The sequence below is a fragment of the Nycticebus coucang genome, chromosome 3 (genome assembly GCF_027406575.1).
Source record: "Nycticebus coucang isolate mNycCou1 chromosome 3, mNycCou1.pri, whole genome shotgun sequence".
Classification (NCBI taxonomy): Eukaryota; Metazoa; Chordata; class Mammalia; order Primates; family Lorisidae; genus Nycticebus; species Nycticebus coucang.
This window is the reverse complement of record NC_069782.1, coordinates 96,745,808-97,895,969: the sequence shown is the minus strand read 5'-3', so window position 1 is coordinate 97,895,969 and position 1,150,162 is coordinate 96,745,808. Positions and strand designations below refer to the sequence as shown.

The following is a 1,150,162-nucleotide window of genomic DNA, read 5'->3' as shown; positions in this document are numbered from 1 at the left end:
AATTTTGAAACCAAATTTATTTTTTTCTTTTATATTTGTGCTTTTTGCATGACATTTACAAACTCTGTCAAACCCAAGTCCCTATGATTTCTCTTATGTTTTCTTCTAGGAGTTTTATAAATTTAGTTCTTGCATTTAGGTCTATGATCTTTTGACATAACTTTTATGTACTATACAAGTTATAAAACTAAGGTATAGGTATATTTCCTGCGTATAGGTATCTAGTTGCTCCAGCACCATTCATTGAAAAAATTATCTTCTACTCATTACCTGGCACCTCTGTCCAAATTCAACAGGAGAGTCTATTTGGGGGCTCTATTACTTTCCATTGATCTATTTGTCTATCTTTACACCAATACCATATTGTCCTGATTGCTATATCTTTATGTGTATAACTCATAACATTCTAGAACCACATAAAGTCTTTCAATTTTGTTATTTTCCAAAATTCTTTTGGCTATTATAGATCCTTCATATTTCCATAAAATTTTAGACTCAGTTTGTCAATTTCTTCTGGGGTTTTGATGAGGATTTCATTGATTCTGTAAATTGACATCCTCACAATATTGAGTCTTCTGATCTATGAACATGATATCTCACTCCATTTATTTGACCCTTTTCCTTAGCAGTGCTTTGTAGTTCTCAATGTACAGGTTTTACACATCTTTTGTCAGATTTATCCCTAAGTATTTCATACTATTTCATGTTATGTGTAAATGGTAGTATTTTGTTTTTTGATTTCTGATTATTTGTTGCTGGTATATAGGCGTACAGCTGATTTTTGTACATTGATCTTGAGTCCTACACCTTGTAACTCACTTGTTAATTATAGTAGCTTTTTTGTAGGTTCTATAGGATTTTCTATTGTAGATGTTCATGTTATCTGCAAATAAAGATGGTTTTACTTCTTCCTTTCCAATCTGGATGCTTTTAATTTCTTTTTCTTGCCTTATTACATTGGCCGCAACCCCAGCATAATGTTAAATAGGAATGATGAGAGGGGAGATTCTTGCCTTGTTTCCAGTTATGGGTAGCAGGAAATTTTTAGTCTTTTGCTCCTTCTTGGCTTTTATTCACTCTGGTAAGCTCAAAAAGGTGGCCTTTCAGAACTGGTTTGAGGACCCTAAGAGTTTGTCCTGGGCATTGTGCTCTTCACTCCGGTGTTTTGGTGTGAGCCACATGGAGTCTGCAAGTACCATGAGGGCAGGCAGGGCATGTCTGACCCCAGGCCTCCATACTGTACCTGGCAGGGTGCTCAACTTGATAAATGCTCATTGCCAACCAGGTCACTGAATCACAGTGTCACTCTTGCTCCATTGCCTTTGCTTTCCTCCTGGGCAAGGACAGCCATGCTTCCCTCCTTTTCTTCTCTTCTCTTCCAAAAACCTGAATGGAAGGAGACATGAAAAGAGCACTCAGGTTTCACCAGCATCAGGTTACTTCCATGATGCATCCTCATTCAAAAATAAACCCAGAGTGGGGTGACAGAGATGGGGGGAGAGCTGTTAGCATAGCTCTGCTTCCAGGCTGTATTTTTAGGGCTGGCATTTAGGCTTGGCCTGGGGACAAGGTGCTGGAAAATGCAAGGCATTTCCTTTTCCTGTCAGCTGAGACACAGCGTGTGTGTGAGTGTGTGTATGAGGCCCCCGCCACCTTCCCATTTAGCGTCTCCAGAATAGCAAACAAAATACACTTCCTCCGCAGATCTGCTCTACACTTGGCCCCTGCCTGGCCCCTGCTGGCTGCCAGCCCTTCCAGACCTGTCTCACCTCAAGACTCTCCCAAGGTCCCTCCCCAGACTATTGGACACATGCTGATTCCCACAGGAAGGGGACCCCCTTGCCTCCTGTGTCGCTGTCACTGTGCTGGGCAGCTCAGCAGCCACATTGAGGGGCTGGACTCTGCACCCTCCGAGGTCCTAGGAAGGGTTTTTCAGGAGATCTCAGTGGTGACATAACAAGTTTATTTGTTGACTCCCTGACTCATTGCTGGCTGTGTGGATTAATTATCTACTCTGTGCCTCAGTTTCCCCATGTCGATGATACTAGAACTTGCTTCATAATGGTGCTGGGAAGAGTCAATGAATAAATACTGTATGTAAAGCAGTAAATTGCTTAGCACTGGTAGGAAGGGCTAAGTAAGGGTTAGCTGTTTCCATGAGAATGCCTGCTACACTCTGGCCTTGAGCTTGGATGGGGCCAGAGGTCATCATGATGAACTAGTCATGCACAGCCTCTGACTTTGGACCAGGGCCCTGATTTCCACATATGGTGAAAGGTCTCCTTTACCTACTATGCGGTGATGAAATACATAATCAAAGACACGATAGTATTGATGTCATTGGCACTTTGTGGAACCCTGGCTGGCTTTGTTTCTTCTTTGTTTTGTAAATTCATTTCATTTCTCAGGGTCTCGTCTTCCTTATTTGTAAAATTAGAAGGACGATACATATAATGGCCTATTATTAGGCCTTAAAATGGAAGGAAATTCTGATACATGCTACAGTAGGAATGAGCCCGGAGGACTTTCTGCTGAGTGAAATAAGCCAGTCACAAAAGGACAAATATCACACTATGTGATTCCCTTTAGGTAAGGGACCTAGAGTTGTCAAAATCATACAGACAGAAAGTAGAGTCGTGGTTACCAGGGAGGATGGGAAATGAGCAATTGTTTGATGGATAAAGAGTTTCGGTTTTACAAGAAGAAAAGAAGTTAAGGAGATGGATGGTGGTGATGGTTCCATGACGTTATGAATGTATTTAATTCCACTGAACCGTGCACCTAACAATGTTCAAGTTGTTAAACTTTGTTATGTGTATTTTATCACAATAAAAAAATTGGAAAAAAATGAGAGGCAGAGCAGTTAGAGTAGATGATCACTTAGGTCCACTCCAGTCGTTTCTTCCATAAACTTAATTATCTCTCTCTCCCTCCCCATCGTCTTCCTCCCTCCCATATAGCTCTCAGCTTGTGCACGGTACAACTACGGGGAGTGCTCTTCCCTGAGACGCCAGTGCAGACGGCAGCTCCTGGATTTGCATAGTGCACGACTTCTCCAACTGCGTAACCCAGCCTCTTCCGATCTACCTGATCAGAAGGTAGTCTCTAGTGTCCCATCTCTTGAGTTCATGCAAGGTAGAAACAAAAAGTACAGCATCAAATAGGAAGGGCAAACAAAACACACTTATCTGATCTTTTCCCTCCATCATTCCCTGCCTTTGGAAGATTGTGGTTGGTTTTTTCTGCCTGAGGCTTAACAAGCAGTTGTTGATAAATAGTATTCTACTCATTCATTTCACAAATATTTATTAAACACTCACAGTATGCTGGGCACTGGAGACATGCGGAGATGTAGCTGAGAGTGGGGTCCTTGTTCTCACGATCGTATGTTACAGTTGGAGGACAGAGACCAGAAACGGCCTAATAAATAGGCAAGCCAGGGTACACAGGTGTTAAGTACCAAGGGGACAATCACACAGGTCCCGGGTGGGATGTGTTACCAAACGAAGAGGGTCTGGCTTCCTGTTACTGTCCAGCCAATATGCAGAGATGGGGATTAGGTCCAACTAGCTTTATTAGGTCCAATTAGCTCTATTCTGGGGAATAGCCTCTCCATTCTGTCAGTTTTTTTAGTGAAAGACAAGGAGACAGACTTAGAAAAATTTAACTTTATCTAATAGGAGGGAACATCAAAGTAGTCCCCATTCTAACAATGCAAAATGTTTAAACAACAGAAAGGTAATTTTCACTTGAACAACATATCTAAGAGAATCATCGGAGAAAACATCATATCATCAAAGTAACCTTTACTTGACCAATATCACAACACCTATTGTCTGTGTGTGACTACTTCTTCAGTCTCCTGAGATAAAATAAACATGCTCACAATCACAGAGAAACCTTAACTAGATAACCAAGGAGGAAGGGTGTGGGGGAGAATGGGAACTCTGCAGACGAGGTTCGCTGTACGGTTTCAGCTTCGCTTCTCAGACTCCATCCTGTAGGCCGCTTTGTTGGCTTAAGACGGAGTGGGCAACTGCTTTAGATTGTTATTAAGGAAGACATTCCTAGGGAGGTCACCTGAAGGTTCCATTTGAGTTGTCACCTGAAGGACAGAAGGGGCCAGCCCAGTGGACACGGGTCTCCTGGAATCATGCCTGGCAGGGAGGAGCGAAGCTGGCTCATCCTCTTGGCCTCTTTTCATCACTCCCTTTCTTCGCACTGCTCCCCCCTCCCACTTCCCCTCACCTGAGAAAAAGATCCAGGGGCCTTCCATTATGGAGCCGTCTTTGCAGACAGAGCCTCATAATTCTACATTCAGACTGAAGCTGCTCCTTTGTCTCTCCCCCAAAAGACCCAAGCAGAAAGAAAGGAGCTGTCAGGTCTTTCTTCTGAGCAGATGGTTAGGTGGGTCTTTTGTGTGAAGCCAGATGTCACATGGATTTGCCGGGGCACCCAGGAGAGAAGAAACACAACTCACTCGATGGCCACCCTGGCTGGGATGGTAGGAAAACCAGGGTTGCTAGGTTGGGCTGGCAAAAAACAGAATTTTCTCCACTCTCCACAAGAATGGAGGAGCACAGCTGTTGGAGCTGGGTGGCTGTGGGTTCAAACCCCATCTCAGCCTCTTCCTGGCTGGATGACTTTGAGGTAGGTACTCAATCTCTCTATGTCTTGGTCTCTTCCTTCATAATAAAGAGCAAGAAATAAAGGTACCTTCCTCCCAGGACGCCGCAAGCACATGGGGAATTTACCCACACGCTGGTTGGAGCAGCGAGAGGGATGCGAAACACCGTCGCTCTGCTCTCATCTTTCACGAGGATCATCTGTCCACTGGGGGGTTTCCTTTCGTTTGTCAGGGACCTATTTCCAACTCTACGAACACAGTCTTTGTTCATTCATGAGAGGTTAGACCTGGAAGAGACAGAGTGATGCATGAGTCAGGGGGAGTGTCTGAGTGTGCGTTTTGAGCATGTGTGTGTGTGGGGAGGGACAGCGTGCATGGGCCAGTGTTTTCCTGACTGGGTGGACCAATGTCTTTAGCCCAAATACGTGAGTATGTACATTTACATCTCAGCTAAAGAAAGAGTTCCTTACTGCATTCTGTTAGCTAAGCTTCTCCCCTCCCTCCACCCAACAAATATCCTCGAGCACTTATTTTTTTAAATTTTATTTTATTATTAAATCATAGCTGTGTACATTAATGCAATCATGGGCACCATACACTGGTTTTATAGACCATTTGACATATTTTCATCACACTGGTTAACATAGCTTTCCTGGCATTTTCTTAGTTATTGTGTTAAGACATTTACATTCTACATTTACTAAGTTTCACATGTACCCTTGTAAGATGCACTGCAGGTGTAATCCCACCAATCACCCTCCCTCCTCCTATCCTCCCCCCTCCCTCTCCCCCTTGCCCGTATGCTTAGGTTATAACTGGGTTATACCTTTCATATGAAAGCCATAAATTAGTTTCATAGTAGGGCTGAGTACATTGGATACTTTTTCTTCCATTCTTGAGATACTTTACTAAGAATATGTTCCAGCTCCATCCATACAGACATGAAAGAGGTAAAGTCTCCATCTTTCTTTAAGGCTGCATAATATTCCATGGTGTACATATACCACAATTTATTGATCCATTCGTGGATTGATGGGCACTTGGGCTTTTTCCATGACTTAGCAATTATGAATTGGGCTGCAATAAACATTCTGGTACAAATATCTTTGTTATAATGTGATTTTTGGTCTTCTGGGTATATACCCAGTAGAGGAATTATAGGATTGAATGGCTGTTCTGTTTTTAGGTCTCTAAGTGTTCTCCAAACATCTTTCCAAAAGGAATGCATTAATTTGCATTCCCACCAGCAGTGTAGAAGTGTTCCCTTTTCTCCACATCCATGCCAACATCTCTGGTCTTGGGATTTTGTGATATGGGCTAATCTTACTGGAGTTAGATGATATCTCAAAGTAGTTTTGATTTGCATTTCTTTGATGAGTAAGGATGATGAACATTTTTTCATATGTCTGTAGGCCATGTGCCTGTCTTCTTCAGAGAAGTTTCTCTTCAAGTCCCTTGCCCACCCTGAGATGGGATTACTTGTTCTTTTCTTGCTAACACGTTTGAGTTCTCTGTGGATTCTAGTTAAACCTTTGTCGGAGACATAACCTGCAAATATCTTCTCCCATTCTGAGGGCTGTCTGCTTGCTTTACTTACTGTGTTCTTGATGGTGCAGAAGATTTTTAGTTTGATCAGGTCCCAGTAGTGTATTTTTGAAGCTGCTTCAACTGTCCGGGGAGTCCTCCTCATGAAATATTCGCCAGACCGATTTCTTCGAGAGTTTTCCCTGCACTCTCTTCTAGTATTTTTATAGTTTCATGTCTTAAGTTTAAATCTTTAATCTAGTGAGAGTCTATCTTAGTTAATGGTGAAAGGTGTGGGTCCAGTTTCAGTCTTCTACAGGTCGCCAGCCAGTTTACCCAGGACCATTCCTTAAATAGGGAATCTTTTCCCCATTGAATGTTTTTAATTGGCTTGTCAAAGATCAAATAACAGTAAGTAGCTGGGTTCATCTCTTGGTTCTCTATTCTGTTCCATACATCTACCTCTCTGTTTTTGTTGATAGTGATCAAAACAGCATGATACTGGCTCGAGCACTTATTTTTGCAAATCCATCACAATACCTAGCCTGGGTTCCCCCCAAAGCAGAGCCTGTGCCAAAGTTTATATGCTTTCCTGTGGGGTGCAATCCCAGGAAGCAAGAGGAAGGGGGAAGGGCAGTAAGGCAGAGGGGAAGGAAGCCAAACCCCACTGTTCAGTTGGCATAATTTGAGAGCCCGGGGCAGGGGGTTTGTCCCACTGACACCTTCACCTGCCAGCTTTTCACGGCTTCTGGAAGGAGTTAATTTCAGAGTTAAGTGTTTTTGAGTTAAGCATGTACTCTATTGAAATTTCTTTTTCTTCTTTAATTTTTTTTTTAATTGTGGTGAAACATGCATAACAAAATTTACCACTTGAATCACTTTTAGGTCTACAGTTCAGTGGCATCAGGTAATTCACTTTGCTGTGTAACCATTACCAAAATCCTCTTCCAGAACTTCTGTCCACATTAAACGCTAACTCCCCATTCCTGCCCCGCTCAGCCCCTGGCAGCCACCGTTCTGCTTTCTGTAGAATGTAGAATGGATGTGACTGCTCTGTTTACCTCAGGAAAGGCTGTGTCTTTTTGTGCCCGGCTTATTTCCCTGAGCATAAGGTTCCCCCGTGTTGTAGCGTGTGTCAGAATGCTTTCCTTTTCAAGCTGCGGTGTATCTTACCGTGGGCGCACACCACTTTTTGTTCATCCATCCGTCCATGGATGGATTCTTGTGGTGTCTGCACCACTTGGCTGTGTGAATAACATTGCTGTGAACATGGGGCGCACACGTCTGGCCAAGTCTCTGCTCCTAGTTCTTTTGAGTACAGATCCAGAATGGGAATTGCTGCATCATTTGGTAATTCTGTATTTAATTTTTTGAGGAACCGCCATCTTGTTTGCCACAGGGGCTGTACTATTTTACATTCTGCAGGGCTTTCTTTTAACCAGAGCCTGTGTGGTGAAACCCAGCTGAAGGGGCCACTACGTGCCTCGGGTTCTTCCTTCTTTCTTAGGGTGGTCGCGATGCTCTTGTTACCCATTGAGGCACTGATTGTGAGGCAGGGTCACTGTGGCCCTTTAAGGGAAGTGGATGCTGGCTCTCAGAGTCCATGGTGGGCAGCTGCTGTTCCTGCCAGCCTAGCCTCCATTCAGCCCTCCTCCTATTTACAGGTTTTGAATTTCCCACAGGGAAGCCACTCCTTCTCCCTGGGTGCACACTGATCCAGGGAGGGTTGGCCCCTTCCTGTTGGCTCCAGGGGGAAACCAGACATTCCACTTGCCCTGGACATGATTCTTGGTTCAATGGGAGTTTCATGACTCAAACCTGACCAACAAGGGCATCTTCTGGAAATCTGCTAAGCATTTGGGGAAGTAGAGTTAGCATTCATTGGGGATTGTGAAGAATATTGGCTGTGAACTTTCAGGTGCCTCTGCCATTCCTTAGGATAACCATAACCTAGCATGAAGCCCACCTGGAAACATGACCCAAGACATGGAAAGTGACAGGCTCTAAATGATGTCACTTGAGCACCTGGATCTAATGTCCCTGAGGCTCCCGTTCAATTACAGGAGCTAATAAATCTCCTCCTTAGCTAAGGCAATTGAGTTGAAGTTCCCTCACTTGCATAGGAAAAGAATTCAAGGAGACTGAGAAACTTGCCCAAGATCAGCTGGGAAATGGTGGTGCCAAAAACTCAAACCCCCAAAGGAGCTTCTCCTTAGATCTGGGTCCTGGTCTAGGTCAGAACTAATCACTGTTCGACTCTCCTCCAGAACTCTAGGATCAGCACTCTGGGATGGGAGCGAGATCCTGGCCAAGGCCTTGCAAGAACCCGCAAAGTGCTTGTGAACTTAGCCTACGCAGGAGTGGGCAGATGACAGCCTGAAGGCCATACCCAGGCACCTCCTATTTCCGTGACATCCACAAGCTAGGAACGCTTTTTACATTTTTAAATAGTTGGAAAAAATCAATAGAAGAATATTTTGTGACATGTGAAAATTATGTGAAATTTAAGTTCCAGCATCTATAAATACTGTTTTATTGGAACACAGACACATCCATTCGTTTACACATTGTCTATTGCTGCTTTTGCACTGTAATGGCAGAGTTGAGTAGCTGCCAAAGAGACTGCCTAAAATATTTACTATCTGGCCTATGTAGAGAAAGCTTGCTGGCTGCAGCCGAAGCCCGAGCTTCTCTCTGTAGCTTGCTGTGGCTTCTTCCCAAGCTGCTCATCTTGTCCTTTCCCATATCCTCTCCCTCCAGTCCTGGTCCTTAAAGAAGCAGGACAGTCATGAAATCAACAAATGCATGGACCGTGCTTAGCCCAGAGCCTGGGCACTGTTAGTGCTCAGTACTGGAAGGGTGCTGTGAGCAACTGGACTCAGTAGCTGGGCACATACGTGGAGGCTCTTTGTGCCCTGTCTTCGTTGCTCAGTCCCCGTGGGATTTGGGCTAGTTGCTTCCTGAAGTATAGGGATAATAATATACCTATTCATAGGGACCTTGAGAAGATCAAGTTAGTCTTTATATGTGAAGTGCTTCAGAGAGTGTTTGGCACAGAGGCAATGCCTGATGAGATCTTAATTGTTGCTGGTCCCACTGGCTTAATCTCCAGGGAGGATCTTAGGATCTGCCTGCAACTGAACCTGGCCCATATCTTGCTCAGGGCCCCCCAGTGAGGGTGTGCAGGGAGCAGAGACCTCACCTCCTGAGGGCCTTGGCAGGTTGGCTTCATGATCTGCCAACAGGAGGAAGCCAGAGGCTGAGATGGGGCCTTAAAACAGATCCTGGCCTTGCCCTCCTCAGCAAAGAGGTCTGTGTAGCTGGATGGGACACTCATTTGGGGGAAAAAGAGTGAGCAGTGGGTCTAGCCCAGGATGGCTAAAGGCAGCCCCATGGGTGGGGCAGTTTCCCAGCTGAGAAGACCACAGGGCTTCCGGAGTTGCCTTGGCTCCCTCCACTTGTGGAGCAGGAGCCAGCCCCAACTGCACCTTGCTCTGCTCAACCCTGACTTGGCAGCTCCTGTTCTGATAGCTTGGAGCCCAGGAAAAGCAGCCCAGAGGAACTGGGGGAAGTGGCATAAGAGTGATGGCACCTGGGTAACAGGGGAAAGGACCCTCTGTTCTTAATCCTAGGCCATCTCCTCTTCTCCCAATTCACCTGAACTCTTAAGCCCCCAAAGTGGGCTGAATGTAAACAGGCAGAATTGAAGGGTACTGGGACTTCTGCTCAGGCTTAAGGCCACCTAGAAGTTCTACAAGTCCTGTGGGGAGGGGACCTCTATGGGCCTGCTGCCACTCCTAGGCTACAGCTTTGTAAAGATCTCAGTGAGGGTGAGCTGAGTGGCTAGGACTGTCCTCAAATGGCCCAACTCCAGCCCCTCCCCAGCCACTCTCTGCAGCGTGATCCTGGCAGAGCACAATCTTTCAACTCCCCTACAGGTACAGACACCCATTCTTTCACTAGGAGGTAGGGAGGCCAGGAGGGCCTTCCTGGGCCATCTCAGTGCCTGTCCCTCCCCAGAAGCATCATAGGGGCGGCAGAAGAGCAGTGGGCTATGAAGAACCCAGCCTTCGGTATTGAGTGGAGAGCCGCACACACCTCTGATTACATGCGTGATCACGCACACACACGACACACAGTGATAACACACACACACACACACACAAAGCACACTCTCTCTATTCACTACACACCCTGACCCACTTGGACCCACATGCCTCCTCTGACACATACGCAGACACACACATGTCCTCCTGATACCACCTGACCTATCTGTGTCTGAAGTTACCACTTTTTCTCCTATGCTGGTCTGAAGGCCAGAGCAGGCCAACAGCAGCCTTCTGGTGTGACTGTGAGAAGCAGGTCCGGGGGACATCACATGGAGACCACCAGAAGTCAGCAGGTTCTTTACACACCATCTGGACCAGCGGCTCTGGGGCCTGGAGGCCGCCTTAGAGGCCTTTGTTAACAATTCTCAGGCCCAGTTCCCCCCTCATCTCCCCAGGTAAATCAGAATCTCTGTGGACAGGGTGCCCAAGGAAGGAGGGCTGTGGCCTAACAGGCTCCCTGGGGTTGTGATGCCTGACAGATTTAGTAACCTGATGTGGCCCAATCCTCTCACTGTCCAAATGCAAGAACTGAGGCCGAGAGGGAGGGAGAGTAAACTGTCCAGGGTCACACGGCAGTTGCACCTGGTGGGCCAGGACTTCTCCCTCCCTAGCTGAATGCTTTGGTTCTGCAGAGATCCCCATGCCCTTCCCCACTGCCATCAGCCCTGAATGTGCTCCTGGGCCTGTGCCTGGGACAGAGATCAACTGGTATTCATGTTCTGCAGTACCCAGTGGGCCAGGGCCAGCCCATAGCAGGCAGCACCCTGCAGCAGAGGCCCCGGTAACTGTGTCTGTCCATGCCCCCTTTCCCATGAGGAGGGCCCCCAGTCAGGAGGCCTGCCTGAGAAAAGGCAAAGGCTGGGCTCTCCACATCACAGATGTTTGCCACAGCACACTGAGCCCCCCACCCCACTCCTGGGGGAGGCCGGAAAGGCAAGTCCACACGCTGCCCAAACATCTGGACTGTGCAGAGAGAGCCAAGATGCGCCATGCAGTTGTTTTCGAAGCTTGATGCTGAGTGTCAGTAGAGAGCAGACATCTGGGCGGAGGGCTGCTGCTTATGTTGCCAGGGAGGGGGTGGATTTCGCTCAGTGACTCAGGGTCTTATTGGCACAAAGTTGGGGGTGGGAGTGTGGCCTGGGGGCGGGAGTGTGGCCTGGGGGCTTCACACCCTCTCCTGATTAGCCTCTTTGGGTGGGAGTCAGATCCCAAAGGCAGCAGCAGGTGATGTTAACAATAATAGCTGCCATTTGTCGAGCACTCACCATGCGCCAGGTGCTGTCTGCAGTTTGCACATATAATCTCACTTAATCCTGACAACCACCCCTTGAGGAAGATATTATCCCCATTTTCTAGGCAGAGGAGGCACAGGGAGGTCGTGCCACTGGCCCAGACCCACCCAGTGAGCCAGTGGCAGTCCCAGGCTCACCCAGAAGCCCATGCAGGTCACCACTGAGCAGCCCTGACCCTTTCCATGAGCAAGCCCTGGTGGTTTCTGGGGATCCATCCCAGCATTCCCTTCTTTCTCCCAACATCATTTACACATGGGGGATTGTCGTACAGACAAAAGGGGTTTCTGGGAGGTGTCCCTTTTCCTGTGTTTGGAGTTTGGGGAGGGGGATACAGGGCAGCTAGGCCAGGCCCTCCTCCCAGGCCGGTGGGTGGGTGAGAAGATGTCAAGTCTCCTAGGGCTTCTGAGACTAGAGACTGCTCCCTGCAGCCTCAGCCAGCTGTGGCTTGCAGGGCTATTTATTTTTCTGTCCCTAAGCCTTTAAGTCATCTGTTTACACTGGGAGGAAAAGGAGCTGGGCTTGGTGTCCCTGCCTGGTGACTGCCCTCCCTCCAACCTGGACCTTGCAGGCTGAGCCAAGGGCCCCATTAGCCAGCAGTGGTGGGCGGGAAGAACTATAGGGCCTGGAACCACAGGGGCACTGGGGGACTTTGCACTCAGTGGCTGGCCAGGCCTACATGCTGCCTCCTCTTTCCCTAGACCCAGCAGACAGGGACATGGGAGGACCTCACTCTACCCCCTCTTACTCTCCCTCAGTGCTTGCCCACTGGCATCCACGCTCCCCCTTTCCCAAGCCCAGATGGCTCTCAGGAGCACGGGAGATCAGTCATCCATAGCATGGTGGGACTATTCATTGCCTGAGCCCCGCCCTGCCTTCCTTCTGCCCCTGGCAGCAAAGGTTACAGCCCACATATGGAATATCAGGGAAGGTGGTGAAGGGCTGGCTGGGTAGGAAGGGGGTGCGGGACCCTCCTGGGCCCTGACCCCTCAGAGAGGCAGGCACTGCCTCTAAGGCTGCTCTGGCTTATTCATCTCATGGACGCATGTTGAGGGCTAGGACAGCTGTGAATTGGGGCACGGTGCACCCAGGGGAGAAGATGAGTTTTCTGATCTCGAAGAGCAGGGGAGAGGAAGCACGTGGAGTGATCCCAGACCCATCCTATCTGCATGGCCCTGCATAGAAATACCTGGGGACACCTCGTGAGAGGGTCTCAGGGGAGGTGGCATCAAGCCACTCTCCAAGAGTGAGTGACTCCCTCAGCTGGAGCACGGAGCTCCAGAGTATGCAAAAGTAAGGAGGCCCGATGCCTCTGTGCACACCTGAGAAGAGCAAGCAGTGTGCAGGGACCAGAGGGTGGTTCAGAAAGGTGCACAGGGTTGGCACCAAGGGCCTGGAACATGTCCCTAGGAGTTATAGGCAGTGGGAAGCCCTTGAGGGTTTGGGACAAGAGAGTGACAGGATCCCAGTGGTGATTAAGAAAGAAATCCACAGAGGCGAGGCCAGAGGCAGGAAGGCCCCTCAGGCCTGGAGTGGGTAAGCCAGGCCCAGTGGGGCAGATGGGAGAGTCTGGAGAGATATTCTGGGGCCATGTTCACCCGCTTCCAAAGGGGACTTAAGGAAAGAGTAAAGATGGAGAGAGCCCCAGGGTCTCTTCTCTCTGAACTCTAGCTGTTCCCATCTGCTCAGTGAGGCCATGGGCACAGCTCTGCCTCTGGAGGAATTCGAGCCCACCCGTAGCTCACCTGGGCAGCCACTGACCTCATCTGGGCAGCAACTTCCAGCTAAACACCCACTCTGTGCCAGGCCTGAGTTTGGGGAGGGAGAGAGAACATGGGGGAGGTAGATTGGAGCTGAGTGGGATCACGTCCCTGCCCAAGAAAAGAGGCTAAGGCAGCCATGACAGGGCGAGCAGGAATGGAGGGAGGGACACACATTTCTCCAGAGATAAGGGGCAAACTTACAACAGAGACAAGGTAGGGTGGCATTCCAGGGAGATGTGGGCTGAACAAAGGCTCCAAGGTGGGCAGGGGCAGGGTGTGGCAGGCACGGAGAGAGTCCACAGCCCATCCCTCGTCTAGGCCCTTGCCCGGCATCATCTACCTGCCCTCCTAGGGAGATGGTAGCGGAGGACATCGTGCCAGGCATGCAGCATCGTTGCCCTGCCCTCTAAGCCACCTTCCTCCATGGCTCCTGGGGCCTGCTCACCCTGGCTCTCCTCCTTCTTGCTCTTTATCCCCCCATCTCACACTAGAGCCCAGCCCTCCCATCCTTGTCCTTTCTGGAGCATGGCCACAGCCAGCCCAGCTCTTTGGGTTCGTGAAGGCTCCCTCCCTGTGCCCTCCCCTCCTCTTCATCTTCCCCAAACAGCTGAGCCTATGCAATGTGACAGGGAAGGAGACTTGCCAGAGGTTTCCGGAAAGCATCCAGAGGTCACTCTGGGCTGGCTCAAGGAGGTCAGGCCCTGACCACTGCTCTGAACAGCCACTTGGCAGGCCCTGGGTCTGCACCTTCGGCACCAGGGCAGGCCTTGTGGTGGGCAGGGAGCTGTGGGAACCTGAGGATGCTCTGCAGCTGAAGGCGACAACCAGGGAGCTAAGCATTTAACTCAGCAGCTGCCAGATATAAAATGCCAGAGAAGGAGCAGAGCACCCAGACTCTCCCTGGAAACCTTCCTTCCCTGCCCAATCCCAGTCTGTATACCTGGCCCACAATGCTGACCAGTGAATCTCCCTTACCTCCCATCACATCACCGACCCACCCAGCTGATACCTATCCCCCCAACACTCAGCAGACACCCCAAGCCCCAGTGCAACCCACAGCTCTCGCTCTGCTCACTTAAAACCACTTGGCCTATCCCCTATCAGCACCCTACCTGGGGCTCTGCCTCCCCCACTCACCATTTCCAATCTCAGTTTACCAACCCTCTTGCTGGCCGCCCACCCAGCACCTGAGCACCTTCCCACCGTTAGCCCAGCCCCCGCCTCCCCGTGTCCCTGACTAATCTGTGACATCAACCAACTGCCTGCTGCTTACCCAGTACCCAGCCTACCCACATCCCATTTCAAAAGTCGGAGCCACCATTTCCAGGTCCAACTTCATCCAGGCTCTAGTGAAGGTGGATTAGCTATTCTTCCAGGACTGCCCAAGAATCATTTCAGAAGTTTTAGACTTGCATTTTCTATGCCAGCAGGAGAGGAACAGAGCAGCGGGGGCAGGGCCGCCTGGGAGAAATTGCCTCACGGTTCTGGTGCTGTCCCTCGGGAAAAACCTGAGATGGCTTTCTGCACCTCCTACCCACTTCCATCACAAAACCCCTTGGAAATACGGTAAGTTTCAAGGGAGCCCTGATGAAAGGGCCACCAGCAGGGTCCCAGGAAGATGGACAGCACTCTGTGTCCCTGCACGCCAGAAGGACGGGGGCGTAGAATATGAAGGGGCCCTGGGTGAGGGCCAGAGACCCGAGGCCTTTCCCATTGCTCCTGGACAACTCTGGGCACAAGGCTGTGCAAGTCTGGGCTTCTGAGTTTAGACACTCACCGTGTGTGGTTTTGGAAAAGTCACCTGATATAGTCAAACGAGATGATCTTTAACCTTCTGAGGCCCTGGACCCCTCACTGTCCTCAGGGTGGAGAGTCCTTGCCAGGAGCTTGGCCAGGCTTCTTGTCCTCTCTGACCTCAGTATCCCAGTTCCAACAACAAGGCTCCTGCTTCATCCATTGACATCCGGGGCGCCTGGTACGAGTGTCATTCTCTGGGGCTGAGCAGGAGCAGAAGCAGACAGAGAGGCTTCTCCAAGGATTTCCCAGAGCTGAGGCTGTATCAGCATCACAATGGCAAGATTCTTTAGCCCATGGAGGGCACATAGGCTTTATTCCGCATATGAGCAGTTCTGAGGAGGTTCATGAGAAAATACCCAGGTCAACTGCATAGTGAAAACGGCAGGAATGCTGGGATCCCGGAAACCCCGAAGAAGCCCCATGCCAGCCTCTGGGCTTATTTCCCTAGTGTTATCCTCAGGCTATAGGACAGTCTTGTTTAAATGCACCTTCTCGCAGGTGTGCTGGGGAAAATTAAAGGAGCTGGTGAGGTTGCTCCTAGATCAGATGCCAGTTAGGAGACAGAGCCCCCTGAGGTCAACAAGATGGTGGCAGGAGCCGTCTTCCCTAAAAAGTGACTATCTGGCAGAAAAGATGCTATGTGTGTGACGTATGGCCTGTTGTGGACCCTTTTTCCTTCTTTACATTAAAAGAAAAAAAAAAATCAGAGTTTTTCTTCTAAAAATGCAAGCTTCCTGAGGGCAGAGTCCTGTCTTGTGTCTGCTGTTTCCAGTTGAATGAATTGGCTACCTGGAGGACCTGGGGGCATTATGCATCGTTCATTCACTCCACGTTCATTCACTCCACTCATGCGTTCATTCCTTTGTTCACTCATTTGTTCATTCCTTCCTGCAGCATTCATAAGGACCCCAGCTCTGTTAATTCTTCCCAGCTAGGCCAGGGAGGACCTCAAGGTTGGAATATGACTAACGGAGCCAACCCTGTAGGGCTGAGGCCCATCATGGACTCACTGTGTGAGTATGGCCTCAGCTAAGCCACATCCCCTCTCTGGCCTCGTTTCTTTACTTGCAGATGGCCAGTGGGCAGCATGAGAAGGAAAAGAGAAACTTCCAAAGCAAAGGGTAAGAGGGATACTGTTTGGCCTTGATAATAAGCATGCTGCTTCCTGCCCAGAACCAGGGGAAGGGCAGAGGAGTCAGCTGGGGGCTTCAAGGACACCAGTGCTATAGCAGTGCTGGTCCCGGCTTGAATGCCCTGGTGAAGAATGTGTCCCGAGGACTTAACCTCGGTGGGCACCTTCTGCATCTATGTGTGAGTGAACATGCACAGGTGCTCGTGAGAGGTTTGTGTGTATTTACACGCATGTGTGCATGTGTCTGTCTGAACGGGGTGTACACACTACACAGTCTTCCCCAGCAACACAGGCAGGGGATGGGTTTCCAGCTTGCAGACCTTTCCTTAGAAGGAAGCATCTGCGCTGCTCTCCCATTCCTTTCTCCACATCACCCGTCACCTTCACTCCCACAAACCACACCCCCTCAGCCCACCCCGATTTTAGGAGCTCCCTTTAGTACAGCAGCAAGAACTCAAGCTGGTTGGGTTTGAGTCCTGCCTTGACAACTACGGGTCATGTGGCCTCACTCCACCCAAGTGAGTTTCTCCATCAGCGAAATGGGGGTATTGATGCCAGCACAGTGGTGCACTCCGTAGTCTAAGCTACTTGGGAGGCTGAGGCAGGAGCATCATTCAAGCTCATGAGTTCAAGACCAGCCAGGGAAACATAGTGAGACCACTTCTCTAAAAAATATATATTTTTTTAAATAAAGAAAAAAATAACCAGATGCAGTGGCATGTGCCTATAATCCCAGCTACTTGGAGGATATAGCTTCAAGACCAGCCTGGGCAAAATAGAGAAACTTTTTCTCTTATAAAAAGAAAAAGAAATTAAAGGAAATTTTAAACAATTTGAAAATGAGGGTCTTGGGTTATTCTGGGGACAAGGGAGCATAGTGAGTGTAAAGCTTTATCCTACACAACAGGGCCTCTGCTTGGACAGATGGGCAGGGGGAGGGCAGGAAGAGAAACCCATTTCCCAAAAATATTGACTTCGTCCTTGAACCCAAGCAGCTGTTCGGAGCTGGTGGCCTCTTTCTGGGATTGTTTATGTAGTTTTCCTTATAAACACAAAGGATGGAAAACAAACCCCAAAATATTTAAAAATAAATGAATGAATAAGGAATCACTTGTGGGTGGCACGGACAGGGCTGGGGACAGATGAAGCAGTCATGAGGCATTACCTAGCCCACTCATGCTTGAGTGGGCTAGGGCCTGACCCCAAGTCTCTCTCCAGCAGCCCCTTCCTTCTTGTTACAACTCCAAGTTGTTCCCACCTTCTGGGAAAGGCCCAGTTCCTGCAGCATTGTGACCTAGCACAGTGACCCAGTGTGACCTTTGCGATAAAAGCTGAGGGGTTGCTGCCAGGAATTGGCCCAGCTCTGTCCTCCTCACTGTGTAACCTTCGGCAAGTCACTTGCCCTCTCCAGGCCTCAGTTTCCAAGTGTCTCTGAGGCCCTATTCAGCATTGACATCCTGTGATTCCTTTCTAGCTCAGAGACGGCTATGAGAGCACTTTGATGAGAATAGAGAATCCAGATAAGCTCATTAACACAATGATGGGGATGGCTTCCCCCCTCAGCTGCTAGGAAGTAGTCTTCTTAAAAAAATTCTTGAACTTTCTGTTTTAGGACTGTGTGGGCCAGATTTGGGCCTGGATGTACCCTGAAATATCTGTAGATGATTCATGCAAAGAGGAGACGGTCTGGTCCCTTCTTGTCTAGGCACTGGCAGTATGTCCCAGGACTGTTTCCGTCATCCCCACACACACTCAGGCAGGTGAATGACTCTGTCTTTCTCCAGTCTTTCTGGATATAGAGGCCAGAGCCTATGGAGGACTCCCTGTGGACCAGAGCAGAACCAATGTGCAGTCCCTCTACCCCACCCTGAAAGTGGAAGGAATGGTGACCCTCTTTCCTAACCAGATTCTCCCCTAGTCTGGGCTACCTGCAGCTTTGATTTTCAAAGACATGTCTCAGATGGGTGATAGGGCCTTTGAGTCATTGCCCTGAGATGGAAATCCAGGTGTGGGAAGAGTGTGGGGTTTGACAAGACAGCAGAGTGTAGTTAGGAGACCTGGACCCACCATGTGCCCTTAGACAGGTCCTACTTCTTATTTCAGGTCTCAGCATTCTCACTGTTCTTCATTCTGATGTATATATTAATATAATGTATGATTGTCATATATGAGCATCTACCTTGTGCCAGGTGCCATGGGCACGTTAGTGAACAAGACTTGATCTACGCCTTTGAAGAGGGTACACTCTGGTACAGGGATGACCACTCTATTGTACCTGCACTGTCTCTCCCCCTCCTGTGCCCACTGAAGACATTGATAATCAATCACAGGACTCTTTTTATTTATTTATTTATTTATTTATTTTTTTGTTTATTTTTGGCCGGGGTTGGGTTTGAACCCACCACCTCTGGCATATGGGACTGGCGCCCTACCCCTTGAGCCACAGGCGCCACCCAATCACAGGACTCTTTTAACACTGAGCCTAGCCATAACCTCAGGATCTCTTTGAACCCACCACTCTACCGTTTTCCAATCAACTAATACCGGGTGGGGACCATCCCCTGCCATGCATTCTTCACAGGGTTGCCCAGAGTATAAAACAAGATTGTAGCTGGGTGAGGGGAACACTCTCCAAAACCAAGTCCTAATGCAGAGTCTGTTTCTAAGCCACATAAGCACGCAGAGCCGCTGATAAGGCAGGAGAGGGCTCCCTTCCTCAAACATCCTTGAGAATTAAACCAAAAAGCCAGGAGCATTCTATGTGCACGGACTATGCCTGTCATCTAGTGTCCAAAACACTACCTGGTACCTGCCACCTATTCCATAAATGCCTGCTTAAGAATTGAATGCATCTTATCTCTGCCCAGCCATGGAGTCACCTAGCAGGGCAGGAAGCCATGTTGCCTCACTCCTCCTTTCTGCCGTAAGTCAGCTGAGGCCCAAGAGCTCTAGGGGGGCCAGACTCAAATAGACATCTCCTCAGAAGGCAGATCCAAGGGCTGTGGTTCCGAAAACTGCAACAAAACACCCCTCCTGGGCCTCATTCAAGCTTCTTCCTTTCTTTTTTGGCCAGAGCCTCCTGGGGTGAAGTTGGCCTTAGCAAGGTGGAGCGTGTCTGCTTGGCAGGTTCTCCCTCCCCCCTCACTAGCTAGATAACCAGGGATTCAGGCTGACTATAGAAACCTCTAGGGTGTCTGGGACCTAAGGCTGCTCCCAGAATGTGACAACACCTTTGCATTAGTGGAGGGAACGGAGGCTGCTTGCCAGCCCCCACTGGCTAGGCTTCACCAGCCTGCTTGTTTCTAAAGCAGACAGGTGACTTCCCCTGAGGGGAAATGAAGTCTGGGCTTGGCAGGCCTCTGCTCTGTGTTTCTGAACTGGAATCTCACATGGGAGTTGGGCTCCGCCGACTTTCAAAGCCCTTTGCTATCCTGTCGCTGATGAATCACATTGGGTTCAGTGAGAAAGGCCATACTAGATTGTTACTGCTGCTCTGCTTTTGGGGAAGCTGGCCTAGAGAGTTTAAGTGGCTTATCCAGCATTGCACAGCCTTTCAAGACTGCACAACCATCATTTCTCCCACCTTCAGAGAAGCCTAGAGATGCCATGTGTCTGAAGTCTACAAAAGTCTGCCCCATGGGAGCAAGAGAACACTCTGGATAAGCATCTAGTTCTGAAGTCAGGCAGTCTGGACCCAAGTCTTGCTCCCACCACCCTCCTTAATCTTTCCAAGACTCACCCTCCTCATTTGAAAACTGGATAAAATATTATTCACTTCATGAGTGATTTAGAAAAGTATATTTTTCTTTTTTTTTATTGTTGGGGATTCATTGAAAAAGTATATTTTTCTTTCTCTCTTTTTTTCTATAAACATAGATTGAGATTTATACTGTGTTACTGGGATGCAAAGATGAACATGTTGCCACCTCTATCCTCGAGCTTAAAGTCTACATACAGGTCAAAAATATCGGTATAATGTGGTTGGGGCCATGATTCCACACATTGATCTAGAGATGCTTGAACCTAGAGATGCTAAGGAAGAAGAAACCCAGTGTGGAGGTGGGGAACTAGAAATCAAGGTATTGAAGGATGCATAGGGGTTTTCCAGGTAGACATCATGACTTGAAAGCATATTTGGGGAAGAGGAAATAGGCTTGAAAAGATATGGAGGTATGAAAGAACATGGCATGTCTGAATGGTATGGGATGGTTTGGTGTGGTTGGTACATAGGATTCATAGAGATGAGGCTGAAGGTTTTATTGGGCCAGAGAGTGAGCGGCTTTGCAACCAGCCAACCCCCAGCAATAGATGGAGAGTATGGCAGATATGGCAGAATTTTCTGCGAGAGAAGAGCGTGAGGCCTGACCTGGCCTTCTGCTCCTCCTAGGGCTGAGGAGCCGAGCTGCAAGACAGGGGCTGCTGTAGAGACTCCAGAATCCTTGGGGCAGTAAGGAGGGGAGCAGGCAGAGGAAAGACTGAAAACTAGGGCCTGATCCAGGAGCAAAATCAGGAGCAGACACCCCAAGGCGCTGATGGCCCTGGGTTGTAGGCTGTCCTGGAACACTCACACTGCACAGGAGAAGCCGAGCAGTTAGTGGGAGTAACAACTCGTCCTCTGTGTTCTTGTTCTAGGCTGCTGTTCCCAGGCATCTGGTCACCTAAGGATGAAGGCCACCCAGGCAGTGAGGACCAGAAACCTCACTTTCCAGAGAGGAAGCCCAGAAATTTAGAGAGGTCAACTTGCCTACCCAAGGTGACACTGCAGATCTAGGTCTGAGGAAAGATAGAATAGAGGGTTTTCAGAGTTGTGAATGTTAGAGCGTTGGCCCTCATCTTGTCAGGGAGGACTGAGAGCTGGGCTGAGGGGCTTAATGGGTGAAGCAGAAGTCACAGGACACTCAGAGGACACGCCCTGGCTCTTCATGGGTTACTGAGCTGATTGTCCTGTAAGGTGGGGATTGGGAGAGACTTCCTCTTGTACATCCAGTCTGGGGAGAGAAGGGTGTTTGTGGGATCAGAGGCTGTGAAGAGACCCCTAAGGTTGCTGATGGGAGACACGGAGCTGTCGTCCTAAGAGCTGCAGCCAGCAACTCCCGGGTACAAATGAAGCAGCCATCTTCAATGGGCCATGGAAGTTAGATGAGGTTGCCCCCACATCCTTGGGAGAGAGAAAGGAAACCCCCACCCCCACCCCACAAGTCTTTTTCTGATTTTTTTTCTCCTCTCCTGGGGAACTCAAAGTCATCCCTAGAAATGATGGCTTTTCTTTGATGCTTGTCTCACTCTGTTCAGGCTGCTAAACAAAGTACCACAGACTGGATAATTTAGAAACAACAGACAGTTATTGCTCACTGCTCTGGAGGCCGGGAAGTCCAAGATCAGGTGGCCAACAGATTGAGTATCTGGTGAGGGCTGGCTCTCTGTTTCACGGACACCTGAGTCCCCACAGGGTGCAAAAGTGAACAACCTCATGAGGGCTGCACGCCAAAGACCGAGCCACCTCCCAAAGGCCCCTCTTAAGACAACCACGTTGGAGGTTGGATTTCAACATAAGAATGTTTAGACCACAGCAACGCCTAAATTAGAGCAGTGACCCAAATTGGTGAGAACTTCAGTCAAACGAGAAGATGGAGAGATCAGCCAGGGAGGTCACGGAGGGGAGAAAGCTCATCCGACTGCGCCCAGGGGCAGCAGGACATAGCAGGAAGACAATGAAACTTTTAAGCTTGGGTTGGATAGGTCATATGTTTGGTTACTTAAAACGCAAAGGAATCCCTACTCAGGATTATACTATATACGTGTATGTAGTTGCACCAATCCCTGGGGGATACATTCCAAGGACCCTAATGGACATCAGAAACTGCAGATACTTCCAAATCTTACATATACTATGGGTTTTCCTATACATATTCCTATGATAAAGTTTAATTTATAATGAGACATGGTAAGAGATTGATAATAATAACTAATATTAAAATAGAACAATTATAACAATATACTATAATGTAGTCCCTCTCTCTCCCTCTCAAAATATCTTATTGTACTGAAGTCACCTATTTTCAAACTGCAGTTGACCATGAGTAACAAACCATAGAAAGCAAAACCATGGATAAGGGGAGATTGCTGTATGGTTTTTTCCCACTCAACGGGATTTTGAGATCTGTCCATTAGGGTACATGAGAATCATCTATTAACTAGTGAGTTGTTTTCCATTGTGGAATAGATCAGATTCCAGTTAGCCATTCCCTGCTGGGAATATGCAGTTTGCTTTCCATTTTCACTTTATCATCACTGCTGCGATGAAAATCCTATGCATGTGCTGGTGTTTCTTTAGAGCACGTACCTGGAAGTGTCATTGCTGGGTCACGGGCTGTGAATATTTTCAGGTTTAATATTGATAGATCACAGCTGAATTGCTGCAGAAAGTGGCTGTACCAAGTTTCCCTCCCACTCAGTTGTGAGGGTCCCTCACCCCACACCCATGTCTATTTTTCTTTGACCATAATAACTGAGTTTTCGCCAATCTGATGAAAATTGTTATTGTGTTTTGATTTCCCTGATTACTCTTGAGGGTGAGCACGCTTGCGTGTATGGACTGGTCATTCGTGTTTCTTCTTTGGGAAACTGCCTGCTCAGAGCATTTGTCCACTTTTCCATTTTGTCATCTGTCCTTTTCTTGCTGATTTGTGGATATTCCTCATCTGTCATGGATCCTGGCCCTTTCTGTCACGTGTGTTCCAAGCTTTTCTCTCAGTGTGTTTGCTGCTTGTCTTTCAACCCTGTTCCTGAAGCACTGGTCCTCACGTACTCTGTAGGGGTGTGTCCAAGACAAGGGGCAGAAAAGGATTGAGATCATCGAGTTTCATCGTCTTCCTGCTATGTCCTGCTGCCCCTGGGCGCAGTCAGGATGAGCTTTCTCCCCTCTGTGACCTCCCTGGCTGATCTCTCCATCTTCTCGTTTGACTGAAGGTCCCACCAATTTGGGTCACTGCTCTAATTTAGGCGTCGCTGTGGTCTAAACATTCTTATGTTGAAATCCAACCTCCAATGTGGTTGTCTTAAGAGGGGCCTTTGGGAGGTGGCTCGGTCTTTGGCGTGCAGCCCTCATGAGGTTGTTCACTTTTGCACCCTGTGGGGACTCAGGTGTCCGTGAAACAGAGAGCCAGGCCTCACCAGACACTCAATCTGCTGGCCACCTGATCTTGGACTTCCCGGCCTCCAGAGCAGTGAGCAATAACTGTCTGTTGTTTCTAAATTATCCAGTCTGTGGTACTTTGTTTAGTAGCCCGAACAGAGTGAGACAAGCATCAAAGAAAAGCCATCATTTCTAGGGGTGACCTTGAGTTCCCCAGGAGAGGAGGAAAAAAAAGATCAGAAAAAAACTCATATGGGGGGCTCCTTTCTCTCTCCCAAGGATATGGTAACCAAATACATGACCTACCCAACCCAAGCTTAAAAGCTTATTTTTCTCACATAATAAGGAATCTAGAAGTAGCAATGGATGGAGTTTCATCAGTGGCTCATTACTCACCTCAGTACTTCCCCTGAGCTTTCTCTTTTGCTTGTTGCCTCATGGTCATGAAATGGCTACTTCAGCGCCAGACATCATATTCATATCCAGTGCAGAAAGAAACGGAAAGTGACAAGTTTTTCTCTTCACACTTTCTTTTTCTTTAATAAGGGAAGCTCTCTCCCAGCAGAAATTTTCTTACATCTCATTAGCAAGGACTGGGTCATCAACCAATCTTTGGACCATTCTGTTAAAGGGGGAAGATTATAAAAATATCATTTAGAGCAGTCAAGCTTCATTCTCAGGTTAGTGGAGGGACCTGCTCTGCCTGATAACAAGAGATTCCACCTGCTACTTGAATATCAATTCTGGTGTGTTAACAGGGAAGAAGGGGGTGCCCCTCCCTGGCTGTTGGGTAATAGACAGTATCTACTGCAAGTGCAATTTGTGTAGGAAAGAAAACATATCTGTGTATACAGCATCCTCATTCTTATACCAAACACATGCAGAGGTTCTTGCAGAAGCGGGTGATGGAGGTGAGAGTGGAGAATGGGCTTGGGTCTGGTGCTCAAAGTGCCTTTGGTTTTACCCACAGTTCTCTAATTTTTAAAAAGGAGACCATGTTCATGTATTGCTGTGTAATTAAAAGTCAGTTTAAAAATCCTATTGTAACTGACTTTAGCCTCTCCACATTTGGCCCAATCCAGCCAAGGCAAGTGTTGCAAAAACAAAGACCTGGTACTCCAAAAAGTTTGACTGAGGGTAGAGAGATGGAGAAGAGGCAAGAAATTGCCTGAGTGACTCTGAGGTCCACTCAGAAAAAGAAAATTGGGAGCTGATCGCTTAAGGCTGCACATGACAGGACTGTCTTTGCCAGACAGAAGGCCAGCCCACCAGTTTTTCCTTATAAATTCTTAGGCCTCCCTCTGGAGTCCTCCCCTGTTCTTTAAACAGACATTGCAGTCTCTGATTAAACCACCTGTCAAATACCCACAAATACAGCTGGTATCCTGAAAACCACCGATAAAGCATTACAGGGTGGCCAGGATTGACGGGGTGCTCGCTTCACTGGAGCCATGATGGAGCTCCCTGGGGCACTTGGTGGCACAGGATCCACCTGGGTGTGGCAGGTCCATGCCAGGCAGAGTACAGAGCAGTCTGTGCCACAATCCAGCCTTGCACTTCCCGTTATCCCTGTTACAGGCTGGGAAGTTGAAGGTCCAGGGAAGGGAAAGGCCCAAGTTCACACAGCACAAGTTCACACAGCACACAGACATAGCCTCCCCTCCTCCAAAGCCCACCTCTGTCTGTTTTCCTCCGTCTGCCCCCAAACACCTAATGGCTATACCAAGCTGAGAGTCCCACAGGAGAGATTTAGCATCTATAAGAGTCTTTGGAAATTACCTAGTCTGGTAGGAATTTACAGAAGGGGATGGATTAAAAACTAACTTTACGGTAAATGAAATAAGTAAACTAGAAAATACCAGAATGTACAGCTTGTAGTAAAGGTCAATAGTGTTTTGAGAAATTTTTTGGTTTATGCATGTTTGTACTGAGTCAGCGGCAAAAGTTTTTCTTACTCTGGATTGCAACTGGAAGGAAGGGAAAGAGAAGGGAAGGGAAGGGAAAGGAGGGGAAGGGAAGGGAAGGGAAGGGAAAGGAGGGGAAGGGAAGGGAAGGGAAGGGAAGGGAAGGGAAAGGAGGGAAGGGAAGGGAAGGGAAGGGAAGGGAAGGGAAGGGAAAGGAGGGGAAGGGAAGGGAAGGGAAGGGAAAGGAGGGGAAGGGAAGGGAAGGGAAGGGAAGGGAGGGGAAGGGAAGGGAAAGGAGGGGAAGGGAAGGGAAGGGAAGGGAAGGGAAGGGAAAGGAGGGGAAGGGAAGGGAAGGGAAGGGAAGGGAAGGGAAAGGAGGGGAAGGGAAGGGAAGGGAAGGGAGGGGAAGGGAAGGGAAGGGAAGGGAAGGGAAGGGAAGGGAAGGGAAGGGAAGGGAAGGGAAAGGAGGGGAAGGGAAGGGAAGGGAAGGGAAGGGAAGGGAAGGGAAGGGAAGGGAGGGGAGGGGAAGGGAAGGGAAGGGAAGGGAAGGGAAGGGAACGGAGGGGAAGGGAAGGGAAGGGAAGGGAGGGGAGGGGAAGGGAAGGGAAGGGAAGGGAAGGGAAGGGAAGGGAAGGGAAGGGAAAGGAGGGGAAGGGAAGGGAAGGGAAGGGAAGGGGAAGGGAAGGGAAGGGAGGGGAGGGGAAGGGAAGGGAAGGGAAGGGAAGGGAAGGGAAAGGAGGGGAAGGGAAGGGAAGGGAAGGGAAGGGAAAGGAGGGGAAGGGAAGGGAAGGGAAGGGAGGGGAGGGGAAGGGAAGGGAAGGGAAGGGAAGGGAAGGGAAGGGAAAGGAAGGGAAGGGAGGGGAAGGGAAGGGAAGGGAAAGGAGGGGAAGGGAAGGGAAGGGAAGGGAAGGGAGGGGAAGGGAAGGGAGGGGAAGGGAAGGGAAGGGAAGGGAAGGGAAGGGAAGGGAGGGGAAGGGAAGGGAAGGGAAGGGAAGGGAAGGGAAGGGAAGGGAGGGGAGGGGAAGGGAAGGGAAGGGAAGGGAAGGGAGGGGAGGGGAAGGGAAGGGAAGGGAAGGGAAGGGAAGGGAAGGGAAGGGAAGGGAAGGGAAAGGACGGGAAGGGAAGGGAAGGGAAGGGAGGGGAGGGGAAGGGAAGGGAAGGGAAGGGAAGGGAAAGGAAGGGAAGGGAAGGGAAGGGAGGGGAGGGGAAGGGAAGGGAAGGGAAGGGAAGGGAAGGGAAGGGAAGGGAAGGGAAAGGAGGGGAAGGGAAGGGAAGGGAGGGGAAGGGAAGGGAAGGGAAGGGAAGGGAAGGGAAGGGAAGGGAAGGGAAGGGAAGGGAAGGGAAGGAAAAAGAAGGAAGAAAGGGAGAGAGGGAGGGAAGCGAAGCGGAAGTCAGCCACCGATTTGGCCTGCATGCTTCATTTTATATCTGGGAGGATCCAGGAGAGTGTTTGACTTGCACAGCATCACGCAGTCACCTAGGGATAGAGCCCCAGGTACCCGAGGTCTTCAGTGGCCTCCTGCTGCTTCCCTGCTCAGTGCCAGGTTCTCATGGGTCCTTCTTAGAGTGCAAGAGTTATAGAAGCCCTTCTTGCCCGTTTTCACATTGGAGCTGCTTGTTTATCTGGCCCTGCGCCTTGCGCCCCCAGGTAGGTGAGCTCTCTCCTTTTGCTAGTCCTGATGAACACTGGATTATAAACACCCAGCCACAGTCACCCCATTTCTCCCTGAGGCCTGCAGCTCCCTCTTCTTAAGTCTTCTCATGCATACTGGGCTCACCCTGAATTAACTCTTTCAGGCTTCTTGGAGTGGCTGAGTATGGCCGGGTTCCTGGGAGAGGTAAGGCGGGTGTAGGATAATATTTTGCCCAGCCACTGATGAAGGTGCCCAGCTGGTGAAGCCCCCGGAGAACAGGAATCGGGTTCCTGAGTTTCCGCTGGGAAGGCATCTGATTAGACCGGCTTTCTTACTGCGGCCACAGCAGGACTGGGAAACCTGAGTTCTACCCCTTTTCCCCGAAAATAAGACCTACTTACAGGAAAGATAAGACGTCGCCTGAAAATAAGACCTAACGCATCTTTGGGAGCACACCTTAAAATAAGACACTGTCTTATTTTCAGTGAAACAGGGTAATCGCATCATGCCTCAACTTCACCCTAAGGTATTAGATGAATCATAAGTTTTCTGAGCCTCAGTTTACTTTTCTGTAAAATAAGATGATATTTTCCACCCAGCACCCCTTACCACAAAGGCAGTATGAAATCAGCTTCGATGTGAAAGTTCACTATCTTGGGCATCAAAGGGAAGTCAACATCCTTCCCTTAGCCCTCTTCCTTGCAGCTGATGACATCCATTTGTCCCTTAAGGTGGCCCCAGAGTCACGCACTTGGCAAATCATCATGTTTTACCCTCTTGGCCTAGAGATGCTTCCCTAATGATCACACAAAACAAATCAGACTGACAAGACTGGGTCCTGGGACAGCTGCCAGCACTACTGCTGGGCTGGTGAAGAGCCTGCAGCCACAGGGGGCATCACGTGAAGAGCCAACACACTGAGAGAGGGATCCAGGATAGCAGAGTGGGAGGCGTCCTGCTGACAGGGCTTGGGGCTCTCAACACAGATAGACCTAAAGCAAACTCTACTCCCAGTCTTTCCAGACTCTAAAAACCAGTGAATTCCCCTTACTGTTTAAGCCATCTTGACTTGAATTTCTTCCACTGGCAGCTGGGGATCCTGATTAATTCTATGGCCCAAACATATGAAGAGGTAAACAAACAAGAGGTACGTTTGCCCCCTCACACTTCCTGCCTTTCCTGGGAGGTGCCCTCCACTCTTAGCACCTCCTCCGTCTGGCTCTGTAATCGGTGGCTGGGCAAGGGCCCGCCTCACCTCTCCCAGGAACTTGTGCTGGACAGACTGGAAGGGAAGAGGACACTGGCTGGCTACTGTGGGTTTGGACACTGATTTCCTTCGTGTGGGGCTCCACCCCCCTCCCCCCAGCACTGCCTCATTCCAGCACAGTCCATCCCACACCTTCTCTGGGAAGCCCACCTGGGCTGCAGGCCACTTTAACCACCTCAGCCCCGCGGCTCCCGCTCACCAAGCTGCCCCAGTCTGTGCTCTGCTCGGGCCCTGCCCCTCCTCCCTGCTTTCTCTGCCCCCACCCCCCCATTTGGGATCTATCTCTTGGCTCTTACATCCTGCCTGGCCCCAAACTGGCAGCCTCTGCTCTGGCCTTCAAAGACCTGTCAGCACATTCTGTGTGACATCTCCTTCCCACTGCAGGCAAAAGGGCCTCACGTCTGCTCTGGCTGCTGGGACTGCCTGGTTGGTGGGAGCACCCTCGCCCACCCCTCCTGACAGGTGGTGGCAATCAGTCATGATGGTCTTTCACACTCAACTCAACCACTGACCCCAGCGGGGTATGTTCCTGCCTGGGGGGTGGTAACCTACACACCACCTTTCCCGTGGGACGGTAGGAAGGGCCTCTCAAGTTACAGTGGGCAGTCAGTCCCAAGACGGGCACAGATCATGCTCTCATGATCTGTGGGCAACACCGGCTTGAGATATAGTCAGACAGCATTGCCAGATAAAATCAGGCTGCCCAGTTGTATCTGAATTTCACATAGACCCCCAAATTATTTTTCAGTATAAGTATACCTCAAATATTGCATTTTGCTGTTTACCTGAAATTCAAATTCAGGTAAACTGAAATTGAAATTAGTTTCTGCATATTGAAATTTTGACTAAATTTGGCAGCCCTAGTTAGGAGGTTAATGCTGGTGAGACTGCAGTAGGTTGCAGAGCGAGACTTCTCACCCCCAAACGCTAGAACAGGTACCCATGAGTTTCTGCATCTACAAAACTAGGAAAAAAAAAACCCAAAATAGAAAGATGGCTATTCTGGAAAATAGATTATGTATTTAGAGGCGAATGAGCTTCCAGGGTTCTCTCAGCTCCAAATGGGTAACTCCAGGCTCCCAGGAGTCTGTGTTTGGGGAATATGGCTGCACTTTAAATATTGTGAACTCTGAGATCCTCCCCAAACCATTATTCTCTCAGAGGTTAAGCTCAGGATTTCATGGATGTCTGTGAGACGGATAGGAAGCAACTGGAAGTGGCCCCAAATGCCAGGGGGCTTAGAGAACTTATGGGATGGGGGAAAGATGGCAACAGACCTCAGCAGAGAGGGAAGGAAAGCAACTTTGAAATTAGTTTCCGCGTATTGAAATTAATCTTTCATTGACTTTAATTGTTAAATTAGAGATGGGTTCTTCCGGAGAGAAAATTTTAACTCCAATATGTAATGACATTTAAAAAAGTTAAATTGTATTACAATCACCAAAATGTGGAATCAGCCTAAATGCCCACCAACCCAGGAATGGATTAACAAGCTGTGGTATATGTATACCATGGAATACTATTCAGCTATTAAAAAAAATGGAGACTTGGGCGGTGCCTGTGGCTCAGTGAGTAGGGTGCCGGCCTCATATGCCGAGGGTGGCGGGTTCAAACCCAGTCCTCGCCAAACTGCAACAAAAAAATAGCGGGGCATTGTGGCGGGCGCCTGTAGTCCCAGCTACTTGGGAGGCTGAGGCAGGAGAATCGCCTAAGCCCAGGAGTTGGAGGTTGCTGTGAGCCGTGTGACGCCACGGCACTCTACCGAGGGCAATAAAGTGAAACTCTGTCTCTACAAAAAAAAAAAAAAATGGAGACTTTACATCCTTCGTATTAACCTGGATGGAAGTGGAAGACATTATTCTTAGTAAAGCATCACAAGAATGGAGAAGCATGAATCCTATGTACTCAATTTTGATATGAGGACAATTAATGACAATTAAGGTTATGGGGAGGGAGGAAAAGCAGAAAGAGGGATGGAGGGAGGGGGGTGGGGACTTGGTATGTGTCACACTTTATGGGGGCAAGACATGATTGCAAGAGGGACTTTACCTAACAATTGCAATCAGTGTAACCTGGCTTATTGTACCCTCAATGCATCCCCAACAATAAAAAAAAAAAAGTTAAATTGTAGATTTAAAGATAAAATATTTTCCAATGTAATAATGATAATATTCAAAGTAAGTTTCCAAGCATAAACACAAAGTGATTACAAGTGTGTGTCTGTGTTTGGCCCATAGTTTTGAAACACCCAGTGACAGCTTAATTGAGCAGAACACTAGGCTCGTAAACCTCTCTCTCCAATTTCCTACAGCCGCAGACATCCCTGCATTTCTTGGCCGCATGGGATGCTTTTAGGACACACTGGTAGCTGTTGTCATAATAAATGTGATCCAAGATCCTCCAGGCAAAGTCAGGTTCAGGTGCCAAGTCAACAGTCAATGTGATTCCAAAGGGGGCACAGGTGAAGGGGGAGGGACAAAATGTGTGGCTGCAGGGAGGAATCAGAAAGAAGGGCTCCAAGGAATGTTCTAGAAGGCATAGTATACCTCTAAGTTTTGGATTTGAAACTAGTGTCTAGATGAACATAAAACAAAAGCATGTTTCTGTTAGTTTGTGTCTCTACATCTTGGGGTACATCTGTAAACAGGAAGACCACAGCAGGAAGTGGTGGCCCATGGAAAAGAACTTTGCAGCACCCAGCAGACCAGGGTTCTCGAGGAAAAGGAGGCTCCTCCAGGTTGTATAATAATGTGGGAAATGTCTGCACTTCAGGGCTGGTCTAGTGTAGGAGTGAGAGACCGTGGAGACAGGCAGCTTTGGCACATTTTGGAGATTTGTGAGTTTGGACCACAGCATGTTTCTCCCTTTCTCCTGCTGCACCCACCTGGCTACACCAGCCCAGTCTCCTCCGTCTTCTCTACTTCTCCCCACCCCATTTCCCCCAGGCCAAGGCGGGGGCGTATCCTGGGCTGGGTGTCCCCTTGGCTCTGGCCTATGTGGTGTGTGGTTGGCACACTGGGTTTGTGGCTCATGAGGATGGAAATTGTTCTACCAGTGTGGAATGTTGGACTCACCTGAGGGCTGCTGAGATTTTTTTTCTGGACACAATGTGCTGAGAAGATCTCCGGGGTCTCAATGCATTGCAAGAGAAAAGTTCAGGTGAGGATCTGAGGAAGGTTTTTAGGTCTTTCTTCTCCCCGTGCAGAAAAGGTCAAAGGGCAAATAGACTCCCCCCACTGCCATTATCACCAAAAAGAACACGATTAAGGATCTGGCTCATGGCCAAACCCACCACTGAGCACATAGGTAACTAATAATAGGTCAGTTCAGAGGAATTCCAGGGGAGAGGGTGAGGGAGAGTCTGGGGAAGCTGGAAGCTTCTGGAAACAGGAGGGAGTCCAAAATTGTGGCTTAGAAAGATGGGGGGCAGGGGAGACCATTTCAGAGAGCAGGAGAAAGGAAGAGTGATTCCAGAAGAGAGAGTGTGGGGAGGAGAGATGCCAAGGCCTTCGGAGAAAGGCAGTGCTGTGGAAAGGGCAGGAGAAATCCTGGAGACAGCTCCTGTTACAGGAAAAGCAAAGCACTGAAGCCAGGTGAAGTGGACTCGGCAGACTCCCCTTCCTGTGGCTTAGACGCAGTTACCCATTCATTCTTTCTTTCACATATCAGCCATTTATTTCACTTACTATGTTTGTGGCTTTGTGCTTCCCACTCTCAGGAAGCTCCCAGGCTGGTGGGAGAGCATGGCTTGAGGATAACCTCCCCATACTGCAGAGTGGAACAGTCTGGATCAAGCAGTCATAATTCAAGAGCTGGAGAGAGAGTCCAGGGCAGCTCTACCCAGTTGGCTTGCATATGGCCCTTGGAGTGTGGAGAGCTGTCCAGTCAGTCTGTGTCCTCCTCCCAGCCTCAGGGGAGCTGGTCTAGACTCTTAGCCTATCTATGGCTCACCTAAAGTTTCAAGATGAGTCTTCATGCCCACTCCAGTGGTCCCATCCTAGGCTCCAGGACCCTCTTGTCTGTCCCTGATTCACCAGGACTCCCCATCCCAACCTCAGTTTTGCTCATGATAGCATGTATATTCTTTTTTTTTTTTTTTTTTTTTTTTGAGACAGAGCCTCACTCTGCAAGCCTGGGTAGTCATAGCTCACAGCAACCTCAAGGTCCCAGGCTCAAGTGATCTTCTTCCCTCAGCCTCTTGAGTAGCTGGGACTACAGGTGCCCACCACAATACCCAGGTAGTTTTTCTATGATGTCTGATTTGTTTTTCTATTTTTTAGTAGAGACAGGGTCTTGATCTTGCTCAGACTGGATTCCTGAGCTCAGGCAACTGAACCACTTCGGCCTCCCAGAGTGCTGGGATTGCAGGCGTGAGCCACTGCTCCTGGCCCTACAGGCATATTCTTCGACATTCTCCCTGCAGATTCTCCCATACTATGTGTAATCCCTTGGGTTCTTCCAGTTCACTAGAAGCTAACCTGAAACGGTAATTTCCTGTGAATGCTGATAATAGATGTCCATACCTGACAGCTCTTTGTCACCATTGTCATTTTTGTCATCATCATCACATGTTTTGCTTTTTAAACCTTCTCAATGACTTTAAGTTTCCAACAACCCAAGGAAGCAGACATGCTGAGCTTATTGCTTATATCCATAGGAGGAAAAGGCTGAGGGTCGGAGAGGTTTAAAGACTTGCCGACAGTTACACAACTAGAGTGAGAAAGTCAGGGTTTGAACCTGCATCCAAGGCCCTTTCTGATATATGACACAGGCAGAATAGTGGGGAAAGTTTGGTGTTTTCCCTAAATGGTTCAGGAATTATTGAGCATCCATGGGTGGGAAAAGGGCATAAACATAATCCCTACCTCATAAGCAAAACTACTCAAAATGGCTTAAAAACTTAAATGTCAAAAATTAAACTTTGCATTTTAAAATGAAAATATAAGAGAACATCTTTTCTGATTTTGGAGAGCGTGAACGGATTTTTTAAACAAGACCCCCAAAGTACTAATTTTAATATAAAAGATAGGTTACATCAAACATATTAAAACTGTCTGTTCATCAAAAGGTAGGAAAACTGTGTGTCTATGTGGCAAATGAATAAAGTGTGAACCCTAGCTCACACCAGATGCAAAAATTAACTAAATGAATCAAAGATTTAAAGAACTAAAACTAGAAGCTATTAGAAGAAAACGTAAGTATAAATCTTTGTGGCCTGGGATTAGGTGATTTCTTAGATATGATTCCAAAAGTATAAGGAACAAAAGAAAAAAAAAGATAAATCAGACCTTATCAAAATTTAAAACTTTTGTGCTTCAAAGAACACCATCAAGAAGGTAAAAAAGACAACCACAGAATGGGAAAAATTGTTCACAGTCATATATGTGATAAGGGACTTGTCTGTAGACTATAAAAACAATGAGAACTCAACAATTAAAAAACCCCAGTTAAAAGATCTGAATAGACATTGCTCCAAAAAAACTATACTAATAGTCAACAAGCTCATGAAAAGATGTTAAATGGTCATAAAAGAAATGCAAATCAAAATCACAATATGTTACCACTCCACACCCACAAGGATGGCCATCATCAAAAAGATAGATAGCAAGTATTAGCCAGGATATGGAGAAATTGTAACTTGCCTGTAAATGGCTGTTGAATCTGTGAAATAATGCTGCCAATTTTGGAAACAGTCTGGCAATTCCTCAGGTTACCATGTGATGGAGTTACCATATGATCCAGCAATTCTATTCCTAAGGATATACCCAAGAAGAATGAAAACATATGTTCACAAAAAACTTGTACATAAATGTGCATAGCAGCATTATTCAAATAGCCTGAAAGTGGAAGCAGCCCAAATGTCCATGAAAGGATGAATGCATAAAAAAACGAGACATATTCAGGGCAGTGCCTGTGGCTCAAAGGAGTAGGGTGCTGGCCCCATATGCTGGAGGTGGCAGGTTCAAACCCAGCCCTGGCCAAAAACTGAAAACAACAACAACAACAAAAAAAAGAGACATATTCATACAATAGAATATTATTTGTCAGTAGAGAGGATGAGGTATTGATACCTGCTACAATGTGGATGAACTTTGAAGACATCTTGCTACGTAAAACAAGCCAGTCATGAAAGACCATCTACTATGTGATTCCATTTATAGAAAAGGTCCATAATTGGCACATCTATAGAGACAGAAAGTAAACTAGTGGTTTCCAGGGCCAGGGGGCAGGGGCCTGTGGGGTGCAGGAAAGTGGAGAATAATTGCTCAAGGGTATGGGGTTTCCTTTTAGGGTGATGAAAATATTCTAAAGGCATTGTAGTGATGATTCTGTAATTCTGAGAGTATATTAAATACCACTGAATTGTACACTTTGAGTGAATTGTATGATATATAAATTATAACTTGATAAAGTTGTTATATTTTCCAAAAGACAACCAAAGAAAATAAAAAGACAATCTACAAACTAGGAACCCTTCCTATTTGGGGGAAACAACAGATCCCGTGACAATCCCGTGGATTACACCTTTGAGCAGAGGGCTTCATAGGACTTCTAAGCCACACCATTGGGTGGCAGGCCTTTTCCTCTTGGGTTACTGGCAAATTGCACTATGTTGAAAGTCTAGCATTCCTGGTAACGTCCAGGTCCTTGGACTCACTTGTTCTTTCCTAGCTAAGGAGAATCACTTCTAAGGGAGTGGAAGACCATGATGGAATCAGCACAGAATGGGCCATCTCAGGTAGGGGTGAGATTCCAATCAAAGAAAGCACTATGAACACAGTAACATCAGTGGCTTCTTGGGGCTGGCTTAGCTGATACCTCAGAATCTCTCTCCTGGGCCTGGGTCCTAGACATCCAATTACATGTTTCTCTGAGGCACGTCTTGCTGATGCTGAAATGATTCCATTCTCAGCGCTCAATAACCTGCTCACATACACATACTCCATTCTTCCCCAAGAGAGAAGAGCCACATCATATGTTGGGGATTGCAAGTCAAAAGCAGGATAACAAGGAAGCATGGACCCCTTGCCAAAGTTCTCCAGGTGTGACGATGCCTTCCAAAACCTACAGAAGCGGCCTGGTTAAGTCAGCCCTGCAAACACACCCAACAGGCTAATGACCAGAGGCTCGGTACCAGTTCACCCTGTCCTGGGGTCCAGGGCAGTAATGATGGGCTTTCTTTCTCCAGAGGGGAAAGGCTGGGCGAAAGCCTTTGCTGCTCCCTCCCAGGGGCATAGCAGCAGGTTGCCTTCCTGTCCTTTCTCTCTCATCCTAGTTGTCCTGAATGAAGGTCTGCGTGAAGCCAACACCCACACCCTACCTGGCGGCCCCTGGGCCATGCTGGCCAGTACTGACCTGGCCTGCACTGGCTGTATGACTTCAGGCATTCTGTGACTAACTCTCCGAATGCTTTCTAAATGTTTGCCTTCTGTCTATCTACTTATCCCTCTGTCTGTCTATCGCTCGTATAAAGCTGGCACAAGCAGGGGAAAAGATCCACCATGACAAAAGAACGTGAACTAAACTGAAGTATTCACTTTGTCTGAACGGTGCTTATTTCCTTCCAGACATCTCACTTAGTATATGCAGACATAGCGAATATCTGTCTATACATCTCTCTCTCTTTTTTTTCAGAGATGGTGGTGCTTTTCCAGAGAGACTTGCTATCTGTCTGCTTGCTTGCTTTCACTTAGTGGCAGGTAACCGCTGCTTTGTGGGATGGTGAAACCCAAGCCTTTCAGGGACAGACGACAGCCGGATGATGACCGGAGGAGCACAGGTCTGGGCAGAAGGCCTGGACCTCGTCCTGTTCTGCTGTTGACAAGGTCTGCTTCCTCTGTCTCAAGGAGACTCAGCTGCAGGGCAAGAAGGATGCACAGTTGATTTCCAGAAGCTCTGTCGGCTTTGGCTTCTCTGATAATACCTACTATTTATAGAGAACCCACAGTAAATTAGCTGTTGAACTCCCACAAGCCTCTGAGCAGACGCTATGCCGCTTCCATTCTGTAGATAGGAAACTCGAATGGGTAACTTCAAGCTCCCACAGCAGTGTAGGATTTAATTAGGACAGGAACTCAAGCCTGTGTAACTCAGAGCCTGTGCATTTAGCTAACCTGTGTCTGCCCTACCCAGCAGAGCACGGGTCTGTGGCCCTGAGAAGGCCACACCAGGATGCCGAGGGCAGGTTGTCCCTGAGCTAGCAAGGACCTCAGCCCAGTGTCATCAGCTCACGGTTTACACAGAAAAGCAAGACAGACACATCGTCTTAAAAGGAGCTGGCTTGACCCCGAGAGCCTGGGGAGCCAGCGGGCAGCCCACACTGCCACCGCTCCCATGCTGGGGAGAGGGCAGATGCAGGGCACAGGCTCACCTGCCCCCGGGGAGCACCAGTGCTTCTAATCTAAACACAGTGTCTGTCTGAGCCTGCTGGAGTTTCCCAGCCCCAAGAGGGACCCACACAGAACCTTCCTGAGGCATAAAGACTGAGGGTAGGGTTCACTCCGGGGAGGCTTCTGTCTACTCAGGACACTTCAGGTCAGGATCCAGCTGCCCCTGCTGAAAAAATCACCCCTCCCCTAGACAGCCACCCCGCACTGACCAGCTTGACCTGTTGAACTCACCCCGTCTCCATGTACTCGATTACTTATTTCCACCCCATGCCCACCCCAGTCACCCGCAGCATCTGGCTTAGCCAAGCTGTTTTCTCCTTGTCTTGTCTGCAGTGACTGGACAGGCGGAGGACATGCCATAGCTCCAGGCACCTCCGCAGCAGGACCGGGAAGCCTCACCCTTTGCTTTCTATCCACTTCCCCCTCCACCACCACTAGCACTCCCATCCGTCTGCAATTGAACCCAGATGCCAGGAAATATCTTGGTAGTACAGCTGAAGTGAAAACACATGGGTAGGGTGAAAACTCTTCTCTGTTACAGCTTCATTACTGTGGTCCCTGGGAACTTGCAGATGGAGAGGGAGACCTTTGAGCCCAGGTCTGGCGCTACGTGCCCAGAAGCACAGCCGGGACCAGCCATGCTCCGGTGGCTGCTGGCACTCTGGCCAACAGGTTCAAATGGGCTGCCTGGGAGCATGTTGGGGAGGAGAGCAAGGGACAGAGGGTCCACCCTTCCACCTGCCTCTGACATCTGTTTCTCGTTGGCTTACCCCAAACTTAAGCCTCCCAGAGCCCAGTACTGACCTGGCTGACACTGGCTGTATGACTTCAGGCAAGTCCTGTCACTTCTCTGAGCCTTGTCTGTAAAATGGTGATAAAATGCCTTCTTCTTGGAGTTGCTGCAGTCCGGCAAAGGTACTTTGGGGGGGAGGAAAATAGTCTAAAGGTTTAAGGGGCTTCCCAAAGAGACCTGTCATCCCTAAGCCACAATTCCAAAACCCCCAAAGCTCTGAGAATTAAAGCTTTTTGCAACTCATTTGGCAACACCTGAGAGAAGACTATTGCATTTATTTATCCCTGTTGGTGTGAATATTCTATGTTTTCCCACAAAAATAATACTACGTTTGATCGTGGAGTGCTGCCCTTGACCTGGGGGATGGATGTGTTTCTATACCACATCTCAGTCCCTGAAGTTCTGAATGCTGAGGCACATCCAACCACAAGGACTTCAAATAGGGGCTGGGAACCTGTTCTTGGAAATGAAGGGGAAATTCTTTTGTTGTTTTAGGAGAATTAAAAAAGAAAGTAGCATGTCTAGAGTTTGATTCAGAATTTTTTTTTTTTTTGAGACAGAGTCTCACTATGTCACCCTTGGTAGAGTGCCATGGCATCACAGATCACAGCAACCTCAAACTCTTGGGCTTAAGCAATTCTCTTGCCTCAGCCTCCCAAGTAGCTGGGACTATAGGTGCAGCTATTTTTTTGCTGCAGTTGTTTAGCTGGCCCAGGCCAGGTTCGAACCCGCCACCCTCGGTGTATGCGGCTGGCACTGTAACCACTGTTGCTTCGGGTGCCAAGCCTGATTCAAAGTCATTTTAAGAGCACCCCTGCTCTGTGTAGGTGTTAGCTGCGACTGATCCAGGAATAACTAATGGTGCTGTTTATCAAACACTTAGACATCAGGTGCCATAAGGATGCTTCACAAATATTGTCTATTGCAAGCTCATGGCATCCTATGAGGTGTTTCTGTAACTTTCTCTTTCAATGAAAGGGATGTGACTTACCTATGCTGGCAGCGCTGATAAGAGGCAGATTCAAACCTGGTCTGGCTGCCTCCAGGCATAGGACTCTCTTTGGGGGGCACAAAGGGACACTTTGATTAGATTACAGTGGAAAGACCCTTCTGCTGTGTGTCCCCCAGGACTTACTTCACCTCTAGCAGCTGAAAGACACTCTTCCCAAACCCAGACCTCCTTCTCCACGTGTGTCCGCCCCCTCCCCCCTCCTAGAGACCCCTCAATTGTTCCCGAGACCCACTTCCTTTCCCCCCAAATTCCCAATGGTCCTGCCCTATTGGCTATGATTCTGAGTCCCCTTATCCACCAAATGGGACTCATAATTTCCATAAGACTCATTTGGACGAGCCAAAGAAGGTCATAATGTCAATAGACCCGTTATCCAGGGAGTGCTACCAACCGCCACGGGGGTGTCAGGCAGCTGCCCTGCGTGGGAACAGGTGACGTTTCCCTGCTGGTACACGGGGAGTCTCCAAGGGCTCAGGCTGACCTTTGGACCATCTCCTCTAAGAAATCCATCCTCGCTGCTTCCTGCCTCCAGGGTCTCGCCTCCACTGAGGGCTGCCTGAGCCCAGGTTTGGCTTTGTTTTATAATCACTTGGTGAATCATGAACACATTCTCATTAGGAAAAAAAAAATTGCAAGTACACAGAGTGAACAGCGAAAATTCTACTTTACCTCTCCGTTTCTAGACTTCTTCTCTCCCTGGGGAAACTACTGTTTATAGTTGAGTATGTATCATCGCAGTCCATTTTCTTGGCATTTATTTACATACATATATCACTTGGATTTGTTTTGGGCGTTTTATATACACACCTCACAGAGTGCTCTGCAGCTTGCTGTTTTCTGCTAACCATATGTCCTGGAGATCGTCCCTCATCGGATCGTACAAGTCTGTCTCACTCGTTTGCACTGCTGCCTCCTTGTCACTTGGCCTGCAGGGGCATCACTGTGGCCATAGGTTGTCTGCAATGAATATCCCTGTGCCAAGGGCCGTGTGCCCAGGAGTGCTTACTTTCTGGAAGAGGACTGGCTGTGGCAAAGAGTGTGATATTTTTTATTTTTCTGGCTTTTGCCACATTGCCCCCTGAATTAATTTAGATTTTACTAATTGCACATGAGAGAGCCTGTGGCAAAAGTTTTGCTCGCTGACTGGGTCCAGGGAGTCCTGGCAGGTGGCTGTGAGATGGTCGGGACTGGTTTCCTCCTGGAGAAGTCATCTGGGGCTGAGCAGGCCCTTCTGCAGCAACATCAGGAGGGGGACTTGGGGTATGCATGGATCGTAGAGGGGATCATCAGTATAGTGATTAAATATAGGGAGTAAAGCAGGGGGTTTGGAGGCAAACAGATTTGCATTTGAATCCTGGCTGCACCACCCATGAGTGATCTCCAGCAAATGTAACTGCTGTGAATCTTGTTATCTGAAAAAATGGAAGAACAATGACCACATCAAGCACAGAGGTATTCAAAGGCTTAACTTAAGCAAGATGATGTAGGTGAAGTACTTAGTATCATCCCTGCACATAGTGAGTGGGAATAAACTGACATTTTTACTATGATTGCAACTATTATGAATATGAAGATGATTGCTAATTTCCTGTTTCCAGAAACACAGCCGCTTTTCCTCCGGGGGACTCCTCCACTCCCACCTGTGTCAGCCGCTCAGCTTGTGCAGGCCCAGGTGCCCTGTGGGTTGGTTGGTGGCTGTATCAGCCCACAGTGCCTGCTGTGTGCAGAGGTCAGAGGCCACAGGGCTGGGTGATAGTACCCAGGAGACAGGATGAGCAGTCCAGCTTCCAGGCTGGAAGGGTAGACAGGACACAACGGTATAAATTCTAGTAAGCAGAGTGGGGAGTCATACAAACAGAGGCCGTGCCAGCGCTGCTGCCCTGAGAGAGATGCATCAGAGCCAAGTGCACCAGGTGGAGATGGAGGGAAAGGAGTGGGTGCAGAATGGGGCGGCTTGAAGGTGGAGGCAGGAGAAAGTGAAGCCAGATAGACAACAAGGCTTGGAAAGACACCATGGAGGGCGGAGCGGGGCAGGGGAGCTGCTGGCAGCCACTGGGGAACAGAGGGAGGGACCCCAGCCCAGCTGGCCACCAGAGTCCTCAGTTCAATTTGCTGGTCTTCCTCTTGCCAGCTGTGGGGCTTGGGGAAATATTGCTCCTTTTCTAGGCCTTGGATAGCGGCTGTAAAATGGGCTACGCAAGGGTGATCAGACTCAGGTGCTCTCTCTAGAATGTCTTCTTGCCTGAGGGATTCCTTCTAGGAATTCCTGCCCTATAATCACATCTCTGCTCTGAGCTCCCTCGTCTTGAATTTGAGTCATTGTGGCCTTCACTCTCATCGCTCCAAAGTGCCAGCATAAGCTCTCTTCCCATCTATGTCTTCATCCAGCTCTGTCCTTCTGCCCTGGTTACAGGTGGAGCTGAGATTTGAGTCTCATTTTACAGATAAGGAACCTGGGGCTTGTGGAGGTGAAAGGACTGCCTAGGAGCTAGAATGGGGTAGAGGCAGCATCCTGCCCCTCCCCAATGCCATCCCAGCAACTACCGAGGTGAGGTCCAAGTTGCAGATGGACTACTCGTGTCCCCACACACACCACCAATGGTAGCTCTCAGGCCCTGATCACACTTTCCATGCCAGACTCTTTGCCTACCCAGTCTTGTCTAATCCTCACAGCAACCAGCTGAGGCAGGTATGGTTGTGATGCCCACTGATCAGATGAGGCTCTGAGGTTCAGAGAGGCTGAGTTATTGCCCAAAGTCACCCAGCTGGTGAGTAGCACAGCTGGTCTTTCCAAGACCCCATAAGCACTTGCCCCTCCTTTGCTCCTGCATGGAGTAGCAGCTCACACTCTCACTAATACCGGAGAGCTCCACTCAGCACTATCCGTTTCATTCCAACCCATTCTCAAGGCCCAGCTCCTTTGCCACCTCCTTCAGGAAGCCCTCCCTGACCACTCCCACCACCTCCAGGCATTCCTCCTTCCCTCTCTCCCCTGTAATCGCTTACAGGACCTTCCTGTCCGGTTGTCTCTGGTGATCTTCATCACCCTCCACTTGGGAGAAAAGGAATTCTCCTCCTCTATAGCTGGGGTTTGTCTTTCCAATGTGAGCTTATCTTTTTCTAAATAATATATTTTAATGCCATGGCAAAATAAATGTGTGTTTATTATAAAGACAAAAACCATGGAGAACTATTAGGCTAGTGTTTACCTTTCTATAACCCCACAGAGTAAGGTCAGACTGATCAGTCCTTAAACATGAAGCACTGTCTTACTTTGGGCTCCCCCAGAAGCAGACTCTGAGCAGGATTTGAATGTAAGTAGCTTATTTATGAGGCTTATTTGGGAATAGTTTATTGTTAGTTCATGGAGAATGGAAGCTAGCCGATAACGTGCGTGTTTCCAGCAGGTGACCTCTCTAGGCGTATGGATGTGTTCACTAACTCAGAAGCTCTCTGAACCCCATATATTGGGGATTTTTATGGAGGCTTCATCATGTAGGCATGATGGATTATCAACTTAATCGTCAGCCCCCAGCTCCCATACTCCAGCCTCCCCTCCCTGGAGTATGGGAGGTGGGGGTAAAATTTCTAGGCTTCTAATACCAGCTGTATCTTTCCAGTGACTACGCCCCCCCATCTAAAATCTATCTGGAAGCCCATCAAGAATTATCTTATTAGAACAAAAACTGCTCTTAGCACCCAGGAAATTCCAAGGGATTTAGAATTCTGTGTCAGAAACTAGAGCCAAAAACCAACTATTAGAATAAAAGATGCTCCTATCACTTAAGAAATTACAAAGGTTTTAGGCACTCTGAGCAGGAGTTGAGAACAAAGACTAAAATATATATTTCTTATTATATCACGATGTCACAACATCCTTCATAGCTATCTCCCCCCAGGGTCAAGGGACCTGAGCTGTTTATCTGCCAACTCCTGCCAATCATGGGTTGAGGGCTACTTCCTAGCACTTTGGGCTTCTACACAGAGAATCCTCTAGCACAGAGACAAGCTGCTGGAAGTCCTTGAGAGCTCTTGGCTGTTTTGAACTCATTTAAATTAATATACACAAATCTCTCAGCATAAGGGGTCACAGAGTACACTCAATGATTGTCAGCTGGTATTATGATCATCATCATTCATGTCATTGGACTACAGAGAGGGACTTGGCCAAGTCCGGGTTGTCAGAGGGTTCTCCTATTAGCTTCTCTTAGGGCCCCACTGCCACAGAGAAAGGGAAGACTGCTGAGGCCAGCACAGGGGAACAACCCTGCCACAGCACCCTGGGGGCCCTTCCACATGCCCACATAGGCCATGAAGCCAAAGGCTCAGACTCTGATTAATCTAAAATTTGGAACTGGGCAAGTGATGGGGATGATGCCAGCCGGTCACCATTTATCCGGCATCCTGTGCCCAGGACTTGGTTGGGCCTTCACGCATTTAATCCACATAATAACCCTATGAGGTAGGCATTTGCCTCAGAGGGTAAGTGGCACCAAGAGGTTAAGTAACTTGCTGGAGATCTCACAGCTCATAAAGGCAGAGTTTGAGTTCCCGCCTGGGCCCAGGCCCTCAGCTGCAGATGGGAGGAAGGGGTGGGAGGGGAATTCACAGACAGGAGTCTGGCTCATCGTGGCCTGGCTGGTCCTGAGGGCTGCCTAGGATGAGTGGGGAGAAGTATGCTGAGTGCCCTTGTGACCCTGAGCTGGACCCTTTCTGTCAGCTCACAGGAAGGGAGGAGAGCTGTGGCCTGACCTGCTTGGTCACACAGCCTTGCTCCATGCTAACCCAGCTGACTCCGGAGACCCTGCTGAACAAAGGGGTGCTGCCTTCCCCTGGCCCTGCTTGCTGGTGGCCCCGTGGCTGTGGTCACTGGTGGTCCCTGGTGGCTGAGCTTGCTGCCGGCAGGCAATTCACACAGCTGCTGTGCACAGCAGCCAGACTCCCCAGGATGCTCCCGGGGGCTGAGAGAATGTTCCAGGACAGCTTGGAGTCATTAGGCGCTCTCTACTCACCGCTCATGGTGAAAGCCCATTTTAGACCCAGGGGCCTCTTTGCTGCCCGCCTTTCTCTCATCCCCCAAAATAGCTGAGGAGCCTCCACAGCCCGGGGGAACAGGGGACAGGGATGTTGCTCAGCCCGCCAACACTGCTTCCATTCCTAGCTTTGTTCACTCTGCTCCCCAGGTTTCTGTTCCCATTGCTCAATTTGAAAGGAGCCACTTGGCCCTTGGACGACCATTAAAGGAAAGCTGAGTTCTGGTGCTGAGTCTGCTGTGTGACTTTGGCCAGGTCACATAACCTCTCTGGACATCTATTTTGCCTGTCAGCAGGAACTCCTGGTTCCTGCCCTCCCTCCTCCTTTGTGGAGATGAGGAAAGTGTGCCTGAAAAACATTAACATGGGAAAACAGATGCTCACAGAGGCCGGAACATGTGTTATCAGAGGGGTCAGGCCTGGGTCAGTTCAGGGGGCACTGAAGCACAGAAGCAAGAGGGTATTGAGAAGCACCCCCTGAACCCACTACCTCACTGTGAGGGGGAGAAACAGAGGCCCAGCCAGTAGCACAGAAATCTGGGGTCAGCAGCTGCCCTCTACCCGCTACCTGCCCTTGCCATCCAATGATGCCTCTGAGGAGCATTTGCCCGAAGGGTATTTGTGCTCCAGACATTGTCCTCAGAGCTCTCCCTGGACCTTGCCGTTAACTTGTGTGAGGTGGGCCTTAGTGGCAACCTGGAGGGCTGGGAGTGCCAATCTGTTTGTTTCCAGCAGCAGCGTTTCCTAAACCCAGAAGACATAAGAGGAAACCTTGCTTTCCAGACATGGAAGAAAAGACCATCTCTTAGGAACTTGCTGTCCGACTGGATGAGAGAGAAGATAGAGGCGCTTTCCGAGGGGTGCGTCCACCTTCTGGGCCCAGTGTGCGGGGACAGCAAGGGGTGGACACTTCTCCCCCCCTCTTTCCTTGGCTGTGCTAGGGGCCGAGGTGGCACAGGGCAGGAGGGCAGGGTGGAGAAGTCTCAGGTTAGTGCCTGGCAGGAACTCTTCCGGGAGAGGAGGCATTGACACAAAGGAGAGAATGGCCAACCCAGGTTTGAATCCAGACTCCACCATTTTACTAGTTGTGCAACCCTGGACACGTAACAGAACATCTCTAAGCCTCAGTTTCCCCATCTGTAAAACAACCCCTGCTTGTCATATTACAAGGATTTGAACTAACTCATAGGATGCATTGGACACTCAATGATCCAGGACCTATGTTGGGGCCATTGAACAAAGAACAGTGGGGGTGTGGTCAGCACAGCCTGGGAAAGGACGTCAGTTGTGAAGAGGATACCTGGGGAGGGGGCAGGTAGCAGTATCGTGTTCATGGTAGGGGATGACCACTGCTCTTGGCCAGAGAATGCTGGGAACCAGGCCCAGCCTAGCTCAGCCAGACAGGTTCTGGAAAATACCCTACTTTTTCCTCTGAACAATGTTATCACCCTAGCCAAGGGCAGCAAGAGGTAGGCCAGGGAACTGACAGGCCGGGGAGGCCTCCTGGCTCCTCCTGCCTGCCCAGCCTTCTATGCTTGGGTACATCCCTTGGTTTGGTCTGGCTGCCAAAGGTTATGCTGTCTGTGAAGAAGGGACAGAGTTATACCACCGCCCCCTACTTCCTCAGTCTCTGGCTGGTCAGCCTCTGGAGGGGAGCTTGGTAGCTCTGCACCTTCTGTTCTTGAGCTAAAGGACCCAAAGAGAGGCAGAATTGAGTCACTCTCTCTTCTTCAGGCAAAGGCTTGGAGCCAGGCCTCTGGCTGCAGGGCCATTTCCACAGTGCTGAGAAAACTGCTGCCCTCCACCTCTGTGAGCCTCTAAGCCGGGCATCCTCAAACTTTTTAAACAGGGGGCCAGTTCACTGTCCCTCAGACCGTGGGAGGGCTGGACTATAGTTTAAAAAAAAAAACTGAACAAATTCCTATGCACACTGCACATATCTTATTTTGAAGTAAAAAAACAAAATGGGAACAAATACAATCACACCGCCTCATGTGGCCCGCGGGCTGCAGTTTGAGGACCCCTGCTCTAAGCAACAAAGACCCTCTCAGCATGGGCGTCTGTGTGCATGTGGATATGTGTGCACATGTGTGAGTGTGCGTGTGTGTGCCTGTGAACATGCACACAGGAGTGTGTGCACACATGTGTATGTATGCATGTGTGGAAGGGCCTGGAGACCGGAACTCCCAGGCAGCTGCTGGTGCAGCAAGCAGAGGGTCACGGGCTCCCCTCACTCTCTTCTCACCCACTCAGTCCCTGAGCCAGCCCTGCTGTGGGAGCTGCATAGCAGTGTGAATGAGGAAGACCCCGTCTTTCCCACATGCAGTCACGTGCTGGCGAGGGGAGCTGGAACACACAGCAAACTGACGGAATGTCATCAGAGAATAGACACAATGGGGAAAAAATAAAATGAGGCCTGCGGTGGGCACCCTGTCATTTTCTCCTTCCTTTTCCTTTCTGGGAGATGGGGAGCAGGGAATAAAAAGTGAGATGAGGGCAAGAAGGTGTGGTGGGGGAGGCTGCATGAAGTCCCCCATGCTGACAGCTCCCAGGACCTGTCCCTGAACCCCCCCCAAGACAACCCTCTGGTACGAAGGGCAGGAAGCCAGGGCTTGGTCCTCCTGCAGCCCTGTGACTCTACACCCCCAGCTATTCTGAGACCCTGCACCCCCAGCTATCCTGACAACCAGAGGGTTCCCCCCTTTCATTTCAGAAGCCAGTCATTTGCTGCTGGGGAGAAAAAGGAAGAAAAAGAAAGACAGGAAGGAAAATCTCATTTCAACTCTTTGGTTGAAGCACAAGTTTCCTTCCTCCCTTCCTTCCCTCCCTCTCTCCTTCCCACTTTCTTTCCTTTTTAATCTTTTTTCAAGAGTAGAAAGACCCAGGGACTGTAAACAAAATGGCTCCTAGAATGAATCAAACCATCTTGTTCCAAACCCCCAGAAAGACTGTTACCCCAGGAGCTGGGATCTGAGCAAAGGGACAAGGAGAGCTGTAAGGCCACCTGGGGCCTGGACTGGGCTGCACCAGGGCTCCTCGGAAGCCTCTGAAATGACTGCCTCTTGGGGTCCAGATGTGCTACCAGAAGGAAGGTCCCAGAAAGCCCAGAGGGGAGGGTTCTGACAAGGCTCTCTGCATTTCTTCTGGAATGAGTCACTACAAGGGCACCCCATGGAGATGGTTTGCTTATAGACAAGTATCAAAGAGCCTTGGTGTCTGCAGAATCTCGGACCCCCTCCAGGAAGGTTCCTCTGACTCACAAGTAACTCCCTCATTTGCACATGGATACCTGAAGGGCCATCCTGATCACTCAGGCCACTGGTGAATGTTTTCTTCCAAACACAGTCCCCTGCAAGGGGCAAAGCCCCAACCCTCTAGTCATTTACTCTTTCACATCAATGAGTCATCTGGCTCTTTTCCAAGGACATGTTTGTATAGGAAAAAGGGACAGAGCATGAGAATGCTGGGTTTCAAAGAGAAAGGGTCTCACTTCTCTGGGGGCTGGGGTTGCATGAAGAGGAAACTCAAAAAAACCAGGGAAGAGGTGGAGTCAGCATGTTCAGACTTCAGGGCCAACCCCTCCCTGAATGAAGTCAAGGTCATGATAAACCAGAAAGTGTATTTCCTCGTGAAGCGTAGATTCTGTGAAAAGTAAGCACTGACTAGGTGCTAGTTCGTGCCGAACGCTGTCTCTGTGGTGTTTGATATTAATCCTCACAGCATGCCGCGTAGCCAGAGAGAGAATGGATGCTCAGACAACCTGCCAGAGAGAGAGAGGCAGGGCTGGGGGAGGACCCACACCTGCCAGTTTCCTGAGAGCTTGCTTTTCTTACCACACCTTGCAGCCCTTGAAACAAGGCTGTTTGTAGCATGGCATGAAGGCACTGGTTCCAGGGCATTATGACCCTCCAAGGCTGTAAGGCTTAGAAAGGGGAAATGACTAAGATAACACAGCAAAACTCCTCCACGGACAGCTCAATGGCCTGGTCTGCCCACATCAGTACAGCAGGCCTGCTCTGCCAGGTCACCACTGAACTATGAACAAATAAGTGAATGAGTGAACGAATGAATGAGTGAACTGACAGGAAGGGAGGCCCGGGGAGCCCCAAGGCTCACCTGAGGGCACACACCTGGGGTTTCAGGGAAGGCCTCCTCAGGATCAGCTGTCCCCAGCACCCCACCTCCGTGCAGCCCTTGACTTTCCTTCAAGCACATGCCCATGCTTTGCCACTTTTGAGCTCAGTACTTCCCTGAACAAGACATGGGGACCTGGCTTCCTATCCCTAAACCACATCTGCCTCGTTAGCAATAGAGTTGATGCTGCGTCCCCATCTCTAGCCAGTCACACCAAACAGTGGTTGGTCTCTTTGCCATCCCCCATGCCTGCTCTGTGAAATCAGGGTTTCTTGACATAAAAGGGCAGCCAAACCGGCTTCTGGAGGGAGGCATGGGATACCCAGTGCCTGTGCGCAAGCAGCATTTTACTGTTGCATACCCAGTCCTTCAGTCCTCCAGACTCCAGCACTGGCTCATTAAGGGACATGTATGCCAGGGGCATGTCGGCCTCAAGAAAGAGGCAAGCAGAACATTTTCCAGAAAGAGAGGACTGGTGGGAGGATCTTCCCCTCACACATTTGTGGTTAATCATGAATTGGATGCCCAGGGGCACTCCCTTTCTGGCGTATTGTGGCCGCCCTGTCTCCTGAGTTACGGCAGCTCAGAGGCACAAATGAAGCAAATGTTCCCAGCCCAGAGATAGAAGCCTTGAGCCTTTGTCTAATTTATCTCATAACTTCTTTTTCGCCAACATGCCATCCATAAACACTCACTGGGCATCTATTGCATGTCAGGCACTGTGCTGGGCCTCCCAAGTCCAGGGATGAGTAAGGCTGCAGGATGTCAGCATGTCATCTGATGGCATGGACCATCTTCCATGTCTCCTAGCATCGTGCCCTGAGGCAGGGCTGGCCCGTCGGGGATGCGGCACAGAGAGGATGATCCGTTAGAGTGTGGTCATTCCGTGCCTGAAGGGATTTCTTCCATGAACTCTGGGTTCTTCCTAGGTTCTGCCAACCTAAAGGCTGGAGTTCTCTGACTATGGATGTGTACAGGGAGAGGTCTCAGAAGGGGGATGGATCTTGGAAGGAAGAGACTAAAAGAGGAGCCAAGTTTCTCACTAGAGGCCCAACAGAGAGCTTGGGAGGGCTGGCTCTGGAGACAGATGCCCAGCTCTGGAGACAGACGCCCTGGACACAAACCACATTGACAAGTTGTATGGCCATAAGCGAGTTACTGGCCCTTGGTGAACCTCAGTTTCCTCATCTGTAAAATGGGCACAATGAGAGTACCTTCCTCATGGTTGATGTGAGCCTGAACAGAGCTACTGTGTGCAAGTGCTTAGTTTAGCACCTGGCACATATCTAGGGCTGGATAAATGTGAGCTATTATTTTCCCATAGGAATAGAGAAAATACTCCAACCCCACACCATCACCGTATATTAGGTCTGAAGCATGCTCTAAAGCAATTATTCCACCATGGCCATTTGACAGAGTGGAAGACTGATGCCTGGATGTAGGAAACAACTTGCCAAAGGTCACATGGGTTGCTAATTAAACACAAAGGGTCAAACCCATCTACAAAGGGTCAAAATCCTGGTCTGCTGACTTCCTGATTGGTGCCTTTTCCACTCTCCCTTGCCCAGCTTTTTTGGTAGAATAAACTCAAAGAAACACTTTAAATCCTGCCCCAGGCCTCCCTTCTTCTCGTGATCTTGCCACAATGGAGAGATTGATGGTACATTCCCTAGCACAAGTCTCAGAAGCTGGTTCCACTCTGAGCTAAGCAAGTCTGGAGGGTGCAGAAATGTTTCTGCAGGCCCTGGAGCTGGAAGCGACATCAGCAAGACCCAGACATCAAGGAGCAGCAGGTTCCCTCTCTGGAGCCTGCCCCACTCCACCCCTGCCAGCCTCCTTCCCATCCATCCCTATGGCAGTCCGTGCTAAGTTCCCAGGGGCCTGGGGGGAGCTGGAAGCTAATGACATTAAGACACTCACTGAGCCTCCAGGGTCTCTCCCAAGAGCAGACTGCAGAAGCTGGCCCACAGCCTGGGTTCTGGGCTGGGAGTCCCATCACGGGACACCTGGCACTGAAGGGAGACGCAGGTACAGACATAACATCCCTGCTTACATCTGGAATCTTGTCTCAGGCTGAGCCTTCTTCCTGCTTCACATTCCTGCTTTTCCCTCTCCCTTGCCACCACTTCACATTTGTCAAAATTCCAGCACAATGACATGAAACTCACACGTGTGGCCAGAGAGGAAGCAGAGGAAGACATGGTTATCATCAGCCTGGCCCACAGGAAGGGGGAAGTCAGTTGATGTGTTGAGGGGCCACTTGCCCTGAGTACTAGTCTAATCTCTGCCTCAGATCCCCTGTGCAGCCTGGGACAAGTCATAGCTCCACTCTGGGATTGTTCCTCCATCCATCATTCCCTTGGAACGATTCCAGGTCCAATATTCTTATATTCATTTATGATGCCTGCCAGGGAAGCTCAACTCATAACCGAGTACTGAGCACTCATCCCATGCTGTGCCCTCCTCACTGCTTTATGCTGGTTTTCTGGCAGGATGGGGGAATCAGGAAGCTATTGCAAGAATAATGCTGTGTAACAAACAATCCCCAATCCAGTGGCTTAACACAACAGTTGTATATTGTCAAGGAGCTTGGCTGGGGCTCAGCAGATTCAGGCTGGGCTTGGCTGGGGCTCTACCTCAGGCTGCTTCTCACGGCATGTCTGTGGTTGAGTGGTGGAGTCTGCTCCCAGAGATCCTCCCAGGACAAGGGCGTAGCTGGGACATATTCCTCTCACAGGAAGCCTCCCAAGGAGTCAGTGTGCTTTCTCCTCTGCCCAGAGGCAAGAGGCAAAGACATAGGCCTGTCAGGATGGGCCATGGCAAGCTGTGGCTGCTGAGAGGAGAGAAAAATCGGGGCCAGCTGTCCAATCTACCCCGCAGACATGACTCAGCCTCTTCTAACATGGAAGCAAAACCCCTCTTTCCTTTTCTCCTCTCTGTTGCACTAGAAGGGGTGGAATACAAGTATGTCTCCTCACTTTATTGGGGGGATTTAAGATTTGAGCACTGAGCCCTTCCTGTCATTGAACAAAGGAAACAGGTTTGTCCATTGCAGAGAGGGGAAATGGGTCATCAGATGAAAGAAGCTGAAGATAAGAGGGCATAAAGTAGGAGGGGCTGGGGAGGGAATACCCCAGAATCTAAGGGCAGAGCTTGGGAGAAAGTTTGGGACCCAAACATGGAAAGGTCATCCAAGAAGAGTCAAGGGAGCTGATTTGGCAACAGACCTCAATCGGGGATGGTGTTTGGGGGTCCAGGAGCCACTTGGGCTCTAAGACACCCCCAACAACCCAGGAGCAAGGAACTCTCTCATTACTCTGGCCCAGGCCAACACTAGTTGACCACATGGCTTCACTTGAGTCCCTTGTGAATTGATCGTCAATCCAGAGAGAAACAGCCCCCCAGGCCACTGGACCCTACCCTGCCCCTGCCTGACCATCTATAAAAATCCCCTCGTCCATCACCAGTGTACCCACAGGCAGGTCTGCCTCATCATTTGTGGGGTTTAGAATAAGAGGATAGATGGTGTCCCATGTGCCAGAAATTTCTCCTCACCATGTGATTTCAGCTGGGGACCATCTGTCCACAGGTGCCCCCCAAGCTCCCACCCACGGGGGGCTCCAGGAAGGCTGAGACACAGTCCTTGCCTGCTCCAAGCCCACCGCCCAATTAAGAAACCCAGCTTACATCCAGGAAGGGTGAAGAAGCCACGTCAGAAAGAATATCTCACAAAAGCAACAGAAAACTTTCCACGAGGCATATAAGTGATCACCAGGGTACTGGAGGGCTAACATTGATGGAAGCTTCCAGAATGTAAGAGGATGCAAAAATGACGGTGCATGGAGCTAGTTGAGGCTGGGTTGCACTTCATTTATTCAGCGTCTGTCATGTGCCAGGCTGCATAGGCGCTCAGAGACAATGTGGAATGGTTTGGGGAGGCTTCGTGGGAGGGAAAGGATTTCATCTACATTTTAAAGAATGGGAAAAATTGGAGTAGACAGTGGGGAAGATACATACTTCCCAGGCAGAAGAAGGCAATCCCTGGAGGGAGAGAGGGACTTCCTTGCACGGGAAATTTGGCTTGCAAGACTTGCACAGGAAAGGATAGTGAGTAGTTAAAAGGAGGGACCCTCTGCAGTGGTATTTGATAAGCATGGCAACTCAGGGAGACGGGTCTCGGTCAGACCCAGCCACTCCATTCGTCGATCCTTCTAGCCTAAGCTGATGGTCATGGCCTGGACGGGTCCGTCAGACCCAGCCACTCCATTCGTGGACCCTTCTAGCCTAAGCTGATGGTCATGGCCTGGACGGGTCCGTCAGACCCACCCATTCCATTCGTGGACCCTTCTAGTCTAAGCTGATGGTCATGGCCTGGACGGGTCCGTCAGACTCGCCACTCCATTTGTGGATCTTTCTAGCCTAAGCTGATGGTCATGGCCTGGACATGTTTTCTAGCAGCTTCTCAGATCCATCTCTTTCCACATTTTTTTCTTCCTAAAGCCACGATGCCTTGCTCCTAGAAATATAATACCCCTTCCGAGAGAAGTGCTATGGAAACCTCCCCACAAATACACTCCCTTCCCTGATTGTAGTAATTAAAGGAAAGGGCTGGTGGAAAAATGATTTTAAGAAAACAGAGTTTTATTATTTTTAAGTTAATCCACTTACCAGAGTGAACTAACCACCAAGCGTTCCACAGAGATGGTCCGTAGGGGATCTGCCATAAGACATTAATTTGGAAATTCATTCAGTCACTAAACATTTACCAAACAGCTGCCATGGCTAGAGGCTGGGGGGTACGAGGATAAATCTGTCCCAGTGTCTCAAGGAGTCAGGCGGGAGGGGGAGATAGATGACACACGATTGTGATAGTGAAGCAAAGAGGCAGGTGTAGTGACATCTATGTGTATGAAGTGTTGCCAGAGCATAGAAGAGGGTCACTGAGTAAGGTGGAGGATGGGGTCACCAGGGAAGGCTTCCAGGAGGAGGCAAAGGGGAATGCATTCTCTTGGAGGAATAATAGATGCTTGCAAGAGGAAAAGCTTGGTGGAAGAAAAGCTGGCAGGGTGGTATCTTGTGCATTACATACACAAAGCCCCAAAGGGGAGAAGCAGCAGGGTGAATAGAGAAAACACCCCCAAACTGGTGTGGCTGGAATGTAACATGCTGCTGGGAAATGGCCAGATTTGGGGCTGGATCAGTCAGGAGAGGCCAGAAGGGTTTACACTTCATCACATAAATGAGGAGGAGCATCGAAAGGTGCTAAGTGGAGGAGCCGCACAGATAAATCAGTGTTTCAGCAGGAGCTGTCGCCGATGCAGGATCTATTGGAAGCCAACTGGGAGTAGATGAGGAGAGAGATGTCGAGAACATGTCCTAGGGTGGTGCTAGGGAGAATGGAGAGAAGAGGATTGGAGAAATACTTAGGAGGCAAAAATAGCAGGATCTGGTGGTTTATGGAAAGAAGAAGGAGAGGGAGAATTCCAGAATGGCAGCCGGACATAGCTCAGGCTACAAAGCAAAAGGTGCTACCCCCGACAGAGATGAAATATCCTGAGCCAAGGCAGTTCAGGAGGAGAAAACAGGGTCAATGCTGGATGCTGAGTTTGAGGAACCTGTGGTTGGGACTTCCTTTGGAAATAGCCAGCAGGCAGGTGGATATCTGAGCTTGTCCCTGTACAGGAAGATATAAGCTGGAGACAAGCTCTGAGAAGCACAGCAGGGGATGGCACCACCTCTGTGTTCATCAGGATGATGTAGGCTTCACGTAACACATTTAAAAGTGGCTCGAACACAGTAAGGGCATTTATTCCATTTAACACATTTGGAGGAAGGTTGTGGGCTTCTTCAACATCTCAATAAGCTTTCAGGGACCCAGACCCTTATGTATTTAGCCTGAAGTTCATCCACAAGAGTTTGCCCTAGGATAAGAGAAGGCAGATAAGACTAAAGGACGTGTAGCCCCAGGGGAAGAGCTTAGAAAAGAATTTGTTCTTAGAAGCAATGCCTGCCTTTGGCTGTGTTTGGCAGGATGCAAGCAAGGGATCAGCTCAGAAAAGAACTGGCTGCTCAACAAGCAGGAATACAAGGGAATTAAATATCTACTAATTAGTGCTAGTGGGGTTAGAAGAGTCAATTGCTTCTTAACTCTAAATGGTAAAAGGTAAATTCAAGAAATTCTTTCAGTAAGAAAAGATGACTAAAACTTACCCTGTGCAGACTTCTGCTGTGGACTGTAAAGGAGTAACACATATTGGACTAGCCCTCACCTACCATAAACAAGTAAGAAATGGGGTAAAATATAGGAAACATCTGTTTTCAGACATTGGATAACCAGCAGATTGAAACTGTGTTCCTTGAGAAAAAGAAAACAAATAAGATGTACTCTGTGAGCAACCTGATTTTCTGCCTAGAGGCATTCAGCAGACCACGGCTCCAGGAGGGGGGACCCAAGCAGAGCACAGAACTCTCACTGTTTCGAGTAGACAGAGATTACAATTCAGAGAACTGTACAGCTGGGATTTGCAATACTGACGAGAAGAAAGCTATGCAGAGAAAGGACTTTGGAAACTACATGGGAGTCATTTTGAGTCTTTGGCTAAATACTAAGTGTCTACGTGTAGGATGAACTCCATAAAGCTGGAGCAAGAACAAATATTGGAGAAAGATTACTTATTGGGGAGTGGTAAGTTGAACAACTGTTCTGTGCTCAGCATTGAAAGTTGTTCAAGTTTAGGCCAATTAGAGTAGAGAGATCTCTTTGAGTACCCAGAGTATTAGGGAAAAGCCCAGAAAGGTCACACCTTAGGAGAAGAGCTAAACTAACAAGCCCTAGCAGGGGTGTCCAACCTGCAGTCTACAGGCCACGTGTAGAGGCCTGTTTTGCTTATCTGTGGTACCAGATCTCCCAAAAAAATATGCATGGTCCTTTTTTTTGCTCATCAGCTTTTTTTAGTGTCTATATATTTATTGTGTGGCCCAAGACAGCTCTCTTCTTCCAATGTGCAGCAGAAAAGAAAAAAGTTTGGGCATCCCCAAGTGCAGGGTATTTTAGATCCACCCTAACAAAGTTTAAAGACATGCCTTGAGAGAGGATCAAGCTGACCTCCAAGTAAACTGCTGGAATAAAACTTAACACTCTTTAAAGAGAGATAACAAGGCCAGTGTGGTGGCTCATGTCTATAATCCTGGAACTCTGGGAGGTCAAGGTGGGTGGATTGCTTGAGCTCAGAAGTTCGAGACTAGCCCGAGCAAAACTAGAAATAAAAATTAGCTAGGCGTTGTGGTGGGTGGCTACAGTCCCAGCTACTCAGTAGGCTGAGGCAAGAGGATTGGTTGAGCCTAAGAATTTGAGGTTGCTGTGAGGTATGATGCCATGGCACTCTACCCAGCACAACAGAGTAAGACTCTGTCTCAAAGAAGGAAGGAAAGAAGGAAGGAAGGAAGGAAGGAAGGAAGGAAGGAAGGAAGGAAGGAAGGAAGGAAGGAAGGAAGGAAGGAAGGAAGGAAGGAAGGAAGGAAGGAAGGAAGGAAGGAAGGAAGGAAGGAAGGAAAGAAAGAAAGAAAGAAAGAAAGAAAGAAAGAGGGAGGATGGGAGGGAAGGGGAGGGGAGAGGGAAAGAAAGAAAGAAAGAGGTGGGAGGGAGGGAAGGAAGGAAGGAAAGAAAGAAAGAAATAGAGAGAGAGAAAGGTGGGAGGGAGGAAAGGAAGGAAGGAAGGACAAAATTCAGTGCTTATTAACATGATACTCAAAATGTCCACTGTCTCACTTGCAATTACTAAACATTAGAAGCAAAGAAATGATACTCATAACCAAGAGAAAAAAGCAGGCAGTAACAGACCCAGAAACAGTTGTGATGGAATTAGCAGACAAGAACTTTAAAATAGCTATTACATATATATAAACAGAGTCAAGTATTTAAAGGAAAACATGACTATAATGAGAAAAGAAACAGACTATACAAAAAAAGAAATCTTCTAGAACTGAAAAATATCGTATATGAAATGAAAATTTCACTTGATAAATAGGGTAAATAGCAAATTAGACAAAGTAGAAAAAAATCAGTGGACTTGAAAACAAACTGATATACAGCAAGAAAAAGACAAAACTAAGAAGACCATCAGCCAACATTCAGTGAATTTTGGACAAAAATGATCTGATATGCATGTATTTAGAGTCCTAGAAAAAGAATGTGGTGAGGGGCAAATATATGAGAAATAATGGCCAAACATTTTCCAATTTTTTATGAAAAATATTAACCCATACATCCAAGAAACTCAATGAACTTCAATCAAGATAAACACAAAGAAAATCACACCAAGGCACATCACAATCAAAAAACCAGCAATGAAGCAAGAAACTTTACATGCAGCCAGAGAAAAATTTTAGTTTCAAATCAAGGGTATGACTATCATATCCATTGTTGAAAACATTGAATGACTAAGAGATGAATCTTTTCAATTAGGCATGCTGACTCAGGAAAAGAGATGGGGCAGGGGGATTGCTCTTACACCTACATCAGATACGCTTAACTTACCTGCACTAAATTACCCATAAACTCTGTAGCTTAGAGGAAGTGGGGGTGGGGGATCAATGTGGACAACAGAGAAATTTCAAAAATTAAAAATGTGCATCTAAAATAAAAACTATGAATGAGGCTATTGGTACATGGAGTTGTCCAAAATCAAACAGATAAGAAGATCACTATGTTTTTAAGTGAGTTATATTGCCAGAAATATTCATAAGCTCAGACTTGAGGGGTCTTTGTTTAAGGTTTAATTCTTGGGCTTGCAACATTCTACAGGCAGGAAATAAGCTGAGAAAACTATCATCCCCCAAAGAAGACCTATTCTTCAGGGCTCACTTTAGGTGTGGTAAAGAAGGAGGGTACTGGGGAATAAATGTACTCCTGGAACAGCAGATACTGTAGCTCCAAGAATCATCCTTTGTCTGATGACATTTAAAAGCAGGAAGACAAGAGTCCCTCACTAATCTCCCTCTTTTTTGTCAAGGAGAGAAACCTTTCTCAGAACACCCAGCAGACCTCCTTTGGTCAAGGTTAGCTGCAAAGATAGCCCATACTCTAGCTGCAAGGGAGGCTGGTAGAGAAGGCGTCTGCTATTTTCAGCTTTGATTATGAGAGGTGGATTTTTTCAATAAGGGAGAAATAGGGAGTAAAGGGGGTAGGATAACCATTGCATAGGTCATCCATACTGTTAGCCCCACCGTGCCTCAGAAATGCCAAGAGTGAGAAGTGAGGCAATGCGGAGTGGAATACCACCACGGAGCTTCACACATAGAGTCAAGGAAAGGGAGTCTTACCAGTTTCTGGAACAAGTTGCTTCTTCTCCCCAACTTATAGTAGTTTGCATGATGATATTTCAAATTTGGAAGGCAAAAAGAGTCTCTCAGGAATTACCTTTTATTTTCTCACTATTGGTTTTTTCTTTTCTTTTCTTTTTTTTTTTTTTTATGACAGTCTCACTTTTTTGTCCTTGGCAGAATGCTGTGGCATGATAGTTCACAGCAACCTCAAACTCTTGGGCTCAAGCAATTCTCTTGCCTCAGCCCAAGTAGCTGGGACTATAGGTGCCCGTCACACACCCAGCTATTTTTAGAGGCTGGGTCTTGTTCTTGCTCAGGCTGGTCTTGAACCTGTGAGCTCAAGCAATCCACTTGCCTCAGCCTCCCAGAGTGCTAAGATTACAGGTGTGAACCATCGCCCCTGGCCTTTCTCACTATTTCTGAACATCCAAAATCTGAGAACAACTTAACTGAATGGTTCTGATTCAGGTCTCTCATGATGCTGCAGTCAAGCTGTTGGGTGAGGCTGTAGTTATTTCAACCTGGAAATGATCCATCTCTAAGAAGGCTCATTCAAATGGCCATCAGTTGGAGTCTTCAGTTCCTCCCTGGCTGTAGGTTAGAAGACTCAGTTCCTTGCCAAGTGGGCCTCTCCACTAGAGAGTCTGAGATTCCCCCATACGTAGCAGCTGTTTTTTCCCAGAAAAAGTGATCTATGAGACAGAATGAAAGAAAAACCAAGGTGGATACTGCACTGTCTTTTATAACCTAGACTTGGAAGGGACGGACCATCACTTCAGCCATATTCTGCTGGTCATATTGTCTGATCCTGGTACAATGTGGGAGGTGACTATGCAAAGTAAATCCCAGGAGGTGGGCATCTTTATCGGCTGTCTTGGAGACTGGCTACCATGGGGCTCTTGAAGAAGACAGCAAGAGACATAAAGTGAGCCTTAAGAGCCTGACATTACAGGGGCCAAAGGAAAGAGTTCCGAAGAGAAACATTTGCTATTTTTCAATATAATAGTGAGAACTAGTAGGTACACATTGAGAAATACCCATTAGATTTGTCAGTAAGGGTCATTCAGAGCATTTAGAACAATTAACAGCAACTTCAGTTGACCAGTTTAGAGTGAAATGAGGTTTGAGTGCATGATGAGTGGAGAACAGTTGATCCTTGAACAACACAGGTTTAAACCACATGGGTCTGACACTAGAAAAGGGCAGTTGAAAAAAAAAATTAGAAAAAAATTTAAAAGCCTGTATAGACCCACTTGAATTTTCTTCTGCCTCTGAGACATCAAAACCAATCTCTTCTCTTCCTTCTTTTACTCAGCATAGTTAATGTGAAGGTGACAAAGATGAAGGCTGACATGGATCCACTTCCACTCAATGAATAGTAAATGCATTTTCTCTTTCTTATGATTTTCTTTATCTATTCTTTTTTTCTTATGATTTTCTTAATAACATTTTCTTTTCTCTAACTTACCTTAGTGTAGGAATACAGTAGATAGTACCCATAACATACAAAGTATGTGGGCATTGACCATTTGTTATAGTAAAGCTGCTCATAGTTACATTTTGGGGGAGTCAAAAGTTATACACAGACTTTTTTACTCTGTGGAATGTCAGCACCCCTAACCCCACATCATTCAAGGTTCAACTGTACCTTTTTAAGAGGGTTGGATGAGAAAGGGAGAAGGGATATTTGTACAGAAGCTTGAGGAGGACAGGGGAAGATTTAGGTTTTTGGATTTGAAAGCCTGGCTATCTTTTTAGGCAGAAGACAAGTAGCCAGTGGACAGGGAGAAATGAAGATCCAGGAGAGGGAGGGATGACTGATGAGGCAGCATCTTGGAAAAGGCAGGAGAATCGGAGGTCAAGGACACAGGTTAGCTGGTTGGCTTTGAACAGGAGACACCTCACCTTCTGAGCCTGCAATGAGGGAGATAGAATGAGTCTGGCTGGGGCAAGACCAAGGGTGAGGATGCCTGGGAATTGAGAATTCATACCTGATGGCCTCAATTTTATTGGAAAGAGGAGGCAAGGTTGTAGTGATCTAGTGTAAACAATGATGTCAATTACCTTGGTGATTGCTTACATGTGAAGGAAGGTTTGGAAACAATCTGTTCTCATAAGCAGGGAAAGCCCTTCTCTTGTGATCACATATAAACTTTCTATTTCTCAGAAAACTCATTTTTCATAGTTGGTGATATCTTTAGACAGCACCTGAGTTACCACAGGGTATGGGTTAGTGGAACAGAAATGAATGAGGTGGAAGATACCAGAACTCAGTGGGTGAGAAGACTCATGACATCTCAGCAGGGTAGAGACCTGTAAGCTCCACTGGGATGCTCCATCCAAGGGGCTATCTCACCACCAAGGGCTCATTCACCCCCTGCCTCATCACCCCATTGACTGGGAACTCACTGCCTTGTAGGAAGTCTTTCTATTTCCAAACATTTTCAGATCCTTAAGTTTTTCCATTAGTAGGGCTAAAGTCTGACTCATGTCCAGCAGGGAGTCCCAGAGCGGTTCCTATCTGGCAGCCTTGGGAGATGTCAGTCTCTGTCTAGAGTAAATGCTCCCTTTCTTCCTCCCCCCACCACTATAATCACAGGATTTCCTGACTCCTCGCAAGAGTCATCTTCTCCTCAAGATTTCCTGCAAGGCAACAATAGTCCTCAAGATTCAGTCATGGCCTGACTCACCTGCCTTCTTTTGAGCTCTCCAAAGTGCGTAGAGGGTGCCCAGCAATTCACGACCACTCAATGTTTGTGGGTAATTGATGGAAACTTGCTCAGTTGCCCCTCTCCCATGATGGTGTGATCAGACAGGTGGTGCGGCAGGTCTCATCATCCTCAGTCCTGATGTCAGCTCCCTTTGGCATCTTTGCTGTTGATAGCCTGCCTGAGTGAGGGGTTCATCCCAGACCATGTGCTCATATACATTCCTCTGCCTGGACTCTTTCCTAAGTGTGAGTCAGACAAGTGGTCACATACTGTACTGGGACACATAGAAAGAGGTTCCTGTTCTCATGTGGATCTGTCTGGGACTAGCAGCATTCTCTTTACAGGTCCTAAGTTTTAGGGGAACATTGACTACACTTCAAGTTAGTGTTTTGAAATACTAACCAATGTGTTTCTCCCTCTGGTATTTCCTCTTCTCACACTTTTCCCCTTTTCTTCTCACCCCTCCCCAAATTCTGTTCTGCGCTCATTGTCTCAGGGACAAGATGAGACCATAGAAAGCAGAACGAGGAGTCTCCCGGCTTTGTGCTGAAAAGTCTTGGGCCAATAAGGCCTCCCACCAGCAAAATTTGGAGAACATGAGCAAGGCAATGCCCCCATCTCTCAGATTTGTAAAAGAGCCCCTATCTTGTGGGTACAGATAGGGCATTGGGGGAGAGTCAGAAGCCACAAAGGCAAAGATAATGATGCTTTCAGTGAGAGAGGCCCAGGGAGCTTTGAAAGACCTGAGACCTAGGTTCCACTATCCAGAGAGCTCGGGAAGCAGCAGGACCTCAGGAAAAGGCGATGGCTTCATAGAATGTTGCAGCAGTAAGTGTAAGGTAGCCTTGTAGAGATTTCCCACATACTAGCATGGGCCTGAAGGACCGAATAACTAGACCCCTCATAAGAGTGGCATGGGATGGACAAGGAGAGCAGATCAGCAAGGGCCCTGCGAAAGGACAAGAGCCGTCTCCATGGCAACTTGCAGGGACCAATGAACAAGGACAGGCATAGTGATGGACATCACACATGACATTGAAGACCAGATGGACACCACGTAAGCCTCCAGGGAATTAGATGCCATCATGGAAAAAAAAAAAAAGAAGCTCTGTACTGACTATGATTCCATTTCTACCATGGCAAAATGGAATGAGGCCTTGAAATATAAATTGAGTGGCAAAGAATTTCTGTTTCTTCCAGGCTTGACCTGGAATTCACACTCATTGTGTGGTGTTGCTCCTGCCATTCCTCTCCCCACCCCTCAGCACAATGAGCCACTCAGCTGGCAGGGCTCTAGAGGGGCCATGGTTCCATTGCCTGCAGGGGAAAGCAGGTAGGGACCTCACAAAGTCACTAGACATGTGGGCCACGGCCAGGGAATGAGACAAGCAGCAGCACTCAGGGACCAACTAGGCAGAGTAGGCTGTCTCCAGGGGCTGAGAATGAGGGGCGCAGGATGGGGTTCACTGCTTGGGGAGGAAAGAAAGCTCAGGAGCCAGGGACACAGGGACAAAGGCATGGGGACATGGGAGTCAAGCTTGTTTATCCTTTGGCTTTTGCTTCTCCTGTGGCTGCTGCCCTCTCCTGAGGTTGCTTCTCCCAGGTCACCCCAGCACCCTCCCCAGGAGCGGCAGAGGCCATGGGAAGCCTGGGATGTTTTCAGGGTGGTTGCGTCCCTTGAGAGCCCTATTTTCCTTCCACAGGGCTGAAAGGTTGCCCACCCCCTCCTCCTCAGGGCCTTCCTGACTGACTGATGTACCTGGTCTCACCCTTCCCTGACCCCCTTGCAAAGCAAGAGAGCTCCAAGCTTCTGCACCTGCAAGGCAGCCATAGAGGCCCCCATGGATGCATGTTGGAATTTCTACCCTGGTTCCTGTCCTCCACTTACAGGAGAGAATGGAATAGTGATTTCAGTCCCAGATCCAGCTCTCTTTCTCCTTTCCCTTCTGCTTGCCTTGCAGAGGGACAACTTAGAATGTCACACAACTGGTGCTAGACTGGCCTTTACAAACAGACAGAGCCACTGACTCACATAGCCCTTGTGGGCAAATTAGGAAAACACTTTACCACCCCCCAGGTTATGTAGCCCCATGACCTTGCTAAGTGGAACATAGGTTGACTTTCAGCCTCTACTCAGCCCTTGGGCCAGGCACACTGGTGCAGTGAACAACCTGCTCAAACATACTTGGCAACCGTGACCAAAAACATTGTCTTATATGAGTTTCATAGGCATCTTTGTGAGGCAGACAGGGCAGGTGTTGACTTATGAGGAAACTGAGGCCCAGAGATATGTCAAGGTCACACAGCAACTGAATGGGAGCACCAGTGTTCTCCAAGTCCATTGTACTTTCTTCCTCATCTCTGTCTATAGCAAATAGTCCACTAGACTAGTTCCTGAATCGTTGCTCTTTGGTTTCTAGCCAACCACTCATATTTTCATCATCCTTGGTCTGATGAAGGACCCTGTATTCACCTGAAAATGTTCTGGACCTTTCTGTTTTAACTTGTACTCTGCAGTGCTTTTCTCCAAATGTCTGAGCCTATTTTCCTGCCTTGATAAATAAAACTCCACAAATTGCTCTTGACACTCATGTTTTGACAATTGTTTTTAATATGAACAGATGATGAATCATTCTGAGGCCCTTGGCTAGCACTGTGGATGTCAACATTCCACAGGACGTGTCTGACCATAGGAGTCTCAGGGCATGTGGGTTTGGGGGGTGATTTTACTACACATTCATGGCAACAGCTCTTGGCTACTATGTTGTTTGTCTCTTCCTCCTAAAGAGGACTGGAAATAAACATGAATGCATTGAAAGATCCATCTGGAGGCACAAAGTGGATCATTCTGTATTTCAGTGACCATTGAGTCAGGAGGCTCTGGGAATGCCTACAGCATCCTTTCAGCTCCTCAAGCTCCCCTCTCTCTGGCCATGGCAGGCTGCTTCCCCTCTCAGACTCATGCTATCTGCCCTATCATCTCTATCCTTTGCTCCCCAACCCACGCTATTCTAAATCTCTTCTGGCTCCTCAAGCTTCTTCACCATCAACTGAGCTGGTCTCAACATAACTACACCCAAGCATCCTATCCACACCTGGAGCTGCTCCAGACAAGCAGATCCTGGACTTTGAGTTGATGTTGCAGTGGAATGAGACTTTGTGGGGCTTGGGAAGGGGTGTGTGTATTTTTGTGTGGCGGAGGGTCATGCACCATCAGGGACCGAGGGAGCACTGTGGTACTTAGCCTCCAATGCTCCTCACTTCCTGATATTCACACCTTTGGTAGCCCCCTCTCACACTGACCTGTGACCCATGGACTGACCTGTGTGACCCATGGAACACAGCAGAAATGAGAGTGCGTGGCTCATACACTCAGAAATGAGTGTGTAGATCATACACACGGAACTGAGTGTGTAGAACATACACTCAGAAATGAGGACATAGATCATAAAAGACATTGCAACCTCCAATTTGATTTCTTGGATCCCGTGCACTGGGGGTAGACAGCAGCCATGTCATGAGGATACTCAAGCAACCTTGTAGATATGCTCACAAGGAGAGAAACTCAGTCCTGCCATGAAAACCATTTAGCCACCATGGAAATGGAGCCTCAAGCCCCAGTCAAGCCTTCAGATGAGTATAGTCCCTTGCTAACATCTGACTGCAACCTCACAAGAAGCCCAGGCTAAAACTCCAGCCAAGTCACTCCCAAATTCATGATGCACAAACACTGTGATAGGTAATGAATGATTATTGCTGTTTTAAACCACTAAGGTTTGGGGGATTTGTTATGCAGTCATCACCTACTCCCCTCACCTTGGCCCCAAGTCACGCAGCAGAGCTACCAAGTTTCTGTGTTCCCATATAGAGCCTCTATATCTGTGTCACTTCTCTACCCACTTCTCTCCTTTCTGGGCTGTATCTTCATTTAGCCCAGTGGTTCTCAACCTTCCTAATGCTGCGACCCTTTAATACAGTTCCTCATGTTGTGGTGACCCCCAACCATACAATTATTTTCCTTGCAGTATTTGTACAGGGTGTATGTGATGGGGTTGGCGCAATGATGTCATCACGCTGGGTACTCATATGTGGGCGGACCTGCCTGGGTGCAGATAGGGGAGCGGTGTCTCGGTTCCTAAAACACATATGTCTGATGGTCTTAGGTAAACCCTGTGAAAGGGCATTCGACCCCCAAAGGGGTCGCCACCCACAGGTTGAGAACTGCTAAATTTTAACCCATGCTTCCCTCCCCCAACTATCATCACCTGTTTTGGAAACAGGCTCATTCCTCCTTCTCATCTCAAATCCTTTGTGCTCAAAAACTAACCCATTCCTATTTGGAAACTGTAACAGTCACTGTTGTCATCCAACGTAATCCAATTTGGCCAATTTATGACAAATAGTTTATATCTGCAATATTTGCCAGAAGTTTCCTGTGTAGTAGGCTGGTTCAGAAACTACCCTGGTGCCATGAGACATATAATTATTGGCTTTGCTTTGAGCTTGCCAGATTGGCTCAAAGAAAGGAGAGTCCTGGCCAAAAATCAAGAACTTAATTAAGGGTAAGGGCCATGATGTGACCATGAAGGTTCACCCCTTGAGTATGATATTTCACAGCCCCCTTTGAGTTGTGGAGGCAGAAACCCAACAATGGGAACACAGCCTAAGGAAGGCAGAGGGAAGGATGGACATTTGGCCTTGAATCATTCTGTGTCTCAGCTCCCACCATCCCCTCCTCTCTCTCCCACTGTGAAGTGCTTTCACCATCCCATGCGCCCTGTGGATAAAACGTCTCTAGCCAAAGAGAGGGGAGCTTGAGGAGCTAAAGGATGCGCCCCCCCTAGGAGCACTGCCAGCCCTGTTTTCCCCCTCTCCACTCCCCCATCAAAACACAGGGCTTCAACCCAGCTCTTGCTTGCCTTTTCTTCTCTCCGCCTACATAATAGCTTGTTTCTTTCACATCCTACCTCCCCCAAGTCTGAACTCTTGCAAAGCAGAGGCTGCAACTAACCCAGGGCTTACAGAGGACCCAACCAAAGCTGGGCCTGGCTGGAGAAGATGCTCAAACGTCTGCTAAATTGGACACAATTGAAGCTCCATGGTGAAAGGGTTGACACATTGTCCCTGACGTTATGGAACTTATTTGAATTATGTAAGAAGAATGTCTCTACTCAGTTAACTTGGCTAGCTGGGACAGGCGGGCAGAGCGAAGAGTTTGTGGAATGAAAAATACATAGCAAAGCCTTTCGGATTATTTAGCCATTTGAGGAAAGGCCTGAGTGGGAATGTCAGCAACGACATTCACATTCTCTTGGGAAACATTTCCAACAGCCAGGCTTAATTTCCCCAGGGAGTGACCCATTTGTAGTTTCCCTCACCCCCCTGATGCCTTCACAAGTGGGGATCTTGCCTGCCTTTCTCTTCAGCCTTTGGAGCATCCCTTTCTGCAGCATTTCATAGTAACGACTGGAGTTTCTCCCGAGCTCAAGAGGTCACCTGACAGTATGATTTTGACGCATTATAGACAACTGTTATTTCTTCTTAACAGGCCCCATGTTTCAACATTCCTAAGCAGAGGCATTTGGCAGGGAAACCGATTCTATGTTGTAAGTTTGGGCTCAGCAGGAGACAAATCAGAAGCTTTTAGTCCAGGCCAGGTGGGGGTGGAGGTTAGTCAAACACCCACTCCACTAGTTAGGACTCTTTGGGCCGCCAGTGATCAAAACCTAAATCATCAAGCTTGAGCAAAACCAGAATTCATTGGAACGTATTGCCACGAAGTCCAAGATAGCTCTGGCTTCAGGCGCAGCTTGTTCCAGGGTTCCAATTGTCACAAGGAGCAGTCTTGGTTCATTTCTTAGCCCAGCTCTCTTCTGGTGTCTTCATTTTCAGGCTCTGAGCTTGGGGGGAGATGACTGTCAGCACCTTCAGGCTACACCCTACCAGGGTCAGGTGCAGCCACCAGTTTTGGGGTCAGATTTTCTATCACCTGTAACTCAAAGCACTCTGAGTCACTGGGAACACTTGTGAACTGCTTCCAAGTCCAGGCAGTCTGCAGAGGTGGCCATATGCAGGACCGTCTGCCCCAGGTGTCACAGTAGATAAGACATGGAGCACTACTCCCCTCAGAGTGTGCAGGGGAGCTGCCGGGGCAGGAGAAGCAGACTTTGCTTGACACACAGAGCCTGGCCAGAGGGTTAGAATTCCTCAGCTGGGCAGCTGCAACCTGCATCCCCAGGCGCCCTGTGGATGAAAGTGGAGAAGGGCAGCACTTACTGGAGTGCATGCCTTCTGGGTTTCTGGGTCTCGGTGGTCACCTATGAGAGTGCAGGGAGTCAGATGTGTGCATCTGGGCCTGAGAGACCAGACAGGGCCTGGGGGCTTCTCATCACAAGTCTGCTTCTGCCCTAGCTGCCTCCCACAGTGCCAGCTTGAATCTCCATACGGGAGGTGCTGGGACACATTGCGCTCCACCCACATTCCCTGTGGGGCAGCATGACAGCTGCTGATGGCCCACACCCAGCTGAAGGGATTGACTTCAGCCAACACCAGGCTACACCCTGGGGGAGCAGGGGGAGCCTGTCTCCTAGGACCAGAGCTGATATGCAGGTGCAGAGAGCAGCCTCCTTTCCTCAAGTCCAAGGCAGCTCTGAGGGGCATCCCAGCTCTAAACTCCCCTTGGGGTTGACTTAGACCTCTGTTACTACTGCACTGCAATTAAATTTGTCCCCAGTCTACCTCCTGCATGCAAATCTAGCTCATAGAGAACTCATACTGGACACAGATGCGGTAGGCAGTGCCTGTGTGGCATGATATTAATGGTATTAGAGGCCTGATCCCAATTACTTCTATCCCTGGATTGATGGCAGTAGTGCCAAGGAAGGAAATGTAGCTCAGCAGCATGGACATCTTGTCTGTGTGCTATTTAAAATTAAAAGACATGTTTCAAATTAGAACAATATATGTTCGTTGTAAAAAAAAAATCTGGAAAAATCCCAATAGCAAAGTAAATTAATCAAGCAATTTAAATTCCCTGCGCCTCCTTCTATGAAAAACAATGATGGTTTTGTGTGATTTGAATTTGAAAATAAGTATTGAGTCCTTTCTATGTCCTAGCACCTTCCTGTTCCCAACGACCCCCAGGGTAGGCCTCCCTATCTCTGTTTTGCTGATGAGACAAAACAGAGCGAGACTCAGACATGTGGTTATGCAGAGGGGGAAGAGCGGAGGGGCACCCTGGTCTGTGTCTTCTGACTCCAGATGCAGAGATTTCCTGGGCACATCCCAGACTGGCAAGTTGGTGTCAGAGTTTCTGAGCATGTTTAATGGGGCAGAAGGTGGTCGTATGGAAGAAAGTTCCTATGGCAGGAAACTGAACTCTTCCCTCCAGTCCTGCTTTGCCATTTTCCTGCCTCCAGCGGGGCCTCAGTGGAGAGCAGCCATGGGGGTCTGTGCACACCCTGAGGCGAACTTAGGATAAACGGAAACGGTTAGCAGGTGCAGTGTCTCTGGATGCCTGCAGGGGGCACCACTGAGAAGAAAAACTAAAAGTGGGAGCTTGGACGCCCCCTGCCCTGCCCTCTCCCTACAAGGAAAGACAATATTCCCACAGTAGATTCCCCCACCTCCCATAGGCCTCCCGGGGCCCTGGCCAGGGGCTCCTGAGGCTGCCGGACAGGGTGGAGCCCAGAGCTGGAACCTGGTGCCTCTGCGTAAAAAGGCTTAATTTATCTTTCGTAATTCCCTTTGGCTGAGGGAGACGACAGGAGAATGTTTTACTTTCTCTCTCTCTCTTTTTTTTTAAAGAAAACTTTCCATTGTGGAAATGGCATGTGTTTATTTTTAAAAAATCCAGCCACAGGGATATATAACTTCTGGAGGAGGGAGACGGCTCAGGGGCTAACGCTGACCCTCTTTGCTGTTAAAGTCGGCTCTGGGTTTGGTTAGCCATTTGGTTCTTCCCTCCCAGGCCTCTTTCCATTTAGCAGAACAGAAATCTTACTCATGGTGGAGAAGAAGAACTACAAAGAGGAGGGTGGAGGTTATTGTAAAATACCGTTACACTCACTGCGGCTGACGTTTATGGAGTGTCATTCGGTGCCGGGCTGGGCCCACTCTCCTGGTAACCCTGGGAAAGAGCTGTTATTATCTGCACTTTACAGGGCAGAGAATCCAGCCTCAGAGAAGTAACAACCAGCCAAGAATTGCACACAGGTTTGACTGAGCCCAAAGCCATAACTATAGTCTTCTGTCGTGGCAGAACGTTGGGCCTCTGTGATCACTGCTGTGGGCGGGAGCCTCTGCTTGGGAGAAGGGACGGAACTCCAAGGAAGAGGCAGGGCCCACCCAGTACCCTTGTCCTCCTGAACAGTGCTCTTCCCCATGTGAGGGCAGCCAGGACCAGTCAGCTTCCTAAGGCAGGTATCTTTTTTCATGGGACCCATGGAAATTCACTTTCTCCCTCTTGGCCTCAGGCCTCCCCCAGGAGAATGCTGTCTGGGGGAAAAGGGGGCCAAAGAGGGGGCACTGGGTAAAGAGCTGAATCAGAAGCCTTGCTGCAGGTGAGCAGAGCAGATCCCCCTAGCTGTGGTGAGTTACTTGTGGGATCCAGAGCCCAAGACCACATTGCTTCCCACCCTTCTCTCTTAATCAGTGCGATCTCCCATGGGGTACATAACCTCTCTGAGCCTGGATTCCTCATCTGTTAAATGGGAGACTAGAAGCACCTACTGTTGTGAGGATTCGTCATGCAAGATGATGTATAGGAAGCACTTAGAACAGTGCCTGGCACATAATAATGCCTTTCCATTTTTATTTTCATCTCTGCCATGATTGCTGTTAGGATCTCTCTCAAGTGATCCTCTTTACACTTCCCTGCTCAGGGTCAGTCTGGAAGTAAGTGACACAGACCCATGTCAACTATCTTTAAGAAAAAAAAAAAAGATGGGAGGACGGGTTATGGCTCAGATATAAAAACTGGAAAGGTTAATGCCATTCTCAGGATGACTATGCCCAGGGGACACAAACACCCAATACCAACAGGCAACTTTCTTTTTCTCCATCTCTCATCTCTGCTTCTCTCCATTGTTCATTTTATTCTCTTCAATAGACAAACTCTTATCTATGTGAGCTTCACAGATTTATATGTGGCTGCCCAGTAACCCCAAAACAAAAGAATTTCCATTTCCCAAGTTCTGGCCGAAAAGTCCTAATGAAAGTCCCTGATTGATGTAGTTTGGTCACCCTTTGGGCCCATCACAATGGCTAGAAACATTTGGTTCTGTGATTGGCCCAGCTTGGTCATGCACCTAGCAAAAAACGTGGCAACTGGGGAAACTTAATGAATAGGTGGGTATTTTAGTTTGTGTCCACATCAACCTCATCCACCACCATTATCACTCTGTAATCACCACTATCACCACCACTACCACCACCACTACCACCATCATCAACATCACAATGACCACTACCACCACCATCACCATCACTCTTTCCGAAGAACTACAATGTGCCCAGCCCTGAACTTCACATTTAAAACTATCATATATTTTAGTTTAATGACACCTCCAGCCCTGAAGGAATTTTCTGTCTCGGGGAAACAAGAAAGTTTACAAATTCAAAGAGCTAAACTCCTAGCTCTTACCCATAAGATGGGAGCAAAAAGGAAAGCTCTGGGGATTGTGTCTGGCATCTCTGTAGCACTAAGCCCGGGGCAGGCAGGCCCAGTATCCTTGGGAATCAACCAAAGGCTATGCTCTTATAGGCCAGGCCATTTGAAAAACAGCTGCCAGTGCCCAGCCCAGAGTAGGAGCTATTCCTTCATATTTGCAAAGTTCCCACACCATCCCGCTTCCCTGTGCCCTGCCAGAGCCCCAGCACATCTGCCCCCTACCATTGGGGGCTGAGGCTTGCTTTTGGCACCAGGCCTGCTCCATCTTCAGAGCAAATATTAGTTTCCAGATGCTATCCCAGAGCCTTATAAAGTCTAGGAAAGGCCTGGGTTAATATATATCTATACAGACCTGCTTCTCAGTGGCGAACTAATGTCAGGAATGGATCACTCAAGGAAAGCAAGACTCCTCATTTCCTGATGGGGGTGGGGTGTACAGGGAAGACACAGGGTATCCCCCTTCCCATTTCAGAAATGACCTTAACAAAGCAGCAGCCTTTAGGAAAAAGAAAAAGAAAAAATGGGCTTTGTAATAAGATTTATAGGAACAAATGTTCCAAGTGGCTCTGCCTTCACACTGCTATAAGTAAAGGAGCTTGAGGAAGCAAAGCTCAGTCAGGAGGGCAAAGCTTTCTGTGGATTTTTTGGCCATTGGCCATTGTCTAGACATTAGGCTGATCTTGAACCTGGGGTCTATGTGGTGCCTGGAAGGGAAGAGACTCCTCCCGGGAGTCTCTGCCACTAGTAAGCTGGGCGACCTCGGAACACACCCTTACCTCTTTGTGCTCAGTTTCTGCTGGTGTCACATACTGGTACAGACTTGGAAGGTTTATAAAGGCCCTCTGGGGTAGGGATGGAGTTCTCCACACTTCAAATCAGGAGAACAGCTCCTCCGATGAGATCTAAATACTGAATCCCACAGTCAAAACCAAGAGTTTCACAGTGGTGGGGGTGGGCAGAGGCCAGAGATCATGACAGTGAGCAGAGACACAATGTCACAATGTGCATATCCCAAATACTGGTAAACAGGGATCTACTTCAGTAAACTAATTGGGTTCTTCATTATCCATCTGCTGTCATCCAAAAACATGTCTGAGTCCCAAGGCCCTGGACATCTGCCTGCTTGTTTGGCCCTCGGCTCATGCTGCTTGGCTCTACTGTTCTTGCCCTTACACACACATAAGTCCCCACAGAACCCTCTCAGGACTGTGGGCTCTGTGAGTACCTAACTCCGTGTTTTGCTTCTACAAGGAGCTCAGTAATAGGTGGGACTGACTGATGGATCAATGACCTAGACCATACAAATAGACAAGCAGTGGCTTTTCTTTTTCTTTTCTTTTCTTTCTTTTTCTTTTTTTTTGAGACAGAGTCTCACTATGTCATACTCAGTAGAGTGCTGTGGCATCACAGCTTACAGCAATGTCAAACTCTTGGGCTTTAAACAATTCTCTTGCCTAACACTCCCAAGTAGCTGGGACTACAGGCATCTGCCACAATGCCCGGCTATTTTGTTGTTGTTGTTGTTGTAGTTATCATTGTTGTTTAGCAGGCCCAGGTGAGTTCAAACTGCCCTAGTGTATGTGGCCAGCACCTTAACCACTGAGCTATGGGCACTGAGCCAAGCAATGGCCTTTCTTTCAGCTGCAGAAGCATAGGGCTTGAGAGGATGTGAGAACCCATGTTTGATCTTTGTTCTGGGTATGCCCAGTCTCTGCTTTATAATAATGGCAATGTTGGTTCCCATGAACTGAGTGCTGACTCAGCACTTTGCACACATTATTGTATCCAATCCTCACAATACATCTAGGAGATAGTAATTGCTCTCCTCTTAGGTCAGATTTATAAAACAAATGCAGAGAAGCTACATAATGTATCCAAGGTCGCATAGGTAGTAAACAGCAGAGCCAGAATCTGAAATCACGCAGATCTGCATCCAAGTGAATAGCAAATTAGTTGCAGAGCTGTCAGTGCTTGACCTTGGAATAAGGTCAGGTAGGAGACTCTGACTGAATTATTCTCAAACCACCTGAGTCCAGAGGGATGTGGGCTGTTCAGGGCTTCCAACTGCTCCTGGAAGAGGCCATTAGAGACAGTTGGTCTAGAAAGGGTCAGAGCATTAGGACTGACAGTTGGGCAGTTGCTAACCACAGCATCCCCAAACCCACTTTTTAGGCTCAAGTGATTCTCTAGAGAGGTCCTAGTCTGCTCCACCAGGCATTCGTTCTTTGCTGGGGTAAACACTTGCATTTGTGGATCATGCATCCTGGTAGTCATGACCTTGGGTAGTTCCCTCCCACATGATTTTGGGCATGGCCATTTCACTTATTTTGGCCAACAGGACATTTGCAAGTTTTATACAAACAGAGACATGATAAGCATTTTGGAAGTCTCCCGTTGAAAACCAGTCCTCACACTCTAAATAAGCTTAGGATAGACTACAGTCACACTACTTAGAGCAGAAGAACCACTTAGCTGAGCCCTGTCAATTCACAGAATCATAAAAAGTAATAAATCATTGTTTAAACCACTAAGTTTTGGAGCAGTGTATTATACAGACATATATGACTGAAATACTTTCTCTGGTTACTGCTGCTATCATTCCTAGATATGGTCAGGCCTGATTATTCAGAAGCATGTACATGTTCTTATATGCTAGACTGAAGCAGGTTATACACATATAGGTCAGCATGCATCCCTTTCTCAGTACATGTATTGCTGCACCCTCTCCTCTCCCAGCACATACCACACACACACAGAACCAGCCATTTGGACTTTGGGGCAGCCTTGGTCACCCAGAGCATTTGTACTTCCTTGCATATGCCTGCCTATATGTGCGTGAGGAAATGTGTGTGAACTTGTATTGCAAAACACAGGAGCATATAAAGGCAAGCACAGCTGGGGGGAGGGATTTCACCCCCCAACACATGCACATAGTCACTCATAACCTGGAACCATAAGCACCCAAAGTCCTCCAACCCCCTCAGCCTGCTGAAGAGGGTCCCCCCAGGTGTTTTTAGCAGCACAACCTCTGCCCTTGGCTCTGCTCTTAAATTAATTAAAAAATTTGTTTTGGCCCCAGTTAATAAGCCTCCCAGGGCCTCCAAGGCAGCTTGGCCTTCCCCCATACATCTGCAGCCTCTGCAGCTCAGCCCCCATCCTCTGCTCTGCAGGTCACAGCCAATGACCTGATTGGCATGGCTGTATGGGAAGGAAGGGACAACTAGGGAAAAGGCATTTCCAGTTGTCTGATCACAGCTCCAACTGGAAGCTTCAGGCTGGCCTTTGAAGCCCCAAAGTCCTCTTACCAGTGACAATGCCTGATGCTGTCCCCCAAACTGTGACAAACATTTAATTTTATATCCTGTATAAAGGCAAGTTCAAGAGCCTGACTGCCAGAGAATGCCTGCCTTGTTCACCTAGTTGTACTTCAAGATTGGTCTTGGTTCATGCTCTTTGGGATCCACATCTGGCACAGATCAATAACTCAACATCCAAGCGGCTTATCATGCTGTTTCCTGCCCACCTCTCAGCATAAGCCCTCAGCCTTTTCCCTCTGGACTTCATGTTTCAGCCATGGTAAACCAGTCAGCTTCCCCAAAGCACTGTGTACTTTCTCACCTCCAGGCCTCCCTACATCCCTTCACTGGCCTCCCTGCTCATCCTTCAGGTCCAATGCCCAAGCCTAGTCTGGGCTCCTCTTCTGTATTCCCCAAGCACCCACTGTCTCCTGCATTGCAGTGGTTACCAGTGCTGGCCTCCACCACCAGCTTGCCACCTTCACAGCTGTGTCCCAAACACCAGCACAGAGACTGGTATGAGAAGGTGCTCCAAAAATATTTGCTTAATAGACAGATTTTTGAGCTGGGAAGGTCCTTATTCATCCCCCTCTTTCCTTTCTCTCCCTTGCCCATTAATATCTACATGTTACCTAAGAGGAAATAGCCACACAGGTCAAATAAGATAGGTTGGAAAGAGCCCAAACTGGACCCTCGTTCATCCTTCACACACCATTCATTCTCATCACCATCCACTATGCTGAGTGCTGAGTACCGTTATCCCTGCTCCCTAAGAACTTAAGCCTAGGAGGGAACAGACACAGGTCATAGTTAGGATATGGCTTAAGCTACAAAAGATAGACTCACAATAACAGTGGCTCATATGAACTAGGTTACTTCTCAGTTACAGGAAAGTCTAGGCAAGTTTGGCAACTCCACAAAGCCACCAGGGGTCCAGGTCTCTTCTGTCTTGTTGCCCACTGCACATAGGAGTCAGAAACAAAGCCGGGAATCTGGGTGTTATGCTAGGGATCATAAATCCCTGGAGAGAAATAAGAAATAGGGAGTCTGGAGTGGCTGGGAGAGATTCTAGCAGGTCCCTAGTCTGGACCATCAGGAAGCCATTGGAAATATGGGTGAGACGTGCGGGAGACATGAGCTGTGGGTTTGCATTAGAGAGTCATCAGCAAACAGGTAGAAACTGGAGCCCAGGATGAACAGGCTCTCCCAGGGCATGTGCTCAGGGCAGGGACTCTCTGTCCTGGATGTGTTCCCAGTCTGTTGGGAGCTTTTACAAGCAGAATGGGAACTTGGCCTCCCTGCCATCCCCTCCCACCAGCCACAAAGAGATTCTGCCTCAGTGAGGTGAGGCCCTCTGTGTGACTCTGGGTTATTACACTTGCAAGAAAAGACACCCAACTCAAAATGGTTTGAGCAAAAATGACTCCTGTAACTGGAAAGCTTGGGCATGGATGAGCTTCTGGTACAGTCTGATTGAAGGGTTTAAGTAATGTCTTCAGGACTCTCACTCTTCACCTTTCTTTGCCTCTGTGTTGACTTCATTCTCAAGAGCAATCTTTATTTACCAACAGGGGCGAGGCGCCCCCTAAAGCTTTCAGAAAGCCTTTCCCAAAGAAATCACTGCCTCCCCTCCCCTAATATACATTCCAGCCTGACACTCATGTTCCTGAACAGGGCTCTCTGCCTGCTTTACTGCAGCAGGGGTAGGTGAAAGAGGCTAATCAGATAGGTTGACTCATATTGGCACAAGAGCCACATGAATGAGAGGAAGGTTCCTCAAAGGGAGCTGAATCACAGTGACTAGGAGAAGGGGGAATAGGGGAAAGATTCTGGGACTCTGGGGTTCTCCCCGAGGGTGTCTGCTCTCTGTGGCCTCCACAGATGACCTGACACACGACCAGGTTGTAAGTCATGGGCAGAAGAGCTGAGCAGAGGGCCTGTGGCAGTCCTAAGGAGGCTTGGCTTTCACTTTTGATGTGGGGAGTGGAAGAGTAGTCTTCAGAAAAGATTGGAAAATAGGGGAGAGGGACAGTGGAGACCTCACAGCGGCCTCCTGGAGCCAGGATGGCGCTAGTTTTAGGAAGGAGTTTGATGCTGTCAAGGCCACAGTAAAAGGAAGAGAAATGGGGTTCACTCAGTAAAACTGGGCTTGGAGTGAATGGCAGGGTTTCAAGCTGCAGAAAGCCTGAAAGTGAAAAGTGGCCATCTCAGCAGAGGGTCCAGCAGGAGCAAAAAGGCAGAAAAACATAGAAAAGATGGAGACTCCTGTAGACTGTATGCCTGGGGCATTTTTTCTTGGAAAGTCCTTTTTGTCTAGGAGTATAACTACGACCACGGACCAAAATCAAATTCTTTGGGCTCACATTGAAGACCCTCTATCTTCTTGCTGCAAACAAGAAATTCTATTTCCTAAGGACACTTTCTGGGCCTCCGGGTTCTTACCTTCTTCCTGGGAAGCCTTGAAGTGCTTCCTGGGGCCTTTACACCAGTCTGTGGGTTTTCACCATATTGCCTTTTTGTGGCAGTTGTATGTGAACATGTCTTATCTTCCCTACTGGACTTTGAGCTCCTGAAAGGCAAGGTCTTTCCACTTCATAGTCCGCAGGTCCTATCCCCACCTCTGAAGAAAGAGGAGTTCAAGATAAGCCTAGTTATGCTGTTAACATTTCTCTGGGGTGAACAATGCTTAACTTGAAGGGAAAATCTCCCAGTGTAAGAATTTCAAACATTACTGGGCGAAGGAGAGGGATATCTGAGGATAGAGCCCCTGGGTTCAGGCTAAGGCCCTCTTCCCACAAACTGCTGTCCTCAGCTAACACTTGTGGAAAGGTGGAGGTTAACTGACATCCATCTGCTATCTTTGAGATGGAAATCTCTTCCTGTTTCATAACTGGGAGCCCAGAGCTAACTGTGTCTTAGCTGGCCCTAGCGGCCATGAATTTCTAATAAGGGAAGCAGATACCATTCGAATGCCTACTATGTGCCAGGTTTTGTGTTCAGTGCTTTACATGCAAACATCATTAAATCTTCCCTAACAGATGGGTACTTTTAATATATGCTCATTTTATAAATGAGAAAACTGAGGCTCAGAGATGTTAACTCCTACATTGACAGAGGTGGGATCTATGCCTGGGTTTCTGTGACTCCTGCATCCCCCTGGAAGCTCCAGAGTTCCGGCATGTTTGGGATGCTGGGTCAGGTCAGGCTAGCAGGACACCTTCCTCCTTCAGTTCCTGATGACAAGGATGCTTCAGCCTCAAACTGTTTAGGTTTCATTCCCTTAGCATTCCTGAAGGCCTCTAAAGTCCTGAAAGGGAAAATGTCAGCTTTCAGCATAAAGAAGGAATGAAACTAACGCTCTACTTCAGTTCCTCCATTCAGACTAGCCTGGGAGGGGAGAGGGAGAACCCCAGAGTCCCAGAATCTACCGGCCTGTACCTCCTGGTGCAGAAACCCTCCAGCGCCCCCTGGTGGTCTTCAATGCCACTGTGTTCTCTCAAGGATTACTCCGCATAGTGGACAGGGACATCGCGTCACCGGCATGGAGAATCAGAGGCTCGCTTACCCAACCTGGCACGTCAGGGAAATCCTGAAGCTGGGACTGTAACCCAGAGCTCTTGGCCACAAGGCATTTATGGAGCATCACTTTCTATAACTGTTGTCCTTCCTAGTGGCCAACCACCCAGCATGAATGTTAAATTTGATTCTATATGGTCTAACTGCTGACAGATTCAATACATTCTATTAAATGTGCCACATTCTATTAGATGTGTTATCCTGTAAGCTCTATCGGGTCAATATAGGTCAATATATAAAACGTGAAGTTTGTACTGGCATGCCCTGTTATTACAAAGTAGAATCCCAACCCCCTGTGGCCCCCCACAACCCCCTGTTGCCCCCCTCCTCCGCTGCATATTTCAAGGCCAGCCTTCTGCCCCCTGCTTGCTGCTTCTGGGAGACAGGCTTTCTCCAAAAACTCAGTCCCACCACCTCATCTACAGGAATGTCAAGAGGTGCCAGGAGATAAATTCTCTTGGGATAGAAATGTTACTTAAAGTGAGGGGAGGTGACAAGAAAAGAGAGGAAGCTATAATTCAGAATGAGCTCAGGCCACCGGCTTTTCTTCAGTAGAGTAGAAGAAACGACAGCAGGAGGAAAGTGAGTTAGCCCTCAGGCAAGATTCCGCAGGAATGGAGTATGAGTTTGCAAAGGAATTGCTCACCTCTGCTGGCGGGAATAGTTGGGGCAGGCGGGTCTCACTGTGGCAGGATGGAGGAAATGGGACTCAGATGCAGGCCCAGCAGGAGAGCAGGACCCACCGCAGTGGGACTGACCGGTCTCCTGGACATCCTGGGAGAACACTTTCTGTTGGGTTTTTATTCTCCTGTACCTTATTAGGTCTTGGTTCTGAAAGAGAGAAAGGGGGTGTCAGCTCCGCTGCTCCCTGGTAGGCTGATTTTTCGCCCCAGATTAAAGATGCAGTTGAGGAGTAGCCGCACATGGGCAGCCCAGGGTGGAAACTGGTGGGGAGGGAAGGAAGGGGTGAAAGATTGCCGGAATGTGAGGGCTGCTAAAGGGATTTGGATTGTCTTGCTCAGGACGTGAAGATCCATCCAGATGCCCTGACAAAAACTCATCTGGGTTCTTGGAGGGTCTCAAAGTCTGCCAAATTGTCAACTATGACCTCTGCACGAGAAACGTGCCCTCAGCGTGAATCCGGAGAAAGGGAAAGAAGTGTAGCCCCAGCTTCACTCCACACTCCCTTCCTGCCTATAAATAACCCAAAGTGTCACTTCAAAGAGGACAGGGAGCGCGGGAGAGGGGCTCCCCGGCTCCCGGACTCCCTGGCTCCCGGGCTGGGGCAGTGGGCCTGCACACCACGCCCCCCACCCTGGGCGAGTTTGCATAAATAAACAAATCCCAGCCGTCTGCCCCGCAGGAGGTGGAGGAGGAGTGGGGAGGAGAGGAGGGAGCGGGGCGGGAGAGATTAGTTTGGGAAGTAGCACGGATTGCTCATCCGATCCGTGCAGCCGCCGCCAGTGTGTCAAGTTACACAGGCGCCGGAATCGGCCCCAGCGCTCCTCCGCAGCGGCCACGACCCACCTCTGCCCATGGGGCCCTCCTTGTGCGCCCCTTCGCCCGGGGTCTGAAACTGGCTCGCCCAGGAGAGGCGAGACACCCAGAAGGACCGACAGCCGGGCGACAACTGCTCTGCAGATATTCGAAGGGAAAGACGGGGCGGAGAGAAGGAAAGCCGACCAGATTCCCCTGACTTTCCTGGACTTGGAACGTTCTTTGAAATAACTTTTTTCTCACCTTGGTATACCCCGATTACCGCTGGTTGTGTTTTTTTGTCATTTCCCCTCCTGCTGCTAATTTTCCTGTCCTCTTTGCCGGGAGCAAACGAAAGGGACATTTCCCAGCGACACAAGCCCTTTTCCCTGCCCCGCAGTTTGGATCGAGCCTTTTAGCAGCGGCCGTCGGCTTTATTTATTCTATTTATTTATTTATTGGTTCTCAAGACGAGGGGATGGCAGCGGAGCGCGCCCACAAAGCGGCAGCCTCGGGTGCCCGCGGCCCTGGGGAGCTAGACGCGCCGGGGACGGTGGCGCTAGCTACGGCGCGGGTGGAGCGCTGCGCGCGGCTGCCGGGCCCGGGGTCGTGCGGGCTGCTGGCTCTGGCCCTGTGCTCGCTGGCGCTCAGCCTGCTCTCTCACTTTCGGACCGCGGAACTGCAGGCCCGGGTGCTGCGCCTGGAAGCGGAGTGCGGGGAGCAGCAAATGGAAACGGCTATTTTGGGTCGAGTCAACCAACTGCTGGACGAGGTCTGTACTCTTTGTTGCTGGCTTTTGTCCCTCCCCGCGGCGCCCCCTCGCGCAGCCTCCAGACTCGTCCCCAACCTGTGCCCGCGGGCCCTCGCTCTCTGCGCCGCGCGGTGCGCTCCGGGCTCACGGGAGTCGTCTGCGGGAAGGGTCGAGGGCACGCACGGACTCTGGCTAGCCAAGAATCCGGATGACCTGGTGGGCATGAGGGTGACCCCGCAGCTCCCGCTCGAGACAGGCGTCCCAGGCTTCCAGGGCTGGGAGCGCCGTGGGCGCTCGGGCAGGTGGAGGAAGGCAGAGCGCGACAGCGCGCGGTGGCGGGCGAGCTCCACTTCTCCCTCTCTGGTGGTGTGAGAGCCGCCCCGCGACCACACGGCGGAAAGCGTGCCCGCTGCCGGGCCAAGGCTTACTGAGCCCGCGTGGCCCTCCACCTCCACCCCTTTAGGGTCGGTACCTGACATTTTTTGTTACATGGAAAGTGAGGGAGCGAAGGGGAGCGTCATCCAAGGGTCTGCAGGGACCAGCAGGGACAGTCCTTGCCTGCTGTGTTGCTCTGGTCCCTGCTCACTGCCGGAGGCCGCCAGCCCCCTGTGGGTCGCCTGGCTCTGCTGTTCTTTTTTTTTTTTTTTTAATATTAAATCATAGCTGTGTACATTAATGCGATCATGGGGCACCATACCTTGGTTTTATAAACAGTTTGACACATTTTCATCACACTGGTTAACATCGCCTTCCTGGCATTTTCTTAGTTATTGTGTTAAGACATTTATATTCTACATTTACTAAGTTTCACATGTACCCTTGTAAGATGCACCGCAGGTGTAATCCCACCTATCACCCTCCCTCTGCCCATCCTCTTCCCCCCTCCATCTCTCCCCCTCCCCCCGTCCCCATATTCTTAGGTTATAACTGGGTTATAGCTTTCATATGAAAGCCGTAAATTAGTTTCATAGTAGGGCTGAGTACATTGAATACTTTTTCTTCCATTCTTGAGATACTTTACTTTAGCCTACGCCTTCTTGTACCTAAATCTGGTTTCTTAAGCAGGGGCCCCTGGAATGTCCACAACAATTTTTGTCTGTGTATTTTTCTGGGAAAAGGATGCTGAGCTTTCTCCTGTTGCCCAAATGTTCTTGATCCTAACCTGATTAAAAACTACTAGTGTCTCTGTTAGCCATGGCAATCTTGGGAGTACTCAAAGAGACTGCACTATGCTTTTGTCACTAGAGGAAAGGATGGGCCTGGAGAGGGTGAAGCCTGGTGACTTACAGGAATCTGGGGGATCCAGGGCTCAGTTGAAGGAGGACAGGCAGGTGAGGGTTGCAGCAATTTGAGAAGAGGTCCTGGAGCAGGTTGGCTATGCAAGATTTCCGTGGGAAAGAAATGGGAGGTTTCTTACTTAATTGGAGGCGGTATGCAGCAGTGAAGACCAGGGTGGTAGAATCCAGCAGCCCTGGGTTTTTATCTCCACTCTGCTACTTGGAAGCTGTGCAACCTGGGACAAATACTCCAGCCTGTCTGAGCTTGCAAAATGGTGGTGATGATGGTAAACATTGGAGCCTAGCTCTAACTGTGGTGAGTACTATGGCCATTTTGGCAGGATACACTGGTCTCCTACAGCCAGGCTTCTCCTAGGTGCTTCTGCCAGGCTGAGGCTGGCACCTGCCAGAGAAATTCTCCAGGCTGGTCAGGGAGAGGGAGATGGCAGGGCCAAAGCAAGAGGGCAGTCACAGGGCAGGTCACTGGTGCTAGCTGCTGTCAGCTTATTCCCACTTCCTGCCAAACCCCAGGGAATCCAGAGGGCTCCAAAGTCCCCTGGGCTTGGGGGCAAAGCCTCTCTGGGCTCAGGGAGCATGAGTTGGTGGCCTTTGCTGGCTGGATGAGAATGCAGATGGGACTGGCTGGGTGGTGAAGAGGGTAGGCCAGTGAGTGGTCCTCCGCGATGCTTGGGGGTTTAGCTCAGATCCTCTCTCCACCCTCTCCCCTTCCCAGACCCTCCTTCTCACCAGGCCATGCCCCAGGCCTTGCCCAGCTCCTTGCTTCCTCTGCTTAAGACTTAGCCATGCCAAGTCTTATGCTCTCAGGGCCTTGGGGCTTTTTTTATCCGACATGATCTCCAAACCCTAGCTTCATGCTTACTCCACTTCTAGATTCCTCATCTCCCAGAGCTGAAAGTCACCTCAGAGATCATCTGACGTGACCTTCATTTTACAAATGGGGAAACTGATTCCCAGAGAAGGGCAGTAAGTTATCCAGAGCCACATGCAAGATAGAGGACTAGAATTTAAGCCTCCTGACATGGTGTACACTATGCCTCCTGACATGGTGTACTTTCCACTATGTCCTGCCACCTTTTTTTTTTTTGTCCATTCTCAGTCATTCATTCAGAAAATGTTGGCTGAGAGCTAGCTGTGGGTCAGGCATTGTGGGAAACACTTTTGCCCTCCTAAACTTACAGGCAAATAGGACACAAAGAAGAAAATAAGCAGTGACCATGTCGAGTGGAAAGAAAAAAACCTACAATAACAAAAGCCGAGGGGCCTGGGGAATGCATTACTTGAAACATCATCTGATGGTGATGGCAGTTATGGTGGCTTTTCTAGGGAAGGGATTTTCCATTGAAAAGTTAAAGGGTAAATAAGAGTTTGCCAGGCAAAGGAGGCCTTGTCCTAAGGGGGCAGAGGGAACAGCTTCTGGGGCCTGAAGGCCAGAGAGAGGGGTTTGCCTGGGGGAGCTGAAGTACCTTCCAAACCCTAGAGGACTGGGAGAGTGGGTAACAGCTTAGGTGAGGAGGGGACTTAGTGACAATTAGAGATACTTAAGGGCAATAGGAGTCACCTGAAAGGTTTGGAGGATGGGAGGGCAGTTATGTTCCTGGAATGAGAGCTTAAGGCAGCAAAGCAGTGAAGCCAAACAGGAGGCTACTGCAGGCCAGGGTGAACCGTGGCTGGAAATGTGGGCAGAGGGGTGACTGGAAATGGTGGCTACAGTGGGGAGCCTGGGATCATAGGAGAAGAGAAGGGAGCAACTGTCCCTCAGGTAGAAGGGGTCAGTGGCCAGGTCTGAGGGGGTAGGGCCTGTAGTCCTGGGCTCATGCTGTAAGTACAGGAACCACTGGTCATATGCAGTTGTATAATATGTCATAATAGAATATTTAAACTAATTAAAATTAAATACAATTTAAATTATAGTTCTTTTGTGGCACTGGCCGTATTTTAAGTGCTCAATTGACATTGCGGCTAGTGACTGCTGTGTTGCACGGTATAGATAGAGAAGGTGCCAGTGGACACTGCTGTTCCAGGAGCACCTTCTGAGCCTGCAGCGATGTCCCCAGAGCAACTGGAGGGGACCCACCCTGGGCCTTTCCTTTCCCAAGTGTGTTCTCGCAGGTCTGAGTAAAGGGCACAGGAGAGGAAGGGGTGAGCCACAGAACGGGGACAGTCAGAAACCCCCAGGGGGAGGAAAAGTCAGAGAGAAGAGAAAGGGGAAATGGTTTTGTTACAAAACAATCCTAGGAAATGGATGTGCAAAGGGTCCCTGCCTTCTAGGGGCACATAGGATTCTAGCTGGTCGCTGCCAGTCGTGTGTCATTAGGCAAGCCACATTGCCTCCCTGGACTTCACGTTCCTCTTCTGTAAAATCCAGACTCTGCCTCTTTCTGGGGATTGCGAGAAGACCCTCCAGAGATGGCAGATGGGAGACTGCACTAAAAGATGCTACCAGTGAAGGCCTTGCTGGGGACAAAAGGCTGTGCCCAGGGAGGGACCTAGGATAGGCAGACCTTAGAGCACATAGGTCTGCCCCCCCTTCCTGAAGGCTGGAAGGAGGGCATTGGGCAGGGCAGTCCCGGGGGGGCATAGAGCCTGTGCAAGGTTTGGGGGAAGGAGCCCAGGGGCACCTCAACACCACCCATCCCAATGGGGAAAGCAGCATGCTGGGGCAGAGACCATGTATCTGTGAGGCAGAGGGAGAGGGAGCTGGCAAGGAGGACCCAGTAAGGGAGGGGGCCTGGGATGAGGCCAGCCAGAGCTAGATCTGAGGGGTCAAGCTACTGAGGGGGGGAGTCAGAACAGGACAGGAGGATGGTGGGGCAGGGAGCTGGCTCCTTAGGGAACCAGGAGTGTGGTTTCCAGACCTCAGGCCCCAACTCTTCCCCCCATCAGCGCCCCTCTCCTGGTCTGGGACCCTTAACGAGCACTCCAGCTGCTTGTTGTTTGATTTGCTTGCTGTGAAGAAAGAAACTGGAATGTCCCAAATGGAGAAAATCAGATGACACCTAGGACCAGGCAGCCGGCAGGCTGTGAAAGAGATGGGGGTGGAATTAAAAGAGCCAAATCCATTTTGTAGACCCAAGGGGGAGTAAAGAGGGGTCTCAGCAGCCATCTTCAAGGTGAATCTTGGGGGAGGCCTGATGGTAATGACAGTGGTAGCTGTAAGGAACATCTTGTGTTCATAGGGGATGTGCGGGGGCAGTGCTGTGCTTGTCCCCAGTGTATCTCTTTCCATCCTCACCCCTTCCCTAAAGGACTGACACTCTCATTACCCCATTTTACAGATGAAAAGACTGATGCCACTGTACTTCCACCCCACTGTGATTCATTCTTCTGGCTGTTGAGAAATCCCCTAGGAGAAGTGGTTGAAATTTTTAGGCCAAAATGTTAAGGAACTGCAGGCAGACCCCTTCATCCCTATAAATAATAATCATAATAGAAGGGTCTCACAATTATAGGGGGTGTACGGGGGCCCTTTATCAGGTCCTTTTCAGAGGAGGCTTTTAGGGAAGAGATGAATACAGAGGCTGAAAGATTGGGGCTCTGGATGGGGTCCCCTAGGAGTGAATGGTGGGATAAGGAGGGTGGTAGGCTCTTAAAGGGGATGTATGCATATGGCAGGTGGGCAGCCTGTGGAGACCGCAGCTGCCTGGACCTCAGTAAAAGGGTAGGCCCTGGATGTGGGTTTTCTCACCAGATTAATCCTATGTCTATTCCTTCTTTCATGAAGTGTGTAAAGTCCAGTCCCCTCTCTCTACAGGTGAGAAAACAGGTCCTAGGGCTGCAGAAGCTGGTATCAAGGGACCCAGGGTGGGACCCAGTCCCTAGCAGGTGTCATTCCTTCACACCACACCTTCTCCTTTCTGGTCAATTGACCAGAGCAGCGGTGGTCAACACCCGGCGTGTTTCAGGAAGCTGCTGCTGACCAGAGAGGGTTGGTGCTCAAGATGAAGAGCTGGTTGATGACCTTTGATTTTTTTTTTTTTGTCTTTTATTATGAAACACAGAGGAAAACTCAGCAAAGATTAAATCAGAGAGAGTTGTGAGAGCTCCACAGCTTCTCCAAGGGCCTGAAAACTAGCGGGTAGCTCCAAATCAGACTGAGAACCTCATGAAATAGCCAATCCTCACAGGAGGATGAAGGAAAAAAAGTGAAAACTTCGGGAACAATATTCCATCTGCCTTAAGCATAGCTTTACAATTGGATCACTCTCAGGATGGTGTCTTTCCCCCTCTCAGGATGGTGTCTTTCCCCCTTACTGCTGATCCTTCTAGACTTGCATCCTGTGCCCTCTGGAAAGCTTCTCAAACCACCCCCACCCAGAGTGGGCTCGCTCTCTGCTCTGACTTCCTGCAGCTCCTCTGGTTGTGCCAGACATTGACTTCAGAGAAGGAAAATAGACGTAGCATGTGTTGTTGGCTTCCTTGGTCCAAACTATGGCAGACGTTACTAATGACTGAATGTACTCTCGCCTGGGGAGCCAAGAGAGCCCACAGAATCCTTCTCAACACAGTGCTCTGGTGGCTGCCACTCGTGTTCCATCGGAGTCAGTGCGCAAGATAAAAGTCTATTTGGCATCTGGGGCCCAGCCTCAACCACACCGTGCAGTGCGCCTTCCTCTCTCTTGTCTTTAGATGTCTCGTCTCTCCATTTCATCACACATGACCCGTTGACAGAGACAGAGTCCCATAGCCTGGGTTCCTTACTGAGTCTAGCCCAGGACCTTGCACATAATCGGTAGCCCTCACCAATTAGTTGTTGATTAAAGGTCCCCCTGTTTGAGGCCAAGGAAGGTGTCTCAGTCAGCTGTGCCCCCAACATCCCCAGCCCCAGCTGTAGGTTCAGCATTTGCTCAGGGGGTGTTCTGTGGAAGGAGTGCTACACGTCGACCAGCAGAAGATGAGATGATCAAGTCCTCACAAGTCTGGGCTGCAGGCCTGGTCCTGGCTGGGAGAGTGGGGGGTGCTCAGTGTGATGTGTTCCCACCTAGACAGAACGGCTGGGGGCACCCATCCCCTCTCTTCCTCTACTCCTAAGGTCAGGAGCGTCAACTTCACCTGCGTAATCTTCCTGAAAAATATTTTTTTGAAAGGTGGGCAAAATAGTAAAGCAGGCAAACCCACAGCATTTGGTGTGACATGGACCTCTGCCACTAACCAGTTGTTGGACCTGAGCGTCAGTATTCTGATCTACAAAATGGTGATGACAGCATCCTCCTCTCAGGGTCATTGTAGGACTCAATGAAATCATTCTGTTAATGGCAACTGTAATCTTTGCCATCTCGCTCATGACTGGAGGAGATGAGGTGGGGGTGCGCTGTGTCTACAACTTTTATTGACAGGTAATATTTATTGAGCACTTACTGTGTGCCAGGTACGGGTCAAAGGGCGTACATGTATTGATTTGCTAAATCCTCACAATAATCTGATGAAGTGGCTACTGTTTTTACTAGTCCTTTCCCATAGAAAAGAAAATAGAGGCTTACCCAGCAAGTGGGTAGCAGAGCCAGGCCTTGAACCCAGGCTGGGTGGCTCCAGAACTGGCATCCTCAGCCACTAGAATACACCTGTCTTTATTGTCTCTACGAAGTGCCAAACCCCTCTGACTTGGCTGAGGCTGGTCAAACCAGCCAGGGCTGGGGACCTGCTCAGTTCAGTTTGGCTTCCAGAGGTGGCATTTACTGAACTGACTTGGCATTAGGCCCATGTTGCCATTTTTGTTGTAAGAATGACACTGAGGGTGTTGCTAATTATATCAGGCCTTGGAGATGAGAGCTCTTAGGGGAGTCCCTGTCCAGTCTTGGCTTCTAGGATTCTTGGGCTTCGCAGGAGGGGTGGTTTGTTCTTGCCTCTGGGACTCTGAACTGGCTGCTGTGAAGCATAGCAACAAATCCGGGACTCAGCCAGTGGCAGAAGATTTTGTACAATTCTTGATTGCAGGTCTATTTGGTCAGGCTGCTTCTTACTACCTTCTTCTAACATACTGTACACTGTATGTCTGTCTGTCTATATCAGCGGCCGGAATGCCCCCTTTTAGGGTTAACAGGATGAGGTGAAAGTTCTGAAGTAACGGAACATTTTAAAGTTGCTGACCCTCCTTCTCATCTTATCTGGATGTCCTAAAGGCTTGCACCTGGGTTAGCGACAGGCTGGCTGCATTAGAATCATCTGGGGAGCTTTCAAACATGCCAAGGCTGGCCTACTTCCCCATAGCTGGATGTGGGTCCCCATGGTAGGGTCTGGCAGGGCTTGGCAAGCCCCGCAGTGACTGGCCGGGCTGGCGGGCCCTTAGAAAGAGCAAGTTTACATGTGGCCCAGTGCCTGGAGCTTGCTGTATAATGAAACCCAGGCCCCCTTTCCTGGGACCCTACCAGTGCTGAAGGACTGAGGGGGCAAAGGGGAGGGTCGCAGTGAGATGTCATAAAAGTCCCACTGTGTACTAAGCAGTCTGAAAAGCTAGGAGGTTTAAAGAAGGGTGAGCAGTGAGGTTTTCTCTGTTGTTGATTTTCAAAAAAGCAAAATCAACTGAGGGTTTGCCAACTGATCCGCAAAATGGTGATGACAGCATCCTCCTCTCAGGGTCATTGTAGGACTCAATGAAATCATTCTGTTAATGGCAACTGTAATCATTGCCACCTTGCTCATGATTGGAGGAGATGAGGTGGGGGTGTGCTGTGTCTACAACTTTGACATCATTGACAGGTAAATTTATTGAGCACTTATTATGTGCCAGGTACGGGTCAAAGGGCATTTGATCTGAGAGGGCGTTTCAGAGAAGTGGCAGAAATCCTTCTCCCACCTCTTCTGGATACTGGATACTGCCCCTCCTGGAAGCAGTAGGGAACAGTAGGCTCCTCCAAGGGAAACTGAGGCCCACATCTGGGCATACTTGGGTAGACTGGAGTCCCAGCTCTCTGGTGGTGGTGGTGGGGGGTCATCTGGGCATCAGCCCAGAAGCGCTGTCATGCTGACACCCTCTCCCATACACACGTCCTGGGTGGAGCCTCCCAGCAGAGATGCTCTCTGTGGCTGAAAGGGCAGGATGGGCTGCTGGCAGTGGGTGCTTGCCTTGTCCTTCAAAGAGCAAGGGCTGCTGAGCACAAAGGGGGCAAAACTCCGGAACTGCTTGCCTGTGAGGCTTTCGTGGCCTTTGAGGGGGACACTGGGTCCCTGTCTCCCCGCCTGGAGGCTATTATGGGCTTTCCTAAAGCCCTGCATGGGCTGGGCCTCTGCCTCTTCAGCCCCTTCCCTTTCCTCATCTTTCCTTCTTCTCAGCCTATGCACAGACATTTGGGCATTTCCACCACCCCACGCCCTCCCTGCCCTGGGCTTCTGTCATCCCGAGACTTTGTACCTGCAGTCCTCTGGTGAGCTATGCAGCCCCTATGACAAAGGTGGCCTTTGGCAGGCCAGAAAGAGTGACCTCTGGGGACAAGAATGCCGAAAGGGGGCTGAGGCCTTAGCGGGGGCTCTTCCAGGAACAGCCTCTGTCCATCTCCCTCTGCAATGGCATTTGAGGTTTGGGGGAGTTGGGGGAGGCTCTGTGGCCCAGGTCAGAGGGATCCTGCCACTTCCAGCCTCTCCCCATTCCACAGAATCAGGAAGGGGCTTTGTAAGTCATATGCTTCACTGGGAATTTCCCAGAGGTGCCCTGGTCCTCAGGCTTACACATGCCCAGTGACAGGGAGCTCACTACCTTAGGTAGCTGCTTATTCCAGGGCAGGGTAGCTGCGGCTCTCAATATTGCATATGTTCACACCTGTGGTGCATAATGCAAGGGTACATGCCGGATCTATGAAGTATAGAGTATACATGTCTTAACACAATAATTAAGTAAACAAGATGAGGTATATATTAAGAAAAATATTGCATGTGTTGTTCATCTTGTTGGAGCCCTAGACCCGTATCTTACCTACCAACCCACACCTCAAACTCATCATGTCTGAACTGAGCAGGAAGTCTGGCCCTCCCTAGCAGTCCTCATCTGTGAACATGCTGGCCTCTAACCACACCCATCCTGACCTGCTGCCCACACCTTCTCGGCCTCCACAGACCTATCCTTTCCTCTCCATACTGTCCACCCTTCTCAGCCAGAGCTGTCCTTCTAACTTATCTGCTCCTACCCACTCTGTCCTGCCTCTGCCTCTTTTACTAACCTCACAGCAGCCAAGGGAAACTTGTTAAAAATCTAAATGCAATCGCGCCATCTCCCTGCTTAAAAATCTTCAATAACTTCCCATCGTTCTCAGGCTAGAGGCTATATATTTTTTAATGTGACCCGTGTGGCCCACAAGGTACAGTCCTTGCCACCCTCTCCAGCCTCCTGGTTCACCTATCCTTGCTTTAGGAGCAAGCCACATGGTGGTACACTGTCACAGCTAGAAGCACAGACAGTGTACCTTTGCTAATTGCTGGCTGTGTGACCTTAGGTGAGTTATATAACCTCACTGTGCCTTGGGTTGGACCACTGTAAAATGGAGAAGATGATAACAAGAGTACCCCCTGTATGAGGGCTATTTTTAGGATTAGGAAAGTTATAAAGTGCTGAGTAGTGCCTGGTCCTCTGGTAATAGTCAAATCTCCTTAAAACATCCAAGACCTACCTTTCATAGGCACAAAGAGGGGAGTGTGGGCTCCAGGCCAGGCTTTTTGGGTTCAGATTCTGCCTCAGTCCCTCCTGACTGTGTGCTGTCTTACTTTGCTACTTTGCCTATCTCATTCAGCCTCAGTTTCCTGGCTTGTGAAATGGGTTGCTGTGAGCACCAAAGCGAATCAATGTATGCCTCACACTAACACTCTTGGTTGGTTCCTAAAAAGCACACCATTGTTTCAGCTTATAGCCACCCCCGACCCCATGCCTAGTTAGTACCTGGTTAGCTGGTGCTGGTCTTCAGATCTCAACTCACCTATCACTTCCTTATGATAGCCCAGACTAGTCAGTGCCCATGACTGGCTGTCAGCACTTTGTCCCTCTCAGCCATAGGCCTGATGACCATAACTGCTTCACGTTGATGTGTGGTTTATGGACAAGGGTAGCCTCTGTGTCTGCTTTACTCAGAAGTATAACCCTGTATCTCTGGCACAAAGTAGGTATTTAGTACACATTTGTGAAGAGGAGAAAAGGAGAAAGGGGTTCCCAATATTCACCCCAGGACTCTTATCTTCAACCCCTCCCCTCTCTGTGGTAGGGAGCCCCTGCCTTACCCTGCATCAAGCCCAGAGATAACCCCTGACCACCTGAGGTCCCTGTGGCCCTGGGCCCCTTGCCAACCTAGTTCCCACCCACAGTCAGTTCTGGGGCCCCACTCCTTGACTTTGCTCAGGCAGCAGCAGGGGCTTGGATTAGCTGGAAGGAAGGACTTCCTCATATGAAGGCTGGAAGGCTCACACAGGGGCGTGTGCCTCTTTGCCCCAACATTTTTCTGAACTGCAAAGCCTGAGGCCACGTCCGTTCCTGGTTCTGGTAAAACAGGGAGGCAGAGGGAGTCTATGACATCCGGAGGACCCTCAGGCCCCTGTTTCATGGCCTGGGAGTCTGTGATCAGGAGCCAAGTCTGTTACACAAAGAGAGCTGCAGAGGGGGGGAGAAGACGGCTCCTTGGGCACCCCAGCGCCCCCCACCAGACCCCAGCACAGGCCCTTGGAACAGCCCAGGCAAGTCCAGTTTTGCTGGGTGTGGGTTGGATGTCTGGATCTCCTCCACTTTGATTTCACCCTGCCAGAGCTGCCTGTGCCCTGGGCCATGTTACACACACGGGTCTGCCCCTTTACCAGACCCCTCTGTAGGGCCAGGCCTCTTCTGCGGTCCCTGGGATGTGGTCCTGCTTCTGTGCATTCGCTCCTCACCTGATGCCCTCCCGCCCCATCTCCATCTGTCCAACCCATCCAAATGCTGCCAAGCCCAGCCCCAAGCCCTCCTCCTTCTGGGACCACAAGGACGAGTCCTGGGGGCATACGTAAAGTAAGGTTTGAGTGTGGCTTACGATGCCAGACCAGACCCTGCCCTCCGAGCGCTGGCTCAGTCTCCACCGGGCAGCTGAACCAGAAGCAGTTATACTGCAGGGTGATCAGAGGGCTCTGTGGATGAGACCAGGCCCCTGCTCTGTGCCAGGCATTGTCACCCGAGCACTGGCACAGGTGCCACAGCTTTGCTGTGGTCACTTCAGCAGGCACCTCCTCTTCTTTTAATTTCTGGTTCTCAGGATCAAAAGGCAGGGTTGCAGGCAAGCCTCCCTCTTGTGGGAAGAGGGCTCTACCTTTCCCAGCAGGGGAGGGGCACGGCCAGTGCAGGACACTTGACCACTTGTCATAGTGGTGCATGCCACCAGGCCCAAGTAGTGGGGCCAGGCCAGTGTCACTGCAACAGGTGGGAGAGGCAGGCCTGGCACCGGCTCAAGAAAGAAGTGGCCCTCACATGGCCACCAAGCAAAACAAACTGGCGAAGCAGGTGCTCAGCCTTCCTTACATCAGGACACCTCTGTTTGTTTTCTGGTCTCATCTCCTTTTATCCTCCCAGCCATCCTGTGGGGACTAGAGGATAATTAACTGTATCCTCATTTGGTACATGGGAAGTCAAGATCCAGCAGCATGCTATCTCGTGCCAATATAGTTAGTGAGACGGCTGGGGCTACACCCCAAGGCCTTGCCAGCACTGCCAAATGTAGCGCCAGCTGATATGTAATGTATGACGTGATATCAACACTGCCAAGACCCACAGATAGTGGGTGCTTCATTGGTGTTTGGGAGCCGTCTATGCCAACCCAAAATGGAGCCCTGTGCCAGCCTCCAAGAACAGGTGGTTCTAATAGGAGTCATATACAAATAATATCAAAAATTAATTATTAAATGCCATTTTCTACCTAAAGTGCTTAGCACAGTGCCTGGTATATAGTGCTCAGTATGTGTAGCTATCATTATTATTATATATTTTTTTGAGACAGAATCTCAAGCTGTTGCCCTGAGTAGAGTGCTATGACGTCATAGCTCACAGCAACCTCCAACTCAAGTGATTCTCTTGCTGCAGCCTCCCAAGTAGCTGGGACTATAGGCACCCACCACAATGCCCAGCTATTGTTTTTTTTGTTGTTGCAGTTGTCATTGTTGTTTAGCTGACCTGGGCTGGGCTCAAACCTGCCAGCCTCGGTGCATGTGGCTGGTGCCGTAACCACTGTACTACAGGTGCCAAGCCATGTGTGGCTATTAACATTATTTTTTTTTTTTGAGACAGAGTCTCACTGTGTTGTCTGCACATAGAGTGCTGTGGTGTCACAGCTCACAGCAACCTCAAATTCTTGGGCTTTAAGTGATTCTCTTGCCTCAGCCTCCTGAGCAGCTGGGACACAAGCATCCGCCACAACATCCGGCTATTTTTTCTTGCAGTTGTCGTTGTTTAGCTGGCCTGGGCTGAGTGTGCACCTGCCAGCCCCGGTATATGTGGCCAGCGCCCTAATCACTGAGCTACGGGTGCCAAGCCTATTATTAACTCTTGTTTGATTATTCAACACAAAATTGATGAGTGTTTCATGATTTCCAAGATGCCTTCCTCTATGTTAGCTGATCCAATCTCCACATCAGCACTTAGGACGTTGTCGGGTGGGGGTCATGTCCCCATTTTGCAGATTCCCCCAGAGGGGAGGCTCCAGGCTCAAGGTCACAGCTGTTCAGGGAAGAGCTCACCTGGCCTCTCTCTGGGCTCGTTCTCCATACTATGACTTGGACCCATGCCACATGTCACAAAGGCCCAGGTTGAGCTGGGCCTTTAAGATCCCTGAGGCTGAGGCGGGAAGGGAGTGGCACCTAAATCCAAGGCCGAGCTGGAGCCACATTCTCTGGGGAGAGTGAGTGGCCGCCTGGCATTTTCCCTTTGATACTGATACAGGCATTTTAATAGCTGCGACCGATCAGGCGGGTGATGTTTCAGCTCTAGCCACATAGGGCATTCCAGGAGGCCCTGGCTGCCAGCAGGGGCAGAGCAGGAAGGCTTCTCTGCCCAGAGGCCTGAGGTCTACCTAGGTGCTACCTAGATGCCAGAGTGGGCCAGGCTGGTGGCCTAAGTAGGTGAAGCGGCCATGGGGATAGAGCACCTTGGTGACCTGGACAGCCCATCATGCAGCACCACCTGATAGTCCTACCCCCAATGTTGCCAGATCTTCCCATTGTATAAGAGAGATCAGAAACCGGAACTTGATGTGGAATCTCCTGATTTGTAAACAACCGATATTTGCTGGGAACTACAATGTGCCAGACCCTGTTAGGCACAATGAATAAAACAGGACAGAGCATCTATGTCCTTGTGGAAATTATGTTCTAGTGGTAGAAAGGGGCAATGAGCAAGATAAATAAGCCCTCAGAAATCTTAAGGAGGAAATAAGAGAGGAGAGTCGGAAAGAGGGATTATATTGGGGGGGTGTGGTAGGCAAGGAGTGCCTCACTAAGAGTGTGTGCCAGGAAGGGCTGGGAAAAGAACAACTGAGGCAGAGCCCAGTACGTGCAAAGGCCCTGAGGCAGGAGAAAGCTTTGTGTGTGGCCTGTGTGGATCACCTTGGCTCCCGTGTTGAGATGATCTTTAGTGGCAGGGCAGAGCAGGGGAAGCGTTAGATGTTTATCACAGTAATTGAGCCAGAGATGATGAGGCTTGGACCAGGGGTGATGATGGAGGTGATGAGAAGAGGTCAGATCCTATATGTGTCTGGAAGATGAACAGGAGTTGCTGATGAAATGGGCTTGGGGTGAGAGAGAAAGAGACATCAATGATTAATTATGAAGTTTTGAGCAATTGGCAATATGGAGTTGCCCTTACTTATGATGGGGAGGCCTGTGGGAGGGGCAGGTCCGGGGAGTGGGGACAGAATGTCAGGAGCTCGGCTAATCTGGAAATGCCTGTGAATGACCATGTCAAGTTGACAGTGGATATTGCTTCTCTCGGGCAAAATGAGGGGCCCAGGTTGGAGTGTAAAGGGGGCATCATGACATATAGATGCTTTGAAGCTATCAGGCCAGGTGAAGTTCCCCAGGAACCAGTCTAGAGACAGAGGTGGGATCCTGGATGTGGGCCCTGCAGCCTCTAATGGTTAGACCTCAAGTAGGTAAGAAGCCAGCAAAGGAGACTAGAAGGGAACAACCAGGTGCTAGAAGGGAAACCAAGGGAATGCAATGTCCTGGGAGCCAAGTGGAGGAAACATTTCAAGGAGGAGGAGGAGGATGGGGAGGAAGAAGATGAAGAGGAAGGGGAGGAGGAGGAGGAGGATGGGGGAGAGGGAGTGAGAAAATGCCGCTGACAGGCTGAGATGAGGTGGGCCACATCCCCTGGACTTGGCAACATGGAGTTCATTGGTGACCTCAGGAGAGCCTTTGTGGGTGGAGACAGGGGTAAGAGGTCCAGGAGAGAGGAGACAAGTGGGAGGCAGCAAAGGTAGACAGCTGTCATCCAGGAGTTTTACTAGGGAAAGAGCTAAACACAACCAGGAGAAGATTTTTTCTTTTCTTTTTATGAAGAGAGGAACAACAGCAGATTTGCATAATGATTCCACAAGGGTGGGCCAACTGTAGCTAACCCCCCACTCAGCTGTTTATGTAAATACTGTTTTATGGGAACACAGCCATGCTAATTGGTTTCCCAACTGTCTATGGCTGCTTTCGCCTACCATGGGAGAGTTGAGTAGCGATGGCAGAGATTGTATGGTTCACACAGCCTAAAATATTAACTGGCTGGTCGTGTTTACAGAAATGTCTGACTGCCCCTGGTGCGAACAATCCAGGCCAGAGAGGGGGCTGGGGAGGCAGGAGGGCAGGGGGCTTACTGGCGTGATGTCCTTGGCCAGGCAGGTGGGGTTGGCCTTAGCTGGGAGCCCAGGTAGGGCACGCAGGAGAGAAAGGTGCTCATGGGCACCAACACAGATGGACGGCGGGCATGGCAGTGGTTGCCTTGGAAGTCTTCTTCTGCTGTTCCGCCTTCTCAAGGTCATGGATTGACAAGTGGGTGAAGGGAGTGTTGACAGTTTGGGGAGAGAAAGGGTGAGAACTTCTGGGACAGTGAGGTGCTTAAGCATGCAGGGAACAGCAGAAGGATCGCTGGGCTTCTATTTAAAATGAGACCAATCAGCAAGGTTGTGTGTTTCCTCCCACTTCACTCCGCTGCGTGGGTGCAGGCACGGGGTGGCTGGAGCCACTGGATCTAGCCAGGTTTGTGGCTTAGCAAGAGCATGCAATGAGGGGGAAAGGCATCAAGAGTTGCAGATGGGGATGGTTGTAATCACTGATCACAGAATTTGAGATGGGAGCAGAAGGCAGTGAAACGCGGCAGGTGAGGAACAGTAAAAGGGTGGCGAGACCCTTGGATGGAAGGTTCTGTGGGCTCTAGAGATCCCTGGGAGATTGGGGTCAGTGGGTATAGTATTAAAGTCCAAACTGTGGAAGGTCTCGGGGATACTGAGGTTTAATGCTTCTTAAAATAAATACTGGGAGGGCCAAGGAAACACACCCATGCCCTGAATGTAGCTGGTTTCCTGCCTGTGTCTCTGGTGACTTTGCCCACACAGATATCTCTTTCCCCTCTGATCCATGCTCCTGGCTTTGGGTTCACCTTTCTTGCATAGCCTCTCTCCTGAGCTCCAGACCTACTATGCCTGCCCACCTGGGCTCCACCACGAGGATGGCCTTAGGTCCCCAAACTCATCATCTTCCCTCGGGCAGCTGAGATGCTGCCATTGGGAAACTATAAGGACAAGACTAGGGCACAGAAGGCCACCAAGTCCCTCTGTGCCCAGCCCCTCCTTCCTCCTAGGTGTCTCACTCCTCCCCTTCCCCTTCTGCTCCTCCACATAACACTCCCAAGCCACAGGCCAGACCTCTGCATCTCTCCCCTGATGGTGACAGTGATGTCCTCCAGGGAGTACCTCAGCCCCAAACCTCTCACTGTTCTGGTCTGTTCTCAACATGACGCTAGAGTAACCTTTATATAATCCAAGTTTGACCACATACCTCCTTGCTTAAAACCCTAGAATGGTTTCGCCATGCTGGGCTCCCTACTAATAAGGCCCCTGTATTAGTCAAGGTTCTCCAGAGAAACAGAACCAGTAAGCTGTGTATATGAGATATATCGTAGATACACAGGGAGAGATTTATTATGAGGAACTGACTCATGTGATCATGGAGACTGAGAAGCCCCAGAGTCTGCCCTCTACAAGCTGGAGGCCCAGGGCAGCTGGTGGTATAGTTCCAGTCCAAATCCTGAAGGCCTGAGAACCAATGGTATTAGCGCTAGTCCAAGTCTGAAGGGTCAAGAACTGGTTGTAGGTGCAGGGGAGTCAATGTCAAAGGACAGGAAGAGGTGGATGTCCCCACTCAAGCAGAGACTGTGAATGCACCCTTGCTCTGCCTTCTTGTTCTATTCAGGCCCTCAGCAGATCAGGTGATGCCCACCCACATTGGTGAGGATGATCTTTACTCAGTCCACAGATTCAAATGCTAATCTGCTCTAGAAACACCCTCACAGATACACCCAGAAATGGTGTTTAAGGGCATCCCTTAGCCCAGTCAAGATGATACCAAAAATTAACCATCATAGCCCCTCTTTCCATTCAACACTCAGACCATCCAAGGTCTGCAGTCACCAGCTGCCTCTGAAGGTGCTTCTTTCACACGAGGCTCAGGCCTGTTTGCTGATGCGGACTGTGCCTTTTTCTCTATTTTGCACAGCTTCACGCTTAGTAGAAACTCAATGATTGAACAAAAGTAGTAAAGTTGACATTGGAGGATCCCGAATTTAAGCCATCTGTGGCTAACTTGTTCAAGACCCTTCCTTTTCTCTCTCTGAGTCTCAGTTTTCTTAATTATATTATAAAATGGGGCTGACTTCTGACCTGCCTGTAGCACAGGGCAATGATGAAGGTCAAGTGAAGCCTTGAGAAATATGAAAGCCACTTCCAGGTCTGCCTTAGGTTGGGTTTCCTCTGAGGTAAGTAATCACTTGTTGGGGTGAACTTAGGAGGGAGTGAAGGAAGCAAGGCTAGGTGGAGAAGGGGTTGAGCTGCAATGCAGTTGTTACAGAGGCCTCAGTTGATCCCTTGGGAGCTCTGGAGCTGGGGCAGGGGGCGGGTATGTGTGCAGGCATCAGCATCAGTCCAAATTGAAGCAAAAAGACCAGGTCTTTGTACACCCTATCTTTCAGTAACTGAATATGGGTTGCCCCTTGGGTGTGGGCATGACCCTGGCCAACCAGCTGCCTTTAGCTAAGAGCGATTTCCAAAGGGGAGGTTATTTGTTGTGCCCGCATGTAGGCTGGCCTTGACATCCATCCACCTAATAATTGTGTGTCCAGCCTCCCCTTTCTAAGTGAGAGTCTCCCCTGGGGGATGTTTCCTTCCTTCTATCTGCCTTGCCCTTCCACCCTCTTCTGCCCACCGAGCCCCTACCCTGTCTGCTGTGCTCCCTCACTGGGGGGCCTTTGCACATACCTTTCTCCAGCAGGTGGTGTAGCCTTGATGCCAGAAGGCCTGAGTTCACATCTCAGATCCTCCATATCCTGGCTGTGTGACCTTCAGCAAGTCACTGATGTAGTCCTTCATCACCAGCCAGAGCACAAGGCCTGTCTTTCTCTCTCCCTCTCTCTCTTCCCTCCTTTCCTCCCTCTCTCCCTCCCTTCCTTCCTCTCTCTCTCTTTCTTTCCTCTCTTCTTTCCTTCTTTCTGTCTTATAGATACAGAGTCTTGCTATGTTGCCCAGGCCAGTCTTGAACTCCTGGCCTCAAGTGATCCTCCCGAGACTCCCATAGTTGGGATTACAGCCATGAGCCACCATCCTCTGCTTATTTCTCAAGAGAAATTAGAAATGCAGATTTACATGTTAAACCATCCACTTTGAAGTATTGGCAACAAATTCAAGAATAATAATAATAATAATAATAATAATAATAATAAAATCACTGTGGGAACAAAATAAAATATATTGAAGGGCCAAATTAGCCCTGGAACTACCAGCTTCTAACTGCTACACTAGCATTAGAGAATGTGGGTTTGAACCTAAGCTCCGGCCTTTACTTCACTTGTGATTTTGGCTAGGTACAGTCTCTGTGTTTCAGGCTCCCCACCAATGAAATGAATGCAGTAATAGCTGGCTGGCATTTAGTGACGGCCTCCTGGGTGTTGGGCACCATTCTTTCTATGCATCGACCTTTACAATCCTCTCAGGAACCCAAGGAGGTCGGGATCATTGTCAGCCTCAGGTCTGAGAACAGTGGGAAATGGGGCATTCTGGCTCCAGAGGCACCCACGTCAACCCCTGTGCTAGTCTGGTCCATTTCATTGCAAAACCATCAGGAGTTCTTATGTAAGGAGGTCTCCGCTGTCTTTTGCAGATAAGCACACAGATGTTGGCACACACGGGCATCCTGCCATGCATGGCCATTTGCATGTCCTCGTCCATTTGCCACTGAATGTGGGGGGTGTCCCACCTCTTTGGTGCCCCCGCCTTTTTGGGTCTTTCCAGATTGGTTCAGTGATGTAAGGTGAAGTGAGGAACAGGTTTTGCTTCCAGCCCCCTACTCCTGCCCCCTCGCCTGACCTGCTGCTCTGGCTCTGTGAGGGACCCCAGAAGAACAGAAGGCACTGTCCCTGCCCCAGGATCCATCAGGAGCCCAGTCTGAGACAGGAAACAATTAGCAGAGAGCTGAGAAAAGCATGTCATTGTGTGTATGAGTGTAGGGTGCAGGAAGGCCACAACTAGTTTATAGGGCCCTGGGGTTGGGGTTAATTTTTTTAATAGTCTTCCAAAGGCATCAGATGCTGAGATTACCAAGATGGGCCTTCTCATCTGCTTCTTATTACCCAGACACCCGGTGGCCAGTGGAAGGCCATTAACCAGCAGTCTTTGATCCAGGAGAGTTCTCCTGCCAGCTCCCCCCACGCGGCCCCTTGCCCTGTTCCCCTCCTTCCCTCTGCCCGCAGACGCTTTCCAGGGCTGGGTGTTTATGAGCTCTGGGTGACTCCTCTTGTCTGTCTCCTTGTGCAGAAATGGAAGCTCCACTCTCGGAAGCGCCGGGAGGCCCCGAAGACATCTTCAGGATGTAACTGCCCACCAGGTGAGGAGCCGTGCAAGCGGGTGAGGTTGGACATTCCTACGACAGCAACCAGAGGCTCTTCGGGGTAGCTATGGTCTACCCATGCCCTGCTCAGGCCTTCACTTCTCATTTGAAATATGGGAATGGACGATATCTGTGGTTGCCTCCCATCTACCCCCTGATCAGTCATCCATTTGTCATTTATTCATTCAAGTCTTCTATGGGCCTGACACTCTGAACCAGGTTGTGGTGTGGTCAGATAGGGTGATGCGCGTAGCTGTCTTGAAGTCAGGAAGTGCTATGCAGAGTTGAAGGGAAAATCAGCCCCACAAACCCATTCATTTATTATCTAAATGAATGATTGACCCCATAATTATCAGGCCTCATTTGCCATAGCTAGCGGGCTGAGGGTGGTATATGTTCACCATATGGCCTCCAGGCTATGTACACACATATGTGTGCTCACATCCAAGGGATGAAGACACAGGTTTGCAAGGTGATATGGTGTAATACAGCTAACCCGTGCGATGAGGATTTAAATTCTGCTTTTGTACTTAGAAGCCTTGTCTGGGAAAGCCTGATGTACCGGCTCTAGACCTCTTTCCTCTGTCTCAGGGGGCCTGCTCCTCAGCCATGTCTGTCCATCTGTGTGGCAGCTATGACCAAGGACCTGCTCTGTGCTGAGCACCATGCTGGGGCTGGGCTCAAGGGCTTTGTCCACAGTGAAGGCCAAAGATAAGCTACAGTTCATAAGAATGTTTCTAAGTCACTGATCATTATTGTTACACTATAAGAATGACAGATGAGTAAGTTTCACTGTTCCCTTAAGTAACTAGAGTGGGCTGAACCCCTTTGGGGCTGCGGCAGGAAGCCCTAAGAAAGGATTGGGGGAGGCAAGGTACAAGGTAATCTCAGAGAGTTTCGCCCCACTCTGGGCCTGTGCTGGCTCAGAGGGTGGCCTCTCTAACATGCACTGTCACAGGTGACATTAGGTGTGCTCCTTGGCAGGCCATCCTCCAGTCATAGGAGCTAAGGGGCCCTAGCCACCCTCACCCAGGGTCCCCACACCAGGGAAGGAAGGCTGACAGATGTTGAGCATATGGGAACTGGAGGGACCATGTTTGTTGAGTGGACCAGGGTGGGAGTCATGGTTCTGGGATGCTTAACTGGGAGACAGCAAGACGCTGAAGGGATTCAGCTGGTCCCGGTCAGAAGAGGGTCGTCCAGGTTAATTAAAAGGATGCCCAGAAGCTCTGGGAAGCTCCCTCCCTCTCTCTGGGCCCAGAAGATTGGGCCCTGGTTTCTGGGAAAGCTTTCAAGAGAGAAATACCAAGATTAATGAGATGTGGTGGAAGGGAGGGTAGGGGTGATGGGGCCTGGGCAGGGCAGCCATGTACATCAGCGTTTCTAGGGAAGCCCAAAATTTTAAGTCATCATGTCTGTTGTCCCAAATAACCCTTGGGCAATGACAACCAATTTTTGCTCAAAGTATAGAATGTTAGTTAAGAGCAGGAGATTTGAAGCCATGGAAGACATAGGTTTGAATTCCATCTCCAACATTTACCAGCTGTGTGATCTTCAAAGAGTTGTTTTACCTCTCTGTGCCTCAGTTGCCTTGTCTAAAAAGCAAGAAGAATAGCAATAGCCTCCCTGCAGGTATATGGCGGAGATTCAGTGAGATTACCCTGGAAAGCACTGAGCACCTTGCCTGACTCCTGGGAAGCACTGTTGTTATTTCCTCAGCTGGCTCACACACTTCAAAGATGCACAGAAATCCTTACCACATGCCATGACCTGGGCTTCCTGGCAATGGGGGCTGCACATTTATGGCCTGAGCCTTGGTTGTCTCCCTATTCTGCCTGATTGGAGAAAGCACAACTGTCCAATGGCTGAGTGTCCTGCCCACCGTTACAACAGGTGACTAACAGGTCTCAATTTTGTTCATAAAAGGTCTGGCTCAGTTGATCCGGGGGCTGGGAAGGGCTGTGGCAGGAGGAAGAATTTTGTGCACCAAAAAGTCTGGCTCAGGTGATCCAGGGGCTGGGAAGGGCTGTGGCAGGAGGAAGAATTTGGAAGATGGCTCTCTCTGCTTTGCCTGCCAGGAGTCCACATGAGAGGTCCACATGAGACCCCCAGGACTTGGACTGTGAGGAGGAGGTTCAGAGGGTGGTGAAGGAGGGATATCATGAGGGAAGGAAGAGCTTGACACGGTCCTCTGAGGGGAGAAGAGCTGGCTATGCAGTGGAGGAGAGAGGGCAGGAGTTTCTGGGAGGGGTGTCCCTGGGTGTTGAAAACTTCCCAGAGGGCATTTGGGTCCAAAGTATATATCAGAGTCAGGTGGGCCACACCAGAAGAATTTAAAGAGAAGGATCAAAATTGAGGAAAAGCAGAGGGTACTGCTGGGACTAGCCTCAGCTTTTTGGGAACTCAGGCAGAGAAAAACCAGAATGGTGACACAGAGGCATCTCACATCATGGAATTACAGAGCGAAACGCAGCTCCTAGTATGGGTGAGGTTCTGCTGGGTCTCCACATCGGCCTCTCTCTGACCCACCTGAGGCTTCTCACCCCTTCACGCAGTACCCCAAACCCACCGCATTATAAATAATAGCAGTTACTATTGCCGCCGCTAACTAAGCCCCTGCTGGCACCTACCCGGCACAGTACTAAGCACTTCATACTGATGGGTAACCTTTCTCAAAGCACTAAAAGTAGGTGGAGTGGAGTTCTAAGATTCTGAAATGTTTGAAAATCCTTAAATTCATGAGGAAGGCATCACTCTCATTCTTGCACTCACGTCACGCATCTCTGATCGTTCACTTGAGGATCAGAGTTTATAAACCATGCCATGAACCACTTTATGACTCCTGATGCTTACAGGACTCATACGATTGTCAACTGACATTAACAGGTTCAAAGCATGATTCGCTCTTGTCTTGCCAGCACCTACTACTGTAGCCCGTATGTAATAGATGCTCAATGAATGTTCAGTAAAGAATCATTCCTCGCGATTGGATTCTTTCTCGTGTTCTCCATCTGCCATCTGATTGGTTTCAGATACTGTTCCCGCTCCACCCCAAATCTTGCCTGATGCTGAATTCACTGCTCTTGGGAAACAACAAATAACATGCTCTACCTGCCCACTGTGGCCGCTGGGATTAAAGCCTGGATCCCCAAACCTATGCCTGTCCCCAGTTCGCCCCTGCGGCCAGCTAGTTCTGGGCTGGAGTCCTATGGTGGGTGTGTTCTTCCTTGCTGCAGCCTTGGGCCTCGGGGTGACACCCAGAGGTCTTGGGACACATAGTCGTGGGTAGAAAACCTGCCTCCTTCCCTTCCTACTTTGACCTCTCCAGCATCCTCCCTGTTCCAAAATAGCCACCCACTGGCTGAGATCTGGCTGCATCCTGCTTCTGGGCTGCATGTGCTATGTGCCAGGGGACTGACAGGCTTTCAGGCTGGGGATGAGTTGCCAAAGGTCAAGCCTAATCAGGAGGGTCATGGTGGCCAGAAGTTCAGAGGAATAGGTGTGGGCCATTTGCAAAGCATGTGGTCTAGTACGACAGAAGAGCCTTGGGAACAGATATACATATCGTGGGACTTTCTAGGCCACTTGAGAAGAATACAAAGACAGGGAAACTCCCATTCTCTGCCCCTGTTCTCCGTAACAAATGAGGAGCAGGACAATATAGGCTGTAACTGGCAAGGAAGCAGATACTTGAGGCCCAGCCTGCAGGGGCTGGGTGGGGCTGGGTGGGGCTGGAAGTGCAAGGCATGGGGCATTGTTGCACATGGAGGGAACGACGACTGGTGGAGGAGATCACTTCACTGTTGGAGCCTTGTCTGAGAGGAGGGTAAGCCGGAGTCATGCCCTGACCACCAGACCCAAGGGCTTAGGCTACAGCAGTAACTGGCACTTATAGGGAGAAGAGGTGAAGAGGGGAGAAGTTGCTTTTAGCCAGCCTAGGAGAGAGCCCACAGCCAGGCTCTGGGTGAGTGTGCTGGTGAGAGGTGATGGGGAGAGCCACTGAGCCTCAGGAGGTGGCACTGGACGGAGGCCATAGGAGCAAAGAAGCAGGTGGGAGGGCATACAGTTAGGGTGTAGACTCAGCTGCCACTATAGCAAAAGACCCCACATTCAGGGACTTAAGGTAACAGGCATGGGCTCTCTTCCTTAGCAGGGCAGAGGAGAGTAGTCCAGGGCTGGGAAATGGCTTTGCCATCTTCATCTTGTGGCTTCCACCTCTGCTCCCCTGGCAGATGCTTTGGTCCTTGTCATCCCATGGACAACATGAAAGGGAAAGGGGACAAGGGAAGTAGGGGCTCAAACACTCAAGAGCAAAACTTGAAAAAAGAGACATGCATCACTTCTGCTCAGATCTTGTTGACTAGAACCTAGCTATAAGGAGGACCTCAGGTTCAAGGGGGGCCTGGCAATATTTTTAGCTGAGTGTCAATATTTGCAGATAGAATTTTATTAACATAGGAGATGGGAGGACAGATGTTGAGGAACAACTAGCAATCTGCACCAAGAGTGGGTTTTGTTTGTTTGTTTGTTTGTTTGTTAGAGACAGAGTCTTACTTTGTCGCCCGCGGTAGAGTCCCATGGTGTTACAGCTCACAGCAACCTCCAGCTCTTGGGCTTACGTGATTCTCTGGCCTCAGCTTCCGGAGTAGCTGGGACTACAGTCTCCCGCCACAACACCCGGCTATTTTTTGTTGCTGTTTGGCCAGGGCTGGGTTCGAACCTGCCACCCTCGGTATATGGAGCCAGCGCCCTACCCACTGAACCACAGGCACCGCCCCACCAAGGGTGTTTTGGCCACTGTTAGGGACAAAAGCTCTGATGAGGGAGAAAAAGGCTAGTATGTTTAGGGCTAGCAAGCTATCTAAGGAATCTGGAGCATAGAGCAGTAATGGAATGGAAGGGTGGAAGGAAACGCCAAGATTGCAAAGCACTACGCTGAGTGCTGTTCAGTAGGAGGCAGGGGTTTTCAGCCTGAGGGTGACTGATTGGTAACACTTGCATGGAAAGCTGTGCCAAGTCAGCTTCCAAGAGTATATCCAGGTTCAGCAAAACATGCCGTCATTGCTTAATGATGTCTGCCATGGGTGCAGGAGTGGTGGGCAGCAACTCCTGCCCTGGCTGTGCTATCCTCACAGGAGACGATGTGGCATCAGAGAAGATTTGGGGAGCAAGGATAAGTCTTGATGTATACTCTAGAACAATAACTAGTAGTGATGTGGAGCCTAGCTTGGAGGGAAGAGCAGCCCCTTCTAGCAACACAAGTCTGTGATCTTATGGACGGGGCTTTATTTTCACATGAGCTGCTATTTATGTTCAGGTAAGAATGGCCTCTCCAGCCTTGGTTCTTTTCCAAAGCTGGTGGGAGCTGGTGCCCATACCCCTGAACCCTTTTCTTTGGCTAGTCTTACCCTATTTTGCCCCACACAGCCTCGTGACATTTTCATGGACAGGGCCTGTGGCTAGAGCTTCAGTTTCTAACTGCCCTTCTTTCACTCCCTGAGCCCCCCACCCCAGCCCCCACCCCTGCCCCATGCTGCAGCAGAGTAGCCTCCCCATCATTGTGGTCACCCTCATTTCAGACTTAGCTAACTCAGAAAAAGGGGACTTCAGACCAGAGTGTTCCTTGGTGCTGTTAATAAAGAAAAGGATTGAAGAGCTGATGGTTGTTTTAGGGAGAACATTTAGACTAAAGAAATACTGTTTTCAGGTGGCTCAGAAACCCTGTTTCATATGGAAATAATTATAGGTTTCTTCTGGGTCATTTCTGGATGTTCCTTAAAGCAGGTTCCAAGGGCCAGCCTGGAACCTATAAGAGACCTTACTATTGAATTGCTGTTGTAGTTGGTCTTCAGCCAACTTCCCTATTCTGCTGCAGCCACCAGAGGGGTTCACTTTCACCTGCCGTGTTAGCCACACTCTCCCCTCTCTGTCTCCTCTTCCTGACTCTGCAGAAGACCTGTCCGGTCTCCCAGAAACACACAGCCGCAATTATCAGTGCCTCCTTTGCCCTCACCCCCTGTACTCCACCAGTTGCCAGGTCCTTTCCCTTCCACTCCTCTGCTCAAAAACCATCTGTGGCTCCCCAGTGCTCACATGTACCACCACCCCAGTGATAAGCCCACATTATCTCTCCAGCCTGGTCTCTGGCTGATCCCCCACTGCCATCCTTCTCTTTTAGTAAAACTGGGCTGCTCACCTGCCAGACCCTCCAGGGTCCCACCTGCATACATGGGCTCGTTCTATTCTGATATCTTCATTCTCTGTTTCCACCTGATGACCTTCCGACCCCACCAAGCCTGCAGCTCCTTCCGTCTTTCCCTACCTTAGCCTTGGCCATAGTTCTGCTATTTGATGACTGTGTTAACATAATGCCTGGTGTGTACTCAATGTATAATCCAGGCAAAACCACCTACTGGGACAAGCAATTTGTCTTAAAATGAGAAATGCAAACAGACCAGGCTGTATACACCTGTGAAGGTTTCTCCTCGACTGGGATCATTAACCATTTGCTTTAGATTGCACAGGTGCTTGAGAGGAACACTCAGGATGACGCTCACACAGCACGATTAGCTCATGTGGCTGTCCAGCCAGGGAGAGGCTTCCTTTCCTACAAACCACTACAGCCTTCCCTTCCCAGCTGTCTTCCTAGCTGTCTCCACCCGGACATCCCACAGGCGTATGAGGCCAATGGCACACGACAAAGGAGGCCTATGGCAAAGCCAGCATCTTTCCCCACACCTAGCCCTTTCCAATGTTCCCAGTCTCACCCAGAACCTAAGCCAGGACCTGAGCATCAGACTGGATGCCACCTTTCCCCCGCATCCCACCAATCACTATGTCCCTTCAGTTTCTTTCATCTGCACTGCCGTCACTCCTGTTCAGGCTGCCACTGTCTCTCACCTCATTCGCTGCTATAGCTACTAAGCAGCCCTCCTCCAATCCCTGCTTCACACAGAAGCCAGAATGGTCTCTTTGAAATTAACGCACAACCCTAGTTAGCCCTAGCACTCAATGCTTGTCTTCCCCCTTAGGATAGAGGGCCAGTCCATCCCGTGGCTGCTGCCACCTCAAGCCCCTTCAGCATCATCCCTCTGCAGTCCCAGCAAGCTCCCTGTGGCACCAATGTGGGCAAAGGAATGCTGTGTCTTAGAAATCAACCAATCAGTGGAGCTCAGAGTCTTAGCTCCAAATGAAGCTGATTCCTGGGCCTATATATGCAGCCCCATTTTCAGGCCACCAGTTTGCTCCAGGAAGCGCTGTATCTGCAGCTCCTGCTCCCCTTATGGGGAGGAGAGTCAGGTAACCAGAGGAATCAAGGCCCCCACAGCGGCTGGGAGACCAGGTGCCATCCGGCTGCTAAAATGCTCCACCATCTGCCCTGGAAGTACCCCCTCCCTCAAGGCTCTGTGGCTGTGCGTTTTAGAGATGCCTGGGGAATTCTCTATAGTTAATTTCTTCCCCATTTCCTCCCCAAAGTACTTCCAGATCCCCAGCCCTCCTGGACAATGCTGATAATGTGTTTCTCCTAGATCAGCTCTGATAACACCAGGGTGGTCGCTGAGATTTGTAGGAAAATAAAAATAAGGAAATGGAGGGTTCCGGAAAGGCCAGAAGAGCCCTCGACTGGGAACCCGTCCAGACCCTGAGGGACTGTGAACAGAGTGTGCTTTTCTCTCTGGGCCTTGGTTTCCTCACTGACTCACAGAGGTGAATGACTTTGAAGAACAATTTGGCATTTGGCAAAGTGAAGGTTTGCTCTCAACAAAGTAGCCCCTTTCCTAGCCACACTTGAGAGAAGCATTTATCTGTGCAAGAAGAGGAAAGGATTCTCACTGCAGCACTGTTTGTACTACTGAAACAAGGAAAAGAAAAGAAAGCCTAAGTATTCGTCAGCAGAAGAGTCAATAGATGGGTTGTAGAGTATTGAATTAAGGTATGTTCATCAGTGAAATTCCATACACAACCTACTTGGATCAACTAGCCCAGGCGTCCTCAGACTTTTTAAACAGGGGGCCAATTCACTGTCCCTCAGACCGTTGGAGGGCCGGACTATAGTTTAAAAAAAACAACAAACTATGAACAAATTCCTATGCACACTGCACATATCTTATTTTGAAGTAAAAAAACAAAATGGGAACGAATACAATCACACTGCCTCATGTGGTCCACGGGCCACAGTTTGAGGACTCCTGAACTAGACCTTCAGACAAGCAAGTCCATGATGCATCTCATCCTATGGAGGGAAAAAAACAAATGACAAGAGAATATTTGCAATATAATTCATTTATTTAAATTTGAGGACATGTAAAAGTTAGGACACTGTTCAGTGAGTACATGTATGGGTGGTAAACATATAAAGAAATGCATGAGAATGACAGAATCAAATCAGTGGGGAGGAGAGCAGGTGGAGATTGGGCTTCCTGAGGGTTCGGCTGCATTCGTAGCTATTAAACTGGGTGGTGGATGTGCCAGGTTCATTATAGATTTTTTTTTTTGTAATAACCTCGTTGAAATATAATTCACATATCATATAATTCATCCATTTAAAGCATACAATTTAATTAATTTTTGTATATTCACAGAGTTGTGCAACCATCACCACAATCAATTTGAGAACATTTTCATCACACCCCCCCAAAACCCCATACCCTTTGGTAGTCATCCCTGATTTTCCTCCACCCCTCAGGCCTAGGCCACCACTAATCTACTTTCTATGTCTATGGTTTTAGCGTAATGGTGTCGAGGTTTATGTATGTGGTAGCATATATCAGTACTACATTCCCTTTTATTGCCAAATAATATGTAACTTTTAAACCTCTTTGAATGTCTGAAATATTTCAAGAGAAATATTTCCAACCATGGGGTTGATTAGAGAATATTGCTGAATGAGAGGATTTTGGAAGAATCCTTCAGATCTGCCTGTATACCTAACTGGCAGTTTCCACCAACCGGAAGGTATCACTGCTCGGCACTTGGTGAGCACGGGCCCTTGGCCACCTCTAGGCTGGCAGCAACAACCCTACCAGGACCCAGCTCCAGGGGGGCCAATCCCTATGCAGCTGGACCCCATGCCCATTCCCCTTTGGGTGTTGTGCTACCCCATGTCCTTCCTCTGCCCTTCCTCAGCGTCACCACCACACGTCCCCCAAGCTCGGCTGCCCACCCCTCCTCCTGAGGTCCCTCAGAGTTGTGGCCCAGCACTGTCTGGCCTGGTAGTGAGAGAGCAGAGGCCACACTGACATCCCTGCAAGGTTCTCACTTTTCTGAGCATCAGTCTTTACCACAATAAAATGAAGATGCTGGCAAAAGTTGATGAGATAGGTTGTGTATTAAATTGCTCAGGGGTGGCATACAGATACGACTGCCTATTGAACAGGAAGGTGGCCTGGGCAGGGCTGTGCTATCTGTAGGAAGGAGTGACAGCCTGGCTTTGGCAGCAATACTACCCAGCTGCCCTGCCCTAAAGTGGCAGGCAAGCCAGCAGTTACAAGTGTGGGCTCTGACTTCCCAATGCATCCCGGTGATCCCAGTTCTGCTCCTTATTCGTCATGGGACTGTGGGCAAGTTACACTCCTGACCTCATGTAAAATGGACATAATGGTAGCACCTACCTTAATGAGCTGTTGGGCTTAACACAGGGCCTGACCATCCTTGGCTCTAAATGAGTGTTGCCATGGTGATGATGATTCTAGGAATGGGAAAGGGCTTCAGGTGAAATGGGCTTATGAGCTGAAGTTGTCCCTGGCCTTTGCCCACCTGCATGCAGCCATGGGAGGTTCTGAAGACAATGCCTCATTTGCCACTGAATGCAAAGGGGAAATGTGGCTTGGGCTGCTCCAGGGGTTGGCTTGCTCCTGCTTCCCTGTCTGCCCTGTCAGAGGCTATGCTGTTTCACCACCAAGCCGAATTCTGGGTGCCTCTATTTACAAGATGCTGCGCTGCAAGACTTACAAAATGGGTGAGATGCATGTCCACCCTCAAAGACGTGGCACAATGTTTGCTCTGGAGCAAAGGGCCCTCGATTGGAATCCCAGTTCTCCAAGTCTAGCTCTCCAACACTGGACAAGCCATTATGCCCACTAGTTTCCATTTGCTCATCTCTTACACATAAATGAGAATCTTACAGGGTTGCTGTGAAAGTTCTTGGTCAACCATGAAGATACGAATGGAAGGTGTTGGGAGAGGGGAGATAGACTGGCCCACAATACCGTTATTTAGTAGAAGGTAGCCTGTGTAGAGTGCTTCAGGATTATACACAAAGGGTTATGGAAGGGGCAGAGAAAGCATTAACTGCAAGTGGGGGTGGCAGTTGGCTCTTTGGGGGAGATGCTGGCAATCACCGCTGATACTTAGGGTTAGAGGGCCTGGGAGCCCCTTGTTTATGAAGGCCCACCCTCCCTTCACTTCACTCCATCTGGCTTGGGACTGAAGCCGCTGGAGAGTGAGTGGGACATGACTGCAGGCCGTGTTTATGCTCATTCTCCAGGCAGAGTCAGGCCTGAGCCCACTCTGTGATCTGAGGGTAAATGGCCTACGTTTGTAGCGGCTGTTGGTTGGAGTGGAGGAACGCTGGATTTTTGTAGGAACTCCATTGTCTAAGGAACTCTCTAAGAAATAGAAGGAGAACAAGGGGCATCTGTCTGGTTGGGTGGACTCCCATGTAGATGGCAACACCCACTGCATGGCCATTTCTCCCTGTCTGCTGGCCTGCCTGCCTCAGAGAGGCCAGTGGAGGAGACCCAGAGAAAGAAGAGACCTTTCTGCCCGGCTCCCAGGGAGTCATCTGCTCCTCCTGTGATTCTACCTGTGGGTATCACATTGTCACCTGTCAGAAGGCCTGTCCTTAGAACCTGCCCTGTGAGGGCAGAAACTGTGGCCAAATGAGTTAAGGGAACCCCACCACCCACCCCTTTCCCCACCCCAGCACTTGGTGAGCATGGGCCCTTGGCCACCTCTAGGCTGGCAGCAACAACAGGCTGTTCCTGTTCCAGCAGGAACAGGCCAGGGGTCAGTAGCCAGATGTCTGCCTGGCTGTGTGCTCTTTAGGGCTCCAGCTTGCCCACGGGCTACATCGACAGGCAACTTGGACCCACCAGTGGGTAGGCAGCTGCTCCGGGCCCTGTGCTCCGCGCCATGGGGTACAAGGTGATCAGACACATTCCTCTGTCTGGGATTAGGTGAGTGCTAACCAGAAACGTAGGCATCACATGTGAAAAGTGCAGGAGGAGTGATTACTCTTGAAGGGAGAAAGCAGGAAAGGCTGCGTGGAAGAAGTGGCATTTGAAGCAGGCCCTGAAAGACAAGTAAGATTTCAGTAAATGAAAACGTACATAAGGACATTATAAGACTAAGAAAGAACATAATGAAAGAGTAGAGACCTGAAGGACCACTTTTTTCCCCATTTCCTCTCCACTCTGGGAAAGGGGGAATAAAGTAGAACGGTGGTCACAAGCTCATGTGGAGGGATACGGTAAGAGGTAAGACTGAAAGAAAAGTTGAGGTTGGGGCAGGCAGACCATGGAGAGATTTGGAGACCATCCCGAAGACCAGCCTTTATTTGATGGGTAGCAGGAATCCAGGGAAGCCTTCTCAGATCATCCCAGCTACGTGTGGGTGTAGTTGCAGTGTAGGGTGAACTAGGAACAGAAAGTGTAGCCGGGAAGAGGCAGCAATTGTCCCACTAAGAGAAGACATGAAGAATCACATGGAAGGGGACAAGGGGAGTGATGAGAAAGACTTTGCAGACAGAGGTAACATTGGCAAGTGCTGGCTACCTGTTAGGTGTGGACAAGGGAGGAGCCCAGGCAATTGTGAGTCTGTGGGCCCAGGTAACCAATAATCATCATGGCACATATTTAATTAAAAGCTGACCTCATGCCTCATGCTTTAAATACAGATTCATTATATTCCAAACAAATACCCCATGATGTTGGCCTGTGGTTCTTCCCATTTTGAAAATGAAGAAATTGAGGCTCAGAGATGTGTGTGGATCTCTCAAAGTCCACAGCTAAGAGATAGCTTCAGCACTTGAACACAAGACTTTCAATGCCAGGTCTTTGCCCTCAGGGGAAGGCAGAGCAGAGGAGGAGTAGGTTGGGAGGAAAGACACAGACCTCTACTCTACTTTGGACAAGCTGGAGACAAAGATGCAGGAAAGGCTGAGGGCCCTGGAAGGACTCATTTCAGGGAGAGGGATTAGAGGTTGGCTCTGATCCTCTGGCCTTGGAGAAGAAAGGCCTCAGCTGTGCCCATCGTCTGGCTGGCTTCCATGGCAGCAAGGGGACAGGGCACATCTCCCTGAAGAGCCAGCTGCAGTGCCCCAGGCTGGGGACTTTCTGCCCTCCCACTCCTCCCTACCAAGGAGTCACTGCCTCCCCACAGTTTGTCTCAGGCTGTTCCACAGCACTCATCGAAGGGTCCCTTGGTCTAGCCACTACCAGCAATGCCCTGCAGGGATCCAAGGGGAGGCTCTACTTCAGTGACGCTCAGGGACTGCAGCTGCTACTTTGGAGGAAAGCGACAGTAAACAGGTGGGCCCTGTGGGCTCTGCTTTGGCATTTATAAGGGACTACACTGGACACGTGGACGCAGCCCTCTGTTCTTCCTCCTGGAGCCACTCTGGCCACCCTTCTCTTGTTATAACCCAGTTGGCCTCTCGCCTCAATTCCTCCCTGCAGATTCCTGCCCAGCCATTGAGGCAGCTTGGGCAGTGTCTGAAGGCAGGTGGCAGGCTTGTCCTTGTATGCCTGGCACTCCTCATCACACCATCCTGACAGCTGTCTGAGGTCACAGCTCACAGCACCCCATTCTCCCCATGAGGAGCCTGAGGCCCAGAGACTCTTGCTCAAGGTCACAGGGTTAAGAAGTGGTAGGCTTGGGACTGGAAAACAGCTCTGAAACATCAGAAGACAACTGCCCACAGTGACCTGAGAGCTACCCTAAGGATGGTGAGAAACTGAGGACTCTGTAATGGCTGTGATGCTTGTCTAGGGACAGTGGTTCAGATTAGGCTGGAGGACGCTAATTAGTAACGATAACAACAGGTCTTAGCACTCACTCTGAGCCAGGCACTGTGACAAGCACATTACCATATTGCCTTATTGAAGTCACATAATTACTTTATGTGGCAGGCACTATTATTATCTACATTTTACATAGGAGAAAACTGAGGCCCAAAGGGATTATGTAATGTGGCCAAGTTCACAGAGCTAAGTGTGTGTTGGAGCCAAAATTTACACCCCAGTAGTCAGAGTCTGGGCAAACCAGAGCAGCATGAGAAAACAGAAACACATTCCCTCTCTCTGCCCCTGTGTCTCTTTCACTCACTCTCTCTCACCATCAAGGAGTTCTAGAGCTCTTGCTGTGTCAGACATCAGCTCAGGAGACAGATGGGCACTCACAGTCCAGGTAAAGGGACTCAGATAACCACAGTGGCTATTGCAGAGACCTCAGGCTCCAGTGTAGCCAGGTGGGTGCCCTGCACTGGCTTCAGTCATGGGACCCCACCCTCTCAAGTTTCAGCCCCTGTGAGGTCTGCCACAAGCAAAGCGTAGACCAAGGCAGGGGACACAGGTTGAGAGCCACAATGTTGAAGGTGGCTTTGCAGCTGGTGTCTGACCCTAAGACATAAGATCCGGGGGCCAGAGGGGACACCGCAGTTCAGCTGACTCAACTCCTTGGTGAGAGGTGCCTGGTGCAGATGGCTGCTGGCTCTGTGTGCGGAGGCGGGGGCAGGCGAGGGAGGGTGGGAGGACGGCAGGCTCACAGGCTAACGCAGCAGGGCCCAACCTGCTCATTCTTTCCAGCTCACTTCACAAACTGGTTTTCAGCCTGATACTTCCTCCCACTCCTTCCAGCCTGTGCCACCTGTCTTGTCTGTGTGTGACAGGTATACCGTGTGACAGGTACACTATGGGATATCTCTAGTGGGCTGGGTATGGCTGATGGGGTGAGAGATGGGCAAGTCTGGCCCGCACAGAGCTACATCCCTTGGCAGGTTGACTCCTTATCCTCATGGAGACCTTGAGAAGTCTCCTAGAACTTGGAATGAGGGTTGAGCATGGGGTGCTGCTGTAGGGCCTGCTTGCGGAAGGAGAAGTGCAAGCCATAGAAAGATGCCCAGCAGGTGGCAGGGATACAGGGCAATGCCAGGTCCCCACATAGCTATGTGAGCTGTCAGAGGAAAGTGGCTGGCAGGGAGAGCAGGCAGGTCCAGCCTCCTGGGGACAGCATGTACTGGGCAGCTTGGCCATGTGCTCCCCAGACCTGCCCGTATGTGGAGGCATCTCTCAGCCAGGGCTCCAGGCCCCATGGCATCCAGAATCTAAGAGATCTGACAGCCTGAATGTCCTCTCCACTGTCCTTTGGGCTCAGAACCTGGATGAGAGTCCTTGATGAAGATCTTACTTTCCTTCATGGTGGTCAGGAGTCTGGACAGCATGGCCACATGGACGTCCTGTGGGGCCTTAGTGACCCATCATGGGTAGTACCAGTTCTGATTGGTGAGTCCCTGTACAGTTTTGCTTCCAAATGCTCCCCCACACATCACCCCTGGCTCTACCATTCTTTGCTGCTTGGCACCCAGAGGCATCAATGTGTGAGCGATGGGGATGAGGAAGAGGCAAACAATTCATTGGACTGCATGTGGGCTGAGCAGTCCAAGAGAAAGCACTGGAAATCCATGGATATTTTCAAAAAACCTCATTATGTTATTATTTTGAAGTCCTAGGCCCCTTTCGTTTAAAAGGGTTGTGTTCCGGATAACTGAACATCCTTTCTGGTTAATGGAAGTAGTACATGTACCTGTCTAGGTACTCAACATACCTAATTTTTTGCAGATAGGGGTAGTTCGTTTCCCATCCCTACCCCACCCCTTTGTTTCTTCCTCACTATCCATGAATAAAAGAGAGAGAACTTGACTTTGGAAAATCTGTTGAACTCTAAAAGAATCCAAGTCCCAGCCCTGTGATTATAACATAGGCATCTGCCAACTGCTCCCCAGCTTAGCTGGGGAAGGAGCAGGAGAACACCCCGGGTTTTGCATTAAGAGAGAGAGAGGGAGGGGCCTCAGCTGTGGGGCAACCCACAGGGGCACAGGCCTCCTTCTTACAGCTGTGGAATCCAGACTGTCGACACCAAAGAGACATCAGAAGTTCTCAGGAAAGCAGGGCACACGCAAGCCCTTTTTTTGGAGGGAAACCTATTTGAAGTCTGACACATAGTTCTTGTGAATGTGAGAGAGCAGAGCCCTGCTACAGTTAGGGTTATGGTACAGCACTGGGGTGCCCTGGTTACACCCCAGACCCCTGTGGAGGCCCCTGGAGCTCTACGAGCACAATGTAAAACCCACTGGTGTCCTGTGACCCCCCCTCATTTTACAGTTAGGGAAAATGAAGCCCTGACAAGGAAACGGGAACTTGCCCCCTCCCACACAGCTGGATGGGGGCAGAGGCACATGTCACTCTAGCTGGGCTGTAGCCGTATCTTGTCCCTCACCTGAGTTCCCAGAGCCACCGCTGCGTATACAGGGAAACAGGAGTTTGATGAAAACGGAGGCAAAGGGGAGGGATGTAAACAGCCCAGTGGCCAGCATTAGTCAACGCCACACTGATGCAGCCTGAGGCCAAGAGCCCCAGCCAAGCTGGGCACCTGGTTCCGGATTTATCTGTCCATTCAATAGCCTGCCCTTCCTGACAGGCGATACCTCTGCTGTTCATTAAAACATAGCAAAAGATGCTGCCAGATCCCTGAAACTGATTGGCTCCTGAAGCCGCCACCCACCACAAAACTATTTCTAGGGATGAGGTCAGACCCAGTCTTCTCTATGCTTACCCTAAGCTCTCTCTCCTCTCCTTCCTTCTGTGGCATCACTCCTCCCCGTCCTCCATGCCTTAAGTGTAGGGTGGACGCCTCGGCTAGGATCTTGTTTCTGTAGAATGGCAGACTCAAAGATTTTGCCAAAACAAATGCCCCGACATATATCATCACACAAAGGAAGCTCAAATTGGGGCCAATTTCTCATGTTGATCTTAGCAGCTCTGAAGTGGGGCTGGATGTTACTCAGAGCATTTGCCCACCTTAAAATCTCTCTGTGATGTGATGTATCACTTCCTATGTCTTGGGAAACTCCAAGATCTCTCAGCCTTCCCCTTTGCCATGCAACCTGGGTTTTGTCATTCAGTGAGCACAGCAGGCCAAAGCCCTGTGGATCTTTACCGCTAGACACTCTAGTCACAGTGTCCTAGGCAAGGCAGAATCTGCCCCTGCTCCCTGTGGCAAGGGGTGGCGGGAGACAGCAGTGACTGTGGTCTGCTGCCCCACTTGTGCCAGAGCTGGACAGGCCTATATGGGATTGAGTATGACCCTGGGCTTATCAGCCAGAGCCCAACGCCCAAGAAGGCAAGGGGTTCATTTAGGGTCACCCCGCCATTCCTAGAAGCACCTGTATTAACAAGTGGCAGGATTATCTGCTGTTCGTGGATGCAACTGTGTTACAATGGGCAAGTGACTTAACCTCTCTGAGTCTCAGCTTTCTCACCTCTACAGTGGGAATAACGGCATCACCTACCCCCGTGTGCTGTTGTGGAGACTCAGGAGATGGACGTAAGGTGCTCAGTACAGAGCCGGCATAGAGAGGTACCTGGTGGACAGTTCCAAGCTGTTGTTACTCACTCTCCTAAATCTCAGCCAATGCTTTTTGATCCCCCACATCCCCTCTCCTCCTGAGTCTTTAAACATGTCTGCCCTGGGGATTGGCACTTTCCAGAGGATTCTGTTCAGACAGTATTTCCTCTAAGCTGCCTATTGGCTGCAGTCAATACCACTATCTCTACTGAACCCTTGCTGTATACAGAACAGCAGCACTAGGTGAATACAAACCTTAGTATAAAGGCTTCACAACCACACTGGGAAACAGAGTGAGCGTGCCTCTCTGGGCCTTAGCTCTCATATCTGGGAAATGGATCCATGATGGCCTCATCAAGGTGCTAGAAGAGGCCAATGAGTTCAAGCCTGTGAGGCTCCTCTGACAGCTCTAATGTGGACTGCTATTTGGTACAATCATGCCAGCTGTTATTTCATATTTATGTGATGATGGATAAGACCTGACCCTGCCTGCTAGAAGTCCATCCCCTGATTGGGCCTGTGAGCCATAGCCATAGGAAATGTCTCACTGATCATATTTTACCATCTGTTTGCATCAGCTGTGGAGTTTAGAGAGTGGGGTGCTCTTCGAAGCCTCCCTGGGGCAGGTGATGCCTTCATTCATTCAGTCAACAAATATTTGTTGAGCACCCCCTGTGAGTCCCCACCGCGCTCCAGAGATGTAGGGGTCAACTGGACCAACAGTTCTTGCCCTACTGGCACGTCTAGTGGGACAGAGAAGTCAGCACATATAGAAGGAAACAAGACAATGTCCCTTGATTAAAGAAAATAAATCAAAAGGATTTTTAAAAGATCTTTTTCCACCAGCTATATTGAGGTACAATTGGCAAATAAAAATTGTATATATTTAAGGTTTACAACTTGATCAAGAGGATGTTTCCGACAGAGCATGGTGGGGGGCAGTGGTATCTGTGCTTTATAGTGGTCAGGAAAGGCCCAACCTGAGAAGGTGACCTCTAAACTGACAAGGAGAGATAGCCACACTGTTAAAAAATGATCCAGGACCTAGGAAGTGCTGGGTCTGAACCTGCTGTAAAAAAAGCACTAGAAAAGTGCCCGTGAAATAAGTTAATTAAGTAACTAAATCAGAGGATGAGGAAGGAGCATTCCAGTTGGTGGGAACAGCGTGCACACAAATCCTGAGGTATAAAGGAGCTTGGTGTATATAACAAGAGAAAGAAAGTCAGAGTGGCCTGGGGAGGTGCACGTGAGGGAGAGAGCAGGGAGGCTCAGGGAGGTCGTGGGGTCAGGCCTGGGATGCCTTGCAGGTCTCAGACCTGCGCAGTTTGTAAATTTCACTCTCAGTGAAAAAGGAAATCACTGGAAGGTTTTAAGAGGGGGAGCCACACTCTCTGGGGTACATTTTACTTTCCTCTTGGTGCGGGGAGAGAATCAATTTCAGAGGCAGAGTGGAGAGATGGAGGGAGAGAAGCCAAAGGGGCCCTGGACAATTGAGGGCATGTATCCAGGTGAGAGGTGATGGGGACAGAGGAGACAGGGAACGTGGACAGACTTGGGACATGTTTTAGAGGTGATGTGCGCAGGCCCAGCTGATGGGCTGGCTATGGCTGAGAGGCGGAGAGAAGGCATACAGGACTCAGGGCTTTCGGCCTTGGGCTGTGGTCAGCCCAGGTGCTGGGGGGCAGGTTCCCTGGGAAGACAGCCCAGTGGAAGGATCCTGGTGATTCAGGGGTCCTGTAAGTTACAGCCCCCAGCAGAAGAGTCTGTTTGCTAGAGCAAGAAGTCAGTCAGTTGAATCGCCTGGTTCCACTTGCAGTTTTTCAGCCTGAGCCTGCTGCCTGGGGAAGCAGAGACCCGCCGTCAGCGCGGTGTGGGAGGGGCCTGTGAGGATGTCCTGAGATCCCCTCCCCACCTCCAGTTCATGGTGCATTTCCATGTTCACTAAATCCTGAAATACTAGCATGATGGGCCCCTTTGAAACTTGAGTGAGGTAAGTTTAGGACAAATTAAAGGAAGTCCTGCTTCTCACAGTGACTCAGGACCTCAGGGGACCCATTACCCCAAGAGGTGGTCAAGGCTAGGAATGTCATGGGATACCTAAGAGATGTGGGTAAGAGAACAAAATGAGGGGCTCTAAAAGGCCTCTGAGAGGAAACCTGGGATCTGTGTGGCCTTTAAGTTGACGTCAGGGAGGAAAACCAGTCTCTCGAGGCTTTTGCTGGCAGCAGAGTTGGGAACCATCCTGGCCCAGCCCCTTCCCTTGCGCGTGGCTCTCAGACCCCGGGCGCCAGAGCTGGAAGGGGCCGGCTCTGTGCCGTGTGCTCTTCTTCCTTATCAGGAGGACACGCCTCTTGTTGCCCCTTTGCCTGAAACCCCACAGTGGTGCCAGCACCTTAATGACCACATCCAGCTGGGTCCCACCTCTCTGGCTTTTCAGCAACACAATGGGGGCCTTGCTCACTTCCCAGCCTTTGCCCTCTTCTCCCTCCGCCATGAACACCCTCTCTCCATCTGTGCCTGGCAGCATTCACTCACCTTCCGATCTGGCCTCAGTTGTAATCTCCTGGGTAGTCATCTCTGACTCCAGCCCTTCCCCAACTTTGGGTCACCTGCCACTGCCAAAACTTGCTTAGAGCCAGCCTGGCCTCTGAGCACAACCTCACCCTGCTGTGTCCTCATGGCCAGAGCAGGGCCCCCTCCCTCTAGACCAGGGGTCCTCAAACTTTTTAAACAGGGGGCCAGTTCACTGTCCCTCAGACCATTGGAGGGCTGGACTACAGTTTAAAAAAAAAAAAAAACTATGAACAAATTCCTATGCACATTGCATATATCTTATTTTGAAGTAAAAAAACAAAACGGGAACAAATACAATCACACCACCTCATGTAGCCCGCAGGCTGCAGTTTGAGGACCCCTGCTCTAGACGGTCAGTTCTATGTCTTGCCAGCCCCTGGCATGGAGTAAATGCTCTTCAAATAAACACTTAAGGGATCAGGTCCAGGTGGTGGAACTCCCTTGCACAAAATCGTAACAGCCTTGTTTCTTTCGTTCCTTCCTTCACACGTGCCTCACATGTTATTGTCCACCCTATGCCATGCCTTTGCCAGGTGCTAGGGACCCAGGGGTGAGCAAAACAGGACCCCTGCCCTCACGGAGCTTACAGTTTAGTGAGGGAGGCAGCCCCCACTGGTTGCCCCAGCCAATGTTAAATTGCAGTGGTGACCAGCACCACCAAAAGGAAATACAGAGTTCCATTAGAAACTAGAAAAACTCCTCAGTCAAGGAGGTCCAGGAAGCCTTCGCAGGGAAGTTTCTTTCAGCAGCGATCTGGCAGGGGAGTAGGAACTGACCAGGCAAAGAGCAGAGGGAGTGCGGTCCAGGCAGGGACAAAGACACTGGAGCAAGAGGAAGAGCGGGAGGAGGAGCAGGGAGCCTGGGGGTGGAGAGCAACGTGAGGGGAGATCTCGCTGGAACATGTCCAGAGCTTTCTAGATTATGTTAGGTGTTGGTCTGTCCTGAGAGCAATAGGGAGTCACTGAAGGGTGCTGAGCAGGGCCATGACCTAATGAGATTGATAGTATAGGAGTTCAAACTGGCTTCCATGCAGGTGTCCTGATATCATGTCCGTATTCTGTAGCCTTACCCCCTACCCTAGGTCACTGCATCTCCAAAGACCCCTTCCACCCCAAAGCACTGATCTGCTCTTTCCAGAGCTAACATTATCCCCTCCCAATGGTGAGAGCCAGATTTGCACAGTAGCTTTCCGAAGCACTTGGGATGTCCCTGCTCCCTGAGTCCATCGTCTACTCTTCACCCTTATCTCCAGTAGCCAAGACAGGCTGTGGGTGACCCAGGGTGGTGACCCAGGGTGCTTCCAGAGGTCAGTATCAGCCCCAGTACTCACTGGGTGAGAACTGCTCCACTCAGGATTCTCTCCTTTGGGGAGCAGAGGGCCTGCTGGGCCCTGCTGCATGAGGTTTCATCCAGGCGCCTGGCAGGCGCTGGGCAGCAGTGTTAGTGCCAGCACAGTGGCCCCATGTGCCTGGGGGTTGCACATGTGGAAATGGTGCCAGGACCAAACGAAGTTACATCTTCCCAATTCCCTGGGCTGTGGAAATGCAGCAAGAATAGACTGTTCAGATTCCCAGGGTGGAAAGGCCACAGTCACTGCTGCTCACAGGATGTCAGTGCTGGGAGTCACCTTAAGCAGCCAGTGTCACAGCAGGAAAAGGAGCCCAGGGAGGCCAGTGGCCTGCACCCACAATCTAGGAGTGACAAAATGAGACAGAGTTAAAGGGTGGGCATGTGGAGCCTGGGTTTCAGAGGCAGACTTAACCCTGGGTTTAAGTCCTGCCTTTGCTACTTATCAGCTGCAGGCTCTTGGGCAAATTACTTAACCTTACAGGTTAAGTAATTCACCTACATGGCCATGTCCACTGTGACTGCCATTAACCACGCCTCACTCTTTATATTTAAATCAATTTAAATTAAATTAAACTTAAAATTCAGTTCCTCATTTGCACCAGTCACATTTCAAGAGCGCCTGTTTCTTGTGGCTCTTGTATTGCACAGTGAGTGTCTAGAATATTTCTATTTCCACGAAGCGTTCTGTTGGACAGCTTTGATCTATCAAATGAGGACCATGATAAGACTTGTGGATTGTGATGAGGATTAAGTGAGATAATGAACATAAAGCACGCCGGCATAACACCCAGCATAAATTAAGCACTCGACTAATGTTTACTATGACAGTGACAGTGGTGGTCAGGTCAGTTCTGTGTACATTCTCAGCATCCTGCCGTGTCCACCAGGAGAGGTGCTGCAGCCCAGTAAGAAGGTGCTAGAGTGAAGCATGCGTACCCTGGATTTATTTATCAATAAAAAGTATTGGCCATCTGCTCTGGACCAGGCACTGTAGTAGGTTTGTGATGTGTCACAAACTTGAACAAGACATGGTCTTTGTCCTCCAGGAGACATGCCCACAAATAAAATGTAGAATGTAAAAAAAAAAAAAAAAAACCTCAAGGGAAATGTAGAATTTAGAAAAAAACAAAAACACCCAAGGAGAGTTGGAAACAAAAGGAAAGGAAGAGCAAGCCCTAAGGGCTTCCCAGAAGAGGTGCTATTAGTTCTGAGCCTGGAAGGAAGAGTAGGATTTTAGTTGGAGAGGACAGGAGGAGGTCCCAGACAAAGGAACAGCATGTGCCAACACCAGGGGCCTGAGAAGCTCTCTGGGCTGCAGAAATGATAGGCAGCTTAGTGTGACCAGTACTGAGGGGACAGGCCACAGGTCCCGTGCTTAGCAAATACCAGATGCTCATGAGTACTGGGGATCAATGAGTGGAGTTTGTCACTATGATTTTGAGCAAGTTGTCCCACCTCCCTGTCTCTCCTGCCTGCTCTAGACTACACCCCCTTCTTGCCTCAGAGAGGTGACATGAAGACATGTCTCTGTCACATAGTGGTCTAACTTTGTGCCTCTGTCCCCCATCGGTAAAATAGGATAACAGTAATAGCCACTTCCTTGGGTCACTGTAAAGACTAACTGAGTGAACACAGGTGACATGTTTAGAACAGTAGCAAGTACAAGGTGAACACTGAAGAAGGATTAGCTAGTGATGTTGGCATGATGACAACAGCTAGAATTGTTTTTCTCATGGAGATTGCAAGTATTGGCTGACTTGGTGGGCAGCACTGAAAGTTTCTAAAAGAAAGTTGGTCAACCATGCCTCACCTCCCTTCAAGAAGATTTGAAACCATAAAGTACATATGCTGCATGAATGCAAATTGGAGGGAGAGGTGCCCCAAACTGTCGATTACAGCAGTATTGAGGGGTGACAGAGGGCTCTGAGCCTCAGTCCTGAGCTGATTTACTCTCTGCAGTGGTTTTGCTCTAGAGACCCTGAGCCTCATTTTTCAAAGTCCAAAGGGAGGTGGCTTTTCCTGTAGGTCCTGTGAGATGAGTAGGACCTTGCTGCAAAGCCCCGGAAGAGAATCATACTATGTCAACAGCCTATCCCTGATTAGTTATGTGATCCCCTTTCCTTTGGTTTCCTTATTTCCAACATTCAGTCAAATGGTGCCCAAGATCCTTTCCAGGAGTAGCATCTTCTGATTTGCTTGGGACTTCTCTGGAGCTCCTCCTAGAGGGTGCCATCCAGGGCAGACTGCCAGCTCTCTCCAGTCTCCCATAACTTCTGCATCCGGTGGTACCCAGGTGTGCAGACATCCTGGGAGGAAGGAGCAGTCACAGGAGGGGCAGTCTGGGCCTGAGCTGGGAAGGATGCAGCATATGCAGAAAGGCCATTACCCAGGAGCTCACTGGGACTGCACCTCCAGTCTCCTGCTTCCCACACCCTCCGCACATTGGAACTCAGAACAATGCGTCTGATTTCTGTACTCCAGGCCCACTCAGTCACAGAGGGTCTACGGAAGTGGGCGACAGACTCTCCTTCTAAAACTCCTGATGCGGTCTGTCCCATCTTGTGGCTGAGCGTCCTCTTGACACCTCCTACCCAGGGTGAGCTGTCCTAAAGCCCCACCTCAGATTAGGAAGGTCCTCCAGGGTTAGCACAATGCCTGGCACATAGCAGGCTTCTAATGTGTGATGCATTGATCCTCAGCACACTTCCTGCTCAGCTCCAGGCAGGCTGAGCATGAGTGAGGCTAAAGATGCCTCTCTCTCCCAGGATCCTCAGAGACCACAAGCAGTCTGTGGAGCTGGGGTAACAGAGGGGTGGGCTGGCAGCCCCTCACAAGCTAGGGGGTGCAGGAACTAAGATAGAGACCGAGCCCAAGTCTCCCTGAGGACGTCAGTGGGACTCGGTTTCCCCATCTGTAGCATGGCCCAGGGTACCTTTGAGGCCTCTTCTCGTGCTGACCTTCCCTGGGTCTGACTGGAGCCCAGGCTTTCGTAGTCCTCTGACTACCAAACGGGGTCCTGTGTACTCTTTAAGACTCACACTCCAAGACATCTCTCTGCTGCCCTCCTTTCTTCTTGAAATGTCCTTCTCTCTTCCAAGATGCCGTCCTCGCTGTATTTTCTCCTGCCTTCCTTCTCAGTTGTCTTTGTTGCCTCCACGTCTCCCAGGCCTGTTAATGTGGGGGCTCCCTGAGCACACGGCTGCATCCTAACCCTCTCCCTAGTGATCTCATTTACTCAGATGACTCCCCTTTCCCTGGAGATTAGTGTTTTTCAAACTCCAGCTCACAACCTATCAGGTCATGAAATCAATTTAGTGGGTTGTAACCAGGATTATTTTTAATGAAATTGGATAAGAAAAAATGAATTAGAAAATATCAAATGTGTTGCTATGTAAGAAGGAAAGTATTATTCCATGAGATTTTTGTTTCCGTGGCTGTGTTCCAGATTGAGATTGCTTATATGTGTACTAGATTAGTCAAAAACTTGAAAGTCAAAGATTTAGGTTCCACCATCTCCCAAATTGATGTCGTCAGCCAATTTTTCCCCCATGTTCCCAATCTATACATCCTGTTGCCTGCTGCCCACCTCCACTAAGATGGCCCACAGGGAGCCCAAAGTTACTGGGTCCAGAAGGAAGTGCCCCACCTTTCTCCTAAATCAGTCCATTCTCCTCTACCCCCAGCCTCCAGGAGTAGCAGTACACCTTGCCTGTTACCAAACCTGGGAACTCAAGAATCATCCTCGAGGCTTCCCCCAGACAGGCCGTGTGATTCTGTCTCCTTGGATCTCTGCATCTGTCCCCTCCTCCCTTGCTTAAGACACGAGACTTCTGCAGAACCTTGCTGTGCCTTCCTGCCCACCCCTGTCCTTACTCACCTGCGGATTCTTGCTAGGCATGCTCCAGCTGCAGGAGGAGGCCTCCCTGGTCTACCATCCTGCTCTACTCCTCCCACTGTCTCGAAGGGAATCGACTTGCGGTGCCCTCCTCTGGGGAGCATTCCTTGCCTCCCACAAGCTCCCTGCACAGCCCCTCGGCACAACCTCCACACCCCACATTTCAGTCTTTTTTCATATCAGCTCTGACATCACCTGCAGCAGAACCACTTGCTCTGCTGAAACATGCAGATGCCCAGGTCCCAGGTCAGCCTACAGCATCAGAATCTTTAAGGCTGTGACCCGGAAGTCTGCCTTTCCATTAGCAATCCAGGTAGTCCTTTCACCCACTGAGTGCAGAAAGCCACTGCAGTATGCATGTTTCACTTTAGACTGTCTTTATTCTCTTCTCTTTCCCCCATTAGACAGGGATCTTCTGGGGCAGGGACCGCACCTGGTTGTCTGTTTCCCGAGCGCAAGGCCTGGCACAGAGTCAGTGCCCAGGCAGTTCTGAATGAACCATTCCTGGACACAACGGTTCCCGTGCCCTTCCTCCTTCCAGCCTGTGCCCCGGAAATAACCTTATATGAAGGCTTTGTGCACAGTTTGTGCTCTCTCCAGGAGGTCATGCATGTCTTGCTTAGTTACAGAGGAAGCTAGAGGAAGAGCAGCCCAGCCCTTGGTGACAAGGGGCTGGGGGTGGCCCCAGGACAGGGTGCCTGGTTGAAGAGGGGGTCTAGTCGAACTGGAGGGGGGTAGGGGAGAGTGTCCTCATTCCTAATCAACAGGAAGGGCCTTCTTCCTCCAGGATCACTTTTCAGCCCAGCTGCTTGGACATAACCCGAGCTGGGGTTAGGGAGGCGGGGGAGGGGTGGTGACAGACAGGCTGATGGAGAGGCCAGCATGGGACAGACTGCCAGCCGAGCACACCTGCCTGACTCCCAAACACCCCTAGTGCCCAGGAGGGCCTGTCCTGGGAGAAAGCTCAGCTGGTAGGCACAGAACACCCTCCTGCTCTCTCCCTGCTCCTCCCCTCCCCTGCTCCTGCTCTCTCCCCACCATTCCCCTCCCGGGGCTCCTGCTCTCGCCAAGCTCAGGGACATTCAATCCTTCCTTTGATGGACAGCCAAGAAAAGACTTCCACATCCTAAATTTGTTAGCACCAACTAATCATCTTAACCTTCCTCCCTCCTGCACTCCCTGCAGGCGCCTCCTTAAAGACACAGGGTACTTTTTGATTCTCAGGAGGGAAGCCATAGAAGGGACCAAATCCCCACCCAGGACAGAATTTTCTCTGGAGGTCCCTCCTCTGCAGTGGCTGCTGCTGAGACTGGGTGTGCAGGCACTTGCCATGGGAGCAGGGGCGGGGCAGCTTGGTGCCCCTGATAGACCTCACTCCTTCTCAGCTGGGAGGGTCTTCCCAAGGGCCCTCATTAGAGACTCACACCCCGCCCCCCATGCTGCTAGAAAGCTGAAGCTGGCCGCAGCCTCCTGTATCTCTTTTCTAGCCTTTTCCTCCTCATTACAGCTACCACCTCTTGAATGCTTTATAGTGTGTCAGGCACCATACTTCAGGCCTTACTCGAGCTCCTTCAGAACCCTCAGAGGTCGCAATTTTTGTGCCTACTTTACAGATGAGAAAACTGAGGCTCAAGGGAAGTAATGTGTCTGTGTATATACAGTCATCCCATATGAGTCTGGGCTGGGGTACCACGTCCAAACTGCTGCTGTTGACCACCATACCACCCTGTCTCCAAAACACACTGCTCTCCAAACTGCTCACACATGCACACGCACTAGGTGAGAGCGACCTACTGCCACCTGTGAAATGAGGTCACCCCGGTAAACATCTTGTATAGGACCAGGCACAGCAGGCCCTCAACACGTAAGTGTCCCTCCCTCCATCCAATCCACTCCTCTCTCCTCCTCTGTCCCAGCTCACAACCCAGGTGAAAAGAGCCAGCCCAGAAGAGAATGTGGCTGTGGCCTCCAGACCTTGTCCTGGCCCTCAGCCTCCCAATAAATAAAGTGGTCTGTATATAAGCCTCCGGCTCTGCAGCGTCTCAGCTTGGGAGGACTGGCGTTTGCTGGCTGAGGGATTAGCAGCACTGGAAGGGAGGGACAGCCTCGCCAAAGCAGCCAGGGAGGGGCTCTCAATCATTTTCTCTTTCTCTTTCCCATCGGTTACCCCCCCAAGCCTAGTGCCCCCCAAAACAGCAAAGAACCCTAAATAAAGTTTAATAGGTTCTTGCCATCAAGGTCCTCAAGGGCTGTGGGACTGGTCTACTGGGAAGGTGGGAGGGGTCCCTCTTCCTGCAGAGGGCTGGACCCTGACCCAAAGGAATGAGAGACCCTTCTGAGACCCAATGTGCTTGGAACACAGGCAGGAAACACAGCCCTTCTTGCCCCTGGCCCCACCTCCTTCCTCTTCCCAGCTTGCCTGGGTTTCTAGGGTAGGAGCTGTCTGGCCAGATGGAGACTCCAGACTAAGTCATGTAAGTGGGGAAGATACTGGAACCATGGGACCCTGGGGAAAAGGGCAGGACAAATGCAGAGGTTGCCAAGAAGATGGAGCAGATGGCCACATGTGATCTGATTGTCATAGAGCAACACAGCTGAGGGTGCTGATGAAGTGTGAGCATGCTGCGGGCCTGAAATGAATTAAAATCACACTGTAGCAAACATCCTAAACCCACATGATGCCTTAGTAATAAGCAAAGCTGCCATTTACTGAGTGCTTATTAAGTACAAGACCCTCACTTATGTACAAACATCTCATCCTCACAACAACCTTGCAAACTCATTGGTTCCACTTTATAAATAAGAAGACTGATGCTCAGAGAAATTAAAAGAAAATTGTCTGAGGCTCCATAGGTGTGGAGCATCTCTGGGATCTAAACTTAGGTCTGTTTGTCTCCAAAGCTCATACACAAGCACACCCCTGAGAAAACCTCTGATAGCGTTAGGAGGACACACAGAACGTGAGCAAATGACTCAGAGTGGGAAAGCGGACAGCCAGCAGGTGTGTACTGATTCCCCATCCCCTCTCAGCTGTCCTCTCAATCACCTGTCCTCCCCAGCACAGACTTCTGCTGTGTCTTTCTCGAGACAAATGAGCAAGGATGATTCATTGAACCTGAAAGGGATGCCCCTCTCTTTATGAAAGCAAAATAAAGCACTCCACACAGAAGCAGCAGCCAGCACCAAGGGGGAGCATGGAGATAAGCCAGGGCCACACCGACACCCTAAAATTCCCCTCTGACAGTTCATCTCCTCCTTGTGGGTCCAGGTACTATGTAGAGTGGCCATTCGTACAGTCAGGGGCTGCCACCTGCAACCTGTGATGCTATCCCCATGGGATTGTCTGCTGCCATCTCGGTGCCCAGACACGGGCGACCTCGACTCCTCTCCTCTGCCTGACTCACGTGGGCAGTTTATTTCTACCTTGCCCTCCAGATCAGATTGGAATTTTCTTAACAGTTTTGCTAAACTCAAAGAGAAATATTTAAACCATTTTTAAAAATGTCTTAGAATCTCAGAAGTTCCTAAATCACAGTGTTACTTTCATCCCTAAACCAATGGAAGGTCATTTCATATCTTATCCCTCCCTTAAATCCCTTTCCCACCTCCTCCAAAAGGGGTCTGGGGGCTGCCTAGGTGCTCTGTTATCTGGCCTGAAGAGGGGTGCTTGGGCAGCCGTGCCACCCCGTTCATTCCCAGTGCCCCATCCCGGAACCCACAGGCACAAACTGGCCCGGCAGCCCTTCTCCCTGTCTTAGAGAAGGTTACAGTATTATCCCCTCACAGGGGCAGTTTCTATTTTTATTTATTTTCAATAAGAAGAGGAAGAGCAAAGAGTGGGAAGGGGGGTGGGAGAAGGAAGAGCAGAGAGAGGAAAGGGGGAAGGGGAGTGGGGTCTCAGTGTGTGCCACACCGTTTGGGGGCGAGACACAGTGTAAGAGGGACTTTGTCTAACACACGAGCAATCAGTGTAACCTGGTTTCTTGTACCCTCAATGAATCTCCAACAATTAAAAAAAAAAGAAGAGAGGCTATTGTTTTCCTTTTTCTCACATCTCCTCTGGCTCCTGGCCCCAGCCCCAGTTCTGCAGTACGTCCTGACCCTTGTGGTATACAGGGCCTGTTTCTTCAGAAGCCAACTGGATATGGCCTTTTGTTATGTCCAGGGGCTGGCAACAAGGACGACATCTCCTGCTGTCTTCCCAGGCTGTCTTCGACCTGTCCCCAGTGCAGACCCTGCTGAGATTCCCCAGTGGCTCCTTCCTGCTTTTTTTCCATCTGCTGAAGACACTGTGTCCCTGGTTTTTTCCCAGGCCTCTATGCCCAGTGTGGGCTGCCTGGGTGATTTCAGCTTCCCCGAATTGTCCCACCCCCGTGCCTGCTGGGACACACTGCTGGCCCCACAGCCCACTTCTGAGTGGGGTCACAGGTCAGCAGAGTAGGTGGGGTTGACTATCCCAGACGGCATCTAAAGATTTATTAGCCACTGTCCGCATTAGGGGCTGTTAGCACATCAAAGTAGTATGTAGAGCTTGGAAAAGCAGTGACTGTGACAGACATTAGCTGGTAGCTCTGGGGGAGCCATAACCCCCACCCCACCCCCAGCTGGGGGGTGGAGGAAGGAGCATGTTACTTTGGTTTGTGAAGATAGCAAAGGCAGATGAGATTCCTAAAATGAATGTGTATGTTAACTCACAAAGTCCCTGAGTTTGGAACACCAGGGGAGGTGAGGCTGCACTCCCAGTATGGTACAGGTATAAAGAGCAGATTCTGGAATCAGCAAGATCGGGTGCAGATCCTGAGGTCCAGCATCTGGAGGCTGCGGGGACACTGGGCTCTCTATGGATGCTTTATCCCCAGCAGGACGAGGCTAATGGTTAGGGGACCTAGGGCTACATATGTAAACTTCCCTGCAGGGCGTGACACTCAGTAAATATGGTTTCTTACCCCACAGGGCATGTCTAGTGGCGCCCCAGCTGGAGGAAGCTGCCTTCTGGGCGGTGGGGGCTGCTCGGCTAGTCTGGTTAGTGCTGTCAGTGCCGTGACTCCTCAGCTACCTACCTGGACAAGAGGTTCTCCTTGTGATGCTGAGGGGGCCGAGGCAGAGAGTCCTTAGATGCTGACCGTGGAATGAAACCACTGTGTTCTCTGGCTCAGTACTTGGGAAAGGGAGAAGGGAATGGGAGGGAGCAGGCCTGGACAAAGGAGGAAGCTGTGCTCTGATGCAATCTCAGTGATGGCCTCGGCCCACCCAGGTGGCTCTGGCCCTTCAGAATTGGCCCAGGCTGGGCATGGAGGGTAGGCCATGACAGGGACAATTGGATAATGTGGCTGTCTTCAGCCAAGACAATTCCTAAAGTGGACTGACTCCCAAGGGCTGTCTGCAAGCAGCACTCTCAGCGTCTGGAGGAACAAGCCCTTCATTTCTTAAAGGGGACCTGATTGACAAGGAAAATGTCCACTACAGAGGCATTTCTACAGGTGCCACCACATGGGCCAGTGATCCCGAGACCAGGGCTTCATCTCTGCCTTCACTAAGGGGAGCCATGAATCCCTCAAGAGGTCCCTGCAAATTTCTGTGGCATCTCTCTGTGGGTCTTGGGACATGAGCGTGCTGGGCTCAGTGAGTACATCTGTTCCCCTTTGGCTCTGAGTTTTGAAGATTCCTCAGGATCAGAAAAGTGGGGGAAACAGAGAGGGAGCTCCCCCTCCACCCTGAGCCAGAGTGATTTTGCCAAAGTCTGGACACCACAAGTACACTTAGGAGAGTGCCAAGCTCCTTGCCCTGGAAATCCTCGTCCCATCATGGCCACTCACCCCATTCTGGGAGGCCCCAGTGGGCTAGGAGGGGAGAGGAGTAGGCCTGTTTGGTGAAACTGGCAAACCCTTCTCCTGGGCAGTGAAGGCTACTGATAGGCAAGGGAGCCTCTGCCCGTCACTGGGGCTGGGGCTGGGGCTGGGGCTGGGCCTGGGGATGAAGCTGCTTGCCTGTGTTTATTGTGCTTTTCTAGTGCCCAGAGCTTTGGAGACCACCCAGCCTTTTCCTCTGCAGAGGGCCTCCTACCCGCCTACCCTCCCCACCAGAGTCCTGCCTGGGGCTGTCCAGCTGCAGGGGGAGTGCATGGAGGGGCTCTGTGAGCCCAGCAGTGGGAAGAGACCTTCATACCAGTCAGCACCTGATAACACAGCCTCGCCTTCCAGGGGTGCCCTGCCCCCTCTACACAGCATCTTCTCTTAATTAAAAAGTCAGGCAGGGCCTCCTGTTGGGAAAGGACACTCCTACCCTCCTTTTGATGCTGCTGACCCCATTTCCTATGGACACTTCCCCAGTCCCATTCCCCCACTGCTGTACCCGGACCTGCTAGGTGTGAGAGAGCTTTGGACAAGGAGCCAGTTCCAACAAGGCCTTTTCTCTGCTGGGTAACCCAGAGTAAGTTTCTTAACCTTCCAGCCTCAGATTCCTTGTCCCTCTACGGCAGTGATTTTCAACTGGTGTGCTGCGAAATTTTTTAAATATCATTAATTAAATTATTTTCAAAGCACAGTAACTACATTCTCTTTCTTTGCTATTTTTTTTTTTTTGATCAACATAATTTCAGTGTGCCTCAGAAGTTTAACCACTAGGTTCAAGTGCGCCACAAGATCAAAAAAGGTTGAAAGACACAGCTCTAGCCCTTGTAGGACTGCTGTAGGCTCCAGGGAAATACTTCTCCCAGAACCCCCAAGACTTTATACAGGCAGGGTCTCAAAAGCAAGGGCAATAACCATCCCTATGTCCATACAAAGGTGTCACATTGACCTAATAGTCCCACTTCCTTAGCCAGATGAAACAATTTATCAAAAGACGAATTGGCAAGTATCATATGCACAAAATATTCAATGCAGCATGTAGTATAAAAACATAGAAACTCCCAGATCTAGCAATCAACAAATAGGTAAATCATATTCTTTTGTGTAGTCATTTTAAAGATGTTGTTTTGAAGGCAGCATAAATGTGAGATGTTTACTTTGTCATGTTAAGTGGAAGGAGCAGTGGACCATATTACGTGCATCTGATTTCTGCTCTGTGGACAAAGGTATGCGTGTGGACATAGATCAGAGGGAAGAAAAGAAAATGGAAACAGTTGTGTGAACAGGCCTGGGGGACTAGCGGTGATGCTTTTCTTTCACAAAATGTCCTTTAATGTTCTTAAAGAGCTGTTCATATAATAAATAAATGTCAGAAAAACAAACCAACTTAAAAGAAAAAAAAAGCAAAACCAAATGTAAGATCCGAGTGTTTTCAGTATTGTTAGCTCAGATGGATCCAGCTCTTTCATCACCGATCACCCTGAGCCCCGAACCCATACACAGGAGGTCAACCCCAGGCCCGTCTTGTCTGGTAGGTGAGATGACAGAGCCTGACTTCATCCTTCCATTTTCTTTCTGATGCTTAAGACCCTTTCAGTTGAAAAGACAGTGCTTTTTGTCAATTTCTACTTGCTACCAGACTCTGGTGAGAGCAGTGATTTTCAACCAGCGTGCTATGAGATGATCTTAGGTGTGCCGCAAAAATTTTTAAAGATCATTAATTAAATTATTTTCTGAAGAACTTCAATGCACAGTAACTACATTCATTTTTTTTTTTTTACTCCTTTTTTAATCAACATAATTTACGTGTGTTGCGGAAGTTTATTGATTTAAGAGATTGAAACACACTGGGTTAGAGGTTCTGCATCCTCAGTTATGAAAGTTCTGTTACTCATAGTTGTGCTAATCATGGTGAAGAGTGGCAAGTGTTTCCTCATAGGCGCCAGCACTGATTGGTTGGTTGTCGTTGCCCAAAGTACAAGAAACGGCACAGAAGCAAATGAATTATTTCCACCAGGGGCCCTGTTGGAGGAGGAGCGGTATACACTCTAGTTATTTGCTCTCCTAGAATGGGTTGGTACTAAACGCAGGGCTCTGACATCTGGGGCTTCTTCCCAGCCCTGCCAGGGCTTCCCAGAGGATCTTGGGTACTGCACAGCTGTGTCCCATGCATAAGGAAGGACAGTCTCATGGGCTCAGGCAAGAATCCCAGCTCCATCATTCATTAGCCATTTGATCTTGGGCAATCTGTTTAGCTGTGGATCCGGGGTGTTTTCATCTGTGAGTTAGAATACTTCCAGACAAGAAGATTAGAAATAGCAAGTAGAGGGTGGCGCCTGTAGCTCAGTGAGTAGGGCGCCGGCCCCATATACCGAGGTTGGCGGGTTCAAACCCAGCCCAGGCTGAACTACAACCAAAAAATAGCCAGGTGTTGTTGCGGGCGCCTGTAGTCCCAGCTGCTAGGGAGGCTGAGGCAAGAGAATCGCGGAAGCCCAAGAGCTAGAGGTTGCTGTGAGTTCTGTGACATCATGGCACTCCACTGAAGGCAGTAAAGTGAGACTCCGTCTCTACACAAAAAAAATAATAATAATAAAAAAATAAAAAAAGAAATAGCTAGTAGAAAGTGCCCAGCTGGCACATAGCAGATGTAAACTCAGAGTAACTGTTATCTTGGTCACCTGTGACGTGCAGAGGGTGGCATGTTAAAAGGCCATGCCTCCCTGGCCCACAGTTACATTCACATGCTTTAACCATGGCCTCACAGACAAATGACAAAGTTGCTTAAGACATGATTGAGAGACAAAGACAAAAATGATGTTCCAACTTGATTGTGCTATTATATTAAAACACGTTGTATTGCCACCACATATTAACATTGAATTACTAATTGCAATTTGTATTTTTAGTTGTGATAATTTAAAGCGTGATTTAAGAAAAACAGATACCCAGGGGCAGATATGTACCTCACTAATCATGAATTATTCCCATCCCTGCTCCTCATAACTGTTTCACCTCCAGGCCTGAGGCAAGCCCGGGGCTTGAGACTTGTTCGTGGCTGATCTTCCGCTCTGGGCTTCCACACCCAGTGGAAGGAGAGAGGCAGGGGGAGGGGTGCCAAGGCACCTGCAGGTGGCATAACCAAACAGTTCCACTCTTGGTTAAAGCAGACTCTCAAACATAAGTTCAGTTTCCAAACATTGTATGACTTCGTCCCTTCACAGATCTTTAGTTCAGGTGATAACTGGTAGGCCCACCTATCCTTAACTTAATTACTCATTCAGTTAGCCAGGGTTTATTGAACACACACTCTGGGCCTAAAGTTCTGGGCTGTGAAATGTGAGCAATTCAAGCCTGGAAGTCCCTAGGGATTGTCTATCATGAATTAGCAACTTGAGGACCAAATGTAGCTTCCCTCAGAAGCTTTGTTTGGTTTTTAAATGTTCTTAAATTATTATCAACATTAAAAATCAGAAGATTTTACAGAAAATATCTGATTCTTGGCTTTTCTTGAATATTTTCAAGATCTGGCAATAATGCATCCCTATCTGGCAGCACTTGATTGTAGCCCAGGGGCAGTCAATCCCTTTTAGGCACACAGGCAAGTCATTGGCACTTTGCCACAGTCTCCACCACTCTCTATTATACCACACCTGGCCTACTTCATTCATTTATGTTACCCGCTTGGCTCCTTGTAGGCACTGGATTTTGTGGCACCTAATCACCTTCAACTCCTCCATCATAAATCTTACAGTTTAACAAAAGCCAATGTAGAAAAACATAAATTGATATCTACACATAGAAACAAGAATGACAATGAATTGAATATTTTGGTAGCATGGGATAGTGGTAAGTCAAATCCAACTGCCTGGTGGAAGTGGTGTGGAGCTGCAAGGCGCATGCTACACCTCTGCTGGAGAACTGTCTGTGCCTGCCTTTTAGATATGGAAAAGGGAGCAAGACTTGCAAAAGTGCTGACTTCCTGCAAAGGACCTGAGAATGAGGGGTTGGTGGTGGGGCAGGAAGTCACTCCCTTTGGGAAGATATCTCCAGGTCATGTAGGAGGATCTGACTGCTTCTTGGCGATTCAGTCAAGGGTAACAAATTCAAGTTTAGAGCCCTGAGATCCCAGATCCTTATCAAAATAGAGTTGAGGTGTTAGAGCCAGCAGAAACCAATAGGCAAACCCCAGCCCTGCTGATTTCTACCTTGCCAATACAACCTCGCTCACCCAACCTCGCTCCCTTCCCCAGGCCCACTACCCTCATCTGTATGCAGCAGCCCAGCCCCTCTGCCCTGTGCTCGAGGCCTTGCCAGGAAACCGTTCAGCCTGAGAACAATGCCTGTCCTTGGCCCGAATCTACAGAATTGGAACTATAATCTCCATCAGCAAGACCTGCCCCCAAGATTTCGTCACTCAGAACTTCTGATTCTGACCCCAACTTGGAAGTGTCAGGGGCCCAAGGAAGCAAGAAAATGCGCAATTTGTCCTGGCAGTTCAAAGCTGGTGACTTCAATCTGTACTATTTTGTTCGCATGGTCACCCAGCCCCATGCATCCTACTCTGCTTATCTCGGCTCACTCTGAGCCCTGCCTGCTTTTTTGTTTTTTGTGGTTTCCAGAGTTTTGAGAGCTCATCTGAGAGGCAGTGCAGCAGGGAAAGTGATAGTCTGGGCCCCAGACTGCCTTTGCCAGCTTGTGACACAAGGCAGGGGATGTCCTCAACTCTACATCTTAGTTTCCTCGTGTGTAATACGAGGGAAATAATGGTGTCCATAAGAACAGTGCATGGAACATGGAAAGAGCTCTCTAAGTGTTAGCCACTCTTCTGGCTCGAACACAGAGGAAGGTATCGTATACCTCTGTAACTGGGTGTCATTATTTCTGTTTTCATAACCATGATAATTGTCATGGCTCTCATTTACTGAGTGTTTACTCTGAGCAGGAATAGTGTTTAACACTTTAATTGTATTCTCTTGTTTAGACTTCCAAAACCAGCAAGGTAGATACTATTATTACCCTTACTTTACAGAGGACACAAACTCAGAGAGGTTAAGCAACTTGCCCAAGGTCATACAGCTAATAAGTAGCAAAGTCAGGATTCGAACCTGTGGCTATTTGGCTCCAAAGCCTATGCTCTATGATCCTGGGCAGGAGCCCAATTCCATTACTTGTAAGTAAAGGCAGGATCAAAAAACCATGAAACTACTTGGAGAGGGCTGATTGTAGATCTTCCTGAGACAGGTAGTGTCCGGATGAGGTAGCAATCAGTCCTCAGTGGGGGACTTTGGAAGCCAACTTTATGAAAGAGATGAGAGTGGTCTGAAGTTAGCCCAGGGAGGAGGCCATATGATCCTCAAAGGGACTTGAAAGGACTTATTCCAGATTTCTCTACTCAGCAGTCTAACCATCTCCCCCCACCACTGAGTCTTGCTGACTCATAATTTGGCTTTCACAGCTGAAGCAATAGATGTAAAGGTTAAGAAGAAACCTTTGGGTGTAGCCAGTTCCAAAAGCTGGCTCTGCCATTTACCAGCTGTGTGACCTTGGACACGTTACTTAACTTCTCTGCACCACAGAAGCCCCACCTGCAAAACGAGGTGGTAATAGCTCTGAGCCTGCCTGTCAGAGCAGTGAGGTAATGCATACTTTTGGGGATAAGGGTGTGCCTGGGTTTCAGCTGTATGACTACGAGCTGGAAACCTGACCTCCCTGAGCCTCAGTTCCCTCATCTGTTAGGTATGAATAATAGCAGTGTTACCCTGTAGAGCTTTTGTGCAGAGTAAGGTTTGTGAGTATTCAATAAATGTTTGTGTGTATGATGATGAGACATGGCTCAGGGTGATGCCAGCCCTAACAGGCTATTGGTAAATGTGACTTTAAAATTTTTTTTTTTTTTTTGGTTAATTCAGGCCAAAATACTTTACTGTTTCTTAAGAATTAAATTTCAATCTGTAGTATCCATTCACCTCAACAGTTCCTTTAATTTCCCAATTTGTTCCATCGATCAAGGCTTCATTTATCTTTTCCAAGATTTTTTATTTTTTATTTTTTTATTTTTTTTTATTGTTGGGGATTCATTGAGGGTACAATAAGCCAGGCTACACTGATTGCAATTGTTAGGTAAAGTCCCTCTTGAAATCATGCCTTGCCCCCATAAAGTGTGACACACACCAAGGCCCCACCCCCCCTCCTTCCCTCTTTCTGTTTCCCCCCCCATAACCATAATTGTCATTAATTGTCCTCATATCAAAATTGAGTACATAGGATTCATGCTTCTCCATTCTTGTGATGCTTTACTAAGAATAATGTCTTCCACGTCCATCCAGGTTAATACAAACCATGTAAAGTCTCCATTGTTTTTAATGGCTGAATAGTATTCCATGGTATACATATACCACAGCTTGTTAATCCATTCCTGGGTTGGTGGGCATTTAGGCTGTTTCCACATTTTGGCGATTGTAAATTGAGCTGCAATAAATAGTCTAGTACAAGTGTCCTTATGATAAAAGGATTTCTTTCCTTCTGGGTAGATGCCTAGTAATGGGATTGCAGGATCAAATGGGAGGTCTAGCTTGAGTGCTTTGAGGTTTCTCCATACTTCCTTCCAGAAAGGTTGTACTAGTTTGCAGTCCCACCAGCAGTGTAAAAGTGTTCCCTTCTCTCCACATCCACGCCAACATCTGCAGTTTTGAGAATTTGTGATGTGGGCCATTCTCACTGGGGTTAGATGAAATCTCAGGGTTGTTTTGATTTGCATTTCTCTAATATATAGAGATGATGAACATTTTTTCATGTGTTTGTTAGCCATTCGTCTGTCATCTTTAGAGAAAGTTCTATTCATGTCTCTTGCCCATTGATATAAGGGATTGTTGGCTTTTTTCATGTGGATTAATTTGAGTTCTCTATAGAGCCTAGTTATCAAGCTTTTGTCTGATTGAAAATATGCAAATATCCTTTCCCATTGTGTAGGTTGTCTCTTTGCTTTGGTTATTGTCTCCTTAGCTGTACAGAAGCTTTTCAGTTTAATGAAGTCCCATTTGTTTATTTTTGTTGTTGTTGCAATTGCCATGGCAGTCTTCTTCATGAAGTCTTTCCCCAGGCCAATATCTTCCAGTGTTTTTCCTATGCTTTCTTTGAGGATTTTTATTGTTTCATGCCTTAAGTTTAAGTCCTTTATCCATCTTGAATCAATTTTTGTGAGTGGGGAAAGGTGTGGGTCCAGTTTCAGTCTTTTACATGTAGACATCCAGTTCTCCCAACACCATTTATTGAATAGGGAGTCTTTCCCCCAAGGTATGTTCTTGTTTGGTTTATCAAAGATTAGGTGGTTGTAAGATGTTAGTTTCATTTCTTGGTTTTCAATTCGATTCCAAGTGTCTATGTCTCTGTTTTTGTGCCAGTACCATGCTGTCTTGAGCACTATGGCTTTGTAGTACAGACTAAAATCTGGTATGCTGATGCCCCCAGCTTTATTTTTGTTACAGAGAACTGCCTTAGCTATACGGGGTTTTTTCCGGTTCCATACAAAACGCAGTATCATTTTTTCTAAATCTTGAAAGTACCATGTTGGTATTTTGATAGGAATGGCATTGAATAGGTAGATTGCTTTGGGAAGTATAGACATTTTAACAATGTTGATTCTTCCCATCCAAGAGCATGGTATGTTCTTCCATTTGTTAATATCCTCTGCTATTTCCTTTCTGAGGATTTCATAGTTTTCTTTATAGAGGTCCTTCACCTCCTTCGTTAGGTATATTCCTAGGTATTTCATTTTCTTTGAGACTATGGTGAAGGGAGTTGTGTCCTTAATTAGCTTCTCATCTTGACTGTTATTGGTGTACACAAAGGCTACTGACTTGTGGACATTGATTTTATATCCTGAAACATTACTGTATTTTTTGATGACTTCTAGGAGTCTTGTGGTTGAGTCTTTGGGGTTCTCTAAGTATAAGATCATGTGGTCAGCAAAGAGGGAGAGTTTGACCTCCTCTGCTCCCATTTGGATTCCCTTTATTTCCTTGTCTTGCCTAATTGTATTGGCTAGAACTTCCAGCACTATGTTGAATAGTAAAGGTGACAGAGGACAACCTTGTCTAGTTCCAGTTCTAAGGGGAAAAGCTTTCAGTTTTACTCCATTCAGTAAAATATTGGCTGTGGGTTTGTCATAGATAGCTTCAATCAGTTTTAGAAATGTGCCACCTATGCCTATACTCTTCAGTGTTCTAATTAGAAAAGGATGCTGGATTTTATCAAATGCTTTTTCTGCATCTATTGAGAGGATCATGTGATCTTTATTTTTGCCTCTGTTAATATGGTGGATAACGTTTATAGACTTGCGTATGTTAAACCAGCCTTGCATCCCTGGGATGAAGCCTACTTGATCATGATGAATGACTTTTTTGATGATAAGCTGTAATCTATTGGCTAGGATTTTGTTGAGAATTTTTGCGTCTATGTTCATGAGTGAGATTGGTCTGAAATTCTCCTTTTTGTTTGGGTCTTTTCCTGGTTTTGGTATCAGGGTGATGTTTGCTTCATAGAATGTGTTGGGGAAGATTCCTTCTTCCTCAATTTTTTGGAATAATTTCTGCAGTACAGGAATAAGCTCTTCCTTGAAGGTTTGATAGAATTCTGGAGTGAAGCCATCTGGACCAGGGCATTTTTTGGTTGGAAGATTTTTTTATTGTTTCTTTGATCTCAGTTCTTGAAATTGGTCTGTTCAGGAGCTCTATTTCTTCCTGGCTGAGTCTAGGGAGAGGGTGTGATTCCAAATATTGATCCATTTCTTTCACATTGTCAAATTTCTGGGCATAGAGTTTCTGGTAGTATTCAGAGATGATCTCTTGTATCTCTGTGGGATCAGTTGTTATTTCCCCTTTATCATTTCTGATTGAGGTTACTAGAGAGTTTACTTTTCTATTCCTCGTTAGTCTGGCCAATGGTTTATCTATTTTATTTATTTTTTCAAAAAACCAACTCCTCGTTTCATTAATTTTCTGAATGATTCTTTTGTTTTCAATTTCATTGATCTCTGATTAGATTTTGGATATTTCTTTTCTTCTACTGAGTTTAGGCTTAGATTGTTCTTCTTTTTCCAATTCCATAAGATCTCTTGTGAGATTGTTGATGTGCTCTCTTTCTGTTTTTTGAATGTGGGCATCTAAAGCGATGAATTTTCCTCTCAAAACTGCTTTTGCAGTATCCCACAGGTTTTGGTAGCTTGTGTCTTCATTGTTGTTATGCTCAAGGAAGTTAATGATTTCCTGTTTTATTTCTTCCTTCACCCATCTGTTATTCAACAGAAGATTGTTTAGTTTCCATGCCTTTGGGTGGGGTCGAGCATTTTTGTTAGAGTTGAGTTCCACCTTTAGTGCCTTATGGTCTGAGAAGATACAAGGTAAAATTTCAATTCTTTTGATTCTGTTGATATTTGTTTTGTGTCCCAGGATACGATCAATTTTGGAGAATGTTCCATGGGGTGATGAGAAGAACGTATATTCTTTATCTTTGGGATGGAGTGTTCTATATGCGTTTATCAAGCACAGTTGTTCTAGGGTCTCATTTAAGTCTCTTATTTCCTTGTTTAATTTCTGTTTAGAGGATCTGTCTAGCTCTGTAAGAGGAGTGTTAAGGTCCCCTGTTATTATGGTATTATCAGATATCATATTGCTCAGACTGAGTAAGGTCTGTTTCAAGGATCTGGGAGCATTTAAATTGGGTGCATAGATATTTAGAATTGAAATGTCTTCTTGTTGTATTTTTCCCTTGACCAATATAAAGTGACCATCTTTGTCTTTTTTGACTTTAGTTGCTTTAAATCCACATGTATCTGAAAATAAGATTGCAACTCCTCTTTTCTTCTGAATTCCATTTGCCTGAAAAATTGTCTTCCAACCCTTGACTCGAAGCTTTAATTTGTCTTTTGAAGCCAGGTGTGTTTCTTGCAGACAACAAATGGATGGCTTGTGTTTTTTAATCCAGTCAACCAATCTATGTCTCTTCAGTGGGGAATTCAAGCCATTAACCTTTATTGAGATAATTGATAAGTGTGGTAGTATTCTATTCGTCTTATTTGGTGAGAGTCCATTGCTTAGTTTTATCTTTTGCATCAGTGTGGAGGTTTGGTTCTGTCCTTTAATTTCTGAGTTCTTACTTTGCTGCTGATCCATTGTGGTGGTCAGTGTGCAGAACAGGTTGAAGTATTTCCTGTAGAGCTGGTCTTGTTGTGGCGAATTTCCTCAATGTTTGTATGTCCGTAAATGATTTGATTTCTCCGTCAATTTTGAAGCTTAGCTTAGCAGGGTACAGAATTCTGTCTGGAAATTGTTCTGTTTAAGTAGATTAAAGGTAGATGACCATTGTCTTCTTGTTTGAAAAGTTTCATTAGAGAAGTCTGCGGTCACTCTGATGGATTTGCCCCTGTAGGTCAACTGGCGCTTACTCCTGGCAGCTTGCAGAATCTTTTCTTTTGTCTTGACTTTGGACAGGTTCATCACAATGTGTCTTGGAGAAGCTCGGTTAGAGTTGAGGCAACCTGGGGTCCGATAGCCCTCTGAAAGCAGTGCGTCAGAATCTTTGGTGATATTTGGGAAATTTTCTTTGATAATATTCTCTAGTATGGCTTCCATTCCTCTGGGGCATTCTTCTTCCCCTTCTGGAATTCCTATAACTCGTATGTTGGAACACTTCATAAAGTCCCATAATTCTGACAGTGAACGTTCTGCTTTCTCTGTCTTCTTTTCTGCCTCTTTTACTATCTGAGTTATCTCAAGAGCTTTGTCTTCTACCTCTGAAATTCTTTCTTCTGCATGGTCTAACCTTTTGCTGATACTTTCCATTGCATCTTTAAGTTCCCTGATTGACTGTTTCATTTCCTTCAACTCTGGTATATCCTTTTTATATTCTTCATATCGTTCATCTCTGATTTGATTCTGTTTTTGGATTTCCTTTTGGTTATTTTCCACTTTATTAGCAGTTTCCTTCATCGTTTTCATCATTTCTTTCCTTGTTTTCAACATGTGTATTCTAAATTCCCTTTCTGTCATTCCTAACATTTCTGTATAGGTGGAATCCTCTGCAGTAGCTACCTCATGGTCCCTTGGCGGGGTTGTTCTGGACAGGTTCTTCATGTTGCCTGGAGTTTTCTGCTGATTCTTCCTCATGGGTGATTTCTTTTATCTGTTTCCTTGCCCTAATTTTCCTTTCACTTCCTCTTGCTCTTTAAGTTCTAGTGCCTGTGGAAGTCGCGGGCGGGTTTAGACAGATTGAACACACGCGACCACTTGCCGGTTTTCCACTGTTTTAGTCCTCCTCTTGGGGTCCAGAAGTCTCTCGCTGACTCCCTGTATCCTCTTAGGGGTGATGATAGGCAGATCCCACCAGCCAGAGATGCCTGGAGTCCTACATCCCCAGACTCACGGTGCCCAGATGCAAGGAAGCTGTTACTCGGCTGCCATCTTGCTCTGCCTCCCTGTGACTTTAAAATTTAAAAGCCTATTCATCCACATCAGGCAACACAGCAAGACACCAGCTCTTAAAAAAAAAAAAAAAAACCTTTGGTGGCACACGCCTGTAGTCCCAGCTACTCAGGAGGCTGAGGTGGAAGGATCACTTGAGCCCAGGAGCTCGAGGCTACTGTGAGCTGTGATTGTGCCACTGCATGACAGAACAAGATCCTGTCTCTAAAAATCCTTGGGAGATACAGGCTGGGGTAGGGGGCAAGGTTGTCAATGGAAGACCTAGGAAAGCTGTGGCCCCTCCCAGGCCTCTGAAGGGTGGCGTTCAGGGGTGCCCCTTGACTGTTTCCCCCATCCCTCTCCAGCAGTCTCCTGGTGGGGCCCCCGCCGGTAGAGCTGCAATGTGACGTTGGAGCTCCCCTAAGCAGGGTCCTGTACAGGAACATCGGATACTGATATGGTGGGAAGATCCGGTGTCAGGAAGAAGTCCTGGGTCAGCGGTGTGGTACCCTGGAGGCCTATCCTTCTGCCGGAATCCAAAAGACACCAAAAGCAAACCCTGTCTCAGGATTCAAGGGCTGGTGGTGGCATTCGAGGGTGCTGTGGGATGAGGGACACCACTCACCCCTCATAGTCCTGCTGCTGGTCACAAGGTGCAGGTCCACAGGCAGGGGAGCTGCCCAGAGGGCCAGAGCTAGAGGGGACTGGAGACTCCGGGGCTTCTCTAGGAGGTCCTGAAAGGCTTTTCCTTTCTGCATCTCAGTCCCTTACTTGTGAAAGGGGGCTGCCAATTCCCGCTCCAGCCTTTCAGGACTGTTTTATGAATGAGAAAAGGTAACGTAAGAGCCATGAGAAGGCAGAGGGCTGAATGTTGACTCCCAGACACAGTCCAGCCACCACAGCACCCCAGGTGGGAGATCCCGTGGGAGTGGGGACCAGTGTGGTGGGGAAGGGTGGACAGCACCTCTCCAAGACAACAGCAAACCCAGTTCCAATCTGTATAGATGACAGGGGTAAGGGAGAGCATGTGGCTGCAGTCTGACTTTGGGTTCCTGGCTGCAGGCTGGGAGGTCTACTGGAAAGTGGGGGTGGCCCAGCAGATGAGTCCTGCCCCAGGGAGAAGCTGCCAGAGCCTCAAGAAGCCTGGGATAGGGTATCAGGGGACTGGGTAGGGGGTTTTCCCTGGAGCTAAAGAAGAAGCCCCCACTAGGACAGGAACAGTGTCTGACTTTTACAGCCTCCAGCACAGCAGCCTGCACAGATCTGGTGTGGAACAGATGTTCACGACAACAAACCCTGTGAAGTGGGCAGGAAGGATATGCCAGACCCAATTTTCTTTACCCTCCTAATACTGCACTTAGCTTTGCTTTCATGCCCCTGCCTTCTCCTGAAGGATGAGAAAAATAATTCCAAGGAACCCAGCCACTTGCTGTTCAATCTTTAACCCTCTAGGCCCCCTGTCAGCCAGGTCAGGATGCCATCTCCTTCTCTCCCTTTCATTCTCACAGGATTACAACTGTATGTGGGTAGGGGCACAGGTGTGGCCTGTGGCATCAGTCCAAGTTGTGCATGCTGCCAGGGCTGGGCATCGCTGCGGCCCCTGGGCATCGCCCAGCCCAGCGTTCAGTACCCGGCCCCCCAGTGCTGAAGTTCCCCAATGCTGCCTTCCCCATTACTGGGGATGTGGGATTCTGGGATCAGGGCAACTGCAGTTGTAAGAATAGGACCTCCTGCTCTAACCAGAGCCACTTTCACTAGGGTTCCTGGCTGCAAGCATTTAGCCCACCCAGTCCAGCTAGACCTTGGATTGGCTTCCCCGGCAGCACAGGGTTATGTGGAGGAGGAGTGGAAGCTGGAATGACATCAGGATTCTTCTGGGAAGAACAGGAGCATGGACGCTGGAGAGGCAGCCATGTGGGTCTGCTACCCTGGCATACCCTCCCATCTTTGCAGAGAGGAACTGGCGAGAGCGCTGGGCAAGGTGTCTGAACCTCCCCGCTCCCCAGACTCTTGCCAGTCCAGTCGGAGAGCAAGGACACAGTGGGGCACCTTCCAGATACAAGGCAGGGTTTGTCAAGGGCAGAATGACAAGACACCCCTGCAGCTGGACCATTGGCCCCACCAGGCAGAAAGCCCACTGCCACAGAGCCACAGGAGTCAGTCAGCCTTCAAGACTATATGAGCTGGCTCTGAGTAGCCATTTGAGTTGCCTACTGGTGGCTCCAGCTGTAGCCTGGGAAGTAGTGGAGCTCATCTGAGGACCTCCTAGGGCCGGGGCATGAACTGAGCTGGGGGGATCTTGCTGGCTCCCATCCCTTCCCTGCTCACACTGCTCAGAATCTGCCAATTTTGATAGAGGCACGAGGATTGGGGAGAGGACTATATTAATGCTAGTCCCTACACCTGGTATGAGGTATGCTGGGGTGCCCAGGGCACCCAGTCCTTCCACCTCCATCTCTGCCACCACCCAAGGCAAGACCTGGCCCTGCCTAAGTCAGAAAAGGGCCCTCAGGCCTCACCTGCTTGATTCTCCTGTGTCTGACCCCCAGATGGCTCTAGTTCCAAGATGACTAATAGGTTCCGTCTTGTGTGCCAATTCCTGCTGATTGATAGTGGCTGTGTTGGAAAGAATTGTAAAGTCTTGTCTAGGCTCATTAAGGAAAAGTAACTATGATTGATTAGCAATGTCTACTGTGAGTGCAGGAATAGAATGTGGGTGTGTGTGATTTAAACTGCTGCTCACATCTCCCAGGACCCCTTAGTCTCCATCAGCCTGAGCTGGAAAGGTCTCGGGGCATCTTGTGGCTGACAGACATTATCATAGCATAGATCTGAGCTGGGATGTGCTGGCAAACTTTCAACAACTGGCTCTTGGGGTACAGTGGGGCTGCTTTGTAGCTCTTGCCAATTTCTGCAGTACGAATACTCCCACCATGGCCAATTTCCAGCTGCCAATGTGACGTCACTGACAGCCAAGTTAGGAAGAGAAGCACATGGTCGGCTCTCGCAACACAATACAAACTGGCTCTGAGTAGTCATATGTATATACTTTTAAATGTAAAACCTGCCACCCCTCAAAGTTCTGCCAATGATGGGCTGTATGGGGAGGAGCACTAGACTCAGATTCAGGATCACTTACCAGACATGAACCACAGGCAAGTTACATCCCTCCTCTGAGCCTCAATTTCCTCATCCAAAAAGTAGGCCTTGGGTTGTGGTGAGCTATGATATAAGCACTTTGTCAGTCAAAAAGCATGATTTGCCAGACAAGCTCCCAGGGCATCAAACCGAAGATCTACCCCCAGAAATCTGCCCTTGGCCTTCCTTCTAAGGTCAGGTTTTTGGCCCCAGGGCTGTAAGAGACAGGGCTTCCTTGTTCTCTTTTATATTAACCTCAAAGGACAGAGACTGCCTTGAAGCTCATTTCAATTCCCCTAACAGGCCATCCTGCCTGCTACTAACAAATCTCTATGGTTTTTGAAGCTACTGGTGTTTCCCTTCATCACTGTTCCTTGAGGCAGAGGTCATTTTTTTTATTTCTCCTTTGAGCTTCAGGGGTCCATGCTGCCAGGGGTCCATGCTGCCACCAGCTCTGCCTGTCTGAGCTCTGCAGCCTTGAACACCATCCTCAGCTCTTCCATCTGTAGAGAGGGAATAATAACCATTGTAGCTAATTCACTGGATTCTTAGGTGGACTGAGTGAAATAAAGAATGTAAAGTTTGTAGCATAGTGTCAAGCACAGAATAAATGTCCAAGAAATAAATCGTCATTTGTCCTAACAAGGTCTTGGGTAGAGGTGGAGCAGAAGAATGGGTTCCAAAAGATAGCATAGGGGTGGGGGTTTGGGTGTGAGTTGTGGGGACAGGGAGAGCGCTGAGGCAGGTCTGTTCCCTTCATCCCCACAGGGATTCTTACCCTTCAAGTGTCAGCACTATTGACACTTGAAGCCAGGTCAGTCTTTGTTTTAGGGGCCTCTGTGCATTGTCTATTTAGCAGTCTCCTTGGCCATACCCACTAGAGACCAGTAGCCGTCTCCCAACTGTGAGATCACAAATGTCTCCACACATTGCCAACTGTCCCCAGGGGACAAAGCCACCCCCAGTTGAGAACCCCTGCTCCAGCAGAAGTACTGTTAGTCACCCCATGTCCAGGAGAGCTCAGGATGCAGAGCATCTCTCCTAGCATTGATGGGTGGACTGGGCACATGGCAGAGCCAAGTGGCAGGTGGTCAGCTGCAGGCAGGCTGGCACAAGTACCAGGAGACATGTGTCAGGGATAGGACCCCAGCTGCTAGGAGCCCAGAGGCCAGGCAGTGTCAGGAGACAGCTCATATGACATTGAACTTGGGAGCACCCTGTGACTCTTTACTCCCTGTGTCCAGGGATGCCAGTAATGGGCCCAGAGACTGGGTAGGGCCAAGCCCATTGAGGAGAGGTTGAGCTCACCTGCCTACACTAAGACCAAAACACCCCTTCTGCCTTTCATGATCAACCAGAGAGTACAGGCTTTGGGGTAAGAGAGACCAGGTTCAAATCCAAGCTGTTTTATATGGAAATTAATGCTCAAAATGAAACTGAAAAAAATTGTAAGAAACAAGTGCAGTCACTTAAGAGCAGGGTGACCACCTTAGACAGGTTGCTTAACCTCTAAGCCTCAGGTTCCACGTCGGTGAAGCAGGGATGCTAACGTCATAAAGATTAAATGCGACGTTGCAGTTACCATACTCAGCCTTTTACCTGCCGCATCACAGTCAATATTGACTGACTGAATTAATTAATTAATTTATCTTCCTACAGCAAAACTTTCTCCATCACATCCTCATAGTCATTTTTGTTTTCTTCTCTGGAATTTCTCCAGCTTTCTAACATAGGGAACTCTTGACTTCTCAGTGGGAGGAAATGAGTTCATCTCCACATCACTAAAGCTTAGCATCAGGCCTGGTAGATAATAAGTGCCTGAAAAATGAAGTTTTCCTTCCTTAAAGAGCAATGGCTATGCATCATTCATCTGTTGATAGCCAGAGCTCAGCACAGGGGCTGACACACACAGTAGGTGTTTGTTAAATGTTTGTTGAGTGAATGAATGAATGAATGAACATACAGTGGTTGAAAGAAAGGCACGCCCCAGAATGCTACCCCCGTATTCTTCACATGCAGGGGTCCACCCTGCACGTCCATTTAGGGAGAACATAGCTCCTTACTCAGGTGGGTCAAACCCCAGGGGAGGACAACAGTGGCCTTAGCAGGAAGCTGAGATGGTAGGTGACAGATGTCAGAAGGAAGGTCTCAGACAGGTCCCTACCCTGGATGACCACTGTGGCCCCTTCTCTGGGCACCCTGCTGCAAGCCACTCAGCCCACAGTAGATGACTGGGACAATCTTCTAATCTCAAGGCCAGAAGCAGGTGCTTGGGTAAAGGTGGCAGTGTGGGCTGTCCCTCAGCAGGATCCACTCCACAGGCCACAAAAAAAGGTGTGCTTTGTTAGGAAGATTCCTGAATGGGGAGTCAGGAGCCTGGGTTCTGGTCCTACCTCCTCACCACCTACAAGGTGACCCTTCAGCCGTTCCCTAGACCTCTCTCCATCTGTAATGGGCACTTGACAATGCCTTGGGTGACTCTATTCTTTGGTGCCTGGCCAGGGTGATGATGGGTCAGTCGATAGTTACATTACTGAGCATAGCCAAGTGGCCCACGTGGGACACCAAACAGTGACACGCAGGCACCATTAGATTTTGCAAGGCCACACACTCCCCAGTGCCTTAGAGCTGCTGGGCATTGAGCACAGCATCGAGGGAGGTACCTGCTTTGAAGTGTAGGGTCTCCCACCATAGACCTGTTCATAAAATGAAAGTTGGGGATGCCAGGATGGTGGTTGCATTTTCCTAAGGGCCTAAAGATTTTCCAGGGGGACCTGTGAGGACCACTCATAGTGTAAGAATGTTTGTGGTAGAGAAAGCCATTTTTTATAACTCCCTTATATCTCTTCCCCTTTCTACAGCACAGAATCAGCTGACAAATAGAGGCATTACCTGTTGCTGAAGCCCCTAGGAGCGACAGGTGCAGGGAGTGGTAACCTGGAGGAGCTTGGCAGAGCCAAATTCCCTCACATAAGACAAAGGAGCCCATGAAAGGGAGATGAGAGGGTTGAGTCTGGAGAAGGGGCCTGGGGCCAGAGGCTGACTGTCACAGGTGTCCCAGGGAAAGGCTTGGAGAGGACTTGGTCTGCATGTGATGTGGGGGTGGGGTTGTTATTTGGGAGTGAGAAGCACAGAGAGGGGCATTTCAGGGAAGGGTGGCGAGCACTCCCATCAACCAGCTAGCTAGGGTCACTCAGCCTTTCTCTGCCTCCAACTGCAGGTTGGGGATAATAGAACCTATTTCATGATGGAAAATACTTAGAACTGTGTCTGGCACTGAGTAAGGACCACAGAGGTGTGTGCGGTGATGATGATAGTGGTGGTGATGTAAAAGACCTCAACATCTTGAGTGGGATTTCCATCGCGCAGAGGTGGACCTAGCTGACTAAGCTTCTGGGACCTGGCCGAGTGCCGAGTCACATGGTGTGACACCTACACAGCTGAGACTGCTAAGGACAGGCAGGGCCACCGCCAGAGCCTGGTGGGAGCCAGAACCCTGTCAGGTCCAGCAGGCGCAGGGCATCTGCCCTCCATGTGGCCAAACCATTCAAAAATTGCCACGGGCTAAACTTTGTCACCAGCCTGCTTCTCATGCTAAGGACACTTGCCCACCAGGAGACACAGACTTTTCAGCAGGGCTGGCCCCTTTGGCAAGCTGCACTTAGGGGATGTTTTCAGATTCTGGGTGACATTCCCTGCCCCTCAGCCTAACAGGTCCCAGATGCTCCCACCTCCGCATGTTCTGGAAGCCTGCGTGCAGGCCTGCCGCCTGCCTGGGGCTTGCTCACCCAGTCAATGCATCTCTTGACTTTTTTTGTTGTTTTTAATTTAAAACATCTTGTTTCCCCTAACATGATGGCTTGACAGAGGCCAGCATGAAAGAGCCCGTTTCCTCCTGGATGGGGACCAGGGCAGAGAAGCAGGCAGATGAAGGAGAGCAGGGAGCCGGCTTTGGGGGCGTGAGGAGCCAGGGGATACTAAAGAGGCTGCGTTGGCCCAGCATAAAAGAAGCAACGGGAGCTGGCGTCACAGCTGAGGTAGCGTGGCCAGAGAGCCAGGGGCCGGGCACACACACCAGGCCTGACTGACACTCCACGGCCTTCTGCAGCTCACGTTCAGGGGAGCACCTCTCCCTTCAGATCTTTCTGGGTTACTTTGCTCGCCCTCCCCTCCCCCAGCCCCCACCCCCTTTTGCTCCCTCCTCCTCAGAACACTTGAATTCCTAATTCTTGGCTGCCAGTAATAGGATAGGGCTGCTGCTGAGGCCCAGGGGAGGGGAGGGGGTGACACACTAGGAAGACAGAGAAGGAGGGGCGTGGAGGGAAGGTGGGGCAAGCCCAGAGGTGGGAGCTGAGAACCGAGCAGTGGGCGGCAGACCCTGGAGGGCAGGAGGGCCTGACTCACCGCTTCATGGAAACCAGGACAGGCCTGATAGACATCAGTCGGGGCACCCGGGAGAGGCTGCCTCCGTCCCCTCCTGCCTGCTGGCTTCCCCTGTATTCCATGGGACACTTGGCAAGGACCACGGCATGCTAACGATCCTAATCTCTTCAGGGTCTGTTATTTTGGCCTTTCTTACTGTGCTTTGGTGCCCACCACCCTGTGTTCTGCAAAGCAACTTTATACACAAGTTTGGGCAGGTCCTGAAAAGCCCATTTTCTGGAGCGAGAAATTGAAGGGGGGAGCATCACCTTTAGGTCCCCCGTAGGGCTAAGCCTGGGGCCAGACTCTGGATTTCTCATCCAATGATGAAAATATGGAGATGAAATAAAGGGGGAAGAGATTGTTAGTAAAAGTGGGCCAGGAAAAGACACACTTCAGAGACCAGATGGAACACCCCCCGCCCTAAGAATTCTTGGACACTGCTTCTAAGGCGGCCTCTCCACCGCCCCCTACAGCAGTGACACTGACCCGGTCATTTTCTCTCTCTCTCTTTCAGGACCTCCTGTAAGTACTCAAGCCACAGCTCCGTCTCATGCGTCTGAAAGGCATATGTCGCCTGCCGGTAACAGGGTTCCAGGTGGGGGCATTGACAGCTGGCCCCTGCTGTCTTCTGGGGGGCCTTACGCAGACCCTTCTGCAAGGTCCCTCCAGAATGCTTACACAGAGAGAAGGCCCCCCTTCTGCTGTCACCACCTGTGCATCCCTCCAGGCAAGCAGTCCCCAACTTTCAATCTAAAGGTTGGCTTGCCCCCTTGTTAGCCCAGCTCTGTTATCCCCCAAAGAAGCAACTGGAGTGAAAGAAGGCCCAGGTATTAGAAAGAAGAAAGAGGTCCTCTCTCCTCCAATCTGCTCCTTGAATGGTCTCCTCCCATTCTGAAAACAGGTCAGTGAGTTGGCTCCACGTGTGGCCTGCTTTGGAGGACTGCTGTGTGGCAACTCCATGGCAAAGTCACTTCGATGATGGTGGTGGTGGTGGTTATGTAAGAGAGCGATGCAGCCAGTTAGGCAGCATGCTGCTGTCCTTTCTGGCCGGCAGGCTCAGGGTGGGGCAGGGGCAGCAGAGCCATTTCCAAAGAACCTGAGAAGAGCCCAAGGAGATTGTGTCCTCAAAGTAATGGATCTCAGGAACAGGAGCACCATTCTTTGAAGGACAGCATTTGAATCCCAACAAAAGACCAGAGGGCGCTGGGGGAGCTGGGGATTGCAGTTGAAAGGGCCTAGCCCTCTGCATCAGATCTTTCTCAAGGCTGCTGAAATCAACCCTATCCCCAGGCCTTCCTTAGAGAGGTCATTTCCAGAGTTGTTTTCTTCTTGATCTGTACCTGCAAGAGCAGCCTGCCTAATTTTTAGTAAGACCATTATTCAGTGTTCCATCTGTGTCCTGAAAGGCCCTTGAACCCACCCTGAGGGTCCCACTGAGCCCCATGTCTGATCAGTCACAGTGAGAGGAAAATCATGTCATTCCTTGAAAGGAGAAGGGGTGATTTATCATGGCATGTTTGGGATGTCAGATATCAACTCCAGTCATCCATCTTCCAAAGTAAACTCTGCCATAGGGACCAGCCACCTGCCCGCCACCTGCTGGAGATGGGCAGCTTCCCCGCTGATTTATTCTGAGGAAGTCACCAGAGCTCCCAGCTCCGCCTCCTGGGGCCTCCTCCACATGCTGCATCCCCAGGGTCAGGATGCTGGGGCTCACCCGGCCATGGGCTCTGAGTCCCTGACTGACAGAGGATCCCGCCTCAACAGAAATTTAACGTCTGAGAGCTCATGACCAGGCACTGTGCACAGCCTGAGTGAGCCCTGCTGCTCTTGGGGTCTGCAGGGAAGGTGCACATGAGAGAGGACGCAAGTCTGTGCTCACTGTCTCTGCAGGGTTAGCATTGCCCAGGTATTTCCCTGCATTCTGAGCCCAGCTCAGAAGGGGAACCCTGAATCTTCACCCAACGCTGGCTGAAACCACAGGTAGGAGGAGGAGGAGGAAATGGGAAGCTGGCCAGGGTGGGAATCACCTCCTCATCCCTGTTCTCTTTGCTTCCTGCAAAAGAAGAGTGGTGGTGGCCAGAGGTGAGGGCTAATGAGAGGCCTGTCTGCTGCCCTCTGGGCATACCTCAGGGGCTGGCTCTGTCCTTCAGCTGGAACACCCAGGTTCCTGTGGGCACAAGGCCAGCCAGTGCCTTTGAGAACATAACCCCAGAGGATGGATGAAAGCTGCAGCAGGAACCATTTAAGTGGAAGCAAATTTGTGGCCACCATTGCCCCACCCCTCATTCCCTTGGCAGACATTGCTAATCAATTAGGAGGCTTTTTAACACACTCTGTCAGTCACTCCCAATCCACTGGAGTCCATGCTCAAGCTGACATCCGTTGGCCATCCCTGGACTAGATGTGAGGGAGAATTTCTTAATACTAGGAACTGTGAGACTGAAACAGATGACCAAGGGAAGTAGGGATATCTCTTCCCTGAGGGAATATAGGGAAATATTTGATGACAGCTGCCAGGCCTGAGTAAATACGATCCTTGCTGAAATACTAGCTAATACTATATGTTAGGCACTATTATGTTTTCATGGAGATAATATCACGATGATGAACATCCAGGGGTCCTCAAAATTTTTAAACAGGGGGCCAGTTCTCTGTCCCTCAGACCGTTGGAGGGCTGGACTATAGTTAAAAAAAAAAAAAAAACTATGAACAAATTCCTATGCACACTGCACATATCTTATTTTGAAGTAAAAAAAAAAAAAAACAGGAACAAATACAGCCACACCGCCTCATAGGCTCTGGAGCCAGAGCACCTGTGTTCAAATCCCGGCACTATCGCTTCTGGCTGTGTGACCTTGGCAAGTTACTTTACCTCTCTGTGTCTCAGCTTCCTCACCTGTAAAGTGGGAATAATAATAGTATCTGTCTCATCTGGGTATTATGAGGAAAAAATATATATATATATATCATATATGTGTTGCATATATATATATTTTTTCCACTTAAGTATATTAACTCCTTTAATCCTAGAAAGAGGGCTTCCCTAGATGATGCCCAAAGGTTCTTATGAACCTTCAGTTTTAAGGAGGAAATATTATTCTATGAATTTCTATTAATAAACATATAATTTCACTTATTTCTACCCCAGCTCATTCAAGAAACATTTTGGAGGGACTTATAAACTATATAAGGAAACAGGAGGTGAGAGGTGGAAATCCAGAGCTGATGACACCACCACATCCTGCGCAGATGAGCCATAGACTTGGCTTTGAGCTTCCTGATGGTCAGAGCAAAAAGGAAAAGAGAATCTCCTCAGCCATCCTCTTACACTGGAATCATCTGAAAATTGAGTTCCAGTGGCAAAAAGACATGACTTTCTTGAGATTTGCCTGGGTCCTAAGTTGTCTCCCATGCGTATTACTCTCATAATTATTAGAATTAACAGTATATTTTGTTAAATGTTTCTCCCTTATCAATGGAGTTTCAGATCCATTATATGGAATCTTGAGTCTATGCTCAGAATTATGCTAGGCAGGAATACTAGGGTTAGGAATAGAGGTTTTGGGAAACATACAGCTGTGGTCTGTGAAAGTGTCTTACCCAAGGTCACACAAGTGATTAGGGCAGTGTTGAACAGCTGGATATTACAATACCCTGACCTATGTAAACTTCAGTCTCTCACCCCTTTGTTTCAGGGTCCTACTGGAAGACCCGGACTCCCAGTAAGTAACTTTCATTTCTTCTTTTCTTTGCATCTCTTTCACATGTTCTTTCCCAGTCTGAGGACTGGCTAGGTGGGGTAGGGAGTTTTCCTTTGAGTGTATCTTGGTGAGAGGCCTCTCTCCAGCGTCTCTGTTCTCTGGCTCAGGGTGAGACCTGAGCAGGATCCTGCTGGAGCAACTTGGGCCCGCAGCTACAGCTCTCTTGGTTTTCTGCCTGGGGCCCCCAGCAGGTCTGCAGAACACAGCATGCAGACTCTTCCAATGCTGGGACTGACTTCCAGACTGATGACCCTATAATAGGGGACCAGCAGGTCCCCCTATTGTGCCAGACTACTAGCACAATCAACATCCTGCATACCAGCTACCTTCAAGCCAATGTTCACATTTAGCTACCATTCAAGCCAGAGTACCAGAGGAACAGACTCAAAAACTTTGTTAGAATTCAGTAACCATTTTTGAATTCTAGAAAGGTTGTGCCAAGTAACCACAGAGCCTTTAGGACAAAAGTAGAAATAAGACTAATAGCCATCTCGGCGGTGCCTGTAGCTTAGGGAGTAGGGCACCAGTCACATATACCGAGGGTGGCAGGTTTGAACCTGGCCCGGGGCCAGCTAAACAACAATGACAACTTCAACAAACAGAATAGCTGGGCATTGTGGTGAGCACCTGTAGTCCCAGCTACTTGGGAGGCTGAGGCAAGAGAATAGCTTAAGTCCAAGAGTTGGATGTTACTGTGAGCTGTGATGCCACAGCACTCTACTGAGGGCAACATAGCGAGGCTCTGTCTCAAAAAAAAAAAAAGACTAATAGCCCTCTCTTATTGAAACCTTAACAGGAGGCACTAGGCACTATGATAATCATCCTCCAACACATTCAATTTGTTCAGCAACACCATGAAATGGGTATTATCATATCTGTTTTATAAATGAGGAAACTGAGACTTAGGAAGTAAAACACCTTGTCCAACCCTCCAGGCTTTAGTTGTGCACCTGTTGGGTGCCTGTGCTGTCCCACGCCCCTCCATATTGCTGTTGCCTGTGGTCCATGCTCGACATTTGAGAACCACCTTCAAAGTTTTCTGAGACGTTCTCCATGGAGTCTAGCTTGGGGCATGGATGAGTTGAGTATTGGATATGGGTACTGCAGGCCCTCTGGATGGGAAGGGACCCAAATGAGATGCTTCAACCAGTCAAAAAGCTGGGGCTGGCATCAGCTGCCCTGTCTCTCTGCATCAAAGGTCACATCCTGAGAGTCCACACACCTCTCTGCATCTCTCTTACCTAGTTACCCCCCTTTTAAACATGAATTATACTGTGAACAGCTTCTAAAATGAATGTCCAGTAGTGACTTTCTTAATGAAATGCATGTGGGAGAATATTCAACCTTGAAAATGAAAACTCCCAGTAAGTAAGTGCTCCAGAGCAAAGGCGGACCGGTGAGTCGGTCCCATGAAACCCAAGGAGGGGGAAAATCAGATGACTGAGAGGAACGTGGGCAGACTTTGTTTTTTCTTACAACGTCCACCTTTAAAAAGCATTTAGGGGGGCAATTCACAGAGCAGGGGCTGCTGCACATACTTTCCGTTCTCTGGCCCTTCCACACCCATCCCTAACCCAAGCATTTTATGGCCAGGACTGCAAAGAACATTAGTTTTTTTAAAAAAGAAATGAAAAAATAAAAAACACACATCCTGAAATACCATTCAAAAGCCCTAAGTAAGCAGACCGTGGGGATGTCACGGCAAGATCAGTACCAGCCTGACCTTCTCAGCAGGCTGAGCAGATCTGGGATCCGCAGGCCATGGTGCTTTGATGCTTCCGTGCAAAGGGACTGACTGGGGGTGGTACACAAAAGGATTTGTGGATGCTGACCCCTTGCTGTGCAAGGCAGATGGTGTGAAGTACAGATATGCTTAGAAAATTCACTTGCCCATGGAAGTGCGGGTCTTAACACTAGTAGATGCCATTTACTGAATGGTTACTAAGTTCCAGGCACTGGGCTTTTTAGAGACAGAATCTGATGGGATCTTCCCAGAGCCCCCTGAGACAGGAGCTCTCATTACCCCATTCAGTAGAAGCCAATGCTCAGAGAGATTAAGGAAACAGGGTTGGCACTTACAACCAACGCTGCTGCCCTGCCACTCTTTAGCAAAGACAGAGCATTTTACTCAAAGACACCCTTGGTCTTGACCATGTCTGTGTAACAAGGACATAATTTCGGAGATGAGTGTTATTCTCGGGCTCATCCCACATACATCTTGGGATGCTAATTGTCCCTCGAAGAATTTTGCCTCAGTGGGACGGGCAGATGTTGAGTCACCCAGACATGCCCACCCAATTCTCTCCTGTCCAGCTGGCTGGACAAACACTATCTTATTTTCTGTACCCCATTGCTTTTCACCTTTCCAGGCTCCTACCAAACCCAGGCCCCACCCAGATTTTATGATGTCTGCATGCGTAGGACTGCAAAAAAATATCTTCTACCAAAACGGAGAGGAATAAAAGTAAGCAGATTTCCAGAGTGAAAAGATGTAACCCCTTGCTACAAAACAAAGCAGTTCCCCTCTGAGCATCTGAAACTCGTGATTCGGATGAGTCCACGTGGCTTACGGTCTTCCCTGTCAGTGCTGGAGGTGGCTGTGAGGAGGGAGAGGTGGAGAAAGACTCCATCTGCAGCCTCAAACGTGGGGCTGGGGGAGGAGCACTGCCCTCCAGCTCTGGCAGGGACAGGCGTAGGGAAGTGAGTGCCCATGGGTCACACAGAAGCTGTCAGAGCCCTTGCTCTGTGCCTTGAGGTGGCGAGTGGTGAAGATGAGGCACATCCTGGCCATCGCTGAAATGGACTGCAACAGCAGAAGTCTAAGGGAGCAAGGGCTGTGGAATCACATAGGGAAACTGAGGCCCAGGCTGGGAACCAAACTTCAGTGCTCTTTCCACAACGCCATGCCTGAGTGCAAGATAGCCATGGGGCAGCATGGAAAGTTCATCCACATGATCCTTGGGCATCACATACAATGTTGTTCAGCTGCCCCACAAACCAGCCTAGCAGTGCCCTGAATCAGGTGCACACATAGCCCATGGGCCCTTCACATTCTGTCCTGGTTCCAGCTACATCTGATTGTTTCTGCCTCCTTCATCATCAGGGTGGCCAATGAGTGTGAAATGCCTGGATCAGTCCTGTTGTTCACCAGAAGTGGTGCCACTGACCTGTTGGGAGCAGGGTGGATTGGGGCTGTCCCTCAGCTGGTCACTGTGGTTTCTAGAGACCCCTGGCCGATGCCCAGTTTCCTCTGCATTGCTGACCCATGCTCCACCCTTCCAACCGTGTGTGTCCTGCCTCTGTCCTCCATGTCTGTCCGTGCCAGGTCCCTCCACTGTGCCTGGCCAGTCCTAATGACACTGGGCTTGTCCAGCTTGTGAAGCCCTGCACTTGGTGCTTAGCTGCACCTTCAAACCGCCTAGATGCCACCATCACAACACAATCCCTGGGAAATTCTGCCCCACCCTGCCCCCACCATAGCTCCACCCAGCTGGGACCACAGCTCCTGGGGCAGATTTCCTGCCTAGGAGGGGTCCCACTCCCTCTGTCTTCCACCCACACCTTACCCAGAGCCTCTTGCGACCCTCGCCACTATTTCTCTGTCAGTTATCTGGAGCGGCTGGCTTGGGCCCGCTGCACAGCTCAAGGCAATAGCTTTCCACATGCTGTGCTTGTTGGACTTGGGAACCTGTCATGTGTCAGTCTCTGTGTTTTGTTTTGTTTCTTATTTCACAGTGATTTGTTTGGTCATCGTGACATGAAACGGATTCCTACGTGGCTGCCTCTCACTCATCCTTTCTTTCTTCTCTCCCTCCCTCTCTGCTCCCGCTCCCTGTGCTGCATGTGACTGTCCCAGGGAGTAAAGGGCCAACCAGGAGAGAAGGTGAGTTCACCCTTCCCCTTCTGCCCTTCACCCAGCCTCCTCTTTCAGGATGGGCTCTTGGTGGGGAACCTCTCACCTCTGCCACAAAGGCCCCAGCAGAGGGTGCCGGCTGGGGCATGGCCCTAGTCTCCTAATGGCTTCCACATCATGGGCCAGGAGTCTTCGAGTCTTAGGCTCTGGTCTCCCCATCCTCAGCTGATTCTCCTCCCACTGCAGCTGGCCTCATGGCTCTGATGCCCAAGGCAAGGAGAGCAGAGCTGGAAAGGCCTACGGAGCCCCAGGGTTATGGAGTAGAGAGGACCTAGGAAACCAGAAGCCCAGGACACCAGCCTGACACATCAAGGGTTTCTTGAGAGATTCCAGAGCTCAGCGCATCTTAGCAGCTTCTTTTACAGATGAGGAAACTCATCTGAAGCCCAGGGAAGGGTTGGGGCTTGCCCAAGATCCCATAGCAACATGGTAAGGTGGCATTAGAAGCCAGACCTCCTTGCCTGGGCCCTGCCATATTTCTGCAGTACACTCTTCTGTCTCCAAAATAATAACCACGACAATAAGTATTCAGGCTACCATGTATTAATCACAAACTGTAGCAGGCAGAATTTTAAGTATTTTGCTTCTGTTTTCTCAATTAACACTGACACAGCCTTTCCAGGGAAGCTTTAATCTTCCTCTTTCCATGAGACACAGAGAGGAAAAGTCATATGCCCAAGGTCACCCAGCTAGACAGTGGCAGAGCTGGAGAGGAGCCCTTGTGTAGTGGACTCCAAGGTCAGGGCCCTAACTACCATGCTATGCTGTCCTCCAAATAGAATGAGGTTATTGGCCCCACCCAGCAAGGAGCTGAACTGTCCAGGAGAAAAGGCACAACCCCTTCCCTGGATGAGGCATTATTTCAAGCATTTTACATTATTCATGAAATGTTCACATCTACCCTGTGAGACAGGTGCATGGATTAGCCCTGATACAGATACGGAGAGAGGCACCGGGAAGTTAGGTAGCTTGCCCCAGGTCACACAGCTGGCAGGGACCAGAGCTGGGCTCTGATTCCTCTTAACCACTGCTCTATATCGCCTACTGTACAACAGTATGGTATTGTAGCAATGGCATAGTTACTAATTTGAAGCCACCCTTCACCTGCGTGTGAGGTATGACACTTTACAAAATGCATTTCCGCAGAGCAGCTCTGAGCATCCCTGTTCACAGAGGGGGTTATATGGTCACAGCCATTCCAGGACTTGCCTGGCAGAGCAAGACCCTGGACTCAAGGCCCCAGGCTTCTCCCCTGCCCTGCCTGCTTCTGCTGGGGGCGGGGGTTCTGCTGGCAGATGGAGCAGGCGGCCTGCTGGGCAGTCCCGGCCCTTCACCTCCATCCTCCATATGTACATCCTTCTTCCTCCTGCTGTCTCCCCAGCACACACGCACACACACCCGTGAGCACACACACATGAGCTCAGCCACGCCTGATGACACTCAGCACTTCTGGCCCAGCAGCAGCGGCATCGCCTGCCATCCTCTCGGAGCTGAAATTCTGTCCCAGACTTACTCCCTCATGTCACTCTCAGTCCAGGACTAGGAAATTCCAGACAGCTCAACCTCTCAGGCCCAGGGGTGAGGGGTCCACTTAGCACATGTGGGTTGCATGTCCCCATACTCAGGGCAAGGCACTGTTCTCCAGTTACAGGGTGTGCAGGCAGAAGGCTATTTGGGCATGGGGGCAGGAAGAGGGCTGAGGGAGGTTGGAAAGAGTCCTGAGCAAGGCGTGGGGTAAGCCCTCCGGATCTGGGAACCATTGCTAAGTCTTCCCCCCCGCCCCCATGTCTCCCTCTTACCTGCCACGCCAATGAACCCTGTTCTCACCGCCTGCTGGCCTGGGGTCCTACACCCTCCTGCCCCTGGAGCTCACATCCTGTGCCCTTGCTCACCCCTCTTATCCGCTCCTTCCTGTTGCTCCCCTGCCCTTCCCAACCCTTCTGAAAGGCTTCCTCCACACCCATCTGCGTGTCCTCTGTCCTGATTCGCTCTGGCTCCCTCCTGTCCTGTCCCCCACACCCACCAGCCCCTTCCCTTTTGCTCTTCTGTGCCCCCTGCCCCACACTCCCTCTCCCGCTCTCTTCCCACAGGGGGCTACTGGAGATGCTGGGCTGTCCATCATCGGTCCCCGAGGCCCCCCTGTAAGTTGTTTTTGCTATTCTTCAGGGTGCAGTGGGGTGTGTGAGTTGATGAAAGGGCTTTTGGGAAGGACGAGGGGAGAGCCAGTCTGGCTGTGCCTCTGGGTGTGGCAGCCACAGCATGTGATGTGGTCAGCCTAAGCAGGCCTCAGTGACAATGTGGATGTTAAAGAAAGTGGCCTGACTAAATATACTTAAATTACAGCCTCTCAAGTGGGTTCTGAGGGGGCCTACCCTCTAGCTACACAGCGGCAGTGGCTGGGAGGCAGCCCTGCTGTTTACAACAGAGAAAGTGCCACTGCTCGCTGATGGGCGCTCCTGCTTTCCCAAGATAAGCCTTTGTTTCTGGAAGCCCAAGGTGCAGATGCTGAATTGTGGTTCGCTGACCCAGGTGCCCATTGTTGGTCTTGCTGGAGGGCCAGACACCCCGTACCCTCAAAGGCTCCTTTCTGTGTGCAGCACTGGGTCCCAGTGACCAGGAGCTTGGGAAAACCAACGAGTTTTCCCAAAATGTGCTTCCTCTGGGCTGAAAGTGGGCGATGAAGCTGGCAAGACACCTGGGCTAGGGCTGTTTTTCCCAGAGTGCCCAAATCACCATACTTTAGGGTGGAAAGGATGCCAGTGATGGTTTAATGTGGCCCCTCAGAAGGGGAAACTGAGGTCCAGAGAGGGGTAGGGGCTTGTCCAGAGTCTTCTGTGTAGAGGATAGGGCAAGATTAGAACCCAGGAACCCTAGCACCTGGCCTCCACATAGCAGAGGCCGCTGGCTCTGTGTTTTGCTGTGCACTTTCCTAACCTGCCATGCACGGTGTTGGGTGGGGAGCGGACTGAGGCTAGCCCAGCGATGGATAAAACCCAGGCTTCCCATTCCCCAGCCTTCCACAGCAGGAGCAGATGGAAGCAGGAGCCTCTCCTACCCACAACCAAGGGAGAAAGAAGGGTCAGTGAACAATTTGCTAAGTTATGTCCAAGGGAGGGGGCCGCAGTGAGCTGAGCGGCCAAGGGAGGGACTTGTGGCCAGTGCCCAGAGCCCATCTGAGAAGGCAAGAGTGGGGCAGGTGAGCCAGGCTGGCACACAGGTCAGGTCCTGGGCTGGCAGACACAGCCTTCTCAGCAAGGTTTTCTTCTGGGCTCAGACCATAATAAGGACTGAGCACCTAGCATTCATTCTGTGGCAGGTTGTACACTAAGATTTTTTCTCTTATTAACTCACGTAATCCTCATAAGAACCCTTGAGGTAGAGACTACTATCACCTCCACTTTATAGATGAGGAAACTGAGGCACAGAGAGTTTTCCTGGCTTGCCTGAAGTCATGGGGACGGAGTGTGGCCACACTGGGAGCTGACCACCCATCCAGGCCATGTGGCTCCAGAGTCTGCCCTCTGAACTCTGCTGCTGTCATGGGTCTATCAGGCTCAGTGTCACTGTCAGATGTGCTGGGCTCTCACTATAGCAGCCCTGATGGATTTGAGCCTCCTGTGTACTGGGGAAGGCACAGTGAAGATGCTCTGAGCCCACTTGTTTCTGATGACAGTGGCCATGGAAAGGTAATAAAGAAAGAAGATGATGGTTCCCGGGGTTCTAGCATCAAGGATTGAGCCTGGGGTGGGCCTGTCAGGAGGCCAGCGGAGTCACACAGAATACCTACCTACCCTTTGGCTGCCGTCTCTGTCTGCTCTAGTCTGACTACAGATGTTCTGTTGTGTGGATGCTGGTCCTCTAACACTGCTTCAGCAAATCATGTCAACAGTCTACCAAAAAGTTGTTGAAAAGTTTCCGCTGCTGGAGATGTGCTCAGCTCCTGCTGGCTTTTGTCCAACATGCACAGGCCTAAGCAGAAACATTCCTACCACACTGGATTCTATCCGGTGGTGAAAACTACCTTCTATTCAGTAACAATGATGACTACCTTCTCCTGGGCTTCTATCATATACTAGGTCTCCTTTGGTCTTCCCAACATAGCTGTGAGGTGCTCCTACCAGCCTCTTCTACAGAGAGAGAAAGCTAAAAGTTTTCTGACTCACCTGTGGTCACCCAGCTAGTAAGTCCTAGAGCTTTGCTTTGGCCAAGTTCGCAAAGCCTGCATTCTTGCCCCAACATCTCCTTCCATTCTTGAAGCTCTACTGTTTAAAGACAATATTTATAGGCGGGGAGCGGTGGCTCACACCTGTGATCCCAGCCCTCTGGGAGGCCAAGGTGGGTGGATCGTTTGAGCTCAGGAGTTTGAGACCAGCCTGAGCAAGAGCAAGACCTCGCCTCTACTAAAAATAGAAAAATTTGCCAGGGATGATGGTAGACACCTACCATAGTCCCAGCTATTCAAGAGGCTGAGGCAGGAGGATGGCTTGAACCCAGGAGTTTGAGGTTGCTGTGAGCTGTGTTAATGCCACAGTACTCTAGCTTGGCCAACAGAGTGAGACTTTGTCTCCAAAATAAATACAATACAATACAATGAAAAGGATATTTTACTTCAGGAGAAAAAAATTCTTCCCATAGGTGCTGCCTGGGTTGACACTTGGAAAGGTTATATAGCACTGAGAGTCTTGACTGAGCACAGCATCCTCTGATTTGTCCTGTCAATCCCATGGCTCAGGCCACCCCTGCTGAGTCCCCACTAGACAGCAGGGGAGACCCCCTAAGCTCCTCCCAGCAAGCCACCCCAAGCTGATGGGATCAGCAAAAAAGGGTGGGGAGACAAAGGGTTCATTTGTCCTTAAAGAGGGGAGGTCAAATGAGTGGAGCCCCTTGGCACCTGGGGCTGGTAGGGAACATGCAGCTTTCCACTCAGGCAAGAAGGGCCCAAAATAAATGTTGCTAATAAAAACCATCCTTGCTGCTCACAGAGGCCACCTGTATCCCCTCTTAGAGATTGATAAATGGTCCAAGCAAAGTGGGAACCATCCAAGCACTCTGGAGAAGGAGCGCTCACATTCCAGTGAAGAGGAAGCAAGTTGGAGCAGAGTGTCTGGGCATATTGACTTTTAAGGGAGCCCCATTAAAGCAAGGGGGGGGCTGTTCCAGCCCAGCAGGCACTGGGCAGGTTATCTACGGTGCCTAGGAAGTGCCCCATTTCAAAGGGAGCTCATTCCCCGCCCCTCCCCCCCCCCCCAGCTCCTGTTTCTCTAAAGGACCAGAATAGCTGGATTTACTGCCCTCATCTACAAGAAGCCACCCACTGCCCAGGTAGACACACCTATCAAGTGCATCTCAATTCACTTCATTCAAAGTGGTCAGGAACCCAGTACATGCTAGATGCTGGGGAGATGATAGAAACCCACCCATGGCCTGCTTACCTCACCAGGCACATGAGTGGGAGTGCTAAGGCAGGGGATGGTCAGGGAGCTGTGGGACCCAGGGGAGGCACTGGATTTGGGGTGAGGGAGGCAGGCAGAGAAGGGATAAGTAAATTATAGTTGAGGACCTGTGAGGAGCCCAAACACCGTGTTCAGGGGTTGGGCTTTCTTCCTAGGACTTGAAGAGCCCTCAGGTTGTTTTGGGCTGATGAAAGACATGATCAGATTTGCAATTTAATAAGGTCCCCTGAGCCCCCCTGCTCCAATGTAGAGCTTATTAGAAGAGGCTGCAGGTGGAGGGGCTGGCTGGAAGCACTTCCAGTAACCAGGGCCTGGACTGCAGCAGAGTGCTAGAGCTGGGTAGGAGAGGTAGAGACTACGAGATATCTTGGGGGTGGAATTGATGGAATTTTTGTGATGATAGAAATGGTTGAGGGAGAAGCAAGAGCTCAAGATGACTCTACATTTCTGACTTGAGTAAGAGTGCTCTTCCCCAGGAGGAAGAGCAGACTTTGCCAGTAGAGATGAGCTAAATTTGAGCATGATGAACTTGAGATGTCTTTGTAATGTCCAAGGAGAGCTATCGGTCTGCTAAGGGTCAGCACAGGTGTGCTAGAGCTACCAAGAGTGGACTGTGCATGCCTTCTCCCAACTGTGTTCAGTGACCTCACATTGGTAACTTGAAATCAGCTATACGGAGAGTATTTACACCACGGACATTGGCAAGTGCTGTGCAGAGCAGTACTCTGCCCCCATCTGCCCCCATCCAGCCAGTGATGACACGTTTACCAGCAAAGGGGTTTGTGAGTGAGGAAAGCAAACGAGGACAACTCTGGGCAGTTATACAACTGACCTTCTTCCAGTCATCAACAGGAGGGCTGGGAGATGGTCTCTCTCCAAGCAGAACTTCCGTTCTGTGTTGTCTTACCCTACATATGTGCAGGTAGAAAGAAGATGGGGAGGAGGCCAATGTGGGCTTATATTTCTCTCATTTTTATATAGAAGGATGTAATATTAATCCATAAGTTAATCAAAAAATAAATCTGCTAACTACAAATTGAATGTGATTCTAATCCTAGTGTGTTTTTGATGAGGTTGGGAGTCCAACAAAATAATATTAAATTTTACTTGAGAAAAATAAGCTTGTGAGAATGTCAGGAAAATTCTGAAAGACGGAGTGAGGAGGAGACTAGTTGTCTACTAGATATCAAAATGTACTATGAAAACAGAAAATCAAAACGAACTAATGAACAGAACAGAATGAGGAGGCCAGAAATAAAGCCAAATGCCTATGGGAATTTGATACATGATAAAGGCTTCAATAGAAAGAGAGAGACAGGGCGGCGCCTGTGGCTCAGTCGGTAAGGCGCCGGCCCCATATACCGAGGGTGGCGGGTTCAAACCCGGCCCCGGCCAAACTGCAACCAAAAAATAGCTGGGCATTGTGGCGGGCGCCTGTAGTCCCAGCTACTCGGGAGGCTGAGGCAAGAGAATCGCTTAAGCCCAGGAGTTGGAGGTTGCTGTGAGCTGTGTGAGGCCACGGCACTCTACTGAGGGCCATAAAGTGAGACTCTGTCTCTACAAAAAAAAAAAAAACAAAGAATGAGAGAGACAGATGGTCCAGGAAACGATGCTGGGGCAACTGACAAGCCATTTATTAAAAGTAAATGGGAAGATTATTTTTTAAAGCTAAATGTCCACCCTCCTCATTATATCAGAATAAATTCCAAATGAATAAAATACTTAGATATAAAATGTGGAACCATAAAATATTAAAATACAAGGACAAAACATGAGTGAATGTTTTATAATTCTGAACTAAGGAAGGACTTTTTGAAACATGACATAAAACCCAAAAGCCATAGGAAAAGATTACATTTGTCTCCATAAATGTAAAACTTCTATGTGACAGAAAATACGCTACAAATGAAATCGAACACAAATGCCAAATTGGAAAGAATATTTACTACCTATATGGCTGTCAAAAAATTATTGTTCTTGACAAAGAGCTTTATTCAAAGCAGTAGGAAAAAAAACAAACAATTTAGTAGAAAATATTGGTAACGAGTACAAACAGGCAGTTTACCAATAAGAACAGCCAATAAACATAGGAAAAGATGTTTAACCTCAGGATATAATTGAAGACGTTTAATTAAAATCCAGTTCCAAGTTTCCCTAAGTGCCTTCCCCAGGACCAGCCTCTCTGGGAAGTAGTTTCCATTTGGTCAATGACAACATTCTTCCCAAGATCCCAAAAAAAGCCTTGGTTAGCCTTGGACTTGGCCCTAGGTTGGAGAGATGCATCCTGCTACCAGGACAGGCTCTGTAATTAGCAAACCGTGTGATTATCCCTACCACATAAATATTGTCCCTAGTGGGACTTGAAGACGTTTCTTGGAATCCTCTGCTCTTGACCTTTTCTTCAGGCCTCTAAGCATTCACAGTAGTTTACAGAAAGTTTACACTGGGAGGTTTTGGAGATTAAATCGCACAGTTTCCGGGTTTTCTCCTTAGTGCTATTCTTAGCATCACTTATCCTTGACAGGAGAAAAGCTGAGGGCCTTTCCAATATTTGAGTGGCATCTCCTTCTCTTGCCCTTCTGGAAGCCTGTCGCCAGCCCACCTGAGCCTGCAACAGACTCCAACTCACTCCCTGACAGCAGGGTCTCCATCCCACCTAGCCAGAGGGGCTGCCATGTTCCCTGAACACAGGCTGTTGGGCATGCATGTCCGTGGTTTCAAAGAGGACCCAGCAGCCTGGAGACATTTCAGCAGTGTTTTTCAACCTTTTTTTTTTAATCTCATGGCACACTTGAACCTATGGTTAAATTTCCGTAGCACACTTAAATTATGTTGATCCAAAAAAAAGAGTAAAAAAAAAAAAAGAAGAAGAATATACTTACTGTGCTTTGAACTTCTTTCAAAAATAATTAATGATCTTTAAAATTTTTGCAGCACACTAATATCCTCTCACAGCACATCAGTGTGAAAGTCACTGATTCAGAGAAACCTTCCTCTGCATAGGATCTGCTTCTGTAACTACTGCCTGACAAGGACAAACCTTCACTGGCCCCAGGATATATTGAGTACAAAAGCAAATCTGCTTGATTCTGGAGCTTCCCTGTTCAGTTCAATTCAACACCCAGTGATTGCAGCTACCATTTCAATAGGCTTTACAAACCTAATTGAGTATAATTCAACGACTATGAGGTTATACACATATGAGGTCATCCTCATTCTATAGATGAGGAAATTGAGGCTCAGGGAGGTTAGGCGACTTGCTCAGAGTCACACAGCCACTGCTCGTGGAGGCAAAATTAGAACTTAGTCTGCTAGACTCAAAAGCCCATGCTTAGGAAGAGTTGTGGCCATCTTGGCCAAGACAGAGCCGATGCTGAGAGCCAGACAAGTGTGTCCAGGGAAAGGCATGTGAGCCAGCGTCCCTGGGCAGCGTAGGGGAAAGATGGGGCAGGAAAGGAGCCATGTGGTAGATTCACGGCAAGATTAGGGGTGGGCTTGAATGATAGGTGAGTGGAAAAGAGCCCCTGCTGGTTCTTGAGCAGGAGAGTGACAACACTCAGGTGTCTTTGCTCTCCATTACCCTTGTCTGCCTGGTCATCCCTCCCCAGCCCTGGATCTTCACAGACTCATGCTTCTTCTAACCTCAGCATTATCTCTTTTGTCCTGAGTCTTGATCATAAACCAGTGGGCTGGAACCAGTGCTACTTCTAGTCTCCAGCCTGAATATCTATCTAATTGACCTCTCCTCCTCCTGAAAAATGGGCATGGATCGCTCTTATCCTGTGAAGATTGGGGGACCCAGATTATCACCCAACTGCCAAGAGAAGCATGCTGGCCAGGTTGAGAGAAGCGATCTGACCTATTCTAGCCTGAAAACATACATTTCAAAGGTCGAGTTCTACTATCTGTTGATATCCAAACCATCCTTAGATAAGTGGCCATGAGCAATGACTATGTAAATAAAAAAGGACTTAGAAGAGAGGACCTCAGCCCAGGAGTCCAATGTGCTGCAAGCCAAATCCTGTTGTCCTCACTGCCCCGTCTGTCTGTTTACAAGCACAGCAGCCACAGCAGTGAGGAGCTCTCCAGGGGCTGCTTCTGTAGTTGACCCAAAGGATTGCTGCCTCCTCTTTTTCTTTCCCCACGCCCTGTTTCCACAGGAGATTTCTGATAACGTTCCATTTCCATCTTTCTCCAGCCTCCCTCTCCGCCAGCTCACCACGAGAGCATCCCCCTGTGGACAGTGACACAGGAGTGGGAGGGATGGGACTAAGATGAGCCGAGGGACTAGGGATTAGCTTCATCTCCTCACTCATCCTCACTGCCTGCCTGTTCTTTTCAGGGTCAGCCAGGTACTCGAGGTTTTCCTGGATTTCCGGTAAGTGGGGAAGGCTGAGGCTAGCTGTGTCCCAGGTGGTCGCTGAGCCTGGTTGGGTTAAACTTTATTTGAGGCTAGCCCTGACACCACTTCTTCCGAACCCTGGTCATTAAGGACTGCTTCTGTAGCCATTCATGGACAGCAACCCAGGAGAGTAGCTTAGAGCTATTGGGCGCATAGTTCACAAAATAAATACACAAATTAGAGGCAATGGGAAAGTACCAGGAGAGTGAAGTCACAGGCTGATAAATCCCAGCATGACACCAGGATGTGGAAGCTCAACTTCCAACCTGGCTTTGAGAGGAGGTCCACCATGGGTAGGCCTCTGTGTGGCCACTGACCCCTGCTGACGGGCCCTAGGACAGGTTCTGAGAGGCAGAACCAGGGGAGTGGCTGGTTCCCTGTTTATCCAGGCCTCACTGCCAGCCAGCCCTGGCTTCCTAGGAATATGCCACTCACTTCCGGCCTACGATAAGGAGGATGTCTTTGATATCAGTGCTGACACCACCCATTGGGTTCTGCCTTGTGCCGGGCACCTGGCATGTGACATTTTATTCCCTCCTCACAAAGACCCTTCATGGAAGGCTATTATTCTCCCCATCTTAGGAAATTGAGGCTTAGTCTTATCCATAGTCACATAACCAGTAAGTCATCAAACAGGGCTTTGAACTATAATTTGTCGGAATGTAGAACCTGTGCTCCTCTTTGGCAGGAGGCCTGTGATGCTTGGTCTTTATATCTGGCCTTTCTGGTTTCAGGGTCCCATTGGACTGGATGGCAAACCGGTAAGTGGGCCCTCTCTCACGCTGGGCTCCTGCACCCACTCAGTCCAGGCCAAGAACCCTGGGTCTCTTTGGTCTTTCTGCAAAATTCTGACTCCTTAGAAAATGCTTTGCTTAGAAGGAAAATTCCTGAGTTGGAAGCTTGTCACTAGAAGGAAGGGAAGGGGGCCATTTGAGTCCCTGGTCCCAGTGAGGTTCCCCAGAACAAAAGTCCCCAACTGCTAAGCTGCGCTCTGGGTGTCTAGAGATGTCAGAGTATGGTGATTCTGTTGGGGCAGGTGAGGCTGGGAGACAGCTGGGAGGCAGCAGGTGAGAGCTGAACTGGCTGGGTCCAGAGAGCCTGGGGGCTTGGGCACACACTAGCCCTGGCTCCCTAGCTCCTGCGTGTCTCCCGTGGCTTTCCCTGGTCAAGTGCCCAAATCTACAAGGAGACCACTTTCCAGCACAGCTCCTCTCCTATTCATTTCAGTCCTCTGGACTTGGTCCCCAGCACAAAGTTCACGGGGGAAGAAGGGCCCTCCCCACTCTGAGGAAGGAGTGAGCTGGAAGGGGGCTTGAGCCCTCCAAAAGCCCTCACAGATGCCCCGGTGAAGACATCAGGTAGTATGATGTGGCCTCACGCATGGCTGAGCCTGGCCCCGTTCACCTCTTGCAGATGAGCAGCCTAGGTGCCCACCTGCTCATTCCCCCACTGCAAGCTAACCAGCTAAGCACAGCCCAGGGGCCCTGGTGATCATGTCCACTCATGTCACAGGACTGGGAGTCCCCCAAAGTCATCCTGGGCACATTGGCCTGGGGTCCAGGGAGACCACTCCCCACTCTTCTCTGCAGAGTGGCAGCTGCTAGAAATGCCCAGCAAAGGACTGTGGGAAAATGACCAAAGGACCTCCCCTGAGTCAGTGGGTTAGGGACTGGGTGGACAGTGAGTGACTTCATGGAATGACCGTTTGAGAAAGGCAACAGGTACAACAGGAGTGTGGCAGGAGGGATGCATGGGGCAGGCAGGGTGGGCTTCCAGGCTGCAGTGTTCCTGGTACTCACCCTCTTCTCCTTCCAGGGACACCCGGGACCAAAGGGGGAGATGGTAAGAGCCCAGCTTTCCTGCCTTCCTGAGACAGGTAGAGGTCTCAGCCAAGCTGAGAGGGCCTGCCCAGCAGAGGGGGCCCCACAGGCACGGGGCAGGGGGGTGGGACGGACAGTGGCTGCTATCCTGGTTATGCCCCAGCTGTGTACAAACACATGCCCTAGATCTTCAAATCACACCGCAGGAAGGAGAGTTGGACAGGGGCTTCTCCCCTGAAGCATGAGGAAGCAAGGTCCAGAGAGAGCCACATGTGGCCAGTAGCACATGGAGGCCAGTGGCAAGCTCAGTGCTTATGAACTGCACTGGCATGGGACTTAGGGGACAAACCTACAATGGCACTCACTGGGGATGCTTCCTCCAGGAGAGGCCATTTTTATGATCTTGATGTTCCTCAAGGCATCATGACCCTTCCCAGGGCCATACTGCTCTGAGCTGCGCTGGCACTGCAGGGGACCCTGCTCCACTGGGCACAGTAACAGACCTTTGCACCGGCCTTTCTCCCTATCCCCTCCCACCTTCTGCAGAGCTTTAGAAAAGAATCTGCTCTCTCCACAGGCCACCCCCTGCAGAGGGGAATCTAGGTGCCTACTCCTGGTGAGCAGTAAGTGGCCCAGTTCCCAGGAGGGACTGAAGGGCCATTAAGAGCAAATGGGCCGGCCCTGGGCAGGGTTACATCTGCCTCCCAGGTCCTGGGTCACCCCTACATTATGAGGGACCACCCCCTGTGCCACAGGGCTGGCAGGCCTGAGGTCTGTGTGGGGTCTGGCTTGTGCCTGCAAGTGATGTGAAGACACTCCTGGCCCATGACGAGGCACTGCCAGGGCACTCAGAGAGGTAGGACATCTTGTGAATGGGAAGAAAGACAAGGAGTTTTGGCTCCAGTTCAGCCTCCCCTAACTTGCCAGGGGACCCTTAGCCACTCAACTCCCTCTGGGCGGTCCTCTTGCCTCAGACCCAGTTAACACTGCTGAGGTTTGCCATGTGGTAGGCCCTGGGATGAGCACTTTACATGTATAATCTCATTTAATCCTCAGTGTAGCCCTATGCTCCAGGTCCCATTAGTACTGTCTTTGACAGCTATGTAAACAGAGGCGCAGAGAGTCAAAGTAAGTTGGCTGAAGTCACACAGCTAAGGAGTGTCCAAAACAAGATCCAAACCCAGTTTCTAAATTCCTCTCGCCACATTTTATTGCTTCCTCCCTTTCTGTTTCCCTCTTTTTCCCTGCCTTCCTGCCTCCTTCTTTCCTTTAATGCATTTTTATTGAATATCTAAAGTGGGCGGGGCACTGGGTCAGGTGCGTTACACAGACAGCAGCAAGAGAGACACTGTCCCTGCCATCCTATAGCTAACAGTTCAGTGGGGGAGATGTGCTTTTCAATAACACTTAAATGATTAACAAATTGGCTTGTAATAAGTGCCGTGAGAAGGTGATTCTCAGGACCCTGAGGAATCTCAGAATAACAGAAACTTTACCCAGGTTGAAGGTCAAAGACAGCTTCCTTAAGAAAGAGACTTTTGGATTGAAGCCTGAAGGATGAGGATTTCACTAAGAGAAAATAGCACTTAGTGAAAGCTTTCTGGACATGTCAGAATAGCATGTGCAAAGGCCCTGAGGTAGGGAAGTCCTTGCTATGGCCACAGAACTGGGGGAAGGGCAGGAAGGCACCAGCGGCTGAAGGGTGGAAGAACTGGCATTGGGACCAGATCCCCCAGCAAGCTTTCCTCTCTGTTACAGCTACCTCTGTTTCAAATGCATTTCTTCTTGCCTTTATCCTGCTCCTAAACACGCACATACGTGGTATAATGGAGACCCAGGCAGGAGTAAGCTTCCATGCTGCCATTGTTATAGAGGCACCAGGGTTTAAGGCGAAAGATTTATGCGATCTGAAGAGTATATGGCACCAGGGTTTAGATGCAAAGAAGTTAGGAGCTTTTCCCTTCAGGCCCCCCCCCTTCTTCCCTTCCTGGCCACCGGATGCAACCATAAAGTAGCCCGTGGCCCTCACCCCAGAAGTAATAATAATGGTTACCCGCTAGGCACGGTTCTGTTATCCTCATAACAGAATCTTATCCCTTTACAAGAGGGGAAATTGAGACACAGATTGGCTAAGTACACCTCCTGAGACCACATAGTTCCTAAACGCAAGAACTGAGATTCGGACCCATATGGAAGGGTCTTAACCCATGACTACTCCTTGCTGCTAGAACTCTTTGTCCTGAAGGACCTTCCATAGGCTTCCCTTCCTCCCCTCACTCTGCCCACACTGTCCCTCTGCCCCACCCACTCGACCCCTGTGAGCCTTCCCTGCCTGCTGGGTATCAGAGCTAACTCGGGGAAAGGGCAAGGCCATCCATCTCCCAGAAACCCACATCAGTGGGACACATCCCTTGTCTGTCTCATCATCCATCAAAATCTGACAGGCCCCAGAGCCATTAGACCCCTGTTTGTTTGGCATAGGGACTGAGCCATTAATCCACCACTGCTGTTGGGCACAGTTATCCTGGCCAGCCCGCACATCTTCTTTCCGGCTCCTGCTCACTCCCTCCATAGGGAGTTTCTCCTCTGCTGGCCACCTGACTCGGCACTGGGGCTCATCCTCCTGTGTTCCCACTCTATGTCTTTGACTGTCAAAGGGGTCACCTCTGTCCCACCCACCACCTCGCAGTATCTCCAAGTACCTGAAATAAGGAGTTGAGAGGGTGCACGTGGGGTCCCAGCTCAGGAGCAGCACAAGGGTCCTGAATTCAAATCCCACACTATCGTCCACAGGGCTGTCTCGGGGGGGGCAGGGCACAGGCACTTTGAACGGTGCCTGCATGCAGGACTCACCTGAGCCCCTTCACCGTGATTCAGTGGTAGCTAGAGGAGGGCTGGTGGCCAAGGACTGAGCACATTACACGACCAAGACTCTGCCCAGCTAGAGCTACTTGGCACCATGTGTCCTCAAGCCTCTGAATAAACTAAGAGAAATCCAGAATTTTATTTGCGCTGTCCTTGATCTTAAGTGTTGGCAACTGATTAAAATAAAACTATAAAGCCATAAAACCATGTGAGACAAACAAAACACCATGGTTGTCCCACAAGCCATCCTTTGGGATATCTGTACTCAATCCTCCAAGTGTCTGCTGTCCTATACCTGTGTTAGCTTTCTCAGTCCCTCCCCCATCATACTTCTCCCTGTCCTGGTCATCTTTGGTGTGGCCCCTAGTTCCCTGCCCAGTGAACCCTGTGCTGCAGAACTTAATGTTAAACACTCTCACCAGCCACTTGGGCTGGGGGTGCCATGGATTGTCCCAGTGGCCACTTGCTCCTTCCCAATGACCGTCCTAGAGTTTCCCAGTTTGGAGGTTGGTCCAGTAAGCAAGTCGGGGTCAGATGCAAGACCCCTCTCCTCCATCACAGCATCCTGAGGTCCTGCCTAGATGAATCCGTCCATGGGGATCCCAAATTCTTTAGGTCCCAAAGAGACTGATATAGCAGATGGCTCTTTGCACGGTCGCAGGATGGTAGCAGGAAGGGACCTCGGGGACCCAGGCAGGGATACTGCTTTTGGTTCTAGCCAAGTCTAGAAGCCTCCTGAGGGCTGACCCACTTTAGCGAGTAGGGTGTAATGGAAACAGCTGGACCTCGGTGGTCAGGCAAACCCCAGTTTATGTCCCAGACCTGCCATTCACTGAGCCACAGGCCCTCCCGGCTGGGAGAGGCCACAGCACCTTCCCTAGGGCCAGCGTGAGGTCTGAGCTCAGTACACCCCTAAGAGCCCCCCTCAGAGTAGAACTTCAACATGATTTGTGGGCACCAGGCTCCCCCAGCACGAAGCCTGTGCAGTCTCCTGAGAGAGCCAGGGACATCTCCTGAGAACAAGGGTCTTCCCAGACCCCAACCCCTTTCTTACCCCTGTAAACTTGGGCAAGGCAACCTTGAAGGAAACCCTAAGACCCCTGATGTTCCTCAAAGAAGCCCAGAACAGGCTTAAGTTGCCAGCTTCCTGCTTCCTCTCTTTTGCTTAAGTTTTCTCCAAAGTCTCCCCAGTGTCTGTGGCACTGGCCTGGCCTGCTGTGTCCTTAGAAGCCCTTCTGGTTCAGTGGGCTTCATCCCTGGGACCTGGAAGGTAGAAGCAGAATATGCTGGTCTCCTGGAGGCCTGTGTGGACCAGGCAGGGTGTCCATCATAGCCGGAACGCCTGTCACCAAGTGCAGCCTCCTAGGTTGCAGGCCCATGAGATGACAGTGGTGGAGGAATGAGTGAAGGACGGCACCTGTTCTTCATCACAGCCCCACACAGGAGCCAGGGCGTGCCTAGTTGTGCCCACTGCTGGGTGAAGCTGAGACTTGGTAAATAAGGCCACACAGCTTTGAATGTGTCAGGAATAGGAAGACCCGGCCATGGCTGGCACAGTGTAGCCTTCGAGACTGGGACATTCTGAAAAGCCCCTGGAAGCCCCAGCGTCTTCCCCAATCCCCACCCTGGCATGTGTCTCTGTCTGCCACTGACCTGTGTGTGTTTCCTCCCACACAGGGTCTGACAGGCCCCCGAGGACAGCCGGTTGGTACCCATCTTACTATTCTTCTGCAGAGAAGCTTCAGCCGCTGGGCCCTTAGCTTCAGTTTCTAACTCTCTCATCTCTATCTCTTTATAGGGACCTCAGGGACAAAAAGGAGAAAAGGTAAGAACAATGGAATCTCCATCTTGGGGAAACAGCCTCCCAACCAGTAGAAAGGGGCTCCATGGTGGTTATCTTCAAATTTTAGTTTGTGATAACAGAGCCAGGGAAGCCCCTGTAGGGCTGTGGCACACAGGACAGATTCAGGTGAAGATGCTCTGGGTATTCTTGGGCTAAGCCTGGCCCTCTTTAGCCTCTCTTCCGGCCCCTTCCACAGGTCACCCCCCTGGTGTTCCCTGACCCACCTCCATGAACTTCTGCGATTTTGACGTGTTAATCCATAAACCATTGGCCTGGCCCCTTCCTGGCCTCCTGTATTCTCTGTCTTGTTGAATTTCTGATGGAGACTGCTGGGCTGGCCCCGCACTGTCCACGACTGCTTCCATCCAGGGATCCTGTCCAGGGGCTGGGGGTTTCTTCCCTGCGGCTAGCCAGGGCCAAGGGAAGGAATTATTGGTTCTGCTGCTTCAGAGGGCTCAGACCAAAACCAGAGCAGCAGGGTTATGGGTGATGAGATATGTGGTGTGTCCCTAATTCCTGGGAGTGCCATTAAGAGATACAGCTCCCCAACAAGTGCCTGACACCTCCTTCTCCTTCTCTCTCATTCCCAGGGGCAATGTGGAGAGTACCCACACCGGGTAAGTGAACCCCTAAAACTTAGCAGGGCCCTTTGACCCATCCTAGGGACACAGCCCCTGGCCCAGCCTTGTCTCCTGGGGGCCTCTAGGACATAACAGAGCTCAGAGAACAGGAGCAAACAGCCTCCTCTGCACTTGGCAGCCAGAGAGGTGGTGTGGGGGTGGCAGTGTGTCTGGCTGGCACAGCCAACTGTGTCCCAGGACCTTGTGCCTGTGGGTCCTCTGGGCTCCTTTATGGAGCACGCCTTTGCACACCTGCCTCTATGGCTGTCTGGGTGAGCTTGGGGGTTCTTGAGCTGTGTGCATCTGAGCTCTGAGCTCCCCTACACATGGTCCTCTCTGTCTGACCATGCGGCTCTGTGAGTCTGTGCGTCTAACTCCCCACCACCAGGCGTGTGTGTGCATGACTGTGTGTGTGTGTGGCTGGCGGCCTGCCTCGGACGACTAAGAGGGACTTTTGGATTAGTCATTGTTTTAGCTGACCCAGACTTTGATGATGAGAGATAATCAATGGCTGGCCATATCAACTGAAGGATAAAGTCTCTACTTTGTCTCTGTAAGAACAAAAGAAGCCCTTCTCCAGACGGGAGTGGGGTGGATTTTAGGGCTGAGATTACCATCCCGCCAGCTGCAGCCTTCCTTCACTTTGCTCCATCCCAAAATACAGAACTCAAAAGACCACAGGGCTCCTCCCACCTTGGAGCAGGGGTGGATACAAGCCCCAGTGAGCTGGGACCAGAAAAACACCCCTCACTTTGCAGATCAGCCTTAGGATGGGCATTAGGAACAGGGATGATGGCATCTTCAAGTGTCGATCTCCTCTGCCAGAGGCCTCGTGGTGCCCAGCAGCATACTACATGGCGTGGCTCCCCTGGCTGCCCACCCGTCCAGGCAGGTCCTGGTGGTGGGATGTGAGGAGTGGAGACAGTCACAAACCCATCTCAGAGTCAACCTGACCCTAGAAGGCCACTGGGAGGGCCTTGCTGGCAGGGCCTGGCCTCTGCCCAGCCACTCAGGAGGCTAGATACATGCCTGACTCCAACATGAGAGGCTGGGATTGGTCTGAGCCTAGGTCGGGGATGGGCTGGGGAACACAGGCCAGCAATAGCACAGTCAGAGCGGGCCTGTCAGTGGTATGTGCTCCAAGTATACAGGGGGCCTGGCATTCTCGCCAGCCTGAGCCTGATACAATAATAGAAGGTCAGCTGTGTTTATTTGAAACAATGGGCTCACAGGATTGTTATGTTACCCAAAAGAAAGACAGCATCCCCCAGCACAATGGACAGCACAACTGCAGACGCTTCGGCAGTGTGTCACCAGTCCTTAATGAGCCCTTGGGGTCGGGAAGGAGAGGGGTCTCTGCCCCTCAGCCCAACATAAGAGGAGGGAAGGGCTCTGTGATGGAAGGCTCCAGAAGCACCCTGTCACGGTACAGAGAAGCCCAGCGTTATGACCCCTGCAGTCTGGAGAGCACACCAGACAGGGGGAAGCTGGTGGACACAACAAGTTTATAAAGGGGCTAGGAAAGCAGGGGACTTCTGGCAGTCTATTGGCTTTCCAAGGGACCTGCAGGCAGGGAGGGGGTGGCAGGTCTCAAGGCCAGAGGAAACCAAGAAATCTGGATGGTTCCCCCTCTGTTCCTGCAGCTTCCCCAGGGAGGGAGGGAGGATTAGGGGGGCTGGTGTCTGGGGGCTCTCCCTTCACTCTCCCCCTGCCCCTCCATCCCACCTGAACCAGGAGTACCTAAGCAGCATGCCAGCAGCCCTGCGCTCCAGCCAGATAATTACCCTGAAGGTTTGTAGGTTCTTGAGGGTTGCCAAGCCCCTTCCTGCTGAGAGGCTTCCCAGATGCAGAGCCCACCAATGCACATCCCCAGGCCCTGGCACAGCCCAAGAAGGTGGCAACAATGGCCTGGAAAGGCCACGGTTGGGCTCCCAAGTCCCCGGCTGGCCACATTTGCAGCCCAGGCAGCTCCTGGTTCCTAATGAGCATTCCAGGGGGCTCATGTGAGCTAAAGTGCTTTCAAAAACAAGTGGCTGACTACAGTACATGCCATCTTTGTTTTCACTTGGGTTCTAACCACTTCCTAAAGCCACAGCCTACTCAGCTTCAATAGGGAGAGAGAATGGAAGCAGCAGGAATTTCCAGAAATGAAAGTCACATTAGATAATGTGATTGCAAGTTGCCTCCCCCAAAAGAGTGGTTGAACTTTCGGAGACATCTTTGCCCAGCCCCTATTTTCCAGGCCCTCCAGCCTCAGGGTGAGCCCTCCATAGCACTTAGCATGTGCCCACACTGGCCACACCCTCGGCCAGCCCAGCCCCTGAGAGCCGGGCTTGGCACTGGTTTTGACCATCCTCCCCAGATTCGCTGACTCCAGGCTTTCTTGTTCAACCAAAAAAGAACCCAAAGGTCGCCACACACCAGCCTGGCTTCAAGTACCAATTTAGCTGGTCCTGTGGCTCCCTAGCCAGAGCCTCTGAGTCTGCTGCCCTCTGTCCAACAAGCAGGAACAGGAGGGGCCGGCAGTGCAATGTTGGGCTGTGTGTCTGGCAGCCTCTGGCTCTGCATGGCCAGGAGGGCAAGCCCAGTGGAGGGGGCCGCACTTCCATTCCAGGGGGCTGCTGGCCAACACCTGGAGCTCGGACCTAGAGGCCGAGGCGGGGTGCGGACGGAGGGCCACTCCTCCTCCCAGGGGGTGGCTGTGCCATCCCAGGGCAAGCTCGGCACTGTGCCCCTCCTGCCCACGCTAATCTCTCTTCTCTCTTCCTCTCCTCCCATCCTTCTTGGCTGCCTTGCCTTCCTGGTGACCTTTGGCATCGTTCTGAACACCTGCGATCTTTGGCCTTTGCCCTCTGGCCTTCCAACTCATCTTTCTCCTCAGCTGCTGCCTCTCCTCAATTCAGTGCGACTGGCACCACCCCCAGTCATAAAAAGGAGGACCTTCCAGGTAGACACCTTCTGTTTGCCCGGACCGAGGGTGGCTTTCCCGAGGGGCTCAGCAAGTCTCTGGGCACTGGCAGGCCAGCTAAGGCTGTAGAGAAAGCCAGACTCTTGCTCTGATTCCATGGAGCTGAATGAGACAAAACTGAATCAGACACAGGCCCCAGGAGCTCCACAGCTACTACCACACCATTGCCACTCATAACTGCTGTCACTGGGTGCCAGGCACCGTGTCGCCCAGTTTACAGGCCTGTTTTTATTCAATTCTCTCGATGGTTTTATGAATTAGGCAAGATCATCCTATTTCGCACATAAGGAAATCAAGACTCAAGAGGTTAAATAAGTAGCCCAAAGTCACACAGCCAGTAAGTAGCAGAGCAGAGATTTGCACCCAGTTTCTCTGCCTGTTACTAGCTGTGTGATTTGGAGCAAGCTACTTAACCTCTCTGTGCCCCCAGCTTTCTCATCTCTAAAATAAGAATGACTGCTTCATAGGCTTGTTGTTATATATGCATAGGTTGTACATGAGCTTGGAATAGTTCTGGGCACCATTTAAGTGCTATCGTTAGTGTTAGCTGTCATTATTACTGTTATCCATATTTTGGAGATAAGGAAATTGAAGTTCAGAGAAGTGAATTAATTTGCCCAAGTTCACACAAACAGCAAGAGGCAGAGGTGGAACTGGCAGTCAGGGCTTCCCATCTCACACCCAGGGCTCTCTCAGTTGGACCTGCGTCCTTTATACATATACTTAGAAATGCAGACTGCTTAGCGTCTCATCCTTTGTAAGCTGAGTTTGAGAAGAGAGCGTCTTTACAGAAGGAATGGATGTGGCCCACAGGCACTCCCTGTGAGCAGCCACTTCCTTCTGCCTGCTCACCTAAAGAGGCTGGGGTCAGAGCAGATCTAGAGAACAAAGCAATCTCACCTGCTCTCCAACAGGTCCCATCCGGGTTCCAGGCCGGGTGGCTGTGCCACCCCTTGCCCCTTGCCTTCCTTACACTGCACAGGGCATACCCCCAAGGAACAGAGAAGCGGGGAATGGCAGGGCCCTGAGCTGCTCTGAATACCTGACAGCAGGGACTCGGGCTGCCATCCTGACTCGGGTGTCAGGAGCCCAAGGCCCTAGCTGTGTAGGCTCCTGAATAAACAGGCTGAAAAATCACTTCAATTAACAGCTAAAAATACAGAGGGATGTGTGAATGCGGTGCTGCCTAAGCCTGCGTGTTTCATATTGTATTACCAGGTCAAATCCTTGAGAACATTCCGAATGCTCATGCACAGCATGGCTACTCAGGAGGCCCCCGGGCAGCTCAGAGAAGCTGGAGGCCCACCCACTGGCACCCACACCTGCCTGTGCTAGACCCATCTAGGGGAGCTGAGTCCGCACTGTCAGAGCAGCCATTTTCCTGGACCCCAACACCTCCCTCTTGGCCTCAGTTGTATTTGCTGCTCTGTATCCAGGCCCCACAGGGTCCCAGGCACTGTGCTGAGAATTCTACATGGATTATCTCATGCATTCCCCACAGCAGCCTTCTGGGTCACCCTCGTCAGCCCCACTTTGCAGAGGAAGAACTTGAGAGGGGTCCAGAATTCAATCCAGGCTGCTGCAGTTACCGCCTCCCTCTTCAAAAGCAAAAGGGTGGTGAAGCCAGGACATTTTGTGCTGCACAGACCTGGTTTCCAAAGTAGGGAAAGAAGATTAGGGGCCCTAGTCTGCCTGCCACAGATTTTGCCTAAAGAATGAGGTTTTTGATGCTGTCAGTCCTCATGGGATATAAAAATGCTTGTCCATTTCCTATCAATAAACCAATATTGATTTTACAGGCTCTGCAGGATGCTTACATGTCAGGTATAAGATTAGTTGAAAGAGGAAACTTTATTTAAGATGTGATATGCTTAGCAGATGGTATTGGAAGTCATTTCCAAAGTGCAGAAAGTTGGACGGTGAGCCCTTTTTGCTGGGGGCTCATTTGGAATGAGTAGGGCCAGAGTCTGGAGTTCTGAGCTTGGGTCCTGGCTCCACCCTGAATTCCCCAGGTGACCTTGGTCAGGGGGCTCAACTTCTCTGGCTCTCACTTTTCTTTTCTGTAACATGGGACTTGTGATATTGTGAAGATTCTAGAATTTCCCAGTCAGAAAGGACCTCAGGGGTTCGTTTCAGACTAAGCTTTTCTTGCCTCATGAATCATCATTCTCCAAAAATGTAGAAACTCCAGAAGGATATAAAGAAGCACAGCCATGTGCAGGATCCTGAGGATGGTCAGAGCACAAGGGGCTTGATCAAATTTAGTCTGGCTGAAAGAAGGCCACACTGCTCCCTCTTGAAGCCTGAAGTTTAGTTAAGTCTTTCTTGGTTCAGGAAAGACATTGCCACCTGGAGATCTATCAACAACCAACATGCTGCTAGACAGGGGAGCTGGAGGCAGGGAGGTCACCCAAAGCAATTTTTGCACCTGCCTCCTCTTCCATGAACATCTGAGCCCTAAAATGACTTCTCCAAGGGTGTGGCAGAATAAGGCCCAGGCCCCAGAGTGATGCCCCTGTGTGCCACTTGCTCCAGGATGTTCCAGCCGAGCAGGTGTTGCTAAAATCTTAGATTTCTCATACCCTGATTGTGACATCTATTTATAATCACCACTTCCCTCTAGAGTTTGTAGCAAGCATCATCAGCCCCCTTCTTCATTGTGGAGAGGAAACACAGAATGTTGTGGGAGGTTGCTGAGATCACACTGAGAAAGGTGGGCTGGCCTGGAACTCTGGCCACTGTGTTCCTGTGCATCCAGCTTGGAGCTCTGCACCCCCTGCCAGGGGGTTTGCTGTGGCCCATCTATAAGGATGGGCCACTCCTTACAAGAGCTCATCCCATCTTGTTCCTGAAGAGGTCATTTAGAAAATGACATAATGGGAGGTCAGGTGCGGTGGCTCACACCTGTAATCCTAGCACTGTGGAAGGCCGAGGTGGGTGGATTGCCTGAGCTCAGGAGTTTGAGACCAGCCTGAGCCAGAACTAGCTAGACTCCATCTCTTAAAATAGCAGGGCGTTGTGGCGGGCGCCTATAGTCCCAGCTACTCGGGAGGCTGAGGCAAGAGAATCACTTGAATCCAAGAGACTGTGGTTGCTGTGAGCTGTGACACCATGGCACTCTACCAAGAGTGACAAAGTAAGAATCTTATCTCCAAAAAAAAAGAGAGAGAGAGAGAATGAAATAATGGCATTCGTTTATATCCAGGATAACTCTGTCTTGCCCTCAGCCCCCAAATCTGGGTCACATGGACCAGATTCTCTCCTCCTGAGGAAATGCAATGCCTCCCCTCCCTCCCTGGGCTCACAGTCCATCCTGGGGACAGGCACAGTGGGAGGTGAGGCTGGGCTCAGAGCAGCTAACTAAGGAGTCAGGTAGGGTAGGGAAATAACTACAGCAACCCCTGCAGCATAAAGCACCTTTTAGTTCCAAAACTTCAAGCAGGCCAAAGGTTGAAAACTCAACTGGAGACCTGCAGTTTGAGGCCGGGCAGATGACCTGAGTGACAGAGCAGGCTGTATGTAAGAAGGCCTGGAGAGAGGGGGGACCAAAGCAGAGAACTCGCCAGACCCAGGAACGTGGACCCAGCATTGCCAGGGTTCCAGTATTTTATCAGAAGTGTTTTACCAATCCAAATTTTTTACATCAAACCTCTTGTTCACCTGTTTAGTGAGCCAAACAAATTCCACGGCCTCCACCCTAAGGCTCTCTTCTGATCTTCCAGGCCAGATAATCAAAGAGAGCAAAAAACTGAGATGGGAAATGAGAAACTTTGTTCCCATTCTACACTTTAGAGAGATAATGTGACTTGCCACCTAGAAAGAGTGTGATAGAAGTAGGCCCAGCCCGCAGACCATATGGGCTGGACTCTGGCCACTGGCCAGTCTGGGAGCAGGCCTCTGGTGAGGGCAAAAGGGTCTCACCCTGCACCTCTGCCGCCACACCAGGGCTTTCTGCCCTGGGGACCAGCAAGTCCTCTCTGGAAGCCCCATCTCCTGGGGACCTACTGCCTTGGCCTTCTTCTCACTGCTGCCAGCCCCTGCATGTAGTCACCACCACATGGCATCATCACCATTACACCACCAATCCTCCGTCACCACTGCCTTCTCAGCAAAGCCCATGGCAGAGCCTTCACTGGGTGCATGGCATGGGGGTGGGAGCTGGTCTACAGCTCCAAAGGTCTTCTAACACTGGTTTCCATGAACTTTAGGGTGAACAGGGCCAGACCGGCATCCAAGGTCCACCAGGGCCACCGGGCCCCCCTGGACCAAGTGGACCTCTGGGGCACCCAGGACTGCCAGGGCCCATGGGGTCACCCGTAAGTATTCTATTCCTCTCTCCAAGGTTTGTCCCAACAGCTCTAGAAGCCTCTAAAGCTTGAATAAGCAAGAGGAACCTAGGTTCCTACCAAAGAGCAGAAACACTGTGGCAAGGCCACTGGATGTGGTGGCCTGGGCAGAGAGCTGTCCATCCCCATCACACCCACCTGCTGCCCTCCACTCTGAAAACACACCCCTGGGCCACATCCACTCACTCACAGAGCCACTCCACACACCCCTGGGCCACATCCACTCACTCACAGGGCCACTCCACACACCCCTGGGCCACATCCACACACTCCTGGGCCATATCCACTCATTCACCCCTGGGCCACATCCACTCTTCAGGGAGGAGATGATTTATAGGCTGTCCCATCCCCAGCTGCAGCAGAGAGGAACTTAGAGAACTCCCAGGGCCACCCCTGATGGCTGTCCCTGAGCCCAGGGCTTAGGAAAACCCAAGTTGGGGGCAGTGGACTCTGAAGGAGGTACTTAGCACCCTGATGAACATGTCTGGTGGGGTCCATGTGAGTTTCACCCTGCTGCCCCTCCCCAGATGACCTGGATGTCCAGTCAGTGGAGAGTCCTGCATCAGGCCTAAGGACCTGCAGGGCCACCACTGCAAAGGTTCTAGAGAGGCCACTGGCACTCCCTCCAGGCAGGCCCATATGCAGGAGATAGTTCAAGTCACCTTTGTTAAGCCCTGGCCAAGACTCTACTCAGGGAAGTTTAGCATAACAAAGCACCAGGGCAGGAGAATAATTCAGTGGGTACCTGGACGTCTTTAGAGAAAATGAGTCTTCCACCCACCGGTAAGATTCACATTACACTGTATTGGAGGAACAAGGGTTAAGGGCAAAGTCTGTTTCCTTCTTAATAATGTTTTTCCTATGTGGTAGGGAAAAAACGTTTTTTGTTTTTTTTTTTGTCTTATGGCAAAAGCATCATACATTTATTGTGAAAGATTTGGAACAAAGACAAGGAAACAGAATGTCTGTGCACATTTCTGATCCTGTCCCTGGGATAGATTCCCAGAGGTGGAACAGCTGGGTCAGAGAAGTCCCAGACAATTAGCCCTCAATGAGATGGTCAAATTCAAGATTACCTGGCTTCACACCTGGGCCCCTTGGCTGCCAACTACCAAGCTTGAAGCTCTTCCTGGGGTCTCTCTAGCCCAGGCAATAGTTCTGGCCACACAGGGCACCCACTTGGCTGGAAAGACCTGCACAGAGGTGGGAAAACCCAAGTGGCTGGGAGCCGGCTCTCTTGCCTGCTTGACCACTGTAATGAATGTTAAATATCTCCACAATTTCCTCCCCAGCAACCCAGAGAGGGAGAGGAGTCTTACTTCTATCAGTTTTTAGATGGGAGAACCTGAAAGCAAGTGAAATTTAGGAAACTGAACCAAACCAAGCCAAGAAAACCATAAAATGCTCAAAATTCACTTCTTTGCTGACCACTGCCCTCTCTGCCCCTCCCAACACATTGGGCTCTCTCGCTCACTGAACCCAAGCCAGGTGGTTTTCTTTTTCAGGTTGCTTATAACAAAACAAAATAAAAACAGAAAGTGCATTTTTTAAAACCAATTGAAACAGCCCAGTCCAATCGTGGCTTTCCCCAGCCCACACTCGCTGACCAGGCCTGTGCCTGAGACTGCAGTGGAGCCAGCCTTCCCTGGCCTCTGCCCCAGCTTCCCGCAGGCCCCTCAGCCCACACCACCTCACCACAGCTAGCTGCCATGGCACGGCACCCCGGGCAGATGGAAACAGGGCTCCTCACAGGCAGGGCTAAGGATGAAACCAAAGCTCTGCTGAGCAAGGTCGACTTTCCAGGGAGGGGTCCAAATTAGAAGGTGGGTGGGTGAGGATCTGGACCAAACCACACTATCAATTTAGCATGATGTCGTTGACCCAGTTTCCAGTGGGTGAGCACAGTGGAATTGCCCACGGCGCCCACATGGCTGCAAAGAGGGACCCAAGCCTGTTGTCCCCATGTGCCCTCAGCAGGTTTCAGATACCCTTCTAGGATCCTCTAGGGTAGTTCTCCAGCATGCCTGTTCTCTTACTATAGCTATTTGGGGGCTACCCTGGCCCCATCCTCCACTATAAATATAGCTGGCCTCAACCATTTACCAGTTGGAAACCATTTCCACTCACCTTTTTCTTCCACAGGGCTTACCTGGACCTCCTGGACCTAAGGTGAGTGTCTTCTGGGTGACGCACTGAATAGGCAGGAGAGTTCCCTGCAGGGTGGAGCAGCGCTGAAGGCTACTGAGGACACAGCCAGGTGGGGTCTCCACTGAGAGATGGATTGAGCTTGGCTCAGTTTCAAAACATACCTTCCTCTTAGGAACTGACCTGGTTCCAACAAAAATTGCACTCCTTGCACACTCAGGCTGGTGGAGCAAGTCCTCTGGCTGGCATAGAAGGCACAGTCCCACCCTCCAAGAGCTTTCTAGTCTAGTTGGAAACTAAGCAGATGCCCAGGACACTGTCACACTATCCCAATAAAATAGTATTTTGTAAGGTGGTGAGGATGGAAGAGGCCTCCAGGGTCACCCAGGCTCCTGAAAACTCTCACACAGATGGCCACAATGTCAAAAAGACTCCACCTTTAGAGCTGAGATTTCCCAGGCTCAGAGGTGAGAAGGGGCCCACCTCTGATTGTGCCCAGTGGTTTTATAAATGTGGAGCTGAGGGCCCTGGGGAAAGTTTCTTGTCCAAGTTCAACAGAAAGTCAGTGGTGGAACAAAAACTGACCCTCAGGTCTTTCAGGTCCTACCCAATTGACCCTTTTCACCATTCCTCCGCTTCTGCAAAGCAGGGCTTGTTCTGAAGGGTACAGCAATCTCTATTGGTCTCAGAGGAAGCACAGGGTTGTTGTCCCAGGGACAGTGGGAGTTGGGTGTTAAAGGGACAGGAGGATCTGGAGTCCTTGTGAGGAAGGGGGATGGTGTCATGGGGAACATCCCAGGCCAAAATTTGACTTTGGGAAAATCTCTTTAATGGCATTCTCTTTGTTTTCCCAGGGAGACCCAGGAATCCAGGGCTACCATGGCCGGAAGGTAAGATGAAGGGGGAGGACCCCGCCACCCCCAGTGATAACTCGAGTGGGGCCTCACACAGTACACACAGGGGCAGGACTCCGTCATACACAATGTATGTTTGCACACATACCGCCCAGTGGGAGCCTCCACCTGCAGGGTGAGGAGAAGCAGAGTGGGTGGGCCCTCAGGCAAATCAGTGGGCCAGCAGGATCTCAGACCCAAGAGGCTCTCTTGCTGCCAGGCTGTGTGGCTCTGTCCATACCGGGGCAGGCCAGGTCCTCGCTGGCCCTGAGGACCTGATAAGTAGGAGCTCAGAGTTCTGTCCTGAGCAAATGTGGGCGCCATGGAGGGGTCCAGCTCTGCTCTCTGGCAGGTCACAGTCCAGACAGACAGAAGCATTCTTGCTGCACAGATAGCCCCGGTGGAGGCAGGCTTTATGACGTGCTACCATCACAAGGCACGGTGTGAGCACACAAGGTGGAAAGAAAATTCCAGACAGGGAGGAGTATGGGGAGACTTCTGGGAGAAGACAGCCTGTGAACTCAACCTTGATGAATGGGTGGATGGATCAGTTACCTATTACCATGTAACAAACCATCCCAGACTTACTGGCTTAAAACGGATGGGTCATTATTCTGATTCTTTGTCTTGCTGATCTGTAAGTTCTCCTTGGCTTACTCATGCTGTAAAATTAGATGATAGATGAAGGGGCCAAGACAGCCTCTTTCACATGTCAGGTGGCTGGTACTGGCTGGGGGCTGGGGACTTCTGGTCTGCTCCACGTTGCTTCTCATCCCCTAGAGGGCTAGACAGGCTCCTCCCTTCAGCACAGCAGGCATTCAAAATGGTAGGTCTGAGCTGGATATGTTCAAGTGTCTGCTTGTATCACATTTTCTAATTTCCTTTTGGTTGATCCAAGTCACATGACCAAGTCATGTGGTATGGGCGGAGTCCTGGTTTCCACCTCTTGAAAGGAAGAATAGCAAAGTACAGGGGTGGGGTGGGGGTGGGGGGGCATTTTTATTCCATCACTGTGGTCCTTCAGCAAATCTTATGGGAAATGGTATTTTAGACAGGGAAACAATTTGAGCAAAGGCCCAAAAGTGATCATTACAATAAGCATACTAATGTAAGAATAATTTTATTATGAGTCACTACTAGCTGAACACCTACTATAGGTCAAGTACTTTCTTTCAACACATGCTGCACATAACCCTAAAACAACCCTGTGAGGTGGGTATGAGGCTGGCATGACTACTCTCCTATTTAACAAGTGAGGAAACGAAGTGTCTTAGTCTGTTTTGTGTTTCTATAACAAAATAGCACGGTCTGGGTAACTTATAAAGAAAAGCAATTTCTTCCTTACAGTTTGGGAGGCTGGGCAGCCTGAGGTCAAGGGGCCAGCATCTGGTGAGGGACTTCCTGCTGTGTCATTCCATGGGGGAAGGCAGAAGGGAGAGACAGCAAGAGTGAGAGAGAGCTGAGCTTGCTTTTATAACACATGGACTCTCTCAGTAAGGAACCTACTCCCATAGTAACTAACCCATCCCTGCCATAGCAACATTAATCCACTCCTGAGAGCAGAGCCCACCTAATCATCTCTTAAAGGACCCACCTCTCAACACTATTGCATTGGGGATTAATTTTCCTAAACACGAACTTGGGGGGATACATTCAAACCATAGGACGGAAGCTTGCCCACAGCCTCATGGGCTGTAAGTGGTGGAGCAGGAATCCAAATCAGGTCTTCCTATGGTAACACCTGCTGTAAGGAGCCCATCCCTGCCCTCCAGACCAGGTCGGGAAGCCTTTAGAGCAGCAGTTCTCAACCTGTGGGTTGTGACTCATAGGAACTGTATTAAAGGGCTGCGGCATTAGGAAGGTTGAGAACCACTGCTCTAGAGCCTTCCAGGAGGAGAAAAGAGGCAGGAAGGAAGACACCCGGAGGGGGAAAGAATGCTGGGAAGAGAAGAATCACTCTAGAGAAGCACATTCCTCACACGCTGCAGTTGGTGGCTGCCATCACCATGGGCTTTACGGGTGCCTGGTGGATGAAATGGCAAGACCTGAGAGATCTTTAATTAGTTCTGCATAAACTGAGAAGTTTGTATAGTGTCAGGAAGTGGAAATCAGCCCCCGCTGATGGAGTGCCTCCATCCACTCATGCAGACTCATAAATTTTACTGCGTCCTGGTGCAACACAGAGTTGGTTTTCCCATTAACAGCTGGCCCATCACTTTCAAAGCTGAAAAGGGGCTATGGGGCCAGCAGAGCATCCCCAGACATCAAGGCAATGCCCTCAGCTGGCATCAGACCATGATGGGCATCTTCATTCTGCTGCAAACTGGAAGTCCAGTCACCCAGACAGGAGTTTGAGGTCTGTAGTCCTAAGGAGAGAGAGTCCTCCACATAGCACTGAGGTGTTATGGTGCTAGAGGACCTGGCCAGGTGACAGTGGCAATCCTAGACTCAGATTCTAAGAAGAATCATTTAACCCCACTGCATTGAATTTGCAGAGCAAATCCGCGTAGTCCTGATAGGAGAGCAGCTCCTGTCCCTGGGAATTGGGAGCTTTGCTCAGGACATCACAGACTCTGTCATGGAAGAGAGATCATTCTTCTTCTGTATGACTAAGGGTAGCACAAGTGCTGATGGGTTAACCTACAGGAAGAACGATTCCCAAACAATAAGAGGGAGCTTCCAAATACCCAGCTGCCTTGGGAGGTATTCAGCGGGGCTGGATAACAAGGACCTGAGATGTGCTAAGAGTAGCCTCTGTGTCGCATACGACACTGGATTAAAATCCCTTCTAGCTCAGGGAGGCCACGGCTTCCTGAGGACAGAGTTAGCTCCATATCCCCTACAAAGGCACAGCCCGAGCCTTGTGAGGGGTCCCGTCTCCTTGGGCCTTTGTCCAAGTCTTTTCTCCATCCACACCCAGGTCTTTCAGAAGCTTCCCCACACCCAGATCTCACGAGCACCCCAGAGAAGGCCCTTCCTCCTCCTTCTTGCTGGCCTCTTGCCCCCGTCCGCTCTCTCTCTGTCAGACGGCCCCTCTCCACTCTCCCGTGATGGCCTCTTCCCATGGAATACTGAGAGGCTATGAGGCTGTGAGGCTGTGGTGCCCCCTCACTCCCTATGGGGTCTTCTGAAGGCTCAGGCTACTTCTGCTCCTCCCCACCTGTCTTTTCGGTGGGCACCACTAGAGCTACCATCCTTGCAAAGCCAAATGGCCCACACGTTGTCTCAACAGTCCTCCCCCTCTGTGCTGGTACTCTGTCCTGACCCTTGTCCTGCCACCAACTCACCACTGCCTCCGAGTCCGCCAGAGGCCAGAGGGTGGACACCAGGAACTAAGACCATCAGCTGAAGGCCCACCCAAGGACTTGAGGTCATTCCGGGAGAGGCCGTGTCTGTCCCACTGTTTCAACCCCAATAGGACAGTGGGTATCTTGACCTTGGTGATCACATGCTCAGGCAGAAGTTTGCTTTTCTCCTGAAATGAAGAGATTGTTTTGTCTTTGGTGCCAAAAACAAAGTGCAGCATCACTTTGCATCTCAGGCTCAGCCAAAGTTCATTCACTCCCTGTCTGACTCGGGCTGACCCTGTCTCAGTGGTTAGAGCTCATTGTCCTGATTGTACAAACGAGAAGTTCAGAAAGGATAATGCTTTGCCCAAGGTTGCACAGCAGGTGAATGATCATGCTGAAATGAAAAGTAACGTCTTATATAAGCCCAGCGGCCAGTCCATTTTTGCACCCTGGTGCAGATGTCCACTCAGGGGTTCTGCTCAGGGGGTCTCACCCCAGGCCAAGATAACTGTGCACACCTCCCGGCCCTGTGGTTTCTCTGGGATGTGCAGGGTTGTCCCCAGCCTCGCTCCTTTTGCCTGTCCACTCTCTTTCCCGCTCTTCCCTGCTCTGCTCTCTCTGTGGAATAAGGCATGGAGAGAAGCCCTAACACAAAGGGTGGCTTGGTCACAGACGCTGGGAAGACGAGTCTGCTCCACCCCACCACCCCAGGGAGGAACAGGTGCCAGCAGGTGGGGACAGTGCACCGAGACAGAAGCCATATGGCTGCTCTCGAGGTCGGGCGTGAGCAGGACCCCTGGGGTAACTGATGGACCCTCCACACGAGCTTGCCTTGCTTTGTCCCAGAGACCCGACACACAGGCAGGGAGTCCACTCTGGTGGCACAGGATGGAATTTAACTCGGTGCACATGGCTCTCAGCCTGTGTGGCTTGCTAGTGATTGCTGCTGTCCACCAGCACTCCTGCCTGCTGGGCTAGGCCTGGCACCCTCTCAAAGGCCAGCCAGGCCAGCAAGGCAGGCTTCCCTACTACTTCCTTGAGATCAAAGCCTCACGTGGCCAGCTGGCCCAGCGCTGCCCTTACGGCCCACTGGGGGCCAGCCCTCCTGCCTAGACACTGTGAGTATTGTTATGCACCCATGTGGTACCTATTTTATCCACTTTTATGACAATGATCTACCTTAAATATGTTGCAAGACACAAAGTGTGTTTAAAACATTACAACCTTGGCCCACTTTCAAGAGGATTGATTAGTATTGTCAAATCATATGTGGATCACAAACCTGGTGAGAGCTTATCTCTAAGTACATCAGAACACAAGTACTCCTTCTCACAGCAGGGGCAGTGGCTGTGGGGGGGGGGGGGTTAAGCCTCAGGGTTTTCATGAAGGGCCCTAGCTGAAGTGCAACTTTCCCCACCCCCCACCCCCATGCCCCCAGGCTGCAGGCTATGTGGGTTTCAGACCAGAGGAGGAAAGATGTGAGAGCCTCGGGCTGGAGCCACTTACAGCTATAGTTACCCACCCCTCCCGGAGGCCAAGGGGGCTCCCCAGAAACAGCCTCCCTGTGGAGGAAATGCAATGGGCCTCATAGTAGGGGGCAGAAGCCCACCCAGCTGTCCCAGCCCTCCCTCTGTGGTTGTGCTGGCCCACCACTTCAACCCTTCTGCCAAAGGCCATGAGGGTTCTGACCTACCGGTCAGAGCAAGGGTCTGTGGGGTGGACATACTTTTGGAAAATGATGATTTGCGTTGTTATAACTGCCTTACTTTTCAACATTCCAGGCTGTGCACTAGGCACTTTGCATGTATCAACTTATTAAATACTTGCCACAACCCTATGAGGTAGGTTTTATTCTTATCCTCAATTTACAGATAGCAAAGTAAGGTTCACAGAAGCTATTCCCCACCCACAAGATCTACAACTAGGAAGTGGAGAAGCCAGGTCTGTTGGACCCCAAAGCCTTGCTCTGAATGACTTTATTACCTGCATCTTAAGAGTCCCGGGGGACCCCACAATTTCCGGCAAACCTTATCCCCCCACCTCTCTCCTAATGGAAGGAAAAGAGCTGGGAGTTGAGCTATCTTCCCTCTTGTGAGGAGAGGGTTTGGGCTGAATTGAGGCCTCTCTCTCAGCCTCCAGAAGCTCTGTGAACAGTATCTGGAGAGTCCTCAGTGGAGTATGCAGGGCTCTGCTGTGTTTTTAATGGCAGAGCTGAAAAGTGGAGTATTTCTGCCCGTTGCCGTTAACTCTGTCCAAATGATCACCCCAGAGAGATGGGATGGTCACAGAACTTCCAATAAACTCAGAAGGAAGCAGATTGTCCCAACTTTCATGACAGCTATTCCAGAAACCTTCCTGTACCCCTCTGGCTCCCGGAAGACCTGAGTGACCCAGGTGTCCTGTGGCACTCACATATAGCAGAACACTCCCGGTAGATGGAAGCCATAGACACAGGAGTCTCTGTGGGGACAGAGTTTTCTTCAGAGCCATGAAATCCCAGTGGGGACATCCAGACCATTTAAATTAAAGCAGATCAGAAGACTAAGACCTGGGCCCTAGATCTGAGGCCTCATGGGGACTAAAAGGACCCATCCCCCACCCTGTGCTCTCTGGGGCTTGTTTTTCCTGCACTCCTCAGTCCAAACACTAATTAGAGCTGACTTTTCTTTTTGGAACTAACTACAAAATCATCCGATCTCAAATTGAGATTACAAACCAGCCGTCCTTCCAAAGCCCTGGCCTTCAATGAGGCAGCCGACCCCGGTAATTCCCTGGATCACTTCCTGCTGGCCCTAATTACCGGAGGACCTGGGATTTCCGCGGTTCTGTTCCTCTGTGGTGTGGAGGCTGGCTGGGGCAGGGCAGCAGGAACTGAGCTGCCCTTTTCCCGGAAGGAAGGCCTGGGAACTTTTTAAGACAGAAAGGCATCAGCCCTCCTCCCCCAGCTTTTCCACTCTAGGAAAGGGCCCTGGTCCAGGCCTGAGGCCTGAGCTGCCAGCTACCACCGTCACCTTCCTCCAGCCCTCCACCCACCCCACTCCCAGGCAGGCCTTCCTCCTCCCCTGCAGAGAACAAAGAGTCAGTGTGCCCAGCTGCCCTGGCCCTGGCCTTCCCACCCAGACGTGGCTGCAGCAGGAGCCCAGGCTTCACCTCAGGGAGGTGCATTCATCTCCCTGAGCTCTCCTGCCCTGATCTTCATTTGGCTGGGATCTGACCTTGACGTCCCCCTACTTCTTCCAGACTGTGTCTTCTTGCCAAGTCCCTGCCCAGCTTGTTTTACAAACAGTAAATCACCAATTAAGAGGCCACTCCTACAGATCTCACTCCCAATCTGTCATCTCTGTGAAGGATGGGTCCTCCCACCAGGGAGCTGGGACCAGAAGAGAGGACCTACTGATGCTTTCACATGCTCAGGTGCAGGGCCCAAGTGGGGAGTCTTGAGTGGAAGCCTCAAAGTTAGGCTGGGATAGGCCTTCAAGGGCATTCAGGGCAAAGCCCTCTGTACCCATCTGTGCTCCTCAGAGCCTCCTCAGCCACCCTCTGTGCATTGGTTCTTGGCACAGAGGCTAAAAAGCCAGCCTCCAGGCTCAGCGCCTGTGGCTCAAGCAGCTAAGGTGCCAGCCACATACACCTGAGCTGGTGGGTTCAAATCCAGCCCAGGCCACCAAACAATAATGACAGCTGCAAACAAAAAATAGCCGGGCGTTGTGGCAGGTGCCTGTAGTCCCAGCTATTTGGGAGGTAGGGGCAGGAGAATTGCTTGAGCCCAGGAGTTGGAGGTTGCTGTGAGCTGTGATGTCACAGCACTCTACCCAGGGTGACAGCTTGAGGCTCTGTCTCAAAAAAACAAAAAAGCCAGCCTCCCAGAGTGGGTGACCCGGGGCTGGTCTGGAGTTACAGTTCTGCCATCACACTGGAGCCCCTGGGGAGCTGCGAGAGTCCCCCAACCACAGAAGACAAGGGAAGGTAGAGACAAAGGAGGTAAAATGAGACCTGTGGGCTTTGACAGGCTGGGAGAGCCGGGCCCTAGAAGATGAAGACGGTACCGAGTGAGTGGATCTAAATAAGCACAATTCCTAACTGAAAATGTTTAGGTAGGAAAACTTAACAGAGAAATTAGAAAAGGGGCCTGTGGGTAGGATCTCACAAGACATGCCACAGGAACAGCCCTCTGAGCAGAAGTGGGTTGCTGTCCTCCTTTGGCAATAGTCACCAGCAGCTCGTGTCTCCTGCAAGTGGGCTTGTTTTCCCAGCCTGTCCCCTTCATCCGCCTGCCAACAGGGCAACACTAGAACCCTTGACAATGACTCTCATGCACCCTCTATCCAGAAATGTTGTTCTCTGGGCTAGGAGAAGCCCAGCTCCTCAGTTCAGAGGTGAGATGGGGCAGGCCCACAGAGACAAGCCCTGAGGACTGAGCCTAATGAGAGTGGAGTGGACAGCGGGAGAGGTCAGCCGAGTACCCCTGCTTCCTGCCCAACAAAGGGGCAGAAGGGAAGGAGGCCTGAGGTGGGGGTCAAAGGAGGCCTGAGGTGGGGGCCTGGGTCATTTGTAGAATTAAGAGCCTTGACCCAGAGGAGAGGGAAGGGTCGAAGGTCAGCCATCCTGCAGAGAAGGGCTGCCTCTCTAGGAGGCTCCAGGGCTGTGACTTCCCCAGAGGGCACAACTGTGTACATCAACAGGGGCTGACGACAACCCCAATTAGTGTAGAAACCCTCAGGCTTCCGGGTTTTGCCCTACACAGCTTCTTCAGAGATTGGAGACAGCAGCTCAGAGATGAGCGGGAAGCAGAGCCCCCCTCCTGCCCTGAAGGGGCTTCTCACAGCCAGCCCTCTGGGCAGGGGGAGGGGAGAGCAGCAACCCCTCCTAGAGCCACATTTTTAGCAGCAGCTAAGACCCTCAGCCTTTTTCTGGAGCTGCCAACAGACCCAAGTGTCACCTCATGGGGTCTGGCCTCTCTCCCTCCTAAGGGCTGGTCAGAGGAGCAGACAGGGCTGGGTGGGTGGAGAGGGCAGGGAGCAGGAGTGGGTAGGAGGGATCTGGTCTAACCTCACTTTGCAGCCAAAGATCCTGGACCCAGAGGGGGAAAGTGGCTTTTCCAAGGTCTCACACAGACTTGCAGCCCAGTTCCCTAAAGTGGAGATAGAAAGAAGAGGACAAAGGCATTGGAGGGAAGCAGAAGAAAAGACAGAGGAAGAAAGAGAGGGATGAACAGAAGTCTTGGAACAGTCGGTGACTCTCAAGCTGACCTCCCACCTGCACCCCCAATCTGTGGGCCCCTGTGCTGAGTCAATCTGATTGGGCTGGTTGGAATGTTAGTGGAGGATACTGGTCCCCAAAATAAAGAGTGACAGAGGCCCTCAGCTGGCACTCCTGAGAGAGGGCCTTGAGACCATTGTGACCAGAGTAGCCAGACTTCAGACGAGGTCCTGTTGTGCCCTCTGCTGGCCACAGGGCAGACCTGTGTGCATAGGCAGGGCCCCGCCCACGCTGTTCTGGACTCCCCGGACTGAGCTGCCTCACATACCTCCCGGCACAGCAGGGGACTTCACTGTGCTTTTAGCCTCTGCAGGCTGTTTGATGGGGTGGATGGACAGTCAGTGCATCCAATGTTGGGGTTTTCCAGGAGAAATGAGCACCTGGGCTTTCGCAGACAAAAAACTCAGGTTCAAAGCCCTAGTTTGCATGACCTTGGCAATCATACCTGTCCTCTCTGAGCCATAGTTTGCTTACCTGCGAAAAAGAAATAACATCCACTCCCACACAGACCCACGTCCCTGGGAGAGTTAGACCCAGGGGATTTGGAGGAGAAGAAACCCCAGATCAGGAGAGCAAGGAGCTCCTGTCTGGCTCAGCCAGGAGGTACTGTTCCCAGCAAAGCTGCCAGAGCTAAAACAGGGCAAGAAGCAGCAGGCAGGGGTGGGCAGGAAGGATACAGTCGTGAGCAGCCACGTGAGGGTCCTCTGCCCTCACAGCCCTACCGTAGACTGCACCCCAAGCCCTAGTCCCAGGGCCAGCCTGGCCATTGAGTGGTGATAGATCTTGAGCAAGGCACCTCGTCTCACTGGACTGGATGGCACATCGTGGGCCTCTCCCTCTGGGGGGCTTTCCTGCTCTGGGATCCATGACCTGGGCTGTCCTGCAAGTTTGCATAACTGAAGGCAGTGGCCCACATGGCTGCTAGCACAGGGTAGGGTCCTCAGAGATCCCTGTGAGCTCGATAGTTGTCCAGGCTTCCAGAGAAGGCATTCTCACTGACATCCCCACAGTCCTGAGTCTGGTCCTCCTCCCACCATTTCTCTTGTTTCTTCCTGCAGGGAGAACGGGGCATGCCAGGGATGCCGGGCAAGCATGGCGCCAAGGTACCTCCCCTCCTCAGCACTTGTCCCTCTCTCCCAAGCTCAGGGCACCCCTGGAGTCCCAACTCCTCGGCCTCCTACTTGCTAACTGGTCATCCCCCTGGCCACAGGTGGGGGGCATGTGTGTGGCCCATGCAGGTTCTCTCATCAGTGCCCTTCTGATGTGGCCAGCCTCCTCCTGGTCACCTCTGGGTCATAAAAAGCCTTCTCAGGTAACCCCAGCTCCAGCTGCAGTCCTCAGATCCAAACAGAAAGTACTGACCCCTCAAATCACTGCCACTTGGGATTTAATAAGTGGCACTTTGGGCAGCATATTTACCTCAAAAGTAGCTGGTCTTGGGCTGATATTAAAATGGGATTTAGTCCCAGCCATTCCTGAGTGTGTGAGGGCAGAGGGCCAGAGGGGACTCCAGTTCCACACTCAGGGTGGCAGGTACTTGGTAAAGTCAGCCCCTTCATGTTGTCATCCACTGTGCTCCCCTCCCCAGGGCTCCATTTTCCTCCCTTTTCCCCTCCCATCTCCTCCCCCTTCCTCCATATTCCAATAAAGCCTTCCCAGAGACATCCCCCTTGCCCCATCTAACAATCTGCAGTCCCCACTTGCCTCCCAGTAAAGCCTGGAAGCTGAGCCTTGGGTGGAAAGTCCAGGCTGCCCTGCAAGCCAGCCAGGCTGCACAGAACTGGTTCCTCAAGGCCACTGCCACTGTGCCCAGCTCGGTGCCCCCACTTACAGCGGTGGGCGAGGGGAGGCAGTAGGCAGAAGTGAGCAGAAGGCTGCCCTCTGCTCCTTACTGCCCTCTGCCTGCAGAAACTCTTTAGGCCTTTTCTTCTCTCTGCCAGGGGGCTCCGGGAATCGCCGTGGCTGGGATGAAGGTCAGTAGAACATTGTCAACACATCAGGGGCAGGAGGGGAGAGACTCTGTAAGGAGGACAGAGCTGGGAATTTGTGACTCAGTGGGGTGGCCACCAGACCAATGGGAGGGAGAGGCAGGCAAGATTGGAAACATTTTTCTGAAAGGCACGTTTATGCCGCACGCACAACCTTGAGCAACAGATGTTTAACAAAGCCTTGCAAATAAGGTTTCCCAGCCTTAACTGAAGATCTCACTAGCTGGCCATAGTACAAATGGAACCAGATCTTTCCTTAACACTCTAGAATTGGGTAGCTACATGCTTCCAAAACTTCAGAGAGGAGAGCAGGAGTCCTTCTCCGGAACCCCTGCCCTAACCACCATTTGGTGGTTGGCAGATGGAGGGAGTTGGCTGGGAAAGCAAGTGTTCCAGCTTGATATTCACGGCAGGTCCACTTACGTGGGACACCATGTCCAAACCAAATGCCCTCCTTCCTCTCCTTCCCCCTGGGGTGCCTCAACTGCACTCACACCTGCCATACCCCTCACCTAGGGGACTAACAGGACCCCAGAAACCTCCTTTGTCCTGGCGCCTAACTCCTGAGCAGAGAAAAGCTGGGGGAGGCCAGGTGTGACACTGACTCCCCTCTCCCGCCCCAGTGCCTTTGCTCATTCTTTTACAAGAGGTAAAAGTCTTTACCTAAGTCTTCCTTTCTCCACACAGGGTGAGCCGGGGACCCCAGGAGGCAAGGTACTGGTGCAGAGAGAACCTTCTAGGCTGCACAGAGCATCTGTTGTGGGGCAGAGGTGGGAGGGGCTGCTGCTGATTTGCTCTTGGTCCCCTGAGGCTGGCTGGGGGCTGGGAACCTGGCTGAGCAAAGAAGGGCCTGCTTGTCAGGAGCACACTACGAATGTCTTCCCCTTCCCTGGGCCCTGACCTGCATGGGTGCCACCTGCAGCAGGCAGTGACTATTGTGCCCTGCACCTGAAGGGATTGCTTTCTCTTTTGTCTAGGACAATAAGAGATGTGGCAAGAAAAAAGTTTCCATGGTCAAATAAGTTTCAGAAATACTGGGTTAAAAATATTATGCAGGTTTCTTTACTGCAGACCTTCTCAGAGCCTTTAATGTTATAAATGTGCATTGAGGAGCTCTCAAAAGGAGATATCTTATGTGACATTTCTAAAAACACTTTTTTATAAAGAGGAAGAGCTTATGGGACAAAAGTATTCTGGAAATGCTAATCTATAATCACTGCCCATCCCACCCTTACCGCCCCCCAACTCCAGCCTCGTATCAATGACTTTCTCTTCTTACCTCAAAGGGAGACTCAGGAGCGGCAGGGAAGCCAGGGCCCCCAGGTTTGCCGGGAAAGAGGGGGCAGAGGGTAGGACATTGCGTATTTGAATGTGTGCCCCCTCATCCTGGCCTCACTGGTGCCTACTCCCTGCCCCACTTCCACAGCTGGTGTGTTGCCTGCAGTGTGCTGGGGGTGCATGTATCCTGGGACAAGGAGGATGGCGGGGTGGCCTGGCAAAGCCTCAGAAAGCCTCACATGAGAGCAAGCTGCTGGTTGCCTGGCAGAGAGCCCAGCAGAGGGAGGATGCTGCCCCTCCTGCCCCCTCTGCCCCCACCCCCTGAGGAACTCTGTATTATGACGGGACCTGCATCCCATCTTTTAGATCTGGCCTGCTTGGGGAGGATGCCCAGAGCAACCCAGATAAGGCAGTAGAGCAGGCATCCTCAGGACTCATATCCTTCCTGCTGCCAGGGCCCCTGGCCAGCTTCGGAGCACTCTGCCATCAGCTTCCACCTAAGGGCAGGTGGCAAGGAGATGACACCCAAAGACTTGGTGTGCCGTCTTTTGTGGCTGTGGCTAGAAAGTTCATGGAGACATCTGACCAGAGCCCTCAGTTCATATTATCACATCTGAGAATTATTGTGTTCCTCGGGCCCATGGAGAGTGGAGCTTCCTATGCTGACCTGATGCTAACCCCTGCTGGTAGGGGTGCTCTCGGGATACTGGGCACTGCTGTGGACTGAACGTGCCCCCTCATTCATGTGTTGAGACTCTAACATCCGGTGTGACTATGTTTAGAGACAGGGCTTTGGGGAGGTAATTACGGTTAAATGCGATCACAGTGGAGTCCTAATAGCACCAGATCCTAAAGGACTGGTGGCCCTATAAGAAGAAGAGAGATCCTCTCTATGCCACGTGAGGACACAGCGAGAGGGCAGTCGCCTGCAAGCCAAGGAGGGAGCTCTCCAGCACCCTGATCTGAGACTTCCAGCCTCCAGAACTGTTAGAGAATAAACACTGAAGCCACCCAGACTATGATATTTTGTTATAGCCTCCCTGGCTAAGACTTTGTGACTGCAAAGGCAAGCCTTTGTCACAGAAGCCAGAACTTCAGGAGCCCGAGGGGCCCAGCCCAGCTCTGCCAGGGACTCAATGAGGGGTCCTTCACAAACCATGGAACCTCTTGGGGTCTCCCTTGCTTCATGGTGAAAGGAGAATGGGGTGCAAGTATCCCTGAGGGACTCTTTGATCCATGTTGTGGGGAGAAAACGAAGAATTCCTCTACGACAGAATCTGCTTAGGGAGGTGTATTAATTTGCTAGTTGCTGGAAAAAAGTACCACAGACCGGGTGGCTGGAACAACAGAAATTCATTGTCTCACAGTTCTGGAAGCTGGAAGTCCAAATGCAAAGTGTTGGCAGGGATGGTTCCTTCTGAGGGCTGTGAGGGAGAAGCCACTCCAGACCCCTCCCCTGGCTCTGGCAGTTGCTGGCGATCTTTGGTGTTGCTTGGCTTGTAGGAGCATCAGCCTGATCTCTGGTCCATCCTTACCCGCTGTCTCCTGTGTGTGTGTCTGTGTCCAAACTGCTCTCTTTTTATAAGGACACCAGCACACTGGATCAGGGACCCTCCTACTCCCGTATGACCTCATCTTACATAATCACATCTGCCCTGACCCTATTTCCAAATAAGGTCACATTCTGAGACATAAGTTAGGACTTCAACATATAGATTTGGGGGGAGACACAATTCAAGCCATAACAGGAGGCAAACTTTTGAAAACATTCCTACCAAGGAGAAGTTTTAGTTAGTTGGGTTTTGTCCTCCGTGGAGGTAGGGAGGAGGAGGCAGAAGAGACTGGTGGCCTCCCAGTTGCTGGACAGTAAGAATGTGAAGAAGAGCGTAGTGGTTAAAAGGAAGCACTCATGCAAATATCCAGACCATGAATCTGTGCCTTTAAGTGTCTTTGTAATTTTGCCCATAACACTAATATGATGTTATAAGATTTTACATTAAAAAAAAATTGCATAATAAATATTGAATTTTACGTAACAAACACTGAGGAGCTCCTTCCAGAAGGAAGTAGAACCCTTCAGAGACCCACCCAAGGAGGCAGGAGCAGGGAAGGCAAGGCCCTGAGCCGGTGGGGAGAAACAGTTCTAACCCTCAGTGTCTGCGTCTCCCCTGCAGGGTGAGAAGGGGGCTGCGGGATCCCCTGGGCTGCCTGGCTTCCTGGGGCAGAAGGTAGGTATCCCCGGGCTCTGAATGGTGTAGCCTCGGGGTCCTTCCTCACCCACATCTCATTCCCAGCCCTGCACATGCACACAGGTTCCGGCATTAGACACACTCCCCTCCCAGAATAGGAGGAAGGCAGCTGGAACTCAGCCAGGGTCTGTTTGGGGTGATGGCGGTGCCACGAGGCAGGGCCTGAATTCAAAGAACTCGGGAGTTATGACCTGGTCCAATTTCTTTATACCAGCTCTGGAAATGTACCCCATAGTCCATGAGCTCTGTAAGAAGATATTTCTTTAGAAAAGGAGAGGGAGGAGACTAGGTCAAATAAATCTGGAAAGAGAGGCATGAGACAGTCCCCTTGGGAAGTCCCAGTGCACTTCAGCCTGTCCGAGGCCCTGAGCACCCAGCAGTGACAGGCCTGCCACACTTCCTTTAACACTGCATTTCTTAACACAGTTTGAATATTTCCAACCCTCTGAGGAGTACTCCACAGCACAGACTTTGAGAAGCGCTGCTCCAGCCCCAGATCTTGATGGGTCCCTTGTTTCACCTGTAAACCTGTCCAGCCTCACTCAGCAAATCGCTCCCTCCTCTCCTCAGATCCCATGGTCAGATGCGACCAGGGGGCTGGGGTTCTGAAGACCTCTGGTTCCCAGACATTCTGGAGCCCACATACCCCTTATTCGCCCCCTACACTCAGCCTAGTTGGAAGTGGCCTCCTGCCTCCTCTCCTTGGAGCTGTGAGGACAGAGTGCAGAAGGAAGGGATTCATTATCTTCTAGAGCCAGGGCAAACGGCTGACAGTAACTCCACCTTCCACCCCCAGGGAGAGAAAGGCGATGCTGGCAACTCCATTGGAGGAGGCAGAGGGGAGCCCGGCCCCCCAGGGCTCCCTGGGCCCCCAGGGCCCCCAGGACCAAAGGTGAGTCTTCCCTGGGATCAGTGTCAAGGGAGTTGTTTGCCTGTAGCCTTTACCTTCAACCTGTTCTCTAACCTTCTGCTCCAAATGTGTGGGTTTTCTTAGTGGGTTCTAGAAAGGCCATTTGGGCTCAGATCCTGCTTCCAAACAAGTAACTGTTTGACCTTCCAGGAGAGATGTCTTCCCTGGGCAGACAGATGGCCCCACTCTTTCTTGATTGGCTTAAGGTTTAAAGCTGCGGTCCTCACCCACTGGACACAGATGTAACTCAGGGACAAATGCCTGCTGGAATGTGATGACTGTGCTATAACTGAGTCAGGGGCTGACAGCTATGTGGCTTAGGACAGCCAGAAAGGCCTCCCACCTGGGCTCTGGCTAGGCTGCAGGCAAGGGCAGCAGGGCCCCAGGGTATTGGCATACCTCGGGGGTCTGGCAGAAGCAGGGCATCTGCAGTGGGGCTACCCTTACTTTCCTTTCACTGGTGGGAAAGTACAATGGTAAGATTTAGATTTCCCAAAGCAGATGCCTCCTGTGTTGCTTGTTTTATCTTAGCAGCACAGGGAAAGGCAGGTCTCTTTCTTAGTTTATAAGGAAAGCATGAATTACTGTACGTGATTTGATGCAATACACTCATTCATTCCACCAGCATTTATCACGGGCCTACCATGGGCTGGGGCTCAGGGCAATGTGGCTGCAAAGAACCTGGCCTTCGTTTATTCACTATCTAGCCAAAGAAATGAACCCACAATTAAGACAGGTACAGTGTAGGGACCCATGAGAACCCCAGAGGCAGGAATGATGGAATAGTAGGAAAGGCCTTTAGCTAAGCCCCACTGCCCATCCTGTGACTACAACAGAACTTCCCTGGCACAAGCACTAGTTTTGCCAAAGGCAGCCCTGCCACCCAGGCTCCAGAATAGCCTAGCTCTGCAGGCAACCCACTAACCACACAGGACACGGGTACCTAGCGTGTCTTGGTCTTGATTTGGATTGGGGAAACTTGGACATTATAGTGCAAAATGAAGGGAAAGCCAGAAGACTATGTCCCCAAACTTCCAGGTCTGGACAAAATATTTAATAAATCAATTATTTGGAGTGGGCCTCCTGGGGCACCCTGCCCTGATGCCCAGCACCTTCCCAGGCAGGACCCAATGAGGTGCCTTCTCAAGGGTGCCAGGCGGCAAAATGACCTGTCTCCTCACAGACCATCTGAGGGCTGTGACAGAACTAGGCATGTGTGGAGGGCCTGGCTGGGCAGAGTGGACTCCAGTGATTGGCACAGAATGTAGGGGAGGAGAAGGAGAGCTTCCAGAGGACATGAGACCCAGGCTAGGCCCAAGGGTGGGTAGAGGTCAGATAGGTAGGATGGCACAAGGTAGTAGAAGCCAACCCCAAAGACAACACCTGGAAGGTGAGCAGCAAGACCCCCTTCTTTCCCCTTAAATGACTGTCCTAGTGGCCCTGCATGCTGTCATCCCATCACTCTTCTCTCCCCAGGGAGAAGCAGGTATCGATGGCCAGACCGGCCCCCCAGGACGGCAAGGAGACAAGGTACAGAGGCCCCCATAGCCCAGAGCGGCAGGATGAGGGTCAGCTAGGGAAGTCAAGCTCCCCTCAGAGAAACAGTCTCAGCCGTCCCTAGGGCTGGATTCTGGGGCACAAAACTAGCTGGCCATGACCCCTGGCTTCCATCTTTCTTGATTGGCTTAAGTTTTAAAGCTGTGGTCCTCACCCACTGGACACAGACCAGTACTTGTCCCTGGCTTGTTGGGTAACAGACTGCACAGCTGGAGGTGAGCAGCGGCCAGCCAGTGAAGCTTCATGTGTATTTACAGCCACTCCCCACCCTCACGTCACCACCTGAGCGCCACCTCTTGTCAGGTCAGCGTCGGCACTGAATTCTCTTAGGAGTGCAAACCCTACTGTAAATTGCACATTCGAGGGATATAGGTTGTGGGCTCTGACACCTGATATCTGAGGTGAGGCTGAGGTGCTGATGCTAGCGCTGGGGAACGGCTACAAATACAGATGACCATTAGCAGAGAGGTTTGACTGCAGAGATCATAATAAATCAATTGCTTGCAGATTCGTATCTAAACCACCCCACACTGTCCATGGAAAAGTTTTCTTTTGAAACCAGTCCCTGGTGCCGAAAAGGTTGGGGACTGCGGCTTCAGAAAGCTATCCACCCAGACAGCGTTGTGCAAAAGCCGGCCCTGAGATGCGACCCTTGGCTGGGGAGTGACGCAGAGCCTCCCAAGCCACTCCCTAGCACTTGCATTACCATGGTAAATGGGGGGACCTCTTTTCCACCCAGTACTCCCCCTCTGGAAGGCTGATGTGTCCCTCACAGGTAGACAGTGACTAAAATGCTATGGGTGTGGAGGGAGAGTGAAGGTTGCCTGGAGGTGGTGATTTTTTTTTAATTGCCTTCCATGTTAACATTATCCCAGGAAAGCTGGAAGTACACTGTTTTTCACAATTTACACCACTGTTTCATTTACTCCCTGGAGCTGTGTCCTATTTCCTACAGGAGACTGTCTCCACCCACCTGCCCTGGGAGGCTGGGTGTTCATGTGCCTATGTTCCTCCTAATACCTTAACAGGTCCCCTCAGGTTTCGTCCAGCAGTTTGGGTCTTTCCCATGCAGAGTGGGCCCTTGGAACCACATGAGCTCAGCATGGGGTGGGTCCTTATCAATCACCCAGGCAATTGGCACAGAGTTGCTGAGCCCTTAATGTATGAGCAGAATGGAAATAAAGAGAAGCAACTTAGGGGACTGGGGAGAGGTGGCCAGAGGGACAAAGGAGAGTCCCTAACAATGAACACAGCACAGAAAGAATATCACTGACTGTGAGGCGGGAGGTGGCAGGGAGCCCTGAGAACTGAAAGGGACGGAGGAGCATGTATAGGTGCTCAGGAGATGTTTCCAGAAAGCTCAGGGCCTGCATCTCAATGGGCCCTGAGGTCTGTGTCTTGTTGGCCTGAGCTAAGATGAGCCTGATGTGTGGCTCCATCTGGGGACGTCAGTCCTTGGTACCAGCTTTATCCTTGTTTCACTCCAATTTCATCATGCAACAGGGGGAGCTTGGAGCAGCTGGAGAACAGGGACCAGCTGGCCCCAAGGTATGACCGAAGTCACGGCATGAAGCAGCTTGACCTTGGGGTTTGGAGGAGGGAGGGGAAAGCATTCTGGCCCCAGGTCGGACATCTGCATGGCAGAGTGAGGGACTCAGTCTCCTCCAGGTCTGTCTAGTACAGACTTCCCAAATGGAGTCTTGTCTATTTATTCTGCATCCTCCAAGTGTCCATCCTTTGAGAGTGCTGGGAATCCCTCACGGGCCCCCTCCAGCTTCTCTGGGTCCACTTGCGAGCAGTCGGGTGCAGTCAGTGTTGGCTCTTGTCCCACTTGATGGAGAACAGGCAGCAGTTGTCCTCAGGTCCCTCATGGTCCAGGCCTGAGGCTGAGCTCTCATTTGACTTCTAGGGCTCCAAGGGAGAACCAGGGAAAGGAGAGATGGTGGATTACAACGGGAACATCAACGAGGCACTTCAGGTGAGACAGGCGGGTGACATGGAGGTCCTCGGAGACCTTGGGACACAACAGCCCTGATGCAGGAAATCTTTCACACTGCCCGGTAGTGGCCCTGCCCTCAGGCCCTTGGGCAAAGCTTTCAGGAGAGAGTAACTCCCTTGCTTTCTGTCCTTGGGCCTCCCACTGTGCATCTTCCTGGAAAATGACACCCCTTATCAGACACCCAGGGGACAGTGATCCTGTGATCCTGTGGAGACACCCTGGCACACCGCGGGGTGCTGGCCTATCCAAGGTCCGGGCCTGCATTTCTCAGGGTGTGCCTCCCCCCTTCACATGTTAGCATCTGTCTTCCTGGATGGCATCTCTCTTTTGTACCAGTTTAATCCTATTTCAAGTTCATAAGCTCCCTGCTCTTTACAGTAGGGTTTCCCAGCCTTGGCACCATTGGCAGTCCGCATAGGGTAGCCCTTGTTGTGGGAGGGGGATGCTGGAGGTTGTCGGCCGCTTAGCAGCATCCTGATCTCCACCCACTAGGGGCCAGTAGTGCCCCACCCTCAATTGTCAGAACCAAAATATGTCTCCAGACTGACCAAGTCCCCTGGGGAACAAAATCGCCCATGTGGAGAGCCACTCCTTCAGAGGAGGCTGTGTATGCAGGTGGATCCAGTTACAAGATGTAAAATTCTCTTAAAGCCAACAATCATCCCTCTCATCTATTCCTGAGCGGTTCTGTATCTCATTCTACAGTGTCTGTTTAAAGGAAAATCCATCGAACCTTGAACTCTGGGTTCTGGGAGAAGAGGAAAGAACCAAGGAGGGTCCTTGTAGGTGACTAGAAAGAATTCTCCTCCTTTGGTAAAACCAAGTCCACTGGAGGGCATGTCTAAGATGATTGCAGGACAGCCTCCGTTGTGTTATTGGCTATGAGATGCTGCCCATTGTCTGTCCAGTGATTAAAAAACTGTGGAAGAAGTGGGGCTGGGTGGGGCTGGGAGCCGCAGAGATCCCCTGTGAGGGTCTGCCTCCATCTGCACTCCCTCAGGGGGCCCAGCTCCCATGTTTGCATGACTGGACAGAGAGGATAGATCTTGGTTTGCTCTTCAGCTAATTGCATGGTGTTGGTTTTCTAGGAGATCCGAACGCTGGCCTTGATGGTAAGTCTTCCTGCTTCTCTCCTTCCCCAGGCTCTGTGCTGGGGGCTGGGAGGGCAGCCTGGATGCAAGTAGCTGGCCCTGGGTTAGGGTTGACCCAGCGGTGCTGGAGCAGAGAGTGATCAGAGCCTAAGGTCCAGGTTGGGGTTGGTGGGTGGGCCTCGGGAGCTGCTCATGCCCTGGGTCCTGACTGTCCTCTGGGTAAGGGCTCTTCATCCACACAGCTGCGCATTCTGTGACAATATAAATGCTAGGTTCTCTTTACAGCTATGTCAGGGAAACAGCAGTATCAAGAAGGATGTCTTGATGTTTCTCTTTTTTCTCAACCCTCAGCTAATAAGATCCATTAACCTGAAAAATTAGCAGCGACCCTCCACATTTCCCCTCTTCCTGGAAATCAGTGTCATTGCCTACACTTGGCAAACCAATGAATTCCAAGCCTGGGTTTTGCACATGTACCTACTGGTATCAGGTCCTCAGTAAACATTTGCAGTTCAAATGACCACCACCCATTTTCACTTCCAAGGTGGAGAGGGGAGGAGAGATCACAGAGTTCTCAGAGCACTGGAATTTCAATTCACCCAATGTTTCTTCCTGCCTGGGTGCCTCAGAACACACTCAGGCAGGACACCAACTCAGAATCAAGCACCCCTCTGATGACATCCCAGGTCCAGAAACTGATGTCAACAATGAGATTCTGGAATCAATGAGCTTCATCTGGGGACAGTAAATATATTATTTGAAATAACTATTTCTAAAAAATAAAACCTTCCTAGAAACTTTTTTTCTTTTAAGATCAACCTTGAAGTATAACTTTCACACAATAAAAGGTATACTTTTGAGGTATAGAGGTAGATACGTTTTGATGAATGTATATACTTATGTCTCACCACCCCAGTCACTCCAGAAAGTTCCCTCCTGCCCTTAGGAGGGCTCCCGCACTACCCTCAGCCCCAGGCCACCAGCGACCCACTTTCTGTCACTGTAGATTCGATTTGTATTTCCTGGAGTTTCATCTGATGAATCACATAAGAGTATGGAGTTGCCTATGTCTGGCTGCTTCTGCTCAGCAACTATGAGACTCGTCTGAGTCACTGCGTTCACCAGCACTTGGTTCTTTCTTCCCTGCTGGGTAATGTTCCATTGAATGGATGTACCACCGTGTACTCACCTGTTGATAGACATTTGGGTTGTTTCCTGGAGACATTTTTAAGTCATCTTCCAGGAAAGTCAGATTTATCTTCTTGGAGCCCAAGGAGCCCCCAGGGTGCTCTAGAGAGAAGACGAGGGAGAGGTTGTTGGGCATAGATTTTAGAGCCCCACCCCCATTTCAACCCAGACACATTTGGTGCTTATCTGTCTTGCATTTGGGGATTTCCCTGTAATTTCCCTTGCAAAAGAAGAGTTTCTACCACTGAAGAAATACCTGAAAACAACTGAGCCCTACAAGCCAGACTCCATGCACAGCCCCCTCTGGCCACAGGCCACCCCTTCTCAGTAGAAAAGTCTTAGATGTGTCTTTCCTTTCCTATCTAGGGGCCTCCTGGTCTTCCTGGGCAAATCGGCCCACCTGGACCTCCAGGCCAGAAGGTAAAACTTATCCTGCTAAGAGAGGAATGAGGACCCTGCAAGGGCACCATGTGTGTCCCTGAGCAATCGACCCAATCGCCACCCCCATTCTGCGACCATTTCCTCTTCCCAGAGTTGCCACCACACCTTCCAAGTGCTCCAAAGCACTGGGATCCTACCCGCCCACACCATAGCCACTGTGGCTCTGCCGTTCTCCCTGAGTCACCTGTCTTAGGCTCCAGACTCCCCTCTGATGTAGTGGGGCCTAGGTCCAGACACACCCCTGCCCCACCCCTACCCAAACCAGACCCACATCTGGGAGCCAAGCTGTCCATCAGAGACAGCAGCATTTGAGCCCCTCCCAGTCTCGCCCTCCCTCACTCCCTGCCCTTGCTTTCCTTTTACACATACTCCTCCCATCCTCCCCATCTGTCAGGCTGAGTTCACTGCCCTTCCCCCTCTGCTCCTCTTGGTAGCACGCACCTATCATTTGGCCACACCTCCCTTACTTCCCTCCCTGACCTGTGAAGATGAGGGGAGCTTCTGAGGGGCAGCCAGGACAGAAGGGCAGGGGTGGGGGTTGGAGGAAAGAGGGAGGTGGAACTTTGCCCCAGTGGAGCCATGGGGGACCTAAGGCTCTCAAGGGTGGCAGGTGAGGTTGTAAACATGGATCATGGAGCCAGCATGCCTGCTCTGAGGTCCTAGGTCCCCTCTTCACTAACTGTGGCCTTGGACACACAACTTAGTGCCTTGGGTATCTGATCGGTAAAACAGGAAATCCAAATACATACCTCCCAGGAATACAGTGAGAATTAAATGAGCAAACTCTAGAGAAAAGTGCAGAGAGGGATGCCTGGCACATTGAGCACTGGGTAACTGACGATTATCATTATCTCTGCCCTGAGAGTCACCATCCCTTGTTCTGGCTACAGGGGGAGATTGGACTGCCAGGCCCTCCAGGACACGATGGGGAAAAGGTATAGACAGACATCCTACAGACAAACCCCTGAAATCAGTCCTCACCCTGGGAGGTGTGGGTGGTGGGAGAAAGGCTCAGGAACAGGCCCTGCCATGAGCCCTGTGGGGAAGGGGCAAGGGAGAGGTGGGAAGAGGGCTCCACCACAGGCCCCAGAAGCCAAGCTGACCCAGGCAAGACCCAAAAGCCAAGTCCTTTGGGCCTCCCAATCTTCTGCTCTCTCTCCTTCACTCCTCTCTTCCCCATTAGTGAGTCTAAGGAGTGTTATTGGTTATTCCGAAGGGACCTCGAGGCAAACCAGGAGACATGGGCCCCCCTGGTCCCCAAGGACCCCCAGGAAAAGAGGGCCCTCCAGGAATGAAGGGAGAAAGTGGACACTCAGGAGAGAAGGGGGAGAAAGGGGACACTGGAGAAGCAGGCTCGCCGGTGAGTCCCCCTCAAGCATGATGTTGGCTTGCATGGCCTTGCATGGTGCCAGCTGATGCCTAGGTTAGAAACCTGGGGCCAGGGATGGGATGCAGAGGTTCACTCAGTATCCCCTCCAGCCACCCACTTATGAAGGCCAGTTTTTGACTCTCAAGACCTGAGTCCTATTCTGTCATTGCCTGTCTGTGTCCTTGAGAAAGTCACTGAGCTTTGTGGATCCTCTAAAATGGGGATCCCTCACTGTACTGTAGAGAAGAGATGAAGTCATGGGTATAAAACTGTTTCTTTGGAAAGCATGCAGAAGTCCTACACCCAGAAGAAGTTGCATGCACACAAAAGGGGCCTTAACCCAGGCCGGCTAGGCTGCTAACTTGACTTGAGAACCTTCTCTGGACCTCAGTGGTTTCCATCTGTAAAATGGGCACCATCCTGAAGCAAGGGAGCCACGTGTGCATGCCACAGCTTGGCATGATGACCTTGAGCTTGACTAACAGAGATCTTTGTCGATCTGTAGGGTCTAGACGGCCCAACTGGGGAGAAAGGAGAACCAGGTGGCCAAGGCAGACCCGGAGCGACAGGATTGCCTGGCCCAACTGGGCTTCCGGGATTTACAGTAAGGCGAGAGGGCTGGGTGTCAAGGTTGTCAGCAGGTGGCTCACTAGGGCCACCAGTCTAGCAGGTGCCTGGCTGGGCAACAAGCCTGCACTAACCCAGAGCCTGCCTGCCTGCCCAGCCTGGGGTCCTTTGGATAAGAAGCTGCTGCATTTGAGTGCAAACTGGGGGCCCAGCTTCCTCAGCTCACAGCATGGCAGCCTCTGTCTTAGGTGTTAGAATCTTCAACTCAGAATTCTTCTCTTAGAAGTGGAGAAAGCCTAAGAGGTCAACAAGTCCCCAGTCTGACCCAGTGCAGGAATCCCTCACCAGCTGGACAGGCAGGCAGCTCACAGCCTCCTGACGTGTCTTCCTTGTCACAGAGCAGTTCCAGGATGGAGGCAGCATCCTCACCAGCCTCCCCAAGAGCCTTCACAGAGGCTCGGCCTCTGGAGCCATTGTCGTTTTCTATTGCTGCATAACCAATCACTGCAAAGTTAATGGCTTAAAACAACACTCATTTAAAGCCACATAGCTTCTGTGGGTCAGCAGTTCAGGAACATCATGGCTGGGTCCCCTACCCAGGTCTCACAAAGCTGCAGTTAAGGTGCCAGTCAGCTGCACTCGCATCTGGGGCTGGGGTTCCCTTCCAAGCCCCCTGGATGTTGGCAGAATTCAGCTCCCAGCTATAGCAGGGCTGAGACCCTCAGGCCCTAGGGGTCATCCACAGTTCTCTGCCACGTGGCCCTCCCTCTAAGAGGCAGCTTACATGACAGCTGCTGGCTTCTTCAAGGCCAAGACCAGCAGGGGCTCTCTCTAATATCTCATGCTGGCAAGACAGAGCCTCGTGTTGTAATCCATAACACAATCACAGGAGTGGCATCCCATCAACTTTGCCATATGCCCCCCTCTATGGCTTAGAAACCAGTCACAGATCCGCCCTAGGGTCTGTCCACTGCAGAGCCCATACAGACTGTCAGCCTCTTCTCCCACATGCTAGAACCTCAGACTCCTGAAGACCGTGATGATAGTCCCTGCCATCTGCCTTTGTCTTCTATCCTGTGGGCTGACCTCTTCCACATCCTCCATGGGGCTTCTTGCTGACACCTAGACCAGCTGAGTCCCAGTCTAGTTTGTCAGAGATGTGAGGTTGCGTCTGTGTCCAGGCTTCCCCAGGGGTTGGCAATCACACTTGGTGTTTTGTGTCCACAGGGACAGAAGGGAGAACCTGGGGAGAAAGGTGATGCAGGAACAGAGGTAGGTCCCACCTGCTCTTCCTGTTATGTCACGGGAGATTATTTGACAGAGAGCCTCATCAAATGACAATCTCTCCAGGAAGCATAGCATTTCTGTAATTTAGAATGAAACTCACAACCACCTAACACAAGAGGGGCAGGAACCTGAATGTTCATTGAGTACCACAGTGGGGCGGGCGCTGAGCCTCAAGGCTGCTCTGGTCTTCCCATTAACCACGTCTCTCGGCAGCCTTCACAGAGAGCCTCTGTGCATCAGTCCTGGCGGTGGAGTCTGGAGGCAGGAAAATAAACAGTCATTCCCCTGTGTTCACATCCCCCAGTAATGGACACTGGAGTGGCAGCAACTTCAGGGAATCAGACGAACGTCCCCAAAGATGTGCCATTTGGGTAGGGTCTTGATGACTTTATAGGAGTTTTCCACCAAGCTTCACAGGTGGGCTTTCCAGATAGAAGCCTTATTTGTTTGAGAAGTATGGTAGAGAAAGGAAGAGAGAACAGCTGAGTGAAAAACCATCAGGATGGAGGCAGTGTTTTCATGAGATGGGAAAGAATCGGGCATACTCATGGGCTCAGAGAGAAGCACCAGGGAAGCAACAGAGATCCAGAACATGTGAGGAAGAGGATGTTTGATGGCAGAGCCTGTGCAACCCACATACCACTTCAGAGCTGCATCAGAGACCAGCAGGCTTTCCCACCACCCTTCTGCAAGGTCTCCTGGCCCCATCACCCTTCAATGTTGCTAAGCCCCATTTGAAGTTAGTGAAATAGACTAGATTATATAATGTGTGTATTACTCGTTTAGAAATGGATGGCCTCCTAAAGAAGTGATCCTGAATCCAAGAAAAGCTTTATGCACAAAAATGTTCCTCCCAGAAGTATTTAAAGTAAAAATTGAAAACATCTCCATTTCTAACAAGAAGGAAAGGATTAAATAATTTACGGTAGTAGTACCAGTAGTAATAATAGTCACCATGTCTAAGGGCTGTCCTTGTGCCAAGCACTGCACTGAGCCCTGGCTGCATAATAACTCAGCATATCACCATTACAAGGAGGCTTGTGGGGAGCATATAAAAACGGAAAAATGGATTTCATAGTAAGTGAAAAGTAGCAGAAACCAATTTTATACGTAAAAGGTCCATCAATTAAGTTTGTGAACTTATCTTAGAAAAAGTGCTACATACCTCATTGCTGAATATCACTGTGGTCACCTTTGAAGTACTTTCCTTGGGAAGCTATGCAACAATACCTACTCCACCCTTAAAAAAGCAATTTTGAAACTCTTTTTCTGGCATGACCATCAGAGTTTGTCATAGTACCTTTAAGGTCCTGAATGTCATCAAAATGTCTCCCTTTCAATGTTTTCTTTATCTTTGGGCAAAGAAAAAAGTCATAGGGGACCATATAAAGTGAGTAGGGAGGGTGTACCAATACTGTTGTTTTTTCACTAGCTAAAAAATCTCTCACAGACAGTGCCATGTAAGCTGGTGCATTGTCGTGATGCAAGAGCCATGAGTTATTGGTGAAAAATTCATGTTGTTTTCATCTAACCTTTTCAGCACTTCAGAATAGTAAACTTGGTTAACTGTCAGTTGGTACAAATTCCTAAAGAGCAATCCCTCTGATATCAAAAGAAGTTAGCAACACCATTTTGACTTTTGTTTTGGACTGATGGAACTTTTTTGGTCGTGGAGAATGGGCTGAATTCCATCGTGCATTCTGACTCTTTGTTTCAGGGTCAGATTGGTTCACCCATGCTTCATCTCCAGTGATAACACAGCCCAAAACATCATCTTTCCTCTTCAAAAGGTCTTGGCAAACATCAATTCTCCTTCACTTTTATTCATCAGTGAGCTCCTTTGGGACAATTTTGCACATGCCTTTCTCATCCCAAGATTTTCAGTTAAATTTTTTCTAACTGTTGCTCTATTGATATTTACTTGGTCTGCTATGCTTCTAACAATCAACTGGTGATTCGGATGCATAAGTCAATGAATTTTTGCAATGTTTTTGTCAGTTCTGCTCATTACTAGCCACCCCAACCTCTCTTCATCAGTGATGCTTTCTCTCCCCCCAGAAAAATGTACAATCCATTTGTATACTGCCATTTCCTTCATGGCATTACCCCCACAAACTTAGACTAACATGTTCCTCATTTGATTTCCACTCTCACCAACGTTAACAAGAAATTTAGTGGTTGGTCATTGCTCTAATTCGATATCTGACATTCTTGCAACAGCCCACAAAAACACACAACAATAATGACGCTACTCAGAAAGACACCTCTCATTGATACGAACACAGCTGTGATATACCAAAGTTATGAGACCTTACTGAGTTGTTTGTAAGCACACAGTAGCAAGTTCTCGAATTGTTAGACTCCATATGTTCAAATACATTTTATGCAGCAAAAGTGCTTAAATATTTTAAACTTTCTTATTGTCAAAATTATCATACAGATAAAATTGACTTCTTGGAGAGTGTGTACAATTTTGTGAATTTTAATACATGTATAGATTTGTAGAACTACTATCATGATCAAGATGATTACTTATTTATAATAGGATGAACATGCAGTAAAATATTTTTACTAGAATAGAGTTTCCAAAGACTATTATAGAGCTGAAAAGTCCACAAGTCTGGGGACATTAGGATCCACCTATCTGCCCAGTATAGGGGCTCCCTTTGTGGTGGCCTGGCAGAGGATCCATTGCCCTGGCCACATTCCAGAGGACTCTACCCTGGGACAGCAAGGCACCCAAGAAGAGTCCTAAAGCTAAGGTAGGCTGGCCAGCTCAGAGAGGAGCAGGCAGTGGCTGCTGCAGACAAATGGATGTCCATCTTTATTAGAGACAGTGCTATGGTGTCTATGCTATTAGATGGTGCTATGGGCACCATCTCCCATGGAGAAGATAGCCCTGGGCTTTCTCATCTTCACTGTCCAGTCAAAATCTCTTCTACCACAATCTGCCTTCAAGGAAATGACCTCAGCAGTCTCCATCCTATCTGTTATAAACCTGGGGGGACTTGAGGGAGATTCTTTAGAAACATCTCATTCCACACTCTCCTATTTCAGATAACCATTCTCCACTCCTCTAAGCCCAGATTCTCAAACTCAAGTGCCTACAAGGGCCAGACATGAAACTAATGGCTACAAAAGACCTGGGTTAGAGACGACAGGGAGTGGTGGGGACTGGGGTAAACTGAAGATATCCTGCACCATCGTGAGGCAATTGTTTCCAGGCACGAACAAGAGCCTAGTTTGCTAAATCTTTTGGCTTTGCAAGAAAATCTGAAAGAACAGATGTTTGGGGTACCTTTCCTGGCAATTTTTTTTCAAGTTTGAGCAGAGCAGGCCAGTGGGTTTCTGTGAGCTTTTGACATATTCTAAATCTCTTAGGGGAGAGACTGTTGGACAGTCCTGTCCTCCCCTGGCCTACAGTCCTCAGCTGGACCCTAGGCCACATCAGGAGGCAGGGCTACTTCAAGTGTAACAAGGCTCCCCTTTGGGTTCTAGGTTCCCGGGTCACCAGGGCCAGAGGGACCTCCTGGACCTCCGGTAAGTTTGGAGTGCTTGTCAGTGATCAGTCCCAGCAGGTCCCCAACATCCACTCCCCTTGGTGGTCACTGGGCTCAACCTCAGCCTTAGTTGATATTACTTCTTTCTCCCAGGGAGGGATTTTCTTGTCCAAACCCCTCCCTTTCTCCCTTCCCATGTTGAACAGCATCATCCCAGTGACCCTGAGGAGCACAGGCCTAGCCTGGTTCCTTGGAAACAGCTGACTGGCATGGCAGCCCCTTTGTCACTAAGCTCTGCTCAACATTTGCTTCACTCTCTGTCATCAGACATCTACTCCTCCCCTTCCCCCTTCCTGCTAAATAGCTGGTGAGAAGAGCAGTGTTAAAATAGAAAATTCCATTCTAAGCCAGCCCCACTGACTTAGCGTTGGTTACAAAAACATAACTGTGGGACCCCTCTGCATGGCATCTAGAAGGCCCCAGGTGCCCTGAGTCGACAGATGCTGAACCATGCCTCTGTGTGGTTCATGGTCCCCAAGGCACTGAGTGTCACCTGTTGTCATTGGTAGAAGTAGTAGTAGCAATAATGATAGGTAGCCAATATGTATCGAAGCTTACTAGGTGCCAGACACAGTTCTAAGCACTTTGCATATATTAATTTAACTTTTGCTGAATTGCCTCTGAATCTTCCCTTCATGAGACTCTGGGTCAATCATAGAGCCACAGAGAGCTTTTCTGTCAGCCCCTGGCTAGGGAAGACTGGTTCAGAATGCAACTTAGGAAGCCCCATACATGAAACCCCCTTTGAATTCCTTTCTACCTCTCATGGGCAGGAACCTCAGACCATATTCTGCACCCAAAGCCCTTGCTCTTCTGTGGTCCCACTTGTGGATGAGGAAGTTAACTAGAAATGCAGTTCTAATGCATCTTGTTTCGATTCCAAATGCAGGGGCTCCAAGGTGTTCCCGGACCAAAGGTAAGATGAGGTCACATTACAGGTGAGGAGCGGGCTTGCATCCAGGGCAGCAGAAAAGAGGGCAAGAGCATCAAGGCCCAGCTGACTCTTCTCCCCGAATGGCGTCATGTACTACTCCAGCCCATGGGGTACAATCAGGGCAGAATGAAGTCTTACGTTTCCTTTACCATCCACCATTGATTCCTGGCATGCTTTGGATTCAGAATTCCCCCATCCATCAGGTGACCCCATGAAGTGACAGATTAGATTCTTAGCAGACAGTGAAATCCTTTTCCCATCAAACCTGACCCAGCCCCTACTTCACTCACCTTGCATATAGGTGGGAGGAGACAGTGACATACACGGATCCCCCCAGGCCCAAGCCCACTGGACCCTGGGCTGGGACTCTCCCCGTTTCCCCCCAAGCATTGCAAATGAATAAGGGGGCTGGAGGCTGCTGGCATGATAAAGGCCCTTGCCTCCTGCCCTGGCCTTCTTCAAGGGACTTGGGACAGTTTCTTCTTCCCACCTGCTTATGACCTTCAGGCTCTGGTGGTAGCATTTCAAGCATCTGCCAGCAAATTTCTGCAAGGTTCCAGTTTCCCTGCCATGCAAATGGGCACCTGGGCCAAAGCCCAACCTAGAACTGCCCTATGGGTTTGTCCCCACTTCACCCACCCCTTTCCCTTTTGAGGCCCTCACAATTACTGCACAGATACAGGGTACATTAACTGAGGCAGAGGCTGGCTAAGAATTCAGGGATTCTTTGCATCTCCCGCCTATCACCCCTGACCCACCCACCTCCACCTCTTTCCTCCTCTATAAACCCCAACCATGTCTCCAGGACCCAGAGTGCAAGAATGTGTTGTCTAAGACGTGCCCTTCTGTGATCTCATCCTGTCTCCCTTTCCTCCAGGGGGAAGCAGGGCTGGATGGAGCAAAAGGAGAAAAGGGTGTCCAGGGAGAAAAAGGAGACCGAGGGCCCCTGGGACTACCTGTAAGTACCAGACCCAGCAAGACTGGTGGGGAGCCCAGCTGGGCGCCCTTATGGGTGAGGGGTTCTGGGCCAAACCCAGGAGAGGCCACTGGAAACCTCAAGCTTCCAAAGTCTGAGCATCCCAGAGCTCCATGCAGCTTTGCTTTCCACCCGGCTCTAGCTCTCTTCCTGAGGGCCTCCTCCATGCCAGGCCCTGCCTTGGTACTGGGGGAACATGAAGCTGAAGAAGGCAGCACCCAGTAGGAGAGCCAGAAGTGACAGGAGATGCCTTAGGGGCAATAAAGCCTATTGACCTGCTGGCTTGGATAACAAGCCTTGGAGAGCTTGGAAACAGTGAGACAATGAAATATTCTCTATCACTCCTATTTTCCCAGGTGAACCACAAGACAAGCCCTGCTTTCTCCTCCTAAGTACTGGCCACAGCAGGAAAGCATGCAAAAAGTCAGATTCTGTGGTCCCCATAGGACCACAGGGCTCCTGGAGATTTCTGATCTCTGTCTTTCCAGGTTTAGAGGCCCCAGATTAGAGATGGAGAGATACTCAGACAGCACTCACTTTTCTTGATATGGGGCTGGGAGAGCCCCTTTCCTCCAAGCCCCAGTGCTTCCTCACCTGTGTCCAGGTGAGCCCATCCCACCACCCATCCTGGAGCCTGGCTCCATATCCCCCACACCATACTGAGGTGGGTACCCTTTTGCTTTGTTTTTCAAGAGTCAGAAGGGACATTAGGGATCCATCTCATCATTTCAGAGAAGAAAGTGAGTCACTTGAGGTCACATATAAAGTTGGTAGCCAGGCCAGAGGCTGCTCCTCCACTGAGGCCACAGCCTTGCTAAGGACTCTTTCCTGCTGCCCAGGCTTCTCTTGTCCTAGGCTGGAGGCCAGTTCTCACCCCAGGTAACCATAAAGAGCAGGGGACAATGGAAAGCCCAATCACTACAGCTTGGCAGAGCTTGAAGATCTGGTTAATGTAATCATGGCAACCAGCAGCAATGCAAAAGGTATCATCACACCCTTATTAACGCTTCAGATGTAGGAATATTTAAGAAGCTGCTTCACTTGACAGACTACAGAAAACTGATGACTTTAGCAGACATTTTCCCAAGTCTTAAGCTGTGTCTGGAATGATTAAGTACTTCTACCAATTAAAGAGCCTTCCTGCTCCCACAGGACCACAAATCTTTCCTTGTCCACGTTCATGGCCCCAACAATCCTGGTGGCCCCAACAATCCTGGTGAACATTGGAGAATTCAGTGAGTGGTTGAAATGCAAATGGCTCAGAGACAAAGAAAGTACCAGATGAAAAGCAAAGTACCCAGTCTATCATGAGTACAAAGAAATACCTTGTCTAGCTTAAGAAAACAACAGAATTAGCATATTCATAGCAGGCAACTAACATGGACCTGAGGGAGACAGGAGGGAGTGGTGGAGACTATGGTCTAAAGACCACAAATCCCTTCTTAGGGAGAGTGGCCCTTTCTCAGCTCAGATAACTGTTGCCTTAGACACAGTGATTCTCAACCTTCCTAATGCCGCAACCCTTTAATACAGTTCCTGTGGGTCGCCGGAGAACCACGGCCTTAGCAGAAGGAGGGTTCAGTATTTCCGGATGTTCCAATCTTTCAAAGGAAGTTGAACATCTGTTTTATGTGAAATCTCTGCATTTTCTAACGTTAGACCAAAATGATTTGTGATATTAGACCATACAGAATATGTCAGTGGCCCACATATGGCCTGAATGCCTCTAATTTGTGTCTTCTGCTCCAGACCTCTCCAGACAACTTAATTTTAATGCTACAGGTCTGTTTTTAGGCTTCACTGGGTGTTTTAGTCACATGGTAGCAGCCTGATTTTCCAGGCGTATCCTACGGGAGTGTTTCTGAACACCAGCTGCACACTGGCATCACCATTGTCAGGGCCCCACTCTTGGAGAGAGATTGAATTGGGCTGGGTGGGGCCTGGGCAACTGTAATATTTACAATCACCCCAGAAGAGTCTAATATGCAGTCAGGGTTTGAGAACCACAGCTCTCTAGCCTAGTGAGTCAAGTTCAGTCCCAGAATCATGTGGTCCTAAAACAGGGAAAGGTCCCTATAGAATCCTTCTACCTAACATCTTTTCCCTGGGAGGAAGCAGCAACTTGTTCCTTTTCTAAGGACTTCCCCACCTTGGAAACCCTAAGGCTGAGGCCCAGTTTTCAAGACCTCAGTCCTTACTGGGCTAGGCATCCCCACTGCCTTCTCCCTGATTTGTCATATAAGACTCATTAGAAAAATTTCCCCTTGGTTCCCCCAGGTGGGTTTCAGAGACTGTTTCATAACCCAGCCCTGGAGGAAAAGTTCTGCCCCCACTACCCCTGTGCATACTGGACAGTGAGGAGTGAGGGCTCTAGAGAGCAAGTGGGTCTGAATAGCTCCCCTCCTGCTGCCAGGTTGCTGCAGGGGATACATGGCCTGAGACCTCTGTCTCAGCTGCCTCTGAAGCCTTATTCTAATAAGCTCCTGTTTGGGAACATATGAGTGAACTGAGTTCAGGTTGAGCTCCGCAGACTCTGAAATGCCAGAGAACTGTCAGGCATCATTAGTATTAGCTGACTCCTCCCCCACAGCTGAAGTAGAAATAGACCAGATTCTAGCCAGATTTCAAAACCATGTGCCATCACCCCGGGCTGAGCCCTTTATGGGAGGAGGGCACGGGGGTGCAAAGAGACTGGAGGACCACCCTCACCTGAGCCCTCCACGTAAGCACAGCCCCAGCAAGGGTACATAGTTCTGCTTCCAAGGCATCACCCCATGAATTCCTTTCTGCATCCCTTTCCCCAGAATGCTGAAGCCCCTGGGAGAAAGGGCTCTGAGAGGGGATAAAAGGAGAGAGGGGAGCAGGGGTGTGGAGGAACGAGTGGCCATCAGCACCAGCCCCTGCCCAGCCTGCAGTAGTTGGCCACTGCACTGAGTGTCTCCATGTTTTTGTTGGTTTCCATGTAAATACCACTCCCTGTCCTCCCAAGCTTATCTCTCCCATTGTGTTTGATTACCAGCATTCGTGTCTGTCCAGAGTCACTGCTTTACTCACCTCTTCCCTCCCCATTGTTCCCTTTTTCTCCCTCCCATTCCTCTCGTCCCCTTCTTTTGGTCAAACTGTACCCTTCGTCCAGGGAGCTTCAGGTTTGGACGGCAGGCCTGGGCCACCGGTGAGTCACTTCTGCAATACCCCTCACCTGCCCCACCCCGTTCCCAGCCTGTGATCCCTCATGTCTGCCCTGCTGTGGCCTCATTTCCCCAGTAGTCATGCCTTGTCTCACCACCGATACCCTCGGGGCCACATGTGGCCTTCTGGATCCTTGAGTGCAGCCTTCTGACCGAATCCAGTTTTTACAGAACGAATCCTTTCAATAAAAGGCTTTGTTCTTTGAAGTTTGGATTCAGTCAAATGGCCATACCTGGGGATCTGGAGGGCCACATGTGGCCTTGAGGCTGCAGGTTCCACATCCCTGTACGCTCTGTGCTGAAAAAGAAGTGCTTTTTCAGGCCTCTGGAAAAAAGAAGCTGGCCTCTATCTGAATTCCTCTGTCCACAGTACACACCCAGGGGCTCAAATCTGCCAGGTGTGGGATAGGAGGCCACTCCAGCACCACTGATCCTCATGCTGAAGGCATGCAGAGTCCAGCCTGAGTGCCAGCCCTGGGAGTTTGGGCCATGACTGTCCCTGCCAAATGCAACGGTGTCTGTGTGTGCCCGTCATGCTGTGTTGTCTCCATGCTCTGAACTCTGTCCATCTCCTGTCTGTCCATGAGGCTTCCTAGTCCTGTGCAGCTGGCAGTCTGGCATGTGTGGGGTGGGACAGCGTGGAAGGCTGAGGACAGGTATACCTAATGGGAGCACAGAGGCCAGTCCCAACTCAGTGTCCTGGGGGCATATTATAACCTCACCTTCCATGGCTCATGGCACCACAACTGCTCCACAGTCCAGTAAGGGAGCTTATTACAGAGCAAATGAGTGACACTGGGTCCCTCGTTCCCCATTCTTTCTGATCCCAGAAAATAGGCATTATATACTCTTGACTGGAAAGCACCTGGCCCTTCTGCTCAGGACAAACATATGAAGGACCAGAGAGACTGTCCCCCTGTCCACCTCCTGGTCCCTTCCCTGAGCAACTTGTGAGGTCTTCAGGATAGTGGAGCTTCTGGCTGAAGCTCCTTGCCTTCCTATGGTGTTGAGATCTCTGACTGTCAGAGGCTAGGGGCTGGCGTCCCTGCTCAGAGCCAGAGTCAGAGCTGCCCATGGAGCCACCTCCCAGGCCACGGAGCAGCCCTGCACGCTATTCCAAAGGCCATGTCTGCTGTGGCCTACCCAGGAGCTGGAGTTTTAGAACTGCCTAGAGTGACACTCAGGGGAGGTGAAACTTTGCAGGGGTTCATGGAGGGGGGGCGGCCATGCAGACAGGGGAGGAGGAGGGGAGCCAGAGTGAGCCTTCCCAAGAGGGTGGGGTGGGGCTCACAGCTGATGCCACTGAGGCCTAGAGCCTTTGGAGGTAGGAGGGTCAAGAGGGACCCCCATCAGAGCCTCATCCTGCTGAATGCCTATTCTGTGCCCTCATAAAGAAGAGGAAATGACTTGGCGGCCCAAGATGACCCACCTCTTCAGACCTCTCCCCTCACACATTAAAGGAGTTGACATCGTAGGCTCTCCTGCACATTATTAGGGCTTCATTCCCCACCACAGGTCCTCCCTTTCCTCCTCCCCTCACCTAGCACACCTGTCCAGGTGCCAGGTCGAGGCTGGGGGAGGACATGTGGCTGGCGTCAGAGAAACCGAGACTTTCCTCTCAGCTGCTGTCCCATTTATGTTGGGGAGAGGAAAGAGTTAGAAACTCACACATTCTCTCCTTGGACCCGAGGCTCGTTCTCCTCATAAAACCAACATTGCAACCTTAAGGAAAAACATTTGTGGGAAGGATTAATCCTGCACTGCCAATATCAACATGCCTGTGCTCGGCTGCTCCCCTAACGTGGCTCTTTCGCTTTCCGCTGTGCTCTTGTCATGCTGTCCGTGGCATCTCTCCTCCCTTCACAGTTGCCAGGAAGGCATGAGGACCTTTATCATCCTATTTGTTTCACACGAAGTGAATCATGCCCTGCCTCTCACACCTACACTCAGAGCACCAGACACCGCCCAAGGCCCAGCTCCACACCCTCACGTCCTCAACTGAGGCAGAGCAACAGGAGGCGCTGACAGAGACACTGGTCAGCTAGACTGTGACCTGGGGGCCTGGGGAGAGGCTGGGTTAGGCCTTAACAAGCCCGGCTCGTGTCTAAGTCCCATGCTTCCGCAGCTCCAGTGCCCCCAGGTCCTACAGCCCTAGGCTAGGGTAGCTCCTGGCCCGCTTCCCCACCAGGTCAGCATCTGTACAGACAGGGCATCCCAATTCTCTCCCCAATTCAGGCCTGGGACAGGGGAAAGAAGACACTGGCCAGGGGATGGGACCAGGGCCAAGGCCAGGGTCTGTGGTGGACGGGTAGAATGGGAGTTGGCTGAAGGACTCTCTCACGCCTGCCTCTGTGTGTGCGTCCGCATTGGTCTCTGTGGCATGAAGACATCCCCCACCCCACCCCCGCTGCATGTGGAGCTGCAATAGGAAAGGGGCTCCAGCCCCAGCCCCAGGTCCTGGGAACCGTCAACTCCCTCCCGATTGCTTCCAGGAGCAAACTAAGCAACCTGTTCTCCCACTGTTTTCAGCCTTGGCAAGCTTGGTTGTGAAGAGAAAGGGTTTCATTCCACAAATCTGGCTCTGAGGCAAGGTGGGGGGGGCCTCTCTCCCCTGAGGCCCCCAAACCCAAAGAGGATGATGGCCCAGTTGAACGGCCACCCGGAACAAGCCTGGCCTCGCCAACCCTGAAAACTGGGCCTCAGACCTTGCTCATCTGCAGGCGTTGGGGGGAAGCCCAGGGCTCTCTGGCATGGGGACCCTTACCTCTGCTTTCTTTCCCCTATCCAGGGTACTCCAGGACCAGTTGGAGTTCCAGGCCCAGCAGGACCAAAGGGTGAAAGGGTGAGCCGGGAGCCTGGGCAGCCAGAAGGGAGGGCAGGCCTGGGACCCGACTGGCCCCCAGAACAGACCTCATCCCCTTCTCTATCCAGCTCTCTCCTAATCATCCTTGCAGCAGCCTGGGGAAGCCGGGAGGTCTGGGGACAGGGGCTGACTGTGTAGCTATGTGTGGACAGAGACTTGGAGAGATCCAGGGGATAGAGAACTTCCTCTACCTCAGCTTCTGGCCACCTAGCATCTGTCACCAGTCTAGTCTGTCAAGGCCCCAGCCCTGTTATTACCAGGTATGCCTAAACTTTGTAATGATTTAGGGAAAAGCACAGAACAGAGCGCCAGTTGGTATTTAGAAAATAACTGGAGGACATGAAGAAGTCAGGAGAGCCTAGCATTAGGCTCAGCTCCCATAGCCACTGTCACTGACCTTGGCCATGTCACATGACCTGCAGAGCTCCAGCCCATCCCTCATGGAGTGGGCATATGCAGGGGTGCAGGCAAAGGGCCTTGGCTCAGTGGAGGCTGGAGAACTGTGTGTCCGTCCACATCAACTCTTCCCTCCCAGCCCCATGTCCACACACCCAGGGCTTGGAGGTCCTCTCAGTGGACATGGTTGAGCTCTGCGCTTGCTTGGGCAGCTCTCCCCCTCCAGCCTCCCACCTGCTGGCTCTGCCTCGGGGTGGAGAGGGTGGCGACTTCTGAAGAGGGGCATAGGCTTCTCTGAGGTCACCTACCATATGGGGAAACCAGGATGGCTGCACTGATGGGTGACCCTCGAGGCTGCAGAGGAGAAAGCTGTCTTTCTATCCCCTTTCTCTCCCCTGCCTTCCTGCTGCTTCTCCTCCTCCCCTGCTCCCGCCTTTGGCCAAGCAGGCCTGGAGCTGCCCAGTCCTTGTGGAGGCCTCAAGGGAAGCTCTGCTGCAGGGAGAATGAGGGGCTCTGGGGCAAGGTTGGCACTAACAGTGCCCTGCCTTACACACAGCACTCACCTCCCGGAGGCCTCTTTGAGGAGGCTGGAGAGGATTCCCAGGCTTCACGCCAAAGTAGAGAACGGTAACAGAAGGTTGTTACCAGGTCAGGGAGGATTCATGGGTTTCTTTCTCCTCTTTCAGGGCAGCAAAGGAGACCCTGGGATGACAGGACCAACGGGAGCAGCTGGGCTTCCTGTGAGTCTCACAAGACCAGAGGTTTCTCTCCACCCACCCCTGCACCGATCAGAAACACTGTCAGGCAGAACGCCCAACACCGGGAGCAAGTCTCTGGGGCCAAGGGAGACTTCTTAAGTCTGTGACTGAGGAAGCTACCAACTGGTGATGGGCTAGAGCACTATTAGGAAACCAGGTCCTTAGCCACGGGACCACCTGCCCAGATGTAGCACACATCCCAAGCCCCTCCCCATTAGTCCCTGTGTTAGACTCTGCAGGGCCTCACAAGGTGAATGAATGTGCCATGGCCTCTGCCCTGGAGGAAGGGACAGAATCAAATTCAGGCTTTCATGGGTCAAGGAGATGCTTCGTGAGCAGAGTAGCTTCCCAGGGGAGCTGGACCTTGAAGAAGAGACTTGGTTTTCCCTCTGCAGCATGTTTCCATGTTGCTTTGTCATGGAAGTTGAGTGCCTATGAAAAAATGGACTTTTGTTTCCATCACTTGAAGACTGTGCCTGCATTGGCTAAGTGGAAATGCCAGGCCAGTCTTCTGTGCCTATTCCCCCAGCTGAAGAATGGATAGCATTTTACATCTTGAAAAGAGGGTCTGAGGAGCTGCTGAGTCATTTTTCTAGCAAGAGCCGGGCCAAGAGCATTCTTTGCTCCCCAACCATGACCTCAGAACTCACTACTCACCTGCGTGAGTGACCCCAGAAGAACACAAAAGAGGCCTGGGCTGTAGTGCTAGAAAATTAGAACTGGGTTCTTGGTTGTGCCCATAACTTATCACTTGCCTCTAGGTCAAGTTCCTTGAGCAATTTGCTTCCTTATTCCCATCTGTAAAATGGGGATAATTAAACCTGTCTCTGATGAATTAGGCATCAGCAAAGAGCTTTACGAGCCTGGCAGGAAGGACTGTACAGCCATCCTGTGTTTTCTCATTACCATGCCTTCATTTCTCTGATTTATTATAGGGCTTACATGGACCACCCGGGGACAAGGGAAACCGGGTGAGTCAACCATGCTCTTCAGCTCTGGGTAATGATGTCTTCATAATGGGGTGGAATGATCAAATGGGGACTCCCGACTTAGCATGGCAAATGAAGTTTTTCCTGATAAATCATGCTAAACTGAAAGGCTTTAGAGTGAGGCCTAATCCGTGGCACACAGGGATCCTGGGCCCAATCCTGAAACTGAAACATATATTTTTCCGCATGACTAGGGGACGCCAAATCCCATGGCAGCCATCAGCTTGGCCTTGCCATCCAGCAATGGGAGTTTGAGTCCAGCTCTCTCCAGGCTGCCCTGATAATGGGCCCCTAAGTGATATTTTTAGATCCATCGTTACCTTGTCCTCACCTTCTGAAATTTAGTTTTGCCGCACATTCCAGGCCACTGGTGAGAGAGAAATAAATTCCAGTTCTGAGAACAAGCAGTCAGCTGTTGTAAGCAGCCAACCCTTTTAAAAAAATAGTACAGCTGCTATTTCTCTTGGAAAGAGTCACCAGGGCTACAAATGAAGTGTGCCTTCTTCGGCCCCTTTCTCTCGCTCTGGTTCCTGCCACCTTCACCAGGACGTGCTTACTGAATGTCCATGGCACCCACAACCACATGATGGTGCATGTCACATGCCACATACCACAGCCTTCAGCATCTAGGTCCAGAAGGGATAATTTAACTACCTCTGACCAAGAGATGACCTGTGATTTCCTTTCTAGAAAGTCTCATCCACTGGACTGCACAGTGCTCCTCAGAGAGCAGGGCACACCCCTGGGAGGCCCAAGCACATCTACTAGTGGGTTATAAAATCTAGGGCTCCGGGCGGCTCCTGTGGCTCAGTGAGTAGGGCGCCGGCCCCATATGCCGAGGGTGGCGGGTTCAAACCCAGCCCCGGCCAAACTGCAACCAAAAAATAGCCGGGCGTTGTGGCGGGCGCCTGTAGTCCCAGCTGCTCGGGAGGCTGAGGCAAGAGAATCGCTTAAGCCCAGGAGTTGGAGGTTGCTGTGAGCCGTGTGACGCCACGGCACTCTACCGAGGGCCATAAAGTGAGACTCTGTCTCTACAAAAAAAAAATCTAGGGCTCCTGCCAAAGAAGGGATGGGAGGAACAGAGGGAGAAACAAGGCCAGAAGGAGGGTGAAATGTTCTGTGTTCCCCTGAGAGTGAACAGCAGAGTATGTGGCTTCTAAAAACCCCAGATCCTGTAGCTGATCTTTGAAAACTGATACCATGTTCAGGAAGAGAAAGTGCCAGAATCTGTGTTATGCCTGACACCATAAATTCCATCCTCTTCAATTTAAGATGGATCTACTGAGCACTTCTGTGTCCTTCGATACTTTTCACTGGCAGCCGGTCCAGAGCAACTCCCTTGAACAAGAGGGAGCAGACAGAGCTACTCCTACCAGATTGTCCACAGGAAGACCAGGTCTAGAAACTGCTGGAATAAACAGACCCTCTTCCAGATACCCGGCCAGCCTCTTAAGGCTGGGAGGCACATTTCTTAGTGTGGCATCAAACAATCTAAGGCCTTAAAAACTTTGATCATTCCACCTCTCAGTGGGCATACTAACCTCCTTTCTAATTTATGTCTAAAGTGTTCTGGTTTTCTTTATTATTTTAATTAATATTTATAAACCTATTTCTTAAGACTTTTCCAGTTGGTTTGAGACACTGAGCCATTTGGAGGCTGCAGAGTCAGTCCTTCAAGGGATGATAACAGTGTGCTCTGGAGGCAGAGGCAGGGCAGCAAAGCTCTCCTGTCACAGATGGATGGGGGCAGGGGCTGGGGGGTTAGATGCTGAAGGGACCAAGTGTGCTGAGTAATCCACTGAAGTCCCTAGGAATAAGTGGGAAAATATTTCTTATCCATTTCTCCGTCCTACTGTTCCATGTAACTTTCCCTTATTCCCAAGCCCAAAACAGGGACCTTTCTAAGAACACACATACCAGTGGGGAGTCTTCTGCATTTGACACTAACGGAACCCCCCATCCCTAAGTAGCTCTGTAGATCTGGCCCAGCAGCCCCTTTCAGGATAAGAGATCAGTCAAGGGTGGCGCCTGTGGCTCAAAGGAGTAGGGCACAGGTCCCATATGCCAGAGTGGCGGGTTCAAACCCAGCCCCGGCCAAAAACCGCAAAAAAAAAAAAAAAAAGGAAGACGAAATTAGTCAAAAGATACAGGTGGTGTGAATCTAGCAACTTGATCATTAGGAAAATCAGGTGTTACCGTGGAGCTGCCTACGAGCCTGCCAACTGAAAAGGTCCGCCTGCATGCAGGGAGGTTGCTCCCGCCCTCTGAGGGACCCACAGGGAGGGGGCGTCTGGCCTTCCCCAAGCCCATCCTGCCTCCTCACTTTGGTCACTGCTCCCTCTTCTACTTTCTCTTTTGGCCTGGGCCTGCCTCTTCCTTTCTTTTCTCCTTCCAATTTTTCACCCCCTAGGTATTCTCCATGATATTACTCCCATATCCTTCATCCTTTCCCTTCCCCCAAAGCTTACAATTTATTTCCTCTAAAATCAATTTTTATACATTCACATATATATATATTTTTTTTTTTTTTTTTTGCAGTCTTTGGCCGGGGCTGGATTTGAACCCGCCACCTCTGCATATGGGGTCAGCACCCTACTCCTTTGAGCCACAGGCACCACCCCATTCACTTATATTTTTAAAAAACCACTGCTCCTTAACCTGATTTGCCCCTTTCCCCTCACTGGCTAGAATCCCCTCTTTGCCAGGGCCTGTTTTGTGTCCCCCTGGGATGGAAGGTGGGCCGGGTACAGATGAAGCTGTTACTCTAACATCTTCAAAGGCCACCTGATCTGGAGTGATTGCCCCGGCCCTTAGACACGATGTCCCAGAGTGAAACATCCCTTGTGAAACATGCCGGCAAATCATCCAGAACTGCAAATCACCGTCCCTTCAGCAGCTTTTTTATTGGGAAACTGTGCTCGGGAGTCATCCCTATCCATATGGCTTGTAGTTTTGCTTGTCCGCCATTTGGGGATTATTCATGCCACTGTGTTCTTATTGGTAGACATATCTTCAAGCCGACGGGATTATGCCTAACATGCACATACGTGTTCCTTCTTCAACACATGCCATTTTCTAAGTGAGAATGTACATTTTCAAAAATTTATTCCAAAGAATGCATTGGCAATTGCAGACAACCTGTAGAATTGGAAAATTTGAGTGATTTCCAAAGATCCAGGGAAACATCGAAACTCTTCTAAGTCTCTGCCTTCCTCTAATGAACTCGTCCTGCAGGAGCACTATATGCAACAAGACCTCTGACCTTGAGACTTCCTTCTGGCAGCAGCTTTAACTCCTATACTGGCAAACAAAAAATAATAATCACTATTATTATCATTTTGAAGCAGCTGTCATTAGCCAAGCTCATGCTATATGCACTTAATGCACACAAAGACCTCACAACAAGTTTTTGAGGCAGCTGTTATTGTTCCCATTTTACAGGTGAAGAAATTAAGGCTCAAAGAGGTTAAGTAGTTTCTCAGGTCATGCTACTTCAAATTGGCAGAACCAGCTCTGACTCCAAGCCTTTGTTCTGACCAGTACGCTGCCCAGCCTCCAAGGTCTTGTCACCTGGAGTAACACTGCGGAAGTACTGGCACTTTAATGTGGATACAGGGTGGTGTGAATCCAGCAATTAGTCGCTGTGGAAATCAGGTGTGAATCCAGCAATTAGATCACTGTGGAAATCAGGTGTGAATCCAGCAATTAGATCTCTGTGGAAATCAGGTGTGAATCCAGCAATTAGATCACTGTGGAAATCAGGTGTGAATCCAGCAATTAGATCACTGTGGAAATCAGGTGTGAATCCAGCAATTAGATCACTGTGGAAATCAGGTGTGAATCCAGCAATTAGATCACTGTGGAAATCAGGTGTGAATCCAGCAATTAGATCACTGTGGAAATCAGGTGTGAATCTAGCAACTTGATCATTAGGAAAATCAGAGGAAAGCTTCTGGGAAGTCTCTCTGGGGGCACACTTAGCCCTCTTTTAAAGAAACACACATACATTAGAGGTGATGCTTCACTTTTACACAGAATTCCCCACAGCCCTTCTTTAAACAGACCCTGACCCACACAAAAGGGGATTCAACTTAGAAAATGATATTCACTAAAGATTTTCAGAAACAAATTTCTTGAACCAACATGTCCGCATACAAGTAGCTGTCTATGACTTCAGACCAGGATGAACCAGGCACACACATAGAATGGGAGGACTCAGCTGAGAACGAGGGGCCACTCATGAGCCCTGGACACATGTGCACACTTACATCTAGGCACATACATGAGGGCAGATGCCCAAACACATGCACTCATACATGCCCACACATACACATGCCTGTGTGCTCATGCACATACATGTATACACACACACAGCATGTACATGCATATGTTTATACATGCTGCGTTTGCGCACACACACACACATATGCACCCAGCTCAGTACTCTAAATACAATCACCTTGCCTCCTAATAGAATGTCAAAGGGAAGAAAAACAATTAGGACAAAAGGTTGGCAATCCAAAGCCTTTCGAATGTAGACCTTCAAAGAGACGGAACTTGGTCCCCAACTTCTAGGTCCCCAAACTAATCTGAGCTTCAGATTAGCACAGTTGACCAACAGCATCTCCACTCTTCAATTCCCTCCACCTCCAGCTCTGAGTCCTGCTGCTCCATGTTCTCTGGCCCTGCTCTTCTTCCCTGTCCCCTCCCACCCACCTCAGCCAAATTTTCAGGTGCTTAGAAGGGGGAAGTGGGTATTGACTTCAAATTCTATTGGGGAGAATATCCTAATTAAGAAAATCTATTTTTCCCTTTAAAATTTTCTTTCTCTGTCTCTAACCTTAACACATATGAATGATCCTAAAGTTTTGATGTTGTTTTTTTTTTTTCTTTTTCTTGGACTAAACCATTATTTACAGGGGGAGAGGGGGAAGAAAGGCTCTAGAGGGCCTAAAGGGGATAAGGGAGACCAAGGAGCGCCTGGATTAGATGCCCCCTGTCCATTGGTATGTTTTTGTTTATCACTTGCATTGTTCTGTCTTTTTTCCTTGAGGTTTGCAAATTAGAAACGAAGAAGGCAAATCATCTAAGATGAGAACCAAATGACTACACTGATGCTACCAAAATCTGTCTGTTCATTTGACCCATGAAATTCTGCCTGCTGTTGGTGTTGCCTTGAAACCACAGCTGCAAGCAATTCTAGCTAAATCCCTTCCTTCCAATCCCTTCCCTTTGAAGATGGAGAACAATTGATGTGTGGAAGTGAAGAAACTATCAGGAAAGGGGCTTTCGAGAAGGCCTCAACTCTAGGCTCCAAGATGGCTTTGGAGGCCTGTGTAGCATTTGTGAGCCATGGATTTGCCTTCTTTATTTTGTGGCCACCTCTGGGGGCCGGCAGTTCACGCTGTCTGAATCCTTACTTGGCCAGGATGCAGAACATCAGAGTTGCATCTCTTGAGGGGTGCTGATGCTCAAAAGTGGGCAGAATAAGGGCCAGATGAAGGGCTTTTTAACACGCAGCCTGCCAGCACTCCCCAGACATCCAGCAAAACCCTCTAAAGCTGCAGACCAGAGCAGGTGGACAGACAGCCCATGGAAAGCTTTCCAAAGGAGTCAACGGTTCATGACTTGGGGCGTATCAGCCAGGCTTCCTCAGTGTCTTTTCAATCCACCTGAAGGTTCTGAGAATTATGATGCGTTAATGTTACAGTTTATCTGTGTTTTTTCCAAGGAAGTGGGAGAAGGGGTCACAGGAGAGGGGGCTGGTTTGTAGTGTTCCAAAATTGAACTCACCGGAGCACAAAGAGAGCACAAACTCTGAATTTGGGAGGTGAGAGAATTGGGGATTTAGCCACTGGGATTTAAACCCTATTTACAGATGATGCCTTAAGGGTCCTGCATCTTGGCCAGGGTAGGACTGGGCCTCTCCACTCCCCAGTCGGAGCTGGCCAACCTTGACCTAAATAATCATCGTGGTTGGTTTTGTGAACAGGGACACCGAGGTTTTAAAGGAGAGAAAGGGGAGCCGGGGTTACCAGGGCTGGACGGACTGGATGCCCCATGCCCATTGGTATGGCATCACCCTTCCTTGCCTGCATGGCCGATTTGGGCTTCCCTCGTGTGCAGTCATGCCTGTGTGGCTCCCCAGCAGCCCCCCATGCTCCTCCTGCTCCATCCTGTCTCCACTTCCTGCTTCTTCTCTCTGTAGACACCAAGGGTCACCTTGCCTTGGCGGGTGCTTTGTGGGCCCTCAGCCATGCTGCCCTCCTGCATGCAAAGTTCATCTGGATGTTTTCTTGATTTGGGGCGCATCAGCCAGGTGCAGCTTCTTCTAAAGCAAATCATCTTAATGTGAGCTGGCCCTTCCACCCTGACATTGGATGCATCTGGCATGCATTTCCAAACTGCTTCTGAACAAATCTGCCACCAGAGGTCAAAGCAGGAAAGTGAATTCTCTGGACAGGTTCTTAGAACTGTGATTTCTTTTCCCTCAGGCAGTCCAGTTAGTTTGGAATGCTCTGGCTGAACACCTAACAAAACATTTGAAAGAGATGCCTGAGAGAGCCACATATCCCCTGTCCCTCCAGAACCTCATAACTTGCCAGGGGACAGATGGGTGATGGGCATGGTTACAGACAGAGGGTAGACTGAAAAGTTCTAAAACCCAGGTTCTTCCAGTCTGTTCTTCCAGATTGGGTCCTGGGTCACTGACCGAGTGACACCATCAGAAATAGGAGATGGTCTGGAGATTAGGTTTTTAGATCCTAAAGAGTTCACCCTTTTTGCTTAAACCCCAGGAGACGTTGCAAGACCCTCCTTTGGTGTCCCTTTCTTTCATAGTCAGATGGCTCACCATTGAAGAGTCTGGGACAGATGGAATGGTCAAGAACATAGTTAGGAGGAAGAATGGAGATGGATGAGGACCCCTCTCTTAAGCATGTCTTAGGCTAAGAGGTAGCAGTTTATTCCTACCCACCCAGTCCCTCTCTGGGCCAATCTTCTTACCTTACTGCAAAAGAAGCAAAAAAGGTGATTGGCTTGACAGGTTACTGTCTAAATCTCCCCCATAGGTTTCGAGTTTAAAAGCTATTTTCATGCCAGTAATAGATGAGAATTTCCAGCCTCACATGCCCACCCTGGGGTCACACAGAAATTCTCTTCAAATGGAAGAGAAGAAGGCATAAGGAATTATGGAAATTATGCTGTGTGACCCCGAAGGCGGCTGAAAGGACCCTCTAAGAGCACTAGGGATGTTTTAGGACCAGCATATGCAATGAAAGAAGAGCACAGAATGAGCAGGCCAAGTGGCAGCTTCCTATCCCTCACTGCCCCCAGTCCTGCCTGTCAAACCCGAGCATGCAGCATGCCCAGGTGCCTTTCTCAACTGGAATTTCCTGGTCCCCTCAAAGCACCTCCATTAATCACCAGCCAGGTCCTCCCTCAGCCACGACCCCCTCCCAAGGAAAGCTCTGCCGGCAGCAGCCTTGGCCTCCCTGCTCCTTGCCATACATTACTTTCCATTCTCTGCCTGCCCCTTCTCCACTACCCCCCACCCTGCCACCATGTGCCAATGGGAATGCCGCTCCGGCCCGCAGAGGCTCCTCTCCCTTCCGGAGTCCCTGTGAAGCTGCCGCACCATGGCCGGATGGCAAGGGGGCAAAGGGCCATCATGAACCGTGGAATGCACCACCTCCTACTTCCCCTAGCTGTCCCCTCCCTGACCCAGAGGGAAAGTGAAGGTCATCCTTATCTGACCCTTCATGCAAAATGGCATTTTCTTCAATAACATCCCCTATTGATGTGTCGTTTTTCTATTAACTGTGCTATGGAAGTGTCCAGATCTTCCCTTTGCTGTTTGTCATTCTGCCTCCTGTGCTGTGTTATTATGGACTTAAAGGGCAGGGGAAGCTATTGATCATGATTGGGAATTTTTAACACAAGACAACCAGGCTTCTTCTGCCCTCCCTGTTGCACGAAGTGCCTGTGAATACCAGGTGATGAGTGCTTTGGGCGCCTGGTGTAGGTGGGTAGAGCCATCCAGGGCACAAGGACTCCCACTCAGCAACCTCCCTCAGACTGGGCACTCGCTCCAGTCTCCTGAAACCCTCTGTCCATCTCTCTCTCTGCCCTGGAGCCTGGAATTTTAGAATCACAGCTGCCTTTCTAGTAGACTTGGATTGAGAACCAGTTCTTTGCCCTTGGTTCAGCCTCCCCTTGTCTCTTATTAAGTTTCCAGGTTTCCCTCAGGGCATGCCAAGGTATTAGGGCCTGAGAAAACTCAGGAAGGTTCCCGTCACTTCAGGGAGAACATCCTGAGGCTAAGGGTGCTCCACGGTTGCCACTGACAAAGGAGACAAACAGTATACAGTTGGTTCCTTCCCTGCTACTGCATTTCACCCCCAAATTCCCAGTAGTGTATACAGCTGTGCCGAAAACCCATGTCTTCTTGCTGAACACATCGCAGGGTGTTGGGCAACACCCATGAAGCTGCCCGTCCCTTTACACCCCTCACCCCCAGCCCAGTATGGATCACTATGGAGGAGCTATTTAGATGTCCTCCTCCCACTGCTTAGAAAGAGACAAAGAAGAGAGTGGGAGGACTGGGAGGATCCGTAGCAGTTGCTTCAAGCAACTACCCTTACCCAAGCTTTACAGAGGAGGAAACTGAGGACCAGATGCTGAGTGTCTCGTCTGTGATCATCGAGCCCTCCACAGAGCTAACGCAGAGACTGTTCCCTCACAGCACTCAAGGATGTCTGTGCCTGCTGAGTCCACAGGCTAGGACAGCCCCACTTGGCCCTACATGTGACCTCAACCAACGGGAAGACAGCCAGACTTGTTTCCCATCCACTTCTGAGGTTCTGACCTGGAGTAGAGAAAAGAAATACACAAGAGTGGGTGGGCATGGCCTGGTCAGCTGCCAAAATGCTTGTGGCCCTTGTTACCCCCGTCCTGGCTGCTTGGTGGACTATCACAGAGCCTAAACCCTCTGCCTTCCTTCCTTCCTTCCTCATTGCAGGGTGAAGACGGCTTACCAGTCCAGGGCTGCTGGAACAAGGTAGGGTTTCCCAGCCATTTGCACTGGGGCTCCATTCTCAACAGTCCAATGAAGATTTAATGGTTTGCATTCTGCCTTTCTGCAGATGAGGCAGCAGGACATGGGTCAGAACAGGCACTAACTCAAAGGCGGGTGCCCATTACACATCCCATGCACCGCACACAGTTAACATTTGACCGGCTTAACACAAATCCCAGTATATGGAATTTTCATGTAGCCAGGTGACATCTTTATGTTTTGTGTGGTCAATTAATATAGGGCCTCTCCAAGGACTTCCAGACCACGACTTTAAATTAGTTATCAATTAGCTACTCTCACAGTGTTCATAGGAGGTCGTTTAAGCCATATGATGACACTAATCCAGATGTAGGACATCTAAGTTCCTTAAACTCTAAACTCCATGGCTTCTGTGGCTCCTCCTAGAGCCTGTCCTGCTCACCATTCTACCCCTCCCCTTGAACTTAAGCTGTCACATGTATGGTGTATGTGTATGCTGCTTCCATACATGTGACCTGCAGCCCAGGTTCTCCTGGGTTCCCAGGGCTCCTACCAACAATGGGTTTTCATTTATTCACAGTGCCTTGGCATTTGCCACCATTAATGCATCTGATGCCACAGGGCTGAGCCCCTTCAACTGCAGCTCCCCAAAGGGCAGGGTTCCGGGGCTGACAAGGGCCATCAGCATGCTAATCCAGAAGCCCCCTTGGGTCCCAGCTAGGTAGCAGCTGCCACGCTGCCCCTGCCTGCCTTCCTCTGCCTTGCCTCCTACACAGCCCTCCCCCACTACCATTGTCTCAGGGTGTTGGTTCATCCTCAGAAAAGGGCTGGGGATCCCAACCCGTTCAAGAGTCTGTGCTTAACTAATCCAGGCCTGTTCCAGAGTCAGCAAAATCACGCTTACATCAATATGAATAAGCTCCCCTGCACTAAGATGCCCAAAATTTCATTAGTTCTTGGGACTGGGTAAAATTAGCAAAACCTCCAAGTTGCCAGGCCCTAGGTTGAACACCTTCTCACCCACTAACTGAGGAAGGGAAAGCTCACCTCTCAGGAGAGATGACTCCCCAGGATCTGTCCCTCAAGCCGGCCTCATCCTTGTGTCAAGTTCCACGTAGACCTAGTTAAAGCACCATAAAAGTAGGTCAGAGGTTAAAGACCCCTTCCCCCCTGAGGAAAAGATTTTCCTCTTCAAGATAGCTGCTGATGGTTAGGAGACAGAATTGTTTGGCCTTAGAAGGGGAAGAACAGCCACTCTCAGAGCTTCAGTGTCTTGGAGAAGCAGAGTGTCTCGGGACTGTTCATTCACACCTAAAGAGCAATCTGGGACTGTCCTGTTCATTAAACAGCCAGGCCCCCAAAGGCAGCAGAGAGAGAAAGTGTCTTCTGAAGTCCACCAAGGGGATTCACTGGGAGGTGAAAGCTGGGTTTCCCACCTTCAGAGGGCTTACAGAAACCACCAGTTTCTTCCACCTAGGGGCCTTGTGGTCCCCTCAGTCCCCCACCAGAACTCTCTTCCAACCCAGAACAAGATTTGCCTCCTCCCCAACAAGGAAAATAAACACCACAAACCCGCAGAAACTAACTGAATGTTGTTTTTTGTTTTGCAGTGATGCCTCTAACCTTGGATTGGCCTGTGTGTGTTTGTACATAGAATATTTATTTTTATACAGTTTTCACTTTTTGAAAATGCCAGAAGTATGATGCATCTTACAGATTATTAAAAAAGAAAAAGAAAAACCTGCATATTTTGTACAGAAAATATCAACCTCTTCCCTTTTGTTTACGAGATGTTTTGTATAAGTCTACGTTTCTAATACACTTTTTGTTTGTGAGTATGGTTGTAATGTTTGCATGATATTTGTGCACAATTATTAAGTATTGAAGCTTAATAAATTATTGTGTCTCAGTGCCAAAGGGGGCCTAGCGCTGGCTAGCTTACATGTGTATTCACATAAAGGTGAGTGTCCATGATGTTTCCCAAGCTACATGTGTCCAAGAATATTTTAAGAATAGTTGAGCTGGACTTCATTATTAAAAAAAAAAAATGAGGGGCAGTGCCTGTGGCTCAGGGAATAGGGCGCCAGCCCCATATACCGAGGGTGGCAGGTTCAAACCCGGCCCTGGCCAAACTGCAGAAAAAATGCTGGGCGTTGTGGCGGGTGCTTGTAGTCTCCTCGGGAGGCTGAGGCAAGAGAATTGCCTAAGCCCAAGAACTGGAGGTTACTGTGAGCTGTGACACCACAGCATTCCACCAAGGGTGACAAAGTGAGACTCTGTCTCTAAAAAAAAGAAAAAAAAATGAGGCCAGGCACAGTGGCTCATAACTGTAATCCTAGCACTCTGGGAGGCCAAGGATGGAGGATTGCTTGAGCTCAGGAGTTCAAGACCAGCCTGAGCTAGAGTGAGACTCCATCTCTACCAAAAATAGAAAAATTTTTTTTTAAAAAAATAGAAAAATTGTCTCAGTGCCTATAGCTCAAGCAGCTAAGGTGCCAGCCACATACATCAGAGCTGGCGGGTTCGAATCCAGCCTGGGCTGCCAAACAACAATAACAGCTACAACCAAAAAATGGCTGGGCATTGTGGCAGATGCCTGTAGTTTCAGCTACTTGGGAGGCTGAAGCAAGAGAATCACTTAAGCCCAGGAGTTAGAGGTTGCTGTGAACTGTGATGCCATGGCATCACTCTACCCAGGGCGACAACTTGAGGCTCTGGCTCAAAAAAAAAAAAATAGAAAAGTTAGCTGAGCATTGTGGCTGGTGCCTGCAGTCCTAGCTACTCAGAGACTGAGGGAGGAGGATTGCTTGAACTCAGGAGTTTGAGGTTGCTGTGAGATAGGCTGATGCCACGGCACTCTATCCTGGGGCAGCTGGATGAGACTCTGTCTCAAAAAAAAAAGAAAAAGAAATAGCAATTCATGTTCCTGATTAATCATTAAATTAGATACATTCTTTCATGTAAAATCAAGAAGTCCCAACAAGGGGCGGCGCCTGTGGCTCAGTCGGTAAGGCGCCGGCCCCATATACCGAGGGTGGCGGGTTCAAACCCGGCCCCGGCCGAACTGCAACCAAAAAATAGCTGGGCGTTGTGGCGGGCGCCTGTAGTCCCAGCTACTTGGGAGGCTGAGGCAAGAGAATCGCTTAAGCCCAGGAGTTGGAGGTTGCTGTGAGCTGTGTGAGGCCACGGCACTCTACCGAGGGCCATAAAGTGAGACTCTGTCTCTACAAAAAAAAAAAAAAAAAGAAGTCCCAACAGTAAAGGTGTTCCCAAGTGTGGAGTAATGTTTTGAAATGTGGAGTCCAACAGAGGGAGGAGAGGACTCTGTTAAGCACTGCCCGCTGTAATATGTCCAAGATCATCCCAGAGTTTGCTGTTTGAGCAGTTAAGGTTCCATTGTGCCGAGGGCCCCCGGGAGTATGAAGGGGCCATTTGCTATTGCTTCTTGTTTGGGGTGAGGGGTTGCTTGTTTCTGTTTGGTTTGGTTTGGTTTTCCCCTTTTGAGCTACAGTCACTTGCACCAGCTATTGTGATCCTGGCTGCCCATTTGACTTGAACTTGTGGGTCTACTTGCAGCTAGAAGGTGACAGAGCTCTGCCTCGCCTGCCATTCCACTTCAGCAAAGAGCACATGGAAAACACTCACAAATCTGGGCCAGACTGTACCGATCCAAAGTTGTTTTTATTTTTTTTAAATAGGGCTTTATTGCTTTCCATTCATAATGCACTGCTTAATAAAGCACAGGAAGCCAATGTTTAGGTATAGCATAGGGCTTGTTATTGGCTGTTTTACAACATAAATTGGTGCTGCTAAAGGGCTGGAAAAGAACAAGTGACTCCAGTAGTTTAAACAGCTCCCCCCATCTCATTCATGCTTTACATTTTCTTTATACATCTTTCTGCATAGACAGCACAAAGGAAAACCGAAACTCTGTGTCTACTTGCAGTCACACAAACTCTAAATTAGCAGACATCACACTCATGAGGCCCCTGCCACAGGCGGGGATGAGGCCACACTCACAGCTCTTGTTCCTGGAACCACGTGCTGCCCACGTGTGGTTGGATTGTACTGACATTCTTACTCTAAATGTCTAGTCGGTTATTTTGGAAATCACAATCTTCCTCCTCTATATCTTGGCCTCCTTGGCTCTGGACAACAGTTGAACAAGAGTTGGTCTCTGTGGGTGTGAAAGGAGCCACCAGGCTCTCACCTCCAGACAAGTAACCCTGGACCCAGGGTCGCCTCTTGCCCAGGGCCAAATTCCTATGACCCTTCCCAGGGCCCACTCTTCCCACAGGCATGGTGCCATAGGGTATTTTTAAGTGCCACAACAAATATTGAAATTTTACTATTATTAAAGTCAAAAGGAAAAAAAGTACATATATAACAATGAATCCAGCCAGGATTATTTTTATCTTTCTACCAGTGCAGTCATAAAATGTTTTACATTTTAGGCAAAATTGCCCAGGACCCCAAAAAGCCATAAGGCTGCCCTGCCCATGTCCTCTGCTTTTTTGAATTCACTCTCACCCTGACTCTGCAGGTGACACCATCCTCAGTGCCACCTCACCTCCTCACACCACAGTGAGGTCCCGAGAAATCTGAGTGTAACCTGGTTTTTCTAAACCCAACACCTGGGTCCCTTTCAGGCCCTGGCTGAGCAATCAGAACCCAAGGATGAGCTCAGAGTAGGGTCTGACTTTGGCTGGAGGCCCCAGAAACAGAGATTCTGCATTAGCCGAATACCCTGGGCATTTGAACAAAGAGGAACCTCTACTCTTTTTTCCAGTATTGGGGTTATTCATGTAATCATTGTACCTCAGCTAATGACCAGAGGATTCCAAATCACTTACAAAAATACATATAACGAAATAGAAATATGTGTAAAGATAAGTTTAAAAGTCAGAGCCAAGGAAAAGCAAGTGTAGAGGGAAGCCCCCTAGGCAGGAAGGTCCTCGTCTTGCTGCCTGGTGGTCACAGAAAAAAAGAAATCATCAGCCTGGTTTGGGGGCCCACGCTGCCCTGCCCGGTGGGCCACAGTCCACTGAGGTTTGGCCCCTTGTGCATAAGCACGTTGCCTCCCCACAAGGCTAGTGCCTCTTTATGCCTCTGCCATGACCCCCTGCCTGTCGCAGGGCTGCCGCACACACCCCCAACTCCTGACTTCAGGGCTCCCTGCCCCCCACCCCCACTCAAATCTTAATTCTGTGCCAGGAAGTGAGGACTGGGAGGACAAGTGGCGGGGAAGTTGCAGAGTAGCGGAGCACAAAGACACCAGGAGGAGGAGGCGAGATGGAATCATTGGGATTGATGCTCTGCTACTCTGCAACTGATTCCATCTGATTCCATCACATAGGAGGGAACAGGCACAGACTGCCCAGGGCTCCTGGGGGTTAGAGATTTGTCTCCACTCTTGGGGACTTACAGCCCCTGCTGGTGAGACCCCAGGGAGGCAGAGATGCACCCAGCCTCTCCCTCTGGGTACACCATGGGCATGTTGGTGAAAGATTTTTGTAAACTGTCAGGCGCTGGGTCTTCAGGACATTTATCCCCTTTGGTTCACTCTCCCTTCCTGGTGCCTGCCACTCTGTGCTCTGGCACACAGGAACACATAGTCACCCAGCACTGTTGACCTGAGACATGCAAAACTGACTCAGTGCCCCTGGGGGTGACAGTGTTTATCTAGGCCAAAATAATGACTCTCCCCAAGGCTGGTGAGTCATGTGGCATTGTCACGTGGGCCAAAGGAAGCCTGGCTTGCTGAGGGAAGTGACGGCCCTCCTACACATGCCTGTACACTGTGCTTGCTCCCAGCCCAGGGCCTGACCTCTCCTGGCAGAATGTGATGAAATGGAGCTGGGAAGGGTTAGCGTTAGCCCGTAAGAGGAGTGAGGCACTGGCGAGCAAGCCCAGAGACTCAGTTTCTAGTTCTTTCTCTGTCATTAAATAGCTGTCTGGCCTTGGGCAATTTACTCCAGGTTTTAGGTTCCCCAAGCATCAAATGAGGAAGTTAGACATGGTGACCCCCGTGGGCCCCTCCAGCTCAGGTACCCTGAAACGCTCTGACTGCACTGGCAGGTCAGCTGCTGGGAGGATTGTGGATTCTGGAGCATTCCAATCCCTCTCCTCCCAACATCTAGAGCATTTGGGTGTGACAGTGTCATGCATGGCCATTGGTATCGCAAAACTGCAGCATGCGTGTGCTTTGTAACCCTGAATAACAAAACTTCAGCGGGCTGCAACACGTGGGCAGTTTTCTTTAGGGTAAGAATGGCTATAGGTTGCTTCTCACATTGTCTACACTGAGAATGCATCAGACAGTGAGTAATACGGCTTTGACCACCTGGCACGCAGGGGAATCCTTCAGGGACACTGTGCTGGTGTGGTCAGGCTGGCCTGCATCCCCTGGCCCAGGCTTTCTATGTCCCTCCCCACACACTCCAACAGCCAGCTCTCTCCTCTTGCCCTGGACTTGAACACATTTTCAGGCAGCTTGAGATGACAAGTACCCAAGACTGCACGTCATTTACAAAAGAGAGAAGGGCAGGCTCCTGGTGAGTGATCCAGAAAAAGAACACCATGCCAAGATGACCGGCAGAGAAGGAAAGGGAGGGGGGAACCAGCTGCTCATATCTCAGAGGAGCAGAGCTTTCAAGGGTTCCTTGAAGCAGCAAAGGGAGGATGGCACAGGGGAGGCAGCTGAGACTTCCCTCAGGCAGAATTTGGTGCTATACACAGGCAGTGACCTTCAGTTCTTGAAAAAGCTCAGTCTCAGAAACAGCCAGGCCCCTGTCAGGTGGGGGTAGAGGGATGCAGCCCTCTGGCACTCCTGGGCCCTCCCCAGGAGGATCCCGGCTCTGACACTGTACCAGGGCCCTAGGAAGACACTCCTGGGTTCCTGGCTTGCACGAGCTCTTCCCTCCTTGCCCCTGCCTGGAACGCAGTGTTCTCTCCTTCATCTACCTTATAAGCGTGGGAGAAGGGGCTCTTCCATATTAGATGGTGAACTCTTAGAGGGCCGGGTCCTTCACATTCTGGTTCCCGAGGGACCCAGCTCCTACATGTCTATGACCCACTGAGTTAGCAGCCAGCTGTATGAAGCACCAGCTGTGTGCTTCATGTCAGTCAGCAGGAAGGAAAGGAGGGGCCACCAGGAGCTGTCTCCAATGCAGGGACAAGTAGCCTGGGTGCTAAATGAGGAACAGCCAGCTGGGGCTTGGGAGCATTGAGAACAGAGTCCACCATGGTGGCCAGAATGAAGAGAATCACGGGAAGAGACAACCAAGCCGAGAAAGAGGAGCTGGCCCTGCATTCCTCTCCCTAATAGAATCTTCCAGTGAGCATGAGTCTGGGCCAGGCTCACTTCTCAGATCAGGAAAGGAAGGTGGGATGATGGTAGAAGAAAGTGGGGAGAGAGGGCACCCCCAGACTTTGTGGGGCCGAGGGTCTGACAGGTAGTGCAGGGACTGCAGGATCTCCTGGCCTAGGAGGTGCCCTGGTTGTGCCAGTCATCAGCGAGCTCCTCCTCAAGTGCACCTCTTTCTGTACCTCCTTAAGGGCCAGAGTCCTTGGTTAGTTGCCAAGAAGTGAAGCCACCAGTCCGAGCCTTGGGGAAAGCACCTTGCCTTGGAGGAGGAAGGAGGAGGAGCTGCCCCTGGACAGGGGGTCGCAGGCCAAATCCTTCCCAGGGGCTGGTTTGAGCGGGTGATCAGAGCGTGACTGTGGGACAGCGTGGGCCAGAAGAGCAAAGGTCGCCACCCCTGCTCGCAGCCGGGGCCCTCTGCTATTGCTGCAGTCCCGAGGGCTCTTGGAATCCTCTTTCTTGTGGTGAATTGTGATGCTTTGAGCAATCTCTCTGCAGAAGGGGCTGTCAGCCTTGTCCTGCGCTGACTCAGGAAGCCTCCCTGGGAGGCTGTGGCCAAGACAGCTGCCACCTTGCCCCACTCTTCTCAACTGAGTTCCTTCAGCTTCCTTTGGTGCTGCCGCCATTAACCCTGTTACTCCCTGGGTTCTTTCAAATGTCCACCAAGCTGGAAAAGCAAAGAGCATTTGTTTTAGAAAGCGTGGAACAGCACTGCAGTCGAGAACAGCAGCCCTGGAGCAAGACGGTGATGATATGGGACACCTGGGCTGATGCCTTAAAGTGACCCAGCCAGTACTGAGCCACACAGATGGAGGCAACAGCCCCTTCCTTTAGCAAAACAGTTGAAGAGACAGAGCCTAGAAATGAACCACCTCACACTTCCCTTGTATATGATATTCAAACCACCTAGGGTAACCATATTCTCTTGTTCTATCCAGGACGCTTTGCAAGTAAGGCGCCACTGTTAATAATTACGCTGCACCAGCAGATGTGAACCTAGCTGGCCAGGAGGTGGGGACACACCAACAATGACCCAGTACCCACATCCCCCTCCAGCCCCTCCAGATGAATCTATGTCAACAACGCTGTGTCTCCTGCCACCTCAGAGCTCCGGCTCCCCACTGTTGGCCTCAAGTGTCCATGGAAGTAGATGGACACACCCTGTTCTCACCTACACTCACCTCTGGTAGGGGGATAAGGTCAAACCACAGATGATAACTGCCCCAGAAGGGAAGGGGGAGGCAGAAACAAAGGGCAGGGTGTGTGCAAAGGAAGGAAAGCTCTTGAATAAACAAATGTCTGAAAGAAATTTTTCCCCAAGACCATTGTAAGATGGAGAGTCTGGGCCACCAGGGTATCCCGGTGATTTGATTTTGCATTCTGAGATTCTGGCTTTAAACCCCTAACGACAACTTTTCTTAACCCTGGAAGATTAAAAAAAAAATGCCTTAGAGCAAGGTTAGTTTTTTTCCCCATTCAGAGTGTCAGTTCAGTACTTTGATGGCTTGTCAAAGTACAGTCCTGATCAGAATGTGATGGTTCCATCTCTGTCGCTGCCTTGGATGCTTACTGAGCTGCAGGAACAGCAGCCTGGTCACGTGAGCAGGACCAGCATGTCCCAGGCTGCAGACAAACTGCATGGGTCAGTCTTGGCTCCCTTTGGGCTCAAGGGCACATGTGCATGACTGGACGTGGCAAAAGTCATAGCTGAAGGACCAGATGGCTATCCAGACATGATGTGGGGCTCAGTGGATTCTTTGGGATTTTTTCATAGCCAAAATAACCAGCCGCCCAAGCCCTCTGCCATCCCCATGGCATAGGAGAAACAAAAAGCATATCTCTATAAAAAGACACACAGCGAGTGGGTTTGAAGACTTGGATGACACACAGGATCCTGGATATTTGTATATAGTCAAATGGTCTTCATCACCTGCCAGCAAATCACCTCCTACTCTGAACCAGCAACAGTCAGGAAGGACAAACCCATCACAGCCACCTTAGAGAGAGGAAATGGCCTGGCTCCAGGGCTCGCTGTGAGAAATGCAGCGAAACTGCCTGCTAAGAGACATTTTTCTTGCACTCCACTCATTCCAAAGACAAAGTGTTTTATTGCAAAGTCTGCCAAAATAAATGTGCCTGCAACTCCCACAGCCCGTGGGAACATGCTCTGGGAGGAAGGAAGTCTATGGCCTGCACTGGCTGAGGCTTGCCACACGGTGACCGTGGGCAAGTGCCTCCCACGCTGGAAGCATCCCTTTCCTCGTATATGACATGAGGCAGATACTGCCTCCCTCCCAGGTGATGCAAGGGCTGTCTCTGAGGAAACACCTGGAACATGGTGAAGAGCTTTACAAAAGCTACAATACTATTGTTTATATTTACTGTACAGAAAAAAAAAACTTGCTTTCCATAAACAAATATCAATTAACTGGAGTCACTTAAGCAATAGTTCATTAAAATTTCCGGCAAAATTAGGTTCAAAGAGGCCTTCCCTGTACCCACAAGGAAGACATGATCAATAACCATTATGGACACTGGATCTGGTGGCCAGCTTGGGGCAGGGCATGAGGATGAATCTAGGAAGTTACTTTTTAAAACTAAGTCCCATCAATGTTCATAATGGCTTTATTTTTTTCTTTCTCCTAAAAAAGAAAAGTCAGCAACTAAGAAACACAACAAAACTTCCTGCTTTAAAATTTCAGATCCGCGTATTCCTGGTTAAATGTGGTCTTCCTCTTTTGTTGGTCCCAGCCTAAGAGGTCCGGCCTCTACCTCCCCCTCCTTCCCCTGGCCTCCCCTGCCCTCATGGACACTTCGGGCAGACTCCCCCTGTGGTCAATCTGATGTCTTAAGTTTAAAAATCATTACCTCAGTATTTCAGTAGAAAAAGTTCTATTTCATTGTGTCTTAGGGTAAACTTCAGTCGGGGTAATTAAGGGTTTCATGTTCTTTTTAAAGTAAGTCAGCACCTAATTTTCAGAATTACAGAATGAAGAACAACAGTTTATCTGACTGATTCTATAGATGACAGTAGGGAAAAAAGTTTTTTGAAAGGAATCCCTTGATGACAAGAGCACCGATGAGTTCCTTGTTTTTCTCGTGGTAACTACTTTTGGTAATGACCTGTCCGTACTGCAGACAGTGGGTATTTTAAATGGAAGAAGAAAACATTAATCTGCATACAGTTTGCTAATGGTTTAAGTTTTTCTGTAATTTCTGTTTTAACATTAAGGTAAGATGTCTTCTTTTTCCTGATTGTTGTATGTGTTTTATTACCTTTAGAAAGTTGTTTTCCCCAGGCTCTCCTTTGGCCAGAAGAGCCCCGTGTAATCTCCCGGTGCTAAGCTCCTTCACTGAAGGCTTCCCAGCCACATGAGTGGCCAACCCAGAATACCTGGCACACCCTGGTACCTTATAGCAAAAAGAGGTCATTTTTCAACACCCAGGACCTTTACGGGGCTGACCCACCAGCATTCCTATGTCCCTACAAAGCCAGGCTGCTGGCTTCTCCACACCACATCAAGCTTCTTGCTGCCTTTGGGCACCTTACCAGATTGTTTCCAAAGCCCCTTAGCAAGCTCGGATCCCAATCCTTCAGTTCAGTGTCCCCTTGGCCATTGCCTCCCTCGCTCTGCCCCATGTCCTTTCTGCATAGCCTGATGATTCTTCACCCCTACTCCTCCATCTGCCCTTGTTCCCAATTCTCTTTACATTTCAGTTCTCTCTTCATTCACATCTCATCCCCAGAGCACTCGGCTCCTTGTCCCCACGTCTTTTTGTTCCCATTCCCATCCGCCTATTCCCTCCACTGGCAACAGCTCCCACACGCCTTTCAGTTCAGTCCGCTGACCATCCTTACAGCCCCCTCCACAAACGGTGCCCCAGGAGAAAACATTTGCAATCTCGTCAACTTGTGTGACAGTTTTGTTTTCCTGCCAAAACACTCCTGGTACCTTTCATTTAAATAGATTATTTGACAGTGTCTTATGATGTTCCTCATTAGAGAAAGATGTACACTTTCATTTATTCTATTTTGTTTTATTCCTAGTTTCTAGTCTAAATCTGATAAACATTGTTTTTAGGTCCTACAGGTGAAGAAATGCTTTGTTGTCTTTGTTTTTTGGCTTCATGGTCATGAGCAAAGCCTCTAGGGTTTCCTATTGATTTCAAGTTGAATATGTCACAGCAAACTCCTTCACATAGGCCTGGGATGCACTCATCTTAGAGGACGAAGGAAGCAGACTACAACTCAAAGGGTTAAGACCATATGGAATATTGGGTGATTCTACAATTCTGTGACTTTTCTGTTGGTTCAGCGAGCCAAACACATTTTCCCCTATGCCTATTGGATTTTATTGTTTTTAACCACATAGGTGTCTGTTTTCTCTGCAATCTTTTCAATTCCTCCCCACCAAACCTGGAAGGAAGGTTGTGGTGAACAAGGAAGGGCTAAAGCTCCCCGTATTGGAAAGGCCAGCAAAAGGCTTCAAGAAATGTGCTTTCCTTTTTGGGGGGAATCCACTTTGTTTCTCTTCAGTGAAACCAAAGTTGCTAGAATCTGGGACGAGGTCCCTGATAAATGATGAGACATTCAGAGAAAGGGCCTGGTATTTGTGGCAGAAAATAGAATAATCTTTTTCTTAACCAACTCCTTGGTTTATGGCTTAGCCAAAAATAAACAAGCCAGTTCCATGGCCATCTAAGGCCCCAGGCATTCCCGATTAATAATCAGAATCCACAGGGTCCCTGACACCATGGCTAGCAGAGTTCAAGGAACATGCTCTAGAGCAGTGATTTTCAACCAGGGTGCCGCAGCACACTGGCGTGCCATGAGAGGATCTTAGGTGTGCTGCAAAAATTTTTAAAGATCATGACTGAAATTATTTTCAAAAGAGTTCAAAGTCCAGTAAAGATATTCTTTTTTTAACTTTTTTTCAATCAACGTAATTTAAATGTGCGGTGAAAGTTTAACTATAGGTTCAAACATGCCGTGAGATAAAAAAAGGTTGAAAAACACTGCTCTAGAATGATCCATGTAAAATGTAAATCCCCAAGTTCTCTTGCCAAAAGAGTCTAGAAAGAGCTTAAGAAAGAGCTTAAGAGAAAATGAGCATCTGTGGTTTATGCAGTGTTGCTATGGGTTCGTGCAGGATGGAGCGGTGACTCTGGAAATACAACTGGGTGGGGACCACATTAAAACGTGTCCCACGAGGGCAGTGCCTGTGGCTCAAAGGAGTAGGGCACCAGCCCCATATGCCAGAGGTGGAAGGTTCAAACTCAGCCCTGGCCAAAAACTGCAAAAAACTAAAAAGACGTGTCCCACGAGCCCTCACCCAGCATGAGTAGCAGCAGAACACAGCATGGTTCTACTATGCTCAGTGGCCAAGAAATAGACAACAGACCCAGAGGGACTGGTTGGTACTATGTTGGGCACCGTCTCCAGTCCCCCATCCAAACCCTAACTTAATCATCAACCAAGGATGTCCCCAACTGGACCGGGACCCTGAAGGAAGTCACATTTCTTTAGTTGTTTGCCACTCATGGGGCAGTGTCCTAAGGCACTCACCCAAGGGTCTTCAAAGGCATGGAGTAATTAATGACCAGCGGTGCTCACAGCTCTCAGCCTGTCCACACCAGACTGCTGACTGTTGGGGAGGAAGCCCCTAAGCGGTCACCCAACAGCATGGTGGCCTCACACCCAGCCCCTCAGTACTGACCAAAGAGACCCCTCCAGGGCAGCATCCCTGTGCCTCAGACCACAGCTCTTTCCCGACAGCCCACAGCTCCTTTAGTCTGTTAACCACCAAGAGTAACAGACTCCACAGAGCACAAAGCCATCCATGCCCTCTTTGGTTACTGATTTAAGAAAGGACCCAAAGAATTGTATTTAATAATTATTCCATAAGTTTGAGAGCTTTCACTATAAGAAAGATTATAGAATCTCATATCATATTTCAGTGATTTTGTAAAAATAACCACTTTAGCAAGAAAACAATACTATGGGGAAGGTACCTGCTTTCCTGGCTCAAAACACTTTCTTTCTTCCCACCCAAACATTGCAAACTTCCACAGCAGCCCAGGCTGATCTTACCAGGCATCACTGAAGCAACTGGATGCATGCATTTGATACCTTAACTCTTTCTTTTAAGCTTTTTTCTTGTTATTTGGTGCATTTGATATACAGTATTTAACTGTACAGTATTTTATTTCCATGATGAGCTTAAGTATAAAAGAGTTTCTTTTGCTTCTCAAAACCTTCAGATAATTTCAAAACTGTTTAAATCTTCACACCTGTTTTATAAACGTTGTGCTGTTGCTAATTTCATCTATGTAAATACCTTTTGACATACCTTGGTGTTTTAAGTTCTGTCTCTTTTTTATTGTTATCATTATCACTATGATTCTATTATCATTCTTCATTTTGGATATTTTTTCTGGTGCAATTTATTTTTTTAATCACCTTGGATATTTTGAAAGTATGTTAGTCATTCATGAAAGGAGACATAGGAAAGTGCTTAGCTTGAGCAGTAAGCTCTTTGATAGTTAGACACTGACCTTAAAAGATCAGTTATTTTAAATGCTACCAGGATGGTTTTCTTCCCATTATCAGGTGCTATTTTGACAAACCTGTATCTCTGCTGGATTATATTGTCCTTTCCATTTATGACTTTAATTCTTAATTACTAGTGATTCAATTTGCCAAAGCCTTGGTGAATACCAAGGATAAATATTGTCCTTGACTGTAGCATTTTCTGTCCTTTTCACTAACTTCCAGGTTAAAACTGAACAGTTAGCAAAACACCCCAAGTGGCTAGGGTTTGCCTAAGAACCTACTAAGCAGATGGCTTCACAAATGGCTCCTCAAATGTTTTGGGAGTGGGAGATAGATACACCTCCAGCCCCTGCAGTTGACCCATAGCTGCACCTGGTTGACACTCCTTCCCACCTCTAGGTAGGCATCGACCTGGAGTTCTAGAAGTGTTTAGTAACCCAGGCCCTGCCTGCCAATCAGACAGTATGCATGAGGTGGGAAATGTGGTCTCAGGTCAGAAGAGACCTTCCTTCCTCATCCGAACAGCTCCATACAGGGCAGTGACACCAGAGTAAGGTCCCTACGTGGGAAGACAGAAGACTCAGGCTCTGGTTCCAGTTCAGACACCTGTGCGCCTTGCTGGGCCTCAACCCTCCAGGGCTGGACACTCATCGCAAGTCAAATATTCTGAATGGAAAGATGTGGCAGAACAAATCAGCCTATTCTTCAAAATGTAGCTTTGCTACTGCCCAGATGTGGAGGATTTTAGCAAACAAGTACAACTGCTCTTTTAAGAGGGTGTGGAAACCCACAGGGGCCGATGATGTGAATCACAATAATGTAATAGGTATTGTAGAGATCAAAGGCAAACCCAATGGGATGATGTGGGGAGATCAATTACTAATTACTCTAAATAAAGGTTCTTTTGGAGAAGCCACCAAAATAAAAAGATGAAACAGTAACTGGCTAAATTAGCAAAACAGTTAAACAACTGTTAGCCTTACACACTTCAACTTGTAAGGAAAAAAATAGCCAGGAAATTCCTGGATGAAATTGTGGTCCTTGCTGTCTGTGTTGTCCTAGAGTTTTATATGCTATTTTGTACTTATTCTCTATGATGTAAATACTTCCCATTGTAAAAAACATGTAAATATTAATTATACATATTTATTTCTTTCTTTTCTAAAACAGGAATTGACCCAAACAATAAATTAAAAATCATCTATATCTTGAATTTTGGTTTTGATTTGGGATAATTTAGAAATGATATACCTGGGCAGCGCCTGTGGCTCAGTCAGTAAGGCGCCGGCCCCATATACCAAGGGTGGCGGGTTCAAACCCGGCCCCGGCTGAACTGCAACAAAAAAAATAGCCAGGTATTGTGGTGGGCACCTGTGGTCCCAGCTACTTGGGAGGCTGAGGCAAGAGAATTGCTTAAGCCCAGGAAGTTGGAGGTTGCTGTGAGCTGTGTGATGCCACGGCAACCGAGGGCCATAAAGTACAAAAAAAAAAAAAAAATAGAAATGATATACCTTTAGTATATTTTGGAAGGGAAAGAGTTTCATGATTAAAGAGTGTCTTTATTCCTAACTAATGGAAGCAAAATGGAGGGAGCTGTATCAAGAGGAAAAGACGAGGGACAGAAGAGTGAGTTTTTGCTCTGACTCTTTCATTAACAGATGGGGGACCCTGACGAAGCTACTTAACCTCTGGAGCTTCAACTAAAATTGAAAACAGGTGTCATCATTTTTTTCAAATTTAGTAAGATAATACATGCAAAATACTTTGAAAGTAAAAAGTTGTACTCAAAGGCATAGAATTAGTAAGTCTTAACTGTTACTGTGTTCATTCGTTAAGGGAGGAGCATATCACAAATATGGGAGATTTCTATTTCATATTTTATTTTACTTGAATTCTGTTTTAGGACAAAACCAAAAAGAAATTGAACATAAACTTACCATCTCTTGTTGGAACTTCAAAAGATCCAAGATTAACAACCATAATTATTTTACAAGCTTTAAAAGCATTTGTGGAAGAAATAAGTTCCAACAATTTTTAACAAAATACGTAAGTTTGAATATGTTCTTGTTTTAACCAAAATTTCTTCATCTGTTTCTAACACTCCACAAAGAAGGCTTTTACTGAGGCAGAAATACACATATAAGAAAATGACTAGAGTTGACAATCCATCTAAAGGAATGTTCCAAGAAAACTCTACTTTGGATCTAAAGAACTCCTGTACATAATTACATCAAACTGGGACGTATCTTCTTACCCTTTGTGAATGACCAAACTGAAGCAGTACAATTCAAAAGACAGCCATGATGATTGGCAGCTGGTTTCTCATTTCAACAGACCACAAGGCTTAACCTTAGACTCTTATCATGTCAGAGAAGAAAGAAGCCTTCAAGATCCTCTGCACCCCTCTTACCTTCTTACATGAGAGATTGAGGATTTATGGGACTCACCCAATGTCACTCAGCATCATGTTCCCTCCAGCTCATGAGAAAAACAGCCAGCGATAAAGGGACTATCCAGTCCTTTCTCTGAAGCTGTGCCCCACACTCTCTGCCTGCAGCTCAAGATGTTGGACATTGAGGGCTGATGGAAGGGAACTTGTGCTTTCATCTTTCAATCACCTGAGGGCTCTCCACCTTCTCCTAGGCCATCAAAATGCAGTCATGGTATTGTGCAGTTTGGGAATCTGGTGGGGTGGGGGGATGTCGTAAAAGTAAAAGCTTCTATCTCAACTCCTTTCCTGAAAACAAGGTGATGCTGGGATCCCGGAGAAGAGGGTTCCCAGTGTGACATGAGCCCTTTCTGTTCTGAAATGCTAGCACCTAGAAAAGCCTATAAAGGCATCTTCTCTACTTTCTTTTTTGTTGAGAATTTCCTTGACACAGAATCAGCAAAACAAAGAGGTATCTTAGATCTACACAGTCCTGTGATTTCCACTTAGTAAACCCAACAATTCAGAAAATAACATTTAAAAAATATTTCAAGGCTCAGCGCCTGTAGCTCAAGCAGCTAGGGCGTCAGCCACATATACCAGAGCTGGCGGGTCCAAATCCAGCCCAGGCCTGCCAAACAACAATGACCACTACAATCAAAAAACTAGCCGGGTGTTGTGGTGGGCACCTGTAGTCCCAGCTACTTGGGAGGCTGAGGCAAGAGAATTGCTTAAGCCCAGGAGTTGGAGGTTGCTGTGAGCTGTGACAGCACAGCACTCTACCCAGGGTGACAGCTTGAGCCTCTGTCTCAAATAAATAAATAAATAAAATAAAAAATAAAAAAGATAGAAAACATTTCAGCTGTGTTTTGTTTTAAATGACCAATGTTTAAAAGTTCTCATTAAAAAGTCTCCAGAAAGTGATCTGTGTAACCAAACATTAGAAAGACAGAGAAAGAGTGGTTGAATCTTTCCCCAAGAAATCAGGCTGCAAAAAGATTTTGTGTTAAAAGATCATGTTCAGAAAAAGCAAAATCATAATCTCATACACATATAAAAATGAACACATGTTAAAGATTTTATTTGACTCATATAATGAAAGAACCAAACAGTTATTTCACACATCCAAAGGACAAGTAAAAAAAAAGCACAAATTTATATGGAGTAAAGAAGTATTGCTATGAGTTGCAAATGGAAACAAAGTCAATTATCACTATCAGACAGGGCAGAATTTATATATCTACCAATTACCTACAAATTACAAAGGACTCCAAAATAGCTCCAGTGATGAAGAGATATAAAGTCTGACAACCCAGCAGAGTGTGCTACAGATGAGGCATAGTTCTCCATTGAAACACAGATTATTTTTTCTATAATTATAAAATAATGCTCTGCTTTATTTAATACCCAGACCTATTTCACGGATGTTAAAACTAATTATCATTTTCAGCTCATACATCATGGTGGTAAGTGTGTAATTAGAAAAGCCCTGGGGCAGATATTGAGGGAGGCTTGTATTTGAGTGTTAACCTTCTGACCTCTGAATTCTCTGAGCACTTCCCCTCTCTCTTCTCACCGTCTCCACCACTCTCTTAGCTTGGGGCTAAGAACTCTTGACACAAATAACTAACTCTGCAGAGCTGATCAAAAGCAGATGTAGTGAAGGATGTTGACCCCAGATTTCATAGCATTCATCACTGGGTGAGCGATAAATCTCTGAGTTTATGGCTAGAGACTGTCCTCTGAATTAAAGACCCCGGATCCTTCACATTAGTGGCTGTTAACTGGAAGAACCTCTTTGCTCCTGACCCCTTAATTCAATGTGCTGACAGTTAAGATGCTCTTAGAATAATGAATTGGAGTCTCTCTTCTGACCTCATAGAGCCCCATCTGAGGATACTTCATGTATATCATCCACCTGGGTCCTTTTCTTACATTAAGAATCACAGCATCTTAGTCCTGGCACATGAACTCTGTCCAACACCCCCCTTTTCAGTATTAATTTAATTAGTGTATCCATTGTATTCTTGCCATTCCTAAAAAGTGGTTACCTTAGCATTGATAGATCATTTCAAGTTTAAATGTTAATAATAAATCAGAATATTAATTCAAGATGTGGCTGTGGCACTAATAAGTTACATGCCTTCACCAGCCTTCCAACTACTTTTTTTTTTTTTGAGACAGAATCTCACTTGGTCACCCTTGGTAGAGTGCTGTGGTGTCTTAGCTCACAGCAACCTCAAACTCTTGGGTTCAAGTGATCCTCTTGCCTCAACCTCCCAAAGTAGCTAGGATTACAGGGGCCCACCACAACGCCTGGTTATTTTTATTTATTTATTTATTTTATTTTATTTTTGCAATGAGAATTTTGTTTCTTTCTTTATTTATTTTATTAAATCATAGCTACGTACATTAATGCGATCATGGGGCAACATACACTGGTTTTATAGACCGTTTGACACATTTTCATCACACTGGTTAACATAGCCTTCCTGGCATTTTCTTAGTTATTGTGTTAAGACATTTACAGTCTACATTTACTAAGTTTCACATATACCCTTATAAGATGTACCGCAAATGTAATCCCACCAATTACCCTTCCTCTGCCCACCTTCCCCCTCCCTCCCCTCCCTCTCCGCCTTCCCCATATGCTTAGGTTATAACTGGGTTACAGCTTTCATGTGAAATCCATAAATTAGTTTCATAGTAGGGCTGAGTACATTGGATACTTTTATTTTAGAGACAGGGTCTCATTCTGGCTCAGGCTAGTCTCAAACCTGTGAGCTCAGGCAGTCCAACCACCTCAGCCTCCCAAGTGCTAGGATTACAGGCATGAGCCGCCACACCCGGCCTCATCTACTTCTTCATATAAGTGAACTCTGAATCTCTTCTGATTCTATAATGGTTTACTGTGATAACTGGAAATATATTGTGGCCATTGGCATTTATACTATGACATGACAGTAGTTGCTGTGGATGGTTGTAAGTGTGATTGAAAAAAGGCAGCATACAACCTTTCAGAAATAAGATGTTACGTGGGAATCAGAGAGAGAAATGGGTTTGGATAGCTCCCACCACATAGAGCGATCTCTTTCCTATCTCATACTTCATTTGAGATAGAAGAAAATTCCTCCCTCCAAAATGAGATGTTATTGGGGCAAATGGCATCTCCAAGGATTCTGAGCTTTAACAGACCTTGATGAGTTTGAGTATTGGCTATGCCAAAAGTAGATTGTTTATCTCCCTAGCTTCCAAAGAGTGAGAATGGGTTATGCTGAGTTAAATATACTCTTGTTCAGTTTCTCCACCTCCAAATTCTTCCTGGCAATATTGGATATAAAAATACAATATAATGGAGGGAGATTCAACAAAAACACTGGTCTGTACTCTTCAAAAATATCAGTGTTGGGAAAGATAAAGACTGAGGAACTGGCTCAGATAAACAAAGGGTGACTATTAAAGAGACAGGAAAATGAAATAGATCTTGGACCAGAAAAAAATGCCAAAAAGTTCATTCTAGGGCATTGGCAACATTTGAATATAGTCTAAGGCAGTGGTTCCCAACCTGTGGGTCGTGAACTATGATAAAGGGCCACAACATCAGGAAGGTTGAGAACCACTGGTTTAAGGTTATATGAGTGAATATTTTTTTTATTAAATCATAGCTGTGTACATTGATATGATCATGGGGCATCATTCACTAGCTTTACAGACCGTTTACCAAGTTTCACATATACCCTTGTAAGATGCACCACTGGTGTCATCCCACCAATCCCCTTCCCTCTACCCAACTCCCCCCTCCCTCCCCTCACTTTCCCCCTTCCCCCTGTTCTTAGGTTGTAACTGGGTTATAGCTTTCATGTGAAAACCCTAAATTAGTTTCATAGTAGGGCTGAGTACATTGGGTACTTTTTCTTCCATTCTTGAGATACTTTACTAAGAAGAATATGTTCCAGCTCCATCCATGTAAACATGAAAGAGGTAAAGTCTCCATCTTTCTTTAAGGCTGCATAATATTCCATGGTGTACATGTACTACAATTTATTAATCCATTCGTGGATCGATGGGCACTTGGGCTTCTTCCATGACTTAGCAATTATGAATTGAGCTGCAATAAACATTCTGGTACAAATATCTTTGTTATGATGTGCTTTTTGGTCTTCTGGGTATATGCCAAGTAGAGGGATTACAGGATTGAATGGCAGATCTATTTTTAGATCTCTAAGTGTTCTCCATATCTCTTTAAAAAAGGAATGTATTAATTTGCATTCCCACCAGCAGTGCAAAAGTGTTCCCTTTTCTCCACATCTGCGCCAACATCTCTGGTCTTGGGATTTGTGATATAGGCTAGTCTCACTGGAGTTAGATGGTATCTCAATGTAGTTTTGATTTGCATTTCTCTGATGATTAAAGATGATGAGCATTTTTTCATATGTCTGAAGGCCACACACCTGTCTTCTTCAGAGAAGTTTCTCTTCAAGTCCCTTGCCCAGCCTGCGATGGGATCCCTTGTTCTATTCTTGCTAATGCGTTTGAGTTCTCTGTGGATTCTGGTTATTAAACCTTTGCCAGAGACATAACCTGCAAATATCTTCTCCCATTCTGAGGGCTGTTTGCTTGCTTTACTTACTGTGTTCTTGGCTGTGCAGAAGCTTTTTAGTTTGATCAAGTCCCAGTAGTGTATTTTTGAAGCTCCTTCAATTGCCCGAGGGGTCCTCCTCATAAAATACTCGCCCAGCCCAATTTCTTCAAGGGTTTTCCCTGCACTCTCCTCTAGTATTTTTATAGTTTCATGTCTTAAGTTTAAATCTTTGATCCAGTGAGAGTCTATCTTAGTTAATGGTGAAAGGTGTGGGTCCATTTTCAGTCTTCTACAGGTTGCCAGCCAGTTCACCCAACATCATTTGTTAAATAGGGAATCTTTTCCCCACTGAATGTTTTTAATTGGCTTGTCAAAAATTAAATAACGGTAAGTAGCTGGATTCATCTCTTGGTTCTCTATTCTGTTCCAGACATCTACTTCTCTGTTTTTGTGCCAATACCATGCTGTTTTGATCACTATTGATTTGTAGTATAGTCTGAGGTCTGGTAGCGTAATTCCTCCTGCTTTGTTTTTATTTCTGAGTAATGTCTTGGCTATTCGAGGTTTTTTCTGATTCCATATAAAACGAAGTATTGTTTTTTCAACATCTTTAAAGTATGACAGTGGAGCTTTAATGGGGATTGCATTGAAATTATATATTGGTTTGGGTAGTATAGACATTTTAACAATATTGATTCTTCCCAGCCATGAGCATGGTATGTTTTTCCATTTGTTAACATTTTTCAGCTATTTCTTTTCTTAGAGTTTCATAGTTCTCTTTATAGAGATCTTTCACGTCCTTTGTTAGATAAATTCCCAAATATTTCATCTTCTTTGGCACTACTGTGAATGGGATAGAGTCCTTAACTGTTTTTTCAACTTGACTGTTGTTGGTATATATAAAGGCTACCGATTTATGAATGTTGATTTTGTAACCTGAGACGCTGCTGTATTCCTTGATCACTTCTAAAAGTTTTGTAGTAGAGTCCCTAGTGTTTTCCAGATATACTATCATATCATCTGCGAAGAGCGAAAGTTTGATCTCTTTTGACCCTATATGGATACCCTTGATCGCCTTTTCTTCCCTAATTTCAGTAGCTAAAACTTCCATTACAATGTTAAAAAGCAATGGAGACAATGGGCAGCCTTGTCTGGTTCCTGATCTGAGTGGAAATGATTCCAATTTAACTCCATTCAATATGATATTGGCTGTGGGTTTGCTGTAGATGGCCTCTATCAGTTTAAGAAATGTCCCTTCTATACCGATTTTCTTAAGTGTTCTAATCATGAAGGGATGCTGGATATTATCAAGCTTTTTCTGCATCAATTGAGAGACTCATATGGTCTTTGTTTTTTAATTTGTTTATGTGCTGGATTACATTTATAGATTTATGTATATTGAACCAGCCTTGAGATCCTGGGATAAAACCGACTTGGTCATGATGTATAATTTGTTTGATGTGTTGCTGGATTCTGTTTGTTAGGATCTTGTTGAATATTTTTGCATCTATATTCATTAGTGATATTGGTCTATAATTTTCTTTTCTTGTTGGGTCTTTTCCTGGTTTGGGGATCAGGGTGATGTTTGCTTCATAGAACGTGTTGGGTAGTCTTCCTTCTTTTTCTACCTTTTGGAACAGGTTGAGTAATATAGGTACTAATACCTCTTTAAAGGTTTGGTAGAATTCAGACGTGAAAGCATCTGGTCCCGGGCTTTTCTTTTTAGGGAGGTTTTGTATGGTTGATGCTATTTCTGAACTTGATATGGGCCTGTTCAACATTTCCACTTGATTCTGGCTAAGTCTTGGAAGGTGACGTGCTTCCAAGTATTGGTCAATTTCCTGCAGATTTTCATATTTCTGAGAATAAAGTTTCTTGTAATATTCATTCAGGATTTTTTGGATTTCTGAGGAGTCTGTTGTTATTTCATCTTTGTTGTTTCTGATTGATGAGATTAGAGATTTTACTCTTTTTTTCCTGATTAGGTTGGCCAAAGGTTTATCTATTTTATTGACCTTTTCGAAAAACCAGCTTTTTGATTTATTGATCTGTTGTATTATTCTTTTGTTTTCAATTTCATTTAATTCTGCTCTAATTTTGGTTATTTCTTTTCTTCTACTGGGTTTGGGGTTGGAATGTTCTTCCTTTTCCAGTTGCTTGAGATGTCCCATTAAATTTTTAACTTCCTCTCTTTCCATTCTCTTGAGGAAGGCTTGCAGTGCTATAAATTTCCCTCTTAGAACTGCCTTTGCGGTGTCCCAGAAGTTCTGATAGTTCGTGTCTTCATTGTTGTTTTGTTCCAAAAAATTGGCAATTTCTTTCTTAATCTCATCTCTGACCCAGCTATCATTCAGCATAAGGTTATTTAACTTCCATGTTTTTGTATGAGTATGCAGATTCCTGTTGTTACTCAGCTCAAGTTTTATTCCATGGTGGTCCGAGAAGATGCATGGAATAATTTCTATTCCTTTAAATTTATTGAGGTTAGACTTGTGACCTAAGATGTGATCGATTTTGGAGTAAGTTCCATGGGCTGATGAGAAGTATGTGTATTCAGTTTTGTTGGGATGAAATGTTCTGTAGATGTCTGCTAAATCCAAATGTTGGATGGTTAGGTTTAAATCTAAGATTTCTTTGCTCAGCTTCTTGTTGGAGGATCGAGCCAACACTGCCAAAGGAGTGTTGAAATCTCCAACGATTATGGAGCTGGAGGAAATCAAGTTGCTCATGTCTGTTAGAGTTTCTCTTATAAATTGAGGTGCATTCCGGTTGGGTGCATAGACATTAATAATTGAGATCTCATCATAGTGAGTATTACCCTTAACAAATATGAAGTGACCATTATTGTCCTTCCTTACTTTTGTTGGTTTAAAGCCTATTGTATCTGCAAATAAAATTGCAATACCTGCTTTTTTCTGATTACCATTTGCCTGAAATATGCCTGAAAAATTGCAACACCTGCTTTTTTCTGATTACCATTTGCCTGAAATATGGACGACCATCCTTTCACCCTGAGTCTGTATTTGTCATTTGTCTTAAGATGTAACTCTTGTATGCAACAAATATCTGGCCTGAGTATTTGTATCCAATCAGCTAACCTATGCCTCTTTAGAGGACAGTTTAAGCCATTCACATTAATGGAGAATATTGATAAGTCTGGTGAAGTTTTTGGTATCGAGTTTTTCAAAAGTCTAGTGGGCATTTTTAATCCTTTCGCCAGTGTGGAAATTGGAGTTTGATCCGAAGTTTCTGAGTGAGTTTACTTTTGTGGTATAGGATTGATTGGGTTGGTCATTATGGAGGATAGGTCTGAGAATATCCTGAAGAGTTGGTTTTGTTATGGCAAATTTCTTCAACATATGAATGTCATTAAAGTATTTAATTTCTCCATCATAAATGAAACTAGATTTAGCTGGATACAAGATCCAGGGTTGAAAGTTATTTTGCTTTAGGAGATTAAAAGTCGGTGACCACCCTCTTCTGGCTTGAAAAGTTTCAACAGAGAGATCTGCAGTCATTCTAATATTCTTCCCTTTGAAGGTAATGGTTTTCTTTCTCCTGTCAGCTTTGAGGATTTTCTCCTTCATATTAACTTTAGTGAAGTTAACTATGATATGCCTTGGGGATGTCTTATTGGGGTTGAGTTGTGCTGGGGTTCTGAAGCTGTCCGCTATCTGAATTTCAGAATCTCTAGACATGTCTGGAAAATTCTCTTTCATAATTTCATGCAGAAGGGCCTCTGTGCCCAGCGAGGCCACTTCATCTGTTTCTGGAACCCCTATGATTTGGATATTCGCCTTCTTCGAATTATCCCAGACCTCTCGGAGAGAATGAGCCATTTTTGCTCTCCATTTCTCTTCCTCTTTGAGAGTGTGGGAGCATTCAAAGGCTTTATCTTCGATGTCAGAAATCCTTTCTTCTGCTTGCTCCACTCTGTTGCTGAGGGATTCTACTGTATTTTTCATATGTTTGAGGGCTGCAAATTCTTGCTTCAGTGTGTCTAAGTTTTTGGTGGTTTTGTCTTTAAATTTGTTAAATTCTTTTTCTTTTTTTTTTTGGTATGTATATTCTTTTATTTACTTATTTTTAAGTCGGTGGTCCTCTTTCATAGTTTCCATTATTAAGTTTTTTTCTCCTTTGGCCACAAATAAAAACAGGAAAAATGTGTGTTTACTGAGTATTTACCAGAAGTTGTTGTAAACACTTCACATATCTAGCTTTTTTTTTTTTTTTGTTGGGGATTCATTTAGGGTACAATAAGCCAGTTACGCTGATTGCAATTGTTAGGTAAAGTCCCTCTTGCAATCATGTCTTGCCCCCATAAAGTGTGACACACACTAAGGCCCCACCCTCCTCCCTCCATCCCTCTTTCTGCTTCCCCCCCCATAACCTTAATTGTCATTAATTGTCCTCATATCAAGATTGAGTACATAGGATTCATGCTTCTCCATTTTTGTGATGCTTTACTAAGAATAATGTCTTCCACGTCCATCCAGGTTAATACGAAGGATGTAAAGTCTCCATTTTTTTTAATGGCTGAATAGTATTCCATGGTATACATATACCACAGCTTGTTAATCCATTCCTGGGTTGGTGGGCATTTAGGCTGTTTCCACATTTTGGCGATTGTAAATTGAGCTGCAATAAACAGTCTAGTACAAGTGTCCTTATGATAAAAGGATTTTTTTCCTTCTGGGTAGATGCCCAGTAATGGAATTGCAGGATCAAAAGGGAGGTCTAGCTTGAGTGCTTTGAGGTTTCTCCATACTTCCTTCCAGAAAGGTTGTACTAGTTTGCAGTCCCACCAGCAGTGTAAAAGTGTTCCCTTCTCTCCACATCCACGCCAGCATCTGCAGTTTTGAGATTTTGTGATGTGGGCCATTCTCACTGGGGTTAGATGATATCTCAGGGTTGTTTTGATTTGCATTTCTCTAATATAAAGAGATGATGAACATTTTTTCATGTGTTTGTTAGCCATTCGTCTGTCGTCTTTAGAGAAAGTTCTATTCATGTCTCTTGCCCATTGATATAAGGGATTGTTGGCTTTTTTCATGTGGATTAATTTGAGTTCTCTATAGATCCTAGTTATCAAGCTTTTATCTGATTGAAAATATGCAAATATCCTTTCCCATTGTGTAGGTTGTCTCTTTGCTTTGGTTATTGTGTCCTTAGCTGTACAGAAGCTTTTCAGTTTAATGAAGTCCCACTTGTTTATTTTTGTTGTTGTTGCCATTGCCATGGCAGTCTTCTTCATGAAGTCTTCCCCAAGCCCAATATCTTCCAGTGTTTTTCCTATGCTTTCTTTGAGGATTTTTATTGTTTCATGCCTTAAATTTAAGTCCTTTATCCATCTTGAATCAATTTTTGTGAGTGGGGAAAGGTGTGGGTCCAGTTTCAGTCTTTTACATGGAGACATCCAGTTCTCCCAACACCATTTATTGAATAGGGATTCTTTCCCCCAAGGTATGTTCTTGTTTGGTTTATCAAAGATTAGGTGGTTGTAAGATGTTAGTTTCATTTCTTGGTTTTCAATTCGATTCCAAGTGTCTATGTCTCTGTTTTTGTGCCAGTACCATGCTGTCTTGAGCACTATGGCTTTGTAGTACAGACTAAAATCTGGTATGCTGATGCCCCCAGCTTTATTTTTGTTACTAAGAACTGCCTTAGCTATATGGGGTTTTTTCCGGTTCCATACAAAACGCAGAATCATTTTCTCCAAATCTTGAAAGTACGATGTAGGTACTTTGATAGGAATGGCATTGAATAGGTAGATTGCTTTGGGAAGTATAGACATTTTAACAATGTTGATTCTTCCCATCCATGAGCATGGTATGTTCTTCCATTTGTTAATATCCTCTGCTATTTCCTTTCTGAGGAGTTCATAGTTTTCTTTATAGAGGTCCTTCACCTCCTTTGTTAGGTATATTCCTAGGTATTTCATTTTCTTTGAAACTATGGTGAAGGGAGTTGTGTCCTTAATTAGCTTCTCATCTTGACTGTTATTGGTGTATACAAAGGCTACTGACTTGTGGACATTGATTTTATATCCTGAAACATTACTGTATTTTTTGATGACTTCTAGGAGTCTTGCAGTTGAGTCTTTGGGGTTCTCTAAGTATAAGATCATGTCGTCAGCAAAGAGGGAGAGTTTGACCTCCTCTGCTCCCATTTGGATTCCCTTTATTTCCTTGTCTTGCCTAATTGTATTGGCTAGAACTTCCAGCACTATGTTGAATAGTAAAGGTGACAGAGGACAACCTTGTCTGGTTCCAGTTCTAAGAGGAAAAGCTTTCAGTTTTACTCCATTCAGTAAAATATTGGCTGTGGGTTTGTCATAGATAGCTTCAATCAGTTTTAGAAATGTGCCACCTATGCCTATACTCTTCAGTGTTCTAATTAGAAAAGGATGCAGGATTTTATCAAATGCTTTTTCTGCATCTATTGAGAGGATCATATGGTCTTTATTTTTGCCTCTGTTAATATGGTGGATAACGTTTATGGACTTGCGTATGTGAAACCAGCCTTGCATCCCTGGGATGAAGCCTACTTGATCATGATGAATGACTTTTTTGATGATAAGCTGTAATCTATTGGCTAGGATTTTGTTGAGAATTTTTGCATCTATATTCATGAGTGAGATTGGTCTGAAATTCTCCTTTTTGTTTGCGTCTTTTCCTGGTTTTGGTATCAGGGTGATGTTTGCTTCATAGAATGTGTTGGGGAGGATTCCTTCTTCCTCAGTTTTTTGGAATAATTTCTGCAGTACAGGAATAAGCTCTTCCTTGAAGGTTTGATAGAATTCTGGAGTGAAGCCATCTGGACCGGGGCATTTTTTAGTTGGCAGCTTTTTTATTGTTTCTGTGACCTCAGTTCTTGAAATTGGTCTGTTCAGGAGGTCTATTTCTTCCTGGCTGAGTCTAGGGAGAGGGTGTGATTCCAAATATTGATCCATTTCCTTGACATTGTCAAATTTCTGGGCATAGAGTTTCTGGTAGTATTCAGAGATGATCTCTTGTATCTCTGTGGGATCAGTTGTTATTTCCCCTTTATCGTTTCTGATTGAGGTTACTAGAGATTTTACTTTTCTATTTCTAGTTAGTCTGGCCAATGGTTTATCTATTTTATTTATTTTTTCAAAAAACCAACTCCTTGTTTCATTAATTTTCTGAATGATTCTTTTGTTTTCAATTTCATTGATCTCTGATTTGATTTTGGATATTTCTTTTCTTCTACTGAGTTTAGGCTTAGATTGTTCTTCTTTTTCCAATTCCATAAGATCTCTTGTGAGATTGTTGATGTGCTCTCTTTCTGTTTTTCAAATGTAGGCATCTAAAGCGATGAATTTTCCTCTCAAAACTGCTTTTGCGGTATCCCACAGGTTTTGGTAGCTTGTGTCTTCATTGTTGTTATGCTCAAGAAAGTTAATGATTTCCTGTTTTATTTCTTCCTGCACCCATCTGTTATTCAACAGAAGATTGTTTAATTTCCATGCCTTTGAGTGGGGTTGAGCATTTTTGTTAGAGTTGAGTTCCACCTTTAGTGCCTTATGGTCTGAAAAGATACAAGGTAAAATTTCAATTCTTTTGATTCTGTTGATATTTGTTTTGTGTCCCAGGATATGATCAATTTTGGAGAATGTTCCATGGGGTGATGAGAAGAATGTATATTCTTTATCTTTGGAGTGGAGTGTTCTATATGCGTCTATCAAGCATAGTTGTTCTAGGGTCTCATTTAAATCTCTTACATCTTTGTTTAATTTCTGTTTAGAGGATCTGTCCAGCTCTGTAAGAGGTGTGTTAAAGTCCCCTGTTATGATGGTATTATCAGATATCATATTGCTCAGACTGAGTAAGGTCTGCTTCAAGAATCTGGGAGCATTTAAATTGGGTGCATAAATATTTAGAATTGAAATGTCTTCTTGTAGTTTTCCCTTGACCAATATAAAGTGACCATCTTTGTCTTTTTTGACTTTAGTTGCTTTAAATCCACATGTACCTGAAAATAAGATTGCAACTCCTTTTTTCTTCTGAATTCCATTTGCCTGAAAAATTGTCTTCCAGCCCTTGACTCGGAGCTTTAATTTGTCTTTTGAAGCCAGGTGTGTTTCTTGCAGACAGTAAATGGATGGCTTGTGTTTTTTAATCCAGTCAGCCAATCTATGTCTCTTCAGTGGGGAATTCAAGCCATTAACATTTATTGAGATAATTGATAAGTGTGGTAGTATTCTATTCGTCTTATTTGGTGAGAGTCCATTGCTTAGTTTTATCTTTTGCATCAGTGTGGAGGTTAGGTTCTGTCCTTTGATTTCTGAGTTCTTACTTTACTGCTGATCCATTGTGGTGGTCAGTGTGCAGAACAGGTTGAAGTATTTCCTGTAGAGCTGGTTTTGTTGTGGCGAATTTCCTCAATGTTTGTATATCCGTAAATGATTTGATTTCTCCGTCAATTTTGAAGCTTAGCTTAGCAGGGTACAGAATTCTGGGCTGAAAATTGTTCTGTTTAAGTAGATTAAAGGTAGATGACCATTGTCTTCTTGCTTGGAAAGTTTCATTAGAGAAGTCTGCGGTCACTCTGATGGATTTGCCCCTGTAGGTCAACTGGCGCTTACTCCTGGCAGCTTGCAGAATCTTTTCTTTTGTCTTGACTTTGGACAGGTTCATCACAATGTGTCTTGGAGAAGCTCGGTTAGAGTTGAGGCGACCCGGGGTCCGATAGCCCTCTGAAAGCAGTGTGTCAGAATCTTTGGTGATGTTTGGGAAATTTTCTTTTATAATATTCTCTAGAATGGCTTCCATTCCTCTGGGGCATTCTTCTTCCCCTTCTGGAATTCCTATAACTCGTATGTTGGAACGCTTCATAAAGTCCCATAATTCTGACAGTGAACGTTCTGCTTTCTCTCTCTTCTTTTCTGCCTCTTTTACTGTCTGAGTTATCTCAAGAACTTTGTCTTCTACCTCTGAAATTCTTTCTTCTGCATGGTCTAACCTGTTGCTAATACTTTCCATTGCATCTTTAAGTTCCCTGATTGAGTGTTTCAGTTCCTTCAGGTCTGCTATATCCTTTTTATATTCTTCATATTGGTCATCTCTTATTTGATTCTGTTTTTGGATTTCCTTTTGGTTATTTTCCACTTTATTAGCAATTTCCTTCATTGTTTCCATCATTTCTTTCATTGTTTTCAACATGTGTATTCTAAATTCCCTTTCTGTCATTCCTAACATTTCTATACTGGTGGAGTCATCTGCAGTAGCTACCTCATGGTCCCTTGGTGGGGTTGTTCTAGACTGGTTCTTCATGTTGCCTGGAGTTTTCTGCTGATTCTTCCTCATGAGTGATTTCTTTTATCTGTTTCCTTGCCCTAATTTCCTTTCACTTCCTCTTGCTCTTTAAGTTCTTGTGCCTGTGGACTAAGGGTTACAGGACCAGAAGGGTGAGAAGTTTGAAGAGCAAAAAAAGGGGATGAAAGAAAGGAGGACCGAGTGATAAGAAAAAAAAGAAAGATAGAGAAAGGAGAGGAGGTAGGTATAAGGAATATTGACAAAAAGAAGAGAGGCACAGAAAGAGGGAGACAGGGCAATATAGGTGTATAGTAGGGTACTTTGACACAACCTTAAAAAACCCCACCTTCTGGGGGTGCCCGGTTGCATGGTTCCCTTGAGGTCAGCAGCTCTTTGCTAACCTGATCAGACACAGTACCCCACCTCCACCAAGTAGAGAGGAAAGACAAAAATGCTATAAATCAAACCAAAAGAAGCAAACAGAAAACTTTACGGGGATAAAATTGGGTCAAAAACCAAATTATATCGGTAGAAACACTAGCAAAAATGTAGTTGAAGTTATTAAAAAAGGCAGCAATGGGAAATTATAATTAAAGTAGGAAAATTGAGAAAGAAAAAGGGATCTGTGTGGGAAATATTGAAATTAAAAAAACAAAAGAACATCAGCAACGTCAAAATAAACAAACAAAAAAAACAACCAAACAAAAAAAAAAGAAAAAAATACACAACCAAAAAGAAAACAGTTTGTATATGTTATTGAATATTGTCTGGGCAACACTTGGTCTTCTGGGGTATGAGATGTTAGTCACAGTTCTGATACGACTGGAGGCTGCTGATTTCTCAAACCCCAGCAGGTAGACACTCTAAATCTCTCTTCAGCCTACTTAAAAGGCACTTTGAACTTGTAAACTTGCTGAGCAGAAGCTTTCCCAGCTTTCTCGCTGGAATCGCTGCTGAAGTTGCTATCCACTTACCCAGTGTGCCAAAACCGGTCTCACTCTGCCCCTGAGGGTTAGGGCTGCAAGGCGGCTCAGACCCCACCCTTAGGCTACTTGGTTGCTGGGTTACCAGCTCCCACTCGTTTCTAGCTCTGCGACCCTGAGGGCGGAGCTTGCCGGGGCAGATCACTGACAATGGATCCGTGTGACCCACCTCCAAACACTATTAGCTCCGTCTGGCTCAGCGGCTCAGACTGGGGCCCTAGACAACGGCCAAAGTTGTCCCTGAGCGGCCTGTCCCGCTCAGGCCTTCCCCAAGGCAGTTCAACTCAGTGCCTTTAAGTTCTGACATCAAAACAGTTCACAGGTAAGGCCTTTCTGGTTTGCAGTCTCACTGCTACTGAACTTACAGTTGTGGGCGGGTTTAGACGGATTGAACACACGCGACCACTTGCCGGTTTTCCACTGTTTTAGTCCTCCTCTTGGGGTCCAGAAGTCTCTCGCTGACTCCCTGTATCTTCATAGGAGTGATGATAGGCAGTTCCCACCAGCCAGAGATGCGTGGAGTCCTATCTCCCCAGACTCACGGTGCCCAGATGCAAGGAAACTGTTACTCGGCTGCCATCTTGCTCCGCCTCCACTAAATTCGTTAAATTCTTGAGACAACTTTTGAATTTCTTCTCGAATTCCTAATTCCACTTTGTTAATCCTGTCTGCAATTCTGAATTCGATTTCTGACATCTCAGACAGTTGTTTATGAATGTGATCTTCAATTGCATCTGCCATATCTTTCCTTGGGGGGGTTGATCTATTCTGGTTATTCATGTTACCAGAGTTTTTCCACTGATTCCACCCCATGGTTGTTTTACTCCCTCTGATTTTTTCCCTGGGGCTTTGTTGAGGGCCTGTACAGTGTTGTGGCCTGAGAAACTGGGGCCCTGTCTGGTGTGGTGGGGCTAAGTGGTTCTGTCTTGTTTTCAGCTGGTTTCTGTTCCACCCCAGTGAAACAGATACTTTGGATTGAAGTCTCAGCTGTGGAGAAATATCAGCAATTAAGTCACCCCGGCCCCCACCGACAAACAATTAGAAAAGAAAAATCAAACCTTCCTACCACCGTGCACCCAGGGCACCAACTGATTTGTCCTCAGGCGATTGGTTCAGTTCAAAAAGGTCCAAATCAATTGTCTCAGTCTGCACCTGTCTTGGGTGAGAGAGTTTAAGAGGTCTCTGGGAACTGGATCACAGGGGTCTGGTGACTACTCTGGTGTGGCTTGCTCCAGTGCTGCGTGGAGTCAGGAGAAGCCACCCAGCCAATAAATCAGTCTGGAAAGTTTGCTGCCTCCTTCCCCACCTTGCACCACTTCACATCCAGTCACTGATAGCCCTGCAGTTGGCTGACCCAGTTGCCTGTAGTGAATCGGTACTCCAAGAGTTTGTACCTGCCTGAATCACAAGGAAGTCTGCCAGGCCGCTGCGCTCTGCCTCTCTCCAGCGGGAGGAGGTGAGGCCTGACAACCTTGGGCGCTTGATGAAGGTTGAGGGGTTTTTACTCAGGTCCAGTCTCGCCCCTGATTAATGTTACTGACAGAACAGAACAGAACAACTCTGCGGTTCCCCTGCAGAAGAGAAGCTGAATTGAGCTCCAAATCAGCTTGTCTTTGCTCTTGTATTGTCTATAGGCTGACGATCCCCTGAGGGCCAGGTGCGTCTTAGTTTTAGTAAAGCGGACCTCTGGGTCAGCCCCACCCTGGGAGTTTCCCTGGAATATTCTTGCCCTTAGAAAGTACACACTGAGATATTTAAAAGTAAAGGGAATAAATGTCTACAACTTGCTTTCAAAGAGTTCAGGAAAAAATAGAGATAAAGAAAAAAATAAAAAAATATGAGAAGTAATACAACAAATGCGGGTAAATCTGGGTGAAGGGTATACGGGAATTCTTTTGCACTGTTGCAATTGTTCCTTGTGTTTGAAATTATTGCAAAAGATACACCAAAAGGGAGATAATATAGAAATAGTTTCAAAATTCTAAGACAAAATCATTTTGAACCTAAATTCTATATCCAAACTATTAGTCAAATGTTAGAACAAAATAAAGACATGTTCATATGGCAGGGGTGAGAATATTTCTCAGACCATAAGCTTCTCCTAAAATTAATCCTAGAAAATGTTCTCTAGCAAAAAGGAAGACCTGGAACACAAGAAAGGATTATATGCACAGAAATTAATAAAATGAGTCATTAAGCATAAATAATGTTGTTTTATTGATAGAATCTAGAATAAACAAAAATCCCAAATAGCTTCAGTAAGAAGAGTGGCAGACACCAGGGGAAGGAGAAAGTAAAATCATGCCCATGTAGTTCCTGAATAAGGAGAAAGATAGAAATACTGATTAACTGTGGCCATGTGAAAGAGACGCTGTGTGCTAAAAATTTAAAGGTATCCAGGTTGATGTCAGCAAGGATGGTGGGGTAAGGTGTTCTGAACTTTCTCTGTCCCTATAAAATCAACTAGAGCAATGTCAAAACTTGTCATAATCAACTTTTTCAGAACTTTGGAAAATTAATAAAAGGGTTACAGCAACCCAGGGAATATATATTCAAGAAAATTGGCTGACACTTGGTAAGAACAGAGAGTAGTTTTATGGGGTTTTAACTTGTCCCATTTCCATGCCCCCTCCTCAGCTCCGCAGTAGCCTTGAATATGTGAATACCAGCAACCTGGCAGCTGCTGGGGCAGTGCTAAATGTGGGAATTAGAACCATGTTGAGGGAGCTCATTCAAGGCCATGTCTCCAGAGAATTGTCTTGTCAAAAGCAAGACCCTGTCTCTACTAACCTGTCTGGTCACTCCTTGGAAGACCCTATTCACAAAGCTTATCTTTATTTGACTTGACCCGAAGTTAGCCCAGTGCAAATGGTCTCTTCTAAAAGGGACTTTGTCAGAAACAGTCGGCAATGACTATTTAATGTTGTGGCTGCCTGGATAGTGGATAACAGTTGGGACAAAAATAGTCTAACCAAATAGTTTAAAGGGAAAATCTGAGGAAAGACAAATCCATGGGGACTTTTTAAAGGTCTAACATTTGCCTGGTAGTCTAGAAGGACACGGACATAGGGCTGTGCACACACTCAGGAAAGACTTGAGAAGGCCCTAGGCCAGTGGTTCTCAACTTTTCTAATGCCACGACCCTTTAATACAGTTCCTCATGTTGTGGTGACCCCCAAATACTGCAATGAAAATAATTTTATGGTGGGGGTCACCACAACATGAGGAACTGTATTAAAGGGTCATGGCATTAGAAAAGTTGAGAACCACTGCCCTAGGCTATCACCTTTGCCTAACCTTGAGATCCTGTACAGTTTCCCTAACTGAGTGTTAAAGACCTGCCCTAGAATCCACATAGAGCACCTTGGCAAAGAGTAAGAGACTCTTTGGATCTAGCCATTTGAGGAAATCTCCATCTAATCATTAGCTTATGTCTAATTTAATTGAGCAGAAACTTTGGTGGCCACACATGACTACAGATATTACAGAATTATTATGTATCTCAGAAAAGTCATTTAAAAAAGAAACTAGAGCTGGGTGTGGTGGCTCATGGCTTGTAATCCCAGCTTTGGGGGAGGCTGAGGGAAGTGGATCCTTTCAGCCTAGGAGTTCAAGACAAGTCCAAACAAAAGCAAGACCCTGTCTCTACTAAAAATAGAAAAACTGGCCAGGCATTGTGGCAAGTGCCTATAGATCCAGCTGCTTGGGAGGCTGAGGCAAGAGGATCTCTTGAGCCTAAGAGATTGATGTTGCTGTGAGCTATGACATCACAGCATTGTACTCCAGGGTGATAGAGTGAGACTCTGTCTCACAAAAATTAATTAATTAACTAATTATATATATAGCTAAAATGAAAAATTCACTAAAGGGTTTTTTTTTTTTGTTTGTTTGTTTGTTTTTGTTTTTGTTTTTTTGCAGTTTTTGGCCAGGGCTGGGTTTGAACCCGCCACCTCTGGCATATGGGCCAGGTGCCCTACTCCTTTGAGCCACAGGCGCCGCCCACTAAAGGGGTTTAACAGCAGATATAAGCATACAGAAGAAAGAGTCAGAAAATGTGAAAATAGGTCAATTGAAATTAATGAATCTGAGGAACATAAAGAAAAAAACAATAAATAAAACTTCCCTCAGGACCTGTGGGAAGTCATCAACAAGCATACTAACGTATGCATAATGGGAATCTGAACAAAAAAGGAGAGAAAGGGACAGAAAGAACAATGGCAAAGGGGCAGATAAAAATAGGGCTCTTATCAATAATTATATTAAATGACTTAGAGAACCCCAAAGACTCAACCATAAGATTCCTGGAAGTGATCAAAAAATACAGTAATGTCTCAGGATATAAAATCAATGTCCACAAATCAGTAGCTTTTGTATCTGCCAATAACAGCCAAGAGGAGAAGCTAATTAAGGACACAACTCCCTTCACAGTAGCTTCAAAGAAAATGAAATACCTAGGAATATACCTAACAAAAGAGATGAAGGACCTCTATAAAGAAAGTATGAAACCCTAAGAAATACCAGAAGATATTAACAAATGAAAGAACATGCCATGCTCATGGCTGGGAAGAATCAACATTGTTAAAATATCTATACTTCCCAAAACAATCTACAGATTCAATACCATCCCTATTAAAATACCAACATCATACTTTCAAGACTTGGAAAAAAGAATTCTTTGTTTTGTATGGAAACAGAGAAAAACCTTGGTTAGCTGAGGCAATTCTTAGTAATACAAAGCTGAGGGCATCAGCCTACCAGACTTTAGGCTGTACTATAAGGTCATAATGATCAAAACAGCATGGTATTGGCACAAAAATAGAGACATAGACATCTGGAACTGAGCAGAAAACCAAGAGACGAAACTACAGCCGAATCTTACAGCCACCTAATCTTTGATAAGCCAAACAAGAACATACACTGGAGGAAAGAATCCCCATTCAATAAATGGTGCTGGGAAAACTGGCTATCTACATGTAAAGGACTGAAACTGGACCAGCACCTTTCTTCACTCACAAAAATTGATTCAAGATGGATAAAAGACCTAAATTTAAGGCACGAAACAGTAAAAATCCTCAAAGAAAGCATGGGAAAAACACTTGAAGAGATCGGCCTAGAGAAAGAATTTATAAAGAAGTCTCCAGTGGCAATTGCAACAACAAAAAAAATAAACAAATGGGACTTAATTAAACTGAAAAGCTTCTGTACAGCTAAGCAGACAACAACCAAAGCAAATAGACAACCTACACAATGGGAAAGGATATTCGAATATTTTAAATCAGACGAAAGCTTGATAACTAACAGAGAAATCAAATTAATCAACATAAAAAGAGCCAACAATCCCTTTAATCACTGGGCAAGAGAGATGAATAGAACCATCTCTAAAGAAGTTAGACAAATGGCTAACAAATATATGAAAAAATGCTCATCATTCCTAATTATTGGAGAAATGCAAATCAAAACCACCCTGAGATATCATCTAACCCCAGTAAGAATGGCTCACATCACAAAATCTCACAACTGCAGATGCTGACGTGGATGTGGAGAGAAGGGAACACTTTTACACTGCTGGTGGGACTGCTAACTAATCCAACCTTTTTGGAAGGAAGTATGGAGAACCCTCAAAGAACTTAAGCTAGACCTCCCTTTGATCCTGCAATCCCATTACTGGGCATCTATCCAGAAGAAAAAAATCCTTTTATCATAAAGACACTTGCACTAAACTGTTCATTGAAGCTCAATTTACAATCACCAAAATGTGGAAATAGCCTAAACCCAGGAATGGATTAATAAGCTGTGGTATATGTATACCATGGAATACTACTGAGCCATCAAAAAAGATGGAGACTTAATATCTTTTGTATTAACCTGGATGGAATGGAACACATTATTCTTAGTAAAGCATCATGAGAATGAAGAAGCAAGAATCCTATGTACTCAATTCTGATTTGAGGACAATTAATGACCTAGTACACAGTGGGGGATGGGGGAAGGAGAGAGTAGAGAGACGGAAGGAGGGAAGGGGTGGGGGGGGTCATGGTGTGTGACACACCTTTTGGGGGTGGGACACAATTATAAGAGGGACTTTACCTAACAAATGCAATCAGTGTAACCTGGTTCTTTGTACCCTCAATGAATCCCCAACAATCAAAAAATAATAATTATATTAAATGAAAACAGACTAAACATCTCCATCAAAATAAAGGGATCATCAGAATGGCTTAAAAAATATACTCTAAATTGATATCCTCTACAAAAGACATATTTTTCATTCAAAGACATAAATAGAACAAATAATCAAGAGAACTGGAGGAGCTACACTAATATTAGGCAAAATAAACTTCAAAACAAGAATCATTACTAAATACAAAGGACACTTTTCAATGGTTAAAGAGTCAATTCATCTAGAAGATGTGGCAATTGACTCACTCATATCAACAAGACAGTCAACTAGAGTTGCTTAGCACTTAATCCCTCCAACAAAAGGACACCAAAACAATAAATAAGCAACAATATTTGAACTGGAATGACTAAAGAAATATGCTGGAGAGGGAAGCAGCAAAATCTCTGTGGAATATAGAGAGAAGAATGAGGTGACTTTCCTCTGCCACCCTGTCTCCCCAACCAGGATTGGCTAAGAGTTGGGGGGAACTTCTTATGGAAAAAAGGTAACCTAGAGACTCCTAGAAATTCTCCTAACTACCACAGATACCTGTCCCTGTTACAGGAGAGTCCCCTAGTCCCCATAGGCCCCAAATCCAGTTTGGTGAGTTACCAGGAGTTTGTGTGGCTGCAATGCCCCAGAGTAAGAGCCTAGGTTGTGCAGCCCCTGCCCCCAGAACCTGGGCATCTATGGTATGACACCATCTTGAAACTGGACGCACTGCTAGAATGTATCCTGCCCTGGGGGCCAGTTGCCACTGCCTTTCTCCATCCCTCAAGCCCCACCATTACTCCACCACATTCACAAAGGTGACCGTGACACCATAACCCTAGTCACATGAAGCCTAGACCCAATGGGATGTCTGAGACTCTGGCATCCAAACCCATGGAGCACTCACCCCACCCCACCCCCAAGGATCAGGTAAACATGTATAGCAGGGAAGCCACCAAATAGCTAACCAGCCTGTCACACCCATGCAGAGTTGTGCTGCACAGCCAGCAGACTTGCCTTGCCTACACCTGCACCAGGCAATAGCTAATGCAGAAGCAGCCCTGTCTCACAGAGAGCATGCAGCCAACCAGCCTTCTGTGCCAGCCTGCACTCCTGCCCAGCCTAACAGCCAGTCATCACGGGCCCTCCTCTCCCTGGAAAACTCACCACACAGTCTGCCAGCCCACCATACCCAAATAAGCCTGACCCAAAACCACTCCACTGCCATCACAAACTTCATGGTCTAGGCCACTGAGGCAATCAGACTCATCACTAATGAAGATTACAGCTGAAGAAACTGCACACAGATCATGGTAATGAGTCCATCCAGAGCCAAAGCCAATATACCATACCCAATTGACCCCCTAGGACCTGTTTACAGGAAAAAGTCTCTCTCTACAAAAGCTACTCCATAAAATTAGAAATAGCAGCTGTTCCATTCGATGTGCAGATGTCAACGTGAGGACATGAGAGGCATGAAAAGGCATGGAAACATGACACCCCCCAAAGAGCAATATAATTTTCTGGTAACAGACCCAAAGAAAAGGACATTTACAAAATACCTAAAGAGGAATTCAAAATAATTATCTTAAAGAAACCCAACAAGATACAAGGGAATACAGACAAATAATTCAAGAAAATCAAGAACACAATTCATTATCTGAATGAGAAAGTCAATATAGCAATAGCTATCATAAGAAAGAACCAAACAGAAACCTTGGAACTAAAGATTCAATGAATTAAATAATAAAATAATATGAAAAAGTAAAATTGAGTTATTCAACAACAGACTAGATCAAAAAGACAAAAAGAATTTTGAACTTATAGACATCTTTTGAAATAAGCTTATCAGAGAAAAGAAAATAATATAAGTGAACAAAGAAAGCCTATTGGACTAACAGGACATCATTAAGCAAAAAAAAAAAATTTTGCATTATAGGGTTGTCACAGGGAGAAAAAAACTTTTTAATGAAATAATACCTGAAAACTTCACAAATCTTGGGAAAGATATGGACATTCAGATCCTGGAAGCTCAAAGAACCCAGTTAGATTCAAAGTATTCAATGTATTCAGCCCTACTATGAAACCAATTTATAGCTTTCATATGAAAGCTATAATTATAGCCCAAGAAGAAGGGGAAAAGGGAGAGGGAGGGGAGGGGAGGGGGGAGGATAGGTGGAGGAAGGGTAATTGGTGGGACCACACCTATGGAGCATCTTACAAAGGTACATGTGAAATTTACTAAGTGTAGAATATAAATGTCTTAACACAATAACTAAGAAAATGCCATGAAGGCTATGGTAACCAGTTTGATGAAAATATTTCAAGTTGTATATAAAACCAGCACATTGCACCATGATTGCATTAATGTATGCTATGCTATGATTTAATTTAAAAAAATAAAATAAATAAAAAAGTCATCTTTAAGATGCACTGTAATCAAAACGTCAAAAGTCAAAGACAAAGAGAGAATTCTAAAAGCTGCAAGAGGAAAACATTAAGTCACATATAATGGAATCTCCATTAGCTTATCAGCAGACTTCTCAGCAGAAACCTTGTAGGCCAGGAGAGTATGGGATGATATATCTAAAATACTAAAAGAAAAAAATTTGCTGGTAAGATTACTACATACTATTACTATTTGTAAATATAATGGCAAATAACAGAAGAAATCAAATTCAACAGTGCATTTCATGATTAATATATGTGATGAAGTGAGTTTATGTCAGGAGTACAAGAACTATATTAATAGATTAAAGAGAAAAATATGAAAATGACAGTATATATAGGAAAAGCATTTGATGAACTTCAATATTCATTAATAGTTCAAAAGCAGTATCATTTTTAACTATGTATAGAAGAAAAAAATTTAACTCAAGAATGAATACCTAGGCCAGGCATGGTGGCTCACGCCTGTAATCCTAGCACTTTGGGAGGCCAGGCAGGTGAATTGCCTGAGCTCAGGAGTTCGAGACCAGCCCGAGCAAGAGCAAGACCTCATCTCAAAAAAATGCCTTATAATGGGTCCCTGTAATTCAGCTGCTTGGGAGGCTGATGCAAGAGGATCACTTGTGCCTAAGAGTTTAAGGTTGCTGTGAGCTATAATGCCACTGCACTCTACTGAGGGCAACAAAGTGAGACTCCTTTCCCCAAAATATATATATACATATATATAGAATGAATTCCTAAAAGAATTCTACACAAACATCCCTCTTAATGCTAAAATATTAGAGGTAATATTGTATTAGAAGTCCTGGTCAATGCAATAAAAATTTTAAAAATTAAAGATATAAAAGTGGAAAGAACCAGACTAACTTATCGTTAGTCATAAATATTATATCTTTGTAGAAAAATCTCTACAGCACACATTGATGATGAATCGTTAAAATTAATAAGAAAATTTAAGTACAGAGGCCAGACATAATATTATGAACAAAAATTAATACTTTTATATACCACCCATGAGAAAACATTGTATGCAGAAAATCCCCTTCAGAAGGTCACCAAACCTAAAAACTCCCTAGCAATTAGCCAAATAAGAAATACTGAATTCTAGCTTCTCCTTCTGGTAATGACCAAGTAAATCCTTAATAAATCAGCCCTTCCATGGTTAAAACAATGAACTTGGGACAAAATATAAAAACAAATACTTGAAGGCATTAGAGAATGACCAAAAGCAAATAGACTTTGTAGAGAAGTTGATACTTGACATACAGAAATGACACCATATTAGTTTCACTTTTTCACGGCTTCTAGCCTGAGGGCAGGCCTCAGTTTGTGCTGCTCAGGATAACTCAAACTAATATAAAACTTGTAGTCTTTCTTTTCTTTTCTTTTCTTTCTTTTTTTTTTTTTTTGGAAACAGAATCTCACTATGTCCCCCTCAGCAGAGTGATGGGGCATCACAGCTCACAGCAACCTCAAACTCCTGAGCTTAAGTGATTCTCTTGCCTCAGCCTCCCAAGTAGCTGAGACTACAGGCACCCGCCACAACGCCTAGCTATTTTTTTTTGTTGCAGTTGTCATTGTTGTTTAGCTGGCCTGGGCCGAGTTCGAACATGTCAGCCTTGGTGTATGTGGCTGGCGACGTCGCCACTGTACTACTGGTGCCAAACCAAAACTTGCAGTCTTTATGACTTGCAAAACCACAGGATAGCACTCAGGGCAACTATAGCAACTGTAAACTGAAATAGTAATACCACTGTTCGAGTGTCTCTCCCACCACCTAACCGTTTCATCCTGCAATTCCTCTATCAGGAGTATATCCAAAAGACCAAAAATCACTTTGCAACAAAGATATTTGCACCAGATTATTCATTGCAGCTCAATTCATAATTGCCAAGTCATGGAAGAAGCCCAAGTGCCCACTGACCCATGAATGGATTAATAAATTGTGGTATATGTATACCATGGAATACTATGCAGCCTTAAAAAAAGATGGAGACTTTACCTCTTTTATGTTTACATGGATGGAGCTGGAACCTATTCTCCTTAGTAAAGTATCTCAAGAATGGAAGAAAAAGTATTCAATGTACTCAGTACTTTTATGAAACCAATTTATATTTACTCACACTTTCTAATGAAAGATAGATCACAACTGTAGCCCAGGATGAAGGAGAGAAATGGAGGGGGAAATGGAGGGGAGGGGGGAAGTTTTGATAGAGGGAGGGTAAATGGTGGTACCACACCTATGGAGCATATTACAAAGGTACAAGTCAAATCTATCAAGTATAAATGTCTTAACGCGATAATCAAGTAAATGAGGTAAAAGCTATATTAATTAGTTTGATGTAAGCAATCCAAATTGTATTAAAAAAATCAACACATTGTACCCCACATATGCATAAATGTATTCATGATCTATGTGTATATGACTTAATAAAGGAAAAAAAATAAAAAAAGAAGAAAAAAGAAATAGTAATACCAAAAAAGAGAGTCATAGAGATGGAGTCCTAAATTCCATGAATAAACTCTACTTAAATATATGGCTATCCCCTGGATCATGTATGTATATGCAGACTTCAAGAAGCCAGCTAAGCCTAAAAGATCAAACTAGAATTTAATCTCTCAGCAAAGATACGAGGACACAATGTTTGTAGTTTGAGTCAAACCAGATACATTGCATGCTAAAACAATAACATCAACACTCTTCATAGGATTATAACAAAATCCAGATTCTCCATAACAGCACTTGTATCATGCAATGGATGATAAAAAATTACTCAGTATCTAAATAAACAGAAAAATGTGGCTCATTCTCATGAGTAAACTCACTGATAAATGCAAAGCAATCCCAAGATGCCCAAGGTTATAAAGGAAAATGTACTCATAATGAATGAAAATATGGGAAATCTCAGTAAAGAAATAAAAACTGAGTTGGGCACCCATAGCTCAGTGGTTAGAATGCTGGCCCTGTGCAAGACGGGTGGCAGGTTCAAATCTGGCCCTGGCCTGACTAATAAAAGAAAGAAAAAAGAAAGAAAAACTGTAAAACATAACCAAATGGAAATGCTAAAACTGGAAACACTATAAAAAACAATCACAGCAACTTTAAAATGTTGCAAAAAACCTATCAACCAAAATTTTATAGTTAGCATGTCAAGAATGAAAGTGAAAGACAGGTATTTTCAGAAAACCAAGAGCCAACAGAATAGCATTACAAGCAATGCCAAAGGAGGAAAATGATTCTGAATAAAAATTTAGATCTTAGAGAATGAATGATAAGCATTGAAAATGGAAAATACCTAGGTCAATATAAAGTAATATTTGTTCTTATCTTCTTCAAATATAAAGGACTGTTTAAAGAAAAAAATTAGGACATGTGACATTCCTAACATACGTAGAGGCAGTACGTACCACACCATGTAGCGAAATGAGTGAGAAGCTATATTGGATCTATAGAGTTGCAAGACTTCTAGAGTTTACATAAAGTAACATAATAATAACTCCAACTGAACTGTGAAGATTTGAGGATGTATATTGTAAGCCCTGTAGGAACTACTACAAGAGTAATATAAAAAATAATATGAACACTTATAGCTAAAAAGCCAGTAGGTAAATTCAAATAGAAGTCTAAACAGTTCTGAAATGTGTGTAATTCAAGAGCAGACAAGATGAGATGAACAGAAGGAAACCTGTCATGAAAAAGAACTCTCAGTCTTTACTGGAAGATATGAAGAAAGACCGAAATAAATTGAGAGACAAAATGTATCAATATTGTAAAGCTGTCGAAAACTCCCACAAATTAATTTATACATGTAATGTGATTCAAAGAAAAATTCCAACAGAAATTTTAATGAAATTTGACAAACTGTCTGGGAATAATTTTCTGGCAGAGAAAATATGAAAGAAGAGCAAAGAAATATTTTTGAAAGAATAATGCAAAGGAGGCTCACTGCCCGTAGCACAGTGGTTACGGCGCCAGCCACGTACACCAAGGCTGGCAGGTTGGACCCCAGCTCGGGCCAGCTAAACAACAATGACAACTGCAACCAAAAAATAGCAGAGCATTGTGGCAGGTGCCTGCAGTCCCAGCTACTTGGGAGGCTGAGGCAAGAGAATGGCTTAAGCCCAACAGTTGGAGGTTGCTGTGAGCTGTGATGCCACGGTACTCTACCCAGGGCAGCATAGTGAGACTCTGTCTCAAAAAAAAGAAAAGAAAAAGAAAGAATAATGCAAAGGAGAATTGCCCTGAAAGGGATAAAAGCATACTATAGAAATACAGAATTTAAAATAGTGTGCTATGCCAGATAAATCTGAACATAGATAGGGCTTTAAATAATATTAAGGAGTTACTGTTAACTTTTTAGAGGTAATAATGGTATTATAATCATATAGGAAAATATTATACTTATTTATTTTAGAGCTCTATATAGAAGTATTTAAGGGTCACATGGCATCTTGTGACATCTGAGACGTGCTTTAAAACAGTTCAGCAACTAGAAAAAAGAAAAGGGATAGAGTAAGCAAGTGTGGGGAAATGTTGATAATTACTGAAACTGAGGGTGAGGTAGACAACATTTATTATATTATTAATATTTTCTCTTCTTTTGTTTGAAATGCTTGAAATTTTTCATAACAAACAATATTTAAGTATCAAGCTGCTGACAGTTCAAGATAAGACAAATAAGGCAATGTACTACAAGAGAGATTCTAGAAATCGGTCCATATATAAATGTGGATATTTATAAAAAGTTGGCATTTCAAATCAGTGGATAAATGATGGACTATTTCATAAATAGTGCTGCAATAAATAAGTATCCATTTGTGAAAATAAAAGTAGTCCCTCTTTTATGATCTACACCAAATGAACTCCAAAGGGATTCAGGACATTTTTTTGGAAAACAAAAAAATCTACTAGGGGAAGAAAAAGATTATAATCCTAGAGTGGAACAGTTTTTTCCAAAGAACATATAAAGCTTAGATGCCATACAGTAAAAGATTTACAGAGTTGGTTTTATTAAAATTTACAATTCCTCTTTCCCCAGGCCTCTAAGGGTATGTTTCTTTACTGTGCACTGTTGGACACCAGACCATGAAGAGCAAATATTCATTGTGGTTAATCAATAACTTTCAGTTTTGCTAAGTTAATTCCACTAACTAGTTAAGAAATGTCAGGGACTTTTTTGGCCAAGCACAGTGGCTCACACCTGTAATCCTAGCACTCTGGGAGGCCGAGGAGGATGAATGGCTTGAGCTCACAGGTTCGAGACCAGCCTGAGCAAAAGCAAGACCCTGTCTCTTCTAAAAATAGAAAAACTGAGGCAAGAGGATCACTTGAGCCCAAGAGTTGGAGGTTGTTACGAGTTATAACACCACGGCACTCTACCCAGGGCAACAGCCTGAGACTCTGCCTCAAAAAAAAAAAAAGAAAGAAAGAAAGAAATAATCAGTTTTTCTTTCAATGCTATATTTGGAAAAATTGGGGGAGGCAAAAATAATATAAGATATAGTTCTTGGCACAGAGAAGTCAATATCTAGCTAGAAAAGAGAAAAGATGCACAAATATACAGAAAATAATTAGAGATGCAGGCAGCCTCTTAACCACAACATGACATTGTGTAAGGAAGTCTGGAATAAGAAAAAAAAAAAAAAAAAAAGACTTGGTGTTCCCAATGAAAAGCTGTGCATTTTTAGGGCACACTCTTATACTCTTCAAGGTAATCTGAATTTAACACCAGCATTACCTTTGAGATATTTTTCAACTCTGTGATTGTCGATCGCTGACATTAATGTAAAATAATTCTTTTATAAATATGAAAATAAATTCTATCCAGTGAGTTTTCCATTGACTTTTCTCTTTCATTGTGCATGAAGCCAGCTTTTCCATTTGCACATTCATTTCAATATTCTAATCTATAAACGTGTCTGTTTGGATTATCTTTTCAACTGCTTATAATACTTTAGTATTTTCTTCATTTAAAATCAAATCAACTAAAAGCTTTCACACATGCTCATTTAAAAATGTTTTAAAAATAAATAAATAACACGTTAGCCTTTTCTTTCTGGAAGACAATAAAGTTAAAGAAAACAGTAAAACATCTGTGACATTTTTAACAGCAGAGAAATTTCTAGAATAAAGAATGCCTATTAAAATATGGTAAAAGCCTAATTGAAAAACAAGCAAATGATTTGAACAATAGAGAAGAAATTACGGAAAGAAGAAAATTTAGAAGAAAAAGTGTAATGTCCAATATCTTTGAAAAGACACATGTATGATTTGGTGTAGAGGGGAATCTGCTACAAGAAAGTGATCCCAAACCTCAGGGACTCCATCAACATAGGTGTTTATTTCTCTCTCGTGGATTTTAGGATGGTTTCCACAAAGCAGTTAAGTAAATTTGCTTTCACCTTTTCAGGTTATTATTTAATCAAGAACCATATAATGATTGTCAAGATGATGATGAAGGACTTTGTAGCTATATGAGGAAATGTTCTTGACAATTTTAAGTGAAATTGTAAAAGGAGGAAACAAAATTGGAGACTAATTACATGTGGACAAAATTAACAAATGTAACTCAAAAAAAGTATAGTATAACTCCCAAATATTTCTGAGACCAAGTGATGAGATTATGAATGATTTTTTTTTGGTCAGTGTCTCCTTTAAGATTGTTCTACAAGGCACAGCACCCGTAGCTTGGTGGGTAAGGCGCTGGCCACATACACTGGGGCTGGCAGGTTCAAACCTGCCCCGGCCTACTAAACAACAGTGACAACTGCAACCAAAAAATAGCCAGGCATTGTGGTGGGCGCCTCCAGTTCCAGCTACTTGGGAGGCTGAGGTAAGAGAAACACTTAAGCCCAAGAGTTGACGTTGCTGTGAGCTGCACGGGACTCTACTGAAGGTGACAAAGTGAGACTCTGTCTCAAAAAAAAAAAAAGATTGTTCTACAAACAGATAAAAAAGCAAAGGGGGGTGGGGGGAGAAAACAAATAAGAAATAATTTCCCTGAAATACAGAGGTATTTTCTCTTACAATAAAACAGAAAAATTCTGATCAATGGCTCCAAAAATTGCCTTTTATAGAATACAACCTTGACATATTTTTCAATCTACCTTACTTATATGGTAAATTGGAAATATATCTCAGTATCTCTTTTCTATCAGAAATGTGGAATTGGGACGACATTCTCCTGGAGTCAAATTTGGAAGCATGAGATCTAAAAAGCCTTTGTAATTTCTTCTGTATAATAGGCTATACTAAGATTAACTAGATAATTACATTCCCAAAGGAAGTCTGTCCAACATCTTCATTTCTGGTTGAAATTTCAAAACAGTATGCAGTCCATTCCTGAATAACAAAATCGTGTTGTTTTTAAACATTGAAAATAATATGAGTACAACAGGCAAATAAGACCAAAGTTAGTCAAGAAAATGGATGGAATAATTTACATAAAATAAATGAGGATTTGGAATATAAACAACCCTATTCCATAGGCAAACCTTTCTGAATCCCTACAACATTTAGAGTAGAAAACCATCAACTACCACAGACAGAATTACTGCCATGGAGAATCAGGGTGTAGTGGCTCATGCCTGCAATCCTAGCACTCTGGGAGGCTGAGGTGGGAGAATCACTTGAGGTCAGGAGTTCAAGACTTGCCTGAGCAAGAGCAAAACCCTATCTCTACTGAAAACTAGAAAAATTAGTCAGGCATGATAGCTCAAGCCTATAGTCCAAGCTACTCGGGAGCCTGAGGTGGGAGGATGGCTTGAACCCGGGAGTTTGAGGTTGCAGTGAGCTCTAATGATGCCACTGCACTCTACCCAGCACAACAGAGCAAGACCCTGTCTCAAAAGAAAAAAGAATGCCGTGGAGCAACTCTTAGGGCCACGTTGGTTGTCACAGCTGAATGTAAAACGTCCATCTCCGTACAACACTGTCTATTCCTGTCATTTTGTTGAGAAGTCAGTGCTCTCAGCATATCAAGATTTCCACCAGGACAGGAATTATTTCTTTTCCCACAAAAATACTGCTCAGGCACTGAAACCTCTAGACATTTTTCTTAAGAAGTACAGATTCCAGCAGTAATTTTCAGACTTTACAACTTCTATTAAAGTTCTCAGCCAACTACTAAACAATACCATTTGCAATTTACAGTCTTTTAAGCAGATTGCAAACCACGTGACTGCTTCTAATTCCAAGCCATCTTTAATGTTACTAGTAAAATTTTCAAACACTGTTTAAATGTGTTCCTAACATTTATGCATGTAACATCTACTACATCTCCTCTAATTTAAAAACTATCAAAATAAGCTGAAAAATGTTGCCCAATATAACTTCCTTTCTTACTGAAACATCTCTGCTTAGAACTCACAGCTTCATTATCTTACTGGTCATTAGCCAATTCTCTCCATTTCTTTGCCATTCATTTAAAAACATCAATTTTAGTTTTATATATGAATAATCTCAAGATAACATTCATTTTTAGGAGGCATTTTATTCTTTACTTCCAATGTTATCTTCCATGACAGCAAAAGAAACAGTCACAGGTCTCAACAGTGACTGGTCTCTCCCAACATCAGTTTACCACAAGTGGACCATGGGGAAGAACTAGGAGTGACCATGGGAGTATAAGGAAAGGATCACATCCCAAGATAGTCAAAAATTATCTTGGGAGAGAAAAAGAAAACAGCATTCCTAAAGGGGAAAGCCTTGAGCCTGAGCCAGAGAGAAGAGTTGCCAAAGTCAGTCCCTTTGGGAAGAAAGATTAAGAGGTGGATCCAAAGAGTAAGGCCAGGGTGGTGCCTGTGGCTCAGTGGGTAGGGCGCTGGCCCCATATACCAAGGGTGGTGGGTTCAAACCCAGCCCCAGCCAAACTGCAACAAAAAATAGTCGGGTGTTGTGGCGGGTGCCTGTAGTCCCAACTACTCGGGAGGCTGAGGCAAGAGAATCGCCTAAGCCCAGGAGTTGGAGGTTGCTGTGAGCTGTGACACTATGGCACTCTACTGAGGGCAATAAAGTAAGACTCTGTCTCTAAAAAAAAAAAAAAAACCAAAGAGTAAGGCCAAACAAAACCCAATTAAAAGAGTAAACAACCCCATTTATAAGTGGACAGGAGACCTAAACAGAAACTTCTCTGAAGATGACAGATGAATGGCCAACAAACACATGAAAAATGCTCATCATCCCTAATCAGAGAAATGCAAATCACAACCACTCTGAGATATCACCTAACTCCAGTGAGAATAGTCCACATCACAAAATCCCAAATCTGTAGACTTTGACGTGGATATGAAGAGAAGGGAAAACTTTGGCACTGCTGGTGGGAATGTAAACTAATAACAACCTCTATGAAAAGAAGTATGGAGAATTCTCAAAGAGCTAAAAGTCGACCTTCCGTTTGATGCCACGATCCCATTACTGGGTATCTACCCAGAAGAAAAAAATCATTTTACCACAAAGACATCTGTACCAAAATGTTTATTGCAGCTCAATTCACAATTGCCAAAATGTGAAGCAACCCAAGCGCCCATGGACACGTGAATGAATTAACTCACTGTGGTATGTATACCATGGAGTACTACTTTACGTCTCTTATGTTTACCTTGATGGAGTTGAAACATTCTTCTTAGTAAAATGTCTCAAGAATGGGAGGGGAAAAAAGTATCCAGGGTACTCATTACTAATATGAAACCAATATATAAACAACTACAGGCCCGCAGGAAAGAATAAACACAAATAAAGTCTAGCAAGGGGGAGGGAAGAAGAGGAGACAGAGAGGAGGGAAGAGGATGGGCAGAAGGAGGGAGGGCAACTGTCAGGAAAGATCTCACCTACTGTGCACATGGGAGGGTCTTCAGCAGCCCCCAAGTGAAGGGCTCACTGAGAGTGAAGGGCTCAATTATTACTTCAATTTTACCTTAGAATTGAAGTTACATTGTAACCTAAATATGTGTACCTTTATATTAATCTGAAAATGTAAAAAAAAAAAAAAAAGGAAAGAAAGAAAGGAAGGAAGGAAGAAAATGAATTAAAGCTCTATCAATTATAAAGCAAGGGAAGAGATGCTAGAATTCACTGTAACAGGGTCCTTGGAATTATCTTTATGGGCAAAATACTTCATGGTAGATGACTTAAAAGCATACAATTGTTAAAAATGCACAAGACGATCTTTAGTGTGAATGGTATCTTCCACAACTGAAAGATCTGCTTCAAAATATTGCACATTTTCTCTCCCTTTTCTTTTTTTTTTTCTTTTATTGTTGGGGATTCATTGAGGGTACAATAAGCCAGGTTACACTGATTGCAATTGTTAGGTAAAGTCCCTCTTGCAATCATGTCTTGCCCCCATAAAGTGTGACACACACCAAGGCCCCACCCCCCTCCCTCCGTCCCTCTTTCTGCTTTTCCTCCCCCCCATAACCTTAATTGTCATTAATTGTCCTCATATCAAAATTGAGTACATAGGATTCATGCTTCTCCATTCTTGTTATGCTTTTCTAAGAATAATGTCTTCCACTTCCATCCAGGTTAATACGAAGGATGTAAAGTCTCCATTTTTTTTAATGGCTGAATAGTATTCCAATGTATACATATACCACAGCTTGTTAATCCATTCCTGGGTTGGTGGGCATTTAGGCTGTTTCCACATTTTGGCGATTGTAAATTGAGCTGCAATAAACAGTCTAGTACAAGTGTCCTTATGATAAAAGGATTTTTTTCCTTCTGGGTAGATGCCCAGTAATGGGATTGCAGGATCAAATGGGAGGTCTAGCTTGAGCACTTTGAGGTTTCTCTATACTTCCTGCCAGAAAGGTTGTACTAGTTTGCAGTCCCAACAGCAGTGTAAAAGTGTTCCCTTCTCTCCACATCCACGCCAACATCTGCAGTTTTGAGATTTTGTGATGTGGGCCATTCTCACTGGGGTTAGGTGATATCTCAGGGTTGTTTTGATTTGCATTTCTCTAATATATAGAGATGATGAACATTTTTTCATGTGTTTGTTAGCCATTCGTCTCTCATCTTTAGAGAAGGTTCTATTCATGTCTCTTGCCCATTGATACATGGGATTGTTGGCTTTCTCATGTGGATTAATTTGAGTTCTCTATAGATCCTAGTTATTAAGCTTTTGTCTGATTGAAAATATGCAAATATCCTTTCCCATTGTGTAGGTTATCTTTTTGCTTTGGTTATTGTCTCCTTAGCTGTACAGAAGCTTTTCAGTTTAATGAAGTCCCATTTGTTTATTTTTGTTGTTGTTGCAATTGCCATGGCAGTCTTCTTCATGAAGTCTTTCCCCAGGCCAATATCTTCCAGTGTTTTTCCTATGCTTTCTTGGAGGATTTTTATTGTTTCATGCCTTAAATTTAAGTCCTTTATCCATCTTGAATCAATTTTTGTGAGTGGGGAAAGGTGTGGGTCTAGTTTCAGTCTTTTACATGTGGATATCCAGTTCTCCCAACAACATTTATTGAATTTATTGTTGTCTTTCCCCCAAGGTATGTTTTTATTTGGTTTATCAAAGATTAGGTGGTTGTAAGATGTTAGTTTCATTTCTTGGTTTTCTATTTGATTCCAAGTGTCTAGGTCTCTGTTTTTGTGCCAGTACCATGCTGTCTTGACCACTATGGCTTTGTAGTACAGACTAAAATCTGGTATGCTGATGCCCCCAGCTTTATTTTTGTTACAGAGAGCTGCCTTAGCTATACGGGGTTTTTTCCGGTTCCATACAAAACACAGAATCATTTTCTCCAAATCTTGAAAGTACGATGTTGGTATTTTGATAGCAATGGCATTGAATAGGTAGATTGCTTTGGGAAGTATAGACATTTTAACAATGTTGATTCTTCCCATCCATGAGCATGGTATGTTCTTCCATTTGTTAATATCCTCTGCTATTTCCTTTCTGAGGATTTCATAATTTTCTTTATAGAGGTCCTTCACTCCTTCGTTAGGTATATTCCTAGGTATTTCATTTTCTTTGAAACTATGCTGAAGGGAGTTATGTCCTTAATTAGCTTCTCATCTTGACTGTTATTGGTGTATACAAAGGCTACTGACTTGTGGACATTGATTTTATATCCTGAAACATTACTGTATTTTTTGATGACTTCTAGGAGTCTCGTGGTTGAGTCTTCGGGGTTCTCTAAGTATAAGATCATGTCGTCAGCAAAGAGGGAGAGTTTGACCTCCTCTGCTCCCATTTGGATTCCCTTTATTTCCTTGACTTGCCTAATTGTATTGACTAGAACTTCCAGCACCACGTTGAATAGTAAAGGTGACAGAGGACAACCTTGTCTGGTTCCAGTTCTAAGAGGAAAAGCTTTCAATTTTACTCCATTCAGTAAAATATTAGCTATGGGTTTGTCATTGATAGCTTCAATCAGTTTTAGAAATGTGCCACCTATGCCTATACTCTTCAGTGTTCTAATTAGAAAAGGATGCTGGATTTTATCAAATGCTTTTTCTGCATCTATTGAGAGGATCATGTGATCTTTATTTTTGCCTCTGTTAATATGGTGGATAATGTTTATGGACTTGCGTACATTAAACCAGCCTTGCATCCCTGGGATGAAGCCTACTTGATCATGATGAATGACTTTTTGATGATAAGCTGTAATCTATTGGCTAGGATTTTGTTGAGAATTTTTGCATCTATATTCATGAGTGAGATTGGTCTGAAATTCTCCTTGTTGTTTGGGTCTTTTCCTGGTTTTGGTACCAGGGTGATGTTTGCTTCATAGAATGTGTTAGGGAAAATTCCTTCTTCCTCGATTTTTTGGAATAATTTCTGCAGTACAGGAATAAGCTCTTCCTTGAAGGTTTGATAGAATTCTGGAGTGAAGCCATCTGGACCAGGGCATTTTTTGGTTGGAAGATTTTTTATTGTTTCTTTGATCTCAGTGCTTGAAATTGGTCTGTTCAGGAGCTCTATTTCTTCCTGGCTAAGTCTAGGGAGAGGGTGAGATTCCAAATATTGATCCATTTCCTTCACATTGTCAAATTTCTGGGCATAGAGTTTCTAGTAGTATTCAGAGATGATCTCTTGTATCTCTGTGGGATCAGTTGTTATTTCCCTTTTATCATTTCTGATTGAGGTTACTAGAGATTTTACTTTTCTATTTCTCCAGTCTGGCCAATGGTTTATCTATTTTATTTATTTTTTCAAAAAAACAACTCTTTGTTTCATTAATTTTCTGAATGATTCTTTTGTTTTCAATTTCATTGATCTCTGATTTGATTTTGGATATTTCTTTTCTTCTACTGAGTTTAGGCTTAGATTGTTCTTCTTTTTCCAATTCCATAAGATGGCTTGTGAGATTGTTGATGCGCTCTCTTTCTGTTTTTCGAATTTAGGCATCTAAAGCGATGAATTTTCCTCTCAAAACTGCTTTTGCAGTATCCCACAGGTTTTGGTAGCTTGTGTCTTCATTGTTGTTATGCTCAAGGAAGTTAATGATTTCCTGTTTTATTTCTTCCTTCACCCATCTGTTATTCAACAGAAGATTGTTTACTTTCCATGCCTTAGGGTGGGGTCGAGGGTTTTTGTTAGAGTTGAGTTCCACCTTTAGTGCCTTATGGTCTGAGAAGATACAAGGTAAAATTTCAATTCTTTTGATTCTGTTGATATTTGTTTTGTGTCCCAGGATATGATCGATTTTGGAGAATGTTCCATGGGGTGATGAGAAGAATGTATATTCTTTATCTTTGGGATGGAGTGTTCTATATGCATCCATCAAGCACAGTTGTTCTAGGGTCTCATTTAAATCTCTTATATCTTTGTTTAATTTCTGTTTAGAGGATCTGTCCAGCTCTGTAAGAGGAGTGTTAAAGTCCCCTGTTATTATGGTATTATCAGATATCATATTGCTCAGACTGAGTAAGGCCTGTTTCAAGAATCTGGGAGCATTTAAATTGGGTGCATAAATATTTAGAATTGAAACATCTTCTTGTTGTATTTTTCCCTTGACCAATATAAAGTGACCATCTTTGTCTTTTTTGACTTTAGTTGCTTTAAATCCACATGAATCTGAAAGTAAGATTACAACTCCTCTTTTCTTCTGAATTCCTTTTGCCTGAAAAAATGTCTTCCAACCCTTGACTTGGAGCTTTGTCTTTTGAAGCCAGGTGTGTTTCTTGTAGACAGCAAATGGATGGCTTGTGTTTTTTAATCCAATCAGCCCATCTATGTCTCTTCAGTGGGGAATTCAAGCCATTAACATTTATTGAGATAATTGATAAGTGTGGTAGTATTCTATTCATCTTGTTTTGTAAGAGTCCATTGCTTAGTTTTATCTTTTGCATCAGTCTGGAGGTTAGGTTGTGTCATTTAATTTCTGAGTTCTTACTTTGCTGCTGATCCATTGCGGTGGTCAGTGTGCAGAACAGGTTGAAGTATTTCCTGTAGAGTTGGTCTTGTTGTGGCGAATTTCCTCAATGTTTGTATATCCGTAAATGATTTGATTTCTCTGTCAATTTTGAAGCTTAGCTTAGCAGGGTACAGAATTCTGGGCTGGAAATTGTTCCATTTAAGTAAATTAAAGGTAGATGACCATTGTCTTCTTGCTTGGAAAGTTTCATTAGAGAAGTCTGCGGTCACTCTGATGGATTTGCCCCCGTAGGTCAACTGGCGCTTACTCCTGGCAGCTTGCAGAATCTTTTCTTTTGTCTTGACTTTGGACAGGTTCATCACAATGTGTCTTGGAGAAGCTCGGTTAGAGTTGAGGTGACCTGGGGTCCGATATCCCTCTGAAAGCAGTGTGTCAGAATCTTTGGTGATATTTGGGAAATTTTCTTTTCTAATATTCTCTAGTATGGCTTCCATTCCTCTGGGGCATTCTTCTTCCCCTTCCGGAATTCCTATAACTCGTATGTTGGAACGCTTCATAAAGTCCCATAATTCTGACAGTGAACGTTCTGCTTTCTCTCTCTTTTTTTCTGCCTCTTTTACTATCTGAGTTACCTCAAGAACTTTGTCTTCTACCTCTGAAATTCTTTCTTCTGCATGGTCTAACCTGTTGCTGATACTTTCCATTGCATCTTTAAGTGCCCTAATTGACTGTTTCAGTTCCTTCAGCTCTGCTATATCCTTTTTATATTCTTCATAACATTCGTCTCTTATTTGATTCTGTTTTTGGATTTCCTTTTGGTTATTTTCCACTTTATTAGCAGTTTCCTTCATCGTTTCCATCTTTTCTTTCATTGTTTTCATCATACATTCCTAACATTTCTTTATAGGTGGAATCCTCTGCTGTAGCTACCTCATGGTCCCTTGGTGGGGTTGTTCTGGACTGGTTCTTCATGTTGCCTAGAGTTTTCTGCTGATTCTTCCTCATGAGTGATTTCTTTTATCTGTTTCCTTGCCCTAATTTTCCTTTCACTTCCTCTTGCTCTTTAAGTTCTCGTGCCTGTGGACTAAGGGTTCAATGAGTCCTTTTGGTACAGGACCAGAAGGGTGAGAAGGTTGAAGAGCAAGAAAGGGATGAAAGAAAGGTGGACCGAGTGAAAAGAAAAAAAAATAGAGAAAGGAGAGGGGGTGGATAAAAGGAATATTGACAAAAAGAAGAGAGGCACAGAAAGAGGGAGACAGAGCAATATAGGTGTACAGTAGAGTACTTTGACACAACCTTAAAAAAAACCCCACCTTCTGGGTTGCCCAGTTGGGTGGTTCCTTTGAGGTCAGCAGCTCTTTGCTAACCTGATCAGACACTGTACCCCACCTCCACCAAGTAGAGAGGAAAGACAAAAATGCTATAAATCAAACCAAAACAAGGAAACAGAAAACTTTACGGGATAAAATTGGGTGAAAAGCCAAATAGTAGTGGTAGAAACACTAGCAAAAATGAAGTTCTAGTTATTGAAAAAGGCAGCAATGGGAAATTATTATTAAACTAGAGAAATTGAGAAAGAAAAAAGATCTGTACGGAAAAGGTTGAAATTGAAAAACAAAACATCAAGAACATCAAAATGAGCAAAAAAAAAACAAAACACACAACCAAAAACAAAGCAGTATGTATATGTTATTGAATATTGTCTGGGCAACATGTGGTCTTCTGGGGTATGAGATGTTAATCACAGTTCTGATACAACTGGAGGCTGCTGATTTCTCAAACCCCAGCAGGTAGACACCCTATATCTCTCTTCAGCCCACTTAAAAGGCACTTTGAACTTGTAAACTTACTGAGCAGAGGCTTTCCCAGGAAAGTGCTTGTCACTGGAATCACTGCTGAAGTGGCTATCCACTTACCCAGTGTGCCAAAACCGGTCTCACTCTGCCCCTGAGGGTTAGGATTGCAAGGTGGCTCAGACCCCACCCTTAGGCTACTCAGTCGCTAGGTTACCAGCTCCCACCCAATTCTAGCTCTGCAACCCTGAGGGCAGAGCTTGCCGGGGCAGATCACTCACAATGGCTCCCTGCTGCCCACAGCCAAACACTATTAGCTCCGTCTGGCTCAGCGGCTCAGACTGGGGCCCTAGACAATGGCCAAAGTTCTCTGCACTCCCGCTCAGGCTCTCCCCAAGGCAGTTCAACTGAGTGCCAAGTCCAAAGACACGAAAACAGTTCACAGGTAAGGCCTTTCTGGTTTGCAGTCTCGCTGCTACTGAACTTACAGTGGTGGGCAGGTTTAGACTGATTGAACACACGCGACCACTTGCCGGTTTCCCACTGTTTTAGTTCTCCTCTTGGGGTCCAGAAGTCTCTCGCTGACTCTCTGTATCCTCACAGGGGTGATAATAGGCAGATCCCACCAGCCAGAGATGCCTGGAGTCCTATATCCCCAGACTCATGGTGCCCAGATGCAAGGAAACTGTTACTTGGCCACCATCTTGCTCTCCTCTTCTCTCCCTTTTCAAAATTAATTATTCAAACAACCACCTGCCTAATTAGAAGTCGCCCAGCATATCATCCCTTTGAAGTACCCCTCCCTGTCCCCTCCACCTCCCCTACCCACAGAAGCTGACTGAGGTGAAAATGCCTCTTTCTGGCAGCACTGCAGGGACTTGGGGACATGGACACACACTGCTAGTGGAAGTCTGGAATTCTATAGCTTTTTAAAAAAGTTATCTGACAATAGCATTGACATGCAAAATGCATAAACATTTGACACAACAGCCTCACTTACCTGAGTCTACCTTACCAAAAAAAAAGAATCAGTCTATAAGAACATATGAGCAAGAATGCTTCTTGCAAGTATTATTTTTAATAGCAAAAGATGGGGAAAATGTTAAATAAATGTGCTGTCACAACACGATGGTATATTATCCAACTTTTAAAAATAATTAGCTGACCCAGAGACACGGTTCCAAAACAAGAGAAAAAATATCCCTAGAGCCAAAAATGGAAAAGAAATGCATATTAGAAGGGTATAAAGAAAGAAAAATCATGATAGTTTAAGGAGGTATCTTTTTTGGAAAAAATTCTACTGAGATCTTCTGCCCGCTTTTCAATTGATTCACTTTTCTTTTTCATTATTGACTTACAAGAGATCTTCATATATTCCAGATAAAAGTCTCTTACTGGACATTCAAAATGCAAATATTTTCTCACACTCTCTGATTTGTCTTTTTTACTCTTCTTGACAATATCCTTTGAAGCACAAAGTGTGGTGTCTTTTGAAGCATAAAAGTTTTAAATTTGCAAAAAAGCTCATGCTAAAATTCATATGCAAATTCAAAGGAGCCAGAATAGCCAAAATTATCTTGAAAAAGAAAAAGGAAGTTGGAAGACTCACATTTACCAATTTCAAAACTTGTCACAGTAATCAAGACAGTATGGTACTGGCACAAGGACTGATAGAGATAAAGGGAATAGCATTAAGATTCCAAAATTAAGACCCCACATCAATTGATTTTAGACATGGGAGCCAAGACTGTTCACTGGGGAAAGAATAGTCTTCAACAGATGGTGCTGCAACAATTACACATCCACATGCAAATGAACAAACGTGGACTTCTACACACCAGGCAAAAAAAAAGGTCAAAGTGACCATAGAATGAAATGTCAGATCTAAAGCTATAACATCTTAGAAGACCTTCATTTAGGCAAAATTTTCTTAGACACAACATCAAAAGCACAAGCAACAAAAGAAAAATAAATAGGACTTTACCAAAATGTAAAATGTGTATGCTCAAAGGATACCACACTTTGTGCTTTACAGGACGCCATCAGGAAAGTGAAAAAGACAAAATGGGGGGTGGAAGGAAATGTATTTGCAGCCCGCATGTCCGATAACAGACTTTTATCTAGAATATCTGAAGAACCCTGGTAAGTCAATAATTTAAAAGGTAAGTGAACCAATTAAAAACTGGGCAGAAGATCTCAGTAGAAATTTTTCCAAAAAAGAAATGCAAATGCCAATAGGCACATTAAAAGACGCTTAACATCATTAGCCATCAGGGAAACGCAGATCAAATCCACAACAAGATCCAACTTCATGTGAGTCGAATGGCTATAAGCGAAAAGATGGATGATTACAAGAGCTTACGAGAGGAGGAGAAACTGGACCCTTCATACTCTGCTGATTGGAATGTAAAGTGGTGCAACCACTTTAGAAAACAGTGTAACAGTTTCTTAGCAATACCATTCCTACCTATATATACCGGAGAAAAAATGTGCGTGTGTGTGTGTGTGTGTGTGTGTACACAAACATTTGTACACAAAGGTTCATAGCAGCATTATTTACAATAGTCAAAAAGAGAGAGGAAAACAAATGTTCAGCGGATGAATGGATAAATAAAATGTAGTACAGGCATTCGGTGGCATATTATTCAGCCCACTAAAGGGATGAATCATTGACATACGCTACAATATGCATGAGCTTTGAAAACGTTAAGGAAAGAAGCCAGACACAGAAGGCAACATATTGTTTCCATTTACATGAAATGTCCAGAATAGCCAAATCCATAGAGATACAAAGCAGATCAGTGGTTGCAAGGGGTTGAGGGAAAATATAGAATGACTTCTTTTTTTTTTTTTTTTTTATTGTTGGGGATTCATTGAGGGTACAATGAGCCAGGTTACACTGATTGCAATTGTTAGGTAAAGTCCCTCTTGCAATCATGTCTTGCCCCCATAAAGTGTGGGCATAGCTTTTCTCTTTGGGTGATAGAAATGTCCTGGAATGTGCCAGGCGCTGTGGCTCACCCCTGTAATTCTAGCACTCTGGGAGGCTGAGGCAGGTGGCTTGCCTGAGCTCACGAGTTTGAGACAAGCTTGAGCAAGAGTGAGACCCCATCTCTACTAAAAATAAAAAAAGTTAGCTGGTGGCAGCCACCTGTAGTCCCAGCTACATGGGAGGTGGAGGCTGGAGAATTGCTTGAACCCAGGAGTTTGAGGCTGCAGTGAGCTACAACAATACCATGGCACTCTACCCAGGGTGACAGAGTGAGACTCTGCCTCAAAAAAAAAAAAAAAAAAAAGTCCTGGAATGATGAATTTTGTTATGTGAATTTTATCTCTTTTTCTTAGATATTGGGATTCATTGTTGTCCAGGCTACTCTTAAACTCCTAGACAATATTTACCTCAAAATCAGATGACAAGCTGAGTGCATACATTGCCCAAACTCATTCAACATAATACTTCAGATCCATTCATTTTATTGTTTATAAATTAGAGCTCAATTGGGAAAAAAAAAATGCTGGGTGAGCACCTAACCCCACCAACGCCAAAATATACTTGGGGACCAAAATTTAAGACCTACATCAGCATCAGTGCAGGGGAAACCAGAGGAAAGCATTTGGACATATGATAAACCTAAGAACAGGAGACCCTCAAAACATCCAGTAGGTATTGGTTGGAAAAAATAATGAGTTAATTTTAATCTAGCAGGAGAAAGAGAGCTCATGACACATTCCAATCACAAGTGAGTGCACTGGGTCCTCAGTCAGACACAAAGGACCAGGAGCACTAGGAGGAATTCACCCAATTTACCTGTATGGGCTCCCTTTCAGGACAAGACCCCACCTTGTAGCACAACAGAGATGAAGAAAAGAGAAAGTCCACATAAAAATAGAGGAGACGGTCCAGGTGTGGCTGTGTACATCTATAGTCCCAGTTGCTCAGGAGGCTGAGGCGGGAGTTAGGGGAGTTCAAGGCCAGGCTGGACAACATAGAAAGATCCTATCTCAATAAATAAACAAACAAACAAATAAGAACAGAGCCACAAAGCACAAAGCCTCAGCAAGGATTCTGCCACTTTTTTTTTTTTTTTTGAGACAGAGCCTCAAGCTGTCACCCTGGGTAGAATGCCATGGTGTCACGCCTCACAGGAACCTCCAACTCCTGGGCTTAAGTGATTCTCTTGCCTCAGCCTCCCAAGTAGCTGGGACTCCAGGCGCCTGCCACAACACCCGGCTATTTTTTTTTTTTTTTTTTTTGGTTGTAGCTGTCATTGTTTGGCAAACGTAGGCCAGATTTGAACCCGCCAGCTCTGGTGTATGTGGCTGGCACCTTAGCCTCTTGAGCTACAGGCACTGAGCCTGCCATATTTTTTTAATGCTTCACAAAACCACAGAAGAGGGAGCTCTTAGCAAGTTAGGTAAGTTATTCTGAACCATCCCTCCTTTCAGAAGTTTAGAGAAACTAATTTTACATGAGACTGAATAACAGGGCAGTGTACATGTCAAAGTCCATACAAAGTTATTAGAACAAAAAGAAAATCAGTAATAAAATAACACCCCACAATGCAAATAACACCAGTGAAATAGGTCCTAGAATTGATCAAAATTGCACTCTTCTATTTCAAAATAAGGCAAATGGCATTTTTAAATGATATAAGACATGAAATAAAAACAAAGTAAAACTAGAGAAATGCAGAAATGCAGTGACAGACAGTTCAAAGCTAAAAGTCGCATGCGTACTGATGGACGTTTGGACAATTGTCCAGTCTACAGCAAAGGTATGTGGCCCCGTAAGCCACTGTTCCTTTGAGCCACAGGCACTGCCCGTGCTTTTTTTTTTTTTTTTTGGTGGTTTCTGGCCAGGGCTGGGTTTGAACCTGCCACCTCCTGCACATGGGACTGGTGCCCTACCCCTTTGAGCCACAGGCACTGCCCAAGCCACTGTTCCTTATTCCTTGTTCTCCTTTTCTTTGTTCCCAGGTTATTGGGACAGAGAAACCTGAGCTAAGCAGACAGCTGGGGCAGGGTCCAAGGCGACAATGTGCTACAGGGCAGACTACAGTTCCAACACAACCTGGGAGTCCTCGAAAATGACAGTGTCTAGTCTGGAGAATTGCCTCTATCAAAAGGTTAGTGTGACCTAGTGTACGCTGGAGTTTTTGTTGTTGTTTTTTAATAAGAAACAGAGGGAAAGCATACTAGACTTGTATTCCTGGGAAAGAAAAGGGAAATTTCAAGTTTCTCAAGTGCTGCTTGGGTCACTAACCAGCCATCTACCTGTACAAGGTGGTCCAAAGAAGACCTAGCTCAGAGTGCAGGAAGTAGGAGGGCCTGGCCGTGCAGAGTCTGCCCTCAGTGTCACCTTGGGTGTGTCACAGCCTCTCCAGTTCTGGCTTCTAAGCTGTGTCTGGTGTAGAGCATGTGGGGAAAAGCATCTTAAAAGCTGCTCGAGTAAGTTCTTGTTGTCACTCTTTACTAACTTGGGGTAGGGGCATAGCCTCCCAGCGCACACTGTCATTTCGTGCCTAGCCAACGATGCCCAGCTGCCATCTGGGAAAGAGCATCTTTTTTGGTGGAAGCCGCTTTGCTGCTTCATCTAGAGCTTTTGGCAACTCCCCTTCTTGCCTCCACCTTGAGACCCTACTTCTTACCAGCTTGTCTCTTCTTTCTTCTTTGTCCCCTGAGTCCTTAACCTCCAGTTCCTTCTCAAAGGGCTGCCCACCTGATGGAGTTCTCCAGCAATCACCTGGCCCGGGTCAGTCATCTGCTTTTCCTTTTTTTCTCCCTACAAGTATCTGGTGGCTGTCCCTGTGATAACTCCTCTCTGTTCCCACCCTGCCTCCATGGCCAAGTTGTCCCTGGATGGGCCCGGGTCTGCTAAAGCTGCCCATGTTCATCTCACACTTAATTCTGACATACATTATTTGTCAATAGAAAAAAAAAAAGGTTCTCATTTTGAAATTCAATGAAACAGTCCTGGGTGCTGCTATAAATTCAAGATATATCCTTCAAGTGAACCTACTGTTACCTACTGAATGATAGTGTTCTTATTTGAGAAAAAAAAATAAAGACAAGTTGACAAACTTTGATAAAGAAAAAGCAAGTAATCACAATGCATAATGTCTTAAGAGAAAAATGAAAAAAGTTTTTGAAATAAAAAGAAGTTTGTCTAGTCTAGCACATAGGTACTTTGGAAGTCATCGCTCTATCCCAACAAGTAGGAAGCTGAACAAACTGAAAATCAACAACTCCTCTTAGATTTGTCAGAAAATTAAAGTCACAGGGCAAACCAGTGCCCCCACAGACAGGGGGATAAGAAGAATTACAACTTAGCAGACCTCAAACTCACCAGCAGAAACCTATGTGGGAGCAAATGCCAGGATAGGAAAACCTGAACTGTAATTGATGAATTGCTAGAGGCTCAGTGTGCACAAGCCTTAGAGTTCAAACTCCAGGAGAGCCCAGTTGGAGCAGGGATGCCCACACTTTTGATTTACTTTTAGGAGTCCTACCAAGTGCTCATACTGAAGACAAGAGGGCTCTCAGCAGGGGGAGGGAGATATAATGGTAAAGGGAAGAGAAAAAGTAAAGTCATAGAGTAAATTTGATACACTCCAAAACATTCTGTTCTCCTTAATAGGGCCTGCCCTCAAGGGAAACTAGTTTACAGATCCTATCAAAGCTGGGGGAAGGTAAATATCCAGCTTCAGCCCCATTTAGCTACCCCATCCTACCTAAAAGGGGTTAAAAACACTAGGCTAAGGCAAGAGGATCACTTGAACACTTGAAGTACTTGTGAAGCTCACAGTCCAAAGGCATAAGATTACTGAAGGACTGAGACCTAATCATAGGACGACATGTCACTTTCCCTCCCCCTCGTCTGATCATCACATTACTAAAGGCCTGTTTACCACAGCTCCTTTTACCCAGTACATCATGTCTGACTTTCAACAAAAAATTACAAGGCAAACTAAGGTTTGAAGAGACAGAGTAAGCACCAGAGACAAACTCCGATATGTCAGGGATGTTGGAATTCTCAGGTGAATTTCATTATGATTAAAATTATCCTACAAGGCTGTAGTAACCAAAACAGCATTTTACTGGCATAAAAGGAGACACAATGATCAACGGAACGGAGAACCCAAAATAAAACCATATATATGACCAACTGTTCTTGGCAAAGCAGACAAAAACATACATGGGGAAAGAGCACACTGTTCAATAAATGCTGCTAAGAAAATCGAATAGTCTTATGCAGAAGAATAAAACTACATCTCTTTCTCTCACCATATACAGAATTAACTCAAGAAGACAACACAGTGGTGCACACCTATAATCCTAGCACTCTGGGAGGTCAAGGTGGGATGATTGTTTGAGAGTAGGAGTTCTAGACCATTCTGAGCAAGAGTGAGACCTATCTTTACAAAAAATAGAAAGTATTAGCCAGGCATAGTGGTATGCACCTATAGTCCCAGCTACTTGGGAGGCTAAGGCAAGAGGATCACTTGAACAGTAGTTTCAGGTTGCTGTGAGCTGTGTGATGTCAGCAAACTCTAGCTGAGGCAACAGAGCAAGACTTTGTCTAAAAAACAAACAAACAGAAACAAAAAAAACCTCAAGATGGATTAACATTAAAGACACTGTAAACATAAGATTTAAAACCATAAAAATCATAGAAGAAAACCTAAGAAAAACTCTTCTGGACATTGGCTAGATAAAGAATTTATGACTAGGACCCCAAAAGGGAATGCAACACAAACAAAAATAGACAAGTCAGACTTAATTAAAACTCGAAAGCTTCTGCACAATAAAAGAGGTAATCTAAAAAGTAAAGAGATGACCTGCAGAATGGAAGAAAATATTTGGAAACTACGTATCTAACTAATATCCTAAGTCTACTAGGATAAAATTAACAATGCCATTAGAAAGTAGGCAAATGACATGAACAGACATTTATCAAAAGAAGATACACAGGCCGGGCACAGTGGCCCACACCTGTAATCCTAGCACTCTGGGAGGCTGAGGCAGGAGGATCACTTGAGCTCAGGAGTTTGAGAACAACCTGTGCAAGAGCAAGACCCCTCTCTCACTAAAAATAGCCAGGCATTGTGGCAGGTGCCTTTAGTCCCAGCTACTACTTGAGCCCAAGAGTTTGAGGTTGCTGTGAGCTATGATGCCACGGCACTCTACCAAGGGCAACAGAGTGAGACTCAGTCTCAAAAAATAAAAAATATATATATATATATAAATGGCCCAAAAACATGAAAAAATTTCTCAACGTGACTAATCACCAGAGAAAAGTGAATAAAACTACAATGAGATATCATCTTACATCAATGAGAGTGGACATTATTAAAAAGTCAAAAAACAATAGAGGTTGTCAGGATATGGTAAAAAGGGAACACTTACAACACTGTTAGTGGGAATGTAAATTAGTGTAACCTCCAACCTCTATGGAGATCAGTGTGGAGATTTCTCAAAAAACTTAGGATCGATCAACCATTTGATCCCACAGTCCCACTACTGTGGGACTTTGATATAATGATTACCAAATGGAACCCATTATATCAAAAAGAGTCCTGTATTTGTATGTTTATTGCAGCATAATTCACAATCACAAAAATATGCAGTCAACCTAAATGCCCATCAACTGATAAGTGGATAAAGAAAATGTGGTATATGTACCATGGAGTAGTAACAGCCAAAGAAAGAAGGAAACATGTGTTTTTCAGCAACTCGGATGGAACTGGAGGCCATGACCCTAAGTGAAGTAACTTAGGAATAGAAGAAAGCCACATGTTCTCACTTATAAGTGGGAACTAAACTATGGCTGTGCAAGGAGAGACAAAGTAGAACAAGGGACAGCGGGGGCTCAAAGGCAGGAGTGTGGTAGGGGATGAGGGTTGAAAAATTACCTCTGGGGTACAACGTACACTAGTTGGGTGATGGGTACACTCAAAGCCTGACTTCACCACTCTACAACATGCATGGGCAACAGAATTCGACTTGTGCCCCTTAATTCCATTAAAAATTTTTTAAAAGGAAAAAATAAAACAACTATAATGAGTATGTTACGGGAACTAATGGCATAAGTAGGCAACATGCAAGAACTGCTGCGTAGTGTAATGGACAGATAGAACTTCCAAGAAATAATCAAAAGGAAATGCTGAAGATCAAAACCAATGTCACTGACCTGAAGAAGGCTTCCAAAGGGCTTTTTAGTACAGTGTGGACCCTGATGGAAAGAATCTCTGAACCTGATGACATGTCATTACAGCTTTCATCCTTTTTTTTTTTCTTTTATTACTAACAATCTCCGGTTAATGTCATTAGAACTTTCAAAACTGAAAAGCACAGAGATAAAAGACTTGGGGAAAATGGAACAGAATATGTTAGAATTGTGGGACAATTAAAAAAGGTGCAACATGTGGAACAGGAATACCAGAAGGAGAAGATAACAAAAAAGAAACAGAAGAAATATGTGAAGCAATAATGACTGAGAATTTCTTTCCATTAAAGTCAGATGCCAAATCGCAAATCCCTGGATTTGTTCAGAGGACAAAGAAAAAATAAAGTTCAAAGAACACCAAGAAGAATAAATGACTCCCAAAACTATACCTAGGCATATCATATTCAAACTGTGGAAAGAAGCCAAAGGAAAAAAAATACCTTATCTATAAAGGAACAAAGATAAGAATTACATCCAACTTCTCAAAAACCATACAAGAAAAAAGAGAGTAGAGTAAAATATTTAAAGCATTGGGGGTTGGTGGGTGGAAAGCCCCTATGAGCTAGAATGATGTATCCTGTGAAATTATTTTTCAAAAGTTAAGAAAAAATACTTTCTCAAACAAACTAAAATTGAGGGAATTTTATTACCAGTAGAACTGTCTTGCAAGAAATGTTACATGTAAAAGAAATTCTTCAAAGATAAGGAAAATGATATAGATGAGAAACTCAGACGAGTGTTAGAGAATAAGTGAAAGTAAAATAAAAATCTTTTCTTTTTCTGGGCGGCGCCTGTGGCTCAGTCAGTAAGGCGCTGGCCCCACATACCGAGGGTAGCGGGTTCAAACCCAGCCCCGGCTGAACTGCAACCAAAAAATAGCCAGGCGTTGTGGCAGGCGCCTGCAGTCCCAGCTACTCGGGAGGCTGAGGCAAGAGAATCGCTTAAGCCCAGGAGTTGGAGGTTGCTGTGAGCTGTGTGATGCCACGGCACTCTACCAAGGGCCTTAAAGTGAGACTGTCTCTACAAAAAAAACAAAACAAAACAAAAAAATCTTTTATTTTTCTTATTCTTAATTTAGCAGATAACAGTTTGTTAAGCATAATAATAGAAACAATGTATTTGATGATTATAGCTTATGTATAAGTGAAAGGAATGACAGCAATGATACAAGAAGAGGAAAAAATAGGAATACTCGGTTATTATTAAAGTACTTGCAGTATCCAAGAAGTAATATAGAGTTATTTTAAAATGAACTTGGCTTATTTATAAATATATACTTCAAACTCTAGGGCAATCACTAACAAAGTTTTAAAAGAAGTGATTGATATATTGAGGAGAAAAGAAAATGGAATCACCACAAAAGTGAGGCTTGACACCCGTAGCTCAGTGGTTATGGTGCTGACCACAGACACCAAGGCTGGGGGTTCAAACCCAGCCTCGGCCTTCTAAACAACAATGACAACTGCAACAAAAAAACAGCTGGGAGTTGTGGCTGTGGCAGGTGCTTGTAATCCTAGCTACTGGGAGGCTAAGGCAAGAGAATCACTTAAGCCCAAGAGTTTGAGGTTGCTGTGAGCTGTGACACCACAGCACCCTACTGAGGGAAACACAGTGAGACTCTGTCTCAAAAATAAAAGAAAAAGAGTACAAAAGCCAGAAAAGGAGTATAAGACAAAAAAATAGAAGCAAAGAAACAAAGGCAAAAAATAGCACACAGTAACAAACATGGTAAATATTAGTGCAACTACATTAATAATCAATTAATACTAAAATATTAATAGTCTAAATACACTGATTAAGAAGAAGAGATTGTCAGAGTGGATCAAAAAATAAGGCCCAACTGTATGTTGAACAAATGTTAAATATAAAGATGCATATAGATTAAAAGTGAAGGTCCTGTGGCTCAAGGAGTAGGGCGCCAGTCCCATATGCCATAGGTGGCGGGTTCAAACCCAGCCCTGGCCCAAAAAATAAATAAATAAAATAAAAGTGAAGGAATGGATGGGTTTAGCAATAATTGCTTGTATGTGACATCAAAAGTACATGCAACAAAGGCAAAAATGGATAAACAGTACTACACAAAGCTTAAAACTTTCCATTGTATCAAAGTACACAACCTACAGAAAGGAAGAAGAATGAAAGAAAATATTTGCCCGGGGGGAGGAGAGCAAGATGGTGGCCGAGTAACAGCTTCCTTGCATCTGGGCACCGTGAGTCCCGGGAGATACGACTCCAGGCATCTCTGGCTGGTGGGATCTGCCTACCATCACCCCTGTGAGGATACGGAGAGTCAGCGAGAGACTTCTGGACCCCAAGAGGAGGACTAAAACAGTGGAAAACCGGCAAGTGGTCATGTGTGTTCAATCGGTCTAAACCCGCCCGCAACTGTAAGTTCAGTAGCAGTGAGACTGCAAACCGGAAAGACCTTACCTGTGAACTGTTTTGGTGTCTTTGGACTTGGCACTCAGTTGAGCTGCCTTGGGGAGAGCCTGAGCAGGAATGCGGAGAAATTTGGCCATTGTCTAGGGCCCCAGTCTGAGCCGCTGAGCCAGACAGAGCTAATGGTGTTTGGCTGTGGGCCACAGGGAGCCATTGTGAGCAATCTGCCCCAGCAAGCTCCGCCCTCAGGGTCACACAGCTAGAATTGGGTGGGAGCTGGTAACCCAGCACTGAGTAGCTTAAGTGAGGGGTCTGAGCCGCCTTGCAACTCTAACCCTCAGGGACAGAGTGAGACTGGTTTTGGCACCCTGGGTAAGTGAATAGCCACTTCAGCAGTGATTCCAGCAACAAGCACTTTCCTGGGAAGGCTTCTGCTCAGCAAGTTTACAAGTTCAAAGTGCCTTTTAAGTGGGCTGAAGAGAGATTTAGGGTGTCTACCTGCTGGGGTTTGAGAAATCAGCACCCTCCAGTCGTATCAGAACTGTCATTAACATCTCACACCCCAGAAGACCATGTGTTGCCCAGACAATATTCAACAACATATACATACTGCTTTGTTTTTGGTTGTGTTTTGTTTTGTTTTTTTTGTTTTTTGTTTGTTTTTTTTTTGTTTATTTTGATGTTGTTGATGTTGTTTTGTTTTTTAATTTCAACCTTTTCCGTACAGATCTATTTTCTTTCTCAATTTTTCTAGTTTAATAATAATTTCCCATTGCTGCCTTTTTTAATAACTAGAACTTCATTTTTGCTACTGTTTCTACCGCTATTATTTGGTTTTTCACCCAATTTTATCGTGTAAAGTTTTCTGTTTGCTTGTTTTGGTTTGATTTATAGCATTTTTATCTTTCCTCTCTACTTGGTGGAGGTGGGGTATGGTGTCTGATCAGGTTAGCAAAGAGCTGCTGACCTCAAGGGAACCACCCAACTGGGCACCCCCAGAAGGTGGGGTTTTTTTAAGGTTCTGTCAAAGTACCCTACTGTACACCTATATTGCTCTGTCTCCCTATTTCTGTGCCTCTCTTCTTTTTGTCAATATTCCTTTTACCCATCCCCTCTCCTTTCTCTATTTTTTTTTTCTTTTCACTCGGTCCTCCTTTCTTTCATCCCTTTCTTGCTCTTCAACCTTCTCACCCTTCTGGTCCTGTACCAAAAGGACTCATCGAACCCTTAGTCCACAGGCACAAGAACTTAAAGAGCAAGAGGAACAGAAAGGAAAATTAGGGCAAGGAAACAGATAAAAGAAATCACTCATGAGGAAGAATCAGCAGAAAACTCCAGGCAACATGAAGAACCAGTCCAGAACAACCCCACCAAGGGACCATGAGGTAGCTACTGCAGAGGATTTCACCTATAAAGAAATGTTAGGAATGACAGAAAGGGAATTTAGAATGCACATGATGAAAACAATGAAAGAAATGATGGAAACAATGAATGAAACTGCTAATAAAGTGGAAAATAACCAAAAGGAAATCCAAAAACAGAATCAAATAAGAGATGAACGATATGAAGAATATAAAAAGGATATAGCAGAGCTGAAGGAACTGAAACAGTCAATTAGGGAACTTAAAGATGCAATGGAAAGTATCAGCAACAGGTTAGACCATGCGGAAGAAAGAATTTCAGAGGTAGAAGACAAAGTTCTTGAGATAACTCAGATAGTAAAAGAGGCAGAAAAAAAGAGAGAGAAAGCAGAATGTTCACTGTCAGAATTATGGGACTTTATGAACCATTCCAACATACGAGTTATAAGAATCCCAGAAGGGGAAGAAGAATGCCCCAGAGGAATGGAAGCCATACTAGAGAATATTAGAAAAGAAAATTTTCCAAATATCACCAAAGATTCTGACACACTGCTTTCAGAGGGATATCGGACCACAGGTCGCCTCAACTCTAACCGAGCTTCTCCAAGACACAATGTGATGAACTTGTCCGAAGTCAAGACAAAAGAAAAGATTCTGCAAGCTGCCAGGAGTAAGCGCCAGTTGACCTACAGGGGCAAATCCATCAGAGTGACCGCAGACTTCTCTAATGAAACTTTCCAAGCAAGAAGACAATGATCATCCACCTTTAATCTACTTAAATGGAACAATTTCCAGCCCAGAATTCTGTACCCTGCTAAGCTAAGCTTCAAAATTGACAGAGAAATCAAATCATTTACGGATATACAAACATTGAGGAAATTCGCCACAACAAGACCAGCTCTACAGGAAATACTTCAACCTGTTCTGCACACTGACCACCACAATGGATCAGCAGCAAAGTAAGAACTCAGAAATCAAAGGACAGAACCTAACCTCCACACTGATGCAAAAGATAAAACTAAGCAATGGACTCTCACCAAATAAGACGAATAGAATACTACCACACTTATCAATTATCTCAATAAATGTTAATGGCTTGAATTCCCCACTGAAGAGACATAGATTGGTTGACTGGATTAAAAAACACAAGCCATCCATTTGCTGTCTACAAGAAACACACCTGGCTTCAAAAGACAAATTAAAGCTCCGAGTCAAGGGTTGGAAGACAATTTTTGAGGCAAATGGAATTCAGAAGTAAAGAGGAGTTGTAATCTTATTTTCAGATACATGTGGATTTAAAGCAACTAAAGTCAAAAAAGACAAAGATGGTCACTTTATATTGGTCAAGGGAAAAATACAACAAGAAGACATTTCAATTCTAAATATCTATGCACCCAATTTAAATGCTCCCAGATTCTTGAAACAGACCTTACTCAGTCTGAGCAATATGATAATATCTGATAATACCATAATAACAGGGGACCTTAACACTCCTCTTACAGAGCTGGACAGATCCTCTAAACAGAAATTAAACAAGGATATAAGAGATTTAAATGAGACCCTAGAACAACTGTGCTTGATAGACGCATATAGAACACTCCATCCCAAAGATAAAGAATATACATTCTTCTCATCACCCCATGGAACATTCTCCAAAATTGATCATATCCTGGGACACAAAACAAATATCAACAGAATCAAAAGAATTGAAATTTTACCTTGTATCTTCTCAGACCATAAGGCACTAAAGGTGGAACTCAACTCTAACAAAAATGCTCAACCCCACACAAAGGCATGGAAATTAAACAATCTTCTGTTGAATAACAGATGGGTGCAGGAAGAAATAAAACAGGAAATCATTAACTTCCTTGAGCATAACAACAATGAAGACACAAGCTACCAAAACCTGTGGGATACTGCAAAAGCAGTTTTGAGAGGAAAATTCATCGCTTTAGATGCCTACATTCGAAAAACAGAAAGAGAGCACATCAACAATCACACAAGAGATCTTATGGAATTGGAAAAAGAAGAACAATCTAAGCCTAAACTCAGTAGAAGAAAAGAAATATCCAAAATCAAATCAGAGATCAATGAAATTGAAAACAAAAGAATCATTTAGAAAGTTAATGAAACAAGGAGTTGGTTTTTTGAAAAAATAAATAAAATAGATAAACCATTGGCCAGACTAACAAGGAATAGAAAAGTAAAATCTCTAGTAACCTCAATCAGAAATGATAAAGGGGAAATAACTGATCCCACAGGGATACAAGAGATCATCTCTGAATACTACTAGAAACTCTATGCCCAGAAATTTGACAATGTGAAAGAAATGGATCAATATTTGGAATCACACCCTCTCCCTAGACTCAGCCAGGAAGAAATAGAGCTCCTGAACAGACCAAATTCAAGCACTGAGATCAAAGAAACAATAAAAAATCTTCCAACCAAAAAATGCCCTGGTCCAGATGGCTTCACTCCAGAATTCTATCAAACCTTCAAGGAAGAGCTTATTCCTGTACTGCAGAAATTATTCCAAAAAATTGAGGAAGAAGGAATCTTCCCCAATACATTCTATGAAGCAAACATCACCCTGATACCAAAACCAGGAAAAGACCCAAACAAAAAGGAGAATTTCAGACCAATCTCACTCATGAATATAGATGCAAAAATTCTCAACAAAATCCTAGCCAATAGATTACAGCTTATCATCAAAAATGTCATTCATCATGATCAAGTAGGCTTCATCCCAGGGATGCAAGGCTGGTTTAACATACAAGACTGCCATGGCAATTGCAACAACAACAAAAATAAACAAATGGGACTTAATTAAACTGAAAAGCTTATCTGTATAGCTAAGGAGACAATAACCAAAGCAAAGAGACAACCTACACAATGGGAAAGGATATTTGCATATTTTCAATCAGACAAAAGCTTGATAACTAGGATCTATAGAGAACTCAAATTAATCCACATGAAAAAAGCCAACAATCCCATATATCAATGGGCAAGAGACATGAATAGAACCTTCTCTAAAGATGACAGACGAATGGCTAACAAACACATGAAAAAATGTTCATCATCTCTATATATTAGAGAAATGCAAATCAAAACAACCCTGAGATTTCATCTAATCCCAGTGAGAATGGCCCATATCACAAAATCTCAAAACTGCAGATGCTGGCGTGGATGTGGAGAGAAGGGAACACTTTTACACTGCTGGTGGGACTGCAAACTAGTACAACCTTTCTGGAAGGAAGTATGGAGAAACCTCAAAGCACTCAAGCTAGACCTCCCATTTGACCCTGCAATCCCATTACTGGGCATCTACCCAGAAGGAAAAAAATCCTTTTATCATAAGGACACTTGTACTAGACTGTTTATTGCAGCTCAATTTACAATCGCCAAAATGTGGAAACAGCCTAAATGCCCACCAACCCAGGAATGGATTAACAAGCTGTGGTATATGTATACCATGGAATACTATTCAGCTATTAAAAAAAAATGGAGACTTTACATCCTTCATATTAACCTGGATGGACGTGGAAGACATTATTCTTAGCAAAGCATCACAAGAATGGAGAAGCATGAATCCTATGTACTCAATTTTGATATGAGGACAATTAATGACAATTAAGGTTATGGGGGGGAGGAAAAGCAGAAAGAGGGACGGAAGGAGGGGGTGGGGCTTTGGTGTGTGTCACACTTTATGGGGGTAAGACATGATTGCAAGAGGGACTTTGTCTAACAATTGCAATCAGTGTAACCTGGCTTATTGTACCCTCAATGAATCCCCAAGAATAAATAAATAAATAAAAGAAAATATTTGCCTTTCATATACTGGGTAAGGGTTTAATACCTACAATATATAAAGAACTTCTACTACTCAACAACAAAATAACTGATCTTAAAATGACTAAATGACTTGAATAGACATTTCTCCAAAGATGAAATACAGATGTCTAAGAAGCAAATGAAAGATGCTCAACATCACTATTAGAGAAATGATAATCAAACCATAATGAGATACCACCTCACACCTACTAGGATGGTTATTACTAAAAAAAATAACAAATTATGATGATGTGAAGTAAGTGGAGCCTTTGTACAGTCTTGGTGGAAATTTAAAATGGTACAGCTGCTGTGGAAAACAGTATGATGGTTCCTCAAAAAATGACAAATGGAATTACCATATGATCCAGCAATGCCACTTTTGGGTTTAGCCCAATCCAAAAGAATTGAAAGCAGGATTTTGAAAAGACATTTGTATGCTTATGTTCATAATGAAATCATTCATAACAGCCAAGAAGTGGAATCAACTAAAATGTCTATTAATGGGTGATTGAGTAAATAAATGAACTGTTTGCTTTAAAGTGGTTAAGGGATGGCGCCCTGGCTCAGTGGGTAGGATGCTGGCCCCATATACTGAGGGTGGTGGGTTCAAACCCAGCTCCAGCCAACTGCAACATAAAATAGCCAGGTTTAGGGCAGGTGCCTGTAGTCCCAGCTACTTGGGAGACTGAGGCAAGAGAATCACCTAAGCCCAAGATCTGGAGGTTGCCATGAGCTGTGACACCATGGCACTCTACCGAGGGTGACAGAATGAGACTCAGTCTATAAATAAATAAAATAAAATAAAATAAATAAAATAAAAATAAAAATGGTTAAGGTGGGCATAGTGGAATCCTAGCAATATGGGAGGCCAAGAAGGGAGGTTCATTTGAGCTCAAGACCAGCCTGGGCAATAGCAAGAAACCATCTCTAGGCCAGGCACAATGGCTCACACTTATGATCTTAGCACTCTAGGAGGCTGAGCCAAGTGGATTGCCTGAGCTCAGAAATTCAAGACCAGCCTGAGCAAAAGTGAGACCTTGTCTCAAAAAATAACCAGGCATTGTGGTAGGTGCCTATTGTTGTACTTACTGCTATCTGTAAGAAAAACTCGTACCCTACTTCAGGTATAAATCAGATGGTGATTTATTATACTGTGCAGGGGGCCGCTGCCCTAAAGGGCAGGCAGCCCTGAAGAAAGGAGCAGGCTTCCTTTTATATTCTTTTTTTGCTGTGTGGCAAAAGCAAGTGAGTACAGAAGCGGAACATGACGGTTAGCTCAGGCCGGGGTTACAGTCAAGGGGCTACAGCAAGGTGGTTGGCACAGGGACAGCTTGGGAGACTCAGTAGCTTGGGAAACTCTGCTTGAGTAAGCTTTCACCATTGTTTTACCTGTGGCCAGGAGTCTTTGGGAACTCAGGGAACTTCCTTATTCTATTCTGAAACCTGTTCCCAGATTTTGCCGGGGGTGGAGGGTGAGGGTTTGAGACAGGCAGGGACTCAGGCTGAGACAGTTAGGGGCCTTTAGGGGTCTTTTTGCTGGGTCGGTTATTACACTATGATCACACCTATGTGGGAGGCTGAGGCAAAAGGATCACTAGAGCCCAAGAGTTTGAGGTTGCTGTGAGCTATGATGCCATAGCACTCTACTGAGGGCACAAAGTAAAACTCTCAAAAAAAAAAACCCAACTCTACCAAAAAAACAAAAACCCAGGCATGGTTTTGCATACCTATAGTCCCAACTACTTGGGAGGCTGAGGCGGGAGGATCACTCGAGTCAAGGAGATGGATGATGCAGTAAGCTATGATGATGGCACTCTGCCCTGGGCAATAGAGTGAGACCCTGTCTCAAAAAAACCCAAAAAACAATAATGATTGAGGTAGTAAATTTTATGTTTCATGTTTTTTTCCAAAATTAAAAATACATGTTTAAATTAACAGCATGAGGAAGAGCAAGACCCTCTCTCTAAAAAAAAAGAAAAAATAGCCAGGTGTTGTGGTGGGCACCTATAGTCCCAGTTACTTGGGAGGCTGAAGCAAGAGGATCATTTGAGGCCAAGAGTTTGAGGTTGCTGTGAGCTGTGACACCACAGCACTCTACCCAGGGCAACCAAATGAAACTCTGTCTCAATTTAAAAAAAAAAAAAAAGATTTTAGTTCTTCCCAACTTGATCTACAAAGTCAATACAGCCATTCTACTCACATGAAGTTGAATCTCGTTGTGTTTTCGATCTGCGTTTCCCTGATGGCTAATGATGTTAAGCATCTTTTCCTGTGCCTAATGGCATTTGTATTTCTTTTTTGCAAAAATTTCTACTGAGATCTTCTGCCCATTTTTTCATTGGTTCACTTACCTTTTAAATTATTGACTTATCAGGGTTCTTCATATATTCTAGATAAAAGCCTCTTATTTGGGAGTAGAATAAGGAGGCAATACACAAAAAACATATTTTATCTGCTCTCAGTAGTTACACTGGTGGCATGAGTGTTACTATTATTACTCTGAGGACGTTACATTTGAATGTGGGAAGAAGTAAATGATTGACTATGGCATATTCTAATTCTATCACGTCCTGTGTCCTTGAGAAACAAGACTCCTGCTGTAGAAGAGAAGAGGTACAGATATAACATGGAAAAGCTGAATTTTATAATTCTGTGATTATGAATTAGACATATCAATATGAGCTTCACATATGGACTAGATATATGACAGTGGTTCCATAAGATTACAGTACTGTATTTTGTACCTTTTCTATGATTAGATACACAAATACTTCCCATTGTATTACAAGTGCCTACAGTATTCAGTACAGAAATTCAGTACAGCATGTACAAGTTTGTAGCCTGGGAGCTGTACAAGTTTGTAGCCTGGGAGCAACAGGCTATTACTATTTAGGTTTATCTATGTACAAGCCATAATGTTTGCAAACTAAGTCACCTAAAAACTCATTTCTTAGAAGTATCCCTGTGATGAAGTGATAAAGTACTGTATTTTCTTTTTAAAAAATGTGCACACACACACATTTTAGCTCTGTTCACTAACGGAGCCTGAGGACAACGACCAACCTAATTGCATTCATCATCCGCAGCACCTTAATTGTTTGAAACTAGGGCTTCTTAGGGAAATTCAAGGCCTGGTTTGGGCTAGAAGCTGTAGAAGTTGGGCCTAGAACATGTTGTGAAACCCGATGAGAAGTAAGTAGGTATCAAACTACTAAAGGTGTAAAGAGGACTCACAGCCAACTTGACATATGAGTTGGGACAGCTAGAGATGGGATAATTTCAAAAAGGATAATAATTGCAGCTGATTAAAACCCATCAATCAATGAGTTAATAATGATATTTGAAATGATTTTTTTAAAAAAACTAATGGGTAAACTTGCAAGAATGATATGAAACCAATTCATTACCTTAAATGAAGCATTTATTCTGCCTTCCCATATAAACTGTAGCAGGGGTAATCAAATAATAATGAGGATACTTGGCTCTTTATAAAGGTACTCTATCTAATAAATGAAAAAGAAATTAAAGAATTAGAACATCACCCTTTTTCCATCCCCAATGAATTAATAAATTTAGGCATTTAGAATTAATGGCTACAAATACCACAAAGAGACCAGCAGACATTACGTGGCTCCTGGTAAAAGAGAACAGCAGCACTAAAGCTTTACCAAAGTACTGAACCCAAGTGTGATCAAACCTCTGGATGCACTGGCTGTTTGCAGGAAATACAACTACTAGAACAGTGTGTTGAACTGCACCACAAATAAGCAGCAGCCAAATCCAGACTGTGACATAGGATCACTTAAGTAGGTGTTCAATAGATAAAATGGAAGGAAAATAAAAGGATGGAGAAGGAGTCTGCACATTAAAAGAGACTGAAAAGATACGTAATAAATGTTTTACTGGGTAAGACTAAACGGTACTGTCTAGAGATGAACACTTGGGTGATGAAGCTACAAAGCAACATAAAGAAGTGATCACCTTGAAAGTCAAGATAAGGACTTCTGCTTCTGATTAGGATGGAGTAACAGGGATCAGATTTACCCTCCCTTCTGGAATAACTAAAAGACTAGATCAAATATACGGGTGAGAAACACCTCTATTTTCAGACATTGAGTATCTGGTTTAAAATAATATGAAAGAGGGGTAACATTTAAATGAGAAGAGCTATAAAACTGTCCCAGCTTACTGCCTGGGGAGACTAGCCTGGCCAGAATACAGAAGAGGGGGACCCAACAGTGGCCTTGAGTTGAGGAGCCAAAGGCAGGGAGGGGTTCAAGGAGGCCAGGTGGCTCAAGTCCACAGAGCAAAGCACCCGAGAAGAGAGAGGTGTGCAGAGAAAGCTTCAGAGATACACAGAGGGCACCCCCTCGGGCATCATCTGCACATTCGTGTAAGAGAACTAGAGAACTACCTGAAGCTTGGGAAAGAGCCACTCAAAGCAAGCAAGGTAATCGTTTTCTGGAGCTCACATAGAACCAAGAAAAATCCATGGTCTCACTCATGGAGTGAAAACCTCAAAATTCATGAAGGTATTGAGTAGTGAGGTAAAATTAACCCTAGAATAAAAGCTGCTCTGATCCCACCTTAACAAAGCTTAAAATCAAACCTCAAAGTGATTAAACTGTTTCCAAGTAACTGCATCCCAGATATTAATTTAGGAATGTTTGCAGGAATGCAAAATATCCAGCAACCTACACAGTAGAGGGGGAGAGAAGGAGGGGGAGGGGGAAGGAAAAGGTGTGAAAGGAGAGAGGGAGGAGAAGGGGAGAGAGAGAGAAGGGAAGGAGGGGGAGGAGGGGGAGAAGGGGAGGGAGAGGGAAGGGAAGGAGGGGGAGGAGGAGGGGGAGAGAGGGGGAAGGGAAAGAGAGAGAAGGGAAGGAAGGGGGAGGGGGAGGGGAAGAGAGAGAAGGGAAGGAGGGGAGGAGAGGGAGAAGGGGAGGGAGAGGGAAGGGAAGGGGGGAGGAGAGGGAGAAGGGGAGGGAGAGGGAAGGGAAGGAGGGGGAGGAGAGGGAGAAGGGGAGGGAGAGGGAAGGGAAGGAGGGGGAGGAGAGGGAGAAGGGGAGGGAGAGGGAAGGGAAGGAGGGGGAGGAGGAGGAGAGGGGGAGAGAGAGAAGGGAAGGCGGGGGGAGGAGAGAGAGAGAAGGGAAGGAGGGAGAGGAGGGGGAGAGAGAGAGAGAAGGGAAGGAAGGGGGAGGGGAAGAGAGAGAAGGGAAGGAGGGGAGGAGAGGGAGAAGGGGAGGGAGAGGGAAGGGAAGGAGGGGGAGGAGAGGGAGAAGGGGAGGGAGAGGGAAGGGAAGGAGGGGGAGGAGGAGGAGGAGAGGGGGAGAGAGAGAAGGGAAGGCGGGGGGAGGAGAGAGAGAGAGAAGGGAAGGAGGGAGAGGAGGGGGAGAGAGAGAGAGAAGGGAAGGAAGGGGGAGGGGAAGAGAGAGAAGGGGAGGAGGGGAGGAGAGGGAGAGGGGGAGAGAGAGAAGGGAAGGAGGAGGAGGGGGAAGAGGAAGAGAGAGAAGGGGAGGAGGGGGAGAGGGGGAGAGAGAGAAAAGGGAAGCGGGGGGAGGAGGAGAGGGGAAGGGAAAAGAGAAAAAGAAAAAGAAGTAAAAACAAACATGTTAAATGGAAATATTTTATTCATAAATTGTATATATAATTCCCTTGGGAATAGAATTCATACCTCTGGACTCTTTTTATCATCTTTTCTTCTTTGCTTTGATTACATCAGTCCTTCCCGTTTCTAGCTTCATTGCTTTGTGGTATGTGCTAACAACCAGAATTTAGGAAATAGTAGGCATTTCAAATATTTTATGTATAGAGCCAAAAAAGCATTTTAATTCTTCTAATTAATAATAATACTTAGCTGAAAAAATGGAAGGTGAAGAACAGTTATCCCGAAGCTAGCACTGGCCATCTGCTACTCCAAGGATTTCTTTAGGGGACTAGTGTAGTTCAGAAGATTTTGTGATTGCTTTGTAAGCAAGAAGGTATTGCATTTACAAGTGCTGTACAAGAGCCCTGTGTTTTTAATATTCTAAACAGAAAGATAGAGCACCTCTAAATTTCATCTGGATCAACCTAAGAAATTACCATGCATGAAAAGGAACAGTAAAATATGATCCTTAAGCCTGCATTAGCTGTACCCGAAAACAAGAACAAACCTAAATAAAGACTGCCACAAATCTTTAACATCATCAAAAGACTGTGTCCCAAGAGAGGGAAAATCAGTATAAGGAAAATTTGACTAGAAATCTGAGGACATAATAAAGACATAGCCTACTGCTAAATTAATTGCTTAAGAGCAAGCTGGAAAGTAGAAAACATGCCATGAACATCTGTTGTTTGTGAATGGCTAGGGTTGGGTCTGGTAAGATTAGCCACAGAGAATATCAGCCCTATCGTATTTCCCAAGAAAATGCCTCGCACTTTCTAAGGATTAACAAAGTCCAGGAAGACAGCACACTTAAAAGGATGGAGTGGAGGAATGGCTAGTTTGATTGCTGTATTTTTTCATTTACAAATGTGAAAAACAGTGTAGAAGGGTACATGAGATGTTATGCGTCCATGAAGGATTTTCACAATAACAGACTTCAAAAAGTGGGATTTTATCTAACCTTTGAACAATATCAATTCCAAAAGTAGCATTGGGGGGGGGAGGGCTATTAATTTAATTAAATCATTAATACACACAACCATTTGAAGGATATATCAGTGTGAGCTAACGGTTATCTGGACACTCATTCTGCTTTGGAAAATAGAAACATGTACATGTGAAAGTTACAAAGTGTATTCTTAAAAAAATTGAAAGAATCTGATGAATGAACATTCGTTTCTTTGGGTTATGCGCTATAATGTCTTCAACATAATTTTCATTACAAATGGCTATATGGGTTACCAAAGCAAACATATACATCACTACAACACCTTGTAGTAACATAAGCAGTTTTTTAAGCCAACTCAAAGATGTATCATGTAGAACTGGAATCATTTTCTAGACAGAGGAGCACTGGCAATAACCCTTAATAGCTCAGGGTCCCTAGGGCATATTTAAAGCAGGATTCCTAGAGGCTGCATTTCAGCAGCCACAGCGGTATGAAATAAACACTTTGGAGTGGGGCAGGAAGTCCTGACAGTTTGACACTAGCTGGTTTCAAGCCAATTGTTCCTAATCTCAAAGAGCAGCAGCTGTCATAGCCACTCTGCAGGGACATCTTTTTAAAGTTCTTAAAGATCTTAATTGTGACCTTCTCATTTGCCTCTAAGTAAGGTTCTTCTTGTCCACTTGTTGCTTAACTTGGGAGCATTCACTCAATTTCATGACCATCAGCAGAAAGCCAAGTGGAGAATGCACTCATCTAATCAGCTGGAAAAAGGAAACAGCCAGAGAGAGGCAGTGTGGTGTACTAGAAAGAGAACTGGGCCTTTTGACAAAAACTGATGCAAAGGACTGATGCAGCAACTTTACATGTATGGGCAAGATAACTTCTCAGTAGAATAGCCGAGCAGTCAATCTATGAATATATTGTAAGATTCTAGGTAGCTCTACTTAATGTGCCTCTTCCAGAGTATTTGCCATTTCAGCTGCTGTAACAAAATATAGTTGTCCCTTGGAATCTTCAAAACATTGTTCCAGGACTTCCCACAGATGCTGAAATTCAAGGATCCTCAAGTCCCTGATATGAAATGGCATAGCATTTGCACTTAACCTATGCACATCCTACCGTACACTTTAAATCATCTTTAGATTACTTATAATACCTAATACAATGTAAAATTATGTAAATAGTTATTATACTATATTGTTTAGGGAATAATGACAAGAAATAAAGTCTGTACCCATTCAGTACAGATGAGATTTTTTTCAAATATATTTGATTTGTAGTCAATTGAATTCACAGATACAAGGAGCCATCTGTGTTTTGGACTAGGTAAAGAACAGACATTTACTGCTGACAGTTCTAGATACTGTGAAATCTAAGGTCAAGGTGCCAGCAGATTCGGTGTCTGATGAGAACTGGTTCATCATAGACGATGCCTTCTTGTTGCACGCTCACTTGGAGGAAGAGAAAAGAAGTCTTTCTCCAGTTTCCTTTATAAGTGCACTAATCCTATTCATGAAGGCCCCATCCTTATGACCTAATTACCTCCTAAAGACCCCACTTCTTAATATTATGACATTGGAATGTCATAATATTTTTTATTTTAGGCTTTAACATACAGATTTGGGGGGACATAAAAACCAGATAAGTATCTTTTTATGAAAATAAGCATGTAGAAACAGATTGGTCCATATTAATTTCTCCACATAAAACACAGTTCCAAAAATTCTTATGTTGAATCATTTTGGAGTAGGCCCCCAACCTGCCATTCTGAAGACACCATCCTATGAACCCACTCTCTGAGCACCAAATGACCTTGCAAAGTGGGACAGTGGCCACAGCACACCATACTCTCTTTCAGCCTCTGCCACTAATCCTACCTTCTCCTGTCTCTACTTCCCGACATCCCACACAGCCTTTCATGTCAGCTCAGTTTGAATGCCATCTTCTTCCTGAAATTATCTATCAAAGGTCTAGGAAGGGAAAAGGAGAGGCATGAAAGCCAAAGAGAGATTTGCTGCCACTTCTGACTTCAGTTGCAAAGGCAGCAAATTACATAAAGCTTGAGTCCAAAGACCAACACTGTTGGGATTCTCCAACAGTGGCACAAGCACTAATAAAGAAGCAAAAGCTCAGGGCAGTGCCTGTGGCTCAGTGAGTAGGGCACCAGCTCCATATACTGAGGGTGGCGGGTTCAAACCCAGCCCCAGCCAAACTGCAACAAAAAATAGCCGGGTGTTGTGGTGGGCGCCTGTAGTCACAGCTACTTGGGAGGCCGAGGCAAGAGAATCGACTAAGCCCAAGAGCTGGAGGTTGCTATGAGCTGTGACGCCATGACACTCTACCAAGGGCAACAAAGTGACTCTGACTCTAAAAAAAAAAAAAGAAGAAGCAAAAGCTCAGCCACCAAGGTGTCAAAACACAGGCTGGGTGACTATCGGGCCATCACAGAAGAATTCCAAGGCTGGGTAGGAGTTAAACTGGATGACCCCACACTCCTTCCATGAGTCTAAGTTAGTTGTGCCATGGCCCTGGGTTCAAAACAGTAAGTTTCGAGCCAAAGGTGCAGTTTGTGATTCTTTAATCTTACCTTCATCTCTGGCACCACTACTGGGAGGCATAAAGCAGAGTGGCACCTGGATGTACCAGAAAAAAGGGAAGGTCCTCTTCTCTTCACAGCTGTAAGCCTGACAGTCAAGGCATATTTCAGTGCCAGCTGTGCCCCTGAGTCACCCTTCAGGTGAGCGTCAACCTATGTCATGGGGGTTGGGGTAGGTTTCCTGGACATAGGGACCTTTACTTTGCAGCCCCAGAGGGAGCTCCCACATCCATACCTTCACCAAAGTCCCACTCCGAACCTCTGCATTGACTCTTCTGCCAGAGACCTCACTGTAAGGAGGTAAATATGTTGTCTTAGAATCTGTCTCCTGAGAGATTTGAATATTAAGACATCCCCAGAATTCCCCAGGAAAGAAAATAAGACCTCTATCTGCTGGGAGAAACATGGAAAAAAATACATGCTCAGAAAGACACAGAAGGAACTGAACTTTCATCACCTTGAAGAGGGCAACAGACTGCCTGGGACACACCAGGAAAGGGCCCCCTGGACTGTCCACCTTTGAACCTTTTGATTTTTGTACCACGTTCAAGTATTACTTACGTTTTTAAATGTCTGAAAAGCAAAAATAAATTAAAAGCAAATAAAATAAAACTTAGGAGGAAAAACCTGATGTAGCTGATCTTAAGAATGCTTCAGAAAATGAAAATGTAAAAAATAGGTATTAATTTTCAGAGATAAGATAACTACTAACTCTTATTAACCATTTTTCATTGATGATTTCAAGGTGATTTCTACACCAGGCCCTGAGTTCGCAGGTAGATTGCAAGCTTCCGAGAAAAGACAGAATGTCTTTTTGTACCTCTCCTGTGACCTAGCTCACTCTCCTGAAGAGAAAACGTACTTAAGAAATATTAGATTCTATTCAGAAACAAACACTCAAAAATAAATAAATATTTAACATGCTAACCTGATCTTTGACAAAGGTAGCAAGAATACACAACGGGGAAAAGACAATCTCTTCAATAAATGATACTGGTAAAAAGAGATATCCCCATGCCCCATCCCCATATCCAAAGAATGAAATTGGACTCATATCTAACACCACTCCCAAAAATTAACTTGAAATGGATTAAAAACTTAAACTTAAGCCTTGCAGCCATAACATGCTTAGAAGAAAACATGGGGGAAAGCTCCTGGACATTGATCTGGGCAATGATTTCTTGGATATGATCCCAAAAGCACAGGCAACAAAAGCAAAAATAAATATTAATAAATAGGGCTACGTCAAACTACAAAGCTTCTGTATAGTAAAGGAATAATCAGCAAAATGAAAAGACCGCCTACAAAATAGGAGAAAATACTTGCAAACCATATATCTAATTAGGGGTTACTATCCAAAATATACTATATAAATCAATAGCAAAACAAAAAAAAAAATCTGATTTTAAAATGAGCAAATGATCTGAATAGACATTTTTCCTAAGGCATATAATTGGCCAACAGGTACATGAACGGTATTCAACATCACTAATCATCAGGGAAATGCAAATTAAGACCACAGTGAGATATCACCCCACAACTGTTGGATGGCTAAAGATAAGGAATAAATAGTGTTGGCAGCCATTTTGGTGGTTCATGCCTGTAATTCTAGCAATCTGAGAGGCCAACATGTTAGGATCAAGTGAGGCCAGGAGTTAGAGACCAGCCTGCACAAGAGCAAGATTCTGTCTCTACAAAAAATAGAAAAATTGGTCAGTTATGGTGGCACCGACCTATAGTCAGAGCTACTCAGGGAGCTGAGACAGGCAGGCTGTATAAGCCCAGAAGGTTAGGTTGCAACGAGCTATGCTGATGCCACTGCACTCTAGCCCAGGCAATAGAGACGTTATCTCAAAACAAAACAAACAAAACAAAAACAAAAAACAAGTGTTGGCAAGGATGTAAAGAAAAAGGACTCTTGTATACTATTGGTGGGAATGTAATTTGGTACAACCATTATGGAAAACAGTATGAAGCTTTCCTCAAAATATTAAAAACAGAACTATCATGTGATCTGGCAATCTTTCTTCTGGGTATACATCCAAATGAAAGAAAATCAGTAGCTTGAAGAGATATCTACACTCCATGTTCACTGCAGCATTATTCACAATAGCCAAGACATGGAAACAAGCTAAGTTTCATTATGAATGAATGAAAAAAGAAAACGTGAGAGATTATAAAATACTCAATATATACCTCTAACATCTGTTATCTTACATATTGTATCTTGTATCTCTTGTAATTGCAAAAGTCAAAACTTTTGAGTATTACAACTTTAATACAGTTTTTTCCTTTCTTAAAATGTGTATACATTTTTGGCACCCTCTCTCCATGTGTGTGTGTGTGTGTGTGTGTGTGTGCATGAATATATAATGAAATATTATTCAGCCATAAAAAGGAAGGAAATCCTCCCATTTGTGCTAACAAGGATGAAGCCTGAGAGCATCATGCTAAGTGAAATAAATCAGTTAGGGAAAAAGAAATGCTGTAGGATGGCAATTATATGTGGAATCTCAAAAGGTCAAACTCATAGAAACAGAAAGAATGGCGGTTCCCAGAAGTCAGGAGGTAGGGGAAATGTTGGTCAAAGAGTATGAACTTTCACTTATAAGATGAACAAGTTCTGAATGTACAGCATAATGACTACAGTTAATAATGCTGCGTGAATAATGCTACTTGAATTTTTTTTCTTTTTCTGAGATAGCGTTTTGCTTTGTCTCCCACACTAGAGTGCACTGGCATGATCCTCCCACTCCGGCCTCCCAAAATGCTAGGATTATAGATGTAAGCAACTGTGCCCAGCTGTATACTTGAAATTTGCTAAGAGAGTAGGTCTTAAATGTCCTCAACACACACACACAAGTAAGTATATGAGACAATGGATTGAACTTGACTGTGGTAAACATTTTACAATATATACATATATGAAAGCGTATATATTGGACACCTTAAATATATACAGCCATTCCTCAGGATCCCCCGAGGACTGGGTTTAGGAACCCAGCAGAAGTTCAAGTCTGTTATATAAAATGGCATAGTGGTTCAGTGCACATGGCTCATTGGTAAGGGCGCTGGCCATATACACCGGGGCTGGAGGGTTCAAACCCAGCCTGGGCCTGCTAAACAACGACAACTACAACAATAACAACAAAAATAGTCAGGCATTGTGGCAGGCGCCTGCAGTCCCAGCTAGTTGGGAGGCTGAGGCAAGAGAATCACTTAAGCCCAAGAGTTTGAGGTTGCTGTGAACTATGATTGGTTCACAGCAACTATGACTATGACCTGGCACTGTACCCAGGGCAACATAGTGAGACTCTGTCTCAAAATAAATAAATAAATAAAATGGCATATATGTATCCTCCCATATAACTTTAAATCATCTCTTAATTACCTATAATACCTAATACAGCAGTATGCAAATGCTATCGCTGTTATTTATTGTTTTGTTTCCTAAACTGTATTGTTTAGAAAATAATGATATGAAAAAAAGTCTGCAAACAACCATCATAAGCCTAACTACATTTTCAAACTGTGGTTGGTTGAATCTGGGGATGTGGAACCCACAGATAGACAAAAAGGGCTGATGGTACAATTGTATATGTCAGAGGAATCCAAGAACGAATGAGTACATAAGTAAATGAAATATCCATTCAAGTGTCTCCCTTTGTTACCAGACGAAGAGGGTCCGTCCTCCTGTCACTGTCAGCCAATATACAGAGACCGGGATAGGCCCACGGAACTTTGTCAGAAGGCTGGTGATTCTGGAGAACTGTGAGAGTAGCCTCTCCAAGACTGTTCTTTTCTTCCATTTCCAAAATCACAGTTTTATACATAAAGGTTCAAAGCAAAGACCACATTAACTCTTATTTTAAATAATAATCAGCATAAATCAGTGACCTATTATTATAACACTCCAATTCAAAAGTTAATCTCCTAAATCAATCCACTTAAACTATTCAAGATAAGCATCTTTAGGGTGGGAGCTAAATTCACCAAACAATAAGAATGGGAGACAGGAGGTAAAGGCCACTTAGGACCTAAACCCACCTGACCAGCTGTGTCACGTTGGCCCTAGCCTGATTACTCCATCTTATTTTCACCACGTGCTCTCACTGTGAGGGGTGTGGGGAGAGGGGAGACAGGGCAGGGAGCTGTTCCTTCTTTTCCATTTCTATTTCTCCCAGCCTAGAATCTTCTTTTCTTTTAGTTTTAATAGTAAAACTTAATTTTCTATCAGGGCCATCGATTATGCCTAGAGATAAAGTAACCAGGATCCTTCAAGACCTTTAGCCCTCCAGAAAATAATCAAAGATCTGAGATCAACCCCAAGATTCTATATCCACCCTACTAGAGCAGTGAGTTATCACATGGCCATAGTTCTCTGAATGCTTTTATTCGGGAATTTTTTTTCAGAAGGAACACATTTCTCATGCAGCAATCTTAATAAATATAAGCGGGCTCCATTTCTTGGCTTTGAGGTAATGAAAAATTAATTACCATACTTTACAAGTAATAGTTTCCACTCACAGCACTCCCTTGGAAGAAAATATATCATAAGTTGGTTACTATTATACCAATGGCTGGTAGATTGGGCAGCCTGTCGTCCATAAATCTTTTTTCAACAGACATGTTATTTCTTCTGGGGAACAAACAGATTTGTTTTAGATCAGAGAGTCAACTGACAGATGGCCTTTGTAAAAACACACCATTTGTATAAATAAATTATAGTTTCAGTATGGTATTCTGCATTTGTGGGTTTGGAAAATCAATGCCCCCATTCTCTAGAATGGGCCCAAACTGTAAAGAACAATTTTGTTTAGGTGTGAGGTCACATTGCACAGATCTGCCAACACAGATGCTAAAGTCCAAATTCTCTAGATGCTTGCTGCCACTTCCTAGCACAATTGTCACAAACAACCCTGCCTTGAGGTAACAGGATGATCTCCCAGAGAGCTTAGTTACTGATGAGAGCAAGTTACCAACTGGCACACTCCCCTTAGCTCTGGGGTCTGTTTTCATTAAACTTAATAACACCATGAACCTTATTTTCCTAAGCACAACTTTGCATAACTGGTGCTGATGATGTCTTTGTCTTACAAACTGGAAACATTTCATTTTCATTTACAATATGCCAGTTCATCAGTTAAATGCTAAACATTTGGTAGATTTATTTAAAACCCAAACCAACCTTAATTCAGAGCCACCTGATTCTCAGTCACTACTCATCTCACAAGGTATACACACGTGTATACCTGCTGACAGTGTCAGCCTTCTGACAATGTATATACCTCGTAAGATTCATACCTAGGGGTATAGACACAGGTATCCATCACAGATACCCACTCACGCAAATCCCCTCTACCACAGCCAAAGGGTCAGGACTTCATATCAAAAGGCCGTATTTTGTTATTGTTTTTAAAATGTATTTTTATTAGAAAACTAAGATATTCATTTTAGCCAGTAAGTATGGGCTTTGCTGATATAGTTTGCTTTGCCTGTGTGTCCATTCTTTAAAGACATTATTCCCTTTCCATAAATGATTTAAGAGCTAAAATAAGTTTTGGTTGAGGAAGTAAAAGTTTAACATTAATTATGTTCTTTATTCAAAATATATAACAAGAAGGACTTTGCATGTTTCTAGCTAAAAAAAAAAAAAGTCAGATTGCCTAGTATTTTCCTAGCAATAAGGTACTTTGGAAGCTATATTTATTCTTTAGAATGATGGGATACTGTTTAAGTTGGTGCATTGTCTGCATTCATAACCTCAGGCTCTTAAGTTGTTATTTAGAGTTACACCAGTTGGCGGCTTGATGGAATTAACACAGTGTCTAACTTTGCCTAATTTATATCCAAGGAAGTGCTTAAACCAGTGATTTCCATCTGATTCCATGGCACTCTCCGACTACCAGGTTACTTCAAAGGAGATCTCAAATTCATAAACACAATTAATCTGGTTAATATGTTGTTTAGGATATTGCATCCTCATTTATAAGTGAAATACGTTTGTAATTTCCCTTTATAATAATATATTTTTTCCAATTTTAATGTCAGGTATATCCAGATGAAGTAGAATGATTTTGAAGTATTTCTTCTTTTTCTATTGTCTATATTTGGCATGATTTGTTTTTTTGAAATTATCTTCTATTTTTGTTTATAAAAATAATTATTCTCTATTTTTTGAGACTTTGAAAAAAAAAAAAGAAGTTAACTGATGACTCCATACTGAATCTCAGAGTCAAAGCATTCTATGATAGACATACTTTTAGCTGACAATGTGAATGTTACTTTTTTTGCATTATTATTATTATTGTTCAATATTTCGTTGCAGCAATCATCTGATTTCTTTTCTGATTGTATTATTTATCTTAATTTGTTCTTTATGAGGTTTGCATTTCTAGTCTTTATCTTAAACATTGTTGTTATTAAATTTTAAGCCTCTTTAATTTTGTGAAGGCAAAAAGTAGAAACCAAATAAACACATGTACACGTATAGAGAAAATTAAAAAACACACACACACAATTAATCTGGATATACAAATCCTACACACCTATACTCACATATGCCAGATATAAATATATACCTACATATACATAGTCCTTCTGGAAAAGACAAAGTCTAGAAATTAACAAGTAATTGCCTATCAAGATCCTAGAAGGATAAAATGATCACAAATTACAATATGTATCATAAACTGGATTAGAACTAATAGTGGAAAATGGAAATCCATTCAATTCATACAGCATCATAAATTTGGATCATAAAAAAGAAAAAATGTTTTTGGGGATAAAAGCAATGAAACTATTTTTGAAATGGATGAATTACTAACAGACCCAATAGAATATGAATCTGGCTGCATGGCCGATTCATTTGAGTCATTTTTTTAACTACATGCTACATGCCTGTCTCTAAATGGAGAAGCAGTTCATCCCACATCTCAGTAAAATTTTTACTAGACATCCTTGTTGCTAATGGAGTCAGCAACTCGCAATCAATACATGTATTCATATATATTATGCACACACACAGGTCAAAGATTAAGAAAATGTTTTCAGCACACTTGTAATCAACCAAACCTCCTGTAATTAGACTGCTTACTCCTTGAGGATATGCATTGAGAGAGGTCCAAAGGGCCCCACCGGACTCAAACCATGTGACTGAGTGCAAAATCACTTTGCTTAAAGCAAACGCCCCGCCCTGTGCACTTTCCTACTATCAGATGAAGACAGTGACCATGTATATGAACCTGCCACTTCCTAACTCCCTGAGGGCAAGTTTCTCTCCACTCCCTCTGTTCTTCCATCTGTAAAAAGGAGAAGTTAGTGAAGTTATAGAATTGTCACAAGGATTCAGTAAGTTAGTAAGTATAAAATACTTAGCACAGTGTACATAGTAAGCATTCTGTAGGTGTAAGCTCTGTTTATCAACTTGTTCTTGAGCTAGAGGCCACTGTTGAACTCAAGATTACCAATAAACTTATAATCATTTTGACTATTTAAAGTGTATTTTAAATTTACACAATGCCATATATTATCTTAGTATTAAATCTATGTTAAATGTTCAGTATTAAACATGCATAATTTAATCAGATCTGCATATTAAATGGCATATTTGTCCCCTATCGATCCTGAAAAATTCAGAGTTGATGGAAACTGCATTGGCTAGCTGAAAACGTCCTGGAGGTTCTACCACTACCTACCTATGCGGCTTGAGCTAAATCACTTACCCATCCCAGTACCAGACTTTTTTCTATAACATAAAGGGAGTGGACTGAGTGAACATTATGATCCCTTCTATTCTAAAAATCAAGAGTATTACAAAGCTGACCTCCTTGATTTTCTGAGTTGTGACAGCATCAAGTGTTTGAAGAAAACCAACCAGTATGAAGTGAGAGAATACTGACTAGTAAATTTCCAGACCCAGCTTTTCTCAGGATAGCACATAACGAAATGCTAGCATAAAACAAGTTACATAAAACACACAAAAATGACCATGTACACCACTTTTATTGGGAAATTACAGGGAGAATGTGAACCTAGTATCTACTGATGAATTATTCAACTCTATTTGAATAGAGGCAGCCACATACACCAGAGCTGGTGGGTTCAAATCTGGCCCAGGCCTGCCAAACAATGACAACTACAACCAAAAAATGGCTGGGCATTGTGGTGGGCGCCTGTAGTCCCAGCTACTTGGGATGCTGGGACTGGTCAGCCTAGCTGATTGGATGACAGAGTAGGGGTATTTTTCAAGTATTCCTAGAAGGTTCCTGAACTCTCTTGAAGGTTATTTCTGGTGAAGAATGGGCACCAGAATGTATAAGAAGGAAGCTCAGCACTTCATCCAGAAATGGGAAAAGAAACCATTATGGGACACCCCAGGGGATCGTTTGAAACCCTTTAGATATATGGGAAATGTGGAATTCATCCTGATTGATTTCTTTTCTTTTTTCCTGAGACAGAGTCTTTCTTTGTCACCTGGGTAGAGTACTGTAGCATCATAGCTCACAGCAACCTCAAATTCTTGGGCTCCAGCAATCCTCTGCCTTAGTTTTTCAATTTTAGTAGAGACAGGGTCTCATCCTTGCTCGGGCTGGTCTCGAACTCCTGAACTCAAGCAATCCACTCACCTCAGCCTCCCAGAGTGCTAGGGTTACAGGCATAAACCACAGCACCCAAGGCCTCCTGATTTGATTTCTGACCTGGAAAGTCCTTTCCAAGACAAAGAAGAGTGAGGTCATACCAGGGGACATAAAAGGCTAGGAAGAGTGAAGGACATCCCAGCAAACCAAAACTATTGTGTCCAGACAAATTTGAAAAGCCATATGATATTTATTTATTTATTTTTATTTTTATTTTTTTGAGACAGAGCCTCAAGCTATCGTCCTGGGTAGAGTGCCATGGTGTCACAGTTCACAGCAACCTCAAACTCCTGGGCTTAAGTGATTCTCTTGCCTCAGCCTCCCAAGTAGCTGGGACTACAGGCGCCCGCCACAACGCCCAGCCATTTTTTGGTTGTAGCTGTTATTGTTGTTTTGGCAGGCCGGGGCCAGATTCCAACCCGCCAGATCTGGTGTATGTGGCTGCTGCCTTAGCCGCTCGAGCTACAGGTGACACCCTATTTATTTATTTTTGAGACAGAGTCTCACTCTTGTTGCCCAGGCTAAGTACCCTGGTGTCAGGCTGGAGCACCCTGTCCTCAGCGTAGCTCACAGCAACTTCAAACTCCTGGGTTCAAGCAAGCCTCCCCTCGCCAGTAGCTGGTACTACAGGCGCCCACCAAAATGCCTAGCTAATTTTTCTACTTTTTAGTAGACAGGTGGGGTCTGGCTCTTGCTCAGACTGGTCTTGAACTCCTGAGCTCAAGGGATCCTCCTGCCTCTACCTCCTAGAGTGCTAGGATTACAGGCATGAGCCACCACCCTCAGCCACCACATGATAGTTAGCCAGAGAGAAGTTTATTTACACCTTATGATACACACATGATTTGGGAGAAGTCAGAGAGAATGAGGGCTAATTTCTCAGCAAACGCATTGTTTTAAATGCACTTCATGTTCTAAACCTAAAGCACTATCCATAAATGAGGGCAATAGCCATGATTAACGGGTATAGATCCAGAGGGAAGTGGGCATTTGGGTTCTTCCCACTCAGGCAATTGGAGGTCTTGAGTCACCCCAAAGTCCCCATTGTCTGAACAGCTACAAGTGTATAGCAGCAAATACACACACTATTACCAAACATAACAGCTTTGAAAAACATCCATTTGGCCCATCTTGGAGAATTCTGTTTTTGTGCATTTCTCTTTTTTGAAGAGAGCAAAATGTTGCCCTTCATAATCTTTTGACTCATCGAGGGGAAATTAGAAGAAACATGGATAGTCCATAGCAAGTTGGCATTTCCCACTGAAATAAATTTTCTTGACTCCCCTCCAGCCATGGAGCCCTTGCCAACGCCTCAACAGTACAATAGAGAGGCTGGCTTCCAGTGGGAACCGAACAACTGCTAACCCTCATTATCAGACTTGATATTGTCCACCACACCCCCCAAAATTTATTTTCTAGGAACTAATAAAAATCGGTCCTTAAAACAATAGCCTCGTGCTAATGTAAATACCCATTGGGGTATTACAAATTAACACACTCCAAAGCAAACCAATTAAAAATTATGCTCATGCACAGTCTTACCCACCAAAACATACATCTGCTACTCCAAATATCATGCAACACTGGATTCTAAATTGGTCTTAATTTATAAAAAGCCGACAGGCATGGATACAAATTCTCAGTTCTTGCGGCCGTGGCCACCCCATGCTATCTTCCCAGTGGTGGACACAAACGTTAATGTATTTCTTATCACTTAAGGACACAAGAACATTGAAAGTGGCATTTTTCCGCGTTCACCATCTAAGGCTCTGCCCAGAACTGCCAAAGGAAAGCCCACACCACCTCTCCCACCAAAGGTGGATCCGGCTAACAGGAAACTCTAGATCGTGACCATTGCATTTCTGCGCCCAGCTCTGAAGAAAGCCTCATCTTGGCTCTCCGCGCATCCCACAGATCCGCCAGCAACGCGGAGGCCGCGCGGATTCATCATTAATGCTCCTGAAGGACAATAGCTCATCAAGCCCCACCGAAAGCTCCGGACCCGTCGCGGAGCCTGGGCTGGCGGGGGATGAGGCTGAGCGACTCCTCCTAGAGGTGGTTATGTGGAGAAGGAGCAATCCCTTCTCCCTCCTCCTCCTCCCCCCGCTACTATCCGCGGCCCAGGGAACTGCCGCTTGCCGCCATTGACACGCACAGATAGAACCCAAAGAAAGGCAAAGAGTCCTGCCCGGCACCGGCGCCGCGCGGGCCGAACCTGCGCCGGGGAGGGGCGCGCAGAGGGCACCGGGCGCCGGGAACAGGCGGCGCAGCACCAGGTGAGCTCGCCATGGCGATGGCATTATTGTTTAGGGGGCTCTGGGTTCTGGAAACAAAACGCACCGCCGGGGCAGTGCAGGGGCCGGAGAGAAGGCATCCCTGCCTCCCTGGAACCCCTGTGGGCTCACCCCCGATAGCCGACCCACCCCCTACGAGAAAAAAAATTAATAAATCAAGCCTCCCAACTTGCTTCCTCGAGAAATAAAGGGGGGGGGGCTTGCTAAAGAAGCGGTAAAATTCCTGCAGCCGGCGAGGCATTTAGGGCAAGGAGGGAGGAGGGATGCGGGGTCCAGCAGCTGGCCCGGGAGAGGCTACACCTGAAGGAAGCGGAGGGCTCCTGGGGATACAGACTTCGGGGCGCAGAAGAGGGAGGAGAAGGCGCCCGGCCGCCGAGGGGAACTAAGAGGAGGCGGGGGACCGGGCAGGGCCGCTCGGGGGCCTCCGAGGGCGCCCGGGTGGGCGCCGGCTGCTCTGGGCTGACAATGGAGGGGGCGCGGAGGAGCGGGCGGAGGGAAGGGACCGGAGTCCGGGGGCGGGACGCGCCGGGGAAGGTCAGGCCGGGGACGCCGGGTGGCGGAGGGAGGGCCGGGAGCTGCCGTGCGGCCACCTGAGTGTCGCGGGCGGGCGTGCGCCCCAAGCCGGCGCGGAGGAGGGCGCGGGGCCGGGCACTCCCCTCCGGTTCCCTTTCCGGGGCGCCCAGTGCCGACGCGCGCTGCGCTTTCACCGGCAAATGGCGGATCCTCCGCGGCACGATCCGCCATTTGCAGCCCAGCTTCCTGCTTTGCGCGGGAAAAATGATAATAATAAAAATAGTGATGAAAAGGGAAATAAAAGTAAAGTGGCTGCAGCGCAGAAAAGGACTGTGCTGGGCGCCGGATGCGATGCGCATCGCGCGCCGGGTGCGGCAAGCGGAACCAGCCCAGCCTCCCCCGGCTCTTACCCGGCAATCCACCCATCGTAGCCCCGGCCTCGCCAGCCTCCCAAATCGCCCCCGTGGGTGTCTTCCCTTGCCTTTCCTCATGGGGGCGCCCTCAGCTCCTGCCCTCTTTGTTCCTCACAACAATGGCCAAAGGGGCATTGATTCCCCGGGGGCCAAACGAACATCCTCCGTGACTTCCCGTCGCCAGAAGAACCACCGTGGGCCTGCCTTAGGCCTGGTGATTGCAGGGGTCTTTTGGTAACAGCCCTGGGACGGGTGAAGAGAAGAAGAAATGGGCTGACAAACCAAATCGCGGGTCCCTGAGTGTTTAAGGGGGTGCAACGGGAACCCCATATCCATAGCCCTGTTTGTAAGGGCAGTTCCAGCGCTAGGGAACAGAGGTGGCCGTCCAACCTCTGTCGGCTCAGGGGAATTCATAACAAGGACCTAGTTCTAAGTTCCACAGACCCCAAGATCCCCAAGGGGTAATCAATAAACCATGGCGAATGGTTTTCTCACTTTTCTAATTTGTGTTTGTGTTGAGATACAATTGTACCCTCACTGGGCTGCACAGTTGCTGCAGAAACGGTTCAATAGGTGAGAGAAACAAACTATTAAGAGCGAAAATGTGTCTTCGTTTATGTTGTTTTGAAATTCAAACGAAGCTACACATAATTCTCAGTTCGTTTAAAAATTCTTCTTATTTTCAAACTAAAAGTTCAAAGCTCCAAGATTTGGAACAGTGCTTGTGATTTTTAGAATTGCTTTAGCCCAAGATTATCATATAAATAAATATAAGAACTGCCCGGTGGAACGGTTTATCTTGAATAGCATAATTCACATCTTTAAAACCCCTCTTTTCTGCATCCTGATTTCCTCTTAAATATGCCCAGTTTTCCTCTCTTTGGGTTCTTCCTACCCTGTCAGTTGTACTTCACCTGGACTTTATACATTATTAATGATTTCCTCTATTGCAGAACTCTGTAAGAGAATTTACTTCCTTGGATCCAGAACGACCCAGAGATTCTGGCCCTACTCCCTCTCCATTCCATCCTCAGTCTAGTTCCCAGGGTTTTCCAGGCGCCTTTGGTCTGCTGTTTTCCCAGTGGGTGGGACACCCTGCTAGCTATTGTCTGAGACAACCACATCTGTTTTCACTGCCTCCTGCCAGCAAAGCAGGAGGTGAATGTGTTTTAGGCAACTTTAAAAGAAAGATATCCATAAATTGTTCAGAGGGACAGATGTGCAAAAAGTTGACCAACTTTCTTTAAGAATGTTTTTTATTCTTAAGCAATAACCTCAAAGTTAAATACAGTCTTGGTAGATGTTTTTCAAAAGTGTAAATTATGCGGAGTTGAACACAGAACTTGTGCTTAGAGATCATTTAGTGAACATGCTGAACACCAATTCTTAAACACTTCTAGATGGGGAAAAAAAGGAAAGAAAATACAAAGATGTCATGGGCCCTTCTCATAGAGCTTACAACCCCAAGCCTAGGAAATAAAATACAAATGCAGGCAAACGAAGGTAAAAAGTGATTTCGGCAAGCTAGTGGGAAAACAAGTATTTTAATGTACTGCCGATGGTTGTAAATTGATAAAACCAGTTTGGAGTTTGGCATTATTGAATTAATAATGCGCACATTCTGTGACCCGGCATTTCTTTCTTTCTTTTCTTTCTTTTTGACAGAGTCTCACTATGTCTCCCTGGGTAGAGTGCTGAAAGGTCACAGCTCACAGCAACCTTAAACTCTTGGGCTTAAGTGATTCTCTTGCCTCAGCCTCCCAAGTAGCTGGGACTACAGGAGCCTACCACAATGGCAGGCTATTTTCTTGGCCAGGCAGGAACCCACCAGCCTTGGTGCATGTGGCTGGCGCGTGACCAGCTCCGTGACCACTATGCCATGGGCGCCGAGCCCTGGCATTCCATTTCTTAGTATGTAACCTAAAAAAGTAGGCATACATAAGCTCAGCATGTATTAGGACATTCATTACAGAGTGTTAGGAGTTCTGAAATTGAAAACAACCTAACAACCATCAATAGGGAGTTGCTAAATAAATTCTGATAAATTTATCTTCTGGAGTATTAGGCAGCAGTTAAAAAGAATGAGGCAAATCTATAAATACTGAGACAGAATAAGATCACCAGGTGAAATATTGATGGAAAAAGTAAGTCGCAGAAGAGTACATACTACACGGTACCAGTGATGTAAAAACACAATAAAACCATACATTTCTATAAGAAAAATGTATACATAAATGGATAGAAAAGATCTAGAAACCACCCACTAAACGAGACAAGAACTGGAGCAAGGGCGGCGCCCATAGCTCAGTGGGCAGGGTGCTATCCACATACACCGAGGCAGGCAGGTTTGAACCCAGCCCAGGCCTGTTACACAACAGTGACAGCTGCAACCAAAAAATAGCCAGGCATTGTGGCAGGCACCTGTAGTCCCAGCTACTTGGGAGGCTGAGGCAAGAGAATCGCTTAGCCCAAGCATTCAAGGTTACTGTGAGCTGTGACGCGACGGCACTCTACTGAGGGCAACATAGTGAGACTGTCTCACAGAAAAGAAAAAAAAGAACTGGAGCTAGGTCAAGAGGGCTTTCATCATAACATTATTCATACCCATCTGTAGCCATCGTTATAATATTTGCTATTTTACAATTTGAATTAATTATACGTTGACTGGATAACTAAATACAACTAGTCATTTAAAGGCGATTGATAATGTGTAATGGAAATTGCAAATAACAGTTTTTAAAGGGAGAAGAGAATTTTAGACTGAAAGAGAGGGAATTGGGCTAGGCTTCCTAGAGAACGCAGGAGGATTTGGATAGGGAAGGACAAAGGAACAAGGCAGCAGGGAGGAAGCCTGATACAGACACACTTTAGCTGGCTCCCCTTTCTTCAACAGGGTTATTTAAAGTGCCTTATAAGGCTGAGAGTCCTAGCCTGCCCTGCAGGGGTTCAGGTGGAAGAGTAAACTAAAAGAATGCTCACAGATTTCTTTCATTGCTATGATTATGTGAATATCTTTTTTTTTTTTTTTTTTTTGTGGTTTTTGGCCGAGGCTGGGTTTGAACCCTCCACCTCCGGCATATGGGACCGGCGCCCTACTCCTTGAGCTACAGGCGCCGCCAGATTATGTGAATATCTTAAACTAGATATATAAGAGACAGAAAGAAAGGAGCCAGTAGAGAAGTATATGAGTTGTAATATGCTATTGGAAGGTGGCATTTTGTTGTTTTTTTATTTTATTATTTATTTATTTTGAAACAAAGTCTCACTTTGTCACCCTCAGTGGAGTGCTGTGGTGTCACAGCTCACAGCAGCCTCAAACCCTTGGGTTCAAGCCATACTCTTGCCTCACCCTCCCAAGCAGCTGGAACTACAGGCATCCTCCACAATGCCCAGTTATTTTTAGAGACAGGGTCTCACTATTGCGCAGGCTGGTCTCAAACTCCTGAGCTCAAGTAGTCTGCTCACTTTGGCCTCCCAGAGTGTTAGTATTATGGGTGGCTCAGGTGCACACCCACCCAGTGGGAAGGTGGTATTTTAAAAAAGAAACGTAGTGAAAGCTTGAAGGTGGGAATTCTTCCTCCTGGGTACACACTGGGATGTATATTGGGAATTAGGTTGGAAAGAAAGAGAAATGTTTGAGAAGATAGTTCATTTTCCCCCCAAACTACAAAAGGATCCTAAAATTTATTTAAGACTGCTTTCATGTATTCATTTACTCATTCAAGGAATATTTATTGAATGTCAGCTGTTTACCTAACACTATGCTAGGTGCCTTGGAGGCTAAAACATGCAGAAGAGTGTAGGAAAAATAGCCCAGACCAGGGTTTCAGACATTGAGTTTGTAAAGGGGCTGGTTCTAGGTAAGTCTGGTCTTACACAGGCCGTGTGGCTATGGACAAGTCATTCAATGACCACCGCCCCTTCCAAGCCACACCTTTCATTGTGGCTAAAATTAGGAAAAGGGGGTACAAAATGATTGATCATTCAAGTTCCTTTCGGTCTTAAATTGTGGTTTTATGAAACTCTGTGATTCTAGCATTGCTGTGATTGTGAATTCCCAGAAAGATGGAATTTAGAGAAAATAGAATCAGAGTGGGGGAAGGGTGGTGGGGGCAAGCATGCCCAGCCTTGGGAAAAACAAAAGTGTTCACTGTCATGAGGATTCTCAGATTATGTGGCTCTCAGGGTTTTCTTAGAGTCAAAATTTCATTATCACCCCTTTACGTTAGAGCCTTAATCAACCAAGAAAATGGGAAGATGTTGCTGAGTTTTAAGCCTTGCATTATTATACACATAACTTCAAGCTCTATAATTTTAGAGTAGTTGATTTTGCAGTACAGGGACAAATATGCAGAAATATGCCCAAGAAAATGTTAGACTGAATGCCACAAAAATGGTTCTCTAGAATGGTTTCTCTTGGGGAAATAAATCATCGTAGTTAATAGTGTCTACCACCTATCAGGTACTGGTCTAAGCACTTTATAGATATACAGGATGGACATAAAGTTGTTGTGCTATTTAAAATAATGTGCTATTTTATGGACACAAACTCTTATGTCCACCATGCATAAACTCATTTAATTCTGACAACAACCCTATAGGCAGGTACTATTACCATACGCATCTCACAGAAAAGGGAGGGTGAGAACATGCCCAGACTCACCACAGGAGAGCCTCCAGCCTAGGCAGCCTTATGCCCATGTGATAAGAGTAAGAAGCTACTAGCTTCCGGGGTGTAACTTTGGGTTAAAAAACATGGTCATTGTAACTAACTCTTCTGCCATCACAGAATCAGTGGGAGTAAATGTCCCTAGCTGGTGGTCTGTGCACACTTCTGTACACATTTCTGTGATACAGGCCCATGTGATAAGACCAAGAAGCTACTAGCATTTTGGATGATTCCCAGACTATATTCATTTTAATATTAGTGTATATGAATTTTTATTTTCAAAACCCCTTATTTGCATTGCTGTTTTATCCGTCTATGACAAATGAAAGATAAAGAATATCCGATTGAGCCACATAACACTGTACTTTAAACTGTCTTGTCACATAGTATTAAATAAGATAAATTTGGTGGTTTCTCTGAAGCCCATACTATTCATTTGTCCGTCTCCCCATCCATCATACTTTGCCCAATTTATTTGACTGGCATTGCCAATTTGGACTTGGAATAAAGTAAGTGATTCAAGTCAAAATCCTCATGCTTTGACAGAAATGTGTACAAAAGTGTGCATAGACCACCAGCTAGGGACGTTTACCCCGCTGATTCTGTGACATCAGAAGAGTTAGTTACAGGGAACATATTTTTTAACCCCAAATTACAACACATGACCTAACCAAAGATTTAGGGGTTATTTCTCTCCATGAGAGGCAGTCCTGATGACAGAGTTTAGATGCCTAAATTTGGGGTATTTCCATGACAACAGGACAAAAGTAGAATAAGATAAAATTAAACTCACCCTGGAACTTAGGCCCTGTGTTTCCTGGGCTGGCACTGCTAATGGCGTATCTACAGAATTTTGTAACATTTTGAGCAGCCTTCACTGCTCAATACCACCATTAAAATTAAATAGTGGTGGTGGACCACAGAGGTAAATTCAGATAGCTTTCGCAGTATGCAACATAAACTTTTAGGTCACTGGGTTCCCCATTAGAGCAGTAAACTTCCAAATTGAATAGTCTTGCAAAATTTCAGCAAAGTGATAATTGTCACAAGTGCTACCTCCCACAACCGCTAAACTGAATTTTAACCTCAGTTATTCCGTAGTGAACAATGCCATAGTTTTCTTGGGGGGGAGAAAAGCTAGTCCTAGCAACAAAGCAGGTTTTTCAGGTCCAGTTCTTCTTACTATGATTATGGTGGGTGATGAAACAGTGACTTCAAAGGAAAGGGCTTGGGGCTCAGCAGTAGCCACACTTGGAGCCTCTTTATGGGCAGCAGCATCTTACAGGCTGGAAAGGACCTCAGAGAGCAGTGGTTCTCAGGTGGAGCTCCTAGGGCACCCAAGGCAAGAAGGGTGGGCATCAAGCCATCAAGGTTCCCAGGTACCTCCCCACTCTAACCAGCATAGCCCCCCTGTCATCAGTTTTATATATTAGAGCTCCTGTCAACTTTTTGTTCAAGCAAAAAGGAAGTTCTGAAAAATCTCCAGATTTGTCTAAGGGCCACAGCAGGTCTATGCAGAACCCAAGTTCTCCCTCCCCCCCATCTGGGCACCTTTCATTCTTACCACTATGCTGTTCCCTTGGGGGTTGGCAGGTTTCACCCCTAGGGAACAGTGTGAGTGGCCAGTGGCCGCACCAACTATGGTTTGGGGGAGCCACAAACATATAACTGAGGCAAAACAGCCACTTGTGCCCACAGTGCAGCAGCTGCCTGAAGACTGACAGTAAGGGAGGCGCACGCAGGGGCAGGCAGAGGAAGTGGGGCCCCCGCGGACCTGCGTGTCTCCAGAAGCCCATGGTGGATCAGGCGCACCAGGGGCTGCAACCCACCTGCTGTCTGGTCCCGGCACACCTTATACCCCAACCCCCAGAGAGGGCTCCCGCATCTCCTCATCCCCCCTTACAGAAAGCTCATCTTGGCTTAGATACAACCAGTGCCCTGCTCAGAGAGGGAAATAGGCCATCACTTACAACAATAAAGTGCACTGCCAATTTAAAGCTCTTAGCTTTTGAGGAAACAAGGTAGTTTGCCCCCTGTTCCTATTTGTCAATTCTCAAAGAGCAAAAAGACAAGATGAGACCAGGCTGGACCCAGTGATGGTAGTTTTTTATTTAGTTTTTCATGAAGAAATAGCTATGGGAAGACAAACCGGTTCATTTTCTTCTGGGGTGCATTGCTTTTTTTTTTTAAGAGATGAGGTCTGGCTCTGCCCAGGCTGGAATGCAGTGGTGCAGTCATAACTCACTGTGGCCTCCAACTCCTGGGCTCAAGTGATCCTCCCAGCTCAGTCTCCAGAGTAGCTTGCATTACAAATGTGAGCCACTGCACCTGGCTGGGGTGCGTTACTAATTCATATTTGAAGGAAACCAAAATTACTTTTATTCATTTTTTTATCCAACTAGTATCATAGGTGGCCAAACACATTTGTATTAGAAAATGACATAACCAGTTTGATGAAAATATTTCAAATTGTACATAAAACCAGCACATTGTACCCTATGATTGCATTCATGTACACAGCTATGATTTAATAAAAATAAAATAAAACAAAAAAGAAAATAGCGTAAGGCTACTACTAAAGATATATGTTGATATGAGCATATGATATATATCAACAACTTCTGCTTTTGTCTTTAAAAAAAAAAAAATAGGTTCCACAAAGACAGCAAACCATGTTAAAAAATCTCAGCTTATGCCAGGCGAGGTGGCTCATGCCTCTAATCCCAGCACTCTGGGAGGCCGAGGCAGGTGGATTGCCTGAGCTCAAGAGTTCAAGACCACAACCTAGACCTCCCATTCGATCCTGCAATCCCATTACTGGGCATCTACCCAGAAGGAAAAAAATCCTTTTATCATAAGGACACTTGTACTAGACTGTTTATTGCAGCTCAATTTACAATCGCCAAAATGTGGAAACAGCCTAAATGCCCACCAACCCAGGAATGGATTAACAAACTGTGGTATATGTATACCATGGAATACTATTCAGCCATTAAAAAAAAATGGAGACTTTACATCCTTCGTATTAACCTGGATGGACGTGGAAGACATTATTCTTAGTAAAGCATCACAAGAATGGAGAAGCATGAATCCTATGTACTCAATCTTGATATGAGGACAATTAATGACAATTAAGGTTATGGGGGGGGAGCAGAAACAGGGATGGAGGGAGGGGGCTGGGCCTTAGTGTGTGTCACACTTTATGGGGGCAAGACATGATTGCAAGAGGGACTTTACCTAACAATTGCAATCGGTGTAACTGGCTTATTGTACCCTCAATGAATCCCCAACAATAAAAAAAAAAAAAAAAGAGTTCAAGACCAGGGCAGCGCCTGTGGCTCAAAGGAGTAGGGCACCGGCCCCATATACCAGAGGTGGTGGGTTCAAACCAGGTCCCCTCCAAACTGCAACAAAAAAATAGCCAGGCATTGTGACAGGCACCTGTAGTCCCAGCTACTTGGGAGGCTGAGGCAAGAGAATCACTTGAACCCAAGAGTTTGAGATTGCTGTGAGCTATGACACTACAGCACTCTACTGAGGGTGACAAAATGAGACTTTGTCTCAAAAAAAAAAAAAAATCAGCTTACTGCACTAGCAGCAGATATCCTAAAGCCATCCCGGTGTATTCTACCATCTCTAGTCTCCCCAGCTCCTGTAGCTAGAAATGACCACACATTCTCTGCCTCTGAATTACAAAAATGGGCTGGTGGTTAAGCTTCCTGCTCCGCGACTTGACTTGAAATACTTTTTAAAAGGGAATGATTTGTTATCCAATAGCATAGTTTAAGTAAATTGGATTAATGCTTGGTTCTAACATTCATGGTTGGTTAATTTGCTTAATTTGATCTGCATGTCATTTTGATGAAATTGCATTTGATATAGCTCTTTACATTATAAATTGTTAATGTGCTTTAACATATATGACAATAAAGTTATTGACTATTCTCATTCACTTAAAGGTGGCCTTGGAAGAAAATGGTTTGGAAAGTATTACTTGTGCAATAATGATTTGCCCTTGTAGTTCATAAATTGAAATGTAATAGAGCAAGTGATTTAGCTAGTATTACTGAAAATGGTTTTTACAGCTCCAAAATAATGCTAAGAAACTATTATTATTTTAATACAGTACTTAGGGGTAACACACCAAAATATATTAGAATGCTATTAGGTGTGAGACTAAGAGATTTTTTTCATAGCCTTTAAAATATATTTCTATATATAGTTAATATATTTATATTGAATTCCCTTATTTCCTACCTAGTTTTGTTTTTAATTCATCTCATTTTATTCTCCCAAAGGATGGTTTTGAACTGACAGAGTAAAGATACTTCATTGCAGTGTCTCCATCATTTTTCATAAATATTTACGATATAAAATATTCCTGATCACCTAGGGACCAAAAATACTACAGATTAGGGAAATATCATAAGGACTAAAACTGAGTAAATTGAATAAATTATAGCAATTTTAAAATGGTACACGAGCTTATCAGGGAAAGACACTGAATTTTGTGTTTGTGAACATTTCAGAAATAGTAAAAGTTTTTAAAAATTCGATTCCATCATTAAAAATCTATAAGATCTCTTACATCTAGATTTAAGATAATGTATATATGAAAGCATTTTGATTTGTATCCTTCTAAAGAGAATGATCTTGGGGGGGGGCAGAAGGAGGGTGGGTATTTGGGGGACCTCACCTAATGTGCATGATGCAATGGTACGTTTCAAAACTATTAAGAAAAGAATATAGGGCGGTGCCTGTGGCTCAGAGGAGTAGGGCACCGGCCCCATTTACCGGAGGTGGCCAGTTCAAACCCGGCCCCAGCCAAAAACTGCAAAAAAAAAAAAAAAAAAGAATATAATTGTGATGGATGTGTTAATCAGTTCAATGTAAGTATTTCACATTGTATTTCAAATCAGTACACTGAACCCCATAAATGCACCAATGTACACAGTTATGATTTAATAAAAACAAAAAAAATTTTTTAAATAAAGAGAATGATCTCAAAAGAGTACTTTAAAATAAGCTGTCTTGGGCTGGGCACTGTGGCTTATACCTATAATTCTAGCACTCTGAGAGGCTGAGGCCAGTGGATTGCTTGAGCTCAGGAGTTGGAGACCAGCCTGAGCAAGAGTGAGACTCCATCTCTAAAAATAGCCAGGCATTGTGGTGGGCACATGTAATCCCAGCTACTTGAGAGGCTGAGGCAAGAGGATCACTTAAGAGTTTGACATTGCTATGAGCCATGACTACAGGGCACTCTACCGAGGGTGACAAAATGAGGCTCTGTCTCAAAATAATTAATTAATTAAATAAGCTGTCTTGGCACAACTACAACCCAGACCTTAACCTTACAAAAAAAGAAGCTATATAATATATGTACTCCCATATTAACCTGAAATTTTAAAAATAAATAAAGGAAATAAAGTCTCATAGTTCTAGATCAAGGTGGTTCATCAGTGCAACCAAACCTTACCTGTGACATGCTGGCCTGTAATTATTGCTCCCAATTCTCAAATTACTGACTGTTTTCGCTTTTCAAAGCCTCCTTGCAAAAGCTTGACTGTAGAAAAAAATGGTCACTGGAGTCAGGATGCTAGAGGGTCTGCTGGACCACATTGTCGATTGGCTGAGAGTCTGTCATGGTCTTCATCGGTATGTAAAAAATAAAAATGTCAAGAAGATTTGTTAGGCATTAAAAAATGGTTCACTCCTTATCAGCTCATTATGCTCGAAAAGGACTTATTTGAATTAAAAGAAAATATTGGTCTAAGGAAACCAGACTATTTTTCTTTTGCGAAGGCAGTCAGTGTGTTAAATAAGGTCTGCTGTTTCTCATCAAAAGCAATTTAGGGCAAAGTGTTGGGATTTTTTTCTTTCTTCTTCCTTCTGGGATTACAGTATAATTTTAAATATTGTTTATGGGAATCTCATATGCTACAGTTGTACAAATAGAGACACACTGACTTGGATTCTATTCATGAGTCTTATGCAATCTCTTGATACAAAGTTGTATATTCTTCAATTGTCTTAGAACCAGTTTTCAATTACCTGGTGAAGAAAGTGATCTTAATTTTTTAACATGACATTATTACTCAATTATAAATCAGCTGAGCTATTTCTTCTTACCAGCATACTCATTTCTAGGCTAATCCACAAATGAGGTTTGTTCAGATGTTAAATTAAAATGGCAGTGTCAGTTTCCGGTTCAGAGTGGTGGACAGAGCTCCTATGCTTTCCTTCCACCCCTTCCTTCTCTGGAACCCACAGAAATAATGGTAAAAAAAAAAAAATCAAAAATAAACACTGACTAACAGAGGGGCAGGGGCTGGTGTTGATCATCAGCAGACAGGAGATTTAGTGACATTTCCATGGGAACACATGAGCAGTGTCACAGGGGAAGTCACAAACTAAGAATAAAAGCAAGACGGAGTTGCAGGCAAGGTAGGCAGAGTGAGAAATGAAGACTGGCTGAAGATCTGTCTCCAGGACAGCTTCCAGAATTGGTCTTTCTCGTTCTCTCTCCGCCAGTCCTAGAGGAGTTTCTGGCTGTCTGGTATTTATCCCTCAAGCTGACAATTTGAGGGCTCCTCTCTAAAGAAATCAAACAACTGGGCGGTGCCTGTGCCTCGGTGAGCAGGGCGCCGGCCCCATATACCGAGGGTGGCGGGTTCAAACCCGGCCCCGGCCAAACTGCAACAAAAAAATAGCCGGGCGTTGTGGCGGGCGCCTGTAGTCCCAGCTACTCGGGAGGCTGAGGCAGGAGAATTGCCTAAGCCCAGGAGTTGGAGGTTGCTGTGAGCTGTGTGACACCACAGCACTCTACCGAGGGCGATAAAGTGAAACTCTGTCTCTACAAAAAAAAAAAAAGAAATCAAACAACTACAGGGCACACGTAGAATTTCTAAGATAGATATAACACCATAAAATTAACTCCCTCATGCTGGCATTTGGGGATTCTCAGTTCCTAACTGGTCCCAGGCCGGAAGCAAGCTCTTCTATCTACCTGTATTAATCAGCCTTGTCCTTCATTATTCTTCATTCTAAAGACAAATGCATAAACAAAGATCAGCAGACATTTAAGAAAAGCCAACAGGAAAGGGAGAGATGAACATAAATAAATGAATAAAAACAGCTGCCCAATAAAATAATTTAGAAAACAGGAGAGAATTGTAACACGTTCTAATTAGATTCAGAGATTTGAAGACATTGAGCATTCATAAAAGAACAGGATGCCATGAAAAAAGAAATCATTTGAGAACAAGAAAGCATCCTTGGAAATGAAAAATAGGATTGGCAAAAATTAGATACTGAAAGGACTGAAGAAAAAGTTAAGAGACTTGAAAGAGCAATCCCAGAGATTCAGCAGTTGATTTGCAGGCACCTCAGAGACAAAGGGAGAAGTGAGAGAAATAAAGGAATGGGGGGAAGGAATAAATATATAATAGAAAAAATGTTTTCCAAGTTATGAAAAACATGAGTTTTCGGATTGAGCCAGCTTATTGCCAGGTGCTCAGCGGGATGTGGGAGGGAAACCAGTGACTTCAAAATGTTAGAGATTGATTTTGACACTAACAATGATACACCCCACTAAATGATGAATCAAACATCATCCAATTATGGACTGAGCATGATGGCTCACCTATAATCCTAGCATTCTGGGAGGCAGAAGCCAGTGGATTGCCTGAGCTCAAGCGTTCAGGAACAGCCTGAGCAAGAGCAAGACCTTGTCTCTAAAAATAGCTGGGCATTGGCTCAGCGCCTGTGGTTCAAGCGGCAAAGGCGCCAGCCACATACACCTGAGCTGGCGAGTTCAAATCCATCCCGGCCACCAAACAACAATGACGGCTGCAGCCAAAAAATAGCCAGGTGTTGTGGCGGGCGCCTGTAGTCCCAGCTACTTGGGAGGCAGAGACAGGAGACTCACTTGAGCCCAGGAGTTGGAGGTTGCTGTGAGCTGTGATGCCACTGCACTCTACCCAGGGAGACACCTTGAGGCTCAAAAACAAAGAAACAAACAAACAAACAAAAAATAGCTGGACATTGTGGTGGGTGCTATAGTCCCAGCTACTCAGGAGGCTGAGGCAAGAGGATCTCTTGAGCCCAAGAGTTTGAGGTTGCTGTGATCTGTGACACCACAGTACTCTACTGGGGCAAGAAAATGAGACTGTCTAAAAAAAAAATCATTCAATTAAGACAGTTCTGTTTGTCTAAGAAAATATACTGTGTCTGAAGAGTTAAACAAAATGGATACCAACCAAAAAAGGGAGAAAAACAAAGAAAGGAAGCCATAGGATCCACACTATTGACCACTATCCAAAACAACTTCCATTCCAAACTGCAGCTAGAAGTCAAAGGACTTCAGAAATAAGCCCTCTGCAAAGGGTTCTCTGGGAGGAAGGTAGCCTCCACAATATGACTGAGAAGTTTGATGATTTTTGAGGATATGGTAAAGGTACATTTTTCTTTTATCAATAAGAACAAAGAAAAATACGGTCCATCTTTCTATTCGTGGATGTTGTATTTAGGAATTTGTCTACTTGCTAATAAACTTTATTTGTAACCCCAAAATCAATACCTGAGGGTTTTTTTTTCTTTTTTGAGAAAGAGTCTCACTTTGTCACCTGGATAGAATGCCATGGCCTCAGCTTAGCTCTCAGCAACCTCAAGCTCCTAGGTTCAAGTGATCCTCCTGCCTCAGACTGAGCAGCTAGAGCTACAGGCATCTGCCACAAACGCTGGCTATTTTTTCTATTTTTCGTAATGATGAGGTCTGGGTCTTGCTCTTGCTTAGGCTGGTCTCCAACTCCTGACCTCAAGCAGTCCTCCCTCCGTGGCCTCCCAGAGTGCTCAGTCACAGAGGTGAGCCAGCATGCTCAGTCTTCCAGGCACTTTTGTGGTTATTAAAGAGCATGTACATGTATGCAGCAGCAAAAAGCCTTAGTCGTCACAGGTGCACCTTTCCAGGTGGGGGACTAGGTGACACTCCACCTTCTTGTTTCAGCTCGTGTACTGTAAACAAGTGTTTCCCTTGCCCTATTTTTTTTTTTTTTTTTTTTGCGGTTTTTGGCCAGGGCTGGGGTTGAACCCGTCACCTCCGGCATATGGGGCCGGTGCCCTACTCCTTCGAGCCACAGGCGCTGCCCTTTTTTTGTTTGTTTGAAACAGTGTCTCACTATGTCACCCTCAGTAGAGTGCTGTGGCGTCACAGCTCACAGCAACCTCAAACTTGGGCTCAAGCGATTCTCTTACCTCAGCCTCCCAAGTAGCTGGGACTACAGGCGCCCGCCACAATGCCTGGCTATTATTTTGTTGTTGTTGTTGTTGCCAGTGTTGTTTTAGCAGGCCCAGGCCGGGTTTAAACCCACCAGCCCCGGTGCATGTGCCCAGCACTGTGCTATGGACACTAAGCAATGTTTTTCATATTTCTGTTCTTTTTGTTTGTTTGGTGATTTTGCTGTTTAAAATGGCCCCTGGCTATAGTGCTGACATGCTGTCGAGTGTTCCTAAGTGTAAGAGGGCTGTGATGTGCCTTCTGCAGAAAATATTTGTGTATGATGCACTTTGTTCAAGCACAAGCTATAGGACTGTTGGCTGTGAATTCAACGTAAATGAATCAACAATATCTACATGTATAAGGTATCTTTAAGTAGAAACACAAACAAGGTTAAGTAGCCTTAGGGTGATGAAATATTGTGGTCAGAAACATGCAGGAACCTAACCCTTTTTTTCCCCTAAGAGCAATGCATGACTCAGTATTCGCTAATTTTGTATTCCCAGCTACTTTGTAGAATTTAATAACTAATTCACATAGTAAAAATCCACTGTGGTTAGTAACTTCAGGGGTGAAGGGGAAGCTATACAAGAAAGACATGGTCCAAAAGTGAAGCCAAGTAAAATGTAGAATGGTTGTGAACAATAGATTTTCAGAACAAAGAAAATTCACTTTTCTTGGTAGGAGGACACAGGCTCTAATGCTGGGGCACAGAGAAGGAATGTGAAGCTAGCGCCATGCTCAATTCTTCTTACTTTTTTTTTTTCTTTTGAGACAGAGTCTCAGTTGCCCTGGGATTGAGTGATGTGGTATCATAGCTCACAGCAACCTCCAACTCTTGGGCTCAAGTGATCCTCTTGCCTCTGCCTTCCCAATAACTGGTACTACGGGCACTCACCACAGTGACTGGCTAGTTTTTCTATTTTCAGTAGAGACAGGTGTTGCTCTTGCTCAGGCTGGTCTCCAAATCACAGGCTCAAGCAATCCACCCGCCACAGCCTCCCAGAGTGCTAGGATTACAGCGTGAGCCACTGTGCCAGGCACTATGCTCTTGAGCCCAAAGAGTTTGAGGTTGCTGTGAGCTATGATGCCATAGCACTCTACCAAGGGCAACTGGGTGAAACTCTCTTTCCAAAAAAAAAAAAAATGAAAGGTCTCGTTCTTCTTAACCATAAATGGAGACTGTCTAAAAGTGAAAATAGCTTGAGAAGTATGAGAGAGGCATAAACATTAGTGTTTCCGAGGTAGCCACCAGAAAATACTTTTAAAATTTGTCACATGTAGTCAGTCAGCTCTAGAAATGGGACTGGGAGTAGTAAGAGTGGAGTGACTGTTACTTTTCATCTTATGCATTTCTGTACCTTTTTGCTTCCTTTTACTATATGCAAGTGTTACTTATGTTCAAAGATAAATTCTAAGGGGTTTTTTGTTTGTTTGTTTGTTTTTTGACACAGAGCCTCCAGCTGTCACCCTGGGTAGAGTGCTGTGGCATCATAGCTCACAGCAACCTCCAACTCCTGGACTTAAGCGATTCTCTTGCCTCAGCCTCCCAAGTAGCTGGGACTACAGACGCCCGCCACAACACCTGGCAATGTGTTGGTTGTAGTTGTCATCATTGTTTGGCAGGCCCAGGCTGGATTTAAAGCTGCCAGCTCTAGTGTATGTGGCTGGCGCCTTAGCCGCTTGGGCTACAGGCACCAAGCCAAATTCTGAGTTTTCTAATAACTTTTTAAACTTTATTTTCCTTACTTTGCAGTGACCTTGAGCAAGACACAAATAATAGATTTAAGCTTGTTGGGGGTTGGCCCTAACACAGAAATTTTCAAACCTTCTCAGTTCAGTGAGTCCTTAGTATCTCACTCATGCCTGCCAGTTCCATATAGGAGTTGTTTAGGTCCAAATAACTTAAGAAGTATTTGTGTCCTCGCATTGTACAATAATACACATGAATTAAAAGGAAAATATACTTTTACTCTATTCTTAAATAACCCCAATGTAGTACAAACAGGATGTGTGGGCGGAATATGGTGACTCATGCCTGTAATCCCATGCCTTAGGAGGATCACTTCAAGCCAGAAGTTTGACACCAGCTTGGGCAACATAGCAGGATCCCATTTCTACAAAAAATTAGCCAGGCACGGTGGTGCACACCTGCATTCTTAGCCACTTGGGAGGGAGGCTGAACCAGGAAAATCACTTGAGCCTGAGTATTGGAGGTTGCAGTGAGCTCTGATGCCGCTCCAGCCTGGATGACAGAGCAAGAGCCAATCTCAAAAAAAAAAAAAAAAAAAACCACCCACAAAAAAACCCGAATAGGATTTGTGCCCCTATTGGTTCTCAAACCTTGGAATCAGATTGAACACTGCCACTCTCATTTTCTGTTGCATATTGATTTTTACCTAGCACTGGCTTTTAATCAACACCAGCCAAAAACCCAGCATCCCCCCCCAACAAAAAAAAAAAAGGCAGCATCAAAAGGAAAATTACAATCTGTTGCTGAAACTGTAAAACGTTGAGCTGGTAGGGATGGGGTCTAAAAAAGGTCAAATATCAGTACATTTAACTGTAAAAACTTAAACCTTCTGCAGTGCTCCCGTGTTTACTGATTGCTTCAGGGTACCTTAGCGCATGATTTGGGAACCATGGCTCAAGCATCTATTTGAAACTTTATTCTGGTCTGTCATACAACTTCACTGGCAAATATTTGAGGACGAGAGTCCTATTACGTATATATTCTACAACATCTAAAGTAGTTTCTTGTTCAATAATAAATGCTCCATAAATACTGTCTTTCATTGAATCTATTGGCATTGATTGCAAGATGCATACCGATTTCTAGACATAGTAAAAATTTTTTTAAGTGCATCATAAAATCAGTGAAATACAGTGGTTATTTGAATAGTCTGGTGTGAGTTTATTGCCCGTGTCTGAGTCAGTGCTACAATTTCATATTTACCCGGTGTTACCTATAAAATCTAACTCGTCGGTGTCATTTATGGGCTTAAAATCCTATCCTAGAAATAAATCCTAGAACATGAGTGTGAATAGCCCTCTGCCTAGCACACACATCACCAGTGATGTTCTTCCAACAGCTGCGTACCTGGGGTGTACGGGAGCAAGCAGGCAGCACAGCATTCTCCCTCTTCTTCCCTAAATTTGGAGTTTTCTTTTCCTGTTTGCCACTGTTAATGTGATTAAATCACTTGAGTCACTGCGAGTGATTATGAGACTGTGAAAGAACAGGCGCATTGCAGTTTTCACCTGGTTTAAGTACCACATGGCAGCCAGGAGGGGCCACCTGCACGCCCCCGCGCGGCCTCCAGGGGGCGCCCACAGGGTGTGTCTTGTCTGCGCCGACAGCCACATCCAGGCCACTTTCTTTTCTCCAACAGGAAAGCAAACATAAAAGTATTATAATCCAGGGGAAGATGGGTGGAAGGAGGGTAATTGGTGGGACCACACCTACGGGTGCATCTTACTAGGGTACATGTGAAACTTAACTAAATGTAGAATATAAATGTCTTAACACAATAACTAAGAAAATGCCAGGAAGGCTATGTTAACCAGTGTGATGAAAATATGTCAAATTGTATATAAAACCAGTGTATGTTGCCCCATGATCGCATTAATGTACACAGCTATGATTTAATAAAAAAAAAAAAAAAGAGTATTGTAATCCTTAACCTTTGCCTAATGGGAGAACATTGCTCTAGAACAGAAGGTAAATGTAAACATTTTAGTATTAGCCTGATGGAAACAAATTTTCACAATGAATTAATTCTTTCCTCTTTAGCCAGGTAGACCTACATCAAACCCAAATTCATAGCATAAAAAACCCGGTTACGTTTTTAACTCCTGACTCCCAAGATTATTGAATAGAGTTAGAGGAAAGGGTACCCTGGAAAAGAAGGAAGTTAGGGATTATGATTTCTCACAACTACAGGAAAGAGTCAGCACAGGCTTGGGAGGGGGTCTTCAGAAAGCAGGGCGTTCTCTGGAATGGTCCAGGAGACACAGCGTTCTTCCATCTCTGGGTTCTGGTAGATGTAGCAGCTCCCGGAAGCCCCTCCTTGCTTCTTTTAGGGATTAATGGCTTGATCTCCTTCATGTCGCTAGTGTACAGAGACTCAAGCCCTGACTCCCCAAGAGGGTCCAGGAGTAAGGTACCTGACTACTGTAACTCAGGAGAATATCTGGAAAGGTGGATTCCCTAGGCACCACGAACTCTCCAGTCCTTTTTAAACCACATACATATGTCAGTCTGTCTCATACTTAGTCTTTAAATGGAGCTACATTCCCCACCTGTATGGAAGGCTCTAACCTAGAGGAATGTCTGGAAGCTGCAGAAAGAAAGCTTTGTAATAAAGTCCCTGTACTAGGCCTGGCGAGGTGGCTCATGCCTGTAATCCTAGCACTCTGGGAGGCCGAGGCAGGTGGATTGCCAGAGCTCATGGGTTCGAGACCAGCTTGAGCTAGCGCAAGACCTCATCTCTAAAAATAGCCAGGTGCTATAGCAGGCACCTGTAGTCCCAGCTACTCGGGAGGCTGAGGCAAGAGAATCGCTTAAGCCCAAGAGTTTGAGGTTGCTGTGAGCTGTGACTCCATGGCACTCTACTGAGGGCAACAAAGTGAGACTGTGTCAGAAAGAAAGAAAGGGAAAAGGAAGAAAGGAAAGAAAGAACTCGTACTGTGTCTGAAGCCAGGCATGGTGGTGCCGCACCTATAGTCTCAGTTACTCTGGAGGCTGAGGCAGGAGGATTGCTTCAGCCTCCACAAGTTGGAGGCTGCAGGGAGCTGTAATCACACTGCTGCACTCCAGCCTGGGGGGACAGAGGAGAGACCTAGTCTGTTAAAAAATACATAAATAAATGAAAAGTAATATGTTGGCTGGGCACAGTGGCTCACCCTGTAATCCTAGCACTCTGGGAGGCCGAGGCAGGTGAATTGCTTGAGCTCACAAGTTTAGGACCATCCTGAGCAAGAGCAAGACCCCATCTCTAATAATAGCCAGGCATTGTGGTGGGTACCCGTAGTTCCAGTTACTTCTTGGAGGGCTGAGGCAAGAGAATAGCTTGAGTCCAAGAGTTTGAGGTTGCTGTGAGCTATGACTCCACAGCACTCTACCAAGGGTGACAAAGTGAGATTCTGTCTCAAAAAAAAAAAAAGAGAGAGAGAGAGAAGTACTATGTTCGGGATGATCACTACAATTAGGTACTTTTTTACGACAAGCAACTGCTGTGTTGCTCTACTTGTTCCCACCTAGATTTTTCTTACTTAGCTTTTTTATCTTCATGAATGTTTGAAGCATCAGTCTTGCTTTTCTTCCACTCCTGGTCTAAAATTCCCAACTTTGCAGGCAATTTGTGACTCCTCTTGGCTAATATGAGGAAAGCCTCTAGTGGCTTTACCCTTCCCATCTAGTTATCCTCTAGATGTTTTGTTTGAGGAAAGTGTTTGGGCGGGTGGGGGGGGAGGGGTGTTCTGCCCTTGGGGCATTTGTACTCTGCAGCATCATCTGGTGGAAGAACGGTCCAGAAAGACTGCAACCAGCCAGCACTCACTATATCCACAAGGAATGACTACCCTGTAATGGGGTTTTTTTCTTTTTTTTTTTTTAGACAAAGTCTCACTTTGTCACCTTGGTAGAGTGCCGTGGCATCATAGCTCACAGAGACTTCAAATTCTTGGGCTCAAGCAGTCCTCTTGTCTCACTGTCCCAAGTAGCTAGGACTATAGGCGCCCACCACAATGCCGCGCTGTTTTTTACAAATGGGGTCTCACTCTTGCTCAGGCTAGTCCCAAACTGCTGAGCTCAAGAAATCTACCCACCTCAGCCTCCCAGAGTACTAGAATTATAGGCGTGAGCCATCATGCCTGCCCCTGTGATGGGCTTCTAAGGGGCTTTTTTGGCAACCAGACTTAGTAATTTTTCCCCAACTCCACTTACCAGTAAGTGAAAATAAGCATATAATTGTCTTAGTAAAATCGTTAATACATCATTATGAGCCACCATAGGCTCTTAACTTTTTAGAACCACCCTTTTTTTTTTTGTTTTTTTTTTTTGAGACAGAGCCTCAAGCTGTTGCCCTAGGTAGAGTGCTGTGGCATCACAGCTCACAGCAACCTCCAACTCCTGGGCTTACGCGATTCTCTTCCCTTAGCCTCCCAAGTAACTGGGACTACAGGTGCCCACCACAATGCTCAGCTGGTTTTTCTGTTTTTAGTAGAGATGGGGTCTTGCTCTTGCTCAGGCTGGTCTGGAACTCCTGAGTTCAAGGGATCCTCCAACCTCAGCCTCTCAGAGTGCTAGGATTACAGGTGTGAGCCACCTGACCCGGGCTAGAATCAACTTCTTAAAGAAACCAAGCTTCTTTTTCAAAATAACTTTTTGTGTTTTTGAGACAGTCTCACTCTTGCCCTAGCTAGAGTGACATGGCCTCAGTTTACCTCACAGCAACCTCAAACTCCTGGGTTTTAAGCAGTCCTCTTGCTGCAGCCTCCCAAGTATCTGGGACTACAGGTACCTGCCACAAAGGCTTATTTTTCTATTTTTAGCGGAGACAAGGTCTTGCTCTTGCTCAGGCTGGTTTCCAACTCCTGAGCTCAAGGAATCCGCCTGCCTTTGCCTCACAGAGTGCTAGGATTACAGGCGTGAGCCACAGCGCCCAGCCTACTTTTTCAAAATAATTTTAATGTGAATTTCAGAAAAATCAGAATGTTTAAGACCAGAACAACTTTAGGGATGAATTAGCCACCGCCCCTTCTATACAGATATGGTCACTGAGGCCCAAAGAGTGTCATGTGAAGCTCACATCACCACAGCCATGCCTTGCTTAACAATCGGGATGTATTTTGAGAAATGCATTGTTAGGAAATTTCATTGTCCTGAGAATATCATAGAATGCACTTACAGAAACCTAGATAGTACAGCGGACTACACACCTACCCTATATGGTATGGCCTATTGCTCCTAGGCTACAAACCTGTACAGCATGTTACTATACTGAGTACTGCAGGCAACTACAACACGATGGTAAGTATTTGTGTATCTAAACATAGAAACGGTCAAGTAGGCCGGGCAGGCATGGTGGCTCACGCCTGTAATCCTAGCACTCTGGGAGTCTAAGGTGGGAATTAGAAACCAGCCTGAGCAAGAACAAGACCTTGTCTCTACTAAAAATAGACAACTTAGCCTAGCATTGTGGCAGGCACCTGTAATCCCAGATACTTGGGAGGCTGAGGCAGGAGGATCACTTAAAACCCAGGAATTTGAAGTTGCTGTGAGGTAAGCTGACACCCTGGCACTCTAGCCAGGGACAGAGTGAGACTCTCTCAAAAAAAAAAGAAAGAAAAAAGAAAAGTACAGTAAATATATGGTATAAAAGATGAACGATTGTACACTTATACAGGGTTCTTACCATGAATGGAGCTTGCAGGAGCTTGCAAGTTGTTCTGGGTGAGTCAGGGAGGGAGTGGTGAGTAAGTGTGAAGGCCTGGACATTATTGTACACCACCGTAGGCTTTAAAAACACCGTACACTTAGGCTGCACTAAATTTACTTTAAAAAATTTTTGTTCACTGGGCGGCGCCTGTGGCTCAGTGAGTAGGGCGCCGGCCCCATATGCCGAGGGTGGTGGGTTCAAACCCAGCCTGGCCAAACTGCAACAAAAAAATAGCCAGGCATTGTGGCGGGCGCCTGTAGTCCCAGCTGCTCGGGAGGCTGAGGCAAGAGAATCGCGTAAGGCCAAGAGTTAGAGGTTGCTGTGAGCCGTGGGACGCCACAGCACTCTACCAGAGGGCAGTACAGTGAGACTCTGTCTCTACCAAAAAAAAAAAAAAAATTAAATTTTCTATTTTATGAATTTTTTGCCTTCGTAAAATTTTAGTCTCCTATAATAACACTTAAACATATTGTATGGATGTACAAAAACACTTTCTTTATATCTTTATGAGCTTTTTTCTATTTAAAAATTTTTTTAAATTATAATTGGCTTTTTTTCATTTGCGTTAACCTCTAAATTATTCAAGTCCCATAGCTCAAAAAAGAAAAATGGAATATCTTCTCTGTATTGTTCCAATTTTAGTATATGTGCTGCCGGAGCGAGCGCTAACATTTTTTTTAACATATTTGTTAAAAAGTAAGACACAAACACACACATTAGCCCAGGCCTGATTATTATTAGCCCTGATAATCCCAGGGTCGGGATTATCAGTATCACTCACCGCACCCCCTTCTTGTCCCACGGAAGGTGTTCACAGGCAGTAACACATGAATTGTCGTCTCCTATGGTAACATTGCCTTCTCCTGGGGTATCTCCTGAAGGACCTGCCTAAGTCTGGTTTACATTGATTTTTTTTTTTAATAATTAAGAGAAGATGTGCTAAAATAATGGAAAAAAGTGTAGTAAATACATAAACCGGTAGCATAGTCACGTATTATCAAGTCTTAGTACCGTACATAATTGTATGTGCTAGACTGTCACATGACTGGCAGCACAGTAGGCTTATTACACCAGCATCATCACAAGCATGTGAGGAACGCATTGCATTACACCGTTCAGACTTCCCTAGGTCGCAGGAATTTTTCAGCTCCATTATAATCTTATGGGATCACCGCGTGTATGCAGTCATTATGGGGCACATGGTGGTCGTTGTGTAGAAGTGGGGCATCCCCATGGCTCCCCGCTGGGTCCTTTCCTCTATACCAAGAGCTACCCCCCTTCTGAGCACCACCACCTGGCTAGCAAACACACACAGTGTGAGGACAGGGACCACACAACATTGCCGTCTGTGTCCCCTGTGCCCTGGATAGTGCTGACCTAACAGCAGGTGCTCCATAGTTTCACCGATGCCTGGCCCAAGTTCCCGTAACATACTGATGTTTATGCCCCTAACGTGTAGTTGCCTGCTTCCGCTAGAGGGCACTGTAAGTAGTGGATTTAGGAGAGTGGAAGCGCAATGTGGAGAATCTTGTTTCTTCCACATGAAGAAACAGCAGCGTGATAACACAGCCATACTCTTTATCCCTTTGCCTTACTGTCAAAGGGATAATATTCTAAGGTCATTCTCTCACCTTTGCTTGTACTTAACTGATGAATATCCACATCTTTTGGTAGCAAAACAATATGTAAAATAGAGAGTAGTAAGTATACGTGAACATTTTAAAATAACGTGACATATATACTAAAATACCCCAAAGTCGTTCTTGAATCACTTATCTTGGGGATAGGTGGATGTTGAGAATGGGGTTTGGTGCTAATTCCAGAGTTTTTATTTAAAACTCCTGGGGCGGCGCCTGGGGCTCAGTGAGCAGGGCGCCGGCCCCATATACCGAGGGTGGCGGGTTCAAACCCAGCCCCGGCCAAACTGCAACAAAAAAATAGCCGGGCGTTGTGGCGGGCGCCTGTAGTCCCAGCTGCTCAGGAGGCTGAGGCAGGAGAATCGCCTAAGCCCAGGAGTTGGAGGTTGCTGTGAGCTCTGTGACACCACGGCACTCTACTGAGGACGATAAAGTGAGACTCTGTCTCTACAAAAAAAAAAAAAACTCCTTGGTGGCTGGGTGCCCGTAGCTCAATGGTTAGAATGCCAGCCCTGTGCACTGGGGTGGTGGGTTCAAATCCAGCCCAGGCCTGTTAAACAAACAAACAAAAATCCTTGGTAATAATGGAGCTATCAAATACTTTAGAAAATTGAACTCTGTGTTCACTCTCTCATTGAAATTAAAATAAGTCCCAGTTTTTTTCTATTTTATATTAGCCATACACTCGTGTGATATTTTCTCCCATTATGTTTTCAGCCACTTTCTCGGGCCTTTTCTTTGCCACCCTGGCTGTAGGTAAGATGACCTAAACAGAATTCGGAATGGGCTGCCTCAACGGATGGAATCAATCTCACTTCCTTTCTGACTTTCTCATTTTCCATCTCCAGAGGAAATGGCCACTGAGAATGCCATTACCCTTGGGGAGGAGAGCTTTGATTTATTAACACATTTCCTAGAAAATGGCTGTTTCCTCCTCTTTGGTCCTGCTTGTTTGTCCTTTGTAATGTGCTTTTTACTTATTCTGGACTATACTCCGTTTGTTGGTCATAACACTCCACCAAGAAATCAAGCCCACCTGAGCTCTATTACAGTTTCTGCATTATGGTTAAGCTTTAAAAGGTTTTATCTAAGCACATGCGATTATTTTTTTTGTCTTTTTTTGTTTTGCAGTTTTGGCCGGGGCCGGGCTTACGCCACCCCCTGTATATGGGGCTGGTGCCCTACTCTATGAGCCACAGGTGCCGCCCCCCCCCCGCTTTTTTTTTTTTGAGACTGAGTCTCACTACATCTCCCTAGGTGGAGTGCTATGGCATCACAGCTCACAGCAACCTCAAACACTTAGGCTCAAGCAATTGTCTTGCCTCAGCCTCCCAAGTAGCTTGTGACTATAGGTACCCACCACAGCGCCCGGCTATTTTTAGAGACAAGGTCTCGCTCTGGCTTAGGTTAGTCTCGAACCTGTGAGCTCAGGCAATCCACCCGCCTCGGCCTCCCAGAGTGCTGGGATTACAGGCGTGAGCCACTGCATCTGGCAAATTATTTTATCTTCATACAAAAAAACATAGCTTCCTTAAGTAACAGTGACTTATACACGTGTCTCTCGGAGCATTGTTCTGAAATCATTTCTTTGTGCTGACTCCCAGGTTTCTTCCAAAAATCACCCTGGATTCCCCATTCCAAGGAGCAGAAGATCAAGATGCATTCTGGCTTCTCCTCCTCTATATATGGCGGCTGCATTAGCATTTTCCATAAAACTGCCTCTGCCTCTTCTGCTCTGTTTCTATTAAGAATGTTTCATTATCAGAGAATCTAGAAGTGTTTCCATCTGAGAAATAAATACACATTGACTCTGAATCATGTCAGTCAAATCTAACCATTATAATGGACACAATCAGATGGGCAAAGAGGACCTTTATTAGTTTTCTAGTTGTCGTAACTAATTACCTCAAATTTAGTGGCTTAAAAACAATCTAATGTCTTTTTTTTTTTTTTCTTTTTTTGAGACAGAGTCTCACTCTGTCACCATGGATAGAGTGCCATAGCATCATAGCTCACAGCAACCTTAAACTCTTGGGCTTGAGCAATCCTCTTGTCTCAGCCTCCCAAGTATCTGGAAGTCCAGGCACCTGCCACAATGCCCAGCTAATTTTTCTATTTTTAGTAGAGCTTGCGTGTTGCTCTTGCTCAGGTTGGCCTTGACCTCTTGAGCTCAAGCAGTCCACCCACCTCGGCATCCCAAAGTGTTAGGATTACGGGAGTGAGTCACACGCCTGCCTCTAATGCCTTCTTTTAATTGTTCTGGAGTCAGAAGTCCAAAATCTGTCTCACTGGGCCAGAGTGGGGCTGTCCCTTCTGGCTAGTTCTTCCCTCTTCTTCTGTGAGAAGAACCTTTTCCTTCCGTCTTCTCTTCTCTTATTCTGATCTCCTGCTTCCCTCTTTTAAGGACTCTGGTAGTTACATTAGCCCCCTACCCCCACCAGATAATTCAGGATAATCTCCCCATTTCAAGATCCTTAATTCAATCACACATGCACCGTCCCTTTGGTATATGAAGTGACATTGACAGGTTCTGAGACATCTTTGGGGATCATTATTTAGCTGACCACAGGACCTTACCCTCTCAATGCAATGACAATTCTCTGTGGCCTTTCTGTTGGGCTGGCTTGGTGGGAGGGAGTAGTCTGTGGTGGGCTTGCCGATGCCTTTCAAAGACCCCACGCCCATCTTCCTGCCTGCAGCACCTGGTGGCAGTAGCCAGGTCTCAGAGGCCTCTGCAGTGTACTCAGGAATGTCCCCATGGTGCCCAAGGGCTGTGCCACTGTGTCCAAGATGTTTGTGTAGCAGACCAGGCATATAGCTCATGGGAAGGAGAAGCGAGAGTTGTAAGAAACACGTGTAACATCTTGGCACTGTAACACCTTGGTGATAGGGCATGGGAAAGGGATTCGGCTCTCCTTGACACCGGAGCACGCAAGAGGAGAACATCAGTCATTGGCAGTCTCTACAGCTGTGGTGCAGGTAGCCACGGGATTACATCTGTAAGGAGCCCAGGAGAAGGCAGAGGGGGGGCGTGCGTTGCATGTTATTCTTCCACGGATCCGCTCACTGAGTCTTGCACTTCTCCTGCTTGCAGAGCCTCAGCCCGAGGCCCTTCTAAGAAGACTGCTAAGATTCACTCTCTTACTCAAAACTGTTTCTCTCCCTCCAAGGCTGTTTCTCTCTCTCTCTCTCTCCCTTCTGCTATGGCGAATAGCCCTCAGGCACCTAAGAGCAGTTGATCCGGAGCAAGATAGCACAGCTTTCCACATCTGGACAATAGATAAGGTGGGAGAGGAGACCTGGCCAGTCCCGCCCCGACACCTTTGCCACTCACACTTGCCTAACTCTGTCTTCTTTCCTTTCCAGCATTGTGTTAGTGCCGGGAGGCCACTGTGTCAGCAAGCTGAAAGGGAAATTGAGGCAAGATGTCAGGCCGGACCGGGAAGAAGAAAATGTCCAAGCTGTCACGTTCAGCCAGAGCTGGTGTCATCTTCCCAGTGGGGAGGCTGATGCGTTACCTGAAGAAAGGGACATTCAAGTACAGGATCAGCGTGGGTGCCCCTGTCTACATGGCAGCGGTCATCGAGTATCTGGCAGGTAATGAAACAGGCCGAGATCACCCTCTCCTAGATCCCTCCCTCCCCTGGGTCCCTCTCACAGGCTGGGCAGGGATGCTCTGAGTCCTCCTGTGGCTGGGTCAAGGCTACTGTGGGTGATGACAGGGTTGCCAAGGATAAGATCAACTTCTGCGGCGTTTAGGAGAAGAGAAGAGGGCATAGGAAGGACAGGTGATGAGCATGGGAGGCAGAGAACCCACAATCAAGTGGCTGTTCTAGACCAACCCTGAAAAAGCAACATGCAAATATCTAGGCTGCTGAAGAAGAGAAACTGCAGGAGGAGTGGTAGAGTTGATGTAAGCGTGTTCACCTTACGTCAAATTCCCCAGTAAACACTGGTTTTCCTGGTATATTTAAACTAAGACTCAATACCCTTGAGCCCAAGCATTTCAGGTTGCTGTGAGCTATGACGCCACAGCACTCCACCCAGGCTGACAAAGTGAGGCTCTGTCTCAAAAAAAGGAGAATTTTGTTATATGTTCTTTTCTCTATTTGAGTGACTTCCTGGTTAGCTTTTTTGTTGTTTTCTTTTACACTATCAAGGATGCTATTCTAGAAATATGTATGTAAATAAAATATATAAAAATATATATAAATAAGTGTGATTTAGTTCCCCATAGGCTCATTTTAACCACGACCAATAACATCTCTAACTTTGCCCAAGGCTAGCAAATTCCAGATTTCCCTGTTACAAACATTAAGTCCCTTGAGAAGTATGCAGGGTTAAAAAGCAAAACCTCCCCAAACTGCCTATCCCCATGAAGCTGAGCCCTTCAGCGGGGAAACCCCTGGGGATGTGGCAGGGCTGTCCCTGGTTCTGTCCCCAGGCTCTTTGTCCTTCCTCGTTCTCCCTCAACAGCAATCTTATCCCCTCTTTTGATGGAGCCCAAGACTTTGAGGTTGCCATGAGGTATGACACCACGGCACTCTACAAAGGTGACAAAGTGAGACTCTGTCTCAAAAAATAAAGTAAAACAACCTGTTAGGTCCATGGCGAAGGATGCTGTTGCCAAGTATGCGTCTGCAGGGGCAGGTCTCCATATCCAGCACCATCCAGGCCATGGGGAAGAGGAGGTATAGTCTGTCTCCTGAATCCCAGGCCTGTCTCCCCATGTCCCATCCTTTCGTCTCCTTGTGTCTCCCCTCCACACACAGGCTGGAGCTGAGAGAGTAGAGGCTTAACTATCAGTTCATATCCAAACTTAGCAATTTACTGGATCTGTTGCCTTAACCTCTCTGAGCTTGGGCTGTCTGCAGAGCTAGCTCCTTTAACCTAACTCAACAGGCTAGTGTACATCAAATGCCTGGGACATGGTGCACTCAACAAACGGTCCTCATCTACCCTCTGTTAAGAGCGGATAATATCGGGCGGCGCCTGTGGCTCAGTCGGTAAGGCGCCAGCCCCATATACCGAGGGTGACCGGTTCAAACCCGGCCCTGGCCAAACTGCAACCAAAAAATAGCCGGACATTGTGGCGGGCGCCTGTAGTCCCAGCTACTCGGGAGGCTGAGGCAAGAGAATCGCTTAAGCCCAGGAGTTGGAGGTTGCTGTGAGCTGTGTGAGGCCACGGCACTCTACCGAGGGCCATAAAGTGACACTCTGTCTCTACAAAAAAAAAAAACGGATAATATCATTCAAGACAAACTATAAATGACTAATTCTATTAAAGGTGGTGTATTTTCAGGCTGAATTTGCATTTTAATGAGAAAAGGAATTTTAATTCAAAGGATGAATCACATTCATGGAATTATAGGACACTGTTGAGTAAGTAAAACGGGGGCAGTATTTATTTATGTTTGTTTAGGGAAGGGGCATCAATTAATTCTGTTTAGGGAAGCAGGTTCACCATGCAGAAGCCCCCTGTCACCCTTGAAATGACTTTCATAGATGTGAGACAATCTTAACTGCATGCCTTCTTTGGATCAAGACTGCAAGGTTCTGCCTTTGCTGGGCTCACCACCTAGCAGAGAGGACTAGCATTGAACCCATCACAAGATGGGCAGAGAAGCTGGGGAAGTTTGGGAACCGCAGGTGCAGGGAGGGGCTTCCGTAATACAAAGCAAGAGTTGTTAGACCTAATCCAGGTTCCTGGCCCTTTTTCTCAGGTTAACTGATGTCAGATCCAGATGCCCGGGTTCCAGCCCCCAGAGAGTCTAGGGTATTTTCTGGGCTCAGGATTCTTAAAAGCTTGCCCAAGTGATTCTGATGGACATCAGTAGGGAATTAGTGGGAGTTAGCTCAAGTCAGATGTGGGAGGGGGTTGGACTAGGGGAAGGTGGCAGGGAGGTGGGGATTTAATGGGGAAGACCAAGTTTGGAGGAAGTGCATGGCCCTTTCACAAACTGGAAGAAGTTCCGTGTGGCTGGAAGGGCTGAGATAGGGGCCAGTCAGCAGGGTCTAGACTGTGACAGTCATTGAAAGCCACATTGAGGATGTACACGTTTCTCCTTCTCCCTCACACACACACACACACACACACACACACACACACACACACACACACAGAGCAGGGAAGAGGTGGCATTTGTGCTATTGGTCTGGCTTTAGGTGGGGAACAGGTCTTGGGGAGCAAGATCAGAGTCCAGGGGAGCAGTGAGGGCTGTTTTTTTTTTTTTTCTTTTTTTTTTTTTCTTTATTTATTTATTTTTTTGTAGAGACAGAGTCTCACTTTATGGCCCTCGGTAGAGTGCCGTGGCCTCACACAGCTCACAGCAACCTCCAACTCATGGGCTTAAGCGATTCTCTTGCCTCAGCCTCCCGACAGTGAGGGCTGTTTTAATGTCACTTTTGAGAACTGACAGTGGCCAGGACACCAGAAGCATGCAGTGGGATGGGGAGAAGTGGGAGCATCCTGGAGGGCGGAGCAGCTCTGCCCCACTGTGGGTTGGATCGGTGGGGAGGAGCACCAAGGATGACAGGGCCTAGAGGGCTACACTAGCCACTTTCCTTCAGGCTCTACCGCCATGGGTTTAGGAGCGGAGATGTAGACTTGGACACAAGGAGCAGGGATGGGCATAAGGAGTTTGGCCCAGACGAAGGGGAGAGGGGAAAGCAGCTGGTGGATAGAGAATGGTGCCCGTTGCTGAAGTGTGAACAGTAGGCAGGAGACCAGCTGCAGGAGGAGGGCCCCAGCTTGGATCTGTTGTTGCTGCATGCTGGTAAGATGTGCAGGAGACCAGAGTGGGTAGGAGCACTGGCTCTGCCACTCACCTGCTATGAACCTTGCTATGAGCAACCTCATTTTGTTGCTCATGTGTTACTGAGAGGATTACATAAAATAATGCAGGCAGAGTGCTGGGCATTGCTCGGCATGTGTTAGCATCTCTGTACATGCAGCTAGATGTGTATGGAGCCTAGGAGAAAGATGCGGATGGAGGTTCACATGCTGGTGGTAAGGCCCAGCCTGAGCCACACCTTGTAAGCCCAGGTTTGTGGGCCAAGTAGTGGGGAGGTGATAACTAAGGAGGTTAAGGAGTAAAAGCAAGAGCCTGCAACACCCCGGAAACCCAGGGAAGGGAGTAGGAAGCCGTAACCCCTACAGGGTCATACTGACTAAAACCAGGCAAGGACAACACAACCAGCCACCTCAAGGGCATGATGACCTTGGCAAGGATGATGTGGTTGAGGAATGGGAGGTGTGGACTGGGAGACAAAGGGGGGTGTGGCTCTTCACAGTCACAGTAGAGTTGCAGCCTCCTCTGGGTCCTATTATTTAATGTGTTAATAAAGTACAAAGACTCGTATACTCCAGATATCCTATTTTGAAAGCTTTATTTCGGTGTACTTGGTGTACATTATTTCGGTGTCATCCTATATATTTCATATTGTGTACTTAAAGTCTTACCCTGACATCTATTAGGATGGCTATTATCAAAAAATAATAAAAATAATAAGAAGTCTTGGCAAGGCTGTGGAGAAACTGGAACTCTTGTGCATTGCTTTTGGGGATGTAAAATGGTGTGGGGCTATGGATGACAGCTCAGCAATTCCTCAAATTTAAATATAAAGTTACAGGCCGGGCGCCGTAGCTCACACCTTTAATCCTAGCACTTTGGGAGGCCACAGTGGGCAGATCTCCTGAGCTAACACGTTCAAGACCAGCCTGAGCTAGAACAAGACCCCATCTCTAAAAATAGCTGGGTGTTGTGGTGGGTGCCTGTAGTCTCAGCTACTCCAGAGCCCAAGAGTTAGAAGTTGCTGTGAACTATGACATCATGGCACTTTACCAGGGGCGACAAAGTGAGACTGTCTCAAAAATAAATAAATACATAAATATAAAGTTATCATGTGATCCAGCAATTCCACTCCTAGGTATATACCCAAAAGAAGTGAAAGCAGAGGCTCAGCATCTGTAACTCAGTGGTTAGGGCACTGGCCACATATACTGGAGCTGGTAGTTTCGAACCCGGCCTGGGCCTGCTAAACAACAATGACAACAACAACAAAACAGCCAGATGTTGTAGCGGGTGCCTGTAGTCCCAGCTACTTGGGAGTCTGAGGCAAGAGAATCGCTTAAGCCCAAGAGTTTGAGGTTGCTGTGAGCTGTGACGTCACGGCACTCTACCAAGACTGACATTATAAGACTCTGTCTCAAAAAAAAAAAAAAAAAAAAAGAATGAAAGCAGAAACTCAAACAGATATTTCTACATTCATGTTCAGAGCAGCATTATTCATGGTACCCAAAAGCTAGAACCACCAAGTATCCATCATCAGATGAATAAACAAAATGTGGGCATCAGCATGTGTGTGTATATGTGTATATATAATGGTCTATTATTCAGCCATAATATTTCAAAAAGGCGTGAAATTCTAAGACATACTACAACATGGATAAACCGTGAAAATATGCTAATGAAAGATGGCAGACACAATGGGACAATACTGTGCATTCCATTTATATGAGGTACCTAGAATAGGCAAATTCAGAGACGGAAAACAAGAATGGAGTTTACCAAGAGCTGGAGATAGGGGAGTGGGAGTTACTGTTTAGTAGGTGCAGAGTTCCATTTGGGATAATGAAAGCTCTGGGAATGGATAATGGTGATGATTGTGAATGTACTTGATACAACTGAATTGTATCCTTAAAAGTGGTTAAAATGGTAAAGTTTATGTTATATATGTTTTATCACAATTTTTTAAAAAATAGCCAGACATGGTAGCTCATAGCTGTAATCCTAGCACTCTGGGAGGCTGAGGTGGGTGGATTGCTTTAGCTCATGAGTTTGAGACCAGCCTGAGCAGAAGTGAGACCTTGTCTCTACTAAAAATAAAAAAACTCAGGCAAGAGGATCACTGGAGCCCAAGAGTTAGAGGTTGCTGTGAGCTATGATGCCACGGCACTCTACCCATGGCAACAGCTTGAGACTCTGTCTCAAAAAAAAGAGAGAGCCATGGGGTGTTCTAGCCCCAGGTTGTTGAGAGGGTGTCCAGCAAGGAACACATGCTAATCTGCTCACCTAGCATGTCCCATTGACTTGGAACATGCTCAAGCCTCCCAGAAGGGTCATCACATTCATACATCCATTTCTTGATCTGCAGAATCGTGGTAATGTTGACCAGTTCACTTTCCCAATGTAAGCAAGGAAAAATGAACCAAAAAGCAGCCTTGACTTCAGGAAAACTATTTTGTATTTATCAATAGCAGATATAATGTAAATGTAAGATACTGAGAATAAATTGTAGCCAGGCATTGTGGCAGGTGCCTACAGTCCCAGCTACTTAGGAGGCTGAGGCAAGAGGACCACTTGATCCCAAGAATTTGAGGTTGCTGTGAGCTATGACACCAGAGCACTCTACCCAGGGCAACCAAGTAAGACTGTCTCAAACAGAAAAAAGAGAGAGAGAGAATGAATTGGTTATAATTTCTAGGATGGGAATGTGTTCTGTATTATTATTACTTTATTTTTTTTAAGACAGAGTCTCACTATGTTGCCCTCGGTAGAATGCCGTAGCATCACAGCTCACAGCAACCTCAAACTCTTGGGCTTAAGCGATTCTCTTGCCTCAGCCTCCCAAGTAGCTGGAATTATAGACACCTGCCACAATGCCAGACTATTTTTTTTGTTGTCGTTGTAGTTGTCTTTGTTGTTTGGCAGGCCCAGGCTGGGTTCAAACCCACCAGCCCTGGTGTGTGTGGCTGGTGCCCTAGCTGCTGAGCTACAGGTGCTGAGCCTGTAATATTATACTTAACTGACAGAGAAAGTAGGTCTTAAAATGGGGTTGAATTTCAGGGCATCTCATGAAATCAGAAATCACAGTGTAATATAGAAACCTAACATACACCATTTCCAAATAACTGGGGGTCTCTCCACTTAAACACCAAGCATTTTCTTTTCTTTTTTTTTTTTTTTTTTTTTTTTCCATAACCAGAGTCTCACTCTGTTACCCTGGGGTTGACTGCCGTGGTCATAGCTCACAGCAACCTCAAAGTCTTGGCCTCAAGCAATCCTCTTGTCTCAGCCTCAAGAGTAGCTGGGATTACAGGTGCCTGCCACACCACCAGCCTAGTTTTTCTATTTTTAGTAGAGACAAGTTCCAGGCTGGTCTCAAACTCCTGAGCTCAAGCAATCCACCCACCTTGGCCTCCCAGAATACTAGGATTATAGACATGAGCCACCGTGCCCAGCCCCAACCATTTTCTTATCTAATGATTGTTATTTTTTTCAATTTGTCTTTTGAAAATACCATATGGGATTTCCCTGCAAATTTTGTGGCCCAGAAGGCACAGATGGAGCCCCAGGGGCACTGCCACTCAGTGGGCAAATAGACAAGGAACAAGGGGCCAGGGAAGGAGACAGAGTCTTCAAGGAGTGGTCACTCCACATCTCCTGCCCCAACCCTACCTTTAATGTGGTTTATCCCATCTTTTGAGGGCTGGAATATCCAGTGTTGGTTTAAATTGTATACAAAATGAAAGGACATAGACTCTTGCAAAACAATATGCATGAGCTTTACGACAACACTTTTGGCTAAAGAAATCATTCTTTTTACTACCATATTCAGCTGTACTCCAGATGGTTACTGTTGCTGGAAGCATGACTTTCAGGGGTTTGCTACAGAATTCTCTACCACTTAAGGAATAATGATTTTCCCACAAAATATGCAATAAAATAAATTTATGCTGTATAAATCCAGTTTTCCTATTGATTCCCAATATTAGGATCTGGCAGGATTCATAAAATCCCCAAGATCAATGAAAACACTCAAGAATGGAGCAAACTTCAGTAGTTGCTGTGGCTATATTTGCCATAACAACATCTGAAACTATTCATGATGATTAATGTTATTTCAAAAGGATGTCCAGACGAAACTTCCAAAAATGATAAGAGCTACTTGGTCTGGATTTTCTACTGGGTATTATTTAGAAGTTTTTCTCTTTGAAGAAAAAAGTTCTACCTCTGATTTTAAACTAGAACACATACTCCAGGTTTTCCTTCTTATAAACTGAGCGCGGCTGCACGTTCTAGGAGCATGGCCTGCATGCCCTGGACGGTGCTGAGCACTGAATCTCAGCCATTAGTCCACCCCTGCTACATTTGATTCTGGCAGATTTTTCATCTGTGCATCTGTCTGTCAAGCTGAAAATAACCTGACCTTCTTCAGGGGCTTCTTGAAGGCTCCATGCTGACAGTTAATTTGATGAACTGGGGGTAGGAGTGAGGGCGGCACTTTAACTTCCTGTAAATGCAGGTGACAGGAGGCAGGAAAGTGAGTGTCCAAGATGTTGAATTCAGTTCAGTTGTTTAGAGACTTAAAATTGGGAGGCTCCATGATCCCCACACCCTTCTAGTAAAAGGGATGAATAGAGAGCTTTTTACCCCAAGATGTGGGCCCCAGAAATGATAGTCCCCTGAAATCAGCAGATGCCATAAATTCCCCTTAATTACATACAGTGGGAAACTATATGCTTAATGTCATGAAGCACGCCTATTTGTGAAAGCTTTAAAATTCCATTTTCTTTTGATGGGTATCCTTTTTAAGAGAAAGAAAATGCTAGGCAACAACCTGAATGCCCTGAACCTGATTATCTAATACAGCCTTGATTTCAAATTCCCAGTAAATATGCTTACACTACTCAAATCACAGGGCCGAGATCTTTGATTCAGAAAACATGGTCCCTGTACAAATGGATTGTTGGTAAACATAATGTGCATTGCTTAATAATCTGTAAAAGATGTGAGAATCAATTTGCAGTGATTTAGCATTTTTTCCTTATGGCCATGTCACATAAATACGTAACTCCAATGTTTATTTTATTCTATATTTTTGTTAATCATATTTGCTGAGTTAATAAGGCACACTTACACCAAGTTTTTATTATTGCTATAGATTTTATGAATCTAGCAATTTCATGTGATTTTTATTTGAAATTAGGTTGATCATAAAGACTCATACAGAATCACTTATGAGGGCTTAGGATTTTTTTTTTTTAAGACAGAGTCCCAAAATGTCACCCTCTGTAGACTACCATAATGTCACAGCTCACAGCAACCTCTAACTCCTGGACTTAAGCGATTCTCTTGCCTTAGCCTCCCAAGTAGCTGGGACTACAGGCGCCCACCACAATGCCCGGCTATTTTTTGTTGCAGTTATCATTGTTGTTTTAGCTGGCCCGGGCTGGGTCCAAAGGCACCGTAACCACTGTGGTACCGAGTCGTGGGTTTAGGATTTATGCCACTGCACTAGCACATCCCCTAGCACATACACACACATACGCCTGCCTGCACACACACACACAATGCATTCATGCACATATACATATATACATATGTCTGCATGCACATACACAATACATTCACACATGTGCACATATACATGTCTGCACGTGTGCACACAATACATTCACACACGTGTACATATATACATGTCTGCACTATGTGCACAGTACATTCACTCACGTACACATGTATATGTCTGCACTCACACACACAATGCCTTCATATACATGTACACATATACATGTCTACACATGTGCACACACAACAGTCACGCACATGTACACATAGATATATCTGCACATGCCCACACAATACCTTCACACACATACACATATACATATATCTGCACTGTGCACACAATGCTTTCACACTCGTACACATATATGTCTGCACGCACACCCACAATGCTTTCACATACATGTACACATATACATATAGCTCCACATGCACACAATACATTCATGCACACGTTCACTTTCCGTTCATTATCAGTAAGTCAACACATTGGCACATTGCCTCCAGCTTTCTAAGGGGAGGAATTTTTCTTTCAAGGCTCATGCATACTTTTGAAGGCAGATAAATTTGATGTAACAGAACATCCCTCTAAAATTAAAGAAGGAAAAAGTAATAAAATAAGACCAAAGAGGTGGGGGGGGGGCATACAGATGGTAGAAATCAATCCTAGATTTTTTTTTAATTTTGACCCCAAAGTTTTGATAGCATGTGCAATGTCTTTAGAAAAATTCCTTTTTACGAACTTTTTCACATTAACCAAATAATTTGTTTGTTGAAGTCAGCCATTCTTAAGTCCTGAGGGGGTATGTAAGACACCCCCAAGGTGACTTCCTACTCAGGCGTCGGGCATCCCCCTTAGGAATTCACTTTTCAGACTGTGCACTTCTTCCTTCCACAGTTTACATCAGTTCTTCCATCCACCTTTTTCTAGAACAGGAGGGACCTGAAGTATCAAGCAAATGGGAAAAAGGAAGTTTAAAAGCAATACCAATGGGTACAGAAAATAGACCTTACCTGTGTCACTCTTCTCTCCAGGGATGGCCCTGCTGTCTGTAGACGGAAAGAAATTCAGCTTCTATGTTAGGATTCTGTACTAATCAGGATTGACTTCTGCTGACAGTGGCTTGAACATTAGTGTTTATTTTTACTCACATACCAAAGATGTTTAGAAAAGACAGTACAGGGTGGCGCCTGTGGCTCAGTGAGTAAGGCGCCAGCCCCATATACCGAGGGGGCTGGGTTCAAACCCAGCCCCGGCCGAACTACAACAAAAAAATAGCTGGGCGTTGTGGCGGGCGCCTGTAGTCCCAGCTGCTCTGGAGGCTGAGGCAAGAGAATCACATAAGCCCAAAAGCTGGAGGTTGCTGTGAATCCTGTGATGTCATGGCACTCTACCGAGGGTGGTAAAGTGAGACTCTGTCTCCACAAAAAAAAAAAGAAAGAAAAGACAGTACAGATCAGTGATTTTCAACTGGTATGCCATGAGAGGATCTCAGGTGTACCGTGAACATTTTTAAAGATCATTAATTAAAGCCCAGGCGAGGTGGCTCACGCCTGTAATCCTAGCACCCTGGGAGGCTGAGGGTGGTGGAACACTTGAGCTCAGGAGTTCGAGACCAGCCTGACCAAGAGCAAGACCCCATCTCTACTAAAAATAGAAAAACTGAGACAAGACTAAAAATAGAAAAACGGAGGCAATCACTTGCACCCAAGAACTTGAGATTGCTGTGAGTTTATGATGCCATGGCACTCTACTCAGGGTGCCAGAGTGAGACACTGTCTCAAAAAAAAAAAAAGAAAAAGAAAACATTAATTATTTTGAAAGAAGTTCAAAGTACAGTAAGTATATTCTTTTGTTTGCCCTTTTTTTGATCCACATAATTTAAGTGTACCCTGAGATAAAAAAGGTTGAAAAAATACCGGTCTAGATTGATAAGGAGACTCAAGTTTCCTTCTGCTCTGTCATCCACAACTCCTTCATGGTCAAAGATAGCTGCTCAAATTTCGTCCCCCATGTCCTCAGTCAGCCAGGAGAAAGGGAAGGACACAGCTGCTTCATAGACAGACCCTCCTGGTATAGGCAACACACCTGCTTGCCCGCTATTGGCCAGAATTTGGCCACATGACCACACTTAACACCAAGGGAGGCTGGGAAACATGTCTCCCTTCCTGCAGTGATGAGCTCAGCAGAAACTCAGAGCCCTGTATAGTAAGGAAGAAGAGCTAATGTTGACGGACTACTGGAAAAATTTGCCACATGATTGTGTATTGTCTTGCTAAAATATCTTACTTGTCTGTGACCTGCTATCTTTCCAGCTTCTGGATTCCTTTTCAGACCCAGGCATAAAAATCATAAATGAATAAATGTGAGCAAAGGTGAAGGCTTTTGAAAGCTTAGACCCCATTTTGTGATAGTGTGTTAACATTCCCTTGTGATTTTAGCGGAAATCCTAGAATTGGCCGGGAATGCTGCAAGGGACAACAAGAAGGCCCGGATAGCCCCGAGACACATCCTCCTGGCAGTTGCCAATGACGAGGAGCTCAACCAGGTATGTCTGAAGCACTGGGACATGGCGCAGATTGGGTCACATGGACCTGGCCAGCCACACTCCAGTCACTCTTGCTACAATTCCCATTCCCATTTGTACAAAAACATTCAGACCACATAAAGAACAAATTCTGCTAGCTATATAATTCAGATTCAAAATAAAATTTCCTTTTGTAATGGATCCCATTATACAGAGGGTACCAAAAAAGGTATATACATTTTGAGAAAGGAAAAAAACGACATTAAAATTGTTTTTTTGTTCGTTTGTTTGTTTTTTACTGTAAGTAAAAATCAAGTGGCGGCGCCTGTGGCTCAGTGAGTAGGGCGCCAGCCCCATATGCCGAGGGTGGCGGGTTCGAACCCAGCCCCGGCCAAACTGCAACAAAAAAATAATAGCTGGGTGCTGTGGCGGGCGCCTGTAGTCCCAGCTGCTCGGGAGGCTGAGGCAGGAGAATCGCTTAAGCCCAGGAGCTGGAGGTTGCTGTGAGCTGTGTGATGCCACGGCACTCTACCGAGGGCCATAAAGTGAGACTCTGTCTCTACAAAAAAAAAAAAAAAAATCAAGTTTATTGGTGATTTGTCCTTTTAAAGGAAGAAAGAACAAAGTGCGGCAGAATATAAAGAAAAATTTTTAAAACAACAAAAGAAGGAATATAGGGAGGTCTGCTTAGCTGACAGTGAACTTTTTTTTTTTTTTTTATTGTTGGGGATTCATTGAGGGTACAATAAGCCAGGTTACACTGATTGCAATTGTTAGGTAAAGTCCCTCTTGCAATCATGTCTTGCCCCCATAAAGTGTGACACACACCAAGGCCCCACCCCTCTCCCTCCGTCCCTCTTTCTGCTTTTCCTCCCCCCCATAACCTTAATTGTCATTAATTGTCCTCATATCAAAATTGAGTACATAGGATTCATGCTTCTCCATTCTTGTGATGCTTTACTAAGAATAATGTCTTCCACGTCCATCCAGGTTAATACGAAGGATGTAAAGTCTCCATTTTTTTTAATGGCTGAATAGTATTCCATGGTATACATATACCACAGCTTGTTAATCCATTCCTGGGTTGGTGGGCATTTAGGCTGTTTCCACATTTTGGCGATTGTAAATTGAGCTGCAATAAACAGTCTAGTACAAGTGTCCTTATGATAAAAGGATTTTTTTCCCTTCTGGGATTGCAGGATCAAATGGGAGGTCTAGCTTGAGTGCTTTGAGGTTTCTCCATACCTCCTTCCAGAAAGGTTGTACTAGTTTGCAGTCCCACCAGCAGTGTAAAAGTGTTCCCTTCTCTCCACATCCACGCCAGTATCTGCAGTTTTGAGATTTTGTGATGTGGGCCATTCTCACTGGGGTTAGATGATATCTCAGGGTTGTTTTGATTTGCATTTCTCTAATAAATAGGGATGATGAACATTTTTTCATATGTTTGTTAGCCATTCATCTGTCTTGTTTAGAGAAGGTTCTATTCATGTCTCTTGTCCATTGATATATGGGATTGTTGGCTTTTTTCATGTGGATTAATTTGAGTTCTCTATAGATCCTAGTTATCAAGCTTTTGTCTGATTGAAAATATGCAAATATCCTTTCCCATTGTGTAAGTTGTCTATTTGCTTTGGTTGTCTCCTTAGCTGTACAGAAGCTTTTCAGTTTAATGAAGTCCCATTTGTTTATTTTTGTTGTTGTTGCAATTGCCATGGCAGTCTTCTTCATGAAGTCTTTCCCCAGGCCAGTATCTTCCAGTGTTTTTCCTATGCTTTCTTGGAGGATTTTTATTGTTTCATGCCTTAAATTTAAGTCCTTTATCCATCTTGAATCAATTTTTGTGAGTGGGGAAAGGTGTGGGTCCAGTTTCAGTCTTCTACATGTGGATATCCAATTCTCCCAACACCATTTATTGAATAGGGAGTCTTTCCCCCAAGGTATGTTTTTGTTTGGTTTATCAAAGATTAGGTGGCTGTAAGATGTTAGTTTCATTTCCTGGTTTTCTATTCGATTCTAAGTGTCTGTGTCTCTATTTTTGTGCCAGTACCATGTTGTCTTGACCACTATGGCTTTGTAATACAGCCTGAAATCTGGTATGGTGATGCCCTCAGCTTTATTTTTATTACTAAGAACTGCCTTAGACGAGGTTTTTTCTGGTTCCATAAAAAACATAGAATCATTTTTTCCAAATCTTGAAAGTACGATGGTATTTTTTTTGTGTGTGTGTGGTTTTTGGCCGGGGCTGGGTTTGAACCCGCCACCTCCGGCATATGGGACCAGCGCCCTACTCCTTGAGCCACAGGCGCTGCGCAGTACGATGGTATTCTAATAGGAATGGCATTGAATAGGTAGATTGCTTTGGGAAGTATAGACATTTTAACAATGTTGATTCTTCCCATCCATGAGCATGGTATGTTCTTCCACTTGTTAATATCCTCTGTTATTTCCTTTCTGAGGATTTCATAGTTTTCTTTATAGAAGTCCTTCACCACCTGCGTTAGGCATATTCCTAGGTACTTCATTTTCTTTGAAACTATGGTGAAGGGAATTGTGTCCTTAATTAGCTTCTCATCTTGACTGTTATTGGTGTATACAAAGGCTACTGACTTGTGGACATTGATTTTATATCCTGAAACATTACTATATTTTTTGATGACTTCTAGTAGTCTTGTGGTTGAGTCTTTGGGATTCTCTAAGTATAAGATCATGTCGTCAGCAAAGAGGGAGAGTTTGACCTCCTCTGCTCCCATTTGGATTCCCTTTATTTCCTTGTCTTGCCTAACTGTATTGGCTAGAACTTCCCAGCACTATGTGGAATAGTAAAGGTGACAGAGGACAACCTTGTCTGGTTCCAGTTCTAAGAGGAAAAGCTTTCAGTTTTACTCCAGTAAAATACTGGCTGTGGGTTTGTCATAGATAGCTTCAGTCAGTTTTAGAAATGTGCCACCTATGCCTATACTCTTCGGTGTTCTAATTAGAAAAGGATGCTGGATTTTATCAAATGCTTTTTCTGCATCTATTGAGAGGATCATATGATCTTTATTTTTGCCCCTGTTAATATGGTGGATAATGTTTATGGATTTGCGTATGTTAAACCAGCCTTGCATCCCTGGGATAAAACCTACTTGATCATGATGTATGACTTTTTTGTTGATAAGCTGTAATCCATTGGCTAGGATTTTGTTGAGAATTTTTGTACCTATGTTCATGAGTGAAAACTACATTAAAATTGTAATACTCAAGTCTCATTTGACTCACCATGACTTGTATTTATCTTTTGTTATCGGTATTATTACAATTTTAATACAGTTATTTCTTTCTTAAATGTGTATACATTTTTTGGGCTTACCAGACCTCCTCTCCTCTGTAAAGACAAGTTCTGTGTGTTGCTGAGGAAGGCGCAGGACGTGGTCTCTTCAGTTTCTTTGCACAAACCTGGTTGACCTTTTTGGAGAGTGGGAGAATCCTTTATATATTAGAATTGTCTGTTTATAGTTTGAACTGACTACGAAGTCAAGTGATGCTCTCCCTCTACCCTAGGATATGTAAGGTAGTAGATTCATAGTATAAGAATTTTTATTTCTATTTATTTTAATTTATAGTAATTTTCTAATCTCATTCTTCTCAAAGCTATGGTGAAGAATCAGTTCTTAAAGGCCAGGCGTGGTGGCTCACACCTGTAATCCCAGCAGACAGATCACCTGAGCTCACAGATTCAAGACCAGCCTTAGCAAGAGCAAAACCCCGCCTCTAAAAATAGCTAGGCATTCTGGCAGATACCTGTAGTCCCAGCTACTCGGGAAGCTGAGGCAAGAGAATTGCTTGAGCCCAGGAGTCTGAGCTTGCTGTGAGTTATGATGCAACGGCACTCTGCCAGGGTAGCGAAGTGAGACTATGTCTCAAAAAAGAAAAAAAGTAGCCAGGCTTTATGGTGGGCGCCTGTAGTCCTAGCTATTTGGGAGGCTGAGGCAGGACAATTGCTTAAGCCCAAAAGTTTGAGGTTGCTGTGAGCTATGACACCATGGCACTCTACCAAGAGTGACAAAGTGAGAGACTCTGTCTTAAAAAAAAAAAAAAAAGAAGAAGAAGAAGAAACAGTTCTTATTGCCAATCTATCATACTGATAATTTCCAAAAAAAGGTAATAAAATTACTAGAAAGATGTAAAAAACAAGGGACAAACTATAAACCACAATTTTTTTTATCACATTCACTAGATGTATAATAACTGTCGACTTGCTGTAAAAGATTCTAGACTCTTACTGGTGACATCTGTACTTACCTTGTCACAGATGGGTAACAGTTCATGGATGAGCCATGGTCACAGACCACACTTGGGGTAGGACTGCTTTAGAACATGCAGAAACACATTAGTGTAGCAGTACATGACGATTACTTATGATTGGGAAGTGCATGGTCAAACACCCCATGCTAATGGAATGCACATGCAAGAGTGTGGAGACCACTGATCTGTCATTAACTGGATCTAGCATTTGCATTAACCTTTGAACCTAATTTTGTCAAGCTGCGCTCCCCACATGTGAAGCTCTTTATCCTCTGTTGTGTCTGGAATTCCAGAGCCCTGGGCAACATCCCTGGTTTCAGCTTCTAGAATTTTGTTTTACTTTGCTTTGTTTTGTTTTCTGTACAGCATCATAGGATGCCTTGATACCTATAGAGAAATGCTCCACAATTGAAAGAGGGGCGAGCCAATTAAATTATATAGTAAGCAATTTCTTTAGGAAAGCAAACACCAGGTTTAAGCCTTGCTTTGCTAACAGTTAGAACTGTATTACGTCCAGAACCAGCAGGCTCTTTGCTGTATGAGCGCATGCATCTCTCTCTTTAGCTGCTAAAAGGAGTGACCATTGCCAGTGGAGGCGTCCTGCCCAGAATTCACCCTGAACTGCTGGCCAAAAAGCGAGGGACCAAAGGCAAGTCGGAAACTATCCTCTCCCCACCCCCAGACAAAAGAGGAAGGAAGGCCACGTCAGGCAAGAAGGGAGGCAAGAAATCCAAGGCGGCCAAGCCCCGGACGTCCAAAAAGGTGAGTCAGGGTTGTGTTTCAAGAGCCAGGCACTGTCACTGCTGTGGTCTAAATGTGGGTGTCCCCCCAAAATTCTTAAGTTGAAACCTGACACCAAGCTGATGGTGGTAAGTGTGGCGCCCTTGGAAAGTGATTAGGTCATGAGGACAGAGCCCTTGAGAATGGGATTAGGGTCCTTATAAAAGAGGCCAAAAGGGGCTTGCCAGAACCTTGATCCTGCCTCCAGACCCATGAGAAATGAATTTCTGAAATAGCTGGATGTTGTGGTGGGCGCCTGTAAGTCCCAGCTACTCAGGAGGCTGAGGCAGGAGAATCGCTTGGGCCCAGGAGTTGGAGGTTGCTGTGAGCTGTGTGAGGCCACGGCACTCTACCGAGGGCCATAAAGTGAGACTCTGTCTCTACAAAAAAAAAAAAAAAAAATGTATTTCTGTTGTTCGGTGTTTTGTAAAGATGAACCGATGGCACCTCTGAAGGGCTGAGGATTCTCTGCAGTTCGGATCTGGGAGGAAATGACAAGAGTGTGTATGCAGAAGAATAAAGGGCCTTCGAGATTCGAGTTCAAGTCACTAAGCAGGGTCTTCTAGAGATTTCCAAACTCACAGCATGGGTTGGCCTCACATTTCTTTTACTGCCCCCTACCAAAATCTTCAGTGAGAGAGGATAGCCTAGAACCTGCTTTTGATTTCTCTTCAGAGCTCCCTGTTGCATACTAAACAAGCTCTAGTCTTCGGCAGGTAGTCCTCTGAGTTCAGCCAGCGGGGATTTCAGATGTTTTGATGGACTAAGCTTGATGTGCTGAGTAGCTTATCTCAGAGATGCTGCTTGGGGAGTGACATCATTATATGCTGCCCAGTGCAGTAACCACTAAGTCACACGTGGCTATTTAAACTTGAATTAAAATTAAATGAAATTAAAAATTCAGTTCATCAATTGTAGCCACATTTCAAGTGCTCAGGGTACTGAAGATCATAGACAGAAATTTCCATGATCATAGAAAGTTCTATCAACAAAGCTGCTTTAGAGGTTGTGAAATTTTCATTCCACAGACCTCCATGACAACACCAAAGATCATATAAAAGCCTGCATGGGATGGCTCACACCTGTAATACGAGCATTTTGCAGGTCTGGGCGAGAAAATCTCTTGAGTCCAAGAATATGAAACCAGGCTAGGCAACATAGCAAGGCCTCATTAAAAAAAAGGTTTTTTTTTAATTAGCCAGGTATGGTGGGGCACCCCTGTCTTCCCAGCGACCTGGGAGGCTGAGGGTGGAGATCGCTTATGCCCAGGAGTTTGAGGTTCCTGTGAGCTGTGACTGTGCCGCTGCACTCTAGCCTGGATGATAAAGACTCTGCCTATTAAAAAAAAAAAAAAAAAGCAGAATGCAGGGAATGGGGAATCGTGTAAGAGTTCACTCCCCCACTGCCACTGTGCCCCATGGAAATCCTGGGGAGGAGGGGAGGGTTAGGAGATATGCTTCTGTACAGCCCCACTGGGCTCTCATGCTTGTCATCATAAGGCATTGAAAAGAGCAAGAATGAGGTACCCATGTCCAGGTTTGGGTGAGGCCCACCCCTTAACATAGTTGGTACTTCGCCGTACCTTTCTCTTTTCCTCATATTGCTGTCCCTTGCTTCCCTCCATCCAGAAACAGTAGAACATAACACCTAACCATTTCCTTTGTATCTAAGTTGGTGGCAGCCATGGGAAGCACTTAATAAAGCCACACTGGGCTTTTTCTGGATTGGCTGTCATCTGTCCTTCTGATTTCTACCAACAGTCCAAACCAAAGGATAGCGATAAAGAAGGAACTTCCAATTCCACCTCCGAAGACGGGCCAGGGGATGGATTCACCATTCTGTCTTCTAAGAGCCTTGTTCTAGGGCAGAAGGTAATAAAGAGAACTGCAGTGTGCTGTGGTGAACACTATTGTACTTTATAACCTGCCATTTACACGCAATGGTGCCTTCTTTATCCCTTGCCCCCCTGATATGACACTCATTCTGTCTTGCATTACTTGTTTTTAAACTAAAGACCTATGGCAATTTCTGCATTGTAAAAGTGATCAGCCCTTTGATGCTGAAAATTGTTGGTGCTGGCATGGGTTAGCCAAAGGTAAACATAGAGAATCTTTCTGGTCTGTAGCTACTGGGTTTACTGGCATTCCCTACACTCCAGTTATTTCTGTGTCCACCAAAAATAAAATCCATAGCTAACTTTCTCAAATAGCTGCTGAGAGGCCTATCCAGCACTGTTCAGTGTAATATATCAAAGAAAGAAAATAGAAATATATGCTTCTTGAATGTCCCTGGTGTTAGACTTGAATTATTTGCCAATAATTCAGGTTGCTTGCCTTCCTAGGCTGCAGAAAGAAAACAAACAGGGCTATACATTTCAACAGTCCTCAGCAACACAACAGCAGCCCAGCCAGAGAGGCAAATAATTCATGCCTACAAGTGTAAAGTTTACTGAGCAGACAATATATCTACCTAGTCAACTGGGGCTGAAATAAGATACGACGAGGAAACAATCAGTTAATCATATCTCTGGTAGCTGAATGCTTGCAGCCTGACAATAGCGTGAACCTCCATGAGAGCAGCTGGGGAGAGCAGGTTCTAAGAAGAACGGCAATGTGGCAGGTTCCTAATTCATCACTGATGGAAGCAGGGAATCAAAGAGATGGAATTTATGTCCCCTCTCTGGGCTCTCTGTGGTTCTATGACAATTAGCTTTCTCTCACTTAGCCAGAAGAACATAACGTTCTTCCTCCTGTGGGCAAACAAAGGAGAAGGCCCTCCATTCCTCTCTGCTACGAACACACAGGGCAGCGTTTCCCAAGGGTAGCCCAAGAACGAAGTCCCCAAGGGGTAAAGGGGCCAGACATAGGCAGGCTAGCATCCCAGAGCCCATTAATCCTCTCCACAAGGTCATGGTCTTCCGAGCCCATCCCCAAATGTTCTGTGCCGCTCTGGAGTAGCTTCCCCTGTGGGAGCTACTTAGAGGATGCATGGCCTAAAAGCAAGGCCGGTAGGGTTGGGAACCAAACACATAAGCTGCAGGGAAAGAAAGAGGAGGAGCAGTAGTCCTGTTCCCATTTCGGGGAAGGGGAAGCAGATTTGTAGCATAGTCCTAGTGTCAAAAAGTGAAATTCAAATCCATTGCAGAGCCTGTTGAAAACCAAACACAAAACTTGATGTCATCACTCTATATGCAGCCTTCTTGTTGACATTTGGTATGAATAATTAAAGAGAGGAGTGCTTCAGCAGCACATATATACTGAAAATGGAACGATAGGCTGGGAGAGGTGGGAGCCTCTGGGAGGCCAAGGCAGGTGGATTACTTGAGCTCACAAGTTCGAGACCAGCCAGAGTAAAAACGAGACCCTCATCTCTACTAAAAATAGAAAAACTGAAACAAGAGGATTGCTTGATCCTCAGAGTTGGAGGTTGCCGTGAGCTATGATGCTATGGCACTCTTCCAAGGGCAACAACTTGAGACTGTCTCAAAAAAATAAAAATGGAACAATACAGAGATTAGCAATAATTAAAGAGGCATATGGATGTCAGGTAAAATGGGAAGATTTTCAATGAGTATGACCGTTCCCATATTCTCCATCTTTTCTTCCTAATGCAGCTATCCTTAACCCAGAGTGACATCAGCCATATTGGCTCCATGAGAGTGGAGGGCATTGTTCACCCAACCACAGCTGAAATTGACCTCAAGGAAGACATAGGTAAGGTCCTGAGACATTGTAGAAGTGCTGTAGACTAGCCCACTGTTCTTGTGAAGTCGGTCATGGTCAACTGGCTGGTTGTTTGGGGTCCTGTGTCAAACTCTTGTCTTTGTGATTGAACAGCTTCACTAGAGAATAACTTTGTGTTCATCCTGCATATATTCTTTGAAGCTTATATTGAAGTATTACATAAAAACAGATCATTAGTATACAGCTTGATTAACTTATCTCAAAGAGAAAATCAGCTGTACAACCAGCACCTAGGTTGGGAAGCAGACCCTCATCAGCACCCCAGAAGTCCTCTTCCTTCTCCCCTCTGGTCTTCACCCTTCCAGGTGAAGCCTGTCTTTTAACAGCATAAATAATTTTCATCTGTTTTTAATTTTATGCGAATGAAATCATGTACTTTTCTGTGTCTGACTCCTTTTGTTTAACTTATCATTTGTGAAATCCATGTATATTGTTGAGCGAGATTGTGTTCATTCATTTTCCTTGCTGTGTACAAATATGTCACAATTTATTGATCTATTTTACCACTGATAGCATCTAGTTTCTAGTTTGGGCTACATGGAGTAGCACAACATGTTTCGGATAAAACTTGATGTGTATTTTTAGCTTACACCTTGAGAATGCTATTAGAAAAGATAGAAATGGACATCTTAAAAAATGCAGTTGTCCATAAAGCTATGAGCATTGTCCTTTTACCAGTGGTTTGCCACCTGTCCCATGAGTGGTGGCGGAGCTGTTACTAGGCAAGGTGGAGGAGCTTGGAGGGGAAGCTGTCAAATTCCCTGGAAATAACAGTAGGTTAACAGTCACTGCCTCTGGTCTGGTGTCGTGGCTCACACCTATAATCCCAGCACTTTGGGGAGGCCGAGATAGAAGGATCACTGGAGCCCAGGCTCAGCCTGGGCAACATAGTGAGTAGTTACCTCTACCCCCCAAAAAAGTCTCCATCTCATCCACGGAACTGCCCTAAACTCTTCACTGAAAGGGTAAAGTGAGCAAAGAAAGGGCTGTGTCCCTGAGGCAGGGGCTAGTCATGCAGCTGGTCATAGCATGGGGGGAGGCTGCAGGACTCATTTAAGCTTCCCTCCTGGCTCAGAGGCCACTTGAAGAGGATATGACAGCCCCAGGGAGAAACGCCTGCTGGTGGCCTTCATCCCCACCTCTGAGTAGACGTCCTCACTTCTCACAAAACAAGTGGCAGCGTCTTACTTTACACATTTCTATGGTGTCCATGCTTTTACATCAGAAAAACAAAGATACTTCTTTTTTTTTTAATGGCAGCGAGGTAGGACAGGAAGAGAACTGGTGTTAGAGCAAAAATTCAAGCTGAGTTCCCAGCCGTAGATTCTCAAGCTGACCTCTCTGGGGTCTTGAGGGGAGAAATGAGCTAAAAGGTGGCCTGACGGTTAGGAGAGCAGGCTCTGCATCTGTCTGGGCTGGGTCTAGCTTTTCTGAATGTGACCTTGGGCAGGTGTCTTAGCCTCTCATCTCTATTTCCTTCTCTGTATGATAGGTGAGGATGACAATAGTACCTCTCAGGGGTGATGTGAAGATTAAATAGATGGTACGTACATGGAGCCTATGGAGCTTAGCGCAGTGCCGGGACCCCAAGGCATTAATCAGACAATCTGATTGTCTTTTTTCTTTTTTGAGACAGAGTCTCACTTTGTCACCTCCATAGCTCATAGCAACCTCAGACTCTTGGGCTCAAGCGATTCTCTTGCTTCAGCCTCCCGAGTAGCTGGGAGTATAGGTGCCTGCCACAACACCAGGCTATTTTTTTCTTTTTTTGCTCAGGTGAGCTCAGGCAATCCACCCACCTCAACCCCCTAGAGTGCTAGGATCACAGGTGTGAGCCACGGCGCCCAGCCTGTAATTTATTTGTTGATGAGGCTGCTTGTCCTATAGGGTTTCCCATGGCCTGGATTTTGTTAAGTGCATCCCCCTGGTTGTCACTAAATATGTTTCTTATTATTTCTTTTTATAAAATAAATTGGTAGTTGGATCCAGAGCAATGCTTTTCAACCTTTTTTAATCTCATGACACACTTGAACCTATAGTTAAACTTCCAAAGCACACTTAAATTATGTTGATCATAAAAAAGAATAAAAAGGCCACGTGTGGTGGTTCACACCTGTAATCCTAGCACTCTGCGAGGCCAAGGCAAGTGGATTGCCTGAGCTCAGGAGTCTGAAACCAGCCTGAGCAAAAGCCAGACCCTGCCTCTACCAAAAACAGAAAAACTAGCCAGGCATTGTGATTAGCACCTGTAGTCCCAGCTACTCGGGAGGCTGAATCAAGAGAATCACTTGAGCCCAAGAGTTTGTGGTTGCTATGAACTATGATGACACCATGGCGCTGTAACCAGGGCACAGAATGAGACTGTTTCAAAAAATAAAAAAGTTAAAAAAAAATAATAAGAAGAATGCACTTGCTGCTTTGGACTTCTTTTGAAAATAATTTATGATCTTTGAAAGTTCACACCTTAGATCCTTGCATAGAACACCAGTTGAAAATCATTCCTCTAGAGCAGCAGTTCTGAACCTTCCTAATGCTGCGATGTATTTTCATTGTTACAAAGGGGTCGCGACCCACAGGTTGAGAACCACTGCTCTAGAGGTTCAGTGAGGTGCAGGTTCAAAACCTGTGGACAAGACTCCTTGGTCAGCGCAGCAGCATCTTGCACCATCACACCCATCATGCCTGCTTGTCTTTCTGAGATGCCAGCAGCTGTTGACGCCCCTTCCCTTGTCTGTTCATTAGGCGGGTTGTGAAGCAGTGATGTTCTCATTCCAGCATTCCTTCATTTCTTCATGGTAATGCATCCCCAGAGAGAAACACCTCATCAACTCTGCAGGCTTTTTTCTTAAGTCTTTAGTGAAGAGGGTAGATTCGCTTTGCCTTCTACACATCCTCACTGGGCCCTGACCTGAGGGCAGAGAGCAGCAGTGTAGTCCTCCTTCCCTGCTTCTCCATGTGAGCTGGCCTTCCTGGCCTTCTCCAGACTTCTGGACTCAGCAGATTGACAGTGGCCAGGAGTCTGGAGGCCTAAAAGGAGCCCCCAAGACTCTGGACATAGTCTGTGATCACCATTTCTCAACTGTGCTGTTGAAACCCAAGCACATTCATGAAGAAACCCCCTCCCCAGATCCACCCCCAGAGAGGGACTGCTCGAGTGGACATTCATCCTAAGTGATCTGTACAATGTAGTGTGGCTCTCCAAATATATTTGAGCACCTGAGTGTGGAGTGTAGATGCTCCATCATCTAGGCCCACGGGAAACCTCTAAACTTCCCTAGTAGTGAATATTAGTGACTAAAATACAGAGAGATGAAACTTGCCCCAGACATCCACATAAGTAAGGTCCTTACAAGATGAAAACACTCAAGGGGAAACAGCTCATCTGCTGCCCATGAGTAGCTCTACTCTCAGAGATTTGGAGTGTGGGATCCCCTGGTGCTTACAAGTAGGGTCCTGCCACCTCCTGGGGTTACGCTTGGCCTCTGTAGAAGTAGGACCCTGAGATTCTGACTAGGAAACAGTCCTAACAGCAAAGACTCGACATCTCCCAGCAGGAGTATCCTTAGAGATTAGCCTCTCAAATTTTTACGTATTTCCATTGAAAACTGAGGCCCAGGCCTGGCGGAGTGGCTCCGGGAGGCACAGGTGGGAGGATCCCTTGAGCTCAGAGATTCCAGACCAGCCTGAGCAAGAGCGAGACCCATCTCTACTAAAATAGAAAAACTACCTGGGTGTGGTGGTAGGCACCTGTAGTCCCAGCTACTGGGGAAGCTGAGGCAGGAAGATCACTTGAACTCAGTAGTTTGAGGTTGCAGGGAGCTAGCCTAATAATAGGGCACTCTAGCCTGGGCAACAGAGTGAGGTCCTGTCTCAAAAAGAAAAAAAAGGCTGGGCAAGGTGGCTCACACCTGTAATCCTAACACTCGGGGAGGCCAAGGCAGGTGGATCACCTGAGCTCAGGCATTGGAGACCAGCTTGAGCAAAAGTGAAACCCTGTCTCTACTAAAAATTGAAAAATTAGCCAGGCATTGTGGTGAACACGTGTAGTCCTGGCTACTCAGAAGGCTGAGGCAAGAGGATCACTTGAGCCCAAGAGTTTGAGGTTGCTGTGAGCTATGTTGCTACCACACTCTACCCAGACTCTGTCTCAAAAAAAGAAAAAAAAAAGTGAGACCCAGGCGAGAGAAACAATCTCCCAGGCTGCCCTGGGCCTGTGTCTGTTCTTTGACCCCAAGGACTTACAATAAGTTGGTGGCCTGAGATGGGAACAGGACCTCAGAGCTCTCCACACAGGTATTGGACTTGTAGAACTTTCACTGGACTCTCTTCCTTTACAAAAATCATCTTTAGAACTCATGTCGTGAGACTGCTTTATTATCCCTAAAAAGGTCCTTTTAAAAAGTTTGCTAAACAAATGCAAATTTTTAAAAAACAGCTTGCTAAACTTACTAAAGTAAGTCTGCTGGACACAGGCCCAGAGGCCCCCGCCACCCATGACCACGGGCAAACCAGAATAACAACTGGGAAGTTTGAATCCGAGTTTCCAAGTGTTTTGAGGGGTATGCATGTGTATGTGTGTCTAAGAATTGCATCAAACAGTGTAAGTACATGGAAAAAACAATCACACTGGCCTCCCATTGTTTTCCCTTGCAGGTAAAGCCTTGGAAAAGGCTGGTGGAAAAGAGTTCTTAGAAACAGTAAAGGAACTTCGCAAATCCCAAGGCCCTTTGGAAGTTGCTGAAGGTAAGTGTGGCATTGGGCCCTACAACCAGCCCAGCCTCACCGCCTTCCTCTCGACAGCCCCTGCCCTCACATGGCTCAGACATATTCTGTTTTTGAGACAAAGTGTGCCATAACTAATAAGAAAGCTATTTTGGCATCTCTCAGATAATTTGACCAGGCTCTGGGGATCCTTTCAGATGCACTTTGGGGACTATAACATATCTAGATAATTCAAGCCAGTTTGCATCAGATCTCCCAAAATGGTCTAGAGCAGTGGTTCTCAACCTTCCTACTGCCGCAACCCTTTAACACAGTCCAAAGGGGTCGCGACCCACAGGATGAGAACCGCTGGTGTAGAGCCATTGTGTTAACCGGGGTATGGGGGGGAATACACATTAATTTAAAATTTACCACGAACAATTTTAAAGTATCTAATTCAGTGACAATACGTATTCCTACAATGTCTAGCAGCCATTGTTACTGTCTAGCCCACAGAAACTCCCTACCATTATGCAGCCCTGCCCGCCCCAGCCCCTGCTCCCCACTACCTCCTTTCTGCCCCTCTGGATTTGCCTATCTGTATATTACATGAGCTTTTGTGTCTGGCTTTTTTCACTTAACATAGTTTTTTCAAAGTTCGTCCATACTGTAGCTCGTATCAGTACTTTACTCCTTCTTATGGCTGAATGATACTCCATTTTATTGGCTGAGTCAGGTGGCTCACACCTGTAATCCTAGCACTCTGGGAGGCTGAGGTGGGAGGATCCCTTGAGCTCAGGAGTTTGAGACCAGCCTAAGCAAGAGCGAGATCCCTTCCACCCTGTTTCTACTAAATATAAAAAATTAGTCAGGCAGTGTGGTGGGCACCTGTAGTCCTAGCTGCTTGGGGGATGACACAGGAGAACTGCCTGAACCCAGGAGTTTGAGGTTGCTGTGAGCTAGACGGATGCCACAGCACTCTAGCCTGGGCAACAGAGTGAGATTCTGTCTCAATAAATAATAAATAAATAAACAAATATTCCATTTTATATATCCATTCACTGGTGATGGGTAGTTGAGTTGTTTTCACCTTTGGCTATTGTGAATAGAACTGCTATGAATATATTGACATGAGTTTTGTATGAACACTTGTTGTCCAGGCTCTTGGGGCAACTTTTTGACAGGTGGATCTCACATACACAAAACCTCCAATCAGTTCACTCCTCATACATCCAGTCAGTGCCAAGTGCTGCGCTAAAGCCAGGGCTTCAAGGCTGGGCATGGTGCCTCACACCTGTCATTCTCACACTCTGGAAGGCTGAGGCAGCTAGATTGCCCTGAGCTCAGAAGTTCAAGATCAGCCTGAACAACAGGGAGACCCCTGTTTCTACAAATAGCCAGGCGTTGTGGCGGGCACCTGTAGTCTGAACTTTGGGAGGGTGAGGCAAGAGGATCACTTGAGCCCAAAAGTTTGAGGTTGCTGTAAGCTATCATGCCATGGCACTCTACTAAGAGCAACAAAGTGAAACTCAGAAAAATAGATACATACATACATATATACATAAATCCAGGCCTTCAGAGAAAAATGACACCCACTGCTGCCCTTAGACACATAAATGGAACATGGAGAGGGAACACCTAGGAGGCGGGAGCAGAGGACTGGGTCTAGCAAGAGCAGGGAGCCTTGGGTCAACTTCTAGAAGGAGAGAAATAGCAGCCACAAGGAGGCTAGGCTCACAGCTGTGTGAGAAGGTCTGAATCTGACCCTATATGACCAAGAGGGGCCACCTTGAAAGTTTAAGCAGAGGACTGTCCTGGTTAGATTTGACTGTTAGAAAATAATGGGGCTTCCGGTCAAGAAAGAATATGAGTCCACACTTTAAATCTGCACACACCGTGTGTAGCAGTGACAGATAGAATTTCTTTTTTTAAAATTGTAAGGAGCCACACTCAAATATCAGATAAACATATGCATGGCAGAGACAGCCACAGCTGCAATGAGACAGACCTGGAAACATGCAGAGCCACCTTATCACCTGGAGGGGACGCTGGCCACGATCACTGCTCAAAGCAAGGAACTAGAAAGACTTCAGCTGCCTTCACAGGAAGCCAAAGCTCTAGCCACCACCCAGGGCTTGTGTAAAATCTGTCTTCCTAGGGTAGCAGAAGGGGCAGACCCCTCACCCAGGCCCAGAGCCATACTGCCCACTGACTCCAGGCCTGGGTCTGCCACATTCCCTACAGAACCACCAGACAGAGAGAGCCCAGAGGCCAGACGGCATCTGGCCTGGGGAGGTGGGGGCCGGAAGGCACCCAGCAAACTGCCCAACAGGGAGAGAGAAAAATACCTGCTCCGTGTGGGATGAGAGGCTCCAACACAGTTCTAGGCAGAGTTCCAAAGGCAGAAAACAGAAGGTTTAGAAAAGCAGTATTGCAGAGATCAGAGCTGAGAATTTTCCAGAATGAAACATTGTTTGGAAAGCTCAAACCTTGTTTTTCCTTTGCTCTTACACCAAAACAACAGCAATCATCAACACAGAAGACTTCTGTGCCCAGTGGGGGTGGGGATTCTGCTCTTCACCAACTGAACAATCAGCAGCGGCCTGCGGGGGGGTGGGGGGCGGGGGGTGTCTTGGATTTGATTCCTACACTCTCCACCTGGAGATGGTATCAGACACCAAAGGTTATAGGAGCTTAATTCCCCAAACTGCCCCCCTTCACAAGTCCAGGCCTCTGAAACTTCCAACCAACCTCTTTCAAATTGGGGCTCCATGACCCCACCCTTTGGATTTTACTAGTTTGGCAGAGCGGCTCGCAGCATTCAGGGAAACACTTACTTAACGTTTACTGGCTTATTGTAAAGGATATTACAAAGCATCTGGATGAAGGGACTCATAGGGTGAGGTTTGGCGAAAGGGCTGCAGTTTCCATGCCCCACTTGGACACACCACCCTCTAGAAGTTCCCTGCATTCTGCTGTCTGGAAGCTCTCTGAACCTGGTCCCTTAACATTTCGTTACATAGGCGTGTTGATTAAACCATTGGCCACTGGTGATCAACTTGACTTTCAGCCCCTCTTCTCTTCCTGGAGCTTGGGGAGGAGAAGTTGAAAGTCCAATCCTGCAATCCTCTAAGCTTTCCGATGACTAGCTATCAGTCAACATTAGCATACAAAAATAACTCTGGAGATTCCAAGAACTTTGGCAACTGCATGCCAGAAAATGGGATGAAGACCAAGTAATATATTTCACAATATGGTAAACTTGAGTCCTCAAGTTGAAAATAGCAAGCATAGATAGGCGCAATGGATCACACCTGTAATCCTAGCACTCTGGGAGGCCGAGGCACATAGATTGCCTGAGCTCAGGAATTTGAGACCAGCCTGAGCAAGAGTGAGACCCATCTCTACTAAAAAAAAAAAATAGAAAAACTAGCCAGGTGTGGTGGCAGGTACCTGTAGTCCCAGCTACTGAGAGGCTGAGGCAAGAGGATCACTTGAGCCGAAGAGTTTGAAGTTGCTATGAGCCTTGACGCCACGGCAGTGTACCCAAGGCAACAGAGTGAGAATCTGTCTCAAAAAAAAGGGGGGAGGGCGGGGATGGCACCTGTAGCTCAAGCAGCTAAGGCGCCAGCCACATACGTCAGAGCTGGCGCTTTTCGAATCCAGCCCAGGTCTGCCAAACAACGATGACAATTACAACAAAAAAATAGCCAGGCATTGTGGTGGGCACCTATAGTCCCAGCTACTTGGGAGGCTGAGGCAAGAGAATTGCTCAAGCCCAGGAGTTGGAGGCGGCTGTGAGCTGTGACCAGGGATGACAAACTAAGACTCTGTCTCAAAAAGAAAAGAAAGAAACGACAGTTAGAACTGACAACAGACTTACCCTCAGCAACAAAAGATGTTTGGAAAAAGGAAAGAAGTATCCTCAAAACTCTGAGGAGGGGAAATACAACTACCAGCCAAGAATTGCACGTGTTCCTACGTTATCTTTCAAGAAGGAGGCGAAAGATGCACAATTGCAGACATGAAGAGCTCAAGAGGCGGCAGGCCAGACCCTTGCTGGAAGGAATACAAAGGCCACGCTGACAATGCAAAAGTGAATCTGGAAGGAAGGAGGCAAGGGGATCACTTGGTCCAAAAGTTTGAGGTTGCTGTGAGCCCTGACACCATGGCACTCTAGCCCTGGTGACACAGTAAGACTCTCTCGCTCAAAAAAAAAAAAAAAAAAAGGCCGGACATGGTGACTTATGGCTGTAATCCTAGCACTTTGGGAGGCCAGGGCAGGTGGATTGCTTGAGCTCAGGAGTTCCAGACCAGTCTGAGCAAGAGCAAGAACAAGACCCTGTCTCTACTAAAAAACAATAGAAAAACTAGCCAAGCATGGTGGCAGGCACCTGTAGTCCCAGCTACTTGGGAGGCTGAGGCAAGAGGATCTTTTGAACCTCAGAGTTTGAAGTTGCCGTAAGCTGTGACACCACAGCACTACCCAGGGCAACAAAGTGAAACACTATCTCAAAAAAAAATTTATATATATAAAATAAATCAGCTATGGCTATGGAGACCCAAACTTTCTCCCACATTTCTCCAGCACATGGTAGGCATAGGACCTTTGAAAAATTGCCCCACGCAGTCCAAGCCAATCCTCAGGTCACTGGGGCTCTGCAGAGCAGCCCTCAGACTCTGGGGTGTCATTGTTCAGGCCAAACAGGGACAAATTGCTTCTGCTGTGGAAATATACACAGTCGCTGAGTCAGCCACGGGGCTGTGTCCTGCTCACTGCCTCATTAGTACTGTGTTGGCTGATGCCCACACCCGCTAGTCCATGTGGGATCATATTCAACCCCCAGCTGGGCCCTGGGAAACCAAGGAGCTTCCAGGCTTACCAGAATGACTAAGGTGTCCCCTGAATCTAGTCTCCACCCATGTGAGGAAGCGCAGTCCTAGCTTCTCTGCCACTGTGGACATCATGAGGTAGGAAATAAATCTTATAAAGGAGGTGAGCATCCTATATTTCAGATAAATCTTTTAAACCAACACACAGCTCCTAAAGACGGCAGACACAGATTTATGTTACAAATTTTGTCCCGAAATGCCTGCCAGCTCCTCCAGACCAGTGGCTTAAGAGCAAGTGGCACCAGACTGCAGCGCAGCTGCCCCAGATGTATCAGAGAAAACTGCTCCTTTAGGGGTCGGCAGCCCCAGGACCGTCCCTCAAGCTTCTCAGTAGCCACAGTGCTTTTCAGCTCTGTTGCTGAGGGAAACTGTGTGTGAGAGACTAAGAAGTAAAACAAAGGAGTACGACTGGAATTGTGGGACAGGCTGACATAAAAATTCAACTTCACAATCCCTTTCTGAAGCCTGACCTGTGCAAGGCACAAAGAGATGATCAAAACACAGTTCTGGGCTGGGTGTGGTGACTCATGCCTGTAATCCCAGAACTTTGGAAGGCCAAGGTGGGCAACTTGGCCAACCCCATCTCTACAAAATAAAATTAACCAGCTGTTGTAGCGATGCATGTCTGTAGCCCCAGCTACTGAAGAGGAGGAGGCTGGAGGATCACCTGAGCCCAGGAGTTTGAGGCTGCAGTGTGTTGTAATAACACCGCTGTACTCTAACCCAGGTGACAGAGCTGGAGGCCCTGTCTCAAAAAAAAAAAAAAAAAAAAAAGACAATCCCTGTCCAAAGAGGTAACACTGTCATATTTAGCAGCTTTCAATTCATGCAGGGTCCTAGAATCACTGAAGCACAAGCCCCACAATAGACCTACAGAGTCAGGGTACCTGGGGTGGGGTTCAGACACGTCTGTGTTTTAAAAACCATTGTATTGGCTTGGCGTCTGTAGCTCAACAGCTATGGCACCAGCCACATGCAGTGTAGCTGGCAGGTTCAAACCCAGCCTGGGCCTGCTAAACAGCAATGACAATTACACACACACACAAAAAAATTGCTGGGCGTTGTGGCGGGCGCCTGTAGCCCAAGCTACTTAGGAGGCTGAGGCAAGAGAATCACTTAAGCCCAAGAGTTGGAGTTTGCTGTGAGCTGTGACGACACAGCACTCTACCGAGGGCGACATAATAACACTCTGTCTCTAAATAAATAAATAAATAAATAAATAAATAAATACCACTGTATTAATTTCCTATGGCTGCTGTGACAAATGGCCACAAACTAAGTGGCTTCAAACAACACAAGTTCATCCTCCTGCAATTCTAGAAGTCCATAGTCCACAGTGAGTTTTAAGAGTCTAAACCCCAGGTATTGGCAGGGCAGCTGGTTCCTTCTAGAGGCTCAGGGGCAAAGCCCTTTCTTACTTTTCCCAATGTCAAGGCTGTGACATTCTACTTTTTTTGGAGACAGAGTCTCTCTATGTTGCCCTCGGTAGAGTGCTGTGGTGTCACAGCTCACAGCAACCTCAAACTCTTGGGCTCAAGCCATTCTCTTGCCTCAACCTCCCAATAGTTGGGACTACAGGAGCCCACCACAATGCCTGGTTATTTTTCTGTTGCAGTTGTCATTGTTGTTTAGCTGGCCCAGGCTGTGTTCAAACCCGCCAACCTCACTGTATGTGGCTGGCGCTGTAACCATTGTCCTATGGGCACCGAGCTTGGTCTCCCTCCTTTAAGTGTCCTGGTGATCATATTTAGGGCTCACCTTTAATCCAGGATCACCTCCCCAAGTCAAGATCTTTAAGTTAATCAAATCTAGTAAGTCCCTTTGCCTTGTAAAGTAACAACCACAGCTACCAGGAATTAGAACATGGATGTTTTAGGGGAGTCAGTCAGTCCTCAACCTACTACACCCACCAGATGGGATTTTGAAGTGTTGCTTTGACTAGGAAACATTGTGAGCAGGCAGCCTAACCGAGGGACTAGTAGGCAAATTGTGTATGAAAGTTTGGCTCAGCGCCCATAGCACAGTGCTTACAGCACCAGCCACATGCATCGAGAGTGGCGGGTTCGAACCCAGCCTGGGCCAGTTGAACAACAATGACAGCTGCAACAAAAAATAGCCAGGAGCCTAGTCCTTGCTACTTGGGAGGCTGAGGCAAGAGGATCACTTAAGCCCAAGAGTTTGAGGTTGCTGTGAGCTGTGACACCATGGCACTCTACTGAAGGTGACATAGTGAGACTCTGTCTCAAACAAAAAAAAAGAAAGTGCCTTGTTGTCACCTTGACATTTTTCATCTGAATCATGTGCTGATTGCCTAGACCCATTCTGATATAGCTCCTGACCTCTGGTGGACAACTCATCAGAAGCCAGGGCTGGTATCCAGCCAGCTTCTCCATCAGTCCTGGTCTCCGTGTCTCTAACAGGTAGCCCAGGAGGGCCAGCCTTTGGAGTTAAGGTGAAGACGTAGGAATAACCTCCAGCTTTTTTCTCTCCCTGTCCCAGCTGCCGTCAGCCAATCCAGTGGCCTTGCAGCCAAATTTGTTATCCACTGTCACATCCCTCAGTGGGGCTCCGACAAATGTGAAGAACAGCTTGAAGAAACCATCAAAAACTGTCTGTCAGCAGCAGAAGACAAGAAGCTAAAGTCTGTCGCATTCCCTCCTTTCCCCAGTGGCAGGTAAGAAGCGGTTTTCCAGTTGATTCAGCTTCTCCCTGGGAACTGGTGGCTCCCCCACTTATATCCAATCTGGCTGTTCCAGAAGACACAGCCAAGCACATTGACCAAGTGACAGAGTAAGAGACCCAGTTTCCACCCTTCAAATCCCACAGAGTAGCAGAACCACGGGCTGGTAGGGCAGCAGGTCTCCCTGGCTGGAGCTGGCTCCCTGCCTCCTGGATGTTAAAAGCCAGGGAGAAAGGCAGCTTAGGGCAGGAGGAGGCAGAGGCAGGCTGTCATGTTCAAAGCCCACATTCTGGCTTGTAATCCTGTAATCCCAGCACTCTGGGAGGCCAAGGCAGGTGGATTGCCTGAGCACAGGGGTTTGAGGCCACGGAGAGTGAGACTTTGTCTCTAAAAATAGACAAGCATGGTGGTAGGCACTGTAGTCCTAGCTACTCGGGAGGCTGAGGCAAGAGAATCACTTGAGAGCCCAAGAGTCTGAGGTTGCTGTGAGCTATGACACGACAGCACTCTACTGAGGGTGACCAAGTGAGACTGCATTCCCAGAGCATTCCCTGCTGTTCAGGGGCAGCGGTGCCAAGAGACTGAGGCTTTGAGAAATGTGCCCAGGGAAGTGAAAGGCTGTCACCAAGAAGTCACTTAGAAGGGGGGTTAAGGGAAAGGGTTGGATTGTCACAGCCCCAGCTGGGCACAGTTTCATGTATGTAGTGAGGATGTCTGTTCACACAGGCAACATATCCCTTCCCTTCATGCTCATCACCAAGCAAGCTTGCATTAATTTGGAACACTTTTTCGTCTTGAGAGCTGCCATTCTATGTCACAGCTATGATTATAGCTGCATCAAGGGCAGGCTAGAAGGGAAATAATGAGGCTGAGGTTCCTGCTGTAATCATCTCAGCCTAACCAACCAGCACTGGGATCCCCAGCCCAGGCCCAGGGGCACTGCAGGATGAATCCTGTCATAGGTGGGAACACGGGCAGTGCTGTCCCGGACAGGATTGCTGGGCAGGTGAGAAGAATGTGTGTTAGGCCGGCCCCTCTTGGACTTGCCCCTGGGGTTGGTGAGTGACCCTAAAGGACCCCTCTGGCTGTGATCCTGGAAGACACACTATCAATAGCTCTGTAGCACTTGGGGCCCTTAGCAAACTCTGACTAACCCCACCCTGCCCAGAGTCACTGCTGCTCCAAGTACATTGGCACATGCATGTGAGTTAATGAGAGAAATATTAAGTGCATGGAAAGGACTGATGATGTTTTGAGCATACATTTTTGATCTTTACTAAACAATCTGGTTATCGTGTAAACTAGTTATGAGGGAGCTAATAAAACCTATATTTGCTTTGATGAAGACCAGGTATTCTGAATGCTGAATTGCTAACCTTTTTAAAGCAAAACTCCACAGGGGACATAGATTCAAATACAGGACACTCCTCACCTGCTAGCCCTGTGACTTTGGCTAACATCACTGTACCTCTCTGAGTCAGTGTGGCACTTATAAAGTAGTGACATCCCCTGCCTCCCCCTCGCAGGCTGTTCCTTTTTTATGTCACCCTCAGTAGAGTACCATGGTGTCACAGCTCACAGCAACCTCAACCTCTTGGGCTCAAGTGATTCTCTTGCCTCAGGCTCCCAAGTAGCTGGGACTACAGGTGCCGGACATAACACAGGCTATTTTTGTTACAGTAGTCATTATTGATTAGCTGGCCTGGGCCTGGTTCGAACCCACCAGCTTCAGTGTATGTGGCTGGTGCCATAACCACTGTGCTGAACAGTGGACACTGAGCCTCTTTTGTTGTTGTTGTTGTGGTTGTTGTTAAAAACAGAATCTCACTCTGTTGCCCAGGCTAGGGTGCCGTGGCATCAGTCTAGTTCACAGCAACCTCAAATTCCTGGGTTCAAGCCATCCTCTTGCCTCAGCCTCCCAAATAGCTAGGACTACAGGCACCTTCTATTTTTAGTAGACATAGGGGTCTCACTCTTGCTCAGACTGGTCTCTTATTCCTGAGATGAAGTGATCTTCCTTCCTCGGCCTCCTAGAGTACTGGGATTACAGGCGTGAACCACCACGCCCAGCCCCAGGGGCTGTCCTTTTGACTAGGGTGAGGCCCCATGTAGCGAGAACAAGGACACCACCTGGCCTTCCTGGGGACTGAAATGATGCCAGCTCTTTTCTTGCTTTGGTACAGAAACTGCTTTCCCAAGCAGACTGCGGCCCAGGTGACCCTCAAAGCGATCTCAGCCCACTTTGACGACTCGAGCGCATCCTCGCTGAAGAATGTCTACTTCCTGCTCTTTGACAGCGAGAGCATCGGCATCTATGTCCAGGAGATGGCCAAGCTGGACACCAAGTAGCTGCTGAGCTTTCCACAGGGATGGAAGGAGGAGGATTAGAAGATCAGAGTTACAAGAGTGGGATTTTATTTTTTAAAAGAAGAGAAGAAGGGTGACGGCAGTGGAGGGGGGCGGAGGGGGCAGTGGGCAGCAGAGGTGGTGGGGGCAGGTCCTGCTCACGAGAGGAACCCTCTGCATTTTATATTCTTCAAGAGCCTCAGTCCCTAATTAAGCAGGTCTCCGCGAGGGGTTTCTTTCCTTGTGTTTCTTCCCGTTGTTTTAGAACTTTAAAAAAAAAAAAACAGACCTCGTTTTAGATTTATAGCATTGACTTTTACAGGCACTCACACAAAAAATCCTTTCAAAATTCTTAAGTCTTCTGTTCCTCCTTTTTACAAGGGAAGACAGCATAAAAGTGACTCGGGCTTTGTTGGTTGTCTGTACTCCGTGATGGAGAGAAAAAAATGGGGAAGACATCTCACTGGTGCTTTTCTCTTTTGTTTTAGTGCCCACACCCCAGCCCTGTAATATCTGTAACTACTTCTAAAATGTTTTTTGCTTCAGGCATTTTTTTGTTCCATTTTGTTTTTTAAAGAAAAAGAAAATGAAAAGAAAAAATAAAAGATCCAGCATCTTTCTTATAATATGTTCTTTTATTACAACATTTTCCTCAGTTTGGAAAACTCTGTCTCCATGGGTGGATACATCTAGAATGTTCTAAGTTAACGGAACAAGACCTGTCACTGACAGGCTGGGAGGGCCACCACAGGAGGCCCTAGGTCAGACATCAGACCTGTGTTTCTCTCAGCAGGTCCTGCTTCCAGGGAGGGTGAGTCTGCTGGCCCTGGTCCTCAGGGCCATCCTCTGGGAGAGAGTTATAGGTCTCACTTGGGCCAGGGCCACAACTCCAATACAGGATGGGTTGAGAACCCCATTGAGGTTGGTAAGGAGTGATCAGAGAGGGGCAGAGTGGGGACGTCAGGGCTTGAATTTGTTCAGCTGACCTCAACAACCACTTCTGCGGTGTAGTTTGTCTTAGCTGGTCCAAAACAGGCTCCTCCCTGTTAGAAGATCTCTCCTGAACAGAGGAGTCATTTATATACAGAGATTATTGCCTCATGGCTGGGCCTCCAAATAACCGTGGGGTTGGCCAGGGAAGCAGAGGCACAAATCACAAAATCCCTCACGGCCCTTTCCCTGCCCCTAGCACTAGCTGGAGTTTTGTTCCTTACAAATTTGCCCAAGACAGTAACCTGGAAATAACACTAGGATGAGGCTGGGGGGTCACCTGCTGAACTGCCTCTGTACCCTGACGGGTAACCAGATGGCACCCCGTGGGGGACTGTATTCCCTGCAGCCTCTCCTTAAACTCCTCTGGTGGCTGGTAGTCCAGGCTGCAGTCTGAACCCTGCTAGCTTTGTAAAAACTCACTCTTTGCTAGAGTAGGTTAACCAAAGAGGGAAAAATTTTTTTTTATTACATCATAGCTGTATACATTAATGTGATCATGGGGCACCAAAGAGGGAAATTTTGTCCAACTCTCTCTTCTTAAATGAAGCATTTAAATGGCATTTAGTTAGGATCTAAAAGGGGAAATGCAGAGAGGTTCATGAAGCATGAGGGAGCATGACAGCTAACCACGAATTAAGCGAGTTTAAAATAAGGCTTTTGTTAACTTCCTGCCAGATACACAGGCTCCCCCTCAACGTGCTGGAGAGGGTCCGGTGCAGCCATCTCTCCACCCCAGCTCCCTTCCTCTGCCCTCACAGATGCCAGCCACCAGGAGCCCAGCTCTCTGAGAGCTCTGAATGCCACACCCTGTGCCCTCCCCCCCAAACACACACACACGCAGGCACGCACGCACACACACAGGCGTGCACGCACACACATCCAAGAGGAGCCAGGACACAAAGGCTGGCTGTGCCCTCCCTGAGACCATTCACTAGGCACATGTCAGCCATTTGGTCAGTAAAGCTGCAAGCAAACCGTGAAACCCAGAAAGAATTCTCCGGGGGAGTCTCTTTTTAATGCCTCTCTCACATCCCCTACCCCCACCACTTTGGGGTTTATACAAGTTGTGTTTCTAGTCAGCACATCATTGGCATACTAATCCAGAAAACCGCTCCTGCCCTTCAGTGCTCGCAGACGGTGTATGTTGCCAAGCAGTCTGTTCACCTGCTGTGGCAGCCTTCTCGTCAGGGTGGAGACTGCTTCATGGTTTTCCAGCTTGTGGACACGAACAGGTCCCGACTCTTGGCCAGCCGGACCATGAGCCGACCCACATAGAAGCCACTGATCTGGCCCACACCATCATTTCTCCCCATGGATAGGAGGAACGTCAGCCCACCTGTAGAGCAGAGACATGTAAAACCAGAATCTCGCCAGATGCCTTCCCCAGGGCCTTCAGATACAGGGCCGGGAAACATGTAAGACTTTTTGGAATGTGGGTGAGGCTGTGATTTCTTTTTTTGAGATAGAGTCTCACTTCGTCACACCCCCACCCCATACAGTGCCCAGGTGTCATAGCTTACAGCCATCTCATACTCTTGGGCTCAAGTGATTCTCTTGCCTCAGCCTCCCCAGTAGCTGGGACTACAGGTGCCCACCACAATGCCTGGCTATTTTTTTGAAGATGGGGTCTCAAACCTGTGAGCTCAGGCAATCCACCCACCTCAGCCTCCCAAAGTGCTGGTATCACAGGCAAGAGCCACCACACCCAGTCCCGTGATTTATTTTTAAAGAGCTCTAAATGGGTGTTTTCATTACCAGCGCAGAGAGTTTCTCCTAGTGGTCATCTACCTTATGCAAAAAAATCTTCAATGTCTAACCCCCAAACTCTTAAAACTGCAAAGTAGCTGGACTCCCCTTACCTGGCTTATAGGCCTTGAGGGGCCGCTGTTTCATGGAGTTGACAATGTTGGTCACAGCAATGTTGGCATGGAGGCCAGCGTGATAGGCCATCTTGGGCTCCCTCAGGTCAGCACAGTCGCCGATGGCATAGACGTTGCTGTGCCCCTCCACCTGGAGGTGCTCGTTCACTCGCAGGGCGCCGTTGCTGCCCAGTCTGCTCTCTGCCAGGCAAAACGACATGAAACCAAGACCCTGAGCTGCCACGTTAAGTGGCCACCAAAAGGAGGTTAAGGACAAGCTCCAGGTGCTGACCAACAGGTGCTAGTCAGGTCTGTCCTCCTCGGTACACACTCAATAGGCCATCCTCCTACCTAATTCATTCCTGCCTAAAGTCCCACCTTGCAACTCTTCCTGCAAAGGCAAGGTTACTGATTCCAGGGCAGCAACGGGCCAAAATACCAGCGAACCTCCTTTTAGAAATGGACATAATTCTTCACAAGTTATAATGATCAGCCAAGTTCTAAATTTACTTTTGAATATAGGTAATATTTTTTTCTTTTCATACTAAGCAAATAGAAAATGCAAGCTATGATTTTTTAAAATAAATAATAAACTGCTTGCTTTTTTCTTAAAAGAGTTAAAAGAACTTATTTTTTCAAACATGCTATGAAGACCATTATGTGTTAAATTCTGGGATCTCTGTCCATTAGAGACTTACTTTCACACTTATACTTGGTCTGGATGAGCTTCCTTCTTCTGAGATTAGATTATTACTTCCTGCTGGACACAAAGCAGGAACTCCTTATCAGGAAAGGGTACTTGGGAGAAAATGACAGGGACCTGAGGACGTGAAGTAACCACAGGGTTTGGCTACGAAGTCTCCTGCTCATGGGTGGAGGCTTAAACACACCTCCCATGTCTAATTAGCTCAATAATCAAATACTGAGCTTTAGGAAATGAGGCCTTATCATTGCTTCCACTCCCTAAGGGACTGTTCCAAGATCAAGTGGTCAGATGCTGGGGTCTGTGCTTGAAGAGAGCAGCGCACCTGTAAACAGAGAGGCCTGACCTCAAATCTCCACATCTGAGTATAAAGAGACAAAATGGACCTTTCTCCTCTCTTGAAACCTTTTCCATCTCCTACCACTAGGGGGAAGCCCTGGTTTCAGAAGATTCTGGTGACTGGCCACCCTCAGTGAAGCCAACATCATAGCTGAGGAAAGACCTACCAGTGGATCCTACCCTGAATTTAAAGTTTGACATGCTGGCGGAAAAAAGGGAAGGGCTGTTGAGTGTTCTCAGAGAGTGCTAAGGAAGCACCTGGGGGAGCAGCCCCAGCTAGGCCACCTGCTTACCAAATGCGCTGCAGTAGGCAGAGCTGTTGATCTTGATACCAGTGCAGAGAATCACCAGGTTGGTGGCCACCTCTGTGCCTTTATCTGTCTGCACTTTGATGTATTCTCGATAATCGTTGAGGGGCAGCTCCTCCAGGTTGCTCACTCGCTCACCTGTTGAGGGATTTTGGTGACCAGGAGGCCAGCAGAGTGGGCACTCCATCGAGGCTGGGCTCCCAGCCAAGGCTGGCCCTGGGGAAGGCCCAGACCCCTGTGGCCCAACTGAGCAATTACTCCACTCCCGTCTTCCCACCATTCCCCTCTCTCAAGTACACTCTCCTGCCCCAAGAAGCCAATCTGGACATCTGGCCCTGAGGGATCCAACTGGAGGAAAGTTCCAAGAAGCCACTGGAGGGAAGTGAGGCTGAGTTTCCCAAGAAGTTCTGGGAAAAGCTATTCAACAGAAGACCTCAGACATGCCTCTTTGTCAGCTATGCCATGCTACCAGGCAGGACAGGATACTCAAGTTCACCAAGGACAAAGAGAAAAGCCAGAGAACTTGGAGATGCCAATTTACTGTCCTCATCATCTGAAAGCAAACTGGTAACAAGAATTCACAACCAGTTACCAAATAGGGGCTGTGACAGTGTGAGGGACTTTTTTTTTTTTTTTTTGAGACAGAGCCCCACTCTGTCGCCCTGACCAGAGTACTGTGGTATCATTGTAGTTCACAGCAACCTCAAACTCTTGGGCTCAAGTGATCCTCTTGCCTCAGCCTCCTAAGTAGCTGGGAGTATAAGTGCTACCCCACGCCTGGCTAGTTTTTTGTTGGTTTTTCTTTCCTGATTTTTAGTAGAGATGAGGTCTCACTCTTCCTCAAGCTGGTCTTGAACTACTGAGCTCAAGCAATCCACCCACGTTGGCCTCCCAGAGTGCTAGGATTACAGGCATGAAGCACCGTAGCCAGCCTAATAAGGAACTTTCATAGAACAGATGCCTTACCCTCTCCCTGCAAAAAAGGTGGAGGGTAGGCGGTGCCCGTAGCTCAATGGGTAAGGCGCTGACCATATACACCCAGGCTGGCAGGTTTGAACCTGGCCTGAGCCAGCTAAACAACAATGCCAGTAGCAACAACAACAACAAAAAAAAATAGCCAGGCATTGTGGCGGGCACCTGCAGTCCCAGCTACTTAGGAGGCTGAGGCAAGAGAATCGCTTAAGCATAAGAGTTTGAGGTTGCTGTGAACTGTGACGTCACGGCACTCTACCGAGGGCAACATAGTAAGACTCTGTCTCAAAAAAAAAAAAAAAAAGGTGAGGCCCAGTGCAACAAAGTGTTGGAATTAGAGCCCCTCTCTAAAAAGTGCTGGGTTGGGTGGCACCTGTGGCTCAGTGAGTAGGGCGCCGCCCCATATACCAAGGGTGGTGGGTTTGAACCCAGCCCCAGCCAAACTGCAACAAAAAAAAATAGCCAGGCGTTGTGGCGGGCGCCTGTAGTCCCAGCTACTTGAGAGGCTGAGGCAAGAGAATCGCCTAAGCTCGAGAGCTGGAGGTTGCTGTGAGCTGTGATGCCACAGCACTCTACCAAGGGCAACAAAGTGAGACTCTGTCTCTAAAAAAATAATAATAATAAAATAAAATAAATAAAAATGCTAGGTGGTTCACATCCCTCCTACTCTGAATGAAAATCACAGTCTTCACCACTCTCAAAATACAAAGCAATAAGGTCAGGCATGGTGGTTCATCCTACAATCCTAGCTCTCTGACAGGCTGAGATGGGAAGAGTGCTTGAGCTCAGGAGTTCAAAACCAACCTGAACAAGAGTGAGATCCATCTCTACTAAAAATAGAAAAATTAGGTAGGTATTGTGGTGGGCACCTTGTAGTCTCAGCTACTTTCTCAAGAGACTGAGGCAAGAGGATTGCTTGAGCCCAGGAGTTTGACGTTACTGTGAGCAAGGCTGATGCCACTGCTCTCAAGCCTGGGAAACAGAGTGAGCCTATCAAAAACAAACAAAAAATCAATCATAGGCTGGGCACAGTGGCTCACACCTATAATCCTAGCACTCTGGGAGGCCACGGCCAGGTAGATTGCCTGAGCTCAAAGGTTCAAGACCAGCTTGAGCAAGAGTAAGACTCCATCTCTAAAAAATAGCCGGGCGTTGTGGCAGGTGTCTGTAGTCCCAGCTACTTGGGAGGCTGAGGCAAGAGAATCACTTGAGCCCAAGAGTTGGAGGTTGCTAAAGCTATGACACCATGGCACTCTACTGAGGGCGACAAAATGAGACTCTGTCTCAAAAAAATCAATCATAGGGTGGGGCCTTGGTGTGTGTCACACTTTATGGGGGCAAGACATGATTGCAAGAGGGACTTTACCTAACAATTACAATCAGTGTAACCTGGCTTATTGTACCCTCAATGAATCCCCAACAATAAAAAAAAAAAAAAAGAAAAAAAATCAATCATAATTCAGGACAAATCCTTTAGACACACTTAAAAAAAAGTCATTCAGGCCAGGCACAGTGGCTCACACCTGTAATCCCAGCAATGTGGGAGGCTGAGGAGAGAGAATTGTTTGAGCTCAGGAGTTCGAGACTTGCCTAAGCAACATTTATACCCCAACTCCTAAAAAAATGAAAAACCCAGCTAGGTGCTATGGCGAGCACCTGTAATCCCCACAGCTTCGGGAGGCTGAGGCAGCAGGATGCCCACAGCCTGAGTCTGAGGTTGCAGTGAGCTATGATGCCACTGCACTCTGCTTAAGGCATAGGGTGGGACTCTGTCTCAACAACTACAATAACAAAAAAAAAAGTCATTCAGAAAGTAGGCATCCCACAATCTGCACTTCATCCTAAGCAACAGCCAGCACATCTCTGCCTCCAAGTCATGGAAATCCTGTAAGTACCAGAGCTTCTGCCCTGCCTGATGACAGGCGTGACTTCCAGCTGGACAGGCTCAAAGGGGCTTTGATGTCCACGATCATTCTGGCTGCTTCACGCTCAACCCTCAAGACAGTGGAAGAGAGAGAGCCTGGAGTGGGGGGACTGTGGCCCCCCTCCAGCTAGAGGCAGTGAGCAAGTCTTTAAGCCTCATCTCCCCATCCAGGGAGGGACAAGGAGGGGCAGGGCGGGAGGTGAGGTTGCACATACTCAGCAGCAGCTGCACGCCCTTCCGGAGGAGGATTTCTTTCACTTCCTGCCGGACACATGGCAGGAGCTCCTGGTCAGCCAGGGGTAGGTGGGAGTGAATAAGAGTGACCTGGAGAAAAGCAGAAAGAGGGACAGAGGGAGGGGGGTGGGGCCTTGGTGTGTGTCACACTTTATGGGGGCAAGACATGATTGCAAGAGGGACTTTGCCTAACAACTGCAATCAGTGTAACCTGGCTTATTGTACCCTCAATGAATCCCCAACAATAAAAAAAATAAAAATAAAAAATAAAGAGTGACCTGGGGACAAAACAACCACAGGGCCTGAGAAAGAGCCCCTGAGTCTTTGACTCTATAAACAGCCACCTCCTCCCCTGCCTCCAGGTTACAGATGAAGAAACTGAGGCCCCGGAGAAGTAATTTTCCAATGCTGGAACCAGTTAGTTGCAGGGCGACCTTGCGCCCACAGGTCCTAGTCCAGGATTCTTTCAGTACCACCTGGTTGGCCCTGGGCCGGAGGACCACCCATGTGCCAGTACCTCACCTAGGGCCACCTGGAACATTATTTTCAACCATCCTTGGGCACTTTCAATTATACAATCTGTATAAACCATTGATATTCCAACTATAAATCAGTCTGACACTAACATTAAAGCTGTTTCTAAAACCAGCGCCTCTAGGCACGTCTACTTGTCCGGGAAAAGGAAGCAGGAGGTGGCCTGCAATCATGTTCAAAGCCTAGACCTTAGACTTGGACTGCCTGGGTTGAAACCTCATCTCTGATACTCCCTCAGACACCTCCCCAAGGCTTACTAAGACGGGCACAATAGTTCTACCTGTAGGAATTTTGTAATGATGAACAGGAAAATATGTGTAAAGCATGTAACTCTGCACATACCAAGTCTTTAATAAGGGTGGCTCTTACTACTCTTATTTGCCTACTAACCATACAAATAATGGACATTACATTGAGTTACTTGAACTAATTTACTATGTGAGACTGGTCTTATCCCTGTGAATAAAAGAAATGTATGGATTGGTCCCTGCCCCCAGTTCCTGACACAGAGCTCTTAAAACTCTTGCACACAGGGGTGCTAGGAGAATCATTTGTTTCACTATTTGGTGTTTAATGCCATTTCCTGACACAGAGCTTCTAAGACCCTTGGAATTTCCTGGATAATACAAGCATTTTTTGTTCTAAAAAGCCAGGCTCCTGGATGGTGCGAGATTGCAAGCCTGAAACTTTTGGCCCAACCCCATCCTCCAGGGAGGGAAGAGAGGCCGAAAACTGAGTTAATAATCAATCATGCCTACATGATGAAGCTGAAAAATCCCAGGTTCAGAGAGCCTCCTGTTTGGTTAACGTGTCCATGTGCCCCGAGGCACCCCAGCTCCATGGGAACGGACGGTCCCGTGCTCAGGACCCCTCTAGACCTGCCCTGTGTACCTATTCATCTGGCTGTTCATTTGTTTCCTTTAAAGTACCCTTTGTAGGCTCGGCATCTGTAGCTCAGCAGCTTGGGCGCCAGCCACACACACCAGAGCTGGCAGGTTTGAACCCAGCCCAGGCCTGCCAAACAACAATGACAACTACAACCAAAAGAAATAATAGCTGGGAGTTGTGGTAAACGCCTGTAGTCCCAACTACTTGGGAGGCTGAGGCAAGAGAATCGCTTACCCCCAAGAGTTTGAGGGTGCTGTAAGCTGTGACGCCACGGCACCCTACCGAGGGCAACATAGTGAGACTCTGTCTAAAATAAAATAAAATAAAATAAACATTTCCTTTGTAATAATTCAGCATTAGTAAGTTAACTGTTTTCCTAGGTTCAATGAACCACGTTAGCAAATTATCAAACCCAAGGACAGCGTCATAGGAACATCCAATTTGTAGCCAAGGGGGGCAGAAATGTGGGTAAGCTGCGAACTACAACTTGCAACTCGTGTCTGAAGTAGGGGCAGTCTTGTGGGGCTGAGCCCATAACCACTCAGGTCTTCACTAACTCCAAGTAGTGTCAGAACTGAAGTGAACTGAGGTGAATTATAGGGCACCTGCTGGTGCTGAAGAATTGGTCAGTGGAGGAAAAAACCCATGTATCTCATCACAGAAGTATTGAGTGTGAGTATAGAGAAACACAGTTTGTTTTTTTCCCTAAATAACCCTCATAAATCAAATGAATAAACTAACTATACCCATCAGTCATAATAATTTCCAACAATTTGTCAGAAAATAGCCATATAATTAAATTAGCCCATATTGATCTTTCCTTTCAAAACCAATCTGCCTTTCCCTAGGGAAAAAAGAACCATCCACAGGCCCGTGTGGCTCTTAGAAGCTAGTCTGGCATCAGCCGCGAGCAAGCTCTTGCCCTGAGGACCCATAATTATGATCATCACACAGCCATAGCCAAGCCTGTCCTATGTGCCAGGATTTTCTCACTCTAGGTTGTCAGGCAGGTTCTCTATCCCTTGAGCATTAGAAGGCTGATGCCACACACACATACACACACACACTCCCTATGGGCAGAAGGCAGTGTTGGCCGCTGAAGTAGCTCAGGAAATTTCACCCCAAGATACATGTATGACCCCTTGGTATGAAAAATATTTTGAATTAAAGGCTTTTAAGGCATTGGAAGGGGCTTTCCTCTATCTGCATAACTCAGACCGAATCATCAAAGGAACAATCGACTTCCCTTCCTTGTTATTTCACGATACTGCAGGAAAGAAAATCAATAATACAACCAGACCTGGCCCAAATTATTTAAACGTAACGCCTGTCTCTCAGTTAATTTACAAGTCAATCTGTTCTCCTCCCACCCTGCATTCACCAGCAAATATTTATTGCCCCTGAACAGAATTACCCCAACTCTTCATCTCTCCTCTAAAAAAGCAGGCATAAAAATATCTGGATCCCATTGAGATATTGGGTGATCACTCTGTAATTCTCCCCATGTGCATGGTAAATAAACCTCTTCCTTTTATTAGTCTGCCTTAATCATGAGTTGATCTTTCAGTGAACTTTCAGGGGAAGGGGCAAGTTTCCGCTCATCCCCCTGCCCATTCCCCAGCATGGGGAGTCCAGGGGCTGCACTGCAGGATCCCCCACTGCCACAGGTATGGACCACAGTATCAGAGGAAGAAACCAAAAGACAGCAACTGGGCATGCCTTTGCCCAAGCCTGCAGTCGGTAAGAAGAGGTAATCAAATCTACATTTATATCACAAAGGCCTGAATTTGAAACCACCCTTACAAATTAATAAAGGGTTGCAAAGTGAGTATTGTAGCAAAGGCCTAGCTAAAAATAATAATAATTAGCTAATGGCCCCTGTTCACTTTTCTATATGTAGTAATTGCCACTCTGGAGTCACATAGCTGATGGTCACAAAGATTTTTTTGTTTTTTTTTTTTGTGACAGAGCCCCAAGTTGTCACCCTGGGTAGAGTGCCGTGGCATCACAGCTCACAGCAACCTCAAACTCTTGGGCTCAAGTGATTCTCTTGCTTCAGCCCCCAAGTAGCTGGGACTACACTGTGCTACGGGTGCCAAGCTGGTCACAAAGATTCTTAACTTTTTCCATACATACAATCATCCTTTGGAACCTAAAAGTAGTTTTTGAGGTATCTTCCAGGTCCTGCATTCCAGTAGATTGGCTGACCCATCCAGGCCAGCAGCCCAAACCAAGGAACTGATGGTTCTGCCCATACTCAGCCAATTAGTAAACCTAATTGCCTAATCCTTCACCTACCAAACTATCCTTAAAAACTCTGTCTCCCAAATTCTCAGGGAGGTGGATTTGAGAAACTCCTCCTGCTAAACTCTCCCCATTTAGCACCCCGCATGATGAAACTCTTTCTCTGCTCTAACAACAAAGTTGTGTAACTTTTTCAAGTTATCTCCCCTGGGCTTGATCCCCCTGGCTGAAGCAGAGAAAGAGGGCAGGACCACTCAGTGAATGAGGACATGCCCTGAACAGCTCTGCTGCAGGGTCCTGGCTGTCTGGAGAAAATTCCCTGCAGAATCACATCATAGCACAAGATAAGATACGCAGTCTCCCAGCTTACATGAAGGGAACGCCAACCTCCCAGGCCCTGAGTAAATTCCTCATGTTCCTTAGATACTGTAGAAAGAAGCTGACCACTCAGAGTTAAAGATCAAGGCATCCTGGCCCACCTCTTTCTCAGGATATTCTGTTTTAATCTCTGCTGCCATCTCCACTCCTGCGGAGCCTCCTCCCACCACCACGATGAACCTTGAGCGCTGGACCTAGAGAGGAGGGACATGTGAAACACACCACCACACACCCACCCCTGCCTGCAGTGAGGCCTATGGTGTGGCTTCCCTGGCCACAGAGAATGCGTTCCAACTTTGGGGTCCAAACGTACTTCCTTCTGCCAACCCTGCAAGGTTGCTGTGAAAACTGACATTTGCATCTAAACCTGCTCTATAAAACAGAGCCCTGTGTGAACAGAAGGGGACATGAGCATGAAAAGCCCTAAGAGAGACCAGTCAAGGACATGCCAAGCACAACGTGAGCAGGCCTCAGGTGCTCACATCCAGGCCTTAGTGGCAGGTTCAAGGTCTCTTCCCAGGAGAGACTCTTCCTAGTGACTCTCCAACTCTATAGCTATGGCCAACAGCTCCGAAGTGACCTCTCCCCTCTGTGGTCTCCCAGCTCTGTCCCCAGGCATCCTCACAGCTGTCTTCCCATCTGGCCACACTGCCCCACACCTCAGCACACAGCTCACCTGCTTCACCAGGTTCTCGTAGGCCTGGATGGCAGCCTCCTGGCTGGAAACCTCATTAAACTTGCCCGGGAAGGGCCCGGTGCTGCCTGTGGCCAGGATCAGATGTGAGAAGGGCAGGGCCTGAGAAGGATAAGAAAAAGAAAGATGAGGGCAGGGCAGGGGAGGTCTGCGCCTCTGCATCCTACTCCAGGCCCCACTGACCAAGAGACCCAGGCAAAGGAGCCCCTCTGGGCACACCGAGGTAACCGTCTTGTGAGGGAGGCAGAATCATAGGCCAAGGGACAGCAGTAGAACCCAGGGAAATACCCAAGGAGGCAGATGTTACCTCCTGCCTGGAGAACCCCTGGGCAACAGAGCCATCCCACAGGAGAGGGAGGAGTCAGCTCCCACAGCAGGAAACAGGTCAACTGGACAGGACTGCTCGTGGGCAAAAGCAAGGTTCTAGCTTCCAGTGTGGAATTAGTTAGGAATCTCTTCCTACTCCCACTGAAAAGGAGAGGAGGGGAAGGGAGGGGAGCCAAGTGGAAAAAGTAAAAGAAAAGAGAAAAGAAAAAATTTTATTTTAGGCGTATTTGGAGCGTAAGGACATGCAGACAAAAACAGAGCTGCTCCAATGGGAGGGGGTGGGCAGTGGTCTGGGCTTCACTCAGCCCCCTCTTCCCACCTGGAGCTCCAAGATGCCCCGTGAACCTTTCCAGGGCTCTGAAAAGCGCAACCTAAAACTGCAGGTCTAGGAAATACTCAGTAGTTTTTTCTACAAGGAAGTTCTCAAGTCCTAAAATTAACTCAAGGAGGACTAATTCATACCAAATCACATACTCATTAAGGATAAGAACTGTGTCTCTGTTTTTTCAATACCCCCTCAGCTTCAGATACTGAGCCAGGGGCTCGGCTGGAGGTGACACCTCGTCCAAGCTGGCAGCAGCCTCCACTGCTGGAGCTCAAGTCACCGCAGGCTACACCAAAGATGAATAGAGGGAAACCTCTGCCCACCATGAATTCCCACCCAGGGGAGGTGGGCTCATGTTTGTGCCCAACTCTGATTGGCCTCTCTGTAAAAGGAGGTTGTACCACCCACCTCATAGAGGCACAGTGAACATTACATGAGATTCATGTAAAGGCTGAGGACAGTGCCTGGCATCCAGAAAGACTCAAGAAATACCTGCCACCATATGCTTGTGGTTGATGTGGTCAAGCCTTTTGTTTAATAGGAATCTGCTGTCTTCCCAGCACCAGGTGAGGCCTGGGGGTCACAGAGATGGCTCTCTTGACCCAGATCCCCCAGAGAGCTTCCTGAGCCAGCTGAAGGGAGGGTCAGCCCCTGCACTCACCTCCCCACCCTGCAAAAGCACCGTCTGATTCTTCATGTCTATCCCGACCACCAGGCCCTGCCGGAAGTTTTCCTTGAAGGTCACGGAGTAGGAAATGAATGTCTTCTTGGCAAACCCTAGGAAATGGACATAAAAGAGGTCACAGTGTAGAATCAGACTGCTCACAGGAAGCCAGAGTAACTCAGAACCTTTGCTAAGCTACACACCAATTGGGGCACCCTTGGCCAAAGAGCTGGGCCAACAGGTACACCTGGGGTACCCACTATCCTCTAAAGGCCCTCAGGCCTTCAGAGAAGCTCAAGCTCTGAGTCCCGTTATGGCAGCCACTTCAGACCAGTGACTTTGAGATTCTCTGGAACTTGCCTAATGGTGGAAAGTGGGCACCTTGCCCTAAGTCCAGAAAGCCACCCCCAGTCCTGAAATCACGTCCCTCAGCAATGACAAGACCACTCTCACAAAACAGCCCCAGACAGTGTCAAGTTACCACTCTCCACGGAGGCCCGGAGGGCTGCCACATTGTGATGGAAGGAGTCTTTCATGTCCACCAGCATGAAGGGGATGTTCAGTGCCTGCAGCTGGCTGGCGGCTGCAATCCCGCCAAAGCCACCGCCCACAATCACCACATGCAGAGCTCCCGAGTCCGCTGAGACCTGGGACCCCATCTCAGACCAGGTACTGCTAGGATGGGAGAGGAGAGCACAGCACAGTCAGGGTGGCTGGAAGGATAAGGGCATGCCCACAGTGAAAGGCCTCAAATGCCATGAACTGACCTTTTTAAATGAAGTCAATCTTTTTATTTTTATATTATTTTTTGAAACAGAGTTGCCCTGGTTAGAGTACCATGGCATCCTAGCTCACAGCAACTTCAAAATCCTGGGTTCAAGTGATCCTTTTGCCTCAGCCTCCTGAGTAGCTGGGACCACAACACCGGGCTAATTTTTCCTATTTTTATTTTTTTTGTTGTTTTTTGTTTCGAGACAGAGTCTCAAGCTGTCACCCTGGGTAGAGTGCTGTGGCATCACAGCTACCTCAAATTATTGGGCTCACGTAAACTTCTTGCTTCAGTTTTTCTATTTTTAGTAGAGACAGGGTCTTGCTCTTACTCAGACTGGTCTCGGATTCCTGAGCTCAGGCGATCTACCTGCCTTGGCTTCCCAGAGTGCTAGGATTACAGGTATGAGCCACCATGCCTAGCCTAGGTCAATCATTTATTAATGAAATTCCAATTGTGCAAAATGTGAATTAAATGCAGAAGGAACAGGGATATCTTGCTTCCGCCCCATCTCCTAGCCACCTAGTTCCCTTCTCCAAAGGCATCCACTGTTACTAAGTTTGTAGGAATCCTTTCAGAGATATTCAGTATAACTTCGATCATGATTATGTTTTGCACACATTAAACAAACTTCTGTCCTTTTTCTTTTTACTCAGTATATTTCATCAAAGACTTGTGAAGAAGAGAGCGAAGTTCACCCACAACACACACGTCCTGCTCTGTCACACTCTATACTGTGGATCCTGTGGGCAAGCAGGCAGATGTGGCCCCCGCCCTTATGAAGGCAGAGCTTACAGGACCAGCCGGGTAATGTAGATCACGAGCGAGGCTGGGCAGGTGTACAATAACAAGAAATGGTGGGCACACCTGTGGGAAGCTCACAAACACAGGCCACATCTAAAGGAATGGAGGGGATTCCAAGTGGTTCCTCATTGGCCAAATGGTCCCCAGTGCATGGAGACTTGGACACTCCATTTTACAGATGGCAGGGCTAGGACCCAGGACAAGTCCTCTGGCAGGCAAGGCCATCTTCACTCTTCCAGACCCTCAGAAGGGTGGTCCAGAGCTTATCTCTGAATGCTCATCAGGCTGAATCTGCCAACTGGGCCAGAAGGAGAATGTCTCCTGGGGCCTAGCCAGTGGTAGGAGTGGACACCAGGAACTAACCAGGGCAAGGGGACATATTAGGCACTGAGGCAGGCTGTGGGCAAGCTGTGCATCACCCGCCTCCTTCAGTTGGACCCCTAAGTGCTGACCACTGCCCTTGGGACTGGCAGTCAGGGATGAGGTCGAGAAAAAACCCAGAAAGCCCCACTTCCAGGCTGGCTGGGCAAAGGCCCTGAGAAGGGATACATAGTTTGCTAGGGGAAGGGGTCCAGCGCGAGTCAGATTACACTGGACCACCCAGAGACACTCAAGGAGGAGATTCTAGAACCTGAAAAAAGAGCTGGGGTCGGGGCCTTCCAGGCAAAGGGTCAACTTAGGCCAGAGGCCCAATGGCAGGGAGAGAGGGAATGGAAGGAGCTCAGAGAAGAAAGGTGGGGAGTCCAGGAAGGCAAGTGACAGGGGCTAGCACAGACAGACATCCTGTCATGCCAAGACAGCTTTAATAATCAGGTGGACATACAAGCCTGGCTCACAGAGCCTCCTTCCCTGGGAAGAGAGAAAGCAAGGCCAGTAGCCCAGGAGAGGCCTAAGGGGCAGTGAACAGGCCAAAGGAACTATCTTCCAGTTCCCAGGGTTATCGACCTGCTTCCCCAGTGAGCAAAACCCTCACCCACCTAGGTGTGTCCCCCAAGAAGGCACAGAGCTTCTTCTCTGGAGTGCCATGTGGGGGTCTAGGGCCTGAGGGCACACCCAGGCCAGGGAGGGGAGGCACTTTCAGGTTGTCTACATTATTTCTACAAAAATAATACATATTTGTTTGAAAAAGAATTCAAACAATGGCTCAGCGCCTGTAGCTCAAGCAGCTAGGGCGCCAGCCACGTACACCAGAGCTGGTAGGTTCAAATCCAGGCCAGGGCTGCCAAACAACAATGACAACTACAAACAAAAAATAGCCGGGCTAATAGTCCCAGCTACTTGGGGGCTGAGGCAACAGAATCTTTTAAGCCCAAGAGCTTGAGGTTGCTGTGAGCTGTGGTGCCATAGCACTCTACCTACCAAGGGCAACATGAGACTCTGTCTCAAAAGAAAAAAAAAAAAAAGAAAAGAAGAATTCAAACAATACAAAAAAGTTCAAGGAAGAAAATAAATACAACATCTATGACCACTATGAGCATTTTTGGTTCAAAGAGCAGGTTGGATCTGTTGAGTATTAAACTTGGGCAAGTTACTGAACTCTTCCAAAATGGGGAGAAAAACTCACAATGACATGGGTAAAAGTCTAACAAATACTGCCGTTTACACTAATGACATGTATGGGTGTGCATACACCTACTGCCCACAAACAGGATTGATAGGGACAAATGTAAGGACAGGCCCAAATAGAACCGTCCCGCCCAGGAAGGAGTAAGTACGCCAGTCCCCACCCCTCTGAACTCTTGTATACCCACCTGCCTTAACCCATGCGCTGACTTTTTATGGAACTCAGCCTACTCACACCAAGTGAAATTAAGGCCACGTTGCCCACACAGAACCTAGACTCCACTTCCTTTCATTCATGTCTCAGAATAACCTCTCATTTTTGGTCCCTTTTTTTTTTTTAGACAGTCTCACTCTGTCACCCTCAGTAGTGTGCCGTGGCATCACAGCTCACAGCAACCTCCAGTTCTTAGGCTTAGGAGATTCTCTTGCCTCAGCCTCCGAGTAGTTGGGACTACAGGCGCCCACCACAACACCCAGCTATTTTTGTTGTTGCAGTTTGGCCGGGGCCGGGTTCGAACCCGCCACCCTTGGTAAATGGGGCCGGTGCCCTACTCACTGAGCCACAGGCGCCGCCCTCATTTTTGGTCTTTAACCTCTCAGGAATTAGATTCTAGATTCCCGTCTATTGCCTTTTTCATGGACACTTCGTGTAAAAACATAACCCACCCTTTAAAAATGAATGATTATAGAATATTTCACTCTATAGGTGTATCATAGTTTGTCCTGCAGTCTCCCGATGATGGAGTTTCCCTTGATGGATGGGGTCTTCACACTGATTGATGTTGTTTGCCCAGCACTGTTGCTATGTTAGAACATGTATTTGAATATCCCTTCATTCTTTACCTGCAAGTTTAGCACCTACAAGGTGTGTGGCTGGAAGTGCAAATCCATGGCTTAAGCCCTTGGTTTAAGTGTTTGGCAAAGTGGGTCATGGCCAAGCAAAGGGGAATTGTATGAATATACTACATTTCGTTTATCCATTTATCAGTTGCTAGACATTTGGATTGTTTCCATTTTTAGCTATTGTGAATAATGCTGCTATCAACATCTATGTATGTGTGAACACATGTTTTTAATTTTCTTTAGTATATATCTAAGTCTGGAATGTCCTGGTCACGAGTCCTTTTGGTGCAGGACCAGAAGGATGAGAAGGTTGAAGAGCAAGAAGGGATAAAAGAAAGAAAGAAAGAAAAGAAAAAAGAGAAAGGAGAGAGGGTAGGTAAAAGGGAATATTGACCAAAAAAAGGGAGGCACAGAAAGAGGGAGACAGAGCAATATAGGTGTGTAGTAGGGTACTTTGACCCAATCTTAAAAAAACCCCAACCTCTGAGGGTACCAGGTTGGGTGGTTCCCTTGAGGTCAGCAGCATTTTGCTAGCCTGTTCGGACACAGTACCCCACCTCCACCAAGTAGAGAGGAAAGGCAAAAATGCTATAAATCAAACCAAAACAAGCAACAGAAAACTTTATGGGATAAAATTGGGGGAAAAAACAAATAATAGGGGTAGAAACACTAGCAAAAATGAAGTTTTAATTATTGGAAAAGGCAACAATGGGAAATTATATTTAAACTAGAAATATGGAGAAAGAAAAGAAAAAAGAAAAATCTATAGGGAAAAGGCTGAAATTAAAAAGCAAAACAACGGGCGGCGCCTGTGGCTCAGTCGGTAAGGCGCCGGCCCTATATACCAAGGGTGGCGGGTTCAAACCTGGCCCCAGCTGAACTGCAACCAAAAAATAGCTGGGCATTGTGGCGGGCGCCTGTAGTCCCAGCTACTCGGGAGGCTGAGGCAAGAGAATCGCTTAAGCCCAGGAGTTGGAGGTTGCTGTGAGCTGTGTGAGGCCACGGCACTCTACCGAGGGCCATAAAGTGAGACTCTGTCTCTACAAAAAAAAAAAAAAAGCAAAACAACAACAATAACAACAAAAAAAAAAACAAAACCATAAACAAAGCACTATATATATCTTGCTGAATATTGTCTGGGCAACAGGTGATCTTCTGGGGTATGAGATGTTAATCACAATGCTGATATGACTGGAGGCCTCTGCTGATTTCTCAAACCCCGCAGGGTGGAGAGCCTAAATCTCTCCTAAGCCCTCTTAAAAGGCATTTTACGTTCTAAACTTGGCTAAGCAGAAGCTTTCCCAGGAAAGTACTTGTCGCTGGGGTCAGTGCTGAAGTGACTATCCACTTACCCAATGTGCCAAAACCGGTCTCACTCTGCCCCTGAGGGCTAAGGCTGTAAAGGTGGCTCAGTCCCCAACTTCAGGCTGCTCAGTCCCTAGATTACTAGCTCCCACCCAATCCTTGCTCTGAGACCCTGAGGGCAGAGCTTGCCATGGCAGTTCTCTCACAATGGCTCCATGAGGCCCACGGCCAAACACTAGTAGCTCCGTCTGGCTCAGTGGCTCAGTCTGGGGCCCTAGACAAGGCCCAAAGTTCCACACTGCTGCCCAAGCTCTCCCAAGGCAGTTCAACTGAGTGCCAAGTCCAAAAACACCATAACAGCTCATAGGTAAGGCCTTTCCAGTTTGCAATCTCACTGCCAGCAGGATTAGATCCAACAAACACACGCAACCACTTGCCAGTTTTCCACATTTTTTGTCCTCCTTTTGGGGTCCAGAAGTCTCTTGCTGACTCCCTGTGTCCTCAAAGGGATGACTGTAGGCAGATCCCACTAGCTAGAGATGCCTGGAGTCTTGTCTCCCCAGACCGTGCCCAGTTGCAAGGAAGCTGTTACTCGGCTGCCATTTTGCTCCTCCTCTGGTCATATATTACACTGACTCTATGTTTATCTTTTTGAGGAACTGTCAAACCTACCATTTAATTTTGAACTGAACATCAGAGCCCAGAGCACAGAGAATCTTAACTACATCTGCCCAAATTCAGGAATGTTAGCTTAAAAGAAGGCCCAAGAGGCCAGAACACACTCTAATTATCTAGCAACTCCTAAGTAATTTTATCTTCACCCCTCCTATAACACACACACATACACACAAAATCTGGTTTACACTCAGTCTTTACTTGCTTTGCTTGTTTTTCTTCTTCCTTACTTATTTTTTCTTCCAAGGACACCCAAGCCTGATCTCACTGACCCCAGGGAGATTCTTCTTTAACAATAAAGGGCCTTTAGGAATTTACTGAAAAAAGAGAAGTAACTTTTATGCCAAAGCTGTTGAGAGGTCATGCCTCAGAAGACACACAGCAGAAACCATATGGGCTCTGATCAAAGCAAGAATGCTGCTTGTATTGCTTCATAAAGATTACAAATAAAGCATGCAGTGAGGTTTACACAAAGAGCAGAGTTCAACACAAGCCCACGGGATAGCCATATTTTCAGAGAGCTTGTCCTGGATTAGACGGCCACTTAAGAACCATGGAGGCTTAGCATGGTAGCTCATGCCTGTAATCCTAGCAGTCTGGGAGGCTGAGGCAGGAGGATCACTTGAGCGCAGGAGTTTGAGCTATGATGATACCGCTGCACTCTACCTAGGGTGCCAGAGCAAGAGGGATCCTGTCTTAAAAAAAAAAAAAAAAAAATACCATGGATCACCATGGATGTCCCCTCTCCACCTAGGAAAAGGAGAGGGGCAAGTGGCTCCCCCATCCCTGGATACTTCATGGCCGGCCCCACAAGGGACCACACATTGAATGTAACCCCCAAAAAAAACAATTTCTGAAAGGGCTTCAAAGTCTGAAGAGGGAACAATCTCCTCTGATATCCCAGGAAAGGGCAACTTTAGTGCCAACATTCATTTGGGTGTCATAAACATTCCTATATTGAAAACCTGGGCCAAGCAACTTGCCCATCTTCCTCAGCACCAATTACTTTGTGGTCCTCTTAACACCCCATGGTCTGCCCACCACCTTCAGTTGGACCCCGCCTTAATTTCTTCACCAGAGACCAGACTTGCCCAGCTCCATCTCTTTCTGGGTGTACTCTGGGTGTACAAGGATCCATGCTGGCTGGGGCTCATTGTCTTCCTGGGTGAAATGGAGGTGCCCTGGATTTGTGATTGCACATGGAACTCCTCAGTGACCTCCTCTCTCATGCTAGGATGAAGGCAGGTGGGATCTGAGAGCTTGGGGCTCTCTAGCAGTGGTAAACACACACTAGAACCTCACACCAGCCATTGAACACAGGTACAGACCCCAGAAACCTGGAAGTCCCTTTCCAAACTATGACCCTCTACCCTGGGCCTGTCCTCCTGTAGGACCATCAGTTCCCAAGAGACCTTACTCTTCCCCACCCGAACCTTAATTCCCAGGGTCAAAGAGACTTGTTGGAGGGAAAGCAGGGTGTGTTCAGTGAGTGGCATTGAAAGGAAAATCCAACATCACCCACTAATTCAGTTCCTGGTTGATTTCAGGCATCCATTCATAGCTAGTTCAGCCACCACTGAGACCTTGGGCTTCCGGGAGGGGAGAAGCCAGATCTCCTTGTGCACCCCTGAGTTTATGGGCACTCAGGTAATCACACTTACCTTTCTTTCTCTCTCTTTCTCTCTCTCTTTCTTTTCTTTCTCTCTCTCTTTCTCACGCTTTCTTTCTTTTTCTCTCTTTTTCTTTCTTGCTTTTTCTTCTTTCTTTTTCTCTCTTTCTCTCTCTTTTTGAGACAGAGTCTCACTTTAGCGCCCTCGGTAGAGTGCCTTGGCGTCATAGCTCGCAGCAACCTCAGACTCTTGGGCTCAAGCAATCCTCTCGCCTCAGCTTCCCCACTAGCCGGGACTACAGACGCCCGCCACAACGCCCGGCTATCTTTCCTTTTACAGCCGGGGGGTGGGGCGGGGGGGAGCTGGGGGTCTCGCTCTTGCTCAGGCTGGTCTCGAACCTGAACCCGTGAGCTCAAGCGATCCACCCGCCTGGGCCTCTCAGAGTACTAGGATTACAGGCGTTAGCCACCGTGCCCTGCCTCCCAGTCACTTTCCTCTTAGAGTCACTTTTCTCTGCCCTCTGTACCAGCTTCAGTCCGGACCACTGGGCAGCGACTCTGCCAGGATTAGGATTACCATGTAGTCTGCCAGCATCGGGGTTATCCCAGCCCGTGTCCCTTCCTTCTCCACTCCCTCTTCCCGCCTGAGGCCATCTTTCTTGGAAAGACTTAGCAGGGATTTAGGAGCCGGACAGGGAGGATGAAGAGTTTCCTCTGTCCGCGGTGCCAGGAGTAAACCCGGCTTGAGCAGAGCCGAGCTGTGTATCCCAGGCGACCGCCCTTTCCTTCCAAAGCCACAACTCCATACACCGACCTCCCCACGCTGTCCGCCGCATTCTCCAGGCCCTGATCCACCCTCCTTCACCCTAGTTCCAGGTCCCTGTCCCGCCCCAGGCTCTGAGGCCTCGACAGCCGGCCCAGCGGCGCGACCTCACCTGCCAGCCGCCGCCGCTGTTGCCCCGCACAGACGCTCCAGCTCCCGCACGGCCCGCGTCTTCCCGGCCGCCGGGCCCCAGCCGCTCCTGGGCGGGGCGTGACTGAGCGCCCGAGCCCGCCCCTGCCCCGCGGCAACGCCCTCGGAGGTCCCCGGAGAACTGCAGCCCTCGGAGCTAACCGCGGAATGACCTTGACCCCAAGCGAACTGCCTCGGATTTTAAAACAAATGACCCCAGAGGCCGGATGTCGCCTCTCTGCGCCTGCCAGCGCCACGCCCCCAACCCTCCCTGAGCAACTCGGACTGCATTGAAAATGACAGCCCAACTTTGGGGCTTTAAAGTAACCAAAATTTAGAGTGTGAGGGTCCCAGAGCACTGACTGCACCACCTTGAGCACATTACCACCCTCCTTCCATGTGCAGACATAGTAATTCCTCAAAGCAGGTTGAGCACCTACTTACGCTGGGCACTGTGGTATGCGCTTAGGGTATAAAATAGAGATGAAAACAGACATGGTTTCTGCTTTTGTAGAGGCGACAGTCTGGGGAAAGACAAATGTAAATAGCACCGAAAAGAAAAATTTTTTAAATACATATAGTCAGCTGCAATAAGAAAGATGGAAACCAAAAAGGAATGCAAAGATCTCTCTCTCTCTCTACGGATGAGAGTCAGCTCTGGGCAAGGAGGAAGGACCTGTACTCTGGGTGTACAAAGACTCAGAAGCAGTCTTCAGGGATCAAGCTTCAGGTAAAATATTTCATATTGCAGATTAGTTTGTCCAAAGTGACCTGAATGATTCATTTCTGACACAACAATCCTACCAACACTCTTAGAAAAATAATATTTGTTGAACACAAAGTGCTTTGGATGCCTTCTCAATTTTATTTTTCACGAAGGTACTGCAAGGTAAGTTTTATTAATCTCCATTTTGCAGATGAGGAAACCCAGGCTTCTTAGGAAACTAAGAAGTTTAGGCAAAGTTGCTCAGCTAGTATAGCAGAGGAGCTGGGCCTTGACCGGAGGTCTGAACCATGACCCTAAAGCCAGGAAATCTCTCAGTGGACATCATCCCTAAGGGAGCCGGAGGTCATTGCACAAGCAAAGCAGAGTCTCCACTGTGGTATCAAGCAAATGTACGAAATTTACTAGGTGCCTGCCCAGTATCATGCGACATGGAGAGGTGAATAGAGAGGCTACAGTGTGCCCAGGGCAGTTAGATAGCTCCCCACCTCTGGGGCTGGGCAAGGTGAAAGAAGGCTTTGTGTAGAAGCTGGGCTCACAAGGACGAAGAAGATTCTCATCAGCAGGGTGCAAGGGAAGGACTCCGCAAAGTGCAGTACAAAGATAAAACTGGAAGGGAGGAGAGGTGTGAGGTGCCCCAGCACTGGGCTTAGGCTGGCATGTCAGGGCTGCTGTGGCCCATCTCAAAGTCCCTGTCTCAAACCACAAAAAGCAAGGAAGTTTTCTGATGGTCACTCAGCATCGTCTTAGCAACCAGAAGACACCTCAAACCAGGACAGACAGGGTCTTTTGTGCCCTTTTGTGCCCTTTCCCAGGCAGCCCAGGGCATTCACTGCACTCTTTCCCACCCAGCAGTGCTGATAGCTTTGGAACTGAAAACCCGGGCTTGCTGCCTATCAAAAGGCTTTTGTTTCTGAAATTCCAGGTGCCAAAGGCAGTAGGTTGGGAAGTTGAAACAGCTTGGACAGCAAAGAGATTGTCCAGCATTCCAGAATTTAACAGGAGAAAGAGTTGCTATCTGTCAAACATGAGCTCAGCTAGGCCTGAGGACATTCCCTGACAGACAAGAAGTCATTTTACTGCTGGCTGTCACGGCTAGAAGAGCATCAAGGTACAGAGGTCAACTTAGAAACCCAAGGAAACAGAGGCATTATTCCCCACTTGAGGAAGAGGCAACCCTTAACTCTGAAGAGCCTGGTAAATGTTCTCTTTTTCCATAGGAGTTCCAGCTATATCTGTAAGCTGCTTCTTTCCTCCAACATGTGGTTTGGTATAGTGCTCCCACCAAGGGGAAGACTGTATCAGTGAGGGTAAGTTCTTCTGCTGTGACCAATAGACCCCAGAAGGTAATGGCTCAAATACAACAGAAGTGCTTTTCTCGCTAGGACATCAGTTCCAGGCTGGTGGACTGGTTACTGTCTCCCTCCACACAGTCATCCAGGGAGCAGGCTAACAGGCTTTGCCATCTTCACACAGACTTTCCAAGGTCTCTTTCAGAATTGTCTCCATTTCTACCAGGGACGGGGGCAATTGATGAGAGAAGCCAGGTGGAAGGTTGGAGTTCTAGCAGGGGTTCACCTCCCTTCTACTCCTGCTCCATGAGTTGGAACTCATGGACACATCTGTCTGGGTGGCCACAAACTACAGTCTAGTATATGCCCAAGAAGATGAGAAGAAAGCAGATTTTGTTGAGGGCCTAACTAGTATCTGCCTCAGTAATCTAGATTTTATACCCCACTGGTTTTCTTATCTTTTTTTTTTTGGAGACAGAGGCTCACTCAGTTGCATTGGGTAGAGTGCTGTGCTGTCATAGCTTATAGCTCAAGTGAGCCTCTTGCCTCAGCTTCCCCAGTAAGTGGGGCTACAGGCACCCACCATAATTCCCCACCAGTTTTTCTATTTTAAGTAGAGATGGGATCCTGCTCTTGCTCAGGTTGGTCTCAAACTCCTGAGCTCAAGTAAACCACCTGTCTTAGCCTCCCAGAGTGCTAGGATTACAGTTGTGAGCCACCGTGCCCAGCCCTACCTGGTTTTCTTCCTGTGCCTCTGCTTGTCACTCTCAGTCCCCATTTATATCCACTCTGCTCCTGTCCCTTAAACATTGGAGGCCCTGGCCCTTTACTGCCACGGCTTCAGCCGATAGCACCCAGCTTCACCGCAGTTCAGGCCTCAGTATGGATATTCTCCTAGCCTAAGCAGATACCTCCTGCCCCTAGCCTCTCAGGAGCAGCAGCCCCAGGTACTCATGACTAACAATATATAGACAGTGATTGAAATAAATAATGATGTAAACAGAAATGATAATGGATTATAACCCACTGAATAAAACACAAATCCATGAATCCACACAGAAAGGAAAGCTCTTACTTACAATAGAATCTCACTTTATAAACACATGGAATGATGAAAATAGAAAATTACCATTTTGCAGCCAGTGTACTTATTCAGCCAAGAAACATCAATGGATGCTAAACCTAATAGGTGAGAGTAAGGAACAGTATATATACAGAGTGTCAGTGTATCTCTACATAAATTACTTATTACAAAGGGAAAAAAAGGAGCTTTATAGTGCAGAAGTCTGGCAGGCACCATCTCACTCAAGTGATCAAGGTTAACATCATCTGTGATGGGACAAATAAACGTCATGTGCTACCCAAGAGTGTGCAAGGATAAAAATGATACCAGTTCTGTGATCACCCTGCCAAAGATGCAGATGCTGAATCTAATCTTGAGGAAGACTAGACAAACTCAAGTTAAGTGGCATTCTATGACCCCTGTTATCTTTGGAAATGTCAAGGGCATGAAACACAGGAGAGATTGCAGAGCTGTTCCACGTCAAAGGAGAACAGAACATGGCCAGAGGGTGCAACTCATGATCTCAAATTAGATCGTCACTGGGACACTTAGCAAAACCAGATGGAGGTCTCTGGGTGAAGGTTATAGGAGTTTGAAATGGTTTCAAAATTAAAATTATTTTAAAAAGGAAGCAAGTGTACCGTTTTCTCTCTTTCCCCATCCACCAGCTAGGCACAGAGCACTGGGCAGAGGATTCTGAGGCCCCAACTTCAATGACAAAGCCACAAAAGGGAAGGCGCCCAGGTCCCTCAATAACCACCACACAGGAGCCAACCTTCCCTTCCTGGTCAGAGTACTCTGGATCTCCATGAGCAATAAATAAACTTCTGGCGTCTTAAGCCACTCAGACTGGGGGTATAATTTTCTACATTATCCTAACTTACTTATTTAACAGCCAGCCGTATCTTTCTACTTGAGGTCCAGACACCTAAACTTGTCAGTTAGCCCATCATTTATCCCAGCCAGAAATCCAGACACCACTGGATCGTTCTCTCTCTGCCTTGACCCCACATCCAGTTAGGTCCACCTCCTGTGTTGTCCCTTCATCTTCCCACAGCCCAAGTCCTGGCTCAGCCACCTTCTCTCTCACCACAGCCATCATAACTGGTCCATGGGCCTCAGTCTTACTCCTTCCCAATGTTCTTGTTACCACTCCCAGAACAAGCAAGGTGGTTCCACACTTTCTACTTTCAGCCTGGAATACCCTCCCCTTTCCAGTCCACTTGGTAAATCCTGAACTCTCATGCTTCGGGACCTGAATTGCTTTGATGAAGCCTTATCTGACCCCCATACATACTCTTCTATAGACAGAGTTGCCCTGCTCATTGCCCTGGTGAGTTGACAGACCAGTTTCCCCAGAATAGCCTGTGGGTGCTTTGGTACCCACACATGATAGAATAAATGGATAGAACATGATAGAACATTGGAAGGCAATAAGACTAAGGCCCAAGAACTAGTTATGATGGCCATGGTGAGAGAGAAGGTGGCTGAGCCAGGACTTGAGCTGTGGGAAGACTCGAGACCAGTAAAGACTGGTCTTTACTTCCAGCAAAGTCAGCCTCACATCAGCTCCCTGCTACCATTAATTTACTGTAGGACTTCTTTCAAGCTAACTTTGTCTTCTAAACCAATTCCTAATCTCTAAAGGGAAGAACCACCATCACAGAAGCATTCTGTGGATGCCCAGTTGGCAACCAACAAATAGAAGATACATGAAAAGAAAGTACCACTTAGAATCAATCCCCAGCTATTCCTCAAATGGCTTCCAGCCTGCCGATGAAAATCATTTCTTGACATAAACAGGGCCCTGGGCACACTGCATGTTCCTGATCTAAAGAGCTGGTCTCAGTTCCTGAAGGTTGCCCTTGCTTCATTCACCTTTAAACTCCCCAACTTTACCCCCTGGCATTCTGTAAACACCTACCACTAGGCCACAATGACCACCATCTGAGACCTGCAAGCTCCAGCCAGCACTGACTAGCACCATGACTAGCTATAAGGACCAGTCTGGCAATCCCATTAGCTCAAAGAAAGCAGCACAGAAAGGTATATTTCTTTGCCTGGTGCTTGTCTATTCCAGATTCAACTCTTGAAAAAAGGGGGGAAAAAAGAATCTAATCAATAGACAAGTACAGAGGCTCTCCAGTAGATTATATTTATTCCCAAGCCCCAACCAGATATGTTCTACCGCTCCCATCCCCCCACCGAAGATCCCTGAGGACCAGACTGTGGACTGAAAGATGAAGGCACTGTGTCAGAGCACACCTGCTGGTTACAGAGACCCAGGAGCATGGACTTTCAGGGACCTGGCCGTCAGTAGGCCTGGCACAGCACGGGGACACTCCTGTTTCTGCCCTGTCATCTCTGGCCTTCAGGGCAGGGCCTCTCTGCTGACACACTCTGAGTCTTCTGTCAGCCCTGAGAGGCAGATAGGAGCCAAGGCCCCAGTGCAGCAGCTGCTCCAGGGGGCCAGTGGCTACTGGAGGAAAACAGGTGAAAACCCAGGCCCAGGCCAGCCTTCTGCCCATCATCTACCTGACAGGCTCAGAGCCTTTGTGCAGTTGGCCTGGACTCCCCAAAAGGGAAAACAACACAGCTGAGTCTAGTGGCAGGGACAAAGACAGGTGGGGGCTCAAGAAAATCCCCCAAAGCAGCTACAAGGTTAAGGATCTGTGGGGCTTTAAAGAAGTTGTTGCAGGGCGCAGAACCCAGAATACAGCCAGTAGGTGGAGATGGGGAGGCAGCCTAGCTGGGGCGTGCCCCGTCAGGAGCTGGGTCTTGGAGCCTCAGGTTACCATCACCTTGGTATCACTTCCTCCAGCATTAAGGTCACTCTTCTTTCCAGAGGGGTGCCACACCCTCAGAGCTTGCTCCGTGGGGCCTCTGCCAGGGGTCGCTGCAGCCGCCACACCACCCTGACCGGCTCAGCGGTGTGATCCAACTGTCGGAAGCCACCCAGGTCACCAGTCTCACTGTACTGCTGTAGGGCTGGCTGGAGCACTGTGATGGGAATGCTGAAGTTCAGGTGGGGGTAGGTGGCCCCTGTATTATTGTCCCGGGTGTTGCTGGCGACAATGCCTATTGAGGAGTCAGAGTACAAAGGAGAACGTGAGCCAGGGGACATACAGCCAAATAGGGAAGGGAGGAGGGTCACCTCTACCCTGGAGTCCCTACCGTCTGTTGGGGCTTCAAATACCCTTCACGAGGGGTGCAGCAAGTCTTCCCATCAGGGACACGTGCTGCCTAAGCCTTGCCCCTTTCCCAGATGTACTTTCTCTCAACACCACGGTTATTGAACACACCATACGATTCACTTATTTTATTATCTTTATTTCCCACTAGTGTCAGCTCCACTTTTGTATTTTGCTCGTGCAGCCTCCCCAGTACCTAAAACCGTGCCAGGCACAGAGCAGGCTCTCAACAAAGACCTACTAATCAATGAGAGAATGAATGAAACTCATAGAGACATTTTGTCTGCTTAGTGCATTGATGTGTATTTTTCTTTTAGATAATTTTAGATATACCAAAGGCTTGCCTAAATAGCACAGAGTTCTGTGAGTTCTCCTTCATGCAGCTTTCCCTTACATTAATGTCTTAGGTCACCATAAAACATTCATCAAAAGCAAGAAATTCACCTTGGTACAATACTATTAATCAAAGTTTAGAATTCATTCACTAGTTTTCCCACTAATGTCCTTTTTCTGTTTCAGGATCCTTCTAAGATTCTACATTACATTTAGTTGTCACATCTTTTAAGTCTCCAATCTAGGTCACTACCTCAAGATTTCCTTGAACGCTACATGTCCTCAGCACATCACATCTAGGTATCTGATGTCTACAGGCAGTACTCACACTGGCAACCTTAACAACGTGGCTGAAGTGGAATCTGCCAGGCCTCTCCACTACAGAGTTACTATAAACTTCTTTGTAAGTGTTAAATATTTTAGGGGAGATATTCTGAAGTTATGCAAATCTCCTGCATATACTAAAACTTTTGCCTACTAACTTTAGCATCCATTAGTGGATCCTGCCTGCACCAATTCCTACTGTGGTGTCCTAATAGTGATTTTCTATTTCCCACATTTCTTCTACATTTCCTTTTTTTTTTTTTTTTTGAGACAGAGTCTCAAGCTGTCACCCTGGGTAGAGTGCCGTGGCATCACTGCTCACAGCAACCTCAAACTCTTGGGCTTACGTGATCCTCTTGCCTCAGCCTCCAAAGTAGTTGGGACTACAGGTGTTCACCACAATGCCTGGCTATTTTTGGTTATAGTTGCCTTGTTGTTTGGCAGGCCCAGGCTGGATTCAAACCTGCCAGCTCCAGTATATGTGGCTGGCACCTTAGCCGCTTGAGCTACCAGCACTGAGCTTTCTTCTACATTTCCTAATTGGAATTCTTCTATAAAGAAGAACTGCTGCTTGTTTTCATTTTAAATTTATTTGGTTATTTATGTTAGTGCAGACACATGGGCATTCATTTTCTTTGAGTTATAATCGAACACTATTGCTATTTTTTTGTTGGTTAAGCTGTTCCAACCGGAGCTCCACCTGGCTCCGGGTCCTGTCATCATCTGACATGACCCCATCACTTTTGGTGTTAGTGTATCCTTTATGGCACCCAGGACACTCTTGGCTCATTCTAAATTTTCCCTGCCCCAGTCCTGGAATGAATGAGTTCTTGGTCACTTTTATTAGAGAAGGGTATTTAGAAACTCAAGTGTGGCCCAGTCGAGGTGGCTCACACCTGTAATCCTACCACTCTGGGAGGCTGAGGCAGGTGGAGTGCTTGAGCTCAGGAGTTCAAGACCAGCCTGAGCAAGAAGACAACTCACTTTCTACTAAAAATAGAAAAACTAGCCAGGTGTGATGGCACACACCTGTAGTCCCTGTCTACTCCAGAGGCTGAGGCAAGAAGATCGCTTGAGCCCAGGAGTTTGAAGTTGCTATGAGCTGTGACACCACAGAACTCTGCCCAGGACAACAAAGTGAGACTCCATCTCAAAAAAAAAAAAAAAATAATAATAATAATAGAAACTCAAGTCTGGGCTCTAAGTACTACTGCAACTAGAGTATCATTGCTTCTAGCCCATCAGTGGACAGAGTTAAGATATAGTTGTGTATATATGTGTATATACACTAACTTATGGACATACATCCACATTTATTATATTTCTGTATCTACTTATCTGTACATATGGTTTGAAAAGTCAACCAGAGGAGGCGCCCATAGCTCAGTGGGTGGGGTGCTGGCCACATACACCAAGGCTGGCGGGTTCGAACCTGGCCTGTGGCAGCTAAAACAACAATGATAACTGCAACAACAACAACAAAAAATAGCCAGGCGTTGTGGCAGGTGCCTGTAGTCCCAGCTACACGGCAGGCTGAGGCAAGAGAATCGCTTAAGCCCAAGAGTTTGAGGTTGCTGTAAGCTGTGACGGCACAGCACTCTACTGAAGTTGACATAGTGAGACTCTGTCTAAAAAAAAAAAAGTCAACCAGAATATGCAGGGGAGTGGGGGTAGGGAATGGACCTGGGGAAAAAATGTGACAAATGATTCTAACTATTACAAATGAATAACAGAAGCATCCTGAAGGGGAAGAAAGAAGCAAGCTGACCTAAGTAACTTTAGAAAACAGTGTGGACACTATAAGGCTAAAAACAAGAACACAAACATTCAAACACTACTCCAGATGGTAAATTTATTGCTCACAAGTATGTGGGGTAGAAATTCTGAAAACTGCTGTATTAGGTAGTAAGAACAAGGTTTCTTACTATAGGAGAAAGAAGTAAGAAACAAGGAAAGTTAGAAATAACAAAAGTTAGCAGAAACCCCAGGGTGCTAGGCTGGAGTTAAGAGGTTTCTACATGAACTCATGTTTTTTTTTTAAATAGCTAACCAGGCCCTATATGCTTTTTCCTGAGATAGAGTTGCTCTGTTACCCCAGCTAGAGTACGGTGGCATCATCATAGGTCACAGCAACCACAAACTCTTGGGCTCAAGCGATCCTCCTGTCTCAGCCTTTCAAATGGGACTATAAGCTCACACTACCACACCCAGTTAATTTTTTCTATTTTAGTAGAGACAGGATCTCACTTTTGCTCAGGCTGGTCTCAAACCCCTTAGCTCAAAGGATTCTCCTCCCTCAGCCTCCTAGAGTCCTAGGATTATAGGCGTGAGCCACTGTTCCCAGCCTCAGACCCTATTTTTTAAAAAAAAAAACAGAACATTACCAAAATTTAAGGATTTAACAATCACATTTTAAAAGAAAAAAGTTCACAGCATCTTGTGAAATACTAGAAAAGCAGCCAACACAAGGCCACTATCCGCTGCAGCTGAGCAGCATGTGTCCAATCTACCTGACCTGCCCCCACCCCCGCCCCCTATTCACTCATTCCTTTACTTCACCTGCCCAGCCACTGCAGGCTTTTGAGTTTGTGACCCTTGGACTAACCCAACTGATGAATTTCATTGATCAAATGAGATTAAGTGACTTATCTAAAGTCACAAAATAGATTAATGACAGAAAAGGGACTAGAGACTATACCTCTTCCCTCCCAGTTCAGCATCCCTCCCTCTCCACCCTCTGGAGCAGAACAGTCTGAAAACCTTGGCTACCCAACTCAAAAGGCTCACCACCTTTCCAGACTGAGGGTGTTCCTGGGCTGGACATAACCACTGAATGAATGGGACTGAGGATCTGGCAAGGTGGAGGATGGGAGAGGGCCAAGGAGCTGGTTACCTAGAAGGACTCCCGAATAGGTGGAGAAGAGAGGTCCCCCGCTGGAGCCGCCATGCACAGCACATGTGGTCTGCAGCATTACTGGTGTGTCATCCACCTGCACCACAGCAGACAGGATGCCCGAGGTCACTGAGGGCCCACAAGCCTGACCGAAGACACCGAAGCCCACCACGCTGACAGCCTCGCCTGCCAAGGAGGGAAGGAGAGCGATGCTGGGGTATCCTCTGTTTTATCAGTGCTCACGATCCCCACCCCCATCCCTATCTTCTCCAAAGATCCACACTCCTTTGCCCTTGGCAATTCTGCTCAGACACTCCCACCTCCCCAGATCCTTGCCCAGGCCCCCTGCAGGAAGAGGCTGGCAATGCCACTGAGCGCCTAGCACTGTGTGTGCTCTACTCCTGAGCATCAGGCTGTTCCCAGTTCTCCTTCCCTTGCCAGACTGGGCAGTCACTTTTTGGGGTTCCTAACACCTAGCTAAGTGTTCAGAGAATGTCTGCAGAATTAACATCAAACTCCTCCTGGGACTCCCAAGAAGCCTCTTGGTGAAAAGAAATGATGATGGCTATAAAGCAACCACCAATTTCCTTTCCCAAGGGCTTTATAGGCAACATTTCACCCAGTCCTTCCAATGCAGAGGAGTAGGGTGAATTATCTCCATTTGACAGATGAGAAAACTGAGACAGAGAACAGTTGTCTATCCAAGGACACAGAGCTAGCAAACGGCAGAGGAAAAATACCAATCCAGAGCACCTGTACTCTTCATTGCCATGTCATACTGCCTCTATGAAGTAGGACATCCAGTACGGATGTGCTGGCATTACAAAGCAAGTTACTCAAATTGTGCCCTTGGAGCCTCAAAAGTACCACACACCTCTCTGACCAAGCAAGTGCTAGAAGGGTCCCAAGGCCCAGCACCCCCACACTACACCACTGCTGGCACTTGGGGGAGGGAGCAGCCTTACCCTTCACAGGTACTCCATCTCCTCCCAGCACCTTGGATATGCTGGCACAAGCAGAGAGGCCTCCAACAACTTCACCCAATGGCACCCTAACTCCTTAATTCAGCAGGGGTGGGGAAGGGAGCTGGCCCAGGGGCCCAGGCCCCCTGTCTGGCATAGTTAGAGGGCCCAATACTGATTCTCCTACCCAAAGACCACCCTGGACGAGCCCTCCTTCAGGATGCAGCCTTTATCCTTTACCTTCATGAAAGTGCTCAGCAGGCACAGGCATGGGGACATCATCCAGGTCCTCCTCCAGACTCACTACTGCTATGTCATAAGGAGAAGTCTCTTGGGTGGCAAATACCACCTGTCCCCAGATCGCTACACTCCTGAGAGCAAATGAAAGAAATGACAAGGTAGTTTTCTGACCCATAGGGGAAATCAAGGAGTTGAAAGAGTGACAGTAGGGTGGCGCCTGTGGCTCAAGGAGTAGGGCGCCAGTCCCATATGCCAGAGGTGGCAGGTTCAAACCTAGCCCCGGCCAAAAACCACAAAAAAAAAAAAAGAAAGAAAGAGTGACAGTAAACATCACAGACTTGGAGTCAGAGATCTTGGTGTCATCCCTGAAACCTACCAGTAAGACAATTCTGGGCAATTCTTTGGCATCTGCAAATGAGGTTTACAAACTATAAAGTTCTCGGTAAAGCTTCCTGTACTTCACCATGACAAGGAACACCTGACACTTAATGAGCACTACAGGCCAAGCCTAACGCTTTGCAGACATAACTTCATTTAATCATAGCCCTAGGTACTAGTATTGCCTCCATTTTAGAGGATGCAACTGAGGCCCAGAGAGATTGAGCTGCTTTCCCAAGGTCACAGAGCAAATGGAAGGAATCAGAGCTAATATACCAGCATATTTCTTCACTGCCTCATTGATACCCCAAACAATCTCATCTGTTGGTGGGGCAGACAAGATGTGTTTTTACCCCTCCAGTCCCTATATACAGAGAGTGAGCACTGCTGTAGCACAATACATGCCAGGCTCAGTTGCAAGACTTTCTGTGTCAACTCAGGGGCAGGTAGCTCAGAGAGATTAAGCGACTTGCCCAAGATCACACAGAGTGTCCTACTACACGCTTTGTAGGGATTGCTTCCAGAAGACCAAGTGGTTTCCATAGAAGCAAGGTCAAGGGGAAGAGGGAAGAATCTGGGGGACAAAACACAGGGAAAGTCTCGTCATTAACCTTCCCTATAAAATCATGGCTGTCCTGTAGGCCACCAGTTGGGACCTCTATGGCAAAGCCAATTAGGTTACCTACAGTGGGCTAAACTCTTGAGATTCAGGAGAGATTTGCAAAGGCCTGGGCTGCAAGGCTGGGTTAAACCAACTACAAGAAAACTTTAGGCACTGACCCAAAGTGCTATGTACTGCTTTGCTTTGGCCTGAGTTAAGCACCTAGGGCTGCAGAGGAAACAGAATAGGTACTAGAAAACCAAGCCAGGAAGCGGAGGCCACTGTCCCCACTGTCAGATCAAATAGAAGGCAAGGTAACTTCTCCTTGCAGAGAGAACAAATGACTGTCAGCAGACGTCCCAACCTAGTTGCCCACCAAGATCACCCAAAGATTGCTCAGAATATATCTGCCTAAGCCCCATTCCTTTACTCTAATTAGGAGGAACTCAACAACTCTAATATTCTTTTCTTTCCTTTTTTTTTAAAGACAGTCTCACTTTGTCGCCCTCAGTAAAGTGCTGTGGCGTCATAGCTCAAAGCAACCTCAAACTCTTGGGGCTCAAGTGATTCTCTTGCCTCAGCCTCCCCAGTAGCCGGGACTACAGGTGCTCACCACAACACCTGGGTATTTTCAGAGGTGGGGGTCTCACTCTGACTCAGGCTGGTCTCCAACATGTGAGCTCAGCAATCCACCCACCTCAGCTTCCCAGAGTGCTAGAATTACAGGCATGAGCCACTGCGCCCTGCCCAACACTTCCTTTTTTCCTTTTTATGAGACAGAGTTTCACTATGTCACCCTTGATAGAGTGCCATGATTTCACAGCTCACAGCAACCCCAAACTCTTGGGCTTAAGCAATTCTCTTGCCTCAGCCTCCCAAGTAGCTGGGACTACAGGTGCCTACCACAACACCTGGCTATTTTTTGTTGCAGTTGTCACTGTTGTTTAGCAGGCCCAGGCTGGGTTCAAACCCACCTGCCTCAGTGTATTTGGCCATCGTCCTAACCACTGAGCTACAGGTGCGCATCAACACCTCTAATTTTCATCCAGAAAGGAAGCTCTGGCTATGCTAAAAGATAAATTGATTAACAGGCCCATCTCATTACCCAGGAGGGTAGTCCTGGGCCCCTGCACTTTACCACTTTTTATTTTGTTTTTCTATTTTTGTCTTTGTCACTTTACCACTTTCAGAGGAGATGCAGGAGGCTGGGCACGAAGGCTCACACCTGTAATCTTCGCACTCTGGGAGCCCAAGGCAGGTAGATCCCCTGAGTTCAGAAGTTCCAGACTAACCTGAGCAACAAGAGCAAGGCCATCTCTACTAAAAATAGAAAAACTAGCTGGGCTTTGTGGCATGTATCTGTAGTCCCAGCTACTGGGGAGGCTGAGGCAAGAGGATCACATGAGCCCAAGAGTTGGAGGTTGCTAAGAGCTATGGCTCCAAGCACTCTAACCAGGACGAGAGACTAAGACTGTCTCAAAAAAAAAAAAAAAACGACATCAGGGGAGATGAGGGTAGGGTACACAAATCTCTGTTCAAAGGACCAGATAGATAACAATGGGTTGTGGGACACAGGGACTACGAGACAGAGAAGTTGCCTAGAAGGAATTCAGATTGTGAGGGAAGCTCAAAGATGTCCAGTCCCGGATACAGGGAGCCCTCCAGTTCCCAAAGACTTTGCTTGGTGCTTGACTTCTTGCCCCAGCTCCCTTAGTCTCCTCACTGGGCGGGTAAAGGGTGTGAGGAGGATTCCACGTCTCTAATCCACTACATGTTCCAAGCATCAGCGTGACGCTAATGGAAAGGCCTGCACAATCCTCAGAGTGGGAAGGCCTGGGTCCAGATCTGAGACCTGGTAAGGTTAGAGTTAGGGTAGCCCTGCAGGCCTTACTTGGGGGTGACGACGCGCACAAGGACCCTGGCTGCCTCTCGAGGAGCCACATGCCGGCAGGTCACCACGAGGCGGGGAGCCACGGCCACTCCGGAGCCCCATACGGTGCCACACTCCACCAGCACAGACGCGGCTGTCCACGGGGGGCAGAGGTCTAGGAGGGGCAGGCCCCATGGTGTGCCCACCTCGGGTGGCAGAAGGGCGGCCAGAGAAGCGGTGCTGGGGCACAGACTGCCGAGCGCCGCGCGGGCGGCGCGGAGTAGCGGGGCGGCGGCGCACAGCAGCGTGAGACCCACCCACTCGCGGGCCTTCCAGCAGAGTGGAGCCGCCACCAGCGCCACCAGTGCCCCCGCGGGCCGCGCAGTGAACACGCCGCCGCCCTCGGTGCCCGGCAGGCAGCGCGCGTCAGTGAGCAGCAGCGGGCCGGCCGAGTTGCTGAGGACGCCGCGGCTGAGCGTGTTGAGAAAGATGTCCGGGCAGAAGGCCCCGAACGGGGAGCCGCAGGCCAGCAGCGGCGCGCCCTTGGGCACAGCCCCGAGAGGCGCCACGGTCACAGCCGGCCCGCGCTCCTCCCCCGCCGCTTCCTGGCCAGGCCGCACGCGCAACAGCGCGAACCAGCCCAGGGCTCTCAGCTGATCCTCCTCCTCGTCCTCCGACACCTCGTCGTCACGCGCTGCGTTCGCGAAGTGCCACTGCTCGGCCGTCTCGCCCCCGAAGAGGATCGCGAAGTGGGCCCGGAAAGCCGGGCAGCTCAGCAGCAGCAGCAGCTCGGCGGGGCGCGGAGGCTGTAGGGGCCGCCCGCGCGACCGGGCAAGCGGACCCGGATCGAGGCCAGCGCAATGGGGCGTGCACAGCCCCGAGAGGGCCCGCTCCGAACGGCCCGCGGGACTAGCGGCCGTTGGGGCCCACTGCACGTGCAGGCGTAAGTCGTCGCTGCAGCTGTCGCCGGGCAGGAATGCAGCGCCAGCCGCGGTCAGGGCCCCGCTGCCGGCCCGTAGGAAAGGGGCGACGATACCTCCGTGGCACAGTACCAGTCCCGGGCTGCGGCTGAGGATCACCCCGCTGCAGCTCCATGAGCCCGCCTCAGGCTGGTTGGCTCGGGAGGCGCTCACCACGCAGCCCACCTGCTCGGCCGTCCTCATGGAGGACCCCCACTCCCTCCCCATGAGCTCCGAGACCGGACACCCGAAGATTGGCCGAGAGGAAGCGAGCGAGGACCCAGACCTGGTCCGGACCGGCCCACCTGAACCGGTGCAGCGCCTCCCACAGCTGTAAGCGAGAGGCGCAGGTACTGACACAGGCCTTCCTCGAGGAGCCTGATTGGCTAAACTCCATTGACCCGAGCTGATTGGCTGGGCTTGTGCCGAGCCCTGATTGGCTACCGACGCTGACCCCCCCCCTTCCCCGCCCTCTGATTAATCCAACCTGTGTGACCTAGATTAAGCAGTTATGCCCTAGGATGAGTCCTGAGAATGCGACTGGAATGAGGGGTTACTGGTAATCGTGGGAAAGGAGGGAAGAGGCGGGTCCTTCCCCGTCTATAGTCTCTCCTGTTTGTTGGGCTGCAGGAGAAGGAAACAGAAGTGAGCGCTTGGTTAGACTTCCCCAGGCCATGACAGAACCTATTAGCATCTGCCCAGGTCTAGGCGACCTTTGACCTCTGACTTCTGGGGATAATACTGACCAAGGAAATCAATCCTTGGCCTATGCCATTCAGTATTTTGAAAGTAAACCCTACAGCAGTGTTTTCAACCTCAAATTTCCACAGCACACTTAAATTATGTTGATCAAAAAAAACTTTTTTTTAAAGACTAAGGGCGCCCCACCCGGTATACCGAAGGTGGCAGGTTCAAACCCGGCCCCAGCCAAACTGCAACAAAAAATAGCTGGGCGTTGTGGCGGCCGCCGCCTGTAGTCCCAGCTACTTAGCAGACGGAGGCACGAGAATTGCCTAAGCCCAGGAGTTGGAGGTTGCTCTGAGCTGTGACGCCACGGCACTCTACCAAGGGCGATAGAGTGAGACTCTGTCTTTACAAAAAATATATGTATATACTTACCGTGCTTTGAACTTTTCTTTTTTTTTTTTTTTTTTGTAGAGACAGAGACTCACTTTATGGCCCTAGGCAGAGTGCCGTGGCGTCACACGGCTCACAGCAACCTCTAACTCTTGGGTTTACGTGATTCTCTTGCCTCAGCCTCCCGAGCAGCTGGGACTACAGGCGCCCCCCACAACGCCCAGCTATTTTTTTGTTGCAGTTTGGCCGGGGCTGGCTTTGAACCCTCCACCCTCGGCATATGGGACCGGCACCCTACTCACTGAGCCACAGGCGCCGCCCTGTTTTGAACTTTTCAAAAATAATTAATGACCTTTAAAATTTTTTCACAGCACACGGGACACGGGTTGAAAATCACTGCTTTAGAGGAATCCACTAGGAGGCATGAAGCTCTCAGGGTTACTCCCAGGACTTTTTGCTGCCAAAGCCCCACCATGACAAAGCTCATTAAAATTGGATTTGCTCTGGCTCGGCGTCCATAGCACAGTGGTTATGGCATCAGCCACATACACCGAGGCTGGCGGGTTTGAACTCGACCAAGGCCAGCTAAACAACGACAACCAAAAAATAGCTGAGCGTTGTGGCAGGCACCTGTAGCCCCAGCTACACGGGATGCTGAGGCAAGAGAATTGCTTTAAGCCCAAGAGTTTGAGGTTGTTGTGAGCTGGGACGCCACAGCACTCTACTGAGGGTGACATAGTGAGACTCTGTCTCCAAAAAAAAAGAAAAAAACTGGATTTGCTATAAATTAAATTGCCCTTTAAACCATGGAATAGTGGCTGAAGTTAAAATATAACATACACCCCAAAACTTATTTTTATATATTATAAAATTATATATAAATTTACATATGTATAAATATATATACTTTTTCTTTTTTAGACAGAGTCTCACTCTGTTGTCCTGGATAGAGTGTGCAGTGGTCATCTTAGCTCACTGCAACCTCAAACTCCTGGCTCAAGGGATTCCCATTTCAGCCTCCCAAGTAGCTGGGACTACAGGTGCACACCACAAAATCCAGCTAATTTTTTTTTTTCTTTGAGACAGAGCCTTGAGCTGTCACCCTGGGAAGAGTGCCCTTGCATCACAGCTCACAGAAACCTCAAACTGCTGGGCTTAAGCGATTCTCTTGCCTCAGCTACCCAAGTAGCTGGGACTACAGGTGCCTGCCACAACACCCAGCCATTTTTTGGTTGTAGCTGTCATTGTTGTTTGGCAGGTCTGGGCTGGATTCGAACCAGCCAACTCTGGTGTATGTAGCTGGTGCCTTAGCCACCTGAGCTACAGGTGCCGAGCCTTTTTTGTTTGTTTTTTATACAGAGTCTCACTGTGTCACCCTCGGTAGAGTGCTGTGATGTTACAACTCACAGCAACCTCAAAATGTTGGGCTTAAGTGATTCTCTTGCCTCAGCCTCCCATGCAGTTGGGACTACAGGCACCTGCCACACCCCCTGGCTATTTTTTGGTTGCAGTTGTTATTTTTAGTTGGTCTGGGCCAAACCCACCAGCCTCAGTGTATGTGGCTGGTGCCCTACCCACTGAGCTACAGGCACTGCCTAATTTTTCTATTTTTAGTAGAGATGGGGTCTTGCTCTTGCTCAGGTTTGTCTTGAACTCCTGCCCTCAAGCAATTCACCTGTTTCAGCCTCCCGGAGTGCTACAATTACAGGTGTGAGCCACAGGGTCTGGCCTTAAGTTAAAAATGTTAATCATATGAATCTGGCCAGAATGGAAATAGTTCAAGTTTGGGGAGCCATACAATCCCCATTTCAAATAGTCTGCAGTTGCTGCATGCAAAAGCTAAAGGAATGGCAGGCAGTGGCTGTTTCAAAAAAAATTATGGCCATTGAAAATTAATTTTCATGTGTCAAAAAATAGCATTCTTCTCTTAATTTTTTTCAACCATTTAAAAATGGAAAACCCTTTTAGTTCACAGGCCATACATACACGGGCAGCAGGCCAGATTTGGCACACAAGCCATACTTTGCTATCTCTAATCTGGGCTAACAAAACTTTCTATAGGACAGAGGAGCATGCACAAGTCTGTTAGGGAGGCTTTCATCATATTCCTAAGGAGTCACCCACAAGCTGGACATTTTACAAAGGTCTACTTTATCACCGTAACACTAAAATACACGTTAATTTTTATTAAGATTAGTACACACATCATACTCAGTTGCTAGTTAAATTCCGTAATATTTCTGCCTTACTTCTTTGAATTTAATGCTGTTTGGTGTAGTCCCAGCACAATACATGGACAGCGTTCCTAAGGCTCTTAGTGACACAAACCTGTTTAATAAATAATTATTCCTGATAGTATGAGGTAGAACTGAAATTAAGAAGTCTTGCCAGGGTAGACACTGACTTCTTTTGGTTCCATGACACAAAAGATGGCTTGATCACAGCAGTATCTCATAACTCCTAACTTTTTAGCAATTAAACTTTCTCTCTAGAGCCCAGTAATTTTCCCTTAATGACGCCCAAGCCTCCAGCATTAACGGTTATGTGTCAGGTTTTTCCGTGTTTACAGTAGAACACAGTACAGAGAAGTTCCAAGTCATAGACAGAACAGCCAAAGTGAGACCTCTTGAGTGCTAGGCTCATTGACTCAGCCTTTAATCTACACATTACATTTTGCCTCAAACAAAACAAACCCATTTACCCACAGAATCCATGGCATCCTTTCACAGTAACAGAGATAAGACACCTTAAACTACCTGGGCATTGTGAACACCTGTAGTCCCAGCTACTCAGGAGGCTGAGGCAAGAGGATCTCTTGAGCTTAAGAGTTTGAGGTTGCTGTGAGCTATGATGCCAAGGCACTCTACCAAGGGCAACAAAGTAGACGGTCTCAAAAAAAAAAAAAAGAAAAGACACCTTAAACATTACTTGGTTGAAAACAACCTGTCGTACTTTGTTGCCCATTTTATTTGTCCTAATTTATTTTTTAAGACAGAGCCTCAAGCTGTCACCCTGGGTAGAGTGCTGTGGCATCACAGCTCACAGCAATCTCCAACTCCTGGGCTCAAGAGATTCTCCTGCCTCTGCCTCCCAAGTAGCTGGGACTAAAGGTGCCCGTCACAATACCCGGCTATTTTTTGGTTGCAGCCGTCATTGTTTGGCAGGCCTGGGCTGGATTCGAACCCACCAGCTCAGGTGTACGTGGCTGGCACCTTAGCTGCTTGAGCCACAGGCGCCGAGCCTATTTGTCCTACTTTAGTTTCAGGATTTCATTTAGTGTTTTCTAAAAGCAAGGCTTCCTACAAGTCTAGTAAATGCACAAAAACAGATTCCTTCCCTTATTTTGCCAAATGTAGCATTCAATTGATTCTACTTTTGTTATATGATGCATGACTCAGTCCTTGCAAGCATGTTAATATGAAGTTTTGCTCAAACATCTGCCATCCCTATCCTGTTGCAGAGATATCAACAACCTTAGGTCCACAGCATGTTCCAAGACTTTCAAATAGTACTAAATCTATTACTATAGTGGGCCAGCCTTTTTTCCCCTCTGGTGGCAAAACTCAAGTATCTCACACCCCACCCTAAAAGTTTCTTCCTATATGTAGGAAGAACTTTTGTTTCCCCTGGCCCCCAACGCCAAATAACATTGTTCAAACTCAGAACTCAGAACTCAACCAATGCAAAAGAAAAAATAAATAGCAAGTTTGTTTTAACTTTTTATTAAAATGCTTAGAATACAGATTGACTTTCTTTTGTAAATGACTGTTTTACTCTTCCTGAAATAGGACATATACGCACTCTGATAAAACAGAATGAAAAGTCTCAACTCATGCGAGTTCTCATACAAGGCTCTGATCCCACGTTTAGAGCTAAGCTCCTCACAGCAGCTTCTTTCATCTATTTTATTATAAAAATGATGTTCTGTGGGACAAGAAATAGACTGATGCTAATTGACTTTTCGATCCCCTCTTTCTCCGGTGGAAAAAACCACTTTCACAAAGAGTTGTCCTATGTGGAACCCATAGTTGTCTAGTTTGCAATAAAGTGATTAGGGAAAAAAATTAAGTAAGAAAACTAACACTGAAGCGATCATACTTCTCATGTCTCTGAACAGAGAAATATGGGTAACCTTTAACCAGAGGAAATAAAAAAAGGTATGCAAGTTGACTACCTAGTTCATTCATAGCTAGACTTGTTCACTTAAGGCTTTAACACCTTTCCAAACCAACAATTTTATCTTAATCCAGCTATGCTTGCTAATAAATGCATGCACTTCGCAGACATAATATGCCATTGAGCCTCTGCATTCAGTACCTGGCAGTGAGAAAGTTTGCTGTCTTAACAGGTCAGTACTGAAGGCTAAGAACGAGAAATCCAACTGATACTCTCTCACCCCAGTAATGTTATCCACACTTTCGTACCCTCCTAGTAGAAGAAATCCACTGAATTTAGTTCAATTCTCCACAAATAAGCATCATCATTACAATTTTCAATTCTGAGGAAACAACCTCTAATCTGTTATTAAGGGAAAAATGATATCCTCTCATCTTAAGACCATCTCCTGGCCCTTCATTTTTTACTACAAGGGTATAGACTAAGATCATGAAAATCCAATTTCACACATGGCACTAAGAAAATGGAATGCTATATAAAAATAATCCTCATCACTGCTCTGGGGATGCTGATGCTATCATACTGGGTCTTCAATGACAATAACTGATGCTGCCTCCAAAGGAAGAGTTCTACAGGAAGTGTTTGAGTTAAGGTTTTTCTCAAATTATTTGAGATGGAGAAAGGCAATTTCATACCAACCCGCCCCCCCCCCGCCAAAAAAAAATCTGGAAAAACTATAGATGTTAACTTTTGCTTTAAATACCAATGAATGAAATAGATAAAAAGGAGAAAAGATTTAAGAAAAACACTCATGAACAGCCCAACAGAGACCAAATTCTATAAGTGGAAATTTTAAAGCCCACTCAGTATATCTTTCCTAAATTCAAATAACCACTATAATAACTGATTTTATGTCCTCAACTCACAGAATTAAGAGCTCTTAATGTGTCCTTTGCCCTCCTATTCAGAAATATTTTCCCCTAAAATCTGTGCAAAAGTAACAAACACACCTGCAGTACGTGACAACATGAGAGATGGTCTCGCCTTTTTCATCAAGTGAAAAATTACTTTTGTAACTTTAAATGAAAAAGGAAGGTGCTATGGAGAAATGAAATTTCACAACAGTATAAAAGCAAAGACTGGCTGAAATCTATCATTTTATAAGTAAAAATAATAACAATCACCCACTCTATAATTGACTCCTCCTCAGTGAACAATCTATTACATATTCTCTGATGAGCTTACCACAGTGGAAACCTACTGTAACTGCAAGGCCAGGGTTCTGCCCCTTTTCTAGTTCTCTGTGCACAAGGTGATGCCACCTACTATAAGGTAGTCACAGAATTAGAGACAGGTGAGCTCAGGGGAGCTTCTCTCCTCAAACTACTAACTCAGCAGGAGTTAAGTTCACCCACCTGAGCCATGGCCTCCAATATGTATCTGTTCATAATTTTATGAAGCATCTAAATGCCATTCATTAGTTAAAAAAAAAAAAAAAGAATAGAAAACTCTGGACCAAGTAAATTGTGAACTTAAAAAGTTAAGAGGGATACCAATTACATTGACAACACTTTCTTTAAAAAATAGAATCACTTTCTTTGAAATCGACCACAGTGGTGAGACGTGTTTTTCTTTTTAGGTGCCCCATGATGGCACACAGTTTTACCCAGCAAATTCTGCCAGCTTCCAAGTCCTGGGATCCTGACCTGCACCAGCACATGGGGCAGCATTATCTCCCAAAAGTGTGGAGAAGAGCACATGTCACCACTGGGCAATGAGAGAGTTGACAAAGACTCTTGGCTTCTCAACGCCAGACTTGGTTGGAGCGCTTTTCTTGTTCTATTAGAAAAGTTCATGAGAAAGCTGTGAATAGGATCAGTCCAGAGACGTAAAACTCTTATTTTCACTGTCCAAACATCAGTCAATATACTGGGAGAGCCAGCGGAAACCCTCGCCGTAGCCTTGCCTCTTGAGCACGCTGCACATGAACACCTCCATGGGGCGGGCATTCAGCTCCTTCAGAGTCACATTCCCCTAAAGGAGGCAAAACCAAGAAAGGCCTGTTAGCATCTCTATGATGGAAAAGCTTAAAAAGGTGATCATTACAATCATTCCTTAAAAGAAAATTTAAATATATTAACTATAGAAATGTGGTCAAGAACATGCATATGACTTCCCCAGGGTTTCTACCTTTCAGAATAGAATAAGCCACACAGTTCTATTCCCAGCCTTTCTGTAAAGAGCAGTTGCTTTGAACCTAACATTCATCTGGAAAGTTATGGCAGCAAACCAAGAAAAAGCCACTGGGACTCATGGAACCACATGTTCTTTCATGGGCAAAAGAGGTCTGAGACTGTTCAGAATTAATAGGTGGCATCAGGAAATTAAGAATTTATATATAAGTAACATTCATGCAAAAGAGGACAAACTCAATGAACTGAAGGAATATTACCAGAACCAGATAACCAAGAAGAGGCAAGACTAAGGAACTAATAAGTCAGAAAGTGTCAAGCGCAATGGCTCATGCCTGTAATCCTAGCACTCTGGGAGGCTGAGGCAGGTGGATCACTTGAGCTTGTGAGTTTGAGACCAGCCTGAGCAAGAGTGAGACCCTGTCTCTAAAACCTAGGTGGGCATTGTGACAGGCACTGAAGCAAGAGGACTGCTCAAACCCAAGAGTTTGAGGTTGCTCAGAGGTATGACGCCATGGCACTACACCAAGAAAAAAAAAAAGTCAGAAAGTTATCACAGATTACAGGAAAGAATTTTTTTTTTTTTTTTTTGAGACAGAGTCTCACTATGTCACCCTAGGTAGAGTGCCATGGCGTCCTAGCTCACAGCAACCTCAAACTCTTGGGCGTAAGTGATTCTCTTGCCTCAGCTTCCCGAGTAGCTGGGACTACAAGTGCCCAGCACAATGCCCAGCTATTGGTTGTAGTTGTCGTTGTTTAGCAGGCCCAGGCCAGGTTTGAACCTACCAGCCTCGGTGTATGTGGCTGGCACCCTACTCACTGAGCTACAGGCGCCAAGCCAGGAAAGGAAGATTTTTAAAAATTAAATATGCCAAACCCCAAACTGAAAAGACCAGAATGATTCCTGCTTAATTTTATCTGATCTAGATTTTCTTTCTCACAAGCCTGCTTTTCTACAAGAAGAGTCCTCCTTCCAAATGAAGACAGCATAACTCCTACTGGAAGATGAGTTCTTACCTGAAAAAAATCAGGTAACAGTCCTATCTCTCTCAGCAAGCAGCACTGAGGATAATCCAATGCTGTGATTTCAATGCTTGGAAGCAATATAAGTGATTACTCTTCCTTATAACCTGAAACCCCCAGTTAAAACAATTTCATTTCTGGCTGAGGGCTGTTTCAAAGAGATTTCTCAGAATCAGATTTGAAAGATAATCAGAAAATTCTCAAAAGAGTTAAGTTTACCTTTTCTACCATTTCCTTCTTCCTCAAATGCCTGAATGAATGAATCCCATTAGAAAACAGAAAATATGCTCCTGCCCTCAGCAAGCTTACAAAATACCCATAATAAAATAAATCTTAACCCTCTTCCTCTTTTTCTTCCTTTCTTTGCTCCTTCCCTCCCTCCCTTCTCTCCTCTCTTTCGAAAATAAACTTTGTACTTAAAAAAAAAATCCTAAGTCTCTTTAAACTTTTGAAAGAAAACTAGAATCCAGACAGCAAAACATCCTGTTTTAAAAGCTGTAACTGTCCCCTGAAGATTTTTCTCTTACCTTTCCTGTAGTCTGTCCATAAAGCCCAAAAATCTCACGGAGTTTTTCTTCACTGATTGCATCTGTTCTGTCAATTTTGTTACCCAAGATAAGGATTGGCACATTGGATATTGTTTCATCAGTCATTAAAGCCTAAAGATAAAAAAAAAAAATAAGAGCTAATATAAAAGCCCACCAGATAATGAAAACTTTGACTTCTACTAATCTTATAAGGTGTTAAGTATAAAGTAAAAATCTGATAATCTATGTATCTAAGTTATTAAAAGTTCATCTTGACATTATATTAACACTCCTGACATGAGTTAAAAGTCCTCTAAGTACCTCAAAATAACTGCCACTTGGACTATTTACAAGTAGAACTAGCCCAACCTTAACTTTTAAGCTAATTCTCTCTCTCTCTCGAAACTATCCTAAGCATATTAATTGAGCACAATTCTAAAAATGAATGCTCTGGCTACAGAGTTTCAAAGATGACTACAGGAATTCCGCAAGTATTCACTGAGTGCACAGTTTGCACAAAAAAGTATCTTAGGCACTAAGAGGGACACAAAAGGAAGGGTAAGACACATCCCTATCCTCAAGGAATCCTTACTTTATGTTCACATTTATGTTAACAAAGCTAAGAGCATAACATAGAGGATTATTTAATGTCAAATGAACGGTGACAGAATATTAAAGTAAGTTCAAAGAAATAAAATGACAATTTTAGCTTGAGGAAAGTCTTAGCAAAGATTTAGAACTTAAACTGGGTTTTAAAGAAAGAGCAGGATTTAAGATAGGTAGAAAAGAAAAGTAAAAACAAAAGGAATGGCTTTGCAGTAGGATAAGAATTCAGGAAGTCACACAGAGTACTGTGTGGCTGGATTACAGCATTTATATTAACAAGCAGTGACAAAGTAAATGGGATGGGAAACGATGACTCAAACTATAGCAACAGTCTGAGAAGTTAGCTGCAATAGATAGTAAAGAGCACAAATCCAGAAGTTGGTGAACAAAATCTGTACTTTCAGTATAAGGAATTCACAAAGAATATTTGTGGTGCTCATATAGGAGATGATGACCCAGCCTAAGGCAGAGCATTTAATGATATTGCAGGAGGCATTTTAAAGAAAGAAGAAAGGAATGTCTAAATGATAAAAAAAAAAAAAAAAAAAGTCAAAGCTGGCACAAATCTAAATCATGGGTATCTAGTTCTTACCAACAGAAAAGGTGGGGTGGGAAGAACACTGAAGACAACAGATACTGGTAAGGTGGGGAGTCTAATGCAGTCTCAGAGTCAGGGAAGTGGTTATAGCTGAACTCTAAGACCTTTAAAGGACATTTTAAGGGGTCAGGAGTGGGTATAGGTGAGAAAACCAGGCAGAACAGCTACTTGTACATATTCAAGGAAGTACAAGTTGTTTTCTTTGTTTGGAATATAGGTCAAGCTAGACAGTAGAAAGAAAGGAAGCCATAGAAATAAACAAAGGTTGGATCAAGAAAGATCTTGTGTGATATGCAAAAGATTTGTATTTTTTATCCTGAAAATAGAGAACTATTAAGTAGGGTAATAACAAGTCTGAGACAGAGTCTCACTGTCACCCTGAGTAGAGTTCTGTAGGTCACAGCTCACAGCAACCTCCAACTCCTGGGCTTAAGTGATTCTCTTGCCTCTGCCTCCCAGTAGCTGGGACTACAGGCACCTACCACAATGCCCCGCTGTTTTTTGCTGCAGTTGGCATTGTTGTTTAGCTGGCCCGGGCTGGGTTCGAATCCGCCAGCCTCGAGGTTTGTGGCTGGTGCCATAACCACCGTGCTACGGGCACTGAGCCTGAGAAAGTTCCTTATGCATTACACCGCATATCAGGGTCATGGTGAAATTTAAATACGGATTTGGATTCCATGTCCAGACAGGTGGTAGGAGAAGATGAATAGTTTCATTACAGGAAAACAGAATCAATATATGGAGTTGTCCAGTAGGTGGCATCATGTGTGAGTTACTGGTATGTAGTGCCAGATAAAGAAATGGGAGAAAATGAGAACAGCCTGGGAGAAAATATGGACCCTGAGTAACATCAACATTTGAGGGGTAAGCAAAGAAATGTGAGAGAGAATGAGAAGTATCAGCCAGAGAGATAACACCAAAATTAGGAGTATAAAAGGAAGTTTAAAGAGAGCGACAATGGCGAATGCCACGAGATCCAGTAAGCTGTCTGGCAGGCAATTCTACATGAGACTAGAGCTATACACTTACAAATCTGAGACAAGTTCAAATTGCCACGAACCAGAATTCAGTGAGACAGTGATAAATCAAGAGAAAGAAGACATACAGGTGAAGGAGTAAGGAGAACAAAGGCAGTATTACAAAAACCTTGAAGTCAAGAAAATGCAATGTTAACAAAGGAGAAAACTTGAAGTGATATTATCAGAGGACACATGTGATCAAAACTGAAGACTGAGAACAGACTGTGAAGGTCTGGCAAGTCACTCAGTGGGAGGGTAGGTAGGCAAGACCTGAGAACGCAGGTTAGAAATGTAAAGAACGATATGGGGAAGGGGCTGATGAGAAGTTACCTAATGAGTACAATGTATGTCATTCAGGTGATGGACACCCGAAAGATGGGAACTGACCACTATACAACCTATGCATGTAACAAAATTGCACTTGTACCCCATAAATTTATACAAATTTAAAAAATGTAAAGAACTCTTTTTTTTTTTTTTTTTTTGTAGAGACAGAGTCTCACGGTACCGCCCTCGGGTACAGTGCCATGGCGTCACACGGCTCACAGCAACTCTTCTAGGGCCTCGCTATGCCAACACTGCTTATAAAGAGCGACTACATGATACCTAATAGGGAACACCACTAACAGGCATAAATAAGGAACATCCTGAATAAACCTAGCCACAACGTTACCCTATGATATAAACAACAAAGTGATTCAAGTTTAAACTTAATTTCCTCAGGACACTGAAAAGCAATATCTTAGGGGTTTTTTTTTGCAGTTTTTGGCTGGGGCTGGGTTTGAACCCACCACCTCCAGTATATGGGGCCAGCATCCCACTCCTTTGAGCCACAGGTGCCACCCTTAGATTTTAAAATATTTTCTTCCTGCTACTAGGACTTTTTGCCAAATGTTAGTATGATTAAGTATTGGCAATACTAGGCTGTATTCCTTAAAAGAAATAGAGGCCAAAGGAAGCGGGGGATACATAAACTTACATTAAGCTCAACTTTGGATTCCATGAGGCGAGAATGATCTGCACAGTCCACCAGAAAGACAATCCCATTAATTGCTGGGAGATAATTTTTCCAAACCCGACGCGCTAAAAGGCAAAGTATGTAGTTAGATCAAAAATATATACATACGTATTGAAAATTAATACTCTAATGGTCAAATCTTAGCCAGGTTTCAATACAATTAGACTCCTTATAGATTTCTCAAAGTCCTGGCCAACAAAAAATTAAGTTAGAACAGAGGATGTAAACTGATGCTCTATGAGCAGAATATGATTTTTGTATATTCGAAAATCAGAGTTTCTGCCTTCCTTGAAAAATTGCAACATCTGGCAATCCTGTGTCTACTTACACGGCACAATAATCAGCTGAAAATTAACAGTGCCTGCCCCCTCTGGATGATGTCTGAGCTCTTCAGTTTGCCAAAATTTCTACTACTCACTACGATCTCATACCCAATCAATTTTACTCACATAAATGAACTGCCTTGCCCCTGGAGCAATTTTAGTTTGCAACCTTTAAGTAAAAACATCAGGATACAAATTACTCATCTATATTACTTTAGTCCCAAGTTTGTTTCTAACCAACTAATGTGTGGATATGCTGATACATTTATTGGCACAATCTTCAGGGGCACTAGGCCTGAAGAGTGACTGAAGTATCCAGGCCAGCCACCCCAACACCCTATATTTATCCAAGTGTGCCTTATAAGTGTTACTTTTGTTTATGACATAATGTGATAAAAGTTGAGGAGCAGTGCTTTAGTTTTATCATCATTTCTAGTCCTTGCAATATGACCAATACAGAAGCACAGATGGAGAAGGGAATTGGGAAGGAGAGTTGGAGGAATTTTCACTTTCCATATTTCTGTATGACTGAGTTGATACATTGAATCTATACTGTTTTAGAAGTTAAAATTTTAAAATTATACAAATAAAAAGGGAAATCTCCACCTGAATGGTATTTTAGTAACTACCATAAAATGGTGGCTGGGTTATTAGTATGTTATGTAAATTTTCCTCAAACAAAGCAAAACCATATATACATCAAATTTCCCTTCTTATTTAACACAACCTGAAAGCTAAATTTATCATATTAAATAATCTACAACTCCCAGCTCAGGTATCTAAAACCATATAGTGTCTACTCCTTCCACATTCTCCAGATGGTTTCCCTTCAGTCTTATCTGAATTTAAATGCCTAAGCAATTACCAATCTTCTTGTGAGGGCCAGGCGTGGTGGCTCACTCCTATAATCCTAGCACTCTAGAAGGCTGAGCCGGGTGGACTGCTTGAGCTCACAGGTTTGAGACCAGCCTGAGCAAGGGTGAAACCCTATCTCTAAAAATACCCAGGTGTTGTGTCGGGCACCTGTAGTTTCAGCTATTCGGGAGGCTAAGGCAAGAGAATCACTTGAGCCCCAGAATTGAGGATGCTGTGAGCTATGATGCCATAGCACTCTACCAAGGGCAACAAAGTGAAACTCTGTCTCAAAAAACAAATCCTTCTTGTGGAAAAACAGAAAAGACACTATATATTCATTCCTACCCAAATGAAAAATAATATACGCTCATAGGAAAAAAGGAAATAAGATGATTTATAACCCCTCCATCCAAACACATCCCTGTTAATGTTTCAGTATATTTTCTTCCAATCTTTTTTCCTTGCAGGTATTTTAAATGATTATGACCATACTACATTTCAGGATATAAATATCAAATAAATGTATAATTGTATGTTAATGAAATAACCAACTATGAAATTATTAGGCTGAACCATTAAAAATGACCAATATTGACCAGGTGTGCCGGCTCATGCTTATAATCCTAGCACTCTGGGAGGCCAAAGCAGGAGGTATGGTGGTATGTACTCGTAGTAACAGCTACTCAGGAGGCTGAGGTGGGTGAATCACCTAGTCCAGGAGTTTGAGGTTGCAGTGACCTATGATGACACCAATGCCCTCTAGCCAGAGTGACATAACAAGACTGTCTCAAAAATAAAAATGAAAGGCTGGGCACCCATAGCTCAGCGGTTAGCCACATGCACCAAGGCTGGTGGCTGGTGGGTGCATAAGCCACATGCACTGAGGCTGGTGGCTGGTGGGTTCAAACCAGGTCCGAGACTGCTAAACAAACAAAAAAATAGCCAGCTGTTGTGGCAGGCACCTGTAGTCCCAGCTACTAGGGAGGCTGAGGCAAGAGAACTGCTTGAGCACAAGAGTTTGAGGACACAGCACTCTACCGAAGGTGAAATAGTAAGACTCTGTCTCGAAAAATAAATAAAAATAACCTAAGTTAAATATTCTATTTAACTTTCTGACATATACAGTGTCTTGCTCTGTCACCCTGACTAGAGTGCAGTGCCATAATCATAGCTCACTGCAACCTCAAACTCCTGGGCTCAAGTGATCCTCCTGCCTCAGCCTCCTGAGTAGCTGGGACAATAAGCCAAGATTAAGCCAATGACAATTAAGCCACTATACCCAGTTAATTTTTGTATTTTTTGTAGAGAGGAGCTCCATATGTTGCCCAGGCTAGTTTTGAAGCTCCTGGCCTTAAGCAATCCTCCTATCTGGTCTCCCACCAAAGTGCTAGGGTTATAGGTATGAGCTACAGCATCTGGCCTTTTTTTAAATCTGTAAGTCTCACTCTGTTGCCTAGCTTGGAAAACAGCAATGCAATCATAGCTCACTGCAGCCTTGAACTCCTAGGGCCAAGCAATCCTCCTGCCTTTGCCTCCCAGAGTGCTGGGATTACAGGCATGAGCCAACACACCTGGTGATTACTCTCATTTGTCTACTAATTATAAAAATGATATAATACTGATTTAACTATATATTTTTAAAAATTATTAAATTCAACTTAATATAGTGTTTCAAACGGAGACTTCTCAACTCAATAACAAAAATAGTAAATCTGAGAATATCTATAGATTATTTTCTCTGCTTTCCCAGAATATTTATTCCCATATCTTAGATGTTTTATTCTTACAGCTAGAGTCTTGCCGAATGTAAATAAAGTGTCCAGAAGACAAAGATGTCCATTCTGGGCCAGGCGCAGTGGCTCACACCCATAATCCTAGCACTCTAGGAGGCTGAGGCAGGTGGACTACTTGAGCTCAGGAATTCAAGACCAACCTGAGCAAAGCAAGACCCCATCCCTACTGAAAATAGAAAACCTAGCCCAGCACTGTAGTGGGCACCTGTATTCCCAGCTACTCAGAAGGCTGAGACAAGAGGATCACTGGAGCCCAAGAGTTTAAGGATGCTGTGAGCTATGATGCCACCACAGTCTACCCAGGGCAACAGAGTGAGACTCTGTCTCAAAAAAAAAAAAGATGTCCATCCTGTATATCTCTAAAACACACACAAAACACCTGATTGGAATCTGGGAACCAAACAGACATAGCCTACCTAAGCAAGGCAAAAAGCACTTATGAGGAAAGCAGAAAGGTAGAAGAAAATGTTCTACCAACTGTCTCTAATGGGATGCATACATAAAATATCAACTCGATCAAGTGGCCACATGTCAACACTGTATTATTTTTACAACTTTTGACAAGTTTGAAATGAATTTACAAATAATCAGTTGATTTCCTACATACTTATACTCAATTGAATAAAGAATATATAAAAGGGACTTGATACCTAAATAAAATATGTGATATTGTACTGGACCTATTCAAGAGGAAAAAATGCTTTGAAAGAGATTATTAAAACAACTGACTAAAGAAAAAAAGGAATACACAATACACACTATAGAGTAGACAGAAGTGATAAATATCATGATTATATGAGGAAATATCTTTGTTCTTAGGAAACAGGCACTTAAGTGCTAGGGGGTTAAGAGGGACGATATAATTACAAATGGTAAAGAAAAAATAAAAATCAATATGTATTACAGAGAGAGGAGGAAGCTAATAACACTGGCCAAAGGATATATATGAGTGGACTTCTCTGTATTATCTATGGAATTTTATTTATTTATTTTTTTTTTGAGACAGAGTCTTACTATGTTGCCCTCGGTAGAGTGCTGTGGCGTCACAGCTCACAACAACCTCCACCTCTTGGGCTTACGTGATTCTCTTGCATCAGCCTCCCATATAGCTGGGACTACAATGCCCAGCTAGTTTTTTATTGCAGTTGTCATTGTTGTTTTGCAGGCCCAGGCTGGGTTCAAACCCACCAGCCTGGGGTATGTGGCTGGCACCTTACCCGATGATCGACCTATTTATGCAATTTTTGACAAGTTTGAAATTACTTAAACATATTAAGTGAATAAACAACATCACTGAAATAAGATCCCAATCCTAACTGCAAATAATTTGAAAGGTAAAAAATAATACATTGCTTTAAAGGGGGGTCACATAAAATGAACCATAAGTCAATACTATGCTTCTAAGGAGTCATCTCTTACCTTGCTCATGCCCACCAAGATCGAAAGTTGTAAAAGTCATTCCAGCAATTGTCAGCTCTTCTGATGCTGAAAAATTGTTGGGAAAAAAAAAGAATAAGAAATAAACTTCTCAATCCAACAAGGCCAAACTACCAGCACCATAAGCCAATACCAATGCAAAACTTAACAAAGCTTTTATCTAGTAAAGAAAAAGATACAAAAAAGCAGGTGTGGTGGTGGACACCTGCAGTCCTAGCTGCTCAGGAAGCTGAGACAGGAGGATTGCTTGAGTCCAGGAATTAAAGATTAGCTTGGGTAACAGCAACACTCCATCTCAAAAACAATAGAGAAAGAAAAAAATACGGGGTAAAAATACTCTTAAACTCTTCTAAAAGTCAAAAGTTTTTCTCCAAGGTCTTTTTCTCCTTTCTGGAAGTAAATATAGGAGATGTGTCCTATTATGGGACCAGTGCCAAAAATGGTGACAAAATTTCAGAGGTTTAAATCTACAGGCATGTAACCTGAGCACGTCCTATAGGAACTTTTTCAATGGAGGTGGCTTTTGGGGCCTCAATTAACTCAAGAACTAAATCATCTAAGGATTCATCCCAAGCCTGACAATGGTCTTCAAAGATCAAACGGTCACCTGATATTTTCAAACCTACTCGGATGCAGTGTTGGAACGTGTTGGCCCAATCTGTCATCTTTGAGCATGTGAAGAAGAGTGGTTTTGCCTGCATTGTCCAAACCCAAGAATACAAGTTTTCCAGATTTTTTGTAGAGTCCTAAAAGAAAAAAATTGTTAACATAAATCTGCTCACTACATACCAAAGGCTATGTTAAAGGAAATGCACAAAGTTTGAAATCCTTTATACTTCAAGGAAATGGCTTTACCTAGGAACTGGAGCACGCTGCTGAAGCCATTGTAGATCCACTCAAAGATGAAAGACATTATTAATGTTTACTACCTGTATAAAATATGAAAGTAGCAAACATTAGCTTTCGGAATGCCAGTATAGTTCTAGAGATGTTACCTCTTATTCCTTGGCCCTAATGCAGGTTTACAGTCCCATGTTTTCAGGCATAAGAAAGTAAAGAAGATAACCTCACCTCTTTCCCTCTTGAGACTTACAGATTTTATAACCTTCAGGGAAGCTTCTAGAATCTTATCTGTATAAACCCCTGGTTTTCTAATAGTTTTCAATCTCTAATACTCAGATAAGTAGGAGTCTACAGGCATACCTCATTTTATTGCACTTTGCAGATACTAAGTTTTTTACAAATTAAAGATTTGTGGCAACCCTGCATCAAGGTTAAGTCTATCAGTACCATTTTCTAATAGCATGTGCTTGCTTTGTGTCTCTGTGTCACATTTTTTATTTTTTCTATGTTACATTTTGGTAATTCTCATCATGTTTCAAACTTTTCTTTATTATTATATCTGTTATGGTGGTCTGTGAACAGTGTGATCTTTGATGTTATGCTGTAACTGTTTTGATGTACAATGAACCACAACCATAGAAGACAACTAACTCAATAAATGTGTGTGTTCTGACTGCACCACCAACCAGCAGTTTCCAGTCACTCTCCCTCTCCCCAGGTCTCTCTATTCTCTGAAACACAACAATATTGAAATTAGGCCAATTAATAAATATCCCTACTATGGCCTCTATTATGTTCAAATGAAAGAAGAGTTGCATGTTGCTCACTAGAAATCAAGAGTCAGAAATGATTAAGCTTAGTAAATAAGGCATGTCGAAAGCCAAGACAGGCCAAAAGCTAGGCTTCTAGCACCAGTTAGCCAAGTTGTAAAGGCAAAGGCAAAATTCTTGAAGGCAATTAAAAAAGTACTACGCCAGTCAACACATGAATAATAAAAAAGTGAAACAGGGGTGGCGCCTGTGGCTCAGTCGGTAAGGCGCCGGCCCCATATACCGAGGAGGGTGACGGGTTCAAGCCCGGCCCCGGCCGAACTGCAACCAAAAAATAGCTGGGTGTTGTGGCGGGCACCTGTAGTCCCAGCTGCTTGGGAGGCTGAGGCAAGAGAATCACTTAAGCCCAGGAGTTGGAGGTTGCTGTGAGCTGTGTGAGGCCATGGCACTCTACCGAGGGCCATAAAGTGAGACTCTGTCTCTACAAAAAAAAAAAAAAAAAAAAGTGAAACAGCCTTATTGCTGACATGGAGAGAATCTGAGTGGTCTGGATAGAAGATCAAACCAGCTTTCCTTTAAGCCAGCGGTTCTCAACCTGTGGGTCCCGACCCCTTTTAACTGTATTAAAGGTCCGTGGCATTAGGAAGGTTGAGAACCACTGCTTTAAGCCAAAGGCATATCCAGAGCAAGACCCTAACTCCATTCATTTGTATGAAGAAAGTTGCAAGCAAGCAGAGGTTGGTTTACAAGCATGACAGAAAGAAGCCATCTCCATAACACAAAAGTACAAGGTGAAGCAGCAAGTGCTGATATAGAAGCCGTAGAAAGTTATCCAGAAGATCTAACTAAAATAATTGATGAAGATGGGTACACTGTACATATTTTCCATGTAGACAAAACAGTCTTTATTGGAAGAAGACGCCATCTACAACTTTCATAGTAAGAGAAGAGAAGTCAATGCCTGGCTTCACAGCTTCAAAGGATAAGCTGACTCTCAGGAGCTCATGCAGTTGGTGACTTTTAAGCTGAAGCCAATGCTGACCATTCCAAAAATCCTAAGGCCTTTAAGAACTATGCTGAATCTACTCTTCCTATGGCCTGTTTTCAGCATGGTTTACTAAATATTTTAAGCCCACTTTTGAGACCTACTACTCAGAAAAAAAAAAAGATTCCTTTCAAAATATTACTGCTCATTGACAAGAGCTCTGATGGAGATGTACAAGGTAATGAATATTGTTTCATGCCTACCAACACAAACATCCATTCTGCAGCCCATGGATCAAGGAGTCATTCTGACTTTCAAGTCTAATTATTTAAGAAATGCATTTCATAAGGCTATAGCTGCCACAAATAGTGATTCTTCTGATGAATCTGGACTAAGTAAATTGAAAACCTTCTAGAAAGGATTCAGCATTCTAAATGCCATTAAGAACATTTGTGATTCATGGAAGGAAGTCAAAATATCAACATTAATAGGAGCTTGAAAGTTGATTGTAACTCTCATAGATGACTTTGAGAGATTTAAGACTCCATTGGAGGAAATAACTGCAGTTGTGGTAGAAACAGCAAGAGAACTAGAATTACAAGTGGAGCCTAAGCCAGCAAGGTGGCTTATACCTATAACCCCAGCACTTTGGGAAGCTGAGGTTGGATCACTTGAGGCCAGGAGTTTGAGATTAACACAGGGAGACCCCATTTCTATGAAAAACACAAAAATTAGTGGGGCATGGTGGAACAGGCCTGGAGTTCCAGCTACTTGGGGAGGCTGAAACAGGAGCATCCCTTAAGCCCCGGAATTTGAGGATACAGCGAGTTAAGATGGTGCTGCTACACTCCAGCCTGGGCAACAAAGCTAAACAGAGCCTGAAAATAAATGTGAAGTGGAACCTGAAAATGTGACTGAATTACTGCAATTGCACAGTAAAACTTGAACAGATAAGGAATTGCTTCTTATGAATGAGCAGAGGCAAGGTGTGGTAGTTCACTCCAAATCACCAAATGGCTTAAAAATTTTTTCTTTAACCCACTAACTACACACATGATAATCCAGGTTCAAGTGTGCCGTGAGATAAAAAAGGTTGAATAACACTGATCTGGAGACATTGCTAGGTCTTAAGCGTTCTCAGTCAGCATTTCCTGGTCATGCTGAATTTTTGCCTCGCTATCTCAGATTAGGTGCAGAAAAAAAGATGTCCACTTTTACTTCTCTCCATCAGTAAGAGCATCTGAACACAAAGCTTTATAGCTTTATACCAGACTTGACCAAGTGCAATCAAAGAAAACTTTATGAACAGTAACCTATAAAAAGGTTACCTACAAAAATCCACCTACCTTCATTCAAAGAATGCTAGAGGATAAGTAAACTAAAAAATATAGACAGTATGTTTTTTGATTTTCACCTAATTATTGAGTTTTTGTTGGGCCTATGGCCTAACCTATAAATTTTAGGGCCTGATTAATGTTTACTTTCCATGGCTTTACCATAGAGAGCGGAATAAGGCTTGGGAGTTTGGATGGAGATACAGACTAAGCTTTTATGAAAAGATACTAAATGAGGTTTTTTCTGTTTTTTGTTTTTTTGCCCTTTTCAGTAACATTCAAATATATTTTGGCAGAAAGGCCACACTTAGCATATTAAATAACAGTTTTGTCTGCAAACTTAACTTGTACTTTAAATTGGCCAGTAACTTAAATATACTTAAAAAGTTCCTGTGCTTCAGCTCCCATTTGCTATAAGTTAAAAAAAAAAAGTACCTCCCCCCTACACTAGATTTCCTTTCCTCCTTTTCTCAACCTACCACTTGGAGAAGTTCTGCTCACCTTTAGAGAGCACCCCTCATTGGGGTCACTCCCACTCTGATTACACCTTTAAACCCAGCACATCTATATACATTGGTACTACACTGGTTTCCAGATCCTTTACAGACTCTTTAAAATTTTACATACTTAGGAAAAATCCCCAATTATGCGAATTATGCAAAAGTGACAAGGAGAACCCCACACTTTCACAAATTTTTCATGGCAACAAAACTACTTTAATTTTCCAATTTATTTTCCCTTGACATCCTTGCTTTATTTGTTTACTTATCTATTTTTCCAAGATGGAGTCTGACCCTGTTGGCCCCAGGCTAGAGGGCCCTGGCATCAGCGTAGCTCACAACAACCTCAAACTCTTGGGTTCAAGTGATCCTCCTGCCTCTGCCTCCTAAGTAGCTGGAATCACAGGCGCCTGCCACCACACCTAGCTAATTTTTCTATTTTTAGTAGAGACATGGTCTAGCTCTTGCTTAGGTTGGTCTCTGAACTCCTGAGCTCAGACAATCCTATCACTTTGGACCCCAGAGTGCTAAGATTACAGGTGTGAGCCACTACACCCAGCCAATATCCCTAGTTTAAAAGCCCTCTAATTCATCCCCCCAAAATGATCTATGAAGAATGACTAAAGAAATTTTTCCAGTGAGTTAAAAAATAATAAAAACGCTTGCTAAACCCAAGCAGTTGGATTGTGCTGCTCCCAAAGTTAACAAAATGGTCTTGACGGCTCCTCTGTCCTTGAGCTCTTAGTACTAATCAGTAGTTTTACAATTTGTACAGGAATATACATTTCACTTCATTTCATCTTCACACCAACCCTAGACCAGGCAGGGATCATTTGGCCTCATTTAATGAAATGAAGTTGCTAACACTCCTAGGTTAACTGACTTGACCAAGATTGCTCAGCTGAAAAAGTAATAGTGCTGGCAGGACTTAAACCCTCATCTTTTGAAACCAAAGTCTAAGCTCGGTCTGTTAATAGTATATAAAACTCAACTCCAAATCACCAAATGGCTTAAAAAATTTTTCTTTAACCCACCAACTACACACATGATAATCCACGGAAGTTTTCTTCCTTATAACTTTTCACATTTTTTGGATGGTATTTTAATAACTAGCATTGTATTTATTTTAAAATTTAAGTGTTGTAAACTATAAATAAAAACACCAATAATGTACCCAAAATGAAAACTTTTTTTGTGGGGGGAAGACAGAGCCTCAAGTCGTCGCCCTGGGTAGAGTGCGATGGCATCACAGCTCACAGCAACCTCCAACTCCTGGGCTCAAGCGATTCTCCTGCCTCAGCCTCCCAAGTAGGTGGGACTACAGGCGCCCACCACAAAGCCAGGCTATTTTTTGTTTTTGTTTTTCTTGCAGTTGTCATTGTTGTTTAGCAGGCCCGGGCTGGGCTGGAACCCGCCAGCCTCAGTGTATGTGGCCTTAGCCCTACTCCCTGAGCCGGGTGCAGAGCCTGTACATTACTTCTTATACATACTCGGAGCAACTTTAACGCACCATCCCATACAGATTTGGGTAATAGGGAGCTCGTTTTTTAGCTTAAAAAAAATCTGCTTAGCTTGCAGGTTAAATGTCAAAGGTCAGCCCCATGGCAAATCTGTGTCAACCCCTTTCACAACCTAAGCAGATATATTCAGGATAAAAGGGGGGGGGAGCAAATAAGAATACTAACAGAGCCAATTAGCTGCCGACCTCACAAATGTGCACCTGACTCCTCTCGGCTAGAAACGTGAAGAAAACACTAATCTACAGGTAATTCAAAGGGAATTTTTCCATGCACAGATGAGATACGGAAGAAAGAGGAGGAAGGAGAAAATACGGGGTCTGATCCAGGATGAGAGATGATACACGTATCAGAGAGTTGACGTGGGGGGAGCCCTGGACTAAGAGCCTGTACATCTGGTTCGAACGCTCACATGTGCTACCTGCGGAGCCTCGGCGAGCCTCAGTCTCTGGGCCTGTAAAGTAAGGATAATCAAGGGCCCCCACCCGCCTCACCAAAGGCTGTGAGGCTCACCCGAGACAGACAACATGAAGCCGTTTCATAAACCAGAGTGCAAAGTGCAGACAAGAAAACAGTTATCTAGCCCAGCAGCTACAAGACCCCCAAGCAGAAGGCAGATGGACCGCATAACCCAGAGGCAAGCAGGGGATGGAGCAGAACCGACCAAGTCGGCCCGTCCCCGCCCAGAACCAGCCCCGCGGCCCCAGAGAACCGCCTGCGTGTCACTTCCCCCCAGCAGCCCCGCCAGGGCGGCCTCCGCCCGGACTTCCCCATCGTCCGCTCCAGCCTCTCGGGCCCCAGCTCTCTCCCCTGACGCTGCCCCCTAACTCACGGCCCGAGAGGGTTCCTCCGGCGGTGGCAGGCGGCTAAGACCCTCCCTTACTGCACACAGACAGCAGCACCAGGGACCGCCAGCTACTCGCCGGATATACGTCACGCCCCCGCCGCGACTTCCGGGCGCGTGCTAGTCCCCGCCCTTCGTTAGCATCACGTCGCTCTGCCCTAGTGCTACCCTACCAGCGACTGGAGCTGCTGTTGTGGGGGTGTAAGGCGTGACTAAACGCGCCCGGGGGCGGACCCTGATGTGGCCCCGCCCACCCTAGTAGGCAGGCCCCGCGAGACGTGGCAGTGTCCTGGCCCAGCGGGCGGGGGCACGGTCCTGGAGTGCCAGGGCGTCCTTGTGTGCTGCGGTGGTGGTGTCAGGTCCTCTACTTTCCCTAGGTGCGTCGGGCAAGTCCGGAGTGGCGGCCGACGTAAGTAGGTCCTGGGAAAGAAGAGCTGACCTTGGGGTCCTAGACCCTAAGATCGGTTTCACATTTTTCCTGCAGGGGGTCGCCTGTGTTTTAGAACAGCTATTATTTATTGTGCACTCACGCTCCAGACAGTGCACTCGGTATTTTACATGCGCTGTCTCATTTAACCCTCATTACAGTTCCTGTGAATTAGATACTGTTATTATCTCCGTTTTACAGGTGAGAGAACCAAAGTTTAGGATAGTCCAGTAACCAAACTCAAGTTCCTACAGCTAAGAGGCAAAGCAACATGTTGGCCCCCACTATACTTCGCTTGCATTTTCCTACTCAATTCTGAGGACAGCCCTATGAGATTGGTAATATTACTTCCGTTTTGCAAAAAATAAAACTGTCAAATTGAACAATAAATGATGTTTTTAAGTAGGGAAGACTCATTATCATGAAGATCTTAATTCTCCTTTAAAATTATAATTTAGGCTGGTTGTGGTGGTTTACGCCTATAATCCTCGCACTTTAGGAGAACTAGAGGAGGCCAAGAGGGGCAAGATCTCTTGAGCCCAGAAGTTCGAGGTTACAGTGAGCTATGAATGATCACACCACTGCACTCCAGCTTAGACGATAGAACGAGATCCTGTCTCTAAAAATAAATAAATAGACTCTGCGCCCGGAGCACAGTGGCTACCGCGCCAGCCACATACACAAAGAGCTGGCAGGTTCGTGCCTGGGCCAGCTAAACAACAAAGACAACTGTAACAAAAAATAGCCGGGCGTTCTGGTGGATACCTGTAGTCTCAGCTATTTGGGAGGCTGAGACGAGAGAATCGCTTAAGCCCAAGAGTTTGAGGTTACTGTGAAAGTGAGACTCTCTTAAAAAAATAAAATAAATTTAACATAACCCAATAAAAGTACTAATAGGATTAATAGGTTGTGCGTGGATTTTTTAACCACATTCACATAATTTATTACAATATATTGTTATAATTGTTCTATTTTATTACTAGTTATGTCAATCTCTTACTGTGCCTAATTTATAAATGAAACTTTATCACAGGTATTTGAGTATAGGAAAAATATAGTATATATAGGGTTTAGTACTATCTGTGGTTTCAGGCATCCACTGGGGGCCCTGGACTGTATCCCCCATAGATAAGGGGGGACTACTGAGAAGGGGGAATTAGGGAGTGCTTTTGGCATCAATGCCTGTGGAAGGGAAGAGCAGGAAGTGTGTACAGAGGGAGAAGTTCAGCTGTGATGAAGTTGCCAAGAAAACCTCAGCTGACTCCACAGTGAACTCTGAAGCTTAGAGATGGACTTCAAAGGTGCTTATCATTGGGGTGAAGTTGATGACCTTTATATTTGTTCAGTCATTGGCTACAGGGTGCTGCAAGAAGGGGGTGTGACCAAAGGCAAGGCAATGCCAAAGAGGGCTGACAGCTGAGGGTTGTCAGCCAGCACCATTCCTGGCATCTGGAAAGAATAAGGTTTTTATTCCTGAAAAGGGATCTAGGTGACACATTCCATCATTCATTACAGTTCTAAAGACACTTTCTATTAATATATAAAAGGAAAACTAACTGTTTTCTCCTATTATACTCTGAACACAGAACACTTCTGGTCACTCAAATGGGAGGAGGGAATGTTCCACAATGACTAATTGTCCAACACAAGTTGGGTGTCCTATAATTTAACTCAATTCTGACATTAACTGAGATACTACAGATCCTGCAGGGTCAGGGCTCAGCCCCACAAAACTTCCTCCCACTTTAGATGCAATCACAAGCCCCAGGTTGGCACCTATGCACATGATCAACAGCTATAAGTTGTAGGTTCACACCACTCCCTCCTCAGGTTCAATCATTTGCTAGAATGGCTCATAGAACTCAAGAAGGTACTTATTTAAGTAAGTAGGTAACGGGGAATGTTTATGTGTTTTAACATATTTGTTTCTAAAATTCATACAGAAAAATTAACAGGACTAGTTTAGAAACAAATTGGCTCTAAAAAATAAGAAAAAGAGAGGGAATCTAACACCATCAGATATTAAAACATTGTCTAGAGAGATGTTTTTCATCTTTTTACCTCACAGCACACTTGAACCTATAGTTAAACTTCCGTGGCACACTTACATTAATCAAAAAAAAGGAGCAAAAAACAAAAAGAATATACGTACTGTGCTTTGAACGTCTTTCAGAAATAATTTAATTTATGATCTTTAAAAATTTTTGCAACACACCTAAGATCCTCTCATGGCACATCAGCTGAAAATCACTGTAATAGAGTCTCAGTAATTAAAACTGGTGCATAAAAGACTAAAGAAACCGGGCGGCGCCTGTGGCTCAAGGAGTAGGGCGCTGGTCCCATATGCCGGAGGTGGTGGGTTCAAATCTAGCCCCGGCCAAAACCAAAAAAAAAAAAAAAAAAGACCAAAGAAACCAAAGGGGCAGGGTAAAGCACAGAAATAGACCCAAATGGCTAGGCTCCCACATAGCTAAGTGGTTAGAGCATTGACCTTGTGCACCATGGGTGGCGGGTTTGAACCTGGCCCCATCTTACTAAACTAAAAACAAACCAAGAAATAGGCCCAAGTACATGCAGAAATAAAACTAAAGTAGCTGGTGGTGCCTGTGGCTCAAGGAGTAGGGCGCCGGTCCCATATGCCAGAGGTGGCGTATCAAAAAAAAAAAAAAAAAACTAAAGTAGCATGTGGCACTCAAGCAATAATCAGGGGGTTGGGTGGGCAAGCTCACCGTTTTTTCCCCTCCTTTCTTGCTGGTATCTTGGGTATTGAATTTGAATCCCGCCCAGGCATAGAAAGGGGTCAATCATGTTCTGAGGCTTCTTACCAGCTTTCAATAAACCATGGGTTGTGTTCATGGGACTGGGAACCCCATTGTGTGCATTCTGAAGGCACAGGGCTGCCCCAGTGCAAGCTAACACATTGGATCACTGGCTCTGGTGGGAGCCTGGCTGCACAAGGTTAGGATATCTAAACTACAAGGAAGGCACTCGGAAGGAAGGAGGGAGCACACAGGCAGAGTCTCAGAAAAGCTGCAATCTCCCTACCAACTGGGCAGCCTTGAGCAAGTTGACAAATGCCCCAGACCACAGTATATCCACCTGTAAAATGGGTTAAGCAGTCATTGTTGTGCATGGAAAGTAGTTTTCCAGAAGTACATTTTTATAGCTGTTTCTATTATGTATTTTTAAATAAATAAATATAGCCAGGTGCGGTAGCTCACGTCTGTAATCTTAGCACTCTAGGAGGCTCAGGCTGGAAGACTTCTTGACCTCAGGAGTTCAAGACCAACCTGAACAAGAGCAAGACTCAGTCTCTACTAAAAACATAAAAACTAGCCAGGTGTCGTAGCAGGTGCCTGTAGTTCCAGTTATTTGGGAGGCTGAGGCAAGAGAATCACTTGAGCCCAGAAGCATTGTTCACAGCAGCATTATTCACAATAGCCAAAAAGTGGAAGCAACCCAGTGTCCACGGATGGATGAATGGATAAATATTGTATTCCAAATTTTGACATTGCTGTGAGCTGTGATAACAACACTGCACTCTAGCTCTAGCCCATGTCACAAAGTGAGACTGTCTCCAAAAAAAATGTAAAACAATTCTGCATTTTTATAAAATTTGATAAAAAAAAATAATAATATCACAAAGGACATAATCAACAGAGTAAAAAGCAGTGAGTAGGGCACTGGCCCCATATACCGAGGGAGGCGGGTTCAAACCCAACCCCGGCCAAACTGCAACAAAAATATAGCCGGCCATTGTGCCAGGCACCTGTAGTCCCAGCTCCTCAGGAGGCTGAGGCAAGTAGAGGACTGACATAAATCTCTGTTCAAGAAAACACCAAGAGGCTCAGCACCTTAGCTCAGCGGCTAGGGCGCCAGCCATGTACACCAGGACTGGCAGGTTTGAACCTGGCCCGGGCCAGCTAAACAACAATGACAACTACAACAAAAAAATGCTGGGTATTGTGGTGGGTGCCTGTAGTCCCACCTACTTGGAAGGCTGAGGCAAGAGAATCGCTTAAGCTCAAGAGTTTGAGGTTGCTGTGAGCTGTGACACCACAGCTCCAAGGGGACATAGCTTGTAATCCTAGCACTCTGGGAATTACCACTTTCTGCAGCAGATCCTTGCTGGCATCAGCTCTCCCCTTTTTCTCTTTGAGTGCCTTCTCTCCCTTCTGTGCAGGGACCTTTTTAGGCTTAGGCTCTGGCTTTGGAAGAGAGGTTTAGCAGACAACCTTGCAGGTCTTCTCTGTCTGTCGCCCTGGCCTTATCTTCTTAGCATTCCCTTCAGCACTGGAAACTGGACATAGGCCCTGGGTGTAAGGATGCGGTTAGTTGCATTTTGGTCCCAGGCTTGCTCTAGGAGCATCTTCTTCACATTGCTCTGACTTTTAACATGTTTGTTAAATACACGAATTGGGTAAATATAAGCATTTAAGAATATTTAAATGTAGACACTTAAAATATTTAAAATCTTTCATGACTTTTGTGACTCTATTTTGGCATGTCTTCAAGTACTTAGCTTCTCAAGAAATACATGTCTCTTATACTTCCTTGCCTCACACAGTCTCAGCCCGAGAAAGCCAGGCTGCTGGCCCCTCTCGGGGGTCCTAGGACAGTGTCCCCATGGTCTCACATCCGACCAGCAAAGGACTCATTACTTTTCTCACTCCGCAGACACCTCACTGCTTTCTGGAATTCGCTGCCCACTCCCCTGATGACAGGGCATCCAAATGGAACTTTAAGACCGTTCAGACCAAAACTCTCACTGACAGGGAAAGGGACTTGTCCAAAGCCACACAGGTTAACATTCTAGGGCCAGGCTTTGATCCAGGTCACTTCACCCAAGCTCCAGGTGGCCTTTCCTGTTCTCCTACTTTACCTCTGTCCGAGCTACTTCCACAGCCTCTGGAAAGCCTATGGCCACACAGCAGGAAGAGGGGAGGAGGAGGAGCTCCTTTGCTGATCTCCTGCGATTATCCTTGGGCAAGGATTATAGAACTACCTCTCAGAGTTCAAGTGTTCGATGAGACCATGTTTGTGAAGTGCTCAGTGCCTGACACACACAGGAACTCCACAAGCCTCCCTCCCATTTGAGTTGAAAGGCCCTTTCTCCATACATCCCAGCACCTTCTCTCACTCCAGGCCACAGCAGCAATTGGGATTTAGTCCACATAAGGGTTCTTGCAGGAATATTTCCTTCTCTAATTGGTGAAGACCAGCCAGCTTCTGGGGTTTCAGGCAGCGTGACCTACTAATCCCAGTTTTCCTAGTTTCAACTGCTTTTAAAATCGAAAGTCCCAGGCAGCACCTGTGGCTCAGTGAGTAGGGCACTGGCCCCATATACCAAGGGTGGTGGGTTCAAACCCAGCCCCGGCCAAACTGCAATGAAAAATAGCCCGGCATTGTGGCGGGCGCCTGTAGTCCCAGCTACTCCGGAGGCGAGGCAAGAGAATTGCCTAAGCCCAAGGGCTGGAGGTTGCTGTGACCTGTGTGACACCACGGCACTCTACCATGGGCAATAAAGTGAGACTCTGTCTCTCAAAAAATAAATAAATAAATAAATTGAAAGTCCCACAACATGGGAACCCCTCAGTCCCTGCTCCTGGGTAAAGGGGACTGCAGAAATCTCCTGCCTAACCACACGAGGTGACTCCAGCTGGTCTTCTTAAAGCAGGAGGAAGGTCACGGAGGGTAACCCACTCTCCTCAGCCCAGGGTCCAGGGAGAGACAACCTGTGATAATCATGAAGTGCTATGGTACAAGCAGAGTTGGGGAGCACGGGTACAATTTCTGTCGGTGCTGGGTTTATGAATGATTCCTATTTGCAATGCCGTGCATACATGTTTTACAAGTCTAGTCACTGGACACTTAAAAATCATTAAGATGGTTTTTAAAAAAAGCAAAACAGTCTTGTTTTTGGAGACATTACTGGCCGAAAGTATTGCTGATGCAGAGATACTTATGTTCACATTACAGGGCTAACAACACCTGCAAAATACTACATTATTAATAATGTGACTAAGCCAATAATCCCTAATTAACGTCCCCTGTCAACTCAAGAAACATTGAGACTAAACAATGATAAAGCCGTCTTTCCTCAAATTGCAGAAATTCCAATTACCTCCATATATGCAAAAAAGGAAGAAAAGAAACATAAACGGAGAAGCTGCACAAAATTGCCAAAAATCATGTGACAGCTAGCTAGACTTAGTAGAAGAAATGAGTTAGAATTCTCAACAGATCCAGTAAAATGCATGTTTTCATTTGTGAATACTAAATTATGAAGATATATTGGTATATAACTATTGCCCCAGGAAGCAATGAAAGAGACTATTTGCCTCCAGTAAGCAAAGAAATAATTTGCTGTTTTAGACCATGCTCATACCTATAAAGTCCCAGCACTTTTTGAGGCCAAGGCTGGAGGATTGCTTGAAGCCAGGAGTTTAAGACCACCTGGGCAACATAGCAAGACCCTCAGCTCTCTAAAAAAATACAAAAATTTGCATTTTAGTTTAATTCATTCAATATTTAAAGACCTACACCAGATACTGGGACTACAGTCGGAAACAAAAGAGAGGTGGGGTCCCTGATCTCAGGGAGCTTAGTGGCAGGGAGTTCAGTGGCACTTGGAGATGATCTCCTAGATTTTTAGTGGTCCAACTGGAGACCCTCTCATCTCCTAGATGGTCTCGGACTCTGCTTTGAGAATCACTTCATCACTTTGCACTCCCCTCCACCATCTTCTATGGTGCCATCCAATAAAATGCTTATGGAATAGCTAACGAGATGAAAGTGTCTAAATGGCATGTCATAACATGGCTATCCCAGTATTTATAGAGCAATCACACATTCAGTAAGTATACTTGGATATCTTCTTTTTTTCTTTTATAAATAATTTTATTTTGGGCGGCGCCTGTGGCTCAGTGAGCAAGGCGCCGGCCCCATATACCGAGGGTGGCGGGTTCAAACCCGGCCCCGGCCAAACTGCAACAAAAAAATAGCCGGGCGTTGTGGCGGGCGCCTGTAGTCCCAGCTACTCGGGAGGCTGAGGCAGGAGAATCGCCTAAGCCCAGGAGTTGGAGGTTTCTGTGAGCTGTGTGACGCCACGGCACTCTACCGAGGGCAATAAAGTGAAACTCTGTCTCTAAAAAAAAAAAAACATAAATAATTTTATTTTTTAATTTTATTTATTTTTTGAGACAGGGTTTCACTCTGTCACTCTGGGTAGAGTGTGATGGCATCATCATAGCTCACTGCAACCTCAATTTTCTGGGCTCAAACAATCCTCCTGCCTCGGCCCCCCAGAGTGCTAGGATTACAGGTGTGTGAGCCACCACACCTGGCCAGATGTTTTCTAATGAGAAGAGTATGAGGGGAAAAAAGGGATAGATCAGCATTGCTCATCAGTAGGATGCCTTAAAATGCTTCTGAACCGATTACAGAAATAAAACCATATTAAAAATTCTTGGTGCCAGGCTGCACCCGTAGCTCAGTGGGTAAGGTGCCAGCCACATACACCAAGGTTGGTTTGAACCTGGCCTGGGGCTGCTAAACAACAATGACAACTACAACAACGACAAAAAAATAGACAGGCGTTGTGGCTGGCGCCTGTAGTCCCATCTACTTGGGAGGCTGAGGCAAGAGAATCGCTTAAGCCCAAGTTTTTGAGGTTGCTGTGAGCAATGATGCCACAGCACCATACCCAGGGCAACAGCCTGAGACTCTGTGGCAAAAAGAAAAAAATTCTTAGTGCCTCTCCAGGGTCTCCTTCCAGTCCAAGATCTCAGCAAGGAAGCATGAGGCCTTTCGTTGCCTGATCCTTGCCTCCCCTCTCTCTATTCTCTAACTTGCACCCAGCATCCAAGCTATGTATGCATTAGGGTTCTGGAACATATCACCTGGATTGGATTAATAATCTGTGTTTAACAATACATCTGTATTATCTGTACACCAGTTTAAAAGAATTAGGTACATCTGCCAGTATAAATAACATGAAATCTCAAATGTATATAACATATGATCCTATTCATCTTAGAAAAAATACTAAATTGCATATTTATATACTTAAATATATGTGTACAAAGGCATGGAGAAAAATCTAGAAAAATTCATACCAAACTGATAACAGTGGTTAATCTTTAAGAAAGGAGTGGGACTGACAGCAAGCACAGTGGAATTTATTTGTATTTTAAAGATTTTTTAACATACTAAAATATGTGCAATTTTTTAAAATGAATTCAATGCTGGTAAACACATGACAAGTTTCACTTGTCAAAACCCATAGACCGTTACAGGACAAATAGTCAACTTTGATATATTAAAGGATTTTTTAAAATCCTTTAGAGGGGCTCAGTGCCTGTAGCTCAAGCGGCTAAGGCTCCAGCCACATACACCAGAGCTGGCAGGTTCAAATCCAGCCTGGGCCTGCCAAACAACAATGACAATTACAACCAAAAAATAGCCAGGCGTTGTGGCGGGCACCTGTAGTCCCAGCTACTTGGGAGGCTGAGGCAAGAGAATCCCTTAAGCCCAAGAGTTGGAGGTTGCTGTGAGTTGTGACACTATGGCACTCTACCCAGGGTGACAGCTTGAGGCTCTGTCTCAAAAAAAAAAAAGTCCTTTAGAGGGAGGCTCCTGTGGCTCAAAGGAGTAGGGCGCTGGCCCCACATGCTGGAGGTGGTGGGTTCAAACCCGGCCCCAGCCAAGAACTGCAAAAAAAAAAAATCCTCGGCACCTATGGCTCAAGAGGCTAAGGCACCAGCTACATACACCTGAGCTGGCGGGTTCGAATCCAGCCTGGGCCCGCCAAACAACAGTGACTGCTGCAACCAAAAAAATAGCTGGGCGTTATGGCAGGCGCCTGTGGTCCCAGCTACTTGGGAGGCTGAGGCAAGCGAATCGCTTGAGCCCAGGAATTGGAGGTTGCCATGAGCTGTGATGCCACGGCACTCTACCCAGGGGGACAGCTTGAGGCTCTGTCTCAAAAAAAGAAAAAAATCCTTTAGAGATCAGGCAACCTTAGAATGGATGCGGAATATGACAAAAGTGATGCAACTATATTATAAATGTATGAAGAATCTTACTGAAAGGGGTAGGTAGAGAAATGCCGAACCAAAAAACTTAGGAAAGTGGAATCCATAAGACTAACAGCAAAGGGGACAGCAAAGGGAACCATACCCAAGCACTGTATTCCAGCTGATAAGATTGTTTCCCATGGGAAACAATTTGGAAACCACTATGTATACTGGAATTTAGCAATTAAGCAAAAGCATGATGGGAACAGGTTTTTCCCTGTTGGAGTGGGCCATGATAGATAAGAGGGGATATTTACATCATCTCAAAAGGAAAACCATTAGCAGTCACTCCAAATCCTCTCCCCTTATCCCCGCCTCTGGGAACCACGAATCTACTTTCTGTCACTATAGATGTGCCTACTCTAGACTTGCATGTATGTAGACTCATGGACTATTTGTCTTTTTGTGGCTATCTTTCACTTAGCATGTTTTCAAAGTGCATCCATGTTGCAGCACATACCAGTGCTTCACTCCCTTACACGACTGAATAATATTCCATTGTATGGGTATGCCGTATTTTGTCTGTTGATCAATTGTTCATACTTTTGGGCTATTATGAATAATACTTTTGTATATAAGTTTTTGTGTGAACCTATATTCTCCAGCATATATACTTAGGACTGGAGTTGCTAGGTTGTAGGGTAATTCTATGTGGGTTTTTAATTTTTTTTTTTGAGATAGAATCTCACTCTGTCACCCTGGATAGAGTGCTATGGCATCACAGCTCACAGCAACCTCAATCTCTTGGGCTTGAACACTCCTCTTGCTTCAGCCTCCTGAGTAGCTGGAACTACAGGCAGTTATCACAAAGCCCAGCTAATTTTTCTATTTTTGGTAGAGATGGGGCGATTCTCTTGCTCAGGCTGGTCTGGAACTCCTGAGCTCAAGCAACCCAGCCGCCTTGGCCTCCCACAGTGCCAGGATTATAGGCATGACCCACTGGACCCAGACAGGTAATTCTATGTTTTAACTTCTTGAGGAACTGCCTGTTTTCCAAAGTGGCTGTGCCATTTTACATTCCCACCAGCAGTTTATGAGGGTTCCAATATCTCCACATCTGTAAGTTTTTACTCTATCTCACTAGGGAACTCACTAGTGAATGCAAAGCATGTGAAATGTTGGCCCTTGGCCACTCTGGCTCTTAGCCCAGTGGCAGCACAGGGTCAACTTGGAACACAAGCTGCTCACTAGATACTGGAAAGCCTATCATGTCCACATTCTGAGGCTGATAGGTCAGTAAGAAGCCACATTCAGAAAGCAGAGTAACAATGCTCACTTAGAGAATTCACAGAACAGAGTCCTGAAGGTTCCACAAGAAACCTTTAGTCTTTGCTGGGAACCTAGAAATTCTCTCCCTGGCATAGTGTTCTCCAACTGCAGTCCAGAGCCCCACAGTAGCCCCATCTACATGCTTGTTAGAAACACATGTTCTCAGGTTTCACCCCATATCTAGGAAATTAGAATCTCTGGTGGGGGGGACGACAGTAATCAGTTTTAACAAGCCCTCCAGTTAACTCCAATGCATGCTGAAGTTTGAGAAGCACAGGACTCAGGCATTCTTTTGAAGGTTAGTGAGTCATCAGTAGGCAGAAGGGAGAAGTGCCTCTAATAAGCTATTATTTTGAAAACCCTGAGATTTGAGGCACTCTCAGAAACAGGAGGCAGGAGACCAAAGGTAAGGCCCTTCTGGAGGGCGATTTTGCACATGTCTAAATCTTTGTAAATGGGAATTTATCCTCAGGGAAAAAATGGGAATTTATCCTCAGAGAAGACATCAGAGATATTTTCTGAGACTTGTGTATAAAGGTGTTTGCTCATTGTGCATTATTTAAAAATCAGAAGAAATTGGAAAAAAGCCAAAAGGCAAATCCTAGGAGATTAGATAAGTGAACTATTCCTTATTTTCATTATGTGATTAATTGCCTGAGTCATTTTACATAATATTGAATAATTTTATAAATGTAGAAAAATTCACATATTAAGTTAAAATAACAGATTATAAAGTTGTATATCAGTTTCCCCAATTTGCTTTATAAATATGCAGATATACTCACTTTGCATCTTTTGTATTAACCTGGATGGAGGTGGAACACATTCTTTTTAGTAAAGCATCACAAGAATGGAGAAGCTAATGCGGGGGGTGAGGGGGGTTACGGAATGAGCAAGTGGGGAGAGGGGAGGAGAGAGGGGGATGGGTGTCCATGGCGAATGGCACACCTCTTGGGGGACTTTACCTAACAAATGCAATCAGTGTAACTTAACTCTTTGTACCTTCAATGAATCCCAAACAATAAAAAAAAATACTGACAAAAAAGAAAAAAAAGGAAGGGAGCCCAGTTCTCCTACTTACACCTCCCTGCTCAAATCCTTCCAGTAGATTCCTTTGCAGGCTCCTACTTGAAGGGATGGCACACTTGTAACTGAGGATGGATCCCGAGCACTAGACTGTGACCTTAAGGGTGCCCTCCTTGTGCTGGGGATCTTATTAGTTTGCAACTTTGGGACTTTGTGATGTGGACTAATCTTACTGGGGTTAGGTAATATCTCAGGGTGGTTTTGATTTGCATGTCTCTGATGATTAGGGATGATGAACATTTTTTTCATATGCTTGTTAGCTATTCGTCTGTCTTCCTCAGAAAAGGTTCTGTTCATGTCTCTTGTCCATGGATAGATGGGAGTGTTGGCTCTTTTTATGTTGATTAATTTGAGTTCTCTATAGATCCTAGTTATCAAGCCTTTGTCAGATTCGTAATGTGCAAATATCTGTTCCCATCCTGATGGTTGTCTGTCTGCTTTGACTTTTGTGTCCTTAGTTGTGCAGAAACTTTTCAGTTTAATTAAATCCCATTTGTAAATATTTGTTGTTGTTGCAATTTGCTTCCTGTAATTTTTGACCCCAACTTTTAATTTTCTGTATCTGCAAACTATGGCGGGAAGTGGGGAGGGAAAGCCACAGTGGGCCACAGGACAACATCCTAACGAGGTGTCACCTTGCAGTGCTACATCCTCTGAGATAAGCTAAGAATGTACCCTGACACAGCAAAAGGTCATGACAAGTCTTTGTGGACTGTTGTTTCAGAATCATTCAAATATGGTTTGACTCATAATCAGTTGTCCAATAACCCACCTTGTCCCCTTCGGTGGCAGAGAAAGTATTCCCCCCACCACATTCTGCTTTACTGGACTATGTCAAAATTATAGAGACAAGACATCTTCCATGTTAAAATACATGAGCAAGGTAGGAGCCCACTACCTTGTTATACAAAATGAGGAGCCTGAGGCCCAGAGAGGTGAAATGCCCTGTGCGATGTCACGGGGGCCAGAACCAGCACAGAGCTGTTCCCCACAGTGCTTTCAACTTGGACTCTGGGGCTATAGTGGCACAGCCATAAGACAGTAGCCACAAACAGCAGCTTGCCCTGAAAGAGTGCTTTCCCTTCCAAATTCACAAAAAACTGGCATTTATAACTATGACACATCTGTGCATTGTAACCTGTAAAAAACCTTGTAATTGTTCACTTCTCAGTAAAAGCAAAGCCCCACGGCTTTGCATGGTTGCTACTCTGTGGCTTTGCTCCATCTTGGCACGTGGCTGTGTCCTTGAGAGGTGTAGGAATCCCAACGTGGAAAGCCATGAGTCACTCTACCTCAACATCCATGCAGAACCCCTTTGAGTTATTCTCCAATTGCAGTCCTGTTTGAAAAGCAATCAGAAGGTGTTAACTGAGTTCCTGTTAGGCACTTGTATGGTCCTGGATGACTGGGGCATAAGCATGACATAGGCCCCTGCTTTTAAGGAGCCGGCAGACTAGTTAGGGACCCACGTTCTGTAGTCATGATCCATGTTAATGAGCTAGGAGGAGAGACACAGATGCCAGGAAATAGAATTGAAGTGGGAATGGGGGGCAGCAACTCTGTCTAAAGGACAGGAGGACAGAACAGAGGAGGAGGGCCTGGGGTCAAGGGCAGCAGCAAGGAGCCGCTTGTTACATTGGAACACACACACTACTAAGAGAGTGACAAGGCCACTTCAGGCCAGGGTCATGAGATATTGGAACCAGAAGAGGCCTACCAGGGGACCAGAGTCAAGCTCCTCATTTTCAGGGGTGGAAGGTGTGTGCAGAAGCTAAACCATCTGGTTAGTTTCTAGAGATGACTTCACAAAATCAAACCAGCATCATATGGTTTTCCAGGTGAACAATATGAAGAAGAGGATGTCACTATGGGAGTGCTGTGGGGCTAGGATGGTGTCTCTTTCATCTATGTTTCCAGCCCCTATACTAGTGTCAGGCTCAACTGAGGTGCTTAGAGACCTCAGTAGGTCTCCTAACCTTCCTTCCCGGTCATGTTCCTCACTATGTTTGTACCACGGGCGCTAACCAATTGTGCCACTGGAGCACTATGTTCCTCACACTAACACTTGGCTCTGTGTTGCTAAGTCAGTTAAACAAGTGGAAGCACATAAAGTCTATAGCACAGGCCCTGGCTTGAAGGAAGTACACGGAAGTGGAAACTACTATTGTTGTCGTTACTGTGGGTAGACACTCTGGATCGTCTCACACTGATACCAGGTTATTAAGTATAAAATGTCCGATTTCCTTAAGTACTAAGTTTGATGGTTGATACCTCTGCCATTTCACTCTAACAGTTTTTTTCTTGTTGTGAAAGTATATCCTCATTCTTTTTTTTCACTGTTTGAGACAGAGTCTCATTCTGTTGCCCAGGCTAGAGTGCCATAGTATCTGCCTCACTCACAGCAACCTCAAACTGCTGGGTTCAAGTCATCATCCTGCCTAAGCCTCCCAAGTAGCTGGGTGTACAGGTGCCCTCCACCACACCCAGATACTTTTTTTTTATTTTTAGTAGAGATGGGTCTCATGCTCAGGCTGATTTTGAACTCCTGAGCTCCAGTGATCCTCCTGCCTTGGCCTCTCGGAGTGCTAGGTTTATAGGCATGAGCCACCACACCCAGCCACATCCTCATTCTTTTTTTTTTTTTTGTGGAGACAGAGTCTCACATTATCACCCTCGGTAGAGTGCCGTGGCGTCGCACAGCTCACAGCACCCCCCCAAGTCCTGGACTTAGGCAATTCTCTTGCCTTAGCCTCCCAAGTAGCTGGGACTACAGGCGCCCGCCACAACACCTGGCTATTTTTTTGTTGTAGTTTGGCCAGGGCCAGGTTTGAACCTGCCACCCTCGGTATATGGGGCCGGTGACCTACTCACTGAGCCACAGGTGCTGCCCCATCCTCATTCTTTCAAATGCACAAATTTTGCTTGGGATTATCTTTCAATTTTTTAGAGCTATTTTTGGGAAGCAGGTATAAGTCAAAAACTTGTGTTATTTTTGAATGAATTCCATCATGAAACCAATGCAACACAGATAGTTTGAAATATCAACAATGTGTTTGGAAGGATATGACTAATGAACACACAGTATATCAATGGTTTGAGAAGTTCCATGCTGGTGATTTTAATCTTGAGAAGGAGGCATGTGGGCAACCTGAGACCAACGTGGATAATGATGAGCTGAAAGCTGTAGTGGAAGTGAATCCATCCCAAGCAACGTGCGGATTAGCAGCAAGGTTTGACAATATCAGACCCTTTGAAGTAAATCAGCAAGGTAAAGAAGCTATATAATGGGTAGCTTGGCTTTCTTTGCTGTCATGACATAAGGTGAACCATTTCTACACTGTATTGTTATTTGGGATGAAAAATGGATTCTTTTTGGACAATTGCAAGCATTTGGCACCATAGCTGGTTAAAGATGAAGTGCCAAAACCCAGCCAAAACCCAAATATTCATCAAAAAAAAGCTAATGGTATCTGCTGGGTGGTCTATCGCTGGTATTTATTCCCTACAGCTTCATTAAAACTGGTCAATTACAGGAGATGTCTACTACAATCAATTGGACAACCTGATGAAAATGCTTGTGATTAAGCAGCGGAGACAGGCCAATCCTCTTACAAGATAACATTTGACCACCTATTACACAATCAACGCTGCTCAAACTATAGAAGCTGGACTTGGACACTCTTTGTCTTCTATGGTATTCACCAGACTTTGCACCAACTGACTACCACTTCAAAGCTTTGGACCACTTCTTGCAAGGAAAAATATTCAATTCTCAGCAAGCTGTGGAAAATGATTTTCACAGTTTCATCACCACTCGCTCTTTGCTGCTGGCATAAACAAGCTACCGTTAAGATGGCAAAACTGTGTTGTTAGTTATGGCTCATACTTTCATTAATTGTACTGCTTTTTGCTTGAGATATAATAAACTACAATTTGATTCAAAATTGGACATTTCAGATTTTGATGAAGTGATGTTCATATTAAACCCCACTGAGAAATATTCTGCTAATCCCTGGCATTCATTATCAGAATAGTGGTTTCAACATTCAATGCACTCTAACAGAGTGCATTAGAATCACCTAAGAAATTGGTTAAACATTAGATTCCAGGGTTCAGGCCCTCTTAGTTCTGATTCAATAAGTTAATTTTTTTGAAACAAATATCTCAGGTGGTTCAGGGACCTTTTGCAGAAAGACTGCCCTGAGCTGGGAACCCTTCTGTCACTGCCTCTCTATCCTCTTTTCTTTTCTTTCTTTCTTTCCTTCCTTCCCTCTATTTTTCTTTCCTTTCTTCCTTCTCTCTCTCTCTTTTTCTCTCTCTCCAGAGTCTCCACTCAGTTGCCCTGGGGTTGAGTGCCCTGGGGTGTCATAGCTCACAGCAACCTCACTCAAACTCTTGGACTCAAGTGATCCTCTGGTCTCAGCCTTCCAAATAGCTGAGACTACAGGCGCTCACCACAATACCGGGCTAGTTTTTTCTATTTTCAGTAGAGACAGGGTCTTGCTGCTGCTCAGGCTGGTCTCGAACTCCTCAGCTCAATCAATCCACCTTCCTTGGTCTCCTGGAGTTCTAGGATTACAGGCATGTAATCCACCTGGCCCAGCTTCTATTTTTCTTTTAAGGACAGAGTGTTGCTCTGTTGCCTAGACTGGAGTGCAATGTCATGATCACAGCTCACTGCAACCTGCAACTCTGGGGCTCAAGGAATCCTCTTGTCTCAGCCTCCTGAGTAGCTGGGACTACAGGTGTGCATCACCACACCCAGATGATTTTTTAATAATTTCTTTTAACAAAAATTTACATCACAGCTCACAGCAACCTCAAACTCTTGGGCTTAAGCAATTCTCCTGCTTCAGCCTCCCAAGTAGCTAGGACTACAGGGGCCCACCACAACGCCCAGCTATATTTTGTTGTTGTTGCAGTTGTCATTGTTGTTTAGGAGGCCCAGCCTGGGTTCAAACCTGCCTGCCTTGGTGCATGTGGCTGGTACCATAACCACTGTGCTATGGGCGCCGAGCCACTTTTCATTTTTGAGACAGAGTCTAACTCTGTCACCTGAGTAGAGTGCCATGGCATTATAGCTCACAGCAACCTCAAAATCTTGGGCTCAAGTGATCCTCTTGCTCAGCCTCTCAAGTACCTAGGACTAAAAGCACCTGCCATAACGCCTAGATAGTTCTGCTGTTTTTAGTAATGATGGGGTCTTGCTGTTGCTCAGGCTGGTCTCGAACTCAAGCAATCCACCCACCTCAGCCTCCCAAAGTGCTAGGATTATAGGTGTGAACCACCATCCCCAGCAATAGTGACATTTTCTAAATATAAAGAACATTATGTGCAAAAGCACAAATTAGATCCTTTGTAGAGCAAATATGCTCATCAGAGTGGACCTAATTGCTATTGGAGCTGCATACATGCAGGCCTGGGCTCAGAGAGGATGAGTGATGGGAGTTCTCCTTCAGGTCCTTTATACTAGCAATCTCCAACTTTTTTGGCACCAGGTACCAGTTTCATGAGAGATAATCTTTCTACAGACAGGGGTGGAGGGATGGATTTGATACAAGTTTGCAAGCAATTGATTTGTTCATGGTCCCTGTGCTATCTCTGCTAATAATAACCTGTATCTCCAGATGCTCCCCAGGGCTAGCATCACTGCCTCAGCTCTACCTCAGATCATTAGGCATTAGATTCTCATAAGGAGTGCATAGCCTAGATCCCTCCCATGTGCAGTTTACAGTAGGGCTTGTGGTCCTATGAGACTCTACTGCCACCACCTTCTGACAGGAGGCAGAGCTCAGGCGTGATGTGAGTGATGGGCAGCAGCTGTAAATACAGATGAAGCTTTACTTGCTTGCCCACCACTCATCTCCTGATTCAGAACACGTGGGAACTGCAGCTTTACATAACCAGGCCAACACTTCAGGTTCCCATATCTGGAAAAAAATGCACCAATTTCACTCAGTGCTGTTGAGTTCACAACGATAAACAGACTGCATCACCTATGACTTTGGGAATGGGTCCTTCACAGACATTCCCTCCAACTCTGTCCCAATGGCATCATCCCCACTTTGCAGATGGGAAAACTAGACCTCTGAGTTGAGTATCTATTAATATTGACTGTGAAGGTGGTCATACATGTAAATAACTTCTGGTCTCAAGATCAGATGACTTGGGCCTAAGTCCTGCCTCCACCACAATTTAAGTGACTTTGGATAAGTCACTTACATTCTCTGAATATATGTTTTCTCATTAAAAAGAGAAAGGAGATTTTTTTTCTCTGTATATTAAATGATAATATGCCAAAGTACCTGGAATTCTTATTGTTTCCTTTATTTCATGATAAGAATGTACTTCCCTACTCAGGCATGGCTATGAGGCTTGCATTGGCCAGTGAAATGAGAACATCTATGATGTGTGTCACTTCTGGGCAGAAGCATCAAATACCAGTGCAAAACTCCAATACTTGATTCCTCCAAGATGGTGATCAAAGTGAGAAAGCACATGCTAGTACCGAGGCACAATGCTGTTACAGGGAGGACAGCCACCCAGGGGCAGAGCTGACTTTATGTGAGTGAAGAATAAACTTTTGTTTTCTTAAGCCATTGAGATTTGGGGAGACTACTGAGCATAACTGAACCTATCCAGTCTACTAGAGTGACCTTGTCTTGCTCAGCGTTGTATCCCCAGTATCTGAAGTGGTCCCTTGGCAAAGTCAGATCTCAAGAAATGCTTACAGTGGGGGCAGGCGCCTGCGGCTCAGTGAGTAGGGTGCCGGCTCCATATACTGAGGGTGGCGGGTTCAAACGCGGCCCTGGCCGAACTGCAGCAAAAAAATAGCTGGGCGTCGTGGCGGGCACCTGTAGTCCTAGCTGCTCGGGAGGCTGAGGCAGGAGAATCACATAAGCCCAAGAGCTAGAGGTTGCTGTGAGTCCTGTGATGTCATGGCACTCTACCAAGGGCGGTAAAGTGAGACTCTGTCTCTACAAAAAAAAAAAAGAAAAGAAAAGAAAAAAGAAATGCTTACAGAATGGCTGTTCCAGAAGTTAAGATTTCTTTTTGGCTCTAGTACACAGACAATCTTTATATAGCATCAGTGATAGAGAGAGTTTTCCGAACACTGAAAGCTTCTCTTTGAGAGTTGTTATGGGTTGAATTGTGTCCCATAAACATTTATGTTGAAGTCCTAACACCCAGCACCTCAGAATGTGGCCTGTTTTAGAAACAGCATCATTGCAGATGTAATTTGTTAATCAGGTCACTCTGGAGTAGGATGGGCCTCGATGCAATGTGGCTGGTGTGCTACACGAAGGGGAAATTTGGACACACAGGGAAATGCCATGTGGAGACTGGAGTAATGCTGCCACAAGCCAGAAAGAAATATCAGAAGGTGGACGAGGGGCCTGGAGCAGGTCCTTCTGGAGCACTTTTAGGGAACTCCGCCCTGCCGACACCTTGACCTCAACACTATGAGACAACAGACTTCCGTTGTTTAACATACCCAGTTTGTGACTTTGTTAAGGCAGCTCTAGCAAACAAATACACCTTGCTTTGTAGAGAAGATAGCACACAGAACTATTTTTTTTTTTTTTTGAGACAGAGTCTCACTATGTCGCCCTCACCAGCTATTTTCTTGTTGCAATTGTCATTGTTGTTTAGCTGACCCAGGCTAGGTTCAAACCCTCCAGCCTCGGTGTATATGGCTGGTGCCTTACCCACTGAGCTACGGGCACTGCCAGCACACAGAACTATTGCTAGTATTTCCTCCTGCACTATTTCATCCCCTGTCCTCCCCATAAATATTGGCGTGTGATTCTTACCTAATGCACCAATGTGTGTGAAGTCTCTCACATTGTATAATCGTTACTAGAAAACTTATTTTACCCTAACAAAAAGAAATCTTCAGAAACCACACACTATAATGACTGAGGCATCATTTAAAAATAGAAGCACTTTCAAAAAGAATGAGATACTATTAAAATCTGAATGTTTGTGACAAGATGGCATAGATCTGTTTTTGCCTGCTTCTCTGCACGACACACACGATAAACCCTAAAAATGGTAAGAGAGACAACCAAAGGAGAACTCTAAGAGGTGGTAAGAGGCAAACTGGTTGGGACCCCAAGACCAGAGGAGCAGCACCCGGCAGCAAGGCACATGTGTCCTGTCACCCAACAGAAGGCTACTCACACTTGGCATTGTTCATCCCCCAACCTAGCAACAGAAGGCAGCCCAGACAGGCTCACTCCCTGTAAAAAAAAAAAAAAAAAAAAAAAAAAGGAATAGAACTAAAAAATGGGTAAAAGACATGAAGAGACATTTCCCCAGAGAAGATACACAGATGGCAAATAAGCACATAAAAAAGATGTTTAACATCCTGAACCATTACAGAAATGCAAACAAAAATAACAAAGAAGGCTGAGTGTGGTAGCTCCCACCTGTAATCCTAGCACTCTAGGAAGCTGGGTTGGGCGGATTGACTGAGCTCAGGAGTTAGAGACCAGCCTGAGCAGGAGTGAGACTCTCTCTCTACTAAAAATAGAAAAATTAGCCAGGAGTTGTGGCAGGCACCTATAGTCCCAGCTATTTGGGAGGCTAAGACAAGAGGAACTCTTGAGCCTGGGTTTGAGGTTGCTGTGAGCTAAGATGATGCCTTGGCACTCTACCCGGTGGGACAGAGTGAGATTCTGCCTCAAAAAAGAAAAAAAACTAAATGAACATGTCTCATGATGTATTGTGTGATCCAGCAATTAACTGCTAGAGATTTATCTGAAAGAAAGGAAAATGTTTTGTGTTGACAGAAAAACATGTACATAAATGTTCAGAACAGCTGTACTTGTAATAGCCAAAAACTGGAGAACCCTCAATATCCTTCAATAGGTAAAACAAATGATGTTTTATACATACCATGAGATAGTACTCAGCAATAAAGAGGAATGAATAAAAAGAATTACTGACACAAGTAACAACTTCAATGAACTCTAGGGATTTATGTTGAGTGAAAAAAACGCAATCACTAAAGGTTATATATTGTGTAATTCTGTTTGTTCTTGAAATGATAAAATGAAAGATAATGGTTGCCAGGGGCTAAGGAGGGGGCTATGGGAAGGACAGGAGGGATCATTGTGGTGTCTGAACTCTTCAGCATCTAGTAGGATACACACTCATAAGCTTACACAGGTGACTAAAAGGTTCAGGACAAGGCCAAGCATGGTAGCTCATACCTGTACTCCTAGCACCTTGGGAGGCCAAGGTGGAAGGATCGGTTGAGCCCAAGAGTTCGAGACTAGCCTGGACAACATAGTGAAACCTTGTTTGTACAAAAAGTAAAAAAATCAGGTGGGCACAGTGACATACACCTATAGTCCCAGCTATTTGGGAGGCTGAGGCAGGAGGATCGTCTGAGCCTGAGGTTGCAGTGAACTATAATCAGGCCACTGAATTCCAGTCTGGGCAGTAGAGCTAGACCTGTCTCTTAAAAAAACAAAACTGTACAGAATGATTGTAAATTGTATAGAAAAATACAACACACAAGTATTCAATAAAACAAGTAAAACAGAAATCTGAATAAGACTTCCAGATTATATAAAGTCAATGTCCTGATTGTGGTATTATACCATAGTTTAACAATTGCTATATTTTTTAAGAACTGTGCAAGGTGTACAGAAACATATTTTTTTTTTTTTGAGACATAGTCTCACTATGTAGCCCTCAGTAGAGTGCCATGACATCTCAGCTCACAGCAACCTCAAACTCTTGGGCTTAAGAGATCTTCTTGCCTCCGCCTCCCAAGTAGCTGGGACTACAAATGCCCGCTAAAATGCACCCAGCTATTTTTGTTATTGTTATTGCTGCAATTGTCACTGTTGTTTAGCTGGCCACATTTGAACCCACCAGTCTCAGTGCATGTGGCTGGCGCCATAACCACTGTGCTACAGGTGCCAAGCCGAAAAATCTCTATTCTTATAGTTGCATGTGAACCTACAATCACCTCAATAAAATTTACAATTAAAAAAATCTGAACGTTTATCACACACCATTACATGAATTATGCCTTTTTACAGATGAGGGAATTGAAGTTGAGTGGCTGGTACCTGACCTAAGATGACAGAGTTGGTAAGAAGATGGGCCAGGATTTAAACTCAGGTCAGGTCTGTCCCCCTCCACATACCGTGAACTTAATCACAAAGCTATTCTGGCTGACTGGTTGATAACTTAGAATATAATGATGTAAGGGTCCAATGACTGAAGAAGTAAAAAAGTAACTATGTAACGTCAAAGGATGAGCATGGTTGTTCTTTCTGCTAATATGATATAAATTAAAACAGCTCTTGCTTTAGAATAGGGTGCCAAGACTTAGGTAATAGAACATAGTTTCTAGAGTACTATTAAGTATAAGGAATTTTATTCTCAGCTTCCTAAAAATAAAGTTAGCTTTGGCCATCTTTAGAAAACAAACACCAAAAAGTACCAATACCTACTTGGTAATGTTGGTTTCAGATTAAAATAAAAATACCAAACCAAGTTTCAATAAAATAATTTTATTTCCTAACATACAGTAAACATATACATCCAATCTGTGCTTTTCTTACACATCTATTCACAACTTCCAAATTACAACTGTTTCATATTTAAGCATGTACTGAAGTTATCTTAGTTGACATATGAAAAATGCTTTAGACAGATAACATTCTGAATATATTGGACTGGTCACTGCAGAATTTGCTTTAGTTAGATGAGTTCTACATATTTAAAGCTTGGAGAAGCTACTACTTTTATATCTAATATTTCCAGATTAATAGGATGTAGAAATATCAGCTGGTATCCAGAGAAATCTCATTAGTTTTTCTGGTGATGGAACCACTTATCCACTGCAGAGAAAAGAAAAACAAATTAGAATCTCTGTTAAAAAAAATTACACCCAACATACAGAAAGAATAACATACTTGCTTTAATGGAGCCTACTATGAATTACCTTAAAACAAATATACACAGAAAGTTTCACTACAGCAAAAGCAGTTAACTTGTCAGTGTTTTCTTTCGGGCTTCCTTACTCTTGATGCTAATTGTATAGTGTGATTTTCAAACTTGTTTTTAAAGTGGCAGAAGCCTTTTCTTACTAGAAAAGGCCTTACAAAGATTTCTAACATCTAAAGTGGGACAGAGGCTCGGCGCCTGTAGCTCAGTGGCTAGAGCGCCAGACACATACACTGGAGCTGGCAGGTTCGAATCCAGCCTGGGCCTGCCAAAAACAATGACAACTACATGAAAAAATAAAAATATCCAGGTGTTGTGGCAGGTGCCTGTAGTCCCAGCTACTTGGGAGGCTGAGGCAAGAGAATCTCTTGCCTCAAGCCCAAGAGTTTGAGGTTGCTGTGAGCTGTGATGCCACAGCACTGTACCAAGGGCAACAAAGTGAGACTCTGTCTCAAATAAAATAATAATAATAAATAAAATAAAATGGGAGAGAATTAGGCCTGTAATTCTAGCACTCTGGGAGGCCAAGGTGGGTAGATTGCCTGAGCTCAGGAGTTTGAGATCAGCCTAAGCAAGAGTGAGACCCTGTCTCTACTAAAAATAGAAAAACTAACCAGGTATCATGGCAGGTGCCTGTAGTCCCAGCTATTATAGAGGCTGAGGCCAAAGGATCACCTGAGCCCAAGAGAGTGAGGTTGCTATGAGCTCTGATGATGCCATGGGACTCTGCCCAGGGTTACAGAGACTTTGTCTCAAAAATTAAAAAATAAACAAATAAATAAAGCGAGAAAGAATTGTTTTTGGGGTGAAGGAGCCTATGGCCAAATAGGGATGCAGACCCCAGCCCACTTGGGTTTCCTTCCAGTGTCCTTGAAGCATTTCCATGGAATTCAGAGGAGCACAATGGGTAATAGCTGGGAAACCATATGACAGAACATGGCAATGAAGGTGGTATCTTTCTTCTCATGTTCACTACAGAACTCTAAAAATGTTTCTTTTCTCCCTTTTCTTCTCTCTTTGCATACGTAAGTGGTATGTTAAAAAATACACATAACATGGAAACTGGAGGACATTTTACTAAGTGAAATAAGTCTGGCATGATCTCATTTATGTGTGATAAGTGAGAATGATAAACCACATAAACCTTCAAAAAGGTCAAATTCATAGGAGTAGAGTGTAGAATGGTGGTGGCCAGGGACTGGGATGATGATCAAGGGTACAAAGTTTCAGACAGGCAGGAAGAACAAGCTTTAGTGACCTATTGCACAGAATGGTGATCATAACAAATAATAATGCACTATATATTCAAAATTGCTAAAAGAGCAAATTGTAAATGTTTTCATCAAAAAAAGATATGTAAGGTGATGGATTTGTTAACTAGCCTGACTTAATCATTCCATAATGCAAGCATATAAATGTATTAAAAATATCACATCTACCCCATAAATTTGTACAACTATTTGTCAATTAAAAATTAACTAAATATGTGTAATTTCCCCATACATATGCATAATTTTTAATGTAATTTTAGTGGAATGTAGATCTTACCATCCGTTGGTAGTGTGCAGGCAGATTCACATGGTGGTGGCAACTAAAATAAAATATTAAAATATATCAGTCTAATTCTGGGGGTAGAAAAAGCTTAAGAAGTACACTGACGAAAACTTAAAAGAATCTGAACAGAAAACTATCACAACTTTTAGCCCAACGATTTTCAACCAGTCTGCCGTGGCATACTGGTGTGCTAAAAATTTTTAAAGATCATTAATTAAATTATTTTAGAAAGAAGTTCAAAGCACAGTAAGTATATTCCTTTTTTTACTTTTTTTTTTTTTGATCAACATAATTTAAGTGTGCTGTGGAAGTTTAACTATAGCATAAGGTACAAGTGTGCTGTGACATAAAAAAAGGTTGAAAAGCACTGTTTGGGGCTCTAAAAAAATGTATAACATACAGGAAAAGTGCAAGGTTTGCTCCATTGCTAAGAGATGCTAATAAATTCAAGCCTCTTGACTTTTTTAATGACACATAGGAAAATAATAAAAATGAATTTTGAAATTAAAAGAGATTTATGCATCTATAATGATTTTATATATGCACACATACATCTTTAGAAAGATAAATCTAAATGTACTAGTTTCATAGTTAAATTGTTTTTTTCCCCCTTCTACTACTTAATATGAAGTAGTAAAAAAGTGAGACCTCATATTTTTTTGCTTTCCTTATATATAATTTTGTAAATGAAAATAATTTAAGATGATCTATTTCAGTCCTTTCGTTAATATAAATCGGATAATTAAAGATAGTACAGAGGCAAAATTATTGCTTTGATGGTTTACTACCTCCCATGAAAGTCTTTTCGAGTATTACAAATCATTCCTGCGATGGTACCTAAAATTCGATAACTTCCTCAGTCCTTGCTATAACCAATAAATTCCCATTGGTTCTTTTGTGGAAAATGGCTTACGTATGTAATAGGCACTGGGGTTACTTGGTATATCCTGGAATCATTTCGATTTTTACAAATTACACTACCATGCTATCTGCATAACTTATGATTGACTAGGGCCACTCCTCAGCTTCTCCCCTCAGATAAATGTCTACTTCTATGTGTTTATGATTCTAATTTCAAGGCCTGATCTAGCAATATACACGTAAAAGGTACTAAAAGATTTGTTGACACAAGTACTTCCCTTGGCTTCTCGGCCTTTGGGCTAAGAAACAGTATTTCCTTTCCCCATTTAGCGCCATATTTTAGCCACCTGGTATTTTCTTTTTAAAGGAAATTTTTACTTACAGCATCCACAATGGCTTTGGCAGCATCAGGATCACACTTGAAGGGGCTCTCAGACACTGTTGTATTCATGCTATTACATAAAACAAGAGCAGTTATAAGAAAAAACAACTAAAAAATTCTCTCTTAGGAGTTAAAAGAATATGTTAAAGATGTTAGACGACAATCAAGTTTGGTTTATTTGAAAGCTTTTTCACTTACAATAAACTCTAATGATTTATTTTGGCAACGTACAACTATTCTTGTGGCCAGTTTTATTCAAATATTTTGTTCATTTGTTTTGAGACAGGATCTTGTTCTGTCACCCAGTCTGGAGTATCATCATGAATATGTACAATAATTACATCAATTAAAAAAAGGTTCATCCATAGAATGGAATATTATATAGAGATAAAATATTATATTATAAAAAGCACATCTTTAATGACACAGGGAAATGTTTACAATATAGTATGTTAAAAAAATCATAAAACAAATTGTATACACAATATGATCGCCCCCACTTTTTTTTTCTTTTTGAGACAGGGCTTCACTCTGACACTCAGGCTGGAGTGTCATCATAGCTCACTGCCACCTCAAACTCTTGCCCTAGCCTCCGGAGCAGCTAGTAGTACAAGGGTGCACCACCACACTCAGCTAAGTTTTTTTGGATTTTTGTACAGATGGGGTCTTCAAGCTGGTCTTGAACTCCTGAACTCAGCCTCCCAAAGTGCTATGATTACAGGCATGAGCCACCATGTCCAGTTATCCTCACAAAGCTCTGATCTTGCTGTCCTCTCTATATTTTTAGTTTGTACTTGTTCAGAGAATATTTTATAGGCATTTTTTAGTTAATATATTTAAGCTTCCCATCCACTTGATAACTGATTAACAAAATCACTAGTAGCCCTTCTTTATCTGCAGTGGGTGCCTGAAACTGCAGATGATTCGAACCCTATATACACTAAGTTTTTTGATCTGAAGAGACCAAGAAAGCTCCTAAGCAACTAACAGTTGAGTAGCATGTGGAAAGTGGATAAGCTGTACAAAGGGATGATTAATGCCCCAGGTGAGAGACAGCAGGAGGTATGAGATTTTATCATGCTACTCAGAATGGCATATAATTTAAAACTTATGATTTGTTTATTTCTGGAATTTTCCACTTAATATTTTCAGACAAAGCTTGTCTTAGGTGACTGAAACTAAGGAAAGTAAAACAGACAGGGGATGACTGCTGTATCTCCTTCCCAAGAGTCTGATGGTTATTAAAACCTTTGCAGAGGGGCGGCGCCTGTGGCTCAGTGAGTAGGGTGCCAGCCCCATATACCAAGGGTGGCGGGTTCGAACCCAGCCCCAGCCAAACTGCAACAAAAAATAGTTGGGCATTGTGGCGGGTGCCTGTAGTCCCAGCTACTTGGGAGGCTGAGGCAAGAGGATTGCCTAAGCCCAAGAGTTGGCGGTCGCTGTGAGCTGTGATGCCACAGCACTCTACCGAGGGAGACAAAATGAGACTCTGTCTCAAAAAAAAAAAAAAATTAAAATAAATAAAATAAAATAAAAATAAAACTTTTGCAGAGTCTGCTGTTTGTTAAACTTGCAGAGAAGAGTTAGCACTTACCAACTGATTCCTTTTCCATCCGTTTTCTTAGTCACTAATGCTTTCCAATAGTCATGAGTGCTTTTAATAATATCAATTGCAAAGTCCTATAATTTGAAGAGATATGCATTACAACGATAAAAAGGTGTTCTTTTCCTATTATCAACATCTTCTTAAAGCCTGATAGTTTGTCTCTTTTGAGTCATTTTCTTTCTTTTCCTTTTTTTTTGGTGAGACAAAGTCTTGCTCTGTCATCCAGCCTGGAGTTCAGTGGCGCAGTCATAGCTCACTGCAGCCTCAAACTCCTGGGCTCAAGCAATCCTCTCACCTCAGCTTTCCAAGTAGATGGCACTACAGGCTTTAGCTCAGCTAATTTTTTGTAGAGATGGGGGTCTCACTATTAGCTGAGGCTGATCTTTAGCTTCTAGCCTCAAATGGTCCTCCTGCCTCAGCCCCGCAAAGAGTTGGAATGACAGGTGTGCCTAGCTTTAAATCACTTTCTTGTGTTAAAAATGGGAGAACACTTAAATGAATAAGTAAATACTAAGACTAACTCATGATTCAGACTTTCATTTTATAAATCTTTATGAACTTTAGATGGTTACAATATGGTTAAAGTATAAATCTCAATACAGATAGGCCTAAAGCTTCTGTTCTGAATGACACATTACCTTATCTTTAAATTCTGCATTGAAAGCAAACTCATTTTCTGGTTTTCCATCAGGAACCTTGTATCTTCTAAACCAGTCCACAGTGGCTTCTAGGTAGCCAGGTTTTAGTCGTTTGACATCATAAATATCTAACATGAGGACAACAGATTTTAAGATACATAAATAATTATTTATGCATTCGACAAAAATATCAAGTGCTTACTGTGCAAGTGTTATGAGATGGTTGATATAAAAAAGCTCAAGGTGGCGGCACCTGTAGCTCAAAGGAGTAGGGCGCCGGCCCCACATGACGGAGGTGGTGGGTTCAAGCCCAGCCCAAGCCAAAAACTGCAAAAAAAAAGCTCAAGGTAACACTGGAGCTGACCACATTATGTTGCAATGAGAACCCATAAACATTAAAAAGAAATTGTCTGATATTGTAGAATAGCTCTGACATGAAGTACTAAGAGAACAATCAGTAAGTAGTAACTTCTATTAGATAAAAGATTAGAAGAAATGATTAGAGGCTACATAATGAAAAAAACAGTTTGGTAAAGGTAGATAAGTTCTATGAGAAGGGTAGAAGATCCTGAAAGAGAGGAGTTGAGGCTGTATTTCAAAGGATCACATCCCTATGACATAGACAAGAAGAATGACTCAGACCGATATCCATGGATACGTTACAAATTAAACGTGGCTGGACTTTGTTGGATATTATAGGCATTCTACATCACAAAGCTTTAATTGTGGCCAACAGAAAAGCGTGCTGCTTAAAAAACTTTAAAGTTTCTATATAGCAGTCGACAATGGATATAGCCTCAGTGTCATCAAGCTGAACTTTAAATGATCAAACTCCTGCTCAAATTCAAGCACATAGAAGATAAATGTGCTAAAAATGTTAATTAGTAAAAGTATTACTGGGAAGAGGAATACCTTCAACAACAAAAGCTTAATTATAGTCACATAACATAATATTACTCAGTCCAACTTAAGATTTACATAGTTAAAGAATATCATGCATTCAATTATTAGTACCACTAAAAGTATGGAAGTTTACAGAGTTTAAAATGAAAATGTTTACACACAGATAAATTTCAAAGAATTTATTACAGTCAACATAAAATGTGTCAGCTGATATAGAAATAATTTGAAAATCCAGAAATCTGAAATACAAATACTGATGTTTTCCAATACCGACAATTGATTCTCTAATTCTCCAACACCAACTGGGGGCTCCCTCTTGACGCTACCATCCTGGAGTTAGCATAAGATGGCCCCACTTCAGACGCTAGTTGCAAATCCTGGATCTCCCATACTCCCCACCAACGTGCTACAAATTGGGGGTCACCATAATCCTTTCCTTGGGTTCTATAATTTACTAGAACGGCTCACAGAACTCGGGAAAACACTTAGGTTTACTGCTTTATTACAGAGGACACAACTGAGAGAGAGCAAATGGAAAAGGTGCACAGGAGGCAAGATAAGGAGTGGACAGACAGGGCCTAGGTTATCTTCATGGGAAAGCTGCGTACTACTTGCCTCACGGGACTGCCATGCAGAGAGTTTTCAGGATTCAATAATCTCTGCTGCAGGAAAATAACACGCTAGCAAATTAGTGCTGACATAGTGATAGTCTTGACTTCACTAACTGAGGCCAGAGCGAGCCATTCAGTGTATTCTCTTGTGAGTAGAAAGTGAAAATGGACACACTGATCAACAGATTCAGAGCTGTACTATTGAGAGGTTGAAAGATGGTATGGATGCACTCATTGCAAAACTTAAACAATACAGAAGTATCTGAAACAAAAACTATCTCTTCATCCTTCTCCTCACTGTGCTATAAGAATTGGTATTCTTTTGGTCTTGTTTCAATGACTTTACACATGTACAGAAATAGACATGACCTCATTCTGAGAGAACACATTCTTGAGATGACTCTCTTCCCATGCACTTCCACCCACCAACTAACACCTTGCTCTCGGAACAAGATGACTCTTTTTTTTTTTTTTTTTGTAGAGACAGAGTCTCACTGTACCGCCCTCGGGTAGAGTGCCATGGCGTCACACGGCTCACAGCAACCTCTAACTCTTGGGCTTACGCGATTCTCTTGCCTCAGCCTCCCGAGCAGCTGGGACTACAGGCGCCCGCCACAACACCCGGCTATTTTTTGTTGCAGTTTGGCTGGGGCTGGGTTTGAACCCGCCACCCTCAGCATATGGGGCCGGCGCCCTACTCACTGAGCCACAGGCGTGGCCCGGAACAAGATGACTCTTAATCACTGTTGTGCTGACCTTGACACTTGGCTGGGGCAGTGTTTGTCAGGTTTCTCTACGTACTGTAAAGTCATTCTTACATTACTTTAAATTCTTCTGCTTAGAGATTTGTCTATTCTTGCCCCTTCCCCACCATTTTTTTGAGACAGAGTCTCACTCTGTCATCCAGGCTAGAGTACTGCGGCATCAGCCCAGCTCAGAGCAACCTCAAACTCCTGGGTTCGAGCGATCCTTAGCCTTCCGAGTAGCAGGATAGGCACCTGCCACAATGCCTGGCTAATTTTTCTATTTTTAGTAGAGGTCTCACTTTACTCAGTTTGGTTTTAAACTGCTAGCTCAAGTAATCTTTCTGCCTTGGCCTCCCCCAGTGCCAGGATTATAGGAGTGAGCCATCACACTTGGCCCTATTTGTTTGCTTATTCAATATTTATTTATGTGAGTATTTCATGGATATTTAATTTATGCTCTGGGTTATAACCTAAAACTATTTTATTTTGTTGTTCACATCGGTCCAGCCTCGGCCACAGGCGTTCTCTCAGTTGTAGTCCCTTTGATAGACTCCCAGCACTACTCTTTGTCTTTTGAAAGCACTTCTTTACCTCCTAGCACTACTAAAGGCTCCACGCTCATTTTGCCATTCCCTGCCCCAGCCCTGGAGTCAGCCATTTCGCCAAGGAGCCTTGGTTCCTTTTTATTGTAGAATTGCTCTAGAAACCATGATCTTCAAAAGGTGAAACACAGAGTTACCACAAGACTCAGCAACTTCACTCCTATGTATATACCCAAAAGAATTAAAAACATGCCTACAGAAAAATGTGTACAGGAATGAGCCAGGCATAGAGACTCATGCCTATAATCCTAGCACTCTGGGAGGCTGAGGCAGGAGGATCACATGAGCTCAGGAGTTCGAGACCAGCCTAAGCAAGAGTGAGACCCTGTCTCTGCTAAAACTAGAACAATTAGCCGGCTCTTGTGGTGGGTGCCCACTTACTTAGGAGGCTGAGGCAGGAGGATCGCTTAAACCCTGGAGTTTGAAATTGCTGTCAGCAAGGCTGAGACCACAGCACTCTAGCCTGGGCAACAGAGCAATATTCTATCTCCAAAAATAAAAATAAAAAACCTTGTACAGTAATGTTCATCGCAACATTATTCACAACAACCAAAAACCCTCAAATGTCTATCGAGTGATGAAAGGATAAATAAAATGCGGCATATCACACAATGGAATAAAATGCAGCCATAAAGAGGAATACCGACACATGGTGCAACTTCGCTGAAACTGGAAAGCATACTAATGAAAGAAACCAGATACAAAATATCACATACAAGTCCACATATAGGAGATACCTAAAATAAACAAATCCACAGACAAAAGGCAGATTAGTGGTGCCCCGACCCTGAGAGAAGAAAGGAACGGGGAGTGACATGAATTGTTGGTATTGGTACACCACCCTGTGCACGTAACCTAATAGCCTGTTAAAAAGTGGCCTGTTGGCTGGGTGCAGTGGCTTACTCCTAAAATTCCACCAAGGCCAAGGCAGGAGGATCACTTGAGCTTAGAAAGTCAAGACCAGCCTGAGCAAGAGTAAGTCCCTATCTCTACTAAAAATAGAAAAACTTAGCTGGGTGTTGTGGCAGGTGCCTGTAGTCCCAGTTACTGGGGAGGTAGAGGGAGGAGGAACCCAGGAGTTTGAGGCTGCTGTGAGCTATGTGAACTAGCCTAATACCAAGGCACTCTAGCCTAGGGCAACAGAATGAAATTCTGTCTCAAAAAAAAAGAAAAGAAAAAAGAAAACAAAAGAAAGAAGAAAAATGCATCATGGCCTGAACTCTGCCTCCTTCCACACCCAACCTGTCTTCCATAAAACTGGTCACTGGTGGCAAAAAGGTTGAGGAAGCCAGAAACAGATGCTACCTATTATAGATTCCATTTACATGAAATGTTCAGAATATGCAGAGCCACAAAAATAGAAAGTAGATTAGGAGTTAACCAGGACTAAAGGGAGGGGCACAGGGGAGTAATTGCCAATGGATATACAATTTCCTTTTGCAATAATGAAAATGTTTAGAAATTAGACGGTAGTGATGGTTGCACAACTTTGTGAATATATTAAAACCCAATGGTGACTTTTATGGTATATAAGTTATTTCTCAGTTAAACTATTTTTTTTTTAAATCAATAAACATAGTAATTGAGTGCTAGTATATGGGAAGGAAAAGAAAAAACTAGGAAACTCAAACTACTAGACATTTTTCTTTTTTTTTTTTTTTTTTTGGCCAGGGCTGGGTTTGAACCCACCACCTCTGGCATATGGGACCGGCACCCTACTCCTTGAGCCACAGGCGCTGCCCTGCTAGACATTTTTCTTTCCTGGAATGAAAGAAGAAGTTTACTTAGTTAATTACCCTAAGTTCAATGCTTTGTCAAATTCTTTGCTCCTCCATCCTTCAACAGCGTGGGGTTACAATTCTGTCTTTACAGGTTACTTAAATTTGATAGTGCTTACGAGACCCTGATTCATGAAAAAATTAGAAAGACTTCAGACTCTTCAAATTTTCTTACCATTATAATTGGCAGCATCAGGATCATCCACATTAATGGCAATGACTTTCCAGTCAGTTTCCCCTTCATCAATCATAGCCAATATGCCCAGAACTTTTACCCTGATGATTTCACCTCTTGCACATACCTGAGAGTCAATAACCAAAGTCAGAACAACACTACAAATGAAACTTTGAAATCAAAGTTTTACTTGATGGATAACAGGAAATAAAGATGCCAAGCTCTGCAAACTTCCCTGAAGATTGTAACTTCAAGCAAATTTTTAAAAGCTAAATAAGTAAAAGATGAGTAAATGCTTTGTCAATTCTATTAAAGTTGAAAATAGAATTTATAGGTCCTATTTTCTTATAGGTCATAAGAAAACCAGCAACATAATTCAGGGACATTAATGTTTTTTACACTACCATTGATTATACTCAAGAATAAGTCCTCTGTAGTCTACAGTTTTCAATTCATATGTTAATGCACTTTCTGTACGTATTAAAAAGCCACCGAGTTAAATCATACATCTGATATGACTTAAAAATTTTATTACTTAGCCACGTACAGTGGCTCACACCTGTAATCCCAGCACTGTGGGAGGCTGAGACAGGAGGATTGCTTGAGCTCAGGATTTCGAGACTTGTCTCAGCGAGAGATCCCAATTCACGAAAAAAAATGGAAAATCCAGCCAGGTGCTGCAGCGAGAGCCTGTAATCCCAGTGGCTTCAGGAGGCTGAGGCAGCAGGATGCCCATAGCCCAAGAAGTCTGAGGTGGCAGTGAGCTATGATGCCACTGTGCTCTGCTCAGGCCATAGGGTAGAACTCTGTCTTGACGAAAAAAAAAATATGTCTTAAAAAACGGAATTAGAACTTTGTTTACTATTTCCCTGAGCCTGAGAGTGATTATAAAGAAATAACTATAATCAGAATCTTAGAGCAACCCTACTTGATAGTGGAATTGCTACTATAAGTCTCCAACTCAAGAGGTTATTTGGTTTGGATTAATTCACTGATCACTCTAAATCATCAGGTAAAGCTTGCCATACATCGAGATGGAATTTGCCTCCTGGCACTTCACCTATTGACCGGTTATCTGTCTTCTAAACCAATGCAGAACATGTCCAGTTCTTCTACATATATGTTTGAGTCATTCACATATGTAGGCACATTTTTTTAAAACTAGGTTTAAATGTACAAATTATAACATACAAATGTTTAGAATGAAACAGAAGCCTTTATCATCCAAACAGACGTCATTATTTCACTAGTATTCATATATTTTATTCACAATATTTTAAAAGTATGAGGTTCATTAATATCATCTCAACACTACAGAAAAAACATCTCAGATTTGATTACCTTACTTCCAATTTCACATACATCAATTGGGTCATTGTCACCACAACAGCCAGTATGTTCATCATTATGTCCCGGGTCCTCCCAAGTCTGAAAAAAAAGAAGGCTTAGCATATCTCGTTTCTATACACGCGACTGACAAAGTGGATCATGGTGAAATTAACAGATAACATCTCATGAGTCTTCCTGCAAAAATATGAACCTTTAGCTAACTTTTCTCATATTTTTAGTTCTTTATTCACATTTAAGAATCTTAACTACACACAGTAATTTCAATTAAATGCTGGAGTTCCTATTAGGCATAAATGGTAAACTAAATTTAATCTTTAAAACAGATAATGATCCTATTTAAAACAAACAAACAAACAAAAAAAAAACCCCAGCTACTTAATAACTGAGATAACAGGCAAATACAAACAGACCCAAATATTTACTTTAAAAATGTATTTTTTAAAAACTGCTTTGGCCTGGTTTGGTAGCTCATGCCTGTAATCCTAGCACTTAGCACTCTGGGAAGCTGAGATGGGTGTATTGCTTGAGGTCAGAGTCTGAGACCAGCTTGAGCAAGAGTGAGTTTCTATTAAAAACAGAAAAACTAGTTGGGTTACATGGCAGCCAACTGTAGTCTCAGCTACATGGGAGCCTGAGAAAAGAGGAACACTGGAGTCAAGGTCTTGCGGTTGCCAAAACTCACAGGTGAGCTGGTACTCTACCCAGGGCGACAGAAAAGACTGTCTCCAAAACAAAACCAAACAAATTGCTTTGATGATCTCTTCTACTAACTAGATTTTTTTTTTTTTTTTTGAGACAGAGTCTCACTTTGTTGCCCTAGGTAGAGGGGTGTGGCATCACAGCTCACAGCAACCTCAAACTCTTGGGCTTGAGCGATTCTCTTGCCTCAGCCTCCCAAGTAGCTGAGACTACAGGCGCCCGCCACAACACCTATTTCTTTTGTTTGTTTGTTTTGTTTTTTGAGACAGTCTCACTTTATTGCCCTTGGTAGAGTACCATGGCATCACAGCTCATAGCAACCTCCAACTCCTGGGCTTAGGTGAGGAGATTCTTTTTTTTTTTTTTTTTTTGGTAGAGACAGTCACTTTATGGCCCTCGGTAGAGTGCCATGGCATCACACAGCTCACAGCAACCTCCAACTCCTGGGCTTAAGCGATTCTCTTTCCTCAGCCTCCTGAGTAGCTGGGACTACAGGCGCCCGGCTATTTTTTGGTTGCAGTTTGGCCGGGGCCGGGTTTGAACCTGCCACCCTCGGTATATGGGGCCGGCGCCTTACCAACTGAGCCACAGGCGCTGCCCGGCGAGGAGATTCTTAAATGTGAAGAATCTCTTGCCTCAGCCTCCCAAGTAGCTGGGATACAGGCACCCGCCACAATGCCCGGCTGTTTTTTGGTTGCAGTTTGGCCAGGGCCAGGTTCAAACCTGCCACCCTAGGTATATGGGGGGCCAATGCACTACCCCCTGAGCCACAGGTGCCACCAAACACCTGTTTTTGGGGGGTTGTAGTTGTCATTATTGTTTGGTGGGCCCAGGCTGGGTTCGAACCTACCAGCTCTGGTGTATGTGGTTGGTACCACTGAGCTACAAGTGCCAAGACCCCTTTTTGTTTTGTTTTGTTTTTTCTGACAGAGTCTCACTCTGTTGCCCTGGCTAGAGTGTAGTGGTGTCATCATAGCTCACTGTAATCTCCTGACTTCAGGCGATCCTCTTGCCTCAGCCTCCTAGAATGCTAATAGCAGTAAGCTAATTTTCGGTAAGCTAAAAAAGTACATTTTCAGTAAATGCATGGAGACATACCTGAGGGATGGCCCCATAGTTCCAGATATATCCTTTATAAGGGAACAAATTTGCAACATAACGAAGTTTTCCTTTTTTCACATCTTGTTTAATTGGGTTTAAAGGGTCCTTTGTAGCAATCTGGAAAAAAAATTCAAATCACTATATTAATATATTTGGATGTGACATACTATTCAAACAAGGATTTGAGGAAATGAATTTTGGCATCCATGCCCCCTAATTTTACTTAAATGATGTATTTTATTCCCACTATGTTCTAATAAAAGATGTTTACACAATCAACCATGAAGTGGAAAGCTTACTTAAAGCACACAGGAATTATCAAGAAGGAAAAAAGAACATTTACTAATTCCAGGAAGCAAAAACTAAAATTAGCTGGCATCAATCCTAACATTTGAGAAATACATGCAAAACGTGGGTTATTGTCAAAAAGTTTGAGTGACATAAAATATGTAATAAATATCCATAAAAAAGATAACTTAGGTTAGGTCTCAGAAATAAATTAACAAAACAAAATATAATAGAAATTCCATCAGATTACTTTCAGCTGGATGATTAAGGAGGTATCAGTGATGCATTTAAAGAGAATAAAGGAGAAAAATTCTAGGCTTTTGGAACATTAGATATGAGGAAGGGAAGTTTGGGGCATTTTTACAAATAATAAATGGCTGAGTTAGCTGAAGCCCAGAAGGAAGACTGGCAGGTAATGGGAAATGCCAATGAAAAACAGATTGGGACCAGACAGAGGAAAACCTTGGAGTTTAGATGTTTTATTCTTGAGCAAATCAGTGTGGCTAGATCAAAACCAATATCCTGAGTACAACTATCAGTGTAAGGCATAACATTACCTCCATTTTCGCATTAGACCAGCGTGGTACTTCAACTACCATGTGGAACACATCCTGAAAAAACAAAGAAAAAGTGAGAGGATCATAGGAACCACATTGTTCTCTTATTTCAGGGAAGATACCCTATACCTTCCAAAATTAAACTGTTCATTGTATCAGATCTTTGAAATCAACGGGCTTTCAATAAAATGCATCAAAAAAATAAGATAGAACAATGGATAAAGAAATAAAGCGATTATAGAAAATATTAATTGTAGAATCAAAGTGGTCAGTGTATGGTTGCTCACTGCATGACTCTTAACTTTTCAGTATGTTTTAATTTTTTCCTTCTGTTTTTAAGAAACAGTATCATCCTCTGTCACCCAGGCTGGAGTACAGTGGCCTGGTCACAGCTCACTGCAGCTGCCAACTCCTGGGCTCAAGGTACCCTCCCACCTCAGCCTTCTGAGCACCCAGCTTATTTTATTTTCTCTCTTCTCTCTCTTTTCTCTCTCTCTCTTTCAGAGATAAGGTCTTGCTATGTTCCCCAGATTGGTCTCAAACTCCTGGCCTCAAGTGATCTTCCTGCCTTCGCCTCCTGAGCAGCTGGGATTATACACATGAGCCAGCAAACCCAGCTTAAACTTTTCATAATAAAAATTGAGGTATGGGAAGCATTTCTCTAGAAAGAAGGAAACTATTGTTAAACAAACATAGTGGAACTTGTATCTTTGTAGAAGACTGTCTTCAAAACAGTCATCTCCAAGGAGTGGTGGAATTTTCTCCAGTGACAGTGCAATTATTCAAAATGTTTTTAGAGGTTCTATTTAAGAGGCAGTTTGTAAGACAAACCCCAAACCAGCCTAATCTCTTGTTCATTAGATTTGATTTTAGTGTCAAAACTAATCAGCCCAATTACCCATGTCATTCTCTCAAATTGGCTGTGTGTGGGTTTTTTTTTTTTTTTTTTTTTTGAGATAGAGTCTCTCTATGCCCAGGCTAGAGTGCCATGGCATCAGCTTCACTCACAGCAACCTCAGACTGTCAGGTCTGAGGTCTGCCTCAGCCTTCTAAGTAGCTGGGACTACAGGCATGTGCCACCACACGTGGCTAATTTTTCTATTTTCAGTAGTGATGGAGTCTCCCTCCTGCTTAGGGTGCTTTTGAACTCCCGAGCTCAGGAGTGATCCTCCTACCTCGGCCTCCTAGAGTGCTGGGATTACAGGCATGAGCCACTGTGCCTGGCCCTCAATTTGGCCGTTTTTAAAACTGAAGTTCTCCTCAGAAGGACCATAAGTTTGACATAGAAGATAAAAGAGTTATGTTTCAAAAATATTGTAATAAATGCAGTTCTCTGTAGCTTATAGCCTTAAATTGACTACTTTAAAGTGGATGATATATTCAGGTGGAAAAATTCCCAGATGCTTAGTTTAAAAACACAATGAAAAAATAAATCGTAGTGGCGGCACCTGTGGCTCAGTGAGTAGGGCGCCAGCCCCAAATACTGAGGGTGGTGGGTTTAAACTCGGCCCCGGCCAAACTGCAACAAAAAATAGCTGGGCGTTGTGGCAGGCGCCTGTAGTCTCAGCTACTGGGGAGGCTGAGGCAAGAGAATCGCCTAAACCCAAGAGCTAGAGCTGTGAGCTGTGATGCCACAGCACTCTACCAAAGGCGACAAAGTGAGACTCTGTCTCTAAAATACATAAATAAATAAATCATACTTTGTCACCTTATTTTGTACACCAGAGTCAAATACAGCCTTTAAATAGAACATCATTTTTATCAAGAAATAATACTTCAAATATTTTTCAGTTTATAGCCTCTTCAAAAGGTACAGATGAAGCTAATCTGTGATCACTCTTTTATAAAAAGCATATTTTTAGGCCAGGTGCAGTGGTGCGTGCCTGTAATCCCAGTTACTCAAAAGGCTGAGGCAGGAAGAGCTCTTGAGCCCACCAAGAGTTTGAGATGGCTGTGAGTTATGATGACATCATGGCACTCTACCCAGGGTGACAGAGTGTGATTCTGTCTCAAAAAAAAAAAAAAAAGTGCTATTCAGACTTACATTCAAAAATATAAAACCTCAGTCACTTATATAAGTTCCTGGTCAAACCAGAGGAGATTAAAGCATCCCTGGGTTTGGGAGGCTCCAAAGCCCTCCTGACTTCTACTTGAAACAACATAAAAACCAAAAGAATGGAGATATTACTTAAACCTAGGCTTGAATAAACTACTCCATTCCTGCATTCCAAAGTAATAATCAGATGATTTAGAAAATTTAACACTAATTGTTCATGAGTTGGAAACCTCAGAAGCAATCTTTGGCTAAATTTCACTTTACACATTAAGTTTTCAAGAACTGTCTAGCTTTAGTACCGCTTCTCAGGTGTAAAAGAGAAAAATCTGTAGTCTGTGATGCAACAAGAAGTCAGGGCATTACAAGTTTTCAGCAGCAATACCCTAAAGGTTCACAAGATGGAGCTGTTACTACATGAAAGATTAACTCAGTGGGGGACTGCCAAGGAGATTGGCTTTTAATTTTTTTTTTTTAATTGCGACATAGTCTCACTACATCACCCTTGGTAGAGTGCTGTGGTGTCACATCTCAAACTCTTGGGCTTAAGTGATTCTCTTGCCTCAGCCTCCCAAGTACCCGGTACTACAGGCGCCTGCCACAACACCCAGCTATTATTTTTGTAGCAGTGGTCATTGTTTAACAGGCTTGGGCAGGGCTCGAACCTGCCAGCCCTGGCCAGTGCCATAACTAACTACTGAGCACCTGCTTAGGGTGCTTCTGAACTCCCGAGCTCAGGAGTGATCCTCCTACCTCGGCCTCCTGGAGTGCTGGGATTACAAGCATGAGCCACTGTGCCCGGCCCTCAATTTGGCCATTTTTAAAACTGAAGTTCTCCTCAGAAGGACCATAAGTTTGACATAGACTGGCTTTTAATTTATTTGTTATTATTATTTTTTTTATTATTTTTTATTTTTTTGCAGTTTTTGGCTGGGGCTGGGCTTGAACCCACCACCTCCGGTATATGGGGCAGGCGCCCTACTCCTTGAGCCACAGGCACCGCCCAAATTTTTTAAAAGAAAATACCACCAAATGAATACGTTGCTTCAAGAAAAAAGTAACAAATAAAGCTGCAACCACTATTTCAATGTTTGGAAAGTATATTGAACGCTCTTAATAGAATTAAATGATAAATATGCACAGCATTACGTAATACCAAAAACTTACATAATTAATGGCAAGGGAAAACAATTTCCAGAGAAAAAAAACACCCTTCAGAAAATGGTACGGGAACTCTACTGAAAACAGAACTACTAAAGCCTAAAAATTTGTTGCTTTTTAGAAATTAGCTGGGCTCAGAAAAAGGCAAGGAGCATCTACAAAAAGCTGCAGTCAACGCCTTCATTTTTTTCAAAGATATTTACTGAGCACAACTTCTATGAGCCAGATACTTTTCTAGGCTCCAAAGACTGGCAGTGAACAAAATAAAACTTCTTTTAACTCCCAAACCAAGTACTTCTAGACTGTAGGCCTCAGGCTACAACTTGGGATCCATAAACCTAGGTTAGTGACTAGGCTACAAAATGAATGTTTAGCACATTTTCACATGCAAATAGATGCTGTAGTAATTACTATGTATATTTTTCCTTTAGACATTTTTTATCAATGTTAACAAAAAAAGAGCAAACACTTCCATTTATCACTGGGCAAGAGACGTGAACAGAATCTCCTCGGAGGAAGACAGACGAATGGCTAACAAACATATGAAAAAATGCTCATGAGAGAAATGCAAATCAAAGCTACCCTGAGACATCACCTAACCCCAGTGAGAATGGCCCATATCACAAAGTCCTAAAGTTGCATATGCTGGCATGGATGTGGAGAGAGGGGAGCACTTTTACACTGTTGGTGGGACTACAAACTAACACAGTCTCTGGAAAGAAGTATGGAAAATCTTCAAAGAACCCAAATTAGACCTCCCACTTGACCCCGTAATCCCACTACTAAGCACCTACCCAGAAGAAAAAAACATTTTTTTTTTTGAGACAGAGTTTCGTTATATCACCCTCATTAGAGTGCCATGGCATCATAGCCGACAGGAACCTCAAACTCCTGCACTGAAGTGATCCTCTTGCCTCAGCCTCCCAGCCTGTAGCTGGGATTGTAAGTGCCCACCACAATACCAGGGTATTTTTAGCACCTGGGTCTCCCTCTTGCTCAGGCTGGTCTTAAACTCCTGAGCTCAAGCAATCCACCTGCCTCGGCCTCTGGGAGTGCTGGGATTATAGGAGTGAGCCACCATGTCCAACCTAAAAAATTCATTTTATCATAAAGACAGTTGCACTAGATTGTTTACTGCACCTCAACAATCACCAAGATGTGGAAACAAACTAAATACCCATCAACTCAGGAATGGATTAACAAACTGTGGTATATGCATACCATGGAATACTATTCAGCCATAAAAAGGTGGGAACTTTACATCTTTTGTATTAACCTGGATGGAGTTGAAGCATATTCTTCTTAGTAAAGTATCAGAGAAATGGAAAGCAAATATCCAATGTACTCACTAATATGACACCATTAGATGATCTAATTCACTCCCACATAAGGGAAAAATTCATTTCAATTCAAGGGGGGAAAGGGGAATGATGGAGGAGGGGGAGGGGGTTTGGAATGCTCCCACTTAATAGACATGATAGAAGGGTGTATGGCATACCTTTTGGGTATGGGACACAACTACAAGAGGGACTCTACCTAATAAAATCAAGTATTATGACCCAGTTGTTTGTATCCTCACATTACCTGAAATTAAAAAAAAAAAAAAGTTATATCATACTCTAGAGTTTTAAAATTTCTGATATCTTGGAAGTTCTATGTTGAAAGATACTCTAAGCACTTTTATATTTGATCCCCAAATCAACTCAGAGGAAAGGATGCTCCCACAATTAAAAAAAAAGGCCGGCACCTGTGGCTCAAAGGAGTAGGGCACCAGCCCTATATGCCAGAGGTGGCGGGTTCAAACCAAGCCCAGGCCAAAAACTGCAAAAAAAATTTTTTTTTCCTGTGAGTCCTTGCCTTTGCCTTTTTTACCCACCAGATTTAGAAATAATCCAAGCAGGGTATCTGAGCCACAAGAAATTCCAGACCTAGCTAGATTGATTACCTAATGGCATATGCCTAATTGGATGTTGTCCACATTGAAAGGTCTTGACATAAAGCAAAATGTAAATCTTTGGACATCTTTCCTTTGTGGAGCTGATTGAGTTGTGTTAAAGGTATGTTAATGTGTTAAAAGCTGATAGCAGTATTGCCTCATTATCGCCCCTCAGATCACTGACCAGGTTAGGAATAAAGTCTAGGGTCAACCACATGAGAATGTACTTATATAAACTTAATCGCACTGGAATTAAAAAAAAAACAGGAAATTACACTATCCTGTAACAAATCAAATTAACTGGATCCTTTTCTTAGGCTATCACCCAAAGTAATTTCGGTCTACCACACCCTTATTTGTGTTTTAAACAAATAATTTCCTTAAAAACAAAAGAAAAGAAAACAACTCTTTCCGGCTTCTCAGGCAGGAATTAGAAGCACTGACGTCCACTGAAGTCTGGACCACTGGCCAAATCAGACATGTTGCAAAAGTTTATGCTTTTCAGCTAGAACAGGGTAGGACAGGGGCAGAGTGTTCAACTGAGTAATCTACTTTATAGACAGAACCAGTGCCTTACAAGACTTCAGTGTAACAGGGTAATCTGAGCAAAGATGTTTTACGCAACCCCAAAATGTAGTCTGTTCCCTATTTGGAGTAGCTTGATGAAGCAATAAGTGTAGATACTTCAACTTCTAGGATCATTCGGGTCCTTAGTGAAAAATCACTTATGTGCACCAAAGCTATATATAAAAAATGTTTCCTTCCTTTAGCATACCTGTATTTAACAGTGTATCATCAATAAACTAAGAGCACTATTTTATACCTCTTCATTACTCAAAAGGACCAGAGATGTTACTGTAAAATACTTTACAGTATAATATACATACAACCACTCAACAGGTAACTCAAGCCAACCTAATGAGGCCAACTCAAGAGAAGATTCCACAGCTCTTATCAACTCCCAGGAAATCAGATATAACAGAGTTTCTGGATAAATACAACTTTGTTGGACTCCCACAGGAAAACACATGCCAATTAGAGGTCCCTTTGGTAACTGTGGCACATAATTGCTTGAGGCCGTTTGCTGTAATGCCTCAAATTGGAGCCCGGCTTAGGCAGGCTCCTCTGAAGCAATGATTAAACTGGATTTTCTGCCAGCGTCCAAGTGTTCATACTTGAACTGCAGCAAACTTCCTCATAAAAGTACAATGAATTTGTCTATTTCTATTCGATAGTCAAGCCCAGAAAAACAGTAGGGCTCAGCATTCACAAGACCAAAATTTCCTATTTCCTATTATTCTAGATGTGCACGGAAAGTGATGTTCACATTTATTCTATACCAACATCTACCTAAGGAAGTCAATAACCTATGTAGTTTTTCCAAGACAAAAACTTTGTTGATGTGAATCACACTTCCTTATAAAAGAAAACAAAACTGAAAGGTATAAAAAGAAGCAGGTGTTTGTCCTAGTCTTAAGTTCCTAAATATAGTAAAAACATCTCCTACTGAAAAGGAGGCTGAAAAAATGTGTCTTTAAAAATAGCTATTTAAAGTTGTACAAATAACACATGCTCTTTGTAAAAAGATCAGAAAACATTAAAAGGTACAAATGAAAATAAAACAAGTCACTGGTCATCCTACCACTGAAAAAAGATGATTAATTTATTTTTATACATAATTGCAGACTTTTCCCCCCTAGAAATGTAAAGATTTTTACCAATTTGTGTTAAACCTACCACTGGGTACTACAGTGGGATTTCTTCAGCTTACTGGTGTATATAAGAATAGTCATTTCCTGGTAGAAGTCTGTATACTTACCTTTATTAACGCTATTAGCAAATCTTTACTAGCCCATTAATGAATTTTCCTATATTCATTGAATAATCTAGTTTGTTTTTCCTGCTTTACAAACATTCCACAGATAAAATACTGTGCTGGCTACCTGGTTTATTTCGAAACCACTAATTAAATATTAAGATTTTAGTTCCAAATATGCACACAGAAAAGATCAATGTCATTTTTTTTTAACCAGTGTGGCTCAAAAACTTTTGCTTTTATTCCTCTTCTCTTTTCCTAATTTACTTCTTTTAAATTTTATTTATTTATTTTTGAGACAGAGTCTTAAGCTGTCGCCCTGGGTAGAGTGCCATGGTGTCACAGCTCACAGCAACCTCCAACTCTTGGGCTGAAGCAATTCTCTTGCCTCAGCCTCCCAAGTAGCTGGGACTACAGACGCCCGCCACAATGCCCAGCTATTTTTTGGTTGTAGTTGTCATTGTTGTTTGGCAGGCCTGGTTTTCAGACTGACTTATTTACTCAATAAAACTAACTCATAGAACAATGAGGCATTTTAAGCTTTGTTAAGAGAGATGTAAGAAAATTCACATGTAGAACTAGCTGATCTGAGCAGAGAATATGAGCTCAAGACCACCCTGGGCAACAAGCAAGACTGGACCCCATCTCTACCAAAAATTTAAAAATTAGCCTTGTGCATAGTGGCACAGGCCTATAGTCTTGGGTACTAGGGAGGCTAAAAGTGGAGGACCACTTAAGTCCAAGATTTCAAGGTTACAGTGAGCTATGATTGTGCCACTGCACTCCAGCCTGGGTGACAGAGTGAGAGACCCTGACTCGAGGAGGGGAGAGGGAGAAGAGAAGAGAAGAGGAGAGGACTATGTCCAAAAGACAAGGATGCCTTACCTTATCTGCATAAATCGGAATATCATGAAATGGAGATATATATTGTCCTTTTTCATTTTCTGCAAAATCAATTAGAAAAAGTTATTACTGTGATGAATTATGCTGTGAAATGTGCAGAGTACACTTTTTTTTATGCCAAGATTTTATTTTAGCAGCAGGAAAATTGGTTGTACATTTCATCTTTCCTGACCATCTTCCAAGACTGGGTTGGATTTTCAAAGTTCTTTGTATTCCATAGTATCTAACAGGTATTATAATAATTCCTATGCTGAGAGCACAGAGTACCCTACACACCCGTGTTCCCTGAACCTAGCAGTACCTTTTACATAAAGGTGATCAAACTGTTTTGAACTTGATCTTACATCATTTAACGATTTACGGAACTATTATGAAGTATCTGGGGAGGATGGAGAAGACAATTCACTAAATTACAAAAGATGTTGCTTTAAGATATTCTAGGAAGGGCGGCGCCTATGGCTCAGTCGGTGGGGTGCCGGCCCCATGTACTGAGGGTGGCGGGTTCAGACCCGGCCCCGGCCAAACTGCAACCAAAAGATAGCCGGGCATTGTGGCAGGCGCCTGTAGTCCCAGCTACTCGGGAGGCTGAGGCAAGAGAATCACTTAGGCCCAGGAGTTGGAGGTTGCTGTGAGCTGTGTGATGCCATGGCACTCTACCCAGGGCCATAAAGTGAGACTCTGTCTCTACAAAAAAAAAAAGATATTCTAGGAAGACAGCACCATCTTAGATGATGATTTTTCTTAAAATAACCAATTTCTACATTCTAGAGACCAAACTATATAAAAATACAACTTTTTAATCTTGCTACAATAGAGAGAGATCTTGCTATCAAGAGATAGATAGAGATATGATAGAGATAGATCTTGCTTCAAGGCCTTGAACTCTGTGGCTTAAGTAATCCTTCCACCTCAGCCTCCTGAGTGGCTGAGACTACATGTGCATCTGGCTCAAAACCTAATTTCATAACTTCTTCACTATTCTTTAGAAAACCTAAGCACTGCCCACATTGCATCCCTTGAGGTTTAAAAATCAAAGTGGAATAAGAAAAACTACAGTGATCACCACCAATCTTGTAAAGGTTGCTTCAGAATCCACTGTGACTTTGTGGTCCTTCCAACCCTTATCAGTTTTACTTTATTTTCTGCAACAGAGTCTCTCTCTGTTGTCCTAGGTAGACAGCCATTATAGATCAACAGCCACCTCAAACTCCTGGGCTCAAAGGATCCTCTCAGTTTTTCTATTTTTAGTAGAGATGGGGTCTCGCTCTTTCAAAGACTGATCTTTTTTTTTTTTTCCTTTTTTTTGAGACAGAGTCTCTCCTATGTCACCCTCAGTAGAGTGCGTGATGTCATAGCTCACAGCAACCTCAAACTCTTGGGCTTAAGCGATGCTCTAGCCTTAGTCTCCCAAGTAGCTGGGACTACAGGTGCCCGCCACAACACCTGGCTACTTTTTTGTTGTAGTTGTCATTGTTGTTCAGTAGGCCCAGGCTGGGTTCAAACCCGCCAGCCCCACTGTATGTGGCTGGTGCCCTAACCACTGAGCTACGGGTACAGAGCCCCCAGGCTACTCTTGAACTTTGAGCTCAAGCGATCCACCTGCCTCGGTGGATCCGAGCACTCCCAGAGTGCTAGGATTACTGGTGTGAGCCACCACCAGGCCTTATCAATTTTAAAGAGACTGATAAATGTAATATTATAAAAGGAAAAAGAAGTTTATTCCTATTTAGTAAGGATGCTAAGAAATCCATGTCTTCAGAAAAGCACTTAAAATTTGATAATGATATAGTTGGTTGTAATTATTGGCGTTTCTTAAATTCCAGAGAATTCCATCTGATAAAAACAGTTACTTTAGCCAGTGTTAACATTAAGGAATGCCTTTGGTCTCCCATGGCCATCAAATACTCACTGCCTATAAATAATCTAAATAAAAACTGCTTGTATGTTCTGCATATACAGGTTGAAGACAATTACCCAGATGATCCCCTGACCTTCAAACTAGAGTCTCTCTGTAAGCACGTCCTACAGAGAGATTCTGAAACCAAAACTGCTTCCAGAGAAAGAATTCAGTGAATTGCTTGTCAAAAGTTCTTGCTGCTTGGCAGCACCTGTGGCTCAGTGGGTAGGGCGCCGGCCCCATATACCAAGGGTGGCAGGTTCGATCCCAGCACTGGCCAGAAACTGCAAAAAAAAAAAAAAAAAATAGCGGGCATTGTGGCGGGAGCCTGTAATCCCAGCTACTCAGGAGGCTGAGGCAAGAGAATCGTCTAAGCCCAGGAGTTGGAGATTGCTGTGAGCTGTGACACCAAGCACTCTACCTAGGGCAACAAAGTGAGACTTTGTCTCAAAAAAGAAAAGTTCTTGCTGCTTAATTCCAAAGTTAGGAAAAGTGTGGAGTTCCACTCTTCCTGGATTGTGCCTGGTGGTTTAAAATCTTCAGCTAGTGAACTTTAGGGTTCACTTTCCTTTTCCTCCCACTCCAGGCTACTTTTACCAGGAGCTTTATTCAATACATATTCCCATTCATCCCTCTACTCCCGCCCTTCCCCCACCAACTCAGAGTTCACTGCACCTGCCCTTCTTTTTTTGAATAAAGCTGTAAAGATGTTAAAATAGAACCGCCTTCGGTGATATGTTTTTCTAACACCTACGTTATTGCCAATAATCTATTTCTAGCGTGTGTAGGGGATTTAAGCTAAATCCCCAGGTAGCTTCCCTCCACCTGCAAAGCAGAGATCACAGAGCAGGCCAGCCTGCAGCCTCTGTGCTAAGGGAAGCTCTAGGTGCAGGACTTGGGGTAGCCCTCCCACCCCCACCCCTGTGGACGCCAATTCCTGAGCATGGGTAAACATATTCTTACACTTTCTTACTCAAGCTTCCCTGATTGACGTCACCTGTTTGGAGGGGACTAGCTTTCTATTTCGTAAAGAGCATCCCCAGCATCAGCGCTGTGTGAAAACACGCATCGGGAGACGCAGGAGTGCTACCCGAACCCCTGAGGACAGGCCGAGCGCCTCCACTGCGGCTCGCGATCTGGACCTCAGTTTCCCAGTGGACACCAGGTGGACCTGACGCCTCTCGGCGCTGACAATCTGAGCTACAGAGGCGTAATTAAGGTCCTTAGGAAGTCATCGCCCCCGCCCCCTGTTCCTCCAAACTGGGCAATCCTCTTACTGGGATTATTTTACCTTCAGGAACCTTTCTAGGTGACTCAGTGATTTCCTTTTTCCGTCAGACCCTGCCCGAGCTGGACACCTGCAAAACTAGCCTGGCCCAGGTTTCACTCCGGACCGGGTGAAAGGGAAATATTTCCTTCTGGCAGAGAGAGATGGCCAGAGGTAGACCTACGCGGTCCCTCCCATAAGTGTGAAATGTGAGGGCCGGTCAGGCCCCGGAGACGAGCCCGAGGAGCCCGGCCCGCGCCGAGGACAAGAGGCTGAGCGCGGGCGGTGGCCACACGCGGGAGACGAGGCCGGGAAATGAATCGACCGGCGAGCGGGGAGGGGCCGGGGGCCGCCGACACTCACTGAGGAAGACTCGGTACTCCAGGGTGAAGGGCGCGGCGCGCTCCTCGCTGCTGAAGGCGCTCATGATGCCGGAGATTATCGGCCCCTGCCGCCGCCGCCGCCGCTGCCGCTGCCGCTGCCGCTGCCCCAGAGCCACCAACCCGCACGCGGCGCCGACTGACAAGGAGAACTCTGCGCCTGCGCACTGCGAGGACTAGCCGCGCCACCAGGCGCAGGACTGCCTTTAACTACAGCGGCTAGGTAGGCGCGGCCACCCCACCCACGCCCGGCCCAGCCTGTGCGCAGGCGCACACCGCCCTGCCCGCGCGGCCACCGCCTCAGCCCCGCCCCTAAGGCCCCGCCTCCGCGTACCCGCTGGTGACTTGTAGGCGGGGCCACGTGGCTGGCTGCTGGCTGCTGGCTGTGGCTGGGCTCTTGTCCTGAGGCAGCCAGCCCCGCTGTGGTCCTTGACCCAGAATGGCAAGAGCGCAGTCTCTCAGCCTGCAGTTGACCGCCAACCACTCCTCCACCGCGCGCACTGGGTAGCTCACCTTTGACCGTCACATCTGCCTCCCGGCAGAACAATTCCTTATCTCAAAAGGAGTTGATAAGGCCCTGTTTCCCCCGACAGGCCCTGCTTTGTAGTCTTAAAGGTGAGAATTTTTCCCCTCCCTTTTTGCAAAGTTATCAGGCATAGTCCTGACACCTCTCATAGCGAAGTCAGTAAGGTACCCGCTGCTCCGGGTAGGACATTGGGCTTCTAACCTCTCTGACTCGGTTTCTCACATGGGAAGTAGAGATAATAATAGTAACTGTTTCCTGGTTGGTTGGGATGATTAGCTGAAGTTGATACACGCTGAGAGTTAGAAGCTGAGCCTGGCCGCGATAAGCACTTAGGAAATGTAATTGTTATTCCCACCTTCCCCTTTGGGGGAGGATTTATTCTGCCCCCCTCCTTGCTACACCCACTCCAGGTTCCCATGGGACTTCAGGTGGCAGTGCTGGGAAGGTCCAGGTGTGAGCTCAGAGCCCCTTGAGGCATTTCTCTCGGGGATAGGAGCTTGTTTACCAACTTAAATTCCATCATGTCAGACTAGACCCCAAAAACTAATGTCTATCACTTACCCAATCCTGTATCTGGGAGAGGAAAGGTATAACAAAATCCCAATTACAGGGCGGCGCCTGTGGCTCAAAGGAGTAGGGCGCTGGCCCTATATGCCTGAGGAGGTGGGTTCGAGCCCTGTCCCGGCCAAAAACTGCGAAAAAAAAATCCCAATTACAAGTTAGGAAATTATTATTTGCATTTCAAAGAAAGCCTAGTTGGAAAAAAAATGTTATGGGTAACTTTTCCTTAAGTAATATATTTTAATAGGGCATTAAAGATAATGTGCCTTAAAGATATTTTGAGTTAAACTCTTCAAAACAATGTCTATTGTATAAAATGAGATGTACAAGTATTAAATGAAAACCCAGTAAGATAATTTTGTACACATGATCTTACCCAAAAGGCAGAGAAACACTGCAGTAAGATAATTTTCTAATTATAGTGTCCCTTCCATCATCTCCAACTCCCAAACCCCATTAAAAGGTTTTGATTCACTGATTTTTAAAAGGTTTTGATTCACTGTCTTTTGAACATTAAGCACACTGTTTTACTGTAGTTAGTATATGAGGGCAGGAAAAAAACAATGAGGCAATAGTTTAGTCAGTAACACTACATAGGCCTGAAAGTTGAAGAAATTTCTGCTGAGTGAATACTAAGTAGGATCAAGTCCAGAGAATTTCTTTTTTTTTTTTTTTTTTTTTCAGTTTTTGGCAGGGGCTGGGTTTGAACCTGTCACCTCCGGCATATGGGGCCAGTGCCCTACTCCTTTGAGCCACAGGTGCCACCCAAGTCCAGAGAATTTTTTAAGGGAATGCTCTTTTGATTGAATTCTGCCTTTGAGCAGACAGAACCAGTTTTCTTGAAAGAACCCAGAATCTACTTAGGAACAGACAGAAATGATGCAATAATAATGTGTTACACATACTTTCCCTTTCGCCTCCTGCCAGCTCAGAGCAAGATACTAGTCTTACTGACCTTAGGCCTTGCACACTAGCTCTTATTTCATCACATGTATTCAGAGAACCAATCAGTACCAATTCCAGCAAAACACCCAGCCCTGGTGTATTGTAACTTTCCCTTATAGGCAAGGTAGTGAGCCCCATGGGTGGGAGAGGACCGTGTTCTATTTCTCATGTTTCCTTGGGGCCTAGCACAGTACCTGCACTACAGTAGACAGATGTTTAGTGAATCTTTGCTGGATCAATGGGTAGAGGAATTAATGAAAAAGAGGGGAAGGTATTTTTTTTTTCTTTTTCTTTCTTTTTTTTTTTTTTGGAGACAAATTCTCACTTTGAGCCCTGGGTAGAGTGCTATGGTGTCATAGCTCACGGCAACCTCAAACTCTTGGGCTCAAGCAAACCTCTTACCTCAACCTCCCGAGTAGCTGGAACTGCAGGCACCTACCACAATGCCGGCTAATTTTTTCTATTTTTTAGTAGAGACAGGGTCTCACTCTTGCTCAGGCTGGTCTTGAACTCTTTTTTTTTTTTTTTTTTGAGACAGAGTTTCAAGCTGTTGCCCTTGATAGAGTGCCATGGCATCATTATAGCTCATAGCAACCTCCAACTTTTGGGGCGGCGCCTGTGGCTCAGTGAGTAGGGCACCGGCCCCATATACCGAGGGTGGCGGGTTCAAACCCGGCCCCGGCTAAACTGCAATCAAAAAATAGCCGGGCGTTGTGGCGGGTGCCTGTAGTCCCAGCTACTCGGGAGGCTGAGGCAGAAGAATTGCTTAAGCCCAGGAGTTGGAGGTTGCTGTGAGCTGTCTGAGGCCACGGCACTCTACCGAGGGCAATAAAGTGAAACTCTGTCTCTACAAAAAAAAAAAAAAACCTCCAACTTTTGGTCAAGAGATCCTCTTGCCTCCGCTTTTCTATTTTTAATAAGAGACGGAGTCTCGCTCCTGGTCAAGCTGGTCTCAACTCCTGAGCTCAAGTAATCCACCCATCTTGGCCCCCCAGAGTGCTAGAATTACAAGTGTGAGCCACCACAGCCAGCCACAGCCACCACAGAAGACAGGTACTCCTTATATAAATTAGGAGTTTCACAAAAGGGGAGTCCATCTGTTCTCAAACATTGTCTTTCTTGCTTTGTCCAAGTCCAACCTCTTCTTCCTGTGCTTCACCTTAGAAGAATAAGAATCATCTTGAGAGAGGCGGAGCAAGATGGCAACCGAGTAACAGCTTCCTTGCATCTGGGCACCGTGAGTCGGGGGAGATAGGACTCCAGGCATCTCTGGCTGGCGGGAACTGCCTATCATCACTCCTATGAGGCTACAGGGAGTCAGCGAGAGACTTCTGGACCCCAAGAGGAGGACTAAAACAGTGGAAAACCGGTAAGTGGTCGCGTGTGTTCAATCCGTCTAAACCCGCCCACAACTGTAAGTTCAGTAGCAGCGAGACTGCAAACCAGAAAGGCCTTACCTGTGAACTGTTTTGATGTCCTTGGACTTGGCACTGAGTTGAACTGCCTTGGGGAAGGCCTGAGCGGGAGTGCGGAGAACTTTGGCCGTTGTCTAGGGCCCCAGTCTGAGCCGCTGAGCCAGACGGAGCTAATAGTGTTTGGCGGTGGGTCATACGGATCCATTGTCAGTGATCTGCCCCGGCAAGCTCCGCCCTCAGGGTCGCAGAGCTAGAAACGGGTGGGAGCTGGTAACCCAGCAACCAAGTAGCCTAAGGGTGGGGTCTGAGCCGCCTTGCAGCCCTAACCCTCAGGGGCAGAGTGAGACCGGTTTTGGCACCCTGGGTAAGTGGATAGCCACTTCAGCAGTGATTCCAGCAAGAAAGCTGGGAAAGCTTCTGCTCAGCAAGTTTACAAGTTCAAAGTGCCTTTTAAGTGGGCTGAAGAGAGATTTAGGGTGTCTACCTGCTGGGGTTTGAGAAATCAGCTGCCTCCAGTCGTATCAGAACTGTGACTAACATCTCATACCCCATAAGACCATGTGTTGCCCAGACAATATTCAATAACATATACAAACTGCTTTGTTTTTGGTTGTGTATTTTTTCTTTTTTGTTTGTTTATTTTGACGTTGTTGATGTTCTTTTGTTTTTTAATTTCAATTTTTTCCATACAGATCCCTTTTTCTTTCTCAATTTTTCTAGTTTAATTATAATTTCCCATTGCTGCCTTTTTTAATAACTACAACTTCATTTTTGCTAGTGTTTCTACCGCTATCATTTGGTTTTTCACCCCATTGTATCCCCGTAAAGTTTTCTGTTTGCTTGTTTTGGTTTGATTTATAGCATTTTTGTCTTTCCTCTCTACTTGGTGGAGGTGGGGTACTGTGTCTGATCAGGTTAGCAAAGAGCTGCTGACCTCAAAGGAACCACCCAACTGGGGCACCCCCAGAAGGTGGGGTTTTTTAAGGTTGTGTCAAAGTACCCTACTGTACACCTATATTGCCCTGTCTCCCTCTTTCTGTGCCTCTCTTCTTTTTGTCAATATTCCTTATCCCCACCCCCTCTCCTTTCTCTACCTTTCTTTTTTTTTTCTTATCACTCGGTCCTCCTTTCTTTCATCCCTTTTTTGCTCTCCAATCTTCTCACCCTTCTGGTCCTGTAACCCTTAGTCCACAGGCACAAGATCTTAAAGAGCAAGAGGAAGTGAAAGGAAAATTAGGGCAAGGAAACAGATAAAAGAAATCACTCATGAGGAAGAATCAGCAGAAAACTCCAGGCAACATGAAGAACCAGTCCAGAACGACCCCGCCAAGGGACCATGAGGTAGCTACTGCAGAGGATTCCACCTATACAGAAATGTTAGGAATGACAGAAAGGGAATTTAGAATACACATGTTGAAAACAATGAAAGAAATGATGGAAACAATGAAGGAAACTGCTAATAAAGTGGAAAATAACCAAAAGGAAATCCAAAAACAGAATCAAATCAGAGATGAACGATATGAAGAATATAAAAAGGATATAGCAGAGCTGAAGGAAATGAAACAGTCAATCAGGGAACTTAAAGATGCAATGGAAAGTATCAGCAACAGGTTAGACCATGCAGAAGAAAGAATTTCAGAGGTAGAAGACAAAGTTTTTGAGATAACTCAGATAGTAAAAGAGGCAGAAAAGAAGAGAGAGAAAGCAGAACGTTCACTGTCAGAATTATGGGACTTTATGAAGCGTTCCAACATACGAGTTATAGGAATTCCAGAAGGGGATGAAGAATGCCCCAGAGGAATGGAAGCCATACTAGAGAATATTATAAAAGAAAATTTCCCAAACATCACCAAAGATTCTGACACACTGCTTTCAGAGGGATATCGGACCCCAGGTCGCCTCAACTCTAACCGAGCTTCTCCAAGACACATTGTGATGAACCTGTCCAAAGTCAAGACAAAAGAAAAGATTCTGCAAGCTGCCAGGAGTAAGCGCCAGTTGACCTACAGGGGCAAATCCATCAGAGTGACCGCAGACTTCTCTAATGAAACTTTCCAAGCAAGAAGACAATGGTCATCTACCTTTAATCTACTTAAACAGAACAATTTTCAGCCCAGAATTCTGTACCCTGCTAAGCTAAGCTTCAAAATTGATGGAGAAATCAAATCATTTACGGATATACAAACATTGAGGAAATTCGCCACAACAAGACCAGCTCTACAGGAAATACTTCAACCTGTTCTGCACACTGACCACCACAATGGATCAGCAGCAAAGTAAGAACTCAGAAATCAAAGGACAGAGCCTAACCTCCACACTGATGCAAAAGATAAAACTAAGCAATGGACTCTCACCAAATAAGACGAATAGAATACTACCACACTTATCAATTATCTCCATAAATGTTAATGGCTTGAATTCCCCACTGAAGAGACATAGATTGGCTGACTAGATTAAAAAACACAAGCCATCCATTTGCTGTCTGCAAGAAACACACCTGGCTTCAAAAGACAAATTAAAGCTCCGCGTCAAGGGATGGAAGACAATTTTTCAGGCAAATGGAATTCAGAAGAAAAGAGGAGTTGCAATCTTATTTTCAGATACATGTGGATTTAAAGCAACTAAAGTCAAAAAAGACAAAGATGGTCATTTTATATTGGTCAAGGGAAAACTACAACAAGAAGACATTTCAATTCTAAATATTTATGCACCCAATTTAAATGCTCCCAGATTCTTGAAGCAGACCTTACTCAGTCTGAGCAATATGATATCTGATAATACCATCATAACAGGGGACTTTAACACACCTCTTACAGAGTTGGACAGATCCTCTAAACAGAAATTAAACAAAGATATAAGAGATTTAAATGAGACCCTAGAACAACTATGCTTGATAGACGCATATAGAACACTCCATCCCAAAGATAAAGAATATACATTCTTCTCATCACCCCATGGAACATTCTCCAAAATTGATCATATCCTGGGACACAAAACAAATATCAACAGAATCAAAAGAATTGAAATTTTACCTTGTATCTTTTCAGACCATAAGGCACTAAAGGTGGAATTCAACTCTAACAAAAATGCTCGACCCCACCCAAAGGCATGGAAATTAAACAATCTTCTGTTGAATAACAGATGGGTGCAGGAAGAAATAAAACAGGAAATCATTAACTTCCTTGAGCATAACAACAATGAAGACACAAGCTACCAAAACCTGTGGGATACTGCAAAAGCAGTTTTGAGAGGAAAATTCATCGCTTTAGATGCCTACATTCGAAAAACAGAAAGAGAGCACATCAACAGTCTCACAAGAGATCTTATGGAATTGGAAAAAGAAGAACAATCTAAGCCTAAACTCAGTAGAAGAAAAGAAATATCCAAAATCAAATCAGAGATCAATGAAATTGAAAACAAAAGAATCATTCAGAAAATTAATGAAACAAGGAGTTGGTTTTTTGAAAAAATAAATAAAATAGATAAACCATTGGCCAGACTTACTAGAAAAAGAAAAGTAAAATCTCTAGTAACCTCAATCAGAAACGATAAAGGGGAAATAACAACTGATCCCACAGAGATACAAGAGATCATCTCTGAATACTACCAGAAACTCTATGCCCAGAAATTTGACAATGTGAAGGAAATGGATCAATATTTGGAATCACACCCTCTCCCTAGACTTAGCCAGGAAGAAATAGACCTCCTGAACAGACCAATTTCAAGCACTGAGATCAAAGAAACAATAAAAAAGCTTCCAACTAAAAAATGCCCTGGTCCAGATGGCTTCACTCCAGAATTCTATCAAACCTTCAAGGAAGAGCTTATTCCTGTACTGCAGAAATTATTCCAAAAAATTGAGGAAGAAGGAATCTTCCCCAACACATTCTATGAAGCAAACATCACCCTGATACCAAAACCAGGAAAAGACCCAAACAACAAGGAGAATTTCAGACCAATCTCACTCATGAATATAGATGGAAAAATTCTCAACAAAATCCTAGCCAATAGATTACAGCTTATCATCAAAAAAGTCATTCATCATGATCAAGTAGGCTTCATCCCAGGGATGCAAGGCTGGTTTAACATACGCAAGTCCATAAACGTTATCCACCATATTAACAGAGGCAAAAATAAAGATCACATGATCCTCTCAATAGATGCAGAAAAAGCATTTGATAAAATCCAGCATCCTTTTCTAATTAGAACACTGAAGAGTATAGGCATAGGTGGCACATTTCTAAAACTGATTGAAGCTATCTATGACAAACCCACAGCCAATATTTTACTGAATGGAGTTAAACTGAAAGCTTTTCCTCTTAGAACTGGAACCAGACAAGGTTGTCCTCTGTCACCTTTACTATTCAACATAGTGCTGGAAGTTCTAGCCAATACAATTAGGCAAGACAAGGAAATAAAGGGAATCCAAATGGGAGCAGAGGAGGTCAAACTCTCCCTCTTTGCTGACGACATGATCTTATACTTAGAGAACCCCAAAGACTCAACCACAAGACTCCTAGAAGTCATCAAAAAATACAGTAATGTTTCAGGATATAAAATCAATGTCCACAAGTCAGTAGCCTTTGTATACACCAATAACAGTCAAGATGAGAAGCTAATTAAGGACACAACTCCCTTCACCATAGTTTCAAAGAAAATGCAATACCTAGGAATATACCTAACGAAGGAGGTGAAGGACCTCTATAAAGAAAACTATGAACTCCTCAGAAAGGAAATAGCAGAGGATATTAACAAATGGAAGAACATACCATGCTCATGGATGGGAAAAATCAACATTGTTAAAATGTCTATACTTCCCAAAGCAATCTACCTATTCAATGCCATTCCTATCAAAGTACCTACATCGTACTTTCAAGATTTGGAAAAAATGATTCTGCGTTTTGTATGGAACCAGAAAAAACCCCGTATAGCTAAGGCAGTTCTTAGTAACAAAAATAAAGCTGGGGGCATCAGCATACCAGATTTTAGTCTGTACTACAAAGCCATAGTGCTCAAGACAGCATGGTACTGGCACAAAAACAGAGACATAGACACTTGGAATCGAATTGAACACCAAGAAATGAAACTAACATCTTACAACCACCTAATCTTCGATAAACCAAACAAGAACTTACCTTGGGGGAAAAACTCCCTATTCAATAAATGGTGTTGGGAGAACTGGATGTCTACATGTAAAAGACTGAAACTGGACCCACACCTTTCCCCACTCACAAAAATTGATTCAAGATGGATAAAGGACTTAAATTTAAGGCATGAAACAATAAAAATCCTCAAAGAAAGCATAGGCAAAACACTGGAAGATATTGGCCTGGGGGAAGACTTCATGAAGAGGACTGCCATGGCAATTGCAACAACAACAAAAATAAACAAATGGGACTTCATTAAACTGAAAAGTTTCTGTACAGCTAAGGAGACAATAACCAAAGCAAAGAGACAACCTACACAATGGGAAAGGATATTTGCATATTTTCAATCAGACAAAAGCTTGATAACCAGGATCTATAGAGAACTCAAATTAATCCACATGAAAAAAGCCAACAATCCCTTATATCAATGGGCAAGAGACATGAATAGAACTTTCTCTAAAGACGACAGACGAATGGCTAACAAACACATGAAAAAATGTTCATCATCTCTATATATTAGAGAAATGCAAATCAAAACATCCCTGAGATATCATCTAACCCCAGTGAGAATGGCCCATATCACAAAATCTCAAAACTGCAGATGCTGGCGTGGATGTGGAGAGAAGGGAACACTTTTACATTGCTGGTGGGACTGCAAACTAGTACAACCTTTCTGGAAGGAAGTATGGAGAAACCTCAAAGCACTCAACCTAGACCTCCCATTCGATCCTGCAATCCCATTACTGGGCATCTACCCAGAAGGAAAGAAATCCTTTTATCATAAGGACACTTGTACTAGACTGTTTATTGCAGCTCAATTTACAATCGCCAAAATGTGGAAACAGCCTAAATGCCCACCAACCCAGGAATGGATTAACAAGCTGTGGTATATGTATACCATGGAATACTATTCAGCCATTAAAAAAAATGGAGACTTTACATCCTTCGTATTAACCTGGATGGAAGTGGAAGACATTATTCTTAGTAAAGCATCACAAGAATGGAGAAGCATGAATCCTATGTACTCAATCTTGATATGAGGACGATTAATGACAATTAAGGTCATGGGGGGGAAGCAGAAAGAGGGATGGAGGGAGGGGGGTGGGGCCTTAGTGTGTGTCACACTTTATGGGGGCAAGACATGATGCAAGAGGGACTTTACCTAACAATTGCAATCAGTGTAACTGGCTTATTGTACCCTCAATGAATCCCCAACAATAAAAAAAAAAAAAAAAAAATTAAAAAAAAAAAAAAGAATCATCTTGAGCCACACATTAAGTATACAAACATTAACGAAAGCTGATTACATACTTTTTGTGATATCTGACATCACAGATAAGCAAAAGAAAGTCCTCATAAAATCAGCATGTGGCCTGCAGGTTGGACACCCTTGCAGAGTAACCAAATCCAATGGCTTCTTGCAGTCCATATTCTGTCCCCTTTGCTATGGGTGACCCTGTTGGATATCTCCAACCTCCTAATGCTCTCTCTTCTTTAGCTTTTGACTACATGCTCTTTTTGGTGTTCCTCCCACTTCTCTGGCTACTCATTTCTCATTCTCCCCTTTAGCCTTCTTCGTTTCTTAATCATAATCCTCATGGTCTTCTCATGTTCTCTCTTTCTTTAGAGATAACTTCTGTCTAAGTTATCTCTTGTATGTCTTTGGTTTCAACTACCACTTATAGGCCCTATAATAGGAAAACTTTCAAACCTATAACTAAGTTTTATTTAACACTTACTGTGGCCATGCTCCATGTGAGGTAGTAGGGACATAGCCCTACAGGTCCTCACAGAACTTCTAGTCTATAGGGAAGACAGACTTAAACAAGTAATTAAGATAAATTTGAATGCATAGAATGATAGAAGAAGTACAGGGAATTTCTTCAAGGAAGTAACCTGTAACCTGCAACCTGAATGATGAGAAAGGATTACGAAGGTGAAGGGGAGAAGCCAGAGGCCAAAAAACAGTTAGTAAGAGATAAACCAGAGAAGTGGCCAGGGTCAAATAGTGAAGGGTCTTGGAAGGCATGATGGGGTTACTTTCTCCTAATAGCAAGGGGAAGGCTAAGAAGGGTTTTTAGTAAGTGACATGATCAGAATTGAATTATAAAGAGGCACTATCAAGAGGCTGGAGCCTGGATCAAAGTTTTAGCAAGACTAGATGTAGAGAGACCAGTGAGATGTGTGCTGTACTGGCCCCGGTGAAAGATGATGGTGTTGCCCTAAATTTAAGTGGCAAAAGAGAAGGCTGATTCTAGAGCTATGTTCAGTGGAACTAATTACTGATTAGATGGAGTGGACAATGAGAGAGATGGGGATTTGAGGATGATTTTCAGGTTTCTGGCTACAGCTGGTTGAATGGTGTATTTACTGAGATAGGTTGAAGAGTACATGCAAACACAGCAGGCACTACCAGCTGCCCGCCCAATGGCACCTTACTTCTCCTTTCTCATTAATTTCTAATGAATCCATAGTTTGTTTCAGAAGCTACTCCTCTGTGTACACCTTTGCTTCAGAATAGCCAGCTCCTCCTCCACCTTCAAGGAATGAGTTTTAAATGAGTAAGACAATCATGGTTGCCAGGGATTTTGTTTTTTTTCAGGCACGTAAATATGATGCAGTTCTGCCCAACAGGACGAAGGGAAGGCTGCTAACGGGTTTCTGAAAGTTTTTCTTTGACAGCCACAGAAGCTGTGATATCTTTTTCCTTTAAGAACATTCGGGGGCAGTGCCTATGGCTCAAAGGGGTAGGGCACTGGCCCCATATGCCAGAGGTGGAAGGTTCAAACCCAGCCCCGACCCCCCCAAAACAAACAAACAACAACAACAACAAAAAAAAAAACCTTGGGAGTAAGCAGAAAAGTTTTTGGCCAGGTGTGGTGGCTCACACCTGTAATCTCAGCACTTGAGAGGCCAAGGTGGGTGGACTACCTGAGCTCAGAAGTTTGAGACCAGCCTGAGCCAGAGCGAGACCCCCATCTCTAAAAAAATAGCCGGATGTTGTGGCAGGCACCTGTAGTCCCACCTACTTGGGAGGCTGAGGCAAGAGAATCGCCTAAGCCCAAGAGTTTGAGGTTGCTGTGAGCTAGGACACCACAGCACTCTACTGAGGGCGACTAAGTAAGACTCTGTCTCAAAAAAAAAAAAGTATAGTTCTGGATGCTTGTTGTTTAAAGCCACAGAGATTTTTGGGGTTGTTTATTACAGCAAGATAATCTATCAAAAGCTGATTAATACAAGTGGCTAATGCTGCTGCAGTGTTCTTATGCGATATTGACCATGAGGAGGGTTTGCCTGGAATCCAAGTTAACAGGCAGAGATCAACAAAACAGAAAGGTGGGAAGGACCTAAAGGTCCTAACGTTTTCTAAAGTGTCTTTGAACTACTGACTTAACCAACCCTGGAACTATTTTGCCTCCGAATTCTTGTCTCTTTATATAATTAATTCCTTACAGTTTAAACTAGTTAAATTGAGGTTTTCTGTTACTTGAAACCAAAAGTCTCTTGGCAACAAGGGGATGTATGCTCCTATTACAGGGAAAAGAGTGAATAATTGGCTGGGGGGAGGTGGCTGACACCTGTAATCCTATCACTTTGGGAGGCTGAGACAGGAAGATTGCCTGAAGTCAGGAGTTCAAGATCAGCAAGGGCAACATAGCAAGAACTGATCACTAAAAAAGAAAAGAGTGAATAATTGAAAACAATAATACAATCTTGTACAACTCTGACAAGGAGCTTGAGAAACCTAATCTATAGGGGTTAGCTCTCCTGCCCACCTTTTCCACAACAATACAGCTGAGTAAGAGAAGAGAATAAAGAATGGATATGACAACATGGGCTTAGGATGGCAAAAAAAATTGGATGAGAAGGCAGTTTGAAGTTGCATTTGCATAGTCCATTCTATAAGACAAAAAAAAAAAAAAAGCAAAAACAATTATTCAGAATTGTTAATGGCAAATAATGAAAAAGATATTGTAGCGCTTATGGGGAACTGAGGGAGACTAAAGTCTAAGCTGAGATGCCCAGTAAGTGGTTAGATGTGAAACCTGGGACTTGGAAGAGAAAGATTGGATAGAACCATTGATTTGTGGAGTTGAAGGCATGAGAGAAGATGAGATCACCTGAGGGAAATCTGTGGAGTGAAAAGAACAGAGGCAGGGGCTACAACAGAACACCAGAGAATCTGCATCTTCAGGGGCGGACGGCAGAAGAGGTGACAACAAAGGGGTCTGAGAAGGAATGCCAGAGGGGGAGGAGATGAAACACGGCAGTGTGGTGTCTTGGAAGACAGGGGCGAAGGGTGTGGTCAACGCTATATCCAGCTGCCTTCTAAACTGCTCTGCTTGGCTGGTCCATGAGCATCTCATATTCACCAAGTAAAAGGGTGAGCTCTCTTTCTCTTCTGTGAGTTTTCTGTATCAATTAGTGAGGCTGTGTCTGCCCAGTCAGCAAAACAGGAAGTTCTAACTCCTCCTGGTTGACTCTGCAGCAGCTTCTGATATGTGCCCACCCAGCAGCTGTTCACCCTCCTTTTCTCTATTCTGTTCAGATATACATCTCCCTGCCCCTGTGTGTCCACGTACTTCAGGGGACTCAGTGCCAGCCCCAGCCCTGGGGGAAGATCCTGATTAGCCTCAGTGAATCGCAGTGGTTCCACTCATCGTGCCAGGGACTGGTCTTCTCAGGGGTGTGTGACATGATTCTGGCCAAAACAATGTGAGGGGAGAGTGACAGAGGCCTGGAAATACAAGCTATACACTGCCTTACAACCTGGTTCGCTTACCACACAGTTAAGCTATATATGTACATTCCTTGCTCTTAGATACTTACCTAAGAGAACTGAAAACATACAATATTGGTACGCTATTGATAGTGATGAAGACGCAGAGTGGAAAACCCTAGACAGTTGAAGATGTCATTAAACTGCTGAATTAACTGGCTCTGGAGCTTTCCTGCCTCGGGTCTTCTTGTTATGTAAGATAATAAATTGACTCTGTTGTTACGAGTTTAAACCAGTGCGATTCAGAGTATTCTGGGTTTTGCAGCCGAAAAACATTCTAGTGGCTACAACTTCTCATCAGTCTTCCACCCTCTCCCCTGGACTGATTAGAATGGAGATTGACTGTAGTTCCAGGATAGGCCTTAATGTGTCTAAATCAATCGTTGTAATCTCACTCTCATTAACTGTTCAGGAACCCTGTCCCAGAATGTAGGATTCAGAACATGGCATTCCCCTGGGCATAGAGTTGGTTCAGGAATGAGGTACATGACCCAATCTGAGCCATTGAGAGTTTGCTATCTCCGTCTGCTCCTGAGGGAAGTCGTGACATTAGAGATTCCTAGCTTCTCTCCCACCCCATCTCTTTCTCTGTCTTGATGTAAATAAGAAAGCATGGGCTCAGATTACTGATGGCAATGTTCAATGCCATCAAGAGAAGCCAGACTCAGGATGAAGTTCACGTGGTAGATAGCAAAGGAATGGCAATACCTGGGTCCTAGGTGGCATTGAGCCCCTGGACCAGCTAGTTCTCTGCACTTTGCTGCTATCTGAGCCATTGTATCCTTTTTAGTTCAAGTCAGTTTGAGTCAAGTTTCTGTTACTGGGAACTGTTGTAAAAGCATCATAGGAGATGACCCATCCTCCCACATGCTACTGGACCAGGCAATATTAAGTTGATCTCTCAAACATCTCATAAAACTTCTTGCTCTTTCTCATCCATACTTCCTTAGCCAATCCTGGATTTCTCACCTGTATTCCTGCAGGTACCTCCTACTTTACTGGTCTCCAGCTCCATCTCACTCCAGTTCCCTCTACCTGCTGCCAACATGTGCTCTAAAAGATGAAGGTGAGAGCACATCACTTCCCTGCTTCAAACCCTTCTATGTGGTTGTCTCTAACTCAGTCTTTAGGACTTACGTCAAGCTTCTTCTGGGATAGTTTTTCTAAAACCTCTCAGGCTATTGCCTGACTTTGGCCAACCATGGTACTCCCATTGTAGAAAGCACTGCATCACGTCTTGATTTTTCTCCCTTCTGTCTCGGCTCATTGGAGTGTGGTGTGGTCCTATGACTAAACAGACACTGAGTTTGTTGAGTGAACACAAAGTATTATTAAGTTTCATCTAGGCTGAAACATGTACTTATAAAAGGGGAGTCATCCAAACAGGTAATTTGTTCTAGTGTTAGGAACACTGGACTGCAACCCACAGAGCCTGCAATTTTGTATTGGCTCAGGAGCTGTAGGGACCTAAAGGATGTGCCATGGCCTCTGCACAACTCAATTTTCCATCTGCAAAATGGAAATACTGCTGTTATGTTAGTGGTAATATAAACTACTGTCTACCTTCTTTGAGGGGATATTTTTGACTGAAAACTTTTCATTCACAGTGAAAACACAAAAAGGGGAAAGCTGTTAATGCTTTTATAGAAAATAAAATGTAAACACCAAACTCTTTCGAAATGAGTTTATTTTCCATGATTTATAGCCCAGGTAATGAGATCATTTTGCAAAGACACGTACTAAGGGAGAATGAAGGAGGTGATTATGAACATTAGAGGTGGCTTCAAAGGACCACCAGACAGCACTCTTGACAAACAGAACACAAAACACAGAATGCTCCCAACACGGCCTCTTTGGGGCAGTCAAAACACAAACACAAATGTAGGTTGCTCAGTCACAAAACAGATTGACTTGGCTGTTCTAACCTCCACACAGAAAAGAAGGCAAGAGAGGGTAGTGGTGGGGGAGAGTGATTGCTCCTCAAACAGAGAGTGATTTAACACCACTGGCTGTGTGACAGATAAACTAATTTGCCCAAATCACTAAGCTTGGGTTTTTCCACCCGCATTAATTTGGTTGCTTGCACATGACAACAGCATTATTTTTGGTGACAAGATTCAAAGGCCTGGCATGGCAGCTAGCAAGAGAAAACAAACAACTCAAGGCAGGACACTATCGCCAGTTCAGTAGCTTTTGCTCCTTCAGTGACCACAAGGGCAGGGGAGCCCACGGCTGCCTTTAGGGCTTGATGCGGTATGGGACCAAATTCCATTTAAACTTTTTACCTGAACTGCTGGAATTCCTTCCATCTCAAATCTTTGGAAGCCATTGAATGTGATGGAAATGTGGTCTTGTGGCCAAAAGAGCAGTCTGGAGCCTGTGGCTGGCTGGTTTTATTTTTAGGATTATAGGAGACCTCCATTAAGCCTCTTTCTTTTATTCTGAATCTCATGTCCCATTCTGAACCTTCTCTCTCCCAGGAAGCAGAGGCTATAACAACTTGGAGAATGGCAAAAACCTGGGCTTCATGGTCATATGGATCAAGATTTGAGTTTCAGCTTTAGCATTTTCTAATTATATGACCTTTAGTAAATGACTCAACTTCTTGAGCCTTGCTTAACCCATCTGTAATATGGGAATAATAATATATATATGCTTATTTTATTACTTTATTCATTCAACATTTTTTGCCTCCTCTGTACGAGGCAATATCCTAGATCTGAGCCCACAAAGATAAGTGAAGTAGACAAAGGTCCTGTCCTCATGGAGTGTATGGTCCATTGTGAGAAATAAATAATAGACACAAAGCATTTAGTACTATGCCTGGATTTTAACAGGTACTGAATAAATGCTTTGAGTTGACAGAAATTTAATTATTGAAATTCAACAGCATCTTGGAATAGGATTAATTCCTTTTTCATTGATCCCATTCCTACCTCAGGGCCTTTGCACATTTGCTCTCTCTGTCTGGGTTTGTTCTTTTCTCAATTATTCACATGGCTCCCTCTCTCACTTTGTTCATATCTGTATTTAAATGTCACCTCCTTACAGAGGTCATACCTAACCACCTACTGAAATAGCCCTCCCCCCTTTATCACACTCTATCCTCTTGTTTGCTTTAAAACCATTCTTTTTCTATTTCCTTTTTTTTTTTTTTTTTTTGAGAGAGAGAGAGTTTCACTTTGTCACCCTCATTAGAGTGCTGTGGTTTCATAGCTCCCAGCAACCTCAAACTCTTGGGTTCAAGTGATCCTCTTACCTCAGCCTCCCAAGTAGCAGGGACTACAGGCACCCACCATGGGTGGTCATTGGTGGTCTGGCTATTTTTAGAGATGGGGGTCTCACTCTGGCTCAGGTTGCCCTTGAACTCCTGAGCTCAAGCAATTCACCCATCTCAGCCTCCCAGAGTGCTCGGATTACAGGCATAAGCCACCAGACCTGGCCTTTTAAACCCATTCTTGATAGTTTTAAAAAACATCTCTTCATGATAAATTCCTCTTAGATTTAGGGTAAATTTTTGTGCAAAAGTCTCTATAATATTTAAAAGATATTCCATCTTTTTTTTTTTTTTTTTTTTGCAGTTTTTGACCGAGGCCAGGTTTGAACCTACCACCTCCGGTATATGGGGCTGGCGCCCTACTCCTTGAGCCACAGGCACCACCCAATATTCTATCTTTTTAAAGATACTCTATCTTTAAAATACACTTTACAATAAAAGATAAGAATGGCCAATAAGCACACAAAAAGATGTCCAGCATCACTAGTCATCAGGGAACTTTAAAAAGACTGATACTGTTAAGTGTTGGTAAGAACGCGGAACAACTGGGAAACTCATACACTGCTGATGGAAATGCAAACTGGCACACCAATTTTAGAAAAGACTTTTGGCTCAGTGGCCGTAGCACAGTGGTGAGGGCATCAGCCACATACACCGAGGGTGCTGGGTTCAAACCAGGCCTGGGACAGCTAAACAACAATGGCAACTGCAACAAAAAATAGCCAGGCATTGTAGTGGGCACCCGTAGTGCCAGCTACTTAGGAGGCTGAGGCAAGAGAATGGCTTAAGCCCAAGTGTTGGAAGTTGCTTTGAGCTGTGACACCACAGCACTCGACCAAGGGTGACATAGTGAGACTCTGTCTCAAAAAAAAAAAAAAAATAGAAAAGACCTTTGACAGTTTCTTCATTCTCATCTATCTTTCCTCAGTGGCACTTCTGAGGGGTGACCTGAGGCACTAATACCTCATTCTCATCTATCTTTCCTCAGTGGCACTTCTGAGGGGTGACCTGAGGAAACGGATACAGTTAAGCCATATATGTACATACCTCACTCTTAGATGTTTACGTAAGAGAACTGAAAACATACATATATATATGAAAGGACTTATATTATGAATTTACATAGTAGGCACAAACTCATGACCACCAATGTCTACCAACTGATGAGTAGATAAACAAAATGAGATATATCCATACACTGGAATAATATTTAGCAATAAAAAGGGATGAACTGCTGATATGTGCTACAATGTGAATGAATCTGAAAACATCATGCTAAGTGAAAGAAGCCAGACTCAAGACTACATACTATCCGATTCCATGTACATAATATTCTGAAATTAGATTGGAATTTATCCAGGTCCTAGAGCAAGGAGGAGAGAATTTACTATAAACTGGCACCAGGGAACTTTTTAGGATGATGAAAATATCTTCAGTGTGGTGGTGGTTACACAACTGTATACAATTACTAAAACTCATCAAACTATACACTTAAAATTGGTGAATTTTATCATATGTAAATTATGCCTCAAAATAGCTGTTGCAAAAGTTTTAAATACGGGGTGGCCATAAAGTTCGTTTGCAATTGCACACGAACTTTATGGCCTCCCTGTGTAAGGATATTTATGCATAGAAAATAACTCTATACTTCTCTCTTGGGGTAGGATTAGAGTGCTTTTCATTTTCTTATCTTTGTTTATCCAAATTTTATAAAATTTCCACAATGATTATATAGTGCTTTTGCAGAGAGAAAAAAACAAAACAATAAAATGCCATCAACATAAATGGGTTATTCAGCAAAGAATCTATTGTTAATTCAACATTGTTTGCTTGTAATGCAGCCCATTTGGGTCACCTCATTCTCATCTATCTTTCCTCAGTGGCACTTCTGAGGGGTGACCTGAGGAAACGGATGCAACAAGGTACAGAGCTTAATAGCAATGCCTTGTCCATCCACCCCTTGGTTTGGCTCTGACCTTGATTTTTGAATGAATACACAGTAGACTAATGCTAGGGGACTCTCATCCTACTTTGCCAACTCCCCCCTCCATTCCAACCCAGGTCAACTCATGCGTCCTCCAGGCCTCAAGAGAAAGTCCTCAGCACAGGGCTGGGCAGACTGTGGTTTGTGGGGTCTAGACCAGGCACCCACCTCCAGCTCACATTGGTCTGTTAGGTGCTGCCTGGTCTTGGTGAAGTCAAGAGGCCATTCATCACTGGAGACCCATGATGAGAATAACTGCTCATGCTACACATGGTAGGACACGGAGTCCCTCCAAGAACCCCTCTGGCGGGATGCTCAGTGTCAACAGGCCTCTGGCCCTTTTCCCCTATCACACATCCAATTCATCTCCAAACTTTCCGCTTGTGAAAGGGCAGTTACCTTAGGAGAATTGTAGGCAGAGGATGGCATGTTAGGAGAAGTCCACTTTGCTTGCCTTTGAATGCCTTGTCTGCACAAGGTTTCCCACAGGGTCCAGTTGACAGGACACAGGAATTCAGTAAGGATAATAAAGCTATAATTATAAAAATATCTTCATAAAAACATCCCGTGGGGGGAATATACAATTTTCTAGCCATCCTAGTCAAGAAGTAAAGCCTAGCTGAGAGGATCAGAGCAGTTGGGGTGGGTGCAGGGGAGACAATCACAGCTATATTCAAGCCTCTTCTTTGTCACCCATAAATGCTAAGTTGGGCAAGATTCCAGGTTCCTAACTTGGGGACTCTATCCTCAGGATTCACCCAGGCACTATTTTTAGGAACTACTTTTAGCATCCAAAAATTCCATATATTATTCACAGCAGCCAAAAGGCAAAACAACCCACATGTCCATTGGTGGATGAATAATAAACAAAATGTGGAACATCCATACAGTGGAATATTATTTAGCCTTTGGAAGCAAAGAAATAATGTTTTAAATTTTAGAGAGAATCTTGCCCTGTCATCCAGGTTAGAGTACAGTGGGGTGATCATAGTTTAAGTGATCCTTTTGCCTCAGCCTCCTGAGTAGCTGGGACTATCGGTGGACACCACTAGGCCCAGCTAATTTTTAAATTTTATGTAGAGATTAAATCTCACCATGTGCCTAGGCTGGTCTCAAACTTTTAGGCTCAAGTGATCCTCCTGCCTTGGCCTCCTAAAGTACTGGGAGTACAGGTATGAGCCACTAAGCCCAGTCCTAAGGAAAAACATTCTGATACATACCACAGCATGGATGAACCTTGAAGACATTATGTTAAGTGAAAGGTACCAGTCACAGCAGAATAAATCCTATATGCATCCCAATTTATATGAGGTACCTAGAGTAGTCAAAATCAGAGACAGAGCTGGGAGGCCTGCTGGCTCATGCCTGTAATCTCAGTAGTCTGGGAGGCCGACTTGGGTGGATTGCTTGAGCTCAAGAGTTTGAGACCAGCCTGAACAAGAGTGAAACCCTGTCTCTAAAAATGGCCAGGTGCTGTAGTCCCAGCTACTCGGGAGGCCAAGGCAAAAGAATCACTTGAGCCCAAGAGTCTGAGGTTGCTGTGAGCTGTGATACCACAGCACTGTACCAGGGGTGACAAAGTGAGACTCTGTCTAATAAATACGGAAATAAATAAATAAATGAAATGAAAACAATAGCAAAATATGCAAATTGTGACCTATGCAGGGGGTTTTGGCAGTTACAACCTTTCAAAGCATGGCATCTTTGGGGGAAATAAAACAGGGGCCTTGATGGAAAGGCTGGCTTGGGTGAGTACCTTGGTACCTAACCCCATCCGCAAAGGGTATGATTTTGTGCTTCAGGAGGCCATGCTAAAGGTGAAACATCCTCCAGAGGACAAAACAAATGGTGTCTTCAGACAGCTTCTACCTAGCTACAGGGATAGTCCTTTTTCCAGCCTATTTTTTGGAACAGCCAGGAACCTTCAGATCTATGTGAGACACGACATTGACTAGAAATGGGTAGCACCAATCAATACCATGCGGAGGAGGATGATACCCTCACTAAGACCTTCATCTATCATCCCCAGACTCCTAAACCAGGACAGGACCATTATAAATCTTAGCAGCCTGCTCAGCACATAGATAACATGCACAGAACAGCTCAAGGCAGAAGTAAGAGTAAACACAAAAGACTGATTTCCCAGATCAAGAGCTTGGGCACGGGGGATTCTGGTCCTATTAGTGTTCTCATTCACCATGAGGCCAAAAACCATTGGGGGGATTTCCAGCTCTCCCCTCTGCCATGCCCACCTTCCTTGAAAGGCAGCATGTAGCATGAGTGGGAAGAACAATCAGATGATAAATCTAATCCAAATCCTGCCCCTCAGTGGCCCTGTGACCTTGGCACTGAGTTGCTTTGCAGAATGGCGATAACAATGTCTCCTTCAATCTCATTAGTAATGGCTCAAATGAGACACTGTCCTGGGACATGCTTGGAGAATGTATTGTACTACTGCTTAAGAATTTTCTTCTGCTCTTATGCTTGGAATTTAGAGTAAATAGTGCTGTTATTGTGCGTCAGGGAAACAAACAGAGCCTCAGAACCCTGACCCCTGGAATTGTTGCTTTTTTGCTCGCTAAATGTTTAGCAACATGATATTTTCTACAGAGGTGAGGAGGAAAATGTCCAGTTAACTGCAGATGACTGGGGCTGTGCAAGCATCACCCAATGTGATCCCATTTCTTCCCATCTCCTAGAGCAGTGGTTCTCAAACTTCCTAATGCCACGATGTATTTTCATTGTTACAAATGGGTCGCGACCCACAGGTTGAGAACCACTGTCCTAGAGAGAAGTCTCATTTCTTTAAGGTGATGCAGGTGTGCTAGGTGAAAGCCAGAGCAAAAAAGGGATCATCTGGTCCCCATCCTCTTGGGGTACATGAGTCTTTCATGCTGAGAGGTGGGGAGTTAGTGTGTGTCTTTCTTGAGTCTCCATAGTGCACCCTAGCTACAGCTTAGGTTGGCCATCTTCTCCCTCCCAGAAAGCAGGGAAGGGAGAGGCCTTGGGGAAGGCTTCATTCTAGCATTTCTAGGAAGCAGATGTGTTTACAAAGGCAGAAAGCCAGTACTCTGCTCTCCCTTCCTCCTTGTCCATGAGTAAATCAACAGACACCACGTGAACATGGCCTTGCAGCTGCCCATTGTGTTGTTAAGTTCTTGCTGGGTCTGGGTGATAGAGGTGGGACAGAGTCTCCTCCCTTCTCTAGGCTCAGACCCAGAGCCCAAAACCTAGATGCAACTGAAGCAGACACCCAGGACACCTTCTGGAGACAACTGAACACATTATAACCAGCCTGCAGGAGGGGCGCATCATGTCCTCCTAGGAAAGGGACCAAAGGGACTCCACCACATGGACACAAAGCATCAGAGGACAGGCAAGCTTTGTTGTTTGACTCTTCCCAGCTGCCTGATTAGGATTTACACAGTTTACTATGCTCCCCCTTAAGTGGCCCCTTTGGAGCCAGCTGGAGATGGTAAAAGCTACATCAGCTGTAGAGTGCCACAGGGTCATGTGAGATTTTTCAGCTGAAAGACCTTGGGCTAGTCACATCTCTCCAGGCCTCAGTTTTTGCATCTGTAGAAGGGAAATAGGAAAACCTATTTCCAAAGCGTTGGGAGACTCCAATGAGATGACGTTTGTCAAGTCTACCACCTAGAAGGGCTACCACACACAGGCTGCCCCCTCACCTGCCTCTATCTGAGGGTGAAGGCATCCCCAGCAGCTGCCCACTGCCTTGTATTAGAGAGGGAGGCACCATGCATCCTCCTCTGACTCCACACCAGGCTGCTAGCGTCCAGGTGTCACGTGACCGATCGAGCCTGCCCTCCCTGGACCACCTCAGATGTCCCAGGCCGCCATGGTGAGGGGCAGATGGGAGCAGCCAGGACCCTCGGCGGCGGGCAAACTACGGTGGGCCACCCGCCCATTCCGCAGCGGGGGGCGGCCGGGCTTGGAGATCCCGCTGCTGGGGCCTGACTCGGAGGGCAGGCCCGAGTCGCTGGGCTGCACCTCCACGAAGACTCGCCTGCGTAGGAGCCCGCCGGGCCGCTCGGAGTAGGCCTGCTTGTGGCCGCCCCGCGGCAGCCGGCAGAGCTGGGCGCGGAAGGCGGCCTGGAAGCCGCGGCGGAAGTTCTCGTTGAAGTAGCCGTAGATGATGGGGTTGGCGCTGCTGTTGAAGAAGGCCAGCCAGTGGGCGAAGGGGAAGGCGTAGACGGTGACCAGGTGCAGCTGCGGCGCGCTGAGCTGCCCGTAGTCGATGAGCAGCAGCAGCGCCCAGAGCGGCAGCCAGGACAGCGTGAAGAAGAGCGCCACCATGACCAGCATGTGCACCACGCGGGCCCTGCGCCGCGCCGCGCGCCGGCCGGCAGCCGCCGCCTCCTCGCCGTCCTGCGCGGGGCCCGGCGCCTGGCACAGCTTGCGCGCGATGCGCGCGTACATGACCACGATGAGCGCCAGCGGCGCCAGGTAGATGTGCGAGAAGAGCACGGTGGTGTAGACCCTGCGCATGCCCTTCTCGGGCCAGGCCTCCCAGCACGAGTAGAGCGGGTAGGAGCGGTTGCGGGCGTCCACCATGAAGTGGTGCTCCTCACGGGTGACCGTCAGCGTCACGGCCGACGGACACATGATGAGCAGGGCCAGGACCCAGATGACCGCGATGGTGACCAACGCCTTCCGCAGCGTCAGCTTCTCGCGGAAAGGGTGCACGATGCCGCGGAACCTGCAGCGGGGGTGAAGAGGCAGGGGGCTGGGTGAGGACGGGGACGCGGCCCCTAGCGTTCATCCTCACCCCCAAGGCAGCTCAGAGAACCGCTCGGGCCCCCGTCAGGCGTGAGCACATTGGTTTTCCGCCTGCGTGGGAGTCAGCTAATCCGGCTGGGCGCTCAAGGAGCAAAGGCAATCACAGGGTTTATGGGAGAGGGGAGAAGGAGGCGGTGGGTAGTGTGGGAACATAAATCCTTTTGTGCACTTTTGGAGATAAACTAATTAGCTAAAAGCTAGCAGCGCACTCAGTCTGCAAGGACTGCGCTAGCACGCCAATTAGGTGTCAAGAATATAATTTCTAGCTGTTTATGGATTCTCCAGAAAACCTTGGGAGGTCAGATGTGGAGCCTACCTGACAGGCTATCCCCCTGTCATCTTGGCCACAGCCCTTCTGTCAGTTTCTCCACCATATGAGGACAAGTTGGTACCATTTATTTCCTCCTTAGGATGTTTCAGCAGCAATTGTTACACTCTTAATTTACAGATGAGGAAACTTGAGACTTGGAAAGTGCTAACCAACTGCCTTAAGATCACACACCAAGTAGCAGGTACCACCCTTGACCCTAGATTTGTCTTGTTCCACTGGGCCACATAAACCAGTAGGTGTAAACCTTTCCTGTCCATTGTAATCTCCTGAAGCATTTAAAACAACCGAACAAAATCTGTGCCTATTCTGGGCCAAATTAGTCTAGGAAGAAGTCTTAGTATTGGGTTTATTTTTTTTAAGTTCCTAGAGTGATTCTACTGCGCAGTCAGATTTGAGAACTGCTGCTATATGTAGGTGGAGGTGGGAACCTCCCCCTTGCAGTGTGGATCAAAGGTGATGGCTCAACTGCAAGTAAGCTATTTGAGAAGAGGTGCCGTGTCTTTTCTTCTCAGTATACCTAGCGTGTGTTTATGTATGAATGAATGAACAACCAGAAGGTCATATTACTCAAAAAAATCTTTCTGAACCTCAGTTTTCTCCTCTGTAAAATGGGGTCAATAATATGACCTACTCTGTAGGGTGGAAGATTGAGATTACATTACCACATTAGTGAGAAAAAGGAGGAGCTTCTACTTTCCAGAATATCTTGCCTTCTCTGCTGATGCCAGAAAATAGAAACCTGAAGATCATCTAGTCAAGTTTACTTGTGTAGTGGCCCAGAGAGGGGAAGGGACTTTCTTATGGTCACATGGCTATTTAGGGTCAGACCTAGAACTTAGGTCTAGAGCTGATGCCCTGCTGAATGCCCTTTCCATGTCACTAAAGGGTGGCCTGCCTGCCTGCCTACTCTTCCCTTGGTCTGACAGCAACTTTTACCTCTCCCATGGCCTGTCTCAAACCTTGCAGGCTCATCCTGTATGCCTTTGACCTACTGGCTTCACAGCAGCACATGCTTGAGAAATCTCAAGAGAACAAATCATTCTTAAAACAAGTAGTACTGGCTGTAAGTGGAATAGCACTTAATGGTTGGAGGAAAATCCTGGGGACAGTCCAGGAAAGCTTCTGGAGGACGTGGGTCTTGAAGAATATTACAACACCACTGGGAGAGGTTGCAAACTATCATATCATTCAGTGATGGTAATAAAACAAAGATCAGTGAAGGGGAGGAAGTTCCCCATCACCCAGCTACGTAGTAGCTTTGTGGACAGAGGAACCGTTTATCGCCATCATCCCAGCTGCCTACTTCACTGGGTTATCAAAAATACTGTGTTTGATGAGGGCAGAGGTGGAGAGAGAATGAGAACACTAGATTCTGTAATAGAAAGGGCAGGGGTACGGAGTGCCCGTGTTGGGGAAAGGACAAGGAATATTAATAGCTGGCATTTAGACTCTGTGCCAGGAGCCATGCATAAGCTTTATAAGCAGGTGCTCACTGAGGCCTCTCAACCACCCTGTAAGGTATTTGCCATTTTACAAATGAGTCTACAGAGGCTAAGAATAAAGTGACTTACTGCCATGATCCCGTTAGCAGTGATGAGGACACTTCCAGCTTATCTGCCTGCCTCCTCTTCCCTGGGGTAAAGCACCTTCAGAGAGCCCTTATACCACTAAAGATGCTGAGGGGCAGGAGGACTCATTGTGCATAAGAAGACTCATGGATTTAGTGCTTTGTAGGGTGCCCCCTGGCTCCATTCCATACCTCTGGCCATAGTAACACATCTATGGTTATCACAGAATCTGATGGAACCTAAGGCTGAAAGACCAGAGGGGTAGAGATGGGGACTGAGTAAGGCCTGGACTGCCAGAAACCAGCATGGAAGCAGTGGGATAGAGTGAAGAGGCAGGGAGAATCCCTTCCTCCATGGCCATACCGAGGCCCGCCTGGTAAGCTAGCGTACCTCATTCTGGCTCCCCTGGCTCAGACTTACGGGTAGCAGGATTCCTACTGCTTCAGAAACAAGGAATGCTCTCCAGCTCCTTCTAGGCCTCAGGAATCTTTATTAAACATTCTCAGGAGCTACCTCCAAGCCTTCTAGAAGGAGTTGGTAGTGTTCTCCACAGGTCCCTCAACTCTGGAGAGCAGCCAGACCCACAACCCTTCCCTTTATGGTTGAGGGTTTAGCCCCACCTCGCATAAAGCCTCTTCTAGCTAGCCTGCAGACAGTGGCCCCTCTTAGTGCTGGGACCCAGTTGGCCCAGGGGTAATTCAGCCAGGAAACTGCTTACCTTTCCACAGCAATGGCCACCAGCGTGAAAACAGAAGCTGACACAGACATGCCCTGCACCAAGCCGCTCATCTTGCACGTGGCATTGTCGAAGGGCCATCCTGCAATGACATAGGCCACTGGAGAATGAGAGATGTTCACCCACCAAGACCCAGAGACCTCAGGCTAAGCCAGGTCCCTTCTGAAGCTTGTATCTTGCCTCCATGTCCTGCTAGAATCATCTGGCCTCTGCTTGTACACTTCCAGGGATAGGGAATGGACCTGCCCACATAACCATGGACAGTGTGATAATGGAAGAAATGTTCTTTCTATTGACCAATGATTTCTATCCCTGAGGTTTAAATCCATTCAGCCCTGGCTGGCTCTCTGCTCCCTTAGCTCCACCCAAGTTCTAGGCCAGTGGTTCTTAGCCCAGAGGCTTACTAGAATCACCTGGAAAGCTTTGAAAAGAACAAATGGCCAGGCCCATGCCAGGCCAGTGACCCAAGGGATTTGAATGGCAGCCAAAGTTGAGGACGAATTGATCCTGACTCCCAGGTGGGAAGTGGTATAAGCAGCCCAGCTCTTCCTACCTGGTGTCATGATTCTGATCCCTAGGCTTCTGCTTTGTCAGGAGACCCGGCCCCACCTGCCCTTAGCACTATAACATCACTGGTCACACCCTGGATCCTGAGGTTATGTGTTGGTAACCAGCTGGTGTCTCTGTCCCTCTAAGACCAGAGGCTCCACCTTATTCTTGTCTATTGCGCCTAAAACAGGAGTTGTCTCTGGAGGTAGCGGCCCTCCTTTTACCAACACCCCTCCCCCATGTTGACTTTCTACCTTAACAGTTTTTAAGTACCAGTCACTCTTTTTCTTTCTTTCTTTCTTTTTTTTTTTTTTTGAGACAGAGTTTCACTATGTCACCCTTGGTAGAGTGCCAAGACGTCAGAGCTCACATTGACCTCAAATTCTTGGGCTTAAGCAATTCTCTTGCCTCAGCCTTCCAAGTACCTGGGACTACAGGCCCCCACCACAACGCCTGGCTATTTTTTGTTGCAGTTGTCATTGTTGTTTGGCAGGCCCGGGCCAGGCTCAAACCCGTCACCCTTGGTGTATGTGGCTGGTGCCCTTACTCACTGAGCCATGAGTGCCAAGCCAACCCGGCACTGTTTCCCTCCAAGCCTCACAACAGCCTTACTATTGCTGTCCCCTTTTTACAGATGAGAAACCTGAAGGAGAGATCAATGTTTTACATACACAAAAAATAAATAATTAAAATCTACCAGGCCAGGTCAGGAGGTGGAGACCCACAGTGAAATATAAACTATAACAAATAAGCCTAATTATATCACGAGTGAATAATATAACCAGATTGAAGGGAGTAAGAAAGAAAGACACTAACCAAAGTAACTCTGGAAAGCAGCATTTTGAATGTATATTATAAAACTATAAGAACTGTGGCTCAGTCCGTAGGGCGCCGGCCCCATATACCGAGGGTGGCGGGTTCAAACCCGGCCCCGGCCAAACTGCAACCAAAAAAAAATAGCCGGGCATTGTGGCCAGCGCCTGTAGTCCCAGCTACTCGGGAGGCTGAGGCAAGAGAATTGCTTAAGCCCAGGAGTTGGAGGTTGCTGTGAGCTGTGTGAGGCCACCGCACTCTACCGAGGGCCATAAAGTGAGACTCTGTCTCTACAAAAAAAAAAAAAAAAAACTATAAGAACTGTATACAAATCAAATTCTGTATTCTCATGAGTTTGTGGTATTGTTGCCAAAAATGCATAAACTGGATCTAAATATGGGAAAACATTAGGCAAACCCAAATCACAAAACTATGGCTTAGTAGTACAGAAAATACGTATGTATATACTAAGATTGAACAAATAAGTAAATATCTGTGAATAATCCAAGCTAGATTTCTCACCCAAGGGATTTGAATGGCAGCCAAAGTTGAGGACAAATTTTTTTCTTGAGAAAAAAGTTACAAATAAGGAAAAGGGGAAAGTTAAAATGAATCATGTGATAGGTTGATACCAGTATGAACCTATGCTTTTTTTTCTTGAGTGTCACTCTGCCACCATGTGTAGAGTGCCATGGCATCCATCATAGCTCACAGTGAGCTTCCTGCCTCAGTTTCCCAAATAGCTGGGGCTACAGGAGCCCACCACAGTGCCTGGCTAATTTTTCTATTTTAGTAGAAACTCACTCTTGCTCAGGCTGGTCTTGAACTCCTGAGCTCAAGTAATCTACCCACCTCAGGTTCCCAAAGTGCTAGGATTACAGACATGAGCCACCATGCCATGTCTGGACTTACGATTTTTAAGACCCAGCCGGGCCAGGCATGGTGGCTCATGCCTGTAATCCTAGCACTCTGGGAGGCTGAGGCAGGTGGCTTGCTTGAGCTCAGGAGTTCAAGACCAGCCTGAGCAAGAGAGAGACCCTATCTCTACTAAAAATAGAAAAATTAGCCATGCATTGTGTTGGGCACCTGTAGTCTTAGTTACTTGGGAGGCTGAAGGCAGGAATATCACAAGAGCCCAGGAGTTTGAGGTTGCTGCAAGCTAGGCTGACACCATGGCATGCAAGCCGTGGTGACAGAATGAGACTCTCAAAAAAAATCTATCTATCTATCTATCTATCTACACACATACAGATGAACAGATATAGAAATAAAGATATATGTGTATTAAAAAACTCTGTGTCGGTGTATGTGTGTGTGTGCGTGTATTAAATATACATTTCCTAGCCTTGTCCTTTGAGAGGGCCTAGATACAATGACACCTCAGCAGTGATGAACACACCTAGAACCCAGATCTTGGTCTCTACCTATCATTCTCCAATGAAAAGAACTCGGGCTCCTTAGAAAAATAACTAATCCAGGGATGGAACAGGGATCATAAAAGATGATCCTGGAGCATTCTGTGGAGCCAGAAAAGTAAAAAAGTACTAAAAAAAAGTCATGACAGCATGTTGGAAGAACACAGGACCCACTGGAAAAAGCTCCCAATAGCCAAAACAAGGACAATTTAAACAACAAAATATTACATAAACAGGACTAATGTTGGATTATAACCTATAGAGCAGCATCTGAAATAAATGTAGAGAGAATGATGGAAGCTGAAAATCATCATTGAGGGGTATGACAGTAATAATTGTCGTAGGCAGGAACCATCAAGAGACACTAAAATTAGCAGGCAAAAGTGTAATGAGAAATAGGACATTTCCATAGTCACAAAGTATCACCTAATAAGATACTTATAAATTATAAAGAGAAAAATGTTAACTTGACAGTGGAAAAACCTAGGATACACCACCTTAACCAAGTGGTCAAAGTTAATATCACTAGTATTGCGTGCAGATCAGATGTGCCTTCTCAATATGTCTTTTGTGGTATTATTGCCAAAAACACATAAACTAAATCTAATTGTGGGAAAACAGTCAAACCCACATTGCACAACTTTCTGCAAAATAACTGATCAGTACTCTTCAAACGTGTCAAGGTCATGAAAGGCAGAAAGACCAAGGACCTGTCACAGATTAGAGGAAACTAAGAAAACAACTATTAAATACAATGTGTCATCCTGAGTTGGATCCTAGAAAAAGACATTTGTGGGAAAACTGCTGAAATTCAAATCAAGGCTGTAGGTTAGTTAATAGTATCAGACCAATGCTAATTTCCTGCTTTTGATCACGGTATTATGTGCAAAGTGCATGGGAACTCTCTGTACTAGTTTTGCAACTTTAAGTCTAAAATTATTTTAAAATAAAAAGGAAAAGCCCACAGACTCAAAAGGCCACATACTGTTTGATTCCATTATGTGACATTCTTGTAAAGGCAAAACTATACTTTCTGCCCTGCAAAAAAGAGATCCAGGCTCGGTGCCCATAGCACAGTGGTTACGGCGCCAGCCACGTACACCGAGGCTGGTGGGTTCCAACCCGGCCTGGACCAGCTGAACAACAATGACAACTGCAACAAAAAATAGCCAGGCGTTGTGGCAGGTGCCTGTAGTCCCAGCTACTTGGGAGGCTGAGGCAAGAGACTCACTTAAGCCCAAGAGTTTGAGTTTGTTGTGAACTGGGACACCATGGCACTCTACCGAGGATGACATAGTGGGACTCTGTCTAAAAAAAAAAAAAGGCTTGGTGCCCGTAGCTCAGTGAGTAGGGCACCAGCCACATACACTGAAGCTGGTGGGTTCAAGCCTGGCCCAGGCCTGCTAAACAACAATGACAACTGCAACCAAAAAATAGCCGTGTGTTGTGGTGGGCGCCTATAGTCCCAGCTACTTGGGAGGTCGAGACAAGAGAATTGCTTGAGTCCAAGAGTTTGAGGTTGCTGTGAGCTGTGATGCTACAGCACTCTATTGACAGTGACTTAGTGAGAGTCTGTCTTGTGGAAAAACAAAAAAAAACCAGAGATCCATGGTGCCAGGAGGTGGAGGGAGGAGCCAACTATAATGTTTCAAAGGGGAGCCTTTTGACATGATGAAAATGTTCTAAATCTTTTCTTCTCTTGCCCCAGCTGCCTCAGTAGCCAGGACTACAGGCATGCCCCATCATGTGTAGCTAATTTTTAAACTTTTTTGTGGAGACAGGCTCTTGCTGTATTGCCCAGGTTGGTCTTGAACTCCTGGGCTCAAGTGATCTTCCTATCTTAGCCTCCCAAAGTGTTAGGATTACAGGTGTGAGCCATTGTGCCTGGCCTTCTACATCTTGATTATAGTAGTAGCTACGTGACTGTATGTGATCATCAAAATTTGTAGAAATATATACTAAAAAAGGCAAGTTATACCTTAACAAAAATATTTAAATGTTTAGCTGGGCATTGTGGCGGGCACCTGAAGTCACAGCTACTTGGGAGGCTGAGGCAAGAGAATCGCTTAAGCCCAAGAGTTTGAGATTGCTGTGAGCTGTGACACCATAGCGCCCTACCGAGGGCAACAGAGACCCTGTCTCAAAAAAAAATTGTTTTAAATTTTAAATGTGCACACATTCACAGCACATTTTCTAAGATTGTATACAAACAAAAAGACACAAATTAAATATAACAGAATGGCTGCCATGAGTCAGAGGAGGGATTTGGAGTGGGGGAGGGTATAGAAAGGAACAAATAAATAAATAAAAGATAAACAAGAGGCCTCACAACAAAGTTAGGTCACATAATGCCACGAACTGTGGTCATGAATGATTCAGCCCTCTGCACCTGAGTTAGAGAGAGAACAAGAAAGTAGTTGTATGACGCTTTATGTAATTGCAGAAGATTCTGTTAGGAACAAGCTAAATACTCATCAAAAATAAATCATAGTAGGGCGGCTCCTGTGGCTCAGCGGGTAGGGCACTGGTCCCATATGCCGGAGGTGGCGGGTTCAAACCCAGCCCCGGCCAAATTAATAAAAAATAAATAAATAAATAAAATAAATCGTAGTATATCCATACAATGGAATTCTAAGCAGTTATAAAAAGAATGAGAAACCCTTATCTACTAATGGAATAACAACATCTCAGTTGATTTTAATGAATCTTATTTATAACATACATGATATATTTTTAAGCGGGGCAGGTGGCTGAGTAAAGGTATAGAACTGAATGTTTGGAAAGGTAGAATTTCTTTCTTTTTTTTTTTTTTAGAGACAGAGTTTCATTGTACGGCCCTCAGGTAGAGTGCCATGACGTCACACAGCTCACAGCAACTCTTAGGCTTACACGATTCTCCTGCCTCAGCCTCCGGAGCAGCTGGGACTACAGGCGCCTGCCGCAACGCCCGGCTATTTTTTGGTTGCAGTTTGGCCGGGGCTGGGTTTGAACTCGCCACCCTCGGCATATGGGGCCGGCACCCTACTCACTGAGCCACAGGCGCCGCCTGGAAAGGTAGAATTTCTTTAATTGGCTTGCGCTTACTTAAAATATTTTCAAAAAGCAACATAAGAAAATGGCAATGTTGGTTGCCTCCCAGGAGAGAGGCTAGGAGGCCCGAAGACAAGGGTGGAAAAGAGATACTCCCCTAGATTATTTTGGGAGCTTTTGACTATTGAACCATGTGAACATATTACCTAGTCAAACAATTTTTTAAACGTAGGTGTGTGCAAAGGACTGGAGGCACCACCATAACCAACTGGTGACCTTACCTTATCACTATGGACTATGTGTGTGTGTTCATGTGCACATAAGTACACGTATGTGCCTGTGCTTTGGGAAGGAGCAGGATGCAGTTATGTTCAGCATTACTGAAGGGATCTGCAACTCAGCAGTGAGAAAATGTTCCACCAGGTATAGCCAGTCCTGCCAGGGCTGCTGACTCCGCCTGAGCTTCACTTCCTGGGTCCTGGAACCTAGAGGAACACAGGCGGTGGCTCCTCTGCCCCAGTCAGTCAAGTCACTCCAAATGGGGCTGTCCAGGCCCTAGATCAGGCGTCCTCACACTGCGGCCCGCGGGCCACATGAAGCAGTGTGAATTGTATTTGTTCCCGTTTTGTTTTTTTACTTCAAAATAAGATATGTGCAGTGTGCATAGGAATTTGTTCATAGTTTTTTTGTTTAAACTATAGTCCGGCCCTCCAACAGTCTGAGGGACAGTGAATTGGCCCCCTGTTTAAAAAGTTTGAGGACGCCTGCATCCTGCTCTTGGCAGCTGCTGGGAGCTCTGAGCTCAGACTCTGCAGGCTCAGGCCTCTAGGGGTCTCCACTACTTTGGAAACCAATCCCTCTCCAGAGGGAGTCTAGAACTGGAGAAACCCTGATTCTACAAAAAAGGACAATCGCATGAGAGACAGATAACAATGGTGGTGTTCTGACATCTGCAGAAAGCACAGGTGGCATTTAGAGGTCAGGTGGTCTACTTCTACTCGAATACCTTCTAGCAAATCCCTGCTGAGTGGCCGGCCAATCCCTACTTAGATACTTCCAGTGACAGGGAGCTGATTACTCACAGGGCAGGCTCTCTTCTGTGGCAGAACAGCTCAAATAAGTAGATTTCTAGCTTCTTATTCAGAAGAAACCTGCTTCCCTACTGCTGGTTCTGGTTCTGCCTGTGAGAAAGTGAGACTCACTAGTGCGGTACAGTAATTAGAAATATGGTGTGAGAATATGGACCAGGGCACCTCTCAGCTGTGTAAGATTGTATAGATTTCCAAATCTATAAATAACAGGGATAACAAAAAAGCCTGCTTCACTGGACTATCATTAATTAAGATAATGTATGAAGAAAATACCCTAGCATGCCTGGCACAACGAAAATGGTTAATTCCTTGTGTCTATTATTTCTAGTTCTAATCCCTCAGCCTCAAGACTGTCTTGAGAGTTTGAGACAATGGCATCTTGGCCAAAGGCCGGCCCAGCAATGACTTGTCTGAAATGACTTCCAGGGTGGAGAGCACCCCTGTCTGTCCAATGTCTACACTCACCAGTGATGAGGTTGTCCACGAGGGTGGTAGGCATGCAAAAGATGCCCACCAACAGGTCGCTGACGGCCAGGTTGAGGATGAACATGTTGGTGACAGTGCGCATGTGCCGGTTCTTCAGCACGATGAAGCAGACCAGGGCATTGCCCACCATGCAGAGGAGGAAGATGAGCACGTAGGCCACAATGAACATGGCTGCCACAGGAGAGGAATGCTGGTAATAGGAGGAGAAGGTGAGGTTCACAGCCAGGGCAGCCTCAGCATTGCTGTTATTGTGACTTGGGGGCCAGCTGCCATTGGGAGGCTGGGAGAGCTCCCCTAGGACCAAAAGAACATACAGGTCAGGACTCTAGGCAAAAAAGAGATAACTGACTTCTCACCAGTGAGACCATTCATGTGCGAAACCCCAACCCACACTGATACAAGACTTCAGGCTCACAACCACTCAAACCCTGATCTTTGACTTCACCCCATCTTGTCCATGACTCAGTCCCCAATGTTGGCTATTCTCCACTAACCACATCCCCCACCCCAAAATAGGCTCCATCCTCCTTGGCCCGGCTCTGTGTCCTAGAGGCTATCCTCTAAGGACCATGTGAGCCAGGTTCCCTCGCCCCCTGGCCTCTGGCTGAGTGTAGTTTAGCCAATGGGAGGCACAGGAGATGACAGGCCAGGAAAGAGTGATGTCAATGTATTTATCTCCTGATTCCTCCCTGGCCTGCCCAATTCTGCCAGCACCTAGGTGGGCTTTTTTTGTTTATTTGTTTGTTTGTTTGTTTTGTGGCCACAGCTCTCTCCTGTTGGGTGACTCCTCCTCCATGACTGCAGCCCTTGCCAGGTCACAATAGCACTACCCCTTCTCATACCAACAGGCCTGCAGGTGGTAACAGCTTCCTGGGCTTGCTAGTCACTGGGTGCTTCGGCATTTCTGGTGGATCTCTTACCCCTCATCTCACCTCTGTAAAGTCTTCCATTTAACTCTCTTCAGTTAAACCTTTCTGAGTGCACCACATGTTTTCTTCCGGGACCCAAATGTTAGACCCTCAAAATCTCTGTTGTCCCTTCTCCTGGTCTCCTTCACAGAACTTTGGATGAGAAAGGCAAGAAGGCAGTAGATGCAGGGAGCATCAAAGGGGAGATCTGAACCAGGGTAGGGGGCAGAAGCACAATGCATTCCCCAGGACAACATCCAAAGCCAAAGCTACAGCCATCCTACATCAGCCCCCATCTGTGTGATCAGCTGCTCCCCCTGCATAGCACTGAACAAAGCATTTCCACATCTACATTTCACTTAACTTTCTGAGCTACTCATGATGTAAGCAGCCAGGTATTAGCCTCATTTGAAATGGGGACCAGAGGGGTTCCATGACTTGCTCAAGGTCCTACAACTACTGTGCAGCAGGCTTGGCTGTGCTTTGAGTGTCTCTGAATGAGGACCAAGCTTTAGTGTGTTATGAAGGGAGGGCTCAGTGTCCAACCACAGCTCTTCTGGGAAGTCATTAGTTGGGGTGACTCAACGATGTTGTCTCATAAGCTCTCCTTTTGTCTACCTCTGGGATCAAACAATGTGGCCTGTTCCAGGGGACAAAGAGTCTCTAGGGGGTCTTTCTGCCACATCAGAGCTCAGCTGCTGGCCTGGCAGCTTGGGATCTGTAGCTAGAGAAACCTAGTGGGGAGCAGGGCTGATGAGCTGGCACTGTCAGGGCTTCAGGGACAGCAGAGAGGTGCAGCAGGGAGCCTTTTGTGGGGCAAGGGGGCCAGCGGGCTGTTGGGGGATGTGAAGAAGCCAGGAAATTTCCTGTGCATGGTGAGAGGAAGTAATACCTCCCTGCTGAGGAGCATCCAGTTGCATTCAAACATCTTTATTTTAACACAGAAAGTGTCAAACATGTATGAGAGAGAATGTCATAGTGAATATGAGTATAAAGTTTAATGAACTCCCACGTTTACATCATATACTTTTAGTAATTATCAACTTAAGGCCTGGAGTTGTTTCATCCATACTCCACACCTCTTTGGATTATTTTGAAGCAAATACCAGACATTACTTCCTTTCATCCATAAATATTTCAGTTTGTATCTCTAAAAGATAAGACCTCCGAATGAGACAAAAAACTGTGGTTACATTATTATCAAAATTAACAATTACATCATAATATAATCAAATAACCAGCATTCAAAATTCTCTGATTGTTTCATAATTTTTTATTTATTTCTTTTTTGTTGTTGTTGTTGAGACAGAGTCCCACCCTATGCCCTGAGCAGAGCACAATGGCATCATAGCTCACTGCAACCTCAGACTTGGGCTGTGGGCATCCCGCTGCCTCAGCCTCCAGAAGCTGGTGGGATTACAGGCACTCACCGGTGCCCGGCTGGGTTTTTCCATTTTTTTCATGAGTCAGGCAATTCTCCTCAGCCCCCGACAGTGCTGGGATTACAGGTGTGAACCACCATGCCTGGCTATTTTTTTTTTTTTTTTTTTTTTTTGAGACAGAGTCTCACTATGTCACCCTGGGTAGAGTGCCATGGCTTCACAGCTCACAGCAACCTCAAATTCTTGGGCTTAAGCTATTCTCTTGCCTCAGCCTCCCAAGTAGCTGGGACTACAGGCAACTGCCACAATGCCTGGCTATTTTCTTGTTGTTGTTGCAGTTGTCATTGTTGTTTTAACTGGCCCAGGCCCGGTTCAAACCCTCCAATCTCAGCGTATGTGGCTGGTGCCCTACCCACTGAGCTACGGGCACCACCCTCATAATCTTTTAGTTCTTGGTTTGTTTAAATCAGCGGTTCTCAACCTGTGGGTTGGGACCCCTTCGTAACAATGAAAATACATTGTGGCATTAGGAAGGTTGAGAACCTAATGAAGATCCAAACAAAATTTGCATTTCTATTAACTATGATGATGCACCAAACCACCTCAAAATAGTGGTGTAGCCCTTGGAATCATTCCTACAGCTGCTGTCAGCTGCTGACTCGCCTGGGGCTAGAAGGTCCAAACACCCAACCTCTGTGTGTCAGTTCTCCTTCAGGTGGCCTCTCATCCTCTGGGAGGTTAGACTGGGCTTCTTCAGAGGTTGGAGGTCTTTCCATTCCAAGAGAACAAGAGAAACACCTGGGCTCCAGAATTTTCAAGTCCACTTCTGCCACATTCTATTGGCCAAAGCAAGTTGCAGGGGCAGCCCAGATGTAAGCTAGTGGAAAAATACAATAGTTTCACCTCTAGATAGGAAGAACAGTAGCATGATTTTGCAAAGGAGATATGGACACACAGTGTGATTCATCAAGGTTATTATAAAATCTGCCCCATCTTAATATTGCATTTGGTGGGTGTGGCTTGTAGGCTTCTTAGTTTACAGTTTCTCCCTCTGTGACCCTTCTCTTCTGCAGTTCTATTTGTCACATAGACTCAATCATTGCTCTGCAGAGTTTCCTGCAGACTGGATTTTCCTGATTGCTCCTTCATGATATCCTTTTACATGTTCTGCTCTCTGTCCCCTGTATTTCCTGTAGTTAGTAGTGAGATCCAGAGGCTTGATCAGATTCTGTATAGTGGTCTCTCTCCTTGTGGGGCTAAGATTGATCACTGGGCTCAGATGATGTCAGCCTGATCGTCCATTGTCATAATCCCCGTTCTCTTTTTACCTAAGTTTTCCAGCAGCCACGAATGATCACTGCCTAGACTCCTCGTGTTTTACATACAATCCACACTTTTCACCACGCCCCGTGAAATGCTGCATGGTCTGGTACCGATTGACATCTTTCCCCTTTGCCCATTCCACTCCGGCCACGTTGCTATCTTCTTGGCTCTAGCTTCTTCCAACCCCAGGCCCTGCTCTCCGCTCCTTCAGCTCTCAGTGTAGAGATGTCTTTGCAGAGAAGCACAACCTGATTACTGCATGTATAGTAGGTACCCCACGATTATCTCGCACATCATCCTGTTTATGTTCTTCAGGCTGTCACTATTTTGTTTCCAGGTGTGTTGTCTTTTTCCTTCCTTTGAAAGTCAGCTCACAGAAATCAGGGGTCTTCCCTGCCTTGCGGGTGGCAGAGTCCCCAGCCTGTCCAAAGTAAATGGTTCAACAAGCAGTCAGTAGTTATGGAATGAATAAATATTTGTATTTATTTGAAGGAAGGTGGATCCTGACACTAGGTGACAGGTTCAGCTCCAAGAAGGCAGTGCTGGTGTTGGGAGGCGTTCCCAGTCCCCTCCAGAAGAACCTCCAAGGGAGGCATAGCACAATGCCTGTTGGGAGACTTCCCAGACAGCTGAGCTTCAAAATCAACTCTGAGTCAGCTCCCATGTCTGGGGGAATCAGGGGGTGTGGCCGAGCAGAAGAAATTGCCAGAATCTCTTAGGTTAGATTCCAGTCTATTTCCCCCACTGCCTTTTGCTTAGCTGTCTACTGAGTTCAGATTCTGAAGTCTGTCATTGGGAAGTATTGGGGAGTAACTCTGGCCATCTCAAGAGCCTCAGCTGAGCCTGGGCATCTGGCTGCAGACTTATCCCAGGTTCCAGAGCTACATACTAATCCTTTCTGAAGGAGGAAAAACTCTTCATATGTCTGGCAATTCTCCTGGACTGGAAGCAAGCTATTCTCCCACCACCCAAGGGCTCCATTCCAGTAGCTAGAAACCTCATTAATACCTTCAACTTGTCCTTTCTGGGATCCGCCAGGTGCCTCTGAAGTTACATCCTATGAAATTTTTGTCTACTCAACCCAATTAGGCCCGGGGTGGGAGAGAAGACTGGGGTGTAGAGGGCTCCCTGATCAGAAGCATCAGCATCACCTGGAACTTGTTAGAAACAGAAATTCTTGGGCCCCATCCCTGGGATGGGGGAAACCAAAAACCCCAGGGAGCTAGGGCCCAGCTATCTCTGTTTTACATTTTTAAGTGACCTCCAGGTGCACCCTCCAGGTTTTTTTGTTTGTTTGTTCATTTTTTGAGACCCAGTCTCACTCTGTCACCCTGGGTAGAGTGCAGTGACATCCTAGCTCACAGCAATCTCAAACTCTTAGGTTCAAGTGATCCTCCTGCCTCAGCCTCCCAAATAGCTGGGACTCTAGGCACCTGACTAATTTTTCTATTTTTAGTAGAGATGAGGGTATCGCTCTTGCTTAGGCTGGTCTCAAACTCCTAAACTCAAGCGAACCACTGGCCTCAGCCTCCCACCTGCTACAGTTATAGAACCACAGAACTAAAAAATTTCCACCAAAGACCCTGGAAATAACATGCAGCTTGGGAAGCCAGGCATCCTCCCAGGCTCCTCACCTCGATGGGAACTCAGCATTCTCATCTTTAAAATAGAAGCACAAACATTTCCTGGGTAGGATAGGTGATGTCACCTCTCTGGAAACCAAATTCCTCATTGGTAAAATGGAGCTGAGTTAACACCTACCGAGGAGGGGTGTGGTGAGGATTTAGGGGGTGATGCTTGGAGTACATCGTGCTCATAGAGCTCAGTATGAGTCAGTTTAGCAGCAGCAGCACCAAAGATATGAAATCACACAATAAACGTGAGTGTGATAGTTTATACCACTCTTAGCGTGGGCCTTCTTGCAGAAGCCTGAAAGAAGTGTGAGAGAGAAAACAACCCCAAAATGAATGTGCTTAGCCAGGATGGGTCTGGGTGTTTCCCTGAGCTCACAGGCCTCCCACTAACAGTTTCATCGACAATGCCACCTGCCTGTTCGTACTGGTAAGACAGGGGAGCTCGGCCGCTTCCAGCGTGCCTTCCGGGCAGGGCTTGCTGGTAAAGAGCACAGCAGAAGGATATTAACCATGTGAAACAAAAAGTCCAAGTTCAGTTCTAATTAAAGAAATAGAATGGAATTTTAAAAGATTGATAATTTGTTCATCAGTTAGATTGGCAAAGACATAAAATGCTCTGTGAGGGCCAAAGTGTGACTATGCACTGGGGGTGGGGGCTACAGATCAGCTCAGTCTTGGGGTGGGGCACATCAGTCCAACATCCCAACTAGAGACCCGTTCCCAGATCCACCCATTCCACTTCGGGGGTTTCTCCTGAGGAACAGCGCGAAGTCTAAAAGTGAAGGGGGGAAATAGCGACCAGGGGTTATAATGATTACATAATAGTATGTACATGCACTAAATCCATTTCATGGTGTCTACAGAGGGTGGTGTTTTCTCAAGTGATTTTTTTTTTTTTTAGAGACAGAGTATCACTTTATGGCCCTCGGTAGAGTGCTGTGGCATCACAGCTCAAACCAACCTCCAGCTCTTGGGCTTAGGCGAATCTCTTGCCTCAGCCTCCCAAGTAGCTGGGACTACAGGCACCCACCACAATGCCCAGCTATTTTTTGTTGCAGTTTGGCCAGGGCTGGGTTTGAACCCGCCACCCTCGGTATATGGGGCCGGCGCCCTACTCACTGAGCCACAGGCTGTGCTCCATTTTCTTTTTTTCTAACTTGCATTCAACCTTCCTAGTCAGAAGGAAACTCTCATACATGTGATAAAATAGTGACTACATTAGTGGTTCTCAGCCTCGACTCATACAAAATTATAGCACAAGGTGTGTGGTGGCTCACACCTATAATCCTAACACTCTGGGAGGCCGAGGTGGGTGGACTGCTTAAGTAAGATCAAGACCATCCGGAGCAAGACTGAGACCCCATCTGTACTAAAAATAACCAGGTGTTGTGGCAGGCACCTGTAGTTCCAGTTACTCTAGAGGCTGAGGCAAGGGAATTGCTTGAGCCCAAGAGTTTAAGGTTGCTGTGAGTTATGAAACCGTAGCACTCTACTCAGGGCAACCAAATGGGACTCTGTTTCAAAAAAACAAACAAAAAAAAACCAAAACACAATGCAGACCCCACATCCCTCCTCTATCTCTATCTGCCCCCCCCCCGGGATTAGATCAGAATCTCTGGGGGTGGGTGTTTTAAGAACTGGCATTTAAAAAAGCTCCCTTGGGCTTGGTGCCCGTAGTAGCACAGTGGTTATGACACCAGCCACGTACACCGAAGCTGGTGGGTTAAGCCTGGCCTGGGGCAGCTAAACAGCAATGACAACTGCAACAAAAAATAGCCGGGCATTGTGGCAGGTGCCTGTAGTCCCAGCTACTTGGGAGGCTGAGGCAAGAGAATCACTTAAGCCCAAGAGTTTGAGCTTACTGTGAGCTGCGATGCCACAGCGCTCTACCCAGGGCGGCAGCTTGAGACTGTGATTTCCACACAACCAGATTTGAGAACCATTGAATTATATAGTCTGTAGCCTAAAGGCATTCATAGTCAGGTTTACTGGGGCTTAACATTTTGGGGGTCACCAAACTCTTTGAGACTCTGATGCATTTAAATTCATTTAACAGATGCTTTCCTAGGCCTTCTCTTCATATACCAAGAAAAGATCTCTGACTAGAAGGAATTCAGTCTTCAAAATCATTGGATACTCTCCCCCCAAAAGCACTCAATGTTTGACACACTTTCTGGGAGTAGTGGGCATCCAGGATTTTGGCTCACCCAGCAAGTATTATCCCTTCTTTCTAGCTAGTGAATTTTCCCTTGGGGAGTCAACCCTCCTCCTTGTATGCTGCTTATGAGGGACTGTCGATCAGGAGTCAGCGCCCACCTCTTGCCAAAGGACAGCCAATCAGACCTCGTCTCCTTTGGATTTGCCTCTGGGTCCTAGGAACACAGCTTTTCCTATCTTTGGATGACCTGACCACACCCTTCCAATAGACTCCCATGGTTGGTTAAGTTAACAGCACCAGTTTCTATTGCTTGTAACCCTAAAGTTAATCATACTTGGACTTCTTAGGAGTCTGTGGAGTCCTTATTCAGAACCCCAGGGACAGTGGAAGGGATAGAGATGGGCAGGGATAGCACCACAGACACTCAAGGTTTCTGCTCCCCAGTTTAGACATTTGTGCACCCACACACATATCCTACCTCTTAAAAGATCATGTGATCTTCCACAGGGACAGTGCTGATAAGGGAGGAGAGGACACTGACCTAGAAATCAGGAGACATGGTTTGCATATCGGCCCAGTGGTGATCACTCACTACATGTAAGAGGGGCTAGAGGGCAGGCCACTTGTTCTTGTTTTGAAAGAGAAGCATGGGAACTTGTCTTAAAGCTACTTTGTGTAATTATTGAAGAGAGGTATATTTAATTCAGGGTGGGTTGGGGACTGATGATGGAAGACCCTAAACCCCATGCCGCCTCTTGGCACTCCCACGTGGACTGGGGAGATCTACTTTATCCTTACATCCTCCTTGGCTTTCAAATGTAGATGACCAGGTTTCTTGCCTCTTCCCACCTTGTGTAACCGTTACCAGGCTCAGAGAGATACCAGAATAAATTACAGAGGGCTTCACAGACCCACAGGCTTCTTCCTGAAGAAGGAGATACTACATTAGCTATCCTTTGGCAGCTGTGGTTCCAGTCCCAAGGAAGCAAGCCTGAGCAACGCCTGTGTTAACACTGCTCAGGAGAGTGAAACACCTGTGTTAACACTGCTCAGGAGAGTGAAAAGTGGTTGTGCAGGAGGATCTAAAACACTGCTCAGGAGAGTGAAAAGTGATTGTACAGGGGGATCTATGAGGAATGAAGCTTCTTGAGTCCTGCAACCTCCCACGGTTCCTCCTGCAGTCTGAGCCAAAGCCCACCAGATCCTAGGCACCCACAACAGCAGCATGGATTTTAAAAGCCTGGCTTCTTCTGGGTGAGTAAGAACAGGCAGTCCTTCCAAGAATAATTTGGGTTGGCAAAGGCCAAAGGTTTTGAGGGCAGAATTTCTGGGGCAGCCAACCGGGGCCCCCAAACAAGCCCCTTTTTATACTTTCCCTTCTACTCTGAGGCCTTTTTATTTCTCCTTGCTTCCTCCAGGAGCTCTCTGGTTTTACCCATCAAAACCTGTATTCAGGAAAGTTTCTGATACAAGTGATTTACCTCTCAGTGAAAACTGAACTGCCTTTATCACACATTAAGCCTCTACTCTCAGTCCACTTAAAGGATTACAGGCTTTAAAAGGGGGAGTAGAAGGGGCTTAAGGCGGAAAGGGAGAATAAAAGAAAGGGGGGAAGGGATTTTGTTCTCTCTTGCTTTTGGTAAGGTAAGCATGTGCCCTGGAGCTCCCTTCCTGGGTTCCATGGCTGTTTGCTCACTCAGAGTCTACCTGCTTAGTGCTGATCATATTTCACTTCCTGTTTCAGCTAAGTATAGTTTTTTTTCCTCCTTCCGCTAAGCTAGAAACATGTTAGGAGCAGAAGCCATGCCTAGTTCAGCTTGTAATGTTTCTCACTGTCTGGTACAGGTCCTAGACTATATAGACTATTGATAAATGTTGATAATTAATTTAGGTTTTAGAGACTATGAATTTTCCTCTGAGCACAACTTTAGCTGTATCCCATAGATTCTGAGAGATAATATTTCTATTATTGTTGAAATATATTTTGTACAACATCAAGCTATCTCTGATAAGGAAAGGAGAATTATTTTCATTTCATAGGAAAATAAAAATTCAAAGCTCAAAGACAAAGATACTTGCTTCAGAATATAGGCTGCAGTAGTGGTGGATCCCCAGATTTTGCTTGACTCTAGGATACAGGGTCCATCAAATAAGCCAGGAGACCTGGTCTGAGTGTAAGTCCCTAGACTTGTTCTGCCTTCTCCAACCATTTTTTCATCCTCTCTGGATATCATCAGGTCACCTATAAAGACCTCCAGCATTCATTAGCAGCAACTAGGGGATCCTTGGTTTGAGATGAGAGAGACCTTGCCCCTCCAAGGCTCCAACTATAAGACTGACACCATGAGTATTTTTTTATATATATATAAAAAAATTAAATTAAAATTTAAATTTTTAAATTAAATCATAGCTGTATACATCAATATGATCATGGGGCACCATACACTTGGTTACACCATGAGTATTATTATCACCTAAAATCTTGCCTGAAGAAGCAGGCACACAATGGGCAGAGGCAGAACCAGGGTTGCCCCAGGATCAGCTGAAAAGTAGTGGAGAAGGACACCTAACCTCTTTGAGATTCTTTCTTCCTCCACCCAATACTTCCTGACAAAGCTTCACCACCTGGAGTCTCAGTGTCTTTGTAACAAGTTACTTATATTCCTTCTTTCCCCATCCTTTTCAAGTTGTTCTTTTAGGAGAGATTCTGATGAACTTGTTTTCATGTATGAAGTAATGACTCATAACAAAGTGCTGTGTCTCTTTTGGATGTTTGCATTTCCAAAGGAGTCAGACTTAAGATCAGAAACAGCAAGACTCTAATTATACTCTAATTATACAATTTCAATTATTCACAAAAGAGCAGCAAAAAAGCTTTTGAGAGAGACTGGATTTAATTATTTTACATTTGTATTTTAAATAAATCTGGTGGAAATTAGTGTGTTATCAATTCCATTCACTGTGCTTTAGTTTTCCCATTTGTAAAATGCAAGCGGAGTAGCTGTTTATGCAAGCCTCACTGGCTATAATAGCCTGGGGGGTTTGCAGTAGAATGGGCCATACAAAGATTGGAGCAGAAATACTCACTCTAAATGTATCTCCTGATCTCACTGTTTGGAGCTTGCCAGACTGCCATAGGAGAGACCATGGCTCCCATGAGAACCAGACCTACACACACCTAGCCTCTGCCTCCCGAGCAGCGTCTCAGACCCCTCCTATGCCTCACTCCTAGCAAGATAGGAACATAAGAAGATCTTCAGGAGAAGGATGGATAGCTGAACTGCATGGAGGCTGCAGTCCCAGAATGTTCCCAGAATCTAGGCCATTTGCACAGAAAGAACCAGCAGACCTGCTATAGCTCAAGCCAGGGCAAACTGTGCCTCCTGGGCCTCAGTTTTATCATCTGTCAAATGGGGGTGACGCTGTTTCCCTGCCTACCTCCCAGGCTGGATGATGAAATGCTTTGTGATGAAGGACAAAGCACAGTGACTGGCAGCAACATTTCCAAGGCATATGAAGAAACAGCACCCACCACCCACCTGGACCTCCAAGGTGCTACCATGTTCTGTGCTGGAGAGATACCAGATGACTTGCTTCTTTCCCCTCCTTTTCTCAGTGACTTCTTTGCCCTGTATGGCCACTTCCTCATAGGTGTTTGGGCATACATCCTCCCAGCCTAGGACCTCTCGGCCACAGAGCTCTCAGGCTGGGTAGACAGCTGTGGGGGCCACCAGGGGCTTTTAGGAAGCTACTAGACTGATGTCAGGCTGGGGTTGGGATAGGGAGTAGCTCTGACCTTTCCTGCTGATGTGTCCTCCAGTATAGCATCACATCAAGGCCCAGTGGGCAAGATGAACAGGGATTATTGCCCAGCTGGATCTGGCAGTTCTGTAGGGGGCTTGGTAGACTGCATGTCTCTCTAGGTGCTGGGGAAAGGCTGGGTCCTCAAAGATCCCCCACCCCCAGCCATAGTTTTGGTCCAACCACCCAAAGAACTTCCCCTCTTGCCCTCCAGTCAGTAATCAACCTGGATAGTGAGAAATTGGCAAGGAACAGATTATAGGCCAGCTCTTAGTGGTAGAAAGTTTTTGCTGATGTTGAGGTAAATTTTCTACTGGGCCCAGTTATGCTCCCTGGAGCCATACAAAGTAAGACTGGGTCCCTGTCCCCAGGATCATCCCTTCTCCCTCATTCTCACCTGAACATCCCATGGTATTCAGCAAGAGGGGCTCTAGTCCTATCTTTTCAGCTGCGCATTTTGACCTTCCAATAACTCTCTTTAAGAATACAAGCCATTACACTGTTGGTAGGACTACAAACTAATACAGACTCTTTGGAAAGAAGTATGGAAAATCTTAAAAGAACTCAAAATAAACCTTCCATTTGATCCCACAATCCCATTACTGGGCAGTCTTGGCATCTACCCAGAAGAAAAAAAATCATTTTATCATAAGGACATTTGAACTAGATTATTTATCACAGCTCAATTTACAATTACCAAGATGTGGAAATAACCCAAGTGCCTATCAACCCATGAATGGATTAATAAACTGTGGTATATGTATGCCATGGACTACTATTCAGCCATAAAAAGATGGGGACTTTACATCTTTTGTATTAATCTGGATAGAGTCGGAGAACATTTTTTTTTTTTTTTTGAGACAGAGTCTCACTATGTCACCCTCGGTAGAGTGCCGTGGCATCACAGCTCATAGCAACCTCAAACTCTTAGGCTTAAGCGATTCTCTTGCCTCAGCCTCCCAAGTATCTGGGACTATAGGCACTTGCCACAATGCCCAGCTACTTTTTGTTGCAGTTGTTTAGCTGACCCAGGCTGGGTTCGAACCTACCACCTTCAGTGTATGTGGCTGGCACCATAACTATTGTGCTATAGGCACCAAGCCTGGAGAACATTCTCTAAAGTAAAGTATCACAAGAATGGAAAACCAAGTATCCAGGCTGGGTGCAGTGGCTCATACCTGTAATCCTAGCATACTGGCAGGCCAAGGTGGGTGGAACTGTCTGAGCTCAGGCATTTAAGACCAGCTTGAGCATGAGTGAGACCTGTCTCTACAAATAGCCTGGCATTTGTGGGAGGCACCTGTAATCCCATCTCATTGGGAGGCTGAGGCAAGAGTATTGCTTGAGCCCAAGAGACCAAGGTTGCTGTGAGCCTTGACACCATGGCACTCTATCCTGGGTAACAAAGTGAGACTCAACCCCCTTCCCCAAAAAAAAGAAAAGGAAAGGAAGTATCCAATGTACTCAATACTAATTTGAAGCCAGTAGACAACTAATACACACCCACACAAGAGAAAAACTCGATTTAAATTCAAGTTGGGGGAAACAGGGGTGGGAGGGAGGGTGAAGGAGAAAGTGGGAAGAGGGGAGGAGGGAGGGCACCTAATGGGCACCTAATGGGCACAGTGTAATGGGCCTCCTGTATGTAGGACACAACTACAACAGAGACCTTACCTAACAGATGCAAATGTAACCTAATCGTTTGTACCCTCAAGTTAATCTGAAATATATATAAAAGAGAATACAAGTCAGATCTCCCCTATCCTAAATGTATGCTGTTGATATTTTTGGACCTAAATTCAGGACTTTACATTTCACTTACATTTACATTTCATTTCCTTGGTTTCAATCCAGCATTCTAGTATATTGAGATAAACTTCTATCTTGAATCTTGTAGGGTTAATGGCTCCTATCCACAGGTTTGATAAGCATGCCCCTTTCTTTCCCCCCTGAAGTATTAATTAACATCATGTCAGAGTCAGAAAGCCCTAGGATCTCTAGGCTGCTATGAAGCCTTTAATGAGCCCTGATCGTCAGCCCTCCATCTTCCTCCCCATGGCTTTTCATCAATTCACAAGTTTTTAAGGAAAGATCTTTGCAGTATCCTGCTGAACTGCTGTAATTCAACTTTTTCCCTCTCAGAAGCTCAGTCTAAAAGAGAAAATTTGGTAGGTTTAGCCTGATTTGTTCTTTTGTTTATTTCAGAAGTATTATTTATTGTAAAACTTACAAGCTTTGTGAGTTTGAGATGTGAAATTAACTGCAGGATGGAAGTACAGAATCATTTACCAACCAGTCTTTCTGAAGAAAAATTGCTCCAAATGCATTGATTTGATTTTTATTTTTATTCAATGGAGATTATTATTCTTTTTTTTGAGACAGAGCCTCAAGCTGTTATCCCGGGTAGAGTGCTGTGGCATCACAGCTCACAGCAACCTCCAACTCCTGGGCTCAAGCGATTCTTCTGCCTCCACTTCCCAAGTAGCTGGGACTACAGGCGCCCGCCACAAAGCCCGGCTATTTTTTGGTTGCAGCCGTCTTTGTTGTTTGGCGGGCCCGGGCTGGATTCGAACCCGCCAGCTCAGGTGTATGTGGCTGGCGCCTTAGCCGTTTGAGCCACAGGCACCCAGCCTCAATGGAGATTTTTTAAAAGTTCATTTTTGAGGCCAGGTATGTGACTCACGCCTGTAATCCTAGCACTTTGAGAGGCCAAGGCAGTTGGATTGCCTGAGCTCAAGGCTAGCCTGAGCAAGAATGAGACCCTCTCTCTATTAAAAATAGAAAAACTAGCCAGGCGTAGTGGTGGTTGACTGTAGTCCCAGTTACTTGAGAGGCTGAAGGAAAAGGATTGCTCAAGCCCAAGTATTTGAGGTAGCTGTGAGCTATGACGCCGCAGCACTCTACCAAGGGTGACATAGTGAGACTCTGTCTAAAAAAAATAAACAAAAAAAAAAACCCCTGAGCCTCATTGGGATATTGGAATCAACCTATGAATAAATAAATCTTTTATTAATCTGCCTTAATTGTGAGTTGATCTTTCAGTGAACTTTCTAAGAAAAGGACAAATTTCCCCTCACCCCTACAGCTGCAACGAATATGGGGGTGCAGGGATCTCTTTAAGAAACTAATTTTGAATTTTGGGGTAAGTACCCAGAAGTGGAATTGCTAGATAATATAGTAATTCCATTTTTAGGTTTTTGAGAAATCCCCAGAGGATTTTCTATAATGCCTATACCAATTTATATTCCCACCAATAGTGTACAAATGTTCTTCACATCCTTGCCAACACTTAGTGACTATCTTTTTGATAAAAGCCATCCTGGCAGGTGTGAGATAATGTCTCATTACGGTTTTAATCTGTGTTTCCCTAATGATTAGTGATGTTCAATATTTTTTCATAATGGCCTACTAGTGGCCATTAGTAGGTCTTCTTTGCAGAAATGTCTTTTCAGGTCTCTTGTCCATTTTTAAATTGTTTTTTATTTATTTGTTTTCTTGCTATTGAGTTGAGCTCCTTGATTTATTCTTAATGAATATTAAAATAGGCTCCTAATAAATATTACATATCATTTGTTTCTTTCTGAACATCTTCTTTTGTTTTGTCTTTATTAAAAGAAATGTGCTTATTAGAAAACAGTTCTAAGCACTACAAAAGACAGAATAAACATCACAGAAATCTCACGCCCAGAGATATCCCCTGTGGCTGATGTGTTTGTCATGCTCTCTACCTGCCACGGGCCCTCAGCCTGAAGATTTCAACTGGGATAGACAGTGCTTTGTGCTTCCAGCGCCCCATCAAGCCTGGACCCAGAAGTCTCTCTGCTTTGCTTTCTCTGCAGCATGAACACAACCCAGAGCTGCAGGAGTAAAGCAACCTTCAACCTTTTGGGAGAGGCGAACGGTGGCCAGCATCCGTCTCGTGCAGGGCACATCTCAGGTTCATGCCTCACTTTTTTCAGTGTCCCCAGCAGGGTAGAACCCCTAGTTGCCCACAGCTAAAACTAGCTCATCAATGCACCTATTTCTTGCTTTTTTTCTCTTCCCTATCTCATGTTCGTCATTTCATCACTCCTGCTTCCTGGTTTCACCTCCCTGATAACTCCCTAATCCCAAGTCCTTGTTTTAGAGTATGCTTTCAGAAGCAGAAGAATCCTAACAAAGATGTTAGCGACCATCTCTTTGCATATGTATGTGTATACTGTATATACATAAAGATAAGCCTATGTAATTTTGCATAAAGGGGATCATACTACATACATGTTCAAAACCTACTTTTAAAAATTGTTCAAACAGCAAGCAGTGAACATATTTCCATATCAATAAATAAAATCCTAAGCACACTTTTTAATATCCGCACAGTATGCCACTGCAGGTGTTTCTCATCTTTTATTTAATTTACTTAATTTAGGGACATCCAGATGGTTTCACTTTTACACTGTGATGAACGCGCTCGGGCACACATCTTTGCAAGCGTGCAGGTGGCTCCCTTTGAAAAAATTCTGAGATGTGTGATTGCTTTATTGTTTCTTAAGTGTACACTATGGGTTCGATCATGTCTTCTGGAGTTTTAATACAGGTCAATACTAATTGGAGAAGTTAGGAGAATTTTTTTTAAAAATCTATCTTTCCTCCCTTTTTGAAAATCAGGACACAGGCCCATTTTCTGTTTTCTAGCCTCTCCTTCATTCTCTGCAATTTCCTCTAAGTTGATTACATCTACAAATACCTCCTGGTCCCTAGGATGTCATTTGTTTGGGTTCACTGTAGGTGGCTCCATCCCTTCTTCATACCAGTCAGTTCTCTTGGCTCTCAATTTCCTCCTTATGCTCTTTATTTCACAATTTGAAGTAAAATTGCCTGTGCCCTGCTCCGCCTGGCCTTGAGCCCCAAGCCCGAGCAGATCCCTTCTTGTCTTCCTCATTTAGACTTTGAAAGCTCTTTGCTGTCTTTGCCGATTTTACCCTGCTTCTGATCACTGGAGCTTCAAGGCTTTGCTAACAATATTCTTACCCTGCCAATCTTCCAGATGCCTTTTGGGTTGTGCATTCTTCCTTGCATCTTTTGTGTGTGTGCTTTTCAAACCCCAGCTCACTGGAAAGCTACAAGTGCAATCTTCTAAGATTGTCTGTAAAACTCCCTCTGCTTTCCTGACAGCAGTGTTTGCAATTACTTATTGGAATTTCAGGGTTTTATTACCTCTTACAGCAGTTTTCTCACATTGGCATGAATTTGTTCAACACATCTTGTCTTACTTTATCCTCACACTGTGAGGACACACTGTGAGGCAGCCGAAATTGAGTTTGTCCGTTCAACAGATGGGTAACCAGTGGCACAAAAAGGTTTAGGCGCTATCTCAGAGACACCCAGCAAGCTGGTGGATGAGCACTCAGCACTCCACTTTTTTAGCCTAAAGGTAGTTCCCCTTGCCCACAGTGGCTGAGAGAGGGATCTAGACAATCACCCCCACCCCTCCTCCATCCCCTGCCTGGTAAGATTGGAGCAAGCAGCCTTACGCCTTGGGCCATTATCCCTTAATGTCCTGGAGTTCCTTCTCCCTTCCCCAGGGAGAGAAATCTCTCCACATGGAGGTCTCTGCCTAGGAGAGATTCTGCGTAGAATTCCTTCTCTTCCACTCCCTTCATCCCTTCAAGCAAACAAAATCTTGACAGTTCCTCTAAAGCTAATAGCTGAGCTGTCCCTGGCTGGTCTCAAATGATCCTCTGCACAGGCACCAGGGACTGTGTTCGTGCACACACACAACACGGACATAGGGGTCTTTCTCTCTCTGTCTCTCTGGTACACACATATAACACGGACATAGAGGCACCCCCAGCTCTCTCTCTCCTTCTCTTTGTCTCTCCCTGTCTCTGTCTCTCACACACCTGTAACACAGACATAGAGGCACCCCCAGCTCTTTCTCTCTCCGTCTCTCTAGGTCTCTGTCACACACATGGAGGGTGACAGTGCTTGGTTCTGTACAGCCATGGGTGACCAGCTACCCCAGCCCCTTTCCTCTCCCTTGGCCCACTGCTCCTGATCAGTCCCCCGCTCCCGACCCCCAGCCCGGAGTCACTCACCCGCCATTCTGCCCACTCTTGCCGGTCCTGGGACAGTCTCCGGGTCCCTTAGGCGGCCCGGGCGGCGGGGTAGTCTCTGGGCACTTGGTGGCAGACCAGCGCCCCGGTCTAGCGTCTGAGCTCTGCGGGTCGTGCAGGCTGGCTGGCCCGGGCGGGGGGCGTCCGCTCGCGGGGCCCAGTCCCTGGCCGCCTCTCTGCCCTCGGCCGGCGGCCCAGGCTGAAGGCTCCGAGCAGCGCGGCTACCCACTCGCCTCTGCCGCCCGCCCGCGCTGCCCCGCGCCGCCCGCCGAGGGAAGGAGGGGGATCCGCGCAGTCGTCATGGCACCCGGCACACCTGTGCCCGAGCGGGGCGCCCCGGCCAGCCTCCCTCACAGCGCTCTCTCGGCAGGGGCCAAACACCCCTCCAAAGTAGGGGACACACCTAGCCGCCCACTGCAGCCCTGGCAGCCACGTCCGTCCAGTAACTCCGTGCCTGTCTCTCATGCCTCACATCCCAGCCTCTGCCCCCCTCACTCCCTCCCGTCTTCATCCTTGCCCACCCCAGCATGACCCTTAGGCCCCACCCTGGTGGCCAGCCCCCTGGCCCCCCTGAGAAGGGAGTGAGAGGCAGCTGTGAGTACACAGTGGGGCCCCAGCCGGGAGGTGAGGGCAGTCAGTCGGCTCTGAGCTCTCCCAGGCCAGTGAGGACAGGTGTCTGGTAGGAGGAAACCAGCTCTGGCAAGTACCAGATGTTTACCCTTAGGCAAGTTTCTTACCCCAACATGAGTCTCTGTTTCTGCATTTGTAAATTTTTTCTCTGTTTTTGAGACAGACTTCTCTGTTGCCCTGACCAGAGTGCTATTGGCACCAGCCTAGCTCACAGCTCACAGCAGCCCCAAACTCCTGGGTTCAAGCAATCCCCCTGCCTCTGCCTCCCCAGTAGCCGGGACTGTAGGTACCCACCACAACACCAGACTAATTTTTCTATTTTTAATAGAGACAGGTTCTCACTATGTGCAAAGTGATGTTCAGGGGAGTAAATGTGCTGCTGTCAGGTTTCTGCTCAGTGTAACAGTATCTACCTCTTAGAGTTACTGTGAAGATTTTTTAAAATTAAACCATAGCTGTGTACATTAATGCAATCATGGGGTATAATGTGCTGGTTTTATATACAATTTGAAATATTTTCATCAAACTGATTAACATAGACTTCACTGCATTTTCTTAGTTATTGTGTTCAGATATTTATATTCTACATTTAGTAAATTCTACATGTACCCGTACATGCACCTTAGGTGTGGTCCCACCCATTACCCTCCCTCCACCCAGCCTCTCCCCTCCCCTCCCCTCCCTCTCCCCTTTCCCTTTATTCTTGGGCTACAATTGGGTTATAGCTTTCATATGAAAGCTATAAATTGGTTTCATAGTAGGGCTGAATACATTGGATACTTTTTCTTCCATTCTTGAGATACTTTGCTAAGAAGAATATGTTCCAGCTCCATCCATGTAAACATGAAAGAGGTAAAGTCTCCATCTTTCTTTAAGGCTGCATAATATTCCATGGTGTACATATACCACAATCTATTAATCCATTCATGGGTCGATAGTCACTTGGGCTTCTTCCATGACTTAGCAATTATGAATTGGGCTGCAATAAACATTCTGGTACAAATATCTTTGTTATAATGTGATTTTTGGTCTTCTGGATTAAAGATTTAAACTTAAGACATGAAACTATACAAATAATAGAAGAAAGTGCAGTAGACCTAGAAGAAAGAAGAAGAAAGACCTAGTAGAGGAATTGTAGGATCCAATGGCAGGTCTATTTTTAGATCCCTGAGTGTTCTCCAAACATCTTTCCAAAGGAACGTACTAGCTTGCATTCCCACCAGCAGTGTAGAAGTGTGCCCTTTTCTCTACATCCATGCCAACATCTCTGGTTTGGGGATTTTGTGATGCAGGCTAATCTTACTGGAGTTAGATGGTATCTCAAAGTAGTTTTGATTTGTATTTCTCTGATGATTAAGGATGATGAGCATTTTTTCTTTTTTTTTTTGGCCAGGGCTGGGTTTGAACCCGCCACCTCTGGCACATGGGACCGGCGCCCTACTCCTTGAGCCACAGGTGCCGCCCAATGAGCATTTTTTCATATGTCTGTAGGCCGTGTGCCTGTTTTCTTCAGAGAAGTTTCTCTTCAAGTCCCTTGCCCATCCCGAGATGGGATCACTTGTACTTTTCCTGCTAATAACGTTTGAGTTCTCTGTGGATTCTGGTTATTAAACCTTTGTTGGAGACATAACCTGCAAATATCTTCTCCCATTCTGAGGGCTGTCTGCTTGCTTTACTTACTGTGTTCTTGGCTGTGCAGAAGCTTTTTAGTTTGATCAGGTCCCAGTAATATATTTTTGGTGTTGCTTCAATTGCCTGGGGGGGGTGGGGTCCTCCTATAAAATATTTGCCCAGGCCGATTTCTTCAAGTGTTTTCCCTGCACTTTCTTCTAGTATTTTTATAGTTTCATGTCTTAAGTTTAAATCTTTAATCCAGTGAGAGTGTATCTTAGTTAATGGTGAAAGGTGTGGGTCCAGTTTCAGTCTTTTACAGGTTGCCAGTCTGTTCACCCCACACCATTTGTTAAATAGGGAATCTTTTCCCCACTGAATGTTTTTAATTGGCTTGTCAATATCAAATAATGGTAAGTAGCTGGGTTCATCTCTTGGTTCTCTATTCTGTCCCATACATCTACCTCTCTGTTTTTGTGCCAATACCATGCTGTCCTCATCACCATTGATTTATAGTATAGTCTGAGGTCTGGTAGTGTGATTCCTCCTGCTTTGTTTTTATTTCTGAGTAATGTCTTGGCTATTTGAGTTTTTTTTCTGATTCTATATAAAACAAAGTATTATTTTTTTGAGATCTTTAAAATATGATGGTGGAGCTTTAATAGGGATTGCATTAAAATTGTATATTGCTTTGGGTAGTATGGACATTTTAACAATGTTGATTCTTCCCAGCCATGAGCATGGTATGTTTTTCCAAATTTTAACATCTTTTTTTTTTTTTTTTTTTTAGAGAAAGAGTCTTACTTTGTTGCCCTTGGTAGAGTGCCATAGCATCACAGCTCACAGCAACCTCTAGCTCTTGGGCTTAGGTGATTCTCTTGCCTCAGCCTCTGAGTAGCTGGGACTACAGGTGCCTGCACAATGCCCGGCTATTTTTTGTTGCTGTTGGGCCAGGACCGGGTTTGAACCTGCCCCCCTCGGTATATGGGGCCAGCACTCTACTCACTGAGCCACAGGCACCGCCCCATTTGTTAACATCTTCAGCTATTTCTTAGAGTTTCATAGTTCTCTTTATAGAGATCTTTCACGTCCTTTGTTAGGTAAACTCCCAAATATTTCATCTTCTTTGGCACTACTATGAATGGAATAGAGTCTTTGACTGTTTTTTTCAGCATGACTGTTGTTAGTATATATAAAGGCTACCGTGAGTGTTAATTTTGCAACCTGAGATGCTACTGTATTCCTTGATCACTTCTAAGAGTTTTTAAATAGAATCCCTGGTGTTTTCCAGATATACAATCATATCATCTGTGAAGAGTGAAAGTTTAATCTCTTCTGACCCTATGTGGATATCCTTGATGGCATTTTCTTCCCTAATTGCGATGGCTAAGACTTCCATTACAATGTTAAAAAGCAGTGGAGACAATAGGCAACCTTGCCTGGTTCCTGATCTGGGTGGAAATGATTTCAATTTAACTCCATTCAATACAATATTGGCTATGGGTTTGCTGTAGATGGCTTCTATCAGTTTAAGAAATGTCCCTTCTATACCAATTTTCTTAAGTGTTCTGATTATGAAAGGATGCTGGATATTATCAAAAGCTTTTTCTGCATCAATTGAGAGAATCACATGGTCTTTGTTTTTTAATTTGTTTATGTGATGAATTATATTTATAGATTTACATATTTGAACAAACCTTGAGACCTTGGGATAAAACCCACTTGGTCATGTGTATAATTTGTTTGCTAGGATTCTTTTTGCTAGGATCTCATTGAATATTTTTGCAATGATATTCATAAGTGATATTGGTCTATAATTTTCTTTTCTTGTTGGGTCTTTTCCTGGTTTGGGGATCAAGGTGATGTTTGCTTCATAGAATGTGTTGGGTAGTATTCCTTCTTTTTCTATATTTTGGAAAAGGTTGAGCCATATAGGTACTAGTTCCTCTTTAAAGGTTTGGTTGAATTCTGATGTGAAACCATCTGGTCCCAGGCTTTTTTTTTTAGGGAGATTTTGTATAGTTGATGCTATTTCAGAACTTGATATAGGCCTGTCCCACATTTTCCCTTCATTCTGGCTTAGTCTAGGAAGGTGGTATGCTTCCAAGTATTGGTCTATTTCCTTCAGATTTTTGTATTTCTGAGAATAGAGTTTCTTATAATATTCATTAAGGATTTCTTGAATTTATGAAGAATCTGTTATTTCGTCTTTGCCATTTCTGATTGATGAAATTAGAGATTTTACTCTTTTTTTCCTGGTTAGGTTAGCCAAAAAGTTTATCTATTTTATTGACCTTTTCAAAAACCAACTTTTTGATTTATTGATTTGTTATATAATCCTTTTGTTTTCAAATTCATTTAATTCTGCTCTAATTTTGGTTATTTCTTTTCTTCTGCTGGGTTTGGGATTGGAATGTCCTTCCTTTTCCAGTTGCTTGAGATGTCCCATTAAGTTGTTAACTTCCTCCCTTTCTGTTCTCTTGAAGAAGGCTTGCAGTGCTATAAATTTCCCTCTTAGGACTGCCTTTGCAGTATCCCAGATGTTCTGATAATTCATGTCTTCTTTATCGTTTTGTTCCAAAAATTTGGTAATTTCCTTCTTAATCACGTCTATGACCCAGCTATCATTCAGCATAAGGTTAGTTAGTTTCCAGGTCTGTGTGTGAGTAACAGATTCCTATTGTTATTGAGTTCAACTTTTATTCCATGATGGTCTGAGAAGATGCAAGGAATAATTTCTATTCTTCTAAATTTGCTGAGGTTAGAGTTGTGACCTAAGATGTGATCAATATTGGAGTATGTTCCATGGGCCGATGAGAAAAATGTGTATTCAATTTTGTTAGGATGAAATGTTCTGTAGATGTCCGTTAAATCCAAATGTTGAATAGTTAAGTTTAAGTCTAAAATTTCTTTGCTTAGCTTCTTATTGGAGGATCTATCCAACACTGCCAAAGGAGTGTTAAAATCTCTGACTATTATGGTGCTGGAGGAAATCAAGTTGATCGCGTCTATTAGAGTCTCTCTTATAAATTGAGGCGCATTCTGGTTGGGTGCATAAATGTTAATAATTGAAATCTCCTCATGTTGAGTGTTACCCTTAACAAATATGAAGTGACCATCTTTATCTTTCCTTACTTTTGTTGGTTTAAAGCCTGTTGTATCTGCGAATAAAATTGCAATGCATGCTTTTTTCTGATATCCATTTGACTAAAATATAGACGACCATCCCTTCACCCTGAGTCTATATTTATCTTTTAAGGTAAGATGAGATTCTCGTATGTAGCAGATATCTGGCCTGCATTTTTGTATCCAGTCAGCCAACCTGTGCCTCTTTAGAGGATAACTTAAGCCATTCACATTAATTATAAATATTGATAAGCCTGGTAGAACTTTGGGTATTGAGTTTTTCGAAAGTCCAGTGGACATTTTTAATCCTTTTGCCATTGTGGAAGTTGGAATTTGATCAAAAGTTTCTGAGTGAGGGCAGCGCCTGTGGCTCAAGGGGTAGGGCGCCGGTCCCATATGCCGGAGATGGTGGGTTCAAACCCAGTCCTGGCCAGAAAAAAAAAAAAAAAAAAGTTTCGGGCAGTGCCTGTGGCTCAGTCGGTAGGGCGCCGGCCCCATATACCGAGGGTGGCGGGTTCAAACCCGGCCCCAGCCAAACTGCAACCAAAAAATAGCCGGGCGTTGTGGCGGGCGCCTGTAGTCCCAGCTACTCGGGAGGCTGAGGCAAGAGAATCCCTTAAGCCCAGGAGTTGGAGATTGCTGTGAGCTGTGTGAGGCCACGGCACTCTACCAAGGGCCATAAAGTGAGACTCTGTCTCTACAAAAAAAAAAAAAAAAAGTTTCTGCGTGAGTTTACTTTTGTGGTGGAAGATTGTGCTGGTCATTATGGAGGATAGGTCTGAGAATATCCTGGAGACCTGATTTAGTTATGGCAAATTTCTTCAACATGTGAATGTCATTAAAGTATTTAATTTCTCCATCATAAGTGAAACTCAGTTTGGCTGGATACAGGATCCTGGGTTGAAAGTTATTTTGTTTTAGGAGATTAAAAGTTGATGACTACCCTCTTCTAGCTTGAAAGTTTTCAGCAGAGAGATCTTCAGTTACTAATATTCTTTCCCTTGTAGGTTATGGTTTTCTTACATCTGGTTGCTTTCAGAATTTTCTCCTTCATTTTAACTTTGGCAAAGTTAATTATAATGTGTCTAGGAGATGTCTTATTCGGATTGAGTTGTGCTGGGGTTCTGAAACTGTCTGCTATCTGAATTTCAGAATCTCTTGGCATATCTCTTGGCATGTCTGAGAAGTTCTCTTTCATTATCTCATGAAGTAGAGCATCTGTGCCATTTTAAGCCACCTCATTGCCTTCAGGAATTCCTATGAGGCAAATATTAGTTTCTTCAAATTATCCCAGAGCTCTCTGAGAGAATGATCTGTTTTTGCTTTCCACTTCTCTTCCTCTTTGAGTGTTTGGGAGTGTTCAAAAGCTTTGTCTTCAATGTCAGAAATCATTTCTTCTGCCTGCTCCATTCTATTACTGCGGGATTCTACTGTATTTCTCAGATCTTTGAGGGCTGCAAGTTCTTGTCTCAATGTGTCAAAAATCATTGGTGATTTTGTCTTTGAAGTCATTGAATTCTTGAAACAACTTTTGAAATGCTCCTTGAATTTCTAATTCCAACTTTACCTCCATTCTAGTAATCTTATTTGCAATTCAAATTCTGAATTCGATTTCTGATATCTCAGCCATTTGTTTATGAATGGGATCTTCAGTTGTGTCTGCCATGTCATTCCTTGAGGGAGTTGATCTACTCTGGTTATTCATGTTACCAGAGTTTTTCTACTGATTCCGCCTCATGATTATTTTATACAATTTGGCTAGATGCGTAGATAAAGTGAAGTTGGGTTGGGGGCTCCTGGAGTAGTGATTAACCAGCCCTTTGCCCAAGAGCTGGGACTAGTGTCTGTTCCTTTTTCCCGAGAGCTTTGCAAAGGACCCATACAGTGCTATGGCCTGAGACACTGGGGACCTGCTTGGTGTGGTGGGGCTAAGTGGCTCTGTCTTGTTTTAAGCTGGTCTCTGTCCTACCCTAGTGAATCAGTTCTCTGGGTTGAAGTCTCAGCTGTGGAGAAATACCAGCAATTAAGTCACCCACCCACCACAGGCAACAACTGGAAAAGGAAAATCCTACCTTCCCACAACCACACACCCAGGGTACCACTTTGGATAGTCTTCAGGTGATTGGCCCAGTTCAAGAGGTCCAAATCAATTGTCCCAGTCAGCACTGGTCTCAGGTGGGAGAGTTCAAAATGTCTCCAGCAACTTGAGTTACTATGAAGATTAAAGGAGTTTCTACATGTAAAGCACTTGAAACTGTGTCTGGCACATAGTCAGTCCTCAACAAATATTATTCGTATCATCACATCTCAAATCTACCTTCTTGTCGAAGTGCTCATATTTCTTGAAGTTCCCAATATTCAGAAGTCAGAACTGTGACACTGTTGAGAACTTCAGAAGTCAGGGCACTGTGCTATAAGGACTGTACAGCCCAGCACTGCCACTTCCTGTACATGTGGCTTTGAAAAAGTTAGATAACCTTTGTGTATCTCAGTTTCCTCTTATCTGCAAAATAGGGATAATAGTACCTACCACATAGGGTTGTTATGAGAATGAAATGAGTTAATATATGTAGAGCACTCACCACAGTGCCTGGCACACAGTGGGTGCTCATAAATATGAGCTGAAATTACTGGGGTGCTAGACTTTGAATTAGGCATGCTCACTTTTTTGGTTCTTTTCCTCCCTCCCTCCCACCCTTTCTTCTTTCTTTAGCAGCCACATTATTCTAATGGTTAGTTATCCAGTTGTCCTATCCATCTTTTTTATTTGAATAGTTTGAGATCTCAGAAACTTTTTCTTCTTTCTCTTTCTCTTCTATGGACTTTTTTCTTCCATCACTGACACCTTTGTGCAGTGTCAAGTACCTATGGTACCATACAAAACAAATTCCGGGGATCCAGCCCTGGAGGGTAGGCAGGGCAGTGCCATGGATAGAAAGGCCTGGGTATCAATTCTGCCTCCACCATTTATTATCTGTGGTACCCAGGATAAATCACTTAAGCCCTCTAATCTCATTTTACCCATCTTTAAAATGGGATTTATGATGCTTCTTCTCAAGACTGCTATGTGGATTAAAATCACATGCCATGAAATATAATGCCCTTCCTCATGCCTGAAGTTATGGGTGGATGTCAAACAGATTGGGTCAAAGTCTCTCAAATAAAGAAAAGTGCCTCTTCTCCTTTTCTTCTTGTTAGGGACTGAATTGTGTCTCCCCAAAATGGATATGTGAATCCCTTACCCCACAATGTGACTGTATTTGGAGATAGGGCCTTTAGGAGGTAATTAAGGCTAAATGAGGTCATAAGAGTGGGACTTAATCATATAAGACTAGTGTTCTTTTAAAAAGAGGAAGAGGCTCATCGCCTGTGGCTCAAGTGGCTCAGGCGCCAGCCACATACACCTGAGCTGGTGGGTTCAAATCTAGCCCGGGATCACCAAACAACAATGACGGCTGCAACCAAAAAATAGCCTGGCATTGTGGCGGGTGCCTGTAGTCCCAGCTACTTGGAGGCAGAGGCAGGAGAATCGCTTGAGCCCAGGAGTTGGAGGTTGCTGTGAGCTGTGATGCCACAGCACTCTACCCAGGGTGACAGCTTGAGGCTCTGTCTCAAAAAAAAAAAGAGGAAGAAATTGGTTGCAGTGGCTCACACCTGTAATCCAAGCACTTTGGGAGGCCAGGACAGGAGGATTGCTCGAGGCCAGGTGTTTAAGACCAGCCTGAGTAAGAAAGAACAAGACCCTGTCTCTACAAAAGGAGGAGGAGCAGGAGAAGGAGAAGAGGATCACTTGAGCCCAGGAGTTTGAGGTTGCAGTGAGATATGATCACACCACTGCACTTTAACCCGGGCAGCAGAGGGAGACCCTATCTCAAAAAAAGAAAAAAAGAGAGAGAGAGACCAAGAATGTGCATGCACAGAGGAAAGGCCATATGAGGACATAATAAGAGGAAAGAAGATGGCTGTCTGCAAGCCAAGGACAGAGGCTTCAGGAGAAACCAACACTTTGGCACCTTGATTTTGGATGTCCACACTCCCTCCAGAACTGTGAGAAAATACATTTATATTGTTCAAGCCAGCCAGTCTGTGGTATGTTTTTAATGGCAGCCCTAGTAAATTAAGGCACCTCCCAAGAGGCCAAGAACCCTTCCCTGGACTCCCTGGGCACCTGCACAGGGAGTCCTCTGCACAGCCTCCACTCAAGTTTCTTGGCCTTTGAGAAATCTAAGGGTGCAGAAATCTGGGGTGTAGAAGCAATCCCTGTCCATCTTGGCAAGGAAGGAGCCCACCCCTTCTAGCTCAACTATTCTGACCAAGACCTTGACCTGGGCATTCATCCTCAGAGCAGCTGTTCCCCAACCACTATCAGTGGGTTCCTGTGCTGTGGTCTAGGGAGCCTTTTCACAGAAAGCCCCCACCATCCTATAACTGATTTCCATCTGAAAAGCTGCATGCCAGGAGATGGCAGAAGGAAAGTAGAATTGAGAAGTTCCTCGAGGGGGGAACGCCTCCTGTGCCAACTAGAATCCATGTGGAGACCTGCTTGGAGAAGCCTCTGAAAGGAGCAGGAGAGGAGGGAGAAGCCAATCTTCTTAGACTTCAGCTTTCTGAGGGACTGGGAGGGCCATCAAAGGGGACAATAGCAGGCCAGTGGCAGTGGCTCATGTCTGTAATCCCAGCACTCTGGGAGGCTGAGGTGGGTTGATTGCTTGTACTCAGGAACCAGCCTGAGTAAAAGTGAGACCCACATCTCTACTAAAAATAGAAAAACTAGCCAGTGTGGTGGTGTGTACCTGTAGTTCCAGCTACTGGAGAGGCTGAAGCAGGAGGATCACTTAAACCTAGGAGTTTGAGGTTGCCCTGAGTTATGATGACTCAAGGCAACAGAATGAAACTCTGTTTCAAAAATAAAAAAGGGGGGGAGATAATAATGTGACTGCAGGACTGCCTTTCTTCTTGAAGAAGACAAAACAGTACCTGTCATAAGGGAGGGAAGGTTTAAGGTTTCTGGTGACTTTGGAGAAGCTGAAGCAGAGCAAAGCAATTTGGCTGTGGTCCAGAGCTGGCTAGTGGGCCATATGTTGGGCTGTATGACTTTGTGATCTGGGAGTCAAGAGCCTCTGGTTCTAGAGCAAGCCCTGCATATTGTGCATGGGCAAGTTGCTCATCCTTTCTGAGCATCAGTGTGAAAGGGAGATGGCATTAGGTGATCACCAGTCTGGTCTCCTAATTCTGTGAATGCCACTCACATCTCTAGCTTCCAGTGGACACAAATCTAGATGTCTTACTGTCCAAAATCATCAACTCTCCTCTGTGGCTACTTCTTTAGCTGTTTTGTCCTCCCAGGGCAAGGCACCTGCCTGTACAATCTGGACATAAGCCAGGTGGCAAACTCAGGGACCAGATGGGATGCCAAGGCACATGGGAGAGTGACCAGGTATGGCCACTTGGGCACTTCATGGCCTGCTTCTGCTACCCTGCTCTGGGAGATCACTGCTATTGCAATGTAGGCCTAAGGTTGCCAACTCTTCTAATTTTTCAGGAGAAGCCAGAGATCCAGTTTTTTCCATAAACAAATTTCAGCTCCTAGTTTTAAAATGTCAGGCAATTAATTCCCAATTATTTTTAAACACTGTGCAGGCCAGACAAAATGTTATCTATGGGCTAAATTTGACTCAGAGCCCTTTTGCAACTTCTTAAATCAGGTGTCCTCAAACTGCGGCCCGTGGGCCACATGAAGTGGTGTGAATTGTATTTGTTCCCATTTTGTTTTTTACTTCAAAATAAGATATGCGCAGTGTGCATAGGAATTTGTTCATAGTTTTTTTTTTTTTAAACTATAGTCCGGCCCTCCAATGGTCTGAGGGACAGTGAATTGGCCCTCTGTTTAAAAAGTTTGAGGACATCTGTCTTAAATCTCCACAGATTAGGGGTTCTCACTCCTAGCTGCATATTGGAATCTCTTGGGGGAACTTTAAAAAAAATTACCATCCCCAAAACTCTAGTAGTGATTTTCTTTTCTTTTTTTTTTTTTTTGAGACAGAGTCTCACTGTGTTGGCCCTCGGTAGAGTGCTGTGGTATCACAGCTGACAGCAACCTCAAACTTTTGGGCTTAAGCGATTCTCTTGCCTCAGCCTCCCAAGTAGCTGGAACTACAGACACCTGCCACAATCCCTGGCTATTTTTTTGTTGTTGTTGTTGTTGCAGTTGTCGTTGTTGTTTAGCAGGCCAGGGCCGGGTTTGAACCTGTGAGCCTTGGTGTATGTGGCCGGCACCCTAACCACTGAGCTATGGGCATTGAGCCATGATTCTCAACTAGTATGCCACAGCACACTGGTGTGCCATGAGAGGATCTTAGGTGTTCTGTGAAAAGTTTTAAAGATCATTAATTGAGTTATTTTCAAAAGACATTCATAGCACAGTAAGTATAGTCCTTTTTTTTTTTTTTGGATCAACATAATTTAAGTGTGCCACAACAGTGGAAGTTTAACTACAGGTTCAAGTGTGCCATGAGATTTCAAAAAAAAAAAAAAGGTTGAAAAACTTGGACCCTAGGCCAGACTTCTTGATGCTCACTTGATTCAGTGGGGTCAGCCTGAACTCTCCATGTGATTCGGATGTGCAGGAAAAGTAAAGGATCGCTGCTGCAGCCCTCCTTGCTTTTCCCGCTTCTGTGAAGGTCCTGGCTTAGTAGAGTTCATGGTCAACTCTGGGGGATATGAATGAGCGAGTGAGAGAATGATCACTTTACCACACACCATATTATCCCCAGTGATCTTCCCTAGTCATGAATTTAATCATGCCCACCCCGTTTCCATTCTCTTGAGGGCTTCCAGGTACCCCTTGTTTGAACATAAGCCCCTCTGCATGTCATCCAAGCTGCCCAGGGCGTGGTCATTGCTCACTTCTCCACCCTCAGATCCTACTGTTCTCCCTCTTACCCCAGCCGTCACCCTCCAAGCACCTTTCAGGTCTTTAACTGCTCTGTGCTGTGCTCTCTGCCTGGCTATCTTCTGGCACCCCATCTCCTGTCCCCCACTTCACCTGCCCATTAGCCTGTCCTTTATCCCATCTTTTCCTCTCTGCTTCCATGTATTCAGAATAGCTCTCGGACCAGTGCTTCCCAAACTCTATTGTACTTTATTTTTATTCTATTCTATTCTATTCTAGATAAAGTCTTACTCAACCTGGGTAGGGTGCCACGTTGTCATAGCTTACAGCAACCTCAAACTCTTGGACTCAAGCAATCATCTTGCCTCAGCCTCTTGATTAGCTGGGACTATAGGTGCCCACCCAACACCCAGCTAGTTTAGTAGAGACAAGGTCTTGCTCTTGTTCATGCTGGTCTCAAAATCTTGAGCTCAAGCAATCTACTGCCTAGGCATCCCAGAGTGCTAGGATTACAGGCATGAGCCCTGCCCAGGTTGCACTTTAGAATTGCCTGAGGCGATTTTAAGCCCTCCCCACCCCAGCGCTCAGGTCACAGCCCATACCAGTTGAATTAGAATGTCTGGGTGTGGGAAGCAGATCAGTTTTTAAAGATTCCCAGGTGATTCCAAATGTATAGCAAAATTTTAGAACCACTGTCTGTGACATTCCAGTAACATTTTCCCCCCCCCGCTACCTGTCTTCCCATCTAGTCTATGGCCCTCCCTCTCTATAGCCTGCTCAGGCTGTTATAACAAAATATCACAGCCTTGGTGGCTTAAACAACAGAATTTCATTTACCATAGTTCTGGCAATTGGAAAATCAAAGTCCAAGTCTGGTGAGGGCTTTCTCCTGGCATGTAGACATGGCCTTCTCACCAGGTCTTCACATGGCCTTTCCTGCACATGGGGGAGAGTGTGCTCTCTGGTTTATTTTTTTATAAGGGCCCTAATCCTTGGGGATCAGAGTCCCATCCCATGATGTCATTTAACTTTAAGTATTTCCTACAGGCCCTGTCTCCAAATATGGTGGTTGTGTGTATGATCTGTGTGGTTAGAGCTTCAATGTATAAATTTGGGAGGGACACAAACTGTCTATGACACCCTCTGAGAGCAGAGACCCCTTCTCATGCCCTGCAGAACACCCTGTCCTAGCATCCTTCCTGGTCTCAGGCTCTTAGTGGGTGGAGATGGAACACACAGGTCTCTGCTGGCCTCACAAACACACTCCCTATCCTTTGAGCAGAGGCATGTTCTGAGATGCTTAGGAGAGTTGGTAGGTGCCCAGGGGAAGGGTTGGCATGAAGCCAGAGTGTCCTGCGGGATCCTTCCCCCCATGGTAGGGAAGCCAGGCATCTCCAATAGGAGATTTGGTCTCTCTCTCTCTGGGTGGAAGTGCACATGGGCCTTTGGGACAAGAAGGGCCATTGGGTTGCCCGTCATTTTGAAAATAACCCACAGGTGAGGGGAGCATGTCTTGGAGTGGTGGGACTATATTCCCCTGGGAACCAGACCCCAGCACACAGCCTGCGTTTTTGGCATGGTTGTTAGTGGTTGTTGGAGAGGAAAGGCTGTTCCCTTGAACAGCAAAGCCAGGGGAGCTGCAGAGTGGCTGAGGCAGACAGGAGCTGAGTCCCTGCCTTTGAGAACCAGCAAACATCGTCCTTCTCCTTAACTAGCCTCTGAAGAGAATTTCCTTCAAAATGTTTTATAATGTTTATTAGTCAGCTGTCCCCAGGGAAGTGCGTCAGAGTTGTTATCTGCATTTATAAATGACAAGTGAGGGTTTGAATGGCTGATTCACTTCCACAGCACAGTCAGGGAAGCAGGGCCAAGGCAAAGGCTGGGAGTGCTGAGTAGAGAAGCTCCCAAGGTTCCTGTGGCCCAGGACCCCATCAGGGCCACAGGGAGAGCCCCAGATGGGAAGCCAGGCAGCTTAGACCTTGGTCTGGGCTCTACTACCTATTCTCTGCACATCCTTGAGTGAGTCACTGAACATGCCCTTTGGAACACCCTGGAACACTGCCTTGGGGACTTGGTGTTCCCATCTGAAAAGTGGGAGAGGTTTGGACCAGAAGAACTTTCTCGCTCTACCCTCTCCTCCAGAGAGCCAGATGTGAGAATAGAATGGGGCTGGATGCCCCGAAGAACTACAGCTATCTGGCTGGGTTCCGCACCCTGGGTGGGGCAGGTGAGAGCTTCTGGGGTGAGCACTGGGTCTGGAAGGATTCCGGCCCCCGGGCCAGGAGAAACATCTCTAGAGAAGGTGGTGAGGACTCTTGGGAAAATCTGGACAGCTCTCTGGGCCAGGTGGGGGTAGCCCAGAGGCCTAAACCAGCTTAAATGGGGCCTTCTCTACACCATTCCTTGGGCCCTGGACTCCGATTCTAAGAGGCATGGGCTCTGGTCAAAAGGCCTGGATTGAGTCCAGGTTGCCCCGCCCCTGCCCAACTATCTGATCTTGGCCAGGTTGTCCTCTCCAAGCCTCAGTTTCTTCATCTATGTAATTGAAATAGCTGCCTCCCCTGCTGCTGCAGGGATTAAATGAGATGGTAAGTGGAAAGTACTTAGCGAACTCACAGACACATAGCTGCTAGCACGTATTTCTATTTTAGCTGCTTCTCACCTCCTGTACTCATTTTGCACTTCCGTTTTTTCCCTTTCCCCTCAAGTTTCCTCTAGCAAAAACACAGAGCATCTGGCTGGGCGCCTGTAGCTCAGAGGCTAGGGTGCCAGCCACATACACCAGTGGAGCCAGAGGGTTACCCCAAACCTTGGAAAAGTTACCAGCATGATAACTGCATGCAGGAAGCACTGCCTGCCTGTGAGAGTGTGCCATTGTCATTTTGTTAGTTCCTCTTAATTCAGAGCATGGATTCTGTGAAGCTGCTTGTTAACTTATAGATTTGTTTCCAATAAGAAAAAAAAAATATGGCTCAGTGAGCAGGGCGCCAGCCCCATATACCGAGGGTGGCGGGTTCAAACCCAGCCCCGGCCAAACTGCAACAACAACAAAAAAATAGCCGGGCGTTGTGGCGGGCGCCTGTAGTCCCAGCTACTCGGGAGGCTGAGGCAGGAGAATCACCTAAGCCCAGGAGTTGGAGGTTGCTGTGAGCTGTGTGACGCCACGGCACTCTACCGAGGGCCATAAAGTGAGACTCTCTCTGCCTCTACAAAAAAAAAAAAAAAGAAAAAAAAAAGTTGACTGTTTATTGGCCAGCAAGACATTCATGGCCACAAACCACATGGGGATTGAAATGCAGTTTCTGATTCAGTAGGTCTGGGAGAGACCCAGACTCTACACTTCTAATACACCCCCAGGTACTATTGATCGATCATCTGAGAACCACACTTTGAGTAGCAAGAGCCTGGTCTAATCCCTCAACTTTTTCTCTAAGAATCCACTTCAAAATCCTGATGGGGGTTGAAATAATTACAGCCTGGTGGGTTTTTAGGCAAGTGCAGGCTGGTGGGCAGGGTTGGAGACTGCCCATCCTTGCTTAGGTCAAGCATGCTAGTTTCTGTTCACTCCACATAGGAAAATCTCCAGCCACAATACCATGGCTTGTGAGGGTCTGTAAAAACCAAAGTGAGGAAAACTTCCTACTGTTATTCACTCTCATGGAAGCAAACTTTCCTGGTGGGAAACACAGGTATTTAATATAGGACCTGAACTTGGGCTGGTAGGTGACATCAGACAGCAATTTTCTCACAAGTAAAGGTCCCCAAGCATCAGTGTGTATCAACCATTTATCTGTTTAGTCACTCAGTAAATATACACATGCCAGGCATTGCTCTAGGGGAAACAGCAGAGACCAAGACAAAGATCCCTCCTTCGTGGAAAGTTTATTCTGGCTGGAGTAGACAGATAAGTAGTAATAGATATAACAAGTGTTGATAGAATATATTAGATGAAAAGCAACTGTGGATAAAAGAAAAAGCTGAGATTAAGTGGGGTGGGTATAATGGAGCAGTAGGGTGGTTAGAGTAGGCATTGATTTGAGCAGACTTGATGGAAATAAGGGAGTCAGTCAGAGGAGTATGAGAGTCGGGGCAGAAAATGCAAAGGTGCTGAGGGATGAGCACACTTGGGCTGTGGAGGAACAGCTGGAATCCAGTGTGTCTGGAGTGTGAAAGACACCAGAGAAGTTACAGACAGCAGAGAGCAGATGACATGAGGCCTTCAAGACCACTGTAAGGCCTTGGCTTCCACATTGGAGGAAATGAACGCCATTGCTGGACTTAGAACAGAAGACTGACCTAGGATTTAAAAGGATCCTCTGGGTGCTGGTTGCAGGATAAATAGGGACTCTTTAAGGTGCAGAGGTATGGGCCCTAATTCCAGAGTCTGGCTTACTAGGGCCTCAGGCAGGCCTGGGAATCTGCATCTTTAAACGCCCCATGATTCATTCTCTTACAAATGGTTTATAGATACATCACTACCTCTTGCACAACTCCAGGGGGCCCAGTCTCGTTTTCCATCTGAGATGCACTATGAATGACACTCCTGAAGTCCTGGTCGAGGCAATCCTACAAAGTCCACTTTTCCAGTGCTTCCCACCTACAGGAAGAGGGTGCCAGGTGCCTCTGCTGGTGTGAATTTGAATGTACATACATAAAACTGCAGAGGCCCCAGGTGGCTCCTGGCCAGGGCCTTGAACTCTTCACCATCCCGCGTCATTAGTCTTCCTCCAAGGCCTGCAGTGGAGCCTTTGTAAACTCCTGAACTTGGAAGATGGGAGTGCTTGGAAAGCTGTCAGTCTTCTCCCCTGTGAGACCGAATGTCCCATGGGTGTGCAGGTATGCTGCAGGGGTGTGAGGCATGAGCTCTACGTTGCCCTGAGGAGGCAAGGCTTCTAAAGCTTGTGGCGGGCGTAAGGAAATGTGAGAGGAAGCTCTTGGTGTGGGAAACGGGCACGATGCTGATGTACTTACCCACATCATCTGTTGTTAAGCCTATGGCATCCGGGTAGGCCGTGTTAGCACCCATTTTATAGATGAGGAAAGTAAAGGCTCAGAGAGGCCTTTTCACAGGAATATGATAGAAGGACATCGACCACTTCTGTGTAAGCCAGACTCCTCCAGTCCTGGGGCTCATGGCAAAGACCCGAGGCTTGTAGCAGCAAAGCAGCCCAGTAGAAACAAAGCCCAACCATGCTCCTTCCAAGTCATGTGCTAACCTCTTAACCCTCTTTCCTCATCCATAAAGTGAGCACCAAGAGGTCTGTTGCTAATAATAAATGAGAAAACAGACCAGTGCCTGCCCAGTGCCAATGAACACCAGGAGGTCCATGAGCACTCTTGCTTGGACCTAATGCAGTTAGTCTCTTTTCTGAGGGATGGACCTGGCCTGCTTAGCCCTGGGACACATAGGGCATGGCCTGACTGCTCACAAGCCCAGGGTCTTTTCCTGCCCAGAAGCCCCGAGTTACACCCTTTTTCCCAGGCCCACCCTTCCTGGCCATGGCTTCTCACCCAGGGCTCTATTATTTTAGGACAGCTGCCAACTCTTGCCATGCCAAGAACTGCTCCCCGGTCCCCAAGGCTGGCTATCTGAGAAGGGACAGGCACATTTCTTGTAAAGGGTAGCTCCAAGCCAGGGCTGTGGAGTCCAACATGGTATTTGGGGGAGAATCCCAGTCAAAGCTCTCTAGCCTCACACACCTCACTACAATAGGGTCATTATTCCACCGTCTTCTCCAATGTAACTGTACTATTCAGGAAACTTTTTCCAGGAAGTAAAAGTTGTGAATAATTTGATAGTTCATTCCAGGAGCTTTCTGAAAGAATCATTTAAAGTAACATCAAACCACTCAACTCTTAATTGCATCAAAAGGAAGTTGCCACCCAAGACTCTTGAACTCTTTGTCTCATTTCTCCTTTGCTGTGTCCACTGATCCTAAATCATGTCATGATCTTTACCCAGTCCTAATCATTTGGCTTATTCCCCTGAAAGCCTCACCTAAAACCAGACTCTGAACTTTCCTCACTTCCTGACTGCCCTGTTGAGGTGGAGCTCTCCCTCCCGGCAGGAAGAGCAGATCAGCTTATCTGAGCAGCATGTTGATCTGGCGGACTGTGGGGAGCCAACAACCAATAGGAAACTACACGGGGTTGATTCTTTCAGAAAGCTCCTAGAATTAACTATAAAGTTATATACAACTTTTATTTGCACAGTGAGGGGGCAGGAGGAGAGTCCTCTCTCTGCCCTTTGGGCTGGAGGAGAGCAGCACCCCGAGTCTACGCTGATCCATAAGGAAAGTTAGAGACAACAGCAGAGCCCTCAGAAGCTGAAAAATAGTGACCAAACAAATGAGTTCTGGAAAGCCCTTGGGAAGCTCCCGGTGCAGCCTCTTCATTTTACAGATGGGAAATAAAGCCTGCAGAGGGAAAGAGATTTGTCCAAATCACAAAGCTAGCTAGGCTTGTTATGGGGATTAAATGAATTAATAACTGTAATGGGCTTAGACACTTCCTGTCTAAGCACATGATCCACTAAGCTCTGTATGTGTTTGTTAAATAAAAAAATGTACCATCTGACCTAAGATTCAAGGCAAACTTAACCTGGTTTCTCATTTAAAAAACGAAACTCTGTATAAATAAAAAAAAAATAAAATAATAAAAATAAAAAAATAAGAAATGAAACTCAACTTTAACCTTAAACCCCAAAACAGTGGTTCTCTGATTTGATTTCAGCATGTACCAGAACCACCTGAGGGCTTGATAAAACAGAGGGCTGGGCCCCACTCCAGTTTCTGATCCTGCATATCTGGGATGGAGCCAAGAACATGCATTTCTAGCCAGCTACCTGGTGCTGATGCTGCCATGGACTCAGGAACAAATTACTAAGGGCGTAACTTTTGGCACCAGGAAGGGGAACTTCAGAGACAGTGGGCCTCCTCCCCCTTCCCCAGGTATATAGTCACCTCCTGCCCTGCGGCATGGACCAGTAAGGTTGCTCTGATTCTGTGCTCACCTGTGGCTAACCCAAGTATCACCCAGTCTAGCTTTCTTTACTTCGTGCTTTTAACAAGAGGGCAGTCCTTCCTGCATGTAGGCTAGTTTGACATCCAGGTTACAGGTCTGAACAGTGAAAATGAATCAAATACCAAGCAGGCAGATGAAACCAATACATTCTTTATTGCAGACTGAAGCTAAAAGGCCCACTCACACAGTGAGCTCTGATTCGGGAGCTTTTCTGACTGCCCACGCTTTCCCAGAGAGGCAAGGGAGAACTCTCCAAGCAGAGTAGAACACTTCTGGAAGCACTTGGGTCAGCAGGCAGCTAACTTGGCATGCAGGGGTTAACCAGAAAGGCAGAGTCCAGAGGGCCAGGCACACCCAAACCTCATCTCCTTGTGACTGCGGGTTACTCCCTTCCTTGGGAGTGTCACACAGACTCTGGAAAGATCTAAGAAGCCAATGATCTCCCATAGGTGGGTTAGGGAGAAGGCTGACCACAACTCCCTGGAGGTGGCAGGCAAGAACTGATAGAACCTTCACCTCTACTCCAAGGACATGCCCAGGGTCATCCCTACACTCTTGCTTCCCAAACTATAAAGTGCTTGCAGGAGTCATCTAGGGGTCTTAATAAAATGCAGGGTCTGAGTTGGTAGGTCTGTGTGGTGCTTGAGACTCTGCATTTCTAACACACTCTCAGGTGACGCTGCAGCTGCTGCTCCCCAGACCACACCTGGGGCTGTGAGGCGCTGGCCATACTTTGCCTTTGTGCATGTCAGAAAAGTATGTGTCTTTCTTACAAGGAGAAACTCCACACCAGGACACAGGGTGGGTGGGCCAGCCCAGCCTGCAGATCAGCCCCTACTTGCTCCCAATGTCCACGGCTAGACTCAGTATCCATGGAGATCCTGTCAGGAGTCTTGACCTCCTGATCCTGAACACCCTTTTCCTAGAGTTTGACCAACCAGGCCTGAGGAAATCAACATAGTCAGCAATGTCTCCCTTGGGGCACAGAGCCCTCAGTGGCAGGCCAACAATGGCCCAACCTGTCAGCTCCTCACCAAGAGACAGGAGACCCAGGCAGGGGTAAGGGGTTACTGTGCTGAGTGGTGGTCTCAGCTCTGAATAGCCTAACTCTAGGAGCGGTAAAGTGGCCACTGGTCCACAGGACATAGGATTTGGTTGGCCAGACTTTGCCCCAAGTCCTGGGGCTTCAGGTAACTCTAGAGACCAAGACAAAGGTGTAGACCAGGTGGGGCCTGGGGCACTCTGAGTGTGTTTGCTCCACAGAGGAGGACACGGTGGGGGGGGGGGGTATGTGTGTGTGAGAGGTCAGGGTTCTCCAAACCACAGGTGTTACCAGGAAGCAAGAGCCCCAGCCCTCTCCTGGTAGGGGACTGAGCACCCTGCCAGGCCAGGGACCCCCAGAGCTGAGGATGGGGCCCTGTGAAGGGTCTCCTCTGGGTTGGGTCTCAGGAAGCAATAAATAGATGGAAGTTGTCTTCTACTCCTCTCAGAGCAGCGACTGGTTCTCAGGACTAGAAACAAGGCCCCAAACCCACAGGGGCCCAGAAAATGCTCAGCAATGCTCATCTGACGGCTCAGAGGTACCCAATGATTTGGAGGTAACTTGGAGGCATATACTGCCTAAACAACCTCTAAGGAGCCTTTCTCCAAGTAACAAGGCTCAGAGAGGGCAGGGGATCTGCCCACGTCTGCACAGCAGCTGCGAGTGCCCAAATCCAGGCTGTAGCCCCCGTCTTGCCTCCTCCCTCGGGCGTTCCAAGTCCACTACTGCTGTAAGCTGTCTATCCTGGTCCGGCTGCACCCATGCCCACCACACGCTGTACAGCCCACCCGCTCCCTACCCCCCAAGCTTGGCCTCCCATGGGCCCATGGGCCCCCCTCCCCTTAGGGTGCCAGGCCAGTGGCCTCTGTCCCTTGCTGGGTGGGCATGAGAAAGGTGGCCTACGGTGGGGAGGCCTGTGCGCCCTCCGGAGACATGAGCATGTCAAACTTGATGAGTGGTGGGGCGATGACGCGCACCTCGGCGTTGAGCGGGTTGAAGCGGAGGTTGATGCTGCGCAAGGCCGGCATGGCAGCCAGCTTCTCCACAGGCACATCTGTTGGGGACAGAGGGGACAGTTTAGAGGGGCTAGCGTTCTGAGCAGGCAAAGAAGGATGGTGGGCCAGGAAGCCTTTGAGCACACGGTGGTGAGGAGCAGCTTTCCCACACCCACTGCAGGGGGGCTCAGCTCCTGGTGCTCAGCCCTGCACCAGGGGTGACCGTGGCCACCAGGATATTACCATGACATAGAGGAAAAACATCCTAAAAAATAAGGACCAGACTTTTCAAGACGTTAAACATAAGATTGCTACATAACTCAGTAATTTTACTCAGAGGCAGAACTGAAAGAATTAAAAACAGGGCGGCACCTGTGGCTCAGTGAGTAGGGCGCCGGCCCCATATGCGGAGGGTTCATACCCAGCCCCGGCCAAACTGCAACCAAAAAATAGCCGGGCGTTGTGCCGGGCGCCTGTAGTCCCAGCTGCTCGGGAGGCTGAGGGCAAGAGAATCGCTTAAGCCCAAGAGTTAGAGGTTGCTATGAGCCATGCGATGCCACAGCACTCACCCGAGGGCCATAAAGTGAGACTCTGTCTCTACAAAAAAAAAAAAAAAAAAGAATTAAAAACAGGTATTCCAACAAATATTTTCATGTGAACATTCACAGCAGCTAACTGTCCATCAGCGGATTACTGGATAAACAAAATGTGGTGTGAACACACCAGGGAACATTATGCAGCCTTCAAAAGAAACGAACTCCTGATACATGGCTACATCATGGATGAACCTTGAAAACAGTGTGCTAATAAAAGGCAGGCACAAAATGACAAACATGATTCCACTCACATGAGAAATCTAGAGTCGCCAAATTCATGGAAAACAGAAAGTAGAAGAGACGTTACTGGGGGTGGGGGAGGAGGAGCAGGAGTTACCACTTAATAGTTACAGTTTCTGTTGGGGTGGTGAAAATTGTGAAAATAGTAGTGATGGTTGCAAAACATTGCTGAATGTAATTAAAGCCATTGGGGATATGCTTAAAAATGTTTAAAATGGTGTGCTCCCACCTAATGGACACAACATAAGGGTATAAGGCACATCTCTCCGGTGCGGGACACAACCACAACAGGGACCTTACCTAACAAATGCAAACATCGCCACCTAATCAATTGTAGCCTCGTATTAATCTGAAAATTTAAAAAAAGTTCAAAATGGCAAATTGTTATGTATATTTTATCACAACTTAACGTTTTAATAATATGCCAAAACCCACTAAATTGTACATCTTAAATGAGTGAATTATATAGTATGTGAATTAGATCTCAGTAAAGCTATTAAACCCTAAAGAATATTACATGCACGAATTTAAGAATATTCTTGCTGCCTTTTTTTTTTTTTTTGTCTAACACCTTAGCTAGGCTGCGGTAGTGGCAGTTCCTCTCTGAGCTTCGCAATGCCTCCCAAGGACGATAAGAAGAAGAAAGATTAGCCGGGCATTGTGGCGGGCGCCTGTAGTCCCAGCTACTTGGGAGACTGAGGCAAGAGAATCGCGTAAGCCCAAGGGTTAAGAGTTGGAGGTTGCTGTGAGCCATGTGACATCATGGCACTCTACTCAAGGGCGGTACAGTGAGACTCTGTCTCTACAAAAAAAAAAAAAAAGAAGAAAGATGCCAGAAAGTCGGCCAAGAAAGACAAAGACTGAGGGAACAAATCTGGGGACAAGGCCAAAAAGAAAAAGTGGTCCAAAGGCAAAGTTCAGGACAAGCTCAACAACCTAGTCTTGTTTGACAAAGCTATGATGACAAACTCTGTACGGAAGTTCCCAACTATAAGCTTATCATCCCAGTTGTGGTCTCTCAGAGACTGAAGATTCAAGGTTCCCTGGCCAGGGCAGCCCTTCAGGAGCTCCTTAGTAAAGGACTTATCAAACTGGTTTCAAAGCACAGAGCTCAAGTAATTTACAGCAGAAATGCCAAGGGTGGAGATGCCCCAGCTGCTGGTGAAGATGCATGAACAGGGTCCAAGCAACCATATATTTGGAAAAATAAAACTTTATTGAACAACAAAAAAAGACTATTCTTGTTGAAAGAGAGAAGACTGCATATAGTAATCTATGAAAATTCTTCTTCTGCTCTTTTTCTATTTCTTTTTTTCTTTTGAGTTTTTTTCATCCACAGGACTCTGCTTGATATGGAGGTTCTTCTTAACTGTGGGAATGCCACCCTTCATCACATCATCTGGTCCATTATGGCCCTGAAGAGTCCCTAAGAAGGAGGAGTGACCATCCTGGGTCTAGCTAAGGGAGGTGACTTAAAATTTGAATTTATCAGGACTCCAATAATGTGTCCTTCCTGCATCACCCCATAAGAGCTATCTGGGGAAGTTCCAGAATATATATATATTTTTTTATTATTAAATCATAGCTGTGTACATTAATGCGATCATGGGGCACCATACACTGGTTTTATAGACCGTCTGACACATTTTCATCACACTGGTTAACATAGTCTTCCTGGCATTTTCTTAGTTATTGTGTTAAGACATTTATATTCTACATTTACTAAATTTCACATGTACCCTTGTAAGATGCACCGTTCCAGAATATTTTAATTTGGATCATCAACCAGAGATCGAATGTTACCTAGAACCAAAACAAGCTTTTCCCTTGTTATGGCTCTAGTTTCTAAAATGTAATGTGTAAAATTTGCAAATCGATTTCAAATCATCATCTACTTCTCTTATATAATGATCCTAGGACATTTCCCAAAACTTGGCAAAAATGTCGCATTGTAACATATACAAGATAATGATCTACTAATTAATTCAAGGTCAATATTCTGAGTTATAAATGAAAAGGCAGTGTAGCCTAGCTTCATAGATACAGAACTTCACAGACACCTATACTGAAGGCCCAGCTTTACCACCTACTAACTTTTATTGCTTCCCTGTACTTTAGTTTCCTAATTTTAAAAATGGTAATAATGAATCCCTCCTCAAACAGGTAGTGTGAGAACTAAATTGGGGAGTGACTGCTTAATGGGTATGAGTTCTCTTTTTGGGTAGCGAAAAATATTTTGGAACTAGAGATGACGGTTGTACAATGTTATGAATGCATGAAATGCCACTCAATGTACATTTTAAGTGTTTAAGTGGTTCATTTCATGTTATGTGAATTTCACCTCAGTTTTTCTTTTTTTTAAAGGACCAGAACAAGGCAGCCACTAGCTATATTTGTTTTTTTTTTTTTGTAGAGACAGAGTCTCACTTTATGGCCCTCGGTAGAGTGCCGTGGCCTCACACAGCTCACAGCAACCTCCAACTCCTGGGCTTAAGCGATTCTCTTGCCTCAGCCTCCCGAGCAGCTGGGACTACAGGCGCCGGCCACAACGCCCAGCTATTTTTTGGTTGCAGTTCAGCCGGGGCGGGGTTTGAACCCGCCACCCTCGGTATATGGGGCCAGTGCCCTACCGACTGAGCCACAGGCGCCGCCCGCCACTAGCTATATTAACACTTGCTAACACTTTAGTTCCCCCCACCTCATCTTTAGGATCACTCAAGTCTTCATTCAGTTCAGTTCCCAGGTCTGCCATGTGACAGTCGCATGGCCAAAAGCAAATTACTAAATTCATCTCAGGATAATAATAATATTATAGTATATACCTCATGGGATTTTTTCAGGACAAATAAGACAAACTAAGTACTCCACACAATATTCAATGAATGTTAGATATCATCATCAAAGGAACGCAAGGCCCAGACAAATCAAGTAACTTGCCTAAGGTGACAAGCTTTTGGTAAGCTGACTCCAAGCTTGAATCCAATTCTCAAAAAGGCTGTAGGAGTTCAGGGGAGGGAGTGGCCAGGCCAGGCTCAGAGGTGGCAGGGCTTGAAGGACAGACAGCATTGGAATGACAGGGAGCTTGTGGTTGGAGAGAGACAGAGCCAAAGATTAGGGGCCTGAGTGTGGCAGGCGGGCTGGAAGGCTGGGGGATCTTGAGGCTTCCAGGTCCAGATCTCACGGCCCAGACCCACAGGTAGTTTGGAACTGTAAGGACTGTGGGACCTCTCAGCCCAGAGAGCCAGGCACTCCCATCTGTTCTCAGGGAACCCTGAGGGATAACTTAGATCTGCTTTTGTGCATCTTTGTGCAAGTTACCAGTAATCAAACTTTCCATGACTCAGTTTCCATGTCTGTGAAATGGGGGTTGTCGCAGCACCAATCCAAGGGGGTTGTTATAAGGATTAGACAAGAAAGTATGAGGCTCTCAGAACAGTGACTGGATAGTAGGTCCCTGATGATCTGGAGGGAATGCTACAATGCATAGCCCCATGGTTGGGCTGCCCTTGAGGCAAGCTCTGTCCAGCTGAGGCTCTTTCTGTGTTCCCTCTGCCTGCATCTCACTCTGTGAGCAGCCAGATCCCCAATAACCTCCCACCTTCGCCCAGGGCAGCGCCAGGGCTTCCCCACTGAGTCCTGAACAACCTCAGGATGACAGTGATGGCAAGAACCAGCTCCTGTCCTCACCTGGGCATTGTGTGCTGGCCAGAGCTGAGGGGTTTTTTGTGGTAAGTTGTTTTTAATTTTGGACCATGGTGGTTAGTGTTATACCCATATTTTTGAATTAGGTAAACGGTATTGTGCTATAGACCTCATTCCATTTCAATATTTTTTCATTAAGCACCCCCAAAATCCTTTTTGTTTTTTTACATTTATATTTAATTGTGAGAAATACACATATAATTTACCATCCTAGCCATTTTATGTGTATAGTTCAGTAGTGTCAAGTACATTCTCATCATGTGTAACCAATCTCCAGATCGCTATCTTACAAAACGGAAACTCTGTACCCATTTAAACAGAAACCCTCTCTCTCCTCTCCCTCTCAGCTCCTGGAGGCTACCGCTTTGCTTTCTGTCTCTGTGAATTTGACTAGTCTAGATACCTCACATAAGTGGAATCATACAGTATTTGTGTATGATTTTGTGACTGGTTTATTTCACTGAGCACAATGTCCCCAAGGTTCATCCATTTTGTAGTAGGTGTCAGAATTTCTTTTCTTTTTAAGGCTGAATAATGTTCTGTTGTACGGATACCCCACATTTTTATTCATCATCCATCTGTTGGGGGACACTTGGGCTGCTTGTACCTCTTAGCTATCAGGAATAGTGCTGCTATGAACATGGGTGTACAAATATTTCTTTAATACCCTGCTTTCCATTTGTTTGGATAACAGGTTCAAACTTGTCCCCAGGTTTGTTTGTACCTATCTTGTTTGTAGTTGGAACAGGTACATTTACCTATTACCTGTAATAGCCTCCATTTGTAAGTATGAGTCATGCATCAGTCAGATGTATGTAACTCAGGGACTTACTGTTATAGCCTCCATTTGTAAGTGTGAGTTATATATAAGTCAGATGTTTGTAACTTGGGGACTGCCTATATATGTATGTAGACATGGAATTTCTGGATCATGTGGTAGTTCTATGTTTAATTTTTAAAACAACAGCCATACCATGTCCTTAGTGGCCGTATCTTTTCTTTTTATGTTCCCACCAACTATGCATAAGAGTTCCAACTTTTCCACATCTTCGCTAAAACTTGTTTTCTGGCTTTCTTTTTTTTTTTAATAGTAGCCATCCTAGTGGGTGTGGGATAATATCAATATTTCTCTGTGGTTTCAATTTGTATTTACCTAGTGATTAGTGATGTTGAGCATCTTTTCATATACTTGTTGGATAAAAACTTTTAATTTGAGATACACATACATTGCTTAAAGTGCAGGTAGGCAGACTGCTTGATTTTCTCCATATACATACAGAAATGTATATGGAGAAATAAGATATAAAACATTCTGAGAACTCCCACAAGGTTCTAAACTCCAGTTTAGAGCCCATAATTTTCATCCCCATTAATTTGGCTTATTCCTGAACTTTGTATAATTGGAACCACACAGTATGGGTCTGGCTTTCATTCACATATCTTCAGACTTTTAGTTTTAAAAAGTCTTAAATTTGCTTTTACTTGGAAAATTTGAACATTGTTTTCTTAAAGTTTCTTTTTCTCCCTTTTTATTTGGAAATAATTGCAAATTTACAGGATAGAAAAAACATCATATACCCTTTACTTACACTCACCAATTTTTTTTTTGTTGTTGTTGTTGCAGTTTGGCTGGGGCCAGTTTCGAACCCGCCACCCTAGGTATATGGGGCTGGCGCCCCACCCACTGAGCCACAGGCACCGCCCACATTTACCAATTATGACATTTTATCTTATTTGTGCATACATGCATCCCTCCCCTGTCCCATAGCTTTCTCAACATTTGAGGGTAATATCATGGCCTTTTACCCCTACTTCAGTGTGTATTTCCTAAGAACAGGGACATTCTTACACAGTCACAATTCAGCTATGGATTGTGTACATTGACGGTGATAGAGGACCTATCTGACACAGGGCCCAGACATGGTTCCCTGTGGCCGGGTGATATAATATCCTCTATGGCACTTCCTCCTCCAGGACCAGAGGAGGGGTTGCATTTACTCATGTCTCTCTTTTTTTTTGAATTTTTAAAATTACTGCTTTATTAGGGGCAGGACACAAGTGTAGGAAGGACTTTACCGTAAATACAATCAGTGTAACCTAATTCTTTGTCCCCTCAATGAATCCCAAACAATAAAAAAAGAGACACCCCCCCAAAAATAAAATAAAATTGTTGCTTTAGGGTGGCGCCTGTGGCTCCGTTGGTAAGGCGCTGGCCCCATATACCGAGGGTGACGTGTTCAAACCCGGCCCCGGCCAAACTGCAACCAAAAAATAGCCGGGCATTGTGGCGGGCACCTGTAGTCCCAGCTGCTCGGGAGGCTGAGGCAAGAGAATCGCTTAAGCCCAGGAGTTGGAGGTTGCTGTGAGCTGTGTGAGGCCACGGCACTCTACCAAGGGCCATAAAGTGAGGCTCTGTCTCTATAAAAAAAAAAAAATTGTTGCTTTAATGGTTAAAAGTTAAACTTGATAAAAAGTTGATTTTTATTTCTAATAATAGTCTCATTTAAAATTTGTTATTTTTTAAAAAAATAAAAATTATCTTTTAAAAAATTAACATGCATCAATCTTTTTGTTATGTACAGTTTAGTGAGTTGTAACATATGTATATACGCAAGAGACTGAGGTGGCCAGCAGTGGTGGCTCATGCCTGTATACTCGTGTCTCTTTAAGCTCCTTTATTTATTCATTTTTTCTTTCTTTTTTTTTTTTTTTTGTAGAGACAGAGTCTCACTGTACCGCCCTCAGGTAGAGTGCCGTGGCGTCACACGGCTCACAGCAACCTCTTAACTCTTGGGCTTACGCGATTCTCTTGCCTCAGCCTCCTGAGCAGCTGGGACTACAGGCGCTCGCCACAACGCCCGGCTATTTTTGGTTGCAGTTTGGCCGGGGCTGGGTTTGAACCCGCCACCCTCGGCATATTGGGCTGGTGCCCTACTCACTGAGCCACATATTTATTCATTTTTTCAAGACAGAGTCTTGCTCTGTCACTCAGGCTAGAGTGCCGTGGTGTCACATACCTCACAGCAACCTCAAATTCCCAGGCTCAAGTGATCCTCCTATTTAAGCCTCTCAAGCGGCTGGAACTGAAAGAAAATATTACCATGAGAATGTGACCACCTCTCACTCCCTACCATAGGAATGTGACCACCTCTCACTCCCTACCATAGGAATGTGACCTTTTGTAACTGTTCCAGAAGATAGCTCCCCGAGCTAAAGCTTATGTTTATTGTTAAAGACAAATATTTGACTGTTGATCTTATCTGAAGACAGTTGAATAATGAACCAGAGTTCTTCTTATCTGGTTAGAGCCCCAGCTATGTCTACTCCCTCTTACTTTATGATTAGAGCCCCTGCCATGTCTGCTATTCCCGCCTACTTTGTAGTTTTTGCCTTTATAAGCTTGTAAAAACTGCTGTGCGGGGCTTGACTCCTCGGCTTCTAAAAGAGTTGTGGGTCAAGCCCCGGCATGCAGGAATAAAAATCCTCTTGCGTTTTTGCATCAAGCAACGTCTCTTGCAGTTGATTGGGGTGGTCAGAGCTCCGGGCAGAGTGGGGGGTTCTGCCCCAAGTCCTTCAGAACTACAGGTACCTACCACAATGCCTGGCTAGTTTTTCTATTTTTAGTAGAGAAGTGGTCTCGATCTTGTTCAGGCTGATCTCAAACTCCTGAGTTCAAGACATCCTCCTGGCGGCACCCATAGATCAGTCAGTAGGGTGCCAGCCATCTACACGGAGGCTGGAGGGTTCGAGCCCAGCCCAGGCCTCTAAACAATAATGACCAAACTGCAACCAAAAAATAGCCAGGCATTGTGGCGGGCGCCTGTAGTCCCAGCTGCTTGGGAGGCTGAGGCAAGAGAATTGCTTAAGCCCAAGAGTTGGAGGTTGCTGTGAGCTGTGACATCACAGCACTCTACTGAGGGAGACACAGCAAAACTGTCTCAAAAAAAAAAAAAAGAGATCCTCCTGTCTTTGCCTTCCAGGGTGCTAGGATTACAGGCATGAGCCCTGCACCAGGCCTAAACTGGTGGCACTTTTATACCACTCTGGTTCCTGTTTATGTTCCTGGATATTCGAGTGGTTTCCAACGTTTCACTATTTCAGATAATGAGAGGCTTTGTGTCTATGAGGTGTTCTAGGGCTACTTCCATTTCTTTCATCCTATGACTGTAGAATATAGGATGTGAGGTTCTAGAATACCTTTAGAAATCCAAACATGCCTTTATCTTTTCCATGATCCCCAAGTATACAATGGTCCCGGGGGTGGCAGGGGAGGTAGGCTTCTCTTACAAGTCCTCATGTCTTGGGTGGTAACTAAAGCCAAAGACTCAGTGGTCCACAGGAGGGAAGGACCCCAAACAGGATTAAACACATGCCCGGTCTTGCCCTCCTTCCACTGCAGACAGCCATCCTGGATTCCCACCTATGTCTTCAGGGAGTTTAGAGTAATCAATAGCAGAATCAGAGTGGACAGTGTTTATAGAAAATTACTTCTCCAACATCAGCTTTGCCTGGTCTCACTAATCATTAGTATTGACTGGGAAACTTGTTTCATGTCAGTGGGAGTAGCTGAGAAACAAGATAATTCAAAATAATTGCTGCAGAGTGCTATGCTCCATCCCTGTGGCACACGTGGTCCAGAAGGACACCAAGAGGATGAGGAGTCTGGGCCCAGGGAAGTATCAGACCAGCTGGCCTCTGATTCAGCATTGCTTGAGAACCCAGTCAGGGCCTCATATCTCAGCCTCAAGGCAGTTCCTGGTGCCTGGAGACCAAAACAACTAAGATCAAGGATGCCCTGTGATGCTGTGCTGAGCTCACGCTCCCACTTAAAATGCCACAAGAGACAAACAAGCAAACTATGGTAACCTGGAGGGGATAGGGAACTGTGCCTGCAGAAAGAACACTCTGCTCTGTCCAGAACCACACACAGGCACCGGCACCGTCTCTGAGACCACTCCCAGCTGGGAGGAGCCAGTGGCTGAGGCTCCTCTGGCAGGGTGGGGCTGTAGACCCAGCCCACGGGGAGCAAGAAGCATACCGCAGGTCCTTGACGTCCTGCCAGCCCAGTCCCAGCCCTCAGGAAAAGCTGGGTGGGGCAGAGAGTTCTGAGTCCACGCCTGATGAAGGGCCACTTGGGAGTGTGGCCATGGCCAAAGACCCAGACCTAAGAGGCCCTAATTTTGGCCCTTCTCTTTAAAGCCATGTAGCCTCAGGCCGGGTCTTTAGCTTCTCTGAACTTTAACCTCTAAAGACAGCCCTCTGCTCCATGGTCTGTGAGATGGGACCTCGAGTACTCTCCAAGGTGGAAGGGGTTACTGAGGCACAGAAAGTGTGGCAGGCATCTCCCTGGAGAGGATGGGAAGCCAGAGGGTTTTAAGAATCTACTAAAGAACCTGCAGACACTCCCTCTCCCCTCTTTTAAGTTTGAGCTGCAAGGGAAAAAAAAAAAAAAAAACAAAGAAGAAAAGCCCTGGCTACAATTTCCTTTGCTGTGCCCTCAGGCTGGCCAGCAAAGGCCCACTCACCACAACCTCTCCTTCCAAAGCCTTTTGCATCCACATGTGACATGCAATCAAAGCAGCTCATGATCCTCCTCAGAAATGACAAGGTCTTATTGCTGGCAGCTCTGGAGACAGCCAAATAAGCCACTCAAGTCACCTGGCCCACACCTGGGCATTTATCTCCTCCCTCCTGCTCTCCCAGCACTCTCAGCCTCTTTACATTGCTCCAACTGCTTTGGTGAAATGCTCTGGGGAGGGCCTCAGAAAAGAATGGCAATTTCATTGTCACCTTTCAAGTGTCTACGCCCCCACCCTGGAGCTAGTGCTGTGCTTGTTGTCTAAACACCCTACGGGGGATCAGAGCAGCTTCATCTGCTGTGTGTCAGGACTGCAGGGTGCCAGGGTTGAGAAGGACCCCTCTTCTGAGGCTTGCCCTGGGGGTCAGGGGCGGGGGTAGCTCCTTTATAAATCCTTCTTCCATGCTGGGACCTTAAAGTAGCTGGTAACAACTGTACAAATCCTGTTGAGTATCATTGTCAGAGAAGTAAGGCTTCCCTCACAACTGCAAAAAGAACAGCTCCCAAGGTGAGACTGAGTTAGGTGAGGCACAGCCCAGGGAAACCAGTTCCTGGGAAACAAAAGGGGTAAAGATGAGGTGTAATGGGGTGGGGGCTCAGGCCAGCCCCTTCCCACTTATGCTAGCATGCCTGGCATAAACTTACTCTTTGGGACTGGCCTGTTGTTTTGCTTTCTATGTGTTCTCAGCTGCCTTTGGCTTATTGTTAAAGTTTCTTCTGAAAATTCCAGGGGAGTAGGCTGTGCTACGGGAGAAACCAGGAAAGGGGCTTTTGTGGCACCAGGGCAGCAGAGCACCAAATGCAGGGTCCAGGGCATGGCAGGGAACAGGGCACAGCAGGGCCGAGGGAAAGATGCACATTTACGAAGCTCACCTCTGCCACCCTCCTGGCAACTGTCAGCTCTCATGGCTGGGCTTGCTGATCTTCTTGTCCTGGTGTAGCTACTTAACTCACATGTGCATACATACACTGCACACGTTGGCTGGGGACTGGAGTGTGGTTACAGCCCTCCCTTCCTCAAGGCCGGTTCATACATGCTTCCATCTAGAAAGGAGGTGCTAGGAACTTGTGCCGGGGGCAGAAGGGCGCTTGTAGATGGAGAGATCTGGCCTAGCTCAGTGGTTCTGCCTGCCTGCACACTGAAGCCACCTGGAGGAAAAAAATCATGAAGCCTGAATCCTACCATCAGAGATTGTGATTTAATTGGCCTGGGGTGTTGTCTCCACAAGAGGTTCTAAAAGCTTGCTGGATGATATGAAGGTACAGCTAATTTGAGCACCACTGATCTTCCTGGTGAGGGTTAATGAGAGAATCTAGTGAAGATCCTCAGGTGGCACTTCCATCGTGAGGCTGCCTCCCTGCCTCACTGTGTGTGCCACAGCTGGCAGGAGTAAGGCCGACTGCCTACCCTGCCTAGGGAAACCTGCCTCATTAGCACACCCTCTTCTCTCCTCCCCAAGGGAGTTTTCTTCCAACCAAAGTTACCCTGTGGTTTTCTATCTCCCTATAGCCATATGCAAAAATCTCTTCTCCCTAGGCAAAGCACGGCCCCTAATATCTAGGGCTCTGTAGCAAGACTGCCTGAATTAGAATCCTGGCTCTGCCCAGATGTGTGACCTTGGCCAAGTTATTTCACCTCTCTACGTCTTCGTTTTCTCGCCTGGGAAGAATAAGACATGTAGTACCTGTTTCGTAAAGCTGTCATGAGGATCAAACAAGGGCATCGTTGAACAGTGCTTAGAGAAGGGCAGGAAATGAATGGCACTGAATGTAGCTAGGGAGCCCCACTGTGCCAGAAGCCCTGTGAAAGCAGGGAGCAAGCTATGTTCATCTTTGCGTCTCCAGCTCTGTGCCTGGCACAGAGTAAGTTACTCAGTTTAAAACAACAACTGGTGGGTGAATGATTGTTCCCCAAATGCTCAAATCCATGTCTACATCACCACAGCCTCTGATTCCCTGATTAAAGCATCCCTGCAGGGTTGGAGGATCCAAAGCATGGGGCAGCTCTCCAGCACCCTGGACAGAGACAGGACCAGGAGGTAGTGGAGACTGGCGGTGAACAAAGCATAGGAACTTTTTATTGCATTTTAAAAGAGGGTTATCCCAGTGCCAAAAGTATCCTGGAAAACTGGAGGTTCTGGTTCATCAAGGCTTCACCGCACAGTGGTTGGCACAGAAAATGCCATGTGGGCAGAGACCAACTGTGTAGAAGCTCTTTTGTCCACAGACCTGGCTGGCCAGATCCCTGCAGGTGGACACACATAGGGAAGGGCTGCAGACAGGAGCTTCCCACCCTGGGAGCTGGGGGCCATGTCTAATTTTCACTAATTGCTGCTGACACCGGTTCACTCCCAATTTCTCCTTCATGTGGCTGGATAGTTGGAAAGCACTCCCGGCACAGTTTGTCTCACGATCGCTCCCCCAAGTACTTACTAGCACAGTCGATGCCTGTGGGCACAACTAGGAGCTCTGCAGGTCTACTGGGCAAGAGCGCGAGGTGCACACAGGCAGCTACCACCTCGAAGGGCAAGTCGTCCTTCCCTGGGTCTCATGACACTTATAAAGCAGAGGTCAGGGGAAGGCTTAGACTCTGGAAAGCTGGCTGTGCTCAGGGAGAGAATCTATACCCCATCCTCAGGGAGAGGCCAATTCCATTTGCCCACAGATGGGCTTGGAGGCCCAGATCCAGAAGCAGGAGAGAAGTGCCCGGGAGTTGACTGTGTCCTCTGACATGTGCCAGTCAAGAGAGTCCCTACCTAGTCAAATCCTTGCCAGGCTTGAGAGCCGAGCATCATGATCACTCCCTTTTCTGGATACCAGGTGGCCATCTTGAATCCCTTTTACAGATGTGGTGAGGAAGGGAGGGAGACAGGGAAGGAGGAAGGACCTCTGCCTCCCCAGCATGGTCAGTCCCTTGCAGCCAGCCTGCCATTCTGTACTGCTCAATGACTGGGCTTATCTTTTTCTTTCTTTTTTTTTTTTTTTTTTTTTTGGTTGCAGCTCAGCCGGGGCCGGGTTTGAACTAGCAACCCTTGGTATATGGGGCCGGCTGGGCTTATCTTTTGATGCTACACCGTGAGGATATAGACAAGGACTACTCTTCCAAATTTTCAGGTGAAGACACTGAATCTCTGCTCCGATCTCACACAGAGAGTAAGAGGTAAAGCTGGCTCTCAAACACAGCTTCAGCCACCTTACCCAGTGTCCTTGTCACCATCCTTAAAGTGGCAAGTAGGAAATTCCTCAATTTCCAATTACCTCCTCAGCAAGCAGAAATTATTTGGCCCCCCTCTGTGAGTCAGAATGGGACCCAAGAGTGACAGAACAGCATGCTTCCTGGGGTAGGGAGAGGGGCCAGGGAAGGCATCACAACCCTGGTGCGTGCTGGCCTCTCAGAATCCTCTAGGACAACTGTGGCAAACTTTCCCTGGCCAGCTGACATCTGTCCTGGACCCTGAGACCTACCGGTTAGCCTCTGTCCAACCCCAGACACTAACCCACTCTGTCCTGGTAAATGCAGTCAGCAGGGCAAGGAGCAAGGTGAGTCTGAGCAGGCAGCGTGTGGCCAGCGAGGGGATCACAGTGTACCTGCCTCCAGCCCCAATTCCAGTGGGTGGAACTGTCCTCCCACTCTGCAGACTTGCAGATATGAGGTGGCCTGCTCCCACTAATGACCTGCGTGGGGCTTCAGACCTTTGCCTTTTCTGCTACAAAACCCTGAGCAGTCAAGGTAAGGGAAGGAGAACAGGCAGGAGTCCAATGTGGAAAGTGGTCAGGGTTGAGTGAAGTTCGATTTGGGGGCGCTTTACCTCCCTGGGGTCCACGAACCATCAGGAGAGGAACAGAAGCAGGCAAAAGAGGAACGGGCCCTGACTTCTGTCTCTGTTATCACCATGGGGGTCTGACTCGCTCTCTGTGCCATGCAGAGAGAAGATAGGCAGGCAGCCCCGGGGGAAACACTGAAAGTCTTTTGTGCGCATGGTTCAGACTGCCTCATGGGCCAGGGGGAAGTTCTGAGGACAGCTGGTGCTGACAGAAAAATGCACCCTCTGGCAAATTGGGAGATCTGAAGCTTTCCACTATATCACTGTCAGGCCTGGCAGGAGGCCAGCCTTTTGGGTCCAGAGCATTTGTTTGGGCCAATATTCCCTACTTCCTGCTGACCCCATCCTACTGATAGAGATGGGCCTGCAGGGTGGGCAGCAGGCTGGACCTCACAGAGCCCTTGAGGCCTTGAGGGCTCGCTTTAATGTGAGATCTCCCTAGGAGGGGGTCCATCCTGCAAGGCCTGGCATCTTTAACCGACCAAGCAATGCAAAGTGGAAAATGGTGCAGCTAGGAAGATGAGACCAGTCAGATTTCTTTTTCTTTTTCTTTTTTTTTTTTTATTTGAGACCAGTCAGATTTCAAACATGCCTTTTGCAGCTCTGAGCTGAGGCTGCTGAGATCAGTGGCTGATGCTAGAGGATAATAAGGGCACCATTTGCTAATCCACACGTCTATTAGACCAGCCTCACCTCCACCCTAGTCCCCAAAGGAGACTGGCAGCCTTGTAGGGAAAAGGGAAGGAGGGCAAAAGATCAGCTTCTCTACTTTGACCTGTCTTGCTTTTGCCCATAACTTCCTTATAAAATATCAGCTACCACAGTAGCTGCGTAGTGTGAATCTTCCAGGGAACTTTCCCTATAACTATAGGACTCTGGCGAGGGCTGAGTGAGGCCAGGGTGGTAAAGCCTATGCCCTTGCAATCCACTAACTCAATGTGGCAAATAGTTGCTGAGTACCCACCAGGCATGTGGCATCCTTCACCTGCTTCTCCCTGCAGCCACAGAAGCTCTAACCCAAGAGGCATGGGACAGGACCCTGGGATCTGCATTTTTAACCAGCACTCTGGTAACACTGGGATGCAGGCTCTGAGGAGCATACCCCCAGGGACTTCTGTGCTTGGGAGGAGCAGTTGTGCTTGGGAGGACAGTGAGGCCAGCTCTGAGATAGTACCCGGTGCTTTAGGACAAGGCCCTAAGCCAGATCTTCTCGGGCTATGCTGTGTAGTAAGTCTTCACTAACCATTGTTCACTGGTCCTCAGATCCTGTGACTTTACATGAACAAAAATCAAGTTAAGGGCGGCGCCTGTGGCTCAGCGGAGTAGGGCACTGGCCCCATATGCCAGAGGTGGCAGTTTCAAACCCAGCCCCAGCCAAAAACTGCAAAAAAGAAAGAAAAAAAATCTGGCAAAAATCAAGTTAACTAAAAGCTAACTGATATAAACAAGTTCAGTTCCTACAGCTATAGTATGTCATTTCATTTGAAGTGGCAGTTCCCAAGAACCTGCTCATTGAGGACTTACTGCACCAACAAATCCCCCAGGGATATTGCCCAGGCGCAGATTCTGATTGGGAGGTAAGATGTGAAGCCTGAGGTTCTGCATTTCTAGCAGTGCCTGGGGGTGCCCATGCTGCAGGTCTATGGGTGAGACTTTGAGAACTGAGAGCCTAGGCAGAGATGCTCAAACTTCAGTGTGCATCCCAACACCTGCCCTCCCCTGGAAGGATCCAGTAGGTCTGGGTGGGGACTGAGAATGCGCATTTCCAACCAGTTCTCCAGTGATACTGCTACTGCTGGTCCTGGGATCACACTTGGAGAAATACAGGAGAAATATCTACAGTGAGAAGTAAAATAGGACAAAGATGGAAGTAAATAAATGCAGCCCAGAGCATCCTTATGTAAGGTAGATGCTTCTCCTGTTAAAAGCGCTGATGTTCCATTTATTAAATTCTTTTTGGTTTTCTGAGACAGAGTCTCAAGCTGTCACCCTGGGTAGAGTGCTGTGGTGTCACAGCCCACAGCAACCTCCAATTCTCGGACTAAGTGATCCTCTTGCCTCAGTTTTTCTATTTTTAGTAGAGAAGGGGTCTCACTTTTGCTCAGGCTGATTTCAAACTCGTGAGCTCAAGCAATCCACCCACCTCGGCCTCCCAGAGTACTAGGTTTATAGGCATGAGCCACAGTGCCTGGCCCATGTTTATTAAATCCTTAACAAGGACTTGTTTTCCTATAATCTCTTGCTCTTTCTGGAACAGTGGGTACACAGAAAAAAAAAAAAAAGAACCCAGAGAACTGGGGGTTATAGAAAGTTAAATTCTAGCTTAACTGAAATAGTCTCCTGCTTAGCAAATGAAGACTCCCAAATACATGATTTTCTCTTCACCCCCACATGTTCCAAGACTGAATTGCTATGTGGCATCTTGTGGCCTTTATGCAGTTCCTGCCCCCCACCTTCAAGCTGTGTGTGTTGGCTACTGGGGTGAGCAAGCTGACTTTCTCATCTTCACAAGATGGGTGACCTGGCCTGTCCCCCTGTCACTGCTCAGTCAGACTAAACGCCCCCACCTCCTCCTCCTGGGAACCCCTTCCCACAAAGACACATGGCCAGCCTCCCTCTGCCTGGGAGTCCTCTCCCTGGCACCCCGGGTCACACCTGACCTTCCCTACATCTGCGGCCATGTCCTGCTTAGCTGTCTAGTATTCACTTATGTGAACACCTGTAAGCATCTTGAGGTCAGGACCTGCACCTTGTTCATCTTTGTGGCCTCTGCTTCTCCAGAGACCATATTTCCCCAGGAAGTCTGGTTTATGAATACTTAAAAATTTCCATGTACCACTTTCTGATTTGGAAAATATAGGAACCCATTTGCATTCTGGAAACTTGTAATGACTGTTGTCTGAACAAATATTCTAAGCTACAAACCCTTTCCTCCCTCTCGAGAGTGCTCACAGCAAACAACTGTGCCTGGCAGCCAGTCCCTGAGGACCCAGGAAGCCCCTAGAAAGCTGCCAGGGAGCAGCCGCAGCAGACAAGAGGCTCTTTGATGTTCTCTGCTTCCTGTTCTCTCAGGTGGGCCAGGACTTGCAGACCCAGGGGATCTGGCCACGCACAAGCAGAGAGTACAAGACACGAGGAAGGACTTCCAGACCAAGATCTCAGGCTGTGTAAGGCCAGGGAGAGGGGTGGCATATGAGGAAGGCAGGCTGCATAATGTGATAGGGGCATGAGTTGCCAGGGACAGACTCCCATAGCTCCGCAGGACAACTCTGAGGAGTGGCTTTCCATATTTCTTCATTGTGACCCACAGTTAGAAAAAGCTTTTCATCATAAGCCAGGATATACACCTGTGCGTGCACATAATAAAACTGAAATCAAGTCATGAACTAGTAATTACCATGCTATGTGTGATATACTGTGACATTTTCTATTCTACTCTATTAAAAAATTGCTGGTCACAACCCACTAATTTGACTTCACGATTCACTAGCTGGTCATAACCTGCAACTGGAAACAATCCGTCCTATCATGTCTGAGTTATTTCAGAGGAGCTTTGAGGCTTTGGAACTCCCCCTCTCAGCAGTACCCCCAACCAACTGAGCACTTGCTGTGTGTAAGATACCAGGCTGGATGCTAGGAGGGGCGTGGAGCAGGTGGCTCTTGAGGGAAGCAGATGTGGAGACCACCCTGGGAGACAGAGAAAGGTCACAGACATAGATGGGAGGGGTGTGTGCCCAAGGTGGCAATAACAAAGGCAGCCTCTCACACACAGATGTGAGACCTGAGGGTAGTCAGCCACCAGTGAGCTCCAAGGATAGGCACACCCACCTCCCAGTGGTTGGCATCAGACAGAAGTGTCCCTGTCCTTTGCAGCCAACATGCCCTGTTGGGTCCAAGCTTCTCTCCTCCACAGAATGGCACCATCTCTCCTCCTCTCCCCACAGGACGGCACAGAGGGCAGAGGAAGTTCAGGTAGCAGCAGTATGTGGAGAGGGTGACCAAGTTGGTCCTAACAGCTGCCAGGATGCTGAGAGCCTCCAGCCCTGCCTGGGGCCAGGCCAGAGGTATCCTTCTGGAGGTCCCTTTAGGGTGGGTGTCCTTCTCAGAGCTGCCTGTTCTCCACTTACTGCTTAAAGCTTTAGGGCAATTCATGCATTTCAAATTTATTTCTCATACGAATTTTGTTTTCTTTTTCCAGCACCCTCTCCGAGTTCTGACAGCAAAGAATAAACCCCTCTGAAGGTGGTTTAAGCTTCTACAATTATCCCAGTGAGATCCTGCTGGAGATCAGCTACAAGCAGCGAACAGTGTATAGCTATTTTCATCATGAAGGACTGCGGACGGCCCTTGCTTCTTCCCCGTAATTGCAGTGTCTTATTCTTCCAGCACCCCCTTTGGGGTCTTGAACCCTCCCCCATGGGTAGAAAGGCTGTGGTCTGGCCCTCCTGCTGGCCTAGGTGTTAAGAAGCCACCAAGTGACTAGAATGGCCCATGGAGAGTAGAAAATGGAAGCAAGATGACTCCAGCAAGGGAACAGCGGCTGCCTCCATGTCCCCCTTCTTGGTAGCTGCGGGGGCAGAGAGAGGATGACCAAGGCTTCCCCAGTAGAAAGAGCCCTGCAATTAGCTGAGCTCCTCTGGGAGTAGCTGGTCACTTGGACAGGGACAGCCTCTGGCATCTCCATATTGCCAGGCCTGGTGGAGGTGGGGCAGCAGGGCCTGTGACAGATCACAGGCTGCACTGACTGGGACACACAGCAAGTTGCTGCGGTCTCTTTTGCTTGCCCAGGTGAACAACAAGCACTAGGCCAAAAGGCTTAGAGCCTTGGTCCCTACATGGACCACCATTACCCCGCGGATCAGGGAGTGTACATGTTCTTGGTAAGATGGGAGGTGCTTCCATGTGTAAAGAGTTATTACTGTCACTATGCAGGAAGGCAAGGTCTGAGGCTGTTGCTACTGAGGGATATTGTCAGCCTTGTGGGAAGAGAGGTTATTAGGGGTCCTGGGCTACCCTGTGCTGCCTACTTTACGAAGTCACTTTTTTTTTCTTTTATCTCACTTTATTGCCCTCAGTAGAGTGCCGTGGTGTCACATGGCTCACAGCAACCTCCAACTCCTGGGCTTAGGCGATTCTCTTGCCTCAGCCTCCCGAGTAGCTGGGACTACAGGAGCTCGCCACAAGGCGTGGCTATTTTTTGTTGCAGTTTGGCCAGGGTATAACCCACCACCCTCGGTATATAGGGCCAGCGCCCTACTCACTGAGCCACAGGTGCCACCCTGAAAGTCATTTCTTGGACTGCAGCTAGAAATGATGTCCACTCAGCTTGCTCCCCTGCCCGGGAAAAGATACCTTCTTCTCATTTCTGACCACCTTCTGGGCGGGGGGACAACTTCCACTTGAAAGATGAGAAACTGAAGCTCAAGGAGCTGCTGGAAGTCTTCCAAGGCTGCAGGTAGGAAGTGGGGAAGCCTAGGCCAGCGCCAGTCCTGACTACCTGCAACATGCCCGGCTTTGGTCTTGGCACCAGCCATAGTAGCTCTTGGTTACTGACCCAGTTAGATAAGCAGCAGAAGGAAGCAGAGGCATCAGGAGGGGCCTCAGAGGATAAAAAGCAGGGTAGGAAGGACCCAGGTGAGGACAGCTTGGCAGGAATGCAGAGAATGAAGGGCTCTGCAGCAGGACTCGGGGTGATCAGGACAGTAGAGGAGGGGAGCCTCACAGTGAAGAGACACTTCTGGGCAGACCCTTTCTTCTTAAAGACTGTGTAGAGGCCCACCCAGGAGCAAGCTACTTGAGGACCCTGGTCTTAAGAGCACAAGATGGAATCAGAGCCCATCCAAGAAGCAGGCAAGGGAACTCCCTCCTAGACACGGGGCTGAGTTCTGGAATCACGTATTCTCATCTTGGCATGTGGGCAGGCTCACCGTGCAACTTGATGCTCACCAGCAATGTGCGTAAGCCTCAGTTTATTCATCTGTCAAAGAACAGACCAAACCCTCCAAGGTCAGCTGGTCACACCTCTCACCCAGCCAGGCCTGCAGCACCCTGGGGGACCAGGCACTCAACAGGAGGCAGGCCATTCCCCATCAGACAGGTCCAAACCATAGAAAAGTTCTTGCTTTTAATCAAATGGCATAATGGCCTGAAACGGCTTACAAAAATGAAAGTATAACTGAAGGGGCTATTATTGACATCACTGGCATTAGAACAGCATCAGTATTAGAGGCAAAATGAGAGATGGTGGGTGAATGGGGCCACGGTTGCCAAGGGAGGAGTACAGGAGGGAGGGGGAAGCTGGACCCCGCTAAAAGCCAGTTTCTCTGGGGAGATTGATTAGACTGCTAGCTGGAGCGGCCCCTCAGCCCTCCAAAGTCCTGATGAGTCAGGCACATAATTATGCAGGAGGAAGGAGGGCCTGCTCTCAGACCTCAACAGAACTTAGCCCCTGGGATCTATTGTTTGTGGAAGGCACCTGTCAGGCCCCCTGGGTTCCCAGGTGGGGGGCCCTGGAGGCTGGGCTGACAGGAAGGAGCAGGCTACAGACCTGTCCTGGGGAGGAGTGGGCAGCAGGACCACGTGCAAGCTCATGCTGCTCACACTGGAAGGCTCAAAGAGGCTGTTCTGAACACACTTGCCCAGTGCCCTGCTAGGAATCGTGACAAGCTCCCATGTCAGCAGGGACTGAAGGAGGAGCAAGCACACAGAGGGTCAGAGCCAAACCAACACAGGGAGAGGGAGAGCTGGAGGCCCACAGTGGCTTGGCTAGTTCAGGGCTGTGCTGTGGGGACAGCCACGGCCATCTACCTGCCTGGGTAAAGCAAGCATCCAATCTAGCAATAGGCAAGGGACAGGGCCTCAAAATGGCTGATTTCCAGACAGAGTGCCCTACGGCAGGTGCCTCAGACCAGAATGCCTGAGAGAGCCTCATGCAGCAGCAGGGCTGGGTCTGCTCACCCACAATCTCGTTCTCTTCCAGGTTGATGGTCTCCAGTGCTGGCAGGGTGGTGAGCTGCTCAGGAAAGTCCTGGAACTGGTTCCGGGACAGGTCGATGGCCTTGAGGTACTGTAGGGCACTGACCTCGCTGGGGAGGCGGTGCAGGAAGTTCCCTTCCAGGTGGAGTTCTGACATGTGCAAGGAAGAAGGGAGAGCACGGTAAGACTGGGGCCACCAGGAGACCACAGGGACTGTGGGGCCATAGCTTTCAGCTGGCCTGGGCTGGAACAGCAGCAAGGATGTCCCAGGCCACAGCGGAAGCCCCCAAGAGGCTAGTTCCATGTTTATTTACACTGGAGGAGAGGTGGCTCCTCCCACAGCCTGGGGCCTGCCACCTGTCATTCTAGCTGAGGTCCCCTCCCCTGCATTTGGTTTTGGAATGGAAAGCTCTCTCCAGACACCTGGAGAGACAAGGTGTCAGGATGTGCAGGTTCCTCCTTTAGATGAGACCTCAGCTCCAGATCCTGAAGGGGAGGCCAAGACGGGCAGTCCTGGGTTCCCCATACCCCACCTAAGGGACATATGTGTCCACTTTCCTTGGCCCTCCTGCCCAAGGGGCTCCCTGGGCAGCCATGTTCTTTCTGTCACATAACCCTGCCCCCCTGCTCAGCCACCGCTTGACCAGATGTAGGTGGGTTCCTGCCCCCTGTGGACCTCCATGCTGCAACCAAATAGTTAAATGCTTTCTAACAACTGAAAGCAGACACAACAAAGTCATTAAAAAGTTAGCTAACTTGGGCAGCACCCGTGGCTCAGTGAGTAGGGCGCCGGCCCCATATGCCGAGGGTGGCAGGTTCAAACCCAGCCCCGGCCAAACTGCAACCAAAAAAAAAAAAAAAAATAGCCAGGCCTTGTGGCGGGTGCCTGTAGTCCCAGCTGCTCGGGAGGCTGAGGCAAGAGAATCGCTTAAGCCCAAGAGTTAGAGGTTGCTGTGAGCCGTGTGATGCCACGGCACTCTACCCAAGGGCGGTACAGTGAGACTCTGTCTCTACAAAAAAAAAAAAAAAAAAAAGTTAGCTAACTTGGGGTAGCACCTGTGGATCAGTGGGTAGGGCGCCAGCCCCATATGCTGAGGGTGGCAGGTTCAAAACCAGCCCTGGCCAAAACTGCAAAAAAAAAAAAAAAAAAAAAAAAGTTAGCTAACTTTAAAATTACCAAATGTTTTCATTTTTGAAATTAATAAGTACATAGTAGTTAGCTTTTTAAGTAGATCTAATTGAAGTTTCTTAAATGCAGCCTGATTTTATTACAGCTAAATCAATGGGGCCCTCTAACACAAAAAGGTTCCCCAGCCCTGGGTTAGAACTTTCAGGGTGAGGTCACTCTGAAAGGGACATCCTAACCTTATTTCCTATCTTTTTTTTTTTTTCTTTTTGCAGTTTGGCTGGGGCTGGGTTTGAACCTGCCACCCTCGGTATATGGGGCCAGCGCCCTACTGACTGAGCCACAGGTGCCGCCCTTTTTTTTTTTTTGAGACAGAGTCTTACTCTGTCACCCTCGGTAGAGTGCTATGGCGTCATAGCTCACAGCAACCTCATCCTCTTGGGCTTAAGTGATTCTCTTGCTTCAGCCTCCCTAGTGGCTGGGACTATGGATGCCCACAGCAACGCCCAGCTATTTTTAGAGAGGAGGTCTCACTCTGGCTCAGGCTGGTCTGGAACCTGTGAGCTTAGGCAATCCACCTGCCTCAGCCTCCTGGAGTGCTAGGATTACAGGCATAAGCCACCATGGCAGGCTCACATATTCTTTTTATACAATCCTGGATTTGACTGCTATATCGGCTTATAGCTGTTTGGTGTTTTGTTTTTTTTTTTATTGTTGGGGATTCATTGAGGGTACAATAAGCCAGGTTACACTGATTGCAATTGTTAGGTAAAGTCCCTCTTGCAATCATGTCTTGCCCCCATAAAGTGTGACACACACCAAGGCCCCACCCCCCTCCCTCCATCCCTCTTTCTGCCCCCCTCATAACCTTAATTGTCATTAATTGTCCTCATATCAAAATTGAGTACATAGGATTCATGCTTCTCCATTCTTGTGATGCTTTACTAAGAATAATGTCTTCCACTTCCATCCAGGTTAATACGAAGGATATAAAGTCTCCATTTTTTTTAATGGCTGAATAGTATTCCATGGTATACATATACCACAGCTTGTTAATCCATTCCTGGGTTGGTGGGCATTTAGGCTGTTTCCACATTTTGGCGATTGTAAATTGAGCTGCAATAAACAGTCTAGTACAAGTGTCCTTATGATAAAAGGATTTTTTTCCTTCTGGGTAGATGCCCAGTAATGGGATTGCAGGGTCAAATGGGAGGTCTAGCTTGAGTGCTTTCAGGCTTCTCCATACTTCCTTCCAGAAAGGTTGTACTAGTTTGCAGTCCCACCAGCAGTGTAAAAGTGTGCCCTTCTCTCCACATCCACGCCAGCATCAGCAGTTTTGAGATTTTGTGATGTGGGCCATTCTCACCGGAGTTAGATGATATCTCAGGGTTATTTTGATTTGCATTTTTCTAATCTATAGAGATGATGAACATTTTTTCATGTGTTTGTTAGCCATTCGTCTGTCATCTTTAGAGAAAGTTCTATTCATGTCTCTTGCCCATTGATATATGGGATTGTTGGCTTTTTTCATGTGGATTAATTTGAGTTCTCTATAGATCCTAGTTATCAAGCTTTTGTCTGATTGAAAATATGCAAATATCCTTTCCCATTGTGTAGGTTGTCTCTTTGCTTTGGTTATTGTCTCCTTAGCTGTACAGAAGCTTTTCAGTTTAATGAAGTCCCATTTATTTATTTTTGTTGTTGTTGCAATTGCCATGGCAGTCTTCTTCATGAAGTCTTTCCCCAGGCCAATATCTTCCAGTGTTTTTCCTATGCTTTCTTGGAGGATTTTTATTGTTTCATGCCTTAAATTTAAGTCCTTTATCCATCTTGAATTAATTTTTGTGAGTGGGGAAAGGTGTGGGTCCAGTTTCAGTCTTTTACATGGAGACATCCAGTTTTCCCAACTCCATTTATTGAATAGGGAGTCTTTCCCCCAAGGTATGTTCTTGTTTTGTTTATCAGAGATTAGGTGGTTGTAAGATGTTAGTTTCATTTCTTGGTTTTCAATTTGATTCCAAGTGTCTATGTCTCTGTTTTTGTGCCAGTACCATGCTGTCTTGAGCACTATGGCTTTGTAGTACAGACTAAAATCTGGTATGCTGATGCCCCCAGCTTTATTTTTGTTACAAAGAACTGCCTTAGCTATACGGGGTTTTTTCCGGTTCCATACAAAACGCAGAATCATTTTTTCCAAATCTTGAAAGTACGATGTTGGTATTTTGATAGGAATGGCATTGAATAGGTAGATTGCTTTGGGAAGTATAGACATTTTAACAATGTTGATTCTTCCCGTCCACGAGCATGGTATGTTCTTCCATTTGTTAATATCCTCTGCTATTTCCTTTCTGAGGATTTCATAGTTTTCTTTATAGAGGTCCTTCACCTCCTTCGTTAGGTATATTCCTAGGTATTTCATTTTCTTTGAAACTATGGTGAAGGGAGTTGTGTCCTTAATTAGCTTCTCATCTTGACTGTTATTGGTGTATACAAAGGCTACTGACTTGTGGACATTGATTTTATATCCTGAAACATTACTGTATTTTTTGATGACTTCTAGGAGTCTTGTGGTTGAGTCTTTGGGGTTCTCTAAGTATAAGATCATGTCGTCAGCAAAGAGGGAGAGTTTGACCTCCTCTGCTCCCATTTGGATTCCCTTTATTTCCTTGTCTTGCCGAATTGTATTGGCTAGAACTTCCAGCACTACGTTGAATAGTAAAGGTGACAGAGAACGACCTTGTCTGGTTCCAGTTCTAAGAGGAAAAGCTTTCAGTTTTACTCCATTCAGTAAAATATTGGCTGTGGGTTTGTCATAGATAGCTTCAGTCAGTTTTAGAAATGTGCCACCTATGCCTATACTCTTCAGTGTTCAAATGCTGGATTTTATCAAATGCTTTTTCTGCATCTATTGAGAGGATCATGTGATCTTTATTTTTGCCTCTGTTAATATGGTGGATAACGTTTATGGACTTGCGTATGTTAAACCAGCCTTGCATCCCTGGGATGAAGCCTACTTGATCATGATGAATGACTTTTTTGATGGTAAGCTGTAATCTATTGGCTAGGATTTTGTTGAGAATTTTTGCATCTATATTCATGAGTGAGATTGGTCTGAAATTCTCCTTGTTGTTTGGGTCTTTTCCTGGTTTTGGTATCAGGGTGATGTTTGCTTCATAGAATGTGTTGGGGAAGATTCCTTCTTCCTCAATTTTTTGGAATAATTTCTGCAGTACAGGAATAAGCTCTTCCTTGAAGGTTTGATAAGAATTCTCTGGAGTGAAGCCATCTGGACCAGGGCATTTTTTGGTTGGAAGATTTTTTATTGTTTCTTTGATCTCAGTGCTTGAAATTGGTCTGTTCAGGAGCTCTATTTCTTCCTGGCTGAGTCTAGGGAGAGGGTGTGATTCCAAATATTGATCCATTTCCTTCACATTGTCAAATTTCTGGGCATAGAGTTTCTGGTAGTATTCAGAGATGATCTCTTGTATCTCTGTGGGATCAGTTGTTATTTCCCCTTTATCGTTTCTGATTGAGGTTACTAGAGATTTTACTTTTCTATTCCTTGTTAGTCTGGCCAATGGTTTATCTATTTTATTTATTTTTTCAAAAAACCAACTCCTTGTTTCATTAATTTTCTGAATGATTCTTTTGTTTTCAATTTCATCGATCTCTGATTTGATTTTGGATATTTCTTTTCTTCTACTGAGTTTAGGCTTAGATTGTTCTTCTTTTTCCAATTCCATAAGATCTCTTGTGAGATTGTTGATGCGCTCTCTTTCTGTTTTTCGAATGTAGGTATCTAAAGCGATGAATTTTCCTCTCAAAACTGCTTTTGCAGTATCCCACAGGTTTTGGTAGCTTGTGTCTTCATTGTTGTTATGCTCAAGGAAGTTAATGATTTCCTGTTTTTTCTTCCTGCACCCATCTGTTATTCAACAGAAGATTGTTTAATTTCCTTTTTTTTGCCGGTCTTTGCCTGAATTTGGTATCAGCGTAATAGCAGCCTCATAGCCTGGATTAGAAAGTGTACCATTCTCTTCTAGAAAAGACTGTATAAAATTGATCTTAATTCTTATTCTAAAAGTTTGGGAGAATAATCCACTGAAACCACCTGGATCTGGAGATTTCTCCTGTGGGATCTTTTTATTAATGAACTCAATTTCTTTCATGGTTATAGACCATTCAGATTGTCTATTTCATCTTGGTTGAGTTTTGGTAGTTTGTGGTTTTCAAGAAAATGGTCCATTTCTTCCACGTTGCCACATTTATAAGTGTAAAGTTGTTTATAATAAAGCTGGTAGGTTTTGAGTGAGAACCAAATCATGGAGCTGCTTCCAGGCCCCCTCCTCTGGGGAGGGCGATGAGGTCAGGTTCCTGGGATGGATACCCCACCCTCGCCAAAGTCTCTATCTTGCCTGCCTCTTAGGGCTTTATGAAATTGAATGTAGGTGCCAAAGTCCATCAGAATTGTCAGAGTAAATCTCACAGGTGGCCAAGTCTGAGCAAAGCCTTGACTGGACATTATGGGACCTGCTCTCTGCTGTGAGGTGGGCTGACAAGAAAACAAGTTCTCTTGTGCCATCTAGGCTCAATTTTTGGAAGTCATGACCCAACAGAGTCTGGGTTATTTCTGCTTCTACTCTGGTGCCCACTGCTATACCCATACTGCCTTCTTCACAAGCTTCACAAATCCTGTGTGGTAAGGTGAGTATAATACGTTTACAACTAATTAAAAATGCCCTCTTAGCATTAGCCAAGCTTTGGTAGCCAAACCACCTGTGTCCACAGCAGGAGCCTGACCACGGACCAGGGACCCACAGCTGAGGCAGGTCAGACAAACCACTTCTCTCTTCAGAGCCTCAGACTCCCCAGCCCTGGACTTGGGCATCTCTTCCATTCTGTTCATACTGAAATTCCTTGTGTAGTGAGAGATTTCTATGACTGGACCATCTTCCCAACTACTTGGCCAGAGATCTCTCACAGACACAGCTAAGCCCCACAGTGATACACATCAGCAGCATTGTTCATTTCATCAAGAACTTCCATGCTGGGCACTGGTGGCTCATACCTGTAATCCTAGCACTATGGCAGACTGAGGTGGAAGGATCCTTGAGCTTAGGAGTTTGAGACTAGCCTAAGCAAGAGTGAGACCCCCCATCTCTACTAAAAATAGAAAAATTGGCTGGGTATTGTGGCAGGAACTTGTAGTCCCAGCTACTTGGGTGGCTGAGGCAGGAGGATCATTTGAACCAAGGAGTATGAGATTGCTATGAGCTAGGCTGAGGCCAGGCACTCTAGCCTGGGTAACAGAGTGAGACTCTGTCTAAAAAATAAAATAAAATAAAGTAAAAAAAAAAAAAAGTCTTCCATGCACCAAGCCCTGCAAAGAGCACCTTATATGAATTATCTCCAACTTCACAAGAGCACTGCAGATTAGCCCATTTCTCAGATGGGGAAACTGAGGGCTGGAGAGGCCAACTGCAGTCAGCAAGGCTGCTGAGTTTGCTTTCTTTTCATCTCCTGTGCAGCCCCAATCTGGGAACTTGAGGTTTTCTTTGTTGTTTCTACTTCAGAGAAAGAACTAAGTATGGCCCATAGTCAGCAATGTGCAGACTACAATGTGCCCCCTGGTCCACCGAGTCTTAAGCTTTCAACTGAACCTAGCCAGGGCCATGTCTGACTTTGTTTCTAACCCCTGGGATCTCGGCGCTGAGGCTGTCTTCCCAGAGCCTCACCACCCCCTGTCTGGATAGAAGGCTGAGGTCCTCTGATCCCAGGAGATTGCATTAGGAGCACCAGGGTTCACAGTCAAACAACCTAGGCTACTGGGATAGGCGAGGAGTCCAGGAGAAAAGCCTACTCCATCCCATGCCTAAGGTCGTCCCCATCCATGACATTTCCATTTCCTTATTTATTACACCTACTGGACTGTGGTTTCCGGTGTCTGTTAAGTGGACTTCTCCTCCCTGAGTTTCTCTTATTACTTCCTTCATCAGCCTTACCTTGGACAACTGCCAAAGCTGACTCAGAGGCCTTAGATTTACCCAGCAGAGAGAGAAGTTTTGCTGGTTCTGCTAGGGGCAGAGGAGGCTTCCTGCAGTAATTATGTAGCTGGTCAGCAAGAGAATGTGGCATCTCCAAAAGTACCTGCGTGCTAAGGATTAATCAACACCTCAGCTCTGACCCCGCATCAGTGAGCAATCATCGTCCTGAATACCAGGACCCCTGGCAGGGCAGAATCAGATGGTCAGGTGGGGCGGTAAGTGACCTTCAAATGGCCCATGGAAACTCCACACAGAGACAGCTGTTGCCCACAGGAGTCAGAGGGCATTTCTGAAAAGATTAAGGCAGCTCCCATTATACCAACTTTCTAAAATGTATTTCTAAAACATAGAAAAACAGTGCCCATACCCTACTCCCATGAATAGTTTAAAATGGGGCTCTGGATCTGGAGCACAGTCCCAGCCTCACTTTTCCTTGCTGTGTGATCTGGGCCAAGTTACCTATGCTCTGCTTCAGCTCCCTTGCTTTAAGAGAGAGACAGAATAAGAGTACCTACCTTGCAGGGTTGTAACGATGTAAATAATTTTATACTTGTGAAGTACTTATAACAGTACCTGCCCATGGTGGTATATTATAAAGCCTACTTAATATTAAATACATTTATATAGGCATAGAATATCTCTAGAACTGGTAATGGTGGCTACCTCTGGGCAGAAAACTAGATGGATGGGGCGGGAGAAAAAGGGAGACCTTTTTGCCCATTATCCTTTCACCCCTTAGACTATTGCAACTATTGCCTAATCAAAAATAAGTAAGTAAATGGATAATTTTTTTCAAATGAAACCTTAGCACTCTGCAGGTGTGTCAGGGGCATGAATAGCCAGAGAAACACAGGGTGGTAGGTAAGAAGGGCAGAGGCGGGTATGGAAGCTTGTCTAAACTACAGAGCTAAGAGCAAAGGAGATCTGTGCTTAGCACTTAGAAGAGGGAAGTCAAGGGAAGCTGCAGAGTCCTCTGCAGGGCCCTGGAGGACAGGGGCATCTACATTTTTTCACACTGTCCCAATGTTTCAGGTGTGCCCTCCTCACCCTGCCCACTGGCATATGACTCCCAGGCTGGTGGACAGGGGCTGCTAAGGTCTGCTGCTTTCCAGGAGTTGTTAAGAGTCAGGATGGAGGAGATGTTCTCCTCCTTTCGTGGCAGGACAACCTCTCTAGGCTGCCATCAATTGTCCTCCAAAAGGAAATTAATCTGTTTCTCCTAGCTCTGTGGGTTGGTTGTTCTCTGTGGGGTGGTTCTTCTGCTCCATGGGATAAAGCCTTAAAATGCCCTTGGACCTTGGTAATCTCATTTCTGGGATTCTATCCTAAGGATACTGAAGCCCGTGAGACTTGGATACCTTTAACACTGCTAGGAACGACTCAGCCATTGTCCAGAAGCATGCACATGGGGGTCACAAAAGTCTTTGGCTCTGCTGAGGTGATCCACGTAACCCTAGGGGCTTAGACAACCCTTGAGGATTGATGGCAAAAACTGATGCAGAAGGCTGCGACCTTACCTCCACTTTGATATGGAGAACTCCTAGTCATTAGCAATTGTGTTGCCTCTTATGAATAAGTGGGAGGATATGGACTCTTCCAGACCCCACTGTTCCAGGGGTAAGCTGCACTAAGGGAACCAGAAAATGTGTGGCCCTGACAGAGTAGCTCTGCCTGACCCCAGATTACAACTGGACATCAGCGTCCAACTGACCGCTGCAAAGCGTTCGTGTCTGCCTGGCTTTCCCAGCACAGTTCTCTATCTCCTCTTCTTTTCTCCTTTGTCCACTAAGTGACATCAGCTTAAGAAAAGTACACCAGGTGGGCTGAAGCAATGTAGGAAGTGGGGGAAGAACAGCATGCTATGACCACTCCCCAACCCCCCAAATTTCCTTCTGCTTTCACGTCACCCATCCTGATGGCCTTTCTGAGAACAGTTCTCTTGCTGCCCAATTTGGAAATTTTCATGCCCGGGGACCTCCTCCCTTTCCAGAACACCAGGAAATAAGCCCTTCAGGGGTCCAGACTCTGTCCACTGACACATCTCCTCCCCATCCTCAGATACCTCCTGAGACTCCTGACCATGTGTGGTCAGTGGCAGTGTGGATGGTGGGACCTGAGGGACAGACAGACCAGCCCTATGTCAGTTGCTTTAAACTAGCTTTTCCTGCCTTCTGCCCACACCCACCTCCAGGCATCAGGCACGTGGGGGAGGTGGCCTCAGAGCAGAAGATGGCTCCTAAGATGTTCAGGCTCTATGGCCCTTTCCAGGTTGCTAGAGGTAAAAAAGATGAGGCCTTAGTGCCTCTCCCCCATTACTAAGGGAATAAGGAAAATTGCCCTACTCTTTCCTCTGCAAACAAAGGAGCTGCTGCCAGGAGTCCCCAGTGGGGAGGACAATAGGCGCCCAGGTGAGCAGCCCAAGCCCTCTGTAGACAGGCCCCTCCTGGGGAGTTTCAATGTGGCCTGCAGGGCTTGCTCCAGGTGTATCCCTGAGGTCACCAAGCTCTGAGGAGGAACCATACTTTCTTCTGGCTGGCTGGCTTCTCTGTATCAGAGAATGCTTAAAGAACACACACTTGGGAAAGCATTACAAAGAGACAAAGAATTGACTGAAAAATCAAGCTGCAAGGCCAAGAGTATGTCTCACCTCCACACTGTTCAGGGCCTGGGTGGCTCCCGCAGTGCCCCATTTGGGAGTTGTCTGGGGCTCAGCTCTGACAGGCTAAGTTCTGTCAGGCCCCATTTTCTCCGGCTGCAGAGCCTTCGGGTCAGCTAGTCTCCACGGGGGTGCCCAGCCCTGCTGAGCACAGCAGCCCATCCACACCTGTAAGAAGCTGCCCTCAGCCAGCCAAAGCCCCAGCACCCACAGCAGCCCCAGGGGCTGCCTCCTTATTCCCTGGCCAGGCTCTCCAAGTGAGAGGACTCACCTGCTTTGAAAGCAGAATGATCTCATGACCTGTCATGGCACTTGGCCTTGGAGGCTCTGCCCTCTTCGGCACCTCCCTGCCCTCACACCTGGACTCACACTGCTTCTCCCGGCCAGGCTGCTTCTCTTTGCCTTTTCTACAGGGCCTATCCCATCCCTGCCTCCCAGAACTCTTCCCAAATATCCCTGCTTGGGCAGGTGGCTCCCTCTGGCCAGTCCCATCGCTCTGTAACAATCTTGTACCATTTTTCTAGTCATTTCCCAAACACACCTTTCATCTTCCTGAAAGATGCTTTAGAAACTCCCTCTTAGTGGTTAGGCAATCTCCTATTTAACTGTCTTATTCCTGCTTTAAGCCACTTCCTTTGGAGATTTTCTGATTCTCTACTCACTCACAGCAGAACTGACTTCTGCTTGCTCAGCCCCCACAGATCTTGAGGAAATAGCTGCTGTGCTGCCCTTCACATCACGAGGTGGGTGTCTGCTCATAACACCTGCCTCCCCTCAAAGACAGAAGGTTCTCCAGGGCCACTTTCAGCTCTTAGCTTTCTTGTCATTTCCGGATGACATGAGTGCTACCAGGATTACATGACATGATGCACAGAGAATACCTGGCGTGGAGCAGGAGAGTGAAGCACTCACTGAGCTGGTGCTCTTGTGTTGTCCTTCACCCTGAGAGATGTTTGGGAGGATCCGCTGAATTGCAATGAAAGGCAAGGGTGTGGCGGGCTGAAAACATCAACTGACAATGCCCAGACTAAATAAAAAAACAGAACTCTCATCTACAGCATGCAACCACCTGCCCCGGAAACCCACCCCTCATCTACAGGGCCCAGCCCAGGTCACCGGCCTGCTATACACATATCGGACTTGTACGAAGTCACACTCTAGCACTAGCAACATTCCAAGAAGCCAAATCATAACCCCTGTAACACCTGGCCCCAAAGGGTCAGGACTTGACTAACAACCAACAGCTTCCCTGATTTTTATCCCTGCTTCCAACTAAGAACCAACCAGAGAAAGCCAAATATGTGTCCCTAACCAATGATGTAGTACAACCCGCTTCCAGTCAGCAGCTTCCCCTTACCAACTGCCGCCTATCAGAGAGTACCCGAGGTCTTCCCTTATTCCTAGTACACAGCTTTCTCACTGTGCTGCCTGCTTTGGCGTCTCTTCCCAAACACAGCGATGGCGCTGAGTCCCTTGTGACATAGAAAACTCAGCATCAGTAGCCTCTGCTTTTCTCATTTGGATAGTCTTCATTTATTGCCTCATATCTTCTGGTGCCTGGCAGGCCTAGATATACTCAATAAAAAGAACTAAGTGGATAGGGAGGAAATGAAGTGACAGGGATCCAGGATACCAGGGGACAGAGAGCCACAGCTGGATACGGGGACCCACTCTCCACAGACCAATTCCCTCTGTGTCTTCAGCTTTCTTGGGTCTTGCTTTCTCCTTCCACAAAACAGATGCAGTGAATCAAGGGTCTGGAATCTCTTAAAGATGGCCTATCCCTGCGGGCCCCTCAACTCTCAGCCCTGGGGACAGTGTGGCAGATAGGGAGGATGTAGAATGTTTTCTCCCCAGCCCACCTCTGTCAAGTACCCAGAAGAGGACAGAGCAGGCCTTGCAGAGCCCCCTCAAAGCCTGTCTAAGCCTCCTCTTGGTAGGTGAAAGAAGACGGTTCTTCTATTTGAAGGAAAAGCCATAACGAAGGTTCAGGCCCAGAGCCATCTCTTGGGGAAGGGGGTGCCAGAGGCACACTCAGCTCAGCCCCTCCCTGCTACTGGCTACCACATCCCTCAACCTGCTGTCTTTGTGAAATCCAATTAGCAGGCACACTGGCTGTCTCTTTGAAGTCGCACATGTGTATAGCTCGGCGCAGTGGTCAGCCAGGCACACTGGCTGTCTCTTTGTAATCCAAGGTGGTGTGGGTGAGTCTGGAGAGGCTGCAGCGGGGAAGGAATTCAAACAGCATCCTCACCAGACTGCTGACCAGGATGCGATGATAAATGTAATTCTGCAGCCAGCCAGAGACAGACACGTGGTACCACAAGCGGCGTTTCTCTGTGCCCCTGGAGAAGGCCTACTTACTCATCCCACAAAGTGCTCCTCAAATGTCAAGTCTTTTGAAAGCTCTTGCTTATATACCTAGCCCATGCCACTCTTGGGAAGGATTAATTCCTCTTCCCAGAGATTCCTTCCAGCATTTTGTCCATGCCAATGTCACAGCAACCCCTGGCTTTCTGAACCCCTGGCTTCCTTCAGGGAGAGCCTTCTTTCTTTTCTTGCCTCCTGACACAGGTCTAGAGACAGCAAGTGCTCAAGGGAAGGCCTAATGAATGAATGAACAAAAACTTTCCTCTTACCCCAAAGAAGCACAACTCCCCTCCCCCCCCCCCAGCTGCCTACCTGTGTCCTTCCTGAGAGCCCCAGACAACTCCCATCATCCATTTTTAATCATTCTCTCTTCCTCTGAAAAGCAAAGATCCAATCTCAGTTGGCTGGACACAGCACCAGAAGACTCTTCAGGTAAGGTGGCTTAAAAAGGCAGCCCTGGCCTGCAAGGTGGGTAGCCTGGGTTCTAGTACTGGATATACTGCTCTGAGACCCTGGAAAAGTCCCCTCCATCCCTGACCTTCCTTCTCCACCCATGAAATGGGATGGCAGAGGCAGTGCTAATATTTTTCAAGACAGTCTCTCAACTGGTGGCCATGGACTAAATCTAGCTTGCAAATATGTTTTATTGACTTTAATATGTGTTATGTAAAACCTGGCAAAATTCACATAAATATCCTTATTTCCAGCTTCAATTAAATCATCAGGAGAGTGGACAACATTGGCCCAATTTTCTCTTGTGGCACACCGAGTTCAAGCTGGGTGGGGTGTGTAGTTGTTTGCCTCAGTCCCCACCACTCCCTGTTGCATGCCCAGTCTGAGTCACTCATTCCTTAAAGCTAGTCTCTCGGGCATTTGAGTTTATAACTCCTGAGCTGGTCGGAGCACTATGACTACAGCACTTTAGAACAACTGGTATAGGTATTAACAAATACCTAGGTCCAGGCCCACACCCAGATATTCCAATTTAACTGGTCTTGGGCAATGGTCTTTGCAGAAAAGCTCATCAGAGGATTCTGATTTCAGCCAGAGACGAGAACAGGTCAAGATACCTGTTGACTGTGAGGACCTATCTCATCTGTGTAAAAATGCAGCTGCCAGTAGAACAAAGGTGGGCAAAGCAGGCCAGATTAAAACTGCAACAAAAAACAGCCAGGTGTTTTCGCGGGCACTTGTGGTCCCAGCTACTCGAGAGGCTGAGGCTGAGAATCGCCTAAGCCCAAGAGCTAGAGGTTGCTGTGAGCTGTGATGCCATGGCACTCACCGAGGGCGATAAAGTGAGACTCTGTCTCTTAAAAAAATAAATAAAATAAGTCTGGTAAAGTAATGTCTCCTGATTTGTTTTTTATTATAAAAGGTGGTCTTAGCTATTTGGGGTCTTTTCTGGTTCCATACAAAGCGTAGAACTATTTTTTTCTAGATCTGCAAAAAATGGTGTTGGTATTTCAATGGGAATTGCATTGAATGTGTAAATCACTTTGGGTAGTATAGCCATTTTAACAATGTTGATTCTGCCGATCCATGAGCATGCCACCATTTGATCCAACAATCCCACTTCTAGGTATACACCCAAAGGAAAAGAGATCATTTTATAAAAAGGACACCTGCACTTGAATGTTTATAGCAGCACAACTCACAATTGCAAAGACACAGAAACAACCCAAGTGCCCATCAATACATGAAATAGATGAATAAAATGTGGCTTATGCATACCACGGAGTACTACTCAGCCATAAAACAATGGCAATCTAGTATCTTTTGTGACAACCTGAATAGAACTGGAAAACATTCTTCTAAGTGAAACATCACAAGAATGGAGAAACAAACACTTGTACTCAGTACTCAATCGGAACTAATCTATCAACACTTAAGTGCACATATGGACGTACAGCTCGATGAAAATCAAGCCGCGGGGAGGGAGAAGGAGGGAAATGGGGACATTCACACCTGTTGGATATACTGCACACTATCTGGGTGAAGAGGTAAAGAACAGACTTATAACTTTGACTCAATCCGTACAAAAGCAAAGTATGTAAACAAAACACGCGTGTTCCCTAATATTCTGACATGTAAAAAAATCCAAAAACATAAACAACAACAGAAAGTATCCTCAAGCCTTGTCCCAGTTTCCCCCTCCCCATTATAGGTAATTTAGCCTTTCAGGTACAAATGCTATGAGCTCTGGAACCTTCACTCAGAAACAGCTGCATAAACTAAGCCCTTCTGTTTGCACTTTCTGGGTCCACTTGCAGCTCCTCCTGAGCCACTGCGCAAGCTACTTCTCATCCCTGGACTATTTGCCAATTCATGCCACCCTGTTCTTTCTGGGCTTACCCAATGCCCACACCTCCTCCAGGAAGCCTGCCCAGATTAAATTCAGCTGTATTAGAGACTTGCTCAAGTCCTTCATGCACCATCTGCATTTTGTGTACTTGTTGCTTCGAACAGGATTTTAGACTCTTTTTATGGCCCTATCACATAGAAAGTTCCAGAAAGCAGGGACCGCCTCTCCTAGGCTTCCTGTGCCCTCTGCAACTCTGCAGCCCCACCATTCTGCAAACACAGGCTGTAGCTCTGCCCCATGGGTCTCTGAGTGGCAGTGTCCTCTCACAGAAGGATTGGGGGACTGCTCCCTGGGAAAGGGGCCCAGCACTACAGCCAACAGCACACGCCACTCACGCATCCAGAGAAGGCATTTCAAGAGAATATACAAGGCCTGTCCGCTGGCCTCCTGCCATCTCCCTGCCAACCACAATGTCCACGTGTTCTTTGTGCTCAGCAGAGAAAAAAACAACATCCCTGGCATCTGTCACTCCTGAACTGGGAAAGCAACACAGAAGAACAAAGTTATATTGGAGGATGGGAAGGAGGCTTGGTCAAGGCTACTGAGAAATAATGACTTCTGAGCCTCAGGACCCAAACACCTCACTGGTCTGTTTAGAAAAAGAGAATCACTCCAAAACTCACACCCTTGACCCTTAGACAATCTGATTCACAGCCAGCTGAAGATAGTAGTAATCTAGAGACTTCCAGGCTGCAGGGAGAACATGAGTCCATCTTCAAAGTCTACCACTTGGAACGACTTCATGGTCTAGTTGACCAGGGACTGGTTCTGGTCCCAGATGGTGTCAGAGCCTGAAGGATAAGGGCTGGGTATGCCCTCTTGGCTGGAGCTGACCAAGGCCTACCTCGGAGCTGACTGAATGTGGTCATGAACTTGCTGGTGAGGGACTTGAGCTCGTTGTTAGCCAGAGTGATGAGGTGGATCTGGTCAGAGACATTCCGCAAGAGTTTGTAGATGCCGATGGGGAAGGAAACCAGCTTGCACTCGGCCAGGTCTGCAGCCAAAGGACAAAGACAGACCACAGCATCAGCCACTGCTGCCCACACACTTGCCCCAGACCCATGTGGACCCACCCTACCCCTCCCAGCCTCTTTGCCCTCTTGCCTGTTACCCCCAATCAGACTTCAGACCCTGCCCTCCCTCTTCCAGGAGCTTTCCTCATGAGCATTAACTCACACATGCCCTTCCCTTGCACCCTGAATCTTAGGATTTACTCTTGCGTGTTCTCCATTACCCCAGCCTTCTAGCCAGCAGCGTGTCTGCCAGCACAATGACAACCAACACTCATAGCAGTGTCCTTGACTCCCTCTAGAGTCATCAAAGGCTCAACAGAGAAGCTGCAGTCTTACAAGCACTTCACAATAGTCTACTCTGAAAACAGGCAATTCATATACACTGGGTGGTTTGACTTCCCTTCTAGTCCTATCGTGCTGAAGGCAGCAGCTTGTATAGGCAGCAGCTAGGAAGCTGTTCTGCAGCTCCTCAAATGGCTCAACTCAGAGTGACCATATGACCCAGCATGTCCACTCCTAGGTGTATACCCAAGAGAAATGAAACATACATCATGCAAAAACAGATTACACACAAATGTTCATAGCGACATTATTCACAATAGCCTGAAAGTGGAAACAACCCAAATGCCCATCAATTTGAGGAACAATCAGCAAAATGTTGCATATCCATAAGAAGGAATATTATCTAGCAATAAAAAGAAATGAAGCCAGGTGTGGTGATTCATGCCTGTAATCCTAGCACTTTGGGGAGGTTGAGGCGGGAGGATTACTTGAGGCCAGGAGTTTGAGACCAGCCGGAACAAACATAGCAAGATCCTGTCTCTACCAAAAGTAGAAAACTTAGCTGGGCATGGTAGCACCTGGCTTCTTGGGAGGCTGAGGCAGGAGGCTCACTTCAGCCTGGGAGTTTGAGGTTACAGTGAACTATGATGATGCCACTGCACTCTACCCAGGGCAACAGAGTGAGATTCTATCTCTAAAAAAAAATAGAGGAGGAGAAGGAGAGGGAGCCCAGTCACAAAGACTCACAGATCATATGGCTCCATTTATATGAAATGAGTATAATAGGCCAATTCACAAAGACAGAAAGATAGGTTAGTACTTGCTTGCCTAGGGCTGCAGGGCTTGAGGAAGTGGTAACCAAAGGGTGTTGGGGGTTCTTTGTAAGACAATATAAGCCTTACAGTATTCTAGGATTGTGGTGATAGTTGCAAAACTCTCTAAATATATTAAAACCATTGAAGTAGGCCAGGCACAGCAGCTCACGCCTACAATCCCAGCACTCTGGGAGGCTGAAGTGGGTATATTGCCTGAGTACACAGGTTCGAGACCAGTCTGAGCCAGGGCAAGATTCTGTTTCTAAAAATAGATGGGCGTCGTGGTGGGCACCTGTAGTCCCAGCTACTTGGGAGGCTGAGGCAAGAGAAGTGCTTGAGCCTAAGAGTTTGAGGTTGCTGTGAACTATGATGCCACAGCAACAAAGTGAGACTCTGTATCAAAACAAACAAATAAAAAAAAACATTCAACTGTGTAAGTGGATGAATTATAGAGTAGGTGACATCTCAATAAAGTTGATATGTATGTGTGTGCATATATACACAAACATAGTAAAAAAATGTACACACATTCTAAGAAAGGAAAAAAGCTGTATTAAAATTGCAATACTGAAGTCACGATTGACTTCTGCAATTACAAGAGGTACTCAAATGTGACTCGCATTCATCTTTTGTGATTGGTATATATTAAGTGTGTGTGCGCGCGCGCGCGCACAGTAGGAGGGAGACACTGAAAGCACAAAAGTCAACTCATCGAAGGTCACTCAAGTTCCCTGAGCCTCAGGATTCTCATCTGTACATTGACGGTATCCTTATCTACCTATAAGGGCTGTCAGAAAAATCACATGCAATAAAATAATGACTAAAAACGCCTGGCACAAACCTAACAGGAACACTACAAATGTTCTTCCTCTCCCCTCTTCCACTTTACCTTCCTCTTCCCACTCGATCCAAATCCTCTCTATGCTTCAAGGTCAGCGCCCTTCCACCTCTTGCAGAAGTCTTCCTAGGTCACCCCTTTTACTAGAGGTCATCCCCTCACCCCTGAACCCCAGGAGCACTCACTGCCTCATCTCTCTCTCAGCAAACTCTCATCTTTTCCCTAAAGAGGTCAGACTCTTTTAGGCCTCTAAGCCTTTGCAGGTTGCTCCAAAGTACATATGCAAACTTCAATAATATTCTCATATGCCAGCAATAAAATGGAATTTTTTTTTTTTTTTTTTGTAGAGACAGAGTCTCACTTTATCACCCCTGGTAGAGTGCCATGGCGTCACACGGCTCACAGCAACCTCTGACTCTTGGGCTTACGCGATTCTCTTGCCTCAGCCTCCCAAGCAGCTGGGACTACAGGCGCCCGCCACAACGCCCGGCTATTTTTTGTTGCAGTTTGGCCAGGGCTGGGTTTGAACCCGCCACCCTCGGCATATGGGACTGGCGCCCTACTCACTGAGCCACAGGCGCCGCCCATAAAATGGAATTTTTAAATAAAGTTCCTATTCCTAATAACAACAATAGCACAAAATATATGCAAATAACCATAATTGAAGCCCTTCTGCCTTATCTGCTTTACTGAATTTCTACTCTTGCTCTAAGACCCAGCTCAAATGTCACCTCCTCCATAAAGCCTTCTCTGACTGCCCATTGCACTTAGCTGCTCCAGAAGCTCGGCCTTGTTTAATGCCTCTTAATCCTCTATTATGTTAACCCCTTTTTGTGTCTACTTTCCCACTAGACTGGAAAAAACTCCAAAGCACAGTGTCAGAAGTCCGGGATGCTTGAGAGTAGGGCAGGGGTTCTGGTGACGTCACTAAGGTGGTTTGAGAAAAGACAACAGATAGGTAGGAAAAGGGCAAAAGTCTAAGTGACTGAGGGTCCACACGACTCCTCTGCCGGGCAGCATGAGTGTTGTTAATGCAGTGTTACCAACATCTACTCTGGTCAGGGACTGCACCAGCTAATCCCAGACCTGCCACTGTCTAGTGCAAAGCATCAGCTGTCACATCAGCAGGTGAGGTTGGCAGGAGGGAGTGCTCAGTCCTGCCAGGGAGGAGGAATTCCCAGAAGTCAGGCTTTCAGAAGCAGGAGTTGAAAGTTGGAAGTTCAGAAGTGGGAGTTGAAAGTTGAAAGTGGACCAGCACTGCAGGGTCACAGTTTGGGGCAAGCTGGCAATTCTAGAGACAATAATACTGTACTTCCGAAAAACAAGCCTCCTGATGCTTTGTGCCAGATACACAAAGGGCTGGACAGGAGTTTTTGTAGGAGTTGTGAATTATCCCAGCCCCTTTGGGAAGAAGCAGACAGATGTCATCATACACGCCAGGAGCAACATCAAGGGAATGGCAGGAGCTTTTCTCTTTGAAACAAGGAACAAAGTAAGGATGCCTTTGATCACCCAGTATCCATGAATATGGTCTTGAAAGTTCTGGCCAATAAAATAGAAGCACAGACACTGAAAACAAACAGAATGATTATTCTGTGCACATGAAATGACTATATAGGCTCAGAAACCTAAAGCAATCATCTGACAAACTGCATGAATTAAAAATAATTCAGCAATGTGGTTAATCAAAATAAATATGCAACCCTATAAGTCAATAGCATTCCTACATGCCAGCAATAAAATATAAAGATCCTATTCCAAACAACAACAATATAAAATACAGAGATATTTATAGTGGAAAATGTATCTGAACAACATGAAGAAAAGCAGAGAAATTCACCAATCTAGTTTTTTGTGTTTTTTTTTTTTTGAGACAGAGCCTCAAGCTGTTGCCCTGGGTAGAGGGCCATGCCATCACAGCTCACAGCAACCTCCAACTCCTGGGCTCAAGCAATTCTCCTGCCTCTGCCTCCAAGTAGCTGGAACTACAGGCGCCCGCCACAACACCTGGCTATTTTTTAGTTGCAGCCATCATTGTTGTTTGGTGGGCCCGGGCTGGATTCGAACCTGCCAGCTCAGGTGTATGTGGCTGGTGCCTTAGTTGCTTGAGCCACAGTCGCCAAGCCCACAAATCTAGTTTTAAAAGTAGATTTGTTTGTGAAGATATATAAAGTGTTCATTGATAACAAGTCAAAATACTAAAATGATTTTTTTTGTTTTTTGAATCTTACTTTGTCGCCCTTGGTAGAGTGCCATGGTGTCACAACTCACAGCAACCTCCAGCTCTTGGGCTTAGGCTATTCTCTTGCCTCAGCCTCCCAAGTAGCTGGGACTACAGGCGCCCGCCACAACGCCCAGCTATTTTTTTGTTGTTGCAGTTTGACGGGGCCTGGGTTCGAACCTGCCATCCTCAGTATATGGAGCTGGCGCCATACTCACTGAGCCATAGGCACGGCCCTAAAATGATATTTTTTAGGAAACTGATTTATGTATCATTTAATGTAACTCCTATCCAAATTCCCAAAAGATTTTTTTTTAACTTGACTAAATGGTTTTAAAATTGAACTAGAAATACATGTAAACAAGACCCTCAAAACAAGAAGGAAAGATTATAACAAATATTATATGGCTACAATAATTAAAACAGAGGGCAAAAGGAAAAATAGATGAAAGAAATAAAATACATAGTCTAGAATATATAGTACAGAAATAATGTCATAATTTAATAAACACTGAAGGTGGCTTCACATATAAATTGAAGAATGGGAGGACTGGACTTATCAACTGATATCAGAATAAACACTTAATAATTTTTTATTTTTTATTTATTTATTTTTTCTTTTTTGGCCAGGGCCAGATTTGAACCCGCCACCTCCAGTATATGGGGCTGGTGCCTAACTCATCTGGACAGGGACTCTGGTAGTTGCGTGCCCTTTGGAGCCCTCCCTGCCTTTGTGCAGAGCTCTTCTCCTGGCCAGAGACTGCTGAAGCCTTAGGCTATCTGTGCCAAAGTCACTGGGCGCCTGGCACTCCCAGAACTGTGCGCACCACCCCCAGCCCTGTTGCTGGATCCGGGTGTGTCACAAACTGGAGCTGCTTCCACAACCAGAACTCCCTAGCTAGAGCAGCCCCAGAGGAACTACACAGGGTCACTCCCTACAAAGATCCAGCAACAATAGAGTGATCCCGCTGGGGTCTAATCTTGGAGAGACACCTCCCCAACTCTGAGGACAGCCAGAGGCAATGGTGAAAAACAATCATGAGGCGAAATCAACAGAAAAACTCTGGCAATATGAATAATCAGAGTAGATCAACTCCCCCAAGGATCAATGGGGCAGAAACAGCACAAGACCCCATGCACAAACAATTAGTGAGATGTCAGAAATTGAATTCAGGATCTGGATAGCAAATAAGATCGAATTAGAATTCCAAAAGTTATCTCAAGAATTCAACGGATTCAAAGACCAAATGACCAAAGATTTCAACACATTGAGACAAGAAGTTGCATCCCTCAAAGATCTGAGAAACACAGCAGAATCCCTCAGTAACAGAATGGAGCAAGCAGAAGAAAGGATTTCTGACATTGAAGACAAAGCTTTTGAACGCTCCCAAACCCTCAAAGAAGAAGAGAAATGGAGAGCAAAAACAGACCACTCTCTCAGAGAGCTCTCGGATAATTTGAAGAAAACCAATACTCGTCTTACAGGGATCCCCAAAAGTGACAAAGTGGCTTCACAAGGCACAGAGTCTCTTCTCCATGAGGTTATGAAGGAGAACTTTCCAGACATGCCAAGAGATTCTGAAATTCAGATAGCAGACAGTTTCAGAACTCCAGCACGACTCAACCCAAATAAGACATCCCCCAGACACATCATAATCAATTTCACTAAAGTTAATATGAAGGAGAAAATTCTGAAAGCTGCCAGACGAAAGAAAACCATTACCTATGAGGGGAAGAATATCAGAATAACTGTAGATCTCTCTGCTGAAACCTTTCAAGCTAGAAGAGGATGGTCATCAACTTTTAATCTCCTAAAACAAAATAACTTTCAACCCAGGATCCTGTACCCTGCTAAACTGAGCTTCATTTATGACAGAGAAATTAAATACTTCAACGACATTCACATGTTGAAGAAATTTGCCACAACTAAACCAGCTCTCCAGGACATTCTTAGACCTATCCTCCATAAAGACCAGCATAATTCTCCACCACAAAAGTAAACCCACCCAAAAAAATTCTGATCAAATTCCAACTTCCATAGTCGCAAAAGGATTACAAATGTCCACTGGTCTCTCGAAAGGCTTATCAATACTCTCAATTAATGTGAATGGTTTAAATTGTCCTCTAAAGAGGCATAGGTTGGCGGACTGGATACAAAAACTCAAGCCAGATATCTGCTGCATCCAAGAATTGCATCTTACATTAAAAGACAGATATAGACTCAAGGTGAAGGGATGGACATCTATATTCCAGGCAAATGGGAAGCAGAAAAAAGGAGGCGCTGCAATCCTGTTCGCAGACGCAATAGGCTTTAAACCAACCAAAATAATTAAGGATAAGGATGGACACTTCATATGTGTTAAAGGTAATACTCAATATGATGAGATCTCAATTATTAATATTTATGCACCCAACCACAACGCACCTCAATTTATAAGAGAAACTCTAACAGACATGAGCAACTCGATTTCCTCCACTTCCATAGTAGTTGGAGATTTTAACACTCCTTTAGCAGTCCTGGATAGATCCTCCAAAAAGAAGCTAAGCAAAGAAATTTTAGAATTAAACTCAACCATTCAACATCTGGACTTAACAGACATCTACAGAACATTTCATCCCCAAAAAACTGAATACACATTCTTCTCATCAGCCCATGGAACATACTCCAAAATCGACCACATCCTAGGCCACAAATCTAACCTCAGCAAATTTAAAAAAATAGAAATTACTCCTTGCATCTTCTCAGACCATCATGGAATAAAAGTTGAACTAAATAACAACAGGAACCTGCATACCCATACAAAAACATGGAAGCTAAACAACCTTATGCTGAAGGATACATGGGTTATAGATGAGATTAAGAAGGAAATCACCATATTTTTGGAACAAAACAACAATCAAGACACGAATTACCAGAATCTCTGGGATACTGCAAAGGCAGTCCTAAGAGGGAAATTTATAGCACTGCAAGCTTCCTCAAGAAAACGGAAAGAGAGGAAGTCAATAACTTAATGGAACATCTCAAGCAACTGGAGAAAGAAGAACACTTCAACCCCAAACGCAGCAGAAGAAAATCAGAGCAGAATTAAATGAAATTGAAAACAACAGAATTATACAACAGATCAATAAATCCAAAAGCTGTTTTTTTTTGAAAAGATCAATAAAATAGATAAACCTTTGGCCAACCTAACCAGGAAAAAAAGAGTAAAATCTCTAATTTCATCAATCAGAAATGGTAATGATGAAATAACAACAGACCCCTCAGAAATTCAAAAAAATCCTTAACGAATACTACAAGAAACTCTACTCTCACAAATATGAAAATCTGAAAGAAATCGACCAATACCTGGAAGCACGCCACCTACCAAGACTTAGCCAGAACGAAGTGGAAATGTTGAACAGGCCTATATCGAGTTCTGAAATAGCATCAACTATACAAAATCTCCTTAAAAAGAAAAGCCCAGGACCAGATGGCTTTACGTCAGAATTCTACCAAACATTTAAAGAAGAACTAGTACCCATACTACTAAACCTCTTCCAAAATATAGAAAAAAAAGGAGTATTAACCCAGCACAGTCTATGAAGCAAACATCACCTTATCCCCAAACCAGGGAAAGACCCAACAAGAAAATTATAGACCAATATCACTAATGAATATAGATGCTAAAATACTCAATAAGATCCTGACAAACAGAATCCAACAACACGTCAAAAAAATTATACACCATGACCAAGTCGGATTTATCCCAGGGTCTCAAGGCTGGTTCAATATACGTAAATCTATAAATGTAATTCAACACATAAACAAACTTAAAAATAAAGACCATATGATTCTTTCAATTGATGCAGAAAAAGCTTTTGATAATATCCAGCATCCCTTCATGATCAGAGCACTTAAGAAAATTGGTATAGAAGGGACATTTCTTAAACTAATACAGGCCATCTACAGCAAAGCCACAGCCAATATCGTATTGAATGGAGTTAAATTGAAATCATTTCCACTTAGATCAGGAACCAGGCAAGGTTGCCCATTGTCTCCACTGCTCTTTAACATTGTAATGGAAGTTTTAGCCATTGCAATTAGGGAAGAAAAGGCAATCAAGGATATCCACATAGGGTCAGAAGAGATCAAACTTTTAGTCTTCGCAGATGATATGATCGTATATCTCGAAAACACTAGGGATTCTACTACAAAACTTTTAGAAGTGATCAAGGAATATAGCAATGTCTCAGGCTACAAAATCAAAACCCATAAATCTGTAGCCTTTATATATACCAACAATAACCAAGCCAAACAAACAGTCAAGGACTGTATTCCTTTCACAGTAGTGCCAAAGAAGATGAAATATTTAGGAGTAGGGCGGCGCCTGTGGCTCAGTCGGTAAGGTGCCGGCCCCATATACCAAGGGTGGCGGGTTTGAACCTGGCCCCGGCCAAACTGCAACCAAAAATAGCCAGGCGTTGTGGCGGGCACCTGTAGTCCCAGCTACTCGGGAGGCTGAGGCAAGAGAATCGCTTAAGCCCAGGAGTTGGAGGTTGCTGTGAGCTGTGTGAGGCTATGGCACTCTACCGAGGGCCATAAAGTGACACTCTGTCTCTACAAAAAAAAAAAAAAAAGAAAGAAATATTTGGGAGTATACCTAATAAAGGACGTGAAAGATCTCTACAAAGAGAACTATGAAACTCTAAGAAAAGAAATAGCCGAAGATGTTAACAGATGGAAAAACATACCATGCTCATGGCTGGGAAGAATCAACATTGTTAAAATGTCCATACTGCCCAAAGTAATATATAATTTTAATGCAATTCCTATTAAAGCTCCATTGTCATACTTTAAAGATCTTGAAAAAACAATACTTCGTTTTATATGGAATCAGAAAAAAACCTCGAATAGCCAAAACATTACTGAGCAATAAAAACAAAGCAGGAGGAATCACGCTACCAGACCTGAGACTGTACTATAAATCCACAGTGATCAAAACAGCATGGTAGTGGCACAAAAACAGAGAAGTAGATGTCTGGAATATAATAGAGAACCAAGAGATGGATCCAGCTACTTACCGTTATTTGATCTTTGACAAGCCAATTAAAAACATTCAGTGGGGAAAAGATTCCCTATTTAACAAATGGTGCTGGGTAAACTGGCTGGCAACCTGTAGAAGATTGAAACTGGACCCACACCTTTCACCATTAACTAAGATAGACTCTCACTGGATAAAAGATTTAAACTTAAGACATGAAACTATAAAAATACTTGAAAAAAGTGCAGGGAAAACTCTTGACGGAATCGGCCTGGGTGAATATTTTATGAGGAGGACTCCCCAGGCAATTGAAGCAGTATCAAAAATACACTACTGGGACCTGATCAACCTAAAAAGCTTCTGCACAGCCAAGAACATAGTGAGTAAAGCAAGCAGACAGCCCTCAGAATGGGAGAAAATATTTGCAGGTTATACCTCCGATAAAGGTCTAATAACCAGAATCCACAGAGAACTCAAACGTATTAACAAGAAAAGAACACGTGACCCCATCTCAGGGTGGGCAAGGGACTTGAAGAGAAACTTCTCTAAAGAAGACCAATTCAAGATCTACAAACACATGAAAAAAAGCTCATCATCCTTAATCATCAGAGAAATGCAAATCAAAACTACTCTGAGATATCACCTAACCCCAGTAAGAGTAGCCCACATAACAAAATCCCAAAACCAGAAATGTTAGCGTGGATGTGGAGAAAAGGGCACACTTCTACACTGCTGGTGGGAATGCCCACTAATACGTTCCTTCTGGAAGGACGTTTGGAGAACACTTAGAGACCTAAAAATAGACCTGCCATTCGATCCTATAATTCCTTTGCTAGGTTTATACCCAGAAGACTAAAAGTCACAATATAACAAAGACATCTGTACCAGAATGTTTATTGCAGCCCGATTCATAATTGCTAAGTCATGGAAGAAGCCCAAGTGCCCATCGACCCACGAATGGACTAGCAAATTGTGGTACATGTATACCATGGAATACTATGCAGCCTTAAAGAAAGATGGAGACGTTACCTCTTTCATGTTTACATGGATGGAGCTGGAACATATTCTTCTTAGCAAAGTATCTCAGGAATGGAAGAAAAAGTATCCAATGTACTCAGCCCTACTATGAAGCTAAATTATAGCTTTCACATGAAGACTATAACCCAACTATAGCACAAGACTATGGGGAAAGGGCCAAGGAAGGGGAAGGGGGGGGGAGGTTTTGGTAGCGGGAGGGTAATGGGTGGGGCCACATCTATGGTGCATCTTAGAATGGGTACAGGCGATTGCACTAATGTACACAGCTATGATTTAACAATAAAAAAAATAATAATACTAGCAACCCCCTGTGCTTTGTTTTTCTAGTTTAATAGTTCATATTATAGAGTCTAGGTGTTTTTTTAAGGAGAATATAAAAACCATGTACTAATTCCAACTAGGTGAAGTTGGAAAGATGACAGAAAGGAAAATAACTATGTTAACAGTTATTTCAGAGGATTTGAGCAATGTGTTACTATTTATAGTCCAAATGTTTACTTTATATAAACTAAGTAAAACACCACTATATATGAAGCCATTTCCCAAGTGTTTAAATAGTGCTACTTTCCTTTTAAAATAGAAAAATAAATTTATCATAGAACTAACTTTTATTATAAAAAAATAACTTGGCAAATTCAAGAATGTGCTGAGGGCAGCCAGCTCCTCCTGATCAACAAGAGAAATAGAGCCAAGCAGACCCAAGAACTGCAGGAAGCCAGAATGGGCCAGAGCAGAGGCAGCTTCCCACAGCTTCCGCAGCAGGGAGAGGAAGTGTCCACGACCAAGGGAGAGGGGATTGAAGCCCTGCAAGTTACTTCACAGGGTCCTCAAAGCAGCTTTCCCAGAATTATCAGCCCAGAAATGCCCAGCCCCTGTTACACTGTCCACTCTTCCAGCCTCTGATTCAGGCATCACAGAAGCCCTCTGAGGCATCACTGGCCAACCAAGACGTCATGGGGCCTCGTTGCTTGACGATGGAGGATGCTGCCCCCAGTGCCTGCTTTTCTCATTCACTCTCTATGAATAGCTGTGAAGGCCCTACTGTGTGCTAGGCACTGATCTGCATTGTTTCCTACAGCTTTCCTATAATTTTTTTTTTAATCTTGGGGATGCCATCTGTTTCCTCCATTCTATGTCCCCTGTACTGCCTTCCCAGAAGCCAGTGTGCATGCGGGAGGGAGGCACCACGAAGCTCCTGCTCAGAACAGTCTGGCGGCCACTGATGGCAAAGGCCACCCGCGAGTGCTGCCCAAGAGCCTTCCTGGGATGTGATGCGAACACCCCTCATCCCAGCACCAGCACCAGCCACTAACTCAGCATGTAGACACTTGGCTCCACTGAGAGGAGAGTCCCATGATCTCCATGGTCCCTGGGAAAAGAATACAGAGATCCAGGTACCCAGACTTCTCAAACAAACTTCAACCTTACCCACTCATATCCCCATCTGTATGCAAGGAGCAGCATACTTCGTGTCCATGACCTAGGAGATAGAGATAATAATAGCCATAGAAAGGGTGGGCATGGTGGCTCATGGCTGTAATCCCAGCACTTTGGGAAGCCAAGGCGGGAGGATCTCTTGAGGCCAGGAGTTGGGGTTCAGCCTGAGCAACATAGTGAGACTGTCTCTACAAAAAACTTAAAAATTATCCAGGCATGGTAATGAGCACCTGTAGTCCCAGCTACTTGGAAGACTGAGGCAGCAGGATCATGTAAGTCCAAGAATTTGAGGTTAAATGAACCATGATGATGCCACTACAGTTTAGCCTGGACAACAGAATTAGACCCTGTCTCTCATAATAATAACAACTATAAACAATACGACTCACTATTTCACATATGCAATGTCATAAGAACTACCCCGTCTAACATAAGGAAACTGCAATTAAGTGACTTGTCCATAGTCATACAGTTAAAAGTAGGGGTGAGAAAAGATTTGGACCCAGGTTAGGCCAGTCAGGAAGCCAGGGATCCTAACTACCCTGCTATACTGACGCTTGAGTCAAGAACATGCCTAGGTGCCTATCTAAAGAACAGGCCAGAGAAAGGGGAGTCTATTCTGAGCTTCCCAGTAGGAAAGCCTTGGCTACAAACTCCTTAGGCCTTTCCAGTTCAGAGCCTTCAATATCATTCAATACCTCTGAGGAAAGGAGGTCCACAGGCTTCTGCATGAGCCAGTCACCTTTTGGTCTCGGGAAATTCCCCTGCAGGTCTAATTCAGAGAAAAGCCCATGAGCTGAGCCAGGTTCAGTGCTGGGTCATCCTGGGTTTACGGAAGCAGACAGCACCGCCTCTAGAGGACACAGCCAGGATGTGGCTGGAGACCAAGACCCAACTGGGGAAGAGGGGGCGATTCAGGCTATTGACAGGACAGTTGTCTCTAAGAAGCTGTGGATGTCATCAAGAAGAGTGTCCTGAGAACAAACAGTATAGAGAAAAATTCACCAAATCATGAAAAAAGGCTCCAAGGTCAGGAAGTGAGCACTACGTCCTGTCCTGGAGCACTGTCAGGGAGGCTCCCCATAGACAGCATTCCTCAGTCAGGTGGAGGCCCTGCCTGAGCTCAGAGCTCCTGCTCCACTCAATAAAACAAACATAGCTAACAGCATTGAGTATTTGCTATGTTCTAGGCACCATTCTAGGTGCCTTTTATACATTAATTTATTTAATTCTTAGAACCTATGAGTTACCCTGACAGCAGGAAAATGAGGCCAGTGTCAATAGATAAATTGTCCATAGTATTAAGATGATGGGGCCAAAGAATCTGATTGCAAAAATTGCAGACCAAAGATTCAAGTAGGGTGGCCAGTAAGGTAGTTCGCTCAGGACTTTGCTCATTTTAGCATTAAAAATCCTGCATCCTAGGAATCCCCCCTTGGTCCTAGGCAAATTAGGACATTTAGGGTCATTGTAGATTCAGGCTGAGAGAGAGAGAAGAAAGAGAAGGCAACCAAGGCGTGAGAAACCGTTCCAAAGACCTTCAGTCCTGTAGGACTCCACTTTCTAGCTCTGCCTTCCCCTACAACTGCTGGGAGCTTCTCCTGTACTCCACAGATGCCGAGAAAGTCCATCTCTTGGCTTTGGAATCATTTAGTGCTATTTTGTGGTACATGTCCACAGACCCCAACCAGGGCTGGGGATTGGGGTGGTGGGTGATGGACTACAAGAAGTAACACTACAAGAAGAGCCACTAGGGCGGCGCCTGTGGCTCAAAGGAGTAGGGCACCTGCCCCATATATGGAGGTGGCGGGTTCAAACCAGGCCCTGGCCAAAAAACCAAAAAAAAAAGTAACACCAGGCTTCTCTATCAACACCTGATGACAGCTGGATGCAAACATGCCTTTCCCCAGCACTCCCAGCTGCTATCAGGGCTGCAGTGAAGAACACTTGATCTTCCAGGAAGGCAGCACAATGAACACAGGGCATAATAATCCTAATAATTATTAATATAATTATTTTCACAAGAACTCCAAACTGCATGCCCCCAAGCCTCTTAATGAGAACAGTACTTCGTGTTAATAGAGAAGCCTTTCATTCAAATCGCTCAAGTCCTTTATGAAAGCCTATCTCATTAATTCTAATTAATGCCTAATGAAAATCAGAAGGCAGAACCAAGTCAGAACAAGCAAAACCCAAGAAGCAAGCAGAACATTCAGTTCAAAGTCAGGGAGCTGGATTGAGCTTGCTCTGTGACTTAGAAAAATGCAATTCTGACCCCTGACAGTCCCCAACAAGAGGTGGGCCTGGTGACAGGGTACAAAAGTGGGAAGCAGAGAGGGTCACAGAACCCCTGCCAACCCAATCACAAGGCCCACAGGTGAGGGTGTTAGAACTTAGGCTGGGGGAGAGGGGTGTATGGGCTTGTGGCCAAGAAGTAAAGCTCTCAAGGGCACCAGAGGAAATCCATGGCCAGTGTGACAACGTTTCTTCTCGTGGAATCTCAGGGTTAGAAGAAGATGAGGATTACTGAACCCATGTTTCCATACTTCCCAATAAGAATCATGTGGAGAGGCTGGTCTTTGCACCCTTCCCAGATATTCTGCCTCAGTGGGTCTCAGACAGTGCAAGGGAATATGTTGTTAACAAGTATCCCCAGGTGCTTCTTATCAACACACAAACTCGGGAAACACTGAGTAACGCAGCGTCCCACCTGAGACCTGAAAACCTCTCAGGGTCTCCTCCACCAGAGGTCAGAGAGTTATCCTTGAACACCAGCGATGGGAGGCTCACTGCTCCTCCCACAGATTGGTTTTAACTGTTAGAGAGTTCTTTCATGGGTCATGTTAATAACTGTTACCCTTCCTCCACCCACTAGTCCTGCCCCCTTTCGGGTCAGCACACAGTGTATTTGCCCCCTCTTTACATAAATGATGAAGGACACTGCAAACATTTTTAATTGTGGTAAAATATACATGAAATCTACTATCTTATCAGGCTTTCCGGAGGTTAGGGGGAAGGAAAGATGAATAGGTGGAACACACAGGATTTTTAAGGCAGTGGAAATGCTCTGCTACGACAGTGGTAGATACACATCATTATACCTTCATCCAGGCATACAGAGCGTGCAACACCCAGAGTGAAATCCAACGAAAACCAGGGACTCGGGGTGATAATGACACAGCAGTGCAGGCTTATCAGTGGTGACAAACATACCACGCTGGTACAGGATGTTGATAACGGGAGAGGCCGTGCATGTGTGAGAGCAGGGAGTGTATTAGGAAATCTCTAGACCATCATTGTGCTGCGACCCTAAAAATGCTCTTCAAAAATTAAGTCTTTAGGTGGTGCCTGCACCTCAAGTGGCTAAGGCGCCAGCCACATACACCAGAATTCGAATCTGGCCCGGGCCTGCCAAAAAAAGACAACTACAACCAAAAAATGGCCCACAGTTGTGGCAGGTGCCTGTAGTCCCAGCTACTCAGGAGGCTGAGGCAAGAGAATCAGTTAAGCCCAGGAGTTGGAGGTTGCTGTGAGCTGTGATGCCACAGCACTCTACCCAGGGCGATAGCTTGAGGCTCTGTCTTAAAAAAAAAAAAAAATTAAAAGTATTTACCAGCTTGGCACCTGTGGCTGAAGTGGCTAAGGCACCAGCCACATACAACTGAGCTGGTGGGTTTGAATCCAGCCTGGGCCTGCCAAACAAGAATGACAGCTGCAACCAGGTGTTGCAGCAGGCGCCTGTAATCCCAGCTACTTGGTAGATGGAGGCAGAAGAATCACTTGAGCTCAGGAGTTGGAGGTTGCTTTGAGCTGTGATGCCACAGCACTCTACCCAGGGTGATAGCTTGAGGCTCTGTCTTAAAAAAAAAAAAAAAAAAAAATTAAGTCTTTAAAACGTATTTACCATCTTAACCATGTTTAAGTGTAAGTTCGGTAGCATTAGGTATATTCACATTGTTGTGCAATCATACTCCAGGACTTGCATCTTACAGAACAAAACTTTGTACCTATTAAACCCTCCATTCCCCTCCCCCTCCACCACTGGCAACCACAGAATACTATAAACTTCTCTCCAGGCAAAAACATCCTCAGGACCTTCAATCCTCTTCGTTCTGGATATTCTCCTTATTAGGTACAGACAGGGAACAGGGTGAGTGAAGAAAAAATAAAATACAAAATAAAACAGAATAATAAGACAGGACAAATACACAGACCATTCCTGACAGAGAAGAAACCGCCTAACCCAAGATGTTTTCTTAAAGTTAAGAGAGCTCTTTTTAAACAACAGGACCCCTGAGATGGGTGCACACTAGACCATGAGAGCTAGGTATCACTCCACAAGAGCACCTGTGGTTTATGAGGACAACAAGCATACACAGTTCTAAGCAGGCCACCCTAAAGGTGACCTTTTGATGTATAGTTCTTCATTGTAATAGCACTGACATTTGCCACCACCCCTAATATAATTAAAAATGTAACTGTGGGAACTTATAGACAGAAATTATATACCATAGCTAATGCATAATCATGAGTTAATAAATGCATATATATTAGAAGTAGGCAGGGCAAAGCTAAGAATTAGGGAATAAACGCAAGGGGGTGCCAGGTGAGATGGCTCACGCCTATAATCCTAGCGCTCTGGGATGCCGAGGCGGGTGGATTGTTTGAGCTCACGAGTTTGAGACCAGCCTGAGCAAGAGCAAGACCCCATCTCTACGAAAAATAGAAAAACTGAGGCAAGAGGATCACTTGAGCCCAAGAGTTGGAGGTTGCTGTGAGCTATGATGACGTCATGGCACTCTACCCAGGGCAACAGCTTAAGATTCTGTTTCAAAAATAAAAAAAAAGGGAGGGCGGCGCCTGTGGCTCAGTGAGTAGGGCGCCGGCCCCATATGCCGAGGGTGGCGGGTTCAAACCCAGCCCCGGCCAAACTGCAACAAAAAAATAGCCGGGCGTTGTGGCGGGCGCCTGTAGTCCCAGCTACTCGGGAGGCTGAGGCAAGAGAATCGCGTAAGCCCAGGAGTTGGAGGTTGCTGTGAGCCGTGTGACGCCACGGCACTCTACCGAGGGTGGTACAGTGAGACTCTGTCTCTACAAAAAAAAAAATAAATAAAAAAGGGAAGGAAAAAAAATAAATACAAAGAGGAAAGTTTGTAAAGGCATCCTCTCTCACTCAGGAGGGACAGACTCATTCCTCTCTTTGGAACGTACTATCCTGCTTAAAAAGAAATAAAACCTGGGCTGTTAGCTTGCTTACTTGCTTTGTGGTTTTGTGCCAACTGAGTCAAAGCACTTTCAGTTTCTAGGAAACACTTGCTAGCGGTACCCAGGGAAGGCCTAAACCAAAGCTGGGGTCTTTATAGCCCCCTAACAGTCCTCAAGACCAATACCGCCCACATTCTGGCCAGACCAGAACTTTCTCCTGTGCAGGCTCTCAGTCTCCAACACATCCGCAGCCACCACTGACCAATGCCAGCCATGTGCCAGAAACTGTAAAGGTTTCAGACCTATGTTCCCTCTACTCCTCCCAGCCACTCTATAAGATGACTACTGTGCTTGCCCCTATTTAACAGTTGAGGAAACCAAGTCATGGAAAGTTAAACAATTTTCTCAAAGTCACACATGACTTAACTGAGGTCACCCAGTTAGTGAAGTAATAAAATATATTTATAGCCAAGGCAATTAGATAGCTTGAGCTTAGGAGTTCAAGACAGCCTGGGCAAGAGTGAGACCCTGTCTCTACTCAAAATAGAAAAACTATCGACGCATTGTGGTGGGCGTCTATAGTCCCAGCTACTTGTGAGCTGAGGCAAGAAGGATGGCTTGAGCCCAGGAGTTTGAAGTTGCTGGGAGTTGTGACGCCACAGCACTCTACCCAGTATAACAGAGTGAGACTCTGTCTCAAAAAAAAAAAAATTTTACAAAGTGTCTCTTATCTGCAAGTTAGTGATTTCAGCATTGTCATGCATTAGTTCATTGAATTCTCATACCATTATCATGAGATGGGCACCATTATTACTGCATCTGCCTTACAGAGGAGTGACTGAGGCACAGAGCCACAGGCCTTGGGTGGTGAGCATTAGGGCTGGGCTTGAGTGCATGCCCTTGGCCTTCACTCTACACTGCCTCCCTAGAACATGTAACTCTTATTTAGGTTGGTCTGCCACAATGAAATGAAGTGGGAGATGGTGAGTTTCCAATGAGCAATTTATAATGGAGTCCAGAGAACAAAGGTACAATACAGTTGCCATGGAGCAATATAACTCCCCATGGGGACTCAGTTGAAAAAGCTGATAAAAAGATTACCCAAGTATCAGGAGCCTGAATTTGTCACTTATTGGCTGTGGGACTCTGGGTAGGACCTTTTGGCTCTTATGCCCTTGGTTTTCATCTCAGTAAAATGCCAGGGCTGTAGCCAACCATCTCCAAGACCCTGCCCAGCTGCCTGCCACTTTGGACTCTGGATGGTGGTACTCAGATTTGGCCACATACTGGAGAGCTTTATGGAGTCTTGATGCCCAGCTCTCACACCCAGAAACTCTGACTTTAACTAGTAACGGCTGCAGGTCGAGAGCTTCCAAAATGATTCTAATGCATAGCAGGGTGAACTCTGCACTATACCACTGCCTTTCAAACTACATCATGCCAACAAGTTACCCCAGGATCCTGCTAATGTGCAGTCTGATGCCACAGGTCTCGGGTGGGGCCTAAGATTTTGCATTGCTGCCAACTAGGTCCGAGGACCACACTGAGTAGCAAGGGCTTGGCCAATGTCATGGTTCTCAAAGAGGGGTTCCTAGACCCACAGCATCAGCATCATCACCCCAGAATCTTTTGGAAATGCAAATTCTCAGGCCCCAACCCAGATGTACAAAATAAGAAACGTTAGGGGTGAGGCCTATGAATCTTTGTTTTAACAGGTCCACCAGGGGGTTCTCCTGCTCCAGTTTGAGCCACACTGGCATTGAGGGCACAGGCCTCTTCCAGCTATGGTCACTTTGCCCTGATTGATGAGGATAATGGGGAATAATGGCAGTGACTCCCAATTACTAAACACTGGCTGCTCTGCCCTGAGTAAGGGACTATGAGCTTGAATCACTTATGGAAACTTGCTTGCTCTGTGTGCCTCCTGCTTCCCTGTAGAGCATGCTATTTCAGGACAGAGCCACAGAGGCAGAGGCTTTTCATTCTTTTCTCTTGCCCTAATCACATTTCTGGCTCATATGAAGCAAACATGACTCTCGGTGTGGAAGCAGCCCTGAACTGGGCTAAGGAGGCTCAAGTTCTCATCCTGACCCTTCAGCGGTCAGCCATGGGGATCTTAGGGAAACTCCTTGGGTCTTGTACCCTCATCTGCAAAATGAGGGTTTGGACGAGGTGATTTTGGGGGTCTCAACCAGGCTGGCCATTCTGTCACTCCAACATTCTACTAAGCAAAGGCTCTGTGGGCAATGTTCCTATTAAAGGGAAGTGGCTGCAAGCTGCAGCCAAACATTTCAGAATCTTTCTTGCCTTAGAACAGCCTTGAACATACACTGTAATGGGGGAATATTAGGTGTGGTGAAGTGGGCTACTTTGCATCACGCTGCTCCATGGTGAGCATGGAGCTGGGATCTGAACCCAGGAAAGGCCAACTCCAAGGCCTGTGGCATTCTATGAGCCTGTGCTACACTAGGCTAACTCTCCCTACCTTACATAGAAGACAGCCTTTAAAAGAAGTAGCTATAGGGCGGCGCCTGTGGCTCAGCAGGTAGGGCGCTGGCCCCATATGCCAAGGGTGGCGGGTTCAAACCCAGCCCCGGCCAAATTGCAACAAAAAAAATAGCCAAGCGTTGTGGCGGGTGCCTGTAGTCCCAGCTACTTGGGAGGCTGAGTCAAGAGAATTGCCTAAGCCCAAGGATTTGGAGGTTGCTGTGAGCTGTGTGACGCCACGGCACTCTACCGAGAGCGATAAGGTGAGACTCTGTCTCTACAAAAAAAAAAGAAGTAGCTATTACGAGCAACACACACATCCTCACAATAGCCCCTGAGGTAGGTAGCACTCTGTGTACCCCATTGTGCCCATTGTGGCCATTGTGCCATTGTGGAAACTAAGGCAGAGTGGATAAACAGAACTGGAATTTGAACCCAGGCAGTTCAAACCCTCTGAGAGCTCAGTTTAACAGGGTAAGATGTGGGACTGTGTGTGGGCATTAGAATAAAGGACCCAGGTGGGAGAGGGCTCTCAGTCAAAAGTCTGGTGTAGCAAAAACAGATTTTTTTGGAACCTGAAAATGACAACTGAGACATGGGCCTGCTGGGAAGAGCCGGAACCCCTTTCCAGAGGATTACACTCCTAGTACCTCCGGTGTACTCAAGGGCTAGGGGTTCAAGGTTGGCATCCTGGTGTAGGAAGCAGAACTGTAAACATGCCCAGCTGAGCTGCCAGTCTCCAAAATGCTACTTGATCTCCAAAGCAGGGACACACAGAACTCAGAGAGCAAGAAAACAGCCACGCACCACAACGCTGCACCACGCCGATGACACAATCGGCGTTACTTTGACAAGCAATCTGTGCACAATATTTAGATTGCTGACCAACTCCAAAAGTCTCGAGACAAAAAGCAGCCAGGCCCTGCCCCCTCTTGACAAATCTCCTTCCCCAGAGGTAACTACTGCCAGGTCTCTGGAAGGATTTGTTTTGGTGTTTAACTCCTAATCTCTAGTAGAGGGTTTCTCAGCCTGTCTCCTGCATCACACCACCTGCAAAGAAAAGAAAAGTCACAGGAGGAAGAGTTCACCACTGGGGACCACAGAAGTCCAGAACATTCCACCACAACAGCACTTATGCTGGGCCCAGGAGGGTATTTAGAAAGAAGGACAGAAAGGTCTTCAGGGAGGGGCATCTTCCAGGAAGTGGGGAAGACAACTGGACTTGAATGTGCCAATAGCCTTGGGGATTTTTTTCTTTTACTTTCTACTTTATAAACTACTTATTGTGTGACATTTTTATAACAAACACTTATGACTTCTTATAAATGCTCTCAGTTAAAAGAAAGTAACATTACTAACAGCCAGCTACTCTTGGGAAAAATTTCTCCAATGCCAAAATGGCTGGGTTAGGGGAGATGAGTGTTGATGGGGATGTGGAAAACAGCTAAAATCCTGCCAGGGCCAAGCTCACAGAGGGATGGGGAGCGTAGCAGGCAGCCCCCTTCCCAAAAGTTACCCAACCCCTCTTGCATCTCAGAAGGGGGTTCTCACTGCAGTTCTCACTGCTCTACTGCTGAAGCCCTCTAAGAAATACCATTACTGCAGGGAGTCGGCCTCAGAGAACAGAGCTGAGTATCAGGCCCTGCAGCCAGTGGCTATCGTACATAAGACAGTCAAGGACACATTCTAACCACACAAGAAGAGATGCAGACCTAAAAGGGAAGATACCTTCCTCGGGATCCAAATTGAGGCTTTTCTTGGGCCAGCTCCTTTTGCTGTGGGACCTCAAGCAAGTTCCTTAACTCCAGCCTCAGTTTCCTCGTCAGTAAAGTGAAAACAAGAGCTCATACAAAAATCTGGTACATGCTTGTTCATAGCAGCATTATTCACAATAGCCTGGAAGTGGAAACAACCCAAACGTCTATCAACTGAGGGACAGAAAAGGAACATACCTGTCATAAGGCATAAAATGGAATATAATACAGCCAGATAAAGGAATGAAATTCTGGATGGCACCTGTAGCTCAAGCGGCTAAGGCGCCAGCCACATACACCAGAGCTGGTGGGTTCAAACCCAGCCTGGGCCTACCAAACATCATGACAACTACAACCAAAAAATAGCCGGGCACCGGATGGGGTGGAGCAAGATGGCAGCCGAGTAACAGCTTCCTTGCATCTGGGCACCGTGAGTCTGGGGATATAGGACTCCAGGCATCTCTGGCTGGTGGGATCTGCCTATCATCACCCCTGAGAGGATACAGGGAGTCAGCGAGAGACTTCTGGACCCCAAGAGGAGGACTAAAACAGTGGAAAACCAGCAAGTGGTTGCGTGTGTTCAATCCGTCTAAACCCGCCCGCAACTGTAAGTTCAGTAGCAGCGAGACTGCAAACCAGAAAGGCCTTACCTGTGAACTGTTTTGGTGTCTTTGGACTTGGCACTCAGCTGAACTGCCTTGGGGAGAGCCTGAGCGGGAGTGCGGAGAACTTTGGCCTTTGTCTAGGGCCCCAGTCTGAGCCGCTGAGCCAGACGGAGCTAATAGTGTTTGGCTCTGGGTCACAGGCAGACATTGTGAGTGATCTGCCCCGGCAAGCTCCGCCCTCAGGGTCGCAGAGCTGGAATTGGATGGGAGCTGGTAACCCAGCGACCAAGTAGCCTAAGGGCGGGGTCTGAGCGGCCTTGCAGCCCTAACCCTTGGGGGCAGAGGGAGACCAGTTTTGACACACAGGGTAAGTGGATAGCCACTTCAGCAGTGATTCCAGCGACAAGCACTTCCCTGAGAAAGCTTCTGCTCAGTAAGTGAACAAGTTCAAAGTGCCTTTTAAGTGGGCTGAAGAGAGATTTAGGGGGTCTACCTGCTGGGGTTCGAGAAACTAGCAGCCTCCAGTCGTATCAGAACTGTGATTAACATCTCATACCCCAGAAGACCACGTGTTGCCCAGACAATATTCAATTCCATATACATACTGCTTTGTTTTTGGTTGCGTGTGTGTTTTTTTTTGTTTGTTTGTTTGGTTTTTTTTTTTGGTTTGGTTGTTTTTTTTGTTTATTTTGACATTCTAGATTGTTGTTTTGTTTTTTAAGTTCAACCTTTTCCATACAGATCCTTTTTCTTTCTCAATTTTTCTAGTTTAATTATAATTTCCCATTGCTGCCTATTTCAATAATCAGAACTTCATTTTTGTTAGTGTTTCTACCACTATTATTTGGTTTTTCCAGCCAATTTTATCCTGTAAGGTTTTCTGTTTGCTTGTTTTGGTTTGATTTATAGCATTTTTGTCTTTCCTCTCTACTTGGTGGAGGTGGGGTACTGTGTCTGATCAGGTTAGCAAAGAGCTGCTGACCTCAAGGGAACCACCCCACTTGGCACCCCCAGAAGGTGTTTTTTTTTTTTTTAAGGTTGTATCAAAGTACCCTACTGTACACCTATATTGCTCTGTCTCCCTCTTTCTGTGCCTCTCTTCTTTTTGTCAATATTCCTTTCACCCAACCACTCTCCTTTCTCTATTTTTCTTTTTTTTCATTTTTTTTTTTTTTTTCTTATCACTCGGTCCTCATTTCTTTCATCGCTTTTTTGCTCTTAAACCTTCTCACCCTTCTGGTCCTGTAACCCTTAGTCCACAGGCACAAGAACTTAAAGAGCAAGAGGAATTGAAAGGAAAATTAGGGCAAGTAAACAGATAAAAGAAATCACCCATGAGGAAGAATCAGCAGAAAACTCCAGGCAACATGAAGAACCAGTCCAGAACTACCCCGCCAAGGGACCATGAGGTAGCTACTGCAGAGGATTCCACCTATACAGAAATGTTAGGAATGACAGAAAGGGAATTTAGAATACACATGTTGAAAACAATGAAGGAAATGATGGAAACAATGAAGGAAACTGTTAATAAAGTGGAAAATAACCAAAAGGAAATACAAAAACAGAATCAAATAAGAGATGAACGATATGAAGAATATAAAAAGGAGATAGCAGAGCTGAAGGAAATGAAACAGTCAATCAGGGAACTTAAAGATGCAATGGAAAGTATCAGCAACAGGTTAGACCATGCAGAAGAAAGAATTTCAGAGGTAGAAGACAAAGTTTTTGAGATAACTCAGATAGTAAAAGAGGCAGAAAAGAAGAGAGAGAAAGCAGAACGTTCACTGTCAGAATTATGGGACTTTATGAAGCGTTCCAACATACGAGTTATAGGAATTCCAGAAGGGGAAGAAGAATGCCCCAGAGGAATGGAAGCCATACTAGAGAATATTATAAAAGAAACTTTCCCAAATATCACCAAAGATTCTGACACACTGCTTTCAGAGGGATATCGGACCCCAGGTCGCCTCAACTCTAACCGAGGTTCTCCAAGACACATTGTGATGAACCTGTCCAAAGTCAAGACCAAAGAAAAGATTCTGCAAGCTGCCAGGAGTAAGCGCCAGTTGACCTACAGGGGCAAATCCATCAGATTGACCGCAGACTTCTCTAATGAAACTTTCCAAGCAAGAAGACAATGGTCATCTACCTTTAATATACTTAAACAGAACAATTTTCAGCCCAGAATTCTGTACCCTGCTAAGCTAAGCTTCAAAATTGACGGAGAAATCAAATCATTTACGGATATACAAACATTGAGGAAATTCGCCACAACAAGACCAGCTCTACAGGAAATACTTCAACCTGTTCTGCACACTGACCACCACAATGGATCAGCAGCAAAGTAAGAACTCAGAAATTAAAGGACAGAACCTAACCTCCACACTGATGCAAAAGATAAAACTAAGCAATGGACTCTCACAAAATAAGATGAATAGAATACTACCACACTTGTCAATTATCTCAATAAATGTTAATGGCTTGAATTCCCCACTGAAGAGACATAGATTGGTTGACTGGATTAAAAAACACAAGCCATCCATTTGCTGTCTGCAAGAAACACACCTGGCTTCAAAAGACAAATTAAAGCTCCGAGTCAAGGGTTGGAAGACAATTTTTCAGGCAAATGGAATTCAGAAGAAAAGAGGAGTTGCAATCTTATTTTCAGACACATGTGGATTTAAAGCAACTAAAGTCAAAAAAGACAAAGATGGTCACTTTATATTGGTCAAGGGAAAAATACAACAAGAAGACATTTCAATTCTAAATATTTATGCACCCAATTTAAATGCTCCCAGATTCTTGAAGCAGACCTTACTCAGTCTGAGCAACATGATATCTGATAATACCATCATAACAGGGGACTTTAACACTCCTCTTACAGAGCTGGACAGATCCTCTAAACAGAAATTAAACAAGGATATAAGAGACTTAAATGAGACTCTAGAACAACTGTGCTTGATAGACGCATATAGAACACTCCACCCCAAAGATAAAGAATATACATTCTTCTCATCACCCCATGGAACATTCTCCAAAATTGATCATATCCTGGGACACAAAACAAATATCAACAGAATCAAAAGAATTGAAATTTTACCTTGTATCTTCTCAGACCATAAGGCACTAAAGGTGGAACTCAATTCTAACAAAAATGCTCGACCCCACCCAAAGGCATGGAAACTAAACAATCTTCTGTTGAATAACAGATGGGTGCAGGAAGAAATAAAACAGGAAATCATTAACTTCCTTGAGCATAACAACAATGAAGACACAAGCTACCAAAACCTGTGGGATACTGCAAAAGCAGTTTTGAGAGGAAAATTCATCGCTTTAGATGCCTACATTCGAAAAACTGAAAGAGAGCACATCAACAATCTCACAAGAGATCTTATGGAATTGGAAAAAGAAGAACAATCTAAGCCTAAACTCAGTAGAAGAAAAGAAATATCCAAAATCAAATCAGAGATCAATGAAATTGAAAACAAAAGAATCATTCAGAAAATTAATGAAACAAGGAGTTGGTTTTTTGAAAAAATAAATAAAATAGATAAACCATTGGCCAGACTAACGAGGAATAGAAAAGTAAAATCTCTAGTAACCTCAATCAGAAATGATAAAGGGGAAATAACAACTGATCCCACAGAGATACAAGAGATCATCTCTGAATACTACCAGAAACTCTATGCCCAGAAATTTGACAATGTGAAAGAAATGGATCAATATTTGGAATCACACCCTCTCCCTAGACTCAGCCAGGAAGAAATAGAGCTCCTGAACAGACCAATTTCAAGCACTGAGATCAAAGAAACAATAAAAAAGCTTCCAACCAAAAAATGCCCTGGTCCAGATGGCTTCACTCCAGAATTCTATCAAACCTTCAAGGAAGAGCTTATTCCTGTACTGCAGAAATTATTCCAGAAAATTGAGGAAGAAGGAATCTTCCCCAACACATTCTATGAAGCAAACATCACCCTGATACCAAAACCAGGAAAAGACCCAAACAAAAAGGAGAATTTCAGACCAATCTCACTCATGAACATAGACACAAAAATTCTCAACAAAATCCTAGCCAATAGATTACAGCTTATCATCAAAAAAGTCATTCATCATGATCAAGTAGGCTTCATCCCAGGGATGCAAGGCTGGTTTAACATACGCAAGTCTATAAACGTTATCCACCATATTAACAGAGGCAAAAATAAAGATCACATGATCCTCTCAATAGATGCAGAAAAAGCATTTGATAAAATCCAGCATCCTTTTCTAATTAGAACTCTGAAGAGTATAGGCATAGGTGGCACATTTCTAAAACTGATTGAAGCTATCTATGACAAACCCACAGCCAATATTTTACTGAATGGAGTAAAACTGAAAGCTTTTCCTCTTAGAACTGGAACCAGACAAGGTTGTCCTCTGTCACCTTTACTATTCAACATAGTGCTGGAAGTTCTAGCCAATACAATTAGGCAAGACAAGGAAATAAAGGGAATCCAAATGGGAGCAGAGGAGGTCAAACTCTCCCTCTTTGCTGACGACATGATCTTATACTTAGAGAACCCCAAAGACTCAACCACAAGACTCCTAGAAGTCATCAAAAAATACAGTAATGTTTCAGGATATAAAATCAATGTCCACAAGTCAGTAGCCTTTGTGTACACCAATAACAGTCAAAATGAGAAGCTAATTAAGGACACAACTCCCTTCACCATAGTCTCAAAGAAAATGAAATACCTAGGAATATACCTAACGAAGGAGGTGAAGGACCTGTATAAAGAAAACTATGAAATCCTCAGAAAGGAAATAGCAGAGGATATTAACAAATGGAAGAACATACCATGCTCATGGATGGGAAGAATCAACATTGTTAAAATGTCCATACTTCCCAAAGCAATCTACCTATTCAATGCCATTCCTATCAAAATACCAACATCATACTTTCAAGATTTGGAAAAAATGATTCTGCGTTTTGTATGGAACTGGAAAAAACCCCGTATAGCTAAGGCAGTTCTCTGTAATAAAAATAAAGCTGGGGGCATCAGCATACCAGATTTTAGTCTGTACTACAAAGCCATAGTGGTCAAGACAGCATGGTACTGGCACAAAAACAGAGACATAGACACTTGGAATCGAATGGAAAACCAAGAAATGAAACTAACATCTTACAACCACCTAATCTTTGATAAACCAAACAAGAACATACGTTGGGGGAAAGACTCCCTATTCAATAAATGGTGTTGGGAGAACTGGATGTCTACATGTAAAAGATTGAAACTGGACCCACACCTTTCCCCACTCACAAAAATTGATTCAAGATGGATAAAGGACTTAAACTTAAGGCATGAAACAATAAAAACCCTCCAAGAAAGCATAGGAAAAACACTGGAAGATATTGGCCTGGGGAAAGACTTCATGAAGAAGACTGCCATGGCAATTGCAACAACAACAAAAATAAACAAATGGGACTTCATTAAACTGAAAAGCTTCTGTACAGCTAAGGACACAATAACCAAAGCAAAGAGACAACCTACACAATGGGAAAGGATATTTGCATATTTTCAATCAGACAAAAGCTTGATAACTAGGATCTATAGAGAACTCAAATTAATCCACATGAAAAAAGCCAACAATCCCTTATATCAATGGGCAAGAGACATGAATAGAACTTTCTCTAAAGACGACAGACGAATGGCTAACAAACACATGAAAAAATGTTCATCATCTCTATATATTAGAGAAATGCAAATCAAAACAACCCTGAGATATCATCTAACCCCAGTGAGAATGGCCCACATCACAAAATCTCAAAACTGCAGATGCTGGCGTGGATGTGGAGAGAAGGGAACACTTTTACACTGCTGGTGGGACTGCAAACTAGTACAACCTTTCTGGAAGGAAGTATGGAGAATCCTCAAAGCACTCAAGCTAGACCTCCCATTTGATCCTGCAATCCCATTACTGGGCATCTACCCAGAAGGAAAGAAATCCTTTTATCATAAGGACACTTGTACTAGACTGTTTATTGCAGCTCAATTTACAGTCGCCAAAATGTGGAAACAGCCTAAATGCCTACCAACCCAGGAATGGATTAACAAGCTGTGGTATATGTATACCATGGAATACTATTCAGCCATTAAAAAAATGGAGACTTTACAGCCTTCGTATTAACCTGGATGGACGTGGAAGATATTATTCTTAGTAAAGCATCACAAGAATGGAGAAGCATGAATCCTATGTACTCAATTTTGATATGAGGACAATTAATGACAATTATGGTTATGGGGGGGGAAACAGATAGAGGGACGGAGGGAGGGGGGTGGGGCCTTGGTGTGTGTCACACTTTATGGGGGCAAGACATGATTGCAAGAGGGACTTTACCTAACAATTGCAATCAGTGTAACCTGGCTTATTGTACCCTCAATGAATCCCCAACAATAAAAAAAAAAAAAAAAAAAAATAGCCGGGCACCGTGGAGGGCACCTGTAGTCCCAGCTACTTGGGAGGCTGAGGCAAGAGAATCGCTTAAGCCCAAGAGTTTGAGGTTGCTGTGAGCTGTGATGCTACAGCACTCTACTGAGAGCGACATAGTGAGACTCGGTCTCAAAAAAAAAAAAAAAATTAGCTGGGCATGGTGATGCCTATAATTTCAGCTACTCAGGAGGCTGAGGTAGGAGGATAACTTGAGCCCAGATTTAGAGGATGCAGTAAGCTATGATGACGCCACTGCACTACAGCGTGGGCAACAGCACAAAAAACTCTTTCTCAAATAAAGAAAAGGAAAAAGATTCTATATTGAATTTAAATCAGAAATGAACCCCACACAGAATAATCAAAAGACATACAGTCATCAAACTGAGATATTAAATTATTTTCATTTAATTGATGACTCATCACAAACACACAGGTACAAAGGGAATGGAAATAGCAGCCAAGGATGAAGCTGACAGTGTGGCCACCAATAGCTCTGAGGGGACCACATCTGGTTTAAGCAGAGGCCTTCAAAAGGCCTGGGCAGGCCCTAAGGTCTTCCATAAGAACAATAGCAGTCCATGATGACCAAGCATCATCTTGTCTAATCCTGACAACAGTCTCTGAGAGAGGGGATTATTATCAGCCCCCTCTTGTAGATAAGGAAACTAAGGTGCAGAGTGGTTACGAATTTGCCCAGGGCGGCGCCTATGGCTTAGTCGGTAAGGCGCCGGCCCCATATACCGAGGGTGGCGGGTTCAAACCCGGCCCCAGCCAAACTGCAACCAAAAAATAGCCAGGCGTTGTGGCGGGTGCCTGTAGTCCCAGCTACTCGGGAGGCTGAGGCAAGCGAATCGCCTTAAGCCCAGGCGTTGGAGGTTGCTGTGAGCTGTGTGAGGCCACGGCACTCTACCGAGGGCCATAAAGTGAGACTCTGTCTCTAAAAAAAAAAAGAATTTGCCCAAAGTCACACAGTAAGGAAAAGGTGGAGCTTGACTTCTTGAAGACACAGTGAGTCTGGAGCCTGGATGCTGATCTGCTGCTGCCTCTAACTCATCCAGTGACCTCGGGCAGAGTCCTTGTAGGGCCTCAAGCTCCCCATCTATCACATGCAGAGAATGAATTCGTCCTGTGTCTCTGTACGGAACGCACAAAACTACTCTCGAGGAACAAATGGGGATCTCTGGGTGTGATGAGACACCAGACAATCCCTTAGCCCAAGACAGGGCAGAGGGCCAGGGAGCAGCAGCTGAGAGCTGGAGAAGGCTGCATTTGCGGAACTGAAGCAGCACCCTGGGCAGCATGGGGCTCCAGTTACTGATTCACCAGATTTGCATAGCACTGTTTCTCCTCCTCACACAATTTTTCAGTGCCTAATAAGGAATGCACCCCTGTAAGGAATGGTTTCTCGCAGCAGTCATTGGGGCCCTGAGCTCACAGATGGATGACTGACGGGACCCAGGATATAGTAACAAACACCTCCAACCAATGTCTTGAGCTCCATGTCTGACCTGGACAAATGCCACAGGCCAGCCGGCATGGCCCACCTCACTCACTTGCCACTCCCCAAGCTTGCCCACCAGCAGATGGGCTCCCACTGTTCCCACAGACTAGCACACCCTTCCCTCTCCTCTCTGCTCCCCAACTTGGCCCACCTCCTGCAGTAAGGGTACCCACCTCCAACCTCGGGGCATGTGCTTTAGTGTATGACCTGGACTGTCTTCTCCTGGCTGGTAAATATCTGTACACTTGTTTCCAGGACCCACGAGGGGTAGCTTGTGTAGACCAGCGTGCATCCTTCTGCCAACTACCCCTTGCACCTCACACAGTGCTAGGCCAAAACTCTGGGTGCAATTTCACCTCTCACCACCAGGAAGCTTTGTCTCAGGGGCACAAATGCCCTTCCAGAGAATAAAGAAAAGAATGAGCTAATATTCACCTAAGGTTTGAGTTCACAGTAAGAACCATGCCACAACAAAGGCATAATTATTCTAATATGATTTTACTATAAACCTGAAAGAAACCAGCTTTGTAGCCCTGGAATCCACCCTGACAATGGTGCTGGCTATATCTTCACTGAGGAATCCTTTTCCCTATCTTACAAACCCTGCTCTCACCCTTCCGTAGACGGTACCTGAATACCTACCTCTTCCCACTACAATATCCTTGTATTCAAGAACCTCCATGCCAACGAACAGGCAACAGGTCTATGAGAAAATACTCAGCATCACTAACCATCAGAGAAATGCACGTGAAACTACAACGAGAAAGTCTCTCATTCCTGTGAAAATGGCTTTCTATCAAAAAGACAGGCAATAGGGCGGCACCTATGGCTCAAAGGGATAGGGCGCCAGTCCCACATGCTGGAGGTGGTGGGTTCAAACCCAGCCTCAGCCAAAAACCACAAAAAAAAAAAAAAAAAAAAAAAGACAGGCAATAACGAATGCTGGTGGGAATGTAGAGAAAGGGGAAAAGTAGGAAGTTAATTAGCACAGTCACCATGGATAACAGTATAGAGATTCTTCAAACACTAAAAATGGAACTACCACAGGACACAGGAATCTCACTACTTGGTATATATCCAAAAGAAAGGAAATCAGTGTATTGAAAAGCTATCTGCACTTCCATGTTTATTATAGCACTATTCACAACAGCCAAGATGCAGAATCAACCTAAGTGCATTAACAGGTGAATGGATAAAGAAAATATGGTACATATACACAAGGGAATATTACCCAACCATAAAAAGAATGAAATCCTGTCGTTTGCAACAACATGGGTGAAACTGGAGAACATTATGGTAAATGTAATAAGCAAAGCACAGAAAGACAAATATTGCAAGTTTTCACTCATATGTGGGAATTAAAAATAATTGAACTCTTGGAGATAGAAAATAAAACGAAGGCTACTAGAGGCTGGGAGGGTAGCAGAGAGGTGGGATAAAGATGGGGTGGTTAATAGGTACAAAATTAGTTAGACAGAAGTAATAAGATCTAGTGTTTAGTAGCACAATAGGGTGGCTACAGTTAACAATAACTCATTATATATTTCAAAATGACTAATGAAGCCAGGCACTGTATTCCACAGCTAGCACTTTGAGAGGCTGAAGCAGAAGGATCACTTGAGGACAGAGTTCAAGACCAGCCTGGGCAACACAGCAAGATCCCTGTCTCTACAAAATATAGAAAAATGAGCCAGGCACAGCAGCATGTGTCTGAGTCCCCACCACTTGGGAGGCTGAGGCAGGAAGATCACTTGAACCCAGTAGATTGAGGTTGCAGTGAGCTATGTAATCACTGCACTCTAGCTGCTACAACAGAGTAAGACTCTGTCTAAAAAATTAAATAAATAAATAATAGAATTTGAAATGATAAAGACATAAAGTAATAGATATCCTAATTACTCTGATTTGATCATTATACATTGCAGGCTTTTATCAAAATTTTGCAGGTAGCCCATAAATATATACAACTATCATGCACCCATAATAATTTCAAAAACTTTTTTTTGAGACAGAGTCTCACTATGTCACAGCTCACGGCAACAAACTCTTGGGCTCAAGCGCTTCTCTTGCCACAGCTTCCCAAGTTGCTGGGACTACAGGCTTCTGCCACAATGCCCAGCTATTTTTAGAGATGGAGTCTTGCTGTTGCTCAGGCTGCTCTTGAATTTCTGAGTCAGGCAATCCTCCCGTGTTGGCCTCCCACAGTGCTAGCATTCCAGGCCTGAGCCACCTCACCTGGTCTGATGTTGGGGCTACACTGGCCGGAAATTGAACCTGGGCCTCCTGAGTGACAGGCAAGAATTATACCACTGAATCACCAATGCTTACTAAAAATTTTTGTTTGTTTGTTTGTTTTTTGAGACAGAGCCTCAAGCTGTCGCCCTGGGTAGAGTGCCCTAGCATCACAGCTCACAGCAACCTCCAACTCCTGGGCTCAAGCAATTCTCCTGCCTCCGCCTCCCAAGTAGCTGGGACTACAGTCCCCAGCCACAATGCCTGGCTATTTTTTGGTTGCAGCCATCATTGTTGTTTGGCGGGCCCGCGCTGGATTCGAACCCGCTGGTTCAGATGTATGTGGCTGGCACCTTAGCCGCTTAAGCCACAGGCACCGAGCCTAAAAATTTCTTTTTTTTAGAGACAGAGTCACTTTATCACCCTCGGTACAGTGCTGTGGTGTCACAGCTCACAGCAACCTACAGCTTGTGGGCTTAGGTGATTCTCCTGCCTCAGCCTCCCGAGTAGCTGGGACTACAGGCAGCCGCCACAACACCCGGTTATTTTTTTGGTTGCAGTTTGACCGGGGCCAGGTTCAAACCCGCCACACTTGGTATATGGGGCTGGTGCCCTACTCACTGAGCCACAGGCGCTGCCCATTACTAAAAATTTTTTTAAAAGAATCTTCATGCCAGTTCAGGGGGACTGAACCCACTGTCTGCAGCCTGGCATCACACAGAGGGATGTGGTTCCAACCTCTCCTTTTATTTATTTATTTATTTTTAATCTTGCTTTCAATTTCAATTGACTTTCACTCATCTTACTTTGAAGTTTGTTTGTTTTGTTTTGTTTTGTTTTCCTTTTTTCCTTTAGTGATTCTCTTGCCCTTTGCCTCCCAAATAGCTGGGACTACAGACACCAGCCACAATGCCCAACTTTTTTTTTTTTTTTTGGTAGAGACGGGGTCACACTCTGGCTCACTCCAGCTCATGCAATCCACCTCTGAGCTCAGGCAATCCACCCGCCTCAGCCTCCCACAGCGCTAGGACTACAGGCGCTACACCTGGCAACCAACCTCACCTTTTAGACATTCCTCTTGTGACCTCCATCAAAGCTGATCCAGACTGCTCAATGTTCCCTGCAACTCCCTTTATTTTTCCACTTTTGTATTTTTGATGGTGCTATTGCAATTAAGTAGAATATCCTCCTTGTCCTCAAAAATTCCCATCAACACTTCATTTCAAGGTCTTGTTTAAATGCCTCCTCTCCACAAAGCCTTTGCTCACATTCTCAACTAATATACTAATAATTGTTCTGCCCTTGATCCCCCATTTCATTTCTGCAAGCTCTACTGGGCCCTTCTCCTGCTATATCTCACATGGGAATTGTTAATGCATTTGTCTCTTCCTGGCAGGGCAGAGAGTCCCTAGGGGCTGGAATTAGGTCCCACTGGGATGAGTGGCATATTAAAGAGGGCACAGGAGGCTCCAGACTCACATTCAAATTGCAGCACAAGATTTGCTGGCTATGAGAATCCAGGCAAACCACTGCAGCCTGTGGAGCCTCAGTTTCCCCTTCTATGAGTGACATGAAAATACTACCTCTCCAAAGCTGTTGAGAAAACCTGATGCACTCACTGCATAAATGTTTCCTGAGTACCCACTTCAGTGCCAGCACTGCCTAATGACAGGGTAGTAAGCAAGACAGAGTCCCTGACCCCAAGGAACGTATACTCAAGTGTAGAGAGAAGAGCAGTCAGTGCAGAGACAAACAGTTGAGAGAATGTCAAGCAGTAATAACGGCCCTCCAGGAAACACAACAGTATACTGGGAGAACAGGTAACGGAAGTGGGGACAGGGGCAATCCACACTAGGGTAGTCAGGGGCGGCTTCTCGGAGGAAGTGACATTCGCTGAGACATGAATAAAAAGCAGCAGGTCATGCAAAGATCTGGGGAAAAGACAACCCAGACAGAAATCACAGCAAGAACAAGCCTGATAGGCCACCTGCCGGAGCGCAGTAATTAGCTCCCTCCTCCCTCTCTCGCTGTCCCACCCCATCCTCTCAGAGCGGTACAGGGACAGAGGCAGCAAACAGTGAATAAATGTTTGCCAGAGCAAACCTGACAAAACAAGGAATCTTAGGGATAAATTGGAGCATGACAAAAATATGGGTCTTAGCAAAAAAACAGCGGAAATGAGGCCGATGCCAATGAAGAGGATCTTAAATTCAGCTTCATCTTCAGGGATAATCACCTATTGTAGCACCTGCCTCTCAGAATAGAGCTCAACTCCCTAGCCAAAAGGAAAAAAGAGAGACCACTCATTTCGTCTGAGTCACTACGTTTACAGCTTCGCGCTTGTGAGGGGCTGGATTCCAAAATGACAACTTGGCCAGACCCCTGAGTCACACACTTTCCTCCCCAGCTGCCTCATCGGCCAGAGCTATACTTACAGTTCTGGAAGTATCTGATTGTAATAAACTCCTCGCCCCCTCTTAGAGCACCTCCCAAGGCTAATGCTTTCACACTTAAGCAACGCAAGCTTTTGATGCCACAGAATTGTCTGGTTATCTCTCTGCTCTCTCTGGAGTATTTTTATTCTTCTGCCAACATTTTTTTTTTTTTTTTGAGACAGAGCCTCAAGCTGTCACCCTGGGTAGAGTGCTGTGGCATCACAGCTCACAGCAACCTACAACTCCTGGGCTCAAGCGATTCTTCTGCCTCTGCCTCCCAAGTAGCTGGGACTATAGGTGCCCACCACAACGCCTGGCTATTTTTTTTGTTGTTGCAGCCGTCATTGTTGTTCGGCGGGCCCGGGCTGGATTCGAACCCGCCAGCTCAGGTGTATGTGGCTGGCGCCTTAGCCGCCTGAGCCACAGGCACGGAGCCCAACATATATTTTTTGAAGCTGCATAATTATCCATGTGGTTTCAAAGAAAAAAAAATTTCTTCCTTCAAAAATACCACTTCAAGTGCTGGTGACACAGAGCAGGCAGGCAACCTGGGGTGAACTACTTAGCCACCTGCTTCTCAGGGCGCCTGACAATCTGTGCTGTGAGAGAGTGAAAGAGGCCACAGGGCTATCAGGGCTCCCAGCACAAGGTGGGGGCAGAGGAAGACAGGGCTCTTCTGGGGCAGCGGCACTTCTGCAGAAATCTCCATTTCTAGCTAGCTGCACCTGAATTTCCAGGTTCCTGCTATGAGCTCCTTCATGGATGTCCCTCGGGACCCCAGCTCATCAGAATCCTCTTATCCAGCCCAAATAGCCCAGACTTCCTTATTTTTATTAAGGCAAGATCAGGTTTCAAACTGCACACCTCTGAAGATTGATCAGCTGCCCACCTGTCCTCAGCCCCTCTTTCCTCACCTGTCTCCTCCCACCAGACCCACCTCATGACAAGGCCACACCAACACAGGGCGCACAGTAAATGCCAAATCACTTCTTCCTGGGGTTCCCTACAGCTAGTCTCACATCCATTCTATGCCCAGCAGTGATCTTCCTAAATCCAGCCAGGACCCTGTCACTCTCCTGCTCAGAAACACCCATCTCGATCAGGCACACATTAACTAACTTACTGAACTCTGGGCTCGGCGCCTGTAGCTCACTGGTTAGGGCGCCAGCCATATACACCAGGGCTGGCGGGTTTGAACCCAGCCTGGGCCTGCTAAACAACAATGACAACTGCAACAACAACAACAATAAAAACTGTCAGGCATTGTGGCGGGTGCTTATAGTCCCAGCTACTGAGGCAAGAGAATCACTTAAGCCCAAGAGTCTGAGGTTGCTGTGAGCTGTGACTCTATGGCACTCTACTGAAGGAGACTCTGTCTCAAAAAAATAAAGAAATAAAAAATAAAGAATGTGTGGGCGGTGCCTGTGGCTCAGTCAGTAAGGCGCCGGCCCCACATACCGAGGGTGGCAGGTTCAAACCCGGCCCTGGCTGAACTGCAACCAAAAAATAGCTGGGCGTTGTGGTAGGTGCCTGTAGTCCCAGCTACTCGGGAGGCTGAGGCAGGAGAATCGCTTGGGCCCAGGAGTTGGAGGTTGCTGTGAGCTGTGTGATACCACGGCACTCTACTGAGGGCAATAGAGTGAGACTCTGTCTCTACAAAAAAAAATAAAATAAAATAAAGAATGTGGACTCTGCTTGGGTTCAAATACCTCCCCATCCACACTGAGCAGGTGTGGGCTTGGGGGAATTGTTTAGCCTTCTCATGCCTCTGTTTCTCCATCTGTAAAATGGGGATAATAATAGCAGTTACTTCCTAAGGCTGAATGATGATTAAATCACAGACAGTCATGAGGACGGACTGAGATGACTATGAAACGACTGAGATGGGTTGGCTAGGCCATCGTGAGTAGTAAGTAAACCTGAGCTCTCAATATTTTTCATGAGCCATTTTGACCCTATGTGATTTTCACCTTTCAGGCTCTTTAACCTAACCCTGCATGAGATAGGACTTTGTTGCATATGCTACTTATGGTGACACTATAGGTCCTGCCCCAACTCTCTTTACCATTCTGTGTCACAGCCTTGCTATTCCCAACACGAGCCTCTGCTTGCACGCTCCCCTGCCTCTGCACACATAGACATCTTCACCTGGAATGCCCTTCCCTCACTCCATCCCGTGCCCTAAGCCTCATTCATCATTTCAGGTTTAGCTGAAATGGCGCTTCTTCCATGAAAACCTGTTAACATGGATGCTAAATGAACATGCTGTGTGTATTCAACTCACGATAGTAAAAGCAGAACTCCTCTTGATTTGGTACCTTTCTGTCCAGTAGCCTGCCTCTCGGGCTATGATGTCCCTACCAGTCCCTGCACCATCCAGGTCTCAGTCTCACTGTGAGGGGACCACGACCATCCATTGGGCTTCTTTGGAGACAACTCAAGGTTGAACCAGTTCCCATGTCCGGGGCAATTTGCACACAGAGTAATAAGGAGACAGAACTAAGAGAAGACCTACTTATTTGTAACCACAGGATAAGAGATTCATTCATTAATCCCACAAATGTATCAAGTCCTCTGGCCAAGGGGCATTGCAGTGACAGAGGACCCATGAACCAGGGCACTAATGACGTTCACTCTCATTCTTCCTCCCTCCAGAAATTGTGAGATCCACAGAGAAGCTGGAACAAGGATGGTGGGCCTTATGGCCATTGATGCTTTCACAGCTCTAGAAAGGCTTAGGGAACCCCAACAAAGAGACCTAAGCCACACACACAGGGCTTTGGGGACCTCTCCCTCCACTGCTATAAACCAAACCTCAGGACACCTGCTAACCAATCTCACCTATAGCAATTCCAGAGTCAGCCAGCCTAACCCCAACAGAGGCCCATGACTACTCTTCTAGCCACAGGACACTGTGCCAGGGAGGAAGGGGCAGGGACCAGAGCACAGGGGGTACAAGGCTGGCTTCGTGCTGTTTCAGGGGTGATGAGTCTGCAGACTGAAGGCAAAATGTGGCCTTCTGGGTCCTTAAGTGTGGCCTTTTGACTAAATCCAAATTTTGTAGAACAAATCTTGTTTTTTTTTTTTGTAGAGACAGAGTCTCACTTTACGGCCCTCGGTAGAGTGCCGTGGCCTCACACAGCTCACAGTAACCTCCAACTCCTGGGCTTAAGGCGATTCTCTTGCCTCAGCCTCCCGAGTAGCTGAGACTACAGGCACCCGCCACAACACCCGGCTAAGAACAAATCTTTTTATTAAAAGGGGTCCAACAGAGAAAGATGAAGGTTTCCTTGCCTCCTTTGATGATCAATAAAGAAGAATCTTGAGGGGCGGCGCCTGTGGCTCAAAGGAGTGGGGCGCTAGCCCCATATGCCGATGTGGCGGGTACAAACCCAGCCCTGGCCAAAAACTGCAAAAAAAAAAGAAGAAGAAGAAGAATCTTGAAATCAGAAGGCTACATGGATTGAGGAACATGGATTACCTACTGCTTTTTAATTAAATGTTATGTATTTTTAAAATTATTTCTCTTAAGTTTAAACATCAGGACCGGAGTCATAGAACAAATCTGCTATCTCTTCATCCCAAAAGCTGCTTTCCAATACTGAACCGTCCCCTTTCCCTCCACAACTCTTCCTGTGCCTGACACTGTGGGTCCAGACAGGCTCCACTGAGCCTACTGCCGGCCTGGCCACAAACGGTCACTATGAGACCACAACATGGTGTGTAAAAAGTTTGCCAGAAATTCCCGCCCAGCCCTCTCCTCGCCTACTTGCCTAGGCACAGCACCTGTGATTCCTGGGAATCAGCTCCTCTCAGGCCAGGGCAGAAGCAGTCAGGATGCCACAGGTGCTCTGGAGGCAGCAGTGGTGTCAGTGGGGTTTATAGAACCACTGGCCTCTGAAGTGAGAGGCCAGCCCAGGCCCAGGCTCTTCATTTCTGCCTGGACCAACTTGCCACCAGGAAAGCTGTTCAGCTTTCTGAAAACTCTGATAATTTTCCTTTCCACACTGGTGATTTGCCTCTGATATCACCCAACCAAGGTCTCACTTATACTCCTTTCTCTCTACGGGCACACTCTGCCACATTCACAACTTCCTAATCCCCTAATTATTTATTGAGTGCCTCTGCAGCCACAGCCAGTTCCCACAGTCATTCTCTCCAGAACCCAGCGTCCAGGTGTAACCTAGAGAGTGTGCTGGTCCTCTGGCTACCTTCTTTGACAAATGAGGAGGCTGAACCGGAGAAATGTGAAGTGACTGCCAAGGTCCCCTAGCACAACCAAAGCTGAGCTGAGATTCAAGTCCAGCCCTCCTGACACCCAGGCCAAGGCTCCACAAGCTCTTCAGCGGGTACCTCTGTCCACTGCCTGCCTGCCAAATCCCACCTACTTCTCCAGAGAGGCAGGGAGCCAAGAATGGCAGATCAGCCCTGGAGGTGGACGAGATGTCTGCCCTGTGACAGCCCATTTTCTACTTCCACACCCTCAGGGCTGGGCGGGGCTAAGAACTCCCCAGGCCAGGAGACAAGGCAGCAAAATGTACTCCCTTCACCCCCAGCAGGAGCCAGCCTGCCCAGCTCCAGGCCAGGAAATGGGTTCACAAGTCTCTACAGGGACAAGACCATCACCCCGTCAGGCCAGACAAGCTGCTCCAAGCACAGCCCCTGGCTTCTGCCATATGTGTTTGAGAGAGAGAGAGAGAATTGTCTGCTTCTTCCTCCAGACTGAGCACTCCCGGGACACTTGGTCCTCTGGGGAGGCCACATACAGCAGGTGTTCCATGCGTGTTTGTTGAAAAAGAAGCCAATAGGCTTGGTGCCTGTGGCTCAAGCAGCTAAGGCGCCAGCCACATACACCCGAGCTGGAGGATTCGAATCCAGCCCAGGTCCACCAAACAACGATGACAGCTGCAACCAAAAAATAGCCAGGCTTTTGGCGAGTGGCGGAGGCAGAGGCAGGAGAATTGCTTTGAGCCCAAGAGTTGGAGGTTGCTGTGAGCTGTGATGCCACAGCACTCTACCCAGGGTGACAGCTTGAGGCCTCTGTCTCAAAAAAAAAAGAAAGAAAGAAAAAGAAGCCAATAGCAGGGGTTTTTTTCGTGACAGAAAGTGTTTTATTCTTTTCAACAAAATAATTCCCTAACACTGGAAGCATTATTCCACTGGGCCTTTATCATGTTGGAATTTTCATAGTTATTTTTCATAAATTCACATTTTTTAAAAATTCCAGATTATAGGCGTACAAATGTTTTGGCTACACTAATCACTTTTGTACAGTTTGAGCCAAAGTTATAGGTCTGCCATCTCCTAGATAGTGTGCATTGTACCCATTAGGTATGATTTTACCATCCCCTTCTCCCTCCTCCCACCTGCTTGATTTCCACTGAGTTTTACTTCCATATATGCACATGAGTGTTGATTGATTCGTTCTAATTTAATTGTGAGTGCACATGGTGTTTGTTTTTCCATTCTTATAATACTTCACTTAGGAGAGTGGTCTCCAGTTCCAACCAGGGTATTACAAAATGTATTAGTTCACCTTTTTTATGGCTGAGTAGTACTCCATGGCATACATATACCACATTTTATTTTATTTTTTTTTTATACCACATTTTATTAATCCACTCATGTACTGATGAGTACTTGGGTTGATTCCACACTTTTGCAATTATAAATTGTGCTGCAATAAATATTTTCTGTCAAGTGTCTTTTTGATAAAGTGGCTTTTTTTCCCCTTTGAGTAAATACCCAATAGTGGGATCACTGGATCAAATGGTAGGTCTACTTTTAGTTCTTTGAGGAATCTCTATACTACTTTCCATAGGGGTTGTACTAGTTTGCAGTCCCACCAATAGTATATAAGTGTTCCATTCTCTCCACATCCACATCAGTATCTGCTGTTTGGGGACTTTTTGAGAAAAGCCATTCTCGCTGGAGTTAGGCGATACCTCATTGTGGTTTTTGATTAGCATTTCCCTGCTGATTAGAGATGTTAAGGATTTTTCATATGTTTAATGGCCACTAGTCTATCTTTTGAAAAGTTCTGTTCATAGTTTTGCCCACTTATTTATGGGGTTGTTTGATTGTTTCTTGTTATTTGCTCGAGTTCTTTGTAGACCGTGGGTATAGCCCTCTATCAGATGTATAGCATATTAACATTTTCTCCCATTCTGTAGCTTGTCTATTTGCTCTCTTGATTGTTTCACTGGCTGTACAGAAGCTTTTCAAATTTAATCAACTCCTATTTATCAATTATTTTTTGTTGCCATTATTACCTTTGGAGTTTTCTTCACAAATTCTTTTCCTAGGCTGAGATCTGTAAGAGTTTTGCCAACATTTCTTCTAGAATTCTTTTTTTTTAATTTTTTTTATTTTTAATTTCAGTGTGCTTGTTCATTCTTCTTTGTTTGAAGTACTCCTTTTTTGTTGATTTTCTTCTTTCTCCTGCGGTGCTGGCTGTTTTTGATGTTGTTGGTAGAGACGGGGTCTTACTCTGGCTGACTGCTGCTCATATGGGTTATGAACCTCTGAGCTCAGGCAATCCACCCGCCTCGGCCTCCCACAGCGCTGGGACTACAAGCGTGAGCCACCACGCCCAGCCTCTTCTAGAATTCTTATAGTGTCATGCCTTGGGTTTAAGTCTGCTATCTATCTTGAGCTAATTTTTGTGAATGGTGAGAGCTAAAGGTTATGGTTCTGATTCAGTGAGAGCTTCCTGAGTAGTCTTGCTCAAGAAAGGGGCTGCAAAATCAGGTCCCTGCAGTGGTCAGACAGGAATGTAAATATCGGAAGGGAGGTGGACTGGGACTCTGAGCAGCAGCCTGCTGAGGTCCCCAGGCCCAGCTGCCTGTCCTCTATTAGGCTGGTGTCAGGGTGCCATCTGCTGGCGAGTATAGAAGGAGAGCCAGGAAGAAAGGGAGGGAGGGAACGGAGGCACAGCCCTCCTCCCACTGGTCTGGATAATTTCATAGCTCCCAGCCTAGCTGCTCAGGTCCCTCCCAGAACACAGCACATCCATCTCCATATCCTTTCATATCCTCTCCACACACATCCAATGCCCCTGCCCAGCCCCACAAAGCCACCAGAAGAAGGAAGTTCTAAATTGTAAATAGTAAGCCAGTGATTCTCAAAATTTAAAGCAAGAAAGATTCATATGGAGATCATGTTAAAATACTGACCACTAGGCCCCCCCACTGGGATTCTACTTTTAAAGCTCTAGAGTGGGGCCAAGGGCAGTGGCTCATGCTTATAATCCTAGCTGAGGGGCTGAGGCCAGTAGATTGCTTGAGCTCAGGAGTTTGAGACCAGTCTGAGGAAGAGTAAGACCCTGTCTCTAAAAATAGTAATTGGTGGGACCACATGTATGGTGCATCTTACAAGGGTACATGTAAAATTTACTAGGTGTAGAATATAAGTGTCTTAACACAATAACTAAGAAAATGCCGTGAAGCCTATGTTAACCAGTTTGATGAAAATATCTCAAATTGTATATAAAACCAGCACATGATTGCATTAATGTACACAGCTATGATTTAATTAAAAATAATAATAATAATAAATAGCCAGGCGCCTGTAGTCCCAGCTCCTTGAGAGGCTGAGGCAAGAGGATCACTTGAGCTTAGGAGTTTGGGGTTGCTGTGAGCTATGATTATGCCACAGCACTCTACTGAGGGTGACAGAGTGAGACTGCCTCAAAAAAAGAAAAGCCTGCAGGAATGAAGGAACTGATTGAGGGACATTGCCCATAGAAGCAGCCCGGGAGGCCGGTTACCACTTAAGACATCCTAACAATGATGTCAAGGAGGAAATGATTTTCAAGGAGGAAAAACTGGGCCCACTGTGGCTCTAAGAAGACCTGGGAGGAGAAGCAAGTATGTGCAGAAGGAGGGAACTTCGGGTAATTCGGATCTCTCTCAGCTCTCCTTTTCATCCCCTGCCCCTTCCCCACCCCCTAAATGAGGGCAGCAGGGAGTATGGGAAAAGCAGGCTGTGCACCCCGCAGACCTGTGATGAGCTCTGGCTCCTCCTCTAAACAGCTGTGTCAACAAATCCCTCACCCACCCAGTCTAGCTCCCGTGTCTACAGAACACAGGAAAACCGCCACAAAAGCAACACAGCAGAGGAGGCAAGTTGTTGCATACCCCTGCGCAACAAACCACTTAGAAACACTGGATGAAAAAAATCTTTCAGAGCTTTGCTTCTTCATCTATAAAATGGGGATATTAATATCACCTTTGTCATAGGGTTGCCATGACGATTAAGCAAGTCAACACCAGTAAGTGTTTACAATGATGTCTGGTATAATACATACAATAAGAGCAAGCCTCAGGGATCAAAAATAGCGAGGTTGGGTGTGATAACTCACACCTGTAATCCCAACACTTTGGGAGACTGAGGTGGGAGGATCGCTTGAGCCTAAGAGTTCGAGGCTGCAGTGAGCTGTGATCATGCCACTGCATTCCAGCTTGGGTCACAACCAGATCCCCTCTCTGAAAAGAAAAAAAATAGGTACCAACCTTCACTCTCCGGGGTTGGTATGACAATGTGGGGAACCAAGAGACTCAAGTTTAAAGGCACAGTGTTAGGTCTGCTCAAGATGGGAAGTTGAAGCTAAGACCCTGCAGAAAGCTGGGATTTTGAAGGACTACTTTCAGTGAGGGGGTGAACTAGAAAAAAAAAATCTTTTTGATAATTAAAAATCCACCAAATTAAAAAAAAAAAAAGAACACTTGATCTTAGCCAAAAGTCTGAAAAGCGACAAATTTAAAAAACAAAAACAAAACTTTCCCCTAAGGTTCTGAAAACACAGGCCTGTTCCGACTTAGGATTTGAACATTCACTTCCATTAGGTCCAGAAACTCTTAGGGCTGAGAAATTAACAGAAGACATGCTTCTAGACTGATCACACTCAGGGCATTTGCTAGAAGCAAACACAACCCCTCTAGAGGAAGCAGCCTCTAAACCAGGATTACACAGACCATCCCCCGCCCCCCCATGAGTGCAGGGTCCAAAATTACATGAAGTCAGAACCCCCAGCTGAGAACAAGAACCAATGGGAACAGCAGGCTCGGACCCTTAAGAACATCCTCTTATAGAAAAAGCAGCAGTAAAGATTAAAAAACAAGTATAGTCCAAATGACAAGTATAGTCAAATGACAAATAAAAAATGGAGTAGAAAAAGAAAGAAAGAAGATATTATTTCCTTAAATTCTTTTATTTTTATTAAGAGGAAAAGATTTACTGGATCTGAAGAGAAATCAGAGAATATTAAAGCAGACTTTTTAATGGCCCAAGTAGAAGTTTTGAAAATGAAAATATAATCTCAAAAATTAGAAACTCAATGGATAAGTGAACATGTTAAATACAAATAACGCAAATTGTAAAAGGGAAGGTAGCTCTGAAGAAAGCAAGGGAGGCAGGAGAAAGTCTAGGCACAGAGATCCAAGAAGGGGAGAGGAACACGCCATGAGCTAATGGCTCAGAATATTCTAGAAATGCACCCAGACAGGAATCCTCAGAGTCAGGAAGTATTGAAGGCTCTAGAGAGGAATAAAAGAAATTGAATGTGGACGTGCCCAGTGCAGCAGCCTAACACACAGCAGGCCCCAGCTAGACTGGTTCTTCCCTTCCCAGCCCACGTGTCAGTCTCTCCTTGTTGCCATCTGGTCAGCATCTCCGTCCCATGCCACAGCTGACCACGCCTGCTCTTCCTGCCTGCTCCCAGGTCTCTCTAATCCTGTTCCTCTGCAGTAATGATCATTCTTTAAAGTCATCCCCAAAGCACACAGCACACCTACGAGCCTCTATCCCGAAGGGGAATGGGGTACAGGGCAGCCTGGCTACAGGGAAGATGAGAGCAGGCTGGGGCCCTTCAGGAGCACAGGACCCAAGGAAACCCAGACAGAGAGAAAGCTTGGTTCAGAAGAGAGAGGCTGAGTACCCTGTAGAGTTTACAACTCCGACAGCTCTCTACGACAGTAATGCTGATGATGATGAAGAGGGGTGAGGGGCTGGCGGGAAAGTGGCTTTAACTCAAGCTGAGGGCCTACTGGGGCCAGAAAGAAGTCCACTTCTGGGAGATTTATAAGCCTGGAGGAGGGCGAGAAAGGCTGGCTCCACCTCCACAGGAGGTGCCCAGAGAGCACTAGAAGAGTGTGAGTGATGCCCTGAGTAAGGTGAGAGCAAGCCTGTAACCAAGCTCTTCCAGCCCAGTCTCTACCAGAGCTCTTGCACTCTGCAGCCACATACTGCACACCAGAGGGCAGGGCCAGAGCCCTGCATAAAGGGAGGAGCCAGGGAAGCCCACATCTCTCCCAGGGTCGTGGGCTTCCAAAAGGAGCTACCCGTGAACTCTTGACAGTTGTTGGGACACATGTTTTATTTCCACCTTCTTATAATGGCAGGTGGTCCTTTACCTAAAATCTACCCTCTAATTTTGAAGTATAATACATTCATTTGTACAGTATTAAAAAATGCAGAATAGTATTTTCTAACTCCCACTTGTATTTGTTTTATTTCCTTTTATTTTCTTTTCTACATATACATACACATTTAACATAAATGGTATCTTATGTATATACAGTTTATTTATTATTTATTTTTGAGACAGAGTCTTACTATGTTGCCCTTGGTAGAGTGCTGTAGCGTCACAGCTCACAGCAATCTCAAATTCTTAGACTTAAGCAATTCTCTTGCCTCAGCCTCCCAAGTAGCTGGGACTATAGGCGCCTGCCACAACGCCCGGCTATTTTTTTGCTGCAGTTGTCATTGTTGTTCTAGCAGATCCGGGCTGGGTTGGAAACTGCCAGCCCCGGTGTACGTGGCTGGTGCCCTAACCACTGAGCTACCAGCACCGAGCTGTATTTACAGTTTAGAACCCTTGGTTTTTTCCAGTTCATGTTATACAAGAGACTGTGGCAATCTTTATTCAAGCATATGACAAAATGTTATGTATCACTGATAATGGCTACATAAATGGCATTATACAGCTGTAACAAAATTTATTTAAGCAATTTTCTGGTGCTAGATGTTTAGGCTGCTTCAGATTATTTGCTATTTTACATGAGAACCATATAGTTATTTTTACCTATCTTTCAACGCCCAGTTCAATTCCCACCTCCTCCAGAAAGCCTTCCTGGACTATTTCAGCACGCACCAACATCTCCTACCTCCGAATTAACAACTTATGGTCCATGTAATACAGTTTAGCATAAATTCTGCACTGTCTCATAGGTGGTAGGCTGGTCTCAGATCCAGAACTCCATTGCACACATCCTAGGGAGCCCCCCAAGCAGCTTGTACACAGCAGGTGCTCAGTACGTGCTAACGGCTTAGGGCCCAGCCCCCTTAGATTAGTGGTCAGCTTAGTGGTCAGGTCCACTTTCCAAGAGTAGGACTTCAGGTGCTCACAGTGGTCGAGTTTGATATTTTACTTCTTCTCTGACCACTGCAGAGCACAAAGGCTCTCTGTTGCTTAACTGTAACTTTAAGAGCCCAGTCCCTCCACATAAAAGCCTTGAGCTTCAAGCAAGATTCTGTGGCTAAAGATTCTCCCAAGTTGACCAGAGCTTTTTTGTGCTCTCAACTTGGTGACCAACCATCTGCTCTTATCTCAGGGCTGCACGGTAGAAAGAGGGTATAGGCTCTGGTGCTAGATACTCTGGGTTTCAATCCCAGACATAGTGGAAGTCTGGCAGGGCAGCCAAAGGCCTGCTTGGGTTTCTTGGTGGGCATGGTCCGTACCCTAGCTGACATGCACACTTCACCCAGGCAGGTCCCCACCTGGCCCACAAATGCATCTGAGTTTGCGATCTCTGGTCCAGAAGGTGAAGCCCAGACTCCTCAATACAGCCTTCCAGACTCTCTGCCTGCCAGGCACTATCTTCACCACCTCCCCCATGGTACAGTTGGCAGCTCAGCTCTGTGCATTCCTCTTACCGCCCAGAGCACCTGCCTCCTCACTGCTGCCTCCTGAAACACCCCTTCACATAGCACCCTCCCAGGAAGCTTCCTTCGCTCCCCTGGTTAGAAGTCAGCTTTCCTTCCCCTGCCACCTCTCCACCCTCCCACATCTGGATGAGATGGGGCTTCATGTGTCCACCCCTGCAACATTTTAAGGTAGGGATAGGTTACACGCTGCAGAGATCTGTCAACTTGCACTGAACTCCCTATTCTTTTTTTTTTTTTTTTTGAGACAGTGTTTCTGTCGCCCTCGGTAGAGTATCATTGCGTCACAGCTCATAGCAACCTCAAACTCTTGGGCTTAAGCGATTCTCTTGCCCCAGCCTCCCAAGTAGCTGGGACTACAGGCACCTGCCACAATGCCTGGTTATTTTTTGTCGTTGTTGTCATTGTTGTTTAGCAGGCCCGGGCTGGGTTTGAACCCGCCAGCCCCAGTATATGTGGCCAGCACTGGTACATGTGGCCAGCACCGGTACATGTGGCCAGCTAACCACTGAGCTACGGGCGCCAAGCCTCAAATCCCTAATCAAAGGCAATGAGAAGCAGGCTGAGTGGATACCTGGCTGGATGACACCTGGGCAAGGTACATTTGCATAGAGGAAGACTTAGGTCCCACTGCCAGCTTTCAGAGATGAATAAAGGTTAAAAATTAAAAATATTCATAATAGTACAAATAAAAAATTACTGGGCTCTCTACATGCCAAGCACCTTACAGACACTGCAATTACTTCTAACCACCCTGATGACACACAATTACCATTCTCCATTTTATAAATGAAGGAACAGAGGTTCAGGGAGGTTAAGCAATCTGCTAAGATACCAGGCAAATAAGTGGCAGAGTGGGGATTCAAATCCAGGTCCCTGTGACCCAAAGCCTGGGAGAGCCTTGACCAACCATATTAGTGAGTAGTACAGAATTCCAGAATCCATCACTGAGGACCCACAGCCAACAAACAGATCACCAGCTTAAGTCTCCCCCAACACCAACAACGATCTGCAGTGAGCCCTCTGGCAGAGGACAGCACGTCTCAGCAAATACTTCCACATGATTACAAAGTGCCTGACACTGCACTAGGCTGTGTTTTTGGGTGGGGAGTACAAATGGCCACAAGCTCCCTGCCCTTAAGCCTCGCTTGGGGAGGAAGAGAACAGGGTGGAGGAGGCTGGGCTAAGGGCTTCTTGAAAGAAGAAGTGACAAGTGATCAAGCTCACCCTGAAGGCTGAGTGTCCCTCCACTTCCAGCCTTAGGAGCCTACATTCCAGACACACCTGATGAGTAGCTGCCCACTGAAATACCCACATTCCAATCCCTGGGTCTTTGCTAGGCGGTAACCACAATGGAAATGCCCCTTTGTGAGAGACAGACACAGACACACACAGGCACACACAACCCACTGCCTGTGAAATTCCTCTAGTGTACCAAAGGCCTAACTCAAATTCCATCCGTCCATCTGCATGATCATCCCCGAGGCATGCTCCAGCCCTCCAGGTTCCTAAAACATGCCTGTGGCTCCCGAGAGGTGCCACATTCTAGTGGGTGAAACACACACACAAACACACACATGCACACACACATAGACACATGCACACACACAGACATCCACTCAGGTAACTGCACTATACCCCCTGCTGTCCCTTGCACGCTGCGGATGATTGATAAATGTCTACCGAATTCAATCAGATGGGATGATCTGCTTAAATGCTTCAAGTCTTGGGGTGACTGATGGGATAAAATGCTATGACCAATTCAAAGCAAAAAACATAAAACACTATTCAAGTGAAAGAAAGGAATGTGGATGGGCCTCCCTGATGAGCAACCTCAAAAAAACCCACTTTGCTGCTGCCGCTCCTCCACCCCGTCCTCACGTGAAGACTGAGGTAGCAGGGCCTGGCAGGCCTCATTCTTTCCAGGGCAGGCAGCCAGCGCAGGGCCTCATACCCTGAGGCTATTCCGCACTTCCAGCTGGTCTAAAGGCACACATACTCAGTCATCAGCAGTGCAAGGGCAAGTAGACAGGCCCAGTGATTTTCAAACCTCTTTGATCATGACCCGTAGTTAAGAAAGAGACCCAGTACACACAAACCACACACTGCTGCACTGACAGCTCCCAAAACACTTCGTGGGATGAGGGCACATGTGAGACTGTCTCTTTCCTCTCTTCTTTTTCATTGCTAAGCTCACTTCACCACCACTCCCAGGGCAGGTGGGAGAGTCCTGCCCTCACTCACCCAGGGTGTCAGAGCCGCTCTCCACCGTCTCGTTGACCTTCCTTGCTACTCTGGCCACAGCCTCACCCATCTTCTTCAGCATGCAGACGTGGGTATCCTGCTGCCAGCCCTCAGGCCGGTCTGCTGCTCACAAAAGGGCCTGTGCCTGGGGAAGACGAAGGGCCATGAAGTGCCCGACTGTCAGCCAGGTCCCCACCCCTGCATTCTCCCCCAGCAACCTCCTCCCCCAGGCCCCAAGCTGCCAGGATGACTGCACAGGGGGCCCCAGGTCACTCACCTCCTCCTGCAGAGCCCAGAACCCAGGCCACATCCACCACGGCCTCTGGAGGGGCTGATCTGCCTGTTAGAGGGTGGAGGCACCTGGGCCCTACCAGTGTTTTGGAAGGATCAACATATATGACCTCACTGGACTCAGGGTCCAGGCCTGAACCAGTGGCCAGGCAGGCTTGAGGACTCAGGTGTGCACTGGCCTGTGACTCACTCAACAGGCAGGGCAGTAGAGAGGAGGCGGAACACAAACAACTCCAGGGGAAAGACACCTGGAGCCAGCCTCTGAGCTGGCACCCTGTCCACACCCCTCATGACAATTCCTTCAGCTCCCCTGTTCACTCCATCCACATCTGCCAGGCTCCTAGTGGATGGCAGGAAGTGGGGATGCAAAGGCAAATTAGAGCCCTGTGAGCCAATCAGCACTCACGGGCGGGGTGGGGAATGGGGGTGGTCTCTGTGAATTCCCTTCCTTGCGCTAATAAGGACCAGTTGGGATTTACAGTTGGCCAGAAGACTGGATTATCAGATGATGCTGAGTTTATGTGCAAGAAAAGGGAGGAGGAGGGAACGGAATGAGAGGAGGGAAATTGGATCACTAGGGGAGAAGAAGCTAAAAGAAGGATGAGGAAGACAAAATGATAAGGTGTTATGACACAGAACTATTGCCAATTCCCAATTTATTACACAGAAGGAAACTAGGGCACAGAGAGAAGCTAAGTGACTTGGCCAAAATAAAAAAATAAGTGGCAAAATCGGGTCAACCCAGATCCACATTCAGTGCTCACTTTACAAAAGCCACCCACATTACCAACAGCAGAGTTCCTTCTACTGACAGGAATGAACTTGAGCCAAGGTTAGCAGCCTTTTTTTGCCTTAGACCCTAACCCAGTGGTTCTCAACCTTCCCAATGCCACGGCCCTTTAATACAGTTCCTGTGGGTCGTGACCACAGGTTGAGAACAGCTGCCCTAACCCCAGCTTCACGGACAGCTAGCTCAAGGAGCTCCAATGAACTTGCTCTGAGAGCCAACGGTAAAGGATCGTAAAGGGCAGAAAGAAGGGCTAAGGGTGCTAGCCTACTAGACAGTGCTCAGAGCTGCTAATAGATACCAAGAAAAAGTTCCCATGTACTCAACTAGACAAGTAGACAGGTGAAGCCAAGCTGGAGCTGGCCCATAGTGTGAATTGAGTGTCTATTTGTGGTTTCATTAAAGAGGCTGACTCTGGAAGTTTGATACATATGGTGCAGTGGAGAAAAACTGCTTTACGGAGACAGGCCTAATGCCCAAGTCAATCACTTATTAGCTGAGAAGGCTTACGAAAGTTTCTTAACTTCTCTGAGCCTTTTCTTCATTTGAGTAGGAGATCTAATAATACCAACCTTAATATGAGGACTGAACTATATATATATATCTAACTACCTATCTATCTACCTACCTACCTCAGAGGCTAGGACATGTAAGTAATAAATAATAGTTGACAAAATAAAGCAATATATGTGCAGATCTAACACCAGCATCTAATCCCAGTGTGACTATGAACAAAAAACTCAGTGGAACTCAAATTTGAAGAATGAGTAGAATTTCCAGTTCTCCACCTCCAGGAAGTCTTCCCTGATTGCCTCAGTGTCCTCTCCTCCGAGTTTAGCAGCACTTAATGACTGAGCACACGTCACTTGGGTTATTCATGAGCCATATGTGTGCACATGCATGCCGGGCAGAGAGCAGATACTGTGTTTCTCCCGGTGCTTTACACCACACACTGAATACAGATGCTTCGTTAATATTCCCCAATGGTGATGATGAGGATCAACAGACATCATTTGGGTTTCAAACATAAATATAGGTCAAATGGCTCTTACAACAAATCTAAGATACTGTCTAAATGGAAAAGGGTCACAAATTCAAATGCCTAAAGGTGCCAGTTAGGCAACCTGCATAAGGTGGGCCAGTGTAGGATGGTAAGGTATAGAAAAGACTGTGAAGAACTGGACCTAACACCTTCCTCTGCTGCCTTTAGGACCAGCTCTAAGCCTGAACCAGAGCCGTGTTGCTGGAATCTCAGTGATTTATTCTAACCCCTTTATAAATGGGGAAACTGAGGACCCAAGAAGGGAGGTGAATCAGCTAGACAAAAAAAGAAAACAAAAAACCCAGGTCTTGGGGCGGCGCCTGTGGCTCAGTGAGTAGGGCGCCAGCCCCATATGCCAAGGGTGGCGGGTTCGGACCCAGCCCCAGCCAAACTGCAACAGAAAAATAGCCAGGCGTTGTGGCGGGCGCCTGTAGTCCCAGCTGCTCGGGAGGCTGAGGCAAGAGAATCGCGTAAGCCCAAGAGTTAGAGGTTGCTGTGAGCCGTGGGACGCCACGGCACTCTACCCGAGGGTGGTACAGTGAGACTCTTGTCTCTACAAAAAAAATAAAAACCCAGGTCTCCTAATTCCCAGCCTAGGACTTTTCCGACCACATTATGCCCTCTCCTTTCACAATCCCAATACTCATCATCAAGAGCCATAAACATTTACTGATCATCCACTGGCATGGGGCATAAGAATGAAGAGCAAGGAAAGAAAGATAGGAAATAGCTCTGACTTGTATTCTGATAAGGAAGAGCTTTCTAAAGAACAGCACTGAGGCAATGCTGGCCTCACAGCACAGAGTGAAGGAAAGAAAGGTAAATCGCCAAGCTACCTAGGGCCTATGCTAACCCTGGTGGGATAGCTAGGCTTCTTTCAAGCAGGCACTTCTCCTGCAATTCTACTAGCTACCACCAGGGGGGATCCTCAAGCCGTTGATGAAAAATCTGACCCTTGGTGGCAAGCTCAGAGGCCCTATCATGCCGGTCAACATGGACACAGGCATAATGTAAAGTCTAGGTATCAGAGAAATTCACTAGTAAGAAAGAGCCCTTATATTCCAGAGCAGGGGTCCTCAAACTACGGCCCGCCGGCCACATGCGGCAGTGTGATTGTATTTGTTCCGTTTTGTTTTTTTACTTCAAAATAAGATATGTGCAGTGTGCATAGGAATTTGTTTGTAGTTTCTTTTTTAAACTATAGTCCGACCCTCCAACGGTCTGAGGGACAGTGAACTGGCCCCCTGTTTAAAAAGTTTGAGGACCCTGGGCGGCGCCTGTGGCTCAGTGAGTAGGGCGCCAGCCCCATATGCCGAGGGTGGCGGGTTCAAACCCAGCCCCGGCCAAACTGCAACCAAAAAATAGCCGGGCGTTGTGGCGGGCGCCTGTAGTCCCAGCTGCTCGGGAGGCTGAGGCAAGAGAATCGCGTAAGCCCAAGAGTTAAGAGGTTGCTGTGAGCCGTGTGACGCCACGGCACTCTACCCGAGGGCGGTACAGTGAGACTCTGTCTCTACAAAAAAAAAAAAAAAAAGTTTGAGGACCCCTAAGAGGATGCTGGAAACAGCAAAGAAGGGTCCTGGGCACAACCCAACAGACACATCAGCACTGTTGAGCAAGCAGTGAAGAACAGAAGGTAACCCTCCTAGAACCAGAACCCAATTCACAGGGCTCCAGGATAACCCCATATCCCCAGGTTAAGGGCTCCTTGAAGCATCTAGTTAACCCCACATGCTGCAAGTCAGAGTGTCTGAAGGGGAGAAACAGGTCATCAGCATACCTAGGTCAGATCTGGGCTTAGGATACCCCAGCCAGATGGTACTACTGGCCCTGCTAATCCCAGGCACTGGAAAGTGGCCTTAGAAAATGTAAAGGAAAGCACTCTCCATCCTAGAGAACCATCAGCACACTACTGCTGCCCTTGAAATATGTCCTTCTCCACAGATCCCCAACTCCCTGTTCCTCAGAGTAAGCAGCATGGTCCTGGGAAATGTTTAAACCAACAAACATCTCTGAGGAAGGATCTCTGTGGGCCAAAAGGCCCACACTGAGGGCCAAAAGGTACAGAGATGGGGGTTTGGCCAGAACAAGCTTCCACTAAGAGACAGCAATGGCATGGGCAGAAGGAAACAGCAGAGATGGAGTCTGAGCAGCGGATGCACAGAGATTGGGAGAGTGGCAGAGAGGGAAATAGGCACCCAGACTGTTCCCAGATTACTTACAAACCTGTCTTCTGTTTCTCTGTAGGGAACTAAGAGAAGTTTTGTTTTTTTTTTTGTAGAGACAGAGTTTCACTTTATGGCCCTCGGTAGAGTGCCATGGCATCACACAGCTCACAGCAACCTCCAACTCCTGGGCTTAAGCGATTCTCTTGCCTCAGCCTCCCGAGTAGCTGGGACTACAGGCGCCCGCCACAACACCCGGCTATTTTTTTTGTTGCAGTTCGCCGGGGTGCGGTTTGAACCCGCCACCCTCGGTATATGGGGCCGGTGCCTTACCAACTGAGCCACAAGTTTTTTAGAGGAAAGTAGCCTAATCCAACAGGAGTTTTTGTAAAGTTATCAGTGTTGGGAATGGCCCCATTTGTAAATGTAAATACCACCTTTCTCACTGGGTTGCTGTGAGGAGTAACTGATATGTAACTTTTGAGAAAGGCCTTTGCAAACCATTAGGTGCTTCTCACACTAAGGCATTACCAACAGGTGATTAAACAGGTGCAGAAAGGAAGTTTGAATATAATACACTGAAAAAAAAAAAAACTTGTCCTGTTTCATGGAAGTTGTCCCTATAACCTGGTTTCTCCTGTCTACAAAGTTGGGGAAGGGGCAATTTTTGCTGAAACCCTGACAGTGGTCCCCTGACTCCCACCCTTACCAGCAAGAATTCTACCTTAACTGCAGTCCCAAGATCTCTAAAAAGGAGCCACTGCGACACCCTGTCTGCACCAGCTGCTCCTATATTTAGTTACTGGTGTGGTCAGCTGGGAACTTTAGAGCCTGGCAGCCACTCCAACGAGCAACTGGAGCCTCCTGAGCCATATGTGCAAGCTGCCCCATCGCTGGCTCCAGCCGGCCTCTCGACCATGCCAAGCTAGGAGGGGGTGGGGAGGTGAGGGACGGAGAGCTTAACGGAACCCAAGGAGCCCGAAAGGCCCACTTGAGACCAGAGCAGAGTTGACCCACTTTCCCATCCAAAGAAAAGAATCCTGCTGGGGCATGATCGGGGCCACCTGGCGCCTCGTTTTTGCGCTACGGGGGTCGGAGAGCCCCGCGCGTAGTACTTTATGGACATCTAAGCATCCTTGGACTGCATCTCTCAGGACTCTGCGCTGTGGCCAGCCAAGGTCCCCGCGCCCCACGCGCCAGGATCCGCCTCACCACTGGTGCCCACAGCCAGCAGGACCGGCAGGCGGGCAATGGAGAGAATAAAGCCGGTTGAGGTGGGGGACACTGGTGATCGTAGAGGGCCGTGGGCTCCCGCGCTGCCCGGAGGCCGAAAGGCACGTTCTGGGACTGGCGTCTGAAGCTCCCCAAAGCGGAAGCAAAACCAGAAGTGTAGCTTCGGGGATGAAATGCACAGCAACCTCTCCCAGAAAGGGCGCCTCCCCCGGGAATGGAAGCCCGCCAGAGAGCGCTTCTCCGGACTCCCTATTCCCTGGCACCGCTGCACCCACTTCCCCGAGCCATCAGGGTCCAGCAGCAGGGTGCAAGCAAGAGCCGGAGCATGCCAGGCCCCTTGGCACTGCAAGAGCCGCGGCCGGTACGCTGCTGCTCTTTTCCACCGGGTGACCTGGGGGAGGGGAGAATAAGCTGCAAAAACCGGGGCACTTCTATCCCTCTCTCCCCCAGCCCCTACAACGCTTAGCCTCAGACTACGTTTACTTTGCGGGGCACCAAGCGTGTGGCCCCATTTCGGGCCGCTTTCGGCTCCACTTACGGCGACAATGCCTCCTAGCGCCCTGCGCAACGCAGTCACACTCCCTCGGCCGCCGGCGGCGCCCCAAGCAAGTTCGGAACCCACAGGGCGGGGCGCGCGGAGCTGCGCGATGTGCGCGCATGGCCACTCCACCAATCGCCGCGCTAGGACGGTCGCCGGGGCGGGAACAGGCCCCAGGCCCGGGCCGCGAACAACCAATCAGCGCGTGCCTCCACCCTCCGCGCCTGGCAGTAACGCGCGCCTAAAGAAGGCGCGCGCGTTCCCGTGGAATGAGAGCATTCGCTTTGTGTGCGGGTTCTGAAGAGAAGACTCTAGGGATGAGCGGAGGTGTAGACCGGAACGTGCAGCGCATTCTAGGGTTAACAGCACTGAGGCTCCAGATTCGGTTTTCTCGAGGAGATGGAGTTGAAATAACCAGATCAGGGGTAATTTGAAAAATGTTAAGATGGAGAATAGGGAACTTTTTATCTGATGCCCCTGACGCCCATTCAGCTTTTTAGAGACAGTAATTCTGGCTACACTCAATTGCCTCAACTCTCTAACGCCTAATGTTCCTAACTATAAAATAGGAATTAAAATATATAAGCACCTACTTCACAGGTACTGCGGGGATTAATGCATGGAATATTTAATGCTGTGCCCACGCCCAGCCGTGATAGGCGCTCAGGGAGAGGGCACTGTTTCTCAGGCCTCGGTTTATGGTTTATGAAGAACTCACCATATACCCTTCACAGGTCATAGGAGAAGACAGAAGAGATGAGGCAACTGCCTAACCCAGATGATGCCAGTGTCAAATGCTGTAATGAAAAGAACTATATATCAAGTTTGGAAGGGGGAACCTAAAGAAAGAACATTTAATTTTGCTTCTAGGAGTAGCAGACAAGGAAAAACATTCCCTTAGGCCTTGATGGATGTTAAGGGTTAAACTCTGCCCCCACCACCACCACTCCCAAAAAAATACATTGATTTTCTAGCCCCCAGTACTTTAGAACGTGACCTTATTTGGAAATAGAATTACTGTAGATGTAATTAGTTAAGATGAGGTCATACTGGAGTAGGGTACACCCCTAATCCAATGTGCCTGGTGTTCTTAGAAGACATGAACACACAGGGAGAACACCACAGGGTGATGGGAGTGAGCACTTACAAGCCCAGGAATGCCAAGGAGTGTTGGCAAGGGTCAGAAGCCAGGAACAGGCAAGGAATACTCCCTCAGATCCTCCAAAAAAAAGAGCTAGGCCATCGGGTACCTTGATTCAGACTTATAGCACCCAAAACTCTGAGTGAATAAATTTCTGTTGTTGTGTCAGCCTGCCACAGCTGCTTTAGGAAACAAATGCAAAAATAGGAATAAAAGAAAGATGATGGTAAATATCTCCAAAGTAAGTCTTCCAAATCTGAATGCTTAGTATATGCAAGGCCCCACTTCCAGGGTATACTAAGATGAATTACACACAGACTGTGCCCTCAAGGAGTTGCCAGTTGAAGGCCAGGCACAGTGGCTCACACCTGTAATCCTAGCACTCAGGGAGACTGAGGCAGGTGGATTGCCTGAGCTTACAGGTTAAAGACCAGCCTAAGCAAGAGGAGAGCCCATCTCTAAAAATAGCTGGGGCCTGTAGTCCCAGCTACTTGGAAGACTGAGGCAAGAGAATCACTTGAGCCCAAAACTTGATGGTTGCTGTGAGCTATGACATCACCAACACTCTACAGAGTGTGGAGGGCAACAAAGTGAGAATCTCTCAAAAAAAGGTGGAGAGGTTACCAGTTGAGTGGATGCCTGAGAGGCCGTGTTTTCTGACCCACCTTTACCACTGAATTTCTGCCAGATATATACTGAGTACCAGCTATAAATAACAAATAGGTAAAGTCCCATTCTACCCAAGCCAAAATGCTTGTTACTCTGGACAAAGCAGACACAGCTACTTCTGTTTCACTGAAAACTAGCCTGACATTTCTGGCCAACTTTTTTTTTTTTTTTTTTTGTAGAGACAGAGTTTCACTTTATGGTCCTCGGTAGAGTGCCGTGGTATCACACAGCTCACAGCAACCTCCAACTCCTGGGCTTAAGCGATTCTCTTGCCTCAGCCTCCCAAGTAGCTGGGACTACAGGCACCCGCCACAACGCCCAGCTATTTTTTGGTTGCAGGTCAGCCGGGGCTGGGTTTGAACCCGCCACCCTCGGTATATGGGGCCGGCGCCTTACTGACTGAGCCACAGGCACCGCCCTCTGGCCAACTTTTGCACTTAGATGTCTTCTCTCCCCTGCTGGGCTGCAAGCAGACCAAAGACAGCTAGTATAGTGGTTTTGTGTACATAGTAAGGGTTCAGTAAATACTGCTGGTAGATGGCCCCATGCTGGGGTTTCCCACATTCATGCTTTATCTTAGCAAGTCCCCTGCCCCAGGAAGTTTATCCTGGATCCTCTAGTCCCACGGAGACAAGATTCTTCCTCAGCTCAAATGCCTCCTCTCTTATTCCTACTGTGTTTGCTTTTCCAGAGCACTTACTGCATGATGCTCATAATTATACCATCTCTGCACAGGTCTTTTCTACCAAGACTCTGCCTAATTTCAAATACCAAATACCATGTGATACAAACATGGTATTTGTATCAGTCAGTGTTTGCTGCATAATAAAACACCCCCAAACCTAGATGTTGCTTAAAATAACACTGCTTGTTTCGTTTATGATTTTATGAGTCAGTATTTTAGGCTGGGTTTAGCTGGACAGTTCTGGGCTCAGCTGTACTCCCAGCCATATGTATGTAGGGTTAGTTGCAAAGCAGTCAGAGGCCTCTACTTCTGGGGAGGTGGCTAGCTGTCAGCTGAGGCAAATGAGCCAAATGTCTCTCATGTACAAGAAGACCAGCCCAAGTTCCTTCACATGGAGCTTCAAGGGTCCAAAAGTGAGAGGGAAATCATGCCAGGCCTCTCAAGGTTTAGGCTTAAAATTGGCATTGTTTCACTTCCATGGTTGTATTGACTAAACAAAATTGCAAGGTCAACCTAGATTCAAGGTTGAAAAAGAAATAGACTCCATCTCCTGATAGAAGCAGCAGGTCACATTGCAAAGAACATTGGTATAGGGCTGAGTGGAGAATTGGGGCTAATTTATCAATCTACCATAGTCCCCAGTAAATATTCCCACAATACCTAGCATGTAGTGGGTGCTCAGTAAATATTTATTGACAGTGCTAAGATTTTTTTTTTCTTTTTTGAGACAGAGTCTCACTATGTCACCCTCAGTAGAGTGCTATGGTGTCACAGCTCACAGCAACCTCAAACTCTTGGGCTTAAGCAATTCTGTTGCCTCAGCCTCCCTAGTAGCTGGGACTACAGGCACCCACCAAAACACCTGGCTATTTTTTCTTTTTTTTTTTGTAGTTGTCACTGTTGTTTTTTAGCAGGCCTGGGCCAGGTTCAACCCACCAGCTCTAGTGAATGTGGCTGGCACCCTATCCGCTAAGCTAAAGGCACCGAGCCTACAGTGCTAAGATTTTTTTTTTTTGTAGAGACAGAGTCTCACTTTATGGCCCTTGGTAGAGCGCCGTAGTGTCACAGCTCACAGCAACCTCCAACTCCTGGGCTTAGGTGATTCTCCTGTCTCAGCCTCCCGAGTAGCTGGGACTATAGGCACCTGCCACAATGCCTGGCTATTTTTTTGTTGCAGTTTAGCCAGGGCCGGGTTTAAACCCACCACCCTTGGTATATGGGGCCGGCGCCCTACCCAACTGAACCACAGGCACCACCCAATTTTTTTTTTTTTAAAGACAGAGTTTCACTCCGTCACCCTCTGTAGAGTATGTGGCATCACAGCTCACAGCAATCTCCAGCTCTTGGGCTTAGGCGATTCTCTTGCCTCAGCCTCCCAAGTAGCTGGGACTACAGGCACTCACTACGATGCCCAGCTATTTTTTTGTTGTTCTTGTTGCAGTTTGGCCAGGGCCAAGTTTGAACCCGCCACCCTTGGTATATGGGGTCAGCGCCCTACTCACTGGAGTCACCCCAGTGCTAAGATTTTTTTTTTTTTTTGAGACAGAGCCTCAAGCTGTTACCCTGGGTAGAGTGCTGTGGCATCACAGCTCATAGCAACCTCAAACTCCTGGGCTCAAGCGAGTCTCCTGTCTCTGCCTCCCAAGTAGATGGGACCACAGGCACCCGCCACAACGCCCGGCTATTTTTTGGTTGCAGCTGTCATTGTTGTTTGGCAGGCCCGGGCTGGATTCAAACCCGCCAGCTCAGGTGTACATGGCTGACGCCTTAGCCGCTTGAGCCACAGGTGCCGAGCCCCAGTGCTAAGATTTTTAATCACTATGTTTACTGACTCCATTCAATGCAACCAGTTGGCAAAATTTTATTTCTCACTACTAGGGTCTAGAAGCCTCAAGACAGCCCTTGCTACCTTCAGTTTCAGATAGCAAGTGAGGGGATCATGAAGGTGGGACTATGGAAGGGAAGGCCCTGTGGGGCTTCTTAGTGAACCAGCTCAACTTGTCTGGAACAAACAGGCTCTTCTACAGAGATCCAGAGCATCTTTGGAGGCATGGGCCCCTTAGAGATGTGTTTCAAGCATGGCCAACCTTAGTTAGAAGCTATACACCCTTCACCTGTGAAGAGAGAAAGACTCAGCTGTTTGCTAGGGCCCGGACACAGCCTGCGCTCCTGCTTGAAAGCCTTACAAGGTACCTGCAGAAAGGAAAACTCTTGTGCTATAACAAATTGTTATACATTTGTGGCTATTCCCTGGGTAGGATAAATTCTCAGGGCACTTGTGGAAGGGAAACTATCCTATAGACAGAGCCAGGATCTCGACTCCTGTGACTGAAGACCCTGATGGGGACCACATACCATCAAAGAATTTCAAGATGCAATCTTGAGGACTGTTATGGATTGATTTGTGGGCCTTCTGCCTACCATCGTCACTACCAACACTCACACACACACACACACACACACACACACACACACACACAGATATGTTGTAGCCCATAGTGCCAGTACTTCAAAATTTAACCTCAATTCCAAATCGGGTCTTCACAGAGGTATGCAAGTTAAATTGAGGTCACGAGGGTAGACCCTGATCCAATGTGATTGGTGTCCTTATTAAAAGAGGAAATATGCCCCTGACAGATAGGCATAGCAGGAAGACAGCATGAAGGGAGATAGGGAGAAAATGGCCATCTATAAGCTAAATAGAAAGGCCTGGAGCAGACAGATCCTTCCCTCATAGCTCTCAGAAGGAACCAATTCTACCAGTCCCCTGATTTTGGATTTTTATCCTCCAGGACTGTGAGACAATGAACTTCTATTGGTAAGCCACCCAATTTGTGGTACTTTGTTAAGTAGGCCTAACACAAGGCCTTAATACAATATAAAACCTCAAATCTCTTTTTATTCTATTCTCTTTATATTGGCCTTTATATCACCCTTCTTAAGAGAGAAGTACAGTTGGATGGAAACAAAATGTGAAATCCAATCACCAGGTGTGAGTCGGACACCCTCACCCCCTGCCCCTGCTTCATCCTGCGCCTTTCTGTGTCTTCCACCTACAGCTGCCTGGAGCTGAGTTACCAACAGCCAGGACCTCCAAGTCACTCCAAGCCATGCTAAGGCCGAAAAGCAGTTCACCCAGTCTCTCTTCCAGAAGGTTCAGGCTGAGGAGATGTGCCCACTACAAACCCCTGCCAGGTACTGCAGGGTTTGCAAAAATGAGCAAGAAGCCATCAGATCCCTCAAGGCTCATGTGCTCTACTATGGGAAATCAGATCACTCACAAAGTGACTCTAAAAAAGGTTTTCTTGAGGGGCACAACTACAACTTAGATTTTACCTAACAAACGCAAACAATGTAACCTAATCATCTTACTTGTTTTGGGGTGCGGGGGCAGATTTTTTCTCAAGCTTCAGCCATTGCCATGCCACCTTCCTGATTTTTGCTATATCTGAGCCCCACCCAGTGGTGAGCTGGAGTCACTTGTACAGACTCAGAAAGCTTGCTTGTTCTGCACATCTTTCTCAATTCTGGAGTCAGTGCAGTCACCTTGGATACTTGAAATAGGCATGGTGGGGGAATTTCCACCGTAGAAATCAGCACACATTACACGTTAGGATGTTATTTTTTTCTCAGCAAGATGGTTTACCAACATATTATACTATTATTTACTTGTGTTTTTTCTTTAAATCGACCCACTCTTTAACTTTAAAATGTTATTTTAAAAAGAAACTTTACATCATTCCACAAATGGAAACTAGTATCCTGTTCCATAGATAAAAAGTAACCTTAAAAATAAATATAATGAGGCAGGGCCTGGCGGTTCATGCCTATAATCCTAGCACTCTGGGACACTGAGATGGGAGGATGGCTTGATCTTGGATTTCCAGACCAGGCTGAGCAAGAACAAGACCCCATCTCTACTAAAAATAGAAAAACTAGCCAGGCATTGTGGCGGGCTCCTGTAGTCCCAGCTACTCAAGAAGCGGAGGCAAGATGGTTTGCACCTAAGAGTTTGAGGTTGCTCAATATCTTGGCACTCTGCCCAGAGTGACAGAGTGAGACTCTGTCTCAAAAATAAAATAAAATAATAAAATAAAATGAGTCTAGCAAGTTTAGGTATGTAAGACAGAACCATCAGCATTGTGGTTTATTCAGAACAATTGAAATAGATTTAAAAAGGAAATAACTCTCTCATATGAGTGCTATTGTACAACCAAGAATACAGTTCCCATCTTGTGAAAGACTGTCATGTTGCAATAGAAAGAAATATGAGTTTGATAATACCAAGTTTCAGAAACAGTTTGGTCCCAATATGGCCACCAACTACAAGAAAAGATGATACTTGAATAAGTCTCCAAGGATGGGCTCTATTTTAATAGATGTAGAAGACCAAGAAGGGGATAAAAATATAAAAGGTATAGGGAAGGGGCGGCGCCTGTGGCTCAGTGAGTAGGGCGCCGGCCCCATATACCGAGGGTGGCGGGTTCAAACCCGGCTCTGGCCAAATTGCAACCAAAAAATAGCCGGGCGTTGTGGCGGGCGCCTGTAGTCCCAGTTGCTCCGGAGGCTGAGGAGGCAAGAGAATCGCGTAAGCCCAGGAGGTAGAGGTTGCTGTGAGCCATGTGAGAGAGCCACAGCACTCTACCCGAGGGCGGTACAGTGAGACTCTGTTTCTACAAAAAAAAGAAAAAGGTGTAGGGAAGGGAAGACCATTCCTTTGCTCAGCTGAGCAAAGACTTGAAAGCAAGAATGCATAAAGTATTCCAGGGAATACAGTGTTCACATTTGGCTGAAGCTTGGGTAGGTAATGAAGAGTTTTTGAGGGTGGCGCCTGTGGCTCAGTGAGTAGGGCGCCGGTCCCATATGCCGAGGGTGGCGGGTTCAAACGCAGCCTCGGCCAAACTGCAGCAAAAAATAGCCGGGCATTGTGGCGGGCGCCTGTAGTCCCAGCTGCTGGGGAGGCTGAGGCAAGAGAATCGCGTAAGCCCAAGAGTTAGAGGTTGCTGTGAGCCGTGTGACGCCACGGCACTCTACCAGAGGGCGGTACAGGGAGACTCTGTCTCTACAAAAAAAAAAAAAAAAAAGAGTTTTTGAAAATCTTTGTGCAAGGGAGGACGTGATAAGAGAAGCACTTCAGGATGAAGAAACAGAGTACAGGATGACTTAGAATAATAATACTAATAATTTTAATATCTAAAATAGTACCATCATTTTTTTCTTTTCTTCCATCCTTTCTTTTATATATATATTTATTATTTTATATGTATATATTTACATATATGTGTGTGTGTGCGTGTTCACGCGCACATATACTAGGTTTGTGCCTATGCCACTGAATTTATGGTATTTCTTTTTTTTTTTTTTTTATAGAGACAGAGTCTCACTTTAGCGCCCCTCAGTAGAGCTGTGGTGTCACGGTTCACAGCAACCTACAGCTCTTGGACTTAGGCGATTCTCTTGCCTCAGCCTCCTGAGTAGCTGGGACTACAGGCGCCTGCCACAACGCCCAGCTATTTTTTTGTTGCAGTTCAGCCCAGGGCCAGGTTTGAACCCACCACCCTTGGTGTATAGGGCTGGCGCCCTACCCACTGAGCCACAGGCGCCACCCTGTTATATTTCTTTTGTTTTAGAAACAGGATCATGTTCTGTGGCTCAGCCTGGAGTGCAGTGCTGTGGTCATTGTAACCTGGAATTCTGAAGCTAAACTGATCCTCCTGCCTCAGGCTCTCGAATAGCTGGGACTTACAGGTACAAGCCAGCACACCTGGCTTAATTTTTTTTTTTTAGAGACAGAGTCTCACTTTATCACCCTCAGTAGAGTGCTGTGGCGTCACAACTCACAGCAACCTCCAACTCCCGGGCTTAGGTGATTCTCTTGCCTCAGCCTCCCGAGTAGCTAGGGCTACAGGTGCCCACCACAATGCCTGGCTATTTTTTGTTGTAGTTTGGCCAGGGCCAAGTTCGAACCTGATACCCTCTGTAGGGCCTGTGCCCTACTCACTGAGCCACGGGCACTGCCCCTGGCTTAGTTTTTTTTAATTTTTTTTTTTTTTGGTGGGGGGTAGAGTTTCACTCTGTCAGCCTGGATAGAATGTTGTGGTGTCATCATAGCTCACAGTAACCTCAGTCTTCAGTCTTTTGGCCTCAAGTGATCCTCTTGCCTCTGCCTCCCAAGTAGCTGGAACTATAGGCACCTGCCACAATGCCTAGCTAATTTTTCTGTTTTTAGTAGAGACGGGGTCTTGTTCACCCTCCTTAGCCTCCCAGAGGGCTAGGATTACAGGCATGAGCCACCATGCCCAGCCAAATCTTTTACAGAGATAAAATCTCACTCTGTTGCCCACTCCTAACTTCAAGCGATCCTCTCAGTTTACCATCCCAAAGTGCTGGGATTATGGGTCTGAGCCACTGCCCCCAGCCTTTTTCTTTCTTTAAAAAAAAAAAAAATGATTTGGCTCGGCACCTGTAGCTCAACAGTTAGTGTGCCGGCCACATATACTGGGGCTGGCAGGTTCGAACCCACCCGGGCCTGCCAGACAACAATGACAACTGCAACCAAAAACTAGCTGGGCATTGTGGCGGGTGCCTGTAGTCCCAGCTACTTGGGAGGCTGAGGAAAGAGACTCGCTTAAGTCCAAGAGTTTGAGGTTTCTGTGAGGGCAACTGAGGGCTACATAGTGAGACTCTGTCTCAAAAAAAAAAAAAAAAAAAAATGGGGGTGGCATCTATGGCTCACAGGAGTAGGAAACCGGCCCCATATACCAGAGGTGGTGGGTTCAAACCCGGCCCCAGTCAAAAAAAAAAAAAAAACTGCAAAAAAAAAAAATTATTTGTGAGGCTCAGTGCCCGTAGCTCAGTGGTTAGGGTGCCAACCATATGCACTGGGGCTGATGGGTTCGAACCCAGTCGGGGCCTGCTAAACAACAATGACGATAATAACAACAACAACAAAAAAAACATCTGGGCATTGTAGCAGGCGCCTATAGTTCCAGCTACTGGGAAGCTGAGGGAAGGGAATCGTTTAAGCCCAAGAATGTGAGGTTGCTGAGAGCTGTGATGCCACAGCACTCTACCAAGGGTGATATATTATCCTCTGTCTCAAAAAAATAAAAAATATTTGTGAGTCATGGTATCTCATGGTGTGATGTTTGTTCAAGAGGCAAGGACTGGATTAGAGAACATTGGTATATCAGCAAGGGAGGCAAGACCAGGACAGGGCAATGGTTCTAGATTTTGGTCTTCATGGACCAGTAAAATTCTAAAAGAAAGAGGACTCATCAACATAGGATCTTTGACATTTTATAACAAATAAACAAATAAGCCATGCAAACTATTATCCTTATAGGCTCGGCGCCTGTGGCTCAAGCGGCTAAGGCACCAGCCACATACACCTGAGCTGGTGAGTTTGAATCCAGCCCCGGGCCCGCCAAACAACAATGATGGCTAAAACAAAAAAAATAGTCGGGCGTTGTGGCAGGCACCTGTAGTCCCCACTACTTGGGAGGTGGAGGCAGGAGAATCGCTTGAGCCCAGAAATTGGAGGTTGTTGTGAGCTGTGATGCCACTGCACTCTACCCAGGGCAACAGCTTGAGGCTCTGTTTAAAAAAAAAAAAAAAAACAACTATTATCCTTATAGTTTCACTTTTTAAAAAGTAAATTTTTTTTTCTTTGTTTTTGTTTTTGTAGAGACAGAGTCTCACTTTACCACCCTCGGTAGAGTGCCATGGTGTCACACGGCTCACAGCAACCTCCAGCTCTTGGGCTTACGCAATTCTCTTGCCTCAGCCTCCTGAGCAGCTGGGGACTGCAGGCGCCCGCCACAACGCGGGCTATTTGTTGTTGTTGTTGTTGTTGTTGCAGTTTGGCTGGGCTGGGCATGAACCCACCACCCTTGGTATATGGGGCCGGCGCCCTACTCACTGAGCCACAGGCGCCGCCCTAAAAAGTAAATTATTATTATTATTTTCTTTTTTTGCAGTTTTTGGCCAGGGCTGGGTTTGAACCCACCACCTCTGGTATATGGGGCCGGTGCCCTACTCCTTGAGCCACAGGCATCACCCTTAAAAAATAAATTTTAAGAAGGACCTGGGCAGGACATAATTATAAGAAGAAAATACAATCTTTTAGATCAAATAAATGTATCCACATTGTTCTTATTTATTTTTTTCTCCTTTCGCTATGGCCTGGTGACATTTCCTTTACACTATGCTATCAATTGTCATCTCAGCATTGGCCAGGCACAGAGTAGGGAGGGAAGGTTTGACACGGCCTCTGACAGCATGCAGCTCCCTTGCCATGCAGGGTCAAGTGGCTGGTTTAGGGACCCCAGTTCTGGCAGTTGTGGAAAGGGAAGCTCTGGGAAGAGTGTGTGGATGTGCAGGGGGTGCAGGCATGCTTTAGGTGATAAAGGACCTGTGAGCAATTAATTTGTGAAAGCCAGCTATTTAACTATAGAATAAAAGGCTTGTGGGAGTCTGAAAACCATATTAAAATACATGAATACATATATACATATACATATATAATCATTCTTGGTTTGCCAGAGGGCAAAGCTGGATCTAAGTGAAGAAATTCCTGGCAGACCTATTTCAGTTTAATGTAAACAAAAGCTTTTGACAATCAGACATTTGCAATAGAGGTTAACAAACCACATGGAAATGGGACTGTCCCTTGCCAAAGAGCACAGAACACTGTTGAGTGACAATTTGTTAGGAATGCAAATAAAGAGGCTCTGGAGTGAGTTGGAAATTGGAACAAAATCACTGTTTTCTAACCCTGACAAGGCTCAATAACATTTAGGAAGCCTTTTCAACAATGCTGATTTTTGGACATCAATGTAAATAGGAACAGAATCTCCATGAATAGGACTCAGGGATCTGTTTAGGCCCCCAGGAAATTCTAAATTGTCTACAACCTTGGAAAACAATTAGATGAAGTGAATTCCATCTTAAAGCACCTATAATGAAAGATTCTGGATCTTAATATAATATATTTTATTATTAGCTACTTAAAAGTTAGGTTTAAAACGATCAGGCTAGGGGCAGTGCCTGTGGCTTAACGGAGTAGGGCGCCGGCCCCATATGCCGGTGGGTTCAGGCCCAGCCCCAGCCAAAAACTGCAAAAAAAAAAATAAATAAATAAAACAATCAGGCTGGCTTGGCGCCTGTAGCACAGTGGTTATGGTTCCAGCCGTATATACGAAGGCTGGTGGGTTCGAACCTGACCTGGGTCAACTGTAACAAAAAAATAGCCAGACACAGGGCGGCGCATGTGGCTCAGTGGGTAGGGCACCAACCCCATATACTGAGGGTGGCGGCTTTGAACTCGGCCCCAGGCAAACTGCAACAAAAAATAACCAGGCATTGTAGCAGGTGCCTGTAGTCCCAGCTACTGGGAGGCTGAGGCAAGAGAATTGCTTAAACCCAGGAGTTTGAGGTTTCTGTTAGCTATGATGCCACAGCACTCTGCCCAGGGCGACATAGTGAAAATCTGTCTCAAAAAAAAAATTAAAAAGAAAACAATCCGGCCAGGTGGGGTGGCTCACCCCTGTAATCCTAGCACTCTGGGAAGCCAAGGTGGGCGGATTGCCTGAGCTCAAGAATTCGAGACCAGCCTGAGAAAGAGTGAGACCCCATCTCTAAAACTAGCTGGGTGTTGTGGCGGGCACCTGAGGTCTCAGCTACTTGAGAAGCTGAGGCAAGAGGATCACATGAGCCCAAGACTTTGAGGTTGCTGTGAACTATGACTCCAGGGCAGTCTACCCAGGGCAACAAAGTCAAAGTCTGTCTCACAAAAATAAAATGAAATAAAACAATCAGTTATCTAAATGCCAACACAAACTGAAAGTATTTAAGTGTTTTGAAGGCAAAGTTTTCTATGATGTAAAGAGAAGTTAGCTTCATGTGAGGAAAAGGAGCTATAGACCTATTTATGAAATATGGATATATAAAGTTGCCACACAGATTTCTCCCAGAAACATGAATTTTGTTGGGACTATCATTTTCCCACAAGAGAATCTTGGAAAGAAGTCACCCTTTTTGCTTTTAATGACTGAAAGGGGGTTCTTATTTGTATTTCTGAATCTTTCTTTGAGAAAACACCAGATACAATTGACAGTCACACTTTTAAAAATAAAACAGTGACTAACCAAAGCTCATATCTCCACACATGCTCGAAGGTTGTCAGTTCCTGGAAAGTTGCCTTCCCCTTCTATTTTGGTATTACTCTGATGAGAATTGAAAATTTTGAAGCAGAAAAAAAGTACGTATCTAGTTATAAATAAGTTAGGGGCAACCCAAGCAAAGCCCCTTTACCATGATTTCCATTTTTCTGTTCAATCCATACTGCAGAGATACAAGGATAAATTGACATTTTGGTTTCCAAGTTTTATTTATACAAAATTTTTCCAGATACATGAATTTTAATCTGCTTCTTTGTCCTGGTTAATTTGACATAATTTGTAAGTCTCTGCTGTTAGCAACTACCTGAAACCAATCACAAAGATTCTTCTTCAGATACTTTAGGTGAGATATCTCAAATACCTTTCAGAAAAAAGTTATTTTTCCAGAATACTTCTGAGCACCTCAGAAGTTATGCTCTCACTCCTTTCAACAGCTACAATTCCACCAGTGAGATTCCCAACTTTTTCTTTCACTTTGATTCTGTCTTGCAGAAATGGCTCAAATTTGGCAGCACTCATGATTCCATCTCGTGTGGGATGGAACTTCAGGACCTGCTTCCTTTTTGGCCCCCTTCACCACAGGCTTTTGCATAGACACTGCAGTGGCAGTGGAAAGGCCAAAATTATTTATTTACAAGATCAGTGACCCTTTCTTTCCAATCTCAAATCACATGTTAGTTTAATATGACATTAAATATGTATTTATTCCTGTGAAATAATAGGTCCTTTATTATTTCAAAATAATGTTCCATTCTCATAAATATTTCATTCTATTATAGCTTGAGGGACTGGCCCAGTATTGAATTATTAGGGCAGTATGGCAGAATGGTCCAAAGAAGCATCAATTTTCTATGAGACACTTTATATTATTCAATTTCCCCATGCATGTAACATGCAAAGACACGTGTGTATGCACACACACCTGTTAACAGCCTCATGTTAGAGAAGTTAAAGAGGTTGTCGGGCGGCGCTGTGGCTCAGTGAGTAGGGCGCCGGCCCCATATGCCGAGGGTGGCGGGTTCAAACCCAGCCCCGGCCAAACTGCAACAAAAAAAAAAAATAGCCGGGCGTTGTGGCAGGTGCCTGTAGTCCCAGCTACTCGGGAGGCTGAGGCAAGAGAATCCCGTAAGCCCAAGAGTTAGAGGTTGCTGTGAGCCGTGTGACGCCACGGCACTCTACCCGAGGGCGGTACAGTGAGACTCTGTCTCTACAAAAAAAAACAGAAACACTAGCTGGGTGTTGTGGTGGGCACCTATAGTCTCAGCTCCTCAGGAGGCTGAGGCAAGAGAATCACTTGAGCCCAAGAATTTAAGGTTGCTGTGAGCTCTGATGCCATAGTACTCTACCAAAGGTGACAAAGTAAGACTCTGTCTCAAAAAATAAATAAATAAAAATAAACACTACTAGGGCCAGAAGTAGATGACGCAAATAAAACAACAGCAGCAACACACAGCACTTAGTAGGCAGCTGCCACTGTTCTCGGCTTTCACAGCGGCCCCAGTCATCCTTCCCCAGCATAATGAGTTATCCACAAGCCCCAACCACAGAGAAAGTAAGATAAGACTTGTGGCCACCCTGATCCTTCCCCTGAACAGAGTCCTCCTTCACAGGCTCCTCCTCCCTGCCCTAAACCTTTCTGGGTATGGAAAGCCCTATGGGTCCTCCTGCAAAGCCTGTGTTTTCCCCAGTAAAGACTCCCCATGCTTATTACAATGGTCTCCCTCAGCCTCCGTGAGCATTTTGTTTAATTTTACTGTAAACTATTTGAACCCTACTCCAAAAATGCATATATCCTATCAAATTTAAGATTTTTTTTTTTTTTTTTGGTTTTTTTGGCCGGGGCTGGGTTTGAACCCGCCACCTCTGGCATATGGGACCGGCGCCCTACTCCTTGAGCCACAGGTGCCGCCCCAAATTTAAGATCTTTAAAGACACTAAAACCTCTTTGAAGGCAATGAGCACGTCTTATTCCTCCCTGAATGCCCAGCCCAGGACATGAGCTTAGAACCAGATCAGCGCTTTTTAATTTATAGGTCATCACTACTTAGCAGTTACAGAAACCAGTTTAGTGGCTGTATTAGCTATCTACTGCTGCGCAACAAGTTACCCCCAGACTTAGAGGCCAGTAACACCATTTATTATACCATGGCTCTTGTGGGCCGGGCATCTGGGCATGGTTTAGCTGGGTCTCTGGCTCTCAGACTCTCAAAACTGGCCTGTGAAGCTCTTCCCAGCTCCCTCACATGACTGCTGCCAGGATTCAGTTCCTTGTGGACTAATGGACTAAGGCCTCAGTTCCTTACAAACAGACATTAAAGGAACACACAGATACTTAAAAAAAACAAATCATAGTATGTGAAAAGCATCTTGAAGGAAAGTACAGGGAAAGAAAATAACAGGAAGGCCTGCTTTCGACCGGAGGCTAGAGAAGGCCTCTTTGTGGAAAGTGCATTGAAGCTGAGGCCTACCTAAAGAAAGGGTCTCGGGCGGCGCCTGTGGCTCAAGGAGTAGGGCGCCAGTCCCATATGTCGGAGGTGGCGGGTTCAAACCCAGCCCCAGCCAAAAACCACAAAAAAAAAAAAAAAAAGAAAGGGTCTCAGTGACAGGCGGTGCCTATGGCTCAGTGAATAGGGTACCAGCCCCATATACTGAGGGTGGCGGGTTTGAACCTTCTCCCAGCCAAACTGCAACAAAAAATAGCCAGGCATTGTGACAGGCACCTGTAGTCCTAGGTACTCAGGAGGCTGAGGCAAGAGAATTGCCTAGCCCAAGAGCTGGAGGTTGCTGTGAGCTGTGACGCCACAGCACTCTACCGAGGGCGACATAATGAAACTCTGTCTCTTAAAAAAAAAAGGGGGGGGGCCGGCGCCTGTGGCTCAAGGAGTAGGGCGCCGGTCTCATATGCCGGAGGTGGCGGGTTCAAACCTAGCCCCGGCCAAAAACAAACAAAAAAAAGGGTCGGGTGGCGCCTGTGGCTCAGTCGGTAAGGCACCAGCCCCATATACCGAGGGTGGCGGGTTCAAACCCAGCCCCGGCTGAACTGCAACCAAAAAATAGCTGGGCGTTGTGGCAGGCGCCTGTAGTCCCAGCTACTTGGGAGGCTGAGGCAAGAGAATCGCTTAAGCCCAGGAGTTGGAGGTTGCTGTGAGCTGTGTGATGCCACGGCACTCTACCGAGGGCCATAAAGTGAGACTCTGTCTCTACAAAAAAAAAAAAAAGGGTCTCAGTGACCCAGGCCAAGAGGGAAAAAAGATGGCTAAGCGCCCATAGCACAGTGGTTACAGTGCCAGTCACATACATTGAGGGTGGCAGGTTCAAACCTGGCCCAGGCCAGCTAAACAACAAAGACAACTGCAACAAAAAATAGCCAGGCGTTGTGGCGGGCACCTATAGTCCCAATTACTTGGGAGGCTGAGGCAAGAGAACTGCTTGAGCCCAAGAGTTTGAAGTTGCTGTGAGCTGTGACAGCACAGCACTCTACCAACGGCAACATAGTGACCCTCTGTCTCAAAAAAAAGGAGGGAAAGAAGAATGTCCTGGGGAGAGGGGAGCACATTCAGAGCCCTTAAAGCTTCAAAGAGCTGATGTTTTCTTTTTTTTTTTTTTTTTTGGTTTTTTGGCCGGGGCTGGGTTTGAACCCACCACTTCCGGCATAAGGGACCAGCGCCCTACTCCTTGAGCTACAGGCACCGCCCCAAGGAGCTGATGTTTTCAAGGAATGACAGAACATCTGTGAGGCTTATAATCCTTGAAGGAGAGAGGGTGTAGGCTGAGACTGGTAGAGTGAGCAGAAGTCAGACTGGGATGGTTTCAGGAACCTTGTATCGTCTAAATGCAATTGGAAGTCATGAATGTTTTTGAGAAGAGAAGAACAACAAACCTGATTTGTACTTTAAGATCTCTCTGGCTGCCATGGGGACAAGGATTTGTGGGCCAGGAAGGGTATGGGAAGAACACTCAGAAGGTGTCCTCAGTCTTCCAGGGGAGAGGTAATGGCAACAGAGACAGGAAGAGGCAAGGTAGCTGGGAGGCAGGTCACCAGGGCTTGGCAATGGATTGGATTTGGGGACTGAAAGAAGGAGGTATCAAGGATGCCGCTCTGGCCTGTGGCTCAGACCTTTGCTGGATAGTGTCATGACCTAAGCCAGAGAGGAACAGGTTTAGAGAAAAGGGGGTGATCAGGGGTTCAGCATGTCTGATGCTGTGCTTGTGATAAGAATGAGATATTCAGGTGGGGATGTCGGTAACACCACCAGTGCCTGCTCCTCCCCTGTGCCAGGCTGTGACTCACACTGTACATTTCATATTCCGTCCAGAAAACCACCTTGAGAGGTAACTACTAGTGGTATCTCCACTTTAGGGATGTGAAAACTTGAGCAGAGACTATTTTGCTCATGAAAATTGACTTATACGGGCGGCGCCTGTGGCTCAGTCGGTAAGGTGCCGGCCCCATATACCGAGGGTGGCGGGTTCAAACCCAGCCCCGGCTGAACTGCAACCAAAAAATAGCCGGGCGTTGTGGCGGGCGCCTGTAGTCCCAGCTACTCGGGAGGCTGAGGCAAGAGAATCGCTTAAGCCCAGGAGTTGGAGGTTGCTGTGAGCTGTGTGAGGCCACGGCACTCTACCCAGGGCCATAAAGTGAGACTCTGTCTCTACAAAAAAAAAAAGGAGAAAATTGGCTTATACACAGCAGAGTCAGGATTCAAATCCCATCTATCAGCAGAGCCACCAGGTGTCAAGTAGGCTGAGCCACCCATGGGGATGATACAGGAGAGAAGGGGGAAGTTGGGTGGTACCTTTAGCCCTTTCTAATCCCTATGTCATACCTTGTCAAACATAATGATTTTCCTGGTGCCCTCTGATGTCAATCAAGATGTACAAAATGTGTTTTTGCTGTTGTTGCATTTGTTCTGCTGCTGGAGCATTTCCTGTAGCCAACAGAAAGCAGCAGGTTGTACTCTTCCCTTTCTCGGTAGGCCATGTGTTTTGATGTGAAAAGGTGATCATGGTTGTGCTTATAGGAAAACAGCCCTTCAAAATAAATAAAAGCAGGACCTCGTGGCGCAACGGTAGCACATCTGACTCCAAAATAAATAAAAGCTGGGGAGTAGGTGGGTGGCAGAAAAGCCAGACTTGAAAGGATTTTAAGCCATTCTATCTCCTTCCAGAGTGCCCTGGGAAAGAGGGTACCCCACCCCCACCCCACCCCACAGACTTGTTCCAGTTCTTTGGTAGATTCAGAAACATCTGGGCCTGTCCGTTTGTGCCTGTCCAGGAGGTTTGTGGGATGAGACTCTGTGGGACTAGTTGCATAATCAGAAGACAGCAGGAGCTTAGTCCAAGTACAACAGATCACATTTGGAAAAGAGAAATAGTGGAAAAACAAATGTTTAATAGTGTTTTTTCCCTAACCACAAAAATGTTACTTGCAAAGTGCAGGAAATTTGTAAAACAAAAGAAATAAATAAAACGGGGGGGGGGGGGGGGAAATCACCCGGAACCTACCTTCCAAAGGTAATTGTTCGCTTTTGGATGCGCATCCTTCCAGTCAGGTGTTTAGGTACCTATTCCAGAAAGCTATTATTTTGTACATATTAATCCTATATACATCTGTTTGTTTATTTTGACAAGAATTTTTAGTCAGCTAGGTCAGAAAGTCAGTCTTTTTTTCTTTTTTTTTTTTTCGAGACAGAGCCTCAAGCTGTTGCCCTGGGTAGAGTGCAGTGGCATCACAGCTCATAGTAACCTCCAACTCCTGGGCTCAAGCAGGTCTCCTGTCTCTGCCTCCGAAGTAGCTGGGACTACAGGCGCCTGCCACAACACCTGGCTATTTTTTGGTTGCAGCCATCATTGTTGTTTGGCGGGCCTGGGCTGGATTCGAACCTGCCAGCTCAGGTGTATGTGGCTGACGCCTTAGCTGCTTGAACCACAGGCGCCGAGCCAGAAGTAAGTCTTTTTTTTTTTCAGACCAATATGGGAGTACTTACAATCAAGTTACGTAAATTGCCTTTGTAAGGCTGAAGTCCGAGTTGTAGTTGTGTCCTTTACCCAGGAAGTGCGCTGCGTATATCCATACAATGTACCCCACACGGGGTGGGGACTTACCCAACTCCTTCCCAACTCCCCCCATTTGAATTTAAGTGAGCATGTAGTTGTTAATCCCCTAGTTTCAAAACTCAGACTTGTCTTTTAATGCAAATGCCTGAGCTGGGACTAAGGAGAGGTGGGGTAGGAGACGGCTCCCAGGATACAAAATATAAGGAGGCACTCCCTCTTCAGTGTCAGCCCTACACTAGCAAAAGCCTGAAAGTACCTCCTTAACTATTGCACTCCAGTATGTTGCTTGCCTTTTTAAAAGTAATCTATAAACAGGCTCAGTGCCTGCAGCACAGTGGTTACGGCGCCAGCCACTACACCCAAGGTAGCAGGTTCGAACCCGGCCCGGGCCAGCTAACCAACAATGACAACTGCAACAAAAATAGCCGGGTGTTGTGGCGGGCACCTGGTAGTCCCAGCTACTTGGGAGGCTGAGGCAAGAGAACTGCTTAAGCCCAAGAGTTCGAGGTTGCTGTGAGCTGTGATGTCACAGCACTCTACCAAGCGCAACATAGTGAGACTCTGTCTCAAAATAAATAAATAAATAAATAAAATAATGTAATCTATAAACATCTGAACATCAAGATTATAATACAATCTATAAACATCAAGTTGAGAGGAGTAGGGCGCAGGTCCCATATGCCGGAGGTGGTGAGTTCAAACCCAGCCCCAGCCAAAAACCAAAAAAAAAAAAAAAAAAAAAAGAAAGTGCCCCAAGCAAGCTACTTTGCTTTCAAACAGATGACCCAGATGTTGTATACAACACTTTCATTTACATCCCAGGGTCTTAATTTAGTGACACACTAGTTGCAAGAGAGCCTGGGAGATGTAGTCTATGCCCAGCGAAAACTTCTACATTTTATTGCTAAAAGGAAGAATGGGAAACTGGGTACTGGGGAAAAATTAGCAGTCTCTGAGAAAAGAACAGATTTAGGGCAGGGGTTTCTGCAACTCAGCAGGCGAGGACTAGCTGCAACTTCTGACCATGAGAGAGAGAATTGTCTATTATTTTTAGTTGAAGGCATTCTTAACTGGTAAAGCAATTCCTTGGCCTCTCTTTAGTTAATTATGTCTGTTGAAGGATGTTCAGAACCTTAAATAAGAACATTCCACTGTGAGATGGGTGCAGTGGGTTGCAATTGTAGTCCCAGCTACTTGGGAGGCTGAGGCCAGTAGGATACTTGAGCCCAAGGGTTCAAGGTTGCAGTGAGCTATGACTGCACCATTACATACCAGCTTGAGCAACAGAGGGAGACCCCCATCTCTAAATGAGAAAGAAGAAAGAATAGCCAGGCATTGTGGCAGGGCCCTGTAGTCCCAGCTACTCTGGAGGCTAAGGCAAGAGAATTGCGTAAGCCCAGGAGTTGGAGGTTGCTGTGAGCTGTATGATGCCATGGCACTCTACTAAGGGTGATAAAGTGAGACTCTGTCTCTCCAAAAAAAAAAAGAAAAGAAAGAAGGAAGGAAGGGACGGAGGGAAGGGGAGAGAGAGAGCAGAAAGGAAAGAAGGAAGGAAGGAAGGCAAGCCAGCAGGCCATCTGTCACTAGATATGGCCAGAGTGATTCAGGTATCTACTCCCACCTGACACCTAAAGCAGTACTCCACACCACAGTATCTTACACAAGGGGTTCTGATACCTCTCCCTGAATGCTTCCAATAACAGATAACCCATTAAAAACCTACTAAATCAGCTGGGTAGGTGGCTTATGCCTGTAATCCTAGCACTCTGGAAGGCCAAGGCAGGTGTATTGCCTGAGCTTAAGAGTTCAAAACCAGCCTGAGGAAGAGCAAGACTTCATCTCTACTAAAAATAAAAAAAATTAGCCAGGCATTTGGCAGGATCCGATAGTCCCAGTTACTTGGGAGGCTGAGGCAGGAAGATTACTTGAACTTAGGAGTTGGAGGTTGCTGTGAGCTGTGATGATACCATGGCACTCTACCCAGGGCGACTGAGGAGACTCTGTCTCAAAAGAAAAAAAAAAACAAACCACTAAATCCACTCCGTATATAAGCCCACTTTTCTCCTGTAGCTTTAGAAAGGGTACAACATCTTTTCTTCTGTGCATCCATTGCCCTTTTCCCTTTTGCCTGTTTTTTAAAAAATGTCACCCAGAGGCAACAAATGAGATAGCCTTTCAGGCTCTCCCTATAGGATTACGAGGCAGAAAAGATAGAACAGGCAGATGCATGGAAATATTTAAGAGAAAGAAAAGATAGGTCATGGCGACTGATTAGATATGAGGAGTAAGGAACAAGCAGGATCAAGTTGACCTTTAGTTTTTGACAGGAATGATCAGAAGGATGGTGGCGTCCTGTCCTAAGACAGGGCATGCAGGAGCAGGGGGGAGGTGGCAGACTTGATTTAGGAGAGTCAGTGTTGCATGTGGCAGAGGGACCTCCAGGGGCAGTTAAGTATCCTAGTCAGGAGCTCAGTGAGGAAGCTAGGCTAAAGCTACAGATTCAGGAGCCATCGGAAAAAGCTGATGCAGTAAGACTGGGTGAACTCACCTGAGGGAGGGTGGAGTGAGAAGGGAAGAAGACCAAGGGCAAAACCTGGGAATGTCAGCATTCCCTCAAGGGCAGCAGGGCAGCAAATGATGTATGAAGACAAAAGAAGTTGCCAGGAAGGAATGAAAGAAGCAGAAGAAATCAGTGTCCCGAAATTTAAGGGAGAAGAAAGGGTCAATGGTTGGCACCTGTGGCTCAGTGAGTAGGGCGCCAGCCCCATATGCCGAGGGTGGCGGGTTCAAACCCAGCCCCGGCCAAACTGCAACAAAAAAATAGCCGGGCGTTGTGGCGGGCGCCTGTAGTCCCAGCTACTCGGGAGGCTGAGGCAAGAGAATCGCCTAAGCCCAAGAGCTGGAGGTTGCTGTGAGATGTGACATCACAGCACTCTACTGAGGGCGACAAAGTGAGACTCTGTCTCTAAATAAAAAAAAATTGCCAAGCTGGACCACCTCTCCTCCTTTTGAACCCCTTATTTTTACCCCCTGCATTTTCCCTTCTCTGACCATAAGGTGGAAACTTATAGGGAGTACACTGTTAAGAGAGTTGCCTGGGCTTGGCACCCATAGCACAGTGGTTACAGCGCCAGCCATATACACCGAGACTGGCGGGTTCAAACCCGGCCCAGGCCAGCTAAACAACCATGACAACTGCAACAAAAAAAAAAATACCCAGACGTTGTGGCGGGCGCCTCTAGTCCCAGCTACTTAGGAGGCTGAGGCAAGAGAATCACTTAAGCCCAAGAGTTTGAGGTTGCTGTGAGCTGTGACTCCACTGCACTCTACCAAGGGTGATACAGTGAGACTCTGTCTCAAAAAATGAAGAAACTGTAGTCCCAGCTACTTGGGAGGCTGAGTCAAGAGAATCGCCTAAGCCCAAGGATTTGGAGGTTGCTTTGAGCTGTGTGACGCCACGGCACTCTACCGAGGGCAATAAGGTGAGACTCTGTCTCTACAAAAAAAAAAAAAGAAGAAGAAAAAGAAAAAAAAAAAAAGGAGTGGCCTGGGCATCAGAATACAAGATGTTTCTTCTATAAGGAGGAGCTTCCAAGAGAAACACACTCCTGCCAAGCCCTGGGGGAGGCTCAGTGGGACTATTGTATGGACACATATTTCCATCAAGGACACCCTCAAAATCACTTTGTTGCAGTTGTCCAGATATCCTTCAAAAAGTGAGTATTTGGGGGTGGCGCCTGTGGCTCAGTGAGTAGGGCACCAGCTCCATATACGGAGGGTGGCAGGTTCGAACCCAGCCCCAGCCAAACTGCAACAAAATATAGCTGGGTGTTGTGGCGGGCGCCTGTAGTCCCAGCTACTCGGGAGGCTGAGGCAAGAGATGCCTAAGCCCAGGAGTTGAAGTTGCTGTGAGCTGTGACGCCACAGCACTCTACCGAGGGTGATAAAGTAAGACAGTGAGTATTTGGGAATACATTACCCAAACTTTTTACCCACACCATTTCAGACTCCAATCACTAAATAGTCCAGCCCCTGTCTATTACTCTCCTCCTCTTCACTCTGAATATCCTACAAATAATTTATTCAAAAGATATTAACTGAGCAGCTTATATGTGCCAGTCACCATGCTAGTCCCTGAGAAAAAGTGGAGAATACAACAGGCTGCTTTAATGGAACATGTAGTTCAGTGGAGGGGCAGATATTAATTTAATACTCACACAATTATAATTGGATAGGGCATGTGGAGGAGAGGCACACAGTGCCTATGACAAGGAGATGGGGCATTGGCACAGAGGATAGAGAGGGAGGGATGCCTTGCAAAAATGAAACTGAGTGGGATGAGAATGATAAGAAATGAACTGGAGTCAACTGATTAATATTAAAGAATAGACTAGGCTCAGCACCCGTAGCACAGTGGTTATGGCACCAGCCACATACACCAAAGTTGGCAGGTTCAAACCCGGCCTGGTCCAGCTAAACAACAATGACAACTGCAACAAAAAATAGCTGGGCAGTGTGGTTAGGCGCCTGTAGTCCCAGCTACCTGGGAGGCTGAGGCAAGAGAATCTCTTAAGTCCAAGAGTTTGAGGTTGCTGTGAGCTGTGACACCATGGCACTCTACCAAGGTGACATATTGAGACTCTGTCTCAAAAAAAAAAAAAAGAATAGATTAGTTTACTATGCTGCGTGTAAAAAAGAATAAATTTACACATTTTTTTAACAACAAATATACCAGGGCGGCACCTGTGGCTCAGTGAGTAGGGCGCCGGCCCCATATGCCGAGGGTGGCGGGTTCAAACCCAGCCCCGGCCAAACTGCAACCAAAAAATAGCCGGGCGTTGTGGCGGGCGCCTGTAGTCCCAGCTACTTGGGAGACTGAGGCAAGAGAATCGCTTAAGCCCAGCAGCTGGAGGTTGCTGTGAGCTGTGTGAGGCCACGGCACTCTACCGAGGGCCATAAAGTGAGACTCTGTCTCTACAAAAAAAAAAAAAAAACAAACAACAAATATACCCTGTTTTCCTGAAAATAAGACAGTGTCTTATATTAAGGTGTGCTCCCAAAGATGCGCTAGGTCTTATTTTCAGGGGACGTCTTATCTTTCCTGTGAGTAGGTCTTATTTTCGAGGATGTCTTATTTTTGAGGAAACAAGGTAGCAGTTTAAAACAACACAATTATTATGTCACAGTTTTTGCACAACTGAGTCCTGTGCAAAGCTGAAATCAAAGTATGAGCCAGGGCAGCACCTGTGGCTCAGTGAGTAGGGTGCCGGCCCCATATGCCGAGGGTGGCAGGTTCAAACCTGGCCCCGGCCAGACTGCAACAAAAAAATAGCCGGGTGTTGTGGTGGGCGCCTGTAGTCCCAGCTGCTCGGGAGGCTGAGGCAAGAGAATTGCATAAGCCCAAGTGAGCCGTGTGACGCCACGGCACTCTACCCGAGGGCGGTACAGTGAGACTCTGTCTCTACAAAAAAAAAAAAAGAAAAATCTTAAAAAAAAACAAAAACAAAGTATGAGCCAGAGCTGAGTGCTCACATGGAGGCTTGGATTATCAGCAGAATTCATTCCTTGGACAGAAAGAGAAAGACATAAAAAAGAGAAAGAGGCAGCACTGTGCTCAGCGAGTAGAGCACCAGCCATATACACCAGGGCTGGCAGGTTCGAGCCCAGCGTAGGCCCTCTAAACAACAATGACAACTGCAACCAAAAGACAGCTAGGTGTTGTGGTGGGCACCTGTAGTCCCAGCTACTCAGGAAGCTGAGGCAAGAGAATTGCTTAAGCCTGAAAGTTTGAGGTTGCTGTGAGCTGTAACACCACCACATTCTACCAAGGACAATGTAATGAAACTCTGTCCCCTCGCCCCCCCAAAAATAGAGAGGGAGATGGAGAAGGGACTCTAGAGCGAGTCAGCTAGCAAGATGGAGTCTTACATAAGCTAACATAATCAGGGGGTGACATGTCATCACCTTTGCCATGTTCTATTGGTTAGAAGCAAGTTACAGGTCCACCCACAGTTCAGGTATGAGCCTGGGGGGGAGGTGGTTTGAGATCAAGAGGGGTTCCCTGTGGTGACAGAGAACAGCCAGGCAGAGGGATAGCACATGTAAAGGGCCTATGATGGGAGAAAGCTTGGCCCATTTGAGGACCAGTAGCCCAGAAAGTAGAGGATAAGAATAGACCATGCTTGGGCGGCGCCTGTGGCTCAAGGAGTAGGGTGCTGGCCCCATATGCCAGAGGTGGTGGGTTCAAACCCAGCCCCAGCCAAAAAAAAAAGAATAGACCATGCAGGGCGGTGCCTGTGGCTCAGTCAGTAGGGTGCCGGCCCCATATGCCAAGGTGGCGGGTTCAAACCCGGCCCCTGCCAAACTGCAACCAAAAAATAGCCGGGCATTGTGGCGGGCGCCTGTAGTCCCAGCTACTCGGGAGGCTGAGGCAAGAGAATCGCTTAAGCCCAGGAGTTGGAGGTTGCTGTGAGCTGTGTGATGCCATGGCACTCTACCGAGGGCCATAAAGTGAGACTCTGTCTCTACAAAAAAAAAAAAAAAAGAATAGACCATGCAGAGGCTTATTCAAGATTCTAAGAGTACTGGGAATCGGGTGGCAACTGTAGCTAAGGCGCCAACCACACACACCAGAGCTGGTGGGTTCGAATTCGGCCTGGGCCTGCCAAACAATGACAGCTACAACCAAAAAATAGCTGGGCGTTGTGGTGGGCACCTGTAGTCCCAGCTACTCAGGAGGCTGAGGCAAGAGAATCATTTAAGCCCAGAAGTTGGAAGTTGCTGTGAGCTGTGATGCCATAGCCAGAGCGATAGCTTGAGGCTCTGTCTCAAAAAAAAAAAAAAAAAAAGAGCAATGGGAATCCACAGAAGAAAGAGTAGTCATGTAATCCAATCTACATTGCCCATCATTGCTAGCCCAGGGTTTCTGAGTCCAATTCAGTGCGAATGGACAAATAACCCCATTCAAGTCCAGCCAAAAATACTGAGGCCAGGAGTTGTCACCAAGGCAGGTGGATCCCATGGCTAGACAGGAGCTCCATGAAGTCTGCCTTTGTTCACCCTGAACCCAAAGCCAGGGGTATACCAGGAGCTGAGTAAATATTTGTGAATAAATTGGTTGATGGATAGATAGAAGCCAGGTAGCTTGTTCAGAACCTGCATAGAGAATCAGATCCCCAATAACTGAGTCAGTCTTCTATCCTGAGCCCAACAGTGCTTATCAAATCATCATAAAAGGATTACCCTTGAAAACCTTGGGCTCCACCCAAGAGAGGTCAGAAGCTCCCCTGGGCAAAGCACCTCTTTCCTTATTTTGGCCAGTACCCACTCTTGACTCCCACACTCTGTGCACAATGTGCTTTGCCTTTGGGCTGCAACTGGCACAGGGATGGCACAGAGTGTGGCACACCATTTGCTGTTTGGATAATAGTGCATTACCATTTTAAAAGCACTGTCCCTGGTTAGAGCTCAAGCTATAGCCACAGGCTGGTTCTGTGCCAGGCCCTGTGCAGAGCTCAAAACCAGCACATTCTACCAGATGTGGTGTGGCATTCAGCACACTGCCCAATTTGATGTCGCTTTCACCCTGTAGGCCAGGGGTAATAGAAGGAGAGTTGTACCATAAAGAATCTTCTGAATATCCAGATGAAGAGGAGAAAGACAGGAATGACAGGTGTTGAATTGTAGTAAACAGGTAGAAAATAAACTAGTTTTAGCAGAGGATTTTATCATACCTAAGTAACTGTGACCAACCCGTACCTCATTTTCTGAAGTCTATAACCACCGACAAGACCTCCAAAGGCATGAATGCTGAGCCCAAAGCATGGCCTCCTCTGGTATACTGGACAGACACACGCTGCTGTCCTTCCTGCTCCCCTCCAGCCCAAATGGCTCCAGCACCTTCCTGGATCCAGTCTGGTGCTTGACCATCACTCCCATGGGCCAAACCTTGGCTGGGCATGACATGTAATCCTCAGAAGAGCACTCTGTGAGTGAGGAATGAACCCTTCCATTTTGAAGACAACAGGCTCACAGCTCAAGGTCATATAACAAACTGGCAGCAGAGCCAGCATTTGAGCCAAGGCATGTCTGGATGTCAAAGCCTGTGCACAGTCAATGGTTCCCAATGGCCGTGAGAGGCCAGAGAAATTTCTAGAGATACAGCAGGTCACCTTGGGAAAGTTAGCTTCTCTGCTGCCTTCTCAACTGTAAAATAGACATAGCAATGCCTGCCACATGTGCCAGTTGTGAGCATTAGAGATAAGACCTGTAAAAAGGCATTCATATAGCACCTGACACAGCCAGATGCTTACAGATGCTGCCTGTTATTATTATCATCTTCTCAACACATTCTCTCTCTCTTTTTTTTTTGAGACAGAATCTCACTATTTTGCCCTCAGTAGAGTGCCGTGGCATTACAGCTCACAACAACCTCAAACTCTTGGGCTTAAGCGATTCTCCTGCCTCAGCCTCCTGAGCAGCTGGGACTACAGGCGCCCGCCACAACGCCCGGTTATTTTTTTGGTTGCAGTTGTCATTGTTTTGTTTGTTTTTTTTTTTTTTTTTGGCCGAGGCTGGGCCTGAACCCACCACCTCCAGCATATGGGACCGGCGCCCTACTCCTTGAGCCACAGGTGCCGCCCTTGTTTGGTTTTTTATTTTGGAGTTTTTGGCCTGGGCTGGGTTTGAACCCACCACCTCCGGCATATGGGGCTGGCTCCCTACTCCGTTGAGCCACAGGCACTGCCGCAGTTGTCATTGTTATTTGGCAGGCCTGGGCTGGGCTCAAACCCGCCACCTTTGGTGTATGTGGCTAGTGCCCTTATTCACTGAGCTACAGACGCTGAGCCAACATTCTGTCTCTTATATTTCAGGAGCTGAGGATATGGATGTTGGTTATCCCCCGAAGAGAAGAGTACAGCAGGGGTGACAATAAAAGTTGGTTGTCCAAGGGACATCTTGCTTTTTTTTTTTTTTTGGCTGGGGCTGGGTTTGAACCCACCACCTCTGGCATATGGGACCGGCACCCTACTCCTTTGAGCCACAGGCACTGCCCAGGACATCTTGCATTTTTAGGAATGCAGGATGAAGTGTGCAGGACCACCAGCCAGAAGCTTGAGTCTAAACCCACCTCCAACGGGTCCTGGCTGCAGGACTGCAGAGAAATCACTTAATCTCTTTGAGCTTCAGTTTCTTCACCTATAAAATGTATTAACAGATGAGAATAATAAACAGCCTGCCTTTGTGACAGGGCTGTGGCTCAGCTTAAATGAGATAATTGTTGTGAAAGTGCTTTTTAAAGTGGAAAAGTGTTATCTAAAGGTAAAGGGCTATTATTCTTTTTTTTTTTTTTGGCCAGGGCTAGGTTTGAACCCACCACCTCTGGCATATGGGACCGGCGCCCTATTCCTTGAGCCACAGGATCTGCCCAAAGGGCTATTATTCTTATGAAGATACAGATCTAGTGTGGGTGGCTACATTACAGAGGGTGGGATCAGCCTCCCTCTGCCCCTGGGAAAGATGGAACCAGAGGGAACAGGGATAATAAGTGAGTACAGATGATTAGAAAGAATGACTTTTAGGAGGCCAAGGTAGCTTAATGCTGAAATAGATGACTACAGGAAGGGCAACCCTGGGTTTGGGACACTGGACCACTTCCATACTTTTAACCTCCAGTTCTATTAATAAACTAAAAAAAATCCAAGACAAGGTTGCCCATAGGTGGTATATCTTACATGTTTGACCCTGGCAATACATCAGGTGTGGATCTGGAGGGTCCTGTGTCTGTGAGACTCCAATAGCATCAGTAGCAGCTCTCCAACCCCCCACTATATAGGTCCTCATTCAGAGATAATACTCGGCCACGTGCCTATATGGTTGAGTCCACACAGAAGCTCTTCTAGTCTCCCACAGTAGGCTCGGGGAAGGGGATAGATATACTTTTCTTTTAAATTCTCATCTGATAAGCAATTTGGGGTCCTTTATACCAGCCCTTTGCACAAGCGTTGTGTGCTTATACATCTGATTCCTGGCAACACTGTTAATTCCTCAAAGGTAAGGATGACCTTCTCTTCCCCTCATATCTGCACAGGGCCTGGCAGAGAACCAGCCTGTGGCTAGTATTCTGTATAAACACAACACTACCTAGCCATAAAAAGAAACAGGTTATAGATTCAAGCAATACAGAATGCTGAGTGAGGAAGCCAGACATAAAATAGCACACACAGCATGATTCCATTTGTATCAAGCTTCAGAACAGATGAGGCTAATTAATAGTGATAGAGAGCAGATCAGTGATTGCCTGGAAGCCAGGCTTAAAGGTGGGTTTGTCTATTGTTGACTACAAAGCAAATGAGTACGCAAACAACTTTTGGGTGCGATTAAAATTTCCTTTATCTCAATTGTTGTGATAGTCACAGGGATGTAAACATTTGTCAAAACTAATCCAGACATGAAAGGGGTGCATTTTAGTGTGTGTAAATTATAATAATTTTAATAATAATAATCCAGTTGATAAACATTCTCACTGAATAAGAACCCAAAAGGCCCCTTGTCCCGTAGACCTCTCTGCCCATGACTGTGTCTAATGTTTTTCTCAAGGGTTCCACATAGCTTTCTTAAAGTTAGTTGAACAAACACTAGCCACAGGCTGGTTCTCTGCCAGGCCCTGTGCAGATATGAGGGGAAGAGGTCATCCTTACCTTTGAGGAATTTACAGTGCTGCCAGGAATCAGATGCATAAGCACACAACACTTGTGCAAAGGGCTGGTATAAAGGACTCCAGCATGCACAGGGTGCTGTGGGAGCTTAGAAAAAAGGAAACAAGGGGCGGCACCTATGGCTCAAGGAGTAGGGCACTGGCCCCATGTGCTGGAGGTGGCAGGTTCAAACCCTAGCCCTGGCCAAACACTGCAACAACAACAACAAAGCAAGCAAGCAAGAAAGAAGGAAACAAATGAACCTGGGCTGGGAAGAGTCAAGGAAGGCCAACCCACACTGAATATTAAATATGAGCATGAGCTGGGCAGGGGGTGGGAGGTGGCCATGAGAGAGTGCCAGCTGTCTTATGTACTGCTCTATCCTCTACTCCAGAACAGTAGCTGAAACACAATACTCACTAAGTATTTATTGAGTAAATACTTTAGAAAGGACTAACTTTCTATGGACTTTAGAAAGTTCATAGAAAAATGGAATTTAAAAATATATATATATGGGCTCCGTGCCTGTGGCTTAAGCGGCTAAGGCGCCAGCCACATACACCTGAGCTGGCGGGTTTGAATCCAGCCCGGGTCTGCCAAACAACAACAAGGGTTGCAGGGTGGCGCCAGTGTCTCAAAGGGATAGGGTGCCGGCCCCATATGCTGGAGGTGGCAGGCTCAAACCCAGCCCCGGTGAAAAACTGCAAAAAAAAAAAACAAAAAACAATGAGGGCTGCAACCAAAAAGTAGCCAGGTGTTGTGGCGGGCGCCTGTAGTCCCAGCTACTTGGGAGGCAGAGGCAAGAGAATCGCTTGAGCCCAGGAGTTTGAGGTTGCTGTGAGCTGTGATGCCATAGCGCTCTACCCAGGGCGAAAGCTTGAGGCTCTGTCTCAAAAAAATAATAATAATAAAAAAATAAAAATATAAGGCGATGCCTGTGGCTCAAAGGGGTAGGGCCCCGGCTCCATATGCCAGAGGTGGCGGGTTCAAACCCAGCCCCGGCCAAAAAAAAAAAATATATATATATATATATATATATATATATAAACTTTATTTACTTATTTATTTATTTTTGAGACAGTGTCTCACTCTGTTGCCCTGGGTAGAGTGCTATGGCATCATAGCTCACAGCAACCTCAAAATCTTGGGCTTGAGTGACCCTCTTGCCTCAGTCTCCTGAGGAGCTGAGACTACAGGTGCCCACCACAACACCCAGCTAGTGTTTCTATTTTTAGTATAGACAAGGTCTTGCTCTTCTTGCTGGTCTCTAACTCTTGAGCTCAAGCAATCCACCTGCCTTGGCCTTGAACAGTGCTAGGATTACAGGTGTCAGTCACTACACCAGGTGATAAATACAAACTTTACTTTTTTTTTTTGTAGAGACAGAGTCTCACTGTACCACCCTCAGGTAGAGTGCCGTGGCGTCACACAGCTCACAGCAATCTCTAATTCTTGGGCTTACGCGATTATCTTGCCTCAGCCTCCCGAGCAGCTGGGACAAACTTTACTTTTCAACATAAGCTCCATCACGTTCAGGGTACTTTTGTAAGCCATTTGGTCCATCCCTAAAGTTCTGAGGGTCCTGGGATTTTAACTATGTCTTTTTTTTACATTATTAACTGAAGGAAAATGGGTACCTTTTACAGATTTTTCTTTTTTTTCTGCAGTTTTTGGCTGGTACCGGGTTTGAACCCACCACCTCTGTCATACAGTGTCAGACCTTTTACAGATTTCTTTTTTTTTTTTTTTTTGAGACAGCTTCAAGCTGTCACCCTGGGTAGAGTGCCATGGCATCACAGCTCACAGCAACCTCTAACTCCTGGGCTCAGGTGATTCTCCTGCCTCCACCTCACAAGTAGCTGGGACTATAGGCGCCTGCCACAACGCCTGGCCATTTTTTGGTTGCAGCCATCATTGTTGTTTTGTGGGCCTGGGCTGCATTCAAACCCGCCAGCTCAGGTGTATGTGGCTGGCACCTTAGCCACTTGAGCCTATAGATTTTTTTAAGATTAAGAAACAAAGAGGGCAGTGACTGTGGCTCAGTGGGTAGGGTGCTAGCCACATACACGGAGGCTGGTGGGTCTGAACCCGGCCCAGGCCTGCTAAAAGCAACAATGACAATTGCAACAACAAAAAAATAGCCAGGTTAGAGCCTGTGGCTCAATGAGTAGGGCGCCAGCCCCATGCACGGAGGGTGGCGGGTTCAAACCCAGCCCTGGCCAAACTGCAACAAAAAAATAGCAGAGCATTGTGGCGGGCACCTGTAGTCCCAGCTACTTGGGAGGCTGAGGCAAGAGAATCGCCTAAGCCCAGAGCTGGAGGTTGCTGTGAGCTGTGACGCTACAGCACTCTACCGAGGATGACAAAGAGAGACTCTGTTTCTAAAAAAAAAAAGAAGAAGAAGAAAAAATAGCTGAGTGTTGTGGTGGGTGCCTGTAGTCCCAGCTACTTGGGAGGCTGAGGGAAAAGAATCACTTAAGCCCAAGAGTGTGAGGTTGCTGTGAACTGAGATGCCACGGCACTCTATGGAGGGTGACATAGTAAGACTGTCTCAAAAAAAAAGAGAGAGAGAGAGAAGTCAGAAAGTGCTGAATTAGGACTGTAAGGTGGATGCTTTTTTTGCATCAAAAGTCTCTGCAATTGCCCTTGTTTGAGAGGAATGAGTGAGCAGGACCATTGGTTACCCTTTATGGTGGATGCCTGCATTGGTACCCTCAATGTTCTCCATGGTAGAGAAGGACTCTCTGATGAAGCTTTCCTGGGCATTTTTCTGCTAAAGCTTTGGTTAACAATTTCAAAACACTGTCATAACAAGCACTTGTTACCATTCTTTGGCCCTCCAGAAAGTCAACCAGAGAAATGCCTTGATAAGGCTCCAAACTGTTGCCATGACCTTTGCTCATGACTGGTCCACTTTTGCTTTGACTGGACCACTTCCACCTCGTGCTTTGATTGTGCCATGTTTCATCTCCTGCTACAATTCTTTGAAGAAATCCTTCAGGGTCTTGAAATTTCCACTGAAAACTCTACTTTTGTCTGCAGCTGGTCTGGGGGCAACAGTTTTAGCACCCATTGGGTGGAAAGTTTGCTCAGCTTAAATTTTCAGTTGTATAAGCTGAACTAATTGATATTTCTGGTGTTGGCTATTGTTTCTGCTATTAATCATCTATTGTCTTCAATTAGGGCATGAATTTTTTTTTCCTCAAAAATTGATGTGAAAGCCGGGCATTGTGGCGGGGTGCCTGTAGTCCCAGTTACTCAGGAGGCTGAGGCAAGAGAATCACCTAAGCCCAGGAGTTGGAGGTTGCTGTGAGCTGTGACGCTATGGCACTCTACCGAGGGCGACAAAGTGAGAGAATGTCTCAAAAAAAAAAAAAAATCAGAAGGTAAATGTTTTAGGCTTTTTAAGCTATAGGGTCTCCGTTACTATTTAAATTTCTCTTGGCTTGGCGCCTGTGGCTCAAGCGGCTAAGGCGCCAGCCACATACACCTGAGCTGGAGGGTTTGAATCCAGCCTGGGCCCGCCAAACAAAAATGACGGCTGCAAACAAAAAACAGCCAGGCATTGTGGCGGGCGCCTGTAGTCCCAGCTTCTCAGGAGGCTGAGGCAAGACAATTGCCTAAGCCCGAGAGCTGGAGGTTGCTGTGAGCTGTGACACCACGACATTCTATCGAGGACAACATAGTGAGATTCTGTCTCTAAAAAAAAAAAAAGAAGAAGAAAGAAAGATAAGAGATTGGTTTGAAAAGAACCCCTATCAGAGCAACATGAATTATGCTAAAATTGAAGAACAAACACCAAATTTACAGGGAAGCTTGGGTAGAAGAGTAGTGAAATCATTAATGCTTTACGAGAAGTTTATGGGCACAATGCCCCAAAGAAATCAGCAGTTTACAAATAGATGACTGCTTTTAAGAAGTGATGAGATGGGGGGCAGCACCTGTGGCTCAAGGAGTAGGGTGCTAGCCCCATATGACAGAGGTGGCGGGTTCAAACCCAGCCCCGGCCAAAAATTGCAAACATTAAAAAAAAAAAGAAGAAGAAGTGATTAGATGAATTTGAGCAGCACCACACTTCAGTGTGGTGTCATAGCTCACAGCTACCTCAAACTCTTGGGCTCAAGCAATTCTCTTGCCTCAGCCTCTGCAGTAGTTGGGACTACAGGTACCTGCCACAACATCTGGCTATTTTTTGAGGCGAGGTCTCTCTCTGGCTCAGGCTGGTCTCGAACTTGTGAGCTCAGGCAATCCACCTGCCTCAGCCTCCCAGAGTGCTGGGATTACAGGCATGAGCCACCTCGCCCGGCCCTGTACTCTCTGACCTTTTAAAGAAAAAGTTAGATGACCCCTGAGTAAAGGGAAGAAGGGAATGCTTTTAGAATTTAATCCCAAAGGCTACAAAGAAGGAGATTAGATGAGGTGAGAAAATGATGGGAGAGAATCGTATTGTCCAGTTAAAAACTGCTTTCTTTTGTGGTGATACATAGATTGGTGCCCTCAGTATCTGTTCCAACTTCCTTCTAGTTTTAACTTCCTTCTTTACAGTGCAGAGGCTGGAAAGCTAAACGAAACAAAACAAAACATTTTCTTTTCTTTTTTTTTTTTTTTTGGTAGAGACAGAGTCTCACTTTATGGCCCTCGGTAGAGTGCCGTGGCGTCACACAGCTCACAGCAACCTCCAACTCCTGGGCTTAGGTGATTCTCCTGCCTCAGCCTCCCGAGTAGCTGGGACTACAGGCGCCCGCCACAACGCCCGGCTATTTTTTGGTTGCAGTTTGGCCGGGGCTGGGTTTGAACCCGCCACCCTTGGTATATGGGGCCGGCGCCCTGCCCACTGAGCCACAGGCGCCGCCCAAAAACAAAACATTTTCTTTTCTTTTTTTTTTTTTGTAGAGACAGAGTCTCACTTTACTGCCCTCAGTAGAGTGCCGTGGCGTCACACGGCTCACAGCAACCTCCAGCTCTTGGGCTTATGTGATTCTCTTGCCTCAGCCTAACAAAACATTTTCTGTGATCCTTCATAGCAATGTGTTTCCTATTATACCAAGCAGATGCCCTCAAATCCAAAACTGAGTTAAGTGGGGAGATGACCTAGCTGTTGAATCTCATAGTTTGTCATGAACCAGGACGGCGAAGGGGAACGAACCAGAGTGGAATTGGTGGGGAATGAGGAAACACAGTACAAGAGAAGACCCAGAAACAAAAGATGGGCTTGGGAGGTTTGACTGAGCTGACGGCTGCCGCCAGCATCAAAGCACAAAATCAGCTTTTTTTTTATAGTAGCTGTACAGGGAGTAGCATAAACAATATGGGGAAATAGCATAGACAAAAGACATAATTTTGGTCTTACAGTACAACTGGAAAATATAAATGAGTTTAATAAAGACAAATCATCGGGTGGCGCCTGTGGTCAGTGAGTGGGGCGCCGGCCCCATATACCAAGGGTGATGGGTTCAAGCCCACCCCCGGCCAAACTGCAACCAAAAAATGGCCGGGCGTTGTGGCGGGCGCCTGTAGTCCCAGCTGCTCGGGAGGCTGAGGCAAGAGAATCGCGTAGGCCCGGGAGTTGGAGGTTGCTGTGAGCCGTGTGACGCCACGGCACTCTACCCGAGGGCTGTACAGTGAGACTCTGTCTCTACAAAAAAAATAAATAAATAAACAAATAAAGACAAATCATCTTGTTAAAGGTTTCTACTCAACTTCATTAACATATGACAAGAAGTAAGAAGGGCAAGATCACGAGGATCTCAGCATAGTTGACAAAATAAAGGAAGAACTATGTGCCTTAGTAGTTGCTACTCAACTTCATTAACATATTACAAGAAGCAGGAAGGCAAAGATCACAAGGGTCTCTGCATAGTTTTGTTTTTTTTTTTTACCCCCCCCCACCCTCGGGTCTCTGCATAGTTAACCGGACAAAGAAAGAGCTGCCTGAGTTCTGGCAGAGGGAGCGGGAAGAAAGGAATATGGCTGTTTCAGAATGGAGGAGAAGCAGTTGGGGGTTCATTCCGTGAATGTTCCCTAGGCTGTGACGGCCCTGCCATCTCACAGCCCATCTCCACAATAGTTCTGGTAGCACCTCCCTAATATCTAAATTATGGTTAAAGCCAGGCCAGCGGTTGGGACAGTAGCTCCCTACTCCCCAGTTTCCTGGCTACTGTCAGGCACAGGAGGGTCAGTTCTGCAGTGTTCTAAAGGTCATTCCTACAGGCCCAGCCTGATGCCCATTCCTCTAGTTCATTCAGGTTATTTTAAAGCACCTATTTTTCCAAATAAACCTTTTCTGTTCTTGCAACTGACTCCTGACTTCTACACTATTTAAAAGCATGTATTGTGTACTTTACATGAAACAGGGTAGATTAAACATCTGTGTGTATCTCTTCTTCATTAAACCTCTTTGGAAAGAGAATAGAAAGAATTTTTCTTTTTTCTTTTAAGGCAGAAACCTAATAGCAGCCAAAGGATATGGCAATGGACCAGTGATAAGAATAAAAATTAAAAATTTGAAAGATGAAAATTTGGGGGCAGTGCCTGTGGCTCAGTGAGGAGGGCGCTGGTTCCATTTACTGACAGTGGTGGGTTCAAACCTGGCCCCAGCTAAACTGCAAGAAAAAATAGACAGGCGTTGTGGCGGATGCCTGTAGTCCCAGCTACTCAGGAGGTTGAGGCAAGAGAATCGCCTAAGCCCAAGAGCTGGAGGTTGCTGTGAGCTGTGACACCATAGCACTCCACTGAGGGCTACAAAGTGAGACTCTATCTCCAAAAAAAAAAAAAAAATAAGAAAGAAAGAAAAGAAAAAAGAAAGATGGAAATTTTGGGCAAGTGATCATTGACTTAGCATGGGGAAGCAGAAGTGGAACCCCACCCTGAGATAAGCCCTCCAATGTCTCCTATCCCCCACTCAGAGCTTCCTTTAAGAACTGGAGCCCCTCACTAACAGTGAAGGGACAAAGACCTCAAGGTAAATCAGGAACATTTCTTGCATGGATAACAGGGGCTTAAAAATGATTAGGGAAAGTAAACACAAAGGAAATAGAGACAATGATAGTTGGAAAAGACAACTCAAAAAAACACTGTAAGTATCAAGGAGATAAAAGGTATTGCATTGTGGTAGACTGTTACGTTAGTCTAGGATTCCTGGTATTTAGGTTCTTGTTGCCTTCCAGGTTGATTCTGGTTTGGGCGATGTGACTTGCTATGGCTGAAGGGAAATTAACAAGTGTGATACAAGCAGAGATTTATTAGTGCTTGCACATCAGTTTTCTCCAGCTAAAATGCTTCCAATCTTCATGACTTTGGACAAGTGTGGTGGGTTTTTTTTGTTTGTTTATTTGTTTGTTTGAGACAGTGAAGGAAAGTACTACCATAAGAATGTGACCACCTCTCTCCCCCTACCATAAATATGTGACCACCTCTCGCCCCCTACCATGAGAATGTGACCTTTTGTAACTGTTTCAGGAGATAGCCCTGAGCTGAAGCAGATAAAAGGGCTAAGCAAATGTTTAACTGTTAATCTTGTCTTAAGACAGTTGAGTAATGAACCAGAGTTCTTCTTATCTAGAAAGCCCCTGCTATGTCTGCTACCCCTCCCTACTTTATGGTTAAAGCCCCTGCTATGTCTGCTACCCCTCCCTACTTTGTGCTTAAAGCCCCTGCTATGTCTGCTACCCCTCCCTACTTTGTGGTTTTTGCCTTTATAAGCTTGTAAAACCTGCTGTTCAGGGCTTAACTCCTCTGCTCCTGAGAGAGTTACGAGCTAAGCCCCAGCATGCTGGAATAAAACCCTCTTGCTAATTGCATCAAGTGCCGTCTCTTGCGGTTGATTGGGGTCGTCGTGGTCCAGGACAGAGTGGGGGTCTTGTCCCAAGTCTTTCAACAGAGCCTCAAGCTGTTGCCCTTGTTAGAGTGCCATAGCATCACAGTTCACAGCAACCTCTAACTCCTGGGCTTAAGTGATTCTCTTGCCTCAGCCTCCTAAGCAGCTGGGACTACAGGCACCCGCCACAATGCCTGGCTATTTTTTGGTTGTAGTTGTCATTGTTGTTTGGCAGGCTCGGACTGGGATTCGAACCCCACAGCTCTGGTGTATGTGGCTGACACCTTAGCCGCCTGAGCTACATGCGCCAAGCCTGTTTTTTTTTGTTGTCTGTTTGTTTATTTTGTTTTTTGAGACAGAGCCTCAAGCTGTTGCCCTTGGTAGACTGCTGTGGCATCACAGCTCACAGCAACCTCCAACTCCTGGGCTCAAGTGATTCTCCTTCCTCCACCTCCCAAGTAGTTGGGACTACAGGTGCCTGCCACAACGCCCAGCTATTATTTGGTTGCAGCTGTCATTATTGTTTGGCAGTCCAGGCTGGAATCAAACCCGCCAGCTCTGTTGTATGTGGCTGGCGCCCTAGCCGGTTGAGCCACAGGCAGCAAGCCAAGTGTAGTGGTTTCAAAATATTTCCACAAATCGGGCAGCGCCTGTGGCTCAAGGAGTAGGGTGCTGGTCCCACATGCCGGAGGTGGTGGGTTCAAACCTAGCCCTGGCCAAAAACCAAAAAAAAAAAAAAAAAAAAATTTCCACAAATCCTCTGATATTTTTCCCTTCAAAAAGTGGAGTGAGTCAGCGGCACCTGTGGCTCAGTGAGTAGGGCTCCGGCCCCATATGCCGAGGGTGGTGGGTTCAAACCCAGCCCCGGCCAAACTGCAACAACAAGTAAAAAATAGCCGGGCGTTGTGGCAGGCGCCTGTAGTCCCAGCTACTTGGGAGGCTGAGGCAAGAGAATCGCTTAAGCCCAGGAGCTGGAGGTTGCTGTGACCTGTGTGAGGCCATGGCACTCTACCGAGGGCAATAAAGTGAGACTCTGTCTCTACAAAAAAAAGTAAATAAAAAAAAAGTGTTAAGCAAATCATTACCTCTTGACAAAGTCATGGTGAAGTTAATGGACTTCTAATGGAGGTTTTAGATTTTCCCATTATAACCTCTGGTGTTTATTTCACCTCTTCCTCAGTTAGAAGGTAACATGTGGTGGCATGTAGCTCAAGTGCCAGCCACATACACCAGAGCTGGTGGGTTCGAATCCAGCCCAGGCCTGCCAAACAATGACAACCACAACCAAAAATAGCCGGGCATTGTGGCGGGCGCCTATAGTCCCAGCTACTCAGGAGGCTGAGGCAGGAGAATCGCTTAAGCCCAGGAGTTGGAGGTTGCTGTGAGCTGTGTGAGGCCACGGCACTCTACCGAGGGCCATAAAGTGAGACTCTGTCTCTACAAAAAAAAAAAGAAATTAAAATTAAAATCTTTTGTGTTTTAAAAGACATCATCAAGACAGGCTTGGTGCTTGTAGCTCGAGCAGCTAAGGCGCCAGCCACATACACCAGAGCTGGCAGGTTTAAATCCAGTCCGGGCTTGCCAAACAACAATGACAACTACAACCAAAAAATAGCTGGGCACGGTGGCAGGCACATGTAGTCCCAGCTATTTGGGAGGCTGAGGCAAGAGAATCGCTTAGCCCAGGAGTTGGAGGTTGTTGTGAGCTGTGATACCATGGCACTCCACCCAGGGCAATAGCTTGAGACTCAGTCTCAAAAAAAAAAAAAAAGACATCATCAAGACAATGAAAAGGCAACCCACATTGAATGGGAGGCATAAATTAAAAAAACAATGGAAACAACTTAAATGTCCATCGACTGAAGAATGGACAAATAAAATGGAATATATTCATTTAATGGGACATTCATTATTCAGCCACAAAGAAAGTACTGATACATGCTACTAATGGATGAACCTTAAAAACATTATGCTAAGTAAAAGAAACCAGTCATAAAAGACCACATATTTTATGATTTCATTTATAGGAAAATGCCAGAATAGGCAGATCCATAAAGATAGAAAGTAGGTTAGTGGTTTCATAGGGCTGGGGAGGTTGGGAGGAAATGTGAGATGACTGTTAATGTGTGTGGAGTACGTTTGGGGGGCAATAAAAATGTTCTGGAATTAGATAGTGGTAATAATTGAACAACTTTGTGAACACACTAAAAATCACTGAATTATACACTTAAAAAGTTGACTTTTATGGTAGATAAATTATATCTTAATAAAGCTGTTATTCTAAAAAGAGAAGTTTTTAGAAAGAGTGTGAAAAAATTAGTAAAGTTTATTTAGGGTTTTCTAGAGGTGACAAATCCACACATATGCAACCCCACACACACACTTGCAAACACACATACACGTTGAATTCCAAAAGAGCACAAAGGCAATTTGTGGTACTTTTGAAACCAGAATAGCTCACGTTACCTTCCTTTTTTTTTTTTTTTTTGACAGAACCTTAAGCTATTGCCCTGGTAGAGTTCCGTGGCGTCATGGCTCACAGCAACCTCAGGCTCCTGGGTTTAAGCAATTCTCCTGCCTCAGCCTCCTGAGTAGCTGGGACTATAGGCGCCCACCACAATGCCCGGCTGTTTTTGGTTGTGGTTGTCATTGTTTGGCAGGCCTGGGCTGGATTCGAACCCACCAGCTCTGGTGTATGTGGCCGGCACTTGAGCTACATGCCACCACATGTTACCTTCTAACTGAGGAAGAGGTGAAATAAACACCAGAGGTTATAATGGGGAAATCTAAAACCTCCATTAGAAGTCCATTAACTTCACCATGACTTTGTCAAGAGGTAATGATTTGCTTAACACTTTATTTTTATTTATTTATTTTTTTTGTAGAGACAGAGTCTCACTTTATTGCCCTCGGTAGAGTGCCGTGGCGTCACACAGCTCACAGCAACCTCCAACTCCTGGGCTTAAGCGATTCTCTTGCCTCAGCTTCCCGAGTAGCTGTGACTACAGGCGCCCACCACAACGCCCAGCTATTTTTTTGGTTGCAGTTCAGCCGGGGCCGGGTTTGAACCCGCCACCCTCGGTATATGGGGCCGGCGCCTTACCAACTGAGCCACAGGCGCCGCCCTGCTTAACGCTTTATATGTTAACTGACAGAACTATTAGGTGAGGTAACATTGTTATTTCTATATTTCAGATGAGACTCAGAGTCTCAGATTGAGAGAGGATAGCAGAGAAGGGTGAGGAAGAACAGGTCTCCTCAAGGAGACCAAAAGGATACACATGCAGGGTCCTCTCCACGGTGACTCAACTCTTGGGAATTTGTAAACTTAACTTCCTGAAACTTGGAAATTTCCAAGTTCTGTGAAATCCTGTAGTGGCAGGAATAGCATCTCCCGCTTGATTCAAACTGGCCAATGAGAAGGGTACCTGTGGGGTGGAACTTTTTTTTTTTTTTTGTAGAGACACTTTATGGCCCTCAGTAGAGTGCCATGGCGTCACACGGCTCACAGCAACCTCCAACTCCTGGGCTTAAGCGATTCTCTTGCCTCAGCCTCCCGAGTAGCTGGGACTACAGGCGCCCGCCACAATGCCCGGCTATTTTTTGATTGCAGTTCAGCCGCGGCCGGGTTTGAACCCGCCACCCTCCGTATATGGGGCCAGCGCCTTACCGACTGAGCCACAGGCACTTCCCAGAACTTTTGGACTGTCAATAAAAAGGGAAAGACCAAGGCAGTTGGGGAGCGCCGCCATTTGAAATTCTTCTATGCCATAGCTCCCGGCTGGTGAATAAAGCCCTTCCTCTTATAAACGTGGTATTTCGGTGCTCTTTCTCTCCGTTGGGCCTTGTCTTCCTGCAACAAGATGAAACTTACTTGCCTGGGGTTGCACAGCTTATAAAAGGCAGAGTTGGGTTTCAAACCCAGTCTGTATGTCTCTAAAACCTGTGCTTTGTTTACTTCTTCAGGTTGCCTGAAAAAATGAATAAAAAGCATATGATACTCTTCTGTCTCCAAAACTCTGAAACTGTGTTCTGGTTCAACCTTCATCTATTTCATTTCATCCCATCTCTAGTCCCATCCTCTTTGTATAACTTTTTCTACCATCCTTGCCCTTTGCTCTGGTCAGAGAAGTCTCCCTGATTCCCCATGAACATCCTCCAAATCTTTAAGGATTGATGAAAGAGTTGTATACTTTACAAATCACACCCTTTGGAAACTACACATTCATAAATTAGTATCTTGTCTTTCCCATCTGCTAGAAATGTCTCTTTCTCTCAGCATATCCAAAGCCTTAGAGTCTTTCAAGGTAAAACTTAGTCCTCTGCAGCTCTGGGTCTCAGGACTGCAGGGCTGACAAGGGATTTCTCTTCCTGAATTCTTGGGACACTCAACACAAAATCAGCACCATGTTATATGTGGTATCCGGGCCCATGCTGCACCGTGTAAGTTCTTTTGAATATGTCCTTGTCAAGTACCTGTTTGGTCCTCTGAGCAGTGAAAACAGTAGCTGTTTTACTTGGGTTAAACTCTCAATCTCTTAGCCTCAATTTTTCCTATTTGAAAAATGGGAGCAATGGTAACTATGTTGGTCCTATCCATGATTCTCTTCCCACTTCCATCTGCGGAATGTTGTGGACAGAAGTAGTGTTGCTTGGCACAGTGGTTCTCAAAATGTGGCTTGGAGAGTTCCTGGGGACCCATGAAGGCTCCTCTTTTCTTTTTTTTTTTTTGTAGAGACAGTCTCACTGTATCGCCCTCAGGTAGAGTGCAGTGGCATCACACGGCTCACAGCAACCTCTAACTCTTGGGCTTATGCGATTCTCTTGCCTCAGCCTCCCGAGCAGCTGGGACTACAGGCACGCGCCACAACGCCTGGCTATTTTTCTGTTGCAGTTTGGCCGGGGCTGGGTCCTAACCTGCCACCCTTGGCATATGGGGCCGGCACCCCACTCACTGAGCCACAGGCGCCGCCCAAGGCTCCTCTTTTCCAACGACATATCTGTGTGAGGCTGAGTTTTCTTTACGTACTGTACGTGAATGGGAACAATACATTCTGAATGCAAAAATGGCTTGAGATTCCAGTTGTCTTCTATTGAGCCAGATACTAAAGCTTCTGCAAAAAAATGTAAAACAAGGCTCAGCTCCTGTAGCACAGTGGTTATGGCTCCGGCCATATGCACTAAAGCTGGCAGGTTCGAACCTGGCCTGGGCCATCTAAGCAACAGTGACAACTGCAACAACAACAAAATAGCTGGGCATTGTGGAGGGCGCCTGTAGTCCTGGCTACTTGGGAGTCTGAGGCAAAACAATCACTTAAAGCCTAAGAGTTTGAGGTTGCTGTGAGCTGTGACACCACCGTACTCTATTGAGGGCAAAATAGACTCTAACTCAAAAAAAAGTAAAACAGGGCGGCGCCTGTCGCTCAGTGAGTAGGGCCCCCGCCCCATATGATGAAGTGGGTGGGTTCAAACCCAGCCCCAGCCAAACTGCAACAAAAAAATATCCGGATGTTGAGGTGGGTGCCTGTAGTCCCAGCTACTCAGGAGGATGAGGCAAGAGAATCTCCGAAGCCCAGGAGTTGGAGGCTGCTGTGAGCTGTGTGATGCCATGACACTACCGAGAGTGATAAAGTGAAATTCTGTCTCTACAAAAAAAAGTAAAACAGTGCCACTGTTCTTAGTAATTTTTTTGTTTGAAAAATATGATTTTTGGGGTGGTGCCTGTGGCTCAAGGGGTAGGGCGCTGGCCCCATATACCAGAGGTGGCAGGTTCAAACCCAGCCCCAGCCAAAAACTGCAAAAAAATAAAAAAGAACACTGACATAGACATAATGGGAATACCATAAGGAAAGGAATAGAGAAAAGAAAAATATAATTTTTTTTCCAAGCCAAACTGTATCCAGCTTTATTAAAGATACTTTTCATAAACAATCATGGTATTTCAGGCAGGACATGGGCAGACGATCGTTAACAGTATACAACAACTTTCAAACTCCCTTCTTCAATGTTCTACCAAAAATCAGAAAGCCACTATAAAACCCAATGAAGTCTTCATTTGATGCTCTGAACAAGGAAGTTTAGAGTGAGGGTTGACAATTCTTTTTTTTTTTTGTAGAGACAGAGTTTCACTTTATGGCCCTCGGTAGAGTGCCGTGGCCTCACACAGCTCACAGCAACCTCCAACTCCTGGGCTTAAGCGATTCTCTTGCCTCAGCCTCCCAAGCAGCTGAGACTACAGGCGCCCGCCACAATGCCCAGCTATTTTTTGGTTGCAGTTTGGCTGGGCCGGGTTTGAACCCGCCACCCTCGGTGTACGGGGCCGGCGCCTTACGGACTGAGCCACAGGCGTCGCCGGAGGGTTGACGTTTCATATTTAGCATGTTGTTTAACAACTTTTCACAAGCCAACCCTGACTTTCAGGAAATGAAATGAAAATGGCAGAATTTATCTGAAGATCCAACAATCTACAAATGGAACCACTGCTCTTTTGAGGGATGCCATCTCAGTGGTATTATTGAAAAAGTCCAGATTCCTTGATATACTGGTAACCAATTTTTGGGGGTCAGGTCCCAAGAGGTGACTGGGTTTAAGTGAGTTAAGACTATGCTGAAGACAGAGGGAGAATAGGACATAAAAACAAATTAGTTTTTCCATATCACAAGGCATTTGTGCCAACGTAGCTATGTGTCAACATCAGGGAATCCCTCCTCTTGGGAGCCAAGAGGAAGTCTCTCAAAACTAGAGGGAAAAAACATTTTCCCTCATATCAATCTAGCTTTGGAGACATTCTATTAGTGACATATGCCCCTTCCCCCAAAAACAATGAAGTGTTCTGTGTGCTAACAACATAGCTTAAAAAAAAAAGTAAAACAAAATTCTGCATTTTTATAAAACTTGATGGGCAGCGCCTGTGGCTCAAGGAGTAGGGCGCAGGTCCCATATGCCAGAGGTGGCGGGTTCAAACCCAGCCCTGGCCAAAAAAAAACACCCACCCCCCAAAAAAAAAAACTTGATAAAAAATAGTATTTCAAACTGTACGGTCACCAGAAGTACACAGTTATCAAAAATGCGCACACTTCACTCGGCGTTTCCAGCACCTGCAGCTTTCTGGGCCTGGTCTGTTTTGGCATCTCCGTTTTCTGCAGGGTTGTTCCCCTCCTTGCCAGCGTCAGCTTTTCCTTTTTCCCCTTTGGGCATTTTCTCTCCCTTCTTTGCCGTGGACTTTTTTTTTTTTTTTTTGTGGAGTCAGAGTCTCACTTTATGGCCCTTGGTAGAGTGCCGTGGCATCACACAGCTCACAGCAACCTCCAACTCCTGGGCTTAAGCGATTCTCTTGCCTCAGCCTCCTGAGCAGCTGGGACTACAGGTGCCCGCCACAACGGCCGGCTATTTTTTGGTTCCAATTTGGCCGGGGCCGGGTTTGAACCCGCCACCCTTGGTATATGGGGCCGGCGCCCTACTCACTGAGCCACAGGTGCTGCCCGCAGGGGCCTTTTTGGGCTTGGGCGCTGGCTTTGGAGGAGCAGGTTTAGCAGACAACCTTGCGCATCTTCTCTGCGGTTCGTCCTTTGCCTTGGCTTTATCTCCTTTAGCTTCCCCTTCAGCCTTTCTCTTGGGCCATGGTGGCAAAGGCGGGGGGTGGGGGTGGGGGTGGGTGGGACGTAAGCGTTGTACGCGGGGATGCAGCAACGCGCAAGCTTTGGTCGGTCCGGGGGTCGTTCTCGCCTCCTCTTCTTCACACTGCTCGAAAAATATAATTTTTAAATAAAATATACATGATTATGTTAACATGTGGCAGGTTATTACTATTTTATGAATTAATGAGCATTTCAAATATTTTTCAGTTTTAATTTCTTTTTTTCTTTGTTTAGAGACAGAGTCTCACTTTGTCGCCTTCCGTAGAGTGCTGTGGTATCACAGCTCACAGCAACCTCGAACTCCTGGGCTTAGGCAATTCTTTTGCTTCAGCCTCCCGAGTAGCTGGGACTACAGGCGCCCACCACTACACCCGTCTATCAAATTCTATTTTTTTGTTGTTGTTGTTGTTGAGACAGGGTCCCACCCTATGCCCCTGAGCAGAGTGCAGTGGGCGTGGTAGCTCACCACAACCTCAGACTCGGGCTGCGGGCACCCCGCTGCCTCAGCCTCCGGAAGCCGCTGGGATTACAGGCGCTTGCCGCGGCGCCGGGCTGGGTTTTTCCATTTTTTTCACGAGTCGGGGTCTCACTGTCGCTCAGGCGAGTCTCGAACTCCTGAGCTCAAGCGATTCTCCCTCCTCAACCTCCCACAGTGCTGGGATTACAGGCGTGAGCCACCGCGCCCGGCCAAATTCTTGAATTCAAGTGATCCTCTTGCCTCAGCTTCCTAAGTAGCTGGGACTAGAGACACCCGCCACAACGCTCAGCTATTTTTAGAGACCAGGTCTAGCTCTTTTTCAGGCTGGTATGGAACTCCTGAGCTCGAGCAATCCAATCTCCTGGGCATCCCAGAGTGCTAGGCTTGCCAACGTGAGCCATTGCGCACCTGGCTTTTCTGTTTGATTTTAAAAATACAGTACATCATGCATGCACTGCCCACATTTAATAATGAACAATAAAAAGTTGGCTTGGTGCCTGTGGCACAGTGGATACGGCGCTGGCTACATGCTCTGAAGCTGGAGGGTTCAAGCCCAGCCCGGGCCAGCTGAACAACAATGACAACTGTTTGATTGACAACAACAATAAAAAAAAAAAATTAAAAGTAAAATTACACTTTTAACGGATAGGAATGGGAAAAAGCTGAAGTCGGCTCAAGTAAAGTAGTACTGATGAAAAGTAAAATTACTTTTTTTTTTTTTTTGCAGTTTTTGGCTGGGACTGGGTTTGAACTCGCCACCGCCGGCATATGGGGCCGGCGCCCTATTCCTTTGAGCCACCAGCGCCTCCCGTAAAATTACATTTTTAACAGATAGGAATGGGAAAAAGCTGAAGCCGGCTCAAGTAAAGTAGTACTGACGGACAACAACTACAACAACCAGAAAGTTTTCCTAGTCAGCCTGCTCGCAGCTGACAAACACCCTGTACTGGTTCCCTTGGGTTCAACTCCCGCCCGGAGAGGCTAAGCCCCACCCCTCAATCGGACCCGCCCCGCCCCTTTGACGACGACGTCATCTCCGGGCAGCCCGCTTCCTCCAACTCCCTCTGGCTCCCGCCTTCGCCCGCTTCCGGTCTTCGTCGTCGCCGCTGCTGCCGCTGCTCCTGCTGCTGCTGCTGAGGCTGCTGGCGGAGGCCGGAGGATCGGGCGGCGGCGGCGGCGGCGGCTGAGAGGGCGGCGGCGGGAGCGGAACAGAACAAGGGAGCGAGAGGAAGCGAGCGAGTAGCAAGCGGAGCGTACCCTTCCGCCCGCCTGAGGAGCCGGAGCAGCCCGGGCCCCGCCGCCGCCGCCACCGCCGCCGCCGCCTGCCTGCCGGACAAAGCCGAGAGTCGGCGCCCAGAGCCATGTCCTCGTCCGCCGGCAGCGGCCACCAGCCCAGCCAGAGCCGCGCCATCCCCACCCGCACCGTGCCAATCAGCGACGCCGCGCAGCTACCTCATGACTATTGCACCACGCCCGGGGGGACGCTCTTCTCCACAACACCGGGAGGTGAGCGCCGGCCAACCCTCCGCCGTGTCCGGGTCCCCCGCCACTGTCTTCCGTGTCTCCTTCTTGGCGACCCTCCCCACCCCCCCCCGCTCCTCCATAGCCCCAGGGACGCTGTCCTCGGGCTGCACCCGCGCTTTCCGGACTCTTCATTAGTGATCTCTGTCGCTCGCCCCTCGAGTCCGCGCGCGCCCCACTGGTTGCGACAAAAAGCCCTTGTTCTGCTTCGTGGCCGGTTCACGCACACGTCCCACTTTCCTTCTCGGTCTCTTCCGGCTTCCCTTGTCTATCCTTGGCCTGGAACTATGCTCTGCTTTACCCCTAACTCTTGCAGATCGTGCATGTTAATGCTTGATTTTGGAGCTGACTCTCGGATCTTTTTAGAAAGCAAGTTGGGAGAGAATTTCGGTCCCGGAACCTTGCAGTGGCTTGTTTTGCCGCTTTTAGAACGCCAGGAGGAGGCTGGAATGCAGAGCCTGGAAGCCTTGCCCGGCGTTATCCTGCTTTGACAGCATTGTTTACTTTGGTGGACGAGGCCCCACGGGAGGGGTGGAGGGAGTCCCTCGGCCAAGAGTAGAGAGTGATAAAATAATGCTCAAGTAATAGCCAAGAGAAAGTACCCTGTTTCCCCGAAAATAAGACATACTTACAGGAAACATAAGACGTCCCCGGAAAATAAGACCTAGCGCATCTTTGGGAGCACACCTTAAAATAAGACACTGTCTTATTTTCGGGGAAACGGGGTAGGTGGGGGAGGTAGAGCGCTGGCAGTCTTAATAGGGTTTCTTTTGGCAGTGACGCCTTTGGAGGGGGATTGAATGGGACGTTGTCAAAGAGGACCCCCTGGTTAGGTGAGGTCGCTTGATCCTGGGGAAGGGGTTTATAGAGAGAGGCGGTGCAGAAGGAGGTTTACCAGCATTGTTTTTCAGAGTAGACTAGCGGCTGTTTACGTGTTAACACTGGGGTAGAGGTGAACCTTGTTGAATTGGTCATGAGAAAAGGGAGCTCAAAGGTTGTCTGTCCCCTAACTGGGCTGTTCTCCAAAGGGAGGAGACTGGAAAAAGATTTTGAGGGCCTATCGAAGGGAAAGGGGATTCCTTTTAAACCGCGGGACTTTGCCTTCTTTTGGTTATGGGTGGCCTTTCACTAGAGGGTGGAGATTTTGCTGGCAGCCCCTGAAGTCTACCGAATTGCTAGCCTCATTTTTGTGGGCAGGGCCCTGGAATTGTACTACAACCAATCCGGTGCATTTACGGGTTGCACAACAGCAAGGCCTGTAGAGTAGGGAAACTCTGCCTTGCCAACCCCAAGGGATAAAAATCTAGGAGAGAGCTTTACAGATGTATCCAGCCAGCCCACTGTAGGGGAGGGGAGGCTGCCTTGGAAGATTTTTTTTTTTTTTTTGTGGTTTTTGGCTGGGGCTGGGCCTGAACCCACCACCTCCGGCATATGGGACCAGTGCCCCACTCCTTGAGCCACAGGCGCCGCCCACCTTGGAAGATTTTTAAATGACTCAGGCTGAAGTTCATAAATAAATATGGAGAGCTGGGCTTAAGGAATTGTTTACCTTTGCAGTATGGTGGAGTTTCTAGTGAGGTGGCTTACCTGGTTCAGTAAATCTCTCTCCTGATCTGATGTGGTCTGTAGGAAACTAATCCCTGTGTTTGAGCTGGGATGCTGGGATCTTGCTTTTTAATTATGAAAGATTTTGGCAGACCAAAATCAGCTCCAGATAAGAGTTGCCTTGAACTTGATAGCTTTTGAGAAATGGATAGTTTTCCAAGGGGAAGAAAAGGATTTATAACTTCCAGAATTCTTTTTTTTTTTTTGTAGAGACAGAGTCTTACCTTATCGCTCTCGGTAGAGTGCCGTGGCGTCACACAGCTCACAGCAACCTCCAAATCCGTGGGCTTAGGCAATTCTCTTGACTCAGCCTCCGGAGTAGCTGGGACTACAGGCGCCCGCCACAACTCCCGGCTATTTTTTTGTTGCAGTTTGGCCGGGTCTGGGTTTGAACCCGCCACCCTCGGCATATGGGGCCGGCGCCCTACCCGCTGAGCCACAGGCGCCGCCCAACTCCCAGAATTCTTTGCAGTGTTAGTAAATGCCTGTGCTTCCAGCATTTCAAAGCATGTGTCACAGTAACAACTGCATTCAGCTATAATTTATTTGGGGCAGAAACCGAACTTTTAGCTATATAGTAATCATTATTTCCCGAGGGAAGAGCCACAGACAGATGCTTTTGGCACATTTCAAATAGCCAAGCTACTATGCTTTTCAAATAAAGACATCGTCTCTAAGCATTGCTTTAAAGATAGAAGCCTGTCTCAGAGCCTGGATTAGTTCCTAAAATGCTTGGAAAAATTATTCCAGAAATATTCATTTACCCCACCTCTCAACACACAATTCCACTGTTTTCTCAAGTATCATTTAACCTGTCTCCAAATAGTTTCAATGCACACAATTTTTTGTTTCAGATTTAATACTTGGTTCATTTATAATATTAAACCTGTGTTTATTGGTATAGCCCATTGTAATCTTTGGATATTTAAAACAAGGGCTTAGTTAAGATGTTTATAAGGATATTGCACTGTTGCAATTAGATTTGGTCACTGTTTTTAGCAATTAATTGAATACTGTTTAGGAATTCAGTACTTAATTGGTTTAATTTTACTCCTTTGGAAATTTTCTGCCCTCTGATGGTTTATACATTTCTCTTGTTACATTCTTCTCCCCCTCACTATGTAATTTTATTTCCCTCAACTTGAGGGAGGTGGTTTACTGTTACTTTGTTGCCTCAGACACATAAATTAATGTGGTTAGGTGTCTTTTTGTGGGTCCAATGTAGTGCTGTGCACAAAAGGGGTTAACAGACAAAAAATAGGAAGTGTAGCCCTTGATCTGAACAAGCTTAAAATCTTGATTTGGAGGGAAGGGGGAGACAGATAAGATTTTAGTTCTGAGAAAATAATAGAACCAATATAAGAGCTAACATATGTTTCAGACTGGAAAACATTTAGAAAAATGAGAGTAGGCTTGCATTGGAAATCTCTGTTTTGTGGGTAGAGATGAGATTATTAGCATTTCCTGATTCGAGCTTCTGAAAACTTTCTAGAGAGTCACATGCATATCAAAGCATTTAAAATAACCGTTGATTTGCTGACTGCCTCAAATAGTCAGACTGGGCTGGGACTTCCTCAACGCAGTGAACTTATAACTTCCCCCCACTTAAGAATCCTTTATTCATTGGGGATCAAAGGATGCACCCTAATCTTGAGGTTTCTCAAAATTGCCTTCCTGTGATTGGGGAAATGAAAAGTGGGGGGAAACATAGTTGCCGTAATCTCTTGGATTTCTCATATTGTGAGAAAAGTACCTTCTCTCATTATTAAGGATGAGGGAAATATTTGTTGAGTGAATTCCAGGTGCACCAACCCACCCAAAGCCCTTGGATTTTATTTATTTATTTTTTTCCTGTCTATGGAGGAGTGGGAATGAAACTTGGTTCTTCCATTGAAAATCTACTTAACCTTAATGGAAGAAGGTAAGATTACTATATTTGGCTTCATTTTTATAACACTCTGGTTAGCTAGAAGGGACCTGGTACTTTATTTTGTAGAGACAGAGTTTCACTTTATGGCCCTCGGTAGAGTGCCGTGGCATCACACAGCTCACAGCAACCTCCATCTCCTGGGCTGAAGCGATTCTCTTGCCTCAGCCTCCCGAGTAGCTGGGACTACAGGCGCCCGCCACAACGCCCGGCTAGGGACCTGGTACTTTAATTTTATAATTGAGAGAGCCTGAGACCCAGCAAAATTAAGTAACCTATTAGCATTGTATAGCTAATTAACATCAGTGGGTAACCTCAAATTTAGTTTCCTGATCACTAGTCCCGGTTTTTCCTCCACTGTCTTAAAATGCTTATCTGTCCAGGCATGATGGTTCACACCCTAATGTTAGCACTTTGGGAGGCTTTGGGAGGCCCAGGCAGGAGGATTCCTTCAGTCTAGGCATTAGTTCAAGGTTACGGTGAGCTATGCCCTGGCCCACTACACACCAGTCTGAGTGACAACAAGATCCTTTCTCTAAAATAAACTTACTTAAAATAAACTTATCAAAAGGAGGTTTGCAAACATTAAAGAGACTTTTCCACCTTTGGAATACTAGCTGATAGGCTTTTTGCTATCTTATTTCTTTTTTAGGTCCTAAAATCTCCTTCTGGGAGAGTTGTGCTGTGGGGAATGAACAGAAACATAGAGGCCTCTTTTAGCCTTTCTTTTCCTTCATAACATTCTCATCGGCTGTGGAAAAGTATGCTGTTGCCATAACAAGAGCAACAGAGGGGAACTAACTATGACGGTCTGAATCTTGTTTATGCTGTAGTTCTTCCTCTGCCAGCTGGAGAGTTGCTGTGATTGGTTCACTGGGGCAGAATTACTAAAGGCCATTGGAAGGGACTGGTAATAAAAGAGAGGTAGGAAGGAGGGAAAAAAATCCATGGTATTGGGGGAGAGACTTGCTTTTTAATCTGGTTCCTTTCTTGGGAAGAATGACTAGAACTCTGTGTGTGGATATGTGGAAGGAAGGCCAGTTTCTGACCGTCCTTATAAAATTTCTAATTTGGCGACCTTGAGCTGAGTTAATTCTAGGCCAGTAACTTCTGAACCAACAAATGTACTTATTTAACTCTAACTTCAGTTATTAGCTAGAGGACATATTTAACGTGAGAAGTGCATGTAAAACATAAAGTATGTTCGATCACTTTGCCTTGTGGTTGAGAAAGATGGCATTTACTTAGTAACACAAATTAGCATGTTGTCATTTTGCAGGAGATTTAGCTTTAGCTTCATGTTTATCAGCTGCTGACGTGTATATTGAAGAGGATATCTTCAGTTTTTATGTTGGGTGCATTGCTGCTGAGTGTCTGAATCCTGAGCCTGGGGAAGTCAGCAGTTTTCACCCTGAAGGCAGTGCACTGTGTGGAAGGGGAGAGCACCTTTGTCTGACCCAAGCTAGATACAGCCCAACAAGGGAAGAGGTTACAGGGAGATAGTGCAGTATGCATGACAGACTGGTGCACAGCTCCCTTCAGCTCTTCAGAGGCTTGTCATAATGAATCAGAAAGGAAGAACATTTTGAGAATCAGAATCTTTAAATTTTATAAGGAGATATTTGGGGTGGTTTGGAGATGATGTAGGCTTGATTAATTGTGCGTGTGTGTGTGTGTGTGTGTGTGAAGTTCAGATGGGGTAAAGTTAATGTAGAGAAAGCTAGTTCATCTGGTTGGGTGGGAAGGGAGCCTAAACAGGAAGACAATTTGTTGGTGAACGGCAGAAGAAATTTTTCAAGTTAATGTTTCAAAGATTTTTGTTGCTGTATTTATAATAGAACAAAAGTTAATTGAGACTTAATAGTCAATAGGTAAGGCCTAGGTGACCATTTTCAAATTTGTTTACCATTATACTTTGCTTTGTGAAGGCCCCTTAAAACCTGTGTGCTCCTAAAAAAAACAAAAAACCTGTGTGCTCCTTAACACCTTGTATATATATACCCATCCAATGTGGAACTAGTTTTTATTTTGTTTTGTTTTGTTTTTTTGTAGAGACACAGTCTCACTTTATGGCCCTCGGTAGAGTGCCATGGCATCACACAGCTCACAGCAACCTCCAGCTCCTGGGCTTAAGCAATTCTCTTGCCTCAGCCTCTCGAGTAGCTGGGACTACAGGCGCCCACCACAACGCCCGGCTATTTTTTGGTTGCAGTTCATCCAGGGCCAAGTTTGAACCCGCCACCCTCCGTATATGGGGCCGGCGCCCTACCGACTGAGCCACAGGCGCCGCCCGTGGAACTAGTTTTTAAAAGACTCCTTGGCTGGGTGCGGTTATTCACACCTGTAATCCCAGCACTTGGGAGGCCAAAGAGGGTGGATTGCCTGATCTCATAGGTTCAAGACCAGCCTGAGACACAGTGAGACCTCGTCTGTAAAAATAGCTGGGTGTTGTGGCAGGCACCTCTAATCCTAGCTACTCGGGAGGCTAAGACGAAAGAATCACTTGAGCCCAAGAATTTGAGTTTGCTGTGAGCTATGACACCATAGCACTCTACTGAGGACAATAGCTTGAGACTCTGTCTCAAAATAAATAAATAAATAAAATAAGTAAATGACCCCTTGCCATGGTTTTCGGGCCACAACTTGAAGCCAAAAGTTCAGAATATTTGAGTGTTTATATCTAAATAATCTTTCAGAGCTCTAAGACAAATGCCTTAACAAAAAGAAGCTGTTGATTTCATGGAGTAGTTTTACAAAGTAGCCCGGGTATGGTGTCTCATACCTATAATCCTGACACTCTGGGAGGCTGAGGCAGGTGGATTGCCTGAGCTTAAGCGTTTGAGACCAGCCTGAACGAGAGTGAGACCCCATCTTTACTAAAATAAAAATAAATTGAAAAACTAGTGGGGCACCTATAATCCCAACTACTTGGGTAGGCTGAGCTGTCTCATGCCTATACTGTTTTGGACTTAGTACCAACTTTGGGAGGCTTTGGTGGAAGGGTAGCTTGCGCCTAGGAGTTCAAGGCCAGCCTGGGCAACATAGCAAGAACCTTAACTCTACGGGACACCACTACAACAGGGATTCTACCTGCAACATTGAATGCAAACATTGAAACCTAATTGTACCCTAACATTAATCTGAAATTTAAAAAAAAGAACACTATCTCTAAAAACAGCAACAAAGAGAAAAAATTAGAAGACACCTATAGTCCCAGCTACTTGGGAGGCTAAGGTTGTAGGAGTGCATGAACCCAGGAATTAAAAGCCACAGTGAGCTGTGATCATGCTGCTGCCCTCTAGCCTGGGTGACAGAGCAAGACTCTCTTTAAAAAAAAAAAGAAAGAAAGAAAGAAAAGTAAGTAACAATTTCAACAAGCAAGGATAAACTGGAAACTACAAATTTAATGCTTGTGGATCCATGACATCTGTGAATGGAGGTAGTTTTTAACTTTCTCCTTATCAACCTGAATGCCTTTGATCTCTATTTCTTGCCTAATTGTCCTAGCTAGAACTTTAAGTATGATGTTAAATATGTAGATGTTCTGAGACACCAAGAATGATCAGCCATGTCTTGTTCCTGTTCTTAGGAAGAAAACATCCAGTCTTTCATCATTACATGAGAATGTACCTGTGGCTTTTCATAGATAATCCATTATCAGTTGAGAAAGTGCCCTTCTATTCCTAGTTTTTGGGTTTTTTTTTTTCCTTTTTGAGAGAGAGCCGCACTGGTAGAGTGCCATGGCATCACAGCTCAAGGCAACCTCAAAGTCTTGGGCTGAAGTGATCCTCTTGCCTCAGCCTCCCAACTACCCTGTTTCCCCGAAAATAAGACATCCTCCAAAAATAAGACCTAGCACATCTTTGGGAGCACACCTTAAAATAAGACACTGTCTTATTTTCGGGGAAACAGGGTAGCTGGGACTACAGGCGCCTGCCACAACACCCGGCTTTTTTTGTTGTTGCAGTTGTTTAGCTGACCCGGGCTGGGTTGGAAACTGCCACCCTCGGTATATGTGGCTGGCACCGTTACCACTGTGCTATGGGCACCTCGCCATGGGTGTTTTTTAGTAATGAAAGGGTGTTGGATTTTGTCAAGTGCATTTTTCTAATCTGTGGAGATTATCATGTGACTTTTGGTTTTTATTCTATTGATATGATGTATTACACTGACTGATTTTCAGAAGTTGAACCAGCTTGTATTCCTTGGCTAAGTCTCAGTTGTGTTGTGTGATCTTTTCATATGTTGTTGAATTTGGTTTGTCTGTGCTTGGTTGGGGATTTTGCAGAAGGGATTTTAGTCTGTATATGTTTCTTGTGATGTCTTTGGGTAATACCTCATTCAGTTTTAATTTTTTAGAAATGACCTACTGTTGGGCAGCGCCTGTGGCTCAAGGAGTAGGGCGCCGGTCCCATATGCCAGAGGTGGCGGGTTCAAACCCAGCCCCGGCCAAAAAAAAAAAGAAAAGAAAAGAAATGACCTACTGTTTACAGTAGAAGTACTGACTATTTACTGTTGAAAATAGTAATAATAATAATAGATGGGTAATACCTCGTTCAGTTTTAATTTTTTAGAAATGGCCTGCTGTTTATAGTAGAAGTGCTGACTATTTACTGTTGAAAATAGACTATTTTGTTTAGGTTCTGAGAGATAACTTATCAGAAAGTGTGAAAGGCTTATGATTTTTCATTTTAAGATTAATCAATAGGGCTTCAGAGAGAACTCATCTTTTCATCAGGGACTATGTTAGGTGTTATGCTACTTGTGCATTGAAATGAAACTGCCCTCTGTTCTGATAAATTCCTAATACTATTATGAGTAGATGGCTGATAAAAACAGTAACCTAGAGTAGTGATATCCAATAAGATTAGTTCAAGCTCCTTACTATAAAGAAAAGTGGAAAATGTTGGTAAAACTATTGTTTTTATTTGTTAAATAAGTCCCCAAGAGGAGTAAACTTACGGTGGAAGGGAGACAAATATTTGGAACGGCTACCAGGTTTGAATCTGTTTTCCACATACCATTAGCAGTGATTTTAGCATTACAGACAGGCTTAACCACAACATCTGTGGAATCTAATCCAGAGAATTGATTTGAATACAGTCAGCAACCTGGCAGGTCCAACCTGAATCAGGGTCAGGCATTTCTTAGGGAGAAAAATTATTTTGATGTGAAACGTTCAAGCCCTAACAGAGGTGTGTGCATATTTGATGTGTTTTATTTTGACCCATATTTTCTGATGGTTAAGACTACATAAACTTAAAAAGTCAGTTGGACACTTATTTAAGGGTGGTTTGTTTACTATTTGGACCTAGTACCAATTTTTTTTTTTTTTTTTTTAATTTGGCCGGGGCTGGGTTTGAACCCGCCACCTCCGGCATATGGGACGGGAGCCCTACCCGCTGAGCCACAGGCGCCGCCCGACCTAGTACCAATTTAAAGAACATCTGCTTCAACATGTTTTGCACTCAAGAGAACCAGACATACCTAGAATATACAGCTGTCTTGTTTGTATTATATCATGACAGCACAATTGTCATGTGTTGACATGTATGACATATATGTCATATATATTATCTTTTTCATAAATACTATTAGCTTCACTGGATATTAGTTTTCTTCACCTATGAAATAAGATTTCCACCAGAGGTTCTCTAAGGCCATTTCTAACACAGGACTTTCTGAACAGGAACATAGTCATTGTTAACTTCTCTTTTCAGCCCAGATGCGTGTTCTATCATGGAAGTGTCCTAAGTGATAGGGTAGGGAACTATCCTTTGAAATTAATATCTTGGCAATCTTTGCTCCCAGTTACTAAGACTTTGAGTTAAAGGGTGGTAGGGTAGACTTTTCATAAACTGTGTCTTCCATTTGCCACAATAATTCAGTCATATTTCTTTACATGGTCTTGAGGCTCCTGATGTGCCTTTTGTTGATATAAAAATCATGTCTCTTGGTTTCATTAGCACCCCATTACCAGAGTTTCTAAATAACATGATTTAATGCTGTTTCTCAGTTTTATTTTATTTTTTATTTATTTATTTTTTTGAGACAGAGTCTCAAGCTGTCACCCTGGGTAGAGCGTCCTGTCACCACAGCTCACAGCAACCTCTAACTCCTGGGCTTAAGCGATTCTCTTGCCTCAGCCTCCCAAGTAGCTGGGACTACAGGTGCCCACCACAACGCCTGATTCATTTTTGGTTGTAGTTGTCATTGTTGTTTTGGTGGGCTCGGGCTGGATTCGAACCCACCAGCTATGGTGGATGTGGCTGGCGCATTAGCTGCTTGAACTACAGGCGCCGAGCCATGTTTCTCAGTTGTAGATATTAACAAGTTTTCTGCTATGGAAGATGAGGATTTATTTGCTATATGCACTCTTCTCCATATATAATATATATACACACACACACACACACACACACTTCTGTCTCCCATCCTCCCAATTTAATTTTTTTAACCCTTTTTGATTAAATCTTTTTTATTTTTTTATTTTTTGAGATAGAGCCTTAAGCTATTGCGCTGGGTAGAGTTCGGTGGCTCACAGCTCACACAGCAACCTCAAACTCCTAGGTTGAAGCGATTCTTTTGCCTTAGGTTCCCAAGTAGCTGGGACTACAGGTGCCTGCCACAATGCCAGGCTATTTTTTTTATTGCAGTTGTCATTGTCATTTGGCCGGCCCTGGCTGGATTCAAACCCGCCAGCTCTGGTATATGTGGCTGGTGCCTTAGCTGCTTGAGCTACAGGCGCCAAGCCTGATTAAATAAATCTTGATGTAATGTTTATTAAGTTTACGTAAATATTAAACATAGATGTGACTTACGGTGTTTGTTTCCTGTCCAACAGTCATTCCCCCCGCTTTTATTTTTTTAAAGATTCACATTCTATCACTCGGAGTAGAGTGCCATGGTGTCATCTTAGCTTACAACCTCAAACTCCTGGGCTTAAGAGCTCCTCTTGCCTCAGCCTACCAAATAGCTGGGACTACAGGCACCCGCCACCACACCCAGTTAGGTTTTCTGTTTTTAATATAGAGAGGGCTCTTATTCTTACGCAGGCTGGTCTCAAACTTCTGATCTTAAGCAGTCCACCCATCCCGGCCTGCCAGAGTGCTAGGCATGACCCACTGTGCCTGGCCTCAAATTCCTTCATTTTTTTAAGTGTCAGCATGTCAAGCCCCTGGGTATGTATCATGACTTCTCCAAGCCAGTTGTGATTTTTCCCCAGTGTTTGGGCTGGTGGCCATCAGAACCAGTTCAAATGAGAATATAGGGGAAGTCAGCTAGGGGCTTTCTGTGAAAGATTTCCCTCTCTCAAGGGGGGAAAGTCCTATAAGGAAAGCCATGTTTGACTTTATATTCTCCTTTCCTGTTTGGGACACTATTGTATGAGGATATAGGTACATCTCAGCCTTATTGGAAGGTTTGTCAGGAGCTTATTCAAGCTGTGCAATTTGGATCAGTTACTTAATGTTTCTTCTTCCAGCTGTTTGTTTGGATGCTTAATTCTAATTCTTTTTTTTTTAATTTTTTATTGTTGGGATTCTTTAAGGTTACAAAGAATAGGTTACACTGATTGCGTTTGTTAGATAAAGTTCCTCTTATAATTGTGTCTTGACCCCAAGAGGTGTGCCATACATTGTGACCCTTGTACTAGAATAGAGTACACTGGATTCTTGATTCTCATTCTGGTTTTTTTTTGAGACAGAACCTCAAGCTGTCACCCTGGGTAGTGTGCCATGGCATTACAGCTCACAGCAACCTCCAACTCCTGGGCTTAGGCGATTCTCTTGCCTCCGCCTCCTGAGTAGCTGGGACTATAGGTGCCCACCATAATGCCCACCTATTTTTTTTTTTTTTTTTTTTTTTGTAGAGACAGAGTCTCACTGTACCGCCCTCGGGTAGAGTGCCGTGGCGTCACACGGCTCACAGCAACCTCTAACTCTTGGGCTTACGCGATTCTCTTGCCTCAGCCTCCCGAGCAGCTGGGACTACAGGCGCCCGCCACAACGCCCGGCTATTTTTTTGATGCAGTTTGGCCGGGGCTGGGTTTGAACCCGCCACCCTCGGCATATGGGGCCGGCACCCTACTCACTGAGCCACAGGCGCCGCCCCAATGCCCACCTATTTTTTGTTGCAGTTTGGCTGGGGCTGGGTTTGAACCCGCCACTCTTGGTATATGGGGCGGCGTCCTACCCACTGAGCCACATACGCCGCCCACCTTGTGATAACTTTACTCAGAAGAATGTGTTCCACTTCCATCCAGGTTAATACAAAAGATGAGAAGTCTCTATCTTTTTTAGTGGCTAAATAGTATTCCATGGTATACATATACCACGGCTTGTTAATCCATTTCTGGCTTGGTGGGCATTTAAGATGTTTCTACATTTTGGTGATTGTAAATTGAGCTGCGATAAACAGTCTAGTACAAGTGTCCTTATGATAAAAAGTTTTTTTTTCTTCTGTGTAGATGCCTCGTAATGGGATGGGAGGTCTAATTTGAGTTCTTTGAGGATTCTACATACTTCCTTCCAAAAATGTTTTATTAGTTTGCAGTTCCATCGGCAGTGTAAAAGTGTTCCCTTCTCCACATCCATGTCAGCAACTGCAGCTTTGAGACTTGTGCTGTGGGCCATTCTTACTGGGGTTAGGTGATATCTCAGGGTGGTTTTGATTTGCATTTCTCTGATTAGGGATGATGAGCATTTTTTCATATCTTTGTTATCCTTTCATCTGTCTTTTTTTTTTTTTTTTTTTTTGTAGAGACAGAGTCTCACTTTATGGCCCTTGTGCCGTGGCCTCACACAGCTCACAGCAACCTCCTCCTGGGCTTAAGCAATTCTCTTGCCTCAGCCTCCCGAGCAGCTGGGACTACAGGCGCCCGCCACAACACCCGGCTATTTTTTGGTTGCAGTTTGGCCGGGGCTGGATTTGAACCCGCCACCCTCGGTATATGGGGCCGGCGCCCTACCGACTGAGCCACAGGCGCCGCCCTCATTAACTTTAATTTTTGAAGCAGACTTTTTTTTTTTTTCTTTGAGACAGAGCCTTAAGCTGTTGCGCTGGGTAGAGTGCTATGGCATCACAGCTCAAGCAACCTCCAACTCCTGGGCTTAAACGATTCTCTTGCCTCAGCCTCCCAAACAGCTGGGACCACAGGCGCCTGCCACAATGCCCAACTAGTTTTTGGTTGCAGCCATCACTGTTGTTCGGCAGGCCCGGGCTGAATTTGAACCCCTCAGCTCTGGTGTATGTGGCTGGCACCCTAGCTGCTTGAGCTATAGGCTGAGCCTGAAGCAGAATTAAACAGAATTTTATGATGAAACACCCAGTAAAAGTATAGTAACAATTACTGTAAGTTAACAATATTACAGTAGACTTTCTTTAGATGGTTTTATTTCAGTTTACACAATTTCTTAGGTATTAGTGCATAGATTAATTATCATTTAAACTAAGCTATTTGGCCTTCAAAGAGGGCCTTACACTTTAAAGACCTGTTTTGGTACTAGCCATCTTGGCAAGCTTTATTTTAGGCATCATTCATTCACCTCCTTTTGTTTTCTGCAGTTTTAGAATCACTACTTTTTAGATTCAAAGGTAAAAGGGTTTTTTCCTTCTCTATCGAAGGGACTCAGTTTTACTCCCATGTTTTCCTAGTAATGTCAGCATCTGGAAAGTGCTGGGTCGAGATATTAGATTTAATTCAATATTTGGTCATTAAGGAATGAAAAAATATAAATACCTAAATGTTTCTATTCTGAAATCTAAACATGAACACTAAGTACAATGTGCACATTTTGAAACAAAGTCTCGGCGCCTGTAGTTCAGTGGCTAGGACACTAGCCACATACACCAAAGGTGGTGGGTTCGAGGCTAGGCCTGCCAAACAACAATGACAACTACAGCCAAAAAATAGCCAGGTGTTGTGGCGGGCTCCTGTAGTCCCAGTGACTCGGGAGGCTGAATCAAGAGAATCGCCTAACTTCAGGAGTTGGAGGTTGCTGTGAGTTGTGGGATGCCACGGCACTCTACCAAGGGTGATAAAGTGAAACTCTTGTCTCTACAAAAAAAAAAAAAAAAAAATAGCTGGGCATTATGGAGAGCACCTGAAGTCCCAGCTACTTGGGTGGCTAAGGCAAGAGAATTGCTTAAGCCCAAGAGTTTGAGGTGAGCTATAATGCCACACTACTCTACTGAGGGTGACAAAGTGAGTCTCAAAAAAACCTGTAATCATAGCACTCTGAGAGTGGAAGGCTGAGGCGGGTCGATTGTCCTGAACTCACAGGTTCAAGACCAGCTTGAGCAAGAGCGAGACCCCGTCTCTAAAAATAGCTGGGTGTTGTGACGGGCGCCTATAGTCCCAGCTACTGGAGAGGCTGAGGCAAGAGAATTGCTTGAGCTCAAGAATTGGAGTTTGCTGTGAGCTATGATGCTGTGGTCCACTACTGAGGGCGACAAAGTGAGACTCTGTCTCCAAAACAAAACAAACAAAAAAAGCCCATCATATTTGCTTATACTTGCAAAGAACAATCTAAAAATAAAATTAAGAAAACAATCCCAGGCTGGGTGCGGTGGCTCATGCCTGTAAACCTAGCACTCTGAGAGGCCGAGGTGGGTCAATAGCCTGAGCTCACAGGTTCGAGACCAGCCCCAGCCAGAGCGAGACCTCATTTCTAAAAATAGCCGTGCGTTGTGGTGGTTACCTATAGTCCCAGCTACACGGGAGGCTAATACAAGATATCGCTTGAGCCCAAGAGTTTGAGGTTGCTGTGAGCTATGACGCCACGGCACTCTACTGAGAGTGACAAAGTGAGACTCTGTCTCAAAAAGAAAAAAAAAAAAGAAAGAAAACAATCCCATATTTAATAGCATAAAAATAACAAAATACATGGGAATAAATTAAATCAGAAGAGCATAAAATTTTTTTTTATTTTTTAATTTTTATTTATTTATTTATTTACTTTTTTGTAGAGACAGAGTCTCACTTTATGGCCCTTGGTAGAGTGCCGTGGCCTCACACAGCTCACAGCAACCTCCAGCTCCTGGGCTTAAGTGATTCTCTTGCCTCAGCCTCCCGAGTAGCTGGGACTACAGGCACCCGCCACAACGCCCGGCTATTTTTTGGTTGCAGTTTGGTCAGGGCCGGGTTTGAACCTGCCACCCTCGGTATATGGGGCCGGCGCCTTACCGACTGAGCCATAGGTGCTGCCCTTTATTTTTTTTTTTTTTTGTAGAGACAGAGTCTCACTATACCGCCCTCGGGTAGAGTGCTGTGGCGTCACACGGCTCACAGCAACCTCCAACTCTTGGGCTTACGTGATTCTCTTGCCTCAGCTTCCCGAGCAGCTGGGACCACAGGCGCCCGCCACAACGCCTGGCTATTTTTCTGTTGCAGTTTGGCCAGGGCTAGGTCCGAACCCGCCACCCTTGGCATATGGGGCCAACGCCCTTCTCACTGAACCACAGGCGCCGCCCAGAGCATAAAATTTTTACTCTGGAAACTCCAAAGTATTGTTGAAAGAAATAAAGAACACGGGTGGCGCCTGTAGTTCAAGCGGCTAAGGCACCAGCCACATACACCAGAGCTGGCAGATTCTAATCTGGCCTGGGCCTGCCAAACAGTGGCAACTACAACCAAAAAAAATAGCTGGGCCTTGTGGCAGGTGCCTGTAGTCCCAGCTACTCGGGAGGCTGAGGCAAGAGAATCACTTAAGCCCAGGAGTTAAAGGTAGCTATGAGCTGTGACGCAACGGCACTCTACCCAGGGCCATAGCTTGAGGCTCTGTCTCAAAAAAAGAAAGAAATTAAAGAACACTTAAATAAATGGAAAGACATGTGATATTTGTGATATTCATGAATAAGGAGACTTAATATTGTTGACAATACTCCCCAAATTGATCCACCCATTCAGCAAATCCCCTTCCTAATCCCAGCTGGCTTCTTTGACAAACTGACCTTAAAATTTATATGGAACTTTAAGGGACCTAAAGTAACCAAAACAATCTTGAAAAAGAAAAGGTTGGAGGACATAACACTTACCTTCCTGATTTGAAAACTTCTTACAAATCAAGACAGTGTGGTACTAGCATATGGAAGGCAGCTGTGCTAACCACTATATCACCAACAAAATACTACCAAGGATAGACATATAGATCAATGGCATGAAATTGAGAGTCCAGAAATAAATGCTCACAATTGTGGCCTGTTGATCTTCCAAGGGTGCAATGGTGGAAACAATAGTCTTTTCATCAAATGTGGGTACAGGTGGATGTGCACACCAAGAACTGAAGTTGGAAGAGGGGCATTGGCAAATTCTAACTCAGTGTGCACAATGTGCAACATACGCCCAATGAAGGGCTTAACTACAACTTGAACTTTACCTTAGAAATGAAAACTATGGTTGGGCGAGGTGGCTCACGCCTGTAATCTCAGCATTCTAGAGGCCAAGGCAGGTGGATTGTTTGAGCTCCCAAGTTCAAGACTAGCGTGAGCAAAAGCCAGACCCCATCTCTACTAAAAATAGAAAAACTGAGGCAAGAGGATCACTTGAGCCTGAGTTGTGAGGTTGCTATGAGCTATGATGCCATGGCATTCTAGCCAGGGGTCCTCAAACTACTGCCCGCAGGCCACATGAGGCGGTGTGATTGTATTTGTTCCCGTTTTGTTTTTTTACTTCAAAATAAGATATGTGCAGTGTGCATAGGAATTTGTTCATAGTTTTTTTTTTTTTTTTTTTTTGTAGAGACAGAGTTTCACTTTATTGCCCTCAGTAGAGTGCCATGGCGTCACACAACTCACAGCAACCTCCAACTCCTGGGCTTAGGTGATTCTCCTGCCTCAGCCTCCCGAGCAGCTGGGACTACAGGCGCCCACCACAACACCCGGCTATTTTTTTGTTGTTGCAGTTTGGCCGGGGCTGGGTTCGAACCCGCCACCCTCGGTATATGGGGCCGGCGCCCTGCTCACTGAGCCACAGGCGCTGCCCAGTTTGTTTGTTTTTTTTAAACTATAGTGTGGCCCTCCAGTGGTCTGAGGGACAGTGAACTGACCCCCAATTTAAAAAGTTTGAGGACCCCTGTTAGGCACTCTACCCAGGGTGACAACTTGAGACTCTATCTCAAAAAAGAAAAAGAAAGAAAGAAAAATGAAATGAAAACAATGTAACCTAAACACTTGTACCCTCATATCAATCTGGGGGGGGGGTGTCAAAAACATGGAAGCTGGACTTGACTGCTCAAAGACCTACCTAAATGTAAGAGCTAAAACTATAAAACTCTTAGAAGAAAATAGATACAAATTTTTATGACCTAGGATTAGACAGTAGCCTTAGATAAAACTCCAAAAGCACAAGCAACAAAAGGGGAGAAAAACTCAGATAAATTGGACTTAAATCAGAAGCTTTTGTGCTTTACAGGACACTATCATGCAAAAAGACAACCCACAGAATAGAAAATACTTGCAATCATGATAGGAGATTTGTATCCAGAATATATAAAGAACTATTACAATTCAACAATAAAAAGGCAACCCGTTAAAAACTGGGCAAAGAATTTAAACAGATATTTTTCCAAAGAAGGGGTATGTTGGAATGGATAGTAAGCTTATGAAAAGAGCATGCTCAACATAATTAGCCATCAGGGAAATGCTCATTAAGATTAAACCACTAGGATGGCTAGTTTCGATAAAGACAGGTAATAAGTGTTGGTTACAATGTATAGAAATTAGAATCCTCACAGGCTGCTGATGGGAATGTACAATGGTGCCTAACATGTTGTAGCAATTTTGGAAACCAGTCCGGCAGTTCCTCAAAAGGTTAAAGGTAGAGCTGCCAGATGACCTAGCATTTCCACTCTTAAGTTATATACCCAAGAGAATGGAAACATATGTTCTCCCATATATGAATGTTTATAGCATTATTACTCATAGTAGCCAAAAAGTGAAAACAACTCAAGATCATCAACAGATGAATTGATAAAATGTGATATACATACACACAATGGAATATTATTTGGCGATGAAAAAGACTTAATTACTGATAACTGCTACAACATGAGTGAACCTCAAAAACATTATGCAAATGAAAGAAGCCATCATAAAACCCCATATGTTATATGATTTCATTTACATGAAATGTCCAGAATAGGTAAATCTCTATTTACAGAAAGTAGACAGAAAGTAGATTACTGGTTGTGTGGGGCTGGAGGGGCTTGGGAGTTCTTTGTGGGAGTCAATGAAAATGTCTAAAATTGATTGTGGTGAAGGCTGTATAATTCTGCAAATTTACTAAAAACTACTGAATTTTTTCAAATTCAGTATTTCAATTTTCAGGGCGGCGCCTGTGGCTCAGTCGGTAAGGCGCTGGCCCCATATACCGAGGGTGGCGGGTTCAAACCCGGCCCTGGCCAAACTGCAAAAAAACCCAAAAAACAGCCGGGCGTTGTGGTGGGAGCCTGTAGTCCCAGCTCCTTGGGAGGCTGAGGCAAGAGAATCGCTTAAGCCCATGAGTTGGAGGTTGCTATGAGCTGTGTGAGGCCACGGCACTCTACTGAGGGCCATAAAGTGAGACTCTGTCTCTACAAAAAAAAAAAAATTCAATTTTCAAAATATTTTATATTTTATTTATTTATTTATTTTTTTAATTAATTGTAAGACCTCAGCCTTCCGAGTAGCTGGGACTACAGGTGCCCGCCACAACGCCTGGCCACTTTTTTGTTATAGCTTGGCTAGGGTCGGGCTTGAACCTGCCATCCTCAGTGTATGGGGCCGGCACCCTACTCACTGAGCCATAGGTGCTTCCCTGAATTATATACTTTAAATGGACAAATCATATATGAACTCCATCTCAGTAAAGATGTAAAAAACTGTTACTGGTGGGTGGTGCCTGTGGCTCAAAAGGGTAGGGCGCAGGCCCCATATGCTGGAGGTGGCTGGTTCAAACCCAGCCCTGGCCAAAAACTGTTACTGGCTCTGCAAAGTCACAGTAGTTCTTTAAAGTTTTTCTTATGCCTCACATATATAGGCAGAATCTCTACTACCTATTTCCTACTTAGTTTCATTACAATGTTTAGTGCATATGTTACTGCTAATATGTAACTTAGAAAGCTTGCTTCCATCTTCACTTTTTTTCTCCTATTTCATCCCCAGAGTTTTCAAGATCAGTGTACTATTGACATGAGAATGATCTGGTTCCAACTTGCAGGTTAAATGTTAGTTAAGAACATCTCACAGTGACATCTCAGGCTTCTGCTACCATGAAGAAAAGTGAGGGTGACCCAACAGATGCTGCAAAGTCCATCCTCCAAATCGCCTGCCCTTTGTTCACTGGAAATCCATCAGGCCCCCCTTCAGCCTGTTTGCCCTTATTTTACATAGCATAATAATCAGATTGCTGATTTCCAAACCAAACAGATTAGAAGCACCAAGTTAGAATAACTTGGTATTAAAATTGTGCTCTGGACTGAATTTTCTCTCCAAAATTTACTTACATCGGGCGGTGCCTGTGGCTCAGTAAATAGGGTGCTCGCCCCATATACCGAGGGTGGCGGGTTCAAACCGGGCCCCTGCCAAACTGCAACAACAACAAAAAATAGCCAGGCATTGTGGCAGGCTCCTGTAGTCCCAGCTACTTGGGAGGCAAAAGCAGGAGAATCACTTGAGCCCAGGAGTTAGAGGTTGCTGTAAGCTGTGATGCTACTGCACTCTACCCAGGGCAATAGCTTGAGGCTCTGTCTCAAAAAAAAAAAAAAGAAAAAAGAAAGAAAGACACCAGAGCTGGTATTGGCTCCCGCCCCGCCCCACTACCACCACCACCACAAGAGGGCAGCCACTTACAAGCCAGAAACAAAGCTTTCCCTAGAAACCATGCTGGCACCTTCATCTTGGACTTCTAACCTCTACAACTGTGAGACAATAAATCTCTGTCATTTTAAGTTGCGTATCTTGTTACAGCAGTCTGGGCTGACTGAGACATGATACAAAGTAGGAGCCTGGAAAAAAAGTACCTGTTAATTTAACAGTGAAGAGACAGGAAACTATGGGGGTGGAAGGACACAAGCATGGCCTTGGCAATCTGCATTCTGTATGATGATGATCAGCTATATGGAGCATCACCGAATAGGGCTTGAGACTTCTTCGGTCACAATATACTGTAATGAATTATTTTCATGATAATGACTTTGATAAAGGGTTGAATTGTTTTTTTTTTTTTTTTTTTTTTTTTTTTGGCCGGGGCTGGGTTTGAACCCACCACCTCCGGCATATGGGACCGGCGCCCTACTCCTTGAGCCACAGGCGCCGCCCTGAATTGTTTTCTGTTTAAAGCCATAAGGAGATTTAAATCTGTATTAGAAATATTTCCATCCAAGATAATTAAAATTGTTCACCTTTTGATAGTTGAACTAAGTTTTCTTCTATTCAGAATGCCTTGTTCCTTTTTTTTTTTTTTTTTTTTGTGATTTTTTTGGCCAGGGCTGGGTTTGAACCCACCACCTCCGGCATATGGGACCGGCGCCCTACTCCTTGAGCCACAGGCGCCGCCCAGAATGCCTTGTTCCTTATAATTTCCATGTGCCTGTTTGAATTGTTACTTTATTATTATTATTACTTTTATTTTTGCAGTTTTTGGCTGGGGCTGGGTTTGAACCTGCCACCTCCGGCATATGGGGCCAGCGCCTTACTCCCTTGAGCCACAGGTGCCACCCTGAATTGTTACTTTATTATTTTTTTTAAAGCAAAGGTAAAGAAAAGTTTCTATTTTCCTCATCCTAAAATATATTTGAAACAGGATAATAAGACTTGTGTTATCCTCAAACCAGGAACAAATGGTGTTCAAAGCTTTTCCAATTTTCTAAAAAGGAGAGAAACATACAGACCTTTCCTAAGGCTAAGATCATGGTCTTGGATCCAGTCACAAATGGACTGTGGGTCTTTGTTCCTAGATCTTTATAACAGTAAAAAATAAGAAGAGAATTTCTTAGATTATATAACCTACCTATTCATATAATTTTTAAAAAACTTTATGTTTCTCTGTCCTATAAGAAGAAATAGAAAGCTTAATTTATAAAATATACAAGTACTTGGGTTTTGTCCAACCAGAAGATTAAAAAATATAAACAAACCACCTATACCCGTATTTGTAATACTTCGTGGGGGTGATACTACCACCATCATCCCCATGTACCTACCCCTCCATTGAAAAGCAGTGCTCTAGGGCACATGTTTGGGGGTCCCTGTTTATAAACTGCTTGCCATACCATCTGCTCTTTACCCTGTCATTTTATATGTTTATGAGTAGCAGTTACCTTTCCACACCTTTCACTTTAGACAGCTCACTATAGCTTATGAAGAGTGAAGAGTCCTGAACTAGGGGGTCAGGAAATCACAGTCTTGGTCTAGTTTTGTTTCTCATAAGTACTGTTCTGGGTCTCAGCATCATCTATCATCGTGATATCTAAAGCCCCTTCCACCCTTGATTTACTAATTCTTTGATATTTTATCTATTCTCAAACCATTCTTACTAGGATTTTGGAAGAAGTGTGAAGTTGGATTCTTTTGGTCTAATGGTCCTCAGATTTTAATGAACGGAAGAAGGAAGAGAAGTTCCATAAGAGGAACTTAAAAATAGGGACTTCCAGTCCTACTCTCAGGGATTCTATACAGTTAGAATACTTTTTTAAATAAGCATCCCAGATGAATTTGATGCAGGTATGTACATGCAGGTCACAACCCCCAAAATACTGTTCTAGTAGGGTCCAGGTAGGACCCAGTATTTTTCTTAGTTTATTATGAAGAGGCTGAGAGTCAGTTATTTCATTTTCATTTCTTAGAAACTAAAAACATGATTGTTCAGTGTAGTTGTAGAAATACACAGTAGAAAAGAAAGTTGATATCCTTGGAATTGGTTTGAAGGTCTTACAGGTTTTGTTTTGAAATGCCTTTATGTGCTAATAGGTGCCCATCTGAGGACTTTTCAGTTCATTTCCTTTCTGAGACATTTAGGTCATTTTTCCTATGATTAGTTGATTTTTGGAGTTCTGTCTAGAGGAAAATACGTTTAGTAGTTATTCTAATTGTTAAATCAACGGTGGGGGGGTGATGATTACTTATTAGCATTTGTGCAAAAGTATGATGGTACCACTGCAGGTATTAATTCCAAGAAAAATCATTGATTTAATAAACTCAGTTCACACTTATTTAGCTTAATACTGATAGTATTTCTTTAGGTATTTGTTTCTTCTCTTTTTTGGGAAGACTCTGGAGTTTGCATTCTTGTAGTACATGTGTTTTTTCCACTTGCTTCCTCACATTTCAAATAGATTTGTTAGTTCTCCTGTTCCCTGGGATGTAGCCATCACACATTATCTGAGGAACCTGCCTGAATGTGACAGGAGTGTTCCTTTTTTGTTCACATGAGAATATTTTTTTTGAAGCAGAGCCTCAAGCTGTCACCCTGGGTAGAGTGCTGTGGCTTCACGGCTCACAGCAACCTCCAACTCCTGGGCTCAAGCAATTCTCCTGCCTCTGCCTCCCAAGTAGCTGGGACGACAGACACCTGCCACAAGGCCTGGCTATTTTTTTTTGTTGTTGTTGTTGCAGTCCTCATTGTTGTTTGGTGGGCCAGGCTGGATTCACCAGCTTGGGTGTATGTGGCTAGCGCCTTAGCGCTTGAGCCACAGGTGCTGAAACCTTTTTTTTTTTTTTTTTTTTTTTTTGGAGACAGAGCCTCAAGCTGTTGCCCTGGGTAGAGTGCTACGGAGTCATAGCTCACAGCAACTTCAAACTCTTGGGCTCAGGTGATCCTCTTGCCTCCTGAGCAGCTGAGATTACAGCCATTGCCACAATGCCCTGAATTCCTGAGCTCAGGCAATCCCACCTGCCTCGGCCTCCCAGGGTGCTAGGATTACAGATGTGAGCCACTGTGCCCAGCCCTCTACTCTGTTTCTATGAGTCAGCTCTTTTAGATTCCACATATAAGTGAGAGTATGGAATATTTGTCTTTCTCTCACTTATTTCACTTAGTATAATGTCTTCAGGGTTTATCCATGTTGTCAGAATTGGTAAGATTTCCCTTTTTGTGCATGAATAATATTCTTCTATGTGTGACAGTTTTTTTTTTTATCCATTCATCCATTGACACATACTTAGGTTGTTTCCATGTCTTGGTTATTGTGAATAATGCTGCATTGAACATGGGAGTGCAGTTATCTGGGAGTGTAGTTATCTCTTTGAGCTACTGATTTCATTTCCTTTATTTTTACATATATATATGCGCAGAAATGGGATTTCTGGAAAAATGTTTATTACTGTTTTCCGTAATAACTACTTATTTTCCTACCAACAGTGTTTCTCTACATCCTTGCCAATACTTGTGATGTCTTATCTTTTTGATAACAGCCATCCCAATAGGTTATGACGTGGTACCTCATTGTAGATTTTGATTTGTATTTTCCTGATTAGTGATGGTGACCACCTTTTTATGTTCTTCTTGTGGCCATTTGTAAGGAGAGGTTTTCTTTTTTTTTCTGTAGAGACAGAGTCTCACCGTACCGCCCTCGGGTAGAGTGCCGTGGTGTCACGGCTCACAGCAACCTCTAACTCTTGGGCTTACGCGATTCTCTTGCCTCAGCCTCCTGAGCAGCTGGGACTACAGGCGCCCGCCACACGCCCGGTCATTTTTTTTTGTTGTTGTTGTTGCAGTTTGGCTGGGGCTGGGTTTGAACCCGCCACCCTCGGCATATGGGGCCGGCGCCCTACTCACTGAGCCACAGGCGCCGCCCGTAAGGAGAGGTTTTCCTAGCTCTTTATCAGTTAAATTGTACTCTTAAGAACTATTTTTAAAATATTTAGGTAGCACTTACTGGATTGTTTTGTAGAATATGAAGACACTTCTAGTTCTAGCTTCCAGTTCCAGCTTCTCTTGTAGCTCTGTCTGAGGAGAATGTCAGTTCTAGTGCCTCTTTAGAAAGCCTTTTAAGGGCGGCGCCTGTGGCTCAGCGGGTAGGGCGCCGGTCCCACATGCCGGAGGTGGCGGGTTCAAACCCAGCCCTGGCCAAATTAAAAAAAAAAAAAAAAAAAAGAAAGCCTTTTAAACTAAAGGTAGTTATCTATTTTTTCTCATACTTGTGTATTCCTTCATTTAAAATGTTTATTTTTGAAGATTTTTTCTTTTTTGAGACAGAGTCTTATTATGTTGCTCTTGGTAGAGTGCTATGACATCACAGCTCACAGCAACTTCACACTCTTGGACTTAAGTGATTCTCTTGCCTCAGCCTCCCAAGTAGCTGGAACTACAGGTGCCTGCCACAATGCCTGGCTGTTTTTCTGCTGTATTTGTCATTGTTGTTTAGCAGGCACCCGGGCCGGGTTTGAAGCTGCCAGCTTAGTATATAAGGCTGGCGCCCTTACCACTGAGCTATGGGCACTGAGCCAATTTTTGAAGATCTTAATGTTAGGACCTAAGTCACATATAAATAAGACATAACTCTGACATACAGAGCTCAAAGTCTTTCTTTTTTTTTTTGTAGAGACGGAGTCTCACTTTATGGCCCTCCGTAGAGTGCTGTGGCCTCACACAGCTCACAGCAACCTCCAACTCCTGGGCTTAATCGATTCTCTTGCCTCAGCCTCCCAAGTAGCTGGGACTACAGGCACCTGCCACAACTCCCGGCTATTTTTTGGTTGCAGTTTGGCCGGGGCCGGGTTTGAACCCGCCACCCTCGGTATATGGGGCTGGCGCCTTACCGACTGAGCCACAGGCGCCGCCTGAGCTCAAAGTCTTTCTAAGCGAGAAAGATAAATAGTTCTATGATAGGTGACGTGTACTGAGTAACATTGGGGGAAAATAATTTTTTTTTTTTTTTTTTTTTTTTTTTAGAGACAGAGTCTCACTGTACCGCCCTCGGGTAGAGTGCCGTGGCGTCACACGGCTCACAGCAACCTCTAACTCTTGGGCTTACATGATTCTCCTGCCTCAGCCTCCCGAGCAGCTGGGACTACAGGCGCCGGCCACAACACCCAGCTATTTTTTTGTTGCAGTTTGGCCGGGGCTGGGTTTGAACCCGCCACCCTCAGCATATGGGGCCGGCGCCCTACTCACTGAGCCACAGGCACTGCCCGGGAAAATAATTTTTTAAAGAGGGGCTGGGCGCAGTGGCTCACGCCTGAAATCCTAGCACTCTGAGAGGTCAATGTGGGTGGATTGCTTGAACTCACAGGTTTGTGACCAGCCTGACTCTATCTCTAAAAATAGCCAGGTGTTGTGGCAGGTACCTGTAGTCCCAGCTACTTGGGAGGCAAGAGAATTGCTTGAGCCCACGAGTTTGAGGTTGCTGTGAGCTGTAACGCCGGGGCACTCTACCAAGGGTGACAAGTGAGACTCTGTCTCAAAGGAAAAAAAAAAAGAATTTTTTAAAAAGAGGAAAGGGTGGCTTCATAAAGGAAGTGATGTAGGAGCTGAGCATTTTTCAGGGGGTTTTTTTGAGCCAGAGTCTTTCTTAGTCGCCCTCAGTAGCTGTCCTGGTGTCATAGCTCACAGACAGCAACCTCAAACTCTTGGGTTCAAACGATTCTCTTGCCCCAGCCTCCCAAGTAGCTGAGACTACAGGCGCCTGCCGCAATGCCCAGCTATTTTTTTTTTCTGAGTTACTCTTTTATTTTTTTATTTTTATTTATTTTTTAATTAAATCATAGCTGTGTACATTAATGTGATCATGGGGCACCATACACTAGTTTCATAGACTGTTTCCAGCAATTTTTGGAGACAAGGTCTCTCTCTGGCTCAGGCTGGCATCCAACCTGTGAGCTCATGTGATCCACCTGCCTCAATCTCCCAGAGTACTGGGATTATAGGCGTGAGCCACTCTGCCCCACTCTGGAGCTGAATCTTGAAGGATAAAGGATAAACAGGAGTTCCCCAGCAGAAGAGAGGGCATTCCAGGTGACAGAGGAACCAGTTCACAAGCAGGGAAATTAGAGCTTATCCTTTTGGTTTGAACTGTAAAATCCTTAAGGTGGATTTAGATGGTACTTAAATTGAGTTTCTGGGTAGTATTATATGTTGGTAACACCTAAATTTGTTTTGAACTTTTTTTAACTCTGTTTTCTAGGAACTCGAATCATTTATGATCGAAAGTTTCTATTGGATCGTCGCAATTCTCCCATGGCTCAGACCCCGCCCTGCCATCTGCCCAATATTCCAGGAGTCACTAGTCCTGGCACCTTAATTGAAGACTCCAAAGTAGAAGTAAACAATATGAACAACTTGAACAATCATGACAGGAAGCACGCAGTTGGTAAGAGACAGTTCTAAGGAGCAGGGGGTGGTTCTGGGAATTTGAATGTCTGTTTAAAAAATGTTGATGTTTCAGTTATAACTATGTTAAGTTATATGTCTCTAAGATTCCTCCTCCTCCCCCAAAGGCTTGTTGAAATGCTGTGGAAACCTGAGTCTTTTTTTTTTTTGAGGCAGAGCCTCAAGCTGTTGCCCTGGGTAGAGGGTTATGGCATCACAGCTCCCAGCAACCTCTAACTCCTGGGCTCAAGTGATTCTCCTGCCTCCGCCTCCCAAGTAGCTGGGACTACAGGCGCCCGCCATGACACCTGGCTATTTTTTGGTTGCAGGCCGTCATTGTTGTTTGGCGGGCCGGGCTGGATGCGAACGCACCAGCTCAGGTGTATGTGGTTGGCGCCTTAGTCGCTTAAGCCACAGGCACCAAGCCGAAACCTTGAGTTCTAAATAATAATCTAATCTAGTTGTTGGAGGAAAATAATCCAGAGTCAGAATAGTAGAACCCCAAAGATGACTCCTTGAACCATGTCTGTCCTAGGCTTTATTGGACTTGGGTAACACACAGAAAACAAAACGTTTTCGTAGCCCCTATTTCTATTACCTTCAGGTGATAGACCTTGTTTCTTACAAGAAGAATGTCTTATATGGAGTGGGGAAAAGCAGTATGTTTTGTTCCCCCCATTTCCCAGAACTGTCTGTAATATTTACATAATTACACGTGCCCCCTTATTAATGTGTCCTCTTGATCTCTGTAGAAGCAGAATATTGAAGTGGTATTGGCCATCTCCTGAAGTAGACCTTGTAGTGGTTCTTAACCTTCCTATTGCCATGATGTATTTTCATTGTTACAAAGGAGTTGTGACCCACAGGTTGAGAACCGCTGCCTTAGGAGCTATGCTTGGTGACCCCTGGATGTGAACCAGCATTCTGCTTTATCAAATTCAAAATGAGTGTTTAATGGGGAAGGACCAGGGCCCTTCAGAGCAGGGCCAAAGTTGAAAGCTTCCAGAAGAATGTGCTCACCTGATAGTTGGCAAAGAGCTCCCAGGAGGTGCTGTTTAGTTGACCTGTGGATAGAAGGACACTTGAAAAGGCTTTACTTGTATTCTTTCCCCCTGAAACTTCCTTATAGGTGATGGGACTGCCATTCTTCTTTTACAGATTAAGACTACCAGCAAAACAGAGTGATTGGTTTTTCTTTCGTTTGTTTGTTTTTTGTTTTGAGACCGAGTCTCACTTTGTTGCCCTCAGAGTGCTGTGGCATCTCAGCAACCTCAAACTCCTGGGCTTAAGTAATTCTCTTGCCTCAGCCTCCCAAGTAGTTGGGACTACACGTGTCCACCCCAGTGCTCACCAATTCTTTTGGGGACAAGGCTAAAAAAACTCACTCTGGGGGCAGCGCCTGTGGCTCAGTGAGTAGGGTGCCAGCCCCATATACTGAGGGTGGCGGGCTTGAACCCAGCCCTGGCCAAACCGCAACAACCGAAAAAAGAAAAAAATCTCACTCTGGCTCAGGCTGGTCTTGAACTCATGAGTTCAGGCATTCCACCTGCCTCAGCCTCCCAGAGTGCTAGGAATACAGGTGTGAGCCACTGTGCCTGGCCTAGAATAATTGTTTTAAGACAGCAGAAAATGGGATAGTTTGGATATTTTTTGCACCTCATGACAATGAAAACTTTTGCTTTTTGTGTGTGTGCTAAACTTTTCGTTTTATTTATCCTAACTAGGGGATGATGCTCAGTTTGAGATGGACATCTGACTCCTGCAAAAATTAGAAGAAAAGCAGCAACCTGATACTTGCGTGTACCCGATCTGGCCAATAGGATCAACAAAGCAAAGCAGCAGCAGCACCAGCAGTCCCTATTGCAGTCTTCACCTCCCCTCCCTTGGGTGCCAAATGATGGGAAGATGAGTGTCATCTGACCATTCTTCTCCATGCTTCCTGTTCCCATTCCTAATTAGACAGATTAGATTGAAGGCCCTTGGTGTATTTCTGTAGAGCTAAGCAGCCCATGGAGGAAAGTGTTCAACTCTGGCTTCCTTGGTCATTTTTTATTAAGAACCAACCCCCTCAAATTTATCCCAGATCAAGTATCAAATTACCAACCACCTCCTGGCTGGTAGGGATACAGAGGTTTGGTAGGTTCGTCATTGTTCGTTTTTTTACCCTCAGTCTCTTCTCCTTGTATCCTACCTGTGGTTCAGAACTGCAAGAGCCTGGGTTTGGGGTCTTTAAAGTCATCAGGGAGAATGATAGAAAGAACTTTACCTTTCACCTTGAGGTGTTGTCCTTAGGGACAGCAGTTTGTGCACCTCTCATAACTTAACCTTGTGACACTGTTTGAAGGTCCAGTTCCCTTTGCTCTGGGAACTGAGAGGTCCCTTCTGACGTAGAGGGTTTAAAAGTAAAGGAGTAGAAGACATTTCTCATCTTCTTATTTCTTTACTTTTAAACCCTTTACGTTAGAAGGGAGCCCTTGGTAATTAGCTTTGCTCAAATGTTGTTCCTCCTTGCTTACATCTTGTTGCTGGCAGAGTCTTTTGTACCTTGAGATAATTAGGTGATTTTGTCTGCTCCCAGAGCAGGTGCATACCACATAATAGAGGCACTCTGGCCTCCACTTGGTGCATTAGGCCTGATCGTAGTGTTCTGCCAGACATTGTAAGGATGACCCCTGAATAGTGTTGACCCATTTGAGTACCCATCCTCAGTAGTCATTGTTTTTAAGTCTAATACGCATTGTGAGATTTGTTCTTGGATTACAGTTTCTCACGTTTTAAGCTTAAAGTTGATTTGCAGAATGTTCCTAAAAGTAACTCCACTTTTTTCCTTTGTGGATCTGCTTTGTTTGGCTGCTGGGGTAGATAAGCATGGGCTTTAAAATGTTTTCCTCCCAGTTCTCTTGCCTTTCCCATTCTTCCTCCCTCTCTTCCTCTCTCTCCTTCCTTTACTTTCTTTTTCTCCGCCAGGCCATTTTTCAGATTTACTCAAAGATACCTCAAGTATTGGTATCTGATACTATCACTCCTCTTATCTGAGGAGTGACCTTTTATTTTTAAGATGACTACAGACCTATTTTTAGATATGTTTTCAGTACAATTTTGAACAGCAACTTTTTAATTAAACATCTTCCAGTGTTAGGAAGGTGAGAAATGTCCACAGACAAGTCTGCTGTTCTGTGTCATCATCCTTTGTCTCCCTGAGTCCCTTAGGAGCTCTCTCCTTCCCTCTAGTTTTGGGTGTGCATGTTGGAGTTTGGAGTGGGTGGTTTGTAAAGCTGGACCATTCTGCCTTGCTGTGAGTGTTCACAAAAGCCTCATTCTTTTCCCTTACTCCTTTGTTTTCACATTCCTTCTCCTCCCCACTTCTCCTGGGACTATTGACTGGCACAGTAATCTCAGGAGAGTGACACCCCCCATAGAAAGACTAGAGCATCCATTCCCTCAAGAAAGACAAAGTAGCTCCTAGTGTCCTGGGGATTTCTGGTTGGGTTTGGTGCCCTGAACCCTCTTATTAAGAAATAACATCCCAGAATGAGAGTAACAGGCCAACTGGCTAAGAAAGCTGTTTGTGTTTCTTTTGAACTATGGAAAGATCCTGTTTGTGAATACATTTAGAAAGGAGAGGGAGGATGTCTGTAGAACTTTGCTCTGTTTTTTTGCTACAAAATGTGAATAATTCAAAGAGTAAAAGCCTTTTGTGATGGTTGATGTCTCAGGAATAAGCTGGATCTCCAATGTTTTGGGGATGCCCTTGAGTCTGAAAAATTGATAATCAGAAAAGTATTTTTTTGTTTGTTGGTTTAATGTAACCCTATTCTGATATTAAACTCCAAATTTCGTCTCACATACTCTTGGACAAACTTAAGTTGTTCTGTAATTTGCATAAAAACTTGCTCAGGACCTCATTGTACCTTGGGGAGCTTGATTCTTTGAGAATGAAGCTTTTCATTTTTCATACACTGGCCTTGGCATCCTATGGACTATGACTCCAACTAGCAGCTAGTCTATCAGTGAGCAGAAGAGTATTCTCTTCTTAATTTTTATTACTATATATAGAAACTTGGCTTCCTTACTGAACGGTGGGGAATAGATTTAAAACATGTGAGCCTGAGTAGTATTAAGATGTCATTTTCTCCTTTCTTGCTGTCTTAGGGCAAGGAACCTCTGTGCTCCGCCCCCTAATGAGAGGACATGTTTTTAGTATTTCTTGGGAGTGTCACCTATATAATGCAGTTTATTCTTCTCTGCGAGGACTTCCTTACTGCTTGGTGCAATCTTTTCCTTTAGTCCACCACTGTCAGACTTTGACCTCCATAAATCGGCATTTTAAGTTTTTTTTATAGAGACAGGGTCTTATGCTGGGGCTGGAGTGCAGTGGTGTGACCATAGCTTATTGAAATTTTGCACTTGGGCTCAAGGAATCCTCTTGCCTAAGCCTCCTTACTAGCTATGAGTATAGGTGTATGTCATGTCTAGCTAATTTTTCCCCCTATTTTTTGTAGGCAAGGTCTTGCTAGGTTGCCCAGGCTGGTCTCAAACTCCTGGGCTCAAAGCAATCCTCCTGCCTCAGCCTCCCAAAGTGCTGAGATTATAGGCATGAGTCACTGTACTTGGCAAAATCAGAATTTTAAGAATAATTTTACATGGCATGAGACAAATATTTAGCAAATGATAACCTTGTGTCATACCTCACAGAATTGTTTTTAGATAAGCCAGGGTCCAGTGGGTGGTTTACTTCTGGATGTTTAAAAGGAACCTCACAGATGAAGCCCAAAATAGATAATACATCCTAGCTTCTTTTAAGGGGAAAGGGACACCTTAAGGTTACTCTTGAAGGAGATGGTTCTTAAAATCTTAGTGACCATTTTCTGTTTATAAGGAAACCATGTTTCTATATTTATGGGGGCAATCGGTCTTAATGGAAGTAACCTTCCAAATCCTAGCAGGAGACCTGTATTGCCACGGTTCTACCTATGTAGGTGGTTTATTGAATTCACCAAACAGGGATAGCATTCTCAAAGAGCACAGACATAAAGAAGCTGGCTTCTAGATATTGGGCTTCCAAGCTGAGAGTTGTGTCCTTCCACCTCTATTAGTTATCTATTGCTGTGTAGCAAATTACCCCTAAATTTAGTATCTTAAAATAACTAACATTATCCATTTCTGTGGGTTAAGTATTTAGAAGTAAGCAGTTTAGCATGTCAAGATGTGGACAGGGGATGCCATCATCTATGTTTGAAGAATCTGCTTCCAGGCTCTCCTTTATGGATGTTAGCAGGATGCCTCAGATTCTCCACATGTGGGTTTCTCCATACGGCAGCTTAATGTCCTCATACCAATGCAGGCTGACTTCTTCCTGATCCATATATCCTAGAGAGGCAGGGAGGGCAAGGACAAAGCTGCAGTGCCTTTTATGAACTCATCTTCGAAAGCACACTATTACTTATTCTCTTCTTTAGGAGCAAGCTACTAAGCTCAGCCTACACTCGCAAGAGGAATTATACCCCCTACTGAATGGAGCAGTATTTAGGGACATAGCTTAAAACCAGCATATACCAACAGAGGATGAAACCAGGTTAACAGGGAGGTAGGTTGAACCTAGATAAGCTGAGAGATATAAGCACTTCTCTAACGTGTGCATCACAAAACTGGGATAGAAGGAAATCCCCCTTTCCCCTGCTAGTTTTGAGAGGGGTGGCAATTCCCAGCAAAAGTATATCCATATATCTGCCTGACTACCAGCAGCTCAGGGATGCTTATTTGCAAGTCCTAGACTTGGTGTCTCTAAGACTCATTTGCCACTTTTATTTTCCTTTACCCAGGAATTGACAGAGGAATTGGACTTTCCAGCTGAGCCACTAAAGGTATCTTATTTGGGGTCTGAACTGTCAAGCTAATGGAGCTAAGGTGAATTAGATGTTAGGCCATTGAGCTGAAGAAAAAAAGGCAGCCCAGATTTGGGATGAAATAGATGGTGTCAGAAAACTAGGTACCAGTCCAGGCCCAGTGGCTCAAGCCTGTAGTCCTAGCACTTGGGAGGCTGAGGCCCTGCCTAGCCTGTGGATTGCCTAGCTCACAGGTATGAGACCAGCCTGAGCCAGAGCAAGACCTTGTCTCTAAAAATAGCCAGGCATTGTGGCGGGCACCTATAGTCCCAGCTACTTGGGAAGGTAAGCCAAGAGAAATTGCGCTTGAGCCCAAGAGTTTGAGGTTGCTGTGAGCTATGATGTCATAGCACTCTACCAAGGGCGACAAAATGAGACTGTCTCAAAAAAAGAAAGAAAGAAAACTAGTTACTCAGTAGTCTCTCTAACTACACCGGCTTTACCAGGGTCAGATCTGTCACCCAAGAAGCAACTTCTCAACAAAATAGGGAACATTTGAAAATTATAAGTGTCTGGGCTTGATTGCTCCTTTAAATCCAGTGTGCAGGTTCACTCTGCATGCCCATCTTGTTCTGGCCTTCTGGATGGAAGTGTGTTCTTCAAGAGGACTGGTCTTGTCTTCAACCTTAAGAAAAACATAGATGAGGCTTGTCAATTTAGCACGTTCTTAGTGAACATCTGATATGTTTCTGGCACCCATTCTTAACCAAATCTTTAAGGGTTTTAGACGCTTTCTTTTTTTTTGGTTTTAGACACCTTAAAGATGCACATTTCTTGTTTAGAGTTTAGATTTACACTCTGCCTCTTTCTGGCATTATCTGTAGCCCTGCTTGCTTTAGAGTAGTAATTTTTCAACCGGTGTGCTGCGAAAATTTTTAAAGATCATTAATTATTTTCAAAAGAAATTCAAAGCCCAGTAAGTCCTATATTCTTTCTTTTACTTTTTTTTTTTGTTTTGTTTTGATCAACATAAGTGTGCTGCAGAAGTTTAACTATAGGTTCAAGTATGCTGTGAGATTAAAAAAAAAAGGTTGAAAAACACAGCTTTAGAGTATACTTGAATAGGAAGCATTGCTGCTGAGGAAGCTGCAAGAAAAAGGTACTTCTTCCAGAAGTAAGGAACTCAATTTTGGAGCACCTTCGAACTGATTTTGTTTTTCCTTATTTTGAGGCAGATTCAAAATTAATAGTCTTTCGGGTTTTTTGCTATTTGGATTTCTAGCTCTTTGGGACTCTCAGACCTAGTCCTAGTTAAAAGTCCTTCATTTCCATTTCTGTTCACCCTGCTACATATGTGGCTTTCACACCCTGCAGCCCTCATTTGGCCATTTTTTCAGAGGGCCCACTTTGAATCAAGGCAATGATGAAGGGACTCAGTATGTTAGCAGCAGTATCCCAGAGATTGAATCCATTTGTGTTCTCCCCATCTTGGATACCAGCTGCTTGAAGCCAGGGCCCTTCACTCTTTCCCTTTAGAGAGGAAGCCCCACTGTCTTTCTGGTTCAGAGCAGTCCCTTCTTGGCGTGTTTGCTGAACTATCTGCGCATGTGCAGCTATTTACTAATCTGCGAGACCCAATCACTTACCTCCCTGTAACATCTGGAAAGGCTTATTTGTTTTAAAGAAACATTATATATTTGGGAGGGCAGTTTCTTCTGGACTTTGAGGGGCCTTAGTTAACCCCGCAGTTCTTTACCTCTCAGCTTTTAATAAAAAAAGAAATCTGATCTTGATACAGTCACGTCATAATTCCTTAGGATGCTTATACCCAGGGACATTTCCTGTTCCTAATAATGGCTTTCCAGCTCAATAATAGAGTTTTTTGAGGCTAGCTCACAGAAATATCTAACTGAAGATTGATACTTGTTTGTTTTTTTTTGTAGAGACAGAGTCTCACTTTATGGCCCTCGGTAGAGTGCCGTGGCCTCACACAGCTCACAGCAATCTCCAACTCCTGGGCTTAGGCGATTCTCCTGCCTCAGCCTCCCGAGCAGCTGTGACTACAGGCGCCCGCCACAACGCCCGGCCATTTTTTGGTTGCAGTTTGGCCGGGGCCGGGTTTGAACCCGCCACCCTCGGTATATGGGCTGGCGCCTTACCGACTGAGCCACAGGCACCGCCCTACTTGTTTTTTCAATTAGTCATTCAGATCACCTTTCCCACCCCCTAGAATTTCAATTTCTTTCTCTAGGCTGGTCCTGGAAGTTAATACTTTTGGCAAAGCTTAGGTTTAGAAGGCTTTTGAGTCCCCGTACAGACAGTCTGTGGTTCTCTTTGCTTATTGACCTCTGCCTGCAGCCCTGGCAGACCATACTGTATGTCATGGATGCCCAGTGGAAATAGTAGTGAGGTGAAATGCGTTTCCCAAGGTATTTAAACTGTCGTTCTGCCACCTAAGGGTGAGAGGCTGGCAGAGAGATGCTGTAATGCTTGATAATCATTTGGCCACCCTGAAGTTTCCAAAAGGAGTGAGCTCTTGCCGGTGCTTTAAACCAAAACTCCTGGACACTTAGAGAATTCCATGAATCTAGTACAGAATAACCATTCTTGCCAAATGTACCCACTTTCTCTCCATTAAAAAAAAAAAAAAAATCAAGCCCGGCCAAGGGTAATTTTTATTGGAAACCAGGGGAGTTGGGGAGGGAGGGAACTAAGGGGCAAGTTGTTGGGTAAGCCATTCTGCTCCTACCTGGTGTTTGTATCCAAATCAGAGTACCTTGCGCCAGTGCCTTTCCTTCACCTGCAGAGGGAGCCCATCCCTTTCCACCTTGGTGAGGAGACCACCCTCTGCCACCCCAGGGGTAAACCTTAAAGGGGTCTTGTAAAGCCCAAAGGACACTCACATGCTAAAGTGTCCATTTTAACTATCTTAAAATGATTTTATTTAAATAGCCCTTCCCTGTCTTAGTGCCACCAATGGCCCAGTTTCATCCATTCTGAATGGAAAAGAGGAGACTGCCAGCACTTCCTCAGTCTTCTTCCCTGTCTCCCTAATGTGTGGTCCCTTCACCCTCCCGTCCATTTCACTGTCGTGGATGGATAGCAGAGGGCACCGTGCAGTCCTTGAGGCAGTCCTGTGTGATTCCCATGATCGATGTATTTTTTTTAACTGTCCTTCCAAACCAGCAGTGTTTGGAAATGAGGGAAAAATTTAAATTCTCATCAATGGTTGCTGTTAAATCAATAAAGATCATGAGTATCAACTTGGTGTTTTAATTTTTTTTAATTTCAGGTGAAACCCTGCTGAGAGTTATTTCACATTTTGGGAGTCTTGGGTGGTGGGGGGACATGGACAAAGGTAATTAGCTACTTTATGTGTCAGTTCTCAACACTTATGGAGCACTTTGTCATTGTGGGCCTGTTTGTGTAAGGACATAGGAGCCTTTTTTCAGGAGCACGACTCTGGTCCTCGCCCAGGAGCTTAGAGGTAAACATGTCTATACTGGGCAGAATGCCCTTCTTTGGGTACTAGCCTTAAGGAAGTCCAACAACTTTTCTCTGAAAAGGGGCTGCCTGTGGCCCTTAGGAGCACTTGTTAGACATGTATCCTGTCTGATGTCTTTTTTTTTTTTTTTTTTTTTGTAGAGACAGAGTCTCACTTTATGGCCCTTGGTAGAGTGCTGTGGCATCACACCGCTCACAGCAACCTCCAACTCTTGGGCTTAAGCGATTCTCCTGCCTCAGCCTCCCGAGTAGCTGGGACTACAGGCGCCCGCCACAACGCCCGGCTACCTGTCTGATGTCTTAAAATAAAACTGGGTTGTGCTGCATAGGTATCAGATTTCTTGCTATTACTAATATCCAGCAAGTCTCACTTGTAATGACAAGAAATCTGGCCTTTTGTGGTTGAGGTTTTGAACAGAGGTTCACAGAATAAAATGACTTAAGGGCGGCGCCTGTGGCTCAGCGGGTAGGGCGCCGGTCCCATATGCCGGAGGTGGCGGGTTCAAACTCGGCCCCGGACAAATTAAAAAAAAAAAATGACTCAAGGAAGCTTCCCTGTCAGAACTGCAGAGGTTAGGAGAACAGGCTGAGTCAGATAGCTTCAATTTCAGCTGTGCTGCTTAGGCACAGCACTATAGGATTCTTATCTCTAAGCCTGTTCTCTAAAATAGGGTCATTGAAATAGCAGGTCATGGTGGATCACGTGTAATCCTAGCACTCTGGGAGGCTGAAAGGGCAGGATTGCTTGATCTCTGGAGTTCTAGACCAGCCTGAGCAAGAGCCAGACCCCATATCTACTGAAAATAGAAAAAGTGGCAGGATGTGGTGGCAGGCACATGTAGTTCCAGCTACTGGGAGACTGAGGCAGGGGGATTGCTTGAGCTCAGGAATTTGAGTGCAGGAAGCTATGATGACACCACTGCACTCTAATTGGGGGCAACAGACATCTCAAACCTCCAAACTTTTCTATTGTTTTGAGGCTCAGGCGAGATCACTGACAGCCCAGTGTTTGGAACATAGCTCAGTAAACGGTAGCTCTTACTAAAGGACATAAGCACAGCCAAGTTGACATGGATGATCAGAGCTTTGACTCAGTCTCACTTTTGAGAGTAGAGCACGTTTGACCACTGCAGCCAACCATCTAGTTGTGGGACACCTAGAAGGGTTAAATCATCCCTTTAAGGGAGATTGGGGCCAAAATAATCTCAAGCACTTTCGTGCATCCTTTACTCTGCCCCACAGCAGTTATGATAGTGGGATACTGCTCTTACTGCTAATAAAAAGGGAAGGTTTCAAGGTGGAGATGAACCGGGGTTATGGTACTGAGGGTCACAGCCACTTTCCACATCTGTGTACCGTTTCTGCTTCTCCCATAATGTTTTTCCTTCACTCCTACCTACTGCCAGGCCCACTCCCCTATCCAGAAAGAGTAATGTGTCCAGTTTTCCCTACTCATGACTTTGCACTGCTTGAGGAACAGTAGACCTTTGCCTTTCAGAGCAAGTTAAAATGATTATCACAACCCAGGTTTAGGCAGACATAGCTCTCCAAGGCCCTATTTCGTCTATGACTTAACAAAGCCTTTAGCAAACACACAGGGCCTGGAACATGGAGCTGGTCCCTGGTCTTGGATAGGTAGCCATTGCCACAAATATTTCTGCCCAGGCAGAGTGACCTTGCTGCTGGCATAGCAAACACTGAGCTCTCAGCAGGGGTCAGCAAAACATGAGTTTCATTACTTTATGCCTGTGTCTTTTGCTTGACATGTGGCAATGCCTTGTCATCCATCATGTTTGTTCTGAGTAAGTCAATAGAGCTGCTAACTGTAAACACTCCCACAAGCTGTAGCCACAAATAGCTTGACCTTGCCCTCTCCTGACCCCAGCCATATAAGAGCTGTTGAGTACCTACTCAGTACAGAAGATGCTCTAGCACATATTCTTCTTTCCTTTGGGATGTCACATTCTCCTGATCCTTTTCTCCCATCTTCCCCCTCTCACTTCTTGCTCTCTTCTCTTACTCATCTCTTCCCTCCACTAATATAAAACGTGCTTATGCCTTTCTAGCCTAAGAAAAGTAAATGCTTTAAGTTGTGGGGTAGGATTTTCACTCCCAAGAACTTTAGCTCAGTAGCAGAATTGGGTTCAAATGTTTTGTTCCAAATGCTAAGGTCTTTTTTTTTTTTTTTGTAGAGACAGAGTCTCACTTTATCACCCCTGGTACAGTGCTGTGGCATCACACAGCTCACAGTAACCTCCAACTCCTGGGGTTAGGTGATTCTCTTGCCTTAGCCTCCCGAGTAGCTGGGACCACAGGCGCCCACCACAACGCCCGGCTATTTTTTGTTGCAGTTTGGCCAGGGATGAACCTGCCACCCTTGGCATATGGGGCCGGCACCCTATCCACTGAGCCACAGGTGCAGCACCAAATGGTAAGGTCTTGATCCAAAGCTAGGTGAGCACAAAAAACCTCTGGCTGGTATTACGAAAGGTGTGTGTCCCTAGGGCTTAAGAGGCCAGAGCTCAGTTCTTGGCCCTGTTACTGTGGTCAGGCTAGGTCTCTGAGGTCTTAAGCAGGAAAGGGCATCGGACAAGCTGACCTCACAAGGCTGCCCCAGCTCTGCTGTTCTGTGTGTAGAGTCAGATGCCAAATCCTCTTATTCTGAATTATGGTCAGACCTGGGCAGGTCTATTTCCAGACCAGGCAGTGAACAGTTAGATTAGCTTTATTGGCATTGTGATTTCTCAAGCCCAGGCCTGGCTCTAGCAGATCCAACACTTACCTGGGCCAAGATTACTGCATTGACTCAATTAACTCAAGGCAACAGATGTGGTTCATCTAAATTCAACAGGGTTCATACATGATTGGAATAATTTTCCTAAGGCAAGAACACAAGTGGACAGGCTTCTTGGGAAAGGAGGGTGGGGGCAGTTTTACTGTGAATTCACTCCAAATAAAATGGCCCCCTTGCTCCAAACAACAAAATGCCCTGGTTTGTCATTGCTCAATCAGGTGTAATCTAGAACAGTGGTTCTCAATCTGTTGGTCACGAGCCCTTTGGGGGTCAAACAACCCTTTCACAGGGGTCACCCAAGACCATCAGAAAACACATTATTTCCGGCTCAGTACCTGTGGCTCAAGGGGCTAAGGCGCCGGCCACATACACCTGAGCTGGTGGGTTCAAATCCAGCCGGGCCTGCCAAACAACAATGACGGCTACGATCAAAAAATAGCCGGGCGTTGTGGTGGGTGCCTGTAGTCCCAGCTACTTGGGAGGCGGATGTAGGAGAATTGCTTGAGCCCAGGATTTGGAGGTTGCTGTGGGCTGTGATGCCACGGCAGTCTACCCAGGGTGACAGCTTGAGGCTCTGTCTCAAAAAAAAAAAAAAGAAAAAAGAAAGAAAGAAAACCATATTTCCGATGGTCTTAGGAACCAAGACACTGCTCCTCTATCCAATAATTTTATGGTTGGGGTCACCACAATAAGAGGAACTGTATTAAAGGGTCACGGCATTAGGAAGGTTGAGAACCACTGATCTAGAAGATGACATGTGTTCAAGAGTTTTTAGTGGTAGAGCTTCCTACAGAAAAGCTTGGGTTTCTTTTACTGTGATGCTACCTGGAACCTGAAATGAAGTCAGTCCTAGAACTCTGAGTAACAAAAGAGCTGATAAAGATGAAATAAAGGGGATAGGGCAGGGACTGGGTTTAGCAGGCTTTATAAGCTTTAATGGGAGATGGGAGATAAGGTCCAGAGGATAGTCTATAGCTTAAAACTCACCATTCTTCTGAGCCTACCAACAGATATTTAATATGAATGCATGAGGATCCACTTGCATTTTACAAGAGGAGGCTGAGCAGTGAATTACCTGAGGTCTGAATTACCATAGCATCTCAATGGCTGAACTGCAACCATAACCCAAGTCTTCTACCACCTAGAGTATGGCCTTCACACCTGCTGGATGGGAAGCTCAAGGGCCTCATTAATAGCACACATGAAGAGATTGAGGTATTGTCACCAACTTTAATAGACTCTGGTTGTATCTGCCAAAGCAGACTGACCTGGAGTTGTCTGAGAGCTCCAGCTTCTATAGTCCAAAATGGCCCTCCACTTGGATGAGTTCCTGCCTCTCCCTTCAAAGGCACCAGCTGGCCAAGGAGAACTAGACAATGGCTTTTACTGTTTGTGCAACTCATTAGCAGAGACCCATTCCAGGAAGCCTCAGGACAAAGCCAACAGATTGCCACTGGCCAGTTAGAAAGATGGAGTGGGGGTGGTGGTCCCCTAATCCAGCCTGAGGCAATGAAAGCTAACTGACTTTAGACAATGATACTTAATCTTTGGGGAGGGCTGGGTCGCAGACCACATGAAAGTATAAATGACCTTGTCCCACCTCAAAAATAAATGCACGCATGTCCCAACTTTTGCATTCAGTTTCAGGGGGTTCACAAGTAAAAAAACAAACAAAAAAGTCAATAAAGAACTCTTGCACTTGTGCTTTTACTTGCCACAGTCTTTTTTAGTAAAGAGAAAACCTAGCAAGCACCTGCTTGGGTTTCCTCCTCTCTTCTGGATGCAGCCTCTATGCTTGGCCAGACTCCACAAACCCCTTCATTAACAGAGTGGGCAGAGCTACTACTTTCCCCCTCTTCTCTCCTCACTGGATTCGATGGTTATCGTGTCTTCCAGGAGCTTCCTGACCTTTTGGAGTGCAGGCAAATCCAACATCCCTCCAGGATCTCCTCAAAGGCACCCACATTCTTCCACAATCATGTCTTTATGGTGATCTAGGAGCACCCTGCCATTGTCCACATACAGCATGCTCAGAGGCTTGGTCTTCACTGGGGCGCAGCAGGTAGAAGGGACTCGGTGGGGCTGATAATGTTTGAGCAGACTCTGCAAAAGGGAGGAGAGGAGAGTCAATTGCTATTCCAATAAGAAGATCAGAATAGGAAAATTTCTTTTCTTTCTTTCTTTTTTTTTTTTTTTTTGAGACAGAGCCTCAAGCTGTCACCCTGGGTAGAGTGCTATGGCATCACAGCTCACAGCAACCTGCAACTCCTGGGCTCAAGCAATTCTGCCTCCACCTCTCAAGTAGCTGGGATTACAGGCGCCTGCCACAATGCCTGGCTATTTTGTGGTTGCAGCCGTCATTATTGTTTGGCAGGCCCGGCTGGATTTGAACCCGCCAGCTCAGGTGTATGTGGCTGGCGCCTTAGCAACTTGAGCCACAGGCGCCAAGCCAGAATAGGAATATTTCTGAGTAAAGAGAAAAAATAGTTACTGAGTTAAAAATCAGCTCCTGAGGGCAAAAATAGAAAATCATTTTCATAAAGGAATCAGAATGCCAATGTATCACCAACTCTAATGTCTGGACTTCAGCTCTATTTTGTTTTTTAGAAAAGCCTTTGAATAGAAAGATTCAAAAAGTTACATGTGTCTGGGTAGAGTAGTAGCTAATTTATATGATCTAATCTAGAATGAATACCAATATTCTAAGAAACACCTACTTTAGTTCCAGAAATATGATTCACATGGAAATTCTTATGGGATTAGCTTTGTTGGCCAGAGAAGGGCAGATAAGTGTCAATAGGAGAGGGCGGTGCCTGTGGCTCAGTCGGTAAGGTGCCGGCCCCATTATACAGAGGGTGGTGGGTTCAAACCCAGCCCCGGCTGAACTGCAACCAAAAAAATAGCTGGGCATTGTGGCGGGTGCCTGTAGTCCCAGCTACTCAGGAGGCTGAGGTAAGAGAATCGCTTAAGCCCAGGAGTTGGAGGTTGCTATGAGCTGTGTGATGCCACGGCACTCTACTGAAGGCCATAAAGTGAGACTCTGTCTCTACAAAAAAAAAAAAAAAAAAAAAGAGTCAATAGGAGAAAAGGTAACAACCTCTTGACATTTTGGAAGCAGGCCCTGTCCCTGTGATCTAGCCAAGTGTTTTCCAATCAGTGTCAGAGCTGGCCATTGGGACTATCTGGGTCTCTATGGTCGTGCTGCAGGTGGCTTGGTAGAGTGCATGGCACTTGAGTGAAGCTCACCAGGCCTTTGCCCAGGAAAGCTCTGAGGCTCTGGCCCTCCAGGGCTTCCCTTGCGTGAGCGCAGCTAACATGCTCATGTTCCCAGAGTCCCTGAACGGAAGTGACACTTGGCATGGAGGATACTACAAGTCCAAGACAGTCATCCCTGGCTTCACTTTGGCTCCATATGATCTTTCAGTACAGGGCAAGGCCACCTTACTAGGCTCTATTTTCTTTTTTTGTTTTTTTGAGACAGAGTCTCAAGCTGTCACCCTAGGTAGAGTGCTGTGGTATCACAGCTCACAGCAACCTCCAACTCTTGGGCTTAAGCAATTCTCTTGCCTCAGTCTCCCAAGTAGCTGGGATTATAGGTACCCACCAGCTATTTTTTGGTTGTAGTTGTCATAGTTGTTTGGCGGGCCCAGGCTGGATTTGAACCCGCCAGCTCCAGTGTATGTGGCTGGCGCCTTAGCTGCTTGAGCTACAGGTGCCAATCCTAGGCTCTATTTTCTGTTCTCTTCATCTCATATTCCTTCCTAACACCAGTCCTGTTCCTAGACAGTGGGCTGATTAGTGGTACCTGGTGGGAGCCTTTGGTCTTATCTACTCTTGTGAAATAGGTGATCAGTTCCTATTTCTGGCAGCAAAAATACTGTGGTTAGAACGGTATTATTTGAGGGCGGCGCCTGTGGCTCAGTAGGTAAGGCACCGGCCCCATATACCGAGGGTGGCGGTTTCAAACCCGGCCCCGGCCAAACTGCAACCAAAAAATAGCCAGGCGTTGTGGCAGGCGCCTGTAGTCCCAGCTACTCGGGAGGCTGAGGCTTAAGCCTCAGGAGTTGGAGGTTGCTGTGAGCTGTGTGAGGCCACAGCACTCTACCGAGGGCCATAAAGTGAGACTCTGTCTCTACAAAAAAAAATTAAAAAAAGGACGGTATTATTTGAATTTTAACCATGACGCCATACACGTGGCCCCTATTTCATCAGTAACGTTTCTTGTACAATAATACAACATGCCTATTACCCACCAACCACCATACATGCAGTATGCCTATCATCTTGTTAACGCTACAGCATCTCTAGGAAAGATGGCTTTGCCACCCCAATTTACAGGTGAGAAAATAGTCTGGAAAGAGTAAGCAACTTGATCAATATCACATAGTAAGGAGTTTAATGCAGGCCTATCTGTCTCCAAAGTAGCTTCTGAATTTCCTTTCCTAGAATGTCAAGCTGAGAAGGAGCTAAGACCCTCTAGTCTATCCTCCATCCCCTAATTTTATGAAAGACAAGGAAAAAGTAAGTCCTAGGGAAGCAATTTGTTCAAGGCTACCCAACAAAATATAACTCCATGTAAGCTCCAAGAAGATGCTGTGATTGGGTCTAGCACAGGGACTATCACACTGTAGGTGCTTAAATAACTAAAAGAATGAATACAGTAACAAAGCTGGAGTCCTGTCCCCCAAGTCCAGGAGTATGTTCCCATTGCTTAATACCTCCCCTTTAGCCCTGGTAGCACACCTGGATGTAAGCGTGATTGGTTGGATGGAACTCCTCCCCCACGGGGTTAGGACACTCGCCTTCACAGCGATAGGCATTGTACTGCTTGGGGTAGATGATCCAGGAACCCCATCCAATCAGGTTGAAGTCCACCTGGAACTTGACCTTTCGACACAGTTGGTTTCTGTCTGGCAAGTGATGTCGACGGTGCCTCCTGCCCCTCTCAGGGGAGAGTTGTCCCTCCTGGGCCCGCCAGGAGCTCTCAGCTTCCCACAGCAAAGTGGAGCTGCCCAGCCACCTCCGCTCCAATGAGAGGTTTGAGTAAAGCACAAGGAGCACATCGGCGACAGGCGGTGCGGGGGGCCGCTGCCAGCACTCTTGGGCCACACTGGACGTATGCTCCTCCAGGGCCTCCGGGCGCTTTAGCCACTTAGAGAGGGGCCTGGTCACCTCTAGGACCATGCTTCCTGAAGAAAAGGTGACCTGAGACAGAGTGACAGTGAACTGGTCCATCCAGAGCCGCTTCAAGCAGTCACCTTGGGTCTGCTCCAAATCTGGCTTTAGCTGGTGGAAAATCTCAATGGAAAGTGGGCCCTCAGCAGAGAGGTCCACAGCACCAGACAGCTGCAGCCGGAGCTCAGCCCACACCAGATCCTCTTCTTGGCTCAGGAAGGAGAAGTCAAAAGCAAAGGTCCAGTTCTGCCCATCCACCTCCACATCTGGGTGGGAGAAAAACCAAAGAAGCAAGGTAAGTGGGGGCCTCTCTCAACTCAGTCGGTATAACCACCACTATGGCTCATGCTGGAGTCCTTACCTTGTATGAATCATCTCTTAATCCTCACACCCAACCTTACGAATTAGTAATGTTTTTGCATCCATTTTAGAGATGAGGAAAATTGAAGTTCTGAGAGGTTAAAAGATCTAAGCATTCTGGTAGAGTGGCAAAGCCAAGAGTAAACCTGGATTTGCCTGACTACAAAGCCTAAACTCTATGTCACTTCTCTGCTAGTCCCCCCTCAAGACACCCTCCATAGCTACAGAACAAGTGGTAAAAATTGGATGAGTTCCATGCCTCTCCCCCACCCCCACAGACATTCTAAGGCTCTCTTTTCTCATTGGGAATGGTGGCCTGTTTCACAGGCACAGTGGCTCTCACCTGTAATCCTAGCACTCTCAGAGGCTGAGGTGGGAGGATACCTTGAACTCAGGAGTTCCAGACCAGCCTGAGCAAGAGCAGGACCCGTCTCTACTAAATGTAGAAAAATTTAGCTAGGGCGGCACCTGTGGCTCAGCAGGTAGGGCGCCGGCCCCATATGCCGAGGGTGGCGGGTTCAAACCCAGCCCCCGCCAAACTGCAACCAAAAAATAGCCGGGCGTTGTGGCGGGCGCCTGTAGTCCCAGCTGCTCGGGAGGCTGAAGCAAGAGAATCGCCTAAGCCCAAGGATTTGGAGGTTGCTGTGAGCTGTGTGATGCCACGGCACTCTATTGAAGGCAATAAGGTGAGACTCTGTCTCTACAAAAAAAAAAAAAAGAAAAGAAAAGAAAAATTTAGCTAATTGTTGTGGCCGGCACCTGTAGTCCTTGCTACCTAGGAGGCTGAGGCAGGAGGATTGCTTTGAGCCCAGGAGTTTGAGGTTGCTGTGAGCTAGGCTGACACACCTGAACTGTAGCCTGGGGCAATAGATTGAGAGTCTGTTTCAACAACAACAAAAACTACAACAACAACAAAAAAAAAAAAAAACAGTGAAAAATTCAGAGCTTCCAGAAAACCTCAAGAGTTCTGGGAACCTTTTTTTTGAGACAGAGCCTCAAGCTGTCGCCCTGGGTAGAGTGCGGTGGCATCACAGCTCACAGCAACCTCCAACTCCTGGGCTCAAGCTATTCTCCTGCCTCTGCCTCCCAAGTACCTGGGATTACAGGAGCCTGCCACAACACCCAGCTATTTTTTGGTTACAGCCGTCATTGTTGTTTGGCGGGCCTGGGCTGGATTCGAACCCACCACCTCAGGTGTATGTGGCTGGCACCTTAGCTGCTTGAGCTACAGGTACCAAGCCGAGTTTTGGCAACCTTACAAATAGGGTTCTAAAGGTGTTTTAGGCATGATCTGGCATGTCTTTTCTATCCACCTACCCCAAGTCATTCACACTTGGGACACACACACAGCCCTGTTTGACCCACCCAAAACAACCAAACCCAAACTGGATAAGGATAGGGGAGCACAGTCCATTTATTTTGGTCCTGGACTAACTTTAACCTAACGTCTGGGAACAGCACATATTTGTGGTTTTTCAAGTCACTTAAAAGTGATGGTCGGGCGGTGCCTGTGGCTCAGCGGGTAGGGCGCCGGTCCCGTATGCCGGAGGTGGCGGGTTCAAACCCAGCCCCGGCCAAACTAAAAAAAAAAAAAAAAAAAGTGATGGTCAACTTTCTTCAAGCCCAGTTTCCTCTTCGTCTGAATGGGAATAACAACACACTACCCTCTCTGGATTATCACGAGGACCCCGAGAAATATAGATCCTAGAGGCTGGGATGATCTCCGATTTAGGTCCGGTGTAGGCAGACCACATAAGAGTTTATTTTTTTATTGTCTCACAGAGCATCTTTAGAGACTAAGTGAATCTCTCTAGGACAGCGGTATTAAAGGGTCACGGCATTAGGAAGGTTGAGAACCACTGCTCTAGGAAATCAAGGGTATATTATAAAGTGGATTCCCAGCTTCAGCCTCCTGGCAGCTTCTCCCAGCCCATCACCAGCAGCTCTTTTTCACTTAATTTTCACTTGTCTCCTCGTTAGCACCTGCAGGGGGGCAATAACCGGCCCCCAACAATACTTCTCAAAGGTGTGAGGAGAGGCTGACATTACCCAAGACCCCACTGCCACATACCTGACCATCTGGGGGTTAGGTGGGACACTATAGCAACTCCTGTACCAGGAGGCCTGGAGACAGTAAGTTTAAAATATTTTATCCTAAGTATCTGTAAATGGCCTTTTACAGGAAGACACTCCTGCTTAACAGTTAGGAACGGGGGCCCTACAGCCTTCCCATAATGGTACAAATTCTGCCACTTGCTATTTGACGTTGTTCAGGTTGCTTTCCCTCTCTGGGCCTCAGTTTCTCTCCTTGTAAAAGGGAGATGGTAAAAGTATCTACCTCACAGGGGTGTTACAATTAACCCACAGAACACAAGCAAAGCACTCTGCCCTGCACGACAACCAAAGTTCAAGAAACATTGGTTATCACCTGCTCATTCTCCCCCAGCCTCCCGCAAGGATTATTTTGAGCTGAGACCCGCCTCATTATTGCCCAAGTCCAAAGTTAGAAGTGAAGGTGTTCAGCCAGTGAGGGACCCAGGACAGGGGCACAAAATCATCTGCAAACAGAAGGGCAGGATGCATGAAGGGGCAGGAAAGAGATTGCTTCTTCCTGCTGTGTGGAAGAAATCTGTGACTTCCTGATCCCCACCCCGCAACCCTCAGGGCTCCCTGGGACATAGTGCTCAGGTTATCCTAGATCTGGTTCATCTTAGAGGGGGGTTCCTAATCGTTTTAGGGGTCACTGATGCCTCACCAAGACAAGAATGTTCTCCCCAGGAAGAAAAAGAACACATCCACCCGTTAAGACAACAAATGTGCTTTTAAGGTGGGTATGAGGAAGAGGTTCACCACCAGTGAGCTGAGTACAGACTGGGTCACACAGCCCTCGGTGGTGTCCAGACCCATCAATTCTAAAGCAGGAAGGGGTTGGGCTCATACCCTTGGATTTCCTTCCCCTCACCTGACACCCTCCTCCCCTCAAACAATGCAGGGAGGTTGAGGGATTAGGATTAGGTATTTAGTAGACAGGAGGGTGGGGCACAACGCTGAGGGTGCACTCTACATTAATATAGGGGTCATTACCATGCAAAGAGTTTCGCAAGCATTGTCTCCTTAAATCCTCCTGCTGTTGACACCTTTTGCAGAGAAGGAATCTGAAGGTCCAAGGTGAAGAAGGTTAAAACACTAGCAAACTCAATTTGGTTGGATCCCAATGGCCATTTCATGCTACCGTGGTGCAGCTTAGAAATAAACCCAAGAGGGAAGGTGTGAGTTTAGGGCATTCTTTATCCAGGCTTCCTCTGGGGAGGCTCTTATCACTTCTCATAGAAGATGAGGCCAATGTACAAAAATGTAAATGTACTATCACTTAAATGTACACTTAAAAATGGTTAAGAAATTTTATATAGGCTCAGTGCCTATAGCTCAAGCGGCCATGGCGCTGGCCACATGCACCAGAGCTGGAGCCCAGGAGTTGGAGGTTACCGTGAGCTGTGATGCCACAGCACTCTGCCCTGGGTGACAACTTGAGGCTCTGTCTCAAGAAAAAATAAAATTATATAAACACACATTTGGTTTTTTTAGAGACAGAATCTCGCTGTTCCACAGGCTGGAGTGCAGTTGCCAGGTCACAGCTTAAGTAGCCTGAAAAAAATCCTGGGCTCCGCAGGACTGGTCAATTTTTTATTTTTAGAGACAGGCTCTCACTATATTGCCTAGGCGGGTCTTGAATTCCTGAGCTCAAGCGACCCTCCTGCCTTACCCTCCCAAAAGGCTGGGACTACAGGTGTAAGCCATGGAGCCCAGCCCTCCTTATAGGTTTACACATGCACACACCCGGCCGCAGAAAGGGAACAGCCCCCTAATTTACAAAAGAGAAGGCAGACTAGTCAAGTGATGCCCCAGGAAGGAACAGAATTAGGAAGCAGGGTTTGAGGGACCAGAACCCAGTCTTCCAACCTCACAAATCTTCCCGAACTTTCCAGAAGAACATGAATTGGAAAAGTGTGGTCTTCCCCTTTGCCCCGTCGCACCCCTGCCGCTTAGGAAGGGCTGAGTGCTCCAGTAAATTTCTCCGTGCTCCTCCCTCCGTCCCAGGGCGTCCCCCACCTCGGGCTGGTCCGCAGATGACCCTTCCAGAGAAGGTCACCAGCCGTCTGACCCTAAACGGGGGAGCTAGAAGCCCCCACCCCCAGGCCAGTAGGAGTAGGATTAGCGGATGTGGATTGGGCCGCAGCCCCGGGAGGGCCGTCTGGACCCCATAGGCGGAGGGATGTGGATTGCGTCTTAAAAGGGGGTCCTGGGTCCCGCCCCCTATCCTCAGCACCCACCTGCCGGTGGCGTTCAGTGCCAAGAACGTCCTCCGGGAGATACTTTCAGGTCCCTGACAGTCGCAACCTGTGCACATCTAGACCCCGAACCTGTGGTCACCCAAGACACTGGACACCTCCACAGCCTGGGCTGGAAGACCCACGGCTGCCTCAGTTCGCAGTTTGGGGACACCACACCCCTAATCTCGGATCTAAACCCTAATCCCTCGTGTTCCGTACCTCCCAGCCTGAGCCTGGGAGCAACTCACCCTCCCCCGGAAAAAGAAAAAAAACATTCGACAAATTACTATCAACACTAATGCCTGTTGATTGTTACCGTGCCCGGTTCCGTGTCGAGTGTTACGCGCACTGTCACCGAGCCAGCTCCACAGTCTGACAAGGCACAAACTGAGGCGCCCAGGTTGCGTGATTCACTAGATCACACGGATGAGAAGGGGCGTAATCAGGTTCCCAGACCTGGGAGACGGTGGTCCCGGACGGAAACCCACCTTGGACGCAGGAATCCCCTCCTCCCCTCTGGGCCGTGGATACCCACCAACCGCCAACGCTGCGACCCCAGCCTGCAGACGCGGAAACCCCGCAGATCCAGAACCTTCGAACCCCAGGCTAGGAACGCCTAGGCGGCGGCGTCCGCATTCTGCAACCACAGTCTCCCCTGCGCCCCAGCGCACTTCTGGAGTCGGAGGCGGGCCCGGGCAGAGGCGCCCCGGGGTGCTCCGCGGGGCGGGGCGGGGCGGCGCAGCCTACCTTGCGCCTGCAGGCTGCGGATGATGTCGGCCCGGGGCAGCGGGTCGCGGTAGAGGCTCAGCATGTATGCCAGAGGGGACGGGGACGAGGGCTGCCCCCGCGCACGTAGGGGCACAGTGGCCACAGTCGCCGCGCCTGCCTGGAGCAAGGCCCACCAGGCGTGGAGGAGGAGAACCCGCACATGATGGGCGTGCATGGTGGGCTGTGGGCTGCGGGCTGAGAGAAGCGCCTCCACCCCTTATATCCTGGGCCCCCAGCAGCCGCCCCGCCCCCCGCCCTTCCTCCCTCCGGGGCAGCTTTAGGATCTTACACACACCCCCACCGCCCCCACTTCCAGAGTCTGGGAGAGCAAAAGGAGTCCTGGGAGGAGGCCTTAGATCCGGGAACCGGGTCTGGGCACCCTGGTCCCCAGCTCCCATAAGTATTCAAGGCCTTGTTGCTGAGACAAAGTAAGTTTGTTCTGGGAAACTCCAGTGTCAGAACTGTGCTATTTATCCCCTGGGAACAAACAGCAGCTTCACATATTGAAGTGCTATCCTAGGGCGACAGAGGACAGGACGGACGAGGATGAAGACTTCCCCACCAGAGAACTGAGGGTTCAGATACTGGAGGCCAGGCAGGGCTAATGGGATGGTCCTGGTGGCAGCAGCCTCTCCCCCCACAGGCACATACCACCCCAGTGATTTCAGGAAAAATGGTGTTGTTATCCACAAGCTGCAATCCCTGCCTGGGTTTCAGCTCCGGATCATTCACTTTCAAGTCTTTGGGCCCTGCTTTCCTTACTTATCTGCACAACAGTGATCTGGCCGCACCTCCCTTCCAGGTGTAAAGCCTTGTTGGGCTGGAATTACTTTTAAAGAAATGTAAATCCCTGCCCCTTCTGTTTTCCTAAATACTGGAGGGCTCTTTCTCTTCCTTAACTACCCCCACCTAACCTCCTTGTCCTTTCCTAGCCTTGGCAGCACCTTAGCAGCTGGCCAGCACTTACTGAGAGCTTACCATATGTGCCAAGCACGGTGCTAAGTGCTTTACACACCTCAGCGTCTTTCGCTGGAGGCCGCTAGCTCCAAAGAACCACAGGCTCAGACCTGAGCAGGTGTTAGAAAATGGAAGGAGGCACATCCAGGAGTGCCAAACCTGTGTCCTCAGGGAGGAGGCTCTCCCACCTAGCTGGGATCAGGCACCTGGGCTGCAGACCACCAGAGCTTGGAGGCTCACCTAGCCACCTGTCAGTTCTTTAAAGGTGACACTGTCTTTTTCCTCCTGATCCCCTACAGTACATTTGGGACCTAAAGCATCTCAGTGAACTAAATAAGTGAATGGCGTTATGTTTGGGTTTGCCTGAGAATAAGCATCACCTGGGGTATTTGTTAAACTATTGATTCCAGATCTTCAGAATTAGAATCTGGAGGAAGAGTGTGGTAATCTACATATTTAACAAGTACCGCAGTGATTCTTACCAAAGGACTTTGGGAGCCTGAACAGGCTAGGGTTCTTGTTGTAATTTGTTTGTTTTGTTTTTGAGACAGAGTTTCATTCTGTTGCCCTGGGTAGAGTACTGTGGCATCACAGTTCACAGCAACCTCAAACTCTTGGGCTCAAGAGATCCTCTTGCCTCAGCCTCTCAAGTAGCTGGGACTACAGACACCCACTACAATGTCCACCTAGTTTTTCTGTTTTTAGTAGAGATGAGGTCTTACTCTTGCTCAGACGATCTACCTGCCTCAGCCTCCCAGAGTGCTAGGATTACAGGTATGAGCCATCTGTAACCCATCTCCCTAGTTGCAGTTTCTTCATCTGGAAAACGTGGTTGGAGATCAGTCCGCACATGCAGATTAAATGAAATAAATGTAAATAAGGCACACGTATTTTAAACCTGCTGTAATTGCACAGCATTACACTTACAGGTGTTATCATGAGTGCTCCCTGGTTGTCATCTGACCTCCCCAGCCTGAGAGTTCACTGGCCAGAGGCAGAAGCCACCTTCATCCAGGTTATGCAAACATAAATGAAACAGTGATAAATTGTGGCTAGTGCTAACCAGGACTTGTGTGCCAAAAATGACAACACAAGGGAGGTACAGACAGCTAGACTGAGGTACAGGAGTCTGACTCACTGGGTTCAATTCCAGGACCATAGAGCTCCTAAATCACCATGTGTCCTGGAATCTAAGTGGTTCTTGTTTAAGCAGGGAAGTTCAGAACAGAGCAGCCTTATCCACCCAGATTGGGGAAGGAGCAAAAAATAGATGATATATCTCCTTTCCATAGTAGACCAGAGGCATCCAGTATCGCTGCAGTATGTGGCACGTAGTAGGTGGTCAGTAATGGCTTATAGACCTTAAAATAAATTATAAATAAAGTATACATTTTATAAATCATAAAAACTGGTAACATTTATTGGTCACCTATCATTAATTATTGCATTGATTTTATCATCGTTCTTGCTTCAGAAACGAGAAAACAGAAAATCAGAGGGAACAAGGTAACTTGCTTAAAACCACAAAAGAATGTGAAGGAAGGGCTGGTCTCGCCCAAACCTGTGCTTTTAGCTCCTGTTGCTTCTCCATGGATGCGGGGTGAAAATGTGCCTTCTACTAAAACTTCTTAAAAATTCTCAAAGTCTTGCCTTTCCCAGGGTCCAACAGCTGCAGACAAAGCTCCTTTCTGATGTGTATTGGCTTAGGGCCATGTGGGAGCCTGGAATTTCTCTCTGACCAGAGCAGAGCAACCATCTGACAGAGTCCTTCCATCTCTGAACTTTCTAGGGCTCTGGCACCCTGGAAGAGCCCGAATCTCTGTTTCCTCTTTGGGAGAGAAGCCAACAGTCATCTTCATTTTTTAAGGACATTAGTTAGTCCAGGATCTGTTCCCAGAAAGTAAAAGCAGAAGTACCCTTTTCCCAAACAGAGAATGACACCTTCTCACTTCCTCTGCCCCAGACAGACTGACCCATAGATTCCCTGACCTGGGAGATAACCTCTGAGGCCTTCCCAGCTGGTAGGAGGGTGAGGGCAAAGTCCCTCAAGGTTCTCACATGCTTTTCTTCTGGCCTTTTGGGACCCTTTCTTGACATGAGCAGTAACATATGACGTGGTTAAGTGCTGAGACTCTGAGGTTGGGCCTTCTGGAGGCAGAATCAAGAGCCTTCTCTGTCACTTCCCACCTAGGCATATTATACCAGTCACTTACTGTCTTGGAGCTTCTACTTGCTCAGCTGTAAAGTGGAGATAAATAATAACATCAATATGACAGGAATGTAATAAATAGTAAATGTGTGTGAAGTACATAGTGCATGTAGCATTTGCTCATTCATTTATTCATTAAACAAATGCTACATGCTTATCTAGTGAGTCTGTGCAGGTTGACTCAGAGCTAGATTCTCAGGGAGTCAAGGGCACACATTCAGTGAGCCTTGTGTCCCAGGTGTGGTGCTGGCCACCTTCACGTTAGCCTGTGTAAGTAATCCTGTTCACCCTTAACTGAAGCTATGTGTGGGGAGGCATTTTAGAGATGGAGAAACTGAGGTATAAAGGAATTAAATGGCATAAGCTTTGTTGAGACTGGAGGGCACCTGCTTTCTCATACCCCTCCAGAGCCTAGCACAGATCCTGGCGCACAGGTACTCAGGAAGTATTTGCCAAATGATTGAATGAACCCCGTGTTCCTGAAACAAGGTCCCCAAATACCCTTGCCTTCCACCTGATCTCCCCTCCTGCTTTTTCCATTCTGTCTCCTTGGTAAACTCTTATTCATCGATCAAGACACAGTTTAAAAGTCCCTTTCTCTACAAACCTGTCACTAGCCACCACCACCCTTCCCCAGCAATTTAGCAGAGTCCTCTTCTAAGTAAGCAGTTGTCCAAAATCTCTTTGGTGATGGCCACCAGGCTGTGAGCTCCCTGGAAGCAAAGACCATCCTAGACTCATTTCTCTCTGAAGCTCCAGCCCTTGGTTCATCACTGACCATTGCTGGCCATGATTCACAGCCTATGTGAATGAATCCAGTCTCATAAAAGGGGAAGGAGGTCTCGGCACAGGCTTCTTGCTCCCACTCGCAGTACGTGCCCACCCTTCCTATTATCCCACACTGCTGGTCTTGGAGGCTGACACCCAGAGTTGACAGGTTCTGTCCAGGTAACTCTGCTTGCACACATGGCTCTCCGTGATCTGGGGATAGAATAAGCCTCCATCTCCAGACCTCTTGTACTCCAAAAGCACTCCAGCCCCATGGAAACACCTGCCCTTCCCCAAAGTTCAAAGTTGTTCTTCCTCTGCCCCTACTTCATTCGCACAAAACATTCCTATTTATCCCACAGAATCCATCCTGAGGGTTTCTTCTCCCACAGAGCCTTCTTCACAGGATCTCCCTCCCTCTCAGCCACTCCCCTCCTCTGAACTCCTCACTCAGACTCTGATCCCAGCTATTCTTTGCTTAATGAGACATGGTTCTCGAGCCCAGAGCGGTTTTCCAGCAGCCAGCTTGGTGCCCATTTGCTTGGTATTCTTCAGAGCCCTGATATCCGGCACTTGGTAAATAGGTTGCAGATCATGCTTGCAGCTGGCCTTGGCTAATAGCAATGTGTTGTCTACTGCCAATCATGTTTTGAAAATTTTAAAGTTGGGCAGTGCCTGTGGCTCAGTGGGTAGGGCACTGGCCTCATATACCGAGGGTGGCAGGTTGGCAGGTTCAAACCTGGCCCCAGCCAAACTGCAACAAAAAAAATAGCCAGGCGTTGTGGTGGGCGCCTGTAATCCCAACTACTCGGGAAGCTGAGGAGTTGAAGGTTGCTGTGAGCTGTGTGACGCCATGGCACACTACCAAGGGTGCAAAAAAAAAGAAAGTTTTAAAGTCACCAACAATGAAAATTTTTGAGATTTTTTATTATTATTAAATCATAGCTGTGTACATTAATGTGATCATGGGGCACCATACACTGGTTTTATAGACCATTTGACATATTTTCATCACATTGGTTAACATAGCCTTCCTGGCATTTTCTTAGTTATTGTGTTAAGACATTTGTATTCTACATTTACTAAGTTTCACATGTACCCTTGTAAGATGCACTGTAGGTGTAATCCCACCAATCACCCTCTTTCCGCCCATCCTCCTCCTCCCTCAAAATTTTTTGAGATTTTGCATAACATAGTCCCTCAACCCCTCCCCCCTTCATTTGAAAATGGAAAAGGGGGCTGGGGGGAACTATGTTATGAGCCCTCATTTCCACCTGACAAACTTTCCCTAAGTCTGAATCGTCATTATTTCCTTTAGGCAGGGTCTATTCTTGTAAGTGCCATAGTCCCCATCCCTCCTTAACTTATTATACCCATTTGCCTGGTCCTAAAGACAAATGGGTTTGAGACCTGGATGAGATAAATATAGCTATTATTATTTTTTTCTTTTTTTTTTGGCCAGGGCTGGGTTTGAACCTGCCACCTCCGGCATATGGGACCAGCGCCCTACTCCTTGAGCCACAGGCGCCGCCCAGCTATTATTTTTCAGATGTTTACCACTATCTAATTTACCCTTAGTGCTTCCACTATCTAATTTACCCTTCCTATCAATCCTATAAAGCGGATTGGATGCTTAATCCCATTTTATAGCTGAGGAAACTGAGGCTCAGGGAGGTTAAGCAGTGTGCCCCAAATGGAACACCTAGCAGGTGGTTATGCTGTGATGGGCTCTAGGTCATTCTGACTTGAGAACCCAGACTGGGTAGTACCCTGTCCCAACATGGTCACTTACTACCTCCCTATTACCAGAGAGGCCTTTGCCACACTTCACCATCTAAGTTGACTTCTTGCACACTGTTATATCGCTCTGTTCATTTTCTTCATAGTTTTTTTTCACAGTTAAAAATCAATTTATTTTGCTTGGTTCCATGCATTTATTTTTTATCTGTTCCCATCTCCCAGAACTGGGCTATAATAAGTCAGATTCCTTATCTGTTGGCCTCATCACTGGACCCCCAGCCATTAGCACACTTCAGAGTACTCAGTTCACATTTGTTAAATGAATGTATTTAACCCAGTGCTGCGCTGGAGGACACAGAGGTAAGAAGGTGAGGACAGGAGGGGCTTCCTTGTCCAGGGACCACCAAAGAGACATAAGCCTTGCAGGCTACCAGCTTCCTCTGGTTTCAAGTTCTTCCACCTTACTCTCCTGAGCACATGGAGGGGTACACAATAGGTGCTCAGTGGATACTCTGTACATCTGCCTTAGCATGCCAACATCTTGACATCAGCAAGGCAAGGCCCCTTAGTGTTACTGTCTCCTCATGGACACGATTCATGCTGCCGTGCCTCTCTGAGGCTTGCTCATGCTGCCCTCGCCTCCATTCTCTTTTGTGATCCTCGCAGGAACCCTGTGACCTGAGCAGGGCTGGGCCCTGCATCATCTGGCTGGCAGAGGCCAGGACCACCTGCTTCTGAAGCTCATGCCCCTCCAGCTCATATGGCTGACTGTCTTCCCCAGCCTCTCCTGGGTGGAGCCTTGTGCTTCCCACAGGGTCAGGAGGTGAAGGCTCAGCCAGCCTGGGAACCCCGTGGAATGGAAAGGTTTTGTGAAACAAACAAAGAGACCACCAGGAAGATGCCCTCTCCTCCCACTCCGGAAGCGTCTCAGAGATTCCCACAGCCCGGCCACCTCTGCCTCCTGCCTCCCACCTCCCCATGGATTCTCCACCAGGGAGTCACTGGCGCTGAAGTTGATCTGGAGTTTGCTAATCAAACTTTGTACCTGGGGCTGGGAGAAGGGCCCTCTCTGTGTTTGTGAGTGCAAGTGCACACACATGAGTAAGTAGAGGGCATGGACGAGAATGAGAACTAAGAATAAACGCTAGGGAGTGCTCAGTGTTTGCCCTGTACTGACTGTGCCAGGAGACTTTTGTACACAATTGGCTCAGTGTTTCCCAGAATTACTTGATAATAATAATCACTCAGGTACTTAATATTAATAATAAAAGGAGTTTCAAAAGTCATAGTACATTATTTTTTATATGCACCTTTAAGATATAATAACTTCAAATGTACAAAAGACAAGAACTTACAAAACTATCCCCTGATTATTTAAATTTCTTTTATACTTATTTAGTTCTGTGAGTTTTTTTTTTTTTTCTTGAGACAGAGTGTCAAGCTGTCGCCCTGGGTAGAGTGCCATGGCGTCACAGCTCACAGCAACCTCTAACTCTTGGGCTTAAGTGATTCTCTTGCCTCAGCCTCCCAAGCAGCTGGGATTATAGGTGCCCACCACAACACCCAGCTATTTTTTGGTTGTAGTTGTCATTGTTGTTCGGCAGGCCCGGGCTGGATTTGAACCTGCCAGCTCCAGTGGATGCGGCTGGTGCCTTAGCGGCTTGAGCTACAGGCGCTGAGCCTAGTTCTGTGAGTTTTGAATGACACATTTTAACCTAATTCTTTGCTTTACTCAACATTTACTATTTTTAAAAAGCATTATATGAAAAATATATTATTAAAAATTCAAAAATCCCCCAAAATGTGTATGGTTAATTCAAGTTCAGTGATGAATGGCTAGGTCAGGTGTGATGGTTCATGCCTATAATACTAGTTCTTTGGGAGGCTGAAGTGAGAGAATCACTTGAGCCCTGGAGTTCAAGACCAGCCTAAGCAAGATCAAGACCTTGTTTCTACTAAAAAATAGAAAAAATTAGCCAGGTATGGTTGCATGCACCTGTAGTCCCAGTTGCTTTGGAGGCTGAGGGGGGAGGATTGCTTGAGCTTAGGAGTTCAAGATCAGCCTAAGCAAGAGCAAAGACCCCTGTCTCTACTAAAAAAGAATAAAAAATTAGCTGGGCATTGTGATGGGCCCCTGGAGTTTTAGCTACTTCTGGGGCTGAGGCAAGAGGATGGCTTGAGTTCAAGGGTTTGAGATTGCTGTGAGCTAGGTGGAGGCCATCACATTCTACCCCAGCAATAAAGCAAGACTCTGTCTCTAAACAAGCAAACAAATAAATACAATGTGATGTTCTTTGTAAGTTTGTAACATTTATACTTCTGCAGCAGAAATATATGTAATTGAATCTATTTCTATTAAAGCTTGAAAGTGCTCTAAAACTTTTGGGATACCAAAGTCTTATAGGTCTATAGCCTCAGTGGGCCCCTGGAGTGGGACTTAAGAATCCTTGCCCTGGGTGGTGCCTGTGGCTCAGGGGGTGGGGCGCCGGCCCCATATGCCGATGGTGGTGGGTTCAAACCCAGCCCCAGCCAAACTGCAACAAAAAAAATAGCCGGGTGTTGTGGCGGTCGTCTGTAGTCCCAGCTGCTTGGGAGGCTGAGGCAAGAGAATCGCGTAAGCCCAAGGGTTAGAGGTTGCTGTGAGCCGTGTGAAGTCATGGCACTCTCCCCGAGGGCGGTACAGTGAGACTCTGTCTCTACAAAAAAAAAAAAAAAAAAAAGAATCCTTGCCCTTCCAGAGAGTCTTATTAGGGGAAACAGCATAATCTCTTTCTTTTTTTTTGTGGTTTTTGGCCGGGGCTGGGTTTGAACCCACCACCTCCGGCATATGGGACTGGCGCCCTACTCCTTGAGCCACAGGCGCCACCCCATAATCTCTTTCTTTTCTCTCTCTCTTTCTCTCTGGCTTTCCCATCTCAAGATGGAAGGCTGAGGCAAGAGAATCACTTTGAGCCCGAGAGTTTGAGGTTGCTGTGAGCTATGACTCCAGAGCACTCAACTGAGGTTGACAAGTCTCAAAAATAAATAAAGATGAGGGATCAGAGGCTCAGAGAGGCTGGATGACTTGCCCAAGGTCATACAGTTAGTTAATAGCAGTGCTTGGATTAGGGCCCAGGTAGTCTGACTCCAAAGCTCACACTTGGGTTAATTCAGACAGGCTGGGGCAACTTGCACCTCAAACTCTTCAGGCCCTGTGCCCTGTTGGCCACTGACCACAGGGGTCATAGGATCTCTGGGAAGGTGCATCCCCCACTAACATCAAAGGGCCCTAGACTTCAAAGGCAGCTTGGGGGGAGATGCACATACCAGACTGGGTATGCAGGGAAGCCTGAGAGAGCTAATACCATTAACCAGAGACCCATCGGGGCAGGAAGTATCTTCACTGAGCAGGTAATTCACTGCTTGAGTGGCTTGAATACATTCTCACCCACCAACCACCCTGGGAGCCTTTCATTCTAGGGCTACTAACAAAACCTCTGGACACTTAGGAATTATGGGTGAGGTGGGGGCTGTGCCATATGTGTGTCCTTTCCATAAATGGAAACACTTGTTAGAAACCAGTTGCTACCAAATTTGTGCCAGGCATAGTGCTGAGTGCTTTGGATTCAGGCCTCATTTTTATCCTGAAACTAGGTACAGGGTAACCACATTCCATGTACAGCTCTAAAGAGCTCTTTTCATGTTGTATTCTGTAGGTATAATTATTCCCATTTTACTGATGAAGAAAACAGAAACTTAAATTGCTTAAATATCCATCCAAGGTCAAGTTAGTATTAAGTGGCTGAGCTAGAACTGGAGCCTAGTTCTGTTTCCATGCTAACCTCCATTCCCAGCCACGTCAATCAGGAGGGGACAAACAGCTAAGACCCCAGGGTACTCTTCTGGCCCTTCCCTTGCCTCGGATGTAAGAAGTAGCAGGAGTTAGCTCTGTGCCTGTTTGCCCACGTATCACTCGTACACCTCTCAGAAATGAGGAATGGGCAATCCAATGCTGAGATTGCCCCATGATTTGAGATGGTATAGCAAGGCCCACTCCCAACTCATCCCATTGCTCCCATGTCCATCCACCCATACCCTAATCATCTTCCACCTGCCTGCTCCCCAAACACCCAGCAACAGAAAGGCCCGGTGTTGTGAAGTCTGAGGGAGGCCCGTAGCTCAAGTTCAGGGCCACATCTCCCAGCTCCAGTCTGGGCCACACTGGCTTCCCTTCCAGGGACCTTCCACCCCAGTCTTATGGATAATTCTTGCATACCTTTGCTCTTCCACCTCTCAGCTCCCCTTTTCTGTCTTCCTTGGGGACTGCATTCCTTAGGACCCTGTTTCATTCCCCACTGTTCAGATCTAAAGGTCACAAACCCTTCCTCTGCCTCTACCTGCCTCATACCCTGAGCTGCCCATTAGGGTTGGTAAGTTAGTAAAAAGTTAGTAAAAAGAATTTGGAGGGACCTTCCCTGCTGGGTAAATCCTCCTTGCAGGGGAAGTCCAGCCAAGGAAACTCCCTGAGGGCAGGTGATGGGGGAGGGCCGGCAGTTATACTGTGTCTTGGAGGAGGGGTGGCAATCTTAGGTTCTCCTTCCAGCTCCACTCTGACCAGTATGTAACATTGTTGAGCCTCAATTTATGAATCTGGAATGATTCCCAGCTCTGGCCTGGCACTTACCTATCTTGTGTGTGCTAGAGCTCTGAGGTGGGAGTATTTCGCAGCATTCAGGACCAGCACGTGTGGGCCTTATGGCTTCTTTCCTCCACCTGTCCCCACCCATCCCCACCCATTGATGAAACGCAGCCCATTTCCCCCTTAATTCTTTTTTTTTTTTTTTGTAGAGACAGAGTCTCACCGTACCGCCCCCGGGTAGAGTGCCGTGGCGTCACACGGCTCACAGCAACCTCCAACTCTTGGGCTTACGCGATTCTCTTGCCTCAGTCTCCTGAGCAGCTGGGACTACAGGCGCCCGCCACAATGCTGGGCTATTTTTTGGTTGCAGTTTGGCTGGGGCTGGGTTTGAACCCGCCACCCTCGGCATATGGGGCCGGTGCCCTACTCACTGAGCCACAGGCGCCGCCCAATTCTTTTTTTTTTTTTTTTTTTGAGACAGAGTCTCACTATGTCGCCCTCAGTAGAGTGCCATGGCGTCACAGCTCACTGCAACCTCAAACTCTTGGGCTTAAGCAATTCTCTTGCCTCAGCCTCCCAAGTAACTGGGACTCCAGGTGCCTGCTCCAATGCCTGGCTATTTTTTTTGTTGCAGTTGTTAATGTTGTTTAGCTGGCCCGGGCTGGGTTTGAACCCGCCAGCCTGGTTGTATGTGGCTGGCCCTGTAACCACTGTGCTGGAGGCACGGAGCCACTTTCCCCCTAATTCTTAGGGGGGAAATTCTGTTTTGCTTTTATGAATACAAAATTAAGGCATATTCACTGAAGAAAATGTATAGATTAACAGTACATGTAGGAAGAGAAAAATTCCCCATGACCCCAGGCTCTGGATGTGACCATGGTTAACATTTGGGGTTACTCCTTACTGTTTCCCCATGAAGCATTTATGTACAAGCGCATCTTTTACTTAGAAGAATCACACTGTGTGAACTGCTCTGTAAACAGCTTCTCTCCTGAAACCTCAATGTCTTTCCAGGACAGAAGCATCGCCTCTGCTGCCATTTAAAAAGAAATGTTGTGGGTGGCGCCTGTGGCTCAAAGGAGTAGGGCCCGGCCCCATATGCCGGAGGTGGTGGGTTCAAACCTAGCCCTGGCCAAAAACTGAAAAAAAAAAAGGAAATGTTGCTTATTGTCAAGCCTCCACCTCCAAGAACCCAGCCTAGATTTTTCCAGCCTGGTCAGCCTCTCTTTCAGGGCCCTTACCAGATCCTCCCTCCTACCCAGCTCCTCCTAAATTATGAGCTTCCAGGAAGCAAAAGCCTCTTCTAGACCCCTGCACTCAGGGCCCAGGTGCTCAAAAAATGAGGCTTGAGGCCAGGCAAAGTGTCTCACACCTGTAATCCTAGCACTCTGGGAAGCTGAGGCGGGTGGATTGCTTGAGCCCAAGAGTTCCAGACCAGCCTGAGCAAGAGCAAGACCCGTCTCTGGAAAAAAAAATGAGGCTGGAAAGGGTACTTTTCTTGATTGTTGTCATGGCGAGGTGGCCGTGGCAAAATAAATGGGCACTGGACTTGGAGTCACCATCGTGCCCCCAGCGGTCGTGACTGCCTCTGGCTTCGTTCTCCTGTTTGCAACTCAGAGACTTAATGGTATGTGCGGGGCGGCGCCCAGTCCCACGCCTGGCACAGCCGAGGCCCTTGGCGGAGGAATGGCAGGCCAGACGGAGCCCGGGGAGGTGAGCGCGCCTGGCCGCCCCGCGGGGCCTGGGCGGAGGCCCGACGCCCGCCCCCGTGGGAAAGCGCGCGGAGGGCGACCCGGGAGAGTCCGCGCCGGCCGCAGAGTGCAGAGCCGCTGCGGAGCGAGACAATCCGAGGTCCCAGGCGCCGGTGAGTGTGTCCGCCATGAGGGGGAGCAGAGGGAGGTGTCGTCGCGGTGGTGGGGCGGCTCCTCTTCCCTGGTCCCGGCCTGAGCGCACTGTGGGTCTTGCCCACCGCAGCAGCTCCCCAGCCCTGCGATCTCGCCGCCTGTCCTGGACACCCATGAGCACAAGGTGCCGGGAAACGGGCACTCTGTCCTGAGCTCCAACCTGTGGTCGGCGGGGTGGGGGTTATGTTATCAGCGGGGTGTGTCCCCTTCTGTCCGTACTGTCCGCTGTCCGTACTTATGTCCAGTCATCCCATTCTCTTGCCACTGGTGGAGAAGCGGGGGGTGTGGGGAGGATGCGCTGGCTTGGCAAATTGTGGAGTGCTGTTGAATGTGGGGGCTGGGGGAGAAAGTCATAGTTCAGGGCTATCTGCAGAGCCCCCAGTTGAGGCGGGGGGTGGGTGGGGGAGGCAGGGTCACACATACCATCACTGCCTTCTTGCTGGTCCTAGGGGCTATTGCTGCCTCTGGGCTCTGGAGAGAGAGGCTCTCCTCCCTCTACCCCCACTGGCCCAGGGGAGCACAGTTTATAGTAGCCACTGCCACGGGTTGTCTAGAGCCCACTGGCCACTGTGGTTGCTGCTGCGGCTTTACAGAGAAGAAATCTGGACTCAGAGAGGTGAAGTCACTTGCCCAAGGTCATAGCAGTCAGAGGCAGAATGGGCTAATGAAACTTACATTTCAGACCTTCCAATGCCCCTGGACCTAATTTTGTATTTGTATTGTGTTCCTTTCCTTTTAAAGCCCTTTCCCCCAACTGTATGAGGCTCTACTCCATCAAAAGTGATTCCTCTATCAGTACCTGGTCTGTCTGCTGTCCTCTGAGGCACTGCCCAGGAGGGTGGTGCTGGTGGTGGGGAAATTCCTGGGACTGGGTAGTGCAGGCCTGGCCAGGGTTGGGGTCGGGCATCTGGATGGGTCAAGGGGCCCACATGACCTTGGCATGGTTCTTGGCTTCCCATGACTCCAAACAGCCTGCTGTGCAAGGACCCAGCTTAGGCAGGGACCCCTTAAATTCCCTTCATCTGAGGAAGGGGTGGTCATTACTGGTACAGACACCAGGATGAAAGTGAAAGGGACAGAAGAAAGAGAGGCTGAAAGCCCTGGTCTTGTAGCCCTGCCTAAGTCCTCCCCTCCCGTCCCCCTTCCCCTAACATCCCAGCAGCACCCACCACTGTGCCCCCATGTCTATAGCCGCTGCCATACTCTTCCAGACACTACTACATCTTTTGCAGCCAATTTCACTCTTTACCCCATTACATTCTGTGAGTCTCCTGACTGGCCCCACCCACTGTAGAATCTGCCCTGGCTTGGATTGTGGGAGAGACTGTGTTGCCAAATCAGTTCTAGCCCTACTTTGCCTCACAGCAGCCTTTGACACAGTTGAAACGCTCCCCTACCTCTTGGCTTTTGTGCCACCAAGCTTCCTTGCACCTTCCAAGCCCTCCTTGGTAATCCTCTGTCCTCTTAGCTTCATCCCTCTTTCCTAGGCCTCTCCCTCCTTCAGCTGCCCCCCACTATGCTCTGCTTTTTTTTACTTCTTCCTGCTGCTTGCTTCTCCCAGAGGCCTCACCCATCCCAAGGCCCTGCCCTTCGCTAGCTAGACACCCTCTTTCCCAGAGCTCTGGACCCCTGTCCCCATGCATCTCCTGTGGGTAGGCCCCCTTGCAGGCCTCTCAGCTCCACTCCCTGAGACTTAGCTCTATCTGCTCCTTCTCCAGTGTTCCCACTTCATCCAACCCCCTGATTCCTCATTCCTTCCTCCCCAGCACCACACCATCCAAGTAGTACTGGCCCTGTTGATCCTGCTTCTGAAATTGTTCTCTAGAATCCATCTTCTCTGCTCTATCTCCTCCATCACCACCAGGTCCCAGCCACTTTTGTCTCGCTCAGGGATGACTGCAATGGCCTCTTTCCTTCCGTCCTTCCCCTGTATCCCACTCTGCCCTGGAGCTGCTAAACGGAATGGCTCCCCTCATTGGAACCCTCAATGCCTTCTATTGCCATTAGGGTCACATGCAAACTCCTGAACCCTGGCCTTCCCCTCCTCCCCCGCCCTCTGGGCTCATTGCTCCCCAGATGCAGCCATATGCTTGTTTCCCTCTCAGGGCCTTTGTCCTTGCTATTCCTTCTGCCTGGCACGCCCTTTCTCCCACCCGTTTTTTTTTTTTTTTTTTGAGACAAAGTTTTTGTTGCCCCTGATAGAGCGCTGCGGCGTCACAGCTCACAGCAACCTCAAACTCTTGGGCTCAGATGATTCTCTTGCCTCACCCTCCTTTCCCACTCTTTGCCCTGAGAACATCTATTTAGCCTTCACATCTTAGCTTACACATTACATCTTTGGAGAGGCCTTCCCCCATGACCCTGTCTAAAGATGACCCCCTTCAGACTCCCTAAGAGCGCCCCACATTTTTCCTTCAGAGTATTTATTGTCATCTGTGAGAGTGTCTTTATGTGAAGAGCTGTTGGTTAGTGTCTGCCTCCTCCACCAGACTGCAAGCTCCATGGAACTATCTGGTTTACTGTCTGTGTTCGGCCTAGCACAGTGACAGGCACACAGTGAGCTCCCGGGAACCATCTGATAAAGGAGAGATGTGGAGGCTGGGCTGCCGAGGTAGTCCTGCTGCCATCTGTCCAGCAGGTGGCCTCCTAGGCCAGGGCTTCCAGCAGCTTCATCATTGAGAACAGACCCTACCCTGATCTTGGGTCCCCCAGTTGAGGTACCAGTAGCAGGTGAGGGAGCCAGGCTGCCCCTCTTTTGCCTTCCTGCCCCAGAGAGTCATCTGCACTTATTTCTTTGGGACTTACGACCTGGCATCATAATGATTTACCTGTACCTCCTGCAGGGGGCTGGGAGCAACTCAAGCCAGAGACCTAACCTGTTGCTTTTTCCTCAGAGCTTATACAGAGCTCAGAAACCATGACTCAGTCCTGTGGAGAGGCTGCTCCTGGTAGTTAACATTAAACTCTGGGTTCTAATCCTGACTCCTAGTTGCGAGACTTAATTAGGCAAGTTACTTAACCAACCTGTGCCTCTGTGAGACTAGTACCTGCCCCACATGGCTGTCGTGAGACTTGAGTGAGGAAATACTTAAAAAGTGTTTAGAATGGTGCCCAGTGTGTAATAAGAGCTCAGCAAATGAAAGCTTACATTATTGAACATTTCTTTACCCCTTACTCAAATCCCCAGGCCCAGGTCAGGGAGAGGCTGCCCACAGTTGCACGGGGCACATTGTGCATGCTTGTACATGGCACACACACGTGTAGGAACAACACACAACTCCCCCAGCTACAGCTCGAGCAGGCCTAGGCACTCACCTCGCCAGGACAAAGGAGCCCAGCAGACAGACATCTTGTTGACTCCCTGGCCCTGTGCCCTCAGTACCCAGAGACATTGGCTTGGCAAGGCAGGTTGCCATGGCAGCAGGCGACCCGGCCTGCAGGCAGGGTCAGTGGCTGGCCTTGGCTGAGCTCTCTGGCTTTTTAGAAGGAGGTGGCCTTCCTGCCAAGGCACAGGCCTTCCTGCTGCTTGACTGCAACCATGGCCCCACCCAGATCTCACCTCAGGCTCCAGGACCTGGGAACCAAGAGGCTGAGCCAGCCACTCACTTCTGGGTGTTTCTGCAGCCCTTGACACATGCCTATTTTGCCCATCACTTGCACTCTACTAGGAAGATCTGGTGTGGGCCTTTCTCCTCTACCCCATGGTGAACTCCTGGAGAATTCAGAGTGTGCCCAACTATAGCAGGTCTCTTTTGAATGTTTGTGGGGTGAATGAACAAACAAAAAAATGAATTCCCTCTCATTTATTACCTTGATGAGACTAAGTTTCCAGACATAGTTCAGCCTGCTCTAGAAATGGCCTATTCATCCCACGAACATGAATTTAGTACCTACTGCGTGCCAGACGTTGCTCTAGGTGGAACCAAGATTTGAACCCAGATAGACAAGTTCCTGATTTCATGGAGCTGACATCCTAGTGGGAGAAGAAGGACAATAAACAAGCAAACAAAGTGAGGAAAATATCAGCTAAGGACAGGTGCCTCCTGAGAATTGTAGCAGGGTGATGCTGTAGAGAAGGACTGAGTGGCTGTTTTAGTTGGGGGACAGGGAAGACCTTTTCTTCTTCTTTTTTTTTTGTTTTTTTGGTTTTTGGCCGGGGCTGGGTTTGAACCCGCCACCTCCGGCATATGGGACTGGCGCCCTACCCCCTGAGCCACAGGCGCCGCCCTTAAAAACATTTTTTTCATAGTTGCTAGGTAGTAGTATTCTGTGATAAGACTATGCCACAATTGGATTATCCATTCTTCTTGCAATTGATTGGCATTTGAGTTTTTTTCAAGTGTTTGGCTTTTCTGAATAATGCTGCCAGGAATGTTCTTATAGGTGGTGTGCCCTACTATATATATATATATAGATATACACGCACACACATATATATATATATTTATACACACACATATACTTTTAAGTGGCTTGTATATGTTGGTAAAGGGCTTGCTAGTTCTACGCTTTCTTCTTTTTTTTTCAGAGACAGAGTCTCACTTTATCACTCTCGGTAGAGTGCTGTGGCGTCATAGCTCACAGCAACCTCCAGCTCTTGGGCTTAGGTGATTCTCTAGCCTCAGCCTCCCAAGTAGCTGGGACTACAGACACCCACCACAATGCCGGGCTATTTTTGTGTTGTTGTTGTTGCAGTTTGGCGGGGGCCGGGTTTGAATCCGCCACCCTCCGTATATGGGTCCAGTGCCCTACCCACTGAGCCACAGGTGCCGCCCTGTGGTTTCATTTCATAGATGGGAAAACTGAGGCCCAGAGAAGGGAATTGATTTACCCCTGGTTACCAAGGCAGTTAGTGGCTAACAGGAGATACTGCTGATTCTTTTTTTTTTTTTTTTTGGCCGGGGCTGGGTTTGAACCCACCACCTCCGGCATATGGGACCGGCGCCCTACCCCTTGAGCCACAGGTGCCACCCTGATTCTTTTTTTTTTTTTTGAGACAGAGTCTCACTTTTGTTGCCTTGCATAGAGTGTCCTTGCGTCATAGCTCACAGCAACCTCAAACTCTTGGGCACAAGAGTTCCTCATGCCTCAGCCTTTGGAGTAGCTAGATCTATAGGCACCAGCTATTTTTAGTAGAGGCCAGTTCTCGCTCTTGCTCAGGCTGGTCTCGAATTCCTGAGCTCAAGCAATCCTCCTGCCTCAAACTCCCAGAGAGCTAAGGTTACAAGTGGGACCCACTATGCCTGGCCAATGCTGATTCTTTGTACAAGGAGAAGGCCCTGAGTCTCAGGGAGTAAGAGAGAGAATGAACATCTGTTGAGCACTTACTGTGAATCGGATCCTCTTTAGGTATCATATCATTTGCTGTAATCCTCAAAATTACCCTGCTAATTAGGCATCATTGTGCCCATTTTACAGGTGAGAGACCTGAGTCTATGAAACATATTCACAGGGTGGAGTCAGAGCTGAGGCAGGCCTGTCTGACTCAAAAGCCTGACCGTCTCCATGATGTCACCTTACCACCTGGGGGAGGTGAAGGCTCCATGTGTCAGGGCTGCACAGGCTGAGTGCAGAACCCACAGGGAAATGGAGAACTTGAGGAGATTCCTCAGATCTGGCACCCCTACCCAAACCCCCGGGATGGGGCTCAGCAGGGAAAAAGGTTCCTGTCTGCTCTGAGGGCCCTAGTCATGGCTAATTTGCTGTGGGCCCTTGGGCCAGGAGTGCCTTCTCTGTTTTTTTTTTGGCTCTGACCTTCTGAGTGGGGTTGGGACTGAGGGTCTCTTAGCCTTCATTGGCCTGAGGCTGCCCCTTGCAGCCTTCCACCAGGGAGGCTGGAGGGAAGAGATGGCTTTGGGACTCCCAGGGTCACCCTATAGGGCTGTATGGGGTCTCCATCTCCACCCACTGATCTTCCTGACTCAGAACTGGACTCAGGGCCCCTTGGGAGTTCTCGGGGAGGCCTTTTTGGGAAAGGCCAATTATTTTCTCTCATTCTATGAGTTGTCTTATTTTTTTGCAATTGTGGTAAAATAATACATTTAAAAATGTACTATTTTAACAATTTATTTTTTGCAGTTTTTTTTTTTTTTTTTGGCTGAGGCTGGGTTTGAACCTGCCACCTCCGGCATATGGGGCCGGTGCCCTACTCCTTTGAGCCACAGGCGCTGCCTTATTTTAACAATTTTTAATTAAATGCTACAGCGGCAGAAAGTACATTGACGATGTATAACCATCACCACCATCCATCTCCAGAACTTTTTCATCTTCTCAGACTGAAACCCCATACCCATTAAACAAGAACTTAAAAAGACTTTTAAACTAATGAGTGGTGGGCAGCACCTGTGGCTCAAGGAGTAGGGCTCCAGCCCCAGTCCCAGCCCCATATACCAGAGATGGCGAGTTCGAACCCGGCCCTGGCCAAAAACTGCAAAACAAAATAAATAAATAAATAATTAAAAAAAAAATAATGAGTGGTATTTCTGTTTCTTGGGGATATGTTTTTGCTTTTTGAGACAGAGTCTCACTATTGCCCTGGGTAGAGTGGCCTGGCCTTATAGCTCACAGCAACCTCAAACTCTTAGGCTCAAGAGATCCTCCTGCCTCAGCCTCCCAAGTAGCTGGGGCTACAGGCACCTGCCACAATCCTTGGCTAGTTTTTCTGTTTTTAGTAGAGACAGGGTGTTATCCTTGCTTAGTCTGGTCTTGAACCCCTGAACTCAGGTGTTCCACCTGCCTTGGCCTCCCAGAGTGCTAGGATTACAGGCGTGAGCCACCTTGGCCAGCCTAAAATAGTGGTTTTTGGAGGGGTGGTGGAGGCAGCCCTCCCTGAGGCACCTGGGAGAAGCTGTGAGAGGATGTGGAGCAATCTGAGAGGAAAGACAGGAATTTGCAGGGAGAAACCAAGGACCCAGAGCAGGAGGTTTAGCAGGCTTACCTCCAAGGCCCTACCCAGGACTTTCCTAATCCCCTCCCTTGAGCGCCCCCTTCCCCCTACAGAACAATGGGCATTTCAACCATTTTATTGCCTCTTACCAGGAGCAGCCTAGTGCTGCACCCTCTTCAGAGACTTGAAGGAGAGGATGACACATGACAGACTGGGGGATAGGGGCCCCAGAAGGGGACTTTTCCATAGGTCTCTAAATGTGAAATGGCAGTGAAGTGTGAAGTCAGAGCCTGGAGACCAGCTTCTGGGGGGTATGAGAGGTGCTAAGTACTAAGAGAAAGATGGACTTCATTCTCTCCTGACCCCCTTGGGAAAGAGCCCCCCTGGGGCAGCTGGAGGTAGAATGACCATGAAGGGCTCTTCTGGTCCTAGAGGTTCCCATCGGCCTTTGAAAGTCCTGGGATAGTTAACTAGGGAAGTTTGGAGTGGGGCTATGAGGTGGTATTTCTCAAATATTTGAGGGGCACTCCCCTGGGAGGAGGTACATGTGGTGTGGTGGTCCCAGTGTGTATGTGGGAGAGGTCAGGGGAAGACCAGGACCAGCTGGGGAGAGAGGAGAGTGACTGAGAAGTGGATGTCAGATGCACATGAGCAGAAAGGTGAAGGATGCCCTAACACCCGGGAAGTTCTACAAGGAAGCAGGCTGCCTCTGAGGGAGTAAGCTCCCTGTCACCGGGAGGATTCAAGTCAGGAAGTGGTTTAGTGGCTGAACACAGGGGTTCTGGCATCAGAGAAGGCTGGTGGACTTGGGGAAGTTCCTCGCCAGCTCTGTGCCTCAGTTTCTTCACTTGTAAAAGGAGGGTGGTAATGCAATCTGCTTTGGGGGTCTATAAGGAATGATACCATGATCCTGAAGTCTAACCCAGTAGTCAGCACTTAGAAAGCACCCAGTAAGGGGCAGGAGTGCTAGAGGGGGAGATTCTTGGGTGAGGTGGCAAGATAGGGTAAATTCCTACCCAGAGCCCTTCAGCCCTGATGCTTCCTGGTAGGAGAGCTGGGGGCTCATTCTGACAGTGCCTCTGAGTTGTCTGAAGTTTGCCACCTGCTACGGAATGGGCAATTTACCCACATGCCCACCACATGTGGGGTCTGAGAAGAGGACCTTTTACTTATGTGCAAGGCAGTGATTATTTATCTCATCTTATAGACAGGAGATGAGGCTGAGAGACTCCTTGACTTACCCAGTGTAGACAGGGAGAGGCAGGAGCTAGATTAGGACCTGGTCTCCAGACGCCTGGTTGGGGCCCTGTTCCCACAACCTGTCTTGTGCTGGCCCTTGTCAAGCCTGGTCTCTGGGTTCCTCCCCCCCCATTTAGACGGGTTGCCTGAGATCTTACTCGAAAAGATGTGGGGTGAGGGCCCCCAGGCAAGGTTTCTAAAGGAGTTTCCTTTCTCTAAAACTTCCCTGATGAGCCCTTGCCCAGGGCTTCTCATGGACATGATGTATTGGACAGAGCAGGTGTGGCTGTCAGAAGAGCCAGGGAAGGAGGAAGAACAGACACTGAGCATTTACTCCCCGCACAATTCGCACGCATTCCTTTGCCATCACCTCACCCCTGCCCAGTGAGGCAGGACTTTTATTGTACTCCTTTAGTAGATGAGAAAACAGGCTTAAGGAAACTGTGTCCTCAGGGCACATGGCTGGTAAGGGTTTCAAATTAGGCAGCCTGACTTCAGAGCGCAACTTCGTTTGCCCACAGTGGAGGAGTACCATCTCTGAATCCATTGCCTCCAGCCCCAGAAAACACCCTGGATTTAGGGGGCTGACTGTGCTCCTCTGACCCTTGGCCAGCACACCCGTAAGAGGAGCTGGCATTGCGGGGTCTTTGCCAGCTGGAGTTGGGAATATTGCACCCAGTGCTAGCAGAGGGAGGCAGGTGGCTAAAAGTGGATTGGCCCATTGCAGCGGGAGAAGGGTCTTGGAGTCACTTGGAAGGGTGGTTTCTAAACACCAAACACCCTATTGTTGCCTTACAACCACCCAAGTCGCTTTCCCTGGGCCATTCTGGCTTAGGAGGGCTGAGCAGGGCTGGGAGTCCTGAATTGAAACCCTCCGGACAACAATTCAAATTGACACACTAGCAGGCTGGGGAACTGTCTGGTTCTTGTTCACAGTTTACTCCTAACTGCAGGACAATGAATGCCTGTTTGGGATGGCCTGGGGGTGCTGGAGGGGCCTTCTAAGTCAGTGACCTCTGGTTTAGAGAATATGCATTGCTTCTGAGTTTGCTGTGTAGATGAGCAGACTCTGGTGGGCTAAGCTGTTTCCCTGGGGCTTCCAGCTGCCCCTACCTGCTGCTGGGTGCTTGTAATATGTAAAGGGACAGTGGGCTGGTACCTGTCCCTTCTGAAAAAGAAGACTCGCTCTTGGCCCAAGGACAAAGGAGACTAGGTCAGGTAATGAGTTTCTCATTGCTGGAAACAGTCAAACAGGCAGGTGACCACTGCCTCTCATGGATTTAGTAGTATAGGGATCCCTCCAGGTCACATAGGGTACACTGACTGGCCTCTCAGACTTTGCTTCTTTCTTTTTTTTTTTTTTTTTTGAGACAGAGCCTCAAGCTGTTACCCTGGGTAGAGTGCTGTGGCATCACAGCTCACAGCAGCCTCCAACTCCTGGGCTCAAATGATTCTCCTGCCTCTGCCTCCCAAGTAGCTGGGACTACAGGCGCCCGCCACAACGCCCGGCTATTTTTTTTTTTTTGTAGAGACAAGAGTCTCACTTTATAGCCCTTGGTAGAGTGCCATGGCCTCACACAGCTCACAGCAACCTCCAACTCCTGGGCTTAAGCGATTCTCTTGCCTCAGCCTCCCGAGTAGCTGGGACTACAGGCACCCGCCACAACGCCCGGCTATTTTTTTGGTTGCAGTTTGGCTGGGGCCAGGTTTGAACCCGCCACCCTCGGTATATGGGGCTGGCGCCCTACCCACTGAGCCACAGGCGCCGCCCACGCCTGGCTATTTTTTGGTTGCAGCCATCATTGTTGTTTGGCAGGCCCGGGGCGGATTCAAACCTGCCAGCTCAGGTGTATGTGGCTGGCGCCATAGCCGCTTGAGCCACAGGCACCGAGCCTCGGACTTTGTTTCTTTAAATTGCACTTATTCTGGGGGCAGTGCCTGTGGCTCAGCAGGTAGAGCGCTGGCCCCATATACTGAGGTTGGTGGGTTCAAACTCGGCCGGCCAAACTGCAACAAAAAATAGCCTGGTGTTGTGGCGAGAGCCTGTAGTCCCAGCTACTTGGGAGGCTGAGGCAAGAGAATCGCCTAAGCCCAGGAACTGGAGGTTGCTGTGAGCTGTGACACCATCGCACTCCACCGAAGATGATAAAGTGAGACTGTCTCTAAAAAAAAAAAAAAAACCTGCACTTATTCTATCATATTTCTATGCAGGGAGGGGTAAACAGTGTGATGTTTGAGAGTTGCTTTAAAATACTCCAGCAAGAAACCTCCCCCAAAGAGAGAAAATGGTAGATGAAGCAAGTGTGGTGACATCTTGGTAGTTGTCGTATCTGGACGATGGGCATGCAGAACTGATTATACCATTCTCTACATTCATGTGTATATGTGTAGGATGCTTGAAATTAAAATGAAAAGGGACTTTATTAGAATGTCATAATGAATGGTGAAAAAACCTAACTGCACAAAAGGAAAGTAGAAGGAGCCTGCTCCCCTCTCTCAGGCTTTGGTTCCCCTCCCAGGGCTAGGCTCCCTTCCCAGCTTCCTCCATGGCCTTCCAGAGTTAACTGTGTGTATACAAGCCTATAAGAATAAACAGGATTTAATTTATTTTATTAAAAATAGATAACATATCCACATGGAACAAAACAAAATTTGAATGCATGAGAGGGTATGCAATGAAAAGTTTCCTTCAGGCAGCGCCTGTGGCTCAGTGAGTAGGGCGCCGGCCCCATATACTGAGGGTGGCGGGTTCAAACCCAGCCCTGGCCAAACTGCAACAAAAAAATAGCCGGGCGTTGTGGTGGGCACCTGTAGTCCCGGCTACTCGGGAGACTGAGGCAGGAGAATCAACTAAGCCGAGGAGCTGGAGGTTGCTGTGAGCTGTGTGATGCCACGGCACTCTACTGAAGGCTATAAAGTGAGACTGTCTCTCAAAAAAAAAAAAAAAAACAAAAGTTTCCAGCCACCTAGTTCTCTGTCCAAGAGGCACTGATGCTACTGGTTTGTTAGCTGTCCTTCAGAGTTATTCAAGGCTGCATGCACGTGTGCACACGTGATGTACATATGCTCTTTTTAGAGTTCCTCAAGTGCTAGCATAGTAGAGGCTCTGCTCTGCGTCTTGTCTCCTGGCTTCCTTTGTCCCTCGCTGCTCCTCCTTTCTATCTGAGCTGGGGAGTTGAGTGCATGATTTTCCCTAATTCACAGCACATTATCATCAGCAGCAGATGTGGCATTTTTCTCTTCATCCTATTCCTTTTCTCATAGGCCCCCATGGTAATGTATTTGATAAATGTTTTTATATAATGTACATATCCTCATTTCAAAAAATTACGGTATTCTGTGTATAAGTGCTGTTACTTCACATCAATAGCTTTACACAGTGAATCCAACTCCATATATTATTTTGATCCCTGGATACTTTGTCTTCAAGCTCGTTCCACATTTCTGTGTGTGCACTGTGACTGTGGACAGGATTTCACGGTTGAAATCCATGTGACTTAGCCATTCCCCCCAGAGACAGACACTGAGGTTGCCTCCAGGACCCCACTGTCATGGTCGACACCATCTCCAGACCTCACCCCTCACTCTACGGAGCATTTTCTGTCAGCCTACATACATCTGCCTTGGGTTTTAAAATAGCTGCATGGTATTTCTAGTTTCAGATGTTTCATAGTTTATGCAGCCAATCACCTTGCTATCACGGAACTTTCGGATTTTCCATCTTTCATTCTTGCAAACATGACTAGCTTTGTCAATTTGCACACGTGCAAGCACATCTGCAAGCCAAGTCCCTACAAATAGAAGTGCTGAGGCAGAGGGTCTGCATTTGGATGGATACTGCCAAAAATGTGTATGTCTCTCCCCCACCCTTCATCAAAGCTGTCTTCTAGCACTAAGGCTCTCTGAGGCTCAGAAAGGGTGGCGGCCTAACTGGTATAACACAAGTCAGTGAGGGCTGGCACTGGCAAGTGATCTTTTCCACTCCTATGTGTTTCAAGCTGCAGAACATCTGGGACCTTCCCGGTAAGTCTGGGGGCCTCCCCCTTTCCCAGAACATTCCTGGTAAGACATTCCTCACCCATACTCACTGGTCCAGAAAGGTGTCAGCCCAGGAGTTTTGTTCTTGGGGACCAGAAGTTTGTCACATGAAGGCCCCTGGAGGCTGTGTCAGGCCTGGCCTCTATAGTTCCCTTGACCCTACCCCACCCCCATCTCCCCACAGCATCTTCATAAATGGCTCTGTCAGAGAGAGACATCCTTGGGAGCGTGGAGTGGTGTTGCTTGGAGACAACTGGGCAACAGATCTGGGTTATTTAAAGGAAAGAAAGGGTGGGAGGGAAGGGGTGACAGCCTGTTTATTCAGGGATGGATGGTCTCCCTGCTGCAGGGTTTGGCAGCCCCCTCCCAGTCCTTTACTATTCCCAGTGTCCAGGGCCTGGGGCTCTGCAGTGAAAGCCAGCAGAAGGCCACTTGGAGCTCCTTTCTGATGGCAGTGGGGGTGGGGATTCTCTGCCTGTTCTAGGGGTCACTTTGCAAGACCTGGCTGCTGGCTCTGGGAGAGAGGAGGTGAGGGCAGAAGGATGACGCAGTAGACAGGAATCTTTTGATCATGATGAAAATAACTATTGTTGTGTATTCAGCTTCCTCTTAGACAGCTATTTGTTAAAAGCTTTAAATTTATTAATCTTAAAACACTGTCAAAGTAGGTATGGCTGTCCCCATTTTATAGATGTAAAAACTTAGGCTCAGAAAGCAGCTAAGTGGCAGAAACTGAACTAAAGGTCAGGTCTATCTGATGCAGAAGCCAAAACAAACTACCGTTCGTTGCTAGAGTTAGCTGGGCCCTGTCATGGCATCTACTTTACCTTGAGATGACCTAGAAGGTTCCTGCTCTGCTGAGTGACCCACCCATACTTCCCTTGCCCCACCCTCACCCTGTAGGAAACACATGGCTCTGAAATGATCAGTTAGTCTACTCGTCTTTCTCCCCCCAGGTCTGTGAGCACCTCCAGGACAGGACAGGACTTGTTCATCTCTGTGCCTCAAGCCAGGGTCAGGCACGGAGTAGGGATTTAAAGAACTTTTTTTTTTTTTTGAGACAGAGTCTCACTATGTTGCTCTCAGTAGAGTGCTATGGTGCTCACAGCAACCTCCAACTCTTGGACTTAGTGATTCCCTTGCCTCAGCCTCCCAAGTAGCTGGGACTACAGGTGCCTGCAACAATGCCCGGCTATTTTTTGTTGTTGCTGTTGTTGTCGCAGTTGTTTAGTTGGCCCGGGCTGGGTTTGAACCTGCCACCCTTGGTGTATGTGGTTGGCGCTGTAACCATTGTGTTACAGGCACTGAGCCTTAAAGAACATTTTGTGGGCTGGGCATGGCAGCTTCCACTTGAATCCCAGCACTCTGGGAGGCCGAGGGGTGGGTTGCTTGAGCTCATGAGTTGGAGGCCAGCCTGAACAAGAGACCCCATCTCTAAAAAATAGCCAGGCATTCAGGCTTTGTGGTGGGAGGCTGAGGCAAAAGCATTGATTGAACCCAAGAGTTTGAGGTTATTGTGAGCTATGATGCCATGGTACTCTACCCAGGTGTCTCAAAAAAAAAAAAAAGGACTATTTTGCGTGTAGCTCAGTGCTTGAGCAGCTCCCACTCAGACAGGGGTTGGCTGTCTGGCCTTGGGCCCTCACTTCCCGCTGACAGCCCTGCAAGGCCAGAAGAAATAATCTTCTTTTGTTGTTGTGAATTTGCTTATAGTGTCTTCCCACTAAAATGTCAGCTCCATGAAGGCAGGACCTTATCCGTCTCATTCACTTCTCAGGCCCTAAAAGAAAAGTTGGCAAATAATCTGTGTTTGTTGACTGACTGCATGAATATTTGCTGAATGAATGAGCCAGGTTTCCTTCCTCCTTTTCTTTCCTCCTCTGATGGAGCATTCTCCCTAAAGAATATTCTGGAGACACCCTCCTCCTGTATGTCCTGGGCACTCTTCAATCAGGCCCTAAGTGGTGCTGGAGGCAAGCAAGTTCTGTGTAGCATTTTCAAACTGCAGTTCACAGGCAAAATCAATTTAATGCAGTCAGCAGTAACAAAAAGAAACAGGACAGGATAGATGAGGAAGTGTCACGATGCATCAGATGCAGTAAGGCTAAGCACTTTTTTGTGAATAATTCATATTCATAAATTTGCACAGCTGGTTGCAGTGTAAAATAGATTTCTTACTTTGGGTCTTGGTCAAAAAAGTTTGATCCTTGTGTGTGAATTTGGGGAGATGGGAAATGTGATCCTTGGACTTAAAACCAGAGGAGGATATAACCAAAAATTAATAATGGTGATGATAATGATGATGCTAATTACTGGACATGTATCCTGGGCCGGCAGGGCACTGGGAAGTGAGAGGGAAGAAGTCCAGTGTGGACAGAGATCCTGAGGACAGGTGAAGGAGGAGTCTAAGGCAGGAAGACGGGAGATGGAACAGGCTGGGTCACAGTGTGAGGTCTGGTGGCGATATGTGTAATAATGACAATAACAGCTGCCATCAGCAAGCACTGACTGACTGAGTGCCAGGCTCCTCTTTAATCTTCCAGACATTCCCAGGAAGTAAGAACTGCTGTTAGCACCATTTTACAATTGACAGAGAAATACAGTCATTTGTAGGGAAGGGGTTGCATAGTGATAAAGCTGCTATGTCTAAAGATCTGAGTCTGGGTCTGCTCTGCTCAAAGCCCATGTCTTTCTTTAAGCCTGGAATTGCACACAGAAAGGGAGGGGTGCTAGTTCCTGAAGATGGGGTAGGAGCCTGCAAAGGCACCCAGTCAGGGCAGACAGGGACTCAGGCAGCAGGGAGCTACCTGAGGCTCACAGACACTGGGCTTGGGGTGGCACTGCAGGTCCCAAGACCCACCCTGGATGGCCCACATGGTCCCTGTTCTTGGCAGTAAGTGGTCACAGGGAGCAAAGTCAGGTCAGCCCCTGCCCTGATGCTGTCCATTCCTCGGCCTCAGTGTCCCCCAGCCTGTGGTGGACTTGGCGGGGAGAAAAGCAGCAGGGCCTGTTTCCCATCTTTTGTCAAGTCTCTTCTTTGTTGGTTGGAATCCAGCTCCTCTGCCTTCCGGCGAGTCATTTGTGCCTGTCAGGAAATAATTCTTGGCTTGAGTATTCCTATGAGGGAGTCTAGAGTTCCCACAGCTAGTTTCTGCCCAGCAACTGAACTTGAGAGCTCTCTCCAAGAAAGGGCACCAGCACCTTGCTTGGGCTGAGGGGGCTGTGGACGGCCACAGGTGACTCTGCTGGAGCGTGAGTAACGGGAGTTATTCGTTGTTCTCCGCTTCAGTAGCTTGTCTGGTTGTAGACTGTGGTGGGTTGCTTTGTGTGTGCGCTACACATACCCACATGTATATACATGCTAACTCGCATATCCACTCACCCTCACTGGACACTTGCGCAAACGTGCATCTCTGTAAACATGAGTTCACACACAAGCAACACAGGCACATATGTGTTCATGTGTCCATGCAAATGTGTTCAACACAGCACACATTTGTACACTCTACCTATGGTTGTACCTTAGATAATAAGGTGAGATCTTGGGTGCTTGTGTGTGTGTGACTGGGTAGGGGGTAATGCTGGTGGGGGATACTATCCTGAGCCCTCTTTTCTCATGGGCTTCTACTCTGAGCATCCAGATTTCTCAGGGAAATTCTGCTACAGGCTGAGAGGCTCAAGTTGGCTCAACCGAGGGCACAGAGACCTTCCCTTGGGGGTACCCAGGGCTGGGCTATGTCTTTCTCTCCTCCATTACTCAGCCCCTGTACCCCTCCCAGGCACAGATTGGGGCAAATCTGGTCCTAAAGGCTTTCTTGTGGTTACAGAGACACCCCCAGCAATCCCCCCAGACTGCCAGGGCTGCAGGACTTACTGCTCTGAGCTGGGTCTTGGCAGACGCTCTGGGGTTCTGGCGGTGGGGCAGAGAGGTTCGGCACTGTGGTTTGGATGCAGTCTGACCCTGAGACACTGCCAAGCCCCCAGCTCTCTACTCTTGGGGCCTGCTTGCTGAGCCCTGAGGCTGTCTGTTAGAGCCATAAGGGTGGTGATTGCTGGCTGTTCTGAGGATATCTCTGCTCTGGGCTTCTCTATTTAGTTCAATAAGAACACCTACTGTGTGCATGGGGAACACAAATAAATGAATGAAGATGTGCCAGGCACTGTGCAGGAGACCAAGCACATATGTGCACATGCAAACGTGTCAACACAGCACACATTTGTACAGGCACCCACAGGTCCCTGGCCTTCTTTAGACGATAAGGTGGTGTCTTGTATGTGTGTGGTGTCTTGGGTGGAGGTAGTGCTGTATGGGGCCATCCACAAGTCCCTGTGTGTTTGGTGAAGGTAAATGAATGAAGGAAGACAGGTCAGACTTGGCTTTTGTCCTCTAGAACCCCAGCATGGTAAGGGTGTATGAGAGTGTGTGTGTCGCCTGTAGTCCCAGCTACTCGGGAGGCTGAGGCAAGAGAATCGCTTAAGCCCAGGAGTTGGAGGTTGCTGTGAGCTGTGTGAGGCCACGGCACTCTACCGAGGGCCATAAAGTGAGACTCTGTCTCTACAAAAAAAAAAAAAAAAAAGAGAGAGTGTGTGTGTGTGTGTGTGCATGCCCCTTCGTCTTGGGCCGGAGGAGGGTATCATCCTGGCATATATCCTTACAATGGCAGGGTTGCAGTTGGGGAATCTGACAGGGGGTGGACTAGGATATAGGGTTGTGGTAAGAGGGGGAAGGAAAGGACCATGTCAAAGATGGAGCCCTACAGTGTGCCACACCCTACACCTGGGCATCACTTGCCCAGTTCCTGGGCTCCTTGAACCCCCCTTTGAAGCAGAATAGGGCCATCTGATGGATACGGAACTTGGGGATCAGAGAGCTTACGTTGCTTTTCCTAGACCACACAGCCAGTGACTTGGGAGCCAATTCCAGCCTACCTCTTCTGGACTCTGAAGGTCAGGGCTGCTTCTCAAGGCCACTCCTGAACTTTGCCGCTCTCCTCCTGGACACTGGTGTGAGGCAGGAGGAGTTCGGAAGCCCAGAGTGTCTTCCTTGGGCCTCAGTTTCCTCATGCATGAAAATGGGGATCGCAAAACCATCTAGGCAAAGCACTTGAGACCTATGAGCTAAGCACCTGGTAAGAGCACCACAGATGAGTCACTTGTCTTGTCTTTCGTTCTCTCCTGACCACGGGGACTACACTACCTGCCCCTTTCCCAGCGCCCTCCAACCTGACTGTGGACAGAGCTGGGGCCCGCGCTGCCTTCATCCTGGGGTGTCCCGGCTCACCGCTCAGGCCCAGGGGGCGAGGAAGGTAGCAACAGGTAGGAAGGATTTCCTGAGTGCGGAGCAGAGAGAGGGAGGAAGTGACTCACCAGAAACAGCAAAGCCTGTGTCTCTGCGAGGAAGCCTCGGCCGGCCGGAGAGTGAGCGCACGTGGGGAGCCGCGGGGCTTTCGAGCTGAGAGGCTGTGAAGCTGCAGGGGCGTACGGGTGGGCGCGGCTGGCTGACGCCCAGTGCGAGCCCTGTGGTGTGGGAGGCACGGGCAGGCCCTCTGGTGCGGGTCACCGCCTGAGCCATGGAGTGGTGGTGGAGGGACCCGTCCCTCCAAAGTTCCTGCTCTGTGGGTCCTCTTTACCCGCTGGGGGCGCAGAGGCGCATCTCCATGGGAGATTGGGCACTGTACGCTCTGGGTGCTCGCTCTTCGATACCTGGGAGGCTGAAGCCCAGACAGTGCGATTTCCTCGCTTAGGCCGCACAGCAAGGCGAGGCCGGTCCTGGAGCACGGACACTCGCCTCGGTCCCGCTGAGGCTCGGCCAGGCCGTAAAAGCAGAGTGGGGGCAAAGGAAGTCCCGGCTGTCCGTCCGGTCTCACCGGGAGGTGGGGGATGAGGGGGTGTGGCGCCGAGGGCATTTGCTGGTTTCTTCTGTCGGGGTGGGGGGCTGGAGGTCCGATTTGGGTGTCTTCCAGAAGGAGCCACGCTAACGACTAGGGAAGAGGAACTGGCTTCCCAGCCAACCTACCCCTGCCCCCAACTTTTCCTCCTTACCGGGAGCGAGCGGGTGGAGGGAAGAAGCGGGGCCCAGGAAGGTGGGGCCCGCCGTCCCCCGCCTGCCTAGGAGCGGCTGCTGGGATGCTGTCGGGACGCGTCCGGGGTGAGTGTGTCTTTAAATCCGAGCCCACCGCCCCTCCGCACTGGGGCCCTGGCTTCTGCGGCCGGGCGGCGGCGGGCGCGGTGATTGGCGGCCGGGTCGGGTCCGCCCCCCGTGCGGGGCACGCGGGGCGCCGGGCGCGGGGAGCGCGCGCTCGCGTTCTAGTGGCCTCGCCTCGCCTCGCCTCGCCTCGCCTCGCCTGGCCTTGCCTGGTCCGCCCGGCCCGCCCACCTCCGGAGCCGCCTCTGCCCGCGGATGGGCTGGGGAAGTTCGGAGGAGCGAGTCGGATCTCGCGCCCCGCGCGCCCGGCTGCTGTCCGACTCCGCGCCCGCAGTCCGGGCGCAGCGCGCCGGCCGCTGGAGCACGAATGCCCCCTGGAGCTGCCGGCTGGCAGGTACCGACAAATCGGGACACGGGCTGGCGAGGGCAGGGCAAATCCTGGAGACCCCGTGCGTCCACCAGCCTAGGGGGGCTCTAGCCACCCGCTTCCCTTCGCCGGAGGGGAGAGGGTCCTGGACTTCCAGAACGCACCCGCTCACATTTGGTGCCTAGAAGGCAAGCGGGACTTCACTAGACAGCGAGCAGTACTGGGTGGTTTTGTATGTTGGATTCTGGGCTACCTCTGCCGTCCTGAGTAGACGTGGGATGGTGGCACCTCTACTTTTCGTTACCGGGCCTGGGCACATAGCCCAGGGGCCAGGCCTCACGCAAAGTTGTGGGGAGGGAAGCTTACTCGTGACCCGAAGGTGAGGTCCCCAGACCCAATTCTACGGGGCTTGAGGCCCACAGACAGGGGAAGAGTCCAGATGTCCCAGTGGACACAGGCTTTGATTCTTGGCCCAGTCTGGCCCTCTTCCTCTGTAGGCCTGGGGCTCTGAGCAGAGTCCATTTTTTTAATTTCAGAGAGTTTTCCTGAAGTGATCTGTCAGAATGAGTGTGGTTATGGGAGAGCAGCTACGCCCAGCTCTTTAAGGTGGCCAGGATGGTTAGAGCCTGTTTTTGCCTCTGGGGGAGTCAGAGATGGAAAAAAGCTTAATTGCCTCAGGAAGCTTCTGGGCATCTCTCTGCTGTCCCAACCAGAGGTCCAACTCTGGTGTCTGGGGAGAGCAACCTGAACCCGCGGAGCACCGCTTACATGCCAGGCACGGGACTGTGCCCTGCTTACATGCCAGGTACGGGACTGTGCCCTGGGCCAGCGTAGAGGTGGGAGGATTCTGTTCTCACATGGTTCAGTCCTTCAGAAGAAGACAGGACATAAACAGGCAGACAGTTTGCTGATACAGGGTTTCAATAGACTGGTGGCAGTATTAAATGCTAAGAAGCGACACACAGTTAATCCTGGACTAGTGGTAGTGTAAATACTAAGAAGCTACACACAGTTAATTGCTACATGAGAAAAGTGAGCTGCGAGATCACTGGGGGAGCTGGGATCCAGTTCTCATGCAACTAGGAAAATGTGTTTAAATGTTCAACTCCCTACCCACCCACCCTATTACCCTGCCACCTCTCACCACTTCCAAGGGCAGGGAGCAGTAGGAGGGCTCAGTAGGTGTGTGCCTCTGTATATGCCTCTCACCCCCACTCCCAAGTTTTTGGTATTTTTTTCCCTGCTGGTAGATTTCTGAAGAAACCTATTCGATTTCTTGGGTTAGGTGAGTGCAAGACTCTCCTAGCTGCCGTGTTATCTCCTGAGGTTTGCGGTTTAGAGCCAGCCTTGTAGGAGGTTCAGAGGCAAGTGGGAGGAAGTCCTCACTTCCTTTCTGAAGAGCCTTCATCACTGGGGTGGGGTGGAGGCAGGAGGCAGTGGGCCAGACGGTTTCCTGTGAGTTCAGCAGACCTGAGATAGGGTTGGGATAGGCAGGGTAGGGCCTGGGGTGTCTTGAGGTAGGTGGTACACGGGGGGAGCTCTGACCTCACCTCTGTGCAGTACCTGGGGCTCTACCCCTGCCCCATTGTTCCTGGCAGGTTTCTGTTTTTCTGGAACACTTTGTGGAGGTGGCAGTGTGCTTGTCCCATGGCCTTGGGTACAATTCTGAGAGTGGGAGTTGCTGAGTTCACCCCAGAGCCCTTGGCTGGCACTGTGACAACTCAGATGAACACCTGCCTCTGGTGGTACACACAGACCTGGGACTCCCAGGCACAGGTAGGGGTGCCTGCATGGGCAGAGATGTACGTGTGTGGATGCTCAGGTTTATAGCTGCGTGGGCAGAGACATAGAGGAGCTGGAGACAGATATGCCTGAGGGTAGGCACAGGAAGACGAGAGGTGAACATGCAACGCAGGACATGGACATGGGGGGGGAAGCCACGCAGGGACACAGATGTGTGTGGGGGAAGACACACATGAACACATCAGCGTGGACCGCAGAAATAGACGAGACAGATTTAGATAGTTGCTGGGGTTTGAATCGGGAGGCAGACATGGAAGTGGACTCACCAGAGCACAGACAAGGATGGGAACTGACATGCACAGACATAAGAAAGCCTCACGGAAATGGCTTGAGTACCTGGGCAGACGTGTAGTGGGCTCTGAGCACCCAGAGATTCAGACTCATGTGTCTGCCAGAGTCATCTGACAACAGAGGGCAGGACCTGGACAGAAGTGGCTATGGAGATATAGTCCGAGGTGTACATTCCTCAGTCATCACCATTTCCCCATGTGGTAGCTGTGCTAGAAGTTGCCCTGTTTTGGTGGTGGTGGTGGTAGAGGTGCTCTGTGGTGTGGCTAATTTCTAGACTCCTACTTTGGGGTTTGAGAATCCCAGAGGGCTCAGTGTCCTCTGTTTTACTTTGAGAGTCATTTGACCTCCCCACTCCCTAAGTTTCAGGGCTGGGTTTGTGTCTTAAGTACCAGGAGGAGGCTGGGGACAGTGGCAGTGGCTCACGCCTGCAGTCCTAGTGCTCTGGGAGGCTGAGGTGGGTGGATTGCTTGAGTTCCCAGGAGTTGGAGACTAGCCTGAGCAAGAATGAGAGCCCATCTCTACTAAAAATATAGGAAAACAAAAAACTGATTGAGCATCATGGCGGGTGCCTATAGTGCCAGCTTCTGGGGAGGCTGAGGCAGGAAGCTCGCTCGAACCCAGGAGTTTGAGGGTTGCTGTGAGCTATGATAATGCCATGGCATTTACCCAGGGTGACAGAGTGAGACTATGTCTCAAAAAAAAAAAAAAAAAACGCCAGCAAGAATTCCTTGAACCTTCACTTTTATCTTCCTTGGGTCTCCAGAAGATTCCTGAAATGAGGCCATTTGGCCTGGGTGGGGTGCTCCAACCAGAATGGGGGAGGAATCTAGTTGTGGCATTCTCTCTTTTTTTTTTGAGACAGAGTCTCACTTTGTCATCCTCGGTAGAGTGCCGTGGTGTCCCAGCTCACAGCAGCCTCAAACTCTAGGGTTCAAGTGATTCTCTTGCCTTAGCCTCTGGAGTATCTGGGAGTATAGGCTCCCACCACAACACCAAGCTCTTTTTAGAGACGAGATCTTGTTCTTGCTCAGGCTAGTCTCCAATTCCTGAGCTTAAGCAATCCATCTGCCTGGGCCTTCCGGAGTGCAAAGATTACAGGCGTGATCCACTGCACCCAGCCATTAGCTGTGGCATTCTCTTTCTGAACCCAAGCTTGTGGGTCTTTGTCAGGGAAGGGACAATCCCTGGGGGAGCCAGAAGGGACACACATGCAGTTGGGTTGATGATAAGAGCCATTGCTCTGAACTTGCATAGGGGAGGGGTCCTCCACCCCTGACTATGTTCCTATCTCCGTTGTCCACTCTGGTAACTGGGATCCAGTGCAGATTCTAGATATAGTTTGACGCTAACTCATTGTGTGACATTCGGCAAGTTACTTAATGTCTTAGTTTCCTCATCTTTAAAGTGGGGCCAGTGGCTGGGCGTGGTGGCTCACACCTGTAGTCCCAGCACTGTGGGAGGCCGAGGCGGGTGGATTGCCTGAGCTCAGAGGTTCGAGACCAGTATGAGCAGCAGTGATCCAGAGTAAGACCCTGTCTCTACTAACATCAAAAACAGCCGGACGTTGTGGTGGGCGTCTGTCATCCCAGCTACTAGGAAGGCAACGGGCATCGCCAGAGGAAGAACATTAAAAAAAAGAAGAAAATGGGGCGGCGCCTGTGGCTCAGTCGGTAAGGCGCCGGCCCCATATACCGAGGGTGGCGGGTTCAAACCCGGCCCCGGCCGAACTGCAACCAAAAAATAGCCGGGCGTTGTGGCGGGCGCCTGTAGTCCCAGCTACTCGGGAGGCTGAGGCAAGAGAATCGCTTAAGCCCAGGAGTTGGAGGTTGCTGTGAGCTGTGTGAGGCCACGGCACTCTACCGAGGGCCATAAAGTGGGACTCTGTCTCTACAAAAAAAAAAAAAAAAAAAAAAAAAAAAGAAGAAAATGAACAAAAACAAAAAAAAGTACTTCAAATGAAGAAGAATGAGCAAGCAAGCTGAAATTAAAAATAAAAAAAAATAAAGTGGGGCCAGTAACCCCCACGCCTTGGGGATGTCGTATGGGTTAAATGGGAGAAAAAAATTAAAAAAAAAAAAGTGGCCCAGTGCCTGGCACAAAGTGGGCACTCAGTGAACACGGAAGGACGGGACTCTGATTATGAGCTTTCTCTTGTGACCAGGACTCCCCAGAGCTCCAGAGCTTCCTCAGCAGCCAGGCACATGGCCCTGGCACCTCTTATATGCAAGCTGGAGGGCTTTGTCCTCACTTGCTGCCCACCCTCCCTCCAAACACAGAGTCAGGAAGTGGCAGGCAGGGTGTATGGAAGCTTGGGCTGCTGGGCCTCTGGGAGGGGAGCCAGTGGTTTGCTAAGAATAACCCCAAATCATGGCTCTTGCCTCCCAGTGGGCAGCCAGGCCGTGTGCCTCCCCTGCATCAGGCCAAGGCGCTTGCAGACAGGCCTGTGTGTTTCTTGTGACTGTCCCTAAACTGGCATGAGGCATGAGGGTAGGCCTGAGCAGCAGGCTCAGTCTGGCGGGAGGCTCTGCTTGCCTTCCTAGGCTTTGACTGGGACCTGGGGAAAGAGGCGGTCAGGAAGCACTGGTCTCCAGTCTCTGAGTTACTTTGCCACTCAGGGCTTGTCCCAACACACTCCTCTGACTGCCCCCCCACCCCCTGCCCCAATAGACTTGGCATCAGGCTCTGAAAGGAGAGCACCAGGGTCTGAATTCCTCCTCCCTCTCTTCCTGGCTGTGTGCTCTGGGCAACAAACTTAACTTCTCTGTACCTCAATTCCATTGTGTAACAGGGTTAATGATGGTACCTCGGATAAGTATGTCACTGGCATGGAAGGCCCTCAGGGTACTGTCTGGCTCCTGGCAGTGCTTGGTACACGTTAGTGCTGATGTTATCACCCTCACTGATACTCTCTCAGCACAGGCCAGGGTGCTTGCACAATGTCATGATGGGAAGGGACCAGGATGGTATCTTGATTTGGGTTTCTGGACTTTCTTGGTTCTGGGCTCAGTCGGGGTGCAGGATCCAAAGGTAGAGTAGACTCAGTCCTTGTCAGGAGGTGAGCGAGACGCAGCACACCGTGGGCCATACATACCCTACTGTTGCCGGGATGGAGTCTGTGCCAGCTGTGGTTGGAGCTGGAAGAAGTTGGCCTGGGAGCATGTGTGACACTTCATGTGGGCTGAAGAATGGTTAGGAGTTTGCAAGGCGGAGGGAAGGCTTGCCCAGCACAAAGAGCAGCAGGCCGGAAGTGTGATAGCCCTCAGGAGGGGTTTTAGATAGTTCCTGTAACTGGCATGTGGACTGGCTTTAGGCTAAAGAGGAGCCCTGCCTGGGCTGCAGCTGGGGCACTATTGAGGTGCCTACTGTCACCTGGATGCCCATGGCAGGCAGTAGGGAGTGTCTGGGGCTTTGGGAACTAGGCGTGTCCCAGGGAACTGAGGCTTTGGGAAGTTCCAGGCAGAGGAAGGGTGTGGTGCTGGGAGGACTGTGGATGCCCCGACAAGCTGCCAAGAGGCTGGGTGTGTATGTAGGGCAAGCAGGGGCTGTGTGTCGGGGGTGTCCCTGTGTGACCTGGGCCTTGCCAGTTTTGCATCCCGCTCAGCCCAGGCCTTCCGCTCTGCAGGCTCTGCTGGCCTCAGGGCCTTCCCCAGTAGAGGACAGGACACTGGGATGCATTTGAAGATTCCATTGAGAAGCACAGAGGGGAACTTCTCCTCCCCTTTTCCTTTTCCTGGAACTGGAGAACTTCAGATAGTTAACCCCTTCCTACTCCCCTACTAACCCCTACTCCCAATTCATGGGATTGACATGCCCATCAATCACAAAGTGGCTAATGGGCATGTCTCCCTCTGCTGTTTACTCTTTAGGATCAGTATTTTATTGTTGCCTTTTCTGTTACATGGGTTGTGCACATTAAGTGTTAAAAGGTACAATACATTCCACAACTGAGCAGTTTCTGAAACTGAGCAGGTTATAGAAATCACACTATGTATGAGCATCTGGTAGTAGTTTTTGGAAAAAAGTGAGTAAAATGGGTTTAAATTGATTGACATTATTAAATCACGTCCTAGTACTTAATACTGTGTGATTCAGTACAGCTATATGATACAGTTATACAAAATGCATTCACATTCAAGGACACAATCAAAATTAAGATAGCAAACGACTTATGTCACTTTTTTTTTTTTTTTGTAGAGACAGAGTCTTACTTTATGGCCCTCGGTAGAGTGCCATGGCATCACACAGCTCACAGCAACCTCCAACTCCTGGGCTTAAGCAATTCTCTTGCCTCAGCCTCCCGAGTAGCTGGGACTACAGGCGCCCGCCACAACGCCCGGCTATTTTTTGGTTGGAGTTTGGCTGGGGCCGGGTTTGAACCTGCCACCCTCGGTATATGGGGCCGGCGCCTTACGGACTGAGCCACAGGCGCCGCCCAATATGTCACTTTTTTTTATGGAAAAATACTTCTGAAGTTTTAGTGTAACTCTCCATTCTTCTGAAGAAAATCTATTGCAAGCAAAGTTATCAACCTCTGGCAAATACACCTAGTGTTATTAAGCATATCCCCCAAAAGTATATAATATGCACACATGGAAAGTACAAAATTTAAAAAATTATAAGTGCTGGCTGAGCTTCATGTTTATAAGAATGTGAAACGAGTCTTTTTTTTTTTTTTTTTTGTAGAGACAGAGTTTTACTTTATCGCCCACAGTAAAGTGCTGTGCTGTCACACAGCTCACAGCAACTTCCGATTCCTGGGCCCAGGTGATTCTCCCGTCTCAGCCTCCTGAGTAGGTGGGACTACAGGCGCCTGCCACAACGCCTGGCTATATTTTTGTTGCAGTTTGACCCGGGCTGGGTTTGAACCCGCCACCTTCGGTACATGGGGCTGGCACTCTGCCCACTGAGCCACAGGTGCCACCTGAGTGTAATTTTTAGTACTGTTATTTAAAGAATTGCCTTTTGATGCAAAGTTAATGAATTGTCCTATGTCAGGACCACGGTTTACAAAAACACTGTATTTTAAAAATTTATTTTGAATGAATGCATTTAGAGATAAGGCCTTACTCTGTTGCCCAGGCTAGAGAGCAAAGGTGCAATCATAGCTCACTGCAGCTTTGAACTCCTAGGCCAGTGGTTCTCAACCTTCCTAATGCTGCGGCCCTTGAATACAGTTCCTGTCGCTCTTGACCCACAGGTTGAGAACCTCTGTCCTAGGCTCAAGCTATCTTCCTGCCTCAGCCTCCCGACTCGCTAGGACTACAGGGGCATGCCATCATGCTTGGCCAATTTTTAATTTTTTTGTAGGGATGGGGTCTTGCTATGTCATCTAGGCTGGTTTCAAATTCCTGGCCTCAAGTGATCCTCCTGCCTTGGCCTTCCCAAACTCTGGGATTATAGAAATGAGCCTGGCTAATAATACCATTTTTTTCTTTTTTTGAGACAGAGTCTCACTGTGTCACCTTTAGTAGAGTGCTGTGGCATCATAGCTCACAGCAACCTCAAACTTTTGGGTTCAACCAATCCAGTTGCCTTGGCTTCCCCAGTAGCTGGGACTGTAGGTGCCTGCCACAATGCCTAGCTAATTTTTCTATTTTTAGTAGAGACAGGTCTTGCTCTTGCTCAGGCTGGTCTGGAACTCCTTGCAGAGTGCTAGGATTACAGGTGTAAGCCACTTTGCCCTACCTAATGCTGTATTTTTGAAATGAGATTATGAGCAAGATAGAACATCTTAGCAATATCATTTTATTAATTATTTAAAAAAATTATTCTTACTACTTTATCAAAACATATTCCTTAGGTGTATAAACGAGAGACATATTTATTCTGAGCATCCCTGGAAGATGCTTCCTGTGGCTAGGAAGAGTCTTCTCTCTCCTCTTTTCACTGGTTGGTCTTGGTCTTAGCGTGTGTTAAAATGTGAGATTTCAGGTTGGTTAAAACATCTTATTTCCACCACTGAAAGGGCACACATAAGGCCTGTCTCTGGTATGGATTAGCACGTGTGTGTGCATGAATTGAAGTCCAGTGAGGTGTTTCCTGTGGCCTTTGTGCACTGGCCGGGGGGTTTCTCTCCAGTATGGGCCAGTTGATGTAGTTATGGCTTCTGCACAGATGTGAACCCTGGGCCTGGGTGTGTGTGGGTATTTTCTCATGGCAGAGTTATTCCTGAACATCTTTGTACAGCCTTTTGGAGCATCATTTTCTTTCTTTCTGTTTTTTTTGAGACAGAGCCTCAAGTTGTTGCCCTGGGTATAGTGTCGTGGCATCACAGCTTGCAGCAACCTCCAACTCCTGGGCTCAAGCGAGTCTCCTTTCTCCGCCTCCCAAGTAGCTGGGATTACAGGTGCCTGCCACAACGCCCGGTTATTTTTTGGTTGCAGCCGTCATTGTTGTTTGGCAGGCCTCTGCTGGATTCGAACCTACCAGCTCAGGTGTATGTGGCTGGTGCCTTAGCCGCTCGAGCCATAGGCACCGAGCCTGGAGCATCATCTTCTTTAACTTTTCTTGGCTTCATTCTAGCAAATTTTGCCAGTTGTTCAGAATCTGAGAGGTCAATGCCAGATACTCCTCCAGAAAGAAGTTTCTTTGCTGTCATATACTCTGAGTGATAGGGAGTGATAAGTTCTCTCCAAGGACCTGTTCTTCAGCCACTGTCTCTTGGTCAGTACCTTTTTTCATCTGAGTACCACACAGTGACAGGGAACTTACCCTCCGGGATCTGATCTGCATCTGCTTCTGCTCCCACTTCTTGTTGCCTGGGTGGGCAAGGCCACCACCTGCCACGTGTCCCTTTTGATTGCTGCCCTGTAGTGACTGAGCCCATCATCCTTGACGATGTCATCCAGACTTGATCTGAGTGGTGGTTTAGCCTCCCGTGACCACCTGCTTCCTGGGTGCTCACCTCTGCCTCCTAAGGCAGCCCTGTCTGGTAGAGCTTATGGACACTTGGAGAACCTGCAGGTCTGTCCCGTCTGGCTCACTCGAAGGCTGGCTGCAAAGCTCTGGTTTCTGGATGCCCCAGAGATGGATCCCCCCTGCAGGGCCTCATAGTTGCAGAGCCCTTGGGGGAGATGTGGAGCAGTCTCTGCTCTAGGAGGCTCCTAACTGGGCCTGAGGCGTCGAGTGAGTAAGCCCCAGGCTGCAGTTGACTGCCCCCTCTGAGCCCAAATTTCTCATCTGCAAAATGGAATTTTCTCCTCTGTAATTGTATTTTTCTCTATTATAATTTTTTCTTTTTACTATGGTGAGATTCACTCAACGTAAAATTATTCATTTTAAACTGCATTAAATGGCATTTAGTACATTCACAGTGTTGTACAACCACTACTTCTGTCAGTTCTAAAACATTCTTCTACCTCAAAAGAAAACCCTGTACCCATGAAGCAGTTATTCCCCATTCCTTCTCCTGCCTTAAAAAAAAAGTTCTATTGAAGTATACACACCATAAAATTCACCCATTCTAAGTGTACAAGTTGGTGAGTGTTGGTAAATGTCTTAGCCATGCAGCCACTACCTCAGTGACACATGGTGGCACTCAAGTCTGAGGACATTTCTATCGCCCAGGAGGGTCCTTGCACCCCTTGTAGGTGATCACCACTCCCACCTGTGGGCCCTGGTTCACACGTCTATGATTTTGCTTTTTCTAGATTTCCATGCACCCGGAATCCTTTAATAGGTAGTCACATGCTAGGTACTCAGTGTGATGCCTTTTGAGAGTCATCCCTTTACTGTACTTTCCAGAGGTGTAGTATGTGCATTGCTGTGTAGTATTCGAGTGTGTGGAACAGAATATAACATTATCTTTCCAATATATTCAAGTAGTAGCTTCATAGAGAGAAAGTAAATTATAAAACTCCTTCCCCTCCTTTCCCTCTTTCTTCCCCAGAGGTAACACTATCAGCGATTTGCTGAATATCCCTTGGTCTTTTTCTTTGCTTCTTTATACATTTGTTTAGTTTTTGATTTTTAGGTATAAATCACACTTGGTCCCTGGCTGTGTGGCCTGATTTTTTTCATGTGACAGTGGGTCTTAAGGAGTTCTGAGGGCATGCTCTGAGCTGGGGCTCAGTAGGGCTGTGGAGCAGATGGAATGAAGCTTCCTGGAGGTGCTTAATTTCGAGCAGGTTCTGGAGGAAGGAGGCATTGGAATAAAAGGGATCATCAGTCTGTCCAAAATACCCTTTGTGGTGACCTGTCCTGGGGGTCCGTGTCCTTCTGCTGCTTCACCACTGACTCCCGTCACATGGCAGCCTTTTCCTGTCTCCATGATGTGTTACTAGAAGGAATAGTCTCCAGGAGAGGAGGATTTGTTGGGTTGATAGAAGAGGGACGTTTGAGTCTCCCTTCTCATTGCAATGAGGTTGCCCTTGCCAGGGTAGTGTGCTTGGGGCCTTACCGATAGGAGTCCCGTCTGGTGTGCATGTGTGGGTGGAGGGTGGGGCTGTCTGTGGCCTCCTGGGGAAGAGGGGGGCTGCCCACATTCAGACTTTAACCTCCTGGCCCTATGCTGACCCCAGCCCACTGGGTCACCAAGGCTCTGAATCTACAGTGATTGGTGCTGTCTTCCTTAACATGGCACATAATCAGTCCCATTTCTTACATGCTTCGAACTTTGGTTGTTTTCATTGTTTTTAAGTTTTTATTAACTTAATAATTCAAAGTGGTACCTTAATACTATCATATGAAGTGTATTCCAGGAGATAGGAGCCCTGTGTTGTGACATTATGGGGGCAGCCACCTGCTCACCCAGGATGGGATTGTCTTGTGACTAGGGCCTCAACTTGGGCTCAGAAACCCTTTAGGGCAGTGGTTCTTAACCTTCCTAATGCCGCGGCCCTTTAATACAGTTCCTGTGGGTGGCCACCCATAGGTTGAGAACCACTGCTCTAGGAGAAGGAGAAGACAGTGGCTCTGGGAAGGGAGTTGTGGATGGATGAGTTTGTGGATTTCTCCATCTGAGTTCTGCTCACCTACTTAAAGTGCACAATTCAGTAGCTTTCAGTATATTCAAAGAGTTGTGCTTCTGTCATCACAATCTAATTTCACAATTTTTATTTTTTATTTATTTATTTATTTTTATTGTTGGGGATTCTTTGAGGGTACAATAAGCCAGGTTATACTGATTGCAATTGTTAGGTAAAGTCCCTCTTTTTTTTTTTTTTTTAGAGACAGTCTTTGTCGCCCTTGGTAGGGTGCTGTGGTGTCACAGCTTACAGCAACCTCCAGCTCTTGGGCTTAAGCAATTCTCTAGCCTCAGCCTCCCCAAGTAGCTGGGACTATAGGCACCTGCCATAATGCCCAGTTATTTTTTGGTTGTAGTTGTCATTGTTCTTTGGCCGGCCCGGGCTGTATTCCAACCCCCCAGCTCCAGTGTATGTGGCTGATGCCCTAGCTGCTGAGCTACAGGCACTGAGCCTAATTTCACAATATTTTTATCAACCCCAAAAGATACTCTATACCCATGAGTAGTCACTCCCCACTCCTAGCCCAGTAATCTACTGTCTCTATAGATTGGCCAATTCTGGACATTTCATACAATATACACACATATACATATACACATATTTTTTTTTTGTGGACTTTGTTTTAGAGGGGAAACCCACACTTATTACTGGAATATAACTTAAATGTATACAAGACTAGGCATAAATGCTTTAGTTTTTACATAACTATAAAATAAACAGGAAATACTAATAAACTAGAAAGCCAACTCATTTCCAATGAACAGTGTTAATTTAAAAGAATATTAACTGAGGCCACATTGCCAGTGTTGGGTGGTAGAGAGCTGCACCCTTGGGCCTCTTCTGTTCCCCTTGCCTCTGTCACTGACACCTGCTATGCGGAGTAGTATTGATAATACTACTTGTATTGATAAGTTTAGCTGATTGGACAATTTTGGGTAATTAGACCTCACATTTAAGCTCAAACTGCTCATGAGTAGCCTCCAGTGTCTGTTGCAATAGGACATTCTTGATCACTGGAAAACTGGCTTGCTTGGTTGAAGATAAGGGTAAAATGGTGTCATTATTGAAATCTGCATATAGTGGCTCTTTTCGTTCTTTTTTTTTTTCTGAGACATGAGTTTCACTTTGTCACCCTGGGTAGAGCGCTCTGGCATCATAGCTCACATCAACCTCAGTCTCTTGGGCTCAAGCAATCCTCTTTGCCTCAGTCTCCCAGTAGCTGGGCCTACACACACCTGCCACAATGCCTGGCTATTTTTAGAGATGGGGTCTCGCTCTTGCTTAGGTTAGTTTTGAACTCTTGGACTAAGGCAATCTACCTGCCCTGGCCTCTCATTATAGGCATGAGTTGCTGCACCCAGCTATATAGTCGCTGTTAAACCCATTTCTCCTAGGAATCAGGAATTTGGCACAGAGTTGGGCTTTGCTTTACATATTCTCAATATGAATATGGCCCTTCCTGCAAAGCAGGCTCACTTCTCCCCTTTTTTCATATTTGAATCATAACCTTTCTTTTTTTGTGCTGGATAGCTCATATAAATGGATTCATATAATATGTGACTTTTTGTGTCTGGATTTTTCACATAGTATAATGTTTTCAAGATTCATCTATCTTATGGCATGTATTAGTACTTCATGCCTGTTTATGAGTAACTTATGTATGGACTTACCACGTTTTGTTTGTTCATTTATCAGTTGATAGACATTTGGGTTGTTTCCGGTTTTTGGCTGTTGTGAATGGCTATTTGGCTGCTGTGAACATTCATGGACATTCAGAGATACTGAATGGGGACAGCCACCTGCTCACCCAGGATGAGTATTTGGACACTTGCTTTCAGTTCTCTTGGGTATATATACTTAGGAGTGGGATTGCTGGGTCTTACGGTAATTCCATGTGTAATTTTTTGAGTTTGATGTTTTAGAGTTAGATAGTGGTTCTATCACTTTGTGAATATACTGAAAACCAATGAACTATATAAGACAGTCACCATTCTATCGCTTTATGATGAGTTTATTTGGATGTCACCCAGGGTAAGTTGAGAAGCTCCTTATGACCTTCCATGGGGTTAGGGTCTACTGAATGTATTTCATTTTTGTACCATAATAAAGTCTAAAGATTTGAAGTTGAACTATTATAAGGCAGGGACTGTCTGCTGTGTTGCTAGCATTAAATGCATTTTTGGCTTACTATATTTTTAATTTACAATCAGCTTATCAGGACATAACTCCATTGTAAGTTGAGGAGCAGCTATACTTTAAAGGGTGAATTTTGTGGTAAGTGAATTATATCTTGGCTTTAAAAAAAGAGCTCACAGATTACTAAGTAGACATTTATGGAGTCTGGATTGAGTCTCAGCTCTGGAAATCCAGGGTACTGGATCACCTCCTGGGAATCCTGGGGAACCCCTGGGTAGTTGAGGACACAGAGCCTCTCGCCCCATAGTCCATGTTTAGGTGTTAGATGGGAGATGTAGGCACCAAATGGTCTCACAGGTTGCCTGCCCCCACACGTTGGCTAATCCTGGCCCTTTCTGGCATCTAAACAAGATGTGCTCACTATAGAACTCAGTTTCCCCACCTGTAAAGTGGGCCCATGAGTGGTCCAGCCTTGGCTATGGCCTGGGCTCTGGACAGTGAAGTCTAGTGGGTCAGATGTGTCACAATGACTTCTCAGGATTTGCTTTTTCTCTGTCTTGTGTGTTTGTGTTTGGAGTAATCCCTGCAAGCCTCAGGACCAGTTCCTCTTTCTTTGTAGGCCTCCCCCCCAACCCAGGCCTGCCACTTCCTTCTGAGATTGCAGCAGCGGCGAGACTGTGGCTCTCCATCTGTCTGCCCAGTCCTCACGCACACCTGCTTCCTCTGCAGTCTGGCCTAATGTGGTTGGTGGCAGCCCACACCTCTGGTTGTTCAGGCCAAACACCTCACAGCTGTCTGTGGTGCTTCTTCTCTCACACTTGAGAAATAATGTGCCAGGAGGCCGATGGGACTCAGCTTCAGGGTGAGTGCAGGGTGGGCTGGTTTGCCCCACTCGTCCTCCACCCTGGCCCACGCCTCTGGCATTACTTGCACAACTGCAGTAGACTCCAGACAGGGCTTCCTGCTTCTGTCCTTGTTCCCTAACTGACTCTTCTAATACCACAGCTAGGGTGACCTTGTGAGAACTTAAAAGTCTGATCAGAGCACTTCTTTGTCCCCACCCCACCACCCCTGCTGTGGTTCCCCCGTCTACTCACGGTGAGAACCAATGTCTGTACTGTGGCTTCCAGGACATCACCACCCTGTAGTTGGGCTCATCCTGCTTCAGCCACAGTGGCCCCTTCACAGCTCCCTCAGCACACTCTGGACACTGCACCTCAGGGCCCCTGCATGTCTAGCCCCTCCATGTGGCATGCGTTTCTTCTAGAGAGTCACATGGCTGTTGTGACACTTTCTAGAAGAAACGGTGTGTTTCTGTTCAAATGTGACACTTTCTAGAAGAAGGGGTGTTTATGTTCAAATGTGGGCTCCCCACACCCTATACCCTTTCTCAAATTTCACACCTCTGGCCTATATCTTCTTATATGAGGGTATCACTGTGGTCACCAGGTGGCCAAGGGGAGTACTGCCAGGGTGTCTGTAGTGATACTCAGCAATGAGGTATGTAGCACTTTTTCTGGGATGAGTTCATGGACTGAATTGTTGGATCTCATTTGATGACAGCTCTGATGGCCAGTCCAGAAAAAGAGTGCCAAAATTACTTTGAAGGGTGGAATTAGTGCATAGCTTCCCAAGGGGAGTACTTTGAATGTGACCATCGTGATATTCAGCAGTGAGGTATGTAGCACTTTTTCTAGAGTGAGTTCATGAACTTAGTTGTCCGACCTCCTATGCCGTGTATAAATGTATTTCTGTGCCTCCTGCTAGTATGTACAAGGTAGGGATTTGTGTTCTGTACTATCAGGTCCTAGAACAGTGCCTCACACAAAGTTTGGCCCCAGAAATGTTGTAGAATGGTTGTGTGTGGAAGGAATGAATGGATCAGCCTGTTTTACAGATGAGAAAACGAGCCTCAGAAAGGCTAGTGGGACTCAGTCTCTCGACTCTGCCCAGGGTTCTGCTACTGAGCCTCAGCTGCCACCTCCTCTTCCCCATATCCCTGTCTCTAGGAACAGCCATGTGGACATTGTGGGTTTGAGCATTCAAAGGTTCCCTTGCGAATTCCCCTAGTTAATGTGGTAATTATGGTGGTCACTCCTGGCATTTGTGTAGAAAAGTTGGTAACATCCTGCTCCCATTTGTTGAGCGCTTGTGCTGTGTGAGGCATTGGCTCAGCAGGTGGATGGATTTCTTAGTTGAACCTCACAGCATCCCGAGGAAGAGGCTGTGGGGAACAGGAAGTGGGCAGAAATGAAAAAGAGTGAGCCAGTGAGTTTGAACCTTGAACTAGTGAGGTTTTGGGAAACTGGCCCTCTTAAGCAGTATTGACTGCTGTGTGAAAGTAGGATTTATCTTTTGAAAAAGTAATACAGCAGTGGGTGGCGCCTGTGGCTCAGTCGGTGGGGCGCTGGCCCCATGTGCTGAGGGTGGCGGGTTCAAACTCGGCCCCGGCCAAACTGCAACCAAAAAATAGCCGGGCGTTGTGGCGGGTGCCTGTGGTCCCAGCTACTCGGGAGGCTGAGGCAAGAGAATCGCTTAAGCCCAGGAGTTGGAGGTTGCTGTGAGCTGTGTGAGGCCACGGCACTCTACCGAGGGCCATAAAGTGAGACTCTGTCTCTACAAAAAAAAAAAAAAAAGTAATACAGCAGTATCAAAGATTTTTAGATGCACGTGTCCTTTTATATAAGCATTCAAAATTGGGGTAGCCTGCCCTGAAAAAGTAAAACTATGAGGACTCACGGCCATGTGCCAAGGATTCTGTGGCAGAGCGGTACAGACTACACCTTCTCAGGTTTGTGCCCTTGCCGCCTCCGGGCATTTGCACATGCTGTTCCCTCTGCCTGGCACACTGCTTCATGTGCCCGGGCCTTTCTGTTCTTCATACATTGTTGTAGGCCTTCTGTGACTACCATATCTCAAATATGTCCTTTCCTACCTTCCCTATTTTCTAGCTCAGCCTCTCAGCTCCTGGTGGCCCATTATCACAGTGTAACAGCATGTCATCATTATGTTCCTTTGTTTACTCTTTCCTCCCTCTCTTTCACTGTCCTATTGGAAGGTCTGCTCCATGAGGGGCCAGGACTGTGCCTGTCTGGTTGACAGGTAGCTACTTCACAGCTGTTTGTTGAATGAGCAGTGATACATGAAGTGGCAGGCCCATTAAACAGATCGAGCCAGAATCGCGTGTATCGGCCAGAAGGGGTGTTTATGTTGTCCTGGAAGAGAAAAAGCTTGTTGCGTAAGGAGGCTTAAGAGGTGTGTTTTCAGGGGATGGGGAAGTTTTTTCATCATAATCTTTGACTTGTGATAGTAAGTACAGATTACTTTTATAATAAAAAAAATCTATTAAACAGATTGGGCACAGTGGCTCATACCTGTAATCTTAATCACTCTGGGAAGCCAAGGTGCGTGGATTGCCTGAGCACTGGCGTTTGAGACCAGCCTGAGCAGGAGCGAGACCCCATCTCTAAAAATAGCCAGGCGTTATGGCAGGTGCCTGTAGTCCCAGCTACTTGGGAGGCTGAGGCAGGGGGTCACTTAAACCTAAAATTTTGAGGTTGCTGTGAGCTATGACACCACACACTCTACCAAGGGTGTCAAAGTGAGACTCTGTCTCAAAAAGAAAAAAAAATCTACTAAACAATAAAAAAAATCTGGCCAGAGGGAGCATCAGGATTTGAACCCTGGTCCTACTGCCTCCCAGGCTGTGTTCTTACCCACAACCCAACACTTGCCCTCTGTGCATGTCATCTCTCGGTGCAGCCCCACTACAGTCCTTGGGAAGGCAGAGAATGGGTTACATATTAGCTGTTGTTTTGTTTTGTAAAGAGATATGGTTCCAGGTATGAGTCAAGGCATAGCTTGACGAATTGTTACAGATGTATCACCCGAGTAATCACCACCCAGATCAAGATACAGAACATTTCTGGTGCCCCTTCCCCATCAGTGGAAGTGGTGCAAGTGGTCACTTTTCTGACCACCTTACCAAGGATTCACCCTGCCTGATCTTGTGGTTCTATAATCGGACTGACATAGTACCTGCTGTTTTCACTTAGCTTCTTTCACTCCACGTAACTGTGACAGTCACGCACGCGGCTGCAGGTGGCAGTGGCTCCACTGTAGGACATGCCACCGCTTGTTTGTTCTCTTTCCTATCCGTGGACCTTCACCTTGTTTCCAGCTTTTGGCAGTTCTGCATATAGCCACATTGGACACTTCCGTGCCTTTTGATGATCATGAAAACCCACTTCTCTAGGACATATACCCAGGAATGCATTGCTGGTGATAGGGTAAGGTCCTTGTTTTATTGAGAAGGAAAGTGAAGAAGTTCCAGAGGGTCTGTGAGAACAAGAGACTTGCCCAGGGTCTCATGGTGACTCTCAGTGTCTTGTGTCACTTAGCCAATCCCCCTGCTGCCCCCTAGTCTTATCCATCTCCCACCCCCTGGTTGCAGTCCCGCGAGGAGGATGGTCACGCTGGTGTGGGAGGGTCTCAGCAGTGCTGAGTCCCCTGGTCTTGTCATACCGGTGTGCCTACTGAGTCACAGTCTTCTCTTCCTTCGTTCCTGCCTCCTTCTCCACCTCGGCCCTTTGCCTTCCTTGGTGGTGGGTGCTGGGAGAGATGAGGAGGCACTGCCGTTGAGTGGACGCTGGTGCTGTGGGCTGCCAGGCACCGTCTGGGAAGGGCACGTGTGGGCTGTGCTAGCATCTTGTGCATGAAGATACAAGCGGGCCCTGCACACATCACGCTCCCCCATGCTTCTGGGGGATGCAGCTGTGTGCAGCTGCCTTGCTCACACCTGAGCTCAGTCTGGGGCCACCTTCCCTCAAAGTCTTCCCCCGAGGCGTGTGGATCCCTTTCCTGTACTCCCACCCCAGCTCTTCTGTCTGCCAGCTCCCTGGGTGGCGGCGCCTTTGGCTCCTTTCATCTCTGCCCCAGTTTTCAACTCTGAACTCTCTAAGGCGGGGACAGAAATGAACATTGTGGGGACGGCACCTGTAGCTCAAAGGAGGAGGGTGCTGGCCCCATATACTAGAGGTGGTGGGTTCAAACCTGGCCCCAGCCAAAAACTGCAAAAAAAAAAAAAAGAAAAGAAATGAACATAGGCATAAACTTTTTAATGAATCCTTAATTTTATTTATTATTTCAAAATATATTTGTCCATTTTTAATTGTAAAATTTAATGGTATTAAGTACGTTCACATTGCTGTGTAGCCAATCACCACCTTCATCTCTTAGACTTTTTTCCCATCTACTTTAATTGAAACGCCATACACATTAAACAGTAAGTCCCCCTCCCCCTGCCCGCCCCTGGCAGCCACCATTCCACTTTCTGTCTCAGTGAATTTAACTACTCTAGGTCCTTCACGTAAGTGGAATCATAAAATATTTGTTCTTTTATGTATGGCTTATTAAAACATTTAGCATCATGTCCTCAGGGTTCATCTACATTATAGCATGTGTCAGAATTTCCTTCCTCTTTAAGACTGTCATTGTTCTTTTGAGCATATTTTAAAGATACCTCACATCCTCAGGAGTGAGGGGTAAGCCTGGTGGTGACAGTAGAAATCAGCAAAATTTATTAAGGTTCACTAGGTACTAGCCCTCTTTGTACATTGTCTTATGTCCTCACCATATCCCTGTGAAGTAGGTGTCAACATTATCCTCTCTAACTATGCTCAGAGAAGTTCAGTGACTTGGCTAAGGTCACACAGGAAGTCATTGGTCAGCAGCGATTGGCTGCCAGTTCTACCTGGCCGCACAGCCTGTGCCTGTGTTCCTGATCCCAGTGCAGGCTCTGGGCCTTTTTTTTTTTTTGTAGAGACAGAGTCTCACTTTATGGCCCTCGGTAGAGTGCCATGGCATCACACAGCTCACAGCAACCTCCAACTCCTGGGCTTAAGCGATTCTCCTGCCTCAGCCTCCTGAGCAGCTGGGACTACAGGCGCCTGCCACAACTCCCGGCTATTTTTTGGTTGCAGTTTGGCCGGGGCCGGGTTTGAACCCACCACCCTCGGTATATGGGGCTGGTGCCTTACCGACTAAGCCACAGGTGCCGCCCGGCTCTGGGTCTTTCTCCAGCACCAGGCTTAGAGTCACTTCTCCAATCCTTCTTGTCACATCTCTGGCCTGAATGACAAGCTGATTGGTGCCAAGACAGTTTCCCCTCCTGGGCTCCAGCTTCTGCGGAAAGCCCCTTTATACAGCAGTCTCTTGGGCTGGGAGTGTCTATAGGGAGGAGGGCCTTGGTGCCCCCAGCGCAAGACTGGCAGGGGTGTTCCGGCCCAGGGTGGCCACCTGGCAGGATGTCACTCTTGGCAGGACCTTCCCTGAACAAACAGCTACCAGACATTGGGATGGAGGGGATAGATAAACAGGAAGATGGAGAAACTTAAAAATATTTTTCTTTCCCTCCTGCGCCCTGGCATTTTCTCCCTGCCCCTCCTTCTGCCACTGGAGGTTTGAGGTGGTGGAGCTCCTCCCTACCAGAAACTGCCCAGAGGCCTGGAGAGCCAAGCTGGCAGGTTGAGGTTTTAGTGTTGTAGGTTTTATTTTGCCTGACGGGCTGGGGTGAGCCTGGGCTTTCCGTGCCGGATGGCCCGAGTTTGAGTCTTAGCTTCGCTTTCATTGCCGGTGATCTAGGTGACTAGGCCACGTTGCCCAGAACAGCTAAGAGCTGTAGCCTGAAGTGGCATTTGGAGAAATGATATAGCAGTGAATGTTAGGCCTGCGCTGCCCTCAGAGCTCTGTGGACCTGTATAGCGTTTGTCACAGTCAGTCCTCACCGCCTCAGAGATGGGTATGGTTATTGTCTTCATCTGACAGAGCTTTGAAGCATAGAAAGGTTAAGTGTTTCCGTCAAGGTCGTAAGGCTGGTGGTGGCAGATGAGGCTTGAACCCAGACAGTCTGTACCTTGCCTGGTACAGACTTTGGCATGTGGTACTGCTGGTACTGTGAATTTCTTTCTCTTAGTTTAGTTGGGCTTGACAGGGTGATAGGGTGAGGCCTGCTGAGCTTTGGGCCCTGGAGTAATATCTAACCCTTGCTCACGGCACCTCCTCCATGCAGACCTTGTAGGTTGACACTGGCTGTGGTCATATGTCTCTGCTGTTGCCCGGCTTGGGCGGCACCTCACTCTGCAGAGCAACATCTAGATCCTGGCACGGTCTCCAAGGTAGACCTTTGGGGTTTGGCCCGACCCCATTCCCCATCCTGCATTCTGGCCTCATGGTACCTCAGTATGTCCTAGGAGGCTCTCCCCAGTGCCAAGCCTTCCTCTTTCCATGCTGCCCCTCCTGCCTGCCTGCCAAGTGTTACTTCCTTCAAAGCTCAGCTCAGTTGTCTCCTCTTTCAGGAAGCTTTCCCTGAGTGCCTGACCTTTAGTTAATAACTCCTTGCTCTATGCAACTCACTTTAGTGAGTCCCTGCCCTGCTATTAGCCTCTCTGAACCTCAGTTTTATCATCTGTGGACTAGGGGTAGTAGGAGTAGGGGAGAGGGGAAAGCTGGACTCTCTTGCCCTGGCCTGTGTGGAGTTGGCTACGGCCTGGTGAAACATGGCTCTCTGAGGGTTAAGTCCTTCCCATGCCAAGGGCGGAAGCAAAGAGGACAGAGTGTGAGATGAAGTCACTTCCCTGCCGGGGGTCTGCCGTGTGCCTGGCCTTCCGCAGTAAATCCTGTTTCCTCCTTGGCCTCCACATGCTCACCCACTCCCGGCTCCCATGACCCCACAGGTCACCAGCAGGTGGGGGCTCCCCATGGAATGTTGGCCAGTCATTCATCCGGCGAGGTCACTTCCTGTCTGGACAAGCCTTCCCACCTTTCCTGCCCCTGTGTTCCATTGAGGGTTTGATGAGATTGATGGGTGTGGGGGCCAAGTGAAGCTACCCAAGGTCAAATGCAATGTTCAACCTATTCCTTTTATACCTGGGACACTGAGGCCCACTGACTTCCCAAGGTCCAGACCAGGATTCAGGCCTTTGGACCACACTGCAATTGTGGGGAGGACCCTGTAGGTTGTTTATGGGGAAGGCTGTCCCTCACAGCCTGTGGTGTGAGGCGAGGACATGGCCCAGCCTCCCTGCACCTCCATTTCTCCTTGCTACCTGGGGGAGCCTATGTGTATCGGCCACCATGACAACTGACCTGGTCAGGCCATGACACCATGACCTGTTTAATCCTCACTATCATGTGGGGAAGCGAGGCTCAGAGAGGTGAAGGAACTAGCCAGGCCTCAGCAGGGGCCAGTGATGGGAGTCCACCAGGTCTTTCCCACTCCACTAGCCTTGTTTCTTCCACAGAAGGTATTTAGCTTTCCATCAGCAGCACCTGAAGAGTACCCTCACTCCTGTGCGGTCAGGGTCTCTGTGGACTGTAACATTGATACAGAACCATGGTTGTTGATATTAATAGCCTTACTGTGCGGTTCTTTTTTTTTTGGTCACTCTCTTTTTTATCAATAGTATATTTTGCTGTAGGAAAATCAGAGGAAATAAACGTATTTAGGATAATGAGAAAAATTTCTGTGATCTCACTTCTTAGAGATAACCATGGTTCACCATTCATGTTTTGAGATTTAGCCTTTCAGGAATTTTCCTGCCTGTGTGTGTTCACATGCACTTGTATATAAGAGGCCTCCCCCTTCTTTTTAATGGGACAAAATTCTAAAATACTTTATTAAAAAACTGGATATACAGTTGATATTTTCCTGTGTCAGTAAAATACACTGCTCTTTCATTCTTTTGAAACTTAGAAATTGAAGTTTAACATCCATAGAAAAGTACCCTCATCACAGATGTACAGCTTAGATAAGTGTAAGTGAGCTGTACATCTGTGATGAGCACACCCTCGGGAGCCCCCCAAGTCAAGGAATAGACTCTGCCAGCAGCGCTGGACTCCTGCAGCCCACTACCCCCACCCCCCACCTCCACTCCTGCTCCTGACATGGCTCCTTGCGTGGCTCCCAACATCATAGACTAGTTTTGCCTGTTTTAGAGAAATGGAACCATACGGAATTCTTCTATGTTAGCGTCTTTCACTCCATGTCCTATTAGTGATGCTCATTTGATGTTCCATCCATTTTGTTTATTTTCTAAAATTTTAAGTTAATGTGGGTATGTAATAGCTATATTTCTCTACAGGGTCATGTGATGTTTTGATACAGGCCTACAATCTGAATTAATCAGGCTGAGCACAGTGGCTCATGCCTGTAATTCTAGCACTCTGGGAGGCCGGGGCAGGTGGATTGCTTGAGTTCAGAAGTTCCTGACCAGCCCGAGCAAGAGCAAGACCCCATCTCTACTAAAAATAGAAAAATTAGTGGGCTTTGTGACTGGCCCCTGTAGTCCTAGCTACTTGGGAGTTTGAGGCAAGAGGACTGCTCTTGCTGGGACTACAGGCACCTGCCACAATGCCTGCATATATATATATATGTTCTTTTTTATTTTTTTAAAAATATGGGGCCTTAGTCTTGCTCAGGCTGGTCTCAAATTCCTGAGCTCAGGCAATCTACCCACCTTGCCCTCCCAGAGTGCTAGGATTACAGGTGTGAGCCACCATGCCTGGCTAATAGAAACAAAACTGTACTGGATACCTTGTGGCCAAATATTTGCTTATTTTTTTTTTTTTGCTACATTGATGGAAGGATTGCTGGGTTACAGGGCTGCACATTTTAAAGATATTTTAGAATTATTGCTAGATTGCCCTCCAGAGAACTATGCAGGTTTATACCCCTCCAGGTGCTGAGACTCAAGCCCATCCCCAGAGCCCATGTCAGCGCTGGGTGAGTTCATCCTGTCTGGGATTGATGGGTGTGGGGGCCAAGTGAGGCTACCCAATGTCAAGTGCAATGTCCAGCCTACTCCATATTTCTGCCATCATGATAGGCGCCCTTCATTTTTGGTTTTTAAGTCACAAGTTCTGTCAAACATTTTGTCGTATGTTCATTGGCTATTTGTATTTCTTTTTCTCTTTTCCCTATTGTTTTTGGTCTGTTTTTACTCTCAAGATGTGCTTGTTTTCTGATTTATTTGGAAACACTATATATTGAATATGAAAAATAATAAAAATATGTTGAAAATACTTTTATGCAGTTTCCCATTTGCCCTTTAATTTGTGGTTTTTCTGTATTGGTCAAAAGTTGCCCATTTTTTTTTTTTTTTTTTTTTGTAGAGACAGAGTCTCACTGTACCGCCCTCGGGTAGAGTGCCGTGGCGTCACACGGCTCACAGCAACCTCTTAACTCTTGGGCTTACGCGATTCTCTTGCCTCAGCCTCCCGAGCAGCTGGGACTACAGGCGCCCGCCACAACGCCCGGCTATTTTTTGGTTGCAGTTTGGCCGGGGCTGGGTTTGAACCCGCCACCCTCGGCATATGGGGCTGGCGCCCTACTCACTGAGCCACAGGCGCCGCCCAAGTTGCCCATTTTTAATGTAGCCTAATCTATCCATATTTAACTTTACATGTTTTCTCTCTAGAATTTTGTGTAGAAAGTTCTTTACCACCCCAAGATTATACAGCTATTTATCGTGTCCTCTTCTTTCACTTGTGTGGTTTCCCTTGCATCTTGTCATCTTTTACCCTCTGTACTTCCGGTGGGGGCATGACGTGAGACAAGGGGCAGCCTTGAGGTTCAATTGCCTTCATTGTTGTTGTTGTTGAGACAGAGTTCTACCCTATGCCCTGAGCAGAGTGCAATGGCATCGTAGTTCACTGCAACCTCAGACTCAGGCTGTGGGCATCCTGCTGCCTCAGTCTCTAAAGCCGCTGGGATTACAGGCACTCACCACAGTGCCAGGCTGGGTTTTCCATTTTTTTCATGAGTCAGGGTCTCACTCTCATTCAGATAAGCCTTGAACTCCCGAGCTCAAGGAATCCTCCTGCCTCAGCCTCCCATAGTACTGGGATTACAGGCATGAGCCACCACGCCTGGCCAGCCTTGAGGTTCAGAGCACGTGCAATCTGAAGCTCAGCTGCCTGGCTTTGAACCACACGTGTCCACCTGTGCACCCTCAGGCAAATTACCCAGACACTTTGTGCCTCAGTGTCTGCACCTGCAAAATGGGAGCAAGGTAATTGGTTTTGTGACGGTTAAATGACAGCTATTTGTAAACTTTTTATTTTTAGGACTCCTTTTTTTTTTTATTTTGGCCGGGGCTAGGTTTGAACCCGCCACCTCCGGCATATGGGACCGGAGCCCTACTCCTTGAGCCACAGGCGCCGCCCTTAGGACTCCTTTACACTCTTTTTTGTTTTATTTTTATTGCTATTCATTTATTTATTTATTTAGACAGAGTCTCACTCTTTCACCGTGAGTGGAGTTCCATGGAGTCATAGCTCATAGCGACCTCAAACTGTTGGGCTCAAGGGATCCTCCTAACTCAGTTTCCTGAGTAGCTGGGACTACAAGCACCATATCTGCCTAAGTTTTTTTTTTTTTTTTTTTTGAGATAGAGTCTCATTATGTCGCCCTTGGTAGAGTGCTGTGGTGTCACAGCTCATAGCAATCTCAAACTCTTGGGCTTAAGTGATTCTCTTGCCTCAGCCTCCTGAGTAGCTGGGTCTACAGGTGCCTGCTACAACGCCTGGCTATTTTTTTGTTGTAGTTGTCTTTGTTGTTTAGCTGGCCTAGGCTGGGTTTGAACCCGCCAGCCTGGGTGTATGTGGCCAGTGCCCCACCCACTGAGCCATGGGCACCACCATGCCTGCCTAAGTTTTAAAAATATTTTATAGACTTGCAATCCCTAGGCATCTACCCAGAAGAAAAAAAATAATTTTATCATAAGGACATTTCCATTAATTGAGCTGTTTATTGCAGCTCAATTTACAGTAGCCAAAATGTAGAAACAACCTAAATGCCTACCAACCCAAGAATGGATTAACAAGCTGTGCTGTGTGTATACCATGGAATACTATTAAGCCATTAAAAAGATGGAGACTTTACATCTTTTGTATTAACCTGGATTGAGGTGGAACACATTCTTCTTAATAAAGCATCACAAGAACGGAGAAGCAAGAATCCAAAGTACTCAACTCTAATATGAAGCCAATAGACGATCTTATATGTACCCACATAAGAGAAAAACTCAAATCAACTTAAGGTGGGGGGCAGGGGTATGAGGGAGCAGGGAGAGTGGAGGAAGGAAGAGGATGGGGGTGCTTCCACTTAAGGGGCGCAACATTACAGTGTGTGGAACACCTCCGGGGGTGGGACATAATTATAAGAGGGACTTTACCTAACAAATGCAAACAGTGTATCTAATTCTTTGTACCCTCAATTAACCTGAAACAATAAAAAAAGGTCATTAATTAAGTTGTTCTTGAAAGAAGTTCAAAGCACAGTAGAAAAAATAAAAACTTACAGAGATGAGGTGGTACTCTGTTGCCAACACTTGACCTTGAGCGATCTTCCCATCTCAGCTTCCCAAAGTGCTGGGATTACAGGCTTCAGCCATTGTGTCCAGCCTCCTTTACACTCTGCAAAATTGAGACCTGCAAAGACCTTTCATTTGGGTGGCCTATATACACACATCAGTATCACATTGGAGGTGAAAATTTGAGTGTATTTAAAAATACATATCTATAAGTTCATTTATAATGATTAATATACATTAACATAAATAAAATATTCTTTTCTGGAAAATAACTATGTTCTAAAACAAAAATGTTTAGTGGGACAGGTGGCATTGTTTTACTGATTTGCAAGTCTCTTTAATGTTTGACTTAATAGAAGACAGGCAGGTTCCCATAGCTGTTTCTACATTTAATCTGTTGCGATATGCTGTTTTGATTGAAGTATATGAAGAAAATCTGGCTTCACCACAGATATGTAGTGAGAAAAGGGAGGAGGAGTAATTTAGTAGCCCCTGGATATTTTCCTTTGATAGTACATAAAAACCTGATAGATGGTAGATTTTTTTTTTTTTTTTGAGATAGAGTCTCGCTTTATTGCCCTTGATAGAGTGCTGTGCTATCATAGCTCACAGTAAACTCAAATTCAACCTATTCTCTTGCCTCAGCCTCTCAAGTAGCTGGGACCATAAGCTCCCATCACAACACCCAGTTCTTGTTTTAGAGATGGAGTCTCACTCTTGCTCAGGCTGGTCTCAAACTCGTGAGCTCAGGCAATCCATCAACTTCAACCTCCCAGAGTGCTAGGATTATAGGTCTGCAGATTTATGAACTGTTTATACCTTGTTACATTATGATCCATTGGACTGGGTTGCACTTTGAATGGCCGTTACCAGATTTTGTAACATCAGACATCTGTTACTGGGAAAATACTGGCTGAGTTAGGCAGAGCCTCCAAATGTGGGCACATTTCATGTCAACATTTCCCAAAATTACATCTGTTACTACCATCACACCTATTATGAGAAAAATCTTTGTTTTGAGGAGCTGCCGAATTCTCAGTAGCTGACACAGGTTTTCCAAAATTCTAATTTTCCCTTGAAAGCTCCAACTTCATCACTGGCAACAAACACTGTCATTTGTTTTCCTTGAAGGGACAGGCTCACTTTGATCATTTTAAGAAAGTGTCTCCCAAATACCCAAATCTGAATACCCACTGTTAGGCTTTCATTCTTTTAAGAAAAAACAGTGTTCCCTGGACTGGAGGCTCTTTCAGCTCCAACTCTAACAGGCTCTCGTGTGGTTTTCTTCTGGGTCCTGGTCCTGCTGGGGTGAGTTTTATGGGCACCTCACGTTTCATCACACAGAACATGGAAAAGATGTGTGCTTAAGGGCTGAATTTCAGGGATGTTAATCATTTTTGCTGCTTTATCCAGAACACCTTTAAGTGGCATTGGCGTATTTTGTCACTGTGAGTGTGTATCTGTGCAGAACACAGTGAGACCAGAGCAGTTGGGGGCTGCTGCCTTGTTCCTACTGAGACTGTAGCAGTTTTGGCCACTATGGCTTTGGAGCCACCATGTCATCCCAGTGAGCAGGGCAACAGTGTCATAGTACTGTCATGAGAAATGTTTTGGCCTCTGCAGAGCATGCTTTCAGAGCTGTGGAATTAGATGACAGATGCAGGCCTGGCAGTCTCTTAGGGACCTGCTATTATTATTATTTCTTTTCAAAAAACCTAGAAGACATAACCCGGGGGAGGGGAGATGGAAGCCGTTTGGGGTTAAGAATTTATCTTTTGTGATTGCAAGTCCTTTTCAAGGTGCTAACATTTTTGGTCTTCAGGAGTGAGTGAGGGGCATTTATAGATGCTCCATTTTTCTCTTTTCTCTAAAAGACAAGGCATGAGTCAAGGGAGTGACGCAGGGGTCTCAGCCAGAGAATTCTCCCGCAGGAGTGGGGTCTGCTACTCAGATGGGAGGCCCTCAGAGTCACCTTCCCCATTTCTAGCCTGAAGGGGCTTCCACAGCTTCTGGGTTCCAAGTTCCTTCCTGGTTAGCCTTCTCTTCTGGGGATACTCAGAGGTCAGTATCCCTGCCCACCCGTCCTAAAAGGGGGTCAACACATGGCTGCCATTTATGGACTATGTGCTGTGTCGGGGACCTGGACTAAAACCCTGCCCATGTTGTCTCATTTATTCTCACAACACAGATTCCCACATAGTCGATCCTTTTTTTCTTTTAAAAAAATCTTCCTATTCTCTTCTTGGGCGTCACCCGTAGCTCAGTGAGTAGGGCAGCGGCCACATACCCAGGCTGGTGGGTTCGAACCCGGTCCAGACCAGTTAAACAACAAAGACAACTGCAACAAGAAAAGAGCCGGGCGTGGTGGTGGGCACCTGTGGTCCCAGCTACTTGGGAGACTGAGGCAAGAGAATCGCTTGAGCCCAAGAGTTTGAGGTTGCTGTGAGATGTGATGCCATGGCACTCTACTAAGGGTGACATAGTGAGACTGTCTCAAAAAAAAAAAAAAAAAAGCTTTCCAGTTTTAGCTGGATGGAGTGGCATGGGCCTGTACTCCCCCTTACTCAGGAGGCCGAGGCAGGAGGATCACTTGAGCCCAGGAGTTCAGTCCAATCTGGGTAACACAGTGAGTTCCCATCTCTAAAATAATTATTAGTCTTCCCAGTTTTGTTCATTCAATGGGACTCCTTCGTGCCAAGCACCAGCCAGGCCCTGGGTATGCCACAGCCCCTGCCTGGTGGACCTTGGGGAAGGTGAGGAAGCCTTCCTGGTACAGGGAGTGGGAGTGGGCTGGGTAGAGGGGAGTCTGGCAGGAATGGTAAGCCAAACAGAAAGATGTGGAATGAATGAGCGTGGGGCTGGGGTGTGGTCCTCAAACTTCATCTGCTGCTTAGCAGAAGTTATGGTGACATCTGTCCCATTGCTGGAGGAGAACTGGCTGAGTTGGACCAATTGAAAAATGGCCCAGCTTGTTATTTATGGAATATTTCAAGGATCTTCAAAGGCAAAATTTCTGCCTTCTATATACTGTAGGATAGCTCACTCCCATTCCAGGCCCAGTAATCGCTGGCTCTATTTTATTATAATTATTTGCAAAGGTCTGATGATATTACCTGTTCTGGGGAGTGAGAAGTTACTCTGGCTGGAGTTTAGAGGGTGGGAGTGGGAATTTAGAAGCAGTGGGCTGGGCCTGGTCAGAACTCCTGGGCTGCCAGGCGGCTCCTCCTTGAAGTCTAGCTAGTGTCTTCGTTCTGTGGCGTAGGGAGCTCCTTGGATCTTCCCTGGCCAGAGGTGGACTTGTTCAGTGAAGCCAGGAGCAGAGAGGTTTTGGGGAGAGTTGATGGTAAGAGACTTCTGGTCCCAACACTGCCATCTACTGCTTCTGTGACTGTAGGCAGGTCTCTGGCCACCTCTGGACCTCAGTTTCCTCCTCTGTGGCTCAGGTTATAAGATACATATTGATGCCCAAGGATTCTGTACGTGTGTGTATGTTGTGGGTGTAATAGGCAGGTGAGGGGCTGGTCTGATCCTCTGTGTGTGTGTGTAGTTGGCTGGTGAAGGGCTAGTCTGAGCCTGTGTGTGTGTGAGAGTGTGTGTATGTGTGTGTAGTTGGTGGGTAAGGGGCTGGGGGCTGGTCTGAGCCTGTGTAGTGTGTGTGTGTGTGTGTGTGTGTGTTTATAGTTGGTGGGTAAGGGGCTAGCCTGAGCCTGTGTGTGTGTAGTTGGTAGGTGAGGGGCTGGTCTGAGTCTGTGTGTGTGTGTGTGTGTGTTTATAGTTGGTGGGTGAGGGGCTGGTCTGAGCCTGTGTGTGTGTGTAGTTGGGGAGTGAGGGACTGGTCTGAGCCTGTGTGTGTGTGTAGTTGGTGGGTGAGGGGCTGGCCTGAGCCTGTGTGTGTGTAGTTGGGGGGTGAGGGGCCGGCCTGAGCCTGTGTGTGTGTAGTTGGGGGGTGAGGGGCTGGCCTGAGCCTGTGTGTGTGTAGTTGGGGGGGTGAAGGGCTGGTCTGAGCGTGTGTGTGTGTGTGTGTGTGTGTGTGTGTGTGTAGTTGGGGGGTGAGGGGCTGGTCTGAACCTGTGTGTGTGTAGTTGGGTGAGGGGCTGGTCTGAGCTCCTGCCTTGGGTGCAGACTTGGAAGTTTTATGTGTTCCCACTCCCCACGTAGGGGAACCCTGCAGCGTGTTGATTTCCTCCCTGTTTGTTCTGGAGCTGGGACAGATGTTTCCTGCAGCTGGCCATTCAGCCCCCTGCTGTTCCCCAAAGCCTGGGCCTATTTTTAGTTCTATTGTTACCCACCCTGGGCATCTGGCTGCCAGGGGCTTGTGAGAGGCCGTTGCCCTGGAAGGGGCACTCTCCCCTAGGCCCAGCTTGTTCTCTGCCTTCTGCACGTCCCTGCTTTAATAAAGCCTCTCAGTGTCTGTTAGGATTGACTGGTGGACTCTGCAGTGGGAAGAACCTGGCTGCAGGACCAGAGGCTGGGCTGTATAGTTAGATCAGGTCGAGAACTCTTTGAGCCTCGGTTTTTTGCCTGCTAAATAGCCCGTGTTCCTGCCTTCCTCATAGGGTTGTTCTGAAGTTACATTGAGACAAGAAATATGAAGTACATCTAGTAAAATGACATTCAGAACCTACAGCTGTTGTGAGCTTAACCCCATGGAGGACGCTGGAGGAGCTGGACCCAGACTGGGGAGATGAGGCCTATACTTACTAAACACCAGGCCAGTTGGTCAGGGCCAGGGTTGGGTGGAGCCAAGGCTTGGTGCCTGGCAGCTCGGAGGGGGTTGGACATTCCCCTGGACCTTGGTAGGTGGAGGGAATGGGTGAGGATGGGGACAGCATTCCAGGTTTCAGGACCTGGGAGTTGAAGGTGGAGAGTGGGGGGCCTAGTGTGCCCTGGGAGAGTCTTGAGCAGCAGCCCTGCTGGTGGCTTTGAAGCTTCTCCTCCCTGGGAAGGTCCCAGGGTGGGTTTGGGGCAGGAGGCTCTGCAACCAGCACCTGGGCTCTGCTTTTGGCTGCGTTACACAACGAAACGTTCATTATGCGCAAAGGATTCAGCTGCTGGTATGTTTGAAAACCGCCCATTTGTCCAGATGGAAATGAAGTGTGGCTCAGAGAGGACTGTACTGAACTTGAGGCCTCTTGGAAAGTCAGGGCTGGAGGGAAACATCTATTGGGGCTTTTCTTGCCTTTTCCTTTTACCAAAAGGCGGCTGGGATCCAGCTTTGCTTGGAATATTGGGGTGTGGAGGGCAAATGGGGGTATTGAGGATGGGAGGGGAGACTTGAATGCTGGGCAGAGGAGGTTAGACTGGAGACCACTAGGGTGGGCAGGATGTGGATAGACCCCAGAGTTGGCTCATGGTTCTCTTGGCTCCTTGAAGTGATGCATAAGGTTCCTGTGAAAGTGCCAGAGGGTGGAAGTGGGGTTCAAGTGTAAGTTCCCATTAGTGCTCTGGAGCCCAGTCCCTGGTGGCAGCCAGGAAAGGGTCAGCAGGGCCAGGCCCGGAGTGAGGTTTCAGGAGCCTCCGTGTAAATGTCCAAATGCCCAACTTCTTGGAACTGAGCACATGGCATGTCGAGATAGGCTGATCCCTGTCCTCCTCAGGGTCACCCCCTCCTCCCCACCAGGGTCCTCCCAGGTTCTCCCTGCCAAGTGTTCATGCCCTGCACCTGGTTACAGGGAACCTGGAGATGGACAGGAGCTCAAGCTCTTTTAGAAACTGAGGTGTGCCTCTCCCAGGGTAGACTGGCTCCTTCCCGGGGAATTGTTACACTCTCCTCTTTCTGCTCCTTCCTAAAAGAACCAGTGAGGTCAGGATTCCTCCCACCCTCCCTTCCCTACCTTCTTGCTCTAAGGGGACTTCTTTGGCTCAGAAGGGCCCTCAGAGGGACAAGGCGAGTCAGAAGGGCCCTCAGAGGGACAAGGCGAGTCTACATGGGAAGACTCTCATCTCTGTCTCTCTAGTAGAGACCATGCCTCTATCTATAGGGTGAAACACATATTTGTCCCCTTGGAACTTTCCACATCTCTGTAGCTGTCTCAGGGAAGCTGCTGCACCACACCGTCTAGCAGGTGGTGGTGCTCTGAAGGTCTCATGTGAACTTCTCAGCTGTCCCATGGGACCTTTCCCAGGGATCGTGTCTTCTGTATTCCTCGAACCCCACGGCTGGATCCTGAGCTTGCAGGATCCTGGACTCACTCTGCCCAAACATGGAGCTGCCAGCCTGACTTCCACTAGCAGGCAAACTTGCTCCTGCAGGAGGAGAAAGACATTAGTTCTGTCCCATTGCCATGTGGCACGTGGTCACTGAGGGCCAAACCTAAAAATAACAAAGTGCATTAGTCAGGATTAGATTTGTCTGCAAGTAATAGGAAAAGCCAAATAACTGGTTTACACAAGATGGAAGTTTATTTCTTTGTCCTGTGTAAGTCTGGAGCTTTGTGGACCAGGCCTGGGGAGGTGGCTCTCCTTCACGGTTTCCTTGGGGGACCTTGCTCTCCACCGTTCCGAGGGTGTGGCTTCATGTGCTCATGGTTCAAGCTGGCTATGAAACTTCAGTCATCACATCTGTGTCCTGGCAGCAGGATGGAGGAAGGAAGGAAAAGGGTCTCATAAGAAAGGATTCTGGAACTCGGCATGTGACTCCGCTATGTCCCTGTCTTCGTGTGCTTTATGCTGCTCTAACAGAATACCACAGACTGGGTAATTTATAATGAACAGGAATTTATTTGGCTCACAGTTCCAGAGGCTGTGGAGTCCACGAGCATGCCGCCAGCATCTGTTCAGTATCTGGTAAGGGCCGTCTCCCCGGGTTATCCCATGGCTGAAGGTGGAAGAGCAAAGGAGTGCTAAAGACAGAGAGAACACATTCCCCCAAACTCCTTTACAAAAGGCATTAAACCCCACCAGAGAGCAGAGCGCTCATGGCTTAATCACCCCTTGACACTATTATTCTGACAATTAAATTTCGGCATTCAAACCATAGTCTTGTTAATTAGAATTTAGTCATGTGACTCCAAGAAGCCACCAGGGAGCTGGGGAATGTAGTCTCAGCTCTGGGCAGTCATGTGCTTGCCAGCTGTCCCTGTATCTGGGGGATGCAGCCATTGTGGGCATTCTGGTCAAACCTGAAAATGTTCCCAGGCTAAGAAGTGGGGCCAGACCTTTAGAGCCTGCAAGGTTTTACAGGGAGAGTTCCCAGGGAGGAGGTTAGTTGTGCCACATGCCCTAGGCCAGGAAAGTAGAGTGGGGCAAAGTCCCCACCTAAGGGAGAAAGGCTTTGGAGCTGTCAGGAGATGGCTCAGTGGCAGTGGTCAGAATTAGGGAGGCCATATGTCTGCATCTGGACTACTGAGTCCCGAGGGTGAGGGCCCGAGTTGGCTCATGGGTAAAGTGGCCAGAAGGCCTGGGGACTCCAAGGCTTGGAGAAAGTGAGGAAGTGTGGGCAGGTACCTGAACACAAGTGAACAAGATACAATAATGGAAGGGCTGCCCCAGGACGGCGTCCCCGACCTCCAGCCCTCACAGTGGAGGCTGGGCTTGGACTGCAGGGGTCCCCCACATCCCTCACCCCACTACCCACTGCATTCTGGTATTGCACATCCTTCTATTCTTCAAAAGAAGCCAGAGATCTGGATTTTAAAGTACTGGTGGTGAATTAGAGAGGAAAAGACATAACTCTGAGGGTCACGCGTGCTCCACCTGTGACCTCCTTTGGCCGGTGGCCTACTGGCTTTCCCCCTCCAGTCTGGAAGTATTCTCTGGGTGCTCAAGTGGGAGAACCAGCAGGAATCCATGGAAAACCGGCTTCTTAGAAGATTGCTTACATTTTTTTAGATTTTATTTTTAAAATGTTTTTAACCCCAGTATTTTTTTGGAAAACCTTCAAACTTGCAGACAAGTTGAAAGAGTGCAGTGATCACTTGTCTGCCATCACTAGTTAACATTTGCTCCATTTGCTTCTCTAAACCGTATGAACCTCACAGACATCAAGCTGCTTCGCCCCCAGACACTTCAGTCCATACCTCCCAGGAACAACGCCTTTCTCCTCAGAGCCCCAGTCTGAGGATGGTTTTTTTTTGTTCGTTTGTTTGTTTTAGTTTGTTTTTTAAGGGGGAGTAACTGCTGAAGGGCATGAGGATTTTATGTATGTATATATGTATGTATGTATGTACTTATTTATTGGTAGAGTGCTGTGGCGTCATAGCTCACAGCAACCTCAGACTCTTGGGCTCAAGTGATTCTCTTGTCGAGTAGCTGGGACTATAGGCGCCCACCACAACGCCCAGCTATCGGGGTCTCGCGCTGGCTCAGGCTGGTCTCAAACCTGTGAACTCAGGCAATCTACCTGCCTTGGCCTCCCAAAGTGCTAGGATTATAGGCATGAGCCACCACACCCAGCCCCTCAGTCTGAGGATGTTAACCAATATAACCAGTGCTTGTTATAGTCTCTCTTCAGATTTTCTTGTTTGTTCTCAAAATGCCTCTTACAGGGTTTTTTCCTCTTCCCCAGTCTGCCATCCTGTGTAGACAGAGCTTTCTCCCAGGCAGAGCCAACCCACTTGGAGGCAGGCGTCTGGGGTGCTGGAAGAGATCCTCAGTTCCAGGAACCTACAGGCCCATGATGGGTGGCTAGCTTCTGGTGACCCAGGGACTTCTGCTGGCCACAGTGCAGGCTGTGAGAACCTGAGAGCCCACCTGCCAGGTGAGCTGAGAGTAAGGCTTGCCCCTCCACCAGCAGCCTCTCCTAGCTCAGTGGTAAGTGTGCTTCCTGCCCCACTCGCCCCAGGGGCTGTCCCATCACTCTGCCCACCTTTGTCCACTTCCTGCTCCAGGCTCACCTTGACTTGTCACCCCAGTATGTGTTAACGACATCTTCCGCCAGAATGGAATTCAAAACCCACTGCACAGTAACGCCCCAACCCCAGTGACAGCTTTACCCATCAGTGTCAACTCCACCCCCTGGTGTCAGCCCTTACCCCAGTGACAGCCTCACCCCACAGCGATGGCCCCACCCAACAGTGGCAGTTCCACTCCAGTGACAGTCCCACCCCACAGTGATGGCCCCACCTTCTAAACACATAACAGTATTTCCAAATTTTCCTTCATTTTTTTTTTTTTTTGAGACAGAGTCTCACTTTGTTGCCCTTGGTTGTGTGCTCTGGCATCATAGCTCACTGCAACCTCAAACTCCTGAGCTCAAGCAGTCCTCTTGCCTCAGTCTCCTGAGTAACTGGAACTACAGGTGCCTGCCCTAATGCTGGGGTATTTTTGTTTTTAGAGACAGGGTCTTGGTCTTGCTCAGCCTGATCTCAAGCTCCTGAGCTCAGGCAGTTCACCTGCCTTGGGCTCCCAGAGTGCTAGGATTATAGACGTGAGCACCACATCTGGCTTCCATCTTTTGTTTTTAATTTTTAAACTTTTTTTTTCCAGTTTAGGAAAAATAAAAACATTTCAGAAATACATAATTTAACAGGTGAAGAGCTCCTACGATCACAGCTCCCAGATGGCTTATTGGTTTTTACATGGATCTCTGCCTAGTTATAAAGAGGGAGAGGCTGAGGGGCAGAGATCATGAAAGGATAGGTGTAGGGGAGGTGAGAGGTGAGGGGACTGGGCCAGGTGACTCTGCCTCCATGAAGCTGTTGTCACTTGGAATATCAAGTCTTTGGCTATGCTTGGCTGTTGCCTCTTCTGTAAGTGCAATCATAATCCCTTGAGGATTGTTGTAGCAAAGACACAGAAACTCACCAGGCTGTACAAGTGTAATGATCAGAGACCATGAACTACTGGGGGCAGAGGGCACCTGGGTGGTAGGCCAGGAGCAAAGGTGCAGAGCTAGAGGAGCTTGGGGAACTTTGGGGGTTAGAGGGCTGGGGATTCTCTGGTTAAGGAGCTGTGACCTTTGCCCTACTTTGAAACTCAGATAACTATACTTTAAAAATCAACTTCATTTTAGAATTTAGAAACTATGAATAGACAAGAAGAAAATAAATACCATACTGTCTCACCACTCTGGAATAAGTACTGTTAATGTTTCAGTAGACGTATCTAGTCTGTTGTACATCTTTGTTGAGTGCCAGCCTTGGCCCATCAATAGTGCCAGTTAGAGTAAGGAGGTACAGTGAGGGAGAGACTCTCCCCTTCCCACTTGGAGTGGATTCATTGTGATATCAGGTATGTATCCAGCCCCTCCCCTGAGCCAGGCTCCTGGTGCAGAGAGGGAAGGAACCAAGCATGGCCCCTGCCAGGGCAGCATGAAATGCCAAGGAATGGAGTGTCCCATTTGGGGATGCTTTCAAGGACTGTGGGAATTGAGAGGTGGGGGGTCGCTGTGTATCAGGGAGGGCTTCCTAGAGGAACTGGGCTTTGGCCTCCAGAGAATGTGGTGGTTGGGGGGGTAGGGGAGGAAGGTTGTCCAGGTGAGAGGAGTGTGGGCTGGAGTAGCTTCCCCTTCACCCTCTTGTGGAAGGCTGAGACCTGCTCCTTGGTACCGGATGCTCCCTCATCTTGAGTCTTGAAAGCTACAGATGTCTTCATGTTGAACATTTGTTCATAAATATTTCCCAAGCACCGACCGGGCCCTGCAGCCCATGGGTATAGGTCAGGCTCTGTGCCTGTGGTAATGGTGGGGGGTGCTGATGGGACACATGTAGTCCCCTCAACACGATGATTAAGAAAATGAGAGGAGGTCAGTAGCCTGTAAACCAGCAAGAGGGGCTGCATGTTATTTTAGCTTATAGGAGGAAATGACCAGAGATTTTTCAAACATCCTCCAGTTGCTGCATAGGGAATGGATTGTGAGGGGAATAAGTGGGGGGGGAGTGACTGGCTCGAGGCCGATGTGGTCAGTGGTGGCCCAGACTGTAGGTGCTGGAGGGTTGGAGAGAACTGGGCTGACCAGGAGTGCAAACCTGATCTTTAAGGCTGGAAGACTTGCCCAAGTTCCCAGAGCAGGGCTGGGGTCTTCTGGTTCTCGAGGAAGGCTGGGAGCAGATGGAAACCTCCCTGAGTGACTTACTATGCAAAGCCTAAGAGAGTGACGATTGTGTCTTACTGAGATAGGGTGGCTGGGGTGGCGCCTGTGGCTAAATCGGTAGGGCGCTGGCCCCATATACCGAGGGTGGGTTCAAACCCGGCCCCGGCCAAACTGCAAACAAAAAAATAGCCGGGCGTTGTGGCAGGTGCCTGTAGTCCCAGCTACTCAGGAGGCTGAGGCAAGAGAATCGCCTAAGCCCAGGAGTTGGAGGTTGCTGTGAGCTGTGTGAGGCCACGGCACTCTACCGAGGGCCATAAAGTGAGACTCTGTCTCTACAAAAAAAAAAAAAAAGAAATAGGGTGGCTGCTGTGGCCCAGCCTGCTGGGGGCTGTGCCTTGTTGTTTGACCAGGGTGAGACCCGAGCACCACTGAGCCTCTACTCCCTCGGCTCTTCACATGTGGTGTCTGGGCGAGGGCCTGTGTCCTGGCAAGTCTGTAGCAGCCCGTGGTTGGTGGGAGAGCAGGGCAGGGTCAGCCTGAGGGTTGGGGCTGAGGGAGACCCAGCATGGATGGGATGAGATCAGGCGGCTGTGGAGGCTGAGCCCTTCCTGTGTGGGGCTGTCCAGTGACCACGTAGTTGGTGATTACTGTAATACTTGGCCCTACTGCAGAGGCTCACAGGTCAGTACCCACACACCTCTAGGAACACCTGATCTTTATCAGGCACTTACTAGCCAAGCCCTGTTGTGAGGACTTCACACATGATATACGATTTAACCTCACAACTACCCCATGAAGGAGGTGCTGCTATCATTCCCATTTCACAGAAGAGGCACCTGAGGCCCAGAGAGTGGTGTGGTCAAGGTTACACAGCTGCAACCAGCTGCAAAGCTGTAGATCTGGGTGGAAAGGTGTGAGCAGAGCATGAGCAAGCTGTAGGTTGAAGGAGGAGGGACCACCTCTTGTTTTTAATGGGTTTACTGAGTAGATTTCATACAATGAAATTCACCCATTTTAAGTGTTCAGTTGGATCAGCATTGGCAAATGTGTACAGTTGTGTGACCACCACATTCATTGTGTAGACCAGCTCCGTCCCCCCCACCGACCTGCTTTCAGCTCCCTAGTTTTGCCTTTTCTGGGATGTCATATAAATGAGGTTATACAGTGTGAAGGATCCGGGGCCTGGCTTGTTTCTCTCGGTGTGAGATTTGTGAGGTCCATCCATGTTGTGTCTGTCAGAGTTTGTCCCTTTTTGTTGCTGGGTAGTATTTTGGTGCAGGGGTCTATCACATTTCATTCATCTGTTTGCCAGTTGATAGACATTTAGTTGAGTTCAGTTTTGGCTATTATGAATAATGCTGCTATGTACCTCTTCTCCTAGACATATTTTCGTTTCTCTTGGGTGGATACCTAAGGGTGGAATTGCTGGGTCGTATGGTGAGTGCGTGTTTACATTTGTAAGAAACCACCGAACTCTTCTCAAGTGGCCGCACAGCCTGACACTTCTCCAGCACTGTATGAGAATTCCCATTGCTCCACGTCCTTACCAGTGGTCAGTATTGTCAGTCTTCCAAAAGTTTTCCTTCCAGTGCATGTCCTGGATGACAGGTGATCCTGCACATCTGTTTATTTACTTTTGTGGCATCCACGCATACATATCTTCAGATCTTTTGCCCATCTTTAAATTTTTTTTTGTTGTTGTTGATACTGAGTTATAAGAGTTGGCACTTCGTTCTTGGGCCAGGATTCAATAAGGTGATAAATGCCTTGCAGGCAGAGAGCCGCCCATCGACCCTCCTGGTGTCCCCCTTCCCCCTTCCAGCACTCGGGGTCACTGGGTTACTCAGGTGCTGTTCAAAGCCCACCTCAGCCCTAATCAGTGCCCCATCCCCTGCCCCCAGCAGGCACATGAATCACACACTCCTGACCAGCATACAGTGTAACTAGTCTAATAACATGGTGGTGCAACACCATCTCTGTGCTCACCACACCATCTTTTCCTTTGCTCTAGAGCAGAGACAGTGTGGCCCAGCCAGGAAGCCTTGAGTTCTAATTCTGCCCTTATGCCCACTTGCCTTGTGACTTGGGCATATCATTCTTCCTCTCTGGGCCTCCGTTTCCTCATGGTAGAAAGAGAAGGTCAGATCATATCCTAGTCCTTTGGGGCTGCTGCAGCAAATGCCATGAACTGGTGGCTTATAAACAACAGCAATTTCTTTCTCATGGTTCTGGAGGCTGGGAAGTCCAAGATTAAGGCATCAGCATGAGTATTTGGTGAGGACCAGCTTTTTTATAGAAGAAACCTTCTTACAGGAAATGGATAAATATTTGGAATCACACCCTCTCCCTAGACTCAGCCAGGAAGAAATAGAGCTCCTGAACAGACCAATTTCAAGCACTGAGATCAAAGAAACAATAAAAAAGCTTCCAACCAAAAAATGCCCTAGTCCAGATGGCTTCACTCCAGAATTCTATCAAACCTTCGAGGAAGAGCTTATTCCTGTACTGCAGAAATTATTCCAAAAAATTGAGGAAGAAGGAATCTTCCCCAACACATTCTATGAAGCAGACATCAACCTGATACCAAAACCAGGAAAAGACCCAAACAAAAAGGAGAATTTCAGACCAATCTCACTCATGAATATAGATGGAAAAATTCTCAACAAAATCCTAGCCAATAGATTACAGCTTATCATCAAAAAAGTCATTCATCATGATCAAGTAGGCTTCATCCCAGGGATGCAAGGCTGGTTTAACATATGCAAGTCCATAAACGTTATCCACCATATTAACAGAGGGAAAAATAAAGATCACATGATCCTCTCAATAGATGCAGAAAAAGCATTTGATAAAATCCAGCATCCTTTTCTAATTAGAACACTGAAGAGTATAGGCATAGGTGGCACATTTCTAAAACTGATTGAAGCTATCTATGACAAACCCACAGCTAATATTTTACTGAATGGAGTAAAACTGAAATCTTTTCCTCTTAGAACTGGAACCAGACAAGGTTGTCCTCTGTCACCTTTACTATTCAACGTAGTGCTGGAAGTTCTAGCCAATACAATTAGGCAAGACAAGGAAATAAAGGGAATCCAAATGGGAGCAGAGGTCAAACTCTCCCTCTTTGATGACAACATGATCTTATCCTTAGAGAACCCCAAAGACTCAACCACAAGACTCCTGGAAGTCATCAAAAAATACAGTAATGTTTCAGGATATAAAATCAATGTCCACAAGTCAGTAGCCTTTGTATACACTAATAACAGTCAAGATGAGAAGCTAATTAAGGACACAACTCCCTTCACCATAGTTTCAAAGAAAATGAAATACCTAGGAATATACCTAACGAAGGAGGTGAAGGACCTCTATAAAGAAAACTATGAAATCCTCAGAAAGTAAATAGCAGAGGATATTAACAAATGGAAGAACATACCATGCTCACGGATGGGAAGAATCAACATTGTTAAAATGTCTATACTTCCCAAAGCAATCTACCTATTCAATGCCATTGCTATCAAAATACCAACATCGTACTTTCAAGATTTGGAAAAAATAATTCTGCATTTTGTATGGAACTGGAAAAACCCCGTATAGCTAAGGCAGTTCTTAGTAATAAAAATAAAGCTGGGGGCATCAGCATACCAGATTTTAGTCTGTACTACAAAGCCATAGTGCTCAAGACAGCATGGTACTGGCACAAAAACAGAGACATAGACACTTGGAATCGAATTGAAAACCAAGAAATGAAACTAACATCTTACAACCACCTAATCTTTGATAAACCAAACAAGAACATACCTTGGGGGAAAGACTCCCTATTCAATAAATGGTGTTGGGAGAACTGGATGTCTATATGTAAAAGACTGAAACTGGACCCACACCTTTCCCCACTCACAGAAATTGATTCAAGATGGATAAAGGACTTAAATTTAAGGCATGAAACAATAAAAACCCTCAAAGAAAGCATAGGAAAAACACTGGAAGATATTGGCCTGGGGAAAGACTTCATGAAGAAGACTGCCATGGCAATTGCAACAACAACAAAAATAAACAAATGGGACTTCATTAAACTGAAAAGCTTCTGTACAGCTAAGGAGACAATAACCAAAGCAAAGAGACAACCTACACAATGGGAAAGGATATTTGCATATTTTGAATCAGACAAAAGCTTGATAACTAGGATCTATAGAGAATTCAAATTAATCCACATGAAAAAAGCCAACAATCCCATATATTAATGGGCAAGAGACATGAATAGAACTTTCTCTAAAGATGACAGACGAATGGCTAACAAACACATGAAAAAATGTTCATCATCTCTATATATTAGAGAAATGCAAATCAAAACAACCCTGAGATATCATCTAACCCCAGTGAGAATGGCCCACATCACAAAATCTCAAAACTGCAGATGCTGGTGTGGATGTGGAGAGAAGGGAACACTTTTACACTGCTGGTGGGACTGCAAAGTAGTACAACCTCTCTGGAAGGAAGTAGGGAGAAACCTCAAAGCACTCAAGCTAGACCTCCCATTTGATCCTGCAATCCCATTACTGGGCATCTACCCAGAAGGAAAAAAATCCTTTTATCGTAAGGACACTTGTACTAGACTGTTTATTGCAGCTCAATTCACAATCGCCAAAATGTGGAAACAGCCTAAATGCCCACCAACCCAGGAATGGATTAACAAGCTGTGGTATATGTATACCATGGAATACTATTCAGCCATTAAAAAAAATGGAGACTTTACATCCTTTGTATTAACCTGGATGGAAGTGGAAAACATTAATCTTAGTAAAGCATCACAAGAATGGAGAAGCATGAATCCTATGTACTCAGTTTTGATATGAGGACAATTAACGACAATTAAGGTTATGGGGGGGAAAGCAGAAAGAGGGACGGAGGGAGGGGGGTGGGGCCTTGGTGTGTGTCACACTTTATGGGGGCAAGACATGATTGCAAGAGGGACTTTACCCAACATTTGCAATCAGTGTAACCTGGCTTATTGTACTCTCAATGAATCCCCAACAATAAAAAAAAAAAAAAAGAAGGCACCTTCTTACTGTGTTCTGATGTGGTAGAAGAGACAAGGCGGTTCTCTGGGGTTCCTTTTATAAGGGCACTAATCCCATTCCTTAGGGTCACCTCCCAAAGGCCTTGTCTCCTAATACTATAACCTTGGGATTAGGATGTCAACGTATGAATTTTGGGGGAATGTGAACATTCAGATTAGGGCACACTAGATGACCTTCAGGGGTCTGGTCAGCTCTGAATCTGCTTTTGGGGGATAAAGGGCAGAAGGTTTCGGTGGCTAGGCTGCAGCAGTGACAGGGACCTGCAGCGGCAGTCGTATTTGGTCACAACATCCCTAAAATGGGATTTAGGATTTTGCGAGAGGGTCTGGGATCCCAGCAGGCAGGGAGGACAGGAGAAAGAGATAAGGTTGGGATGGTGGCTAGTGTCAGTGGCAGATACCCAGTTTTCTGCTTCAGTCTTAGGAGCTAAACTCCACGTTGGAAAAGCCATCAGTCATCTTTTCTAGCACTCAGGATTTGGCAAGGTGGGTGGTCATGGCTTTTTTGTACCATGACAAGCACAAAGAATGTGTGTGTGGTGGGGTTTGTGAGCTTTGGATTAGAGATCGGGAAGCAGACCAGAATGGTGATGACCCACTTCTTCCAAGAACCTTGGAACTTAGACACCCAAGGTATTTAGAGCTGGGGTCTAAGAATCAGCTCTAAAACCTCTTGCCTGTTGCCCCTGGCCCAGGTCCCAGCCTGGTTTTCTCCAGTCTCCCCTTCACTTGAATACTTCTGTTGAACAAGGGGCTCACCACTCAGCCGGCTGGGTGTCAGTTTATAGCATCAGGCCGTTAGCTGATGAGCTGGAACTGATATTCCAGCTTCTGAAGCTTGATTTCTCTTAAGGAAATGAGGTTACCTGTCTGCCAAGGATTCACAGGGCAGTTTCATTTCTCTTGGGATTGACTGCTGTGTGTTTGCCTGGAGGCAGGAGAATGGCATGTTTGTGTATAAGATTTTCTCAAATGTGGGCGGCGCCTGTGGCTCAGTCGGTAAGGCGCCGGCCCCATATACCGAGGGTGATGGGTTCAAACCCGGCCCCGGCCAAACTGCAACCAAAAAATAGCTGGGCGTTGTGGCGGGCGCCTGTAGTCCCAGCTACTCGGGAGGCTGAGGCAAGAGAATCGCTTAAGCCCTGGAGTTGGAGGTTGCTGTGAGCTGTGTGAGGCCACGGCACTCTACCGAGGGCCATAAAGTGAGACTCTGTCTCTACAAAAAAATCAAAAAAAAAAGATTTTCTCAAATGCATTGTAGCTGCAGCCTAGATGATTCTGGGATTCTTAGCTGGTCACTGAAGGCTTCTGTGGGTGAGGACCTGTAATCCCTGATCCCTTTACTTGCGTGTAGAGGTTCAAGGTTGCACTGAACTGATTGTACCTCTGTACTCCAATCTGGGTGACGAAGTGCGATTCTGTGTCTTAAGAAAAACAGGAGGAACCCCTTGACTAGGGCTGAGGTGGACTTTAAACACCGCACATCTCCCTAGGGCACCATGTCCTGTCATGTCAGAGGTGTTTCGGCAGACTAGAGGGAGTGGGCTGTATAGATCCAGGAGGGAGGGGAGAGAACGTGAAGTGCTTTTGCTGTCAGGTCAGCTGTAAAGAAGCAGGGAGGCCAAGTGAGGAGCTGTGATCAGCTCCCACCACTTGCCTTATCTGAACATGGACACAACCAGGTCTGGACCTCACAGGGTTGTTTGGGGGCAACATGATGTCAAGCGTCAATCCTGGTGCGTGGTGCTTGGTGAGTGCTTTTATTGTTAGTACCAGAAGCAGAGAAGGTGAAAGGCCGCAGGTTTGGTGAGGAATGTTCTTTTTCCCTTAATGTGGAGTTCCTCCTCTTTTTTTTTTAGACTCCCGGCTTGGAGTACAGTGGTGAAATCATAGGTCATGGCAGCCTTGAACTCCTATGCTCAAGCAGTCCTGACATAGCTTCCTGAGTAGCTGGGACTACAGGGGTGCATTGAACTAATTTTTAAAACTTTCGTAGAGAGTCTCCTCTGCCCAGGGTGGTCTCAAACTCCTGGCCTCAAGAGTATTCTTGCTTGATAAAACTAGCTGTGAAGAAGCTGTGACTCCATTTGCAAAGTGGGATTTGCAGCACTTGGAACGGTCAAAACAAAAAATCACAACCACTTGGGTACCTCCCATGCTGGACATGTGCCTGGCCCTCAAAGACACTCCCCTGCTTAGTGTTCCCGTGGGAGCTAAGCAATGACAGCCTTGTCACAATGTGTCTTTTAAAAAGTAAAATTTAACCTTTACTTGCCTAATGGATTATCTTATTAACACAATAATAACTAAGGACATATACAGAGGGTGCCAAAAAATGTAAACATAGTTTAAGAAAGGAAAAGACTGTGTTAACATTGTAATACTCGGGCCGGGTGTGTTGCCTCACACCTGTAATCCTGGCATTCTGGGAGCCCGAGGAGCCGGGTGTGGTGCCTCACACCTGTAATCCTGGCATTCTGGGAGCCCGAGGAGGGTGAATCCCTTGAGCTCAGGAGTTTGAGACCAGCCTGATCAAGATCGAGACCCTGTCTCTAGAAATAGCCGGGTGTTGTGGCAGGCCCCTGAAGTCCCAGCTACTTGGGAGGCTGAGGCAAGAGAATCGCTTAAGCCCAAGAGTTTGAGGTTACTGTGAACCATGATGCCATGGCACTCTACCCAGGGTGAGAAAATAAGACTGTCTCAAAAAAAAATTGTAATACTCAAGTCATGTTTGACTTTTGCAATTATGAGTTGCAATATGCAATACATAAGATAACAAACGTTACTGGTATATAATGAGCATTACAATTTAATTTGAGACGTCTCTGTTGCCTCGGGGGAGGATGAAGGCACTCTGCAGCTGGGTCTAGAGAGATTTAGGGGAGAGTTACAGAGCGAGAATCCCCAGGGGTGCATCCCCCCTCGACATTGTGGAAGCTGGCTCTGTTTTCAAAGAACACTGTCTTTGCCCCATTCCCAGCTGCTTGGTCTGCCCCCACAACCTGCAGCTGTACACATCTGTATTGTCTCCTGGCTGCTCCTACAGGGCACCAGCTGGGGCCTGTCATCGTCACCTATGGAGCCCATGAGAGGCAAGGGTGGCCAAGGCCAGAGCTGTGAGGCAGGCAGAGGAGGACAGGCGGAGGTGTCAGGCCCAGCCCAGCCATTGGGGATTGGCCTTGGGGCCCAGCCTTGGCCTGCAGCTGTGACCAGCTGTGGCCTCCTGCAGGCCCGTCCCAAGTCCTGCCCATCCTCTCTCCCTTGGGAGAGCTGCCCTGTCCCCTGTCCTCCAGGCTGTTCCCACACATGCCTCTTTGGCCCAGGCTGTGGGGAGGGTTCTGGGAAACTTGGTGAGCACTGTTTGGGGTTTGCCAGGGGTGGTGAAGTGGAAAGAAAGTTCTGGCTCTGCTGTGGGCCAGGTTGGTGGGGGGGGGGCGTCTATTGTGGAGCCTGTTTTGGAAACATAGAGGGTCATTCTTTCCACCTTTGACAAAAAAGGGAGATAGGAAGAGAAACTGGACATGGTGTGGAGAGCCCTGGAGATGGGTCTCTTGTAAACACAAGGTGTGTATGTTATAAAGCTGTCATGAGGCTCCTGGGAATTTTCAAGGATGACAAGGCTGGGCGGGGGTGGGGGCTTCTAGACTGAAGGACAGGCTGTGGTTTGAGAAAGTTCTCTAAGGAACGGGTGAGTCTGGAGGTTAGTTGTTCTCTTTGAGAGTCTCCAAGCAGGAGGTGGCAGGGGAAGGGGCCTGAGTGCATGGCATGGGGGAAGCCTGGGGAGCAGAGCCCTGTTTCAGGCCCTCATGACCCCATGGTCTGTGTCTTGAGATGCTGCTGAGGGCATGGATAACTGAGAGTGGATAATCCCCACTGATGTGGCACAGCTGGGAAAGGTGTCATGTTCTAAGGACTACGTGATGTCCCTGTGCTTCTACAGAGTGGAGTGATGGCAGAGCGCAGGCCAGTGCTCCCCTCTCCCTGATCCAGGACCATCATTGCTCCCACAAAGTTCTGTGAGCCTCTGTCCCCTGTGTCTTGTCACTCTGACTGTGTGGAATTCCCAGTCCTGACCTACTACCAGCCCTGAGAAGGTTTCCTGGCCCTCTTTCTCAGCCATTCTTTTACTCGCTTTAAAGAGTTTTTAACTACTATGCGATATCTAGAGGAGAAAAATCAGAAAATGCAGATAAGCAAAACGGAGAAACTAGAAATTGCCTCTAATCACATCACTAACCCGAGTTAGTGTCCTGAAGTGTGTGCTCCCGGGCTCTTTTCCTTACAGTGCATCCTAGTGTGTACTTGCTTTGCAGCCCTTCTCCGTCCGTGTCCCATTTTCTAGATGTCTTTCCATATCAGTCAGTATGATATATATATATTTTTTAATTATTATTATTTTTTTTATTGTTGGGGATTCATTGAGGGTACAATAAGCCAGGTTACATTGATTAGTATGATATTTTTAATGGCTGTTTAACATTTCACCTTAGAGATGGCCCATAATTTATTCGATTGCCCTGCTGAGGGCTGGACTTGCCTCCAGTGTTTTGTTATTACAAACAACACCCCAATTACCCAAACGCCATGCAGCGCACTTATTGCACATATCCCTAAGTGTTCCCTCTGGAGAAATCCTTGGGAAGGGATTGCTGGGTCCTTCCTCGAGGAAGCTGAAGCCGAGTGTCTGTTGAGGATTTTTTTTTTTTTTTTTTGTAGAGACAGAGTCTCACTTTATGGCCCTCGGTAGAGTGCCGTGGCCTCACACAGCTCACAGCAACCTCCAACTCCTGGGCTTAAGCGATTCTCCTGCCTCAGCCTCCCGAGTAGCTGGGACTACAGGCACCCGCCACAATGCCCAGCTATTTTTTGGTTGCAGTTCGGCCGGGGCCGGGTTTGAACCTGCCACCCTCGGTATATGGGGCCGGTGCCTTACCAACTGAGCCACAGGGGCCGCCCTGTTGAGGATGTTGATACTGAGCTTGGGCCTACTATTTTCTTTGAACCCTGATCTGCTGAGAGCTCACTTAGTCTGAGCTTCCCAGCGTCATTTTATGAAATTCATGGCTACAGTACCCTCTTGGATCTGTCCCATCCAAATCTTTCATGTCCAAGCCTGCCTTCCCTCTTTGCTTCTATCTGCTTCTAGTTCTTCCCTGCTGATGGTGGTGGCATTTCCCACTTTTCCCAGCGTGGACAGCTTGACCTATAAGCCTGAACCAGGCACTTAGAACCCCAGGCTTGAGCTGCTGTGAGTGGTTAACCCCTTCCTACCTATCTTATTTTAACCAAAAGGAGGGTAAACTAGGGGCCAGAAGCGGCATTTTTGTGTCTCTTTCTGTCTGTTACTCCCCGAAAGCACCAGCAAAGGGCCAGAAACATCATAGGTGCCCAGTGAACCTGTGATTTCTGAGCACCCAAATGTTGGTGGCACATGTGCCTCTCCGGCCACAGAGCGGGCTGTCTCTTTCTGTATGGAGAGGGGTGAGGGACAGGCCAGGTCTCTTCCTGCTGTACCTTTTCCTACCCCTTCCTTCACTACCCACCCTCTCACCTGCAGGTCTTGGGTCCTGAGGCTGCTGGCGGACTATGGGTACAACAGCCAGTACAGCCCAGCAGACAGTCTCGGCGGGCAGCCCCTTCGAGGGCCTCCAGGGCAGCGGCACGATGGACAGTCGGCAATCACTCAGCGTCCACTCCTTTCAGACCACGAGCTTGCACAACAGCAAGGCCAAGTCCATCATCCCCAACAAGGTGGCCCCTGTTGTGATCACGTGAGTGGTGGGTGGGGCGGTGATGTGTTCCCCTGTCCCTGGAAGAGACACCCCTCGGGACCTGCTTGGGGGTGTGGTGGCATACAGCACACTTCACACTTACAGACTGCTTTCAGTTTCATAGATGAAGACATTGAGAGGCCCAGAGAGGTTAGCAGTTTGCCTGGAGTCACCCAGCAAGTGAGTGGCAAAGTTGGGTCTCTGAGCCCATGTTACCTGTCGCATCCACAGTGTCAGGGATCGTGGAGGAGGAGAATGGCTGGAAGGACTCCCTTTTGAAAATAATTTTTGCCTGACATTTTCATAGGAAGTTTAAATACTTAGATGCATGAAATTGAGATTTTTTTTTTTTTGTAGAGACAGAGTCTCACTGTACTGCCCTCGGGTAGAGTGCCGTGGCGTCACACGGCTCACAGCAACCTCTAACTCTTGGGCTTACGCGATTCTCTTGCCTCAGCCTCCAGAGCAGCTGGGACTACAGGCGCCCGCCACAACGCCCGGCTATTTTTTTTTGTTGTTGCAGTTTGGCCGGGGCTGGGTTTGAACCCGCCACCCTCGGCATATGGGGCCGGCGCCCTACTCACTGAGCTACAGGCGCCGCCTGAGATTTTTTTTTTCATAGGCAGTAATTATGGCTCAAAACTGAGGTTAGCATCAGGCTGTGTAAGGAACTTGAGCTGGAAAAAGCTGGAAACTGCTAGTTGCCACTCCAAATTAGGGTTTTTTCTGGCAACATGTTGTGAGAGAGACCTGGACACACTGTGTGAGTCCAGAGGAAGAGGGCCAGCGAGGGGGGCCTGTAAACCCCATCTGCCCCATGGGGCTTGGATGAAGGACTAGGTGCTGGGGAGCCCTGCTGGGGGGACAGGAAGATGGAAGGGACACTGGATCCGTCTCCTGGTGAGTCAGGAAGCCTCATGCTTTCCATGGCATCTGCCTACTGAACTCCCCTGCCTCTGGGCTGTCCAGGACACACGACGTGATGAGCTAAGAATTAAATATGTCCCCCACACAGGAGTGTGGCAAACATCTAGCAGATGGGGCCTTTTGTATAAGGAAACCTGAGGGATGGGGATGATGATCCTGCCTGCTAACTTTGGGACTTGGCAGGAAAATTATAATTATAATAAATTACTGTGCTCAGAAGAGAGGAGAGGCTACATAAAAGAGACCTGACACTAGTCTCTGTGATGACAGATGACAAAAGTAGGTTTGGCTCTTGAGGCATAGGAGACACGTGCTCCAGGTCTGGCTCTGCTTCTCCTTTGCTCTGTGACCTTGGCCAAGTCCTTTGTTCCCGTTGGGCCTCAGTTTCCTTATGAGCATTAGCAGAGATGACACTCAAAATGTTTAACCCTGTGTAGTGGCTCAGAACAATTGCTGTGGGTAAGGCCTGAAAGAAGCTGTGAGCGTAGTACTCCTTGGTTTGTAGGGTGTTTGACGGGGCCTTTACAGATAATCCAATCAAGGGGTCAGCAAACTACATCCTGCAGGCCAAATCTGGCCCATTACCTGTTTTGTAAATAAAGTTTTATTGGAACATTGCTGCTTCTATTCACTTACATACAGTCTGTGGGTGCTTAGTGTTTCAACGGCAGAATTGGGCAGTTGCAACAGAGGTTATAACCCACAAAGTCTTAAATATAGGGCTGCTAAAAAATGTATACAAGTTTTTTTTGTTTTTTTTTGAGACAGAGCCTCAAGCTGTCACCCTGGGTAGAGTGCCATGACGTCACAGCTCACAGCAATCTCCAACTCCTGGGCTTAAACGATTCTTTTGCCTCAGCCTCCTAAGTAGTTGGGACTACAGGTGCCCGCCACAATGCCCGGCTATTTTTTTATTGTAGTTGTCATTGTTTGGCAGGCCTGGGCTGGATTCGACCCTCCAGCTCTGGTGTATGTGACTGGCGCCTTAGCCACTTGAGCTACAGGTACCAAGCCAACACCTGGCTGTTTTTTGTTGCAGTTGTCATTGTTTAGCTGGCCTGGGCTGGGTTTGAACCCACCACCCTCGGTACATGTGGCTGGCATTGTAACCCCTGTGCTATGGGCGCCAAGCCAATGTATACAAGTTTTAAGAGATGTTATCTATGCATTTTTTTTTGAGACAGAGCCTCAAGCTGTCACCCTGGGTAGAGTGCCATAGCATTACAGCTCACAGCAACCTCTAATTCCTGGGCTTAAGTGATTCTCCTATCTCTGCCTCCCAAGTAGCTGGGACTATAGGCGCCCACCACAACGCCCAACTATTTTTTGGTTCCAGCCATCGTTGTTTTTGGCAGGCCTGGGCTGGATTTGAACCCACCAGCTCAGGTGTATGTGGCTGGCACCTTAGCTGCTTGAGCCACAGGCGCCGAGCCTCTTTTTTTTTTAAGAGACAGAATCTCACTTTCTCACCCTCGGTAGAGTGCCGTGGCGTCACAGCTCACAGCAACCTCCAGCTCTTGGATTTAGGCAGTTCTCTTGCCTCAGCCTCCCGAGTAGCTGGGACTACAGGCGCCCGCTACAACGCCTGGCTATTTTTTTGTTGCAGTTTGGCCGGGGCTGGGTTTGAACCCCCCACCCTTGGTATATGGGGCCGGGGCCCTACCCACTGAGCCATAGGCGCCACTCTCTGCGTTTCTTTTTGAAGTTGGAGTGAATTATAGTAACAATGTGTAGTATGACACATTTGACCTTTTGCTCAAAAGGTGTCATTAATCAAATGCTAGCATCACCATGCAACAGGCCTGAATAGGAATAGCTTTTTCTTTTAAAATGTATATACATGTTTTTGACACCCTCTGTATTTATTATCTGTCCTTTGCATCCTTTGCTGACCCCTGATCTAATACACTTTAGCTCAAATGTGAAACTGGCTTTCAGGGAGGTAGAGGTATTTGCCCATGCAGGGTCGTGTGGTGACCTGGAGGCAGAGCTGGAGTGGGAATCCAGGTCTCTTGAGTCCTGGGTCCGTGCTTCTCTACTCACTCGACTGCTGCCTTTCCTGGAGGTGGTTCTTTTATGAAGAGGATCCAGTGGCAGATCATGAACTCTTGGAGCCCTGTCTTACTCATTGTCATCAGCACCATAATTTTTGTGTTTTGAGTGCACAGGAAATCTTGCTTGAGTGTTTGGACCTTTACCTGGTTTAGCAGCTCTACAAATCTTGATTTTTTACCCGTGGATTTTATTCAAAATAGGTCTGTGGGGAGGTAGGATGACTACTAGTAGTAATAATTATCTTAACACATGTTTACTGCGGCCTTGGTATAAGGATAAGCACTTACTTTCATTCATGGCTGGACAGTGCTAATTCTCCAAACAGTCCTGAGAGGTAGAAATTCCTGGAAACTGAGCCAGTTATCCAGAGTCGTAGAGTTAGTTACCATGTGGTGGACTTGGGCTTCACACCCTAGCACCTGTGCTCTGAGTAACTGTGCTGTGCTATGGAGCTGGGGATTGTTCTCAGACACAATCTGATGGAGGGATCATCTGATGATAGTGTCTTAGGGTGCAGGTTAGGCCACTGTAGCAGAGTAACCCCCAGATACGATGCCTTAATTTGGACAGAAGTTTGTCTCTCATGTGAAAATCCAGGAGTTGGTTCAGGATGGCAGGGCTGCCCTATGCTCTAATTTAGGCTCCTCTCTCACTGCGCCATCATCAACATGTGTCTTCTATGATGTCCTACTTCTACCATCACTTCTGGATTTTAGCCGGGAAGAAGGAGAGAAGACAAAACAGAAGGCACCTTCTTTAGGAATGGTCAAGAATTTGAGTGCCTTCAGCTTCTAGAAGTCCAATGTGCTATCCATTGCACCACGGAGCCACTTAGAATGGTCAAGAATTTGAACACATCACTTTACTTCATATCTCATTGGCCAGAACTTAATCACATGACCACACCTAGCTGCAAGAGAGGCTGAGAAATGTAGTCTGCAGCCAGGTGGCCTCCTCCCCAGTCACAGTCCCACGGTTCTTTTGCTGAGGAAGAAAGGGAGGGAGAGGGGGGATAATGGATAGTCTCTGCCACAAATTGTAGCCACCAGGCAGGAGTGGGGTGGCCCTGCTTGACTTGGAGGTTGTTTGACTTGACTTACATTCTGCTCCTGGCAGGTACAATTGCAAGGAGGAGTTCCAAATCCATGATGAGCTGCTCAAGGCCCATTACACGCTGGGCCGGCTCTCGGACATCACCCCTGAGCACTACCTGGTACAGGTGAGGTTAGGCTCCACCTTCCCAGCCTCCCCCACTGCCTCCTACTCTCTTTCTTTCTTTCCTCATGGTTTCCCTCCCTCCCTTCCTTTGCTCTCCTCTACTTCCCTACCTCCCACTGCCTCTCTGTCTATCTTCAGAACTGGCAGAGGCCTGGGTGTCCCCAGGGGGACAGCACAGTTGTCCTCTGGTTGATTTCTGATATCTCTGTCCTGCCTTCCTGTCCACACCCCTTATCCACATGCTCCTTCAGGAGGTGAGAGACACTTGCCTTCCTCTAGAGGAGCTGTAGGCCTTATGGTCAGCCCTAGAGCCAGCTTTGCCCCTGGAGTGCTTCTCATTGCTTTTTTCTCAAGGTCTGGCTCAGATGCCACCTCCTACATGAAGCCCTCCATGATTCCCCCAAGGAGGTTTTTTTTTTTTTTTTTCTTTTTCCTGTACTTTATAGTACTTTATATATATAGACTTTTTTCTTTTTCCTGTACTTTCCTGTACTTTATATATACTTCCTGACACCCTTCCCCAGATCACAAATGGTCATGTATTTTGTCTGTTTTTCCTATGAGCCCCAGGCAATGTGAGGGCAGGACCGTGTTCCTTTCACCCCCATGTCCCCACTCCCTGTTCCTGGATGCCTCTGAGCTGTCTGGGTGATCCTTCTGTGGCTCTCACTTGCTAGGGCCGCTACTTCCTGGTACGGGATGTTACTGAGAAGATGGATGTGCTGGGCACTGTGGGGAGCTGTGGGGCTCCCAACTTCCGGCAGGCGCAGGGCGGGCTTGCTGTGTTTGGCATGGGACAACCCAGCCTCTTGGGGTTCAGGAAGGTCCTCCAGAAACTCCAGAAAGATGGGCATAAGGTAAGCACGCTGGTTTCCAGGCAGGGGGAAAGAGGCTCCTGGGAGGGGCCTGGCTGCATGCTGGGAAGGGTGGGTATTGGCCTAGACCAGGCCCTGCCAGTCCTTGGCTACCAGGCTGGTCATTGTGGTTGGGAAATTCTGGTGAATGCTTATTACACTGTTCTGAGTGGACATGGGAGCCTGAGGTCAGAGCCCTCTACACACCCCATTTTAGGAGCCTTAGAAGAAGTGAGGGATGTGACAGGGTGACAAGAGGGGTCAGCGTTTAATTCACGAGCTTGCTGAGTTATGATCACAGCTAATACTTATTTTCTCATGTCAACCCTTGAGGGAGGAGTAGTTTCCTCCTCTGTAAAATGGCATCTCCCATGTAAATGTAAAATGGGAGATGCCATTTTACAGAGGAGGAAACCGAGGCCCGAGAGGCTAAGTGACTTGTTCAAGGTCACCAGCTCATGAGTGGTGCTCTTAGACCCTCACCCAGGCAGCTGGGCTCCATGTGCCTGCTTTCAGTGACTCCTTTTGTCTGTGAGGCGGGACTTTGCACGTCTCCAGGATAGAGGCTGAAGATCTACTGGGCTGCAGGCCCCTTAGGTTAGGGAGCAGCTCGCTTCTGAATGGCTCTGTGGTGAGGGTGGTGAGGCCTTGAGTGAATGAGAGTTGGGTGGGGGTGTTGGCTGTGTGCAGGTCCCATCATCCTAGCTAATCACAAGTTCCTAGAGGGTGAAGTCTGCCCGTGTCTTCCTCTACCTGTGCAGTGCTCAGTAAATGACTGATTGCAAGGTGGTGGTCATGGGCGTTTGTTTCTTCAGCTGATATTTATCAAGCACCTGATTTATCTAAGGTTCCATGCTAGGAAGGTTTCATGGGCACATGAAAATGACCAGGACATGATTCTGCTTGTGAGGAGCCTGTAGTTGTCAAGGGAGAAAAGTCGCATTCATCAGTGATGTTAATACACAGCCAGAATTAACGCCAGGACAGTCAGATAGGCCTTGAGAGGAGGGAGGGGTCACTGCTGACAGGGAGGGTCAAGAGGAGATGGCATTTGGGCTGAGCTTTGCCCTGGGGCAGGCTGCAGGTGGTAGGAATGGGGTGGGGTTCTGGGCCCTTGGGGAGAGAGCACAGCCTGGGTAGACGTGGGAGAGGGGAGTGTGGTGGGTATCTGCAGGGGGGTGCCCATGGCTGTCTTCCCCCTCGGGCTCCTGGCAGGAGTGCATCGTCTTCTGTGTGCGGGGGGAGCCCGTGCTGTTCCTGCGTGCCAATGAGGACTTTGTGTCCTACACACCCCGAGATAAGCAGAGCCTTCATGAGAACCTGCGGGGTCTCGGACCTGGGGTGCAGGCAGAGAGTTTGGAGCTGGCCATCCGGAAGGAGGTAAGTCCAGGCTCTGCTCTGGTGGGCTCTGGGCAGCTGAGCTGAGACTCCCTCCCCCCACCCCCACAGCCCAGCTTGCAGACATGTTCTGTGAGGCCTACCCACCTGCTGTCACCAGCCACAATCCCCACCTCTGGTCCCTGCTTGGGTGAGTGTGGCTGCAAGGCATGAGCAGCAAAGGCCGGACATCTGTTCTCAGCTCTCCCTGCCTCTGCCTCTTCCCACCTGCTTTTCTCCTTAATCCCAGAAAGGATTAAGGGGATTCTAAAGGGGTCTGATGGCACAAAAAAGGCCCTACACAAGGAGGCCTGAGAGGGCAGGTCAGCCTCTCTGAAACATGAGGTCATGGGCGAGTCAAACCTCTTGTTGGGCCCCTGTGGTCATTCCAGGATTCCTCTGTCCTTTTCCTCACCCCCAACACAGAGGCTCGTTGAGGTCTCTGAGATGGTTGACATACCGTACCATAGAGGTGTGTGAACAGAGAGTAGCATTCTGGGTGACACAGAGGCTCTGTGGGCAGGAACCAAGACCATGGCAGCTGCTGGCCTCGTTCCCCCTCCCTCCTGTGCTCTCTGCTTCAGCCCCCAGCTGACGGAGCCTTGCCCTATGCTGGCCGTCTGTCATCTTAGCAAATTCCTGCCACCCACTGGGCAGAGCCTTCCTGTCTGGCCTATGTGTGGGTGGCTGCCCTTGGGCTCACAGCCACTCCAATCCCTTAGATACCCAGGCAGGGCACAGAGGGTGCCTCTGGCCATGCTCTTCCCTCTTAGAGGGAAAGAAGCTTATGTGTGGCCTCTGTGTGGTCTGGTCACTCCAGAACTCAGCCCGAACACTCAGGGAGGGACTGATGGTAAGGTCGTGGCCCTCTGACCCCACACCTCTTTCTAGATTCACGACTTTGCCCAGCTGAGTGAGAACACCTACCATGTGTACCACAACACCGAGCACCTGCGTGGGGAGCCCCGTGCCGTGCCCATCCGGGGTGAGGATGATGTGCATGTGACTGAGGAGGTGTTCAGGCGGCCTCTCTTCCTGCAACCCACCTACAGGTACCACAGGGCCGTCCTCTGAGCCTGGCTGCTGTGCTGGCTGTGGGTGCTCTTGGGACCTGAGCCTGGCCTCAGTGTTACTGTCTGCAGATTGGGCTGAGTTCCCCATCCCCATCCCCCAGGGTTCTTAACTGTGCTGGGAGATGGGGGAAGGGTGGTGCCTCCCTGACGGCTGCTCTCCTCTCCTGGCAGGTACCACCGCCTGCCCCTGCCGGAGCAGGGGGCACCTCTGGAAGCCCAGTTTGATGCCTTTATCAGTGTCCTCCGGGTGAGTGGCGGCGCTGGTGCTCCAAGAATAGTCTCCATGGAGGTGCTCAGGGTGGACTTAGCCTCTGGCTTTTCTCAGAGGAGGGGCCTTTTGTGTCGTGTCTGGAGTCATGTGTCGGGGGTGTGTGTTGGTATCTGTGTCTCTGATTACATGTCTACGTATATTTGTATCTCTGTGCCTCTGTGTGCATATGTGTGTGCCCCTGTATGTGTGTGCCTCTGTGAGTATGACTCTCTGTGTGTGTATGCACATGTCCCTGAATGCGCCTCTGTGTGTGTGTATGCACGTGCCCTTGTGTGTGTGACTGCATGCATGTGTCCTTGTGTGTGTGCACACCTCTGTGTGCATGTGTGCAGGCATGCATTTGTGACGGTCTGGCACCAACTACAGGAGAGCTGCATTCTGGCTGTGGCACAGCCGTCTAGTTGCTATGTGAACTTGGACATATCACCTCTGCTTTCTAGACCTGAAGTTTCTCATTTCTTCAGTGGAGCTAGAGAGTCTTACCTCTTGAGTAAGAGATTCTTAAGTGGATATTTCCTGAGTCTGGTGATGTTTCTGTCCCTGCCCCCCCTTAAGGACGTTACCTTATTTCATCTGAGGCTCACAGGGTGTTGAATACAGGCCTGGTTCCCTCTGAGTAACTCTCACTTCAGAGCATACTCACTCCTCCCCAGGCCTAGGGAAGCGCAGAGGAGGCTGAGCCACTTGCTGAGCCCACCCTGCTGCTGACTGTGGGGGTGGAGTGGGCTGATGTCATGAACCCCCTTCCCTGACTAGGTCCTTAGCCAAGGGGTTTCTGGGTCACATTGTTGCCCAATGTTCACAATCTTTCCCCAGGAAACCCCCAGCCTGCTGCCACTCCGTGTTGCCCACGGGCCTCCCCCTGCCCTCCTCTTCAGCGGCCAGGCAGGTGTGGGCAGGACCCACCTGGGCATGGTCCTGGGCACCCTTATCCTGCTTCACTGTAACGGGACCACTTCACAGCCAGAGTGAGTGCCTGGGACCTAGTGTCCCAAGGGGTGGTGGGGCTGAGGAGAAAAGGGGACAGGTTGCCCCGGAATGATGGGGATGCATCCAGGAGCCCAGAGCCAGAGATGAGAATTAGGAAACTGGGGTTCATTTCCTGATTTGCCACAAACTTGCTCAGTTGCCTGGAGAGAGTCACTTGACCTTTCTGGGCCTCAGTTTCCCTAGTTAGGGACACGTCTCTTGTTTCTTCCAACATAATTCAGAAGGAGCCTGTAGTCTGGTGCCTCCCAGTGGCCATAAGCAGCATGGCCGTCCCAGAGGCCATCGGGAGCCCTGCTTACGTACTGACCCCTGCCTTGTCAGGGTGGCCCCCCCACAGACCAAGCCACTGCCCATGCAGCAGTTCCAGGTGATCCAGAGCTTTCTCCGCACGGTGCCCCAAGGAAGGAAGCTGGTGGAGGAGGTGAGTGTGGGGGTGGGCAAGGAGCTAGGGTAGTGGAAGGGATGGCCACTTCTCTCCCAGGGGGGTGCCTCCCCCCTTCTCCTTGCCAATCCTACCTTCTCTCCTGCTGTCTTCCCTTGACCTTGGCCCCCCTCCCCACTCCTCTTCCCTGCCCACTTTCTGGTGCCAGGTGGACAGAGCCATCACTGCCTGTGCAGAGCTGTACAACCTGAAAGAAGTGGTTTTAGAGAATCAGAGGAAGCTGGAAGGCACCCAGCTGGGGCGCCTGGCCCAGGTGAGGTATGGGAGGACGGTGTGAGAGCCTTTGCTCTGGCAGGAGCCCCGCGGCCTGGTTTTGTTAGGCCCCTTAACTGGTTTCTGTCAGACTGACTTCCTAGCTGCTGTTTCTCCCTTAGGAAGAGAAGGGGAGCTAGGGGTGCTTGGCCTGCAGGAAGGACAGAGAAGAGGGGAAGTTTACTTTCCCTGACTGGGTGCCCTCAGCTGCAGAATAAACAGGAATAGAGGAAGGGGCTGTTGGCCAGAGCCTCTGGGTTCAGATACTTCCCAGATCACTCATGGCTCCCTCCACCAATAAAGCTCCTGGTGCTTCTTTGCAAAGACTGGGGTTTGGTCCAGCCGCCGCTCTGGAAGAGTGATGGGCTCTGGGCTCTTGGCAGGCCCTTTCCCCGTGCCCTGGGAGAGGAGGTGGGCTTGGCAATGTTTGCTCACAATGCATGGAAAGAATCTAAAGTCTGAAGAGTCTTTTTTCTTCTTTAAGATTAAAATAAAATCTTTTAAAAGCAATATTCTATGATGAAAAATTGAGAAATTAAAGAAAGGAAAAGTTCGCCCATAGTCCCAGCACAGCTGTTAAGAGCATTTTGGGCTGGTTTCTTTCATTTCCTATGTTTATGGTTTTCTTATGTACGTTGCCCTAGCAAGTGGTTTGCACCCTGCTTGTGTAGTTTAACTGTACAGCATCCGCCTTTCTCTTGCCAACACCTGGTTTTTGTCATTGAGGTTGCCAATGGCTGTGTCACTTAAGCCCTTGGCACGGTTCAGACACCGGTGGGCTGACAGGAGTAGGGGAGGGGCTCTGACCCAGCCTCCAGGGTTGTGGTCCTGGATCTGCCACTTGCCGGTGTGTGGACACGAGCAACCTACTGGACCACCCTGTGCGTTTGTTTCCCCATTTGTAAAATGGGGGCAGTGATAATAACTACCTCATGGGTTAGGTGAGAAATAATATATGAAACACCCAGAAGGGAGCCTGACACAGAGCAGGTGTCCCTGGAATGTCACCTATTGTGAGTTACTAAACAACTCCTCCTCCTCGTTCAGTTGCGTTGCTTCCAGCTCCTCAGCAGGGTAAATACTTTTGCGTTGAGCACCTTCATGAAAATGAAGGCTTTTGTATATTTAAGATTTTTCCCCCTTAGTTTAGATTAGGGGCCAGCAAATTGTAGCTCCTGGGCCTAGTCCTACCTGTCACTATTTTTTTGGTAAATAAGTCTTATTGGAGCACCGTCTTTCCATTTACTTACGTACTATCTGTGACTGTTCTTCCCTGTGATGGCAGAGCTGAGTAGCTGCAACAGACACCAAATAGCCTGCAAACCTAGAATATTTTCTCTCTGGCCCTTTGTAGAAAGAGGGCCAGAGAACCCTAGTCAAGATTCCCAAGGATGGGATTAAACTTCATAAAAGGGTATGACCCTTTTTTAGGGTCTAGCCGAATCTCACTTGCCCTCCAAAGAGTCCTGACCTCACAGGGGAACCCTGAGATCTGAGGATTGAGAGATGAGTTCTTGGGGTTCTCCCTGCCAGCCTGCTATGTAGAGGGTACTGGGCTCTATTTGTCATCAGCTGTGTGACTTTGAGGAAGCCACTTCATTTCTTTGAGCCTCCATTTCCCCTCTGTAAATTAGGGGTATCGATAATGCCCTCCCTCCCACCCCTCAGCACTATTATGAGAGTCTTTTTTCTTTTCTTGTGGGGAGACTCTAGTTCTACAGAGGAGCTGTGGGAGCAGAGTGAAGGAGCCCCTGCTTGTCTCAGGGCTGGGAGCCTGCTCGAGAGACAGTCCCTTCGCACACAGGGCCTGGTGTGGTCTCCAGCAGACGTCCCTGCCCCATGGATTAACTGTAGCAAATGCCGTAGGGTTAGATGCCTGGAAGCATTTCCAGCCGGCAGAACTGTGTCGTGACGGGGAGAGGAAGACTGCTGGGGAGCTCCCAGGCTTAATGCCTGCCCTTCTGTGGATGGGGACAGGCCGCCTAGGGAGCCCCATCTTTAACACTCATCCTCCATCCCGGCCCCTCCTCTCAGGGAAACGGCAGCCAGCACAGTGTCCGGCAGAGGGCACTGCAGAGCCTGGAGCGGTACTTCTACCTGATCCTATTTAACTACTATCTCCATGAGCAGGTAGGTTGTGGAGGAGCAGACCTGTGTCCCCTCCTCCCAGGCTCCTTCTGGGACTCCTCCACCACTCCCACCATGGTGACTGGCTTGCTGTGAAGCAGAACCCCCAAAACTGTGAGGAGAGTTGGGGGGAAGCGAGAAAAGACCCAGATTGAGGGTGGTCCCTGAGCAGGCCAGGTACAGGGAGGGCCCACGTCCTTCCCAGGCCCAGCCTTTGCACCCATAGCCCCGGCATCTGGTATCTTGGTCTTCTCGCCCCAACCCCTTGTCCTTGCCCTGAGCCACATTGGGTGCCTCTTGCAGGCTCCCCCTGCATGGGGCAGGCAGGGAGCACTCAGGTGGCCCCCTGCTCCTGAACCCACGTCTCTCTCTGCCTTGCCTGTAGTACCCGCTGGCCTTTGCCCTCAGTTTCAGCCGTTGGCTGTGTGTCCACCCGGAGCTGTACCGCCTGCCTGTGATGCTGAGCTCGGCAGGCCCCATGGCCCCAGGGGACCTTCTTGCCAAGGGCTCCCTGGTGAGTGTGACTGGCCTCTGGGAACTGGGGAGGGTGGAACTGGCACGTGGATTCTGGGGCTGAGATGAGCACTGTCCTTGCGGGAGGCTCTCATGAGCAGAATGGGGTTGTTCTCAGTTTCTTAAAAGCATTGGCAGCTCTGGCCACTGTTCTAGCACCTTCTTCTCAGACTCAAATCCAAGGGCTTTGGGCAGGGTGCCAGGACATATGGATTCTGACATCTTGGAGCCTTAGCGTCATCATCTACAAATTGGCTCCGTCACTCTTATCCTTGTCAGGCTGGTGATGAAGCTCCAGGTGTGCCCACATGCTTTGCAAACTGTAAAGTACTGGTTCCATTCCCCCCTGCCCCCATGGGCTGGGTCCTAGCCTCTCTGTGGCTGCAGTTGGCTGCTATGGGACCCAGGCTTGGTGCTCTCCCACAGGGGATGGACGATCTCACCTCCCGGGACGCACTTAGCACTGTCAGAGAGATGGACGTGGCCAACTTCCGGCGGGTCCCCCGCATGCCCATCTTTGGCACAGCCCAGCCCAGCACCAAGGTGACTGCTCCTCAGGGCTCAGTCCACTTGTGGGGTTGGGGAGGAGAGGGCTGAGTCTTGTCACTGATGGCCCTCCTGTCCCCCAGGCCCTGGGGAGCATCCTGGCCTATCTGACAGATGCCAAGAGGAAGCTGCGGCAGGTTGTCTGGGTCAACCTGAGGGAAGAGGCTGTCTTGGAGTGTGATGGGCATACCCACAGCCTGCGGTGGCCTGGGCCCCCTATGGCCCCCGACCAGCTGGAGGTGCGGCCTCCAGTCCCCGCTAAGCCCCTGTCTTAGAGGCCTTCTGGGGAGTTGGCCCAGGAGGGTCTTCAGAATGTCCCACCCTCCCACTGTACAGATGGAGAAACTGAGGCCCTGGGCAGAGCATTCTCAGGGAGTAGCTGATATGTGACTCTGGCTTTAGCACTCTGGTCTCCTCCCTACCATGGGTATAGTTGGGACCCCTAATGCTCCAGGGGGTCAGGGATGGGCCTAGAAGCCAGGACTAGCACTGGCCATAGCAGGACTGGCCTTTCAGGGCTGGCCTGGGGGCTGCCTTAGTGCCCTGTGCCCTCTGTCCTGTCTTTCCCCAGACCCTGGAGACCCAGCTAAAGGCCCACCTGACTGTGCCTCCCCCAAGCACAGAGAGCCCACTGATCCCCAGGTTCCAGAGGTGCCTCACCACGCAAGAGGTCTTCAGTCAGCACCATGGGGACTATCCTGGCCTCACCTATCACCGCATCCCTGTGCCAGACTTCTGCGCTCCCCGCGAGGAGGTGAGGGGCTGGGCAGGAGGCCTCCCCTCTGGCCTGGCTCAGAGAGGGGAAACCACCGCAGCGGGGGCTTGTCTGGTGAGGTTGTCATGTTGGGCCCACATGGTTTATTCACGTCCCTTCCAAGCTTTGTGTGTGTGCACACGCGTTTGTTATGTGTTATATGTGTGGGGGTGTGCATGCTTACCATGTGTTGTGTGTATTTTAATATGTTGTAGAGTGTATGTGTGTGTTGTGTGTTACAGGGGTGCGTGCGTTGGAGGCAGGCACATCTGTGGTCTTTGTGGTGTGTGTGTGTGTGTGTGTGTGTGTGTGTGTGTGTGTGTGTGCATGCGGCGGTCTGTTACAGACTTTGCCTCTACTGGGAGGTGAATGTGCCGAGTGCCTCCTTAGAGGAGGGGTGTGCGGTGTGGGGTTGTGGGGGAGGATGGTATGGATGCTGTGAGAAGTTTGTGTGTGGCTCTGAGGGTGTTTGCGCGTGGTGTTAGTAGGTCTGTGTGGGACCCGTGTGTCTTTGTGGGTGTCTGTGTAGTTTGTGTACCTTAAGGTCCGTGGATATATCCATGCCTGGCGGGTCATAGGTGGGCACTCCGTGCCCGTGTGGTGGTGGGCCTGGGGCTTACATTTCCCACTTGCTCTACTCTCTGGGTTTCGCCACCTGCAGTGTGTGGCCCCTGGTGGTGTGTGCTGCAAGACTCCCACCCTCACCCTGAGACCTAGGCAGCAAGGCCAGGGTTCCGGTGCATAGCACATCGGGGGCACACGTAAGTGCGTGTCCTGTCTGGCGGAGGCTGGGCCGCCTGGGCTCCAGGTGCACCCCGTGTGTCGGTTTGGGATGAGAGGGTTTACGATGGTACATGGAGGTGGCTGTTTACACACATGTGGTCTCATATATGCCTCAGTGGCTGTGTGTGTACACAGCGGCTCATAAACCTGACCACCGCTGCTGGGACCACCATTTGGATGGGGCCCCCCAGCAAGACTCTGTGCCTCTTTGAAGGCACCCACAGACGCAGACCTTGGTGCCCTCTCCCAGGACTTTGACCGGCTGCTGGAGGTGCTGCGGGTTGCCCTTGCCAAGGACCAAGGCACCGGCTTCGTGTTCAGCTGCCTCAGTGGCCAGGGCCGGACCACAACCGCCATGGTGGTGGCAGTGCTGGTCTTCTGGCACGTGCGAGTATGTGTGGCCTGCCGTGTGAGGGCGGAGTGGGCACACAGCCCCAGGGATACTGGCTGTGGTGGGAAGGCGTTGTAGGGGACAGAGACACCCTGATCTCCTCCTGCCAGTCCTGTGCACCCCCCTGGAAAGGGCTCCTGGTGTGGGGGAGGGTACAGCCTGGGGGCTGCCCTTGGCCCAGCAGCTGTCTTCCCCCAGGGCTTCCCCGAGGTGGGCGAGGAAGAGCTCGTGAGTGTGCCTGATGCCAAATTCACTAAAGGCGAGTTTCAGGTGAGCATGGCCTGGGGGGACTCTGGGGGGACCTTAGGGAGGGGAGAAAGAGTCCTGCCGGCAGGGCTGTGGGTCTTCAAAGCATTTCCCAACTCTGTCACCCCTTCTACCTCCTCGTATTAAGAGTTTTTCCCTCTTCTCATATGATAGGTGAGTCCAGGAGGTCTGGGTCAGTTTGGCTCTGGGTCCTGGTAGGTGGCCGTTGGAGATGGTGCCGGACCCCTTCCCTCCTGGCCCTGCTGCAGGGTTGCTGTGTGCCCTGGGAAGGTCACTGTTGATGACAGCCTTTCAGGCACCGGGGATCCAGCTGTGGTTGGTGACCTTGTTGGGGAGCCCCAGCTCACCCTGGCCTGCCCAGTTCTTATTTCAGATTAGGGTACCAGATGGACAGCCACTATTGTTCCAGATTCATTCATGTGTCTCATCCCTGCCATGTGTCACAGGTCATCTTCTTAGATATCTCCAGAGCAGGTGGCGTCATCCCCTCAGATTGGCGTGTGGCGCACGGTTAGCTCCTGCTTCCCCTCCCTGGCTGCTCTCCTCACGGGCCTCTCCCCTGCGCACGAGGCCGTCCTTGCTCTCGGAACCTCGTCTCTCTTCCTTCTTCTGGCTGATTCTTTGATTCTTTTCTTATTCTTTATACATATATAACAAAATTTGCCATTTTAACCATTTTTAAGTGTACATTTCAATGGCATTAAGTGCATTAGTGTAGTTGTTCAATCATCCTCAACACCCATCTTTTATAAGTTCTTGCAAAACAGAAACTCCGTCCCCATTAAACACAACTCCCCCCTCCTCCCTCCCCAGCCCCTGGCAACCACCGTTCTGTTCTCTATGGACTTGACTCCAGGTACCTCATATGAGTGGAATCACACAGTATTTGTCTTTTTGTGACTTTCAATGAGCATAATGTTCCTGAGGTTCATCCATGTTGCAGCATTTACCTGAATTTTCTTCCTTTTTAAGGCCCAATAATATTACATCATATGGATATGCCATATTTTGTTTATCCTGTTCATCTGTTGATGAACACTTGGGCTGCTTCCCCCTCTCAGCTGTTGTGGATGGTGCTGCTGTGAACATGGCTGTGCAAGTATCAGTGTGAGTCCCTGCTTTTAGTTCGTTTGGTTGTATACTCAGAAGTGGAAGTTGGGGGTCATCTGGTCCTGTGTTCTATAGAAGCTACACTATTCTGCATTCCCACCAGTACTGCACAGAGTTTCAGTTTTCCACATCCTCACCAACACTTGATTTCTGTTTTGTTGTCAGTACCCACCTGGATGGGTATGAAGTGATAATCTCATTGTGGTTTTCAATTGCATTTCCCTAATGATTAGTGATGTTAAATATCTTTTCATGTGTTTATTGGCTATTTGCATATCTTTTTTGGAGAAATGTCTATTCAAGCCCTTGGCCCCCTTCTTAATTGGTTGTTTTGTTGTTGAGTTTTAAGAGTTCTTTATATATTCTGCAAATTAATCGGTTGTATGTGATTTGGAAATATTTTCTCTTATTTTATGGGTTGCCTGTTGTTTAGGAAACACTGGAAGTGAGCTTTTTCTCTTCTCTCATGCCAACACTATCAGTTATCAGCACAGAAAAAGGCTTAGGTGACCAAATGTGGAGTGGGTTTTCCCCACACACTGAGCAGTGGACACCAGCTGGGTGTCTTGTAATTTAACTAATACACTGTGTATATGGAGATAGCATCAGCTCCCACAGGGCGAGGACTCACGCCCCCAGACTGCCCATTCCCTGTAGACACCAGATGCAAGCCTTGGTCTGTTCAGAACTTGTGACAGATCATTATAAGTCGGGGATCCTACAGCCCCGTCTTTGGGTTTGATTAATTTGCTAGAGTGGCTCACAGAACTCAGGGAAACATGTTTACTGGTTTGTTTGTTTTTTTAATTAAATCATAGCTGTGTACATTGATATGATCATGGGGCATCATTCACTAGCTTCATAGACCGTTTACCAAGTTTCACATATACCCTTGTAAGATGCACCGCTGGTGTAATCCCACCAATCCCACTCCCCCCTCCCTCCCCTCCCTTTCCCCCTTCCCCCTATTCTTAGGTTGTAACTGGGTTAAAGCTTTCATGTAAAAACCCTAAATTAGTTTCACAGTAGTACTGGTTTGTTTTAAAGGATATTACAGAGGATGTGGATGAAGAGAAGGGAAGGGGCGCGGAGCTGCCATGCCTCCCCTGGGCGCACTGCCTGCCGGGAACCTCACATGTTCAGTTTTCTAAAAGCTCTCTGCACCCAGTCCTTTTGGTTTTCTTATGGAGGCTTTATGACACAGGCACCATTGACAGCCATGTAGAAATGTGATTGGACAAAAAGTGCGTGATTAAGACCAGCAAAGACTGTTGAGACTCTTCTTGGCCTCTGTGGGCATTGCTCCTTCCTCTGGGCTACCAGGCAGGACCCTCTCTAGAAAGGTCTTTTGACCCACCATCAATTTAGAATCCTGCCTCCGGCAGGTGAAAAAAAGACAATGTCTGCATGAGTGTGGTAGAATCCTGAGGGGAATTATTTACATTTACACTTTGATAAGAAAGTGGCCACGAGGGAGTGGGAGGGCAGGGACAGACGGCAGGACACCGGTCAAGGGTGAGGGAAGGTGAAGGTCTGGGTCACATGCTGGGTGCAGAGGGTACAGTGTGGACAGATTTGGAGGCAGGGCCCTGGGGGCGAGCTCTGCCCTCCAGGGTGACTTCCCAGGCCTCAGTTTCCTCAGGATGGGAGTTTATATCAGCTGAGTGGTGTCCCTGCTGGGTTCTCCAGAGCCAGGTGTCTGGGGGCCACTATGGGTTGGGAGGACATCAAGAGAACACCATCATGGGCTTGTCATGTACCTACTCCTCTGAGCCCTACTATGTGACACCTATCCCTTTTATAAAGTTCCAGATGAGGTTTTGTTTGAATCAATGTTTCTGGTGCTTAAAAAATAAGCACCTTGTGTCAGCTTAGTATTGCATAGGTGTGTGCGACGTGGTTTTTATATCTTAGAATGTAAATACAAAGAATTCCACATGGCAATTTGGAGTCATAGTTGTGCATTTAATGTATCTATGTGTCTTAAACATTTAAAATTACTTCTGTTCCCATGTTCATTCAATTTTTTTTCCCTAAAGAAAACCACTGCTTGTTGGTGGCTCTCCCTGTCGGAATTGTATGCACCCTGTCAAAGCTTGCGTCAGGCAGTCCAGTTTTGCTAATTGGTTTCTTAATGTGCTGTGACACATCGAACATTTGAGTATGTAGTGTATGAGATATTAAATTGTGGCTTGGTGGGTCTTATGTAACAGCCCATCGACATTTGAAGATATTAGTTATTTGATTCCCTCTTAAAGAAAAGTTGCCTTCAGACTTCAAGCTGGAAAGTTACTGGAATATCTAAAGAGTAACAATCCATGGCTTTTTGATTGCCAGTACTTATGTGAAGAATTGCATATTAATACAAATTGAAGTGGTCATGTACTGATCCTCAGTACAACCAATAAATCTCAATTATCAAAGAAAAACAAAGAGACCTGGGAATCCCGGCCACAGAGATGTCCAGGAAGCCTCCTCGGTGGCCCCAGCCTAAGACCTGGGGAGCCGGCCGGGCTCTGTATCAGGCCTGTAACTTTGCCCCACGTGGCCCTTTGGTGGGGCCAAGCATGGTGCTGGGCCACAGGCACCCTACCCGCTCCCGCTGGTTCCTGTCTGCTCACCCCCTCCTCTGGCCGCAGGTGGTAATGAAGATGGTGCAGTTGCTGCCCGACGGGCACCGTGTGAAGAAGGAGGTGGATGCGGCGCTGGACACAGTCAGCGAGACCATGACGCCCATGCACTACCACCTGCGGGAGATCATCATCTGCGCCTACCGCCAGGTGAGCCTGCCTTTCCCACGTGCCCTCTGCTGTGCACAAGCCCAGGTATGGCTGACAGGGATGTGAGGTGGCTAGGGGTCCTGTGGGCCCATCTTTGGCTCTTGGTCACTTTTCCACCTTCTGGAGGTGGAGGTGATTCCTGAAATGGATACCTCTCCAGCCCCGGTCACTCGCACCTGATGCCAAAGTATACGGTGGGATATGTGCAGGGCTGATGTTCAAAGTGTTTAACAACTGTGGGGGCCAAGGAGGCGGCCAGCTGGAGTGAGCACCCAGGCTCCCACCATGCCAGCTGTTAACCTCTACGTTTTAGATTCTTGGAGACCCAGGGCTTCTGGGCAGGAGGTGGGTGGAGGCCCTGGGGTCTTGAGGATTAGGCGCTTCCGCATGGCCAGAGAAGCAGCTTACACCTAGTATTGCTATTGGCCATCTAGTGGCAGCATGAGGACAATGCAGCACCTGTCCTGTTTCCTGGAGTCTTTTTGTTGGGTACATAATGTATGCATAAGAGTATAGGTGCAGGAATGCACAGCAGTCAGTAGTCAGCAGTCAAGGTTAAGAATGAGAGAGGGCTGGCGGCTCCTGTGGCTCAGCGGGTAGGGCGCCGGTCCCATATGCCGGAGGTGGCGGGTTCAAACCCAGCCCCGGCCAAAAAAAAAAAAAAAAACCACAAAAAAAAAAAAAAAAAAAAAAAAAAAAAAAAAAAGAATGAGAGAGGGGTGATTACATATCCTAGGAAAGTTGAGTAAAGGGGAAGCAATGATTTAGGGTAATGGAACATCTGAAGTGGCCAGACAACAGTGCCAGCAGGAGAGAGAGGGGGTAGAGCAATTCTCATCTCTTCAGACATCTCAGCTTCTCTAGCCTAAGCTACTAGCTGATGGTCTCAGCTGCCTGCACTGCTGATTTCTCCATGCAGGAATAGTCACGCAGACATTCCTCTGACTGCGCACCTCACCCTGAGATGAAAGGTCTGTGAGGAATTCAGCCTGTCCACCTCCCACATATTGTAACAGCTGATACTGCTGTTAAAATACTAAGTGCTGGCAGCCATCCCAGGACGTGTGTCTGTTGGGGTTGGCCCCCACTGGGGCTTTTTATGGTCTGCTCAGTTAGAAATTGTTTTTGAATAACTCATTAAATGATAAAAATAATGTTTCTGTAATAGCCCAGATTTTATATGAAAAATCTGGATTTTCAGCCTGTCTGGAAAGAATGTGCCTTGAGTCTGCGCTGGTCCCCAAGCCTTCCCTGCTTATTCATATTTGGCCTTCACAGTCCTAGACCTGCTGGGCATTGGAGTTGCTGACCTGCCCCATGACTTCAGTTGGCACCTGGGGCAGAGGTGGTGGCTGGAGTGGGAGGGAAGTGTGGGAGCAGGGGGGCAGGGGTGAGTGCTCTGTGCTGAGAGGGGCATTATGTACCAGCCTTACGTTCTCTGCTGCTGCCAGTGAGTCTCAGGGGCAGCTTCGGTGGCCCCTGCAGAGAGGGGTCTGCTCGAAGCCGTGTTTAGCTTATACCCGGGCACATGTTCAGGAAATGACTAAATCAGGCCAGCCTGATGGGTCACACCCTGGCTGGGGCAAAGAGTAGGTGCCTGGCTAGAGGCAGAGAGGATATCTAGGGTCAGATTGGGTCCAGGACCAGACCAGAGGTCAATTGGGAGGGGACTTTGCAGAGATTCAGAAGCTGCCAAATGTGGAGAGGAAAAGGTGGTTAAGGAGGTTCAGAAGATGGACTTTACTGAACTTGGGAAGATGATTTGTTTTCTCCCAGTCAACAGTTATCCTGAGGCTCCTTTCAGTTATCTTTGGGTCCCACTCACCATGGTCTCATACATTGTCACCAGGTGGCAGCAGAGAGCCCAGAGGCTGAGCTCCTCTCACTTCCATAGGGCCACAAGACTCCCTGAAGCAGGGGCCAGAGTAGATAAAAAGGGATGCCTCGCCCTGTGTCAAACCCCACAGGCCCTCCACCTCATGCTGACCGGGCTCTGTCAGAGTCCTTACTATACCCCAACTCCCAGAACTCATGGGCTCTCCTTTTCACTGAGCTCTGCATCCCCAGATGTTTATTGCAAGGCACTCAAAAGGCACAGAAGGGGTTCAGTGGGGCCTGAGCGGTACTGAGTGGGAGAGTAGAGAGCTTCTACGGGGCTGGTCTTAGACAGTCCCGCTGGAGAGACCCAGGGAGGGCATGTCAGAGTCTAGGAGGCTGCTAAATGAGTTGTGAAGGTGGCTTGATACCCACACAGTCTTGGCAGTTGTCCAGATGAGTCTGAATGGGGAGGTCAGCTCTCCTCCCTTGGCAGGGGGAGGGAAGGGCGGGGTGGTGGGGGCAGTTTACAGGTGGTTACTCTGGCTGCGTTTTCTTCTTTTTTTTTTTTGTAGAGACAGAGTCTCACTTTTATGGCCCTCGGTAGAGTGCCATGGCCTCACACAGCTCATAGCAACCTCCAACTCCTGGGCTTAAGCGATTCTCTTGCCTCAGCCTCCCAAGTAGCTGGGACTACAGGCACCTGCCACAACGCCCAGCTATTTTTTGGTTGCAGTTTGGCCGGGGCTGGGTTTGAACGCGCCACCCTCGGTATATGGGGCCAGCGCCTTACCGACTGAGCCACAGGCGTCTCCCTCTGGCTGCGTTTTCATGAGAAGGGAGGAAGCAGAGCCAGTGGAGGGCTCTCACCTATAGCCACCAGCCACCCACCCCAATTCCAGAGGCCAGGGTGAAGCCAACTTTAATAGTGGGAGGATTGGGATCCTTGAGCCCATCCCAGGACCCTCTGGAGGATCCAGAGGCAAGATGCAGGGCCATTTCACAGTATGGCCACCAGGTGGTCCAAATGAGCTGAGTTGGGAACCTGCAGCCACGTGTGGCTCCTCTAATTGAATCCTAACTTAACAGAACAAATCCCTTTATTAAAAGGATTTGTTCTTTAAAATTTGGATTCAGTCAAAAGGCCACACTACACTCAAGGATCCAGAAAGACACCTGTGGCCGTGAGGCCACAGGGACCCACCCCTGTTTGGAGGGCGGGTCCTGAAGGGCAGAGGGGCTGAGACACCCTGTAGTCCAGAGGCTCCCACCCTGCCATAGAGGAGATCAACCTGGGCACTTGAAAATACTCCCATGCCTGCGCTTCATCCTTGGGGAGTCTGCATTAGTTGGTTCCCCAGGTGATTCCAGTGCATAGCCAAGGTGCAATGAACCACATATTCAAAGCCAGTGATTTTTAACCAGTGTGCTGGAAGAGGATCTTAGGTGTGCCATGAAAATTTTTAAAGACTGTTAATTAAATTATTTTGAAGGATGTTCAAAGCACATATTATTTTTTATTTCACTCTTTTTTTAAATCAACATAATTTAAGATTGAGGTGTGCTGTGAGATACAAAAGATTGAAAAATATTGTTCTAAGCCATGTTTCCCGGCTTTAGTGAGCTTCAGAACCACCTGGAGGACTTGCTAAAATACACATTACTGGGCCCCACTGCAGAGCTTCAGATTCTGTGTGTCTGGAGGTCTAACAAGCTCACAAATGAAACTGAGGCTCTTGCTCGGGGACTAGACTAGGCCCTTTCCTCCGTCATGACAGCTTTATTGCGGTACAATTTATGTACCATAACAACTTATGTATTTGAAGTGTACAATTCAGTGGGTTTTCACAGAGTTGTGCAGCTGTCACCACAATCAAGTTTTGGACATTTTTATCGCGCCAAACAGAAAACTGTTCGCAGTCACTTCCGACCCTTCTAGCCGCTGGCAGCCGCTAATCTGTTTCTGTCTCTATAGATTTGCCTACACTGGCCATTTCATATAAATGGAATCACACACCATATGGTCCCTTTGGACTAGCTTTCTTCACTTATAAAATTTTCAAGGTTTATCTATGTTGCAACAGGTGTCAGCACCTTGTTCCTTTTTATGAGTGAATAATATTGCATTGTATGAATATCACATTATGTTTATCCATTTACCAGTTGATAGGCATTTGGAGTGTTTCAGCTTTTTGACTATTATGAATAATGCTGCTGTGAACATTTACGTACAAGTTTTTGTGTGGACATAGGTTTTCATTTCTTTGGGGTATATACTTAGGAGTGTAATTGCTGGATCATATGATACTTCCATGTTAATTTTTTGGAGAAATTGTTTTCTAAAGTGGCTGCACCGTGTTACATTTTTGCTACCTCTGCATCAAAGTTCTAGTTTCACCACATCCTTGCCAACACTTGGTGTCTTTCTTTTTAATTCTGGCTGTACTTCTAGGTGTGAGGTGGTGACTAATCATGGTGTTGATTTGCATTTACCTCATGATGTTGAGCATTTCTTTCATGATCTTGTTGGCTATTTATGTATCGTCCTTGGATAAGTCTGTTAAGATCTCTTGCCTAGGGCAGCACCTGTGGCTCAGTAGGTAGGGCACCGGCCCCATATACCAAGGGTGGTGGGTTTGAACTCAGCCCCAGACAGCTAAAATAGCAGTGGCAACTGCAACAAGAAATAACCTGGCATTGTGGCGGGTGCCTGTAGCCCCAGCTTCTTGGGAGGCTGAGGCAAGAGAATCGCTTAAGCCCAAGAGTTGGAGGTTGCTGTGAGCTGTGATGCCATGGCACTCTACTGAGGGGGACAGAGTGAAACTCTGTCTCAAAAAAAAAAATCTCTTGCCCATTTTTAAATTGGATTATTTGTCTTTTTATTATTGATTTATAGGAGCTCTTGTAGTCTAGATATTCTTATATTATTTTAGACCTAAGTGTCTTTATTTGTTTGTTTGTTTGTTTGTTCTGAGACAGAGTCTCACTCTGTTGCTCTAGGTAGAATGCGTGGTGTCATAGCTCACAGCAACCTCAAACTCTTGGGCTCAAGCAATCCTCTTGCTTCAGCCTCTGAAGTAGCTGGGGCTATAGACATCTGCCTGACTCCTGGTTAGTTTTTCTATTTTTTAGTACAGACTGGGTCTTTTTCTTGCTCAGGCCTGGTCTGGAACAACTCAGCCTGAGCAATCCACCTACCTTGGCCTCCCAGAGTGCTAGGATTATAGGCGAGAGCCCTCATGCCCAGCCTAGAGCTAAATCTCCTATTAGATATACTATTTGCAGAATTTCTCTCTGTTCTATACATTTCACTTTCTTGGCAGTGCCCTTTGAAGTACAGAAGCTTTTTGACAAGTTTAACCTCTGTTTTTTCTTTTGTGCTAGTACATTTGGTATCATGCCTAATCCAAGGTCATGAAGAGTTATGCCTATATTTTTGTAATGGTTAATTTTATGTATCAACTTGCCTAGACCACAGTACACAGATAGTCAAATGTTATTCTAGATGTTTCTGTGAAAATATTTTATAGATGAGATTAACCATTTAAATCAGCAGACGTTGAGTAGAGCAGATTATCTTCCATAATATAGGTGGGCTTCATCCAATCAAATAAATTTTGTCATTTATTCTGTTGCTATGCAGCATATTATATTAATTGATTTCAGGTGTTAAACCAACCTTGCATTCTTGGGGTAAATCTTAGTTGGTTATGGTGTGTAACTCTTTTTATATATTGCCAGATTTGGTTTGCTGGTATTTTGTTGAGTATTTTTGTGTCTATATTCTTAGGAGATATTGGTCTGTAGTTTTATTTTTTGTGATGTCTTTGTTTGATTTGGGAATCGGATAATATTGGCCTTATAGAATGTTGTCCTCTCACTTTGACACGTGGGGAAATGGAGGCGTAGGGAGGAAGAGGGTTTCGCAAGTCACACAGAGGGCTCAGAATCAGGGTTAGTCCCTCACCTCCTGACCACAAGTCCAGCGTCCTGCTCCAGCCCCACACTGGTAGGTGGAACAATTGGGTTTGAAACTTGCCCCAGGAATGGGGCTGCTTAGAACATTCTTTTTCAAAGCTTGTGCCCACCTGGCTGGTGACTGCTGATTCCAGCTAGTTCAGTAAAGTTATAGCAGCTTGCTGTGGGCTGGGCAGCCCGTGAGAGGTCTGAGCAGACTCCTTCACAGGGAGCCCCTGGCTCAACACTGGGAATGAAATAGAAGGAGCAGACTTGGGAGGCTGGAAGGCCTGTCCTGTGGCCGTGGCATTAGACCCACTGGGTTGGAAGGGCAGTATGGGGAAAGGGAAAAGTGGGCTTTCCACCCGTCACTGTCAAAGGGTGTCCCTTGCCTGGGGCACCAGGCAGCATCCCAATCCTACTGCCATCCCAGTCTCAACTCCCTTCTTGGGGCCCCACTGGCTGAGACTTTTTCATTATTATTATAGTTGCTGTTATCTTTGCAGCTGCCTTGTCCAGGAAATGGGAGTAATAGCATATAACTGAATGTGGAAATTCTACCTTGTTGAAACTGTATATGTTTTTTGGGAGAGATGCTCTCACTTGGCACTCAGGTCTCTTACTCCCAGAGTCCCAGGGGGTGGAGGGTTTGACACCTCCAGCTCTGCCCTGCCCTGCCGTGGCCCCCTCAACCACCTGATAACAGATAGGCAAGGCTGGAGGAGTGGTTAGGTTTCATTCTCCTAGGGACACCTGACTGTATAGCTGAAACCCTCCTCAGCAGCCCCTCCACCCCTCTCTCTTCCATTGGCAGTTCTGTCCTGCCTTGCCGGGGCCCTGAGCAGACCCGTCGTCAGAGCCTGACCCCTCAGACAGGGACCTCAGGGTGAGCCTACCCTGTCCACCTTCCGGCCTCTCTGGTGCCCTTTAAGAAAGTCGAGTTGTGCTGGGTGTATATGGGGAGGCTTTTCAGCAAGAAGGAAGTGATTCACTTCCCCTGGACCAGGCTGGGGATTTGTGGTCCAGTCTGAGTAGCATAGTTTCTTTCTCAGACCCCTGGGGCTGGTGGTCTTTGGGACTAGAGCCCCTTGATAGGCAGCAGGCCTTAAGATCACAGCAGGGATTTGTTTCTGTGGCCGTAGATTTGGGTCTCAGCCAAGGCTTCTTGAAGGCCCAAGTTCTTCCTGTGGGTCAGGCAGGGCCAGGAGGAGCAAAGCCTTGGTCTCTTCCCCAGCCCTGCCTCAGGTCTGTGGGGAAGTCAGCCTGCCAGCTTTGCTTCACCCCTAGGCCATCTCAGCCTGGGGGCAGGGAAGATCTGGTCTCCTTTTTTGAGGATCTCACTTAATTCATGTGCCCTCACTTGAAAGGAGAGAGCAGATTTCTATTTTATGGCTCTGGTCACAGGATTTTTCAACAAGCAAAGAACAAAGAAAGGAATAGAAAGACCGTAACCAGGTTGTTGGGATTTCACAGACCAGGTGTAAAAAGGGAAGGACCTTTCTAGGGTTGCCAATATGTAATTTTGTTAAATGTGTCCATTTTAAAGGAAGGAAGGAAGGTAGGAAAGAAACAAAAATTTAAAAATCCAACTACCATCTATTATGGTCGGCATTTCATCAAAGAAAGGATATTTTAGTACCAGAAAAATAGAAGGGATATCATCTCAGGATATAGAAGAAACCTTAAAAAGATTAGTATTTTTAAATTCTTGTGGACCTGCAAACCCATGGGCCTGAGTTTAAGAATCACAGCTTTTCACAGCCAGGCTGCTGTTTCCTTTAGTGAGGAGAGCCGCACGTGGGAGGGGGCGGAGTGAAGGAGTAAATTCTCACCTGAGGGGTAGATACACTTATAACTTTGACTCAAATGTTATCAAAGCAATTTCTATAACCAAAACTTTTGTAGCCTCATAATATTCTGGGGGGAAAAAAGAGAGAAAATTAAAACAAGTAGAATAAAAAAAGAAAAAGCAGAATGCCTCCTCCAAGGTCATCTTACGCATCCTGGCCCAGCCAGGCCTGGACCAGTGTCCTGCATGAGGTCAGCGTGGTCTGAGCTGTCCCAGTGGATTTCCCTCGCTCCTGGCCAGCTCCACCTGTGTGTGCGTGCTTAGGAGGGGGAGGCTTCCTGTTCAGTATCTCTGAAATGTGAAAATTGACAATTTCTCTGCATTGTGAAGCAGAGAGTCACAATCTCTGACTGGAGTGGACATTGGAATGGGCTCTGTTATGTTGACAAGGCCCCATGCGGATGGGAAGGAGCCTACCATCAGAGGAATGTGGATGTGAGAGTTGGATGGAGTGTCTCCTGCCTCTCTGCATGCCTGAGTCCCCGCCTGCCAGCTGGACTCATGTCCCAGGCAGGGCAGTATGTGGGAAGCACATAAAGGAGGTGTGCACTGGGCTCAACTGACCTGCAGTGGGTGCCTAACAAATGCAAGGGCTCTCAGGAGCCACCATGGGCTGAGTGTCCCGTGCCACGCTTCCAGGCACAGGACACTCAGAACACCCCTGTAGACCCTCAGATTCCAGATAAAGGGCCTTAGAGACCATCTGACTCCTCTGTCTCCAGGTGAACAGTGGGGAGGCGGCTGCCCCAGGTCCCCCCAGTGGTCACAGAGCAGGCCTGCGAGGCAGATTCTCACTCCCAGCCCCTCTCCTCTCCTGGACCATGTTGACATTGACCTGAGTGTCTCCTCTGTGTGGCCCTAGTGGGCTGTGCAGGGCTTGTGAGATTATGGAAAGGCAGCCACTTCCCTCACCTTTTCACTCCAATGCATGAACTCCTGGCAGTTGGCAGCCATGTCTCACTGTGGTATCATCTGTTTATTTAATTCTCTGCCCTCTGGTTTTGCATCAGAGTCCCCAGATGACCTGCAGCGGAGTCATGAGTTCTCTGCTCACAGCAGGCCTGGTTGCTGTATGAGCATGGGGTGCTCCTCAGCCTGGTTAGACCCTGCCTCTCCGCCCCCTGAGCCTCTGGATGGGTGAGGACCTGAGCCCAGGTTCGGGCAGGGACTTTCCACCCCCATCAGCTTCATTTGCCTGGGAACATTCCAGGTCTGGTCCACATTTTGCCCATCTGAAGTTTTCCTCCCAAGAGTCCACAGCCATCCTGAAACTCTAAACAGCCTATGGCTACTCAGCTTCCTCCTTCTCACCCCTGGTGCCCCCAGACAGTGAATTACCCTTTCTGGTTCCCTGCCAGCTTCAGCAGTCAACTTGCACTTTAATAATAAGCGATTAAGAACACTGCTCCTGGAATTTGGCCTTTGTGCTTATTCCAGGACCCTCAGTGGGGAAGAGTGGAAACATTTGGAGGCCAGTTTCCCATTATGGATCAGAAAGGAGGGCTCAAAATGTGCATGAATCCCTTCCTGCATGACGAGGTTTGTACCTCTAGGGTCAGGACAGCTTGTGGCCTGTTTGTTGTCATGAAGGCAACATCACAACCTTGCCAAAAGCTTACACAGTCCAGGGAGAGCAGTCTCCCGGAATCCTGCCAACCAGGCAGTGATTTCACTTTTGCTATTTTCCTTCTGGTTTTTGTGCACTTGCACGTACCTTCTCTCAAAGGTGTGATTACAGGGCCCCTAGGACGTCTTCCTTCCCACTTGGATTCTGTTATTAAGTTCTTGCATTTAGACATGCTCAGTCAGCACGTGCTTATTCAGTGCCTGTCCTGTCCTAGACCTTGTGCTAACACCAAGGATAGACCAGTGATTAAAGCTGTGCTGAACTTATGTTCTTCTAATAGGCCAAAGAGGGGCAAATGGATAAGTAGTTTCAGCTCATGGGCATCGTATCATGTTTGTGAAGTGCCCTTACTTGAATCATCTTTTTTTTTTTTTTTTTTTTGAGACAGAGTCTCACTCTGTCACCCTGGGTAGAGTACCATGGCATCCTAGCTTACAGCAGCCTCAAACTCTTGGACTTAAGCAATCCTTTCCCAAGTAGCTGGGACTACAGGTGCCTGCCACAACACCCAGCTAGTTTTTCTATTTGTAGTAAAGACTGGGTCTTGCTCTTGCTCAGGCTGGTCTCGAACTCCTGAGCTGAAGCAATCCACCTGCCTTGGCCTCCCAGAGTGCTGGAATTCCAGGTGTGAGCCACCAAGCCGGGTCCAATCACGACATTTAATGTTCACCTAACATGCAGCCCAGTGGAAATGCCCCAGTGTCCCGTGCTGCTCCTAGGTGTATGTAGCCCTTCAGATTGCTTCCTGGCGCTCTCTGGAATGGGTGGTGATTTGGACAGCACAGTGAGTGTTTGCCCTTCCATCCATGTAGATTATTTCTGTAGGTTAATTCTTAGAAGCAGAATTTTTTTTTATTTTAATTGGGGGTTCTGGGGATTCATGAGGGTACAAGAAACCAGGATACACTGATTGCATTTGTTAGGTAAAGTCCCTCTTACAATCGTGTCTTGCCCCCTAAAGGTGTGGCACACACCAAGGCCCCAATCTCCTCCCTCCTTCCCTCTCTCTGAGAAGCAGAATTTTTTCTTTTGTTTTTTTAGAGACAGAATCTCACTTTGTTGCCCTTGGTAGAGTGCAGTGGTGTCACAGCTCACAGCAACCTCAAGCTCTTGGGCTTAGGCGATTCTCTTGCCTCAGCCTCCCGAGAAGCTGGGACTACAGGCGCCTATCACAACGCCTGGCTATTTTTTTGTTGCAGTTTGGCCGGGGCCGGGCTTGAACCGCCACCCTTGGTATATGGGGCCGGCGCCCTACTCACTGAGCCACCAGTGCCGCCCTTAGAAGCAGAATTACTGAATGACTTGAAAAGTAGGAGCTTTTCTTTTTTAAATTATTTTGGAAAGTTTCAAGCCAAAAAATTGTAAGTCAAGAGAATAATTTTCTCAGCTCTCATGGGCCCGCCCCCAGCATAGACAGTCTCATTTTGTCTCAGGCCTCCGACCTTTGCACAGGTTATTCTAAAGCACAGCCCAGTCCTCCTATTTCCTCTGTGAATATTTTAGCACATACCTTTGAAGAAGGGATTTTTTTGAAAAAAGGTAATCAGAACGTCATTATCATACCTTTAACGTTTAACAGCTGTTTCTCATGGTCAGCTATCTCGTTACTGTTTGGATTTTCTCACTAGTCTCATGAAGTCTTTCTGTAGTTGGATCAGGATCCACCGAAGAGCCACGTGTCACAGCTGGTTAGTGTGGCCATCAAGTCTCTCAAATAGTCCTCCTTCTTTCCCCCTGAAGGATGTTTGCTTTGGTAACCTGGTTGTCCTCTGGGTTTCTGGAGACTAGCTTTGCTGATTGCATCCTGGTTTAGGTTGGCCTGTGGCTCCTGCAAACTGCCACAGCCAGAGGCTTGATGAGATTGTGGCTTGATGTGGCCGGAATAGTTATGAGTGGACAGCAGGAAGGTCCTGCTGGCCCTTGGGACTGGCATACGTCCATGTGCATTGCCTAGGCTTGTTACTTCATTTGGAATTTGCAGAGCAGTGACCTCCCGACTCCCTCATTCCTTCTGCATTAATTAACTGCAGGGCTTCCAGAGAGACTCCCTCGGAGAACAGTGGGCAGGCTCTGTGCTTGCTTTCTCTCTGAGCTCTTGTCTTCAGAAGATGGCTTGCTTTGGAAGATGTTGCATTCAGTGAGGCTTAACATTCCTCTAGACCTGATGGGCTTGGAATCTATGGGTGACTGTGGTTGGGGTAGGCAAGGAGGGGAACTGGGCAGGGGCTCACGGTGGGGAGGCAGGGAATCACTAGAGACCAGTGTTGGAGCCTGGGGTCCCAAAGCCCCACATGGCCTGACATCTCCTTGGCCAATTGGGAATTAGCCCGCTGGGAGTGCACACCAGGCTGACATACATTTTCACAGCCACAGTGGGGCCTGGTCCTCACTCTGCACCCCTGTATGATGGAGAGCAAGCTTTCACTTCAAGCTCCATTTTTGCATTTGCAGAAGGAGGCAATAGGCTTGCCCAGGAACTTGTAGCTGGCAGATGGCAGGAGGACGGTGAGACCCCAGACCGTAACTCATAGCTCATGCCACTCCTTCCGGCCACACTGCCTCCAAGAAGGAGGGGGTTCAGTGTCATCTCCCATCCTCCACCTCGAGCCCCACTGTGAGGGAAGTGAGAACTGGAAGCCATGGTCCTTGCCCTTGGGGCAATAATAGATTGAGTAAGGGACAGAAGACCAGCGGGCCAGACACATCCAGACACAGGTCATGGTTGGGAGGTGGTGGGACCAAACCTGTACCAGAAGGTATCGTGCAGTGGGACAGCCCTTCCCTGGTCTGACAGTTCTGGCCTGTCTCACGCCCAGCCTCAGGGGCTGCTGCCCACAGTGACGCCTCCTCCGTTATCCAGAGTGAGCTTGGGTCAAGGCCTGGCCCCCCTGTGGGAGGCCCAGGGATGCTCAGGGCATGTAGGAACTGCCTCCAAAGGAGGGACAGAAAGCCATTTGAAGTAAGCCACTGCATGAGCTTGGGGCCAGCCTAAGGGCTGGATGAGTAGAAGCCAAGATATCCGCTGTCCCGGTGGTGGTGACACTGCCTGTGAGCTAGTTGTTTCCCATTGGGCTTGGGAAGGGAAAATATTTGTGACAGAAACCAATGTCAGGGCTCCTGGAGGAAGCCCTGCTAGAATCATTAATGCCAGCAGCTCTTTTCCTTAGCTTTGGCTGGTGACATTAATTCTTGGTGTTCTGTATTTAAAACAGCCTCCTATGTCTTCAGAGTTTGAAGAAAATCTGAGGTGAAGTAGCCACATAAGGGAGAAGTAAAATGTCTTTTGTTCTCAAATTAAAATTAATTTTATTTTTTATTTTTAGAGATAGTTTCACTTTCTCACCCTCAGTAGAGTGCTGTGGCGTCACAGCTCACAGCAACCTCCAGCTCTTGGGCTTAGGCAATTCTCTTGCCTCAGCCTCCCCGGTAGCTGGGACTATAGGCGCCCGCCACAACATCCGGCTAAAATTAAAATTAATTTTATAAAGACTGTAATGCTTTAACTTTGAGCAGTACATTTTAAAACTAAAATTAATTTTATAAAGACTGTAATGCTTTAACTTTGAGCAGTACGTTTTAAAACTAAAATTAATTTTATAAAGACTGTAACACTTTAACTTTGAGCAGTACGTTTTAAAACTAAAATTAATTTTATAAAGACTGTAATGCTTTAACTTTGAGCAGTATGTTTTAAAATTTTCTAATAACTCACCCTTATCTCCTCTGCTCCTCAGAAAAGCTGGTGAGATCAGGGTGGATTTTATTAGACCTATTTTACTGAGGAAGAAACTGAGGCCCAGTGAAGTTTTGTGACTGGCTAGAGGCAGGACTAGACCTGGTTCTACCTCCTTGGTCTGCATTCCTTTCCCTTCCACTGTGGCAGCCATGACCCAGAGGGCAGTTCTGTGGTTCAGAGTAAAGAAGGCTTGGCAAGGAAGCCACAGCCACAGCAAGCACAGCCCAGGTTGCCCCGTGAAGGAGGTCAGGCAGGTCAGCTCAGGCAGGTCATTTATATTTTAAGAAAAATGTAAAGCAAGACAGCTCTGGCTCTGAGCCCCAGATGGGGTCTCGCTCAGCCTCTCTAAGACCCTAGTGTGGCCAAAGTTATTCCCTGAAGCCATTGTTTCAAAAGGTAATGAGTCTCAGGGCAGGGCCTGTGCAATTACAGCAGCTGTCGAATGCTGTGAGCTGTCACATAAAATATGACCAAGGAAAGCTTGCTCCCCACGCTCCTTCATGCCCAACCCAGAACAGAGCCAGCAGGTCAGCGTAGCTGCCAGATGGAGTGTGAGTGTGCTTGTGAATATAGATGTGTGCTTGCACATGTGCGTGTGTGTGTGTGTGTGTGTAGGGCACGTGTCCTCAGTAGCCAAGTCCTCTCTTGTCTCCTTTCCTTCCCATTGTAAGCTAAGCTGGAATCATTTCTGCTCTCCAGGGGGACTTTCTTGAGTTATTCACCAGTAAGCATCCCATGAGGACCCATGGTGTGCCAGGCATGGTTCCTAAGTGTGCAGCATTGAGCTTGGACTTTTCAGGGGTTTGGGAGAGGGTTCATTTGTACTGTCAGCACCTCCCCCACCCTCCAATCCTCACCCATGGGGCCCTGCTTCTGTGCATGCTGCTCTCAGGTCCGGGTGTGGCTGTTCCCAGGAGTGCGTCTTACTGTTATAAGGGCTGCCTCCAAAACCCTCACTCCAGAACCCTGCTTGGCACAAAAAGGGGTTCCACAGATGCCTCTGTAGTGAGTGGATGGTAGAAGGTTGGATAAGTCATTGCATGATAATTAGGAAAATCTGACTGCCACCTGCGCGATACCTTTTGGTTCTTGGTCCACATTTTTGGCCTTCCAGGACAGGGCACTCTTCTGCAGCACAAGATAGAGCCCTGGGTCTAGCCTGGGCTTTAACAGGACTTCCCTATGCAACCTCGGGCAAGTCATTTTGGCCTTCCTGGTCCCATCTTTCTCCATCTTTCACCTGAAGTCATTGCCTCTGCTCTGCCTACCTTGGGGGAGTCCTAATACAACCAGTTTGTGGCTAGTGTATGTGGTAGTGGGGTGTGTGGGGTGTGGTGGGCAATGGCTGGTGCCCAAGCAGCCTTGGTGGGTTACCTTAGGGACCGTGGGCTTCTTGAAGGAGAGACCTGTGTCTGACTGGTGCTGAATCCCAGCAGCTGGCCTAGCGGTGCTAGGGAACAGGTTTGTTGGAGGAATGGCATGCTGAGCATTCCGTGGTTCTAGGCCTGGTCCCTTCATACTTTGACTTTGAAAGTACCAAATGAAATTTATTTTAGGAAAATCAGTTACTTGAAGGGCGGTGCCTGTGGCTCAAAGGAATAGGGTGCCGGCCCACTCCTTTGCCAGAGGTGGTGGGCTCAAACCCACCCCCTGCCAAAAACTGCAAAAAAGAAAAAAAAATCAGTTAGCTGTGTGGGTTGAGGGCCATTTTCTTCCAGGGATTAGGTGCAGAAAGCTTCCTGTGCTGGATGGGGACCCCACCACTAGGCAGGCCCAGGGATACAGTTTGTAGGGACTCAGTGGACACCGGAAGCAAGAGAGCTGAATGCTTGAGGAGGAGATGGGTGGTGTTGCCCTTGGAAGAAGGGTGGGTCTGTGCTCTGCAGCTCCACCCCTTAGCCACTGGCAATCTTTAAGGGCTGCCAGCTGCCTGCCCACCTAAGGCCCCAATGACAGCAGGAGGCAGAGGTCACCAGGCCATGTTTCTTTTTATTGACTGGATCTGGACAGTAGGGAGGCTCCAGCAGTGGTGGGAGGGGTTGTCTAGCTGGGATTGGCACAGACCCTGGCACTCACTGGCTCTTCTTATTTCTCTTTCTGGACTCTGATTTCCTTTGAGTCTTTGCTGTGTCCAGGTTTTAGGCACGTGGCCTCCTTGGTCGCTAGCAAGAACGGACAGGAAGCCTCGGCAGCTCTCCACGTGACCTTGGCCTCACTCTCTGGAAAGTAAAAGGGTCAATGTCAGCTACCCGGCATCCTGTGTGGCTGGGATTAGTGAAGATGCTGATGCAAGCCCTAGTCATTCATTGATTCAAAAACCTGTCACACACCTACTGCATATCAGGCACTGTACTAGGTGCAGGGGACGCTGCACAAAAGAAAAAACTCCCTGCCTGCAACCTGGGGTCTGCACTGTAGTGGGGGAGACCTCCAACGAACAAGACAGAGTGAGGACCGTGGTCTGCGGGACAGTGGTGTATCCAGAGGAAGTGGAGCAGGCGAGGAGATGGAGGGGCACGAGAGCTTGCACTTTTAAATAGGGTGGTCAGGCTGGGACTGGGAGAGACGGTGGCATCGAACACAGACCTGAAGACACTAAGACAGGGAGTGTGCGGGGGGAGGACATGGCCAGTGCAAAGATGCTTGTGAGGGGAGCCAGAGCAGGGCCCTGAGCAGAGGCACCAGTTTTCTATATTCAGGGTCACTCTGGTCTGAGCTGAGAACAGACGGCAGTGGGTAGGGTGGTGGCAGGGCGGCCAGTCAGGCTGCCCTGGGAGGGGGTGGCTCAGACCATGGTGGAAGTGTCTTGAAGCAGGACCAGTGGGCTTTCCTGATTGGTTGGCTATGGGGCTGAGCAGGGGGAAATGAAAGAACTCTCAGGTTCAGGCCTGGGAGCTGGGACAACAGAGTGTCACTCAGGTGGGCCAGCTTGTGGGAGCTGCAGGTCTGGAAGTGCTGCAGGTCTTCTGGAATGTGTTTGGTGGGTCTGGGATGCCTCACTGACATCCACGTGGAGCTTGGAGGTGGATGTGTCTGAGTCTGGAGTCCCCAGCAGCTGTCTGGAGTCTTTTTTGTTTTTTTAAAATTAAATCATAGCTGTGTACATTAATGCGACCATGGGGCACCATATACTGGCTCTATAAACAGCTTGACACATTTTCATCAAACTGGCCAAAACAGCCTTCCTGGCATTTCTTAATTATTGCGTTGAGACATTTTTATTCTACATTTACTAAGTTTCACATGTACCCTTGTAAGATGCACTGCAGGTGTAATCCCACCAATCACCCTCCCTCCGCTCATCCTCCTCCCCCCCTCCCCTCCCACTCCCCTCCCCCTCCTCCTTCCCCATATTCTTAGGTTATAACTGGGTTATAGCTTTCATATGAAAGCCATAAATTAGTTTCATAGTAGGGCTGAGTACATTGGATACTTTTTCTTCCATTATTGAGATACTTTATTAAGAAGAATATGTTCCAGCTCCATCCATGTAAACATGAAAGAGGTAAAGTCTCCATTTTTCTTTAAGGCTGCATAATATTCCATGGTGTAGATATACCACAATTTATTAATCCATTCGTGGATCGATGGGCACTTGGGCTTTTTCCATGACTTAGCAATTATGAATTGGGCTGCAATAAACATTCTGGTACAAATATCTTTGTTATAATGTGATTTTTGGTCTTCTGGGTGTATACCTAGTAGAGGAATTATAGGATTGAATGGCAGATCTATTTTTAGATCTCTAAGTGTTCTCCATACATCTTTCTAAAAGGAATGTATTAATTTGCATTCCCACCAGCAGTGTAGAAGTGTTCCCTTTTCTCCACATCCATGGCAACATCTCTGCTTGGGATTTTGTGATATGGGCTAATCTTATTGGAGTTAGATGGTATCTCAAGGTAGTTTTGATTTGCATTTCTCTGATGATTAAGGATGATGAGCATTTTTTCATATTTCTGTAGGCCGTGCGCCTGTCTTCTTCAGAGAAGTTTCTCTTCAAGTCCCTTGCCCAGCCTGCGATGGGATCCCTTGTTCTTTTCTTGCTTATACGTTTGAGTTCTCTGTGGATTCTGGTTATTAAACCTTTGTCGGAGACGTAACCTGTAAATATCTTCTCCCATTCTGAAGGGTGTCTGCTTGCTTTACTTACTGTGTTCTTGGCTGTGCAGAAGCTTTTTAGTTTGATCAGGTCCCAGTAGTGTATTTTTGAAGCTGCTTCAATTGCCCGGGGGGTCCTCCTCATGAAATACTCGCCCAGACTGATTTCTTCAAGAGCTTTCCCTGCACTCTCTTCTAGAATTTTTATAGTTTCATGTCTTAAGTCTAAATCTTTAATCCAGTGAGAGTCTATCTTAGTTAATGGTGAAAGGTGTGGGTCCAGTTTCAGTCTTTTAACGGTTGCCAGCCAGTTCACCCAGCACCATTTGTTAAATAGGGAATCTTTTCCCCACTGAATGTTTTTAATTGGCTTGTCAAAGATCAAATAATGGTAAGTAGCTGGACTCATCTCTTGGTTCTCTATTCTGTTCCAGACATCTACTTCTCTGTTTTTGTGCCAGTACCGTGCTGTTTTGATCACTATCGATTTATAGTATAGTCTGAGGTCTGGTAGTGTGATTCCTCCTGCTTTGTTTTTATTTATGAGTAATGTCTTGGCTATTCGAGGTTTTTTCTGATTCCATATAAAATGAAGTATTATTTTTTCAAGGTCTTTAAATGACAGTGGAGCTTTAATAGGGATTACATTAAAATTATATATTGCTTTGGGTAGTATGAACATTTTAACAATGTTGATTCTTCCTAGCCATGAGCATGGTATGTTTTTCCATTTGTTAACATCTTCAGCTATTTCTTTTCTTAGAGTTTCATAGTTCTCTTTATAGAGATCTTTCATGTCCTTTGTTAGATTAACTCCCAAATATTTCATCTTGTTTGGCACTACTGTGAATGGAATAGAGTCCTTAACTGTTTTTTCAGCTTGACTGTTGTTGGTATATATAAAGGCTACTGATTTAAAGAATGTTGATTTTGTAACCTGAGACACTGCTGTATTCCTTGATCACTTCTAAGTGTTTTGTAGTAGAATCCCTGGTGTTTTCCAGATATACGATTATATCATCTGCGAAGAGCGAAAGTTTGATCTCTTCTGACCCTATATAGATACCCTTGATCGCCTTTTCTTCCCTAATTGCGATGGCTAAAACTTCCATCACAATGTTAAAGAGCAGTGGAGACAATAGGCAGCCTTGTCTGGTTCCCGATCTGAGTGGAAATGATTTAATTTAACTCCATTCAATATGATATTGGCTGTGGGTTTGCTGTAAGATGGCCTCTATCAGTTTAAGAAATGTCCCTTCTATACCAATTTTCTTTGCTGTAAGATGGCCTCTGTCAGTTTAAGAAATGTCCCTTCTATACCAATTTTCTGATCATGAGGGATGCTGAATATTATCAAAAGCTTTTTCTGCATCAATTGAGAGAATCATATGGTCTTTGTTTTTTAATTTGTTTATGTGCTGAATTATACTTATCGATTTACGTATATTGAACCAGCCTTGAGACCCTGGGATAAAACCGACTTGGTCATGATGTATAATTTGTTTGATATGTTGCTGGATTCTGTTTGTTAGGATCTGGTTGAATATTTTTGCATCTATATTCATTAGTGATATTGGTCTATAATTTTCTTTTCTTGTTGGGTCTTTTCCTGGTTTGGGGATCAGGGTAATGTCTGCTTCGTAGAACGTGCTGGGTAGTCTTCCTTCTTTTTTTACATTTTGGAACAGGTTGAGTAATATAGGTACTAGTTCCTCTTTAAAGGTTTGGTAGAATTCTGACGTGAACCCATCTGGTCCCGGGCTTTTCTTTTTAGGGAGATTTTGTATGGTTGATGCTATTTTAGAACTTGATATGGGCCTGTTCAACATTTCCACTTGATTCTGGCTAAGTCTTGGAAGGTGACATACTTCCAAGTATTGGTCAATTTCCTTCAGATTTTCATATTTCTGAGAATAAAGTTTCTTGTAGTATTCATTAAGGATTTTTTGAATTTCTGAGGAGTCTATTGTTATTTCATCTTTGTCGTTTCTGATTGATGAAATTAGAGATTTTACTCTTTTTTTCGTGGTTATATTAGCCAGAGGTTTATGTATTTTATCGACCTTTTCAAAAAACCAACTTTTTGATTTATTGATCTGTTGTATAATTCTTTTCTTTTTAATTTCATTTAATTCTGCTCTAATTTTGGTTATTTCTTTTCTTCTGCTGGGTTTTGAGTTGGAATGTTCTTCCTTTTCCAGTTGCTTGAGATGTTAAGTTGTTAACTTCCTCTCTTTCCGTTCTCTTGAGGAAGGTTTGCAGTGCTATAAATTTCCCTCTTAAGACTGCCTTTGCGGTATCCCAGAGGTTCTGATAATTTGTGTCTTCATTGTCATTTTGTTCCAGAAATTTGGCAATTTCCTTCTTAATGTCATCTCTGACCCAGCTATCATTCAGCATAAGGTTATTTAACTTCCATGTTTTTGTATGCAGATTTCTGTTGTTACTGATTTCAACTTTTATTCCCTGGTGATCCAAGAAGATGCATGGAATAATTTCTATTCCTTTAAATTTACTGAGGTTAGACTTGTGACCTAAGATGTGATCGATTTTAGAATATGTTCTATGGGCTGATGAGAAGTATGTGTATTCAGTTTTGATGGGATGAAATGTTCTGTAGACATCTGCTAAATCCAAATGTTGCATGGTTAGGTTTAAATCTAAAATTTCTTTGCTAAGCTTCTTATTGGAGGATTGATCCAACACTGCCAAAGGAGTGTTGAAATCTCCGACTATTATGGAGCTGGAGGAAATCAAGTTGCTCATGTCTGTTAGAGTTTCTCTTATAAATTGAGGTGCATTCTGGTTAGGTGCATAAATATTCATAATTGAAATCTCGTCATATTGAGTATTATGAAGTGACCATTCTTATCCTTCCTTACTTTTGTTGGTGTAAAGCCTGTTCTGTCTGCAAATAGAATTGCAACACCTGCTTTTTTTCTGATTACCATTTGCATGAAATATGGATGACCATCCTTTCACTCTGAGTCTATATTTATCTTTTAAGGTAAGATGTGACTCTTGTATGCAGCAAATATCTGGCCTGAGTTTTTGTATCCAGTCAGCTAAAGTTTTGTATCTTTAGAGGACGGTTTAATCCGTTCACATTAATGGAGAATATTGATAAGTCTGGTAAAATTTTGGGTATTGAGTTTTTTGAAAGTCCAGTGGACATTTTTAATCCTTTGGCACTGTGGAAGTTGGAGTTTGATCAAAAGTTTCTGAGCGAGTTTACTTTTGTGGTAGAGGATTGGGTTTGTCATTATAGAGGATAGGTCTGAGAATATCCTGAAAAGCTGGTTTGGTTAGGACAAATTTCTTCAACATATGAATGTCATTAAAGTATTTAATTTCTCCATCATAAATGAAACTCAGTTTAGCTGGATACAGGATTCTGGGTTGAAAGTTATTTTGTTTTAGGAGATTAAAAGTCAATGACCACCCTCTTCTGGCTTGAAAAGTTTCAGCAGAGAGATCTGCAGTCATTCTAATATTCTTCCCTTTGTAGGTAATGGATTTCTTACGTCTGGCTGCTTTCAGAATTTTCTCCTTCATATTAACTTTAGTGAAGTTAATTATGATATGCCTCGGGGATGTCTTATTGGGATTGAGTCGTGCTGGGGTTCTGAAGCTGTCCGCTATCTGAATTTCAGAATCTCTTGGCATGTCTGGAAAATTCTCTTTCATAATTTCATGGAGAAGGGCCTCAGTGCCTTGTGAGGCCACTTCATCACTTTCAGGGATTCCAAAGAGGCGGATATTAGCCTTGTTTGAATTAGCCCAGAGCTCTCTGAGAGAATGATCCCTTTTTGTTCTCCATTTCTCTTCCTCTTTGAGAGTTTGGGAGCATTCAAAGCTTTGTCTTCAATGTCAGAAATTCTTTCTTCTGCTTGCTCTACTCTGTTACTGAGGGATTCTACTGTATTTTTCAGATCTTTGAAGGCTGTAAATTCTTGCTTCAGTGCATGAAAATCTTTGGTGGTTTTGTCTTTAAATTCATTAAATTCTTGAGACAACTTTTGAATTTCTCCTCGAATTTCTAATTCTGACTTTTGAATTGCTCTTGGAATTTCTAATTACAAATTTTCCTCCATTTTATTAATCTTGTTTGCAATCCAAATTCTGAATTCGATTTCTGACATCTCGGCCAGCTATTTATGAATGGGATCTTCAGTTACATCTGCCATATCTTTCCTTGGTGGGGTTGATCTATTCTGGTTATTCATGTTACCAGAGTTTTTCTGCTGATTCCGCCCCATGATTGTTTTACACTGTTTGATTTTTCCCCTGGAGCTTTGTCAAGGACCCGTATAGTGCTATGGCCTAAGACACTGGGGCCCTGTTTGGTGTGGTGGGGTAAGTGGTTCTGTCTTGTTTTCAGCTGGTCTCTCTCCAACCCTAGTGAAACAGTTACTCTGGGTTGAAGTCTCAGCTGTGGAGAAATACCAGCAATTAAGTCACCCCACTCCTACAGGCAACAATTGGAAAAGGAAAATCAAACCTTCCTACAACCACACACCCAGAGCACCACTTGAATAGTCCTCGGGCGATTGGCTCAGTTCAAAAGGTCCAAATCAGTTGTTGTCTTAGTCAGCACCTGTCTCAGGTGGGAGAGCTTAAAAGGTCTCTGGCAACTGGATCGCAGGGGTCTGTTGACAACTCAAATATTTTGAACTCTGCTCGTTTGTTTGTGGGGCACTCTGAGCTGTTCTTATGGGGTAGGGAACTCCCATTCGCTTGGTGATGGATTTTTGTACCTTTTGTTTGTAGCCTTGGGATTGCAGCTCGTCTCAGAGGGGTTGATGTGCATTCTTCAACCTTCTGTCTTGGTGCAGCTCTAATCCACCAGGTTACTTGCTAAATTTCTGTCCTTTAACTCTCCTTCCTGACAGGAGCCTCTGTGGAAAGCTGGCTTTAGTCAGCCATCTTGTCTCCGCCTCTGAAAATAGTTTCTTTGGAGTCGATGCTTGCCTCAGCAGGGAAGATGAGCAATAATCTATCTCATCTCTCAGCTCGGCTCCCCTCCTACAGCTTTGGTGGATTCTTTCTGGTCGTTACCTCTCCCTCCCGACTGGGGTTTCTATTGAGAACTGGCTCCAATCAGCCATCGTCCCCCATGCCCCCTTGTTCTAATAGCCTGGAGGTGTGGGCAGCGCATTGCTGTGTCCAGGGGCATGAGGCTGGGCTGCTTGGGCTTCTAGTGCAGCCGGTTCGCTGCCATCTGCCCAACTTCAGCACCTAGCGGGCAAGGAGAGCTAGAGTCTTGATTCTAGGTGATACTGGAGGCCAGCAAGGCAAGAGGACCTGGGGAGTGAGTGCTCACTGGCCCACAGAGTACCTGCTGTGCACCCATGCTAAAGGAGGAGGAGGGACAGACCTGTCGTGGTCTGGTGCCAGCCCTGGGTTTATTTCTGTTTTGAGAGGCAGATTCTGTCTTGGTGAAGCAGTTAGAAACCTTCAAGATGGAATAAAATGCAATATTTAATTTCAGAGGTTCAGACTGAGGGCAGAGGCAGGTGGGGCTGTGGCGGCTGGAATGCTCAGAGCAGGCTTGAGAATAGTGGGGGCTCGTCCTGCTCCAGGCCAGGTGGATGGGAAGGGCATTCCAGGTAGCAGAAATAGAATGGGTAAAGGTGCAGAAGAAAGAGTGAGGTGGGGGATGGCTGGACTTGGCTGTGGTGAAAGGGGTGAAGGTGGTGGGAATTGGGTATTGCAGTTCCTGTCCCAGCTCAGACCTGTGTGATTTGGGGTAGTTACTGATCCTTGCCAAGCCTCATCTGCAAAATAGAATGGATGTCCCTCCTTCTTCATAGGGCTGCCAGGAGAGTGCGTTAGAGTCTAATCATTAGATCAGGGTGTGTCATGCTTACACATGACACACGGTGGCCCTGCACCCCCCTGTATGGTCAGCCTGGGGGAAGCTCTCCAGCCATGCCTCAGTGGGCCTTTTTCTGACAGCCCAGCGGAGAGTAGAACTTTGGGACAGCCACCATGGACACTGCGCGGACTGCTGTGAAGCCAGGCACACAAGAGGTTAGAGACACCTCAAGCGCCCAGGGCCTAGGTTGCCTTTTCCTGGTCCCCTTCTATTTTAGGTCTCAGTCCAATGGATGAGGAGGCCTTGTCTGGCCCCACCGCAGCTAATGACAGCCTAGCCTGCCAGGCTGCTTAAAAACAGCTCCCCTATTTTGATCAACAGGAGGCGGCCAACCCATCTTCTTCCCCAGGCCGTGCGAACAGGGGATATTGTGAGGAAATCAAGGCCTCAGTAGGAAGATGGGCCATTGTCTCAAATCACAGATGTACCATCCGGCAGAATGTGCCCACAGAACCTCCTGGGGTGGAGGGGACAGGCGTTAACCTTTACCCATGGTCTGAATTTAGAGATAATTCTACCCTTGCCAGTAGGGCTTGGCAGGAGTCACTCCACCTCCACCCCATAGAATCTCCCTCAGACCTACTCTTTGCCGTGTCTCTCAGAACAGGTGTCCCCATGGGAGTGGGTCACAGAGAAGAGGATAGTGCTGGTGTGGCCGAGTCCAGGGCTGAGAGGTTCCCATTCCCACAGTCATTGCCTCTGACCTCTTTAATCAAAAGTAGTTTAAGATGGTTCTTGCCCAGTGGAACTGTGGGTGATTTCCTTTCCTTCTTTCTAAGAAAATGTTTTTAAATTGGCTAAAGGCCTTTGGTTGGAGGCAGAGAAAGGATGGAAGCAGCCTCAGGGCTGGGGTGGTGAATGCAGGCGTCATGTACTGTCCTTGGAAATAGGTGGGATCGGGTTGTATTGGCCATGGCTTGTATTTAGGTAAAATACTTTTTATTTTTTTATTTTTTGCCTGCTTCCTAATTTATAAGCAAAATTGATTTTTTCTTTTTTGAGACAGAGTCTCATTATGTCACCCTCAGTAGAGTGCCATGGCGTCATAGTTAACGGCAACCTCTTATCTCTTGGTTTTAAGCGTTGCTCTTGCCTCAGCCTCCCAAAAAGCTGGGACTACAGGTGCCACAACGCCCGGCTATTTTTTTTTTCTTCCTGTTGCAGTTGTCTGGGTTCGAACCCCCCTGCCTCAATGTATGTGGCTGGCGCCCTAACCACTGAGCGTGGGCGCCAAGCCAAAATTGATTTTTTCTTTTTTGAGCCCATTACTTGGTTAATTCTTGAAACAGCAGACGTCCCACTTGCACCTGCCCCTGCCCCAGACATTCTCCTGCAGTAGCACCGGAAGCCTTCACTGGCCTCTTTGCAGGGTCAGATCTTGGCTCAGCTTCCATGCTCCCTCTAGGCTTCCCTCCACCCTCCTTCCCCAATGCCATTAGCTCCTCTCGCTCTGTCTGCCCTGGCCAGGAGTGCCTTAGGAACACAGCTCGTTCTTTAGCCCCTTTCTGCCCTTCACACACCCTTTCTACCTTTTGCCTCTCCAGGCTATCTGACTGTTCCTAGCTCACCTCAGATAGCACCTTCTTTCTCATGCCCTCCCTGACCTGGGGACTTGCCCTTCCCCTATCCAGAAGTCCAACTGCTCTGGCTGCTTCCAAATGACCTTGTGCCTCCCTCTCCAGACCACAAGCATCTTGGAGGCAGGGCCTGTGCATGGTTCATCTTTGCGTGCCCAGCATGCGGCTTGGTGATAGGCAGGTGTGGCTTTCCCCTCCCTGTTGGATGAATGAATAGACTGGTATGCCTCTTCATGGTTTACAGGTGCCTTCTGCACTTGGCTTTGCTGGGAAGTCCAACCTCCATAGATGTGGGACTGAGAGTTTAAACAGCAGAGCTAGACTAGAATCCAACGTGGATTCTGTCTCCCAGGAAGTCAGAGCACTGTCTTGGCCCCCTCATCCCTCCTAGGCACAGCCTGCTATCAGCCTTCCATTCTTGCCCTGTCTCTGAGGCCCCCTTGCATATTGCCTTCCACTCCGAGACCCTGGCAGTGAAGACAGCAGAGGCTCTGAAAGCAGAAGTGGGAGGTTTGGGACCATAGGCCTTCTGTAGTCCCCACCCCAGCTTTGATTCTTGGGACTATGGCTGTGCTACATCTGGGCCAGGGGACCATCCCAAAGTGGCTGAGGAAGAGACGCATATGGACCAGCGCTGTGTGCCTGAGAGGGAAGGCTCCCAGCTGCTGCCCAGCTGTTAGGAGACCAGCCCTTCCTGCCTCCCCAAGGCTTGGGGCTTGTTGTGCCCTCCCACGGATGTCTGTGGCGCCTGTGTGTCCCTGTGCCACATCCTCTTCTGGGAGCAGAGAGAGCTGTCAGGGGCCTGGGCAGAGGCCTGGGGGGTGGGCGGGCAGCACATCTATGATGGGTTAGAGGAGCAAAGGCAGGCGTGGTGGCAGAGTGCCCTACAGGACAGCCTGGCTCTGTGCGTCCCTGGCCTGTCCCTGGTCTGTCCCTTGTAACCTCCACACTCTGAGGAGAGCCGTGAAGAGATCTTTTTTAAGTCTCTATCCTTTAGAGCATAAATCTTCCACGAATCTTCTGTTAACAGGTCACTTCCACCCCCAAATCTTCAATGGCTCCCCAGGGCTGAAGCCATGGTGCTCAACTCTGGACATGGAGGGTCACCCAGAGAGCTTTTAACAATCCCCATGCCTAGACCCCAGCCACCTGCCAAGATTCTCATTTGATTGGTTTGGGGCGGGGCCCAGGCACTTGTATCTTAAAGTCCTCATGGTTCTCATGGATGGCAAGGTTGTGCACCACTGACCAAGATAAACTTCATGGGCAGCACAGGCAGGTTCCATAATTGGGTCCCAGCTCAGTCTCTCTTCTCGTTCCTCCTCTTCCTCCCTCCAGCCAGGCCAGCCCCTCCATAGCTTCTACCTACACACTGGGCACCATCATCATTTCTGCGGTATCACCGCCTGTTGCATGATCTTCACGGCCCAGCTCACACCCTCTGGGACATGTATCTTTAGTTGATTTTGTGGCCACTGCCTCCCTAGCAGGTGGCCTGGTGCCACAGCAGGTGCTTGGGACTGCCTGCTGCCCCTTGACCTGGGGGCCTTTCTCCTGCTGTGAGTGCTGGGATCTGAGGGTGGTATGCATTCCACTTCCATATGTGGTACCAGACCTTTGAGAAACAGGCAAGGAAGTCACTTAGGGACCAGGTGGCCTCACAAGCCAAAGTGGAGTTTCTCCCCTCACCATGGGAGCTGAACTCGCCCACCTAGTGAGCCCAAGCAGAGGGAGGCGGGAGGAGGTCAGAGGGAGGTGGATCTGAGAGCTTAGCCTTGCCCCACTGCCACCAGCCCCATCCAGGCACTGGTCAGACACTGGTCAGCCCTTGGGCCCCTCCCAGGAGGATGGGGGAAGAGATGTCCCCTCTGGGGCTGCCAGGAGTTGGCAGCAGGCATCCTCCCTAGGGGCTGGAGCTGGGCGTTGTTCCTGCTACCAAGAGGGCCTCTGCACACCCGGGGCACCATGGAGGGTATCTATATGGAGCCTCGCTGTGGATGGCCTGTTCTCGCCTGGCCACCCCTCAAAACGGGGTGCTGGTTATGATTTCACAGTGGGGAAATGAAGGCCAGGTGGCCTGCCACGCCTCTCTGTCTTCCCCACGGCTGAGTGGGGGCCGCCCTGGCCTTTGCTCTAGGTGGCAGGGTGTGCGTGTTTGTGCACCGCACTTAACCCACCCTTCCCCTCCCTCTAGGCCAAGGCAGCCAAAGAGGAGCAGGAAATGCGGCGGCTGCAGCTGCGGAGCCTGCAGTACCTGGAGCGCTACACCTACCTGATCCTCGTCAACGCTTACCTCCACCTGGAGCGGGCTGGCTCCTGGCAGGTGCCCTTCAGTGCCTGGATGCGGGAGGTGAGAGTGGAAGGCTCAGGTTGGGGGCCCCACAGGACAGTGGTCATATGGGTGGGGCTGGTCCCTGTGCATTGCCACAGGCTCCCCTGTTGGTGAGAAGAGTTCTCACCTCCCATTCTGCAGGAAGCTTCCAGATGGTTGAGATTTTGTCTCATTTGACTTGGGTCTCCAGCATGGTGTCTGCTCTTGGTAGGCAGTGGATAGTGGATAAGCAGAAGGCTGTGGGGGCATTTAATGAGATACATGCAGTGCTGTCGGCTGGACCTCCTGCTAGGCAGGTCTCTGGGAGACTGAGAAAGGGCAGAGCACAAAAGGAAGAACAGCCGAAGTCCTCCCCTTGCCCAGGAGGGGGCTGAGAATGGAGAGGTTAGGTGATGGGTTCAAGGTTGCCGTTAGAGCTGGTGGTTGGCTCCAAAGCCTAAGTGGCCTAAGTTGCCACTCTTGTCATTCAAAGTCCAGAGTCCCTTTCTGCTTGGCCTCCTGGCTCTTCCTCCACGTGGCTGTTTTTAGAGGCAAAGCTGCCACCTTGGCTCCTCTGGGTCAGATGAGAGGCCCCCTTCTTTTCTTGGTGAGGGGCCTTAATTATCCCTCTGCCAACAAACAGGCCCCTCCTGACCTCACTGGTGGGTCCTGGTGGTTCTAACATGGAGTCGAGGCTGGAATTAGCTCCTGTGAAGTGGGTGGGTAGAGAACAGAGCCAGTGGCCCAGCCAGAGTGGGCATGGGAAGAGCACAGGGGCTGGGCAGGTGTGCAGGTGGACTGAACTGTGAGGGGGCAGGGGACCCACTACAGTGCCCAGTGGGAGGAAGGGAAATGCAGAGAACCCTCTGGTGGGCAGGCCTTAGGATGTCAGGGTGGGGGAAGCATTTGAAATGCCCCCTGGTGCAGGGTATTGAGTCAGGAGACCTGGTGGGGGATACACCTAGGGTGTATCACGTGTATACCTGGGGTGTAACACAACCTGGGGGGTTGTGTTAGACTGTTCTCTTGAGCAGGCCTGGGCTTAGCTTCCTCTTTGAGCCTCTGAAGAGGGGTGCACGTGGGGGATCAAGGGCATTTCCTGCTCGGGTTCTGCTTAGAGAATGGAAATTTGGGGAGTTTGAGAGGGAGGAAGCTTAGTCCCTTTGCTCAGCTGAATCTGGGGCAGAAGTTGTCCTGGCAGAAGTGTGAGCTCCAGCCTGGGGGGGGTTCCTCAGCCCCTCTTCTGGGATTGAGTGGAGGGTAGGGCATGAGGGTTTCCCTGGGAACCAGAAGGGGTTCACCTATCCCCTTGATCTAGGTGGAGGCTGTATCCTACCCATCTTCCAGGGTGGTGGTGGGGAGAGAAGGGCTGATGGTCAGGTGGTTTGAGTCTGGTGCCAGAGCCTGGACTTCTGGACAGCATGTCTGAGCACCTGGGAGGCCCCAGCTAAGCTGACCCCGCCGGGGCAGAGGCTGATAGCCCAGACTCACAGGCAGGGAACTCCTATTTGCAGTTCGTGCTACTTTCTCTAGCCCTCCTGCGGGCCCAGCTGTAGCATCCATGTGGCCGGGCCTATGCACCTGAGTGTCTGCACGGAAGCCTGGGGTGCATGGGGCCCAGCGGGGTGCCAGCGTCTCGCGCTGTCTCTGTGTGGAGTGTTCAGTGTCTGCTGATTGCTTCTGTGCTATGGAGCCCTCCTTGAGACAGTCCCATGAGGTGGAGACTGTTTTCCCTGCTATAAGGAAATGAAGCCCAGATAGGTTACTGTAAGTCAAAGTGCAAACTTGACCAGATCACTGAGCTGGTGGAAGGAAGGCCCTAGACTCACCCATGTGCTTACAGCCCAGGAGGGGAGGACAGCAGGATCAATGGTGCCCTCCCTTCCCTGAGTCACTGCCCCCACCTCTGTTGTCTTTCCCAGGTGGCATCGAAAGCTGGTGTCTATGAGCTTCTCAATCAGCTGGGCTTCCCTGAGCTGGAGAGCGTGGAAGACCAGCCCTTCTCGAGGCTGCGCTGCAGGTGGCAGGAGCAGAGCCAATGCCCTGAGCCCTCTGCCTCCGGAGACTTGCTGTAGGGGCCTCTCCCTGGCCCCTCCCGAGGGACCTGTGCAGGCTGGGAGTGTCAGAGGTGCTTTTTAGTGGGAGGGGCCCTGGGGCATGCTGGCCTTGAGGAAACCATTCCCCTACTTCCTAGAGAGACTGGGGTGGGGCTGGGAGCCTTTTTGGAAAGAGCTTTTTATAGGACATTGAGACAGCACAGTCATACCCTGAAACCACAGAAGCATGTGGATGCCTCCAGGGAGGCCCCAGCGTGCACCTTACAGACAGGCTGGCATTTAGCCTCCGAGGAGCTCACTGCCCAGTTGCCAAACAGAGCTCCTCACCTCTTCTGTCCCCTTAACCTTTCCTCATTGGCCTGGCAGCCCCTGGCTTTTGGAGCCAGCCTGGCCACTGTTGGATGCATGCCCTGCCCCCATCGCCTCTCCCCTCCATCGCCTTCCCCCTTCCTACTGGTGGAGCACTGCCCTCAGGCCCCTGCCTGCCTGGACTAGGTGGGAGCAGTGCTCTGGGTGAATTTATTACTTTAAAGGACAAATCTGTGTGGCTTTGTACGTCTGGGCAAGGCCCTTGTCTCTTCTTCCTTTCCTTTCCCCTTGCCCTGTAGCTGGCAGGATGATGGCGGTTTCCCAAGTAGCTGGAACTATCTGGTTTCCCAAGTAGCTGGAGTTTCTCTTGGGGAGAAGAGGGTTTCTAGAAGGCAAGCGCAGCACAGTGGAAGAGAGCTGTTCTCTGCCCGGGAATCTGGGTGGAAGGTACTAAGGGGGCCCAAGCCTGGGGGTGCAGGTCCCTCTGCTCCCCCACCCCAGCCTCAGCAGCCCAGCTCAGATCCCCCAAAGAGTGCCGGATCAAGGGCAGTTGCTGCATTGCCTCATAGACAATGGAGTGTGCAAGAGTGGGCCAAGATTGGTGTGAGGGGGTCACCTGGATTCAGGCCATCCTTGGTGAGGGTCTTTGAGCCACCTCTCAGTGGATGCAGAAAGGGTCAGACTGCTGAGCTAGAGATGTTGGCATCCACACTGTCCACACAGTGGGAAGGCTGCTCAGAGAGGTAGCAGAGAAGTGCTGCCTTTGAGTTGAGCCTTGCAGCTCTTCCAGCTGGGAGAACAGTGAGGAGACTTTTCCCCTTTGCCTGGCTCGTTGTGGCCAGGGGAGCCTCTCCCTGTTTGAGCACATGCACTTCTGCAGAAAACAATGGATATGGTCACTGGTCATGATATTTGAAAAAGGGGAAAAGAGGTCAGAGTTATTCACATCTGCCCAGTATTGGCTGAATTCTTTTGCAGAACTACTGTATGTCTGTTCACTACATTTTTCAGGTTTGTTATTGTTTTTACTTTTATTTTTGCATGTATTAAAAGTTTTAATTTTTTTGCAGACAAGGTCTAGATGGGGAGTCAGAGGTCAGGGCTGAACTGGGAGGGATCCTTTGTGTTCTCATGGTTAGCCCTGACATTCAGCTGTGCTGGGACCACTGGCTGATCACCTCACCTCGCTGCCTCAGTTTCCCCATCTGTAAAATGGGAGATAATAATTGCCTACCTACCTCACAGGGGTGTTGTGAGGATTCATTTGTGTGTGTGTGTGTTGTTTTTTTTGTACAGAGCTATTAAGCATTAAAAACAGCTAAATGTAAAGTGCACCTGGCTGCTGACTTGTCTTCAGTGTGAGGCAGACCCTTCTAGAACTGACGCAACGGGCTAGGGTAGGTGGGCAAAGGAAATCGAGAGCACCTGCCCCAGCACTTTGGATTTCTAGAGAACGTGGGCTTTTGCAGACATTTATTTCCTTGTCTCCTCCCCAGCCGTGCCTTACCTTTTCACACTGGCTGCCCCTCCTGGAAGGAGGCAACATCACAGGCTAATTCTCACTAAAGTATGAAGGACTGGTGTATCTAGGGAAAGTGTATGGAGCAGAGTGAAATTTGGGGTCTCTGCAGGAGGGTGGACCTCACTCTTCACTCTCTCCTCTAACTCCTGTGGGCACCACCTGGCCCCCGGTTGATTGAACACACTGTTGAGATATTGGCACATGTAGAGGCAGTGGGGAGGGTGAGGTAGAGAAAGCACTAACTCTAGGTCTCTCCCTAGACTCTTGCAGGATTAGGGCACCCTCTGGGTTGTCATCTCAGGTCAGATGAGGGTGGTCAGAGTGGAACCCAGAGGGGTTGTACCCAGCCCAGGAGAGAAGCCCTCCTGGGTCGTTTCCCAAGCCCAGCAGGTGTAGAATTGTCTCCCCTGGTCCAAGGATGCTCCACGTGGCCCTGAACACAAGTCTAGAGCTATGTGCACTGACATGTGTTGGGGAGGCTCTGCCTGAGATGGGGGCCCCTGGGCGGGGATATAGAGGCTGAGTGACCGTGCCCACGTTTATATCCCCAAGTTCTTCCAAGCCTGTTCTGGCGTGTGAAGGGCATCTAGCACTTACACAAACAGGACTGACTCACATTTCAGTAGCTCCAGCCTGTCAGCAATATTTCAACCCTCCAATTAAATAAGTTAATACAGCACAGGAAAGGAAATGATCCACAGAGTGAAGAGACAGCCTGTGGAACAGGGGGAGATATTTAAAAACCACTATCTAGTAAGGGTTAATATCCAACACATATAAGAAACTTAAACCACTCACTCGTGAAAGAACAAATAATTAAAAAATGGGCAAAGCGCTTGAATAGATATTTCTCAAAGGAAAACATACAAATGGCCGACAGGTATATGAAAAAATGCTCAGTATTGTGAATTATCAGGGAAATACAAATGGAAACCACAGTGAGGTATCTCCTTACACTTCCAGGATGACTTTGATCAAAAAGAGAAAAGGTAAGTGATAGGATAGAAAAAAAGAGAACCCTTGAACACCGTCGGGGGTACTGTAAACTACTACGGCCATTCTGGAAAACAGCAAGAATAGGATTACCCCGTGATTCAGAAATCCCATTGCTGGGTAGGTGTACATCTGAAGGATAGGGAATCAGTATATTGAAAAGATCTGCATGCCCATGTTTATTGCAGCACCTCTCACAATAGCCAAGGTTTGGAATAAACGTAAATTGTACGTGAAGGGATGAATGGATAAGAAAAGGTGGTATATAGGGCGGCGCCTGTGGCTCCGTGAGTAGGCGCCGGCCCCATATGCCGAGGGGCTGCAGCCCAGCCCCGGCCAAACTGCAACAGAAAAATGGCCGGGCGTTGTGGCGGGCGCCTGTAGTCCAGGCTACTCGGGAGGCTGAGGCAAGAGAATCATGTAAGCCCAAGAGCTGGAGGTTGCTGTGAGCTGTGTGACGCCACGGCACTCTACCGAGGGCGGTAAAGTGAGACTCTGTCTCTACAAAAAAAAAAAAAAAAAGGAAAATATATATATATACATAATGGAATACTATTCAGCCCTAAAAAGAAGGAAATCTTGTCATTTGCAACATGGATGAACCCGGAGGATGTTATGGTAAGTAAAATGAACCAAGCACAGAAAGACAAATATGTTGTTTAGAATATTACATCCTCATTTATAAGTGAAATATGTTTGTAATTTCCCTTAAAAATAAAAGCCTGATACTTTCAATAATTACTAAAAAAAGACAAATACAACATAATCTCACTTTTATGTGGATTATTTAAAAAGTTGAACTCATGGCAATTACCAGAGGCAGGGGAGGGGAGTGGGGAATTGGGGAGATATTGGTCAAAGATCACAAAACTTTAGTTAGGAGGAATAAATTCAAGACATCTATTGTGTATCATTTTGAGTACAGTTACTAGCAATATACTGCATATTTGAAAATTGTTAAGAGAATAGATTTTAAGTGTTCTCACCACAAGAAAACAGTACGTATGTGAGGTAATACACATGTTAATAGCTTGATTTAGGCTGGGTAGAGTGGCTTACACCTCTAATCCAGTGCTTTGGGAGTCCAAGGCAAGAGAATTGCTTGAGGCCAGTATTTTGAGGCCAGCATGGACAAAGCAAGATCTTGTCTGTACAAAAAAATTGAAAAATTAGAGGGGTTGAGCCCAGGAGTTTGAGGCTGCAGTGAGCTATGATGATGCCACCACACTCTAGCCTAGGTGACAGATTAAGACCTTGGGCCTGGGAGGAGGTGGGAGGCCTGTTGCATCCGGGGTAGGGCCACTGCACTCTAGGAAAGCAAACGACCCTGAGGGCCTGAGTTCTCAACCCTTCATCCCTTGGCCAGACACCAGAACTGGCCATACCCTGTGGGAGGGGTCCTCAAGAGGGCCTTTGCTTTTTCTGCTTGTTATAAGAACTGACTTAGGGTGAGCAGGAAGAATAAAGCTATTAATCCAGGTATTTATTGCCTGCTTGATCCTTCCCTGCAGTGACCAGTACAGAGACCCCCAGCTTTATCTGCAGGACAGACAAACTCATACATTTTAATGAGTTTTATCTTACAGAAAGTTGTTCATCTTTTATTCACTCAAGTAAGACATGATCGTATGTTAGTTGTGGAAATTCAACTAATATCTTTATCCTCCCCTGTTTGCAGTCACACTGATTATAAAAGGTACCTTTGTGACCAGAGCAGTCCCATGCTGGGGTTGGGCTTTTCTCGTGGCTGTGTGGTCCCTGGCTGTGTGGCTCCCCACCTGCTCCTCTGCCCCCCTAATGCTGGTGTGATGCCCTCGATGCTCAGCCAGAGGTTTGAGCATCCACTCGACCCCTGGCATGCTGTGCAGCTGCTCAAGAGAGCTTGAGGGAGTCACGTTGCCTGTTTTGAGTTTCAATGTCCTTAACTGTAAATGGGGTCACAATTCTTAATTGTAGGGAGAGTGTAAGGATCAGAGCTAATGCTTGGGAAGGGCCTAGTGTCAGCCTCACACCAGCAGGCCCTCACTGCAGGACTTGTCTTCGTTCTGCAGAGTATGTTGTTAGGACCATGGAGCGGATGAATCTATCCCAGGAGTAATTGAGTTAGTGACACGGAAGTGATGTAACTCAAAAGTAACGGCTGGGGATGGGGGCAGGAGGTGCCACTGGCTCTCAGGGCAGCAAGCTCAGCTCAGGTCTCCCTTGACCATAGAGGAACCAGCAAGAGGGGGACAAAGGCACCTGTTAGCATCTCTTGATGAGGCCAGGCTGCCCTCTGTGCATAGCAATGAGAGTAGGAGTGGGCAAGTCAGGGCTGGGGGTGACTGGCCAGGGGAGTTGTGGGAAGGACTAAGTATTTTTCCACAGGGGGCCAGCAGTAGGCATTCACCTGGGAGAGTGGAGCAGGGATTTCCATAAATGCATTTTAATTGCATTAGGGCAGACAACTTATCTTCTGGGAAGCCTGTCTGCCCTTACATGGCTCAGGACAGAGCAGGGCTGGGTCAGGGAGTTCCAGGATGACTTGAGTTCTAGGGTATGCTGGGGACCCTGGCCTGCCACTGTCTTCACTGAGTGGCTTCACTTCTTGTGAAATAGCTCCCCTTGCCTCTAGGCGGTCATGTCTAGGACAGGGGCTCAGGTCTGTTGGGTGCTGACTGTGTATCCTGCCCTGTGCTAAATTCTTTACATGCACCATCTTACTTATGATTAGGAGTGGGGCAGGGATTGCGACATATAGATGAGGAAGCAAAGGCCCACATAGAGAAGATGGGGGATTCCTTCAAACCAAGAGGGAGCTCGGCAAACAAAGAGGTAAAGACAAAAATTAAAATCCCATGTAGTCTTAAAACCAGGCAAAACCAAGATTCCTATCTCAGTCTATTTCTCCTATTTTTACTTGGTGAATATGCATATGATATTCATGCTGAGTCTTAACACGTTCAAGTGCAATGCATTCATGTATGCTTTATAAAATTAGGATCAGAACGTTTTATCTCCTTTTCATTTACCTATAAGAAAGGCATTCTTCTATGTCTTTAGTCTTTGAAATATATAGTTTTTTTTTTTTTTTTTTTTGTAGAGACAGAGTTTCACTTTATGGCCCTCGGTAGAGTGCCATGGCATCACACAGCTCACAGCAACCTCCAACTCCTGGGCTTAAGCGATTCTCTTGCCTCAGCCTCCCGAGTAGCTGGGACTACAGGCGCCTGCCACAACGCTCAGCTATTTTTTGGTTGCAGTTCAGCCGGGGCCGGGTTTGAACCCACCACCCTCGGTATATGGGGCCGGCGCCTTACCGACTGAGCCACAGGCGCTGCCCTGAAATATATAGATTTTTAATTTATTTATTATTAAATCATAGCTGTGTACACTAATGCAATCATGGGTTTTATATACCCTTTGACACATTTTCATCACACTGGTTAACATAGCCTTCCTGGCATTTTGTTAGTTATTGTGTTAAGACATTTATATTCTACATTTAGTAAGTTTCACACGTACCCTTGTAAGATGCACTGCAGTGAGGTCCCACCAATTACCCTCTCTCCGCCCATTTTCCCCCTCTTTCCCCTTTCCCCATATTCTAGTCTTTGAACTATTTTAAAAGCTGTTATAACATTTTCTTGTGTGGATACTTAATAACTTTTAAAAATTACCAGTAAATTCTTTTTTTTTTTTTTTCCGAGACAGAGACTCATTTTGTCGCCCTTGGTAGAGTGCCTTCGCATCATAGCTCATAGCAACCTCTTGCCTCAGCCTCCCAAGTAGCTGGGACTACAGGCGCCTGCCACAACACCTGGCTATTTTTTAGAAATGGAGTCTTGCACTTGCTCAGGCTGGTCTCATACCATGAGCTCAGGCAATCCACCCACCTTGGCTTCCTAAGTGCTCAGTAAATTCTTTTATCCTAGGGCATTTAGTTTGCTTTGTTTTTTTCTGGTTACAGTTTTTCTTCTTTTGAATAATGCACAATCTTAAGTGTCCTATTTGGTGAGATTTTACAAATGCATGTATAGCCTTACAGGGGAGTTATTTTTTAAACATTAAAACTTATAAGCAATACTTGTGAATATCTTCAAACACAAATCTTTGTGCAAGTAGTAATTAGCACCGGTTGGGTTACATGTTACAGAAAACAGCCCCAGCTGGCTTAAGCAAAAAGGGGGGATTATTAAAAATATGGCCAGCAGAGGGACCCCAGGGCGGGGCAACACAGCAGGGGCTGTGCTTAGAAGGCTGCTGGGGGAGTCCTGGAAACTCCCTCGTGTGCCCTGCCCCAGGGTGAGCTGGCCAGATCCCTGCTCAGGAGAACCAGTTCATCCAAACTCCAGCTATACCTCCAGATCCAGCACAGTGTCCGTGCCAAGGCCCCATGCCCCCTTCCAGTGCACTCAGCCCACCAGCTTCCATGGACTGAGCTGGGTTGGGGAGTAGAGCCCGGCTATTTCTGGGCCCTCCATCCTGCAGGCTGGCTGAGAGCTACTCAGAGGTCCCTGCAGTGCGGGGGTCTTCCTTCCCTCCCTCTTTCACAGATGTCAGACCCATATCATAGCTGAAAGCTCTTCCCACTGCCTTCAGCGTCCTCCTTTACCCTTCCCTGGTGTTTTCTCAAACAATCCTCATGCACACTTAGTCCCATTGACCCTGTGGTTCTGAGGACTTGACTAAAATCCCTCCCTCTGTCTCTCTGGGCATCTGCTTTGTTCTTTCTGGGGAAGGTCGGCCCTGTGCTGACACTGCTTGGTGAAAATGACCACTCCACTTTCTCAGGCGTGTTTCTCTCTCATGCCTTCTTAAGTGAGGGACTGCTGGGCCTATCGCCAAGGGTGGACAGAGATACAGGGAATTGTTGCTCAACCTTCCCTTGGATGGATGGAGGAGCAAGGAGGATGGAAAGGCTGTAGCCATTTGGGTTGGTGCCTCCAATCTGCGCACTGCAGTGCAAACCTCTGGTCATCGCCTGAACAAAGGGAATGCCCATTCTGAAGGTTCTCCATATGCACCTTGCACTTGCCTCCTTCAGAAATCTCTCATTTTACCATCTCGAATAGTAGTTAAAGAAGAGCATCCTGGTCCCCAGACTTACCCTACACTGCCTACAGTTTCATGACTCAAAATGGAATCTCATCCTTGTTTAATTTTGTATTTATTTTTGACTAATGGACTTTTGAAGTGTTTATTGGTCATTTTTTCTCTTTTGTAATCATCTATGTCTTTTGCTAACTTTTTTCTTTTTTGGTGTTTGTCTTTTTCTTATCGATTTATTAAGATGGTAACCGTTTGTTATATATGTTGTGTTTATTTTTAGCTTTAAAATATTATCAGATACCCATTTTCTACCTCTGTTCCTGTGATCCTCAGTCTACACTGGGGCTGGCTGACTCCCAGATCAATAACCTTTGCTGACTTCACTACTCTCTTTATCACAGTGTGTATGTGGCCAGGTGGTATGTTTGGCTGTTTTACCGTCATCATGTCATTCAATCCTACTACAGTACCACAAAGTAAGAATTATGATCTGGAAGGAGTAAAGGACGTGCCATCCCAAAATATGCCAGATTGGAATATTGAATATTGTGAGTTGAAAACATTGGAGAAATTGTAGCTTCAGAAAGGGCACGACAGCTTATCCTTTCCTGCCTGCAACAAAAGGGGGTACCCTCCCCATATCAGAGCAAGAAAATAATTCTTTTCACCAGAGACTTGGAGTTGGGGGCTGTAGTGACCATGAATAGCAGTGCTTAATGAAGTGACCCTTATTTTTCACTAGTTTTACCCTCATATATCTCCTAGTGACTCCCCTAGAAATGTACTGCCCCTAGCCAGATTTCCTTGGTCCTGTCATTTCTTCTCAAATTTATTGTTCTTTTTCTAGAGAATATAAACATCTTGCTTTGTCCATTTCTTTGGGCTTTTTTATGAAGATCCCATGTACCCATAAAACTAATAAAATATATATGATTTTCTCTCGCTAATCTGCCTAAGAGCTAAGTGGGTGTTGGAGGTGATCTCTGGCTCCCCTACCCTTCCCGCTTGATAGACAGAGATGCCGAGGCCCAGCAAGGGTCTGAGTTGACGCCCTTTCTCATTTCGGAGATGGATGCTGGGACCACTTTGGAGGTTGGAATTCTCCTGCCATTTTCAGTGATGGAGGGAGCAGGGCCTGTCCTGCTGGAGAGTGCCTGAGCTGGGTGGAGGAGGACTGGGGGGAGAGCTGGGGACGTTGAAAACCCCCCTCAAGTTCTCATGGTTCTCTGACTAGATGCTATATAAACCCCTGTGTACTTTGAAGAGGTCCCCCTCAACAGCCACAAGAACTGCTTGCTTGCTGTGACTCACGTGGACGGGTTATTTATGACTTGGGCCTTCTGAGTTTCACTTTGCACCTCCTCTTAGCTAATTCTTTCCTTCTCCCACCTCTGCCCACCTGGCCAGTCACAGAGCCTGTGTGGCAGTGGGTCTGTGCTACTCAAAAATCATTATCATTACTCCCACAGTTTATGAAAGTACCCGTCTCTCCATTCCCACCTCAACATTACATTTGAGGTCATCCATCTTTTTAATTTTCACCAATTTGATAAAGGGAAAAAAGTCTTGTGTTTTTGTCTTAATATGATTTTTACAGATTACCCATGAGGTTGGAAGACTTTTCCATATACTTATTGGCCATTTGGATTTAGTCTCTTATGTTATTTGCCCTTTCCCCCCTCCTGAGTTGTTATCTTTAAGATTATAAGCATTGATTTTTAATATACTCTGTTTCAAAGATAGATATACAGCCTATCCTTTCTCCCAGTTTATCTCTTGTCCTGTAACTGTTTTCCGTGTATTCTGTCATAGAGAAGGTATAAGTTTTAAGGTAGTCAGAGGTCTGCATTTTGGGTCTTGTGTAAATAGGCCTTCCCTACCCAAAGGTTGTATATCTCTTCCCCATTTGGATGCTTCTGCAGTGTTGTGTTCTGTTTTGTTTGCCAAATTTCCGGAACAAAATGACAATGAAGACATGAATTATCAGAACCTCTGGGATACCGCAAAGGCAGTCCTAAGAGGGAAATTTATAGCACTGCAAGCCTTCCTCAAGAGAACGGAAAGACAGGAAGTTAACAACTTAATGGGACATATCAAGCAACTGGAAAAGGAAGAACATTCCAACCCCAAACCCAGTAGAAGAAAAGAAATAACCAAAATTAGAGCAGAATTAAATGAAATTGAAAACAAAAGTATTATACAACAGATCAATAAATCAAAAAGTTGGTTTTTTGAAAAGGTCAATAAAATAGATAAACCTTTGGCTAAACTAACCACGAAAAAAAGAGTAAAATCTCTAATCTCATCAATCAGAAACGACAAAGATGAAATAACAATAGACTCCTCAGAAATTCAAAAAATCCGTAATGAATATTACAAGAAACTTTATTCTCAGAAATATGAAAATCTGAAGGAAATTGACCAATACTTGGAAGCACATCACCTTCCAAGACTTAGCCAGGATCAAGTGGAAATGTTGAACAGGCCCATATCAAGTTCTGAAATAGCATCAACCATACAAAACCTCCCTAAAAAGAAAAGCCCGGGACCAGATGGCTTCACATCAGAATTCTACCAAACCTTCAAAGAGGAACTAGTACCTATATTACTCAACCTGTTCCAAAAGGTAGAAAAAGAAGGAAGACTACCCAACACGTTCTGTGAAGCAAACATCATCCTGAGCCCCAAACCAGGAAAAGACCCAACAAGAAAAGAAAATTATAGACCAATATCACTAATGAATATAGATGCAAAAATATTCAACAAGATCCTAACAAACAGAATCCAGCAACACATCAAACAAATTATACATCATGAGCAAGTCAGTTTTATCCCAGGGTCTCAAGGCTGGTTCAATATACGTAAATCTATAAGTATAATTCAGCACATAAACAAATTAAAAAACAAAGACTATATGATTCTCTCGATTGATGCAGAAAAACCTTTTGATAATATCCAGCATCCCTTCATGATCAGAACACTTAAGAAAATTGGTATAGAAGGGACATTTTTTAAACTGATAGAGACCAACTACAGCAAACCCACAGCCAATATCGTATTGAATGGAGTTAAATTGAAATCATTTCCACTCAGATCAGGAACCAGACAAGGCTGCCCATTGTCTCCATTGCTTTTCAACATTGTAATGGAAGTTTTAGCCATCGCAATTAGGGAAGAAAAGGCAATCAAGGGTATCCATATAGGGTCAGAAGAGATCAAACTTTCGCTCTTTGCAGATGATATGATTGTATATCTGGAAAACACCAGGGATTCTACCACAAAACTCTTAGAAGTGATCAAGGAATACAGCAGCGTCTCAGGTTACAAAATCAACATTCATAAATTGGTAGCCTTTATATATACCAACAATGGTCAAGCTGAAAAAATAGTTAAGGACTCTATTCCATTCACAGTAGTGCCAAAAAAGATGAAATATTTGGGAGTTTATCTAACAAAAGACGTGAAAGATCTCTATAAAGAGAACTATGAAACTCTAAGAAAAGAAATAGCTGAAAATGTTAACAAATGGAAAAACATACCATGCTCATGGCTGGGAAGAATCAACATTGTTATTCCTGGTTTGCTAATTTAAAAAAATCTTGAATGAATTTTTAACTTCAAAAAGTTTTCTGGCATCTACTGAGATGGTCTTTTAATATGATAATATTGAAAAGCACATTAACAGACATTTTTCAATGTTGAATAATCTTTGCATTCCTCAATAAATATTACTCAGTCACAATGCTTTATTATTATTATTATTATTATTTTTTTTTTTTTTGTAGAGACAGAGTCTCACTTTACTGCCCTTGTTAGAGTGCCGTGGCGTCACACGGCTCACAGCAACCTCCAACTCTTGGGCTTATGTGATTCTCTTGCCTCAGCCTCCTAAGCAGCTGGGACTACAGGCGCCCGCCACAACGCCCGGCTATTTTTTTTTTTTTTTTTGTTGCAGTTCGGCCGGGGCTGGGTTTGAACCCACCACCCTCGGTACATGGGGCCGGCACCCTACTCACTGAGCCACAGGCACCGCCCTATTATTTTAATACTATGTATGTTGCTGAATCTGAATTTATATATATATATATATATATATGTATTTTGTTTTTTTTTTTTGAGACAAGAGTCTCACTTTGTCGCCCTCTATAGAGTGCTATGGAGTCACAGCTCACAGCAACCTCAAACTCTTGGGCTCAAGTGAGTCTCTTGCCTCAGCCTCCTGAGTAGTTGGGACTACAGGTGCCCGCCACAATGCCCAGCTATTTTTATTTTGCCATTATTGTTTGGCATTGTTGTTCTAATCCCAGGCTGGATTAGAACCTGCCATCTCCAGTGTATGTGGCTAGTGCCCTAGCTGCTGAGCTACAGGTGTTGAGCCTGAACTTATAATATTTTATTACTATTTAGGACTTTTGTATCTGTGTTTATGTGTTTTTCCCCTTGTGTTATCCTTCTCGGTTTTGTTGTCGAGGTTATGGTAGCCTTATAAATGTGTTAGGTAGCGTTTCTTCTTTTCAACATCTGGAAGAGTTCATTTAACTTACAGATGATCTGTTGCCTGAAGAGTTAATAGAGGTCTTAAATTTGGGCTGGTATTTTTTTAGGTACAAAGATTTTATAAATGCTTCAGTTTCCTGTATGGTTATTGATCTTTTTTTTTCTAATATTCCTTTTTTTCCTAATAGTCTAAGTTATGGTAAAATGCCAACATTTCCCCAGAATAGCACAGACAAAAATCTTCTATCTAGATTTTGAGGTGGTGCCCATAGTTCAGTGGGTAGGGTGCCGGCCACATACACCAGGGCTGGCGGGTTTGAACCCAGCCTGGGCCAGCTCAAACAATGACAACTGCAACAAAAAAAATAGCTGGGCTTTGTGGCGGGTGCCTGTAGTCCCAGCTATGTGGGAGGCTGAGGAGAGAGAATCGCTTAAACCCAAGAGTTGGAGGTTGCTGTGAGCTGTGATGCCATGGCCCTCTATCCAGGGCGACAAAGTGAGACTCTGTCTCAAAAAAAAAAATATTTTCAAATTTTTTAATGTATAATAATATTTATTATTACATATTAATCACATGTTATAGTCTCTTAAATATTATATTTATTAAATATATAGCATATTTAAAAGCTTCCTCTGCATGTTTAATTTTGTCCCCTTTGTCAGCTTTAATGTTTACGACTATTTTACATATCTTTTTCTTGGTCACCTTTGCCTGTTTTACTGTCTACTTTATTTTTAGGTGAAGTAGCTTTAACACCCTGCACTGTCCTTTTGCTCACTCTGCTGTGGCTGGTGACAGGTCACTGGGACCAACCTTTGGAAGCCTTGCCCTACATACAGAGCTAGCTGCTTAGACTTGTGTCCTGGAAGCTATGCCAAGTTCTCCCCAAAAAGGCGCCTTGTGAAGCTGGCTAGGCGTGGGTGTTGGATCCCCAGGAGGTGTTTCCAGCTGGGTGGCAGCCTGTGGCCCTTTTCTGGGCTCTCAAGATGAGGCTGTATGTTTGTGTTTCATGGGGGGTTATGCCATTATTCTTTGGGCTAAATTTCCTCACAAGGATTTTTTTTTTTTTTTTTTGGAGTAGAGTTTTTGTTTTTATTTTCTCTATACATATACATATATTTATTTGGTTTCCACATTTTGCCTTCACAAAATTAAAAAGGCTTAAAATTTAATAACAATAACAACGTTTAAGATAAGGACTACGAACAAAAACCTTGTAAATAACGAATAAAGGTAAATACATTCAGAAAAGAAATCAGACGATTGCTGCAACGAAATATTGAGCAGTAATAATAATGATGCAAAAAAAGTAACATTCACATTGTCAGATAAGGATATGTCTATCATAGAATGCTTTGACTGAGGTTCAGTAAGGAGTCATCAGTTAACTACTTTTTTTTCAAAGTCTCAAAAAATAGACAACTTTTATAAATAAAAATAGAAGGTAATTTCAAAAAACAGATCATGCCAAATCTTATAGACAACAGAAAAAGAAGAAATACTTCAAAATCATTCTACTTCATCTGGATATACCTGATATTAAAATTGGAAAAAATATATTATTATAAAGGGAAATTACAAACGTATTTCACTTAGAGTTGTTTTTTTTTTTTTTTAAGTATATCCAAACACAGGCCTTTCAAAGGGCAGAGCACCGGCAGAGGAGGCATGGCGTGAGACCAGAGTTTCAGGGTCAGTTGTTAGGTGAGGCTGTCACGTATTTCTAATAAGTAGTAAATTTGTTTCATGATGCAAAATACAATGACCTATGTTTTTATACATATATGTGGAATTTCATGTACTTTTGCCCATTTTACCATGTCGCCAACAGTTCTAAGAAACTGCCCCTTCTGTAAACTGGGGAGTAACCTCCAGGTCTGGCTCTCCAGGTTTCCTCAGGAAATCGCAGAGGCCACGCAGGGTTGGCTTGTTCTGTCAGGACTGCGGCTCCGACAGACCCAGCGCCCCGCCACCCTTCTAGCTCAAGTGGAGGACGCCTCTGACAGCACGAATCTCCCAAGTCCGCCCACTGCGTTCTGCCCACTGAGCCCTCCAGCCCCGCGCCGGTGGCCGTCAGATAGGCCTGGGCGGACAGGGTCCAGGCCCACTTTTTCAGATGTCCTGGGGAATGCCGTCCCAAGGCTGAGACTCCGCGAGGTCCGCCAGGACTCACCTTCCCACGTTAGGAAACCCGGGCACTAACCTCACAAGGGTTTTGAGAGAGAATCTGAAGAACGCAGGCTCTGAGGAGCCAAAGCATCCTGCTGCCTCTGAGCCCCTTGGCAGCCCTGAGGTTGGGGGAGTAAGGCTGTGGCCATCAGAGATGACTCCACTCCCTTGGGGGTTGCCTGCCCCCCCACCCCGCCTTTCTCCCTCCTTCTGGTGCCCACTGTGGCCAGGACAGGCTCTTGGATCCCCCCTCAGCACACTGGCTGATGTTCTCCCCGGCTGGGCTGGCTGTCTCCTTGGCTGAGGACAGGTCAGATCACAGCTTCATAAAGAGATTTTCCAGGGAAGAGTTTCTGAGGAGGAAAGTTGGCGCCAACAGGAGCAGGTTTCCCGGCGGAAGGTGAGAAACTTTGCAGATGAATTTGTGTGTCCCCACGGCACCTTGCACAGAAGAGTGTGTGTCTCCTGAGTGAACCCTCCACCTCTCTGGCCATTATCTATAAAGTTGACTGAGCTTTTTCCCTCAGACACTCCACTGAACGCAGGTGGGACCTCCCAGCCATGGGTGCAGTAGAAGCCTTCCTGCAGGGTTCTGAGGTACACAGGTGCAGCTGCTGCCATGTTAGGGCCTCCCACACTTGAACGCACGTGTGACCTCACACCCTGCTTCCGCTGGTGGTGTGCCAGGCTGCCAGGAGGAGCCCAGGACTCAGAGAGAAGCTGCTTGTGCAGGTCGCTCAGCAAGTAAGGAGCATGGCCTCCCACTTCCGGTCTGGGAAGGCTGTGGGAATGTTCTCCCCTCCAGGTGGTGCCAATGAGGACCTTTTTGCCCAATTTTGTTGCTACAACAAAGACAACCAATAAGTGCTTTCAGGAAATAGTTGGGAGATGTAATTAGAGGAGAAATGAACAAAGTATAAATCATTAAGCCTTTTTAAGGAGAGCCCTAACAGATGCAGTACAGATGACAGGCAGGAGGAGCTACCTGGGTCTTTGTAGCACCTGCTCGAAGGAACAGATCAGGGTCCCAAGGGGTTGATTATTCACTGTAAACTAATCTGCATGATTTGCTTAATAAGCAATTTTGCATGCTCTAAATGGCTTCCAAAAAACTTGAAAGTAGTTTGGGTTCTTAAGAAAGTTATATAATTCAGGCGTACTTATAGCTTTGACTCAATCTGTACAAAAGCAAATTATGTAACCAAATGTGTGCACCCTGGTAATATTCTGAAATTTTGAAAAAAGAGAAAGTTATATAATTCCTTGCCATCTCATTTGCCCTGTCATTGGGTCTGCAAACCTTGTTTTTTAAACCATAAACAGATGTTTATGTTTAGACTTGCGGCTCCAGCTCAGACACAGGCTTTGCTGTTTCTCCCCTGCCAGCTTGCTCTTCCTAGTGGTGGACAGGGGCTGCTGGAAGGTTGCAGACCTGGCCCAGGGGCCCCCATCCTGCTTGTGGGGTCCTCATTGCCAGCTGAGGGGTGGGATGATAGAGAGGAAGGCTGGTGTGCTCGGCATGGTGCTCGACGTTGGGCATGCCCAGGGCAGGCTCCCAACTGCTCTTTCAAGTTCCCTGGAATTCTCAAATCCAGCCTTGCCCACCTTCTTCTGGTCCAGAATGTGAATGTGGCAGCCCACTCAGAGCCCCATGCTCTGGCCCCTGGAGAGCTGTGTGCAACCTGTGGGACTCACCTACAAATGCTGGCGTGGGCTGGGGGGAGGCCATGGTAGCTGGGAACCTTACAGTGGAAGACAGACCAGCATGGAGGGAAGGGCCAGAGAGAAGGGAGGGCCCCGAGGACACCCTTGCCCTTGCTGGGTGGAGAGGAAGGATTTAGGGTACCTGGGCACCGCCTCAGGCCCTGAAGCTGCTGAGGGGCTGTCAAAGGAAGACAGATGGGGTGTGTGTGTGTGGACTGAGGCAGGAGGAACACATACAGAGCCCTGGCTGCAGACATGCTGGGTTCACGTCCCACCCTTCCTAGAAATTCAGTAATGGGAGACTTTGGGGAAGTTGTCAGACTTCTCTGAACCTCAGTTTCCTCACTTACAGTGTGAAGCCCTTTGGAAGATTAAATGAAATCGTTCATAATTATACAGGACTGTCCAGCGGCAGGGACTTAGGCAGTGGTAGAGAAAGGTAAACAAACACAGGCTTCCTCACCTTGACATTTGCTGTGAGTTTGTGCCTCCTATGCAAGTGTGCCTGGGGCAGGAGGACCCTGCCTGGCTGGCTCTGGTGAGAGTCTCTTCCTCCAAAGACACTGTCTCCCTAAGCTGTGGGTTTCTGTGCAAGGGGAAAGAGTTGACTTTCCTGGTGGGGGAGGGGCTGTGTGGGGGGGATGTTCCTCTCTGCCCCAAAGGGGAGAGGGGAGAAGGGAGGAGTGGGAGAGAGTGAGGAGAGGAGGGGGAAGGGCCCAGCCCAGTTCTTCTCAGGAGCCTGGCTTCCAGCTCCCCTCTCTCTCTGTCTTTCTCCCTCTTCCCTTCCCAATGTCATTTCCCACAGCATCTGCCCCCTCCCCCAAACAATCAGTTCTCAGTCATTTTAATTCACTTTGGTCCACCAAACGTTTTCATGTCCATGAATTTCTTTTTCAGCCCAGGTTTTGTGGGAACACTGAGATGAGCAAGCCAGGCCCCATGAGCTTACAGTCCTGTGAGGGGGAGGATACATGGCAGCATTCATTCATTCATTCAGCTTGTGTCTCCTACTACGTGTCAGGCTGATGTGGGGGGCTATGGAGCAGGTGAAGAATAAGGCAAAATGAGACCGTGCCCCAGGGGAGAGCATTGTCCCCCTTTTGGCTGGGCCTCTGTTCTGGGGAAGAGAGCTTAAAGGGGGACCAAGTGGGCCAGGGCTAGGCAGTCTGTAGGGGGCGTAGCCCTGCCTAGGTGTGAGGGCGGAGCCTTGGTGTGTGTGTGGGGGTGGGGGGGAGAGGTAAGTCCTGATCTGAGGGGTAGACAGAGGGGTGCAGGAAAGTCAGGGCAGAGGCTGGCTGAGAAGCTATGGCAAGACATGGAAACAATTTGGTGGTTTCTCAAAAGGTTAAACATAGAATGACCATATGACATAGCAATTCCATTGCTAGGTATACTATGTATTTAGAAGAATTGAAAGCAGGGGGCTCAAACCAATACTTGTGTGTCAATGGTCATAGTGTGTGACTCACAATAGCCAAATGTGAAAACACCAAGTGTTCATTGATGAATTAATGGACATACAGAGTGTGGAATAGGCATGCAATGGAATACTGTTCAGCCACACAAAAAATAAAATTCTGATACATGCTACAACATGGTGGACCTCAGAAACATAACGCTAAGTGAAATAAGCCAGCAACAGAAGATAAATATTGCACAATTCCACTTATATCAAGTACCCAGAATAGGCAAATTCATGAGACAGAAAATAGAACAGAGGTTTCCAGAGGCTGATGGGGAGGGAATTAGTATTTAGTGAATATAGAATTTTTGTTGAGAATGATTTTAGATATAGATAATATACCTAAAATGTGATGGTTACACAACATTGTAATGCATTTTATGCCGCTGAGTTGTACCCTTATGGATAGTTAAAATGATAAATACGTATCTTTTGCCCTATTAAACAAATTGCACGGCAGCGGAGCGTGGGGAGGTTGCCCCCTGAGAGCATCCTCTAAGGTGGGTCCGGTGCTGAAGACAGCTGTGGGGACCAGGAAAGTGTGGTGTCTGGGCGCCCTACAAGGTGTACCCTTCATGGGGTGGCTGGAGAAGGCCTGGGACAAAAGTGCCGGGAGATGCCTCATCTTCCTGGGCTAGTGTGTTGCCAAAATGGGGGTGGGTGCACCTGCCTCCTGGGGTCATTGGGAACATTAAAGCAGCTAATATATATACAGTCCTTAAAAGACTCCAGTAAGTGCTCCAGAGATGTTATTCATTAGTGTTCACTTCTGGTGTTTGTGAGAGAAAAATAATGGAAGTGAAGGGGCTGGGAGCAAGGTCTCTCTCAATTTCTCCAACTTGGAAAAACGCTTTACCACATGACAGCGCATTTAGCCTCAGAACCCACATAACCATGGAGGAGGGAGAGGTGGGGACCTCTTGTTGGTGGCAGGACCTTGAGCAAATGTCCCCAGTGCCTAACAGTGTTCATCCCTGTGAATGAAGGAGACAGACAAGGATGCTTTCCGCTGGGTCAGCCTCGTTTCACGAGGGCTGAGTCTCACAGGGAGGTTGTCCTGCCAGCAAGCTGACGTCACTGCCCTCTTAAGAGGAAACCAAGAACCAGCTGTTGTGGAGATTTTCTGTGAATCCAGATGTGCAGTAGGGGCCCTACGGTAAACAACAGACTCAGTTATGTCCCACACAGAGCAGCAGCTGTGTGGGTTCTGGTTGGTTGGGGCTGAGTGCCTGGGCCATTGGGAAGAGGTAATACACAGGGTCAAGGCTTTTCTGAGGGTTGAAAAGGTGGTGCCCAGGGACATGTCCCCTGTGTGGTGCCAAGACCCTCTGAATGGAAAAGCTACTATGAAATCATTATTCTAGCCCCCTTGTTTATAGATGGGGACCCTAGGGTCTGGTGGGAGTTTTATGTGATTGTGGTGTACCCAAGGGAACTGACTGAGGTGGGGGTCTGACCTGGACCAAAGTCAGATTCCTAGGATTGGTCTCTGTGGCCAGGACTGGGATGAACATATGGAAGGGTTCTTCTTTTGTGGCTTAGGTGGGATGGCAGTCTTGGGCTGCTCTCCAGGGCGCCGTCTGTGATAAGTTTATCTCTTTCTGTGCAACTCTAACTATAACCACCCCATTAGAATCTTACCTGGGAACTTGATCCCAACAGCACCAGCTGTACCTTCCCACGGGGCACGTGCTTACTTGTGCTCCAGACCCCAGGAGTGCTGTGGCCAGCTGGGCTGTGGACATTGTGCTAGAAAGGATCACATCAGGCCTGGCAGGCAGGCAGGGGAGGGGATCCCAGGAGCAGGCTAAGCTGGTGGGCCTTACCCTTCTGGAGCCAGAACATGCTCAGGCCAAGTGGGCACCAGCCCAGAGAAAGAGTTGCCTCAGCTGGAAGTGACTCCAATTGGTGACAGGGTCCGTTGAGAAGCAAATGGTCAAGAGCTGCCATCACCTACCGTGAGAGGTTCTCATTTCCATTGGGGAGAGGGGTGGCCAGCCCCTCTTCCACCTCCACTGGGGTAGTGTGTGGCCCTTCTGTGACTCCAACATGGAGGAGAGAGGGGAAGCTGCTACATGGGCTGAAACCAGCCCCGTGGTCCTTCTTGCCCAACCAAATTGGAGACAGGGCCAGAGGTTTAAATGTGTTAACTCCCTGAGCCAGACAGGGCTGGGTGTTATAAGGAGGTAGGTTTCTATGTAGTATGTACATAGTATCTCATGCTTATTTTTTATTTTTTTGAGACAGAGCCTCAAGCTGTCACCCTGGGTAGAGTGCTGTACCATCACAGCTCACAGCAACCTCCAACTCCTAGGCTCAAGCAATTCTCCTGCCTCCACCTCCCAAGTAGCTGGGACTACAGGTGCCCTCCACAACACCTGGCTATGTTTTGGTTGCAGCTGTCGTTGTTTGGCGGGCCTGGGCTGGATTTGAACCTGCCAGCTTAGGTGTATGTGGCTGGTGCCTTAGGCACTTAAGCCACAGGCACCTAGACGAAAGCTCATGTTTAAAACCTTCCAAATTCAGACTAGCTACTTTGGGAGGTAATAAACTCTCTGTCTCTAAGAGAGTTCAAGCAAAGGCTAGAAGATTCCTTAGTGGGGTTCATTCATTCACTCAGGCATTCATCTTATCTTCTATCCAATATTTTTTTTCATCACTTTATGCCCGGTGCTGGACTAGTTGATCCAACCGTGAACGAGATAGAAAAAGCCCTTGGCCTCATGGCACTGTGATGGGAAAGTAGTGGGGGCAGGAGCAGGGTGGAGGGGGCATGACCTTGACCTGGCTGTCACAGAAGGCTTCCTGGAGGAAGTCACCTTTGAAGTTGAAGACCTGACTGAGGAGGTCTTAGGCTGGAGAACAAAAGTTCCAGAAAGATGGCGGCACTCATAGCTCAGTGGGTAGGGCGCCGGTCACATACACCTGGGCTGGCGGGTTCAAACCCAGCCTGGGTCTATTAAACAACAATGACAACTGCAACAAAAAATAGCCGGGCATTGTGGCGGGTGCCTGTAGTCCCAGCTACTTGGGAGGCTGAGGCAAGAGAATCACTTAAGCCCAAGAGTTGGAGGTTGCTGTGAGCTGTGACGCTATGGCACTCTACCCAGGGTGACAGCTTGAGACTCTGTCTCAAAAAAAAAAAAAAGTTCCAGAAAGAGGAGGCAACCTGTGTGAAGGGCCAGAAAGAGCCTGCAGTCATGCAAGGGGCTTTGCACTTTATCCCAAAGCCACAAGGAACCGATGAAGTGTTGTAAATGAGGCAATGCCATGGTCGGATGTGTATCTCAGCTAGATTCCTCACAGGCAGACCCTGAGATAGGGATCCGAGGGGAGGTGGTATCTGTGAGAGATTGTTCCAGAAAATGCCAGTAGGCAAGTGGAGAAGTGAGACAGGAAGGGGGGGCAGCCAAGAAATTGTGTGTGGGCATGCAAGTCCCACTGGGGGCAAATGGGGCTGACTCTTGCTGGGGAAGTCTGGGAGCAGGGCGGTATATGTTACTCCTCAGACAGGGAGGGAGCTGTGGTATTCATACACTAACTCCCATCAGTCATCAGGTGCAGGTTTTTCTGGACTGCATATGCGTGGCACTATTCCCTATACTTCTGACCTCCTGATAGGGCAGGAGGAGTGGGCCACAGAATGGGCCTCAGGCAATCTGTAGACAGAGTGGGAGCGGGCCCTCAGGGGATGTGGGCAGGGTGCTGTAAGGAGGAGGGCCTTTGAGGGCGTGCAGGAGTCTGGAGACCAGAGAGGAGGCCTTAGGCAGAACGGTCCAAGGAGATGAAGATGCTGGCAGCCCAGCTGGCGAGGCTGTGGTTCTGAGAAGGAGACAGGTGTCAGCATGTGGAATGGCTTGAAGACTGGAGTGATTGGTGAGCAAGAGGAACACTAGCTTCTCAAAGCTGCAGTGCCCTCCCTCCCCAAGGTGGGCTCCCTCACCCCCAGCAGGTTCAAACAGCCAGGGATGCTGGGCTCACTGTCGCATCTTGAGACGTTGATGCAGCCCCAGGTACACGAGGTATTCCTATGGGGAGATGTTCGTATAGGGAGATGAAGATGCCATGGCAACTGCTTAAAAATAAAAAACCAGCTGCCCTTAATGCCAGCACCAAGTCTTGAAGGGGCTCTTAGGAACGTGTGCGTGTGAGAGAAAGAGAGAGAGAGAGGAAAGCAATTCAGCCCAGCCCCCGACACTGAGTGTCCTCCCTACCCCAACTCCTTCCTGCATGTCACATCTGTCTACCCTGTCAGACACTTTGAGGGGACAGGGGCTCTGCAGGGCTTGCCTCTGGGTCCCCAATCTGTGCCTCCTGTGCTTCATGCCCTCAGAGAGGGAGAAGACAGGTACTGGGGACAATGGTGAGGTGCTTCTAAGGACCTGGGCCCCAGAGTTGGGTGAGAGGATGTTTAGGAAGGGGCGTGGCGGCGTTGAGGCAGCAAGGGAGAGGAAGGGATGATGTGATCAACCAGGAATTTTAGCTGCAGGCAACAAAAGCTGAGTCTAGATGAAAAAAAAAGTAGAAAAAGAATTTATTGACTGGATATCTCAGAGTCACCAGGGTGGTGGGGGAGGCTAAGCATTCAGGAACACTGTCCCCAGATCCTGCCTGGGAACTGGCCCAGTGAGGGTACTGCTGTGGAGCCCCGGTGCCTGCCCTCATTCTCCTGAACCCCTAAGTCCTGGACAGTCCCACCAGCAGCCCTTTGGCCACTGCCCTGGAACTCGCGCTTCCCACAAACCATGACTCAGGTTTCCAAGGGCATGAATGTCAGTGGTCGCAGGCAGCATCTTGGTGCATCTCCCTGCACTTGGATTCTCAGCCTCTACCCCTCTTTCCAGCGTGTTTTTTTCTAGTCAGTGGACTCTGTTCTGCCTGCCCCTTTGATGGGCCAGGAGTGAGGGAGAATTAATGCCCACCTCCAGGAGTCCTTAACTAATGACTGATGGGAGGTAGTGTATGAACACCTCAGTTCCCTTGACCCTTGGCTGGGATAACTGGGTGAAGTGCATGTTCTCCTTGGGCTCCTGGTACTTCCCAATAGATTTATACCTATTGACCAAGACTCCCACCCTTTGTCAGAGCTGGCCTATCCTGGACCTGTGGACCTGCCTTTCCCGGAAGGCACTGTCCACACCCATGTTTGTTTCTAACCAGTGCAGCAGGGAGCCGCAAGTGTCCAGATCTCTCTTGTGCTGTCATTTGAGTGTATGACTGTGAACAGAAGCATGGAAGAACAGCGTTTTCAACCAGGCTTCTAGACCTTGCTCATCCCTTCTGCTCCACCTGAAGATTTAGGGTCAGATAATGTCACTGCTTGGCTTTTGGTCCTATGGGTCCTACACGAACCTCAAGGAGCTTAATTGACAGGGAGTTTCAAAGAGTCAGGAGGGCCATGCCAGCTCCTCTGAGCCCTCTGACACTGGCCCTTCCTGCCAGGTCTAGGAAGCTGCCCTGAATCTTGTCACCCCCTCTGTGGGCCTGTGTGCTAAGGCCTGTGTCCCAGACCCATGAAACAAAGACCACTTCATTCCATGTTGGAACTCAAGACTCTGGATTTACTGCATCCAAGGCTAGGGATTCCCACAAAGACCACATTGTTGGAGCCAGTGGTCTTTCTCCTTGAATTGTGAGACAGGAGACAGCTTTTCAGCATGAGTAAATGGGTTCTGTCAAAAGTACAGTTTTCAAAACTGGTGGCCCTAGATCAATTATAGCCCACATACGTGTTTTTTTTTTTTTACTGAGTTTGCCCACAAGGGTTTATTTTCACAAAGTGAAATCAATTCCCACTGCTAGAAGTCAAGTTGGGGTTTCTGGTTATTTAGAAAAACTAGAAGACCTGGCAGCCCTGGGCTCACATTCTTGCTTGGAATGTTTGGCTGGACAGAGGGGCAGCCTCCCCGTGTAGATGAGATGTGTGCCCTGCTGTTCCCTGTTGCTTTTCATCTGGAAGCTGAATGTGCATTGCCATTTATCACCAAGTTTATTCTGCTGTTTCTTGAGTCAGAGTTATGAAGAAAGTAAAATATTTTTGGTCCCCCCATTTCCAGCAAAAGTAGAAAAACTGTTCCTTTCCTTGCTTGCCTGCCTGTTTTCTATGGGTTACTATGTGCGAGTTCCCTATCTTCAGGGTGTGTGAGGTGCCCATTCTCCCCTCTGCCACAACCACCATCGTGGACAAATCGTATTTATTGGTCCTCTGTTAAGCAATGGACACTGTAAGACAGGTCAGGACAGCCTTTGATGTGTCTGAGAGGCAAAGCCTGGTGGGCAGAGAAGACAGAGCAAACAGCAACTTGGGGTCACGGGGGCTCCGCCCAAGGTGATGAAGCATTTGCCATGCCAGAAAAGGGCTCAAGGGGGGTTCTGAGGAGAGGAGCACTGGGCAGCCTGGTGGGAGTAGACTGTGGGCCTCTGACCAGCTCCTGGCAGAAGCTGTGGGCTATGAGGCAGAGACTGAGGACCCAGGAATATTGGCGGTCTGAGGCAGGCTGGTCAGGGAGATTTGGGGTTGACCTCTAAATTCAGCCTCCTCAGTGAAAAACAGTCTGGGCCGCAGTTTTCTATCTGTCTAATGGGAATATGAAGACAGGCCCAGCTCCCACTCTGAGAGTCCCTGTAGTCCAAGTGTAGGGTTCCTCTCAGAGCTCACCATTCTCACCACACGGCCCCGCTGCGGTTTCCTGGTGGCTCTCCCAGAAGCCCTTGGGGGGCGTACTCCAGGCAACTGTCCCCTGACAAATGGGGCAGGCACTTGGCGTAGTAGCGGAATTTCAGGTGACCATGATTCAGGTTGCAGACCTCCTCTTTCCCTTGTGGATGAGACTTTAGAGTTCGGTCACAGCTCCCAAGGAGGTCATCGTCCCAGCCATGGTCTGCATCCCAGACCTGCACCCTCAGGGGCCCTCTTGTGGCCAGGAGCACGTTCCCGAAATCCAGCCGTGTCATCCACTTGGGGTTGTTATTGTTCCACACGGTGCCCGTCCTTAGCTCCTGGCCACCGAAGAAGACCTTCACATAGGCATCGGTAGCAGTGGAAAAGTCTCCCCACAGATTCCATGCTTGGATGAGGATCACCTCCAGCTGGGCTAGGCCCCTCTGCCGTGGACAGCAGTCCCGGGTAGTGGCCGCCGAGCTGTGGCACATGCACTCGCATGGGTTATGGGGGCTCTTGTGCTGCCCCGGGGGGCACGGCCGGCTGCAGTCCCTCCAGCGGGCCCTGTCTGTCACATACTTACTCACAGCCTGCCTCAGTGCCTCCCGCCTCGGGTCCCGGTTTTCCAGGAGCACATGCAGAGGCTCCAGGGTATAGTCCACCAGGCCGGGGCTGCCGGTCAATGTGGTCACCCAGGCTGAGAAGTGCTCAGGCCCGGTCTGTTTCCCGAACAGCAGGTCGTGCATGGAGGTGTGGTGGCCGCCAACCACTTCAGAATAGCGTTCGTGAAAGGACTGGTGGAAGGAGGCCGTCATCTTGTGCTTCTTCTTCCTCTCCTCACAGGTTTTGGATTCAGCCGACGAGCTGGCACGGCCGCTTATGCTGACCTGGGCCTCGACGTTCAGGCAGTCCTCCACCTCGTTGGCCGTGAGGCCTTCCAGGGTCAGCTCGCAGGTGCGCAGAGCAGTGATGGCTGAGATGCGGCCGCCCAGCTGCACGGCCCGGGTGAAGTGAGTGCCGTAGTTGGAGATGAGCCTGAGGTAGCTGGGTTCGGTGGAGGCATTGAAGTGGGGGGGCAGGTCCCTGAGGGCCCTCCTGAAGTCAGGGTGGAGTGGGGGCATGTGCACCAGGCGAAAACTAGAAGGAGACAGAGCAAAGCATCAGTAACTTTAAGGTCACATATAAGTGGGCAAAACTATCAGTGAAACTTAAAGCTGGGGGCCTGGCTCCAAAGCTTGCTCTGGGGCATGCAGCTGTCAGGGAAGCCTGCTCTCACTCCTCAGTGACCTAGATATTCTATAGGCATTTTCTCATTACAAAATAAAGTTTTTTCTTTCCTTTTCTTTTCTTTTTTTTATTGTTGGGGATTCATTGAGGGTACAAGAAACCAGGTTACACTGATTGCATTTGTTAGGTAAAGTCCCTCTTACAATTGTGTCTTGCCCCCCAAAGGTGTGGCACACACCAAGGCCCACCCCCTCCCTCCTTCCCTCTCTCTGCTCTTTCTTTCCCCACCCATCCCTCCTTTTTTCTCTCTCTGCTCTCCCCTTCCTCCACCCCCACCGTGTCCTTAATTGTCATTAATTGTCCTCATATCAAAATTGAGTACATAGGATTCATGCTTCTCCATTCTTGTGATGCTTTACTAAGAATAATGTGTTCCACTTCCATCCAGGTTAATACAAAGGTTGTAAAGTCTCCAACCTTTTGTTTTCTTGTTATAAAAGCAATGGTATTGCACTGACGGTATTCATTTAACTTTGGAACCTAGTCATGTGGCCTTCCCTTGTCTGTTCCCCTGCATTGAGCCCTGTGTGCCTCGACTCCTGCCAGCCTGGGCCACGCAGGTAGGAGCTGCACTGGCTCGTTGTGGAGAAAATGAGAAATCAGAGCAGATGACTTGGGATTGGGCCATGTAGGCCATGAATTTCTCAGGTGTGGACCTAGGCCCCAGACCACCTGCTCCATGAGTTCAGCAGGTGAGCCTTGACACAGGCAGATGTGAATATTGGTTGAATGGATGAATGAGGCCCAGGGAAGAGATTTGATGTGCTTAAGGTTGCATAGAATGAGAAGGGAAAACCTAGCCGGGTCTCCTGCCTCTGTCCCCATCCAGGAGGAACCCCATGGAAGCCTGGCAGGGCTCAGGGAAGAGGCAGCTGGGTGCTCACTAGACCTAAATGGCACCACGCTAAGGCACTCAGACATGGCCTTGCTTCCCCTCCACCTGGTGTCTCTCTGGACACTTCCAGATTTGGGACTTCATGGATGGGTGGAGGACACAGGGCTGGGTCACCTGAAATCTGAAAACCAGGTCTGTGGTTTCCTCTTGGTAGAAGCAGCCTCCAAGTCCCCACCCTGGCATTCCAGGGCTCCTAGAGCACCTGGAGTTTTTTTGCACTGGTTTAAAACCGCCCCACCTCCAGGATGGGAAGGGAAGAGGGATGAGGGGTACAGGGATGGAGGACAGTTGCTATCTGCCTCACCTGTAGAAGCGACACTCCACTGAGTCAGTGCTGAAGCTGTACTGGTCCTTGTGGCTCTTGTCGGCTGCAAAATTGGCTGCCTGAGAATGTGAGCCAGCCATGGTCACATGTGTGTTGATGTTGGGATTGGGAGTCACATCCAGCCCCACCTTCCAGTCATTGCGAATGCTGCCAGCTGCCTCCCGAGCCACGGCTTCAGTGGAGCTGGCTTTGGCCCTGGCCACATGGTGCTGGCAGCCAGAGCCCTGGGCATGCCAGTCGGTGACTGCCAGGGGCAGGCGCTGGAGGGTGCCTGGCTCTAGGGCATTTTCACAGAGGGTGCAGGTGCCGTCAGGCCGCAGGAACCTACGTGTGTCCACCGGGAAGGATCCTGAACGGCGGAGGCTGGTCACATCCACACCCTCCCCTGCCAGCCATGAACCGGGCACAAACTTGAGCTTGCGCTTGCACTCGGAGCGTGCGGCCGTGTGGCAAGGGGCAGGGGCCGGTGGGGGAAGCAGCAGGAGGAGGATGCCCAGGAGGAGCAGGTGGGCGGCCATGGAGCTGCAGAGACGGGGGCATTTAGGATGGGAAGGGAAGTGGGGTGGGGGGCACAGGGAAGGAGGACAGTTGCCATCTGCCTCACAACTGTACATCAGGGCACATGGGAGGGGAGGGCTGAGCTATCTCTTAAGTCACTGAATGTCAGAGTTAGAATGGCCCTGCCTGGCCTGGTCCACCCTCTACATTGTACAGATAAACTCAGAGAGAAGAATTGCCTTTCCCAGGTCACACAGCCAAGAGGAGCCCCTTGCTATAGAATTCTACTCTCTAAGGCTGAATGGTGATCCAGATGGATGGTTCTGTCCCCAGGAGACAACTGCTGCTGGTGGGAGGGAGCTCTGGGCACAGAGAGGGGACAGAGTAGGTTTGGGAGGGGCCTAGGGACCTGGGAAGCCTGGATTCTGAAGAAGTTTTTTTTCTGGCCCCTGAACAGGTCCTCCTTTCCCCACCCCAACTCTTATTCTGTCTCTATCTCGAGCTCTAAAGCTCATAACAAAATTGGGAAAGAAATGAGGTCGTGTATCTCCCTTATTCTCCCCCTTTTCCCTTATGGAAGGTGGTCAGCCTGAACTCTGGAATAAGAGCTGCCAATACCCCTGTACCCTCAGATCTGTGTGGGGAGGGACCTTGAGGTTTGCTGTTCAGATCCCTCCCAATGCCTCTCTCCTCTGACAGTCCCTGCCGAACTCCATGTACTTCTCTAAGTGACGGGGACCTTCCTACCTCTTGCCTACTATTGGGTGACGATTGGCTAGAAGGTTCTTCCTCCTGTGGAGGTGGCCCTGGGGCCCCACCTGGGCCCGCTATGATCGGCAATCTCCTCTCTCCCCACCTGACCTGGGCTCTTCAGAGGCCTTTTCCCTTTGGCAGCTTCTGAGAAAAGGGAGTATGGAGAACAAGAACTCCCCTAGGAACCTTCCAGGCCCTACCAGAGGGTCAACCTGAAGGATGAATTCCAGGCAGCATGGCTGTCCCCAGGGAGGTAAGCAGGTGCAGGGGAATCTTTAAGGGCCACCCATCTTTCCTCCTAGGAGGCCAGCATGGTCATAACCTTAATCCAGAGAACTCTGTCTCCACCTCCCCTCATCTTGTCTCTCCCAGAAAGCCTGTGTGCAGCGTTCTTAATGGACACTATGTGTGCTGGTCTCTTCTTTTTGCATATGAGGAGCCGGGCCCAGAGTCGGCATAGGCTGCTGAGCAACCCAGGTGTGTTCCTGCTCCATCAGGCTTTTCCCTCATAGGGGCTGTCCATTCTCTGCCACCCAGGGCCTCCTGGCCCCCGGCCCCCACTCCCTACCTGGAGTCTGTGTGGAGAAACTGCTGCTCAGACGTCCTCTCCCCACCACCAAGGCTCCTGGAATCGTAGCATCAGCCCACCAGGCAGGCCCACTTCATAGATCTTCACCCCGGCCACTGCTCACGTCATTTCTGCTTCCTGCCCTGCCCCCACCTGTGGTCACAGATTCTCTGCGCTCTTCCCCTCCCACCAGCACCCACCCTGTCATCACCCCTCATCCGGGCCTGCTGACAGCCCACAGGAAGCAAGAGACAGGGCCAGAGGCTCATCTGCCGGGTGGAGCTCCCAGGGCAGGGTCTCAGGGTCAACAGATGGAGCCGTCAGGGCTCAAGGACCTTGAGGTTCAGGTCTGTGTGGATGGATAGACCAGCAGGGGCAGTCCCCTTCTTCTGACACACAGCACTGCGTGTGAGATGTAAGAGGTGGTCCAGAGGGAGAGCTGAGTGTGGGGAGCCAGGCTGCCTGGGCTTGGGCCAGCTTGGTTATGCACAAGCTGTGTGGCCTTGCAAGGACCTTGAGCCTGTCTCTGCCTCAGTTTCCTCATCGAGAAGTGGGGATAATCATAGAGACCCCGGAGATGGTTGTGAAGAGGAGTGAGTCAATATGTATGGAATGCTCAGAGCGGTGCCTGGCCCTCAGTGAGTGGCAATGCCTGTGACCAATTCCCTCCTCCCCCAGCAAACTCTAACCGTGCTGCCCACTTCCTGCCCAGCCCACAGCTCAGCCCAGCTTGGGCTCTGGACCCAAACATGTTTCCTGGACAGGGTTTCTTGTTTTGTGAGGAGAGCCAGCAGCCCCCACACTGGCCCCCAACCCTGGCTGAGGTTTTGGGTGCTGGTGAGAGAGATCAGGCCTGGGTCTTCTTCACGCGTCTTGTGTGAGGTCAGGGTGGGGTGAAGTTTCTGTGTTAAGTGACTCACAGGGCTACTTCTGGCGGAAAGTAGGGAATCACACTAGTTCTGAGGTGAGGTCAGTGGGGTATGTGGGGGGCCTGTTCTCAGGACTTCCAACCTTGTATTGATAGGAACCATGACCACATGTGACACCATGTGTCACTGTCACATCTCAAGGCTCATCCCTTGAGCTATGCCCCCCCGCCACCCCCCGCGTCTCTGTTCTTACGGGAACTGGCTTGCATGTCTTCTCGGAAGCTGGCCCCTCTTCTCTCCTCAGTTTCCCCCCTACCTCAAGACAGAGCAGCCTCCTGATCCCTCCAGCTCCTGCCTTACTTGGATGTCCAGGCTGGGAGGAGTTCAGTTTCTGACCAGGCTAGCAAGACCAGATGAGGGAGTGGAAGCCTTGCAAAAAATCTGTAGGAAAAGAGAGGCGAGGCTCTAATCCCAGCTTCACCAGAAACTTGCCGTGTGCCTCTTGGAGTAGATATTTAATCCCTTATTGATCCTCAGTTTCCTCATTTATAAAATCAAAGGGAGGACTCTGGAATTCTAAAAATCCTTCCAACTATTGATGAAATGTGCATTTACTGGGTTTTGAGTAGCTTATGAAGTGGCCAATGTCCAAGAGATGCTAGTGGTTGTTGTTTGGTGGGCGTGGGGGCATGGGGGGTGGTCATCCATCAAAGAGCTGTGATGACATCAAGGCTTACAGCTGGTTCTGGATTGTGTAACTGATGGCAGCTGTCCTGGCCAGGAGAAGCTTGGCACTTGAATTGTGCCTAAACGTAGAGACACAATTTTCAACAAGTGCACATTTTGTTAATTGCCAGACACCATCTATGTGTTTTTTTATTAACAGCTTTATTGGGATGTAATATCATATAATTCAGCCATTTAAAGTCTACGATTCAATGGCTTTTAGTATATTCACAAGAGTTGTACACCCATCACCACAATCAATTTGAAAACCCCCCTTCATCACTCCCCAAAAAGAAGCCACGTACCCGCTGGCAGTCAGTTCCTCACAACACTAACCTGCTTTATGTCTCTGTAGATTTTGCTACTTTGAACACTTCATATAAATAGCATCATACAATATGTAGCCTTTTGTATCTGGCTTAATTCATTTAAAATAATATTGGCAAGGTTGATCATGTTGTAGCATGTATCAGGCCTCTACCCCATCTCATGGCTGAATGATATTTGATTGTATGGACACTGTCCCCATGTTTTGGCTATTAGGAACGCCTGTGTACACGTTTTTGTGTGAACATATATTCCTAGTTCTTTGGGGGACATACCTAGGAGTGAAATTGCTGGGTCTTATGGTGACTCTAGGTTTAACTTTTTGAGGAACTGCCTGTTTTCCAAAGTGGCTGCACCATTTTACATGCACAGCTTTTTGATTATAGCCACCCTGGTGGGTAGGAAGTGATATTGCCTTGTGGTTTTCATTTGGACTTCCCAGTAGCTAATGAAGTTGAGCTTTTCATGTGCTTATTGGCCATTTGTATATCTTTTTAGAAGACATGTCTATTCAAGTTCTTTCTCCCCTTTTTTTGAACTGGGTTATTTGTCTTTATTGTTGAATTATAATAGTTTTTTCTGTATTTTTGGGTTCTAGATCCTTAGCCGCTATAAGGTTTGTAAATATTTTCTCCCATTTGGTTGTCTTTTCACTTTCTCGATGATATCCTTTAAAGTACCAAAATTTTTACTTTTGATGAAATTCTATTTATATATTTTTTCTTTTGTCCTGTACTTTTAACGTCGTATCTAGGAAGGCTACGCCTAAGCCAAGGTTATGAAAGTTTACTCCCATGTTTTCTTCTAAGAGTTTTATAATCTAGCTCCTACATTCAGGTCTTTGAAATGTTTGAAAATTTTTATGCTTAGAAAGAGGTCAAACTGCATTCTTTTGCATGTGGATATTCTATATGGTTTTGGTAATTATTTTTAGGTTACAAAATATCTACTCTTGACAGAAAAGTTCTATAGATATCTGCTATCTTTGAATGTTTATGTCCCTGCCCCCAAATTCATGTTGAAACTGAATTCTCAATGATATTAAGAAGAGAGGCCTTTAGGAGATAATTAGGTCATGAGGATGCTACCCTCATAAGTGGGATCTGTGCCCTTACAAAAGGGCTTCAGGGAAGTCTGTTAGTTTCTTTTTGCCCTTACCTACTTCTGTCATGTGAGGATGAAGCAACAGTCACCATCTATGAAGCACAGAGCAGCCCTCGCCAAACACTAAATCTGATGGTGCCTTGATCTTGGACTTCCCAGCCTCCAAACTATGAGAAATAAATTTCTAGTACTTATAAATTACCCCAAATTATAAGACATTTTTAATGGCAGTAGGAATAGACAAAGACAGAATTGGTGCCCATAAGTGGGATGCTGCTGTAACAAATACCTAAAAATGTAGAAACAGTTTGGAAATGGGTAATAGGTAGGCGCTGAAAGGGTTTAGAGGTATGTGCTGAAGAAAGCGCGTATTGCTGTGAACAGACTATAAAAGTGTTTTTCTAGTGAGAGTCCAGAAGAAAAGGAGGAGAGCTATAGAGAGAGCTTCAATCATTTTAGAGATTATTTAAGTGACTGTGAGAAGAACGTTGGTAGAAATATGGACACTAAAGGCCATTCTGATGAGGTCTTAGATGGAATTGAGGAACATCTTATTGGAAAGTGAAGGAAAGATGGTCCATGTAATAAAGTGCCAAGAACTTGGCTGAATTGTGTTCACATCCTCATGTTTATAGAAGATAGAACTTAAAAGCAATGAAATACCTTTGGCAGAAGGAATCTCTAAGCAAAATATACAGGATGAAGCATGGCTTTTCTTGACTGCTTATAGTAAAATGTGAGAAGAGAGAAAGTAAGGATGGGATTTTTTTTTTTTTTGCATTTTTTGGCCAGGGCCTGGTTTGAACCTGCCACCTACGGTATATGGGGCTGGCGCCCTACTCCTTTGAGCCATAGGTGCTACCCAGGATGGAATTTTTAATTAAAAATGAAGTAGAATTTAAAGAGTTGGAAAATTCTCAGGCTAGGCAGGTTGTAAAGAATGAGAAAGTGTTCAAGGGAGACTACCAAGGGTCCAAGGAAGTGTTTGATAAGGAGATTAGTATGGCTGGAGGAAAGCCACATGTGATTCATCCAGACAATGGAAGAATGATCCCCAAAGCATTCTGGAGCTCTTCAAGGCTGCCATTCCATCACAGGCCTTGAGAGTACCAAGGTCTTGAGTACCAGAATAATTTCAAGGACAGGGCCTAGGGTGTCTGTGGGTCTGTGGTGTCTCAGGGATTGCTGTCCAGGGCTGCTTCAAGTTTCTATCCCATACATTCTGGCACATCCTCTTTAGCCACCCCAGGAGGGGCTCAGTGGGCCCAGGTGCAGTATGGTCTGTAATTGCCACCCCTCTGGAGGACAGAGGCTGTAAACCTGTGTGGCACCCGCGTGGTGCTAACTCAGCAGGTATGCAGAGTGTACAATCTGTGGCACGTGGGAACCTCCACCTAGATTTCAAAGGATGCCCTAGAAAGCCCTGGGACCCAGCAGAGAATTGCCACAGTAGAGGGACCACTAAAGAGAGCCCCAACTAGGGCAACGCCCAGTGGAGTCATGGGGACAGGGCCACCCTGGAGACTCCAGACTAGTAGAACCACCAGTAACTTTAGCCTAGGAGAAATACAGGGACTGGACTCCAGTGCATGAGAGCTGCTGTATGGGCTGTGTCCAGCAAAGCCAAGGGGATGGGGCTGCCTGGAGTCCTGGGGACCCAACCCTGTTGCAGTGTGGGACAGGGGGTCAAAGAAGATTATTTGCAAGTCTCAGGGCTGTTGGGTTTTGTACATGGTCAGGGCCTGTTACTCCTTTCTTCTTTCCTTTTGGCTTCTTTTGGAATAGAAACATCTATCCTATGCCTGTCCCGCCATTATATTTATTTATTTATTTATTTTTGGTGAGATAGTCTCACTATGTCACCCTTGGTAGTCTCACTATGTCACCCTCACAGCAACCTCAAACTCTTGGGCTTAGCAATTCTCTTGCCTCAGCCTCCCAAATAGCTGGGACTACAGGTGCCTACCACAGCACCCAGCTATTTTTTTGTTGTTGTAGTTGTCATTGTTTAGCAGGCCTGGGCTGGGTTCAGACCTGCCAGCCCCAGTGTATGTGGCCGGTGCCCTAACCGTTGAGCTACGGTGCCAAGCCAGTGTCATTGTATTTTGGAAGCACAGAACTGTTTAATTTTGTATGTTCACATCTGCAGAGCAATTTTCCTCAAGATGAATTAGACCTTGAATCTCACCTTTATCTGACTTAGATGATATTTGGATGAGACTTAGAACAGACTTAGGCTTTAAAGATAATGCTGGAATGAATTAAGACTTTTGGAGTTGGATGAACAAACTGGTATATGGATACCATAGAGTACTATTCAGCCATAAGAAAAAATGGAGTCTTTTCAGCTTTTGTGTTTACCTGGCTGGAGTTGAAAAGTAAAGTATCACAAGAATGGGAAAAAAGTATCCAATGTACTCAGTACTAACATGGAAACAATATATAAACGACTACACGCCCACATGAAAGAGAACATAAGTACAGTCTAAGGAGAGGGAGAAGGGAGGGTGATTGAGATTTCACCTAATGTGCACAAGGTGAGGGTGTTCAGCACGCCCCCTGGGTGAAGGACTCAACTACCACTTGAACTTTACCTTGGAAATGAAAACAATGTAACCAATCTGAAATTTAAAAACAAACACCCCCCCCAACAATTATAACATTGGGGGGTCCTACTTCTGTGCACTTTTCTGTATTGTCCACATCTGTGTCCCCTCTGTCTCGCCTCATCCTTGAAGCTCACTTTATAGAAGGAGGGAAAGACTTCACTTTTCCCATTGTCGAATCCTTCCAAAATCATGAAACACAAGCAAACACATCCTGTTGCCCTGAAAAAAAACAAAAACAAAAACAAAAAGACTTGTGATTATTTGGATGGAATAAAAGTATTTTGCAAGAAAGATATGAATTGGGGGGAAAGGGTAGAATGCTATGGTTTAAATATTTGTGCCTCTTCAAAATTCATGTTGATCTCTAACACAATAGCATTCATCGGTGGGGCTTTTGGGAGATGGTTAGGTCCAATGGGATTAGAGTGCTTATAAAAGGGCTGGAGGGAATCTGTTAGCACCTCCCTTGGGCTTCCACCCTCTGCCACGTGAGAACAGAGTGCGCCTTCACCCAACACCGAATCTTCTGGCACCTTGATCATGGACTTCCCAGACTGCAGAACTGTGAGAAATAAATCCCTATTCTTTATAGTTTACCCAGTTTCAGGTATTTTGTTACAGCACAGGAATAGACTAGGGCAATACTCTGCATAGAGTGTGTGAGGGAGATGGATTCTGTACCTACTACGTAGACTACAATCATGAACTGTAATCAGAGGTCCTTTAACAAAGCAAGTGTTCAGGTGATAATTATTGTGCGTATTTTAAAGATCCAAAATACCGTCAAAGCTCTTGTTTTCTTCCTGCTGTGATAATTCTTTGGTCCTTTTTCTTTACAGGGTTGTGAAACTCTGAGGTCCTTCTCCCTCACCCCTCAAATGTGTTACCCACAGCTCTGCCGTTCTACCCTTGTTCTCATACGGTGAGTTTTTTTCTCTTTTTCCATTCCGTGGAAGAGTTTGTGGAAGATGGGCGTTCTTTCTGTAGCTGGTAGATTTCTAACTACTGAGTCCATATCTTTAATAGATATAGCTCTATTCAGGTTTTCTGTTTTGTTTGTTTATTTTCTGTTAAGGGTTTTGGCAAGCCGCATTTGTCTAGGAAATCTCATTCTGTCTAAAATTGTACACTTGAGGGCGTGATGTTGTTTACAGTGTTCTCTCTCTTTTTAAAACATCTTCCTGAATCAATAGCGATGCCTCCTTTTTGATTACATATTTTTTTATGGCTTTTCTCTTTTTTCTAGATCAGTCTTAATAAAGAATTTTATACATTGTATTATTTTTTTCAAAGAACCAGCTCTTGGCTTTATAGCTTCTCTCTATGCTACCTTTATTTTTCATTTCATTAATTTTATTTTTATGTTTTCATTTCTTTCCTTTTCCCTAAATTCTTTAGGCATCTACTGTTGTTCTTTTCCTCACTTCTTTTTTTTATTTAAAAATTTTTTTGAGATATAATTCACATACCATTCAATTCATCCATTTAAACTGCACAATTAAATGAATTGTAGTGTAGTGACAGGGCTATGCAACCATCATCATACTCAAATTTAGAACATTTTCATTATCCCAAAAGGAAAGCACACTTTTCAACAATCATTCTCTAATCTTTCCTAACTTCCTGAGTTGAACTCTTAGCTCAATGATTTTCAGTCTCTGAAAATTAATTTAAGCCTCGACATTTCTTTCTAGGAATCTTTTACACTACATCTCTAAAGTTTTGGTATACTTTTTTTTTTTTTTATTATTGCCTAGTTTTAAAATATTTTCTAAATTTCCTTATGATTTCTTCTTCAGCCTGTGAGTTATTTAAAAGTGTGCTTTTGAAATTTTAAACCATGTGGGGTTTTAAACTCTATCCTTGGTTATGGCTTCCTAACAGTTGTATACTATTCAGGGCAGGTTGTCTATGTGACATCCATTCCTTGATGTTTGTTGGAATTTTCTCTACTGTTTTGTAAAATGCTCCTGTGCACTTGAGAGAAATATGTATTTGCTAATTTTTGGATGCTGTGTTCTGTGTTCAAATCTATGGGTCTTTTGATATAGTAATTACTAAGAGAATCATGTTAAAGTCTCCTATAATGGAAGTAGATTGTTCTAATTTCCCCCTATAATTCTGTCAATTTTTGCTTTATCTATTTTGAGGTTGCTTTATTCAACATGTTTAGTATTATTTTCTCTTCCTGGTGAATTGAACTCTTTATCATTATACAGTGACTTTTTTATCTCAAATTTATGTTTTTGTTTGGCATGTTATGACTCATGCAAGTGGTACAAAGTTGAACTTCCAATGTATGGGAAAGCGGATCTATGGTTATAAAGTTTAAGGAAGAGACCATCTTTTCACTCAGATTTGAGACTGAGACAAGTTTCTTTCATGACTCACTTTCCCAATAAATAGATCCTTTTTATAGACTATCCTTTCATCAACAATATTTATTTAGGTTTTACGTGGTATGGTCTCAGCTTTGATTCCCCTACTCTCCAACCTCACAAGACCTTATTGGCTGTTATTCATGTGGTCGTTATAACTCAAAGCTCTGGTTTTCCTGGCCAGGCATATGTCCTCAGGGAATCCATGGCTTTTGGCCTGTGTTACCCTCTAGTTCTTGCTTTTTCTTCTTCTTCTTTTTCTTCTGCTCCTTAGTATTCTGTTACTTTCCTTTGATTTCCTTTATGCATTTTGATATATGTTACTATGTACATGTAATCCAGCCTTTCTAGATGTTTTACAACAGAGGAACTTTTAAGGACAGCTATTCTATAACAATTTATTCTTTCCTTCAGTATGTATTTATTGGTTGTCTATTCCATTCTTTTTATTTTATTTCAAAAGTCTCCAAGGATTCTGGTAAGTCTAGAAACCACCAGTTAGTTCACACTATTAGGTGAAGGGGAAGCTTTTCTTCCTGTTTTAACACAGAGATCTAAGCCTATGCTGGATGGTAGCTATGATGTGTATATGGTGGTTATAAATTCTTACCAACATTTTCATACGAGAATGACCCAACTTGGGCAACATGAAGAGGGAGTTTGTAACACCTTTGATTTGAGGTTCATGCAATCACTTTAATCTCTATTGGTTAATAAAACAACAGTCTAGAATGCTATTGTGCATATTTTGGAAATGAGTAATAGTCCTGCATGTTTGTGCCTCCTCCCAAATTCATATTTTGAAATCCTACCTCCAGTGTTATGGAACTAGGAAGGGATTCCTTTGGAAGGCAATCAGGTCATGTGGGGGGTAATTAGGCCATTGTTCCTTATGAATGGAGTTAGTGCCTTCCTAAGAGAGGCCGCAGAGAGCTCCCTCACTCTCTTTCTACCGCATGAGGATATGATGGGAATACAGCCATCAGCAACCCAGAAGGCGGCCCTCACCAGGACTCAACTTGCTGGTAGCCTGGTCTCAGACTTCCAGCCTCCAGACTATGAGGAATAAAAGTCTGCCCTTTTCAGTCAGTCTACCGTAGTTTTGTTATAGCAGCCTGAATAAATTAAGAACTGCATTTGTTTTGTTTTTAATCAATGAAAAGAACGAGAATTGCTATAGGATATCTTACCATAGGGTGCAGCTGGAACTGAGAGTCACTGACAGGAAATCAGGCTCTCCTTCCCTCCTGTCTTTTCTACATTTCCCTTCCAGACATCCTAGACGTTCACCTCCTCTGCTTTCTACCCTTCCTCCTTCACTTTCACTAGAATGCCTCCCTGGGCCCCTCTTTTGCTTCCAGGATCCTATCACAGCCATTTAAAAAAGGCAGTGCTGGCCTTCCTGTTGGCTTCCATGACTCCTGATTTTGTACAGCAGAGACTTTATAGTTTACAGAGTTTTACATATGTCGTTTAACCTACGTCTAACAATGTTCTGACACAGGCAGAATGCTATCTCTAATTTTCTTAAGAATAATAAATACCTGGCAACAAGAAGTTCTTCCCCAACATCACGCAGCCAACAAGTGGCAGAGCAGGGACCAAGCCCAGGTTTTCTGGCTTGAGGCCAGTGCTCTCGGAGGAGCCCAGCTGTCTAGTAAACCCACATGCAAGAGAAATTCCAATGTCTGGAAAAATTGGATTTCTAATTCATCACCAAGCTCCCAATTATCTGATATTTCTATTAAAGAACACTAGGTCTGAATTTCTTGTGAGAGTGGTGCCCTGGGCTTACATAGTTTAAAAATTTGGTGGGGTTTTTGATTCTGAAGGTCTGCCGACCATTTGGTCTGGCCGGCCAGCCATGCTTGGCCATAGCTGGGAGTTTTGTGATGAAGTACTAGTGGCCAAAGGCTTGTGGAAAAAAAATGTCTCACTGAGCTCAACCTTGAATGGAAAAAAAAAAAAAAGAAGCAGCAGCAGCAGTTCTGAGTAAGAGTCTGACTAATGGCTCCTTGGAAGAAATTGAGCAGTGTCTGAAACTTTTCCATCTGTCTTCAGCTAAAAAAGTTTCTTCCTAAAACCCCCATAGCCCCACACATCTGACCAGAACCATGTACTGTGCCCATTCACATGTTATGTCGCTGGTTGATGGAGTCTTTAATGAACACCTACTATGTACCAGGTACTGGTGTTTTTAGAGAGGGCTACAAGGACATAAAAGACAGGGTTCTATTCTTTTTTTTAAATTATTTTTTATTAAATCATAACTTTGTACATTGATGCATTTATGGGGTTCAGGATACTGCTTTGATATACAATGTGAAATGCTTACATTGAACTAAGTAACACATCCATTACCATTATACTCATTTCTTAGCAGTTTTGAAATGTACCATTGCATCATGCACATTAGGTGAGGTTCCCCCAAATACTCTCCCCAGGGTTCTATTCTTACAGGAGCCTATAATCCATAGATGTTTTAGCTTATATCTCTTACTGAGCACATAGTTCTGGGAGCCAGGCTGCCTACTCAAAAATCCCCGTTCCACCACTTACAACTAAAAATTAACCTTGGATAAATAGCTAATCTCCTAAAGCCTCAAGTGTAAAATACGATCAGTAATTATATCTATTCAACTATTTGTATAACTCAGAGTGTTGCCATGAAGATTAATTGAGGTAATGTGTCTAAATAAAAGTTAGGTGTTTGTCATAAAATCTTGAAAGTGTTTGGGATGTGTGGCTTAGAAATGAGGAGCTGGGCAGAGCATGGTGGCTTACACCTGTAATCCTAACACTTTGGAAGGCTGAGCTTAAAGGATCACTGAAGACCAGGAGTTCAAGACCAGCCTGAGCCACATGATAAGAGCCTGTCTCTACAAAAAATGAAAAAAAAAAAAAATTAACTGGGTATGGTGTTGTGCACCCTGTAGCCACCCCCAGCCACTCAGGAGACTGAGGCAGGAGAATCACTCGAGCCCTGGAGTTTGAGGTTGCAGTGAGCTGTGATAATGCCTTTGCACTCTAGCCCAGGAAACAGAGTCAGACCTTGTCTCAAATAAATAAGTAAATAAAAAAAGATAAAAATTTTTTAAAAAGAGAAAGAAAAAAGGAACTATTGTGTTCCAGAGAGGGGAGTGTTTGTTTTGGGTTGCTGACATTGCCAGAAAAAAAGATGCTCTCCAAGGACTGGCAGGTGGCAAAGACTGTGCTGATGTTTTCAGGGAGGAGCAAAGGCATGGAGTGACTCGTATTAGGAAATGGCATGTGTTTATGGTAGGATTAGTGTGTAGGGATAAATGGGGGGTATTAATAATTCTAGTTACTTTTAAGTATTCCATGTTTAGCACTCACTGTCTTCCATGTTTTTGATGTAAATTAATCCTTCCAACAACCCATGATACCTCCCCATAAAATATATATATTTTCTGAGACAGAGTCTCAGTTTTCACCTTCGATAGAGTGCCATAGAGTCACAGCTTACAGGAACCTCAAATCCATGGGCTAAAGTGATGCTCTTGTTTCAGCCTCCTGAGTAGCTGGAACTATAGGTGCCTACCACAATGCTGGCAGTTTTTAAAGACGGGGGTCTCACTCTTGCTCAGGATGGTCTCAAACTCCTGAGCTCAGGCAATCCCCCAACCTCAGCCTGCCAGAGTGCTGGGATTACAGGTGTTTGCCACTGCACCCTGCCTTCCCCATAAAATCTTGAAACTCCCCATTTTTAAATACCCTTTCTCGGACAAAGCCCCACCTTGAGGCAAAATAGAGGGAAGTAGACTCTAAGCAGGACAGCTGGGAGCCAGGTAAAGAGAAGGTCCAGGCAAAAATGGGGGAGGGTAACAGAGGAAGCAGTTCTCAGACCCTTCTGAAACCACATTTTATTTATTTATTTATTGAGAAAAAGTCTCACTTTGTCATCCTCAGTAGAGTGCCATGGTGTCATAGTTCACTGCAACCTCAAACTCTTGGTCTCAAGCAATTCTTTTGCTCAGCTTCCCAAGTAGCTGGGACTACAGGGGTGTAGCTGGCTATAATAGGTGTAGCCAGCTATAATACCTGGCTATTTTTAGAGATAAGAGGTCTCACTCTAGCTCAGGCTGGCCTTGAATCCATGAGCTCAGGTGATCAGCTGGCCTTGGCCTCCCAGAGTGCTGGGATCACAGGCACAAGCAACCGGAAACCACATTTTAAAGACAATGGAAGTGGGAGCCCTACAGTCATGAATCACGGCTAACCCTCCTCTGCGAGGAGGATGGTTAAGGATGTCTTAAGCATCTTACCACTTAACTTAAACAACAGAAAAGGATTGCAGAAAAGAGATCCAGCCCCATTGAGAGGTCTAAGATAAAGAGGCTAAAAAAAGTAAAAGCAGAGCATCAGGTCTCTAGAAAGATATGCCTAAAAAACAAATGAAAATTTTAATTTAATATTTCAAAATGAAGAATTCTTTTTGAGATAGAGTCCCACTCTGTCACCTCAGCTGGGGTGCGTGTTGCCATCTTAGCTCACTGCAACCTCCAACTCCTGGGCTTAAGCAATCCTCCTGCCTCAGCTCTGGAGTAGCTGAGACTACAGGTGCGCACCACTATGAAACCTGGCTAATTTTTCTGTTTTTTGTACAACGAGGGTCTCTCTCTAGAGCTCAGGCTGGTCTTGAACTCCTGAGCTCAAGTGATCCTCCCACCTCAGCCTTCCAGAGTGCTAAGATTACAGGTGTGAGCCACCATGCCTGGCCTGAAGAAGTTTTTTAAAATGACAGACTCTAATGCATAAGTCATGATCATAAAAATTAGGAGATGAGATAATTGGCAAAAGGAAGATTCAAAAGAGCTCCCACAGAATTCAGTAAAGAAAAACCATCTTTCTATTCTATAAAAACTTTTAAGAAATGAAAACAAACTAGGGGAATAATCAACATAAGTAAGATCATAATAGAAATAGAAGCTAAAAGGGGGAAAATGGTTTAAAAATCCAAAAATTAAAATTTTTAAAAATCAATAAAAACAGATGTAAATGCAATAGATACGGAAGATAGAGAAGATCCAACCTCTGTATCATAGAGACCCTAAAGAGGAAAACTAAAACAATGGAACAGAATAAATGCATAATCATAGTGAAAGGTGTTAATTTACCTATCTCTGTAACTTATAAAATAAGCAAATAACAATAAAATTATTGAAGATACAAAAGATTTGAACAATACAACTATAAATTTGACCCAACTGACATATATAGGACATTGCACCCCTGTACCAAAGTGAACAAACAAACTTTCTTTCAAGAACTATTGAGGCCGGGCGCAGTGGCTGACGCTTATAATCCCAGCACTCTGGGAGGCCTACGCTGGTGAATTGCCTGAGCTCATGGGTTAGGGACCAGCCTGAGACAGAGTGAGACCCTCGTCTCTAAAAATAGCTGGGCATTGCAGTGGGCACCTGCAGTCTCAGCTACTTGGTAAAAGGCGAAAGATTTATACGATCTGAAGAGAAACCAGAGTATAGTCCCAGCTACTTGGGAGGCTGAGGCAAGAGAATTGCTCAAGAGTTGAGGTTGCTGTGAGCTGTGACACCATGGCACTCTATCAAGGGTAAAAAAGTGAGACTGTATCTCAAACAAACAAACGACAACAACAACAAAACACAACTATTGAGCGTTTACCTAAGCTGGCCTTCTACTGGGCCATAAAAAGCGTCAAAAAATTTCAGTGGATTGAAAATTTATAGAGAATTATTGTACCCTCAATGAATCCCCAACAATAAAAAAAAAGAAAAAAAAAAGAAAATTTATAGAGATTGTTCTGTTACTCAATAGATTAAGCTAAACATCAATTTCAAGAGCAAAAAAGCAAAAGAATCTTAAAATGGTTGGAAATTAACCAAGATCCTTTAAAGTAACACCTAAGTCAAAGAATAAGTCAGAAAATACTTTCAACTAAATGATAGTAACAATATAATATGACATACCAATTATGCAGGATGAAACTTACATCATCAGGACTTAATTACTTCTCAAAGGCTCCGTATCTTAATGCCACATTGGGGAGTAAGTTTCAGCGTATGAATTTGGAAGAGGCGACAGACATTGAGACCATAGCACAATACTCATTGTCTGTCTTTTTGATTTCAGCCTTCTTAGTGGGTATGAAGTGGCATCCCATGTGGTTTTGATTTACATTTCCCTAAGGACTAATGTTGAACACCTTTTCAAGTGCTTAGTGCTACTTTTTATATCTTCTTTAGACAAATGGCTGTTCAAATACTTTGCCTGTGTTTTAATCATTTGACTTTTTATTATTCTGTTATAAAAGTTCTTTATGTATTCTGGATGCTAGGAGAATAGATAATAATAACAATAAATAAATAATTTTTTGATTTTTCAAACATTTTTCTCCTTTTATCTTAATCAGATATATGATTTTAAAACTTCTTCCCACTCTATGGGTTGCCTCTTCACTTTTCTTGATAATCTCTCTCTTTTTTTTTTTACTGTAATTTTCTTTCTTTTTTTTTTTTTTATTAAATCATAGCTGTGTACATTAATGCGATCATGGGGCACCATACACTGGTTTTATAGACCATTTGACACATTTTCATCACACTGGTTAACATAGCCTTCCTGGCATTTTCTTAGTTATTGTGTTAAGACATTTACATTCTACATTTACTAAGTTTCACATATACCCTTGTAAGATGCACCGCAGGTTTAATCCCACCAATCACCCTCTCTCTGCCCACCTCCCCCCTCACTCCCCTCCCTTTCCCCCTTCTCCCTATTCTTGGGTTATAACTGGGTTATAGCCTTCATGTGAAAGCCATAAATTAGTTTCATAATAGGGCTGAGTACATTGGGTACTTTTTCTTCCATTCTTGAGATACTTTGCTAAGAAGAATATGTTCCAGCTCCATCCATGTAAACATGAAAGAGGTAAAGTCTCCATCTTTCTTTAAGGCTGCATAATATTCCATGGTGTACATATACCACGATTTATTAATCCATTCGTGGATAGATGGGCACTCGGGCTTTTTCCATGACTTAGCAATTATGAATTGGGCTGCAATAAACATTCTGGTACAAATATCTTTGTTATGATGTGATTTTTGGTCTTCTGGGTATGTGCCTGGTAGAGGAATTATAGGATTGAATGGCAGATCTATTTTTAGATCTCTAAGTGTTCTCCAAACATCTTTCCAAAAGGAATGTATTAATTTGCATTCCCACCAGCAGTGTAGAAGTGTTCCCTTTTCTCCACATCCACGCCAACATCTCTGGTCTTGGGATTTTGTTATATAGGCTAATCTTACTGGAGTTAGATGATATCTCAAAGTAGTTTTGATTTGCATTTCTCTGATGATTAAAGATGATGAGCATTTTTTCATCTGTTTGTAGGCCGTGCACCTGTCTTCTTCAGAGAAGTTTCTCTTCAAGTCCTTTGCCCAGCCTGTGATGGGATCCCTCGTTCTTTTCTTGCTTATACGTGTGAGTTCTCTGTGGATTCTGGTTATTAAACCTTTGTCGGAGCCATAACCTGCAAATATCTTCTCCCATTCTGAGGGCTGTTTGCTTGCTTTACTTACTGTGTTCTTGGCTGTGCAGAAGCTTTTTAGTTTGATCAGGTCCCAGTAGTGTATTTTTGAAGCTGTTTCAATTGTCCGGGGTCCTCCTCATAAAACACTCGCCCAGACCAATTTCTTCAAGAGTTTTCCCTGCACTCTCTTCTAGTATTTTTATATTTCATGTCTTAAGTCTAAATCTTTAATCCAGTGAGAGTCTATCTTAGTTAATGGTAAAAGGTGTGGGTCCAGTTTCAGTCTTCTACAGGTTGCCAGCCAGTTCACCCAGCACCATTTGTTAAATAGGGAATCTTTTCCTCACTGAATGTTTTTAATTGGCTTGTCAAAGATCAAATAACGGTAAGTAGCTGGATTCATCTCTTGGTTCTCTATTCTGTTCCAGACATCTACTTCTCTGTTTTTGTGCCAGTACCATGCTGTTTTGATCACTCTCGATTTGTAGTATAGTCTGAGGTCTGGTAGCATGATTCCTCCTGCTTTGTTTTTATTTCTGAGTAATGTCTTGGCTATTCAAGGTTTTTTTCTGATTCCATATAAAACGAAGTATTGTTTTTTCAAGATCTTTAAAGTATGATAGTGGAGCTTTAATAGGGATTGCATTAAAGTTATACATTGCTTTGGGTAGTATGGACATTTTAACAATGTTGATTCTTCCCAGCCATGAGCATGGTATGTTTTTCCATTTGTTAACATTTTCAGCTATTTCTTTTCTTAGAGTTTCATAGTTCTCTTTATAGAGATCTTTCATGTCCTTTGTTAGATAAACTCCCAAATATTTCATCTTGTTTGGCACTACTGTGAATGGAATAGAGTCCTTAACTGTTTTTTCAGTTTGACTATTGTTGGTATATATAAAGGCTATCGATTTATGAATTTTCTTGATAATCTCTTCAGAAGCACACAAATTCTTAATTTTGGTAAATTTCAACATATTTGTTTTCTGTTTTTGCTTATGCTTTTGGAATCTTATTTAAGAAACAACTGTCTAATCCAAGGTTGTGAAGATTTCTGCCTATATTTTATTCTAAGAGTTTTACAGTATAGTTGGCCCTATACTGTACTGAACATGGGTTTGAACCATGCAGGTCCACTTACAGGTGGATTGTTTTCAATAAATATACCAGAATTTTTTTTTTTGAAGATTTATGTGACAGTTTGAAAAAACTAGTAAGTGGCAGAGCTGGGATTTGAACCCAGGTAGGCTGAGCCCAGACCCCTTGCTCTTAACCACTAGGCAGCTTCCTTTGACGCTTAGAGGTATACTAGTTGGAGTGAAGTGCCAAGAAGAGCAATGCTTGCCTGTGTAGTCTCTGGCCCCCCATTTTCTGGTCCTGCTTCTCATTTTGCAGGTGAGGAAAATGAAGCTGAGAGGTTCCATAGCTGGCAGGAAGTAGAGCTGCAACTGGCACAGACTGTCTGACCCCAGATTTTCCTAAGAGCAGTGATGCCTTGTGCTGCATGTGGCATTGGCTGAGGAACTGGCCTTTGGGCTGAGTGTGCTCATTTATTTATACACCAACTAGAGGTGCTGGGAAGTCTCCCGAGTGTCCACATCTCTGTGGCCAAATCAGCCCTGTTTACTGCTAGGCTGTCACAAAAGTCCTAGAACACTGGGAGCCTACCACGGTGCTCTAGGAACTGGGGAACTCAGGGTTCATGATAAAGCTCCAGAGCAAACGTTAGGGAGTCCTTGCCGCTGTCCAGCACAGCTACGCTGAGGGGGAGGAGGGATGCTCTGGGCCACCCGATTAGGCCGTCAGGTGGAAGAGAGGCAGACTTGAGCTTAGGGTAAGAAACAACAGCCTTCACAAGCTACATTGTCTTGAGGGATGCTTTTGTTGTTTTATTTTTATTAAATCATAGCTGTGTACATCAATATGATCACGGGGCACCATACACTTGGTTCATAGACCATTTGACACATTTTCATCACATTAGTTGACATAGCCCTCCTGGCATTTTCTTAGTTACTTTGCTAAGACATTTACATTCCACATTTACCAAGCCTCACATATACCCTTGCTTTTGTTTGTTTTAAAGCTCTATCTTTATCCCAAAGATGAATTCTGTCTTCTAACTCTATCTCAAACCACAAGAAAAAGAAAAGAGCTGTGTGTAAACTTAAAATGGTATTTCCTCCCACTTCTTGACAGCGGACATTCAAACATAGATGGTCCTAATCTCAGAACTCCCCTTCATACTGAGAAGCAGTCTCAGGAAAATAGAATCTCAACATGCAAACAGGAAGTTTTATAAAAAGTCCAGACTGTACTCTAGGCTTACTAAATCTCTTTACTTGATAACATCGGGGTAGTCTTAACATATGCCTTGTATTTTGGTTGGTATGTTTTATGTATTATGTCTCAGGATTATATCATATATCAACATTATTTCCTCTGTAAAAACCATGTTCATCTAACTTTATAAATCAGAAGCAACATTCACTGACTTCTTAAAAATAGGCTTAATCAGGGTCCTGAAGGACATTTTATTTAAATTTTTTAGGAATGATTTTATTATTTTATTTTTCATGCCCCATATTAATACAAACCAAACTTGCTTGTCCATTGAATCCTTCTTGTTATGAACTCTTCTCATACCTTTCACATTTGAATATTATCAGGAATAAATTATTTGGAACTATTAAAAAATGATTCCATCATAAATTAAACACCCTTTGGAGACAGTGACCTTCCCACCCCTGGGGAAGGGCAGGCAGCTGCTGGAACAGTCATACTCCTGGGCAGGGGTGGGAGCGGAGATCAGGTGGGGTTGGGGCAGATGGTTTAGACAGCTGCCGGAGCATGCGTACTGGGGATTGAGAGTCTATTCAGTTGCTGGAGATAGCATAAGCATGGGGTGAGTGGTGGAAATGTAGGCTGGTGTTGAGATTCTATTTTCCTGAGACTCTGCTTGAAGGGGAGTTCTGAGATTAGGACCTTTTATGCTTGAATGTCCTTTGCCAAGGAGTGAGAGGAAATGACATTTTAAGTTTACATGCAGGTCTTTTTTTCTTAGGGTTTGGAATAGAGTTAAAAGACAGAATTAATTTTGGGGGTAAAGAAAGAGCTTAAGAAAAAACAAAAGCAAAAGCATACCTTACAACAGTGATCCCCAACCTTTTTAGCACCAGGGACAGGTTTCATGGAAGACTGTTTTTCTACAGATGGGATTGGTTGGGGGAGATGGGACAGGAGGCAGAGCTCAGGTGGATGGGGCAAGTGCAGCTGGGTTCCTGACAGGCCACCGACCAGTCCCATCTTCGGCTAGGAGTTGGGGAGCACAGCCTTAAAACAGACCTTTGGAGGACCAGAGGTGCAGGCCTAGTCTCAAAGGGCCTTGATGTCAGGTGTGCTGGAGAGTGGAGGCTGGTGTGAGATGGGCAAGGAGGAGGAAGGTGTTTTTCCTGTGACTGGGGGGAAGCTGGGATGGCAGTTGGGTGCTTCTGTAGAGGAGCAAAGGCAGGGGACTCCACGTGCATCCTATCAGTGTGCAGTTGAAAGCTTTGCTCTCTGGGCCCTGACTCCCTGTAATGCCCCAGGAGCCAGGGAAGTTTGGCTATGGTCCAGTGGCAGTAACCCTCCACTCTCAGGGTGGCAAGGGACTCTTGACCCTGAGCAAGATAGGCTGGGCCAGAGAGAAGCCCAGAGCCCACATGACAGTATCTATACCCTTGGCCACAGGCTGCCCTCATTCTAAGAGCCCAGCAGTTCTAGCAGTCAGCCTCCTAGATCTCACACCCAGCGCTGAGAGTCCAGTTATGGGTTTTATAAAAATGTATAAATCTATTGCATAGCCAAGACTTTGGAGGAAAGCACATTTGCAGGAAGCGTCTGGTGCAGTGAAATGTGGGGAGGCCCATTCCCATCCCACTTCCTCCCAGCTGCCTCCCAACTTGCCCCACCAGACCTCCTCTAACTATAGCTACCTGTTATCCCTCTCTTTCCCAGGATGCAGGACTGGGGAGAAGCTATGTACCTTGTATTTCAGCTTCTGGGGGACCCAGACATCCTTGGTTGCTCTTGGAGCAGCCAGCCAGCTAGGCCTCTGGGGCAGGTGGGGTGACCTGCCAGCCCTCACCACATAGCCCTGCTGGGTTTTCTGGGAGCTCCTCCAGCACCCCCTGAGAGCAAGAGAGCAACCACCTGCTTCTCAGGGGTGGGACACAAGTCACCTTGCACAGGAGGTTCAGAGTCCTTTCACTGAGATAACAGGTGTCTTTGGTCTCCAACCTCTGGGCAATAAGCTTTCAGTCACAAGAGTCAAGGAAGTCATTGCCCCAGCCGTGGTCCATATCCCAGGCCTGCACCCTCAGGGGCCACCCCGTGTCCGGGAGCATGTTCCCAAAGTTCAGCTGCCTTGTCCACTTGGGGTTGTTACTGTTTCACATGATGCCTAAGGCCTCTGCTTATCCCCACGTTTCTGTCTCTACTATATCTCATTGCGAATAGAAAACCGCTACTCCTTCTTCCTTACCAATGCTATGCTCATTTCCACCTCTCCTGGAGCCCGGCAGGCCTCAGCCTGTGGCTCACTCACCTGTGCAAGTGATGCTCCACCAAACTTGTGCTGAAGCTGCACTGCTCGTGGAATATCTTTTGGGCTGCAAAGTTGGCTGCCTTGAAATGTGAGCCGGCCATGGTCATCATCTTGTTGGGGCTATAGGGGCTATGTCCAGCTTGCCCTGCCAAGCATTGTGGATGCCCTCGGCCATATTCTGGGCTACTTCCTCAGGAGAGCAGAATTTGTTCCTGACCAGGAATGCTGGCAGCTGGACATGCCAGCTGGTGAGTGCCAGGGGCAGGTGCTGGGGGGAGCCCTGCTGCAGGGAGATTTCACAGAGTAGAGGTGCAGTTAGGCCGCAGGAGCCTGTGTGGGTCCACCAGAAAGAGCCTGAGTGGCAGAGGCTGGTCATATTCCCACCTTCCCCACCCAGCCACATGCCAGACACAGCCCTGCGAACACACAGGAGCTGTTGGCCATGTAGCAGGGGTGAGCGGGCAGGGGTTGAAGAATGCCTAGGAGGCCCATGGAGGCAGGCCATGGAGCTGCAGAGGCAGGGGGCGCTAGGGCATGGCAGAGACACTGTCTTGGGCTTCAGCCTCCCTCCCTCCTCTCAACCGCGCACACTGACCACTTCCCACGTGGCCACACCCAGCCCCCTTTCTCACACCTCCTTCTGTGGGCCACCCAAAGGTCAGACTTCATTGGCAGTGAAGAGGCTAGTGTGGAGTGTGGTGCAATTGAGAATGGTTCAGCCGAGGATACTCAGGAGCCCTCTCGAAGGAATAGGCGTGATCCCAGAGCCAGTGGGGCTCAGTCGTAGACCACAAAAGGCAATGCTAAAGTTGTAAAAGTCTTGGGCAAGCCAGGCCAAGCCATCACTCTGGTCACACACACAGCCAGCACTCTATCTGACCTGTGACCTCTAGGAGACAGGCTGTTTAAAGCTTCTGGACACCCCTGGCTCTGGCCCCACTATGGCCTCTGTAGAATGGGCTCCAATTCTGGCTTTTTCCATCACTGGCTCTTCTGACCTTAGGCTAGAGCCTCCATTTCCACATCTGTAAACAGGGGAAATTAATATGCACTTGCCCAATAAATCCACATTCCCTGCGAATGTTGAGACCTAGCAGGGCTGCTGGCATCACGGCCGTCTTCACCATCTGCTCTTACCCTGGTGGTGAAAGCCCACCTGTGGCCGCCTGGTTTTACCCTGCTGCAGCTCTAGCTACTAGCTCTGCTGTCAGTCCTTTCTGATGGGACCATGTCCATGTGCCATGTAATCGTGAACAGCCCCTCTATCAGCTGCCCAAATCTGTACAGTTCACAAAGGGCTTTCATACCCACCACGATCTCATTTAGAACTTTCTCAGTTTCTCATTGACTGATCACAGAGTCTACCAAAGCCCCCAGACCTGGATATCTGAGTATTTTGTAATCTGTTTGTTAGAGCAGTAATTCTACATGCAGTCAGAATAACAGCTATTTGTCGAGTCCTTATATATACCAGGCAGTCTGCTAAGCACTTTCCATATCTTTCACTCTCACCACAGTCCAATAAACCAGGTCTATGATTTCCCTATTTTATATATGGGGAAACTGAGGCTCAGGGGGTTAAGAAACATTCCCTAAGTCACAGAGATTTTAAGTGGCAGAGCCAGGATTCAAACTGACATCTGCCTGACCTTTGTCATCACTGCATCCTTTCTTAAAGCTCTCTGAGGTCTTGCATGAGGGGCAGTGTGTGGAATCCCCCTGCCTACGTATCTACTGCCCAGGCTTGCCCAAGGCTGCAGAAGTTGGAGAAAAAATGGAACAAAGAATGTGGAGCTGGGGCTCGGCGCCCATAGCTCAATGGTTAGGGCACAGGCCACATGCACTGGGGCTGGTGGGTTTGACCCCAGTTAGGGCCTGCTAAACAACGACAACTACAAAACAAAACAAAAACAAAAACTGGGTGTTGTGGCAGGCACCTGTAGTCCCAGCTACTTGGGGAGGCTGAGGCAAGAGAATCGCTTAAGCCCAAGAGTTTGAGATTGCTGTGAGCTGTGATGCCATGGCACCCTACTGAGAGTGACATAGTGAGATTCTGTCTCAAAAAAAAAAAAAAAAGTGGAATTGGTCAACAGGGCATCACTGGTCAGTGTGGGTAGCCTGGTTTGGAATGTCAGAGCTGGGCTGGGTGTGGTGGCTCACACCTGTAGTCATAGCATTCCAGGAGGCTGAGGTGGGTAGATTGCTGGAGATCATGATTTTGAGACCAGCCTGAGCAGGAGTGAGATTTTGTGTTTACTAAAAATGGAATGTCAGAGCTTCTATTCTCCCAAAGTATGACCTTAGCCAAGGATTTTGCCTTCAGTTTTCCCACCAGAAAAACTGTTGAGACAATAGCAGTCATGATAGCTACTTCACCATAACTAAGCACTTCCCATGGATTACTGGATTAATCTTTATTAGATCCTTCATAAGTAGATATCATTATTCTTTTAATTTGGCAGAAAGGAAAGTGAGGCACTTGAGAGGTAAAGTGAATTCTACCAGGTACCTGGGTAGTTAGTGTTGTCACCAGGGCTTGAACCTATGCCAATCTGATTCCAGGGCCCAAAGGTTTAACCTCGGGGCTATTGTGGACTTTGGGGAGTCCTCAGATTCTACCAGCTGGATGAGATCTAGGTCCCCTGGGGCCTTTTGATTTGCTGGGACCAGGGAGGCAATGATGGACCCTGGGCCAGAGAAGGAATTCCCAAGGGTAGGGGTCCTCTGTCACCAATATCCAAGAGAAATGGGGAGGGGCAATCATCTCCATCAGAATTCCCCCTTATCAGTTTGACGTAGTTCTGGAAGTGTCCACCCTTCCGTGGCGTCCTCTACCCAGAGCCTGGCTCCTCCACCAGTTCTCACCTTGACTGTTTCTGTTCCTGCTTTGGGATGCTCTGCCCTGTCTGGCTCGGGGAGGAGAAGGGTGCCACTCACCACTTGCCCCTGAGCTTAAGGAGGCGGACAGCCTCTTTCCTGCCACTTTGTAGTATCTGTTAGGAGATAGTTCCCTTGGATCTTGATGTGTCTTGTCACAGCTCTTGTTCCAGACTGTCTTTTCAAGGATTTTCTCATAGCAAATGGCCTTGAGAGATGGAGAGCTTGTCTTTAGGGTGGAGGACAGATTTGTTTAATGTTTCCCACCCCCACGCCTCCGCCAGGGCAATGAGAAGGCAGGTTTGCTGGCAGCTCCCTTATAAGACTGGAGGTTTCCTAAACTCAGGGTTTCTTAGCTGTGACACAAACACACAGTGTGCACAGAATCCCCAGGGCCTGCCCTGCCTCAGTGGGACATGGGACACAAGGATGGTATGAAGCTCATGCTGCCAACTGTCCCCAGAGCAACAAAGTCCTCAGTCTCTGACCCAGGAATTTAGTGTCTTTTGCCAGGAAAGTATGGGTTAGCCTAGAAGGAGAGTAACATCCTCCAGCCCTTTATAGTTCCGGCAATGAGGAAGGGGGCTGGCTGATGGAGGCTTTCGGAAGATGCTCATGGAAGCTGTGTTGGAGGATATACAAAGACCCCTGCGTCTGGGAACAAATGATGTCACCCAAATGGTGGGAGAAAACTGGGGAGTAAGGGTCCCTCATTGCCCTTCCCATGGACATGGGGCAGCAGTAGGATGGAAACCAGTTGCCCGAGTGTCACTCGGCCTGTTGTTCACTCCCTTGAATGCAGGAGAAGGAAAGGCCAGGAGTCCCCAGAGCTCATAGAGAGCTCCAGTGGGTCCACACAGAGCCCAGCTGGCCAACGGGCTGCTGAGATACAAAGCGTGGGGGCACTGCTCCTTGCCGCAGGTGGGCGATCTGTGCTTCCATATTGCCATTTCTTCAGATGACTGACATTCCTAATCTGTGGCTTGAGTTTGGCTTTCTGGATGTTGACATTTTCCTTACAAAAGTTACAGGCCAGGGAATCAATGCCTGACTCCAACTCCCTGCTCCCCAACCCCCCAACTTAGTAAGAAGGTTAGGTCACCGGGTGTGGCATCGGGGCTGGGGTGGTATATGGACCTATTTTGAAAATTCACTGGTCAGTCACTTCCAAGTGGGAGGAATCTTCTTCTTGGCCAGGTGGAGTGGACTCTGGGAAGCACATAGCTCAAGGGCCCTTGTTTTGCATCTTGTAACGTGCAATCTGGACTCTTTTTTTAGCTCATTCCAGATTTGGGCCTTCACACTGTATTTTAATTCTCTGGGCAATTTTGCTCTCTCTGTGACCTTGTCTTCCTGTGGCTCTTGATGGTTCTCCACCCCAGGGCCTCTGCTCAGTTTTGCTGGCCCTAAGTAGCCATCTGCTGACTGAGTCAGGGGCCCTGGGAGGAATTTCTGACCTGGTTCCCACCCCACAACCTCCCACCTTTCCAGCACTGGTGGCTAATTGATCCGAGGCCTTGCCAAAAATCATATCCTAGAGGGCTGTGCAGGCATGAACTTGGGGCTGCTGGAGGGCCCAGCTGGGCTCTGCTGTTTGGAGTTATAAAAAGAACTATAGGCCTGTGGTGGGCGGGTGACCAATATGGCCAGCTGGGGTGTGGCTGGCAGCTGTTGGGTGAGGTGATGCGTATGGAACCTTACTCAGTTCCCAAGGCCTGACCCTAGAGGCTGACATCCTTTCTCACCTTCTCATCCAGCCTGAGGAGTCCATTTCTATCTTGAGCATAGGACTTAATCAACAGCCCAGTGTCTCTCCTGAGAGCTGGCTGTGGTCTAGGCTACTTCTAGGCACTGTGGCAGGCCATGCACTCCAAAGAACTGTCATAAAGCAAAGGAAGTGGTGAGAAATGTCTTGCCAGGTACTTGTGGGCCCCGCGGGAGCGTGGGGAGTAACGGGTTTTAGAGTACGAAGAGCTGCCTCAAGTTCAGCTCTGCCACTTACTAGCTGTGTGACCTGGGCTGGTTATTTAACTTCTCTGGACTTTACTTTATCTCATCTGAGGAGTGAGGACTGGAGTCACAAGAATAAAGATAGCAGAATCAATCGTAGCTGGACCTTGAGTCCTAAGGGCAGGAGAAGTTAGCTCTGGCTGCGTGACACTTGGCATATCCAGCTTTCCTGGGTGAAGATCTGAACAGCAGGAGCCCAGCCTCTTAGTAACCATCTGCAGTACCCAAACTTTGCTCCACAAGTGTTATTGTTATTACTATTACCATGTTGGTAGAGGAGGTTCTTTTCCTGGGAACCTGTTTACTTAAGCCTGAGTCCATAAACTATGGTAGTGGTGATCCTTTTGAGCTGGCTTTTGAAACTGGTGGGCTTTTTTACAAGTGTCAGCCTATTGGTGCCATTATTTCAATAGCATAAGCTCACTTCTGTGTGACATTTTGGTGATTCTTCCAGCATTTTAAACTTTTCCATTGTTGTTGTATCCATTATGATGATCTTCAGTCATTAGGCTATCGCTGCCAAGTGTCAGCCTGCCATCTGGAGCCTGGCCTTCAGGTTCCTGCACGAGGGCAAGTGTAGCTATTTTCTATCCTAATATAGGGTATCCCAAAAGCTGTCCCTAAAGTCACCATATGTAGGGAAAATGGGTAATTGTAGCCAAATTTACCTTAAATGTGAATAAATGTACCTTTATTTACAAAATATTCATTACAAAAATCTTACAAGGAGGTGGAAACAAACAAAGAATAGTTGGTAAATGGCCCCTGCCATTAAGAAATGTATAAGAAATGCTTCAACAAGAAGCGTGTGGCTCTCTCCAGAGCATAATAGGACTCGCCTAACCTTCTGAAAGGTTTAATAAGCCATAGTTTATTCACGCAGCCATTTATTGGTTCACCAAGCCTCTCTAGAGCCTCTGTTATGTTCCGTGCTCTGGCAGACAGTAAGTAAAGGTGAAATGATCACTTTAGTTTGCAGTTATTATGCCAGTAAATCGTTTCAGCACAGGGGCCCCATGGTTTACTTAAGTCCAGGGCACAGATGGAGAGCAGAAAAAGGAGCGTTGCATGATTTGCTGGTGGGAGAGTGGGGGTAGTTCTGTTTCTGGGAGTATTTCAAGGAGGAAGTGGCCACGTAAAAGGATTTGAAGGAAGCCTCTTAGCTTGCCAGGTGGATCCACAGGGAAAAGGCACCCCAGGCTGAGGAAACAGCCTGTGCAAAGGCCTGGAGTCTGAATCGTGGGCTGTCAAGGCTCAGAGGCAGCACAGAGGAGCGCTCATCCACACACCGTGGTTCGGAGGTGGCCAGGGTGCAGAGGGCAGAAGGGACTGCCTAGAGCTACCCATCTGGTTAGCAGCTGAGTTTTCACCAGAACCTGGCCCTAACTCCCAGCTGGTGCTTTGTCTTGCTGGGCAAATCCTAGACATCATACATAAGGTCACCTTTACCACGTGGTGAATCACAAGCAGGTCTGTGTCCAAGTCATCTGAATGTAGTTCAAAGTTTGTAAATGGAGAGGAGAGTTTGGGGGATGGACAGTTATGGGGTCTGAGCCTTGCCTTCCACAATGCCAGACGTATAGAAGGAGATCAGTAAATATCTGTGTCCTCTTCCATAGCCACGTAGTGAGTGAAGTACACATCAATGCCAACTGCCAACTTACGACAATTTGAAGCTGGGCTTGTGAAAGCTCTGAGCAAATGGAAGATGTGAATTTCCTAAGCAGAGCGTGGGGCCTCTGTGTCCCCCCGTGTGAAAGGGGGCAGGTCATCCTTGAAATGACCAAATGTCAGCTCCCCTCCAAATGGTCTGCCCTTTGAGTGGGTGCAACATAGGAGGCCTCCTCAGTCATTCGGGGCTTTCGGTTTTACAGAACTCACAAGGAAGCTAAATGCCAGTAATACACAGGCGCACCTCATTTCATTGTGCTTTGCTTTGCTGTGCTTTATAGATATTGCATGGTTTCGAATTCTTTTTATTTATTTATTTTTTATAAATGAAAGGTTTATGCAACCCTGCCTCCAACCAGTCTATTGGTGCCGTTATTTCAATAGCATCAGCTCACTGCATGTTTCTGTGTGACATTTTGGTGATTCTTCCAGCATTTTAAACTTTTCCATTATTGTTATATCCATTATAATGATCTTCAGTCATCAGGCTATCGCTGCCATAGGTAGTGACTCCTCTGATGGAGCTGGGCAAAGTAAATTAGAGACCTTTTGAGCCAGGTGTGGTGGCTCATACTGTAATCCTAGCACTCTGGGGGGGCCGAGGTGAGAGGATCCCTTGAACTCAGGAATTTGAGATAAGCCTGAGCAAGAGCAAGAACCTGCCTCTACTATAAATAGAAAAAATGAACTAGGCATGGTAGCTTGCTCCTGTAGTCCCAGCTATTTGGGAGACTGAGGCAGAAGGATCTTTTGAGCCCAGGAGTTTGAGGTTGCTGTGAGCTATGAGACCACAGCACTCCACCTAGGGCTACAGAGTGAGACTCTGTGAGGCAGGGGAGAGAGAGACAGACAGACAGACACACCTTTGGGAAAGTTGGGAAAGGATTTAGCATTCTAGATACCACTAAGAATATTGTTATTTTAATTAATATTTTATAAGACATAATTCTATTGCATACTTAACAGACCACAGTATAGCATAAATAAACTTTTATATGCACCGGAAAACCAAAACATTTGTGTGACTTACTTTACTGCAATATTTGCTTTATTGTGGTGGACTGGAGCCAAACCAGCAATACCTCTGAGGTCTGCCTGTATGTCTTTACTGCTCTTGGTTTTTAAAGAGTTTCCAGACTTATTTCTGATGTTGTGTTCTTTCTTGACAGAAGATGGATAGTCCAGTTCTCATTTCCTGGATTTAGAAAACTGAGGCTCAAGATGGGGTTATGGCCCTGGATCACCTATTGAGTAATGTGAGCTTGGGCAAAGAGCGAAATATCACCACCTCCATGGTGGGATTTCAGGGACTCAGTTTCACTGTTAGACTGCTACCCCATTATGCTTAAAATATATAGAATAAAATAGTATCCTAATTCTTGCAAAGCCAGGCCTTTGCACTGCTTATTCCTTCCAGATTTTTGAAATATATAACATACAAAGACATAAATCCTTATATTACATTTTCTATTGATATAATTTATATATAATTATATAATATATTATATATTTTATTGTATTGAATCATTAATATTTCATATTAAATATTAGTATACTAGTGCCCTTTTATCTGCAGGGGATATGTTCCAGTACCCCCCGTGGATGCCCAAAATCTCAGATAGTACCAAACCCGATTGCCATCAATTAGAACGTGTTTCTGCTCATGTCTTCCACCCACAAATTTAATGCCTTTTCCATCTTAACTAAGCACTTAGCATACACTGTAGCTGTGATTTTTTTTTTTTTGTAGAGACAAGAGTCTCACTTTATGGCCCTCGGTAGAGTGCCGTGGCATCACACAGCTCACAGCAACCTCCAGCTTCTGGGCTTAAGTGATTCTCTTGCCTCAGCCTCCCGAGCAGCTGGGACTACAGGTGCCCGCCACAACGCCCAGCTATTTTTTTGTTGCAGTTTGGCTGGAGCTGGGTTTGAACCCGCCACCCTCGGCATATGGGGCCGGCGCCCTACTCACTGAGCCACAGGCGCCGCCCACACTGTGGCTGTGATTTTAACAGTTTGAAGTCTGACAACAAAATTAGCGCCAATTTCATTTCTCTTCTTCACAATTTTTTTTTTTTTTTGAGAGTGAGTCTCTTTCTATTGCCCAGGCTAGAGTGCCATGGCCTCAGCCTAGCTCACAGCAACCTCAAATTCCTGGGTTCAAGCAATCCTCCTGCCTTAGCCTCCTGAGTAGCTGGGACTACAACGACTGGTGTCCACTACAATGCCTGGCGAATTTTTCTGGTTTTAGTAGAGACATAGTCTCACTCCTGCTCAGACTGTACTTGAACTCCTGAGTCCAAGGAATCTACTCTCCTCGGCCTCCTAGAGTCCTAAGATTATAGGCGTGAGCCACTGTGCCTGGCCCCTTCTTCGCAATTACAGATAGAAGATGTGTCTTACTGTAGATCTTAGCAGCCTCAGTGTATGATTTTTGTTCTTTCCTGAAGTTGGGAACTTTTCACCTTTTCACTTAAAGGAAGTGCTTCACGGCTTCTTTTGGCATCTCTGCATGGCCAGCATCACTACTCTCGTGCTTTGGGACCACTATGAAGTATAATAAGGGGTACTTGGACACAGGTGCCATGAAACCACAACAGGTGATTTGATAATGGAGGTGGCTTCTAAGTCTGCAGTCAGCAACACCCAGGCCCCTGCCCAGTTCCAGTCATTGGCCCGTTTGGAACTGGCCGCGAATCACTGCCTGAGTTCTACCTCCCTGCTTCCCTGATCATGAAAGGACTGTCTTCCATGAAATCTGTTCTTGGTGCCAAAAAGGTTGGGGACCACTGTCCTGACTGACAGGCAGGTAGCGTAGAAGGTGTGGATATGCTGGACGAAGGTATGATTCATGTCTCAGGCAGGAACAGAGATAGACGGTATGAGAGTTCATGCTTCTCAGAATGGCACACAATTTAGCACTTAAGAATTGTTTATTTCTGGAATATTCATTATAAAGTTTTTGGTGCTGTGGGGGACTACAGGTAACTGAAACTGCAGAAAGCAAAACCACAGATAAGGGGAGACTACTGTATATATAACAGTCTATGATATTATGTATTAAACATAATAAATTTATACATTTACATATTGTAACATATTTCATGGTATATATATACATTATAATATATACTAAAATAGAAATTATATACATCTAAGATATAAAGATATACATTTTAACATATACTATACACTTGATACATTGCAGAAGACAGAGAGACTACTGTAAGCACCTCCCACTCTGTCTTACCAGCTCACCCCTGTTCCTCTGCCCCAGCACACAGCCTTGGTTGACTAATAATACCTGAGCATAAGTGAGAAATTCAAGAGCAGGTTTGATATCTCATTAGCTTTCTAAGTCCCAGTGTTGGTTCTGCTTTTTCATAGAACCTTCAAGTAGCTGCTGAGAGCCCTCTGGACAGGCCAGACCCCTTCACAGAGTCTTTCAGGCCCTTTGAGGTTGGATCCCTGCCCACATGTCCCCACCAGACCCCCAGCCTCTGGCCCCTGTTTAACTCCTTCCACTAGCCATGCACTTCTCTCTGCTGGAGACGTTCTCTCCTTCTCTTCCCCTGGATGACTCCTCATCCTCTGGATCTTGGCCAAAATGGCACATGGGCTCAGCTTCCCTCGACTCCCCTCCCAGCACTGTATCAACCCTCATCTCCGCGTTTCCCCCACCCTGCATCACCCAAGCCCTGCTGTGACCCTCCCTGTTTGGTGAGCTCCAACATACAGATTGGCCAGCCAAGGTGTGTATAGCACAGAGCTGGTAGAAGGGAATTGCCCATGTGTTTTTTAAATGTTGAACTTGAGTTGGAAGGTAGCATAGGGAGTGCTATGGGGGTGAGGTGCTAAAGGGTTAGAGCTGGCTGGCAAAGAGTGGGCCAGCTCCAGCATTTGGCTGTGTTGGCTGGCTTTGAAAGGTTGGAATGTCCTTTGTTTCCCACCTAGTAACCATCCACTCTCCTCTCTCTCCTTTCTGATAGAAACCCAGTGCTGAACTTGTGGTTTAGAAGAGGGGGTTCAGAAGAGGGGGCTCAGCCCTCCTCAGAGACTGGCAAAGAGCAGGTTGGGGGTTCTGGACAGTAAGATGTGAGAGTGACTCTGCTGTTAGGAGGCCTCTGAAGCCTTTACCTTGTTCTTCAGAAGGGGCACAAGAATATGGGGGGTATCTATAGGACAAATGTCCTGGTTTCTTCAGGCAAAAGGAAAAAAAAAATCCCAAGAGGGAACAAAAAGTAGGGGAAACTGTTTAGATCTGGGGTGGTAGATATTTTCCTATAAAGTCCAAGTAGTAAATATTTTGGGCTTTGTGGGGCACATTGTCTCCGTAGCAACTACCCAACTCTGCCTTTGCAGCACGAACAGCACCATAGGATTCGTAAACAAGTGGGGATGGCTGCGTTCCTATAAACTCTATTTATAAAAACAGGCAGTGGCCTGCATTTGGCCTGAGGTGTGGTTTACCAGCCCAAGGTTTAGATCAGCTGCTCTCAACCTGTGGGTCGCGACCTACAGGAACTGTATTAAAGGGCTGTGGCATTAAGAAGGTTGAGAACCACTGGGTTAGATTGAGAGAGACTTCCGAGAACTGTGTGATGTATGGTCTTTGAACGGATCCCTTTATGAACAAACTAAGTCTTAAAAACAAGACAAGACAAAAATATTTGTGACAGTTGGAAAATGGCAGATGCTGTTTGGGGTTTCTTATAAAATAACCCGGGGTGTGGAGAGAAGGAGCAAAGATGACACAGGACTGGCCGTGGGCTCATCGCAATTGAAGCTGGATGATGGATAAATGGGGGGGGGTCTTCATACTATTCCTTCTTCTTTTGTGTTTGTTTGAGAATCTGCACAGTAAAATCCTTGAAAGAGGCAGACAAGAAAGAACTCCCTTTCCCATTGCCTCTAGTCACCATCGTAGCCAGCGAACATGGGATGCCTGGAGCTAATGCAGTCGTTATGCTACTCAGAGAGGACAAGCCTGAGATGAGACTGGCCACCACACGTGACAGGGTAGAAAGAGGAAGGAACTAGGATTCTGGATGATTCTGTTGGGCTGCCAAATCAACCAGCACAGAACTGGCCTATTTCAGGACTCTTTTGAATGTGAAACAGTAAATTAAGTCATATTTATTTATTTTTTATTACATATTACCCAAAGTCCCCTAACTGATGTAGAGAAAGGAACAGTCTGGAGGCCTGGACTCTCTCTCCTGCAGGAGAATGCCATGGTATCTAAGAGTTCACCAGGATCAGAACACAAGCTTGTGAGAAATGGGCCCTTATTAAGTCTCTCTGAGTCCTACAGCACCCACGGGGGGCCAGGAAATGGGAGTGATCACTGCTTTCCGCCTTACCTCTCTCGAATCCCATTGAGCAGATGCCAGGAGCTATGCTGGACTTTGGTTAGGAGAATGCCAATGTTGCAATTATAGACCCACAATTCCAGGAGAGGAAATGGCAGAAACAGAGCTCCCGAAGGACAGCTGGCCTTTCTGGCATCCCTCCTTACAAGGACAAGGAGATTTCCTCTCCTGCACCCCTCAACACACAGTAACCACAGCTATATAACTTCTACACACAGGGCACAAACAGCATTGTTTCTAACTGATCTCATGGCTCAGCTGGTCTCGGGGGTATCAGCTGTTCTGTAATGCATGACAAATCGCTGTGGTTAACTTACCCCCGCCGGGTCTCCTAGATATGGTCCTTAGACACTTGCCAAAAAATGTGCAGAGGGAATGCAGGGGAGGAAAAGAGAAGGATGATATAGAGAAAGGCCACAAGGCCTGGCCCCTCTCCCATTCATCTGGATGCCCCTGGAGTTCTGCCAGGCTCCTGGAGTTCAGATTCAGCTGCAGAAAAGGCTTTGGAGCCTGGGGATGGGAGAGGAGGGTTGGGGGTTTTAAATAGGAGCAGGTCAGAGGTCCTCTGTTATACAGTTTGTTCTCGGTCTTAATTTAGCCCCAATTTTCAAGGCTCTGCTTATATTTGAGCATGTATCAAAATGCCCCAGAGGGCTTGTTAAAACAGATTGCTGGGCCCCTTCCCCAGAGTTTCCAGTGGAGTAGGTCTGGGGTGGGGACTGGGAATTTGCATGTCTAACAAACTCCCTTGTGTTGCTGATTCTACTGGTCAAGGGGACCCTGATTTGAGAGCCACTGGCTCAGGACATCTGTGCATGACTGCGGCTCTCAGAGAGCAGGAGGAAGAGATGCAAAGTCTTCTTCCTCTTCCCTGAGATGGGAACTAAACAATCCATGGACAGAGGCCCGTGTGGCCTGGGTGGGAAGCACCAGTTAGTCACTGTTGCTCTGAGATCACAGTGAACCAGGAACCAGGAGACCTGGGTGTTATCTTGCCCCTGAATGTTCTCACCATGTGCCCTTGCAAAGCCACCTCTGCCTCCGGGCCTTGGTTTTCCCCTCTGTAAAATGAGCAGGTGGCACTTTCTTGTACATGTTATCATTTTTATAGCCAATTTTTTCTTTTATTAAATCATAGCTGTGTACATTAGTGCAATCATGGGGTACAATGTGCTGGTTTTATGTACAATTTGAAATATTTTCATCAAACTGGTTAACATAGCCTTCATGGCATTTTCTTAGTTATTGTGTTAAGACATTTATATTCTACACTTAGTAAATTTCTCATGTACCCTTGTAAGATGAACTGTAGGTGTGGTCCCACTGATTAACCTCCCTCCACCCATCCTCCCTCTCCCCTCCTCTCTCTCCCTCTCCCCTTCTTCTCCAAATGTTTTTAAAAATTAAATAAGAAACAAAGTAAACTAGGTGATCTCCAAGGCAATGGAGGTGGGAAAATCTCTTGCCAGCGTCAGTGTGCACCTGGAAGACTGTGAGTGGGAGTCTGACTTGGATTTGAACGTGGTGCTGATACTTACCACCTGTGAGTGCTGAGCGCTGGGGCAAATTACCTGGGCCCCCAGAGCCATGGCCTCCTCATCTACGAGCATAAGGATGTTGATCTTGTGAGGTTGTCGTGGGCATTAAGGTAAATGTGTAAAGTGCCTGGCCAACTTGTTAAGGTAGGATGGCTTTTGGTATTTTAAATATCTTTTCCAGGCATGGGGGCATAGAAAGCAACTTTTCTCCTCATCCTTGCCCGACTGTGATGCCTGGTGACCTTCATGTTGATGGTGCACTCAGATCTCCCAAGTATGTGTCTCCAGTTTTCCCCTGGGGTGATTGTTCTGGGAAGTGCTTAACTTTCCACATTTTCCATGAACTCTTTATTCTTCAACTCCCATTAATTTGATTATGAATTCGATTAATATTTATTGAGGGCCTACAATGTGCCCAATGTAAGACAGGCATTGACGATTTCAGAAGTGGTCCCTGCTCCCCGTGGAGCTCAGTCTAGAGGGAAGATGTTACTCTGCAAATCACACAGAACCAAGAGAGACTCAACAGTGAGAGCTGCTGAAGGAGGCCTGAGGGAGCAAGGACAGGTAGATTTGATCCCGTTGGGAGGCCAGCACAGGCTTCTAAAAGCAAAGACTTAAAAAGATGATGTCTGAAGGAGGAGTGTTCGAGGCAGAGGGAGCAGCCTGTGCGAAGGCCCTGAGGCAACATGAACATGGTGCCTGCAAGGAGCTAGGCTGGGGGCCCAGGAGGAAAGAAGGTGGGCATAAGAATCTAGGCTTTGTCCCAAGAACAACAGAGCCCGTGGAGGCTTAACAGCAGAGAGGGCCACATGATGCCTCACGTGTCTGCTCTGGATGGAGTTGAAGAAGAGATTCTGGGGCTAGAGTGGAGGGGGTGATCTGTAAGGGGAAAACCCTGGCAACGTCCAGAGAAGAGATGCTGGTGGCATGGATGGGGCTGAGGGTGCATTTTCAATGGACAGAAGCAGTTGTATTTTGAAGATCCTTTGGAGTTGACTCCACAGGACTCAGTGGGGATTGTTGTGGCAGGTGAGAGAGGGGGCTAGGGCGGTCTTGCTGTCTTGCTTTCTAACTAGCTGTCTAGGATGGATGGTGGTGGCTTTCAATGAGCTAGAGTGGAATTTTCTTTCTCTTTTCCTGAGTATTTCAGAGCCCTGGTGGTCACTGGTCCCACCCAGGGGTATGACACAAGCACCCTCTTTGAGTAGTTCAGCATCCCCTCCTCCAGGTGGCGTTAAAACACGTAAACCACTTAGCACAGCTGCTGGTGCTCAACAAACAACCGCCAGCCCCTGGGTTCCCAGAGCTGTGACAACACAGGTGCCTTCCAGGTCACCCATGGCAACCTCTCTTGGAGGCCGCTGGCCTCTTGCTGCAGAGACAGTTTCGAGCTAACATTCTTACATTTTTGAAAGAGGTAGGGGGATCTGGGATTCCCCCTGAGCTGGGGAAATTTTGTCGTCTCAACCTTGAACCGCTCATTGCCTGGAAAGATGGAGCAAGGGAGGAGGAGAGCTGGTGGTCTAGCCAAGGCTGCGCTCCTACAGGAGAGAGCAGGTGCTTGGACCTGAGGCCAGGGGATCTGGCCATACTCTAAACTAGCTCTGTGACCAGGAGCGAGTCTCTTTTTTCTCTCTAGACTTCAGTTTACCTAAGTGTAAGATGGGGTGGGACACAGGGCACTGTCTCTGAACCCTTCTATCTCCAAATCTCTGGGGTTTTGTCCATTGTTGAAGGAGCACCAGTGAAGGCTGAGACAGTCTTCCTCCTTTGGGTGAAATCCTGAGCGGTGGCTTGAGCTCCAGCCCAGTCATTCCATCTTTTTGGCACACTCTTGCCACAGGGGCTAGATACCTTCATCCTTTTCTGGGCTAGAAACCTTCACCTTCAGTCTCTGTGGCCTGTCTGTCCCAGAGGTTTTCCTGAATCATGAGTTCTAGGTAGCTCAGGCTTTCCCATCTGGGATACTCACTCACAAAGGGGCTGGCCCTTCCACCTGAGGCTTGTGCCTTTCCAGACCAGGAGACCTTCCTCCTCCCTGCCTCTCCTGTGGAAGTCTCAGCTCAAATATACGTGTGTAAGCCTTCCTCCCAGGCCTCCTTCCCTGAGTTCCTGGAGCCCCCTGGGGACCTTGCTCATTCACACAGAGCACATGTCTCTCTGCCGTCCTTGCTTCGCTGTCAGGCTTTCTCATGCACGTGCCACATCTTGCAGTTGGGTCGCTCGCTCTGGGAAGCCAGTACAGACTTCTTGCCTCCTCCTCCCCCAGGGATGGGGACTGGAAGTGTTCAGTATGTGTTGGTGGGATCAGTAGCCAGAGACACCCCAAGCCACTCTGCCCTGTGCAGGGTCACAAGTTCTGGAAAACCCGGAACTTGGTTTCCAGGAGGTGCCCAGCTGACACCTGGGGATTTCTTTGCCTTGGCCCTGTTCATCTCCAGAGATGGGGCCACCCAGCCATTTCTCCACCTTCTGGCCCAGACCCCTATATCCCCTATTCCCAACAAAGGCTTCCTCAGTGGAAAACAGCTTGGACATCCAATACTTGCCAACAAAAGCAAGCATTGTAGCCACAGGGAAAGGGGTGGGGGTAGAGAGACAGGGTGAGGTTTTGCTTTCTGCTTGCCAAGACTGGCTCATGAGTCAGGCCACTGGGGTCCCAGCTGTAATATGTCCCTCTTGACTTGTCCTGCTTGCAGCAGGAAGAAGGAGGAGGAATGGAGCTGGGGCCTCTGAGTTTTCTACGGGAGATTCTCTGGGATGGCCTCATAGCAGGGAGAAAATGAGCAATCCTAATGCCACAACTCTACCCCTCTGGCCCCCAGGGTCTCCTCTCTGCAGCTCGGAAAACTGATACCCTGAGAGAAGAAGCCATTTTATCCCAAGATCATTTATGGGTTTGCAGAGGTCTAGAACCAAGGAGCTCCAGCCTGGGCACTTCTCAGCCTCTTCTTGAAGCTTCCACAGACACATGTAGGTGCATGGATAAACAGACAAACAGAAACACACGCATAAAACCTCTCACAAGCCCTCACACACAAAATGCTGGCTGGCTCTTGACTTCACAGATCTTGAAGGACCAGGAAGAGGAGAAAAATGAACTCTATTCTTCCTCAACTTGATAAAGAGTAGTTTATTTATTTCCAAATAACTGGTTGCTCTGGTATTGCTTGGAATGTAATATACTTCAGTTCTCCAAATCTGCTTCTTAAATGCACTGGTCCTCATTTCAAAGATTCTTTATTTTATGGTTCTTTCCAAAAAAAGAAAAATCTCCTTTCTCTAATTGCCACCTCTTGATTACATGAAATATAGTTTATTTGCAAAATGTTACAAATGCATTTATGTGGTAAAGAAAGACCAAGGATTTTCTGTTGGGGTGTCTGACCTAACTACTGAACTGGTCTCAACACCATTGCAAGCCCAGCATCCACTCTCCTCTGTCAAACTTTAGGTTCTTTCCACCTTGGGCTGCAGCAGGTGCTACTGCTGTCAGGGATGGAAGGGGAAGTTAGTTATTTATTGAGCACCTACTATGTGCTATAGCTGACATCCATTTTGCTGATGAAGAAATTGAGGCTTAGAGCTAGGATTTGAATTAGGGCTGATTGTGACGCGAGGGCTTCTCCCTCCACACCTTCACATCCCGGCTCATGGCAAGGACACAGACTAGTCGGTGCACCCTGGGGTCCAGGGAAAGTGGGTAGGTTCAAGGGGTTGCTGGTTAGTGGGGAAATCAGGACCATTATAAAAGAAAGAGAGAGACGCCCTCTACTGGGGGGGCTCACCGTTCTCACCCCAGCTCCAATGCAGGACACCTCATTTGGCTCCGCGGCTCTGGAGCAGAAACTGGGAGCCCACCCTGCAGCCACGGAAGTGGGCAGAGCGGCGGTGGAAAGCAGATTCGGGCCACCACTCCTGGAGGCCCAGGCATCTGAGGGGACAATGGGCCCGGTGAGCTAGAAGTCCCAGCTCCGGCTCCGCGTGGCACTTCCGATCCCGGCCGCACGCCGCCGCACCCCCAGCCCCGCGCCCCGCCCCCGGGCGTGCTGCGCCCCCCGCCCCGCCCCGCCCCGCCGGGCGTGCCCACCCCTCTCCCGCCCTGCTGCCCCCTCGGCCGGCTCCCGCCGAGTCCCGAAGCGTCACGTTGCGGGTGGACAGACCCGCCGGCAGTTGGCACTCGGGACGCTGGCGCGTCAGCAGCTCGGCTGTCCCGCCGGTAGCCTCGGGCGCTCGGAGCGAGCGGTCCAGGCGGCAGCGCCGCGCAGGGGGCCGGGAGTCGGCGGGAGGTAGGCTGCGAGGAGGGAGGCGGAGGCGGCCGGCCGCTGCTCCGACAGCCCGCGGCGCGCCCCAGCCTCGCGCGCAGCCTGGGACTTGGGGCTCTGGCGCCGGCGCGGCCCGAGTCCCCGCGCGGCCACATGGCTCCACTCCGCGCCCTGCTGTTCTGCCTGCTTCCTTTGCACTGCGCGCTCTGGGCCACCGCGGGCAGTCGGCCCCCAGGTGCGTGCGGGTTGGGCGCGCGCGGGGTCCTGGGTGCCCTCGATCGGGGTGGCCCCGCGGGTGCCCGAGCCCCTGTGGCGGGGTTCCAGCGGCTGGGTGGGAGGCACAGCGCACACTTTCTTCCGCATGGGCCGCCGGCGCTGTCCCACGATTTCCCTCCTGTTCTGGCACTAGAAGTTGAGCTAAACCCTAGGAGAGGATTCGGGAATATCTAGTCTCGTTTTAGGAGCAATGTATCTGTCGCTTTGTTTCTTTTTCTGTGTTTCTCCACCTCCCACCCAAGCATGTGTCTCTGTCTTTATGTGTCTCTTTCAGTGTCGTGTCTCGCTCCAGCTTTGTGCAGGGATGTGTGTATGTCTGTCATATACACAGAATCAGCCTAACAGGTGATTGCCTCCCACCACATCCTGCACAGGAACACACTCACAGCCTTGGTCTCCCTGGGCATGGCATTCTCAAAGGCTGCAGACATCCTCTCACATGCAGACCGGACTACTCCATACACAACTTGCAGCTTGGGGTACCATCCTAGTGGCTCCAGGCTTTTGGAGGAGGTCCTGGTCATTTCCAGGCCTGGCACCTGCCTGTGTGTGAACTCTGTTCATGTGCCATGGTGGTAGTCTTGCAGCAATCTTGGGGGTCTTTTGCTATAAGTCAAATTAGAGAAGAGTTAGTACTCCTTATCCATAACTGCCCTGGGCATGGGGGATTTTCAGGAAACATCATTTTCTGCCAGGAGGGGAGGCGGTGTTTTATTAGTATCATGAACTGGGGAGGTGAGAAGTACAACTCTGGGGAAATGAAAATTCCTCCCAAACTCATACCCATGAATCACCAACCCTGGAAGCCAGGGAGCTGTCACTCCTGCCCAGCCTGGCTGGGCTTAGGGAGAGCTGTGTGAGGATGGGCCTGATGGCACGTTGCCTGGAGCATGGGGCCATGACCTCACACTTAATTCATTCCAAGTGAGCAGGTCACCCCCTGTGTCTCCTTTTATTTCTGAAGGTCTATATTTATCCAGCTTGGGACTGGGCCATAGAGAAATCTCAGCAGCCACTGTGCTGTTTAAAAAAGTTTTCTTTCTAACCTTGGAAAAATATAGAACCCTGTATTCCCTCCCTCCCCTTTCCAGCCCCACCTTCTCCTTGACACATGCCCACCATCCCCTGGGTTTCTAGGTGTGTTTGTTTTGCCAGCTGCATTCTTGGGAGCTTGGGGAAAAGGGCCCTACCCGAGCCTGGGCTGGTGACTTCAGCACATGAGGGGAGTTTGGGCAGATCTGGCCTTCCCTCCCTTTGCCCTGGGGGCTTTCGGGGAATTTCAGCCCTTTCCTAAGCAGTGCCCAAGGTTGGAAGGCTTGTTGCTAGAGTGACAGGGCTGTTTGGCATCATTTGTTTTCTTCTGCTAAATTTAAAAAGGACCTGGGTGTTGCAGAGAACAATTTATATCCACAAAGTACCTCAACAGCATGCATCCACATGTAGAAAGCCAGGAGCTCAGGAAGCAATGCGTGGAAAATGGATGAATTTGGGCTAAGGGGTCCATCTAAGGTGACACTCAGGGTTGCAGATCCTTCTCTGCCCCCATGGGATTTCTATGTCCCCTTACCCTCTGCACAGACTGCATGGAAGTGACTCTTTGTTTACCTCCAACAGAGCTTCACCCCTCTGGAAAGCTCAGTGGCTATGCTGTGACAGTACCCTGCAGCACGGATTTTCGGGGACGCTTCCTCTCCCATGTGGTGTCCAGCCCAGCAGCAGCCTCCTCAGGGACTGTGGTAGTGGACATGCTACCCACACCGCTATCCCATTCCAGTCACCCCCGGGTGGCTCGAAGCCCCCTGAACCCAGAAGGAGGGACCCCGTGGCCTGGCAGGGTCGGGCACCACTCCCTCTACTTCAACGTTACTGTTTTCGGGAAGGAACTGCACTTGCATGTGCGGCCCAACCGGAGGCTGGTGGTACCAGGAGCCGCAGTGGAGTGGCAGGAGGATTTTCAGGAGCTGTTCCGACAGCCCTTGCGGCAGGAGTGCGTGTACACTGGAGGTGTCACTGGAATGCCTGGCGCAGCTGTTGCCATCAGCAACTGTGATGGATTGGTAAGGGACAAGGCTCTCCTTAAGGTGCATCCCCCCACCCTGTTTTCTCTTTGGCTGCCCTGTGTTTGGGGTTCCTGTGGACATGTGCAACCCAGGCCAAGTGAGGGGCTGTACTGCCTTCTGAGAGCACACCACATGCCCCCGCTGGCCACCAGTAGGAAGTGGCTGAGTTGGGAGGATGCCTTTTTCTTGTTCTTCCACCTCACCATCTGTGGGCCCACCTAGACTACAAGCTACCTGGCTGGGATCTCTGAGTCCAGACAAATGTCGGGGTGAGGAGGGCAGGCTCTGGGGTCTGACTTCGGGGGTTTGTATCATGGCTGGGCCACTCCCTAGCTGGGAGGATTTGGATAAGTTAATCTGTCTATGGTTCTTTCCCTTTTGTGTTAAATAGGGATTTATTCATTTTGCACATATTCACTGTTCTAGGGAAGCGGGTCTGTGGCCGTGCCTGAGGTAGACGTGGTCCCTGCCCTCCTGTAGCTAACACACTGCTGGTCATAATGTGACCCACCTCACTGGGCAGTGCCTTGAGTGGTTGCTACCTGCCTGGTGCATGGCTAAGGCTCAGTATGGCAGTCAGTGCCCTTATTATGGCTATCATTATGTTAAATCCTTTCACTTCCACCTGTCTCCTCTCAGAGTCTGCCTGCTCTTGGCTGGCTGCCTTGTGCGGTCCCTTTCTTAGGACCCTCTCCCTGTTCCCAGATGATGGGAACACCCCTGTTAGTTGGTTCCATATTGCAAACCAGATAGGTGTGGGTGAGCTCCCTCTGTCCCATTCTCACTTGGGGCTGGCTCTCATTTCCATGGCTGCTCCTTCTTGGAGGGTGCTGGCCTGGCACCCTCAGATCCCTGCTGGGCAGCTCCTTCCCTGGGCTCTTCTTTGCCAGTGATGTCAGGTATGAACCGATGTGTCCCAAGAATGGACCCACTTGCCTCTCTGCCCTTTGGCTTTGAGAAGGGGCAAGTCAGCAGGAGTTTTTCCTCCCTGATGGGAGCATTCCCTGCCATCTTTTCACCCATAAGAAGTGTCTTTCTGCTGATGTTATGGCTGCCTTTGTCCAGGCCGGTGCATCTCAACCAACTTATTCTTTATCACCCTCTAAATGTGTCAGATATTTTCCCCTAATTATCAGAATCTTTCCTGCCTCCATGAAAAGTTACTTATTTTTTATTTTAAAAATGCAGTCTGTTATGTTGCCCAGGTCAGAGTGCAGTAGCTCTTCACCATCACAGCTCACTCCTACACTCAGGTGATCCTCCTGCCTCAGCCTCCTGAGTAGTTGGGTGGGACTATAGGCACATGCCACTGCACCAGCTTTCCCCATGAAATTTTAATAGCCCAGATATACCAAATATCTGTTTATATACTATGTATGTATCCATGCTTTTATAAAAAGAGTGACTTTTTTGCTGTCTAGAGACTCAGTTTCCACATCTCCCATTGAGAGGCATGGTCTACTACTCAGTGGTTGGTTCTCAGAGATGATTGTATCTCACTCGTGCTCAGGTTGGTCTCAAACTCCTAAGCTCAAGTGATCTGCCAGCCTTGGCCTCCCAGGATGCTAGGACTACAGGTGTGAGCCACCATGCTCTGCCTAGAATCTCCTTTTGAAGAGAGGGACCTAGGATCTGCATCTTTTCCAAACTTTGCAGGTGATCTGACACAAGGGTTCCTCATAGCCGACTTCGAGAAAACCAGGTTGTACAGTCAGGTGGAAAAGCCTAGACCTTGTCTGGGTTCTAGGGCAAGATTCTGCTGCCAGCTACTGGGCTGTGCAGTTCTGTGCCACAGGAGCCCTTGGTTGGCCTGGTGGCTAGAGCTGTGCTGTGGCCATGAGTTTTGGTCAAAAATCTCCAGTGATATACAGAATTATCTAGGGGTGCAGTGCCCAGGCAGATGGAGAGATAGGAAGTGTTGGTGCAGACCAACAGCCTGATTGAATTACATGCTGAATTCTTTCTAGAGTCATCCAGGTAAGACTGCAAGCCCTGCAGTGACAGGGCTGGTGCCTCTGCTACTCTGACTGCCCTCCTGGGCTGAGGTCAGAGGAGATGCTCAGTCAGTGTGGGTGGAGACCTAAATTAAAGCGTGTGTGCGTGAGCGTCGCCATTCATCAGTAGCTGTCCACCCCTTTTGCACCCCCAAAACCTCTTCCCTTAACCTTCAGCCATCTCAGTGGCCTGTGGATAAGTAGAGACTAACTACTGGATGCTGCAGGGATCAGGGCAATAAAAGACCCAGACCCAGCACTGCATGAAGCGTGGTCATGTGGTTACACTGTTAAGTGTATATGACAACATGTCCTGCTCTGATGGCTGGGGCTCTGGGTGGTGAACACAGCTGTTCAGAGAGCCTGAGCCTGGGCATTTCTCAGATGATATTGCTGACTTTTGATGGCCTCTGAGTAAATATTTTCATTAGCTATGTGACTTTAGACAAGTCACCCAGCATTTCTAGGCTTTATTCCTCTCATTTGTCTTAAGAGGGGATGACTTAGGTTCCCTAGTGGATGAGAATCAATTCTTGTGGCATTTGCCAAAGCTGGCTCAGGTCTCAATTCTCAGAGGTGTCTACGGATGAGCTTTTGGAAGCCTGTTTTGCAGCTGGTACAGAGCTGAGCCTCTAGGACAGTGGTTCTCAACCTTCCTAATGCCGCGACCCTTTAATACAGTTCCTCAGGTTGTGGTGACCCCAACCATAAAATTATTTTTGTTGCTACTTCACAACTGTAATTTTGCTACTGTTATGAATCTCATAATGTAAATATTTGATATGCAGGATATATTTAGGCGACCCCTGTGAAAGGGTCATTCAACCCCAAAAGGAGTTGAGACCCACAGGTTGAGAACTGCTGCTCTAGGAAATGGCTTGCCTGAGTATCCTGTCCTTGGGAGGGCAGAAATGGACATCACTGGGCTGAGCCTTGGGCTGTGCCTTGGCTGTCCATGGAGGCCACTCTTGAAGTCCAGCATCTGGATGCCTTCCCTCCAAGGCCCTGGGGTGGTGCTATCTGACTGCTTGTCCCTGGAGCTGCCAGCACACAGGTCACTCCAGGCCAGGATTTCCTTATTTCCAGCCCACTCTAGGAAACTGGCCTGTGTGCTCTGAGAGCAAGGCCACAGCGGAACATTTCTGATGATAGATTTAACTCTGCATCTTTAAGTGGTCTTTGGATGTTAACCTCATTTTCTCTAACATCTCAAATGCCAAAGTAATTCATTTCAAAAAATAGGTACTGAGTGCCGGCCATGGACACGGTCCACAGGCAGATATGAAGAAAATAAAAGTGACGCAGACAATGACAGCAGCTGTAATGAGGTCCGGGCACAACCTGCATACTGTCACATACGTTCATTAGCTTCATCTATTTCATAGCTATGGAAAGTGAGTCATAGGGAGGAGAGACGAAGATGAAGACAGCTGTTAGCACAGGACTTTACAGTTTACACAGCCCTCACGCCCCTTCATTCATATGCAGTGTGCATGCAGAGATTGTTATTACCCCTGCTTTGCAGAGTCAGATCCCTGCTCTTGAGAAACTTGGGTGCCAAGCAGAAGGGAGCCCCCCCTAGTAGTTTTAAAATCCACTTGTTGGTTTTCCAGAACACAGTGAAGATGGGTAAACAGCTAATGGGAGAGATTATTCTCTGCATTGTCAGAGGAGGTGACATTTAAGCTGGGCCTCGAAGGATGAGTTGAAGTTTACAGGGTCCAGAGGGTGGGGAGGGCATTCTGGACAGAGGGAAGAGCTTGAGCAGATGGGGGGTGACAGCACAGAGGAGGGAGCACCATGCCAGCTGGTGGCTGGCTTTTGGTGAGTGGATCCCAGAGGACATATGGGGTGTGTGGGTGGGGTGTTGGTTTGACCTTGGAGGAAGGGCAGGATGGAAGAGGGGCTGTGAGGCAGCCTGTTCTCTGAAAGAGGTTGTGCTGGGAGTTGGAGACAGGGCTGTGTGACTCTGAGCAAGCTGCCCTCCTTCTCTGGATCTCAGTGGCCTCCTGGGTGCCCTGTGAAAGCTGGGAGGGGAGAGCTCAGGCCCCTTCCAGATCTGGCACTGGTGCTTTCTGGAGCAGGGCAGGCCTTGCTGGAGGAGTTCAGATCCTGGCCCCTGTAAGCCTATAGTTGACTCTCACTCTTGTGTGGGGTCAGCTCTGGGCTAGGCCTGGGTGGGGCTGCAGGTTCAGAGATTGAGACCAGTGCCTGAGTGTGGCCCACATGGCCAAACAAAACCAGTAGTAAAGATGGTCTAAAGAAACCCACCCTCTGTATGGACAGAGATGCACAGTCGTTTGGCACCTTTGCTGCTTTGGTGAGAAGTTTGGTGTCTGGGCTGGTGTCTTAATCCTTATTTTCATCTCCTCCTGCCAGCCCATATAGTTGCTGTTCTGGGGACATCTGGGGCAAACACAGCAAAGGCAGGGAATGGTGGGTTCTGTGCACTGCGGTTAATTTATATGCCTAACACTGAGGTATGGACACTTTATCTTACTTCCCACCCACTGTTCTGGAGGGCCCTTTGTGTGTTGTATTCAGGGGAAGAAAGGGATCCAGGAATGGATAAGCAAGGCCCTTGCCCTGGAGGAGTTTGAAGACTAATGAAGATCCAGACATAAAAACAGACAAATTACAATATTATGAGAGGCAGCAGCAGAAAGACCCATTTATTCTGGTTAGAGCTATCTAGGAAGGCTGCCTGGAGGAGGTGGCAGTGGCTCAAAGACTGTTCAAACATTATAAATGTGAAAGAATATTGGGCCTCTGTCCAATAGGGAGAATGACTGGCCCGCCAGCCTTGGGGATGTTTGAGAGCAGGAAGTAAGGGATATTGGGAGGCCTCATCCTACCTGCAAAATATTTCCTCTGGGGCTTGGGGCAGTTAGCCTGGGATGCTGTCAGACTGGAGAGTCCCAGGTTGGGAATGTGTCCAGGTGTCGCCAGTGACCTGATGGGCTGCTTTTCAGAGCCACTAATTCCATGCATCTGGGAGGAATGTGGGGCCCTGGGGTGGAGGGACAGTTCTTTGCAGGCCTTGAAGGGGTTCTGGGGTGTGGGGATGGGGTCAGTGGAGTGGAGTCCCTACTCCTTAGTGGAGCCACATGCTGCCTGTGCCCATCCAGAACTCAAAGCACCAGCCTATTGAGTGGCTGCTTCCCCCACGGCCATCTCTGCCCCGGCCTCAATGCCCTGCACTGGGGTGAGGTGCTGTGGACTGGGGTGTCAATGCCCTGTGCTAGGGTGACGGTGCCCTGCACTGGGGTTTATGGTGACAGGGTTTGGCTACACTGTGCTTCCCCCTCTGCCTTCAGTGCCTCTGTGAGTCAGGGCCTGGCGAGGAAGCAGCCACAAGTGTAAGATTTGTCACCATCTGGTTCCGTTTTCCACTCTGCAGATCCTGCATTTTTGATGGGTTATACTGAATAGATGTTGGCAGGCAGCATCAGGAGGGACCAGGGGAGGCTGAATCTGGCCGGGCCGCTTACCACCGACCAAGTATGTAGCACTTTTTCTAGGATTAGCTTGTGAACTTAATTGTCAGACCTTAGTAGCTAACAACCTTTACATGGTGTGCTTTGAGTGGGTGAACTACATAGCATATTCCAATAAAGCTGTTACAAGAAGAGCCTGGCCTCTGGAAAGGCTCTCAAAAGGCAGAGTCAATGAGTGGTTATGAGGAGATGTCCCGGGTGGTAGAGAGCACGGGCTCTGTGTGTGACCTGCAGGGAGTTCCTGGTCTCCCTCTCCACTGATTCCGCATCTATAAGAATGAGAGAAGAGCAAACTTTAGGTCTGTAGGATTGTTCAGGGGATTAAGTGAGATGAAATTAGGTACAGGATCTGGTTCATGATGGGGCCTAAAAATGGTGATTATTTCATTGATTTTTAATAGTAACGAAGGCCGCTTTTTTTTTTTTTAGACAGAGTCTCACTATGTTGCCGTTGGTAGAGTGCTGTGGCGTCACAGCTCACAGCAACTTCCAACTGTTAGGCTTAAGCCATTCTCTTGCCTCAGCCTCCTGAGTAGCTGGGACTATAGGTGCCCACCACAACGCCTGGCTATTTTTTGTTGTTGTTGTAGTTGTCATTGATGTTTAGCAGGCCAGAGAGGGTTCGAACCTGCCAGCCCATATATATGTGGCCAGTGCACTCACCACTGAGCTATGGGCACCGAGCCTTTTTGTTGTTTGTTTTTTATTTTTGAGACAGAGTCTCACTTTGTCACCCTCAGTAGAGTGTTGTGGTGTCACAACTCACAGCAACCTCAAACTCTTGGGTAAGTGATTCTATTGCTTTAGCCTCCCAAGTAGCTGAGACTATAGGCACCTGCCACAATGCCAGGCTATTTGTTGTTATTGTTGTAGTTATCATTGTTGTTTAGCAGGCCCGGGCCAGGTTCGAACCCGACAGCCTCAGTGGATGTGGCCGGCTCCCTGACCACTGAGTTATGGGTGCCACGCCACAAAGGCTACTTTTTAACAGTAATTATTAATAATGATAAATATTACAAATATTGTAGAGTCCCTATTATTGCAATGCTATGTACATGTTCAGCATTATCTGAGGCTGGTCTGAGGCTGCCTCTGGTTCCTGGGTGAGCCAAACCCCGCTTTTCCTCCACTGCGGCAGCTTTATCTGCAGAACTGGCAGAGGGTGCTTGCCTGTTAGGGCCCGGGAGTGTGAGTACTGTGATAGGTCTGTGATAAGGCCAAGCACCTCTGGGACAGGGGAGTGCTGAGAAGTGGCAAGTAACAGGCCCTTGGCCAGTTCCTGGGAATGTAGGGATAAAACTCAATCCTCTGTCCTTGTGCTCCAGAAGGCCACGTTTAAGGCGGAGTTTGACATGCACAGCAGGCAGTAGAATCAACACGGGCCATACTAAACGTCAGTGATTTGTGGGTACTGCAGGGAAGCATAATGCACTCCCTGGGTGACCTGGAGGTGAGTACCAAGAGAGACAGGTGCTCAGGGAAGGCTGCCCAGGAGAGGGGATGTCTGGCCTGGGTTTTAAATGATCAATAGTTTTTTTTATTTGTTTGTTTTTTTGAGACAGAGTCTCACTCTGTTGTCCTGGGTCCAATGCTGTGGTGTCATAGCTCACAACAAGCTCAAACTCCTGGGCTTGATCAATCCTCCTGCCTCAGGCTTCTGAGTAGCTCGGACTACAGGTGCCCACCAGGACACCCAGCTAATTTTTCTATTTTTACTACAGACGGGGTTTCACTCTTGCCAGGCTGGTCTCAAACTCCTGAGCTCAAGTAATCCTCCCTCAAGCAATCCTCAGCCTCCCAGAGTGCTAGGATTGCGGGTGTGAACCACCATACCCAGCCAGGATCAATAGGCGTTTGTGAAGCCCCAGAGTAGTAATTGTAGGCATCCTGCTGGGAAGGAAGTCCTGTGTCTCTGCAGGATTGGGAAAGGGTGAGTCTTCCCAGGTCTCCACAGGAGAGGGCAAACAGGGAAAATGTAATTGGAAAATGTCTGCCTCAGCATGGAGCTTGGACTTGCCCCTGGGGCCATGGGGGGCCATGGCAGGTTTGTAAGCAAGAGTCACATCAGTATTTGGGAAAAACAACAATCTTTCCAGCTGTGATGCTGCTATAGGGGCAGATATGCCCCTGGTTCATTTGTTAACTGTGCCAAACACCTGTCCTTGCTTCGTGGGGTGTTCTTTGCTGGCTGGGTGAGTGAATGGGCTATCTTGGCAGCCACCTGGCAAGCCCCTGGGTCTGCCCCACATTCCACCTCTGCCTTGGGGATGTGGATTATGGAGGCCTGGAGCCTCTACAGTGTGTGGGCTACTCAGATTCCAGCTGGCCTGTCTTCTGACATATCCAGGCCAGGAGACCCTGGGAGGGGCCAGAGCCAGAGCCTTGTGTCTGGTCCCTTGTGGTGCAGGCCTTCTGCCTGGCTGGCCTGCCTTTCTAGCCTCCTTGGCAGCTCTGGCTCTGCAGACTGCTGTCCTTTCTCTTAAGATGGTGCCTTGGCCAGGTGTGGTGGCTCATGCCTATAATCATAACACTCTGGGAGGCCGAGGCAGGTGGATTGCTTGAACTCAGGAGTTTGAGATCAGCCAGAGCAAGAGTAAGACCTTGTTTCTACTACAAATAGAAATGTTAGCTGGACGTTGTAGTGTGTGCCTGTAGCCCAGGTACTGTTGGCCAACCATCCATCTGCTCCCAGGCCAGAGGTGACAGTGGAGGCATGCATCACCATTTGCCTCCCACTTGCAGGCCCACTGTGGTGCTGTCCTGAGCCTCAAATCCCCCTGTGTGCACTCCATGCAGCCACTCCTTGTGGGCCCAGTGGGTGTGTGGAGGAAGCTTGTTTGCCTCTCTTCTGCCCTGAGCACTCCCTTCATGTGCGAGTCCCTGTCTCCAGGGTGCACACCCTTTCCAAGAGTGCATTTGCCATTCAGGTAACCCAGTTCCCTGGAAAACACTGGGTCCCTCTGAGAACTTATGTTTGTAACAGGCAAATAGGAAATCCTGGGAGTGAGTGGCACACACAGGCTTTCCTGGGGAGGTGGCAGTGGAGGGAAACCGAGTGACTCTCAGTATCGCTGCTGTAACAGACCAGCCTAAAACTGAGGAACTTAAGACAACAAAGTGTTCTTCCTCCTGGTCCTATAGGTTGGTTGGGTGGTCCCTCCCCTGCTTACTCCTAGGTAAGCCCACGTGGCTGCATTTGTATGACTGGTATGGTGCTGGCTGAAGGCTGGGCGGCCTCTGTTCTCCCCTCTGTTTCCTCTCGTCCCCAGTGGACAGGCCTGGCTGCTTTCAGGGGGAGGAGGGGGAAGCTAGAATACCTCTTAAGGCCTAGGCTTGGAAATCACGTAACATCACTTCTGTGCATTCCTTTGGTCAAAGCAAGCCATAAGGCTAGAGGACATTTTCAGAGAATGGGAATTTGGACTTTTTCTCTTGAAGGGAGGAGTGGCAGAGTGTCATTGCAAAGGGACTGTGCACAGGACGAGGAGTGTGCAAACATACTTCCATAGTGACCCTCGGCAAGCTATTTGACTTTCTGAGCCTTGCTGTCTGCATCTGTAACGTGGGGGTCCCTACCTAGTAGTTTTGTTGATTAAAAGTCATGCGCTTAAAGTGCTGCCACAGGGCCTGGAAGAATAAAAGGCAGCGTTTGTTATTCTTGTTATTGCTGGTGTCTGGGAGTAAGTAAGGAAACTGAGGCAGGCTCCCCAATAGGTCTGTCTCTGGGCCTCCGCTGGCTTTTGGAGTTATTCCTGTCACTTCTCAGAGGCCCCATCCTGTCTGGGCCACTGTCTGTCTGAGTGGAGTCCCAGGGCCTGGTCCTGGGTGGTTTTCCAGTGCTCCAGGCATCTGATCTTGCAGTCTTACCTCTCTGGTCTCCTCACAGCCATGCCTCGCTGTCTGCCCTGGATTAATAATTTATTTATGATATGGAATAAAAGCCAGACATCACCTCACTGCAGCTCCTCTGGAGCAGAGCCGGCCCCCCCATTCCAGCGAGGGCCGGTTTTATTTTTCTTCCTCAGTGTGCTCAGGTGGTGGCTGGAGGGAGGGTGGCCTCGGAGCTGCTCAGCAGGCTAGTGAGTGTGCTGGGGGCTGTGCTTGCCTCTCCATCTGCCTCCTGCCCCCAGGCCCCGGGTGGTGCAGGCCTGGGCTGAGTTCTTAGTGTGCGCCTGTGGAATTCCTGTGCTCCCTGGGGCCTGCAGCGGAAAGTTCCCTGACCATCTGCCAGGCCTGGCACTCAGTTTTCATCATGTGGGTCTTGCCCAGCTTTCAGAGTCCTAAGGAACAATAGCAATAATAATATTTACATGCAGCCGGTGCTGCCAATGTGAACTCAGGTGTCTGCACATGGTCTTTGGGTTAGGAAAACCTCCTTGGTGACTCTCAGTTCAGTGGAATTTCCACACTTCATCCTAACCTTGAACTCAGTTGGAGACAGGTATGGCTAGAAGAGCCTTAGGGGCCTCTCATCCCTCTTCATTTTTCAGCTGAGGAAGCTGAGGCTCAGGGAAGGGAAGAGACTCATCCAGGGTCATGCAGCAGCAGGTGAGTGTCAGATGTTGGGGCCAATGAGATCCAAGGTCCCTGACTCCCAGTCCATGATCTCCAGTGGGCTGTCTCAAGTCAGTGGGAAAGACTAAGTCTATGTGAACAAAGACTCAAGGTCATGAACTGTGATAGCCAGTGATGTGGTAGCTATGGAAACAGCTTCAGAGTGATGGATACTAAAAGTGATTGGTCCCAAAGTAGCTCTCAGTGGTAGTGGGGGCACCCTGGGAGCCTTTGGGCCTGGTAGGGTGTGGACCGGAGGTGTTTAGGGGTACCCACTGCGAGGGGAGGACTGCTCAACTGCCATTGTCGTCTCTAAAACTTGGAGGCCAACTGAGAAAAACCAGATGTAAATTGCTCAGTTAGTGGGATATGAAGCTCAAACAGAACTTTCTGGTGTTTCTCAGCTCCAAGTCACCATTGCCACTGTTTTATTCATTTGCAAAATATTGGAGAGGGAGTGGGCTGCTGTGTACACATAACTTGTCAAGGAACGAATGTTTACGAACCCTGCTGTCTAATTTTCTTCTGCTTTTAGGAACGTGCTGATGGGGCATTAGGACAGGCCCTTTTTTAGAGAAATATCCAAAGGTGAGATCATTTGTCAGGATCCAGCTGGTCTGAATGCAAACCTTATTCCCAATGGCTTGCTGAAAGCCTTTGTCAGCTATTGCCTTTAAGCCAGTCATGTATTTATACCTTTGATCTTGCCAGAAAAAGCCCGTCACTCTTCCCACCACACACCCCCAACAGAGGGGCACTTCTGCCCCTTAAAGTTGTTCTGAATCCATGATCTGAATTAGCTCCTCCAGCCCAAAGAGGCCTTGTGTCCCACAGCTCGGCCCACTGCTGGCCTGGGTGCATTGAGCATCTGATACTTTGTCACCTCATAATCCATAGTCCCTGGATAGGGACTGAGCCTTGCTTTCTGCATCTGGATCCCAGAGTCTTCTGGGTAAAATATACCATCCCCTGATCCTTGACCACAGTTGTGGGAAAGCAGATTTCTTGGAAGAGGGTTTACCCAAGGGAGTTTGTGGTAAGGCCCAACCCACAGGGCACTTGTTTAAGTAAGGTGTTTTCATTCCAAAATCAGTCAAGTGGCCTGAATCAGTTCTTGTCTCCCTGAAGGTGACGTCTAGAAGAGGGACCAATAGAGATATCTGGGCAGGGGTATAGCATCCCTCAAGAGCCACAGGGGCACAGAAGAGGGAGCAGTGATGTAACCTCTGAGCCGTGGGGAAGGGCCTTCTGGGCAGAGCTCAGGCACGTACAGAGTCTGTGTGAACACGTGTGGTTCCAGCTACGGAACAGGCACCTGTGGCTGTGGTGTGGGGATTTTTGTTGCTAGTAATTGTGAAAGGGAAACAAACAGGTCACTATAAGAACAACAAGTCGGTGGTGGTGTGAGCCACCTCCCCTCTCTCCTGGACTATGGTCCTAGCCTCCCCAGCTGTTCTGTCTCTCGCGCAATCTATTCACCAACTATAGCTCGAGATGTCCTATTAAAATCTAGGATACAAGACAGTCCTTAGGGAGAAGCCAGCCAGGCCCTGGGCCATCACCCCTCTTCCTTATCCCTTTTCTGCCAGTGCCTGCCCTTGGCCTCAGGTGATTCATATCACCTTCCAGTGAGGTCCTGACTGTCTCAACCTCTCTGTTTACTTTTTCAGCATGGCCCTTTCCATTTGGTGTTTCTACTTATTTATTGCCTGCCTCCATTCTGTGGAGAGTTAGCTCCGTGTGAAGGAGAGTTGTTGGCTGTATCACCAGCACCTAGAACAGAGCCTGCTCAGTAATTATCTGATGGATGGATGAGTGAGTGAGGGCTTGGTATTGCAGGCAAAGGTGTGCAAGAAGCAGCATTGTAGGGTGCCCAGTGGTTGCAGTCTGGGCGTCTGTGTTGCTAATACCAGATACCCACTTTGGAGAAGCACCAGGGTTCTGAGAAGTCTGGAGCACCGGCTAATGGAGCTGGGCCAGGCGGGGTCGAGGTCAGTAATTGCTGCCTTAGCTGGGGCTTTGCTCTTGATCATGTCTCATCTGCTCCTTGTTCCCTTCGTCTTCGCATGTCTGGAGGGTCAGTGTGTTGTCAGGAGCCCCTCGGGGGTCAGAGCCAGCTGACACAGGAACTCGGGTGTCTGAGTCACACCCCTTCTGTTCTTGGGTGCTCACATGCTTTCCATCAGAACCTTCTTGGGCCACCACTGTGTGCTTCACCTGTCACTCACTACAGAACTGGCTGTGTCAGGCTCAGTGATAAACCTGTACACATGTAATCTCATGTGGGGAGGCCTCTCTGGGCCGGGCTGCTTAGGGCTCCACCAAAGAGGAGGCCTAGCTGGGACAGTCACCCACTGGGCCTCTGCACACTTTTTCCGGTGACTGCCCGTCAGCTGGCGGCTGTGGGGTTCAGACCACAGAGCCTCAGAGCAGAGCACTGCTCCTCAGCTCAGGGTCTGGCAGCCACAGTGCCTGCTGGCACTCGGGGCTGCTTCCTGTCTGCTCGTCCCAAAGCTGCAGCCGCCGCCAGGACTCAGGGCCAAGCAAGGGGCCAGGCAGAGCTCCCAGCCGAGCTTGGTGGGCTGTGGTGGGGGTGCGGGTGGGAAGCCTCAGAGCCACGTGGCTCCTGGGCACTGGGCAATGGGAACTTGAAGTGGCTGCTGGCTTGGCAAGGTCCCCAACTCGGGCTGGGCTGGGGAGGGGGTTTGCAGCAGAGGGTGAGATGGTGGGAGCCCTGCTCTGCCTCTGGGGGATAGGGTGGGGGTGGAAATAAAGAGCGACCACTCTTCCTGTAAAAACATTACCAAGGTTCTGAGGACCTGTGAGGCTCTGTTCTCCAAAGTGCTAGAGGACAGAGCCAGTCATCGCCTTCCTCATCAATATTAGCAAAGAGGGACTGCTAATAACTGTCCTCACCCTCTGCACTGTGGACTCCCAGCTTCAGTGGCTTTGACAGCATTGACTTGCCCTTGGCCGCTCAGCAGGAGGTGCTCTTTGCAGGGAGGAGGGGGTTAGGTTCTCAGCAGCCCCTGAGGCACAGATCGCGTGTGGTCTAGATGGCCTTGGTCACGATGTAAGAGGTGTGCTGTGACCCAGCCTGGCCTGCCCTGGTCCTGGCCCCCCGTTTAGGGCACGTACTTACTGCCCACTCCTTTCCTCTCTTTCTTGCCCATTTCCTGCATTATGGTGAACTAATTCTGGTTGAACAACCCCATGCTGCTACTGCTCTCTGTGTGAAACAGGATGATCGCTTAAACATTCCCTTTGGTGCCATTCCCTGCTTGGAAACCTCCAGCATTTAGCTGAGTGTTTCTCAGCCCTAGCTGCACATCAGTATCACCTAGGCAGCTTTGAGAATGTACTGACCCTTGAGGCCCATCCATGGAAATTTGGGTGTGGTCAGGGCAGCAGTAGCTTTGCACAAAGCCCAAGTGATTCTAATGGGCATCTGGAAGCAAGGACTACTGACAGCCATCCTGGAGGGTCTACTGTGGGCCTCGGTACACTTTTGAGAAGCTGGCATCAGCTCATTGGGGACCAGGACAGCCAGGTGGAGGAGGGGGAAAAAGGAGAACACACTACCCTGCTCTGGGCCATTCTCCCCAAGGGGCATCTCTGACGCTTTATGTCCTTTCATCTTCCCAGTAACTCTCTGGATTCAGAAGTGGAAACCGAGACTTGGACAGGGCCTGTGCCAGGCAGCTGGGCAGGGCCCACTGGGATGGAGTCCCAGGGTTCATTCCCTACGGTAGCCTGACACCACCTAGCAGGAAGGTGGGATGATAGCCCAGGAGGGTTACATGGTGGTTTTTTTTCTGTTTTTAAAAACTTTGTCTTAGGAAATGGGAGTTACACCTCACCTGCTCATAATTAATTGGGAGTTATACCTATTACCAGATGTGCAGAATGGCCTTGCCTTTTGAGATAAGGAAATCATAGAAAAGTTAGAAAATACATAAATGTTTAAAGAGCAGGGAATTGCCTACCATTCTGCCACCCAGAGGCAACTCCCTGACAGCTGGGTCCATTTCTTCCCAATCTTTCATCTGCTTGTAATCTTTTTCACCTTTAAAATCACCTTCTATCAGTCTCCTTTTTGCGGGTAAAGACTTTTACCCTTAGGATGCTCAACCCCTGGGATTTTTTTTCCCCCTCAGGGATGCTTGCTTACAGGTAGCGCATCTGAGCAGATCAAAGCCAGGCCCTGGCAGCAGAGACAGGAGGTAGTTACAGATAGACCTTCCTGTAGTTCTAGAATGTTGCTCCCAGCCCCTTCCTGCGCTGTTAGAGCTCCCAGGGGCACCTTGATGCTAATGAAAGCCACTACAGTACACACAAACCCTTCCGTGGCCCTTGCTGCATGGAGGGGACCACTCTAGGTGTCCTTTGCATATTACTTTCTCAGAATCACCCTATAAGAGCCAGTCGCCTTCATCATCAACATTAGCAAAGGGGTCTATTAAAATCCCATGTTTATGATTTAATTAAAAAAAATTTAAAAATCCTAAACACAGGGTTGGCAAGTTACTTGCCCAAGATTACAAGTGAGAGTACCAGAGCCAGGATTTGAACCCAAGGACTCTTCAGCTCTAGGGTCTCTGCATTTATCCGCCACACCCACCATATTGCTTATCCCCTGAGAAGGATTCTGACTGCAAATGGCCTGAGCCCAGCAAGACCTCAGTGACCTTTCACCTAGCGCCTCCCAGGGTGTGGGGCCTGGGAACTGAGGCCAGTGGTCATCCTGGATAATTACCTCCAAATGGTGGAAGCCTTCTGCTTCCTGGTATTCCTTTGAGGTATTCCTTCCTGGTATTCCTTCCTCCCTCTGTTCTGGGAGGTCTGATGCTGCTTGGTGTGGGGCATAGTGAGCCAGTTGAGGACAAGCTTGGAAGGTTTCAGCTCTATCTCCAACGGCCCCTTCCTCCTGCCTGTCTCCAAGGCTGCCGTTCAGTTAGAATCAGCTTTCAGAGTTTCTTTGGCTTGGACTGAGGACTTGGCAGCCCCAGCCTCCAGCCTTGCTCTGTGGCTTGGGGCTTGCACATCGGGTTTGAATTACATGAAATCTCAGCGTCGTCGGCAGGCTTCCGTGATAGCGGGCAGCCTGTGTGCAGCGTGTGTGTCATCTCTGTGCACGAGTGTCTGCTGGGACACGTCTTGTCTTTGTGCGTCATCTCCATGCCTGCATGCATGTGGTCTTTTTTTAAACCATTGTTGAGATATAATTGACATACACTGCAGTCCACCCATTTAAAGTGCACAATTCAATGGTTTTAAAAATTATATTCACAGATATATACAATCATCCCCATAGTCAATTTTAGAACATTTTCATCACCTCAAAAAGAGACTGTGTGGGCAGCGCCTGTGGTCAGTGGATAGGGCGCTGGCCACACATACTAAGGGTGGCGAGTTTGAACCCGGCCTTGGCCAAACTGCAACAAAAAATAGCCAGGTGTTGTGGCGGGTGCCGGTAGTCGCAGCTACTCAGGAGGCTGAGGCAGAAGAATCGCCTAAGCCCAGGGGTTGGAGGTTGCTGGGAGCTGTGATGCCATGGTCCTCTACCTAGGGTGACAAAGTGAAACTCTGTCTCAAAAAAAAGAGACCACGTACCTTCTGCCCATCAGCTCCTAATTCAACATTACCCCAGTCCTTGGCAACCATGAATCTACTCTTGTCTTTGGATTTGCTTCTTCTGGACATTTCATATTAATGGAATCATAGAATGCATGACCTTTGTCTGGCTTCTTTCACTTGGCATAATGTTTTAAAGTTTCATTTTGTAGCATGTACCAGTGTGTCATTCCTTTTTATTTATCGCCACCGCCGGGGATGCTATGCCTCCCAGCACCACAGAAAAGAACCAGGCTGGACATAGATTGAAGCGCTAGCTTGCAAGAGGTGGGCTAACTAGAGGTGCAGGAGAGCCCTGAGCCCCCTCTGCAGCGGCTATTTATGAAGCTTATACACAACAGGTGGGGAGAGTTAAGGTGATTACATAGGAGGGCTGCATGTGTAAGGATCCCCAGGTGCTCTTTCCTCACATGTTCTTTCCCCACGACCCCCATGAAGAAGAACTAAACATCAGTGTTTAACATGTGCCTACTAACAAGTGACCGATCTTATCTCATTTCGGAACACTGAGTTACTTGAGGGCTTGCCCCTAAGTCACACAACATCTCTAGGCTTGCCAGGAGACCGTTCTGTTCTCAGCGTTTCCTTTTAATGTGGTAAGAATCAGTAACTGTCCTTGCAAGCATGGTGTCCATTCCTCTACATGTATGGCCAAATAATATCCCATTGTTTAGATATGCGTATCTTGTTTATTCATTCACCCATTGGTAGGCATTTAGCTTGTTTCCATCTTTTGACTACCATGAATAATGCTGTGAACATTTGTGTACAGGTTTCTCTGGGACATATGCTTTCTTTCTCTTGGATGTTTCTCTAACAGTGGGATTGCTGGATCATCTAGCAACTCTGATCATTTGAGGAATGGCATACCATTGTATGTTCCCACCAGCAGTGTGTGAGGGTTCCACTTTCTCCACATCCTTGCCATGCTTGTTATCACCTGTCTTTTGATTTAAGCCATTTTCTTTCATGGGGGTTTTGATTTGCATTTCCTTGATGATGAATGATACTGAATATCTTTTCATGTGCTTGGCAGCCGTTTGTGTATCTTCCTTAGAGAAATGTCTATTTAGATCTTTTGGCCATTTTTAAATTGGGTTGTCTTTTAATTATCGAGTTGTAAGAGTTCTTTACATGTTCCTCATTCTAAGTCCCTTACCAGGAGAGCAGAGACTGGCTGGTCTCTCATGGCTTTTTGCACCCCGCACCCTACCCTCACCCGGCCTAGCAAGCTGTCCACACTTCATGAAAACATAAGGACATGTTGAGGGAGGAGGGGATCTGAGCCACCTTGAAGAGTCCTACTAGGAGCAGTGATCCCAGGGAGTGGGAGTGTTCAGGGTGGGGCCACTCCTTTTTCCTAGAATGAGTCAGAGACAACAACCCGGGCAGGATGACCCTTTAGAGCAGTGGTTCTCAACCTTCCTAATGCTGTGGCCCTTTAATATAGTTCCTGTGGGTCATGACCCACAGGCTGGGAACTGCTGCTTTAAGGGAATGTCCCTTGTAGGTTACTTTGAGTGCTACTTTCAGCTAAATTAACTGAGCCACCAGAGCTTGGCAGACTTGAAAAGACCCAGCTCTCTGAGTCCACCCCTCTGCCTCTATTTTTGGCTTGAGCAACTGGAGAAAAGGTAGCGCCATTTGCTGAGATGAGGAAGACAATGGGAAGAGTAGGTATGGGCCGTGAAGTCTTTAAAGTTTGAAATGTCCAGTGGAAACCCTGGTATCTATCAAGGAGGCTGCCTTGATCGTTCCTTATGATCGCATAAGGAACTCCAGGAGGAGTTAGGGCTGGGGATATGATTTGGGAGTTATCTGTAATCACAGCATTTAGAGGCATGGAGTGGGGAATGCCCGGGGACAGCATATGGTTGGAGGGGCCGAGTGAGACCAAGACAAAGAAGTGACTGCTGGCTCTGGCCACATGGCAGTAACAGGTGAGCAGTTTGCAGTGATGGCTCTAGGGGTCATTTGGGGTGGGTAGAGCAGGGGCCATGTGGCACAGAGGCAGTGAGAATGGACCAGCTTCCTGCTGATGAAAGTGGACCTGGGGCTGTGGTTACACAGGGATAAGAGGGAGGGAGTTTTGAAGATGAGAGAGGCTGATGGGGGCTATCTCGTGGGGAGGGAGAGCACAGAGATGCTGGGAAGAGCAGTACTAGTTGGAGGAGCTGAGTCCTCAGGGAGGCGACAGGAGATGATCCTGAGCACAGGGTCAGGGGAACCTTGTCATATAGGCTGGGCTGGGGCAGTGCTGGGAGTCAGAGCTGTTTGGGAGAACCAGAACGCAGACTAATAAGGAAGTGCAGCAGAACCCCCAGATGGCTAAAATGGAATAGGTGGATGGTTGGAGAAAACCAGGGCAGGGAAGAGAAACTTCTGTGGGATAGCAAGATTGTGGGAAAGGAAATGAGAAAGTGCGTGTAGACAAAGAGTCTCACCTGGTGAGAAGTGAGGGCTTGGGGAATGAGGGAGTCGGGACTTGGAGGTTTTTTGTTTTTTGAGACAGAGCCTCAAGCTGTCACCCTGGGTAGAGTGCGTGGCATCACAGCTCACAGCAACCTCCAACTCCTGGGCTTAAGCGATTCTCTTGCCTCAGCCTCCCAAGTAGCTGGGACTACAGGCGCCCGCCACAACGCCCGGCTATTTTTTGGTTGTAGTTGTCATTGTTTTTGGCAGGCCCGGGCTGGATTCGAACACGCCAGCTCTGGTGCCTTAGCCCCTTGAGTTATAGGCGCTGTGCCAGGCCTTGGAGGTCTTGATGAAGTTCAGTGATAGCTGAAGCCAGGTGTCAGTGTTAGGTGAGCAGGGCAGTTGGGGAAGGGAAGGAGCTGTCTTCAGTGAGGTTGTAGCAGGTGGTAGCAGTCCATGGTCCATAAGGGAGTTGGGGAGCATGCATTCAGACACAGGTGGCTGTGTTGGGGAAGAACAAGCCACCCCTCAGGAACCTGGTGGAAGTTTTTTCTGATCCTTGTGTAGCACCCCAGCCTCTAGCTGCTGGGTTTTCTTCTGTTTCCTACAGTGGAACAATTTCAAGCTGGATTTGCTGGAAGCCTAGAACCTGAGACAGCATTGCTGGCTAAGGGTTGTCTGTGGCAGTAAAACCCTGGTGATGGAATTTCCAGAACCAGTTCAATTCTGAGAATGCACTCTCCTTGTGAGGTGGGCTGGTCGACTGGGAGGTGGCCTGCTCTGCTTCTTTCTCCCCTGTGGAGGCCCCAGGTGGGCCAGCCTTGGAAGGAGAAAGAAGAGGGTTCTTCTGGGGGCTTGCCTCTCAGCTAGCTCCACTGGAGCTGCCATCTTGCAGGGGTGCCTCCTTCTGGGCATTCAGTGAATGTTACAAGTCTAAAGGGGCAGCAAAGAGCTCAGGACCCTCTTTCCCAGAAGACCTGCAGCTGTCTTCTCAGGCCATGCCACGTGCACCTGCCCTGACCCCAGCTCATCATCCTCATCGTCTCTGTACTCAGCACGACAGAGCCTGTCTGTGCCTAAGCTCGGCCTTCCTCTCTGCTTGAGAACACGTTTTCTAGTCCTTGGGCCTTTCTTCTGTGGTCTTCTTGGAGGTCTGCTTGTTGGCTGAGTGTACCTTTGGTCACATGCACGTATGTGCAATTTGACAATAAACACATTTCTATATATACAAACACATAGACATATAACGTCAAAATAATTTGGCATCTATTACCTGCTGAAATAGTTGGACCTCACCCTGATAATAGACAGCTACCAGTGACCAACTGAACTTGCACATTATGGCCCGTGGTAGGACACAGGGTGATTTCTAAGCCAGCAATGGCCTCCCCAGCTGTCACTTAACTGTCTTGTTCAGGTGAGTACAGAGACTTGGGGGCTTCCCTTGAGGGGAACCTGAATTGGAAAACCTCAGCATGGGGGGAGGCCTCTGGATGAAGAGGCAGCAGAAGGCATCACCTTGACAACCAAAACGATGTCAGTAGCCATGCTGGAAAATTCAAACAGTCCTTCCTCCCTCCCCATATCCTAGCAACCCACATACCTCTCAGGAAAGGCACATCAGAAGCAGCCACATTAAAAGTTTTTTTTTTTTTTGCACTTTTTGGCCGGGGCCAGGTTTGAATCCACCACCTCCAGTATATGGGGCCGCACTCTACTCCAATTTGTATAAATAATCAGCACATTGAATCCAATAATGGTATAAATGTATTCATGATCTATGTACAAATGACTTAATAAAAAAAAAGCAGCCACATTAAAGGGGGTTTGCAGCATGGCTGAGAAGGGTCACACCTGTGCCTTGGAGAGTTTCCATTTGGAGAAACTGGCTGAGGACATGGTACGTGGCTCAGTTGAATGTAATCAGCGATTCTCTGTTTTGTTTTTATTATGTGAAGAACTCTCGAGGACACATTTCATACTTATTTACTGTTTGCAAAAGAATAAGATATGAGGGGCGGCGCCTGTGGCTCAGTGAGTAGGGCGCCGGCCCCATATGCCAAGGGTGGCGGGTTCAAACCCAGCCCCGGCCAAACTGCAACAAAAAAATAGCCGGGCGTTGTGGTGGGTGCCTGTAGTCCCAGCTGCTCGGAGGCTGAGGCAAGAGAATCACGTAAGCCCAAGAGCTGGAGGTTGCTGTGAGCCATGTGACGCCACGGCACTCTACCGAGGGCAGTACAGTGAGACTCTGTCCCTACAAAAAAAAAAAAGAAAAAAAAAAAGAATAAGATATGGGTAGAAATAGGTATGGCTGACATTTATTTCCTCCCCTACAGAATTTATCCCCCCACTTTCTTGATTTTCTTATACAGAAATATGAGTTGCTTTTAGTACTTTAAAATTAGCTACCATTTTTCAGAAATATAAACATCTCATAAATTGAGAGACGGGAGTAATTTAGTGAAGAGGCAGAGAGCCAGAAGGTTCTCATTGCTGGGCTGTTTGCCCTGAGTGGTGCCTGGAACTTGGACCAGACCTGTCGTCATGCAGATGGGGAAACTGAGGTCCTCAGGGAAGGGACTGGGTCCATCCTGCTTCCTCCTGATCTGGTGGCCTTCCTGTCCTTGCTCCGGGAGAAGGGTCTCCAAGGCCCAGGGGGAGCGCAGATCTGGACAAGAACCACCTGTGAAAGCCTGGGTATGATGCATAAGACCTCACAAGGACAAGGGCAGTCTCTAGGGAGGTTCTGCCCTTTATTCCTGTGGGGCAATGGAATCCACAATCACAGAGAAATTTAGAAACTTATTTCCCACTTGCATATTACAGGGCTTGAGTTTCTCTTTTATCTTAAGTAGTTAATGTGGAGGCAGAGTGGAGGGGGTTGGGAGAGACACATTTTTTTAACCCTTCCTTGGGGAGAGCCTGAGGGTGTGGAGGCTGGACCAGACCCAGGATCCTCAGGCTCTTCTGGTGGAGAAGAGCTGAGGGCTGATGGGGATGGTTTGTGTGGGGGTGAGATTCTCTTTAGGCTGAGGGGCAGGGTCACGTGGGGAGTGGGAGGGGACCATTCCATTGGGAGCTGTGTGGTCTTTGCTGTTCCCTCTTCTGTGGTGGGAAGGGGCTGATTGCATGGGAGGGTCTTGTGCAGTGATGGGAAGTGAGCGTCCTTGCTCTGCGAGGTCAGACCAGACCAGAGGCCCAGGGATTTTCAGATGTAGGACAGGAGCGTTTCCTTGCTGCAAGTGTCCCCCGAAGGCAGAAACAGGCCCACGGACGACCCGAGGTGATCTAGCACTGTGGCTATGAGCCAGGCAGAGCTGGGCTCCAGTTCTAGTGCTGACACTCACTGGTTGGATGACTTTGGGAAAATTACTTAACCTTTCTGTGCCTCCACGAAATGGATCTAATATTAGTGCCTACCTTACAGGGCGGTAAAGATGAAATAAGATGACATATATAATTGTAAGTGGCAGGTACTGTTATTCATAATAACAATGATAGGCTAGGTGTGGTGGCTCAAGCCTATAATCCTAGCACTATGGGAGACTGAGGGAGGAGGGTTACTTGAGCTCAGGAGTTTGAGACCAGTTTGTGCAAGAGTGAGACCCCATCTCTACTAAAAATAGAAAAATTAGCTGGGCATTGTGGTGGGCACCTGTAGTCTCAGCTATTTGGGAGGCTGAGGCAGGAGAATTCCTCGAGGCCAGGAATTTGAGGTTGCAATGAATGACGATGAAGCCTCTGTGCTCTACCTGGCGTGATAGAGCTTAGACCCATCTCAAAAACCAAAACCAAAAAACAATAGCAATAACAATAAAACAACAATAATAAAACTGTTTATAAAAGATGGAATGTAGGGAAGTGTTTCAGCACAATAAAATGTTAGGAGTGTTCCTACACTGAATATGTTACACCTTAGGGAGGGAGCTCTCTGTCACTGGAGGCATCCAAGCCAAAGGTAGAGGTCCCTTAACTAGGGATATTGTTAATGTATGAAGCCTCAGACTGCAGCACACACAATGACTGTGAAATGCTTATGGTCCATGACTGTGGACTGGAAGGCAATGACTTGTAGTCAGGCCCTAGATCAGCTGGGTCATTCTGGAAGCTGCTTCCCTCAGATGAGGCACTGATATCTGATGGCCATGTAGTCACCAGGCCATGCGGCAGGGAATGCCAGGTTTGAAGGACTCTCTTTGTGAGTTGGTTGGTCAAGTCACAGGTTGGGAGGGCCTTGACAAGGTGCCTGGTTACGTGTAGGAGGCCGAGTGCAGCCTTCTGCCTCCTACTCTGGAGAATTCTCTGCCTGGCTGTTTCAAGGGGTGTGATGGACCGAGACAGCAGAGGCTGCTGCCCTGGCCCAGCCTGGGAGTGTGACCTCGGGCTGGATGGAGCAGGGGACTCTGACTTGTGCTGTCTCCATCCCTGTGGGTGTCAGACAGGGTGCAGAAAGGGAGGTGGGAAGAGCGGTATGGGGCTGGGATGAGTGACTCCTCGCCAGGCACTCGTGGCAGCAGAGATGCAGCAGCCTTGGAGATATGCTCTGGGCCTGGAGACCACCAGCTGGCCCTTCCGCCCGTAGCCTTTGAGTCCTCCTTTGGGGTTCTGCAGGTCTGCAGTCTCAGAGGCCTTGGATTTGGCCCCCACTTATTCAGGTTCAGGTGCAGCCTCTGCCCATGAGTCTGATCACCCCTGCGGTCCTCAACACTGTCATTCCTGTTTCTGCACCCATACCCGGGGGGTTCTCTACCAGGGATGCCTGTCCCTTCTGAAGTATTTCTTTGAACCCCCTCAACAATTTCTCCCTTCTTCAGATGCAGTTATCACCCTTCCTCCAGCTGTGGGTTGCCAGAGCCTGAGTGACCATGTGACCAATCTAGCCCTCCCTGAGACTGCATGGATGAGACTATGCAGGAAAGGTGTCTTTGTCCCTGGCAGCCCAGGGGGGTTGTGCCCACCTGGATGGGGACACGTGGCCTGTCTGGGAGAAGCTGGTGCAGAGGGCACTGAGGGGAGGGTTGTGAGAGAGCCTGGGAGGGTGGGTCTCTCACTTCCAATCCCTGCCCCTGCTGTGGTGTGTCATGGGGGTGTGGGGCCAATACCTTTCCCTTCAGTCCAAGGGGTTCAAATTGAATTTCTGGCTCTTGCAACAACTGTGGTCATTACTCAGGATACTTGTCCTCAGGACCCACAAATGTCACCCTCTCTGGGAGGCATGTCCACACTCCTCCGTAGTACTGGCACAGTGTTGACCGTCCTTTACACCTCCAGACGATGAGGATCTCACACCCCCTCATAGCTGGAGCCTGGGCCTTCTGTACACGTTCTCCCTGCCCCGGCAGGCAGAGCAGATGTGATGTCACTGTGATCCCCGTGTATGACACGGGCTCAGTGTTTGATGTTGACATTTCAACAACCACACGAGAATGCTTTGCAGACACTGAGAGCCACCTGGTAAAGTGGTTACTGGCGAAGTCTCACACTCATTCCCATATTGCTGCCGTCTCTCCCTAGAACATTTCTTGGCCTCCTGGTTGGGTCTGTTAATGAGGCACAGAAGGCAACCAACTTTTTTTTTTTTTTTTTGAGACAGAGTCTCACTACGTCACATTCGATAGAGTGTTGTGGCGTCACAGCTCACAACAACCTCAAACTCTTGGGCTTAAGTGATTCTCTTGCCTCAGCCTCCCAAGTAGCCGGGACTACAGGCGCCCACCACAATGCCCAGCCATTTTTATTTTGTTGTTGTAGTTGTCATTGTTTAGCAGGCCTGGGCCGAGTTCAAACCCTCAAGCCCTGGTGTATGTGGCCAGTGCCCTAGTTTTGATCCAAAATGGTGTTTTCAGTTGGATTAATAGAAATAGCTTGAAGGGGCATGAAAAAGGTAGGCCATTGCTGGGGGTTTAGTGGTGAGTGTTCAGTCGGTCTTGGAGGGGGCTTCCTAAGATGCAACCTCGGAGCAAGCTGAGGTGGGAAAATTGGTGGAATTGAGTAAAGTTGCTGCAGTTCCAGTTCAAAAGGAGAAGGTACAGTGGACCTACCAAAATGATGTCTTCGTTCAAGGCTTTGTGTTGACAGCTGCTGCACTCCCAGTCCCTGGTATGTGGGAGGCACTCAATAGAGGAATTCAACAAATAATATTTATTTGTTAAATATTGCCTACGATTTTTCCATGCACTGTGGCAGGCGGACTGGTCTTACTCCTCCATAGACACAGCGTGTTTTTTGTGTGTGCATATACAGCACACGTATAGTAAGTCATGTCTTGTGTGGTTCATTGGCCTCTGTGATTGCCGCCTTCACTGGGGGTGGGGGGATAATAGCACATTTGCTGGGCTTGGCCAATGTTATATTTTTATGTTTTTATTTCCAAGGCCAACACTAATTTTTTTAAGGTGATATTTTAATGCAGGGGAAAAATTAGATTAAAGCCAGAGCTTGTCCTCCTGGCAGCTCGTTTATTGTCAGTGGGCATCAGCCCCTTCGCCCCGCAGCCCCCTGCGTGCACGCACACGCACTTAAACCTGAAACAAAAGTGCTTTGTAATAGAGTGGGGGCCCAGCACCAACCTTAGGGACAATGAGCCTCTGCCCCTAGGATTGCCCCTCCTGTCTTCCTGTAGGTAAAGCCAAAACCACATGGTGTGCTTGGACCTGGAATGTGATGCCTTGATGCCTGTGCCCGTTCCTTGTGCCAGTGCCCTTTTTTTTAAAGCAACGGAACCCTTTGTTTAAATGTGGCCCCCATGGGCGCACAACATGGTAACAGTGGATACACAACACAGTAGAAGAGGGTCTACTTTGCCTACACCTCTCCCCACTTTCCTGCCAGGGCCCCCATAGAACTTCTTGCAAACCCAGGCCTGGAGGAAGAGCCTGCACACGTGTAGTCACGCGAGTTTGCATTCCCTGGTGGGTTACTCCACACATTCATGCCGCTTCTCTCTCTTCTCTCTCCCCTCTCTCCGCTGCTCAGGCGGGCCTCATCCGCACAGACAGCACCGACTACTTCATTGAGCCCCTGGAACGGGGGCAGCAGGAGAAGGAGGCCAGCGGGAGGACGCACGTGGTGTACCGCCGGGAAGCTGTCCGGCAGGAGTGGGCAGAGCCCAATGGGGATCTTCACAATGAAGGTAGGATGTGGGCAGGGGCCCCAAGTGCTACTTCTGTCTCCACTTCTGGGGGTGCTTTTTTGGTAACTTCTGGCCTTAAGCTCTCAATGCCTGACCTCAGCCTTCTCACCTGTAAAATGGGGGTGGGCCACATGTGCCTGGTGAAAGCAGGGAAACCCCAGTGGGTCTGAGGAGCTACTGTAACTGGCTGGAATTAGGGGACAGAAGAGCCACTTGTGTCCTGAACTGTGGTCCTTGGGACTCCAGAGGTCTTTCAGGGGCTCAGGGTTGCTTCTCAAAGCTACTTCTGAGCCAGGGCAGAAGGTAGCATGGCTCAGTTAGTTCTTTCCTGTAAAAATGGACTAAGCCCTGTAGGAGCCTGAGGACGGAGGGTCCTGGGGCACGTGGAGGGACAGGCATCAGGGTCAGCTTTGTGCTCAGTAGACCATTTATAAGTTCTACCTCTGACTCGGTCTACTGTGTGACCTTAGGTAAGTTATTAATGTTTCTGAGCCTCACTTTCCTAATTAGTAAAGTGGAGATGACCAGTGACTACCTGTTAAGGTTGTTATATAAACGTCCTAGCATGGAACTTGTCACGGAGCAGTTACTTGATAAATGGTAGCTCTCATTATAGAATTCTTATTATGGGCAACTACTGACATATTAGGGTGGGAATGCCCTGAGGGCAGGGGCATTCCTGCATGCTGGTGACCACTGCAGGAGCCTACACCTCTGTAGCACTCAGGACCCACAGTTGAGCAAATATGATGGGTCCTGGCCCTGGCCCAGGGCCAACTGCATAGTGAAGCTTAGCTTTGGTCACAAAACCCTTTTGGGCACAGCAGATGAGAAGGCCCTTGGAGGAATGTGATTGTAAGTGGGCTGCACCCTTCTGCCAGGGCCCTGTGGCGTTGGGCCTAGTGTGAGGGAATGCCTGGAAACCAGTTGTCCCCACATACAATGTGTCCTTTAAAGGTCTAGCTGCTTCCAAGTGTCACACGTGAGAGAAGTCCAGCACCTGGGGTGTGGGTGGCTCTGTAGGCGGGGACTCAGAAAACAGGTGTGGATTTCAGGGCTCCCTTCCCTTCACACCGCTGGGAAGAGGGACAGTTCACCCTTGGGCTCCATTTTATTTGAGGCCCATTCTGCAACAAAAGACCATACATTCTCCTTTTGGGGAAGAGACCTTGGCAAGTCCAGCCCTGGTAGGTGGCTGGGAGTTAGAGTTCAAGTCCTTCTGTGTTCCTCCCATGAGAGACCAGGGCCGAGAGAGGACCTTCTTAGATGTCTGTAACTTGCACTTTTATTTGAAGGCTGGTTGTGGGTCTGAGCCCAGGGTGTGGAGAAGCATTTTTGGGCACACCTGTCTCTGTTTCACAGGTTCGACTAAGATAAAAGGCTTCAGCTCAGCTCTTTGGGAGGGCTTCTCAGCTTACAGAGAAATGCTGGCCACCTGGCCAACAGCCGGGGAAGATCTCTATTGGGGTGGGTTCTTCCTCCTCTCTGCCTGTCTCCATCTGTGCAGGTGTCCCTCACCTGTCTTCCTCAGACCCTGGAGTCCCCTGAGTCTGTTCTGTCTCCCGCCCAGGCAGACAGTCCAGGAGAACAGATGCCAGATCTCCATTTCTGGGTCACTTGTAGCTGTGCCTCCCCTGGGGCTGTCACCAGCTTTCCTGGAGGAGGAAAGGCCGCATCAGAGGCTCCTGAGGAGGGATTTCTAGCAGAGTGAAGCTGGGGAGGGGCTTCCTGTGAAAGGGTCTGCGGAGGGCCAGAGAACTCAAAGTGGAAGGGACCATTCCTCTTGGCACTCAGGGCCTGGCCTCAGCTGATGCTTCCTGAAGAGTGTATGTGTGGCATGCACACACACATATACCGACCATACATCCACAGTGACACACTGACACAAACACCCCCCCATACACTCATCCTCACACACTGACGCACACACATACTCATGCTCACACACTCATCCACCTATAGTTACTTCTCACACACTGACACGTACAAACTCATACATTCATGCCCACACACTGACACCAGCACTCACACCCCAAATCACACACAGACTCAAAACGTACACTCGTAAACACGCACCCGTAAGTCCGTGCTTCCCTCCTTTTGAGGACAGGGTGATATTCCAGTGTGTGGATGTACCGCATTCCTTCACCCATTCATCTGTTGATGGACACCCGGGTCCTTTCTGCCTGTTGGCTGTTACAATAACGCTGCTGTGCACATTCGGGGGAAAGTTTTTATCAGCCCTATTTTCAGTTCTCCTGGGTGTATGTCTAGGGGTGGAGACACTGCGTCACGTGGTAACACTAGGTCAGACTTTTGGGAAACTGCCAACTGTTTTCTTAAAGCAGCAGCAGCGCCATTTTACATTTGCTCGGGGCTTCTTGGGTGAGGTCTTGGAGCTGGCCCCGCCATGCTGTGAGGCCCTGCTTCTGGCCTGAAGGATGGGGGACACACAGAAGAGGGTGTGGCTGGAGCGCAGCGGGCAGGGCTGGTGTCTGCCCCCTCCCCTGGTTCCCTGTGTGCCTGCTGAGAGAGCGGTCTGGGTGGGTCCTGAGTGGTGATACATGAGGGTAGACTTGAGTTTGCATTCTGGGTTCATGGACACTAACTTGCTTGCTAGTCACATAACCTCTCCTAGCCTCCCCTTGACAGGCCCAGCTGCAACCCAGACTTCCAGTTGGGTCATTCTCACCTCTGTGCTGCTCATGACCTTAACGATTTAGCCACACCCCTGCAGCAGGAAAAGGGCTGGTGTCCATGTGCTAACCTGGTATGGAACAAGGTCTTGTGTGGAGGCAGGACAGGGCACACGTGACGGGGCAGGGGTCACGTGAGTGGCATGCAGGGAGTCTGACCTTGCTCTCTTCCCATTCTGGTTCCAGCCTTTGGCCTGGGTGACCTCCCCAAACTGCTGGGCCTGGTGGGCGATCAGCTGGGTGAAGCAGAGAGGAAGCGGCGACATGCCAAGGCGGGAAGCTACAGCATCGAGGTGCTGCTGGCGGTGGACGACTCGGTGGTTCGCTTCCATGGCAAGGAGCACGTGCAGAACTACGTCCTCACTCTCATGAACATCGTGAGTGTCCCTGCAACCTGGGTGGGGTGGGCTCGGTACCAATCTGAATGGAAGATTTCTCAGGCCTGGCATCCACGGTGGCCTTGAGGGAGTCCCAGCTTGCCCCTTAGCTGACCTTGGTGACCAGGTTCCATGGTGTACTGGCCTGAGTTATCTCCTATCTGGTCGGCGGTGGCACTTAAGCAAGCATGGCACCCTGGTGAGATTTCAGTGTCCTAACCCAGGGACAACGGAATCCAGCTCTGGCTACTGCGTGGGACAGCACCAGAGGGACCGGGAGGCAGAGCTCTCCCGCCACAAGCAGCAGCGTATTGCTGATAAACACCCACGCAGGCGTGTACGCAGCCACACACATGTGTACATGTTCAGTCACCCGTATGTGTAATACATGTGTTTGCATAGATCACGCATCCACATGTATCACATATGGATACATCCACAAGTCTACACACAGAAAAATTCACTACTTACCATATAATCTAAGACCCAAATTGATTGTCAGATGCCCCATTATTTTATGTACCTCAGAAAAAGAACTACCAATTAAACTCTGATATAATGCTTTATCAACACTTAGCTCTTTTTTTTTTTCTGATACAAGGTCTTACTCCAGTTCCCAGGCTAGAGTGCAATGGCATCATCATAGCTCACTGTAGCCTCAAACTTCTGGACTTGCATGATCCTCCTGCCTCAGCCTCCCAAGTAGCTAGGACTATATGCACATGTAGCATGCCTGGCTAATTTTTCTATTTTTTTGAGGAGATAAGATCTCACTATGTTGCTCAGGCTGGTCTTGAATTCCTGGCCCCAAGTGATCCTCCCAACTTGGCCTCCCAAACAAAGTACTAGGATTACAGACGGGAGCTACTGTGCCCCAATAGCTTAGATCTAAATTAAACTTAGATTTTTATCACATGCTACTCTTAGATGACAACATGAAACCCTTCCAAGTCACTTTTCAGCATGGACCTCAGAGTGTGCACTGTCCTCTGTGCCATGAGGAGCAGGGGTGGTGCTGAGAGTCCCCCTGTTATCAGTCTGGATTTTCATCCAAGCCACGGTCATCCAACCTACAGATTTGAGGCTGGTGTCTTCTGGATTTTATGGGATATTTTCAGACAACACCCAGGACTCATGTTCCTTCCTCAGATAGTTCATTACTTAAAATGCTGTGGGGTTGTGGTTGAGAAGCCACCAGGCATAACAGAGAGGTTGTTGCTTGCACAGGCAGCGGCAGCCACACCACCACTGCCACCTGGCCGACAGTGCTTGTGAATGTGACTTGATGGAATGTGGTGTGTCTCAGGTGTGCTGTGTTGGAGCTCTTGGTTTGCAGTCACCACGCACCCCGTTGAGACTCTGTGTCCTGGACTGAGACCATTCAAGAGAGGTCATTGTGGCCATTCCTCTGTCTTTAAGTAATGATGCCCACATTCTATCTAGGTTCAGAGGCCAAAAGTGTCCAGGGAAGGTTTTCAGAGGCCTGGGCTTGACCTCTGATTGTGATTGCCATCCTTTGGCAAGCTTCCTCATCCCTTTGGGCAGTTTTTCTCCCCATGAAAACAGGGATAGCATGTCATTTTCTTTGAAGGTCCTTGGAGAAACAGGTGACTTGGGCAGGGAATATCTGGATGAGCCTGGAGCATCTTATGTGCCAGAAGGTAACCAAGTGCTAAAAACAAAAACAAACAAAAAAATCCCCCCAAAGAGAGTGTGTGTGTGTGTGGGGAGTGTTTAAGGGACACAGGAGCCAACTGAAAGAGCTCTCCATGGCTAAAGCTGGGACAATCTGAGCAACAGAATCAATCAGGTAGTATTGAATTATAGCCCAAAGCATACGTTAATAATAAACACGCATCCATACCAATAAATAAATGATTGAATAAATATGTGGGAGGAGAAGGGACAACTCTCCATGTGGAAGAATCCCAAATTATTTATGTAGATTCTCCATCCTTCAGGAAGTGGACTTTAACTGCCTATTCCCTAACTGGGGATTACACATCATGACTTTCTTCTAGAAGAATTCAATATGGAAAGAGAACAGGGGGCAACTTTTAGCAAAAACATCTGACCAACACACCCTCAGCCAGGTGATCGAGGTCAGTATCGATGGTGCTAAGTTGGTGGCATGCACCCTTCACATGTGTTGACACCCCACTTTACCTCCCCACTCTTTTATGACCAAACCCATAGCCCCAGTCTAACCATGAAAAAAATTAGACGTATCCAAATTGGAGGACGTAAAATACCTGACCAATAATGCTCGAAACTGTTAATTGAAGGTCATCAGAAAAAGTAGGAAGGTCAGAGAAACTGTCATGGAGAAGAAATTGTCTAGAGCAGCCTAGGATATATGGATATATGGAGACTGAATGTAATACGGTATCTTGGATGGAATCCTGAAGCAAGAATGGATGGGGGAAAGTAGGCAAATATGAACAAAATATTGACTTTAGTTAGCAGTAAGGTGTCAATATTGGTCCATAGTCGTGTACAAATGTACCATAGTAATGGCAGATGTCAATATCAGGGGAAACTGGGTATGGGAGGTCTTTGTACTTTCCTTGCAACTTTGCTGGAAATCTAAAGCTATTCTAAAATAAAGTTTATTTTAAAAATAATAGGAATAGTACCTCCATCCAGGCAGTTGCCAGGAACATTCAGTGAGGCCATGCAAGAAGGCATCTGTGGGCTGTAGTGTAATTAGAGCACAGTGGACTTAGCACCTCAGGGTCTTGATTTTGTGGCACTTGCCTCCGCGCCTCCCTGTGAGCCCTGCCTGAACCTGGTCGCCAAGCCATCAGTGGACCTTCTGTTCGGTAGCTCCTAGGAATGTTCCCTAGGAGTGAGGGAACTTGGGATTGCCAAGACCTTTCTCTGCTGGTTCCCCTGCCTGTGCTTTCCCAGCTTGGCTTGTCCCTGAATGGAAGGCTGCCAGCTGCCCTCCTATGGGCTCCCCAGGGGCTTAGATGTTTCCCTCTGGCCACAGGCTGAAGCTAGGCACTCTTGCCTTAGAAGCCTCCTTTTGGGCAGGAAGATAAACAGAGCTCCCACACCCATGGAGCCTGGCCACGAGGGCTCTTAAGAGGGCCTGGTCATGCTGAGTCACTGGAGAACAGGGAAGGGGTTCTTACAGCTACTCCCTGGCTATCCACCTTGCTGTTTACTGAATGGGGAACCCCACCGTAACTCTGTATTTGGAACTAAGGAGGCCTTTTTGGGAACCAGAAGTCAGGGTATATGTTTGACAGTAGGAAAGAATATTCTGGAGCAGATTCTGAAGCACCCAGAGAATGTGGTAGAGGCATCCTGGAGCCTGCCTCTCTTCCCACGCTTTGCCCATTTTTTCCTGGCCCTGGGTTATTCTCTCCTCTCCCATCCCTGACTGAGAAGGTGTTTCCCTCCACCTTTGTCCCTCCATAGGCTGCCCTGTCTTCAGGGCCCGGGAGGGCAGTGCTCTTCCCTGCTGGTTCCTCTACCCGGCCCAGGTCTCATCTCCCCTGAACCAGCTTCATCTGTCTCACCAGTGCCCCTTCTCTCCTTGCGTCTGTAAACTGTTTGAGAAGAAGGACTCTTTCCATCTCCCCACCCTAGCCAGGAGGCCCACACTTTGTGAAGTGAGGATGCAGAGATGCAGATTTGAAGAGCACGAGTGTGCTGTTGGGGCAGAGCGTTCGCAATCAGCGCTGCCTTGCAGCTCTGTTTTCTGTCTGCTGCCTCTTGAGGCTGTGATCCTCTGAGCCAGGCTTACAGGCCTAGGGCAAGGACTTGCCTTCTTCCACTGAGTCATAACCTCTCCTTGTATTCTCTTCCAGGCCAGAGAAAGCCCACCCCAGCCACCCTGTCACTGAAAATAATCCTGGAAGGCAGCTGAGCACAGTGGCTAAGAGTTCTGAGGCCTTTGAGTCACAGAGATCTGATTTCAAATCCTGGTTTTGCCTCTTCCAGCCAGGAGGCATTGGGCAAATTACTTAACCTCTCTGAACCTCAGATTTCTTGCCTATGAGATGGGAATAATTCCTCTTCCCATGAGGTTTTGTGTGGCTGTATGCCAAGTCCAATGCGTGGCACATAGTAGGTGCTCAGGGAATAGCAGAGCCTCCCTCTGTACCCAGCATTCTCTACCCATCCTCTCCCTTCTGCTGCTGCTGCTTCTCCTTGGCACGAGAGAGTCCTGACCTTTGTTTTTCTTGTATACACCCAGTGGCTATCTCAGGTCAGGGTATATGCTGAACCTTACCTGGGGGTCCTGGCAAGGGTGACTTTGAACTTGGCTCAGAGGTGAGAAGTGAGGGAAGTGGACACACTGCTCTTTTCTGCCCTATGGGTGTGCCTTGCTGTAATCCTGTCTGTGCCCAATTGTGGAAAGCAATCCCCGAGTTCCCCTGAACTGTCTCCTGGCCTCCCCCAACCCCAGCATTTGGGAAGTAGCCATGGAGGACCAAGGCTAACAGGGCCAGGTCCTAGAGTGCACAGCCAGGCTGCAGCCTGCCCCGGGAGCCGTCTGTGTGTATGTTCTAGAGGGGTAGGGGTCCTGGGCCTCCCAGGTAGCCATGCCTCTTGGGTGTGGTGCCATGTGCCAGGCTGCCTGTGCAGTTTAGCTAGACAAGGCAGCCCTGTCAAGCCACCTCCTTTTCCTGTGCAAAGCCTCCAGGAATCGCTAACCAAAGCAAAGCCACTGAAGTTCCTACAGAAGTGTGTGTAGGTGAGCATGCCAGGGCCCCCGAGGACTTGACCAGGGGACTTGGAAGGGCCAACCCTACCTTTATTTTTAATGGAGGAGAAAGTAGGTAAAATAGAAATGGTTTATTTTTATAATCCTTATTTAGTATAAAAAAAGACCAAACTATTTCTCATCATTGAACCCTGCTCCTATCGCAGCCTTCAAACTATTCATTTCTTAGCCTTTCTTTTTGGGGTCATTTCCCATCTTTCCTTCAGTTTCTTTAGTGGCGTCTCTGTAACTCTCAGTTTTTGTTTATTTGATAATGTTTTCATTTCAACATGATCCTTAAAAGATGGTTTTTCTGGGTACAGGATTCTAGGTTGGTAGTTTATGGTATTAATTCAGTGTCTTCCATCGCTGAAAATTGACTCTTAACCTACTGGTTGTTCCTTGGTGAGTGATCTCTCTCTTGTTGCCTGTAAGATTTTCTCTTTGACAGTGATGGGTGTAGAGAGAAGTCCCCCAGAGACTGTGGTTACTGTCTTTTCCAGGAAGGGAATGCTCAGTGGAACTTCCAGGGGAGAAGGGGGATGGGAAGGCTGAATAGGGCTCTTTGCCCAGAGAACTTTCTAGTGACTGAGAGTTCCCCACAGCCAAAGCATGTGAACGCTGGCTGGGAGGAAATTCCCCATCAAGTGGGGAATAAAAACCATAAACTGGGTAGCATATAAACAACAGAAATTTACTTCTCATGGTTCTGGAGGCCAAGAAATCTAAGTTCAAGGATCCAGCAGATCTGATATCTGCTGAGAACCTACCCCCTGGCTCATAGATGGCACCTTCTCACTGGGGTCGTACATGGTAGTAAAGGTGAGGGTCTCTGGGGTCTCTTTCATAAGGGCACTAATTTCATTCATGAGTGCTCTGCCCAGAGGCCTCATCTAATAATTTCAACATATGAATGTTGGGGGACACAGATGTTCAGACCAGAGCTATGGGCCTCAGTTACTTTGGTTGCCAGTGGCTCTAGGGTTCTCTTAGCTCTTGCCTTCTCCTCCCCAGCTGTAAGCCTCTGCCCATCTCCTTCTAAGGACCCATGACCTTCTTGGCCTAGGCACCATCCCAGCACCTCAAGCAAGACATCCCTGAACCCTCTTGCCATGTGCAGACCGTTTCCCTTTTTTCCATCCATGGGGTGTGGAGCGTGTGGGGTCTGTGCTGCAGAGCTTGATATACCAGTCACCTGAACCTGGGCTTCTAGGTCATGTCTGAGTCTACGTGCTGAGTGGACTCTCCAGGTAGCACGTCCTTTTCTGCTTAACATCTATGTCTGCGTCAGTTACCTGGAAGTGGGAGATGCATCAGGAGGCCCCCCTCGAACTCCCACCAGTATGGGCCAGTTGGGCTCTGCTCAGTTCTGCTTCCTGCCCAGACAGGCAGCAGCCCCCAGTCCCATGGTGAGCCCCCAGTGTCCTGGGCTGGGAATGGTAGCTGCTGAAGCAAGGGTCACGGAGGCCTTGATGAGTGGATCTGACCTGGTGAGTGAGGGACAGAAGTGAGTAATATGGTAGGATTCCAGCAGCAATCTGCATGGTCCACCCTACAGGAGAGATGTGGGGAGGAAGACAGCAACCCTGGGGTACTTCCAAATGCCCAGGGGCCCAGCAGATGCCCCCTCCCAAATGCCCCAGTGACTCCTCTCTTCCTCTGCCCCCTGGGATGACCCATGGGCTTGCATATGTGTGCCTGGGGCACAGATGTGGCTATGCAGACTGTGCATTGCCTGTGGCCATCCATGGTCTGCTTCTAACACACACCAGGGAGGCCTGAACACTGGCTATACCCGGGAGGTTGTGTTCCAGTGTCAGAGGGGGCAGGAAGTCACAGTTATTTAAGGGTTGTTTCTGTTGCAGATTGATGATCACTTTAGTGATTGGCTGAGTCCTTAGGCTGGAATTCTGTTAGAGAGCATGTGTGTGTGACTGACTGCCCCTCCTCTCCATCCCACAGTTCTTGCTAGGATAAGTCCAAGGTGTGTGGGGTTTGAGGACATCGTCTCTATGCATTGGAGACTTTTTTCCCATGAGACCATTGCTCCTGCTGGGGAGGGGTGGGAGTGGGAAGGAAGCCCTGCCACCCCTGGACTGTCGTCATTCCTTTGGTGGGGTGTTGGCAGGGAGCTGTTTTCCCGCAGCAGGCGCTGGTCTTTGGTCTCACTACTCAGTTGGATTTAGACACAGGCGCCAGGAAGGCCCGTGGTAGAAGCCTGATGCTGGCTGCTGTGAGCCCCATGAATGTGTGCCCCATTCATGCACTGGGGCAGCTGCCAGTTCTGGGCGCTGGGAGGGTGGGCTTGGGCTGGGGCTCTGTGGTATGTGTGGCTCCTGCTGCCACGGCATTGTGCCCACAATCTGGCTCCATCCTTGGCTGGCCGGGCAGGCTGTAGAGAGTCAGCCCAGGAGTGTATCTCCAGTTCCTCTGCTGGCTCTCCCCTCCCAGGGGGACTGTCACATGTGTGGTTGGAAGTGCTACTCCTCTCCATGTGGTGGACAACAGTCCCTTTGTGAGTTGTAGGATGGTTCCCCTGTTGATGAGTGGAAATGAAAAGAATTGGTGGCTGGAGTATGTGGGGAGGTGGAGATGGTGAGAGGAAGGTCAGACATGGAGCTCCATCCCTGCTTCTGGGAAGCCTTGCGGGTAGGAGTCCGAGTCTGGATTCCACGGACCATCCCTGTGGGCCTCTGTGCTTTGTGTGGTGCACTTGTGGTTTCCATCCATATGACAGCCATTATTGTCCCTATTCTACAGAAAAAGAGCCAAAGATCCTTAGGGGTTACCTCCTGTGCCCCAGGCAAGCTGGGGTTTGAAGCCAGGACTCGCAGTAATGGCATTGCTTCCTGATTGCTGTGTGTTAACACTGACTCACAGAGCAGGTCATTTCTCTTTTGGGGCACATCATTCCTCTCTAAGTCTCTCAAGGTCCAACGAGGGGATTCGTTTACAGAAGCGATGACCTACCACATGCAAACATTAGAAATTATGCTTTTAAATACCCAGAATAATATTCCACAAAATAAGCAAAATATAAATAGTTTATTTAATATAATTCTAATTTTGTAGAATAAGATACACACAGACATACATGTAGCAGGAAGCATGTAAACTGTGGTTATTATATAGCTGGCTAATAATAGGGTGGGTTTTAATTTTCTTCTTTTTTTTTGTAGTTTTCAATTTTTTTACAGTGAGATGTTTATATTTTATGTTACTTAAAAAAGGTGGAGTGTCCAATAGGACAGCTCAGGACATGGGTGTCCCTGGGAGAGAGTAAGCTCCCTGTCCTTGGGTGGACAAGCAGAAGCTAAGTGTCCACCTCCCATGGACACTTTCCAGGGGCTTCCTGAGGAAAGCAGTGCAGAGGACTGTGCAAGGCACTGCCCATAGGTCCCTGGGCCTCTGAGAGGAAGGAATTATCTAGAATGTGCTCCCCAAACTTGACCATACATGAGAATCACCCAGGGATCTTGTTTAAATGCAGATCCTGATTCTGGAGGCCTAGTGGGGCCTGAGACTCTGCATTCCTAACAAGTTCCCAGGTTCTGCAGCTCCAAGGGTCCTCAGCATGTTTACCCCTGGATTCGCCCTGAAGAAGTGCCCTCTGCTGCCTCCTCAGGGCCTGGGCACTCTAGGACAGACGTCATTCCGTGGTGATGGGAGGGATACACGGTGATGTTAGCACAAGTGGCCTGCTGACACACCTGCTCTGGGTGTCGTTTCTAGAAGAGGCTCTTCAGTGACATGGAAAGGTGTGAGCCTTGGTCAGAGTTGCTGAGTTTGAATCCCAGGTCTGCAGCTAGTTAGCTGAGTGTCCTTTGACAAGGCATTTTGCCCCTGTCAGCCTGTCTCTCCTTCTGTAGAGGAGAGATCAGATGCCTGCCTGAGAAGGCCAAGGTGGGGATGAAACAAGCTGCTTGTGGTTGGTACCTGGTCCAGTACCTGGCGTGTGGCAGGCCTGTGAGGAATGTCTGCTTCCCTGTAAACTGCACTCTCTTGCAGGTGGATGAGGTCTACCATGATGAGTCCCTGGGCGTCCACATCAACATTGCCCTTGTCCGCTTGATCATGGTCGGCTACCGCCAGGTAACCCCCTTGTTGGTAGACAGGGTCTGGAGGGGAAGGGCAGTAGGGCCAGACTGATGGATCAGCTTGGTGTGGGCTGGAGGGACAAGTGTCCAGGAAACTTTATATCCTGAGACCACTAGATTGGAGGTCTGTGGAGGTGGGAAGCAAGGCTTTATGGGGATCCTCAGTGTGAGAAAGTGATGATCCTGTATCTGTGACCAGGAGGCTCCCCACATTGAGTAATGGCGGGGCAGGGCTTAGAGTGAGGCAGCAATGGAGGCAAGTCCCACGGTGGTTGAGCCCAGTGCTCTAGGCTCTGCAGTCTTAGACCAGTCAGCCTCTTATTTCCCCCTAAATGGGGGAAACAGTGGCACTTTAATCTAAGGGCTGCTGTGAAAATTAAATAAGACAATGGACATACAGACAGAAGAGATATTCAGAACAGCCTCTGCCCCTTAGGTGAGCGGATTGGAAGTCTTGTGGCCAACTTCCCCAGCACATCCGGGCACAGTGCTAAGCATGCACACACTCCCTGCAGCAGGGAGGACTGTGCACGGCCATGGAATGGGGACAGCTGATGACCGTGGGATGTGTACTGCAGTCTCCTGGGCCTCTGCACTCCCACCTATACTGGGAAGAGAGAGGCCCCTGTGACCTGGGGCTCTGACCCTCCCCTTGGCCCCTGCAGTCTCTGAGCTTGATCGAGCGTGGGAACCCCTCACGCAGCCTGGAGCAAGTGTGTCGCTGGGCACATTCCCAGCGGCGCCAGGACCCTGGCCATGCAGAGCACCACGACCACGTTGTCTTCCTCACACGGCAGGACTTTGGGCCCTCAGGTATGCAGGTACTGTATTTGCCGTGGCCAGGTGTGTGCAGAGACAGGCTGTCTCTGGGGCCTACCCCAGGGAGGTCTGAAGGGATGGGACCTGGGTAGAGATGTGGGCAAGGTTTAGAATGATTTCCTGGGGACAGGGGAAGTAAACCCCCCCCCCCCAACTATCTGGGTGGACCCTGCAGGCAGCTGTGAGTGGTCAGGCCCTGGACCCTGTGCCTGACATCCCAAGGCTTAGCTGCCCGAAGACCCCCAGTGGCTTTCAAGATGCTTCTGCCCACACCGTGTCCCTCTGTCTGTGTAGGCAGAATATGGGGCACCTAGGGTGAGGCCTGTGTGGGCTGCAGAAAAGGAATTCTGCTCTGCCTCCAGCTCCATGCCTCACTGGCCCAATGGTCCAAGAGCTCTTCATCTCCCTGGATTGTCCCCACAGACCAGTGGGGGACATGATGATGTTTGCCTGCCCCCATGTCAGGGTGGCTAAATTTGCCAAAAGGTGCATGGAATGTCTATGACAGGGTGTTGACAACTATAAGCACTCTGCAAACATGTACAGTTTTGATCACCCCATTTCCCACATAGGGAAACTGAGGCCCATACCAGTAATGAGGCTTGCCCATGATATTCAGCAGAGAGGAGACAGATCTGAGACTCGCTGAACGTCCAGACTCCACAGCGAGCACTTTCTATTTTTCCTGCTTTAATGTTAGAAATGAATCGGCCAGCCCTGCCTACCTGAAGGGTTTCTTATCTGAGTCATTGAAGCCCCAAATGTGGTTTCACAGACACATACAACATGCATGACAATGCACACAGATAGACATATGGACTTATGGGTGTATGCACACATGCAGATAGACATGATGGTGTACGTGAGTGAAGACCACAAATGCACCTGCACACGCAGAGAACTGCACACATTTTCAGACACACACAGCATTCACACATAGACACAGATATGCATGTGCACACACACACATACGCTGGAACTCTCATCACGTGTAGGGTAAATCCCAGAGTAACCTCCTTCCTGCTGCAGCTTCTTGCTATTAATACGTTCCCTAAGGCATCGCAAATAAAAGTCAGCAACTTTTTTTTGCACATGATGTTATTATTTTTTTATTAAGTCATATACACATAGATCATGAATACATTTATGCATATGTGAGGTACAATGTGTTGATTTTTTTATACAATCTGACGTGGTTACATCAAACCAATCAACGTAGCTTTCGTTTCTTCTACTTGATCATTGTGTTAAGACATTTATGTTCTACACCATGTCAGCAAATCTTAAGTCAGAGGAGGCTCTGGCTAGTGGACTGCAGACCCAGGAAGGGATGCACTGTCTGTCATCACCCTGCCTTGGAGGCCATTAGGACCCAGGCCCTGTGCACAACAGAGCTTAGTAACTGCTGGCTGCACTGTCTCTCCCAGCAGCCCCCTGTGCTACCATGGTCCCTGGTGGCCTGCCTGCACCTCTGTCCCTGCCTTCCCACTTTCTGAGAGTTGTCTTGGCTGCCCTTTGCTGCCCCCCTAAATCATTCCCTGGTCCCCTTCAACCCCTTCAGTCAAAACTATTCCCTTTTCCTTTCTTCCAAATCATCCCTACACCCCTACTTGGGTTCTAGGGCTTCGGGCCTGCACCTCATTGAATCATCTCCCTGCTAAACTGCAGTTCTCTAAGTGTGAGGGTGGCTTGGATCTGGTCCTCTCTGTTTTCCCCATAGGACCTAACAGTTCCACCCACTGACTCCTGTGCAGAAGGCAACTAGAGCCTATTGACTGACTGACTGTGGGACTGGCAGGGTGGAGGTGGAGCGTGCACAGGCTTCCTAGAAATCCCGCTGCCTTGTCTGAAGTGGGCTGGCAGACCCTGGGAAGCTGCACGACAAGAGGGAAGCCATCAAGCCTTGGGATGTGGGAGCATCTGGCCCAGTTTTGCTCTGCTATGTGGAACTTTGAGAGCTCCTTTCTTCCTCCAGGGCCCCCTGGCACTGACCAGGTGGCCAGGCTGGGCACAGACCTCAGTGTGTCCTACCTCACCTGCTGTGACCTCACCTGCCCTCTCCTCCACAGGTTATGCGCCTGTCACTGGCATGTGCCACCCCCTGAGAAGCTGTGCCCTTAACCATGAGGATGGCTTCTCTTCAGCCTTCGTGGTGGCCCATGAGACTGGCCATGTGTAAGTGGCACCGGTAGGGTGGGTGGGGCTGTGGTTGTGAGCTCCATTGAGTTGTGTGGCTATGGAAGGCTGCACCTCAGATCAAGTAGGCCCAAGTCCCAGTGTCCTGGGAGGTGCTGGAGGAGCTGGCCTGTCCCTGAGGTGTGGCCTCCTGGAGCTGTGTGTGGAGGCAAAGCCGAGGGGCCAGGACAGTAGCTCAGACCAGCCTTGGGCCCAGCTTCCAAATCCCAGGGCCATGGGGGACCAGATGTAGCCCTGTCTTTGTGCAGGTCAGTAGGAGGGGCCTGCTGTCTCTGGGTGGTCTCCTTCCCTGGCTTGCCTCCATTCCTTTCGTACCTTGAGACCCTCTGAGACCTGTTCAGCTCAGGTTAGTACTCAGTGCTCACTGGCCCATCATTAATAGGCTTGCTGAGGGCTCAGGTGACGGGCACGGCAGAAGGCTGGCTTGCCTGATCCTGCAGCTTGAATTTTGTTTAGAACATATTTATTTATTCATTCAACCAGTATGAGCACCTTCTGTGTCCTGGGCCTAGGAATGGGGCTATGGTGGAGAACAGGGCAGAGAAGCCCTCAAGAAGCTATGCGCTGGGTAGAGACAAATGAGCCAACCCACTGTTTAGTGTCCACAAGGGCAGGACTCAGGGACACTGGCAACCCTGATGGATTCATCCCAGCTGTGCTCCTGGTGGCAGGTGGGGCCTCTTTTCCACCCTGGCATCGTGGGGGCTGACACCAGGGAAACCTTTGAGCCCCCCCTGTGGAGAGACAAGGTCAAGCTTAGACTCCCTCTTGTCTGCCTAGTGGGCAAGGCCGGATGTAACCACCTCGGAGTATTTAAGAAGTCAGAATTTTGGGCAGTGCCTGTGGCTCAAAGGAGTAGGGTGCCGGCCCCATATGCTGGAGGTGGCGGGTTCAAACCCAGCCCCGGCCAGAAACTGCAAAAAAAAAAAAAAAAAAGTCAGAATTTAATTTGACATTAAATACTAAGTATCAAGAGCAAACTTTTCAGTGTAAACTATCATGAGGTTAGTGCCTAAAGACATGTGCACAGCTCTCTGTCCAGTCCCGCAGGGTCTCAGAGAAGCATAAGAGAGGTAGGCACACAGGCTCAGTAAATGAGGTTGAATTGAATGAGACCCCATCTTTGCACTCAAAGGCCTTTGGGCTGATGGGAAGACAGCAAATGGCTATGAGTTGTTAATGGTGGAATAGGTGGCTTCTGCTATGGAGGGCAGCCCACAGGGCCAGTGTCCAAGTGGAGCCTGAGCTGGCCTTGGAAGCTGTGAGGATATGGGTGGGGCTCCAGGAGGGGCAGGTGTTGGGAGCAGAGAACAGCAGCAGCAAAGACTTGGAGGGCAGGATAAGCCCAACTCCACTACGGGTAGCCTCCCTCCAGCAGCTTTGGCGAGAGAGGGCTGATCCTTCCTGCTGCATGGCCAGGAGCCTGAGGCCAGGGTCTCCCAGCCTGCCTGCCTTCCCAGGAGCGGGCTTCCCAGGATGGCTCAGGGCTCCTCTGCCTTCTTTTCCAGGCTCGGCATGGAGCATGATGGGCAGGGGAACGGCTGCGCAGACGAGACCAGCCTGGGCAGCGTCATGGCGCCCCTGGTGCAGGCGGCCTTCCACCGTTTCCACTGGTCCCGCTGTAGTAAGCTGGAGCTCAGCCGCTACCTCCCGTAGGTCACCTCCACCCTCGGGGCTGGGACAGGGGAGCAAGGAGCCGCCGGCCACTCTGAGCAGAGGTCACATAGCCACTATCTCCCCAAAATCAGTGCCCCACCCTCCATCCCTGGCCTAAACACTCCCATTAGCATCACAAGTGGATTAGCCTAGTGTTCCAAGGTGTGATCAGGTGATCACTTGCTTAAGTTGCAATTAAGAATGCAGATCTGGCTCCATCCAAGATGGTGAGTTAGAGTCTGCGAGGTTGTGTCTAGGAATCTGGGTTTACTGCAGGTGGTATTTATGTGTGCTGAAGAGCCACTGGGCGGGGCGGGGTCCCCGGTGGGATAGGCGCGCCAAACAGTGCTTCCTGCTCCCCCATCTCCCTGCTCGTTCCTGGCCCCAGTCCTATGTACCCAACTCTGTGTGGCTGGTCAGCTACAGGGTCTTCAGGGACATTCAGGTACACAAGCTTTAGACTCAGGAGCTTAAGGCCCAAGATGGGAACCAGACTGGGTTTGGGCACATGGAGGCAGAGATACAGTCACCAATCTCACAGTGGGCTGGCCAGGGTAGCCTGCCCCATGTACGTCTTGTGTGCTGAGCTGGCCCTTCCTCTTTCAGTGCAGTGAATCAGCCCTTAATCTTGGCCATAATCTGTCCCTCCAAAGTAGGCAAAACTGACCCCCTAAGCCAGCTGCAAACTAAGCTCCTAACTCCAGTCCTGGGTGTCCTTGCCTTGGCTGCAAACACAGTCCTCACCCCACCTCTCCCTGACCCTGTCACCAGGGAAGCAAGGAAAATGCTCAGGGCAGCCTGTCCCTCCCTGGAAGGCACGGCTCTAGGCACAGAGCAGCAGATGCAGGCTTTGCTTGTTAGAACCCCAGCCCCTGGGAAAGGACAGCAGGGACTTCCTGCCATTGGCCCGGCTCACCCTCCTTGCCTGCTCTGGCAGTTCCTACGACTGCCTCCTTGACGACCCCTTTGAGCCCACCTGGCCCCGGCCCCCGGAGCTGCCTGGGGTTGACTACTCAATGGACGAGCAGTGTCGCTTTGACTTCGGCAGTGGATACCAGACCTGCTTGGCGGTGAGCTCCCACCCAGCCTCTGCCAGGCCAGGGGCACCCAGGCTGGTCATTCTTGGGGCACCTTCTGCAAAGCTGGCCAGTAGGCCCACGGGTGTAGTGCCACCCTGGGGGGATGCAGAGACAATACCTGTGGGGGTCGGGGTGTAGAACGGCTTGAGATTACGTAAGCTCTGGGAAAGGTGGGAAAGCAGGAAAGAAGAGTGTGGGCAGCCAAGAGGCTCCTTGCTAGGCTCCTAACCTGGGAAGCTGACTTGTGCGGCCATCCAGGTGTCAGATGAGGTGCTGGGCTCTGGCCTGGTGGAGCAATTGTTCCCACACCCTTGAGGTGTTCGGAAGGACATTGTGGTCTCACTCCTTATCTTCTGCACCAGGGGCTGGATTCTATGCCCCCTGCTGCCCAGGCGTGAGACATAGATACAAGGGAGCACAGCCCTGTTACTACCCTGTGGGACAGGGCTAGGGGAGAACCTTGAGCTTGGAGACCAGCTAGAGCCACCCAGGAGAGGACCCAACAGCTGCTAACCAAACCCAGGCTAGGTTGTCTTAACATGGGACCTCTCAAGGTAGAGGCTTTCTGAAGGGGGCAGGCCTTGGTAACTCAGGTGCTTCATAGCCCTTATCTGGGAGTGCAGCCCCCACAACCTCTGCAGAACCAGGAGGCCTTGTTTGGTACCATGAGCAGCCTTCATATGTGGTTACCTTCTCCACTGTGCAGGCCACCCTTGGGACATGTGGTCTGACACAGCCTTTGCAGATGGAGAATTGAGATGTGGATTTCATTGCCCAAGAGATGTATTTGTAGGACACTTGTCTGGCTGGTGGGGGGTGGTGGGAGAATATTAAGGAAGTTGGGGCTCTCCTGGACAACCCGAAACATAAGATTATGAACCCCTGGTGCAGCTTGGTGTCCAAGTTAGAGGGTGATGGAGTCTCAAACCTTCTGGGTGCTGAGTGGTCTGGGCTAGAAATCAACAGCCCTCTTAGGGTTCCCCCATGTGCATAGGGTTCAGGGGTATTGTGGGTCCAGCCCAGCCCAGATCCACAAGTCCTAGTCCAAGCTCTGTGACAAAGTGGCTTCTGCAAAGGCAGGAATGGGGGCCTGGAGAGAGGAGGAGGGGGATGGGGGCATGTGGAGGGAGCAGGGCCCCTGGGGGTAGAGTGGAGCTTCCCTGCCTTCCCTCCAGTGCTGTGGGCACCAGCATCCACAGTGCTCTCCTCTCTCTGTCTGTCACTGCCCTTTGCCCCTTGGACAACACGTCAGAGCTGGAGAGCCAGTCCAGCTGGTGACCTCGTCCCCTTGCCACACAGTTCAGGACATTTGAGCCCTGCAAGCAGCTGTGGTGCAGCCACCCTGACAACCCATACTTCTGCAAGACCAAGAAGGGGCCCCCACTGGATGGGACCGGGTGTGCACCAGGCAAGGTACCTGCTGGGTCTGCAATGGGAGAAGGAGTAGCCTTCCTGGGGCGTAGGGTGCCCATCACCCTGTATGGGTGTGGGTGCCAGGGAATCCCCTGGCTCCTCCCTCCAAGTCTATCTGGTATGGGGGTCAGTGCTTAAGGGCAGGTGGGAGCCCAGCGTGAAGCGTGTGGAGTCTTCCATGAACTCGCCCTTTCTTTTCTCCCACATCACAGTCCTTTGCCTCCGTGGCTGGCCCAGGTTAGTGTGATCTCATAGCAACTCCAGCAGGAGGGCTTTTCCCCGTTTTGCAGATGAGAAGCCCGAGGTACAGAGAGGTTAAGGAACTTGTGGAATTCGCCCAGAGTGATAGCAGAGAAAGGGCGTGGAGAAGGCTTCAGGCGTCCTGCCCACTCTCCCAGCCTCTGCTGTTGCTGTGTCTCTCACATTGCTTGTTATCCCCCACTGGCCCTTCTCATAGTTCCTGGCATGTGTTTGCTCCCTTGGGTGTGTGGGTGCCAGGACATTGTTTGTCAGGGGACCTCATGGCGGGCTCTGAAACCCACATCTGCTCTATTGCTGGCCCTTGATCACCGTGTGGGCCATTCATGGAGCCTCATAGCCTGCTGATGCCTGACCAAGCATCCTTCCCACCCCCCAGGGTTGTTCTGAAGTTTCTGAACCATGTCAAAGCAAGTGAGAGAGCTGGGAAGAAGCAAGGTGTTAAGAGAGGTGATTGAACTTTTTTTTATTGAGGTGGGGGTCTTGCTCTGTCACCCAGGCTGGACTGGAGTGCAGTGGTGCAATCATAGCTCATGGCAGCCTTGAACTCCTGTGCTAGTCAATCCTTCTGTCTCAACCTTTTGAGTAAAAATTTTTTATAGAGATGGGGATCTATTTGTATTGTCCAGGCTGGTCTCAAATCCCTGGCCTCAAGGATCCTCCTACCTCAGCCTCTCAAATGCTGAGTATACAGACATGGGCTACAGTGCCTGGCCTCTAAGAGAGGTGACTACTTAGCATTAGCTGTGAGCTCAGCCACTGGGGACCCGCCAACCAGCCTGCCCTCTGCCCTAGCCAGGCTCATCCTGTTCACACCTGTCCTGCTGACCATCTCCTGGGCTCTTCCCAGATGATTGATGCTTCCCCCAACTGTGGGCTCTACACCTGGCAGACTTTTTTTATTTAAAAAAAATTTTTTTTGAGACAGAGTCTCACTTTCTTGCCCCCAGTAGAGTGTCATAGCTAACAACAACCTCAAACTCGGGCTCAGCCTTCCAAGTATCTGGGCCCACCACAAAGCTCGGCTCTTTTTAGGGACCGGCCAGGGGGTGTGGGGGGGAGGGTCTTGCTCTTGCTCAGGTTGGTCTTGAACTCGTGAGCTCAAGCAATCCACCCGCCCGGGCCCTCCGAGTGCTGGGGTTGCAGATGTGAGGCACTGCTCCCGGCCGCCTGGCAGGCTTTCATCTGAGAGGCTGATTATACATGCTCCAGGTGTTTTACTTCTTAAGTTTTCCCAGGTGTTTGCAGAATTCCAGGCTCTCCCCAGTTGTAATTTCACATAAAAATTAAGCACTATCTCTTGATTTTGACTGTGTATGGAATCACTGAGGGAACTTCTAGGGGAACTCATCCCTAGAACAGGGAGGGACTGTAAGTGGGCACAGAGGATCTGTTTGGGATGGTGGAAATATTCAGAAATTGGATAGTGGTATTGCTTCTTGGCCTTTTGGCTAAGATCAAGTGAAATTGGATAGTGATGACAATTGCAGAATTCTGTGAGTTTATGAAAAATCATTGAAATGAGTGAATTTTTTGGTGTGTAAATATACTTCATTATAGCTTCCTATAGATTCTGACTCAGTTGGTCTAGGGTAAAGCCCAGGCATCTGGAGTTATAAAATCTCCCTTGAGTAATTCCATGATTGAGCACCACTGAGTTCCCCAGAGAGCTTTGCCGGAGTTTTTGTGGTACTCTATAGGAAGAAGGAAGGGAGTCCTCCTTTGATTTCCTGGCCCTGTGCTGAGACTTTTGTAGGTGTTATTGGCTTCAGTTCCTAGAACAGTCCCATTTAACATGTGAGTAAACTGAGGCTCAGCAAGGTTAAGGAGCCACACATAGCTAGTAATGGCCAAGCTGGATTCACACCCAGGCCTTGGACTTTATGCACACACTCCCTTCACTGGATGGAAAGACCTCCCCATGTGGCTGGCTTGTCTCCCAGGAACACATTTGATCATGGCCCCTGGAAGGTGATTTTGAGGTACAAAGCCAAGGTCAACTCTGGGTAGTGTGGAAAGATTGTGTTTTCTCTCCTTATCAGCACTTTATTTCTCCTGGGGTGATGAACTGAATAACTGCACATTTATTATCATCATTAATAACACTACCTGCCATTTCTGGAGGGCTGTGTGTGCCTGGCATTATCTTGTTGCATGCCACATATGGGCAGGTGCAGTTATTGGCACATCCAGCTGTGGAGCAGGCTCAGAGAGGTTGCTCAGCTCCAGCCCTAGGCTTATGCTCTTGACATCCCCTTCTCTGGGCTCCCCCGTGGTGTCCACTAACCAGCAAGGTGCCTGCTGGGTACCCTCCAGGGCAGTCTTGGCCACAGAGGCTTAGGGTAATCTCATGCCCTTTGCTCCACCCCAGTGGTGCTTCAAAGGTCACTGCATCTGGAAGTCACCAGAGCAAACTTACGGCCAGGATGGAGGTTGGAGCTCCTGGACCAAGTTTGGGTCATGTTCGAGGTCATGTGGGGGCGGGGTGCGATCCCGAAGTCGGAGCTGCGACAACCCACCGTGAGTACACTTGCCTGGGGTGGGCAGGGCAGGAGGTCTCCTCCCTAGGGCAAGGAGCTTGTAGGGGAAGGCACTGGGGAGAGAGGGTGCGTGAGAGAATGGCCCCTGTGGGTGGTTGTGTATACTGGTGGAGGAGGAGCTGAGATTGGTGGGGGCAGGGGGAGGAGGAGAGGTAACTCCCACCTACGTTACTAATGACCCATCAGATCTGACATCTGTGCATGTGTCTCAGTCGGCGAACCTAGAGCCCTCATGTGCAGAAGATTTCCCTGAGTCTGTGTGGGCCAAGATTCTGTTTAACAAGCCCTCCCATGACTTTAATTCTTCTGCTAAACTTACTTCTAAACTCACTGTACAAGTTTTAGAAGAATAAATTCCCCAAGTTTCTTTTTCTACCACATGGAGAAAATCTTCCTCTAGTTTTTCTAAACTTACCTCTTTCTAACACCAAAGCCCCCCTCCTGAATTTCAGCATTGTTGGAGAGACAGCCATTTCTCCCTTCTCATTTCCTCTGTAGGGATTGGCCCCTCCCATCTCCCCCATACTTCACTCTATGGTTTGGGGGCTTCCTAGCCCAAGTGCTCCATGGCCCCCACCTCCCAGGCTGAAGCAGCCTGCCTGGAACAGCATCATGAGAGGCAGGAACAGGCTGAGGCTGGCCATGTGGTCACCTCGCTCTAGGAACATGGGGGTTCCAGACCTCCACATGGACGGGGCCTGGCCTCGCCCCTCATGGCACTGAGTAGCGTGATGAATACTGTGGAATCGCAGGGTCATAGGATCGCCGTGGCAGCCTTTACAAATGTGAGCCAAACGGACACTCTGGGACTTCTTTCTGTGGGTGATGCAGAAGCTGGGGGTCATACAAAGTCTCAGTGGCCTCTGCTCTGAGTAAACCACCTTGCAGGCATGAATGACAGTTTCCCCTTGATCAAAGCTATCATTTACTGAGTTCCTCTGTCGTAATAGTTGTTTTTATTTTATGAGGCTTAATTGAAATAATGTGTGTGCTCTCAGCACCATGCCAGCACAGATTAAGCACTTAATAGATGACAGCTGCTGTTGTAGTTATTATTATGATGGTGATGTATTGCCTACTTCCTCTGTGTGAGGTGGATACCAAGCACTTAGGTGCAAAAATCTATGTTGAGTCTCTGGCATCCCCGTGAGTAGAGTGCTATTAACCTCCTGCACTTGCACACTTTATATCAATGTCTTAGGTAATCCTCCTGACGCTGTGGAGGAGAGAGTATAGATTGCTTTAAAATAACTTTTCTTGTTATTCTTCACAGATATAAAATAAGAGGGATTCTTCAAGGGGAAATTAAGGCACAGCAAGTGACTTGGCTAAGGTTGCACTGTCAGGGCTTGGAATCCAGCTCTTCTGATTCCAAGTCCATGTTTCTTTACCACTCCTTATTTATTATGATATTAAATGGAAGTGGCTGCACATAGGAGTAGGTGAGTCATATATTGAGGGCCTACTATGTGCTGGGCACTGTGTGACAGTTGAGTAAAGATGAATAAGACTGGCTCGGCACCCATGGCACAGTGGTTACAGTGCCAGCCACATACACCGAGGCTGACGGGTTTGAAACAACAATGACAACTGCAACAAAAAATAGCCATGCACTGTGGTGGGCACCTGTAGTCCCAGCTACTTGGGAGGCTGAGGCAAGAGAATCGCTTGAGCCCAAGAGTTTGAGGTTGCTGTGAGCTGTAACGCCATGGCACTCTACTGAGGGCGACAAAATGAGACTGTCTCAAAAAAGAAAAAAGATGAATAAGACTGATTTCTCTTCCAGCTCAGTCGGAGAGGGTTAATCAGTCCCTGTGTTTGCCCATCTGTCTGTCTCTCTCACATGCTCACGTACCCACACACTGTAGAGTAGGTGGTGTATGCCTGAAGGGCGGCACATTTGGAGGGAAGAAGGATCTGGGGGGTTGAGGGCAGCTGCCCCCACCCTGGTGTTTAAGTGAGTGGTGGCCCTTGTAATTGCTGTGTGGGGAGCCTGGCCTCCTTAGCATTCTCAGCCAGCAAGATCACCCCTTTGCTCTGTGCCTGCCGCAGCCCAGCCTATGGAGGCCGTCCGTGCTCAGGGCCCATGTTTGAGTACCAGGTCTGCAACAGCGAGGAGTGCCCCGGGCCCTACGAGGACTTCCGGGCCCAGCAGTGTGCCAAGCGCAACTCCTACTACACCCACCAGAATGCCAAGCACAGCTGGGTCCCCTACGAGTCTGAGGATGGTGAGCCTGCCCTGTGTCCTGTGTCCTCCTCATGTCCTCAGGCAGCTGCTGGGGCTGTGTGTGCCCAGGGAGGACCTCCCTACTCCTGCACTTGCCAGTGAAGGTAGAGGGACAGTGGGGGTACCAGAAGGGACATATCCCGTGCAGGGTGTGTGTTGCATATCTCTGGGGCCCCATTGAGGACATCCCTGATTTGCATACGTAGGACAACAGTTTTCTGGAAGATGAAAGGAATGTGTCTTGAGGAAGGGGCTCTTCACCCAGAGGTGCTACCAACGCCAGCAACGGTGTTGGCTGTTAGGCTGTTTCAGACTTCTGTCTTTACCTGCATGGAAACCAAGGGCAGATGTGGTGCCCTTTACCTTGCATAACCAATATCCCAAGAGACTCAGTCCTATCAATGCGGTGCTTATAGATTTTTCTGATTGGGTTGCCATTTCATCAGAGTCATTGAAAGTTTTTTGAAGGCCAGGCATGGTGGCTCACGCCTATAATCCTAGCACTCTGGGAGGCCGAGAGGGGTGGATTGCTTGAGCTCATGAGTTGAAGACCAGCCTGAGCCAGAGTGAGACCCTCTCTTTAAAAATAGGTGGGTGTTATAGTAGGTGCCTATAGTCCCAGCTACTCGGGAGGCTGAGGCAAGAGGATTGCTTGAGCCCAAGAGTTTGAGGTTGCTGTGAGCCATGAAGCCACGGCACTCTATCCAGGGTAACAACACAAGACTCTGTCTCAAAAAAGAAAGAAGGAAAGAAAGAAAATGATTTTGAAATGTAGGCAGATGGGAGCTAGTGGGACTTTCCCACTGAGCCCTCCAGGCTGCTCTGGGATAGGTCTCAAGGCTTATACAGGAGGTCTGACTTTGGGGACCATGTAGGTGTCTGTTCTCATCTATTTTCAGGCATGTTCAGTGTTAGTTCTTGGGACAGCAGAGCATCCAACAAAGGGAATGGGACTCATGGTGCCTTAGTGGAAGGATCCCTAACAGTCCTTTAATCCTACCTGTTCCCTGTCAGCCTCTCCATGGACAGATGCTCACTCCCTACCATGCAGCCATTGGCCCAGTCCATGCTTTATTGGCCTTTCCTCCCCTGAGCCAGGGGTTGACCTCAGGACCTTCAGCTTTTCAGCTCAGTTCATGTTTAGAATAACAGAAGGGACCTCAGAAGTCTGTCATTGCCAGACTCCTCCAGAGTATACTCTGGTGTATAACATACACCATCATATTTCAGAGTATCCTTGCAGGGAGTGTCTTCTTTCTGCTTGGATTTTTCCCAGTCTGGGGAGCTCACCACTCCTTTGCCACTGTTGGCTTCCACTGCTGTCAGAGATCTGCCTGCCTGGGCACACTGATCAGGAGCCTGCCTATCTTCTGGAGGCTTGGAACCCCCATCAGGCCCAGGCCTCACAAGGAATCTGGCTCCCCTGCTTGATATCCAAGATGGTCTTGGAGGTCCTGGCTCTAGATTTGTGTCCTGCGTGCTGGAGGCAAGGAGTTAGCAAGTGTCCTGGGGGCCCAGGAACCAGGAGTACGGAACCAGACAGGTTGCTTAGAAACTGGCAGAGGGAGGCTTGCTTTGAAAGCCTTCCAGATCTGTTCAGAAAGCAAATGAGCAACCACAGTGTGGGGAGGGGGTTGGCGGGGAGGCCTGTGGGGCAGTTGGACTTGTGGCTTTTCCCAGGATTTTTAGACAAATTCCAGGAAATTAGCTAAGCCCCCAATCACCCATTTTCTAAGAAGCACAGCAAGTGTTTATACGTTTTCTGAAACCTCCTTTTTAGGACATCTATAGACCAGATGGAGAAGAAAACATTTAATTGTTAGAACCAGAAAGGATCCCCTCCCTCCCTGACTGCTGCTCTATTTTGTGAATGGAGAGACCACTGTTCCTCCTTTCTTCCAGCAGCCTGATGGTTATGAACACATTAATCTATACCATCATATCTGTGTCAGTGAAGTGTTACAGTGATCAGAGCAGGACTAAAGCCACACTGCCTGGGTTAGCATCCTGGCTGAACCGCTTCCTGTATGGCTATGTAGCTTTGAACAAGTTCCTTAACCTCTCTGGTCCTTAGTTTTCTCTTCTAATGCTAGAACCTATCTTACTGGGATGTTGAGAAGGTTGAATGAGTTAATTCATGAAAAGCGTTTGAAGTTGTATTTTAAGGTTGTGTAAAGATCTCAGAAATATTTGGTACACAGTAAGCATTCACTAAGTGTTGGCTTATTATTGTTATTATTTTAACACTTGATTTTATTTTGATAACGTGATTTGGCATTTTACTGATCAGGGGTAATAAAAATAGGGAACTGAGGCTCAGAGAGGTCAGTTCATTTGTCCAAGGTCAACTAGCATCATAAGTGATACAGCAGGGATTTTCAGCCACTACTTCACAACCACTGCTCCCTGACTGCCCAGAGCTGGTGCTGGGGCTTCCTGGCCAGCCTGTGGAGTGATGTCCTGGGATATCCCACTTTCTCTGAGCCTAGATGGAAACTTAGTGTGGTCCCTCCCCCAACAGATGCCCAGAAGTGTGAGCTGATCTGCCAGTCAGAGGACACGGGGGATGTGGTGTTCATGAACCAGGTGGTCCATGATGGGACACGCTGCAGCTACCGGGACCCGTACAGTGTCTGTGCCCGTGGAGAGTGTGTGGTAGGTGCCCCTCCCTGTCACTCACCCCCTGTCTGGACAGGGAAACCAGAGGGCTGTGTTGCAGCCCCTTCTGCCCCCGGGAAGCATGATACTCTTTGGCCCTCAACATAGCCCTATTGCCCAGCTTGTTTGAAGAGAGAAGAGATGGCAAGAATCATTACCACGCTTGGTAAAAGGCCTCACCCAGGTCACATGGCAGATGTGTGCTGGAGCCCTGACCAGGGATACCTCTTAGGCCAGGGTTTCTCTCCTGGCCAGGGCCTGGGGACAGGGCAGGAGCCATGGGCTGCTGCCTAGGGTGGCAGTGAGAGGAGGGGTATCTCCTCCCATTGACCTTCCCTTTGGCTTTAGCCTGTTGGCTGTGACAGGGAGGTGGGGTCCATGAAGGCCGATGACAAGTGTGGAGTCTGTGGTGGTGACAACTCTCACTGTAAGACTGTGAAGGGGACGCTGAGCAAGGCCTCCAAACAGGCAGGTAAGGTTGGCTGGGCTGGGGCAACGAGGGGTGACTAGGGTTCTGGCTGCTGTACCAGGGTGGGAGAAGAGCCTGGCGGGGAGGAAGAGCCTGGCAGCCTGTCTTCCAGACCTCCCTGGGCTGCCCAGGGCTGATGAGCTGCAGCTGATAACCTTACCTCCTGGGCATGCTGCTGCCAGAGTTTGTGGCCCAGGAGCTCCAAGAAGCATTTTCCTGCTAGGCAACATGATAAGATGGGAGCCATCTCTTGGGCCCTGGGGCTTTTGCTGGGGGGGAGGAGCCATACAAGTCTGAAAGTGTTGCCAAGACTAGACTGATAATTTTCTTTTCCTGTCTCACCTGAATTTTTTTTTAACTTTGGCAGGCCCCTCCTACTTTGAACTCCTAGCATCTTTGAGTTCCTTGACTTTCATTTTCACCTCCAATCTGACCACACTATTGAAAAGGGCCAGATATTAGTCCTTTACCCTTTAGTATGAACTGGATCCATTTCCTCTTTGGAATTGTTGTAGCTTTGCCTCACCTTTCACTGTCGGGGGAAGGTTGGTGGCTCTGAGACTTGTTTCTGGGCATTGAATCAGGATGGCCACATGGGCTTAGGACAGTCATGTGCCTGTTTCATCTAAATCCCTTCAATAGAAAGTAGCTGAAGGTGTGAGAAGAGAGAAGGGGAGAGAAAGCCAGAGGAGCAAAAAGGAAAAAGTGTAGAAGCAAGAGAAGAGAGTCACGAAAGTGGGAAACAATAGCAGCTCTCTCACACACAATTTAAGAGGCCCTTAAAATTTACAGGGCATGTTAAGCTAGAGCAAACCATTTGATTCTCCGAGCACCCCTTTGAGAAGTTCCCATCCCTAGTTTACAAATGAGGAGACAGAAGTTCAGAGAGGTTCAGTGATCAAATGAGATGTTCCTGGCATGTTACCCAATGGGGAGTGGGGGATGCTGGCAGTGAGGTCCCCAGGTGAGGATGCTTAATGCTCTTCCACATCTTCCTGTGTGGCAGGAGCTCTCAAACTGGTACAGATCCCAGCAGGTGCCAGGCACATCCAGATTGAGGCCCTGGAGAAGGCCCCCCATTGTATTGGTAAGTGCTGGGATATGGGGAAGGACAGTGGGGCCCTGTCCCTGTCCTCAGAGGGGAATCTGGGAGAGCAGAGGGCAAAATCTAATGTATGGAGAATTTTGCAAAGTTTAATAATGGGCAGAGAACCCCTTTTATTTTTATTTATTTATTTATTTTTGGCCAGGGCTAGGTTTGAACCCGCCACCTCCGGCATATGGGACCGGCGCCCTACTCCTTGAGCCACAGGCGCCACCCAGAACCCCTTTTATTTTATTTTATTTTTGAGACAGGGTCTCACTCTTTGTTACCTGGGCTCAAGTGCAGTGGTTCAATCATAGCTCACTGTACCAAGTAGCTATGACTACAGGTGCATGCCACCACACCCAGCTAATTTTTCTATTTTCTAGAGATAGGGTTTTGCTATGTTGTCTAGGTTGGTCTCAAACTCCTGGGCTCAAGCAGTCTTCCTGCCTCAGCTTCTCAAAGTGCTGGGATTACAGGTGTGAGCTATCATGGCTGGCCTATTTTATTTTCTAATTTGTGTTAAATGGACAACCCATTCTATGGTTTAAATATCAGAATGTCTAAAAGGGGTGTAAGAGGAGTTGTTCTCCATCACTTGTCCTCTAGGGGCAATCATAGTTAATAATTTCTTGTGCACATAGATGACTTTTAAAGGTGGCATGTCAACTTTCACAGCATAACATACCACCCCAAAACTTACTGGCTTCAAATAATTGTTTATTAGTTTCCAGTTTTATGGGTCATCTGTTTGGGCTAGGCTCAGCTAGCTGGTTCTTCTGCTCACCTGCCTGGATGGACTCATGCTAATGTTGTCAGTTGGTAGGTCTGTTGGGAGCTGTTAGTCTAGAATGGCCTCACTCACATGTCTGGTGGTTGGCACTGGCTGTCAACTGGGGTCATGCAGGGCCATGTCCTCAACAGGTTAACCTGGTGTTACTCACTTGGTGTTGTCACGATCCTCAGGAGTAGCAAGAGAGGACAAGCCCCGGTGGGCAAGCACTTTCCAAGTCTCTGCTTGCATCATGTTCTCTAGTGTCCTAACGGCCCAAGTCACATGGAAAAGCCCAGATTCAAGGCACTATATCACTATATCTTTTTTTTTTTTTTTTTTGCTGTTTTTGGCCAGGGCTGGGTTTGAAACCTCCACCTCCGGAATATGGGGCCAGTACCCTACTCCCTTGAGCCACAGGCGCCTCCCTCAAGGCACTATATCTTGATATCAGAAGTGGTAAAATCGTAGTGCAAAGGGACATACATATAGGAATAGGAGGAATTGAGAACCATTTTTGTAGTATGCTCCATGGGCCCTTACATTATTCTTGTTAGGATAATTCTCAAACACAGAGTCACTAAATGAGGTTATCTACACTTTGTACTTACAACAGTTATACAGTTATGAAGCCAAGATAGATTAAAAATGAGAGCCCCAACATAATTTAATTAAAAATTAAAAGGACATTAATGTAAGAGATGTTTTGTTTTGTTAAGTTTTGTTTTTGCTGAAACTAAATTGGCAGTCAAAAACCAAACATGTCCAGAGAGGCAAATCCATGGAGATGGGAAGTAGGATCAGTGGTGGGCAGGGGCTTGAGGAGGAATGGGGCGTGACTGCTACAGGTATGGAGTTTCTTTAGGGGATGACAAAAATGTTCTGGAATTAGATAGTGATGATGGCTGAAATCCCTGAGTTGCATACTTTGGGTGAATTTCATGGTATGTGAATTATATCCTGATTAAAGCCCCATGAGCATGGTTCAGAGCAGGGTCCCAGAACCAGGTGGATAGTAGGTTGGATCTCACACATCAGGCAATAGCTGAGTTCTTCCACATGCACTTGTGTTCAGCTCTCGAAGATCTCATCATAAACGCAAACACAATATCTTTTGGTAGGCTCAAAGATCACAAAGATGGCTCCATCCATGTTTTTAGACTATCATCAAAGTAATGACTTAAATTTTTTTTTAAAGTCTCCTGGAGAATGTGTATCTCTTGGAGAATATGTCTGCATTGGTATCTCTCCTTAGCACAGCTGGGATTGATTCCTAACCTTCTGCTCTAAAAGGCCCCTGAAAGGGTATAGTCCAAACAGGCAATAGGCACAAGGGGAAACTGAGGCCCAAAGTGGATTGGGGGCCCTCTGTGTGCCCTAGTTAACTGACGGGGTGGGGGCAGAGCCAGTCTGAGTGCAGGTCTCCTGTCTCCCAGCCCTTTTCAGCTATACCACTCAGGCATGGTGAGCCCAAGTTTGGTGGACTTTGGTTCAGACAAGTCCTGCCCACTGTGCCTGACTTGCTGTGTGGAATTGTGCTGTAATAGGGGCGGGGGAGGGAAGGGGCAGAGAGAGAAGGGACATCTACTCCAAGAAGCAGTGGGGCTCACAGACACTGTTCCTGCTGTGCCCCTGGAGATAATTTTGGAACATGAGCAGCCCCTGGGGCTGCCTGGGCCAGCCCCCTCTATCTACTTCTGCCTCTACAAGTCTGGTTCCTTGATTCTCATGGGAGAGCTGTCTTCTGTGGAAGTCAGGGCAGAGGCTACTAGCAGCAGGGGCAGGCTGAGCACATGCGCATCTGTGTGCTTGTCAGGTGAGTTCCCTGAAGAGTTAGAGCTATCCAGGGAGCCTGGAGGGAGAAGGATGGTGGGGTCAGCCCAGAAGCTGAAACTGGACGTTGGCACAGGTTGTGTGGCTATACACCAGTAAGGTGCACCTGGGCCCTCTGTGAAAACACATTGAGTATGTGTGGTACTTGCATGCCCTGGGAGTGTGTGTGCCTGCCCAAGAACGCGCTCTCTGAAGAAGCCCAGGACAGGGGGCAGCCCTGGCAGTGAAGGCCATGGCTCTATCCAAACTTACTAGGCTCTCCTAGAATCTGTGGACGTGGGCTGTCTGAAAGGAAGTGTAGGGAAGAGAACTCATGCTGTTAATATCTACCATGTGTTAGGCCGCGAGCTTCCGCATTTCATACATTATCTTACTTATGTCTCATTGCAATCTGTGAATGATATTGTTATCCCATTTTTCAGTTGAGAATACTAAGGCACAGAGAGATTAGGTAGTTGCCCAAGGTATAGAGCAGGTCCCTGGTAGAGCCAGGACTCAGACCTAAGTCTAGACAGTGGACAGTTCAGGCTGGTCTACCCACCACCCCCTACAACTAGGGAAGGAGTAGACAGTCAGGGGTCTGTGACAGATGTTGGGAGGTGCAGGAGTGGGCAAGGGCAGTGAGCTGCACTGGGCCTGAGGGGCTGCCCAGCCCATACCTTAGACAGTCCGGAGGGGTTAGGGGCAGAGAAAATGGTCAGGCAGCCTGAGGAGGAGGCCTATGTGGGCAGGAGGTGGGTGGCATCCCTGCAGTGGCCTTCCAGGAAGGGGCAAGGCTGTCCTTTCTTCCCGGTGGCCTGCTGCCTCTGGCTCTTGAGAACTGGGCTGTGGCCCACCTCTGTCCCCCACCATGTGTCTAGGAGTCTCTGATTCCCCATCTGTATTAATAATGGCCCAACCCTTAGGATGTGTGTGAGAGTTTGACTGAAGCAGTTAATAGAGTGACTGGTTAGTGTTCTGGGAATACTAGCTTTTGTGTTACAGTTATGACCATCTAAATCTGGACCAGATAGAGGCTCTGAGGTTCCTTCCTTCCTGGACCCCCTGGTGCTTGGGAGCCTTTGCCCTGCCCACCTGGTTCACGGGCTCAGGTCCCCAGCTGTTGTTTCTAGGGTGGCTAAGGTTCCCACTCAAGGGCCTTAGACAGGTGTCCACACCTACACATCTCCCACCCACCTGCTGCCCAGGGTCTTTTGGCAGTAAGTTGTGAGCTACTCACTGATTAGGACTTTAAGGGGTAGAAATTTACAGATATTAATAATCCCCCTGCCCAAATAATCTCCCATGTGCCAGGCCCCATGCTGGGCCAATGACCCTAAGATGGAAATGTGCTGACAGGTTGCTGAGGGCATGACACTTGTGGTCTCAGCAGTGCTAGAAGTCAGGGACTATTCTGACAGTCCTGGTGACAGTGCCCACTGTATGTCACACACTCTGCAAAGTTCATTATATATCCACATGGACTCCTCTTGTTGTCCCTAGAGCCTGGCAGTGGGGGTGTGGTGGGTGTGTATCACAGCTGTCCTTGTGGGGAAGCTGCAGCCCTGTGAGCTGGGTAGAATTGTCATTCCCATTTTACAGATGGTGGAACCAAGGAGCCATAGGAGGGCTAAGTAATTCCCTACAATCAATTTGACTCAAGCCTGTACTCTTTTTTTTTTTTTAGAGACAGAGTCTCACTTTATTACCTTCGTTAGAGTGCTATGGTGTCACAGCTCACAGCAACCTCCAGCTCTTGGGCCTAGGCGATTCTCTTGCCTCAGCCTCTTGAGTAGCTGGGACTTTAGGCACCCACCACAACGCTTGTCTATTTTTTGTTGCAGTTTGCCCAGGGCCGGGTTCAAATCTGCCACCCTTTGTATATAGGGCTGGCGCCCTACCCACTGACCCACAGGCACTGCTCTCAATCCTGTACTCTTAACCTTGAGGCTCTACTATAGAAATTTTAAGGAGGGCAGAATTCCTGACGGCTGGGCAATCAAAGAAGGCTTCCTGGAGGAGGGGTATTAGGCTGAGCCTCAACTATGGGTAGAGATTAGTTAGATGGAAAGAAGATAAAGACAGCAGCAAGGGTGAGAGGAATGGGGTGTGCCAAGATCCAGAAGCAGGGACAAGTTGTATGTGCGTGTGTGTGTGTGTGTGTGTGTGTGTAGGGGACAGTGTGTAGACCTGTTTGAGTGGGGAAGACTCAGGTGGAGAGGAGGGGCCTGAGGGGCCCACTGGGAAGGCCTCGAATGTCATATTCATGGGCCCCCTGTGGAGGGGAGTAGAAATTGGTGTGACCCTCTCCCCCCACTGGCCAGTGGTGAAGAACCAGGTGACGGGCAGCTTCATCCTCAACCCCAAGGGCAAGAAAGCCACAAGCCGGACCTTCACTGCCATGGGCCTGGAGTGGGAGGACACAGTGGAGGATGCCAAGGAAAGCCTTAAGACCAGTGGGCCCCTGCCCGAGGCCGTCACCGTCTTGGTGAGCTGTATTCCGTGTGTCAGCCCCTGCCTCCCACCTTGTCCCTCACGCTGTTGCCTCTGTTGCCGAGCTGGCATGGACCTGGTAGAAATCACTTTTCTGGCAAGATCAAGGCACCCCTCCATCCTGGGGCCACCTCTTTTGTGATTGAAAGCTGGCAGGGTGGCAAGTGAGGAAGGGAAATGAAAGGGTTGTTTCCCCTCTGTCAGACCCCAGACGCTGCACATAGGGAGTGTGTTCTCCTTAATGCAGGATCAGAAATGGGGCCCTGAAGGGAGGTGTTGGCAGGGACAGGCTGGCTCCCTGTGTCATCCTGTCATCATCTAGAGTCAGTGTGCATCATGGCATGGCCAGCAGTGACATCCTGGGGCATTTAAGGCAGCTGACCCAGGGGTGCCAGCTCCTGAGAAGAGGACAGGGCCACTGTCCTGGCTGGGATGCATCTCTGCCCACACCCCCGTCCCTAGACATGGACCAGGCTGTGGATCAGCAGTTGTTAACCCAGCAGTCTGGACGATGAGGAGCTCCATCCTTGGCCCTGGCTGGTGGAAACTTCCTGTGTCACCCTAACTGGTTGGGGAGCACCTAGAGGTCAGGCTCTGTGGCCTGTTGGTGTGAGCATATTAATTTGATCCAACATGTATTTTTTTTTATTTGCCTTCTATTTATCTACCATCCATATATCCATGGCCAGCTGATTTGAATATGGAGGCCACTTGTGGGGAAAGAACAATCTCTTCAAGAAACAGTGTTAGGACAATTGGATATATGTTAATACATGCAGAAGAATGAAGTTGGACCCCTACCTTACACCTTCTACAAAAATTAACTCAAAATAAATCAAAGGCCTAAATATAAGTGTAAAACCATAGAACTATCAGAAGAAAACAGAGGAGTAAATGTTTATGATTTTGGATTCTTTGCTATGATGCCAGAAGCAAAACAACAAAAGAAAAGATAGATGACTTAGACTTTATCACAATGAAAACATCTATGCATCAAAGGACATTATCAAGAAATGAGGAGACCACCTGCAGAATGGGAGAAAATACTTGTAAATCATGTCTCTGGTGAGGGCCCAGTGCCAAGGCTATGCCTATTGGGCATCTTCTAGAGCCAGGCCGCGATGCTGTAGTGAGCAGAGGAGAATGAGAGACACAGCTCCCGCGCCTTTTAGAACTTAGGTCAGTGGACGAGAAGGGCATTCACAGGTGCACCATCTGCTCTCAGCAGGTGGTTAGCCCAAGTTCGGGCGCTGGTCTGAACACCTCCCCCAAGCCATGCGGGGCACAACTCATCCCAGTGTTCCCTGGTTCTGCTCTGACCTCATAGCCTTCTTCGGCCCTTCCACTCTTACCCCCCTCTGGCCTTACTTCTCTCTCTGGTCCTGTGCCGCCTTCTGTTTCCCCTCAGGTGCTCCCTCCTGCTGAGGGTGGCCCCTGCAGCAGCCTGGCCTATAAGTATGTCATCCATGAGGACCTGCTGCCCCGTATTGGGAGCAACAACGTGCTCCTGGAGGAGACAGACACCTATGAGTGGGCACTCAAGAGCTGGGCGCCCTGCACCAAGACCTGTGGAGGAGGTACCAGGTCTCCTGACTCTGCAGGGCCTCTCAAGGCATTGGGGTTGGGGGCTGAGGTTTTCTCCCTTTGACATATCCTTGCTCATGCCTCATTTTCTCCTTGAGGATCTCCAGTGTGCAGAATCCCATCCTGGGCAGGGCACATGGGATGTGGCTAGGGTGCTAGAGTGGTATCTGGGGCAAGCCTTCTGTCCTATAAGTGCTTGCCTGCTGTGGACACAGACAGCTATCCAGAGCCACTTCCCCACCAATGAGATGGGACTGTTGAGGAAGGCATTCTTCAGAAAGCGATGGGCAGGTGGGCGTGTAGAGGCACTCAGGGAGTGAGGAGGAGCCATGAGGCTCCTCAGCCCCTAGCAGCCCAGGCCCATGGCAGCCTACCCTCCCACAGGGATCCAGTTCACCAAATATGGCTGCCGGCGCAGACACGACCACCACATGGTGCAGCGACACCTGTGTGACTACAAAAAGAGGCCCAAGCCCATCCGCCGGCGCTGCAACCAGCACCTGTGCTCCCAGCCTGCGTGAGTGCTCTGGAGAGGGATGGGCAGTTTGGTCCTGTGCAAGGTCCTGGCCTCTGGAGGAGGAGGGAGGAGGAGGGCTGCTGAGCCAGCTTCTCCCAGCACCAGGTCACGGAGACCCAGCCCTGCATCTAGGACTCCCAGAGCAGAGAGCACACTGCTTGCCCATTCATCAGGAAGAAGAGGCTTCCTTTGTCTGCCCTTCCCAGCATTCTTTTACAGATGGAAAACTGAAGCTAGTTTGGGGACATAGCTTTCCTCAGTAATCCAGGGGCCCATAGAGATAGCATGGATTTCAGTGCTTCCGGGCTCTGGGCCCAGGCCAGGGTGCTGTCCACAACTTCCTCTCTGCCCAATCCTTAGTAGTCCAGAGACACAGCTGGGTCTGCCAGTTCTCAGCCATGGCCCAGCAACTGATTTTGATTCCTCGGCCTGAGGACACACTCTGAGTACAAGGTCATGTTCTTGGGGTTATTTGGAGGAACCTTCGGGGAGGATTCAAGGTCAGACCTCTGAACCTGTTGTAGACCTGCCCCAGGACCCCTTCAGCCTCCATGGGCCTTCTCTGGCACCCTCAGGCAGGCTAAGGCTGAGGATAGCCGGCAGATAGCAAACTGCAGAGGGCCTTGTCCATCTCTGTTTCCCCAGTAGTCCTCCCAGGGGGGGTGCGGGGCTGCTGGCTTGACCTTGCAGCTCCTGCTCCCTTGAGTCAGAAGAGTCCCAGGCCTGGACGTGTGACCATGGCCCAGGGCAGGAGCTGGCGGCCTCCCTGTGTCCTGTTCAGGCATGATATCCCACCTCTCCTCTGCCAGGACAGGTTCATAATCCACAGTCTGCTTCTCTCTCACTTGTTACTTCATGCGATTGTTCAGACTGCTTTCCCCACAGATGCCTGTGACTACAGAGCATGCGGGATTAATGCAGCCTGAGGTCCCTGGTGGGTTATCCCCAACCATGGGGTTTTGTTTTAGTTTTTACAGGAGGGGGTTGAAAGAGCCCTGATTTACTATAAGAGGCCTCAGGAAAGTGATGGGGAGCAGGAGCTGGGGTATCCCTCCCTCCATGCCCACTGGTGCAGTTTTGCTTTTGTAACTCATTCAATAGGTGTCCTCATAAGGGGCTGTTGGAAGTTGCTCTGTAGCTAAAAGACACTTGGGAGGCCATCAGCATAGTGGCTCAGTGCTGAAGCTCTGTAGGTGGTGATGGTGATAGTAATAGTGCTCTTGACCTTGGAGATCCATAGGAGGTTGGGGGATCTCCAGTGAGAGCGTGGCTTTCATCCGTTTTGTGCACTGCTCTATCTCAGCGAGATGGTGTCTGCACTCAGTAGATATGCAAATATTTATGGGGTGTTGAGACAATTATGATGCAAAGATGGGATAACCAAGGCTCAGAGGGGTTTCTCGTTTGCCCAAAGACACATGGTGCCAGGATTTAAGTATATATCATACCTGCTTTTCAGGAAGAGTAGTGACCTCCCTGAGGCCACACAGCCAGGTGGACAGTTGTCTGGGCCCTCAGGCACTGTGAAGTCCACATGTACTCTCTGGCTCCTGCCTCTGGCTGTCCAGGGGTGGGAGGTATCCCCCAGGAGGAAGTGTCTGCTTGGCCTCACCTTCCCTCCTCTTCCCACCCTGTCTGTCTCCAGGTGGGTGACAGAAGAGTGGAGTCCCTGCAGTAGGAGCTGCGGGAAGCTGGGGGTGCAGACTCGGGGGGTGCAGTGCCAGCTGCCCCTCTTCAATGGCACCCACAAGGCCATGCCAGCCAAGACCTGCCCTGGGGACCGGCCTGAGGCCCGGCGGCCCTGCCACCGTGTGCCCTGCCCAGCCCAGTGGCGGACAGGAGCTTGGTCCCAGGTGAGTTGTCCTCAGGTTGGAGAGGTTTGGGGAGGAGGTGGGTCCCAGGGATTTTCTGGTGTTGCCTATAGGCAGAAAGTTTCTGGCGGAATTTATCTCCCTACAGCTAATCTGGTTTTTCTCAAAACAAAGTCAAATAGCTCCCACGCTGAACTGTACTAGGGCTCTGTTCTGGGACTTTAGGTTCATTCACTGTCTTCTTCAGGCTCCCCACAGTGCTGGGAGGTGTGGGGTAATATCCCTGTGTTCCAGAGGAGCAAATTACAGCACATTCTTGCATTCAAAAAATATTGAGCACCTGCTATGAGCCAGGCATTGTACTAGGAATGCAGGAAGCTGGTACCATCTACGCAGACCTGACTCTTGCCCTAGCACAGCTCACAGTCCCATGAGGGAGCCACACTAGACTGAGCAGCCGCGGTACTCACAGAGCACCTGGAGCTGTGTGGGGTCACTGGGGCCATGTGATCAAGGTCAGAGGGTGGCCAGGGATGCTTCTCTAAGGAGGTGTTGTTCAGGCTGAGTTCTGAGGGATGAACCACAGGAAGAGACTGAGGCAGGAACAACAGTGCAGCGTTCCAAAAGCCGTAAGGACAGTGGACCAGAGCTTCCTGGGAGGATGATATTGGAGAGGCACTAGGGGATAGTGCTGCAGGGCTTCATAAGGAGTTGGAATTTATTCTAAGGTCAATGGGAAACTATTGAAGAACATTAAAAGTGCTGATTTCAGGTTTCAAAGACCACTGCACCAGCTCTAACTGTGGGGAAGCCAGGGCAGAGAAAAAGAGAGAGCAGCCAGGTTGCTGAGTAATCCAGGTGCCCTGTGGTTTAGGGCCTGGAGGTTGCCACAAGGAAATGGGTAATGTCTTGGGTTTTCTCTGAAACATTCATTTGACGTGAACTTGGAAGATATTAAGCCAAGTGAAATAAGCCACACACATAAGGACAGACACTGCATGATTCCACTTAATATGAGGTACTTAGAGTAGCGTCATAGAGGCAGAAGGTCGGATGGTGGTTGCCAGGGGCTGGGGAGGGGGGGAAGGGAATGGGGAATTATTGTTTAAGGTGTTCAGTTTTGAAAGAAGAAAAAGACTAGAGGGCAGTGGTGGTGACATTGTACAACAATGTGAATGTATGTGATGCTTCTGGATGGTACAACTCAAAGTGTTAATGGCCAGATGGTGGCTCACGCCTATAATCCTAACACTCTGGGAGGCTGAGGCAGGTAGATTGCTTGAGCTCATGAGTTTGAGACCAGCCTGAGCAAGAGTGAGACATTGTTTTTTTTTTTGTTCAAAAAAACAAAAAGTGGTTAAGATGGTAAGCTTTGTACTGCAGATATTACTGCAATTTTTTTAATCTTTTTTTTTTTTTTGAGACAGAGTCTCACAATGTCGTCCTCAGTAGAGGGCTGTGGCATCACTGCTCACAGCAACCTCAAACTCTTGGGCTTAAGTGATTCTCTTGCCTCAGCCTCCCAAGTAGCTGGGACTACAGGAGCCCACCACAATGACCAGCTGTTTATGTTATTGTTGTTGTTGTTGTCATTGTTGTTTAGCAGGCCCAGGCCAGGTTTGAACCCAACAGCCCGGGTGTATGTGGCCAGCGCCCTAACTGCTAAGCTATGGGCGCCAAGCCTATTACTGCAATTTTTAAAAACTCATTTGCTCAAGGACATCAGTACAATGATGTTTATTATAACAGGAAAATATTTGGAAATATTATAAATATTCACCTGTAGGAGATTGGACAAAGATGTCATGATCTGTTTATATGATAAAATGCTATACAGCAAAGAAAAATGAATAAGCTTGAACTGTACTTACCAGTAGAGATAAACCTCTATTAATAGAGAATAAATGTAGGTGAGAAAAAGCACTGAGGTATGAAGGGAAAAACAGACTTCTAATGGCTGTCATTTACTTAACATCTATGAAGCATAATATGATACTTCAAAATGGGCCAGAACACTGATTTTTTAAAGCCAGTGGCAGCATGTGGGCATTCTTTTGTGAACAACTCCATACTTTTCTATATTCTTGAAATATTGCATAATAATGGGTATTTTTATTTTATTTTTTTTTTTTTGCAGTTTTTGGTCGGGGCCAGGTTTGAACCCGCCACCTCTGGTCTATGGGGCCAGTGCCCTACTACTTGAGCTACAGGTGCTACCCAATAATGGGTAAAGAGCCAAAATTCTTACACCCTTCATGCAGATTTTGTATTCTTCTCTGTTCATTCTAATGTAAAATAGATCACTGGTCCTTGAAGGGCTTTATAAATAAAACTAGCAGAGTTGGCAGATTGTAGAAGATACTGGCCATTTTGAAATCAAAGTAAAATATAGCGTTGGATATTTAAATCTGACATTTTATTTGAGAAACAAGAATTGTAATCCAGGGCATATACATAGGGTGGTCTTTGGTATATATGAAGAACAAAAGGAAGGCTGGGTGTTTATTGGAAAGAGAAATGTTACATATTGTTTTGAATGAAAGCTGACTGGCAATCGAGAAGATTTTGGGAGTTGGCAAGTTCTGAGTGACAGCAGTGAGGAAAATGCGTCTTCTAGTTAGGGCAAGTCATTTCAGCAGCTACTAGGTAAAACTGGTCTTAGGGTTCCAGCAGGCCATTTCAGCAGCAGGGCTGGTAGAACATTCATTTCTTAGAGTAGGTGCTATGTTCCCGAGTGCCTTTCTCCCCTGGGCCCTAGACTCTAGTTGGGTGTGACAAAAATGACCCAATTCCTATAATCAATTTTCAGTCCCTTGTGAGCCTGGCAAAGCACTCAAGAGCTGTTAGCTGTTGTTTGTAATTGTTCATCATTAGAGGGTGGCCTGTGTATGTCCTGTGGTACCTTGTGGCCCTGTGACCCTTGTGTCCCATGCAGTGGCCATATATCTAGCTTGAGAGGAGAAGCCCTGTGGGTTCTTCCCCATCCATCTTAGGGAGGCCGTGGTCAGCACCCAAATAGTGACCCAGTGACGTTGGGCAGGCTTCTTTGCTGGAATCCCTGCCTCTCTACCCCAGTAACCCCAGGACCAATTTGTCAGAGTAGGAAGCCTGTCAGGACTCTCACGCCTTCCTGAGTGCCTGGCACAGCCTCCTCCGCCTCAGCCAAACATGGACTTCAGGGAATTCTTCTGATAGCTTCCAAAGGACAAGGTGTCAACAAGGTGCCAAAAAGGTATAGTTTGGCAGTGGGGCCTCCAAAAAAAGACCCAAAAGTTAAAGGTGTCCAATCAGCAGCAGTACAAGCTTTTCTTAAAAGGAAAGAAGAAGAACTCAGAAAAAAAGCCTTAGAGGAAAAAAGGAGAAAAGAAGAATTAGTGAAAAAGTGAATTGAGCTCAAACATGACGAGAAAGCAAGAGCTATGGCCAAAAGGACAAAGGATAATTTCCATGGTCATGATGGGATTCCTATTGAGGAAAAGTCAAAGAAGAGGCAGGCAATGGAAAGGCCCACCAGCCAGGGAGCAGACCCAGAGTATGAGATGGAAGAAGAGGACGAATTCTATGAAAATAGTCAAGGAGAATCAGAACAGGAATATGAGGAAGAACAAGAACCTCCCAAAGTTGAAAGCAAACCAAAGGTTCCCCCCCTTAAAAGTGCCCCACCACCCATGAACTTCACTGATCTACTGAGGCTGGCTGAGAAAAAGCAGTTTGAACCAGTGGAGATCAAGGTAGCGAAGAAAGCAGAAGAGCGGCCTATGACTGCAGAACTTAGGGAGAGAGAACTCCTTGAACGAAAGCATAGGGAAAAAAAGGTTGAGACAGACACAAAACTACCTCCAACTGTGTCTAAAAAGGCACCCTCTCAGAAAGAAAGCATGGGCACCAAACTTAGTAAAGTTTCTGGAGACAAGCATCCTTCTTCCAAGGGAATGCCCCTTCCTCAAGCTGAGAAGAAATCCAGACTCAGCATTGGCAATGAGAAACACTTAGCTTTGTCTTCATCCAAATACATGCCAGGAGAGAGGACCAAGGCAGGATCTGGCAATAGCTCCCAACCCTCACTTCATGAGGGCCCCAACAGACCTGTTTTCAATGGGCCTGGAAAGGCCCATTCTAGCACCTGTTCACCAAGTGTCCCAAAGACTTCTGCTAGTGGGATGCAGAAATCTGTTACTGAACACAAAGTCAAAAAAATCTCTTTCCCATCCTAGCCATTCCAGGCCTAGCCCCATGATCACTCCACACAATAAGACTAAGTAAGAGTCCAGGTGTCAGGCAGCCAGGCAGCAGCTCTAACTCAGCCTCTGGTCGGCTCAGCCCAGCAACTGCTCATCCCACTGTTAGTTCTGGCCCTATGCCCAGGCGGCAGAATGGCAGCTCCCTCCAGCTTAGGACCTGAGCGATCCCTCAGCAGGACCAAAAAGCCATTCAGTGACTCAAATCCCTCTGATCGGACAGTCAGTGGTGCTAGTGGCCTTGGGCGACCTACAAGCAGCTCAGGTGGCCTGGGGTGGTCTACAAGCAGCTTAAGTGGCCCTGGGTGACCCATCGGTAGTTCAAGTAGTTCTGCGAGATCTGTGTGCAGCTCTGGAGGCCCTGGGTGGCCTGTGAGCAGTCCACATGACCTTCAAAGACCAGTGAGTGGCTCAGGCCCCTTTGGGCATCAGTCAGTGACCCTGGGCTGTAAGTGGCTCAGTTCCAGCTGGACGGACTATTGATAGTTCAGGCCCTGGAAGACCAGTGAGCAGCTTGGCACCCGGACGAACAGCTGGTAACTCAGGTCCCCTCATAAAGCCCAAGTGCACTGTTGTCTCAGAAACAATTTCTTCCAAGAATATCATTAGCCGGTCTAGCAATGGACAGATGAATGGAATGAAGCCTCCCCTATCTGGCTACAGAACTGCCCAAGGTCCTCAAAGGCTTTCCTTCCCCACGGGTTACAAAAGGCATCAAGAATATGAAGAGGAAGATGATGATGAATACGACTCTGACATGGAAGGTTTTATTGAAGATGAAGGAGAATCTCAGGAAGAAATATCCAAGCACATTCAAGAAATCTTTGGCTATCACTGAAAAAAATACAAAGATGAAAGTGACTATGCCTTACGTTATGTGGAGAGTAGTTGGAAAGAGCAGCTGAAGGAAGAAGCAAAGAGTTTACGACTAGGTATGCAAGAGGGCGTAGAGGAAATGAGACGTGAAGAAGAAGAAATGCAACGTCGAAAGGCCAAGAAACTCAAGAGGTTTTAGCTGCTGCTTTTGTTTTTGTGAAATTCCAGAGACCTTTTGCTGCAAGAATTTCCTTCCTTCAGGCTTGAAGATGCCCCCTTACCATTGTAGATTTATACTTGGGTACTCAAGGAGAAGGCATGCATACTGTTATTTGCAGGCTGTCATTTGAGCATGAAGTAGTTTCAAATATTTTCCAGGGTGAAATCTGTAATGGAGATGATATAAGGCGCACCGTGCTCTTATGAAGTTGATTATTCACAGATGCCAACCTTGATCCTAATGAGCTATGCACTCTAATATGGGACCGCTCACCCGTCAACCAATCTTTTGTTGTTCCTTTGCTCTTTGAAAGGAGAAAAAAGATTGTCCCTTGACTTCTATAATTCTAATATGTGAGTAGGGCATACTGCCTGGCTCCCAGTCAAACTTTTTATGTGGAATCCATGAATGTTGCCAGCAAAGTGGGACTTGTCCCAATCTAAGTTTGGGTTGAGTACTTGAAAATGTAGAGTAGGATTTATAATTATCATATGGATGCCATCCCTGTGACTTTGAAGTGCAAAGTAGAATAAAGTATATTCTCTATTATTCATGGATTGGATGCTGAGCATTCTTATTAATTTAGGTGATTAGGCAATTAACAAAGTTTTCCAAGTTAAAATAGTTTATGTGAATATAATATTCTTCTACAAGTTTTCCTTTCAAATTTATTAAAAAAGTTTGGCTTTAGTGTAAAGTAGACAAGGTCACTGTGCTGATTGATTTTTACCTTAAAAATCATTTTTTTATATTAAAGAAAAATATTTTATTCAAACATGAGGTTTGAAAGAGTAGTTTAACAAATAAGTGACATGTGAGGCTTCTCTCCTTCCCATGCCCTAAGCACCATAAAGATATTTTGAAATCTCAAGGTGCCCCATACCTCTGGATGTTAATGACTTTGCATTCTTAGCTTAAATTTGTTAGAAGATATTTATGCCAAAAAACCAAAAACTAAATTTATGTATATCAAGAGCACCACCTTCTCTTTTTGTCTGTATTGCGCTTTCCATTTCTAACTATGCACTGTGAAGAGATTTCCCCCCCCCCATAGAAAAGGATGCTCCCTGTTATTGGTGTCTTACTGGGCTGTAGAATTTCATTTTCATCCTGAAGTCATAGATTTGATAGCACTTAAATCCATGCAATTCCAGTCAGGCTGGAGGAAAGCCAAGTCTAACAGGTAGCAACATAAAGTGAGATATGAAACTAGAGAGCATTTGTCCTTAGCTCTGTATGTGGAGGGTTGAGGGAAGTCAGACCTAAGCTTGTAGGACAATTCTACAATAATTGTTCTTGAGCCTTTGGACAGTAGGGGTTGTCCCACCTAGATTCTGTACTTTTCAACAGGTCCAGATGTTTTTGTGTGTTCCTTTTTATCTATAAAGTCTTCTTTATTCAAGTTTGGGTATTATAGATTACCATTATTAGCCTCCCTTAAGGGGACCAGGTGACCCAGTCCTTTAGACCAACTCATTTCTAATTGAGTTTCAAACTTTCAAAGTATAAGGGTTTAATTTTGAAGTGGAATCCCATGAAAGGTGAAAGGTATCTTCATCATTAGGAATGCTACCCTAACTCTCTACATAGAACTGTTACACTGGTAGCAGAAAATCCTATTAACTTCCTCTTCCCTGTCAAATACCTTCAGTGAAATTGTTTTAAGAGTAGTGTGATGTTCCATGTAATAAAATAGGTTTATGACATTAAAAAAAAAAAAAAAAGAAGAAGCCTGTCAGGTCCAGGGTACGATGTGTGTGGCAGTCACTACTAATAGTGGCCCTCTGTTGCCTCCTGCTCCCTACACCCACTCTCAGGGAAGGGGACACTTTTGAACACACCTCTGCAGACTGATGTTTGGTGAATTGAATGTCAGATCAATGATAGATCATTGACTATCAGAGCCAGAAGTGTCTGTGGACCCTGTGACCCGGCTTTCTCAGTTCCCAGAGCCAGTGGGGCAGCAGGTGCCACAGCCCAGGGCCCTGCCTCCCCTTAACAAGATATCACGTGTAAGTCAACCTGCTGCAGTGCCATGTGGTGGGTCTCAGCCACAGCAGTGATGTGCCAAGTATTTAAGAGCCCAGGCGGCACAGACCAGACCTGGCAGATACAGGCTGTCATAGCTGGAATCGGGTCTGGGAGGTCCCCCCAGGTGAAGGCATGGCTCTATGTCCTCGGGTATTGGCTGGCCTCTGAACTCACTGGCTGGTCCTTGTCTCTCCACCCACCTTGACCCTGGCCTTGGTGGCTCGGCCCTGACCTCCAACGGCAGTGCTCTACCACCTGTGGAGAGGGCATCCAGCAGCGACAGGTGGTGTGCAGGACCAGCACCAACAGTCTCGGGCAGTGTGAAGGCGAGAGACCGAACACCATCCAGATCTGCAGCCTGCCCACCTGTGCAGGTGAGCCAGAAGGGATGGAGGGCCCGGCTCCCAGCCTAGACCCAAGACCCAGGCCCTTAGAAATCCCAACACTGGAGCTGCTTCTGCTGCTCACAGGAAATCTCCAGAACTCCACAGCGAAGGCTGACATCTGGGACCTTGCGACTCCAGAGGGGCAATGGGTACCGCAATCTGGACCCCTACATCCTGTTAACAAGATATCAGCAAGTAAGTGCAGTCTTTGGACCCCTCCCCCTCTCCATACCTTTCAGTGGCTCCAATGTCACAGCATGGGCCATGCAGCAGGGCAGACTCGGTGTGCACCGTCTGTGTGCCCTGAGCTCCGTGGGCCTCGGACACATCGGTGGTGAAGTAGAGATGATGTTACATTGGTCCTTGACCCCTTATCTGCAGTTCCAAAATAATTATTTCTAAGTTTGGGGCAGATTCATTTGGTGGCAAAATCTGACCTGAACTAACAAAAAATCATTTATTCTTTTGTTACAGAAACATAACCATATTTGGTTACAGGATATCACAGACTCTGCTCAGGGTGCTCTATAATATAAACACACAGAGTATTACTTTTCTGACCCCAAAAGTTCTAAATTCTGAATCCTACTTGGTTCCAAGATTTTCAGAGAAGCGGTTGTAGGTCTGAGCTGCTTTGGTAGGGCTGAATTAAGAGAATGCATGCGCTCCTGCCCAGCTGTCAGCTAGCAAGAATGATAAGGAGTGGTAATTTGTCCCTGCCCTGTGATCAGGGGGCTCATCCCTTCATCCTCCCACTTTTCCATCCATCCATCCTCAGTAAATACGTACTGAGCACCTGCTACGTGCCAGGCTCTGTGTACCCTGCTCCCTTCCTGGGTTCTACCATCTCTCTTTCCCTTCCTCACCCTCCTGAGGACTTCCGTTTGGCAAGATGAGTAGCAGGAAGATCTAACTCGTAAAGGCCCTAGGACTCCTCGTTAGAGGACCAGTTGTCTGACCTGCTGCAAACTCCTTAACCTCTCTTAGTTCAGAGAGCCCATCTGTAAAATAAGGGGCTTTGATCAAAGATCTTCAAAGGGCCTTTGAGCTCCAGCCTTGCTGCCCCTCTGACCCTGTGCTGAGCCTCAGGCTGGACAAGTCTGGGTTTTCTTCCATTTTCCCTTCAAAAGCCAAGGGCAGGCCCTGACTCTGGTCCTAGCATTCTGGTGCCATCTAGAGGCCGCTGGCTTTCCATTTTCTCTGCTCTTTTATTCCCCTAATTCTGCCCCTTCCACCTTCTCTCCCCCCTCTCCCACCTCCCCACACCCTCAACCCTAGCAAAAATTAGTGGCAAGGAAAGCTCCCGTGCCTTCACGTTCTTTTTGGAGAGACCTATGTGACATTATTATAAAAACATTCTTAGACTATTTTAAGCAAAGCAAACTAAGTTCATTGAGCACCCCTCTATGCCAGGTACTTAAAAAAAATGTTATTTACAGCCGGTCATGGTGGCTCACACCTGTAATCCCAGCACTGTGGGAGGCTGAGGTGGGAGACTTGCCTGAGTGAGACTCCCGACTCCTTAAAAAATGGAAAAACCTAGCTGGGCGCCAAGGAAAAATGCCTGTAATCCCAGTGGCTTCCGGAGGCTGAGGCAGCAGGATGCCCACAGCCCGAGTCTTAGGTTGCAGTGAGCTATAACGCCATTGCACTCTGCTCAGGGGCATAGGATGGGACTCTGTCTTAACAACAACAACAACAAAATGTTATTTACAATTATAATGTTATTATTTGTTGGTAAATAGTAGCATTATCCCCATTTTACAGGTAAAGAAACTGAGGCTTGGCATTTTAATGACTTGCCCAAACCTCAAAAGAGGCAGAATTTGAATCTAAATCTGCTTCATTCTGAATTTAGTGGCGGAAGACTTAATGTCCACATGTATGCTAACTGTTGGCAGGGTGTTTGCCTGTCGCCAGTGAGGGTTGCCTGGCTCTGGCTGGAGTGGGTCAGATTCTCCTGGGTTGACTGGGCAGGTTGAGGGTTACCACTCCCATCTAGAGCAGCTGCAGGGTAGAATCCCCCCACGTTCAGACCACACCCCAGACTGTCCAGACTATCTTGGAGAAGGAGGTGGGCAGTGGCTATATATAAAACTCCCTGAGTGACTCCTGTGTGTTGTCAGGTATGAGGATAAGTGACATAGGGTGGTGGTTCTCAGACTCTCCACACATCTGAACTCCTGGGGGGCTGTGAGAGCATGCTGCCCCACCCCATGCTTCTGATGCAGTAGGTCTGGGTTAGGCCTAAATGTGCATTTCCAACAAGTTTCTAGGTGATGCGATGGGGCATGAGGGGGATGTCGCTTTGAGATCTGCTGCTGTACAGGGTTTTAGCTCCTCATCCATGTAGCAAGGGCTTGCTCTCCTATCAGGTGGCTGTGTGGCCACCTGTGGGAAGAAGCTTTATAGTAAGTCCAGCAGAGCAGGGGGTAGAGGTAGTTGGTAGTGAGGGGGCGGTAGGGTCTGTGTACCAGTATCCCCCCTGCTGATGGGCGCGGGTCCTTGTGCTGTGTGTGCAGCGGAGCCCTGCCTGGGGGACAGGTCCATCTTCTGCCAGAGGGAAGTCCTCAGTCGCTACTGCTCCCTTCCTGGCTACTACCGGCTATGCTGTGACTCCTGCGCCAAGAAGGTCTCAGGCCCCAACTCTAGCCCAGATCTTGGCCTAAACTCACCACCCACTGCCTCCACTCTTGGGAGCCTCTTACCAGGACCCAAAGCCTCTCCAGATGCTGTGGAGCCCACCAAGGAGCCAGCAGGACCAGATGACCTCCAACACGGCCAAGCAACACAGCTCCCAGGACCTCCGGACACAAGCTCTCTGGTGACCCAACATCCCTCTGTCCCCCAGAAACTGAGCCCTGGAACATTTTGGGGTATCTCCCCTACCTCTCCAAAGGAACAGCCTGGGGGCTGGACTCAGGCACCTGTGCCAGCCTCCAAGGATAAAGGGTGGCCCAGGGAAGACCGGGAGCATCCAGGTACCAACCTCCCTGCCACTGCCCCCGTGACATGAGCCACGCCCCACCATCCCACCAATGACATTTACACTGTGAGCTGCCCTGGGGAGCCCCAGCTCAGAGGACACACACACACAGGGCAGGGGCAAGCACGGACTTCCTTTTAAATTATTCACGTTCTAGTTCTTGTTTGGGGCTATAATGCTCTTTACCCCAAGAAGGGGGGTGGGTGGAAAAGAGATCAGGGAGAGCCCTAACTGGAGATACCGCAGCCAGTAGCCCCCATGTCCAGGCTGAACCCCTCAGTGGCTCTTGTTGGTCTTCTGCCATGACTGGGCCCTCCTCTTTGCCATGGACCTCAGGCTAAGAGCTGCCAGGGCTATCTGCCTTCCCCAGAACTGTGGGGACCCTGCCCATTCTGGTCTCTTTGCCCAGAAAGGCAAAGCGGGGTGAGGGGAGGTGAGGCACTCACAGCCAGGACTGGGGTGGACATGGAATGAGGCTTCTGGCTGCAGGGCTGGGGCAGGTGGAGGCTCTTAGACCTGGCTCTTGGTAGCTGAGGGCTCCACACAGCTCTACCAGCAAAGGCCAGGAAGGCTGGGGAGCAGAGGCCAGCTTAACTTTGCTGGCTGGAGGGGAGTACCTGTGGCCACACTTTGCCCTGCAGAAGTCACTTCTGTTACTTCTGGTGACTACAGGTTATAGACTGGCCTCCAGTCCCACCTCAGACCACCAGAGAAGGGGGATTAGGACACCCTGGGCCCCTGTCCTCACCATCCAGGGCTTTCCAGATTGGTGCTTGACCCCTGGCTCGACCAGGACCACAGCTTTGGTCATGACTCTGGGATACAGAGGAGTTATGATTTCTCAGGCTGTGCCCTCGGCCCTTGCCCTCTACCAAAGACCATTCCTGCTGGAGTTAGGGGCCTTCTTCTGCCTTGCTCAGGCTAGGCCAGAGGTGTGTGGTTCTCCAGGCTATGGGGCCTCAAGGCAGAAAACCAGAGAGTCCACTTATATATGGGCCCTGGCAGTGACCGGGGCCACCCAGGCCCAGTGCCCCAGGGCAGGATGCTGGCCCCTGCCCCAGGTTGGGTTGAGGAACACACATTGACCCATGGTACTATAGGGCCTCAGCCAGGCTAAAGTGTCCCCCGTGTAACCTCCAAGGGACAGGTAACAACCCTAGACCCTCTGGCTCTCAGGAAGTAGCCCAGGTCCCCAGCATACCCCCCTACCCGGGGACCTCACCAAGGGTCCCTGCCAGGTGATAGAGGTGCTTCTTGCTTCTTCCTTCCCTGAGGAGGGGCTGTTCTGAACCAGCCAAGAGGAATGGGAGCAGTGAGCCCCTGGCCTGTGACCTCTTAGGGAACAGAGGTCCTGGGAGGCTCACCAAGTGCCCTTTCGACCTGCTGCCCTCCTCTGACCCTCCCTAAGATGCCGGGGTGCGCACAGGGTCATTCCTGTGGGTTCCAATTAAACAGTGTAAACCCTTGTGCCCTGGAAATGCAGATCTTTAAACTTTTATGTATTTATTAACATTGCTCTTGGTGTTTTGTTTCAGACCCCCAAAAGTTGTGTATGTTTTTTATTCTCTGTTTTGGAGGGAGAGGGCAATGAAGCCAAAACTCTTAATTAGCTGGCTGGGCTGTAGCAAGACGATCGAGGGTGAGGGGCAGGCAGGGAGGGGACTGGAATCTCATGAAAACTCGGCTCTCAGCCTGTCTGGCCAGGCCATACTCACTCTGTGGGTCCTCTGAGCAGTAGCTCAGGGTTGGAGGGAAAAACCAGGGCTGAGGACCTAGCAGGTCCCACTTGGGCTCCACCACTGAAGAGCTGTGTAGCCTTGGACAAGTCACCACCCACAACTTTGTCCAAAGTGGGAGGTATCTGAAAGGTAGTTTGGGAGTCTACAAGGCATTTTAATGATCCCTGCATAAGCCTGCAAAGGGGGCAGGGATTTCCCTGGAACTCATCAACTCTTTTCCTCAGCCCTCCACAGATGCTTACAAGGAAAAGCTGGGGCAGGACAAGAGAGCCCCCCTTGGGCCTCGATCAAGTGTGAGAGTGCAAATCTAAAAGCAATGCTTACTTAGAACAGCACTGAAGACACTAAATGCCTAAACATTGAACATATAAAGTAGTGCTGGGAAAATTTTAAGAATACCTCAATTGGGCTTGGCACCTGTAGCACAGAGGATGCAACACCAGCCACATACCCATGCTGGCAGGTTTGAACCCAGCCAGGCCAGCTAAAAAACAACGACAACTGCAATAAAAAATAGCTGGGCATTGCTGTGGGCAATTGTAATCCCAGCTACTTGGGAGGCTGAGGCAAGAGAATTGCTTAAGCCCAAGAGTTTGAGGTTGCTGTGAGCTGTGATGCCATGGCACTCTACCAAGGGTGACATAGTAAGACTGTCTCAAAAAAAAAAAAAAAAGAATACCTCTAAATCAAAGTAGACCATGTCTATGAATCAGAAGCCTCAATATTGTTAGGATGTCAATTCTCCCAAGTGAGCTATACATTCCATATAATTCCAATCAAAATTCCAGCATCTGAACATAGACCCACACAACATGGTGGTAATGGTTAATTTTATGTGTCAATTTGGTTGGGCTAAGGGATGCCCAGATAGCTGGTAAAGCATATTTTGGGGTGTGTTTGTAAGAGTGTTTCTATGAGAATTTAGCATTTGAATCCATAGACTGAGTAAAGAAGATCACTCTCCCCAGTGTGGGCAGGTGTCATCCAATTCACTGAGAGCTCAAATAGAGCAAAAAAGGCAGAGGAAGGACAAATTTTCTCTCTCTGCTTGAGCTGGGATATCTGTCTTCTGCCCATGGACACTAGTGGCCCTCTGGGTTTGGACTACAATTACACTATAGCAGTGTTTTTCAACCTTTTATCTCACAACACCCTTGTCCCAATAGTTAAACTTCTGTAGCACACTTCTGTTGATTTAAAAAATAATAATATACTTACTATGCTTTGAACTTTTTCTGAAAATAATTCAATTAATGTTCTTAAAATTTTTTTGTGGCACATTGGTTGAAAATCACTGCACTACAGGTTTTCCCGAATCTCAGTTTGACAGTTTCTTTACAAATTAAATGTTACAAGTTAATAAGTTAACTTTAAAATTATACAGGTTAAGCATATGCTTTCCATACAGCCCAGTGGTGTCTCCCCTGTGTATTCGCCAAGGGAAATAAAAACATTCATCCACAAAATGGGCTTATCCAAACATTCATAACAACTTTACTCAAAATAGCTCCAAACTGGAAACAACCCAAATGGATATCCAGTAGTGAAAGGATAAATGAATTACAGCATAGGAAGGAATACAATGGAATACACTAAACCATGAAAAAGGAATGAGCTGCTCGAGGTGTTCATGCATGAATCAACTTGGATAGATCTCAAAAGCACTGTGCCATGTGAAAGAAGCCAGGCCCCAAAGATGACACCTTAGGTAGTTTCATTTATATGATATCGTGGAAAAGGTACAAGCGTAAGGACAGAAAGTAGGTCTCTCTTTGCCAGGGCTGGGGGTGAGGAAGAGGGTTGATAGGAAGTGGGCATAAGGGCAACATTTTGGAGTGATGGAGATGTTCTATATCTTGATCATGCTGGCCGTTACAAACTGCAGATTTAGCACATATTTTTAAGTGAATTTCCTTGTATGCAAATATTACGGTAAAATAATTTTTTAAAAAAATCTCATAACCTAGGCAATGGGAGATCTCTGTCCACCCAAGATCTCTGAGAAAATGCTGTACTGTTTCCCTGGGGGAAACCCTCTGGCCCCCCCACTCCCCACCCCAACTAGACAGTGATTGGTTTGATTCCCAGCATTGATATTTTATTGCCTGGGTGAAATTTTATAGCTCTCTGAACCTTGGACCCCCCTCATCTATAAAATGAGAAAAAAATTACCGGATTTACTGATAATCCCTTAGAAAAAAGTGCTGCGTACAATGTCTGGCATGATTATTTCTTATAATTTCACTGTGCCTATCTCTGCCTCCCTTGACTGCAGGCTGCTGGAGGCCAGACGCAACCCTTTTCATATTTGACTTCTTCTCTCCCCACCCTCTTACCCACCAAAAAGCAGCAGCAGGAGGCCTCTGGGTCCCTGGCCCTGGCTGGGATGATGCTGGAAGGAACTTACGGACTCCCAGGCAGTCTTCCTCTCTCAGGCGACGGCCTGTTTTTGCTGTCAGCTCCCCCCCCCACCCCCCACATCCCTGGAAGAGTGACACCCTAGGACTGGCACTTTCTTGTCCTCCCAGAGAGGTGGAGGCTCGGGGCACCCGCTCATAAGCCCGTGTCCTGGGACAAACTCAAGAGTGGCGGGAACCCCTGCTGCATTCCTGGCTCTTGGGCCCCTTGTGCACCTGGGAAATCTTTAGAACTGGGAAGGTTTAAAGATATCTCACCTGTAATGCTGCGGGCAGGGGATACAGGTCACAGAGTCTCAAGGGCTAATCCTGGACAAGAACCCTGGACCAGGAATCTGGGATGGAATCTACTTCTGCATGTGCTGATACTGGTGGGATTCACAAGTAATGCGCTGGGAAATGATTTGGTCAGAAATTTCACAGCGCATTACTGTGAAACCAGTATTGTCTAAACCAATATCCTTTAGACCTTCCTCCTGCTGCACATATGTCCCATCTCATAGGAGATAAGTGCAACCAAAAGGTTAAAAGGGGCCATGGGATGTCCATCTAGCATCTATTTATCTTTTTCAGATTGGGGGGCATTTGCCTGACAGTTGATAATTTCAGTGAGGGATAAGGGGAAGTTTGTAAGCTCGGTGGGAAGAGAATAAGGTGGTCTGTGTTCAGCTCTGTATTCTGCAGTCCTGCCTGCCCTGTCATTCCCCAGAGATAAGAGTCTCAGCCTCCTAGTATGGGATGGGCTATGAACAAGAGCAATTTCAGTAGGAGAGTAAATAGCCTGTCACGAGGCAGCAGTTATATGTTCAGTAGCTGTAGGAGTACCAGCATAAATTAGGAATCTATGGGACGTCCCGATTGTGCCAACAAGCATGCTGGGCTCCAAGGGCCTATCTGGAGTCAGTATAAAGAGTAGTCGTTTTTCCTCTTCGCAGTGTGCAAGCTCTAATAAGAGCTAGAAGTTCAGGAGTTGGGCAAAGGGTATGCCTTAAGTGTTTCATGTGGCAAAACTACTTTCCATGGTTATTATGTTTCTCTTAAAATCCCATTTATAAGAGCCATCACACAATAGCAGTAAGCTTGAGTTGTCTAAAGAAGTGTCTGAGAGATGCTCTCCTGGCTTTGAAACTATTTTTACAGCTGCCAGGCAAGCAAGTGGAATGGAATAAGGATTTCCACTGCCAGGGAGGGGCATGAGTGTAGCAGGGCTTAAAGTGTTACACTCCAATGGCCATGTCGCTAACTCCTATGCTTTTCAGAACTATAACCAGAGAGGGCTGCTATCCGTAAGGCAGTAAAGTGCAACTGGTAGGAGCAGGGATTCCAGCACCAGACCTCTTGGGTTTGGATCCCAGCCGTGTGTGACTTCGGACAAATTCAGTTGCTTCAACTGATTCATCTACCAGCATTTGACCTCTTTGGGGAGAATCAAATATAGTGCCACATATAAAGTGTACAGAACAATTCACATGGTGCTCATCCTCAGCTTTTACCTAAGTTGCTGCCTCAGTGGCCAGCACATGGGAGGAACTCAATAACTACAGTGACCATTGTAAGGAGGCCTGTGGGTTCCCTGACCTCTGCTCTAACCTACCCAGAGCCCTTGTGTTTTGGCTCCTGCAGGGGCAGAGACCCTTCTCAGGCCTTGCACATAAAAGAACTAGGTAAGCCCCATGTGGGCAGCAGCACTGGGCTTTTTCTGAGGGAGCAGGCCTGGTTCCCTGCAGTCCTTCTGTTCTGGAGTAAATGACCCCAAATACAGACCTATTCCTGCTAGGAGACTGGAATTGTCCTCTCAAAGGAAAGACAGGAGTTTATTTAGCAGACTCTTTGCAGTAGGCAATTAGGTGCTACTGCGGGGGTGGTAGAGACAGAAACCACCCTGAATGTGGGGCCATGCTTGAGTAATGCAGGCAAAGTTGTAGGGGTTCCTCAGCTCTCTGCCACTGGCTTCGATGGTTTCTCCTCTGTGTCCTGGCTTGAATGCACCCGGAGGACTTGTGCTGTCCCGATGTACTCTGGGGGAAGGGGAGAGGTAGCAGGCAGGAGAGGGTGAGGAAGGGCTGGGCCAGGCCTCTAATTTGGAGTTTCCTGGGAGCCCCAGGCAGATGCCTTTCCCAGACAGTGCATAGGGGGAGCCTGCCTCAAGCCTGGCTGCTGGTGATGTGGGATGAGCAGATTTCCCTCTTGGAGTCTCACCACCACCCTCTCTTCTTCTAACATCCAAGCAACAGATCTCAGTTACGTGTGTATGCTGTGCCATACACCGGCAGGACTCAGGACCCTTGTCAGTCTAATTGGGGAAAATGGATCCATAGAGGATGTTTTTCCTCTTCTCTCCCTTCACCTGACTCTGGGCTAAAGCATCAGGATGACTACACGGACATTCTCTGGTCTCCCCCCACCCCTTTTGTGTGCACTCCATGCTCCACACAGTAGCCAGAAGGGGCACATCCACCCTGTTCACAACCCTCCTGTGCACCCATGCTTTCCCAAAGGCTGGTACCTCCCAGCCACCTCATCACATCTCTCACCACTGTTCCCACCCATGCTGGCTTGCTCGCCCTTCTTCTGACACTCCAGGTGAGGAGAGTGCTGCTCTTCCCAGACCTGCCATTGAGCTCCAGGGGCCCTCTCCACACCCGTCAGTCCTTCTCTCTACCTGCCCTCCCCACCCCATTCGGGTGTTTTTATTTATTGTCTGTACTCCTCACTAGGAGGTAAGCTGTGCAACAGCAGGAACTTGTCTACATTTTTCCCCAGTGACCCTCCAGGGCCCAGCAAATTGTAAGTGCTCCATAAATACTTGTTGAATGAGTGCGGGAATGAATGAGGGAAATGAACAGTTTCCTTGGGCAGGGACCCATCTCCAGATTGCCTTGAAAACCTGAGAAATGCAGCCAGAGTTCTCGGCGGGCCCTGAGAACCACCCCAGTGTGGAAGCTTACCTGGCTTTTCGTTTTCTGCTAGAGGTGGTATCTTCGTCTTCTTCGGTGATTGACTAGAACCGAATACAAGGAGAGGGTGGAAAGGTCATTCTGGAAACCTACAGATGGCAGGGTGGGCAGGGATGTGAGGAACTGGTGCGGGTGCAGTCAGCTGTCTGCTCCAGGGGGAGACAGGAGTCACCCCTTCTGGAGAACCAGAAAGAGTCTGTCCGTGGCTGACACCCAAGGGGCCTTACTGCATCGCCCCAAGCAGGACCCAGACAACAGTGGCTTCATTGTCCACTGTGGCCACCAGGAGCCAAGACCTTGCTGGCCCTGGAGCCATAAGGGATGGCTGCTATACTGTCCCTCCCCCAGACCTGGAGAAGGTCATTTGATTGTTCCTGAGCCTATTTCCTCATCTGTAAAATGGACTGGGCTGCCCTGTGGCCTGGAAATATGTCAAATACACAGCATTGTCAGGCAAACATGGCTACTTTCCATTTGAGCTGTTGACATTTGAGCTCCACTCACCTGCTCTGTGAGGCCTTTGAGCCATCAGGGCACTTCCCTTAAATGTGAAGGGACTTTAGGCTGCCTGTTGGTATTCCCCTTGACCTGTGTCTTCCCATAGACAAGCTCTTTGGGAGGGCTAAATGTGGCTCATCCAGCCCTATTTTCTTACCACTGACACCAGCAATCCCTTCAGGCACACAGCTGGCGGTAGGCAGGGGCTTGTGTGGTTGCAGAACTAAGAGGGATGTCCCTAAGGAAGGGGCTAGGCCCTCTGAGGGCCAAGGGAGGGCTGCAGAACCTACCTGTAGGGTGCTTGATTTTCTTGAAGTTCTTGGACTTCTATCAGCTGGTTTAGGAGTTTTTCTGTCGGCATGGTGGTCAGTGGCTGTGGAAGGAGCTGAGCCACGGCTATCTGCAGGAGCCCCAAAGCAAGGTCCTTCTCTGAAAGCACATTGGGGGGCAACATCCTCAGCCTCCAGCCGCCTTCCTGTCCTGGATGGGAGAGCCCCTTCAGCTCTTTCCCAAGCCTGGTCAAGGGCAGCTTTCTCTCACTCTCCTACACTCTGCCCACAGGTTCCTATTTTTCTTCTGGCCCCTGTGTATGAAGAGTGCCCCGCCCTCCCACGTGGTCTTCCCACCACACCAGCATGTGTGTGCCTTGTTCTTGGCCCCATTTGGCTCTCTGCCTGCCACACCCTGGCCCCTGGGAAGCCTCCTGGAGACCACATTCTTCCTTCTCTACTCCCCTGTCCAGGGAGTCTTTTCCAATTCATCATCACTACTCATCCTTCCACTCGGCGCACCCTCCACCTGCATGTGTATTCATGTGTTCCTGTGCACACATGTGAGTTCTCGTGTATTTGCATCTGTGCACGTGCGCACGCATATGTTTCCCATAGTAGTGTGAGGGGCCGTGTCTGCTAAGCAGAGTCTTTGGATTTCTCCCTTCCAGGTGCCTAGGCCTGGGGTCAGTGTGAAGAAGGGGTCCTCTGCAAAGAGCAAGGCCACACAATTCCTGCTGAGGAAAGGAGGAGGAGGAGGCAGGGGCATTGTCTGGCTGGGAAGGATTAGTTCAGGGCTCCAAAACAGAGAGAGAGCTTGGCTGAAGGCCCTGGTGAGGACTGCGTGACACCTGAGTCCTGCAGAACCAGAGAACAAGGACAGGACTTTGGCAGCCTCCACTCAGAGAGGAGGTTACGGGGCTATGTCCTCACCTTTGGGGGGTGCGTAGAGCAGCCAGAACTGAATAGAGCTCAGCGAGTCTGTTTGCAGGATCTGACAAAGGAGCTCCAGGATCTGTGGGCAGGAGGACAGAGAATTCCAGCCACAAGCACAGGCAGATGTGGGTTCAGAGGGTGCCACGGGGCCCCTTCCCCCAGGTTGGCTAAATTCATCCCCATGACAGTCCCTGCCTCCCCTTGGCATTGGACTTTGTCTCACAATAGTCCTGGAGGAAGATTCTTAACCTCCTACCCCCACTGGCCACTGAAAATTTGAGGCTTTGAGAAAAGAGAACACCCAACAGGGAGGTTGTGGCAGAAAGAAGCCTCAGCTATGTGGACTCCTCATCCCCAGAGCCTACTTGGGCTGGCTGGACCCCAGGGCCCCTCCCGAGGAAGGCAAAATCAGGGCTGGACAGGCAGCTCCTTGGAGACCCACCGAGTCCCACATGCCCTGGTCCTTGGTGTGGGAATTTCGGGAACCCCATAGGATGCCCCACCCTGAAGCTCCCAGAGTCTGGAGATATTAGCAAGGAGATAGGGAAGTCCCAGGGGGCAGCCTGAAGGTGAGTGCCGGCTGCTTCTGCACACTGCTCAGCTTGGGGCTCCTTCTGGCCAAGCAGTGGGCACACTTGGCTCCTAGCTGCATTCTCAGCCTTTGTCATCTCTGCTACTTCAGGGCTCAGTTTCCCCCGCATTTTCCACTCAAGTAGCATCAGGAAAAGATCCAGATCTGACTCAGATGGGTAATGGGGGTTCCCTAGGCAAGCATGTCGATGGTGGCTGCGGTTACGGTGGGCTCCAGGTGGGAGGTAGAGCCCCCGGAGTCCTAGGAAAGTGGGGTTTCTTCAGTACTTGGCAGTCAGTCTTCTCGGGACCCGGAGAGGACTGACAGTTCCCAGGAGGTCTGCCTTGTTCTTGGCAGAGTGGAATCTGGGCCTGGGCTCTCCCCAGGCCTGTGCCTGCTTGGGAACCCACCCTCATCCCAGGTACCCACCCGCTGCAGTGACCCACCCTGATCTGCCCCTGGACCCTTCACCGTTTTCCGCATCCAACTTACCTGCCCTGTGCCCCCTCCCCACAGGACCCGAGAACCTAATTCCAGGCGAGGCGAGGCCACCCTATGGTGGAGAAAGCACCTTAGTCCTGGCTATGCTGCTGCTTCTCTGGGGAACCGGGGTCACGAATGCCACCTGGCAGGGCCTCAGCCTCCCCATCTCCGGCATGAGGGTGCTAGGCCCTGTCTGTGCTCTCCACTTTGCTTCCCTGTTGTAAGGCTGCATGCCTGAAAGCACTGGTCATGAGGCGGGTGGTGGGGTGCTGGCTCTATGTATGACCGTCAGCGTGCATTTTAACAGGGACCTCCAGTGCCTTAACCCACTGGAACAAGGCATGGACTCATCTCAGACCTCGGGGAAACTTGAACATGGAGGAGGTGGGTGCTGTGCTCACTGAAGCACAGGCCAGGTCCTTTCAAAGTGTGGAGCCCAGCCTGGGCCTGGCCTTGTAGGCTGTGGGGTGCAACCTGGGGGTGTAACTTGAGAGCACCCAGGACAGGCCTGCCTTCTCTATGCTTCTCAATCTACCTTGCAGCTCCCTTCATCACCTCATCAAATGCCACTATGGAAACAGACCTTCTGTGGCAATTTTCATGCTCCCAGTTTGGGTAGATCATGGAACTAAGGCCAGGGGAGGGAAGGCTCACCCAGAAACCTAGAGGCAGCAGGGCGCTGGAGCCCAGCCTGCTGACTCCCAAGGTTGGGGTTTTCCCTCTTCTGTGCCAGTGTCCCTGGGAGAGGCCATGCCCTAGGGCAGCCTGTGAGTGTCCTAGATGAGAGAGCCGGGGGGCTGGGAGCAGAACTTCCCAGACCAAGGTCTCACCAGCAACTCCTGGTCCTGGAGGATGATATCCTGGATTCCTCTGTCCCTGCTGGAAGCATGGCTCCGCTGGCGAGAGCTATGGCGCCCAACAGATTGGGTGGAAGTGGGGATAAGCCTCCCGGTCTCAGCTGAGTACTTGGCTCCCTGCTCCCGCGGAGGCTCCAGCTTCTGCTGGGATAAAAGTGGCCAGAATCTCCAGGGGGCCAAGAAGAGTGGAGAGATAGCAGAGGGAATAATACAAAGAGTCCAAGTTACGCCTCCAGGGCACACACCCCCTCACCACCACCACCAAATCCCAGCATCATAGCATTGTCAGGAATCTGGTATATCATCCAGGCACTCCTGCCTTGCCCTGGACCTCTGCTTACACATCCCCCAGCCTGCTCCCCGCCCTGGCGCCAGCCCTTCCTCTGGTTGCTATTTTGGCTTAAACTAGCAAAAGTTCTTTCTCCTGGAACTCAGCAGTGGAGGGCTAAACTCTGGCTGCCCCATGGTGGTCCCTGTTCTTCCTCCCAGGCATGTCCTCAGGGCTGCTCCTTCCCCAGCCCAGCAGCACCACTAGAACATCTAGCTCAGCTGCCCCCAGACCTGCCCCAATAGCTTGGCATTCTTTCTTTGCCTTGGAAAGCCAGGCCTCTGGACACAAGACCTAGGGCCTCTTGCCCTTGCAATTCCACTTAAAACTGGAAGTATTCTTCTCCCCATTTTAAAGATAAGAAAACTGAGATCCAAATAACTTAGCTGAGTGACCCTGGGCGTTATAGAGTGAGAAGGACAGAGGAATGTGGCCTCTGCCTCTCCGCTCTGGTTGCCCAAGGAAAGCGGCAGGACCAGACTCAGCTGTAAAGGGCCAAGCTGTCCTCAGAGCAATTCCAACCCCTGTCAGGCTGCCTTCCAGTTGTCTCAACTGCTTATCACCAAACAGTACCCATGAGGTCACCCCATCCTGTGTGAAAACATTCAGTGATTCTCCACTCCTTATGAGACCAGTCACTAAACTAAATTTGGAAATTAACAGCAAGTTCCTCCCTACAAAGTCATCCTCCTTCTCCCCTCCCCACTCTGCCTGTGTACACCTGGTCTCTAGAGATGGCTGAGTTCACCTGCCTGGCTGCTGCATTGGTGCTGTGGCCCAGTCCACAAGTAACATCCCACTTAGGTATCAGAGACCCCCAGATGCCACGTCTCCTGTGAACACTGCTAGGATGTTTCTGTGCAGGTGTGTTCTCCTCTCCCTGCGACCCTCCTCCCTCAAGTCTGTATTGGCTGGCCCCCTCCTCCCTGCTCTGACTTGGGAGGCATCTCAGCACAGAGGGATGGACCCATGTCTTCTCTTCCCAGACTGGCTCCTGTGTCCACACCCACCTCTTTGTTCTTCAGCTTGCTCTCTTTGGTGAAGACAGCCACCCGGGAAGCCAGATCCTTCAGTTCCTTCTTCCAGGCCTCTGGGAGGAAGGGACAAGTTCCTGCCCACTGATATCTGGGCTGCCCCCCTCCTGCCTGTGGCACCAAGAAGAGTCAGCACCTCTTCCTATTCCATCTTATAGGAAAAAGGGGGTGGTGCCCTTGAGGGAGAAGGGTTAGATATCACACCATGGGTGAGGGCTGCCTACTTTCTAGGGGGACTAATGCCAATATTGCAGCCTATGGCATTACTGGAAGATGCTGGAGATCATTTGTCTGCCTGTGCCAAGATGCATGTGGTTTAATTTAGCTTTGCCTCTTCTGGTCCCTAAAGCCCGGACTGAGATTCAGGGGATATGGCTTAAGATGTGGAATTACTCCTAAAGAGGTTGGCAAAGAGCATTGCACCTCTCTGTCCTGCACTGGACTATTACTGGCCCCTTCCCCAGGGTGTCTCCTACCCGCACCAACCTTACTTTTTCACACCCTGGTAAGGAAAGGAGTAAGGCTTGGCAGAGCAGAGACATAGTGGCTGAGTGTGCTATTGGCCAGTGCCCCAGCACACAAGCGGCTAAATGTTTCAAGTAGTGTTCCTGTCTGTAGCCGCAAGTCATCTGACTGCAACCACGAAATCTGCTTGTCCCCTGCTTGTTATTATTCCTTAAGCATCGCAAGTCCAAGCACAGTGCATGTCTGAGGTCTAGGACCTGGGGATGGGGGCAGGGTAATGTAGAGATGAGGCTGCTTCAGGAAAGAAGGGAAAAGTAAGGCACCTCCAGTGGACTCCACTGCCCTAAAAGCAATGGCCCTTTGCTTCTCAGGCACCCACCCAAGTGGGGCAGCTGGAGGTGTGAGCCCCACGTTAGAGTATGGCCCAAGTACCCACCAGAAGAAAGCCAGGGGTTCCGGTTGGACTGTGGGTCTCCAATGGGGAAGGAAGTGGTAGGCAGCCCCATCAGATAATTGGGTAAGGATGCAGGCTGAGGTAAGGGACCGAGAGAGAAGTCGTCCCTGACGACACAGACGGGCTTCCCGGTAAGATCTGTGAAGAGTTAGAGGATGTGAGAGAGAGGCCTGGGAGGAGCCCCCAGAGTACCAGGAGCTGGGAGAGAGGCTGGTGGGCGGGGAGAGCTCTGGCTCCACTTCTGGTAACCAGGAGCCCATAGACCACGGTTCTCAACCTGTGGGTCACGACCCGCAGGAACCATATTAAAGGGCTGCGGCATTAGGAAGGTTGAGAACCACTGCCATAGAAGGTCAGAGCTGCGAGGGCTCCTCTGACCACCTAGACCAGTAACCACCTTGCTTACAGGGCTGCTTAGAACAGACGGGGAGGAAGGGACCTCCTCAGGGCCATGCAGTGAGCTGGGCAGAAATGAGACAAGAACCCAGGCTTCCTGGGACCCTAGTTCTAGTTACCTTTTGATTTCCCATGACAGGGAAAAGAATTGCATGTATGAGCACACAGGGGTAGACAGCTTACAGATGAGGATATTAAGTCATTGTGAGGGGAGAGGCCTGGACTCAAATCACAAGGAAAGAGATTGAACCAGACCCTCTGGAGAAACTTTGGCTTTCTGTCAGCCTGAGCAAGGCTGTGTGCAGGGCAGCTGGGAGGTGATGGAGGGCATATTACACGTGAGGACTGTCTGGCCCAACGCTGGTGACTATTACATTATTCTCAACAGTTAGGCCTTGAGGACCAACCGGGTTAGGGCTCAGCATGGTTGCCCTCTCCAGGCTAGGGCTCAGCATGGTTGCCCTCTCCAGGTTAGGGCTTGGCATGGTTGCCCTCTCCAGGTTAGGGCTCGGCATGGTTGCCCTCTCCTCCCTGAAACGCTGGTACCCAGACCCTCACTCTCTGGGCTTCTCCCCGCTCACTGCCTTGCATCACCTCTGCCGGTTTCTTCTAATATTTTCAACCTCTTAAGCTTGGGGTCCCTAGGGCCCAGGCCTCAGATTCTTCTGTATGATCCCACCCAGACACTTCGCTTAAAACACCAGTTCTCAAACAGCTCTCACGTTGGTCTCTCTGCCCTGGACTCCAGACCCACCTCCACCTGGAAGTCTAAAAGGCCTCTCACCTTTTACCTCTTCCAAGACCAAAGCCCTGACTCCTCCCTCACCCTCCACTGGCCTCTCTGTAGCCTCCCTTGTCTGTGCCCATGCACTCTCATTTCCACCTGCGCAGGCCAGGAACCCTGGAGTCAGCCTGGATTCCTCTTCCTCTTGTACCCGACTCTAACCCATCATCACATTTTATTGGCTTCACCGTCTATGTATGTCTAGAATGTCTAGAATAGGGTCTGAGCCACCCCCAAGACAGAGGCAGGGTGACCTTGGTAAAATCTCTCACTTCTCCCACTTCCATGCTCTCAAATTTCCAATGATTCTATTCAACTCAGTGAGGAGTGAATGGTGACAATGGTGGCCCCCATGACCGTGGCCCTCACAGCCTCCCTAATGCCTTTTCTCCCCCTCCTGCTCTACTCCAGCCTAGCTGGTTCAGGTCTCCTTGCTGTTGCCTATTCCTCCAGTGGAGCCAGGGCACACTTGCCTGTGGGCCTGAGCACTTGCTGCTCTGTCTGCGTGAGCCAGCCTCCCCTGCAATACACACTGTTCCCACACTCCTTCCTGCAGGTCTTTGCTCAGATGTCATATTATTGGCCAGGTCTTCCTCAACCACCTTTTAAACATAGCCATCTCCCCTGTTCAGCCTTGACACTTGGGATCCTATCCACCCCATCCCTCCCTGCTAGGGGTCAGCTCCAGGAGGGCAGCCACTATGTCTTAACTCCAGGGCCTAAAAAATGCCCGACTCATAGTTTACACTCAGTAAATATGTGACATACGGTGGGTGAGTGGATGAAATGCTCTCAGAGGACAAGAGTCCAGCTCTGGGCAGAATATTCAGCCCCTTCTCTGGTTTGCAAACTGGAGAATCTGGGGGTAAGGTGATCCGCAGAGGACCTGCCATCAGCCCATGATCCTGTGCTTCTCTCCTGTCCCGCTCGAGTCCTGGCATGGTCACCTGGCAGCTCTGGGAACCTGGCCAGGCCCTCATGCTCTCTGAGTCCCAGCCTGAAAACAGGGACTGCAGCCCGAACTTCCTCCCCAGTCCTCAAGCCCCATTATTGATGCCCCGTTTGCCACTGTCCAGCCATGCCCTGGCTGAGCTGGCCCTACCTTGGATGTGTGTCACATGCTGGGGCTGGGGGTGGTGTCTGGAGAAGAAGGAGTGGTGGCTGAGGCGGCCAAAGCGGTAGGCACCAGGAGTCAGGGGCTTGGGGGTCTTCAGAACCTCTGGGATCAGCTCGAAATCCACAATCCCTGGGATCACCAGCTCCTTCTGTGGCCTGTCGTCCCCATGGTTCCTTGGACTGTTCTCTGACTTCTTCTCAGGTTTCAGCTCTGCCTTTGGACTGAAGGAGAGGGTTTGAGGAGACACTAATGGGGCCTGCTCTGGCAATGGTGCCCACACGTGCTCGGAACTCAGTGCTTATTGCAGAGTCCACTGTCAGGCACCCTGAAACCTGGTTTCCTGGATTTTACCACCACCCCCTTGGCCCCCGAATCTGGGCCTTCCCAGAGTCCTCTCCCAGCTGATGCAATCCATTCCCCCTGTCTTGCTGAGATGCATTAGCAGGGAGCTAGGATTCATGTGCAGGAATTCAGATGGACTGTCACAGGACCCCAGGGTTCTCCCCGAGACCAATGTCTAAAACAAGAAAGAGAAGCCACAAACCTACCTCCTTACCCATACACCTAGAATGGAGCAAAGTTATCTTATATATTCTGCCTAGGTTCAGGGGGCTGACCCAGCAAGGGCCTCAACCCAGGCCAAACTGCTGACAGCCCAGAAGACAGCTATAGGCTGTCACCCCTCCCCCATGACCTCATGCTCAGACTCATTGTCCAGGGGCCAAAGCTGGAGCATAGGCCAGTCCAGACCAGTGCATCCTTTCCCATGGGATCCCTCCCAGGAGATGCAGAGCTCATAGGGCAGCTCATGTGGTGGCTAGCCTGTGAGGCTACAGGGAAGCTCCACAGCCTCTTGCTCTGCTTCGCTGGGAACAAGGGTCTCAGGTTCTCAGTCCTCACCCAGCACCCTCCCCGTCCTGAGGACACATGCCTCTGCCTGGAGATAGAGATTGAGGCCACTCCCCGCCTGCTGGGAGCTGCTGGGACCACCTGCAAGGTCTCTGTCTGCACTCCCTTCTCCAGATGGCCCTGGCTGAAGGGAGTCCCTCCAACGGAGTACAGGTGGACTCTGGAAATGCTAAGCAAGTCGTTCTGCCCCTGGACCCTCTGAGTACTTCGCTGACCGGGCCCCTGAGTTTCCCGTTCCATTGTCCGTTTGCCTGTAAGAGATCTGGGACTTAAAGAAATAAAGTAAAACTTCTCTGAAAGTTGCAGTTAGTTGGCCTCCTCTACCCCCTGCTAACAGAGGAGGTCACCTCCTGGAAACCCCTGAAATTTCTGTGCTCTGGGCTCCTGGCCCCTGCTTGCATCTTCTTCCTACCTAGCGAGGGGCCCCACCCGTACCTGGACTAACTTGGGCCTGAGGACCCACTGGGGGCCTGGCTAACCCCAGTGGGCAGACAAGTGCCTGTCTTGAACCACCAGTCTATTGAGTCCCCCCAAGGCCACCTTTATCTTCCACCCTGCCCCTCCCCCCTCAGTCAGCATTTGGGGCCTTACTTCATCACAGGGTCTTCATCCAGCTGCACGTCCATAGCCATTGTATGGTTTCCGACGGACAAAGACCCACGCGCTGACTACTAGTGCTGGAAGAGGAGAGCAGGAACTCTCATAGGCTGGTGGCGGAAGTGTAAACAGGAGCAGACACTTTAGGGGGAAAAATGGCAATATTTGGTAAAATTCAACATTTGCATGCATATTATTCAGCAATATCTCTCCCAAATAGAATTAAACATTCACGTGCTATATTATTCACCTCCTCTCCCACAGGTCCCTGAACTCACCAAGAGGAGCGTGCAAGAGATAATTACAAAAATATTCATACTAACATTGTTCAAAATAGCCTGGTGACAACCCAGATGTCCCATGGCAGAAGAACAGATACATAAGCTGTGGTATATTCAGACAACAGAACATTTTGTTGCTATGAAAATAAATGAACCACAGCTACATACAACGTGGATGAATTTTATACAATGCTAAGTCAAGGAAAGCAGGTTCCAGAAGACAACATAATATGAGGTCCTTTCTAAAAACGAAAGTTCAAGAGCAAGCAAAATTATCATAAATGTAACAAAACAACAAAACAAAAAGCGAGGAAATGTTAACCGCAAAGTTCAGATAGTGGCCGTTTCTGAGGGTGGGCAGGGAGGGCGGATGGGAAGGAGATGTGTTAGTGGCTGTGTTCTAGTTCCTGGTTTCGGGGGGTGCATTTATTGATGTTCTTTCTATTATTCAGTAAGCTAGTTAAACAAAATGGACAAAAGATAGTAGGCATCAAAACCAAGAATTGTGATTAATCTGAATGCATGAACCCAAATATATGGGTATGTAGTCAAAGTGCCAGGAGTGGGTTTGGGATAGGAAATCAGTGCCTTTTCAGAATTAACTCTTAGAGTCACAGAATCTGCAAGGGACCCCAGAGGTCCCCCAGTGCCAGCGATGGTCAGATTCCTTGCCTGAGATCAAGGAAGGGGAGAGGCTTGCTCAGGTTGCATGGCAGAGAACCAGAGCCCCAGCATTCTGACTCACAGACTCTTGATTTTTTTCTCTAAAAGCAATCAGCAGAGCTTCCAATGGAAGCTTTGGACATCCTTGATGCATGGGGTTGGATTCTAGAGTGCTTAGAGGCTGCAAATTTAGAACAGGGCATCTGGAAGCCCCAGATCCACCTGCCTACAAGAAAAGGTACTCTTTACAGCAGAGACTTTCAAACACTTTTGACTGTGACGGCTGTAAGAAATTCATTTTTACATCATGACCAAATTCACACACACACACGTGTATGTTTGTGTGTATATGTGAAACTTACAAAAATATCCTAAAGCTGTACTCACTCTTCTTACATATGATGCACCCTGGTATTTTATCCTATTTTCTGTTTCATTCTATAAATGTTAGACATGACCCATTCAATTTGTTTAATAAGCCACCAGTGGGTCACAGCCCAAAGCTGCTGTAGTGAAGTTCGCAGGGACTCTAGCAGGCCAGGTGGGACGGGTGGAACCGACCCCCTGCAATCTGTCCTGCCCTTGCTCTCTGTCCCTGGGCCTCCAGATAGCCAGGCTGAAGGGCGTGAGAGTTCCAAGCAATCCAGCCCAAGAACCTCCCTTTCCACCTAGGCCATCCACCTCCTCCCCCACAGGTCCCTGAACTCACCAAGACAAGCTCTCACTATAGCATGTGAGTGAGAAGCACTACTGATCTAGCAAGAAGGGGCAAGCGCACATCTTAGGGGAGGCTCCTGGGTTCTGTGGGCAAAACTGCTGCTTTGTGAGGGCACTGAGCCTGGTGGTTGCTAGGTTACCTGACCCACAACTCCAGAACCACTCCCAAGCACCCCTGGCCCTCACCCCCAGCCAGCTCTTCTTCCCCCACCTGCCAAGGACCTTCTCTTCCACCAGGCTTCCCCTCTGTCTCCCGTCCAGCACTTTCAGTGGGGACCAAAAGGAAGGAGTGTCGAGGGCTGGTTTTAACCAGCAGCAGAGGCAGAGAGAGAAGGTTTGGCAAAGGACGTTGGTTCGCCGGGGTCTCAGCTCTGTCAGCCCCACCCGGCCTAATGCTGCCATGGAAGGGTTTGCCTCCGTGCATCCTGTTTCTGGGGATTAATTTTCAGGGGTTATGTCTTAGCCCACAAGACCCAGAGGCTCCCTCTAGCCCACTCTCAGCAGGATGGCTGGGTGGGAAGGTTCTGGGTTTTTAGTTGAACAGGCATTCTAGTAAGACACTGACACTACACAGATGTGCCACGTAGGCCAAGTCACCCATATTGCCACAGATGCAAAATAGTGGCGAGAATCCCTGGTTCAAATCCCCTCTCTGCTACATCCTAGCTGTGTGGCCCCAATTTCCCTGACCTCTTAGAGCCGTAGTGGGAGCCTTAGTGGGAAAATTGAGTGAGTTAATGCCTATTCAAGTGCTTAGATCAGAATCAATTGTAACCAGCTCCATAAGAAAGAAAAACAGTTTTTTTTTTTTTTTTTTGTTTTTGTTTTTTGTTTTTTGTGGAGACAGAGTCTCACTTTATGGCCCTCTGTAGAGTGCCATGGCATCACACAGCTCACAGCAACCTCCAACTCCTGGGCTTAAGCGATTCTCTTGCCTCAGCCTCCCGAGTACTTGGGACTACAGGCGCCCGCCACAACGCCCAGCTATTTTTTTTTTTAAATAATTTTTATTGTTCTCTTTTGTTTCAAGTACCCAGGCCAGGAAAGATTTGCTGACCAGACCTTTGCAACTTTCTGTTGCACTGATGTATTTACTTTTGAGTTTCTTTTCAGGAGTGGTGAAACCTCCTGCAGCCATGAGGTAACTACAAAGCCTTACTATACTTGTTTGTCCAGAAAAGACAAGTGATACACCATTGCCTATTGCACCCAAGACCCACGGAGCTTGTGCTTAAGCCTATAAGAACGACCAATATTAACCCCTAGCTCATTGTAAATCCTAAAATCTCCACCCTGGGAGACTTATCCACAATTTTTTGACATGGGATGGATATACTAGCATCATTTCTTACTGTGCTTATGGGCCCTGCACTCCACCTCAAACACATAACGATGTTCACTCCCCTCATGCGTTATTCATATTCATCTCCAGAAAAAATCCCTTGACCTTGTTCATCGGGGAGGGGAATTTGAGGCAGTCTGTGACTCTCCCTCCCTGCAGATGTGTCTCCTGCAATAAATCTTGTCTTCCTTGACAATCCTCGTTGTCTCAGTAATTGGCTTTCTGGGCTGTGAGCAGCACAAACCCCCCTTTCGTTAACAAGAACAGTGCCTGACACCAAGTATGGTCTCTTCCCATTGGTGTTTCCTCTGGATCTGTAAGATGGGGCGCACTTGCCTGCATCTGGGGTTATTCTGAAGGACAAACAAGCCCCTAGTCCTATGTCTGGCACATAAGAGATGCTCAAAAAGAATGATAATAATTATTATTATTGGCAACTTGATGGAGGTAGGGTTATGTAATGGGATGAACCCTTTGTCTGAGAACTTTTTCGGGTACTTGCAAAGTAGGAGTAAGGACAGTCCTTGGCCCACAGGGATGTAAAGAGATCAGAAGCTGTGAGGGTGTAAACAGGCTCTGTAAACTACAGAAGAACTGCAGATGGCTCTTGCTGCTGGCCTCACAATTGTGGTGGGCATACTCAAGGTCTTTGCCCTCAGGACCACTGGCTTCATGTTGGTGCCCTGAAACTTCTAGACTGTGTCTTCCCTCTGGGAAGCAAGGAAAGGAAGGTGGGTAGCTACAGACAAACCCAAGCCCTTTTGAAGTTATGCCCTTTCCAACTGAGAGGTAGGATGTGGACCATTGTGGTGATCCAAGGCAGGGTGGCTTCTGATTCTGGCCTATTCCAAATGTCTCTCCTGTCTACACTGAGTGGAACATTCCATGTCTAAGCTCTGGCTTTTTCTGGGCCTCTTTCTGCAGGAATGAGGTGACGTCTTTGAAATCGTTTTGGAAACCCCCTTTTTCATGCTTTGGGGCATCCTGCTGACTATTAAGATAGATGATACTGTGTATGGAAGAAGAGAGGGCTCTCGTCCCTCATGACAGGCCCCTTTCTGCTGCTTCCAGCAAACTTGGGGGATTCCCCCACTGTCACCCTCCCCCCACTGGTACCTTGTAATGCTTTCATTATATTATTTAGAGCTGATCACAAGGGTCAGCGTGTGGATTGCAGCTGCGGGGAGGAAGGGGATTGTTAGGAAATGTCCTTAACACTGGTTTGAAAGAGAATCACTGAGGAAATCCTTCTGACTTCTTTCTTTGTGGAGGGTCAAAAATAGGAGAGAGATTTCTCAGCCTGGGCATGGTTTGAGGTATAGTCCTTTGCTTACATACCTCAGTTATAAAAGGAGAAATAGAAAACTTTATGGAACACTTCTATGTGCCATAAGGGGTTAGGCATTGTGCTAACCCCTTTAGACATGTTATCAATCTCATTTAATCTATAGTGGAAGAAAGTCATAATCAGAGATATCCTTAGTTATATGTGTTGCAAACATAGTATCCTCTCTGTGGCTTATGCTTCTGTTTCTAAATGCAATATATATATATATTTTTTTTTTTGAGACAAAGTCTCAAGCTGTTGCCCTCAGTAGAGTGCTGTGGTGTCACAGCTCACAGCAACCTCCAACTCTTGGGCTTAAGTGATTCTCTTGCCTCAGCCTCCCAAGTAGCTGAGACTACAAGTGCCTGCCACAATGCCCCGCTATTTTTTGGTTGTCGTTGTCATTGTTATTTGGCAGGCCCAGGCTGGATTTGAACCCACCAGCTCCAGTGTATGTGGCTGGCGCCCTAGCCGCTTGAGCTACAGGTGCCGAGCCCTAAATGCAATATTTTGATGATGAGAATTCCTAATTTTATGTGTGTATTGCCCAATTTATCTATCTAGTCCTTAAAAGTTATTGGGGTTTGTGTATTATTTAAGAGATCTTTGCCTAGCTAAGGTTATGAAGATATTCTCCTTTATTGTTTTCTGGAAGATTTACTACTTTACCTTTCATGTTTAGATCTGTGGTCAATATGAAATTGATTTTTATGTATGATATAAGATAGGTATCAAGATTCACATTATCTTCAGACTAATAACTATTTGATCCAGTGCCATTACATGAAATACTATGCTTATCCTGCTTCTCTGTGGTACCATCTTTATCAAAATTCAAGTATCCATTTATGTGTGGGTCTTTCTGTGGACTTTTTGTTTGTCTACCAGTGCACCAATACTATACTTTCTTAATTACTTAATTTCTTAATTAATATATCTTAATATCTAGTATTGTAGGACTTCCAGCTTTATTTTTTTAAGATTGCCTTGGGTATTCTGGTTCTTTTGCCTTTCCATGGAAATTTTAGAATAATCTCATCAATACCTACAAAAAATTTTGCTTAAATTTTAATGTCAATCATGTTAAACCTCTGTATCTTTTTGGGGAGAATTGACATCTTGCCATGTTGCAGCTTCTAATCCATGAACATGGTATGTCTTTCCATGTATTTAGATTTCTTTCATCAGCACCATGTACTCCTCTGTATACAAGCCCTATACCTGTTTTGTTTGATTCTTACCTAAGTATTTCAGGTTTTTATTGAGCAATTGTAAATGGTATTATATTTTTGACTTTCATGTTCATGGATATATATACCTTCATGGCTAGTAGATAGACACAATTAATTTTTGAATATTAGCTTAAATCCTGAAAACTTGCTGAACTCATTTAATGGTCTAGGAAATAAGTTTTAGATTTCTTGGGATTTTAGACATAAATAATAATATCATAATAAATAGGGATAGTTTTACTTCTTTCTTTCCCACATATACGCCTTTTATAATATTTTTTCTTGTCTATTGCACTGCCTAGAACTTCTAATACTATGTTGAATAAGAGCAGTGACAGTGAACATCCTTGCCTTGTTCCTGATCTTAGAGAATAAGAATTTAGTCTTTAACCATTAAAAAATTTAGTCTTTAACCATTAAATATTCAGGTCTTTATGTTCTTTTTTTTTCATGAATATTGTATAGTGCTTGATTTATTTAGGTCTTTTTTAATGTATAATATTTCAGCACAGATTTATACAGGGTGGACATAAAGTTTGTAGCAATCTAAAATTTAGTAACATAGGAAATTGCACACAAACTTTATGAACACCCTGTATTTTTGTCAATAATGGTTTTACACATTTTTTTACATTTATTTCTGAGCATTCTATACATTTTTGTTTTAGTTAAAAAAATTCCTTTCCAACTCTCTATTGGTGGTATATAAAAATGTAATAGATTTTTACACATTCATTTTGTACTCTGCAAACTTAATAACTCTTTAACTCTTCTTAGTTCTAGAAATTGTCTATGGATTTCATTGAATTTTTTAAAAATTTCAAATTAATATGAGGGTACAAAAGATTAGTTTACAATGTTTGTACTTGTTGGGTAAAGTCCCTGTTAGAGTTGTGTCCCATACCAAGGAGGTGTGCCATATACATTGCACCCATTAGGTGGGAGCACAGCAATCCTCTCTCGGGCTTCCTGCCTCTCCCTCCTGCTGTGTATATTCCTTATCAACTTAAAGAAGCTCCTCTCTATTCCTATTTTTCTGAGAGCTTTTGTTGTGAATGGATGTTGAATTTTGACAAGTACTTTTTCTGCACCAATTGATATGATCATGTGATTTTGTTTTCTTTAGCTTGTTGGTATGGTGGATTACACTGATTGACTTTCAAATATTAAACCAGACTTGCATCCCTGGAATAAATCCCACTTGGTCATAGAGTATAATTCTTTTTACATATTGTTAAAGTCTACTTGCAAACATTTTGTTAAAGATTATTACATCTATATTTATGGGAGATATTTATCTGTAGTTTCCTTACTGTACTGTTCTTAACTGGTTTTGGTGTCAGGGTAATACTAACTTTATGAAAAGAAGTATTATCTCCTTTTCCATTTTCTGGGAGACATTGTATAAAGTTGGTGTTAATTCTTTAAATGTTTGTTAGACTTCTCCAGTAAAACTGCTTGGGCCTGGAAGCTTTTTTGGGGGGTAGGGGTGTTTTAAAATTACAAATCAATTTCCTTAATAGTCATAAGACTATTCAAATGATCTACTTCATGGTGGTGAATTGTAGTAGTTGGTCCATTACTCCTATTGTAAAATTTAGGGTTGTTTTGTAATATTCCTTTATTATCCTTTTGATGTCTATAGGATCTGTAGTGACATCCCCTATTTCATTCCTGATATTGTTAATTTGTGATTTCTTTCTTTTTTTGGTCAGTCTTATTAGATGGAGGCTTACCAATTTTATTGATGCTTTCAAAGAACCAGCCATTTGTTCTATTAATTTTTTCTTTTATTCTTGTTTTCAGTTTCGTGAGTTTCTCTTCCTTGTTTCCTTTTTCTGCTTTCTTTGGGTCTATTTTGCTCTTCATTTTATAGGTTCCTGAAGTGGGTGCTTAGATTACTGATTGGGACTTCTCATCTTTTCTAAGGTATGTATGTATGTATGTATTTTTTGAGACAGACTCTCACTTTGTTGCCCTCAGTAGAGTGTTGTGGCATCACAGCTCACAGCAACCTCAAACTCTTGGGCTCAAGCGATTCTCTTGCCTCAGCCTCCAGAGTAGCTGAGACTACAGGCACCCACCACAATGCCTGCTATTTTTTAGAGATGAGGTCTTGCTCTGGCTCAGGCTGATCTCGAACTTGTGAACTTAGGCAATCCAGGTGCCTCTGCCTCCCAAGTGCTTGGATTACAGACATGAGCCACCACCCCCAGCCTTAGTGTATGCATTTAGTGCTATGAATTTCCCTCCCAGCACCACTTTAACAGTGTCTCACAAATCTACATATGCTATGTCTTAATTTTTATTTTATTCAATGTATTTTTGAAATTTCTCTTGAAACTGCCTCTTTGACCCACAGATTGTTCAGAGTGTGTTATTTATTTTCCAAATATTTGGAGGTTTCGCTCTTCTCTTTATTGATTTGTAGTTTGATTCTATTATGGCCAGAAAACATACTTTATTATTTTAATTCTTTAAATATCCTTTAAATAATCCTTTAAATTGTTTAAAGTTTTTTTTGTGGTTCGGGATATGGTCTATATTGTTACACATTCTATGGGCAAAAAGAATGTATATTCTGCTGTTGTTGTATGAAATGTTCTTTTTTTTTTTTTTTTTTGTATGAAATGTTCTATAGAAGCCAGTTAGATCCAGTTAGATCCTAGATGGTGTCACTGAATTCTTATGTATCTTTGCTGATTTTCTGTCTTGTTCTATCAATTGTTGAGAAAGAGATATTGAAGTTTCCGATTATAATGATGGATTAGTTTATTTTTCTTTTCCATTTTATCAGTTTTTTCTTCACATATTTTATGTCTTTTTGTTTGGTTCATATACATTTAGGATTGTTATGTTTTCTTGGTAGATTTACACACACACACACAGAGCACTATTGCTTCAAAGACTTTTGCAATCTTGTTTTCCTCCTCTTATTCTTTTAGTACTTTGATGACAGAAATGTTAGACCCCTTGTTATATTCTCACAGGTCTGAGGTTCTGTTTTTTGTTTTGTTTTGGTTTTGATCTAGTTACCATTTTTTTTGCAGTTTCTGGCCTGGTCTGGGTTTGAACCCGCCACCTTTGGCATATGGGGCTGGCGCCCTACTCCTTTGAGCCACAGGTGGCCACCCTTGATCTAGTGACTGTTTTTCAGTTTTCAGAAAACTGAGTAATTTCTATTGCCCAGGTCACTGATTCTTTCCTCTGCCTCCTCCATTTGGTCTCTGAACCCATCCATGACCTATCTTACTTCAGTTATTGTATTTTGCAGTTCTAAAATTTCCATTTTGTCCTTTATATCTTCTATTTATTTGCTGAGGCTTTTTATTTTTTTCCAGTTATTTCAAGTGTGTTTTTAATTTCTCAATGAAGCATTTTTATTTCATACTATAAAATCTTTGTCAGATAATTCTAATTGCTGTCATTTCAGTGTTGACGTGAATCATGTTTCTCTAATAATTTTTCCACATCTACATTTTCAAAAGGCCATATCTTTGTAGTGTTTCTAGAACTAGAATGAGATCTTTTCATTCCTGTTATTGTATTGAATTTCTTCTTTCTTTCTTTTTTTTTTTATTAAATCATAGCTGTGTACATTAATGTGATCATGGGGCACCATACACTAGTTTCATAGACTGTTTGACATATTTTCATCACACTGGTTAACATAGCCTTCCTGGCATTTTCCTAGTTATTGTTCTAAGACATTTATATTCCACATTTACTAAGTTTGACATACACCCTTGTAAGATGCACCACAGGTGTAATCCCACCAATCCCCCTCCCTCTGCCCACCTTCCCCCTCCCTCCCCTCCCTTTCCCCCTTCCCCCTATTCTTAGGTGGTAACTGGGTTATATCTTTCATGTGAAAGCCATAAATTAGTTTCATAGTAGGGCTCAATACATTGGATATTTTTTCTTCCATTCTTGGGATACTTTACTAAGAAGAATATGTTCCAGCTCCATCCATGTAAACATGAAAGAGGTAAAGTCTCCATCTTTCTTTAAGGCTGCATAATATTCCATGGTATACATATACCACAATTTATTAATCCATTCGTGGCTCAATGGGCACTTGGGCTTTTTCCATGACTTAGCAATTATGAATAGGGCTGCAATAAACATTCTGGTACAAATATCTTTGTTGTGATGTGATTTTTGGTCTTCTGGGTATATGCCTAGTAGAGAGATTACAGGATTGAATGGCAGATCTATTTTTAGATCTCTAAGTGTTCTCCATATATCTTTCCAAAAGGAATGTATTAATTTGTATTCCCACCAGCAGTGTAGAAGTGTTCCCTTTTCTCCACATCCACGCCAACATCTCTGGTCTTGGGATTTTGTGATACAGGCTAGTCTTACTGGAGTTAGATGGTATCTCAAGGTAGTTTTGATTTGCATTTCTCTGATGATTAAAGATGGTGAGCATTTTTTCATATGTCTGTAGGCCGTGCGCCTGTCTTCTTCAGAGAAGTTTCTCTTCAAATCCCTTGCCCAGCCTGCGATGGGATCACTTGTTCTTTTCTCGCTTATACATTTGAGTTCTCTGTGGATTTTGGTTGTTAAACCTTTGTCGGAGACATAACCTGCAGATATCTTCTCCCGTTCTGAGGGCTGTTTGCTTGCTTTACTTACTGTGTTCTTGGCTGTGCAGAAGCTTTTTAGTTTGATCAGGTCCCAGTAGTGTATTTTTGAAGCTGCTTCAATTGCCCGGGGGAGTCCTCCTCATAAAATACTCACCCAGGCCGATTTCTTCAAGGGTTTTCCCTAAACTCTCTACTAGCATTTTTATAGTTTCATGTCTTAAGTTTAAATCTTTGATCCAGTGAGAGTCTATCTTAGTTAATGGTGAAAGGTGTGGGTCCAGTTTCAGTCTTCTACAGGTTGCCAGCCAGTTCACCCAGCACCATTTGTTAAATAGGGAAATTTTCTTTCTTTCTCTCTCTCTCTTCTCTCTTTCTTTAAACCTACTGGGGGGTATTGCTTTTATTAGTTTTTTTTTCAAAGAACCAATTTTTCATTTTCTTGGTCCTGTTAGGTATTACCTTCCTTTTATGTTGTTTGGGTTAATTTGCTGCTCTTTTTATAATTTTTTTGAAATTGACACTGAAGTCACTGACTTTCAGTTTTCTTCTTTTTAAATATATGTTCAAGGCCATAAAAGCTGCCTCTCACAAGTCTGTCAGATTTATAGGAGACAAATGCTGCATTAGTATAGCTTCAATTTGTATTTCTCTAATGAATGAGGTTGGATACCTTTTCATATGTTTAATGCAATTTGTATATATTTTTGTGACCTTTGTTATATCCTTTGTTCATCTTTCTGTTGGCTTGTTAGACCTTCTTAGGTATATATATGAATTTATATATTACAGATATTATTTCTTTGTAATGAGTCATTAAAATAACATTTTCTAATTTGTTGTTTTGATTATGCTGTGAATTCAGATTTTAGATTCCTTTCCTACTAAACTGCTACTGTGCTGGGGACTTACCTACCTTTGGAGCTAAGAGAGGGTAGCTCATTTTAACTTGCACCTGCTTTATTGGACTCTCATTAAACTCCATGAATATTTCATAGAACAAAGGCCAGAAGCATGGGCTCCAGAGACACCCAGGCTTGCCAATCTCTAGCTATGTGACCTTATATAAATTTTAACAACTCTTGACCTCACTTTTCTTCTCTATAAAATAGAGCTAATATTGAAAACCAAGAAATGAAACTAACATCTTACAACCACCTAATCTTCGATAAACCAAACAAGAACATACCTTGGGGGAAAGACTCCCTATTCAATAAATGGTGTTGGGAGAACTGGATGTCTACATGTAAAAGACTGAAACTGGACCCACACCTGTCCCCACTCACAAAAATTGATTCAAGATGGATAAAGGACTTAAATTTAAGGCATGAAACAATAAAAACCCTCCAAGAAAGCATCGGAAAAACACTGGAAGATATTGGGCTGGGGAAAGACTTCATGAAGAAGACTGCCATGGCAATTGCAACAACAACGAAAATAAACAAATGGGACTTCATTAAACTGAAAAGCTTCTGTACAGCCAAGGAGACAATAACCAAAGCAAAGAGACAACCTACACAATGGGAGAGGATATTTGCATATTTTCAATCAGACAAAAGCTTGTTAACTAGGATCTATGGAGAACTCAAATTAATCCACATGAAAAAAGCCAACAATCCCATATATCAATGGGCAAGAGACATGAATAGAACTTTCTCTAAAGACGACAGACGAATGGCTAACAAACACATGAAAAAATGTTCATCATCTCTATATATTAGAGAAATGCAAATCAAAACAACCCTGAGATATCATCTAACCCCAGTGAGAATGGCCCACATCACAAAATCTCAAAACTGCAGATGCTGGCATGGATGTGGAGAGAAGGGAACACTTTTACACTGCTGGTGGGACTGCAAACTAGTACAACCGTTCTGGAAGGAAGTATGGAGAAACCTCAAAGCACTCAAGCTAGACCTCCCATTTGATCCTGCAATCCCATTACTGGGCATCTACCCAGAAGGAAAAAAATCCTTTTATCATAAGGACACTTGTACTAGACTGTTTATTGCAGCTCAATTTACAATCGCCAAAATGTGGAAACAGCCTAAATGCCCACCAACCCAGGAATGGATTAACAAGCTGTGGTATATGTATACCATGGAATACTATTCAGCTATTAAAAACAATGGAGACTTTACATCCTTCGTATTAACCTGGATGGAAGCAGAAGACATTATTCTTAGTAAAGCATCACAAGAATGGAGAAGCATGAATCCTATGTACTCAATTTTGATATGAGGACAATTAATGACAATTAAGGTTATGGAGGGGAGGAAAAGCAGAAAGAGGGACGGAGGGAGGGGGGTGGGGCCTTGGTGTGTGTCATACTTTATGGGGTCAAGACATGATTGCAAGGGGGACTTTACCTAACAATTGCAATCAGTGTAACCTGGCTTATTGTACCCTCAATGAATCCCCAACAATAAAAAAAAAAAATAGAGCTAATAAGTCTCCTAACCTTATGTGGCTATTTGATGATTAAATAAGATGATGCATGTATAATCACCCAGAACAGTGAGTGACCCATAGTAAAGGCTTGATGTATGGTATTTGTTTATTATTATTATTATTGTTTATCAAAATCAAGCAAACTTTTCATGAATGGCTACTATATTATCCTGATGTTATTCCCCACCAGCATACAAGAGAAAGTCCTGTGGCCACATGCTTCTTGGTTTACCCCCTATGTCTTTTCTGCTTTGCATGTGGAGTTCTGGATTGTTGCCAGTATCATTAGGTGTTTTGGTAATGGTTGGCTGCTCTGAGAGTTTGAGTCTCTGCCAGGCTCTTGGGGTACACATCCCACGGCACTGTTTGTGCCCATTGTCTAGGTGACTAACCTTATGATGGTCTTTCAGAAAAGAGAAGAGGAAAGAAGGAGGGTTGTGGTTAAAGACTCCACATGGCTTACCCTCCTGTCCCCCTGGAATGATCAAAGTTACCTGGTTACCTGTCATATGAGCAGGACTCACAGCTCTGGAGCTGACAAGTATAGACTGGTATAATCCAGCACTCAGGTCATCCAACTGGAAGAGCAGGCATCAGACTAGAGAAAAGAAGTCTGAGCTCTCCAGAAAGTCTAAGGTCATGGAACAAAACAAGCTTCCTACATTCATTCCCTTTGAATTTAAATGTCTCTTCTCTGATCCCCACATCTAGTTCTCCCCTTATATACTCTCTCAATACCCAATAATTCTTGTAATTACATGTGTCTCTCCTGTAAGACTGTAAGTGCCAAGAGGTCAGAGGTCACATTCATCTTGTTCATCACCAAGCATAGGGCCTTGATCTATGTGATGATTATATGAGTGTGTTTTTTTTGTGTGTGTATATATGTGTTAATTTGTCAAGCTCCTGGTACAATCCAGTACTCACTGAATGAATGAATAAGGGAGTCACAGAGTCTCAGGAGTTTATTTAGACCAGTGGTTCTCAACCTGTGGGTCGCGACCCACAGGAACTGTATTAAAAGGCCGTGGCATTAGGAAGGTTGAGAACCACTGATTTAGACCATTCATCTATTGCATGCTTGAATTCTAGCCTCATTCCTACCAAGTGTTTGCTAATATTTGTCAATTAGTCACCTTCAGTGATAGGACACTGTCTATTTCCCAAGGCTACCTGTTAATTTTCTGTGTAGTTCTATTGGTGAGAAAGTTCTTTTTAATTTTAAGCTGAAATATATTTCCTTGAGGCTTCTGGTTAGTGTTCTTGCTCTATTCCTTATAGGCACACCAATGAAGCCTGGGCCTTTGCCACGACAACCCTTCAGCCATTTGCAGTTGTTTTTTGAGATAGAGTCTCACTCTGTCACCCTGGGTAGAGTGCCATGGCATCGTCATAGATCACAGCAACCTCAGTCTCTTGTGCTCAAGCAATCCTCTTGCCTCAGCCTCCCAAGTAGCTGGGATGCCCAACTAGTTTTTCTATTTTTAGAAGAGACAGGGTCTCACTTTTGCTCAGGCTGGTCTGAAACTCATGAGCTCAAGCAATCCATCCATTTGCAGTTAGTTCTTACACCCACCTTTTCTCCAGTATGATCACAAAATCATTGATTTGATACATGTTGAACATCTACAGCATGGAAGATGGAATAGCCTAGAGAATGCCAAGAGGAAAAGACAAGATATCTGTCCTCAAGTGGTTGCTGGCCTTGTGGAGACCTAGAGAAATTAAGATAGATTGGGATGAATTGGAGACATAGAGGAAAGAGAATTCAAGCCCACCTGGTTGTCTTAAGGAAGATTTTACAGAGGAGTGAGCTATAGAATTTGTTCCATGAAGACCAAGGGCAGAAGAATATTCTAATAAAAGGGAATAGCATATGTAAAAGTTTCAGGCTATGAAAGCCATGCCATGTTATCGAACTCTAGGTAGTTCTGTATGGCTGGGGAGACAAGAAGTCCCTCATTGCCTATTGTCCCAGAAAACTCAATAATATGTCTTTAGTTTCAAAGTTCCCCAGATTGGATGATAAATTATATGGTCACTGTAGGTATGGCTGGGTTATAAAGTCTTAGGGTGATATGGAAGTGGAGGAAATGAAGATGGAGAGAAGCAAGGGCTGTTCCTGAGGGGACTTACAAGCCAAGTTCAAGAAGAGAATTCTATTAACTGGACTTCCTACAGTGCCTTTCCCTTTAAGGTTATTTTTTCCAGATCTGATCTACTTCACACAGAGACCACTACATTGACTAGTAGATGACCACAGCTATGGATTCCCACTCACAGAGAGCCTACTTGGTAAGTGCTTTCTACGCGGGCTAGGGTGAGGCTCAGGTAACCTCTGCTGATCCTTGTTTATGCACGTCCTATAACTGAATCTCTTCTCAGTAGGCCTCGGGTTTTGATTTGTTTTTGTGGTTGTGAAGTTGAATCCTGAGACAACATTGGGCAATCTCCAAGGACCTTCTGTTCAAAGCTAGAAACTCTGTAAAGCTTCCCTGGAGGGGAACAGCTGAGGTCAGGAAATGGCCTACCAGCTATAAACAATTTGTTCTAAAGGACTTATGTGATTTGTGTATTGAAGGGATTCATACAAATATTCAGATGAAATGAGTTTAATTGGCTCTGACATGATGCAATAATTTGGAATGTTGAGTTAGATGTTTGGATGGGCAGCCAGTATAAATAGTTTAAACACTGAAAGCACTTGAAGGAAATAGATAGTAGATACTAAGTGGGCATTTGAAATATGCCCGAGTGAGTGCATTCCTCTGCAGCATCTGTCCCTAAGTAGCAGGTATTGGCTTGCACTCTCAAAGTGCAAGCAGAGCCACAAAGACTAGCTTCAAGCTGCTTTGTCCACAGGAAGCCAGTTGGCATTAGCTACAGGAGGGCTCTGGAGGCCTCCCAGCAAACTCCCAATGCCGTCACTGCTCTGACACTTGGCCTACCCAGGAGGAAACTGAAGTTATTGAAAAGGGCCCTGTCACCCTGCCCACCCCATTCCTCCTTTGCCAACCTGCAGAGGTGTGGGCCTAGTTGAAGAATCTAGGTGTATTATTATGGTAATTAGGCTGCTGTAACAAAGTGACACAAGTTGGGTAGCTTGAACAACAGAAATTTATTGCCTTATGGTGCTGGAGGCTGGAAGTCTCAGATTGAGATGGTGACAAGGCAGGCTCCTTCTGAGGGCTCTGAGGGAAAGCATGTTCTATGTCTGTCCCTTAGCTCCTGGAGGTTTGCAGGCAAGCTTTGTTGGTCTTCGACCTGTGAAGTCATCACACTGGGTCTCTACCTTCCTTTCTGCATGATGTTCTCCTTCTGTCTAAATTTTCCTATTTCATAAGGACACCGGTCATGCTGGTAGGCCATTTCCTGACCTCAGCTGTTCCCCTCCAGGGAAGCCTTACAGAGTTTCTAGCTTAGAACAGAAGGTCCTTGGAGATTGCTCAATGTTGTCTCAGGATGCAATTTTACAACCACCATGTGCCAGTACTATTGCATCTTAACTCATTACACCTGCAATGGCACTATTTCCAATGAGGACACATTCTGAGATACTAGGGGTGAGGATTTCAGTGTATGAATTATTAGGGGACACATTTCAACCCATGGCACTCAGGATAGATCGAATTGATATCAGTGTGAGCACATCACTCTGTGGGTTACTGCTGTAACCGATTCTTCTTATTTTATACAAAACTATCGCTTCGGAATCTGACAGTGAAGGGAGCAGTACCCCAATCCTGCTGCAACAAGGTAGATAGCCCACTCGTCTGAGATAGTTGGCCCTGAGCTATTTGCGTGACTTCCCCTCTGGGAGTCTTGACTTGAATGCACACACAGGAGCCTACTGGTCAGACATGAGGTAGCTAGCCTGTGGCTTTGGAAGTCTTGTTTTAATCTCATTTTGCTTTCTAAAGGTCCATCTCCTAAGTGTACGCCATTGCTCTGCTCTGGAACCAGCTTTCTTCATTCTCTGCCTGAGTAGCTGGTCTGTTCATCTGGGTCCTCTCGTAGCTGTGCCATGCAGAGGGATTGTTTTGAAATGCCAATGTGACACTGTCAGTCCCTTGGTTGACAGGACCTGAGTGGCTGCTTGTTGCTCTTTTGATAAAGATCAAAACACCATCTCCTACAGGAGGCTTGCCATCTGCATCAGCGGCAGTTGCATTTATTTATTTATTTCAGATTAATATGAGGGTACAAATGATTAGGTTACAATGCTTGTGTTCGTTATGTGACGTCCCTGTTGTACTTGTGTCCCATACCTAAGAGGTGTGCCCTATACCCTTATATTTACGCTCAGTAGGCGGGAGCACACCAATGCCCCCCCCCCCGCAACGTGTATTAAATTGAGTTTTTTTCTTATGTGGGCATGTATTACTTTATGTACTGGCTTCATATTACTCTTGAGTACACAGGATACTTGCTTTTTCATTCTTATAATAGTTTACTAAAGAGAATGTCAGTCACTTTTATTTCAAAAAGAACTGAACTAGTGATGTTCTATTTCTTTCCCTTTTTTATTGTTGGGGATTCATTAAGGATACAAAGAACCAGGTTACATTGATTGCTTTTGTTAGATAATGACCCTCCTGTGGTTGTGCCCCACCCCAAAAAGGTGTACCACACCCCTTGACCCCCCCAACCCCTCCCTCTTTCCCTTTCTTAACACTCCCCATCCCTCACCCCCACCGTGTACTAGGACCTTAATTGTCCTCATATCAGAATTGAGTACATAGGATTCTTGTTTCTCCATTCTTGTGATGCTTACTAAGAATAATGTGTTCCACATCCATCCAGGTTAATACAAAAGATGTAAAGTCTCCGTCTTTTTTAGTGGCTGAAGATGTTCTGTTTCTTGATCTAGGTGGTGCTGAACTATGGTGTTCACTCCATAAAAATTTATCCAGCTCTACACTTCTATTTGTGGACTTATCTGTACATCAATATCTTCCAATTTTTAAAAACTTCAAAAAAATGTAATGAATTGCCCTAAGTTCTGGGAGTTTCTTGGTCTTATTGCCATTGACCATCTTTTAGATCTCTTGATGAACACCATACAAATAGAGATTCCCCCCCGCCCCCCGTTCTCTGTCTTGAGGGGAAAAAAGATGCAATTCATAAACAGAGGTGATTTATCACGTCACAAGAAAAATGGTGCAAATTGCTACAAGCAAACATGGTCCTACAAAATTCTAGTCTCTTTTTGTCCAGAAATTGTGATGGCTCTTTTCTTTTTGTCGCCCTTGGTAAAGTGCTGTGGTATCATAGCTCACAGCAACCTCAAATTCTTGGGCTCAAGCAATCTTCTTGCCTCGGTCTTCCAAGTAGCTGGGACTATAGGCACCCGCCACAATGTCCAGTTAATTTCTTTCTTTCTTTTTTTTTTTTTTTTAGAAACAGGATCTTGCTCTTGCTCAGGCCAGTCTCGAACTTGTGAGCTCAAGCAATCTGCCTGCCTCAGCCTCCCAGAGTATTAGGATTATAAGCGTGAGCCACTGCGCCCTATCTTGTGATGGCTTTCTATTTGCTGTTGCTAAATAAAAATAGTGACCTGCATGTTGCATCTGCCCCCAGCGCACAAAAGGAGATTAACAAGGTATGATTGGGTGGCAGGACTGTGCCTCAACTCTGGTCTAGGGACAGCGTCACTCCCCTTTGAAGCCACAGTCCTGTCTACCCAACAGAGCTCGGGCAAGCAGGGGCTGTGAGTAGCCCCCATGTCTGTCCCCAAGGAAATGAGAGGTCTGAACAATGAGGGCATATAGTAAAAAGGAAACACTCCCCACAGATGGCTAAAGAGCATTTTGGTAATATCTGAAGTTGGCCTCAGTGGTAATTCCTTTATCTGGGAAAGTAAAGTTTTGGAGTGACAAAACTATTCCTATTGCTTAACGTCAAGAATCAAAGTAGTCCTAGAAAGGAGAATGAGAATAATCCTTGTTTCTGGAAGGTTCCCAGGACATCACAGTTTTTAAATTGTGGAATTTACAAAAAAATTCCGGATTCCTGCCTTTCCCTGGAAAATGGAGATGTTGAGCCTACTCTCTCATTCCATTTAAAACAGCAGTTCCCAAGTCCCATAGTCCCCGCTCCCCTCATCCTGCCTTGCTTTCTCTTTCTCCTCACCTCCCAGCACCTTCTTCCTATAATTTATTGTGTTTTTCTGTTTCCTTCCACTAGAGTGTAAGTTGCTCAAGGGCAGGGATCTTTGTTTTGCTCAATGATACATCCCAGGTCTAGGATATTGCATCTGGCATTTAATAGTTTAATGAATGCGCACGAGGCCTACATTCCCAAATGGCAATTTCCTGCCCTTACTGACTTGTGTGCTAGCCCTGCTCTCCCACCTCACTCCTGTGTCTCTGGCCTTCCTGCCCTGCCACTGGCCCTTGGCGTGTGCAGTTTGCTCAGCTAGAATGCTCTTCCTGCCCCCATCTTCCTGGTTAATTCTCAGTTAACTTCTGGTTATCCTGTGGTCTCTGCTCCAGCTACCCTTCATCCCTCTGCCTGGGTCAAGTCCCCTGAACATAGAGAATAATTCTGTCTGAGTCAGATTTTTACAGAGAAAATTCTAGAGAAAAATTCTTTCATTCAGTTTTTCAAGACATAGAAGGCTTTTCATCCCCTTGAGGATATGGTCGCCTCCTGGTTACCCTGACCTCAGAGGATACAGGTGCCAATCAGTCTCTGCAAGCCCAGCTCCTTTCAGTCAAACCTGGAAATTGTTTCTACAGGGCCAGGCAAGGAGCAGCCTGGGTCAAAGGCTGTAATTGCCCCATCAGTCCTCTGTTTACCAGGACTTATAACACTGACCTCTTTATCATATCCCATGTGTTTCAACACTCAGGGCGGGTAGAGAGGAGGACTGGCCTCCCCTGGCATTCTGGCAACACAGCTCATCCTCACACACAGCAAGACCAGGACAAACACTGTCCCCAACCAAATAACCACATGACAGAGGGCCCTTCCTGAGAATTGAGAAACAGAGAGGTGGAGTTACCCAACAGGCTCTGGGCAGTGTAACCTAAGTGGGCCATAGAGAATTCTAGAGTGACAGAGGTGGAGAGCAGCTTCCCTTCTCTACCCAATTTTGAGATGAGGAGAATGATCCACAGAGAGGGTAAATGGTGTATCCCAAGTTACACAATATACAGTCCCAAAGCCAGGACAAGAGCCTGTAAATTGCGCTATGTTTTCTGGGTCTGGGCTTCTGGGGCTAGGACATCAGGAATTCTAGGTTCAGTTTCTACTAGATACAGGACCAAGCCTTAGAAATAGATGAGAATAGACAGAATTCTGCATCTCTTACCCAGAAGTGTACAAAATACAGGTGTCTGGGCTCCACTCCTCATTCCCCTGGTTTGCTGGAGAGCCCTGACACAGGGATTTTGAAAAGCTCTGTGCAGATGCTGGTGTTTAATGCTAGATGGGCAGCACAGCCTGCATGATGCTTAAGCCCTTTCTACAGCCACAAATCTCTTTCTGTTTTCTTTCTTTCTTCCCTTCCTTCCTTTTTTTCTTTCTTTCTTCTTTTCTTGTTTTTTTTTTTTTTTTTTTTTTAGACAGAGTCTTATTCTGTTGCCCTGGGTAAAGTATTTGTGGCATTATAGCTCACAGCAACATCAAACTCCTGGGTTACGTGATGCTCCTGCTTTGGCCTCCGTGAAGCTAGGACTACAGGCACCTACCATTAACGCTTGGCTAATTTTTCTATTTTTAGTAGAGATGGGAGTCTCAATATTGCTCCAGTTGGTCTCGAACACTTTGTCAACTCTCAATCCATAGTTATGTAAAATCACATCACCCATAGCAATGCTGGGTAATCGAGTCACCAAGACACCCCCTCTATACTGGTCTGTATTTGTACCTTTTCCATTCATGATGATTGTGTGTGGTCTTTTAAATATCTTAATTTAGCCCTATTTCAAATAAAAAAAAATGACATTATTAAGTTAGTGCTGTCTTCTTTTCCATGTAAACTTGCCTGTTGTAAGTTCATTCATCTGGCAACTTTTTTTTTTTGCATACTCAACCCAACTAATGCTTTATTAAACAAATGAAACTATTTCATACAGAAACCCTAACAGCCAGCTTTTCCTGAGAAGTCAGCAACAGGGCGCTGGGACTCCTTCAGTCCCAGCCACACCCACCCCCATCTGCTCACTGGTCTAAGGAGCTTCCCACCGGGGAGGGTCAAGGGGCTGCTGGCACAAGGTAGAAGAATGTCCACCCATTGGGGCTGGGGCTGTGGGGAAGGAAAGGGGGCACAGACATGCTGAGGCCCAGGACAGACAAAATCAGATGGAGGCGGCCACCCCAGAGGTTCCAGGACCATCCATCCAGCTTGAGGAACTTGGGAGGCAGGACAGGGTCCCTCTCTCTACAGCTAGGAATGGGTGTGTGGAGGAGGTAGTCCCAGGAGTCCAGGAGGGGAGTAACTAGAGGAGGCCCAGGAACTGGGGTGGGAGCCCTCAGTTGACAACTCCCCAAGGCCACCTCACCTGGGTTCTCATGGGTTCTGGCCATTTGCTGGTCCTCAGAATCCAGCGGCCCTGGAGACCAGGCCTGTTCCCGCAGTGCCATGTCTGGGTCCCTCCTCCGTTCCCGGGGCTGCCTCGTGGATGGTGGCGGCGGCGGTGGCAGTGGTGACTCAGACCCTCCATCTGCCAACTTCTTACACAGTTTTATTATTTTGGCTTTCACTTATAAAGTTATGGCCCTATATTGCTATGTAAAAAGAATTATATGTATAGGTAGGTGCATCAGAATTTGATTTCAGGATAATAAAAGAAAGTTAAAAGGGCCGCTCCTGTGACTCAAAGGAGTAGGGCGCTGACCCCATATGCTGGAGGTGGCGGGTTCAAACCCAGCCCCGGACAAAACTGCAGAGAAAAAAAGAAAGTTAAAAAAGATTTGTTATAAACAGGGCTGTTAGCACTGGTTGGTTTGTGACTTACTGATCTAAAAGCAACAAAATCTGCAGGGAAACGGTAGATCTGTTGCTCTCAGACAAGTCTCGAAAAGGACTAGTATGGCCTAGAGAGGATAAGAGGAACTAATCAACTTGTTAGGATCCAGTCCCAATGGGGATTGAAGCCAGACCTAGAACAATAAAATGAAAGGGTTGGACTGGGTGTAGCTACTCAGAGACCTCAGATTGGAATTTTATTTCCTCACACCCTGGATGTGGGTGGAAGGGCTAATAATTCCAGAGTACCTACTGTGGGTCAGGCCCCCATTTGTGTTGGATACATACATCTGTCTCTTGAAATGGCCACATCGGTCCTAAGGTAGATGTTATTAATCCTTGTTTTACAACTAAAGGAGCCCAGGCTCAGATAGTTAAAAAACTTACCAGAGGCCACACAGTGATTTCTGGGTAGAGTCCTGCTTTTTTTTTTTTTTTTTTTACTTAAAAGCTATTTTGTCATCGGAGCCACCAGCTGGTTTCCTTGTGCCAAAGGAAGTTTGTATTTATTTTTTTTTTTGATCAACAGTTGCTCTCTGGTTTTGATGTTTTGCTAGGAGTGATTGTGCTGTCTGAATAGCAGTGGGAGGCTTCCTGGGGAAGTCCTCTGAGGGCTTGGCCACTCTGACTTTGGTTGAAATGCTACCTGGGACGTGTACCTGGGCAAGGGCAGGTGCTCAGTCAAGACACTACAACTCAGTGACTCTGCTTCTCAGTTCAGTGTGGCTCCCTGTCTGGCTGGCCCTTAGCCTCATCGGCTCTGTTGTGAGCAACCCGACAAGCTGCTGGGGCTGTGCTGTTTTCCTGCCCCTCCTTGGGCATTCTGGGCTCCACGAATTGTTTGCTGGCTTCCTTCAGAGGGCTTTCTTACAGGCCATTTCTTTCCAGGAGGGGCTTAGAGACTACAAACCTCCTGAGATCTGCCTATAGCCCTATCCTGAGGTAAGGTGACCTTCCAAAGAAGCTGAGCAAGGAGTGTCAGGAAGAGGCACCGAGGCATGGGGAGTGTATGCTCGTGCAGGAGGGAGAGTGACACTGACTTGCCCATGGATAGCTGCCATTTTCAGCAGAACCAGATTTGCTGTCAAAAATTGTTTTAACAATGGTAGATGCAAGCACTGCAGAGAGCCCCTCCCAGCCTAAATGACAGAAACATGGAGGGAAGTAATCCTAGACCACCTGCCTCCACACTCCTTCCATGACAGAAACACGGAGGGAAGTAATCCTAGACCACCTGCCTCCACACTCCTTCCATGACAGAAACACGGAGGGAAGTAATCCTAGACCACCTGCCTCCACACTCCTTCCTATCCCCAAGACCTCTGTTATCAGCAGGAATTTTACCACCTCACTGTGTCTTGCAGCCATTTCCAGTCTCTCCTGATCTTTGGTTATCATGGAAGGTGCCATAATGGCACCGAAGGACAATATGGGCAGCATTAGTTCATTCCCTCCCACCTCCACATCCATTTTCTTCATCAGCTGCCTTAAGCCACCTCAAACAAACACACAACCTTAATAAAAACATTGTGCTTTCTAGCTGGGAGGCCGTGTGGGGGGAGCGCACACCTGCAGTCCCAGCTACATAGGAAGCTGAGGTAGGAGAATCACTTGAGCCCAGGAGTTCACAGCTGCAGTGAGCTGTCATCTGATCGTGCCTGGGAACAGCCACTGTGCTTTAGTCAAGACAATGTGGGAGACCCTATCTCTAAAAATAAACAACCTATCTATAATCAGGTGTCTAGATAAGTGCTCCTCAACCTTTCGTGTGCTTATGTGTTAACTGAGAATCTTGTTAAAATGTAGATGCTGAATCAGGAGGTCTGGAGTTGGGGCTCTAGGAATGTAAGTGTCTAACAAGCTTACAGGCGAAGCCAGTGCTGCTCTCAGGAAAACGTACTTTGAGTATGGATGCTGCAGATAACTCCTCCTTGGCCTCCACCAGCCAGTCAAGTACCTCCTGACATTGTTCTGCCAGCAGAGGGAACGTGGGGTGCAGAAGCAGGGCAGCTTAAAGTCTCTCTCTCTGTCTCACACACACACAACCCCACCCATACAGCCTCATGGACTCAGCCGCAAGCCCAAACCCACATTTTGGTCTGGGCTGTGGTTGGAACTGCAGGCGTCACATCTTCCTTTGGGCTTCAGTCTCTTCAGGTATATTCTTTGGGCTTGAGCTGGGAAACAGCTGTAAGGCACCTTTAGCTCTAACCTTTGATTCTAATGAGCCAACAAGCATATTTGTGATCCTCCCTACCAAGTTGGAAGCCTCAATTTCCCAACCCAAACTCTGCCCCATCACACGTATGTGAATTTCAGAGGATCATTACCTTATCTGATCTTAGTGCCCTTGTTTACACGTTGGGAGATGGTGAGAGTCACCTGACCTGGGAAGTCAGGACATAAATAGGGTCTGTAGGTAAAGGTACAGGCAAAGTAAGGATCAGTCAATATGGCTGAATTAGTTTGTGCATCTGGAAAGAATGAACAGACTGTACACTGTATGTCAGAGCACAGGGAGGAACCAGATGTGACCCTGCTCTCCAGTCACATGGGCACACATTCTAGATTAAGAATGAGGGAAGGGGTAGCAACTAAGAAGTGGTGTGTGTGTGCAGTTCCCAGGATCTGAAGAGTTAAAGCAGAGTGGTAGGAGACAGAGAATGAGGAAGGCACGCCCAAAACCCTCAGTAGGCTTTGCTAGGAGGCTCCACAATATTTTCTGACCCTTCAACACTGAGAAAGCATGTTTGCTGGGGAACAGCAGTGAGGGTGGCAAGGAGATAGGGGTGTTATAGCCTATTCAGGAGTTCCGGGTGGTAGAGAAGTCTGGAAACTCAGATGGGGAGGTGAAGAAGCCCAAAGATATGCTGTTTGACTTCTTAACCACTCTGGCCAAGAAATTAGGAAGTGTGGATGGAGTGTGCACAGGAGGCCAGCAGGAGGAATGAAATAAGGAGGAATCTCATTCTAAAAGCACTAGATGAGAATAACCATGGTGATGATGCCCTAATTCTAGTGTCCTGACAACATTTTGCAAGGGGTAGAGTTGGGTACCCAGGTTAGTGTCACTTCCGTTAAATTAGAAATTTTGAAAGAATTCAAGATTCCATGTAGGTATCATTTAAAAAATACATTGAAAAGTGCTGTATGCAGGTTACTGATCAGTTAGTAACATGTAAACACGCTGCCTTCTACCAAATCAGTGTTGTGATAAAAAGGTAAGTCATGGAAAATCTCTCTGAGATTTAGTTTTTACATCTGAAAATGAAGTTTAACCTTTGAGATCCCAGGGGGCCCTTTCACTGGAATAGTAGAGGATTCCCAGCATTGCTCTGAAAATGAAGCAGCGGTGGTAGCGTTTTTTGCCCAACACCTGTAGCTTCTGCTCTGCATTTTGGAGGTGGGGTGTGGAGGAGAGGATGCGGATGGTATTTGCATTGAGTCTTCATACCGCTTTTCTTTGGGCACCATGGATCTCGATGGAAAATTCAAGTCTCCGACCCAGGAAAGAACCAAGGGGCAAATTCCTCCCCTGGAGACCTATCGCCGTGGTTGTTTTGGATCAATTTATACAATGATCTGCAGGCCGACTCTCTCGGGGATCCAAGTGACCAAATGTGACCAGAAAGTTGCTTTTGTAAAAGAAAAGCTGAAAGAGAAGTAGGTGACCATTGAGGCAGACAGCGGCCCAGCACAGGTCAGAACAAGGCACTGACAGCGCAACCTGGGTGCCATCCCGGGCCTGGCCAGTAAGCGACGCACACGCGCCGTGGGGGCCCGGTCGGGGCGTGCACGCGGCCGGCGGTAGCGGGGCCGCGCACGCCAGAGTTCGCCCGGCCGGCGCCCCAGGAGCCATTTCCGGGAGGGGCCTCCAATCTCGGTGGCCGCGGGAGGAGCTGGGGCCGCGGGAGGAGCTGGGGCCCCGCGGCCGCTGACTCAGTCGCGCGGAGGAAGGGACGCGAGAGGTGGCCTCAGGCCGGCCAGACAGAGTTCGCTAGGGAAGGAGCGGAGAGCTGGTTCCGGCGTGAGGAGGTAGAAGGGTCGCCGCGGGGTCTGGCGGAGCGGGGAAGGTCGGGGCTGGGGGGCGAAGGAGGAGGGTCGGGGCTGGGGGCGCCCGGGGCGAGGGGCGAGCACACGCGGCCGGCGCCTGCGGCCTGAGGGAGCGGGCACCGAGGTCTGCGAGGGACGCAGGGCCGAGCTGGAGGCGATCTGGAAGCCCACTCCCACCTCGGGGGCGATGGGCGAGGTCAGCCCGGGTTTGCTGATTGTTCAGACGGAGGGAGCGGGGAGGACGGGAGAGAGGCCAGACTGCTTCCCGAGGGACTCCGGTGGAAGCTGACCCGGGTTAGGGTGAGTGGGCTGGGCTCGAGGCTGCTCCCGGTCGGGGGCGGGTTGGGCGTTCCCCTGTTTCTACCTTGGTGGAATGCTTCGTGGGAGTCTGGGTCTGGATTCGTTGCTTCAGCTGTGAGAGGGAAACCTAGTTGCAGAAGAGTTCTGATTCGCTGGCTGTGGGTGGAGGGTATTATCAGGGAGTGAAATCGGAGCCTTTAAAGGAGGGAGAGAACCACAACTTGGCTGCTCTGGTGAACCTAGACCAGTTTGCGAGACGGTTTGTACAGCTTTAGAAGTCAACAAACCTGGTTGTCTTTTACAGACCCTGAAAAAGAGGAGCGCCAAAGGGACGACTGGAAGAGGAAGATGCCTACCACAGACTTTCTGATGTTGGTGAGTCTTTTCCAGACTTCCTCCTGGTTAGAAGGCACTTGTCTCCTGAGTTTTACGGTCAGAACGTGTAGATTTCACTTCTGATGCTTACTTTGGGTGGCTTTGCATTTCTGCCACCTTTTATTTTGGATTAATGATCTGGGTGAATAAATGACTGAAGTAAATATATGAATGCTGTTTATGTAGAACTTAAAAATTATTGAAGATTTTTCTTCAGAATTCCTTTTTGTTTTATTTTCACTTTGTTGCCCAGGCTATTTACTGGAGCTACCTGCCTGCCTCAAACAGTCCTCCTGCCTCAGCTTCTGGAGTAGCTAGAACTATACAGTCTGGTGCCACCTCACCTGGCTTTCTTTTTCAAAATCCTTGCAATTGGCTCGGCTCCCTGTAGCACAGTGGTTATGGCGCCTGCCACAAGGCCTGGTGATTCTCTTGTTACAGCTGCTGTGTTGCAGCAGTAGCCTTAGAATCTTAATTGCCTGAAAGGCATTTGGAAACCCTGTAGTCTGGCTTTCTTGATGCCTAGGACTCCTTTCCACAATGCCCTGTCAGGAGTGCACACTGAATACACTCTCAGGGAGTTGTTTCCAACTTAATTTTAGAAAGTTTTTCATTTGTCCAAATCACTTAATAGATTGTTGGAATTAGGTTTGACTGTGTGTAATAGAAAAACTGAAGTAGGCTCATCGCCCATAGCACAGTGGTTATGGCGCCAGCCACATGCACCGAGCCTGGCAGATCTAATCCTGGCCTGGGCCAACTAAACAATAATGACAACTGCAGCAAGAAGATAGCCGGGTGTTGAGGTGGGTGCCTGTAATCCCAGCTACTTGAGAGGCTGAGGCAAGAGAATCACTTAAGCCCCAGAGTTTGAGGTTGCTGTGAGGTGTGATGCCACAGCACTCTACCTAGGGCGACATGGTGAGACTCTGTCTCAAAAAGAAAAAAGAAAACAAGTGATAGATTTTTAAAAGATAAAAATAGATTTCTTTTTTTTTGGACACAGGGTCTTGCTCTGTTGCCCCAGGCTAGAGTACAGTGGTATCATTGTAGCTCATAGCAACCTCAAACTCCCAGGTTCAAGTAGTCCTCTTGCCTCAGCCCCCTGAGTAGTTAGTTGGGACTACTGCATGCCACCATGTCTGGCTAATGTTTCTATTTTTTTTTTTTTTTTTTTTTTAAATAGAGCTTGGTTCTCGCTCTGTTGCCTAGATGAGTCTCAAACTCTAGGCCTCAAGCGATCTGCCTGCATTGGCCTCCAAAGTGCTAGCATTAGATTACAGGAGCAAGCCACCATGCCTGGCCATATTTCTTTAACGTAAGAGAAATGTGGAGTAGGTACTTGTGACTGATCAGGCCTTTCTACCTGTTAGGTTCATGTTTCATTCAGCAGGAAGAGGAAAGGGAAGAAAAAGGGCTTGAGCCCTTGTTTCTAATTAAAATACTTTTGGAATTTCTATGTACAGAAGAGTATATAAGGCACATATCTAAGAATCATAATAATGAAAACAACCATACCAGGTGAGGGGATAGGCATACAACATTAATTCCCAAACCCAGATGCCCTGTCCTGTTACACACATCCCCTTCTCTCCCCTTTTGGGATAACCACTGTCCTGAATTTTAGAATAGTCATTCCCTTGCCATTTTTTTTTTCTAAGTAGTGTTACCACTTATGTATACATTCCTAAATTTAGTTTTGTTTTTTAACTTGTAAATGGCTTTATCTGTATTTTTTGCGATTTTCCTTTGTTGCTCAGTATTTGTGAGATTCATTCATGTTGTTCCATGCAGTTTATTTAGTTCATTTTCATTGCTCTATGGTATTTCATTGTATGACTAAACTGCAATTTATTTTACTTACAAGGGACATTTGGGTTGTTTCTAATTCAGGGCTTTTTTGAACATTATCATTACAGACTTTCTTGTATGCGACAAATGATCACAGATGTGAGAGTTTTTTGGGATTTATACCTAGGAGTAGAATTGCTGGATAGTGAAGGGTATATCTCCCTAACTTCACTAGGCACTGCCAAACTTTTCTACAGAGGCCTATACAATCAACAGTATATGGAAGGTCTTGTTTCTACACAACTTGACAGAGATGGTATTTTTAGGCTTTTTATAATTTGCTAATCTGGTAGGTGAGTAAATATAATTATGGTTTCTGTATGCATCCTCTGATTACACATGAGGTTAAGCACCCTTTTAAATGTTTAATGCCCATTAACATCCTTTTTGTGGCTGTCTCTTCAAGTCATATGCCTTATCAATTTTTTATCTATTTCTCTTCTGTTAGATTTTGTTATATACTTGCTGAGGTTTTGTTATTAGGTGCATATAGATTTAAAATTGTTACATCTTATCTAGTGCTTTATCTAATGCTTTTTAATTTAATATAATATAGCTACTTTAGCTTTTTGTCATGAAACAGGCAAACCACAAAGGTTTGAATAAATGAATTGCCTGTTGTATAGGCAGAAACTGCCCAACAGCCTTCCGAGTCTGTTACTCTAGCACTGCCATTTGTGCGTCAGTGTTTGTTACTTCATGAAGTGAATAAATCACTTAAAAAAAATCTGTTTTGAACTTAAAAAACATAGGACTTTTCTTTGAGGTCACTTTGCATGCAGTAAAGGGCACAGATCTTAATTGTACAGGTCCATAACAATTTACATGTGGATATACTCTGCTCATTACCCAGCAGTACCAACAAGCTTCTCATGTTCTTTCCCAGTTGATACCCTACCAAAGGTAATCATTTTTTTCACCATAGATTAGTTTTGCTGATTTTGAGCTTTATATAAATGGAAACGTGCATTCTGTTTTGTGAGTGGCCTTTTTGCTCAACACTGTGTCTGTGAGAGTCAGCCAGGCTCTTACGTAGCAATAGTTTTCTTATTGCTGTGTAGCTGTGTAGTAGGACAGCGTTTAAATATATTTTAATTAATTTATTCATTCTATAGTTGGTGAACATTTGTATTTCTAGTTTTTTGGCTATAATGAATGACACAGGTACATTTTTTAACAGATTTGTTGGTAAACATCAAACATACATAAATTTGATGGAAGGTAGGAGGCTTACTTGAGCCCAGGAATTTGAATCCTGCCTGGGAACATAGCCAGACACTGCCTCTAAAAACAAAAACCAAAACAAATAGAATTGTTGTGTTGTAGTATGTACTGTCAAACCAGGTTTCCAAAGTGGTTGTACCAATTTATACTCTTGTTGGATTTTCTTAATAGATAACTTGCGGAGTTAGCTTTGGGCAGCAGATGTTAAATTTTTATTAACGTTATTTGTACACTGTACTTGGGCAGGGGCACTGAGATCTTTCCTAAAGCTGTGTAGGCACTTTCAAATTGTGAAATGCCATTCCTTTTCCGTAATTTCTCCAGAGAGTAAAACTTAACTGCTTTCTTGTTTATCTCTAGTCTATAAATATTGATAAACATTTGATGGGAACAAAGTTTGGTTCTTTTCGAGTATGAAAAGGGTACTGTTAAGGTCTGTTAACTAAGCATTTAGTTATAAAATACCATTTGTAGTGGTTTAATTTCGAGGCCACTATATAATCCTCTTCAGAATCTAAATAGCTATTTTGGTGTATTTACACTTTACACTCAGTATTGAGGAGACCATGTTCTTTGAGGCTTTCCCTGAAACATTTAATTTTTTTTTTCTTTCCCCTGAAACATTTAAGTTCATTCTTTTGAATTGCATTTTGGCAGGCGAGGTTGGTCTAAAAAGGAATAGATCAATCCTGTATTGAGTTCCAGTCTTAATGGCACAGAGTCTTTGAGACAATTGAGGCAAATAGAAAATTCTGTTTTCAAACTCCACTAGAAGGGGATCTAGAACAAATAAGAGAATGCTATGGTAGGCCTGCTTCTTGTCTGACTATTGGGCTAGAGTAGAAGAAAGTGTACAACTATAGCACACAGCCATTTTTGAAATCATTTTCAAATGCCTTCCTAAGAGTCATCACCGTAGCAGTCAACAGTCATTTATTTGGATGACTGAAAACCTGTGAGTTTGTGATCTGTAAACATAGTAGGTAAGTGATTTAATCTTGTTCTATAGTAGGTAAGAGGGCATTAGCAACATTCTGATTGAGTTAGTAAATTGTTGAAGGTTAACAGTTGACTTAACATCTTTCTTACAAAACTGCTCGTTACAAGATGTATTTTGTTTCTGTGAGAAAATACAACATAGGCATGGGAATCAAACTACATAGAGCCTCTCCCAGCTCCTTTGTGACTTTGGACTTGGTGAAGGTTGCTTTTTGTTGCTGTTTACTGAAGAGGAAAGGAAAACGTTTTATCAGAGAATTCAGAATATTTAATAAGTGTTTATTATTTTCTATTACTTTATTTCATTTGATAGTCACAACAACCCTGTGAGTGGATGTTGGTCTCTTTTTATCCTTGGGAACTTTTTGTTGAGTTATAATTGTAATTGTTGTAATTGTAGATGAGCAAATCCAGTGGCATAGCTAAGGCCACACAGCTTTTAAGTGAGAGCTAAAATTAGAGTTGAGGCTTTTGATTACCAGTCTAGACTTTCTAGGACACCACAACTACTTTTCAGTAGACAGATTAACTTGACTCTCAAGGAGTCCACCCGAGTAGTGACCGAGTAGTGTCAGTTTATGGGAATTCTCAAAGGTGACTGTCCTTTTCTGGTATATGGGTAGTTGCTGTTGATATATGCTTAGGAATTGTCAAAGAAAAGAATAGTGTTTTTAAAAAGTTTCATCATTTTAGTAGTTAATAATTCTGTTTATAAATTTTAAAAAGTAATACCTCCAGACAAGTTATCTTTAGGTATTTACGGTTGCTGTCGTTTGGAGACCTGAGCTTTATGCTCTAATTCTACAATTGTGAAATTAAAGTTGCTGCTATCTTTGGCCCATTTAGAAACTTTTCAGAAGGCCTTTGTTTCTTTTTTCTTTTTTTTTTTTAAAGAAAGCTTTTGGATCCAAAGAATCTTAGGTGATTGGTCTTAGTTGAGTGAACATTTGGTGAACACAAATGCACAAATGGAATTGCTGGGTCATTATGTATTTGTAAGTGTACAGTGCATTAGGTTTTTTGTATGTGAAGAGTTGTGCAACCATCACCACAATCAATTTTAGGACATTTCCAAAGAAACACAGTATTTGCCAGTCACTTATTTCCCCATCCTTAGTTGTAGGTCACTACCACTTTTCTGTCTATAGATTTACTTCGGACATTTCATGTAAATGGATCATATAATATGTAGTCTTTTGTATTTGACTTTTTCACTTACAGTGTTTTCAGGGTTCTTCCGTGCTGTAGTGTGGATCAGAACTGCATTTCTTATTGTAGTTATAGGGCCTTTCCTACTGAATTTTAAGGAATGGGTATATCCAATAGTGTCTCTTGTTTTCAACCTACAGGAGACATAGGGGTCTTGGGTTTACTTTATATATAATAGGACCCTTTATAATACTAAGGCTACTTCTGTGATTCATTGTAGAGCAGGGGTTATTAATTGGGGAATTTGGACCCCAGCAACTGGCCTTTAGGATGTCCTGAAGTCATTGACTCTTTGTGATTATTTGCAAAATTTTATGTTTGTAGGTGTTTTGGGGGTTGGGAGTTTGGGGAACTGTGAAGATCTCTACCTTTTGTTAAAAGTTAATTATCACAAAGTTAAATCATGACTCTCCTACAGATATAAAATGAACATGTTAAAGATTTTATTTTGCTTATAATGAGGAAACCTGATTCAAAGAAGTCCAAAGACACATTTATAGATCAGGAACATTGAAATTAATGTTGAGGCAAAACTATTCTCTTCTCTAGGGAAGGGAAGTCAATTGAGCCTTTATTGGACCTGGCAGATTTGCATGTTACAGATGAAGATTGGTTTGCATTGCTACCTACTTTCAGAGTTGAAAACTGCTTTCTTACGATGGGGTGTTCTAGATAATGCATAATCTTTCATTGGAAGCATACATTTCCCTCTGTACTTCAATAGATTATCAAAAGTCTGAAACTCTTACAAATATTAATTTTAAATTAAATTCACTAAGCCGTTTACTTCAGTTTTCAAAATTAGCTTCTTGGTGATTTTGAAGGTAGACTTTACAAAAGGTGTTTATATAGGTTAAGGTTCAGGGACCCAGGCATAGCTCCCTGTTTTATTCTTTCGAACAGGATTACATGTTAGAAATCTCCAGAGAAGTAGCTTTTGCAGTTTAGTTCTGTGAACTAAAATAAACTCTTAAGCCCCCTACTGACTGAATGGACCCCATCTTGGCCAAGGGTACTCTCAGGCCCCTGTCTCCTAAATACCTGTCAGCCAGAAGAGAAGAGAGAACAAACATACCTACTTTTGCCCTGTCCCTTTTGGAGTTATTTTTTTGTAACGATAAAATACAAAAATCTTTAACAGTCCTAAGCCCTTGTAAGACAAAGGTTAAATCACCTCTGCAGGTCATCAGTTTACTTATCAGATCAGTTGAGTTTTGGAATATGTCCGGTGGTTTATCTCTGATTAATAGACTTCCTTATCTTAACTTAAAACATTTTAAGCGTTTAGACCAGTGGTTCTCAACCTTCCTAATGCTGCATTGTATTTTCATTGTTAAAAAGGGGTCATGACCCACAGGTTGGGAACCGCTGCTTTAGACAAAGCTTTATTTCTTTAATAAATACAGATCAAAGCATCTTTAAAGCCATGTATAACCTGTAATCCCACTCTTTGGAGTGTCCTGGTTTTTTTGCCAAACCAGTGTATACCTACTTAGTGTAATTGCTGTCTGCCTAAAACATGAAACCTAACTGTATGTAACTCAACCATGGCAAAATCACTTGCTCAAAGACCACTTGCTCAAGACTTTTTGGAGATGGCTGTCCTGGCCATGGTAACACATGTTCAGCTCAGAATAAACCTTTTTAAAATTATTTTACAGGGTTTGGGTTTTTCTTTCCTATTGACAGGTTATACTTACCATATATTTGATATTTCTCATCTGTGATAACATTGTGACTATGGTAGAGAGAGGATTTCTACAAATGGTTGTAAATTTGGAAAGTCTAGATATCTTAACTCCACAGCAGTGATAGATAACCCTATTAGTAAGATAAGTATGGGAAGGGAGAAGCTTAGATAACTTCTTCCCCAATTGTGATATGCTCGGGGAAGTTAAGATTTCTCCTTTCTATGTGAAAGCATATGGAATTACTAATATTTCACTAGATCTTATTATTCAAGAAACTCTCATTTCTAGTCTTCAAAGGTTGACGATCTTCATTTAGACTTTTAAAGATAACCTTTGTGTGTGTGCACAGGAACTCATTGAGCTAGTGATTATCAGAGACTCTGGGAGTTCATAGCAAATTTAGCAACATACCATGTGCCAGTTGGCATATAAGCTTTTCTCCCCTACCTCCTTGCTTTAGGCAGAGAGTATATTTGCCTACAAGATCTGTAGTTGCTCTCACCTTTGTGTCCCTCAGCTGTTAAGTAAATAAGTAAAATAAAATGACCATTAAGCAATGCTAAGGGCAGTCTGCTTTTATGAGCTTAGAAGCTTTGATTTTCCATGAATACGCTCCTCATCACTAGGGAAAATTTCATGTACATTTCCTTCTGGTGGCCAGGATGGTTTTGTATCTCAGGTATGGTAAGGTGCTTTATCTGGATACTTTGGTGCTAAGTACAGAGCGGTTAGACTTCGGTGTGGAATAGTACTGAGTGTACAAGCAGATATATCTGACTCTTGACAGGAGTGGCTGGAAACAAACTGTGGGGTGTTAAGTTTGTAGAAATGAACTTCTCAGATCTGGATCCTTTTACTCGTGTGATGGAATTTGGGGGAAGTATATGGCTTGCTGTTTATTTCCTAAGAAATGATTATTCAGTTTTTTCGAACTATTCTGTATCATAGTCTCATTACTGGTGACTTGGAATGGCTGGTTGGTTTTGTTGCTCAATTCTTCCTTCTTTAATGACCCAAGAGAGTTTTCCCTTTGGGGTTGTGATCTGTTTTTGATGGTAAACTTTAATGCCTTTTGAGGCTGTACAGTCAATAGTGTTTTCTAACCTGTTTACTTTGTACTTTGAAGTTCTGCAGAATGCGATATGAAAGAGAATCATATTCAATTAGCTTCCTTTTCTGTTTTAGGGCAGAAATCAAGAATAAATACACTAACTTTTGGGGTCTTTTTTGTACTTTTCCTTTCCTCACTAACCTGAATCTCAGTCCTCCGAATACTTTTTGATCTTCAGACTCTTAAGGCAGTAGGTGAACTGGGTAAAACTGGTTTCTTTTTTCCTCAACAGCCTATTCCTACTTTAAAGCTTAGATTTCTAGTTCTTCCGGAAAAAGTATTGGGTGCAATTGTGTTAGGGGTGAAGAAAATGGAAGGAAGGAAGAGAACAATAAATACAGGTAGTCCCTGAGTTACAGACAGTTGACTAACTTATGACTCATATTTACGAATGGGGTCTATTTCAGGTAATAGGTAAATATACCTGTTTCATACAAATTCAACTTAAGAACAAACCTACAGAATGTATCTCACTTGTACCCTGGGGACTGCCTGTACTTTCTTGCAGGATTGCAGGGTGGAAGATTTTGGTTTTCATTAATGTCTGGCCAGAGAATAAATATTAGCCAGGAATAATTAATTGATCTCTAATGGATTGACATGACTGGGCCCTGACAGTAATGCTTCCTAAGAAAGCTGGATAGATACCTTTTCCTCACTGTCTGAATGCTGATAGCCATTAAGTCTGGGTCTCAATAGTATGTTAAGTCAGCCAGTGGGTAATTCTTTTACAAATGAAAGGGATAGAAAGAGAAGTTCTCAATGAGATCAGAATCATGCTGGGCTCTATCCTTTGCCAAATGAATTTCTGAGTGTGTTCTGCAACATACTTTTCGGCTGATGTTGATGCTCCCCACTTGTTTAATGGAAAGAATATTAAACAAGAAGTTAGATTTTATTTATTTATTTATTTATTTATTTATTATTTATTATTTTTTTTTTTGCAGTTTTTGGCAGGGGCTGGGTTTGAACCCGCCACCTCTGGCATAGGGGACCGGCGCCCTACTCCTTTGAGCCACAGGCGCCGCCCAAGGAGTTAGATTTTAATGGGGGCTTTGTCTTTAGTTTGTCCTCAGGGAAGGCGCTTTTTGATATTAGTCTTGGTACCTCAGTTCCTTCATCGCTGAAATGGGATTGGACAAAGTGCTATCTGAAGTTCATTCAAACATTAAGATTTTGTGACAGTTCTCCATAGTACTTCTCAAAATAATTTCTTTCAGTCTTTCTTTTGGAAGCAGATTAAGTAGTGTGAGTGTGTGAGTGTAAATCTGTAGCTGAGAGAAGAATGAAGTTTGCCATTTGAAAAGGTCACTCACTTAAGGGCAGTCCACATCCTCAAAGTGTTCAGCCTTTATAGGACATGGTCACATTAGAAATACACAAAAGACATTATACTGTGGCGTGAAGATGAACCTTCTATAGGAAAGTAGCTTTTCCTTGATTTATACAATGAATCTCCTGAGATTAGTGAAATCGTTAGGGCATTACTGTTTTCAATGCTTCTGGCCCCAGGTCTCTGTTGTAGCCAGTAATGCACATTCAGACAAACAAGTGGTTGGAGAGGTACAAGTTGTTAGGAGCTGAAGGAAAGTAGCTTGTGCCCACTTTAGTTTTGGCCACACAACCATTGCTTACTTGACACTGTAATAATCCACTGAGTAAAATTGCTACATTTTCCTTGGCAGACACTGTGTCTGTGGCCCTTCAGAAATTATTAGTGGAGTGGATCAGCCTGACTCTGGGAATTTTCCTTTGCTCTTCAGCCAGATTTTTTAAAAATATGAGTGGAACAGTAACAAGAAAATACATTGGAATATCTTGCTAGCCTCTCTGTTAGGCTTTATACCTCCATAGTTTTCTTTGGTACTCTTCTTTCATGTTACGCTTCTCCAGTTAATGTTTAGATAGTCATACTGTTTTGAAGCCTTGAGAGATAGTTCCAGTTATCTCTTGGAGTTCAACTTGAAGTGTCCTGACTCTGTCACTTTCTATCAGTCCTGACTCTGCCACTTTCTCAGTTTGACATAGCAAATCAGGTAACCTTTCTTGACTTTAGGTTTCCCCATCTATAAAGTAATAACTCTTAATCTGAGCATTTCATGAGATTATAAAATGCCAGTAAAATAATATGAAAGCCATTTAAAATTTTAAGTTGTGCAAATATTACCATGTATTCTCTCCAAATAATGTTAACGCTTTTTAAATGCTTCACCCTTTTCTGTGCATGTTGTCATGGCTCCTTTGAGCCTTCTCTTTCTAAATTAGTTTTATTCTCTCTGTAATCAGGTGGTCACTTAATCTTTGAGTTTTAAAGGGAAGGGAAAGTTGTGAGTGATACAAATGAGTGCACTCTAATCCCTATAAAATAGTGCCTGCACAGAGTAGGCACTTAGGAAATAATTGTCGAATGACTGAAACTCTTAAATGGTGGTAGGCATGCCTATAGCAGTGACAGTGTTAGTAGAGCCCTTTCTGGGTTGGCACGGCAGGCAGCTCTGCGGGGCTGCCTGGATGGAGATGCGGTTGCTTTTGAATAAAACAAATACAGGTGACATCTTTGCCCACTTTCTGTTGGTACAACTGGCAGGGGTGTCCACCCTGTTTTTTCTTTTCTGCTATCCATTAGAAGAATAAGAGTTGTTTGGGACACACAATAAATATACAAACACTAACGACAGCTGAAGAGCAAAAGAAAAGGTTCCAGGCATACTTTTCATAATAACCAACACAGATAAGCAAAACAGTCCTCAAATAACCTGCATGCAGCCTGTGATTGCAGGTTGGATTCCCTTGCCAGACTATTACAGACTGGGTGATTAAAAACAATAGAAGTTTATTTGGCTTATAGTACTAGAGGCTGGAAAGTCCAAGAGCATGGCACTGGCATCTGTTGAGGGTGTTTTCACTGCATAATAACATGGCAGAAGGACAAGTGTACGTGAGAGCCAGAGACAGTGGAGCCAGAACTTCATCATTTTTGGGGGAGCCTACTCATGATAATGACATTAACCCATTCCCAAGGGCAGAGCCTCCCGATCTGATCACCTCTTAAAGGTCTCATCTCTCAACACTGTTACAATGGCAGTTAAGTTTGAACATGAGTTTTGGAGGGGACATTCAAACCAAAGCAGGTAGTTGACCCTGGTGAATAACGGAGAAAGAACTGTGTTAGTGCCAAGGAGAAACATATCATCCCGTGTGGCTGTTAATGTTTACCATATGGCTTTTCTCTTAGTCATATTCATTATAGAATGTTTCTTTAGGAATAACTTGGTAATGAAGAAATTTAATGAGAAAAAAATATCACTGCCTAATTGTCAGTTGTCAAAAGCTACACCAGTTGTCAAAAAAGGTTTTTGGGGAGTGGTGAGAGAAAGGGGTGGATGGTGGAGAATCGGGTAGTGTTACAATGAGACATTTCCTTATGAAATATTTTGCTCTCTTTAAAGTGATTTGGGGACTGAAAGTATCATTAGGAATAGTTGTGGGATAGTATTGGTAGGAAAGTACTCATGACTGGCTGGAAGGATGAATCTCCTGGGCTTATTGCTTCAGATCGTAATTCTAAACTCACAAAAATGTTAAGAGAATAAGTCATAAATAAAATGCACTGAGATTGCGTAGAGTGGAAAATAATGTTAGTTATTAATGTTAGTTAATAAGAATGTTATCTTCCTTATTGTATTACACAACCACATTCTAAATTTAAAGAAACCAGAAGTAAAATCACTCTGAGATTTTGAAAGTGCAGGTCACGATCCATTTAGAGGAACACAAAATCAATTTAGTGGGCCAATCATTAAAAATGAGGAGGAGGAGGAAATAGAAAAGAAATGTGAGTGCATCACATATAATAAGATATTTGGTATTATTTTGGTTTTATGTTTTTCTGTTTCTTTGTGTAATAGATTATTATGTCATAAAATACATTTCTCTGGGGGCTGTATTAGAATAGTTTGAAACTCAGTGGTCTAACAAATATCATGCCCCAGATTTACAGGATTTGTAGACTTCTGCTTTTGCGTACATTCGTGAAAATGTCTTGTTCCCTTGAAGTAGGCTGACAGAATTTCATATCACTGGGGGCTAGTAGACTCCTCAACTTCCATAAATTCTAGCAGCCGCCTTTTGTCCAATAATGACTGGGATTATTTTGTACTATTTAGAATGTCTTTGAGGCATCAGCTGAAACCTCTTTATTAGATTGGAAATGGAATAAACAAGATAAAGGCTGGTTAATTTACTCTTATTTGATAATAGCATCTTTTTTTTTTTTTTTTGACTCATTATTTTGTCCTCGGTAGAGTACTGTGGTGTCACAGCTCACAGCAACCTCAGACTCTTGGGCTTAAGCGATTCTCTTGCCTCAGCCTCCCAAGCAGCTGGGACTACAGGTGCCTGGCTATTTTCTGTTGCAGTTGTCATTGTTTAGCTGGCCCAGGCCGGGTTCGAACCCATCAGCCTCAGTGCATGTGGCTGGCACGGTAACCACTGTGCTACAGGTGCCAAGCCGATAATAGCTTCTTAAAGTAGTTAATATTTTGAATCTTAACTAAGGTTATCAGCAGTTTTTTAAATTTAATATTAATACTTTTTAAAGATTTATGATATTCTGTACTATCATTCAATTGAGAAGGTAGGTGTTTGGTTTTTTTTTTTTTTTTTTTGTTCTTGGGACACATTTCCTGTGTTTTTTTTTTTGGAGCCAGAGTCTCACTCTGTCGTTCTGGATAGAATGCTGTGGTGTTATAGCTTATAGTAATCTCAACTCTTGGGTGGGAGCTATCCTCTTGTCTCAGTCTTTAAAGTAGCTGGTCCTACAGGGGCCTGCCACCCCGCCCAGCTAGTTTTTCTATATTTAGTAGAGACAGGGTCTCACTCTTCATCAGGCTGGTCTCCAACTCGTGAGCTCAAGTGATCCACCCGCCTCTGTCTCCCAGAGTGCTAGGATTACAGGGGTGAGCCACCTTTCCTGGCCTACATTTCCAGTTTTTTAACAGTGAAGGAAGGAATGCTTTGCTGTGGAAGCTTTCCAAAATTATTCTTTTAAGTAAGAGCTAGAGATACATTCCTACCCCCCTCTCAAAAGCATACATGTACACAGACACAATTTATTTGTTTTGTGACTATATTTTTCTGTGATTCTTCTTCTAAATAAATAAATAGAGCACAGACTGGTGAAGTAATTTGCCTGGAGTTATACAATAAGCTGTTGGCCTTTGTGGATGATGATTCATATTTCTTGTATTTCCAGAGACACATAAAAATTAAGTTGAAGTAGAAGCCTAAGAATTAAAATTATAAATATATATGCAGTACATTACCGACAAAAAGTGTATTGTTATAAGCTAAAGACGTGGTGAAAAACAGTAATTATATTAGGTTCTTGTGCCATCTCTATCTAATTGTTTATCTGTAGTCATGACCTGGTTACACAATTTTAGATTGTTATGAATAGTACCATATGTCCAAGATAGATTCTGCCAAGAACATAAATTGCAAAGAAAACTTTTTGGATGCCACTGAGTTATAATATGTTAAGTGATCATCTGCCCATGAATACTGTGAATCAGGAATTGAAACAGAGTACTTAGTACTGAGTCAGGAGGCTCTGGTTCCTAGGCACACTCTGTCACATGTGCGCCTGTATGATCTTAGACATGCCAGTTCACCTTGGAGCCTCTGCTTGAAAAGTGAAAATGTTGGACTTGACCTCCCAGGTTCCCTTCACCTCCTAGATTCTGTGCTTCCCAAGGGCTGGAGTATTGCATCAGGACCTGGCCTGGGCTTTGTGCTGTTTTCAAGGCGCACAGGAACTTTTTTCCAAAGAGATAGGCTGTATTACCCCACAGAGCCCAGTAATGCAATGAGCTGTCAGTGTTGTGAGATGCCTCTTCATTAGGGACTGAGCCTAGGTTGTTTGTAGTAACCTAGAAGGACTTTAGGATGATGCCAGGAGATGTAATTTCTGTGATCAATTAATTTCCTATTTAGGAAGCTTTAGAGGTAGAGAACTTAGAGATGTATCTCCTCTTAATATATACTCTTTGAATTCAAAGATTCCCATTATCTTCTTAAGAATCAAAGCAATTACCAAGAAAATATATTCTTGTAGAATATAATTTTACAAATGTTAATGAAGAATGTCTTTGTATCTTAACTGTAAGGCTTAAAAAAAATTTAGTTTGCATTTACTGTTTTTTGCTGGGTCCCTAATTCTAGTTGTATTACTTTTTCTTCAGTGCTGTGAAGAGTTTGTAATATCTATAGTCATCTTCTGATATTGGTAGCTTCTCTTTTCTGGGTGAATTAGGAATTGGTATCACCAGAAGAAAAGCTAGTCTGAATGATTATTCTTCCGTTATCTGATTTTTTACATATTGTTTAATCACATGGTTTGACCAGAGTTGTAACATTAGAAGATTCTTTTTTTTAATTTATTGTAATGAGAGACAGGGTCTCGCTCTGTCACCCAGGATGGAGTACAGTGGCACAGTCACAGCTCACTGTAACTCCAACTCCTCAAGTGATCCTCCTGCCTCAGCCTCCCAAGTAGCTAGGACTATAGGCATGTGCCATCACACACAGCTAATTTTGAAATTTCTTTGTGGAGACAAGACCTCACTCTGTTGCCCAGGATGGTCATGGACTCCTGGCCTCAAGCTTCCCACATTTCAATCTTCCCCCCTCAGCCTCTCAATTTGCTGGGATCATAGGCATGAGCCCCGGTGCCTAGTTAGAAGATTGATGATGGAGATCATGACATGTCTTTGATAATAGACTCCTAGTCTTAGGTTTTGACCTGTACTGTGATTGCTTTGCAGTATTAAGGTTGTTGATGCAATAGTGGACTCTGGGGAAAGGCCACTGAGAACTGTTGGAGGGGTTGCAGATGCACTGTTTCCATGGGTAGCCCTCTAGGGAACCCAATATTTGCTTAATGTTAATTACCTTATACAACAGTCTAATTACTAAGGTTATTGTCTTAGTCTGTTTACCTTGCTGTAGCAAAAGACCATACATGGTGGGGTGGCTTATAAACAACAGAAAATTTGTTTCTCAGTTTAGAGGAGACCGGGAAGCCCAACAGCAAGACAACAGCAGATGTGATGTCTTATGAGACCCATTTCCTAAAAGGTGGACCTCTTAGAAGTTGTTCATAGATGGCACACTCATGTGGTGAAAGGGGCGAATTGGCTCTCTTGGTGTCTCTTTTCAGGGCTCTAATCCTATTCATGAGGGCTTCAAAAACTTCTGCTTCCTAATAGCCTCAGCTTGAGGTTAGGCTTTAACATAGGATTTTTCAGGGGACATACACTCACCCCTTGCAGTTATAGATGTTTTCAACAATCTTTTGTTGGGTATCTATCCTCCTAAGTTTTCCCACTCCCACTGTAACATTACACATGGATATCTAAAAGGAACATAACTCAAACCAATGTCATTATCTTTTTCTCAATATATCTTCTACCTTTTTCAGTTTTCTTTTTCTAGTCTTCCCATGGTTAATGGTGACCAGTCTCTCAGACTTGAACTTGAAAAATTAGAATTATCTATACTCTTCCAACTCCATATTTCCCGTATCTAAGAAGTTACCAAATCCTGTTTGCTTTATCACCAGAAGTATCTTTCAAATTTGTAGTACTTTTTATCCTCAGTGTTATATTGATTAAGGTCAAACCCAATTTATTTCTCTTGCTGGACTGTTAACAGCAATCTTTTAAGTAAAATTTTTGTCTCAGATTTAATCTCTTTCTTCTAATTATCTCTTACCAGTTACCAGTTATCTTAACTACTTATAAGTTATCTTACTACTGTCATGCTTGACAATTCATGCTTTTTTTTGTTTTATTGTTGTTGTTTTGTAATTTGCTTCTTTTTATTCAATATCATGTTCTGGAAATTTTCCCATGTAGTTCATGTAAATCTATCTTTTAGATATTTCATAATATGGGCACATAAAATGTATATATTATAGTTTACCCATTTATGGTTATGGACGATATTTATGCTGTTTATATTTTTTCTTTTGCTCTTACAAAGAACATCGAAGTAAATGTTCTTGGGTGTCTCTTTGTATATATGTGTAAGAATGTGTATATCAACAAGTGTAATTGCTAGGTCAAAAGGTGCATTTGAAATGTTAATAGACACCAACACATGACTTTACAAATGTTCCTATCAGTTTATTCGGGCTTCTCTCTGTGCTTTTTTTCCCCAAGCCCATTTTTAAAAATTCATTTTAATTTTTTAAAATGTTATTTTGTTTAAGTAATCTTTCCTCCCTCCTGCCATACATCCTCCTCTCCTCCCCCCCAAGCCCGTTTTTAATATGGACCTAGTGTCCTTCTCTCAGACTTGGTCCTCTGATGGATGTCTTCACTCACTTGGGGACTGTCAGCCAATGGCCTGGTTTGTTTTCAGTACAGATTGTGGGCCGGGTGCTCTACCTATGTTGAGGAGTTAGCATCGCATAGGACAGATGTAGTCCCGGCTATCACGTGGCTTATACTTACAGCACGCAGAACTGTTGCTACCCCATATTCTTTTTATGTGTTTGCAGCTACTGTTCTCTTCTTGCTGGCATGACTTTTCCTTTTATCTTTTTTGCCTAGATAATTTTCTTTAACCCTTTTAACTATCTTAATTTTATCCTCTGTCATTATCTTCCCCTCAGATAGAATTAGATGGGCCTTCCTCAGAGCTTTCCTTTAGCAAGCATTTTTTAAACAGCTACTTCCCCAGAAAGTTTTAATTATTTGTTTATGCACGTGTGTGCCTTTGTTTTTATGTATAGATACACTTGCATCACTCCCATTAGATTATAAGTTCAGTGAGGACAAGGAAATAGGGTATTTATCTGAATACTTCCCCAATGTAATGCCTTAATTAATTGGATATGCTTCATAAATGTTGAATAAGTAAATGAATAACAATCCATCAAATGACCTTATTTTGTGCAGGGGACTATGGGACATTGTTAATATGACTGTGAACTGTCTGTCTTTGAGGACCTGACCATAGAGTCAGGTAAATAAGGAACAGATGAGTGGACTGCAAGGCAGGCTGAGGTAAGCTCTTTGTAGGGCTTATCACACCTGAGTACTAGAGTAGAATTTAAAGGGAGAGGTGGATTCATTCGCGTGAAGGAGATACTCTGGTGTATTTACAGACGAGAGGATTTTTTTTTTGCTTGTGCCCTTGTATATTGAGGGATACACATCATGATGAGATATGGTCTCTGACTTTGTAGTCAAGTAGGGCCTTAGAATAGGGATTGGTAAACAAATCATGACCTACAGGCCAAATCTGGCCCTCCACCTGTTTCTGTGTGATCCATGAACTAAGAATAATTTTTACTTTTTTTTTTTTTTGAGATAGAGTCTCAAGCTTGTTGCCCTGGGTAGAGCGCTATGGTGTCACAGCTCACAGCAACCTCAAACTCTTGGGCTCAAGTGATTCTCTTGCCTTAGCCTCCCAAGTAGCTGGGATTCTACAGGTGCTCACCACAACGCCCAGCTATTTTTTGTTGTTGTTGTTGTTGTTGTTGTTGTTGCAGTTGTCATTATTGTTTTAGCTGGCTGGGGCCGTGTTTGAACCTGCCAGCCTCAGTGTATATGGTCAGTGCCCTACCCACTGAGCTATGGGCGCCGCCCAGTTTTTACATTTTAAAAAAGATTATTTTATGACACATGGAAATTATATGAAATTCAGATTTCGGGGTTCATAATTAAATTGTTTTGGAACGTAGCCATGGTCATTCGTTCACACACTACAATTGCATTTGCAGCAGTATTGAGTAGTTGTAATAGGCCCATTGTAGATGACCAGTTTGCTGACCACTGGGTTAGAGAAGGGAAAGGATTCAAATAAAGTAGGGAGGAAGAGAAATGCCATTCATATTGAGAGGATTAGTTTGATTAGTTAATAGAGCAGGACAGTGAATACTGGCAGTCACACTTAGTCAATCTGTAGGGCTGGAATGATGATCTAGCTTAACTCTTATTATATAAAAAGGTAAAAGACCAAAGCTCTCATCAAAGTCCACATGGCTCCTGAGTGGCAGCATTACACCAGAATGACTGGTGCACAAGTTCTGAGGGCTGTAGCAGATGGATGATTAGATTTTTGCTGAGGTGGGGCCAGACAGGGACTGAATTTGCCCTTGAAAAGTGAGAATTGAATGACAAACTAAGAATAGACTTCCTGTCTCTCACTGAATGTAATGTTTCTATTTTTCTCTTGTATTTCTAGAAGTCCTTTGAGCCCTACTTAGAGATTTTGGAAGCATACTCTACAAAGGCCAAGAATTATGTAAATGGGCATTGTACCAAGTATGAGCCCTGGCAGCTAATTGCATGGAGTGTCTTGTGGACCCTGCTGATTGTCTGGGTATATGAGTTTGTCTTCCAGCCAGAGAGTAAGTACACGCTCCCTCTTTAAAGGTGTGTTGGAATGTCAGTAGCCTTGGAATCCGTTGCTGACAGATTGCATGAATCTGTCATTCTTACCTTTTGTTTTGGTTTTGATTTTTAAAATGTTTAAATGGCCAGATGTGGGGGTTCACACCTGTAATGCTAGCACTTTGGGAGGCGGAGGTGGATGGATTGCTTGAGCTTACAGGTTTGAGACCAGCCTGATCAAGAGGGCGATCCCATCTCTAAAAATAGCCGGGCATTGTGGTGGGTGCATGTAGTCCCAGCTACTTGGGAGGCTGAGGCACAAGAATCTCTTGAGCCCAAGAGTTTGAGGTTTCTGTGAGTTATGATGCCATGGCACTCTACCGAGGGTAACAAAGTGAGACTCTGTCTCAAAAAAAAAAAAAACAAACCCAAAAAATGTTTAAATAGAAAGTAGTACACTTTCTTCTAATTGGTGAAGTTATAATATGACTCTGTGTAACTCTTATTGCTCAGGTTGTTTTTTTGGATTTGTAACTTACATAAACATTCCTTAGAGTTAGTCATTGTAAAGATCTACAGATAATCTCAGAGTGTGGCTTAAACCTTAAACTGGTAAAGTACCAGTTTCTTCCCTAGAGCATAATTGTGTCACCTAGAATTCCCTCATCAGGAATTCATTGCTTTCATTTTGGGCTGCCCTTTTCAATAAAGATGAGGTGAGATTGGAACAGCACTTACACAGTGACCATTTGCGTACCTGTTATTTGCCAGTACCTTACCATCTGGGATACTCGTATCAGTAGTATAAGGTCCTTGTTCTCTTGGAGCTGAACTTCTGATGTAGTTAGGGGAGAGTGCACTTTGAACTTCCGGGTAGTGACTCACATTAACCTGGCGAAGAAGGAGGCCACTTTGTAGGATGCAGAAGATGAGAAGTCTCTTAGTGATGTGCTGTAAATCCCCACCCCTCCTCAGCTCTAAGCCCTTCTTCCATCCACCATCTTTCCCCCACCTAGAAACCTGGGTGCATGTTGCCTTCTTGTGAGTTATTTTCCTCGGCAGGATTTGCTTGATAAGTTTTCTTTGCACCTAAATATAACTGTTAATAGTAGGCTTGGTGGTGGGTGTTCTGTGACACCTGCTGCCCCCCTTCCCCACTCTTAATAGGGTATCTGACTTAACTTCCTTAGGGTAAGAAACCGATAACATTGAAGAGAATCAGTCATTTCTCATTTGTTAGAAATTTCCACAAAGCTTTGCTTCCCTGATAATATCTGTTTGAATGAACTCTTTACACTTTCTTTCCTTTTCTTCCTCTTCCCTCAGGAAAGGCAATTTAGAAGGCAGATTTCTGGTTTTTCTTTTTTACCATGCAGGTAGCCATTAAACACTAAACATTATGGCATAGTCAACATTGCAAAACATGACACCCAAGAAACAAGTTCCACTGTGTAGGGCTTAAAATTAAAGTGGAAACGGGACGTCACCGTCCTATCTAAAATTTTTGGTTTGTGCCAGCTTTTAAAACCTAGTTTGCAGTTGCTGCTGCTCATCTTGCAAGATTTTCGCATAAACCCTGGCAAATGAGGCTGACTGGCCCTTGTGCTGCATTTGTTTGATGGGTCGGGTGTGGACGCAGCCCTTGTCACTCTGCTTGGGCTTCCGCCTTTCCCAAGAAGCATTCAGTTCAGGTAGGAAGGGCCTGTCATCCTGCCAGGTGAAAAGCCACCTTTCAGAGGACTCTCATCATGTATGATGTAGCGAATGTACTTTTCTTTCTTTCTTTTTATTGTGATAAAGTATATATAACAGAAAATTTGCCATTTTAGCCATTTTTAAGTGTACAGTTCTGCAGCATTAAGTGCACTGATATCCTTGTGCAGCCTTCACTGCCAACTATCCCCAGATCTTTCTCATCATCCCAAACTGAAACTTTATTTTAATAAACATTAAATAATAACTCCTCATTGCCCTTTCCCCATAAGTAATCCCTGGCAACCATCTTGCTGTGTACTTTTCAAGCTGGAACATTTGTCAATCCAGACTAAGGTTAGAGATCTTGAGATTTTTTTTTTTTTTTGCTATGATTAGTATTAAGTTTAGCATTTACTTCCTTTAAAAACAATTTTAAAAATTAATTTATTTTAATTGGCAAATAAAAATTGTTTATACTTATCTTGTAAAACATGTCATTTTATGGAATTGAGCTGATTAATATACAACATTACCTCATATATTTTTCATTTTTTGTGGGTAGGTATTTACTTCTGTTTTTAGTTCTGCAGCTTCCTGTGCCAGGCCTTTTGCTTAACTAGTTAGTAGAGATACAGCCATCTTAGGTCCTGGTCCTTCCTTACTACCTGCTTTTTGTGTTTAAAAGGAATGTACTGGCCTCTGAGCATTCTGCGAGAAAATTATCGTAGCAGTATATTAATGAGATGTGCCTCTAAATCTTAGTGGGCTGAACTACAGACCATTTTAGTTCTTTTGTTTCTAATAATAACATTTTTTAAATTACAAAAGCAGTACATATGCACTGTAGAAAATTTGGGGAACATAGAGAAGCATGTAAAAACAAAATTAAAATCTTCCTACTGAAGAAAACCACTATATGTGTATCTCTGCTTGTATATCTGAATCAGTTTGAACCATACAAAATGTCATTGTTACGGGTCAAAAAATCATTGGATATTGACAGTTTCACATAGTTCAGTGCCTGTATACAGTACACTTTTATTTCGTAACTTCCATCTTGAATTTTAGAAATAGATAAGAATGTCTTTCCTCCAGAGGTCAGGGATAATTTTGATAGAATTGCTGTATTTTTAGTACCTTGCTCAGGTATTGCTGAACAATCAAGTTATTTTTAGTATATCGTTCCAGAGGAGTCTAAAGTCTGGACCAGTGATAAATTTTGCTGATCTTCCATTTTTCAGTCCCTTCCTGAGGGGAGAGGGTAGTTCTGGAACAAAGGATGTGGAGAACTGTGGGGTGGTTAACAGCTCTCTGGGGTGTTATCTCTTCCTTCTGCTCTCATTATCAGCTCATAGCTTACTACTTTTTACTGTGATGTTGATTTTAACTTGGGCTGTCCATAGTTCAGCAACAGAAATCAGCTTTATGTAGTGGGAGGAGATGATAAACTCAGTTTCTCCCTCCGGCACCCCAGGCAACACCCTCCAGCTCTCTTAGCCTATTTCCTCACTATAAACAGGGCACAATAAAGCTTGCCTTACCTAGTTACAGGGGTGATAGGAGAATCAAGAGGCATCATTCTTGGCCAGGCTCAGTGGCTCCTGCCTGTAATCCTAGCATTCAGTGAGGCTCAGGTGGGTGGAATGCCTGTGTTCAGAAGTTCGAGACCAGCCTTAGCAAGAGCGAGACCCGGTCTCTAAAAATAGCTGGGCATTGTGGTGGATGCTTGTAATCTCAGCTACTCGGGAGGCTGAGGCAAGAGGATCTCTTGAGCCCAAGAGTTTGAGGTTGCTGTGAGCTATGATGCCACCACACTCTACCCAGGGCAACAAAGTGAGACTCTGTCTCAAAAAAAAAAAAAAAAAAAAAAAAAGCATCATTCTTGTGAAAGGAATTTGTAAACAGTCAGGATCCATGCGTTGTTGTTCTTACACTGGCATACTGGCATTTCCTATTTTGTTACCTTAAAAATTATTTTTTTAATTCTTTTTTTTAAAATTAATAAATAAAAATTATATATATTTATAGTATACAACATGATGTCTTGAAATATGTATACATTGTAGAATGGCTAAATGAAACTAATATATGCATCATCTCAGTTTTTTTTTTTTAGTAGAGACAGAGTCTCACTGTACCGCCCTCAGTAGAGTACCGTGGCGTCACACAGCTCACAGCAACCTCCAACTCCTGGGCTTAGGCGATTCTCCTGCCTCAGCCTCCCGAGTAGCTGGGACTACAGGCGCCCGCCACAACGCCCAGCTATTTTTTTTGTTGTTGTTGCAGTTTGGCCGGGGCTGGGTTTGAACCCACCACCCTTGGTATATGGGGCCGGCGCCCTGCTCACTGAGCCACAGGCGCCGCCCCATCTCAGTTTTTGTAATGGTGAGAACACTTAAAGCCTACTGTCTTAGCAGTTTTTAAGTATAAAATACATTGTTGCTTACTATATCATCCTGATCTCTTGAACTTATTCCTTAAATCTAACTGGAATTTTGTATCTTTTGACCAACATCTCCCCAGTCCTCCCTTTCCTCCTACCCCCAGTCCTTGATAACTACCACTAAAGCATTCCAATTACTTTTTTTGTTTGTTTGTTTTGAGACAGTGTCTGACTTTGTTGCCTTGGTGGTGTCATAGCTCAGAGCAACCTTAAACTCCTGGGTTCGAAGTGATTCTTTTGCCTTAGTCTCCTGAGTAGCTGGGACTACAGGTGCCCGCCACAATGCCCGGCTAGCTTTTAGAGACTGGGTCTTGCTCTGCTGGTCTTGAACTCCTAAGCTCAGGTGATCTACCTGCCTCGGCCACCCACAGTGCTAAGATTACAGTCATGAGCCACTGTGCTGACCCTCAGTTACTTTTATTTCTATATCTCTGGGGACTTTTACTTTTGAGATAATCTTTTTAGGGCATTGCCACATGATTTTTTAATTTTTAATTTCTCCATCTCTGATCCTGTATTCTGTTTTTTTTTTTTTTTCTTCCAATCTGGACCCTTTTTTTTAAATCACAGAATTAGTCTATTTTTTTATTGTCCAGTTTAATCCACCTACTCAAATTATTATACTTTTAGACAACTGGCCCAGTTTGCAGATTTTTAGACTGCTTTCTGCCTCATTAATGAATTACTTCCTCTATTAAATAAGGAAGCAGTTCTGAATCTTTCCAGCTGTAACATTGTTAGAAATAGGTGAATAGCAATCAGCTAAAATATCCAACATTAGGTTATAGTTATTAGGTGGACTGTTATGATAACATTTAAAAATATGTATAGGAAGAATTTTTAATAATGTAGAAAATGCTATACATGAGAAGTACATAAAACAAGATCTCATCTATAAATTACAAAGGAAACATTCCAACATTTAAATAGAAATGTAAGTACAAACAAGTTGTTTAAGTATTCCATGTCTTAGTTACCTGTTTTTTTCGAGGCGTTTACAAACTCTTGGCTATAGGGTGAGGTAGAAAGAGATGGAAGCACCCTAAGCAGAAACAACTAGCAGAGATGCCAAGCATCGTGAAATAAATAGGAATGCAGTGTGCAGACACTTCTTGTAGTTGTTGAATGGAGAGGGAGCTCCTCTTGGCCAGGAAAGTTGAAATGACCAGATTCCCTAGGAATGCAGTAAAGGTTCATGCCTTGGATAAAAGCTAGGTCTTGGACCAGTTTTGACACACAGGGTAAGTGGATAGCCACTTCAGCAGTGATTCCAGCGACAGGCACTTCCCTGAGAAAGCTTCTGCTCAGCACGAGAACTTAAAGAGCAAGAGGAAGTGAAAGGAAAATTAGGGCAAGGAAACAGATAAAAGAAATCACCCATGAGGAAGAATCAGCAGAAAACTCCAGGCAACATGAAGAACCAGTCCACAACAACCCCGCCAAGGGACCATGAGGTAGCTACTGCAGATGATTCCACCTATACAGAAATGTTAGGAATGACAGAAAGGGAATTTAGAATACACATGTTGAAAACAATGAAAGAAATGATGGAAACAATGAAGGAAACTGCTAATAAAGTGGAAAATAACCAAAAGGAAATCCAAAAACAGAATCAAATCAGAGATGAACGATATGAAGAATATAAAAAGGATATAGCAGAGCTGAAGGAAATGAAACAGTCAATCAGGGAACTTAAAGATGCAATGGAAAGTATCAGCAACAGGTTAGACCATGCAGAAGAAAGAATTTCAGAGGTAGAAGACAAAGTTCTTGAGATAACTCAGACAGTAAAAGAGGCAGAAAAGAAGAGAGAGAAAGTAAAACGTTCACTGTCAGAATTATGGGACTTTATGAAGCGTTCCAACATCCGAGTTACAGGAATCCTAGAAGGGGAAGAAGAATGCCCCAGAGGAATGGAAGCCATAGTAGAGAATATTATAAAAGAAAATTTCCCAAATATCACCAAAGATTCTGACACACTGCTTTCAGAGGGCTATCGAAGCCCAGGTCGCCTCAACTCTAACCGAGCTTCTCCAAGACACATTGTGATGAACCTGTCCAAAGTCAAGACAAAAGAAAAGATTCTGCAAGCTGCCAAGAGTAAGCGCCAGTTGACCTACAGGGGCAAATCCATCAGAGTGACCGCAGACTTCTCTAATGAAACTTTCCAAGCAAGAAGACAATGGTCATCTACCTTTAATCTACTTAAACAGAACAATTTCCAGCCCAGAATTCTGTACCCTGCTAAGCTAAGCTTCAAAATTGATGGAGAAATCAAATCATTTACGGATATACAAACATTGAGGAAATTCGCCACAACAAGACCAGCTCTACAGGAAATACTTCAACCTGTTCTGCACACTGACCACCACAATGGATCAGCAGCAAAGTAAGAACTCAGAAATTAAAGGACAGAACCAAACCTCCACACTGATGCAAAAGATAAAACTAAGCAATGGACTCTCACAAAACAAGATGAATAGAATACTACCACACTTATCAATTATCTCAATAAATGTTAATGGCTTGAATTCCCCACTGAAGAGACATAGATTGGTTGACTGGATTAAAAAACACAAGCCATCCGTTTGCTGTCTGCAGGAAACACACCTGGCTTCAAAAGACAAATTAAAGCTCCAAGTCAAGGGTTGGAAGACAATTTTTCAGGCAAATGGAATTCAGAAGAAAAGAGGAGTTGCAATCTTATTTTCAGATACATGTGGATTTAAAGCAACCATAGTCAAAAAAGACAAAGATGGTCACTTTATATTGGTCAAGGGAAAACGACAACAAGAAGACATTTCAATTCTAAATATCTATGCACCCAATTTAAATGCTCCCAGATTCTTGAAACAGACCTTACTCAGTCTGAGCAATATGATATCTGATAATACCATAATAACAGGGGACCTTAACACTCCTCTTACAGAGCTGGACAGATCCTCTAAACAGAAATTAAACAAGGATATAAGAGACTTAAATGAGACCCTCGAACAACTGTGCTTGATAGACGCATATAGAACTCTCCATCCCAAAGATAAAGAATATACATTCTTCTCATCACCCCATGGAACATTCTCCAAAATTGATCATATCCTGGGACACAAAACAAATATCAACAGAATCAAAAGAATTGAAATTTTACCTTGTATCTTCTCAGACCATAAGGCACTAAAGGTGGAACTCAACTCTAACAAAAATGCTCGACCCCACCCAAAGGCATGGAAACTAAACAATCTTCTGTTGAATAACAGATGGGTGAAGGAAGAAATACAACAGGAAATCATTAACTTCCTTGAGCATAACAACAAATGAAGACACAAGCTACCAAAACCTATGGGATACTGCAAAAGCAGTTTTGAGAGGAAAATTCATCACTTTAGACGCCTACATTGGAAAAACAGAAAGAGAGCACATCAACAATCTCACAAGAGATCTTATGGAATTGGAAAAAGAAGAACAATCTAAGCCTAAACTCAGTAGAAGAAAAGAAATATCCAAAATCAGATCAGAGATAAATGAAATTGAAAACAAAAGAATCATTCAGAAAATTAATGAAACAAGGAGTTGGTTTTTTGAAAAAATAAATAAAATAGATAAACCATTGGCCAGACTAACGAGGAATAGAAAAGTAAAATCTCTAGTAACCTCAATCAGAAATGATAAAGGGGAAATAACAACTGATCCCACAGAGATTCAAGAGATCATCTCTGAATACTACCAGAAACTCTATGCCCAGAAATTTGACAATGTGAAAGAAATGGATCAATATTTGGAATCACACCCTCTCCCTAGACTCAGCCAGGAAGAAATAGAGCTCCTGAACAGACCAATTTCAAGCACTGAGATCAAAGAAACAATAAAAAATCTTCCAACCAAAAAATGCCCTGGTCCAGATGGCTTCACTCCAGAATTCTATCAAACCTTCAAGGAAGAGCTTATTCCTGTACTGCAGAAATTATTCCAAAAAATTGAGGAAGAAGGAATCTTCCCCAACACATTCTATGAAGCAAACATCACCCTGATACCAAAACCAGGAAAAGACCCAAACAAAAAGGAGAATTTCAGACCAATCTCACTCATGAACATAGATGCAAAAATTCTCAACAAAATCCTAGCCAATAGATTACAGCTTATCATCAAAAAAGTCATTCATCATGACCAAGTAGGCTTCATCCCAGGGATGCAAGGCTGGTTTAACATACGCAAGTCCATAAACGTTATCCACCATATTAACAGAGGCAAAAATAAAGATCACATGATCCTCTCAATAGATGCAGAAAAAGCATTTGATAAAATCCAGCATCCTTTTCTAATTAGAACACTGAAGAGTATAGGCATAGGTGGCACATTTCTAAAACTGATTGAAGCTATCTATGACAAACCCACAGCCAATATTTTACTGAATGGAGTAAAACTGAAAGCTTTTCCTCTTAGAACTGGAACCAGACAAGGTTGTCCTCTGTCACCTTTACTATTCAATGTAGTGCTGGAAGTTCTAGCCAATACAATTAGGCAAGACAAGGAAATAAAGGGAATCCAAATGGGAGCAGAGGAGGTCAAACTCTCCCTCTTTGCTGATGACATGATCTTAGAGAACCCGAAAGACTCAACCACAAGACTCCTAGAAGTCATCAAAAAATACAGTAATGTTTCAGGATATAAAATCAATGTCCACAAGTCAGTAGCCTTTGTGTACACCAATAACAGTCAAGATGAGAAGCTAATTAAGGGCACAACTCCCTTCACCATAGTCTCAAAGAAAATGAAATACCTAGGAATATATCTAACGAAGGAGGTGAAAGACCTCTATAAAGAAAACTATGAACTCCTCAGAAAGGAAATAGCAGAGGATATTAACAAATGGAAGAACATACCATGCTCATGGATGGGAAGAATCAACGTTGTTAAAATTTCTATACTTCCCAAAGCAATCTACCTATTCAATGCCATTCCTATCAAAATACCAACATCGTACTTTCAAGATTTGGAAAAAATGATTCTGCGTTTTGTATGGAACCGGAAAAAACCCCGTGTAGCTAAGGCAGTTCTCTGTAACAAAAATAAAGCTGGGGGCATCAGCATACCAGATTTTAGTCTGTACTACAAAGCCATAGTGGTCAAGACAGCATGGTACTGGCACAAAAACAGAAACATAGACCCTTGGAATCGAATTGAAAACCAAGAAATGAAACTAACATTTTACAACCACCTAATCTTTGATAAACCAAACAAGAACATACCTTGGGTGAAAGACTCCCTATTCAATAAATGGTGTTGGGAGAACTGGATGTCTCCATGTAAAAGACTGAAACTGGACCCACACCTTTCCCCACTCACAAAAATTGATTCAAGATGGATAAAGGACTTAAACTTAAGGCATGAAACAATAAAAATCCTCCAAGAAAGCATAGGAAAAACACTGGAAGATATTGGCCTGGGGAAAGACTTCATGAAGAAGACTGCCATGGCAATTGCAACAACAACAAAAATAAACAAATGGGACTTCATTAAACTGAAAAGCTTCTGTACAGCTAAGGAGACAATAACCAAAGCAAAGAGACAACCTACACAATGGGAAAGGGTATTTGCATATCTTGAATCAGACAAAAGCTTGATAACTAGGATCTATAGAGAACTCATATTAATCCACGTGAAAAAAGCCAACAATCCCTTGTATCAATGGGCAAGAGACATGAATAGAACTTTCTCTAAAGACGACAGACGAATGGCTAACAAACACATGAAAAAATGTTCATCATCTCTATATATTAGAGAAATGCAAATCAAAACAACCCTGAGATATCATCTAACCCTGGTGAGAATGGCCCACATCACAAAATCTCAAAACTGCGGATGCTGGGGTAGATGTGGAGAGAAGGGAACACTTTTACACTGCTGGTGGGACTGCAAACTAGTACAACCTTTCTGGAAGGAAGTATGGAGAATCCTCAAAGTACTCAAGCTAGACCTCCCATTTGATCCTGCAATCCCATTACTGGGCATCTACCCAGAAGGAAAGAAATCCTTTTATCATAAGGACATTTGTACTAGACTGTTTATTGCAGCTCAATTTACAATCGCCAAAATGTGGAAACAGCCTAAATGCCCACCAACCCAGGAATGGATTAACAAGCTGTGGTATATGTATACCATGGAATACTATTCAGCCATTAAAAACAATGGAGACTTTACATCCTTCGTATTAACCTGGATGGATGTGGAAGACAGTATTCTTAGTAAAGCATCACAAGAATGGAGAAGCATGAATCCTATGTACTCAATTTTGATATGAGGACAATTCATGACAATTATGGTTATGGGTGGGGAAAGAGAAAGAGGGAAGGAGGGAGGTGGATGGGGCCTTGGTGTGTGTTACACTTTATGGGGGCAAGACATGATTGCAAGAGGGACTTTACCTAACAATTGCAATCAGTGTAACCTGGCTTATTGTACCCTCAATGAATCCCCAACAATAAGAAAAAAAAAAAAAGCTAGGTCTGGATTCTTATAGATTTGTATGGGGTAACAGAAAATTCCTACCATGCATTTGAAGCAGTTTAAGTCCTGGGAGTTGTGGACTAGAAAGATGAAGACTTCAGTTAAATCTCTGCTCTGTCTCTGATTTGATCTGTGGCCTTGAGCAAGTTTTGGTGCTCTGATTTTACACTGCCCTTTTTGTTACTTGTGGATAGTATATAATGCCTTCTGTACCAATCTCAGAACACTGTTGTCACAGGCAATTGAGATACATTGATTGTGAATGCATTAAATGGCATATCAGTCTAGTTAGACGCCATGTGTTTATAATTATTGTTATCAGCAGGATTGGAGTTTTCTGCTTGTCCTGTGTACTGCCTAACAGAATGGACCCTGATTGGCATCTATGGTTTTAAAGGCCTTTTGAGGTCCAAAAAATATTGTTAGTATCTTTGTTGTATGAGACACTGCAACACAGATTCTTAAAAACCAAAACAAAACAAAGCATGGACTGGCTATTTTTTGAGGGGATAAGAAAGGGAAATGTTTGGCATCTGGCAACCTTGATAAGGCCAAGAATTCTAGAATACATGTATCATTTGACTCAGTAATTCTGCTTCTGGAAATTTATCCTGTAGGAATTGTCGTATGTATGCAAGATAGTATATGTTAACAGGGTTATTTATATTGGCATGGTTTGTTATAGCAATTTTAGAAACAACCTGTATGTCCATCAGTAAGGGGCAGGTTAAATCAATTATGGTACATCTATATAATGGAATATTTTGCAGGTATAAAAATGATTGAAGAAGCTCTGATCTTTAAGATAATATTCCTAAATGGAAAAAGAAGCTTTAGTATTGTGTTAGAGTATATTACCTTTTGTTTAAAAAAACGGAGACAAGTAGGAATATATTTTTACTGTTGCTGGTATCTGCATAAGGAAGCTCTGGAAAGGTAGGGTACACCAGAAATGAACAGTGGTGTTTACCTAAGAGTGGGATAAGGGTCTGGGGAATGGATGAGGGAGAGGGAAAACTTTTCTGTGAGTGTGTGTTTATTTTAAATTTTGAGCCATATAAATGTATTACTTATTCTAAAATTTAAATTTAAAAGTTTTTTTTTTGGTTTTGTTATTTTTTTTAAGTTAAGAAACTGTCTTGGTAATCTGAAGGCAAGTGAGGATGCCTTGAATAGTTGCTGTATTAGGACTAGCATGGAAATGGAAATCTGTTTGACTAATAAAACCATTTGTTTCTTTTAGGTTTATGGTCAAGGTTTAAAAAGAAGTCTTTTAAGCTCATCAGGAAGGCACCTGTTTTGGGGGAGAAGGTAAACAGTAAATAATCTCTTGATAATCATACTTCTTTTTTTTCTATTTACTAAGAGTAGTATTCTTAAGGGGGGAAGGATAATTTTGTCCCCTGCCTCCAGGGGACATTTGGAGACATTTTACGTTGTCATAACTCAGGTGGAGTGCCATTGGCATCTGGTGGATAGTGTCCAGGGATGTTGCTAAACATCCTATGGTGTACAGGACAGCAGCACAACAGGATTATATCTGGCTTAAAATGTCAAAAGGGCCAAGGTTGAGAAACACTGACTTAACCCTTTCTCTAATGTATTTGGGCAGAGGAGAGAGGAGAAACCTATTAAGGAAGAAGAATTAGAAATTAGAAAACCTTGATGTAGTGTTATAGTGCTTTGGAACAATGTTTGGCTGGCTGAATTTAGCTATTTATCTAAAGCAGTATTTTTCAACCTTTTTTTTTTTTATCTCAGCACACTTGAACCTATAGTTAAACTTTTGGGGCACACTTAAATTATGTTGATCAAAAAAAAAGTAAAAAGAAGAGTATACTTACTGTTCTTTGAACTTCTTTTGAAAATAATTTAATAAATGATCTTTAAATTTTTTTATAGCACGCCTAATCAGGGGTCCTCAAACTACGGCCCGCGGGCCACGTGCGGCAGTGTGATTGTATTTGTTCCCATTTTGTTTTTTCACTTCAAAATAAGATACGTGCAGTGTGCATAGGAATTTGTTCATAGTTTTTTTTTTTTAAACTATAGTCCGGCCCTCCAAAGGTCTGAGGGACAGTGAACTGGCTCCCTGTTTAAAAAGTTTGAGGACCGGGCGGCGCCTGTGGCTCAGTCGGTAAGGCGCCAGCCCCATATACCGAGGGTGGCGGGTTCAGACCCGGCCCCGGCCAAACTGCAACCAAAAAATAGCCGGGCGTTGTGGCGGGCGCCTGTAGTCCCAGCTACTTGGGAGGCTGAGGCAAGAGAATCGCTTAAGCCCAGGAGTTGGAGGTTGCTGTGAGCTGTGTGAGGCCACGGCACTCTACCAAGGGCCATAATGTGAGACTCTGTCTCTACAAAAAAAAAAAAAAAAAAAAAGTTTGAGGACCCCTGATCCTCTCAGAGCACACCGGTGTGTTGTGGCACACTGGTTAAAATCACTGATCTAGCGGTTGCTTTCGGTCAGGGGTTGGCATACTTTTTCTGTAAAGGGCTAGATAGGAAACATCTGGGGCTCTTTAGGTCATACTGTGTCTGTTGCAACTCCTCACCTGTGCCCTTGTGGAGGGAAAGCAGCAAGAGAAGGACAAGTTATGGAACAGCCTGGCTGAGTTCCAGCGAAACTGTCTTTGTGAACACGGGTAGGCCAGAGCATAGGTGGACCCTGGCTACAGTTTGCTTAACCCAGATTTGGAAACTTAATGAGATAACCAAACTATTCTGTTGCTCTTTTCACCTCTCTGTAGGGTAGTCTGTCCCCTTCATTGTATCTTCTTCTCCACCACGCTGAGGATAAGGTAGTCACCTCTGTACCCTTCCTACAGGTTCTTTGTCACAGATGAGGATACATCCCTTTGCAAGCTGTAAGGAAGGCACATGAATCCTTGATCTTCATGTCCTTAATTACCCTGCCTTTACCCTCAACTTTACTTTGGTCTTCCTCAGCTTTACCTGCCTTCAGATTTTCTTTCAATTCCCTTTTCCCTTTCCTGGCCAAACCAGAAGAGACGATAGTTATCTTTAGCCTTTGGCTAAAATTCATTCAGGCTACTGTGCTAGCTCTGCCAGAAATATGTATTTTCAGATTTATTTCCTGTAGGGAAGCAGAAGTAATAACTGGGGTGGTGAAGAGGAATGAATAGATATCCTTCTGTTTGTCCCCAGATTATATTAAGCCCTGCAGGTAAATCTGTTTTAGTTCTTACAGAGTAAGGGGAGGGGGCAGGGGAGGTTAGAGGATGGACCATAGCACAGAGGACAGAGAGCTTCCTTTAATATTTCTTGCATTGTGTTTCTGTCTTCATTCTCCTTACTCTTCTCCTTTAATTTCCAGATTTTGAGACAAGTAAGTGTTAGAATTCCAGAACCCATTCTTAAGTTCATGAAATAACAGAAACTCTTTAGAGAATAATCATATTCTATATTTCAGCAGCAGATCCTGAGGCTCAGAGTTAAAATGCTATTCTGTGTGTGTGTGTGTGCACGTCCCACTCTGATTTATCCACTTAGTCAACACATGTTTACTGAGCACCTGCTCAGTATCAGGTCGTTTTCTGGGTGCTGAGGATATAGTGGTGAATGAGACCAACTCCTTTCTTTCATAGAAAATAAACAAGTAAATAAACACATGAGAATTTAATTTTGAAATAAATGCTATGAAGAAATTAAAATTGGGTAATGTGATGCAGTCTCTGAAGCAAGAATTAGGGCTGAGGCAAGAGAATCGCATAAGCCCCGGAGTTGGAGGTTGCTGTGAGCGGTGATGCCATGGCACTCTACCCAGGATGACAGCTTGAGGCTCTGTCTCAAAACAAACAAAAAACAAGTATTCTGCTGAAACTGCAGCACCGTAAACACATACAGATTAAGCCATGTGGCCTCTCTCCCCAAACTTACCTCTCAAGAGTCTCTTGTGTAAATAGCAGCTCCTGCCATTCTGCCTCCTTACTGTGCTCCGGTTTTATTTCCTCAGCACTTTTCATTACCTGACTTCTATTTTCTGTCTCTTCTTTGTTTTCTTTCACTGTGTACCCCACTGCTTAAGCTTGCTTTGTTCACTGTAGTGAACCTGCTGTAGTCAACAGATATTTATTGAGTGAGGGAGCAAATGAATAAAAGAAAATGGCTTAGCAGCTATGGCTCTGAGGATGGAAAAAATAACCATAGTTGATAAATTGCAAACTAAAAAGGACTTCAGTTACCCCTAGCCTTGTAGGGTCAGACAGTGCAAGCTGTCCACAGCAGCTTAAGGAGATAAAATGGAGTCTTCCTCAGTGAATTCTTAAAATACCCTGTGCTTGTATGTGGGAAATCATATGGGGCCTCCAAATTTCCGGTGTGCTTTGTGCATGTCTGTTACAGCAGAAGTTCATCACTTGTCCAAAGACCAGAATCCCTTTTACTGGGCAGTACTGCTGTTTTTTTGGCTACCGTTCATAGTTCTGCCGTTGACTCTTTAGTGCTACACACTGTAGCTGTTGCCAAGGCAGGATCAAGGTCCAAAAATTCCTCTCAGGGATGTGCTGACGTCAGCAAATGCAAACTAAATGAAGTAGTGGTGATGCCAACATGGCAGAGAAAAGAGGGGAAATTGAGAGGTGGTTAGCTCTTCAGACTTCAAAGAGGCTGTTGCACATGTCATAAGATTGCTGATCAGTCAGAATATCACCACATTGCTTTAAGAAAATACATCATCCTAGTTTAGTTGTAGCACTTGAGTAGTGACCAGGTTGACAAGCGTTTAGTGGCTGATTGTCCTAACTGGTGCTTCTACTCTGCTAGACTCCAGTAAGTTTTTGCTAACTTTTGTCTTTTAAGATACAAGAGAAGATAAACAAAGCCAAGGAGGATATTAGCAAGAATATGTCATTCCTGAAAGTGGATAAAGAGTATGTGAAAACTTTGCCTGCCCAGGGTCTGAGCTCATCTGCAGTTCTGGAGAAACTCAAGGAATACAGCTCCATGGGTATGGTGCTGGCGTCACATGCTGTCTGCTTCCTTAAACAGCGCATTTGTCCGTGTTCATTGCTCATATAGGTTAAGAATAACTGATCTTGGGTATTTGTTTGTGCAGGTGGGCCTACTCCCTTTTTCAAAGCTGAATTTCACATTTTAAAAATTATGTTTGGTGGCTCGGCGCTCATAGCTCCATGGTTAGGGCACCAGCCACATACACTGAGGCTGGCAGGTTCAAACTGGCCTGGGCCGCCAAACAACAAATGACAACTACAACAACAAAAATAGCCAGGTGCTGTGGCGGGTGCCTGTAGTCCCAGCTACTTGGGAGGCTGAGGCATGAGAATCACTTAAGCCTAAGAGTTTGAGGTTGCTATGAGCTGTGATGCTACGGCACTCTACCCAGGGTGACATAGTGAGACTCTGTCTCAAAAAAAAAAAAAAAATTATGTTTGGATATATCCTTCATCCATAACACATGCAAATCTTTGAGACAGTGGAATTGGTTCCATTTCCTTTTGTGAACATGAATAAAACAAATACATTTGTGTTTAAGGGAATATAATATATATAATACAAATGAAATATGGATTCATGTAAAAATTGTGAAATCCTGTATAAAGACACAAAAGAAAATAAAGTTGCTATAATTCTGTTATCCAGATTTGATAATCCATCAAGTGTATTCATCTCTGTTTATCTGTCTATGTCTTAGAGTGTTAATAGTGTTTATGTGTATATATTCAAATATATGCGTGAGCACACATGGGAAGGCTAAATAGACACACCAGACAATGCTGAAGTATGTAACCTACGGAATCAGCCTGGATTCACACCATGGTTTTGCCACCATGTGCATGGTACAGAGCAATGTCCTCAATGTCAAATTGGCAATAAGTCACAGGTTGACAGATGGCTGTGAGAATGAAGAATTTGTATATTTACTACCCAGACTTGGCTCTTGTTAGAGCTGAAGATCTTTGCTTTGGAGAGCCCATGGTTACATGCAGTTAAATATGGCACAGCCACAGCCACATTACAGCAAAAAGACCAGAGACACCCACACTAGCAGATTTATTGGTGTAACCTAGAGCATCTCTGGGGAACACCTCTTGAAGAGGATAATCTGATCTTATTTTCTGGCCAGGAACCTTTTCTCTTTGTCAGCACTGGGACTCCAGTGTTGACCGAGTTTCTTGTCTCTGATGCTACACATATGCTGCTGGAATTAGGCTGAAGGGAAGACCAGGGAATCCGTGGTTCATACCTCATAGTGGCTTGTTCCCTGGCTTCTGCTCTAATAATTGTGTACTGAAATTTCAGACTTTTGTCATGCACTTTTCTGCTAACTCTGCTTACAATAGTTCCCATGCTTCCTGTGACTGAATAGAAAGAGAGAGAAGGAGGAAACTGTTGGAGAAGGAGGCCACACCAAAGCCGTATGGAAAATAAGTATAGATAAAGGAAAATTGTTCTATTGTTAGAAGACAGAATGAGGATAGCATTGTTTTAAGTCTGTGTAGTACCTAGATGCTATTAATGTCTTTCTATCCTTATTGATAATAATTGAGGATTTTTCATCTTTATTTTACTGTGATAACCCTTTATTGATACTATTTTTCTTAATTTAATATAAGAATACATTGAGTTTCTTCTTTTTCTTTTGTAATGGAAGAGATTTTTTTCCTTTTTCTTTTTTATTAGAGCCTAACTACCTTCCTGCTTACTGACCTACCGGTCTTTCTCTGCAGATGTTGTCTGGCAAGAAGGGAGAGCCTCCGGAGCCGTGTACAGTGGGGAGGAGAAGCTGACTGAGCTCCTCGTGAAGGTGAATGTCCAGTTCTTGAGGGAAACGTGGGAGACCTATGTCAATTAGCATGACCTCATTTTTTCTCTTTACTTTTGTAATTAGAAAAATTACCTGGGGAAAGTTTATTTAGCAATAACAAAAAAACATGGAAGTTTGGAACACTTTATCCAAATGCAGGCAAATATGCATAATGTTGTCAAAGCCATCTTCAGTCAGTGAAATAGTAAAATGTTATTTATGTTCTAGGCTTTATAGATGTCTTGTGTAGAAGGCAGATTACAAAGGAAGGTAGTCCTGATTTTTAATGTAAGACAGATTTTGTTTGATAAGAAGAGACAAGATAGGGGTGCTCAGTCATAATTTCCTCAAATCACAGGGCCTGGGATGAGCACACTGAAACTTGAGGTAATTCTCATTCTTAGCTTCTTTCATTTCTAATCGGATTTACTTTTGAAACTCCACTTCATCATAAAAAATATGGGTTGGACTGATTCTAAGGTCTTTGTGTTTAATTATTGAAAGTGTGAAATTGCTCACACCTTACTAAGTATTATAGGTTTTCCTTAGCTGTGTCTTGGCATGATGCTCCGATCTTATTTCTGTGCTTAAAATCTTTTGGTAGCTTCCCATTATCAATAAGATGAAACTCAACTTCGATAGTAGGGAGTATAAGTCTCTTCCTGAGACAGCTCCCATCTGTGTTTTCATAATCACTTCTGCTTCCCACATAAACACTAATCCTGCCTTTGTTCTTTATTAAGTGTGCCATGCGCTTATATTGTTTTTCCTTCTGCTTTTTAATTCCACCCAATCCAAATGATGCACTCCTATTCATCTCTCCAGGTTGCACCCAACAGACACCTCCAAACCACTCAGGATATTAGTTATTTCCTCTTCAGGGTCTCTTAGCACTCTCTATATAAGTCTGGTATTGGACTCAATAACAAAGCTACTAAAGTGCCTTATTATTTAATGATTACTAGAACCCTGGGAGGGAGGTACCCTAACTATCCCTCTTTGTACCTGAAGAAACCGAGCCTTATAGAGTTTTTTTGACCTGCTTAGGTAAAAGTGATAGGCAAAACTAAGACTTTAAACTGGGTCTGTGTTATAGTCTGTGCTTTCAAGTAAATTTATATTTCTTCTGTTACCACATTGTAGAATGATTATTTGCATGTCTGTCTCATCTACTTTATTTATTTATTTTTTGTCCTCCCTATTTTTTTGATCTTTAGGTTAGGGATCATAAATTACTTTTTCCCCAGTGTTGTGCCTTAGACATAGAAACTGTTGTTCAGTGCCTGATTCTTTGTTCCATGTGGTATAACAACAGTCTTATTTCACATCTGCTTGTGTTTCTTTGTAGGCTTACGGAGAATTTGCATGGAGTAACCCCCTGCATCCGGATATCTTCCCAGGACTGCGTAAGATAGAGGCAGAAATTGTGAGGATAGCTTGTTCCCTGTTCAACGGGGGACCAGATTCCTGTGGATGTGTAAGTATGTCCAGGTGACATCCAATAGTGTTATTTTTTTTAGCTTAAAATAGAAGAGTGTATTAAAAATACTTTATTATACAGGTAACATTCTATTATTATAGAAAGATCTCAATTGCAATTTTAAAATGTTACTTATAATTTTATAATCCATAGAGTATCAACATTTTGGTGTATATTCTTGTAGATACTTTTTACTTTACATTTTTATTTTGAAAACATTTTATTTTGAACTTACATAAAGTTGCTAGGACAATTTAAAGAACACTCTGGCTCTGCGCTTGTAGCTCAGTGGTTCGGGTGCCAGCCACATACACTGAGGCTGACAAGTTTGAACCCATCCCGGGCCAGCTAAACAAAATGACAACTGCAACAAAAAAATAGCTGGGCGTTATGGCGGGTGCCTGTAGTACCTCCCAGCTACTTGGGAGGCTGAGGCAAGAGAATCGTTTAAACACAAGGGTTTGAAGTTGCTAAGCTGTGAGCTGTGATGCCACTGCACTCTACTGAGGGCGACACAGTGGGACTCTGTCTCAAAAAAAAAAAAAAAAGAATACCCTAAATTCTTTCTCTAAATGTGTTGCCCTCTCCACTCCTTCTCCCCCTTCCTGTCTCGGTCCTTACCCCGCATCTGCACATCTACTACTCAAGCTTTTATCCGTGTATTCTGTGTCGAACCATCCTGCAGTCTTTTTGATACACTTCTGACTTTACTTCAGTCAGAAGTCCACTTGATTATTTTGCTCTAAGCTGAATCTCATTTAGTTTATATTTGGAATAAAGAAACAGGGGGTATCATTATACTTAAAGACACACGTGAGGTTTCCTTGTTTTACCTGTGCTTTCAAGTAGATAGTCATTAGTTTTAAACAATGATGGATATTCTATCTAGATTGGTCACTACAAACTGACATTGTCTTCTCTAGAAAAAACAAAATTTCAGTTTTTACATTAGGATAGATAAAACTCAGAATGCTGTAATGGTAACCTAGAGGTGGTGATCCTATCAGATACTCTTACAACCATTACAAAATCTTCAAATCTTATTACTGAAGGGCCCATTTGAAGACAAGAACACTTCATAGTTTCTTGTTTTCTCCAGCAAACAGCGTTTTTGGATATTTTACAAATATGTTGACACTATGAAAATCAACATGTTCAGATACTCAGTAATTAACAAAAGTGGTATTCCTGGCACTCACTTTCAAACCAGATTTCAAAACTGTTAAAAAATGAACCAACTGGCTTGGCACCTGTAGCTTGTGAGTAGAGCGCCAGCCACATGCACCGAAGCTGGCAGGTTTGAACCTGGCCTGGGCCTGCTGAACAATAACGACAACTGCAACCAAAAAAAATGGCTGGCCGTTGTGTGGGTGCCTGTGGTCCCAACTACTTGGGAGGCTGAGACAGGGGAATCGCTTGGGCCCAGGAGTTTGAGGTTGCTGTGAATTGTGACACCACAGCACTCTACTGAGGGTGACATGATATGACTCTCAAAAAAAAAAAAAAAGAAAAAGAATCCACCACAATACAGCAGCAGGTTCCCTTTTGGTATTTTGATGACTAGGATGGCGAATAGAGGGGATGTGTTGATACAATTGGTGAGTATTCACCTGTGCTGTCAGACTCTGAACTTTTAGGCGACCACAGATTAAACAGCCACCAAGTAGTTTGGCCATATCTGGTAAATTTGAAGATATGCAAATCTTATGACCCAGAAATTCTGCTTCTCAGGATATACCCTAGAAATACTAGTACATGTGCGTATCAGGATTTAGGTACATACGTGTACGTGAATATGCATAGCAACATTATTCATGATAGTTAAAAACTGAAAATCATCCAAATGTCTATCAACAGTACATGTTTAGATGGATAGATTGTAGAATACTGTATGTGCCTAAGTCATTGTAGTTGTTACTCAGATTGATGCTCAGATTACTTCATCTTTGGCCATTGGGAATATCTTCATTTTGACTTCTGGGTCCTTTTACACAACCCAAGTAGATTTTGAAGGCTTCTTTTCCCTTTCTTTCCTTTTCCTTTTATTTTTTTAAAACAAAATATTCCAGGTTCATCTTGTACATTTCCTGTTCCCTGGTTCCGTTAAGACTGTATAAAATAGTTACATAATTCCAAAGTCACGTTTATGGAACAAGACAAAGTCAATAAAATTAACCAGAATATAGTCCAAAGAGACAAATAGAAAGTATGAAAGAAAGGTTAAAGGACACAAAGGATAGGATAAAAGGGGCTAACACACATCTAATTGGTGTTTGAAAGCAGCCAGAGAAGGTAGATCATCTATTAGAACAACTGGTCTTCTCAGGGGCAGCCATGGCTGGGGAAGGCTGGAGCAGATGAAAGATTCACTGTGAGTTGAAAATTGTATCAGCTGGGTGATAAGTGAGAGGTTACAGACCCAAAGATGAAAGATTATTCCCACGCGAGAGATGAAGGGAAAATGGAGTCCTGTTGTGTGTGATCACTGTGGCCTTTATTCCACCCTGGGTGCAGGTAGGGTGAAATCAGAAAAGGAATTCCATACGTGAGCAAGGCAGATGGGGATTTTACAGGGTTAGACGGGTTGGGATTGGTCCGTTCGCCACTTCAGGACATGCACTCCATCCTTCCTGGGTGGGTCAGTTCTACCTGGGCAGGTCGACCCTATCAATAAGTAGAAGGTTTTTACCGATTCCTTCTTTAGCTGTGTCTAATTTATTATTTACTTCTTCTATTGGGTTGAAAATTTCATTTAGTATATTTTTCATTCTTGAGAATTTTGGTTGTTTTTGTTGTATTACTTGGTGGTTCTTTATAGTCTTTTTCCTTGGCTTACATTTTGTGTATTTAATATATTGCCTGTAAATATTTCGTAATCCATGTCTGATAATTTAAGTATCCATGAGCCTTATCTATTTTATTTTTGTGGTTTCATTCATGGTGTCTTGTTTTCTTATATTTATGACTTTTTTTTTTTTTTTGAGACGGAGTCTCACTTTGTCATCCCTGATAGTGTGCTATGGCATCACAGCTCACAGCAACTTCAAACTCTTGGGCTCCAGCGATTCTCTTGCCTCAGCCTCCTGAGTAGCTGGGACTACAGGTGCCCTATGATTTTTTTAAAATTTTTTTTTGGTAAACCATAGGAGCCACTCATTTCGGGGAGAACTTATAGGGATTCTTTGAGGCCTAGATCAAAGTTAAGTTCTTCCAGAGAGGATTTGTAATTTGTCAGTTACTGGTGATTGCCACTACATTGGAACCAATTTAACTCAAATTCTTAGCTCATGATTTTGTACCACAGAGTGAGTGTAAATTCAGACCAGAAACTGACATACAAGCTGTCTTGTCACACATTCTTCAAAGATTTTTGTTTTTCTTTAATTGAGCATCAAAGCTGAGAAAAGTGGTTTTTCTTACCTGTGCCAGTGGGTTTTCTTCTTGCACACTTAAGAGTGGTGTTTTTTCAACCATCTCCTGCTTTGAGGTTTAGTATATTTCTTTTGGTTAGCTCAATTATGGATGTTAAAAAAAAATTTTTTTTTTTGATGTGGCAAAATTCGTCCCCCTCCCAATCTCAAAAGTTCGCTGAAAGATCACCTCACAGTTAAGGCAGATTAATAAGAGAAATGTTTATTTCCACAAATGTCATGCACAGGAGTGGAGCCACAAGAGTGATTACCTAATGTGTCCATGATGGTCAGATACCTTTAGAGACACCTGTTAAAAAGGGAAGGGGGAGAATGTGGAGTATGGATGCACCAAGTGGTTGCCAGAGAGGTTGAATAATGGAGGAAACGGATTGACTTGTAAATTAATCTGAGAGACAAGTATTGTGTTTTAAATGATTTGGGCCAGGTCTGCTAGCTTTCAGGGGGAGGAAAGGAAGTCCTGCTTTGGTCCACTGATCAGGTCAGTCTGGTTTTATGCAGATACAGGGAAAGTCCTTTCCAATGGTTTCTGATTGTGAATGGCCTTTAATTCAAAATTTTATATCAATTGTCATATTTTGGGATAATATTTCCTTAGTTTCTTTACTTTTTAGTTATTTCAGTAAAGAATGTTCTTCGAGATACATAATTTATATTATTGGAAGTAGAAGTTCCGTAATTTTTTATCCACATGATCTTTGTAGATTTGAAAGTCCCTTTAGGCAATCATCTCTTCCTCACATTTTTTCTAGATTTTTAGCTATTCCGCATGATCTCACAGATTTCTAGCCATTGCACTCATTCTCTGAAGGCCTTATAGTTGTCCCTGACTGGCCAGATAAACATAGTTCTCCAAGTTGGGAGTGGTGTTGATTTTTCAGTCACCATCTTTTTTTATCTAATTCACTAAACTTATCTCAGACATTTTCTTTGAAGTCAGTATTTTTTTTCTCAGCAGTGTTTATTCCATTCATAGCTCTTGCTAGTGTACTTATTAGTTCTTAATGGGTGCTGTTTGCTGTAGTCTGATTCTGTTGAACTACTTATTTCATGAATGATGGGTGACATCTTGTCTGAAATCGTTGGTTAGGGGCAGGGCTCATTCATAAAAAAGCTTTATTCCATCTGTATTAGACTATTTAGGTCTTTTGAAATTCTGTTGAAAGTTACCTATCAGTTCACTCTGCTACTTGTAAGGAAATAATTCCCTTTGAGCTTTGATTATTTCTTTAATTCTTATAAACCTAAAGTCTTCACCCTTACAAGTCAGTCCTGAGGTTCTTTTCCCATTTTGCTCATTTCTCTCTAGCAGCCCCAGGTGGCTACTGCTCACTGATGAGAAGAGGAAGAAGGAAATCCCCCTCTGTCTCTGTTTGCTTCTCTGCAGATTTAGGGGATGTAAATGAGGATTCTCAGCATTTTGCTGACTCCCTAGTACAATTAGAAAGGCTGATTAGGAACTATGTTTTGCGGTACCTCTGTTCTCTGCCATACTTCACTGTTTCTTTTTTTCTTTTCTTCTTTTTTAACTTTTTTGATAGTGTTTGATCTGTATTGCATTAGATTATTTCTGTTTACTCGTTTGCTTGTTGTTATTGCAGGTTTTGACACCTGCCTCCGCCTTCCCAGTCTACACACTTACTCTTTCAAGTATTGGGGGAGAGAAAATCTGGGAAGTAGTTTCAGTTTTTCATCTTCATCCAGAAGCCCAACCCTAGGGATTTTTTGCATTGCTACAATTAAATAATGTCTCTTTCATTGTGACCTTCATTGGATGTTTTAGTGATCAAGAGAAGGATAGAACCTGATTCCTGGTCTCTTCAGATGTTTAGACTTTTATAAGACAGTTAGCTTCCATGTTATTTGAATGTTTCTTCTTTCCTTATCTGGCTTTCCCCCTTAGTGAGTCTGTCTGTCTCTCTTTCTGTGTATCTCTCTTGTCTTATCAGTGAGCTGCTTTTGTTGTTGTTGTTGTTTTTGTTGGTTTGTTTGGGTTATTGAGAGTCTCACTTTGTTGCCCTCAGTAGAGTGCCAGGGTATCATCATAGCTCACAGCAACCTCAAATTGCTGGGCTCAGCTGAGCTCCCGAGTAACTGGGAATACAGGTGCTCACTGTAATGCCCAGCTAGTTTTTTTTTTTTTTTTTCTTGCTTAGGCTGGTCTCGAACTCCTAAGTTTAAGCAGTCCACTTATGTCAGCTTCCCAGAGTGCTAGGGTCACAGGTGTGAGCCGCCACACCCAGCCAATGAGCTGCTTTTGGTGAAGAAAGAATTCCGTGTTCAGGGGTGCAAAGCAAGAAGACAGGCCAAATGCTGGCAGTCTTTACAGTATTCCCAAATAAGGATCTTAAACCCTTATTATTTGTTCTTCAGCCTTAAACAGTGTTTTCTTCTGTTAACTTCATTTGCCTCAGTTATAACGGATGAGGGGCAACATCATATATTAAAAGAAATTAGGTGGCCATGTGAAACATTCTTGGCTTATTCTAACATCCTATATTAGAGTGAGAGGTTTTATACATGTTGAAAGAAGTTGAATAATGTAATAAGTAGTAACTGAGGCCTCCATTTTCTCACTTCACAGTTTTTGTTTTTCTTTGGGTTCTGGGGGTTGGGGGAAATGAGAGACTAATAGCATTTTTAAACACAGAATTTGGGGATCAGGAATAAAAATTAGAAGTAGGATTTATGTATTTCTGCTTTTACATCCAAAAGTATACTGGTATTTGCCTAACAAATAATGATGTTTTAATACCTTGGACTAATAATAGGACACATGAAGTGGGTGACTAGGACTTTAGAAATGTCTTTGTTAGGTCACTACCAGACCTTAGTGAGAGGTTGATACACTAAAGACTTGCTAGTCCTTCCTTGACTTTCTTCACAGCTGTCTGGCTCCTCATGTGATGTGCTGAGGTTTTATACTAAAGCATGGGACAGGCTGCTGGTTTACACAGCTGATCTCAGCTATAAGTATTTTGTCATCTCTAGCATGGAAATAAAGAGACCTACAAACGTGTCCCATGCCCAAGTTCAGTGCATTAGTTTGTGGATGATGGTCATGTTTCATAAAGACTTCTTGAGTTAAAAAATGAATAAACTTTTCTCAGCTACTCTTTCATATAACTGCTGGCCACTGGGAATTTGTATTCAGTAGTATTTAGAATATTATGCTATATGTGGATATTAGGAAAATTCAGTAATCATTCTTTTCTCATTCCATCTTATGTCAAACTGGATTAATGTAGGAAGTTTTATTTATCCACAGATGCTAACGTATGGCATTGAGTAAATCACTTAATCTCTCAGGGGCTCAGTTTTCTCACTCATTGAATGAAAAACCTATCTAAGATTGTGTGAAACTGCGGAGATGGTAAATCTAAGAAGCTGTTCAACTAATGCAGTGATATTACAGCTTTTTGTTCGTCTTGAAATTATTTATTCTTATATATATTATAATAAAAAGCTGGGTGGCCTTGACATGCTGGTGCTGGTCACAGTTTATCGAAAGTCAGGTATTAAGATTGGGAGTGTACTAGGTGTCAGCTATGATGCTAGGTCCTAAGAATATTGTCATGAACAGATTGGTCCTCCCTTTGATAAGTTTGTAGTCCAGTGTGGAAAATAGGATGACTGAAAAGACCTCTGTGTCTTTTTGTGTGAACTTTGGTAAAGAAATTTATCTATCAGAAAGGCTAAGCCTAGTTCAGGGCAACAAACATCAATGTAAGTATAAACTTCTGCTTTTTTCTGTCTTTCAAACTTGTCAAAATCATAAGTTCACTTTGGAAATTCTGAATGTCTCTTTTTGATCTTGTAATGCATTGCACAGTTTGTTAAATTGAAACTTCACAGTTCTGCATTTTTCTTTTTTTTTTTTTTTTGTAGAGACAGAGTCTCACTTTATGGCCCTCGGTAGAGTGCCGTGGCCCCACACAGCTCACAGCAACCTCCAACTCCTGGGCTTAAGCGATTCTCTTGCCTCAGCCTCCTGAGTAGCTGGGACTACAGGCGCCCGCCACAACGCCCGGCTATTTTTTGGTTGCAGTTTGGCCGGGCCGGGTTTGAACCCGCCGCCCTGGGTATATGGGGCCGGCGCCTTACCAACTGAGCCACAGGCGCCGCCCACAGTTCTGCATTTTTCAAGAGGCGTTGAAAATTTAAATTAAGATCAGTCCTGATGGTTTTTTTTTTTTTAGTCCTGATGGTTTTTAATGGCATAACATTCCCTGTCCTATCTGAAAATGGATGAATTAATGTGGAAATGTAAATGGCTTACGAACAGGTGGAATCTGGGCAAATGTGCAGTTGTCCAGACAGTGCTGAGTTTCTGCTCATTCTTTTGTTTTTAATCAGATGAGTTCTTGCTATGTTGTCTAGAGTTGTCTTTAACTCCTGGGCTCAAGCAGTCTCCCACCTTAGCCTCTCAAGTGACTGGGATTACAGGTACACCTGATTCTGCTTATTCTTATTTTGTGACTTTTATTCTTCTCTCCAACCAAGATGGGACTTAGCCAACAAAGGCCTTTCCTTTGGAAGTCACAACAGTATCTGCCCTGCAGTATGCACCCAAGTCCTTATCTGTTTCTGCATCAAACATTGTCACAGGATATGCATGCTGATACCTGTTTCTGACTCTTCTCCAAAAGATGGCCTCTCTCCTTTCTTACAGGTGACCTCTGGGGGTACAGAAAGCATACTGATGGCCTGCAAAGCTTATCGGGACCTGGCCTTTGAGAAGGGTATCAGAACTCCAGAAATGTACGTGTGCGTGGTTGTTTTCCTTTTAGATTTGTTTGTTTGGAGTACTGCTGTATGAAACAGAAACAGAGCCTGATAGTCTATTTTCTTTCTTTCTTTCTTTTTTTTTGGAGACAGAGTCTCACTTTGTTGCCCTTGGTAGAGTGCTGTGGTGTTATAGTTCACAGCAACCTCAAATTCTTGGGTTTAAGTGATACTTTTGCCTCAGCCGCCCAAGTAACTGGGACTACAGGCAAACACCTGGGTAGTTTTAGAGATGAGGTCTCACTGTGGATCAGGCTGGTCTCGAACCTGTTAGCTGGGCAGTCCACCTGCCTTGGCCTCCCAGAGTTCTGGGATGATAGGTGTGAGCCACAGCGCCTGGCATTTTTGGTATATGTGCTGCTGAAGTAAGCACCTGGTGGTCTGTTTTCCTGCTTCTCTTCCTCTGGCAATTCCAGTCCTCCTTCTCCCTGTCCCGGCCCTCCTATCCTTATCCTTTCATAGTCAGTAAAATTCTAAATGGTCAGCCAGTGATTTTTAAAGATCATTCCTAACCCCTCACATTTATACATAGTATATATTATAAGCACGAATAAGATCCTTTTCCCAAAAGTGACAGAGTTAGCAGACTACATCTTTGAATCCTGTGATATTTATTATAAATTATCTGGAGTCTGAGGAAAGCTCTCTACGTTCTTAGTTCAATGAAAGTTACTTAAATATTATATATTATCTCAGAGTACTATCTAAGAATATTTTTCTGAGGATTCTTTTCTGGGGGAAAAAATAAAAATCCTTTTGATATTTACTCACATTGCCATTATGAACGTAATTTCTATGTTTGGTTTTTTGTTTTCTAGACCCTCTCCTTGTACAGTATGTTTATGCTACATCTTTTGAGTTAATGTTTTCCCCACAAGCATCAGTGACTAAGGGGTTTTGTTGCACGTGGTCTCATGCTGGGACTCATACTTTGCCTACAAGAATAAGTCAGGCTGCCATTCTTTTTCCAGATGAACATCTTCAGGTCTTGGTACTTATTCAGCACTAGAAAATTTTTTTCTTCCTTTAAGAGAACAGATAAATTGTAATTGTGGAGAAACTGAGGGACATCTGAAAGCAAATATTTACCTATGACCCCTTTTCCTCTTTCAACACTGTTTGAAACACTACTCCCAAATTTTTTTTTTTTTTTTGTGGTTTTTGGCCGGGGCTGGGTTTGAACCCACCACCTCCGGCATATGGGACTGGCATTCTACTCTTTGAGCCACAGGCGCCACCTACTCCCAAATTTGTAAGAGAAATGGGGATTTTAGTTCCTTAGACTCATGGTCTTCCTACTGATCCGGTGCATGCCTGTGGCTTTAGCATATTTGCCAGCAGACATATGTTTCTGCTTGAACCTGAGTCAGGAGGCTTGCTTCCCATTGAGGTACCTGTCTTTGGCTAGATGGCCATTAGAAAGCTCTACCTTAGATTGCTCTAATCCATATGCTCTGTCCCTTAACTTCCACCTGTCAGCCTACATGATGCTTTGGATCCCTTTGGATCCCCCTTCCTATTGTCAAAATGATTTCCTAAATAGTAGGAAGAAGGTTTCTACAGAAAATCAATTGGCTGCTTTTGTTTATTCTTGAAAAGTATAGTAATATAAGCAGTTAAAATAATTTGAAGAAAAATGAGCCGAAGTTTACTCTTAATGATTTAGTAAACTGCTGTGTTCTCTCTTGAATCCTATTTTGGCCTGACTTTCATCATTGTCTTCTTTCCTGTCATCTAGTGTGGTTCCTCAAAGTGCTCATTCTGCATTTGACAAAGCAGCCCATTATTTTGGTATGAAGATTGTGCGGGTCCCACTGACCAAGATGATGGAGGTGGATGTGCGGGTGAGTCCCCCTGGAGGGTCTGCTGTCCTGTGCTCCGAGAGTGGGAAGTGCAGCTAACTGACCAGCTTCTCCAGTCACACGCAGACCAGCTCTGGGCAGCCAGAATGTCAAAATTGCACCAAATCTAAAAGGGAAAAGGTCTCATCCCTAACTTGGGAGTTTAAAGACCTGGGTTTTGTTATCAACACCATCACTTCCCTTTCTTTTCTGTATTTGTTAAAGAGCGTGGACTAACTTGCTCTAAGACTCTCACTGTGGTTTTGATTGGACTGAGTTAGTATCGTTGTTACAATAATAGTCATTATTTTTATCTCTCACATTTGTGTAGAGGACCTTTCCAGTCAGAGTGGTATCAGAATCACATTTGGTCCTTGTGACAGTCCAGGGAGGTCGGCAAATTTATTTTCATATTGCAACTCAAAGATGAGGAAGCAGTGTGCAGTGAAGTAGTTTACTCAGGGTTTCACTGCTTGGTTGTGGGGTAAGGGCTCATATTTGACTCTCTGCCTCTTAGCTTCATATTGTTGTTGCCCCCACAGTGAGTGTATTGTACTTATTTTGTGCTCTCAGGCTATTTTCCCCAAATGGACCTGTCTGGATTTGCTTATGTCCTGCTGCCATGGTGGAGAGGTGGTCTTCTCCCTGGTTGGAATGGTGCAGTGAAGGCCTTAGTGCATTGTTTTTCAACCTTTTTTATCTCACAGCAGACTTGAACCTGTGGTTAAACTTCTGTGGCACTCTTAAATTATGTTGATTAAAAAAAAAAGTAAAAAAAAAAAAAAAAAAAGAATGTACTTACTGTGCTTTGAACTACTTTCGGAAAGAATTTAATTAATGATCTTGAAAAATTTCCGTAGCATACCTAAGATCCTCTCACAGCACACTGGTTGAAAATCACTGGCTTAGTGGAACTGGACTCTGAGCTAGCCTCCCAGATTGCTTCTGGCAGCAGAGGAGAACAGTAATTGTGACATAGACTTTCATTTCTCTTTAAACTTTAAATCCCTAGGCGATGAGGAGAGCCATCTCCAGTAACACCGCCATGCTCGTGTGTTCTGCCCCGCAGTTTGCTCACGGTGTGATAGATCCTATCCCTGAAGTGGCCCAGGTATGGGAGAGAAATGCGCTATTATGGCAGTCAAATTGAGATTTTAAAAGTAGAAGCTCATGGTTCAGGATTTGGCAGATAGAAATGATTTGGATTCTAGGTTTGATCACAGTAGTGATGCGTAGCTCTCGTCAGCCTGAGGGTAAACCTTACAGCTCTATTTAGAAACTGAAAGTTGCTAGCTAGTCTCTGCTCTGGGGGAGGGACAGTACTAGCCTTGTCCTTTCTTTTGGTGGTCCTGAAATAGTAGTGACTTTTAGACTGAGATCAGGAAGTTGTCTGCAGGGAGGAAGGTGCCCACCAGAGGGTGTAACACTCCACAGGCTGCCCCACAGCACCTGCTCCTCCCACAAGACTGAAGCAGGACTGGGCAGCTTCAATACCTGTGACTCATTCCCTGCTTGCTTTTGCAGGGAGTTTAAAGTCATGTATATTAAAATATAAAATAGCTATCACATTTCAGACGAATTATTTTGAAGTCAAAATGTGTTTGAAAGATAAACTTTGTTAGAACTATCAAAAATATCCAGTTTTTTAAATCATGGTAAGCAGAGTACAAGATAGTCTGTGTTTATAGCCCACCTTTCCATTTGTGCCCTGCAAAGTTTTTATTATGGGACAATAAGTGAAATTCTCTTATGTTGTTTGTTTATTGGAACAAGCTGGCCGTCAAATACAAAATACCTCTTCACGTAGACGCTTGTCTGGGGGGCTTCCTCATCATCTTTATGGAGAAAGCAGGATACCCACTGGAGCAACCATTTGATTTCCGGGTGAAAGGTGTGACCAGCATTTCAGCCGATACCCATAAGGTGAGCTAAGGAGGAGCTCAGGTGTTAACAGTTAGTTATTTTGACTATTATTGACAAAAAATTAATTGGTCCTCCAGAGTGTGAAATTAAATATAATTCTTTGCTCTCACCAGGCCACCTGGTTCAGGTAATGGGGTATAGTAGGACAGGTGACAGACAAGAGTGCAAAGGGACCTATTACTTTTATCTCATTGGCTAAGAGGATTTCTGTATTCACTGATTGTATGTAACTGGAACACACTAGCGTAGTGGTCCTTGTTTAAAAAAAAAAAAGTTCCCTGAAGGCTTGAGATTATTTGAAGTAGAGAGTGGAGGAGGTGAAGGTTGCTGTTGGAGCTCCCAGCAGGGTTGAACCTGGGTGACAGGAGTTTGCTGTTGGAAGAGTCCCTTGGGAGAAGGGGGGCGCCCATGAGCTGAGGAATGTTGAGCTTACAATCTTGGAAATGTCCATGCCTGTCACCTTTGAGGACTCACACGAAGTCTAGATCGGTTGGGAGCTCTTTACACATATATTCAGATGTGGAAGAAGTATTAGCAACTTCAGGAATATGTGTCTTGTTTCGATTGCATTTTCAGAGCTTGTTTCAAACTCAAGCATAGTAAAGACTTGTTTTTCAAACTTTAAATGATGTGCAGCAGATAGATGATTAGTTAGAATCTGGTTTTCCCTTCCACCCAAAATAGCTACTTTGCCTTTTTTCCTTAACCATCCATTTCTGTGTGATTGAGAGAATGAAATTCCACGTGAGAGTTAATGCAAAAGATACATTTTCTATAAGGAAGCCAATTACATAATTAATTTTAAAGCTGGATTAAGTAACTTTTAGATTCTGAACAACATTATGTTCTTAAAAAAGGAAGAAGTATAATACTAAGCAAAAAAAGATGGGAAGAGTGTCAGATGGTGATTTCAAAAGTTGCTCTTGGTGACTTAAATTCCATCCTTTCCTGGCTTCCACTGGAAATGTACCTTTATTTCCATCCTGACATACTGCCCCAGAAAAGTATTTTAAATAAGAAAAACCACATGCTGGGCAAGAGATGGAATAAATCTGTTAACTGGGGAAGACAGTGTTCTTCTCCGGGCCTCCAGATTCCTCGTCCCTAACATAGAGAATTTAAACTTTATGCCTTAAATTCCTTCTATTCTCTTCTATTTTAAGTTTGAATCCTTAATGTGAGTGGAAATTGCAGGGAAACCGACACTAAGAATTCCTTTGCTTAATGGGAGTTTGGGGACAGGATCTGCCAGTCAGAACTGTGCTCTCACTCTCTGCTTCTCCCCCTCAGTACGGCTACGCCCCCAAAGGCTCTTCGCTGGTGTTATACAGTGACAAGAAGTACAGGAACTATCAGTTCTTCGTTGCTCCGGATTGGCAGGGTGGCATCTACGCTTCCCCAACCATTGCAGGCTCACGGCCTGGTGGCATTAGTGCAGCCTGTTGGGCTGCCTTAATGCACTTGGGTGAGGACGGCTATGTTGAAGCTACCAAACAGACCATCAAAACTGCTCGCTTCCTCAAGTCAGAGTACGTGTGGGAGATTGGGATTCTACTTTGTCCTTTGCTTTTTCCACTAGTAGGCTCAAGACATCAGCCTGGCTAAGTACCCATACCCTAGCCTGTTTGCCATCTCTCAAGAAGTCAAGAGTTTAAGACAGCAGCTTAAGATTGTGGTTCTGGCCTGGGAGAAGCTCTCTTTCTCTGCTGTGACTTTTGGATTCAGAGAAGGGGCTTCATTTGAAGGTTGTCTCATATCTAAGGATGTCTCAATAACTGACATCTCTTAGCCTCATGCTAACGTACTGTTGAACGGTTAAGATAGATGCTTCCAAATTTGAGCATGCATCCCATCATTGGAGGCCTTGGTGAAACACTCCTAGAGTTTCTCATTTAATAGACCTGGGATAGGTTCTGAGGATTTCCATTTCTAGCAAATTCCCAGGAGATACTCAGGCTACTGGTATAGAAATCATACTTAAAGAATTGATGGAATAAGAAAAGAATTGTAAATAGGTCAGAAGGAATGGAAAAGGAGTGTGATAAAATCTGGGGGTAAGCCAAGGCCACAACTGGCTATGTGCTGTGTCTAATGGATCTATTCCTGGATGACCTGCCTGCATGTGTGTCACCAGGATTGGGAGACCTTTTCAGAATCTTGAGGGGTAAGGAAAGCTGCTCATAGGCATTTCTCATTTGAAAAAGGTACTCATGTAGTTCTGATGGGCCATCTGATGAGAACTGCTGTACCATTTCTCACTTTAGGAATTAAATACAACTTTTTAGGACCATAGAAATAGAGGGATTATTTTTCCAGAAAATTTTTTTTATTACGTCATTTATGCCTCAGATGCCTCTAGGGGAATGTAATTGGGAGTTGGGTAGACACATTAGAAATCAGTGATTCTAATTGGTTAGATCTAGGTGGGGTTTGAGCCTTGGAATGTTTTTAGTTTCTGTCTGATTCTGATCTCCATAAGAACCGCCGATCACAGTCTAGCTTTCTTATGTTAGAAGATAAGAAGACTAAAGCCCCAAAGAATTGATGACATTCATTATCACTTTGGATGATTTAAGAGATGATGAACAGAGGAATATTTATGGCTGAATTTCCTTTTGCTTCTCTTTTTGTTTTAAGACTAGAAAATATCAAAGGCATCTTTGTTTTGGGGAATCCCCAAGTATCAGTCATTGCTTTGGGCTCCCATGATTTTGACATCTACCGATTATCTAACCTGATGACTGCTAAGGGCTGGCACTTGAACCAGTTGCAATTCCCACCTAGGTAAGTATGAAGTAGCCTCTTTTCCTTCTTTTGCTACGTGACTTTTTTTTTTTTTTTTTTTTGAGATTAGGGTCTCACTTTGTCACCCTTGGTAGAGTGCCATGGTGGCATCACAGCTCATAGCAACCTCAAACTCTTGGGCTTAAGTGATTCTTTTGCCTCAGCCTCCCTAAGGTTCCTGCTACAATGCCTGGCTGTTTTTTGTTTTTAGAGTGGGGTGGGGGAGTGTCTTAACTCTTGCTCAGGCTGGTCTCGAACTCATGAGCTCAGGACAATCCATCTGCCTCGGCCTCCCAGAGTGCTAGAATTACAGGCGTGAGCCACTGCGCCTGGCCTTACTCCATGACTTTAGAAGAACTTAGGTAGCAAGGTAACCTGAGGTAGAGGCTTTGCTTGAGCCTAGCACTTTGGTAGCAACTGTAGATCTAAAGGATTTCGATTTTGCCACCTGGAGTCATTAAATATACAAGATCATTAGCTTTAAAAAACAAGATCATTAGCTTTAAACTCTGGCAGAATCAGATGACCGTCTCTTGAGACCAGTGGTCACTCGTGGGCATTTCCTCTCATTCTGTAGCCTCTGCACTCTTCAGTCTGCCTTGTACACAGCCGTCAGATTGCTCTTACAAAATACTTGTTGCGTGGCCGGGTGCAGTGGCTCATGCCTTTAATTCCAGCGCTCTGGGAGGCTGTGATGGGTGGATTGCTTAAGTTCACGAATTTGAGACCAACCCCAGCAAGAGCAGGACCCTGTCTCTAAAAAAAAATAGCTGGGCATTGTGGTGGGAGCCTGTAGTCTCCGCTACTTGGGAGGCTGAGGCAAGAGGATCACTTGAGGAGCTGTAGTGCCATGGCACTCTACTGGGGGCAAGAAAGTGAGACTCTGTCTCAAAAAAAAAAAATGTGGCCTGGATAATACGAGGTCCAACAATGAAGCTTACGAACTCATCCTAGAAAAAGTACCTTGAGAGGTGGACTAGGCACTGACATCAGTGCACAGCTTCCCAACGGAAGTACTTCAAAGTTGACTGTGGCGATTTTCAGCACTGAGATATGTAGCACTTATTATAGGATAAGTTTGCAAACTTAATTGTCGGACTCATATGTAGTTCAGAATCTTCAGAGGGTCTCTGATCCTTCATGTCTGTATTGTCTTCTTTAATCTGCCTTTCCAACCTAATCTTCCATGATGCCTTTAGTGCTCTGCTCTACCTTAGTAGGTCTGTCCTCTCCTCTGTGGACAACTTCCCTTTTCCCTGGTTGGCCTGTTGCCAATCCCATCTAGACCATTACTTTTCCTCTTCACATTCCGCTAAACCCTGTCCTCCCTCCAGGGTGAGTTAATTTTTGTTTGCCCTGAAGTCCTTCAAGACCCAAGCCTTGTGGCCCTATCCCCACAAGGGCCCAGGAGGCTGATTGTCTAACACAGAAGTGTCCTGGCAGAGGGGGGGAATATGTAGCAGTGGCCCTACCTTGAAGGAGTACTGATTGTGAGGGAAGGGGCGGGACAGATGACCAGCTATGCCATCTAGCAGGATGGTTCTTCATCATTCTTAGAGGCCTGGTGGCAGCCTATGCTGGACAATCCAAATATTTGAGAGCCCCAAGTCCCTGGGCTGGGAGCAACTTGGATGACTATGCTTGCCAGAAGTAATGCAAAGAGGCAACCAATAAATTCCTGTATTGGGTTGTTTTGTTTTAGAACATGCTTTATTTTTTCAGTGTTCATCTCTCTTCTCCCATAGTGTTCATTTCTGTATCACATTAGTACATGCCCGGAAGCGAATAGCCATACAATTCCTAAAGGACATCCGGGAATCTGTCACTCAAATCATGAAGAATCCTAAAGCAAGGACCACAGGAATGGTAGGGACACTTAGAATTTTTTCTTCCCTTGGAAATTCAGGAGTTGGTGAAACATTGGAAAGAATCAGATGACCTGGAGTCTGTTCCTGCCTCTAAACTCTTTATCTATTATTTGGAGCCCGTGATCTCTGCCCCACCCATTCCCAGGGCTGTTGGAAATCTCAAGTGAGACATACTATACAGAGAGTACCAAAAAGATGTATACACCTTTTAAAAAAGAAAAAAACCTGTATTAAAGTGTAATAATATAAACTGATAACGTTTGTTATCTTACATGTCTCTTATAATTGTGGAAGTCAAATGTGACTTGAATATTACAATTTTAACACAGTTTTTTCTTTTCTTTTCTTTTTTTTTTTTTTTTTGAGATAGAGTCTAACTTTGTGCCCTGGGTAGAGTGCTGTGGCTTCCTAGTTCACAGCAACCTCAGACTCTTAGGCTCAGGTGAACCCCATGCCTCAGTCTCTGGGGTAGCTGGGACTACAGGTACCCACCACAGCACCTAACTAGTTTTTCTGTTTTTAGTAGCGGCGAGGTCTTGCTATTGCTCCGGCTGATCTCCAACTCCTGAGGTCAGGTGATCTACCCACCTTGACTTTCCAGAGTGCTAGGACTACAGGTGTGAGCCACCACATCTCACCCAGTTTTTTCCCTTCTTAAAATGTGTATACATTTTTTTGTACCCTCTGAATATAAAGCACCTTGTAAATTAGAAATGGCTTCACAAAAGAAGGTGGTAGTAGTGTCCATTGGAAAAGAAAAATTTGACATAGGGAAGGCAATAAACATGTTTTCTCTGTAATTTTTTACGTCAAATCTCATGGAATAGTTCCATTATGCAGAAAGACAGTCTGGAAAGTACCTATGAAAAATTGACTATGCCAGCTGTTTTTCTGACAAAATGATGATGGGATGCTCTGGGTGGAAATGGACAGTGTGTGTGTGTGGCACAAGTGAAAAGCTGGGACTGGCAGAGGAGGGGAATGTTGCCAGTCTTGTCCTTATTCCTGTCTGCATCCTCACTAACTATGTCATTAATTGGATTTATAGGGTGCCATCTACGGCATGGCCCAGACAATCTCTGACAGGAATCTGGTTGCGGAATTAACCTCGGTCTTCTTGGACAACTTGTACACCACAGACTCTGACATCCAGGGCAGCCAAATAAACGGCTCTCCAAAACCCCGCTGAACTTGGACCCTTTCTAGTCCCAAGGGGCTTCTGGACTTCAGAAGGTTCTGGGGTATGGAACAGGTCATGCAAAACTGAGACATCTGGTCTTGCTCCATAGAGCACAAGATGACCACAAGACAGCTTGATCCTCAGGATTCTTATTCCTCCTTTTGTCATCTTTTTGTGTTTTTTTAATTTGAAGACTTAGAAGGATTCCATAATGTGATGATTTTGCCCTTGTTTAGAAATGTTACTGTAGGAATTGTTATCATTTCCTCCTCTAACTTCTTTAGCTTTTAATTTCACTTTATCATTGTATGGTGGCTCTGACCTGTCCTGATTCCTTAGGGAAGCTGGGGTACTTTTATGAATAGCATAAGGGTTTATTTGTTATCTCAGGCAGATGTTTTGGCTGGTCAGATAGGAAGCACTATGTAACAGATGTTTCCCCAGCTGGGTGTTAATTACACTTTAAGCAGGAGGCTCATTCAGCCCTTCTCTTAGGAGGAGGTTAGTTGTCTCTCTTAGAATCACTTTTATTTTTCCAGGACACACATCCACCAGGCCATTGTTCTCTATTATGTAGGACTTGCTTAGTCTACCAAGGCAGGGTTTGGGGTGGTCCATTTGGAGTGGTCTTTTCTGTGCTTGCAGTCCCCGTTTGACATGGTTGTCACCATCTTTGCAGACTCTTGTTTGAAGTGATGCTCCCATTGATCTGTTCTTGTTCTCATGGACTAGGAAGAGATATTCTTTCCAGAGAATCTAGGACCTTCTGGCTGCAGTGCAGCTGCCCTGAATTGGCAGTAGTCAGAGCACACCTGAGCCTTCTTCTGGATTGGTGATGAGCAAAAACCAGACCCTTTTCTACACTTTTCTGAATATCAGAGTAGGATGATACCCAGATTCAAATATGTATCACCCAAGTTGGTGGTTGTCTACCCCGCCATTGCTTTAAGCCATCATGTAATGTAAATATGTTTGCTTGAAGGCACAGCTCAAAGCACCTTCACAAGTTGCCTTGCCTTACCCTAGGTGGATGCGAGGAAGGTGTGAAAGGTTTTCTTTTTGCTAAGTGTGTTCTTTCTGCCCCCACCCCCGCCTTTATTCAATGTCCAAAAGTACTTAGCTTCAGGTACTGGGTGCTTCTCAGCCCCCCAAAAGGGAGCAGCAAAAGGACATAAACATTTTGGGATAGGAAAGCCCGATGGCAGGCAGCCATTGTGGCCTAGGCCCAGAATTCCTTCATAAGACTTGTTGCTCAGGGTGGTGCAGGGACAGGACCAGACTCTGCACCCACTTCCTACCCTCTTCTCCCCTATAGGGGACGCTGGTCTAGGTTGAGCTACTGTCCTGCTCTAATGACATAGTATCATGTGCCTTCTCAGCAGTGAGCGGTGAGCTCTTCCTGGCCCAGGCCGCAGGGGAAATGGATCAGTCTTTGAAGTTTCTATGTGGGTAGGGGAGACTTAGGACATGTCAGAAGAAACTTTCCTCTGTTCCATTCCCCATCTCAGGGACTCCTGAACGTTCAGCCTCTCCAGGCTGGGATCCTTTAGCCTCCCCCACTGGGAGTGCTGGCTGAAAGAGCCAAGACTACCGGACTTTTCCTCAAGCTTTTTAGTGCATTTGTCTCAAGTGTTCTGTAGCACTGTACCTGTTACCCAGCAACTGTGACGAGCTGGCCTTGTTACTGCAGGGCTGGTAGGGTATGTATGTGTGTGATTACTTCCCGTTTGTTCTGCAGTGCGTTGTGGGTTCCAGAAGTGGTTGATGTTTGGGTGTATCCGTGTCAGAGGAAGAAGCTGAGATCCTTAGGACAAGGGAGTCACATGTTTCCTCCCAGTTACTGAACTGGCAGGCACCTCCTTGAGAGAGTAGCTGTGGTCAGAGGTTGGTGTGAATCTTCTCGGGTCTCCAGTGCATGACACTGAAGGAAGTCCAGAGAAGTCCCAAACCTCAGTGCGGAGTGCAGCGGGTACCACTATGGCTGCGGTGTGCCAGCTGCGGTGGAGAGAAGCGTGGGCCCTGCTGAGTGTGCGGGTGTTTCCAGTGTCTCCCCAGGACCAGGCCCCAGAGCCACTTACTACTTCTGCACTATGACAACATTGGTGTTTTTCAAAGGGACCTACTGTAGCCACTTAAATTTATGATTAGGAGCCTTAGTGTGACTTAACACTCATATACTTTCATTTTGTGTGTTTGTGCATCTGTGTGTGCACATAGTAATGTCTAGTCTGTGGCAGAAACTGTACTGTCTTGTTACTGCATTAGAAGTAAGTGGTTGTGAATATACTGCCATGTCACTTTTAATATTACCAGTTTTATACTTGGAAGATGGTACTTGCTTCTTTTAAATTTTCTCTCTTTTCTTCTAACCTCCCCCCTTCCCATCTCAATGTTTCCTTCCTAATTGCAGCAATAATTTCTTAAAATGTAATTAAATAATTAAATGACCCAGACTGTAATCAGCATGGATGTTTGCATTCATTTCACAGCTTCGGCACACACAGGAGATCACAAACTGGGTGAATGGGCTGCTAGGGAGAGACCGCCCCCTGGTGGTGAGCGGGGTGTGCGACCAGTGGCCAGGGCCAGTAAACAGATGGGAGAGCAGCAATCTGGCTCATTTCCAGGCGCTTTCATAGGTAGCTGAGTGGTCACCACATCAGGAATGGTGGTCCTATCTGTTTTAGGGAGGTCTGGAATTCAGGTCCTTAGTTCCCTAGGGCCAGGGCCCTGTCATATTTTCTGCCATCTTCATCATGTGCTCTGCTTACACCTGCATGATAGATTGAGTCCATCTTGGTGGTCTCCAGCCACCTGGGCAGTGTGGCTCTGTGGAACCAAAGGACACTGACTTCAAGCCCTGCATTTGGTTTAGGGTCTGATAGAGTTCCTCAGATGATCATCACACGTGTAAAATGGTAGGGCATCTTGTTCCATAAATAAAAAATCCAAAGAGTTAGTCAGGATCTGAAAGCTGTCATTCGGGGAACCCAGCTTTTCATTTTGGCTTTTGGCCCATTCAGACCTGGCCAGAATCAAGCCAAGGAATGCTCCCTTTGCTATAGTTTTTTGCCAAATGGCCTCCTTCCCTGGGGCACCTGGCACAGGGGTAAGGAACCTGCAGCCTCAGGACCATGTGGGATCCTTGAGTACAGCCTATTGATTGAATCCTGTTTTTACAGAACAAATCCTTTTATAAAGGCATTTGTTCTGTGAAGTCTGGATTTGGTTGGGGGCCATATGTGCTCCACCCTTGCCGGGGAAAGAGGGACAAGACATTCTTGGAGGATGAGGCCTGGTCTGTCTAAGAAGCTCTGTCTGGGATGCTTGTATCTGCTCCCTTCAGCTGAGAGCCCCTTTGCCTGCTCTGTGGGATCTTGGTAGCAATGAGCAGCTTTCAGCTAGACTGTGTAGTGATAGAAGTAAGGACTGGGGCCTAATTTGACAGCTACCCAATCAGGTTTTTGAGAATCTTTTCTTGCTTAGGAGATTTAATTGCCTTGTGCTTTTCTTTTAACCATAATCTGTTTTATCTTTAATGTCCTATCATTTTAATTATTTGGATTAATTTTAAATAAATCTATTTCTAAAAAGTGTTGCCCGTGTCTTTGTCCCACATAAAAACACTTCATATAACTATAGTGCCACCTGTGGTGGCATTTTTCAACCATGATAACAAGCAGAGGCAGGAACATAAGGCAGTCCATGCCCCTATGTCTGGTGTCTTCTGTGCGCTAATCCTCAGCCATGAGATCAAAGCACACTTAGAAAAATGTAAGTGAGAAGTGGAGTGGATGGGAGACCATTGTCTGTATCTTACGAGTCTTGATGTTAAATCGCTATCGACATAAGTACTGATAATCTTTTACTAGTGCATAGGATAAGAAGGAGGTTCCACTAAGCCCTCTTATCAACAATACACTTGTTTCAACCACCAACCTTTGCCTCTTTTCTGACCCTTGGGGTACTGACTCATCCAGGTTGACAGGGTTGTGACTTTGCTAGATGCCTGCTCCAAGTGACCCTGGCATTTGCAAATCAGCTTAGTACTCAGGGAGTGCTTCAGGGTAGGAGTCTAGGTGAGAACTGTTGGGAAGAGAGCTTCCTGGTCTCTGCGTCATGCCATAACGTGATGTGATATTTGTGTGGCGTGCATACAGGGCTAGGGATGAGACTCTCAGTGTCCTTCTCCCAAATCTGGTGAAAACCAGCTCCTTAACTGCTCCAATGATATATAGCTCCTATGCTGTGCCTTCTCTCTTGTAGAGTCAAAGCAGGCAAGCCTGGAGGCCTTTGCTAAGTGTCTAAGAAACTGCAGAGATCACCAGGATTAGAAATCTCCCCATCTGATGTTAATAGGCCAGTCAGGGTTCTCCAGAGAAACAGTCAATATACACATAAAAGATTCATTGTAAGGAATTGGCTTATATGATAATGGAGTATGAGAAATCCCACGATCTGGCGTTGGCAAGCTGAAGATCCAGGAGAGCCTGTGATAGTATAGTTCCACTCCAGAGGCCCACAGGTTTGGGACCCAGGAAGAGTGGATGTTGTAGTTGAGTCCAAAAGCAAGAAAAGACTATTGTTCCAGCCCAAGACAGGAGTTCCCTCTTATGGGGGAGGGGGGTCAGCCCTTTTAGTCTACACAGGCTTCAACTAAGTTGAGTGAGACCCACCCGCATTACGGAGGGCAATCTGCTTTACTCCAGTCTACTGGTTCAAATGTTAATCTCATTCAGAAACACCATAAGTAATGTTTGACCAAGTGTCTGGGCTCCTCATGGTCCAGTCAAGTTAACACATAAAATGAGCCCTCAAGGCGGCGCCTGTGGCTCAGTGAGTAGGGCGCCGGCCCCATATGCCGAGGGTGGCGGGTTCGGACCCAGCCCCGGCCAAACTGCAACCAAAAAAAAAAAAAAAAAAAAATGGCCGGGCGTTGTGGCGGGCGCCTGTAGTCCCAGCTGCTCGGGAGGCTGAGGCAAGAGACTCGCGTAAGCCCAAGAGTTGGAGGTTGCTGTGAGCCGTGTGACGCCACGGCACTCTACCGAGGGCGATACAGTGAGACTCTGTCTCTACAAAAAAAAAATGAGCCCTCAAGCCAGGCAGAAGGTACAAGTTGAGTATCCTTGATCTGAAAGGCTTGGGACAAGAAGTGTTTCAGATTTTGGATTTGGGAATATTAGGTTGAATATCCCTAATCCCAACCTGAAATCCATAATGTTCCCATGAGCATTTCCTTTGCATCACATTCAGTAAGTATCTGTGTTCATGATGCTCCTTCAGCCATTTCTGCCTCTTAATGATTCCACTCAGGGCTTTTTTTTTTTGTAGAGACAGAGTCTCACTTTATGGCCCTCGGTAGAGTGCCGTGGCCTCACACAGCTCACAGCAACCTCCAACTCCTGGGCTTAAGCGATTCTCTTGCCTCAGCCTCCCAAGTAGCTGGGACTATAGGCGCCCGCCACAATGCCCGGCTATTTTTTGGTCGCAGTTTGGCCGGGGCCGGGTTTGAACCCGCCACCCTCAGTATATGGGGCCGGTGCCCTACCGACTGAGCCACAGGCACCGCCCTCCACTCAGGTCTCTGAAGCATAACTCAAATGAAAGCATAACTCAAATGAAAGCTTCCAGGTTTGCCTTTGTCAGCATTAATCATTTGTATTCTCCTTAGCTCATTCTTTCCCGCCATGCAGCATTAACTTAATTAGCTTGTCTGGTAATAGTTAATTGTTTCACTGTCTGGTTCCCCTAGATGATAATGAACCTGAAGTCCAAGTGGTCTGGTCCCTCTCTTTCTCCCAGTACCTTGAACAGTGCCTCGTACTAAGTGCTTTTAGGGCCTACTTGACTCCAATTTGGTTTGACTCTTGGAAAAGCATGTTCTACAGCTTGAGATCAAGTGATAATAGTTTTATTTGATAGATACAAATATACATGTTTCCATCACATAGGAAGGAGTTTACGTGGTTTCTAAGATAAGATTTTATTTTACCCTGTATCACAGCTTCTTGGGAAATGAATTATAAAGTGAGCAAGACACACTGGGAAGAAAACCATTACTGTTGCTGAAAAGGTGCAAAGAAGGGAGCTTATTCAAATTAGTGTAACATAACAGAGCCCCAAGGACAGAGAGCAGCACAAGGAAAAGGCATAAATTCCTGGTGTTGGCAGGGATGCTAGGAGCTTCTCCCCATAACAAGGACTCACCCCTCAACAGCGGCAGCAGGGTCTCGGGGCCAAGGGCTCTCAGCTCCCTCCCTGGATTCCCCAGTTCAGTCACCCCTTTGCCCTGAGCAATTCAAAGAGGAAGGGCAGGGTCTATGACATGGACGTTGCTACTTGTTCGATGAAACTGGCCAGGTTTATGTCCCGTTCTGAAAGGCCCGCACACTCATGGGTGCTCAGGGTGATGTGGACCTGAAACAAAACCAGAAATGCAGGGCCATCTGACTCTACTGACTTCACTTAGGAGCCGGAGAAGTCACCAGCTGTTGGGCCCAGCCCTACTAGGAGCGCAGTAGTAACCACTCAGTATAGTCTGTGCTGGGGACCCTTTCTGACATGTCTGTAACGGCAGTGGGGACTATTTTCTGCATCTCTCGTGTCTTTCAAAACTAATGGTGACCTCAGCTATAGGGTAAAAAATTAACATCCAAATGGTAAAGACAAAACTAAAAACCAATACCGGCTCTTAAAACACTATCCATTGCACAGTAACTGAGATAACGCCGGAAAGGCTATGTTAACCACTGTGATAAAAATGTGTCAAATGGTTTATGAAGTGAGTGTATGATGCCCCATAATCATATCATTGTATACAGTTATGATTTAATAAAAAAATTAAAAAAAAAAAAAACACTACCATTAACATAATCTCTTCCACCCTTAAGGTTTTTATGAACAGTCCAGCAGAGCTCTTGGCAGACACTAGGCATCTGATGATTATTTCCATTCGTTAAGCAATCTGATAGGTTGGCTCTGCATGGGTATTACTTCTTCATTCTTCTGTACCTCCAGAAAGAGTAAAACCATTTAGAGCTATTAACAAGTATGCCTGAGTCCCACAGCTTTTCCTTTCTTAGGTTTTGCCTTCTTTTTTTTTTTCTTCATGTTATTTATATATATATGTGTGTGTGGTTTTTTTTTTTTTTTTGAGACAGAGCCTCAAGCTGTCACCCTGGGTGGAGTGCTGTGGCATCACAGCTCACAGCAACCTCCAACTCCTGGGCTTAAGCGATTCTCTTGCCTCAGCCTCCCAAGTAGCTGGGACTACAGGCGCCCGCCACAATGCCTGGCTATTTTTTGGTTGCAGCCGTCATTGTTTGGTGGGCCCGGGCTGGATGCGAACCCACCAGCTCAGGTGTATGTGGCTGGCGCCTTAGCTGCTTGAGCCATAGGTGCCAAGCCGTGTGTGTTTTTTTTATTATTATTGTTTCAGGTTAATTTGAGGGTACAAAGAATTAAGTTACATTGTTTCCATTGTTAGGTAGAGTCCCTCTTATAATTGTGTCCCCCCCCAAGAAGTGTGCCATACACCCTAACATTGTGCCCATTAAGTGGGAGCACACACCCCCACACCCCCCGGGGTTTTGCTTTAATGTCTACTTCAACCACAAGTTTCTCACAGTTTTAATTTGCGTTTCTTCTGATTGTGATGAGACATAATTTTCCAGTGTTGATTCTAGGCATATGCAATCTTTTTTTTTTTCTTTTTGAGACAGAGTCACTTGGTTACCTTTGGTAGAGTGCCGTGGCATCTTAGCTCACAGCAACCTCAAACTCTGCTCTAGCAAGTCTCTTGCCTCAGCCTCCCAAATAGCTGGGACTACAGGTGCCTGCCACAACACCCGGCTATTTTTTTTTAGAGTCGGGGGTCTGGCTCTTGCTCAGACTTGTCTTGAACTTGTGAGCTCAGGCAATCTACCCGCCTTGGCTTCCCAAGTGCTGGGATTACAGGCATGAGGCACTGTGCCCGGCGGCATATGCAATCTTAATGAGATCAGGAATCAGATGAGTGGATGGATTCAGTGGATAGTCAACCTGTGGGTGAGGAGGGCCCACAGTGAAGTACGGTGAAGGGACCTTCAGAGTGAGTGGAGTTTTCAAGATCTGGACAGGGGCAGGGCACGACAGAGGTGTAGGGCATCACTCACCTTGTTGTACACGTTAAACCATTCTGGATGGTGGTCCAATTTCTCAGCCTGCAGGGCCACTCTTGTCATGAACCCAAAAGCCTGTTCAAGTGAAGTGAGACCAGGTTAGTGTTCTGAGAAAAAAGACTCTGGGATGCCTTTTAATGGCCTGGATTCAAAGGGATGGGCCAGCTTCACCCAGGGAGACCACTCCTGCTTTAATCATTTCTCCCCTTGACATCTTGCGACTGGCTCTCAGGATTGAGTTAGAGATTGTCCCTGCATTAAGAAGAAAGTCCTGTTACTGGGATCACAACGTGGGAACACCACAACAGGCTTTTTTGTTTGGCCAGTCTTTTGGCAATAAAATGCCTTACAGATGTACACCTGTTTCCTACCTGAACTATCTCCTCTGAGGATTATTTCTAAAAGTTCCAGGTAGAGACAGCCCAAGACCCATCTCCCTACTCTGCAATCCCCAAGGATAATACTTTGCAGCTTATGCAGGAAAATTAACGTCCCCACTGGCACAGTACCCAAGTAACAGGTAGTGTAGTGTCTGAGAGTCTTGGATAACAGAAGGGAGAGAACAAGTTCTAGAGTGTGACACCATCAGCTCCATTCTCAGAAACTGTCCCACCCCAGGGCCATACCCTATTGAAATCTTTGAAATGGAACTGCTTGAAGATGGCATCACGGCCTTCCAGCTCATTCCATCCGACAGCTCTCAGGTTTGGCAACAGCTGGTCCCTCTCCTCAGCACTTAGCCTGTGTGCTTTGCCAGCCTAGAGGAGGGAAAAAAACAGAGGCCCAAGGGCATTTTTCTCTACAGGTCAAAAAAGAAGGCCTCAGACCTTTGGGGGAAATCAGCCAGCTGCCACTGGCAGCTGTAGACATGGGTGACCAGTCAAAGGGCAGTAAGTTTTTAAGCAATAGCCTAGGAGGTCTGAGCTGGGGCCCTGCCCAGGAGGAGGGGTCTAGGATTGTTCACAGATAGGTTCTCAGGTCTTGGGTTTTATAATCCATTCAGAGAAGGAAAATCCCCAGGGAAGTGTCATGCATATGACTGGCATTGCCGCACACTCCTCCCCACCCTGCCCCCAGGACCTATGTGCCTCACCGTAACTGCCCTGTACACTGAAGAGGACCCTGGCCTAGAGAGGGGAAAGACTCCACTGCTCTCCCATCTCCACCCCTTAGTCGGTGGCAGCACAGGCAGCATTTTCAAAGTGTGGACTACAAGTCAACATCCCTAGGTCTGGGCAAAGGAACTGGTGTTTTAAAATAAGCATCCAGGCCAGGTGTGGTGGCTCACGTCTGTAATCCTAGCACTCTGGGAGGCTGAGGCAGGTAGACTAGTTGAGCTCAAGAGTCTGAGACCAGCCTGGGCAAGAGCGAGACCCTGTTTCTACTAAAAATAGAAAAAAACAAAAAAACAAAAAAACTAGCTGGGTATTGTGGTGGGTGCCTGTAGTCCAAGCTACTCAGGAGGCTGAAGCAGGACGATTGCTTGAATCCAGGAGTTTGAGGTTGCTGTGAGCTATGGTGATGCCATGGCACTCTACCCAGGGCACAGAGTGAGACTCTGTCCCAGAATAAATAAATAAATAATAAATAAAACAAGCATCCAGACCATTCTTAGCCACATGGCAGGTGACAACCACTGGCACCACCACTGGTAAATACTCAACCACACTCCCATGCAGCCTCTGCTCCTGAGCCACCAGGCCTAGGGACCTCAAGTTCTCCATCTTCTGTTCTCTTCTGGCTAGAGCTCAGACCCATAAGTAGAAGTAACTTGGCTAAGAGCAACAACTGGCACATCCAGTGCCCCTGTCCTCTTTACCTATTGTGCAAAGTGCCCTCCAGGCAGCCCAAACCTGCACAATTCAGGCCACAGTGGAATGTTACAGGATACAGGGAAGCAAGGAGGGTTCTATCCTAGGAGGATCCAGGTCTAGCTTAAGAGCCTAGACTTCTAAAACAGCAGACCCCAGGGCAGAAACAGTGTGCTGAACTGAAAATGAGGTCTGGGGACACACGTGAGGGAGGTTAGTTCAGCTTTTAGGAGGCAGCCCGCTGACGGGACACCCCAGCCAGGTGGCTGTAGCTCTCTTGGCAGAACCTCCAGCTCACAGATCATCTCATCAAAGGATGAGTCTCATCAAAGGACACTGTAGGAAACTGCACTGTTATAAGCAAAAATCATCTGCATTTAAAAAACACCTCCTGGGACAAGTAGGCTTGTGATGGGCCCTGGGGTAGCATTTCGCATGGCTGAAGCATCAAAGTGCTCTTCAAGTCCACTTTTTCCTCCCTCTCCTAAAAACATGTACTCTCTCTGGACTGATCTGGCTCAGCCCTCTCCTCCCCTCTGCTCTGGGTAGTTACAGAGATGGCGGCAGTGATCTGCATCATCTGCCCAGCAGGGCTCTGCTCCAGAGGAGACAGCCCTTTCTAGTGGCTGGCGATTCTGGTCCATGTATCCAGGCAACCAGAAGTCTGCCCAGCCACCAGAACTCACTGTTTACTTCCTTGGCTCTGAAAGGGGTGGATCCTTGGGTGGGTGAATGTGAATTTCTGGGAGGCTCCCCTTTCTTGGCAGAGTCTTCCAGAACCCCCCCAAGTCACACAGCCTGGGGCTGAAGTGACAAACCTTCTCAGCTCTGGGGACAGAGAGGGGGAAGGGACTGTGTTTGCTTAGTAAATGACCAGTCAGGCCCAGCCTCCTCTGGGGAGTGTGCAGTGGGGTTACTGATTACCAAGCCTGCATCCTTGGGGCCTGGTGCCCCTCAGGACCATTCCCACTTAACCTCTGTCCCTAAGTCACAGTTGGTCAAAACACCCAAGCTTGACTGCTCCTAAGGCCTCTGGGCCAGGAGTGGAGTGTGTGGTGTAGCTTCCAGAGCCTCCTAGCACACCTGAGCAAAGGCCCTGAGATGTGTCCCTCCATGGGGGAGCTCAAAGCTGGGGTGTGGCTCAGCCTGGAGGAGGGATGAGCCTGAGCCACCACTACGCCACACAGCAGAGCACAGGCCTCAGATAAGGCTTAGTCCTGGCCAGACCCTGTACTCAAAAGTGGAGCAAGCAGGGGCCAAGAACCCACAGGAACACGCAAACTTAATTCTCCTGCACCCCCAAATACACAACAGAACCGTGCCTCTGAGGGCGACAGCGGCGGGCTCCCTATAATGCCCCTCCGCGCCCAGCACGGGTGGGGAGCGAGCACTGGCCTGGGAGTCAAGGTCAGGTCTGACCTCCCGCCTACCTGGGGCCCGAACTGCCACCACGTCTCTCCGGGCTCCCACCCGGCACCGTCGGCGACAAAGAGTGGGGCGGAGACCCCGACTCCACAGACGAGACGCGGTGGCTTCGCAAAGGGTCCGGGGGACCCTCCTTCGCCGGCTCCCTTCCCGCTCCCCACCCTGCGCGGCGCCCGATCTCCCCGGCTCACCATGGCGCGGCGCAGGCGGGCGGGCGGGCAGCAGGTGGCCGAGAAGGCGGAGAGCTTCCAGGCCGGAGCACAGGTTGCCTCCCCGGGGCGGGGCCGCGCTCGGGCCGCCCATGGGCTAATGATTTACGTCCGGGCCGGCAGGCGGTGGCCTCTGCTTCCAGCACGTTCCCCGCCGCTCGCTGCCACCCTCGGGCCTTAGCGCAGGGGGCTGGGTCGGTGTGTGTCGCGGGGTGGGGGATGGTGGTACACGGGGTCCTGCTGCCGACCTCTGGGTTTAAATCGCCCTCCGCTCACCTGGGTTTAAATCACTGGGTGATCCTGGGCACGAGATGACCTTTTTCCTTTTTTTTTTTTTTTTGTAGAGACAGAGTCTCACTTGATGGCCCTCGGTAGAGTGCCATGGCATCACACAGCTCACAGCAACCTCCAACCCGATTCTCCTGCCTCAGCCTCCCGAGTAGCTGGGACTTACAGGCGCCCGCCACAACGCCTGGCTATTTTTTTTTGTTGCAGTTTGGCCGGGGCCGGGTTTGAACCCGCCACCCTCGGTATATGAGGCCGGCGCCTTACCGACTGAGCCACAGGCGCCGCCCCCCTTTTCTTTTTTAAACAGGGTGCTTTTGCGGGGCACGGTGGCTCACACTTGTAATCCTAGCACTCTGGGAGGCCGAGGTGGGAGGATCGATTGAGCTCAGGAGTTCGAGACCAGCCTAAGCAAAAGCAAGGACACACGTCTCTACCAAAAACAGAAAAAATTAGTGGGGCATGATGGCGCGCCCTTGTGGTCCCAGCTCTTCCTGAGGCAGGAGGATCCCTTGAACTCAGGAATTTGAGGCTGCAGTGCGCTATGATCACACTACTGTACCCCGTCCTGACAACAGAGACGCTGTGAGACACGATCTCGGAAGGAAGAAAAGGAGGGAGGGAGGAAGGAAGGAAACAGTGTCTTATTCAGGTATAATTGACATACAATAAATTGCACATATTTAAGGTGTACAATTAGATAAGTTTTGACTGTATTTCCCTCCTGAATACATCAGCACGATCCAGATTATGAACATATCTACCACCGCGAAGAGTTTCCTCATGCCCTTTGCCAACCCTTTCCTCCCTGACACCTCCTCCCTAGGCAGCCACCATATGCTTTTGGCCACTGTAGATTGGTTTGGATTTTCTAGAACTTTAGGTAAATGAACCATACCGTATATACTCAGCATAATTATTTTGAGAGTCATCCATGTTGTTGCAAAAGTTTCTTTTCGTGGTGGAGTAAAAATTATTTATTTTATAGTGCTATATTGTAGGGTATAGCACGATTTGTTTAGCAATTTATTGTTGATGGACAATTGGGTAGTTTCTGGTTTGGGCTATTACAAATAAAGCTGTTCTGAATATTCATGTGCAAATCTTTTTATGGACATAGCTTTCACTTTTCTTTCCTAAGTACCTAGGAATGGAATGTCTGAGTCATGTGACTGGTGTATGTTTATAACTGATTAGGAAACTGCCACATTGTTTTCCAATGTGGTTGTATCATTTTATGTTCCCAGCAGCGTATGGAGTTTCTGATTCTACATCCTCACCAACGCTTACTTGGTACAGTCGGGACTTTTTCATTTTAGCCATTCTACATTGGTTGAAATGGGGCCTGGGGTGTGTGTTGGGGGTTGGTATATGGGGTCCTGCTGCAGACTTCTGGGTTTAAATCGCCCACTGATTTATCAGTAGTGGTACTTCATTGTGGTTTTAAGATTCCTTAATGACTAATGATATGACATTTTTACATATTCTTATGTGCCATAGGTAAGTCCTCTTTAGTGAATTTTTCTTTTCGTTTTTTTTTTTTTTTTTAGTGCCCTGGCGTCACAGCTCACAGCAATCTCAAACTCTTGGGCTCAAGTGATCCTCTTGCCACAGCCTCCCAAGTAGCTGGGACTACAGGCACCTGCCACAATGCCCAGATAGTTTTTCTTTTTTTAGAGACAAGGTCTTGCTCTTGCTCAGGCTGTTCTCAAACTCCTGAGCTCAAGCAATCTGCCTCCCACAGTGCTAGGATTATAGGCCTGAGCCACTGTGCCAGCCTTTAGTGAATTTTCTATTAGAATTTCTGCCCCAATAAAAGAAAGCAAACTGTCTGTTTTCTTATTGACTTCTGAGAGTTTTTATTCTGGATAAGAACATTATCAGACATATGACTCACAAATTTTATTTTTGCATTCTTACAGTTTTTTTTTTTTTCCCCCAGAGAGGAAAGATTCTTAATTTTGATGAAATCCAAACTATCAAATGCTTCTTTTCTGGATTGCTATTTTAATGTTATGCATACAGACACATACACACATACACACAAAATCTTTGCCTAATCCAAGATCAGTAAGATTTTCTCCTATATTTGATGGTTTTGAATTAAGTCTATAATCTATTTTGAGTAAATTTTTTTGTATGCTTCAAGTTATGGATTCAAATTTACTTTTTGCAGATGGATATTACATTTTTCTTTCTCTACAGAATTTTCTTTGCAATTTGGTAAAAAAAAAAAAAAATCAGTTGGCTGTATGGATGTGGGTTTATTTCTGAGCCCTCACTTCTGTTCCATGACAACACCATTGTCCATCTTGACACCAATACCACACTGTCTCGATTACTAAGCTTTATAATAAGTCTGAGAGCCAGGTGTAAAAGTCCTATAACATTTCAACATATTTTGCTATTAGCTTTTATTTCTATGCTTCCCTTTTATCCTTCTGCCCCCAACAGCAACCTCTCTAACATGTTAATGTGTTTTTTTTTGTTGTGTTCTGGCAAAACGTATGGTGCTATTTCACTTACCTGTATTTTCTAATTTGTGTAAATGGTATTATGTAAATGTGTTACGTTCCTCATACTGTTTCTTATAAAACAGAATAGTTAGTGGAAAGTTAAGATCTACCTATGTTGGGCAGCACCTGTGGCTCAGTGAGTAGGGCACCAGTCCCATATACCGAGGGTGGCAGGCTTAAATCCAGCCTCCGCCAAATTGCAACAAAAAGCTAGCCGCGTGTTGTGGCGAGCACCTGTGGTCCCAGCTACTTGGGAGGCTGAGGCAAGAGAATCGCCTAAGCTCAAGAGCTGGAGGTTGCTGTGACAGTGTGAGACACGGCACTCTACCAAGGGTGACAAAGTGAGACTCTGTCTCTAAAAAAAAAAAAAAGATCTACCTATGTTGCTATATGTAGACTCAATCTGTAGCATCTAACTGTTGCTTGGTTGTAGGGGACCAGATGATTCAAGGGAGGGAGAAGTGAGAGTTGACTGTAACTATAAGAAACACCTGTGGGACGGCGCCTGTGGCTCAGTGAGTAGGGCGCTGGCCCCATATACCAAGGGTGGGTGGGTTCAAACCCAGCCCTGGCCAAACTGCAACAAAAAAATAGCCAGGCTATCTCTAAAAAAAAACAAGAAAGAAAGAAAGAAAAGAAACATCTATGATATAACATCTTGATAACACCTTGGTGATAAGGGCATAGGGAAGGGATTCGGCTCTCCTGAAGCGTCAGTGCTTGGCAGTCTCCACCCCTGTGGTGTAAATAGCCACAGGATCACTTCTATAAGTAGCTGCAGGAGAGGTGAGTCCAGATTCATTCATTCTTTCTCTCACAGACTCACTCACTCTAACTCTTTACTCCTGCTTGGAGGGCGCCTGCCCAGAGCCCTTCTACAAAGACTGCTGAGATCCGCTTTCCTACTAAGACTGTTTTTCTCCTGCGAAGACTGTTTCTCTCTCTCTCCTGCTAAGATGAATTGCCCTCTGGCACCTAAGGGGAGTTGATCCCGAGCACAACCACAGCAGTCTGGGTCTAGACAGTTAGATAGGCAGGGGCCAGGAACCAGTCTTCTGGGCCCTGACACTTGGTATTCCCCCAGGGTTCCTTGTTCTACCAGTGATGGGCGCTCAGGTGGTTTCCAGTTCCCTGCCACTATCACTACCACCTCCCAAGCATGTGAACATGTGGAAACACACACACACACACACACACACACACGCACGCATGCATGCACACACATTCGCGTGCACACACGCACACCCACTCAGAGCAAAACAACAAAGAGTGATGCTGCGGCGAGCATCTCTGGTAGCTCTCTGGACTGTGGGCACGTCCTTAGGCAACTTAAATACATGCTCACCCCATAAATCCAGCAATTTCCCTCATAAGTACTGTCTTGAAATAGTTCCAGGTACTGTCCAGAATGGCTCCCCAGGCCTCATTCTTACCTGCACAGTGTGAAGTGAGAATTTAGCATTACCCAGCTTTTTACTTTTGGTCAGGCTAATAGCTATAAAATGAGAGATTGCTGTTTTACTCTTCATTTTTTTCTGATTACTAATGATTTTGAATACCTCTTCATATGCTTATTGGTATTCAGGGCTTGCTGTTTGTGAATTGCTCTCAATATCCTTTGCCAATTTTTTTGGAATTTGCAGTGCTCCCTTTTTTTAGTTGAGTTGTGGGTGTTGATATCTAGACATTCATTACCCTTGAGTTTTTAAATATTGCAAATATTTAATATCTCCTCCCATCTTGCCATCTGTATATTAACTTCTTCCATGATGTCCTTTGTGGGGAGAAATCTTATTTTGGTGTAGTAAGATGTATCTTTATCTTCTTTTCCTCTGCTTTATAATTTTGTGCTTTTGAAGATGTATCTGATAAGTCCCCTCCCGCCCCGACACAAAAATATCATTCCTTTCCTTCTGTTAACTTTATAGTTTGATAGATTTAAGACCTAAATGTGAGAGGTCCCTTTTTATATGTAGGCAAGACATTAGCTCGTCTCCAAAGGTAGCCCCCAAAGAAGACTGACTCCTAATATTTATGCCCTGTGTCATTCTCTCCCATGTTGAATCTGGGCTGAGCCTGTATGACCAATCAAATCTGGTAGAAATGTCACCATATCACTTCTAAGACTAGGTCAAAGGAATCCCTGGGCTTAGGCTGATCATCCACTAGCCACATGAGTGGGCCTTCTTGGATGTCCAGACCTGCCAGACATTCAGAAGATTTTGGCCACGGCAGATATCTGACTTCAATGTCATGTGAGATCCCAAGCAAGACCCCAGTCACCCCACAGAACCATGAGAAATAATAATAATTTTTGTTTTAAGCCACCAAATGTTGGGGTGTTTGGTTCTTCAGCAAGAGATGGCAGGAACAAAAATTGGTGCTTGAAAGTGGAGTGTTGCCATGGGAACAACCTAAAACATACAGCATGAGGTCAGGAATGGGTAGTGGGAGAAGACAGGAGGAAGGATTTAAAGGCAGCAAGGAGGATTTCCTCTTCCACCGAGGATGGAGAAAGTGTTGCTCCCCCACTTAATGATGAGAAAAGCCTGTGTATATTATAAAGTCATTACTTTTCCTGAGCTCACCAAGGAGCTGAGGTCACAGGGCAACTAAGTGGCCTGAACCCCAAGTCAGGCAGCCCCCTCCTAGGAGAAATGGGTGTTCAGACTGGCCTGCTTGGGCAGTGCTCAGGAGGAAGGGGCAGGCTCCAGAAGAGTGGGTAAGAAGAAATAGGTTCAATTCTAACAAACTGTTGGAAGCCAGGTGTGGGCTGCAGTGTCAGCCTGGGATAGCAGGGGGCCCAGAAAAGGCCAGATGTGTGCACATGGGGTGCTGCCTTAGTAAGGGAGTGGGGGAGGGGATGAGCTACTTCTGCTGTGGGAAAAGCACCAACCACACCTTTCAGTCCTGACCTCCTGCTCAGTGGAGTAAAAGCCTTGAGCCACAAGAAGCCAACAAACCCTGGCGGGAGTACAGGAAACTGTTCTGGGCCCAGGATCCTATACCAGTACCATTGCAAGTTGGCTACCTTTGGGGTAGGACAGCTCTTCCACACGGAGGATCTGTCTCTGTATGAGGCTGTGGGGGAGACAGGCAGGAAGGTGGGAAAGCTCCACAGCCCAGAGCAGCAGAGGGCCCAACCCTCCCCACCCTACTGGAAGCTAGCAGTGGGCAGCAAGTGTAGTGGTCACCACTGGGAGAAGGGGGAGAGTAGGGGAAATCTGTAGAGACACAGCCCTTCCTGTGGCATCCCTGGGGAAATGTCCATTCATATCACAATGAGCTACCACCATACATTTCTAGAAAGACCACCTGAAAATGCCATGTGCCCCCGAGGGCGTGGAGTTGCCAGAATTCTCATACATTGTGGGTGGACATTCAAAAATGGTTCAGTCATTTTGGAAAACAATTTGGCAATATCTTATGAAGTTAAACATATACTTACCTTAAGGTTGCGCAAAGCCACTCTAAGAGAAAGGAAAGCACGTACACACAAAAGCTGTGCTAATGGTCACAGCAGCTGTACTTGAAATACAGTCAAATGTGCATCCGTGGGTGAATGAATAAACAAATCGTGGTGCGTTCCTACCCTGGAGTCCTGCTCAGCGGCAGGAAGGAATGAACGCGGTTGCCTTCCACAGCAGGGCTGAATCTCAAAAACATTGTGCTGAGGATGACAGCCAGACACAAAAGGCCACATACTGTATTATTCTCTTCATGTGACATTCTGAAAAACACAAAACTGCATATAGGGAGAGAAAAGACTAGTGATTTTGAGGAGGTGGAATTGGTGGGTGAGCGAGTGTTGACTGCAGAGGGCACTAGGGAAATCCTCAGGGCAATCGAAATAGTTTATGTCTTGATAGTGATGCAGGCACATGATTGGATGCCTTTGTCGGAAAGAACGAATATGTAAATTATATCTCAAACCTGACTTCAGCACAAAAACTAATCTATAGTGTTAAATCTCAGGATAATTTTTACCATTAGGGAGCTAGTGATGGAGGCAGGGAGAGGTTTTCTTGTAATGTTCTCTGTCTCGATCTGTCAGTTTGTGAAAATTCTTCAAGCTGTACCCCTATGAATTATGCACGGCTTTGTATGTATGTTAAATTTCAATAAAAAGTTTTTCAAAAAGACAGTGAGGAAATTGTTCCTGGGAAGAAAGAAGACTCAAGACCGGTCTCTTCCGTGACCTAGATGAAAGGAATGGTATCTAATCAACTCATGCTAAGCTTCCAGCGCCTATGGTAACACTGAGAAGAGAGAGCAGGCTTGGTGCCCGTAGCTCAGTGGTTAGGATGCCGGCCATATACACCAGGGCTGGCGGGTTTGAATCTGGCAAAAACAACAATGACAACTACAACAAAAAAACAGCCTGGTGTTGTGGGGGGTGCCTATAGTCCCAGCTACATGAGAGGCTGAGGCAAGAGAATGGCTTAAGCCCAAGATGTTTTTTGTTTTTTTTTTTGAGACAGAGTTTCACTAGGTCACCCTCAGTAGAGTGCTATGGCATCACAGCTCACAGCAACCTCAAACTCTTGGGGTTAAGTGATTCTCTTGCCTCAGCCTCTCCAGTAGCTGGGACTATAGGAGCCCGCCACAATGCCCGGCTATTTTTTGATTGTAGTGTCGTTGTTGTTTGGCAGGCCCTGGCTGAGTTTGAACCCGCCAGCTCTGGTGTATGTGCCTGGCGCCCTAACCACTGAGCTACAGGTACCGAGCCTAAGCCCAAGAGCCTGAGATTGCTGTGAGCTGAGACGCCACAGCACGCTACCGAGGGTGACATAGCGAGACTGTCTCAAAAAAAAAAAAAGAGAGAGAGAACAATGAGTTAAAAAATGAGCAATTCATATTTTGAACAGAGTTTAGAGAAAATATAGAGGACCCAGGATAACCTTACCTTCTGGTGAAAGGTTCTCAAAGGAAGAAATGGCTTCATGGCTAAGATCAAGCCAAAGGTAAAGCTGTAAGATCTTTGCAATGACCTCAGAAAGTTTTAAGGCTTTGTCTCATAGTTTCAGGTAAACAGTAAAGTTTGCAAGGATCTTTATGTGACTGACTCTTAGACCAGCTTTGCCAGACAAGAGGGCTGTTAAACATCTTAAGAATGTTGTTCTGCACACTGTAACTCTCAGCCCAATGTATAGAGAGGCCTCTATTGAAGAGATCTATGGCTGTAATTTTTGTTGAATAGAGTAAAGCTCAATAAGATCTGCAGGAACCTCACAAAACTTTTAATAGAATCATATTGGTAAGAAAACTACCAACTTGAACCGAAAAGTGGACAAAAAGACCCCACTGTACCTCCTACCTTCTAGGGGGTAGGAATCAGAGTGAAAAAGCCTCTCCTCTTTAAACATGGATATACCAAATCAAAAAGCAAAACAAGTCAGATTTCAGATAATAAGGGCTCAGCTTTCTGAGCCAAGAGCTATTGAGAACCACTCCTAGGGAGCAGGACTAGGTGATGATCCAGGAACTGACAATATGTGCCCTACTGAATTTCAGAATTACTGTGGGCCAATAACTGCGATGTGCCGCTTTCTCCTTCCCTTCTTTTGAACAAGACTTTTTTTTTTTTTTCACTTTTCCTATCCTTATTATTATATGTTGGGTTTGGGAGGGTTCAGAGGGAAGGTTTGAAATATAGCTAGCAATAGCCCCAGCACAGTGAAAATGCCTTGTCATCTTCCAGTAGGAAACTTCAATTCCCCTGTGAGCCCTTTTTGCCCCAGTGGGGTATGCTTTCACTATAAGATGAACTAACAAGAATCTAGCAGCCCATGTTGGGCTGAAGCACCCTCAACTCCTCTTTTGATGCCCCTATTTGTCAGGATGGGCTAGGTTATGCTGTAGTAACAAGTAATCCTAAAATTAGTGGGTCAACACAACAAGTTTCTTTCTTTCCTTTACAATGTGTTCAACACATCTTGACAGAGGGACTCTATCCATTGTAGTTACACAGGAACCTAGGCTGATGGAATTCTCTCATTCCTAAAAGTGAGGTGGGAATGTGGTAGATTAGCACTGGATCTGAAGTTTTAGCTCACCTGGCTGTTCCTAGCTTAAAAGGGAGTGGGGACGTGCAATTTTATCATATGCCTAGAAAGCAGAGTGCTGGAAGTCTGTATTTGATGAACTACTTAGGTGCTTCCATAGGTCCACTGCCCCTGTAATGAAGCACCTGGTGAAGTTGGATGGTCGTCCAAATGGAAAGAGAGGTTAACTTTCATGCTGCACAGCCTCGGCTGGGGTCAGTGCCATGAGAGGCTCTAGGAGTGTGGTCTGGTCTAGGGAAACTATCATGCCCCAGGGGACCTATGAAAGTTGAGCCTTAAGGTTAGTAATATCTGGATTCACCTGGGCAATCTCCTGATCCTCCTGTTCTACCCCTAGAATTATGCTCCTCCATTAAATAACAGTCACCTCTTCCAAAGAGTAGGGACAGATCCAGGATTTGGGATAAATCTGATGCTTAGGCCTCCCTTAAAACAAACAAACAAAAAACAGACAAGGCTGGATGGGCACAGTGGCTCACATCTGTAATCCTAGCACTCTGGGAGGCCAGGGCGGTGGATTGCCTGAGCTAAGGAGTTCCAGACCAGCCTGAGCAAGAGCAAGACCCCATCTCTAAAAGTAGCTGGGCATTATGGTGGGTGCCTGTAGTCCCAGCTACTCGGGAGGCTGAGGCAAGAGAATCACTTGACCCCAAGAGTTTGAGGTTGCTATGAGCTGTGACACCATGGCACTCTCTCAAGAGCAACCAAGTGAGACTCTGTCTCAAAAACAAAACAAAACAAAACCAAGAAACAAAACACAAATAACAAAAATAAATTTAAATCCAAAAGTAAATATTTATCTAGAAGGAGGAAGTCATAACAAATCAAAAATTTAAAAGAACTACCACAAACATCACAACGTTCAGAAAAATAATATTTTTATTAGCTGCCTGACACTCTCTTATGGCAGTTTTCATTTCCTTCTATTTTTTTTTCTAGTTTTTGGCTGTGGCTGGGTTTGAACCCGCCACCTCCAGCATATGGGGCCGGCACCCTACTCCTTGAGCCACAGGCGCTACCCTTCCTTCCATTTTGGTTACATTCTGATGGCCTCTTCATACAATCATGGCTTTGCATTAGTATTTTCTAAATAGAGAGTAGGATGATACACTTTGATATCCGTGCCAGAAGACTGATTATTTTTGTTATTGATAGTGATGCCACACACATATGTGCTTAGTGGTTGAACCTAATGAAGAATGAGATTCTGATAAGTCTACTTGTGTAATTAAAAAGGAAAAGAGGGCAGCGCCTGTGGCTCAAGGAGTAGGGCGCCGGTCCCATATGCCGGAGGTGGCAGGTTCAAACCCAGCCTTGGCCAAAAAAAAAGGAAATAAAAAGGAAAAGAGATAGTGTATTTATATCTGAAAATGTTACATTACTGAGAATATTCCTAAGAAGGGAGATCATTTATTTCAACTACATAGTGATGAAAACCAAATAGTCTGCTTACCAATATTACATTCCTGATAATTGGAAGAATTTCCCATAGATTAGATGCTGGCTGTCTACATGCTGAGACTTGTTTCTCCCCCATTCTCCACATATTTTCCTGCCAGGGACCATGGGGCATGTACTGTAAGAGGGACTATTTTTAGAAGGCATTTCTATAGCCAGCATGGCTAGTGATAATTTACTTAGATACGGTAGTGATGGAGAATCACATCAACCCAAATTAAATGTATTCTCAACTCATCTGGCCCTTGGCCAAATTGTCAAGCACACCCAGGACCGAACCCAAGCACAACCCCACAGGCAGCAGGGGGACATAGGGAAAGTTCACCTGGAAACCACGAGGGGCCTAACCTGTGGGAAGCTCATTCAAGTGAAGGGCCCTGAGGCTCAAGCTTTATTTTTTTCCTAGAAAACCCACCCTGCCAGGAAGCCTTTACTGCTGACCCTATCCATGCCCTGGGTACCCTTTGGTCTCTTTCCTCAGTTCTTCATTTCCTTTTTTTCTCCTGAAGGGTGAAAAATGGCACCCGGTTGAATTTCCCTGGTGTCTGGCACTCTGCCATATACTTAGTACTGTCTCAAAAAATGTTTCCCAAATCCACGTGTATGTATTGTTTTTTTGGTAGCTGAGATGGCTACTCAGCACCCTACTTACAAACTACATTCAAGAAACACTGTTTGATAATAAGTTTTAGATTCTGACATTTGTGTAGTACTAATCTTTGTCCGGTCCTGGGTTAAGGAGCTAAAAAGGTTTTAAAAAGCTTTTTTCACATAGCAAAAAATAAAACAAACAAAAAGAGTGGGAACCATATGGTAGTTGTAAAGAGAAAGGTAAAATCCCCCTTGTCCACCACTCTCTGTCCCCACCCAGGCTCACCATGCAGAGGTCACCACAACCCCTGGAGGCAGCTTCTGTTTCAAATTTGGGCTCCTTCTCTTGTTGGACCGTGAGACCTTGAGAAGTTACTTAACCTTTTGGAGTATCGCTTTTCTGACATGGGGGTAATACAAATAATAGCTGCCTTTCAAAGATTATGGTCACGATTGAATGAGACGTTCCGTGTTGATGACTGGCATTGCACTACATCCTCACATCCCCACACTGAAGGTCACCTTCACAACCAGGACCCTGCCTTTTTCTGTCTGGGACATTCTCTGCTGTATAACGTGCCCACATTTAGACAGACTGCAAGTGCCCAACCATTGCAGGATGGGGGTTACTGGATAAATGTCCGCTCTTGGTGCCCCTCAGTGGAAGTGTTATATCCAGTACTTGGAGAGTCCTTGGCAGAATTCAGTAATAAATACTCATTCACACAAACTTTCTTAGCTCTCCAACCCCTGAATCCAAAATGTCCTTTTTTCCTTTTTTTTTTTGGAGACATAGTCACACTCTGTCAGCCTGGGTAGAGTGCAGTGGCATCATAGCTTACAGCAACCTCAAACTCCTAGGCTCAAGTGATCCTCTTGCCTCAGCCTTCTGAGTAGCCCACCATAATGCCCACCTAGTTTTTCTATTTTTTAGTAGAGATGCTCACTCTTGGTCAGGCTGGTCTTGAACTTCTTGAGCTCAACCAATCCACTCCCCCTGGCCTCCCAGAGTGCTAGGATTACAGGGCTGAGCCACTGCACCCGGCCTTAAAGTCGTCCTTTTCTTATTAATTGTCAGGGTCATAGCCTGTGTTTATTATCTGTGTTGTAAATATTTTCTCCAAATCTCATTTGTTTCTAGCTTAGTGACATAGAGAAATGTTTAATTTTTAGATAGTCGAATCTATCCTACTTTTCCTTTATGGTTTCTGGATTCATGTCTTCCTTAAGAAGGACTTTCTCACCCCAAGATTACAAATATCTGTCTCTATTGCCTGCTAATTCTTTTTGCAGTTGGTAAAAAGTTGGCAAACAATTTGTTTAGCATTCTGGAATTTACTTTGGGGCATTACGTGAGATAGTAATAACAACAATAATCCTTATTTTATCTTCCAATAAGCGGGATAAGCAACCATCCCACACTATTTTTTGTCATCCACTGGCGAGGCCATCCTTTCCCCTGTGCTGCTTCTGTGATATGCTAATTTCCCATAGTCCCCGCCACAGCTCGGTTTGGGGTTCTTTGTTCTGTTCCTTTGATCCAGCAACTCCGTCCTGTTTTAATTTCTCTAGCTTTATAGTTCGTTTGCTATCTGGTAGGTCAAGTCGCATTTCATTTTTCTTCTCCTTCCAAATACTCTCGCCTATTCTTGTTTGTTTACTCTTTCAGATGAGTTTTCAAATCGGCTTGTCAAGTTCTATAAACATCCCTTTGGGATTCTGATTGGGAATGCATTGAATTTATAGATTTAATTTGGGAGGAATTGACATCTTTATATGATCGTCTTTCCATCGTGGAGCATGATGTATCACTCCATTTATTCAGGCCTTCTTTGTGCCCTTCAGTAAGGTTTTATTATGTTCTTCATCCAGGACGTGGACATTTCTTGTTAAGTTTACTCCTAGATATTTTATAGTCTGGGTGGCTGTTGTGCACTGTCTCCCTCTGTTGCTGAGCTATGGCGCAGTGGACCGTAATAGACAGTACGAATCTAGAAATGGTTTCTCCATTGCCTTTCTAATTGGCCTTTGTGGGCGTGTAGATTTTGATATGTTACCTTGTCTCCCATTGTTGTGCTGATGAGCTTGCTATTTGGTTCTGATATTTGCCAATGGATTAGAGAAACTTGAGTCAGTCACACCTGTCCCAGGGATGGGCCTCCCTGAAGGGCAGAGAGCTCCATTGTCCCTGGATGGCAGTTGTTGAATCTGCTGACCCTGCCAGGGCTGCTGCAGGGTCTGCCTTGTGGGGCAGAGATATTGATCAGATGGTCTTTAGGTCCCTTCCAATTCTAGGTGTCTCTGAGTTTGTAATTCTGGTCTCTGTGTCTGCATCTTGTACACAGCAATCAGGGGCATGTTCCCTTTCAACTGCACTTAGATTTCTACATGCCAAGCACCATGTCAGGGGTCACGGAGAAGGGGAAGGAGAGATGGCTATGATCATTGCAGATATCACTGCTTCACGCCCTTGAGCGGCAAGCAGTGTTACTTAAATATTCTCAAATTAAAACGTGCCACCCCCCCCATGATTGAAATACAGTCTCTACTTGGGGGCTTCTCCCCTACCCTTACCCTGCCTCCCTAGATGATTCATGAACCCCCAAAGCTCACCCAGTCCCAAAGGAGGACTCTCACTCTCAAGGAGCCAAGGGCCCCCTGCCTTTCCTGGCTTTTGTCCTGGCTTTTGCCACACAAGCTGCCCTTGTCAGGTCCTAGCTGCCCTTGTATTGTCCTTTAGCTCAGGGAACTTCTTCCCAGGCTCTGTGAACAACCAGCCATCTATGAGGATGTTCCCAGGGGGCCTCTTTTTCTTGGTAGCTGAGGCTGCTCCTCAGGGGCCCTCTCTGCACTTCTTCTCCCAGGGCGTAGTGGAGTCACCTCAAACCAGTCACCTCTGGCCTCCCTCCCAGGCCCACAGAGCCACCCAGGGCTGCTGATCCCTCTGCTCATCTCCAGCACCAATGCCTGCCCACCCACCTCTCACAGGAGACCATGCTCACCTACCGGAAGGGTCTAGAGCAGTGGTTCACTATCAGGGTGCCAGTGAATTTCTGTCCCCCGGGGGTGTTGGCAATGTTTGGAGATATTTTGGTTGTCACAACTGGGCTTATTTAGTGGGTCCCAACCAAGGATGATGCTAAACATTAGTGTACAGGACAGCCCCTCTCAGGACAGAACTACCCAGCCCCCAACCCCAGTAGTGGGGAGAGTATGGAGGGCCAGGAAGCCTGGTCTACTTTAGCGCTGTCCAACAGAAAGTTAAAAGGAGCTAAAATGCTAGCTGCTACGTACATAAGTGTAAATTTTCTAATAGCTACTTTAAAAAACAGTAAAAAGACTGGGCAGGCATGGTAGCTCACGTTTGTAATCCTAGCACTCTGGGAGGCTGAGGTGAGTGGATTCCTTGAGCTCATGAGTTCCAGACCAGCCTGAGCAAGAGTGAGACCCCTTTCTACTGGAAATAGAAAAACTAGGTGGGCATAGTGGTGCATGCCTATAATCCCAGCCTCTCAGGAGGCTGAGGCAAGAGGATTGCTCAAGAGTTTGAGATTGCTGTGAGCTATGATGCCATAGCACTCCACCAGGATGACAGAGTAAGACTGTGTCTCAAAAAAGAAAAAAGTAGTAAAAAGAAACATCTAATTACTTTTAATTTAGTGTATTTCATTTAACCTTATATTCCCCAAATGTTATCATTTCAACCTGTAATAGATATAAATTTGAGCTATATATTTTTTTAAGAGCAGGGGTCTCTATACATTGCCCAGGCTGGAATTGAACTCCTGGGCTCAAGCAATCCTCCTGCCTCAGCCTCCTGAGAAGCTGGGATTATAGACTTTAATTTTTTTTCCATCCTAAGTCTTCAGAATTTATTATGTATCTCACACCTATGCCACATCTCAATTTGGACACTTACATTTTCCTCAGTAATACTTGGCCTATGTTTAGGTTCCAAAAAAATTATGATGATAAAAGTAGATTTACATACTTCAGTTGTCTGAATATCAGTGTTTACATGTAAAACGTAAAACTAATCAAAATTGAATAAAATATCAAGTTAAATTCCTCCGTCACAAGGCTATATTTCAAGTGCTCAGTGGCTACTTGTGATTAGTGGACCATATTGGACAGCATGAATCTAAAAATGGGAAGTGCCAGTTTCTTCCTTAGGGAGGCAGAAACCACCATCTCTTCCTTTCTGAGGAGTCAGGCTCACAAGTTCAATTCTTCAAGGGTCATTGCCATGCCGAGCACCAGTGTCTTCTCTCAGGGACCTCCTGATCTAGGGACGGAGATGGTCATGCCAATATTACAGGTGACAAGTGCCATAATAGAGGGCACGTGGCCAGGAGGTAGTGGAATGACATGGAGTAACTCTCCATGTGGGTGACAGTGAAGGGCTCACGTTTGGGAAGATGTTTGGGATAAGCTTTATTATTCACTGGGAGTTGGCAAGGCAGATATGGGATATATGTGTGTATGTGTTTGTGTGTTTGTATGTATGGGACACGTGTACCTGCACAGAGAAGGTGGCCTGAGTAAAGGCCAGCCATCTGCAAGGGTGTGTCATGTTCCTCTAAGGTGAGTCTGTAGAGGACAGGAGAATTTAGAGATTGCTAGTGAAAGGTTCTGCATGTTTCTGCAGACAGCATCTGCCCTGCAGTCCGTTCTGAGCTCTGCTCCATGAAGGGAGATCAGGACTTGGACTTACGTGTCCAGTCTTCCTTCCAGCCATCCATGCAACACTTCTTTCCACCAAAAGGGGGCAGGGCGACCTCAGGAAAGATACTTGTTCTTTGGGACTCAGGCAGCTAAGGTTAAGTCCTGAGTTTGGAGAGATCTTTCAATCCTTGGTGGACATTTACTGAGTTTCAGGCCGGGTACTGGGACCTGTGTGCACTAAGATTCTGTCAGTGGGGAGGCCAGGGAGAATCACGAGCAGCTTCCTGGAGGAAGGGATTCCAGAGCTGAACCAAAATGAGAAGTTGTAAGTTGTGCCACTCCTGGGGGCTGGGGGAGTGGTGGGGGAGAGGTGGTCCTGGATCCTGGAGTGCAGGGTACCAGGGGGTGATGGGCCACAGCCTGCGGAGGGACCTGGAGCTAAGGAGCTCCACTTTGCTACAGTAGCAAGAATCAGACAGATCATTATACAAACTCCCTTCCTTCCTTCCTTCCTTCCTTCCTTCCTTCCTTCCTCACTTCCTTCCTTCCTTCCTTCCTCACTTCCTTCCTTCCTTCCTTCCTCACTTCCTTCCTTCCTCCCTTCCTTCCTCCCTTCCTTCCTTCCTTCCTTCCTTCCTTCCTTTCTCCCTCCCTCCCTCCCTCCCTCCCTTCCTTCCTTCCTCACTTCCTTCCTTCCTTCCTTCCTCACTTCCTTCCTTCCTTCCTTCCTCACTTCCTTCCTTCCTTCCTTCCTTCCTTCCTTCCTTCCTTCCTTCCTTCCTTCCTTCCTTCCTTCCTTCCTTCCTTCCTTCCTTCCTTCCTTCCTTCCTTCCTTCCTTCCTTCCTCACTTCCTTCCTTCCTTTTGAGACAGTGTCTTGCTGTGTCACCTAGGCTACAGTGCAATGGCATGGTCATAGCTCACTCCTCAAATTCCTGGCCTCAAGTGATCCTCCTACCTTAGTCTCCCAGAGTGCTAGGGTTATAAGTGCGAGCCACTGTGCCCAGCTGAAAACTTTCAAATATGTATCAAGCCACAGAAATGAGTAGATTCATGACTCCCTATGTACCCATAGCCTTGCACAAACATCAACCTCATTTTACTGTTTTTTAAATCCATTCTCCCTCCAAATTATAAAAAACTCCTTTTTATAGAAAATTTTGAGCAGACCAAAGTAGGGAGACTAGTATAATGATCCCCACAGACCCCCCCTACCCAGCCCAACAGTGAAGAGTTTGCCAGGCTTGCTTTAGCTCTGTCCTCCCCACCCTCAGATTATTTTATTTATACATATTTTAGAAGGTCTCTCTAAAAGGGAGGGACTCTAAAAAAACATAATTGCACCACCATGATGACACCTGAACGAGTGAACAATGATTCCTTCGCTTCATCCCATATCCAGGACTGACAGGTTTTTGAGCCCAGGAGTGGTCAGGATGAGATGAAACCCACCTGAGCATGGAGGAGGCGGCAGAGGGAGAAGGGGCTGAAAGGAGGGCACTCACCAGGAGACGCCTATGGGGCCCGGGGAGAGGCAGTGAGGACTTGCACTTGACCAGGGAAGAGCAGGGGTGGCAGCGCTGTGGAAAGCTTGCCGAGTACCAGCCACTCTACGCGCACGGCTTCCTGACCAATCTTCTCAAATGTCCCACGAGGGAGGTTCTGTTTCCTCTGGTTTATAGATGACTAGGGTGTGGGGCAACACAGCAGAAATCGCAGGGCAAGGTTGCAGGGCTGAGATCCAAACTCAGGCCAGGTGGTCCCAAGACTCTGGAGCATCACATTTCTGCAGCTCTGAGACCACAGAATGGGGAGGGGGCTAAGGTGGGCTGTTAGGGAAGCAGCTTTCACAGGACTGGGTGCCTGCTGAGCTGTGAGGGTGAGGGAGGGAGCTGTTATTCCGCTCTTATTCCTCTTTGCTGCCAGGGGGACTTCATGGCACCCAGTGGGAAGTGGAGGTGGTGGAGAGAAGGGCAGGGGACCCTTTCCTAACCTGCAGCCAGAAGCACACCAGGAATTCCAACTGACTCTCAGTGGAGGGCCTCTGCTTCCCCTCGCCCTTCCCTGCCTTTTCTGTTTCTGGTCCCTACCTAAGGTCCCACCCCGGTAAGGCTCAAGGCAGGGACCCACGAGAGATCCCAACCCCATTCTCCATGTGAGTAAGTGAGTGAAGAGATAGCTGCCCCCCATAGGCTCTGTAGGCGCCACCACCTGGGTGGGACTCTGAGCTGAGCTCAGAGACTGGCACAGTGTGGGCTGACCCAGTCACTCTCACTTGACGCTCTAATGCTTCTGTTACCCTAGAACAGGACTGTGCCTCCCCCAACACTTCCCTTCCCTTTGCACCACTCCCAAGGAATCCCACATCTGGCTTCATGGTGGGTGACAAGGACTGGCCCGTTCTCCTGGGCACTGATGGACATGGTGGAGCATCCCCCTTCCCTGGGCTTCCCTGCTGGGCTGGTCCAGCCTGCTGGGGCTGGGTGGGGTCTTCCCTAGGGGTGGGAGGGTTGCATTTGGGGCTATGAGTGGACAGCCCTCTTGCTTGCCCAGATTTCAGAACTGGAGACAGATGTGGTGGGAGCCTTTTTTGCCAAGAGCCATCAAGTCCCCAGACAAGGTTCCGATTCTCTCTGGGCCTCAATTTCCATCTGCAGACCAGGAGAGCGGTTCTGTGAAAGTCATTTGCAAACTCAGCAGTGCGGTGCCTGGGGATGGGGGGAAGTAACTTTATCCCCCCTCGCCTCTTGGTCTTTTGATTGAGACCACACCTGCTGTTCCTTCCCTCTATGAGTCAGTGGGGCAGGAGAGTGGGCTGCTCCATCCCACCACGGCCCTTTGAGCCACCTTTTCGGGGCAGCCTGGATACTCGGGAGCAGATCTTGGAAGGGAGCCTTGGGCTGGCCCATTGTGTTGGCCCCTTTCCTCATCCGTCTTCCCCTCTAGCTCCCATCCAGTGAACAGTTCCCCTTAGCCTCTAGCCTTACCCACTTCCTGCCTCCCCCTACAACCCAGGCAAGCACTTCCAGGGATTTTGACTGCCAGCAATGTCTATCTGCCTGCTATCCTGAACCCTGAGGGCCCAGGGGGAGCCAGCCCTCCCCATCTGAGCCTCCCAGGGTACTTGGGTTAGAACTCTGGATTCAGAAAGATGGTCCAGGCCTAATGGGTCTCTCTCTGAGGCCAGCTGGTCCCTGAGAAAGCGTGGTGGCAATCAATGTGTATTGATGTCTGAATCAGACTCCTGCCCACCCTAAACCAGCCCACAACGTGAGTGCTGCTCCCATGAGAGCCATGAGGAATCATGGGCATCCTGGGACCAGAAGGGACATTCCTTTATTCCATAGCTGATGAGACAGATGACCAGAGGGTGAAGAATTTCCCAAGGTCACCTCTATCAGGGAGCAAAGTGGGACCCAGCCCAGGTATTCTGCTTCACCCCTCCCCGCTTGCCTGGGTCCTTACTTCTGCCTCGGACAGATGAGATGGTGGCCAGGGGCTCCCCTGCCCTGAGATGCCTGGAAGGGCTCTGCTGTGCTGGGCATGGCTGGCAGACCCGTGCTCTTAGAGACCTTGGTGACCTGGAACCGGAGGGAACTTTAGGGCTCCTTTTGCCCAGCTCCATCCTCAGAGGCAGCTGAAGGAACCAAGACACATGGTGGGCCGCGCTATTCCTCCTCACTCTCCTCCTTCAGAACCACCTGTAGGCGAAGGGAGGGAGACAGCAGCCCTGGCTGCTCCTGGAAATGGGATTTCAGACAGAGTGGTTCTACTTCTGTCTGCCACCTCCAACATGAAAGACAAGGGCTTCCTCCCTCCTGCAGGCACTAGGCTCACCTCAGTGCTCCTTCTGATGCATTCCCTGCTCTTGAACTCAGATTTGGGACAGGCTGCCCTAGCTAGGGAGGGAGTGTCTGCTATCCTGGTCAGAGCACTGGATGGGGAGTCCAGAAACTTGGATTCGAGTCCTCAACCTGCCCGTTGCTCTGTGATCTTTGGTAAGTCACTCCCCTTCTCTGAGTTGTGCACTGGTAATAATTCCACCAGCCCTGCCTTGATCAAATGGGAGAAAATCTGAAAAAAATTCCTTGTATGCATATAAGGAGTGGGCCTGTCCTGACATGGCCAGACACAGGCTGAGGGAGTCACAGAGTGTACCAGGGTGGGTTCTTCTGGGTGCCAGAATACTAATTCTGGCACTATCGCTGATCTGCTGGGTGGCCTAAAGGAAGTGGCCTACCCTTTCTGCGCCTCACGAAAACATGGAGATGAATGTTTCTCCCTGCCATGGTATTGACCTCCTGGCAACAAGGGGAAACTAAATGCAGAAGAGCTTTAAGGGTCTTGGAAGAAAGGCCGCCTATAAACACAAGAGATTATTAACAACATCCAATAATCATGCTGTCTGCTGACAAAAGTAATGATGCCCCAGCGCTGGGCAGGGAAAGCAGCCCTGTCAGCATGGTGGTGGCTCCTAGCTGGTTTCCTCTCGGGCTCATTACCCTCCGTGCTTGTTTATGCGGGGCTTTGCCTCTGGGAACCAGACACTAATTAGTTCCTCCGCGGGTGTGCCCAGGAGGTAGGCAGGAAGGACAGGGGGTGATGAGAGAGCTGGAGCCCCAGGAATGGGGTCTGGCCTGGCCACGTAGCTGGGCTGGGAAAAGAAAGTTCTCTGGGTTCTCACCGCCTCTTCTGGCGCTATCCTGATCACCTGGGTAGGTCATGTTCCCTCTCTGGACCTCAGTTTTCCCACCACAACTGCCAGGGCAGGAAGGTGGTGAGGCATTGTGGGAGGTGTGGCCCCGGATCACCTTCTGACTTGCCCACCTACCATTCCTCTCTGTCTCTCCGAACACTTGGTGTTGGCACAGGGAGGTCACCGCGTGTGCTCTCCCAGCATGAGGAATCCCAGGGGTGTCTTCTCAGTAGCCAAGTCCTCTGCTGGTTCCTGGTGCCTGGGGTCAGTAGGAAGTCGTGCAACTCTCTGAGCCTCCACTTCCTCATCTGCAGGATGGGGTTGTAGTTTCTGCCTTGCCCAGTCAGGATGCTGGATCCTGGGCACAGGGAGCCATACGTATCCTGCACAGGGGGGCCCTCAGGACCTGGCTAGGCTGTAGGTAGTCCCCAGCCCTCGGCTAGCGTGTGGCGGGTGGTGCCTGGGTGGGAGAGATGAGGCGCCTCCGCCGCTGTTGTTTTTCATCCTTGCTGGGGCCTGCGGGGACTTCTCTCTCGTCCCCAGCTCCTTTGCCTTCTCTCTCTTTAGACAACTGCTCTCATTCTGTCTCCCTTTCACCACATAGGCTATTTTTATCTTTTGGCTTTGGGGGAGGTGGAGGAAGGGTAGCCTGAGCGGTGGTTTTTTCCTCTCTCCTCTTTCTGGCTCTTGCGTCTTTCTGTGCTCTTCCCTGGTCCTCCTCTGGGGTCATCCTCACCCCCGCCCCCTCCACAGGCTCCCTGAAGCCCTCCCAGCCAGCCCAGCCGTCTCCTGCCCTTGCTTCTCTCACCCTCCCTCTGCCTCTGGGCTCTTCTGTCCTTGCCTTCATCTTCTCTCTCTGCTGCCCTCCTATGGGCCCTGTCCCCAT

General features: G+C 46.6%; 16 protein-coding genes and 1 pseudogene across 32 annotated transcripts; 7 read left to right on the top strand and 10 right to left on the bottom strand.

Moving 5' to 3' along the window:
* The first annotated feature begins 147,541 nt into the window (after nucleotides 1-147,541).
* COL13A1 (collagen type XIII alpha 1 chain) lies at nucleotides 147,542-231,157 on the top strand. Its single transcript, XM_053585427.1, has 39 exons — nucleotides 147,542-147,546; nucleotides 150,723-150,753; nucleotides 154,649-154,671; nucleotides 156,792-156,842; nucleotides 164,497-164,532; nucleotides 165,291-165,317; nucleotides 166,372-166,398; nucleotides 170,919-170,945; nucleotides 171,040-171,066; nucleotides 171,675-171,701; nucleotides 174,586-174,651; nucleotides 178,881-178,988; nucleotides 181,161-181,187; nucleotides 182,018-182,053; nucleotides 191,664-191,708; nucleotides 192,546-192,578; nucleotides 193,281-193,307; nucleotides 193,880-193,942; nucleotides 196,046-196,099; nucleotides 196,917-197,012; nucleotides 198,507-198,560; nucleotides 200,091-200,135; nucleotides 200,497-200,565; nucleotides 201,675-201,698; nucleotides 203,232-203,285; nucleotides 204,197-204,241; nucleotides 204,523-204,666; nucleotides 205,181-205,279; nucleotides 206,470-206,514; nucleotides 210,028-210,069; nucleotides 210,979-211,005; nucleotides 211,901-211,981; nucleotides 215,136-215,171; nucleotides 217,976-218,029; nucleotides 219,133-219,186; nucleotides 220,140-220,175; nucleotides 226,186-226,263; nucleotides 229,213-229,251; nucleotides 230,859-231,157. The coding sequence occupies exons 7-39, from the start codon at nucleotides 166,396-166,398 to the stop codon at nucleotides 230,859-230,861; spliced, it is 1,668 nt and encodes a 555-aa protein (XP_053441402.1). The 5' UTR covers nucleotides 147,542-147,546; nucleotides 150,723-150,753; nucleotides 154,649-154,671; nucleotides 156,792-156,842; nucleotides 164,497-164,532; nucleotides 165,291-165,317; nucleotides 166,372-166,395; the 3' UTR covers nucleotides 230,862-231,157.
* A 90,490-nt stretch (nucleotides 231,158-321,647) lies between these two features.
* Nucleotides 321,648-384,947, top strand: LOC128580447 (core histone macro-H2A.2). Its single transcript, XM_053582285.1, has 9 exons — nucleotides 321,648-322,053; nucleotides 349,386-349,616; nucleotides 360,812-360,918; nucleotides 365,746-365,943; nucleotides 367,722-367,832; nucleotides 369,575-369,674; nucleotides 374,358-374,447; nucleotides 381,798-381,972; nucleotides 384,162-384,947. The coding sequence occupies exons 2-9, from the start codon at nucleotides 349,445-349,447 to the stop codon at nucleotides 384,325-384,327; spliced, it is 1,119 nt and encodes a 372-aa protein (XP_053438260.1). The 5' UTR covers nucleotides 321,648-322,053; nucleotides 349,386-349,444; the 3' UTR covers nucleotides 384,328-384,947.
* Nucleotides 384,371-406,392, bottom strand: AIFM2 (apoptosis inducing factor mitochondria associated 2). 3 transcript variants are annotated; one of them, XM_053582284.1, is made up of 10 exons: nucleotides 406,214-406,391; nucleotides 398,192-398,382; nucleotides 397,708-397,823; nucleotides 396,377-396,496; nucleotides 395,802-395,894; nucleotides 391,638-391,746; nucleotides 388,512-388,664; nucleotides 387,177-387,377; nucleotides 386,482-386,653; nucleotides 384,371-384,591 (listed from the first exon to the last, which is right to left on the bottom strand). In XM_053582284.1, the coding sequence occupies exons 2-9, from the start codon at nucleotides 398,367-398,369 to the stop codon at nucleotides 386,502-386,504; spliced, it is 1,122 nt and encodes a 373-aa protein (XP_053438259.1). In that variant the 5' UTR covers nucleotides 398,370-398,382; nucleotides 406,214-406,391; the 3' UTR covers nucleotides 384,371-384,591; nucleotides 386,482-386,501. The 3 variants fall into 3 exon arrangements, with proteins under 3 accessions (XP_053438259.1, XP_053438257.1, XP_053438258.1); XM_053582282.1 differs by having other exon boundaries at nucleotides 398,192-398,385; nucleotides 406,214-406,390; XM_053582283.1 differs by having other exon boundaries at nucleotides 384,371-386,653; nucleotides 398,192-398,385; nucleotides 406,214-406,392.
* Nucleotides 406,393-410,863: 4,471 nt separating this feature from the next.
* Nucleotides 410,864-421,965, bottom strand: TYSND1 (trypsin like peroxisomal matrix peptidase 1). Of its 2 annotated transcripts, XM_053582280.1 has the most exons (4): nucleotides 420,123-421,637; nucleotides 417,253-417,383; nucleotides 416,051-416,236; nucleotides 410,864-412,387 (listed from the first exon to the last, which is right to left on the bottom strand). In XM_053582280.1, the coding sequence occupies exons 1-4, from the start codon at nucleotides 421,286-421,288 to the stop codon at nucleotides 412,170-412,172; spliced, it is 1,701 nt and encodes a 566-aa protein (XP_053438255.1). In that variant the 5' UTR covers nucleotides 421,289-421,637; the 3' UTR covers nucleotides 410,864-412,169. The 2 variants fall into 2 exon arrangements, 1 of the variants encoding a protein (XP_053438255.1); XR_008378678.1 differs by lacking the exon at nucleotides 417,253-417,383 and having other exon boundaries at nucleotides 412,253-412,387; nucleotides 420,123-421,965.
* Nucleotides 421,966-428,123: 6,158 nt separating this feature from the next.
* Nucleotides 428,124-444,553, bottom strand: SAR1A (secretion associated Ras related GTPase 1A). Its single transcript, XM_053582279.1, has 7 exons — nucleotides 444,426-444,553; nucleotides 438,500-438,573; nucleotides 438,271-438,390; nucleotides 437,627-437,692; nucleotides 433,198-433,301; nucleotides 429,996-430,127; nucleotides 428,124-428,287 (listed from the first exon to the last, which is right to left on the bottom strand). The coding sequence occupies exons 2-7, from the start codon at nucleotides 438,555-438,557 to the stop codon at nucleotides 428,171-428,173; spliced, it is 597 nt and encodes a 198-aa protein (XP_053438254.1). The 5' UTR covers nucleotides 438,558-438,573; nucleotides 444,426-444,553; the 3' UTR covers nucleotides 428,124-428,170.
* A 22,269-nt stretch (nucleotides 444,554-466,822) lies between these two features.
* PPA1 (inorganic pyrophosphatase 1) lies at nucleotides 466,823-762,148 on the bottom strand. The gene is made up of 12 exons (XM_053586454.1): nucleotides 762,145-762,148; nucleotides 492,515-492,628; nucleotides 488,970-489,028; nucleotides 481,119-481,172; nucleotides 480,271-480,390; nucleotides 478,465-478,551; nucleotides 477,124-477,250; nucleotides 472,309-472,436; nucleotides 471,659-471,744; nucleotides 470,065-470,134; nucleotides 468,816-468,858; nucleotides 466,823-467,161 (listed from the first exon to the last, which is right to left on the bottom strand). Exons 2-12 carry the CDS (start codon nucleotides 492,576-492,578, stop codon nucleotides 467,130-467,132), a joined length of 870 nt encoding a protein of 289 aa, XP_053442429.1. The 5' UTR covers nucleotides 492,579-492,628; nucleotides 762,145-762,148; the 3' UTR covers nucleotides 466,823-467,129.
* NPFFR1 (neuropeptide FF receptor 1) lies at nucleotides 514,789-543,485 on the bottom strand. The gene is made up of 4 exons (XM_053586460.1): nucleotides 543,269-543,485; nucleotides 525,965-526,279; nucleotides 518,584-518,683; nucleotides 514,789-515,886 (listed from the first exon to the last, which is right to left on the bottom strand). Exons 1-4 carry the CDS (start codon nucleotides 543,273-543,275, stop codon nucleotides 515,007-515,009), a joined length of 1,302 nt encoding a protein of 433 aa, XP_053442435.1. The 5' UTR covers nucleotides 543,276-543,485; the 3' UTR covers nucleotides 514,789-515,006.
* LRRC20 (leucine rich repeat containing 20) lies at nucleotides 562,709-655,801 on the bottom strand. Of its 3 annotated transcripts, XM_053586457.1 has the most exons (5): nucleotides 649,898-650,037; nucleotides 649,621-649,765; nucleotides 600,923-601,072; nucleotides 585,503-585,670; nucleotides 562,709-564,664 (listed from the first exon to the last, which is right to left on the bottom strand). In XM_053586457.1, exons 2-5 carry the CDS (start codon nucleotides 649,700-649,702, stop codon nucleotides 564,510-564,512), a joined length of 555 nt encoding a protein of 184 aa, XP_053442432.1. In that variant the 5' UTR covers nucleotides 649,703-649,765; nucleotides 649,898-650,037; the 3' UTR covers nucleotides 562,709-564,509. The 3 variants fall into 3 exon arrangements, with proteins under 3 accessions (XP_053442432.1, XP_053442431.1, XP_053442433.1); XM_053586456.1 differs by lacking the exons at nucleotides 649,621-649,765; nucleotides 649,898-650,037 and adding an exon at nucleotides 655,674-655,801; XM_053586458.1 differs by lacking the exon at nucleotides 600,923-601,072 and having other exon boundaries at nucleotides 649,898-650,040.
* On the top strand, nucleotides 702,079-737,460 carry EIF4EBP2 (eukaryotic translation initiation factor 4E binding protein 2). Its single transcript, XM_053586459.1, has 3 exons — nucleotides 702,079-702,540; nucleotides 728,188-728,373; nucleotides 730,097-737,460. Exons 1-3 carry the CDS (start codon nucleotides 702,396-702,398, stop codon nucleotides 730,126-730,128), a joined length of 363 nt encoding a protein of 120 aa, XP_053442434.1. The 5' UTR covers nucleotides 702,079-702,395; the 3' UTR covers nucleotides 730,129-737,460.
* Nucleotides 741,487-751,313, bottom strand: NODAL (nodal growth differentiation factor). 2 transcript variants are annotated; one of them, XM_053586452.1, is made up of 3 exons: nucleotides 751,109-751,313; nucleotides 745,239-745,936; nucleotides 741,487-742,598 (listed from the first exon to the last, which is right to left on the bottom strand). In XM_053586452.1, exons 1-3 carry the CDS (start codon nucleotides 751,302-751,304, stop codon nucleotides 742,446-742,448), a joined length of 1,047 nt encoding a protein of 348 aa, XP_053442427.1. In that variant the 5' UTR covers nucleotides 751,305-751,313; the 3' UTR covers nucleotides 741,487-742,445. The 2 variants fall into 2 exon arrangements, with proteins under 2 accessions (XP_053442427.1, XP_053442428.1); XM_053586453.1 differs by lacking the exon at nucleotides 751,109-751,313 and adding an exon at nucleotides 750,362-750,485.
* Nucleotides 762,149-763,060: 912 nt separating the features above from the next.
* On the top strand, nucleotides 763,061-1,124,817 carry PALD1 (phosphatase domain containing paladin 1). 9 transcript variants are annotated; one of them, XR_008378710.1, is made up of 21 exons: nucleotides 781,894-782,027; nucleotides 829,174-829,387; nucleotides 833,486-833,588; nucleotides 834,265-834,444; nucleotides 835,657-835,821; nucleotides 836,710-836,870; nucleotides 837,063-837,138; nucleotides 837,979-838,130; nucleotides 838,474-838,573; nucleotides 838,743-838,847; nucleotides 840,881-840,976; nucleotides 841,359-841,487; nucleotides 841,913-842,029; nucleotides 842,116-842,271; nucleotides 842,604-842,786; nucleotides 843,784-843,960; nucleotides 844,159-844,230; nucleotides 847,977-848,117; nucleotides 874,852-875,007; nucleotides 876,891-878,612; nucleotides 1,124,803-1,124,817. XR_008378710.1 is itself a non-coding variant. In XM_053582750.1 (20 exons), the coding sequence occupies exons 2-20, from the start codon at nucleotides 829,203-829,205 to the stop codon at nucleotides 877,041-877,043; spliced, it is 2,607 nt and encodes an 868-aa protein (XP_053438725.1). In that variant the 5' UTR covers nucleotides 763,061-763,285; nucleotides 829,174-829,202; the 3' UTR covers nucleotides 877,044-878,660. The 9 variants fall into 9 exon arrangements, 8 of the variants coding, with proteins under 8 accessions (XP_053438725.1, XP_053438728.1, XP_053438726.1 ...); XM_053582750.1 differs by lacking the exons at nucleotides 781,894-782,027; nucleotides 1,124,803-1,124,817 and adding an exon at nucleotides 763,061-763,285 and having other exon boundaries at nucleotides 876,891-878,660; XM_053582753.1 differs by lacking the exons at nucleotides 781,894-782,027; nucleotides 1,124,803-1,124,817 and adding an exon at nucleotides 778,635-778,740 and having other exon boundaries at nucleotides 876,891-878,660.
* On the bottom strand, nucleotides 899,275-905,824 carry PRF1 (perforin 1). The gene is made up of 3 exons (XM_053582759.1): nucleotides 905,701-905,824; nucleotides 903,861-904,403; nucleotides 899,275-902,511 (listed from the first exon to the last, which is right to left on the bottom strand). The coding sequence occupies exons 2-3, from the start codon at nucleotides 904,397-904,399 to the stop codon at nucleotides 901,377-901,379; spliced, it is 1,674 nt and encodes a 557-aa protein (XP_053438734.1). The 5' UTR covers nucleotides 904,400-904,403; nucleotides 905,701-905,824; the 3' UTR covers nucleotides 899,275-901,376.
* ADAMTS14 (ADAM metallopeptidase with thrombospondin type 1 motif 14) lies at nucleotides 943,505-1,020,611 on the top strand. The gene is made up of 22 exons (XM_053582746.1): nucleotides 943,505-943,800; nucleotides 945,456-945,898; nucleotides 970,971-971,127; nucleotides 974,010-974,200; nucleotides 982,926-983,009; nucleotides 983,680-983,827; nucleotides 985,903-986,008; nucleotides 987,538-987,681; nucleotides 988,623-988,755; nucleotides 990,064-990,177; nucleotides 992,807-992,955; nucleotides 995,028-995,203; nucleotides 997,724-997,857; nucleotides 998,209-998,332; nucleotides 999,336-999,416; nucleotides 1,004,325-1,004,488; nucleotides 1,005,902-1,006,070; nucleotides 1,006,462-1,006,594; nucleotides 1,008,240-1,008,447; nucleotides 1,015,955-1,016,084; nucleotides 1,016,181-1,016,291; nucleotides 1,018,619-1,020,611. The coding sequence occupies exons 1-22, from the start codon at nucleotides 943,719-943,721 to the stop codon at nucleotides 1,019,110-1,019,112; spliced, it is 3,675 nt and encodes a 1,224-aa protein (XP_053438721.1). The 5' UTR covers nucleotides 943,505-943,718; the 3' UTR covers nucleotides 1,019,113-1,020,611.
* Nucleotides 1,010,629-1,013,912, top strand: LOC128582493 (protein SPT2 homolog; annotated as a pseudogene).
* TBATA (thymus, brain and testes associated) lies at nucleotides 1,025,143-1,035,928 on the bottom strand. 2 transcript variants are annotated; one of them, XM_053582761.1, is made up of 10 exons: nucleotides 1,035,888-1,035,928; nucleotides 1,034,373-1,034,608; nucleotides 1,032,073-1,032,228; nucleotides 1,031,144-1,031,227; nucleotides 1,030,141-1,030,145; nucleotides 1,029,783-1,029,953; nucleotides 1,027,896-1,027,977; nucleotides 1,026,984-1,027,122; nucleotides 1,026,187-1,026,239; nucleotides 1,025,143-1,025,256 (listed from the first exon to the last, which is right to left on the bottom strand). In XM_053582761.1, exons 1-10 carry the CDS (start codon nucleotides 1,035,926-1,035,928, stop codon nucleotides 1,025,171-1,025,173), a joined length of 1,053 nt encoding a protein of 350 aa, XP_053438736.1. In that variant the 3' UTR covers nucleotides 1,025,143-1,025,170. The 2 variants fall into 2 exon arrangements, with proteins under 2 accessions (XP_053438736.1, XP_053438735.1); XM_053582760.1 differs by lacking the exon at nucleotides 1,030,141-1,030,145 and having other exon boundaries at nucleotides 1,031,142-1,031,227.
* On the top strand, nucleotides 1,061,370-1,119,847 carry SGPL1 (sphingosine-1-phosphate lyase 1). Of its 2 annotated transcripts, XM_053582756.1 has the most exons (15): nucleotides 1,061,370-1,061,501; nucleotides 1,062,124-1,062,194; nucleotides 1,080,534-1,080,699; nucleotides 1,092,565-1,092,632; nucleotides 1,096,140-1,096,287; nucleotides 1,098,029-1,098,105; nucleotides 1,099,454-1,099,582; nucleotides 1,107,689-1,107,777; nucleotides 1,109,540-1,109,645; nucleotides 1,110,655-1,110,753; nucleotides 1,111,416-1,111,565; nucleotides 1,112,856-1,113,094; nucleotides 1,114,203-1,114,349; nucleotides 1,116,095-1,116,215; nucleotides 1,117,266-1,119,847. In XM_053582756.1, exons 2-15 carry the CDS (start codon nucleotides 1,062,168-1,062,170, stop codon nucleotides 1,117,404-1,117,406), a joined length of 1,707 nt encoding a protein of 568 aa, XP_053438731.1. In that variant the 5' UTR covers nucleotides 1,061,370-1,061,501; nucleotides 1,062,124-1,062,167; the 3' UTR covers nucleotides 1,117,407-1,119,847. The 2 variants fall into 2 exon arrangements, with proteins under 2 accessions (XP_053438731.1, XP_053438733.1); XM_053582758.1 differs by lacking the exon at nucleotides 1,116,095-1,116,215.
* PCBD1 (pterin-4 alpha-carbinolamine dehydratase 1) lies at nucleotides 1,123,293-1,129,128 on the bottom strand. Its single transcript, XM_053582762.1, has 4 exons — nucleotides 1,128,984-1,129,128; nucleotides 1,126,183-1,126,314; nucleotides 1,125,551-1,125,631; nucleotides 1,123,293-1,123,814 (listed from the first exon to the last, which is right to left on the bottom strand). Exons 1-4 carry the CDS (start codon nucleotides 1,128,984-1,128,986, stop codon nucleotides 1,123,716-1,123,718), a joined length of 315 nt encoding a protein of 104 aa, XP_053438737.1. The 5' UTR covers nucleotides 1,128,987-1,129,128; the 3' UTR covers nucleotides 1,123,293-1,123,715.
* Between the last annotated feature and the right edge of the window lie 21,034 nt (nucleotides 1,129,129-1,150,162).

Coding starts and splice junctions, on each gene's coding strand:
- NPFFR1 (XM_053586460.1), bottom strand. Junction 518,684..525,964: donor CGTGGACAACCTCATCACTG/GTGAGTGTAGAC, acceptor ATGTCATTGCAG/GATGGCCCTTCGACAATGCC. Junction 515,887..518,583: donor GTGGCCATTGCTGTGGAAAG/GTAAGCAGTTTC, acceptor CCCCCGCTGCAG/GTTCCGCGGCATCGTGCACC.
- PCBD1 (XM_053582762.1), bottom strand. Junction 1,125,632..1,126,182: donor ATTTCAAAGATTTCAATAGG/GTATGGCCCTGG, acceptor TCACTTGAACAG/GCTTTTGGGTTCATGACAAG. Junction 1,123,815..1,125,550: donor GGTTTAACGTGTACAACAAG/GTGAGTGATGCC, acceptor GTTTTGTTTCAG/GTCCACATCACCCTGAGCAC.
- SGPL1 (XM_053582756.1), top strand. CDS start 1,062,168: ATGCCTACCACAGACTTTCTGATGTTG. Junction 1,092,633..1,096,139: donor CACCTGTTTTGGGGGAGAAG/GTAAACAGTAAA, acceptor TTGTCTTTTAAG/ATACAAGAGAAGATAAACAA. Junction 1,109,646..1,110,654: donor TGATGGAGGTGGATGTGCGG/GTGAGTCCCCCT, acceptor TTAAATCCCTAG/GCGATGAGGAGAGCCATCTC.
- COL13A1 (XM_053585427.1), top strand. Junction 178,989..181,160: donor CAGGGCCCATGGGGTCACCC/GTAAGTATTCTA, acceptor TTTCTTCCACAG/GGCTTACCTGGACCTCCTGG. Junction 197,013..198,506: donor CAGGGCCCCCAGGACCAAAG/GTGAGTCTTCCC, acceptor TTCTCTCCCCAG/GGAGAAGCAGGTATCGATGG.
- ADAMTS14 (XM_053582746.1), top strand. CDS start 943,719: ATGGCTCCACTCCGCGCCCTGCTGTTCTGCCTGCTTCCTTTGCACTGC. Junction 945,899..970,970: donor TCAGCAACTGTGATGGATTG/GTAAGGGACAAG, acceptor TCCGCTGCTCAG/GCGGGCCTCATCCGCACAGA. Junction 992,956..995,027: donor CGGAGCTGCGACAACCCACC/GTGAGTACACTT, acceptor TGCCTGCCGCAG/CCCAGCCTATGGAGGCCGTC.
- NODAL (XM_053586452.1), bottom strand. CDS start 751,304: ATGCACGCCCATCATGTGCGGGTTCTCCTCCTCCACGCCTGGTGGGCC. Junction 745,937..751,108: donor CCGCAGCCTGCAGGCGCAAG/GTAGGCTGCGCC, acceptor TCTCCCACCCAG/ATGTGGAGGTGGATGGGCAG. Junction 742,599..745,238: donor CCAATCACGCTTACATCCAG/GTGTGCTACCAG, acceptor TCCCTTTTGCAG/AGTCTGCTCAAACATTATCA.
- EIF4EBP2 (XM_053586459.1), top strand. CDS start 702,396: ATGTCCTCGTCCGCCGGCAGCGGCCACCAGCCCAGCCAGAGCCGCGCC. Junction 702,541..728,187: donor CTTCTCCACAACACCGGGAG/GTGAGCGCCGGC, acceptor TCTGTTTTCTAG/GAACTCGAATCATTTATGAT. Junction 728,374..730,096: donor TGACAGGAAGCACGCAGTTG/GTAAGAGACAGT, acceptor TATCCTAACTAG/GGGATGATGCTCAGTTTGAG.
- SAR1A (XM_053582279.1), bottom strand. CDS start 438,557: ATGTCTTTCATCTTTGAGTGGATCTACAATGGCTTCAGCAGCGTGCTC. Junction 430,128..433,197: donor AATCCAAAGTTGAGCTTAAT/GTAAGTTTATGT, acceptor TTTTATCTTTAG/GCTTTAATGACTGATGAAAC. Junction 428,288..429,995: donor ATGGACAGACTACAGGAAAG/GTAAGAGAAAAA, acceptor TGCCTCCTTTAG/GGGAATGTGACTCTGAAGGA.
- AIFM2 (XM_053582283.1), bottom strand. CDS start 398,369: ATGGGGTCCCAGGTCTCAGCGGACTCGGGAGCTCTGCATGTGGTGATT. Junction 396,497..397,707: donor TGCTTTTGCAGGGTGGGGAG/GTGAGTGCAGGG, acceptor TATCCTTCTCAG/GCCCTGCCCTTCTCACATCT. Junction 387,378..388,511: donor TGCCTACTGCAGCGCATTTG/GTAAGCAGGTGG, acceptor TTTGCCTGGCAG/AGAGCAGACTGGGCAGCAAC.
- LRRC20 (XM_053586456.1), bottom strand. CDS start 655,794: ATGCGCGCACATCGCGCAGCTCCGCGCGCCCCGCCCTGTGGGTTCCGA. Junction 601,073..655,673: donor CGCTAGGAGGCATTGTCGCC/GTAAGTGGAGCC, acceptor CTTTGGCTGCAG/ACCTGGCCGAGTGCAAGCTG. Junction 564,665..585,502: donor GGAAGAGAACGAGATTGTGG/GTGAGCAGACCC, acceptor TGTCCCCAACAG/ATGTGCCTGTGGAGAAGCTG.
- PRF1 (XM_053582759.1), bottom strand. CDS start 904,399: ATGGCCGCCCACCTGCTCCTCCTGGGCATCCTCCTCCTGCTGCTTCCC. Junction 902,512..903,860: donor GTGGAGTGTCGCTTCTACAG/GTGAGGCAGATA, acceptor GTCTCCTTCTAG/TTTTCGCCTGGTGCACATGC.
- LOC128580447 (XM_053582285.1), top strand. CDS start 349,445: ATGTCAGGCCGGACCGGGAAGAAGAAAATGTCCAAGCTGTCACGTTCA. Junction 367,833..369,574: donor GCCTTGTTCTAGGGCAGAAG/GTAATAAAGAGA, acceptor TTCCTAATGCAG/CTATCCTTAACCCAGAGTGA. Junction 381,973..384,161: donor CCTCCTTTCCCCAGTGGCAG/GTAAGAAGCGGT, acceptor GCTTTGGTACAG/AAACTGCTTTCCCAAGCAGA.
- TYSND1 (XM_053582280.1), bottom strand. CDS start 421,288: ATGGGGAGGGAGTGGGGGTCCTCCATGAGGACGGCCGAGCAGGTGGGC. Junction 416,237..417,252: donor TGCTGAGCACTTTCATGAAG/GTAAAGGATAAA, acceptor CCTCCTTGGCAG/GCGAGGCTGTCAGCGTGGTG. Junction 412,388..416,050: donor CTATTCGGGAGTCCTTCTAG/GTAACCAGCTCC, acceptor ACTCCTCAATAG/GCATTGTCGCCAGCAACACC.
- PALD1 (XM_053582750.1), top strand. CDS start 829,203: ATGGGTACAACAGCCAGTACAGCCCAGCAGACAGTCTCGGCGGGCAGC. Junction 838,131..838,473: donor GGGACCACTTCACAGCCAGA/GTGAGTGCCTGG, acceptor CTGCCTTGTCAG/GGTGGCCCCCCCACAGACCA. Junction 844,231..847,976: donor TCACTAAAGGCGAGTTTCAG/GTGAGCATGGCC, acceptor CTCTGGCCGCAG/GTGGTAATGAAGATGGTGCA.
- TBATA (XM_053582761.1), bottom strand. CDS start 1,035,928: ATGGCTATGGACGTGCAGCTGGATGAAGACCCTGTGATGAA. Junction 1,034,609..1,035,887: donor GATGAAGACCCTGTGATGAA/GTAAGGCCCCAA, acceptor CCTCTCCTTCAG/TCCAAAGGCAGAGCTGAAAC. Junction 1,026,240..1,026,983: donor GAAAATCAAGCACCCTACAG/GTAGGTTCTGCA, acceptor ATTCGGTTCTAG/TCAATCACCGAAGAAGACGA.
- PPA1 (XM_053586454.1), bottom strand. CDS start 492,578: ATGAGCGCCTTCAGCAGCGAGGAGCGCGCCGCGCCCTTCACCCTGGAG. Junction 472,437..477,123: donor TGATGCTGCCAATTATAATG/GTAAGAAAATTT, acceptor TCCTCATGTTAG/ATATTTATGATGTCAAACGA. Junction 467,162..468,815: donor CTGCACACTACCAACGGATG/GTAAGATCTACA, acceptor TTTTCTCTGCAG/TGGATAAGTGGTTCCATCAC.